This window comes from Mauremys mutica, chromosome 1 (assembly GCF_020497125.1).
Source record: "Mauremys mutica isolate MM-2020 ecotype Southern chromosome 1, ASM2049712v1, whole genome shotgun sequence".
Classification (NCBI taxonomy): domain Eukaryota; kingdom Metazoa; phylum Chordata; order Testudines; family Geoemydidae; genus Mauremys; species Mauremys mutica.
This window is the reverse complement of record NC_059072.1, coordinates 64,237,953-65,343,580: the sequence shown is the minus strand read 5'-3', so window position 1 is coordinate 65,343,580 and position 1,105,628 is coordinate 64,237,953. Positions and strand designations below refer to the sequence as shown.

Here is a 1,105,628-nt window from a genome sequence, read left to right as displayed (position 1 = left end):
TATTAAATAAGAAGCTTAAGAAAATTAGGGAAAGCTTTTTTTAGACAGAATTTTCATTTGTAATATACCATTTGTAACCAGTTCTACACATGGTAATTTAAACCTGCTATTAAGTGGTGTAAGACCCTGGCAGGAGTAGGCAAGACTATTTGTGAGCTGAAAATTGAAGTTTTCCAACTTTAAAAGGAGTTTGGACTTTATTAATACAAAGATCAGTAACTGAGTATTATTTTTAAAAACACTCATTCCACCAGGTCTTTCATTCCCACTAGTGGTTATGCATGTACAAAAATAACAAATGAAATCAGCAATTGTTTCTCCAACTCTTTGTTGGGGATAAGAGTGACTTTTTAAAGAGGGATTAAATAACTAAATAAAACCAGTCATAGTTCAATATTTGTATTTATGAATTAAAAAGCCAAACATTTAATTTGTGCATCATTTCCCCCTATTCCCACCCCAATTAATGAACACATATCAGCACACTGAATGGTTTGTTCTCCAAAGTGTTCTATTTTTGGCCTAGTTCTCATATGCTTGGCACTGCTCATACTAATTTAGAACTTGCTCACATGTTAACTGCTCTAACTAGCCATTATTCTTTTATTTCCTAAAAGTGAAATCCGAGACGTTACTAGTATTTCAGAGGGAGGATAGTGCTGCTTAAAAATCTTACCAAAAAATTATAAGGTAATGAAAATATAGCACTCTTAGAAGAATTCGCATACATTTGTCGAAGCTTCTTTAATCAAAAACAAACTTGTCATTGTAACCAATGAATTGGACAACTAATTGTTCACTTCTTTAGGCCTTTTGTGTTCTCCACACCCACTCATAAAAGGGTGACACATGAGTGGAACTAGAACAGGGGTTGTGTTAGGAGGGAAACAGCAGCTCATTACCTGGTCCCAGAGCCCCTGGATGCCCTACACATGACTATAGCAGATCAGAGGGCACTTCCAGGGAGTAGAGCAAGAGAACAGCTGCCATAAGCCTCCTGGGGAAAAAAAACTCCACAGCCAAATGCCATAGAAGGTTAATGCTGGTAGCATGGGCAGTGAGTTCTATAGGCCTATGGTGCCTGGGCACCAGGAATATTCCTGGCCTGGGGCCTGGCTCCAGCACTGTTTGAGGCAGGTCTCTCCCTCGGCCCTGCCTTCTGCCCCCAGGCACTCTGCCCACCCAATTTAAAATGGGGAAACTCCATCCCAGAGCCTGCACCCCTCACCCCCTTCTGCATCTCCACCCCCTGCCCCAGCCTGGAGCCTGCACCCAGCACCCAAACTCTGTCCCAGAGCCTGCACCTCCACCCACTTCTCATACACCCTCTTCTGCCCCCAAACGCCCTCCCAGAGCCTGCACCCAAACTCCCTCCCAGAGCCTGCACCCCTGACCCCCTCCTGTACCCCCCATGCCCTGCCCCAGCCTGGAGCCTGGACCCAGCACCCAAACTCCATCCCAGAGCCGGCACCCAGACCCCCTCCCCCACCCAAACTCCCTCCCAGAGCCCAACCTCTCACCCCTTCTACACCCAAACTCCCTCCCAGAGCCTGCACCCCTCCTGCACCCCAATCCCCTGCCCCAGCTCAGGGCCTGCACCCCAGACCTCCTCCCCACACCCAAACTCCCTCCCAGAGCCTTAGACAGGTGGGGGGGTGGAGTGGGGGCGGGGCTCTGGGCGTTCTGGGCACCACCAAAATTTCTACAAACCTGCTGCCCCTGGCTGGTAGGACTGCCATACGTTACCCCACTGCAACAGGAACTTGCAGGAGAATGGGCTCCAGTGCAGTTATGATTGGGGAGCTAACGGGAACTTGATTTGGTTAGAATTGTTCTACTCTCTGTTGCCAGCTTCCAGGCTCCCTGAAGGGGCTTCAGGGAAGGAGTCTGCAGTCACTCCCTGGGAGAAAGGAGGATTGTCTAGGGCTAACGGCAAATAGCCTCTGGTTACTCCTGGAGGAGGGAGTGTGGCTTGGAAAACCCAGAGAAGGGAGAGAGCCAGAGAGGCAGGCAAGGCTCAGGGGAAAAGCACAAAGGTATGGGGTAGCCAGGACCCAGAATAGATGGCGGGCTCGGGTCCCCCTACCAGCCGCTGAGGGAATGGCACCAGTGGGGCAAAGATCAGGAAAACAGCCTGATTCCAGTTGTCAAGAGGGACTTTGATACCCTGGAATTGGGGAACATGTATGGTGACCTAGCCAGAGTGCTGAGTCACGAAGAGGAAACTTCAGTTCCTGGAGTGAGAGGGGTCCACAGGGTAAGTGGATGACGAGAGAGACACTGCCAGAGGAGGGCACAATGCCTGGCTGTAGCTAATCCCCAAAGTGGCCAATAGGAGGTGCCACCAGCAGTGAGTGCACCCCACAACTTTTGGTGGAGAATGTGGGCACATAGTTGCCCCTATAGGGGAGGTTGAAAGACACTGGTAGACTGCGAAAAACTGTCTGAGGCTGTTACCCCTGATACAAGGGGAGAGCAAAAGGCCACAGCAGGAAAGAAAAAAAGAAAAGACAATGGAGCAGCAGTATGTGGAAGCGTTTTTGCAGAGGGCACTTATATCTTCCCAGGCTGGACTCCAGAGTCTCCACCCCTGCAGAGGAGGACTGACAAAAGCAGGGACAGATCCAGGCCCTACTGGAGAACCAGCAGAGACGGGGGAAGCCTAGGTGTACCTGCAAAACTATTTGGCACAACCATGTGGCAGAACAGTAGCTCTATTTATTTAAGCTCCTGTGAGAACAAGTTAGTAGAGGCTGCAGGGAGCGAGACTGGAAAAGAGGTACCTGGGCCAGGAGGCCTGGTCAAAGCAGTTTTATGCCTGTAGGCAATGAGGACACCTGAAAAAGGAGTGCTCCTACTAGGGTAGGGTAGGGGAAAGGAAGCCCAAATAGTCCATCATGTGGAGAGAACAGGAGAGGAAGAGGCGTGTTTTGCCTGTGGTCAGATGGGGCACCTAAGAAGGAAATGCCCATATATGAGCTTCAAGGTGAAGGCTAATCCAGGAGAGGTGGCTAGACAAGAGAATGTCAAAGCACAGCCTACTGAAAAGGCAAGGAAAAGAGTCTGTTGTTCGCTGCTCTACCCTGCCTGTGGGTTTGAGCCCTAGAGACAGCTAATTCCCCCCTTGTACAGACTGCCGTTCTAGGTGCATGACAGCAAAGAGGTGTGGCCGCCCTCAGAGATTGACAGTGACGGATGGCCATGCAAGCCTACACGGCACAGGGTGTTATTGCATGTATTATGGTAAATGAGATATGTAATAGCCATGTATTACTGTTATGGAATATTACATGCAATGTTGATCATTCCATGGCATAACCTATAAGCCTAGATTGCAAAGGATAGTCAACAGTTTTTCTAGTTTCTACAGAAAGCTTTTATAGAATATTCGACCTCAACAAAATGTGTGTTCTGAACACCTAATCCAGAAGGCTACAGGTTTAGGAAATCATAAACCCAGAATGAGCAAGCAATTTCTCAACGTCCCATTTGAAAACGTCAGCAGCTGCACAGTTAATTCCAATGGTAGTAAATCAGCACCAACTCCCAAACAGATTGACTACACATATCTATAGCCATCCAAAAAATAACCCATGTTAAACTGCATAAACGCCCATAGAAATTATTTTGTTACATGAGCAGAGAGGGAGTCACACATGGAAGGTAAGTGAAGTTGTGATTTATTTAAATGTCTTCTTGCACACTGGATTAATCTACAAAAAGAGCAGTGTTCATGTGAACTGGAAAAGATCAACAAGTAGAAATGGACTATAAATAAAAGAAAAAAAATGTTAATATTACAGCCTGGGAGCTAAAAGTCAGCCATGGAGCAAATGGACACAAGTCTTTTCAAGTCAGTCAAGTTACACCAAATAGCCAACATATCCCTGGAGTTCCACCTGTCCTTCTCTGCAAGGGATTTCTTGTCCCGTAGAGTGAACTGCGTTGAATGACAATGAGCTCCTGCACCCCACACATGTGCACACACATGCACACAGCCCGTAACAGGCTAGGAGGATTGCTAAAGTTACAGAATGGTAGTTTCACTGACCAAACTGAGTAAAATAAAAAAAAAGTAAACAAATTGCATTTGGTCAAGAGGAATTTTCTGTCTACTACAATAGTTAAGGATCCAATTCTACAAAGACCTGCCATGTGCTTAACTTTACACCTACACATAGTCCCACTGAAGAGCCCCTGATCTTTCCCCAAAGCCCTCCTACCCCTCCAATCATGGTGGATGCAACATCTTACCTGTCACTCAAGTCTATATTTTGGCTTCAGCTTGGCCCTTTCTCTGGTCCATACCCCCAAGCCATGTCTAAATCTTGCCACTTTTTTCTCCACATCTCCAAAACTAGGCTCTTCCTCTCTGCCCACACTGCTGAAGTTTTGATCATCTCACACAATTTCTGAAACGTCCCCACTCAAGTCATTCAAAGACAATTTTCCAGCTTGTCACTCAGACCATATTACCCACCCAACTCCTTTAAGACCCTCCTTCAGCTCCCCATTTTCCACCACATCAAAACACAAACTTCTTGTCTCATGCCCTCACCATATGCCTTCCCTATCCGCCCTATTTTCTTATTGTGAGGTTAGCTCCCACCACCGTTGCTCCACCAAGGATGCCAGCCTTAATCACCTGATTCTCCATTTCTTCTACAAGCACCTTGCACTTTCTCCCATGCTATCCCTTACAACTGGGAAAATCCTAGTCAAAATCCATAAAAACACCACCACCCTTATCCTCCTCCCAGCTCACTTCCCCTGTCATGCACACAGAAGATGGCAATCCTGATAATGGCTAGGCAAACAGAGAGTATTTATCACTGCCAAGAATTGCACACACCCCATTATTTCTCTCAGCTTGTTTGCCTCCTCCCCACTCCCACTCCCCCTCCCCCCCCCCAAGCCTACTTGCTTGCCTAAGGCCTGGTCTACACTAGGCGTTTAAATCGGTTTTAGGAGCCTAAAACTGATTTAACGCCACAACCGTCCACACTAGGAGGCACCTTATATCGATTTTAATGGCTCTTTAAATCGGTTTCTGTACTCCTGCCCGACGAGAGGAGTAGCGCTAATATCGGTATTAACATATCGGAATAGGGTTAGTGTGGCCGCAATCGACGGTATTGGCCTCCGGGAGCTATCCCACAGTGCACCACTGACCGCTCTGGACAGCATTCTCAACTCGGATGCACTGGCCAGGTAGACAGGAAAAGCCCCGCGAACTTTTGAAATTCATTTCCTGCTTCCCCAGCGTGGAGAGCTCATCATCACAGGTGACCACGCACAGCTCATCAGCACAGTTAACAATGCAGTCTCTGAGAATCGAAAAAGAGCCCCAGCATGGACCGCTCGGGAGGTAATGGATCTGATCGCTATATGGGGAGAGGATTCAGTGCTAACAGAACTGCGTTCCAAAAGACGAAATGAAAAAGTATTTGAAAGAATTTCTAAGTTATGACGGATAAAGGCCACAGCAGGGGACTCGTGCAGTGCAGAGTGAAAGTTAAGGAGCTCAGACAAAGCCTACCAGAAAACCAAAGAAGCAAACGGAAGGTCCGGGGCAGGTCGAGAAAAACATGCCGCTTCTATGCTGAGCTGCATGCAATTTTAGGGGGCTGCGCCACAAGTACCCCACCCCTGACCGTGGATTCCGAGGTGGGGGTTGTAATCTCTGCCATGTCAGACGGGGAAGATGAAGATGAAGAAGAGGAGGAAGACCTCGCAGAGAGCACACAGCACTCCGTGACCCCCAGCAGCCAGGAGCTTTTTATCACCCTGACGGAATTACCCTGCTCCCAGCCCTCACAAGCAACTATTCCAGAGAATGACGCCATGGAAGGGAGCTCTGGTGAGTGTACCTTTGCAAAATAGCAAACAGTGTTTTTTAAGCAAGCCTTTTTTTAATGATTGATTTGCCCTGAGGACTTGGGACGCATTCGCAGACAGTATAGTTACTTTAGAAAAGTTTGTTTAACATGTCCGGGGATTGAGAGGAAATCCTCCAGGGACATCTCGATGAAGCGCTCCTGTAGGTACTCCAGAAGCCTTTGCAGAAGGTTTCTGGGCAAAGCATCCTTGTTCCGCCCACCATGGTAGGACACTTTTACCATGCCATGCATGTAGCAAGTAATCAGGTATCATTGCGTGGCAAAGCATAGCGGCGTATGGTCCCGGTGACTGCTGGCATTCAAGAAGCATGCGCTCTTTATCTTGTTCTGTTATCCTCAGCAAAGTGATATCGTTTCAGGATAACCTGGTTAGAAATCAGGAATTTAAGTAAGGGGGGGTGGCCATTTTTCTACTGGGGTCTTGGAATGCAGCAGCTTAAAAAAAAAACACTTTCCTGCACGTAGCGAAGCGGGGGGAGGGGAGGAGTGAAATGCCGATGATCTTTTCTGTTTGGTCACCGGCGAGGCGATCTTCCCCAAGCTACCGGACAAGCAGTGGGTGGGGGGGAGGGGGAAGGTGGTTGATTAGCGGGGAGCAGGCGGGGAATTGGCCATGCGTTGGGGGGGGAGGGGTAAATCACTGAGACAGTGGCTTACCATGGCCGCATGCAAGCTGAATCCTGATGCCTGGACCTGTGTCTGAGATCTGTAACCCAAGAGTTGCAAGCAGGCACTATTAAGATGAAAAAATGCGACCTTGTAGGGAAAACACATGTGCTATGTAAGGTGAATAGTGCTTTTCACTGTGAAAGAGTATAACCATTGTTCTGTAAAATGTATCTTTCTAAATATTTATCTCCCTCATGCAGCTGCCAAATATTTCATAGCGTCCCTCCTCCATCCCAAAGGCTAGCACAGATAAGGCGGAGGAAAAAGAAGACGCGAGATGAGATGTTCTCGGATATTATGGAAGTTACACGCAATGAAAGAGCTCATCTGAATGAGTGGAAGGACGTGGTTTTCAAATTACAGGAAAGAGGCCAGTGAACGTGAGGACAGAGGGATGAACGTGAGGACAGGAGGGACAACCGAGATGAGAGGTGGCGGCAGGAAGACCGGCAGGAAAATCAGCGGTGGCGGGCAGGAAGATCAGCGGTGGCGGGATGCAACTCTGGGGCTGCTGCGTGATCAAACTGACATGCTCCGGGCGTCTTTGTGGAGCTTCAGGAACGGCAGCAGGATCACAGAGTGCCGCTGCAGCCCCTGTATAACCACCCTCCCCCCTCACCATGTTCCTTAGCCTCCTCACCCAGACGTGTAAGAACGCGTGGGGGGAGGCTCCGTTGCACCCGCCCACTCCACCCCCGTGGACAGCCCAACCAGAAGGATGTCGTTACTCTGAATTTTTATTTTTTTAATGGCCTTCTCCATCCCTCCTTTCCTCCTCCCAAAGCACACCCTTACTTCTCTCCCTCTTTTTATAATGAATCAATAAAGAATTCATGCTTTTTAAATGAGTGACTTTATTTGCATAAGTAAGCTGTACTCGAAGGGGGTGGGGGAGTTGCTTACAGGGACTGAGTCAATCAAGGGGGTTGGGTGTTCATCAACAAACACAGCAGTCACACTGTACCCTGGCCATTGATGAAGCTCGTTTTCAAAGCTTCTCTGATGCGCACCGCTTCCTGGTGTGCTCTTCTAATCTCCCTGGTGTCTGGCTGCACGTAATCAGCGGCCAGGTGATTTGCCTCAGCCTCCCACCCGCCATAAAGGTCTCCCCCTTACTCTCACAGAGATTGTGGAGAATACAGCAAGCAGCAATAACATAGGGGACATTGGTTTGGCTGAGGTCTGAGCGAGTCAGTAATGTGCGCCAGCGCGCCTTTAAACGGCCAAATGCACATTCCACCACCATTCTGCACTTGCTCAGCCTGTAATTGAACAGATCCTGACCACTGTCCAGGCTGCCTGTGTATGGCTTCATGAGCCATGGCATCAAGGGGTAGGCTGGGTCCCCCAGGATAACGACAGGCATTTCAACATCCCCAACTGTTATTTTCTGGTCTGGGAAGTAAGTCCCTTGTTGCAGCCGTTTTAAACAGAGTAGTGCTTCTGAATACGCGAGCGTCATGAACCCTCCCTGGCCATCCCGCGTGGATGTTTGTGAAACGTCCCTTGTGATCCACCAGTGCTTGCAGCACCATTGAAAAGTACCCCTTCCGGTTTACGTACTGGGTGCCCTGGTGCTGCGGTGCCAAGATAGGGATATGGGTTCCATCTATTGCCCCCCCACAGTTAGGGAATCCCATTGCAGCAAAGCCATCCACTATGGCCTGCACGTTTCCCAGAGTCACAACCTTTCGTAACAGCAGCTTAGTGATTGCTTTGGCTACTTGCATCACAGCAGCCCCCACAGTAGATTTTCCAACTCCAAATTGATTCCCGACTGACCGGTAGCTGTCTGGCGTTGCAAGCTTCCACAGGGCTATCGCCACTCGCTTCTCTACTGTGAGGGCTGCTCTCATCTTGGTATTATGGCGTTTCAGGGCAGGGGCAAGCAAGTCACAAAAGTTCCATGAAAGTGCCCTTACGCATGCGAAAGTTTCGCAGCCACTGGGAATCGTCCCACACCTGCAACACAATGCGGTCCACCAGTCAGTGCTTGTTTTTTCCCGGGCCCAAAATCGTGCGTTCAATGGATAGAATCTGCCCCATTACCATCAGGATCTCCAAAGCGCCGGGGCCCCGCGGTTTTGAGATAATTCTGTGTCCAACGTCCTCATCAACTGTCATCGCCGCGCTGCCGTATCCGCCTCTTTACTCGCCTCGGTACGAAGGTCCAGGTTCAGCATATACTGCACGAGAGTGCGCGAGGTGTTTAAAACATCCACGATTGCGGTATGGAGCTGAGCAGGGTCCATGCTTGCTGTGCTATGGCGTCTGCACGGTTCACCAAGCAAAAAAGGCGCGAAACGGTTGTCTGCCGCTGTCAGGGAGGGAGGGAGGGGTGAGGCTGTACCCAGAACCACCCGCGAAAATGATTTTTGCCCCATCAGGCACTGGGATCTCAACCCGGAAATGCCAAGGGGCGGGGGAGGCTGCGGGAACTATGGGATAGCTACGGGATAGCTACCCACAGTGCAACGCTCCAGAAATCGACGCTAGCCTCGGACCATGGACGCACACCACCGATTTAATGTGTTTAGTGTGGCCGCGCACACTCGATTTTATAAAATCTGTTTTACAAAACCGGTTTATGCAAATTCGGAATAGTCCCGTAGTGTAGACGTACCCTTATCTACCTACTAAATCTTGTTTTAGCTCTTTGATGCAGGGATTGTCATTTTCTATCCAGCTGTTTAGCACTTAACACAATGCTAAGTTGGCTAACACACACAGTTGGTTGGCCACTACCACAATCTAAGTTTTTAAGTAAATTATCTATTATAGATAACAGAGCTTAGATAAAAGAGATCAGGTCTAATTTTTTTCATTCTCTCTAACTTGCTAGTTGAGATATTTGTGGGTAGAATCAGTTCAAGGTAAGGTCCTTAACAGGTTCCTGAGAAAGACTTCAGAATTTGGAATCATGCTTTAGATTTTCACTTGTGAATGATGTATATAGAAATCCCTAGTAATAAATCTAAATGTCTGTATAACACTGAATAGAAGTGATTGTTAAAGATTTCTCATCAGAATTTGCTGAGATCATGCATCAGTTTTAATATTTATTTAAAAGAACCATGACCTTTTAGAGGTTCACTCAAAGGCTTATTACATTTTGTATAGAATATGAAACTGCGTTCATTTTAGGGGTTTATAACAGTTATAAAGATAAGTAATTTTAGGGTGCAGTCAATTGTGATATGGCAGAACACAATAAAATCGTTAATAGAGGGATTTCACAAAGCATTCTACATTTTAATTGCATGAGAATGAAAGCATTTTAAAAACACAAAAATGAACAACTTGGGAACTTCTTCCTGTAAGTAAGTGAACCAGGAAGACTGCTTTACAAATTTTGAGCTTGCTAAATTACATTAAAAAAAGAAAACTAATGAAGGAATGGAAGGGCTAAGGATTTGATAATGGGATGTGTTATGTAGTACTACTAAAGTATATGGTGTACATTGTCCCAATATAGGTATACCTTAGTTGTCCTGAGACACCATAGAGAAGTCAAAGGCTGAACGTGCGTGTGTCTGTGTGGATTAGCCAAATAATGCACACACTGCAGTGTTTCACTATACTTATTTCAATAAGCTATTTTATTCTTTAAAATTTTAAATATTGAAAGTTATTTCTGAACTATTCATCCATCATATAAAGTAATTCCATTTTCATTGAACTGGGTCTTTCAAAATATGTTGCAGTTTTGCAAATACTGAGGTAGTTCACTGAAAATTCCCCTTCCTTTCTCCAAGAGGATCATAAGGATCTGGGTGGAGTGTGGGGGTCCTTCCATAGCTAAAGCACTACATCTGCCAAAGTCAGGTGAACAATGGGAGCAGGGTACCAAAGAGGTGGCTTCTGCCACCACTAAGCAGATTGGGACTTGACAGATTCTCCTTTGAACTTCTGCTACTGATGCTCAGCTGAGCAGAATGGAGCTGGTGGGGGTTTTTTTTCTGAACTCTCCTACTTGCATTCATCTGGAAGAGGGAGAGGGTGAGGATTTTGGCAGATTACCCAGCCACTCATCAGGATAGCATGTTTGCACAGCCAGACAGATTCCAGTTTTTATCTCACTCATTTTAACTTTTCACCTTCAGGTAACCTGCAATTTAATCCAATCCAGATTGCCAGTTGCCAAAAGTTATCATGAGGGTGCTGGCTCTTTGACAATCCATGTGAAATGAGTTCCTCACAGTTTATTCCCTAGTGGATCTATGTTCATAACACAATTGACACCTTTTCAGGTGGTTTCAATAAAGAGACCGGGGTGTATTGGCAGCATAAGTGAAGTGACTTTTTCTCCCCCAATTGTTTATTTCAGTCCTGACCTAGAAAACCATGCAATGTTGTTTGTGCGATACTTCTTGTGAACAGAGGACTTCAGTCTCCAGTGATATTCTCTATCCTCCCTTCCTGTACATCATGCTGATATCATTCATGAGCACTAATATCACTTTTAAAATTTTAGAAGAAGCAAATCAAAAACATTTGGGAAAACAGAATGTTTGCCTCTCTTCCTTTGTTGCGTTCTTAGGGTACATCTACACTACGGGATTATTCCGATTTTACATAAACCGGTTTAGCAAAACAGATTGTATAAAATCGAGTGCGCGTGGCCACACTAAACACATTAAATCGGTGGTGTGCGTCCACGGTCCGAGGCTAGCGTCAACTTCTGGAGCGTTGCACTGTGGGTAGCTATTCCGTAGCTATCCCATAGTTCCCGCAGCCTCCCCCGCCCCTTGGAATTTCCGGGTTGAGATCCCAGTGCCTGATGGGGCAAAAATTCATTGTCGCGGGTGGTTCTGGGTAAATGTCGTCAGTCACTCCTTCCTCTGGGAAAGCAACGGCAGACAAGCATTTCGCGGCTTTTTTCCCTGGATTGCACTGGCAGATGCCATAGCATGGCAATCATGGAGCCTGTTTTGTCTTTTGTGACTGTCACCGTATGTGTACTAGATGCCGCTGACAGAGGCGATTCAGCAGCGCTACACAGCAGCATGCTTTTGCTTTTGCATGACAGCAGAGATGGTTACCAGCTATACTGTACCATCTACCATACCATAAATTGGTAATAAGATGATCATGGTTACCAGTCCTTTTGCACTGCACCATTTGCTGTTGTCATAAGTGCCCCTGGCTGAGATCAGCCAGGGGCGCAAAAGCCAAAATTGGGAATGACTCCCTGAGTCAATTCCTCCTTTTTGGTATCTAAAAATAGAATCAGTCCTGCCTAGAATATGGGCAAGTGTACTAGAGAACCACTGTATCATAGAACCAGAGAGCACAGCTGCTCTGTGTCAGATCCTGCAGAAATTATGAGCTGTATGCTATTCACAGGGGGTGCTCCTGCAACAACCCCACCTGTTGATTCCGTTCTTCCCCCAGCCTTCCTGGGCTACCATAGCAGTGTCCCCCCACTTGTGTGATGAAGTAATAAAGAATGCAGGAATAAGACACAGTGACTTGTTAGTGAGAAATGAGTAGAAGGCAGCCTCCAGCTGCTATGATAGTCCAGACAGGACATTAAGCAGTGTGGAGGAGAGGAGCCCAGCATCCCGCTGCTAGTCCAGGGACAATTGAATCTTTTCTTTACACATGAAGGGCGGGGGCTGATGGAGCTCAGCCCCCTGTTGCTGTGATGAAGACGGTTACCAGCCATACTGCACCATCTACCAGGAAAAATCAGGAGCTTTTTACACAGGCGCCCATGATTGACTTCACTGAATGCTAGTCGGCATGGTTACCAGTCCTTTTGCACTGCCCTGTGTGCCAATAGGCTGTTGATGATGATGGATATCAGCCATATTGCACCATCAGCCAGCCACCCATGGCGGGGCGGGGGAGCAAGGATGTTGGTGTTGACTGCTGCAGCATCGCGTCTATCTGCAGCATTCAGTAAAGATAGGGTGACATGTAAAAGAGAGGATTGTTTTCCCTTTCACTTCTGGGGGTGGGGGGGGTGCGTAAATTGCCGAGCTATGCCCTGAACCACCGCGGACACTGTGTTTGACTCTAGAAGCATTTGGAGCTCAGCCAAGAATGCAAATGCTTTTCGGAGACTGCAGGCACTGTGGGATTGCTTGAGTCCTCCAGTCCCCACTCCAGTCCCCCCTCCATGAGCGTCCATTTGATTCTTTGGCTTTCCGTTACGCTTGTCACGCAGCAGTGCACTGAGTCCCTGCTATGGCATCTGTGTGGAGATTTTTAAAAAATGATTTTGAATTTCGTCTTCTGTAATGGAGCGCTGATAGAACAGATTTGCCTGCCCTTACTGCGATCACATCCGCATGGTCCATGCTGGAGCTCTTTTTTTATTTTGATTTCGGACTGCATCGCCACCCGTGCTGATCGGAGCTCCACGCTGGGCAAACAGGAAATATTCAAAAGTTCGCGGGGCTTTTCCTGTCTACCTGGCCACTGCATCCGAGTTCAGATTGCTGTCCAGAGCGGTCAGTGGTGCACTGTGGGATACCGCCAGGAGGCCAATACCGTCGATCTGCGGCCACACTAACCCTAATCCGATACGGTAATTCCGATACTAGCGCTACTCCTCTCGTTAGGGAGGAGTACAGAAACCGGTTTAAAGAGCCCTTTATATCAATATAAAGGGCCTCTTAGTGTGGACGGGTGTGGCGTTAAATTGGTTTTACGCTCCTTAAACCGGTTTAAACGCGTAGTGTAGACCAGGCTTTACTTTTACCACGATGTAGGTTAAAAAAGATAGCATACAGCTGATAGAGAATCAGCTAGTTTTCTTTCCACACAAATGTATGATTACAAAACTAGGTTTGCACTGGAGATTCACTGGAATTTTCTAGTTTAACTGAGAACTAGGTTATGCTATTAGGCTCAGAGTGTAGCAAAGAGCTATGTTGTACTGTCCCATGCAGAAAATTCTTCCCGGAGCTCCCAAGCATACAGATGCTGCGAACTCACTAAAACAATGCTTTGTTCCCCATGCAGCTGGCCACTTCTGATGACCAATGTGTGCAGATGGAAAAAATCCCTCACCTTTACGGCCGGTTCCAGGCACCATCTTAGCAAACAGGTGCTTGGGGCGGCCACTCCAGAGCGGGGCAGCATGTTCAGGTATTCGGCGGCAATTCAGCGGAGGGTCCCTCACTCCCGCTCGGAGCAAAGGACCTCCCGCTGAATTGCTGCAGATCGCAATCACGGCTTTTTTTTTTTTTTTTTTTGCTGCTTGGGGGCGGCAAAACCCTTGGAACCGGCCTTGCACACCTCATCTCCTCTCTTTTCCCCGGCCTTTGGGGAAGCCATCTGCCCCCATGGAAATAGTGAAGGATCAGTCCCTGTATTTACTACTGACCACCTGACCCTGGTGACAGTGCCTGTGAAATGCCCAGGGAGATTAGAGAGGTTACAAAAACAGAAAAGTCAATAATAATGGGGGATTTCAACTACCCCCATATTGACTGGGTACATGTCACCGCAGGATGGGATGCAGAGATTAAGTTTCTAGACACCATTAATGACTGCTTCTTGGAGCAGCTAGTCCTGGAAACCACACGGAAAGAGGCAATTCTTGATTTAATCCGGTTGGCACAAAGCATCTGGTTCAAGAGATGAATATAGCTGAACTGCTTGGTAATAGTGACCATACTGTAATTAAATTTAACATCCTTGTGGGGAGGGCGGGGACCAAAGAAACCCACCACAGTAGCATTTAACTTCTAGAAAGGGGACTACATAAAAATGAGGAAGCAAGTTAAATGGAAATTAAAAGGAACAGTCACAAGAGTGAAATGTCTGCAAGCTGAATGGAAACTACTTAAAAACCCCATAATAGAGGCTCGAACTAAATGTATATCCCAAATTTAAAAAAAAAGTAAGAGGACCAAAAAAATGCCACCATGGATAAACAGCAGAGTAATAGAGGTGGACAGAGGCAAAAAGGCATCCTTTAAAAATTAGAAGTAGTATCCTAATGAGGAAAATAGAAAAGAGCATAAACTCTTTGTGACAAGGGCCCTGTGTGCCAAACTGGGTCACCTCTGTTGGCCCCATATGGGGTTGGTATGCCCCATCACCCAGTCATCTGGATTCCCTGTTAAGCGGGTGATTACAGCCACATGGGTTCTGGTCCCCTAAAGGGGTCAAATAAATGAATAATCCATTTGCCCTTGGCAGGCAAAACAAACAGTCCAGAGCCCTGCAGCTGGGGCAAACCGTAGCACTTGGGATGTAGTAGGGGAACCTGGTCCCTCCCTCTCCAGCAGGGCCCTATGAAGCCAGAGAACTCCCCGACAGGGTTCAGGTCAGGGCCAGATTAACTTTTTGTGGGCCCAGCACCAAACATATTTGTGGGTCCCCATGGGGCAAGGTGCAGGGGACTGGGATGATCAGTCTCCAGAGTGAAGGGTGTGCTGGGGGCAATGAGGCACAGCACGGCGGGAGCAGCCCCACTCTGTGCAGCCCAGCAGGAGGGCACTGTTTAAAAACCTGCAGCTGCCAGATGCACATTGGCCTGCCCAGCCCTGTGCTGCCAGCATGCCCCCTCCCCTTGAGGGTGGCCCTGCACCACACCGCCCCCCTGCCCAATGCCCCACCCTTATGCCCAGTGCCCCCTCGCCCAGAGACCTCCACCACAGATCTCTATGCCCAGCCCTCACCCCTCCCAGAGACTTCACCCACTGGCCTCCCACCACAACTGCACAGCACCCTGCACACCACACTGCTGGCCCAGTGCCCCCCACCCATAGACCTCCCCACTGCCCACCACCTTCCTCACAGTCCCACCATCACAGCTGCACAACACCCCATATTCCTGAGGGGATTCTGCGCCAAAAAATTAAAAATTCTGTGCACAATATTTTAAAATTCTGCAAATGTTATTTGTCAATAAATAAATGTGGAGGCTCCAACATGGCAGTGGGGAGCACAGGCCACTGGTTGCATGGAGGTGGGAGCGGGACTGTGGCAGAGCAGGGGTGGGAAGAGATGGTGCGGGGGTGGAGCAGGGGTAGGGGCAGCTTTCCTGGCCAGCTCAGCCGGCCAGGAGATTGGGCTGACCAGGGCCCTTTTTGACTCTGGGCCTAGCGCCATGGCCGGTACTGACCAAGGTATCCGCTTCTCCTACCTCCCCTGGGTCATTTCCTACCACTAACTGTATCCTGGGCGTCTCCTCAGCTGGCAGTGGCTCGGCTTTCCTGTCAGTCTCTGCAGTCAGCAAGTTGTCCACAGCGTAGTCTGGGTCTACCAGCTCTACTGCCTGGAGCGTCGCATGTACTTCTGCAGGGACCTGCAGTACACATCCTACTCCCTGCACCAACCACCCCGACTGAGCTGGGCTGCCTCCTCTTATCTGGCTCTTCTACCTGGAGCATGCACAGTAGCGGAAGTGAGTGTGGCCTCCTGGGCCCACAGTGATTGGTCCGCCCCTGTTGGTCCTGTGCGGGGTTGGTACACACAGTCACACTCTTGCAAGTCAAGTGTAAAAGTATAATCAGGCAGGCCAAAAAATAATTTGAAGATCAACTAGCAAAAGACACAGACTAACAGCAAACTTTTTTTAAGTACATCAGAAGCAGGAAACCTGCCAAAGTCAATGGGATTATTGAATCGAGGTGTCGAAGGAGCACTCGAGGAAGAAAAGGTCACTGCAGAAAACATCAATGAATTCTTTGCATCAGTCTTCAGTGTAGAGGATGTGAGGGAAATTCCCACACCTGAGCCATTCTTTTAAGCTGAGAGCTCTGAGGGAAGATTGAGTTATCAATAGAGGAGGCTTTGGAACAAATGGATAAATTGTAATAAGTCACCAGGACCAGATGGTATTCACTCAAGAGTTCTGAAGGAACTCAAATGTGAAATTGTGAACTGTGGTATGTAACCTACTACTTCTATGAGCTTCTATACCAGATACACTCAGAGGGTTACAAGGGACCACAAGGGTCATCTAATCTAACCACCTGCCAAGATGCAGGATTTGTTGTGTCTAAACCATCCAAGATAGATGGCTATCCAGCCGCCTTTTGAAAATCTCCAGTGAAGGAGCTTCCAAAACCTCCCGAGGCAGTCTGTTCCATTTTCCTACTGTTCTTACAGTTAGGAAGTTTTTTCAGAGATTTAATCTAAATCTGCTATGCTGTAGTTTGAACCCATTGCCTCTTGTCCTGTCTTCTGTGGCAACAGAGAACAACTTTTCTCCATCTTTTTATGGCAGCCTTTCAAATATTTGAATACCACTATCATATCCCCCCTTAATCTCCTCTTTTCCAAACTAAACAGAATCAGTTCCTTCAGCCTTTTCTTATATGGCTTGCATTTTGTCCCTTGATCATCTTTGTCACTCACCTCTGGATCATTTCCAGTTTCTGTACATCCTTTCTATACATTGGTGACCAAAGCTGGACACAGTACTCCAGCTGAAGCCAGCCAGTGTCAAGTAGAGCAGTACTATCATCACCTGTGACTTGCATGCTATGCCTCTGTTAATGCAACTTAAAATTGCATTTGCTTTTTTTTTGCAACAGCATCGCATTGCTGACTCATGTTGAGGTTGTGATCCACCACAACTCCCAGATCCTTGTCAGCAGTGCTGCTGCCATGCCACTTATCCCCTATTTTGTATTTGTGCATTTGGTTTTTCTTAAGTGTAGCACCTTACATTTGTCTTTGTTGAAGTCATTCTGTTGTCTATAGCCCAATTCTCCAATTTATCAAGATTCCTCTGAATATTAGCTCTATCTTCCAAAGTGTAGGCAAACCCCCATAGCTTTGTGTCATCTGCAGCTTTGATGAGTATGCTCTCAATACCTATATGCAGGTCATTAATAAAGATGTTAAAAAATGCCGGACCCAGAACAGATCCCTGTGGAACCCCACTTGAGACCTCCCTCCAATCTTACATAATTCCATTAATAGTTTGTGGTTTTTTTAACCAATTATGTATCCACTTAATGGTAGTTCCACCAAGCCCACGTTTCTTCATCTTACTTATCATAATGCATGTGGGACTGTGTCAAAAGCCTTGCTGAAGTCCACGTATATTATATCCACTGCATTCCTTCTATCCACCAAACCAATTACCCTGTCAAAGAAGGAGATCAAGCAGGTTTGGCATGATTTGTTCTTATAAATCCATGCTGGCTACTAGTGATTACCCCTTCATCCTCCAGGTATTCACAAATTGAATGTTTTATACATTACTGTAGTAGCTTCCCAGGTATCGAAGTCAGGCTGACTGGTCTATAGTTCCACAGCTCCTCCTTTCCCCCCTTTTTAAAGACGGGCACTGCGTTAGCCCTTCTCCAGTCTTCTTGGACCTCTCCTGTCATCCATGACAAATATTATTGCCAGTGGCGCTGAGATTTCTTCAGCTAATTCCTTCAGTACCTTCAGGTGAATAGCATCCCCGCTGACTTGAATTCATTCAAATTGGTCAGAAGATCTCGGATGTGTTCTTTACTTATCTCAGTCTGCATTCCTTCCCCTGTATATTCCATGGTAACTTTGCTAGTTGTCCAGTCACGTTATTTTTTATGAGCAGACTGAAGCAAAGTAGGCATTGAGCCTTCCTATCATCTTCCATTACCAGCTCACCCTCTCCATTGAGCAGTGGATCACATCATCCCTGATCTTTTCTTTTTTGCCTGACATAGTTGAAGGACCCCTTCCTGTTGTCTCTAACATTCCTTGTCAGCTTTAACTCATTCATTGCCTTGGCTTTCTTGATTTTGTCCCTACATACTGACACTATCCCCATGTATACTTCCTTGGTGACATGCCCCTACTTCTTTATGTAACCCTTTTTGTTTTTAGATACCTAAAAAGCTCCTTGTGCCTTAGGTGGGCCACAGGAGGGGCTGAGGAAAAGCTTCCTTTTCCTGAGGAAAAGCCTCTCTGAAATCCCTTATACAGGTGCATAGTATCTGGACAAAATCTGTCCTCAAATTGTTATTCATTGGTACCATCTCTGGTTTGTATTTCTTAATGCAGCAGCTGCAATATTTTAAAGGATAGCATGAACAAGTCTACTGCAGACTTTCAGCACCTAAGATCTGCAAGCGTATCTGTTTACTGAATACTAATAATCTCTGTGGGTTAGACAGCTTAACTTTCTAATATCCATGCTCATCCAGCACTGATGATAGTAACTCCATAGGGAAAAGAGTCATCTCTACCAAATCTAAAAATCTGACTATTTCACCTTCTTTTCCTTATTACAAACTCAATTCCATATTTTAAAAGCCATCATCCATCTCTCAAGATATTTACCATATTCTGCTTTCATCACCATAGTTTCTGAGCACTTGTGTCAAAGAGTTAGTCTGAAAAATAGAAAAAAGGGTATCAATTTAATTATGATCTAAGAAAAGGGGGAAAACACACTGGTGGTGCATTGGATTGCTGAGGGGAGTGGTACTGGGACAGACAGCCTCTCCCCTTGAGATTGCGTTCTGAAATGAGTGGCTGTTCAGTGGTTCAGGTGAAATGAGTTTGATGGTGTGATGGAGTTTACAGACCCTTCTCTGTGACTAACAGAGTGATGGAGCAGTACTGGGCCAAGAAGGCCCTGGCCATCCTGCAGAGCATGCTCCAAATGGAGAACTGGCTTAAAAGGGGAGTCTGGCAAGTAAGCAGGGGGAGAGTGAAGGAGAGGCTCTCTGCAGGAAGGAAGCCAGTTAATGCTTCTGGGACAGAGAAATCCATAGAAGGGCCTGCCTGGACTGTGGGTAAGACCTGGCTGGGTAGCCAAGGACCAGACCCCTTTTTCTCTCCCCTTCTCCCTGACAAGGAGGAATAAATGGACACTGAAAATGGAGCTGAGAAGCCCCTCCTGACTAGATGAATAACTGAAACTGTTTGAGCAGCCCTTTACTGAGAGGGAAGCAGAGTGCTGTGACCAGGCCCAAAACTGAGGAGAGGACAGGGGAGGTCAGAAGTGGCCCAGGGGAGGCCGGTCAGGTTTATCAGCTAGAGGGAACTGAGACACTCCTCACCCCTTCAGCCTTGGGCACAGACCTGGTAGAGAGGGAGACCCCAGGTCCCCCAACCCTTCCCTCTCCCCTTTGTCTGACCGGGACAACCTGGGGATCACCGAGGGATGACAGACCTTAACTTGTAAAAGCAGCAAAGAATCCTGTGGCACCTTATAGACTAACAGACCTTAACTTGGCTGCCAGGCCCTCAGATTGTTCAGCAAGGCCACACCAGGACTTTGGGGATGGTTAAGCCATAGCCTGCCCACTAGGCCTGCTTGTCCCTAAGTATAGCCCATTACAGGTGGTCTCAGTCAAGTTCCTGTTAGGTGGTTGTCCACCTCACAGTTGACACCTGGCGCTATCAGTGAAAAGGCCAATAGCTGAACAGGCCAGGAAACTGATCTACTACCATCTCATTATTAGAGACAGACTGTTCAGAAAAGGGTGAGACTTCTTGGTCAGTTTTGTGGGGAAGCTTTCCCTGTCAATGGCTGGCTGGGCTGCGCCTGTACTGTGGATAAATAGACTTTGTTCTCCAGGGCTATCAAGCCAGCATTCCTTGTAAGAATTAAGTTAGTGACAACAGTTTTTTTAAAAAGAAAAGAAGTCCCATGAACAAAGAATAGCTTTAAAATAGCAACATTTAAAAAGCATGAGATTCAAATCTTCTGTATTACAACGTCTGTACATTGCTCAAAGTCCAAGTTACATCACACATACAGCCACGACAGCGGAATCCAGTTACAAACAAGATATTTCCAGAATTGTAATGCACACTTCCATTTTATAGTGCATATAGGACATTTCTGGCTTAGAAGATACTATTGCTATACAAATAAGAACTAAGACAAGGCTAAACTAAAATAAGGGTCTATTTGTAATATTGTTGGGCTCAAAGATTTCTTTAGGAGGACTCACAACAAAGCGGAGGCCACATGAGTTGTCCTGCAATTCCTTGGCTTCCAGAAGCAAACCATATGAATTCTATAGTGCATTATTGATTTAGGCCAGATTTTAAAAAAATAAATCCATACTTAGGCACCTAAATAAGGTGCCTGGTTTTTAAGTGCTGAATAACTGTACCTCTCTTTGGAGTCAATGGGTGCAGAAAAATGTTGAAAGTTCAACCACTTATTTAAGAGCCTAAAATGTTAGAAATTTTATCACTGAGTGTTTAAGTAGGTGTCATCTACATGATATAACCTAATTCAGAGCCACTGTGTCTTTCTAAGTAAAATGCAATAAGAGCATAAACATGACAACTTGAAATCACTTAAGGGTTACATTTGCTTTCTATAACATAAAGCTGTCCTGAAACAAAGTGCATTTATGTAAGAATTATGCTGTGACCTTCCTATGCCCTGGTTGTCCTGGAGACTGTCCATCTCCACAACTGATAAGAATAGAGGAGCAGTGCTCCACTTCATTTACATACCAGAACCTGAGTTTGACCTGGGAATTCTGAGAATAGAGAATCAGAATTTTGCTTAGGAAATGCTCCTGAAAAAGAAGAGTTCTGCAATCTATGCACAGAAGGAAAAGCAGCAGCTAAGGCAGGCAACTTAAAGACACACCTGGCAGGTACCAAGGCATGTTTATCCACATATTTTAATTGGCAGAGGAAAACTATTTTGAGAAAGTCTGGAAAGGCCCATTTTTTTCAAAATGGACTGTTGCCAGCTCCTATGATTTTCTCATAAGTCTCATAATATTTGTTTTTTTTTTAAGTATGAGCTCCTGGAGTCATGTGATTCCATACCCTGGTAGTTGTAGAGAAAACTTTGAAAACATGAAGCCTAAAGGCTCAACAATCAAGACAAATAAGAAAAACTCATTTCTTTAGGTCTCAATTTTAAAACCAGACTTACGGTTTTTGAACATTTGAGGTTGGCAACACTCCAATCACAGCCCCTATGCAGTCAATGAGCGTAGGTCTGCACAAATTAAACACATAGGATCCTGGCCTTAATGACAACATCACTATATCTGAAAAGAAAATAGGAACTTTGGTCTTCGGTCGCTGCCGAATTCCAGCCCATGGCTAGGAAAGTTACCTCCAACAGATTTACCTTTAACTATAGAGAGATGGGGATGTACCTGTATATGTGATATTACTGCATTTCTTCTCTTTTTAGGCTGTCCCCACCTTCCCTCCTGCAACTACACTTTACGCTTTCTCAAGATTATTTCTTTTTGTTTTATATTACTAGGTTTCCTTTATAGATTTTTTCGGTTTATTTTCCCCTGTCTTGTGTTACGGAAGACAGCACACTAAGGTTTTCCCTTTATCAGCCTCGGTTATTTAAAACCAAAGAAAATTAAAACAAACCACTAAAAACATTGAAGAATCCAATTTTAATATAAAAATACAAATTAAATTATATATACAATTAATAAAACATACAATTTACTCTAAGTGGGGACAGAGCAGTTCGCCTTCCATTTTAACTACTACTGCATTGGTACCTGGCCCAATGGAGCTCTTATTAATCCTGCCCTTCCAATGCAACTAATATTGAGGTAGAAACAGGGGGAGGAGGGGGCTGGCATACCCAGCACTCCCCAAGCACAATGACAACATCACTCAATGCTAGCATTGCAATGGATCCCTAAGGCCGATGGACAGGCAAAGTGATTCACATGACTGAGCACCTGAAGGATAACAATTAATTTGTATGTTCATAAATGGTGACACCAAAGCACATTTCTTTAGCCACAAAACAAATCCAGGACAGTCAGCAAGAGTGCAGCAACTGCCTACTAACCCTGCTTTTCAACCCCATCTGTGGGGATCACTTCTAAGCATAAGAGGCAGTTCAGTCTATCCATTTAGTCCCTACCTTCTTTATTCAACCTGCCATTCTGTTCCAATAGCCCTGGAAGCTTTGTGAGGTGGGTGCCTAGGGTGACCAAATAGCAAGTGTGAAAAATCGGGACGGAGGTGGGAGGTAATAGGGGCCTATATAAGAAAAAGCCCCAAATATTGGGATTGTCCCTATAAAACCAGGACATGTGGTCACGCTATGGGTGTCATTAAGTAGGAGTTAGACTGAGACCATCAACTCATTTCACATAGGCCAAGTTACCTTTAGAGTAAAAGCACTTCAGTATTCACTAGGAACCATCTTTTACTATACAACTCTAAATCCCATTATGAAGTGCCTAATATAGCCAACTCCCCTGATAATGGATATTCTATCACGTATACCTCTCTAGTTTTTAACTTCCTTGTTACATGAAGATCTCTATTATACTGGATCCTCAACCCGTCCTGCCGTTACCATGTACGTTTTCAGATTCGTATAGACCATAATGAAATGGACACAATAAACATATTCCCTGCATCATAATTCATAATTACACCACCTAATGAGGCTTTCCACTTTTCCATGATGTGCACAATATTATAAGAGGGAACACAAAGAAAGAAAGTTATGAGATTGGAGGAAGGTCTTTAGAAACTTTATTTACAGAAGAAGCTGAAACATAAGTGATATCAGGCAAAGTGCTACTTCACTAGATGAAAGGCAGACACAGCATATTACCTCAGAGTCATGGACATCTTGGGAAGGGAGGTTGTTGGTAACTCTAAAATGTTCGTAAATCTGAACAAAGTACTGTTCGGGCTCTAGATCCAGCAGCTGACACTCCAGGCCAGACTCCAGCAGAAGCTGACCTCCCTCCTCAGGGCTGGCAGCTTCCTTACAGGCAGCTTTTTCCCTGGGTTGAACTGAGTTTGGAAGTTTGTCCCCTTCCCAGCTGGGGGGGAAGGAGGATGAAAACAGCCCATCCCCAACCTGGCCGGGGGCAGGAAGGGTGAAAGTGGTGCAGATCCAAGCGCTCCTCTTGCTCTGCTGGCTCAGGCTGCCTTGGGCTGGCAGACCCAGTGTCTTCACCTCCTAGCTGTAAGTAGCTGCCCCATGTATGGGGGTGGGGATGGGGTGGGGACAGGAAACCCAGACGTACCTACCTTTAAGATGCAGTACAGACACAGTGCAGTATTTGCTCCCACCCCCACCCCCCAACTGCTGCCTGATTGGTTACTTCCTGTTTCACAGGATGTCCAGTTGACCAGTCAGTCCATAACTCTGGTGTTCGTATCTTTGAGGTTCTACTGTACTTGGCATCTTTTAATAACACTATTCTCTTGGACAACATGGGACACCTTGCCAAAGTTAAGTAAGTTTGCTGGCAATAGGTTACATCCCACTCCCAAATTATTCCTCTGAAGCCAGAATCAGTGCTGCCTATGGTTCTACAGCTAACAGATTTCCTTCTGGAAAACTCAGAGTTAAATCTCCCTCAGAGAAGTGTTTACAACAGTTACCAAGGAGATGCACTGCAAAAGATACTAAGTTAATATTTCTCTTGAGAATAAGGAACAGAGCACTGTAAATAATTGAGCAACAGGACATCACGGTGGCAAATGAAATTCGGTGTACAGAATAATTAATAAAAAGAATCTAGCTCTTATATACTATTTTGTATCTTCTGCAAAGTCCACATGCCGAACTGCCTTAAAAAAGGTATTAGAACTAAAAGTTATAGACTACCTTGTTCACTTAAAACAGTGTGTGAATATTTTGCATGAACTCTTAAGAAATTTACCTAATTTCAAAAATGAAATGTTGAACAACACTGTGATGAGAATTTTAATATATAGGCTTTCACACAAGGCATCAGGCATATGCGGAATGTGCAGCACAGTTAAATCATTTAATAATCAAATCTCTAATAGGACACCTTATTAGCCCTTCCCTTATGGGAACTGCCGGTTAAGCATTTTAAATATACTATATCATTTTAGATAAATATGTAATAAGAGTGGAGAGTTATTAATGTAACATAAAAAAGGCTATTCCAGCAAGATCAGTTATCTTATTAGGCAGGAATATTAGTCTTGACGTTGCAGTTATTTATATGATTTTCATTTAGTTCCAATTTTAAATGAAAGTTAAAATATAATTCCATTTAATTCACCCAGAGGGTGAAATGGTTCATTTAACAAAGGGCATTCTGGCTTTATTAAATGATAACGAAGGAAGTTAGGAATCGCTGGTATTTTACAATACTATTCCAAGTCCCATGACATTTAAGTCAAATATGTTACATACATTTAAAGGAGTCAGTTCTAGAACCCCAGTAAATGAAACCATAAATTACACTTTAATACCTGAAAGTGCTGCCTTACTCAAATGGAATTTGTCACTCTCAAGAGCAAGACAGAGAAAGTGATACTAAAGGGCTTTATGGACAGCAATTCACAAGACTGCATCATTATGTTATGCTTTAATCTGTCACATTGGCATCACTATTTAAAATAAAGAGCTACACAGTGTATTTCAGTCTTGAAGTGAAGTCTAGATATAAATAATTTGCTACACGTTAAACCTCCGATTCAGGGAAGATAATGGAAAATAATGTCAACTAAACTTGGCCAGGGCCGGTGCTACCATTAAGGCGAACTAGGTGGTTGCCTAGGGTGCCAAGATTTGGGGGCGCCAAAAAGCAGTGCCCCCAATTTTTTTTACAGTGGTTCCTCCCTGAGCATGCAGTCGCTGCTCCACTTCTCCCACCTCCCAGGCTTGCAGTGCCAATCAGCTGTTTGGCGCCGCAAGCCTGGGAGGAGAATTAGAGCGGGGGGCGGCATGCTCGGGGAGGACGTGGAGCAGAGGTGAGCTGGGGTGGGGAGGTGTCACATGGCTCCCCGGGTCAGGGGGCGGGGAGCTGCCGCAGGGGTCCTTCAGGGTGTGGGGGGGGGGAGCTGTCATGGGGCGGGGGGTGCCTCAGGGCGGGGGGGGCGGGGAGCTGCCACAGGGCTGGAGGAGGAGGGGGCGCAAGGTGGAAGTTTCGCCTAGGGCACGAAACTTCCTTGCACCGGCCCTGAACTTGGCAAATACACATGGAAAAGAAGCATCTACAAAAATTATTGAAGCATTGAACACTCAATGTGATTGTCATGGGCCTTGCACATAAAAATCAAAATGAATATTCCTTTTTATCATGATTCTACAGAAAAGATATTTTAAAAGGCCTGCTCTCTAAGAACATCAGAAAAGTGAAACTGCTCTCAAGTAATGCACAAATACCATAAACCAGTGGGTTGACTGGATAAATCACAAATAAAAGGCAGTACCTGACAGCTCTCCATTTAACTACATAGGCAGCGAAAGCAGAGAGCCATGAAGAGTCTATTCTTATAAGTATTGGGTTTTTGATAAGTGTTCCCTTATCTGGACTGCAGACATAAGTGCTTTACTTCAAAGTCATTTCACTCCAGTCCTTCTGTCGGGACTGAGGTGGCTTGCTAATATCCTTATGCTGAAGCATTGAAAGGTTAAAAGACCTGCAGCATAGGTCCACATATATTAGGTATATAACTGATATTATATTGTACAGCCAAGTATTGCTGATACATCTGTACTATTTTAAACATGATCTATAAAAATAAAGGCTGCTAATATACTAGTACTAATATATGTAGGGCCTATTTTTTAGAATTGGCCTCCAATTTTGTGCCTGAACTTCACTGTGAGCAAAAGAAATCTCACTGTAAATTCTAACACTGGGATGTTTAGGGTGAGATTTTCAAAAGCACTCAGCATTGGCCTAACTCTGCTCCCCTGACTTCCAATAACTAGCCCGTTGTACTCACAAATCAGGTAATTAGATTATGTAATTTGTGCGTACAATTAATTGTGCCCATTTCCTCCCACAACCACATGGAATGTGTAAGGGTATTGTTTCTGACATTCCATAACTTGTTCACCCAACTACATTCATCTTTAATAAGGACAGAATTTCCAAGTGTATAGTTTGTGTCACATAGAAATGAAGGCAGCTTTGGACAATGTAAAATCTGTCACTGAAAAATAAAAGAAGAGGTGCTTTAATTCAAAATGTTTCCCTCCCTCTTTCCTAGTTGTCCTTTGATACTGTAAGATAGTAAACCTCCTTTAAAAAATTGTTACAATACCTACATCACTGTTCTGCTAGGTATGTTTCCATGGAAGATACATCCACAATTATTTATATTCATTGAGTATAGTGTTTTAAATGGGCTTGATTTTCAAGTGAGAATTGATTTTCAAGGGAAGGGGATTGGTTTGCTGGTTTCACTATGAAAACCTGGACAGAGGCAAGAATGCTGGTAAACAGTCCTATCACGTGGCAAAATATTTATTTATAACATGATGGTTTCTCTTTTGGCTCTGGTGATTGTACTAGAACTGGCATGAGAAAAGCTATATCCTGTATCTTTAAAAAAACCCTGAGCTTTCCTTGTGCTTTTTCACCCCCTGTAATCTTCAATTTGTTTGGTGTTAAATCAATAATCGAAGAGGTTATTAATCCCATGATCAGTCAACATTCTGAGCACTTCTGTCCATCCATCTCAAGGTATCTATACTACACCTTCACCAGGGTATTCTTCTATTCACCTTTGTAAGCTGGTACATTACTACTAGCATGTCATTTTTCAATGCAACAGTTAACCTATATTTACAAAATAGAACATTTCAATTTGCGGTGGGATCAGAGAATGAAAATTCCTCATTATAAATAGGTGCAAGTGGCCAAGGTTTGAGTTGCTATGGGAAACATAAAGCTTAGCTCACTGACTTTTGAATTTAAAAGTCTTCTATGTACATCACTGCAGTTAAAATGGGGTTCCTTGTCTCCTCCCGCTCCAAGCCATGCACAGAGGAGACTTGCCATGCATGCATTTCCCCTGGACTGCACAGAAATGAGGGGTGGAAAGGTATGTAAATCGCCTTCATAATACCATTGTCCATGGAGGGACACTCCACAAGGGAACAAAAAGCTTCTCTGCATCAAATCAAGAAATTTATAGTGGGTTTTCTGAAGCAAGGGATTATTTCCCCACCCCCCACTAGTTTTTTACTTTATATTTCAAGCCCATAATGATATCTATCCAGGTACTTATAAAGTCCTCATCATGATCCTATATGAGTGAGCATATTGGTAAGTACGTTTTTCCTGAGAACAAATGAACACATGAAATAAAAGACCTCTGTGCTATGGAAGTGTCAGTTTCTGGAAAATAATGATTCCACATCCCCAAGTTTAGACACTCTTAATACCTTAGTAATTGGGGAAAATATCTGGTACTAGAGAGTCCATAGTTAGCAGACAATAAAAAAAACAGTCTGGATCAGCGTAAAATAAAGGCTGCTATACGCACTGAAGTACACCATCCTTGGGAAGCTATTCTTGGGAATTAAAAGTAGACACTAGTCAGGTTTGTGGGCAGCCAGCATCTCCATAAATCAGTTTCCAGGTATCTAAATCTGGGTACCCAAAATTAGAGGCCACTTTTGAACCTATGAACCTTGGTGGAAAATCATGCCCCTGCACATAAGTAACAAGCATTTATAACAGTTTATTTCTAAGCCAACACTTCTTCACAGATGTCAAAAGCACTTGTCCTCAGCAAGGACAAAATTCATGGGCTAGTCAGAGCTTTCACAGTATGTTAAATGCAAAACCTAAACAAGAAGTGTCAGAACAATTTGTTGTTGCATGGAAAAAATACTTATATGCTAAGAGAACTCAAACAGGACTTCATCACAAACTTCATCTTTAGCCCAGAAACAAGAAAGAAGAGCTTCAGTTTAATTGATATTTTTTCCAGAAATGTTGAGCATCTGAAAGCGGGGGCCTAGAGTGTTGGCTCAAGAATGAATTTCATTGTAATTCAAAGCTAGAGTCCAAAAGCCTTAACAAAACACTTTGTTTTGATTTTTTTCTCCCTGAAAAGAAACTGACTTGTTCCCAATTGAACATCTTGATTGCCACAAATTTTCAATGGAGTTTTTTTAAAACATGACTTTTTTCACATCTAATTTTTATTTCCTGTCTCTCCATTGCCTTTACCCAGTTAATTCCCTTTTCCATTACAGCCAAGTGTCATTTTTTCCCTTTCATTTACTTTTCATTAGCTGAAGTTCCACATCCACATAGCCTCTAAAAAACTAGCTTCTCCTTCGGAGTTAGCTTTCAAGCTGCCTTCCACTTTCTTCTGACCCCTACTCTAAAATGCACTTTTATAAATTATGAATATAGTCATCTCCCTGAGGAGTTACCACTTGTCTCTTCTATACTGTCTGCCTGTCATGGGCTATTACTGAGTTACATCAGCTGGACAGCAGCTGCTAGTAATCAAAACTTGTCCATTCTTTGCCTTTGGTTTCTGCATCGCCCAACACAAACAAGCTGATATATTTTACAAGTTTTATTCCCTTGCCTGTGCTGAGGTTAAGACTGGACTGACTATTTGTCAATTCAGTCCTGGTATGAAAGGCAAGCAATGAAAATTAGATAGCTTCTTCTGCTGACTGTATGGGCTTGGATGGACAAATGCATATACCAAAACCCCTCCCAGAAAAAGACCTTAATAGCTTCATATCTAACCATAACTATGATGCTTCATGTCAAGTAGGCACTAATACATTCTCTTAGCTCAGCTGGGTTTTATTCAAACAGCATTCTAGGCAAGCCAAAATATTGTAGCTCCTTAAGCCCTACAATAAAAATAAAGTAATAGTGGTGTATAAATATTTATCTAATACCATTGATAAACCCTGGTTTTCATTTCTTAGGTCACCCATCCCCAGTCCGCTACTCCCCAGTGGCAGGTGTAGCAGAACAGATAATTATGGGAGAAGAAGATTCCATTTGTGGATTTTTGCATTTGTAAATATCCTTCAAGAGGTCAGCATGGTTAAGCATTTCTCACAAAAGGCATTATGGTTAAAACTTCTAACACTACTGAACAACAGTGAAATCTAAGCACGGTGTAATGCTTTTCATGTTTGATGCCTCTAAATTACATCTCCTTTTATATGTTAGGTTTTTTGTTTGTATGTTTTATCTCTCAAAATTTATTAAAAAAACAAGCTACAAGTAAATCTAAAATTGATTGGAAATATTTTTTTAAAAAAACCTCAAACCAAACATACAATATTTTCATGAAATGTTTCCTCCAATTTTAAACTAGTTCTGTCCATAAGACTTTCCTGTCCCCTCCCGCCACAGATTAACATTTTCTTAGTTAGCATGGAACATTGAAACAATTGTTTGTAGGTAAGGTTTTATTTTTTAAAAAAAGTTGAAGAGAAATGTGTGGAGAATCCAAACTCACTGTACTTTATTTTAAAATTTGCTGTACACCACAACAAACAAGAAAAAAATGTGGGATGTATTTGTGAGAATTCCTTCTTGGTCATCAGTTACCAGGCATATGATTTTGTGAGAAATCTGCATGATTTTTAAACTACAAAGTTCTGGGGAATATGTGGTACTGTTGCTCAATATACCAAGTATCACACCTTTGGAGACGTGGTTTCAAAAATCCTGGATGGAAATCACATATGAAAGCGAGACCTAATTTAGTTCATACGTGACCCAATGGCTCTCATAAACAATAACCTTTTCTTGAGTGGTCGAGCAGTGCGAGTGGGCAGAGCCAAGAGGGCCAGCTTGCATCGCATATTGCATGAATTTAGAAATAAGCCCATCCCATGAAGCTCAGCTTAGCTGTTCCCTCCCATAAAAACTAAATTCACCAACAATTTTTAAAACACTCCCTATTTTCCGCATCTAGTTTATTGTTCGCATCTACAATTTCTTTGGACTTGTGTAAGAGTATAAAAACTGTATTCAACTGCTGAGTTCAGGGAAGTGGGGTGTAACATGGCCAGCTACAACCATAACAGGGAAAGACTGTGTGGTCTCTCTCCGTAGCAGAGGGATCAAACATTTGTGAATGAAACAAAGCAGGCTCAGGGCCTTAGAAAACCAGATACAGCTTCTCCTTACAACCTCTCCCTCCTGCCCTGCCAGCGCACATGCTGCTTGGTGTCCTTTTGAAGACAGAGAACCCTTTCTCTTCACCCTGACTTTAGGGGTATGCACACCTCAGCACAAATTCTGAAAAGTCTATCAAAGTTACAACGCCTGTAGAATTGATCATGAATCTTGTTTTTTAAAAGCCCACAGAGCGAGACATTCACTGAGCTGAAGTCATTGGGCACTAAGCTGTCACACTTGGTCAGTGTCGGGGGGGAAATAAATGTTAGTCTGAAAAATGTGTGATTTCAAGAAATGTAAAAATGCATTAGCATGCCTTGCTGATGACACTGGCTAGATTTGTTTGCTGCAAGCAATTCTCACTGAATATGTGAAGAGTGCTGCTGTTAGTTAATTCCTAATTATGTCATTTCAAATCAAAATATAGCTCCTCAACTATGGAAGTGTGGATCACTTTATCTAAAGTAGCAAAGAATCCTGTGGCACCTTATAGACTAACAGACGTTTTGCAGCATGAGCTTTCGTGGGTGAATACCCACTTCTTCGGATGCAAGTGGGTATTCACCCACGAAAGCTCATGCTGCAAAACGTCTGTTAGTCTATAAGGTGCCACAGGATTCTTTGCTGCTTTTACAGAACCAGACTAACACGGCTACCCCTCTGATACTTTATCTAAAGTACCTCACATGGAAAGAAAATGGAGCACTGCACTAGGCCAAGGGTAAGGGAGAAACTTTTATTTTAAAAGGAGAAGAAAAAGAAGGCTGCAAAATCCCATGTGAGATGAGATTTTTGCTGCACCTCAAAGGTGTGAGAACATAAGAACAGCCGTACCGGGTCAGACCAAAGGTCCATCTAGCCCAGTATCTGTCTACCGACAGTGGCCAATGCCAGGTGCCCCAGAGGGAGTGAACCTAACAGGCAATGATCAAGTGATCTCTCTCCTGCCATCCATCTCCATCCTCTGACGAACAGAGGCTAGGGACACCATTCTTACCCATCCTGGCTAATAGCCATTTATGGACTTAGCCACCATGAATTTATCCAGTTCCCTTTTAAACATTGTTAAAGTCCTAGCCTTCACAACCTCTTCAGGTAAGGAGTTCCACAAATTGACTGTGCACTGCGTGAAGAACTTCCTTTTATTTGTTTTAAACCTGCTGCCTATTAATTTCATTTGGTGACCCCTAGTTCTTGTATTATGGGAATAAGTAAATAACTTTTCCTTATCCACTTTCTCATCATCACTCATGATTTTATATACCTCTATCATATCCCCCCTTAGTCTTCTCTTTTCCAAGCTGAAGAGTCCTAGCCTCTTTTCCTCATATGGGACCCTCTCCAAACCCCTAATCATTTTAGTTGCCCTTTTCTGAACCTTTTCTAGTGCTAGAATACCTTTTTTGAGGTGAGGAGACCACATCTGTACACAGTATTCGAGATGTGGGCGTACCATGGATTTATATAAGGGCCATACTATATTCTCAGTCTTATTCTCTATCCCTTTTTTAATGATTCCTAACATTCTGTTTGCTTTTTTGACCACCTCTGCACACTGCGTGGACATCTTCAGAGAACTATGCACGATGACTCCAAAATCTTTTTCCTGACTCGTTGTAGCTAAATTAGCCCCCATCATATTGTATGTATAGTTGGGGTTATTTTTTCCAATATGCATTACTTTACATTTATCCACATTAAATTTCATTTGCCATTTTGTTGTCCAATCACTTAGTTTTGTGAGCAAATCCACCAGCCTGGGTAGACAGACTTGTCCTAGTGGAGTTCACACTAGCATGCTAAAAATAGCTCTGTGGACGTTGTGGCACGGTCAAAGGCTCAGGCTAGTGTGGGTCCGTGCTCAGGTGTCTAGAACAAGACTTCATCAGTGCTGAAATGTCCACACAGGTATTTTTAGTATGCTAGTGTGTGCACTGCCAACTCAAGTCCATCTACCTAGGCTGGAAGGCTCTGCAGTGTACACACACCTTAAGTGGCACGGGGCAAGGAAAGGTGGTGCTTAGTAGGCTTTGAGACACTGTTGCATCATCCTGATTCTGGGATGCTGCTTGGGCCTCGCAGACCCTGGAATAATTTAGATACCCCTGAAAGGTTAGTTAGGGTTTCCTGACCACAGCAATTTATGGACAGAAATACTGCCCTAAATCCCAGCAGTCCTATGCATGGCAGCCCCTCTCCAGTTGAATCCTGAAATGTCCCTCCCACTTCACCCTGACATGCCCTCTATGCAGGGCCCCAAGCTGATCTGTGTAGGTGGACCCCTGCACTGATAGGAAGCCCCAGTGTACACACACACACACACACACACAGAGAGACAATTCTGTTCCTGTTACTACCAATAGGTTCTATGCTGGACAAAGCTGTGTAAATTGATTTATGTAATTATATCTAAAGTTCTGGAGAATGTATGGATTGTTTACAAAAAATTAAATGATCTTATCTTCTGTATTGCAGATGACCCATTTTATCATGATGCTATGACACAAATTTAGCTCTTAAAGGCCGTTTTGATTTTGAACCTGGGCTTTAAAAGCTCAGCACTGGCTTAGGTTATTGTTTCTTTGGTTAAAAAGTTTATAAACTCCTTTTGTATTCATGGACTCAGGCTTTAACCATTAAGGAGTCATTAGTTGCCAAGTGGAAGAAGCTATTATGGACAAAATCTTTTCCCCAGCTGATTAACAAAATTAACATTGAGAAAATATTACTAGTGACTACTGTTGTGAATACTTTGGCCTTATAATTTTGCCCTCCTAGTAGCTAGGCACACTCTCCTTAGTACTTGGGAAGCCAAACTAATGTCTGTTCCAACCGGTGTAGTTTTCTTTGGCATGCAGCATAAATGTAATGGTACTGAACTTATTCTGAAACGTCAAGGTGTCCTGCAAAGGGAAGGGAGAAAAATGAAGTTGTGCTCATTTTTGCTTCTTTAAGTATTATAAAGAAAGCCTGTGTTTTTTTAAAAAACAATAATAATACATTATGCTTGCTTTTAGTGTTCATATTGTGTCTACCTGATTCCCCCCCGCACACACACACACACAAACACATCCCACCTGGGAAGACACTCTGGATGACTGGAGAACTGGAAAGAATACAACATTAGAGCCATTGTGATTACTCACATGAGAAAAGCTAAGTACATGCACAAGAGTTTGCAGGATCAAGACTTAAAGAGGAACCCCACATATTTTTATTTTTAAAAAGTGGTATTTCAATATATGTGGGTTACTTGCCATTTTTGGACATATTAGCTTGGAAAAATATTTTCTTGTTACTTTTGTCTTCTTATTCAAATTGTTAAATAGACCCCAGGACACTATGACATCTTATGGTCAACAGTATCAATCAATAGAGATTTTCTAGATCTTCATTAGCATACCTAAGGACAGACTTTGGCCCATAGTTTTTAGAATAAGGCTTGTTAACTGCTATGCTCTGTCTGTAGCATGGATATCTCTACCAGTCTGCAGCAAAATGTTTAGGGGTTAATGCTTCACACATAGCCCTTTGGGCCCCAATCCTACAATGCGTTGCACAAGGGCTGACTCCTGTGCCCACACTGAGGGTACGTCTACACTACAGGACTATTCCGAATTTGCATAAACCGGTTTTGTAAAACAGATTTTATAAAATCGAGTGCGCGCGGCCACACTAAACACATTAAATCGGTAGTGTGCGTCCATGGTCCGAGGCTAGCGTCGATTTCTGGAGCGTTGCACTGTGGGTAGCTATCCCGTAGCTATCCCATAGTTCCCGCAGCCTCCCCCGCCCCTTGGCATTTCCGGGTTGAGATCCCAGTGCCTGATGGGGCAAAAATCATTGTCGCGGTGGTTCTGGGTACAGCCTCACCCCTCCCTCCCTGAGCAGCAGACAACCGTTTCGCGCCTTTTTTGCTTGGTGAACTGTGCAGACGCCATAGCACAGCAAGCATGGACCCTGCTCAGCTCAATACCGCAATCGTGAATGTTTTAAACACCTCGCGCACTCCCGTGCAGTCCATGCTGGGGCTCTTTTACGATTCTCAGGAGACTGCATTGTTAACTGTGCTGATGAGCTCTGCGTGGTCACCTGTGCTGATGAGATCTCCACGCTGGGGAAGCAGGAAATGAATTTCAAAACTTCGCGGGGCTTTTCCTGTCTACCTGGCCAGTGCATCCGAGTTCAGAATGCTATCCAGAGCGGTCACTGGTGCACTGTGGGATACCGCCCGGAGGCCAATACCGTCGATCAGCGGCCACACTAACCCTAATCCGATATGGTAATACTGATACTAGCGTTACTCCTCTCGTTAGGGAGGAGTACAGAAACCGGTTTAAAGAGCCATTAAAATCGATATAAGGTGCCTCCTAGTGTGGACGGTTGTGGCGTTAAATCGGTTTTACGCTCCTAAAACCGATTTAAACGCCTAGTGTAGACCAGGCTATAGCCCTCTTGAGGTCAATGGAGCCCTGCATGGACTAAGAGGTTCATACATGCACAACACTTTGTAGGAAAAGGGGACTTATTTTTAAAAAAATCTCAGCAGGGGAATCATTAGTTTTCTTTAGGCCAACCTTATTAACAAAAAAACCTCATACTCACCACTTACATTGCATCTTGAGATCATTTTACAATCAATCCATATTGCACTTCCATGCATCTCATACCTAATACAGTGGGTATTATTATGCCTAGGTTACAGATAGGAAAGCCAAGACAGAGCAGTTAAGAGACCTGCCTAAGATTACGAGGAAGCTAGTGTCAAAGCTGACTGTAGTTCCTGACAGTCAGTTCTGTGTTCAGACTGTGAGACCCAACAGTTTATCAAAGGCACTTTTTACCATCACAGAGTGTATCCTGAACCTCCAGCAGCTGAGGTGATTTTGCCTTCCCTCATTTCAGTGGCCTTCACCTTTTCCCTCAAAGTTATAAATACATGCCATCTCAGAAACTGGTTCTTGGGCACCTCCTGCAGGGATCTGGACAGTGAAAGATATGGCCCGGGGATTGGATCTGAGTTTCTCCAAAATTTGGAGGTGTTTAGATAGCAGATGTTAGTAATAACTTAGATATAGCCACCCATAAGGATCATCTTTTGTTTGTAGTCAGAGCAAAACATAATAAATATTATTTTTACAGTGCCTTCCATTCCAGATCTCAGAGTGCTTTAAATTCAGTGAAGACTCAAGCCTCACAATGTCCATAGGAAATCTGAAAGTATTTCTTAAAAACAACCCCTGTCCCCCAAGTAAAAAGGGAAAATGACACAAGGAATTTGAGTTTCCAAGAGTTACAGAAGACAACTTTGATAGAGCCAGGAACAAAATCCAGATCCTCTGAATAAGTCCTATGATGAATCTCAAGATTTCCATTCCTCTTTACCATATGATGTCCCTATGAGGCCTCGATTACACAGTACTTGAAACTAAAGGAATTATACTCTTCCTCCCATAACTTTAAAATATTAAGCAGAAGATTGTGCTAACAGTATCATTACAGAAGTTGGTCCAATAAATATCTTACCTCACCCACCTTGTCTCTCTCATGAATAGCAATTACATTTTTAAAGGAAAGTTATAACAATGTTATGAAGTTTAGCATAAAAAAATCAGTTTAAAATTATCCTTTATTAGCGTAGGATTTAAAATGTCAAGCCTCAAAAGCAGAGCAGTAATGCTAATGTTAAAGACACTTTTATACTGAAATAGTTTAGTCAGAAATCGTTTTCAAATACTTATTCTTATTTAAGGTTGATCCTATCTAAGCCCCATCTAGTAGTCTTACCTGATCCTGCAATGAAGCCATAAAGCGGAATTTGTTAGACCACATTCATTTCGATAGGAAACACTGACCTCAAACACAACTGTGTTTTTCTCCTATCAATGTCTTTGTGCCTTTCCACACAGCTCGCCCTCTGCACAGACAGCCCTCCCTGACCTGCTTGACCAGACCATTAGCCTTTCTTGTCATGTTTTGAAATAGGATAAGGGACAACTTTAAGCTGATTCCGAATATTGAAAAAGGGTCTTAAAATTTAGAGCCAAAATGGAATTTAAAAGGAAAGCAGCAGCAGCACGTATTGAGGAATGCTGTCCTATAACATCATGAATATTTATGCTTCTTATATTCTTTATTTGGATCAATGTATAGGAAACCTAGAGAATTATAATCGGTACCGATAGTACACCACAGTTACCTGGCCATGGAAAGTTTGCAAAGATAGAAGCAGCCACAGGAAATACATAGGTGTAACTCAGCTGCTGAAGCGCCATGCACATTTATACAGCGATATAATGACATTTTCCCCTCCTGTTCTTGCAACTTTACTGCTTGCATTGAAAATGCTGTTGAATACATAGTAACATATTACATGAATAAGCAGAAGTAGCAGATACAGAGAGGAGTTTGCATAGAAGGATACAGGGCTGGGGTAAGGAAGAATAAAGGAAAGGCAATGCATTTAGGAGGAAAAGGGAATCCTTTAAAATGAAATACAGCATCTGTCCTGACCCCAAAAGAGCATGGAGATGGACCAAATGGTGAACTTCTACCTGTTGGTTACAAAAATTAATTTTTACTCTTATAGTATAAAATTGTATTGGAATTGGTTATGTGAATTTGGGAATATACACTTAATTTAATTGGTATTTAGATTTCTATGCAGTCATTGTCCTATTGCAGAAATTACTTTAATATGTTGCAGAAATTCCCCAGCCACAGTGAGAAAAGGGTACTAAAAGTGCCATCCAATTCCACAGAAGTTGCCCTGGATATACACAGGTGTAACTGAGAAGAGAATTTGGCCCATTAACTGTAACTGGGGACCCATATAATCTGGTATTGAAGAATAAAGTTATTCTGGATTCACACCAATTTAACTAAGAACAGAATTTGGCCCAAAACACACATTTAGCACTGAGGAATACATCGGTCTCTCTGCAAAGTCTCACAAATACACTCATGCAGAGTCTCCAATATCTGTTTGTTGTCATGTTGACCAATCCCATAACTGAGTCTGACGTTTATTTTTTACTGGAAGTTTTGAAAAAAAGAAAAAAAAGATTTGTTTTCATAAAAGATTTATGACAATCACAGAAGACATTAAAATAATTTAAAATAGTTTTTAAAAGCCACTCAAGACCAAGTCCTGCCGTCTTTATACAGGCAAAACTTTCATCAAAGGCATATTTTCTTTGGAGCATGGCAACAACTTGACTTTAAAAATCATTTTAAGAATTATATTCCAGCTCCCGAGATGAACATTAGAAATTTGAAGCCAAAAGCTGCCTTTGAACAATATTTAAGGGCTGTGAAAAAATCAACAAAAATCAGGCTCCATTAATGTGTAGATACTGTATATAGGTCCCACTAAGCATTTAGGCCCAGATCCTCAAAGTTATTAAGGTGCCTAACTCAATCAATGAGAGTTAGGCACCTAAATACCTTTGAGGATCTTGGCCTTAGGCCTCGTACTGCACTGCTGAAGACAAAGGGCACTTTGCCATTGACTTCAACGGACACAGGAATAGGCCTTTATTTGTCTAGGAAATGCCAGCATTCCAAGGGCTCCTCACAGTCAGACAAAACGCAAACTGCAGTAGAAAAAGAAAAGGTAGGACATAAAGTTTTATTCTGAAATGATCTCTGGCCACAACAATAAACTGTAACAAATATGCACTAAAACAGTCTTACTCCTGTCATCAGCTGTACAATACATACAGTATCATAAAACTGGCCACTAGGATTAAAATCCACTACAACATATTTAATGTTAAGTGGCGACAGCAGCATCTCACAGAAAATTATACAACATATATACACAGTCCACATTCAATCATTTTTCACGTTTTCAGTACACACAGTTGCAGCATATTACAGTCACGTGTCTAAGTCGTTGCTCAATACAAACCCAAGCTACTGCTTAGTCGTAATTGTAGCAGTTGAGCTGAGTAATTACAATTTGTAGCAGAGATGTACAAGCCCCTACAAACAATAATTCACAAATGCTTTTTTTTTATTTATTTAAATGCTACCGCAGCATCCAGTTGGGCAATATTAAAATCTTTACTGACAGCAAGAATTAAAAAAAAAAAAAAGTCTCCTACTTGCCAGAAATATTCTTGATGGGGAAAAAAAAAGTGTTACAAAAATGGAGAGTATCAAATAATGCACACACATTCCTAAAGATTCAAATATAGCCCAATGCTACTTATGTCTAAAGTGTTTTAACATTCTTATGGAGTCCTTTATGGCTCCAAACCACCCACCAAGTTAAAAGTGGCTTAAGTGCCTTGCACCCAAATTGTAAAAATCCCTGGCCATCTTTATTAGAGCCAGGCACATATAAAAGGAATGCACTTTGGTTCATACCAAATGCCCTGGGATTAATTCACACTATAAAATTAAACAGTTTGAGGTAAATTTTTACAAATACAGTTGATGTCTGCTAGTGTTACCATAACAAAAACATATTTAAAAAAATCAGTCTGATGCTAAGATACAACTAACCATGAAGTGCCATCTTTAACCCCTTTTAAGCAACACAGAAGTTACTACAATAACAGAATGTTTTATCCAACATAGTGTGATTGCCTTATGTTTTCTATTAAGGCCTTGAAAATGAACAGGATGTTTTAAGATAGATAGAGCATTTAAAAATAGATTTCATCCTTATTCTCAAGTACTCAAAGGGTTAAATAGGCCAAGATGGTTGCCCTACAACATGGCATTTATAACAAAAGGCACATTGTTAACACCAAGAGCACAATTTATCCTGTGTTGTTATTCTACACATCTTGCATCACTCTGTTGTTCCAATACACTTAAGTGGTAATGAACACTCCAGTGGTGCATGAAACTGAGCCAAAAGAGACTGCAACCAAAGACAAGACAACACTGTGCTATTACTAAATCTGAAAATAGCTCAGACATCTCAAGACAATGGTAACATGTGAGACTAAGCACTGTTTCCAAGCCACTTCTATCAGCCTAATTATCAGAGCCCTTATCATTAAATCACATCAAAGCAAGAGGCAATATCAGTTTCCCCCCCACCTCCTTTTTACATTTATAAATAAACTACAACAACAAGAGCTATATCACTAAAATCCATAATATAGCTGCTCTTTTAAATGTAGAGGAAGTTTACTGTATTTGGGTTAAAAATAGCTCTGCACACTATATTTTGGCTTAAAAGTTTCCGGTAGCATTTATGAATAAAGTCAATCACAAATGCATTATTGGCATTTAAAAAACCAGTTACATGAAAAATAAAATGTAGTGGTTTTAGTCTACTAATGACCCATGAACATTATGTATATTTTCACCTTAAATTTACATTAAGGGCAAGTACAGGTTCCAATGTTTAATTTAACAAATATATTGGGGGAAATCATTTTTTCTAACATAATGGAATCCCTGTTTTATCCCTTGCTGATTTCCTAAACAGCTGGGAGGTAGGAGCTTAACTGGTTTATTTTACGTGTAAATAAATGTTTTTCCAGACCTAAAAATTACCAATTGTCAATCACCAGATATTTAGATTCCAGAAGCCACTGTTACCTATTTGTATTTTATTTCACTTTTGAATATGATTCCATACATGTTTATATATTGCACTTCCACATATTGTATAAAATTGTTTACATTTAACATTTTCTAAATAATTTTAAATTTGACTAGAGGCAGGAAACTATAATTTAAAAAATATAGTAAGAAAAGTTAGTTTATCAGTGATCGAATGTTTAAAAGTTATCAATCATCAATAAACACCATCCTTTATCAGAAATTAATTTTCAGGATTTCTTTGTATACTGACTTTTTGGCAAATAGTTGTATTATATGTTTCCTGAGAATAGTGTCATTTCTTTTCCATACCCCACCCCCAGAATCTTAAGTTAAATAAAACTTATGTTGCTTTCTTTTTAAATGAAAAATCTGAATGAATATGAATGAAAACTTAACCGGAAACTTTCTTGGCCTCTCTGGGGACCATGCTTTAAGTATTTTTAATAACTTTTACAAGTAATTTAATGCAATCGGTGCATATAAACATTGTTTATAATAAAGTTATTGAAGTTTTATGCAACCCACCCAAACTTCTCGTTCTGACATCTGCAAATCCTGCTAAATTATGTTCCACTTTCTTCAAAATTTCCTTTTCATGTACTTTATACATCCAAGGTAGATCACGGTCATTGCTTGTTACATAATACTGATTTTACAAACTATTACTAGTGAAAACATATTACATATGTGACCATTCTCATCCTAAGTCTAGCGATCACTCATTGAAAAAGACCATCTTCCTTCTCTGAGTGCAGTTTAAAAAAAAAACAAAAAAAACACACAAACATAAATCTACTTAAATCTCTACCGTTCCTTCAAAGTTCTCTTCAGCTACCATGCTAAAGATTAATTCAAACCACTTATCATTTCCTTAATGTTTTTTCCCTTAGAGATGTAGTGCATCAGTTTATTTCACTGATTAAGTTTATGTCTTCCAATCATTCCACTGAGGAAACAATTAACACTTGCAGATGCTCAGAATTAACAATCTTCAGGTTAGTGGTTTTCTTGTCTGGTGTCTTGTTTTCTAAAAATGAATAGTTATCTCAAAGGAGCAAAACAACATTTACCATTGTACACTGATTTGCTCTGAAGTTAAAATGCACCAAAGAATTCATAATCCATCAAACAGATTATCTAGAAAAAAAAATCTGTGAAATTTGTGTTGCATTAACAGTCTGGAAGATACAGTATGAAAATGACAGAGCAAACAGCTCTGAATGTGTGATGTGGGGAGGCCTAGCTGCACTTAAGCAGCGAGAGAAGAAAACAGGAGAAAAAAAGGAAACCAAACATGAATATAGGTTGTACACCTCAAATTATGTGCAAAACATTTTGCTTTATGTAACTTCATTTATAGAAAGTAGCTCATCAGTCATGTTAAGTTTTAGAGGAACACACAAATATCCACCTTCATTTATTCTCCCACTGTCTGCTCATCTCTCTCTTTTATACACAGTATGAATGCCAATAGGGTAATTGTAGAGCTGGACACAGGGTTGTTTTTTTTTCTTTTTTTGGCTTACATTTGAACATTTGTTATAATCATTAATGTTGTTTTTTCTTTTAAAAAAGCCTATAGGATTTAGCTATATCATTGTTACAAAATATCATTTTTTCCAAGCTACTATATGGAAAATGAAAACATGCTGTGGCCCCAATTCTGCAAACACTTCCACAGGTGCTTGACTGTACTCATGTGACTAGACCCACCAGCATCAAATTAAGCACTTGTGTAAGTGTTTGTAGGATCAGGACCTATATCTGTAAATGAATTCAGAGAAGGAAGAGTATTGCAAATCTAACACAAGGGCAGGGGTGAAAGTAAGATAAAAGATTTACTGGTACAGGGACCTGGGTCTGGGCCCCCGGAAGGGGAGGGGCTCGGGGGGGGGGGTCAGCCTCCTGCAGCCAGCCCTTCCACACTGCCTGGGCTGCACCACTTGGGGCTCCAGCGGCAATTTAAAGGGCCCAGAGCTCCAGCCGCTGCTGCAATAGCAGAAGCCAGGAGCCCCTGGCCCTTTTAAATCACCAGGCCCTGGGGCAGCTGCCCCTTTTGCTCCCCCATTGGCGGCCCTAAGGGGGGGGGGCAAAATGGGCAGTGACATTAAAGCGCTTTAATGTCAGCTGTGTACGGGTCGGTACCAGTGGCCACTTTGTACTGGTACACCGGACCAGCCCATAGCGGCCCACTTTCACCTCTGCCCTAGGGAAAACTAATATGGACCATGTGGAAAAAAATGGTTAACACCTTTGACACTAAGTTGTAATGCATGACAGTTGTGTTGTAACCAGTGGCCTGCCACTGGTGTTTATTACTGTACCACACTAATTACAGTAAGGCTAATTGTACTTTAGAAAACAAACACTTTTAAAAATAAGTATAAAAACTTAAAGCATTGTCCCCATATTTTTATAAAAACAAAATCAACATTTCTTACATTTAAAATGAGTGCTGAAAAGATACAAATGAATAAAGTTATTGAGCAAATAAAAATCTGAGCTACTTCTTCTTACGAATAAGGCTCAGCAGTGTAGAGTTTCTCAGCATTGGGTTATTCAAACTCAGCTAACGAGTTTTGGCAATACTGTTCTCTGCTGAATATTCCCATTGGCATCTGTCATCTGTGCCAAATTAGTCCTAAGTTTTGAAGCCGAGCTTGATGTTGGAGGTAACTTGGAAATTGACGTTATAGCACCAGTGCTTTCTGTTATTCGTTTTGCCGATATCTTCTCTCCAGTTGGAGGCTTTGGCAAACGTCTCCTAAGCCAGGGATGCCGTAAAGCCTGGCTGGGTGTCATGCGTATAGCAGGATCCCATTCTAAACACTGTTTTAAGAAGTCAAGGAAGAGGGGATCATCACATCCCTTTAATGCGTTCCCCCACTCTCGGCTCTCCGGTGGGCCACGCAATTTTCCCCTTCGGGAGCGGCCACCATTGAGTATTATAGAACCATCAGACAACGTGGTAATGGTACAATAACGGGGATAACCTTTAGAGCTCACAAAATTTTTGGCTCGTTTGGATGAATCCAGTAGTTTTTGGGAGGGCATGCCCAGTAGCTCTATCATACAAGCCAGTTGGTCCCCTTCATCTTCTCCAGGTAAGAGCGGGTAACCTGTTAAAAGCTCTGCTAGAATGCAGCCCAAGCTCCACATATCGATAGGCATCCCATAACGAGCACCCAGGATCACTTCCGGAGCACGGTAGAAACGTGACTGAATGTAAGTATAGACACGTTGATGCTCATAACAACTAGAGCCAAAATCAATAACTTTAATACCACTTCTACCCTGTTGCTTCAACAGAATGTTCTCTGGTTTAAGGTCACAGTGAATGATTCTATTTTTGTGCAAAGCATCTAAGCACTGTAAAATAGAGTGGGCAAACTTACGGACTAATGGCAGGCTGAAGCCCTGAAATTTGTTTTTCTTTATTAGCTCGTAAAGGTTCATGCTCAGCAACTCAAATGTCATGCAGATATGGCTGCGGAATGTAAAGTTTTCCAGCATGTGAATAACATTCATGTTGTTATCCTTATCCTGCTTCCTTAGGTGCTCCAGAATTCTAATTTCTTCTGCAGCTTGGCGGTGGAAACGTTTTTCATTTCTCACCATTTTTAACGCCACATGTTGATGGGTCTTGTGATCATAAGCCTTCACAACTTGCCCAAAACTTCCTTTCCCTATTACTTTCAGGACTTCATACCTGTATGCAATATGATCATGGGGTACTTGCACGTAAGACCCCTGGTCATCATCATAACCGGAATTGTTTGGACCTCCAATCACACCTGGCCGCTTCTTTGCATTTGGACCCAAAAAGTATATTTCAGGGTAATTGAAAATTTCATGATGCTCAAAGGTTGTTAGTTTTTGCATGTATTGCTTCATTGCTTGCTCTGGTGTCATAAAGGAGGCTTTCACCTTCCCTGTTCCATCTGTTGATTTTAAAGAACTGGAGCTCCCCTGTCGTCTATGAGCACTGTCTATCTGTCTGTCCTGCACCACTGACAATCCAGATTTGCTTACTGCTGCAAGCCCATTTGGTTGTGTTGTTAGAATTGTCCTCTTGTTGCTATTATCTTCAAACAGCTGTTGAACCTGAATCTGTCCGTGGCTACCAACGTGCAGGGGCTCATTCATTGTGTGCTTATTGCCTCCAACCTAAAATTCAAAACAATATTTTTCCAATTAGAACATTCAGTTCTACACTTTTTTTAATGTTTCAAAATTCCTTCTTCTATCCCCCACCAGGCCCAACTTACTTCAATTAACCATTTTTCTAAAGCTGCTTACAGCTAGATTAAACATATGACCAATATCCCATGATATCTTTCGTTACTGGTCCCATTTTAAAGATCTTAGAATCTCTTAGAATCTTCTAGACCAGGGGTAGACAACCTATGGCACACATGCCACAGGCAGCACGTGAGCTGATTTTCAGTGGCAGTCACACTGCCCGGGTCCTGCATTTTAATTTTAAATGAAGCTTCTTAAACATTTTTAAAACCTTATTTACTTTACATACAACAATAGTTTAGTTATATATTATGGACTAATAGAAAGAGACCTTCTAAAAACGTTAAAATGTATTACTGGCACGTGAAACCTTAAATTAGAGTGAATAAATGAAGACTCGGCACACCACTTCTGAAAGGTTGCCGACTCCTGTTCTAAACTTTCCTCACTGTCATGACCATTTAAATAAGAGGTTTGCAACAAGGCACTATCATGGGCTAATAATTTTTCCACAGAATCTGTAAGGCAACAGCTCAATAATATCAAAAAATATGCTGGAGGGAAATTAAACTTGACTCTAGAGAATACAAAGTAGCAGTTTCAGTTGTGCTTAAGATTCCCATCATCTGCAGGAACTTCTATTGATAAGGCACCTTTAGTTCCCTCACCTCTACAAATTGTTAAAAATCAGGATTTTAACTCTTTCCAAAATTTGGTGCGGGACAAAAGCTGTCACATACAATTTTAAACTGAAGGGAATGAGTTTTGACATTTCAAAAGAAAAATATCTGGACGTTATGAAAGTGCAAGAGACTGAGTTTAACATTTACAGAGTCTATAGCCACAATTCAGCAATGCACTTACATCAACAGACTTAAAGCACATGCTTAAGCACTTTGCCGAACTGAGTACTGTATTTGTATTACTATAGCACTGATCAGGATTGAGTGCCGAACACTGTGCAAACACTAAATCATAAAAAAAAAAATCCATGCCTCAAAGAGTGTACAATCAAAATCTATTTTCCACCCTCTGTGATTAAAAAAATTAGGACTGGTTTTAGAAATTACGTTTTGGGTTTTTTTATAGTTTGTATGATGGACTAAGCGTGAATCTCAAGCATTTTCAAACAATAAAATATGTGATCAGAGTTGTGAAAAGCAACTATTTGCATAACAGATATTCGTAATGAGAAACAAGAAATATATAAGCAAACCCTTGTTCCTAACACTGATATCTTTGTAATTTCTCATTTGCTCTATGTGGAGGATATTCTCTCTCGTAAAAAGGGCCTTAAACAATCTGTAAATACATTAATTTCAAGCTGTAAAATAAAATGATTAAAATAAAAAATAACTTTCTGTAACTTTACAACTCAAATTCATCCTTAGTGTAACTCAACTGAAGTCAGTGGAAGAATAAATTTGAGTCAGAGTAAAAGGGTAACAAAACTAAGTTTTAATGTAACTAATTAATTCAAATTACAGTAACAAAAATGTAGTCAATGGAGTTACTTGTGGAAGAGCTTGGTTCTAAGGACCTGATTTTTATGTGGTCTCAGAGCCCACAATTCCCAATGACTTCAAGTGAAGTTGTGGACGCTCAGTACTTCTGACAAAGAGGCCTTAAGAACTGAAATGCATCTTCTTCATTCCTGCCTGTAATGACCTTGGATATATCAGTTATTACAATGTGGGGTCTGATTTTTCTACATTAATTTATTGGAAAAACGTGCAAGGATAAAATAGTGAAGCTAATGCTATGCAACCCTAAGTGTTTTAAGATTCATTTACAAATACAGGTTCTAAATCATCAACACAACCACATCAATCTTTGAAGTCAATTTCACAACTCCAATATCAAGACATGGGCTGTGAATGACACTCATTGATTCATTTCAAAAATAGTCAAACCATAATGCCAGACTACCACTGTGCTATTACTCACGTGGGACATAAACAAAATAAAGGCATTGTCTTTGGTTAGTTTTCCATTAACGTACTGGACAAAGATTACTGGGTGAATGTCTTGATAAAATCTTGTCAATAACAAACTTTCAGTTTTTACCAGTAACAGACACTAAAAGGCAGAACAGAGAGGAAAGATGGTTTTGCAGTTAACGCACTGGACTGGGACTTTGGAGATCTCCCAGCTCTACCACAGATTTCCTTTAATCATTTGACGCCTCACTTCCGTATCAGTAAAATAGGAAGGAAATACTTCCTTTCTTCCACTCTTTGACTGCTTGTCTAAATAGAGTGTAAGCTACTTAGAGCATGACTGTCTCTTACCACCTGTTTGTATGGTGCACCAATGGACAAAATGCAACACCACTCTTGGTTGAGGCCTCTAAATTTTACTGTAATAGAAATAACTCGTCATTCTTTCAGCTTGGTCTTACACAAATGTGTGAAGAATTCTCCTGCCATCTCACCACCTGACTTATTGGCCTCAAAATTTATGCCAAATCACTAACCAAAAGTGCTCTAATGTTAAAATGAAATTCAGAAATGACTAGAGTACACTCTGATTTCAGGCAATGTTTAAACTGCAGAGGAAAGGGCTTCCCCAGGAGAAAATCCCCCATGTAGTGTACCGTTAGCATATTTTATTAAGGGTTTTACTCTAATATGACAGACATTTCTTTGTAAAATCATTCATTTCCCAAAGAGCAGACAACCTGGATGCAAGTTTTATGTTTTGATAATATTCCTTCAGTTTGCAAATCTTAAGTTTTCATAATATGGAAAGCCTCTAGAGTTCCTGGGGATTCTTTCTGCTGAGTTTATTATTTTTCTACATACATTGTGACTCAGATCTAATAACAGGTCTATTTTATTTCAAGATTGTAACTTCACTGCATATGTTTATTTGCAAAGCCATTTGGGCCTGGGCCATCAAATCTGACTGATCTTAAATGAAGTTTTACAACACACTGGCATTCAGAGCAAAGAAGCTTGTATCATTCAAGCATAGTGGAGAGATACAGAATATTGAACTAACTGCCTCCCTTGCTTAAATTCTCAGAAACACCATTAATTAAACCACCAAGAAGACTTAACAGCCCTGTGACCCCTCCGGACAATTCCTCCAGGTCAAGTTTGAAGAATATTGGTGTGGCAGGGTCTGGAATGTTGCTCTGTTCCTGAGCGTGCTATACTCCTCTGGTGGGTAAAGAGAGGACTTCTGTCCACAGAGCTATCAGGAAGGCATATTTCCCAAGCACCAAATTACTTAGAGGGTTTCTTGGGTTTGGGAAAGGGCTGCGGGGAAGGCTTCAGTATACGTAGAATTAAAAGACTGTGTAAATAAGAATCACATAAAAATGTGGCATTAGTGCAAAGTGCAGGTTGAAAACACTAAAGCCAAGAAATCGGAGAAGTAAAGATTTCTTCTGCAACATTAATTCAACCACATTTTATGATACACATTAACAACAAAACTAGAACATACTTAAGACAGGAGTAGAAAATACTACTTATAAGCAATGAGACCTGAGATGGTGTTGAGGAAGAAAACATCTCTCTCAGAATTTCTTTAAGTGCTCAATGCCACAATCTAAACCTTGAATTCACTTTAGTTTTTTAAGTTGACTCTCCTGGTTTTAAGGACTATTTGGCTTACGCAATTTAGAAGTACTGTAGGTTTCACTACAGGATGTAACATTCTTGAAATGTAGTTATTTGTCTTGTACCAGGAGTTAAAAAACAAATCCATTTATCCACTCACCACCAGTAGTGAGTAGGAATTGTTTCCTAATGAAGCTTTCAGATAAGCTTTCCAAATCTTAAACAATATAGTTCTGCCTTCCTGAGCCTTTAGACAGTTTCAGTGTTTCTCCTGCTGCACATAGGTTTTCTAAGCAAATGAATGAAACTAACAAGACTGCTAAGTTTTTTTACTGCTTCTCACTGGATTCTAGATAGTACTTCTGCTGCTGCTGACCAGTCATTCAGTTTCACCCAGCCGCTTCTTGAGAATTTCAAAATGATTGAATCTTACAATTTTATAGCAAGTTCAGCTCAACTCCCGTTGTGTCCCATTTTCAACAAAAAACTATCCAACAATAATAAATAAAACCCTCAAAGACATTTTGAAAAGAAACATTGGACATTTGCTGAAACTTATCCAGCTGGTGATGCGAGGAAAAAAGCAGTAGAGGAGCTCCGACACAAAGCAGAGCAAACAAGATGTTTGTTAAATGGATGAAGGCTCCAAGTGGAACCACTACTGCTAGTTTCATGGCAGCTCAAGAAATTGTAAAATGAGGGAAATCATTCACAGATGGAGAATATGTAAAAGAACGTTTCATTAAAACATCTAAGCACCTCTTTGGCGATTTTAGAAACAAAGATGACATATTTAAGAAAATTAGAGAAATGCCATTATCTGCGAAGACTGTAAAGGACAGAACTATTAAGATGGCCATAGACATAATCAGCCAGTAGGTTAGTGACATTAGATTAGCACCAGGTTTTTCTATTGCCTGCGATGAGACATGCAATGTGAATGACATCACTCAGGTTGCCTTACTCGGCAGATCTGTTAATGATCAAGGTCCTCAAGAAGAGTTGATCGTGTTATTGCCACTCAAAGGACAAATTCAGGGTGAAGATATTGCATCTGCTGTCACTGAATGTCTGAAACAAAAAGATACTGACATCAACAGAATAATTGCTATTGCTACAGATGGAGCACCGAGAATGAAGGGGGCACACAAAGATTTTGGTTTTTTACTTAAGAAAAGTACAGAGCACGATCTAATTTCATTTCACTGCATAATCCACCAGGAGGCGCTGTGTGCACAAACCTTTCCAGAGGAAATCTCAAAAGTAATGGGAATGGTCATGCAGATTGTTAACAAAATAATGGCAAGTGCTCTCAATCATCAGCAGTTTTGCAAGCTTCTTCAAGAAGTTAACAGCCAATATTTTGATCTTCTCATGTATAACAAGATCAGATGGCTTTCCAGAGGTGCAGTCTTGATGAGGTTTGCGTCATATCTTGAGGAAATTAGGGTGTTCCTCCGAGAAAAGGGCCTTAAAGATGCAGCGCTAACGGATCCTCACTGGCTGCAAAAATTCAGTTTCACGGTGGATTTAACTTCTCATTCAAACGTGTTGAATCGGAAGGTACAGGAAAAAGGAAATACTGCAAATTCGGTTTTGGAAGAAGTTCTTCCATTTGCACAAAAACTGTCTTAGTTTGTAAGGGACATTGAGACGGGCATGTTAGTGCATTTCCTAACACTGAAGTAATACAAACAAACGACTGTGACATTGACATTAGGTTCCTTGCAGAAACAGTCATCAAAATGCAGGCTGCATTTGCTGACCAATTTCACAAGTTCAGAAGGGAAAAGGCCACTTTGTCATTTCTGTTGAAACCGCTTGAAGCTGACACTTCTGCATTGAATTTTTCAGCATTTGCAGGAATTGATTGAGCACAATTTGAACTTGAATTAGCGGACTTGCAAAACAAGGATTTATGGAATTCAAAATTGAAAGATCTTGTCCCTGAACTTGAAAATCTGGAAAGGCAGAAATCCATCCTGGGGCTACAACACAAGTGCTCTGAAATGGACGACCTTAAATGGCAAAACAGATTATATTCAACATTTGCAATTGTCTACCGGATACATACAGTCAGCTGAAGAAGTACTCATTTGGGCTTCTCTCAATCTTCAGTTCAACGTACTTCTGTGAACAAGTGTTTTCCAACATGAATTTCCTCAAAAACAAACTGAGGAGCCAACTGCAAGATGTTAGTCTTGAGTCCTGCTTGAAAATGAAAATCACGGCATATTCACCGAACATTGAGCAACTCTCTAAAGATGTCCAACAGCAGAAGTCGCGTTAGAAGTATTGGTGACTAGTAATAGCTTTAGTATGTTTAATTATTATTAACTGATAAATTCTAACTCTACAAGTAGCTTTCCATGTGATGCGGCTCTCAAAATATTTTGGTCAAAGACAAAAACAAAAAAATGGCTCTTCTTCTTTGAAAGGTTGCCGACCTCTGGCCTAGCAGGTATAATCCTCTGGATAGTAGCGCTGGATATTTTTTTCAAGCTCAGACTTGTAGAACTTACAAGCTTCACTGGGGAAGCTTGTAAGTTCCATGAACCCAACTTAATGGGCCTGTGGAGCTATAAGGGGCTATACGCTTCGTAGTCCAGCAGTGAACTGCTTGTTGCACTCACAATCGTTTCATCTGACAGTGTAAGCCTGAGAGGTTTATAAACTCTTGCTTCTGCAGATGAGTTTGTAAATTCCTGTAACCAAACAACTACAAAGCTATATATCTGCATATACCTGTGCAGCATATACATCCTAATAGGATGTTTTCCTACCCACATTTTCAAAGTCAGAACTTTCTGTATAGGTCATTTCTTTTCACACTTATCAAGGCACATAGTGTTCACTAAAAACTTATCACGTATCATGTCTGAAGTTGAAAAATTCCTCTGCTTGAGTTATTTGGGAATATAAATTACAAAAGAGAAAAAAATAGAAGTAAAAATGTTTTATCTCTTTACCATTTCATAATGCTAAATTGGCTGCTGCAAACCTTTATTTGTTCATATTGTGGAAATGGGTAGGATGAGGTACAAAACATCCACATATCCCCTTCAAATAGAGACCCATCACGGAAAAATTCAGCCCAAAATAAATATATGTTTCAGAAATGTATCAATGTGTGAGGACAAGAGGTTTGGACAAGAGGTTTCAAGGGAAACTGTTCTACCACAATCTGTTCTACCACAACTATACTAGTTGTAAATACTTTAATAGTATAAATTGTGTCCAGTGTTTAAAACCAAATGGGACTGATTAGCAACCAGTTGTACATGTATGGATGATACCCAAGCAAAACATAAATCTATTTTAGGATTTTCTATTCTGCCCATCACTGTAGGATCAAGTATAAGCCTTATCCATAGTAGTCCATAAATCTTCCTGGCATTTTCACTTGCTAATTGCATTTCCTAGTAGCAATGTGATGCTCTGTGTAGTCAACACTGAGGGAATTATTTTTCATCTTTTAATCTCAGGCGCTGTACCCTATAAAACCATGCAAAGGAAAGAGTTGTGCTACAATTATTTACAATTAATTCCACCAAAGCCCAAACAACAGTTTATGTTGTCATCAGAACCCCAAAATGATAAAGTGAATCATATTAAACAAGCAACATGATGGGCTGACAAAGGCTCTGATTGTAGAGATATCAAGCAGAACCAAGACTTGTCAATCTGATGTTACAAAAATAGGTGGGGGGGAAACATTTTGTAAAAGCAATAAAATACTTCTAGAAAGACTGTTACACAACATACCCTTCTCTCTACGCTAGGTCAAGGCACTTGGCTTTCAGCCTTGTTGCTCATAACACACCAGAGACATATGGGTATCAGGTGTAGCACACTCCATTGCTCATTTAGCTGCTTGCCACACAAGTATGCATCTGTATGAATGCCTTTTTTTTTTTGATAGATGGATTCAAGTGCTTCTGTGCTTCATAACTTCTAAAAATATCTCTTTATTAGCCAATATTACACCAACTTAGCAGCATTATTGAAATGATTTTGATTATTATCATGTGTTTTACAGATCTAAGACAAAGTGTCTGCCCTGAAGAGCTTACACTCAGTATTAGATATTTAAAGCACAAGCAATTTTCATAGCATGGACCAACTCTTAATAAAGAGACTGTCTTACGAATGTTTCTCCTCTCATTCATGATTGTATAGACATTTCCACTCAAACATGAGCAATTGTGGCAATGAGAGTAACTGATTATATGGAACAGTAACAGTGGGGAAAGTAATGTATTTTCAGCTGTCTTAATGAGATTTAGCAAGGACAATTAGCAGCATGTGACCAATCAACTCTTCATGGACCACAGTTTGGGAACCTCTGTTATACGGTGATTTAAGTTAAATGTTAGGATTATGAGTTGAGGCAAAAGAATAGGGCGCAGATGGAAGATGGTCAGTAATGGAAAGCTAACTAGAAAGAGGGAAATTTGAGGAGAGTCATGAAGAAGGAGAACAAAGTTGCTTGATGCATTGTAGAAGGAAGGTCAATCCAGTCCTAGGTACTGGAAGAAGGAGATGAAGAATTGCAGTAATACAAGAGAAGCTGGCAGAGTGGAGTGTACAAGAGTGGGTGCAACAGGTAATAAAAGCACAGATGTAGATGGGAGCAGAGGGCAGAGATAAGCTGGTAGATGGACCCTGTAGGACACAAAGGGTTGAGCTGATTTGAAATGAATATATAAGGTCATGTAAGGTTCAGTCTGTTGGCAGTAATAGGAAGACCTTGAAAGAATATGGCCTAATTGGAAAAACTGGACCTGAAAGGTAACTGATAAGATAATTGGGGCCTTTTCTTCCTTCTATGAGGCACAGTAAATAATACAGAAGGATTGCGTGTGTTGAACCAGCAATAACTCCAAACTAGCCAAAACCTGGTTTTTAGCTAAGTGAGAAACAATGATAAAGGGTATAAAAGGGTGAACTCTTTAAGGGTTCGTAATAGCAGCCTGATCAAGTTGGAGCTGATCAGCATGGGTCCAAGCACCCCTAAGGTTAGCCCTTTTGTGAGTATTATGATCAAATGATTATAAATGCTTGTTATTGTATGGATGTATTAAACTGCATTTAATTTAGGCTTTTTAGACATGTTTAGAGCAACTGTAGAACTACTATTCAGCCATTAGATTTAATAAAGGAATTTATGGTGAAACTGGCAGTATTCTATATTAATAATAATTCCAGCAGACTCACAGAGGGGTGGGGATTTACATGATGAGGGCATCAGGTAAGGAAGATTATCTTTGTTGCAGCATGTTGATTGGATACAACAGTGGAGAGATGAGAGACTGAAGAGAAAAAGTTACAGTAGTTTAGGCAAGAAAGGAAGGATTTTGAAAGGAAGGAATAGAGAGGAAAGGGCAGATTTTGGAGAAGAGAAGGACAAAGAAGAATCAGAGGTTCTCCCATGTTTTTGAGCCTTACTGACCAGAAAGACAGTGGCAGTATCAGTGGAAAGGGAGAAGGAAAGAATTAGAGGAAGCCACACACTCTTTAAAAAAAAACAACCTCTGCCGGGTGCATACACAGCAGCCTGTCTGGTTAGCAACACAAATTGCCATAATTACACAACCTCTGTCCTCATCTTCACACCTCTACCTCTCTGACCATGATCCGCCATGAAGCTATACTACAGCAACAATTAAACTGTTGACCAACAAGGTGGGAGACAGAATTTTGACAGTTGTTGGACCTCGACTACTTAACTCACTCCTGTAAGAGGTAAGAATGACAATGGATCTCTTCAGTTTCAGAATTAAATGCAAAACTCATTTCTTCCCTCGATAAATTCTTCATATACACAACACACTCAAACCCAGTAAACTAGCCAAGCTATTTCTCCTACAGTCTGGGAAGGCAAAAGGGAGAGATTGTTATTTTTATTTTTAGTTACTTGGGAGGCACTCAGACACTGTGGTGATGGGGGCCATTTAAGTAAACGGATAGAGGGAGGGAGAACAGTTCAGATAGAAAGATGAGAAGTTCCATTTTAGACATGACGAATTTGAGGAAGCAGTGGGACATAAAATTAAAGGGATTTTAGTCAGTGTTAACTGAGGTCACTGGGACTACAGTTCCTAGATTGATCATTTAACAAACATATCTAAATGGGTTTTAAAGTTACAATCCGCTATTCTAATGTCACATCTGATTCTTGCTATAAAAAGTTATGTTAGCATCTTCTACCAACCAACCACAAAATAACAACCTACAAAATTCAGAGAGACAGCCTGCAATATTTCTAAAACAGTATTCAAGGCTAAATATGTTGTGTGTGGTAGAACATATATCCCAAAAGCACAGATTCTAACAATCATAAGTTATAAGGACCCGAAAGCTAACAATCCCAGTGCTTGGCAATCCGTGTGCATTAAAAAAAAACAATGCCTCCACCACCAGCACCAGATTGGGGGTCTGTACTGTCAAGACTATGTCCCAACTCTGTAAGGCTGTGGCTACACTTAGCACTTCAAAGCGCTGCCGTGGTAGCGCTGCCGCGGCAGCGCTTTGAAGGGCTAAGTGTAGTCAAAGCGCCAGCGCTGGGAGAGAGCTCTCCCAGCGCTGTCCGTACTCCACCTCCCTGTGGGGAATAACGGACAGCGCTGGGAGCCACGCTCCCAGCGCTGGGGCTTTGACCATACTGGCGCTTTGCAGCGCCGCAATTTGCAGCGCTGGAGAGGGTGTGTTTTCACACCCTGCTGCAGCGCTGCAAATTTGTAAGTGTAGCCAAGCCCTAAGTAGAACTATGCAAGTGGATCACTATATGCCCATGCAGAGCCCCAATTAAGTCCAGGGAGCTCCACAAGAATGGACTCGTGAGTCTGCACAATCATTACTTAAGTTTTTTGTTACTATGTCTTATGTTCTGTTCTTAAAAGGAAATTTTAAAACCTGCCTTTAATTCTTTTTAACTCAATCAGCACTTCAACTCATTCACTTATGTGTAACTCAGAACAAAATTTGGCATTTGTATTTGTGGACACATACTGTATTTTATGTATATAGTAATGTTGATTTTGTGTATGCAGACACAATTTGTAGATGATCACACTCTTTTCCAGTGCACCCTAAATGTATTATTTCATTAAAAGACTATTCTTATTGTAAATGGCCGATGCTTTTAACACAAAAGAATAGAAAGTCAGTGTAACAGTAATATCCAAATGCAGTTTCACCTTCCATCAGCCCATAATCACATTACAGTTTAAAGCTCTGCCATATGTTTACCAAGATAGCATGTGAGCATCCAATAATGTAACCATTAGCTCAAAGAAAAATATTCTAGCAATGCCTTTTAAATAATATATTTTTCACCCATTTAAATCTATGCAATAAAAACATGAGATATTTAGTGCGAATATATAACCATATAGACCTGCCTATCCACTCAGTCACACATTAAGAAGAGATATGCCCTCTTGCATCCATAAATAGTGCTACACTTGTGAATTTCCATTCCAACGGGATTAGCTAGGACTGGAAGATAATGTGAGATATCACAGACCTGAAAAATAAAAATCTCCTTCAGGTCAAGCAGCACATACTTCTTTAGGTACACTGTGCTGTAGCAGCAGTGTCAGTCTTTCATCCACTTACTGCTCCTGAATACAGTAATAATTGTTACCCTGGGAAAGAGCTATCAGCCTGAGCTAATCAGACAAATGAGGAAAGAGCAGCTTTCATTTCCCACTGTAGTAAAGGCCGTCCTCTAATGACAGTGACTAACCTCATATTCAAAACAATGTCATTTCATGGGAACACATGTACCAGCACAGGCCTTCCATGCAAATCCATGCAAGGTGCCAGCTTCAAAACCAGTCATGCAACATATAACCAGACCCTTTAAAATGAAATGAGCAGTATTTATGCATTATTGATTTTACAGATCACAACCTGGCAAACCCTCCTCCTCCTCACCTCCCCCAGCCTTACCCCTTCACACAGGACTCAGGGAGGCCAGGGATTCTATCCCAACCATGCAAACTTCAAGTGACTCAAAAAAGTCCCCTCAGCCCCATTAGAATACCTGTTGAAACCAGGTTGGTAATAGGAATAATGAGACATGATGAGACAGGCAGGATAATTAATAGGGATCCTACCGGCTTCTGTCCTTTCTAGCCTCATTCCCGGCTCTCTGGCAGACGGGCTGGCTGGCAGCCTGACTGCACCTAGCACATTTATTTCTATTAATACGAAGGGGGAGGCGGCTGGTGGGAGGTTATTGCATTTTGAGAATGAACATGCTCTGGCGCTGCAGAGCCCCAGGCATCACGGGGAGGATGGGGAGGGTCCTGTGGCCCGCACAGGGTCGCTGCTAATAGATCAAGCCAGGCCTTTGCCCCCTGCCCCCACCACTCCCGGCTCTCACCGTGTGGGCGGTGTTGCTGGACCTAAGCGGCGGCAAGGCGATCGGTGACGCCGGGCCGGTCCCAGCTCCCGTCCGGGATCCCCCGGCTCCGATGCCCGGGGAAGACTGCAGCTGGCGGCCACTCTCCCCTCCCCTGCCTGCGGAGGAAGGGAGAGCAGAGGGTGAGCGAGGGAGAGGAGCCCGGTGGGGCGGACCTGGCGGACAGCACGGGGGCTGGGGAAGGAGGGGAAACCTCCTGCCGCCACCAGACTCTGGTTTGCAGACGCAGAAAGCCCTGGGAAGCGGCCCGCAAACGTGGCACAGCGGGGGGAGCAGGAAGGACCGGGATCGGGCCCCGCGTGTGCGCGGAGCTTGTCAGCCAAGCGCAGCCCTACGGCCGCGATGGACCCCGCCGCCGGGCACATGCCAAGGGGCAGCGCAGCCTGGATGGGCGCCGCCCGCGCCGTCTGGCCGAGAAACCCCCCACGCGGCCAATCCGATTTCCGCCGCTTCCGCTCTTCCAGCTCAGCCCCGGGGATCCCGAGCCTGCGGGGGAAGGAGGAGGGCGGCGAGGCGGGCTCGGGATCCGCGCCCCTCCGGGGGGGGGAGCGGCAGGCTCTGGGCGAAGCGGCAACACTGCCCAGCGCCGGCTTCCCCCCGTGCCCCGGCCCAGGGCAAATCATTGTTCTGCGGCCGGCAGGGCAGCGGGCTGAGCCCTTTCCCCGGCTGCCGAGCAGAGGCCGCGTGTCCCGGCTGGCGGGGCGGGCTGCTCCCGGGCTCCGCGCCCGGCCTTCCCCTTACCCGCCGGGCAGGCAGCTCCCGCGGCCGCGCTCGCCGAGGCTTTCCTGGCTAACATGGCCGCTGGAGAGCAGGCAGCGGGAAAGGCATGTCACGGCTGCTCCGCCTGAGTCCTCGGCCTCTCCGGGCGGCGGCGGCGGCTGCTGCCTTCCCTCTCCGATCAGCTCCCCCCCAGGCCACGCTCCGCTGCATCCCCCCGGCCCCGGGCCCGCCGGACAGACCGCAGCCCCGCTAGCCGCCTCCTCCGCCAGCAGCGGCGCCGCCGCCCCGGCCCCTGCCCAGGCACATCAGCTCCCCGAGCCCCTCACATAGAGCACGGCGAGAGCAGGGGAAGGCGGCCGGCCAGGACCCTCCTCCCCCCGCACACCCAGAGCAATAGGAACAAACAGCTCCGGCGGGGCAATCTCCGCCCCCAGCCGCGTCCCTCCCCGCCCTCCAACCCCCCGCGCCCGCCTGGCCCCAAACGCCGCCACTTTCACTTTCAGAAGCTGAGAGCCGCACGGGCACGCCCCGAAATTCCCAGCAACCCCAAAGGGGAACCACTCCCCGCCCCCATCCCTCCCTCCGCTCCTTCCCTTACTCCCCGAGGGCCTGGGCTGGGCGGCCGCGGTGACCATCTCCTGCCTCCTTGTCTGTGCAGGGCTCCCCGGGGGAGGCAGAGCTCTCCTGACATGAGCTGCAAGCCCGTGGCTGTTGGCCGCAGCTCGCCATGCAAAAATTAGCAACTCTTTCCCCAATGCCAGAAAGAGTCTTCCTGCCTAGGGCAAGAAAGGAAAGGTCTGGCTCCCTCCCGTCCTCTTCTCTGTCTGGCAAGTGGAGGAAGGGGGTCCCCGTTCCAAAGAAATAATTTCCTTCCCCCTTTCTCCACTTGCCTGGCTGAGGGCAGTCAATTCCATGACACTCACAAAGGGTGACAGCTACAAACTATTCCCCCTCTCCCCTCCAAAAAAATCCAACATTCTCAATCACCTGTATTTGGATGATGAGCAGAACCCATCATCTGGGCTCAAACCTGGAGAGCTCATGGTGGCCAGGGGAGAGGACAGAGATGGAGAATAGAAGTGGACGGGGTTGGGAAGAGCTGAAACAATGTTGGGATGAGGATGGTACCAACTATGATTAAGGTTATGTTTATGTCACAGAGGTCATGGAAATCACGGAATCAGGAATCTGTGACTTCCAGAGACCTCCATGACATTCTTTGCTTCAGCCACAGGGGCTGCAAGACTCTGGAGCTGACAGCCAGTGGAGCCCTGGCAGGGTTCCAGCGACAGGTGACAGCAGCGACAGCAGGCCTCCTGCAAAGTTCCAGTGACAGGTGATAGACTTCTGAAGGGGGTCTTCTCACGTTTCCAGAGATGTGCAACAGCCCCAAGTGTGTGTGTGGGGGGGGGGGAGAGGGCTGGATGCCTGGGGCAAGCAGCTGGGGTGTTCTGTTTTCTCTTTGGTTACCCTGCAGCTCCCAGACACTATGGGTGGAGGGGAGCTTCCCTGCAGCTTCCAGCTGCCGCAGGCAGACAGGGACCCCCACAGCTCCCTACCACCACTGTGGTGGGGGAAACCATGGAGCTGCAGCAGCAAAAGTTACAGACAGGTCACAGCTTTCGTGAATTTTTGTTTATTGCCTGAGACCTGTTCATGACTTTTACTAAAAATCATGACAAAATCTTAGCCTTAACTATGAGACCTCAGAAAACACTGAAGCAAAACTAGGACAAAGGAGAAGGGTCTGGAGGAAAAATAAACTGAAACAGAGTCCTGCTTCTATGGCAGTTACATTTTTTAAAAAACTAAATAAAGTTGTATAAATGCTGGTGTCTAACTACCATTTAGGACTCCGATTGTGCCAAAAAGTGGGAAAATGTATACGAGCAATGAAACTGCACCACAGCAGCACCCAAGATGACAGTCACCATGGGAACATTATCATTTCTCATAAAACGCACTGATAGCACAGCAGTTCAAGGAATGGTCATGAGAAGTGCAGGATTACTATATATGGAGAGAGGGAAGTGTGAGCAAGATAAATATTGAGGTGAAAAAGTAGCTAGTTTAAATTCAATCCAGATAAAGAAATTATGCTGATATGAGGAAAACAAAGAACTAGCAGAAGCTCTGGTCTTACCTTTATGGAAGATGTCTGCCCTGATTGCCATGATGAGGTACAGCCTTGTGCTCCTTCTCGGCTCACTGGATCTCCAAAACATCCAAATAGCAGAAATATGGCTTTTTCCAGTTTCAGCAAGCTAGGAGCCTGCACTCTTTCCTATCAGGTGATCAATACCAGTGCCACTTTAAGGCTTGCCTACTACAATTTGTTCAGCATTGAACTACTATGAAGGCAACATAGAAAAGTCAGCTGGTTCCTCATGCAGTGAACAGCCATTTAGATAAGTCCGATCAACAAGAGCACCTCACATTGGTGCTTGATCCTCCCATCTGGCTCCCTATGCAATTCACATCCATTTCAAGATTTTAGTGCTAATCTTCAAATATTTCAATGAGCTGGGGCCTAGATATCTCAAAGATTCTGCGCAACCCAGCTTGACAGCTGAGCTCAATGGGCACACTGTGGCTAATGGTGTCTTCAGTGAAACTGGAGATCGGGACAAGCCTGTCACAGAACACAGTGCCAAACACCTCTACATATGCCTTACTGCAATGATGATTAATGAATGGCTGACAGCTTTTTTTCCAGGAAAAGAAACAAGAAAGAACATTCCCCTTAGAAAAATGGTGGTGAGATCATGGAGAGCAGGAGAATGTTATCTTTGTGGATGAAATTTTGCATGTCTTAATTGTGTACTTGATGGCTGCATGCTAGGCTATGGTGATGGTACTTTAGAAATGACAGGTAGAGAGACAATTCTTGAGAGGTGCTGAGCACCTGTAATTTACATTAATTGCAGCTGAGAGCATCTCTGTGGATTTGGCCTATAGAGAGGGAGAAGGAAGATGAAACAGTTACAAATGACACTGTAAGTGGCAACACTCAACAACAACCTCCACAAGCAAAGGCACACATATATGGAAGGAAATGTGAAGCATAAAGGAAGTCAATAAAAGAGCCAAGCTGAGGCTTTTGAACAGCACACAAGAGAGCGTGGGGGGACAGCATAACCCAGTGATGAGGGTCACAGCCAAGTTCAACACCCATCGTAGTAAAGTATACTAGACCCCGGCTGGAAGAGACGGATACAATACTGAGATTAGAAGGAAAAACTAATCCGAGTTTTCTTAATCCTGTCTCCTGTTCCCACACAGTCCGTTGCCTTAATGAAAGAGTAATTTTCCCGCCATCCCATGTACATTAGTGCATTATAGTGTGGTCATGAGCAATAAATTATTTGCAAGGGATTTAGGAAAAATAGCATTGAAGCATTTGTTTTTAAAACAGATATATGAAGTTTATATCCCGGTCTCAGATGATCTTGCTGCTTTGGGACTTACAGTGCATAAGCTCCACTTGAGATGAGAATGCAGACAGCTGGATGGGAGGCAGACGCTATTGGTGCACAAGGGCTCAGCACACGGGGTGGCCCCAGATTCATTATTAAGGGAAATAGGAGCAAAGGTCACTGACTGGAAGGGAAGTGGGGCAAGAAGGCCACTGGCTGCAGAAAAAGAGGAGAAAGTTAGCTGGCTGCCTGGGAAGTTGGGCAAATTGACCACTGGCTGTTACAATTAAAGCCTTAATCTGGTAAACCGGTATGCAGCAGAGTCCTGGTCAAATGCTTGGCCACTATTAGTCTAAATCACAAATGATTAAATAATAAAATACAGCAAAAATTCTATCTTAAAACCACAAAACCAAGAGAAGCTAGAATCAGGAAAGTCCATCAGGAAAGTCAGCCTCTTGTATATGGTTATTGCTGATTAGATGTTACATAAAAAATGCCATTATAGAATTCTCCACCAATGTCCCAGTACAGCAGGGAGAGATACAGAGCCTGATTGTCTGTTACATTAGAGACCATTTCATCCTCTCCTGTGGCACTATGGGGTTATAAAACTCATTGATCTGCCTATTGAGGAATTCCCTCCTAAAAAGGGAATCTGCCTGTGGCACAAAGGTGGAGTGATAGCACTCTGCCACCCCCAGTGTAGGCTTCATGGGTGGGGGGAGCAGGGGCATTGCTGTGTTCTGGCTATTCTCGGCTGTCATAACAGCCCATTCTGGCCGTAGCCAGCCAAGCATAAAGTAAGGCTACTCTAACTTATACTGGGGGCTGAGCCCAGAAGTGGGGAAGTACAAAGGTGGCTCAAATCTTCCTTTACTACTAACCCTGCCCTCCCTGCCCATGCCAAGCAGAGCTTGGGAAGAACAGAGAATCTGGACTGAATTTCAATGCTAGGTCTGAATTGCCTTAAGACCCACTCCTGATGCCATTGAAATGTCTGGGAATTTTCTTTGGAAGCAGGATCAGGCCCATCCTTTCTGAGTCGTGTACATTCAAATCCGTAATTGATGACCCCATCCACCTTTCTTCCCAACATCTTATTTTCCCAACACAACGTCCGTTGCAGCCAGGGTTAAGATTATATTTCAACACAATTTTGAAAAATGGGGTTGCTTTTTGTTGATATAGAGGGGAATGTATAGCATCAGACAGGAAAGTATTGTATTTGGAGGGCCATTGCCAGAGAACTGTAGAATGTGTGTTAGCAAGCCCCGGTGGGAATATAGTACCAAGCTTAAGTCATTTGCAAGGTTCAAATATCTGCTGGCACTCATAAACCACTCCAGATACACTACATTCTCACAGTTTACGGTGTTTTTATCCTGCACTCTAAGAACACATAAGCTGCCACTTTTATTATACCATTAAGATACCAGGGATTTTTTATTGGTCTATGAATATACCCCTAAAAGCATGCTCTGAGGTACTGTATGAGACTGCAGGCCTAATGGTAATTTCATCCTTATATTATTAAAGCTATTTTGTGAAGCAGTTAAGCGTCCAGTATACTTGCATCTTAGGACAGGTCCACCATCCACTACTGGAAATGCTTTGCCTCCTCCCTAGGTTACTCCAACATTTAGGGCTAGTCTACACTTACCTGCCGGGTCGACGCAGTGAGTTCGACTTCTCAGAGTTCGAACTATCGCGTCTAATCTGGACGCGATAGTTCGAACTCCCCGCGCGCTCCGGTTGACTCTGGTACTCCACCACTGCAAATGGCGGTGGTGGAGTCGACCTTGGCGCCGCAGACTTCGATCCCGCGGCATCTGGACGGGTAAGTAGTTTGAACTAGGGTACTTCGAGTTCACGTAGCTGAACTGCGTACCCTAGTTCGACACCCGCCCTTAGTGTAGACCCGCCCAAAGTCTCCATATTGCAGATTTGCTGTATCTTTTCTGGAGTCTTATAGCATTAATGTTCAGTTTCACAGGATATGTCTACACTGCATCTAAGAGCAAGCCTCCCTGCGTGGATCCACAGACTTGTGTTAGCAGGGCTTGTGATAGCATGCTTAAATTAGCTCTGTAGACACTGGTGCTTGGGCTCTGCAGCCACAAAAGGAGGGGGTTTCAGAGCCCCAGTTCCAGACTGAGTCCCAACCTCAAAGCACCATCTACACAGCTATTTTTAGCATACTAGCATGAGCCCTGCTAGCACAGGTCTATGGACCCAGGCTGGGAGGTTTGCTCCCAGACTCAGTGTAGACATACCCTTTGTTCATTCTCATTTGGTTTTGTACAGATTGTTGAGGAAACTGCCCCAGGTCTCCCTCCATTGCTCTTTGTCATTTCTTTTTCCATGTTGTCTTCTCAAACAATTTTAGATTTATCCTTTCAACATCTGTTATTGCCTAAATTCTCAGCATGGGTAATTTGGAGACAACGGCTCCTGTTTCCTTCTCAGTTACACCCCTGTAAATGAGGATCAACTTCACTAGAGTCGAGGAAGTAGCACTGGTGTAAAACTAGTGTTAGTGAGAGCGGACGAGAATCAGGTCCAAATATTTTTTAACACTTGTAATGAATTAATGTGTTATATAAGGTCAGTCCATTGCCTTTCTCAACTCTCCAAACATGGAAAATGCAGCAGAGTCCTGGTCAATCATGAAGTAGGAATAGGAACAACTTGGTTGCTTTTCTTCATTCTTTCCCCATCTTCCTTTCCCCCAGCATGAGTTTTGTTTTATATTAACATGTAGCAATATGCATGAACAAGTAACTTCTCTGGATCAAATGTAGGGAAGAGGAATGACGGAAGAGCGAGCAGAAGGAGGTGAAGGATAACAAATAGAAGCAGATGAAGGGGCAAAGGGAAAATGAAGGGAAAGAAGGGATGGAGGAAGAAAGTGAGTGAAAAGGATAAAGCTTTGAGGAGATGATAAAAGGAATGAAGAGAGGGAACAGGTAAAGGAGATGGAGAGATTTTATTTTCTCACCCTGCGGGTTCTATCACTCCTTCTCGTGGAAAATTGTTTTTATTTGTATGAGGAGAAAAATCCATAAATTTCTCCTTATAGAGCTTCCTCCAAATTCTTCTGTCAGAAAGGGCAGAAGGGGGTTGCTTCCCTGCAGAATAAGAGGGATTACAAACTCCAGGGATCTGCCAGGGTCCAAAGGAAGCTATGGAAATCCAAACAGAGCTCAGCCTCTATGCTGGCTGTCTCCTGCCATTATTGCTGTCCCCCTGCTCCTCTGAAGCAATGCTGAAACAGTGACTTCTAGCCACAGCTGCCTCTTGACCTCCTCTTGAAATAACATTCCACAGCATAAAGTCTGTTGGTTCTTCTCAGTAGTTGATACAGCCTTCATCTGCATGAACTCCTGAGAAGATGTACTGCAGGACTGAAGGGAATGATGCCCATCATCCTGGTCCTTCTTCTTGTACCCCATTCCCATGCATGGACACTGGATCCACAACATTTCCTCTACATGCCCAGGGGCAGAGATGGCTTTAAAAAGGTGGCTCTCTTTCATTCCCAGTCATGTAGACAAGGGCAGAGCTCAGGGGTATGCTCAGGCTCTTAGGTGTGGTTGAAAATGACTGGTTCTTAATCTCAACCTCATATTGACTTTTACTAAAACTTGAATCTGAAATAACCCAAGTAGGCTAATAATCAGTTGATACAATCAGAGTTTATAACAGATTCTTTCAGTGAAAAATCACCAGCTTGTTATAGCCTGTTTTCCCCTGCACAAGTTTCCTCTCTCCAACCACATTGAAAGCCAATTTAGAAACTGTGCAATCTCTCTTGCAACTGATGTGTGGGCGAATCAGTTTCTAGGGCTTTGTTTCCAAACCAGCTGTTCACACAAAGGTAGGGCTCCTCCCAGCAAAAGAAACTCTTGTAATCTTTACTCCTCCCACCTTATGTGTAAGTATGACAATCCTTCACAGGGAAGGAGAGGAAGAGGGGAGCTCTCTTCCACTGCAATATTTTGAAGAGATCAGGGCTTAATTCTGTATGGTGCTGCATGTCCTCAGCTCCCTTCGAAGTCCTGGAGGGAACTCATTACCTCACAGGATGCACTAAAACCGTTAAATTACAAATCTAGGCCACTTATGATAAACCTCATTTAAATGATCATTCTACAAAAGAACCAAAGTAAGACATAATTAAATTGTGTCAGAGATCCACAGTATCCAAAAGGAACTCACTCCAACCAAATTCTTTCCTCAGACGGGATGTCTCTGGGGAGAATTTATTAATCATAAAAGGAAAATGATTCATTACAACTAAGGAATGAACTGTGTGTCCCAAGGCCCGCTATCATTCACTGATGTGATCTACTGCCAGGATTTACACGCAGGCTTCTGAGTTAAGCTGTGAACTATGCGCTGAAAATCAAAATTAAGGGTTCATGCTAGGGAACACCTTTTTCATTAAAATATATTCAGGGCTCATGTTAGGGCAACAGGAAAGGAATCATCCTGATGTACTGGGGTAAATTATGCCTCCCTCTGGTATATCCGAAGGGGAGAAAGAGTATTGGGAATTCCTCAAACCTCTACTTTGTGCACTTGCCAGCGTGCAATGCATATCTGGAATGGCTCTAAGCATTGTTAGGGTGGCTGGCTCAGAAACACTAGAGGGCATTTCTCACTGAAGCAAGAGCATGGTCCTGGCTCCACCCCCTGTGTAGTCATGCTGTAGGAAATGCTGGCTAAACCTGTTGTATGGGTGTAGCAAGGGAATCTCTTACCCATGTTCCTCCAGAGCTCGGAATCTATTATGCCGTTCAGAGGCATAAAATCTTTATTTGGCAATATGCCATTTTACCCTCTTCAGTGCAGCTCAGGATTGTAAGAGCCATAAATAAGCCCACTGTTTCAAGTGAAGAGGGTCAGACCAAGATTTGGATGAGAAGAAAGGTGTCTGTGTGCAGGTGTCTGTGTGTTAAATTGCAGGTACAATTTTTTTGTGACAGAGTGAAAATTAAAATAGAAAGTTTTAGTTCACTATAATTTGTACTCGTGTTCCTAAATTGATGTGTACACCTACATGCTCAAACAAACTGTTTGCAATTAATCCATAGAGGAGGGAAAATTGCAAAAATAAATACATGAAATTTAAAAATCACTGAATAATAAATTAATGCAAGGGAATTCTTCTCACAGACATTCTGCAAACAGAAAAAGAGAATAAGGTTCTCATCCAAGAAACACTTAAGCATTATTTGCTCAGCTGTAATTTTAACTTTGCTTTCTAAACTGTAGATTGGAGGAAGCATTGGCTAGTGATCAGAACCTATTAACTGGGATTCAGATGATATCAGAAGGAAATGGGTTCTATCTGCCATTGACTTGCTGTGTCATCTTAGGCACTTATGGCCTAATTTTCAGAGGTGCTGAAGTCAATGGGAGTTGTGAGTACACAGTGTCTCTGAAAATCAGGCCAATAACCCAGCTGCACCTCAGTTTACCCAGCTGCAAAATAAGTATAAAAATATTATCTACCTACTCGCCAGGGATATTGCGAGGCTTATTAATATATGTCTTTAGAATATTTTGAGGCCATAAGATGAAAGGCACAATATGAACATTATATTAATTGTTCCTTTTTGTTTGAAGTGGTCTATCATGTGGTGTACAGCCCATGAATTCTTGTCCTTTCTTCCCCTTGTAAAGAACTCTATTAAGAATACTGCCTCACGCAAGCAGTATGCAATGACTCTGTCAGTCAAAGGTGTTGGAATGTGATAAGTATATTTATATATAGTTTAACTTTAGTACATAGAGGTTAAGATCCTTTATCTATCTCTCTGATTAGAAAGCACAATGAAGACGAGGTGGTAAATAGCTCAGACGCAGGAAAGGCACACAATAGGCAGTAGGAATGCTAAGAAAAAGGAAATTACGGAGAGCCAGGTAGATGAGGGAGGAAGAAGGGGAAGCTAAGGGGTGAAAAGATAGTCACCTTTTATCTGCTGGCATGAGCATTCCTTTTACCTGTGACCCCTGTCTCTTTCTCTCTTCCTTCAGTCGGTATTATCACCATCTGTGCTTTCCTGTTTTGTGTAAATTCGTTGTCTCTCTCTCTCTCCTGGTACTTTCTAGTCTATATTTTCTCTCTTTGCCTTGTCTCTTGGCCCTTTTCAGTCCTTTGTCTTTCTGCATATCTCTCAGTGCCCACATAATAATGTAGGAGATTAATAGAATGCACAAAGAATATCTTCTCTACCCTGTGTTTTCTGATACAGCATTTCCAATATCAGTAACTTACAGCAATAAAAGGAAGATAACAAGGATTCAGTGAACCTTGCAAGGTCTGGTTTATATGGGTTCATCGATTGGAATGTGGGGGTTCCCTGGCCTGGGTTAACTGCTGCTAATATGCTGAGAAGTTTGGATGTTTTTCTGGAGCCCGTCCTAGTTCACCTGGAGGTATGCATTCTAGAGGACCTGAATCTCCAGGAAACTGCATCCCACAGGGATGAGTGGAGAGCAGGGCCGGCTCCAGACCCCAGCGCGCCAAGTAGGCGCGTGGGGCGGCTCTTTCCCGGGGGGGTGGCATTTGGCTCCAGCGGACCTGCCGCAGTCATGCCTGCAGGAGGTCCACTGGAGCCCGGGACAAGCGGACCTGCCGCAGGCATGACTGCGGCGGGTCCCCTCTTCCCGTGGCTCCGGTTGAGCTCCCACAGGCATGCCTGCGGCGGGTGCGCTGGTCCCGCGGCTCGGACGGAGCTCCCGCAGGCATGCCTGCGGGAGCTCAACCGGAGCCGCGGGAAGAGGGGACCCGCCGCTGACACTTTTGCCCCGGCCGCGGGACCGGGGAAGGGCGGCACAGCGCGGCGCCCTGCTTGGGGCGCTCTAATTCATAGAGCCGCCCCTGGTGGAGAGCTCACTACCACCCAGGAGCTCATCCAGGCCCTGGGGCTCCCAAGTCTCACCTTTACCATGTCATAAACAGATAGTTAAGGGTTAATGTCTCTTTTACCTGTAAAGGGTTAAGAAGCTCAGTAAACCTGGCTCACACCTGACCAGAGGACCAATAAGGGGACAAGATACTTTCAAATCTTGGTGGAAGGAAGTCTTTTGTTTGTGCTCTTTGTTTGGGGGTTGTTCGCTCTTGGGACTAAGAGGGACCAGACATCAATCCAGGCTCTCCAAATCTTTCTGAATCAGTCTCTCGTGTTTCAAACTTGTAAGTAATAGCCAGGCAAGGCGTGTTAGTCTTATTTTTGTTTTCTCAACTTGTAAATGTTCCTTTTTGCTGAGAGGATTTTACCTCTGTTTGCTGTAACTTTGAACCTAAGGCTAGAGGGAGTTCCTCTGGGCTATATGAATCTGATTACCCTGTAAAGTATTTTCCATCCTGATTTTACGGAGATAATTTTTACCTTTCTTTCTTTAATTAAAAGCTTTCTTTTTAAGAACCTGATTGATTTTTTCCTTGTGTTAAGATCCAAGGGGATTGGATCTGAACTCACCAGGAATTGGTGGGGGAAGGAAGGGGGAATGGTTAAATTCTCCTTGTGTTAAGATCGAAGGGGTTGGATCGGTGTTCACCAGGAACTTGGTGAAAAAGCCTCTCAAGGCTGCCCAGGGAGGGGAAGGTTTTGGGGGGACAGAAAGTGATCCAGACACTGAAATTTCTGGATGGTGGCAGTGTTACCAGATCTAAGCTAGTAATTAAGCTTAGAAGTGTCCATGCAAGTCCCCACATCTGTACCCTAAACTTTAGAGTGGGGGAGGAACCTTGACATGGTGGTAGAGCGGTGGGATCATTTTAAACCAAAAGCCAGTAGGATTTTTTTTCTCCTTTCTAGCTGCTTAGAAAGCAGCCTGAAGGCAGAGGTGTTAATTTTTTTTAACAAGGGTCTTTGTTAAGAGAAGGCTTCAAGCTGTGAGCAAGCAGCCAGCAAAAGGAATTTACAAGCTGAATTGTTTTATTTCTTTCTACCTCTCGGGTATAGCTAGTTAGAAAGTCTCTGTTAACCAAGCAGCCCTGAGCTGAGTGCATCCCAGTTTCAGTGAACTGCAGAGAGGTGTGGCCAGCACAAGAAAGCAGGAAAATGAGTACCAATGGAGCAACTAACAAACTAGAACTGGCTAGGCTGGAAGCAACAGTGAAAGAAAATGAACATAAGAGACGGATGGAACTAAAACAATTAGAAATTAGTATTTTGGAAGCAGAAAATGCAAGGGAAGAAACTGCCCACAAGAGAGCTATGGAGGCGAAAGAAAAAGAGATGGAGGTGAGAGAAAAGAAGAGAAAACCAAAGAGGCTGACCACCGGAAAGCTATGGAGATGAAACAAATAGAGATGGAGGCAAAGGAAAAAGAGAGGGAAAAAGAGAGTAAACATGAACTGGAATTAGCAAGGACTAAGCAGGATGTACCAGCCAACCCTAACAACCCTTCTCCATGTACTGTTTCCCATCCCAGAAAATTCCCCACCTACAAGGCAGGTGATGATACTGAGGCCTTCTTAGAAAATTTTGAAAGGGCCTGCCATGGGTACAGCATCTCTACAGACCAGTACATGATAGAGCTGAGGCCACAGCTCAGTGGACCCTTAGCAGAGGTGGCGGCTGAAATGCCTAAGGAACACATGAACGATTATAAACTTTTTCAAACCAAGGCCAGAATCAGAATGGGGCTAACACCTCAGCATGCCCGTCAGCGGTTCAGAGCCCTAAGGTGGAAACCAGATGTGTCATTTACCCAACACGCCTACCACATTGGAAAGAATTGGGATGCCTGGATATCAGGAGCAAGTGCTGAATTTCTGGAAGCTCTGTCCTTTCTAATGCAATTGGAGCAGTTCTTAGAGGGTGTTCTGAGGAAATAGAAAGGTACATCCTAGATGGGAAGCCCAAAACTGTAACCGAGGCAGGGGAGATTGGAGCCAGATGGGTGGAAGTGGCAGAAAAGAAAAAAACTACTAGCAAGGGGAGCGAATATCAGAGGGGGCAAACTGAAAATAAACCCTATCACCGGGGGCAACCCAAGACCTCACCTACAACCCAAGGAAAGCCCCAGACACCCTATTGTCCCACCTCACCAGCCTCCAGCAACCCACCTCGACCCAGTGACCAGTCAGCTGGGCGATGTTTTAAATGTAATGAACTGGGACATATAAAGGCCCACTGCCCCAAAAACCCCAACCGATTACAGTTCATAACACCACAATCACACCAAAGATCCCCAGGCCCAGATGCCTCTCAAATACCCTCAGAGCGAAGGGAAAAACTTGAGAGTGGGTGGAAAGAAGGTTATCGTGTGGAGAGACACTGAGGCACAAGTGTCAGCTATCCACCAATCCTTAGTGGACCCCAAATTCATCAACCCAGAGGCCCAAGTGACAATTCACCCATTCATGTCAAAATCTGTAAACTTGCCTACAGCTGAGTTGCCTGTCCAGTACAAGGGCTGGTCAGGAAGGTGGACTTTTGCAGTCTATGACAATTATCCCATCCCCATGCTACTGGGGGAAGACTTGGCCAACCATGTGAAGCTGGCCAAGAGAGTGGGAATAGTCATACGCAGCCAGGCCAAGCAAGCTTCCACACCCATCCCTGTTCCTGAGCCGTCCACCAGGGCCCCGTCTGTGTTACCAGAGACCCAGACCAAGGTGGTGGAACCAGATCCCCTGCCAACAACTGAAACAGCCATAGTGCATCCAGTCCCAGAACCGGAACTGGAAAAACAACCAGCACCAGAACCGTTGCCAGCACTGACTCCAGCGCTTGCAAGCCCATCTACAACTCCAATGCCAGAGGGCACCAGTGGGCCTGAACTGGCAGAAGCAGCAGACAACCCTACCCAAGAGGCTCAGCCAGAACCTGAAATATCACATAGTGCACCAGCGGAAAGCGGTTCACAATCAACGAAAACAACCTTATCATCTACTAGAGGGGTAGCCGTGTTAGTCTGGATCTGTAAAAGCAGCAAAGAATCCTGTGGCACCTTATAGACGTTTTGCAGCATGAGCTTTCGTGGGTGAATACCCACTTCTTTGACCACTTGCATCTGAAGAAGTGGGTATTCACCCACGAAAGCTCATGCTGCAAAACGTCTGTTAGTCTATAAGGTGCCACAGGAGTCTTTGCTGCTTTTACTCATCATCTACATCGCTTCCACAGGGACCAAGCCCAAGTCCACAGTCTAAGGAGGAGCTGATGTCTCCAGCATCAAGGGAACAGTTCCAGGCTGAGCAGGAAGCAGATGACAGCCTTCAGAAAGCTTGGGTGGCGGCACGGAGCACCCAGCCGCCTCTCAGCTCTTCTAACCAATCCCAGTTTGTTATAGAACAAGGACTTTTATACAAGGAGACTCTTTCTGGTGGACACCAAGAAGACTGGCATCTCAAAGACAGTTGGTAGTTCCAACTAAGTACCGGGTAAAGCTCTTGAGCTTATCCCATGATCATCCCAGTGGTCATTCCGGGGTGAACAGAACCAAGGACCGGTTGGGGAAGTCTTTCCACTGGGAGGGAATGGGCAAGGACGTTGCTAATTATGTCCGGTCTTGTGAGGTGTGCCAATGAGTGGGAAAGCCCCAAGACCAGGTCAAAGCTCCTCTCCAGCCACTCCCCATAATTGAGGTCCCATTTCAGCGAGTAGCTGTGGATATTCTGGGTCTTTTCCCAAAAAAGACCCCCAGAGGAAAGCAGTACCTACTGACTTTCATGGATTTTGCTACCCGATGGCCGGAAGCAGTAGCTCTAAGCAACACCAGGGCTAAAACTGTGTGCCAGGCCTTAGCGGACATTTTTGCCAGGGTAGGTTGGCCCTCCGACATCCTTACAGATTCGGGAACAAATTTCCTGGCAGGGACCATGAAAAATCTGTGGGAAGCTCATGGGGTGAATCACTTGGTTGCCACCCCTTACCACCATCAGACCAATGGCCTGGTGGAGAGGTTTAATGGAACTTTGGGGGCAATGATACGTAAATTCGTAAATGAACACTCCAGTGATTGGGACTTAGTGTTGCAGCAGTTGCTTTTTGCCTACAGGGCTGTACCACATCCCAGTTTAGGGTTTTCACCATTCGAACTTGTGTATGGCCACGAGGTTAAGGGGCCATTACAGTTGGTGAAGCAGCAATAGGAGGGGTTTACGCCTTCTCCAGGAACTAACATTCTAGACTTTGTAAGCAACCTACAAAGCACCCTCCGACACTCTTTAGCCCTTGCTAAAGAAAACCTAAAGGATGCTCAGAAGGAGCAAAAGGCCTGGTATGATAAACATACCAGAGAGCGTTCCTTCAAAGTAGGGGACCAGGTTATGGTCTTAAAGGCACTAAAGGCCCATAAGATGGAAGCATCATGGGAAGGGCCATTCACAGTCCAAGAGCGCCTGGGAGCTGTCACCTATCTCATAGCATTCCCCACCTCAACCCTAAAGCCTAAAGTGTACCATGTTAATTCTCTAAAGCCCTTTTACTCCAGAGACTTAAAGGTTTGTCAGTTTACAGACCAAGGAGGAGATGACGCTGAGTGGCCTGAAGGTGTCTACTACGATGGAAAAAGTGACGGTGGCGTGGAAGAGGTGAACCTCTCCACAACCCTGGAATGTCTGCAGCGGCAACAGATTAAGGAGCTGTGCACTAGCTTCACGCCAATGTTCTCAGCCACTCCAGGACTGAACGGGCATACCAGTCCATTGACACAGGTAATGCTCACCCAATTAGAACCCCACCCTACCGGGTGTCTCCTCATGCCCAAACTGCTATAGAAAGAGAGATCCAAAGCATGCTACAGATGGGTATAATCTGCCCCTCTAAAGTGCATGGGCATCTCCAGTGGTTCTAGTTCCCAAACCAGATGGGGAAATACGCTTTTGCGTGGACTACCGTAAGCTAAATGCTGTAACTTGTCCCGACAACTATCCAATGCCATGCACCGATGAGCTGTTGGAGAAATTGGGACGTGCCCAGTTCATCTCTACATTAGACTTAACCAAGGGGTACTGGCAAGTACCGCTAGATGAACCCGCCAAAGAAAGTTCAGCCTTCATCACCCATGCAGGGGTGTATAAATTTAATGTGCTTCTCTTTGGGCTGCGAAATGCACCTGCCACCTTCCAAAGACTTGTAGATGGTCTCCTAGCAGGATTGGGAGAATCTGCAGTTGCCTACCTTGATGATGTGGCCATTTTTTCTGATTCATGGGCAGAACACCTGGAGCACCTGGAAAATGTCTTCGAGCGCATCAGGCAGGACTAACTGTTAAGGCTAAAAAGTGTCAGGCCAAAACAGAGTGACTTACTTTGGACACCAGGTGGGTCAAGGAACGATAAATCCCCTACAGGCCAAGGTGGATGCTATCCAAAAGTGGCCTGTCCCAAAGTCAAAGAAACAGGTCCAATCCTTCTTAGGCTTGGCCGAATATTACAGGCGATTTGTACCACACTACAGCCAAATCGCTGCCCCACTAACAGACCTGACCAGAAAGACACGGTCAAATGCAGCTAAGTGGACTGATGAGTGTCAGAAGGCCTTTAACCAGCTTAAGGCAACACTCATGTCTGACCCTGTGCTAAGGGCCCCAGACTTTGACAAACCATTCCTAGTAACCACAGATGCGTCTGAACGTGGTGTAGGAGCAGTTTTAATGCAGGAAGGACAGGATCAAGAATTTCATCCTGTCGTGTTTCTCAGCAAGAAACTGTCTGAAAGGGAAAGCCACTGGTCAATCAGTGAAAAAGAATGCTACACCATTGTGTATGCCCTGGAAAAGCTACGCCCATACGTTTGGAAACGGTGTTTCCAGCTACAAACCAACCATGCTGCGCTAAAGTGTCTTCATACTGCCAAGGTGTCACGGAGTGTGGGGGAGTCAGGGTCCTGCACCCCCGGCTTCCTGTGATTCACCAGGACTCTCAGCCAGCCAGTAAAGCAGAAGGTTTATTTAGACGACAGGAACACAGTCCAACACCGGTCTTGCAGGCACAGATAACAGGATCCCCCCCTGTTAGGTCCATCTTGGGGTCCCAGGAGCCCCACAGCCCTCATTGGGAACTCAGAGCCCTGTCTGTCCTTCCCTTCCTTCCCCAGCCAGCTCCAGTCTGCCCAACCCCCTCTCCCGGGCCAGGAGGTCACCTGACCCCTCTGTCTCCAACACCTTCAGCCAGCACCTTTGCAGAAGAGGGGCCCAGGCCATCAGTTGCTAGGAGACGGAGTGTCAGGCATTCAGGTGCACTGGCCCCTTCCTCTGCAGCAATCACACACCCTGATCCACCACCTAGATATTAGGAACTGCACAGGGGGCACTGAGGCACCAACACAGCATTCACAGACCCCAGTAAGAACAGTCCCACTTCGTCACACAAGGGAAAGAACAAAAAACTTCTTCGATGGAGTTTAGCTCTCCAAGATTTTGATTTCGAAATTCAACACATTTCAGGAGCTTCTAACAAAGTAGATGATGCACTCTCCCGTGAACGTTTCCCAGAATCAACTGGTTAAAAATTGTCCCTGAAATGTGAAAAATCTTGTAGTTTTACATAATTAGTAGTATATGTAAAGGTGCATGTGTTTTATTAATCTGTTTATTCTAAAGTTCTAGGAAGAAATCACCGCCAGTGTGGTTCCACACTGTCTGAGATTTGGGGGGCGTGTCATAAACAGATAGTTAAGGGTTAATGTCTCTTTTACCTGCAAAGGGTTAAGAAGCTCAGTAAACCTAGCTGACACCTGACCAGAGGACCAATAAGGGGACAAGATACTTTCAAATCTTGGTGGAGGGAAGTCTTTTGTTTGTGCTCTTTGTTTGGGGGTTGTTCACTCCTGGGACTAAGAGGGACCAGACATCAATCCAGGCTCTCCAAATCTTTCTGAATTAGTCTCTCGTGTTTCAAACTTGTAAGTAATAGCCAGGCAAGGCGTGTTAGTCTTATTTTTGTTTTCTCAACTTGTAAATGTTCCTTTTTGCTGAGAGGATTTTACCTCTGTTTGCTGTAACTTTGAACCTAAGGCTAAAGAGGGTTCCTCTGGGCTATATGAATCTGATTACCCTGTAAAGTATTTTCCATCCTGATTTTATGGAGATAATTTTTACCTTTCTTTCTTTAATTAAAAGCTTTCTTTTTAAGAACCGGATTGATTTTTCCTTGTGTTAAGATCCAAGGGGATTGGATCTGGACTCACCAGGAATTGGTGGGGGAAGGGAGAGGGGATGGTTAAATTCTCCTTGTGTTAAGATCGAAGGGGTTGGATTGGTGTTCACCAGGAACTTGGTGAAAAAGCCTCTCAAGGCTGCCCAGGGAGGGGAAGGTTTTGGGGGGACAGAAAGTGATCCAGACACTGAAATTTCTGGATGGTGGCAGTGTTACCAGATCTAAGCTAGTAATTAAGCTTAGAAGTGTCCATGCAGGTCCCCACATCTGTACCCTAAATTTCAGAGTGGGGGAGGAACCTTGACAGCCATCTTCTGGCGAGGCCGATGGCCTGATCCCCTCCATCTCTTGATGGGCTGTTCCTAGCCCACCATGACTTATGCCTGGGGACTCCGTGATGTATCGGGTGACTGATGTCTCTATTTTCTAACTTTGGGGACCTTCTAGCGTTAGTCACTTTCCTTCAGCATCCACACAGCCTTCAGAGCCATCAGGAAGCAGCCTGTCTTCCCTGTACAGACAGTCGAAGAGAGGAAGCACTCCCCCTCCTGCAGCGGCCAGCTCCTAAACTAACTGCAAGAGCAATGCAGCACCATAGGAGGCTGAGCAGACAACTCTAAGGGAAGCCCTAGTAGGTAGCTCTACTTGCACCTCCAGTTCATCTAGGGAGTAACAGCAGTTGGAGGAGTGTTACCTCTCTCTCTTGCTCACTACTGGAGGAGAGTCAGTCTGATTTCTAACACTGCAGAAGAGTCTCTGGATGTGAGGAAACAATGGACCATATTAGACAACCACCATCAAATCTAGAGAAAGCAGCTACCTGATGCCCTCTGAAGATTCAGGAGAGGGGGCTTAGGAATGAGAAATCAAGACACCTGTGCCTTGAAGATAACAATATAGTGGTTTGGAATGAGGGCCCAGGGCCTCGGGTGGGTGGTAGGGTGCTGTACTGTGTAAATATCATAAGGCAGCTCCACCAAATGTTCACGAAGGGTAGGACTAGCATTCAAACCCATTCTGGATTCTGGGTGTATTCAGGGTTCTGATGAGAATAATTTATACATTATGTAGGATAATATAAAAGTGTTTCCCTGACAAGATGCTTGAGGCATTGTATGGCACAATCAGGGCTGGCCCTAGGTGTTGTGCCACCCAAGTCTGAAAACTGTGCCCCTCTCACCTCTATCTGAAATGGTGACTGTGAAAATAAAACAAAACAAAATGGCCGTCCCCTCTCTTCATGTTGATTTGGCACCCTTCCCAGAATTTAGTGCCCAGGGCGACTGCTCTGTTCACCCATTCCTAAGGCCAGCCCTGGGCATAACAAAATGTAGGTAACAACGTAAAAACTGAGCAGATAGGTCTAAAACAAAATGCTGGGACTTCAGAAAGTTTTGAAATGTACATCCTGAGGAAAAGGAAAGAGCTATGAGAATGTGTACGGTAAAGAAGGGGCTGGCCTGCTTTAACTTATACTGCCTCACACCCTCCTGTTAGCCGCTTTTCTTGCTGTATTCCTTTTGCTGGTGTCCTGGCATTACACCAGCTTAATCTCTGCTGCACTAAGTGAGCCAAATTCAGAGGTGATCTGTGAGAAGGGGGTGCACATGAAAAGTCTGGGAGAGTAAGTTGGGATATCAGGCTGGGGAGACTAGGAGAAGGTATCTGTTTCACCTAGACTCACCCCACCCCGTCTCTAAAAACCCTAACGAAGTACAAAAATAAAACCAATCCCAACCCCCCCTACAAATTCCCCTTGCCTCTGAAATTTGTATTTTCACTTCAGCAAAGATAGCGAAAACCCTGCCAGAGCTTCTGTGCAGAATCCTGGCTTTCCAAATGAGTGTCAACGAGAAACAAAGGAAACAACTCTGAAGTTCAAAGCAGCAACATTTGTTATTGTAGTAGTGCTTGGTAATGGCACGGTAGCTAAGAGTCTGCAGCCCATGTTACTAACTCTTTGTTTTGGAACTTACAATAGAGCTAGTTGATACTGTATCATGTAGAAAGCTATGGCCTGTAAATTTCGTACATCTGCACATATTGTAATTATATATGATAACTTATTTATAGACCCCTCTGAAGTGTTTATCACTGGCTCACACACATGCCTGGGTGGTGGGTAACTAATGCTACATGTTGTGAACAAGGCCCTGATTGTTGGCTTCACCACAGCTGTGCTCAGGGCAGGATCTGAGAGGTCCTGATTAGAGGCAGCTTTATGCTGCTTTTACACACCTGCTCTTGCTGCCCAATTCCAGGGCTGGCCAGGCAGTACTTGACTTCAGCAAAAATTAGAACAACTCTAAGGCCATGTCTGCACTAGCGAATTTACAGCGGCACAGCTGTACCGATGCAGCTGCTCCTCTGGAACATCGCTCATGTAGCTGCTCTATGCCAGTGGGAGAGAGCTCTCCTGTCGACATAATAAAAACACCTCCACGAGCAGCGATAGCGATGTCAGCGGGAGAAGCCCTCCCGCCAACATGGGGTTGTCCACTCTGGCACTTCTGTCAGTGTAAGTTATGTCATTCAGGTGGAGTGTTTTTTCACACTCCTGAGCAACATAGATTATAGTGACAAAAGTGGTAGTGTAGACATGGCCTCTCACTGTAAAGGCCTCTATGCTGGCATTATACCACAATGGGAATCCCCTGTTGGCTCTTTAAGCTAGTTGTACAAGAGAAAAAAAGGAAAGTAGCGTGGTCTAGTGGATGAAGAAATGGCATAGCAGTCAGGCGCTTGGGTTCTAGGCTTGTCTCTGATACTGATATGACCTTGTGTAAGCCACTTCTTTTTCTCTCTCTGCCTTTGGATTCTGGTGATGAGCATGGTATAAGAACCAACAGAGAATATAATAGCTATGGGCAAGGATTAAGGTGATACTGCTGAATGTGAAGTCTTACATTTTTTAAACTTCGCATTCAAAAAATCTAAAATATATAGCCCGGTGACACCACCCATTTACTTGCCCGGTAGCATCACCCGTTTACTTGTATGTAACACAGACAGGACAAAATACCATACTCCATATCAAACTAAGGCTGCACTAGTAAAAAAAGAATAAAGTGGGGGGGGTACAATTCTGTGAAAATGTTAAGTTATTTCTATTCTGCAGGTTTGAAAGGGAGCAATTTTTAAATTTCTTAATATTTTTCATGAACTACATTTCTGAAGAGTTTTGAACTGTCAGATTTTCAGGCTTTCCCCCTTTTCCCCCACTTACTTATTTTCTGTCTTTCTTTCTTTTAATTTTTCTTTCTGCTCTCCGATTTCTCCAACTTTTGCAAAGTTAGAGCATCGGCTCTATGATGTTTCATGCTTCCTGTTCTCAACTTTGGAAGAGTTCCAACCTGAAACTCTTCCAAAGTTGAGGAGTTTTGAAAAGTTAGTTGGCGGGGAGGGGGAGCAAAAAACAAAACCCAGACATCATTCATTCTGTTGCATTCAGTGGCAATAAGCAATAAAGGAGAAAAGATACGGAAAAACAAAACAGAAAAACCACAAATGAACAAACAAACAAAAACCACAGAGAGTTAAAGCAATACAAAGACTGCATGTAGACCAGTCCTATTAGTTTTAGATTATTTTTCCTCCAGGTATAACTTGCATTTTTTAAAACCAAATTTATTTCTTCTCCTTTGGCCTGATTCCACACAATTTTACAGCGCTTCTATTCTGGTGCAATTCCACTGACATCAGAGGAACTACACCAGAGGTCCCCAACGTGGTGCCCGCGGGCACCATAGCGCCCATGGGAGCATCTAAATGCGCCCGTGTCCTGGCCAGCCGTCGAGCATCCGCCGAAATGCCACTGAATTTCGGTGGCGACGCCTTTGGATGAAGCTGCTTGCCACTGACAAGTGGCGTCATCCAGAGGTGTCACTGCCAAAATGCCACCGAAATTTGGCGGCATTTCGGCGGATGCTCGACTGCCACCATGGTCCTTCATCTAGCGCCCGCCAGACAAAAAGGTTGGGGACCACTGAGCTACACCAACATAAACCCAGTGTACTGCAGTGGAGGATCTGGCTCTGTACTTGCTGTAATGAGAGCTGGAATTCTGTTTAACTGAAAATGTCAGGTGCCAATAGTTCAGAGCTTACATTGTGCATAGTACATTGTACAGGGTACAGAGACAAGGGTGCCATCTCTCAAGGCTTGACTATATACAGAGTTATACTGGTTTCAATTAAGATGTGATTATAAATGGATTTAGTTAAGCCAGTGCAAAATGCTGCAGGGGCACTCTTACTTCAGTTTCAACCACACTTATTTGGCTTTAATTTGAGGCCATGTCTACACTACCAGCTCTGGTTGACACAAGTAATGTCAGCATAAAGCCACCCCAGCTAGTATGTTGCTCATGTGTGTGCACACTCGGCTGCTTACATCTGCACTACACATACTCACGAGGAAAGTTTGTGTCAATGCACACAGTTGTGCACGCTGGGTAGGTATCCCAGTGTGCCACTTGCTATCTTCTGGCGCACTGTCCTTTGGGAAATTTTGGCAATGCATGGTGGGGCAGCAGAAATGAGTGTCACAGGAGTGACTGGGAGCATGGGGTCAAGTTCCTGTCATGCAACTTTCTCCATCCCATAATGCCATCCATATCCCATATTTTTCTTTTTTTAAAATCCCACAAAATCACATGGCACTTTTCACTGTCTGCCATCTCTGACAGAAGCATGAAGCCCACAGAGCTCTGCGCTGTTCTGATGAACACTGCAAACACAGGTTGAAAAATCCTCTGGTATTTGCAGAGGTGCAGGAAGAACCACAACAAGTGGGGGCATGACAATTTCACCAGGACCAGGCTGCTGAGGGTTGTTGGTGGCATTCATAGAGCAGCTGCAGGTGATGGAGCACCACTTCTAGGCCCAAGAAACAAGCACTGACTGGTGGGATCACATCATAATCAGACATGCCAAACCTGTGGGGGAAAAATGCAGAAATTGGGCTTGGTTTTGGCTTAAGAATTGCTTGTTGGCTAGTTTTTGGCTCGTAGCTTGTTGCTTGTTGTAGCTTGATGCTTCTTTTTTTTTTGACTGGCTCCCAGCAAGCAGAGGTAGGGGGGGCAAGCAGGGGCAAATGGGGAGGAGAGTCAGGGATGCACAGCAAGCCCACCACAGTCCCAGACTGCACACTGGGGGGATCTAGTCACATAGAGAGTTGGGGTACTTAGGGAATGGCTTGTTTTGAAATGGGATTAGCTTGATTTTTGGCTTATTGTGAAAGTCGGGGGTGCTTATTTACCGCATGAAAGTTGGCAACTGTGATCATAACACAGGTTAGGGATGACAAGCGGTGGCTGCAGAACTTTTGGATGTGAAAGGCCATGTTCCTGGATCTGTGTGCTGTGTTCATTCCAGCCATCCAGTGCAAGGACCCCAGAATGAGAGCTGGACTGACAGTGGAGAACTGACTGGCAATTGCACCATGGAAACTTGCATCTCTGGTTTGCTAGTGGTCAGTGGCAAATCATTTTGGAGTTGGAAAGTCCACAGTGGGGTCCTTTAAATAAGAACAATATAAGAACGGCCTACTGGGTCAGACCAAAGGTCCATCAAGCCCAGTATCCTGTCCAGGTGGTGCTCACCTCAGGTGCCTCCCCACAAGTGGCAACATATCCCTGCTGCTCCTAGGCGGAGGCACGGCCAGGCAGCTCTGCACACTGCCTCCGCCCGCAAGCGCCACCCCTGCAGCTCCCATTGGCCATGGTTCCCAGCCAATGGGAGCTGCAGAGCCAGCGCTCGGGGCGGGGACAGCACACAGAGCCCCCGTGGCCGTTCCTCTGCCTTGGAGCAGCAGGGACATGTCACCGCTTCCAGGAAGCCAGGTAGGGAGCCTGCCAGCCCTGCGCCAACTGTACTATAAACTGGGCTTTCAATGAAGATCAGAAATGCCAGTTTATAGAGATTTTCAGTTAGTAAAGTGCCGGATAACACGGTGTGATGAGTTGGATCACAGAAACCCCCTTGGGAAATGCCGACTGATGTGCCAAGACAACTTCTGCCTCTGCTTTCCTTGCCAGCCTGGGACTCCAGCACCCTGTCTTGTTGAGCCAGACTCACCAGTCAGCTCCAACACAGACCCAGGATCTGAACCACATGCCCCAAACCTGCAGACTTAACTGAAAGCAGCTTACAGAAGTGTTCCTGTCTTTAACACTCAGATGCCCAACTCCCAATGGGATCCAAACCCCCAAATAAATCCGTTTTACCCTGTAGAAAGTTTATACAGGGTAAACTCATAAATTGTTCGCCCTCTATAACACTGATAGAGAGATATGCATAGCTGTTTCCCCCGCCCCCAGGTATTAATACATACTCTGGGTTAATTAATAAGTAAAAAGTGATTTTATTAAATACAGAAAGTAGGATTTAAGTGGTTCCAAATAGTAACAGACAGAACAAAGTGAATTACCAAGCAAAATAAAATAGAACATGAAAGCCTATGTCTAAGAAAACTGAATACAAATAAAAACCTCACCCAGTAAGCTTCCTTTTACAGATTATTCTCCCTCTAGTCTGGGTCCAGGAATCACACCTTCTGTAGTTACTGTCCTTTGTTCCAGTTTCTTTCAGGTATCCTTGGGAGTGGCTATCTCTTTAGCCGGCTGAAGACAAAATGGAGGGGTCTCCTAAGGGTTTAAGTAGACTTTCTCTTCTGGTGGAGACCCCCTCCTCTCTCCTATGCAAAGTCCAGCTCCAAGATGGAGTTTTGGAGTCACATGGGCAAGTCACATGTCCATGCATGACTCAGTTTTTACAGGCAACAGCCATTGCTTACCTGCTACCTTGAACATCCTCATGTAGATTTCTTATGTGGATTGGAGCTTCCCAAGATCCATTGTCCCTTAAGTGCTTCCTGATTGGGCACTTAATTTGCACATTCCTTTCTCAAGAAGCTGACCAAATGCTTTACAAACGCTACTTAGAAGTCAAGCAAGAATACAGCCAATATTCCTAACTTCAAGTACAAAAATGATACATGCATACAAATAGGAGGAATGTATTCAGTAGATCATAACCTTTATATAGATATGTTACATGGAATATGTAGCATAAAACATATTAGAGTACACCGTCACACACAGCTTTTACTGCAGTTAAGTCCAAAGCTGACTGCGAAGAGTTACACAGGGATCTCACAAAACTTGGTGACTGGGCAAGAAAATGGCAGATGAAATTCAATGTTGATAAATGCAAAGTAATGCACATTGGAAAACATAATCCTAATTACACATACAAAATGATGAGGTGTAAACTAGCTGTTACCGCTCAAGAAAGATCTTCTAATCATGGTGGATAGTTCTCTGAAAACATCTTCTCAACATACAGCCACAGTTCAAAAAGTGAACAGAATGTTAGGAACCATTAAGAAAGGGATAGATAATAAGATAGAAAATATGATAATGCCTCTATATAAATCCATGGTAAGCCCACAACTTGAATGCTGCATGCAGTTCTGTTCACCTCATCTCAAAAAAAGATATATTAGAAATGGAAAAGATACAGAGAAGGGCAACAAAAGTGATTAGGGGTATGGAACAGCTTCAATACAAGGAAAGATTAAAATGACTTGGACTTTTCAGCTTAGAAAAGAGACAACTAAGGGGAGGTTTGATAGAGGTCTATAAAATCATGACTGGTGTGGAGAAATGAATAAGGAAGTGTTATTCACTCCTTCAGATAACACAAGAGCCGGGTGTCATCCGATTAAATTAATAGGCAGCGGGTTTTCAATAAACAAAACAAAATTTTGTTCTTCACACAACACACAGTCAACCTGTGGAACTTGTTGCCAGGGGATGTTGTGAAAGCCAAAACTGTAACTGGGTTCAAAAAAGAACTAGATAAGTCCATAGCGGATAGGTCCATCAGTTGCTATTAGCCAAAACGGTCAAGTATGCAACCCCATGCGCTGAGTCTCCTAGCCTCTGTTTGCCAAAAGCTGGGAGTGGACGACAAGGGATGGATTACTTGATGATTACCTGTTCTGTTCATTCCCTCTAAAGCATTGGGGATTGGCCACTGTCAGAAGACAGGATACTGGACTAGATGGACCATTGGTCTGACCCAGTATGGCTGTTGTTATGTTCTTGGGAGCCATTGTTTGGTTTTATGCAACAAATAAAATTTCAGCTCCTATTTCCATGAATATGATTGCAGGGCAATGGCACTGAGTGCTGGTACTATCTGTGATAAGCCATGGTGATTTTAGCTGATATCTCACTCCTGAGGGTCACAAAGGCTCAGAGAACACAGCTCCTGCTGGTGTCCCAAAGCCACTGGGGCCATATGCCCCTAACCTATTTACTGCAGTGATGCCTGTTGAAGTCATAACAGAGAGGTGTGGGAGTGTCCTACTGCGAAGGAAGAAATAAGGCTGCCATAATCAGAAACTGTTGAGAGAGGATTGCAGAGTACCTCCATGAAAGTTTCATCAAGATCTCTCAGGAGGATACAAGGGACATCCCAAAGTACATAAATAAACTGCTCCACATGGCTCTCCTCTCCCCTGGCCAGCTCCTGAAAAGTAATGCCTCAGTTTGTTGCACCAATACCTCTTCTAATACAAGTAAAACAATGAAAAGTCAATACCTGTGTCCTGCTAACTTAGGGTTAAGTTGGGCACCATCTTTACATTTAAGCACTGTAAGGAAAAATGCATGCACACGCTTACCCAAGGTTCCTTCCCATTCATCGGCCAAGTCCATGCTCAGCTGGCAGGAATGGCTGGACTGCGATGGAGTCTCAAAAAGATATTGGCTCGCAATGTAGCTGGACCCCCCACCAAGTTTCCCCCCCCCCTCCTCCTCCTCCTTGCTGTTCAGGGCAGGGGGCTGTGTCTCAGGGTGCATCTACGCTTCAGAAAGAAAAAAAACACAGCAGAAAATTTCAGAGTCGGTGTCAACTGACTTGGCCCCACACTACCAGGCTATAAATAGCAGTGTAGATGTTCCCACTTGGGCTGGACCCTGGGCTCTGAGACTCATCCCCCTCACTGGGTTTCAAAGCCTAGGCTCCAGCCCAGCCAGGAATGTCTACACTGCTATTTTTATCCAGGTAGCCATTTTTATCCCACAAGACCAAGGCAGTTGACCTGGCCTTTGAGACTCACTGCTGTGGAGTGTTCTTTTTTCCAGTGTAGACGTACCCTCTGGCTCCTTGCAGGTATCCTCGGTGGTCTGTGGCATACTGGTGAGGTCTCCACCAAGTATGGCATGCATAGGGTTACCAACCCTCTCAGTTTCCCCAGGCGTCTCCTAGAATCAGGCTCTATCTCCTGGAGGCTACTGAAGCCAAACCAGGAGATTTTAGGCAGTTAAACATCCAGTGGCACAGTGGGGTTAAAGCAGGCTCCCTGCCTGCTCTGGCTCTGCGCCCCTCCTGGAAGAGGATGGCATGTCTCTGCAGCCCTGAGAGGGAGAGGTCAGGGGGTCTCCGCACACTGCCCCCATCCCGAGTCCCGACTCCGCAACTCCCATTGGCCAGGAACTGCGGGGGCTGTGCAGGCAGGGGCAATATGCAGAGCTCCCTGGCCCACCCCCACGGGCTGTAGGGGTGTGCCGGCCGCTTCCAGGAGTGGCAGGGGGCTAGGGCATGCAGGAAGCCTACCTTAGCCCCACTGCGCAGCCACATGGGAGCTGCCCAAGGTAAGCACCACCCGGCCAGAGCCCGCACCCCTCACTCACTCCCACACCCCAACCCCGTACCCCAGCCCATAACCCCCTCCTGGATCCAGCACCCCAAACCCTCTTCAGCACCCCAACCTTCTGCCCCAGCCCTGAGCCCCCTCCCGCACCCAAACTCCCTCCCAGAGCCAGTACCCCGCACCCCAACCCCTTGCCCCAGTCCTCAGCCCCCTCCAGCACCCAAACTTCCTCCCAGAGCTTGCACCCCACACACCCCCTCCTGCACAGTGGCGTAGCCAGGTTCTAAGAGCAGGGAGAGCAAACACATAAAAAAAGGTGCCACCCGCTGCAAAGCAGTGAAGAAAAAAAAAGAAAAAGAAAAGAAAAACCCAGGTCTTGCCACCGAAGACTGAAGAACCCGCCACGCCAAATTACCCATTGCCAAATTGCCGCCGAAGACCCAGAGCGACTGAAGCACCTGCCGCCGAATTGCTGCCGAAGACCCGGAGCTGTCTGCTTTGGGAAACCCGCACTAGATTAGTCCTCAGCCAAGTGCAGCAGGAGCCGCAAGGTAGCAGGCGCCCCACAAGCTGGCACAGGGAGGAGCGTCACCCAGCCGCCACAAAGCGAGGGCAGGGGGAGCAGGAGAAGCACTGGCCACAGGAGCCGCTGCTGCAAGATGCACACAACAGAGCCCGAAGTGAGTGCCGCCGAAGACCCAGACGTGCTGGGAAGCGCCGAGTGAGTGCTCAGGGGAGCAGCCACTCCCCTGCTCCCCCCACTAGCTACACTACTGCTCCTGCATCCCCTCCCACACTCTAACTCCCTGCCCCAGCCCAATGAAAGTGAGTGAGAGTGGGGGAGAGTGAGCGATGGAGGGAGGGGGGATGGAGTGAGCGGGGCAGGACCTCAGAGAAGGGGGAGTGCAAGGCCTTGTGGCAGGAGCGGGACCAGGAGCGGGGCAAGGGTGTTTGGGTTTGTGTGATTAGACAGTTAGCAACCATAGGCATGCAGCTCTTTGTAAAAGCAAGAGGTTCGCAGCTCAGCACCAGCTCAGTTGTTGGTCTCCCTGGCCTTGTGGCATGCTGCAGGTCCTGTGCTTTCATGTGGCACTGCTACTGATCCCTGCCATACCCTTTTGCCTGCATCCTCTGTGCAATCATTTCACAGATGTTCATGTTTCTAAAGCTGGTCGTAGCTGTGTCTGCACAACTTATTCTCCCCACAGGCCCTGGAGATCCAATACCCCTCACCTACTCCAGGCAGGAGCACGTCTAGTGTGTGGAACTGGTATGATCAGTTGGACAGTTGCACATAACAAGGGAGTGCTGCCAGGTGTGCACGCTAAGCTGGGCAATCAGGAAAAGACATTTAAAAAATGCACAAGGGTTTTAAAGTGGGGGAGGGGTTGGCTTTTGGTGTCCGTGATCCCTGGGTGGTGGAGCTCACACTTGAGACCAGAGAGGTCATAGTGAGATAGCTGCTGGAGGACTATAAGGATCAACATAGGTCTTGCAGTATCTACACTCTCACTGTGTCACTCTCAGTAGGTTGACCACGGCTCAGTTCCATTCAGGAAGGTGATATTACTGCATTGCCACGACAGGGTGCTTACGTCAGCCGCAGACAAATTGGAGTGTAGACATATGCACAAATAGGTCGACACAAGGCAACTTATGTCAGCCTAACTTTGTAGTGTACACCAGGCCTAAGTTGACTGAGAACAGATTGAAACTAAGTTGAAATAAAGTGCTCTTAAACCAAAATGAGGAGTGTCCACTCAGGGGTTTTGCACTGGCTTAACTAAAACAGTTTAATTAAATCAGGAAAGGTTTGCATGTAGACAAGGCCTTGGACAATTTGCTCTTTAGGGGAGTACGTACCTGAAGTTTTCCCTGAAAAACAGTTCCCCACAATTTCAACTCCGTTGAGCTGTGAATGTAAGGGACTCAGAAGCCCATCACACCAGATTGCCAATACTGTTGAGTGCTCAGGCTTTTGTGTTACACAAGACAGTTCTAGAAGATGAGAGAGGCACTGGGGGAAAAGCGAGGAAAGCATTAGAAGAGACTTACGGCCCCTTGGGAGTCCCAGCAGATACGCTTTGCCATAGGCGCAGGAACGAGGGTTGCAGGGGGGCTGCAGCACCCTCAGGTTTCACGTGGGTCTCTGCTGCCATCCCCGCACGAGGGATCCTGGCTGCTGGCCCCGCACCCAGGCTCTGCTCCTGGCCCCACACACGAGCTCCCAGCCCCACACCCAGGGCTCCACTGACGACCCAGTGCCTGGAGTCCCAGCTGCCGGCCACACACCTGCCCTTAGCTGTGGCCCCAGCCTCAGCCCCCTTATCCCTGTCCAGGTCCCCCCCTCCTGGAGACACGGCCCTGTTCCTGGCCCCAGCTCGGGGCCGGGGGGAGGTGCAGACAGGGGGAAGGGGGCTGGTTTTCAGCACCTCTGCTATTAAAAGTGTTCCAGTGCCACTGTGCTTTGCAGATTTTGGAGAGAATACTGAAGACAGAGAAGAAGATTGACGCTTATGTTTACAATCTAGAATGGGTCCTGAGTTGTTCTGTTCCTGGCCAGGACAGAGTGATCTGAGATGTGTTGGCACAAAATCATTTTGTGCAAAACATCTGCTGTGCAACTGAAGGTTATACGGGTGAAGGAACCACAGAGAATACAAATTTCCTGAGTTTAGCAAGTCTGGCCAAATGGTTTTTGTGCTAATATGTAGTTTTTATACAGTACTCTTCATCCATAGATCTCCCTGTAGTTTACAAGTTGTCTCCATTTTACATATGGGGAAACTGAGGCAGAGATCTGAAGTGACAAAGCTAGTCAGTGGCAGAGCCAAGAACAGAACCTATGGCTCTAGATTACAGTCCAGTACCATATCCACTGGCCTGTGTTGTTCTAATGTAACCTATACTAACTGCAAGAATTAACCCAGAAAATATAGCACTGGTGGCATAAGCAGATCAGCTATCTGCACTGGTGAAATAATTATGTCTCTTTGGCAATCCTAAAGGCTGATTACAGGACAACCAGAGGGTGGAGAATAGGTCTAAGTTACACATATGGGTGAATGATCACTCTACAGGGCTTTGCGCTAAACTTCCTCATTAAATCTTTATAAATCAAAAATAAATATTGTTATCCTACAAAAGATTCAGTAATTATATCAGGTAATTAATAAAAAGTACATCAGTAGAGCTTTGGATGAAGACATTCGTGTAAAATGACATTGATGTGCTCTTGGGTATGATGACATCATCACCAATTAGCTTCCTTGATAAGATTTTTCATCCTTATGTTTAAGTTTCAATCAGACACACAAGGCACATGTCACTGTGAGATAACATATCACCTGGCATTCCCCACACGCCTTCATTGCGGGGGAAGTGCTTTATCTCACATTAACACAAATCTTTGAGTATCTGACTGAGATGGCAACTAACGTGTAACCAAAACAGTTCTTTTCATAACCACTATGCTGCTGCTGGCCATTTTAAGCGCATGCAGGTGGAAAAAAACATCGCTATGCTGCTAAAATAAAAATGGAGTTCACAGTCTTAGCAGTGTGTTGAATGGCACCAATTGCAAGAAGTCTCAGGGCAATCCATGTTATCAGTGATGCAATTTCATAGCACAATGATTTCTGGGAGGTCCTCAGCAAACTAGGAAATGCCAGTGAATTTAACAGAAAGGAAATCTATTTTTTAAAAAGGTTAGTTATACCTTTTTTTTCTGTGCTGAATGTCCCTCAGAGCCTGGTTAGTGGGATCATTCAGCATATAAATCTGTGATTAACTCATTTTTCATTGTAGCTATGCAGATCACTACCAGTGAAATGCTAGCTTCACACCAGCTGGAGTTTAATGAAGAATGGAGTAAACTTCCTCTAGAGAGAGTTTTAATTTTTTCCCCCAGAAACCTATGCTTTAAAATGGAAAGGATGCACTCTTCTTCTCCCACACCTTTCCAAATGGAAATGGAACTCTTCTAGGGTAGTTTACAGAAATTGTCCATGGCATCCTTTAAAAAAATTGCATCATTTCTGCAGTGCAGAAGCCTGAATGCAAGGATGTGAATGCAAAGTGTCCCTATAAACAGTACCCTCAGGCACATGGATGCACTCCCATTAGCCATGGAGCTGAACTGGATCCAGAGAGACCAACTCCTAAGGAGAAACATGATCTTCTCCATATATTTTGTTCTTTAAAAATGGAGATGTGAATTATCAGGACACATTGATCGTTTGGGAAGACACAGGGGAGGAGACATTCATGTATCATGACAATAGGCATGGTATAGGAATGATAGCTGAATACGACAGACCCTGTCTATTTTCAAACATCCATGAGAAGAAGCTCTATGAAAGAATGATCAGTCCTTTTTGGGGGCATGAATACTAGCTATTTTCTACACAGAAAGATCATTATAAGTTTTTTAGAGGAACTAATGTGCGAATGTGAGAGAACCTTCCCCGCATGCTTCACCCACATGCCATACACAGTAATTCAAGCATCTTCTTTACTGCTGTGAAAAAAAGTTCCCCAACGTCTACGTGAGTGGATAAAGATCACCATCTGCAAGGGCAGACAGAACACCTCAGCCCGTGAAATATGACAATCTTTGAACAGACATCCAGTCAAGAGTGTACATTTGTTTAAGGAAAAAATCTAACCTCAAGCAATCTAATCTCTCATGAGGAGGCCTTTTCATCTCCTGTCTCCCCTGTGCACTGTGATGTGAAGTCCTTGAAGTGACAGTAATTGCAGAATAGTACAGAACTGGTACAAGGGCTTAGCCAAAGCGATTGTGCCCTGGGGCATGCAGTTGTGTGAGCTGTAAGGAAGATATTGGATTTACAGGACAGTACCCAATGCGGCAGCTCTGCCATGAGACTCACATGAAAAAAAAACAAAATGCAGGTGATTATTCTGCATTTTTGCAAACATGAACAACCAGCAACTAGTGAACAGCACAGTTGCCAGTTACATATTCGAAGACATCAATCGCCTGCATACAAGAAGCTTGCATGATTCGCTTATTAAATTAAGATGGTTGTAGCCATTTATCCATGAACGCTAAGCACACATACATATGTTCTCATCGTTTTGGTTTTCTCTATTGTATTCTTAACAAGAAAAACTGAGGTTCACTTTTCTTTAAAAACCTATTCAGAAATATGACAACTTTTACTTTTGTGACTAGATTGCTTTGGACACCTTTGGGCCTTGCTCGCTATAAAAATCACCCATGCAGTATGCTTGTCAACTTAGCCCAGGCATGTCATACAAGGTTGTGTTTTTTTACCTAGACATGAACAAACCCTTAAAAAAACTGTAGAAGCCTGAAAAACAACCAGAATGCTCTTGTTTTTGCTTGAGAAAAGGAAACACAGAAATATTTTGCTTGAATGTGTCTTTTCCTTAGGGCTTGTAAATGGTCAGTTTCACCACTTTCTTCTCCTAAAAAGATTTCTGTACCTGATATTGATCCCAGTGAAGTAAATGGGCATCTCGCTATGACTTCAATATGAAGAGAAGCAAGGCCTTTGAGACTGATTAACAAATATCAGCCATCAGAGCAAATACCAAACACACAATTCTTAGCACAGTTCTCAAAAGCTGGAGAAGCTACACTGAAAAAATACAAAATATATTAGATATCATTTAACAAATGGTGAATTTCATCTGAGCCAGATTGCAGGGTGACTGACATATAAAGGGCTGTTTGCTGGCAAACATGAGATGAGTAGCTGCCTCAGTCCAGTGCTACTACACATCACAAAACCCTCCATCATGTATTGCCACCCTTTGATGGCAGCATCAGCAGAGAGGCCAGGGCATGGGACTTGAGCCCATTGAAACTGGAAACTGCAGTACCCGACCTCATTGCAGTGGTCCTTCCAGGCTGTAGCAAAGACACATTAGTGTGGGAGTGTAGGGAATGTTTATGCTGATGTATCTATTCTCTGGTGAAACAAAGGTCTTTTATCTCCAGGGCTGTCAATACAATGCCTTTAACAACATTCAATTACTCAACAAGATAAGAGGGAAGGTCCTCTCATGGACTGGTAACGGGTTAAAAGATAGGAAACAAAGGGTAGACATAAATGGTCAGTTTTCAGAATGGAGAGAGGTAAATAGTGGTGTCCCCCAGGGGTCTGTACTGGGACCAGTCCTATTCAACATATTCATAAATGATCTGAAAAAAGGGGTAAACAGTGAAGTGGAAAATTTTGCAAACAATACAAAACTAATCAAGATAGTTAAGTCCCAAGCAGACTGCAAAGAGCTACAAAAGGCTCTCACAAAACTGGGTGACTGGGCAACAAAATGGCAGATGAAATTCAATGTTGATAAATGCAAAGTAATGCATATAGGAAAGCATAATCCCAACTATACATATAAAATGATGGGGTCAAAATTAGCTGTTACCACTCAAGAAAGAGATCTTGGAGTCATTGTGGATAGTTCTCTGAAAACATCCACTCAGTGTGCAGGGGCAGTCAAAAAAGCTAACAGCATGTTGGGAATCATTAGGAAAGGGATAGATAATAAGACAAAAAATATCATATTGCCTCTATATAAATCCATGGTACGATCACATCTTGAATACTGCGTGCAGATGTGATCGCCCCACCTAGAAAAAGATATATTGGATTTGGAAAAGGTTCAGAAAAGGGCAACAAAAATGATTAGGGGAATGGAACAGCTTCTGTATGAGGAGAGATTAATAAGACTGGGGCTTTTCAGCTTGGAAAAGAGAAGACTTAGGGGGGATATGCGAGAGGTCTATAAAATCATGACTGGTGTGGAGAAAATAAATAAGGAAGTGTTATTTACTCCTTCTCAAAACACAAGAACTAGGAGTCACCAAATGAAATTAGGCAGCAAGTTTAAATCAAACAAAAGGAAGTATTTTTTCACACAACGCAGTCAACCTGTGGAACTCCTTGCCAGAGGATGTTGTGAAGGCCAAGATTATAACAGGGTTCAGAAAAGAACTAGATAAGTTCATGGAGGATAGGTCCATCAAAGGCTATTAACCAGGAATGGCAGGAATGGTGTCCCTAGCCTTTGTTTGCCAGAAGCTGGGAATGGGTGACAGGGAATGGATCACTTGATGATTACCTGTTCTGTTCATTCCCTCTGGGCATCTGGCATTCTGTCGGAAGACAGGATACTGGGCTAGATGGACCTTTGGTCTGACCCAGTATGACCGTTCTTATGTTCTTAACAATATATAGACAAAATGTAAAGAGAAAAGCAAAGAAAAAGACACTGTAAATGCTTTTTCCAATCATGGGTTAAATGACCACCGGCTTCAAGAGTTACCAAATCTTTGTACAAATGTCCCCTTCATCCAACTCTGACTAGGAATTACATTAAAATAGAGCTATCCCCAGTGGTATTCCATCTCTCTTTTGTATTTCTCTGATGGCACTAAGGGCAACAGAGTAGCCTTTGAATCTGCAGTTTTAAAATATGTTTCAATTCTAGGACATGATGCTCACTCTTTAGTCAACAGTTGATAGTATGGATTTCCTCAGTTGTAAAAACTATAGCATTGTTCTTTTAGGGGTTGTATGCTTCTTACAGGAGTGACACTGAGTTCTGTAGCACCCTAGGCAAGATAATATGAGCACTGCAAGGCTCCATCCAGCTCACTCCCTCACCTCTGCATCCCCACGACAAATCATACCATCCCTCCAACCCTCTCCCACCTGTGATCCTGTTCTGTCAGTCTGTGGTAACCCAACCTTCCATTTTTATGAGACTTTGCAGCCTTTGGTGCTCACATAAGTACATCAGGAAGTCAGGAATTGGAGTGAGCAGGGGAAGGACGAGGCAAGGAGATGGATGTGATGAGCCTGCCAGTGTCAGAGTGAGAACAAAGCCTGGATGGGGGACTAGGGACTGGAGAGATAGATGTCTATATGCCTGTGAAAAAGGCCTTTGGGAGAGAAGGGCTCTTTGTGGCTAAGTCTAAGGTCATCACTGACCTGTTATTCCAGCAGGCTCTAGTCAGTTGCAAGAAGCACGTACAAACAAGCCTTCAGTTAGAAACCCAGGCCAAGATTTTCAAAAGCAATGAGTGATTTTGGGTGCCCAAGCAGAGACACTTTAAAGGTTTTTCAGAAAGTGGGTGCTCAGTGCTTTGTGAAAATCAGGCCCCTTTAGGGTCTTTCCAGTTGGACATCCAAAGCTATGAATTGTTGGTCCCAAAGTGCACCTCCAAGGAATTTCAATACTGCACAGGGATCTTTGTTTTTACAGTAATTCTCAGAACAGCTCTTGCATCTTCTGCTCTTTGCACAACACAGCTAACTTGAAAGAACTACACAGGCACAAAAGCTCAATGAAAGTGACAAAAAGAAATGAAAACCCAAATTGCTTAAGAACTGATGAGCCTCACAAATACTATAAACGGTGCAAATGGGACTTCAGGACTCATTCTTGCTTTTGGCATGAAGGAAATTAGTAATCTGGATCAAAGGGAAATCCTGAGATGGTGACAGTTCTATTTTGTAATATGAACTTCCTATGGGTTTTGTCTTTCAAACCTGTCAATCAAAAAGTAACAAAGCAAACACCTCTAGGCAACTAGCAATATTGATGGAGACACAAAGTAGCTGCAGTAGACAAGAGCGAGGAGGCATGCACTACATGGTTGTGACCCACAATATCTCTTACCATTTCTTTCATCATGCAAGCTTTTCCAAAAAAATCCATTTATCAGAGTCTTTTCCTAGTTCAGTATTTGAAGATCAGATGAGATATTATCAGTGTGTCAAATCTATCAAGTGGATCTAGATTAATCATTCCATTTTCAGCCTACAGGGATTTTTCTTGTTAGACAAATGAAGTCTCTCTCTTCGAAGTATCAGAGGGGTAGCCATGTTAGTCTGGATCTGTAAAAGCAGCAAAGAGTCTTGTGGCACCTTATAGACTAACAGACGTATTGGAGCAAGAGCTTTCGTGGGTGAATACCCACTTCGTCGGATGCATGTCTCTCTTTGAAGTTCACTTTGTTCAACAGGATCTCAACTTCAGGCAAGAGAAAGAGATGTAAGAAAGTCCATCTATTATAGAAAATGGAGATGATTCCACAAGTGCAACAAGAGGATTACACAGTTGCAGTTCCAAATCTGAAAGTTTTCAGGGTCAAAGTTAAAACTAATCCACAGCTACCACTGTGTTGATTGGACAGCCAAACTTTTGAGGCCAAATTTTCAAACAGCTTCAATTCAGGCTCTACATGTGTGCATGTAGCTTTGCATGCACCTACCATCTGCACATGATTGTTTTTCCTCAACAAATCTGAAATAAACGGTATAATAGTCAATAAATATAAATATTTCAAACTAAATTTATGAAATATTCTATAAAAATAACAGTAAAACAATTTGCCTTATCTACTACTGTAGATTAGCATTATTAGATACTGGAGTCCACTTGTCAAACTTTGCTTAAGTTACTACTATCCTGTGGCTCACACTGATTGCCATTGAATTGCAGAACCTTTTGAACTGATGGTGCACAAAAATCTGGGTTGTTTTGATGATGTAGGAAAAAAATGACAAACTCGAGACAAGACTCATAAAAAATATCTGAACACTCCATTGCATTTCATCACCTGTAAAAGAGGATAAATATGGTAAATCAGAAAGGAGCAATTCATTCTAATGCCTTCCACTACTAGATCAACTAAATTGAATGTGTAAAGTTAATTTCAGAGTATAACCATAATTATCCTTACACTCTTACCTTAATTTAGGTAAACCTCAAGATCTCCTTTCAAAAGAATTTTACAAAAAAGCAACCAGCTTCATCCTGCAATTACCTCTGATCTCTCTAGCCTTGACATTCAGTATCTTTTAGCAGGAAACCCTTTTTTGTCATATAATCACAACATATACAGTAATAATATTTTAGATTTATATTAGATTCCGCAGTCCACCCCAGAGTTCAGCTGGATTCCATTCTGTGCTTCACATACTTAGGGCTTGATGCTGTTATGTCTAGTGATCCCAATTAACTCAGTTGACTTGGTTTTATGCCTTTTTAGTGAGCATAAAATGCTACTAAATCAGAAGCATGATGTTTTATATCTACAATCCACAGACAGAAACAGCTACACAAAGGGCAAGACAGTGCAGAACCAGAACCAGTGTGATTACTCAGGTAACAAATGTTGATAGAACTGGACCTTGAGTTTGTGAAATGTTTTGGGATCCTTGGGAGAAGTGCATGAGAACCTTAGGAACATATGGCCTAGATGATATATCTTCAAGAAACCCCAGAGAGAGAGTTCATTGAGCAAATCCTGCCAACATTCATAGGACCCACCCATCAAACTGAAATTAAAAAGTATATCAGTAGAGTCGAATGTCTGCTGTTTTCATCTCTCAGAGAAATCTGTATATAACTCTAAAAAGTGAGATCCCTTAAGGGATTTTTGGAAGTACATCTTTGACAAATATAAATACTGAAAAATATTATCAGAAGAAACATGTTAACACAATATCTACCAGTTCCATAGCTTTATTGAATTAAACAATTCAAAGGAAGAACAACAAGAAGCAAATGTTTAATCTTTTGCCTTTCCAGAGGCACTTATTTGTGCAAAATAGAAGCCTCATTCTTAGGCCTTGTCTATACTACAAGACTATTTCGAATCAACTTAGTTCGAATTTGTGGATTCGACCTTATGAAGTCGAATTTGTGTATCCATACTAAATACACTAATTCGAATTTCTGAGTCCACATTCACGGGGCCAGCGTCAACTTTGGAAGCGGTGCACTGTGGGAAGCTATCCCACAGTTCCCGCAGTCCCCGCTGCCCATTGGAATGCTGGGTAGAGCCCCCAATGCCTGCTGGGGGGAGAAATGTGTCGAGGGTGGTTTTGGGTAAGTGTCGTCATTGAACCGTCAATCACAACCTCCCTCCCTCCCTCCTTGAAAGCGCCTGCGGGCAATCTGTTCGTGCACTTTTCTGGTCAGTGACAGCGCGGACGCCACAGCACTGCAAGCATGGAGCCCGCTGCGATCATCGCCGTTTTCTCCTCCTCGCACTTTATCGTCCACCTCTTCCACAGTCAGCTGATGAGAAATTGGGCTACTTTTCAATGGTGCTGCAAGCACTGGAGGACCATAGGGGACGTTTTGCAAACATCAACGTCAGGTGGCCGGGCAAGGTTCATGATGCGTGTGTTTTCAGGAACTGTGGGCGGCTCAGACGCCTGCAGGAAGGTAGTTTCTTCCCAGACCACGAAATAACTGTTGTGGATGTGCAGATGCCTATAGTCATCCTCGGGGATCCAGCCTGCCCGCTAATGCACTTGCTCATGAAGCCCTATACAGGCGCCTGGGACAGCGACAAGGAACTCTTCAAATACCAGCGAGCAGCGAGCAGCGTGACCTGTGACTGTTCAGTTTCTTTACAGAGAAGCTGAACCTGCCCCTGTTTCTTTACCCACTGACTGTTGACTCTCCTCTTCGGTTACATACCCCGTTCACCCCGTTTCCCCCACTTCCAACACACGTGTAAAAATAAAATACATGTCCCATTGTTCCTTAAGAAAGGTTTCTTTATTCATGACTTTGCGTTAAAGGGTTGAAACTGGGAGGCAGACTGTGCTGGGTAGGGTGTGCGGTGATGTAAAGACCGCCTCTAAATTCAAGGAATGACAGGCTCCTGCTCCTAGAGCGGTCCGCAGTGCCGGAATGCTTCTTTCAACGGAGCCTGCCATCCCTCTTTATGGAATTCTGTGTGCGGGCGGATATGTGACCTTGTGGTGGAGGAGGACGGATACAGATTCCTCAGCTGCGTGACTCAGTGGTCCAGGACAAGGACCGCTGTATAAGATCTGTAACCGCCCTCCCCCGCTGCAAAGTCACATCTCCCCCGCCCACACAGATCCTGGAAAACACCTCCCATACCGACCAGGGTGCCTACTGACTGCACCGTGTGTGTGACCCGCTGCTGATCCTGCCCCGTGTCTGTACCCTGGGAAAGGTGACTGTCCTATGCAATTAACCACCCCCTTCCCCACGCCCCCCATTCAAACACAGTCTTCTTTGAAAAAACATAACGGAAACAGTAATTAACAGCAAAGCATTTTTACTAATTAAGTAGACAGTTAGGGGATGGGACTGGGATTGGGACTACTGTGAGTCTGGAAGTGAAGGACTTCGGCAAATGTAGGGTATGAGAGCTTTTGGGTACTTGAGCACTGTGCTGTGGTGCAGTGACAGTATTCACGTCCCCGGCCGCCCCTCCTCCTGATTATTTTCGGTGAGGGGGGTATGGAACTTTGTGGCAGGGGAGTGCGGTTGCAGATACACTGCAGGGTGTCTCTGTCCTCCTGCGGTCCTGCAGAACATCCACAAGGTGCCTGAGCGTGTCCGTTTGCTCCCTCACTAGTCCAAGCATTGTTTCAGTCGCCTGCTTGTCTTCCTCACGCCACCTCTCCTCCCGTTCGCTGTGTGAGCGCTGGCACAGAGAGACGGTCTCCCTCCACTGGCTCTGCTGGTCCGCCTCTGCTAGGTAGCAGCCCATACGTTCCTCGAACATCTTGTCCCTTGTCTTTTTCTTTCGCCGCCTAATCTTTGCAAGCCTCTGCGAGGGGGATGCTGTGTCAGGTCTGGAGACAGTGGAAGCTGAGAGATGGGAAACAGGGAGTGAATTCCTTGCAAATATTCTTTTTTGCGAACAATTAACTGAGTCTAGGCTGTCTGTGTGAATTCTGGGTTGAGACCCCTGTGCCTGCTAGGGCACAAATCATTTTCGCGGTGGATTCTGGGTAAATGTCGCCAGTCATTCCTTCCTCTGGGAAAGCAACGGCAGACAATCATTTTGAGCACGTTTTCCATGAATTGCCCTGGCATACGCCATAGCGTGGCAACCATGGAGCCTGTTTTGGATTTTGTGTATGTCACCGTATGTGTACTAGATGCCGCTGACAGAGTCGGGCCAGCAGCGCTGCACAGCAGCATGCTTTTGCTTTTGCATGACAGCAGCGATGGTTACCAGGCATACTGCACCGTCTACCATACCATGAATTGGTAAGAAGACGGTAATAAGATGGTCATGGTTACCTGTCCTTTTGCACTGCACCATTTGGTGCTGTCATAAGTGCCCCTGGCCGATCAGCCAGGGGCGCAAAAGCCAAAATTGGGAATGACTCCCTGAGTCAATCCCTCCTTTTTGGTATCTAAAAATAGAATCAGTCCTGCCTAGAATATGGGCAAGTGTACTAGAGAACCACTGTATCATAGAACCAGAGAGCACAGCTGCTCTGTGTCTGATCCTGCATAAATTATGAGCTGTATGCTATTCACAGGGGGTGCTCCTGCAACAACAACACCTGTTCATTCCGTTCTTACCCCAGCCTTCCTGGGCTACCATACCATTGTCCCCCCACTTGTGTGATGAAGTAATAAAGAATGCAGGAATAAGACACAGTGACTTGTTTGTGAGAAATGAGTGGAAGGAAGCCTCCAGCTGCAATGATAGTCCAGGCAGGACATTAAGGAGTGTGGATGAAGGAGCCCATCATCCCTCTGCTAGTCCAGGGGCAATTGAATCTTTTATTTACAATGAAGGGTGGGGGCTGATGGAGCTCAGCCCCCTGTTGCAATGATGAGGACGGTTACCAGCCATATTGCACCATCTGCCATGAAAAATTAGGGACAGGCGCCCTTGATTGACCTTACTGATGCTAGTCGGCATGGTTACCAGCCCTTTTGCACTGCCCCATGTGCCAATAGGCTGACGATGACGACGGGTATCAATCGTATTGTACCGTCAGCCACCCATGGCAGGGGGGGGGAGCAAGGATATTGGTGTTGAGTGCTACAGCATCGCATCTATCTGCAGCATTCAGTAAAGATACGGTGACATGTAAACGAGTCAACAGAGGATTGATTTCCCTTTAACTTCTCGGGTTCGGGGGGGGGGGTGCGTAAATTGCAGAGCTGTGCCCTGAACCAACGCAGACACGGTGTTTGACCCTAGAAGCATTTGGAGCTCATCCAAGAATGCAAATACTTTTCGGAGACAGCAGGAACTGTGGGATACCTTGCGTCCTCATTCCCCCCTCCCTCCATGAGCGTCCATTATATTCTTTGGCTTTCCGTTACGCTCGTCACGCAGCTGCGTGCTGAGTCTGTGCTATGCCGTCTGTCCGTGGATTTATTAAAAATACTTTGGACCAGGCGCACCATAACAGTAATTCCACTACTTAGATGCATGAGTCTCCTAGCGAGATCACCGTGAGGACGGGCACTGAAGGAGATAGAGAGCGCATGCTGCGTGAAATCTATCACGAACCACGGACCAATGCAGCCGTGCTCGGGGAGGCAATGCTCCCTGAATACCGCATGAAAGCCTCGCACGGAAAAGGGTGCTATCACGGAGCACCCAATAAGGCAGCTCTCCCCAGGAACCTCCTGCTGATGCTTATCGATTAACGGAAGGAGAGCTTCGTGGAGATCTCCCAGGAGGATTTCTGTTCTATCACCATATAGAGAGAGACCTCCTTCTCACACACTTCAGATTCCTGTTATATTAAGAATAAAAGTTAACATGGTTAAAGCACTTACCGACTGCTCCTTCCCCTGATTCAGGCTCCGGGTTCATGGCCGGGGAGGGTTGGTAGGGGATCTCCGTGACGGTGATGAATAGATCCTGGCTGTCGGGGAAACCAGCGTTGTAAGCGCTCTCGCCTGCCTCGTCCTCCACAAACCCTTCCTCATCTTCCCCGTCCGTGAACATCGTCGAGGAACTGTCCGTCGACACTGTCCCATCATCAGAGTCCATGGTCACTGGTGGGGCAGTGGTGGCAGGCTCCATAGCGTCCGTTTGCCGCTTTGATTTTTTGGTAGCCTTGTCTGGGGTCCTTGGTTTTCACGCGGCGATGCATTGCATGACGGCTGTATCCTCTGTCTGGATCATGGCTTTGGAGTCCTTCTCGTAGGTCTTTGCATTCCGTTTGTTGGAACGCAGCTCCGAAAGCACAGACTCCTCGCCCCACACACCGATCAGATCCAAGAGTTCCCGGTCAGTCTATGCCGGGTCCCTCTTTCTATTCAGAGATTACATGAACTCCTCTGCTGGAGAGCTCTGCATTGCTGCCGGTGCTGCTGAGCTCGCCCCGATGTCCAACCACGAAATGAGATTCTAACTGTCCAGAAAGGAAAAGGAATTCAAATTTTCCCAGGTCGTTTCCTGTGTGGCTGCTCAGAGCATCGAAGCTCGGACTGCTGTCCAGAGCGTCAACAGAGTGGTGCACTGTGGGATAGCTCCCGGAGCTACTAAGTTCGATTTGCATCCACACCTAGCCTAATTCGAGCTAGCCATGTCGAATTTAGCGTTACTCCACCTGTCGGGGTGGAGTACCAAATTCGAACTAAAGAGCCCTTTAGTTCGAATTAAATGGCTTCCTGGTGTGGACAGTTGAGCGGTTAGTTCGAATTAACGCTGCTAAATTCGAATTAAAGTCCTAGTGTAGACCAGGCCTTAGGAAACAAAAATATATAAACACAAATTAGTGGGTCTGATTCTCATTTACACTAAAGCCACCTTACACCACTTTGTCAGTGAAAAGGGGCCTTATAGTGTGTGTAAACATAATTTATTCTCACGTTAAGACCCCTTCACACTGCCAGAATGGTATGGGGGGGGGAGGGATTAGTATAAATGAGAATCAAGCCTGCTAATATCAATAAACACATAAAGAAAATGAGTTGAAATAAATAGTATGGGGAAAAAAGAAACGAAAGGGTATAATATTAAAAAGTACAAGCGCAGTTTGCAGCAGGTGGCTATAAAATAGTAACAGAGTCCATGTTCCTAAGCAAGTAGTGAGAAATGAAAGAGAAAAGTGACATAGCAGTTAGAAAAACAAAACCCCTTGGGGCTGGATTCTTCCACTTAACTACAAGCCTGTTTAAGGGGTGGGGCAGAGCTGTGTTGCTCCATGTGGAGTTCTGTGAACCATTCTACCCAGCTTAAGTGACTCAGAGTTGGGCTGCCTCCATTTTGGAGTGCCCAAATTGTAACCTCAAAGGGCCTGCATTTGCAAGGGTGGCTGCTCAGCTCTTTTGGAAAATCAGGTGTTTCATGCTGGATACCCAAAAATGAAGGCGCCCAAAACAACTAGTCACTTCTGAAAATAGGTGCACAGAAGTTGCATGCCTGCTACTACCCCTTTTATTGGAGCATAGTGGACCAGCTCTGATAGCTGGAGTTGGGAGGCCAAGCCATTGCACCTCTTCCTCCACACCCCCTTTTGGAGCATCATGCACAGGGGCTGCAATTCAACTTAGCACTTAAGTGGGCTGTGCAAGGGGTTCACATCCTCACACCTTAACACGAGGAACAATCTGGCCCTAAACTAGGGAAGAACAGGATAAAATTGTGAGTCTCACACATCATAGTGGAGAGAAAATTGAAGACACACTGGAATTAAAAGTTACTATGTAGGGACCGATTGTAACCATTAATAACACTGACCAATAAGATAAAGTAAGCAAACAAAACAGTTTACACATTTAAAACATCACCTGATTTATGAAGCTATCACAGCTACGACTACAGCAATCGAGGTACCTCCTCAAGGTATGGATGTAAAACCTTACAGACCAATTCTTCTTTCCGTGGGCACCTAAAAATGCTGATTGTGTGATTCATTCTTCCTGGATTTTCTAGGGCCTGGATTTTCCCATCCTCCCTTCCCTGCTGTGCCAGGATGAGGCACTAGAAAACTGCCTGGCTCTAAAGCACCAGCAAGAATGATCCTGGAACATGACTGCTCTGCTGGAGCAAACAATATTATTTTCACTGAAAACAAGCAATTTGGATTGGAAGTGAATCCAATGGTGTAAAATTAAGATGCTTGGTGATCTTAACTAGGTGACTAGGCAACAAAATGGCAGATGACATTCAATGTTAATAAATTCAAAGTAATGCACGTTGGAAAACACACTAGGTTCACAAAAGAATTAGATACGTTCATGAAAAATAGGTCTACCATGGCTATTAGCCAAAATGGTCAGGGATTAACCTCACTGGGTGTCCCTAAACCTCTGACTGCCTGAAGCTGGGACAGGACAACGTGTTCTGTTCAATCCTTCTGAAGCATCTGGCACTGGCCATTGTTGGAAGACAGGATACCAGGCTAGATGGACCATTGGGCTGACCCTGTATGGACATGCTTCTGTTTTTAGATAAATAACATAATAGAATGTGTCCTTTTAAAAAAGTTAACAGTTCTTAACCAAATGAAATACACCTCTACCCCGATATAACACAAATTCGGATATAACGTGGTAAAGCAGCACTCTGGGGGGTGGGGCTGCGCGTGCCGGCAGATCAAAGCAAGTTCAATGTAACACGGTTTCACCTATAATGCGGTAAGATTTTTTGGACAGCGTTATATCAGGGTAGAGGTGTAACAAATATTCAGACATATTTGGCAACCTCTTTTTTTCTTTATGGGAAGAAACAGAGTTTGAGGATTAATTTTCCAGTGTAATGACTTGGCAAAGTTGTACTTCATTAAAGCTCAATGCTCAAGGAATGTCTTCTTTAGTGAAGCCTGGATAGGTGATATCATATGTGCCAACTCCGTAGGTGCTCCAGGGCTGGAGCGCCCCCAGAAAAAAATTAGCAGGTGCTTAGCACCCACCAGCAACCAAGCTTCCCTTCTTCCCTCCCACTCCTGCCCACCCAATCAATTCCTCCCCCTCCCTCCCAGCGCCTCCCACCCACCGCGGATCAGCTGTTCCATGGTGTGCAGGAGGCACTTGGAGGGAGGGGGAGGAGTGGTGAGTGAGTGTGCTTGGGAGAGGGGGAGGAAAGAGGCGGGGCAGGGGCGGAGTGGGGGAAGGAAGAGGCAGGGTGAGGGCCTGGGAGAAGGGGTGGTGTGGGGGAGAGAGCAGGAGCGGAGTGGGGATGGGAAGAGGTTGGGCAGGGGTAGGGGCTTGGGAGAAGGCGTGAAGTGGGGGCGGGGCCTGGGGCCGAGGACCCCCAGGGAAAATTAGACGCCAGTGCCTGTGGGTGCTATTATCATGTATGCAGAGCTGCGTGTGAATTGTTTCACTGGAACTGCCAATATGATAAGAATCAGCTGTGTATTGCACTAGCAGTGCATTCCCAAACCAGCAGTGCTTTGTTAGAACTTTCCTTTAGGCCTGCAAATGCTCCACTAGAGCTTTTGGGAAATTGTTTGGTTTTATTTTGGCCTCCACATTTTTTGAGGCTGTTCATGTTGCAGTTGGAGTTTGAGCTTGATTTGCTGGGACTGGACCCACAGAACAGATGATCTCACTTCCACCTATTCCTTATATTCTCATTTTCTGTGTTTTGTAAGGTGCCATGTAAATGATTAATGATATACAATAACAGTGATACATGCATAGGTATAATACCATTAACCATTTCCCTTTTTTTATAATCTCCACTTCATAATAGCCTTGAGACACTCTAGGCTGGGTAGTGTGTAATCAATTTTTAACGTGCTCCAATCACTCATTGCTGTACAAATTCATCAGTTCTGCACATTGAATCCATTACCAAACGTGTTACTGCTTCACAGAGGCCAATACTGCATGACTGCAAGCAATGTAATTCTACTTTCATCACATCTACAGCGCTGAGGTATTTGTCTACTAGTGAAGCTGAGTTTTGCAGCTTCGTGACAACCGTGTCATCACACTGTGCTAGCAGGGCATTCACAGCACTTGTGTAAGGGACAAGTTGACATTTCAATTGCAACCACCCTATCAGAGATGTAGGGCTTGATTCTCCTCTCACTAGGGCTGGTCTACACTAGAAAATTAGGTTGCCCCAGATACATCGCTCAGGAGTGTGAAAAATCCACGCCCCTGAGTGACATAGTTAAGCTGATCTAAGCTGCCATTTAGACGAGGCTAGGTTGATGGAAGAATTCTTTTGGTGACCTAGCTACCACCTCTCAAGGAGGTGGATTACCTGTGCCGACAGGAGAACCCCTCCTATCAGCATATGTAGTATTTATACTGAGTGTCACTTCTCCACAAAGTCTGTCCCTTAACCCCCAACATCTGCCACCTCTGCTCTGCATCTCTACTACTGAATGCCTCTGGAGAAAAACTCACAACCACATGGACTGCATCCATTACCAGTTTGTTCTCTCCTCCTTCAGTTCTGTCATAGGCCTTGCCCAACAGCACTGTTTTTCCCATCTCATCGGATAGGTCTACACAGCCTGCAGCATTGAGCCTCCCAACCCAGGTTGACAGACATGGGATAGCAGGGCTCATGCTAGCACTCTAAAAATAGCTGTGTAGACAGTGTTTTGAATTTACATCTTGGTCTCTTGGAGGATGGTGTGGACTGCACCCTTAGCAAGTTTGCAGATGACACTAAACTGGGAGGAGTTGTTGATATGCTGGAGGGTAGGGATAGGATACAGAGGGACCTAGACAAATTAGAGGATTGGGCCAAAAGAAATATGATGAGGTTCAACAAGGACAAGTGCAGAGTCCTGCACTTAGGACGGAAGAATCCCATGCACTGCTACAGACTAGGGACCGAATGGCTGGGTAGCAGTTCTGCAGAAAAGGACCTAGGGGTTACGGTGGACGAAAAGCTGAATATGAGTCAACAGTGTGCCCTTGTTGCCAAGAAGGCTAATGGCATTTTGGGTTGTATAAGTAGGGGCATTTCCAGCAGATCGAGGGATGTGATCATCCCCCTCTACTCAGCACTGGTGAGGCCTCATTTGGAGTACTGTGTCCAGTTTTGGGCCCCACACTACAAGAAGGATGTGGATAAATTGGAGAGAGTCCAGCGGAGGGCAACAAAAATGATTAGGGGGCTGGAGCACATGACTTATGAGGAGAGGCTGAGGGAACTGGGATTGTTTAGTCTGCAGAAGAGAAGAATGAGGGGGGATTTGATAGCTGCTTTCAACTACCTGAAAGGGGGTTCCAAAGAGGATGGATCTAGACTGTTCTCAGTGGTAGAAGATGATAGAACAAGAAGTAATGGTCTCAAGTTGCAGAGGGGGAGGTTTAGGTTGGATATTAGGAAAAACTTTTTCACTAGTAGGGTGGTGAAGAACTGGAATGGGTTACCTAGGGAGGTAGTGGAATCTCCTTCCTTAGAGGTTTTTAAGGTCAGGCTTGACAAAGCCCTGGCTGGGATGATTTAGTTGGGTTTGGTCCTGCTTTGAGCAGGGGGTTGGACTAGATGACCTCCTGAGGTCCCTTCCAACCCTGAGATTCTATGATTCTATGATTCTATGATTCTCTGAAACCTAGTGAGAGGGAGTGAGCTTGAGAGCCTAAACTCCAGTGTGAGCCGCAACTTCCAAGTGCTGTCTACACTGTTATTTTTAGAGCACTAGTGCAAGTCCCACTGGCCCAAGTCTGTCAGCCTGGATTAGGAGCCTCGCTGTTGTGGGCTGTGTAAATACCCCCCTTGGCTCCCCTAAGTACAGCCCTATTAACTCCCTCTTAAAAATTCTCCCTACTACTACTTCCTCATTTCTCTGCACAAAATCTTATTGACTTTTCAATTAGACTGACAAGATGTGTTGCCTGTCCAACTAACCAGACCATGAAAACTCTAGTCCAGGCCATCATCTCCTCTTGCCTTGATTACTGTGACCTCCTCTCCTCTGTCCTATAACACCCACAACACTCTCATTGGGTTCATACAAAATACAGCTGCTAAGATGGTCTTCCTTGCCCATCATACTGACCTCACCCCCACTCCTCTGAGTCCCTCTGCTGGCTCCCCCCTTTCATTACATTGGGTTAAAGTGTCTCAACTTCACATTCAAAGCCCTTCACAACTCTGCCCCTTCTTATTTATCCTTTCTCATCTCTTATCACATGACCCCTGCCCCCCACTTTCCAGCTACAGGGTCAGCCCTGTTCACCTGTTTGTCAGCTTCTCTGTGCCTTCTTCTGTGTTCCCACATGGAATGATCTCCCCACATTGATTCATAAGCCCTCTTGTCCTTTAAGCCTCCCCAAACCCACCTTTGCCATAATGCCTACTAGGAATCAACAAATTAGTGATGGCTCAAGGGGCACAGAGTTGGCATTTATATCTCTATAAGGAGAAAAACCACTGCCTGGGATGCCACCTGATGTACTGGGATTTCACTGAGCCTGCCTGTTCCACTAGCCTGGGCTCCCTCTCCCTGTATCTTGCTGAATCAGGCTTTCTGGCCTCATGCAGCACACACACACAGGTAGGGATGCACCAGATGTAGAATCGCACAGAGTCTGCAAGCAGCTCCCTATGGGAAGATTCAGCTAGGAAATTGTCCAGCACTCAAGTGCAGCTCACCTCTGGAAAGTACAACCAAATTAATATTGTCTTGTGCTGTAGATAACTCTATACAACGTAAGATCATAAATTCGCCCCCTCCCTCAATGTGGAGGAAGATATGCACAACTTCTCGCCACCCCCGAATTATAAATTGCACAAACTGGGTTTTATAACAAACAAAAACAAGATTTTAACTATAAAAGTAAGATTTTAAGTGATTACAAGGGGTAGCAAACAGAACAAAGCAGATTACCAATCAAATAAAACAAAACACACATACTAAGCTTAAGCTCTTAAGTAGACTGGTTTCAAGAAGTAATTTCTCACCCTAAATGTTGTTTCAGGCAAGTTGCAGAGTTTCTGTAGCTTAGAGTTCCACTTATTTCTCTTTACAGACTAGACTCCTATCTTAGTCTGGACTCAGCCCAGGCCTTTACCTCAGCTCAGTTCCTTTATCTCTTCAGGTACTTTCAGCAGTCTTTCTTCTTGGGCAGGAAGGCAATGGAGAAGAGTCCTGTTTGCCTTACTCCCCAGCCTTAAATAAGATTCCCAAGGCGGGAATCTTTTGTTTCCTAGTATTGACCTCAACCACCTTTTAGTGGAAAATTACTAGAAATCCAAGATGGTGTTTAGTACCATGTGACAGGACCACCTGACCTAGTAGTGTCACAGCTACGTCCTAGGAGGCCTCTAAGGAAGGAGAGCAATTATATCTTCTAAGTCTTATTGTTTCTTCCTAATGGCACATCAAGGCTGGTGGCCTGTTGTCTGGTGGGTGCCTCCCGAATACACACACAGTTGTAATTGTTACATAGTCAATAGTCCTAATGTTAGATACAGAAATAATACCTGCATACAAATTGAATAATCAGCTTCAGTAAATTATAACCTTTCTGATCATACCTTACAAGACTCATCTTGCCTAAAATATATCTCAGTTGTGCCATATCCATATCATAAGCTTACTTCCATAAAGAATATGGGGTGTAGCATCACAGTGTGTAAAAATTGTATATAATTGATTGTATCCCTCTCCTCTCACACTTTGCATGTCACGTCTTGTGAGCCTGTAAGGTCTCTAGGGTACGCACTGTATCTTCATAGGTAAATGTGCAGTGGCTGGTATAAAGGCGCTCCAGCCTCCAGCACTAGGGCAATATCAATAGTTTAATAATAAAATGCTTCTAATAATTCAAACCTCAAGCACAAATAATGCCTCTGACTTCCTGGGTGCCTGGCATTTTAAAAACATTTACTCCCAAGTAGAGAAAGTCCGGTCAAATGTATCCCAAGTGTGTTAAGTGCAGCTTTGAAACTGTGCCATTGCACATAAGCTGTAATTTGTTGCAGGCAGTGCCCTGCTGTGGGAACAGAGGGATGCAGATGAATATTGTTATTAGTGCAGGAGACTGGGTGTTTCTCAGTGGCTTTATCCTTCAGGCTGCTCACAAGCTTGTCACCTTGCCTCAGGCCACAAGTGCTTTCTCTTCCAGCTCTAATAACACAGTGAGGGACTCCACCCCAGCATTCTCACGCTACTTAGTGGTGCCATAAACAGCACCTTGCTCTCTGCCAAGTAAAGGCATTCTGCACAGCTCATTTCAGCATCATCATATTTTAATTCAGTTCTGGACAGCGGTCACAATTGGAACACTGGCAGCAACCATCATTTATTATTAACTGTCTAGGTTTCTTCTGGAACGATTTCCTATTTTTGTTTGTTTGTTAGTGTCTTGATAGTGTTCCTGCAACCAATCACATATTTCAAAAACGAGAAGGGAAATAATACAACAGGATCAAGAGAGCACAGGGATTACTACTGTGCAAAATCCTTTCACACTGTAGGGGTAGGGCAATTGATTGTGCCTCTTCCCAACTTGTGCAGGGGCTAAGCACAATTTTAGGCCTGGTCTACACTTAAAGCTTAGGTTGACATAGCTACTGCATTCAGGGATGTGAAGCTATGCCAATCTAAACCCCCCAAGTGTAGACCTGGGTCAAGAAAAGAATTCTTCTATCGATTTAGCTACCATCTCTAGGGGAGGTGGAAAGATCCTACAGTGATAGAAAAAGCCCCTTCTGTTGCTGTGGTCTGCATCTACACTCTAAGGTTACAGCAGTATAGGTACAATACAATAGCTATGCCGCAGTAGTGCCCATAGTGTAGATATGGCCTTATTCTTATTCTTTCTGCTCTGGCCTGTTATCACCTTTTCCACTGCCCCCTCTGCTTCAACAGTGATGTCAGCCTTGAATGCCCATTCTCCTGCTTCTTCTACAAAGGTCTCAGTGCTGTTTCCACACAATCTTTTGCATACTGCACACCCTCCCTGAACTAATCCGATAAGCTACTACCCTCTCCTTCTAGATGCAGCTCTGATGTGCCACCTTCAGGAAATCAGCTAACGGCAGTCAGGGATTGTTTGGAACCATCAAGTTGAGCATGCAGCTAACTCGTGTCCTTTGCTACCATTACCCTTGTCCTCCTTCCCTACTTTCCTCCTATTGCTCATTACACTCTCTTATGGCATCCTGCGTCAAATCAGAATGTAGGTTCTTTGGGGCTAGGACCATATTTGTTCAGTACCCAGAACAATGGGGCCTTCATCCTTACTGAGGCCTCACAATACAAATAAATCATAGTATTAAATAAATAATCATTGTGTTGGAGAAAGCCAGAAGTGGTCTTTGAACTACACTTTGGTCATCTCTGATGCAGAGTATAAACCCACTTTATTATTGAAGCTCAGGGTACCAACAGGAGAAGAAAGAGTTTAAGAAGTAATAACAGAAGGACATAAAGGGAGAGTTCCATGAGACCTCTAAGATGGCACTGGTATTTTCATGGGTAGCTACATCCTTTAGGAGTTTGTATGGCAGAGAGAGCACAGGGATCAAGGACACAGAGGACCCTGCCTGAGAATGAGACTCTAGGAATACTGAGACATTTCCTATACAGCAGACAGGGAAACAACGCACATTGCCTGCAGGATGTTGTTGCCATGGGGAAGGTCAGAACAGAGAGTCAAAGAATATACATAGAATGAGAATGAGGAGAAAAGGAATTGTTGATGATGCTTATACATTTGAGGACTAAAGATGGAAAAGTTGGATATACATAGTTTTGGATTCTGACAGACTGCTTCAGATACAAACAGCTGGGACAATCTTTTTGATCTCATTGTCCAGATGCTAAGATTGCTCTGTGTGGTTTCTTGGAAATATTTTGGATATGAAACACACACACACACACACACATCTAATAAATCAAGCAATCTCAGGTCCTGCCTATCCCAAACTCTCAAAGGATGGACAAATAGATATTTTTCAGGACCCAGTAACAATAACAAAAACCTTAACGCTCTTTCCTACCCTTTGGATTAGACACCACCATGATATATGCTTTAGAAATACCCTAAAATAGAACTGAAACTAAGGGTATGTCTACACTACAAGAGTAGTTTGATTCAACTTAAGTCGAATTTGTGGAATCGACCTTACGAAGTCGAATTTGTGTATCCACACTAAGGACACTAATTCGACTTTGTGAGTCCACACTAACGGGGCAAGCATCGACTTTGGAAGCAGTGCACTGTGGGCAGCTATCCCACAGTTCCCACAGTCCCCGCTGCCCATTGGAATGCTGGGTAGAGCCCCCAATGCCTGCTGGGGGAAAAAAATGTGTCGAGGGTGGTTTTGGGTAACTGTCATCATTGAACCGTCACTCCCGCCCTCCCTCCCTGAAAGTGCCTGCGGGCAATCTGTTCGCGCACTTTTCTGGTCAGTGACAGCGCGGACACCACAGCACTGCGAGCATGGAGCCCGCTGCAGTTATGGCCGTTGTCAACTCCTCGCACCTTATCGTCCACCTCTTCCACAGTCAGCTGCTGAGAAATCGGGCTACTTTTCAATGGTGCTGCAAGCACTGGTGGACCATAGGGGACGTTTTACCAACATCAACGTCGGGTGGCCGGGCAAGGTTCATGATGCGTGTGTTTTCAGGAACTCTGGTCTGTTTAGACGCCTGCAGGAAGGTACTTTCTTCCCAGACCACAAAATAACTGTTGGGGATGTGCAGATGCCTATAGTGATCCTCGGGGACCCAGCCTACCCGCTAATGCCCTGGCTCATGAAGCCCTATGCAGGCGCCTTGCACAGCGACAAGGAACTCTTCAACTACCGGCTGAGCAAGTGCAGAATGGTGGTGGAGTGTGCTTTCGGACGTCTCAAGGGGAGATGGCGAAGCTTACTGACTCGCTCGGATCTCAGCGAAACCAATATCCCCATTGTTATTGCAGCTTGCTGTGTGCTCCACAATCTCTGTGAGAGCAAGGGGGAGACCTTTATGGCGGGATGGGAGGTTGAGGCAAATCGCCTGGCTGCTGATTATGCTCAGCCAGACAGCCGTGCGATTAGAAGAGCCCAGCGGGAAGCGCTGTGCATCCGGGAGTCTTTGAAAGCTAGGTTCCTCAGCGAGCAGCATGACCTGTGACTGTTCAGTTTCTCTACAGAGAAGCTGAACCTGCCCCTGTTTCTTTACCCAGTTACTGTTGACTATCCTCTGCAGTTACATACACCGTTCACCCCGTTTCCCCCCTTCCAACACACGTGTAAAAATAAAATACATGTTCCATTGTTACTAAACAAAGATTTCTTTATTAATGACTTTGCATTAAAGGGTTGAAACTGGGATGCAGACTGTGCTGGGTAGGGTGTGCGGTGATGTAAAGACCGCCTCTAAACTTGAGGAATGACAGGCTCCTGCTCCTAGAGCAGTCCGCAGTGCCGGACTGGTTGTTTCAACGGAGCCTGCCATCCCTCATTTTTGGGACTCTGTGTGTGGGGGCTATGTGTTCTTGTTGTGGAGGAGGACGGCTACAGATTCCCCTGCTGCGTGGCTCTGTGGTCCAGGACAAGGACCGCTGCATAAGATCTGTAACCGCCCTCCCCCGCTACAAAGTCACGTACCCCCCCCCACCCACACAGAACATGGAAACCATCTCTCATACTGACCAGGGTGCCTACTGACTGCACTGTGTGTGTGACCTGCTGCTGATCCTGCCCCTGTGTCTGTACCCTGGTAAAGGTGACTGTCCTATGCAATTACCAACCCCCTTCCCCACCCCCCCACCCCTTCAAACACAGTCTTCTGTACAAAAACACGACGGAAACAGTAATTAACAGCAAAGTATTTTTAATAATTAACTAGACAGTTAGGGGATGAAACTGGGATTGGGGCTTGGGTGAGTCTGGAAGGGAAGGACTTCTCAAAATTTAGGGAATGGGAGCTTTTGGGTACTTGAACACTCTGCTGGGGTGCGGTGACAGTTTTCACGGCCTCTGGCACCCCTCCTTCTTGTTATTTTGGGTGAGGGGGGTATGGGACTTTGTGATGGGGGAGGGCGGTTGCAGATACACTGCAGGGGGGCTCTGTCCTCCTGCCTGCGGTCCTGCAGAACATCCACAAGGCGCCGGAGCGTGTCCGTTTGCTCCCTCATTAGTCCAAGCAGCGTTTGAGTCGCCTGCTTGTCTTCCTCACGCCACCTTGCCTCCCGTTCGCTGTGTGAGCGCTGGTACTGAGAGAGGTTCTCCCTCCACTGGCTCTGCTGGGCCGCCTCGGCTCGGGAGCAGCCCATAAGTTCAGCGAACATCTCATCCCGTGTCTTTTTCTTTCGCTGCCTAATCTTTGCCAGCCTCTGTGAGGGGGATGCTGGGGCAGGTCTGGAGACAGTCGAAGCTGTGTGATGGGAAAAAGGGAGTGAATTCCTTGCAAAGATACATTTTTGCGAACAATGAACACAGTCTAGTCTGTCTCTGTGAACAAGACCATGCACAGCACCTATCTTGTGCGCACTCTTGCTGCAGGCAATCTGGAAAGCACAAACTCAGCCCCTTTTCCACCCCATCGCAGTCTCCCGCGCCCCTTGGAATTCAGGGTTGAGATCCCAGTACCTGATGGGGCAAAAATCATTGTCGCGGGTGGTTCTGGGTAACTGTCGTCAGTCGTTCCTTCCTCCGGGAAAGCAACGGCAGACAATCATTTCGTGCCCTTTTTCCCTGGATTGCCCTGGCAGACGCCATAGCGTGGCAACCATGGAGCCTGTTTTGCCTTTTGTCACTGCCACCGTATGTGTACTAGATGCCGCGGACAGAGGCGATTCAGCAGCGCTACACAGCAGTATTCATTTGCTTTTGCATGACAGCAGAGATGGTTAGCAGCCGTTCTGTACCGTCAACCATGCCATTGTAAATTGGCGATGAGATGATGGTTACCAGTCCTATTGCACTATACCTTCTGCTGCTGTCATAGGTGCCCCTGGCCAAGATCAGCCGGGGGCGCAAAAGACAAAACTGGGAATGACTCCCCGAGTCAATCCCTCCTTTATGGTATCTAAAAATAGAATCAGTCCTGCCTAGAATATGGGGCAAGTGTACTAGAGATCCAGTGTATCAGAGAACCAGAGAGCACAGCCACTCCATGTCAGATCCCCCAGGAATGATGAGCTGCATGCCATTCACAGGGGGTGCTCCTGCAACAACCCCACCTGTTGCTTCCCTCCTCCCCCAGCCTTCCTGGGCTACCGTTGCAGTGTCCCCCCATTTGTGTGCTGAAGTAATAAAGAATGCAGGAATAAGAAACAGTGACTTGTTAGTGAAATGAAATGAGGGGAAGGCAGCCTCCAGCTGCTATGATAGTCCAGACAGGACATTAAGCAGTGTGGGGGAGAGGAGACCAGCATCCTGCTGCTATGATAGTCCAAGCAGTACAGAATCTTTTCTTTACACATGAAGGGCGGGGGCTGATGGAGATCAGCCCCCTGTTGCTATGATGAAGATGGTTAACAGCCGTTCTGTACCATCTACTGGGAAGCAGTAGCACTCATGGGCTGATGATGAGGACGGATAGCAGTCGTATTGCACTACACCATCTGCCGCAAGGCTGATGATGACGATTGATATCAGTCATATTGTACCGTCAGCCACCCATGAGGCGGGGGGGGGGGAGGATGCTACAGTACAGTGCCACAGCTTTGCGTCTACCAGCAGCATTCAGTACACATAGGGTGACATTTAAAAGAGTCAAGAGACGATTTTTTGCCCTTTTCCTTCTGGGGGTGGGGGGTGGGGGTACATTGACGAGCTATGCCCTGAACCACCGCGGACAATGTGTTTGACCCTACAGGTATTGGGAGCTCAGCCAAGAATGCAAATGCTTTTCGGAGACTGAGGAACTGTGGGATAGCTTGCATCCTCAGTCCCCCCTCCCTCCCTCCATGAGCATCCATTTGATTCTTTGGCTTTCCGTTACGCTTGTCACGCAGCAGCGTGCTGAGTCTCTGCTACCCCGTCTGTCTGGAGATTTTTTAAAAATACTTTGGACCAGGCGTAACATTACAGTAATTTCCCTAATTAGATGCAGGAGTCACCGAGTGAGATCACCCTGAGGAGGGTCACTGAAGGAGATAGAGAGTGCATGCTGCGTGAAAGCCAGCACAAACCAGGGGCCAATGCTGCCATGCTCGTGGAGGCAATGCTCCCAGAGTACCTGAGGATAGCCTGGCGCGGAAAAGTGTGCTACCACGGAGCACCCAATAAGGCAGCTCTTCCCTGGAACCTCATGCGGAGGTTTTTCGATTACCTCCAGGAGAGCTTCGTGGAGATCTCCCAGGAGGATTTCTATTCTATCCCCATATATATAGACCTCCTTTTCACATAGTTCAGATTCCTGTTACATTAATAATAAAAGTTTACATGTTTAAAGCACTTACCGACTGATCCTTCCCCTGATTCAGGGTCCGGGGTAACTGCTGGGGAGGGTTGGTAGGGGATCTCCGTGAGGGTGATGAAGAGATCCTGGCTGTTGGGGAAACCAGTGTTGTAAGTGCTGTCGACTGCCTCCTCCTCCTCATCTCCTTCCTCATCTTCCCCATCCGCGAACATCGCCGAGGAACTGGCCGTCGACACTATCCCATCGTCGGAGTCCACGGTCACTGGTGGGGCAGTTGTGGCAGACCCACTGAGAATGGCATGCAGTGCCTTGTAGAAGCGGCATGTCTGGGGCTGGGCTCCGGAGCGTCCGTTTGCCGCTTTGATTTTTTGGTAGCCTTGTCTCAGGTCCTTGATTTTCACGCGGCACTGCGTTGTATCCCAGCTATATCCTCTGAGTGCCATGGCTTTGGAGACCTTCTCGTAGGTCTTTGCATTCCGTTTTTTGGAGCGCAGCTCCGAAAGCACAGACTCATCACCCCACACAGCGATCAGATCCAAGACTTCCCGGTCAGTCCATGCTGGGGCCCTCTTTCTATTCTGAGATTGCCTGGACTCCTCTGCTGGAGAGCTCTGCATCATTGCCGGTGCTGCTGAGCTCGCCCCGATGTCCAACCAGGAAATGAGATTCAAACTGGCCAGACAGGAAAAGGAATTCAATTTTTCCCGGGGCTTTTCCTGTGTGGCTGGTCAGAACTTCCAAGCTCGGACTGCTGTCCAGAGCGTCAACAGAGTGATGCACTGTGGGATAGCTCCTGGAGCTACTAAGGTCGATTTCCGTCCACACATAGCCTAATTCGACATAGCCATGTCGAATTTAGCGCTACTCCCCTAGTCGGGGAGGAGTACAGAATTCGAACTAAAGAGCCCTCTAGGTCGAACTAATTAGCTTCCTGGTGTGGCCGGGTGCATGGTTAAGTCGAATTAACGCTGCTAAATTCGACATAAACTCCTAGTGTAGACCAGGCCTAAGAAGTCAAAATGGCTATCTTCAGCACTGATGAAATAAATAAAAACACCTATAGACAGAGCTTAACAGGAGTGTTCCAAAAGACATAGTGCAGCCCAGGTTTGATGCTAGTAGAAAAAGGGTTTTCCCAGCTAATATTTTCTTGCTTCCACCCCTCAAGGAGGGTCTGGCTTCTACTGCCAACCAGGTCAACCCCAGAGCTTTCCATTTTCTTCTCTTCAGTATATAGGGGTAATTATTGAATTTGTGACAGTTAGCAGACCCATGCTATCCCAACAATCCCTTCACAGAAGACATGTTACTATGGTCTTTGTATTATGATGAGTGGGACTGGAGAAAGAGGGACAGGCTTCAGGAGGGACCTCATTTGGCAGCACACCTGGCACACAGGAATGGAAGATGATGATTCGGCTCCTTGCAGACAAGCACTAGCCTCTCAGGGAATGTCTACACAGGGATAAAAGACCCACAGCATGGCCATGGCTGGTGCTGACTCCGGCTTGCGGGGCTCAGGCTGTGGGGCTATAAATTGCTGTGTAGACGTTCTGGCTTGGACTGTAGCCCGAGCTACCTTCAGAGAGTCCCAGAGCTTGGGCTCCAACCTCAGCCCAAACATCTACACAGCAATTTTCAGCCCCAGCACTGAAAGGTTGTACCCACAGGGTATGTCTACACTGCAATGTAAGCCTAGGGTTAGAACTCGAGTTAGCAGACCCTGGATTTGTTAACCTAGGGCATGAACATCTACACTAATTTGTAACACCAGGTTAGGAATTGTTGAACCCTGAGTTCCAACTTGGGGCTCCAGTGTCTACACTGCATTATGAGGGCCCAAGTCCAAATATACATATCCCAGACTTCCTAGCACCCTCCCAAAACGTGGCTGCTCTAGCCCTTTGTTCATGGTACAGTATGGGGAAAGTTTGGTGGACAGTCAAGGTGACTGTCCAGAAGACAAAGAAAGTCGGCCCATGGAATCATGGAATACTTTTGGCAAATTCCCAGAGCACGAGTCCAGTGGAGTTGTATCTACACTACAAAACTACAGAGCTTGAATCCTGGCTTGACTCAGGCTTGGACTCTCCATCTCCATATGATCCTGCGACCCTGGATCCGAGCTCTGGGTTAGTGAGACTTCTGTGTTTACTGAAGGGAGCTTAGGCTTGAGCCTGAGTTTATGCCCTATGCTTACCTTGCACTGTAAACATACCCTCAGCTTATAATAATGGCCTCTATGCATGGTCAACAAATATCTCAGTCCTACAGTTCTGCCTGCCCACTACATCATGTATTGCTAATGAAACAGTCTGTCTTCTGCTGAGACATAGAATATCGCCTTGCCAGTCTCTGGTGAAGCCTATATATTCTGTTACCATGTACTTTGAGCTTGAAACTATTTCTTTAAGGGACCACGTTGTCACAAGCAGAGAAAGCTAATGAGCCATATGCATTTCAAAGAGATATAGCCGAGACATTTAAAATGATTGGGCTGATAATTTGTTTTTGACTGAAACATCTTTTTCACTGTGCCTTACTTTGTGTTTTAAGCTCAGTGTGTTGTTTGAAAGATATTGGTGTGCTGGGGGGTTATGCTGATTCTCCTCTAACACACAGTTGGGCGTGGACAATTTTGACCTTTTGCACCTGCGCCCTATTCCTTATCCTTGATAGGGCTAGCCTTTGTAATGTAAAGCCCACTCCAAAGAATGAATGAATGATTCCTAGTGGAGATGTGGTTGATAGCCCTAGAGGAAGTTCCAAATGAAAACTTGCAACTGGTTCCTACTAGTTCCAGTTGGAAAGCCAATTTTGGAACAGAGCATAGGGTTTATTATTGATCTCTGCTCATCCTGGGGATACGAGTCTTCCAGTAGAAAGCAATAGAAACCGGTAGTAATCCATAGACCAGCTAAAGGATTCTAATGGAGTCTACTGGAATTTCCATTAGGAAGATGAGGACAGTTTTGTTACACTTCACTTTTCCTGAATTAGTCAGACACTTCCATTTGGAGGAAGAAAGTCATCTCAAAGATATAATCCTGTTAATTACAAAACAGCTGATCAAAAAGCGGTTTAATGGTGAGTGTTTAAGTGAAGATTGGTGATAAGCAATTCAGACAGAATTTCTTTTCAGGAGGGAAATTGAAAATATAGAACTAAGAGTGCTGGAACTATTTGTACAGCGGGGGTGCTGAAAGCCATTGAACCAAACCCTAAATCCTGTATAGGATGGAAACCACAGCAAGCCAGGGAGTGCAGCAGCACACCCTGCACCCCTAGTTCCAGCACCTATGTGCAGAACAAATTCAGGGTCCAAATCAGCACAAGACAGAGATGAATTTTAGAGAAGTGCCAAACCAGAGAGTACAGAGCCACCTGTAGAATCTAGGGAAAAGATGCTGAGGAGTAGATTGATTTTACATTGTTTGAAGCATATTGCTTAAAGGACAAGCCTCAGTGAACCTCTAGGTCTTCTCCTGGCATTTGGATGTTCCTATGTAACACTAAATTTACCTCTCTGATCTCACTTGCTGATCTTGAAGTTCTTTGCTTAGACTCTGGTTTTGTCCTTTATATCATTTTCAAAAGGTTTCATTGAAGGGCTGTCAGTGCCATTTACATTATCTGCTGGAGTACTACAGTGTCAACAGCTGATGCCAGCCCCGCCTCCTCCTTTTTAGTCTTTCTGTTCATGACCTACACAGGACATGTGCTGAAATCTAAAATATTTATACAGGAGGGTCACACTGTTCTTCTAATTACTGCAAATGATATTGCTTGTGTCTTTCATATCGTCTCCCCTGGGAGAAGATATGTGATCAGCTCAGTAACAAACTTGGTCTCTTGGTCTGTCCCTTTCATTCTTTTTCTCTCTGTGCCATGCCTGGAGCTGGCTTTAATTTTGGCTGAAATTCCTTCTATTTAGCACTGCCACATTTACTGAGTATCATGGAGTAAAATTTGATCATGTTTTCTCCGTCAAGGAACAGACTGAATGACTCAATAATAAGAATATTGCATGCAGCATGACGAATACTACACTACCATCCACACTGCTAAGGCTGAAGCCAAGGCATTCAGTTAATTTAAACCACATCATTTTAGCGATAGTAATCTAAACTGGGCATATGCTTTCAAACAGTTTGTAAAACAATGGTCTTAGGTATAGCAATGGGGGCGGTTACTTTGGGGGCCCTGCTTTGGAAGGCACTCACAGTCCTGCACTGATCTGGTACCTCACAAGTCTGAACTGGATCTTTCCCTCTAGCAGCAGCACCAGAGCCTGATTGAATTCTCTCCCTTGTGGCAGCTTGGAGCTCTTTGCTGGGATCCTACAAATTGTAATATCATCCCTGAAAATGAAAATTTGGTTTGTGAGGTATCTAGGGTAATATTAAATTGCCACAAAACTCTCCTAAAAGAGTGCATAAGTAGATCTTGAATGGCTGCCATTCCATGCAAGGAATAAGTAACAGTACTTTTGAGGCCAAGGATTCTCAAGGCACTCTGCAATAAATCTCACAATAGCTGTAGGATGCAGGGAAATATCTTATACACATTTTACAGATGAATAAACTGAAGCACAAAGAAGTAAAGTGACTTGGCTAACTGTGGCAGAACAAAGCCAGGAGTCTTAGTCCCAGCTACCTGTTCCCAACTACCATATGTCACTAAGAGCCAGAGCCTTTGGTCCAGCTGTGCTGTTCTCAGTGCAGTTTAGTGAGAGAGATGTGTATACAAGGGTCGCTTTAAGTCAGTGTTCTGATCTTGGAACCGCTGGGTGTAACTTAAAGCAGCCCAAAGGCCTCTCTAAATTGAACCAGCTGCCCGTGGCCTCCAAGGGGGCCATTCTGACATCCAGTGATTACTGGAGTACAGAGGTGCTCCGGCCACACTCCCTTTCCTCAGCTGTGTCCTCTATACTTCCTACACCTAGGTTCTATGCCAGCCTGTCACCGTCTGGGATATCCCTACCCTGGAGGAATTTTGGGATTGACAAATATGCTGGCTTCATTGCCACTTCATACCACTGAACTAACATAAAAGTGGCTATAGAAGGAGAGAGTCTGGGCTTTGTTGTTCTGGTCTTTAGCGTCTGATATGTCATATGCATAGAGCCAAATTCAGTGCTGACTCAGCCCCAGGCAACCTCACTGAAGAAAATCAGTGAAGTCAACTGAAGACTTCAGTTCGATTGTGTTGGGTGTAAGTCAGTACAGAATTTTTCCAGTTGTCTAGTTTCTATCAAATTTGTTACTCCTGAGATTTCTCAGTGAATATAGGAAATCTGCATTTCCTTTTCAGGTCATAAATCTTTGAAATCCTGTACTGGTACGTGCTGTATTCACAGAAATTAGGTCACATGCTTTTTTACAATGTTATACAGGGTAGCAATGTATTTTTTCAGGCAAAACAGTTATGTAACAATATTTAATTTGTAATGAGGTATTTGTTAAGCAATTTACACTGTGGTCCTGATTCTGTCTCAGCAGTTTGGTTTTGGTTTTTCATTTGATTTGTTTTTAACATTCTTTATGTGAAGTTAGTGCTTTTGAAAGAGGCAAAACTGAAATTCTCCATTTACAGACAGATACAAAATGGACTGGCCTGTGCATGTTTCTTTACACACAGCCATACCAATGTTCCTCAATCCTTTTTGAAAAGCACATCAGAAGAGGTGACAATTCTTATATTGAGTGGGAGCAGGGCAGTTATATTACCTCTGGCTTTGGCACTGGTGGGATTGCTACTCAAATACTATGTCCAGTTCTGGTGTCCAGAATTCAAGAGAGAGGTTGAAAAATTGGACAGGGTTCAGAGAAGACTCATGAGACTGATTGAAATATTGGGAAAAAACACCCTCATTTTGAGACCCTCAAGGTGCTATATCTGTTTGTCTTAACTAAGAAAAGGTTTAGAGGTGACTTGATCACAGTATATAAGTACCTACTGTCATAAACATACAGCTAAGGGTAACATAAAATCCCTCTTTACTCTGTAAAGGGTTAATTCCTCTTTTACCTGTAAAGGGTTAAGAAGCTCAGATAACCTGGTTGGCACCTGACCAAAAGGACCAATAAGGGGAGAAGATACTTTCAAATCTGTGGGGGAAGGTTCTTCTTTGTGTTTTTGTTTTGTTCTCTCAGAGTCAGCAAAGGAACCAGGGCAGTGTAAATACATCTCCCTAAGACATATCTGGACTAAGCATCTAGTATTGCAGAAACAGTAAGTAATAGCAAAGAAATGTGTTAGATTATCTTTTGTTTTAGCTTGTGAATTTTCCCTGTGCTAAGAGGGAGGTTTATCCCTGTTTTTGTAACTTTAAAGTTTTGCCTAGAGGGGAAATCCTCTGTGTTTTGAATCTTTTTGTTACTCTGTAAAGTTATCTTCCATCCTGATTTTACAGAGGTGATTCTTTTATCTTCTTTTTAAATAAACTTCTTTTAAGAACCTGATTGTTTTTCAGTGTCCTAAAGACCCAGGGGGGTTGATCTGTGCTCACTTTGTAACCAATTGGTTAGGATATTATTCTCAAGCCTCCCTAGGAAAGGGGATGTAGGGGCTTGGAGGGATATTTTGGGGGAGGTAGGGGTCCAAGTGGCCCTCCCTGAATGTTTGTTTAAATCACTTGGTGGTGGCAGCGATCAAGGACAAGGTGGAACTTGTGCCTTGGGAAAGTTTTAACCTAAGCTTAGGGGGTCTTTCATGAGGGTCCCCGCATCTTTACCCCAGAGTTCAGAGTGGGGAAGTAACCCTGACACCTACATAGGGAGCAGAAATTTGATAAGAGAGGGCTCTTCAATGTGGCAAATAAAGGTATAACAAGAGCCAATGGCTAGATATTGAAACCAGGCAGGTTTAGACTGAAAATACAGCATAAACTGCTAATAGTGAGGGTAATTAACCATTGGAACAATTTACCAAAGCTTGTGGTGGATTCTCCATAACTGGTCATTTTTACATCAATATAGGATGTTTTGCTAAAACTTATGCTCTATTTCAAACATGAATTAATTCAGGGAAGTCCTGTGTAATGCAAGAAGTCAGTTTAGATTATCACAATGGCCCCTTCTGTCTTTATAATCTATTAATCTTATCCTCTGCTATCAGCAATGAATGCCATCTGTGGTGGATTTGTCACGTGGATACCTGTTCACTAGTAACCACCCGTTGATAGGACTAATTCCTTTTACATAATGCAGTGACAGCTGTCAGATAGTAAAGGCTTTTGGCATCTGCCACCCTGAGCCAGAGGCCTACCAGTGGAAGGCCTTGGAACCCAATACCAATCCCCTGAGTCATGCAGTCCCCCTCTGGTTTTGCTTTAAACTGAACCTTGTTTTGTTTGGTAAGAATGTATCTTCTTGTTTCTGTATCCTATTACTGATGCTGATCACCCGAGTAGGTTGTCTTCTCTGTTAAAGAAGATGGTGCTATAAACTGGTGGGATGCAGCAGGGCCGGCTCCAGGCACCAGCGCAGCAAGCTGGTGCTTGGGGCGACCCATGGAAGGGGGCGGCATGTCCAGGTCTTCGGTGGCAATTCGGCAGCGGTCCCTCAGTCCGTCTCGGAGGGAAGGACCTGCCGCCAAATTTCCATCGAAGAATGAAGCGGCACGGTAGAGCAGCCGCCGAAGTGCTGCCAATTGCAGCTTTTATTTTATTTATTTATTTATTTATTTATTCTCTTTGCCACTTGGGGTGGCAAAAAAGCTGGAGCTGGCCCTGGATGCAGACAGTTTGAGCTATCCTGTGTGAAGGTCTTAGGCTATAAGTAAGTGGTATTTTATGAATGAATTTAAAATACAAAGACCTGCCCTGACAATGGTGTGCAAGAGGCGGGAGAAGGCACATGGAGCCTCTTTCTCTATCTTAACACAGAATGCAGCTAGCATGCCAAAATGGGAGGGAGGTGAGCTACAGGGCTGGCCTTACCATGAGGTGAACTGAGGCAGCCGCCTCAGGTGCCAGACTGTGGGGGGGCGCCACTGGGACCCAGAGTGTAGAAAATTGTGTCTGCTGCTGGTGCATATGTATTTTCTCTGCTCTAGATGCACAGAGATGGTGGAGTGCTGTGCTGGAGGAAGGAGGGCACAAGAGACATAACAGGCAGGCAGGAGAAAAGGTGAGAAGGAATAACAGAAAGCAGCAGGAGCTGCAGGGAGAGAGAGGAGGAGGAGCCTCTTATGTACCTCTCTAGCACCCCCAGGAGCCTGGACTGATTAACACCAGCTTCTCATGGAGCTTCCTGTTTCCTGCTGCTTTCCTAGACCCACTTGAGGAGAACAGGAAGTCAACTGAAGTAGTAGGAGCCAGTTAGGCCCTTAAGATGCCTATATCTTCCCTCACTCAGGCCCTGCTACCAGCCTGCTTATTTTTCCCGTTCAATTGAGTGTTGAGAGCCACTGTTGCTGGCACAGAACAGCAGTCATGAGTGAAAGAAGAAAATGCCCTTCTGGGACAGCATTCAGAAAAAGAAAGAAAGCAAAGGAAGCTTTTCTATCTAAGCAGGAAGGAGCTCTCCTGAGAACCCCGACCAGGGGTATTCTATGTGCTACCCAAGATCCATAAACCTGGAAATCCTGGACACCCTATCATCTCAGGCATTGGCACCCTGACAGCAGGATTGTCTGGCTGTGTAGACTCTCTCCTCAGGCCCTACACTACTAGCACACCTAGTTATCTTTGAGACACCACTGACTTCCTGAGGAAACTACAATCCATTGGTGATTTTCCAGAAAACACCATCCTGGCCACTATGGATGTAGAAGCCCTCTATACCAACATTCCACACAAAGATGGACTACAAGCCATCTGGAACAGTATCCCCGATAATGTCACAGCAAACCTGGTGGCTAAATTTTGTGACTTTGTCCTCACCCACAACTATTTCACATTTGGGGACAATGTATACCTTCAAGTCAGTGGCACTGCCATGGGCACCCGTGTGGCCCCTCAGTAAACCAACATTTTTATGGCTGACTTAGAACAACACTTCCTCAGCTCTCGTCCCCTAAAGCCTCTACTCTAGTTGCGCTACATTGATGACATCTTCATCATCTGGACCCATGGAAAAGAAGCCCTTGAGGAATTCCACCCTGATTTCAAAAATTCCCATCCCACCATCAACCTCAGCCTGGACTAGTCCTCACAAGAGATCCAATTCCTGGACGCTACAGTGCTAATAAGCGATGGTCACATAAACACCACCCTATACCGGAAACCTACTGACTGCTATACTTACCTACATGCCTCCAGTTTTCATTCAGACCACACCACATGATCCATTGTCTACAGCCGAGCTCTAAAATATGACCGCATCATGACTCCAACCCCTCAGACAGAGACAAACACCTACAAGATTTCAATCAAGCATTCTTACAACTACAATACCCACCTGCTGAAGTGAAGAAACAGATTGACAGAGCCAGAAAAGTACCCAGAAGTCACCTACTACAGGACAGGCCCAACAAAGAAAGTAACAGAACGCCACTAGTCATCACCTTCAGCCCCCAACTAAAACCTCTCCAGTTCATCATCAAGGATCTACAACCTATCCTGAAGGATGATCCCTCACTCTCACAGATCCTGGGAGACAAGCCAATCCTCGCTTACACACAGCCCCCCAACCTGAAGCAAATACTCATCAGCAACCACACACCACACAACAAAAACACTAAACTAGGAACCTATCCTTGCAACAAAGCCTGTTGCCAACTCTGTCCACATATCTATTCACGGGACACCATCATAGGACCTAATCACATCAGCCACACTATCAGAGGCTCGTTCACCTGCACATCTACCAATGTGATATATGCCATCATGTGCCAGCAATGCCCCTCTGCCATGTACATTGGCCAAACTGGACAGTCTCTATGCAAAAGAATAAATGGACACAAATCAGACATCAAGTATTATAACATTCAAAAACCAGTTGGAGAACACTTCAACCTCTCTGGTCACTCAATTACAGACCTCAAAGTCACAATACTCCAACAAAAAACTTCAAAAACAAACTTCAATGAGAAACTGCAGAATTGGAATTAATTTGCAAACTGGACACCATTAAATTAGCCTTGAATAAAGACTGGGAGTGGATGGGTCATTACACAAAGTAAAAACTATTTCCCCATGCTTATTATTTTTCCCCTACTGTTACTCACACCTTCTTGTCAACTGTTGGAAATGGGCCATCCTGAGTATCACTACAAAAGTTTTTTTTTCTCTTGCTGATAATAGCCTATCTTAATTGATTACTCTTGTTATAGTTGGTATGGAAACACTCATTTTTTGTGTTTCCTGTGTATATATATCTTCCTACTGTATTTTCCACTGCATGCATCCGATGAAGTGGGTTTTATCTCATGAAAGCTTATGCTCAAATAAATTTGTTAGTCTCTAAGGTGCCACAAGTACTCCTCATTCTTTTTGCTGATACAGCTAACCACTCTGAAATAGACACAAATGTTCACAGTGAGCCTTCCAGCCCCAGTGAGGATGTGAGTGGTGAGGAGATGCCTGATCTTCCAGTTAGTCGGAGTGCAGGTGACCTGGCAGCTACTGCAGCATCCGTATCTCCATCTCAAATGGATGCAACCATGCACATTCCTGAAGAAAAGTGTAGATCAGAGAAGAGTATGGCAGAGGCACAAGAAACAGCTGCTGTTGAGTTTAGTTCCTTAAGTCTGGATGATTCAGGACTATGGACTCACTTGAGCAGTAGCCTGAGGGACTTTCTTGTACTGCATGGGCCATGTTACCCAAAGACCATGTTCCCCAAAGACCATGAAAATAGAAGTTTCCATCCAACACATTACTGGTGTGAAATCCCCAATGGTGACAAAGTGGAAAGGCCATGGCTTATGTGCTCAAAAAACTCAGAATGCCGCATGCTATTTTTGTTGCAAACTCTTCCAGACTAATGTTCTAGCCACATTGGGTTCTACAGGAAAAAAGGACTGGAAAAATCTGGCCAGAAATCTGGCATGCCATGAGAAGGCAGCAAATCACCAGAGAACTTTCCATAGCTGGAAAGAGCTTGAGCTGAGACTAAGGTTAAAGGCCACCATAGATGATCAGCATCAAGAGAAGATTGCATCAGAGTCTCTTTACTGGCAAAATGTTCTGAAAAGGTTCATTGCCATTGTGAGTATGCTTGCTAACCAAAACCTAGCACTGCATGGCACTTCAGATCAGCTGTATGTGCCAAACAATGGAAACTTCCTTAAAATAGTGGAGCTGATCGCTGAGTTTGATGCTGTACTCCAGAAGCATCTAAGAAGAGTCACCACCCAAGAAAGGTAAACACACCACTACCTTGGAAAAACAATTCAAAATGAGATTATACAGTTACTGGCACCAAAAGTCAAACAGAAGATTGTGGCAGATCTGAAGTCAGTAAGATATTACTCGGTTATTCTGGACTGCACACCTGACATCAGCCATACGGAACAAATTACTTTAATGGTGCGTTTTGTAACAACAACAGAACCTAGTGAAAATGTCCCTACAATGGTGACTGTCAGAGAGCATTTTCTAGAATGTATTGACATTGATGATACTACAGGAGCTGGTATGACAAATGTGCTTCTTAAAAAGCTGGAAGATATGGGAATTGTGATAACTGACATGAGAGGTCAGGGATATGATAATGGTGCCAACATGAGAGGAAAGAACAGAGGAGTGCAGACATGGATCCGAGAGTTAAACCCTCGAGCTTTTTTTGTCCCATGAAGTTCTCATTCATTGAACTTGGTGGTCAGTGATGCAGCATCAGCTTCTAGTGGGGCTGCTGAATTTTTCAATGTAATTCAAAGCATCTATGTATTTTTCTCATCGATGGCAAATTTTGAAGCAACATCTGGGAACATCCTCTCTGACACTGAAACCACTGATGAGAAAGTCGAGTGGAGGCAATAAAGCCTATCAAAAACCAAATTGGGAAGATAGATGATGCCATAGTTGCCATTATGGAGGATAATGCTATGATAGGAACTGTTCGTGGGAGAACAGTGGCAGAGGGAAATGGAATCACCAGAAACATACATAACTTCAAATTTCTGTGTGGCTTAGTGCTGTGGCATGACATACTGTTTGAAATAAATGTTGTAAGCAAGAGACTCCAAGGTGTTGACCTTGATATATCTGGAGGAATGGAACAACTGGACAAAGTAAAGTCATACCTACAGTCTTACCGGTCAGATGAGGGATTTCAAAACGTTCTGAAGAATGCACAGAAGTTGGCAGAGGAACTTAACACTGAAGCTATTTTCCCACCCATTCAAGAATACAAGAGTCATCAAAGAAGAAGACATTTTGATTACCAGGCACGGGATAATCCCATAAGAGACCCCAAATAACAATTCAAAGTTGAATTCTTTAACCAGTTGCTAGATTGTGCAATAAATCAGTTGAAGAACGTTTAATGCAGCTCAAGGAACACAGCAGTATATTTGGGATGTTGTATGATATTCCAAAACTCCTCACTATACCTGAAGAAGACCTACACCAGCAATGCAGGGCACTATAGAAAGTGTTGACACAGGATGACATGCTCAATATTGATGCGAGTGGTTTAGGTGATGAACTGAAAGCCCTTTCAAGATACATTTCAGCAGAATCAACTCCAAAGAGCTGTTCTGGAATATATGAGCACAAATAAGATGACCACCCTCTTTCCAAATGCTTTTGTTGCTCTGCACATACTTCTAACACTTCCTGTAAAAGTTGCCAGTGGAGAACGCAGCTTCTCCAAGCTGAAGTTAATAAAAATACATCTACACTCCACAATGACAGAGGAGATGCTGGTCGGCCTTGCAACCATCTCAATAGAGCATGAGCTGGCCCAGACTGTGGACCTTCAAGATGCAGTTTAAATCTTTGCAACCAAGAAGGCACAGAAAGCACCACTTTGATTATTGAAATAGATAAAAATGCCAGTGTTTACTATGCAGACAAGAAAAGTTACATTTGTTATTCAGGTGTTTGAAAGTGAAGTCTTACTTAAAATTTTTGAACAAGGCATTTTAAGTTGTTAGTTCTCCTTTATTGGGGTAGGTAGCAGAGCAGTACCATGAAAGGAGTAGAACAGGAAGAAGGCAGAATTGAGACCTTTCAAAATTTTGGCCCAAGCAAGGGAGGTATGGGGGCGTCATTTGAGTTCCCCACCTCAGGTGCGAAAATGTTGTGGGCTGGCCCTGGTGAGCTAACATGGATTGAGGCACTGTACACCCCAGAGAGGGTGTGCTGGGTGCTGTGGGGGTGAGGCTGGAGCCCCAGTCACTTTGGGTAACTCCTAGCTTTCAGGGGCTGGTGTTAGGGGGAACATGTGCTGAACTCTTTTAAAGCTGAGTCTACTGCCCCTGAAAGCACTAAGCCTTATCTCAACACTCCATAAAACAAGTGTCTCCAGCAACTGCATCTAAACCACAAAGCAATCAAAGGAAAGCTGCTTTTTCATAGAATCATAGAATGTTAGGGTTGGAAGGGACCTCAGGAGCAGGGGCGGCTCTATGTTTTTTGCTGCCCCAAGCACAGCAGTCAGGCGGTCTTCAGCGGCATGCCTGGGGGTGGTCCGCTGGTCACACAGATTTGGCAGCATTTCTGTGGGTGATCTGAGGGTCCTGCACCTTTGGCACCCTCTGCTGAATTGCCGCCAAAACTGCAGGACTGGTGGATCTCCTGCAGAAATGCCACCGAAGGCTGCCTCACTCCCACCTCCCACGGCTTGCCGCCCCAGGCACACACTTGCTGTGCTGGTGCCTGGAGCCGCCCCTGCTCAGGAGGTCATCTAGTCTAACCCCACGCTCAAATCCCCAGACAGATTTTTGCCCCAGATCCCTAAATGGCTCCCTCAAGGATTGAATTTACAACCCTGGGTTTAGTAGGCCAATGTTCAACCCACAGAGCTATCCCTACTATCCCAGGAAAAAAGGGAAATCAGCATTAAAAATTTGGCCTCCTTTATAGAAATGAACAAAGGGGGGGAAATGCCCTCTCTGAATAGCCAGGGTTGTGGGAAGCTGGAGTGTGAGCTATGCATGGGGGGGACTCGCCTTCAAAATTATTATGTTGAAGAAACTTCTGCACACTACAAAGCTGAAAATAAGCCAGCCTTATCCAATAACCAGGTACTGTGATATAAAATACTGTGGATTCAAATCTGATGAGACTCTCCCCTCCAAAACAGACAAATGGCAACTCTAAGTAACAATAAAAGCATCCAGGCAAAATAAAGGCAATTAGTCATCTCCTACATAACAAGTAATCCTAATTTGGGCATCAGAAACTTTATGGTGATTTGTGACCTATCAGGCAATCAGCTCTCTAGCAAGTATACTTTTTCTATAACATACAGAAGATAGAATGCTGTCAGCCTGCAGCTATCAGTCCAAAGTCCTGTCATACATAGACCAGACACTATTTCCATTTTCATTGACAGTGGATCTGCTAATGCAGAAATTTAGAACTGATAGTGCAAGCCAGGTTACATCCATTGTTTCCTCAACTCTCTTAGGGTAGGTCTACACTTACCACGCGGGTCGACGCGGAGAGTTCGACTTCTCGGAGTTCGAACTATCGCATCTAATCTAGACGCGATAGTTCAAACTCCCCGCGCGCTCCGGTTGACTCCGGAACTCCACCACTGCAAACGGCAGTGGCGGAGTCGACCTTGGAGCCGCGGACTTCGATACCGCAGCGTCTGGACGGGTGAGTAGTTCGAACTAGGGTACTTCGAATTCAGCTACGCTATTCACGTAGCTGAATTTGCGTACCCTAGTTCGACCCCCCCTTCTTAGTGTAGACCAGGCCTTATACTTCATCTGTTGGGGCCCCATCCAGTCAATGGGAGCCTTTCCATTGGTATTAATAGGCTTTGAGAAGACCTATCTTTTGTTTGTTTGTTTTGTTTTAAATAGCTACATCTGGAGCATGCTGAAGTCTCAATTTAGATTTCTAAGTTGAAACCTGCCTAGGACACAGGTAAATGTTACTGGAAGAGGCAACCAGTGATTTCAATGTTAAAAGCCGGGGGAGGAGGCTGAGCACTAACGGTGAGAATAAGAAATAGCAGCAGGAGAGGAGCTCGTTTAATTTTTTAATAATATGAATTAAAAAAAAACAGATAGCGTTAAACACAAAATAATGACCATGCACACCACCTGTGACTCACTGAAGAAGTCATGTTGTTCTCATGGACTACTACGCCCTCATGGTTTATGTTTCACCAGAGCCTCTTGACAGAATAACCTCCCTGTGTTGCTTATCTTTTCTATTTTCACCTGGAAGCTTTCAGGCCAACTCTGATATCAAGAAATGAGTACAGTGGTTTCCAGTGGTCACTATTCTTATGCACAAAGAGCACTTCTCCTTCTGTACCACAGGGCATTCCAAAGTCTTCCCAGGCCCATCCCTCTTTCAGGAGTTCATCTGTTCCATGCAGAAAGAACTGCACCTGCACTAATGTGTTCATTTCTTATCTTCTGGCTTTCAGAGCCCATAATATTAGTGTGAGTGTCTTCTCCAAAACCTAGCCTGTCCAAAAGCCCTGACTATTGTCTTGGTCATCACCCACGCAGACTACTGTAGCCCTCCTTGCTTCTCATCTTGCTCTCTGCCAACCCAGTCCAAAATGCTGATGTCAAAGTCATCGCCCTTTCAAACTGTGCTGACCACAAAACCCTTCACTTTCCCAGTGACTTCTGCATCAAGTTCAGGTTTTTTGTACACACCATTAAGGCTCTGCACAGTTCCACTCATGCTTGCATTGTTGTAAGAAAACTGGATTTGACAGAGTCCACAGCCATCTTGTGCACTTAACCCCTCACCCCACCCCAAGCTGGAAGCAAAGACACCACATAGGAATAACTTAGCTTTGCTGAGGCAGACAGAACAAAAAAACAGCAAGCTGCAGTTTTACTGACTGGAAAAAGTGAAAGGACACATTCATGAGAAGGGGCAAAATGTGGAAAACTGACCTTGATTTTGATTGTCTGTATTTGTAAGATTTTTTGTTGAAGTTGCTTTACTGATACAGAAAATAATGAATTGTTATTGGCTGTTGCTAGGGAAATTGTTACCCTATTAGGGGCTCTTATGAGTTATGTGCTTTGTTTGGATAAAATCTATAAAAAGTTTAGTTAGAAACTGTGTTTTGAAGCAGTCTGAGGAAGCTTTTCTTGGCAAGAGTCTGGCACCAAAATATCCCAGCACTCAGATAGAAGGAGGGCCCCTGGAAGGCTGGCTGTTGATTTCTTGAAACCATCTTAAACTATGGTAACTTGGTAAAGGTTTAGGATGTTCTGAATCTACTGCTACAGTGTGTGTGTGTGTGTGTGTGTGTGTGTGTGTGTGTGTGTGTGTGTGTGTGTGCGCTCTTGATACCTAATAAAAAAGTAGTTTTAGGTAAAAATTATCTTGTTTGTGCCAATCATTTATCAGATGGAGCAAACTGTGTCCCCATTGATTTATTCCTGACACCATCTGGAGAGAAACAGTTAAGTTACTATTGCTTTGGGTTCTGAAAACCCTGGGTAACAGCATCTCTGCTCTCAACTCCTCCTCCTCCTCTTCTTGAGGCTTTGGTTTTGCCCTGGAAGCCCCTTTCTAGTTCTGCCCTTCATGCTTCCTTCCAGGTCTCCCCTTATACCTAGAACACTCTCTCTTTTCTCTTATTTTATTTTATTCCTTTAAAAAGTTAAGACTGCAGTTCAGAGTATTATTGGTTTTCTTTGGCCTTGATCACTGTTTTACACCACGTTCACAACATTGTCACTCCCTAGAAATTAATCATAAAACCAGAGAAACACTGTGGGGAATCAGGGTCATTGTATTTTATTACGTTTTAATCACCGTTGCACGGTATTTTGTTGGGTGGGCTACTTTGGAAATAAAATGAAGATTATATTTAGGACCCAACCCTGAATTCCTTACTCAGGCAGAACTTTCGTTGAAGCATTTGGAAGTTTTACTTTAGCAAAGAGTTCAGGATTAGGACAGTAGGCTGAAATTCACCCCACTCCTCTGCACCAAGCAAGCAAATGGGGAAACGTATGGTTTGGAGAGAGGGAATCTATACCAAACTACAGGCAAAGTGCATGAATCTATACCAAACTACAGGCAAAGTGCATTCATCTCCCAGATCCTTGTCAGCAGTGCTGCTGCCAAGCCAGTTATCCCCCATTCTGTTTTTGTGCATTTGGTTTTTCTTCCCTAAGTGTGGCACTTACATTTGTCTTTCTTGAATTTCATTTTATTGTGTATAGCCCAGTTCTCCATTTTATCAAGATCCTCTGAATCTTAGCTGTATCCTCCAAAGTGTGGGTGACCCCCCTCCCACACACACAGAGAGTTTTGTGTCATATACAAATTTGTTCAATATGATCTCAATTCCTACATCCAGGTAATTAATAAAGATGTTAAACAACACCAGGCCCAGAACAGATCCCTAGAACCCCACTTGAGACCTCCCTCCAATCTGACATCATTCCATGAATAGCTACTGTTTGTTTGTGGTTGTTTAATCAATTATGTATCCACTTAATGGCTGTTCCACCAAGCCTGCATTTCTCCAGCTTACTTATCAGAATGTAATGTGGGACTGGGTCAAAAGCCTGCTGAAGCCCAACTGTATTCTCCCTATCCATGAAACTAGCTACTCTGTAAAGAAGGAAATCAAGCTGGTTTGGCATGATTTATTCTTGGTAAATCCATGCTAGCTTTTCATGATCATCACTTCATCCTCCAGGTATTCGCAAACTGAATGTTTTATACATTGCTTTAGTCACTTCCCAGGTATTGAAGTCAGGCTGACTGGTCTATAGTTTCCCAGCTCCTCCTTTCCCCGCCTCCTTTTTTTTTTTTAAAGATGGGCACTACATTGGCCCTTTTCCAGTCTTCTGGGACCTCTCCTGTCATCCATGAGTTTGTAAATATTATTGCCACTGGCTCCGCGATTTCTTCAGCTAATTCCTTCTGTACTCACGGATGAATAGCATCAGGCCCCACTGATTTGAATTCAAATTGATCAGAACATCTCTGACATGTTCTTTACTTGTCCTAATCTGCATTCCTTCCCCTGTATTGTCTATCGTAACTTACCTCGTCGTCCAGTCACATGCTATTTGTTGTGAGCAGACTGAAGCAAAGCAGGCATTGAGCAGCTCTGCTTTCCTATCATCATTACCAGCTCACCTTCTCCACTGATCAGTGTCCTTGATCTTTCTTTTTTGTCTGACATGTTTGAAGAACCCCTTCCTGTTGTCTCTAACATTCCTTGCCAGCTGTAACTCATTCTTCGCCTTGGCTTTCCTGATTTTGTTCCTACATACTCACACTATTCTCATATATACTTCCTTGGTGACATGCCCCTCCTTCCATTTCCTGTATGTATCCCTTTGAGGTTTTAGGTAACTTAAAAGCTCCTTGTGGAGTCTGATTGGCTTCCTGTGGCTCTTCTTACCTTTCCTCTGCGTTAGAACAGCTTGATGTTAAGCCTATAGTGATACATCTTTTCAGAACTGCCAGGCCCCTTCAACTCCCTTTTTCCTAATTGGTCTTTCCATGGGACCTTGCCTACTATTTCTCTGAGATGGTTTAAATCCACCTTTCTGAAGTCCAGTGTCCTTGTTTTGCTGGGCTTATGTCCTGCTCCTTTCCAGAGGATCTTGAATTCTATCAGATCATGAACACATATACACTCCTGTGCAGTAGGTCCCGGCTCCTGAATCTGCATAATGGTGGATCCACTAGCCATGCTCTGGCCTATGCTCTGCTCCATCCTCAAACCTGAACTGACACTGTAAAACAATGAGCTTTTTAAAAAATACAGTATTCTAAAAAATTGATCCAGAACACAACAGCCAATAATTATTATAGTGTCTGACACATTACTGTAGAATACTATCGTGTTTTTCCAGAAGGCAAGTTGAAGACTGACATTCTCCAATCCAAAATGTTCTTGGGGGAAAAAGATACATAGTCACTTGACGTCATCTTGCACTTCACAATATACCTGAGATGTACTGGTATCAGTCATAACACAAGGTGCGATGGGTTTAAGTGTGTATGCGTGTTAGAACATACAAATAATGGAAAGGGATAATTACCTTTGTCACTTTTAGAAGTGTACAAGTAATTTATCACTGGCACAGACATCAAAATAGTGCATATAGGTAACAAATACAATATTTGTTACCTATATGATAGTTAATTAACTTTATTACCCTGAACTGAAAGCCTAATTAGCTCTGACGGTGGTAGCTATGTCATGGGCTCCCATACCCCATCCCTGCTGCCACCTATGTCGATAACATTGTATTTAAATAAACATCACCTTATAAGTCAATACTGTTTCAGTGAAAATACTGATGAAAAGAATTTGCTCAGGACTATGTAACGAGGTGTAATGCATCCTATTATCTTCTCATCTAAGTAAGCATGCATATAAGCAGCTTCTTAAGTGAATCAATCTTTTTGTAATGAATATGATTTTCTGCATGGTCAAAGAAAGCAGTATGAATAATATTTTCATCTCTTAGATGTATCTCTTTTAAATAACAAATTACATTAAAAATTCATTAAAAAAAATCTGTCACTTGTTCTTTTGAACAAATTCTCTAACCATTTTGCTCTGTACTTGGAAGGTTCTGCCAACACTCTCCTGCCATCATTTACGTGCTACGATTCTTGAATTCTCGCACAATTTTAAAACAAAATTGTTCATGTTATACATTTCTCATCCAAAGTAGCTGAGATCAATACTCTGTCATCCCACCTCCAGAAGATGTACAAAAATTATTGAACATATTCTACCACATGCAGACTGACTTCTCTTTAGGAACAGCACCTCTGGGGAGTGTTATCATTGCCCTTTTATTATACATCTGGCTTTGTGCCTGGATTATAAAAGGTGAAAAGTTGGTCTCCTCCTGAATCACTTTGAAATACCAAAACCAGCAAAATGTACTCTAAACAAATTCCCACCTAGGTATTAGACCCATGCTTTGCAGAACACTGGGCAGAATTACACCCACTGGAGCAATGTACCCCTGCCTGCAGAATTAATGTAGATAAGGCATGTCATTTCAATGTCAAGCATATCACTGGCAAAGTCCGTGGATTTTAAATCATATAGGTGGCAGTGAAAACTGACATGCCAAAATTTAGCAATGGGAAGAACCATGTGGTTAGCATTGCTGCTCAAAATGAGCTTGGTCCAAAAGCCCTCTGAAGTCAATGGGAGTCTTTCCATTGACTTCAAAGGGCTCTGGATTAGGTCCAATGTTAGCATTGTGGAAACAGAGTGGAATATGAAGGATTTTACCATGCATATGAGGAGATATGCAGCTCTTAACTTGGCATGCTATAAAGATGGAACAACAAGGGTCTGAACAACTGCTCCAACTACGTAAACAAAAAAACATTTGAGACTCACAGTAGGGGGGTTGTTAATTCATATCATCGGCACTTAATCAGTTAAAATTTGTACACTGCTTTGAACACCTAAAGCACTATGTTAAGTTTTATGAACATTGTTAGGACCAGAATTTGTTCAGGGAGCTGCTAGCTCTATAGTATCTACTGTATCAAAAAGTGTATTTATGTGGTCGTACCTTTATACTACTGCTGAACTTTGTATTGCATTCATTCCCATCCACATAACTTGCTTAACTGCTGTCAGCACACTCTTCAATATGTTCCACTCACTTGTTCTGCAGAGTTGTACAGACTCACAGAAGCCTAGTAAACGTAAACTTTAGGAATGCATTGGCCCTGGAACTATGATCGTCTGCTATTGTGGCGGGTTTCGCACCACACCGTCCCTTTGTGGCAGGGGCGGGATGGGGTGTCAGGACCTCGCCACTTACAAATTCACATGCCCACCTTTCAGCAGATGGCCGGTTGTGGCCTAAGGGCCTCCCTCCATACAGTCACTCCTTGGTCGGGGTAGTGAGGCCTAGCGGACGGAGTCCAGGTAACTCGCCCCCAAGCATCGAGGCAGTGTGGCCCAATGGCCAGGGTCCATATAACTCACCCCCCCCCACATGGGAGCAGTGTGGCCTAATGGCCAGAGTCCATGCAATCCCCCTTGCAAGAGGGGTAGTGCGGCCTAGCAGCCAGAGTCCATAGGATTTTCACTGTTCGGGGGGGGAGTAGGGGGACCGGGCCTACCCGCTCCACCAGGTCCTGACCCAGGGACCTGGTAGAGGCAAGCTCCCCTTGCCACCAGCTCGGCAGGGATCCACCTGCAACATGTCGGGCGCCTATGCGGCTTTAACGCCGTTTGCCTCTTAAGTTCCCCTGGGTCACTTCCTACCATAAATGCCAGGTTCTCTGCTTCAGGGGGGTCCTCAGGTATGTTCCCCTCCTATGATGTCCTCCATCTGGGTATCAGGGTGCATCCCGGCTTGGTTGGCCTCCGGATCCTGGTGCGTAGGCTCTCCCTCCTCGGGAGCTAGCAGCGTGCCTCCTTCTCCTCCAGCGATCAGCCCAGACTAAGCAGCTCTGCAGGCTTTTATACCAGTTCTCCAGTTGGTGCATGCCCAGCAGAGCTTCCAAGGCATGGCTTCCTCGGCTAGAAAAGAAGGGTTAACCCCTGCGGTACCAGTACAGGGCCACTCTGCCCCGTCACAGCTATGTTTTGTATCTCAGGGAAAATCAGTAAATTACTGCAGTGGCCAAAGTAAAGGTGCCCTCAGAGGACTCTATGGAACCGGGACCCTAGATTGTTTGGGTTTGCTACTAAAGTAGTTAAAGTATATGAACAGGACATCCAAAGACCATATGTTCTAGTTCTGTGTTGTCTGTTACTTGGAGACAATTGGTCCTATTACACTGAACAATACGTTCTTTTATGTTAGCTCAGACAAATATCTTCCAGAAAACAATTGGAACATCTCCAGGCTGGTCTTCATTACTGGGAGATCAACACTGCTGCAATTGATGCAGCAGGGGTCGATTTAGTGGGTCTAGTGAAGATCCACTAAACTGATGGCAGAGAGTTCTCCGGTCGACCCCAGTACTCCAGCTCTCTGAGAAGAGTAAGGGAAGTGGACCAAAGAGTGTCTGCCATCAATGCAGCACAGTGAAGACACCAGGGTAAGTGAACCTAAGCTACTTCAACTCCAGCTACGTTATTCATGTAGCTGGAGTAGCATAACTTAGGTCGACTTACCCCGGTAGTGAAGACAAGACCTCCATCTCTCATTATAGGGCCATTCATTGTAAGCTCCCTCAAGGATCCCTTTCTTCCCATTCCCAACCACTGCTTCTCCTTCTCACTGTCCTCCTCACCCCACAAAATCCATTCCTTCCCCTTTAGCAATCTAGCTCCCAATCTCACCAAAAACCACTATAAACTCCTTCTTAATAATTCACACCTCATTATAATAATGAGCAAACTGGCTGGTTCCCAAATACAGAGACAGAGCACTGGAACATGTCTATAAAATGAAAACATGTAAGACACCAGAGCATATGAAATATTGATTAACTTATATATCAACTAATTAATTCATTTTGCCCTCTGTCATTTTTGTTGCTTGTACAGGAGACTCTTTAAACATTTGGATTTATCAATTATCTTAATTGGTTCAAAGAGATATTTTCCTGCCATTTAATTAGCTGCAGTCATTATTTCCATTCTTACTCCATTATTGTTATGAACCCACTGCCTGTCTTATTACTTGTTTTTTTCATTCTTTTGGAAAGAGTAATCAGCCAATTCCGGAGCATTGTAGTATGGGCACCTTGCAGCCCTCCATGAGAAAATCATCATGGTGAGGAGTCCCACAATAAGAATCAATTCTTCCACGGAACCAGACATTTATATAAACTTGGATACAAAAGTTAATTGGAATAGAGGGCAAAATGAAATAATTAGCTATATAAATTAATCAATAGTTCATGCTCTCTCATGTCTTCTCTAGTTCTGGGATTCACAGCACTTTTTACACTCAATATAGCCTCTGCAAATGACCATTTTAAGTAGGGCCTGGCTCCCTCCAGCTCCCTTCAAACATTTCTTCCCTCCACTTCCTAGCCATTGCTTCCCCTCCCCACATACCTCTCCAAATGCCCGATGCCAGTTCCTCTCTCCCCGCTACTGTATCTCCCTCCCATTCCTATAGCTAATTCCAAAGACCCCCTTCCCTCTGTGAAACAGTGCACTGTGCCTAAACCACAAGCTCATCCTTTTACGAAATCCAGATCAGCATTGGACATGACAGCTGGCATCTGGGACACTACAGTTCCTAGAAATGTGGCTTAGTCACATCTGTATTGATAAAATATAGGAGAGGACAGCATGTGAAGAAAGTTGTCCTTTTAGGCCCTGGTTCAATGAAGAACTTAAGCCTGTGCTGAAAGGTCCTTAAATATTTAACATTTGAGTTCTGCTTGGAAGCTCAGATTGGATAACATATGCCCCTGGCAGGACAGAACAGTGAAAACGTGTGCAAGGTCCGGGACTGTGACCCAGTGAGCCCCTCAGTGATAACTGGCAGAGGGAGTGCCATACCATAACTCTCATCAGACCTGACACATTCATTGCCCCAACTTTCTGTCTTCATAATCTTTATCTAAATGGTGTCGTTTAAGGTGTCATGTGCAAACTGGTAACATGCTGGTCATTAACGTGATTATGTGATGTACATACAGGTAGTGTATAAAGAATTATAGATGTGTGCTGGAAATATGTTCCTAACGTGTTTGGCAGGCAGTGCATAAGCCCAGCTGTCCTAGATCAAGGAATGTTTTGCTGGTTTGACTGTGTTTCCAATGTAAATTAAGCAAAGACAGACCAAGGACAATGAAAAGGACATTTACATGTAAGGTAAATAAAATTATCAGGCAAGCAAGTGGGGAAAAGATGACCACTTAACAATCTCAATGGGGGATGGAGGCTCCCAGGAAGCCTTCCTGCCTTTTGAACAGAATCAATGAAGTTTGGGAAGATATAAGGAAAAACAAAATGGGCATTTTGCTAGCCATGACGGGACAGACACCAGGACCCAAAAGCAAGCTACTCCACTGGATAAGAAAGAGAAAATGTGGCAAAAGACCACCTTGGCTTAACCAGGAGATCTTGCATGATCTAAAAAATAAAAAGGAGTCATGTAAAAAATGGAAACTAGGACAGATTGCAAAGGATGAATATAGGCAAACAATACAGGAATGCAGGAGCAAGATTAGAAAAGCAAAGACACAAAATGAGCTCAAACTAGCTACAAGAATAAAGGGAAACAAGAAGACTTTTTATCAATACATTAGAAGCAAGAGGAAGACCAAGGACAGGGTAGGCCCACTGTTCAGTGAGGAAGAAGAAACAGTAACAGGACACTTGGAAATGGCAAAGGTGCTTAATGACTTCTTTGTTTCGGTCTTCACCGAGAAGTCTGAAGGAATGCCTAACATAGTGAATGCTAATGGGAAGGGAGTAGGTTTAGACGATAAAATAAAAAAAGAACAAGTTAAAAATCACTTAGAAAAGTTAGATGCCTGCAAGTCACCCAGGGCCTGATGAAATGCATCCTAGTATATTCAAGGAGCTAATAGAGGAGGTATCTGAGCCTCTAACTATTATCTTTGGAAAATCATGGGAGACAGGAGAGATTCCAGAAGACTGGAAAAGGGCAAATACAGTGCCCAACTATAAAAAGGGAAATAAAAACAACCCAGGAAACTACAGATCGTTTAGTTTTACTTCTGTGCCAGGGAAGATAATGGAGCAAGTAATTAAGAAAATCATCTGCAAACACTTGGAAGGTGGTAAGGTGGTAGGGAATAGCCTGGATGTAGAGGGAGAAGGGCCTGGCTGCAGGGGAGCTGAAGAGGGTACCTGTGTGGAGCAAGGCTGGGGAAAGGCAGAGGAGCTGGCGAGCTCCAGCCTGGAAAGCCCCAGGCTGCAGCCTAGCATTGGGCCAACAGGTACTGGGGGTTGCAGAGGGCAGCCCAGGGGTAGGCCAAGACAGCAGGTCCAAACCCTCCTTGCCAGTGATGAGTAGGCTGATACTGCAGTCTGCCCCAGGGCATGGGGCTAGACGATGACTGGCAGTAGCCTTATACTGAGGTGAGGTGGAAATAGTGGGTTGGAGGGTTCTCCTGAAAGGGGGAGACCATAAGACTGAGGGGTTACTGCCAGGGGGCAGCACCCCAGGTAAAAGGGCACTGGGGTCCAGGGAGGGACATGGCGGTCAGAGGATAGGCAGATCACTGGCCTGTAGAGGGCGCTCCGGAGTTGGAACGAGCTAATTCCTAGACGTGACCAGCAGGAGGCGCCGCAGGGTGAGTCCGCACATCTACACACACATACAGAATGGGAAGAGACTCTCTAGGAAGGAGTACGGCAGAAAGGGATCTAGGGGTTATAGTGGACCACAAGCTAAATATGAGTCAAAGTGTGATGCTGTTGCAAAAAAAGCAAACATGATTCTGGGATGCATTAACAGCTGTGTTGTGAGCAAGACATGAGAAGTCATTCTTCCGCTCTACTCTGTGCTGGTTAGGCCTCAACTGGAGTATTGTGTCCAATTCTGGGCACCGCATTTCAAGAAAGATGTGGAGAAATTGAAGAGGGTCCAGAGATGAGCAACAAGAATGATTAAAGGTCTTGAGAACATGACCTATGAAGGAAGGCTGAAAGAATTGGATTTGTTTAGTTTGGAAAAGAGAAGACTAAGAGGGGACATGATAGCAGTTTTCAGGTATCTAAAAGGGTGTCATCAGGAGGAGGGAGAAAACTTGTTCACCTTAGCCTCTAAGGATAGAACAAGAAGCAATCGGCTTAAACTGCAGCAAGGGAGGTTTAGGTTGGACATTAGGAAAAAGTTCCTAACTATCAGCATGGTTAAACACTGGAATAAATTGCCTAGGGAGGTTGTGGAATCTCCATCTCTGGAGATATTTAAGAGTAGGTTAGATAAATGTCTATCCTGGATGGTCTAGACAGTATTTGGTCCTGCCATGAGGGCAGGGGACTGGACTCGATGACTTCTCGAGGTCCCTTCCAGTCCTAGAGACTATGAATCTATGGAATAGAGCTCTTGTAATCTGAGAAAGTTGGATCTTTCAGCCAAAAGGGTTGAAGTCTGTGGGAACTGACTACAGGTGAGAAACCTGCTTAGACCAAGATCGTAACTTGCTGAAATTAAGTGTTATTCACTAGAAAGCATGCTTTGCTTTACTTGTAACCATATCTGTGTCTTCTGTTCTTATTTATTATCACTTAAATATGTGTTTTGTTACTAAACTTACTTTTGTTTTATTACAAAACCATCTCAATTCTATGTATTAAATTAACAGGCTGGCAGGTGTTCTGTCTCTTTGGAGGCAGAGAACTTGATAACTTCTGTGAGAGGGATTGGACCTTGCACAAAGACATCTCTGGGCAACTTGGAAATTGGCGATCACTGATTGTTACCTGCAGGGCAAGGTTGGCCTTGGCAGAGTCCTGAGGAGTTTACTAGGAAGGCAGACAAGTTGGTGGGTCAGGGAACTGACTCGAAGCTTAGCAGCAGAAAAGCTCACTCTTGCTGAGGCAGAGCAGTAACACAATGGCTCATAGTTCTGGGTGACCTGAGTAGGGCATCTTTTGGCTATGCACGTAAGTTTTGTGCAAAAGGACATAATTCCCCCAGTGAACTGGCTGGTCCCCAAACTGCCAGTGGATTGGAGAGCAATGATATCTATCCTTACCCTGATCTGTATCAGCTACACTTTCTACATTGTCTCTTCAGGAAACTTGTATAGTAGCAAAGCTATAAAGTCATAGATAGTACTAGCATTGAAAGGACCTAAATCAAGCCCACCCCCCTGTGCTAGTGCAGAATTGTCTCTTACACTAATCTGTAAAATCACTGCATGACTGATAGTGCCAGGCATTCGGGCAGTGATGCTGCTTACTCCAGTATACAGCTCACTGGGCACAGCCCCACCAGGAAAGAATCTCCTGCCTGCTTTGACACTCTGAAAACTGAAAAACTAAATGGAACAGAAAGGTTGAGCGGCAATAAAACAATTGAACCTTCGCTGCTAAGTGAAGTTTTCAAAATGTATTGAGTAGTGGCTTGCTTATTAATTGTCACAGATTCCCTGAGGCAACCTTGCTAGCTGTCCTATCTGTAGGAAGCCATGCGTTTCTCTCCTGAGAAGAAACACACCATTAAGTAAAGGCTTAACACAAATCATGACTACACTGTAAATGGTTTCTGAGCCCTGCTAAAGAAGAACTCATTGTAGAGCAAGGTGAACTCAGCAAGGCTGTGATTTAGTTACTAATCTTTACTGAAGGTAAGCAGAAGTGTTGATGATACAAGTTACTTCCTTACACAAGCAGAAAGAGAGGGTGTCATATATATAAGATAGAGAGTATAGCCTGAGATGAGGGTAGGCTACAATAAGAACCATAAACATTTTAGGGGCCTAGATTGAGCTGTGTGGGTAGGGGAAGAGGTAGAGGGAGACAGCACAAGGAGCCTTCCCTGCCTTCTTAAGCCTGTTTGTTGACCAACCTTAAAGCACAACAAACACCAACAGTAGTGCTAGAAACCTCACAAGGATGGGGTAAGGGTGGCATCATGACCTCATTACTTCCTGGGCAGAAGCAAGAAGAAATGGGTCAGTGAAGTTCACACACTGTTTTCTGGAGAAGGGTGTATAGCAGCAGTGTCACAGGGCACTTCTTCAGCTACCCAGTGGGCACCACTGCCAAGCCTGTTTTCAAAAACGGTCTCCCAGTTGCAAACACACCCAGGCTGTCTCCCTTTCATCACATGGTTGTTCTTCAGTTTCTAGGCAAAACAGCACATTGCACAGATAAAGGACAGGCAAATGTTTACACCTAGCCTTCTCTGCTTTTCCCTCTGTGACAGGTTGGATCACAGAAACACCCTTGGGAACTGCCAACTGATGTGCCAAAACAACTTCTGCCCCTGCTTTCCCTGCCAGCCTGGGACTCCAGCACCCTGTCTTGTTGAGCCAGACACACCAGTCAGCTCCAACACAGACCATGGGTTTGAACCACTTGCCCCAAAGCTGCGGACTTAACTGAAAGCAACTTACAGAAGTGTTCCTGTCTTTGACACTCAGATGCCTAACTCCCAATGGGGTCCAAACCCCAAATAAATCCTTTTACTCTGTATAAAGCTTATACAGGGCAAACTCATAAATTGTTCGCCCTCTATAACACTGATAGAGAGATATGCACAGCTGTTCTCCCCGCCCCCCCGAGGTATTAATACATACTCTCAGTTAATTAATAAGTAAAAAGTGATTTTATTAAATACAGAAAGTAGGTTTTAAGTGGTTCCAAGTAGTAACAGACAGAACAAAGTGAATTACCAAGTAAAATAAAATAAAACACGCAAATCAGTCTAATACAGTAATAAAACTGAATACAGATAAAATCTCACCCTCAGAAATGTTTCAATAATTTTCATGATGGCTCACCTTTTTCTCTGTTCCACTCACTTATATATCTTTTGCATAAGGCGGGAATCCTTTGTCTCTCTGGGTTCCCCCCCACCTTCTCAATGGAAAAACACCAGGTTAGAGATGGATTCCAGTTCCGGTGACCTGATCACATGTCACTGTAAGACTTCAGCACACACATGTACAGGAAGACCCACAAGTAAAACAGAGCCATCTACAGATAATTTGTCCTAGTTAATGGGAGCCATCAAGATTCCAAACCACCATTAATGGCCCACACTTTGCATAATTACAATAGGCCCTCAGAGTTATATTTCATATTTCTAGTTTCAGATACAAGAGGGCTATATTTATACAACTAGGATGACCACACACTCAGTAGATTATAAGTTTTGTAATGATACCTTACAAGAGACTTTTTGCATGAAGCATATCTCAGTTATGTTATATTCATACTCATCAGCATACTTTCATAAAATCATATTCAGTTCAATGTCATCCCCTACTGCTGCCTGTTCTTCCCAGTTATATAGCCTCCCACTTACTGAGCGAAGTCTCATCAGCCCAGCAATTACCATTCAGGTGTCAGTAATATCCCCAACAGAAACTGATGCATTGCTTCCAATTAAGCCTGCAGACTTCTTTGTGCTGCAGGAACCTCAGTGACCAGGGTACGACAGCTAGCACTCTGTCACAAGCACAGACTGCTGTGTGTGCTCCTTTGGGTTTGCTGGAGGCACGGCTAACTCTCACAATTTTAGTGAAAGTCTTGCACTCTTTGGTGTTTTTCTTACAGGTGTGATTACAGGAGACTCTCCACTTTTTTTTTTTAAAGGAAGTTTCTAGCCCTCGTGGTTGTGCAGAAAAGCTGGAAATATGAAGTAAGTGTGCCTGAAAAGCTCAAATACCAAAGGGCAAATAAAAAGAACCCGAAATGTTCTTTTTTAATCTCAATCTCCCAATTGTTTTGGTTGTCAATAGTGCACACCTCCCAGTACAGTACAAAATACACTAGTCCCTAGATCATCCTTTTAATACCACCTTTAGACACTTGCGTTCCTCTGGTCCATAAAGGGTGCATCTACGCTACAGCTCGGAGGTGTGATGCCTTGTAAGGACAGACAGACACGGGCTAAAAATAGCAGTGTGGAGGTTGCAGCCTGGCGAACAGCTTGATTTAGCTGCTCAAGCTTGGACCTAGGGAGTTGGGAGCACTTGGATGGCTAGCCCAAGCTGCCACCAGTGTTGCAATGACCACACTGCTATTTTTAGTATTTTAGCTGGGGTTGAGCTAGCACAACTCTATCTATTCACACTGGGAATCATACGGCCCAGCTGCAGTGTCGACATACCCTATGTGAGATATGGCTGAATGGACCTGGAATGGTGAATGAGATGAATCTGAATAGCTTTGTCCTTAATTCCCATTCAGTTAAGACTACATCTCCTCTGGGAAGAGCCTCCTGCTTGGAATCGCATCTTAATTTGCAAGTAGATTGTGAAAGGCATCTGATTCTCACACCAAATCTGTGAGGAGTTGATTGTGGCCTTGTTAAGGAGGAACCACTTGATGTGGGAGATTTATTTTCAGGTTTGGCTTAGTTGTTGACTTGAAGAATTTAACAAAAAGCAAATATATTGGGTTTCTTCCTCCTAATGTTCATCTGCTTTTGCTTAGTGAGATGGGAATATGGAAAAGATTAAAATTACGCTCATGGGGTTTATTATTTTGCCCAAAGGACACACAAATGTAATCACAAAGAGTTTACTGTGAAAAAAAATTAGCCTAATCTAAGAGCTTTATAAATTATCCACGGAAAATGGTAAACAGGGCTTAGTGAATATGTTAACTTTGTTCCTTATAAAGAAAAAATGTTGAGGTACACCCATTTCCCAAAAAAATCACAGATTTGAAATGGGATGTAACTGCAGTCTAATTTTGCATCATTTCTTCCCAGTCATCCCTTTGCTTTCCTCTGCAAGAAATATGATTAACATTTTATATTACATACAGTTCTTGATGGTATGAATACAACCGTGTTTGGGGTTTTTTATTGCACTTTTTTACAAAAGTGACTTGTCAGTTGTCACAAGGTGCACACTATTATAAATGCAGAGCAGACACTTCAGTCTGACACTTAGAATGCCAGACACACTGCACCCTGGAATTCTGCCACCATTCCGAGTCAGTTTCTCCACTGAAAGTACATGGATTCTGAAGCATTTTTGCATCACTGAGAGTTTTTAGAAGAACTACTATAATTCTGCACCCTACAATTTCCCTGTAGGTTACAGAATTTCATGAGCTTTGATTGCTCATATTTCTCAAGCTAATGAATCACTCTTGGATATGTTTGTGCATACAAATGATCAAATGGCTATCACGGTATGACAAATGGACTCCAGAAATGCAAAAACATCAAGTAGTAATCTGGAGAAAGCAGCCGCCTACATATTGTGATGTGTTGAAGGGGTTAAAAAGCATTCTAGCAGCAATGACAAGGAATAGCCATCTTGCATTCCTAATTTTCTTTTATATACCAACCTCTTCACGGGCCACCTTGAGGAAGAATTTCTGGACAAATGCACCACAACACCAATGATAATTTGTAAGAACCTAAGAATGGCCATACGGGGTCAGACCAAAGGTCCATCAAGCCCAGTATCCTGTCTTCCAACAGTGGCCAATGCCAGGTGCTTCAGAGGAAATGAACAGAACAGGTAATCATCAAGTGATCTATCCCCTGTTGCCCATACCCAGCTTCTGGCAAACAGAGGCGAGGGACACCATTCCTGCCCATCCTGGCTAAGAGCCATTGATGGACCTATCCTCCATGAACTTATCTAGTTCTTTTTTGTACCCTGTTACAGTCTTGGCCTTCACAATATCCTCTGGCAAGGATTTCCACAGGTTGACCTTGCATTGCGTGAAGAAATACTTCCCTTTGTTTGTTTTACACCTGTTGCCTATTAATTTCATTGGGTGACCCCTGGTTCTTATGTTATGTGAAGGAGTAAATAACACTTCCTTATTCACTTTCTCCACACTAATCATGATTTTATAGACCTCTATCATATCCCCCCTTAGTCGTCTCTTTTCTAAGATGAAAAGTCCCAGTGTTATTAATTTCTCCTCATAAGGAAGCTGTTCCATATGCCTAATCATATCCGCTCTCAACGTCCATTTCACTAGGCTAAACAAGCCAAGCTAGACTAAACAATCCAGCCTCCTTTCATAAAATAGGCCCTCCATTTCCCTGATCATCCTAGTAGCTTTCTCTGCCCCTGTTCCAATTTAAATTCATCTTTCTTGAATCTGGGTGTCCAGAATTGCACACAGTATTCCAAATGAGATCTTACCAGTGCCTTGTACAGTGGTATTAATATTTCTGTATCTCCACTGGAATTGCCTTGCCTGAGACATCATCCTACAATTGCATTTGCCTTAATCTTGTACACCAGCCTGCCGTTTCCCCTGAGGGGCCATTGTACAGCCAGCATACTCAGCTTTCTTTTTGCCTCTTAGGACCCTTTCTGAAGATATAGACTGTGGGATCCTATCTCTTTTAAAAAATAAATTAAGCTTTTGAGTTACCTGTGCAGTTCCACATACTGACAACAGGATCTGATCCATGACACTCTCTGGCCAGATTTCCCCCCTGCAGAATACCTGTAATTCAAGTATTTGATATCTCTCAGCAGGACATGATTTCTACAAAATGGAGTCTTTTGTGTAATGAAACATCAAGAAGTTCCACGCATGAGTATAGAACATTCATATAGAGAAGAAGCTTTTAACTCAAATGCCCGGGGGAAAAAACATTTAATTGTAGCTACTGTACAATGCAAAATACTCCAGGAACAAGCTGCTTTCATTTCCCAGTAATTGCACAATAGCCGCACTTCTGAGAAACTCAACAGGCTTCAACTTGGCACTAATTGGCACCCTTGTTGGCAGTCTAAGCAGAGAAGACAAGGCTTGAATGGGTACAGAGGCTGAACTACTCCCTCAGCAGGGCTGAGGGATGCACATTGGTGGGACAGGGTAGGGAAGCTTGCCTTGCTGCTAGTGCTGTACTTGTTCTGAGGATAACCAAAGGCTCAGTCTCAAGGGCTGTGAATCTGGCACCTTTCAGGGGTTCTACAATATTTTTTACAAAATATAAGCAAAACAACTATTATCAATGCCATACTAATATCAAATGGGAGAATCATCCCAGGGATTTTACTTTAGTTAGTAACCTCTTAATGTTCATAGACACCCAGACCTCAATTCAGGAAAGCATGTAAGTATACAAGTGCTTTCCTAAACTAGGGCCCCAGGTAGGATATGAACACTGCACTTGCTTTCTAATAGAATCCAAGATCACAAGGTTTCCCTGTCCTAACCTTTTGGGTCACTATTTTCTACCTTTTCCCTCTTCCAATTAACCTCCTCCTCATACTAGCCAATTGGCAATGCATCAGTTTCTCTTGTCCCTGAAGAGAAGTAATTGGCTTCCTCTGAAGTCTATGCCATTACTACTTCACGAGTCAGCCAGCTGAGGATGTCTCTTTAATTAGAAAACCACCTGCATTCTTGATTTCTTTGGAGACCAAATAAGCTTCCTCACAGTGTGACTTGTTTCCACCAGAATGACAGCCTGTTCCAGGGAGATGCTGAGTACCCTCAACTCCCGTTGAAGTCAGGACCCCAAGACATTTTGGAGAAGTGTTAATTCATGAGGGGCCATATTTTATTTATTCTTCTGATTCTCCAAATAGTCCTCAAGTGGGCTGAAAGAGCTGGTAAATGCTAACATGGGGCTCACAAGTCCTGGTACCACCTATGAGGCCACTTGTTGAGCTAGACAGGCACTGCCACTATTAGACTAAAAAATGATGCTTTTAATTAAAGACCTTGGGCTATGTTCTCATCTCAGATACATGCAAACTTCACACTGGCTTACATGGAAACCACTCACACGTTTCCTAGCTAATCTAGCTTTACGAGATATTTCCAGGGTGTTCATCACCGGGCTTCCTGGGCACTGAAGCCTGGATCCACAAAGGTACTTAGGCATTGCCATGCTCAGTGTCACAACACCTAACTTCAGGTGCCTAGAAAAAATCACAAGAACAACACTGTGAGCCCCAGAGCCCGATTTAGGTGCCTAGGTTCCCAGTGCAATGAATGGGGAGAGAGAGGCACCTTAGAAAGTGATTCACAAAAGCCAGCATGCTAGCCAGGGAGCTGCCTAAGCTAGCCAATGGAAGATGCTGATGACAGAGGTGTGTCCTGAGGCATGCTCCTCTTACACAGTTATACACCTAAGTGCAGTCTGCAGGGAAGTGCCTATCTCTGTTTAGCTGAGAGCCCCGCTCCTGGACTCAGGTGGTGTAGGAGCCTAATTCATTTCTTGTGAGGATGAGTTAGGTGCCTGCCTCACTCCACACAAAATGGCAGCAAGAGGAGGAGAAATGGTGATGCCTGTACCCACTTTATAATTTTTAGCCCAGTGTTTAGAGCACTTCTCTAGCACATGGGAGACCTGGGTTTAATTTCCAACTCCGCTTGATGGGGAGAATCGATTTGAAGAGGCGTTTCCTACCTTGCAGAAAAGCACTTTAACTACTGAGCTATGGGATATTCTGATGCAGGGGCTCCATCAGTCTCTCCTATTGAAGCTGCTCCACTGTGGATAAATAATTAAAGAGTCATTGGTGCCAGGGGACCGTGAGTCTTCCACCTCCCAGATGGGTATCCTACCCACAAGGTTATAGAGTCATTTTCAGTCTCTTTCTTTCTAGCCCAGTGATTTTCTACCACCAGTTTTTGAATGGGACCCAATCCGGTAGGCAGCTTCTGAGCATGTGTACCAGATTGGGCCCAACAGACACCTCTCTGCCTATCTTCCCCTGGTTCATAGATCACTTAGGTAGGAGGTAGGTGTCTGGACTCCAAGAGTGAGGCAGCAGTGTGCATGCCCAGAGGCACCAAGGGAACTGTTACCCTGAAAATTTAGATACCAAGTTTAGGCACGTACAGGATTAGGCAGCTGCCAAGCAGTGGTTTTGTGGATTCCAGTGGCACCCAAAACTGGGACTTAGGTGCCTGAGTTTGTGATTTAGATGCCTAAGTACGTTTGTGGATCTGGGCTTGAGAGTAGAATTAATTTATGTTTTAACTTCATTGAGATGTGTATTCCGCCATCAGGTACACACCTGTGCCCATATTCGGTCCTCTCGTGAAAAGGCCTAACCTGGAACTCACTGATGGGAATCAGAGTCTTTCCATTGACTTCAATGGGCTTTAGAACAGGCCCAAATGTGCAACTCCCCTGGGCTTCAAAGAGAGCTACATGGCAAGGTAGGGGAAGAACTACCTCCCCCCTTTTTTTAAAGTTTACGGTTTATTAAAGGTGGGAAATGAGTCTCAGCTCTTGAATTGTCACTTAGCCATGGTGACAAAGTCTATATTATAGACTTGAGAGAGAGAGAGTTAGGGCTGTCAGAAATGTTCTGTCTAACCTTTTTTTTGATGGAAAATTGTTTGTTGGAAGAAACAAAATTTTTCATAAAAAAGTGTCCATAGAAAATGTCACGTTTTCATCAAAAACTTTCTGGCCAAAAACCTTTGGTTTTTTGTTTTGTCTTTTTCAATAAAAAGTTGAAATTTTCCCACAAGGAATTATTTTTCATGACAAACTCTAATCATTGTACTACTATCTGTAATTACTGAAAATTCATACCTTTATGTGGAACACAATTCTATATGTACTCAAAATACTATTTTGACTGAAAACATGATATAAACAGCTGTATTTTTAATACGTATTCCTTGTGCACGGGGCACAATTTGTCTGCAAACACTGTATTTTTGCATGCAAATAGGCATTTGCATCTCTAATTTCTACATAAGTAGATGCGTTGATTACAATGAGATTACTCATAAAGGAAGATACTTCTCAACAGAAGTAAGGTTGGCAGATCTGGGAAACTAGTTTTCATGAACAAATATTTCTGTGTGCGCAAAATTTTGCAAATAGGTGTATATGCCAGTTTTTTACATGCACAAAAAAGGAAGGCCCTTTAAAAAACTGGACAAAATGTTTAAGTGCTAGAGTGACAAATTACTAGTTAATAAAAATTCAACATTATCTAGTATGCCGGCCATAGGGCTAGGAGATAAGAACTCCAAATTCTAACCTCAGCTCTATCAATGAGTCACTGTGTAACCATGGACAAGTCGTTTAGCCTCTGACTCAGTTTCCTATCTATAGAATGTGGAATTAATGTTGGAAAATCATGTTTCAAACTCAGCAAAAATACTACTATAAGGTACCATAAAAAATCAGATAAATCAAGGGGAACTGCTGGGTGCTCGGCAGTTTTGAAAATAAAACCATTTATGTAGGTGCCTAAATAGAGATTTGGGAGCCTAACTCTAGGCACCTGCTTTTGAAAATCTTAGTCCTAGTTTACAGATAAATCTGATGGCATTTTATATGAAAAAATACATTAGCAATAATTGCACTGCAGGTCATACTAACTGGACTAGCAAATTATATTATAAACGGTGACAGTGAGCAAGGGAAGGGGAATAAATGAAGGTAATCAAGCATGACTTGTTCGTTGCAAGTCTATTAGAACAGCATCAAACAAACAGGCACTGAGAACATTTTATATTTAGCACACTAGTTTTAGATTAAATAGATTGTGCTCCCTGTTCCCCAGTAATTACATATAATTGAGAAGCACAAAGGAACGTACATAAAGCCACAATGAAGCAACAACTGTGTGAGCACTGGCTTACTTTAACTCACTACTGTTGGTAAACTTGGTTCTGTTAAGATTAATTGATGAAAATTCTGATGATGAGCTCATGACAGGGGCATCATTCCACAATGCTTTAATAAGGAGACAGAAATCAATGCTTTCTTTCAAACTCTCCAACACAAAAAAATATGATTAATTAAACAGATCCATCTAATTACTGCATGAATTTTTGGGAGGTAAAAATGCACTCCAAGACAGATATAGTGGGTATCATTTCAGGGGTTAGAGTCAGTTTCCTATTTTATTTTTTTTAAGGTAAATATAAAATTTAATTTTTGAGACATGTTCCCAAGTTTATTTCCCAGCAGTGGCTCAAAACTAATTCTAATCATCATGATTAATCAAAGCTGCGGTAACTGTAGGACACCTTGTGAAAGTTCTTCCTTCAGTGTCATCTTGCTTTTTTGCTATTGTACATCACCACAATCAAAGATAGTTATGAAAAAGTGCAAAACAAAATCATTAATTCTTAGCAACACCTTACTCAACCTTCTGCCAGCCTCTATGTGAGCCGCGTTGGGTCAATGAAATGTCAGAGGTAGTGTTCACCTTATGTAATTCAATGCAAAAAGGGTGTTATATCATCAAGTTTGATATTGTTAGCAGCCCTGGGTTAAAAAAGCATAACAGAAATTTGGTTTGCTAAGAGTCTGATTTTCAAACATAGTAGCAGACTAAATTAAAGTCCTAAATCCATACTTAGGCACTTAAGGGGCCTGATTTTCAAAAGCACTGATTGCCCAACAGTTCTCGCTGAGTGGGAGTTCCTGGGTGCTCAGAATTAGGAGCCTAACTTTAGGCTCCTATTTTTAAAAACTTTGGCCAAGTTTTTCACTGGGAGCAAGATTCACAAAAGGCGTGATGCTTAATGCCTAACACTTAGGTGCCTAGAAAATCACTGGGATTCCCAAAGCCTGGATGCCACGTGTAAGCTCCCTATACAGTAAATGGGGACAGCTAGGCACCTAAGGAGGGGATTCACAAAAGCCAGCATGCTGAGCAGGGAGCTGCCTAAGCTAGCCAATGGGAGGTGTGCTAACCCCCATCCCTCTCAGGTAGTTTGGTACTTAAGTCCAAGATGCAGGGAGTCACCTATCTCTGTTTGGATTCTGTTGTGAACCCTCTTTTCTGGAGTCAGGCGTTTCTTGCAAGGAGGAGGAGGAATTTAAACAAGGATCTGCTATTTCTCAGGTGAGCCGCTGAGCTCTGGGACATTCTGAGGTGGGACTCCCTCTGTCTCTCCTGTTGAAGCTGTTCCACTTTGGAGAATCAATTAAAGAAACAATTAAATAATCAGGGGGACAAGATCCTGGGTCTCCCACCTCAGTGCTCTACCCACCAGGCTATAGAGTTATTCTCACACTCTCTCACAAGCCCAATGAATATTTAAGTATTTGTCCAGAGTGAACTAGCTTTGACAGGATAGATTGAGAGAGATCCCACCCCACACACAACTACACACACCTCAGACTATCCAATAGCCCAGTAGTTAGGGCACTTACCTGACAGATGGTAAATCCTAGTTCAGATTCCTTCTCCTCACCTGGTATAGGGTGGAATTAAACCAAGAGTCTCCCACATCCCAGGTGAGCACCCTCACCATTAGGGGTTTTGTGAAGTTAGGCAGCCTCTGAGCACACCTACTGGATCCAGCCCCACAGGCAAGGTAGGTGGGGAAGTGCCTATCTTCCCCTGGTTTGGTGCCTAGGTGTCCAGAGGCCTAGGGGGAGGCAACAACGTACAAAATACCTGCAGTAAAAAGAGATCCTTGACATCCTTAATCTTTCACTCCACTAATAAAGATCCAACAATTCTTACTTTATAAACGTCACCATATTTGCCTAATAACACCTAACCGTTCCTTGGTTCTTTACTACCTTATCCATTTTTGTGGTCTATAAAGGGTCCAAAGTGCATTCAAATCAATGGCAAGACTTCCACTGACTTCAATGGGCTATGGATTCATAAGGTAGGAAGTGGCTTCCTGCTTAAACATCTCTAAAGCAAAAAACTTAAAACACAACAGTGGAATATTTGAAAATGTATAGCTGTACATTGACAGCACTAGAGCTGGGCAAATATTTATAATTTGGCCTCATTAAACTTCTCCAGAATTACATAAAGGAGAAGTTTATACATATATGATTTGCAAAACAAAACATTTTGCATTTCCTTCCCAGCTGGAGGGAATGCAACCATGAAATTCAGGCGCAACATAAATAATAAATGAAAGCAAAATAAAATAATTGTTACCGATACAATTATGAGAATACAGTATTCATGTACAAACAATGGAAATGAAGTCAATGGAGTCGCATCTGCTCGCAATCAGGATTGTCTCTGGCCCTGAGATAACTCACATTAGCGAACAGAGATCTAACTTGCTGACTTTAACCCTGGGAGTCTCCCACACCCTGTAACCAGACAAGCACAGCATTACTGAGCTGTGTATGCAGGAGTGGGTGAATAAATCTGCTTGTAGGGCATATGAGAATGACGTCTGTCATCATGATTACAATGCAATCAGTGCTTTATCATTTACTTAATAACATTAGAATTTCCTAACACTGGCATAGTAACTAGCGCCACTTCTGCCCTGCAAGCCTAAAATGGGAAACACCAGCCTGTCAGACCAGTTGAATGAATCAGCCTGAATGTGTGCCAATGATCACATGCCCATGTGATGAAACTTCTTCAAGTGATCACCTGGGACAGAAAGAACCCTGATGAAGAAGTTTACTATACACAAAAGCTGTGTGTTCATGAGCTGTATACTGCTGTATTCCTGAAGTACCTAATCATTGGTCAAACTCAGCCCCTCAGCTACAATCAAATCTATTCAAGTATATTGACATATTTTATTATTAATGTATTATTATTATTTAGGGTGACTATATAGCTCATGAAAGTTGCCAGATTGATAATGCACAGCCTGATGTCCTCTACTGATCCTCAGAACAGGGAGAGCGCCAGTGTGAGCTTATCCATATGGCCTCATAGATCAAAGCGGAACTAGGTTCAAATCCATGTGGGGATGTATAATCTACACCTCCTTCAGAGGTAGTTAAATAGGGTATCTTGTTGTATATTGTGTCAGTATTTTGGATGACACCAATGATCTTCCTTACATTGCAGACCCCGTGGTGTTTTTGCCCCCTAAGAGTAAGGCTTTGCCTCAGTGACCTTAGCCAAAATTGCTGTTTCCCACACTGTTGTACTGTTTTCTGATTTGTTACTTTGCTCCATCCCAGAGGTGGCTGCATTTCAGTGGAGCTCCATGTGCATGTATAGTATGTGAAGGACTTTAGAATGAACTATACAATGTAAATGTCAAATATATACCTGTGGGTAATGTAACATCTTTTACTGGTCCAGTAAAAGATCTTACCTCACCCACCTTGTCTCTCTAATATCCTGGGACTGATATGGCTACAACTACACTACATACAAATATATGCCTGTGTTAATGTTATTGGATATATAGGAGACAGTTCAGTTTGCAGCAGCCCAGCATTTCCATCCCCACTAAAGTGCAGAGAACAGTGTTTTTATAATACCTCAGAATGTCGTCTTTTTACTGAGCAGCAAAGAATCCTGTGGCACCTTATAGACCAGGGATGGGCAAACTATGGCCCGCGGGCCAGATCCGGGCTTTGGATCCGGCCCGCGGGATTACCCCTGGTGGTGCTGCGGGCCCGGCGCTGCTCTCAGAAGCAGCCCCCGGGCCGGGAGGCAAAGGGCTCCATGTGCGCACGCAGAGCCCTCTGCCCCCCCCCCAGGGGCCGCAGCACTTCCTGGAGTGGCGTGGGGACAGGGCAGGCATGCAGGGAGCCTGCCCTGGCCCTGGTGTGCGCCACTGCCACCCCGGAGCCACTTTAGGTAAGCGGCACCGGGCTGGAGCTCAAACCCCTCCTGCCCCCCGCCCCCCAACTTCCTGCCCTAAGCTCTCTGCCTGTACCTCGCACCCCTCCTGCACCCAACTCCCTGCCCTGAGCCCCTTTCTGCACTCCTGTGCATTCCAACCACCTGCCCTGAGCTCCCTGCTGCACCCTGCACCCCGTGCACCCCAACTCCCTGCCCTGAGCCCCATCCTGCACTCCGTACCCCTCCTGTACCCCAACCCCCTTCCCTGAGCCCCCTCTTACACTCTGCACCCCTTCTCTGCCCCAATCCCTTGTCCTGAGCCCCTTCCTCCACATCCCACACTCCACCCGCCCTGCCCCGGCCCTGCATACAATTTCCTCACCCAGATGTGGCCCTCGCCCCAAAAAGTTTGCCCACCCCTGTTATAGACTAACAGACGTTTTGCAGCATGAGCTTTCGTGGGTGAATACCCACTTCGTCGGATGTCTTGCATTCTTGTATTCACCCACGAAAGCTCATGCTGCAAAACGTCTGTTAGTCTATTAGGTGCCACAGGATTCTCTGCTGCTTTTACAGATCCAGACTAACACGGCTACCCCTCTGATACTTGTCTTTTTACTGGTGGTACCAGTATTTTACAGAATTCTCTTTCTCCCCCTCTCCCTCTCCTCCCAATTATATAGCTGTTAGTGCTTATTTAAGGACTAGATTGATTCTGCAATAAACTACTGTAGGAGGTGTGGTTAGAGATATAACAACAGCATGAGTCACAACACAGACGGGAGAAAGTCTAAAGTAAAGGTGTGTTCTTATCTCACGATAGGTATGACAACCCCTGAATTTGCCTGACTGATATTTTAAGTAATATACGAGGCACCATACAAGGGACTCTCACTGCCCCAGAGGTATAATGTGCATGTAAAGGTTTTGTAACTCAGGCAACGTACAAGTAACAAGGTTATAGATTTGTCATTCTGGAAGTGGGCATGGGAAACAGTCCTTTGCTACAGTACACAACCATAAGTACATTCTGCTTAGACTTTATGGGCTATATTCATCTTCTCTTTGCTATAAAAGCAAGATGCTGCATTGCTGTTGAGGAGCTGAACTGAGCTGTGTCATCACCGTGAGAGTGGGAGGAAGGGATAGCATCATGGCATCAGAAGCAGGAATTGTGGCTTACTGAACACACAAAAGTTGAGGATCCACGAGAGAAAATGGACCAAACCCACCAGATCTTGAGATCATCCAAATACAGCAGCTTCCCTTTCCTAGACCTCCCAGTCCCATAGTAGGGGAATTAATGGGCACAGGGCCGGCTCCAGACCTCAGTGCGCCAAGCGCGCGCTTGGGGTGGCATTTTGCCGGCAGGGCGGCAGGCGGCTCTGGTGGACCTTCTGCAGTCATGCCTGCGGAGGGTCCGCTGGTCCCGTGGCTCCGGTGGACCTCCCGCAGGCGTGCCTGCGGATGCTTCACCGGAGACGCGGGACCAGCGGCCCCTCCGCAGGCACGTCTGCAAGAGGTCCCCCAGCGCCGCGGGACCAGCATGCTTGGGGCGGCCAAAGTCCTAGAGCCGCCCCTGAATGGGCACTATTATAATGGAGTCAAACATGGAAAGTTTGCCTGACAAGGGGCAGATCTGGATGTGCTGACACCAACTATCTGCAGCAGCGGAGTTTGGAAGAAAATGGCAATTGAGCCACCAAAGAGACCAATATGGCCACAGCTGCAGCCTAGAACTGGGGGACAGTCAGTTGAACAAAAGGAGGAGCCATCAGGGAGAAAAGTGAAGGGTTCAAAAGATGCTCACCCACAGTGAAGCAGACAGCCCTCACCCCTTTCTGTTCTATGTGGTTGGCAAATCTTGGGAACAGAAGCCCGAAGCGTCTGCCTGCCAACTGAGCTTGTCAGTGCCTTGGCAGCTGCTGAGGAGTCCAGATTCATCTCTGAACCTGAGGATAATTTTCAGAGTTGTGAACACAGTATCTTTTAGTTAGATAGTCAGGAGAATTGTTTGGAAGACCCCCCTGGTGCCTGAACTGTGTCCTCCAGCCAGGGGGGGAGGGTTTGGGGATTTCATTACCTACTGTCTATTAATCCTGTGTAGAGGGACTTGCAACCTTATCCCACGTGCGAGTCTTTTGGGCTGTACTGAACCAAGTCAGCCAAGTTGCTAAAAGCTGCACAGAAGATAATGTGGTTACAGATCATCATGGGCCCCTATGAAATATGCACACAACAGGACATTAAAATTCACTCTTGCTATATCAGGTCACGTTACTGGGGAAATTCATGGGTGGGACGACTCTGAGAGTATTGTTTTACCCTTTACATTATATTTATTTTCTGTTTAAAACAATTACTTGGTTGACTATATTGTGTATTTGGGTTATTTCCTGGGAGTCTCCAAATATCTGGCAAGTAAGTGGAGGTTACCCTGTGGTTAGAATTTTCCTTCCAACCTGGCCTGGCGACCCTGCAAGAAAGGTGCAAGGGGGGTGGAGGCACCACCAAATAAATTCATATGGGAAGAAAATGAGAACGTTAAACCCTGCTGAGCTGGAGGCAGGATCCAGAAGAACCCAGGCCTGTGCATCAAAATCCGTAAGGACATTGACTTTAAATAGGGTAACTGGGAGAGACAGGGGTGCTACATTATTGTGGAAAGACTTAGAGAACTACCTCATGTAGCAGAACTTGTTCAGCTCCCCTGTGTTCATATTTTATCTATACACCTCTGTTACGGAGTGTGGGGGAGTCCGGCCCTGCACCCCTCTTCCTGGGACTCCCAGTGACTCTCAGCCAGCCAGTAAAACAGAAGGTTTATTGGACAACAGGAACACAGGATACAGCAGAGCTCGTGTTCAGAGCCAGGACCCCCTCAATCTGGCCTTTCTGGGGTTCAGGGTGTCTGGATTCCAGCATAGGTTCCCCTGCAAACCCACCACCCAGGTCCCAAACCGAAAAACTGACCCAACCCTCCCACTCAGCTCCTTTCCTTTCTCTAGCTCCCGGGCAGAGGTGTCACCTCCCCTTCCCCAGGCCTAGCTCATGTTACAGGCTGAATACCTGTGTCTCACCTAAAATCCTCCCTGGCTCTCCCATCTCCCACACAGACAGTCCCTACTCCATCACAACCTCAGCTTTAATCTCCAGAACAACTGAAAACACAGATGTTATTTATATGAGAGAAAATAATCCCCCACCTGTAAGGAGAACTCTTATTTTTCAGGTGTCCCTCATTTGGGATCTTTGCCCCATATAATAGCTTGGTAAGCTGAGAACTCTCCAGTCACTACCTGGGGAAAGAGGAAGGATTCTGGGAAATTTCTCTTCTAAACTATCTGTTTCTCTGGTTAATGACTCCTCAGCTAAGTATGTTTTGTTGCCTGCTGTATATATTTTTGGTAGTTAAGACAGCTATTTACAGTACCTCACTCTACAGCTTTGAAACCTTTATGCAGGTTCCATGACGTAGGAATTTCACGAGTAAAATCAATGTGTATGCCTCCCCGCACCCCACGGTTACTGTCAAATGGTTTGAAATGTACAACAATATCAAGGGCAAAATGTCATTTTGATGTAAGAAAACAATACACAAGAGAACTGTAAGCTAAGGTCTAGTGCAGTGCCTTTTTAACACCGGGTGGGGAAGGGTTGTTGTCTGTCAGGGAACTATTCTGCCCATGACCAGACACGTCCCTTCTTGGGTAAGCAAAGCTAATGGCAGTAGAGGTGATCTGTACTGTCAAATACAGTCCGTTGTTTATGTACAGTGATGAGTGCCTGACACCAGGCACATTTTCAGATTGCTGGCCCAAGTGAAGTGGAATTCAGAAAAGATCTATAATGACTGAAACCAGCTTTGGGCTGGGAATTAAGGGCTCAAATCTCATTGCAACTCAGTGGGATCTGGGCACCTAAATCCGGTATTTTCCTTTGAAAATCCCAGCCCATAATGCTAATAGGTAAAAAAGAAAATTACAGATCAGTCCATTTCACTTCTGTGATAAGAAGAATACAGTACTAACCAAGGACTCTTTCCACATTCTGATGTTCATGGTCTTGTATTTCTCCCCTAAATCTTAAAGGGTTCAGATATAGTAAAAAGTCTCACAGATTTTTGTCTACATGTTCGGCTACTGACGTCTCAGGTCTTTTCCCTTAGAAATCATGAGGCTCCAAACATAAGAAACCTGATTCTTTTCTCATTTACACTGATGGAAATCAGGAGTAACTCCACTGAAGTTAACAGAGTTACACTGGTGTCAAATTGGTGTTAGATCAGAAAAGCTCTATTAGAGAAGGCCAACTAATGGGTTAAACGACTAGCAAAATATAAGCCAATTAATACTAGCTTACATAGTGTCAGGAAAGGGTGCATACAAGGTGAACTCATTTGAATTTATTTGGGATAGTAATGGACAAGGTATACAAAGAGGAGGCAGTGAGTTGTATGGATAATATACACTCACAGCTTTAGAAAGTTAGTGATTTATTTCCACTTCAGGAGTTCAAAGATGAAGACACACAAACTTGGCTTCTTGACATTTGAGTCCCTAGACTGAAAACTGGATACAATCCAGGACAAGACACTATCTTAACCAAATTAGAACCTTTTTGGATTAGAATGAAAATATTAGTGAGATACCAGTGGGAACAGTGTTGAGTTTACAGCTTTCTTTTCAATAGAAGTGAATTTGGATGATGGTGTTAAAAGCACAAATTGCCACATTTATGGAGAAGAGTTGATGAAGTAATAATTGACTTATCACATAAGTGTCCTAGCTGATAGAGAATAAATACTGTTCAATACAGATGACTATACAATCAGGAATACTGGGATAATTAAGTAACACACAGCAAGAATGTCTAATAAAATGGGGAACAAATTGTAAAGGAGCATAACAATTTTTCCAACCCCTTTAGCAATGTGCAGCTGCAGGAAAAAAAAGGAAACATGATACTATGATGGCATGACCAAGCCCCAGGAAAGAAAGTACTATTGCTTTATAGAACAGAATGGCTAGATCGCACCTGGCATATTATGCACCAGGCAACATTCTGTTATAATTAACAGATCTGCCAAGTTGAGTGCTTTTCCCCAGCAGCTTACTGTTTTGAGGCCTTTTCACTGGGAAAACCAACCAACCTGTGGTGTCCAGCAATCACTCAGTGCCTGAGGTGCTTTGAAGGATCTGCTTTATTCTGTGTCTGGTTCCAATTGGTTATGCATAATATATGCATAATATAATAAAAGCGTCACAGCACCCTGTCCAGACTCTTTCTCTGGGAAGCTCAGCCCTTAAAGGCACAGACCCCTCAATACCATATAACCTACTGCTTTTTATCTGGTGCTGGGTCCCAGGCTTTAGTAATGGGGGTGTTCATATAATATCACAGAACAATTTGGGTGTGTTAAGAAGTGGCTCTGGCACTAAAATGTGCCAATTTCTGTTTTTCTTGAGTTATTTCATAATTAAAATGATCCTGATTCAGATTGCTTTACATTCTCCCAAGATGTGACTTTAAGGCAGATGCTATATGCTTGAATTTATACAAATATATGAAAACGTATGCAAATGTTTATTCTAGTTATTTGTTTATTTAGTAGAGGATATCAGCAGCTATGCTTTAGGGGCAAAGCAAGGTGTAGCTTGCAAGATTAAGCTAGATCAGGGCCAGAGCACTCAGCCCATTCAATATCAAATCCTAGAGAAGGGCCACTATGTGACAGAGACAAAACTGAAACTTTTTATCAAGTGACAATTCCAGCTTTTGACTGTAACTTTTTATTATATTAAAAAAAACAAGACACCTAACTGTGTTAACCTGCTAGATTTAAAGTGAGAATAAAAGCCAGTGCCTGGTATCCAGGAATATACTTAGACTTATGAAATATGCAAACTCTCTAGACAGTCCACTGCCCTCTCCCTAGAGGATACCCCAAAGTATCCAACATAGACATGCCATGATACTGTTCATAGTTGCATATTTTTCTCTTTAAGGAACAAAAACAATATGAAGGAACTACATGGGTACAGATGGCACCCAACTACCAGAGTTGAGTAAATATGCACAAATGCACCAGGCCTACCTATGTACATACTGCTGCTCTGACTGGTGGCTTTTAAAACAGAACACAGTACCAGGAGACGCCAAAAAGGAAACTACCTTCCAATACACGCCAACAGAACAGTGTGATCACTAACATAAAGCATGGAGTTAGAAGATACACAGTTATGTGCTATGCTGATGAAGATTTAAAAAAGAAAAAAACCCTTGGTAGCTGCAATAAAAAATGTTATCCCTAGGAAGTTAAAATATGTCATAATGTGCTGGTACGTGGTGTATGCCTGCACCCACGCATGCAGCCATAAATGTGGGTCTACTCCAACATGCAGCAGACATTGTAGCAAGTTCAATTAAAAACTGTCATTTTTTTTTAACAAGCTGTTCACTCTTGCAACTGCAAGATGTGTGTGACGTTTGGATCTCTTGACTTTTTGTTTTATTTGAAAATGCTTTTGGGAAAACACCTCCTCATTTAATTCTGTGGTGCAGACTGAAAGGTAGGCTGGATCTCTGGCTGTTACTGCCCCAAAGAACATGTTTTAGGGACAGTGAAAGGGCACTCAGAGGTAGGGTGACCAGATGTCCCGATTTTATAAGGAAAGTCCTGATTTTGGGGTCTTTTTCCTTATATAGGCTCCTATTACCTCCCACCCCCATCCCGATTTTTCACACTTGCTGTCTGGTCACCCTACTCAGGGGACCAGGAGGCCTAGTGGTTAGCACACCTGATCTCCAGCACCTTGTCTTTCCATCAAGGGACAGCAGAGGTGCCTGATTCCTGACTGTAGGCTGGGAGTGTTTGAACCTCTACCTACATCTGGGCCTTCACCCTTAAGTGGTGTGTGGTAGGGGAACCAAGGATCTCCCTCTCCACTGAATCCCAGCCCAGGGCCCTGTGGGAATACCACCAGCAGGGTCCTCATTACACAGTGTCTAACTCTGTCACCCTGGGCTACTTTCTACCCAGGTGCTCCTTCAGCTTGGGCAGGGCCCCAATAACTCAAACAGTAAATAGCTTAACAAAAAGTCCAAATGAACAAGGCCCTGCAGGACCTCCTGGGTCTCAAAGGTGGTGGTTGAAGAAGGCACTGCTTGTGGGCTTTGACCACTCTGGGTCCCTTCTCAGGTTCAACCTTCTGTCTGGCTTCCCAGAAAAGGGCTCATCTCTCCTGCAACCTGTCCACCACACTTTGCCTGGGCTTCTGAGCTCCTTTTACCCTGCTCCTCCAGTGGGAGTATGCTTGGCAGGGCTGGAGGGGCAGGGCTACCTGGGCATGGTATTGCCTTTTAACCACTTTGGGCAGAGTGTGGGGTTTGTATGCCCCATTACAGGGACACACTTGATTTTCTGTCTCTTTACACTGGTGGAGAAGCTCAGGAACATATGTAACGCCAATGGACACGGGTCAGCAGCGGCCAGGATCAAACCTGGGATTTCTGGAGCTAAATTCATGAGCTTCTATTGCATGAGCTAAAAGCTACATGTCTCTTAGGTAGGGCTGTAGCAGAATCATTAATCTCTAAGTGGTCTCACTGTCACTAGAGGGGGACAGCACCACACCCAGGAGGTGTGTGGGTTACTTACTTCCCCTAGCTGAGGAAACACACCCCGAGCTTCAGAGATTTCCCAGCTGATATCCCAGACAAGCCCCCATTTATAACACTGACAGACCCTGGTTGGTGGGAGCCAGGATCCAACCTGAGGCCTCTGGACCTACATGAATGAGCCTCTACTGCATGAGGTAAAAGCTACAGGGCTCTTTGCTAAAGGCTGTGATAGACTCATTAATCTCTAAGTAGTCTCAGTGCCACTAGAGGGGGACAAAGCACCACACCCAGGAGGTGTGTGAGTTACACATAGTTTGGACCAGATCCTGATATCTCACTGCTTTTACGCTGATATCAGTGGAGTAACCCCAGCTTCACACTAATGCGAGTGAGATCAGATTCAGGCCCCTGGGCTCTAGGTTATTCCTGTATTTAATGTATTTGAAATATAAATGTTTAAATGTTGGTGAAATGACTCAATTTCAAGGAAACTGTAAACAGAAAGTTTTCCTCCAGAATGCTTTCTACCAGTCAGTTTACAGCAACATTTTACAGCAGTTAACAGCAACACTTCTTGACCACTAACCAGAAGAGAGTGCATTATAAAAGACCCAGATGCCTTCCTTTTTCCCAGAATGCCTTGCCAAGAGGTGCAGGGCAACCAGGCCTTCCTTCCCCTTCCCACCCACTGTCACTAGAGTGGCTCAGTCAGATGAACATGGCTTTCTCCTCTCTATTTATGACAGCAGACAATCATTTTCATACTGTGACCATTTGTGACAAGAGAAAAACATTTCCACCCTGCTTAGCCATAAAGAAAGGAAGAGTGGTTGTGACTCCCTGGCACCTGTTGGTGACTCCCAGGTTAAAAACTTACACTGCACACAGCAAGTCCGCTCTGTGGCATGCCCAGTGTCCATCACACAGGTAAGAGAATAAAACACTCTAGGGCCTGCTTTCAGGTCTCTTCCTCTTCCTTAAGCATCATCTGCTAGTACTGGGTGGAAGGGGAGCTGTGATCCATCCCTCTCTCAGCAGGCCAGTCACAAGACACAAATGTAGAAAACAAATAACACTTGTTAGTAATTAAGCATTGACTTGTTCTTCCCTGAGCGCCTTTCCTTTGTCTTCAGAGACAGACTATCTTGACACAGATAGATGAAAGGCTCAAAAGTCTTGAGGCAAATGTAAGACATTAGAGGGGGAGATTAGGGAGGCTTTGGTGGTGAATACATGATTAGTACATGTGAAGGTCAGGGACGTAATGGTGGGAGTAAGTCTCAGATGTGATTGAAGTCCCACTCCTACGTCATCAAAGTGCTAGTCACCTATTTCCTTGCTCCAATATAAGTACTAACCTGGTCTCACGCTGCTTAGCTTGCGAGCACTGCCAGCCTAACACCACAAGCTGCTATGACTGCAGGATAGCATTGTGCCAGTTTACAGTACATCAATTCATCACTTATGAATTGGGTTGAATATTACATTTATTATGAAATGTACAAAGTCTCTAATGCATTCTTTACCTAGGGGACTTTTTAACCCTTTACAGGTAAAGCAAGTAAAGAACAGCTACCACGAAGGATTTTACAGCTAACTGGCTGGCTGGGTGTCCATCAAAGGGAGCTACTCTCCCCACCATTATTTATCACAGTGTTATATAGGGTATAATGTTTTTTTCTAACTTGTATTAATAGTGGTCACTGCTGGCAATAAATGTGATGCTTGGAGATGTTTTAGCAAGTAGGCTAAGGAACATAATGTGCAACGTATATGGTAATTCCTCATTCGATGTGTTTAGGCATTATTAGAAGTTATTTGTTTTCTACCTTAGATAAACACCCACACACAAAATTTTAAAAAAAGTTTTATTGTGAAAACGACAATCTGAGAAATCTGCTCAGACTTCTATTTCTAGATTTTAGACAGTAAACAAAAGTGTTTTTTTAAAAAGAACAAACCCCTGACAATATTTCAGCCTACCGACATACTTTTAAAATGGCAATTAAAAAATAAGGATCAGTTTATGAAATTCACAATGTTTGTATGATCTGCCTTTGCTGCACATCCACTATTCCATTTAAGGTGATCAGTTGTGCCCCATTGCTCAAGCACAGTCCGTCTATCTCAGAGTAGTCTGTCGTTTTCTCTGCAGTTGCCTATGTGCACTTCAGTCACATTACAACAAGAGGAGTCCAGACACTTACTGCCACAATGGATCCTGCTAGCAATGACATTTGTATACACACATACCTCTTACAGTGTGGGCTGCTTCAGCGTGGGAATTAAATAAGGGTTTTTAAGGGCAACTCTCACACAAAATCACAGTCTTCAACAGCTCAGAGGAAGAGTCCTGTGGAGCCAACATTTGTTGTCTGTTCCCAATATAAATGCCTAGGTAATTAGCTCAAGTGGGGGAGCAGGTAATGTTTTGAATTACTGGATTTTCAAACATATTTTAATTTAGTTCTAAGGATCATAGCAGAAAAGGGTTCAGAAAGCTTAGACCAGGGTTAAGCACCAGTGTGTTTGTGCTATACAGAACAGTACATTTAAAGAAGGCCCTTTCTTTTTAATGGCCAAATAGAAATACAACAGAGCATCCCCAACGCTGGCTTACTTAATCCAACTCCAAAAGAAAGGCCAAAAGTGTGGCTTTCTTCAGCCACATTCCAAAGTGAATGAGGACAATCTCTTGCTTCCTCTCTCATCTCCAGCCCACTTCATAAAGAGCTTGACACATTGCAAGACACAAGACTATTCTCCCCAGCACATCCACCTTACAGCGTGCTGGGAAGAAGCAACTAAGGGTATGTCTACACTACGAAATTAGGTCAAATTTATAGAAGTCGATTTTTTTAGAAATTGATTTTATACAGTCAATTGTGTGTGTCCCCACTTAAGACCATTAACTCAAAGGAGTGTGTCCACAGTACCGAGGCTAGCGTCGACTTCCTAAGTGTTGCACTGTGGTAGCTATCCCACAGTTCCCAGTCTCCATCACCCATTGGAATTCTGGGTTGAGATCCCAATGCCTGATGGGTTAAAAACATTGTCGCGGGTGGTTCTGGATACATGTCGTCAGGCCCCCTCTCCCCGCCCTCCATGAAAGCAACGGCAAATAATCATTTCTTGCCTTTTTTTCCTGGGTTACCTGTGCAGATGCCATACCACAGCTCAGCTCACCATCACCATATGTCTCCTGGGTGCTGGCAGACATGGTACTGCATTGCTATATAGCAGCAGCTCATTGCCTTTTGGCAGTAGACGTTGCATGATGATTGGTAGCCATCATCGTTGTCTCTGGGTGCTCTTTTAGCCAACCTTGATGAGGTCTGTCGGGGCACCTGGGCAGACATGGGTGCTCCTGGCAGACCTCAGTGAAGTCTGTCATGGGCGTCTGGACGTAAATGGGAGTGACTCTAGGTCATTCTTTTTTTAAGTTTCATCTCCTGGAGATTCAGTCCTGCCTGCAGTCGTACTGCACCGTCTTCTGGCGAGCACCCAGGAGATGATGATGGCTAGCAGTCGTACTGCACTGTCTGCTGCCAGCCTAAGATGTATAAGACAGATGGAGTGGATCAAAACAAGAAAGAGACCAGATTTGTTTTGTATTCATTTGCTCCCCACTCCCTCCCTCCATGAAATCAACTGCCAACAATCGTTTCGTTGAGGTCTGTCAGGGGCACCTTGAAAAGTTTAATGGAGATTCAGTCCTGCTTAGAACAGTGAGAGGAGGGATAGCTCAGTGGTTTGAGTATTGACCTGCTAAACCCAGGGTTTTGAGCTCAATCCTTGAGGGGGCCATTCTGTGTGACTGTTGCATGTGTTTCTCCTTGATACAAACCCACCCCCTTTATTGATTTTAATTCCCTGTAAGCCATGTCATCAGTTGACCCTCCCTCGGCACTACTGCGGGTCTCTGTTATAGCCTCTGTCCTTCATGCCCTTGGAGATTTTTTCAAATGTTTGGGCATTTCATCCTTTGGAACAGAGTTCTGATAGCACGGATTCCTCTCCCCATATAGCGATCAGATCTTGTACCTCCTGTCCCTGCTGGAGCTCTTTTGCGATTCTGGGACTCCATCAGGGGCACCTCTGCTGATGAGATCTGCACTCACCCTCGCCAAACAGGAAATGAGATTCAAAAGTTTGCGTGCCTTTTCCTGTCTACCTGGCCAGTGAATCTGAGTTGAGAGCGCTGTCCAGAGCGGTCACAATGGAGCACTCTCGGATAGCTCTCGGAGGCCAATACCATCGAATTGCGACCACACTACTCCACACTAACCCAAATTCAACCCGGCAAGGTCGATTTCAGCGTTAATAACCTCATTGGGGGAGGAGTACAGAAATCAATTTTAAGCGCCCTTTAAGTTGAAAAAAATAGCTTCGTCATGTGGACGGGTGCAGGGTTAAATCGATGTAACGCTGCTAAATTCAACCTAAACTCATAGTGTAGACCAGGGCTAATTCTCCATGACTTGCCCAGTTCTGCTAATCTGCAGATCACTACACTGCAGGCAGGCGACTGGGTTCTTCCTTTCAGCAGAAGGAAAAAGTTAGCCCCTTGTCTGCCATTCTCCCTGGACATATATTTACATATTTCCTCCTCATCATAATATGTGAACATCTCTGGATGAGGTCTCCACCTTGTCACACAGCAATTCTACAGATTTTACATCGGATCCTAATTTCCAACATGGAAATATAAATCCCTAAATCACTATAGTAATCTTTTCTTCCAATTTAGCGATCACAAAAAAAAGTGCAAGTGCCTTCCCCTAATATAATAATAAATAGAATAACAATACCTCCCTAGTGGAAATTCCAGCTGAAAGTTTTCTATTGTTTTCATTAGCCAACTAGGATTGGATCATTTCACTAGGTCTTAGTCTGTTGGCTTCTGAGGCTACTGATATTCCAAATAAAACCATGAACTCGGTGGAAATCAGGAGAGACCATTTATAGGATTCTAATAGAGTCTATTGACATTTCCACCAAGATTCCCTTACATAATGTTGTAGCATAGTATTTACCTCAGCAAAATGTACTGCACACTGTTGTATAGTAATATGCCAGTACCAAAATGTTATGGTAATGCTACTGCTAAGCTGCAGTTTTGTAGTGTATTTTATAAGGGTTAAGGCATCAGCTTTTATCTGAGAGATATGATGGGTCAATGAGAATTATGAATGAATATCCTAAAGTTCAGAAATTCTTGGCTCTCTTGCTTATCTGTATTACCCAGATATATTGTGTGCTTCCCCACCTCACACTGCCCCATCTCTTGTCCATACTTGCTCTGGACTTGTTGGCAACTCAGTGCTTTCCTTCCCACACACCAATCTTTAGAATGAAAGCTCCATATGTTCCTCCTAGCCTCAACAAGAGATGGAAATGGTACTGGGCACAGAGTTATCCCAAATGAGTGTCATGCTCTGCGTCTGGGACTGTCTCAATATGTACAATGTATTGGGGAAAACCCAGCTTGCATGGCATTTAGGGTTTAACAGCACTCTTCTGAAGTGTCATAGTTAGGGTTACCAGATAGCAACTGTGAAAAAACGGGACAAGGGGAAGGGGGTAATAGGTGCCTATATAAGAAAAAGTCCCCAAAAACGGGACTGTCCCTTTAAAAATGGGACATCTGGTCACTCTAGTCATAGTTGAATTCCCAAAGTGAAATAGCAGGCAAGATCCTACCATCAGAAAGTGAACAGTCAAGCTAACTAAACTTTCCTGAACTTCAAAAATATGTTTTGTTCAGTTGAAGGTGTGACACAGACATATGCAGGCAGATATATTACCCATGGCCAACTATCTGTTCAGTATTGCACGGAAGGTGGGTGTGTACGGATTCTGTTGAAAACTAAAAACCAGCTAATTGCCATGGTTATTGTGAGATGTTTGTATGGGAAATAGTTTCAGAGAGATGTAAAATACAGAACATTAGTTTGTAAAACAGTTGACGTGAGGCTTTTCACCTGAGAGGAGGTGGGCTCTCAGGGCTAACTCAAGCCAAGTTAAGAACAATGGACATCCATGGAGACAGCACTTTGTTTGCTGTCTGGATCAGGTGGAGACTGGGACATTTACAAAGACAAATGAACCCCAGGAGAACTCTCTGAAGAGGGGGCCCCTTGAGCTAAGAGACAATAGGCTGTACCTGTATCAGAGCAAGTTCTTAACCATTACAGACGAGTAACTCTACCCCCGGGGGTCTCATGAAACGTGGATCCCAGCTTTCTGAACTGGGCAGGCATTGACCAATGGGTGAGAAATACCACATTAGATGGGAAAGTAACTTTTTAATACATATAGGCTGCAAATTTAGTTTTATATTTTTCTTGTACCTGTAATTTTATGTTTCCAAATCCTTTTATTTGCTTTTACTTGATTTTCTGCCTCCCACTCTGTTAAATAAATTTCAATTAGGTTTTACTATAGCCATGTCTAGGTGCCTTGTGCTAAGGGGAGTGTTGAACTAAGGTGAAACCAGCGAACTGAGCTGCACTGCTTCCACAGAGGCAGCAGATTGGTGTATGTTGTGGGTGTCCAAATGATAAGGGACTGGGAAGTTCCAGCATAACAAAGTGAGGTGTATAAATTGCTACCCACAAAGGGAAAGAGCAGGGCTCGAGGAGGCCAGAGTGGAACGCCTGTGTTGCCAGCAGCCAGTGGTGAGGGAGAATTTCCCTGGGTGGGCACACACAGTTGTAAGGTGGCAGTGATTCATCTCAGATATCTCAGGTAACCCCAAAAAGTGTCACGGAAGGGAGGGTCAAAGTTTGGCTCCATTTTTATGTTACCCAAGCTGGTTAGTCAAGGATAAGGCACTAGAATGGGTCATGTAGGAAAACATGGCTCATCCTCCCTCTGAAGGAAAGGGATGAGACATGCAGAGGCAGAAATGGTTTGTGCACATACTGCTAATATTACTTTAAGGAATTCCAAAGCTATCAGCCTCAAAGGTTATTTACAGTACCCCAACTGTGTCATCTCCCAGCCCTTGTGCAACCATAATTATAACTCCCCCTGCAAAAATAAACTTTAATGAATGGTTATAAAAGACAGTCAGTGTTAGGTAAAACACAAACAGTTTGGCTATTGCTATGCTTTTCCTGTTGGATACTCATCTTCCAGGCAGGAAGGTTACGGCTCTTCAGTACTGCCCTAATGCCATGGGACTCATATTCATGTCACTGTGCTGTAACTTCTTATCTTCACTTAATCTGCTGAGTGGTATGAAATTACATACAGAGACAGGCTACTCATCATTACTGGTGTCAGCCAGTTCAGCATTTCTTTCTAGCAACAGTATCTTCCAGATGAAAAAACTCTCCTTGTTTACTTTTAAACATGTCACTTATTTCACATTCTCAAGGGTTCAGATGTGTCTCATCAGGTAGCAATCATCTTCCCTGGAAATGCATTGCAAAAATACCCCAAAAGAGCAGCTTTCAAATACTTGTTTTCAAGGCAGTCTTTTTTATTTAAAAAAAACCAAACAACCTATAAATCTGTGAGGTCAAAAACCAGCTTTCCAGAAAGTCCCTAAACAAAGATTTACGCAATGCAATGTAAGGGCCAGTTTTTCAAAAACACCTTCTCTATCTGCAGTCACAATGAAGTGTTCAGTTGTCTTGCTGCCAAAGGACAGAAGCACTCATTACAAGTTGGGTACAAAGGAGGCCTTGAGCCAGCTTTGCACTACCCCGCATCCTAGACCAGCTGAGCACTGGACCAGTCCCCTTCCACGAGAGCCTCCTGAAGGCTGCTCTAAATTACACAAGTTGCAATGGCCCCAAATAGCTAATATGGTACCGAGTGACCAGTGGGACATAAGGCCACTAGGGCACCAGCTCCATGGGATGGATAGTGTAGAAACCATTATGCTAACTTTGCACTAGTAAAAGTTCCCCTTGTAATGGAATGATCCTCCTAACTTTCTCTGCGACTTTGGGTACATCTACACTACAAAAAAACCCCGCAGCACTGAATCTCAGAGCTTGGGTCAGCTGACTTGGGCTCGCAGGGCTAGAAATTGCATTGTAAACATATGGGCTCGGGTTGGAGCCCAGGGTGGAAGACCCTCCACGCTTCCAGGATCTGAGAGCCCAGGCTCCAGCTCAATCCCAAAGGTCTGCACTGCAGTGTAGCCCAAGCCCTACCAGCCTGAGTCAGCCTACCAGACCAGCTGTGGCCATGCTGTGGGTCTTTTATCCCAGTGTAGACATACCCCATGTTTAAAATGGGGATAATATTTATCTGTTTCGCAGGTATGCTATCAGGTGTAGGTTAATATTTTAAGTGCTTTGAGGTTCTTGGATAAAAGGAATCAAAAAGCATTATTGTATCCGGGGGGGGCGTTATTTAGAGATAATAAAACAACACAAAAATATAATTAAGGCCTTGGCTACACTAGAAAGGGCTTGCTGATGTAGCCAGACCAGCAAACCATCCTAGTGGAGATGTTGCTATGCCAGCAAACATTTTCAGTGTAAACCAGGCCTAAGTAACATTAAGAACCCATTTTAGATACAAAAGCATGACATTCAGAAAATTTATATCTTAATGGAAGCTCCTTTATCAAGGTATCTTAAAAAAATGGGTGATTTTACACAATATATGTGATGATCCTATATCCATTTAGGAGGTCAGGCAAGATGATCACAGTGGTCCCTTCTGGCTTTCTAATCTATGGACTTTCAGTCTTCTTTCTGAATTCTCTTGGATTTATTGATTTAAATCATCTCCTGGCTGTTATTTGAACCTATTTTGTATGTGCACGCTCGCATAAGCAGGAAAAGGAAACTTAGTCAGTGTTAGCTGCCAACAGTTGGCGGACAACCCAGAACACTGGGTATGTTGGATTTGGTTCAGAGTCTTGCACAAGGAGTTTATTTTGGGCTGGGAGAGGGGATGGGAAGGTGGACTCAGCTGGGATTATGTTACATGAGTCCAGGAGCAAGGATTTGAGTTTTGCTTTGGAGGGCAACCCTGGAGTTTCATTTTTAGAGCAACATTTGAGGTTTGCTTCTTTGTAGTTCTGTTATGCACAGCAGGATACTCATCAAGGTTATTTCTAGGGCTGTTGATTATCGCAGTTAACTCACACAATTAACTCAAAAAAATTAATCACGATTTAAAAAATTAAACACAGTTTTAATTGCACTGTTAAGCAATAGAATACCAAGCTAAGTTCCCTGTAAGCTGTGCGGTCGTGCAGCCACACAGCATCCTATTTAGCTCCGCACAGGCGCTCAGGGAACCTGCCCAGGGACTTGCCGCGACCAAGGGCAGGGCGTCCCTCCCCCGGCCCCCAGCTAGCCTGGCCTCCAACCTGCTGCAGGAGGGGTGCCCCCCACCCAGTGCTGCCCGGACCCAGGTGAGGCGAGGGCAGCCCTCCCCCAGTACAGATCCAGGCACGGCCAGAGTGGCCCTCCCTTACCCCAGACCTGCTGGGGCTGGGGAGGGGCACCTGTCTGTCTCTGCAGCCCCAGGCTCAAAGCTCCCATGGCAGGGAGAGGCGCCTCTCCCCCACAGCCCAGGTACTGCTCTGAGGAGAGAGCGCTGTGGGGAGTCCTCTCTCCCCGCCATAGCCCTGGAGCACCCTCCTGCACCCCAAACCCCTCATCCCCGGCCCACCCCAGAGCCTGCACCTCCAGCCGGAACCCTCACCCTCTACACCCATCCCTCTGCCCAGCCCTGAGCCTCCTCCCACACTCTGAACTCCTCGTCCCCACCCCCACCACATGAATTTTGTTATGTGCACCAACATGAAGATGATGTGTCATTGTTCTTCATCTCACTGCCTCTACAGGGGTCAATGTGATTACTGCAGTCCTGAGTAACCCCCATAAACCTACTGCAAGGGCGGGCATGAGGTTGGATATCTGTATTCCAAACAAAAAATTCCATCTTGTCTTGCAGGTGCATAACAGGCAGCCTGACGGGTGCTGTCTCTCTCCAAATCAGTTGGGATAAAGATCAGTGGACATGCACTGTTTCTTCTCACCATCATCCCCAATTTAACAAGCTTTGCAACGTCCTCCATTCCCTGGCTATCAATCCATGCTGCATCCCATACTGCAACAGCCATAGGCTTGGAAGGGTCAGTGAGAGACTCTGCCACATGACCAGGAGGCAGAGTTTGGTGCCCAATTAAGCACAATGCAGCCAATCTGAGGGGGAGAAATACCCTGAAGATCTGTTTGATTACAAAGCCCACCTTGACCCCTCTGCATTACTCAGACTGCTCCCTCCTCCTGGCCTACAATCAGTTCTGAACAGTGCATGCAACTGATTCAACATGTGGCCCTACATTTGAAACTGTTGCAGGAATCTATGACATTCTGATGCTTTTTGTTTGTTATGTTCTGCCCCTTTTGACTTCTAAGAAATCTCCATGTGTGCAAATTTCAATAGATATTTTGCGCTGAGCTACAGCAGCCTGAAACAAAGGATTCCGATTGTGTTCTTTCTTAGGGAGACTTTTTACTTTGGTTCATTCTTGTTTTTGTTTTCCTTAACCTGTCTTATAATAAGCTAAGATGATTTGGGACTCTGGAGCCATTGATTCTGCCTCTTTCACACACATCATTTTTTTAACAATGTGCACACTCAGCCACTGTAATGCCGATAGCGCCTGCTATACTAGGGATTGTCAGATACTTCCCATTACAATAACCTGTTTTCAGTTGCTCATAACTTTGCCAAATATTAACTGTTCAGGCTGAAATTTTCCATGTCAGGTGTCTGCTTCTGACTTAAATTTTGGAGGAAACTTCAGCAAAAATGATCCAACCATTAGGGAAAAATACATACATGGCTTTTCCCACATCGAAAAAAAATTCTTACAAGTTTCCTTGAGGAGCTCTAGCAACTCAATGCTATCGAGCAGGGACTTGAAATTTGTCGGGGCGGAGGGTCACACTGTGCATTTTGCTGGACTTGTTGGGGGGAAATCACAAATCTGGGCATGTTATAAGTCTGAAAAATTGCACTTTGCGCAAGCTGAGTAGAGACTTGATAGCAGTGATGAGCTGCCAAAATCTTAACAACGGGTTCCCTATAAAAAGTTCTGATTTAACAACGGGTTCCCTATAAAAAGTTCTGATTTAAGGGATGTGCGACAGCATGTATTTTTTGTACCAATAGGGTTACCATACGTCCATATTTTCCCAGGAGGTGATTAAGAACCGAAAAGCCTGACATGTCCAGGGAAATACAGATGTATTTTAACCCTACCTAAAGTTCTTTTTTAAAAAGATGGGGCTGAACTAGAAATGAGCTCCGTTTCAAATGTGTGGGTGGTGATCAGGGACAGTCTCAATTTTTGGGTCTTTTTCTTATATAGGCTCCTATTACCCCTCACCCCGTCCCGATTTTTCACACTTGCTGTCTGGTCACTCTAGGGTGTGCACATGTGTGGGTCCCAGCTGCTCCCTGCCCCCCCCCCTCATTAAAGCAGGTGTGCAGGGTTACTGCCCTGGGAACTGCAGGGCACCAGTGGATGTGGGGCTGGCTGCAGATAGGGGCGTGGGGCAGGGCTAGCTGGAGGCAGGGAGTGACACGGGCTGGCTGTGGGCAGGGGCTGGCTGCGGGCGGCTGTGGGCAGAGGCTGGCTGCAGGCAGGGGGTGGCTGTGGCAGGGGCTGCAGGCAGAGGCTGGCTGCGGGCAGAGGGTGGCTGGGGGCAGGGGCTGGCTGGGGGCAGAGGGCAGCTGTGGGCAGGGGGTGGGGCAGGGGGTGGCTGTGGGCAGGGGCTGGCTGTGGGCAGGGGGTGGCTGGGGGCAGGGGCTGGCAGGGGGCAGGGGCTGGCAGGGGGCTGGCTGCGGGCAGGGGGTGGCTGGGGCTGGCTGGGGGCAGAGGCTGGCTGGGGGCAGGGGGTGGCTGGGGCTGGCTGGGGGCAGGGGCTGGCTGGGGCTGGGGCTGGCTGGGGGCAGGGGGTGGCTGGGGCTGGCTGGGGGCAGAGGCTGGCTGGGGCTGGCTGCAGGCAGGGGGCTGGCTGTGGGCAGGGGCTGGCTGGGGCTGGGGCTGGCTGGGGGCAGGGGGTGGCTGGGGCTGGCTGCGGGCAGGGGGCTGGCTGTGGGCAGGGGCTGGCTGGGGGCAGGGGGTGGCTGCGGGTGGCTGGGGCTGGCTGCGGGCAGGGAAGGCGGGGGAGGGGCGCAGATACTCACACGGGGGGGGGGGGGGCTGGGAGCAGCAGGACGCAGCCGGGGACTCACCAGGCAGCAGCAGCAGGAGCCCCAGGGCCAGAGGTCCAAAGAGCAGGAGCAGCAACAGGGCCAGGAGGCAGCTCACATGGCTCTCGCAGCACAGCGCAGTGCCCCCCGGCGGCCGGGAGGAGGAATTACAGGCTTCCCAGGCAGAGCCCATCAAAGCTTCCCTCGCAGGGAAGCTAGTTAACAAGCGGTTCTAAAACCGCTTCTAAATTTAACAACGGGTTCACGCGAACCCGTGCGAACCGGCTCCAGCTCACCCCTGCTTGATAGTGTTTGGCAGCCAATCTCTGAATATTCCATCTGCAGAGAGCATGTCCCATCCTAGGGTGTCAGGGAGTGAGCAAAACTATCCTGGCAATTACTCCTTTTGGCTACTAGGGGCCGCTGTAGCACCAGGCAAAAGAATTGAGAACAGGGAGCCTATCTTCCCTGTGCTGTCATTGCTCCTGCTACTGACTCCCAGGTCAGCATTCACGGCATTGACAGCACAGGAGAGACAGGAGGAGGTGGTTGTAAAATAGGAAGCTGCCTGACTCAAATACAGAGGGGACAAGAACCAGTCCTAGATTTCTAGGGAAAAAACACTGTGATCATGTAACTGAATTATAATTCCTATGCCCACGTACAATTGCACAGCCAGCCTTAATTCTGGCATTTCCTAACTTTTTAGTGCTTGATTTTGCATCCTTACCCGTCTTAATGGAGCTTGTGTGTTTATAGATGCAAATACAAACTAGCTCTCTATAAACTCGCACATATAATTCACTGTTTTTAAAACAGTGCATTTTGTACCTGCAAATCAAATGCACAAATTCCTTTTGCCCAACTCCTTTTGAAAATTCTAATCCCTGCATTTCCATATCACACGCTACTTGATGATCTTGGCATGCTTTACACAGGCCATGAATCAAGATCTATAATGTCCCTATTTTGTGGAGCAGGAAACTGAACACAGATTGCATGAGTTGATCAGGGTGAACCATCAAGTCTGTGGCAAAGTTCGGATTTGATCCCATATCTTTTGGTTTCTAAAGGCACAGGCCTTAAGCACAAAACCAGTCTTCTTCTTTGTACCCTTAGGTGCCTAGTTTTAGAAAGCTTCTATTTCCCTCCTGTTTTAATAGTTATTGACTAATGGAAATAATTTATACAGCGGAAAAGGGATTCACTGATATTGACTGGTCTTATGGTACTAACATGACTCAGAGGCCTTGGTACACTGGTGCTTTACAGCACTGCAACTTTCTCGCTCAGGGGTGTGAAAAAATACCCCTCTGAGCACAGCAAGTTACAATGCTGCAAAGCGCCAGTGTAAACAGTGCCGCAGCGCTGGGAGCGCGGCTCCCGGCGCTGTAAGCTAATCTCCACGGGGAGGTGGAGTACCTGCAGCGCTGGGAGAGCTCTCTCCCAGCGCTGGCGCCGTGACCACACTCGCACTTCAAAGCGCTGCCGTGGGAACACTCCCGTGGCAGCGCTGTACAGCTGCAAGTATAGCCATACCCATAGTAAGACCAGAATTCACTAACTATCCACCCTTTTTCTGACAAAATTATTCAGGGTGGGCAAACAACTTAAAGAGAAAAGCTAGAGTGATCTAAAAGAAAATGAATTGTTTTGCCTGATGGAAAAACATCAGCAGGAGCCTTGATGTTATCTTTATTTAGCTAGATACAATTTTGAGTAGACTAGCCCGGAACTCATTTCACTAGACAGGAGGCTATAAAAGAAGTTAGTGTCAGCAACATGCAGGGTGGTGCTATTTTTTTCTTTAAAGAATCAAACCTGCTTGCTTGAACGCAGATTAAAAACAGAAGCATGATCTGCGAGTTATTTTAGTACGTGGGAATGGAAGTGAGGGATGAGCTGGAACAATAAATGAGTTGCTTGCTTAAAATAATAACGGGGGAGGGAAATCACATTCTTAGTATCTCGGTCGCGTAATCCTGTGGCTGTTTTGAACAAACTAAAGTGGATTGCTTTCTTTCTGTGCATTCTAGTAAAATGGATTTTGTAGCCAGCAGACGTTGAGTTTTCCTGGCTAGTTTTTGGATTCTGGCCACATGTCGTTAGTGACCTATTTTCACTGCAGTGAGATCAGCTGTGTTTGCAGAACCCTGAATCAGCAGCTTTCTCCTTCAGTCCCTGGCTCTGTCTGCCCAGGCCTGCCACCAGTCCAGATTTTCAGGAAGTGCTGCTCCTGTTTTCCTTGTATGGATTTGTAGACAACAGCATTCAGTCATAAAGAAGTCAGATTGGAACCTGTGACTTTTTTCCAAGCAAAGCCATCCGGTTCCACAAAATATAAGCAGCTGAGGCAGCTGAACTTGAAATTCTTTGTCTAATTAAAGGGGCCTAAAAATAGCAGAAACCTGCTCGGTTCTAGGGAAATTATAATCCTTCCTGGTTGGTGATATTAGAAAAACAATTGATACCAGTAGCAGCATCAAGAAGGATCATGCAGCGTCTGACTGCACTAGAACAATCCTAGGTGCAACCCTCTTTAGCAAGAATTTGCTAAGACTCAGCTCATCGTAAATTGTGCATCATCCCCCACAATTTGTTAGCCATGTTATCATTTCTGAATGAGATTTTGGGGTCATTACAGAGCATATATTCGTCTGCTCCTATAGCTTCCCATGGCTTAAATTCACCAATACAAGGCAAGTGCATAGTCTATGCAAGGCCTTCTGTACAATTTAAACCATACATTAAAGGACTAAGTAGTAGGGATTAAGTGTTACTGGTGATCTTCAAGTGCCTTTCCGTACTGGGGTAAATTTCAGTTTTTGTGACTATTTTTAAAGACGCATTTTCTACTACATATAATAGAAAATTTGGCTAAAATACTCATTATACATGTGGCTTTCATGGAGTCCAGAAGTCTGATTGGAGTTCCTCTTGTGCTGCTTGATCAGAGTGAACAGTCTGCTCAGCACAAATATACCAGGATGCCTGAGTACAAAAGAAGAGGGCATGTTGGGTAAATGGGCTCTATCTTTGCTTACATCTCATCCTGTGGTTCTTGTGTGGCACTGCTACACCGGATATTGAAATGCTTTAGGTTGAGTAAGTATCACATCAATTTATGAGTTGGAAATAGAAGTGCTTTAACCTAATGAACTTCCTAGGGATGAAGAGATGCAAGTATGGGCTGAAGTTGGCCATATGAGTCAAATGGAAAAGCCACTAAATAATCACAATATGGCATCTGAAATTTCTTTCCTGTGTTTGTGTTGAGGCTGTGCCTCCATGTGTGATGATGCAATATCACTACTGTATGGATGTCACTTTACGGTGGTTTTGTGACACTGCAAGTCTATTTGATGATAAGAGTGTCTCTCTAATCCTGTAAGGCTGATACCACTGACCCAGCCAACATATGTCAAAGATGGTTTTAGATGAAAAAACATTATATGCTTGGGATGCTTTTACTGTGGCAGCTGCATACAGAAATCCCATGCTAAGTGATGACAGCTAATTTCTGTGGATTCCACACAACTGTAAATGTACCGTTGTGAGAAACAATTGTGTGGCACACTTTCTTCTTTCATTCTTCCCTCTAGTTGAAACTTCACCTTCTCATGCAACTGTCTTCCTCCAGGACCTCCCACCGTAGACCCCAAGAGTCTATCAAAATACTTTATTAGTACATTTTAAAGTAAAACAAAGCAGGCCAAGTTATCTGCTGCAGTAACCCATTGATGCCAGTAGCTTAATTACTTTTAAACTATTTGAGTACATTCTGAAAATGTCTGAGGTTTTTTAAATTTTGCCGCCCCAAGCACGGCAGGCAGGCCGCCTTCGGTGGCACGCCTGCGGAGGGTCCGAAGCCGCGGGACCAGCGGACCCTCCGCAGGCAAGCCGCCGAAGGCAGCCTGCCTGCCGCCCTCACGGCGACCAGCAGAGCGCCCCCAGTGGCTTGCAGCCCCAAGCACGCACTTGGTGTGCTGGTGCCTGGAGCCGCCCCTGGCTGTCACAATGAAAGACAAGCTGAAATAGCAGCCTTCAGGCCTGTAACAACAATATGGGACATGAGACAAACCAAGTTCCTTCTCGTTCAAGAGGAATGATTACATTAAACAAGTCTTTGGAGAGTTTAATTTAGGTAGATACAATAATAAATGTGACAAAAGCCGGTAGGTTGTGGGTAGTAAAATATACGTGCTATTGGAGATTAGATGAATACCAATGGTCAAAGCATACAAGCCTTCCTGTGCCAATTCACCTCGCTTCTTGAATAGACTTTGGGAGATGCTCTTGAGTCTTTGAAATGATTTTATAAATAACTTTGCAGTACGCTCAGGCTTACTTTTGAAATGTAGTATTGTTTTTGTGATTTCTTTGTTGTTTGCTGCCTCCAACAGGATTACTGCAGAATTTTTCTAAAGAAATGACAAATTTGACTGTCAGAATAAGCATAGCTCCCTTATATACTGATAAGAAATATAAATGGCCCTGAGATACAAGTCATAAATTTACTGAGGACACAATTAGAAATTCACACAACTGTAAATCTAAGATCTCCCTACACTACCGTTCACCTAATGAAATAACTACAAAGAAGACTCAGATCTGTTAAAGAAGAGAAAAACTTCAAAATGAAAAAAAAATCACAATTTATTCATTTTTCTAAGGTCACTCTTGAAAGTTTGAAAGGTGAGAAGGAGATGGGACAAGGGTATCACAATGGGTCACCTCCTTGAGTTAAAACTCACCCTGGTATCTAAGCTTGCATATTGCGTGCAGATTCTTCTGTCACTAAGGCTTGTCTTCACTACCGGGGTAAGTTGACCTGAGTTACACTGCTCCAGCTATGTGAATAACATTGATGTAGCTTAGGTCAACTTACCCCGATGTCTTCACTGCGCTGCATCGATGGGACACTCTCTCAAGTCAATTTCCCTTATTTTTCTCAGATAGCTGGAGTACCAGTGTCGACTGGAGAGCGGTCTGCCATCGATTTAGCGGGTCTTCATTAGACCCACTAAATCAGCCCCTGCTGCATCAATTGCAGCAGCGTCGATCTCCCTGTAGTGAAGACCAGCCCTAAGTTCACTGAGACAGTGAAATCCAACCACAAGTCAGAAGCTCCAAGAACGGTCAAACAGATTACTGGGTGTTTGGAAAAAATAATAAGCAGAGTTCCATCCAGTTCTCTTTGACTTGGACAGTGACTGCCATATATGGTTTCATGTATGATGGGAGTGAAATAAAAGCTGCAGGTAGGGACATGGAATACTAACCCTTCTCCCTCTGTGAGAAATAATGAACATAGCTAAACAGGTAAAATTAAAAGGGATTTCTCAGAAGTGGAACACAAACGTTGGGTACGGAGTATTCTTTGAACCGATTAGGCCTAGGAGTGGTCCCAGGACTGAATCTCTGCCATCACCACCTCACAGCATGAACAGTGCAATAATCCTTTTCACTTTCTTTTGAGAACAATCAGTTATTATCTTTCCAGAAAAACATTTCATGTAGAAAACCAAAACCAGCATAGGAACGTGGAAGGGCCAATAAAAAAAAGCAATCCTTAATTCTGCATTTAGCTCTGATTTTTCCACTGTGTAAGCAATTATTTTGGTGAGAACTGCCATTCTAAGTTCCACTGAGATATATAGGAGAGGTATAGTTGTTATAGCTGTATTTAGATTAAAATGTTTATGACCTGTTAATGTTAACTGGTCTAAAATTACATATGTTTGTCATCACAGAGAAAGCTATAGTGATAAACTCCTTTTGTTCCAAGACTACACCCAATGCGTGATATTACATTATATGGGATAATAACAGTGTTTAGTGAAAAGCAAAAATGCTTTAATTCAACGGAGGGCTTGTTTACATGGTGTGGCAAAGCATGCCAGAGAGGTATGATTTGTAATATGTATTAACATGCTACGCCCCATGTAAACCCTGCTGGCTCTCTCTAAAAGTTCATGTTACTGTAGTCCAATTTAAAAAAGGACTTTGTTAACGTGAACTAGTTACATTTTAGAGTTCACCAGCAGAGGCTACGTGGGGTAGTTAGAGTGCAACACCCTCCAGTGCTTTACAAACACACCCCTGTAGTGGCCTTTGCCAGCACAGTGTAGACAAGCCCTCACACTTGAAACAAAGGTTAAATGGTAGTTCCAAAGGCTTGGAGTATCCTCCAAGAGAAGATATATGCTGTTGTGTTGTTGCATTTACTTTTACATTACTATACCTAGGCAGATAGACTTCCAAAATAAAATAAAATGCAGTATAAATGAGAGATCAAACTGAGGAGCTGGATTATCATTCAGTGCACTCTTGCATTAGGGGCAGATATGGTGGGAAGGGAAGGTGGCTTCAAGCCATCTCTGCATACTTCACATTCTAGGGTCATGTGAGAACATTCCTGGTCCCCAGTGTAACCAGGGGTAACCTCTAGGCTATACTAACTTATGCTCTGCTCCCTACAGTATCCTATGGGCCTGGGAAATAGTGAACGGTTGTAATACAGTGCTAGTCTGGCCACATGCCTGAACCATCCTCTTATGCTTGGGGATGGAAGCAAGGCTTGTGAAGAGCCCTTCCACCAGCAATGAAGGCCTAATGTATGGGGAGAATATGCAAGAGGGAGATTCTGACTATTTTAAGGCCCCTTTACATTGCCACAGTGACATGAAAGGACAACATTAGTTTGCCTGAGAATCAGGCTCCAGCTGTGAAACCACGCCAAAGCTTTGAAAATTTTCATATCTCGGTTTAAACTTTGTGGCTGGCCCATGTTTTAATCATGGGCCAAGCCAAACTCCTGAATCTGAGCACCTCCAAACTTTCTGGCTCAGGTTCATTGTGAGCTCCCCAGCACAGTGACTGTTTTTGTACTTGATGGCTTGTACAGCACTGAGCACCTTTTCAGCACTTTCATATATACCCAGACAGCAGTTGGAAAAGTTAACGTGGCAAAACAAAATGTCCTGGAAGTTCTTGGAATGTACTGGGACAACTTCTTGTTTCAGAAGGTGGAAGAAGTAATGAGGGGAACAGCCATTTTTGACTTGATGCTGGTAACAGGGAGGAATTGATTGAGAATCTAAAGTCTGAAGTCGGTTTGAGTGCAAGTGATTATTAAATGATACATTTTATGATTAAATAAGCAAGGTTTGAATGAGCTTTCTCCTCCCAGCTAGTGATGAGCTGGGGAGGGGAAAAGACTTCAGGACCAGACTATATTTACATGAACACACCCACTCTGCTTAGGTATGAGCAGACAGGCTGTGTTGCCAAAGTGATCCGTTTTGGCTGGTGTTGGGTTACAAATCATGACCCCGGCATTTCATGAAGCCCAAGCTCATAAGCTGGAAAAGTACATCCCCCGGCCGACACCCTGAGAGCAAAGGGCTATGAGATGCAGATGGACGCCCTGATCGTCGGAGTACTGGGCACCTGGGACCCCTGCAACGAGTGTGTGCTGCGGACTTGCAGGATCGGTCAACACTACGCAAGACTCATGCGGCGCCTCATGGTTTCAGACACCATCTTATGGTCCAGGGATATCTACATCGAGCACATCACCGGCCACCGACAGTACCGGGAGGCATGAGCCTGAGTGACATCATTCTTTGACTATGAAAAAGGGACCAGGAGACTTTCTCTGTTGGATCATATGATCTGGAACCATAAACTCCCGGAACATTAAATCTCAACAAATGAGGGTCAATCCATCTTCTTCATCATATCCACTCATTATACTCCAAACCCAAACGTAGCCACTTTATGAACTTCATACCCTCATATCTCAATGTCTGTACTTTGACCCATCAACCTTTTACCTCCAATTGGGGATATTGCAGATTATGTATTCTTTATGCCACCCGATTTTAAACCAAATTTTGCACCCTCGATAATCTGTATGTTATTCCCTGATAACCAGAAACTTCTATGCTTAAACTCTGTACTGTTCACTTTTTTTTAACATCTTAATAAAATTTTTAAATTTGAATGTGGGGGGGATGAAATGTTATCCTTATGGTCTGAATAAAGGGCAGCAAGACTATTCTTAGCTTGTCCTGATTGAAAGGGTCACCTTCAACTGAACTGAATTCACTACGCTGTGAATAGTAAGAGGGGATAGGGACTGGTGTTCCTGCCTGGAGGTGTGGGCTCTTCATAAGAGTACTAGGCATTCTTTAACCTGCCCCCTCCACTGTTTAAAGATAGAGATAATTAAGGCTCTTTTAGGAGTCTTTTTGTTTTGTTAAGTGATCACTAGAGCTGAAAGAATCTGCTGAGAGACAGTGATTCTGCCCAGCTGATATCAGCAGTAAGCTTCCCCCACTAAGAGCTGAAATCACTGACAGCTGTGTAGAACCTCAAGAGACCAACTTGCAGAAGTCACAGTAGAGCGGCAGGAGGCAGCAGAAGGTGAAGGTGTGCAGCTGCATGGTGGAATGAACTGTGGCACAAGCAAATGACGGCACGGGGCAGCGGCAGGCAGTGACACAGAGTGAGCGGTGGCAGCCCTCCCTCCCCTTCCAGGTGGGAGGTGAACTCACATAAATGCACCTCTGAACTCTGACTCTCCTCCGACCAAGGAGAGCAGCTGTGACAGGGGTACAGGGGAGGGAGAGGAGAGTAGCATGTTAAAGGGACATTCGTTTGTTGTGCTTTCACACCACAAAGTGAGAACAGAGGCAGAGGCTCAATGTACTCTGGGGTAGGAACTTTGTTGATATTTGTTGATGTTAAACCCTTTTTTTAAAGTTTTCTCTGCTATACAGAGACTCAGTGCTTGCAAGAGGGGAAGTATAATGCTTAATTTTCCCAGATTACTGGGTGGGGGCTCAAGCCAGTTCTATGTTGTACTGTTAAGATGGACCCCTGTATATTGAACCTGGCCCTTGTTGCTGCCAACTGCACCTGGAAGAAGGGTTACAATTACAAGGAAAGAAAGGAGTGAGAACAACAGAATTAGAACAGTGGATTTAAAAAAAAAAAAAAAAGCAGGCAAGCTCAGAAAACTGATAGGTAAAGTTCCATGGGAAGAAAAGCTAAGGGAAAAGGGAGTTAAGCAGAGCCACTAGTTTCTGAGGTAATATGGAAGGCAAAAGGGCAAATTATCCCAATGCAAAGAAAAGACAGGAAGAATAATAATAGACAATGTGGCTCCATCAGGACCTCTTTAATGACCTGAAAATCAAAAAAGAATCCTACAAAAAGTGGAAATATGAACAAATTGCTAAAGGGGAGTACAAAAGAACAGCACAAGCATGTAGGGAAAAAATGAGAAAGGGTAAGGCACAAAATGAGTTATACCTAGCAAGGGACATAAAAGACAGTAAGTTGATGATTTATAAATCTATTAGAAGCAAAAGAAAAATGAAGGAACGTGTAGGTCCACTACTTAGCAGGGAGGGAGAACTAACAACTGATAACATCAAGAAGGTTGAGGTGTTTCATGCATATTTTGCTTCAGTAATCCCTAAAAAGGGTTAATGGTGACCAGATGCTGAACATAATTATATTAACAACAAGCGGGAACAAACACAAGACAGAATAAGGGAAGAACAGGTTAAAGAACATTTTGATAAGTTAGAAGTATTCAAGTTTGCGGCACTGATGAAATTCATCCGAGGGTACCAGCTGAAGCAATCTCAGAACCCTTAGTCATTATCTTCAAGCACTCATGGAGGATGGGTGAGCCAGGGTAAATGGGTGAGAAGGACAAGCATAGTACCTATCTTTAAAAAGTGGAATAAAGAGGACCTGGAAAGATACTGGAACAAATTTTTAAACAAACAATTTGTAAGCACCTTGAGGATAATAGAATTTTAAGTGATGCAAACATGGATATGTCATGATCAAGTCATGCCAAACCACTTTAATTTCCTTGTTTGACAGGATTACTGGTTTAGTGGATAGGGAAGAAGCTGTTTCCCCAACACCGACAGCCTGCTGCGCCCGGACATCGTCGTCACAGATGAGGATCGGGAAAAAGGTCATCCTTGTCGACGTGACGATCCCGTTTGAAAACAGGACCCTGGCCTTTCGCGAAGCCCGTGCCCGCAAGCTTGAAAAATACGCCCCCTTGGCGGACACCCTGCGGTCAAAGGGCTACGAGGTCTGCACCGACGCCCTGATCGTGGGGGCCCTGGGCGCCTGGGACCCTTGCAACGAACGCGTGCTTCGGACCTGTGGGGTGGGCCGTCGCTACGCGCAACTCATGAGACGCCTGATGGTCTCGGACACTATTCGCTGGTCCAGAGACATTTACACGGAGCACATCACCGGCCACCGCCAATACCAGGAGTGAGCGGGCGTGACTCTGTGCACTCGAAGGGGGGACGTGACCTGTGGACCCCCCCGTCGGACTCTATCCCCTAAGCCCATAACCCACCAAACCGTACTCCACCATGTGAGGGTTGTCCTAACCCCATTACTCAGCCCGCTTACTCATGCCCATGACTATCTGTAACCCGTTTGTATGAGTGATGTGCCCTCACTGTTTACTGACTGTACCTTGAACTCACCCACCGTATACCCCGCATTGGGGACATGACAGACTGTAGTATATGTATATGCTGCCCAACACCAAAACGCTAAACATCCCCCCACAACCTGTATGTTACCCCCAATGACACAATAACTGACGCTTCAAACACTTTGTATCGTTTATTTTAAATATTCTCTAATAAAAATTTATATCTTGATTGTGGTAAGGCTTTCGACACAGTCCCACATGACATAAACAAACTAGGGAAATGTGGTCTAGATTAAATTACTATAAGGTGGGTGCAAAACTGGTTGAAAAACTTAAATAGCTAGCAGTGGTTCTGTGTCAAACTAAGAGAACATATCTAATGGGGTCCTGCAGGAGTCCTGTACTAGTCAATATTTTCATTAAAGTTTTGGATAAGGAGTGGAGAGTATACTTTTAACATCTGCAGATGACACCAAACTGTGGGGGGTTGCTAACATTTTGCAGGACAGGATTAGAATTCAAAATGACCTTACAAATTGGAAACTTGATCTAAAATCAAAAAGATTAAATTCAATAAAGAAAGTGCAAAGTACTAATTAAGGAAGGAAATATCAAATGCACAACTACAAAATGGAAAATAACTGGCTAGGCACTTGTATTGCTGAAAAGGATCTGTGGTTATAGTGGATCACAAATTGAATATGAGCCAACAGTGTGATGCAGTTGCTAAAAAAGCTAGTATCAGTCCAGGATGTATTAACAGGAGTGTCCTATGTAAGACCCAGGAGGTAATTGTCCTGCTCTGCTTGGCACTAGTGAGGCTTCAGCTGGAGTATTGTGTCCAGTTGTGGGTGCCACACTGTAAGAAAGATGCTGCCAATTTGAAAAGAGTCAAGAGAACAGCTACAAAAATGAAAAAAGGTTTTGAAAAGCTGACCTGTGAGGAAAAGGTTAAAAAACCTGGGCATGTTTAGTCTTGAGAAAAGGAGACTGAGGGGACACCTGATAACAGCCTTCATATACGTAAGGGCTGTTATAAAGAGGGCGATGATCAATTGTTCTCCATGTCCATTGAAGGCAGGACAAGAAGTAATGAGCTTAATCTGCAGCAAGGGAGGTTTAGGTTACAAAGTTTAGGAAAAACTTTCTAACTGTAAAGATAGTTGAGCACTGGAATAGGCTTCCAAGGGAGGTTGTGGAATCCCCATCACTGGAGATTTTTAAGAACAGTTTCAACAAACACCTGTCAGGGATTATCTAGGTATACTTGGCCCTGCCTCAGCATAGGGGGCTGCACTAAATGACCTTTTGCGGTCTCTTCCAGCCCTACATTTCTATGATGATAAACTATTTTAAATATTGAATAGCTGCAGAAATATTTACTCAATATAGAGTTAATGGGCCAAATCCAGAGGTTCTTCCTCAGTTATTATTCACTCTGGACATAGGCAGTCCTCCCATAGAAATAGGTCTTTGATGGGAAGTTTTTTCTGAGCTAGGACTGCAGGAGCAGAGCATAAACTTAATGAGAACTGGTCTTCATACCTGAAGCAGACAGTGACTGTTGAGAACTCTCTCAAACACTTCAAACACCCACAGTGACTCCTACAAAGTGCGGACTAATTATCTGAAATATTTATTTAAAAACAAATAAAAAATCATTTTAGAATAACAGGAGAAGAGAAAACATCTAATCCTCCACATCTTTTTGTTTGTGTTTAAGGAAAAGAGCTTGTGTCTGACACCTTGGATATGTCTACTCTGCACACTCCTTTTGGCAGCATGTGGAGTACATGCACAATACACACAAACACACGGGTATAAACAGCACTGCCTAGGTGAGTAGAGCAGAACAAGACCCTCCTGGTATCCTCCAAGACCCTACATGGCTCTCTACTTGCCCAAGATGTACCTCCTGCCTCTCTGCTGATGTTTTTGGCAGTGTAATATCCCATTGTCGCCTCGCTGCTGGAGCCTTTCCCCACTGCATCCCCACTTCCAGAGCCTTTCAGTAACACGTGTAACTACACACCACAGTGTGGACACAGGCTGCTTTTCCTTGTGGCATGTAGCTTCACATACCTGACACATGGCACCAGTGGTGTGCAGGGTAGACGTGGCCTTTGGCAGTTAAACAACTGAAAATAGGGGTATGTAATGAAAATACTGACAACTTTGGCAGTGCTATTGGGCATGACTAAATAAGGCCACAGTTCATGAGCCTATAGAGTGATTGCCAAGGACATGCCATTGCTGCGGCCCATACGTAACTTACAGAGGTGCTATATTTTTGGTACGGTCCACTTCTGAGAAGCTTCTGGCATTATGTTTGGCTTTAGTTGCACCTAAATTAGTGTAGAGCCGATAAACAGGCAGCTAAAGGCCTGAGAGAATAGTGGCTTAATTACATTTCATTGCCACTGAGGCAAAATTCCCAACATGAAGTCCTAGGCAAATTTTTATAGCATTGCTCCTTTCTAAATGTCACTGTTGCGATTGATGGCACTCCAATAGCTATTAGGAAACCAGCAGGTAAAAATCAAGTACTGTATTTATAGCTGGAAACAACCTATCCTTCAATCAGTGTTCAGCTAGTGTGCAATCTCAGGAGACACGGTTCCTGAATCTGTGCTAACGCACTGCTGGGCATGTCACAAAGCAAATTTTCCCCACCAATCTGCTAGACACAGATCTACTGCCTACCACTGGCTTTATTATGAACTGGTCAACTGTATATGGAACTGATACCTTATTTACTTCAGTCCTGAATTATCTGTCACCATTCCTTTGTCACTGCAACCACTGCAGTGTAGCACTTCCTTCAGAAAAACTCTCAAACCTTCCCTCCCAGAGGACACTAGGACCCAGGTGATGCCTCCACTCCTGACCCACATGTGGCCTTGGGGCGAAGGAGGGGGGAAATGCAGACAGGAACCAACCAGAGACTCCAACCAGTAAGATCAGCTGCAGAGGTAGCCAAAGCAGAGATTGCTGCACTGGGTGGTAGGGATAAAATGGGTCCCAGCCATGTGTACTAGCTCCACCCTTCCCCCAGCTCCCTTCCCCACAAGAACTGTGCAATGGAGAGCCCCACACTATGAAGGCACTAGAACCTATGTGGTGCATTCCTCTCCTCCCCCATGTGGCCTTAGAGAAAAACTGCAGGGAGGAGCCAGCCCCCTAGGAGCACCTATTGAGTTCCTAGTGGGGTGGGCTTGTTCCCGCCCACATCTAAAGGCCCCTCCCCCAGCCTACGGGGAGGAACCACTGAACTCAGGGCTCAGGTAAAGTCGGGGGACAACAGATGAGAAAACAGGGAGGGGAGGGAGGGTTAGCTGCAGAAGCAGCTGAAGCAGGGACCTTGGGACATTCAGTGAACCATCTGAAGTTGTGGTTGGACTTTCTCTGTCCAGCACAGATTGGATGTTTGCGCCACTCTCCCCCTCCTTCAATTTCTTCACATCAGCTCGCTTCACACCCACTCCCCTCACTGCCTTTCCCTTCCATGTCTCCTCTCTCTTCCCTGGGCTTTCCATGTAACCGATCCCCTCCTAACTAAAACTACACACACACTGAAAAATCGTGGTACTGACATGACCTTTGCTGCCATCACACTGTTCCCTCTGCTTGTGGGTTCTACTCCTTCCCCCATCCTGTGTTTTTCCTGACTGTTTAGCCCCTCAGCTCATTGGGGCAGGGACTGACTGCTACTCTGCGTTTGTACAGTGCCTGACACAATGGGACTCTGTTCTTGGTTGGACCTTTAGCACTGTGGTAATAAACAGGGTTAATAATAATAATAGTAATTAATGGCCCTTTTCCCAAAGGTTATGCTGGGTTAAAGGCTTTGAACCCTTCACTCTCCACTTGTCAGGATAATCAGCTGTTTTTATTAGTTTTTTGTTGTATCATGGCATGCCTAGAAATCCCAGTCAAAGGCTCAAGGCCTCATTTTGCTCAGTGCTTTACGGTCAAGTAACAAAGATAACAGTTCACTGTTAGGGTGGGTGGAAGGCAGTACTGAATATTTAGCATCAAGTAATGGCTGCCATGGGCCTATGCAACCCATTTTAGCCAAATAAGGCTAATTTGGAAGGGGCTGTTGGTTCCACTTTTAGGCTTTGGGTTCTAAGTAGGCACAGTAGCTGAGCCTGCAGAGCCTAACAAAACCATGGGGCCGGGGGAGGTTGTCATAACCCAAGGAGGCTGCAGGCAAGGAGATAAAGACTAACAATCATGTATGAGGCACAAAGACCCATCTAGAGGGGTTGAGAAAGTTGAACAAGGCCCCACATGTCACTTTACATAGAGCTCTGTGACAGAATACAAATTGCAGTGGCATGAACAGAGGACAAGACCTGTCTCAGAGAGGCTACTCAAGGAAAACTCTAGGTTTTTTCTGCATTCTAAATCATTTCATATTGTTTTAAAATATATTTTAAAATTAACAAATATAAAATTAAAGAACCTAGAGGCTTAGCAAGGCACTACTTTAGCAAGAATGACAGAGTAAGATCAATAGACCCTCACACTCCATTGCAACACCTTGGGGAAAACAGGACACACTGACATTTTTATTCAGGTATCACATTCTTTTTTCTCTTAGTAGCAGCTTTGGTCTAATATAAGCTATGTTTTCCCCCTGCAGTTGATGTCCAGAATTTTTTTATGTGAAAAGAGGTGGGGGGCGTAAAATTGCACAGTACACCACATTAGGAATGTCAGCTCATAGAACACCAGAGGTCGCTATTTACAAGGCTGATAGCTTCTTATCATGCACCAAAGCAACCAACTTCCTTTAGACCAAATATATGTACTTTTTTCTGCCAGATCATAATGACCCATTGTGGGTCCTGCAATCTCCCTCTAGCAAATCAATAGAATACTTGAACTCTTGCCCTTTACCGTCTTTCTGTCCTGGGATGATTGAACCTCCTTGTGCAGTTCTGTCCACTTTAGTTTACTGGACCCTGTAGCAGAGATAGTATTAGAATAATCACTTTCTGTGTTGCCTATTTAATAGATAGTTTATTATTTTCTTGCATTTTTAATTTTGACATTGCTGTTAAGTCAATAAATAACCCATAACGGGTGCCAGCCTGTCAGCCCTGGAGAATGAAGTACTGGAGTGTGAGCTTCCCAACGTTGTTGATTGTCTCCAGGGCCGGCTCCAGACCCCAGCGCGCCAAGCGCGCGCTTAGGGCGGCAGGCGGGGCCGGTGGACCTTCCGCAGTCATGCCTGCGGGCGGTCCACCGGAGCCGCGGGTCCACCGGACCTCCCGCAGGCAGGACTGCGGAGGGTTCGCTGGTCCCGCCGCTCCGGTGCATCTCCCGCAGCCATGACTGATGGGGCGGCCAAATTCCTAGAGCCGCCCCTGATTGTCTCTCAAGCCACCAGCGCTGAATGAGGATGTTCTGCCCACCACAGATGTGGTAGTACAAAGGAGGACAGAGATGCAGTACTTCTTTAAATGTGTGGGTGTTTATCACACCAGCAGGCAAAGTTGCATAAAATCCAATCCCCAAAAGGTTTAGGGAGAGCAAAGTGCTAATGGTTCCCCAAAATGGTCTTAAAAAAAAAAAAGTAAAAAAGTTTTTCAGTCAGAGAATCTCTAGTTCTGTGTTTCCAGCAGGTCATTGGAACCCCACCTCTTCCCCTGGTGCTGCTTTCTACAGACACCAAGAGGTAGCAGAGCTTGTATTATATAGGGAACCAGACTCCTCCTTGGCCCAGTATGCCCAGCTAAAAGGAAATAATCAGGCCTCTCCTCCCCCACTCTTTCAGCATGGTAAGTATTTTCTATACCCTGAAGTAGGGACAGGCTTTCCAAGGTCTTGTTTTTTCCTGACAGAAAAGTAAGGTAACATTGGAGAAGGGGAGCCTTGCCTCTTTCCCAACTACTCTCAGGGCTCCAACTCTGGGGCCAGTCATAGGGCAGCCCCACCTGGTGCACCCTCCAGAGAGAGGCTGCAGCAGAGCCGGCCTCTTTCAGCGTCCCTAGTAACTCCATGTCTCCTTGGGCTGGTTTATTATTCAAACATAGTTCAGATAATCCATAAAAAGACTCAAACAGTCCCTTTCTCACATCCATGGTTTGGAGTCGTTAAAATCCCACACCTTCTAGTCCACCAACACAAAACATACCACATTCCAGCATCTTCTTGGCCCTCTCCTGTCCTTCTACCAACACAGTCACCACAGCCCTTCCAGATGGAGTGCCACCTTGCTCTTCTCATCAGAAACCAATCCCCACAGTATCTCTGCTGGGAGTCCATTCTCACCAGGGAGCATCCCTCACTCCTTATTGCCCTCAGTCCTCTGGCTCCAGCTCCCTAGCATGGAGACATCATTAGGTAAGCCCTCTCCATTGCTCCCCTGCCTTCAGCTCTGGTTCTCCAGCTTGGAAGTCAGCAGGCAACTCCCTTCTGCTGCTCTGACCTAGATTTGAAATGCTCCATATATTTTATTCCTTTTTGAAACAGACATATATTTTTTAAATGATGTGTACCAGTGCAAAACAATCAGGATATATTTTCAGTGAGGAGTAAAGAGAATTAGACCTGTAATTAACTCAAGAAGCAACTTGAACTCAGAAACTACTGTACACCATGCTGAAATTATATTCTGGCCTCCAACAAAATTACATGTGCCACATCAAAAGTAAGCATGCTCATATTTTAATTGGTTTTTAATTATACTTTGTCCAAGTTATAAATCATTTTAATGAGTATATAAAAACAAGCAAATACCACATTACATTTTTATAACCTTTTTACCTGCTTCTGTATATAGTGCAATTCATTTTCAGCCAGCTCTGTAATATATAGCATAGGTACTTAAAGGGTTGAAGTACTATAGTTTGAGATATTTAGCAAGCTTTAGAATAAGGCCTTGTCTACACTACACAGTTTTGTCAACAAAAGTCAGGTTTCATCAACAAAACAGTGGAGGTATACACACAACAATGCTCCTCCAAATAATTTAACTCTCCTGCCATGCTAACATAATAAAACCACCTCAACAAGCGGCACAGAGCTTTCTGTGACAAAGTTAGAGCAATGCAGTGTCAGTGTCAGTGTAGACACTATGCTTGCTTATATCACCCTAAGTGGCCTCCAGGAGGTGTCCCACAATGCCCATCATGACCGCTCTGGTAAGCAGTTTCTACTCCACTGCTCTGCATCCAGGTACACAGGCATGTGCCCTTCCACCTTTAAAGCCCTGGGAATTTTTGAAATTCCACTTCCTGTTTGCTCGGCATGGACAGCTCACATCGCATCTTCCCAGCTGACCATGCCAGCTTTCTGCAGCAAACGGGCTCCCACATGGAGTACACCAGAGTTGCTGGATCTGTTGAGGCTGTGCAGTCACAGCTCCGATCCAGCCATAGGAACAGTGATACTTACAAGGAGATTGCTCATGACATGGATGAGCAGGGGCATGAAAGGGACATGCAGCAGTGCCGTCCTAAGATAAAGGATCTGAGGCTGGTGTACCATAAGGCGAGGGAGGTCAACTATCACTCTGTTGTAGCATCAAAGACATGCTGCTTCTAGAAGGACCTGCACACCATCCTCAGCGGCAACCCCATCTCCATCACCAAGAGCCCTGTAGATACTTCTGGGGAGTGCAGGGGGAGGATGGAGGCTAGCAGAGTCAACCCCGAAGACAAAGTGGTGGATGAAGAGGTTGAGCTGGAGGAGGATGTGGGATAGGCAATGGGCTCATCCAGTGGCATGGCAAGCCAGGATCTCTTTTTGACTCCAGAGGGGTCTAGCCAGTCCCAGCAATCTGAGAGAGACAAACAAAAAACTAGAAATGGGTATCCAGAAGAGCAGACAGGGCCAGGAGCAGATAATAAAGCTCATGAAGGACCAAACAGACACGCTGAGGTCCCTAACTGTACTGCAGGTGGAACACATGTGTGCTCAACTCCCCCTGCCGCCCATACAGAACAGCCTTCTTGCTTTCCCCAAACTCCACACACACATTCCTCTCACATTCCTGGCCCAGCACAGCACACCTTGCACTCCACCTCTAGGGACATTTTCCATAATGACAGCTGGACTCACACACTGAGCCTCACTTCAGAGAAATGTTAATCTGTATATTGCTGTTTAATAAAAATGTAGGCTTACAAAGACAGTGATTCTTTATTTGTGACCTACACAGGGTGGTTGCAACAGAAATTCATACACATCTGCAGACTACAATTAACACTCAGGAATCATTACAGGGGTCATTCAATATGGCAAGTAAACAATGCCTGGCTCAAATCATTACAGAAAGACATATTACTGGAGCTCACTATCAAAATGCAGCTTCAAATCCTCAGTGATTTGAATAGCCCCCTGTTGAGCCCCTCTAATAGCGCTGGTGTCTGGCTGCTCAAAATCAGTTGCCAGGCGATCCAACTCAACACTCCACCCTTGGGGAAACTTTTTCCCCTTGGCTTCACAAATGTTCTGCAGAGACCAGCAGGCTGCTATGACCATGGGAATATTTTCCTCATTGAGGTCTAACCTGCCAAAAAGGCAGCGCCAATGACCATTTAATTTGCCAATTGCACATTCTATGGTAATTCTGCACCTGATGAGCCTGTTGTTGAAGCACTCCTCGCTGCTGTCGGGGTTTCTGGGATAAGGCTTCATAAGCCACAGGAGTCTCCCAGGATCACTATGGGCATTTCCACATCCCTTATTGGAATGTTCTGGTCTGGAAAGAAAGTCCCTCCATGTAGCTTTCTATACAGGTCAGTGTTCCTGAAGATGTGTGCATCATGCACCTTCCCTGACCACCCCACATTGATGTCAGTGAAATGAGCATGGTGATCCACCAGCATCTGCAGTACCATCAAGAAGTAGCCCTTTCTGTTGATGTACTCACTACCCATGACTTGGTAACTTTCTACTTCACAGACCGGACACACTTTCCTCAAACTCAGATAAATTATTAATATAATGTGCAGAGTATATTACCTATCTATTATCAGATACTTCTGAAACAAGGGGATGGAACACTGCCAGCGCTAATTGAGCATTCGCTTTCCAGTTATTGTGTGTGCAATTTATGTATGCTATTATATGCACAAACTTTTAAACATTTTCAGGAAAGAATTCCCTAGCTAGCCCATATACTAGAAATGCACACAGGCTTTCAGCCTTCTATTATCACAGATCATACGTTGAGCTGAGTGTTACTCCACATCAAATGTGAAGGGTGAAATTCACTCAGACACACCATGCACAATATCTGAGTAAATAGGTGAGGGAGACACTACACAATGATTCTTGGGGACAGTATGCAGGTAGGGCATGGGTCAATTCCACAGCCATGATTACTACTCCAGCTCTAGGGCTGGATTAGCTGCCACAACCACCACTCATGTCCTACACTGGAGTTTGGGGCCTCTGAATCCACTCAGTCACAGATCCACTGTCCACACTTCCTATCCCATTCCAGCTCAGCACAGAGCACAATGCAGAGTCCCCTGATACACCAGCTTGGTTACTTCCCACCCCGAATGCAGCAAAATCACGCTGGTCCTGCTGCATTAAGGGGCTTCATGCATGAATGTAATCCATCAATTCAAATGAATTTTACCCCCAAAGCATGGGAATAGAATACCTCTCCACTGTGCCAACAAGGAACATGAACATCCTTTATCTGGAACCCAAACTCCACTCAAAACATAATACTATTGATTTTTCAGTATCACACTATTCCAGGCAATGCTAAAAGTTATAAAATGTTATTTTGCCAGACAAATCGTTTACCTCAGATAAACTTCCTGCTCCATTGCTTTTGTTCTTTTTTTCTGCCAAGTGTCTGTCTCACATTAGGTTTGGGGCAGATTGAGATATATGACCATAGGCTTTCTACTCAGCCAATGTGTTTTCAAAAACAAAAAACATACAAACCATTTTAAGTGCAAGCTAGATCATAAGTGTGCAGCCTTCTACCTCAAAATAATTCTCAGTTATCTTATTGGAAGTTCATTTGGAATAGTCACCCTCAGGGCAGCAGTCAGGCTGTGGGGTAATAAAATGCCTTGGCACATTGTATTCCTGGCCAATAGATCACCATTATATACTTTTTTAATGGATGCATACAGTATTTTAGTAGATAGATCCCATTAGGATATTACACACAATACTCTACTTAGTACAGGGAAATGCAGGAGAATCTAAACTGATTTAAGTATAGTACAAAACCCATCATCAACTGGGCTCAACAGGAAATGGATTTGGAGACTTCTGAATCTCTGTACTATTCTAGCAATGCATGTCTTTCTCCTGCCCTTTCCCCTGGCTCCTGCACCCCATGATAGCAGGGCACCTCCACACCAGACACTAACCAAATGCCATGCTTACCAAACCTTGCAATGGCAAACTGTTCTTTTCATGTGTGCTGCCAGTCCATCGTACCAAGCAGAAACAACCTGTGTAGGAAAATAAGAGAACTCTGCAGGAGTTAGGAAAGAGTCTTTTAAACAGACCATGGGAGCAGCAACAAAACCACTCTCTGGCCATCCAAGTTGCAATATCTTTCCCCTCTTCTCCCCTGGAATAGATCTTCCATATACAGTGAGGAACAAAGTAATAGTTAGCAGTTCTGCACAAGCAGCAGACCATCTTCATCCCCACATCCTATTCCATTTCATGCTAGGGTGGCACAAAATGAGCCCCTAAGCAGCCGGGATGTGCAGGATATGTGTACGCCCTGCACAGGCTCCTGGCATTCTGCCCCCTCCCATGCAAAACTGCATTGGCTCCATGGCAAGCATCCTCCTCCATACCAGGGAGAGAGATGGTGGGACTTACCTGTCATTGTTCATATGAGTCAGCTATGATAAGCCTATAGAACTATTTTCAAGATTATAGTGTTCAGAACTCAAAACAAAATCGAATGGACACAGCAGCCCCACCCAAGGGATCACTTATAAAACTAATACATGCTAATTTTAAAGAAATCCACCAAGTCAAGTCTGATGGGAGGCTGTATTAAAATCCACCAAGCGGCAAATAATTAGGGGAATCCTAAAAGACATCCTAATTAAGATGGAGATCCTTTGAAAAATAAAAAGAATGCAAGGGACAAAACGTGGCCAGTGAAGCTTCTTGAGAGACTGCTTAAAGACCTGAGGTTAGGAAAAAAATGTTCTGTAAACAGAAAAAGGGCCACACAAGAATTCAGAGAGTTAGTTAAGGCTTGCAAGGAAAAGATAAGGGCAGCAAAAAACAAACCAAACCAAACCAAAAAAACAGTAGAAATGAATGCTAGCCAAAGGGACTACAGGGGAAAAAATCCTTCCCTAAGTACACTGGAGTAAACAGAAGGGGTAGAGAGAAAGTCAGTCCATGTGTAAATTGGAGAGTGGGTGGGAATTAATGACTGTCAGATGGCAGAGATGCTGAGGTCCTTTTCAAAACTCAGGAAGGAAAATGGAGAAATTTCAGGAAGAAAGGAAGAACTTTAAGGACTCATCGAACTCTGAACGCGCTCCCGTCGACTCCGGAACTCCACCACCGCGAACGGCGGTGGCGGAGTCGACGGGGGAGCCGTGGACTTCGATCCCGCGCCGTCAGGACGGGTAAGTCAGCCAACCTGAGCCAGCCATGGCCATGCCACAGGGCTTTTACCCCTGTGTAGACACCCCCCTAGGGCACTGTGATGGGGCCTCTCTGCCCCACAATAGCAATGAGAGGGTTAAGGAGACAGACTCCCCACTAGTAACGACAGGGTTAAGAAGAGTCTGTGGACCCGTTTGCCTCGTCCCGCTACACCTGCAGCCAATGTCAGGTGTGGAGAGGAGAGCTAAAAGAGGGACATCCCTAGTCTAGTTCAGGGCTGGATAAGGGATATACAGCCTCCTGCAGCTGTTATTTTTTTTGGATTCATTATCAAGTATACTGGCAATTAAAAGGGGTACCTCAGAAAGCAGGCGTGATCTAATAAATGAAATATTATGGACAACAAAATTAGTGTGCTCAGTACTAAAAATGGTACTGGTATGGATTCCAGCACATGCAGGGATGCCTGGCAATGAAATGGCAGATAAGGAAATGAAACATGTATTAAAAATGGATACATTGATATAAAGAGTCCTTTGAGTAAGCAGGAACTTAAAAGTTTAGTTAAAAAAGGAATGGCAAGAATTATGGACTGTGAAGAAAAGAGGAAGACGATTCTATGAAGTATGCCCTGAAATAAAGGATAATGTGCGACTCCAAAGTTACGGAAGGATCAGTGAAGTATTAGATCATATTTAGACTGTTAGCTGGTCACTGTGGTTTGAATAATAATTTATATATATTGACTAGACAGAAAGCTGGGTTATGTAAGACATGCAAGGTTAAAAAAAAGTTGATCTTTCGATATGGGCCTGCCGAGAATTTTCCCAGGAAAGAAAGTTTCTTTATGAAGAATTAGATGCTTTAAGGTGATAGAATACACTACAAAGGGGTTAGTGAGAGTATTGGCGAAGTGGGGTAACATTAAAAAAGTTCGATGTTTTTTTAAGGGATATAGAGCAGTGTATGAGAGTGTAGTGGCATGCGTGTACGGGGAAACATAGTGGATGGCAGTTATAGACTCAGTAGGTGAGTGTACTTCACCATAAAGCATAAGAGGAAGATCAAGGTTGACAGCAGGTAGCAGAGCTCTGCTACCTCCTTGATGAGGAAAGCCTGGTTCTAGCAAGAACCTAAGGCCGCTTGCTACCTGGGTGAGCTATTTGATGGATGGGATGAGTAGGCTCAGGAAAACTGTCAGAAAGGGACTGGCTGCCCAGAGAAAAGCCTGGCGTGGATGGGCGTGGGTCATCCTGACAAAGCTGTGGACAACCCTGCTTCAGAAATTCATTGATTTCCTTTTCGTTTTGAACTCTGACATCCCAGAAAGGGTAGGACGTGAGTGTGCCATAGCCGGAGGGCTAAGGTGCCATGACACCTAATCTGTGAGGGGCGATACCTGGGGACCTGCTGTGGGGTGAGTTGTGCCCTGATAGGCCAAGGGGGTGGTTACAGGGATATATAGAGGGTACACACATTTTCTTGTGATAGACTAAACAAATAAAAAAAGGTAATAATTGGAGATATACCAATCTCCTAGAACTGGAAGGGACCTTGAAAGGTCATCTAGTCCAGCCCCCTGCCTTCACTAGCAGGACCAATTTTTACCCCAGATCCCTAAGTAGCCTCCTCAAGGATTGAACTCACAACCCTGAGTTTAGCAGGCCAATGCTCAAACCACTGAGCTATGCCTCCCTCTCCCCCCACCCTATATAGTGCCTCTATATTTTTTCTTTCCCAGACATGCTTTTTGCATAACATTTAATGACTTTATAAACTTGTCTTCATCCTTCTAGCTTGCTGCTGCTAGCCTTGAGCCTTTCATTTCTTCCATACTTCATGTTCAATAAGCATTTTGGGAGTAGTACCTCCTCTTGATCACTACATGTATAGCACCTAGCAATACAGGTTCAAGATTGATGTAAGCAGGTAATGGTCCAAAGGTGAACTGACTAGGATAAAAACATTTTAAAAACTCAGTATTACTGTAGCATTCTCAGAGATAGCAGTAGTATTTTTCATAATAAAAGTATGATCAGCTGAAAGGATAGTTTTCATTCTAAATCTGCAACTGGCCTTAACTTTTATTTTAAGTTGAATGAAATGAATGGGGGCCACCATTGGAGACGGCAGAATCTGCTTTTTCCCTGGCAAAGATTTAAAAACAAAACAAAAAAACATACTTAAGTGCAGGGATTTGTAATATCTTTTAAAATCTGTTTAGAATTCCTGCAGGGATATAATTCATAAACCGAAGTCAATGCTGTACTATTTATTGTAAATCTGTGTCCCTATTATTGCCTCCATCTGCATGGAGAAATATATGGAAAATTACACTAAGCTTCTGCCCCAGACTGGTCACTAGCTGATTTTCGTCATTTCAGTGACATCTTCCCAGTCATTAAAGTATATTGGAATAGTACAGGAAGCTGAACAATTTTGACGGGTGTTCTGATGGGCCTTGAAGTCATGTAGTGATACTGTTACCCCAAAAAATGGATTTTGGGATGCTGCTATAATAATCTGCCTGTCACTCCCTTAATCTGTTCTTCCCAAGGTAAAAGATTCCAGGATTGTTAAGGAAACACTAAAGGACATGGATTTAACCTTCTGATAAAGTGACACAGCCTGTTATCCTTTTAATTACAGTATAAGTATAGTGAAGGCCAGCCTGCGCCACTTCCCTCAGTTCCCATTGGCTGGGAACAGTGAAATGCAGCCACTGGGAGCTACAGGGGGCCGTGCCTGCGGACGGTCAATGTAAACAAAATGTCTCGCGGCTCGCCAGCGGATTACCCTGATGGGCCACGAGCCAAAGGTTGCCGACCTCTGCTTATATTATACTGTAATTAAAAGAATAACAGGCTGACTTTATGTATCTGTTGGTGTTTCTTTAAAAATCACTGTTGCTGCTTTATAAATCCTTTGGTATTTTTCCTTCAGTCGCTGTTGCTGCACAGTTTCTGGTCAATCAGTTTTACTCCCCCCTGATTTTCTTCTCTCTCTCTCTCTCTCTCTGCAGCATCTTTTCTTTTCAGCAGCTTCTTCTTCACTGGCTTACAGTTCCCCGTCTTCTTCCGACTGAATCTCTCTCTATTCAATCCAGATTTTCTCCTTCTCTCTCCATCGACTGACTGCTCTGCTCTAAAAGTCTGGCTTAATGTACTGTGCAATTGGCTGTTGGGTCTTTGTGTGAGCATGTTTTGCACATGCTCAGTATCAACCATTATTTCAGAGCTATGGTTGACAGCTCTGACCTTTAAAACAAGTTATGACTGGCATGAGTGGGCTATGACCAGTTAGCTGCTCAGTTAATTAACCTGTCACCCCTAACTGCACATGCTCAGTAGCCACCAATCTTGCACATGCTCACTGTTGTTGTCTACCTCAGAGCTGTGATTCTGCTGATCCACACACTGATATACTTGCTTCTTTGCCAGAGCACCATCTTAGAAACTCTGGGTTTTCTGCCAATTAACTGAACTTTTCACCCTATCTCAGTACTGAGCATGTTAAAAATCAGAGCAGCTCTGGTCTGTTCAGAATAGAGAGCAGGCACAAAAAATGGAGGCAGGAGAATTTCTCCTGTACTAGTACATCATAGCATCATCTGATGTTGGCAGGAGGCACCACAAAGAACAGAATGGGGACAAGAGAGGAAATCTATCTGAAAGGAGTTTCTAGCCCCAAATAGGCTCTCAGGCAGCCAAGCAAAAATGCATGTGCATGTGGCATGCAGAACTGTGTGGTGATACTTCTGCTGTTTCTCTCCCCCATTCCCATAAATGCTATTATTCAGACTTGACCAAGCTGATGTTAAAATAAAAATTGGAGGATTGGTGGGGTCTTTCCCCTTGATAATTTTGAAATATCTAATGCAAATGTCCTGCATTTTAAAAGATTTTGAGATCTTTCAGAAGAAAGACTGTGTGCCCCTTTGATCCATCCTCCAAAAGGGTAAATGAATCCATTATTTAACTGGAACTAGCCTGTCCTGTCTGTAAGTATACCGGCCTTCTGTGTTTATTTCTCATCTAAACCACCCAGCAGATCTTCAGCTGGTACAAACTGTCTCAGCTCCTGTGAAGTCAATGGGACTATGACAATTTATACCAGCTGAGGATCTGCCCCCAGGTCTCTCCAGGCCCCTCTTCCCAAACAACTGTGGCTCCTGCAATCTATATCAGACATGTATGTGTATTTTATTGCAATACTTTGGCACCAGACATTCTATACAAATTTATTTTACTATCAACATGTACATTTTCTATTCATGTTCTTCCTTTCCTTAAACCACTCCATTCTTTCCTTTCTTTCTTGCTGCCTGTGTCTTTTCCTGAGTTTTCCAAGTCTCTCTTTTGACTAAATCCCCCCACCCCTTTTTGCCATCGAAATTTCCGTTCTGCCCCCTTCTGCTCCTTTCTCCATTTTCTCCTTACTCTTGCTCGATCTCATTCTATCCTTCCCCATCTGGGTCTGCATTCTCCCCTTTACCTCTTCTGAATTCACTCCTTTCCCCCATATTACTGCATACCAGGAGAGACGGGGGAGCTGACAGGACCATTTTGTTGCTCTTGGGACCATTTTGTTGCTCCTGGGACCTTTTCTCCCTAGATGGAGAGAGAAGGACGTGCCTTTTCTATTTCTCTCCCCTGGGAGCTGGTGTAATGGAGCAGATGGGTTTTGAGGTAATATTCTGTATAACTGTTACACTCCCCTTTTTCCTGCAGCTCAGCTTACCTCTGCTAAAGCACCAGAAGGTGGCAGGAAATTATCCTTTTAGGACTTTTCTGAGGGTGGGGGAAGAATATTCAACAGAGTTAAAATCTCAGAGGTAGGATATGCAAAACCTTGAATGTAGATGGTAATAACAGCTGCCATTAACCTTAGAGATAGATTACCATACAGTTTCTTAGTGAACAAAATATCTAATGGAAACATTTGCAAACTGTATTAAGAATATTTTTCAATAATTTTTTAAAGAAAACTATTAGGCCATAAGCTGACTGGTGTTTTTATACAGATATGTACAAGCATCACAGTGGTGACATATTTCAGTGTGAAGTTTTGACCAAACATATACACTTCTATACTTTGGTACACACTAAGTGTTGGTCTACACTAGGGGGGGGATCGATCTAAGATATGCAACTTCAGCTACGTGAATAGCGTAGCTGAAGTCGAAGTATCTTAGATCGAGTTACCTACCGTCCTCACGGTGCGGGATCGACTTCCGCGGCTCCCCATGTCGACTCCGCTACTGCCGTTCGCATTGGTGGAGTTCCAGAGTCAACAGGAGCGCGTTCGGGGATCGATATATCGCGTCTAGATGAGACGCGATATATCGATCCCCAAGAAATCGATTGCTACCCGCCAATACGTTACAGACACATTCCACTCTGATCTCCCATGGATGATTTTTCAGTCTTTATAGTGTAGCTTCAAAATGCACGTGAGTGTGTCACCTGGCCACTCCAGAACCTGAACAGACTGCAGCCTCCCAGACTCTTCCAACCACTCCAGAGTCTTCTCAGCAAACAGTCTGAAGGTCCTTGCAGCCACAGCAATTTCAGTCCACTAAGCCAATAGCTGACTCTCTCCTCAGCTTTCCAGAGACATTTGGGAATCTGCAGACATTTGGGAATCTGTATCCAAAGTGGTACAGGTAGAGGGACACAGCCTTCATAGCTGCCAACTCTTAGGGGCGGATTAGCCCAGGACTGAGTTCACAGGGCTGGCTCCAGTTCCAACTGCTGCCCCTCCCTGACACACACACCCCTTCAAACTTAGTTCTCGAAGATGGTGAATGTGTGAAACCTGCAAGAACACTTGCCCTCAATGGAAACCCTCTCCACAGCTTCAGAACAGCTGCTGAGTACATCTAGTAACTGCCACTCACTATTTCTGAATGTTTCTGGGCTCTTCTAACTAAGTTGTCCTGCACTGCTCTCTGCACGTCTCAAGAGGCACAGAGGATTCAATTAAAATCCATGTCTCCTCCCCACTACTTACCCCCCTTTTGTGGGAAAGAGTAATGATTCTGTTGATTATGTTTTCTTTTCTTGTTACATACCTCCAGGCCTCTGCTAAGGTCTGAATTTGTGTACTCAGACCAGGCCACCATATGGATTGTTGTGTTTGCGCCCTGTTCGACACTTGTTTACACCTTAGTGTCCTTCATAGATTTTGGAGAGCATCTCTTTCTGAAGTACCATAGGGATAAAAATGTTCTGTCCTTTCAGAAGCAGGCCATTGGTCATGTGAAGGTCATTTAGGTACTGCCAATATGGTAGTAGGTCTGTGGGAAGTTGACTCCATCGACCCCAGCCTTGTTAGCAAAGTTGAATATATTTCTGGTAAGTCTCCTCCTTCAGTGGTTCATCTCTAATTTGCCAAGGTCAAGTGGCTGATGTTGGAATTGCTGCTAGGACAAGGTCAGCGTAGAGTTTAACATCCTTCTCTAAAGCCTTTTCTTCTTTTGTTAGTGCTACTTAATCAAGGCTCTAGGCAGAGTGTCTGCTGCTATTGGTGCTTTTGTTGGTATATGTTCAGTGTTGACAGAAAACCACATCAGTCAAAATCTTTGAATCCTAAGTGGGAGGTCATTGAGTGGTTGTGAATCCAATAGTGCTGCCAACAGCTTAGAAGTCTGTTTCTATGTAAAAATCCAAGCCATACAGATATGCACTCACTGCTAGAGCTTCCTTTTCCACTTGAGCATACTAGTGCTTGGTTACCGTGAGGCTTTTTTATATCAATGCAACAGGACTCTGGTCTCCTTCTGGCTGCTTTTGTATGACCACTACTCATAAACCATATGAAGATGCCTGCTGCTGCTACTGTTGCATACTTTACTGAGTACTATACCAAAACAGACAGAGATGGCAATAGTTCTTCTATTTTATTAAATGTATTTTGTTGTGTGCTTCCCCAGATCCACACACTGTGACCATTAAGGAGATCTCTTAAGGGTTTTGTTAGATGAGCTAAATTTGGTAAGACTTTTTCAAAATGATTTGTCATGCCCAGGAATCTTCTTGCCACAGAAATGTCTTGGGGTTTAGGTAAGACAATGCCTTCATTTTAGAAATGCCTTCAGTTTGTCGGAATCTCACTGAATTCTCTGTTTTCCAATTATGTGTCCTACAAATGCTATCTGCTGCTTTCCAAATTCACATTTCTCATTCAGAGTGAGGCTGGCTTGCTGGAAGTGCCTCAAAACTTCATTTAGTCACTCATCATGTTCATTTTTACCTCTGCCATATTCCAACACACCAAAGGCTGCTAGGCAAACCTGACACAATCTGAGAGATTCTCTTTTGGAAATGTTCATGTGCTGAAGATATGCTGCATGGAAGCCAATTGAAATAGTACCTTCCAAATGAGATGATGAATGTAGTTAAAGATATAGATTCTTTACTAAGGGGGATGAGCTAGAAGACTGCTGTAGCATCTAACTTTGAGAAGACTTTGACCTCTGATAATTGAGCTAATGTCTGAGTCAACTGCAGGAAGCAAGTGTCTTTCTCTGCACTTACCTTTATTAAGTTGTGTAAGGGTCCATACAAATGTGGATTTTCCCACTGAGTTTTCATACTACAATTATTCCTGCACACCAGAGAGTGGGCTCTTTAATCTGAGAAATAACCCCCATATCATGCATTCTCTTTAATTCTTCTTTGACTTTCCCTAGAAATAATGCAAGAATGTGGCATGGGGCTGTCAGAGCAAAGAGAATCACTGATGGCATCAGTTTTATTTTGTATTTTCCTGACAGCTTTACCTAGCCCTGTGAAGACATGTGGATATATCTCTGTATAGTTATGCTTTTTTGCCATTCATGTATTCCAGTTTTTCTAATAGTTGTAGACCTTGTTTTCCTGGCAACCCAAGTAGGAGAATTGTTGGTCCTTGTATTACATATATTATTTGTTGAAGAATTTTCTGTCCTTTCTTCAGTTTCATAAGGAACTGGTCACAAACAACCAACATAGTGTTACTAGCCCCACAAAGAATCATATTTGGTCTTTGCACATTTGTATCCCAAAGCAATTGTTTTTTCATTTGGAATTGCTCTAGAAACGATATTGGCATTGTCTGGCAGAGAACATTCAGAGGTTGCTTCCTAGAAAATAGCTCTTATCTATTGTGTTATTGCAGCAAAACCCTGATTTTTCAGAGTTGAGCACCAACAACTCTCATTAATTTAAATTGGATGAGTGGGGCTCAGTATCTCAGTAAATTAGACTCTAAGTTTAAAGGGGAGAAATATCCTAGACTTAATTCAATTAAAAACAATTATTGACTGGCCCAATGATCTAATGGCACAGATTAACAAGATGATTGAAGTCAATAGTAAAAATTCCAATGACTTCAATGGAAGGTGTCCGAAACCGATTGCGGTTCGATAAGCTTTGTATTGGGAGAGGAAAAACCAGGCTGGACCAGAATAAGGTTTAAAGCCAAGTGGCTGCGTTTATTTGGGGGCTAGTTACAATGTTGGCCGAGGAGGGGGGCAATTCTTAGCTGGGATGTTATTAAACAATACAAACACACCCCAAAATCATTAACAATACAACTCTATACTGCTCACTGCTTCACACTGAATAGGCAGACACACCAATTACACAAGGAGGAAATCGGGTTCGTCAGAGCGGTGCCCGGTGCAACACAGAAAAGAAACCCACAGGCCACTGCCTCAACCGCCCTTGCTTTCACACTAAGGGAATTACCCAGAGTGTGGTGCGGCTGCGATTGTGCAGGTTCCACTCACACAGACCGCGGGGACAGAAACCCCTTGGTCAGCTAATCCTCAGGTGGAGACAGCACCTAGCACCAAGCACTCCAGACAAAGACAGAGCAGTAACTCACACAACTTAAAACAGTCTATAGTTAACTATCTACTAAAACCCAGAATAACTATGCAAACTAAACAACTGTGCAATTATGAGCTCAATAATTCAACTCTCATATACTGTATACACACTTGGTACCGAGTTAGGGAGGGGGAAAAAGAGAAACCTAGGTAAGCAAACTGTCAGAAATTAGAAAGCAAATACCGCACTCCAGGCGCAGCTGACCAGCAGAGCAGACACCAGAAGCATGACGAGCTGATGGAAATAGATCCAAAACGATAAATCCAAAGCGATAACGAATCCAAAACGACACGACACGAGCTAGCTATACCGGGAGGAGACCCTGGCTGAGAGGTTGATCAGGCCCTTCAGCTGACACGCGGATACTCCACACGAACACGAGCTAGCTATACCGGGAGGAGACCCTGGCCAAAAGGTTGATCAGGCCCTTCAGCTGACACGCTGACACTCCACAAAGATTTTGGGGGGAAACCTAGTTTTATTCGAAGGGTCTCACTCACTCGTGTCAGCATCTGATTGGTCCCTGGCTCCTACACCCTTCAGGCTCCGAACTGTTGCCCCCCACGCCAACAGGATCTGCACACGGCACACTGGCGTCTCTGCACAAGGCACTAGCCTGACCCCTAGATGACCAGGCAAAAAAGAGCGGGAAAATGCACACAGCACTAAAATGTTGCACACCGCACCTCAGGGTTGCACACGACACCACGGTGTTGCTGGGCAGAATTAGGTCTCTGCCCTCTCCTGTGGAACAAGAACCTGGTCCAAGATGGAGGCTGCCTTGTCCTTTTAGCAGAACAAGATGGCCGTGGACCGACAATTGGCCATACAGAGCCATAACTATGTATAGGGTTGCGACAGAAGGGTCATCAGGTCATAAATTGGCATATGGTTAAAACAAGGGGTTTGATCCCTGTTTGCAGTTCCTTGCTTTTTTAGTCTTGGCAAGCACTTATATATTTAAAGACAGAGTAATACTTCTGCAAATGTCAATAAAATATAACTTAACATGTCATTTGGGAACATGTCCAAAAAGCTTCTGCCAAATTGATTTTTATTTGGTTTGGGGGAAAACCTGATAGGCTTGGATTTCAGAGAATCACTATTTCCCATCCCGCAACTATTAAATACACCACCCCACTGCAAAATATCCACTTGAGTACATACAACACATTCTTGTGTAACCTTCATATATGGCCTCTCATTTTTCTTCCATCCTCTCATTGTTCCATGTTTTATTTCCTTTTTTTCAAATGTTACCAGCCTTACTTTGACAAATGACCTCCCATTTTGTACCTGTAATTTTGTGGGTGCAAGTAACTGGATGTGCAGTTTTGTCTCAGCAACAATTTGTAAGTACAAATGACATCACTTAGAATTCTTGTCACATGGTTAAATCAAATCTAAAAAATCAGGATATTTGTTATTAATTTTGTCATTTCTCATATCATTGGTTGCTACTGCACAGTTCTTGAAATACAACAGTTCTGTAGGGCTCTTTTTTGTCATTTTTCAGTTGTTGTGTGGGGAAGATTGGAAAGATAACCTATTGAATATTGGAGAATTTATGGATTTTTGCAATTCATGGATTATCATTAATGAAGCTATTAAAAATCCATCAGAATAGCAACATAAACTATTAAGAAATGAAAGGACAACCACCATAAAAAAAATTCTGTTTTTCAGACCCAGAGTTATAGACACTGAAAACCACAGGATTTTTGATGATATCTATAGACTTCATGGCAACCACATGAAATATGTAATAGCTTTATAGGTTAGGCATCTTCTAAGCTTAACAGAAATTATGAAGATTGTTCTTTACACGGGCATTTAAAATTCTTATACACTCAGCTTTTAAATGTAAACATTTGTGGTTTTAGGGAAGTATGACGATCTTTGGAACTGTTCAGTTAAATATATTGAATAACGTACCAATATCATCTTATAAAGGCATATTGAGTCAATTAAGGTCCAATGAGAGTCTGGAATCCAATTAGGTCTATGCCAAATTTAGTTGAATGTTAAGATATGTTCCTTGTAACAAACCTATTTAAGCATATATGCAACATTTGCTATTTCAGAACAAACACTTAAAATAATTATTGTATCAGCTCAAAGAGATGCTGGAGTGTGGGAAACTGTCAATTTTTTACTGTAAACCTCATGGTCATATATGGCTCTGTACAAGACTGATGAGGATGGAATGTAAGAATGATCAATGAGCGAAAAACCCCACACCCATTTATTGATGGATAATCTTTAGGGACCTGGTTAATGGCTGTTTCTACCTATCAGTGATGTTTACAGTTGGCTTGTTCTCATATAATCTTTCTCCAAGACTTCTGCAAATCTGGATTTTCCTTGTTACTGGGCATGGGCCTTCAAGTTAAGTCTTTTAACTTGAAGATTTCATTGAACGCTTCTAATTTTGGCACTTTGAACTGATTTTCTCTGGAGCTCTTAAGTACTACGTAATTTACAAAAATGATAAACATTAATAATTGAGTCATCTTAAACTGAGGGCCCTGTATAGTGTAGCTCCTGCCCTCCTCTGCATGCCCATCTCCTCTGGCTACTCTCCTTGCCCTCTTCATTCCATCCAAGCCAGGACTAACTACCACTTTGTATCCAGGCCTTCTTCCATGCAGCCCATATGGCTAGAATCTGCCCATTTCCTCTGCCATGATTCTATACTCACCTCTAAGTCATTTCTTAAAACATACTTCTTCCAAAGGCCTGTAATCCCAAGACCCCAACCTTAGAAGTGTTAAATGATGGATGTTTGAAAATCAAATTCTAAACAACAAAACGGGGAGAAAGTAAAATATCACATAACTAAAAAGACATGTGCTCAACTCCACCACCCACACTCTGTGGGTCTTCATACCTCTCTGTAAACACCTACAATAGTGTTGGCATTATACATATAACAATAACTTAAACATGATAAAAAAAATATCTATCTGCATGGTGCAGATGGTGCTTCTTCATTCTTTAAAGTTGCTCTGTGTTTCTCTCCTATTAGATCAAGCAAGGTTTGGGAATAATTAGTGCCAATAACCATCCACCATGCTTTGTTTGCCCTACAAAATAAACAGCAAGGTATGTACAATAAAATAATGATCCTAGTGCAATTTAATTAAAACGCAGCAACAGCTAAATAATTATTACTTTGTCCCATTAGTACACATTCATAAACCAAAGGCATCAACATTCAGTGACTACTTTGTACATTATTTTAATTTTTTTTTAAATGTGCTAAAGGGGAAAATGTATGGTGCATTTCTAAAGCAGTGTGCATATGAAGGACCTATTCATCAGCTGTTCTGTGCTAACACTAGAAAGTCAGTTTTGAAGGAATTTACGCATATTTCCATTCATAATAAATAAGCAGCATTTTTTAAACATACACCAATAAATTGGAGTGGTGTTCAAGGGCAGGGGGAAATATATGTGGTAGTCATTCAAGAAAAACACCTATGTCAAAAAGAAAAGTAGGGCGGAAAGGGAGGTATTGGATACAGCTAGTTGATGTAATTTTTTTTTTTTTAGTAGGGATTAGTCCCAAACCAAAATCCCAGATCAGACCACCACCAACCTGATTCTATCAATCCACTTAGTTTTTCGAAATGTGCCAGCACCATAGAATCTATTGCTAGTATCTGGATCTTGTAGATGGCCACTATCCCTTTAATGGGCTGAAACAAGTTCCCAGGTCTAAATATCTTAACCAGGGGTGACTAACCAAGGATGCTTGAAACGCTGAAAGAAAAAGATAAATTGGGAAAAATTTAGAAACATGCTGCCCTGTGCCTGACACTCCCGTGTTTTGTTTTTCATTAATGTTTGCCAAGATTAAGAGCCACATTGAATGTGCTCGGTTTAGACACTAAGCCAAGATTTATTTTCTTGCCTCACACAGTCGAGCCCAAATTACTTCAACAGGGCGAGTTTCCTGAACAAGGTCAGCAGGAACAGACCCACTGTCTATCTAAGGGCATGTCTACACGTACCGTGCTGCTGCGGGGCAGCTGTACCAATGCAGCTGTGCTGCTGCAGCACATCTGGTGAAGACACTCTGTGCTGAGGAGAGAGAGCTCTTCCACTGGCATAATAAAACCACCTCCATGAATGGCAGAAGCTATGTCGGCAAATGAAGTTCTCCCGCCAGCCTAGTGCTGTGCACATGATCGCTTATGTCAGTGTAACTTATGTCGCTCAAAGGGGTGGTTTATTCACACCCCTGAGCAACATGATTTATGCCAACATAAGCTGTAGTGTAGCCATAAACTTACTTTTTGAGGCATGGCTAGACAGAGTTAGCGGTGAAAGACACTGCTAGGTTGCATATTGTATCACTGTTCACGTTGTTACTGGGTTTGTTTTTTTTTAAAGATTTCCTTCCATTCATCTGTTAAGCGTTGGTGTACTGGGCCTGTTCTCTATTGATTGAACTATTAGGGAAAATCAAGGTAGTATCAGGGCATCAAGCATTTTCTAGTGCACTCATCACCCTGATATCGGAATACAATGGAACGGTGGTGAAACTAGCCAGGCTTGGACATTTTGTGCTATAATTTTGTTTTGCTTTGAAGATAACACAACACAAAACCTTAACAGGGATCCACTCCTTCTCTCTGCAAAAAAAAGTATTTGATTTTACAACTGTACGAGTTACACACATATATAAGTTGTAGCTGTTTGTGTGTTGTCTGGTTGATCTCTCTGAGGTTCCCAAGACCAGTGAACTGTTAGAAAATGCCTGTGAAAGAAAGCAAAAAATAACAATGAAAATTTAACAGGAAGCCCAGACATAGAGGAAATTTCTTTAAATCACCTTTGGGAGAATAAAAAAATTAAGTATTAGAGTATGTGAAACTTTAAACAAGTCACTTTTGAAAGAGTTTCTTGACCAATTGCTTCTATAAAGGCTATAAAAATCCCAGGAAGGCAATTACCAACAGTTATGCATTGTAGAGATGCTCTCTCCTTTACCAGTGAACTGAAATCACAAGGACAGCTAGCAGCAGACCATTAACTACAGCATTTACCTAATCACATGCTTTATGTTCAGACTATTTGAAAGGCCTTCAAATAGCTTTAAAGCTTATTTTATTTTTAATTTAAATTGAGGCACCTTACAAATTAGATTGAAGATGTCTAGTTTGAAAAAAAATACTTAATCCTGTAATTAAAATTATTAATTTAGCCTAAAAACCCAGGAATTGTGAAAAAAAATTGCTAAGTATTGTAGTCAAAAGAGCTGTCCTTCCTCCCAGTGAAGTCAATGAGAGATATGCCAGGCTCTTCAATGGAAATGGAAAAAGTCCCATAGCATACCCAGAGCTGTGATCTATTTTCACAAATGTGTTTCCCATTTAATTTCAGGTGATTTTATGCCCCTGAAATGTTGCTTTTCTGCAGAATTTCAGGGCAATTGTTGTTGGCTGATTTTTTTTCCTGCTTCAAAAAGTACAAAATTTTGAAGAGTCAGTTTGGGGCATTGTGGGGCACTGACAGCCGGAGGGCTCTCCCCCCCCCCGCATGTGGGGGAGGGGGTCTCCAGCTGTGCAGGGCTGCAAGCCAATAGGTGGTGTAAATAATATAATATCTACACAGACACTGAGTCATCCTAAGCGCTACACCTCTCACGGAGGTGGAGTTATTAGGTTGGTGTAGTGGGCAACTTACATGGGCAAGAGCAACGTTGTAGGTCAGTGGTCCCCAACCTTTTTGTGGCCAGTAGCACATTCATGTTTTCAGAAGAGTGTGGCAGGCGCCAACAATTTTTCAAGGCTTATTTTGTATTTGTACATTAAATAATACGAAAATCATCATATTTAATATAACATAATATATGAATCCAGAGAGAAGAGAGAAGCTGGAGAGAAGCCGCGAGGACAGAGAACACCGGCGCCCACAGCCTGCAGCCCCGGAATTCTCTGTCCCTGTTAGGCACAGGGCAGCGGCTTGTCTCCCCTGCTGGGCACTAGGCGGGCCCCACACCTGCTGGGAACAGAGAACACCATGATCACAGCCTGAGTTCTATGTCCCCGTCAGGTGCAGGGCCACGGCTTCTCTCCCCTGCTGGGCACTAGGCGGGCGCACATAAATGCCCCGGCGGGCGCCATGGTGCCCACGGGCACCACGTTGGGGACCACTGTTGTAGACACTGACCAAGTTAGATTGACATAAGCTGCCTTATATCGACCTAATTTTGTAGTGCAGACCAAGCCTAAGAGAGGACAGAGGTTTACAGGAAGAAAATATTCTGGTTTTGGTTCTGCTGCTGCTATTTAGCCACTTACCGTCTCAGTGTCAGGGAAGAGACTTGAACAGGGAATGTCTGCACTTTGAGCTGGAGATGTAAATACCAGCTCAAGGAGACATACCCACACTAACTCTGATGAACCAGCGTGCTAAAAATAGTGTAGCCATGGTGACACAGGCAGCAGGAGTGGTTAGCTGCCCCAACTATTTATCCATCCAAGATGCTAAGTATGTACTCAGGGCGGCTGGCTCCTGCCACAACTTATGCTGCCACAGTTACACCCTATTTTAAGCGATTTAGCAGGGGTATGTCTCCTTGAGTTGGGAATTGCACCTCCAGCTCAAAGCATAGACATACCCTTAGTCATCAAGAACAAACACATAGTCTGGTCTGACCACTGACCCACATGTCTGTTTTGAGGTGACTTGTCTTACTCACACATTCCAAGTCAACAACTGAATTTGCAGTAGAACAGTCACCGGTGCATTTATAACCTGCTTCCCATTAACCAAAAGGACTGTGATTTACATATGACAGAATGTTATGTTCCTAGCATGCAAACAGAGAAATTAGATAAAAAACCATAAGACTCTTTCTGGATGGCTGCAATGTAACACTACTTTGTTTCTTAAAATCCAGAACCTTAACACACAAGAACCCAAAACAGAGAGAGACAAAGCAGACTGCACCATAAAACAGAGGCACAATTTACCCCACCTTAATCTAGGCAGATTCTCTGCAGACTGAAAGACCCAGATGGCACACTCCTTACAGAACCCCCGTCCTCTGCAAGAAGGATCAGAAAAACCTTTTGGATTTAAAATAAGTTTGTAATTTTTAGTTTTCTATACCAAAAACAGGCAATTCATAGATCAGCTTCATTTAGCAGCAAATATCACCAACCAGATTGACAGAACATGCAAAGTTTCAGGGGAAAGAGGAGATATAGCCACTTTCCCCCTTCAAATTCAGGACAGTCTTCAGATGAAATAGTAAGCAGTTTCACCCATGCCCCATGCCCAGCTGCAGCCAGGAACAGCACAGAACAATTTCCTGTTACACCCACTGGCTAACAGGAATCAGATACTAGGTTCCCTCTTAGTAGTTCGGAAAGCACACAAAGTGACTTCTGGTGATCCTCCTGAGCACGCAAGATAGGTCCAGCTAATTGGAACCAGAAGAAATACCATATGACTCAACAATGACCTGCAGAAAGGTGCCTCATAGTTTTCATACATTTTCACTAGACGTTGAGCAAAACACTGCATGTTTATAAAGGCACTGAGAACTTGTTGAAGGGAAGATTTAGACTATCTGATTTAAAGTCAAATATTTTACCCAGTTCTACAAGTAGCCATTTATTCTATACTGCACCCCACAAAAGAGCCAAGCCATTTTTCATAGTAATGAGAATGCACAGGCACTAGGTTCTTCACTTGATCTGCATGCAGAACTCCCATGAATGTAAATGTGGTAATTAGCTAACACATGGAATGATAGGAACACATGCTCCTTGGTGAACATAAAATCACCATTAGCTATGCTGATTAATTAGGTGTAAAGATATGCTTCAGTAACATCTTGAACAACAGATCTTAAGAGTAATTTTCTTATTGCTTATAAGTCATTATAATATCACCCACTTTATTCTGTTACCTTCAACGGCTTGCTCCTGAAAGAGCTGACTGTTCATCAGATTGATGTTGAGCTTTCCTTCCAGAGTGTGAGCCTTAGCCCATTGGCCAATGACTCAGAAGGGCTTCTCATATTCCTGATACCGAACATGCTTCTCACTCGCTTCATATCTTTCATCATACTTTTTCCTCTGCTCTCAATTTTACTCTAAAAAACACAAGACACAAGCATACATTAGATCAGGGGTGGGCAAACTATAGCCCAGGGGCCACATCCAGCCCTTCAGACATTTTAATCCGGCCCTTGTGCTCCTGTTGGGGAGCGGGGTCCAGGGCTTGCCCCGCTCCACGAGTGCCATGGCTCCTGGACGCAGCAGCATGTCTCTCCTCCGTCTCCTACCCATAGGGACAGCCAGAGGGCTCCATACGCTGCCCCCGCCCCAAGCACCGCCCCCCCAGCTCCCATTGGCCAGCAACTACACCCCCATCGCACCCCTGCCCCAGCCCAGAGCCCCCTCCCACACGCTGAACTCCTCATTTCTGGCCCCACTCCAGAGCACGCACCCCAACTCCCAATTTTGTGAGTGTTCATGGCCCGCCATACAATTTCCATCCCCCAGATGTGGCCCTCGGGCCAAAAGGTTTGCTCACTCTTGCATTAGATTTTGTTTTTAAAAGCAGACTTATTTATTAATCTAAAATTAAATGAGTTTTATTTCAGCCAAAACATTTTGCCAAAAAAACGTTTTTAAAGTGACTAAAGAATATGTTCTTGCTCTCACGTAGATGCCGTAGTGAGAGAATATTTGGCAATCCTAATTCTTGCCTGTTCAGGTTTTACAACACAATTGCATTTCTTAGACTGCATGCCAGAGATCTGTATGCAGTCTACCCGTGTTGGTCCCAGGATATTATAGAGACAAGGTGGATGAGGTAATATCTTTTATTGGACCAATCCTGTTGGTGAGGCAGACAAGCTTTCAAGCTACACAGAACTCGTCTTCAGGAATGGAAACTTACTCAGTGTCCCAGCTAAATACAAGATAAAACAGATTGTTCAGCATAAGTAAACACATATTTCAAGGGACCATTCAAGGTGAAGTGCCCAGAGAGATCTTTAATTGAGCTAGACATGCTTGGTAACAGGGAATAAAACATTTATTCTGAGTTCACTGAAATCAGCTGTTCTCCACAAAACATTGAATTTGAATGTCTTTTTAAAAATGTAATACCAGGCAACTATTCCCAAATATATCAACATGCCAAGACATTTTTTACTCAGTGCTTTTATATGGATTTACTTTATTCCTTATTTCCTTTTTTCAGCCTTTGTAACCTAACCACTAGATCACCAAAGGTAACAAAAAAACAAAAATATGCAAAACATTTTCACATTGCATTTATTCACTCTGACCGGAGTCCCAGGGGAGACAACTGAGGCCACTCAATTAGGGTGAACTGCAAAGAATGGAGCAGACAATCCCCAAAGTTGGTGGATATTCCAATACTTAGATTTACCAAGACAGCACAAAACAGCTTGGTTACCCAGAAGCCAACAACACAGTTCCCTAAAAGTAATCTAGCCTCATGCCACCACCCAGACACCCAAGTCAAATATGATGAGGATTACTAAAAATCTTATCATATAAAAAAGTTCTACCAATTCCAAAGGATCAGACATATTACCTCCCAGATTAATGAATATTCCAGATCTTACCCAAATACACAATTACAGTAATCAAATGTGGGAAGCTATTTGTGCTATTAGGTTCATGTCCATTATTGATAGGCTACACAGAATTCAATTACTTGTTTTATTTCAGCTCAAGCAGATTGGAGATAAAAGGATCAGGTCCCAAGGGTCTTTTATACAGTTTTCTAGCAGCCTCTTGACAGCATAGAGTCCTTAGGTGACTCTTTTTTTAATCTTTAAATTGTCACGGGGAAAATTATGGGGGTCAGACAATGGAGAGATAAAACTAATTACTGATTGACAGTAGACACAAATTCAAAAAGATGAAGCTTTATAACCATTAAAACACAAATTGTAGACATATGTCAAAATATACAACGTAAATAGCATGAAAACAAACTATAATGAAAACAAACTAAAGTTTTCAAGCAGCATTTTTCTTACTTTGTCTACCTGTAAATTTCAAATATTATTGATAGAAATATTTTTTCAGTGTTTTGTGTGTTTGGTGAAATTGACGTTCATCAACATTTACCAATTTAAAAAAAAATCAAATCTTCCCAAACTTAATTATAGAAAACGTCATTCATATTCAGCTGTGTGTCAAGCACTGCACAGGATCCCTAGGGCTTTGTTTACACAAGCATAATTACCAACGTGTTGCTGACCTAGGGCAGAACCCACATTAGCTGTAAATATAGGCCATGTCCAACACCAGTTAAGAAACTGAGTAAAACTTGTTCAGGTTCTAATTAAAAATGGCAATTTGTCCCCTCCCCTCTTCTCATCAAAGCATTCAAAAATACATGCTCTCGTGTTTCTCAAATGCAGCCACCAGCGGCTTTTCTTGCGGCCACAGCCTTCTTGGCAGTGGGGGGAGAGGAGGAGGCACAAAGCAACAGCCCCTCCTCTGGGGCTGCCAGGAGTGGTTGGGCCCCGCCCCCCTCTGGAGAGACAAAATCTGGAGGAGCAGGAGCCAGTGAGTTCCTCACCTTCCCAGAGGTGGTGGGTCAGGCTTCAGCCCTGGGGTAGTGAGTGGCAGGCTCCAGCCATGGGGTTTCAGGCTCGGTTCCCTGGATGCCTGGTGGAGGGCTCTGGCCCCGAGCTCACCCCCCCATCACCCTTGGCCCCTGCTGCCTCCCCCAGTGCCCCATCGTCACTGACCTCCCACTGCCTCCGTACCCACATCCCCATCCAGGGCTTAATTTGTCCCCAGGCTTGCTGAGGCTGAGTTAGTCTGCTGTGAAAAGTGATATTTGTATGTATATTCCCTAGATGAAGTGTCTTGGTTCTGTACAGGATTCTCCAATAATGTATTGATTCTGCCAGTGAATACTGAGATGGCATAAATGAGGCTTGTCCATCAAGTGAAATAACTAATATCATAATCCTATTTGGGGTGGAACCCAAGTAGGCAGTTTTCCCTTGAAACGGACCAGAGGATTCCTACATTTCCACTGGTTTTTTTGTAGCTAAGACTTTCATTTAAAAAATAAATGAATAAAATAAAGCTTAAAATAGAATACATTAAAATCCTGACAAGGTATAATCTGAAAACGAAATATCATATCGTCATGATTTTCTTATGGGCAGATGAGACACAGGGCCGGCTCCAGACCCAAGCGCGCGCTTGGGGCGGCATCCCGCGGGAGGGCGGCAGGCAGCTCCGGTGGACCTCCCGCAGGCATGCCTGCGGAGGGTCCGCTGGTCCTGTGGCTTCGGTGGAGCATCCGCAGGCACGCCTGTGGGAAGTCCACCGGAGCCGCGGGACCACTGGACCCTCCGCAGGCACGTCTGCAGGAGGTCCACCAGAGCTGCAGGACCGGCGACCGCCAGAGCGCCCCCCACGGCGTGCCGCCCTGCTTGGGGCGGCGCAAATCCTAGAGCCGCCCCTGATGAGACATATGAATGATTGCCACTGAAATCTATACAATTGCCTGTGTGAGTAATTAAAGAGACTTATATTTAATTGAGTTATTAGAAAAACATCCAGTTCTTACAGTACCATATTACTAATTGTTATGAAAGAGTGAAAGAATTTTTAAAAATTGAGAGAGAAACTTATTATAGACAGAAAAAAAGTGAAACTGTCTTTACACAAAGTGATGTAGAATGCACTAACTAGAAAAAAGAAAATGTGTTTTCATTAACTTTTAGTACAAAGTTTTCAAATAAAAATGTGAAATTTTAAAGTAACTGCAGTATTGCCTCTGCTATGAGTTTGATTTTCATTCATACCTTTGCAAGTAGATAAGATTACCACTGTAATCCCTTAATTTAATATTACCCACCAAAATTGTTCCAGTGCATTGCAATGTGCAAATTTCAATTGTATTTATTACACCTGCTTATAGAGTGAAAGGAGAAATCTAATCCACATTAACCATTCTTACATTGCAGAGTGAGAGAATTTTCTGGGAAGACAAATACATGAATTCTGGAAGAGGACTTGGCTTGCGTTCAAGGTACTGTTTCTCTCCATGAGAAAATAAATAATATCAGCCAGTGACACTTTTTCCTTTTTGGCTGTCTCTGTTAATCATAGTCACGTTCATTAGTGGAAATGGAGGTTCTGAAATTGGCGTAGTTCTAGAGCACTGAACTGGACTGTTAATTCAGTCAGCATTTTGTTTGCTGTTTAAAGATTCCCACCTGTGAAACTTGTCCTTCTAATTACAAATCATGACAGAGAAGCAAAAATATCTTACCAAGAAACAGTGACATATTTACTGTATCCAGCATGGCAGAACAGTGCAGCATATGAAACACCAAACCCACACAGAGAAAGCACACTGCAGAATGTCACTTACTTATATATAATAAGGAATGTATATCTTGTCAGTTCACATTTATTGTGAGTCTTGCAATATTTGATTACTTATGGCCCTAGCTCCCAGAGACAAATTATTATGTGAGAATCTCAGCTTTATTCACAAACACACCCCTCTCTGAATTTCTAATCCTCACGGTTGTGGAAAAAAGCTTGAAAGTAACCCAAATGTACCATAAAGGATCAAAAAACAAAGCTGGTATTTTAAAAACTCATAATTGATTAGTTTTCAATCTCTTGATTTTATACCAATCTCATGATTTCTGAATCATGACTTGAATGTTTAAGGTTGGCGATACTGCTTATATACAACCACTAACACTTCCAGAGCTTCAAGCGGTGTCTTAAGGTACGTCTACACTACCCAGATTGGCAGGTAGTGATCAACCTATCGGGGATCAATTTAGCGCGTGTAGTGTAGACGCAATAAATCGATCCCCGATCGCTCTCCCCTCAACTGCTGAACTCCAGCTCAGCAAGAGGCGGAAGCAAAGTTGACGGGGGAGCCGCGGCATGCCACGAGGACGTGAAGTAAGTAATTTTAATTCGATATAAGATACGTCGACTTCAGCTACACTATTCTCGTAGCTGAAGTTGCGTATCTTAGATCGATCTCCCCACCCACCCCCCAGTGTAGAACAGGCCTTAGGCATTCAAACCAGTGGTAACCGTGAGGCTAAAGAGTGACAAAGACTTCAAAGTATTTGCAATGTGCAGGATATTGGAATCATGTTCTGAATTCAAATCCACACTATATTGAACTATGGCTTAACAGTTTTAGCTTTATGCATGTCAAGACGTGTTTCTCATGTCAATTTACAGAATGCTACACTGAGCAAAAACAGGTGAACAATCGCTTTACTTTTAGGCAAACAATAATGCTACAGTCCCAGACAACTTCCACACCCAGAAAAAACTGACAGCGTATGTCCCTGTTTATGACACCTACATATTATAACACAGCACCAGTCTTCAAACGTTCAGTTTCTTAAAGTTGTTCATGTCACCTCTCTACTGTCAGTTTCAGGAATTGGAGAAGAGGTTATTTTAATTCAAAAAAATCAATGATGTCAAATTTGTGCTGTACTTGATGTACTTATATGGTCCACATGACTTTCAGATTCTGCAGAAACTAAATTCTCATGATTAAGAAGATATCTTCCTAAAGTTAACGGAAGGTAAACTTATGCAGGATTGTCTTCCTTAGTCTGCAAGGACCTGAAACAGTAGCTCAGAGGTGTGAACACCTCCTAATCTCATCTGAGGTTAACTCTAAAACCTAAAATATCAGCCTTAAATTAGGTATTTTGATGTGGATAACTTTAGCAAATGGGGTAGGAAAAGCTGTGGGGAAGATCTGGATGTCATTGTAAGGATGGAAATGAAAAGGAAAAATGACAGGGAAAGAGAAGAGACAGTGCGCTTCAGTGGACAGGCCATTGGAAATCTGGAAACTCTTGGAAATCTGGGTTTTAGTTTTGTCTCTACCAGTGAGATGCTGTGTGACCTTAGGTGAGTCACTTCACCTTTTGGAGCCTCTGTTTCCCCCCCAACCCTTTGTCTCTCTTGTTTATTTAGATTGTATACAGGGACTGTCTCTTGTTATGTGTTTGTAGGTGCCTAGACAACAGGGCCCTGATCTCAGCTGCAGCCTTTAGGCAATGCTGTGATACCAATATTACCAGCAAGAGAGAAACAGTGAAAGGAGGATGGGAAGGAAGAGAAAGAAAGGGCAAAAATAGCACTGTCCTAAGGGGAGTATATTGTCCAACTAACTAATGCTCAATGTCAATCAAAAGTTTAGTTATTCTAAGAACCATATTCTACCCTTGATGTTTGAGTAAATCTCCTTTTGACATCAGTGGGTGCTCTGCTGTGGGTCAAAGGCAGTATTTAGTCTCAAATGTATACCACCACAGCCCATAAATAACAATGCAAATTGGTCCTCCCTACAGAATGAGTTCACTTGTGCGTACAGCACTTTAGACATGTGACGTGCTATATAAATACTAAGCATCGTTGTTAATACTTGAAAACATGAATCCACAGTAAATAATTTAAATGTTATACTTTCTGCTTCAAACATTCTTGCATTCAAGGACTCCAACCAATATTGCATTTTTCACAGTTCTCATACAGGAGAGACAGGATATGGACAAATCTCACAGTTGTACTGATGTTCAGATAGGCCTCAAAAACCTGGCATGTTTATATTAAATAATTTGTAAAATTACGTACCCACCCACCATGTTAGAGGAAATGGAAAATATACAATTTGCAAAGATAAGATTAATTTAATTAAATGTGATAAATCACCCCTTGACAGCCTTCTGTCTTCCCAATTAGCAATACAACAAAATGAGCTGATCATTCCATCTTTGGCACTTCCCCATTACAAGTGTGTCATAAATAATCATCTCTTTGCTACCAGTATGTATGGCAGGAAAAATGCTTGGTTTAAATCCTGAGCATTTAACTGTAATCTTCAGCATTCTAGTTAATCATTTAATATGAAATCTGATCCCCAAATGTGTTTTTCCATGAGGCACTAAAAGTAAGCACTTTCTTCTTTTAAGGCTGGCATTAATTTATTAAAGGGACCCTGTCAAGTAGAGCGGTAATGCTTCATGGCAACAGCTGAATGAAAGGCTGGGCCCAAAATTAATAGAGCAGTACATGCCTGACTTGACAAATGCCTGTTGATCAGCTCAGTTGATTTTAAAAACTAATCTCAAGGGGTTCCGGAGTAGCACACAAAGGTAAGCATCTGAAGGGAGCTGCAGTAATTCTACTAATTAATATTTTCATTCCACAAGAAAAAGCATTGTTTGATTCCTCCATGTAGAAATGTTCCTTTGATATTACCAACCATTACTTTCAGATTCATTTCATGTGAGGACATTCCTTTAGGACCACATAAAGGGAATGGGTCATACGTGTCTAGTCCACATTAACACTGATGGCCAAATTCTATGTTCCGAAAGACATTGGTAGTTCCATGCTCTTTGTCACTTTTTTCCTGAGTAACAGATGGATATTACTGTCTAGGGATGGATATTACTCTGCCTTATTGTAACCTCTGACGATCCATAGTGTTCCCTTTTCCTGTGGGGTTCCCTCTTGTATTTTATACAAGTCAGCAACTGATGGGGAAAGGCAGTGTCAAAAAATGTGATCTAGAGAGCAAGATTTTGACTCGCATCAGAATCCTAGAACACTGGAGATGGAAAATGGGAAACAAACTCACGCAGAGTAGATTTTCATTGCATTATTAACATAAAGCATTTCTAAAATGAAAAACATACAAATAAACCTGCATGCCTAATGCTCATGGAATGATGCCTGTGCCTAAAAGACTGGAAAATATTACTCCAAAATAGTTCATGCGAGTGAAAATTATAATGCAAGATCACTGGACAACCTATTCCTCAGGGGGTGGGTTTAATTATTCAGATTGTCCAGCCTGTTTTCAGGAAACATTTAAGCTCTGCATTGTGTCTGAGCTCTGCTCAGGTTCAGTGGAGAAGGGGCCTATCAGAGTCCAGTTTGGCTCCCTGATTCTAAGCTGCCCAGCATATGCACAAGTTAAAGCTGTAGAGCAGCAGTTTAAACTTACACCACTGACGTAAGGTATCTCATGGAACTTATGCCAGTGGAAAATTGGATGTAGGAGAATCTCACTTCACTAGCCCCCTTTCCCTCTCCTTCACTGCCATGCTCCAACATGCCTTGTCCAATACAGCTCCGCCCGAGCTTTACACTGGAGGAACTTCCCCTAAATGGGGAGAATTATCCTGTGGCAATCTCTGGCCTTTGTAAACTTGAGGGACCAGATAATCAATGGGAGTTAGGGGCCTAAATAGCCTTGAGGATCTGGTCCCCATATTGGCAAAGATTGTCTGTCTAGGGCCCCGATCACCTCTTTCCTGGGTCAATGAAATCTCTGCAAAGCTCCTGTGTGAAGTTCCTCCCTAAGAGATTCATCAGGGAGGATGGGACCTCCCACCCATTTCCTTGCAGCTTCACCCACACACACAGAGAAAATGTTGTGGGATCCCCACAGAAACCACATGATCCTAGGGGATCCACAGAAGGCCATTGCCCTCAGTACCTCCCCTTCCCTGGTAGGTGGCTCCTCTCTGGCTTAGGGGACTTCCCCCTCTAGAGGATCCCTGTCATGGAAGGAGTAGTGTAAAATAGGTAAGATGGCCCAGGTTATATCATCTGTTCCGGATAAGCTCTGTGGGGACAGAAGAGAGGAACCATGTTTCTGTTCCCAGCCACCCCGTCCCAAAATTCACTGAAGTCAAAAGACCCAATGATTAAAAAAAGTGGGAGATAATATGTCAAAATATGATTCCTGGGACATAAACAAACTCGATCCACCAACAGAAGATATAAGGCTGCTATGACCATTGAGGCATGCCTCAGGCATACCCCCACAGGGCCAAGTTTTGCTCTGACATCTCTTGGCAGGTTAACTAAGGTAAGTGATATTCCTTTATCAGTCAATCAATATAAATATGAGGAAGGAAAAATTCAAGCTTCAATATTAATTAGAAAAGTCAATGAAGTTACACATGGACAAGGGAAAGCAGAATTTCACCTGACATATAAATCAGTATCAGCGCCCTCAAAGAGCCATGTTCTGCTCTGACTTACACCCATGCAACCCATAATTCACGTCAACAGAGTTGCAGAGAGTGTAAAATCAAAGCACAGTTTGGCTGAGTGGCTCTAATTTATCCTTTGCCATTATAGGCTGGTTTATTGAACCTTCCTCCAAAGCAGCTGATGCTGGTCATTGTTCAAGATAGGATTATGGATTAGACAGGCCATGAGTCTGATCCATTATGGGAGCTCCTATGGTCCTGTTTAAAAACAATAACATATGACAATATCTATTGAAATCTCCTGCTTACTGAAATAATTTGTCTTTTTGGCCAAATGATTATACAAAAACCTCAGATTTTTCCATTTGCTAAGTTAGGTGTTTCAGGTACTTCAGCTCAGAAGAGAGACAGAAATAACTTCTGTCCACGTAAGGAATTGTTCTAGTTAGTGACTGATGTGAAAATTCACACTCAGAGTTTAACCCTCCAATAGTCAGATGCTGCCAATGTTCTGGGTCACTGCTTTTCCAAAAAAACCACCCTCACTTTCCTGAGATGTGAAAGTATTCAGAAGAGCAGAGTGGGTCAATTGCATGACTCATGTGATCAGTATCTGGGCTGCTAATTATTTAGCATGGAATAGATGTGTGAAAATGTTTAGCTATCACATATCACATTAATCCCAATTTTGCAAACACCTGTATTAAACTCGCTGGAAGCAGACATCCATAGTTTTGGCACCTTTGCTTTAACATTTCTACTCTCCCCTTCTGGGACTGTTCCTGCTACCCATCCTCAAGGGCAGACCCCAATTTGGCCATGCACAAGGCTTACTCTCTCCCATGGACAAAGCTGTTGGGAAGTGGATCGGGGGGATCCCCAACCACCTCAGCTTTCTCTCCCCCAGCCACCATCACAGCTACAGCTACCAGCACCACTGCGGATACCATCAGCACCCCCACCAGGGTGGCAGCAGCAGACACAAGCAGGGTCTCCACTACCAAACCTCCTGCAACCACCAAGGGAATGCCCTCAGTCAGCAGAAAGAGCCAGGGGAAGAAAAAAGGCAAGAGGGGTGCAACAGGGCTGCTCACTGGCCAGCCACTTCTACACCATTGCTACTGAGCCCTTCATCCATTTCTTCCACAAGAGGATGACTGGGTTGGTGCTGCAGCAGCCGGACTTGTGGTTGGTCCTCTCAATGTATGCCAACAACATGCTCCTCATGGCCTAGGACCTGGGAGACCTGGCATGGGTGGAGGCTTGCCACGCCATCCATTCAGCAGCCTCCTCTGCCTGGGTCAACTGGGCCAAGAGCTCTGGCCTGATAGTTGGAGACAAGTAGCAGGCAAGCTCCCTTCCACCTACACTTCAGAGCATCTGTTGGGGCACAGGTCTTCTGGCTCAATGTGGGCATGTGCCTTTTTGCTACTGATCCCTGGGTCCAGACTGAGCACGACCTGGCTGTACAGAATGAGTGAGCAGGAGCCATTGGAGACAATAGACCCATTGGTATCAGGGAGGTCTTAGCAGGGGAATATTATACACCTTTTAACAGAGGAAGCACTAGTGACATTAGTTCTCCAAATGCTAGTTTACCACAATCTGATGGCTATCATTTCTAGCGCTAAAGGCTAAAACTCATGCATGAGTCCAGTGCATGGGAGAGAGGAGAAGAAAACTAGCAAGGGGAGCATGTAAATTATGCCGTAAAATTGCCTTTTCCTACCATTTGTTTTTCAAATTTTAGTCTAGAATTTAGGAATGGCCCTAACCTAGTTTCTCTAGGCACTAAAATGGAAGAATGTCTCTCATGGGTTACAATCAAAGAAGAACATGCATTTTGGAGAGAGAGAAACATGTGATAAAATTCAATTTTACAGGCTAGTCTTAAAAATGTAGCTTACATTATTTAAATGAAGTGCTTATGAAAGAGAATGAATCATTGTAATAGTGACTGGAAATTGTGGAAAAACTCTAATAGATCAAAAAACCTTTGTGCAGTGTGCCTAGTACATGCTACAGAAATTAAGATTGTAAATGACTCTTGAAAGCTTGAAATTGATCTTCACATGAGCCAGCCACAATGAGGAACTTCAAGAGCAGATGCCTGGTGAAAAAATGATAATTTATTTAATAAAACATACTGAAAGGCTGAGGCTGCACATGCACTAGACTAGACCAGTGTAACCCTTCTGCCCGTCTGAGTTGGCAGCAACAAGAGCCGGGTTCAGTATCTAGGGGGTCTATTTCAATAACACAATGCAAAACCAGCTTGATCCCCCACCCAGTGACAATTACATACTACCCCCCAGGCGCCTCTAAGAGGCAATACTTCCCCTCTCGCAAGCACAGAGTCTGAGTGTAGCAAAATCCGTTTAATAAAGGAGAGAAACAATACGGCATTATGTTGGGGAAACACCACAAACAGGATTAATAACAAACTATGAGCAAAAGACATTCCCACCGCCCAGTAAGTTTGGCAGTATCCTTTTCCCCTCAGGGTCTTAAGTCCAGCGACCCAAAAAATCTCCCAAAAGTCCAAAAACCCAAGAGTCTCTGTCCCTGGTCAGTGTAGCCCCAGAGTTCAAAAGTTTATCTGCAGAGTTTTACCTCCCAGCCTGGAGTGGGGGAGAAGCAGCGCAGTGGTGTTAAGGGGCACATTATGTGGTCTAAGGCCGACTGCCCTGCCTCTCCATGGGGCTCTGCTGCAGCCTTCACCATGAGCCACTCTGCCAGCCGCTCCACTTCACCAGCTGTCCCGCAAGCCACTCCAATCGTCCCACAAACTGCTCTGCTCCACCAGCTGTCCCGTGAGCTGCTCCAGTTGTCCCACAAACTGCTCTGCCAGCTGCTCAGCAACATATCTTCAGGCCCTCCCACAGCACTCAGTGATTTCAGCTCTCAGTACTTTTAGCTCTTTAGTGATTTCAGCTTGTAGTAGGGGAGCCTCAGTGCTGGTGCACCATTGGCCCAACCCAAAGTGAATTCAGCTCAGCAGCCTGTAACTAGACTCCTAATGGAATTAAAATTAGCTCTGCTATTCCACAATAGAGAGAGAAGGAGCAGAAGGTGCAATTGATATTTCAGGCCCTCAAAAGGGGCCCATACCATCAGGTACAAATACCTGTCCCCAGCCTCTGTCAATTCACTGGGTTTTGGAACCCATGTCCCTTGTCTAGCAAGTGCTATTTAGTTGATGGCAAGTCCCTCTGTCATAAAACAGTTTCATTGTCCTTGATTCACATAATCAGGGTAACAACACTTTATTCTTCCTGCTCCAACAACAGTGAAACTGGGGATCCCACAGCAGCCAAAGTGACCATTTGGGCTCATGCTAGGTGAGGTGGGTGTGCCTATGCAAATAACATCAGCCCCTGAAGTTCTTTTCCACAACTCACAATTCACCACCAGATGTCAGGGTAGAGTTCATCCTGACTCTGCTTACACCAGTGGTTCCCAAACTGGGGTTTGTGAACCCCTGGGGGTTTGTGAAATGTTATAGTTGGTTCTTGGGAAAAAATTCCCTAATGGCGGACAGAGCTGTCCCTAGGGACCTCGAGCACACGGGGCCAGCAGCCTGGAGCCCCTGGACTTCCAAGAGCTAAGCAGATCAAAGCAAGCATATCTATCACACTGAGGAGATTTAAACTTCAAGGACTCCTTATAAGAAACAGAAAGGGAGGTGAATATTTTTTGCTGTTCTTAAAATTAAATAGGCAGCTAGTATTGTTTTTAAAATCATTATGAAGAACAAGTTTAAGCTTTGTTGTAACGTGCGCTGTTTGCCTGGACTGCTCAAGACCTGAATGCTTTTGTAGGAGGAACTCTTTTAGTTGGCTTCTTAAATAACTTCATGCTGTTTCACATCTGATACTCCTTGATGAAACATAGGAGCCTTGTCTTATAACAGGCTTATTCAAAGTGATACGAGCTACGAAAGTGAGATCTTGGAAGAGTGTTGCCATTTTCATAATGTAATAAAAATACTGTAATGATAAATAATGGTGTGTAATAAGCATGTCATAAAAACAAATTTTATAGACTCAGACTTTATATTTCCAAGATCACTGCTTTTATAATTTATATTCAGGTAAAGGAGAAAATCCCTGGAAATATTCATTTTTAAGAGGGGGTTCGCGAGACTTGACATGTTAGTGAAGGGGGTTCACAGGCTGTTAAAGTTTGGGAACTACGGGACTAGACTTATTGGTGTAGAAATCTTGTAGAGTTGCTTAGTAGCTTGTGGTCTGTTGATGAAGTTATATCGCCATCTTCTGGAAGAAAAACTAAATAATTCATTTTTTGAATGGCTGCTGAAATTCAGTTGCTAATTTAAATTTCTATATGATGTAAATTGGTATTGGAATTATGCAACACTTGTACAGCAAGACTATAATTCGGCAGACTGTAAAGGAAAAAAGCTTTATAAATAGGTTTCATGGTAGTAGATTTGTTCCACACCATTACAATGACTACACTAGAACAGTGATGATGCTGTGTACATCCTTTGTAATAATCCTCTGAGAGGAGATGTTTATGCTCCATATTGGAAAGGTGACATCAGATTCCATCCTGGTGGAGTGAGCAACACTGTGGGAGCACAGATCTGATCTCGGGGGGCTAATTTTTCTACTAGCTGCTCCAAACAGACTTTAATCAGGGTTTCTGCATCTGAGATTATTGGACTGAAAAAAAATCATAAACCAGAACTCAATTTTAAAATGTGGGAATTAAAATGAAAATAATAAAGATTATAATTAGCTTATGTTTTGACTAAATTTTGTTCTCTAATGAAGGCTGGAAAGTTCTTATGCATATTAACTAAAAAAAACAATTTACATGCATACTACCATCTCAGAACAGATTTTAAGCTTTTTAGTCAACAATTCTAAAATCAAAGTTATTTCATTCAGTAGTTCAAAGTATTTAAAAGGTCTGTTTTGCATTCAGATGACTAAAATCTTTTCCCCCAGTGCAATATTGATCATTTGTTATTGCTAGTCTCAAAGAATCATATCCAGAGAAGAATAATTTGGGGGAACGAATTACAAATTAACAAAAGCTCACCAAAGAATGAAAAAGACACACACAGTAATATGCCAGGGCGATAAACTGCAGAGCAACCTGGTAAGTAGAGAATACATGATGGTGGCATAAAGGTTTCCTCAAGAAATTGGAATAACTGTTATTCATGAACTGTAAAGCAGGTGATCCCAAAGGAGTAAAAGTAAAGCTTGATGCCACACTATCAAGCATTCTGTATGCACCACACATTTAACTAGTTTAGAAATGCTGGAGAGAGTTCTAAAAACATTTCTAAACACTAATTTTGTATTATCCCATCTGTATAGCCAGGTGCATTAGTTACCATGTCCAATCGTGCAGGAGTCAGAGGAACAATGAAATATACCTAAAACAGCTTTTCCATGGGTAAAAATATCACAACTGTAAAGTCTGATATTGCAGAAAGTTGCAGTATAAAACAGCATAAAAAATGAAAATAAAATTATATATATATTAAGTTATTGCAGTGGTCTGAGGTGTCCTCAATTAACAGGATTGGCAAGGAATTTGCTTGTGTTTTAACATATAAATGGCCAAATCTTGTAATCCTTAGCCAGGAATCAGGGGGATCCTTTGTGTTTGGATCTCCTCTGTCCTTCATGGAAATGGATATTATCTACCTTCTTTCCCCAGGTCCTGCAAAAGTAGCAAGGAGGCAGGCCAGGATTATACCTAGAACCTTCACTGAACAAGTGGAGAAAAGTTAATGGAACCAAAGCCTATTTTTTGTGGGTCTCATGAGGAACTACAGTCAGGGGAGTCTAAAACAGCTAAACTGAGCAACCAAATTATATGGGCAAAACTTAGGGTGACCAGATGTCCCAATTTTATAGGGACAGTCCCGATTTTTGAGTCTTTTTCTTATATAGGCTCCTATTACCCGCCATCCCCTGTCCCAATTTTTCACACTTGCTGTCTGGTCACCCTAGCAAAACTCCACAAAGGGAAACCTCAGTTTTCTTCAAGTTATGCACTTTTTGTGGGGCTTTAGAAGCTGAGTTAGTGATTTGGCCCCTCAGCTCTTACTCAAGTAAAACTCACATTGACTTCAAATGAAAATTTGCCACACATGGCTTTCAGAATTTTGATCTATTATTTTAAAACTGAATATTGTTAGTTTATGAATCTCTGATGTAATAGTTCAATTTCTAGTTAAATAGAGCATTAAGGATTTTATGTTTGATACCTAGCTAGAAACAAAGCCTGTGAATTCATCCTCTTCTTTCTGATCCCCAAGGTATGTGAACTGAGCAGAATTTGCAGGTAATTTCTTCTCTTTCAGTGTTGCGATGCTGGATTTTGCTTAAAAAAAAAACCACAAACCTGAAAATACACTCAGCGATGACTTAAAGTGTTCAGTAAATATTTACTTGACTTTTGTACCTACAAATAAATAGATGTGGCAGTTCCTGTACTATCCCAGTGTCTGCATCACCTACAAAATTTTATTTGTAACCACTATCAAATTAGCAAACTCGCTCTGTAACACTCTTACACGATGCAGCAAACAGCTTCTGAAAACAAAATAATCTTCAGCATTGTGCAGTATTTACCAATCCATTATATTCTGTTCACTAACACAATCAGACAGAAAAATTTGCTTTTGATTATAGAAAAAAAATGAAGACCAACAAAGACAGACTTCACGTTGAATAGTCTGTTCTTTGGCCACATTATCAACCATCTATAAAGTACAGATTTAATCAAGATTATGCTGCTGTTAAAGAAAAATGCCCATTTCATGGAATAATATGTCTGTACATAATATAATAATATACACACACTATATAAAATGGAAAGGAAATGTATAAATTGATTCAGTTATAAGATTTTTTTCATGCTTATTCCATGCTTGTGTGTATATATATATATGAATACAATTTAACTGTTGGGCTTTTTCTCTCTCTCTCTCTTCCACATGATCTTACATTATTTAGGTAGTTGTCCATATATTGACCAGACAATTGCATGGAATTTGGGAGTTGGAAGTATTTGCACTTCAATTTATACTTGTGCTTTTACTTATAAATACATAAGCACCATGTCCACGGCATACTTGTACTTGTAAGAACCTCTGCAGTGGTGTACTTGTCACTTATATTTAAATCCTTTTTATCAGTGCTTATTTCAACACTGGGTAAGTACTGTACTCAGAACAAGTTCTGTCTTTTGGCTCCCCCCCAGGCCCATGCTGACCACTGCTTCTATGGTTCTCGACTGGCTTTCTGCTCTTTCCGTCCATCACATGCCCTGACACACACTGCTGCAACTAATCAGTGCCATAGGCCCTGTGTTTGCAATCAGGCCCTAGGAAAACCCCTTAGCTTCAGCTCAGGGTTTCCAGTTAACCGTGCCTTGGGTGTTGGTTTTTATTATTTAAGCTATGACTAGAAAGAAGGCATACAATGGCTCCTTCCATTTAGCCTGGATGAAGGGTGCTTTCTACACCTATCTGCTTTAACCAGGACTATGATTGATGTCAGTCATTAACACTTTCAGACATAAATATTGCTTTTAATTATTGCATACTACAAGAATTGCTTTAAAAATGTATTATCTGAAGTAAATTTTCCCAAAAGTTAACATCAAGGCAACCCAACCTTGATAATCTATTTTAGCAAGTATGTTGTTATATTTTTAAAAATTATATTAAAAAAGTAGGAAAAATAAAAATCCGCAGCCTGCTAGGCATAAACATTGTTGCATACAGATGGGATTCTCATTGGTATCTGTATGTACAACTTTAATTTTTCATATTTGTTATTAAACTGCTTCTTTTTAATCATTCTCCCAAGTTTCAAAGGTACTAATGTGTTTTTTTTCCTCATTTCTCTGTTGTGGAGAACCTCAATCTCACTCAACATAGTCCTGCTCCCTCCAATCAAGCTCTTCTCTTACATGTTATACAGAATGTATCTAACTGATTAGACCTGATAAAAGTAATTATACATCACTTAATGGAATATTTGCCAACAGCCTTACAAACCAAAAATGTCTTTCCCTAGTATGACTTCCAAATCAGAGAAAAATCTTTAATGCTCAGAGGAGTCTCATGACAGTCTGGCCCCTCTGTTGCCCTTGCATAGGCCTTCCTGCTGGATGGTGGTTAGGGTTAGTGCAGTCTTACAGGTTAGCATATAGGTTGTTTTTTTGGGAAGTGTTCTGCAAGTTCAATAAAATTGCCCAATTCCACTTTCCACATCTTTCACGCCATTCCCTCCATCTACAGGTCTTTGAGAATCTTGATGCAAGATATTTAGGAATGATACACATTATAATATTAGTAATGAATACGATTTATTGGTAGGTATTCATTAAGCCTATTTTAAAAACTATGGAGCACAGAATGCCTAATATTAAAACCGTAGAAAACAGGCACAAGAATATTAACCATTTGCTAGTCAGGAGCAGGATACAAGTTCCTACTACATCCCCTGTGCATGGCAGATTTTACTTCAGTTTACATCTTTAGGTTGAAGCATATTGAGCCACCTAGCAGATCTGAAGTTAAATCATTCACTCAGAGAGGGACTAGAAATCTCACATTTTCATAAAATACTTTGCACTTCAATAGTACCTTCCCTCTGAGAATCTCTAAAGGCCTGGCTACATGATGTATTAGTCCACACTAGAGGAGTGGAAATTCCAGTGAGCAGGGCCAGATTTAGGGGCAGATGACCCAGGCAACTGCCTGGGGTGCCGAACTTGGGGGGCACCAGGCTTAGGGGGTGCCATGCTTAACACACAATATTTGATGACTTTGTAAGACTACAGAAAATAGACTTTTGCTCTCCCTAATACTGTCTATTTTCCACCATAGAAAATAAAAGATGCCCCTGAAGAAGCCTTCAGGAGCTCAGGATAGGAAGCGAAAAGTTCAATTTGCAATCTAATTTGCAGCAAGGGGCAAATTTTCTGGGAAAAAATATGAGACAGAACAGCACAGACCAGGCTTTAGGCAGTAGCAATCATCCCAATGCAGAAGAAATTGAGGAGTGAAGTGTAAATAATGGAATTCCTATTACTAAGGAATTAGCAAATTTACCTGAAAATAAGGAATGGAAATGTGAGGAAAGTGATGGAGACTTGTCCAGTTTTCCTGGTGGCATAAGGGAGAGTGATGACGAAGAAGAATGTGGATCACATGGAGAACTAAGACAAAGAAAAACCTGGCTTATATGAAAAGGATAGAAACGATAAAGTAGAATCAGCCTCGCATGATGTCAGAAAAGGCAACGAGAAAAATTGCACACCACAAATCGATACATCAGATGCTGCTTTATGGCAGTCAATTCTAAATGCCGTTGATATTGATCATACAATTTTGAATGGGCAGGGCAAAATCGAGGATATGATGTTTCCAGTAAAGGAGCAGAAGTCACCTGGCAAAAGGGTGCTCGAGAATGGTGAGAAACTGAATCTGCATTGGCTAGTTTACTCAAAATCAACTGACAGTGTTCTGTTTTTGTTGCAAAATATTTGATAAGAATGCCAAAATGTTGCTTGTGCTTTCCGGGTACAATTAATGGAATAAAATTTAGCTGATGCGCTAAAGCAACATGAAAAGTCACCCAGGCATTTTACAGCCACTCCAAATGGATGTAGGTCGAGTCCAGGCTCAAGCTGAATAAATGTATCAGATGCAGAAAACCAGTGCATTATTACTTTAGAAACCCAGCATTGGAGGAACATGCTTGAGCATCTGACCTCAATTACCCTCTTCCTTACAAAGAATAATTTGGCTTTCTGGGGCTCGTTGGATACATTGTTCACTGAACATAATGGTAATTTCCTCAGTTTGGTAGAGTTCCTTGGGAAATATGACAATGTCAGGCATGAGCACCTACGTCGAGTAGTTCTTAAAGAAACCATGAACCATTATGGCAGCAAAACTATTCAAAATGGATTGATTGATTGACTGAAGGAAGAAACAATGGCATCCAGGAAAGGATCCTTGTGCAGAATCCAAGTGCTTTCTTCATGCCTCGTGGTTGCCATTCCCTCAACCTGGTTTTGTCAGATGCAGTCTCGTTTTCTTTAGATTCAGTATTCCTCTTCAGAGTACTGCAAAGGACATATATCCTGTTTTCAGCATCAGTTACCAGGTGGAAGATCCTCACGGACAATGTTAGAAAACTGTCCGTGAAGCCAGTAAGTGACATCGCTGGGAGAGTCACATTGACAGCGTAAGGCCAGCGAGGTACCAAGTAACTGAGGTTTACGACGCCATGAGGGAACTGACGCAGTCGAGTAAAGCAGAGGTCAGAATCTGACACAAGGTCCAAAGCCTGGCAAATCAGATCACTGACTTCAAATTTCTGGTCTCAGTCATGGTTCGGCATGATATCCTGTTCTAAGTAGATGTTGTAAGCAAGGCATTACAAACTCAGTTGATGGACATTGTGACCACTACTACTTTGATAAGAAGTAGCCTTGATTTTGTTGTAGCCTACAGAGACAACGGATTTGAAGATGCCATCACTGCTGCCAAAGAAATGGTGGAAACTTTAGGAGTTGAGCCTATTTTCAGGGAAACTCATATTCATTGGAAGAAGAGATAGTCTGGTTATGAGAGCACAGATGAGGTGATGGGAAGCTTGGTAGAAAAATTCAAGAGGGTGGTTTTGTTCACTCATTGACACCACTCAAGTGTCCATCGAAGAAGGTTTGGACAAATGAAGTGCCATGAAAAGACCTGGGAGTTTTTGTATGACCTTAGAAAGCTGTTGGACAGGAAAACACTCTTGAACAATTGTACGGACCTTCACCACATACTGACACATGGGGAATGTTCAGACGTCAATGATAAAGACCTCTATGTTGAATTGGACAACATACATCACCTTTTGCAATACAGGAAGCACTCTCCACTCCAAGTTCTCCAATTCATTCATGATGCAGGCCTGAAGGACACTTTTCCTAATGTGTGGATAGCTTTGAGGAGTCTGCTCATGCTGCTGGTCACAGTTGCGAGAGGTAAGCACAGCTTTTTGAAGCTCAGGCTCATTAAAACATATCTTCAATCAATGATGGATGAGGGACTGACATCACTTGCTCTTTTATCCCTTGAAAATGCCCTTGGCCAGTCTTTCGATCTCTCCGACGCTGTGCTTAGGTTCACATGGGCAAAGGCGAGAAAAGTGATCTTTTGAACTAAAGGACTAGGGTTAATCTTCTACGGCTGTCACCTACTGTAATATTATTTAACGTTGGTCCACCCAATGTTGGTGCACAGTTCAATTTCTTGATGTTAGTACATTTCAGTTATTCTTAAAATTAAAAAGTTTCTATAAGCTTAGAGGAAACGAATTTCTTTATTTGCTTATATATGGCATGAATGAATACAGATTTACAAATCCTAGTGTACAAATGTATCATTTTATATGACAGGGATAAATCGTGCATGCAAATTGCACATCAAAGTCATGAAATGGGCTACAAATACAATAAAAAATAAGGTATTCAAAAGTTTAAAAAGTGGTGGGGGGGAAAAGGGGGTGCCAAAGATGCTCCTCATCTGGAGTGCCATTTGGTCTAGGGCCAGTCCTAGTGAGCACTAGCATGTTGTGTGCAGACCTGCCCGTGTGGTCACTGCTGGCACACACTAAAAGTTCTCTAGTGTGGGTTAACGCAGGACTGTTTGAAACAGGACTACATTAGCTCACAAGAAGGAACTTCTAGTGCATGACAGCAGGTTCTACACAGGCCAGTTAGTATGCAACATGCTAATGTGCAACAGAATTTATACCCCTCTAGTGCAGACTAGTTCACCGTGTAGACAAGCCCTTAGTGCTTAAACATTAACCAGTCAATCTACTCTCTCAGAACTCCTTGAGAGAACATTATCCACATTTTACAGGTGAATTAACTAAGACAAACACAGAATAAGTGATTTACCTAACACTACACACAAAGTCAGGAATGAACACCAGCTCTAATAATTTTCAAAGCTTGCAATTCTCTAAGTAAACCAAATACATAATTATTCAGTTCTTGCCTATTATCTAGGTAGGCCTATCCCTCCGATATCCACACCCTTCGGTACAGATACTCCTACCAGTTTATGTGCTGCATCAAACATCTAGCCTATTATAAAGTTTCAGTGCTTACATACTACAGTTATAGGAACAATAAAAACATATATTAGAAAACCCACTGGAGGTATCAATTCATGACCTAAAAACTAGTTAGAAAGGATGCAGGTTGGTTTGTTTTGTTTTTAAAAAGACAATTCTAACTTCAATTGTGATTTTTAATTCTACAATTTTCCACTATTCCAATCCAAGCAGCAGTGAAACAAATTCTACACCTATGTAGATCTAAGATAGAAATGTGAATCTTCAATTTTAAATGTTAGAAGGGAAGTGATACTCAAGTATGTTCAATCAGGTACATTTCAGCCTCTTCTTCCTATCCTGGGCTTACCCTGTGATGTTCATATTTGCAATCAGTCATATTGACTATGTTCCATAGCTTCTTTGAATAATTTATAAATTTTGTCCTTATGTATTTCTAGTTGTGTTTGTGTGTGTGGGGAGGGGGGGTAACTAAATTAAGGAAGATTTCTACTGAGACTGTAACAATAGTCCCCTCTTGTCAACTCCCTCCAAAACCACTTCCAATTGCATTTGTAAGTGTAATGCATCTCTGAAGAGTCCTCTTTTCTTGGTCATCTTGGAGAGAGGAAGGCGGATTGTGAATTTCCACAATGTGTTTAGGCATAAATGAACCTTGATGTTCCCATTACTTTCTTTTTAAAAGAAGTTATGCTTACATTCAGAGACTGAAATTAGAAACAAATGTTTCTAGTCTCAACCCCAAAAATTCATGTGTCTTGTTTATCTACCAATGCAAGCCAATTTCCTGTTTAGATGGATATGATGATCCCTTTGAATCACTTGGTGGTAACATAGCAGTTTCTATCAGTTTGTTTACAGTGAAAGAAAATGAGCAAGTCATTGAACCAGTTGGGACTGGAGTCCCTGATGTTAAGTGTTGAACAGTCTTACAACCAAGTTCTGCCAGGAAGATGAACTTGACAGTAAAGACTATCCAGTGGTAATGGGGATAAGAAGATGTGAATCAAGAATTCTTGTGATAGCAGATCTTACTCTGTTCTTGTAATCTGGTGAAAATAAAAAATTCTTGGTACAATCAACTTTCTGGCTGCAGTACCTCTTTGTTTGCAACACGAAGAGGAGTCTGTCAGGATGGGTGTAGGTTAAGACCAAATGGATGAGGTAAAATAGTTATTTGTCCTGGCTGTCAGGCATAATATTCTTGTTCTCAAACAAGATCTTTAAGGGCTTGAGCTGAAACATTTCCTGTAAATGGCACCTCTCCAGTAAAGGGAAAGGCTATTAAACTTAGAACGTACCTCTAGTCCATGATTTCAGTGAGAGGACGCTGTACCACACCAGTCATAGGACAAAAGGAGGGAGTTAGTGGGTTACGGATTGTTGTAATAACCATAAATCCAGTGTCTTTGTTCAGTCTGTGATTTTCAGGCCCTGTCTACATTACAGAGTTAAGTTGACTTAAGTTATATCAACGTTCATAAACTGCTGTAATGACATCGCCTGTGCATGTTCACACAATGCTCCTTGTGTTGGCAGAGTGCATCCACAGTTGGTTCTCTAGCACTGACAGGAAAAGCAGTGCATTGTGGGTCACTATCCCACTGTGCAAATTGGCACATTCTCCTGTTAGGGATTCTGGGAATGGATCAGAGTGCTGCAGCGGCACAGGAGCCAGCAAACAGAGCTGTAAACAGGGGAGTTTCAGTGGGAGTTTGCGGGGAAGACTAAGAGAGCTAGGCAGAGGAATAGACAGGCTAGTGAAGGGAGTGTGTGGTGTTCTGCCAGTGTTCTGGTGCCTGTTGGGGTTTTGTTTTGCTGTGGGTGGTGGTGTTTTGGTTTGGTTTGTGTTTCCCAGACTAACAGGTTTTAGATGGGAATGCTATGACCAATACAGAGGCAGCAGTGGAAGATACAATGAAGATGACTGGATGCGGAAGCTGCGGCATGTACATGATCCTGGAGGGGGTACCTGAAAAGTGTTTCGTCTGCATGAAGTGCCGCCTGATAGAGCTGATGGAAGAAAAGATCCAAGGACTGGAGATGCAGGTGGAAACTCCAGTTCAGTTTAGAAGAGGGTTCAAGCGGATGATGGAGCAAAGACATGAGGAGGCTGAAGGGAAAAGCTCAGACTTGCAGATGGAAGCAGGACCAAAGAACTCTGAGGGGAGACTGCTGGGTGAGGAAAGTGGACAGTGGAAGCATGTGACTAAGAGAACCAGGCCGAGGAAAAGACGGGCTAGTGAAGGTGAAATAGAGCTCAGGAACAGGTTTGCAGAGTTGGAAAATGAAGAAGGGGCACAGCAGGTGGTCACTGAAGGTGAGAGGGCAAGGAAGAAGAGAAGAGCAGCTAATCCTATAGGAAGAGGGGAAGAGTCAATGGAAATAACACCACCAAACATGAGCCCCAGAAGGATACAGGATGGGTTGCAGAGGATTGCAAGGGACAATAGGAATCAAGAGGACTTGCAGCCAGAGGGAACAGGGGATAGACCGGAGAATCACACCATCACCAGGAAAAGGCAGGACTCCTTACTGAGAAGGATAGATAGGCCTGTAACTAGAGCTGATCCAGAGAACAGAAGGGTATGCTGTCTGCCGGGTGCTAAGATACGGGATGTGGACCTGAGGCTGAAGAGGATCCTCCTAACAGGAGCGGGAAAGAATCTGCTGATTGTCCTTCATGTGGGAACAAATGATACAGCTAGATGCTCACTGGAACATACGAAGGGAGACTATGCCAGGCTGGGGAAGATGCTTAAGGAAATCGAGGCTCAGGTGATCTTCAGTGGGATTCTGCCTGTTCCTAGAGAAGGGCAACAAAGGTGTGACAAGATTATGGTGATCAACAGATAGCGCAGGCAGTGGTGCTATAAGGAGGGCTTTGGGATGTATGGCCACTGGGAAGCATTCATGGACAGAGGACTGTTCTCTCGGGATGGACTTCACCTAAGTAAGGAGGGAAATAGACTTCTAGGATGGAGGCTGACACAACTGATTAAGAGAGCTTTAAACTAGGAATTTGGGGGAGATGTCTAGGTAATCTCCATGCCGGAATTTAACATTGAGAGAGAAGAAAACAAAGTAAGAAAGGATACAGCCATGGGTATGAGAATGGACATAAGGAGGAAGGGTAGTGTAGATACCAGTCTAATAGGTGAGACTGGTGGTAGAATGTGCCTAATTGGGTAAAGAATGTCAGTGAAGCCAAACAGCAAAAATTAAAATGTTTGTACACTAATGCGAGGAGCCTAGGTAACAAAATGGAGGAACTAGAGCTACTGGTGCAAGAAGTGAAACCAGATATTATAGGGATAACAGAAACATGGTGGAATAGTAGTCATGACTGGAGTACAAGTATTGAAGGGCATGTGCTGTTTAGGAAAGACAGAAATAAAGGTAAAGGTGGTGGAGTAGCATTGTATATCAATGATGAGGTAGACTGTAAAGAAATAAGAAGTGATGGAATGGATAAGACAGAATCTGTCTGGGGAAGAATCACACTGGGAAAGAAAGCTAAGAAAGCCTCTCCTGGGATAGTGCTTGGGGTGTGCTACAGACTACCAGGATCCGATTTGGATATGGATAGAGCCCTCTTTAATGTTTTTAATGAAGTAAACACTAATGGGAACTGTGTGATCATGGGAGACTTTAACTTCTCAGATATAGACTGGAGGGCAAGACCTAGTAATAATAATAGGGCTCAGATTTTCCTGGATGCGATAGCTGATGGATTCCTTCACCAAGTAGTTGAAGAACCAACAAGAGGGGATGCCATTTTAGATTTGGTATTGGTGAGTAGGGAGGACCTCATAGAAGAAATGGTTGTATGGGACAACCTTTGTTCGAGTGATCATGAGCTAATTCAGTTCAAACTAGATGGAAGGATAAACAAAAACAGATCTGGGACTAGGGTTTTTTATTTCAAAAGGGCTAACATTAAGGAAATTATTTAGGGAAGTGGATTGGACTGAAGAACTTGCAGATCTAAAGGTGAAGGAGGCCTGGAATTACTTCAAGTCAAAGTTGCAGAAACTATCAGAATCCCAAGAAAGGGGAAAAAAATCATAGGCAGCAGTTGTAGACCAAGCTGGATGAGCAAGCATCTCAGAGAGGTGATTAAGAAAAAGCAGAAAGCCTACAAGGAGTGGAAGATGGGAGGGATTAGCAAGGAAAGCTACCTTATTGAGGTCAGAACATGTAGGGATAAAGTGAGAAAGGCCAAAAGCCATGTAGAATTGGACCTTGCAAAGGGAATTAAAACCAATAGTAAAAGGTTCTATAGCCATATAAAGAAGAAGAAAACAAAGAAAGATGTGGGACCGCTAAACACTGAGGATGGAGTGGAGGTTAAGGAGAATCTAGGCTCAATATCTAAACAAATACTTTGCCTCAGTCTTCAATGAGGCTAATGAGGAGCTTAGGGATAATGGTAGGATGATAAATGGGAATGAGGATATGGAGGTAGATATTACCATATCCGAGGTAGAAGCCAAACTCAAACAGCTTAATGGGACTAAATCAGGGGGCCCAGATAATCTTCATCCAAGAATATTAAAGGAACTCGCACATGAAATTGCAAGCCCATTAGCAAGAATTTTTAATGAATCTGTAAACTCAGAGGTTGTACCATATGACTGGAGAATTGCTAACGTAGTTCCTATTTTTAAGAAAGGGAAAAAAAGTGATCCAGGTAACTTTAGGCCTGTTAGTTGGACATCTGTAGTATGCAGGGTCTTGGAAAAAATTTTGAAGGAGAAAGTAGTTAAGGATATTGAGGTCAATGGTAATTGGGACAAAATACAACATGGTTTTACAAAAGGTAGATTGTGTCAAACCAACCTGATCTCCTTCTTTGAGAAGGTAACAGAGTCTATGAGTCTATGGGGCACAATCACCAAACCATGATGCAGTTTTCTCCATCCCTCATTCCAGGGACATCTGATTCTACATTGTCTCACCATTTTTCAACTGTGCCTGTAAACTTTGCACACGCAATCTCTGCCTGAAAGCATGGATCCTTCACTGCTCTTGTGATGAGCATTATGAATACAACTAAGCTGTTCCTGCAGTATTTCATGAGCTGCGAATCCAAATAGGAATCCATGGTGCCTGCCCTGCTGTGTACCATGGAAAGAAACAATTCAAGACTGATGCTGGCAATCACGGAGCAGCTGCACATGATGGACCATCACTATCGAGCTTGAGAATCAAGCACTGGACTAGTGGGATTGGATCATGATGCAGGTAGGCAATGATGAGCAGTAGCTGCAGAACTTTTGCATACATAAAGCCACCTTCCTAGAACTGTGTGTGGAGCTTGCCCCTGCCCAGTGGCGCAAGGACACCAAAATGAGAGCTGCCCTCACGGTGGAAAAGCGTGTGGTGATTGTTGTGTGGAAGGTGGCAACTCCAGACTGCTTCTGGTCAAACACAAATCAGTTAGGAATTGGGAAGTACACCATGGGGGTTGCATTGATCCTATGACAAAGGACTGACAGTGGACAACATGCAGGAAATAGTGGACGGCTTTGTGGCAATGGGATTCCCTACCTGCAGTGGGGCGATAGATGGTACGCATATCCCAATTCTGGCCCCAGACAATCTTGTGACAGAGTACATCAACAGAAAGGGCTACTTATCTGTGGCATTGTAGGCACTGGTGGATCAACAGGGTCATTTCACTGACATCAATGCAGGGTGGTCAGGGAAGGTGCATGACATATACATCTTCAGGAACACTGGACTGTATAGAAAGCCGCATGCAGGGACTTTCTTTCCAGATCAGAAGATTTCAATAGGGGATGTGGAAATGCCTATAGTGATCCTGGGAGACCAAGCCTACCCCTTACTTCTGTGGCTCATGAAGCCTTACACCGGAAACCTTCACAGCAGCAAGGTTGCATCCGACGAAGTGGGTATTCACCCACAAAAGCTCATGCTCCAAAACGTCTGTTAGTCTATAAGGTGCCACAAGACTCTTTGCTGCTTTTACAGATCCAGACTAACACGGCTACCCCTCTGATACTTGACAGCAGCAAGGCGCGCTTCAACAACAGGTTCAGCAGATGCATGACAACAGCAGAATGTGCATTTGGCAGATTAAAGGGTCGCTAGCACTGCCTTTTTGGCATGTTAGACCTCAGTGAGGAAAATATTCCAAATGTCATTGCAGCCTGCTGTGATCTGCATAACATTTGTGAAGCCAAGGGGGAAAAGTTTCCCCAAGCATGGAGTGCTGAGGTAGATTGCCTGGCAGCTGATTTTGAGCAGCCAGATACCAGGGCTATTAGAGGGGCTCAACAAGGGGCTATTCAAATCAGGGAAGCTTTGAAGCAGCATTTTGACAATGTGTAGGAGCTGGCCCTCAAGGGCACATCTGCAGAAACAAAAGAAACAATATACAGAATCAGTATTGTGAGTGCACTCACAGTCTTGAATCATAAAAGTTACATAGACATCTTGCACATTTTCCCTTGGCAAGCACAATAAATATGGTGAGTTAAGACCGGGGAGGAAGGTGCAAGTGGGATAAAGGGTCTGAGTGGTTTCAAAAGGGGATCACGACAAGCATCTAGGGACACTCTTCTGAATACTGACACCATTTTCAAGAGGGAGGGGGTGATCGAAGCTGATATCTCACTACTGAGAGTAACCAATGATGCAAGGGTGCATCTCCTGCATGCTTGAGGCTTCAGACTGCTCTCCTGTGTGCTGCTTTGGTTCCTCCAGAAGCAATTGCCAATCGGCATAGCAAAGTTTCCTACAACAGGGAAAGAAACAAAGCAGCTCTGCCAAGGAACCTTTGGAAGAGGATTGCAGAGTATCTGCAAGAAAGTTTCCTAGAGATCTCTATGGAGAATTCCTGGGAGATCCCAGTGTGCATTAACAAACTTTTCCACAGGGTCCCCACTGCATAGCTGCACAGGGGAAATGAGAAGCAGATACAAATAGTACCTCATGTGCACCATGTAACAAAATAAAGGACCCCTCTACTTCATGCAACTATGCAGTATCAAAGCAAAATGAGTACTTACTGGAGCTCCCCACTCCTGCTTCAGGCATGCGAGAGCCAGACTGCTGGGACTGGCTATAGCCCTCCAGAGTCAGAGTGTCCTGGCTCAACACGCCACCAGAGAACCCTGTCGCCTATCCCACATCCGCCACCACCGAGACCTCCTTGTCCACCACTTCCTTCTCAAGGTTAAGACTCCACTGGCTGCTGCGTCCAATCCCCCCGAAGCATCCATGGGGCCCTTGGCAGTGGAGGTGGGGTTGCCACCATGGAAGATGTGCAGCTCCTTGCAGAAGCTGCATATTTTCAGCACACCAGAGTGACGGTTGGCCTCCCTTGCCTTCTGGTATGCCTGGCTTAACTCCTTGATCTTAGCACAGCACTGCTGCATGTCCTTTCATGCCCCTTCTCCTCCATGCCATGAGCAATCTGCTCATAGATATCAAAGTTCATACGGCTGGATCGGAGCTGCGACCGCACAGCCTCCTCTTCCCACAGACTCAACAGATCCAACAACTCTAGTATACTCCAGGTGGAAGCACGTTTGCTGCAGAAAGCCAGCATGGTCAGCAGGGAAGCTACAATGTGAATTCTCCACACTGAGCAAACAGGAAGTGGAATTAAAAAAATTCCAGTGGCTTTAAAGGGAGAGGGGTGCATGCCTATGTACCTGGCTGCAGGGCAGCAGGCTGAAATTGCTGACCAGATCAGTCATGATGGGCATTGTGTGACACTTCCTGGAGGCCACTTAGGGTGACATAAGCAAGCGCAGTGTCTACACTGACACTGCATCACTCTAACTTTGTCATAGAAAGCTCTATGCCGCTCATCAAGGTGGTTTTATTAGGTCAGTGTAGCAGGAGAGTTAACTTGGCTGGAGGAGGATTGTTGTGCGTATGCCTCCGCTGTTTTGTCAATGATATTATTATCATTTCATATCATGTCCCCTAATGATATTATATCTGCTCTTCACGGACACAACAATTTCTTATTGATGTTTAGGTTTGGGGAAAATAAAGAAAAAATGTTCTCCAGTGATATATTGAAAGAAGAGTTCAGTAAAGGCTTGTACTAGAGAGATTTCAATTCAATTATGAACAGAAAGTATGTCTTTATCAAGTGGATGGGTTACGAGAACTTACAGTACTGTAAGCAGGTCCTGGGTAGGGAATGTAGGCTTAATTGTTTTCAAAAGACCAAAAAAATGCCTTACCTGATAATTTTCTGTTAGCAGCTTCTCTCCTCATTCATCAGAAATGAGTAATGCCTCTTGTGACTGCTGTGAGAAGTGTCAAAAGACTAATATTGAGTTGGGCCAGATGCGATAGGCTTATAAACTTTTGTATCTACTAATGTGATGTGTATCTTTGTGAGCTAGGGATTACTGTGGGAGATTACTGAACTTCCTCTGGGAAGTAAAATTAGTGGAAGGTAATTATGACAGATCCAAAGACAGGTAAACACCTCCAGAGAGCTACCACTCCCCATCCTGGGAATTGCATATAATGGTTCAGATTGGTGACAAGAGCCCTAGCAGTCAAAGAAAAAGCTTTTGATATAAAAAGTGTCCGCCCAAATTGGCCGAGACCCCCTCTTTCTGAGCAAAGAACTGACATGAACTTTCAACCAAGAGGGCAAAACCCTGCTGGGAAGGGTGTGAAGGACTGGAAACCAGCCAAGACCTCCACTGGTTACAATAGGTAAGTTTAGCATGGCTGTAGACTGGTTATTGCTTTTTGTTTTCACTCTCTGCTTTTTTCCTAAAATAAATGTACAATGGTTTGTGAAAGCTGACTGGTCACCACTGTCACGGCCCCGGGGAGAGAGCGGAACAGCAGGTTCTCTCCTAAGGTCAGACCTACTAGAATAAACTCAGTGAACTGCAGGGGAACTGCAAAACTAAATCCCCGGTTTGGAAGGAGAGGGGCAGCTAGAGGCCTGAGACTTTGACATTGAGCAGATTATGGCAGGGACAAAGGCACAGCTAACCCCAAAACTGTGACACCCCTCACCTGTAGAATTCATAGACAGTCTAATGTTGTTTCTGGAGACTCCAGGACTAAGCCCTGTGCATCAACTCAGGCCACCAAAGGTTCTTCCAAAGCTGTAGAAACCAATTATCAGTATTAAGCCAAACTTGAAATTATCCAGACTAATCTTAAATCGGGCATAAGTTTGTTTCCCCTCTAGAAAAAAGTTCCAATTTGCATTCCAGTCATTTACCAGATTAGCAGTGTTGATTGAATAACGAGGGAAGCTGCTAGCAGAAAGAAAATCAGGTAAAAAAATGAACACACCCCCCCCCCCCCCCCGTGCAGATGCGTAATTTAAATGGAAAGTAGCAACAAGTGATTCACAGAAGTGCGGGCAGAGGGGCAGGGGGAGGGAGAGCACAATTTCAATGAGTATAGTAGGCAGAAATAGAAGGTCCCCCCCCATATGAAGCATACATTTTGTAATTTAAGAAATTATTAGGGAACCAACCCAGCAACACCTTTATACCAACGCAGGCCCCTGCAGATGAATGGAAAACTACTTTGCAGATCTTACTTACACAAGGTGCAAGACTTTCCCTAATAGCCTGCTGATGGGTGTCTCCTCTCCTTGGGAATTCTCATGCTCTCCATAGGAAGGGCCTACCAGGAATTGTGACTTTGGGTCGGGGCCAAGGCCTTGGCAGGCCAGTCTGTCTCAAAGCTGTGCGCCGTGGCAGAGCAAGAGTGAGCTTGTGGCAACAGTGCATATCTCACTCTCTGAAGCACCTGGAAAGCTGCCTATAAACACACGCATGCATTCCCCCAACCCTTGGATGATGATTTGATACTTGCAATGTTTCTCTGCTGCGGGGGAGTTTGAGGGACTCTACTAGAAAAATGCTGCTCTGGTAATTCCTCAGCTCTGGAAAGGGAGACTGGAGCTAGAAGTTAAAATGTAGTAACTATTGCACCAAAAATGAATAAAAAATAAAGTTGTAGAACAAAGTGGTCAGAAGGAACTGAACCAATAACTTTTTTTTGCACCCAGAGATAGAAATTCTTTAGGCCCTAGTTGAAGAGCAGGCTTTAGTCCTGGAACCTCCAGCAACATTGGACGAACTCTACATTCCACAGGTTAGATGCATTACCCATTTGTGACGAATAAGGAGGGAAGCTGTGCTGCAGAAATACTGTCATATGGAACTTTGATAACCTTGGATGATTCACTAGAGACTTAAATGAGCTTGCGTTTATGACATTGCTCAATCATGAAATGTGAGATATGGTAAGAGGTCTTAGGCACAGGTCTAGATTTTCCGTAAAAGAAATTTAAGTGGAGCTAAGATCAGTAGGAGGACCTGGATGCCCATATTCCTGCTGAGACAAAAAACATTGAAGTTTGTAGAAAGCCAGAAGCTTTTAATAACTCTCACTTACAAAGGGCTGCTCCAAGCCAGACACTATAAACTGCCACCTTTTTCACAACACAAGATATTTAGGGACCTGATTATCATTTGTGCTGTAGCTCCTTTACACTGTTCCAATAGTGTAAGAGAGTATGAATTACATTTATACTTACTTCACTGCCAAAGCAGTATCAGAAGGCCTTTGATTAAATGAGAATAAAGCTCTACGGTGTTTTGAGCTAGTCAAAAACAGAGGAGAGCAGCTTACAGGTTCCAGACATGAGGAGAGCCCTGTTTAACAGGAAGCACTTATTTGTCCCTGAGACAGGGTTAGGCAAGTACCCTGAAAGGTTTTTAAGTGGTAAAGGGCCTTTTCAGGTCAAAACAGAAAAAGTGAGGGCTGCTGCACCTGGGACTGGAAGACAAAGGACTCAGCACCCAGGACTCAGCATCTTGGCTTGATAGAAATCTCAGTATATAGAACCCTAATAGTTTCAGCAGTTTCTCTACTGCTGTTGCTGAGTTTAATTCTTTTGATTTTGTCAACTCTTGTATATTGGATGTTATTCTTTGTTCAACCTTTTTGTGGAGGAAAGCTAAAATGTGGCACCTTTAAGATACCCATACGTTTCAGATTCGATTGCAAAAAAGGACCTCACGTCAGATGTAACAGTTTATTTCTACATGAGACTAGAGGTTACTGAACACCTTTCCCATTTGAGAGGATCTCATTTTGAAGACAGACAAAAAGCAGTTTAAGCACAAATTTTTACTAGTGGCAGGCCTCTTCACAACTTCTATTACTACTTGTATATTACTTTAGTAAATTCCAGTCAATTGCATATGTGCAAATTCATGGATAAGATTGTTCAAGTTGTAACTAAGGATCTTATTTGGTCTGTTGATCTTATTAATGGTGATGTGGGAGAGGAAAACCCACTTTAACAAAATATTTTAAATTGGTTAGTAAACGTTATCAATAGAAGATTCTATTCTTGAAAGTAACTAAAAAGGGCACTGTAGTTTCAAGTTTCTTAATTCAAGCTTCTTCATAACAAACGTTCAGTTTAGAAATTAAAATGTGTTTCTTCTATACTTCCAGTCCTGCAAACCAACCTGGATTCTAATAGTGAAACAAGGTTTTCTTCTTCTCATATCACCAGTAATAGAAGTTCTGCAGGTCAAATAAGATCCTCACAGTTATACCTGTGAAATCCCACTATCTTCCATGAGTCTGTACAGGTTTGACATGGAATTTCGTAAACGTTGATGCAAAATTAGTAGAAGTATCCAGCTCAGTTTCTTAAAACACACTGGCTCTACAGTGATAATAGGAGCAAAAGGCATCAAAAACCTATTGCTGAAGCAAAAAAGTGACAATACAGTCAAGGAGCAAATCTGTTGGATAGGAAGATGCCATTTTAATAGTCACTTTTTAGAGAACCATGCCTTAAATTGTTTCTCAAAAAACACTTTGCATCCCAATGTTCCTGGTGCAGGCTTTGCAGCAGTCAACTAATGAACAGTGTTCTTAGAGCTGTGCTGTCCTTGTGCACTGGTAAAGTAACTACGAACAGCTGTTAGTTTCAGTGACATTCAAAAACTGAAAAGTCAGTTTGCTCACTGAAAGGAGGAAATTGATAGGGAAAAATCTGTAAGCAGATAATCTCAAACAATGGAAAAAACTATAAAAATATTGTATGAGAATGCTCTCCCAAAGCTTTCATTAAGTTTCTCTTTCCAATTCTCCTACCGCAGGCAAATTCATAATAGCCTAATGCTAAGACATTCAATGGAAAATACAATCACCAATTCAGCTGTTTTTAGCAATTATATTTAAACAAACCAGAAAGCTAACCTTACAACAGTGCGGCTGTGCCACTGCAGCCATGCCGTTGTAAAGTGCACTGTGTGGCCACTCTTTATTGCCAGAAGAGCGCTCTCCCGAGTACAAAATAAAACCACCTCCAACGAGGGGCAGTAGGTCCACACAGTAAGTCCACATCAGCACTTTTCATCATTAAAAATTTGTCATTCAGGGGGTGTTTTTTCACACCCGAGTGACAAAAGTTTTAGCAATGAAAGTGCCAGTGTAGACAAAGCCTAAGTATGAAGATTTTTTCAAAAGATTTTATAAACACTCGCCACTGTTTCAATGCATTCAAACTGAACGGTGCTGGTGCTGCAGCAACAGTTGCCATTTTACTGATACTTCCCTAGCAGAAAACAAGTCTGACGAATTTGAGGGAGACAATGTCAATCAGAATAGAAAATGAGCATAAGCTTTCAGAGTTGTAAGTTACTTAATTTTTTTAACAGTGGTTTAATATACATATTGTCAAATACTTACCTTAAAGGTTGAAAAACTTCTACACCATCCTTTCATATGATAAATCGCACTGTCTGCATCACAAACTATGCTAGGAAAGAAGGATGGGAGGGCATTGAGGTGCAAGACAGGCACTTTTGTAAGCCCCACTAGGTGCCAGTTTATATCTTTAGGCACCTAAATACATGTTTAATCTGATCTAGTGACTTTCTGCTTTGATGTAAGACAATGAGTTTCTTTGTAATTACTGATCAGAAATCTTATTATAGTTTAATTTCTGTAATTTTGTCCTATGAAAGTTTTCTTCTGCATAAGAAAATTTAGTGTTTTCTTCCTCCCCTACCTGCAATTTCAATGGTCAAAGTGGAAAAAGTAGCTTATATATTGTTTGTTCCGCTTAATGTGCTACACTTTCTTTCACATCTTGCAATGTTTGGCCTTGAAACTCTGCATTTTACAGAGAAATGTCAACCAAATAGAATCTCAAGCTCCTGCTTAGTCCTGGAGCTTGCTGTATTGCAACTTACTGTGGAACAAGAAAACCAAGTAAGTTTGAGTATCCACAACATTAGATACCTTGTAATACTGACTAATATGTAGCATACCAATTTCTCCAAGGAGAAGTCTTATTACACTTATATCTAAAATTTACTATTTCAGTGTCCCTAAGTTTAAATTTTCAGATTGTCCTTTCCTGTGTTTAAGTCTATAAACCCTTCTCACTTATTGTGAGTGCACATTAGACAACATAAGATCCTAGTATTTTGCTGTTAACTAATCACCACAATACATTCTTAATTAGTACAGTTGTTAAAACAGATAAGGTACACAGCAGAGGAAATACTCAATTCGTGGTTCCAATAATAAAAAGGTGCATTGTCTAAATATGTAATTTCTCACTAAAATCAGCCATCACTACTTTTCACCCTTGATTAGTCCCCTTCCACTACATTTAAATATGTTGGTAGTTTAAGGAGATAAACGGATAAACTCCATTTCCAGAAGTCAACTTCCAGTTACATAAGCATGAAGAGTATGATAGATCAGAAGCTACAATATCAAATGATGCTTCTGCCCCATTATTTGAAATTGTAACTACTGTATGAGTTCATGTAAACTTTTCCTCTCAGTACAGGTCCTTTTAAAGTAAACGGCATTAAAACCCCACCAAGGTATAAATGGGTAAGTAAAATTAAACAATTCACCTCTGTTAGCTAACAAATCCTGACAACCTACTAAGCTCCACAGAATTCTTAGACAAAGCATGCTACAGGTAGTCCTGTAAGAATCAATGTATGCCAGAAAAAGGTGGTAGTACTGGGTTTCAAGAATTTCTAAGTGGCTAAAAGTTATCAAGCAAAACTAAACTAGAGAAAAACCTGAAACAGAGATTGGAATTTTACATTAATCAGGTTAAGCCAGTGGGTTTCCAACCTTTTTCTGATGAAGCCACTTCCAATGAATTGATGGACAAGCACCCACCATCTCAGTGTCCCCTTTCACTAGGCCCTGGCACAGTTGCTGCAGTCTTTGTCCATTTATTACTACTTCTTTTCTTGTGTATCTTTTGCTATCTAGTTTTCCAGTTTGGTCTTATTCGTGACTGCTCCTCTGGTTCCCACTCACCAGATGCTTGAGGTATGGGAGTCCATTGATGGTTCAATGTGGCCAGAACACACATGTTATTCCTACTGACCACTACTAGAAAAGAGAAGAGTTTCCTGGCAGCAATGCTGCACATTACTTGCACTATTAAGAGCTGAGGAATGGAAGGCAGAGGCCTTTCAAGAAGGCACCTTCCAGCACACATTTATAATAGAGGGTGAGCTGGGTCCAGAGTTATGCAGTTTTCTCCCACTTACTATTCTCTGCCCAACCATCTCAACCTCCTTGCTTGTCTACCCCCACACCTCAGGGGAATCCATCCTCCGTGTTGGGAAACACTGGCTTAAGAGACAAGATTACTTTCACTGTACAAATACCTGTAGTTCACCACACCTGCACTTAGAAAACCAGATTAAAATTTAACCCTCTTCCCTTCCTCTATGAATGCATTTTCTATGTAAAAATAAATACCTGAAAATTGCACTGGTACAGTATTACTTATTTTAACATGTATTATGAATAAACTGCACATGCTGTTTTACAGACAATATATATTTGTAAACTTGCTCATGCAAAGTTAGTGTGCACAACAGGGATATTAATTTTCTAATCCCCACACCTTTAAAAGTGACATTTATTTATGTCTGCATTTTTTAAACTGTGCCCAAACCCTCTGCAATATAATAAATCTTACACAGAAGAATTTCTTATCGGCCAGCCAAATCAATTTATGTAGCTGAAACACAAAAGAATAAAAGTTATACAAAAACATGGTGGTTTTGTTTTTACAGAAAGAAGAAAATTTAAAAAAAGAAAAAAAACATGGTCACAAAATTTTAACATTTTAATCCTAAACATTACTGGGCAAATGGATGTTGGAGCCTATTTCCATACACCATATGTTTTAACCTTTTATTTCCATTTCAAAATGTGGCCAAATCCACTAAAACATGAGTGGTTTACAACTTCTGGATCATGGAAATACGTATTTCTGGAATAAATGCTAGAAAAGCAACAATGGGAAAAAGCCAACTGTCTCCATAAAGGTAAATAAAGTGGAACAATGTGAAGATTAGATATTTTTCTGTTTCTTACTCTTAACCTGTCAATTCAGTGCATCATATGGTTCAACGTAATGGTCCCCATTTTGAACAAACATCTAACTAGTGTCCATTGATTCTAAGTTAGTGGATGATGAATCTTTCTGGATACTTTCAAAGATGGCTGCCAGCTCAGGATTAGAGCTTATCTGTGACTGAAATTCACTCATTAACGGACTCTTCTCTGCTTCTGGAATGGTTAGAAGGGCTGCTACTGCCCTCATGGCAGACCGCTTCAGTTCATCTTGTTTTTCAAACTCCTGTTTCACTGAGTTTGCCTTTACCTGTAGAAAAAGTAGTATATTTAGGAAGTTTACATTTAAAACTGAGCTCTTCTTAAACCAGTCAATGTAAGGTGTCTTTCCTTCCATATTACCACTTTAATTTGACATGCACTTGAAATAGTTTATACTGCACAATATTTTTTTTTAGGATGAAAAGAATATAAAGGTAACCACAGGAGACTGGACAGCTGTAGTGCATCTGATGTTTAGCAGTTTTGACTAAAAGAAACTTACAAATAGATTAGAGCCTGAAAATTGCAGATTAAGCAAAAACAGTCCTAACATAAAAAAAAAAAATTTCGGAGTTAGCAAATCATTACACAGATTCAAAGCAAATAGCAGCCAAACTGGTTCAATTTAGTAAGGTCAGTAACAACATTATAAAAATTACCATGAGTTGCAGAAGCACAAAGTAGAATACAGCAGTGGACATTCTGACCAAAGCATATTCTTGATCAGTTAGACCTTTTTGCTATTATTCCTTTTAATGGTACACAGACAGAACTTCATCATTGCAAGTCAAACTCTCTAAATCCATCAAGTGAAATAAGGAGCAGATTATTGGTGGAAGATGGGTAACAAGAAACTGTGTAGGTGATATGAAGGTGGAAGTTAATTATTATCTTAGGAGCCGTAGTCACGGATCAGGAACCCATTGTGCTAGGCACTGTATAAGCACAGAACCAAAAGATGATCTTTGCCTGAACAAGCTTAAAGATTTAAGCAAGGAAGTATTCAAAAGAAGGGGGGGAAGCAACATTTTACACTGCTCTCCTCCCTTCAAACTGCTTATTTCCCTTTTCAGAAGCAAGTTATAAGTCTCCAGTACTTTTAAACCTCTATTGTTAAAAATTAAAAAAAACTCTTCAATATTCCACATTCCGTTTCTACAATGAAATCTGAGTTTTCAAGTTGCTTAAATGGCAGCCAGGCTTCTGAGGGACAGAGAGGAGACCAAATAATCCAAAGAACTTTAAAAAAAAAATTAGAAAAAGTAAACAAGTATATTCAGATTAGAAAAGGGATTTATACCCTTTTCCTCACTATCTTCTCTTATAATTTTACAAGGAACTATTTTTCATATGATGTATTGCATGAGCCTCCCAAATTATTTTTGATCAATAACATTTAAAATTAAAGAGACATACCCTAACTCAGGAGTGGGCAAACTTTTTGGCACGAGAGCCACATCTGGGTGCAGAAATTGTATGCAGGGCCATGAATGTAGGGCTGAGGCAGGGGTGCAGAAGAGGGTGCAGTGTGCAGGAAGGGGGGCTCAGGGCAAGGGACTGGGGTGTAGGAGGGGAGCGGCAGAGGGTTCAAGGTAGGGGGTTAGGGTGCAGGGTGCAGGAGGCGTTGGTGGGGCGGGCTCCAGCCCGGCGCCTCTTACCTCAAGCAGCTCCAGGGTGGCAGCAGCGCACAGCGAGGCAAAGGCAGGTTCCAGCCCTCGCCTGTGGGTACTACCCCCAAAGCTCCCATTGGCCATGGTTCCCCATTCCCAGCCAATGGGAGCTGCGGGGGCGGTGCCTAAAGGCGAGGGGAGCACACACATCTGCACACATCCCCTCTGCACACATCCCCACTCCCCAGGGGCCGCAGGGACATGGTGCCAGCCGCTTCTGGAAGCAGCATGGGGCCACAGCAGACAGGCAGCCTGCCTTAGGCCCCGCTGCGCCACAAGGCTGGCAATCCCACAGGTTGGATTGAAAGCCCTGATGGGCCAGATTCGGCCCGCGGGCTGTAGTTTGCCCTCCCAGTGCTCTAACTCAACTATGCATAAACAGACTACTGGTGCACTTTATGTGAGTGAAGCTACTACTCTGGGCATGTTGCCTTAAAATACAGTTGAGCTGTGCACAAAGTCTACGGATGTAAACCTATTGTGGATCATCAGTCCAGAACTACAGGTAATACTAAATTCATATGAACAGCTTCTCAGACAGCAATATACTTCATATTCAAGTCTCAGGTTCATAACATTTCTATATAACAGCAAAAAGTTCAAAGTATTACTCAAGATCATAAGCATCAGTTAAAGACAATACCTTTGTTGTACATGTGGCACGTAAGGGTTCAACAAGCCTATCCAATCTCTGCAGTACTGCACTTGGACAAAGAGTAGACAGTCTCACCAACATTAGAAACGTTAGCATCTAGTTGGGGAAAACCAATTCAGAGATAATTAAGTTCTGAACAATTAAGGTCTTTTCTTTAGTTCACTATACAAGGAGTTTTAAAACAGCAACATCCTAGTATAAGTGTGATTCGCTATATATATCCCACTGTATATTTAAAAACAGTTTTCAGGTAATATTTATATCAGCTTTCTAGTCAATTGAACAATATTTGCACAGCAAAAACATTGCAAAATAGAAGTCACCATTTAGCCAACATTTCATATTAATTAGGTCAAAATGCTCAAGTTTAAGCATAAATGTACAAGATAATTTACCTTAATGTCATAATGATCCTTCAAACCATCTTCAACATGGTTTAGGAATTCAAATATGTCTAGCCTATCCAGACAGCTATCTAAAAGAGTGTACATGCACTCAAAAGCTGCCTTTCTAATGTCCAGCCCATCATCAACTGTATGCTTGAATGGTCCCATTTCCACCTGTACACAAAAAAAAAAATTAGAAAAGAATAGCTTTACTAAAATTTAAAATCAGCTTATACAAATATTTTGCAGTCTCACCAAGTTCACCTACCTCTCTTATTAGTTCCTTTCTGACTTTTGTTTCATTGTAAAGATGAGGAAGCACAGTATCTAAAAGGTCTCTTATTAATGATGGTTTATTGTGTGCTGCTGAATTAAACGTCACTAGGGCCACTCTCCTTACATTGAGATCTGGGTCTTCCAATGTTTTTAGAAAATCACCTGCAAATATGCCAAGAAATCAATTACCAAGAGATGTTTCTATTTGCTATTCTCAGAAACCTGGAAATATTTTTCCACATGGGATTTGTTTTTACCTTTTAATAGAGAGCTTTTTACTGTGCAAACTGTTTTTGATGGAACTGACATTGCTACATTTAGCAGCAACACTGTAAACTATACATTAACTAAAATCAGTTTAAAGATTTTAATAAGTTTCAGTTTACACAGCAGCATAACTGCCTAAAACAACGTGTGATGCAAGGCATGACTGCAGAAAGCATGTACAGGACACTAAGGTAGCTGGGGAAATCCCAAGTAATATTCATACTTGAATATGAAAAGACAAGAAATAAGAATCTATAGATGCTCCCCGACTTACACAAGCATTCCGTTCCGGAATGCCTGGTGTAACTTGACTTTTGCTTAAGTTAGAAACGTATCTTACGCAAAAAAAAAACAAAAAACCCACCACTCCTATTTCTAGCTTATGGAACTTTTTCCGTAAGCTCGGATTTGCGTACGTCAGGTTTACGCAACTCGGGGAGCGTCTGTATATGAAAAACACATGTACATGTAATTTATGGTCTCTCTCTCAATTTGAGTGACACATCCAACCAAATAAGGTTTTATACCTTAGATATTTAAACTGAGCAGGCAATATGCACTTAAAACAGCTACATGGCCATAAAATCTCATTACTTTTACAGAAGAAAGAAATATTAGTTATAGGGTTTTTATTTTCTTTGGGGAGGAGGGGAGGGGAGAAATCTGGCAAACTTCCACATGGAATAGTGAAGCATATGTGTAATACTACACAAGCTGGATATAAAATTCTATGACGTAAAACTGAAATTATACCCTAGATATATTATATATAATATACTGATATATTAGTGTAATGAAGTTGAAACAGAAATGTTCTGTTATGCAGAAATAAGTTTCATGAGTTTTACCAGCATTTATACTCATTTTTAAATTGATACATTTTTATTGTTGAAAGGTAAGCCTTGTTTAATACAATTTTCAATTATTTACAATCATGAAGACTGCCATCTCTCACCTTATTTCTTTGTTCCAATTTTCTTAAAACTTATACATGAGTAAGCCATTATAAACTCTGGAGTTTAAGATGAATTCTCTAATATAAATTCCTGAAGTACCTTCCAATGTATATTTTAAAATACCCTAGGATAGCAGAATCATCCACTGAATGTTCTTAAATTACCATGAAAAGAAGGATAATTCAACATATATTAAGATAAAAACACCTCCACAGGCTATCCGCTGTCCAGATCCTGTGGAGATCAGTAACACAGTACTTCCTAGACAGAATAAATGCACTAAGGATCACATCAATACTGCTTACTAAGTATTATGGGACGCTGCTATGAAGGAACAAAGTAAAAAAGGGAAAAAAACAGGATGGGTGACAAGCAAAACAAAAGTTCTAGATACCCTGTTTCTTTTTGTGTAACAAAAAAAAAAAAGAAGAGGAAGCAAGGGTGACTAAGGGACAGGAACACTGCTGGAAGTCCAGGAACAAAACAAAAAGTGGGCTCCTAGCTCTCTAGGCCAGCAAGATCATTTGGAGTTACTCTAGACAAATTCAGACTGGAAATAAGGCATAAAAGGTCAGAGTAATTAAATATTGCAACAATTTAACCAAAGGTCATGGTAGATTCTCAATCACTGACAATTTTTAAATCAAGACTGGATTTATTTCTAAAAGATCTACTCTAGGAATTATTTTGGGGCAGTTCTATGGCCTGTGTTGTACAGGAGGTCAGACTAGATGATCACAATGGTTCCTTCTGGCCTTGCAATCTATGAATTTCTTCTAGCCCTATGAAAGAATGACACTGGCTGATTCTGAAAGAAGGCCCCGCAAAAACTTTTCTAGGCCAGAGGCCTTGTTGCCATGCAGCAATTGTTTAGAGAACAAATAGTAAAAAAGTGAATCTAATGAAACCACTTGCCTCAAAGAACACAGTTCGCAAAGAGAACCTGAGAAAAACAAACAGTAATGGAAGGGAGAAAAAAATACCAGTAAGGCTGTAGGAAAAATGGACTCAAAGAAGGAAGGGAAGTGAATTAATTAATTTTAGAGAAGGAGACTAACAAAGGCTTTTGGACTATCACATCATTAATGGCGATTGTTTCTTTTGGCTACCCAACCAATTTATGAAAGACTTTCCTAAAACTTGAGGAAGTATAACAATAAAGCACAAATGTAATACAGATACACTGTAATATCTATTCCAGATACAGTCTAAAATAAAGCCCAGTCGTATCATAAGAATATAACCTACTTGGAAATTTGAAAATCAGACCATGGTTTGTATTTGCTTTAAAAATACATGATTTTATAAAGACTGAAAAGGTTGAGATCTAAAATAAAGTATTAAACACAGATGTGTAGAAATGATGTATTTAATAGATTCTATAATGTTCTCTCTGGTGGGTTTGACCATACTACACAATGCTGGAGGGTCTAGATCTACTCTTGTTCAAGAGGATCAGAAAGTCACGTGACAATGCAAAGCCTGTTTTTCCTCCTAAAAGACGTACTGGATTCTCCAAGTATCTTAGTTATTTATGGATCAATAACATTTTGACAGCCGATTGGTTTCTTCAAATAATGTATAAAAATTATATGTAATAGAAATATTTCAGTTTCTAATGCAATACATGACTGTGTATATACATTTTAATTTAAGATTTATCACTTGAAAAGAAATTTAGCAAATAAAAAAGTAAATGGTTAGCAATCTTGCAGCTATTACTATCTATTTTGAGACCTCAGTGGTCTATCCTGAAAAGTTACCATTTCCTTAATGACATCCAGTAAGCTTCAGTCTACAGTCTTTAATAACAGCTCTCACTAATAGTTATCATTGGTGAGTGTTTAATTCAGGTAACTGCAAAGCATTTTTTTTAAATGGATTCTTTACACTGCACACCCTGGTATAAAAGTTTGAATATTAACTGCTTAAAAAGAAACTTGGTTTTAATTTTAAAAAACATGTAAGAAACTTACCTATGCAGTTCTTTAATAGTGGATCTATGGGTTGTGGATGATCAGAAATCGTGAACTTCACAGCAGTAACCACTGAACTTCGAGCATATGATGACCCTAATACCAAACATGTCATTTTAGTTAAAAAATATTGAAGTTGCTAAATAATTTAATCAAATAAATTATATTATAAAAATCATCTTTTCTCACCACAATGTGTCTATTTTTCTAAGAAAGACACTTCTTGATACTGCTTTCAAAATACTAAGGAATTAAACGTTATTGATTGGCTGGCAAGGTGTTACTTTTTTCATGATTTTCCATTATTACATTTTAAACAGGGATTAATGTTAAATGTTAATTAGAAATATATTAAATAAACTTGTCTTCTATACCGATGTCATTACATAATGAATGCTTTAATTAAAAACAGGAGTACTTGTGGCACCTTAGAGAGACTAACAAATTTATTTGAGCATAAGCTTTCGTGGGCTACAGGCCACTTCACTGGATGCATGCAGTGGAAAATACAGTATACTTATGCTCAAATTTGTTAGGCTCTAAGGTGCCACAAGTACGCCTGTTCTTTTTGCGGATACAGACTAGCACGGCTGCTACTCTGAAACCTTAATTAAAAACGTATCCCAAATAGATCCAGCTGTAGTTCTACAAAGGAATTCTTTGTTCTAAACAAATGTAAATATCTGTATATATCAATACAACCCTAGAGGTGCAATTACTGTATTGAACTATATACAATGAATATATATATATATATATATCCATCCTTCAGCCCTTATCCTTATATTTCAGAAGTCTTTTGATTATGCCCCAAACTGTTTGTATGCTGCATTTGAAAAAAAAATTGCTGTCTCCATGTTCTTTAGAACTATTTACATGATTTAGTTTACAACTCTTCACTAATAAAACCACCATTATATTATTTCAAAAGCCAGATTCTCATTATCAAAGTATAGAAGCAACTCACATTATATACTACCTACTTCCTCCAGTGTAAGGTAAATGTTATTCTAAAAACAATGACCATTCAAATACTTATTTGTAAAGCACAAATCTAATAAAATCTATACAATATTCAATTGGATAATTAACAAAAATTTCAGATCAATGCTCCATAATGTATAATGAAATTTAAATGCCTCATTTCTTATGCCTTCATGCATATGTAAAATCAGGCGTCAAGAGGCAGCATGATATCATTTGCTGAAATTTTCTGGAAGCAGTCCACAATTCAAGAAGAGATTTTTCATACAATAAAACTCAAGTGTAAGCTACCGAGTATAGCTTAACTAACTCAGTCAGAAGTACAAAACTTCTTCCTTTCTCTTAACAGACAGCCTCTAGAGAGAGAGAGAGAGAGAGAGAATGACAGCCTACCTGATGCCAAATATCCCTTGAGCCGTGGTAGCAGAGTCTCTGGGTCTATTAACGTAAGCTTGCCCAAGCATTCAGCAACAACATTCCTGGTACCCTCTTCTGCACACTCACAGTGTTTCAGCAGTAAGGCCCAGATGTTCTCAACATATGGTTTGAGGCCTACCACTGATGCAGAGCTAATTATTTCTTTCAAGGAATGGAGAAGTAGGTATTGCCTCTTAGGCTGACTGGTTATTTCTTGTAAGACAAATGGTAGATATTCAGGAAGATTGCCAACACTAATACTGCCAAGGGCATAAGATGCTGCAGATTTGACTTCTTCACTTGGAGAGGAGAATGCTTCTAGTATTACAGACTTGAGCTCAATTTGTCCACTTAGATCAATGTGATGCCCAACTTCTCCAAGAGACAGCAAAGCTAAAAGACGAATAGAATCTGTGGACCTTGAATTCTTGACATCTTGAATGAACTGACCTACTACAGCTGGTCCCTCTTTAGGGCAAGCGCGTGTAAGGGCAGCTACACATTTGGCAATGGAATAATAAGACTGCTTGTGAGTAAGTGCAGTGCTCTGCGAGTACACTGGACCTGTTAACATGCGTAATAAATCCATATATCCTAAGTTATTTGTTCCAGTCACAACCAAAGCTTGGAAAAATTCTAGCATAGCACTAAGTGCTCCACCCTGCAATAATGGTGATCTCACCAGGCCAATAAGTTCATTAAGAATAGACCCACTGATCTTTGAGAGGGAGGAAGGATACACTTTAGCCAGTGTAGTCAGAAAACTGATGGCCATCTGTGAAACGTGCATATCACTTTCATTGATAAGAGGTGGAAGCTCATCCAGGACAGCATCAATCATGGCAGCTGTCAAGCTGTCACTGTAATTTTTAATTAAGATATCTAGAGCGGAAAGCGTGCCTAGTTTCAAAGCTCGCTGGTTCTTTCTGAGGAAAGAGGCAAGGATAGGAACTCCTTCCCCAAGGATTGGTCTCAGATCTATCTTCAAAGGAGAGCCAGCAATCAGCGTCAAAGCCTTCACTGTAGTTAAGCGAGTAATCTCATTCTTTAGTCTCTCTAGGAAGATCTGAAGCGTAGTAGGCAGGTCAGTGCCCAGATTATCACCCAGGCTGCAGATGATCTGGCCCATACAGGAGATTGCCCTCTCTTTTACTTCCTGATCAATGTCAGCAGCCTTCAGTCTCTTGATGGTGCAAGTAAACAAATCTTTGATGTAAGGTGTGGCATCAAAGGAAGAAGGCTGGTCTAAAGGACGAATGACCTTCACAAGCTGCTGTGTAACCAGAAGTGCCTCTGATGTTATCTTGTAAAAAGGGTCTCCAACACAAGCTACAACTGGAGGCACCAGTGCTTGAACATGAGGATGGAAGACTTGGGGAGAATGGTTACACAGGATCACGTACAGACAAGACAAAGCATCAATCTTCAAATTAGAGGAACTTGATTTGTCATTCAGTGAAAAAATTATCCCTGTAAAAGAAAAGAGATTGTTATTTATGTATTTATTTTTAACATCAGAAATCACAAAAAGTCCTAAAGAACGCAGCCAAATCATAACAACATTTTCTGCTCTTAAACATTTCCTTCCAGAAAGCCTTTCCCACCTTTGATTTAAAGTAATAAACTTTCCGAACTTCTTCCACTCAGGCAGCACACAGGCCATTTGATGGCTTGTGCTGTCTTATTCTTTTAATTACTAGAGGAAATTCTGAACACAAGTGCTCAAAATGACCATACTTAAAATATGTGCATGTGTACACACACATTCCTAGCAACTTCATGAGACTGAAACAAGTTAGAAGTTTTAGCTGCATCTAAAGACTGACATATACTTAATCGTTTTATATAAAAAGTGTCATTCTCTGAAAAGTGATTATATAAAAGTGACATAGAAGACTGCATATTTGTAGCTTCTCGGTAGCTTTTATCAAAATTTGTCTAGTTTACCAATAAGAGTTTTTTAGCTACCAGCCCTGTAAATTCTACAACAAATCTGAAAGTAAAGCTTTTTTTTTTTTTTTTTTTGCTCATCCACCACAACCAGTGGTAAAGATTCTGCATGAGTGGTAAAGATGAAAATAAGGGCAGTATTTAGCCCTGCACAAAAGGAAATGTGGGCAGAATTTGGTCTTCCAACTAGACACAAGTTAACAATTCTGATTCTAGACTAGATAAAATGAATCTAGCGTACAAGCCTAGCGCTTTTTACTTTGGTTCTCCAGGGCTAACCAAAGTAAAAATGCCACTAAACTATGCATGTGGATTCACAAAGAAGCTAAGCTGCCACTTACAGTTGAGTGGTACAGTCTTAATTTAGAACTACATTTCAGAGCTTATTCTTAAATATCAGGATTTAAGGTTTAGAAATGTTTGAAGTCGAAGTCACAGTTAACCTATAACAGATTTACTAATACATTTTTCATACCTGGCACAAGTACAGGAATGTGTTGTGTTAGGGCTCCAGGTAAAACATTTACCAGCTCAGTTAGCATGTTAAAACAACATTGACGAGTCTTCACACTCTTCTCCTTCATCTGTTTGTGCAAGGCTTTAACTATGTTGGGAACCTGTAGTAAATTACACACCTGTTAACTAGTTCGGCAGTTAGCATTTCCTTTACAGTTATCCTAAATTACGTAAAACAAAATGTCTCTCTGGGCTTAAAGTCTTCAGAAGAGCTGTATTTCTAGATACAATGAGAGCTTTAAGTTTCAGATCTTCAAATCAATTGCCATCCCAGGAAATTTTAACTTAAAAAATTAAGGTCAGATTTAGCAAAACATGTTTTCCATGTAGCTTCTCTCTCAAAATCCTAGAAACAGAAATATTAATTACATAATTACCCTATTAAATCAATTTGGAAAATGATTCTGTTAGTACCGCCACTTCTCCCTATACTGCAGGTAAAATGTGTTCTACTGATCAAGTGTCGCCTTCCTTTTATTGTGAGAATTTATTTTTTCTCCTATTCTGAATTTAGCTAAACAGCTATAATAGGTTGCAGACTCTGAATGTTTTGTTTTATAATATGGGGCAAATAATAACTAGGTTCATAGACTCCACAGCATTTTTAGAGATGGGCAGCCAATAATTAAAAACAAATAAGCACTCTGAGTCCAACAGGTAATTCCAGTTTCCAGAGAAGCTGCAGGTATCTGAGCCAATTTACCCTACACTCCCTCTCAGATGAGTTAGCAGAGTCAGAACCCATAATCTGTGTACAAATATAAGAAACAGGTGACAAATAGTGATTTTGCCGCTTTCCACATGAACCCAGAGAACAATGAATAAACAGCATGGCCTTCTCTCAAATTCAAAGAACTAAAAAAAAAAATCCTGACAGCTAACCTGACTCTGAAGCATTGTCAAAGGTGTCTCTCCTTGTTCCATTGCGTCAGGATCACACAGCCAACTCTGCACAGGTCGAGTTTGTTTTAAAAGAGAAAGATACGCATGGAAAACATCTGCTTTTACGTTCTCCTCACGCTCTTTGAATCTGGCTATTAAAGCAGGAGATACGGTCTTGTAGAATTCTGGAAGCATTTCATGTCGTGTGCTAACCACAGCATCTAAACATTTAGCTGCTGCACGTCTCACTTTCCAGCTCATATCGTCATCATCACTATATTCATCATCACTCCCTTGACAAAATAAAATGAACTTCTATTATACACCAATTCACATAGAGACATTCCATGCTAGCAGTTTTGTACAGAAAGTTTTGATTTAAAGAACGCAAATTTATTTGATGCAAGAGATTGTTAAATGTGTAAAACTTACCAGAGACAGATGATATATTAGCCTAAGAAATTTAAGAAGCAGTCTATAATCAAGATAAAGCAGAAGTATACAAAAGGTCATTCAAAACTGCCTTAGTCCTAAAATTAATTATCTACTTTGCCAGCTTCCTCACACCAGCCCCTCTCATACATCCCCTCCTCAACTTCAGTTGCTAATTGAACAAAGTCATTCCCACCACACTTGTGGCCTTACTACATTTTTTATTTCAAAATGTTTTCATATCTATTCATCAGGAGAGACAATAAGGTAATAATAGCACATCAAAATTCTGAAAACTAGCCTCTTCACATTTTACTCTTGTTGGAGGCATTACACCAGCAAAAATTGTGCATGGGTTCAACACCATGTGGTTGGTCCTATCACCTGTATACAGACTACAATTATATTTGTATCCCATTCCATAACAGAGGAGTCATATCAATATGCAACAGTGACTTCTAAAAGCCAAAACTTACAAGTCTCGGGTTCTTTCTAGGGTATGAAACTGTACATATTTTAATAATTTTACAAAATCTACATTGCTTTGTGAACAGAGACAAGATATTGTCTTTCAAAGTCCTAAATACTCCACAGTTTTGTTTTGTTAAATCTCCCATTATATCTCTACATTCTTTGTTGTACCACCAATTTAGAAAGACCAATTTAGAAAGAACTAAATTATGTTTAATAAATAGTACATAAGATTTTGTAACTGTTAGAATATATACTCTTACAGCCTAAAAATCTAGTTCCCCTAAATCAGACATTTGTATTATAGGCCTGATCAGAATATTCCATTTAACTCTCCTTTACTGGAAAACAAAGCCCTCTGAAGCAACTTCTATAGGATTGAAGTTAACTATTTAGCAGCTTAAGAGAGCAAGACACTTGTTTATCAACAAACTCAACCATACTATTTTCCACAAAGAAAACAGAACAGAAGCAGAGCATGCAAGAAGTAAAGGAGATTACTATTTAAAAATTAATTTAAAGCAGAGCTAGATGTCTCAGTAGGAGAATGCTCTACCTTTCCCCCTGAGACTGCTTAGGTTCATATCTACCTGAGTCACAAGCATGTGAGTTTGCTGTTCTCATGCTCTGAAATCCAGATTAAGTGATGGGCCAAAGTTTCAGTAAGTATAGCAAGCTATCCAGCAGCAATATAATCATTTTATACTTTTTATACCTAACCTAAAGAGGGACTGAGAAATGCACCCACTGATGGAAACTTTCCCTGGCAAGAGTGGTGGCCTAGTCGCTGTTTCAAAAGAATTTAACATCTCATTTTTAACAAAAAGTAAGTTTCTAGCCCTATAGCTGCAAAGGTAACACCATCAGTTTACATTTGGTTATCTCTGCTGCTGCGGCTCACAGCTTTGTCAAACAGCTAAGTGGTATTAAGACCTTCTGAGTCTTCTTCTCCACCCTTCTGCAACTGCAGCAATGTTTTACACAATATTTTGTGGTTCTTCATCCAGTCTAATTGGACGTTCTTTTTGTTCTCTGTTTGTACAGCAGCTAGCATGAGATCCCCATCTCTATGACCCTAGATGCTATGGTAATACAAATAAATAAAAACAATACACACCTCATGCAAAGAAGCATCTATCACTTTCCCTCATACACAGGGCCAGCTTTAGGCCGATTCGCCCAATTCTCTGGAATTGGGGCCTGAGCCTAAGAGGGCCCCACGCTGGTGCCTTTTTAATTTTTACTCACCCGGCAGCGCTCTGGGTCTTCAGAGGCATTTCGGCAGCAGGCCCGTCACTCGCTCCGGGTCTTCAGCGGCGGGTCCTTGAGTGCCACCGAAGACCCAGAGTGCTGCCAGGTGAGTACGAATTGGGCTCCACACTTGCTAAAGCCGGCCCTGCTCATACACATCTTAAATTCATTCTCTAAATGTCTTCCAACTTCTAATTAGGTCATACTAAAGAATTCCTCTGCCTCTCTCATGTTACACCATTCAAGTACTTTTAGACAGTTATGTCATTCTTTACTATAATCCCTCTAAACTCACAATACCAGGCCAATGGATGCACTAAATACCTAGATAAAATGTCATCCTGTTCACTTTACTGAGTGTAGTATGTAGCCATGCCCACAAAAATAAAAGAGGAAAACATGAAAATGTCACACAATCATTTAAGTTTTGGAAAGACCTGAATTAAAACTTATTGAATTGATCGTTTCCATTTCCTCACAATTTAGACTCAACTATCTCTTCTCTCCAAAACCAAGAGAAAATATACCTTGATCATCATCATCACCACCATCAGCATCCATGGCATTTTCATCTTCATCTTCATCATCATAATTGTAATTAGGATCATAGGTAAGGTATTTAAGACAAATGTTTATAATGGTAGACACATGAGGATAAACTTCCTTAGGACATCTGCATAATAAATTTAATAAGTTTAGCTTATAATATTAATATTGAACAATTAATTAACAATTATTCTTTAACAGAAGAAATTTGTATCTATATGCTTTGGTACTGATTCCACTAGCAAATTTAATACTATCAGAATTCCCATTACATATCATATTTTTTCTCAGAATTCATCTCAGTTACAAACATTCAGTACAATCTGAAACTTGCTATACAAGAACTCGGGCCAAACTCACACAGAGTAATTTAGAAGATTGGAAAAAACATGGAATTTCACCTCCACAGACAGACTCAAACAAAATATAAAGATAGTTCACTAGCCACTTTGTGGTCTTGCAGTTCAGTTCTGATAATTCAGTTCCCAAAAGCTACTGAGACAATTATTGCCATTACAATCTGTTGAAGCAGAGGTCAAGGAAACAAGAAGATCCTCTCATCCCTTCAGGGAATGCAAAAGTAGAGGGACGGGGAAGTATGCTCTGCTGCTGCCTATGATTTATAGTCACAGATTTTTAAGGCAAAAAGGGACCATTATGATCTTCTAATCTGACTGCTATAGAGCCTTATGATGTACCTTTGGAAATAAGAAGGTTCTGTCTCCACTAATGGGAATCTAGCACTTTCCATAAGCATTATATTTATAAAAACAATTTTCTTATCTGTCACTGTACATGATAGCAAATCATGGCCTATTGTGCCAGTCTGTGTACATATTACACTGATTATCAGTTAAATTACAAGATAGTGATAGAAAAATCTGCTTTAGCAATACAGGTATGATCTCTGACTCAAAATCAGAAAAAGTATTTTGCACCACAAAGACTATCACTTCCATCAGGAAAGGAAACATTTCTTGTGGCTTACTACAACTCTTTTCAATTGCTCAAGGACTAGCAATGACTTCTTATACATTCAAATGACAACCAGTCAACCTGTAAGAAGAAAAAAAAAAACCCACATACCTTAAAAGTAGCTTACCTCCTAACAAAAGATTCAAAAGCTTGAATGCAATATTCTCTTAGTTCATCATCATCTACATTACAAAATTTTACCACTAAAGGGATTATTTTCTCAAGATATTCACCTGAAAAAGGAAAATTAGAAAAGTGATCATTCACATCTAAAAATTTGCAGAATCAGAGAAAAAAATATAAATTCTCTTACCTATTCTATGACCTGCTTGCCTACTGATAGCAGCAATACACTGTATATAGGTCCTAGTTGTTGACATGGAATCATTTTTAGACAGCTCTGTCAACAGATGTTCAATGAGGTCAACAAAAACTATATTGCCACAACTCATAACCAGGTGACCAAGAGCAATAATGGTTCTTTTCCTCACAGCAAGCCTGGGACTAGTCAGCTGGGGGAGCAGACAGGTCAGAATTGAAGGATGGAAGTTAACAAGCAGTCCTCCTTGCCTTAAAACAGACAAAACACAAACTCAAACCAACTGAATCTAGAACTGATTTCGTTCTTCTAGTGTATCATTCTTATTCCAAGTATTCCCAAAAAGCCATACAAAAATATATATCAGTGCATTTAGAATTATTTGGAAAAAACTAAGAAATTAACTGCTTTCAGATATACCTTTAAGTATATTGACAATTGAAACTGGTAACTAAAGACATTCTCAACAGCATCAAAAGATAAATGATGAGTTATTTGATTAATCAGCTATGCTTAAATTAAATACATTTTAAATGTAACAATTGTATTCTGCTACAAAGTCTCATTTTACTCATTTGAAACAAGTTACTCAACGTTTTCATGTTTACAAAGCCTAAATTATAATCACCTAAAATTTAATAACTAGAAAAGTTAAGTTCACAGTGATTTAAACCAGTTAAAACATAGCATTAACAATTACATTCTATCACCATTTTGTAACAAGGATGCTTACCTGCTCAGCATATCAGCCATGATATCCAAGGCCTCTAATTGGACAGACACATCTTCCTGCTTGGCTATAGCACTTGTAAGACGCCCTGTGATCTTTTTACAAACATTAGCCGCTAATGCAGATCCTGAAAAGTACAACGAAACCTTAGCATTTTGACAGTAAAAATGTGTAAATCTAATACCAAATGTCATATTCACAACAGTTGGAAATTACTTAGCAAAAATTTTAATTGTCCAACGTAAGCATAAATTGACTGCTTTACACTAAAACTGAAAGGTTGCTTTACCTAGAAACAGTTACTGAGCAAGATCTTCTTTCATTAAAATGTAAGAAATTTGCATACAACTCAAAGGAACAGAAAGCTGCTGGCATGGAAGAGCAGAAAGTAGAGGCCAGTGAAAGCCTTCAACAAGGGATATTTGTTGACTGAAAGTGTGTGGAGCCGGGAGGAGATTATAGGTGGGAATAAAGAGAAATAATAGGAAGAAAGTTTACTGGGAAAAGTAGGGAGGTAACTTGAACTAGCTGCGAAGAACAGCTGGTATCGTGAAGTGTCAAGGAGTTTAAGATAGGTCATCATTAATTTTCAGCAGGGTAGATAAAAATCAATGAATTTTAAAAAAAATTAAAAATCAGATTTTTTTAAATTTTAATCAGACTTTTTGATAAAAATGTTGAGGAAAAAAACCTATCTAAAGACAGGTTTCAGAGTAGCAGCCGTGTTAGTCTGTATCTGCAAAAGAACAGGAGTAATTGTGGCACAACTCCACCAGAGAAGTCCTTTGGGGCCATCTGCCTGTCCCAAGTCAGGGTAAAGGAGGAGGGTTGGGCGTGGGGCTAGCAACTCCACCCCGTAAAAAATCAACTTGCTACAGAAATACCAACAATAGAGATAACAGAGACTTTTAGACTGGAAAAAGAAGGGTCTTCAACTCGAAGACGCATGACACTGGGTGGTGAAAGCCGCGAGGAAGCCACTAAGCCGATTACCCTTCTTGCAACCAGGAGGATTACCATCGGCACATGGAATATGAGGACCATGTACGAGTCAGGAAAGACGGCACAGGTTGCAGCAGAGATGAGGAGCAACAACCTGACCCTACTAGGCATTAGCGAGACAAGATGGACTCAAGCTGGACAGAGACGACTGTTGACAGGAGAGTTGTTGCTGTATTCAGGACATGAAGAGAGCGACGCACCCCACACACAAAGAGTAGGCTTCATGTTGTCCAAGCAGGCACAGAGAGCACTGATTGGTTGGGAGGCACATGGTCCCAGGATCATCACAGCATCCTTCAGAACTAAAATGAAGAGGATTAAGATGAATGTTGTTCAGTGCTACGCTCCAACTAATGACAGTGAAGAGGAGAACAAAGACTACTTTTACAACAGACTCCAGAAAATATTAGAGATTCTCCCAGACAAAGACATCACCATCCTTATGGGAGACTTTAATGCCAAAATTGGACCTGACAACACAGGATACGAACAAGTCATGGGGACCCACGCTCTGGGAGAGATGAGTGAGAATGGAGAGAGATTTGTGGATCTGTGTGCACTTAACAATCTGGTCATAGGAGGTAGCATCTTTCCTCACAAGCGGATCCACAAGAGTACCTGGGTATCGCCAGCAGGCACGACAGAAAACCAGATCGACCATGTCTGCATTAGCAAGAAGTTCAGAAGATCCTTGCAGGACGTTAGAGTTAGAAGAGGAGCAGACGCGGCGTCCAACCATCACTTAGTGGTGGCCAGATTGAAGCTGAAGCTGAAGAACTGGATAGACGCGTCAGACAGAAGAGCGAAGTACAACGTCAGCCTTCTGAAGGACCATAAGACCAAGGAAGATTTTGGACTGACGCTGAAGAATAAGTTTTCAGTACTACAGGATCGGTCTGAGGAAGAGGAAGACAGTGTACTCAACAGATGGCAGAAAGTGAGAGAGACACTTAGGTCAGTATGCCAGAAAATGCTTGGAATTGAGAAACATCAGCAGAAAGAGTGGATCACAGCAGAGACCTTGACTAAGATAGAAGACAGAAAGAAGAAGAAGGCAGCAGTCAACAATAGCAGGACTAGAGCAGCAAAGGCCAAAGCTCAAAAAGAGTATGCTGAAGCCCACAGAGCAGTGAAGAGGAATATTAGGAAGAATAAGAGAGATTATGTGGATGGACTGGCAGCAGAAGCGGAGCAGGCAGCATACAGCGGCAACATGAAACAGCTGTACGATACTACCAAGCGACTGTCTGGAAAGTTCAGCAAGCCAGAACGTCCCGTTAAAGACAAGCAGGGAAAGTCTATAACAGGAATAGAACAACAGATGAACAGATGGGCGGAGCACTTTGAGGAACTCCTGAACAGACCAGCACCACCAAATCCACCAGACATCGACCCAATGGGACCTCCCAATCAATTGTGATAAACCAACCAGAGACGAGATCAGAAAAGCCATCACCATGATGAAGAACAGGAAGGCAACTGGACCTGACGACATCCCAGCAGAGGCCCTGAAAGCAGACCTGGATGCTTCAGTGGAAATGCTGTACCCCCTCTTTGAGAAGATATGGGAAGAAGAAGTGATTCCGGCAGACTGGAAAGAGGGATACCTCATCAAAATCCCCAAGAAAGGAGACCTCAGCAACTGTGCCAACTATAGAGGAATCACACTCCTGTCGGTGCCAGGGAAGGTCTTCAACCGAGTCCTCTTAGAGAGGATGAAGGATGCTGTCGATCCACAGCTACGAGATGAACAGGCAGGTTTCCGGCAGAACAGATCATGCACGGACCAGATAGCAACGCTCCGCATCACAGTCGAGCAGTCTATGGAGTGGAACTCCTCGTTGTACATCAACTTTGTTGACTATGAGAAAGCGTTCGATAGCGTGGATCGAGAGACCCTCTGGAAGCTCCTTCGGCACTATGGCATCCCAGCAAAGGTGGTCAACCTGATCAAGAACTCATATGCAGGTATACACTGTAGAGTGATCCATGGAGGGCAGCTCACAAACAGCTTCCAGGTGCGAACTGGAGTCAGACAAGGATGCTTGTTGTCACCACTTCTTTCTCCTCATCATCGATTGGATTATGAAGACATCCACTTACGAGCGTAGGAACGGAATCCAGTGGACGTTGTGGACCCAGCTTGATGACCTGGACTTTGCCGATGACCTTGCACTCCTTTCGCACAGTAAACAGCAGATGCAAGAGAAGACCAACGTAGTGGCACCCACGTCATCACAGGTTGGCCTCAACATCCACAAGGACAAGACCAAGATCCTTAGGATTAACTCCATCAGCAACGACCCAGTCACACTGAGTGGAAGCCCCCTGGAAGAAGTGCAGTCCTTCACCTACCTAGGTAGCATCATCGACCAGCAGGGTGGCACAGACGCAGACATCAAAGTAAGGATTGGTAAGGCAAGAGCAGCCTTCTTACAGCTCAAGAACATCTGGAGCTCCAGAGAGCTGTCTTTGGCAATAAAAATTCGACTGTTCAACTCCAACGTGAAATCAGTCCTACTGTATGGAGCTGAAACCTGGAGGACAACCAAAACAACCATCAGGAAGATCCAGACCTTCATTAATAGCTGCCTCAGAAGGATTTTTCAGATCCGCTGGCCAGACACCATCAGTAACATCCACCTCTTGGAGAGGACCCATCAACTCCCAGCAGAGGAAGAAATCAGAAGGAGAAGGTGGGGCTGGATAGGACATACACTACGCAAGCAGCCAACTATCACCACCAGACAGGCACTGCGGTGGAACCCCCAAGGCAAGCGGAAAAGAGGCCGTCCAAGAAACACCTGGCGACGCGACCTTCAGGCTGATAGCAAAAAAATGGGCTATACCTGGAACCAGCTAGAGCGAATGGCCCAGGATAGAGGACTCTGGAGATCTGTGGTTGGCGGCCCATACCCCGATTGGGGTGACGGACATGAGTGAGTGACTTGTGGCACCTTACAGACTAACAAATTTATTTGAGCATAAGATTTCGTGGGCTACAGCCCACTTCATCGGATGCATAGAATGGAACATACAGTAAGGAGATATATATACACAAAGAGAACAAGAAAAGATAGGAGTTGCCCTACTAACTCTAAGAGGATAATTAAGATGAGCAATTATCTGCAACAGAAAAGCTTCAAAAACAGACTCCAAGGAGAAACTGCTGAACTTCAATTAATATGCAAACTAGATACTATCAATTTAGGCTTGAATAGAGACTGGGAATGGCTGAGTCATTACACACATTGACTATTTCCCCATGTTAAGTATCCTCACACCTTCTTGTCAAACTGTTTGAAATGGGCCATCTTGATTATCACTACAAAAGTTTTTTTTTCTCCTGCTGATAATTGCTCATCTTAATTAATTAGCCTCTTAGAGTTGGCAGGGCAACTCCCATCTTTTCATGTTCTCTGTATGTGCATATACAGTAACTTCTCACTTAAAGTTGTCCTGGTTAACGTTGTTTTGTTGTTACATTGCTGATCAATTAGGTAACATGCTCGTTTAAAGTTGTGTAATGCTCCCTTCTAATCTCCTTTGGCAGCCACCTGCTTTGTCTACTGCTTGCAGGAAGAGCAGCCCCTTGCAGCTAGCTGGTGGGGGCTTGGACCCAGGGTGGACCGGCAGCCCCCATCAGCTTCCCCTATCAGCTCCCCGCTCCCCTAAGTTCCCTGGGCAGCAGCTGCCTGCAGTTCAGCTATGTCCCTCCCACCACTGCCATATGCTGCTCCTGCCCTCTGCCTTGGAGCTGCTCCCCGAGACTCCTGCTTGCTGTGTAGGGGAAGAGGAGGACTACTGTCAGGGTGCCCCCCTTCCCCCCGCTCCTGCACCCCGCTTACCCCATCTTCCATAGAGCAGGGCTCAGGACGGAGGGAGCTTGCAGCAGCTGCTGTCTCAGCAAGCTGATCTAAATCTAATTAACAAGGCAGTGTACTTAAGGGAAATGCACATATCTCCCTCCATTCCTGCTGCCTTGCAGAGTGAGAGAGTTAACCCTTGAGGGCTCAGACAACTGCTAGTTCATCATTTAGCAGTAAGGAATTTCCTGGGAAATATACCACCTTCTGACTCCTCCACCGCAACCAAGTTCACAATCATCATCACTGTGTACCTGTATTAAATTGTTTGTTTAAAACTCATAGAGTGCGTGTGTGTAGATATATATTTTGTCTGGTGAAAAAAATGTGCCTGGAACCTAATGTAAAGGGGGTGTTGATTCTTATGGGGAAATTGGATTCGCTTAACATCGTTTCGCTTAAAGTAGCATTTTTCAGGAACATAACTACAACGTTAAATGAGGAGTTACTGTATATCTCCTTACTATATGTTCCATTCCATGCATCTGATGAAGTGGGCTGTAGCCCACAAAAGCTTATGCTCAAATAAATTTGTTAGTCTCTAAGGTGCTACAAGTACTCCTGTTCTTTTTGTCTAAAGACAGTTTTAATTAAGATATATTATAGCTGAAAGACATCTCATCATGGAATAGGGATTATAAATTCTAATTCTATAGTATGAGACAATATATTCATGTAATGTTTAAGAAAAGTTTTGTAAATGAGTTCCAATAGTTCATGGATTAGGGACCCAATCTTATGGGGTTCCAGGGGCTTCTGTATAGATTATTTAGGTTAATCTTTCTATCTACCCAATGAGACTCAGTGCTCAGTCTAGAAGATACCATCAGAGATAATTAGATTTTTTGCAGTTCTCAAACTGTAGATTTGGGTCTCCAGAGATAACATGCTTGTTAACAGCAAAAATGTTTTTAAATAAATAAATAAATATATAGAGGTGAGAAATAACAGACCTCAACCCTATTGTCCCTCCGCAAATTTGTGTACACAGTGTCAATCCCTTACCTCTCTCTAAAAGCACAGTTTCAAAAAGTTCAATGAATAGAAGATTGTTGGGGGTGGAATAGATCTGGACAAGGAGAAAAAGTCTGGAGATAAATATGAGAAAAGAAGGAACAGGCAGTAGAAACAAAAGTGAAACTGTTCAAGCAGCATATTCCAGCAGTCTTGAGGTCTTTCTGAGGGTAGCCTTCATTGTTTCGAGACTTACCATACCATTCTCTCACTAGAAGGGAAAACCTATAACGGCAGCAAGCCATAAAAGAGACCCAGTTTGGGAATATTTTAATGAAGTGCCTCTATCTGTGAGTAAGACAGGCATGCATGTAAAATGCAAACATTGCAACAAAGAAATGCAGGGCCTGGTTGCCAGAATCAAACATCATGAGAAGTGTTCCTTCTCAGGAGGAAGCTGCACTGAAGATGATGAAAGGAACATCTCTGAACATGCAGGATCTTCAGGTTGGCAAACTTTTTAATTTCATACTTCTTTCTTAAGGATTGCCTGTCTTCCTTCTGCACTATTCTTGAATTTTCGTGTTTGAGCAAAAAATATAGTTGTTACTCTATGGTACTATCATTTTAGATGCAGTTGTGATAAAAAATAAATAGCTGAAATAGGTAGATCTTCCTTTTACAAATTTAACCTTTAAAGTAGTACTGAGCATCAGTGAATGCAATGAGTAATACTAAATGAGCAGTATGGTAATAATAATTAAATAACTGCATTGACTTATTTTGTTTAGGAGAATCCATCCTCAACATACAGGATTCTGAAGACTATCGACCTTCAAGATCACCATCATTTTCTATCGTTTCAGAGTTATCTGCCAATAATAGTGTTTCAGTCACATCATGTATATCACATAGCCACAGTATATCACCTGTAGCAAAAAGAACAAAAAAAATCCCCATCATCCAGAAACAACCATAGATAAATTTGTGATAAGAACCAGCAGATTACAAAAAGAGGTAATTGATGAAAAAATTGCCCGGGTTGTTTATGAAACAAACTCTCCTTTCTGTATGATTGAGAATCCACACTTCATTAACATGGTTCAGTCATTAAGACCAGGATACAGTCCACCCAACAGAGCAGATGTGGCAGGCAAATTGCTGGATAAAGTGCATGAAAGAGAAATTGAGCAGTGTGCAAAAGGTAAAATTGTAAACCTGAGTCTTGATGGGTGGAGCAATGTCCATAATGATCCTGTTGTATGTGCTTGTGTGACAACAGAAGAAGGGAATGTCTTCCTTATAGAAACAATTGCTATGTCAGGAAATGCACACACAGCAGAATACTTACAAGAAGTAGCAGTAAAAGCTATAACAAACTATGACAAAAAATTCAAATGTCTAGTATGCAGCTTGGTCACAGACAATGCTGCAAATGTATCGAAGATTAGAAGAAATTATTTAAAAGAGAGTCCCAAGCTAATAACATACGGTTGCAGTGCTCATTTGATGCACCTCCTAGCCAAAGACTTCAGTGTTCCAGAAAAAAAGGCTAATGTTGTTGAAATTGCAAAACATTTCATAACATACCACTTCGCAGCAGCTGCTCTGAAAAAAGTGGGAGGACCAAGCTAACTTTCCCACAAGACATGCAATGGACTGTTTTGAGCACTATATCAAGAACTGACCTAATCTGATGACAGTTTGTGAAGAAAATCGCGAAAAAATAGATGGCACTGTCACAGCCAAAGTTCTGAACACTGGGCTTAAGAGAAATCTTGAACACATGCTGAGTACCCTGAAGCCTATTTCTGCAGCCTTGAACAAAATGCAGGGAAATAGCAGTTTTATTGCTAACGCTGCTGAAATCTGGAAGGAACTGAGTAAGATCTTAAAAAGAAAAATATGCAATAACAGAGTTAAATTACAAGCATTAAAAAAATGAATGGGACAAGCACTATCTTCAGCTCATTTTCTTGCAAATATTCTCAATACTCGGTACCAGGGTCAAACCTTAACTGCTGAAGAAGAGGAGTTGGCTATGACATGGACATCCAGCAACCATCCCTCCATAATGCCAACTAGAATCAACTTCAGAGCTAAGGGTGAACCATTCAAGAAATATATGTTTGCTGATGATGTTTTAAAGAAAGTCACACCAGTGAACTGGTGGAAGTCACTTAAGCACCTGGATTCAGAAACTGTTGAAGTGAAAAATCTCACTTTTAACAGCAGTAGCTTCTTCTGTTGGTGTAGAAAGAATATTTTCTTCCTGTTGACTAATTCATTCCAAATTGAGAAATTGTTTGGGACCCGAAAAAGCAGGAAAGCTTGTTTTTCTTTTCCAGATTATGAACAAACAGGAAAATGAAGGTGAAGATGACTGAGTTAGCTGCAGAAGCCAATATTTTAAGTTTCTCATGTTGACCAGGCTGACACAGTTGATTTAATTGTTTTTGGGGTTTTAGTTGTTTAGTTGTTTAGTTAAAAACAATTTTAACAAAAACAAACCTGATTTTAAAAAATATGGATGTTTAACTAAATTCAAAAATTCTTATGCTTGTTTTGTTAAAATATTATAAGTTTGCTGTTGAAGAAAAAAATCCAGAATACATATAGTTGTTGTTTTAGTTGAATACTACAATTTAAATGTCTGTCTGGTGTTCTCCTAATACAGCATGGCAAGAAAATCCTCCAAATACTAACGATTAACCTGTTGAATTGGAAATAGCTCACCTCCCAGTGACTTCATAAATATCTGCTTCAATTACCTTTGGTAAATGAAATAACCAAACAATCATTTATTTTCTGATATAGCTGTTAAACTAATCTGAAAAGTTTTCAAAATAAATCACTTTAAAAATGTATAGTGTGCACCTTTTAAAAATGAAACCTACATCTATCGCTGAGTTGTGAAGAATATGTATTAAGGTTATAATCACCACCAAGAATGCACTTTTATGTAGAAATCCATGATTAAAATCGAGTCTTCTTGACTAGTGATTTAAATCAATTTGATTTAAATCAAATCCACCCTGATTTTCAGGTTTTATTCTTCTGTTAATTCAGTTTTCTAAAAGTTAGTTGAAATAATCCAATAGAAATTAGCTGGAGCATTTTATGGCGGAAGAGTAAGGAAGCAAGCAGTTCAAATGCATTGAATTAAAAGAGCTAGAAGTGATAAGGCTGTATTTGACTCTTTGCTATAAAACCTTTAGTTTAATGAGTATTCATTTTTCTTTGCCTCTAGATTACAGAAAGCAACAAAATTGACTTATCTTTTTAAAAAAACGCAGTCCAAATCTATTATCTAGCTATAAAATATCTATTTCCCCCCTCAGTTCATTAATTTTAACTCTTTGTTTAGGCATTTTTGCCAGAAGATCCATTAACCAGCATAAAAGCCTAACTGGAAATCACTTACTATAAAGTTCTTTTTATAAATTATTGTATATGCTTATTTCTGCTAAAGGTTACACAAGCATGACTGGTTTTTGTTTTATCTGAGGACCTTAAAGGGATGTAGGCACATCCCTGGGAAGGATTTTTTAAGTTAACATATGCTTTAATGGTGAGTGTTATAGTTTAGCATAAAACATCTGTAGCATTTTATTATTTTTAAACATTCAATAGGACATTTGAAAGCACTTTTCAATACATAATCCAAAACAGGCAACATTTAGGGAGACTGCTTCCTAATGTCTAGCTAAATGTGTCAGAACACCTAGCATACATCCACTGACGGTAGGTAAGTGGGAGAGGAGACATAGCATGGCCTGGAAAGAAGCACAAAACCAGTTCTAATTGAATAATGAGGGACCGACAAGAAAATACGATGCCATTATTTCTTTCTGTGCTAGGACTGGGGAAAAAGATTTGCTCCATAAGATACCCAAATGCTTTGGAGACTACTGTATTATAGATTTCAGGAGAGTAGGAATGAAGGCCTGGGAAAACATGGAAATTGGAAGTAAGTTCAAATCTTTCTGAAGATTTGAGTCAGCTTCTCCCCTGTAAAGAACAGGGGAGGAAAGACAGAGACTAAAAAGGAGGCAAAAGAAATTGTATACCAGGGAATAAAGAAGCCAAGAACGAACAGAAATGGAAGTAGTCCTAAAGAAACCCTGCATCATCTGCACCAGTGAGTTATGCTGAATAAAACTAAAATGTTAGACGCTACATTGTGCCCATATTCTACCATCACTGTTCATGCTACTACAGTTGAGAAATTGTGCTGCAGATCAAACGTAACATATAGCACTAATTTTTGGTCTGCAAACGATGGTTAAAAGAAAGTAAATAGAAATTCTCCACCAGTGCTATTTGAAAAATTTCAAAACAAGCTATTTTTTGCTAATTTTCTAACCAGTTTATAGCATGGTCAAAATTTCAGCACATTTATTTTACCAATTCTACTTATTCAGACTTATAACTGTGTTATACTGTTTAAAGTTTTTCTGCAGCTTGCTCTTTGTCATCAACCTAACATGAGAACTCCAGTCCCCAAATCCGTTTTGAGTTATCATTCCCTTCTAGCCCAGTCAAATTCACATACTGCACTCACTGTGGTATTTGAGCACCTTCTAGATTTAAAAGAACAAAGTGGCTAACATTTGGCAAGTAGAATTCCTTGAGATTGCCTTGTTAATTTTAGAAACACTAGGTACATCCCAACACACATACTGGGACAAGAAATGATCACAATTCCATTAAAGAAAACTCATCTCAATTTAAAAGTGCACTGTCCATTTTTTAAAAATTTACCCAAATGAGATTTAACTACTATCATTAAAAAGCCTAGGAATATTGTGCCTGAAAATATAAGGTAGACATCTATAGCAGATGTAATCTGAAATTACTTTCAGCTCTTTTTATGGTGACTTGACTTCAAGTTTACCACATCTCTTTACATATACACACAGTTACCTATTTATGATAACAGAAGCACCACACAAATGATTATCTCCACCAACGTCAATTTCAATGTCAACAGTCACTGAGGGACAACTGAATCTGGTTCACTGAAGGACACTAGCTTACAATGAAATAATTGGTTATAGAGAAGTAAAGTTAGACCTCATGTTTTAAAAACAGAGAAGGGGAGAAGAATGTAATTTCTTACCACTGGAAGCTGGAGGAAGTTCTCCAATGACTGTTTTAAGGCCAATGCTTGAAATATCACGTAGCTGCTCTTTATCGGAAAGCATGTTAGTACAGAGTGTATCCACAATGGTCTCCACTTGATACTCCTTCACTTTACTCACCAAAGGGCCAAGACTGAAATAAAACAAAAAAATGATGCAAATAAATCTGCAGGTTTAAACAGAAGTGATATCCAACTACATGTACCACGTTTATGTTAAGAATCCTTCAAAATTTATTTTAAAAATGTATTCACAGAGCTATTGTTAATACTGTTGTTTGCAGGGTTGAGATAATGTTGCTATTATTTCTGCATTATTTCTATTTAGTAGTATTCTTGATGTGAAAGCCAAGTTTCAGTTACTTAGGTTACAATCCTTCCCCACCCACCCCCTGTAAATCTTCTGACACAATGAATCACTGTTTCAGACACATTTGCTTTGTATTGGGAATTTTAAACCCTCCAGATCCAACAGATGTTGTATCAGTGTTGCTTCTTCATACTCTCAAACCCTGGAGTAACAAATAGAGTTGTCAGCTAAAGCCACAGCTTGTAACAAAATTACCATATCCACTGACAGTTTGTATGCTTCACCATCAGTATATAACATATTCATAGACTCACAGATAGATTCCTATACTACAAGGAACCCTTGCGATCATCTAGAATGAATCTCCTGTATAACACAGGCCACAGGACTTCTCCAAAATAATTCCTAGAGCACATCTTTTAAAAAAATTATCCAACCTTGATTTAGTGAACCTTGGTAAATTGTTCCAATGGTTAATTACCCTCGCTGTCAAAAATGTACACCTTAATTCCATTTTGAATTTGTCAAGCTTCAACTTCCAGCCACTGGATCATGTTATGCCTTTCTCTGCTAGACTGAAGTGACCACTATCAAATATTTGCTCCACGCAGGTACTTATTAGGGATGTAAAATATTAAATGGTTAAATGGTAAATATTAGTCTTCCCGGTTCACCCACCCTGTTCACCACCAGCCCCGGCTGCACTGGCTGGAGCGGCCCCAGCCCCGGGCTGGCCAGTTGACCCTGACCCCAGCCCCTGGCCAGCCAGAACAGCCCCAGCCCTTCTCCCTTTAATCGGTTAACTGATTAAACGATATAATTTTAATTGTTTAAACATCAGGGGGTAGCAGTGTTAATCTGTATCCACAAAAACAACAAGGAGTTCAGATAAACGTTAGTCTTTAAGATGCCACCAGACTCCTAATTGTTTAAACAGTTAACTTTTAAAATTATATTTACATGCCTGTAATGAAGACACCCCTTAACCTTCTCTTTGTTAAGCAAAATAAATTGAGCTCTTTGGGGAAGCTTATCACCCTAAGGCATGTTTTCAAATCCTCCTCATGGTTCTTCTCTGAACCCTTTCCAATTTATCAACATCCTTCTTGAACAGTGGGCATCAAAACTAGACACAGTACTCCAGCAGTGGTTGCACCAATCCCGATCTATTCCTACTCAAGATTCCCCTGATTATGCATCCAAGGATAACATTAGCCCTTTTAACCACAGTATCACACTGGGACCTCATGTTCAGCTAATTGTCCACCATGACCCCCCCCACACACACACACGCTAGAGTCACAAAATGAAGTATATATAGATATAGCAGGGTAACAGTGAATTGCTTGATTGGGTCATTACTCTAGACATGCTTTGAGCTCAACCACACAAAGACTCCTTCCAGTGCCTTAATGTGTGTCAATATACAACAGATGGAAGAACAAAGGGAATGAAACGTTACATCCAAGTTGTGTTGACGCCAAAGGAAGCCCTGTATCTGGTGGAGTGGTTGTCTGGTTACATGCCTTCTTTGTTTTATTGAATCTATGATGGTTCTTTTAGTCAGTGCTTTTCCCATCTGGGTGGTCATGCAATCTCATATTCTTTAATCAGCAACATCTATTTGCACAAAATGTTGTGATCATGAGTTGCTATAGTAATGGGCCAATTAGCATTACTACTGGAAAACCTAGTATAGCGGTAAAAATTAAAGCATGCCTTAAACGTTTTCCCAGCCTTCCCCACACTATTACTTCTTCTAATGTTTTTTTCCATAATTGATGTGGTGGTTCTCCAAAACACTACAATGCAAAGTAAGAAGGTGCTGCTGTTTTTAATTGCTCTATTTCCCTCATGCACTAAAATGCATCAGTTTATCAGTGAAATATTAATTTTCTAATTTTTACTCAGCATTCCAGAGTAAAAAAGACAGCTGAAAAATTAACTGGATTTTTTTTTTTACTTGCATATCAAAAGACTTAAGCACATTCCAACTACATGACCACGTTCTGTCCGAGTTGCACAGAACTTTTAGAATTTGGCCTGCAATCATTATTATTGGTGATAACACAAGCTAGAAATCACAGCTTGATTTTCAGATTTAGTTTGCATGGCTGAGTACACCACTGGTGTGCTGAGACCACTACCTACTTAAGCTGACCAATTAGGTCTCACTGTTCCTCGTAGTCCTCTGATTGTAGCCATCTGTTGCCTCTCGTTTGATAATTAGATTGTAAAGTCTTTGGAGCAGATACCATTTTTTCTTTTGTTTGTACAGTGCCTACCACAATGAGGTCTTGGGTATATGACTAGGGCTCCAGGGCACTATGGTAATACAAATTATAAGTACTGATAGGAAATAACCTTATACTTCAATACAAAGAAAAACTGATTAGGTAAATCACTGAGACAATCATGGAATACAATGCTGTTTTTACATAGTCACTTTTTACACTAGAATCATACTGTTGAGTCTGAACTTTTCATGAGTTTAAACTTACTCCAGACTTGATGTCTCTATCTGAAACTTTTAATCAAAGCTCTGACCTGCGAACTGCTCATGACACCCCCCCTCCCTTTAAGTAGCCATTTCCCCCTTTGTCTTCTCTAATTTACATTTTAACCTGTAGAATCTTGATTGATTATGCATGACCATTATGATCTGTTAATCACTTTGTTTACTTCTGTGTATAAACATTGATGCTCACCCCTAATAAACTTGCCACACTTACTCCGAAGCTTTTTTTAAGCTAAGGATGGTGTGAGCCCGTTGATCAACGAATTGTTGTCTGGTCTCTGACAGATTTGTGAGCCCCATACCAACTCCGCACAAACTCGGGTGCTGGAGAGGTGAGTAACAATTACCTAACAATTTGGGGGCTCGTCCGGGATTTTCTTCTGGTGCGGTGCCTCTGTCCAGTGGCCAGACCACTCACATACAAATTGGCAGGCGCCACGGGAGATTTCTCCCAGCCAATTCAATATTGAGGGGTCGTGTACTGGACAGCAGGATAAACGCCAGTTGGAGGGCTCCTGTCAGACACCAAGGGACAAGGGACTAGCGTGCCTCTTGAGAGTCCGCTGGGGATTGTAAATAAGTTATGGAATGAAGGGAAACTCCCAGTACAGACAGGAATGTCTAGGAGGAAGTTGTACACACTGTGTGTAAGGAATTGGACGGGGTATACCGCGGTATTGGCCGACCCGGAGATGAGGTGGCCTTCGTATGGCTCTTTCGAACAGGCTGCCTTAAGAGGAGTAAGGAGCCAGATCGAAAAAGACCATCCGGGACAGTTATGTTACTGGTTTTGTTGGGACACAGCAGCAGAGCTGTGGAAATCTTTAAAAATTATGGCAGTCAGGTATTCTCCCGAGAGTGAACCCCCTCCATGTTATTTCGATGAAGGGTGTAAACCACGGCGTGTTTTAACTCGTCAGTTGGTCCCCACTGCACCTGCCCCTATTCCTCCGCAAGGGGACTCTCTCCAGAGCGCAGAGGGGAATCTGCAGGACTCCAAATTGGAATCTCTGTAGAGTGATAAGGAGGAAACGGAGGGGCACACCTCGGGAGGAGTAATTATTAGGCAAAAGATCAAGCAGATGCAGCAGGATGCATACCCCTCCCCTGAGGATAGCCCAGAGGCTGCCTCTGCCAAACTTTTTGTGAGTAGAGAAATGCCTTTACAGGTGCATGACCAACCTTTTGTGAACAATAATGGCCAGTTACAACATACTAATATTGTGGAATATAAAGGATGGCTAGAATGGGACTTGAAAGAGTGGGGACGGTTGTCAGGGTCCTTTGGGGAAAATCCCCGAAAGATCACTGAACTTTTAGAAAGATTGTTTTCAAGTCATAATCCTACTTATACGGATGTAGATCAGTTGTTAAGTAGAGTTTTGACCGGAGAGGAACGTAGTAGATTGTGGATGGCAGAAAGGACATGGGGGGATAGCAATGCGGTTAATACCACTTGGATGGATAGGCGGGATCAAGCCGCTGGCTGGAATCCCCTAGACTGGAGTCAGCAAAGGCTGACTCAGCTGCGGACAGATCGAGAGCGATTGTTAGAGAGACTCAAAGAAATGGCTCGCCGCTCGCCTAATCAGGCTAAGTTCATGCAGATTCGGCAGGAATCTGATGAGCCACCCAGAAAGTTCTGGTCGAGGCTATTGGAGGGGGCCCGAATGTTCATTCAGATGGATCCTGAGAGAGAAGCAGACCACCCTACTCTTATTTCATTTTTTGTGAATCAGTCAGTACCCCCTGTAAGGGATTATTTCTTAAAGTTTCGCCCTGGTTGGGGAGGTGAGTCAGTCACTTCAGTGTTGGACGTAGCTGATTTTGCATGGGAGAAAGAAAGGAAAAGTAGTAAAAAGAAAGAGAAAAAGGAAGAATATAAGTTGATGGCTTTAGCTTTTCGCGGTGGTATTCGAGGCAGAAGCCGTGGCCGTGGCAGGGGATTTCAGGGTGCTCAGGGAAGAGGGTCCTGGCAACCCCAGCCACCAGGAAATTGTTTTCAGTGCGGACAGCCCGGTCACTTTAAACGTGAATGCCCCTGGGGACGCCCAGAGGGTCCGGTCGCATCCGCAGATACTTACACCAGGGACGAATACACCCCTGCACCACCAGCCCAGCCCGTTCCTCAGGCCTGGATCAACTACGGGCAACAGCAGCAGCTGCAGCAAACTCAGCCTTCTCAATGACGGTACCCCGGGGGCGAAGGCAAACAATGTGATGGTCTTATTTCCTTAATGTCTTTAGCCGGCTTCTTCCTCACTTTCTCCCCTCCCAGCAAAGAGCCTCGTCTAACCCTTTCAGTCCAAGGACTGCCTGTCTCTTTCCTCATTGATACTGGAGCTACTTTCTCTCTTTTAAATCATGCCCCCTCTCCCTGGCTATCCTCTGAGGTTAAAACTGCAACTGGGGTGGAGGGCAACCCACAGTCTCTGGGACTCACTTTGCCTCTAAATGTTATTTATGCTGATAAATGTTTTTCTCACCGTTTTCTTTTTTCCCCAGCTTGTCCGATCCCTTTGATGGGCCGGGATTTACTCTGTAAGCTTGAGGCTACTTTAACCTGCACTCCTGAAGGGGTAGGATTATTGATGACAGTGTTAGGAGATCCGGCCCCAACTCAGGGTAATTGGGAACCCCCCCCCCCCTCTCTCCCCTGACCTCACTGACTTGCCTTCAACCCTCTGGGGAATTTCTGACACTGATGTTGGCCTGCTCCTTTCGGCAGAGCCAGTAAGGATTCAAGTGAAGCCCTCCTTAGCCCCCCCGTCAGTCCCCCAATACCCCCTGTCGCTGGAAGCCCGGGAGGGCATCCGCCCCATTGTCGAGGGATTCATTGCACAAAAGCTAGTCCGTCCTCAGCGCACTCCCTGTAATACCCCTATACTGCCTGTCAAAAAGCCTCCTAAAAAGGACGGAGACCCTATTCGTTGGCGCTTTGTACAGGATCTACGGGTTATTAATCAATATGTGGTCCCTCTTCATGCAGTAGTTCCTGATCCAGCTACTATCATCAGCCAAATCCCCTGGGATGCTGAGTGGTTCACTGTTATTGACTTAAAATCAGCCTTTTTCAGCATTCCTGTGCACCCAGACTCTCAATATCTCTTTGGTTTCACCTGGGAGGGACAAAGTTATGTCTGGCAACGACTTCCTCAAGGCTACAGAGACAGCCCCACGATTTTCAGCCAATGCCTCCGCCACGACTTGGAAGGCTTCACCAGTCCGCAGGGATCCACGTTAGTCCTATACGTAGATGACATCCTACTAGGTAACTGCGAAGAAGCCGCCCTCCGCATCGATGGTAAGGCACTTTTATTATACCTACACACCAGAGGCCACAAGGTAGACCCTAACAAGATTCAGTGGGTCTCACAGAAGGTCCGATATCTGGGCTTCCTGTTAACCCCAGAGGGGAGACAAATGGACCCAGTCCGCATAAAGACTATCCAAAACTGCCCTCTGCCAAACACCAAGAAACAACTTCGAGGTTTCTTAGGATTAATTGGCTTCTGTCGCCCTTGGTTGCCGTCCTGCGGGGAGTTGAGCAAACCGCTCCACCGACTCACTGCTAACCTTGCTCCTGACCCTTTGCAGTGGTCCCCAGACACGATCCAAGCCTTTCAGTTACTCAAGGACAGTGTGGCCTCCTCCATGTCTCTCCGCCCCCCCAATTACAGCAAACCCTTTCACCTTTTTGTCCACAAGAGGGGCGGAATTGCTAGTGGCGTCCTTACCCAGCTGAGCGGGCCCCACCATTTCCCACTTGCTTTTTACTCCCAGCAGATCGACCCTGTCGCTCAGGGAACCCCATCCTGCACCCGGACTCTGGCAGCAGCTGCCCTGCTGATCACAAAGGCAAAGAGCCTGACCCTGGGTCATTTTACCACGGTCTGGACCTCTCATGCCTTGTCAGCCCTTCTGCGTAGGGGCACGACCCAAGTCTTTTCGGCCCATCGTCAGCAGCAGCTAGAGGCCGAACTCCTAGAAGACACTAACCTAATTTTTGAAAGGTGTGGGCCCCTTAATCCAGCTACCTTGCTTCCTGACCTGCCAGTCCTCCAGGATCAGCACGACTGTGTGGAAGTAGTTCATAGCATCTTACAGATAAGGAACAACCTGTTTGACGTGCCACTGGACAACCCTGATTGCATCCTCTTCTCGGACGGAAGCTCCTTCTATGTTAATGGCAAGCGTTTCACCGGTTATGCAGTCACCTCTGAATGGGACATTCAAGAGGCCGCCTCACTGCCAGGCAACTGGGGAGCCCAAGCCGCCGAACTCTATGCCCTGGCCCGAGCTTGCCAGTTGGCCGCTGGTAAGACCGTTACCATTTTTACTGATAGCAAGTATGCTTTTGGAGTTGTGTATTGTCACATCCACCTCTGGAAGTTTCGAGGTTTCCAGACAGCTGCCGGTAAACCCATTCAGCACCTCCCCCTCATCCACAAGCTTTTGGATGCCCTCCAAGAACCCTCGGTCCTGGCTGTAGTTCACTGCCGGGCCCATACTAAAGATGATAGCCCCGTCACCCATGGGAATGCCCTGGCTGACGCCTCCGCCAAGGCGGCTGCCGTCTTACCCTTAGCCATGCCCACGTTGGCTGTTGTAACCTCCTCCTTTACTCCACCGCACCCCGTACTGGTACCCGCTGCTGAACTACAGTCGTGGGAGAGCCTCGGAGCCACTCTGGTCAAAGGGACCTGGCTTATGCCGGATGGCCGAGCCTGCCTCCCTCGCTCCACATACCCCGTGGCAGTTCGCTGGCACCATGATAAGGGGGGTCACTACGGCACGCACGCCCTTGTGGACACCATCACTCGCTTTTGGTATGCTCCAGGCATTCAACCCTACTGCCTGTCAATAGTGAAAGCATGCAGCACATGTCAGCGTAATGGACCTGCTCCGCCTCTTAACAAAATTAAGGGTGGAAGACCTCCGCCTGCTGCTCCATTTCAACATCTTCAAATTGACTTTGCAGATATGCCAAAGGCTTTTGGGAAAAAGCACCTCCTTGTTTTGGTTTGCCCTCTGACTTCATGGGTCGAAGCTTTTCCTACTGCTAATTGTACTGCTGCCACAGTGGCGAAGATCCTCCTTAGAGACATTGTACCCCGTTTTGGCGTCCCTCTCATACTTGATTCAGATCGCGGACCCCACTTTACTGGTAATGTCCTTGGCCGTTTAGAACAAGGACTGGGCATTTCACACTCCTTTCATACACCCTACCAACCCCAGTCTAGCGGGAAAGTTGAGCGTATGAATAGGGAGCTTAAGCTTACATTGGCTAAATACTGTCAGGAAACAGGGTTAAAGTGGCCTCAGGTACTTCCCTTGGTCCTGTTTCACCTTCGTACTCGCCCAACCCGTGTATTGGGATTATCCCCCTTTGAACTGCTCTATGGACACCCCCCTTTCAAAGGCGGGGCGCTACCACGTGCTGATGTTTCACTATTGGGAGGGGATCATATGACCGCGTGCCAGTTTCTCTCCCTACAGGCTCGCCTCCGTACCCTTTGGAAAGCCTCGCAGTTTTCCCAGACCGTGCCACTAGAAGAACAGATCCACCCGTTCCAACCAGGGGACTTCGTCTGGGCCAAAAAGTTCGTTCGTGGCGACGCCCTCCAGCCGAGTTTTACTGGACCCCACCAGGTTCTTTTAACAACCCAGACTGCAGTGTTCCTGGAAGGACGCAAATCCTGGATCCACCACTCCCACGTCAAGCCAGCCGTAGTGGACCACAGTGACGGACCAGCAGCTCTTGCCACCACTGAGGACACTGCCTCTGACCAGTGGACCAGCTTACCTCTTTCAGACATCAGACTTAAATTGACTCGAAAAAAATGAGAGGACCTTTTATTCTGACAACTGTATGTTTTTTATCATGCCTTTTTAGTTTATTTTCTGCTTATGAAGATAATGCTTTTATTAGATATTCCCACGAGGTTAAAACTCGTATTTTAGGAAATAGAAGTAATTGCTGGGTATGTACTCAATTTCCAGTAAATGCAGAACAGGGACTCCCCTTCACACCCATTCCCCTGACCACTGCTAATATGACTTGGATGCCACCGGCTAAAGTAAAAGATCCAGTCCAACACAATCTTACATGGGACAAAACAGGAGTGCCAATTAACAGATATCTCAGGGTAACCAATCAGACAGGATCACTGTGTTTTGTTAAAGAAAAGGGGTCAACTTTTGTGGGAACAAGTAAATGCAACATGTATTTTAATGGCACCGCCTTCAGTAAAAATCTTGGCTTCAAGCCTTGCGCATCCCACTTATCCCATATGTGGATCCCTCACAAGGCTTCAGAGTCGGCTTTTAAGAAACCCTGCTCAGATCATGAGGGTGTCCAACTAATTGTTAAGGGATATACGATTGCCTTCTACAACTGCTCAAGCAGTACTACACTGCACTTTGAAAACACCACTACCAAATTGTGCCTCTGCGGTTCGCACAACGACCCCTCTGCGTTACCAGGGGAACAGTGGTCCAACGGGTGGTGGGTTACCTCCTACTTTGAGAAATGGAATACCCGAAACGCAATGTATGGAACATACTGGGTGTGCGGGCCCAAAGCTTATTACTTTCTCTCCCCTGATTGGGCAGGGTCATGTTATTTAGCGTGGCTCACACCGCCTTCTCGCATCTCCCTCACCCCCCCCCCCCATTTTCCCCACGTTCGTAACATCCGTGAAACCTTCAGAGATATTAATATCCGTGATGGTTTGTCGTGGCAGCGGTGGGCTGGTCTTATTAGCTTGAGGGGTGGTGTCATCCGTCTACAGGGACTACTAGAATCTTTAACCAATGAAACTGCGACCCTATTTGAGAATCAGGCCGGGGAAATGTCCCAGCTGCGCCAGTTAGCTTTGCAAAACCGAATGGCTTTAGACATAATGTTAGCAGCCCAAGGAGGAACTTGCGCCCTCATAAATAAAGAATGCTGTGTTTTTGTAAACGATACCTACCCTGACACTTTTCAACGTACCAAACATCTAAGGGAAATGGCTAAGAACTACTCCTCTGGCCAGCCACCTTATGATTGGTGGGGAGCCTTATGGAATTGGCTGCCTGGATTTGGGTGGGTTAAAAAACTCTTGGTGGGTATTGTTGGGGCCATAGTAATCCTTATAATACTGTGTTGCTGTATTCAGTGTATCCCCTCCCTCATAAACTCATGTGGGTCAGTTTATTCTTTTCCTACTTCAGCCAAAGGCCTTACTCTCTTCGAGTTGGCCCAGGCTGAAATTGCCAAGCGGCCCTTGGCTCCTTAAAATGGGGTGTAGCTTTGGTAAATAGTTATCCCAAAGCTACAAATGGAGGAATGTTGAGTCTGAACTTTTCATGAGTTTAAACTTACTCCAGACTTGATGTCTCTATCTGAAACTTTTAATCAAAGCTCTGACCTGCGAACTGCTCATGACACCCCCCCTCCCTTTAAGTAGCCATTTCCCCCTTTGTCTTCTCTAATTTACATTTTAACCTGTAGAATCTTGATTGATTATGCATGACCATTATGATCTGTTAATCACTGTTTACTTCTGTGTATAAACATTGATGCTCACCCCTAATAAACTTGCCACACTTACTCCGAAGCTTTTTTTAAGCTAAGGATGGTGTGAGCCCGTTGATCAACGAATTGTTGTCTGGTCTCTGACAGATTTGTGAGCCCCATACCAACTCCGCACAAACTCGTGTGCTGGAGAGGTGAGTAAGGACTTGCTTTTTACCTAACAATACAAAGCAAATCTAGCTTTAGGGCTTGTTTACACTACGCTTGTGTCAACACAGCCTTGTCACTAAAAGTCAGCGTGTGTAAACATTCTCTGTAGGTATTTATTGGCAAAATACTTCCAGGCCTGCAAGCAGCATTAGCTTTGTGGGCAGGAGCCACATTCACATGGCCACTTCCGTCAGCAAAACTTTTGTCTTTCACCGGGGGCGGGGGGCTTTTTTAAGTATCCGTGAAAGACAAAAGTTTTGTCGACAACGGCAGTGCAGACATATCCTTAGTCTTGAAATAAGTCTGATTTTAACACCCAGACCCCAAACTTTACCAAGATTTGGGGGGTGGGGCGGGGGAGTAATGTATTATCCATCTACTAAAAGACTACTTGAAAAATTCTACTGATCTGCTGCAACACTGCATTAGCAAATTACAAAACATTCTCCCCCATAATATTTCTGTCTCCCCCTTCCTGTTTTGGATTTATGCACTTATTTTCTTTGCCTTCTTATTTCTGCTAGTGCCCCCTCAATGTATAATGTCTCTCCCAAGTAGTTACTCTATCTTGTGGATAAAGGACTCCCATTCTTTGAAGGAGGAAAACTTTCCAGATTCTGATTACCAACTCTTTAACCTCCCATACTACTGTCAGACCTACTGCATAGCAATCAACCTACCTCCCCGCAGGGAACGAGTGTAATTCCCCAGAGTGTTCCAAACCCAAATTGGTCCAGACAGCAAGAGAGAGTTTGGTCCCAATTACCATACACAATAACCAGTCTGTAAGTAACACAGCTCCCCGCCCTCATTTTGTCAGCTTCCTGCCCCCCTCGTTGTTTTTGGTACACCTCTTATCACTGCCCATTTTCAATTCTCTCCTTCAGATCAAGGCTACAATGCTGCTCTGAACAGAGCCCTTTGTCAGCCACACCTGCAGACACATAAGTATACACTTGACTCAAACTTATTTCACGCCAATGCTGCTCTCCTCAAGCAGACTGTTTTGGCTGCTCATATATATATAGAACTTCCCTAGTAGTTGTGCTTTGCAGCTGCCGCTTCTGCAGAAATGCTATGGGTTGGTTCAAGAGCATATGGGTGTGACTCACCCAGGACTTGCAACAATAGCAAGTTGCACTCCCAGTTATATGTATCTACATCAGAGCAAGTAAAACCAAAACTAGAAGAGGTCCTACACAATGCTATCTTTAAGGACAGTAAAGTCAGAGGGCTTACAACAGCTCAATAGGTGTAAACAGTTTGGTTAAGGTTTTGGGTGTGTATACAGGAGGGGAGGAGAACAGTGTCTGACATAATTGCCAGGTCACGATTTTTATCCAAGTATTTCTCAAAGACTTCCAATACCTCTTTGTTGCCATTGTCGCGCCTCGGGAAGATCACAACTACAAAGAACTGTAACTTGTTGATCTCAAAATATGTACAAGCACTGTAAGGCCTGGTCTACACTGGGGGGGGGGGGGTCGATCTAAGGTACGCAACTTCAGCTACGTGAATAGCGTAGCTGAAGTCGAAGTACCTTAGCTCGAATTACTCACCCGTCCTCACGGCGCGGGATCGAAGTCCACGGCTCCCCCGTCGACTCCGCTACCGCCACTCGCTCCGGTGGAGTTCCGGAGTCGACGGGAGCGCATTCAGGGTTCGATATATCGCGTCTAGATGAGACGCGATATATCGAACTCCGAGAAATCGATTGCTACCCGCCGATCCGGCGGGCAGTGAAGATGTACCCTAAGAGAGGAACACAATAACAAAGCTACTCAATCTAAAGACACTATCTGAGACCATGTTACAAATGTTGGGATGGAAGCAAGATTTCTTTTTCACACTGAACTCAGAATAGCAGCTCTATATATCTGCTTCTCACACACGTTTGTTTTAGTTGAGCTATTCAGGAAAGTAGTATGTTCTGAGCTGTGTAGGGGCACTGAACATTAATTTTGAGTAGCTTTATTTTATTTCAGTAACAGTCAAACTGAAAACCACCATGAAGCTTCAGTGAACCACACAGTGTTCAAAGCAATTAAAATTAACAATAAGGAAAACACAAAGACAAAGATTAAATTTTCAAACCCTGAACTGTTGCTTCCTAAAGCATTTCACACTCCTCATACTGCAAAGAAGTCTGATCCCCACACCGTGAGTCAGAACCTTATTAAAATATGTGTGGCACTCAGAAGTTTAACAAGCAAATGATATCTATGGAAAAATAAAATAGATTATAGTGTATTTAACTGAAAGATAAACCAGCTTGTAACTAGAGACATGTCTATTGTCATCCTAAGCACGCTGTTGTATCATTTTTTCCTACCCTTTAAGTTTTTAAGACAGCATATTTAGAGCCCTGTGCAGATACAAAATTTGTATCTGCATCCAATCTGCAAATATGTTCCACAGATACCTTTATATATAGTGCATATCAACAGATTTGCAGGGCTCCAAGCATATTCAAGGCAGAGACCATTTCCTCCTCTATGCTTGAAAAGCTCCTACAACTTTTTGGGGTCTACTGTAATAAATAGTAATAAACATCATGCAAATGACAAATCTAGAAGGACAACAGCAGCGATTAAACTATCACACTTTTGGAAAGTAAGTTCAGATACAAATTAGTTCTGATTTAAAGTATGATCCTCGCTTCATTTACATATCACAGCATTTGACAATGGGAGCCCTGGAAAAATCAAGATCAAATAAAAAAAATAAACTTGAATACCACAAGTTGTGTAGGTGTAGAAAATGTTAACCCCATAAATTTTAGTTAACAAATAATACTGGAATTACAAGCTATACGGAATTTAATCTGAATTCTTAATTTGTTGAATGTTGCCACACAATTCCAGTAAGATCTAGTGAACAAACAAAACACTTCTGTACTTGAGGTCTAACTTTTTGAGATTACTAGAAGGAAATACTATTTGGATCGGCAGACCCTATTTCAGACCCTGATCTAGCCACCTATGGAGATTTTTCCACCCTGCTTCCATGTGGAACCCCTGCAGAGCTCCTGATCTTGAATGTCTTCTTTGTAGAACTGTAGTCCCATCTGGAGAAGAGTCACTGGAAGGCAGACATCTACAAGACACTGTCAGAGCAAATGAAGAAGATGGCACTCCCATACCCAGTCCCAAATGAAAGCAAAAGGTTCCAGCAGAAATACCAGAAGGAAAGAACCTCTGATAAAACTCCCACTAGCTGTCTATACTATGAGGAACTGTATCATATTTTTTGCAAGAGATGCCACTGTTGTCTGCAATCCCTCGAGGTCGAGGATGATCTCTTTCACAGGTTTTATTTTTCATGGGTCCTTTGGTGACTGAAGTCCAATCCTTGAGCCACAGGCTCATTGACAGACATTGCAGGTGGTGTTGGAATACACGGTTAGGCCGCGATTGCTGTACAACAGTTCTCTTTTCTTTCTTTTCTGCGACCAGGGCAAGGCGATTTTCCTCAAGAGTGGACGTTCCCTCTCTGGCAAGTTTTCGCCAGTTAACTCTATCCTGGGCTGCTGTCTCTTCGTGTGTAATGTTGATCCCACATTTCTTGATATTTATCTTGAGGGTGTCTTTAAAGCATTTCTTTTGGCCTCCCCATTTCCTTGCTCCTTTGGTGAGTTGGGCATACAGCAGTTATTCTGGTAAGCATTCATCAGGCATGCACACACAGTGCCCGCTCCACCTCAACTGGTGCTGGATAATCAGGGCCTCAACACTGAAGATGTTGGCCTCTGTGAGGACATTGACATTAGTGCAACAATCCTCCTATTTATGTTGAGGATCTTCCGAAGAAACTGCTGGTGCTGGCATTCCAAGTTTTTCAGGTGTTTTCTATAGGTCATCCAAGTCTCACAGCCATAGAGGAGAGCTGGGATTATCACCACTTAAGAAACTAAGTCTAGTATGTGTTCAGATGTTGTGATTGTTGAACACCCAGTGAGACAGTCTGCCAAACGCAAGGCTGGCACAGTGAATTCTGTGCTGCATCTCAACATCTGTGTCTGCCCTCTGTGAGAGAGAGCTGCCAAGATAGGCAAAGTATTCTACATTGATAAAGAAGAACTGGAAAATGTAGGTGTTCCTTGCTGGGTCTCATGACTGATTGGGGACTGAATGGTAGAGAACTTTTGTTTTCCTGATGTTCAGAGTTAGACCTAGGCTTTTGTAAGCTTCAGGGAAGCAATTAAGAGCTGTTTGTAGATCCTCCTTTGAGTGTGCAACTACAGCACAATCATCTGCGTACTGGAGTTCAGTTATTGTTGCCAATATTACTTTAGTTCTGGCACAGACATGAAAAAGGTTGAAGACGTTGCTGTCAATCCGATATTGGATGCCCATTCCCTGTGGTAGACAGTCTTGGGTTAATGTTTTCATAGCTACTAAGAAAATGGAGAAAAGGGTGGGTGCCAGTACAAACCTTGTTTTGTACCAGCTCGAATGACAAAGGGCACAGAGGTAGAGCCACTGCACAGGATGGAGGCAGTCATCTGGCCTGGAGAAGTCTTACAATGGTGATAAATTTGCTTAGGCAGCCAAACTTTGACATGATTTTCCACAGAGCCTTGCGGTTGACAGAGTCGAAGGCTTTGGTCAGATCGATAAAGGCCATATACAGCTCTTGGTGTTGTTCTTGATTTTCGCAGCCAGGCAGATCCAGGAAAAATGTCACATTGGTGGTGCCCTGTGATGTTCTGAAGCCACACTGGGACTCTGGAAGTACTTCCTCTGCAAGAGGGAGCAGGCAATTCAGTAAGAGTCTAGCAAGAATCTTCCCAGCGATGGAGAGGAGGACAATGCCTCCATAGTTGCCACAGTCGGCCCTGTCTCCCTTTTTGAAAAGGGTGATGATGTTAGCATTTCTTAAGTCAGCAGGGATTTCTTTGGTGCGCTAGATTTTGAGAAGCAACAAGTGAAGCTTGTTAGTCAATGTTTCTCCCCCCACTTTCAATACTTCAGGTGGTATGCCATCAGGGCCTGGTGCTTTATTGTTCATTTGTTTAATTGCTTTGCAGACCTCCTCAGGTGTTGGTGGGTTGGCAAGAGTTTCCCAGATTGGGTGCTGAGGGATGGAGTCGATGGTGTCGCCAGTCACAGTGAATTCTCGATGTAGAAACTTTTGGTAGTGTTCCTTCCAGCGTTCTTTGATTTATTTGTTATCTTTAAGAAGGGTACTACCATCTTCAGATCTCAGAGATGTGAGGCCACATGAGCTTGGCCTGTACAGGGTCTCTGTCTCACAAAAAAAGCTCTGCATATCATGTCTGTCAGCAAATATTTAGATTTCTTTTGCTTTGTCCTCCCACCATTTGTTTTTAATTTCTTGGATCCTCCTTTGAACTTCAGCTTTGAGCTGATGGAAAGAGCTCTCCTTTTGACTGGATAGTGGTTGCATCCCAGACTGATATGGTGGACAGTTCTCCACAAAGCACTCTAGACAATACAGAGTGCAACAAAGATATCACAGAAAGTTCCCTTGACCTCACCTGTACCATTGAGTCCAACCAGAAAGGGTTCTTGGCTGTCCAGAAGAATTCTGACACAGCAGATTCAGAGATTACACAAGAACCCCTGTAGATAGTCAGACTGAAACTGCTGTGGAGGAGAGCTCTACAAGCAGACAGCCTGATGATAATGCAGAGTGGAGTTCCACCAGTATTATGTGCTATATTACAATACAATGGTATAGGAGGATTTAAACTACTTTTTCCCCAAGTAATAGCTGTCTGCCACCATGCTGAGTGCGGGGTAGAAGTGTCTGTCCACCTGCTTGGCTGAGGGGCTGACAAACGTTTGGGGGGGGGGGCGGGGGGAGAAGATGACAAGAGGAAATGTTCAAGGAACTACTGACTGCATCCTGACAGAGCCATGAAGGGAGAAGGGTGGAGAAATGGTTTCCTGGAGCAATCACAAAGACTAGAAAGGAACCTCATTGTCCTGGAAAGGGACATGATGCAGACAATGCTGAGGTGAAGAGCTGTAATGAGCTACAAAGGTCAAGCACTGCACCCCAACTTTGCACTGTACTGGTAAGCCTGGTGATAATACCATATTGGGACATCTATTTTAATGAACCTAATTACAGACCATTCCACGGATCTTAAGTTTATATGATATTCCTGTAATTTGTTTTTAAAAATAATAATAAAAAAAAAGTTAATACAACTCAACTGAAAAATTTCATTGAGGAACATGCCGCTCCCCATCCCCCAGCAGAATTAATTCTTTATAAAACCAACACACAAACATTTCGGTCATTTCCTTGGTTGCAGTATATTAATTACCCACAGCTAACCCCTGGTCCCAAATAAGAACGCAATGCATTCCTGACTGCTTGGGGCATTTTTCTAAGACACACTCTCCAGCTGCCCATAACGTACAAGAAGTCTGTCCACCTCCTGCTTCCACCCACCAATGTTCAGGCTCTCTCGCTTCCTCTCACAGATATGAGAAATACAGCAAGCACTTATCACATGAGTCACATAATGATGATAAACTTCCAAACTTGTCATGAGGCACCACTACCTTTCCTTCCAAACATACACCCTCCACTGTCATCCTGGAACTACTCAGGATATAGTTAATCCACTCCTTTCCTTTGGTCAAGTGTCCAGTGAAACGTTTCATAAGCAAGGGAAGCAGAGGGTAAGCTGGGTCTCCCAGAATCAAAGGAGGAATAACTCTTTTAATGTCCAAAGTGGTCTGGGAAGCAAAAATTCCCTTGATTATTTCCAGCGAACAGGCCTGAGTTTCTAAAGATCCTGTCATTGTGGCTCTTTCCAGATAAGAACATAAGAAAGGCTGTACTGGGTCAGACCAAAGGTCCATCTAGCCCAGTATCCTGTCTACTGACAGTGGCCAATGCCAGGTGCCCCAGAGGGAGTGAACCTAACAGGTAATGATCAAGTGATCTCTCTCTCCTGCCATCCATCTCCACCCTCTGACAAACAGAGGCTAGGGACACCATTCCTTACCCCATCCTGGCTAATAGCCATTAATGGACTTAACCTCCATGAATTTATCCAGTTCTCTTTTAAATGCTGTTATAGTCCTAGCCTTCACAACCTCCTCAGGTAAGGAGTTCCACAAGTTGACTGTGCGCTGTGTGAAGAACTTCCTTTTATTTGTTTTAAACTTGCTGCCTATTAATTTCAATTGGTGACCCCTAGTTCTTGATTTATGGGAATAAGTAAATAACTTTTCCTTATCCACTTTCTCCACATCACTCATGATTTTATATACCTCTATCATATCCCCCCTTAGTCTCCTCTTTTCCAAGCTGAAAAGTCCTAGCCTCTTTAATCTCTCCTCATATGGGACCCATTCCAAACCCCTAATCATTTTAGTTGCCCTTTTCTGAACCTTTTCTAGTGCCAGTATATCTTTTTTGAGATAAGGAGACCAAATCTGTACACAGTATTCAAGATGTGGGCGTACCATCGATTTATATAAGGGCAATAATATATTCTCAGTCTTATTCTCTATCCCCTTTTTTATGATTCCTAACATCCTGTTTGCTTTTTTGACCGCCTCTGCACGCTGTGTGGACATCTTCAGAGAGCTATCCACGATGACCTCAAGATCTTTTTCCTGATTTGTTGTAGCTAGATTATCCCCCATCATATTGTATGTATAGTTGGGGTTATTTTTTTTCCAGTGTGCATTACTTTACATTTATCCACATTAAATTTCATTTGCCATTTTGTTGCCCAATCACTTAGTTTTGTGAGATCTTTTTGAAGTTCTTCACAGTCTGCTTTGGTCTTAACTATCTTGAGCAGTTTAGTGTCATCTGCAAACTTTGCCACCTCACTTTTTACTCCCTTCTCCAGATCATTTATGAATAAGTTGACTAGGATTGGTTAGGACTGACCCTTGGGGAACACCACTAGTTACCCCTCTCCATTCTGAGAATTTACCATTAATTCCTACCCTTTGTTCCCTGTCTTTTAACCAGTTCTCAATCCATGAAAGGACCTTCCCTCTTATCCCATGACAACTTAATTTACATAAGAGCCTCTGGTGCTGGACCTTGTCAAAGGCTTTCTGGAAATCTAAGTATACTATGTCCACTAGATCCCCCTTGTCCACATGTTTGCTGACCCGTTCAAAGAACTCTAATAGATTAGCAAGACACGATTTCCCTTTACAGAAACCATGTTGACTTTTGCCCAACAATTTATGTTCTATGTGTCTGACAATTTTATTCTTTACTATTGTTTCGACTAATTTGCCTGGTACTGACGTTAGACTTACCGGTCTGTACTTGCCGGGATCACCTCTAGAGCCCTTTTTAAATATTGGTGTTACATTAGCTATCTTCCAGTCGTTGGGTACAGAGACCGATTTAAAGGACAGGTTACAAACCCTAGTTAATAGGTCCGCAACTTCACATTTGAGGTCTTTCAGAACTCTTGGGTGAATGCCATCCGGTCCCGGTGACTTGTTAATGTTGAGTTTATCAATTAATTCCAAAACCTCCTCTAGTGACACTTCAATCTGTGACAGTTCCTCAGATTTGTCACCTACAAAAGCAGGCTCAGGATTGGGAATCTCCCTAACATCCTCAGCCGTGAAGACTGAAGCAAAGAATCCATTTAGTTTCTCCTCAATAGATTTATCATCTTTAAGCGCTCCTTTTGTATCTTGATCATCCAGGGGCCCCACTGGTTGTTTAGCAGGCTTCCTGCTTCTGATGTACTTAAACATTTTGTTATTACCTTTGGAGTTTTTGGCTAGCCGTTCTTCAAACTCCTCTTTGGCTTTTCTTATTACATTTTTACACTTAATTTGGCAGTGTTTATGCTCCTTTCTATTTACCTCACTAGGATTTGACTTCCACTTTTTAAAGGAAGATTTTTTATCTCTCACTGCTTCTTTTACATGTTTGTTAAGCCACGGTGGCTCTTTTTTAGTTCTTTTACTGTGTTTCTTAATTTGGGGTATACACACACATTAATACTGGTGAACCTTCCACAGTGAGCAACCAGGCCTGGCAGCACCATGGAGAAATAGCCTTTCTTAAGGTGTTCAGCTTGATGTTGGGGAGAGGGACATGTGTGGAAAGAATAGGCATGCGGGCCCATCAATAGCCACTACAGAGTTCAGGAACTCTTTCTGTGAAAAACCATCAATCACCTGTGTATTTCCCAAGCTTTATGACTTGGAAATGCTCTTAATAGCCCTGGAAATCATCATGACAACACCCCTAGCAGCTGATCTACCAACACCAAACTGGTTAGCTACTGATGAGTAGCAATTGAGGGTGGTGAGCTTCCAGATGCTGATGGAAACTCTTATGTTGATGTTCTGCTGCTGCAGCTCCAGAGTGAGTTCCACACAGATCCCTAACAAAAGCAGTCTTCCACATCTTGAAATTCTGCAGCAACTGTTGGATGTCCTAGTTCTTCATCACTAGCCTGTCTGACCAGACAGTGCTAGTTGGACAAGCCCAGAAGTGGTGTTCCACTGAGTAAAGCTGCTCAGAATAAATGCCCTGCTCAATTTCGTCTTCCTGCTTCTCCTCCACCTGTAGCCATATCACATCATTCAAAGCCCTTCAAAGCTGCCAAGCCAAATATATCCAGCTGCATGACTGTCAATACTGGTGCATCATCCTGTTTCTATTAATGACTCATGATCACCGTGATCAGCATTGCATCTTCCATGCTGCCTGATAAGAGTTCGAAAATGGCACTGGCAAAATAGTTAGATGATGGGATACCAGGAGAGGAATAATAAATTTGTTATATTGACCCTATGCCCCATATTTCCTGCAGGTTCTGGTAGGCATTCCACCATGTAATGCAAGAAAAATCCCAGTGCACAGATCTGATCAGCAGAATACTGCACCACAACAGTGCAGCATTCTAAGCAGATAATCAGAACAAACGCAGAGATTTGTGGACACAATGATAAACAAGGAAAGTACCTTAAGTCAGTATAACAAAGAAGTGTGGATGCACTTCAAATCAATATAGTTAATTTGCTGCACTTAGAGCAAACAAACTAATCCAATCTAACATCCTCATGTAGACAAGCATTTAATTATAAATAATCAAGCCTAGAAGTTACAAAAGCATGAATCATCATAGCCAGATCTGTGACCAACAGAAGGGAAGACAAGCCATTCATAGGTAAGGTTGTGAGTATGTCACAGAGGTCATGGAAGTCACGGATTCCGTGAGTTCCATGGCCTCTGTGGCACTGGGGCCCTGCACCTCCCCAGCTGCCATGGGCAGTGGGAGACCCGCTGTTTCCAGTCACGCAGGCGGCAGGGGACAGCCCCCCTGCTCCCAGCCCTGCAGGGCAGCGGGGGATCCCACCCCCCCCAAAACTCCTAGCCCCAGGGTCAGGGTCCCTCCCAGCTCCCATCCATTGGTCGGGGCGGGAGGTTCCCCAGCTCTCTGCCACTGCATGCAGTGGGGCAGGGCACTAGAACCTCCTCCCTCCCCATTTTGTCAGGGATATTTTTTGTAAAAGTCAGGGACAGGTCAAGGCTTTTGTGAACTTTTGGTCCTTGCCCATGACCCATCCATGACTTTTAATAAAAATATCCATGACAAAATTGTAGCCTTAATCATAAGCAAAAGTGGGTGTTTTTTGTTGCTATGACAATATGACATTTGCTTATATTTAGATGACACTTAAATAAGATTTAAAAATTGATAAAAATATGAAAGTTGCCGTTTCAATCTGCCTCCTCAAAAACGTGTGGAATCTGAGACCACGCAAGATATGTGAAATTTGGTTTGTTATAGTGGTCTCAGTCCCAGCAAATGGAGACCATGAATGACACCTAAACTAATTTTTCCGAAGAGTCCTCTTTGTCACACACAGACAGTTCAGTGCTGTTTTGTGAATAAACTGGGCTCCCCAACATGTTAAGAGCCCATCCTAATTGTTATTTAATCATGAAAAATTTCAGATCAACCTTACTGGATAGTTTCGGCCTGCCACCATCACTTCAAAGAATTTAAAGTCTGAAGGAGGATGCTGGACAAAGAGCCAGGCCACTAGATAGCTACTGGTCACCACAATCCAAGCTTTACGTATACATGACTGGACATGCTGGTAATGAAAACATGACAATGCATTAGACCCAGACTCAATATCCTGGGGCTTAGGATGCAAAGATATCTAATTGCAACAAAATTGGCAGGCTCAAGGTAATGACTTAGTTCACTGAGGATCTGAAGGAACACTCTGTCAACTTAATGAGCTTACCCACAATGTGGATTAATTGCAGAGATGGGAAAAGGACTCTTGGCTCAATTTATCACCCAGCTGTGAGATTCCAAGAAAACAGCACCCTTCTCACTGTCAGGTATCCTCTCATCTACGCCAAGCAATTGTTTAGGCACTGATGGACAGAGCCATAGCCAGACTCGCTGCCACCTTTATGAGAAGTACAGGATGCCAAGTCAGACTGAAAAGAAGAGGCCTAAGCTACAGTGCCAACAAAATAACAAACAAGAATTTATCATCGCATTTTGCAAGTCGGCAGCACCTAAACACTTCTTGATTTACAACATTCATGTTGTCAATGAAGGATTGCCATACAAAAAGACACCAAAGATGTTCCATGTCCTGTTGTGCTCCGAAAAGTGACTGTGCAAAACATATCATAATCAGATTTTTTGGGGGGGTGCATTGTCAGAGTTCTACCTGTTGATTTCATTAATAATGATAAGGGTTTACTGCATTTACACTCATGTCTGCTTTGCAGAGCCAACACAACTCAGGTAGGCTGTATTTTATTCCAGCTCTGTATCAACGGAATTGTTAATTAATGTTCTATCAATTAAATCTGTACAATTTAACATAATAGGGTTGCATGGGTATAAAGGAAGGCACAAACTGTCCTGCAGAACCTTTTAACTGGTACTGTTGTGTGCAACAAGTAAAGATCCCAGTCTGACATTCAGATCTCAGACTGAATCTGCAGTGCTGACATTTTCCTGCCAACTGAGCGCATCTCATATGAAAGTAATTTAGAAACAAACATGAAAAACAACAGAAACAATAGGGATTACAAAGCACAAAAAACATGCACTTGAGTCTGCTTTGTGAGAGAAGACATCAGACACTATTCTGAGCTTTAAAGGATGCTCCTGTATTTCCTTCATGGCCTTCCTCTGAGCAGATCCTTCGGAATAGTGAGGGAGGGAAAGTACTAGCCTTGCTGGGGGTATTATGACAAAAACAGCAAAACTAAGATAATATAAGTAGATCCCTGCACGGATACATATTTATATCTGCGAATGCAGATATAAATCGGTATCCATGGAACCGCAGAGCTCTCCTGGGTACCACGGGGCGAACGGAGTAGAACATGGGGCCACCGCTCCCACGAGCCAACGCCCCGCGCCGGCAGCTCCTCCAGCACAGCTATACTTATCCCAGCCCTGTCCTCCAGCATGGCTGTACAGATCCCAGCCATGCTGGAGGACATGATGGAGATGCAGTCACGCAAAAAGCTGTATGGAAAGGATGGGGTAGAGGCATGAGGCGGTACAGCCGCACAGGAGGAGCTGCCGGCATGGGGTGCTGGCTCCTGGGAGTGGCAGCCCCATGTTCTACTCCTTTCGCCACTGCAGTTCCCAGGAGAGCTGTGCAGTTCCGCAGATACCGATTTATATCCACGAATATAAATTTGTATCCGCACAGGGTCCTAAATTTCATTCTTACATGTGACTACATATCAGAGTCTTACAGCCAGTCTAGTCCCTTTACATGGAGGAGCCAGAACAGCCTCATTCCGAAAATAACTGGGTTTAGGTGGAGGAGAGACAAAGAGTTCTTTTCTCCCTGGCCTGTAGGTTCAACCCTGAAAAACAGATCATCCATCAACACTTTGTCCGAGAGTTACCATACTTCAAGGACTTAACCTCTGAGAGGTGACCATCAAGTTATTCTTAAAAATATTTCATAAGATACCCTTAGGGATGCCCAAGTTTATGTCTACACTGCAATTAAAACACCCATGGCTGGCCTGTGCCAGCTGACTTGGGTTTGCAGGTCTCAGGCGAAGGGGCTGTTTACTGCAGTAGATGTTTGGGCTCAGGCAGCAGCTGGAGCTCTGGGATCCTCCCACCTTGCAGGATCCTAGCATCTGGGCTCCAGCCTGAGCCTGACAGTCAACACCACAATTAAATAGCTCCTTAGCCCAAGCCCCACACGCCTGAGTCAGCTGGCTTGGGCCAGCCACAGGTTCAAACTACAGTGTAGACATACCCTAAGATGACATTTTTGCCTTATAGGGGAGCTCTATTAAAACAAGTGCAGATGAAAGGTTGCTCAAACAACTGTAGGGCCTGTGGGGCTATAACTAAAAGAGAGGCTGCAGAAAGGAATTTTTATTACACCATAGAAGATACAGAAAAGACAGATAAGTGCAGAAATGGGGTAACCTGAAAGAAGGAATATTTCCCAGAAGCCAATTTTTGTAACCACATTTTACCCGGAATTGGGTTGTACAGACAACTGTCTTGGAAGGAGCTCCCAAAACACTTGTAAACTTTCTTTAGAGTTTGACATTTATTCAACCAGCCCCAAAATATTAGCATCCACCTGAGCAGTATAAGAACCGTAATAATGTGCACTTTGAGGTGGACAAAAGCTACTTGAAGCATTTAAAGGAGTTTTGTTTCTTAATCAAAAGAGTTAATTTCCTATTCAAAGTGTTCTGAATAGAATAGTGAACAGGGGGAAAACTTGGAGCCCTGCACATAAGAGTCGCTTTTATGTTTAGCTAGAAATAGCCCTCCTCTAAGCTCCAGAGGTGTTTTAGATTCTAAGTGTAATAGAAGAGATACTAACTTCAGAAGTCTCAAGAGATTCTCCTCTCTTCAGGGTTATTAGTGACGCTATCATTTATATTTACTGTGTCCACATAAGGATATTGATCTATCTGGAAAGGAAAGCTCCTTTCCTCCACCCTGAGAGAGACAATAAAAGTCAGTCTCAAGAGACAAAGGCTCGCTTAAGCACTTTGCTATGTACACAGGATCAAAGCTACAGAGGAAGAGGGATTTGGAGGAATACTACCATTAAAATGGACACACCTTTGAAAAGCAACCCAGCAAGTTGTTCCTGCAGGATCTACAGAGACCAGCAGTGGAGTGAGCCAAAACAGGACATACTTTAAGCACAAAGCAGCAGCAAAGCTATAATAAGGACAGCTACACAAGAAGCACCAACACAAATGGTTCTTATCCTTTAGGCACTACTGTAATGCAAATAATGACAGACAGTATGGTCACATCCTTCCACGAGCAGTACAAGCCAGTGGTGGATCAGCCACTGGATCAATGGGGCCTATCCCCAGGGGCCCCGGCCCATTGGGGGACCCTAGAAAAATGGGAACCCCCATGCCCTGACCCACTCCGCCCACACAGCGCCCCAGCCAGGGAGCGGGGTCAGGGCACAGGGGTTTGCCCTGCTCTGGCCTGCGCTGTAGTCAGGGAGCAGGGTCAGGGTGCGGGGGCTTGCCCAGGCCGGGTGGAGAGGGTGAGTCCCCGTGCCCCAACCCACTCCCCGACAGGAGCACCAGGGGCGGGGGGGACGACTGCAGGTGGAAGGGGTGGGGAGAGGTCCCCACAAAACCCTAATCCGCCCCTGCACCAAGCAGCTTTGAAAAAATGGCAACTATCACATCTGAAAGAGGTCCTTTCGGAAAAGCATGCCACTCCCTCCTAGAGCCACTGAACCTATTACAGAGCCAACACAGTGACTGCTAAGCATAAAATGTCCTTTGGCTGTTGACCAATGGATTACTCTTCCATAATGTACTGCCATGAAATCCAGGAGCATATTTACCCCCCCAGTGAGATACCACAACCTGAAGAACCAATTCTGGTGGGTAGATTCCAGCAAACAAGATACCATTCTGGTGCTGCACCTCTTTAGAGATCTGAGAGGCAGAAGAAGAATAAAAGAAGAAACTGCACTGTGACATACCTAAAACTATCTAACCTAGGAAGAAAGGAAAGGACTGAGCAGACAAATAACCAACACAAAAAGTTAAAAAAATTAAGTTGAGCCTACCCTCCAAAAGAATGGGGCCTCAATCTGGTAAGAGACAAAAAACCACTGAGCAGGACATGCCAGAGAGCCCCCTTTAAAGGAAAGTGATATCGTAAGAGTTTATAACTTCTTTCCTGCCTCCATCTGCAAGCAGAATTAATATAATGTTTTGCAATTGCTTGATAACCTTTTCTTTAATGTTTCTCTTCCCCTTTATGATAAATTGAATATTGTTCTGTATGACTGATTGTTCTACAAAATGTTACAATCCATTTCACAGATTTAAGTAAAATACAGGTACAAGCATTATGCCAATTGAACAGGCTGAAGCTCTTAAAAGGGGAAGGTTGGTAACTATGCCCAAACTGTGCAACGACTGCCAATATTCCAAGAGATATTATGCAGGTAGTGTCTCACTCACACCAGCAGTAATGTGAACTACCGGTATTTGGTCAGTACAATGATTTACTTAAATTCCTCAACCTGCTAAAACCATCTGCATCAACACTGAGGTCCAAAGACATTTGTAAAATTGCTTTATCTGAAATACAAACTGCTGCTAACACTCTACTTGATCCTGTGGATGTCAAAGTTGGCTACATCATTCTTGTTTCCATTTCACCTCTGAAGATATCTGAAGAGTAAATTCAGTAAGACTTTCCAACATAAACCAGTTATCATAATATTACAATTTTATTTGCATATGTGAAACAATGAATATAAGGTAAAACATGAGCAGAAATTTTCTTCCATTCACTGTCTGCAAGTGCTGCTACAGTAAAAATGCAAGAAATAAGCAGTATCTTAATGATTTAATATTTCATTGTTCTGTTCAATCCTTTAAGAAAGAATGAGAATGTAAAAGGTCAGCCTGCTAAACACTAGATATGCAGGTTTACTGAAGCAGGTCCCTCCACAATCCTTGTGTTTAATATGTCCAGGATTTGAAAGAATAGGAAAAGGGGAGATTTCATTTGAGCCTTTTAGTTACTGTATGTACTTGCATCTCTATTTTTCCCTTTCAATTTATGCTCAGGTCTTCCCCTGCTCAAGGTTTATGCCTGCATCCTTCTATTTAACCATCATCACTTATTTTTAAGCGTAACAGACATTTCCCGCATTTAAGCACACACTCACGCATTCCCAAAGCAGTTTAGAAACAGACAATTTTGGCGTGAACATTAATTTTGCACCACCATTGTGTCTAAGCACTTTTCTTCCCTTTTTTAACAAAAACAACTGGCTAGAAAAATGGGATCAAGATCAGTTTTACATGGTTGCTACCAATGCTGGTGTACCAGAGTTAATGGAAAACGTAAGAAGATACCAGGAAAAAGCTACTTCCATCATGCGGTACGCAATTTAAACCATTATAGCTTCACATCCTGCCCCTTTCCTAAAAGATTGCCTTCTACTGCACCAACAATGCTCATTAACACAAATTAAAGCTGCAATTTTCATATGTATGAAACTAAAATCAGATTCCTAATCCCTAATATTCTAGGCCTCGAGGTTTGGAAATTACAGCCAAAGTGCTGAAAATGTACACAATATGCAGCTGGTTTTTCATTTTTGTTTCCACAATAGCTTATTTTCAGGCCTCAACCAAACTCCCATAAACTATTTGTGTTTCAAATTCTGAAGCTATTTTCTTTGTGCAGTTGTCAAATCTGGTCACAAATACAATGTGCAAACTCTACTAGAAGAGAGTACAGCTTCAGCTACCATGGATAAATTAAATATTTCAGAAGTTTAAAATTCAGCCAAAAAACGGCAACCTCTTTGTTTCCTTGAAGAAAGCAGCAATACCACGTAACATGCTAACCTAGCATTGCTGTTTCTGTTGGCCACAGTGAAATGAATATTGACAATGGTATTAGCATAATAATCAAATCATATGTCTGAGACAAAGTTCATGTTCCTTCCACTGTTGCCTACAGAACATTTTCCATTGTTTTGGTCAGCCTAATTTTTAAAATCACAACTGATGAAACTTTCATCACTGCCAGAATATTTAAGAGAAAGTACATGTATGCATTCTATTTTCTGCCTTGTTCAAACTAAGGCTGACAAAGCCTAAAGAAGATCAAGCTCAAACAAACTAGCCAAACACCCTGGTCACAAAGCAAACTGGCTGTTTAAGGGAGTCCTGGGTTCAGCCTCACCTGTAATAAGTTTACCACTCAGTGCAGGAGTCACATGATACAAGCATGTGACTAGGAACCAAGCCAGTTGGAAGATATAAAGACAACCTGGATTCAGTCAGAAGAAAGAGTTAAAGGAGCAGGAAGACTGTGTGAGCTACTTCACAGACTCACTCCTTAGCAGGCCTGAGGAGTATAAGCCTGAAGGAAACAGGAGCCAACTAAAAAGGGCTGGGTGGAAAATGTAAGTTGTTTTGAAATCTATGTTAATAAACCCGACTTCAAAAAGGGGAGGGAGAATTAATGAGAAAACACCCACAATGTGAAGTCTCCTTAATTTGGGGAGAAAAGGGAGACTGAGGCAATGGAGGCACCTAAAGCAGGTGAGCTCCTGCTACTATTCCCCTACTCATTCATGCATTTATCCAAGCCTTAGCCTGAAATGTTTTAAGTTTTCAATCTATTAACTGTGTGTTTTGATAGCCAAACCTAGTCATTTGTCAGTGTTCAGGTTTCTATTTAGAACTTTTCATAATACCATACTTCACCTCCCCAAATTCCAACTGCAATTTGAACCTTCCCACTGATCAAACATCCCTGTGGCAACTGCAGCATTTTTAACATAGAAAGGGAATAGGTGGTCTAAGCTTCTTTTAGTAATATTTAGCAACTGAAAATTAGGAGAGCCATCACCATTGAACCAGCTAGCTCTCCACAGACCACCAGCAAGTGCTATGCAAACTATTTGCAATCGCTGGATCATAATTTGGATCACTGACAAACCAAAAAGCTCTGTAAAACTAGGATTAAGGCAAATCACTTAAGAGGTATCAGAGGGGTAGCCATGTTAGTCTGGATCTGTAAAAGCAGCAAAGAGTCCTGTGGCACCTTACAGACTGACAGACATTTTGGAGCATGAGCTTTCGTGGGTGAATACCCACTTCGTCGGATACATGTCACTTAAGAGGGTCTCTTGAAAAGATGTTAAATTCAAGAGGAATATTGCTATGCAACTTAATTTGAGCAATTAAATTAGAAAAGTCAGTTATTGTTCAAAGATTAGACAATTGTTTATAGTGCAGAAAGAACACATACCATTTGACAGCCAAGTTTTGCACCTCGCCATTCTTATCTTCCAGTAACTTCAGAATCATCTTCACGACCTTCCTTTCACTGTCATCATCCAACTTGATGGAATCCTTCTGTAGTTCAGTCATCAAGTCATTTGTAGCCATAAACCTATCCAAAAGAATATCCAAACCATTAAAGCTAATGTGCGACAAACAACCCAAGCTCATCAGTTTCAGTCATGCATGATCAAATTTAGTATTAACATTTAATGCTACCGCTATTCTGGGGTAAAAAGCACCAGTTTTGATTACTTATAGTCTCATAACAAAATGATACAAGAAAAGCTTCTTACAACATTTCTAACAGCAGCAAATTATCTTTCATTATCTTGTAATCTCTCCTCAAGAACAAAGGCAATCACAAACGTAAGTTACTTCTACTGTTTACACTATGTTAAAGTAAAGGTCTGAATAACTATCCAAAATGGAATTAAAAGGAAGAGTGAAGACCGAAATTTATCAGGGTTTAAAACAATACTTTCAATTGCTGCAAACAGATTTTGTAAAAGCAAACTTTTATAAACATAAAACCAATGGAAGTGTAGCTACAAATCTTTATTTTAGAAAGTATCCTTGAAAGAGTTTCTTCAAGCTGCATGTGGCAAGTTGCTGAATATGTCAGTGGGATCCTGCAGAACCAGGGAAAGACCTGCCAGGAGCCAACTTTAACGTGAAGAAGGCCAAGGCAGGAACTGAGTGAAGGAAATGGAAAAGTAGGAAGGGACTAGGGACATGTAGAAGGCAGCTATTGACCAGGGGTATGTCAATGCTACAGCAGTGCAGCTATGGCACTGTAATGCCACAGGGCAGATACTTCCTAAATCAACAGAAGGGATTTTTCCATCCATATAGTTAATCCGCCTCTCTAAGAGACAGCAGCTAGGTCAACAGAAGAATTGTAAATAGAAAACCAGAGCTCACCTATCATCTTTATTACACAAAGATCTTTGAAATAATTTAATTAAATGATCTTTGAAATAGCTTTATTTAGATGTATGTATTCCCTCACAGTGATTGCAAACTAAGCATTGTACCACTGTGGCAGTGCATGGGAACCAGGAATCAGCCTTACCAGAACATTTCTATTAACAAAAATAAGTAATCTATTGTCCATGTTGAGTTAAATGCAAATGTACCATGTATACAAAATGCAAATTAGATTTAACTTTGATTTTCTAAGGTATTTAATACAAGCAAGGAATATTTTTTTTAGTTGTCGGGGGGGTAGCCGTGATAGTCTGTATCCACAAAAACAATGAGGAGTCCAGTGGCACCTTAAAGACTAACAGATTTATTGGGGCATAAGCTTTCGTGCGTGAAAAAACCCACTTCTTCAGATGTGTGATGTGGGTTTTTTACCCACAAAAGCTTATGCCCAAATAACGTTTTTAATTATTTTGAACCTGATGCATTCAGTAGTTGACACATTTAGCCTCCCACTGCTGGTTCAAGAAATATTTATTTTTAAAAAACTGTGGAGACAAAACCTCAACTTTGTTTTCTACAATATATTTATAATGAAACAAATAAAATATGTCATTCCAGTGTCATACTGAAAATTGTCATTTCACTGTCAGATATTCAAAGTTTATATGCACAACTTATTTAATCTACACAGATGTACAACTATGATTACTAGCAAATGGCTATTTGAGTGCACCTGCACAATTCTAGTTCTGCTGCAACAAATCCTAAACTTTAAGTCACTTTCCCCTCCATCAGATATAATCTTCAATTAGGCTTCCCTTACAAAAACTTTAAGCCTGGACTTTCATGGTCAGCCTTGGAGCAAGAAACCCTCTGCCCGCAGAGCAGGTGCAACAAGGCCAGTAGGCTTCTCTATCAACTTCAACCCTGCCCTGGTGGGATAGCCTCCCTACGCCCATTCAATCCTTGCTCGGCTTTCTAGGGGCTTCTGGACTGAAATCGCACGCAGGCCACCAACTACTGAGGTCAGCCCTTTGTGGCTCCCCACCCGAGGAGGATCTCTGAGCACGGTGCACTCAGGTCTCGTCTCCCCCGTTCACAGACACCGAGAAGGAGCTAAGCAACTTAGACCAAACTTTCATTGGGCGCCAGAAAACTCGGGGCAAGCGGGGCAAGGGGGGGATTTCTCTCCGAGCCCAGACCCTCGTTCACAGCTCACCGCAATGCTGCCAGGCAGCGGGGCGGGGGAATGGCGCTCCTACCGCACATCCCTCCGGGCCAGCACCCGCCGCCGCTCTGACAGCCGGGCCCCTGCCCACGAGTCACAGGCCCCGGGGTCATCGGCCTCCTGCCGCGGGCGCACAACAGCCAGGCCCGGGTTGAGACAAGAGCAGCAGCTGCAGCCTGGCGGGAGGCTCCCGGGTGGCAGGCGGAGAGCGGGCTCAGTAGACAGGGGAGAGCGAAGGGGCCTGCGCGGGGAGCTCAGGGAGGGGAAGGGGCCTGGCGCTCCGCGGGGCCGGCGCTCACCTGAAGTCCTTGTCGCTGGATGTCATTTTCTCCAGCAGGTTGGAGATGTGGTAGGAGGCGCTCGCCATGTTGATGGTCCCGGTGGGGGGCGTCGTCTGGGCCTCGCCGGCTCCACCTCGCCCACTGCTGGGGGACGGCGCTGGCTGGGGGCGGCGGCGGCGGCGGCTGTGTCCCCGGGGGCGGCGCGGAGCGAGACGGGAGGGGGATCAGTGAGGGCGCCGCCGGGGGGGCAGGCTCATCGCCACTTGGTGACACGGGGGGAGGGAGCGGCCTCGCTCAGGCGGAGGAGGGGAAAGGAACAGAACCCGAGACGGCCACAGCTCGCGCTTGGGGCGAGGTCAAAGTTCAAGGCGGCTCTCGCGAGCCGCGCGAGCGACGCGATTTTGTAGCCGCTGATTGGCTCGGGCAGGCTCGCGCTGTTCTTCGGGCGATGTCAGAGCGGACGTGGCGCAGAGCGTGCGCGGGACGTTGAGGCAGCGGTTACAGAGGGGAGGAGGCGGAGGAAAGAAGCGTAGGCTTCGAAGACTACGCATCCCTGCATGCAATGCGCCGACGCGCGCGAAGTGGGCTAGGACACTGCACGTTGGGGCTTGTAGTTTTTCTAGAACACCAGGCGCATTGCGTGCTGCGGTGTAGAAGTTGCATTGTGAACTGCTGGCGGCGCATTGCATGCTGGGACTTGTACTCTCCCACGGGCGTAGGGGCGGAGCGATCATTTTACTGGTTTAGAACATGGGTTTGTACTGGGCGTCCCTTTATTGTGATAGCAAAAAAGAAAGGAGGGAGCTGGGAGAGGAGGCATTAACCAAACCAACCTTTTCGCCTGTTTTCGGTGGCTGTTAACCCCAGAAAAGATTTTCCAACATTCTGAATAAAACCAATTCCCTTCTCATGACAGTTGTTTTGTCTTTAAAACCCCAGCTCTAGCCTACAAGTGCTAATGCAAGCACCGCAAATTTCATTTAAAAACAAACAACTTTTAGGGTGACCAGACAGCAAGTGTGAAAAATTGGGACGGGGTGAGGGGTAATAAATGCCTATAGAAGAAAATGCCCCAAATATCGGGACTGTCCTTATAACAGGGGTAGGCAACCTATGGCACGTGTGCCAAAGGCGGCACACAAGCTGATTTTCAGTGGCACTCACACTGCTCGGGTCCTGGCCACCAGTCCAGGGGGCTCTGCATTTTGATTTAATTTTAAATCAAGTTTCTTAAACATTTTAAAACCTTATTTACTTTACATACAATAATAGTTTAGTTATATATTATAGACTTATAGAAAGAGACCGTATAAAAATGTTAAAATGTATTACTGGAACAGAAAACCTTAAATTAGAGTGAATAAATGAAGATTTGGCACGCCACTTCTGAAAGGTTGCTGACCCCTGCCCTATAAAATAGGGACATCTGGTCACCCTAATAATTTTCTAGAGTCAGACCTTCTGGTTGGTGAGACTGGAGCTTGAAAATCTGACCTATGCATTTTAAGGGGTCAGAACCCAGAAGGCAAATTTAAAAAAAATAAATTATTTTAATCTAATTATTTTTAAGCCAATCTTGTTATTTTGGGAAGAGCTGACTCATGATTTTTGACTATCTGGGTTGTAATACTGGTGTCTACACTGGGTTTTCATTGCTAAAATTCTCTCACCACTACTATCGCTGATTTAGCTTCACTGGTGGCAGTAATGGTGGTTACTCTAGTATAGACAGAGGTGGGTGGCGTTTCAAGCACTCTAACGTTGCTTAGACTTGGTCTACAGGCTGGTAGCAGCTGAACACATCTATCACACACAGCATCGCTAATCCTCATGATTTTATTGTGAGTCTTGTAAAATGTTTCTAACCCTCGTAGTTGAGGAGAAAAGCTTGAAAATGTGAACCCTAAAGGTTCCAAGACCAGTCAAATGAAAGGAACACAACATTTATTTTTTTAAATCTCATGATTATATAAGTGACTCTTGTAAATTGTATGAGCCTGATTCATTATTTTTGAATGTTTCAGGTTGTCAATACTGCTGTTAGTCTAAAATTATGGGAAATATTATGAAGACTTCCTAAATTTCATGTAGATCAAGCTAGTCTTCTAAGGTATACAACACCAATGTAAAAACATGAGAACACCCACCAATCTTCACTTTTTCCAACTATTTATAAAAGAAAAAAAAACCAGAAGAAATACCTTTCAGGCTTTATTGATCCAAGAAAAGAAACAAAAGGATTCAATCCCAAATATTTTTCCTTTTCAGATGTTACATGCTCTCTGACCATGTTGCCCGGATGGACAAAAACAACCCAGCATGCCACACTCTCAGATTCTCCATGAGCCTAGCTGGCGGTGCCTGTGGGGCTGCCTCAGAGATTCCTGGATTCGCAGAATTGAGCCAGATCTGGGAACTTCACTACATGACACCCAGCACACCATCAACCTTGGCTTACAGACTATGTATGTCTGAGAATGATGATATGGTGTAACTTTTAAAAAGTAGGGTCAGCTAGTCCCTGTTGCCTGAATGATTATAGTAGACAGTTCAGAAAGCCACCTGGAACAATACAGACAAGGAGAATGGGTTCACTTCTGCTATCATTAACTGCTGAAACAGTTTTTGACCTGTCTATACTAAGGCGATGTCTGCAGAAGAGAACTGTATCATTCCTCATTCCCCAGCCGGTGCCAGGTCTGCAGCAAGCCCGGCAGCCCGCATCCTTCCCTCCCCGCCGACCAGAGCAGCACGGAGCCCTCCCGGCAGGCGGCACGGCGGGAGGGGCCGAGTGGTGAGCACCCCAGCTGAAGGAAGCCCTGGCCACCCCTCTTCTGTCTCTCCCCCTCCCCCCTGCTAGCCGGGGTGCATACTCCACTGCCCGGGGCACATCTGCAGCACAGGTAGTTGCACTAGCCGAAAGTTTGCACCCTGGGTCTGGCTGCCCTGCAGGGTTTGTTTGTTTGACCGCTCCAGCTGCCCAGCAGGGTTTTTTCTTTTTTTGATGCTTGGGGTGGCAAAAAAGCCAGAGCTGGCCCTGATTGAACATGAGAGTTATATGTGGTTTAAGCACAAATGGTTCAGTGTGTCCACACTCACCGTTCTGATTCATATTTTGACGTGTCAGCACTAAGGGCATGGCTACACTTGCAGATGTAGAGCGCTGTGAGTTAAACCAGCCCTCGGAGAGCGCCGTAGGGAAAGCACTGCCGTGTGTTCACACTGTCAGATTCAAGCGCACTGGCGTGGCCACATTAGCAGCTCTTACAACGCCACAAAGAGCAGTGCATTGTGGGAGCTATCCTAGCATGCAAGTGGCTGCAATGTGCTTTTCAAATGGTGTGGGGGTGGAGTGTGACAGGGAGTGTGTTGTGTGTATGTGGGGGGAGAGAGAGTGGGTTTTGGGGGGGGGCTGAGAGCATGTCAGCACGATGTCTTATAAGTTCAGACAGCAGCAGACCCTCCTCCCTCCGCTCTGAAAGGATTTATGTTGTCTTAAATTTTGAAATATATTTTCAAAGTGTTGAAGGTGAGTGAAAAGTAAGGTTGGTTTACAGATACACCTCTACTCCAATATAAAGCGACCCGATATAACATGAATTCGGATATAATGCAGTAAAGCAGTGCTCTGGGGGGGCGGGGCTGCGCACTCCAGTGGATCAAAGCAAGTTCGATATAATGCGGTTTCACCTATAACGCAGTAAGATTTTTTAGTGCCCGAGGACAGCGTTATATCGAGGTAGAGGTGTACATTCATGGAGTTTACATTTGAACACCCAGGCACTTGCACTCGTTACAAGAACTCTGAATCCACAAATCAGGAAAGAAAAAGATGCACTGCATCTCTATGTAAATAATTATTCTATAGTTCTGTATAAGGCTTTAAAGCTAATCCTTTAGGATGACAAATGTAAAGCTGGTTATCAGTTTTTACAGCTGGTTATGTAGAAATAAAAGGAAATGATTGCTGTAAGTCAGATATACCTAGCTGCTACAATTTTGATCCAGAGAAAATGTTACACTGACTTGTTCTGTCATTTATAAAAGGTGTTTTGCTTGCTAAGTGTGAATTTTGAATCTTGGTAAGACACCTGGGAAACTCTAGCTTATTACAATAATGTTTCTCTGTTGCTGACACTAAAGAATTATCTAGGTTTAAATCTGAAAAAAAAGTTTGGAAAAATAGAATACAGAGAGAGAAATTATAAATTCTAAACTCAAACAAACAAACAAAAAAATCACCAGTAACAGAACCCTACATTGGGTAGGGTATATGTGTGTTATTGTAGGTGTCTGAGTAGATAGGCATTACAGTTAACATACTATATAGAATACTATGTGCCAGGAAACAGAATTAGAGTAAGTATAGCAACAATAACTGAGTTTCCTGACTTTAGCATCTCAGCTAGAACATCACACTGTAGAGGGTTCATTTGGTTTAGTTTGATTTTTGGGTTGTTTGTTTCAGTTTTCCTTATTTTTGTATGCAGGCTACATACCATAGCGAATCTCAACAATTCAAAGTAGGCCATATTATAGGACTAAACAACCTGACAACTTCCTTTGACCTGTTAAAGAAAAGTCATTTTAAGTTTTCCTTTCACCAGCACAACCTCTACCTCAAGCTAACAATTATTCATCTGAAAGCTAGGATGATAGAATCCCAAAGTATATCTCCAAAAGCAGTTTAAAAGTGTTGTTATAGTAAGATTTCTAGAAATGTACAGAAGAAAAGCAGCAACTCACAACTTTCAACAAAAATGTCATATCCGGCTAGTCCAGATAAGCCCCTTTCAAAAGCAAAGGAAACTTTTTGAGGGGCCTGATGATTCCATTGACTTCAAAAGAAGCAAGATCAGGACCAAAGTGCTAAAAATAGTAAATGCATGTGATTAAGTAATTGACTGAAAGGGGCTGTCAAATTGCTTTGCAAAAGAATCCAGCTACAATAAACTTTATCATAAAATTGTTTCAGCAAGCAAAATACTGTAAAGAGAGAATTTAGAAAGCTCTAGACAGGAGGTCTGAAAGGGGTTCCACCCTCTGGTTATTTTAAAAAAAAAAGTATGTATATTTGCAGTCTTCACAGTCCAAAACTTTTCAAATATACATCATCCAAAATATAATTTGAAATCTTTCAAATGCAGTTTTACTCTCAAATGCATGGTTGACATAGAAATATGTGAGCAATTTACAGATACAAAGATTCCCGCCCCAGCCCTGCAAACCTCATCCTGGGTTCTGAAAGTCAAGCCAGGTTCTTCTATTCACACATGTCACCAGCTGAACACCAACCACTTGCATCTGCACTCTTTGTAAGACCTCTAAACCTGGAGTTTCTAAAGGCCAAATTATGCTTTCATTTATATCTATGCAATTCAACTGACTTTCCATTATGTTAGAGAAATAAGGGGGTTGAGGTAATATCTTTTATTGGACCAGCTGCTGCTGGTGAAAGAGACAAGCTTACATAGAACTCTGTAAGCTCTAAAGCTTGTCTCTCTCGCCAGACGGTGGTCCAATAGAAGATATTAATTCACCTACCTTTTCTCTCTCATATCCTGGGACCGACATGGCTACAACAACACTGCATATTCCCATTATGTTCACACACTGGTGTTCCATTGCCTTCAGTAAACTTGCAGATCTATAACCGATTGGAAGTTTCTGCAGTAAACAACCCTGTTTATGATTCACACAAAGGAAATGAAAACAACTCACACTTTAGCTGTGTTGACTGCTAAGACTTTTATAACAGGGTTAGCCAAAATGCAGCTCCGATGACCTGTGCACAGCAGCTAGGCCAAAGTTTAGCAGCTGAGTGTGAAATGAGGTGCTTCCATATGTTCCTGTTGTTGCTGTGAGTTACAGGCACAGAAGAAGTTTGCCTCAGTGCTGTAATAATGGAGTGTTTTGCCCCCAAAACTGTGTTTGTTTGTTTGGATATAAATTGAGCAACATAAAAGAATATCTTTGCTGGGCTTAGCAGGCCAATGCTCAAACCACTGAGCTATCCCGAAGTCTTGTTCTTTATTATTCTAGGTTCCACATGTCAGAAAGGTTTGGCCACACATGTACCCTCGAAAAGCTATGTAAATAGCCAGTGTGTAAATCAAAGCTGGTCTCAGGACTAATCTGCTTTACCTGCTAGCATTTTTAAAGAATTGCTAGTTTTGGTTCTTAATTAGGGATTCTTCATGTAAGGGGGATACAGGTATGCTTCCCACCTCTTTGTGGGGCTACAAATGATAGCCTGTAAAGATGACAAAATACACCATAAGTACACTTTCATGAACCAAGCAGAATGCAAATGGCTAAAAATAAATTGGAATGTATAAGTCAGATAAAACTAGACAGCATCTAGAGAGTGGCTTCAGGGAGCAAAATTGACTCATCAACAAGATCACGTAAGGTAAAGTGACTCAGTGCCACATTACTTCAAGAGTGGATGATGCTAGTTGCCAGCATACATCACTTGAACAATAAAGGTAATCCACCACTTGTCAAGATGTGTCTCTGTTCACTGTCACAAGAAGGCTCATGGGTTTTTTCCATTCCCTGTGGATGTTTCAAAAAAAAGGGATGTAGTAGCTCACAATTCATCTACAGCCCAGAAGGGGAGAATTTCTCTTAGTAAAACTACATTCAGGATTTTCTCTTTTAAAAATGTTATTTGAGAAATAAACTCAGATAAGTAGTATTAACTCATCAGGCACTGTGAGCCAAATTCAGCCCTCAGTGGCACAAATGTAAATCTAAGAATCTCCACTGACTTCAGTGAATTTCCATCTGTGTATAAAATCACTGCATGCATCTCTACACACATTTCCCCAGGGAGCCTTAATCCTGACATCTAACACCTGTACTATTCTGCACCTTGTGAGCAGAGATGCAGACCTGCCAATCATAGAATCATAGAACTTAAGATCAGAAGGGACCATTATGATCATCTAGTCTGACCTCCCGCAAGATGCAGGCCACAAAAGCTGACCCACCCACTCCTGAAATAATTCTCTCCCTTGACTCAGCTGTTGAAGTCCCCAAATCCTGATTTAAAGACTTCAAGTAGCAGATAATCCTCCAGCAAGCGACCCCTGCCCTATGCTGCGGAGGAAGGTGAAAAACCTCCAGGGCCACTGCCAATCTACCCTGGAGGAAAATTCCTTCCCGACCCCAACTATGGCGATCAGCTGAACCCCGAGCATGCGGGCAAGACTCTCCAGCCAGACACTCAGGAATCATATTAGAATGGCAATTTAATTGTGAATTAAATTTCACATTTAATCTTCATGAGGGACAAGAATGAGATTAGAAAATTCATTGTAATTCTGACCAAATCAAGATTTTCTTGAATTTTTGGATTAATGGAAAAGGTCCATGTAATATATAGGAACCGGGTAGTATCCCTGTAGAAGAGTATGCTAACCTCAGGCTTGCTCCTTGTGACTAGGCTTGGCATAGCTGCTCATTCATTGTCTCCTGCCTCCTTGCCAACAGCTGCTCTGGCCCTGCAGTGGTCTCCCTTCTTGTGGCTTGACCCACCAGCCAGGTCACTTCAAAGTCTCTCCCCTTCCAGGGTATCAAAGTCCCCAAAATAAACCATGCAGTGCTGTTATAACAAGGTTTTCAGTCCCAATTCCAGGCCCCATTGTCCTCCCACCCTTCTCTCAAGGCACTCTGTCATCCTTGTTCCCTTCTCTAGACTCAGGCCACCTTCCAGTTGTCTGGTAGGGGGACCCAGACCCTCTCACTACACTGGGTACCACCCCAGCGACCCTATAACCAGCAGCCAGGGTCTTCTTAGTCCACCTTCTTGCTGCTGCATCCCTGGGTTTCTTCTTACTCAGCCTCTCTTAGGATTCTCCAAGCTTATCCTTCATGCAGGGCTAAGACTTGCAGAGCTCTCCCCTGGAATCTCCCAAGCAATCCCAGCATGTAAATATAAACTTAAACACCCTTCTGCCCTCCTCAGGCTCGTTCCACTCTGATTAATTAAAATTAACCAAGAAACTAAAGGACATGAAGAGAAGAAAGTCTTGACTTGCCTATTCACCAATGCTAGGAGCTTGTGTAACAAGAGGAATTGGAATTGCTCATTTAAGAGCATAAATTCAATCTAGTTAATATTACTGAAAACTCATAGGATGATTCACATAATGTTGGCATTATCTGTTTCTGAGTCACTGATAACTCAGAAGGAACTGATCTTGAATACTTATGGATCAAGGTCCCAGCAAAAGCACAAGAGGGGTATTAGTTGGTGTCTGCTATAGACTACCAAATCACATTAGGGAACAGGATAACCAGCTCTTTATCTATCTATACTGTGTAGGGGAAAAAGCTGTGTGATCATGGGAGACTTCAGTTTGAGTGACATATGCTGGAGGTCTCATGCTGCCAGTCCTTGAAATGATTTAACATTACAAATGACAATTTCCTAACTAAAAAAGTGTTGCAACCAATGAAGGGGAAATCTGTATTAGACCTTATCCTAACAGATAACAAAGAAGTGATTACAGAACTAAAAATTAATGGTAACTTAGGTACAATGATCATGAGGTAAATGATCACATTTATAATATGCAAGCAAAATAAAGTCCATACCAGTAGTATATATACTTGAGGCTTTAACAGGGCCAGTTTCACAAAGTTGAAAATAATTATGAGCCAAATCAGCTGGGAGGAAGCATTTAATTAGAAAAATGTGAATGATAATGGGGAATCCTTCAAGAACACCTTACTAGATGCCCCAAAAGCTACAACTGAGGAGGAAGGCTGTGCTGGTTTTTAAAAATGACCTGGATAGGAGGGGAAGTGAAGGTATCTATAATAAATATTTAATTAATTACATGAATACAACAAATGGAAGATGGGGAAGTTGATAGTAATTAATATAAATAATAAATTAGAAGTTGTAGAAAATTGATAAGGGAACCAAAGGAACACAAGATGACCTGTATGGCCACCAGAGTTAAGGATAATAAGAAAGAGTTTTTCAAATATATGAAGAACAAAAAGAATCCTGACAATGTTATTGGTCCATCACTAGATGGAAATGGATCCATAAAATAATCAATGATAATGCAGAAGAGGCAGAAGTGTTCAATAAATATTTCTGTTCTGTGTTTGGGGAAAAAACAGATGATCTAGTCTCATCATATGGTGATGATATCACTCTTTCTATTCCACTAGTGTCTCTGGAGAACATTAAACAAAAGCTACTAAAGTTAGACATTTTTAAATCACCAGATCTAAATAACTTGCATCCAAGAGTTTTAAAAGGCCTAGATGAGGAGCTTGCTGGATCATTAATATTTATTTTCAATAAGTTTTAGGGCACAGGAGAGGTTGTTTTACCTTGTATTTGGCACTGGTGCAACCACTACTGGAATACTGTGTCCAGTTCTGGTGCCCACAATTCAAGAAGAATGTTGATAAATTGGAGAGGGTTCAGAGAAGAACCATGAGAATTACTAAAGGATTAGTAAACATGACTTATCATGATAGTCTCAAGGACCTCAATCTATTTATCTTAACAAAGAAAAGATTAAAGGGGTGACTTGATTACAATCTACAAGTATCTACATGGGGAGCAAATATTTAATAATGGGCTCTTATATCCAGCAGAGAAAGGTATAGCACAATACAATGGCTGGAAGCTGAAGTTAGACAAATTCAGAATGGAAATCAAGCATAAATTTTTGACAGGGAGGGTAATTAATCATTGGAACAATTTATCAAGGGCCATGTGGATTCTCTATCACTGACCATTTTAAAGACCATTTGATTTCCTCATATTATTAGTGTTGTGTAGAGAACAAAGACAGACCAGTACAATAGACAGACTATGCAATGAGACTTGGGCAGGGTTTCCCTACCTTTTCCCATTCATAATTCCAAAACTGCCATTTCTTCCTCCCAAGATCCCATAGTCAAGAATCCTTTACATCTTATGCAAACAAAGTTTTAAAATGCAGCTGTCTCACTGCTCCCAATCATGTCTCTGGCTGCTGGCCAAGAAAAACGTACACACACAATATCTCTGGCTGTGTCTTCACTAGAAGAAAAGGTGTGCTCTTCACTTGAGTTAGCTAATTCAAGGTAAAATCCTAGTGAAGACAAGGTAGTTGTAGTTTTATGAGTTAGCAGGTCACATTAATAGTCTATAACTCAACCTGCTACCTTGTGAGAAATCTCCAAACTGCCTTGTCTTTACTAGTATCAGAGGGGTAGCCGTGTTAGTCTGGATCTGTAAAAGCAGCAAAGAGTCTTGTGGCACCTTATAGTCTGTTAGTCTTGTGGCACCTTATAGACTCTTTGCTGCTTTGTCTTTACTAATATTTTACCTTGAGTTAGCTAACAAATTAAGAACACACCTTTTTTCCCAGCGAAGACAAGGCCTCTGGGGTGACTGATTGCTTGACCACCATCCACAAAAGTCTCTGCACATCCTGCCTGCCAGCAATCAAAATGCTCTGTGATTGTCCTGGGAAGGGACAGCTGTACCAATAGGAGGACAATGGAAAAATTCCATTAGTCTTTCACTCTGGGTTCCAATGGATCCTAGAAGCCATCCAGATACTATAAAGGGTTATTTTTAATTGGGAAAATCTTGGCTCAGACCCCACACAACTAATTCCTTATAGCACACCTTGGGGTCATAAGTTCTTTCAGAATTAATTTTCCTCTTGGGTACAGCCCTTTGAGTCCATCTTTACATATTAAAGTGTTAATAGATACTTAGAGAAACATTGATATGAAGAGTTTTTTAAACCCCTTTGATGACGATTCTCTTATGGCTTTGGCAATAGGAACAAAATATAGGAACAAAGTATAGGATTGATTAAACAATCCACTTCCCCAGCCCTCTCAGGATAATATTAAACTGTAAATATTTAAAGCTGTCAGGACCACTATTAGAATTTCTGAGTCCTGAGGGCAATGTGTTAAACTTGGTCCATCCATAATGCATATGTATAAAATTGGTGGCTCATTTGTGAATTTATGTATATGGATGACAAATACAAAACATAGTATCAAAAATGCAAAACCATGTAGCCAAGAATCTCTCATATCTCCTATTTATTACTCATGTGGGAAAAAGCTTCACAGAGGAATACTGCTGTGATTAGTTATACTGTCAACAGTAAACAATCACGGGTTAAATAAGAATAAATGTATATTGAAAATAAATCATCATCAGCGATCCCCCAAAGTTGAGGATGATTGTCTTTCATGGATTGTCTATTTCAAGTTATTTGTGGGTCTGCTGATGGCTGATCAGGCCTGTTCTAGAGCCACAGACTCTGCCACATTGCAGATACCTATTAATGAGCAGGGTAAGTGAACCTGGGATGTTGGTTTGAGCCATGACACTCTCTTTCTGTCAGTCCTGTTTCTCCATTACATGTAGTCACATCTGGCCCTCAAAGTGCTGAGTTCCCTGCCTCAAGCAATTCCTCCAGTGTTGTCAGTCCTAAGCTATAGATTCCAATGAGCTGATGTCAATATTGCATTTCCTCATATTAGCCTTGAGGACATCTCTAATGTTTCTTCTGCCCTCCTCTAACAGGTTTGCCTTGGCCGAGTGGAGAATAGAAAATTTGTTTTGGCAGTCTGAAGTTGATGATAGATAATCATTGCCTCAATGCTCGTGGATATAGCTTGCGAGAGGACACTGATGTTAGTGCATCTATCTGCCCATTTAATTCAAAGAATCTTACACATACAGCACTGATATTTCTCCAGCGCCTTAAGATGTCTCCTATATGTTGTCCATATTCCCCACCCTAGTGTATGGGGCTGAATCACAACAGCTTTGTAAACCATGAGTGTGGTTTTAATTCTGATGTCACAATCTTCAAACACCCTCTCTCTCACATGACCAAAAGTTCGGCTAGCACATTTGAGCCAGTACAGGATTTCTTCATCAATATCAGCTGTCTCTGAGAGGTGACTTCCAAGGTATGGGAAATGCACAACATTCTCTAGAAGGTTATCATAGATCTGTATTGCTGGTGCTGTGAGTTGTGCACCAGGAGCTTGCTGATAGAGGACCTTTGTCTTCTGGATGTTGAGTGTCAGTCCCATTTTCTGGTATGCTTCAGCAAAGATGTTGATGATCTCTTGAAGACCTGTTTCCAAGTGAGCATATACTACAACATCATCAGCATACTGAAGCTCAACAACTAGGATCGGTAACATTTGGGTTCTGGATCAGAAGCGGCCCAGTTTGAACAGCTTACCATGATCTGCCACCTGTGGACGTGTTGGATAGTAGTGCAGCTCTGCCCCCAGTGAAAATATATACTTAAGTTTCAAGAGAATGTTTAGAAATACCTGTTGCTGTTTCAGTATCTGCATAAGTGTTAATGGAGTTGTTAGTTCTCATTGAGAACTAATATGTTATTAATCATTTCCAGCAGGAAGTCACATCTGATGATATTTTTGGGACACAAAATGCATCTCTAAAAACAAGCAAAACAATATTTAAAAAATTCTGTGCACTAAAATGTTCTTATTGCTCTCAGTGTGTCTCTTGAAGTCCCTTCCAATGGTGATATGCCTTTCCTTCCGCTTCCCCAAGTGACCATCTTGGACTCTGGCAGAGGTCTAGAAATAGCATAAAAGCGACATTTTTCTTCTTCACAAGCAGAGGGCCTCTCCTTCTTGGGCTAAAGAAGAACTTTCACTAGCTTTCAGTAGCATAGGGCCTAAGGGATACAGTTGAGTAGTTCTGATTCCATCTCAGAGAGGTAGTTTGTACACATATAAAGTTCAAGTTGAACACATAGCTAGTTTATTACAATAAAAAAGGTAGAATTTTGCAATTGGCACAAGACCAGAGTTATTTGTGGGAATTAGTTTTCTTTGTAAAACAATTGAAAGACTTTTGTCCACAAACAAAAGAAGATAACTTTTGCTTCAGGAAATCAGTTCCCAACATACATTACCATGCAGTGAGTCATCTAATATTGTAATATCTGGAGGGTGGTCAAAATAGATTGGCAGTGATCCATGGTATTTTGTACTGCTGTGAAAAAGGTGGATTGAATAACTGGGTCAGAGTGTGTCAGCCAATTCAGTTGATTCATCATACTGAAACCCACTGACTCGAATACAGCTGTGCTTGAAGTTACTCACATGCTTAAGTGCTTTTCTGGATCAGGGACATACTGCAGGTGCATAAAGCAAAGAGAAAAAAAATCTTTCAGCTCTTGTTCAGCATATTATATTTGAGCCTGGAAGGTTTGGCTTTATTTAATTAATGTATTTGCTTTGCTCAGTGGTTTGAACACATCAGTTCAGAGCAAAGGAGAAATCATCACCTTTTAGTTCCCTAACTAAGGACCCAATTCTGCATAGTACTGAGTCAACGGGGAGGTGATGATGCTAAGCACATCACAAGATGTGCTCAGAACCTGGCACAGGTGAACCCTACTTGTCAAGTTTTCAGGACAAAATGAAGCCATGATTGGAGGCGTGGTGGATAAATTTCCAAAGCTCCAAAGTTTCATGGAAGGCAGTACTAAGCACATTTAATTCTTCTTTGTTTGTACCCACTTGAATGTTCTAGATAAATAATTTATAACTAATTTGCTCATTTGAAAGATTAGAAATAGAACTGTGTAACAATGTTGAGACTCACCAGCGCGGCACCTCCTGCTGGTCTTCTGGGAATTAGCTCTTTTCCAGCATATGGAGTCCCCTCTGCAGGTGGTGTCTCACCAGCCACTGACCCTGTGTTCCTCCTGGACCCCGGTGCCCTTTCCTTGGGGTTCTGCCCCAGCAGTACCCCCACACTCTGGGTCTCCCCTCCAAGGGGAACTCCCAACCCTCTAAACCCACCTTGCCTCAGTGGCTACTGCCAGTCATCATCTAGTCCCCACTCTTTGGGGCAGACTGCAGTCTGTAATGGCCACTCATCACTGGCAAAGGGTTAGGACCTGCTGCCTTTGCCTATTCCCAGGCTGCACCTCTGTAGTCCCAGTACCTTTGTAAGCCTTCGCCAAGGCCAGTAGCCTGGGGGCATACCAGGCTGGAGCTCCCCAGCTCCCTTGCCCTATTCCCCGGCACTACTCCACCTCAGGTACCTTGCTCCAAGACAACTAGCCCTTCCCACTTCAGGGCTAGACTGAGACACCTCCTTCAGCTCCCGGCCCACAGCCCTCTTCTCAGGGCCAGCTGGGCTCTAACTGAGCTGGCCACAGCTGTGGCTGCTTCCCCAATCAGCTTAGCATGGCTGCTTTTAACACCTGTTCTCCAGGAGTGGGGCAGATGCCCCCCTACAAACTGGAACGAAGCTCCATTTTCACATGAACTGCTAGACATTGATCACCGCAGCAAAGGAGATGCTGAACCATACTCTCAGGGGATGGCACTCGAAACAAAGTGTCTTTCAAGGCAAGGCAACAGGCCAGGTTTGGTGCAGTGCTGCAAAAAAGAGAGAGAGAGTGCATATTGCAACTGTTGCCATAGTGTCCCTCCATGTACAGTTCTCCTCACAAAATCACACTGTTTGTAGTTTCATCCTTAAGACAATTTGTGCATCTGCTGCTCAAAGATTAAACCATGTCTGTTAAAAAGACACAGGCTTCAGGGATCACATTAGTTAATAAATGACATGTTTTCTTTATTTGTGCAGCTAAGGGTACAGAATTAGCACATTTTTCAATTTGTGTTGTAATAAATTGCTCGCTATAAAATTGTTCTCTGGAGCCAGTGAAAATGCCCTGCCTGGCAAGCTTTACAGCTGGGGAAAAGGGAGAAAATGGCCTGATTATTCCTAAATTTCTCTACAACAATATAGTTGTAAGCCATCATTCAACCCCACACAGGAAATGTACTGCTCTCTGGTTTCTACAGCTGAATCCTTCATTCCTCAAAGGACAGGCAGCCTCGGTATTAGGCTCCTTTGTTTATTTTCTGCACTTTTTTAACATTGGTATTTTTATATTAAGCACCAACACAGCACCCTTCTTTGAGTGAGATATCCTAAAAAAACAGTTGAGCAATAAAAAAGCGGGAAATGTGGCTCAGCTGGAGCTTTTTGCTGAATAAGGGCTTGTACATAATTGAGTATCATAGCTATTCCAAATAAGTATTCCACAATAGCTATTCCACACTATCTCCCCATGTGGACACTCTTATTCCAGAATAAGATTGCCTTTTTCTGGTTTATCTTAATTCATTTCCAATAAATGATAAACCAGAAAAAGGCACTCTGTTGACAAATGCAATCTTGTTCCATGCATAACCATTCTGAATGCTGCTGCAAAGATCATTCTCCTAGCCCATCACTTTGAAATTTTCCACTGGCTTCTCCTTCTCTATTGCATCAAACATAAACTACAGAATAACTTCCCCAGATAGACAAGCCCTATAGCATTTAACTATAGGACACCAAAGGATTACCTTCTTCCCCTGATAATTTTCAAAAATGAAAATTATCCATTAAAAATGGACCTACCTGATTTGGAAATCTCTAAACATGAAGGGACCTATTAACCAGAGCCTTTGGCAGCAGGATGAAGTGGATGCATGCCATGGTGTTGAACAAACTGATGGGCTGATAGGTATATGTCATCACAACATACCTGTTAGTAAGTAATTTGGCACCCACTAGTAGCTTGTTAGTATAGATATCCTGGAAAGTCCTCTTTCACACCAGGAACTAAGATTTCTATGAATAAATAATCAGGGTACTAGTACAAGATGGCCCCTTATAATGAAAGTTCACCTTATAAGAGCCCACTCTTGGAGTCCATTCACAATGAATGCATACTGAATTCCCGTAGATAGCTATTTATTGCATATTTGCTTAATTTACCAGCAACTTCTTTCAGTCTCCAAAATACATGAAAACGCCAAAAATAAATTCAAATTAAGTCACACGAAAGACAATATCTGTTTCAAATCTCCAAAGAATAAAAAGACCACTCTGTTTTTTGGGGGAGGGGAGAAGAAGGAGTACAGTAGTTCAGCACTCAACAAATTCTCAAGATGGGAAGGTGGCTAGATGTGAAGTTGTGTAAGTGTTTCCAAAGCATTTCTGAGGATTACAGAGTGCAAATATCAATTCATGTAGCCAATGATGTCATAAGTACTAAATGATATCAAGAACTAATGGAACAATCACACCTCTTTATGCCACAGTGTCACCTTTTACAGAAGAAGCAGAATTATGTAGCAGTCATAATCCTTTATCTGATGATAGAAGACTCACTGAGAGTGATATTCCATTACAGTTCATATTTCATTTTTCAAAGTTGATCAACAAGTGCAACGAAGTCTGGATTCAAATTGCTAAGACAGTCATCATTTCATCTGTCATTGCTTTTTCATTACTTGCAGTTCATAAATAGTTTCAAGTCAGAGATCCAGTTTTCGCCTCCACTCTGTTCACCTCATGAGCCCAGGCACATTTAGAAAGGAAAATATTATGTCAAAAGAACATTTAATAAATGGTAATTGAAACAAAGGGAAGATTTAAAGAAAATAATAAAACTGTACGCACTGAATTCCAAGCATTAAATATTTTCTGTTTGACAGTAGGACTATACGAAAATAAGGATCCAAAGCAGTAGATGTGTTTCAAGTCCAGTTCATGCTTCCAGGGTCAGAAACCCCAATATGTAAAGTTGAATCACTCTCTGTGACAGTTGCAATAGAATTTTTATGCCTATAATAAATCTTGTGATTCCAGTAATAAAAACAATTTCACTCAAATTCTGGAGCTTTATTCTTATCCCTTCCAACAAAATGCAAGGAACTGACTGCATAGCAGATATGGGCATTATACATCACATCAGTTCAGAATGATCTAATCTGCTCTGATTCAGAAGTCCTGAAGAAATTCACTGCTAAGGAGATCCAGTCGTCAGGGTTTTTGTTTTTGTTTTTCTGTTCTAGTGTAGAAAAGCTGAACATGCATAAGAAAAATAATGCTTTGCCTTCCAGAGAGTTAACTTATCACAAAATCATTCGAGGATGGAATGCAGACAACTTTCAGGGGGGAAAATAGATACTGAATCTACTTCATTATTATCATCATCATTTCTAGAATTATTATTTTAATGATATTTTCTCAGAGGAATTCATAACAAGCCAGCAAAAAACAGAAATAAATAAGTTTCACTACTAGCTCACACCATATAAATCTAAATAACAACCCTCACTATGAAACACTCCACTATAATGATGGGGGGAAACCATGATCTCCAAACCCCAAAGTGTCCAAATGATCTTCCTGACATAAATGCAGCGCAAAGAATGTCTTTAATGTCCAGTTGGTAAAATACAAAGTTGTTGAAGTGTGTGTGTCCATATAGAATAATAATAAAGTATTAGAGTTTAGAGAGCTCAGTGGATTCATAATGGGCTCAGGAACCTTTTATCACCACAACATTGGTTCATATCCAGCCCAACTTAGTACAATAGTGATTGAATTCTATAGCCATCTGATAGCTATTTAGTGACCTGGTCTCAGGATTCCTAGTGAAGAAGTGTGCATATCACACACACACACAAAATTCTCCCCATAATTGTCATCCTTATTAATCTCCTCTGAATGAGGAAAGACTGAAAAACACATGGAGAATGAAAGACCTTCTCAATCTCTGAGATGCTTCCCCCTGCTTTGGATTGTGGAATATTGGCTGGGCAGCACAAGGAAGTTTATAATGCCATTCCCCACCCACAGCCTTTCTATAAACTTTTTACTTAGTCAACTGAATTACGTATTTCATCATTACTTCACTGTGGGAAGTGGATCACTATAAAAAAGGCATATTCAAATCCATCTAATACTATTAAACATTAACTGGGATCATTAAAAATAAAAATAAAAAAGATACAAAGCAAAAGTCTTTTTTCTCTCCTCAGGAAAATAAAAATCAGGCCTTGATTCTACTTCACTCTTTTGGTAATAATTTCTTCTTTAATCTTTTGCAGCATGTCATTAGCTTGCTTAATAACCACCACACACTCGTCTGGGTGTGTAGGAAAGGGGCCATATAGCAGAGGCAAAGTTAGAGCAGCTCCAAAACCTCTACTGACAATATTTTGTGAAACCATATCCAAAACCACTCCTTGAATTTGACCAATTTTAATTGGTCCTTTATTAATTAAATAATTATTATTTATTTGTATTATCATTACTTCTAGAAGCCCCAGTAATAGACCAGGACCCCATTGTGGTAGACACTGTACCAACATAGAACATTCTTATTAAGCATTGTTAAGATCTTGTATATTCTCCTTCACATGTTCAACCTTGTTCTCAGTGTCATCAACATTCCTTTCCAGATGCTTAATCCCAAACTTTTCCATCTTTGAAAGTCAGCTTACCATTTATTTTATTTTAAGGAATACTTATGTAAGCAGAGTCTGGATGAGCTCTCCCCTGACATCTAGTGGTGAGCTTTGCAAAAAGACTTCAGAAGCTGAGCTCATTTGCATGGACACATCCACCCTGCGTAGATGCTCAGCATGATGGGATTGCTTGCCCAAATGATCACTCGTGGCTGATTTTGAATCCCCAGTCTCCTTGTTATTGGGGCAGAAGTAATAAAGCATTGTTATCCTTGTTGTATGAACCGAGGGCAGCAGAACTGTACCTCAATGGCATACCCCAATGGAGGGACTCACCCTCAACTGAACAGCACTCGCTAAGCAGGGGACATGGGTTCCAAAGCCCAATGAGTTGAGTGAAGGTGAGGATAGGTACCTGTACATGGTGGTGTTAACCCAGTTGCTCTCAATGGTATAATAAAAGAGCTAATTTGGAGTCTTGTTACATACTGCAGAGCTGAAATCACTGATACCTAGGTCTAAGTATTAAACTTACTTTGGGAGAGTGTCTCTATTGCAAGAGACTGCCCAGTATACATCAGCAGTGAGGCTCCTCCATTAACAGCTGAAATAACTGAGAGCTGAAATTACTGAGAACTGTGTTAAGTGTGGGGATGGGGGTGCTGAAGACATCTTGGAGAGTGGGCAGATGGTGGAGAGGTGTGGCAAGTGGCCACTAGGGCGGTTAGTGGAGAGGCATGGCAAGCAGCTAGCAGGGAGGCTGGCGGAAAGGTGTGGCAAGTGGCTGGCAGGGGTGGTTGGCGGTGAGGTGTGACCAGAGGTCGGCTGGTAGAGAGGTGTGGCAAGCGGCTGGCAGAGTGGTTGGCGGAGAGGTGTGGTAAGCGGCTATCAGAGTGGTAGGTGGAGAGGTGCAACCAGCAGGGCGGCTGGTGGAGAGGTGTGGCAAGTGGCTAGCAGGGCAGTTGGCAGAGAGGTGTGGCAAGTGGCTAGCAGGGCAGTTGGCAGAGAGGTGTGACCAGCAGGGTGGCTGGCAGATATGTGTGACAAGTGGCCAGCAGAGAAGTGGTGGAGAGGACCAGAGCAGAGCCCTGCACAGGTGTGGCAATTGGCCATTGGGGCGACAGGCGAGTGCCCGAGCAGTGCAGTGTGTAAAGTGCCTCCTTACACCCCCCTACCACCACCTTCCACACAGGGTGGGAGGTGAACACTGAGGATAAGTCTCTAAACTCTGGGGCTACACTGGCCAAGGACAGCAACTATGAGTGGGGTACAGAGAAGGGACGGGCATGTTAAAGGGACTTTTGGGTTGCTGGACTTTAAGACCCGAGGGGTCTTTTGCTCATGGCTTGTGTTTATGAACCCTAGTTGTGGTGTTTTCCCAAATTAATGCTGAGTTAATTCCCTCCTTTTATTAAAAGTATTTGCTACACTCAGACTCTGTGCTTGTGACAGGGGAAGTATTGCCTCTTAGAGGTGCCCAGGAGGTGGTGTGTAATTGTCCCAGGTCACTGGGTGGGGCTCGAGATGGTTTTGTGTTGTATTGTTGAAAAGGAACCCCTAGATACTGAACCCGGCCCTTGTTGCTGCTAGCTCCACCTGGCAGAAAGGTTACACTTATAAAAGCTCTCTTGGCCAGAGATGCTCATCAAGAGAGATGTAACCAAATATGGTGTTCCAGGATTAACTAAAAAGTCTGACCACCACGGGTTTTTGTTGTTGTTGTTTTTCAGGCATTTCCCCCCCAGTTTTATTTTTACTTTTTGTCATGTAGTGATATTTCCATACTGATTAAATCTGCACTGATAATTACATGCAAAAGAGCAATTAGCACCAGATCATTTAATTGTGATGAATTTATAATTGGAACTGTTTACGACTGACAAGTGACTTGAAATGATGACAACTTGTTACCAGCCTGTTGAAGGAGCCCCGATACTACTGTGTTGGAGCCCCTATAAATAGATGTAAAAAGTGCAGCAACTGAAACTGAATTTCAGTGACATTGTTCCTGTGGAGCTTCCAGCTGAGGTTACCATTTTAAATTCACTAATTCTCTAGCACATCTTTATATTAAGCAGGTCTTTAAAATTGTCCCTTCACAGTAGGTATATTACCTAAGGGTATGGCTACACTTGAGAGTTGCAGCGCTGGGAGTTACAGCGCTGGGAGTTACAGCTGTGTAGGGAAAGCGCTGGTGTGTGGCCACACTCACAGCTACCAGCGCTGCAGTGTGGCCACATTTGCAGCATTTGCAGCGCTGTTGGGAGTGATGCATTATGGGCAGCTATCCCAGTGTTCAAGGGGCAGCAACGTGCTTTTCAAAAGAGGGGGGTGGGGTGCAGTGTGATAGGGACCAGGGGGGAGAGAGAGAGAGTGGATTTTTGGAGCCGACACTGTGTATCAGCTCCCTGCCTTGCAAAATCAGAAAATTTTCCTGACCCCTTACTCTTAATTGCAAACAGCCTGCAGACCAGATAAGCAGCTGCTCCAACGGACTCCCTTTCTCTCCCTCCCCCCGCTGTTTCTCTTGTCAAGCAAACACTCTTCCCCGTGCCTGCCTCATTCACAGCAAGGTAGTGGGTTTATCTCATTTGATTGTTCAGTCAGTTACAGATTGATCACAGCAAACAGGAGCTGTGTTTGTTTTTTAGATAAGCAGCTCCGGGAGCCCCAAGTTCACAACAAAACAAAGAGAGGCAGCATAACAAAACAAAGGGAGTAATTTAGTTAAAAGCATTCTGGGATATATCCTTATACCCTGGAGGCCAATAACAGCGCTGGTGTGTGGCCACACTTTACGACCAGTGCTGCAGCACCAGCGCTGCAAAGCTTATACCCCAAGCAGACCCATGTGTACGGCCAGCGCTGCAGCCAGGGAGTTGCAGCGCTGGATGTGCCCTGCAGGTGTGGACAGTTATTAATTGCAGCGCTGGAAAGCCTCCACCAGCGCTGCAAATCTCAAGTGTAGCCATACCCTAAGTGAGAGGTTGCAGTAAGTCAGCTGCTGCCAAAAGGCCAAACCTGGTTGCAATGTTAATCACACTGATCTGTGTCTGAATGACCTGTGCACACTATCTCCATTCCAGTCCAAGTTTCATTAACAAGTGTAAATTACATTTCTTATTTGCAGAACTCCAGCAGAGACTGAAGATCATGGATGATTTCTTTGCTTTTATTAATAGAAACTTCAATTACCTGCCCAGAGAAATAGCTCCCAGGTTCTGAAAATAATATTCCAACTGGACGCACAGTCACTGGAATAGTGGGTACGGGACACTCATATGCTAAAGAAGAAAAGAAACAGGTGAATAGTAGCGGTATGAAAAGCTGCTCAGACTGAATGACGAGTTCAGCAAAGATTTTCAAAGACCACTCCAATATACCACACATCAGTAACCATATCTTACATTTATACACTGTCTTGCATCCCAAAGGGTTCCAAAGCACTTTGCACATTAAAATACAAACCTGCATGAGGATAGAACAGTACTACCTTGTCCCTAGTTGTCCAGGAAGATTAACTCAAGTTTCCTTGGCCCTTTCTTGCACAAGTTTTCAGGGGATGGGATCTAAAAGGGCTACTGAAGATACAGAAAGGGTGAGAGTGCCTGGGGAAGGCAGGGCTTCTTCCTAGGCTCTGAGGCGAGAGGCTGTAGTTTGTGACACTTTTTACCATTGTGCCTTGTTTTGATTTGTCTTTATGAGAAATCTCTCCTCCTTAGTAAACTTACTGACAATTGCTAGGATTTCATCCCACCAGAACCATAGGCTCAGTATATGTGTCATTGAAATGCAGCCACATCTGCAGTGCAATACAGAAACTATTTAGCATGGTAACAGTACACAACAGTTTAGAACACTAAAGCCTGGTCTACACTGGGGGGGGGGAGGAGATGTCAATCTAAGTTACGCAACTTCAGCTATGTGAATAACGTAGCTGAAGTTGATGTACTTAGACCTACTTACTGCGGTGTCTTCACAGCAGTGAGTCGGCTGCTGCTGCTCCCTTGTCGACTCCGCCTGCACCTCTCGCAGTGGTGGAGTACAGGAGTCGATGGGAGAGTGCTCGGGGGTCAATTTATCGCATCTAGACTAGATCCCTGCTGGATTGATTGCTGCCCGCCGATCCGGCAGGTAGTGTAGATGTACCCTGTAGCCCACGAAAGCTTATGATCAAATAAATTTGTTGGTCTCTAAGGTGCCACAATGACGCCTGTTCTTTTTAAGTGAAGAATGTAATACTATATCCATTTAAAACTGCAGATTTAAGAAGGTCAAATGTAATTACTCACAGTGGAAGTTAGCCAGGGCACCAGTTAATACCCTCTCTCTTGTGAAAAGTCCCATGGATATTAGTGGTATCACTCATTCAAAAGACCGCCAGCTGCATGGTACCCCTTCACATCATTCTGGAACACTGGTTCAGTACTCACATGGAAGAAAGACTGCTATCTATTGATTAACTAACTCCTTCACTAAGTACCTTATAGTTTCATGAATATATCCCACCTAAGTAATGCCCTAAATAATACTTGCTTATCTCAGGAGATCTGATGTGACCAAGGCCCAGGAGGGATGGTTAATGTTATTTCAGAACGCAACAAACAAAAACACACATTTCTTTATGTTAGTGTCTATTTGAAACATTCAGCTTTGAACATGTATTATCAATCAATAGGAACAAATACACTGTTGCCTTCAATAGGATAGCAGTGAAGATCTGATGTGAGACCCTGATATTCTTTAAACTTACCTACTCATGTGCTGTATTTTATCAAGCTGTTTTACACAATAGGAAACAGTTACTGTACCAAGCAAAGATAAATATATTAGAAAGCTTCCTGCAGCACTGATTATGAAGACACAACTTGTGGCTCTGTAATAAGTTTTCAAGTCATAAGGTAGGAACTTGTGAGTCTTGTGTACGACTGTAACTGTTGCTTCATATTCCACAGATCATTTGCCCCTCCCTGTACATACAATGTCCTGGCCAGTTGTTCTGTGGTACCATTTCAGAAAAGTTTGCAATCTTTGAGCCTATGACCCATTGCACAGGCAGAGTTACAATCACTTAGCATTACCTCCTTGGAGACCAGTGTTCAGTTCAGTTTTTGCTTGGTTGTGCCTGCCAGCAGATACCCTAGGTAACTGTCAGGCACCCAGGTTAGTTTGGCTTAAACAAAGAAAGTTTTTATTTGCTATTTTACAGAAAGAGAACCTAAAATAAGACAGCTGAAGACATAGACGCCTTGACAAACACTCTGGAAATCTTTGCTAGGCTATTTATTTATATTACATTCAGGCTAGGGGGGTCCAATCAGGGACTGTGGCCCCCTTTTGCTAGGCACTGTACCTGGTCAAAGCAAAATGATGATCCCTACGTCAAAGAGTTTACAATCTAAGCATGTGACAAGGCACAAAATTAACAGAATAATTCCTTAGCCCTGTAGTATTATATATTAGCAGTGTTCTTGTAGCCTTGTTGGTCCCAGGATATGAGAAAGATAAGGGAGGTAAGATAATAGCTTTTATTGGACCAACTTCTGTTGGCGGAAGGTACAAGCTTTCAAGCTACATAGAGCTCTTCTTCAGGTCACTATGGGGAAGGAAGCAGAGTCTCTGAGCTAAATACAAGAAGGGACAGATTGTTAAGCAGAAGGGGTAATACACTTCACGTGGGAGGCGGTCACTTGAAATGGAGTGAGCAATTGGGGGTTAGATTGTTATGCATAAGGATTTGAAGCAGGCAATTAAGGGAAGCTGTCAGTGCCTTGTGCTACAAATTGTTGTAAAAAGCCATAAAACCAGAGTCCCTGTTAAGTACATGGCTTTTGGTGTCTAGCAGAATTATAAATGTAAGTTTTCAGGGTTGCCTTTTATATCTTTCAGGTTCCCAAAAAGAGGACACTGCCAAAGAGGGAGGCAGTGGCAGCTGGAGGAGGGGTACCTTTAGAGGATGCTGGAGGGGGTATTTGGGGTTGCTGGAAGGGATATTTGTACTGTGAGGGGGTATTTGGGAGGGTGCTGGAGGGGTGGGTGTACTGGTAGGGGTATTTGGGAGGGGATTTTGGGGGAGTGCAGGAAGGGAGTATGTGTACTGGAAGAGGTATTTGGGGGTGTTGGAGGGAGTATTTAAGGAGTGCTGGAGGGGTGTGTGTACTGGTGGGAGGTGTATTTGAGGTGCTAGAGGGGTGTGTGAACTGGTGAGAGGTGTATTTGAGGGTGCTGGAGGGGTATGTGTACTGGGAGGGGTATTTGGGGGTGCTAGAGGGGGTACCTGCAGCTTCACTATTAAGGTGGGGAGGGTAGTGTTGCTCCCTGTCATGCTGGCAGGGAAGCTCGTGCAGGCCCAGGACACAGCACTAGCCATCCATCAGTGCCTTTCTACCTCTCCCCCTCCCCAGAACTGGGTGCAGGGGCCTGGGTGGGTGCTGCAGCAGAGAGACCAATTGGGACACAGAGCCAGCTCTTTCTGCGCTGCAATGTCTGCACCACAAAAATCCCAGACACTTCCGGTTATTTGAAAAATCCACCCAGACAGAGGGCAGATGATCAAAAAAGAGAAAATGTCCAGAAAAACCCAGATGTATGGTAACTCTACCTTTTGTAGGGGTTGTGCAGGTTTCCCTTGTGGACAAGTATTGAAAAATCAGTCACAGAATGATCGCTTTGTGGCAAGTGTTTGTGCACAGGTGATATGGTGTTTTTGTCTTTTATCATTTTAATTTGTGAGTTCATTCAACAGCATAGTGATTGTCTGACTTCACCCACCAAGTTGTTATTGGGGCATTTGATCCACTGGATGAGGTAGATCACATGTTGTTATAGACATGTGTAGGACCCATGAATCTTGAAAGGTGTGTTGTGGGGGTGTTGATCATTGCAGCAGTGGAGATATGTATGCAAGTTTTGCAACTGTTATTCTGGCAGGGGCTGGTGCCACTTTGAGTTGATGTGTCCTGGTCCATGAGGAGCTTGCTTCTGCTTATGAGCATGGTGAGGTTGGGGGGTTGTTTGAAGGCTAGAAGAGGAGGTTCAGGAAAGATTTCCTTCATGATGTGGTCCCCATCAAACATGGGTTGTAACTGTTTGAGGATACCCTGTATGGGTTCCAATGGGAGGTGGGTGGTGACAACTAGGGGTGTGCAGTCAATGAGTTTCTTTTTTCTGTATTGAAGCAGGTTCTCTTGGGGTATTTGGGTCACCCTTTCCATACTGCGATCTACTTCTCAGGTGGAGTGTCCTTGTTTAGTAGTTTAGCCCCCTCCAGCTGCCCCTCACACCCCTTGGCAGTGTCCTTGTTTGCCAGTGTAACCAAATTAGCTTTTAGATGCTAAATCTTTTTCTTATGTTCTTATGTTCATGTCTTAATTGCCTTACATTATGTATGCGACTATGTTCAGTTAACCTTAAGATCAAAGATGCGAGGCACTCCAGGAAGCTAATAATATTATCTACATTGTCTTCAGTGTATCTATCCCTGTTATAATGAATGCCTGGCTGTTGCCTTATGTAAATGAGTGTAACTAGATTACCTGTGTATGCACAGAAAATTGAATGTTAATTTCAAGGTAGTGGGTTGGTGTCTGTTCAAGAAAAAACAATCCTCAGTTATGTGCTGTGCTCAAAACACTCGACAGCCTGTTTCAGTTATAAAAGTGAAGCCTCGGGCCTGCTCCCACATTTCTAGTCTGCCGAACTTTAAACAAGGAAAGGTTCAAGCCAGGAAGGTGGGTATCATAGGCAGGGGAAGGCTGTGCTTCCCCAAACAGCCTGGCGGCGTGGCCCCACACATACTCCACCACCAGGTCTCCTCCTGCCCGCTGTTCCCTTCTATGCTCAAGAAGCTGAGGCTGGCAGGGGCTGTGGTGTGCACAAGACCCTCGGGCTGGGGCCAAGTTGCGCCGTACCACCCGTCTTCCCAGTTCTGGGACCACACTGCCTGACCAGCACTCCAGGGCTGGGGGTACTCCAGCTGCACCGCCTGCCTGCCCACCCACTGCTGGGGCTGGGGCACTTGGGCCATGCCGCCCACCCGGTGCACTGGGGCCTGGGGTGCGTGTGTGTGTGGGTCCCGGCAGCCATGGGAGGTGGGTGGGGGCTGTGCTCCAGGCTCTGGTGGGGGGAGGGGGTCAGAAGGGGTGGGACCTCGGGCAGAGGGGGAGGGACCAGGGGCTAGCCTCCCACAAGGGCGCATTCACCCACCACCCATAGGACTGGGATCTCCAATTACTTACTTGGAATACCCTGGAAAATGCAAGGAAAGACTCTGACAGACTCTATATCTAAGCTACATTTGGATTCTAACCTTTTGGGATGATTCCAGAGGGACTTTTGCAAGCAAGCAGACTCATTCATCACTGCTATAAATCTGATATAAGGACCTAGCAAGCATTTGTAATATATATAATCTTTTAACCATTCAATAACTCTCTTCTTTTCTTTTATTAATAAATCTTTAGTTAGTTTACTAAGGATTGGCTGACAGTTATATTTGAGTAAGATCTGAAATACATATTGACCTGCGGGTAAGTGTCTGATCCCTTGGGATGGATAGAACCTCACATACAGTGAATTGGGTTTTCAGTAACCTCTCACTATACTAGACCAATTTGTCTGGATGGGAACCATGGGCTGGAATGCGTAAAGGGGACTGTGTTTGGCTTCTTGTTAATCAGTGTGGCGCTACAGCAGCTCTTTTGTTACTGGTTTGGTTAATCTAATTATAGAATAAACCATCAATTTTTTTGGGATTGTCACTCTGTTTCTTGCAGTCTGCCCTGAGGTAGCGTTCTCAGTGTGGTCCACTCCAGGCACCCAGTAACAGAGGGAGTTTAGTTCTTCTGTCTAGAGGATGAAAATATCACTGATGTATCTCAGGTATGTAGTAAGAGGAATGTAGTAAGAGTAGAAAAAGGGCCTGAAACATAAGCCTTTATCAGACGCCTGTGGTATGAGGCCTGGGCTAAAGTAGTCACGTTAAGTTGTGAGCAAGAGGTAGGCCCTGCTCACAGAATATGGCAAGAACAGAGCTGATCCTGCAGAAACACATTCCTAAGTAGTGCTAGGCACAAGAATATTGTAACAGACACAAACCAGTGGGGTACAGGAGTCTGGTAGAGGGCAAATATTCTGGTCACTGGATGAGTAGTTTTCTGTTCCCTGAGTGACCAGAGCAGGGGCTGCACTAGCGTAATCAGGAACCTGCTAGAACCAATTAAGACAGACAGGCTGATTAGAACACCTGCAGCCAATCAAGGAAGGCTAATCAGGGCACCTGGGTTTAAAAAGGAGCTCACTCCAGTCAGGTGAGGGGGAGCCAGAGGAGAGGAAGTGCGTGTGAGGAGCTGGGAGAAAGAGGCGCAAGGAGCTGAGCGTGAGAGGGTGTGCTGCTGGAGGACTAAGGAGTACAAGCGTTATCAGACACCAGGAGGAAGGTCCAGTGGTGAGGATAAAGAAGGTGTTTGGAGGAGGTCATGGGGAAGTAGCCCAGGGAGTTGTAGCTGTCATGCAGCTGTTACAGGAGGCACTATAGACAGCTGCAATCCACAGGGCCCTGGGCTGGAACCCGGAGTAGAGGGTGGGTCCGGGTTCCCCCCAAACCTCCCATCTCCTGATCAGACACAGGAGAAGTTGACCCAGACTGTGGGGAAGATCACTGAGGTGAGCAAATCTGCCAATAAGCGCAGGACCCACCAAGGTAGAGGAGGAACTTTGTCACAATATATATGCAAACACATTCCATAAAGTTGGTACCAGAACATCTCAATACCAGCACTGATAACAGGAACACACTGACCCATCCTAAGATAAAGTTAGGATGGCAGCATGATAAATAGAGAGTTTTTTAATCTATCCTACAGATACAAGGCAATGAGTGGCACCCTAATATGTCAGAGTGTGGCACCCTGATACGTCAGAGGCAATACCTGACTTGTTTGTATTGGTGTATAAAAATGTATCTCAGAGGGATTGTCTTTGGCCAGCTGAGGGGGGAAGGAAAGTCCCACCATTCACTGAGCTGCGTCCATTGTCACTTGCATACATGTGCTAGTATAACTGTAGACATTGATCCGGGGAGCTTCGTTGACAATAAACCTGTCTGAGTGCCTTCATACCTTAACAGATCTTGTGGTCATTGGGCGGTTCGCTCAAGGCCTGCTGTGCCAGCTGTCTGTGAAGAGCTGGGACAGCACACAGGGAGAACACACACATGCAGCCAAACATCTGACCTCAAGGTACATTGTGGGTTTTGTGAAGCATTTTCCCAGAAATTCTTTCTTGAGGTGGCCCATGAGGAGATTGGCATATTGGGGAACCATCCTAGTACCCTTCGTTGTTTCCATGAGTACTAGGAAAAACCATAAAAGACAAAAACACCATATCACCTGTGGGGAAGCCCTTTTCACAAAGTGATCGTGCTGATTTTTCTGTACTTGTGCAAAAGGGAAACCTGTACAATATCTTCAAAAGGCAACCCTGGAAATTTAAATTCATACCTCTGCTAGGCACCAACAGCCATGATGTAACAGAATCCTTGGTAGGTTAGGTGGCCTAGTGCTGCCTCCCACTGGGCAGGTCTTACTGTCCAGACCCTCTTTTAATCAGAGGTGCAGTGTGGTGGGCAAAGGTAGGGGAGCCCAGGCCCACCCATTCCACTGGGCTCTGACCCATGGCCCTAGGAGGATCAATAGTGTCTGACCCCTGAAGGCGTCCTCCGAATTATCCACCCTGGATCATTTCCTACCATATGCTATTCTCCCCCAGCTTCCAGTCCAATATAAAGTGAAAAGAAAAAGAAAAGGCAACCAAGCCATCAGCTCCAACCGGGCTCACTGTACAGTCTTAGTCCCTCAGGGAGGCTTCTCTGGTGCCCTTGGCAGGAGCCTTCAGAATAGGTCTGTCCTCTTTCCCAGCCTTCCGTGTCTGAGCTGGGTTGCTCCCTTTTCAATCCATGCTCTGCATGGCTGGAGGATCAGAGCTACTTGGGCTCAGTACTGTCCTTTAACCCAGCGGTCCCCAACCTTTTTGGCACCAGGGACCGGTTTCGTAGAAAAAAAAATTTCCGCGGACCTGTGGGATGGTTTTGGGACGATTCAAGCGCATTACATTTATTTTTGTACTTTTATTTCTATTATTATTGTAATATATAATGAAATAATTATACAACTGACCATAATGCAGAATTAGTGGGAGCCCTGAGCTTGTTTTCCTGCAACTAGACGGTCCCATCTGGGGGTGATGGGAGACAGTGACACCCGAAGTGTGTTGCTTATGTCCAGTCTAATCCGTAATCTCGTTTTGGTTGCTGTCACTGCAGAAAACCCTGCTTCACAAAGATAGGATGTTGAAAATGGAAGTAAGCTTTTCAGTGCTTTTGTGGAAATCTCAGGATATTCCGCCTTGACTTTAATCCAGAACGTATGGAGATTTGAAGTCGTCTCAAACATACTTTTAAGGCCACTGTCATTTGTGATCTCAAGCAGTTGATCCTCTTCTAGCACGGATAAAGTCGATTCACCTGGCTTATTCACAAATGGGTCGCGGATCCATTCCTTCCCAGTTCGGGGGTCTTTTGTGGTTGGGAAGTAATGCTCAAACTCTTTTGAAAGCTGAGATAGGTGATCATGCACCAGCTGGGAAAAAGAAGGCCCTGGCTCAGTCTCTTTCAAAATCTCTGCTAATGTTTGAAACATGTCAAACATCCCAATGTTCCCTCGTCGCCCCCATAATTCTAGTTTGGCTTTGAATGCAGCCACTTTATCTGCCGACTTGAACACAGTTGTCGTTCTCCCCTGAAGTGACAGATTGAGTTCGTTGAGCAGGTTGAATATGTCACACAAGTAAGCAAGTATTATGACCCATTCTGTGTCACTGAAATGTGCTGCCCGTGGTGACTGTTTTTCTAAAAGAAATCTCTGGAGCGGCTCTCGTAACTCAAAAACTCTGGCCAGTGATCTACCTTTAGAAAGCCATCTCACTTCTGTGTATAAGAGAAGACGTGTGTGCTCTGTGTACATCTCCTCACAGAGCTGCGCGAACAGACGTGAGTTAAGGGCATGTACTTTAATGTGGTTGATAATTTTAATCACATCCTGCAAAACTTTGTTAAGTTCAGATGACATTTTTCGGCTAGCTAGCATTTCTCTATGGATGACACAGTGCGTAGGCTCACATTCAGAAGCGACCTCCTTGACCCGAGTAGTGAAACCAGAAAGCTGTCCAGTCATGGCAGCTGCTCCATCCGTGCATATAGAGACACAAAATGACCAGTTCAGTTTTCCTGACATGTAATCATTCAAAGACTTGAATAGTTCTGCAGCTGTGGTGTTGGTTGGCAACAAAAGTGCACATAACATATCCTCATGCACATCCTTCTGAAAAATATATCGCACAAAAACAAGCATTGTTGCCTTGTTGTCAACATCGGTAGACTCGTCAACCTGGATTGCGTACCACGGTGACTCATTCACCCTCTCTAACAATTGTGCCTCAATATCCTCTGCTATTTCATCAATTCATCTAGTTATGGTGCTAGCCGAAAGGGGAACACGTGCCACCTTTTGAACTACAGCCTCTCCTAAAAGTTCACGACAAATGTCCTTAGCAGCAGGCAGGATCAACTCTTCACCAATAGTAAAGGGCTTCTTAGCTTTAGCAATGCGGTTAGCCACTAAGAATGATGCTTTCAGTGCAGACACATTTGATGAAGTGGTGGCCTTCAGTAATTGCTTCTGTTCTTCGTGTTCACGTTTTTTTCTTTTGAAAAACTCCAAAGGCTTGTCTTTTAATGCAGGGTGCTTGGTCTCCATGTGGCGAAGCAGTTTTGAAGGTTTCATGGCTTCGTTGGATAGCCGGTCGCCACATATTATACAAAGCGGGCGTGGAGAATGTGAGTCACCTGTTGCAATGAACCCGTAATTTAAGTAGGACTCTTGGTATTTTCTTTTAAATGCAGCTTTCTTTTTGTTGGCCGTCTTAGAGTCTTCTGCTGTCTCATCATTGGGTCTTTCCCCCTTTTCAAAGAAGCTTTGCAGCGACGTTTATTTTTTACTCATTTTGGCCAGGGTTAGCTTGTGGGCTTACCAAAACTGTGCGGGAAAGAGGCACGGACGGAAGTGGTAAATAAAATAATGGGCGGGCCACATGCGGACTAATATAAGTGTCGGATTCTGACTTAAAGCCTGCCACCAGATGCAGCTGTACAACTGAAGTACATCAACTCACTTGCCACTATAAAGCCTGCCACCAGATGCAGCTGTACAATTGAAGTACATCAACTCACTTGCCACTATAAAGCCTGCCACCAGATGCAGCTTAATTGTCACTTGCCACTCACTGATAGGGTTCTGATATTAGTCTGCAAGCGATTGATTTATTATGGTCTCTGTGCAGTGAAACCTATGCTAATGTAATCTGTTTTTGCAGCCGCTCCCCAGCGCTAGCATCATGGCCTCAGCTCCACCTCAGATCATCAGGCATTAGATTCTCATAAGGAGTGCAAAACTCCCTCCATCGCATGTGCAGTTTACAGTAGGGTTCACGATCCTATGAGAATCTAACATCTGACAGAAGGTGGAGCTCAGGCAGTAATGCGAGCGACAGGGAGCAGCTCTAAACAGAGATGAAGCTTTGCTAGCTCACTCACCGCTCATGTCCTAGCCGCTCATGTCCTGCTGTGCACTCACCGCTCATGTCCTGCTGTGCGCTCGGTTCGCGGCCCAGTTCCTAACAGGCCAAGGACCGGTACCGGTCCGCGGCCCGGGGGTTGGGGACCCCTGCTTTAACCCTTTCCTGCCCAGGATGAGGGTTTGTATAACCCATCACACCCGGTCTTAACAGGGACACTGTTTTTAAGCTCATTAAAACAATTTGTAATTGTAGTGGGGTGGCTGCTCCACTCCCACAGGGGTTAAAAGCAGCCCTGGAGATGGCTGCAGCTGGGAAAAGGTGTGAGAACAGCTGGGGGAAGCTGACTGAGTAGCAGCCACAGCTGGGGCCATGCCAATCAGGGCCCAGCTGGCCCTGATAAGAGGGCTGGAGGGCCAGGAAGCAGGAGGAGTCTCACTCTAGCCCTGGAATGGGAAGGGCTAGCTGCCTGAAAAGAGAGTGCTGGGGAAGGTCAAAGGGGAGCTGGGGAGCTCCAGCCTGGCAAACCCCCAGGCTTCAGGCCTTGGGTAAGGCCAAAGCAGTTACTGGGGTTGCAGAGGTGCAGCCCAGGGATAGGCAGAGGCAGCTGGTCCTAACCCCTTGCCAATGATGAGTGGCCATTACAGACTGCCCCAGTGAGCAGGGACTAGATGATGACTGGCAGTAGCCACTGAGGCAAGGTGGGGATAGAAGGGCTGAGGGGGTCCCTTGGGAGGGGAGACCCAGCGTGTGGGGTTACTGAAGGGGGCAGAACCCCAAGGTAAAGGGGCACCAGAGTCCGGGAGGGACACGGGGCTAGCAGCATGTTGGTGCCATTAGGCATATCCCTAGATAACTCAGGAGGGTAGAAAACCACAGTATTAATGAAGCTTTTCTGTACCAGGCCTGAATGGACCAAAGTTATTTTATGCTTGTCCAAAGTGCTTCCATATTAAACTCTAATTGAACTCCCAGGCTAGTATTGAGAATGGAATGTGTAACAGCTTCTTATCAGTGTAAGACACCAGAAGATAGGGCCCCTTTTTACTATCTCCTGTTTAGTTTAGAAAGAGGGGAGGGGAGACAAGGTAATAAATTCAGAAGTAAACCAAGGTAACAGCCTTGAAAAGTTACGAGATGAATTGTCTGCTGTCAAGGATGATTTAATTGTTAACTATACACTGTATAGGAGTGGGGAGGAGACTAGTGGGGGGTAATGAGGATGCCTTGTTGAAATCATGTATAAGAAGACACACACAGCTTGTATCTGTGTGTGCAGGATTTGAGATGGTAAATATCTCCCTGGCACCTTACTTGAGCTCAAATAAACTTTTTCTGCATTCTCCACCCTGGTGTGATAATTAGTGCGACGCACACCGGGCAACGAACCACTGTTTGCTGCCTCAGGCCTTTTTGGGCCGGCAACAGTCTTGGCGTCCCTGGGTGGGCTCGAGGCAAAATTATGCCTTGCCCGGACTCCTCCAATGGCCGGTGGACGACAGTCACAGCCGATGCCCAGCGCGCACCGGTGCTTTTACCGGGGGCCTCGGCAGAGACGCGTCAGGCTGACCTTGGAGGACACAACGGTGCAACGCGCTCAGATAGTGGAGAAGCAGCTGCGGGCGACGGTGAGGAACCGGTCCTGTGGAAAAGGTAGGAACAGTTCAGTGCTGTTAACCTTTTGTTTGCCTGTTAAGACCTGGGGACGCCCAGTGTCTTCCCATAGGTATGGGGCAGGGATGGAGTACAGGCAGGGCATGGTGTATGCCCCCAGAATGCATTCTAGCAAATTGGAAAGTGTTTGGTTTGGATCCAATGATTAAGGGTAAACTAAAAAGGTTCTGTACAGTTGACTGGCCTCAATATCAACTAGAGAGCCAGGAAAGGTGGCCACCAGAAGGATCACTTAATTACAACATGATCCTTCAATTACTTTTGTTTTGTTAGCAAATGGGTAGCTTTTGAAACTGTTTGTATAAAGAGCTCTTGTAAAAATCCCCCACCATATGCCCCAGAGCTGCACTGGGAGGAGGATTGTCCGTGGGAATAATGGTCTTGGTGTGTGTGTGTGTGTGTATACCAGTGTGAGTGTCTGTTACTGGAAGACGCCCAGATTAACCTGTGAAGCAAATGCTAATGATCAGGAGTAGTCTAACGCAAGCCCAGTAACTAGTGGATCTTTAGGAGATCCGACCCACGGTGGGCTGACTCAGCCTGGCATCGTCCGGCGAGGAAGCTGCCTGGGTCTAGGAATGTGTGAACCCATCTTCCCTCCCCCCCCCCCGTAGGGAGAGATTCTTAGTTTATGAGCCGCTAGCGCGGACAGGGCCCCCCTCTTTGTGTGTGTAAGTGGAAAATGGGGGAAGGGACAGTCTAAATATTCTACCTCACCCCCTAAGGGTACCCCAGCATAGTACATGTACGTACATTATGGTCCTGAAACCTGCAGGTATTTAGAGAATTGGAATCTTTACACGTGTAAAAATCCATCTAAACAGTGCCCATTAGAAGGTATCTTCAATCTAGATAAGATCATATATCTCAGAGGAGCTTTTAATTACCAAAGGAAAAGCCTCTGACACGGTGTGAGCAATTCGTCTAGGAATGGGTTAATTTGAAACTCTGCTAAGCCCAGAGATAAAGAGAGAGCTGCTCTGTGTATTAGGTCAGACTATGTTAAGTACAAAGAAAAATTGCTTTTAGCCCCAGCTGGCTGTGGGAAAATATAGACAGAGGTAAATTAAAGGTAATATAAGTTACAGAACTGAGATTGCATTTGCAAAGCTTAACTGTTCAGTGAGATTTAACAGTCTTTGCAATCCCAGAGCTGGTATGGCTTGGTGACCTGAACTGGGATCTCTGAAAGAGACACTGCAGGAGATTCCAGGGTGTAAAAGAACAGCTCTCCCAAGAGTGGAAGCATGTTGGAAATACTGGATAAGCTGTATACAGAATAATCTCCTGTCCACCTATTCCCCTTCTCTGAATGTTATATACAGACGTGGCCAGTCTGGATATGTGTGAGTATTAAAGTGGCTTAAGGCTTGGGGAAGCTTTGGGGTTTGGTTATATGGTGTGTTTTATCCTCCCCCAACGTCCTGCAGTAGATAAATTGGTAACAGATTTGTCACAGTTTGGTGAGTAATTGAGAATGGGGGAGCCCTATAGAATTTACACCATCTATTTGTTTTACCTTTGTTATGTTGTGTTTCTTTTGTTTGGAACTGTTGGTGTTATATGTTGAGGATTGCATGATTAAAGGTGAGCCTACTCTCAGCTGCAGTAAGTCTGAGAACTAGAAAGGGGTTCTACCCCCAGTTGCAGCAGGACTGGGCAATAGAGTAGTTGGAGAAAAAGAACAAATATGTACTTGATAACTAGAATTGAGCAATTAAGAGCATAGATCATGACCCAGACAGCAACTCAAACCTGCGCTCAGGGCAAGTTGCAGGCTTTGAGACAGGATTTCTAGTTAGAAAAGGAAGCCCTGGTTAAGCAAGTACCAGTCCTTCAGGGACTTGCCAAAATTTAACTATTTGTGCTCAGCATACACCGTAATAGTAGTGTGTTTGCTACAAGGGGAGATTAAATAATTAAACACCAGTGGGCCATGTGTTTTGCCCAGGTGGCAAGCCTCACAAGGGAAGACTTAGGTAGTCTTGTGAGTTAAAATGTTTTAGGGAAAAAGACCAGAAGGGTGGGGGCTAGTTGAGAAGCCAACCCCCCCTTAGTTAAAACTGGCAGTGGAGCAAATTGGTGTCTAGGGAAAGAACGGTTCAGCTAGAAAAGAAGGATCGGGCCCAGGCAGGCAAACAACAGACGGAGAGATTGGAAAACGGGTTGGAAACTTTTGAGGGTCTAGTGGAAGAAAGGAGTAAATAGGTATAAACATGGGGATTTCAAATATCCAGGAGGATACTTGTAATAGTGATTTAAGTTGAGAAAAGTGGTTGTTGGAGAAAACAAGTGAGTGATTTAAGGCAGTGTGAAAAGTTAACTCCGTAGTTGCTGGAGGGAACAGCAGTTGAACTTTGTAAAAATGCTAAAGAGAAAAATTCTTGGTGTCTTTGAAATGTTTGTAAATAAATTCAGGCAAAGAAATTATTAGATTGCAATCATTTGGTTATGACCCATTTAGTTGAATTATCTAAAAAATGTTTATATAGTGCTATGTAATTGAAATCTTATTAGGTTCTAAAGGCACTATAAGTGATGATGTTTTCTTTCAGTGTTTAAAAGCAGGAGTTAAAAGTACAAAGCAAGTCAGGAAGCATCTGTATTGATGCAAGTTATCTAACTGATAAAGTAGAAGTCACTGAGACTTAAGCTGCCTATGAAACATATATATGAAAATATGGGGTAATTCCCCTGTTTTGCCTGAAATCAACTAAGGTATTTGTATATTTTCAGTGATGATTGATTGCCCAGAAAGGGTAGACTTCTGTTTTTGTCTTTCAGATAATCAGAGAAAACTGATGCTAGCTGAACAGCATTCAACATACCATGCCTTTGATGGCACAGTAAAAATTATGTTTTGTTTTATGTTCTGTCTTGTGGTGTCTGTCTGGTGGCCAAAATTGTTTTGTTTATGGGATGGTCTGGATTGGAATACAGATACTTGTTTTGTTCAACTTGGAATACAAAGTGCTTGGATAAATTGGGAAAAATGTGATATACTAAAGTCTAATACATCTCCTTAAGTAAGAGAAAGAGAAACTTTATTGGCCAAATCTTTTAATTGAAAATTGTTAATAAAACTTGCATACTAATAGTTTTTGGAAGCAAGGACATGGAAAGTTAACCCACTCCCCATATTATATTTGGATCCTTCTGGCTATCTCAGATTTCTAGCCAGAGGGCTGGGGATGGTGGGAAACTATTGGACTAGAGGCTCTATGAAATAAACTCATCAAAGTGGGTGTGCTTGTCCTAGCTTGTTGTCCCAAAGCTTTGACGAAAGTTATTTTAGTAAAAGGATAGATGTGACAAACTTTAAATAATAAGACTAATGTACTGTATAAAGGCAATGTATATGTGTTCATTGTTAGAAAAAGATGTATAAGTGAAGGCTAAGTTTCCTTTGTAGGTTAAAAGAAGCCAAACAGGAAAAAGGAAGAAGAACGAGTTAACTGAGGAAAAATAGCTAACATGCTGAGTTTAAAGATAGGGCATTAGCCCCATTTCAGGACACTGCTCTCAGCTAAGACTTAGCTAACAACCAAGACAAGGGGGGGGGGCTTAAATGTTCCCACACAGCTGTAAAGTCTGCAAATCGCTGACAGGCACTAATGAAATGTGTTAGGTTTCTTTTTTTCACAGGTAAAGACAAACTACACAAAGACCCTAGGAGGCCTGCCACTTCTTGGAACCAGGAAACTGGATTAATGTAAAGCTCCACCAGCGAAAGACTGTTTTGGCTCTATGCTGGAAAGACCCTTATTAAGTCCTGGTGACCACCAACAGCGTTGTGCAGTGTCAGAATCCAGGATTTCCTGACCAAAAAGGACATAAAGGACTGACCCTGGTGTAGAAACCAAGAATTATACACTGGCAGGAGGAAATTTGTGGGACCCCTGTTTGAGACTGTGGTATTGATTAGATTTTGGGGTTTATTCTACAGGCTGCGTCCTGTGGTTTGGATAAATCCTCCAGCATGTATTGCTCACAAGGGGCTGCCATTAGATTAGCACAACAGAAAGCCTGGGTTGTTTCCTCTGCAAGAAGAGGGAATTGACCAGATCTCTGTGGACTCAGGCCAATAATATAGCAACCATTTGAAATATTTTTAAAAAGCTGGGAACATGATAAGAAATTGGGCCAACTAGAAGGGGCCACTAGCCTTATTTTTAGAGCTCAGCTATCCCAAGGACAGGCTGGAGTTAGTGGCTTACATGTCATTTCCACCCTCAGTTCTATGACCCAGAAGTTGCTGACAGAGATGGTATTGAGAATCACTGAGACTGGGAAGGTATTGCAGTGGGATCTGGTATATTTAGATGGATCTTGAGCACCAGACTTGGCCCACTGCCCTTACAGACTATCAGGAACCATCTGATCTGTGGTCAGGGGGATGACATACTTGGACACTTTCTGGATGGAAGTATGGACATTCACAATGCTCCTTCCAGGCATGAGGACCGGTTAGGGTGGGTGTGGGCTTCCACATACCGAATCCTACCGGGTCCATAGGGAGGATGAATGTGGAACTGAATACCCCAGCTCCCTAGAGTTTAATTGTTTTTTGTCTTCAAAGTATGAGAAAACTCAGCCAAATGTTTGTTGAGTATTCTCAAAGGGGGGGATTGTTGGTGCCATTAGGCATATCCCTAGATAACTCAGGAGGGTAGAAAACCACAGTATTAATGAAGCTTTTCTGTACCAGGCCTGAATGGACCAAAGTTATTTTATGCTTGTCCAAAGTGCTTCCATATTAAACTCTAATTGAACTCCCAGGCTAGTATTGAGAATGGAATGTGTAACAGCTTCTTATCAGTGTAAGACACCAGAAGATAGGGCCCCTTTTTACTATCTCCTGTTTAGTTTAGAAAGAGGGGAGGGGAGACAAGGTAATAAATTCAGAAGTAAACCAAGGTAACAGCCTTGAAAAGTTACGAGATGAATTGTCTGCTGTCAAGGATGATTTAATTGTTAACTATACACTGTATAGGAGTGGGGAGGAGACTAGTGGGGGGTAATGAGGATGCCTTGTTGAAATCATGTATAAGAAGACACACACAGCTTGTATCTGTGTGTGCAGGATTTGAGATGGTAAATATCTCCCTGGTACCTTACTTGAGCTCAAATAAACTTTTTCTGCATTCTCCACCCTGGTGTGATAATTAGTGCGACGCACACCGGGCAACGAACCACTGTTTGCTGCCTCAGGCCTTTTTGGGCCGGCAACAAGCAGATGAGACACTGGCCTGCAGAGAGTGCGCTGTATGCTGGAAAATAGCTAATTCCCAGATGACAAGCAGGAGGTGCCACACCAGTGAGTCTTCGCTTCACCGTAGTAACATACCACACTGCCTGCTACCCTTAATTGCCTACTTCAAGCCCTTTATGTGTAAAAATACCACCTCCAACTGTCTTCTTCATTTCATGTGACCACTTCCACACATTACCCCTTCTGCTTAACAAGCTGTCTCAACTTGTATTTATCTCATACATTGTGCTTCCTTCCCCAGACCTGAAGAAGAGCTCTGTGTAGCTCAAAAGCTTGTCCATTCCACCAAGAGAAGTTGGTCGAATAAAAGATATTACCTCACCCACCTTGTCACTTGCAGTACTATAGACATTTTCTGGCTTCATTGGTCCCTGTCTGGGAAAACATCAGTGTCAGGCTTCTGAGGGGATTGAGAGAGAGAGTGTATACATGTGCAGATGCAGTCTCCACTCTTCCCCATTTGATGTGGAGATATCTTTCTTTACATAGAATGTCTGCATATTAACAATGAACCTAAGAGCCTATTCAGTCTCTGGTATTAGCTTATGTTAACCAAGGTCCCCCTATTACCAATATCCATGGCCATTCAAGTAAATTATATTGTCTGGAAGTATTCACTTCTTGTCCCCAAGCCTGACATACATGTCCTTTAGCTGTTCCTTTGTGATGTTTGTAGTACAGTAACTCCTCACTTAAAGTCGTCCCAGTTAACGTTGTTACGTTGCTGATCAATTAGGGAACAAGATCATTTAAAGTTGTGTAATGCTCCCTTCTAACCTCGTTTGGCAGCCGCCTACTTTGTCTACTGCTTGCAGGAAGAGCAGCCCCTTGCAGCTAGCTGGTGGGGGCTTGGAACCAGGGTGGACCGGCAGCCCCCATCAGCTCCCCCTATCAACTCCCCGCTCCCTTAAGTTCCCTGTGCAGCAGCAGCTGCCTGCAGTTCAGCTGTGTCCCTCCCCCCACTGCCATGTGCTGCTCCTGCCCTCTGCCTTGGAGCTGCTCCCCGAGACTCCTGCTCACTGTGCCGGGGCGGGGGGGGGGGAGGAAGGAAAGAAAAGGGGGGCTAATGTCAGGGTGTCCCCCTCCCCCCTGCTCCTGCACCCTGCTTACCCCAGGGCTCAGGATGGAGGGTGCTTGCAGCAGCTGCTGTCTCAGCAAGCTGATCTAATTAACAAGGCAGTGTACTTAAGGGAAATGCGCATATTTCCCTCCATTCCTGCTGCCTTTCAGAGTGAGAGAGTTAACCCTTGAGGGCTCAGCCAATTGCTAGTTCATCATTTAGCAGTAAGGGAAATATCCCACCCTCTGACTCCACCACCTCAACCAAGCTTCACAATCATCATCAATGTGTACCAGTATTAAATTGTTTGTTATACTGTGTGTGTGTGTGTGTGTGTGTGTATGTATATAAAATATAGTCTTTTGTCTGGTGAAAAAAATTTCCCTGGAACCTAACCCCTTCATTTACATTAATTCTTATGAGGAAATGCGATTTGCTTAACATCGTTTCGCTTAAAGTCGCATTTTTCAGGAACATGACTACGTTAAGTGAGGAATTACTACACTTGGGAATAGCTGCTTTTGAGGCATGGCTCCTTTAAGAAAGCAGAAATTGGAGCCTGGAGGAGGAGAGTCCCCAGTGGGAGTCATGAGGAAGAGAAACCTAGAGGGGTGCCCTGGAATAAAGTTTGTTCTTGTTTGCAGGGGCGGCTCTAGGCACCAGCAAACCAAGCTGTTGCCTAGGGCGGCCAAATGTAGGGGGCGGCAGGCTGGGCCGGTGGACCTGCCGCAGTCATGCCTGCGGGAGGTCCACCGGAGCCGTGGACGAGCGGACCTGCCGCAGGCATGACTGCGGAGGGGGCGCTCGTCCCGCGGCTCGGCTGGACCTCCCGCAGGCATGACTGCGGCAGCTCAAGCGGAGCCGCCGGACCCGCGAACCGTCCGCAGCCGTGCCCGCGGGAGGTCCGCTCGTCCCGGGGCTCCGGTGGACCTGCCGCGGGAGCTCAACCGGAGCCGCGAGAAGAGGGGACCCGCCGCGGGACCGAGGAAGGGCGGCGCAGCACACCGCGCTGCTTGGGGCAGCCTATTTTCTAGAGCCGCCCCTGCTTGTTTGCATTTAAACCTTCAAGTTTTTTGTGATACCACAGTGACAATGAGGATGTCAGACCCAAATGTGCCTCTGGCTACCGTACAATTCCCAGCTTCTGTAACAGCACCTGCCCCATTCCTGATGCTATGAGGGGACCCACCTTTGCCATGAACCAGATGGATCACAGCATTTGAGGTGTACTTGATGGCAACTGATCTGGAAGTGGCACCTGAAGCTCGCCAGTGCACACTTCTTCACACGCTAGGTACCAAAGGCTTTTGGATCTTCTCCACTCTGGATACTGGCACATCATATGAGGAGGCAGTAAGGGCACTAGCAGTGCACTTTCACCCCACACCTGATGCTATGCTATTAAGTTTTGGCAGTCAGTGCAGCTCCCCAGGTAATCAGTGTGCCAGGTTGAAGCCAGGCTCCGGAAACTGGCAGTTACGCGCAAATTTGCAATCCTAAATGATGAGACGATTCAGGATCAGTTTATGGTGCAGATTTCATCCCCACACCTGCGGGAGCACTTCCTGAGGGAGCCAGATTCCCTGACACTCCACAGGACAGTGGAGATTGGCTGTCAATTTGAATTTGCAACTGAAGAACCTCAGACTCTTTCCCAGACTTTTCTTCTTCTTCAAAGGCATCATTCACATCATCCACTGCAGCAGCAATCCCAGTACAGCGCACTGATAGAGGCTCAGGTAACCATGTGAGTGACAAAGAGGATCAGCCCCAATCGTTGACAGATACAGAAGAGTGCCAGCATGGGTCATCACTGTAGCAACTGTGGCCGAGCCCATCACTGTCAGGGGCTCTGAGATTGTTCAGCCCAGGGATAAACATGACACTGATGTGGGAAACATAACCATTTTGCCAGATGGTGTTTCTCTGCCCCAGCCATCACCTATATTGATGACTGGGGGATGGAGGAAGATTCCATGCTGAGGAGATCAACTCGGTTTACACAGGACCAGGAGAGTTTTAAAATCTGCTCCTGCCATTTAACTGGTGGGGAGATACGGACGCTGGTGGACAATGGAGCATGAGTCTCACTCATAAACTATATCACATACTATAGATATTTTGCCTATTTTGTCTTGCGCAGTCCACACTGTCAAGATATGGCAATGCAAAAATCACTTTCCTGGGGATGATAGATCTCCCTGTGTCGTATCATCAGCAAGAAGTGGGAGTGTTCCTATTTTACATGGCCCATTCTGGGGCAACCTTCTGGGGCTGGATCTGTTCCAGGCACTGGGCTTTAAAGTATTAGACTTGCAGAACACAGAAATCCACCTTGTGTGGAATAATTGGAGAAACATGCTCCCCAAGATCTCCTCTGGACTCAGCGGTAGCTGTAGCAATGAGCATCATCCACGAGTAGATCCACTGGCCACCCCAATTATACAAGCATTCCGCAGACCACACCTGGCATTAAAGGAAGCCATAGCCATCAAGGAGGATATTACAGAAGCGGCTGACTCTTCACCATGAGTGTCAAACCTTGTTGTTGCAAAAAAGAAAGAAAGGGGGACTACGCTTATGTGTGGACTTGCACCAAGTGAACAAGACAATCATCCCCGACTGCTATACTCTACCAACTGGGGAGGAATTGGCAGCACAATGTCATGGTTCAAATGTGTTCTCTAACTTGAATCTTTGCCAGGGATCTCTCTAGATACCATTAGCCCCTTATTCAAGGAACTTCATGGCTTTTCTCACCCGTAGGGGCCTCTTTCAGTTTAAAAGGATGCCTTTTGGTTTATCTTCAGCCCCTAGCCATTTCCAAAAAGTCATGGCTTCAGTGTTAGCAGGCATTCCTGGGGTGGTCATCTATCTAGTTGACATCCTGCTTCATGGATCATCTTTCTGACCATGATGCTTCCCTACATGCAATACTAACCCCATTTAAGGACCATCATCTGACCCCGAAATTGGAGAAGGGTGTTTTTCATCAGGATTTCGTGGGTCATCATCTGTCGGCAAGTAGAATCACCCCATCGGAGTCCAGTGTGGATGCCATTGTTCAATTGCCAGATCCTATGGCAGGTCAGAACTATCATTTCTTGAGTTATCTATTGCTTTTGTTTTGTGTAAGATTATGCTTTGCTCACTTCACCCTTACGAGCCCTGTTACGCAGCAATGTGGTCTGGGACAGTGTTCACAGGCAGTGTGACAGTTCAAACAACGTATTACATCAGATCCCACACTCGTACACTTAGCCTTACGAACCCCTAGTTTTGTCACATGTGATGCCTTAGCTGGAGCTCTCAGTGCCGTGCTCTCCAGCGGGTGGAACACCCAGAGGCATTCGCCTCCCAAGCGCTCTCCTCAGCTGAGCAGAAATATTTGGCAGGGGAGCGGGAGACCTTAGCATGCATATGGGCATGTGAAAGGTCGCATCTTTATTTTTATGGCCCCACTTTCACATTACGCACTGACCACCAAGCATTAACCACACTGTTAACATCATCTGGGTCAGAGCATCGACCCCCTTTGTATTCATAGATGGGATGATTGCCTACATCTGTATGACTTCTCAGTACGGTACCTTTCAAGTAATCTCAATCAAGTGGCTGATCACCTGTCCTGGCTCTTCCTGATAAATCCACAGAAATGGGGGTGGGGGGTTATGAGCCAGGAAGAGGCTAATCAGTAAAGACTGATCTCTCTCTTGTCACTCTCAAATGATTGGAATAAAGTTTGTTCTTGTTTGCATTGTCAGGGGCATTGACCCAGGAAGAAGTGTTACAAGAAGTTCTCAGACATGTTCGTCAGTCTTGGTCAATTTTGGTCAAAAACTGTTCCAGGTTATCTGGGGGCTTATTTCCCTGTGAAATATGAATTGTTGCCATGAGGTGATCATGGTCTACTTCAGGGCTCCCAGGTGGTAGTACCAGAGGCCAGGCGGGCAGAGGTTCTGGCCACTGCCCACGAAGGGCACCTTGGAGTGCTACATATGAAGCAGCGGTTTCACACAGTGGTATGGTGGCCAGGAATTGATAGTCACATTGAGAAGTTGGTCAGGAATTGTGAACCATGTTTACTTAGTGATAAATCCTATAAACCAACTGGTGCACCCATGATCTGTTGCGGCCTGGGCTGTGGCAGTCCATACAGCTAGACACATGAGGAGAAATAACCCCTGCCCCACAGCACCAGTGGTTTCTGTTAGAAGCCTACAATATATTTTCTAAATGGCCAGAGGGAGCAGCGATAGCCTCGTAACAGCACAAGTCATCAGTGATTGACTGTAGGAGTGGTTTTCTAGTTGGGGTTATCCCTACACAATAACTACTGATAATGGACTGCAGTTTGTTTCTGCTTGTTTCACCTACTTCCTAGCAGATAAAGGGACCCAGCATGTCTGCACTGCCAGATACCACCCTCAGGCTTATGGGGGTGTAGAGAGATTTAATCGCACATTGAAGAATGAGCTTCAGGCTCATCTGTCCCAGGGTTTGCCTTTGCCGTATGCTCTCTGCTCACTATTACAGCATTACCAGAGAGCTACAGGTCAGTCCCCAGCTTGCTGGGGTGAGAGTTGTGCTTATCATTAGACTTATTACTCCCCTTTCTTAAAGATCCCAGGAATACAGGTCCACGGGAGATTCACAACCCTGTACCGAAGTTTCAGACATACTAAAAAGGTTACACCAATGAGAAACAGAGGGCTACAGTGGTGGTGGTGGCAATATGTATCTGCACGCAGACCACACAGAGGGTCCAAGTTTGGGCCATAGCTTTCATTCCAATGCAGGTTACATGGCATCTAGTAGCACTAACATATGAATTGTATGATGGATCCCATTGGCATATCAGTAATTTAGTGCAGGTATGGGAGACCATCACAGGTGAAGCAGGTCTGGAAATCCTCCCTGCACCATCAGCAGCTGAAAACATAAGGCCTGCCCCAACAGAGGCTTTTCCTGCTACAGCAGTGGCTCCACTTTCACTTCCAACCCTGCCTCCCCCAGCTGCTGGTGTGCCAAAGGTGTTGTGCATAGACTTTTACACTCCAGTGGGCCCTCATGTTGGTTGCAGGACTTTGTGGTGTAACATCCAAAGGAATTTCTGGAATTTTGAAGGTTAAAATTGTATAGTTTGTTATTGTATGGCTGTTAAAAGTGTTTGGAGAGGGGAAATATAGCATTTGTGAATGACTGTTTATGAGGTGTGGCTTCTTTATGGAGAGGAGGAGGAAGGGGAGGTCATGAGGAACAGAAACCTACAGAAGGTGCCAGTAAGACCCCTGGAATAAAGTTTGTTCTTGTTTGCATTTAAACCTGAATGGTCTTCAAGTTACTGGGATACCACAATGATAATGAGTCTAAACCACATCTTGAAGCCAGCTTTGATTAGCATGATAATTAGTTAGTAGTTGACCGCCGCCTTGGAATGATCATTTATACTTCCAACATCAAACGTTCAAAGAAAAAAGTTCTAAATATATATGAATACATGTTTCCCAGGCATATAGGGCAACTATACCCATTTACCAAGATTTATTGTGGTTTACAGCACACACAACTAAATGGGAGGTAAGCGGTGGTGCTCAGTAGAGAAGGTTATCCATTAAAGGCTTATCCCAAAGCTGATCAAAGCCCTTAGGAGCCACTGACTTTAATGGACTTTGGACTGGGCCATAAGAGAGAGACTTTAGACTACCCAAGAAGAAAAGACTTGTGTAGCGTTACTAATACACAGGTCAGCAGTTGGGACCACTGTGCCATTACCATAATCTTCAAAATACAGCAAATTTGGGACCGGAACTTCAGCTCTTGGGTATCGCCCCATTGAAATCAACAGAGCTGCATCTGTTTACACTAGCTGAGGACGTGTTCTCATTTTCTTTGCCAGTTTTTAGGTGTTTGGAACAGATAAATATCTAATGATAATGTATTTGTTATTTCTAATAATGTATAACACACAGGTATGTAAGAGACTGTACTGTACTTCTTGGCCTAAACGTCATGACATAGGTTCATAGTTTCAAAGATTATATCCCTATCATAAGACGGGAGAGTAGCCACTGCCTGCACCAGCTATTCTTACAATATTCACCCATGGTGATGAATGACTTGTCTCATTATTGTCTATTTAAAATGTTAAGTAGAACACACTAACTTTCAGTGTGTGTGTGTTTGGGATTTTTTTTCCATTCTTTGGAGACTGGAAATGAAAATTGCCTTATTTAAAATCTGATTTAATTTAAATTCATTTTTAGAACATTCATGTATATTTTGGGAGATTAAAGGGATACTGATAAGCTAAGCAAGTATGTGACTAATAGCATTTTAGGAGTTTCAGCAACTACTAATTGCAAACATACAGGACCTAAAGAAGCTTCATGCCTTTAGGGACCATAATTAGGTTTCCGTATTTAAAATGTGTATAGCATGGACTCATCACTTATACTGCAGAGTCAAGACCAGATGGATTCAGCAGCAATATAAAGCATTTGATCACTATAGTAAGAAACAGTATAACATACTCATCAATACCATGTACTCTGAGTTGATTATTTTAAAATATCAAAAAGCCTTACAAACAAGTAAGCAGGTTTTCTCTAGTAATATAAACATAATAAGGTCACTATAATACTTCACTCAACATGTTCTAATGTATTTCTTAGTGTGACTATCATCTCTATAAAGTTTTCCATCAGAGTACTATGTTATTTCTAGCCTAAAGTTCAGCATAATTGGATTCTCCTCCATTGGCAGAGAGGTACACTATTTTAAATGTCAACCACAAAATGGACAGTAAACTAGTACGTTACTTGATTATATATATTTTTTTTCTGCAATTTTTTATAATGTCAGTATTTGGTTTTGACTTTTAAATTTGAAATGTTCAATTATATTCTGTCAATAGCCAGTACCAGGAATGTTGTAAAGAGATCAATTTTGACTATTTAGGAAGCAACAAATTAATTAAAACCTGTCTGTAAAGCTCATCGTTCTGAATCAATGTTCTTCTTGGCTCTTCCAGTTTTGATTTTTGTATCAAAATGTAATTACTGGCCTTTTAAGTACAAAACATTCTGTTGAAGCATGATATTAGCAGTGTTCTCAGCTCTTGGTGGAAAATTATCTTTGAGTTTATGTTCAGTAAAATTTCCTAGCTGATCCGAAGCAACATTTATGGCCACAGTTTTAAAGGGGCCTCAATCCAATCCATAATTCTGAACCCACAAAATTGCAGGTGCAATCACTCTACCCCTTTTGCAGATTATTCAGTTCAAGCACAGTGCTCTACTGCCAACATGCTCAGTGTTCTTATGGTGAAGAAAAATAATGTAATGGATTCTTTGTAAAGGAATAATCTGTTATTTCATCCACTTCCTTGAGGACCATTGAAGATAAATGGAATGGTCCTCTTTGAGAATTATTATTAATTATTTATATAGCATCATAAGCATGCACAGTCTTTACCAACATGCAGGAAGACAAAATTACTGTATTAAATTGAGATTACAGCCTACAAGTGGTGAGATATCATGCTGGAGAGGAGATCAGTGATGAAAAGGAAAGCAAAAGAATCACATGTAAGGCAGGATTTGAAGGAGAACTGAGAGGCTGAATGGCGCAGGAAGTGACATGGGAAAATAAAAGCAAGTGGAATATGTCTTAGCAAGAAAGTATTGTTCCATTGGAAATGAGATGCAAGCAAAAAATCCTGTGCTGGGATTTATTTTGGCTTTTCCAATTACAAAGGCTCTTCCTTGTGCATATATAGTTTCAGCTGTTCTGAGCTTTACTGTAGTATTCAAAGAGGCCCATGCTTATTGCCCATAGGTTCAAACTGGAACGACAGCAGATTATAACACAACTGAGAGGGAAGTGAGCAGCAGTGGCATACCACTGTTCAATACAAAGAACCAGGCCCTGCAGCCCTGTGTCTGCTGAGCAGCACCCATTCTTGTGAGTATTTTTATTGAAGTCACTGTAAATCAGGGTTGTAGAATCAGACCTCAGGAGAGAGGGAGGGAAACTGCTATGACAATCTCAGAATCTGAAGTATTGTATAAACATAGGTTTGCTGGAAATTACAGCACTTACGGATGAACTATATTTCCTCCCTTTTCTCCAGCACTGTTGAAATATCAGAACATGCACAAATCTTTGCTAATCAAGACACTTGTCCTTCCCTCAGTGATACCAGAGGCCAGCAGTAACCAGGGGCGGCTCTAGCCATTTTGCCGCCCCAAGCACGGCGGCATGCCGCGGGGGGCGCTCTGCGGTCACCGGTCCCGCGGCTCCGGTGGACCTCCCGCAGACATGCCTGCGGAGGGTCCGCTGGTCCCGTGGCTCCGGTGGACCTGCCGCAGGCGTCCCTGCGGAGGGTCCAGTGGAGCCGCGGGACCAGCGGACCCTCCACAGGCATGCCTGTGGGAGGTCCACCGGAGCCGCGGGACCGGCAATCGGCAGAGCGCCCCCCGCGGTATGCCGCCCTGCTTGGGGTGGCGAAATGGCTAGAGCCGCCCCTGACAACAGGTAGTAAGAGTGTGAGTTCCCTATGCTGTCTTCCCATGTGCCTCAAGACTGATCTGGAGGGGTGAGAGGATAGTTCACTGTGGCCCACTGAATCATTGATTTCACTGCCAAGATTGCCAATAAGATTAGCAGTTAAGGCTTATCTACATGTACAGCGCTGTAGCAGCGCAGCTGCTCCACTATAGCACTTAGTGAAGATGCTACCTATGCTGATGAGAGAGCGTCTCTCATTGGTGTAGATATTTCACTTCTCCATGAGGTGGTAGCAGTGTTGATTGGAGAGGCCCTCCCGTCAACATAGCACTGTCTACACCAGGTCAGTCTAACCACACCCCTGAGTGACTTAGTTGTACCTACATAAATTGGTAGTGTAGACCAAGCCTTAGTATCAAACATGTGGTGGTTGAGGGGGGCTTTCCTGTGGACAGCGGATGGAGGCCACCAAGCTCATTTCACATAGGTCACTGAACAGCTGTTAGGTGTTTGGTTATTAGTAACAGCCTTTGGTTATTAGTAACACGTAATGGGGTTAGTGATAGTTAAAAGTCTCTCCAATCCATTATCAATACTCTGAGCCATCCGGTCTCCCTCCAAAATATGAATGGAAAGTAAAACACATTTAATTTGACAACAACTCATTAATTCTTTCTGATAACTTAGTACCAGTACCTTTTCTAACATGTCATTAGACTTTTTAAAATACTTATTTATAGGAGTTTCCTTTATTTTCTTCTAAGATTATGAACCTTAAAAATGACTGCTGACTTTTATTACAAAAGTTGATTTCAGTTGTACAGTAGTTTAAACCTTCTCTTTGGAGAGGATTATTCTTTTTACTACACACTGCTGGTCATCTGAAGCTATGAATAGATTTATCTCTGCGCTGGCTCAGCTTCTGACAGATATCTAGAGAGAGACTCTTCTCCCCAGGGCCATTGCATATGTATTACTCACACATCCCATGCATAAAACCTATTCCAGAATGGAATCTATTAAGTTTGTGGAATGACTGATCAAACAGTTGGTTCAATTTGTTATCTGATTATCCTACTCATAAAGTGAATCTTGACTCACTTAGCTTTACCCTGGCGGATCAATCATGAGATGGAAGTTGAATACTTTAAACCCTCATTGTAAGATAATCAAGGAAAGGCTCAACATTACTAGCCATCTCTTTCAGTAAGTAGTTTAAATAACATTCTGAAGCTTGATCCCCCACTATTTCTAGCTTGTGAGACCATTAATGCCTGTGAAAAGTAAATGCAGATCACAATGGTACACCCACTTTGCTTTGGTATAAATGACTACACAAAGTGCAGCGCTCAATAAGAGCATTTTAGCAGGAAATGGTTTTAGTTCAGATAATTCTGGCTACAGGTGTTGTAAGCGTGCGTGGACTCACCCCTGCAGCACCTCCTGCTGGTCGTCTCAGGGAATTAGCTCTCCAGCCGTTGGAGCGCCCTCTGCAGGCCAGTGTCTCGCTACTGCTTGCCCCCCCCCAGCCCTGCTTCACTCAGGTACCCTGTCTCTAGCTCCCTGCAGCCAGGCCCATCTCCCTCTACAAACAGAGAGAGACTCTCGAGCTCCTGGCTTCCAGCCTCTTATATAGGGCCTGCTGAGGCCTGACTGGGGCGTGGCCCAGCTGCAGCTACTTCTCCAATCAGCCTAGCAGCTTTTTCCCTTGCCACAGCCCTCTCCCAGGGCTGTCTTTAAACCCCGCAGGGCAGGAGCAGGTGACCACCCCGCTACAGGTGTTCTCTTCATAAACTAAACAATCTTTGGGCTAACCGTAAGGCTCTGAATTAGAACTGACCTTCTTTTCAAAGTCACCTTCATACTAGAGCAGGGAAAATAACTGAATTTTTGGTTCACCGCCAATTCCAAAATAATTGGGGAAAACCTGAACCGAATCAGAAAAGTTTTGGGGAATCGAAAAAGTCGATGAAAATTTTGTTTCAGGTCAAACAAAATGTTTTATTCAATCTAAAATTAATGGTTTAATTTCCAGGCAAGAGACTTTTTAACATAAAAGCAAAGAAAATTAAGGGCCAGGTTCACAAAACTGGGAGTGAGTGGGGAAAGGAGAAGCCACCCTTATAACCTTTAGTCCACTAGTTAGGGCATTCAGCTGAGACGTAGGAGATGCAGGTTCAATCTCCCACTCTGGAGCAGGGACTTGGAGGAACATGGCCTAACCACTGGCCTATGGGATATTCTAGCATGACTCTCTTTCCATTTCTTTTGGTTCCAGTTGTGTAGAAATAAGAAAATAATTATTAGAAGGGGGATTTGAACTTGGGTTTTCCATAGGGCTGGAGAGGGCCCTAACCTGTGGGTTATAGGGTGGCCTGGAATGGGCAGCTCTCAGTCTCTCCTGTTAAAGCCATTCCATTTGTATAAAATACCTGAATAGTCATTGGGCCAATGAGGGGAAACCAAAAATGACTCTATATCCCTGCTTCAATGATTATTTAATTATTTACACACAGTGAAACAGCTTCAACAGAAGAGACTGAGAAACAGCTACACCGAAATATCCTATAGCCTTGTGTTTATGGCACCCACCTGTAATATAAGACACTGAATGTCAGCTCCCTGCTCCTCAGCAGACAGAGTAGGAAATCACATCTGGGTCTCCTAAATCTCTACCACTGATCTAAAAGATATAAGGAAGGATCCTGCTGTTCTGGCTATTCTGTGAAAGGTACCTAAGTCCCAGAAAAACAAGCTATTCAACAAATTCACGTCACGTTTGTGGATACTTTGGGGTCAACCAAAACTGCATTTTCAGCAAATAAACTTTATTTGAAAAATTTCACCCAGCTCTCCCTTTGAATCTTTTTTTTTAAATTAGTTTGGTCTCATCTTCACATACTACACTAATTTATCCCTCAGTATCAAGAAGACAATAGGAAAATTACTCTTGGCAGAACATGCAAGGGAATGAGAAGGAATTAAATACAACACATATATCCTTGGGGAAGATTACAGCTGATCCCTTAGTAGTAAAGAACATGGACAATTTTATATTTCTCTTTAGTCATCAGACCTGAATGCTAATCAAATGAAAATGGATGGCTTTCTTATTAATACACATTTATTCTCTCTCTGTACAAAATACAGCACTGCATTTGGAAAGAAGCGTTACTGGAAGAAACTGATGTGATGAATTGTACATGAAATTTGTTTAATATACTGGGTAGCAATGAAATTTGTAACTGTTTTTTTGTATTACAGATGCACTGCTTACACATTTTTCCATCCACTCTGTCAAGACTTTATAGATAATCAGGAAAGCCAGTCAGTAGTGATACACTTCAAATTGCTTTCCCCATTTTATTGTCAAAATATCAGGAATCCTAAGGATGGTGCTGGATAGAGCACCAACGCTCTGTTAAGTACTAAAGCCTGGATCCACAAAGGGACTTAAGTGTTGTAATGCCTAACTTATATGCACATAGAAAATCACTGGAACAACACCACAATCTGCAAATTCTGGGTTAGGCACCTATGCTCCCTATACAATGAATGGGGAGAGGAAGGCTGCACAAAAGCCTGCAAAGCTAGCAGCCTAAATGGGAGATGCCAATGAGAGGGGTGTATGCTAAGTCCCCACCTCTCTCACAGATGGAGGGAACTCAGTTCCGGCTGCAGGGATGTGCCTATCTCAGTTTAGTGATCCAGGAACAGGAACCTGCCCCTTGGAGTTAGGCAGTTAACGGTACAACTACACTGCAATAAAAAACCCATGACACTCAGTTTCAGAGCCCAGGTCAGCTGACTCGGGCTCACAGGGCTTAGGCTGCAGGTCTAAAAATTGCAGTGTAGACATCCAGGCTTGGGCTGGAACCTGGGCTCTGAGGCCCCACGAGGGGGGTAGATCTCAGAACCCAGACCTGAATGTCTACACTGTGATTTTTAGACCTACAACAGCTGGCACCCCACAAACCCAAGTCAGCTGACCCAGTCTAACTGTGGGTCTTTTATTGCCATGTAGGGATACCCTCAAGGGCATAAGGCATTTGTTGGAGAAGTGAGCAAGGTGTCTCCCTTGCTCCACACAAACCAGCTGGAGGAGCTGCACACCTTATCACTCTGAGCCCAGGGGTTAGAGCACTCACCTGCCACATGGAAAACCAAGCTTCAAGTCACCCCTTTCTGCCTGAAGGGGGAGTAAGGATTTGAACTGGGAGTCTTCTCTTTCTGAGGTGCATACTCTAACCACAAAGCTATGGGATATTCTGATATGGGGCTTTCTCAGTCTCTCCTGTCGAGCCTGTTCCACTGTGGAAAGCTAATGAATGAGTGATTGGAGCAGCAGGACTGGCCCTCAGACTCCCATGTGCATGTCCTAAGCAGTGGATACAGAGTCACTTTTTCTCTCTCTCTGGCCCAGTGACTAAGTATGTAACCACAGTGGAACAACTTCAACAGGAGAGAATGAGGGAGCCTCAGAATATCCCATAGCTCAGTGGTTAGAGCACTCTCCCAAGCAGTGTGTGTGACCTCTGTTGAAAACCTTTCTTCCCCCTCACACAGAGGGGGAAATTGAACCTGGGTCTCCCACATCCCTGGTGAGTGCTCTAACCACTGGACTATAAGTTATCTGCTCTGGCCAGATTTTGAATAGGACATGACCTGATAGGTAGCCTCTGAGCGTACCTAGCAGATCAGGCCCCACATGCAACTTAGGTGGATGAATGCCTATCTTCCCCCAGTTTATGAATTACCTGGGAAATAGGTGTTTGGACAGTAGAGTGAGGCAGGAACTTAGGTGCTGAGTGAGTTTAGGCACCTACTGTCAGGGGGGCAGTCCAGCTCAATGGATAGAACCTACAGGGTTTGGGGAGAGTTTTGTGGATCATAGTGAAGCTAAAACTGGGACCTAGGCACCTATACCCAAGATTTAGGTGCCTAAATCTGGGGTTTCTGTGCCTAAGTATCTTTGTAGAGCTGAGCCAAATTCTAGGATTTTTTTGTAAAATGTTAGAATAAAACTTCATACCCTCTTCCTTAAGTCATTGTATTCCAGTCATTTTCTTTCTTTTTAATAAAAATGAAATACAGTATCTAATTTAGAGTCATAAGAATGGTTTAGGCATCATACTAGCTTTTCTTTTTCTTGCTACTTGTAAGTTCAAAAGCATTTGAAAGAGTTAAATGGAAATTAATGTGTTGTATTGTGCACAAGATAAATGTCAACAATGAGACAATTAACTGGAGCTGTGCTTTTTATGATTCCTCTTTGGCCTCTGCTTTGACTGATAAAGATTCTTCTGTGCCTCTCTCTTGATTAAATAGCATCCATAGATATATCTTTCCATGGCAATTCAGCTCCATGAAAAAGATTGAGTGTATGTAATGGTGTATATTAGGAAGTGTATAAATAAGGGGTTAAAAGCTACAGTGTAGTATCTAAGAGATATAATTGCAGTGCACCTGTATGTTGAACTAGCTGCTAACAGGGTAACTGAGTTTGTTTAAAAGTATATAAAATATTCAAGACATTTTTGTTACAATCAGAGCTCTTTTATGGCCTGCAAATATATTATTGAAAATGTAAAGGGGAAAAAAAAGAATAGTGCTAACCTGAGTTGTTAAATAATATAATTTAATATTTGGAATTGTCAACTTGCCTTTTGTGTTTGGTTTTTATGTAAAATAGATGCATAGAGTTATTGCTTATTGTAATGCCAAAAAAAAATTATTAGATAGATAAATTACACATGTTAAGGGGTTAGCTGAAAACCCGACACTGTCCCTTTTTGAACAAAACCCCCAAACAACTTTGTGACTGTATGGAACATTTTAATTACTTGTATCTATGAAAAAATTGTAGTGTTTTTTTTATTTTTAGTTATTTAGTTTTCCTAAAGATAAAAAGAATTGTTTAATGGGAAAAGCTTTTTAAAATGTATTTTTAATCTTTTAATTGAAACAAGAGAAATTTAAACAAGCAAATGCAGCACTTAATGGATTAGCTATTTGCTTTCTAATATGCTTTAATTATATGTAATCATCGTCATTCATTTACCACCCATGCTATCCACTTTTGCATCATCAAAAAGAATATGTTTGCTTCTTTGGTTTAAAAATCAATTCTAGCAAATCAAAGTTGTTTTTATTTAATCTGAACATGAAGTCACACTTTCTGAGGGTAGTCAAACTATTCTCCAGTCTAATTACCCTTCAGATTCTACTTTGGTAGATATTTATTTCTTACTTTCTTACTCTCTGTAAGTGATTTCCAATCTGAATTACTGTTATGTGAAAGAATATCTATCAAAATGGGAATTGTTGCCCTTCTGTGCCACATATACAAGTAACCCAAAGTGAATATATCTCTTAGCCTCAGGCATCTTTATTTTTGTTTGAATAGATGCCCTGTTTTCCTATACAAATCTTTATTAAAAGATTCTTATATGGTTTTAAAAAATCATAAACCAGCAGGAGTTAATTAAAAGGTATTTATCACTTCCTGAATTTAAAATTTCTTATTCAGGCTCCAGGCTAGATCAAACAATTCTGGCTCTTAAATCCAGTTTTTCTTTTGTGATTAGGTTCAAACAAATCTCACACCTCCAATTCAAAATAGCGGAAAGGGAAGATTCTCACCCTTATAATCCCTTGGTTCTTTGCAGAAGTTTCTGTATGGAATGAAATGTACAATATGGAAAGAAACTCTTATCTGGTCAGTAGGCTGATGTAAGGAAATAGCAATTGAGCCTTAATTCTATATTGCTCTGGATTTATTACATGGAGAAAATATCACAATAACTAATGTGGGAAAGGGATGAGTCTACATATGAAATCCATATCCCGATGAAGGCCAGCATCTTGTCAATATCTCTATTTATACATAAAATGGAAAAATGTATTTTTGGTATTAAGCCCTGATGCTGTGAAATGGTTGAACTGTTTTTGGCACTGTTTTTCCACAACTTCCTGAAACTGATCCAAATCTCTCTTACCTCCCAAAGACCTTTATGTTGAGGCCCCAGCCCTCTCTGCTTTGGTTGTCTTCCACAAGTTTGGGTGGCTGCAGAGAAGACAAAAAGGGAGAGAGAGAGAAACATGTTGATGACCTTCATACTTTACATGTGTAAATGTTTATGCACATCTTTACTACTCTAGTCTTCAGAACATACAGACTTCAGCACTGGAGCAGTTAGCCATTACAGCACTTTTAGAAACCTGTGGTCCCATCACAGGTAACTCCCTCCATCTGTCCAGAATCCCTGCTGCCCCCTCCTATCTTAAGCTCTTTCCTATCCCACATCTTCTAGCTTCCACAAGGCTGGGGGGAAGTGAGAAAAAGGGAAAGGAGGGGTATTTATCTGCTGATGACTTCAGAACATGAAATAACTTAGCAGCTAAAGACTATGGGTTTTATTGTGAGACATGTTGAATGCCCCCCACTCTCACTTACTTCAGGAGATGCTCAGCATGTTGCAGGATTAGGGACTTTTATATGTTGAACTGTTAGCTCAGTGACTAAAGAGTTAGACTCTAAAATATTTATGTGCTGAAGACACCGAGTCTCCTCTTGGCCCCCATATGGCCCCTTTCCACCACACTGTTATTAATTATTATTTGTATTGCAGTGGTACTTTGGGGAATTGGGGGCCCACAGACCAGCAGCTTAAGCATATAATGAGAGAGAAGAGCTGGTGAAAAACTAACAAATGGGTGGGAGGAGAGGGTAATAGTGAGATGATAGAGTTTGGTGACATCAATAGCATTCCGAGCATGCTAATCTCTTAGCCATTGCTCTGGCAAAGCAAAGAGGACATAAAGCTGCCCTAATTGGGCATCTGAGTGTTACTCTGGCATGATTAAATCCCTAGCTAGTCAGATTTGTTACCAGCAGTTGCAAGATGCAGCAGCCCTTAGGCAGGCTAGTACCAGGGGACTGGTGGGGGCATAAAGGTGGCACACAGTCATTTTTGAGTGTTCTTTCCTTACACCTCTCAGGTCCTGCACCTCGCATAGTTCAGCCAGACCCAAGGATTGTATCTTTCATATACACTTTAGTATATACACTGAATTAGGAATCAGTACCAGGCAAATCTGCATCCTTAAACACTTAATATCCAGTATGTCTACAAATAATAGACTCATCCCATCCCAAGTCAAGCAACTGTTTGAGGATTTTTGCTAAGCTTTTCAAATCCATTCCAAGATAAAACTTCCTTTCTATCATATCTAAATTTTTTGATGCTCAGGAAAACTGTAAAAAATACAGCAAACCCAAAACAAACTCTGTCACCCTGTACATCTTGCAACAGTGGCCCAGACTTTTACATGTATTTAGGCACCTGATTTCCATTTAAATTAACGTGAGTCAGGCGCCTATATATCTTTTATTTTAAACTCTTGAGAATTTATCAAAATTTTCCTTTTATACAACTTATTTACAAAGAAATTGGTGAAAAACAGCTTTGAGATTCATCTTTTTGAGTTTAAAATATCCTGCTGTTTCAATGAAAGCATATCATAGAATGCAAAACACGGGGTTACACATTTCTTCGCAGCATATTATCTGAGTCACGCCCTGTTTAATAATACATACATTCAAGACAGGACTGATTCCACGGTGCCAAAAATGTATGAAGCTTTGCTCTAGCATATGTCTGGTTGTTTAACTAAGTCATTTTAGACACAGATGTTTGACTGCACTGTAATTGTAGATACGCTAAAGCCTGTAATCACATTCACTCAACTATCATGACTTTTTTTGTTAATTATTTTAAACAAACATTCCCGCTTCAGTTCAAGTCTATGCTTCTTTTGCTAACTAGAGCATTGCTGTTTCCTGGAAGGCGCCATCTCCCAGCATAGACATGTGGTTATTATAATTCTATACTTCATATGACAGTCTTGACCGATGTGGTCCATTTATTGCCCTCCAGCACATTATCTCCTAGATGTAGAATGAATTATTACCTTTGCTCTAATGTAATAATGCATCATGCTATACCGTATGCCTAATACTTTCAGTCTACTTTCCACAATATGTTCCTTCATGAAAACTTGAATCTCTAAATGTATTTACATTGCTAATTGGTCTCTTTAGATATTGGTGCTATTTTTTCTATGATGTTAAAAATCTTACAGTTGCATAGAGATTTTTATCTAAGTGGTTCCCAATCTTTACTGTGCTTTACAATCTGAGAGTGAAATTCACCCCTATGCAGAGGCACATCCTGAAGCAGATTTACCCCAAAACATATCATGCTGCAGCACAGGGCCCCCAATGACAGCTGGGTCCTTGCAAAGCAGGCAGCTGCAATCACCCTTAGCCGCTGCAGCCATGCTGCAGCCCCCGCGGCTGGGCTCGGGCACCTCTATGTCTCCCCAGGACCCTGCATGGTTCTGTGCTTCTAACAATATGTTTTGACGTAAGTGGCACGGGGCAGCAGAGGAGCCCTGCATAAAATGTAGGGGTGCTCCAACATCCCCTGCACCCAGGGAGGGCAAAAGGGGCAGCTGCCCCAGGGCCCGGGCCCGTGGCTCCTGGCCAACGCCGTCACTACTGCAGCAGTGGCTGGAGACCCGGGCCCTTTAAATCGCCGCCAGAGCCTCGGGCAGCTGGACCCAAGCAGTGTTGAAGGGCTGGCTGAGGGAGGCTGACCCCCAGTCCTGTCCTTTCCACCTGAGGCCTCGCCCCTTCCAGGGGCCCAGATCCAGCCCCCCCCACCTTGCCCAGGGGCCCTGCCCGCACCCCTAGTTCCCACACCTATGGTCCCGGCTGCCACCCCGCAGCCTACACCAAGGTCTGGACCCACGCCTGGGGTGGACAGGGGTCTGGCTTTCAGCACCCCCACTATAAAAAATGTTCCAGCACCACTGGCATTAAACCTATTTGAATGGTCCACACCCCGTCCCCCCCCAGGCTACACCCCTGCTCTTTCAGACATTTTTAATCTGCCTAAAATCAAGGTCAGTTTTTTAGTGTAACCCTGCCCGTCTGAGTTTGTAGCAACAAGGGATGGGTTCAGTATCTAGGGGTTCCATTTCAATAACACAATGCAAAACTGGCTCGAACCCCCACCCAGTGACCTGGGACAATTACATACCACCCCCTAGGCACCTCTAAGAGGCAATACTTCCCCTCTCGCAAGCACAGAGTCTGAGTGTAGCAAAATCCTTTTAATAAAGGAGTGAAACAATGTGGCATTATGTTGAGGAAACACCACAAACAGGATTCATAATACAGACCATGAGCAAAAGACCCACCCCCAAGTAAATTTGGCAGTGTCCTTTTCCCCTCAGGGTCTTAAGTCCAGCAACCCAAAAAATCACCCAAAGTTCAACACCCCAAAAGTTTCTTGAGTCCAGCAACCCAAAAATCACCCAAAAGTCCAACAACCCAAAAGTCTCTGTCCCTGGTCAGTGCAGCCCCAGAGTTCAAAAGTTTATCTGCAATGTTTTACCTCCCAGCCTGGGTGGAAATGGGGGGGACCCACAGGGGTATTAAGGGGCACGTTACGTGGTCCAAGGCCGACTGCCCCGTCTCTCCATGAGGTTCTGCTGCAGCCTTCACCACGAGCCACTCTGCCAGCCGCTCTGCTCCACTAGCTGGCCCGTGAGCTGCTCCAGCCATCCCGCCAACTGCTCCGCTCCGCCAGCCGCTCAGCCATATATCTTCAGGCCCCCCCACTACTTAACACAGCACTCAGTGATTTCAGCTATTTAGTGAATTCAGCTTGTAGCAGAGGGAGCCCCAGTGCTAGTGCACCACTGGCCCAAGGTGAATTCAGCTCAGCAGCCTGTAACTAAACTCCTAATAGAATCAAGGTTAGCGCTGATATGCCACAGTGGAGAGAGAAGGAAATGCAATTGGTGTTTCAGGCCCTCAAAGGAGCCCATACCATCAGGTACAAATGCCTGTCCTCCACCTCTCTCAATTCACTGGGTTTTGGAACCCATGTCTGTTGTCTAGCAAGTGCTACTTAGTTGATGGTAAGTCCCTCCATCATAAAATGCCAACTACAGTTCTACTGTCCTTGATTCACATAATCAGGGTAACAACACTTTATTCTTCCTGCCCCAATAACAGAGAAACTGGGAATCCCACAGCAGTCAAAGTGATCATTTGGGCTGCTGTGAGTTCATGCTAGGCGGGGTGGGTGTGCCTATGCAAACAAGCTCAGCCCCTGAAGTTATTTTCCACAACTTGCCACAATTCACCACCAGATGTCAAGGTAGAGCTCATCCCGACTCTGCTTACATCAGCAATAATGAAGCAACACTATGAGTCTGGCTGTCAAAAAACACAAAAAAATGAAGGCGTGGCAAGAAGATGAAGCTAAGCAAAAAGACAGTTTGTCATCTTATATTAATAAGCTTGAAGTATTGAACAGTGGACATTCATCAAAAAGTATGGGCAAGGAAAAATCTGAATTATCTGATCACTTGCTGAGTTATGGGGATACCATGACGACTGCAAAAGTTGAACAAGTGGACTCTGAAGGGACAATGGCAGGAGCGGATTTACCATTAAACAAACCATGTGGTGGCACAGGATCCCCAATGACAGGGCCCCCCCAAAATGCAGGACAGATATCTGACAACCTTCCCCCGAGTTCCGGCCAGTGGTGCAGCAGGGCTCAGGCAGGCAGGCTGCCTGCATGCCGTGGCCAGTTGCCCCACCCCACTCCCAGAAGCGGCTGGCTGCTGACACGTCTCTGTGCACCCCTGGCGAGCGGGGAGGCGGTCTGTGCACTGCCCCAGCCCTGGGCTTTGCACGGAGACCTACTGTCCCCCCTCCACACACAGGGCATGCAGAGATGTGCCAGCAGCAGGGCTAAGGCGGCTCCCTGCCCACTCTGCCTCCCTCCTTCCATGCCACTTTGCTCCTGGAAGCAGCCGGCATGTCCTGCGGACCCTGGGGGAGCAGTGTCTCCGTGTGCTGCCCCCGCCCTGAACGCTGACTCTGCAGCTCCCATTGGCCAGGAACTGCGGCCAATGGGAGCTGCGGGGGCAGCGCCTGCAGGCAGCGGCACGTGGACACCCCCTGACCTCCCCCTCACCTAGGAGCCGCTGCTAGAGGAGGGAATGTGCAGGTAGCTTTGGGAGCCACTCCGCCTGAGGTAAGCGCCGCCCCCTGCCCCCCTCCCACACCCCTGCCCCAGCCCCAGAGCCTGCACCCCTCACCCCTCCCTCACCCCAACCCCCTGCCCCAGCCCAGAGCCCACACCCTGCACCCCAACTTCCTCCCAAAGCCTGACCTCTGCACTCCCTCCTGCACCCTAACCCCCTGCCCCAATCAGGGTACCTCACTTTATTTTCATTGACTTCCCATTACTTATAATATAGGAGGATGAAGAAAAAAAGAATGAAAAATGAGGGGGGAGATAAGAGAATGTTCTTTTTCTTGGCTGGGTCTCGACGGGGGGGCCCTGAAAATGAAGCTGCGCACAGAGCCCCACTAACTCTATATCCACCACTGGGTGCACATCCAAAGCCTATGAACCATTCAAGTCAATACAAGGTTTACGTGGGACATATGTGGTCCATAGGCTTAGTGTTCAATCTCTGTTTGGGTGCATTTCATCCTGATCGCACAAACCACAGGCCAAAATCTACGTGCTTTCTCACAATCCTATCAATTGCAATGGCCCTATTTAGGTTTGGGCATTTGTATACGAATCACTGTGCCAGGCAGATAACCACCTCTAAGAAGCAATACAGCCCCTGTTTAACATCTCTCAGGAATACAACATGAATGTTTAGGCCTGGGAGTGAAAAATAACATATTTACTTGAAACTACAGCGGGGATGTAGGTAGATAGAATGTAAGTACCCAGACTGAAACTGAGTTAGGCATTAGGGCAACAAGTTGACAGATCGACTTTTACAAAAAATGGAATAGGATTTTTAATGACCATAAGACACCTGAATTGTTAGTTTTATATCTAATCCTAAAGCCAATACATCTAAGCACCATAGTGTCTCCTAAAATCATTCTGGGTATTGCTTTATTAATGAGTCAGATTGACACTGAATAAAAGCCTACTAAGCCATCATTGTTGCTTACTCATTCTGCTTTCTTTATGTGAAGGAGACATCAGAGTTTTGGTTAACATATGGCTGCCCATAGGTTAATGTACTTACAGATCATTTCATTTTTTGATATTGTAAGGTGGTTTGGAAGAATTGTTCTCACTGTTTCTATTTCGCATCCTTATAAAACTATAAATCCTAGCTATTGTGGAGGCTTACATATAAATAGATGTGCAGAATTGATATTAATCACATCATTGTATATATTCAGTTAGAAAATCAATACACATATTTTGTAAAGAGAAATAGCAACAGTTTGGGAAGGATGGAGCTCATGTGAGCCATTAAAGTCTATCTATCTAACCAGCCAGCATGTGTGCCTTATATTTCTTCTATCTACTTAACTCTTTTTTCTAATGATGTTTACAATGGCAATTTGTTTTACTGACTCCTCCCTTTGTGTTGGAAGCATTAGCAAAAATGCAAGGGAGAAAAAGGTCAATGCCACATTGTAGAACTAAGAAGATGCACAGCTAAATTCAAACCCCCTAGTACTGTGAAGCATATTAGGACTAAATTATATGTCAAAGTCCCCTGATTTATGCAGCAGAGCCATGCCACATTATGCATTGGTTCTAACTGATTACAAAATTATTTTATAACTTTCAGTTATATTGAATTAATTCTAAAAGCATACTACTCTAATCACTGCAGGTTATTTATTTGAATAGTAATACTGGACTATTTCTCCTCTAGGGTTTAGGAGCTCTTTGGGAGGGGATTCTAGTTGGTCTGGTTGGAGACACAAGTTGGAAATACAGCAACATGACGAACTACATACCACAGTTCCCAAAATGAACAGGAGCAGAGATCTCTACAGATTCGTAGTTCCACATGGCAGTGACCTTTCCCTTTTCTGCATTTCCTAACCTGCGCAGGAGCAAGGGTCCACTCTTGCAAGGTTTAGGTTGTCACAAGGCAGGCCCCTTTGTCAGCTGCATACATCTGAAACGTATTTAGGGACTGAGTAGCAAGAGAAGGTCCATAGCATACAGCGTGATTAATCTCCACAACAGTAACTCTACTCCTGTATAATCTAGGAACCTTGAAGAGCAACCACCTCCTTCCTTCATTCTCTATCTGCTCCCCTAAGTGATCCCTTTCACAGCTTTTGCCCACTCTGCCTCCTAGAGAAGGCCTGGTAGAACAGGTCACTCTTGTCTTTGCTGTTGTCCTTAGTGGGTTGAATCTTTTGCTGCCTCCCAGTCTATTATTGAAAGGGCAGATGCAGACAAAAGAAACTAACTGAACAGAGCAGGTGAAGAAAATCCACTGAACTCTCCTGTTCATGGAAGACACCTCTTTGTGTGGAGAAGGAATGGCAGGCAGACATGCAGAGGAATGGAAGATTGCTGGAAAATTGACATTTGTTTGTGGATTTATGTGGCATCTCAGCAAAGAGGTCGATTAAGTAACCATTTGCACAGCCACATAATCACAATGGGTGTTGGCTAAATGTCACCACTTTGCCACTTTTCTGTTTGTTGCATCCAATCCCCTATCACCCATCTCTGTGTCATCCAGGACTCAAATTGGTGGGGAGAAAAGTGGTAGTACTTTTCCAGGGTCTGCCCATAAAATGACACCAAAGTGAAACAGCACTCACAGTAGATTGTGCAAGTGCTGAAATTAGGATTACATATGCTGGGCTGTGTTCCAGTGGCCTTTGTGGATTTGGCTTCTCCTCACTGGGGATCAGATATACCCATGGGTTCTACTGAGCTCCTCCTATTTGACTCCCCCTAAGTGAGGCTCAGATACTCTTAGGCTTGACAGCTTGACTGATGAAAAAAACAGTGGTAGTGTCTCCTGTGTGCCACCTACTCATCTAAATAAGACATGCTCAACAGATTGCAATCCTCCCTTTCCTTTCCTAAATTCTTTTATTACCAATGAAATAGTTAACAATGCTGACATTTCCATTTTCATCATTTGACATCTGAGTTAACACCTATCTGAGATGAATAGGGATAGTTTTCACCTCTCATAGTGATTGTGCAGATATCACTGTATTGCTACACTCGGTTTGTATTTTGAAAGTTTTCTTTGTAAACTGAAGTGGTAGAGACTTCCTTTTAAAATGTATTATGATGAAAGGAATGAGCTGATTCTAAAATACAAGATGGTATGTTGGGTAAGGTTATGGTAACTGTACCCTCATACACCCATTCATCCCACCACCTCCCATTTAAGCCCTGTCATGTATTTTTATTGTAAGTTCTTTAAAAGAGTGATCTTATCTTTAAACTTGTTTAGCCCTACAGATATTAATGAATAATAATTTTGATAGTCCATTCCTCACAGTAAATACCCTCTCTGGAAGGAATGTGTCTGAAATTCCTTAGTTCCAGTCCTTTCTTAATTTCAACTTTGAGTTTCCCAACATATGTTTTATATATTTGAATAAAACCCCTCTTTCTAATTAAGATAATCCTAATTTTCTTAACCACTCCTAATAATAGTGGTGCAGACCTTTGATCACCATTGGAGATTGATGGACCCAATGTGATTCTGAAATGGTCTTCAGTGGACAATTGTAACTATCTGTCCTCAAATATTGACATGGTGGCATCAGGACACTTTCTTCCCTTTTAGGGAGTCATCATTTACAAGGTGACATGAAGCAGAGGAAGTGGAAGTTGGAGTGTATGCAGTGGAACTACCAGAATCCCACCAATAAGTCCAGGAGAGTTTGGAGTTTAACTCTTCTTGGGTGGCCTAGGCCCCAATGTCCAACTCCCTGTTCAGACCCAGATAAATAGCATTTCCCATCACTAAAGCTGGTTGGAAAACCCAAAAATCTTCAATGAAAATTGTTGAAAATTTGAAATTTGGAACATGTTGACCAGCTTGCTTTCTTTCAGACTTGTTAGACAGACCCACGTTCTTCATGGCTTAAGGCCAGTAAAAACTATAGGCTCCTAATGGAGGAGGATTGTTAATGTCTCTCTTATGAAGGGCAAAGTTCCACCTAACTTTAAATGGTTGATGGTGGTTAGATATTAATGATCTTGCTAGTTACTACCCCATCTCAAACTTCCTTTTCTTAGGAAAAGTTATTTAGAAAAAGGCTACTGGGCAACTCCAACCATACTCAGATTCTACAGATTTATTGAATCCTATAGTCATCCTTCAGCTCTGGGTGTGGAATGAAGGATGTACTGATAGTCTTGGTTGATTATCTCTTTGTGGCAAAGGACCACGGCAAGGTGTCCATGTTGATTTTATTAAATTCATCAGGTTTTTTTTACGCCAGATATTATTGACTTGTTGGCAGGATCTGGTGGTGCTAATGGAGTGACCTTTCAGTGAGTTTCTCTTTTCTTTCATAGAGATCATAAATGATAATGTTGTTTTTTTGCACCCTGAGGACTCTTACCTGCAGATTTACAAAGGGTTCCATTTTATCACCCCATCCGTTCAATGTATAAGTGAAGTGAGCAGAGAGATTGAGAGACATTTTGGACTGCATCATCATCACTCTGAAAATATTTAGCTCTGTGTCTCCTCTTCATCAAATTCAGTTTTCTAACTATTTACTCCCCTTTGTAAATCCATGAGACTATCTCTAACCACTTTGTACATCTCAAAGTGTTCTATATTACTCCTTACCAAAGATTTAGAATCTTTCCCAAAATCAAGGTCAGATATACAACATTCCTCAGTTCTTCCCTTGATGCCCATATTGTAAAAAAGGATTATATTAGCTTATTTCCAGTTCTCATTTTTAATACTCTTCTTTAATACCATTATCTTGAACAAACTAGTCTTTTTATGCTAATTCCAAGAGATCAGTATAAATATTTTATACTGAATGTATTCTAGCAGAAGCACAGTGAACGTTAGCTGTCTGTAAGAGTTAACTCCTTCAGTGAAAAGGATGCTTGATAAGCTGAAAATGTGGCACTTAGCCAAGAAAGATCAGTATATTTTGAGCATTCATTTCTGGCTCTAGGAGGTACATATTCTTTACTCATTCTCTCCATGGAACTGCCCATTGACTGTATGTGTGAATAAAAGACAATAGCCACTAAGTTATCATTACATTTAAGGCCCTAAATTAGCACTGTGAAACAAAAGGAATCTATTTAACAAACCCAAACATAACCAAATAACAGTAGGTATCATGTGATACCTACTGTGACACTGCACCCCATATTCTTCATAGTGATATTCTTATGATATGATTATGGCATAATTATCATGCATTTTGTGCAAGATGGGGCATGTAAGGTGTCATTGGAAAAGTTATGATTTGTGGAATATAATTATCCTATTTGTGTGCATGTATCATTTTTTTATCTGACATTATGAATATTGACTATGTATCTGTATTTCAAATGTAGTTACATGTCAGCAACACCCACTAGGCAAAATGCTTCCAGTCTACATAGCCGTCTGTGAAGGACACAATAGGTGTTAGGAGAAGCTTATCCCCCACTTGGTAAACCTTCCTGAGACTGCGCCGGACAGCCTGTAAGACAAGTAATGGCTGCTATGACTCAGCAAGGTATAAAAGGGCATGTGACCAGGCCACATGACATGGAACTCCATCTTGGATATCAGTGTTTTTCCACAAACTGAGTTTGGGACAAAGGATTCCCGCCATATGCTAAAGCTATATAAGGCAGGCACTGACATCATCAGTTGTTCTTCACTACCCCAGAACTGAACACCTAGGAGAAGCTCCAAAAGAAAAGGACTTGGAATGGGGGTTGGGATCCCAAGCTGCAAAGCAAGTGTAGCTTGTGCCTTGAGAATCTGCAAACCTGCTTATATCATCAGTCAGGGTGAGAAATTGTTAATTCAAATCCTATCCTTCTAGTATGTTAAACTTAGTTTGCATTTTTGTTTACTAGGTAATCTACTTTGATCTGTTTGCTATCACTTATAATCACTTAAAATCTATCTTTTTATAGTTAAACTTATTTTATGTTTTAATCTAAATCAGTAAGTTTGGAATGAAGTGCTTGGAAATCTTAGCTCAAAGGGCAAAGGCTTGTGTATTTCCTCTCCACATTGTGGGGGAGGCAAACTGGATAATAAATTCATACTGGTCGGGGTTTTGACTAGGGCAGAACAGTACAGCTCTGGGGTCCTAGGCTGGGAAGCTGGTGGTTATTTTGGCTGTAGCTTCTCTATTGTTGGTCCATGCAGTGGCTGGTCAGAGCACCTGTATGTAACTGCAGCTGTGTGTAACTGTGTCCCTACCTGTGTGAATGCTGGTGGAAGTGCAGGATCGGGCGTTGGTCTGCAGCTTATCACAACAGCACAATCTGAGAGGGAGCCCAGGCTGGTGAGTCAGAGGCTCAGTGGTACCCCAGTTTCAGGTGGCACCCCAGGGGAAACCCATCACACCTACAAAAGCAACTATTCATAATAATTGACAGTTAATGTGTAAGAGCTTTAGAATTTTTTTTTATTAGACCAGTGGTTCTCAAACTTATTTGATCACCTCCCCTTTTTTGTGTCTGTAGTAGTTTATGCCCCCACTCCCGCCACACAAATATATATACCAGTTAAAAAAATCAACATGAAAGTCTCACTAAATATTAAAAACAGTAAGGCATTCATTCAGACTGAGCCAACAATCCATTGTAAGAAGAGCAAAAGCAAAACTGTGATTGTGGTTGATGCTTACAATTAAATGTGCACACCGCATCATAGCAAACAGATTAATGTACAGATGGCAACGACTTTGTATAATACTATGCAAGCTTAACAGAAATCTGTCAAAATGCACAGCGCCATCTAGAGTCAAATGCATGGCACCACCTGAGGACCTGATATGTCTGGAGGAATCACCTTTGCTAGTTATTCATTGCTGTGAGTAAAATGTACACAGTACATTTCCCCCCCAAAGAGTCTCATAACCCTGCAGAATACATTCCGCATCTCCCTAAGGAAGCCCACCCCCAGTTTGAGATCTCTATATTAGACTAGCTGAAATATCCCCAGTACTTTGAAATGTTCAGCATTTAGTTTTCTCTTTCATGGTTACTAAACATTTTCAGTTCAGTTTTTAATTTAGGATTTCACCCTGGGAGAAACTACCGAGAAACCAACTCCTCGCACTGGGAGCTGTTTTGCATGTGGCCAGCAAGGACACCTCAGAAATGCCTGCCTGTTCATGGACTTTAATTACGAGCAGACCCGGACAGCGAATAACAGGGCTTGAAAGAGGAGCCCTGGGAAGATCTTCATCCTGATCCAAGTGGATGGAGTAGCAATACAAGGGCTGATAGACTCAGGCTTTAGCCAGACCTTAGTCCAGGAGAGGTTAGTGGAGACAGGAGATAGATTATGTCCTCAGCTCTATCTCCAGTGTATCCATAGGACATATGACCCTACCCAATGAGAGAAGTATGACTGACCATGCAAGAACACCCAGAAAAGGTACGAGCCAGAGTCACAAAAGACCTGACCTACCTGGTCATACTTGAGCACAACTGGAAGTTCTTCAAGGAAATGTCAAAGGGTGGTGGGATGCCTCAATGGAGAAAGTGGAGCTGAGGCTGGAAGACCCGAGAAGGCAGGAGGTGGCCGCAGGGGCTGAGAGGAAGCCTTGGGAAGAAGGGGGCTCAAAGGAAGATGAAGATCCAGGAGAAAGAACATCCTTACAGGTGAAGGACCCATTGCCTAGACCTGACCAGGGTCATGGGGACAAGCCATCACCCATCAACTTAGACCTACTGTCCAATGAAGGGGACTTTGTGGAAGAACAAAGAAATGATCCCACTCTGAGCTGGGTTTATAAGCAGTTACAGTGAGGATGAAATTCAACATTCAACAACAAACACTTTGTCCAAACCATGGGAACAACTATGGGTACTAGGAACCCATACAGGGTATCATCAAGCAATGATAGTCTATATTTGATGGGGACCACATCCTGAAAGAAATCTTTCCCAAAACCCTTCTTTTGGCCTTCAAACAACCTCCCAAGCCTTGCCAAACTTATCAGAAGCAAGCTCCTCACAAACCAGGACACATGAACTCAAAACAGCACCAGGCCCTGCCAGAACAACAGATGCAAAACCCATAGACATACATCCACTGCTACAGTGATCAACAGCCTCCACCACACACTGTTTAAAATCCATGAGTCCTACACATGCCTATCACAACATGTGGTGTACCTCATCCACTGCTCTAAATGCACCATTACCAAAGATGTGGGGGAAACCAATCACTATGCCCTCAAATGAATTCATACAGAAAAATTATTAAAGACAAAAACACCATGTCACCATGGGCGAACACTTTTCACAAAGTGATCATTCTATATCTGACCTCTCCGTCCTCGTCCTCAAAGGAAACCTGAAAAGTACCTTCAAAAGACAAGGCTGGAAGCTTCAATTCATAACTTTGCTAGACACTAAAATCATGGGCTGAACAGAGACACTGGATTTATGGTTTATTACAACAATCTATAACCCACTAATTGTGATGCTCTGTACCCCAGAGCAACACCTGACACCCCCCATTTAGCATGGTGATATAATTATGATGTATCTTGTAATCTATCATATAAAATGTCAATGGAAAAGTTATGCTTTGGTGAATATGATGATCCTATTTGTATGCATGTATCATTTTTGTATCTGAAGTTATAAATATTGACTGAGTACCTGCATTTTAAATGTGTTTGTTCCTGTGGTAACTCCCACAAGGTAGTTTGTATCCAGTCTTGCCAGCATACTGTGAATGAACTATTCAAGTTGATGACCCATCAATGAACACAATGAGCCATGGACAAAGCTTATTGCCACCTGATGGACTTTCCTGTGAATGTTCTAGCCAGAATATGGGTAATGGCACCTTCTATGACTCATCAAAGCATGCAAGAGCATGTGATAAGCTCATGTGACACTGGATTCCATCTTGTGCCTATACTTTTCCACTAGCTGTATTGGGGGCTTTCTCTGGGACAAGGAAGCTCCCGCCACATGGCAGAAGCTATAAAAAGGAAAGTGACATCATCACTTGGCCTCACTACCCCCAAACACCTGGAAATACCTCAGGAACAAAGACTGAACTGGGAAGGTGGTCCCAGGCTGAAGGGACTTCTAGCCTGTGTATGGAAGATCTTGCTTACATCATCTATCAAGGTGAGGCACTGCTTGATTCAAATCTTGTCTAGTTAATAGAATTGAGATTGCAAATTTGTTTTATTTCTTAGATAACCAACTTTGATCTGTACACTTATTACTTATAATCACTTAAAATCTATCTTTCTGTAGTTAATATATCTGTTTTTTTTCTTAACCTAAAACAGTGTGTTGTTTGAAGCGCAAAAGGAAATCTGCTCAGGAACATGGGCTGGTGCACTGTCCTCTCCACACTGAGGGAGAGGTAGACTGGGTAATGAATTTACATTGGTCAGGCTTCTAGGAGAGATGTTAATGAACCACTTCACTTTGAATGGTCCTTTGAAATACGTGCTATTTATGCTATACAATCTGTTCCACCTTGTACTTAGTTGTGACACCGAGTACATTTTCCAGACCTGAAGAAGAGTTCTGTGTAAGCTTGAAAGCTTGTCTCTCTCACCAACAGAAGTCGGTCCAATAAAAGATAATACCTCACCCAATATGTCTCTCTAATATCCTGGGACCAACCCAGCTACAACAACACTGCATACAAATGTCTTAACTAACATTCCTCCACTGACATGCAGACATGTTCATTAAGGAAAGGCTCACGATATATTCAGTAAAATAAAAAAAATGAAACAAAGTTGCCCCGTGTGTATATAGATATGTAATGTTTAATGTAGAGAGTATGCTTTTTTTAAGTATAAAAACTAAGCCAGTTATACAAACTACTGTACATTTTCAAGACTCACTAGTGGATATGTTTCCTCTTCCTCAAGCAAAGTGGGGAGAGGAACACATTTGTTGATATTTAGTAACATATTCCATCATTTCCTAATGACTTTACTGTCTCTGATCTGTTTCCTCCCCCTCCCCCTCCTCAATAAATTTTTGGCATGAAGAAAAGCTTGTAAGCAGCTAATACAAAGCATGGAAGAATAATTTATTTTCCCCAAATGTGATTATATACACTTGATATTTCAGTAGTCTAAGGAGAAACATCTTGTTTCTATTATCATTCTTATTGGCTTCGAGCTGTTCAATAAAAATATGTACCTACCAATAAACAAACTAATCATTTCAAGCTTAAAATTCTTTATCCATTATAAGTTAAATTCAAACTTTTAGCTTTTCTTCCATGTTAGACTAAAGAGGATTAATAAGTTTCTTCACAAGAAAAACTGTAGTAATTTTGGATGAAACAATGTTATGACATGGAAATTAAAATTCCAGAATTACGAATGAACACCACACTGTTTCTGCATAGGGTTGCCAGACATCCAGTTTTCGACTGGAACGCCCGGTTGAAAAGGGACCGTGGCAGCTCCAGTCAGCACCACTGACTGGGCCGTTAAAAGTCCAGTTGGCGGCGCAGTGGGGCTAAAGCACGCTCTCTGCCTGCCCTGGCTTCACGTGGCTCCCGGAAGTAGCCAGCATGTTCTTGCAGCCCCTAAGCGCAGAGGTGGCCAGGGAGGCTCCATGTACTGCCTCTGCCCCAAGCGCTGTCTGTGCAGCTCCCACTGGCTGGCAATTGCAGCCAATGGGAGCTGCAGGAGCGGTGCCTGCAGGTGCAGGGGCAGCACGCGGAGACCCCCTGGCTGCCCCTGCGCCTAGGAGATGGACATGCTGGCTGCTTCCGAGAGCCACGTGAAGCCAGGGCAGGCAGAGAGCGTGCTTTAGCCCCACTTGGCCACCGACTGGGAGCCGCCTGAGGTAAACGCTGCCTGGCCGGAGCCCACACCCTGAACCCCCATCTGCACTCCAGCCTCCTGCCCAGCCCTGAGCCCCCTCCTGCACCCTAAACCCCTCATTTCTGGCCCCATCTCGGAGCTTCAACCTCCAACTGGAGCCCTCACCTGCTCTCACACCCCAACTCCCTGGCCCAGCCCAGAGAAAGTGAGTGAGGGTGTGGGAGAGCGAGCGATGGAGGGAAGAGGGATGGAGTGAGCAGGGGGTGGGTCCTCAGAAAAGGGGTGGAGAAAGGGCAGGGGTAGGGTGTTCTGTTTTGTGAGATTAGAAAGTTGGCAACCCTATTTCTGCAATATGTTTTACATGTACCTCCATTTCCTTCCCTACTTATTTTGTGATATATTCCAAGATTTGGGACATTTTATGTAGATTTTTTTGGAGAAGCTACTCTACCTGGACACCTTTCTTTCTTTCTTTCTTTCTTTCTTTCTTTCTTTCTTTCTTTCTGTTGTTTGAAACAAACAATATATAGTATTTTGGTGACACTTAACAGCACTCACAATTGCACACACCAAAAAAGGCAAAATACTTTTTGTCATATGTCTTTATTAAAAAAAAATCTGGTGTATAAAACACCACAAGGGAAAAGCATCAAAAGCAAAAGTAAAGAACAAGATGGAGTAAGATACAGTGTAGGCACTTCATATCGCATGGTGTTCTCTTATGGTAGAATGTTCATTGTTTTTCTTTTTCACAGTTATTGATCCCAGGTGTGTTATAAAATTGTGATCAATCAATCCTTATTTCATATTTACATATGATAGCACTAAAGGGCTGTATTGTAAAACATTCAAGGATACAGTCTCTGCCCCAAAGAGCTTACAACGTAAGTAGAGTGGGAAAACATTGGTTTGCTCTAAGTTGAATGGCAAAACATTTAAAAAATTGTAATGAGCTTGTGGGCCCAGTTTTCAAACAGCAACATCCAAACCCTTAATTTGGGTACTTAAATTAACATTTAAGTCCAGAAAATAGTTATTTATGTACCTTTTAATGGGGTTTTCACCCCACACCAGCTCTAAAGGGGTTAAGATGGCCCAGAAGAGGCCAATTAACCTTCAGAGTTGCACCTGAAGGGAGGCCCTGGGATTTATAAAAAAAGTTACTAACTTTTCCATAACTGTTGTTCTTCGAGATGTGTTGCTCATGTCCATTCCACGACCTGCCCTCTTACCCCTCTACATCGGCGATTGGCTAGAAAGAAGAAACTGGAAAGAAGAGCATGGGGTTGGCTGGGCCCTTTATACCAGTGCTATGTGCTTATGGCACCACAGGGTGCCAGAGCTGCCCTGATGGGTACCATTGAGGGAAAAATTTCCAGCAACTCTGCTCAGGGCGTGCACGTGCCTACAGTGAAATGGACATGTGCAAGCACTTGAAGAAATACTAATTGCTGATGAAGCCCATCTGGGGGAGAAGCTATGTAAGGAATATAATGAAAGGAAGTTAGTAGTAGGAAGGGGAGAACCTGGAGTCACTTGCTGGGGAGAGAAGAAGATGACGATGATGACGACAGAGATGGAAGCAACAACAACAATCTATAGTGGGAGAATAAGCCCTGGGATCCTAGCCTGGGAAGAAGCCTCAACCCCAGAGTCTTAAAGAATAAGGACCAGAGAAGACAGGGTAGAAAGCAGCCCAGGAAAACAGCAACAGTGAGGGGGACTGTGTAGACCTTGCCTGTTGGTTACAGGGTCCTTGGACTGGAACACAAAGGGAAAACCTGGATTCCCCTATCAGCCACTGGGAAGTGGCACAGGACTGTTGGAGGTGCCATCCAGACAGCTGGTCTGGGGAGATTTGGATACCCTGGAAGCATGAGGGGACCATATAGTGACCTATTTGGAGGGCTGAGTTGTGAAGAGGGAACCCTGAATTCTGGGATGAGACCACTGCAGCAACAGAGTGACCATTGATGGGGGTGGCATATGGGAAGAAAGCTGCTATGCCCAATCAGGCCTGGAGAAAGTGCTGTTGTGGCTGGTGAACCTGTTACATACCTACTGCAAATTCTCATTTTGGGGAGTCAAAACACAGGGTTTGGAGCTCTTATAAGAGTGTCCAAGTTGGAAAACTGAGATTTCTGTGTCAATGATGGAGGATCAGTGGAGTGGAAATGTGATAACATTCTCAGTTTTGGGATTCACAATTTCCCTAAAGATGTCCAACACATGTTTTGATATACTTTTGGGTCAGAATTATTGATTTCTGTGGGGCGAAAATCCTGTGCTAGAAGGAACAGTCCTTAGAACTCAAAATCACAAGGGGCAAGCACATACTGGTAAATATTTACTATCCTCTTCTCTCCCCCTGACTTTAAAGTGAGTTGCAAATGGTCAGCACTCTCCAGCAGGAGGGGGTCAGCACCTTGTGGCAGCAGGCTTTTAGTGATAAGGTGCTATGATTTAATTTTGTTCATAATAGCCTGAATAGATTGCCTCCTCTGTTCTCATAAGCAGAAGGGAGTGAAAATCAGTAGATCTCTCTCTCTCTCCCCACACCCGCCCTAGCAGGATGGGCGTGAGAGAGCTGCAGCTCTATGGAACATTCCTTTGGGACCCTGGAGAAAACTCTGAGCTTCGCTGGGCTTGAAGAGGCAGGGGGAGTGATACACAAGTGGAGCAGGGACCAGTTGCTCTCCAATGCATAGTCCCTTGCTGACATATGAATAAAGGCTGCAGGACTGGGGCCTTGGTGGATAACAGGAATGCAATATATGTTCTATGTTTGAATTTTTGTAAAACACTTGATTGCATCTTCTGAAATATTACTCAAAATTGTCAAACTGATTTGAATTCAAATATTGCCATAGTAGGACTGTAAACAAAGGATAAAACTAAATGACAGTATATTGAGGTGGAAGGAGGAATTTTAAGGTGGAATTGCAGGAATCAGTGTAAGGTCCAGTTTCATTTAGCATCTTTATTAAGGGCAGAGTGAACATTATTGAAATTCACAGATGATACCAATTGAGGCTATGCTGCAAGAGAGCCAAGAAGCTCCCTGGAGAACACAGCCATTGAGGAAATACAGAACCTCAGCATGGATGGCTATCTCCTGGGATCATCCAGATTTGGGAATGGGCCCAAAATCCTTCCACAGGCAGGGAGCAAACCCTCCAATGGGATCATGGGTGGGGGAAAATCTTTATGAGGGAACATTTGTGTAGATTTCCCCCCCAAAAGGCACTTCATGTGAATTTTAATGTGGGAGGAGATGATTTGACCCTAAGGTTTTTAAGCCTGTCTGGAAAATTTGAACTGGGGTATCATATTATTCCTCAGGAAGAATCTGATATATTAGAATCATGGGTGTTTGGAGTGGGGGGGGGGAGGGAAGGGAATCATCAGGGATAGTGAGACACTAATTAATTACTGGTGACAGTATCTGTTGATCTGGGCATAATTAGGGGTAGCTGCAGTTTACTCAGCTAAGTAGGTTGTGTTACAGTTTATTTAATGAGACATTTTATTGCACGGTAAAATTACAGGTCACCTTATTTGTGGTGTTTCAACTTCTTTTGTGTTATTGTTGGGACACTACTCTTAGCTCGTTTTGATGGTTAATATGTTCTACCACTCACAATCACACATTAAAGCATTTTCTTTTTTTGAGTTATTCGGTCCTTGTTGTTCCAAAGGGTTGTGATACATTTTATGGTATTTTGTACTCTGTTTCTGGAGCCTTCCAAGAAGAGAGAGAATGAATAGACTGTAAAATACAGTTCTTCTTCTCCAGGTAGCACAATATTGTACTATCATCAAAGTACATCACAGTGAAAATTATTAGCTAGGGAGTTTCATTAAAAAATAAATATATACACTTGATATAAATCTGCCTATTGTATGATGTGAGAGAAAGGAACACAGCACAAAGCATCAGTGTTTGCATTCACTAACACACGTGCTATTTTCTCTGACTACAATATATTGATTGATTTATTTTTAAATATGCTTCAGCTCTTAATTTTCAAGGTACTATAAAAAACCTTAATAAGTTTGCCAGAATCCAAGGGTTTAATTCTCTGATGTGCTGAGCATTCTCCTTCTGTAGAGAACTGAGAAAGCTCAGCATCCTGCAGGATTGAGTCTTTGCTCTGTGTAAGCTTGAAAGCTTGTCTCTCTCAACAATAGAGGCTGGTCCAATAGAAGTATTAATTCACTCATTTTGTCTCTTTGCTGAGAAACAACCAATTAGTTTTCCCAAAAGTTCGAGTTTCTCAAAACAATGTTACCTTAATTATTTTTTCAGGAAAACAGCAAGTTAGTTCCGAAGTTGCCTCACCCTACCTCCTTTTTGAAAGGTTACAGGGAGAGTTTAAATACATTCCAATTAATCTGAGTTCAAACTTTTGTAACTTTTAATGAAATTCGCATGTACAGTGATACCAGTAGTTTGTGAAATGCTTTGGCATTCCCATGAGGATGAAATGCACTACATAAATTTAAACTATTCTATAATTAATGCAATCAGTTGTTATTACAGCCATCTGTTATAGAAATCAATACAAAAGACATTGTGAAGAGAAGCAATACAATGTTCAAGGAAAACCCAAACATACAATATACTTGTTACAAGACTTTTAGGGGGAGTATAAGAGCATGGGAGTGGTAATGGTGATTGTCATTCCCAATACATAAATAAAAATCAGCAGGTAAGCCAATTACCAGTTCAAAATTAATCACATCATAAATATCTTCTTAATTTGCATTAGGGACTTGATCTTGTTCTTTCTTGGGTAAAACACACTCACTGAAATCAATTATCCAATTTTTTGCAGTTCAAGTAACATCAGTGGGTTTGCATGGGTGAAAGTAAGGGCAGGATTTGTCTGACTTACCGTATTTTTATTTTTTGTCTCAGCCAGGATTGCAGGATAGGGAACTAACACCCTAAATGAATTTACCACAGTTGATTATTATTTTGAATTCACAGCTCTGCATTAAAATATTTGGGCAGTGGATCTCAGAATAGATATTTCCCAAGTGCAACAGAACTATCATATACATTATTCAAGTTAAAGAAAGTATCTAATTCTGCAGCAATAATCCAAACCTTCTTGAATTATGGACACAAGAACTAGATACAATATTACAATAGTAGTCATACCAGTGCCAAATACAGAGGTAATATAACTCTCTACATGAGCGGCGGGTAGAGCCCCATTTCAGCGAGGCTAGCTGCCGTCTCCATCCCTTCGCCACCCCCTGCAGCCTGGGCCCCGAGACCTCATCCCCCTACATAGCCCGAGTCCCCCTGCCCCCGCTGTGGCTGGAGCCCTGAGCCCCCCTGCCCTTCCTCCATGGCCAGAGCCCCTAGCCCCACTCTGTGGCTGGAGGCCTGAGACCCCCTACCCCTTCCCCCCATGGCAGGAACCCTGAGCTTCCCTCCTCTTCCCCTTGGCCCGAACCCCCCTGCTTTCCCAAGGCTGGAGTCACAAGACCCACTGGCCCCTTAGGGAGATTACTAATGAACCCAGGAAGCTGAATAGCACATACGGCCGTCTCAGCTGCCCCGGAACCTGCATGGGGCATAATAAAAAGCAAAAATTTCCCCTGTCAAACCTGCAACCGGGGTCCCGTGGCAGCGGCTGAGCCAGGGGAGGCAGAGCCTCCCCTGGCCTATTATACCCACTGCCCATGCCTCTCTACTTCTAGTTGATATTCCCCTGTTGATACAGCCAAAGATCACATTAGCTCTTCTGGCCACAATACTGCAGTGGCATTTTATGGTCAGCTGAGTATCTCAAGTCTTTTTCAGAGTCACTGCTTCCCAAGATAGTCCTCCACCCTGCATTCTTTGTTCCTAGCTGTATGACTAGTAGAAATACACCTGCTTATGGGAATTAACCATTTACAATTACAATTTCAGACCTGCCAATTTTTAATCCATTGATATGTGCCATATTGATTTTATACTCATTGTCTAATGGCCTCATCATGTAGTGTGCCTATATTTCTAAAGGGTCAGTATTAACCTTAATAAATGTGAATGTGTTACTGCTGTATGTCGTGTTGGGCCCAGGCATTCAAGCCCTCAGTGTAACAATAGCCACTTCTCCAGTGGATACAGACCCTTGTCCTGTGGCATGATTTTTTTCTCCTTTTGTAATCTTCTCCCACGTCAGGTGACTAGGGTCAGGAAATAAAGTTCTCTTATCAGCACTCTTCTGTATTACACTTTTTATTTACCCTCAGTGGATGAAACTCCCACTGACTTCAGTATGAGTTCTGCATATGGAAGACTTGCTGGATTGACCCAATGGTACTGATTTAGGCCCTGATCCAGCAAAGCGTTTAAGGATGTGCTAATTTTTAAGCATGTGAGCAGTACCACTGAAATCAGTGAGAGTATTTAGATACTTCAAGTTACGCACATCTATAGTCTGTTGCTAGATCAGGACCATAAGCAGGCTAAAAAGTAACGAACTCTTACCTCAACATTCATAATTAATACTAACAATAGTAAATCTCATTTTAAGGTGAGCATGCTTCAAGGCTTCTATTGTTGTGCATACTTATTCAATGTTCTTCTGATGTGTTATATCTATGTACGAATGTGGTTTTTAGTTATAAAATGCAAATCTAGCATCCTTCTATTGGACTGTACATATAAAGGTTAGAAATATAGACTATAAAGAGTATAATACTTTTCTTGACACACATGGAAAGGTCTTTTTATGATTTCAATACTATATAGAGTAATAGTACTATAGAAAATATAGCAAGAATTTAATAAGGTTGGGTTCACTTGCATTTTTCATTAAATTAAATAAATGTATCTCATTTACATTTGGGGAAGAAATGTGTGAAAAAATTCACCATGGTGAGTTTTCAGCATCATTAATGAACATCCATTTTTGAGATTTGGGGTAAAATTTTCAAGCATGCACAGGGCCCAGATCCTCAAAGGTATTTAGGTGCTTAACTCCTGTTGATTTCAATGGGAGTTAAGCACCTAAATCCTCAAAGGTATTTGGGTCTAAGTGACTTGGGACCAGATCTTTAAAGGTATCTGCATACCTAACTCCCACTGAAATCACTAGAAGTTAGGCTTCTATAGCAGGATTTTCAAGCGTGCTTAAGTCTCATTTTCAAAAGAGACTTAGTCACTTAGGCACCTAAGTCTCATTGAAAGTCACTTAGGAGCTTTTGATAATTTCATTCTTTATCCATTTTAGCCACTAACACAAACTCTCTGATTCAAGAGTTCTAAGTACCTTTATTTTTAAAAGACAGTTTCTAGTTAATAATCTATTTAGATTTATAATTCAATATGTGCATAAAAAGAAAGCAATAATTTGGATTGCAAATATTCATAATTTGCTGTTTTCATTAAGCTGGTAGTTTTGTAAGCCATTTAAAGGGCTACAGAACTAATTTTCTGAAAGAACAAGACAGTTACAGGGTCTAATTTTAAAGTATTTTATTTTAATAGTACACCAAAAACAAAATTTTCAAATCTGGATGCCTAAAGTTAGTTGCCTAAATCTACTCTTAGGCTCCTAACTAAGGCCCCAATTCACGAAGGTTCTTAAGCACATGAAATCAATGCTGAAAATTGGGCAAATACTTAAGTACCAAGCTGAATCAGGGCTTAAAAGTGGCCTTATTTTCAAGGTTGCTGAGAACCCACAAATCCCACTGAAGTCCAGGGAAGTTCAAGGTGCTCAGCCCTCTGAAAGATTATTCCATTTTTATTTAGGAATTGAAATATTGATTTAGGAGCTTACCTTTATGCATCTGGGTTTGAAAATTGGACCTATCTTATTAATGGTTTAGAAAAAATCAAAATAAATATAAAATGCAAACATTATTCAGGCTCAAATATGAAACGTGCAGTTACTCTAACACAAAGTTGTTTATAAACTAAAGTTTAATTTAAATGAAAGATTAATACAAACAATAATACCCTGCACTACATAACACACCAACTTCTCTCAGAAATATCAAAGCCTTTTTTTTTTTTCATATTGCCACTTGCCATTATCTGGACAAAAATTAAAAAATCCTTTAAAGTCAGAAGTAAATGAGACAATTCTGAGAGAACATGTTAATGTTTAGTTCTAACTCTTCACATTAATTGGTGTTATTTGAGGTATATCATTGTGGGTGGAGAGGGAATCATTGGTTTTATTTGTGTTATAGTAGTGTTTGTTTAAATTGTATACAAACAATGTTAAAAATAGTAGTACTTTGCATTAAACTTTTTTTTCCCCAGTGGATTCATTTGGATAAATTCTGAATTGTGTTTTAAGTATTTTTTCATGTAAACATACAATAATTTAATTGAACAGGCTGGGTTAGTTACTGCTGATTGTGGTTCCGATTCAGTAAACCATCCCTACTCAGCAAAACACTTAAGTATGTGATTAATTTCAAGCATGTGTTTGAGTCCCATTTACTTTAATGGGACTCAAGCAAATCTTAAATGCGTTGCTGAACAGAGATAGAGTTAAGCCCCTGGTTATGTAGCATGTTGAAGTGGGGCTAAGTTTGCCTGCATGTGGGGAAAGAAAGATCTTTAGAGTATTTCACTGTCTTTTCCCCAACTTAATAGCTTTTTGTACAGATAGTAAAGGTATATACGAGTGAGGAATCAAAATCCTAAAATGGAGAGAAATACTATAGTTATAAACAGGGCAGCATAGGAGGCCATCAAATTTTTCATGGGATATAGGTTATACAAGTAAGGTGCAAGCATCTTAGGGCTGGGATGATGGCCAAGATTTCCCAAAATGATTAGTCATATTGACTGACTCAGTTTTTGGATGCCCAACCTCATACACCTAAAAGATCTGACTTTTTTTTCCTCAGTACTTTCTAAAAAACCAGGCTCTTTTATGTATCAGAAGGGTAGCCATGTTAGTCTGGATCTGTAAAAGCAGCAAAGAGTCCTGTGGCACCTTATAGACTAACAGACGTATTGGAGCATGAGCTTTCGTGGGTGAATACCCACTTCGTCGGATGCATGAGGCTCTTTATGGTGTCTCAGGTTGGACAACCAAATATTGCAGAGCCAAAATCACTAGTCAGTCTGGAAAATCTTAGCCTCTATTTGTATTCTTTTTGTAAAGAACCATGCACACCTTTCATAGAATCATAGGGTTAGACGTGAATACGAGGGTCATCTTTGGTGCTATACTGCATATATAAAGACCTCCAGTTCGGGCCATCAGTGGCACACAGGACCTTTGGCACTAGCTTCTGTTGCTGAAGCTGGACTCCAAACCCTTCTAGCATAATCTTCTACCTAAGGGTATGTCTATAGTTGAATAGTTAGCCATGTCTTAACAGCTGTGAATTAACAAATATTAACAGAACTATACATTCTACTGTGGACAAGATACAAGCATTTGTTACTAGGTACTCTACCGTTCAGTACAGCTAGCAATAAATGTTTGGGTACACAGCTAACCAAAAAAAACAACAACAAGGAGTCCTGTGGCACCTTAAAGACTAACAGATTTATTTGGGCATAAGCTTTCATGGGTGAAAAACCAAATCTGTTAGTCTTTAAGGTGCCACCAGACTCCTTGTTGTTTTTGTGGATACAGACTAACACGGCTACCCCCTGATAACTAACAACAAACATTAGTGTTTGCACTAGAATGTAGTACTACCATTTTTGTTAACATTCAGGGGCATGCACAAGAATTTAAATTTGTCCACTTTTGGTGGGGCATGTTCTGTACCCCTACTGTGGCCCTGGGGCCAGAGGATCTCTGTGCCCCTGCTGATCACTGGGGGAAGGCATGCCCCTGCTTGCTCCACATTAACATTTGCTAATTAATATGTTAAAAAACACTGAAAACTTCAAGTGTAGGCATACCCTGAATGTCTCATCCATGAACCTTTTGATCTGATCTACTACACTGTGACAAACAGCTTTGAAGATAAGCGGCCTTTTTAATAAAAGAAGAAAATACAGGGGAAGAAAAACAAACAGAAGTATACAGAGAAGACAATACTGTATACAATAGAGTTTCAGGGTGCCCAGTACTCAGGTATGACAAGATTTGTATCTTCCTCTTAATGAACTAAAATCACATTATTAATGATTTATACATGTACCCATTGCTAGCACAATGTGGGTCTCTGTCCCCATATAAGAGGACAAGAACCTAACATAGCTGACATCTAGAACAGTTTAGAGTGCACAGTGTAAATTACAGTGCCATCACTGTCCTAGTTCTGCAGCTGGATCTGCATGGGTGGACCCTTCCATCTGTGTGGAGTCTCACTGAAGTGAATGAGCTTTGCATGGGCATAGGTGTCTACCTGCACAGATCCAATGCACTGCAGTATCAGGGCCAGCAAGAATTGGAAGACAACAGCAATTTGCAAATGCCATTTTGGATGTCCTCTTTTGGAGGATGGGTTCTTTGTCTGCTTCTGAAGCTTTGTTTTCAATCCCAAATGCCTGTGTGATACTGTTAGGTATTTGGAATACAAATACGTTTAAAGCTCCAAATCCTCAGTTTTATTTCTTTCAGTTTAGATGCATCCACATAGTATTCTGATCACATGCACAGTTATTAAAAAGCTACTAAAATCCCATCCAATTTCCAAAAGCAATAATAAATTCTCTTAAATGCCCGCCAGCTTCCCCCACAGCTGAACTATCACCAGCATCCAACATCTTATTCCTCCTATCTAAGCTTTTGGAGAACAAATGGACTTTGATTAGGAAGTCAACACATTTAATCTCTTAATTGAAATAGGAAGGACATTTCACATATGGGGACCTCATCAAGAATATCCTACCTCCATCCCTCTTGATTAAATCAGAATTTTTTTTATTTTAACATCTCAGAAGAGCTCATTGCTGCAGGATCAAACAAGGAGAGAGGCTGTCTCTTTAGAAATCAGGATTCAATTCATTTGAAGTTTTTTAAAGTTAAAACATGTACACGCAAACAGGGGCAGCTCCAGGCACCAGCGCACCAAGCTTGTGCCTGGGGCGGCAAGCCGTGGGGGGCAGCCTGCCGGTCGTCATAAGGGTGGCAGTCAGGCTGCCTTCAGCAGCATGCCTGCGGGAGGTCCGCTGGTCCCACAGCTTCGGCGGCAATTTGGCGGCGGGTACGCCGAAGGCGCGGGACCGGCGGACCTACCGCAGGCATGCCACCGAATCCGTGTTACCAGTGGACCTCCCACAGGCGCGCCGCCAAAAACTGCCTGACTGCCATGCTTGGGGTGGCAAAATACAGAGCCGCTCCTGCATGCAAATGAACTGGAAGTCAGTGCACATAACAGTATTGGTGTGATGTGCTCACTGTAAGAAATGTATCCTAAGAAATGGACAATCACTTTCTGGCCATCCAAAACCAGTTGTCAATTCAAAACAGCTAATCTGTTGCTAATCTGAATAACAAAATGCAGTCAGACTCACCCAAATAAAGCAGTTGATATCACCCTGCAAATTCCTCCAGTGATTCCATGGAGACACTTGTCAGAAAGACCAAATAATTGGTTAAGAAGACTCTACAAAAATAAGCAAAAATAAAAATCTTGTACACGATAGAGGTAATTTATTAGTTCTAGTCAGTGGCAGAAATAACATCAGACGCTTCTTTAATATTCAATGTGCTTATTCCTGAAATGTTAGTCCATATTTATAATTTTAATAGCTCTGGAGCAAATCCAAAACAGCAGCTGGGATTTTATGACTCCTGTGGGACCTTGTAAAATCCAGCAGTCAGTCCCAAGGAATTTTACTCTTTAAAAGTGATGACACTGTGAATTAGGTGGAAACTAGGAGGTTGTAAATTGAAGACAAAAGCATGGCAATCCGCTACAAATTTGTATCACTGAAATGGAATTCTGCAGAAATATGACAATGACAAAGAGCAAATTGCAGGATCAAAAGGTGCAATGTTAGGGCTCAGTGGAGCTTTGTTCCATCCATAATGTGGAAAACCCATTGGAAAGGCAAGGAATTATGGAGGAGACGCAATGATTTGGAATCTGGATGGTACAAAAGGATCTTGACGTTTTATTCCATTTATTCTCCTGAGTACACAAAAATGAGGAAATAGGTTAAACAGAAATTAAAAGGTACAGTGCCAAAAGTGAAACCCCTGCAAGCTGCATGGAAACTTTTAAAGACACCATAAAAAAGGCTCAACTTAAATGTATACCCCAAATTTAAAAACATAGCAACAGGACCAGAAAAATACCACCATGACTAAACAACAAAGTAAAAGAAGCAGTGAGAGGCAAAAAAGCAACCTTTAAAAAGTAGAAGTTTAATCCTATTGAGGAAAATAGAAAGGAGCATAAACTCTGGCAAGTGAAGTGTAAAAATATAATTAAGAAGACTTAAAAAGAACAGCTAGCCAAAGACTCAAAAAGTAATAGCAAATTTTTTTAAAACACATCAAAAGCAGGAAGCCTGCTAAACAACCAGTTGGGCCACTGGACCATCGAGATGATAAAGGAGCACTCAAGGACGATAAGGCCATTGCGGAGAAACTAAATGAATTCTTTGCATCGGTGTTCACGGCTGAGGATGTGAGGGAGATTCCCGAACCTGACCCATTCTTTTTAGGTGATAAATCTGAAGAACTGTCGCAGATAGAGGTGTCATTAGAGGAGGTTTTGGGAAAAAAATGATAAATTAAACAGTAATAAGTCACATGAACCAGATGGTATTCATCCAAGAGTTGTGAAGGAACTCAAATGTGAAATTGCAGAACTACTAACTCTGGTATGTAACCTATCATTTAAATCAGCTTCTGTACCAGATGACTGGAGCATAGCTAATGTGACACCAATTATTAAAAAAAGGCTCCAGAGGCAATCCCGGCAATTACAGGCCGATAAGCCTAACTTCAGTACCAGGTAAATTGGTTGAAATGATAGTAAAGAATAATCAGACACATAGATGAACATAATTTGTTGGGGAAGAGTCAACATGATTTTTTGTAAAGGGAAATCATGCCTCACCAACCTACTCCGTCAGAGGATGGAGATGGATGGCAGGAGAGAGATCACTTGATCATTGCCTGTTAGGTTCACTCCCTCTGGGGCACCTGGCATTGGCCACTGTCGGTAGACAGATACTGGGCTAGATGGACCTTTGGTCTGACCCGGTACGGCCGTTCTTATGTTCTTATGTTCTTACTAGAATTTTTGAGAGGGTCAACAAGCGTGTGAAAAGTGGGATCCAGTGGACATAGTGTACTTAGATTTTCAGAAAGCCTTTGACAAGGACCCTCACCAAAGGCTCTTAAGTAAAGTAAGCTGTCATCGGATAAAAGGGAAGGTCCTCTCATGGATCAGTAAAGAAACAAAGGGTAGGTATAAATGGTCAGTTTTCAGAATGGAGAGAGGTAAATACTGGTATCCCTCAGGGGTCTGTACTGGGACCAGTCCTATTCAACATATTCTGTTGATGGGGGCAGAAGTACCACCACAGGGGGGCTGCATAGGGCACCAAAATAGCTAGGGACGGTCCTGTAGTTAAGTCCCAAGCAGATTGAATAGCTACAAAGGTATCTCACAAAACTGGGTGACTGGGCAACAAAATGGCAGATGAAATTCAATGTTGATAAATGCAAAGTAATGCACACTGAAAAAACAATTCCTATACATACACGATGATGGGGTCTTAAGTAGTTATCATTCAAGAAAGAAATCTTGGAGTCAATGTGGATAGTTCTCTGAAAACATCCCCTCAGTGTGCAGTGGCAATCAAAGCTAACAGCATGTTGGGAATCATTAGGAAAGGGATAGATAATAAGACATAAAATATCATATTGCCTCTATATAAATTTATAGTACGCCCACATCTTGAATACTGTGTGCAGATGTGGTCGCCCCATCTCAAAAAAGATATATTGGAATTGGAAAAGGTTCAGAAAAGGGCAACAAAAATGATTAGAGGAATGGAACAGCTTCCATATGAGGAGAGATTAATAGGACTGGGACTTTTCAGCTTGGAAAAGAGACGACTAAGAGGGGATATGATAGACATCTATGAAATCATGACTGGTGTGGAGAAAGTACATAAGGACGTGTTATTTACTTCTCATAATACAAGAATTAGGGGTTACCAAATGAAATTAGTAGGCAGCAGGTTTAAAATGAACAAAAGGAAGTATTTCTTCACATAACGCAGTCAACCTGTGGAACTCTTTGCCAGAGGATGTTGTGAAGGCCAAAACATGAACAGGGTTTAAAAAAAATACTAGATAAATGCATGGGGATAGGATAGGACCATCAATGGCTATGAGCCAGGATAGGTAGGGATGGAGTCCCTAGCCTCTGTTTGCCAGTAGCTTAAAACTACTTGCTAAAAATCAGACATAAATATACAGAAGTGTCACAGCATGCTATTACTGAAAAATTGCTTACTTTCTTATTTTTACCATATATTTATAAAATAAATCAAATGGAATATAAATATTGTACTTACATTTCAGTGTACAGTATATAAAGCAGTATAAACCAGCCATTGTCGGTATGAAATTTTAGTTTGTACTGACTTTGCTAGTGCTTTTTATGTAGCCTGTTGTAAAACTAGGCAAATATCTAGATGAGTTGATGTACCCACTGGAAGACCTCTCAGTACCCCCAGGGGTACATGCAACCCAGTTGAGAACCATTGTTCTAGACTAATACATAGCCTTACTACAACAGGTAGTTTTGCATATACACAAAGACTATTGTATTATCGTAATACATATATCTCATGCAAGGTATTGTATTTTCCTAATTAAACACATTTTTTATATATATATTTGAATGATACAAAAGTAGGGTGAAAACTGAAAAAAACCTGAATAATACTTTTTGTAAAACCCGGGATTGTTTTTTATAAAAATTGGTTTAAACTGAAAACAAAGGGGCTTAAGCATAGTACAGATGAAAGCAGGATACCTTTGGAAGATTGTTTACATTAGCAAGATGAAAGCTAAGAAATATTGGGAAGGGGTATAGAAGAAGCAGAAAAAATGGAATGAGAAAATAATAGACATAGATGGGTGGCGGGAGGAAGGAGAATCCAAAAAAGTAGGGTATATGAGTGTGTGAGTTTGAGGTGAAAGGGCAGATTTTAGGAACTGACCTACACACAAACTGGCACTGAAATAAAAATCAGTTAATTAAAACAAAATTAGTTTTTTTCAGGGCAAATGTGTGTGCAGACACTCATTTCAGAATAAGTGGCTAAGGTCAGTTTAGCTTAATTTGTTACTAACCTTAGCATGTAGGCATACAAATGTAAGAGGTGTGATAAAGTAAGGAACTAGAACTGTATCTATTCTGAGGGGCTTTCTTTCAATAAAACCGTTTTTTACATACACATCATAGGCATGACAATGCTGCCTAAACCCAATGGCTGGCCAATATCAGATGAGGGAAAAACAGACAAGAAAATAGACCAAAGACTGGTGGCTATATACTATATTTTATATGTGCTTACTAAACCAATTTGGTCCAGAAATCACATTGGGAATCAGAGGTGAGGAGAACATCCCCCACTTCTACCTTTGCAAGGTCCAGGCTCCATATGCAACCAGAACCTTTCTTATTCTGCGGGAGTAGCACCACTATAGTTAAGGTTGAGACTAGCTTAGAGTTTAACAATCAATTTTCAAAGTACTCTAAAATCTATATGGTTATTCGGGTTGCTTGAAAAGTGCTGTCTCATGAGAGTCTCAAGGAGGTCATTTGAGCAAAGGATTCCTGAGAAACTGAAATTCCTTAAATCAAAATTGTATCTGTCCATCTATGCCCTATACCTGGGATCAAACTATGGCTCTGATCCTCCCTAAACAGGTATCACCCACTCAGAATTGATCTCAGCTAGTGTTCAGCACTTACTGCCCTTTTGGGGAAGCAATATTAAAAAAGTTATTCAGGGTAAAAGTTGGATCTATAATGTGATCTGAGCCAAGTTGACAAGCTAGAGAAAGTCATTTGCACCTGTATAGCAGCACAGGAGTTCTGTTGCAAGCCAGAGAGTTTGCAAGCAGCCTAAGATCAGGGAGTGGGTGACTCCAGGAGACATTGTGTGGCCACTGAACCTGACTGGCACCCATGTACTGTAAGTTTGAATCCTCACCTGGACAGCTTTCTAAGAACATGTGTTGTGTATACTAGTTGCTTTCTGCCTGCATTCTGCAGGAGTACCTTCTGGACATCTTGCCTTGAGAGCAAAGCTTTTAATTTAAGAGTCAATATTTTGGAGTTCTCTAAAATTCAAATGTATACTCCAATTTTTCTTTAGAAGAATTGGGAAGGAAAATAACATTACCTAAAGAGAAGATGAAAGACTGTAGGAAGCAGTAGCATTGGGGAAATGCAATCATGCTGCATGCTCTTCACCCTTTTCTTCAACAATGGGATGGAAATCAAAGAAAAGCAAGTAGCTGTGATTCTCCTCAATGTCAATATGATCCAAGGGGTATCTGAGCATCAGGAAATGCACCCATAAGAGCGCCCTACTTTAAGGATTGGTTTACTATCAACATTAACAAATATGCTGCTAGGTTGCTGTCATCAGTTAAAACACTAATTTGTTTATCGTGAAAAATAAACAGGGATTTTCCCTTCCCCCCAACTTTCTACAATAATTCATCCACTCTCCACAAAGCAAAGGTTCACACTTATCAATTTCACCCCTCAAATACTGTGGTTTCTGTGAAAAAGGAGTTTGAAGGGAATGTTAAGACACTAGAAAAAGTTTAGCCATGTAACTCCCTTTTAAAACAGTCATAGCAAACATCTAACAATATTTTTCCCTCTACAAGCTGCCTTAGAAAAATTAAGAAGTGCTCAAACTACAATTAGGGTTTTAAAAGGACATGCTACCCCCAAACCCAGAAATGTTTGCAGCTCTTTCCCCCTCATTAAAATATAAAAGCTGTCATAAGTTTAACTGTGGTGGCACTTCTGCCCCCATCATAATATTGCTGTGCCAGGCATAGAGTCAGCAGTGCAAATTGAGGTCATTTGATTAAGGGGTTCCCCAAATACAGCTTCCCCAATAAGGAGCTGGCTCTAATAATCAAAGTGCTCTAAAATGCTGCAATAGGTCCTAGGAGACTGTGGTGCAAATATGGGTCTTTTGATCTTGGGGCTGGCAATACTATTCCCAAGGGGTGGTGTGTACCTTTGATTTATTTCCTGATTTTTTTTCCCCAGCTGGGCAAGTATAGATGCACTCAGTATTCTAGGGCAAGGGACACTGTGGCTCAATCTTAAATGTTAATGAAATTTTTGGGCATTGACTTGACTAGAATCTAAGGTGTAATTGTCAATGCACAGTGACTCACCACAATATCTCCAGATTGTTTTTGGTCATTAGGAAAGGGATAGATAATAAGACAGAGAATATCATACTGCTTCTATATAAATCCACGGTATGCCTGCATCTTGAATACTGCATGCAGTTGTGGTTGCTCCATCTCAAAAAAGGTATATTGGAATTGGAAAAGGTACAGAAAAGGGCAATACAAATTATTAGGGGTATAGAATAGCTTCCATATGAGACGAGATTAATAAAACTGGGACTTTTCAGCTTGGAAAAGAGACGACTAAGGGAGGATATGATAGAGGTCTATAAAATCATGACAGGTATGGAGAAAGTAGATAAGGAAGTGTTGTTTACTCCTTCTCATAACACAAGAACTAGGGGTCACCAAATGAAATTTAGTAGGTAGCAGGTTTAAAATAAACAAATGGAAGTTTTTCTTCACCCAACACACAGTCAATCTGTGGAACTCCTTGCCAGAGGATGTTGTGAAGGCTAAACCACTAACAGATTAAAAAAAACCAACTAGATAAGTTCATGGAGGATAGGTCCATCAATGGCTATTAGCCTTGATAGGCCAGGATGGTGTCCCTAGCTTCTGTTTGCCAGAAGCTGTGAATGGGCGACAGAGGATGGACCACTTGATGATTACCTGTTCTGTTCATTCCCTCTGAAGCACCTGGCATTGACCACTGTTGGAAGCCAGAACACTGGGCTAGATGGACCACTGATCTGATCCAGTATGGCTGTTCTTATGTTATTCTGGCAAGAAATCGCCTCTCCCAAAGGCACCTGTTTTGAAAGTGATCAAGTTATTTCATGATTTATGCTGTCAGAACAGATTTAGACCCTCCCCCTCCCCCCTTGGAGACAATGTAAGATGAAACAGCTGTTTCAGTGGAGGAGGGGACTCTAGATGCAGATGGCTTCTTTCTATCCTAAAATGGATTTGATAATTGTTGCAGGCAGAAACAATATCTCTAGATACATTTTCCATTACAAATGAGAAAGACCCAGTGCAGGACCCTTTGTTCAGCTGCGCCTGTAGTAGCTCCTTCTAAAAGGCCAAAATGGGCTGTAAGGGGGATGTCTTGGCAAAGAGCAGTCCTGCCCTAAAGCTGCAGGAGTTTGAGCTGCAGGCTCTTGGTTGATCTGTTTGTAGCTGTACACTCATCCTCGACAGGAGCAGCTTGATTGCCTCTACAGGCAAACCACCTGCCTTCTGAGTGGGCAGAAGTTGGTGCTTTGATAAATACTTTGGCCCCGGGTGACAAGGAAGCCAGGCGTGGGGCTACGGATTCGGGGCGCGCTGTTCCGCAAGACAATACTCCGCTCTGCCTGCAGGTGGGGGAGGCCCGCGGCAATCGCCTCTTACCTGGAGGCCAAGCGAGGAGGTGCTGCCCTCCCCCGCCCTGCGCGGCGCCTGCTTCACACCCCCTCCCTGCCTGCCTTGCGGGGAGTCCGCTGGGGCCCCGCCGCCAGGAGCCCAGCGCCGCTCGCCGTCTCCATTGTGCGGCCGGCGGCGGAGCGGAGAGGCGAGCGCCTTGTCCCCGGCTGAACCGGTCTGAGCCCCCCACCCCCGTCCCCTCCTAGCTGCTCACCCCCTCCCCTCCCGTCCCTGCCACAGCGAGGCTGCCGCTGCCCGGAGGAGCCGCCGAGTTCCCCCGGAGCGCGGGAGGAGGAGCAGGGGGCGCCGCCGCCGCCTTGCACTGCAATGTGCCGCCCGCCGCCGCAGCAGCCGTGAGGAGCCGGGTGCGCGCGGGAACCATGCCGGGCTGGAAGAAGAACATCCCCACCTGCCTGCAAGCCGAGCCGGAGCGAGGTGAGCCCGCGGGGCGGCGGGCTGGGACCGGCGCCTTGGGCAAGGGAGCGGGGCTTGCAATGCCGCCGGGGCCTCCTGCTCGCCCTCCTTCCCCGGCCGGCAGCCGCGGAGACCGGGCTCCGCCGGTCCGCTGCCTGGGCGGGCGCTGGGGGAGGGAGCGGAGAGCCGCTCCGAGAGCCGGGCACAAAGCGGGAGCGGGGGAGTGACAGGCATGGAGCGCCGCGCGGGGGGCACGTTCCCCTGCTGCTGTGGCTGCTGCTGGCTGCTAACTTTCCTGGCCGGGGCAGCGCTCCAGCTCCCGGATTTGTGGCTTCTCCCTCGGGCCTCCCCCTCCGGCTGGCTGTGATTGCGGGGGGCTCGCTGCCTCGCAGAGAGGCTTTGCAAACTTTCCTCGTGCGCTCCCTCTGGAGCCCGACCCCTGGCTGGCCCTGCGCCGGGGGATTACAAAGTTGCCGAGGCGGTGTGATCAAAGAGAAACCCGGGAGGGGAGGGGGTTGTAGATGGTATGCGTGAAATTCAGTATCGGAGTGTTTTTCTAAAGGATGGGCCTGATTCGCTTCCTACTTACACCAGGGTAAATCGGAAGCAACCTCCTTAAGGCAATAGAGTTACACTGGTGAAAGCGGGGAAATCCGGTTCAATGGGTGTAAAACTTGAAGGCAGTCCTATGGGTAAAAGCTGCTGCCGTTTTCAGCTTTTTAGTAGAGTTGCACAGGTACTGGATTGCAATTTTTAAGGGCATGTCCAAACGCAGAAAGTTGCACCAATGGAGTAGTATCTTCATGTAACTCTGAGAATGTTTGCAGAGGACTTGGCTTATTTTTGCGTTGTCTTGCAGCCTTGCAGGTCACACATTTTATAAATTTCGATTCAAGAAGGTAAATTATAGGGTAACTTTTAAAACGAAGCCTCTGCCTGCTTTTGTGCAAACAGCAGCCGTTTTATTCATGATCCTTACTGGTGATCGATGTATGTAACTTCTAGATTCTCAGCCGAATGTAAATTACAGATCGCACCCAGCTCTTCAGGAATATGTGGAAGTGGCTAGGAGTGGGGTCTAAACGACTGGTCCTTAGAAGTTGTCAGAATTTCAGGACTTCAAAACTGTGTAAATTCTGAAAATGGGGGAAAAAAATCCAGGGGTTTACTTTCAGAGGGGATGATGGCATCTTAAGTATTCATACAATTTTAATAACATTGGGGGGGGGGGGAATTTGCAAATTCCATTAAGAAAACTTTTTAAGGAGATCAACAAGGGATTGTAGCAACGTTCTCAAATAAATTTGGTTAAAGTTAAATCCTGTTACAAAATGATGGATTTGATGTTTTCTGGTCACTTTTCAAAACCAACAATGCTTTGATTTCATTTTATGTGGAATAAAACAACAACTTTGTCATAGTAACTGCAAAAACAAGTTCTGTCACCAAGGATTACGTTGTCACTGCTGTATGGAAGGATTATGTGTATAAAGAAAAAAATCCAGTAAAACAAACATTTGGGAATTTTAGACTGTATCTATTTCATGATTATATGTAAAAAGTTGTAAATTTTTGATAATGAAGTTTTAATGCACAATCTCATATACTCCTCTAGATGGTAGAGGAGGTCTTTGGTTTTCCTATAGACTAATAAGCCAGGGAATTTATTTCTTTTGACTGTTTTCTTATTGGATACCTCTATGTATTGCTAAGAAGGAACCTAGAAAATATTCAAAGTGAGATTGCATGATTTGCTCTAAGGAAGAGACTTCTGGTCTCAGGCTGGATAGTGAAGCCTGTTTCAGAAGTGTTGTAAGTCACTAAAGTAGTGAAGATGACAATGTACATTAATTAAACAGGATAATTGAAATGTTAGTAATAATTTCAACCATGATAAACTAAGTATCCTCTTATGTTACATTAATGTGATATGTTATTACACATGTATGCTAAACTCTAGATGCATATTTTTGACATGAGTAAATGTGTGGTGCTGTGTTCTGGAAAAATACAGAAATGAGTAGATGACTGACCTGTCACAATATGCTAGCTATTTCTTAGAAATGTGGGAACTTTCAAAGATCTAATATGTGTATTGCAGAGATAGTGAAAGCAAAAAATCCTTCTTATGCATAAAAAATCAGTCAGGAATGGGTAATGTGCTTTCTGCCTTATATTTTTTTTGTAGTGTACACAATTACTTCTCTGTCTCTCTCTTTTATTTATTTATATATAAATAAAACTTTGTCTTTCTAAATCAGCTAAGATGCTGACTTGTAAACCGTTCATATCCTTGTTTGTTCATATTTTGTATGTAGTATCTCTTATTTTCATTATGAAGCTCAGCAAATTAACATTTAGAAATGCTGATGTGGTTTTTTTGTATTTTATTTCCACGGGGTAAATAAAGCTCTTCAGAACCTAGAGTAAATAGTTTATTTCTAATGTATGTTTCATTGTATATTGCTCAAGCTTAGCTAATTAACTTAGCAGAATTTTAGTGCTATTTAGAATTTGATCAAACTTTTCTTTTTGGAATTCAGGAAAACATAATGATCAAAATAAGTAATCATTTTTTAATCAGGTTGTCCTTGAACCTGAATAGTAGAGTAGATTAGAAACTTTTCAAACTGGCCAGAAAAATGGCCAGTGTATTAATGAAATGAAATAAGATGCATCTCTAGCTAATGTAGGAGTCTAGTATGGCATTGACTTAAAAGGCAGTTACAAATACAGCTAAATTCTGGTTTAGGGCCAGTTGTGCTAATATACCCCACTGCTGTTGCCAGACAATATTTTTACACACACACACACACACACACCATGCTAGTATAATTCTTTTGTATATAAGATATTTATTTTAACCTAATATCACAACCATCTTTTACATCCAAATTAACAAAAAATTACAGAATAAAATTGGATTTCATATTGACTCTTGAGGAATATTTCATAAATACAGATGTACTTTATTTTGAATTGTATTATATATGTTCTGTATTTGATCCTTTTTAATACTTGCCCTGTTAGTGGGGTGGGAGGGGGAAAGCTAGTCTTAGTCTTGATGCTTTTCTTTAATCATCAGTAGGTTTGGACACAGGTTTTTAATGTTCTGTATAATTCAATACAAAAAGATCCATTAACTTTGAATTAAGGTTGCTAAATGGCATATTTCTATAAAGCAAACCACAACAAGCAAGAAAAAAAAAGTTAAGTCATTCTACAGACTATCAGTACTCTTCCCATTAGTTCCCCTTTTCAACAGCCTCGACTACTTTCCATCAAGTTTCCACTGGTAAATCATTTTCTGCAGGTGTCCGTATGCAAAGCCGCCTAAGTAAGTCCTGATGCCACTGAGCAGCTTGGCTTTACTCTTGAGGGAATTCTGCACCAAACAAATAAAAACTATATGCATACTATTTTAAAATTATGCAAAATTTTGCAAATGTTTCTTGTCAGTAAATAAATGTGGCTCCAGCATGGCAGTGGGGAGCACAGGCCAATGTGTGGGGTGAGAGGCTTCTTTGTGGGGCAGTCTGGGTGCAGGCGGCTCAGTGGGAGATCTGGATGCACAGGGGCTCATTGGAGGGGTTCCAGGTGCAGGGGCAATGGGACTCTGCAAGGGATCCAGGTGAAGGTGGTTGGGGCTCAGCAGGGGGGGTCTGGGTGTGGGGTACTCAGTGGGGAGGTTCAGGTGCTGGGGGAGTGGGGCTTGATGGGATAGGGATACAGGTGCAGCTGATTGGGGCTCAGTGGGGTGGGAGTTTGGGTGGGGGGGGCTCATTGGGGAGGGGTCTAGGTGTTGGGAGGTAGGGCTTGTCAAGGTCAGGGTTCGATGGGCCTTCTTAATGGGGGAGTCCCAGCTGCTGCCAAGAGGACGGTGCATGCTGCGCTCCCACTTCCCTCCACGATTCCCCTCTTCCCCCTTTCTTCCCCATCTCATCCCCCCTCCCTTCACTTCCACATTCCACTCCCCCTGCCCTATTCCACCCTCCCTTCCTTCCCCACTGCCTCCTCCTCTCCCCACTCCCTCAACCCTCTTCCCTCATTTCCACCACCCCCTCCTTACCCAGCCCCACTGTGGGCACTCAGTGTTGCACAGAAAACAGGATGGCTCCCTGCACATAGAAGGGGAGAAAACTGGCACTAGGACCCAGGAGGCAGCATTCAACTACAGAATCAGGGGAGCCAAGACACAGCCTCCTTAAGATGGCAGCTCTGTGCTTGCAGAAATGGGAGGGGGGGCACTGGCACGTAATCCTGTGTTTTTCCCCCCCCCCATGCCTCATCTCAGTTTGGGGGAGAGCAATGACACCCCCCCCCCAACTGCACGCAAGGACAAATGGCTTCCCTGTCATTTTCTACAGGGAAGCACAGGAATTCTGCGGGGGGGCTTTTCTGTGGGCACATAGACCTGCAGAATTTCCCCAGGAGTATGGTGTGTAAACCCCAGTGGGATTCTCAAATTAGGCATTCCCCATCTATCTTGCCTGCAGGGCCCAATCCAGTAGGCATTCTTAGAGCATGCCTAACCCACAGGGAGAAGGAAATAGTGATGGTCCACTTATAGCCCAGTGGTTAGAGCACTCACCTGGGATGTGTGAAACCCAAGTTCAAATTGCTGCTCTGCCTGTTGGGGAGCAGGGACTTGAGCCTGTGTCTCCTGTCTCCTAGATAAGTGTCCTAACCACTAATTTACAGGTATTTTGGAGTATCTCTCTCTCTCAATCTCTTATGTTGAAGTTGGTCCTCTTGGTAGGAAATATGTAAATATTAATTGGGCCAGAGAGAGAGTGAGAGAAAACTCTAGCCAAGTGGTTAGTGCACTCTCTCTCTTTTTCTGGCCCAGTGAATATTTAAGTATTTCCTACAGAGTGGAACAACTTCAATAGGAAAGATTGAGAGAGACACCCTATATCCTCATGGTTAGGTCACTCACTCAGGTTCAGATCCCACTTACCCGTTCTGTCTGATTTGGATTTGAACCCAGGTCTTTCACATCCCTAGTAAGTGCTAACTGCTGAACTAGAGGGTTTAAGGGCATCATGACCACAACCATCGCTCTCTCTCCCTCCCCCCCCCTTTTTTTTGTTGTTGTTGCAAGAAAGGGGTGACTGGCTTAGGCATCTAATTGTAGGAGTCAATTCATGGCTGTAAATCTGCAGCAGAGATAAGTAGGTAATTACCTTTGTGGGGCAGGGCTCCTTACCGTTTCCTACTGGCTAGCTTAGACAGGTCACTACTTAGTGTGCTGACTTCTGACAGTCCCATTTTTAGGCACCTAACTCTCCATATGCATTGTATATGGAGGCTGGGTGTCTTAAGTCAGAGCTGAGGATTCCACTGGATGGCAGGGCACCTAAAGTCAGGCATTGTAATACTGAGCCTAAGTCCCTCCCCTGCCCCTCCCCCCCGGCCCCTCTCACCTTCTTTCGTGGCTCTAGCCCTTATGTTTTTCTGCCCCAGTTCTCTATTTGTAAAATGGGGCTAATACTTCCTTTCTCATAGATTCCAGTGTCTGAAGGGACCAATGTGATCACCCAGTCTGACCTGTAGAAAACAGGCCATAGAACTTCCCAAAATCATTCCTAGAGCATAGCTGTTAGAAAAACATCCAATTTTGATTTAAAAATTATCAGTGATGGAGCATCCACTGTTTTGTCTATTCAGATTTTAAGCTCATTGGGCCAGGGACTGTCTCACAAGAACATCAGGATGGCCATACTAGGTCAGACCAATGGTCCATCTAGCCTAGTAGCCTGGCTTCTGACAGTGGGCAGTGCCAGATGCTTCAGGGGGAATGAACATAACAGGGCAATTTATCAAGGGATCCGTCCCCATTTGTCTAGTCCCAGCTTCTGGCAGTCAGAGGTTTAGGGGTACTTGGAGCATGGGGTTTTGTCCCTAACCATGTTGGCTAAGAGCCATTGGTAGTTCATGGAGGATAGGTGTATCTGATGTGTTTTTTGAACCCAGTTATATTTTTGGCCTTCACAGCATCCCTCTGGAACTGAGTTCCCCAGGCTGACTGTGTGTTGTGTGAAGAAGTACTTCCTTATATTTGTTTTAAATGGGCTGCCTATTAATTTCATTGAGTGACCCCTGGTTTGTATATTATGTGAAAAGGTAAATAACATTTCCCTGTTCAGTTTCTCCACACCATTTTATATGCCTTTATCATATCATATCCCCCTTAGACATCTCTTTTCTAAACTGAAAATCCAAGTCTTATTAATCTCTCTTCATATGGAAGCTGTTCCATACCCCTAATCATTTTTGTTGCCTTTCTTTATATCTTTTCCAATTCTAATTTATCCTTTTTGAGATAGGGTGTCCAGAACTGCATGCCATATTCAAGGTGTGTGCGTACCATGAATTTATATAGTGGCATTATGATATTTACTGTCTTATTATCTATCCCTTTCCTAATGAGTCCTCACATTCTGTTCACTTTTTTGACTGCTGCCGCACATTGAGCAGATGTTTTCAGAGAACTATCTGAAGTTTGACTCCAACTATCACACTGACTCCAAGATTTCTTTCTTGAATGATAACTAATTTAGACCCCATCATCGTGTATGTATAGGAATTGTTTTTTCAGTGTGCATTACTTTGCATTTATCAACATTGAATTTCATCTGCCATTTTTGTTGCCCAGTCACCCAGCTTTGTGAGATCCCTGTGTAACTTTTCACAATCAGGTTTGGACTTAATTATCTTGAGTAATTTTGTATTGTCGGTAAATTTTGCCACCTGACTGTTTATCCTCTTTTCCAGATCAGCTGTGAATGTGTTGAACAGCACTGGTCCCAATGCAGATCTTTGGGGGACCCTGCTATTTACCTCTCCATTGTGAAAACTGACCATTTATTCCTACTCTTTGTTTCCTATATTTTAACCAGTTACTGATTCATAAGAGGACCTTCCCTCTTATCCCATGACTCCACACTTTGCTTAGATCCTTTGGTGTTGGACTTTGTCAAGGGCTTTCTGAATGTCCAGGTACACTATATCCCCTGGATCACTCTTATTCACATGTTTTGTTGACCCCCTCAAATAATTCTAATAGGTTGGTGAGGCATGATTTCCCTTTACAAAGGCTTTGTTGACTCTTCCCCGAACATACTGTGCTCATCTGTGTTTGATAATTCTATTCTTTACTATAGTTTGAACCAGTTTGCCTAGTATTGAAGTGTATGTACAGTGCCTGGCATAATGGGACCATCATCTCATTTGAGGGATAGTAAGGGCGGCCATAATACATATAATAAGTAATGTTATAAAAATAATTTGTTTATATTGGTAGGTTATGTGGGCTAGCAAATTGAACTCCAAAGTTTAATTTCCCAATGCCTTAATATCTCAATGCTTATTAGTTTATTGGTATGGATAAGAATTATTTCCTATTGAGATCTGATGTCTCCCATGCCCCTCCACTCTACAGTCTCTCTTGCCCCTTGGAGAGCTGCATTCTTTCTCCATGTTCTCTTGTAGAACCCAGTTCCAGACAATGTTCTATTAATTCTCTTCCCTGTTTAGCTTTAACCATAGATGTGCGCATATCATATGCACACAGTGGGGTTTTTTTTTTAAGCTGACTGTAATAGGGAAGTAGGAGGCATGATGGGGAATACGTTGAGGAGCAAGGATCTGGAGAGTTTGGGGAGCAATATACAGGAATGGGGCATTGGGGGGTGTTAGGTGGGATCCTGTGATTATGGAGCCAAGGGATATGTGGTGATGTGGGTGGATGGGACTAGTAGGGCTGAATTGGGGGGGAAAATTGAACTTGAGGTAGGAGAAACATTATTGAGAGAAGTGGAACAGAGAGGTCCACTATGATGGACCACCTATGGCTTGTCAGAACACAAATCTTGTTTCCCCAGGCCCTTCCCCCCTCAAGTCCTATATTTTTCTCCCATCATCTTACACACATTCCTTCTCATCCTCTCCTCAACATCCCTACTCAACACACAAGCTCCTCTTTATATGTAGCTGCCTGATCATCTTTGGCTCCCTATGGAACCTCTTTGGCTCCCTGTGGTGTGGTATACTCAGGAAATCAGGGGTGTGTGGATAGGCAGGTTGTGGGAGCCATAGGGGTGATAGACATACAGTGAGGAGAGAGAAGCCTTGTTAGGAGAGCGGGGAGCTGTGTTACAGTCCTTGTATGTCAGTCCAAGTGCATTTATGTTGAGGGATTAACTCTTAAAGGGCTTCCTGCTACTGTTGCTTCTGCTCTCCAGCACACCAATGCGGTAGTATTAGGGGAGCATTCTTTGGGGAACCCTTCAGATGCTGTTGCATCAGTGCAGAGACTCATCTCATCCAGTACACCAGAGGTGTAGTGCAGTAGGCCCAGTGTAGCAAGCTGTGTCTGTGCCAGGTCATTGGCTCTTTAAAAGCTCTCCAAGGTGCTGCTACCTTAGTATGTTGAGGAACCTTACAAAGACTGGTATCTTGATGCAAACACATCAGACTCTCACTACACCCCCAGATTCCCTGTTCAGCTGAGGAACTTCCTTGACCCCCCTCTGCACACATCTTGTATATCTGTACTTGCCCCCTTCTGGCAAAATTATGGCAATGCCATAGTCTGAGCAGCAGGAATTATCTCCTTGGCTCACTAGAGTTATGTACAGAGAGCATAGATGCTGAGTCAGGGATACAGCAGGTCAGAAGAAATTTGATGAAAACAAAATTTCAATGGAACTTTATTTTAAGTCAAAATAAATTAACGGAGTTTTGCCAAGGCTAGCTGATCAAATCTAACTATATTCTGAATGAAGAGAATAAGTTTGTGTTTTAAGTTTAAAATTTCAAAGAATACCGATGAGGTAGTGTGTGTGTGTGTGTGTATGTATGTGTGGCGGGGGGTGGATGGGAGGGAGGGAGTGGTGCGGGACTTTTGATGGTTTATTTAGAGATCTAAAGCAAAGTGAGGAAAACAAGTTAACATTTAAAAAAAAGATAATTTTTAAATGTCTTTTCTGCAAAAGTTGGTAACAATTTTTCTTTATAAATTGTATGGAGCATTCACTTGGTCTCTGGAGAATTATTGTGCCAAATCTAGAGACTAAATCCAGTAGATTAAAATGTAAAAGAGGGGTTTTAGTCTTGTTTAAGTGCAGATTGCAACATATCCTTTAACTATGGAGTTGGTACTGCTGCCTCCATAATTTAATACCATAATGAAACAGCATCTGTAGAGACTGGTCTTTCTTGGATTCCACTACTAATCTTACTATGAGTGAGTGTCCTCTTTTAGAAGACTGGAATTATGCTCTATGTTGAGTAATGAAACTAACATATGGCTGTTGTGGTAAACCTTGTCACTTCAGAAATGACATGTGAAGACTCACCAGTGTAAGATGATGTATCATTAAAATTCAGGGCACACTTTCCCCAGTTTTTTCTGTCTAAGCTACTAAACCAAATCCAGTTTAAAATGCTTTCTTAGGTGACATTTGAGCAAATACTTTGAGAGAAACATTTCTGGAATTCATACTATTCAATATCCCTTCCAATCAAGTTAAATTTAAACAAATAAAAACATTTTATGGGACTCCAGTGTCAGCTTCATAGCTGATCAAGTTTAACAGGAATGTAACATAAGAACAGCCATAAGGGATCAGACCAAAGGTCCATCTAGCCCAGTATCCTGTCTTCCGACAGTGGCCAGTGCCGGGTTCCCCAGGGGGAATGAACAGAACAGGTAATCATCAAGTGATCCATCAGCTTGTCTTGTTTGTTCCCTGCAGAACTGCTTGGTATCCCTTAGTGTATACACATAGTTTAAAAAAGTTCATTTATTTTGTTCTGTATAAAATAAATGAGCACCTATTCTTAACTCCATGAATTCTTGACAGGTTAAATATACAGTTGTCATAATTGACTCCCACAGTCTTGCCCCACTAACTCAGTGCTCAGTAACAGAAAAAACAAGAGACAATAACCCCTTTCTTTTCCCCTGCTGCTCCTCGAAGACAGGAAAAAATAGATTTTGCAGCTTGGCTTGAAGGTCAACAAAATCTGCATGAAGGAAGAAATCAAAGTCCCAAAGCTGGCAGGCCCCCATGACAACAATCCCTTGTTTGTTAAACTGGCGATTGCTCTATCTTGAGCATTTCCACTGGCTGCCTCTCTCCCTGAGCAATAATGCCAGTTACAATCTCTCAGATGATAAATTTCTTAAGTCTTTTGTGGCTCTGTAGGTCAAAACCAACACCTTGAAGTCTCCCAGACGCCTATGGGCAGCAAGTGCAGATTAAAGCAGTGGTGTAATACAACAAGATCGACTGCTTTAAAAATCAGGCTACAGACTTTGCACTGCCTCAGTTTCTGGATGATTTAAAAATGTAATTTCATGCAAAGCATGTTGCAATAGTCTAATCTTGAGGTGAGAAAGGAATGGAGGCCTATCTCCTAGCCATATATAAAAAAGAAAAAGCTGGTTTGGCTGTAGTTGCCACCTGAAAACTTAACCTGACCCCTAATTTGCAAACTTAAACAACAAAACGCAGATGCTATCTTTTGGCATCTCTTCTGATTGCTTTTCCCAGCCAACCAACATTTCAGTTTGATTGAATTGTTTCTCCGACAGCTAGTCCTCATCCAGGCCTTAAATTTAACCAAACACCGGGTAGGGCCAAGACTATTTCTCCAGCTAGCTAGCATGAGATGGAGATTAAAAAGTTGGGTGTCATCAGCATACGTTGCCACACATGTCTTGTCACTAATCCTCCCAAAAGCTACACATTAAACAAAATGGGACCGTGTGGAATCCCACACAAGAATGCCTTCAAGGAAGCAAGAACAATTTCTCACTATCATCCTTGTAGCGAGAGAGGAAAAGAGCCATATAAGAGCAAACCCCATCCACCTCCCCTGTGATCTGATGCAGCCAAATCAAGGACACCTCCTGAGCAACAGCACTGAAGGAATGTGGATGTAAAATTATCCTCATGGGTACCTGATTTTCATCCATCAGTCAGAAAAGCTCATCTACCTTAGCTGTTTCTGTGTTATACCCAGTGGTACCCATATAAGACAAGTAACTCTGAAGCCAATAAACACTTAATTGTTTTCCCATAACTTTTTTCAGTAATATTAACCCAAAATGGAGAGCTAGATACAGGGTGTTAGTTGACCTGTTTTGTTGCCAGTTAGGGTATGGCTACACTGGCAATTTGCAGCGCAGGAAAGCCTCCACCAGCGCTGCAATTAGTAAGTGGCCACACCTGCAAGGCACTTTCAGTGCTGCAACTCCCTGGCTGCAGCGCTGGCCGAAACACAGGACCACTCAGCATGGTGGAATAAGGATTCCAGCGCTGGACGCTGCAGCGCTGTGCATCAAGTGTGGCCAACACAGAAACACACAGCGCTGTGATTGGGGCCTCCAGGGTAAAGGATGTATCCCAGAATGCCTGTTCAGCCACGTCTGCTCATCAGAGTCAGACTCTAACTTGCCTGGCCTCAGGTGACCCACCCTTTAAATGCCCCGGGAATTTTAAAAATCCCTTCCTGTTTGCTCAGCCAGGTATGGAATGCAATCAGGAATCTTTAACATGTGACCATAGCCCTCCACGTGGCAAACGATTGCCCCCAGCATGGGAGTCAATGGCCGAGCTGTATGACCTCATCAGTGTTTGGGGGAGGAATCTGTGCAGGCACAGCTTGCGCTACTATCCGTAAAGAATTATGATACCTTTGCCAGGTATCGAGAGCCATGATGGAAAGGGTCCATGAGCGTGACGCGGTGCAGAGTGCATGGTAAAAGTAAAGGAGCTGCGTAGTGCCTATTGCAAAGCACGCGTGGGAACAACCGCAGATCCAGGCAGTGCCCCCACGACCTGACTTTTTACAAGGAGCTGGGATGGCGATTTATGGGGTGACACCCTCCTGTAAATCCAAGGACCACTATGGACAGTTCAGCATAGCCTGTAAGAGGAGGGGGAGGGGGAGGCAGACAGTGAGAGCTACTGTGGTGGGGGAAGCCAGCCTCCGAGGAGGCATGCAGTCAGGAGCTCTACTCAAGCCAGGAGAAGCTAGCCACACGCAGCCCCTGGAACTTGTGTGTCAGAAGGAATCACAGGACATGTCCCAGGTAAGCAGCCTTTTATTGCAATGCAAAAGGTTTTGGAGAGGAGGTTGGATGGTATGGCTGCATGCCTGCATGCCTAGACATGGAATATCCCATTGAAGTTGGTCAATCACGTCGCAGTAGATCTGCCTCTGAATCTCTTCCAAAATTTTCTGCAAGACATAGGCAATTCCGTGACCTAAGTTTAAAAGGGAGAGCCATTGTGTTCCCTTCCCCATTCAGGCTAACAGCTTCCGCGGGCCACTGATCCCAGTGAGTAGGTGGGGGAACCATGCTTGCAGACAGAGGCCACGCATGCATAAGGACCGGGCGGAATCCGCATTGTTGTAGGAGACCCTCCCATGCTTCTTTGGTTAACCCGCAGAAGGGAGATATCTTCCAGTATTTAACTCCTTGGTAAATGGATGGAGTGTTTCAGTGCTGGTTTCCCAACTGCATACGCGGCAGGCAGGAACCCCAGGACCCCAAGGGTTTAACAAAGCCCCGAAAACAGGCAGCCCTAGCCATGAAGCAAGAAGCAACCCATGCTCGAGCACAGACCGTCGGAAAGGAAACCCCCAGGGTTAATTACCATTACACATTTCTGGGAGGCTGTGAAATTCTCTAGCAGTTGCTGAAATGTGTGAGGAATGCTGTGAGACTTTAAAATAACTTCAGATTTATACACAATGGAAAGCTCTCTTAAAATGTAATGCATTTGCTGCATTTTTACAGTGACCTTTGAGTAGATCCGGCCGGTCTTATCAGTGACTGAATAAAAGCTGCAAAACTCTGAGGAGGAAACCGAACAAGAAGTCAAAGATAGAACTGGTTGAAGGCAGTTATGACCAGTGGTGCAACAGAGAATAAAAATGCGCAGAATGGAGAGAAAAGATGCCATCACTGGAAGCAAACAGAAAGAGCAGAGAACGGGTTTACGCTGAAGAAAACCACGAGGCAAGGCTTATAAAACCTCATTGCGCGCCAAACAGACTGTATGCAGTCACTGTAGCAATGGCAGGCTAGAGCACGTAACCGTGCCAAACCCCCCCCCACCCTTAACCCACCCCAAACCTCTTTCCCCTAATGCACCAATGTTCAGCTCCAAGTCCCTTCCCCCAGCATCCAGGTCCTAAACTACACCATCACCAGCTGCCCCCGAAGCACTGTACTGGTCACTCTATGAGCCCAGAGAACTACGACCCTTACCCTCTGCACTCAACCCCCATCACCATGCAACAAGTCCAAATCCTGAGGTGCACAGCACTCCTGCAGTAACATATGCAAAACTTATGAATGTACAGTTTCAACAACCAACCCCCCTGCCCGTGTACTTCCTTTTTATATAAATAAATGATTTTTGATATGAATCAGTTTTTATTATTGCATAAAGTGAAAGATAACAAACCCCAATGAAAACACAGGTAACAAACACAAGGAAAACACAAAGGCACTTAAAAAGCACTGTAACCAGTGCACCGGTCACTCCTGGTCAAGGCCAAAAAAAACATTACTGTTGGCTTTCAGCCTCAAATTTCTCCCTCAAGGGCATCACCCTAATACTTGTTGCCTCTGTGGTGGGTGTCTCTAGTATCCCTGCTTGTCTGGCTGTGCAAATTCAGCCTCCAGGACTTGCACCTCGTTGGTCCATTGCCTGCTGAATGCTTCACCACCCTTCCCTTCACAAATATATATGGAGGTACAGCACGCGGAATATAACCGCAAGGGATGCTGCTTTCCCCCAAGTCTAGCTTCCCATATAGACATCCAGCGAGCTTTTAAAAAAAACGGCCAAAGCACACTCCCACATCATTCGGCATCGGCTCAGTCCTGTAGTTGAAACAGTCCAGCTCCCTTTCAGCTTCCCTGTATATGGTTTCATGAGCCCAAGGCATTAATTAGGTAAGCGGGGGGTCCCCAAGGATCACAATGGCATCTTCAAACGTCCCCTTACTAGTTGATCTTTCGTTCGTGAAGAAATGTACCTTCCTGCCTCTTCCTGAATCAGACCCCTGTTCCGAAAGAATTGCGTGCATCATGCACTTTTATTCCAGGCCAGCCTGTGTAAATAATCAATGAAACCCCCACGGGGATCCACAAGCGCCTGGAGAACCATAGAGATATACCCCTTGCGATTAATGTACTTCACTCCGTAGGCTCAGGTGGTGGTGCCGAATAGGAATATGCCGTCACATCTATTGCCCCTCCACAGGATAGGTAAACCCATTTCTTTCTGAAAAGCCATCCACAATGTCCTGCACGTTCCCCACAGTCACGGTTCTCCTCATCTAGGATGCGATTAATTGCCCTGCAGAACTTGCAGTCAACACGATTCCAACGTCCGACTTTTCCCACCCACAAACTGGATTCCCGACCAGAAACCGGATAGCTGTCTGGAGTTATGCCCAGCTTCCAGATTGCAATAGCCACCAAACCGCTTTTCCACCGTCAGGGCATCTCTCAATCTTGTGTCCCTTGCGCCGCAAGGTAGGGGGCGAGCTCAGCACACAGTCCCATGAAAGTGGCTTTTTTCTCTCATACGAAAGTTCTGCAGCCACTGCTCATCAATCCCAGACTTCCAAGACAATGTGATACCACCATCTCACTGCCTTGTCTCACGAGCCCAAAAGCTCGGCGTTCCAACGTGCTTGAGCATTTCTGTTAACCCAGCCACAAGCAATTCAATGTCACCCGCTGAAGGCAAATCCATATCATCATCGGAATCCCTCACCTGTCACTCAGATTGGAGCTGAAGGAATACGCTCAACTGCCAAACGTGATGTTGCTGGCGACGAGGTCATACAGCAAATACCTCAGCAGCTCATCACATGCTTTCCATATTATCACATGCGTGCTGCACATCACAAATGCAAAAACGTTGGACGGCGGAAGTGTGAATGCTGGGAAGAGAAGCGATGCAACCACGTGTCGTGGAACAGGAAGCGTAATGGAACCCACAACACTTTCCTTCCCCTTCCCCCATCAATACTCAGCGCCGAAACGGCGCCAAAACGGGATGAGGTGCACTGTGGGATAGCTGCCCACAATTGCAACCTCAGTACAATCGCTGAAAGCTGCCAAAGTGGCCACTAACTGCAGCGCTTGTATCTGTCAGTGTGGCCACACTGCAGCGCTGGCCCTGCACAGCTGGATGACCAGCGCTGCAAACTACCAGCGCTGCAAACCGTAAGTGTAGCCATAGCCTTAGTGATGGTTTATTGAATCACTAGCAATATATGCTATTTATTAAGGGAAGCCAGCAACCTGTGCTCCTTCCAGGAGGGACTGTCTGTCTTCACCAACAGTGGGCCCTATTCTTTTCATTTACCTTCATGAACAGGACATGAGTCTTTAGAACAGGTTGTTGAACAAAGTGCTCCCAACTCAGGTAGGGGAGAAGTAGGATTTCTACTGTCAAAAATTTGTTGGTGACAGCTCTGCCTGAATCAGAGAAACTTGATTGGCAAAATAAGAGGAAATTTCTTCCCGGCAGGAAATTGTCATATAAACCATTGAGTGAGACAACGTGGATTAAGCTATCCATTATCCAAAACCAATCCACTGTTCTATGCCCTTCAAAGGGGGAAGCATCAAACGAGGTTCATTACCTTAATAAGAGAGGTGCAATCTCGAAATGCAGGAGTTAGTGGTCACTCCATGATTTATATAAAATAAAGTAATAAAGCTGGTGCTAAAATTTTGAAGAAAGTGCTACATTATACAGGAATCATGATTCATTAAGTATCAGAGGGGTAGCCGTGTTAGTCTGGATCTGTAAAAAGCGACCAAGAGTCCTGTGGCACCTTATAGACTAACAGAAGTATTGATTCATTAAAGTTCACTAAAAAAGGTGCAAAAATCAGCACAAGCCAAAGGAAGAAAATCAGCAAGGAAGTAGCAGGGCTGTGCTATTAGCATCCAACCTGAAATATAGTTCTGCTCCCAGCTAGATTGAATATAGGAAGTTCATCTTGTGAGAATCCCAGGATGCAGTTGAAACCAGCTGTGGTGCACATTGTCCTGTTACATTACGGAATCCTGTCATAAAATGATTAAGTACCTCACCAGCATGGTATTGACGAGTTAAGACAGTCAGTGCTCAGTAACTTCAACATCCATGTGGAAGACAAATTGTTTGAAAAAAAGAGTTTAGGAATTCATTGCCCCCCATGTTGACCATAAAACATCCCAGACATTGTTGGCTCACCTCACACAGCTACTTCCATTCTTGACCCATTGGTTGAGTCAGGATTTGAGAAGAATAAATTTGGAAATTTTATATAAATCATGGAGTGACCACTAACTCCTGCATTTCGAGATTGCACCTCTCTTATTAAGGTAATGAACCAGAAGAATAACCTTACCTTAAACATTGGTCCCAATACTGCCCTCACTGTATCTGGACATATCCCACTGACGTCAACAAGAGGTCTGTGCAAACGAGGACAAAATTTGGATCCTTTGCTTTGCCATTTGCCCATGGTTTATGCACAGATATCGAGAAGACAGATGGATAACGACATTTTAGCAAAGGAGTCAATCCATTGCACTTATAATTATGCTTGCTAAGTCCAGATGCCAGAAATTTCTCAACTAGCTAGTGATGACCAAGATTACCTATACCTTGTCCATTCTTACTTCTTAGTGCTTGGTGATGACAGAGAAATATACAAGCTCCATGAAGAGGCCAATCCTTCCCCAATTTAAGAAGCTGACAGTTAAAAAATACAAAGTTTATTTATTTGTACTGCAGTAGTACCCAGTTAGGATCAGGGCTCCACTGCACGATGTGCTATACAAACACATAGTACACACTCCTTGACGCACTGAGCTTACAATCTAAATAGACAAGACAAACAAGTCAAAGGTACATAATAATTCATGTATTTTCCCCAATTTCCTATAAATTAGTTCCCTCACAAAACACAGCTACCCCAGACAGAGGCTGCTTACCCTTGCTGACCTAATGTGCTTTCCATCATCCTGCTAATGGGAGTTGGGCACAGTGTGAGAGGGGAAGAGGAGAAGAAACAGCTGATCAAATGGTGCCTATTACAGAGTGAGAGAAAGCATACAGTGACCATAGCCAGTTCCTGCTCCCAGTATCCTCTGGCAGCTGCTACCATTCCTATCCTGCCACTCAATATCTCATTCATGAGTATCATATACATACCTTTCCTGTCTATGCTAAAATATATCCCCTGGGTTCAAGAGTAGGCACACATTTGAATAGTATTAAAGGACAGTGTCAATCCAAAATATAATTAAAAAAAAATGAAATTCAAAGTAGTTTCAGGTCACCTCCCTGAATCCCTCTGCCAATTTTGAGGGAGAGACAATCGGAGAGGTGTTACAATTTACCTATTGCTTAAAATGAAAAAAGCTCGTATGCAAAAAGTTTAAGCTGATGGCCCTTTAAATTCCAAAGACATTGTTTTATTCAAGCACCTACAATATAAACGAATTGAGATGCAAGTCCACCTTGATGAAGATAAATTAAAAAGGTGCCATTTATCTATTAGAGCTGGAAAGGTTACAACACTTCATATATAACAGGGGTCTCAAACATGCGGCCCACGGGACTGTTTCCTGCGGCCCGCCAAGCAGCCTGCGCCCGCCCCTCCCCCCCCCGGCCTATCTCCAGGCCAGGGGTGGGCAAACTACACCCGCGGGATTTCCCCCTCGAGCCCCGCGCCACTCCGTGAAGCGGCTGGCATCACATCACTACAGCCAGCAGGGGGAGGGGGTGGAGAAGTAGAGGGCTCCATGTGTTGTCCTGGCTTCTAGGCACACCCCCCCCCCGCCGCTCCCATTGGCCGGGAACGGGGACACTGCAGCCAATGGGAGCTTCGGGGGAGGTATCTGGAGGCGCAGCAAGCAGTGTGCGGAGCCCTGTGGCCCCCTCCCCCAGGGCCCACAGGGACATGGTTCCAGCTACTTCCCGAAGCGGAGCAAGGCCGGGGCCGGCAGCCTGCCCTGGCCCCGGTGTGTGCGCCGCTGCCACCCCAGAGCCCGAAGCCCTCCTGCACCCTGCTCCCCAACTCCCTGCTCTGAGTCCCCTGCTACACCCCAATCCACTGCCCTGAGCCCCCTGCCTGCACCCCAACCCCCTGCTGCACCCTGAGCCCCCTGCCTGCACCCCAACTCCCTACCCTGAGTGCCCACCACACCCCTCATGCACCCTCTGGGGGCAGGGAGGGGGCAGAGTTGGGGTGGGGACTTCTGGAAAGGGGTTGGAATGGGGGCAGGGAAGGGGTGGGAAGAGGTGGAGTCTCATGGAAGGGGTGGAGTGAGGGGCGTGTGTGTCAGTGATGAGGCCCTCGGGCCAATGAACTAGCCCTCATGGTCATTTGAGTTTGAGACCCCTGGTATATAACCAATCTTTAAAGGAAGTATCTGTTGCTATAGTATTTACCATACAAAGCTGACTGAATGTGATGGTAAATTGTGATTCTGTTTTAAAACAGTAAGTCTGTTTCAAGAATTCCTTACATTTTAACAGATTTCTCTCTCTCTCATTTTTAAAGTAGGCTCTCTTTAAAAACAAAATGCAGCCTGCTTATTCATTTCGAGAATAAGGCAAATTCAGGTGCAGAAAGGATGTCCCAATACCATTTTTGCCCATTTTACTCCATAGAGAGGGACTGTTTCTGACATTGTACGGGGTTGGGTATACTATCAGCTCCTACCAAATAATATGTATACTTCATTTTTCACCAGTTAAAAAGTAATTCACCAATACAAAAAATAATTCTCACCAATACGCTCTGGTTGACAGAAGAGGCTTTAAAAAAAAAATCTTGAACCATGAACAACTGGACTCTTGAGTGCAATTGTAAAGGGACTAGTTATATAAAATTTATACCTTGTTAATTTGTAGCCTTAAAAAGGGCTTGAAACCTGAAAACTGGCACTTATTGTCTTGTTTTAATTCACAATGTAAGGTCTTCGGGACAGGAAACCATTTCTTACTGTATATTCATGCAGCACCCAACAGAACCTCGAACCAATTGATGTCTCTGGCTGCACAGGTAATACAAACAAAAAGTAATAAAGCTGGTGCTAAAATTTTGAAGAAAGTGCTACATTATACAGGAATCATGATTCATTAAGTATCAGAGGGGTAGCCGTGTTAGTCTGGATCTGTAAAAAGCGATCAAGAGTCCTGTGGCACCTTATAGACTAACAGAAGTATTGATTCATTAAAGTTCACTAAAAAAGGTGCAAAAATCAGCACAAGCCAAAGGAAGAAAATCAGCAAGGAAGTAGCAGGGCTGTGCTATTAGCATCCAACCTGAAATATAGTTCTACTCCCAGCTAGATTGAATATAGGAAGTTCATCTTGTGAGAACAGGACAATGTGCACCACAACTGGTTTCAACTGCATCCTTCTCAAATCCTGACTAAACCAATGGGTCAAGAATAAGGAGTAATAAGATCATTGAGTAACAAAATGAAGAATTAACTTCAGTGATAAAATGTGTGTAAGTAAAGCATCTGTACTTTTATGTAATGAATGGATTATTTACATGATAGCTTGAATAAGAGAGATAGTAATTTGTTCTATTAGGAGAAACTATGCAGAAACTATATTGGTAATCATATGGAAAATATTGTCACAGAATCAGAGCTAAATGCACTGCTGGTAGAAGGTAGGTTTAACTCCATTGACTTTTGTGTGGGGATCTGTTTGCTTATTCCAGCACTGAATTAGGGCGAGTCTCTTGTTGCCTTTTGCAATGGAGTCAGTTCCTTATATTGTTCCAAGATCTCTTTCTGAAAAGGACAAGAGAACTGTTAGCAAACGACATTACCTTCACGTCTCTTCCTGCCAGATTTGTGGCTCTTATTTTTTTTTTTCTGTCATATTTGTAGATAGCATGATATCCTGTGTGTTGGTTAAGGAGACTTAGGCATACAACCAGATAATATATTCAAGGAACTTTTCATAGTTATTTGAGGAGTACATTGGTAAACTGCTTAGAGTTGTTAATAACAACGCCTCCCCCAAACCCTGCCCCCAGCCACACCAGTAGTATATAAGATACAAGTTTTGACTATGTTTTGTTGTAGAAGTTTGTATGTGTACTGTGATCTGATAGAACCAGTAGAATTAATACTTTCTATTACACAAACACATTTTGAAATTAGAATTTGTAATCCATTTAACTCTCCATGTTGTTCACTTGGAGACTGATAAGACTGTTTACAAACTGTGCAGGAGCTAGATAAACATCCAGGCTTTGCAATTCCGCAGTAGAACAATTGGTTGGAGGACTGGGACAATTGGGGATGGAGGAGGGACAATGCAACTGATCAGCTAATAGTATAATTTGGTAGCTTTAAATTTGGGGCTTTTGTGTTTCGGTATCTTAATTGACAAATTAGAGGATATTTACCAGTAAGTAAACACTTAAGTCTACAGCATGCCTGAGATTATCTTGTTCTCTTGAGTGTTGCAATTTAGTATGAAATTGTATTGATGACTGTAATTTTCACATGGGTAAGATTGGGAAAATATAGGTGGTGCTGCTTTCTCAAGCTCTGCCCATCCATGATGCCAAAATGAAACACCACTTAGATTATAAAAGTCTTCATAATTGTCCCTCTTCTTCCTTACATGCTTTGATTAGCAGGGACAAAGTTAACAACATTGTCATAATTTGGCTTGAGGGGGGAGTTCATGTCTCTCTGAGCTATTGCCTTAAGGCTGTCTGTACATTCAGGCAGACATCACTGCCCGGGTTTATGTTAATTTTCAATACGCAAACCCTATTTTAACAACCATTAGGGGGATAGACTTGACTATTTTTTTTAAATGAAAATATAGATTCTTGAACACAAGATGGAAGCCACCAGGGTAAAGTTTTGGGTCTCTATGCAACCCATCCCAATCTGATCAATGATTATTGTCATGGAGTAGAGCTATAGGCAGCCATGCCTAGTGGTTAGAGAGGATCTGAGCAAGGCTGGGAAAAAGGCAGGCACAAGAGTGGTTGCAGCTTTGGGCACAAGCATTGAGCAGCTGCAGCCTTGATGCTGTTGCTGGGCTTAAGAACAGGCTTGGTGATGCCTCTCAGCCAATTCGGGTCTGGTCAATCAGGTTGTACATCTGTTAGATCAGTTAGCTGGTCCCAAGCTTGACTGCAGGCCCTGATTGCTGGTAGTTAGGATGTAGGACAAACATGGGCTTTCAGGTCAAGGAAATGCAAATAAATCTGGACCTTAATTTTGGTGGTAAATATGTTGGTTCAAACTTCAAAAGAATAAAACCTATGTAAGTCTTTTTAATGGCCTTTTTGGCTTGTGGGATATATGTACCACACATGTGTGCACACTCCCTATATTCTTTCTCTTACATAATTTTAAAATAAAAAGCTAGTAGACTCAATTTCTTTTTCATTGTGTCTGAAGGATTCAGGACAAATAAATGGAAATAAGATATCAGCTTTGGTAAACTGTTTCTTTGTACTGAGGTACACTTTTTTGTGATATGTGGGGGGGTGGGAAATATGGTCTGTATCACTGTAAAAGTTATATTTTTCATTCTGCTTAGATACATTTATATCTCAGTTTCCACTGTTAGAATGCATTTATTTAAACATTACTGTAGTATATGAGACAATCTGTGTACACAATTCCTTTTTTTTTGAAGATTATCAGTTATTAATTGTCTGCCCTGGAAATAGGGTAACCAGATGTCCTGGTTTTTATAGGGACATCCCGATATTTGGGGCTTTGTCTTTCTTATATAGGCACCTAATACCCCCCACTTCCGTCCCAGTTTTTCACACTTGCTGTCTAGTCACCCTACCTGGAAATAGGAAGAAAAGGGTCAACTGGGGACTGAAGTGCATTTTCTTTCTGCTTTCATTTAACAGGCTAGTATTGATTATTTAGTCACCCTGACCCCCATTTTTATAAAAAGCGATGGTCAGTAAACAATGAGTGAAGCCACATGTACAACAATAAAATTTACCTGGAAATCTATTACTACAACATTACATACAATTAAAAAACAAACAAACAAAACCACAAGCAACAAACTCCCAGAATTTTAAGAAAACAACTTCGCCAAGTAGCTGGCTTAAATATAAACAACTCCTTTTACTGTTGAATTGTGGTGTAGTAGACAATCTGAAAAATGTGTCTTAGTACTACAATACCCACCTACTGAAGTGAAAAAACAGATTGACAGAGCCAGAAGAGTACCCAGAAGCCACCTACTACAGGACAGGCCTAAAAAAGAAAATAACAGAACGCCACTAGCCATCACCTACAGCCCCCAACTAAAACCTCTCCAGCGCAGCATCAAAGATTTACAACCTATCCTTAAAGATGATCCCTCACTCTCACAGATCTTGGGAGACAGGCCAGTCCTCGCTTATAGACAGCCTCCCAACCTGAAGCAAATACTCACCAGCAACCGCACACCATACAACATAAACACTAACCCAGGAACCTATCCTTGCAACAAAGCCCGATGCCAGCTCTGTCCACATATCCATTCAAGTGACACCATCATAGGACCTAATCACATCAGACATGCCATCAGGGGCTCGTACACCTGCACATCTACCAACGTGATATATGCCATCATGTGCCAGCAATGCCCCTCTGCCATGTACATTGGCCAAACCGGACAGTCTCTACGCAAAAGAATAAATGGACACAAATCTGACATCAGGAATCATAACATTCAAAAACCAGTGGGAGAACACTTCAACCTCTCTAACCACTCAGGCTGTGGCTACACTTAGCACTTCAAAGCGCTGCCGCGGTAGCGCTGCCATGGCAGCGCTTTGAAGCGCTAAGTGTAGTCAAAGCGCCAGCGCTGGGAGAGAGCTCTCCCACCGCTGTCCGTACTCCACCTCCCTGTGGGGAATAACGGACAGCGCTCGGAGCCGCGCTCCCAGCGCTGGGGCTTTGACCACACTGGCGCTTTGCAGCGCCGCAATTTGCAGCGCTGCAAATTTGTAAGTGTAGCCAAGCCCTCAGTGACAGACTTGAAGGTGGCAATCTTGCAACAAAAAAACTTCAAGAACAGACTCCAAAGAGAAACTGCTGAACTTGAATTAATATGCAAACAAGACACAATTAACTGTGGCCTAAACAGAGACTGGGAATGGTTGGGTCATTACACTAATTGAATCTATTTCCCTATGTTAAGTTCTCCTCACACCTTCTATGGGCCATCTTAATTATCACTTCAAAAAGTTTTTTTCCTCCTGCTGACGATAGCTCATCTCAATTGATTAGACTCTTCCTGTTGGTATGCATACTTCCACCTTTTCATGTTCTCAGTATGTATAAATTTCTCCTGTCTGTGTGTTCCATTCTATGCATCCGAAGAAGTGAGCTGCAGCTCACGAAAGCTCATGCTAAAATAAATTTGTTAGTCTTTAAGGTGCCACAAATACTCCTGTTCTTTTTGCGGATACAGACTAACACGGCTGCTACTCTGAAACGTGTCTTAGTATGTTTCTTGCCCTTGACATCACATTTCATTTGACATCTTCTCCTCTTCTTGTACTCCTTGCTCTGTTCTTCATGATCTTTTCAGGGGTGTGTGTGTGTGTGTGTGTGTGTATAATTTTTTTTTTTTTTGGACAGACCTCTTTTTGTAACTAGATGTGTTTGATGGTTTTCTATGGCATAGATGCAAATCAGTAAAACAAATAATAGCCTGATGGGCCCTGTTTCTCAAAATCGTCCAACTCCTTCATGTTAAGGCTAATACTCTAGAGAAATGAATTAAAAAGTAGTCTTTAATTTACTTGTTTAATGTCTTATTATTTGATTAATAGTAAATGCATACACTAATTATAAACAATCTGTTCTCTGCAATTTTTAGTTTTGCTTCCAGCATTCCAATTATTAAAATTGAAGTCTAATATATTTACATGGAACGCATGTTGTAAAATATGTTGAATATGTCAGTTAGTGAATGGGAAAGCATTTCTGAATTTTATGCAATTACATGTATATGTTACCTTTTTTTGCAAAACATGTTTTATAATCAGTTACATAGAATATATAATGTACTTTTGACTAGATTATTCCTACGTAACATGAGCTGACAAAATCATTTTAATGTAAATATAGGCTTGCAAGTTTAGTATTTTGAAGTTTAAATTTGACCTACCCAAAAAATATAGCAATATGATTAATATTTTCTCAATTCTATTTTAAATTTTTTTTGCTGCATGCTGTCACTGAAAATATTGCAGATAAAGATCCAGTCCTGCAATCACTTGCACATATGTTTAACTTTACTACTGAGACAAGGTGGGTGAGGTAATATCTTTCATTGGACCAACTTCTGCTGGTGAGAAACAAGTTTTTGAGTTTACAGAGAACTTGAGTTTACAGGTCTCGTTAGAGTACTCATCGTAAAGTTAAACATGCATAAGTGTTTACAGGATGGGGCAAAACATTTTAACTGTATTTAAAAATGTACCCACTGTTTTTGTAGACTTGGGATGTTCTGTGTGTTTCTGGTGGAGAATAGCAGAAGGAACGCAGTCGAGTCCTGTCCCTAGAATTGTGCTGATTTTATCAATTGTGGTAGTACATTTATTTAAAATGTAGTAAGCAAAGCTGGGTGTATAATTTAAAAACTGAAATTATCCTACTTTCACAGGTATTCTCTTTGCAATCAATCAGTGTTTTAATCCAGCGTTTAAAAAACCCCCACAAAATGAAAAAAGCTGACATGACTTACAGTATTGTTACACAGACCTGTTTAAGTGGGATTGAGCCAGCAATTTGCCAAGCTTGGGGGTAATCCAGCAAAGCACTTAAACACATATGTGTTTTTCTGGATTGTGACATGGTGCTCAACATTTTGTCTGGTTCAAGCTGTATGACAGGATAGGACACGTTGGGACTAGTTTGTTAATTTTAAATCCCCAGTATATTTTCGTTACATTTTCAGGTTAGGGCCCTGATCCAACAAACCTCTCAGAGCTTATGTGTAATTTTGAGCACGAGTTCTTTCTGAAGTCGGTGTGCTTAAAGCCGTGGACGAGCATAAGTGCTCTGCTAGATCAGGGGCTAGTTATATAAAGAAATAAACAGTTTGTTTCATGTTACGATCGCTCTTGTCCGAGTGGCTGGCGGCCGGGGCTCTGGCTGTCAACCTCGCGCATGGCAGGGCTTCCGCTTTTTAGCCCCGAGTAGTTGGTGGCTGGGGCTCCCACTTTATAATTGGAACAAAATGTCTGGTTATCAAAAAAAATTTAGCAGGCATAACATAACACTTGAGTGTTTATATTGTTCCAGCAACTTTTAATTAAACTAAACAAATAGATCTTCTCTGTCTTCCAAATTACCACAATTAATAAAGGGCCATTACTACTTCTCTGTGATTTTCTATGTTTTGTCCACTACTCAGCTGCAATTATTTGACAGTCATCCGTGATTTAAGTAGGGCCTTAAATATATCATCTATATAGATAGATATAGTGGGTGAGAGGAAAGGCAGGGAGGTGAAAAGGAATGAAAATATCTTTAAATTTTTACCTTAGAAAAAATGAGAGAATTTTTTTATGAATGAAAAGCCTATTTTCAAGAAAGGCATGTTTTAAATATTGGTATCTCTTTAATTATTTCTTGTTTACGCTGTAAGAAAAAAGTGAAAAATATTTAACTGTTAGTTAAAAATACTTTTTAAAAATGTTTTTAATTAAACTTATAGTGTTTGAGTGATGGACGTGTAACAAACATACATTAAATGATAAAGTAACACATAGAATTTCATCACCTTGGACAACTAACATATTACTGAGAATGAGTCTGAGATTTCAGCGTGCTTAAGTGGTGCCTAATCATCAGTAATCAGACACAGGGTTTTAGAAGTCATTATCTAGTTAGGAAAGGGAGAATTTTTTTTTTTTGGCAGGATGTAGGACCCACTCGAAAATTAATAGCTCTAGATCTGGAACAAACCCTAAATTTTAATTTTGGGTTCCATATGGTTCTTATAAAACACAAGAGTTGGTTTGCTATTCAGTAAAACCTCAGAGTTACGAACACCTCTGGAGTGGAGGTAGTTCGTAACTCTGAAATGTTTGTAACTCTAAACAAAATATTATGGTTGTTCTTTCAAAAGTTTACAGCTGAACATTGATTTTAACACAGCTTTGAAACTTCACTATGCAGAAGAAAAATGCTGCTTTTAACCATCTTAGTTTAAATGAAACAGGAACAGTTTCCTTAACTTGTCAAATCCTTTTTAAAAAAAAAAAAACTTTCCGTTTGTTTGTTTGTATTTTAGTAGTTTATGTTTGAGTATACTGTACAGTATTTGCCTTTTTTGGGTCTCTACTACCTGATTGTGTACTTCCGGTTAGAAATGAGGTGTGTGGGTGACTGGTCAGTTTGTATCTCTGGTGTTTGTAACTCTAAGGGTACGTCTACACTACGGGACTATTCCGAATTTGCATAAACCGGTTTTGTAAAACAGATTTTATAAAATCGAGTGCGCGCGGCCACACTAAACACATTAAATCGGTGGTGTGCGTCCATGGTCCGAGGCTAGCGTCGATTTCTGGAGCGTTGCACTGTGGGTAGCTATCCCGTAGCTATCCCATAGTTCCCGCAGCCTCCCCCGCCCCTTGGCATTTCCGGGTTGAGATCCCAGTGCCTGATGGGGCAAAAATCATTGTCGCGGGTGGTTCTGGGTACAGCCTCACCCCTCCCTCCCTGAGCAGCAGACAACCGTTTCGCGCCTTTTTTTGCTTGGTGAACTGTGCAGACGCCATAGCACAGCAAGCATGGACCCTGCTCAGCTCCATACCGCAATCGTAAATGTTTTAAACACCTCGCGCACTCTCGTGCAGTCTATGGTGAACCAGGACCTTCAATCCGAGGCGAGGAGGAGGCGGATACGGCAGCGCGGCGATGACAGTGATGAGGACGTAGACACAGAATTCTCTCAAACCGCGGGCCCCTGCGCTTTGGAGATCCTGATGGTAATGGGGCAGATTCTATCCATTGAACGCCGATTTTGGGCCCGGGAAACAAGCACTGACTGGTGGGACCGCATTGTGTTGCAGGTGTGGGACGATTCCCAGTGGCTGCGAAACTTTCGCATGCGTAAGGGCACTTTCATGGAACTTTGTGACTTGCTTGCCCCTGCCCTGAAACGCCATAATACCAAGATGAGATAAGCCCTCACAGTAGAGAAGCGAGTGGCGATAGCCCTGTGGAAGCTTGTAACGCCAGACAGCTACCGGTCAGTCGGGAATCAATTTGGAGTTGGAAAATCTACTGTGGGGGCTGCTGTGATGCAAGTAGCCAAAGCAATCACTAAGCTGCTGCTACGAAAGGTTGTGACTCTGGGAAACGTGCAGGCCATAGTGGATGGCTTTGCTGCACTGGGATTCCCTAACTGTGGGGGGGCGATAGATGGAACCCATATCCCTATCTTGGCACCGCAGCGCCAGGGCACCCAGTATGTAAACCGGAAGGGGTACTTTTCAATGGTGCTGCAAGCACTGGTAGATCACAAGGGACGTTTCACAAACATCCACGTGGGATGGCCAGGGAGGGTTCATGACGCTCGCGTCTTCAGAAGCACTACTCTGTTTAAACGGCTGCAGCAAGGGAATTACTTCCCAGACCAGAAAATAACAGTTGGGGATGTTGAAATGCCTGTCATTATCCTGGGGGACCCAGCCTACCCCTTGATGCCATGGCTCATGAAGCCATACACAGGCAGCCTGGACAGTGGTCAGGATCTGTTCAATTACAGGCTGAGCAAGTGCAGAATGGTGGTGGAATGTGCATTTGGCTGTTTAAAGGCGCGCTGGCGGACATTACTGACTCGCTCAGACCTCAGCCAAACCAATGTCCCCTATGTTATTACTGCTTGCTGTATTCTCCACAATCTCTGTGAGAGTAAGGGGGAGACCTTTATGGCGGGGTGGGAGGCTGAGGCAAATCACCTGGCTGCTGATTACGCGCAGCCAGACACCAGGGAGATTAGAAGAGCACACCAGGAAGCGGTGCGCATCAGAGAAGCTTTGAAAATGAGCTTCATCAATGGCCAGGGTACAGTGTGACTGCTGTGTTTGTTGATGAACACCCAACCCCCTTGATTGACTCAGTCCCTGTAAGCAACTCCCCCTCCCCTTTCGAGTACAGCTTACTTATGCAAATAAAGTCACTCATTTAAAAAGCATGAATTCTTTATTGATTCATTATAAAAAGAGGGAGAGAAGTAAGGGTGTGGTTTGGGAGGAGGATAGGAGGGATGGAGAAGGCCATTTAAAAAAAAAATTCACAGTAACGACATCCTTCTGGTTGGGCTGTCCACGGGGGTGGAGTGGGCGGGTGCACGGAGCCTCCCCCCACGCGTTCTTACACATCTGGGTGAGGAGGATGTGGAACATGGTGAGGGTTGAGGGTGGTTATACAGGGGCTGCAGCGTCACTCTGTGATCCTGCTGCCGTTCCTGAAGCTCCACAAGACGCCGGAGCATGTTAGTTTGATCACGCAGCAGCCCCAGAGTTGCATCCCGCCACCGCTGATTTTCCTGCCGGTCTTCCTGCCGCCATCTCTCATCTCGGTTGTCCCTCCTGTCCTCCCGTTCATCCCTCCTGTCCTCACGTTCACTGGCCTCTTTCCTGTAATTTGAAACCACGTCCTTCCACTCATTCAGATGAGCTCTTTCATTGCGTGTAACTTCCATAATATCCAAGAACATCTCATCTCGCGTCTTCTTTTTCCTCCGCCTTATCTGTGCTAGCCTTTGGGATGGAGGAGGGATGGTTGAAAAATTTGCAGCTGCATGAGGGAGATAAATATTTAGAAAGATACATTTTACAGAACAATGGTTATACTCTTTCACAGTGAACAGCACTATTCACCTAGCACATGTGATTTCCCTACAAGGTCACATTTTTCATCTTAATAGTGAGTGCTTGCAGCTCTGGAGTTACAGATCTCACAGACACAGGTCCAGGCATCAGAATTCAGCTTGCATGTGGCCATGGTAAGCCATTGTCTTTCGGCTTCTGTAGTGATTTACCCCTCCCCCCCCAACGCATGGCTAATACCACGCTAGCTCCCTGCTAATCAACAACCTTCCCACCCCCCACACCCACTGCATGTCTGGTAGCTTGGGGAAGATCGCCGGTGACCAAACACAGAAAAGATCATCGGCATTTCACTCCTCCCCTCCCCCCACTTCGCTACGTGCAGGAAAGGTTTTTTTTTAAGCTGATGCAGTCCACGAACCCAGTAGAAAAATGGCCACCCCCCTTACTTAAATTCCTGATTTTTAACCAGGTTATCCTGAACGATATCACTTTGCTGAGGATAACAGAACAAGATAAAGAGCGGATGCTTCTTGAATGCCAGCAGTCACCGGGACCATACGCTGCTATGCTTTGCCACGCAATGATACCTGATTACTTGCTACATGCATGGCGTGGTAAAGAGTCCTACCATGGTGGGCGGAACAAGGCTGCCTTGCCCAGAAACCTTCTGCAAAGGCTTCTGGAGTACCTACAGGAGCGCTTCATTGGGATGTCCCTGGAGGATTTCCTCTTAATCCCCGGACATGTTAACAAACTTTTCTAAGTAACTATACTGTCTGCGAATGCATCCCAAGTCCTCAGGGTAAATCAATCATTAAAAAAGGCTTGCTTAAAAAACAATGTTTGCTATTTGCAAAGGTACACTCACCAGAGCTCCCTTCCATGGCGTCATTGTCTGGGATAGTGGCTTGTGAGGGCTGGGAGGAGGATAATTCCGTCAGGGTGATAAAAAGCTCCTGGCTGCTGGGGCTCACGGAGTGCTGTGTGCTCTCTGCTAGGTCTTCCTCCTCTTCTTCATCTTCATCTTCATCTTCCCTGTCTGCATAATCCTCAGCCATGGCAGAGATTACAACCCCCACCTCGGAATCCACGATCAGGGGTGGGGTACTTGTGGCGCAGCCCCCTAAAATTGCATGCAGCTCAGCATAGAAGCGGCATGTTTTTCGACCTGCACCGGACCTTCCATTTGCTTCTTTGGTTTTCTGGTAGGCTTGTCTGAGCTCCTTAACTTTCACTCTGCACTGCACTGAGTCCCTGCTGTGGCCTTTATCCGTCATAGCCTTAGAAATTCTTTCAAATACTTTTTCATTTCGTCTTTTGGAACGCAGTTCTGTTAGCACTGAATCCTCTCCCCAGATAGCGATCAGATCCAGTACCTCCCGTGCAGTCCATGCTGGGGCTCTTTTACGATTCTCAGGAGACTGCATTGTTAACTGTGCTGATGAGCTGTGCGTGGTCACCTGTGCTGATGAGATCTCCACGCTGGGGAAGCAGGAAATGAATTTCAAAAGTTCGTGGGGCTTTTCCTGTCTACCTGGCCAGTGCATCCGAGTTCAGAATGCTGTCCAGAGCGGTCACTGGTGCACTGTGGGATACCGCCCGGAGGCCAATACCGTCGATCAGCGTCCACACTAACCCTAATCCGATATGTTAATACCGATACTAGCGCTACTCCTCTCGTTAGGGAGGAGTACAGAAACCGGTTTAAAGAGCCATTAAAATCGATATAAGGTGCCTCCTAGTGTGGACGGTTGTGGCATTAAATCGGTTTTACGCTCCTAAAACCGGTTTAAACGCCTAGTGTAGACCAGGCTTAAGATTCTATTGTATTTTTTTTTTATGTATTCCCTTGATCAGTCTAGAAACTGGACAGACGTTAGTATTAAATAATTAGGGTGAAGTCTTGGCCCCTTTGAAGTTAATTGGCATTTTATCATTGTCATCAATGGAGCCAAGATTTGACTCAAAATCTCTATTGTCATAAATCAGGATTCCATTTCATGAACATTTTACCTGGAAATGACTTCACTTTTTACTTCATCTTATGAGTTAAAGCATTTAATTACATGGTAGGAGAGGATCAAATATTGGGGAGGAAAGTGCATAAGAAATTGGGACTGAAGCTGGGAACTGGTGTGAGTAGAAGAATTGTGAAAGAAGAATAGGGACAATGGAATCTAGGGCATTTAACTTCAAAACCAAAAGGTATCTAGGAGTTATTCACACTGTTACTTTGCTATATGTTGTACCCCTTTGTCTATTGTCTTTTTAGATGTTTTGTTCTTTGGGCACACCACTTCCTCTGTGTGGGAAGTGCTATAACACTTTGTGATGCTACTGCAATCTAATTATATAAAAATGATTTAAAGGAGGGAAAAAACTATTAAAAATGGAAGCTGCTTGGTCCAAGATACCAACAGCACAGTCTAATAATAATTTATATTTATGTAGCATAGTTCAATTTCTGAAATGCTTTATAAACATTAAGTAATCCTTGCTACAATAATGACAGGTAGCTATTATCTCGTGGGGAAACTGAGACAGATTGTATGACTTATGCAAGGTCATGGAGGAAGTCAGCAAATTGAAATTGGAACTTGGGCATTACTAAACTCTATCTTGTTCTCAAATCAGTAAAATACTGTTCTCAATCTGTGTCCAAGTCCTTACGTTGGTAAGGTTTTCTATTCGCTGCTTCTGGGAAGGTATAGGTAGAGTAGAAGTGGAGGAATGGATTCCTTTTCCGAATAAAGTGGATAACAAGTGTTCCTGCCAAGGAAAAGCATTGGCATTTATCCTTAGGAACACAAAGTCAAGGTGAAGTCGAAAGTTGATTTGTAGAATCCAATACATTAGGCTAAAGACACATGAATGACTCTATGTTTTGGTCTTGCCTCTTCGCCCATCAAACATAAATATGATCACCAGACTTGCTAAATGCATCACACCATTAGCTGTGTTGAAGATGGAATCATATTAAGTCATGGAGAAGGTAGATGCAGAAGTAACAATATTTTGGAAAAAATAGTGTTTGTGTGCGTGTGCCCCAGACCAATTGGAAAAAATGAGATGAGTCTTCTACTTAGTAGTTAATATTTGTATGTATTTGCAGGGGGGATAGATTTAAATCTAAGTGGATTTTAATTATGAATTGTATCATCAAGCAGGAGCACTTCAGTTAAATAATTTATCTTAATCTTATTTTCAATTTCTACTTATTTTCATAAAGGTGGATTCTCATTGGCTGGTAACCATTAAAACAAAGTTATAGTCTGTACACTTAAAACTGGTACTTCTTGCCAACTGGGATGATACAGTGTATTTATATGCATTTATTTAAGTAATTCAATAGCTTAACATACATGTACTAAAATTCATAATTTTTATCATCTTGGAAAGTGAATAATATGTTACTAGGATTTTTTTTTTTTACTTGTGATTTTGTGTCAATCTCTGCTTGGATGGAAATTGTGATTCAATTAAAATTCACAAAACATTTATCATTTATTATTTTTTATTAAATACAGCTACCTTAAATGTGCTAGATATGTGAGGAAAAAATAATCAAAACTTGTTTTGCATTTAAAATGGATTTATTAAGCAAAGGAAGCATTATCTGTAGTTAGTGTATTGAACAGGTTCATTAAAAAGAAAAATGTATATAATTTAAATCTAAAATCCTAGTTAAATTGATTTTTTTTTTAAATTTAATCACTGTGGATTTGTCTCTAAGAAGACTCCAGTGTACAGTATTAAGGATCCTCACTCTATATAGCTTTTATGAGCACACGCATTTATTCATACGTATACCTGCGCCAACAAACCTCTAATGGTTCAGCTGAAAGTACTGAAAATTTTGCTAATAAAAGTTCTCAGGGGATCTCTTTGGAACTCCGAATTATTTTAGAACTGATGTCACCAGGACTAGATGTAGGTGTCCAGCCCAGGAAGAGAATCTGTGTGAAAGTTTTCACACACACACACTCTCTCTCTCTCTCTCTCTCTCTCTCTCTCTCTCTCTGAAATTCTCTATAAAAAGGAGAAAAGTGCAATAGCCTCAAGTGAGTCTTTGCCAAGTAAGAGCAAGGCATCAGCATTCCAGGATAACATGGGGGGATACAGGAAAAGATTTGGGAGACCAGCAGGCCTCCACTTCTCATGAAAACGAAAGTGTTTTAGTTTAATCGCAAGTTTTGAGAACTCCCAGACAATTCAGAGAATTGTCCTATGAAAGTTTGTTCAGCTCAGATTGGGTATGTGTACTGGGAGGTGCTGATATATGAATGGAACATGAGGAATGAGATTCATTTTGACCAGATTTATATTACCTTGCCACAGTCATGGCTGATGAGACATCCAACTAGGTCATCTCTGGACTCCAACACACTAGGAATAGATTCTGTTGTTGGGCGATGTTAATTTTCCTGATACTTGAGCCCCTTTGTGGGAATGGGGCATTTCAAGGTTGTGGTGAGCTAAAGAAGCTATAGGAAAAACCTTGAACCTGAGGAGTAGGGAAGACTTGTGGAAAAATGCTTATAAGTACTGAAGTAAAGTAGTTAATTATAAAGATATTATTAAAGGTGAATATTACTGTATATGAAGACCATAATGCATATTTAAATGAATCCCCACATTTGTGACATTTCTTTAGAATGTGATTGTTTTTATTAAAATGTGTCAAAGTTTTTTTTTTTTTTTAAATCATGAATTAGCAAAACTAAATGGTACGTGTACTGTGATATGCAAAGATAGAAGCAGATGGAGGAGAGTCCAATAAAATGTCACTTTGATTAGGAGAATGCATAACTTAAAGGTCTAGCAATTCCTTAGGCTGCTTGTTTATATACAGTATAGATTGTATAAATATAATTAAAATTCAGAGCATGAGTGCTTTGGAAAATAGTGTTGATTTTTTTACTCTTCAAAAGGCAGATGATGATATTTAAATTCAAGAATTAGTTAAATTTCCTGAAATGAGAATTCTGTGTTTCAAATTACAATTTAATTATGTCCCTTGCTGCTTTGCAAATGTGTTTTGAGATATCTGTTTCATTGTGAAATGCTTTGGATAAATATGCTCAGGATATACTTTTTGTATTTGAAGCTTTAATCCCAGTTACAATGAAAAATAGAAATATTCCAGTTAAGTCCAAAAATGATACTATCACTATTTTTAAATGCACAAAAATCAATAACTTCAAAGTTATAATTCTCTCACAACCATACCTAAGATCCTGGCACAGATGTGTTGTGTTAACCAGAATGCCTTCATATATAAGTGCAGTACTAGGGTTATTGTTGGCTCTGTAACTCTGAATCTTCTGATTATTTTTTTTTGTTTTGTTTAAAATCTCAAACACAGTGTTGCAATAGATGGTTTGTTTGTATTTTTTTTAAATAAAAGAAGAGAGAATTTTGTTTGAAGAGGAACATTGTAGTTTTCCCAATAGCTAGATATTGATATCCATGCCTTGTAGCTTGAGGGTTTATACGCCTTCCAAACAGGACCGGCTCCAGGCACCAGCCCAGCAAGCAGCTGCTTGGGACAGCCAACCGTGAGGGGCGGCATGTTCGGGTCTTCAGCGGCAATTCGGTGGCGGGTCTTCACTCCCTCTCAGAGTGAAGGACAGGCTGCCGAATAGCCGCCGAAGACTGAAGCGGCAGCGGTAGAGCTGCAGATTGCTATCGTGGCTTTTTTTTCCCCCCCTTCTTTTTATTGCTTGGGGCGGCAAAAACCCTGGAGACGGCCTTGCTTCCAAAGTGCCTGTTTTTAATATTTACAATTATAACTGTATATTCCTGCTATCTATATAAATGTCTAATTTAATTCAGATACTCTTGGTCTTGATACTATCTTGTGAGAATGAGTTCCACAGTGAGTATGCATTATGTGAAAAAGCATTTCCATTTATTAGTTTTGAATTTGCCACTCTTCATTTACACTGTGTCTCCTTTTCCTTGTTTTATTGAGATAGGTGAACAGAAGTTCTCTATTCCTCTCTAAAATCAATAAAATCCCAGTCTTTTTTCAACCTTTCTTGGTATGAGAAGTTCTGTGCTACTTAGCATTCTCATTGCCTGTTGCTGAACACCTTCTATTTATGCTATGTCATTTTTGAAATGGGATGACTGGAACTGAACATCATATTCCAGGTGAGGGTATACTTTTGTTTTATATAAAGGCATTATAGTATTTTTCTTATTACTCTTCATCCTATGTATACTCATTTTTTTTAATCATTATTGCTCATTGAGCAGAGATCTTCGTTAAGGTGTCCAGGGTGATGCTCAGCTCTTCTTCATGAGTTGATGCAGTTAATTTAGAGCCCAGTAAGAGGGCTCAAATTGTTCCCTATAATATGTATTACTTTGCATTTGTTAACCTTTGTGTTGCCCATTCATCTAGCTTGGTTAGATCCTTCTTGAAGTGCTTCAGTCTCCTCTAGTCTTGATTATCCTAAATAAGTTTGTGTCATCTAGAAATCTTGTTAGCTCATTGCTCACCTCTTCTTTTTTTTTTTTGGGTGTATTTAGCTTTGTGACACCCCACTGTTAACCTTTTGCCATGATAAAGTGACCACTTATTCCTACTTTAAATGCATAGTTTGTCAAATTCTGCTTGCTTAACTCATGTGAGTTATTGGGACTAATCATGTGAGCAAGGCAAGGTGGATGTGGTCCAATGTGCATTTATTTGAATTCAAGTAATCTAAAACCTTCCCAACTTCTATCTGGGCTTATCCACTGAGATACAGATGTTTACCTGTGCATGCATATGCCTGGAACACCTCCCCCTTATCAGATACAAGATGAGTAGAAACTAGCATTGGCAGCCATGTAGGTCAAATATTGGTTTAACTCTTAAACCTAGAGGTGATCTGTCCAAATCTGAGCTGAAGCACATAGCTGGGGTAGTGAATGAAGCACACTTATCATCCTTTTAGAAAGAAAATAAGGGACATGTTGCAAACAAGCAACCAAGGTCCAAGGGAACAGGGGTGGTAAATGTAGACGAAATTTGCATATGTTGTCACTTTTCTCCTCCCTGGTGGCGAGAGAGATCCCTTGCCCAGCTGCTGCACTGGGAAATGCACTGCCCTGGGTGCTATATATTTCCCTGTCATCTGCCTTTGTGACAGGGGAGACACCCTGATGCTATTGGAATCCAAAGGGAAGTTGCACGCTGAAGAATCCTCCAGTTTCAATTCCAGTCTTTCAGTTCAGCTGCCTGTAGCACAAGTCAGAAATCTGTGCGGCCTCCTGTTGCAGATCCCCCACCTCCACATAGGCTTAGAATGATTGATTATTCTGTCTCTGCCTGTGTGCTGAAAATGTGAGATCACAGACTTTCAGCATCTGTGTGGATGAGCGGTAGTTGAGTGGGCCCCAAACCACTAAGGTATGAGGTAAGCACTAATTTTCCCTAGTGCAAAGCACATGAATAGATCCTCAGAGACAAATTTTCACTGTTGAAAAGACTCATCCTCGAATGCGCTCTACTGTATACTTAAGTGTTTCAAAAGTGTTGGATGAAAGGAACAGCAACTCCTGGGGTGTGTTTCTACAAATATACGATTGTTTAAGGGACTATTAAATTGTCTCTGGTCTTGTCATGTTATGAGTTGTAGTTTGAAATATTTTTCTCTCTCCACTGTTTCTCCTTTGCCTGTGATCTGGTGACAAGCTGAATCAATCTGAAGGAACAGGAAAAGTTGGAATCTGGCAGATACCCATTTACTTGGTGTCTCTGGTTCTGCAGACCTTTTGCTGGGAGTGAGACAGGTGATTGGTACCCTGTGGAATACTTCCTGGAGGGGAAGTGAGACTGTAACCAAATTTGTGTTTATGCCTTAGGCCACCTGCACATATTATGAATGGTGTCAATAAAAATGAATTCAGCTTTCACACAGCTGCTTCTCAGTCTCTTCCCTTCTAGCTGAGGTTATCTATTATTACATTTTTAACATCCCTGTGGCAGGGAAAACATCACAGCAGCCCAACACTGTAGCATTTAATTTCAGAAAGGGGAACTATACGAAAAGGAGGAGGTTAGTTAAACAGAAATTAAAAGCTACAGCGCCAAAAGTGAAATCCTGCAAGCTACATGGAAACTTTTTAAAGACCCCATAATAGAGGCTCAACTTAAATGTATACCCCAAATTTAAAAACATAGTAAGAGAACCAAAAAAGTGCCACAGTGGTTAAACAACAACGTAAAAGAAGCAGTGAGAGGCAAAAAGGCATCCTTTAAAAAGTGGAAGTTAAATCCTATTGAGGAAAATAGAAAGGAGCATAAACTCTGGCAAGTGAAGTGTAAAAATACAATTAGAAAGGTCAAAAAAGAATTTGGAGAACAGCTAGCCAAAGACTCAAAATACCATCAAAAACATTTTTAAGTACACCAGAAGCAGGAAGCCTGCTAAACAACCAGTGCAGCCACTGGACGATCGAGATGATAAAGGAGCACTCAAGGACAATAAGGCCATTGCGCAGAAACTAAATTAATTCTTTGCATCGGTCTTCATGGTTGAGGATGTGAGGGAGATTCCCAAACCTGACCCATTCTTTTTAGCTCAGAAATCTGTGGATCTGTCCTAGATTGAGGTTTTGAAACAAATTGATAAACTAAACAGTAATAAGTCACCAGGACCAGATGGTATTCACCCAAGAGTTGTGAAGGAACTCAAATGTGAAACTGCAGAACTACTAACTGTGGTTTGTAAGCTATCATTTAAATCAGCTTTTCTACCAAATGACTGGAGGATAGTTAATGTAACACCAATTTTTAAAAAGGGCTCCAGAGGTGATCCGGGCAACTACAGGCCAGTAAGCCTCACTTTAGCACCGGGCAAACTGATTGAAACTATAGTAAAGAACAAAATTGTCAGACACCTAGATGAACATACTTTGTTGGGAAAGAGTCAGAATGGTTTTTGTAAGGGGAAATTATGCCTCACCAATGTACTAGAATTCTTTGAGGGGGTCAACAAGCATATGGACAAGGGAGATCCAGTGGATATAGTGTACTTAGATTTTTAGAAAGCCTTTGACAAGGTCCCTCACCAAAGGCTCTTAAGCAAAGTAAGCTGTCGTGGGATAAGAGGGAAGTTCCTCTCATGGATTGATAACTGGTTAAAAGATAGGAAACAAAAGGTAGGAATAAATGGTCAGTTTTCACAATAGAGATCAGTAAATAGTGGTGTCCCCCAATGGTCTATACTGGGACCAGTACTATTCAACATATTCATAAATGATCTGAAAAAGGGATAAGCAGTGAGGTGGCAAAATTTGCAGATGATACAACACTACTCAAGATAATTAAGTCCTAAGCAGACTGTGAAGAGCTACAAATGGATCTCTCAAAACTGGGTGACTGGGCAATAAAATGGCAGATGAAATTCAATGTTGATAAATGCAAAGAAATGCACATTGGAAAACATAATCCCAACTATACATATAAAATGATGGGTTCTAAATTAGCTGTTACCACTCAAGAAAGAGATCTTGGAGTCATTGTGGATAGTTCTCTGAAAACATCCCCTCAATGTGCAGTGACAGTCAAGAAAAGTGAACAGAATGTTGGGCATCGTTAAGAAAGGGATAGATAATAAGACAGAAAAAAATCATATTGCCTCTATATAAATCCATGGTACACCCACATCTTGAATACTGCCTGCAGATGTGGTCACCACATCTCAAAAAAGATATATTGGAGTTGGAAAAAGTTCAGAAAAGGACAACAAAAATGATTAGGGGTATGGAACAGCTTCCATATGAGGAGAGATGATTAGATTTGGACTTCTAAGCTTGGAACTAAGGGGGGGATATGATAGAGGCCTATAAAATCATGACTGGTGTGAAGAAAGTACATAAGGAAGTGCTGTTTACTGCTTCTCATAACACAAGAACTAGGGGTCACCAAATGAAATTAATAGGTAGCAGGTTTAAAACAAACGAAGTATTTCATAGAATGTCAGGGTTGGAAGGGACCTCAGGAGGTCATGTAGTCCAACCCCTTGCTCAAAGCAGGACCAATCCCCAGACAGATTTTTGCCCCAGATCCCTAAATGGCCCCCTCAAGGATTGAACTCTCAACCCTGGATTTAGCAAGCCAATGCTCAAACCACACAACACAGTCAACCTGTGGAACTCTTTGCCAGAGGATGTTGTGAAGGCCAAGACTATAACAGGGTTTTAAGAAAAAAAAAACCAAAAACCTAGATTAATTCATGGAGAATAGGTCTATCAGTGACTGCTATCCAGAATGGGCAGTGAGTCTAGTAGCTTCTTCCTGCACACTGCCTGGGTGGGTGTCAGCCGAGGGTCCCTGAGATCAAAGGAGAGAGAGGGGCTCCCTGCTGTAATGTTTGCAGCCCGGCTACATGCTGCCCTGGAGAAGCCATTGCAGGGGAAGTCTAGCTTCACACCTCTAGCTTTGAATGGAGCATGCACAGCTGCTCTCTGGAGATGGTGTTGGTGCATGCATAGTCGGATTATATGTAGGTGCTGTGAGGGTGTGGAGTGTACCCAGTGTGGATAGAATCGTTGTAGAATTTAGCTGTTAATTTTTAAGTCTCTACTAAGCAGGTGCAGACTGAGATTTTTTTTCCAAAATCTTATAATTTGGCCAATTTGGGGTAGATTTTCACAGGGATAGCAAAAGGCATATCCCTGACACAAAAGCCACACCCTTGCAAATGCGAGGGCCCTGCTTCTAAAGGAGCTTCTCAAAGAAGAGGTAACCAGAATTTTAACTTTGGTGAGGGGAGGGGGGAACCACCAACATTCTATAACCTTATTCTTGGAAACGGCTGAACCAAAAAAAAAAAAAATTCAGCCTGAGACAAACTAGCATGGAAAACATCAGCCCAAAAAATTGAAAATTGGCAAGTTTGATGAGCAAGTAAGCAACTGGAAAAAGATCTCATCATGGCAGCCTTAATAGTTGGTGGTAACAACACAGCAATTATTATACTGGGAAATAGTTCTCCTTAAATGGTGAAAGAAGCTAGTCTTTTCTGTAGTTTTTGGAATCTTATCTAGGTAGAATTTATCTGCCAGTGCAAGTACAAATTCCACTGACCCAGTTTCTTCTGTTTGTGTTAAGAGAGAGAAGTTCTTCATTTTCTCCTAGAATAAAAAGGGGATAATCCCAAAATAATAATCAAACCTGGGTATCCTCACATTCATCCTGGAAGGAGGAAATGAGAGTTATCTGACTGGTTTTAAAAAGTATTTCATTCTGATAATGGCCAAAAATTTAATTAAGATTCTTGGCATTCAGAATGAACAGGAGGTGATAAACAATCCATTCTGGTAAAAATGTCCCCTTAGGAACCGAAAAGGAGCCTGCTATTTCTCTCCACTGCTTTGGGAGGATGTAATTAAAGCAGAATTTGAGTTTCCGAATAAACTGGGAGATATAACAGGCAGTTCGTGAAACATTACAGATTTGAAACCAAAAAGTCAGTTCCCTAAAGTTGATGGGGCAGTGGCTTTGCTTACAAAATAAACTTATATCTGCAATGTGAAAGGGGAAGTTTTTCATAGGGAATAAATAGATAAGGACATAGAAGCAGATATCAGGAGAAATGATGTAGTATCAGTTACTCTTAAGACAACAGTCCTGATGAAACATGTGGAAACCACTGTAAAAATCTAACGTTTGGAGCAGCGCACCGAGTTTAATGTGTGTGAGTGCTGGTGTGTATATATCCTGCAATGAAGTAAAGCATAGTCTCCTGGAACAAAGAGAAGAATTTTGTGCCACAGCAGCAGAAATCTGTGAAATATCTTCTGTTCTGGAGTGTGCATGTACACGTGCATGTGTATTTTCACAAAACATTTACAAGAATACTCCCAGGCATATGCAGATGTTTGGGGATTCAACAGGCTAGTTCTCCACATGTTGGGCCCAACTTAAAGATAATGATGCGCTTTGGACCTGAATCTGCACCATCAATGGAATGGGAATTTTGCCATTGACTTCGAAGGGAGGAGAATTGGGCCCTTAATGAGAATTTTTTTTGTGGTGTTAGTCTATGTTTGCTATATTCTCTTACTTTCTGCCTCTGTACTGTGATTCAGTGGTAGAGATGTAAATGTCAGAGGATTTTCCTTTCTTTGTTCTTGTAAATGGTGTGCCGTTTAGTTAGTTCAATCCACCCTTAAATGCTAGGGGTGACTTCTTGGACATTATTATTTATTCTTGATAAATTGCAGATACTATCCCTGTGACTTAGCTTTGTTTTGCCTATGTGCCCTGAAGCATTCTATCCCAAACCTCTAGTTAGTTGTTCTATGCCCCACTGAGGGCATTCTGCCCTGAACACTACTCTTTGAAGTTTGGCAACCAGCCCCTAGCAGCAAAGTTTCAGTTTTTTACCCAAGAAATAACTAATAGATTTTCACAAAAAATGTTCACTAAAAATCAATTCAAATTTTTTAAACAGCTTTGACCGATTTTTCTGCCTTTATACTAGACAGAACACTCAGAATAACTATTCTGTAGTAGAATATTTTACTTGTACTTGGGAATCTTTTTGTTGTTGTTCTTTTAGAACTATTCTTCTGGTGTTTTCTCATCTGACAGAAATAAAGCAAATATGAGTGTTATTTTATGGAAGTCCAAGTTTTAAAACCTAACTATATCCATATAGGGTAATATCATGTAAGAACATCAAGTGGAGATACAGAGACAGACATAAAGAACAGGAGTACTTGTGGCACCTTAGAGACTAACACATTTATTTGAGCATAAGCTTTCGTGGGCTAAAGCCCACTTCATCAGATGCATGCAGTGGAAAATACAGTAGGAAGATTATATATTTAAAAAAACACAGAGAACATGAAAAAATGTGTGTTGCCATACCAACTCTAATGAGACTAATTGATTAAGGTGGGCTAGTATCAGCAGGAGGGGAAAATAAACTTTTGTAGTGATAATCAGGATGGCCCATTTCAAACAGTTGACAAGATGGTGTGAGTAACAGTAGGGGGAAATTAACACCGGGAAATAGGTTTTAGTTTGTGTAATGACTCATCCACTCTGTCTTTATTCAAGCCTAATTTAATGGTGTCCAGTTTGCAAATTAATTCCAATTCTGCAGTTTCTCGTTGGAGTTGTTTGTTGTTACAGTGCCCAGGGCCTTTTTTTAGTTTGCATGGTTTAGTTTTTAGTTGGATACATTTAATTAATTAGTTTCAATTTTCTTATGAAAATTATGATGTAGATGTATAATGCAAGAACACATCTTTACTAATTACTTAGAAATATATGTATTCTCAAAAGGATGGGGCTGTGTCGCTTTCTGCAAAGTCTTTTATACCGATGTGATATATGTATCTCACTGTTCCTGTAAAATATTCATCAGCACAATCCAAATAAAATCTTATTAAAGCACTGGGTCATGTTCCACTTTGATAAGACTCATTCTTACATTTATTGAGATAAACTACGTATCATTTACAGAGACTGACCTAATCTCAAGGACAAAATGGTTCTTTAATTCTCAACAATTTATAACATTACACTTGTATTAACATTACAGAGTAAATCCCCTGTAGAGAACTGGAATGCTTTAACAAGACTACAGGGAGACTTCTCATCTGTAGTCAGTGCTTGACTATGGTTGTTATGAGGAAGAGTTCCCCAGTGACTCAGTCAACTGGAAAATCTATTGTGCTTAGAAGTGTTTGCCTCTGGGTTTTTTTTTTTGTTGTCCTATGGCACCTATGACAAGTAATGCTTAATAATTATTGAAAATCTACAGGTGTCATTGTTGCTGGTCATTGATAGGGCTGGTTGAAAAAGTTCCTCAATACTGTTTTTTCAGTAGAACATTGGGTTTTCAGCTAAATGAAATCTTTCACAAAAAGCATCTGCTTTCCATGGAACATCTTGACTTTTTGTTGAAGAACTGAGCACCCAAAACCAAACATGCTGGAGTTTTTCAATTGGGTACTGAATAATTTCAGTTTGGAAATGTCATTTGTAATACAGATACCTTGTGGTCCCATTCCCTTCTATATGGGTGGGGCTCCCTGGCTGGACTACATCTCTCATGGTTTACCACAGCCAGAGAGTTCCCTGGTGTACTCCTGTGGTTCAGCTAGAGGGGATAATTTGGTGCATCATCTGAACTGTAGCTGAGCCAGGAAGCTTGGCCCATAAAGACTGGGGGCATTATTCCTATACATTTTGGGGCAAGTGCATTGTTTTATTATACTATACAATATAGCTCTTAGTTATCAGCCTGGCTGTCAGGTTTTTAAAAACATATTGTGAAGAAGTAACATTTATTTGTCGTTGTCTTTGAGTATTCCATCTATTGACTGTGTTTTGCGGGTGCACATTTTCTGTATTTCAGTGTCTTTTTTTTCTTTATTGCATATTTTCTTGCAGGCATTTGAATTGTCTGACTTCATTGCATTTGATTTTGGAGTTGCTGATTCTGTGTCTTTTAGTCTAGACTCTGTCCTTTTAAATAAAAGTTAAAAAGTGCTGTCATGACAACACTGAATCTTTGGAATATGAGAGTATATTTACTCTGAAAGTTTTTTGTCTGAGGTTGTTAAGGTATAACTAACATTTTAGACAATTGTTTGAAGTTTATGCTTTGCTTTTTCACTGTTCTACATATTGAGAACCGTTTAAAAATTAACTGTATGAAATTCTGTGTAATAAGTCCCCTCCCCCCTATTTCACTAATGGCCTGTTATTACATGGACTGAGGCTTCAAATATGCCTTGGGAGGGGGGCTCTTATCATGCTGAATTAAGGAAAACTCATGCTTTCATAGATGCGGCGGGGCAGATCTGTTGTTAGTTCGAGAAGGTGTAGGTTGGACCTCCGCGTGTCCCTCAGGAGATTGGCTTAAGAGGAGGCGGATGTTTTAGTGTCACCATCAGGATTTCTGATTTGTGCTAATATAGTCGATATAAGTGCCATTTGTAGAAGTGGTTTTCATATTGTCCAGTAGAAGCTGGCTTGAGATGACGACAATGTGGATAGCCAGTAGTGAGACTTCAAATACCTGATTAGAAAGTCCAGGCCATTATATTACCACATGATTGTGATTATAAAGTTCTAAATATAGAATCCTCTGTTCACTTGCTCTTTTCAAGTGAATGCATCAGGAGTCCCATGCATCTGTGCCTTAGCTCTTCTTTGCCTGGTCCGTGAACCTTTATAGTAAGGGAGAGTGGAGCTGTCCTCTGTTTTCATAGAAATTAGAGCTGGAAAAGACCTCTTAGGTCATCCACTCTATCACCCTGCAAATCCAAAAGTTGTTCCTTGCCATACGTTTTATTTTCACATTTCTTGTCCAGTCTAGTTTGACATCACAGGCAATGAGGCTTCCACTGCTTCCCTTTGGAGACTATTCCACAGCTATTTTTCATGGTCAGGATTTCTTTTAAATTAATTTAATTCCATTATTCCTAATTACCTCCTTTCCCCCGGAATGTTCTAAATAAATCCTGTCCTTCCTTCAGTGTTATGAAGTTATATATCGGGGTGGCCAATATTACTGACAGAGCTGCAAACAACAATCTTCAGAAGTTCAAGAGCCAGGGCTCGGGGCTTCAGCCCTGTTCCTGTTGAAGCCCTGGCAGACGTGCCCCATGGGACTGAAGCCCCAAGACCCTCCTCCCCGCTGGGCAGAAGCCAGAGGTGCTGTGTGAGGGGGGCATGCGGGGTCCCCCCACAATTTTTGCCAGGGTTTGCTGGCCCCGCTTTGTCACATGGTGTTGCTGGGCCTCCTCCCTGCACTGCAGCTGCTGGAGTCTGCAAGCTGTGAGATGTGCAGTTCTGGGGAGTGGCAGCAGCAAACAGCTGGGAGCTTCAGGGAGAGCCTCTGTTTTTGCCGCTGCCTCTCCCTGCTGAGCTAAAGCTGCGGCCCCTCCCTGCAGCTCCTAGCTGTTTGCCTTTGCCTCTCCCTGCAGAGCTAACAGCTGGGAGCTGCAGGAAGGGGCTGCTGAGGGTAAAAGGGGGGAGGGGGTGCAATCTTACAAATGTGCTTGTAAATTACTGGTACTTCAAAATTCTTAGGCTAAAAATTCCAGTGAAAGGCTAGATATATTTATACAATCATTTTATTGTGCACATTCAAAGGTATGATGCTAAAATATATATATATGTTCACTAACTGAGACAGCTGAAGACCCAATAAGTTGAAAATCATATTTGGCTGAAAATTATATACCTCTTATAATTAGAAGTAACTCAAGATGGCTATAACCAAAATAAATTAGTGGAATTTTTTTTAGTTCACTTTTGTGCATTTAGCAGAGCTTTGTGTATAGTCGGCTTCACTGGTTCCTTCAATGCACAGTGAGGAATTCCAGTAGTGTCTGCAGATCCCCAGGCACTCTATACAGAGTAAGAAGCAGTTCTTTACAAACTAGTTAGACAAGACTGACTAAAAGTGGGAGAAAAGAAGCCCCACATGATCCCCATTTCACAGATAGGAAGTTGAGGCACAAAGATTAAGTAACTTGCCAAGAGTTACAAAGGAAGTTTGTGGCAGAGCTGGGGATTAAACACAGTTCCTTAACCACCAAACCAGCCTTCCTCACATCTGTTGCTGAAGACACCCTTACAAATATGAACACGAGTGGAAGTGTACTGATAAAATTTGCAGAAGTCACAGAATTGGGAGATTTTTGCCAAAATGGAGGAGAACTGAATACCATACAGGAAGGACTACTTTGTAAACTGGAGTAATAGAAATGGGATGAAATTTAATAGTGTAGAGTGCAAAGTCGTACACTTAGGGACTAACAAAAAGAATTATTGCTATAAGATGGGGAATTATCAGTTAGAGGGGACGGAGGAGGAGACCTGGGTGTATTGATTGATCACAGGATGACCATGAGCTGTCAATGTGATGTGGCCGTGAAAAAGGCTAATGCAGTCCTAGGATGCATCCGGCAAGGTATTTCCAGTAGAGATAGGGAAGTGTTAGTACCATTATACAAGGCACTGGTGAGACCTCCTCTGGAACACTGGGTGCAGTTCTGATCTGCCATGTTTAAGAAAGATTAATTCAAACTGGAACAGATCCAGAGAAGGGCTACTAGGATGATTAGAGGAATGGAAAACCTACCTTATGAGAGGAAATTCAAAGAGCATGGCTTGTTTAACCTAACCAAAAGAAGGCTGAGGGGAGATATGATTGCTCTCTATCAATACATCAGAGGGATAAATACATGGGAGGGAGAGGAGTTATTTAAGTAAAGTGCAAATGTGGACACGAGAACAAATGGATATAAACCAGCCATCAACAAGTTTAGGCTTGAAATTAGGTGAAGGTTTCTAACCATCAGAGGAGTGAAGTTCTGGGACAGCCTTCCAATGGGAGCAGTGGGGCAAAAAACCTAACTGGCTTCAAGACTGAGCTTGATATGTTTACGGAGGGGATGGTTTGATGAGACTACCTACAATGGCATGTAGCCGATCTGCCACTGCTAGTAGCAAATGTCCCCAGTGGCCAGTGATGGGACACTAGATGGGGAGGATCTGAATTATTACAGAGAATTCTTTCCCAGGTGTCTGGCTGGTGGGTCTTGCCAAAATGCTCAGGGTCTAACTGATACCCATATTTGGGGTTGGGAAGGAATTTGCCCCCGGGTCAGATTGGTCACTTGCAGGCTTAAACTAGTGTAAATGGTGTATTCTCTGTAACCTGAAGTATTTATAAATCATGATTTGAGGACTTGTTAACTCAGGCAGAGGTTAGGGGTCTATTAGAGGAGTGGGTGGGTGAGGTTCTGTGACCTGCAGTTTGCAGACTAGATGATCATGATGGTCCCATCTCTCCTGAAGTCTGAGTGGCAAAAAAACAAACAAACAAAACAAAAAACCCTTTAAATAATAAATTAAAGATATGATTGCAATTTCAAGAGTGTTCAAAAATATGCAATTGTGTGTCCCTTCTAAGGGAATAATTTTCAGAAGAATTAGCTGCAGTTGTACTAAATGTAAAATATTGTTTATATAGATGTTACCCTCAGTGTACCTGTAATAAAGGTAATGTCTACGTTTCAAGCTGCAGAGGTGATTCACAGTTCAAGGAGATGTACACACTCTAGTGCTGTTTGCGCTAGCATGCTAAAAATAGAATGTAGCTGTGGCAACGTCAGTAGCGTCCCCAAGTACATACCCATCCAAGATGCTAAGACTCAGGACGGCTAGCATCTCATGCTACTGTGACTGTACTCTTTTTTTAGTGCACTAGCTCAAACAGAGCTAGAATATGTCTCTGCGATCTGGGACTCTCATCTCCAGCTTATTGCTTTCCTTCTCTAAGCTTGAGAAAGGATCAGTGCTTTATTTTCCAGGCAATAGTACTGCAGCTACACTAGATGTAATACGATTTGTCTCTGTGGAAATTAGTCCACTTGTTTCATCAGGAAATGATTCTAGCAAGCTACAGGTAAATATTAGACATTCAAGAATATGTTTCTCCCAATCTGTGTATATAAACTTGCAATCTGTTTCTAAACACCCCATAGCCTATTGCTTTTATTGACAAATATGGCATACCCATCAATTACAAGCTTTAAGCAATCACCACAGCAATAAGAATTTCAGCTAGAAAGCAGTAAGTTGAAACTACTTCATTGGAGAACAGGAAGTTTCTGAATGTGACAGCCACTTTGACAAAGAGTGAGAGTATAGCAGTCCTATGAGCATAGGAGTGATCTTTATATAATTTAAAATAAAAAGGGAATTTTTTTTGAATTATGGAGTTTTAAGATTTTGGCAGCATCATAAACCACTTAAGCTTGTGTTCTCTGGTTTATGAAGTCTCCTAAACTGTGAAGGAATCGTTGCCCCATAATTAGTTATCTTTTGTTTGTAAGATGTGTAAATATAGAAAGCAAATGTCAGCTTTATTCAGACACAAGAAGATCCTTCTCCAGGCCATAAGTGATTTTACCCTTGCACAACAAGTTGTCATATATTTCCACTGGACCTGAAAAGGAATTTTTTTTTTTTTAAGTGACAGCTTCAAGCCACATATAACCTCATTTGCAGCAGAGCAATTTAAAGGATTTAATGCAAAGTGCTTGAAGCCTATTGATGATACTTTTGACATCAGCATAGAAAAATGTTTGTCTAGCCTCTAGGTAAGGTAAAGTAAGTCAGCAGCTATTAAAATATTTTGAAATGGCAAGCTGTCTGTCATAGTTACGGGATTAGCTGCACCTACGGCCCCTTCTCTGGTCTATGCGTGCATATCCCTTCCCCCTCATAGGGGAAATCCCACAATTCCCCCACTCTTAGACCTGGTCAGAGGCTACAGTATCCTTTTCTTTGGGGGCTTGTGAGCAGTGGGGAATGTAGTGACCCAAAACCGCATTCTTACAACAAAGCATAAGAGAAAAGGTTTTTAAAACAAAAGGTTTACAAGCATGTGTATCTTACTTAAAGGCCTGTCCTCCCTTAGCAGAGGTTTTTGCTCTAGGCATGTTTAACTTCCCAGACACCCCAACCTTTGGAGTCTTGGGTCACCTTAGTTTTCTCTCCTCTCACCGCTGCAAAAGAGTGACACTTTTTTTTTTTAATCCAGCTCCAGGTCCTGTTGTATCCCTTTGTTTTCTGAGTCTCTGGTTAAACCAGTTTGAGCATCTCAGAAGGAGTTTGGGGGAGCAACATTATCTGGACTCTTGTCCTTCTTTCTGCCTCTATTTCCCGACAGTCTTGCTATTGAATTAACTCAATATATGGATACGGTAAATAGTCTGATAACTAGGTCACACATTTCATAAATTATTACAGAACAGTCCTCACATCAACTATGGATTATGATAAATGTAATTTCAGTTGTAGCAAAATTCTTTCAGGAAGTTTAATATTGATCAAAATTCTTTGGTGGAAATACTGTTACTGTTGTGTTGACCTATGAGGGGTTGTTCAACGTGAGTGTGAGTGAGAGAGAGATTCTATACTCTTTGATTATAGAAGACATAAATTGGGACAGCTGTTCTTCACCAAAACAGTATTAGGGCTCTGTACCATTAGAAGTTAGCTTCTGAACCCTCGTAACAGTGGCAGTTCGTGGGGGGGACATATATATATCAACACTTTCACCTCCTGAAAAATGCCCCTCTCCTCTTATGACCACAGAGAATGAAACCGTGATTCTGTTCAACGTTGGTACTCTACTATAGCCGTCTTGTTACTGCTAGTTGTGGAAGAGGGACTCGATAACATGGTTAGGAACAGAGCTGGCTCTAGATTGACAGGGAATTATGTGCAATAACAAAGGACTGGTCCCATTCAGCTTCCTTTTTCCTACCTCCATATAACAATATTCAATCATCCAGCTGCATCCTGCAGGCCGTGTCAACCCTGTATTTGAGGCCTTTCATAACCCACAGGGCCAAAGAAGCCCAGTGGTAGAGCTGAAGTACAACTTTTCAAGGGAGGTCAAGTTAGAGGGCTTAGTCTCTCCCATGGCCCACTGTTACTGGAGTCAGATGAGACCATAAGACAAGAAAAATGAGATGGAACTCTGGTCTGCTAGGCTGGTTGGGCTATAGAACACTGGCCTAAAGCTGCGACTGCTTTAGGAATCTCCTGGATGTCCAGTGTGGAGAGTTGGCGCTTCTCTGGCTGGCAGCTGGTCAGTTAGCCAGAAAACACATTTAAAGAGGGAACTGCTTGTAGAGAATTTTACAAGCAGTTCCCAAAATGATTAGTAGCCCTAGTCATTTAAGGCCTTGCATCATCTTCCACCTTTTGTTAGTTGCTAGGCAGTAGGAGCAGATAAACCCTTCAAAAAATTCAGTGAATATTTGCTCAAATAAAAAAAACTGCATTTTCTTCTGCTGTGATTACATACTTTTTGAGTTTGCTTTCTTTGACTATTCTGTTGGACAAGTTTAGTAAAATAATTCATAGAAACATTACATTTTAAAGTAATATTAGAGAATATACAGGGAAAGTGAAATTTGAGCTCAAATTCAAGTCTGATCACCAGAAACCTGATTCTAAGTGTTAATCATTTTACATCCAGGAAGTAGAAATAATATTATATGATTTGTGTCCAAACTAAACAACATAGCTACAGCTTTTTATATTGCAAATACCTGCAATGAACTGCTTGAAGTCTACAGATCTAGTTATTTATAAAGCACTCTGGGATCTATATGGGGAAAAGTGCTGGTTGAGAGATCATTCTTATAATCTTCTTCATATAGCCGATGTAGATCTAGAGCAACAACTGTAAATTCTTATAATTTCAAATTAGTTAATTTGAGAATTGTAAAATGCTTGTGGGCAATTTGCAGATATAACAAGGGGCCAAATTAGTTTTATTTGCTACAGGTTATTTATATAGCTGAACTACACAGGGTATATTTTTAATTAGCATTTAAAATATAGCAGCAGGTTGTTTTTTAGCTCTCTGCCATTCGTGCTTGTGCAAAGGTACAAAGTTTTGTGATAAAAGTAATTCCCAATTTATCAACTTACTGTGTGGGTGCAAAAAGAGGGACAAAATGCTAGACAGCTGTGCTTTAGGAGAGAAGGCTCCATCTTATGATAAGAATTGAAACTTTCCAAGCCTTATTTTAATAAAAAGTGTATTTTCTTCCTTTTCTTTACTGAATTTGTGTCAGGACAACCTAAGGAATAAATTGTCTTGCCACATGGTCCAGAACTGTGACCTCATGCAATGTGGAATGCCTGAATAATGTACACAAAATTGAGCCATTAGACTGTGATCCTGAAAACCTTTAAGCACGTACCTAAGGATTGGAGCCTTTAGTTAAAGCACTAACTCCCTATCCTTTACAAAATCTTAATTGATTCACAGCATTTATACATTGCAATTAATGAGTTGTCTTATCTCTTGAACGTGGACCAGACAGAGGTGAAGATTCCATGTGTTAATTTGTAGTGTATGGGCCTGAGCTAGTTGTGCAGATCCCCACAGACTCACATTGGCTTCAGTGGTACTATAAATCGGTGTCAAGGACTTGTTCTAGTGGATCCTGGTGCAATCTTGGGCCTTCTTAAAAGTTTATGGACCTTGATATTCCAGAAATACATTATTTAATTAAGAATAGCAGAAATGCAAGTTGGTGCTATGCAAAGCCTTAATGGTGGTCTCAGCAATATTAAAACAGACTAATTTCCCAAATTAATGGACTATTTAATAGTCAGATGTGTCTGTTTATGAGAGTATGACGTTTCTAGCAAGGTTTTGTATGACATAGTTAACTGGATAAAACTGGGGTACATATTGCATTTTGGAATGTGTTGGAGATGGAAATGATTTGCTTTTTTGGAGTATGTTATGTACAGTGCTGTAGATCTGTGAAGGTGGCCAGGAATGCTGGAGGCTTGTCCGTTAACTTGTTTCCGTGTGTCACAGATTCTGGTGAGTGGTCCCTACTGGCTACCTACTAGGACTGCGGTGAGGGAAAGCCAAGCCTCTGCTGCTCTGAATTCAGGTGTTTCAAGCTCCTGGAGCCTTAACAGAGTCCAGGAACAGCCCAGAAAGCTTATGCCCAAATACATTGGTTAGTCTCTAAGGTGCCAGAAGGACGCCTTGTTGTTTTTGCTGATACAGACTAACACGGCTACCACTCTGAAACCTAATCTTGGGGTTCCTAGGCGCACACTCAAACACAAACCTTTTATCCCTCTCTGCATTGGAACCCTCTGTCCAGCCACCTAATCTCCTTGACCTTCAGACTGCTTGGAGTCGATACTTAAACTCGCCCATCTCCCAGAACCATACTGACTAACATTTTCAAATTAATTTCCGGGAGATTTGTGGTGGTACTTAATTTGCTAATAAAGCCTATCTGAATAAACACAATATGAGTTCCCTTGTATTACTCTGCTAAATGATCACATAGAAACGTGTGTTACCTTATTTATGATCTTGCTGATGTACAGTGAAGGTAGCACTCTTTGCTCCTATACCTACCCCTCCAAATTAGAGTGAGTGGCATTGCATTGTGGTGCACATGGTATAACCGTGCCTTTTGTGGGTCAAAACTGAGAATACCAGATTCAGGACAAACTGCTGAGAAATAGGGCAGACACACCCCAAACTGGTGGTTATTCTTCCATAAGATATACCAAACCAGCAACAACAGTATACTTCTGTCTCACCAGACTGGCTAACAAGAAGTCAGGTAAGCAGTTTCCTTAGATATTCCAGTCCTTGTATCACCCCCAAAACACTGGATTTAAAGATGTGTGGTTCTTTACACCCAGTCTCATCAAATAAACGGTTCTTCTTATCCCAAAGGACCAGCCACACACCCAGGTCAATATATAACTGAGATCTTACCCAATAATCACGCTATTGCCAATCCTTTTGGCATCTAAAATCTAAAGGTTTATTCATAAAAAGAAAGAAAGGTGAGAGTTAAAGTTGGTTAAAGGAATCAAATACATACAGTAATGGCAAAGTTCCTGGTTCAGGCTTGTAGCAGTCAGGGGGGGCTCTAGGCACCAGCGCACCAAGCGCGTGCTTGGGGCAGCAAGCTGTGGGGGGTGGCCTGCTGGTTGCCGTGAGGGTGGCAGTCAGGCTGCCTTCGGTGGCATGCCTGCAGGAGGTCCGTCGGTCCCGCGGCTTTGGTGGCAATTCGGCAGCGGGTACGCCGAAGACATGGGACTGTCGGACCTCCCGCAGGCATGCCGCCGAATCTGCATTACCAGCGGATCTCGCACAGGCATGCTGCCGAAAGCCGCCTGACTGCTGTGCCTGGGGCTGCAAAATATATAGAGCCTCCCGGGTAGCAGTGATGGAATAAACAGCTGGCTTGTTAAGTCTCTGGTTGCTTTCAAAACATTGGAAAGTATTCACTCCATTGGTTAGAATGCCCCCATTAGTATAAATTCATAATCCAGAGGTTTGAGCAGGAAAGAGGCAAAATGGAGGTGTTTCCATGGCCTTTTATAGCTTCTGCCATTTGGAGGGAAACTCATTGTTTCAAACAAAGCCCTTAGCACAGCTAGTAGAAAATCACAGGTGACAAGATGGGGTTTGGAATCACATGGGCAAGTCAGATGTCCATGCATAATTTTGCTTAGTCACGGCAAGTAAAGCCCATTCAGTGTAGATGGGCGTCTCCCATGGTCCTTTATCAGTTAAGTGTGTCTTGATGAGTCACTTAATCTGAATAGTCCCTCCAAGATGTGCTGGCTAACTACCTTGTGGGCATTGTCCCCGATGCTGATTGCACATGTGGCTGACACACATGCTTCTGGGTAACATAGCTGAATTTTTTTAATCTGGCATAAATGGATGCTTTTGTATTACTTTAGTGCGGGAGATAATAGTATTAAATTGAGTTGGATTGTAAATAGGAGTCTCCCTGACATACAGGATGGCTTGGTCACCGTGCCTGGAACTCTGTCCCAAAGATGTGAAGCTGATGGTTTACTGGTTACCTCTCTCGACTGCTTCATAACTGCTGTGTTAACATATACACATGCACACTTCACAGACTAACACTTTTATGCTCTTTATATTTAATCAATGAAAACACAGAGTACAGCTCATACTAATTAACAAATGCTAAACATATGTCCGCGCCTTAGTTTCCCCACCACTCCATGGCATTCCTTGGGCCTGGGATATGAGTCCCTTGGGTTGTCCAGAGTCCTTGGGACAGCTGGGCTCAGGAAAGTTGACAGGCTCTTCTGCTTCATAGGGCTGCTACATGCTGGATGACTTCTCCCCCCTGGAGCCCCTTACCCAGCTTCTGTGACCATGCTCTCTTTTGCCTCATGCATCGTCGTCTTGTTTGGTACCCTCTGTTCCTGTGTCGTTCTTTATTTAAACTCCTATTGATCACCTGGCCTCTATTGTTCTACTCCTGGTACGTTTTCATTGCTTCTATCTTCTCTGCCATCAGGAGTCAGCTAAACTGGTTTTCTAAGGGGGAAGTTTACCCAGTGTTCCAGATGTTTGTACCTAAATAGGATTGCTAACTCCTAAGCACCTTCTCATTGTGTCTATCTAGTGCAGGGGTCGGCAACCTCTGGCACGTGGCTCGCCAGGGTAAGCAGCCTGACGGGCCGGGGCCAATTTGTTTACCTGCTGCGTCCGCAGGTTCGACTGATTGCAGCTCCCACTGGCTGCAGTTCACTGCTCCAGGCCAGTGGGGGCTGCAGGAAGCGGCGCGGGTCGAGGGATGTGCTGGCTGCCCTTCCTGCAGCCCCCATTGGCCAGGAGCGGCGAACTGTGGCCAGTGAGAGCCGTGATCGGCTGAACCTGCAGATGTGGCAGGTAAACAAACTGGCCCAGCCCACCAGGGTGCTTACCCTGGCGAGCCGCGTGACAGAGGTTGCTGACCATATGCGTACGCATGGGGTGTGCCGGGTGTGCCCAGGCACACCCTAATGCCCATGGGATTTTCCCCCCATGGTGCCGCAGGCCCCATGCCTCTCAGAAGCGGCCGGCACGGCACCCCATCCCTGGGGCCCCAGGGGAGCAGAGGGCTCCATGCGTTGCTCCAGGCACCACCCCCCGCAGTTCCCATTGGCTGAGAATGGGGAACCGTGGCTAATGGAAGCTTCAGGGGAGGTACCTGGAGGTGTGGCAAGGGCAGCACAAGGAGCCCTGTGCCCACCCCCCACCAGGGGCCGTGCAGGGACGTGGTGAGTGGTAGGGCGTGGGGCCAGAGCCCAAACCTTTCCTGCACCCCGCCCCCCAACTTCCTGCTCTGAGCCCCCTGCCTGCACCCCATACCCCTCCTGCCCCCTGTCCCCCAACTCCCTGCCCTGAGCCCCCTGCCTGCACCTCGCCCCCCAACTTCCTGCTCTGAGCCCCCTGCCTGCACCCCATATCCCTCCTGCACCCTGCCCCCCAACTCCCTGCCCTGAGCCCCCTGCCTGCACCTCGCACCCCAACCCCCTGTCCTGAGCCCCCTGCCACACCCTGCACCTTCCTGCACCCCAACCCCTACCCTGAGCCACCTACCTGCCTCTCCTACACCCAAACTCCCTGCCTGCACCTCACACCCCAACCCCCTGCCCTGAGTCCCCTGCTGCACCCTGCACCCCTCCTGCAACCCAACTCCCTGCCCTGAGCCCCCTGCTGCACCCTGCACCACTCCTCTGTCCCAATCCCTTGACCTGAGCCCCTTCCTGCACACCGCACCCACCCAACCCCTGCACTCCCTCCCGCACCCCAACCTTTATGATGTTCGCCTTTAAAAAAATAAATAAAATTCCCTGGGTGCACACCCTAATGAAATGTGCTGCGCATGCCTATGTTGCTGACCCCTGATCTAGTGTATACGTGCTACAGGGCCTGTCAGCATTGGTGGACACGCAAATGTTTAGGCACAGACAATGCAGCAGTTTTTATAATGCAACTTCACAACATCTGTCAGAATTAAAAATTGTACAGTCATAACCCCAATTCATCATACCATGCTTTCAAGGATTTGGGTTGGTGGCATATGTCCTGCTGCACCCTTAGTTGCCAGTAGAGAGAGGGGTGTGTGTGTGTGTGTGTAATTAAAATCAGGGTGGATTTGATTTAAATCAAATTGATTTAAATCACTAGTCAGGAAGACTCAATTTAATCATGGATTTCTACATAAAAGTGAATTCTTGTTGGTTGTTATAACCTTAATATATATTCTTCACAACTCAAAGATAAATGTAGGTTTCATTTTTAGAAGGTACACACTATACATTTTTAAAATGATTTATTTTGAAAACTTTTCAGATTGGTTTTTCAGCTATACCAGAAAATGAATTATTATTTGGTTATTTCATTTACCAAAGGTAATTGAAGCAGATATTTATGAAGTCATTGAGAGGTGAACTATCTCCATTTCAACAGGTTAATGATTAATATTTGGAGGATTTTCTTGCCATGCTGTAGTAGGAGGAGAACATCACGAGACATACATTTAAATTGTTTTATTTAACTAAAACAATGTTATGTATTCGGGATTTTTTCTTCAACAGCAAACATAATATTTTAACAAAATAAGCATATGAATTTTTGAATTCAGTTAAACATTCAAGTTTTTTAAAATCAGGTTTGTTTTTGTTAAAATTGTTTAACTAAAATAGTTAAATGAAATATTAAAACAAAACAAAAAAATTAAATAGACTGTCAGCCAGGTCAATATGAGAAACTTAAAATATTGGCTTCTGCAGCTAACTCAGTCGTCTTCACCTTCATTTTCCTGTTTGTTCATAATCTGGAAAAGGAAAAACAAGCTTTTCTGCTTTTTCAGGTCCCAAACGATTTCTCAATTTGGAATGAATTAGTCCGCAGGAAAAAAATATTCTTTCTACACCGGCAGAAGAAGCTACTGCTGTTAAAAGTGAGATTATCACTTCAAAAGTCTCTGAATCCAAGTGCTTGTGACTTCTACCGGTTCGCTGGTGTGACTTTCTTTAAAACATAAGCAAACCTCTATTTCTTGACTGGTTCACCCTTAGCTCTGAAGCTTATTTATAGTTGGTATTATGGAGGGATGATTGCTGGATGTCCATGTCATAGTCAACTCCTCTTGACCCTGGTACCTAGTATTGAGAATATTAGCAAGAAAATGAGCTGGAGATTGTGCTTGTCCCATTTGTTTTTCTAATGCTTGTAAATTAACTGTCTCTTTTTAAGATCTTACTCAGTTCCTTCCAAATTTCAACAGCATCAGCAATAAAACAGCTATTTCTCTGCATTTTGTTCAAGGCTACAGAAATAGGCTTGTTCACAAACTGTCATCAGATTAGGTCAGTTCTTGATATAGTGCTCAAAACAGTCCACTACTGAGTTCTATTGCACATATTGTGGGAGAGTTAGCTTGGTTCCTCCCACTTTTTTCAGAGCAGCTGCTGCAAAGTAGTTGTTACGGAAGTATTTTGCAATTTCAACAACATTAGCCTTTATTTCTGGAACACTGACGTCTTTGGCTAGGAGGTGCACCAAATTAGCACTGCAACCGTATGTTATTAGCTTGGGACTCTCTTCTAAATAATTTCTTCTCATCTCGGTCACAGACAATTCTGCAAATGTATCCAAGCTGTGTACTAGACATTTGATTTTTTTTTTTTTTTGGTCACAGTTTGTTATAGCTTTTACTGCTGCTGCTTGTAAGTATTCTACTGTGTGTGCATTTCCTGATGTATCAATTGTTTCTGTAAGGAAGACATTCCCTTCTTCTGTTGTCACACAAGCACATATAACAGGATCATTGTGGACATTGCTCCACCCATCAAGACTCAGGTTAACAATTTCACCCTCTAGACCTTTTGCACACTGCTCAATTTCTCTTTTCATACACTTTATCACAAACTTATCTATGGTTGTTTCTGGATGATGGAGGTTTTTTCCTTTTTGCTACAGGTGATATACTGTGGTTGTGTGACAGACATGATGTGACTGAAACACTATCATTGGCAGATAACTCTGAAACTATGGAAAATTTTGGTGATCTTGAAGGTGGATAGTCTTCAGAATACTGTATGTTTAGGATGGATTCTCCTAAACAAAATAAGTCAATGCAGTTATTTAATTATTACCATACTGCTCATTTAGTATTACTCATTGCATTCACTGACACTCAGTACTACTTTAAAGATGAAATTGTAACATGGGAAGATCTACCTATTTCAGCTATTAAATTTTTTATCACAACTGCATCTAAAACCTGGAGCCGCATAAGATTGGGTGCCTAATCCATGAACTATTGGAACTCATTTACAAAACGTTTCTTAAACATTACATGAATATATTCTCATACTATAGAATTAGAATTTATAATCCCTATTCTATTATGAGATCTTTGAGCTATAATATATCTTTCTTTTGCTTTTTTCCTCAAAAAGCATTTTATCAAAAAAAATCTGATTCAAATAAAAAAATTGATTTTTAATTTGTTTTTTTAAACCATTGATTTTTATCCACGCTGATTAAAATTGTGGAACCATGTGACGAATTGCATAGCCATGTGATGCATTTATTTATCATGCATGTTTTTGACTGTCTCACCTGTATACTGTTCACTAATCCATCTCCCCAGGTCTTATTCTAACATTTCGGACCTCCCTTCATTTTCAAATGTCCACTTTAAAAAAAAAAAAATCAACCTGCAAAAGAAATATTTATTTACTCCCCTCACCCTGCCCCCCAATATGAAATGTCCCGACAAAGTTAAATTGGTCTGAGGTGAAATATATATAGGCAACTGTAAGTGTTGGAGCAACGAGCTGTCCTATGCCTTGCAACTACAGAGGGTAAGGATTGGAACCAGGGGCGGCTCCAGGCCCCTGCACGCCAAGCATGTGCTTGGGGCGGCATGCCCTGGGGGGCGCTCTGCCTTTTGCCGGGAGGGCGGCAGGCAGGGCTTTGGTGGACCTCCCGCAGGCATGCCTGCGGAGGGTCCGCTGGTCCCGCGGCTCCACCGAAACCACGGGACCAGCGGACCCTCCGCAGGCACGCCTGCGGGAGGTCCACTGGAGCCGCGGGACCAGCGGACCCTCCGCAGGCACGCCTGCGGGAGGTCCACCAGAGCTGCGCGACCGGCAGAGCGCCTCCCGCAGCATGCCGCCATGCTTGGGGCGGCAAAATGTCTAGAGCCGCCCCTGATTGGAACTTTATGCCATTGGGAAGAGGAGATTCTCAGTTTTTCAGTGGGATACGCAACATTTTGATGTCTCTGGAAGAGCCCAAGATATTGGCTGAAAAAACAGACATTGTAAAGTACAGAGAAGCTATTTTTAGGACATTTTGGTGGTGTTTTAAATGTATCAGTTATAATTTTTCTTTCCCTGTTTCTTGTGAATTCCTGGTGGAAAGGGAAACTGAGTTTCAGAAGTGAAGAGATGAAGAAAATAGTCTCTAACATTTTGTGTAAAATTCTAAACCATCTCTAAAGTAGCTTTTTCTGTAAAATATATGTTGTGTAGAAAACGTGATGGTGTACTGGCATATAAAGTTTTTAACAGGAATGTAGGATGACCTGCATAACTCTTGTGAATAATAAGGTCTTGCCAAATTATTGCTGATTTTAAAAACCTTTATTTTACATCTCAGCACACCATGTATGATCTAATCTAATCTACTTTATATTTGTCGTTTTGTGCCATAAATGTGATTAATTCTTTCTGCAGCAGTAAGCTGTATGCATATTTTACTCATGACTTTAAAATGTTTGTTTTTAATATTTTAAGAGTGCATTGTGTTAACTTGCTTCCAAACCTAGCCTTGCCTTGTATCTTTCATTTATTGAATGCTGATGGCTGTTATGAGGACCAGAAAGCAGTTGTAGATGAGCATTAATGACTCTTGCATGCTGTGTCTACGTCCTCCCGAGTTTGCAATATTTCTAACATTTAAATTGTCTTTACTTCTACTGGGGTAGCCACTATATCAACTGCAGTGAAAATTTCTCAACATTTTCATATTTTGGCAAGACAGCACTGTAATGGTGAGCCTAAATCCCAGAGCAGTGTGGTTTAATGGTAGTAGTTCAGTAATGAGAGCATTAAAGTGCTGAGTCAACCTACCACTCAAAGAAACAAAAATTTAGTAAGGTGGCTGCCAACATAATGTTGGCTTGCCATCCATTTCTTCTTCCCCCACATCACATGGGGTTGAGGGAAGCCAAAATGTAAATTTGATAGTTGTCTGCCCCCCACTTCCTGGTGATATTGTGCAGTCTATATTGTTTTATAAAAATATGGTAATCAGTGAATATAATGTAACTGGAATATGCTTCATGCAAAAGGTCTCTTGGAAGCTATCATTACAAAGTTTATAATCTACTGAGTGTGATAATCCTATTTGTATAAATGTGCCACTCTTGTATCTGGGACTAGAAATATAGAATATAACTTTGAGGGCCTATTGTAATTATGCAAAGTGTGGGCCGTTAATGGTGGTTTGGAATCTTAATGGCACCCATCAACCAGGTCAATTGACTGGGGCTCTGTTTGCAAGCAAGCCTTCCTGTGAGTCAGGCTGGGAGGAATGAAGGCTTGGGGTCTTACAGTGACATGTGATCATGTCACATGAACTGGAATCCATCTTTAACCTGGTACTTTTCCAGTGAGGGGGGGGTGGAAACCCAGAGAGAGACAAAAAATTCCCTCCTTATGCAAAAGATATATAAATGGGTGGAACAGAACAAAGAGGAGAGAGGAGCCATCATGAAAAATTCCCTAGCTATCACCTGAGCTGGAACAAGAGCTGTCCCAGGGGAAAGAAGTGTGCCCAGGCCTGGAAGGTGTCCAGTCTGAGAGAAAAACCTACTGAGAGTGAGATTACTTGTATTCAGTTTGATTAGACATAGATTTGCGCATTTTATTTTATTTTGCTTGGTGACTTATTTGTTCTGTCTGTTACTACTTGGAACCACTTAAATCCTACTTTCTGTATTTAATAAAATCATTTTTTACTTATTAATTAACTCAGAGTATGTATTAATACCTGGGGGAGCAAACAACTGTGCATATCCCTCTATCAGTGTTATAGAGGGCGAAAAATTTATGAGTTTACCCTGCATAAGTTTTATACAGGGTAAAAGGAATTTATTTGGGTTTATACCCCATTGGGAGTTGGGCATCTGAGTGTTAAAGACAGGAACACTTCTTTCAGGTAAACCTGCAGCTTTGGGGTGAGTAATTCAGACTCTGGGTCTGTGTTGGAGCAGATGGGAGTGTCTGGCTCAGCAAGACAGGGTGCTGGAGTCCTGAGCTGGCAGGGAAAGCAGGGATAGAAGTAGTCTTGGCACATCAGGTGGCAGCTCCCAAGATGGTTTCTGTGATCCAACCTGTCACACACACACCCTCCCCCCACCATTTATTAATACAGATTTTTTGAGGTGGAGCCCTTATAATTGCTATGACTTCCTTACATATAAAGATGTGCTCTGTTACTTTAGTACTTTACTGTTTGTGTCAGTATATTCTAGTATAACAGAAAAATCTAAGATAATCAATATAAATGAGGAAAGTAGACTTTTGTGACACATTCTCCCTGCTTTTTTCATGTGATGATCACTTTCTCAGTAATTTCCAATCTTCAGTAATTTGGATAAACCTTACAGTGCCAAGTGTGACTTGTGAGACACCTTTGTATTTATATGTAATGAACATAAAATCTCAAATTGCATGTAGGCGTAACAATACTTCGCATTTCTATAGCATCTTTCACCCACGTGCCTCAAAATACTTTGCAAACATCATCAGCTTATACAGTTACCTAGTTTTTGCAATGAGACACCGTATGAGCTGCTGATGTTTCTAAAATACTTTGAGGTATCTGGGTGAAAGATGCTATAGGAATGCAAAGTATTGTTAAGATAGTAGTAGTTTGTCAGATAAGAAATACAGTAATTGACATTTTCCAACACTGTTGCCTCTAGAAGATAGAGTGATGACTTGCTTTGTAATGTTTAGGTCAATAAATTGAGATTTTTCTAAATCCTTTCTGAATATTCTCTATGTGAAGTGCATTGCTCTGAGGTGTTTTTGTGAAATTGTTTGGCTTAATGACACTACATTTTATAAGTACCTATAATTTAGGTAGGAAAAGAATTACTTTATGGAATCTTTTGAAATAAGTAACCTTCATCTTTCAAATTGACAGTTACTATGCTATAATAGCAAAAGTACTGAATTTGCTTCAATTGATTTTGAATTGTATACTGTTCATTTAATGTGCACTGCTTCTAGGCTTCTAATCTCCATGTTCTTCTCATGATTTATGGTTCAGTGCAGATTTCCCATTGGATATTTTTTCTCACCTCATATATAAAACTTGATTTTTTTTTATCAGATGCAGTAAATCCCATGCTATAGTACCTACTATGCTGTCAGCTAGAACAATTCATAGTTTGAAAACAGCATTTTTTTGTATTACATTGTCTTTGTCCAGCAAAGTTCTGTACGAGTTTGTTACCCATAAAAGGTGACTTCATATGTGAATGGAACAAAAAAGATTTTTTTTAATTTGACTGCATTTAACCAAGAAAGCTTTAACTTATTATAGCATTAATTTTCTCTCCTTTTGCATCATTGTGAATATGGGAACACCTGAGTGCATTGTAGCTGAAGGGTCTGAACATTCTATCCCCCGAAGCCTATCCAGTGGTCTGCAAAGTTGGTGGGGTTGTGAAATGGATCTGGTGTGGGGCCAAAAAAGGAAGTGGACAGTCAGGGATCCAGGCCTTCAAAATCAGTGTGTGCCCAGGTGATGGAAGGAATTTGCTCCTTGCACTGGGACAGCTCCTGTTGCTTATAACCATGGTATCACAGCAGGACTGGCAACCATACTTCCAGCCCTTAGCTGTGCTCTGCGACTCTGCAGAGGAGGAGAACTGAGATGAAGAATCAATGCTGTCTCTTAAGTAGAGCTGACCAACATTTTTCATTGACGTGTGGGTTTCTGTTAGTTTTTTGTTTTTGTTTGGACAAAAAATGGCTTATTGACCAAATCAAAAATTTAAGCAGAAACATTTTTTTTAATCATTTCATTTTTGCAGGAAAATCCCACTTTTTCTCACCCTAATCTCTTCTTGTCCCCTTCCGCCTCTTTTTTTCCAGAGGGGGAGAAGTCAAAATTAAAAAGGGTGTGAAAATGGTATCCCTCACACTGAATAGATTTTTTTTTCAAAAACATTTGTTTAGAATTTTTTTGTAGAAAAAAATTGTCAAGAAAAATTGAACAAAAGGAAAATAAGCATTACTTAATCTGCTGTGAGCTGTCATAGGAGGAGAGCTGCTGTGACCAAGAGATGAGCCCTGCTACCACATCTGCTTGGAAAGGTACTTGCTATATGAAACTTCTAAGCTCAGCAGGAGCAGGGATTCCTCTTCCAACTCTGGTGGTCAGAAGAGCTTATATCTAAAATGTTGTTGTGAGCCAGAGTTCTAGAGTGCAAAATTGTAGACATCCCTTCATTTAATTAAAGTGCTTTATCTGCTTACTTGAATAGGGACAAGGTGGGTGAGGTCATATCTTTTATTGAACCAACTTCTGATGGTGAAAGAGACCAGCTTTTGAGCTTAACCAGAGCTCTTCAAGTGTGGGAAAGATAATCAGTGTCACAGCTAAAGACAAGGTAGAATAGATTGCTAAGCATAAGGAGTTAGCATGATGCAAGAGACCACTCAAGGTGAAATGGGCAGTAAACACATCTGCAGTTGTAGGACAAAGGGGGGTTAGTGAGTTACAGAATGTTGTAATGAGCTATAAATCCAGTGTTGTTATTGAGTCCATAATTTTTAGTGTCTAGCAGAGTTTTATGAGTCTGGGAACTTAAATTCCTCTTTTGAAGATGTTGTGCGGGTTTCCTTTGAGGATGAGTTCTGAGAGGTCAGATATAGAGTGACATTTTTGTGATAAGTGTTCACATACAGGTGACATTGTTTTGTCTCATTTTTCTGTGTGAAAATCATACTATCTTTTTGAGCATAGTGATTGCCTGATTCTATGCACATGGTGGTTGTTACACCATATGTTGTGATAGGCATGTGTAGGACCCATGGGTCCTGAAAGGTGGTTGTTTGTTTGTTTGTTTTTTTGGCGGGGGGGAAATTGATGACGTTAGCAGTGGAGGTATGTCTGCAGGTTTTGCATCTGTTCTGGCAGGAGGGTGGGGTGCCACTTTGAGCTGGTGTGTCTTGGAATGTTGGGAATTTGCTTTTGATGAACTTGGGGTGTTTGAAGGCCAGAAGAGGGAGTTCAGGAAAGATTTTATTTTCAGGATGAGGTCCACATAGAGTATAGCTTGTTATTGTTTGATACCCAGTGTGGGGGTTTGGTGACAACTAAGGGTTGGTGCAGTTGGTGAGGTTTTTTCCCCTTGTATTGAAGCAGATTCTCTTGGGGTGTTTGGGTGGTCCTTTCCATGATACAATCTATTTCTCAGGTGGAGTGTCCTTTTTTGGTAATGATGGTTAAGTATGTTAAGGTATGTATCCCAGACTTGCTCCTTGGAGCATATTCTATGGGTATCTGAGTGCCTGGCTGTAGATAACATGTTTTTTGGTGTGCTTGGAGTGATTGCTGTATCTGTGAAGATAGGTGTGGTGATCTGTGGATTTCTTGTAAATAGTCATTTATAGCACTCCATTGTTTAAGCTGATTGTGGTGTCCAGGGAGTTGATGCTGTTTGGGAGTGTTCTAGAGAGAGTTCGATGGATGGGTGGTGGAAATCTGAGGCAGTTTAGGTCCAGAGGATGAAAATATCATGCATCTGAGATACAACATTAAAACAATGATATATTAGTCCAGATATTCTTTCTCAAGGTGGCCCATGAGGAGGTTGGCATATTGGGGAGCCGTCCTAGTACACCTGGCTGTTCCCATAGTTTGGACAGAGTGTTTTCTGAATGTAAAATTGTTATGGCTGAGTTGTATGATGTATTTGGGGTAGATATCTAAACGTCCATTGTCTTGTGGATATTTGAGGGAGGCAGCAAGGCCTTTATGGTGAGGGATGTTGGGGTATAGGGAGGCATGACATCTATGGTGGCAAGGAAGATGTTCTGAGGGAGGTTGTTAATGTGTTTCTGGAGAAAGTAGGTTGTGTTCTGGAGGAGCTGGCCCTTTGTGTGGTGAGTGGTTTGAGGATGGTTTCTGAGAGTCCCGATATTCCTTGAGTAACAGTGCCATGGTGAGATATGATGGCTCTGCCTGGGTTCTCTTGTTTATGTATCTTGAGAAATATACAGAAGGTCTCTGGAATGGGTTAGCTGGGGAATGAGGTTGGAGTTGTTTCTGGAAGGATTTGATGGTCTCCTTAAATTACTGGGTGAATTGTGGTGTGGCATTGTCTTTGAATTCTTTGTAATAAGTGGTGTCAATGAGTTGTCAGTTGGCCTCATTGATGTAGTTATCATGGTTGAGGGCTACGGTGGCACCACCTTGGCCTGCTGGGTTTGATTGCTATCCGGTGATTCACTTTTAGGGACTATATTGCTATTCCTGGCAGTGCAGAGATTGTGTTGGATGTGATGTTTAAGGATTTCACAGTCGGGTTTTTCCCCTGAAACAATCAGTGTAATGATTAAGTGTGTGGTTTTGTCCACTGTGGTTTGTCAGTCAGATTATTCTTTTTTTCTAGTGACTGCCAGTGGGGACATGTTAGTTGTGGATGGTGTCATCTTTCTTGTGAAATAATTCTTTGTCACAGTCTTCATGTGTTAGTGCGGTATCTGATTCCGTGACAAGGCAGAAATTTTTATTTGGGCATGAGCTTTCGTGGGTAAAAAACCCACTTCTTCAGATGCGTGGAGTGAAAATTACAGATACTGGCATAGGTACACTGACACATGAAGAGAAGGGAGTTATCTTACAAGGGGAGAACCAGTGTTGAAGGCCAATTCAGTCAGGGTGGATGTGGTCCACTTCCAATAATTGAGGAGGAGATGTCAATACCAAGAGAGGGACAATTTGCTTTTGTAGTGAGCCAACTACTCCCAGTACCTAGTCAAGCCCAAATTAATGGTGTTAAGTTTGCGAATGAATTGTAGCTCTGCAGTTTCTCTTTGAAGTCTTTTTGAAGTTTTTTTGTGAAGTGTGGCTACTTTTAAATCTGTTTTTGAATGTCCAGAGACATTGAAGTGTTCTCTTACTGGCTTTCGTATGTTACCATTCCTGATGTCTGATTTGTGTCCATTTATTCTTTTACATAGAGACTGTCTTATTTGGCCAATGTACATGTCAGAGGGGCATTGCTGGCACATGATGGCACATATCACATTAGTACAGGGGTCAGCAACTTCTGGCACGTGGCTCGCCAGGGTAAGCACCCTGACTGGCCAGGCCAGTTTGTTTACCTGCTGCGTTGGCAGGTTCGGCGGACTGCAGCTCTCACTGGCTGCGGTTCGCTGTCCCAGGCCAATGGGGGTGGCGGGAAGCCGCAGCCAGCACATCCCTCGGCCTGCGCTGCTTCCCACCACCCCCATTGGCCTGGGACGGCAAACCGTGGCCAGTGGGAGCCATGGTCTGCCAAGCCTGCTGACGCGGCAGGTAAACAAACTGGCCTGTCCTGTCAGGGTGCTTACCCTGGCGAGCCACGTGCCAGAAGTTGCCGACCCCTATGAGCTTCTGATGGTGTGGCTGATGTTGTTGGGTCCTCTGGTGTCGCTAGAGTAGATATGGAGACAGAGTAGGCAATGGGGTTTGTGACAGGGATTAGTTCCTGGATTAGTATTTCTGTGGTGTGGTATGTAGTTGCTGGTGAGTATTTGCTTCAGGTTGTGGGGCTGTCTGTAAGTGAGGACTGGTCTGCCTCCCAAGGTCTGTGAGAGTGAGGGTCATTTTCCAGGATAGGTTGTAGATCGTTGATGATGTGCTGGAGAAGTTTTAGCTGGGGGCTGTACGTGATGGTCAGTGGTGTTCTGTTTTCCTTGTTGGGCCTGTCCTGTAGTAGGTGACTTCTGGGTACCTGTCTCACCTAGGGGGGGATGTGAGGAAACAGATTGACAGAGTGAAGTGTCATTAACAGTAAATGACCGATAAATTGGGAGGGCGTATCTAGTGGGGTCCCACAAAGGTCAGTCCTGGGTCCGGTACTAGTCAATATTTTCATTAATGACTTGGCTAATGAAGTAGAGAGTAGGCTTATAAAATTTGCAGATGACTCCAGGCTGGGAGAGGTTGCAAGCGCTTTGAAGGACAGGTTTAAAATTCAAAATGACCTTGACAAATTGGAGATTTGGTCTGAATTAAACAAAAATGAAATTCAATTTAGACAAGTGCAAAGTAATTCACAAAATAAAATGCACAGCTGCAAAATGGGGAACAAGTGTCTAGAATGGTAGCACTGCTGAAAAGTATTTATAGTGGATCAGACTGAATGAGTTGTCAATGTGATGCAGCTGCAAAAAAAAAAAAAAGAAAAAGAAAAAAGGCTAATACTGTATGATTCTGGGGTGTATTAACAGGAGTGTAGTTTGTAAGTGACAGGAGTTAATTGTCCCGCTGTACTTGGCACTGGTAAGGCCCCAGCTGGAGAACTCTGTCCAGTTCTGGGCACCACAATTTAGGAAGGATGTAGACAGATTGGAAACAGATAGCAACAAAAATGATAAAAGGTTTAGAAAACCTGACCAGTGATGAAAGGCTGAAAAAACTGAGGATATTTAGTCTTCAGAAAAGAAGACTAAGGGACAGCCTAATAAGTCTTCCCATATGTTAAGGTCTGTTATAAAAAGGATGGGGATCAATTGTTCTCCATGTCTGCTGAAGGTAGAATAAGAAGTAATGGGCTTACTCTGCAGCAAGGGAGATTTAGGTTAGATGTTAAGTAAAACTTTCTAACTATGAGGGCAGTTAAGGTCTGGAATAGGCTTACAAGGGAGGTGGGGGGTTCCTATAATTTGGATGTTTTTAAAAACAAGTTGGACAAAAAGCTGTCAGAGCCGATCTGGTTTACTTGGTCCTGCCACAGCGCAGGGGGCTGGACCCGATGACTTTTCGAGGCCCCTTCCAGCCGTACATTTCTATGATTCTATACCTGCCAAATTTTGTGCAGTTCCATGTGACATTTTAGACAAATTTATCTATTTTCTTATCACAGATAATTTGCATAGATCCACAAACATGTTTTTAAAATCCTGTATGGATATAGTGCTGGTGAAAGGTGCTCCCTTGAGACTTTTTATTTCCCTGATCGGGTTCTCCAAGCATGAAGAGCAAGTATGGAAGAGACAAGGGCCTTGTTCCTTGCACACCTCATAAGAAGAGGGTCAAGGGTTTGGGGGCAGAGGGACACAGGCAGCTTGTGGGGGAGCTGAGGGAAGCAGTGGTGTTTGAGGAAGGTGTGGTTGCTGGGCAGAAGAGAACATGTGTGAGAGATGCTATAAGCTGGCATTGGCCCCTTTCACCCTCATGTTGTTCCCCTATTAGCCCATGCTCCCCATAACAGCTCCCGCTCCCCAAGTAGCCCTTGTGCCTACCTTTTCCGCCAAGTAACTACTCATCTCAACTACCTTTTTTCCCAGTAGCTCCTGTCTCCATTTCCCCTGCAATAATTTATTTTGTTCCTCTACCCCCACTCATTCCCCCACTTGCTCCTTGTCCCTTCTTCCCATGGCAGTAGCTCCTCTCACTTCTGCTATTGTGGCACTGACACACACACCACTGAAGCACAGGTGTCATTTCCTATGGGGCAGTGGTGTAGAGGTTTTTTTTTAAAAAGTGGATAAACTAACCTAATCTAATCTTTATATTTCCCCAAATGAGAAGTGGGTAAACTCTACCCACATTAACCCAAGACTACACTACTGCTATGGGGCAGGGGGGCAATTGCTCCCCTAAACCTTGGTTCCTGACTCCTCCCCCTGATTTTTCCTAGCTCCTCACCGGCTCTGTGGTGTGTCCCTTGGAGCGGTAGGGGCTGTTGTGGGGTTGACTGATCACTGCACTGTCAGTGCTGCTCCTCGCTGGCTGGACAGGAAGCAGTAGTGGCAGCCTGCGCCAGAGCTGAGCACAGATCAAGCCAAGTCCTGATCTCTGCCCCAAGCTGGCCATCAGTGAGCAACTCAACCCCAGACTGTTCTCCCTCCTTCCCCCCACACCTCTCTGCGTGGGACCTAGGGTGACCAGGTATCCGGTTTTCGACCAGAACACCTGCTCAAAAAGGGATCCTGGCAGATCTGCTCAGCACTGCTGACTGAGCCATTGACTGTCTGGTTGGCGGTGTTGCGCAGCAGGGCTGGCAGTCTTCCTGCTAGCTTTCACGCCGTGCGGCTCCCGGGAAGCAGCTGATATGTCCCCTCTCTGGCTCCTATGCATAGGGGCAGCCAGGCGGCTCCACGCAGTTCCCTGTCTGCAGGCGCAGCCCCCTCAGCGGCTGGGAACTGTGGCCAATGGGAGCTGCAGGGGCAATGTGCAGAGCCGCCTGGCCACGCCTCTGAATAGGAGCTGGAGTGGGGACATGCCACTGCTTCCAGGAGCTGCTTGAGGTAAGTGTTGCCCAAAACCTGCACCCCTGAGCTCCTCCCGCACCACATCCCTGATCCCCCTCCCACTCTCTGAACACCTTGATCCCAGCTTGGAGCACTCTCCTGCATCCCAATCCACTTGTCCCCTGCCCCAGCCCAGAGCCCCCTCCCACACTCTGAACTCCTCATTTCTGGCCCCACCCCATAGCCTGCACCCCCAACTGGAGCCCTCACCTCCTCCTGCACCCCAGCCCCCTTAGCCAGCCCAGTGAAAATGAGCTAGTGAGTGAGGGTGGGGAGAGCGAACGACAGAGGAAGGGGGATGGAGTGAGTGGGGGTGGGGCCTCAGAGGAGGGGTGGGCAGGGGGGCAAGGGTGTTCAGTTTTGTGTGAGTAGAAAGTTGGCAGCACTAGTGGAACCAGTTCACTAACTCCCCACAAGCAGCTGCGGCCTTTTGAGGTGGAAGAAGCAGGGATACTGACACAACTTTGCTCCCCTTCTCCCACACTAGAATTTTTTTTAAATGATGCCCCTGTGCTGAAGCCACCTCCCTCTCTCCAGTGGGGTTCCCTATGGCTGGGGATAACAATGAAAAGCCATCTTGCTACATAAGTGCTATGCTGGCCACTAGTGGTGGCCAAACTAAACTGCAGCCCAAACCCTCATGCAGCCCAGAGTTCCCCTGAATGCATAACATTTCCTTTGTTCAGTGGGAATGTGTGAGATGGCATGAGAGATGCATGATGCCTGGAAGATCTCCTGGCTGGGGCCAGTGGACCCATGCTAATCCCATTCCCATCAGTAAAGTAAAACAGCTTGGCTGACTTGCTGTCATTCTTTCTGACATTGTGGCTGCACTGTGTGACCTTCTAAAGGGAGTCACAAACCATGGTGGATGACTCAGTGCATTTCAGAGCAGCACTAACTAATTCTGTTTATTTTTACATGAACCTTGTTAGTTACAAGTGTAGGAGTGAGAATGTACTTTTTAGAGCAGCTGCTGCCAGACTTCTCTTTCCCCTCTTCATTTTTCCACCTGTTCCAATGACTGCTGAAGTTTTGTAGAGGACAAGGTTTAGTGGCTATGCCCAAGTGTGGATAGTTGGGAGTGTGGGCTCCTTATTTAGTCACATTTCTCTACTGTTTACACACATACACCATTTCTGTGAGATTAAAACATTTTTGATCCTCTGAAGTTTACAATGCCAGGGCACATTTGAGCCATATTGCAATAGAGCTGTGGTAGGGAAAGGTAAGTAGCTTCACATACCAGAATTAGTGATTTAAAAAAAAATTGTATGTGTGTGGAATAACTTCATTGTAATGGAATAGTAGATTGAAAATACATTTAAAAATCAGCAAGTCATATTCCATCAGATTATTGCAATTGTAAGGCACAGTCAAACTTTTGAGCCAGAACCGAGTGCCTAAATCTCTTTAAGGAGGAAGGGAGGGCAAGAAAAAAGAGAAGAGCGGCTAGTCCAATAAGAGGGAAAGAGCAAATGAAGATACCTGAGTTCAGAGCCTCAGGAAGATTCAGGATGACTTGCAGATAATTGCAAGGGAGAATAAAAGACAAGAGGACTTGCAGCCAGAAAGAATGGGAAGAAGGCTGGAAAAATCACACCATCACCGGGAAAAGGCAAATGTACGTGATTTGGGACTCCCTACTAAGAAGAACAGACAGGCCTGTCACGCTAGTTGATTCAGAGAACAGAAGGGTGTGCTGTCAGCCAGGAGCTAAGATATGGGAGGTGGACCAGAGGCAGACCAGAGACAGAAGAGGATCCTAACGGGAGCAGGAAAGAATCCACTGATTATCCTTCATGTGAGAACAAATGACACAGATTCTCGCTGGAACTTCTCAAGGGAGACTATGCCAGGCTGGGGAAGACGCTTGGAGGTCAGGTGAAATGGAGGTTCAGGTGGTCTTCAGTGGGATTCTGCCTGTCCCTACAGGAGAGTGAAGGTGAGAAAAGATGATGATCAACAGATGGCTCAGGCAGTGGTGCTATAAGGAGGACTTTGGAATGTTTGACCACTGGGGAGGCATTCATGAACAGAGGACAGTTCTCATGGGATAGACTCCACATGAGTATGGAGGGAAATAGACTTCTGGGATGGAGGTTGGCACAACTCATTAAAAGAGCTTTAAACTAGGAACTCAAAGGAGACCATTGGGAGATGCTCATGTAATCTCCATGCCTGATTTTAACATTGAGAGGGAGGAAAATCAAGTAAGAAAGGATACAGCAGAGAGTAGGAGCATGGACCTTAGGAGGAAGGATAGTGATGATACCAGTCAGATAGGCGATATTGGCAGTAGAATGACTGTACCTGCGGCGAGGAATGTGAGCGAAGCCACACAGCAACAGTTAAGATATTTGTACACCAATGCAAGGATCCTGGGTAACACAAGTACTTGTGTTGCAAGTGTTTGGAAGATAGGATTAAAATTCAAAATGATCTAGACAAAATGATCTAGTTGGGGATTGGTCCTGCTTTGAGCATACAGTGACCAGATGAGAGGGAGAAAATATCAGGACACATGGGGGATGGTGGTGTCCGCCGGTGGAGCGGGGAAAAAAAAATAGCCAAGTGCTGCCCGGGGTGGGGAGGTGGGGGTGGGGAACTGAGTGCTGGTGGCGGAGTGAAATATCAGGACAAACACCTAAATATCGGGATGGTCCCATTTTTATTGGGACATCTGGTCACCCTATTTGAGCAGGGGATTGGACTAGATGTGACCTCCTGAGGTCCCTTCCAACCCTGATAGTCTATGATTCTATGAAACTGGAGAAATGGTCTGAAGTAAGGAGGATGAAATTCAACAATGACAAATGCAAAGTACTCCATTTACAAAGGAACAATCAGTTGCACACATACAAAATGGGAAATGACTGCCTAGGAAGGAGTACTGCGGAAAGGGATCTGGGGGTCATAGTGGCCCACAAGCTAAATATGAGTCAACAGTGTAACGCTGTTGCAAAAAAAGTGAACATACTTCCGGGATGTATTAGCAGGAGTGTTGTAAGCAAGACATGAGAAGGAATTCTTCTACTCTGCTCCGTGCTGATTAGGCCTCAGCTGGAGTATTGTGTCCACTTCTGGGAACCACTTTTTAGGAAGGATGTGGACAAATTAGAGAGAGTCCAGAGGAGAGTAATAAGGTAATAATTGGAGATATACCAATCTCCTAGAACTGGAAGGGACCTTGAAAGGTCATTGAGTCCAGCCCCCTGCCTTCACTCGCAGGACCAATTTTTGCCCCAGATCCCTAAGTGGCCTCCTCAAGGATTGAACTCACAACCCTGGGTTTAGCAGGCCAATGCTCAAACCACTGAGCTATCCCTCCCCCCTGTGACAAAAATGATTAAAGGTCTAGAGAACATGACCTATCAGGGAAGATTAAAAACACTGTTTGTTTAGTCTGGAAAAGAGAAGACTGAGAGGGGACATAACAGTTTTCAAGTATGTAAAAGATTGTTACAAGGAGGAGGAAGAAAAATTGTTTTTCCTAATCTCTCTGAGGATAGGACAAAAAGCAATGGGCTAAAATTGCAGCAAGGGAGGCTTAGTTTGGGGAAAACTTCCTAACTGTCAGGGTGCTTAAGCAGTAGAATAAATTGCTTAGGGAGGTTGTGGAATCTCCAGCATTGGATATTTTTAAGAGCAGGTTAGACAAACTCCTGTCAGGGATGGTCTAGATCAGTGATTCTTAACCTGGAGTGCATGCACCCCCAGTGGGTGTGATATGACAAATTTTTTCAGAAGGTAAATCATCAAAAACATAAATTAAGCACAGGCACGTAAGTACAACTACTTTGTTTCATGAGACCTAAGCATAAGATAACGCTTGACATGTGTGGATCAATTTGCATCGATGGTGCCCCTGCCATGCTAGGAAAAATTCAGGATTTTTTGCCTATGTAAAGAAAGAATAATTAATATATAATTCTAAAAAAAGTGTGTAATTTTTCATGTATTCTTAATTTTACGGCAAAATTAAAATAAATATATAATTATATCTCTTTCTATAGTTATGATATATCTAGGTTTAAAGAATTGAGCTACTTCAGCGATTTTTGATAAGGGGTGTGAGAACATATTTTGAGAACCAAAGGGGTGCAGACTGCAGTAAAGGTTGAGAATCACTGGTCTAGCTAATACTTAGTCCTGCCACAAGTGCAGGGGACTGGACTAGATAACCTCCGGAGGTCCCTTCCAGTTCTGTGATTCTATGAAAATGGAGGAACTAGAACTACTGGTGCAGGAAGTGAAACCAGATGTTACAAGGATAACAGAAACATGGTAGAACAGTAGTCATGACTGGAGTACAGGTATTGAAGGGTATATGCTGATCAGAAAAGACAGAAATAAAGGCAAAGGTGATGGAGTAGCATTGTATAGTAATGATGTGGTAGACTGTAAAGAAATTAGAAGTGATGGAATGGATAAAACAGAGTCCGTTTGGGCCGAAACTACTTTGGGGAAGAAAGGTACAAGAGGTTTCTCTGATATAGAGCTTGGGATGTGCTACAGACCACCAGGATCCAATTTGGATATGGATAGAGATCTCTAATGTTTTTAAAGAAATAAATACTACTGGTAAATGTGTGATTATGGGAGACTTTAACTTCCTAGATATAGATTGGAGGACAAGTGCTACAAATAAGAGTAGGGGCTAGATTTTCCTGGATGTGATAACTGACAGATTTCACCAAATAGTTGCTGAACTAACAAGAAGGGATAGAATCATAGAATGTCAGGGTTGGAAGGTACCTCGGGAGGTCATCTAGTCCAACCTTCTCAAAGCAGGACCAATTCCCAACTAAATTATCCCAGCCAGGGCTTTGTCAAGCCTGACCTTAAAAACCTTTAAGGAAGGAGATTCCACCGCCTCCCTAGGTAACCCATTCCAGTGCTTCATCACCCTCCTAGTCAAAAAGTTTTTCCTAATATCCAACTTAACCTCCCCCACTGCAACTTGAGACCATTACTCCTTGTTGTGTCATCTGCTACCACTGAGAACAGTCTAGATCCATACTCTTTGGAACCCCCTTTCAGATAGTTGAAAGCAGCTATCAAATCCCCCCTCATTCTTCTCTTCTGCACACTAAACAATCCCAGTTCCCTTAGCCTCTCCTCATAAGTCATGTGCTCCAGCCCCCTAATTATTTTTGTCACCCTCCTCTGGACACTTTCCAATTTTTCCATATCCTTCTTGTAGTGTGGGGCCCAAAACTGGACACAGTACTCCAGATGAGGCCTCACCAATGTCGACTAGAGGGGAATGATTACGTCCCTCGATCTGCTGGCAATGTCCCTACTTATACAGCCCAAAATGCCGTTAGCCTTCTTGGCAACAAGGGCACACTGTCGACTCATATCCAGCTTCTCGTCCATTGTAACCCCTAGGTCCTTTTCTGCAGAACTGCTTCCTAGCAATTCAGTCCCTAGTCTGTAGCAGTGAATGGGATTCTTCCGTCCTAAATGCAGGACTCTGCACTTGTCCTTGTTGAACCTCATCAGGTTTCTTTTGGCCCAATCCTCTAATTTGTCTAGGTCCCTCTGTATCCTATCCCTACCCTCCAGCGTATCAACCACTCCTCCCAGTTTAGTGTCATCTGCAAACTTGCTGAGAGTGCAGTCCACGCCATCCTCAAGATCATTAATGAAGATATTGAACAAAACCGGCCCCAGAACCAACCCTTGGGGCACTCCGCTTGATACCGGCTGCCAGCTACCTGTTGAGCCCGACGATGTAGCTAGCTTTCTATCCACCTTATAGTGCATTCATCCAGCCCATACTACTTTAACTTGCTGGCAAGAATACTGTAGGAGACCGTATCCAAAGCTTTGCTAAAGTCAAGGAATAACACATCCACTGCTTTTCCCCTCATCCATAGAGCCAGTTATCTCCTCATAAAAGGCAATTAGGTTAGTCAGGCATGACTTGCCCTTGGTGAATCCATGCTGACGTTCTTGATCACTTACCTCTCCTCTAAATGCTTCAGAATTGATTTCTTGAGGACCTGCTCCATGATTTTTCCAAGTACTTAGGTGAGGCTGACTGGCCTGTAGTTCCCTAGATCCTCCTCCTTCCCTTTTTAAAAGATGGGCACTACATTAGCCTCTTTCCAGTCATCTGGGACCTCCCCCGATTGCCATGAGTTTTCAAAGATAATGGCCAATGGCTTTGCAATCACATCCACCAACTCCTTTAGCACCCTTGGATGCAGCGCATCCGGCCCCATGGACTTGTGCTCGTCCAGTTTTTCTAAATAGTTCCAAACCACTTCTTTCTCCACAGAGGGCTGATCACCTCCTCCCCATACTGTGCTGCCCAGTGCAGCAGTCTGGGAGCTGACCTTGTTTGTGAAGACAGAGGCAAAAAATGCATTGAGTACATTAGCTTTTTCCACATCCTCAGTCACTAGATTGCCTCTCTCATTCAGTAAGGGGCCCACGCTTTCCTTGACTTTCTTCTTGTTACTAACATACCTGAAGAAACCCTTCTTGTTACTCTGAACATCTCTTGCTAGCTGCAACTCCAAGTGTGATTTGGCCTTCCTGATTTCACTTCTGCATGCCTGAGCAATATTTTTATACTGCTCCCTGGTCATTTGTCCAATCTTCCGCTTCTTGTAAGCTTCTTTTGTGTTTAAGGTCAGCAAGGATTTCACTGTTAAGCCAAGCTGGTCACCTGCCATATTTACTATTCTTTCTACACATTGGGATGTTTTGTTCCTGCAACCTCAGTAAGAATTCTTTAAAATACAGCGAGTTCTCCTGGACTCCTTTCCCCCTCATGTTATTCTCCCAGGGGATCCTGCCCATCAGTTCCCTGAGGGAGTCAATGTCTGTTTTTCTGAAGTCCAGGGTCCGTATTCTGCTGCTCTCCTTTCTTCCTTGTGTCAGGATCTTGAACTTAACCATCTCATGGTCATTGCCTTCCAGGTTCCCATCCACTTTTGCTTCCCCTACTAATTCTTCCCGGTTTGTGAGCAGTAGATCTAGAAGAGCTCCACCCCTAGTTGGTTCCTCCAGCACTTACACCAGGAAATTGTCCCCTACACTTTCAAAAACTTCTTGGATTGTCTGTGCACCGCCGTATTGCTGTCCTAACAGATATCAGGGTGATTAAAGTCTCCCATGAGAACCAGGGCCTGCGCTCTAGTAACTTCTCATAGTTGCCAGAAGAAAGCCTCATCCACCTCATCCCCGTGGTCTATAGCAGACTCCCACCACGACATCACCCTTGTTGCTCTCACTTCTAAACTAAATCCAGAGACTCTCAGGTTTTTCTGCAGTTTCATACCTGAACTCTAAGCAGTTATACTCCTCTCTTACATACAATGCAACTCCCCCACCTTTTCTGCTCTGCCTGTCCTTCCTGGACAGTTTATATCCATCCATAACAGTACTCCAGTCATGAGAGTTATCCCACCAAGTCTCTGTTATTCCAATCACATCATAGTTCCTTGGCTGTGCCAGGACTTCCAGTTCTCCCTGCTTGTTTCCCATGCTTCTTGCATTTGTGTATAGGCATTTAAGATAACTCGCTGATTGTCCCGCTTTCTCAGTCTGAGACAGGAGTGCTCCCCTCTTGCACTCCCCTGCTTGTGCTTCCTCCCAGTATCCCATTTCCCCACTTACCTCAGGGCTTTGGTCTCCTTCTCCTGGTGAACCTAGTTTGAAGCCCTCCTCACTAGGTTAGCCAGCCTGCTTGCAAAGATGCTCTTCCCTCTCTTCGTTAGGTGGAGCCTGTCTCTCCCTAGTAGTCCTCCTTCTTGGAACACCATCCCATGGTCAAAGAATCCAAAGCCTTCTGTCTGACACCACCTGCGTAGCCATTGATTGACTTCCACAATTCGACCGTCTCTACCCAGGCCTTTTTCCTGCACAGGGAGGATGGACGAGAACACCACTTGTGCCTCAAACTTCTTTATCCTTCTTCCCAGAGGCACGTCATTCTTGGCAATATCATTGGTGCCCACGTAGAGAAGCAGGAAGGGGTAGCGATCCGATGCCATTTTAGATTTGGTACTTGGTGAGTAGTGAGGACCTCATAGAAGAACTGGTTATAGAGGACAACTTTGGTTCAAGTGATCATGAACTAATTCAGTTTAAACTAAATGGAAGAATAATCAAAAGTAGATCTGCAACATTGTTTCAGGGTGAAACTGATGTGTTTAAACACGGGGAAAAAAGTCTAAATAAAAAAATAAAATAAAAAGCTCACTTACGAGTTTCACTGGAAGTAGAGACATTTTCCCTACACCTTCTAAATGAGAACATTTACTATAAAGTTCTGCATTTTGGTTTGCCACTGCTAGGAGACAGATTTTATACTTGGCTTGGGATATTACATAATACAATTCTTTATCAGAGCTGTGCATATTTTTTGCAAGTGGCCTGAAACTCAGTGCTGTTTTGTTAAAATGTTCCCCCCAAAATGTGAGAAACTCAACATTTTTGTCTGAGTTTCACAGAGATTGAATTCAGGGACAAACATACACAAAGTCTAATTCAAGGAGTGAAAACTCAACGTGAGTAGAAACCAAACAAACTGTTCATACTGCCTGCTGTTTGAACCTACCAAGATTCATACAATTCCACTTACTGTTTGGGGAAGTGTGAAAATGTAGTTTATCTCCTCCATTTTTTCTCTAGTCCTAAAGTGAAAAAATAATTTAAAAATTTGAATAGAGAAATGTTTTGGTGTGTTATATTTAAGTATTAACAAAAACATTTATTTGCAGGAGGAGTGTTACCCATTCACCTGGGCTGTTGGGTATCAAACACAATGCCACAATGTTAAAAAGGACAATAGACTGAATAGAGAACTGGGAACCAGTAACTCTTGAATTATAATCATGGTTCTGCCACTGGCTCTCTTCATGATCTTGGACAAATCATTTAAGTACTTCTGCTTCAACTTTCCTTCCTGTAAAATCAGGACAATACTTGCCAACCAGGCATAGATGGTAAACTAATCTAGTTGTAAAAAGAACAGGAGTACTTGTGGCACCTTAAAGACTAACAAATTTATTTTAGCATGAGCTTTCGTGAGCTGCAGCTCACTTCTTCGGATGCATAGAATGGAACACACAGACAGGGGATATTTATACATACAGAGAACATGAAAAGGTGGAAGTATGCATACCAACAGGCAGAGTCTAATCAATTGAGATGAGCTATCGTCAGCAGGAGGAAAAAAAACTTTTTGAAGTGATAATTAAGATGGCCCATAGAAGGTGTGAGGAGAACTTAACATAGGGAAATAGATTCAATTGGTGTAATGACCCAACCATTCCCAGTCTTTGTTTAGGCCACAGTTAATAGTATCTAGTTTGCATATTAATTCAAGTTCAGCAGTTTCTCTTTGGAGTCTGTTTTTGAAGTTTTTTTGTTGCAAAATTGCCACCTTCAAGTCTGTCACTGAGTGGTTAGAGAGGTTGAAGTGTTCTCCCACTGGTTTTTGAATGTTATGATTCCTGATGTCAGATTTGTGTCCATTTATTCTTTTGCATAGAGACTGTCCGGTTTGGCCAATGTACATGGCAGAGGGGCATTGCTGGCACATGATGGCATATATCACGTTGGTAGATGTGCAGGTGTACGAGCCCCTGATGGCGTGTCTGATGTGATTAGGTCCTATGATGGTGTCACTTGAATGGATATGTGGACAGAGCTGGCATCGGGCTTTGTTGCAAGGATAGGTTCCTGGGTTAGTGTTTATGTTGTATGGTGTGCGGTTGCTGGTGAGTATTTGCTTCAGGTTGGGAGGCTGTCTATAAGCGAGGACTGGCCTGTCTCCCAAGATCTGTGAGAGTGAGGGATCATCTTTAAGGATAGGTTGTAAATCTTTGATGATGCACTGGAGAGGTTTTAGTTGGGGGCTGTAGGTGATGGCTAGTGGCGTTCTGTTATTTTCTTTTTTAGGCCTGTCCTGTAGTAGGTGGCTTCTGGGTACTCTTCTGGCTCTGTCAATCTGTTTTTTCACTTCAGCAGGTGGGTATTGTAGGTTTAAGAATGCTTGATAGAGATCTTGTAGCTGTTTATCTCTGTCTGAGGGATTGGAGCAAATACGGTTGTATCTTAGAGCTTGGCTGTAGACAATGGATCGTGTGGTGTGTCCGGGATGGAAGCTGGAGGCATATAAGTAAGTATAGCGGTCAGTGGGTTTCCGGTATAGGGTGGTATTTATGTGACCATCGTTTATTAGCACAGTAGTGTCTAGGAAATGGACCGCTTGGGTGGATTGGTCTAGGCTGAGGTTGATGGTGGGATGGAAATTGTTAAAATCACGGTGGAATTCCTCGAGGGCTTCTTTTCCCTGAGTCCAGATGATGAAGATGTCATCAATGTAGCGCAAGTAGAGTAGGGGCGTTAGGGAACGAGAGTTAAGGAAGCGTTGTTCTAAGTCAGCCATAAAGATGTTGGTATACTGAGGGGCCATGCAGGTACCCATAGCAGTGCCACTGACTTGAAGATATATATTGTCCCCAAATGTGAAATAGTTGTGGGTGAGGACAAAATCACAAAGTTCAGCCACCAGGTTAGCCGTGATATTATCGGGGATACTGTTCCTGATGGCTTGTAGTCCATCTTTGTGTGGAATGTTAGTGTAGAGGGCTTCCACATCCATAGTGGCCAGAATGGTGTTTTCTGGAAGATCACTGATGGATTGTAGTTTCCTCAGTAAGTCAGTGGTGTCTCGAAGATAGCTGGGAGTGCTGGTAGCATAGGGCCTGAGGAGAGAGTCCACATAGCCAGACAATCCTGCTGTTAAAGTACCAATGCTTGAGATGATGGGGCGTCCAGGATTTCCAGGTTTATGGATCTTGGGTAGCAAATAGAATACACTTGGTCGGGGTTCCAGGCATGTGTCTGTATAGATCTGTTCCTGTGCTTTCTCAGGGAGTTTTTTGAGCAGATGGTGTAGTTTCTTTTGGTAATCATCAGTGGGATCAGAGGGTAATGGCTTGTAGAATGTGGAGTTAGAGAGCTGCCTGGCAGCCTCTTGTTCATATTCCGACCTATTCATGATGACGACAGCACCTCCTTTGTCAGCCTGTTTGATTATGATGTCAGAGTTGTTCTTGAGGCTGTTGATGGCATTCTGTTCAGCACGGCTTAGGTTATGGGGCAAGTGATGTTGCTTTTCCACAATTTCAGCCCGTGCACGGTGACGGAAGCAATCTATGTAGAAGTCTAGTCTGTTGTTTCGACCCTCAGGAGGAGTCCATGCAGAATCCTTTTTATTATAGCGTTGGTAGGAAGGATTCTGTGGGTTAGTATGTAGTTCAGAGATGTGTTGGAAGTATTCTTTGAGTCGGAGACGGCGAAAGTAGGATTCTAGGTCACCGCAAAACTGTATCATATTCGTGGATCTGGAAGGACAAAAGGAGAGTCCCCGAGATAGGACAGTTTCTTTTGCTGGGCTAAGAGAATAGCTGGAAAGATTAACAATATTGTTGGGTGGGTTAAGGGAGCTACTGTTGTGGCTCCTTGTGCCATGTAGCAGTTTAGACAGTTTAGTGTCCTTTTTCTTTTGTAGAGAAGCAAAGTTTTTGTTGTAAATGGCTTGTCTAGTTTTTGTAAAGTTTGTCCATGAGGAAGTTTGTGTAGAAGGTTGGTTTTTCATCAGAGTATCTAGTTTAGAGAGTTCAGTCTTAATCTTCCCCTGTTTGCTGTATAGGATGTTGATCAGGTGGTTTTGCAGTTTCTTTGAGAGTGTGTGGCACAATCTGTCAGCATAGTCTGTGTGATAACATTCAAAAACCAGTGGGAGAACACTTCAACCTCTCTAACCACTCAGTGACAGACTTGAAGGTGGCAATTTTGCAACAAAAAAACTTCAAAAACAGACTCCAAAGAGAAACTGCTGAACTTGAATTAATATGCAAACTAGATACTATTAACTGTGGCCTAAACAAAGACTGGGAATGGTTGGGTCATTACACCAATTGAATCTATTTCCCTATGTTAAGTTCTCCTCACACCTTCTATGGGCCATCTTAATTATCACTTCAAAAAGTTTTTTTTCCTCCTGCTGACGATAGCTCATCTCAATTGATTAGACTCTGCCTGTTGGTATGCATACTTCCACCTTTTCATGTTCTCTGTATGTATAAATATCCCCTGTCTGTGTGTTCCATCCTATGCATCCGAAGAAGTGAGCTGCAGCTCACGAAAGCTCATGCTAAAATAAATTTGTTAGTCTTTAAGGTGCCACAAGTACTCCTATTCTTTTTGCGGATACAGACTAACACGGCTGCTATTCTGTAATCTATTTGTGAAGTACAGAATGCAATTTGTAGAAATGGCTAGTAAATATTATTAGGGCATAAGAAAATGAAACTGATCTACTGACTTATGAAACCGACTTATTCAAGGGCAGGGCATTGGACTGGGAATCAGGAGACTTGGATTCTGTTCCTGGCTTTGCCACTGATCTGCTGTGGGACTTACTTCAGGCTAGCTGTTTCACCTCTGTGCCTTCAGTTTCTCTTTCCACCTTTTGTCTGTCTGGTTTAAAATAAATAAATCAGAGTGTTAGAGAAAACAGCATAAATTGTGAAAAGTAAATTATACGGAAACTTAAAAAAAAAATAGGTTTAGCATGACAATGTTCCTTTGAGTCAAACAGGCTTCATTGCAAATCTATTGCAGTATCTTGATACAAAATCTTAAAGTACATCTTTCAAGGACAGTGTAAAAAATTGTCAAATCATTAAGTCCTCCAGGAAGAATTCTTAAAGCTCTAAAACAAATGCAAGTTATTTTAAACAAAATAATATACTTGCAATGAAGTATCCACAAATAAACACATTTCAGTTAACAAGCTCCATTATAGATTTCCAATATTCCGGAGGGATAAAAGCTGCTTTGCAAGTAAATTGAAAGTAAACTCAAAACGGAAGACCATTCTTCACAGACATTAAAATACCATATTATATTAAACTTCGACTGGTTTTATTACTTATAACAAAACTACTAAGCAACAGCTACATTTAGAAAATCATTTTCTATGGAACAAGTCAAGTGTAGCAGCAGTAGAAGTTTTCAAATAACTTCCTCTCTCAAATAGTCTGTTGCATAATCAATAACCCAATAAATAGAAAATTAAATTCATCAGCTACAATTCATACCAAGCAGTATTGACTACAGTGCTTATACAAAGTTGATAAGAAAGCAGATTGTTTCCCTCGTCCAATTAAAGAGACTGTCACCATATTGTTGATCAATGTGCTGTAGAAACTTCTACTGTAATTAAGCAGAAGACTGTTTATTAAAAAACATTTACTAATTCATGCTAAATAAAATCCGAACTTCATGACCCATGAAGCATGATAGTATTCGATTGGATATATATGCAATAACATGTCCACTCCTGCATGAACTCCCACTGACATAGGACCACCATAAAATTAAAAATGCAGACAAATAACTCAAAATGTAGATTCAAAATGGAAGTTCTGTCTTTCAAAGTAAACTATGTATGACAGACTATCAGTCAAAACAAAATTGTATTTTTACCATATCAATTAAAAATTTCATTCAGATCTGCCTTTCCTTGATAGTGATTAAAACTCAGGGCTTTAACATTTGAGATATTTCATATTATAGACTTTAAAGTCAGAAGAAACTGTTATGATCATCTAGTCTAACCTCATGCACATTGCAGGTCACAGAACCTCACCCATCTACTCCTGAAATAGACCCCTACCCTCTGGTTGAGCTACTAAAGTCCTGAAATCATGGTTTAATGACTTCAAGTTACAAAGAATTCACCACTTACACTAGTTTAAACCTGCAAGAGACCTGTGCCCCATGCTGCAGAGGAAGGCAAAAAAAAAGACGGTTACTCACCGTAGTAACTGGTGTTCTTCGAGATGTGTTGCGCCTATCCATTCCATGTAGGTGTGCGTGCCGCGCGTGCACGGCTTCTCCGGAACATTTTTACCCTAGCAACTCCGGCGGGCCGGCTGGGCGCCCCCTGGAGTGGCGCCGGTATGGCGCTGGATATATACCCCAGCCGGCCCGTCCGCTCCTCAGTTCCTTCTTGCCGGCTACTCCGACAGTGGGGAAGGAGGGCGGGTCTGGAATGGATAGGAGCAACACATCTCGAAGAACACCAGTTACTACGGTGAGTAACCGTCTTTTCTTCTTCGAGTGATTGCTCCTATGCATTCCAGTCAGGTGATTCCCAAGCCTTACCTAGGCGGTGGGGTCGGAGTGAGACGTGGCGGAGTGTAATACCGCGGAGCCGAAGGCTGCATCGTCTCGAGACTGCTGCACCAACGCATAGTGGGAAGCGAAGGTGTGTACCGAAGACCAGGTGGCCGCTCTACAGATGTCCTGGATGGGGACGTGGGCCAGGAAGGCGGCCGACGAGGCGTGCGCCCTCGTCGAGTGTGCGGTGAGTCAGCACGGGGGGACGCGAGCAAGCTCGTAGCATGTTCGTATGCATGACGTCACCCAGGATGAAATCCGCTGCGAGGAGACCGGCTCGCCTTTCATGCGGTCGGCGATCGCCACAAAGAGCTGGGTCGAACGCCGGAAGGGCTTCGTCCGGTCAATGTAAAAGGCGAGGGCCCTGCGGACGTCCAGGGTGTGGAGCTGCTGCTCACGAGGTGAGGCGTGCGGCTTCGGAAAGAAGACCGGGAGGAAGATCTCTTGGTTGAGATGGAAGGCCGACACCACCTTGGGGAGGAAGGCTGGGTGCGGTCGAAGTTGCACCTTGTCCCCATGGAAGACAGTATACGGGGGACCTGCCGTCAGGGCGCGGAGTTCCGAGACTCGTCTGGCGGATGTAATGGCCACGAGGAAGGCCGTCTTCCAGGTGAGATGAAGCAGAGAGCACGTGGCCATGGGCTCGAAGGGTGGTCTCATCAGCTGAGCGAGAACCAGGTTCAGGTCCCAGGTCGGGGCAGGAGGACGTACCGGTCTAGCCCTTTAAGGAAGCGGGCAACCATTGGGTTAGAGAAGAGAGACCGACCTGCTATGGCGGGCCGAAAGGCTGACAGAGCCGCCAGGTGCACTTTTAGGGAAGAGATCGCGAGACCTTGACCTTTCAGGTACCAGAGGTAGTCGAGGATGGTCTGGATGGGGGCCAAGAATGGGTTAAGACGTCGATGGTCGCACCAGAGTGCGAAGCGTTTCCACTTCGCGAGGTAGGTAGAGCGCGTCGAAGGCTTCCTGCTTTCGAGCAGCACTTGTTGTACCGGCAGCGAACAACCTCTTTCTGCGTCAGTCAACCACTCAGGAACCAAGCTGTAAGATGCAGCGACTGCAGGTTCGGGTGACAAAGCCTGCCGAGGTCCTGAGTGATGAGGTCCGGCCACAACGGGAGGGGAATGGGATCCCGAACTGACAGCTCGAGCAGCAGGGTGTACCAGTGCTGTCTCGGCCAGGCCGGAGCGACGAGTATTACGCGGGCCCTGTTCCTCCGAAGCTTGAGTAACACCCGGTGGATGAGCGGAAACGGGGGGAACGCGTAGAGGAGGGGATCTGTCCATGGCAGGAGGAACGCGTCCGAGAGGGAGCCCGGAGCTTGACCCTGGTAGGAGCAGAACCTGTGGCATTTCCTGTTGGCCCGGGAGGCAAACAGGTCTATCTGGGGAAACCCCCACCTCTGGAAGATTGTGTAAGCCACATCTGGGCGAAGGGACCACTCGTGGGAGGCGAAGGACCTGCTCAGATGGTCGGCCAACGTGTTCTGCACCCCTGGCAGAAAAAACGCTTCTAGGCGAATCGAGTGGGTCACGCAAAGATCCCAGAGGAGCATCGCTTCGTTGCAAAGCGGGGAGGACCGGGCTCCGCCCTGTTTGTTCACATAGAACATTGCTGTGGTGTTGTCTGTGTACACCGCTACACAGCGGTCCTGGAGGTGGGCCAGAAAGGCGAGACACGCCAAACGGATCGCTCTCAGCTCCCGGACGTTGATGTGGAGGGAGAGCTCCTGGGCTGACCAGAGACCCTGGGTGTGTAGGTCTCCTATGTGAGCACCCCATCCGAGCGCTGAGGCATCTGTGGTCAGGGTGACAGACGGGCGAGGAGGGCGGAATGGGACCCCTGCGCAGACAATCCCCGGATCCAGCCACCAGGTGAGCGTCTGGAGAGTGGGCTGTGCCACCATCACCACCATGTCTATGGGGTCGCGATGGGGGCGGTACACCGACGCCAGCCACATTTGGAACGAGCGAAGTCGTAGCCTTGCGTGCGCGGTCACAAACGTGCACGCTGCCATGTGACCCAGCAGGCGCAGGCAGGATCGCACCGTTGTTGTAGGGAAGGCCTACAGTGTCCGTATGAGCGAGGCCATCGTCTCGTGCCGAGGACGAGGGAGGCAGGCTCTGGCCAAATTGGAGTTGAGGACCGCTCCTATAAACTCCACCCTTTGTGCTGGAATTAAGCTGGACTTCTCGGCATTGATAAGTAGGCCCAGAGACCGGAACAGATGCAGAATCTCGGTCACCTGAGCCGCTACCGGCTCTTGGGAGGGACCGCGAATCAGCCAGTCGTCGAGATATGGGTACACATGAATTCGACTACGGCGGAGGGCTGCGGCCACGACCGCCATACACTTGGTGAACACTCTCGGTGCGGTGGAGAGGCCGAAGGGTAGTACCGCAAACTGGTAGTGAGCTTCGTTGACCACGAAGCGCAGGTAGCGTCTGGGGGGGGGGGGTAAATTGCCTCATAGAATCATAGAATCTCACCACATGAAAGTATGCATCCTTCATGTCGAGGGCGGCAAACCAGTCTCCCGGATCCAAGGAAGGAATAATGGTCCCCAAGGTCACCATACGAAACTTGAGTTTGCACAGGTGTCTGTTGAGCTCTCGGAGGTCTAAGATGGGACGAACGCCTCCTTTCGCCTTGGGGATGAGAAAGTATCTGGAATAGAATCCCCTGCCCCGCCTGCTGCGAGGCACCTCCTCGATAGCACCCACGCTCAACAGAGTCTCGACCTCCTGTAAGAGGACTTGCTCGTGAGAGGGGTCCCTGAAGAGGGATGGGGAAGGTGGGTGGGAGGGAGGGGGCGAAACAAACTGCAGGCGGTAGCCGTGCTGGACGGTGTTGAGGACCCAGCTGTCGGATGTTATGGAACGCCACGCCTGGAGGAATCGGGAAAGGCGACTTGAAAACAATAGGGATGGATCCGGGGGGGAGAGTGGTGGGCCGTCCTCGGGCGTCCCATCAAAAGGCCGGTTTTGGGCCTTGAGGAGCCTTGGAGGAGCTCTGGGCCTGGTTACGCCGACCCCCCGATGGTCTACGGCGGAAAGGGGCCGCTCGGCGATTGTTAAATGGCCGGGACCTGGCCTGGGTGAAGGGCCGGTAGGGCTGTTGCCGGAACGATCGTCTTTGGGTAGCCGGGGTGTGCATTCCCAAAGTCCGAATAGCAACCCTCCCATCCTTCAGGGTCTGGATTCTCGTGTCCGTCTTTTCAGAGAAGAGACCCTGAGTCTCAAAGGGGAGGTCCTGGAGGGTGTATTGTACCTCCGGCGGCAAGGTGGAGGATTGCAGCCACGCAATACGCCGCATTGTTATCCCGGAAGCCATGGTTCTGGCTCCCGAGTCCGCGGAGTCCACGGCCGCTCGAATCAAGGTCCGGGAGGCTGTCTTGCCCTCGTCCAGGAGCGCCGAGAATTCCCGGCGAGAGTCCTGCGGGGTCAGCTCTGCAAATTTACCCAGGCACCCCAAGATGTTGAAAGTGTACCGGGAAAGGAGGGCCATTTGGTTTGCAATGCGGAGCTGAAGGCCTCCCGCTGAATAGATTTTTCGCCCCAAGAGGTCCATGCGCCGCGACTCCTTGGACTTTGGCGCAGCGGCCGGCTGCCCATGCCTTTCCCGGTCGTTCACGGACTGGACAACCAGAGAGTCCGGGGCTGGGTGCACATACAAGTATTCGTACCCCTTGGGCGGAACGGAATATTTTCTCTCCACCCCTCGCGCCGTGGGGGGAACGGAGGAAGGCGACTGCCAGATGGTAGCATTATTCCGCTGGATTGTGCGGATAAATGGCAGTGCTACTCTCACGGGGGCCTCCGCTCCCACGACATCGGTAACTGGGTCATCGACCTCTTGGACCTCCTCAATGGGCAGGTTAATGGCCTTAGCTACCCGTCGGAGAAGGTCCTGATGCGCTTTCAGGTCAATAGGCGGGGGTTCGGATGGTGAAGCCCCCGCCACCGCCTCGTCAGGGGAGGAGGACGAGGATTGGCCTGGTAGCACCTCCTCAGGCATTTGCTCTGCCCCCGGGCGATCAGCCGCCAGTGTCTCCTGCCCCAAAGGCGGGCCTTGAGGGGAGGTGGTCTGTCCCGTTGGAGACGGAGGGGGCCTGCTGATAGTGGCCTCCGGCACGGAACGCGCCGCACTCGCCTGTCTCGGTGGAAGGGGGGGCCCTTGCTCATGTTGTGCCCAGGGAACCCAAAATCCCCACTGCTGGGGTCCATGGTTCTGTGGAAGAGACTCTGCCCTGAAGTCCACCACACTGCCCTCAGCGGAAGCAATGGAGGGTTCCCGCGAAGGCCAGGGAGGGGCTGTGGCGGTCCCCGAGCGGACGGCCGACGCCGGCGTCACGTGTCTCGCCGGTGCTGAAGGGCGGTGCCGGTCGTGAGACGTCAGCGGAGAGCGGGACCTGCGCGAGGCGCGGTGCCGGGAGCTCGACCGACGGTGCCGGGAGCTCGACCGACGGTGCTGGGAGCTTGATCTCGAGCGCGAGCGGCGGTGTCGCGAGCGGCTCCGGGAGTCTCGGTGCCGAGAGCGATACTTGGAACCGGATCTGCTGCGGTGCCGGCGACTCGGTGACCGGGACCGTCGCCGGGAGTGCGACCGGCCCCGCGATTGAGAGCGGTGCCGGGACTGCGACCGGTGCCGAGACGGGGAGCGTCGTCGTGATGTAGACCGTCTTCCGGACCGGGACCGGTGCGGCGGTGACCGCCTCTGAGAGTGGGACCGGGATCGAGACCGAATCCTGGAGCGCCGACCGTCTCGCTCAGCCGGGGAAGGAGGCCGCATCATCAGCGGTTTGCCTATTGACTTAGGCGCCCTCACCGGCGGTGCCGGGGGCCGGAGGCTCTGAGCTTCCATGAGCTCAATCAGCTCCCTCGCCGTCGCAAATGCCTCAGGCGTGGACGGGATCCGCAGCTCCTCCTCGGTGGGTACCGGGGAGCTGGGAGGTGCCGGACTCGATGGCCCTTGCGGCGCCGGAGTCGACGGCACGGTGCACTGCCTGTGCACTGCCTCAGCCTGAACCGTTTTTGTCGGCGGCGGCTGGGCTAACGGCTTCTGTGACTGCTTTGCAGAGGCCGTCTTCGGCGCCTTATGCTTCCTTCCTGGGGAGAGGGAGCGGTGCCGGGACTTCGGTGCCGGGTGCCGAGGACCCTCCGCGGCACCGGAGCGGCTCGGTGCTGCCGGTGCGCTGCTCGCCGAGGAAGGCTTCGGCGCCGGTGGAGTTGGCGCTGGAGGCTGGAGCGAAGCCTCCATCAGCAGCTGCTTCAGGCGAGAGTCCCGCTCCTTCCTCGTTCGGGGTTTGAAGGCCACGCAGATCGGGCACTTGTCAGTCCTGTGCGACTCCCCGAGGCAGCGGAGGCAGGAGTCGTGCGGGTCACTCACCGGCATGGGCCGCTGGCAAGCCGCGCAGGGCTTGAATCCCAGTGCCCCGGGCATAAGCCCGCACCGGGAGCGGAAGAAGAGGGCTAACCCCTCTAATTCCCTACGAAACTACACTATACAACTATATATACAACTAGAACAATTAACTTAACTAACTACTAACAACTATGTACACTATAACTATGGAGAACGCTAGGGCTGTGGAGGTAAGGGTGCACTCCACTGTTCCTACTGGCCGTCACGGGCGGGAAGAAGGAACTGAGGAGCGGATGGGCCGGCTGGGGTATATATCCAGCGCCATACCGGCGCCACTCCAGGGGGCGCCCAGCCGGCCCGCCGGAGTTGCTAGGGTAAAAATGTTCCGGAGAAGCCGTGCACGTGCGGCGCGCACACCTACATGGAATGCATAGGAGCAATCACTCGAAGAAGAACCCCAGGGTCTCTGCCAACCTGATTCAGGGAAAAATTCCTTCCCGACCCCAAATATGGAGATCATTTAGATCCTGAGTATGTGGGCCAGACCTATCAGCCAGATACCTGGGTAAGAATTCTCTGTAGGCACTAAGACCCTTCCCCATCTAGTGTCCCGTCTCCTGCCCTTGGGGATTTTTGCTACTGGCAGTTGCTCATGGCCGCATGCTATTTTAGACAGTTTCATCATACCATCCCCTCCATAAACTTACCAAGCTCAGTCTTGAACTCAGGTATGTTTTTTTGCCTCCCACTGCTCCCCTTGGAAGGCTGTACCAGTACTTCACTCCTCTGTTGGTTAGAAATTTCAAGCCTAAACTTGTTGATGACCAGTTTATATCCATTTGTTCTCATGTCTATATTGGTGCTTAACTTAAATAATTCCTCTCCTTCCCGGCTACTTATCTCTCTGATGTACTGATAGAGAGCAATCATATCTCCCCTCTGCCTTCTTTTGGTTAGTCTAAACAAGCTATGCTCTTGAAGTTTTCTCTCATAAGGTACGTTTTCCATTCTTCCGATCATCCTAGTAGCCCTTCTCTGGATCTGTTTGAATTAATATTTCTTAAACAAGGGAGACCAGAATTGTACACAGTATTCCAGATGAGGTCTCAGCAGTGCCTTGTATAATGGTACTAACACTTCCCTATCTCTACTAGAAATTCCTCACCTGAGGCATCCTAGACTGCATTAGCCTTTTTTATGGCCACATTGCATTGACAGGTTATAGTCATCCTGTGATCAACCAATACACCCCGGTCTCCTCATCTGCCCCTTCCAACTGATAAGTCCCCAGTTTATAACAACAATTCTTGTGGTTAGTCCCTAAATGCATGATCTTGCATTTTGCACTACTAAATTTCATCCCATTTCTATTACTCCAGTTTACAAGGTCATCAAGATCTTCTTATATGATATTCCGGTCCTCCTCTGTATTGGTTATACTTCCCAATTTTGTGTCATCCACAAATTTTATTAGCACACAGTCACTTTTTGTGCCAAGATCTGTAATAAAAATGTTAAATAAGATTGGTTCCAAGACCCAGTCCCTGAGGAGCTTCATTAGCAACCTCAATCAAGCCTTTACAGTTCACCTTTCAGAATGACCTGTTGTAGACACCCCTTTAGCCAGTTCCTTACCTGCCTTTCAATTCTCATATTAAACTTTCTCCAGTTTAACTAATAATTTTCCAAGTAGAACGTATCAAATGCCACACTGAAATCAAGGTAGATTAGATCTACTGCATTTATTTTGTCTAAATAATCAGTTATCGTCTCAAAGAAGGAGATCAGGTTGGTGTGGCACGATCTACCATTTGTAAAACCATGTTGTATTTTATCCCAGTTACTGGTCAACTCTGTCCTTAATTATTTTCTCTTTCAAAATTTGTTCCAAGACCTTGCTTTCTCTAAATCACCTGTTTGAGATGCTTGCTCATCCAGCTTGGTCTGCAGCCCTTCCCTACATTTCTCCCCCTCCCCCCTTTTGCTTGGAATGCAGGGTTCAGATACTTTAAGTCAAAGTTTTAGAAGCTAATTCCAAGCCTCCTCCACATTCAGATCTTTGGGTTCTTCAGTCCAGTCCACTTCCCTAACTAATTTCCTTACTTTTTTAAGTTGGCTCCATAGTCATAACACTTTGTGCATGGTTTAAACTGGCAAATTCTTGAGAAAAGAGAGAGCTTTGGTCTGCATTGTTCTTGTATCTTGGGATTATGTGCCTATCTGAGGGAGGCTATTGAAACCCTACTTAGGAAAATGAAAGAAACCAAACAAAACTAACTTTTTTACACGTTTATTTTATTGTTTGGATTGGTTTGTATCCAAGAGCAAATGTTTTTAAATTTAGTGTAAAGTGAGCACTGGGCTCTTGGTTATAAGTGTTTTGTTATAAACACTTCTCCATATCAGCCCAGTTTTGAGCAGTGCCATGTGTATTTTTTCCAAATGTATTAATGATCTGTTGTGCCTATTTGAAGATATGCATGTGGTCATAAACTACAGCTTAAATGTAGTGCTGGTGGAAGGTGTTGGTGTGAGAGGTGGACAGCAAGGGGGCAAATTTCCCAGAATACATCAAGGCTGATGTTGGGGAGACTTCTATGAGTAACATGCATAGCTTGGTCTCAATGGCCCATGCAGTTCTTGGCGTTTCTGAGTCTGCCAGTTTAATGCAAAATGTGATGGTGAATCTGTCATGTGGGAGCTGGAACATGGGCAGGTGGCAACCCTACTGTGGAAGGCCACCCTTTTTCCTAACCTGACAGGTTCAGCCGTGTTTGGTCCTCTTCCTCCCAGAACCTGTGACAGCAACTGATTTAAAGTGACTCAAAAACAACTTATTCAAAACAAAGCACTGTTTATTCACCCAAAGGTGCATACCATGCAAAGCAAAGAGATAAACACACAGAAAGGCCTACATTGTATGCATGGGTTTTACCTACACTGTAATCTTTCCCTGCAAGATTTTGTAAGTTTCATTCATCCCAGTTATCCCCATCTGTCTGGGAGAGACACCCAGCTTGCTGCAGTTTCTCCCTGCCTGTGTCTCTGTCAGCATTCCCCACTGATGGCAGCAGCTGAAAACCCATTCCCATCTGCCTTCCTTTCTAGACCCAGTATATCTTAAGTGTTGGTATCACCTTTCAACCTGGGTTCAGAAATGGGAAGAATAAAGTTTGCCTGCTTACCTGAAGCCACACAGGGAGTATTCCTCAATTAATAGCTTTCCCATTATTTTTCTCCCTGATATTTTCTTGACTGTAACTTATCTTTGTGATTGTTTCATTTCCTGTTTCCCCACTAACAGCTTCCTTTGTTTTAATTTCTTGCAGTCAGGCAGGATCATATCAAAAGGTAAACCAAGGTGCACCTCATAACTTCTTCATTCTCCATAGGCTCTGTAGCTCATTAGTTACTCCTGAGGGAATTCTGCACCAAATAAATAAATAAATTTATGTGAGTGATTTTTTTTAAAACTCTGCTCCAGCATGGCAGTGAGGAGTACAGGTCACTGGCTGCATGGAGATGGGAGATCACCTTGTAGACCACCCTCTCTCCCCAGGACAAGGACTTAGTGGTGAGGCTGCATCCAACCCTGACACATTGCAACGGCTGGGCCTGCCCCAGAAACAGTCTGGGTCCCTGCCTCTCTGTGCCAGGTACACCAGGTGTGGGCAGGGAAGCTCAGCCTAGCAGAATCCAAGTGTAGAAGGACCAGGTGTGGGGTAAGAGGGTTCTGTGTGAGGCAGTTGGGGTACAGGCAGCTCAGTGGGGGATATGGATGCATGGGGGCTCATTGGGGTGTTGCACTTGCATAGGCAATGGGATTCTGCATGGGGGTCTCCAGGTGAATGTAGCTGGGGCTCAGTGGGGGAGGGTGTCTGGGTGTGGGGGGCTGGGACTTGGCAGGGGTTCTGAGTGTGGGGGGCTCAGTGCGGGGGCTGGGTGCTAGGGCACTTGGCAGGGTAAGGATCTGGGTCTAGCTGGTTGGGGCTCAGTGGAATGGGAGTCTGGACTCCTTTTCTGCAGGGAACAAAGAAACTTGCGCGCGGGGGCAGGGGGGGGCATGAATTCTGTGCAGTGGTGCAGAATTCCACCAGGAGTAATAGTGGTGCATGCACTGAGGCATCTATTCCCCCATTAAGTAGTAATGATATCTTCCATGAGTCTTGTTTTCTTTAATAAACATCTCTTTCAAGCAAGTTCTGACCTTTTTGGAGTTTATGCAGGCAGGATCTTCCATTCTCTATTTACACAGGCATAATCTCCTGCAACCACTCACTGCAGTCAAGTGCCCCCACCCTTTCCCCATTAAACAAAATACAAGCAATAAAGATGCAACAAGAGAACAAATATTAACGCAACATCCAAGTTCGCTTCTAAATGGGTTTTGCAATATAAAGTAATTTCAACCATACTTTTCTCCCTACCTCCTTCCCTCGCTCCTCTATCTCCACTAACATTCAAAAAGCCAAATGCAATTCCTTTTAGAATTATAGAAACATAAGAATATCAGGGTTGGAAGAGCCCTCAGGAGGTCATCTAGTCCAACCCCCTGCTCAAAGCAGGAACAATTCCCAACTAAATCATCCCGGCCAGGGCTTTGTCAAGCCTGACCTTAAAAACCTCTAAGGAAGGAGATTCCACCACCTCCCTAGGTAACCCATTCCAGTGCTTCACCACCCTCCTAGTCAAAAAGTTTTTCCTAATATCCAACCTAAAGCTTCTCCACTGCAACTTGAGACCATTACTCCTTGTTGTGTCATCTGGTACCACTGAGAACAGTCTAGATCCATCCTCTTTGGAACCCCCTTTCAGATAGTTGAAAGCAGCTATCAAATCCCCCCTCATTCTTCTCTTCTGCACACTAAACAATCCCAGTTCCCTCAGCCTCTCCTCATAGGTCATGTGCTCCAGCCGCCTAATCATTTTTGTTGCCCTCCGCTGGACTCTTTCCAATTTTTCCACATCCTTCTTGTAGTGTGGGGCCCAAAACTGGACACAGTACTCCAGATGAGGCCTCACCAATGTCGACTAGAGGGGAATGATCACGTCCCTTGATCTGCTGGCAATTCCCCTACTTATACAGCCCAAAATGCCGTTAGCCTTCTTGGCAACAAGGGCACACTGTCGACTCATATCCAGCTTCTCGTCCACTGTAACCCCTAGGTCCTTTTTCTGCAGAACTGCTTCCTAGTCATTCAGTCCCTAGTCTGTAGCAGTGCATGGGATTCTTCCATCCTAAATGCAGGACTCTGCACTTGTCCTTGTTGAACCTCATCAGGTTTCTTTTGGCCCAATCCTCTAATTTGCCTAGGTCTCTCTGTATCGTATCCCTACCCTCCAGCATATCTACCACTCCTCCCAGTTTAGTTTTATCTGCAAACTTGCTGAGAGTGCAGTCCATGCCATCCTCCAGATCATTAATGAAGATATTGAACAAAACCAGCCCCAGGACCGACCCTTGGGGCACTCTGCTTGATACCCGCTGCCAACTAGACATGGAGCCATTGATCACTACCCGTTGAGCCCAATGATCTAGCCAGCTTTCTGTCCACCTTATAGTCCATTCATCCAGCCCATACTTCTTTAACTTGCCAGCAAGAATACTGTGGGAGACCGTATCCAAAGCTTTGCTAAAGTCAAGGAATAACACATCCACTGCTTTCTCCTCATCCACATACCCAGTTATCTCTTCATAGAAGGCAATTAGGTTAGTCAGGCATGACTTGCCCTTGGTGAATCCATGCTGACTGTTCCTGATCACCCTCTTCTCCTCTAAATGCTTCAGAATTGATTTCTTGAGGACCTGCTCCATGATTTTTCCAGCGACTGAGGTGAGGCTGACTGGCCTGTAGTTCCCCAGATCATCCTCCTCTTTTTTAAAGATGGGCACTACATTAGCCTTTTTCCATTCATCTGGGACCTCTCCTGATCGCCATGAGTTTTCAGAGATAATGGCCAATGGTTCTGCAATCACATCCGCCAACTCCTTTAGCACCCTTGGATGCAGCGCATCCGGCCCCATAGATTTGTGCTCATCCAGCTTTTCTAAATAGTTCCGAACCACTTCTTTCTCCATAGAGAGCTGGTTACCTCCTCCCCATACTGTGCTGCCCAGTGCAGCAGTCTGGGAGCTGACCTTGTTTGTGAAGACAGAGGCAAAAAATGCATTGAGTACATTAGCTTTTTCCACATCCTCTTTCACTAGATTGCCTCTCTCATTCAGTAAGTGGCCCACACTTTTCTTGACTTTCTTCTTGTTGCTAACATATCTGAAGAAACCCTTCTTGTTACTCTTAACATCTCTTGCTAGCTGCAACTCCAAGTGTGATTTGGCCTTCTTGATTTCACTCCTGCATGCCTGAGCAATATATGTACACTCCTCCCTGGTCATTTATCCAAGCTTTTTTCTGGGGTGCTGGCAGAAGTGCTGCTCAGGGGTGGTGTTCCCGGCCCCAAAGGACTCATTGCCCAGGGTGTGGAAGCTCCGCTTGCGCCGATTTCGCTGCAGCTGCACCCGCTGGGCATTCAGCAGGCTCAGCATGTTGCTGGCTTGTGCTGGCGAGGCAGTGGTGCTGGAACATGTGGGTGAAGCAGCTGCACCCCCAGCACAGAAAGGCACTCTGCGGCCTGCATGAGCCTCCTGCTGCCCATGCTGGAACTGGTAATGGACTCGGCAAGGCTAGAGGTGCCAGGGTTCAGACCCGGCAAGCCCTGGCACAAATTAAGCACTGGTACCAGCGCATGAACAGATAATTGCAGATTGTAGGAGCACAAAGGTGGTGTACTGTTACGTTTGTATCCCCTCTCAGGTTCTGCACTGAGCACAGCTTGGCTGGACCCAACGGCTAGTGTTTGTAGCTAAAAGGGTCATTGTGCTCTGATTCATTCTGGCAAATGTCAGCATGTTGATTACTGCAATTTTTTGACTAGCTGACTTTGGTGACAGCTGATTTGTGCTTACCAATCACCTTACACAGTTGCGGCTGAAATTTTTTTTTTAAAAAGCCCTCCAAATCTCTGTCTAGCAGCTCTAGCAAATAATCTCTTTCCAGTTTCTGGCTGTAACATTAGAAGTCTGGGAAGATGCTAAGAAACTGCCAGGAGCGAGAAGAACTAGCTGTGCTTGTCAGGCATCCTAAGCGCCATTGTTATTTTCAGGATATACAGATTGATTTTAATTATGTGTAAGAAGTTTCCAGACACTAGATAGTAGCTGTAGTGAGACCCCATCCTTATCCCATTTTTCCTCTTTGTAAGATCTAGCAGCACAGAAGCATGTTAACTTTGTCGTCTTGTGTGGTGTTTGTTAACCCAAGAAATCAAAAATTTATTTTCCGTAAAATTTACCTGGCTAGACGGATTTTTTTTTTCTCCATGGACCAAAGATCTAGATATTTGTAGCCCTGGCAATGTTTTTTCATGGATTCTCCGTTTTATGGTCTGCTAGTAAAGTCCTTGCTTAAGAATCTTTCTAATGCAGAAAACCCCAATGTCCTTTCCCCCCAGCTGAGCACTTTCTTCTCCACTTATTTAAATTCATAGACTCTCCTCTACCCTCAGGCATATTAAATTTTGATGTACAGTAAATGTCAAATTTCTTCTCTAATGTCTCCCATTTCTCCTGCAGTGTATTTTGTATCTTCTCAGTTTTATTGTTCAAGTTGTCAAGTAAATCTCACAGAAAATACTTCTGCCTTCATGTTATGGGGAGAGGCAAGAAGGGGCCCTGCCTGACCCATTAATTGTTGCACAGCTGAACTGCAGCTGGTGTTTGCCTTAAAATTAAATTCTTTTCAGCTTCCTTCCCCCACCCCCACACTTTTGTTCATTACTATTCATAGTATGCTAACAAAGATTTAGCTGCTCAAAGATTGCAAGCACTCAAATTAGTCAGGAAAAGATTAGGGCACTAAAATGAAGAGAGCATGAGTAGGGTGAGGTAGAGCAGCAATCACGTTCCTTATTTTTAATAAATAAAATATTGTTTCCTGTTTTTACTATCTATACTTTGCCTTTATTTGTGTAGTTCGTGTGTGTGTGTGTAGCCATATCAAGGGGCAAAGTGTGGTATGCAAAGTGTATGTAGTAAGTAGATAATAAAACACATCCATTATTATATAAAATGGGCCAGATTCTCTGTTGTCTTGAACCCTGGGTACCCATTTACATCAGTGCAAAGTAGGTGTAAAATACTACTGAGTAAAAGTGGTACTGCTTGTGCCCTCTTTGCTCTGGTGTGAATATCTACATGGCACAGGGCTATAGAGGATCTGGCCGAAGGTCTAAAGACAAGAAATAATTCTAGAGACTGGAGTTCAAAAAGAACCATGACATTTTTCCCTTACCAAGAATGGCACTGTTGATCACTGGCCACATTATGGCAATCGTACAGTTAGTCCCAGTTAGGTAGAAGAGTGGAAGTTCCGCCAAATAAGTTATCTACTGAGTGTCAATAACTGATTGGAAAGCTATAATTAAGGCATAACCCTATTGGGTGGTATGTGGTCCATGAGGCACCTTTTGAAGATTTGAAATGCTTAAACAATAGTTCAATAAATTATAAAAGCAGATTTTGTTTAATTTTGTGGTAGCAGATGCAGTGATTCTAGCAAACCAATTAATATTGTGTGCACAGTATTAAATTATTTATCACAAGATAAGGTAGTCAGATATTGCAGTTACGGAAATCTGTACAAAACACTCATAGAAAGCATTATGGCACAATAGTTTAGTGACCCTTGTTTTCAAAAGATTCATAGGGTAAATAGTCATGATAGGAGAGCTACAGAATGGTTCAGAGGGTTGGTATCATAGAATCATAGAACTTAAGATCAGAAGGGACCATTATGATCATCTAGTCTGACCTCCCGCAAGATGCAGGCCACAAAAGCTGACCCACCCACTCCTGAAATAATTCTCTCCCTTGACCAGGGGCGGCTCTAGGTTTTTGGCCGCCCCAAGCAGTCATGCCCGGGAGGCGCCCCCGAGCCGCGGGAGCAGCGGACCTCCCGCGGGCATGACTGCAGAGGGTCCAGTGGTCGCGCGGCTCGGCTGGACCTCCCGCAGCTGCGGGCGGTTCGCAGGTCCGGCGGCTCCGGTTGAGCTGCCGCAGTCATGCCTGCGGGAGGTCCAGCCGAGCCGCGGGACCAGCGAACCGTCCGCAGTCATGCCTGCGGGAGGTCCACTGGAGCCGCCGGCCGAGCGTCCCCTCCGCAGTCATGCCTGCGGCAGGTCCGCTGCTCCCGGGGCTCCGGTGGACCTCCCGCAGGCATGACTGCGGCAGGTCCGCCGGCCCAGCCTGCCGCCCCCCTGGGAAAGGGCCGCCCCAGGCAGGAGCTTGCCCTGCTGGGCTCTTGAGCCGGCCCTGCCCTTGACTCAGCTGTTGAAGTCCCCAAATCCTGATTTAAAGACTTCAAGTAGCAGATAATCCTCCAGCAAGCGACCCCTGCCCCATGCTGCGGAGGAAGGCGAAAAACTTCCAGGGCCACTGCCAATCTACCCTGGAGGAAAATTCCTTCCCGACTCCAAATATGGCGATCAGCTGAACCCCGAGCATGCGGGCAAGACTCTCCAGCCAGACACTCAGGAAAAAGACTTTCAATATCCCAACATTGACCCTTGGTACTAATTACCAGTGGCTGCACATTATTGACCTATTGGCTAAATCACGTTATCCTATCAAACCATTCCCTCCATACACTTATCAAGTTTAATCTTAAAGCCAGAGAGGTCCTTCGCCCCCACTGTTTCCCTCGGTAGGCTGTTCCAGAATTTCACTCCCCTGATGGTTAGAAACCTTCGTCTAATTTCAAGCCTAAACTTCCCGACTGCCAATTTATATCCATTTGTTCTCGTGTCCACATTAGTACTGAGCTGAAATAATTCCTCTCCCTCCCTGGTATTTATCCCTCTGATATATTTAAAGAGAGCAATCATATCTCCTCTCAACCTTCTTTTGGTTAAGGAAAACAAACCGAGCTCCTCAAGTCTCCTTTCATACGACAGGCTTTCCATTCCTCGGATCATTCTAGTGGCCCTTCTTTGTACCCGTTCCAGTTTGAATTCATCCTTCTTAAACATGGGAGACCAAAACTGCACACAGTACTCCAAATGAGGTCTCACCAACGCCTTGTATAACAGGACTAGCACCTCCTTATCTCTACTAGAAATACCTCGCCTAATGCATCCCAAGACCGCATTAGCTTTTTTAACGGCCACATCACATTGCCGACTGATAGTCATCCTGCGATCAACCAGGACTCCGAGGTCCTTCTCCTCTTCCGTTACTTCCAACTGGTGCGTCCCCAGCTTATAACTAAAATTCCTGTTAGTCATCCCTAAATGCATAACCTTACACTTCTCACTATTGAATTTCATCCTGTTACTAATACTCCAGTTTACAAGGTCATCCAAATCTCCCTGGAGGATATCCCGATCCTTCTCCGAATTGGCAATACCTCCCAACTTCGTGTCATCTGCAAACTTTATCAGCCCACTCCTACTTTTGGTTCCGAGGTCAGTGATAAATAGATTGAATAAGATCGGACCCAAAACCGAACCTTGAGGAACTCCACTGGTAACCTCCCTCCAACCCAACAGATCACCTTTCAATACGACCCACTGCAGTCTCCCCTTTAACCAGTTCCTTATCCACCTCTGGATTTTCATTTTAATCCCCGTCTTATCCAATTTAACCAGTAATTCTTCATGCGGTACCGTATCAAACGCCTTACTGAAATCAAGATATATTAGATCCACTGCATTTCCCTTGTCTAAAAAATCTGTTACTTTCTCAAAGAAGGAGATCAGGTTGGTTTGGCACGATCTACATTTCGTAAAACCATGTTGTAATTTGTCCCAATTGCCATTGACCTCAAGGTCCATAACTACTCTCTCCTTTAATATTTTTTCCATGACTTTACATACTACAGATGTTAAACTAACAGGCCTGTAGTTACGCGGGTCACTTTTTTTCCCCTTCTTGAAAATAGGAACTATATTAGCTAATCTCTAGTCAAACGGTACAACCCCCGAGTTTAGAGATTCGTTAAAAATTATCGCTAACGGGCTTGCAATTTCACTCGCCAATTCCTTTAATATTCTAGGATGAAGATTATCCGGGCCACCTGATTTACTACCGTTAAGCTGTTCAAGTTTGGCTTCTACCTCAGATACTGTAATTTCCAACCCCGCACCTTCATTCCGATCAGTCACTCTGCCACTATTCCTAAACCCTTCATTAGCCTCATTAAAGACCGAGGCAAAATATTCGTTTAGATATTGTGCCATGCCTAGCTTATCCTTAATCTCCACTCCGTTTACAGTTTTAAGCGGTCCCACTTCTTCTTTCTTGGTTTTCTTCCTATTTATATGGCTAAAAAACCTTTTACTACTGGTTTTAATTCCCTTCGCAAGGTCCATCTCTACCCGGCTTTTAGCCTTTCTCACTGCATCCCTACACCCTCTGACCTCAATAAGGTAGGTTTCTTTGCTGATCCCTCCCATCTTCCACTCCTTGTACGCTTTCTGTTTTTTCTTAATCACCCCTTTGAGACACTTGCTCATCCAGCTCGGTCTAAAACTGCTACCTACGGACCATTTTCCCTTTCTCGGGATACAGGCCTCTGACAGCTCCTGCAACTTCAACCTGAAATAATCCCAGGCGTCTTCCACCTTTAGATCCCTAAATATGTTAGTCCAATCCACTTCCCTAACTAGTCGCCTTAATTTAGTAAAGTTAGCCCTTTTGAAATCGTAAACCTTAGTCTCAGATGCAATTTTGTTTATCCTTCCATTTATTTTGAACCGAATTAGCTCATGATCACTCGAGCCAAGGTTGTCCCCTACAACCATTTTCTCAACAAGGTCCTCACTACTCACCAAAACCAAATCTAAAATGGCATCCCCCCTCGTCGGTTCAGCAACTACTTGATGAAGGAATTCATCAGCTATCACATCTAGGAAAAGCTGAGCCCTATATTATTACTAGCATTTGTTCCCCAATCTATATCCGGGAAGTTAAAGTCTCCCATGATCATACAGTTTCTATTAGTATTTACCTCCTTAAAAACATTAAAGAGTTCTCTATCCATATCCAGGCTAGATCCCAGCGGTCTATAGCACACCCCAATCACTATCCCAGGGGAGGCTCTAGTAGTTTTCTTCCCTAACGTGACCATTGCCCAAACAGACTCCGTATTATCCATTCCAGTACTAGTTATTTCATTACAGTTTACCTCATTATTGACATACAATGCTACTCCCCCACCTTTACCTTTGTTTCGGTCTTTCCTAAACAGCACATACCCTTCCATACCTGTACTCCAGTCATGACTATCGTTCCACCATGTTTCAGTTATTCCTATGATATCCGGTTTCAATTCTTGGACCAGGAGGTCCAATTCCTCCATTTTGTTACCTAGGCTTCTCGCATTGGTGAACAAACATCCTAATTTTTGCTGTTTGGCTTCTCTCACCTTTGTTACCCAATTTGGTAGGGACACAGTACCACCAGTATGACCTATTGGTCTAGTATCCATCCCCGCTCTCTTCCTTATGTCCAAACCCCTCCCTCTGGCTATATCTGTTCTTATCCTGTTGTCCTCCCTCTCAATGTTTAAATTTGGCGTGGAGAGTGCCTGGACATCTCCCAACCATCTCCCCCCAATACCTAGTTTAAAGCTCTTTTGATCAGATGAGCCAGCCTCCCTCCTAGAAGTCTATTTCCTTCCCTACTCAGGTGGAGCCCATCCTGTGAGAACAGTTCTCTGTCCCCGAAAGCCTCCCAGTGCCCATACATCCCAAAGTCCTCCTTATAGCACCATTCCCTGAGCCAACTATTTATCATCACAATCCTGTCACCCCTTTGTCGCCCTTCCCTAGGGACAGGTAGAATTCCACTGACGATCACCTGAGCCTCAATTTCCTTGAGCGTCTTACCCAGCCTGGCATAGTCTCCCTTGATTCTCTCCAGCGAGAATCTAGCCGTGTCATTCGTTCCTACATGAAGGATGATCAACGGGTTCTTACCTGCTCCTTTTAGGATCCTTTTCAACTGCAGGTCCACATCCCGTATTTTAGCGCCCGGTAGACAGCACACCCTTCTGTTCTCCGGATCGGCCCTGGTCACAGGCCTGTCCAACCTTCTCGGTATGGAATCCCCAATCACGTAGACCTGCCTTTGCCTGGTGACAGTGTGGTCTGCTAACCTATCCCCCGTTCCACCTAGTTGCAAGCTCCTTCCATTCCTATCATCCCTTGTAGTCCCCCTTAAGCCATCCTGCATCCTCCCGGGGCCCAAAGTTGGTGCTGTCTCCATTGACTCCTCCCCTCTTTCTATCGGACTAGCCGCTATTCTCTTCTTCCTTGCCCTCCCACCGTCAGCTACCACCTGCTGTACCCCTTCCTCATTCTCCAAACCTTTGGATGTTCAGCCAAAACTGAGGCCTCAATCAGGCCTGCAGCTGCCTTTCCTAATCCTTGTAACTTCCCACCCTTAACCAAATAGGCCTCCCCCTTGTCAACAGTGTTTTCTCTTTGAATAACTCAGTGACCTGTCGTCTTCTGGTGGTTATGCTTCCACTTCAGTGAGATATTTAGGGGTCTGCTACTCCCATGGGATTTGAGGTCTCCTTTTTAGAGTTGACTTGGTGACTCCAGTCTAGTATTTAGGTAGCCCATTCTTCCCAGGACACTTGGTATCAAGTTATAGAAGTGCCCCATTCCCAGAGCTTCGATGTGGCAGGATTTAGCCCCCACTCTGCTTGGTTCTGCTAACTTGCTATTTTAAAATAAAAAATTCCAGATCCCAAGCTCTAATGTGCATAACCATGTTTTGAAAACTCACAAAGTCCATCAGATTTCTCCCATGTCCTACTAACTTAATGGTTCTGCACAAGAGTGAGGGTGTGGGCTGCCCGGCCACACCTATAAAGTGATTCCCAATTAGACTGAGTGGAAGGGACTGCCTGACTTTCCTTTAGAAGAGACCAGACACAAGAACTCAGGAGCAGGCTATCTGATCATTTCCTGAAGATGAGACTCCCTGACCTTGGAATTGGGAATTACAGTCCCCGAAGGTTGCCTCTGACAAGAAAGGAGAGACCCATCAAGGAGAATAGTAGGTCATTAGGCCTTTCTAGAGGCTATAATACAAATGGGTAGGATGTGTGCGTGTGTCTGGGTAAAGGAAGGAATTAGCAGAAGGTGTAGGCAGCCATATTGAGAGGAAGATGGACGTTCTTAAACTGTTCCAAACACCATAACTGATTAATTTGAAGGGTGTGAGAGAGACAGGCCTCTCCCCATTGTTTCCTCCAGCCCTAGAATGTACCACCCCAGTTTAATTTTTTTCTTCTTTGAAATCACTTATGAATCACTTGTATTATATTTGTGTGCAGTTCTCATTAATGTCAGTGGCAGTGAAATATATGAATTGCCAAATGACTAGACCTCTTAGTAATTAAGTAAATTGTGTGCATATATGAATATATAAACATATTACTGTGTTCCTTTATCTAATGTATAATAATTTATACACATGCTTTGTATATGTACTTTTTTGTGGAACATAAAGCTTTAAGCAAAGCAAAACGAGTGAACAAAATATACACATTTGTTTCTGAGTGTGAATTTCTTATGATCACTTTTATGGGGATCAAACTAGGGTAGTTTATGAAATTTATTACAAAATAATGTTCTCTCCTGATAAAAATCATATCATGAAAGCTCAAATTGGGATAATTTGATACTACTGAACCAGAAATATGTCTGAGCAATAAATTTAAGCTGACAAATCTGTCATAAAATGTATATTTTAATAGATGCTTAATCTGAGCTTTCATGATTTTGTCAAAACCAATAATATATCATGAACTAGTTCTAAAACTGAGCAGAATTGGAAAGGTTAACAAATTTTAAGACCCAGTTATGGAAAAGTGAATATTTTAAATATAATATAAATAATTAATATAAATATAGACTTTGCTTAACTAGGAAAGGATATTCATTCTTAAATATTGTAGAAGTTAGTTAATTAATTAGTGTTGTTTTCCGATTAGCTTATAATACAATTGTTTAATGATCAGTTAAGTAGCACATTTTGATACTTGGTGATCTCATAGAATTTTATGTCATGGAGCAACCAACAAATATGTTTCTTGAAGTGTGTTTCTCCCCCTTCTATCCCTCTTTTTGACTCTGTGTATCAGATTTGTGTCCCTCATTTGAAAGGTATGCTGAACATCAAAGTTGTAGATTTAGCCAATATATGTGGGCTCCTGAGATTTTAGTCTGTTCCTTGATCTCCTTCCCTCCCACTTGTTAAGATATTATTTCCCTGTTTTTCTCCTAAAACAGGGCTGATTCTATTTTCCCGTGTATGTACTAAGTTAGATAATCTCTAATAAAATGGTGACATTCAGGAGCAGCCCTAGCCATTTTGCTGGCCACGGCAAATAGGTTTTTGGTGCCCCCTCCTCCCCAGTGACCAAGTCAAATAAATAAATAAATTAAATAAATAAAACAAGCAAGTTAATCAGTAGCAAAAGAGCAAACATGGTCAGCTCATCAGAGCAGAGCAAAAATAATTAATAGTGACCACACTTCTTGCCTACCCCTATAACTGCTGGCAGCGCTACCCTATAGGAGTTGTAGGGGTGGGATAAAATGTAATTTTAATCTGGATGATGATGATGATGATGATTCTCCTCTACCTAATTGACATGACGAGATTGTTTAAACATTTCTCCAAAACTTCCATCGTATACATGGTAAACATATAGAACCATTTGTAGGCCTTTGCAGAAGCCCAAATATACATGGACACTGGTGATACAACAGTTTTCTGCTAAAATGCTTAATACCAATACTTTTGTCAAGTGAAACAGGCGGAATCATGAAATGTCTTCAGAAAAGTCTTTCATCCTTTTAATCTAGCAATAAAGTGAGTTGATTTACAGCCAGTGGGTATGTCTACACTGCAAATTTCTTTCTGCACGTAGTTACATACCTGCATAGCCCCTGTAGCATGGGTGTAAATAGCAGAGTAGTCAGTGAGGCCTGGATTACACATCTGAAGGGTGTGGGTATATACCCAGGTACATATCTTAAACTCTCTCTACTCCCCCAAATGGTGCCTCCTGTCTACACTGCTACACTGTAGTGGTGTGTAGTGTAGATGTAGCCCTTGTGTAGAGTCAGTGCAAGACTTGTCCTATTAAATTTTATATTTTCGTTAAAACTAAAAGCCATCCCACAATACTAACACTACCTATCTTCTCCTCCTGCTCCCCAAAAAACCAACCAACCAACCAACCAAAAAACCCTGGTCACATCATGATAAACTGTTCTTGCTGATCTGAAAAAAGTTAGCTCAGTACAATCTTGTATTGTAACTACTAAAAAAGTAATGGTATTCCGAGACCATGGTAACAGCTTCATCGGTGTTCATACTTTGTGCTGGATTGGGTTTAATGTTAACATGGGGATTCTGAATCTTTTTTGCTTTATATTAAAAATTGAATTGAAAATGCACCCACAGCCATAGGTGAAATTTTATAAATCAAAATAATCAAGTTGCTGAAGAACTCTTACATTAATTAGTTAACTGTACTTCTCTTTAGATGTTCAAAGAGCAGCACAACCGTTAAGTATTATTCTTTATAAGATGCTAATTATGTCCCTTTTTGGTGATCCACAGTAAATAAATGCAGTATAGTGATCTCCTTTACAAAATAATCTGAATGTGATATAGAATAGGCTGATTTAAAGACCTGCTATTAGATATTAAAAAGATGAATGAGGATATGAGGAAAGGGTTCCAGGCTTACGTTAAAGATATAAAAAATGAAATTACTGAAGTGGGGAAATATCAGATGTGGAAACAGCATTAAATGAGCAATTGGACAGCACAGCATTGCTAATCTAGATAGAAGAATGTAAAAACTGAAAAAAAGAGAGAACAGGGAATGAAGGAATTACATAAGGATGGATGGTATTCCAGAGGAGACTGAAGAGAGAAATCCGCTGGACACATTGGAAGATATTTTCTGATGTATTAAAACGGGGCAATAAAGATAACATTCATATTGAGAGGGTTCGCAGATCCCTTTTTTTCCCAGGCCCTCAGTAGCTATTCATAGTAAATGTTGAGCTAAAAAGAAATTTAAGTCACCCAAAATAGTCATCCATTCATCCAGACCACATTAGTAGCTTTGAACAAATGTACCAAATTCCTTTATCAAGGCCCTCTCTCTGAGCTATTTTCATTAATGACCAGGAATTTATCAATAAGAAATATCAAACTGACCATTCATTGTGGGGTAAGAGCTGCGATTATTCAATTTGGACGGCTGTTTTTGGGTCCTGATTTGAAATCAGACTAAGAGGTATGTAATAATGTAAATACTGTAAAGATCCCATATTTTCAGGTCATAAGTTTTTTATTGTGAAATCTGGATATGAGGTAGCTCTATCTAGAGCTTTAACCATGTTTGAGGAGTCAACTCAGGAGCAAGCTGGAAGAAAAGATTTAATTTTTAAGATGTATACAATTTTGATTGAAAAAAATGTTAAGAAAACAATCCAGATGAAAAGATGAGAGAGGGATTTGGACAAAGAAATCGATCTGGATGAATGGGTCTCTCTATGGGAAAGGCGATACATATCTTCAGTTTGTGCAGCTTATAAAGACAATTTTTATAAATTACTGTATAGATGGCATTTGACTTCAGTTAAGATCATCATATTTTTTTCTACTAGGGAGATGCTCTGTTGAAGGGGTTGCGGGGAAGGGGGAACATGCTTGTGTGGGCATTGCTGGAGCCCTGGGCATAGCTGACAAGGTGAACCAAAGGGGGTCTGGCCTTGGCAGAATAGTAACACACCAGGTATTAGCTAACTAGGTGCATTCCTGATCGGAGAGGATGGAACAGGAACACCAGAGTTCTAAAATAACAATGTAAACAAATTCCCAAGACATGGTACAGGAACACACTGACCCCTCGTAAGATAAGGATGGAATAACAGCATTATGAATGAAGCTGTTTTGTTTGAACTAGCAGGTACAAGAGTAAGGGTGGTAACTAACAACATCTAGAGTGTAATACCTAACTTGTTTGTATCAGTGTATAAAAGTAGAAGTCATAAGAGGGACTTCTTTGTAACAGCTTAGGGGATAGCATTATGTTATGCTGAGTTATCTTGTTGAGGGCATAGATGTGTTAGTGTACCTGTCTGTGACCATTGAGCCTATGAAGACAATAAGCCCGGCTGAGCACCTTTGCCATCGATCTGAGCCTTTCTTTGAGTAACATCAAGGTCTGATGAACCAACACACTAACTTCACTGAGAAATTTGCTTAGTATACATTTGGAAAGTTTACAAAAAATATTATGTATATTATTTGTGCCAATATGTAGTCAATTTATCAGCAATACCTGTCATGATATTTTGAAATGACAATAAAACAGGAAAATAGCATGAAAGAAGAGACCCTGATATAAATTAAATATTAAATTGTTCTCAAGGTGCAGAATCAGGACAAGTGTGTAACTTTCTATTTGAAAATATCCCTTTAAAGACTGTAGATTAGAAAAGTAAAAATGAGTTGGAGACTCCATTAAATTAAGAGAAAATAAAACAAGTGATTGAGGAGCTCACCTCAATTCACTGGTGAGTTTAAATTAAATATAGATTTACTGACTCTGCTGTTACTAATCTAATTTAATTGTGCTTTAACCAAAGCCTAATTACTGGGGTCTATAATAATTTGTCATGTGTGATACTGTCAAGGTTGGGCATGTTTAAGAGTGTTCAGTGATCCTATAAACTCTCAGTGGGCTAAATTCTGTGATCCTTAGACAAAAGTTTCAATTGACTTCAAGAGAATTTTGTATGTTTAAGGATTGCAGAATTTGGCTTTCTCTTAGTGGCTACCATTAGGACTTCATTTCAGGGAGAAATACAACAGAGCGCTTTCTATTGCCATTCCAACTGGGTGTTGCATTGGACCTTTCTGAGAATGGGTGGTATATTTTTAAGACAGGGACATGGACTAAAATGGAGATAACTAGGTGAGGAAAAATACGCATGACAATATTTATTTACTATTTGACTGCATGTTTTATCTCATTGACAATCATATTAAAGATACTGGTTATCAGGAGGAATAATGGTAACATTCCTTATAGACTGGTCCATAATCAGTTGTTTTAGTCTGTATGCTCTTTATCCAGATTCCACCAAAATTAGTTCAAAGATTCTCAGGTATTTCAATGAGCTTTCGATTATGTCCAATGAGGCATAATTTGTAATGTGTGTCTGTGCTGGTATGCCTAGTTCTGTTCCACTGATTAATGGTTTCAAGAATTAATTATGACCTTTTTTATACTATTGCACCTCAGGGATCCTGTCACAACCTGGAACTGGGGTTCCAGTGTGCCACCTTAACTTTCCAGCCTGGGTTGCCGCTCACAATGCTTTGCTAGTGACAAGCACCAAACCCCTCCCGGCGCTGTTATCGCTTAGCACCCAGCTAAATTCTATGAATGCTTCCTGTGCCACTCACGAATCACACAGAGAAAGGCACCAGCAAATCTTCTAAGCCCCCAGCTTTGGACTCCCAAAATATACCATCTTACTCTGGTCAGAAGCCCGACGAGTGTAAGTTTATTGCCTATTTCCCTCCCCCCCCCCATGTGGCGAGGACACACTTTAGCCTTTGTAAACTGAGCTGAGATTTGTTAAGGGCTCCAAGCAAAGCACACTGTTTTAGGCAAAGTATAAAACAGATTTATTTACTACAGAAAAATAGATTTTAAGTAATTATAAGTGGTAGGCACAAAAGGTCAGATATAGTTACCAAAGAAAATAAAAGGTAAGCACACAGTCTGTATATCTTAAACCTCATTAAACAAGACAGTATTTGGATCAAGCAGTTTTCTCACCCCACTGGATGTTGCAGGTAAGTTATAGTTCTTAATACACCGGCTTCCCCTTTAAGCTTGGGACCAGTCTCCTCAGTGCAAGTTTTTGTCTTCCAAGCATTCTTGTTGCTTCCAGTGTAGGTGGGTGAAGAGAAAGGTCAAAACATGATGCCACTGTCTCCTATTTTATATCCTCAGTCCATGTGCCTGGAAAACACTATCCCAGACATGTCCTAGTGGGCTTTGCTGAGTCAGAGTCAGAGTTGAGCTATCCCGCATTGTTCGATGCTTGTGGAACCCTCCTACAGCATTGAAAATCCCTTGTTTACAACTCCCTTCTTGATTAATGGTTAATGCCCTCCTGGGAATGGATCATCTCCTTTGTTGTCACTGGGGAGCTAGCAGTGGGGACTCTCAATCTTCCAATATATTTCTGTAACAAACATAGAGCAAAAATCTCATAACTTCATGCACTCTAACGCTATACGTTTTGACAGAACAATGGGTTTCAACAGATCATGACCTTTCATATAATATCTTACCATGGCATGCTTTCTATGAAATATATCATAATTATATGACAGGTGAATATGGGGGTCCCAGATGTGATGGATTGTCATCCCCAAAGGTGCAGTCTGGGAACAGCTCCCAGAGTACACCCCAGGGGTGACAACCCATCACAGCAGGGTGCTGCTTTGAGGTACAGAGTGCCACAGCTATTAAGCCACTAGTTATAGTATTTCACAATCTGTTCTGATATCTATTTAACAGAACTAGCCAATCAGTTTGAGTATCTTATCACAGAATTAACTAATTTATATGTAGTCGCAATTTTCTGTTTTATATATAAAATAAAGGCAGAAAGCTGTGACACTTGGATTCCTTAGGAAGGTATTCTTCCATTTTAGTGTGTGCTATTCTTGCATCTGCTGACACATGTATCCTTAGGAAAGAACAAGGTTAAGGAAACATCTAATTGTGATGTTTCCATGACATGACAAGAAATCAGAACCTATATAGATGATGGGCCTTAAGGTACGACAGTAGTCTTATAGACAAACACTAATATCAAATTTAGCACTGGTGGAAAATGAGTCTCTTTATACAGTAAATGGTTATTCCCACTCATAGTAATGTGGGTTGCATGACCTTGTGGGGAAGTTAAAGCAGCAGCAATCCAAATCTGCCTTAGCTGTACTTCAGCATTTTGTCTTGCTTCCTGACCCTGCTTGGAGCTAGCCAGACCTAAACAGCTGTATATAAAATACATGTCACTATTCAGTGTGACTTCTGTGGTTTGACAATTCCTCTCCAGTTATATTCTATGTGAAGGAAGATCTTTGCTAAGGATGTTCTCTTCTGGTTTCCTGGGCTGACCGAGTAAATCGCATATCAAATATTGTTTTCTTGCTTCCTATCTCTCTTCTAGTATTGCTCACATTCCCTCTAGAGTTTTTTCTTTCAGTTTTACACAAACTTGAGAAATATTTGTTTAACAAATATTGAAGTGCTGGTTCTGCTCTAAAAATGGCTCTTTAATAAAGCCATTGGGAGCTTCCACGTTTGTCTCTTTGAGTAACGTTAGGAAATTTCGTAATTGTATTTTCAGTGATGGTGTAGCATCAGCAGTGCTGTTGTCAACAGATGTTTTCATCAGTTTTGTCCTGTCATACTCAGTGATTTCCATAACAGATCTGCTCAGCTTACAAATAAAAAGATGCTGTTTTAGGGCTAGCTGCCATTCCTACACATTCAAAATGAGATATGAAAGACAAACTGTTTTCCTTCTGGCTTACACATCGTCACTGGCAGGCCAAATTTCTCACTCAGTATTACCGTTGCTACCACATTGTCAACTTTTCATGAGGTTGTCCTACTATAACTGGAGACAGAATTTGTCCCAACATTTATATCAATTCTACAGATGATGTGTGAGCCAGAACAGAATCCAACTAACTCTACAATAACTGTGGTGCTCCACTTTTCATGAGAATAAAAAGTAGTAAACGTATTAATTAATCTAATGGATCTGACTGAAAACACAAGAAGTAGATCTGTGGAGTAGAGACGGTGCCATTTTTATAGTCATTTTTCAAAGCAGAATGAGACATTTGAAATACTTCATAGTGGGCAAAACAAGAAGATGGCCTGGGGAGCTAAGAAGATCTAGCTGAAAAGGGCTGGAAAATTGCCAGGTTCATATGAAGGCCTTTTATTTGCAAACTGGCTGTTGGCTAGCACTGAAAATTTAAGCCATCAAATCAGCATTGGTGGATATGCAAAACCATTAGCAAAAAAACTCAGATACAATAGTCGCTAGCTCTGAACATATTGTTTTAAATGGGTATATATGGGGGAGGGAAAGAGGTTGACTTTCAACTATAATTTGATATTCCCCCACACACACTTTTAGCCCCCCCAAAATACATCACTACACGATGTGGCATTTGGCAAAGTTTCTGTAGTTAGTAGTGTGTCTGTTACTTATGTTTTGCACTTGTGCTCTGCCTTGACTCCAGCTTCTAAAACACAGATGACCACTGGCACTTTTGAGGCTGGTTACAAAATTTAAAATACAATGGTTTCATATTAGAAAGTGTTTTTTATGAAAATTGAAATTTTCATAAAAAAAGAGAGATTGATTTATAATGAAATTTTCCATTGGGAAGACTGAAGCAAAATGCTCAGTTTATTAATCCGAAATTAAGCGTTTTGCTCTGAAAAAGTCAAAATGATTCAATTCGGGAGTGTCATTCTGTGAAAAATCTCAGTATTTCAATTTTCATCTCAATTCAGTATAAGACCAACTGCTGAAATACCAGAATTTCCCACAGGGCAGAAGAACATTTCAGTGTGTACACCTCCACTGTTTTGTCAATGAAAGCTGACTTTTGTCAGCAAAACTGTGCAGCACAGACAAGGCCTGAGTAAACCCTGGCCCCTTCTCTAGTTGTGTATTCATTCAACAAATAGCCATAAAGTGGCTGACCCTATAATCATTTCTTTAGCCTGTTGGATTAGAGTCTTGGGTCCTAATTTGACAATAGATTATGTTAAATGGACTGACATTGATTTATATCATCACATTATTGGGGGAGAATTGTCACATTTGCTTGCATAGAGCGATAAGAGCAGATGAGAAAATGAAAGTTCCTACCAATGTAACTCCCCTGCTATGCTGACATAATAAAGCCACCTTGACAAGTGGCATTGAACTATTTGTGGCATAGTTATAGTGACATAGCTTGCTTATGGCACCCTTATTGGCCTCCAGGGAGGTGTCCCACAGTGCCCATCCTGACTGTTCTGGTCAGCAATTTGAACTCAGCTGCTCTGAAGGTACATAGGTATGCACCCCTCCCCCATTTTAAGGCCTGGGAATTTTTGAAATTCATCTTCCTGTTTGCTCGATGGCATGCACAGTTCATACAGCATCTTACCAGTTGACCATGCAAACTTTCTGCAGCAGACACGCTCTTGCATGGAGCACACCAGAGCTGTGGGGTCTGCTAAGTCTATGGGGAGAGGAGGTTGTGCAGTTGCAGCTTCGCACCGGCCGTAGGAATTTTTATACCTATTGTCTGATTGCTGGTGGCATGCAGGAGTAGGGGCATGAGAGGGATATGCACCCGTGTTGTGCTAAAATCAAGGATCTGAGGAAGGTGTACCAGAAGGCACGGGAGGCCAACTATCACTCTCGTGCTGCGCCGAAGACATGCTGCTTCTATAAGGAGCTGCATGCCATCCTTGGTGGTGACCCCACCTGCACCATCAAGAGCCCCATGGACACTTCTGGGAGACTGGAGGCAGCGGCCAGTGGACTCAACCCTGATGAGGAAGTGGTGGATGAGGAGGTGGAGCTAGAGGGCGAAGTGGAGCACATGGCAGAGTCGTCCAGTGGTGCAGCAAATCAGGACATCTCTTACGCTCTGGGGGGGTCTAGCCAGTCCCAGCATTCCTGCGCTGGTACGCAGGATACAGGAAAGGGGAGCTCCGGTAAGTGCTCATTTTGCTTTCACACTGCACAGTGAGAGCAGATTGAGCTGTCATGTACTTTGTTATATGGTAGAGGCAGGATAAGGAAAAGAAATTAACAGAGCCTGTCCATCTACGCAGTGGGGCCACGGCAGAAAAGTTTGTTAATGTTCACCAGGATGTCCCAGGAAACCTCCCTAGTGATCTGTAGGAAATGTTCCTGTAGACATTCTGCAGTCCTCTGCTGAAGGTTCCTTGGGAGAGCTGCCTTGTTTCTCCCTCCACTGTAGGAAACTTTGCTGCGTCACCTGACGGTTATTTCTGCAGGGACTAGAACGGCACACAAGTGAGCAGTTAATAGTGTGTAAAGTTACAACCTTTTTATTGTCCAACTCAATGTGATTTCTCTAGTATTTGAAGGATTGATCTTGGTAATCTGTCAGACCATAAGTCTCCCATTCCTGTATAAATGCATAAAAGCAGATTTTAAAAAGAGAGAGAAATCAGATCTCTATGGTTCATTATTAATTTTTTTGATCACCTAAACAATACATCTTTTAAAAAGTGGTCAAAAGTAAATAATCCCTTTAAATGCAGTTGTGAACATTTTTGCAATTCTCCAATGGTCGTAATTAGTGTTGCAAATTTCCTGTCTGGTATATTTCAAGTGTTTTTAGATAAATATTGATAAAATGAAGTATTCTGCTTGCTACTTATAATTAGAAATTACTGTTTACTTTTCTGTATAGCTCCAGTGCAGTGAAAGTATGTGATAAGAAACTCAAATTACTTCTTAGTATGCACTGTGTTATAGCTGGCAAATAACAGGTGATAGACTTTTCCCATAGTCTTTCTGTTTGTTAGTGATATTTATGGAGGTGGGAAAGCTTTAGGTTTTCCAGACAAAACTCTTTTTCAGCCACGATCAGCAGGCTGTTCATTAAGAGTGAATATCATGCCTACCTGCACAAAGTTTGAATGAACAGATTTTATTCAAGAAACCTGTTGGATTAGGTTGGGATGAAAGTCTGTCCTAACTCATCAGCATGCCACAAGGCTGTAGCACAGCTCCTTCACGGCAGCTTTTATCTATCCCCTCCTAGTCCTAGCCTGTAGATTAGAATAGCAGCCAGTGCATCACTATGCTCTCTGCAGTGGGGGTTTTGGGCCACTGGATCAGTGACAAAGCAGCTCAGTGGTTAATTTCCTGTGAAGATGTCACTTTGGAGATTAAGCCTGAAAAATAGTAACATTCTGGTGTATAAGCAATCACCCCTCATATTCAAGGTACTTGGTTTTTCAGTGTTTCTTTGGAAAATAACCCTTTTGACGTGGAATTGTTTTGCCTAAATAATATTATAGAAAGATCAAATGGATTTTGGCCTTAAAATATGGGGGTTTCCAATCAAAATGTTCACTAAGTATTTTGGGGAAGGAAAAACTGCCTTGGTTAACTGAAACAGGACTGTATGGATTAAGTTGTGGGATTAGACAAACCCTGTGAGTAACTGATTTTTATTTTAGTTTTTATTTTTTTCTCTTTTTGCAATTTTGTCAAGATTCTATACTTAGGCAAAGTACTGTATTGTGTACTGAGGCATCACAAAACTTCCACTTGGATTATTTTACTAAATGCTGAAGTAAGAGATTCCAAAAAATGAAGGCTCAAAACAGCAGTCCAACCAACTTTCAGATAGTTCTCCTCGATCAGGAGCAATTCTTATTGCAGTTTTTCCCCCCAGCTTTTCCCACCAATAGGAACAAAGTGATGTATATACTTTAACCAGGGGTTCCCAAAGTGGGTTCCCTGCCCCAGAGACCTGGCTGGTCCCATAGTGCCAACTCTCCTTGTTTTGAGCTGAGAGATGCAGATCATATGGGAGGTGGGGAGACATTAAATGAGGAGCAAAAGCAGACAGGAAGACTCTTGTCCTTTAAAAAAAAAAAACGTTATTGCACTAAGAGCAGCTAAAATATATAACTTGTTTCCTATTATTACTGTTGTGTGCAAACTGAGATTGCTGTAGCTGATGCAGAGACATTAGGCTGTCCTGACTGGGAGGAAAAGTGATCCATGTGATCATGAACAGTAAGAAGGATGGTCTGTGAGATCATGAATAGGAGAGGACCTGTCCACAGGATAATTTCTTTATTACATTGTGGCCCACACTATGAAAGCATTTTAGAACTCTTTTTATTTAGTCCTAGTCCATTGCTGGATTAACATGCTCTTCAAAGCATATAACTAAACCCAATGTATATTTGTAGTTTTATATAATGAGCCTCCACATGTGTTTTCAGCAGAATAGACCTCTAACACTTGAATTAAAAGGAGTAACTCCATTAGTTGGTACGAAGGGTTAAGGCTACGATTTAGTCACGGGTATTTTGAGTAAAAGTCATGGACAGGTCATGGGCAATAAACAAAAATTCATGGCCCGTGTCCTGTCTGTGACTTGTACTTACTTTTGAGGGCATTCTGCGCCAAAAAATTAAAAATTCTGTGCAAAAAAAAAAAAATTTCTGTGCACAATATTTTAAAATTCTGCAAATTATTTGTCAAATAAATGTGGAGGCTCCAGCATGGCATCGGGGAGCACAGGCCACTGACTGCACAGCAGTGGGAGATCACTGTGCAGCTCCCCACCAGGACACAGACTCAGCGGTGAGACTGCACCCAACCCTGACACAGCGCAAGGACTGGGTCTGCCCCAGAAACACCCCAGGGCCCTTCCCCTCCATACCAGGTGTGGGCTGGCAAGCTCAGCAAGGCAGGATCCTAGTGGGGGGGATCCAGGAATGGGTTGAGAGAGTTCCGTGTGGGGCAATCTGGGTGCGGGCAGCTCAGTGGGAGATCAAGGTGCGGGGGGAATCTGGATGCACAGCGACTTGTTGCGGGGTTCTGGATGCAATGGTAATGGGACTCTGCAGAGGGGTCCAGGTGAAGGTGGTTGGGACTCAGTGGGGTGTGGTCTGGGTGTTGGGAGGATAGAGCTTGGCAGAAGGGTCTGAGTGTGGGGGGCTCAGTGAGGGGTTCAGATGCTGGGGGAGTGGGGCTCTGTGGGGTGGACATCCAGGTGCAGCTGGTTGGGGTTTTGGTGGGGTGAGGATCTGAGTGGGGCTTGGCAGGGGGTTCTGGGAGTGTGGGGGCGGTGAGGCTTGGCAGGAGAGTCTGGATGCATGAGGGTTGGGTGGATGGGGGAGCATCGCCCTGTACAGGATCTGTTCCCCTGCAGCTGAGGAGCGATGGGTGCAAGAGGCAGGGGGAGGCTTAATTTGCAGAACTTCCTGCAACTGGGGGAGAAATCTGGGGGTAGGTCTGACCCGGCCCCAGATGTCGTGCAGGGGAATAGGAAGTCCCATCCTCCCCAGCCTAGCCAGGACTACAGCTGAGCCTGGCGCAGGGTCGGAGCCACCAGCTGGATCTTCCCCAGTCCTGCCCCTTGCCTCACAGTGATTTACCTCTCTGCTAGCTGGCCTTGGTACCCAAAACATATTGCTGGGGCGGGTCACATGACTGCTCTTGTTGTGGCTTCCCTTTGCTTCCCCATCAGAAAGTCATTTTTTTGCAGGGAAGCAAAGAAATCTGCAGAGGACGTAAATTCTGCACATGCATAGTGGTGCAGAATTCCCTCAGGAGTACTGTACTATAAATACCCCTGACTAAATCTTAGGTGCTCTGTGGCTGGGCAAGACGGGGGATCCGGGGCCTCACCGCCACCATTGCTCAGAGGTGCCAGGGGATGGCAACGTGGCACGGGGCACCGCTGCTGCTGCTCTGGGCAGCCCGGAGCCAGCCACACCAGCCACTGCAGACGTTACGGAAGTCCTGGAAATTCACGGAATCTGTGACCTCTGTGAAAGACTCGCAGCCATACCAATGGTAGATTGTTATCCATTAGTAGACCAGCCTATAGAGGACAACATGTAACACATATTGAACCAATGGGTTACTTTCATATGAATTTGCTTTACAATGCATAACACTGTATGCTATATTTGTAAGTATATTCTAATATTTTTAGGATACAGAGTGATTTTGGATGCAGTCTATTCATCTCACCAAAAGATGTTGTTGTTATGGGCTGGGTGAAATCTTGTTATGGATTGAGCTAAAACTGACATGTGAACACATCCTTCACTTAAAATAGTTGTAAGAAACAAGAAACACTTTAAGGGGCCACACTTAAAACAAGGCCTAATATAGTCTGCCCAGAAAATAACATTTTGTGGGTGGAGGGTTTCACTGGGTATTGTGACCAGGGGTGCGTGTGTTTGTGTGTGGTGGTGGGGGAGAGGGGGAAGGAGGAAGAGAAACTAGAATGCAGAGACAGAAAATAAGTTAGAACAGAGACAAAAAGCAACAATGCCAACAAGCAGCCGGTGAGCACAGTATATGACCCTGGGAAAAGCTACAGAGTTTTTTTGGGGGGGGGGGTGTCTAGTATTGGTTAACGAGGCTTGGGGATTGTAAGCTAAGAAACTATCCTTGTTTTTCTAGCCCTTCCTGCTTTTGGAGAAGCAGAACTTTATACATTCCTTGTAAATAAACAAGATTGCATCAAAGAATTCTGAGGCCTGTAATAGATGGAAATATTCCATAAATCCTTGCTAAACTTATCCTGTTCTTCATTATTTCTGGTGTCAAGTATCAGAGGGATAGCCGTGTTAGTCTGGATCTGTAAAAGCAGCAAAGAATCCTGTGGCACCTTACAGACTAACAGACGTTTTGCAGCATGAGCTTTCGTGGGTGAATACCCACTTCTTCAGATGCAAGACTTCTTCTTGCATCTGAAGAAGTGGGTATTCACCCACGAAAGCTCATGCTGCAAAACGTCTGTTAGTCTATAAGGTGCCACAGGATTCTTTGCTGCTTCATTATTTCTGTTTCCGATTTCATTGAGCAAATGAAACACCCTATATTCTCTTCTAAGTATTACTAATTTTCAGATTACTTTGACACTGGGGTTTAATCTACTGTTGATTCACAAGGGATTTGTGTAAGTAGCTTCAATTAATGCTAATATGAATTACACATGTAAAGCGTATGCATTTGGTTCGGAAAATAGATGTCAAGGCTTAAGGAACCAAGATTCACCATTGACATTTTTTCAGCAAAACTGCTTGCCTTTCCTCATTTTCCTGGGTTAACACAAACATTAGCCTCTGTGACTCTTTCAAAACTTTCAGATTCTCTGTAAAGAGAACGTTAATTTGTAAGTGACTTCAGTAACGTAGCTGCATATATTTCATGGTTGGCAGGCTTAGTGTGGCCCAGGGGAATTTCACCCTTCTATTGCTTTTTCTGCACACGTTCAATTTGTAGCAAATAAAATATCACAGCAAATAGATAATTGAACGTAAGCATCTTTTGTCACGTTGGAAAAGTTCTTCCTCATGCCCATTGCTCAGGTTGTGTAGATTAGAGAACTCCCATCATCATCTTCCTTGCAAACTTGAGTCATGAATTGATACTGTTATTCTTCATTGTGTTGTGGTCAGTTAGGTGCAGGGACTGTGTCTTTTAACTTGTTTCATGTGCTTTGTAAACTGTCATGTACCTTGATGGCCTGGTATACAAATAAAGAATATACATACAATGTTTGTTCTAGAAGATTCCAGCCAATCTTTATGTGTATATATGTATGTATAAATATCTTCTTACTGTGTGTTCCATTCTATGCATCCAATGAAGTGGGCTGTAGCCCACGAAAGCTTATGCTCAAATAAATTTGATAGTCTCTAAGGTGTCTGTTCTTTTTGCTGATGCAGACTAACACGGCTGCTACTCTGAAATCTTACATCAGGGTGTTCTTGATGGAATATTAGACAATATTTGATCATGGTCAAATAGTAGGTGGTCAGTTGACATTATTGGACTAGTTCAATGGACCGGATTGCCAAGCCTATGCCTGGCCCTTCTAGACCTCTGAAGGTATGTCTACACAGCCCACAGAATTGAGTCTCCCAGTTCAGGTTGACAGGCATGCAGTGGTGGGGTTCATGCTAGTGTTCTAAAAATATCTGTGTAGAAAGCGCTTTGAAGTTGCAGCTTGGGCTGGACCTCAGTCTTGGATGCCCATCCCTCTCCCTAGGCTTCAGAGCCCGAGGTCCAGCTGGAGCCACTTCAAAGTGCTGACTACACAGCCATTATTTTTAGAATATTAGCATGACCCCCACCACTCAGAATTTGTCAGCCCAGACTGAGAGGCTCAGTTCTGTGTGTTTGTGTCAACATACCCTAAAGTAGAGTAACCACTCATGCATCCCCAAAATACCAGAGATTCTGGAACTTCTGGCAATAGCGTGACTCTGCCCCTGCCTATGTGACCCCCCGCTGCCACCAAGGTGACTGCATGCAAGTCACACCACATGGAGGATGCCATTTTGAAAAGCATGCCAGCCCACCCCCACCATTGTGACCTCACACACACTGTGCATGCGAGGTTACGCTAGTGGGGTGGAATGGCACGCTCTTCAAAATGGCATCCCCTGTCTGTGACACTAGACAAAACCAAGTCTGATTTTGTCTTAGTACTGGGCTGGGAAAAAACATTTTAAAACAGGACAATCTGACTTAAAACCAAACAAGTGGCTTGTCTACCCTGAGGGGTAAGTCTAGTTAGTAGCCTGTCCTGAGTGGGTTTTTCTTGAATAGGGGGCTGTCAGGGGGCCAACACCTCCAACGGGGCAGAAAGGCCTGATAAACCTGGTCATACTCACCTAATCATATAATTCCAGGATCTGGGACATTAAAAAAGATAATATCATGAGACTCATGATAAAATTGCAAGAATTGGCAACATCTGAAATACTAAAAAACAAAAAACCATTTCAAACCCAGCAATAGCTTCCTGGAAATGTTACATCTACACAGAACATTTCAGTTCCTATAAACATACAAAGGATCTTAATGCATAAAGCAATGTATTGATACATTCTCAGTTCATTCTAGTCTAATGTAAAGTATTGTTAATTCCTAGGAAATTGGGGTTTGGGGAGCCCAAATGCTCCTCAAAGTGGCATTTTTTTTAAATGTACATGTGATTTATATTTTGTATTAAGTTATTACTGTAACATACTGAATTACAGGAATAAGAACCTTACTTGAGTCAAATACACAACATTCACCACTCTTCTTTAGAGAAAAGAAATGCAAAACATTTCCAGAAATTTTTTCATTTTGGCAGCATGGCAGTACAATTTAATATCTGATTAGTGCATCTTAGCATGCTTCTGCTTCCTGCAGGGGACTGTGCTCTCTTGCTAACTACAGGGGGCTCTTCAGTTGTTCGCAAAACCATAATGGGTCATTATAGATCATTCTAAGAAGTGACTGCTTTGCCTTTCCATCTGTGGTGATACTAGGTTTGAGAGAACTGCCTCAAGACTTCTGCTTCTCACAATAGTGAACCTCAGCAGCTTCAATGTGTGCTCATGTGAGCAAGTGGTATCTAGTGGCTATTTGCTGTGTTAACATCTCTTGTTGGTTAATCTATGGGAGCATTCTTGATATCAAACTCTGGAGAGGCAACTCCTATGTTCTCCTAGCTAAAGAGAGCTTTTTCCTTTTTTTAAATTTTTTTTTGGCCATTTAGAAGGAAAGTGAGTTTAGAGTTTAACAGGAAGAACGAAATTGTTGGAGGAAAGGATTGTTGAGAGCCTGCAAGGATCCTTTGGTAACAGGAATATCAGTAGCATGAATATCAGTAAATAATTCAGGTTCTACTCCTTGTTTACTCTATCACTACTTCTGATGAACATGAGAAACAGTTATATTGCACAGTATTACCTCTAAGATGTAACATGCAATCATATTTCAGTGAGGTATTCCAACTTCCTAATGGTGCTTACCACATTTTTTTCTTCTCCATTTTCTCTAAAAGATATTTCAAAAAATCAGGATGTGTTTGAGAGAATTTGTAAGCAACAGAAAGCTGCATGAAAACTGGCAGCTTTCTTGCCGTCTGTGGCATAATTTGTTGTTAATGAGGTAATGTAGCAAAATGTGCATATTAATATTTTATTGAAGAAGGCTCATGTAAACTCCAGCTGTGACCAAAACAATCAGTTTTTCTTTGGGAAATAGAAGCAGTGGTGCCCATGGTCTCATTTAATTTCTGTGTTCATCAGCGACCCTTATGCTAGCATACATGGAGCTTTTTGTATATTTGCAGAATTGACTATGTAGTGCTCAGTCTTATTCTCATGTAAAACATCAGTGGCAAAATTACTGTAAGGCAGCCTGTGTGTTAAGTATTATGAAAATCTACATAAGAGGTGGGTTTTTTTAATATATATATTTTGTATTGGAAACAACAAATGTACAGCAGATGGCACTGTGTTGTAACCATATGATGGAGTTTTTGGTAGAAAATGTGTTCATTCTGAGTTCACATAACATGTATACTGAATTTATATCTACTTATAGAACATGACCTTATACTGTCTCAATACAGGGTTTGAAAGGTCTAATTTTTGAGGCAGACTTATGTATCTGTGTAGTATAATATATTAAAAAAACAAATACAAGTATATTTTATCCTCATTGTCCCTCCTTCATATCTAATGATTTAGATATCATAGAAAGTACACTTAGAAAATTTGTGGACAATACCAAGCTGGGAGGGGTTGCAAGTCCTTTAGAGGATAAGATTAAAATTCAAAATGATCTGGACAAACTGGAGAAATGATGTGACGTAAATAGGATGAAATTCAATAAGGACAAATGCACAGTACTCCATTTACGAAGGAACAATCAGTTGCACATGTACAAAATGGGAAATGACTGCCTAGGAAGGAGTACTATAGAAAGGGATCTGGGGGTTATAGTGGACCACAAGCTAAATATGAGTCAACAGTGTAACACTGCTGCAAAAAAAGCAAACATCATTCTGGGTTATATCAGCAGGAGTGTTGTAAGCAAGACACGAGAAGTAATTATTTTATTTTACTCCACGCTGATAAGGCCTCAACTGGAATACTTGTCCAGTTCTGGGTGCCACATTTCAGGAAAGAGATGGACAGATTGGAGAAAGTCCAGAGGAGAGCAGCAAAAATGATTAAAGGTCTAGAGAACATAACGTATGAGGGATGATTGAAAAAGTGGGTTTGTTTAGTTTGGAGAAAAGACTGACAGGGAACATAAGAGTTTTCAAGTACATAAGGCAGTGCTCCCCAGCGCGGTGCCCGCGGGCACCATGGCGCCTGCGGGGGCATCTTAATGTGCCCACATCCTGGCCCCCGGGAGAGCACCTGCCGAAATGCCACCGAATTTCAGCGGCATTTCGCCGGGGACGCCTCTCGATGACGACACTTGTCGCCAACAAGTGACGTCATCGAGAGGCGTCGCTCCCGAATTTCGGTGGGGACGCCTCTCGATGACATTGCTTGTCGACGGCAAGCGGTGTCATCGAGAGGCGTCCCTGCCGAAATTCGGCGGCATTTCAGCGGGTGCGCCACCGCCATGGTGGCCCTTCGGCTGGCACCCACCAGCCAAAAAGGTTGGGGACCACTGAAAGGAGTTGTTACTAGGGTTGCCAACTTTCTAACTGAACAAAACAGAATACCCTTGCCTCCCTGCCCCTTCCCTTCAGCCCTGCTCCCACTCACTCCAGACCCTTCCCCTCCCTTCCTCACATTCTCTGGGCTGGGGCAGGGGTTTGGGGTGTGCAAGGGGGTGAGGGCTCCAGCTGGGGGTGCATATTTGAGGGTGGAGCCAGAAATTAGGGGTTTAGGATGCAAGAGGGGGCTCCGGGCTGGGGCAGGGGTGTGGGGTGCAGGAGGGATCTCAGGGCTGGGGTTGGGGTGGGTGAGGGGTTGTGGGGTGTGGGCTCTGGGAGGGGGCTCAGTGTAAGGAGTTGGGGTGCGGGAGGGGATGTGGGGTGCAGGATCTGGGAGGGATTTTGGGTGCGGGGTCTGAGAGGGAGTGAAGGTACGGGAGGAGGTTCTGAAATGGAGCAGAGGGTTTGGCAACCCTAGTTGTTACAAGGAGGAGGGTGAAAAAATCTTCTCGTTAACCTCTGAGGATAGGACAAGAAACAAGGGACTTAAACTGCAGCAAGAGCAGGTTAGGTTGGACATAGGAAAAACTTCCTAACTGTCAGGGTTGTGAAGCACTGGAACAGGTTGCCTGGGGAGGTTGTAGAATCTCTGTCATTGGAGGTTTTTAAGAACAGGTTAGACAAACACCTGTCAGGAATGGTCTAGTTATTAGTTTGTCCTGCCTTAAGTGCAGGGGACTGGACTAGATGACAACTGAGGTCCCTTCCAGTCCTATACTTCTATGATTCCATGTGGTGGAAATATTGGGAAGAGAGTAAATCCTTTTATAAATTTTATAGTACTACCCCAGCTTCAGAATGTATTAATTTTACTGTCTATTGGGAGCATTGTACTGATCCCAGTTTAGGCGTGTTGTGTTATTTATTTTTTTTTAAAAACCAACATACGTCATCTGTATTTTGATTTCTGAAGCTCATTAGTTGTTTTAGTGAAAGAAGACCTGTTGAAGTGTTAAAGAGAATTTCTACATGAACTAGTTAAACTAGATGGTGAGGTAGGGAGCAGGTATGGCTTGTTCAATTTTCAATGGTTAATAGCTTTGCATTAGCATGTAATTTATCTTTTAATGGCCTGTAATTGGAGATATTTCAGATATTGTTTTACTGTTAGTAGCAAAAACATTCATTAGCAGCATTATATCTCTTGTTGTTGTCATTATTGTGGTTGGCAAATTCCTCTGTTACTTTTCAGTGCCCTGAAACCAAAACCAAAAACATTTCACCATATGTGTTATCTCAATACTGATAGTACATTCCAATTATGAATCATAACCTCATTTATAAATCATTATCCCAAATGTGAAAACAGTGTGTCCTCTTCCCACACCATGTATAAACTGTATTGATGCTTGTAAATTATTTAGTACTGTTTTTAGATGAACTCCAGTTGCTTCTCTTTTAGCTTAGATTTTTGGTGGTGGCCAAGGAATACTCAGGAATATGTGCAAAGGTGGGTTTAAGTTGTGCAGCAGGGAGCAGGAGGAGTGATAAGCTCCACTGATGTAGCTCTTTATCACTGGAGGAGCCTCCTACAGTGTGGTCAACTGCTACTTACCACATTAGCAGGCATGAGGATAGCTGTGTGCCAGCAGCTCAGCACAAAGCTACCCTCACGTAAGGGGAATCTGACCCTTTAGAGTGCAACATCTGATAGCTGTATAGTAAGACTGCAATAACTGTCTAAATCATTATCTTACCAAGTGGTAATCAGGTCATAAACTGCTTATAGGGTTTTTGCAGGATTATTATTTAGATTAACTATCGTGATTAAATGTTTGCTGATTTTTAAAAATGAACCCCTTACAGGGTCTCTGGGTGCACATATACATTAACTTAATTCAAGATTAGGTAAATCAAACAAAACCTAAGGAGACTGAGGCTGTACCGATGCAGCTGCACTGATATAAGGTTTCCCATGTAGCTGCTCTATGCCGATAGGAGAGAGCTCTCCCATCAACATAATAAAATCACCTCCAATGAGTGGCGCTAGCTATGTCGGCAGGAGAGCGTCTCCCTCCTACATAGTGCTGTCCACACTGGTGCTTCTGTCAGTGTAACTTATGTTGGTGACCGAGTGTATGTTTTTCACACCCTTGACCAGCAAAAGCACTGGTGTTGATATAGACTGAATCTCCACAAAGAGAAATACATAGAGATTCACCACCTAAAGGTCAAGACATGGGCTATGTCAGATCAATATGAGAAATGAATGCCAGAGTCTTCTACTTGAAAATACTTTGTTTCCACCTCCTGGACATTCAGATTGAGGGACTGTTGTGATGATGTGGAGGGGAGAGGCAGCTTCTCTTGTAGCTAGAACCCAAACCATGGAGAACTTTAAAGATCGTATCAGTAACTTGAATCACATCCAGAAATGCATAGAAAGCGGTGAAGACTTTAAAGTGGTATAATGTCTTCTGCTATTGCTTTTGAGCAAGCACCATCATATTGTGCATCAGCTGTAGCTTCCAAATAACCTCAATGCAAGAACCATGTGTTGTGTGTTTGGCCTCCAGAGAAGAGTAGTAGTAGGCCATTGCTGCTGACAGTATTGTTGCAATTCTCTTCTATGGCTATGCCTGTGACTCTGAAGTCCGAACCCTGATTCACAGAGTCAGCCTCACTGAGGGCATGGGAAGTCCATATCCATGATGTATGATGATGCAGCTCTGTGATGCCTTTCATGTGCAGCCTGGAAACAATTTCTTCAATCCCACTCCAACCTGTTGCATGCTAATCTTATCAGAGACCACCAATGAGTCCTGTTCTGAGCCATTTGCTCGAGTTCTTTGAGATTGATGCTAGCTCACTGGAGACTGCTCTTCAAGTTATCTTTGAAGTGCTCATATGGACGACCCTTCTTTCTTTTGCCCTGACTTAGCTCTCCATACAGGATCTGTTTTGGGAGACAGTGATCTTCCATTCTAATGACATATCCGGTCCACCTAAATCAGCAGTTCTAAAACTTCATTGCACTGCCACCCCCTTCTGACAACAAAAATTACTACATGACATAGTAATAGTAATTGGGGGGAGGGATAGCTCAGTAGTTTAAGCATTGGCCTGCTAAACCCAGGGTTGTGAGTTCAGTCCTTGAGGGGGGCCATTTAGGGAACTGGGGTAAAAATTTGGGGATTGGTCCTGCTTTGAGCAGAGGGTTGGACTAGATGACCTCCTGAGGTCCCTTCCAACCCTAATAGTCTATGATTCTATGACATCAGGAGGGGGGGGACCAAAGCCTGAGCCCACCCAAGTCCCGCTGACCCAGGCAGGGGGGCCAAAGCCAAAGGTCGAGCCTCACTGTCCCAAGCGGGGGGCTGTAACCTGAAGCTGCCCAGGGCTGAAGCCGAAGCTTAGGTTAGTACCCTCTACCAAAAAGAACAAGTTAGGGATAGCATCAGGAGATGATGTCTTGAGCCAAGGCCTAACAGCGTCTCATTTGAGGGAAACTGGTTTCTTGCCTCTGCTTAGGGAGGCACTAATGATCTCATTCAACTGTGTCTAGCATTTCCTTACTGGATTTTAACAGTCTCTATGAGGGGTCTAGGTCCAATTTGCTAGTACAAACCCCAACACATCCAAGAACTTAGTAATTGAAATCACTGGGTATGTCTACTCTGCAAGGGGGGAGGGTCTCAGCACCTGGGTTCCAGCCCAAGCCCAAACATCTATGTGGCAGTTTTTTGCCCTGCAGCTCAGCCTCATGAGTGAGTTTTTAATCGCAGATACCCTGTGAATCAGCTGATCTGGGCTCTGAGACTTATTTGTCATAGAATATCAGGGTTGGAAGGGACCTCAGGAGGTCATCTAGTCCAACCGCCTGCTCAAAGCAGGACCAATCCCCAGACAGATTTTTACCCCAGCTCCCTAAATGGCCCCGCAAGGATTGAGCTCACAACCCTGGATTTAGCAGGCCAATGCTCAAATCATTGAGACTTGGTTCTGTGGGTATTTTATCGCAGTGTAGACCTACACAGAGATTATCATTTGTCCACTTCAGATACTGATCTGCCCCAGGTGGAAACAGCCAATCCAGCTCGAATTGGATCATATTTCCCTGTTCCCAGAATTGAATGTGCAAGGGTCATGCTGGTGTAGCCAAATAGGCCCTGTCACCTTATCTCTGACAAAGGGACTCTGATGTGCTGGGTTATAAAGTTAAATGTACTTGCTACTAGTAGTGGTAATGCTTCAGATAACATTCGGATGGGAATTTAAATGAAATTTACAAAAACACAAATCTTTTTGTTTTTCAATATCTTTATTTACCATTTATGAGAAGAATTAATTTCAAAGGATGATAATTTGAACTTCTTGCACTCTTAAATATGTGTGAGGTTCCACTGCCACATTGCCATGTCATTACTAGAAGTAGTGCTTTGGGGTGGGAAAGCTTCCAGGAATGTGAAAAAAGCAAATAACTGCTCACAGTCAATAATTAGGTAGGGGTGCGGATAGGAAAATACTTGCCTCATCTTGTGGAGGCTTCTGAATGCTGCTAAACTGATTGAACTAGACCATAATTTCAGTACAGTTGATGGCCTATTTCATTGATTTGAAATGAATTGTATGCATGATATAAATCATGAAGCACTTGTGAGGATTCTCCATTATGAAATGACAGTCATATAGAAAGGCAACTTGTTATGTGCAAATCTATTACTAAATTAACTAACTGACCCCAAGAATGGACAGTAAAGTACTTTATTGGATTCCTGTTCATTTGATTGATTATTGGAGATCTTTTAAATACATTACTGTGAGATCTGGTGCTTGCAGATTTGTCAGAGAGAGAGTTAAATAACATTTTGCTAGCTCAGCACGCTTTTATACATAATGTTCCTTGCAATAAATGAAGGTAGTTTATGTTAGGAATGGTCCTGATACTTTAGAGACACACATGCTGATAACACTAATGATACCTTTTATAATATTATAACAGTAAAACTCTTTTACTTACATTATAAATTGAATCATATAATGTTTTTTGGCATTAGCAGAAATGCATAGGAAAATTAGTGTAGATTTTAAAACATTGCAGGTTTCAGAATAATAGAAATCAAGTGATTTCTATATTCAGTTTTAATGAAAAAATATACTACTCTTTAGATACTTTTCTGAAGGAGTAAAAGCTGTTCTGAAGTAGTTCTGAAGGATTAAAAGGTTTAAAATAAAAAGCATTGTTATTTTTGAAGAAATATTTGTCCCAACTTTTTATTTTATCTTAGACTTTTTAAAAAACTGTACTAGAGAAGTGTTTAGAGCATATTTGTTTTTTATGATGAAATTTTAATTGACACTGCTTTTTCGTTTCAATCTAGAATAAGACCTGACCCTGTACCACTTAAACCAATGGGATTAATGGCTCAGACATAGGTTTGATACAGGAGTGGGTGGGTGAGATTCTGTGGCCTGCGTTGTGCAGGAGGTCAAACTATATGATCATAAAGGTCCCTTCTGACCTTAAAGTCTATGATTCTATGACTTCAATAGTGCAGGCTTCTGCCTATAGAGAGTTTCTAGTTGTACATTCTCTCTTATCATTGTTCAGAGTCTGAAGGACAGGATGGGGTGTTTTTCTCTGCCTCTAGTGGTAGTTATTCTGATACAAACATACTTTTGAAAAGCATTACTTTGGTGTTTGGAATGCACTAGATGACACTGAATTGCATGAGTATAAATGGTATGTCATAAGGGAAAAGTTTTCCAGGATTGCCTACAAGGCATTTATTCCCCATTTTTACAAATTACTGTTCAGGTGTTGTCTCTTTTTACTGGACTTTCTCTGAGTTTGAGAGTTATAACCTTTCAAAAATAGTAACTTAATGTGTCACCACATTAAATATTTTGGCATTATATACTTTTATAACAAAAGCAGCAGTGGCCAGATCATTTCCCGCTTTGATCTGAACATGAAAGGATCCTCCATATATGGATCTCCTCCATGAAGAAGGGGAGCTCTGCCACCTCCAGGCCAACATGCCCTTCCCTCTTTCTGTATCCTTTGGAGGGCTCTCTGTGTGGTCTGAGCTTGAGTTGGGGCCAGGCTTTGGCCAAGACATAGGGGATGCACATTGTCCCCACTCTGGTTCTTCGGAAGATACACAGAAAACTAAATACAGATGTAGCTCTATTAACTTTTTCTCTATATCTCTCCACATATCTTCCCGGGGTACCCAGGAACTACTGCACCTGGGTGGGGTGGTTTGAAAGCCCCTGGTAGTCTAGATTCAAAGGCCAGACAGGACCATTGTGATCAACTAGTCCATAGAACTTCCCCAAAATAGTTCCTACAGCGCATTTTTTAGAAAAACATTCCATCTTGATTTTAATATGTGACAGCGATGGAGAATCCACCACAACCCTTGGTAAATTGTTTGAATGGTTAATTACTCTCTCCATTAAAAATGTATGCCTTATTTCCAGTCTGAATTTGGCTAGCTTCATCTTCCAGCCACTGGATTGTGTTATACCTTTCTCTGCTAGATTGAAGAGCCTGTTGTTAAATATTTGTTCCCCTTGTAGGTACTTATAGACTGTAATCAAGTCACCCCTAAATGTTTTCTTTGATAAATTAAATAGCTTGAGCTCCTTGAGTCTATCACTATAAGACGTGTGTTCTAATCCTTTAATCATTCTGGTGGCTCTTCTCTGGAGCCATGATACAAAGGAGCGGGGAGAGAGCTTCCGGGGGTACAGGACTATGAGTGGATGAGTCTGGCCTACTGTGGATCCCATAGACCTCTTTGATGTTTGTGGGAGTTTACCTCAGTTTTGTTTCAGAGAAATCGCCAGGAAGAAATCCTTTTAGAGACTTCCTCATGAAAAGTCCCCTCCTATTCCATTTATCATGAGAGAGAGAGCGCGCACTCTTGGACACTATTAATATTATTATTTAATTTCTCAGTAAGTAAGAATAGGGTCCTCTGTTCACACAGAGCTACAGATATTGCTATATTTGTAACTTGCTGCTCAGATGAAATTATTTCTGGTAAAAGTTTAATATAGTAGGTAAGTTATTCATACCTTTCTGATTTGGAGTTTTATTATTGTACATGCTATACTTCTGTTTTGTGGAAATATTATGTTACTGGTGATACTTTAGTTATAGCTGACCTGAAAACAGAGGCATAATTTTTGTGGGGGGTGGGAGGTATTTACACTTTGGGCTCAAGTGTCTTATCATTGTTCTGAACCTGAACCCAAAGATGGATGTTTCAGGGAAGTTTGATAAAACTCTGTTTGGCTGTTTTTTTCAGTGATCCCATATCTCAATATTCTAAATAAAAGTGGTTTTCCATGCTTTAAAGCATTTTTAAATGCTCTTTATGATCAGATAACTCCAAATCAGCTAATTTAAAAAATGTCCTTTCTTCTAAATGACTTAGTTCTCAGTGAGGACAAGTGTCTGTTACTTGTAAATCAGATATCTTCAAACATGACAAACTTCTGGTAAACCATGTTTTGAAAAGCTTGCACTGTGCACATGCAATACAATATCCTGGGTCCAACATGGCTAACCACTGCTGCACAAATAAAATACTTGACTTTCTATTGAAGTTTTAACAAAGAACTAAGATTTTGCTGAGCCCTTTATAGTATGACAGCTCTTTAGATAGAAGCCATACAGAAATTAAAAAAAAATTTTTTTTCAACATGTTGGCTCATAAGATTATAACTCTTACATCCAGGCACAGTGATCTGTCACACCTGTATTTCTCCTGTGAATTGATGAATATGATGATATGCCTTCCCTGGGCAATGCATAATTTTGTAATCCAAATGAGATAGCTGCGCTAACCATGAAGCCAGCTGTCGTTTTGGATGTTGAAAATTCTGCAGCCTCCGCAGGGATGTGCGCTACATCCTTAGGGTAAACCATTTCCCCAAGAGATAATGTAGGAAGTATCTCATAAAGGTCAGTTCAGTACAGCTAGCAGTTTATTTTGCATGTTTGTGTGTGTGTGGGGGGGTATATGCTGTACTTCTCTGGACAGATAGAAGATTTGTGATACAAACATATCTCTTTTCTTTGTCTTGTATCACTTGGGACAAGGAAGACCTGCCATCCACCTCTTACTGACAATTTCTCTTACTGTTTGGCTTCAAATAAGCTAACACAGGAAAAATGACCACACAGGACTTTAGCTTTACAAAAGCTTCTTGACAAATTTGAACGACACAAACATGGTTCCACTATCCACGACCTGGGTAGAAGTGTTCTTAGATTTTTGAAGAGAGTCTGAATAACACCCATGTTTAAAATCCCAGGAAACTCCTTGTGTCTGTCACAGGGCCTGGGGCAAAGCAATTTCAGGGGCCCCTTCCATAAAAAAAAAGTTTGCAATACTATATAATACTATATTCTCGTGGGGGCCCCTGCGCGGCCTGAGGCAAATTGCCCCACTTGTGTGTCCCCACCCCCCTCTCGGTTAGCCGTGGGAAAAATAAACATTTAAAAACTTTCCGCATCTCGGCACAAACCCAGTTTTGAGAACGTCTTTTGAAGTCACCTTTACAAGGTATCACTGATTCTCAGCATCAGCTAGTGCTAAAAGGCACTAAAGCTCATTAAAAGTGTTGGACAAATATTTGCCGTCAAAACTTTTTTTGATCAAAAACTGGGAGTTTTTAAAAAGCAGAAAAAAATCATGGACAATGTCTGCTTTCCTTCAAAATTTGTTGTGGTTCTTTTAATTGAAAAGAAATTAGTCTGCCAAAACCTGAACATGGTTTGGGGTTTCAGAAATGTGTGGCCAAATATTTGCTGCTTGCTGTGTTTGTTTAAAGAAACAATAAAAAAAATTCTGCTTAAAAAATATCCAAACCTTTTGAACCACTTCAGTTTGTGACCAAACGCCTGAGCCCATCCAGTCAGAGATTTTTCCAGGTTTCTGATACTCTGCTGGCTTCCTTGACTCATATCTGTCTCCATAACTTTGGGTTCATTTAGCTTAGAACATAAGAACATAAGAATGGCCATACTAGGTCAGACCAAAGGTCCATCCAGCCCAGTATCCTGTCTACCGACAGTGGCCAATGCCAAGTGCCCCAGAGGGAGTGAACCTAACAGGTAATGATCAAGTGATCTCTCTCCTGCCATCCATCTCCACCCTCTGACAAACAGAGGCTAGGGACACCATTCCTTACCAATCCTGGCTAACCTCCATGAATGGACTTAACCTCCATGAATGGACTTAACCTCCTGTTTCCTAGGGTACGTCCATACTATCCGCCCGGGTCGGCGGGTAGCGATCAACTTCTCGGAGTTCGATATATCGCGTCTCATCTAGATGCGATATATCGAACTCCGAACGCGCTCCCGTCGACTCCGGAACTCCACCACCGCAAACGGCGGTGGCGGAGTCGACGGGGGAGCCGCGGACTTCAATCCCGCGCCATGAGGACGGGTAAGTACTTCGAACTAAGGTACTTCGAGTGCATAGCTGAACTTGCGTACCTTAGTTCGAACCCCCCCCCCCCAAGTGTAGACCAGGCCCTAGAGACTGGCTCCCTGGGGTCCCTCACAAACTGGAGATGGTTACTGTGGGTTTGTCTTTAGTATAGCTTATGTACATACTCCATGAACTGAGCATTTGAGCTTGTTCCAGAATCTGGGATGAGCCTATGCTGTGAAAACTGAAATGCTCAAAATAGCAAATACATGTGAATGGACACAGGGTGCTAAAATTAAATTAACCCAGGGGTTATCAAACTGGGGGTCGGGATCCCTCAGGGGGTCACGAGGGTATTACTCGGGGTCGTGAGCTGTCAGTCTCCACCTCAAACCCCGCTTTGCCTCTAGCATTTATAATAGTGTTAAAAACACTTTTTAAATATATTTAATTTATAAGGGTGGGTCACACTCAGAGGTTTGCTATGTGAAAGGGGTCACCAGTACAAAAGTTTGAGAACCACTGAATTAACCTCTCTGGAGCCTCGGGGAATTCAGGGGAGGGGGGATCTCCCTTGGTAGGGTTGGGAAGGAGATAGGTGGTGTAGGATATTGCTCTTCTCATGTGATCCCTCCCCCATGGAAAAGATAACAGCTTGGCTCTTTGTGTTAAATAGTTGTCTTCAAGCCTCAAACTGCTCAATGAGCTTTAGGGTAGGGAAGGCTGTGCCTCCTCAAACAGCCTGGCCTTGCCCCCTATCTGACCCCCATCTACTTCCTGCCCCCCGACTGCCCCCCTCAGAATCCCCGACCCATCCTGCTCCTTGTCCCCTCACTGCCCACCCTGAGACCCCTTCCCCAACCACCACCCCGAGACCTCACCCTCCACCAACCCCCCCCGTTCCCTGTCTCCTGACTGCCCTGACCCCTATCCACCCCATCCCCCGCAACCGAGTCCTGACAGACCCCCGGAATGCCCACAATCCAACCCCCCATTCCCTGTCCCCTGACTGCCCCCCCCCCCGGGACTCCCTGCCCCCTATCCACCCCCCCCCCCGGCCATGCTGTGTACCCCTGCCTCCCCTCCTCCTGGAGCCTCAGCGTGCCGCGTCCAGGAGCGGCCCTGGACAGAACTAAAGCGGCATGGCTCCAGTGGGGCCTGAGCTCCTACCGCTCGGCCTGGAGCTCGCAGCCCCACCCCCTTACCATACGGCTCCAAGCGGGGAGGAGCTCAGGCCCCACTGGAGCCACGCCAGTTTAGCTCTGTCCAGGGCCACTCCTGGGTTACCCCTGCCTCTCCCCTGTCTCGGAGCCTCAGCGCACAGTGTCGGGGAGCTGCCCTGGCCCCTGGACAGTGCTGCAGTGGCATGGCTCCAGCAGGACCGGAGCTCGCAGCCCCGCCCCCCTTACCATGCAGCCCCGCCCGAGCCATGCCACTTTAGCTCTGTCTAGGGCCGCTCCTGGACGTGGCGTGCTGAGGCGCCGGGGGATGGGGGAAGGCAGGGCCAGGCCGGAGCATTATTGTGGGGGCCCCTATGGGGCTCGGGGCCTGGGGCAAATTGTCCTACTTGCCCCCCCCCCCGGGCGGCCCTTGTCTGTCACCCTAAGGGTTATTGCAAGAAAGTTCTGCCTATATATTAAATGGGCAAGCTGCCGCTCCCTCTGCGCTGATTGTGGGTCAGATGCTGAATGTTAGTAAATTAGTTTAATATGCTGGTTGGGCCTCTGTAATTGAATAAATTCTCCCAGTCTGGCTAACTGTTCCTCAGTGCTTCTGCAGAACATAAGATCATCCAAGTAGAGCAGTTTGTCTGATGAAGTTTGTGGTAACAGCTAAATCAGTGAGAAGTTGAAACTAGGGCTGTTAAACGTTTAAAACTTAATCATACGATTAATCACACAGTTCAACAATAATATAATACCATTTATTTAAATGTTTTTGGATGTTTTCTACATTTTCAAATATATTGATTTCAATTACAACACAGACTACAAAGTGTACAGTGCTCACTTTATATTTATTTTTGATTACAAGTGTTTGCACTCTAAAAAACCAAGAAATGGTATTTTTCAATTCGCCTAATACAGGTATTGTAGTGCAATCTTTTTATCATGAAAGTTGAACTTATAAATGTAGAATTATGTGTGTGTGGGAGGGAAAAATGTCATTCAGAAATAAAACCATGTAAAACTTTATAGCATACAAGTCAAATCAGTCCTACTTCTTATTCAGCCAGTGGTTCAGTCAAACATGTTTGTTTACATTTGTAGGAGATAATGCTGCTCACTTCTTGTTTACAATGTCACCTGAAAGTGAGAACAGGCGTTCTCATGGCACTGTTGTAGCCGTAGCCAGCGTTGCAAGACATTTATGTGCCAGGTGCGCTAAAGATTCATATGTCCTTCATGCTTCAACCACTATTCCAGAGGACATGCGTCCATGCTGATGACAGGTTCTGCTTGATAACAATCCAAAGCAGTGTGGACTGCTGCATGTTCATTTTCATTATCTGAGTCAGCTGCCACCAGCAGTAGGTTGATTTTCTTTATTGGTGGTTCGGGTTCTGTAGTTTCTGCATTGGAGTGTTGCTCTTTTAAGACTTCTGAAAGCATGCTCCACATCTCGTCCCTCTCAGATTTTGGAAGGCACTTCAGATTCTTAAACCTTGGATTGAGTCCTATAGCTATCTTTAGAAGTCTCACATTGGTACCTTCTTTGCATTTTGTGAAATCTTCAGTGAAAGTGTTCTTAAAATGAGCAACATGTGCGGGTCATCATCTGAGACAGCTATAAGATGAAATACATGGCAGAATGCGGGTAAAACAGAGCAGAGGACAATAAAATTCTCCCTAAGGAGTTCAGTCACAAATTTAATTAATGCATGGAAGGATGTCCTCTGGCATGGTGGCCGAAGCATGAAGGGGCATACGAATGTTGAGCATATCTGGCACGTAAATACCTTGCAATGCTGGCTACACAAGTGCCCTGCAAATTCCTGTTCTCACTTTCTGGTGACGTAAATAAGAAGAGGACAGCATTATCTTCTATAAATGTAAACAAACTTGTTTGTCTTAGGGATTGGCTGAACAAGAAGTAGGACTGAGTGGACTTGTAGGCTCTGAAGTCTTACATTGTTTTGTTTTTGAGTGCAGTTATATAACAAAAAAAGATCTCCATTTGTAAACTGCACTTTCACGACAAAGTGATTGCACTACAGTACTTGTATGAGATGAATTGAAAAATACTGTTTCTTTTGTTTATCATTTTACAGTGCAAATATTTGTAATAAAAATATACACTTTGATTTCAATTACAACACAGAATACAATATATATGAAAGTGTAGAAAAACATCCAAAATGTTTAATAAATTTTAATTGGTATTCTATTGTTTAACAATAGATTAAAACTGCGATTAATCGTGCTTAATTTTTTTATCACAATTCATTTTTTTGAGTTAATCGTGTGAGTTAACTGCGATTAATTGACAGCCCTAGTTGAAACGTTCCTGGGTTATTAAAGAGGCCAAAAGGAATTAATGTAGTTAAATTAGAATAGACTGCCATGGTGGTGAAAAGCACTTACCTAAGCATATAGCACCCTGAACAGTGGTTATTTTGTATATATTTGACAAATATCTTCCTTCCCTTCAAACAATAAATATTACCCAATAAACAAAAAAGCTTTTAAAAATGTTTAACATCTGAAGAAGAAATGAGATGAGTACACAGTTTTACATTTCATTAACTGATAGGTTATGAAAAAGTTAGAAAGCAGGACATTCTAAAATTGAGTCTTTATCTCACACCTTTGCATTGCTTGTTTTCCACTACAGGGAAAGTGTCTGATGTATCTTACAAATAGAAGTTTGCGATCTGTTCATTACTAATATCACTAGGGAATGACATTGTTTAAAACAAAGTCTCAGAACAATCCATGGCAAGATTGATTTATTTTCTCCATTTAAAAAAATACACAGGGTAATATTTAACTGAGCCCCACTTGAAGTGAGGACATGAATGATGCTAGACAGCTCCCCACCTTCCCAGGCATAACTTGGAAAAAGGTCCCATTCCATGATGCAACTTACTTGTCCTCTTTAGATGCCCAACCTATTTTCCCAGCATCATAATCATCATATGCCTCCACCTGGCATATTCACTTGCATCATGATGCCTCCATGAAATCCTGGGCATAGCACCTCAAGTCTTCTCCTTTCCTTTGCATCTGCTGCTACTGCAGAATGGCAAACACACATGGGCCGGTTCTGACTTTGCATTCTGGAGAGAAGGGTTAATATACAGCCTCAAGGCCACAATGGGAGGCGAACAAGGGGCCTTTATGGGGTTGCCAACTTTCTACTCAGACAAAACAGAACACCTGTGCCCTGCCCCTTCTCTGAGGTCCGTCCCTCCCTCCCTTTCACCGGGCTGGTTCAGGGGATTGGGGTGCGGGAGAGGGTGAGTGATCCATTTGGGGGTGTGGGCTCTGAGGTGGTGCCAGGGATGAGGGGTTTGGTGTGTAGAAGGGGGCTCCAGGCTTGTACCGAGGGGTTCGGAGGATGGGAGAGGGATCAGGGCTGGGGCAGGGAGGTGGGGTGCAGGGGGTGAGGGCTCTGGCTGGGGATGCAGGGTCTGGGATGGGGTTGGGGATGGGGGGCTTGGGGTGCAGGAGGGTGCTCCGGGCTTGGACCAAGGGGTTCAGAGGGCAGGAGGGAGATAAGTGTCTATCCTCATAAAAAGGAAAGAAATTGATAAAGTACAGATAGGTACTATTGAAGAACAGTCAAAGGTAAAAGAATCCCATTTAACTGTAACACATGAAGGCAAGCAACAGAATATTAATAAAATGTACAAGGGCTTATATTCAAATACTAGAGGTCTAAATAGACAAGTTGGGTGAGGTAATATCTTTTACTGGACCAACTTCTGTTGGTGAGAGAGACAAGCTTTTGAGCTTATACATAGCTCTTCTTCAGATCTGGAAATGTGCTCACAGTGTCATGGCTAAATACAAGGTGGAACCGATTGTTTAACATGAGTAGTTAACATGTATTTCAAAGCACCATTCAAAGTGAAGTGATGAGTTAACATGTCTCCAGTCATGGCGGAGGGTGGGGGGGGGTGAGGAAGCTTAGTGGGTTACAGATTGTTCTAATAAGCCATAAATCCAGTATCTCTATTCAGTCTGTGAATTTTAGTATTTTGCAAAGTTATGAATTTAAGCTCCCAAGCTTGTCTTTCAGTTGTGCAGGTTTCCTTTGAGGATGAGGGATGAGAGGTCAGCTATAGAGTGATCGCTTTGTGAAAAATATTCACCCACTGGTGATATGGTGGTTTTATATTTTTATCATTTTTCTGTGAGAGTTCATTTGAGAGCATAGGGATTGTCTAGTTTCACCCACATAGTTGTTCTTGGGGCATTTAGTGCACTGGATGAGGTACACCAGATGTACCTCATGTGTAGGACCCATGGATCTTCAAAGGTGTGTTGTGGGGAGTGTTGATCATCTTAGCAATGGAAAATGTCTACAAGTCTTGCATCTCTTGTTCTGGCAGGATCTGGTGCTGCTTTGTGTTGGTGTGTTCTGGGGAGTTTGCTTCTGATGATGAGGTTGGGGGATTGTTTGAAGGTCAGAAGATGGCGTTCAGGAAGGATTTCTGTCAGGATGTGGTCACCACTGAGTAGAAGTCTAAATACTAAGATGGGTGAACTAGAGTGCCTGTCATTAAATGAGGCTATTGATATAATAGGCATCATGTAAAATTGGAGGATTGAGGATAATCAGTGGGACGCAGTAATATGAGGGTACAAAATATTTAGGAGTGACAGAGTAGGCTGCGCTGGTGGGAGAGTGGAATGCTACGTGAGAAAGCAGCAAAGAATCCTGTGGCACCTTATAGACTAACAGACGTTTTGCAGCATGAGCTTTTGTGGGTGAATACCCACTTCTTCGGATGCATCCGAAGTCTTGCATCCGAAGAAGTGGGTATTCACCCACGAAAGCTCATGCTGCAAAACGTCTGTTAGTTTATAAGGTGCCACAGGATTCTTTGCTGCTTCTACAGAACCAGACTAACACGGCTACCCCTCTGATACGTGAGAAAAAGCAGAGTCAAATAAAGTAAAAATCTTAAATGAATCAAATTGTACCATAGAAATTCTATGGATAGAAATTCTCTGTTTGAACAATAAGAGTATAGCAGTAGGAATATACTGACTGTGATGGTGATTGTGAAATGCTCAGGGAGATTAGAGAGGCTGCAAAGGCAGAAAACCTAATAATAATGGAGATTTCGACTATCCTCATATTGATTGGGTATTTGTCACTTCAGAATGGTATGCAAAGATGAAACCACAAGGAAGAGGCAATTCTTGATTTAGAGCTACTTAGAACACAGGATCTGGTCCAAGAGGTGAATATAGCTGAAATGCTTGGTAATAGCGGCCATAATATAATTAAATTTGACATACTTGTAGGAGGAAAAATGCCAAAGAAACCCACCACAGTGGCATTTAACTTCAAAAGGGGAACTACACAATAATGAGGAAAAAGTCACAAGAGTAAAATGCCTGCAAATTATTTGGAAACACCATAGTAGAGGTTCAAACTAAATGTAATCTCAAATAATAATAATTAATAATAAAAAAGTAAGAGAACCAGAAGTGCCACTATAGCTAAACAGAAGAGCAAAACAGGTGGCCAGAGGCAAAAAGGCATCCTTTAAAAATTGGAACTGAAATTTTAGTGAGGAAGATAGAAAGGAGCATAAACTCTAGCTGGTCAGGTGTAAAAGTATAATAAATTTGAAGAGCAACTAGCTAAGAACACAAAAACTAACAGCAAAAATTAAGTACATCAAAAGCAGGAGGCCTGCCAAACAGTCAGTGGGGCCACTGGACGATCGGTGTGCTGAAGGAGCTCTAATATAAGACAAGGCCTTTGCAGAAAAGGTAAATGAATTCTTTGCATCCATCTTCACTGCAGAGGATATGGGGAGATTCCCACATGCTAACCATTCTGTTTAGGTGACAAATCTGAAAAACTGTCCCTGATTTGAGGTGTCAGTAGAGCAAGTTTTGGAACAAATTGATAAATTAAACACTTACGAGTCACCAAGATCAGATGGTATTCACATTAGAGTTCTGAAGGAACTCAGATGTGAAATAGCAGAACTACTAACTGCAGTATGTAACCGATCACTTAACTCAGCCTCGGTAACAGATGACAGGAGGGTAGATACTGTAATACCTATTTTAAAAAAAGGCTCCAGAGGCAATCGTGACAGTTACAGGCCAGTAAACCTAATTTCAGTACCTGGCAAATTAGTTGAAACTATGCAAATAACAGAATTATCAGACCCTTAGATAAACATGATACATGGGGGTAGAATCAACAGGGACTTTGTAAAGGGAAATCACGTCTCACCAATCTATAAGAATTCTTTAAGATTGACAGCAAATATGTGGAAAGGGTGATGCACTTAATATAGTGCACTTGAGCTTTCAGAAAGCCTTTGACAAGGTCTCTCACCAAAGCAAAGTAAGGAGTCTTCGGATAAGGGTGAAGGTCCTGTCATGGATCAGTACCTTGTTAAAAGATAAGACATGCAGGGTAGGAATAAATGGTCAGTTTTCACAACTGAGAGAGGTAAGTAGCTGGGTCCCCCAAGGATGAGTACTGGGGCCAGTGCTGTTCATTGTATTCTTAAATGATCTGAAAAAAGGGGGTGAACAGTGAGGTGGCAAAATTTGCAGATGATAAAAAATTACTTAAGATAGTTAAATCCAAAGATGACTGTGAAGAATTACAAAGGGATCTTACTTAACTGGGTGACACAATGGCAGATGAAATTCAATGCTCGTAAGTGCAAAGTAATGCACATTGGAAAAAATAATCCCAACTATACATCTAGAATAATGGATCTAAATTTGCTTATTAATTGAGACTTGTGAATTGCTCCTAAAATCAATCTCTTAAGCCTTGGAGTTCTTAAGAGGAGTTCTTAAGCCTTGGTCAAATAAAAATTAAATGTAAGCCAGTGAGTCAGGAAGATATGAAAAACATGTCCTTAGAACACTCATGCCATCTGAGCATAAATAGCAGCTTACACTCCAATTGTATTTTGAAAGATGGTTACATATCAAAGGACTCATCTTATGAATCAGAAATGCTCTGGGTGTATATTCTGCTGATATGGGGACAAAAACCAAATTTTTACTCTGGAAAACAACACAGAGCCAACAGGTTTTTCTAATCTGAGAACCAATCAAAACATGTTGTGTGTCATAGCCAGATATGGACTTAAATTATATATTTCAGATCTGTATCTGAGCTCCCCAAAGTCCAGGGATGTTTAGAATTTCAGTTCAGCCCCAAGATAGGGAGCCAGCCTAAAAGTTTGGATGTACAGATGGATCCAGTTTTCCTCAAAAGTTTGTCTTCTGATACAAGGTTTTGTTTTTGATCTATCTTAAGTTATAGTTTATAATATAATGGATATAATTTCTCTTGTTTTGTAATGTATGGGAAATGAATAGCTTTTGAGAATTAACATCTGTTTTGCTTCAAAGGTGCTAGTTCTTGGCAGCTGTTTCTGTTTTTTGTTTTTTGTTTTTGTTTTTTGTATTGCAAAGAAACAGAGATTCTTTCTTACCTGTTGAGGGAGTTTGTCCTCCTTTCAGTGTTTGGGGCATTTATGCATATAGTTTATGAAATTCATTGATTTACAGAGTTCTAAGACCACAAGGGGTCATTATGATGATTTAATTTGACTTCCTGTATAACACAGACCATAAAACTTCACAAGGTGATTTCTCCATCCAGTCCTTAACTAATTTAGGCCTCAGTCCTGCAAGTTGATCTGTGTGAGTGGACCCATGTGCTCATGCAGTGTCCTATTAAAATCATCCTACAAGATAGGTGTTTCGAATCCCAGCAGAGAAGAGACTTCCTGAACCCTTTAAGATAGAGTTTAAGGTCCTGATTCTGCAAACACATCTGCGTGTGCTAAACTTTCCACATGTGAGTAGTCCCATTGGTTTCTCCACTATGTTCTATTTTTATTTACTGTTAAAAAAAATCATTAACTTTTTTGAAGACCCTTCAGGAGTCTGAATGTCTCATTCTTGACATTTCTCAAGGTCTGTCACGTACTGCAATGTTTAGCACAGTTGCCAAACCTCCAGGCTGACATCATTGTATTTTGCCTTTCACTCTCTTTATGAAGGTGAACACACTTTGTCTTCATAATATTAATATACCTTAATCAAGTGGTGCTGACATTTATTAGGCTGCTGCTTATTGGCAGAACAAAATGCCTATGGATACTGTCATCTAGAGTGAGTCTTCATTATTATTTGGCCTGACATGCAAGTTGCAGAGCAGTCATTTGGGCAGTGTACTTTAGTACTTTTTTTCCCAATCTGGTATCTAATTGTTTCTGTAATGATCCCAGCATCATTACTTCAGCACTGCTGACTGCTAGACTTTTCTCTTATGGATATATTAGTATATCTAGAGGCTAGGAAGAGTGTGTGTCCTGACCACTGCCTTTCATATTTCTTGTCCATTTTGGCCCTGAGTTCCTGTTTCATTACTGACTAAACTTTGAAACATACTTAACTAACAAGACAAGAGGAAAATGTTGTATTATTGCAACAAAGGTGGAGAAGGCCTTTGATCTGTCTTGAATTCTTGTGGAGGGAAGAGAGAGTGAGAAAGTGAAGGGGCTGGCATTGCTTCTCCATCTTTCTGTTGATCTCTGTTGTAGATGCAGTGTAAAGTAGTAAGGGACTGACATGTAACCATCCTGCCAGGTGTCAGCAGCAACAAGGGCCAGATTCAAATGTCTAGGTGTTCCTCTTAAAATTAAGAAACACCACTGGCATAAGCCCCCATCCAATATTTATTGGATAACTAAATACCTTGCTTAGACACCCTTAACTGCCAATACATCCCTCTGTGCAATCACTGCGTCTGCTTATAAAACAAGGGAAAACTTTATTAGGGGCACAGGAACACAAAATCCACCAGAGGGGAAACATCTACTATACATATAAATTGATAATACATAAAACACCCACTTACATGCTATCTTTGGCAGTAGATCTTTAATTCAGATCTCTATATATGCTTGTCAGTGTCTGATAAGCAAATGTCCTTTAACACAGCGGTCCCCAACCTTTTTGGCACCAGGGACCGGTTTTGTAGAAAAAAAAATTTCCGCGGACCTGTGGGATGGTTTTGGGACGATTCAAGTGCATTACATTTATTTTTGTACTTTTATTTCTATTATTATTGTAATATATAATGAAATAATTATACAACTGACCATAATGCAGAATTAGTGGGAGCCCTGCCCCCATCTGACCCCCATCCACTTCCTGCCCCCCCAACTGCCTGCCCCCCTCAGAATCCCCGACCCATCCTGCTCCTTGTCCCCTCACCATCCCCCAGAAACCCCCACCACCCTGGGACCCCACCCCTGCTCCCTGTCCCCTGACTGCCCCAACCCCTATCCCCCCCCCCTGCTGAGTCCTGACAGACCCCCCCCCGGAACACCCACAATCCAACCCCCCCATTCCCTGCCCCCTGACCACCCCCTCTCTGTGCCCTGACTGTCCCCAGGACTCCCTGCCCCCCTTAGCCAACCCCGCTGGCCCCAGCCTCTTACCCCCGGCTCCCTCCTCACCCGGAGCCTCAGCGCCTCGCCCGACAGCTGCAGCGTGCCTCCGGCGGGGCCTGAGCCCCGCCCCCTCAGAGCCGCGTGGTGAGGGGGCGGGGCTGGGAGCTCCACGCCGAGCGGAGGCAGCTGAGCTCAGCCCGGAGCTCGCAGCCCCGCCCCCTCACTGCGCCGCTCTGAGGGGGCGGGGCTCAGGGGCCCCGCCGGAGACACGCCGCTTGATGTGCTAGGGGTCGGTTCGCGGCCCGGTTCCTAACAGGCCGCGGACCGGTACCGGTCCGGAGCCTAGGGGTTGGGGACCCCTGCTTTAACATGTAATTTCCCCCCCTGCTGCCTCCACTAAACTCCACTCATGGTTTGGTATCAGTGGGTAGTTTAGTCCCAGAACCTGGGAGTGCACTCAGGCAGGCCGGTCTCCAGACTCTAGGAAAAATACTGCCTGGTCTGGTCTTGAGGCTCCAACACCTAACCCAGAAAAAGTAATTCCAGCTTTATTGGTGTTGGGTAGGTGCTCTGTTGCTGTCTTCTGTGGCGTCAACAAAGAGCCACCTCTATGTTGATTCTTGGTGCAGAAATGACTCTTCAGTATCTCTTCAAAAAGTCTTCAGGGGTTCCTGGATCCCTGAGCAGAGTGCTTGCCACCAGGAAGCCATTCCTTGCCATGAGGTAGGAGCTCCTTACTACTTCCTCTCTGAGTTCAGTCCCATTACCCCACCAATTTGGAGTTTGTGCACAGTTCTTCTGATGCTCCAAAGTGTTACTAGATGATTTTTGGGTAGACAGATTATGTAAATAAACTCTCTAGCTATACTTTCCCTTGTCCACCAATAGATGGTGGTAGAGAGTCCCTTCCTTCTAGAGCTTCTGTCCATCTGGAGTTCTGACAGTTTATCAAGTAGCTCTTAACTGTCCTTTCCCCTTTTCATCAATAGATGGCAACAGCAGGTCACTTAAGCCCTGTGGCCTGAACCTCTTGAGGGTAAGTATGTATGCATATATGTACCTTCAGGCCTACATTGCCATCTGAAAATTACAAAATGGGCAGAGATTTAATATCCATAAACTCCAAAAAATGCAAGTAGAAACATGCCTGTGCATAGCTGATGCCACCTGTTCACATGATGTTGACTAATATATAACCAGAATTCAATGTGCGTAGTTGACTGAGACTGGATTTATCTTAGGCCTGGTCTACACTACGCGTTTAAACCAGTTTTAGGAGCGTTAAACAGCTTTAACGCCACACCCGTCCACACTAAGAGGCCCTTTATATCGATATAAAGGGCTCTTTAAACCAGTTTCTGTACTCCTCCCTAACGAGAGGAGTAGCGCTAATATCGGTATTACCATATCGGATTAGGATTAGTGTGGCTGCAAATCGACGGTATTGGCCTCCAGGCGGTATCCCACAGTGCACCACTGACCGCTCTGGACAGCAATCTGAACTCGGATGCAGTGGCCAGGTAGACAGGAAAAGCCCCGCGAACTTTTGAATATCATTTCCTGTTTGCCCAGCGTGGAGCTCCGATCAGCACGGGTGGCGATGCAGTCCGAAATCAAAATCCAAAAAGAGCTCCAGCATGGACCGTACGGATGTGATCGCTGTATGAGCAGGCAAATCTGTTCTATCAGAGCTCCGTTACAGATGACGAAATTCCAAAGCATTTTAAAAAAAATCTCCAGACAAAGGCCACAGCAGGGACTCAGCACACTGCTGCGTGACAAACGTAACGGAAAGCCAAAGAATCAAATGGACGCTCATGGAGGGAGGGAGGGGGGACTGAGGACGCAAGCTATCCCACAGTTCCTGCAGTCTCTGAAAAGCATTTGCATTCTTGGCTGAGCTCCCAATGCCTGTAGTGTCAAACACATTGTCCGCGGTGGTTCAGGGCATAGCTCGTCAATTTACCCCCCTCACCCACCCCCAGAAGTAAAAGGGAAAAAAATCCTCTCTTGACTCTTTTAAATGTCACCCTATGTTTACAGAATGCCGCTGATAGATGCGATGCTGCAGCAGTCAACTGCAGCATCCTCGCCCCCCCTCCTTGGTGGCTGATGGTACAATATGGCTGATATCCATCGTCATCATCAGCCTTGTGGCAGATGGTGCAGTGCAGTAGGACTGGTATCCGTCCTCATCATCAGCCCGTGAGTGCTCCTGGCTGGCCTCCGGTGAGGTCGGACGGGGGCGCCTGGGTAAAAAACTCCTGATCATTCCCAGTAGATGGTACAGAACGGCTGGTAACCATCTTCATCATAGCAACAGGGGGCTGAGCTCCATCAGCCCCCGCCCTTCATGTGTAAAGAAAAGATTCTGTACTGCCTGGACTATCATAGCAGCAGGATGCTGGGCTCCTCTCCCCCACACTGCTTAATGTCCTGTCTGGACTATCATAGCAGCTGGAGGCTGCCTTCCCCTCATTTTATCTCAGTAACAAGTCACTGTTTCTTATTCCTGCATTCTTTATTACTTCATCACACAAATGGGGGGACACTGCAACGGTAGCCCAGGAAGGCTGGGGGAGGAGGGAAGCAACAGGTGGGGTTGTTGCAGGGGCACCCCCTGTGAATGGCATGCAGCTCATCATTTCTGCGGGATCTGACATGGAGCGGCTGTGCTCTCTGGTTCTCCGATACATTGGTTCTCTAGTACACTTGCCCCATATTTTAGGCAGGACTGATTCTATTTTTAGGTACCATAAAGGAGGGATTGACTTGGGGAGTCATTCCCATTTTTGCCTTTTGCGCCCCCGGCCTATCTCAGCCAGGGGCCCCTATGACAGCAGCAGATGGTACAGCACAGAAGGACTGGTAACCGTCATCTCATTGCCAATTTACAATGGCATGGTAGATGGTACAGAACGGCTGATAACCATCTCTGCTATCATGCAGAAGCAAATGAATGCTGCTATGTAGCACTGCTGAATCGCCTCTGTCAGTGGCATCTAGTACACATACGGTGACAGTGACAAAAGGCAAAACAGGCTCCGTGGTTTCCATGCTAATGGTGTCTGCCAGGGCAATCCAGGGAAAAAGGGTGCGAAATGATTGTCTGCCATTGCTTTCCCAGAGGAAGGAGTGACTGATGACATTTACCCAGAACCACCCGCGACAATGATTTTTGCTCCATCAGGCACTGGGATCTCAACCCAGAATTCCAAGGGGCGGGGGAGACTGTGGGAACTATGGGATAGCTACGGAATAGCTACCCGCAGTGCAACGCTCCAGAAATCAACGCTAGCCTCGGACCGTGGACGCACACCACCGATTTAATGTGTTTAGTGTGGCCGCGCGCACTCGATTTTATACAATCTGTTTTACTAAACCGGTTTATGTAAAATCGGAATAATCCCGTAGTGTAGACGTACCCTCAGTGTAATAATGTGAAGGAAAAGAACCATTGTTGAGCTGGCAGTTGGTTGAGTCTTATATAATACAAATTAAAAAGGGAAGGGGCATTAAAACCAAAGGAGCAGTCTTAAGTTTGCACGTGGTTCTATTAAATGATGTGGATGCACGCTGAGCCGTGTGGAAACATTCATCTTCTGAACCTAAAAAATAAACAAATAAGAGATACAGGCAAGATTGCTGTAGTCACGGATCTGTCAAGCTTTCATGAATACCAAAATGTACATTGATCTGCACCATTGGGAAGGTGTAGGTCTGTACAAATCTGTTTACAAATAGTGACTGTGATGGGATGGACTAGGCCCAGAGGGCCCCTGCTGAAGGCCTTGTGGCCCTGTTACACTCCACCCTAGAAAAGGGCAGTAGAGAGGTCCTCCAAGCTGCCTAGAGTGGCTGTGAGGGAAGCAGCCAATCAGGGACTGGCAGGCTAGTATAAGAGCTGCAGGGCCAGAGCAAGTTCAGTTCCCTGCTAGAGCTGGAGGAGAGAGGATGTTGCTCTGGGCTGGCTGCTGGGACCATAGGCACTGACTTTTTGGTTCTTGGGGGTGCTCAACCCCTGCTCCGCCCTGGGCCCCACCTGCTCTCCACCCCTTCCCTTAAGCCCCCTTCCCCCACCTCTTCCTGCCCCCCCTCCTCTCCCTCCTTCCCCAGCACCTCCTGCACACTGCGGAACAGCTGATCACTGCAGGCAGGAGGCGCTGGGAGGGAGGAGGAGGTGCAGATCGGTGGGGCCACTGGTGGGCAGGAGGCACTGAGGGGAGGGAGAGCTGCTGACCAGGGTGGCTGCCGGTGGGTGCTGAGCACCCACCATTTTTTTTCCCATGAGTGCTCCAGCCTTGGAGCACCTACGGAGTCAGCGCCTATGGCTGGGACTCCATCAGGACAAGGCCCTGAGGTAAGGGTGAATAACGTGCTGGAGCCATAGGGAAGTGGCCAAGGGAATTGTAGCAGCAACACAGTTTATTTAAAGGGACGTGGTGGACAGCTGCTATCTATAGTGTCCCAGGGCTGGGACCCAGACTAGAGCGTGAGCCTGGGTCACCCCCACCAGCCACTGGGAATGTGGCCTGGACTTTGATGCACCCCAGAAAGGGGAACTGAACTCTTTAAGTGGCCCAGGGAGGGAGCCCCGGGGGACATGGGCATCACACCAGGCCGGGACTGCTTAAAGAGCAGGGATAATTTGAGGGAGCCCAGAAGGGGCTGAGAGACAGTTTGGGCAGTGGTTACTGTGATAGGCCCTGCTGGACTAATTGAAGAGTGAGCCCCAGGATAGGGCTGCAGATCAAAGGACCTTACAGAGGGCACTGAAATAGGCCCCCAGTTAGACTTATACCCTCGAAGGAGTTTGCTTTGCTTTTATCATGCAGACAGACTGTGTTTGACGTGGACTGAGTTACTGAAGACCCACCACAAACAGGTAGAGAGAGAGTGCAGGTACATGGCCAGGGGCCACTTGCGAGAGGTGAGTGTGACCCTATTACAGTGACCTTCACTTAAACCCGACAGCGTAAGCACCATTTTGAAGAGACTTACATTTTTAGTATGTAACTGCAGCTGCCTAGAGATGTCAGAGACAAAGTAAGAGCAGCTTATTGTAATGTCTGACACCTCCCTGCGGGGATAACACAAGAGTCATCGGCAATGATTGTCTTATCAATGTTACATGCAGTGGCTGGGCTAAGAAAGCTGGTTTTCCCAGTTTGGGCTCTAGAAGCACTGGTCCCCTGATGGGGGGGACAGAAATCTTACTGAAAGGCATAAGTCTCTTATTCACTCACTGGTTGAAAACTGCCAAGCCAACAGGACTGCAGGAAGCAGAGGACAGGATGGGTCTACTCACTTGATGTACGCACAGGGCTGAGAACACAAAGGGGACAAGTATTAGGCTCTGCAGAGAGAGCATATAGGCTGTAGTTATTTAATGATCTGTAACTCCTGTGTACTTTGAGAATAAAAGTGATTTTGTTGTTTTAAAAATTCCTGTGAAAAGTCTTACCCCTGGTCTACACTATGAGTTTAGGTCGAATTTAGCAGCTTTAGATCGATTTAACCCTGCACCCGTCCACATGACAAAGCCATTTTTGTCGACTTAAAGGGCTCTTAAAATTGATTTCTGTACTCCTCCCCGATGAGGGGATTAGCGCTGAAATCGACCTTGCTGGGTCAAATTTGGGGTATTGTGGATGCAATTCGATGGTATTGCACTCCGGGAGCTATCCCAGAGTGCTCCATTGTGACTGCTTTGAACAGCGCTCTCAACTCAGATGCACTGGCCAGGTAGACAGGAAAAGCCCCACGAACTTTTGAATTTCATTTCCTGTTTGGCCAGCGTGGTGAACTCAGAGGTGACCATGCAGATCTCAGCACAGGTGACCATGGAGTCCCAGAATCGCAAAAGAGCTCCAGCATGGACCGAATGGGAGGTACTGGATCTGATCTCTGTATGGGGAGATGAATCCGTGCTATCAGAACTCTGTTCCAAAAGATGAAATGCCAAAACATTTGAAAAAAATTTCCAAGGGCATGAAGGACAGAGGCTATAACAGGGTCCCGCAATAATGCCGCATGAAACTTAAGGAGCTCAGGCAAGCCTACCAAAGAACCAGAGAGGAAAATGAATGCTCCGGGACAAAGCCCCAGACATGTCGCTTCTATGATGAGCTGCATGCAGTTCTGGGGGGGGCCCTACAACTACCCCAGCCCTGTGCTTGGACTTCGTCAATGGATTCTCACACAACAGGGATAAGGATTTTGGGGACAAGGAAGCTGATAGCGCACGGCAAGCAAGCAGAGAAACCGTTTTCCCTGACAGCCAGGAACTGTTTTTCACCCTGGATCTAGTACCCTCCCAACCCCCCGAAGGTGGGCTCTCAGACCTAAAAGGTGGAGAAGGGACCTCTGGTGTGTGTAGCTTTGTAAATATTACACATGGTTCAAAAGCAAGCGTGTTTAATGATTAATTTGCTCTGAAGACTTGGGATGCATTCGCGGCCAGTACAGCTACAGAAAAAGTCTATTCATGTGTATGGGGATGGAGTGGAAATACTCACAGAACTCTCAGATTCGGTACTCCCAAAGGAATCTATAAGTACCAGCTTCAAGATTTAGCTCATGACCCACACTCTGTTTAACACACTGTACTTAGAGTTTCAGCGAACTTGTGAAAACAAAGATAATCGTATTATCAAAATCAGAGGGATAGAGAGTGAATATATTGGAAACAGATGGTTACATATAAAACAAAATCATAACATGCTTTCTAGAGCCTAAACTTAACTAACCAGTAATTCCCCTATCTTCTACAATGTAGCTTGCTCCAGTGTTTTCAACCAGTTTGGCTGAGATCCTGTATCATAAGATCAAGCCCGCTGGTGGCTTGGCCTCACAAAGTGTAGGAATGAGGATATACCTCCATATCCCTCAGTTATGCCCCCAAAAGTTCACTGTCCTTACTTGTAAACAGGGTATCCCTTGCTGGTTTAATTCTTCCAGTAAATACCCTCTCTTTGAAAATTTCACAATCCTTCATTAGCATTTGGCTCAGACTGTAGATGAAGGCCCATTGTGAACCGTACAGTACTTAATTTACATGTAAACGGACAGGCAAACATTTCTTACAAGAAAGAAAATGTGCTTTTCACCTTTCTGCTGAGCCATCCCAAGTCACAGACCTTAAGAACATAATTTTCAGTATATATACATAACTCCCCACACAACAGCCATACATATGGCTTGCAGTGATTATGATGACCATTGAGGCAATGCCTTCATTAGAGACCTTACATGAATCTGGGGGGATCCTTGTACCCCTGTGCCCTCTGCCAGTTGGCATCTAGAGGTTCTTGGGTTACAGAGGTCTAGAGTTAGACACTGCCTTGACCCAGCTGGCTTGGAAGCACATGAGTAGGGCTTCTGATTTTCAGTTTTAACTGATAAACATGGATAAAACACCCCCTATACAAGAAAAAAAATTAAACTGGTGTTTATTAAATAAACCCCGGAAATAGTTACATATATCTAAGGGCTTATCTACACAGGGCAGTAATGCAAACTACGGGGGTGTGGTTTCTAAAGTGCACTAACATGTGCATTAATTGGTCCTATTAGACCCTGCTGGTGCACCCTAAAGGTTCCCTAGTGCATTTTAGTGTAGTGCTCTTTGTAATAGTACTATGTTAAAGTACATTAGGAAACATTACAAAGAGATTACTCATTAACATATATACTACTGTAATTATGAATTTAGATAATATATACGTATATCTATAATGTTACATTAAAAACAGTATACATTACTCATTACAGTGCATACAAAGAGAGCCCTGAAAACCCCTGATTTTTGGACAGCTACATAAAACTAAATTTCATTTTTGGTGAGTTATTTTTATCAATTTAACAACCCCTGCAAGACAGAAGTGCTACTCCTGAGATCCAAAGGTTGGGTCCAGTTTCAATGGACTGGTTACCATGCAGTAAAGGGATTAGGTCGGGTCTGTAACATACAATTCAAAAATTGCTGAGAAAATGACAAATGCTCTAAATACACACCTTAAGAAATATGCTAAGCTTAGGGAAGAAACAAAGAGACATAAGCCATGGTGTTAATATGTATTATAATAATATGTGAGAGATTAGGAAAAACAAGCAAGTGTTCTTTCGCTTTTTGTTAATAAGCCATAAAATGGAAATAAATGAGCCAGTCTGAGAGTTCCTATTATCACACAGGCATTCTCACACCTACCTAGTTTGTAGGGAAAAAAGAGAGACCTGCTTTGTGTATGTGCATGTGTCAGAAGGAGGGTAAGCTGACAACTTCGTTTAGCTTTGTCTCCTCAAAATTTAAAATAACAAAATATTCAGTTACTCAAGAAATCCTGCAAGTTAATTTAGCTTTGGCCATTAAGGTCCTGTTCCCATTGACTCTGATGACAACCTGCCCATTATTTCAGTGGTGCAGGATTGGCCTTACATTGTCTTGTTTGTGCTGTCTTATTTTCTATTAAAGTGTATGACAAGTCGTCTTGGACAGAGGTTGATTCTAATTTCTGCATCCTGTATTTACTGTAATTAGCTTCCAACTTATTCTGAAGGTTCAGTCTCTGGTTTAATTGCTTATTTGAAATCTGTAGTTTTAGAAATCCATGTGCCAGCCATGCGTAAAAGCATTTTCTTGCTTATGTTAGAAGTCAAATAAGGCTGTTTAAAACAAACAAATTCTCTCCTAAAACTATTGCTTCAGGAAGTTGTTTGATAATAAGTGGGAAAAATATTGGAATAAATTCAGATTTCTAATATTACAATGTTTAGTGGTGTTAGAGAGTGAAAAATAAGGCAGAGCTGGCACGTCTTAAAATATTATTTTACATGGACAATTCTGCAAATATGCCCAATGGGCTCAAGGCCTATGGCCATTGGAGGGTAGCCTGTGCATTCTGATATTCAGGTTATTTTTAATGTACTTTAATTATGAAGGCCTCTAAAGGTCTGGGGTTCAGATATGTAGCCAGATGTTTGGATGCTGATCTGTAACTATGAAAGTCCTCGTATCAGGACTTGTGATCCTTCAAACCCAAACAACCCAACTCTCCTGACAGATATCTTCCTTCGGCTTTTATCTTGATAGGAGAGCCCAGTGGTCTACTGCCCCTTTCCAGAATCCTTAGATCCTCTGGTATCTTTTGGGGGACTTGCGTCTTACTATGTGTTTGAATAGTGCCTACCTCATTGTGAACACTACTGTATTACAAATAAGTAGTAACATGGCAGGCCTGTTGTCTTTACACACACATCTTGCATCTTCAGACAGAACCTTCCCTCTTTCTACCAGGAGGAAAAAGATAATGTGGGGCTTCTTCTTTCTTTTTAATTCTCCTTTCAAACATTGGGAAAGTTCAGGGCTCCCACATCCCCATGCATCCCTTTAATATATTGTCCCTCCTCCCCCATATTTTCACATACCTACAGCTCTGTCTCCGTTTCCTGTCTGTGTTAACCTCTCCTTCCTCCCTTTGTGTCCCCTGGTGGTAGTGGGGGCTAGTGTTTTGTAAATGGGCAGGTGCTGCTTATTCCCTAGTCACTCTTTGGGCTTGTCTTCACTATCCTGCTACACTGACGGGAAAGCGCTCTCTCATCGGTATAATTACTCCACTTCAATGAGTGGCAGAAACTGTGTCGGCAGGAGAACGTCTTAAAGCGGTGTAGTCACTGCTTTAAGTTGATGTAACTTATGTCATTCGGGTGTGTTTTTTTTTCCACACCCTTGATCGACCTAAGTTGCATGGACTTAAGCGTTAGAGTAGACAAGCCCTTTGCTTCTCCTCTTCCTGCTCTGCAGCCAATAGACTTCACTAGTGTGCCAAGTGGCTGAGTCAAAGATGGGAAAGGGGAACTGTCATAAACAAGTAGTAAAGGGTTAACAAGCTCAGTAACCTGATGAACACCTGACCAGAGGACCAATCAAGGGACAAGATAATTTCAAATCTCTGTGGAGGGAAGCCTTTGTCTGTGTTCTTTGTTTTGAGTTCGTTCTCTCTTGGATTTAAGGGAGGCCAGACATATTCTTCAAGTTCTCCAAAGTTTCCTGAAGTATTTTCTTCTATTCAGTATTATTTTGAGGAGGAGGGAGGGGAAGTCTCTCCAGTTTTTATAAGTTAGATCCTGTAATTTTTTCCATCCTGGTATTACAGAGATAATTTTCTTTCTTTCTTTCTTTTAAGAACTTGATTGATTTCTTCCCTTGTTTGGATTTTCAGGGGAAGGGGAGGGGGGAAAAGTGAATCCCTCTTTGTTTGATTCAAGGAATTTGAATCCAGGTATCTCTCCCCCTCCCCTTGTCCTTGGGAAGGAGGTGGGGGGGGAATGGATTATTTCCCTTTGTGTTAAGATCCAAGGAAGTTGGGATCTGTGTTCCCCAGGGAAAGTTTGGGGGAACCAGGGAGTGTATTAGACACTGGAATTTCTAGTTGGTGGCAGCTTTTACCAGATCTAAACTAGGATTTAGTTTAGAGGAGTCCATGCAGGTCCCCATCTTGTGAACGCTAAAGTTCTAAGTGGGGAATAAACCTATGACAGGAACAATCAGGCGAAAGCTCCTGCCTGCTCTTTACAGTGGCCCTAGTGGTGACAGGTGTGTGTTTGTTTGTTTGTTTTTTCCCAGTTTTTAAACTGAGCCAGCTGCTGTGACTTTCACTGGGTATACATTTAAAATGCTTGGATAGTTCTGGCCCCTACAGGCCTTATGGTGGGTCTGAAGAGGAGAAAGAGGGCAGGAAATTATGGACCTTTCTATTCTGTAGGGTGCTAAAGTGATAACAGCACTTAACATAATTTTTTCAAATGGTTTATGAATAAAAAATCCTGCCATGAGGAACCTAATGGAAGATGCTGTACACAGGAGACTCATATATGATACATTATCTTAGTCTTTTGCTTTCTGAACAGACAGGAACTGTGAACACAGTGGCAGCAACGTGCTTCTCCTTAGGCTGCTGGTCACATGACTTGTCAGAATTGACAAAATGTGACTTGGCAATCAGCTACCAACATTTGTGCTGAGTTTGTCATCCAGTGCCTTTCACCATTAAGTAGATGCAGCAAACCAAGGAGCTAGATCTTTTTTTGTGGAGAATAGATGGTGGAAGTTGGATATTTTTTATATATAAGACAAATTCCAAATTAGTCAGAGTAAGGACTGGCTGTCATGGAACACAGCCAAGATGAGGCAGACCAAGCATATAATATTAATGCTGGTATGTGAGAATTACTGATTCAGACACACTATTCCAAATACTCACTCCCATCCCCCCAGTATTTCTCTTTGCATTCTACAATGCCTGTTCCATTACCTGACTTCCCATTCTGAAGGAAATCCTCTTTAGCTTTTCTAAGCAGCATTTTCATTACTGTCTTGTTATCCTGGAAGTTCTGTATTACCCACAGTATAGATGTCTAATCAAATTGACAAACTGAACACTCTGGGCATATCCCATAATAACACCATGAGATCTGCAAGCACTAATACTCAAAGAAACAAACTGTGATAACATCTAACAACACATTTCACCATCTTCTGCCCATCCAAACCAGATCAACTTAACTACCGTTGGGCAGGTAACAGCTGCTGGTTGCTCTGTTAATGTAACAAAGCACTAGGAATGTCCTTTATTCAACTGTCAGCATCATTCTTATGCTATTTTGATTTATCATTTCATTTCTTTCTGTTAAAAAAGCAAATAAGAGAGTGAGAGAGCATGTGAAGAATAGAAATCTCAGTTTAAATCTACTGTGATGTTTTACTAAAAATTAAAAAACAATGCACTGCAGTTAGTGGAAGCTCCTGTGGATGGTAGCTGAGCTTAGAAAATTTCAAACTGGAAATAAAATGCAGAGGTTATACATATATATAAATGTGAGGATTATTATCCATTTGAACATCTTACCAAGGGATGTGGCAAATCCCCCATCATTTGAAATCTTTAAAGATTGGATGTCTTTCTAGTTCAACCACAGGATAGTGGGCTTAGGGCAGAAATTGTTTCGTGAAAATCTGTGGCTTGTGTTAAGCAGGAGGACAGACTTGGATAATCATAATGGTCCCTTGTGGCTTGCAAATCTATGAATGGATGAAGGTGATACTGTCTGACATATATTAGAGGAGGTTTATGCTATTGTTAACGTCCTACTTAAACTATCAGCTTTGAAGACTATATAATAATCACATAACAAAATTGTAGTCTTCTTGCTGTAGCTGATCCTTTCCCATTCTGGGGTTCAACTTGCTCTTTTTCTGTTTCTCATACTTAAACAATCCTCCTGAATTTTGTGTGTTGGCTGACTTACTACATTTTTATTAGATGTGGTAAAGAAATTTTTCCTCAGTGATTTTGTGTGGGAAATGGTTTCCACAACACTGAAATTCTGATTTTGTTCCTTTAAAATTTTCCATCAGGCAAATCAAAATAAATTTTTTTTTTCAGGTTGTGTTGACCTGAGTTGAAGCATTTTGGTTTGTCGAACTGTATTGAAATGTTTTACTTCGGGTCAGTTGAGCATTGAACTGCAACTGCTTGGGCTGCTGTAGTGTCTCTTGGGAGCCGTATGTTAATGAAGACTGCCAAAGTAGGGTGCCTTGTGCAATCTTCAACCATGCAAAAGAAACTGTAATTGGAATCTATGCAAAAGATTAGTGATTACTGGGAGTGAATATATCTCCAGCAATGATACAATTGCCAACCTCTTGATCAAATAAATGTTAGAAATAAAGACAAATTGTTGGTATAATCTGGAAAATAACTTCATGTATTGTTCTTTTTTTTGTCTGTTTCCCTGACTTCACATGGAAGAGTGTCTTGATCAAAAGCTAATTTTTATTTTAACAATATTCTAAGCAAGTATTTTTTGTCAATTGCCATCTTTAAATAGCAGGTAGGAGAGATAGTCCGTCTTAGTTTCTAGGGAAGAAAACCTCTCTTATCCAAGAGGATGACTCACACTATATTGGGACTAAGCATAGCTTTGGAGTGCTTGTTATATTGTGAACCAAGAAAATATACAAATATTCAGTATTTAAGTGGAAGGCTAGCTTGAAGGAGTATCAGAGGGGTAGCCGTGTTTGCTGCTTTTACAGATCCAGACTAAGAGTCTTGTGGCACCTTGTAGACTAACAGACGTTTTGGAGCATGAGCTTTTGTGGGTGAATACCCACTTCGTCGGATGCATGCATTAGCTTTCAGTAATGCCCATATTTGCTGTGTAATACCAAACATTTTAATTATGATTCTGGTACTGTAAACTTCCGGAAATTGTTTTGTTTTTTAGTTACACTAAGTTTGGGTGCTGTACATACTGGCTAGGGCAGGGGTAGGCAACCTATGGCACGTGTGCCGAAGGCGGCACGCGAGCTGATTTTCAGTGGCACTCACACTGCCTGGGTCCTGGCCTCTGGTCCGGGGGGCTCTGCATTTTAATTTAATTTTAAATGAAGCTTCTTAAACATTTTAAAAACCTTATTTACTTTACATACAACAATAGTTTAGTTAATATATTATAAACTTATACAAAGAGACCTTCTAAAAACGTTAAAATGTATTACTGGCACGGGAAACCTTAAATTAGAGTGAATAAATGAAGACTCGGCACACCACTTCTGAAAGGTTGCCGACCCCCTGGGCTAGGGAATGTATTTGTCTTTTCAAGATAAGAGGACAAGGTGCAAGTGACAATCTGTGTATCAGTCATAGGTGTGAGGAATGCTGTGGTTTATCCTCCAAAGGAGAACCTACTGGTATAATTGGGTGAACAAGAGGCTCCTAAATTACCTGAGAATATTAAGTGTCCTCAGACTGCCCCAGCATTATTTTGATAGCACAATTAATGCCTGTTTTCTTCAGTTCAGTCTCACAATCAACCATTTCTTTAACCTCCTCTTCTCAAAATAGTAAATCAACCATTTTACTCTCTAAAATTGACATTAATTCTTCCTTTCCATTGAGGTACTAATATAGTAGCCACTAGTACAGTGTTTCTCAAACTGGGGTCGCCGCTTGTATAGGGAAAGCCCCAGGCGGGCCGGGCCGGTTTGTTTACCTGCCCAGTCTGCAGGTCCGGCCGATCGTGGCTCCCACTGGCTGCGGTTCGCCATTGCAGGCCAATGGGGGCTGCTGTAAACGGTGGCCAGTAAGTCCCTCAGCCCGCGCCACTTCTAGCAGCTCCCATTGTCCCGGAGTAGTGAACCGCAGCCAGTGGGAGCCACGATCAGCCAGACCTGTGGACGGGGCAGGTAAACAAACCAGTCTGCCCCACCAGGGGCTTTCCCTACAGAAGCTGTGACCCCAGTTTGAGAAACATTGCACTAGTGTGTATTTTTTCTCTTTTTTTCTTTTCTTTTTTTTAAATTAGTGCTACAGAGTCTTAGGCCAGGTCTATAATAGAAACTTTAGTCAGTATATTAATGTTAGCTAGGCATGTGATTCTTTTTTTGTTAATGACATCTCTATCAGCAGAAGTGCTAGTGTAAACATAGGGATGTAAAAAAAGTGCTTTTGTTCTGGGAACTGGTATAAACTGCATCTACAATAGGAGGGTTTGCTAATGTATCTAAACGGAAAACTTTTCTAGTGTAGGCTAGGCCTTAATTTCAAGTTGATAGCTTTATCTTTACTTATACAATGATATGTCTGTTGGCACTGAGCCCCATGATTCCACTATGTTTCAGTTTAACATACAGGGCTGGTCTACACTAGGGTGGGGAGATCGATCTAAGATACGCAACTTCAGCTACGTGAATAGCGTAGCTGAAGTCGAAGTATCTTAGATCGATTTACCTCTCATCTTCACGGCACGGGATCGACGTCCGCGGCACCTCCCGTCGACTCCTCTACCGCCGTTCGCGCTGGTGGAGTTCCGGAGTCGAGATGAGACGCGATATATCGATCCCCGAGAAATCGATCGCTACCTGCCGATATGGCGGGTAATCTAGACATACCCACATTACTATGCTTTGGTTAAAGTGTAAGAGCTTGTAATGCATAATAGCTATTGTTGCTGGAGGGTCTTGTGCAGGGGTTCTCAAACTAGGGGTTGCGGTGTTACCACCAGGGGGGTCGCAAGCTGTCAGCCTCCACCCCAAACCCTGCTTTGCCTCCAGCATTTATAATGGTGTTAAATATATAAAAAGTATTTTATTTATTTACTTGGGGGTCACACTCAGAGGCTTCTATGTGAAAGGGGTCACCCTTACAAAAGTTTGAGAACCACTGGTCTTGTGTATTAGGCCATCCGTCACTTCTGTTTCCATTTCCATGTCTTTAAAAGGTTTGCTGTGGAGGTTAAAATAGTTAAAATTGTCTCTTTTAGGTGCTCATTACCAGTGATCACATGTATTCATCTGTCTGATGTACATTTATTTTTTTACTTTATTTCTCTTGTATTCAGCATATTCCTCTTTCCTTCCACACCAACTGTGACAGACACAAACACCTGCCTCATACCCCCATATGCTGTTTTATAATTTGTTTGTGTGTATTTATTCCCTTGAAATTCATACTCACTTAGATAGTGCATAAAAATTCCTGCTTGTGTTCACTTCTATCCCTTCATCTTAAAGATACTTGCGAGGATTAATTGATTGGTTTTTTTAAATACACCAGCTGGCAGGTATTGTACACTTTGGGAGATCCAGTTCTCAGCAACTTTCCCAATAGCAAGTTTCTTTAACTTCTTGCCTGCCAAATAATATACCTGAAAAATTAGGCTATACAGATATTGGATGTTGTGCCATGTACCATTGTTCCAGCTGGCTCATTCTGGCAAACAGACACATTGCACTACAATGAAAAGATTGATTGTTCATCATACAACAATTTATTAATGTGAAAAAGTTAAGCAAAAGTAAACAAGAACAGCAACAGTATGATAGGATAAATACATAGACCCACTCCTGGCACAAGGCTGAATAGTCTAGTTTTGTGCAAGAAACTTCTTGGGGTTTAGTGGAGCCAACAGAACACACTTCTCTAAGCTAGGGTCAGAGACTGTGGCATCAGTGACTTCCTCCATGGCCATTGTTGCAGTCTTACAGGCTGGAACCATAGCCACAGCCCTTTAATGTCCACACACCTAAGGATCTGTAGCTATCTCATTTGACCCAAACTCATTAGCATAGTATCAGAGCCCCTTACAAAATCCAATATACAAACACAAATTTTCCAGTTCTCTCCCTTCTTCTGCCAAATCAATAATTTTCCCCACCCCATCTTCTATCTTACTCACTGGTGTGAGGAAGTGAAGTCAAAGAAGTGAGGTTTATATTTTGTTCTGAGAGCAATAGACTTTTGTGCTGACTGGGATCCATAACTGTAGAACAGACACCAGGAAAGCACTTTTTCTTGTTCCCATGAATCTCATGCTTAATTGATATCTGTTAGTTTTAAACCAATATGAGTGCATCCCCACAGAGGTTTGCAACAGTTTAAATCACTTAAAAAATATCATACCTTTTGCTAAACTGGCACAGCTTTGTATGTAGAACAGGCTTGAGAATATAAAAAGCCAGATCACCTGTGGCTGGGGTCTAAAATATGGCAATCTAAATTAAGATAGTAGATTGTAAATTTGGATTGTATATTTTTATATTTTTGAAGAGAAGACGCCAAATCACAGCCTCCTCACCTAAGAGGGAAGTGGGATCCCTTTGTTCTAAATTCAAGATAAGGCAGGATTTCTCACACACTTTAGGATAAAGATTTCAGGCTGTTTCCAAAGGTTGAGTGCTGAACAAATGTATTGAGGTGGTAGAGAAAAATACGTGAAAGATTCTTCTGATTTGTGGGGAATCCATAGCAGCAAGGAAAACAAGGGAGTTTTACATCTGGAAATAGTAGTCTTACTGTTGAGCTTAGGCAGAAATTCCTTTTCCTTCAGTCAAGTGTCAGTGCTGCAGACATCCTCTTCTAGGCACCCTTCCATTCCCCTGAAAGTGTAATGTTCTGTGATGCTCATAATTTATTCCTTCATGAACTTCTGACTGCTGTATCCTTCTTTGAGTTTGTAATACCATTTGCTTAAAAAATTTATAAACTGCTCGGTGGGTGATCAGATGAAATGTAAAAGGAGGGTGTTGTTTCAGGATAAGCAGTGTTTAAGTGAAGACACTGCAGTGTGAGCCCAGGGTTCGAACACAGGCTCAAGCCTAACCCCCCTTTTGTCTACGCACAAATTGCACTGACTCTGGGCTTGCACCCAGGATGCCAGGACCCCCAGGGGTGGAGCATGAGTCAAGCTGGGACCCAGGGTTCAAGCCCTATTGCTTTGCAGTGTAGATGCAGCCCCACTGGACATACTCTAGGAGTCCGCCAGAAATATCCCACAATCCCAAGAGCTGACTTTCTTTGTCCTCTGAACAGTCAAGTTTGGTGGACAGTCAAGTTTTCTCACACTGTACTATGAACAAAGGACTAGAGCAACTACATTTTGCCAAAGTGCTAGGAAGTGTGGGATGTGGGTGGTTGGACTTGGGCCTGCATAATGCAGTGTAGATGCTGGAGCCCCAGGTTGAGACCCAGGGTTCAACAATTCCTAACCTGGGATTACAAAGAAGTGTGGACTCTCAAGCCCTTGGTTAAGAAACCCAGGGTCTGCTAACTTGAGTTTAGCCAACTTTGGGCTAACGTTGCAGGTTATGTATACACTACAAAAATAAACACAAAACCCCAAACTGGCTCTGAGTCTCAGAGCCCAGATCAGCTGACTCAGGCTTACAGGGCTTGGGCTGTGGGACTATAGAATTGCAGTGTAGACATTCGGGCTTGGACTGGAGCCTGGCCTCTGAGACCCTTGAGAAGGGAAGATCTCAGAGCCTGAGCCCGAACATCTATGCTGCAATTCTGTAGCCCTGCAGCCTGAGCCCTGGTAGCCCGAGTTAGCCAATCTGGGCCGGCCGTGTCATGTGTGTCTTTTATCGCAGTGTAGATGTACCCTAAGGATACAGTTACACAGCAAAGAAAAACCCCTGGCTGGCCTTTGCCAGCTGGCTCAGGCTGCAGGGCTGTTCCACTGCTGTGTAGACTTCCATGTTCAAGCTCTCAGGCCCTCCCACCTCGCAGGGTCCTAGAGCTGGGCTCCAGCCCAAGCACAGCAGTGAAACGGCTCTGTAGCCAAGCCCTGCGAGCCTGGGTCATCTGGCATGGGCCAGCCACAGGTGTCTAGTTGCTGTGTAGACATATCCTAAAAGTTCAAGCGCTGACTGGTGAAAGAAAAAGGTAATTTTTACCAATTTATTATTGTTTTATTTTAAGCCTAAAGTAATAAAATACTTGGTTCCACAACAGTCAGATTTATCATAGAATATTAGGGTTGGAAGGGACCTCAGGAGATCATCTAGTCCACCCCCCTGCTCACGCTAAAATAAATTTGTTAGTCTTTAAGGTGCCACAAGTACTCCTGTTCTTTTTATAGGCGATCAGGTGAACAATTCTCCAGAAGTACTCATTTAATACAGTTATATCTGAGAGGCCAGTAATAAATCCTCCTGTCCAGTGCAGCCATTCTTCCTCTGTCTTTAGTGAGGACTAATCATTTATGCTTTGGTAAGAATTTTAAATGGGTTTTGAGTATTACACACTATATTCCTTCAGTGCAGCTGTTGTGTATAATGAGTGTAAATGGAACTAAAGACAAGTCAGTGAAATTCACAGCTTTTTTCTGCTAGCAAAGTGCTTGTGAGTTCCATACACATATTCAGCTAGAATAAAGAAGTATGAAAAATGTTACTTTATTGAAGAATGACCTAGGTTACACAGGATTTAGTTTTTCCTCAGACTCTCTTCCCACATTCCCCAAATGGCTTTTTGTTTAAAGTAATGAGGGGTTTTTAAACATATAAACATCTGTTTATTATAAGTATGCAATAAAACAAAACACTGATGCAAATCCTTGGTGAAAAATAAGTTCTAGAGGTTTATTTTGAACTTTTCTTATGTAGCCCTACTGGAAAGGACATAGCTAATAACAGAATCAGGGCTGAATTAGTAATTAGTTTTGTAATTGACTCTGAAGAGGTGTAACTCTGAGCAACACTGTGGTTTTTTCAGAATGTCTTAATTTTTGTAAACCCTAAAACAATTGAAAGCTAAAATGGTTTGTTTATCTGAACAGATGGGGCATACATAAAGCAAAGCATGTTTTGTTATTTTCTTTAGTTCATAATAGAGAGATATGGTTGTGGAAGTAATATCTTTTATTGGACCAGCTTCTGTTGATGAGAGAGACAAGCTCTGTGTAAGCTCGAAAGCCTCTCTCTCTCTCTCACCAGCAGAAGCTGATCCAATAAAAAATATTACCTCACCCACCTGGTCTCTCTAATATCCTGGGGCCAACACTGATACAACAACACTGCATACATTTAATCCATGTGTCACTTCATTGGTCATACAGGACTAAGAAATAGATTTTCTTTCTAGTTCACTCTGGAAGGTACAGAACATTTTGTCTGGATACATAGGAGGAATTAAATTTTGTGTACAATTTAGCAACTATTAACTGTAACTGGTGAGCCTTTGAAATATTCAGTTTGGGAGTCACGTGAGCCCTAAAAGTAGCAAATGTGTATAAATTCATAAAAATGTAGAAAAGCACTAATTTATGATGTACAGTGTACAAAGATGTCACCTGAAACAGGTGTGATTCTTCTGTTTCCGAAATTAATGAGTAGGGCCCTACCAAATTCACGGTCCATTTTGGTCAATTTCATGGTCATAGGATTTTAAAAATTGTAAATTTCATGATTTCAGCTATTTAAATCTGAAATGTCAGTGTAATTGTAGGAGTCCTGACCCAAAAAGGAGGTAGGGGTGTGTGTGTGTGTGTTGGGGGGGGTGTCACAAGGTTATTGTGAGGGGAGAGGTTGTGGTACTGCTACCCTTACTACTTTGCTGCTGGAGGTAGTGGTGCTGCCTTCAGAGCAGGGCAGCTGGAGAGTGGCGTCTGCTGGCGGGGAGGCCAGTTCTGAAGGCAGAGCTGCTGTCAGCAGCAGCGCAGAAGTAAGGACGGCATGGTATGATATCACCACCCTTACTTCTGCGCTGCTGCTGGTGGGGCGCAGCCTTCAGAGCTAGGTGCTGGCCAACAGCCGCCGCTCTCTGGCCGCTCAGCTCTGAAGGCAGCACAGAAGAAAGGGTAGCAATACCATGATCCCCCCAAAAATAACCTTGTGACCCCCCGAAACTCCCTTTTTTGGGTCAGGACCCCCAATATGAGAAACTCTGGTCTCCCCCGTGAAATCAGTATAGTATAGCGTAAAAGCACACAAAAGACCAGATATCACAGGGGGAGACCAGATTTCACGGTGTGTGATGTGTTTTTCATTGCCATGAATTTGGTAGGGCCCTATGAATGAGGAACTTAGCAAGGTCCTTTTGCTAGGAATGGAATGCTATATGCCATGGCAAGACACATAGTAAGTCTTAAGATTAACAAAAGAGAGATAATATTTGGGTTTCTACATGGAGCATTCAGATATCTCAGACTTTATGCTAGAAATCTTATGGCTGAGCGAATGTAAGAAATTCAGTATCATCCACACTGGTTTAGAACCCAGATTGTTTTTGCTGGGATGCTGAAATGGCACTCCCTTGCCCAAATTGGTCATCAGTAAGGCTACATTTTAGTCATAGGTATTTTTAGTAAAAGTCACGGGCAGTAAACAAAAATTCAAGACCTGTGACCTGTCCATGACTTTTACTATGTACCCCTAACTAAAACTTGGGTAGGGAGACACAGGTGCTCTGGGGGAGGGCAGTCCAGGGGAGGTGGCTTGGGACTCCACTGGTGCTGGGGTGAGGGTGGGCAGCGGCACATGGCCTGGGACCCCCGCTGGTGCTGGGGGGCAGGCAGGAACGGCGTGCGGCCCAGGACCCCCACTGGTGCTGGGGGTGAGGGTAGGTGGGGCTGGCAGGGGCTCCCTTCCCAGCTCCATGTATCCCTGCAGCTCCTAGGTGTTGGAGGGGCCACAAGCATCAGCTGCACAACTCTCATTGTCAGGAACTGCATCCAGTGGGAGCTGTGGGGGCAGGGGCCTGCAGGCACGGGCAGCGCGCGCGGAGCCCCTGGCCCCTCTGCTGCCTAGGAGCTGCAGGGTCATGCCAATGGGAACCGGGGAGCCCCCCACCCCAAAGTAAGCACCCGCCTACAATCCCCCTGCCCTATGTCCCCTCCCACACACCCACACTGCTGCTGCTGGCCGAGGGGCTGCCTGGGTCAGGCAGCCCCTGAGCCAGCACTGGTCACTGCAGAAGTCACGGAGGTCATGGAAAGTCACAGAATCCGTGACCTCTGTGACAGACTCGCAGCCTTAGTAATCAGTAATTACAGTAATAAATTCCACCTGTGAAATTATGTTTAAACTATAGAAATGAAGCAACTGTGTGTGCACTTCTATCTAATAGTAGTCCCAATTAATCAGCAGTACTACTATGCTTTAATGAAGCTTGTCAAATTGGGTACACAATAGGATTGTAAATATTTTTCCATCATAATATTTTTTGTTAATTTGTTCTTTGTTTATGAAAGTATACAAAAAAGTTTTCTAGCACTCTAAATATTTTTGACTATAAATTACAAAACACAAATAAACTAATAATAGCAGCTAACGTATACTATAGCCCTCAAAAAATGTTTGCTCAGACCATGAACGTCAAAACAAAACAAAACAAAAAAAATTCAAGTATGAATAAATCCACTTCTCCTGTGCACACTTTTCTTTGTGACCCCCAAAAGCAATTGGTTTGAGTTGCACCAGTTTTTTGTACAAGTCTTTATTGGTTGACAGTGACTTGCAAATTAGCGGCCATAATGGATGGGGAAGTTGACTTAAAAAGTTAAACTGAAGAGCATGAAGCATGAGGGGGGCACTGCACTACAATGCCACTATTTCAGGAGGCTGGAGGTCTAGCCGCAGGGTCTGTCCACCCCCATTTTCATCACCATCTCTTGCTGCTCCAAAACTGGTGCACAGGTTTTACCATCTAAAGGAAATGTTAAATGGGAAGATGAAGTTGGAAGGAAAATTGTATTCCTTGTAGAACAGGATGCAATATCAGCATAAATATAAAATCTCTCACACACACTGTTAAAAGAACATTGTTGGTTTCAAAGTCAAGCACTCAGAAGTGAAGAAATAACCGAATTAAGGTTGCTTTTGCAACCTCAACTTGCCCATCTTGTGTGTATGCATTATGATACAGGCTTTAATTACGTGATCACGAATCAGGAAACCCCAGGATCCCAAGTTGAGCAATCAGAAAATGAAGAGAACACATTTAGTGACCACTTATGAGAAGTTTAGGTTAAGTGACTTGTCTAGCATCATATTTGACAGAGGCGGGGATAGAATTCAGTTCCCCAGGGGAGCATTCAACTGCCTTAACCATGAGCCCATCCTTTTCTTCCTACCATATGCTGCCTCATTTACTACACACCTTCCAACTTCTGTAACAGATGAAGCAGGGACCATGCAGACAAGTATCATTCACAGCATCTGATTCATCCTGAGAGCAGGTCCATCCTGTACGCTTCGCTGGAGGAATCAACTAGGGGCCGTGGTCCTCTTGACCTGCTGCTCACCAACAGGAAAGAATTGGTAGGGAAAGTAGAAGTGGGTGGCAACCTGGGCAGCAGTGACCATGAGATGGTCGAGTTCAGGATCCTGATAAAAGGAAGAAAGGAGAGCAGCAGAATACGGACCTGGACTTCAGAAAAGCAGACTTTGGCTCCCTCCGGGAACTGTTGGGCAGAAGTATAAAAATATTGCTCAAGCATGCAGGTGTATAATCAGGAAGGCCAAAGTACAATTGGAGTTGCACTAGCAACGGATGTGAAGGGTAACAAGAAGGGTTTCTACAGGTATGTTAGCAACAAGAAGAACGTCAGGGAAAGTGTGGAACCCTTACTGAATGTGGGAGGCAACCTAGTGACAGATGATATGGAAAAAGCAGAAGTACTCAGTGTTTTTTTTGCCTTGGTCTTCACAGATAAGGTCATCTCCCAGACTACTACACTAGGCAGCACAGTATGGGGAGCAGGTGAGCAGCCCTCAGTGGTGAAAGGCCAGGTTAAGGACTATTTAGAAAAGCTGGACATGCATCCAAGAGTGCTGAGGGAGTTGGCTGATGTGATTGCAGAGCCATTATCTTTGAAAACTCATGGCGATATTGGGAGGTCTTGAATGATTGAAAAAAGGCAAATATAGTGCCCATCTTTAAAAAATGGAAGGAGAACCCGGGGAACTACAGCCTCATCTCAGTCTCTGGAAAAATCATGGAGCAGGTCCTCAAGGAATCTGTTTTGAAACACCTGGAAGAGAGGAAAGTGATCAGGAATAGTCAACATGGATTCACCAAGGGCAAGTGAGGCCTGACCAACCTGATTGTCTTCTATGATGAGATAACTGGCTCTGTGGATATGGGGAAAGCAGGATGTGATATACCTTGATTTTAGCAAAGTGTTTGATACGGTCTCCCACAGAATTCTTGCCAGCAAGTTAAAAAAGTATGGCTTGTCTGAATGGAATATAAGGTGGATAGAAAGTTGGCTAGATCGTCGGGCTCAACGAGTAGTGATCAATGGCTCAAAGTCTAATTGGCAGCTGGTATCAAGCGGAGTGCCCCAGGGGTCTATCCTGGGGCCAGTTTTGTTCAACATCTTTATTAATTATCTGGATGATGGGATGGACTGCACCCTCAGCAAGTTCGTGGATGACACTAAGCCGTGGGGACAGGTAGATACGCTGGAAGGTAGGGATAGGGTCTAGAGTGACCTAGACAAATTGGAGGATTGGGCTAAAAGAATCTGATGAGGTTCAACAAGGACAAGTGCAGAGTTCTGCACTTAGGACAGAAGAATCTCATGCACTGCTACGGGCTGAGGACTGACTGGCTAAGTGGCAGTTCTGCAAAAAAGGACCTGGGGATTACAGTGGATGAGAAGCTGGATGAGAGACAACAGTGTGCCCTTGTTGCCAAGAAGGCTAACAGCATATTGGGCTGCATTAGTAGGAGCATTGCCAGCAGATCGAGGGAAGTGATTCTTCCCCTCTATTCAGCACTGGTGAGGCCACATCTGGAGTATTGCGTCCAGTTTTGGGCCCCCCACTACAGAAAGGATCTGGACAAATTGGAGAGCGTCCAGCGGAGGGCAACAAAAATGATTAGGGGGTTGGGACACATGACTTACGAGGAGAGGCTGAGGGAACTGGGCTTATTTAGTCTGCAGAAGAGAAGAGTAAGGGGGGATTTGATAGCAATCTTCAACTACCTGAAGGGGGGTTCCAAAGAGGAAGGAGCTCGGCGGTTCTCAGTGGTGGCAGATGACAGAACAAGGAATAATGGTCTCAAGTTGCAGAGGGGGAGATCTAGGCTGGATATTAGGAAAAACTGTTTCACTAGGAGGGTGGTGAAGCACTGGAATGGGTTACCTAGGGAGTTAATGGAATCTCCATCTAGATGTTTTTAAGGCCCAGCTTGACAAAGCCCTGGCTGGGATGATTTAGTTGGGGTTGGTCCTGCTTTGAGCAGGGGATTGGACTAGATGACCTTCTGAGGTCTCTTCCAACCCTAATCTTCTATGATTCTATGTCTGAATGAGGCTGGTGTCCTGTGGAAAAAATACTCTGTGGATCATGTATTGAAGACTGTGTCATAGTGCATGTGACCACGGGTTCCCTGATATTTGGAATCTTTTTTTATTATCAAAGCTATTTTTCCCCTGTTTAATATCTAGATCTTTCCATTTCAGTGCTATACTTCAAAATCATTTACTGTATCTTTGTATAGTAGCTAGCACAATAGAGCCTCTAACCTGTTTGGTCTTTAGGCTACAGCAATATAAAAGTTAAATAACAAAATGTAAACCAATCACTAGGATTGAAGATGTTCAGTTGTTTACCCATTCTGTGTATGTTTATGGGAAACAATACAATATTTGTTTACCAGATGACCTTGCTGTTCTCTTGAGTAAATACTAGCATATGTTTGAATAACCTTTTGTGAAAAACTAATTTTTAAAATTTCCAGCAATACAGAAAAAATGTAAGTATATAATAACCTACACTTACTTACTTATGGCATTATGTCCACCATGCACTAGACATGGTACAAATAAAGAGGAAGGCATGTTGCCTGTCTTGGAGAGCTCTTCAGTGCTTTCATCTTGTATCACCAGTCTCTTCATGGACTCTGTATAAAGGGATTATTTGTTCACCAATGAAGTGCAGCACCCTCTAGGGTGAAACGTTGCAGTTATTGTGCGGCAATTAACAGTTGTACACAACATTTTTTAATCCAGGAAGGAAGATGAAGAATAACTTCTCCTGTTGAAACAATAGGAAACTTTTATTTAGCAAAAATATAATGTAATTTCCCACAGTAAATTGGATTTTTGGCCAAGACACCATGGTTAGCAACCTGTCTTGTACAAAAGTTCCATGGACTTTTATAATGATCGCAAGTGGTCTAGGCCTTAGTTTTGGGTCTCATTATAACTAATGTAAGAATCTGAATTATACTAACCATAATTGGAAGAATGCAAAATTAAGTACCGCATCTTTAATGAATATTGATGTGCCTTTTAAAAAATACATCCACATGAGTTTAGAAGAGGGTCAGCCTCTGCTTTGGCTGTTCAGTCTCTTCCTTTGAAACCAATTAACATTATTTAAACATTGTTTTGCATTCCATTTTTAAGTAAATGTACATAGGCATAAGCATAATCTCTTTCCTCAAACAACCTCCCTTGAGCACTAATGTGCTGCCAACTTAAAATTGTATGTTGAAAAACACAGCAGATAGGTATGTGTGTCTCATTTGATAGATTATTCCTCAGAAGTTAACTTGCTAACAGTCTGGCGAAACTTACAATTGAGGTCTTCCACCGGTGAGTAACCATTAAGTGGAGTGCTGCTACTAAATAAACACTCCCTATCCACCTATATAGATAGACCTGTAGGGAACACGCATATATATGAGAGAGATCATTACATTTACTTTCTAAGGCCTAGACCGTGACAAACCCTAACAAAGTTACAAAAGAAAGGTGCCCAACTACCCTCCTCAATCATATTTAGGTCTACCTGTATATTGGGCCCAGGTCAGTGTTCCCCCTAATTTTTCCCATGCATGTGTGGAATGAATTTTGTGTCACACATCACCTCCATATTGGTGCACATAACAAAATTCATGTGGTGGGGGTGAGGACAAGGGGATCAGAGTGTGGGAGGGGGGCTCAAGGCTAGGGCAGAGGATTGGGGTGGGGAGGGAGGAGGGCTCCGGGGTGGGGCTGGGAATGATGGACTCAGGACTGGGGCAGAGGGTTGGTGTGTGTGTGGGGGGGTGAGGGCTCCGGCTGGGGGTGCAGGTTTGGGGTGGGGCTGGGGGTGCGGGCTCTGGAGTGTGGGAGGGGGCTCAGGGCTAGGGCATAGGATTGGAATGTGTGGGGGTGGTGAGGGCTCTGGCTGGGGGGTGCGTGCCCTGGGGTTGGGCTGGGGATGAGTGGATTGAGGTTGGGGCCAGGGGAGGGCTGGTTAAAATCATTCTTTTAAAAAGGCAGCCTGATCCAAAGATTTGCTTCTCATTGCATTGGGATTGTAGGAGTTTAAACCTAAACCAGTTGCCTCTTGATTGCCAAGTCCAAGAGTTCAAAAATCATGACTTAGGCACCAAAAAACATGAGATTGGTCTTAAAATATATAGAATATACTCAAGTCACATTTTCAAGCTTTTCTGTGGAATCATGAGGGCTAGAAACTTAAAAGCTCAAATTCTCATGTACTCATTTGACTGAGTTGGTCTTTAAGAAATAAAGCAATTATCATGAGCCTCACAGTAAAATTGGCAACAGCCATCTACTGGTTGGTAACCAGTATTGGTATATTCCTTTCTTCTCTTGTGTGTGTGGCACCAAAAGGGTCTCTGAGAAGATGGTCTGCATTGACATAAATTAACTGTCATATTAAATCTAATTTAAATCCTTATTTGATGCACTTAAATATGACTCATAATGCTCTCTCTTTCCCTCAAGACATTTCTTAATATGCTATGCAAAATAAAAGACAAGACTGCCCATGAATCATTTATACATTCATTAATATACAATTTAAGTTTTTTTACCTAATCAGCATACATAATATTAAGGAACGTAGCATAATTTTCCAAAAACAGATGGTCTGTCCTCCTCCATGATTAGTGACAGAACTATTTTCATTCCGAAATATGTTTTTGTTGCAAAAATGGCATCTTGACACTCATCAGTGCTGTAATACATATTCATTGTATTACAAAATTATTTAATCTTAAAGTCAGAACCGCAAAGTGGCAGTTTTCTCCAACTGTCTTAAGATTTGTTTTTCATTTACCTGCCATGTCATAGAAACAAAAGAGTGGCCATACTGGATGAGACCAATGGTCCATCTAGCCCAGTATCCTGTCTTCTGACAGTGACTGGTGCCAGAGGCTTCAGAGGGAGCGAACAGAACAGGGCATTTATCGAGTGATCCATTCCTGGTCGTCCAGTCCCAGCTTTTAGTAGACAGAAGTCTCAACATCAGGATTCCACGTTTCCCTTGGAAGAGAGGGCATTGCAAACACAATAAACATCCTAGGGATTTTCCCCTGCCCCACCCTGCACTACTATTTTTGATACCATTAAAATGTTGCAGGGGAATCACACAATCTTGATTTCAGAACTAAGAATCTGATTAAAAGTTCATTGAAGTCCATTGCAGTGTTGTTGTAGCTGCCTTGGTCCCAGGATGTTAGAGAGACAAGGTGGGTGAGGTAATTATCTTTTATTGGACAAATTTCTGTTGGTGAAAGAGACACGCTTTTGAGTTATATAGAGCTTTTCTTCAGATCCTGAAGAACAGACCTGAAAAGGAGCTCTCTGTAGCTTAAAAGTTTGTCCAATAAAAGATTATTATGTAACCCACATAGTGTCATCGAAGTCCATGTAAATATTTCTATTACTTCAGTAGGCTCAAGTCACCCGAACCCACTCCCACACCCCAACCCCCTGCTCCAGCCTTGAGCCCTCTCCCACAGCCAAACTCCCTTCTGCAACCCACACCCCTCCTGCACCCAGCCCTAGCCCGCTCCTGCACTCCAAACCCCTCATCCCCAGCCCCACACCATAGTCCGCACTGCCAGCCTGAGTCCTCACCCCCCCTTGCACCCTAACCTCCTGCCTCAGCCCAAAGCCCCCTCCCATAACCAAACTTCCTCCCAGAGCCCACACCTCCCTCATACACCGCCTTCTGCGCCCCTGCCCTGAGCCCTTTCCTGCACCCCAAAGCCCTCATCCCCAGCCTCACCCCAGAACCCACATCCCCATCCCAAATCCGGCACCCCAACCCCCTGCCCCAGCCTGGTGAAAGTGAGTGAGGGTAGTGGAAAGCGAGTGATGGAGTGAGGGGGGATGGAGTGAATGGGGGCGTGGCCTCAGAGAAGGGGTGGAGCTGGGGCATGGCCTCGGGGTGGGGCAAGGTGTTTGGGTTTGTGCGATTAGACTGTTGGAAACCCTACATACAGTTATTCCTGTATATATAGTTTCCCATTGATTTTGATAGGACTCCAGGAAGGAATAACAGCACTGAGAAAAATAATTGTATGTAGCTTTATTATCTGTATTACTGTAGTGCCAAGGAGTCCTAATCATGGACCAGAAAAGATGGGCCCCACCCCAAAGTGTTCACAATGTAAGTATAAATCAAGAAACAACAGGTGGATAAGACAGACCCACGGGTGAGTACAATGAGACAATATTGGCCAGCATGATAGGTAGTGGCAACAGCACATGAATGTTAGGTCCTAATTTAGGTAAGAATAACGAGACGTAAAACATAAGGATGGGAGAGGACAGTGTTCCCAATCCTGCACAGATTTAAGCACATGCTTCACTTTACGCAGTCCGAATATTTCCAGTGACTTCAGTATAACAACACACTCTGTGAAATGAAGCTTGTGTGTAAGTTTTTGCTGGATTGGGGCCAGTATGCAGACGCTGGGGAGACTAATACACTTGTCTAAAAGGTAACAATGAAGATTTTTAATTATCTTTTAGTTTACTGTTTGTCACCTTTTTTATTTTTGAAACGTGTACAATGCATATTTTAAAACTGCCCAGGTGCAGTATTTTGCTACTTACTTTGAATCTTAAGTTATTTTTCACAGTTTTGCAATTCATATTAAATCAGTCTTAATACTTAGATTAAAGACTTAATACTGAATAGAGAGAACTGAATATTTATTCTCTTTAAAATGTGATTGTGTATTTACTATAGGGTGGAAACTGAAGTGATACTGAAATATGCTGCAGCCTTAAGTGTTGCAGCTTATACCATTGAAAATGAATATATAGCTCTCCAAATAAGTAAGATATATAGATCATGAGAGTTGGCACATATTAATACTTGTATGTTTGCTTGTTTAATTTGCTTAGCTGGTGCAGTGCAGTGTTTCAAATGGAGTGGAAGTATCAGAAAACCATAAATAATCCCTTGGGTAAATAAGACTTGTAATTTTTCTTTTTGATGTGTGGGTGCAGTCCATGCCAGAAATGGATGAACTGTGTCTTATGTCAGCCTGCCATAACGATTAATCATCGTTTCCCACATAACCATACATTTTCCATAATTTAATAAGATATTCTTGTAGTTTTGTGAAATTATTAGAAACCCTGCAAAGAAATTTAGAGGTTTTTATTTTTTCATAATAAAAGTATTGCTAAGAATATTAAATACAAAGAACATGATTTTCACATTCTATATCTCTATCAGGATTTCTCTATCAGGATTAACATACACTAATTTTCTGACATTTTGCTGATGTATTCCAGTGACAGTATTCTAAAATGTGGCCTATAGTCACCTGCCAGAGATTACAGCAGTAAATGTGACCTAACTGTCCTGGTCTGTAAATTTCATAACAGAGTGACTAGCAAACCCAAGCCAACTCATCCATCTGTGAAATATTTCAAGGTCGAACCTTTATTGGCTACAAGATTTCTAGCTAAAAAGACAAAGGATGACAGTGCTTATAGTTTGGTAATGTTTGCTTACTGAGCGTGAAATGAAATTTAACAGTGTGGCATGTCTACATTTGTAAATTTATTGTGGTTGTTTAGACATCTTGGAAAATTAAATGTCAAACAGTCACCTTTCGCTTCCAAAATGCACTGTATTGTAAGTCCTCGCACCTGAGTTCGTTCTTTCTACCAACATAAGATTATTTCTACTTCACCAGTGTTTTCTTTTTCATGTATACCTAGGACTCATGGTGTGAACATGTCTGAAAATAGGACCTGGCAACACCAGTGTAGAATAAGGGCTTGATGTTGCAGACACTAACTAGCGTAGTGCATACTGCCCTGAGCAGTCTTATTTAATTGAGTGGGACTGCGTACAGTGATAAGCAGTTATCAGTATTTGCACAATCAGGCTCTATATTATGAGAGTGTGAAGGTGATAGCCTCCATATGAATAATGAAGTATAGCAGAGAACGTAAGGAACAACTTTCAGACAAAAGAAAATGAATACACAGTTAAGTTTGTAAATACTTCTGAAAAGCCTTCTTTAGAATGTTGCAATAGTAATTTAAAAGTTATATTTGCAAGGTTAAGCTAAGGTGAAAAGGTTTGGGGAAAAAAGGTAGAAAGTCTAGTCATTCAAAGTTTTATGAATGACATTAACTCTCCCTCAGTAGTCTGCCATCTTGTGCAGTAGGACTATATAAAACTGGGGGAAAATATTTTTTTTGTAAATTTCTCATGCAGTTTTTAATAGTACATTCCAACTTAGAATTATAGAATTCTAGAGTACAATTATCACGGCTCATCAAATTTGAGGACCCAAGCATGTTTAAGCAGATCAGCTTAGAAAGTCCTCTCCTAATTCAAAATGTTATATTTCTAAAATTTTGTATCTTTATATATTGGGCCTCCAAAATGATAACAGTGCATCTGATCTGGAAAGATTGAGGCAAGCTGGACAAAGCATTTGGGATGTTTGAGGTTTCAAAATGTGCTCTTTCCTCTTGGACATTGGCTCATCACAACTCAAATCTTTTGGTGTAAAAACTTCCAATTCATTTTGATTTGCTGGTCCTGGTGAGAACTGGAGCCCTAGACTAGTTTTGAGCTTTTGAATGTAATATACTTGCTCTCTGTGGGCTTCCTAAATGACATATCGGTCTTATACGCACTTCAGAATGCATTCAGCTGTGTGCTTCCAAAACTGTTAGTTGTAACTAATGGCCCAAACAGGGCTTAGAAAGCACCTACCTCAAATAGTCCCAATGCAGACAGCCACAATGGCTTGCAGAAAGCCACATTTGATGGCAGGCGGGCTGCTCTGGGGGATCAGGAGAAGAGAGAACAATATAGGATGATAAAGTGACTGTTCTGGATAGGAAAAATTGCTCATCTACCTGCCTAGAACTTCCTAAATAAATCCACATTATATGCATATTTCTTTGTCAATGGTACAGGGAGTCACAATGGGGAAATAGCAAGGATTATGAGGTTGGAAGCAAAATGAAGGGGAAGCATGGGGGAGAAGAGAACATTTTGCATAACTTGCAGGCTCCACAGGAAAAATGTTAAATATTTTATAAAACCTAAGGAAATTCCCAGTCAAAATAGTCTTGTCTGGGAATTGGTGGTGGTGGTTTTTTTGTTGTTGTTTTTGTGTTTTTAAAGAAAGAAGAAACATGGAATATCTAAGAGTTACTATTACTATGATTTCAAGGATAAATATTACTTTAAGGATAATGTTCTTAAAAGCCTGTCTAGAAAAGAATAAAGAGATTTTTATCTTGTATCACTACCATATTTACATGTAAAATGTACAAATCTTTGACTCACATATAAACCCATAAGCTTACATTATGCAAGTATTATGATAATAGAGGGAGCTGAGAGCAGAAAGCACTCTCTGAGAAAGGAATCTCCCAGGCATGTAAAGATGAGGTGATGGAGTTTCAGATGTTCAAAACATTATACTATTTACATCTTCTAAGTAATACTCAAAGGCTCTAATTCTTACAGAGGAGAACTGAAGAAACCATTCAGATGTTTGTAGAGAAGTGTTTCCCAAACTTGGGATGCCGCTTGTGTAGGGAAAGCCCCTGGTGGGCTGGGCCGTTTTGTTTACCTGCCATGTCCATGGGTCTGGCCGATTGAGGCTCCCACTGGCTGTGGTTCGCTGCTCCAGGCCAATGGGAGCTACGGGAAGCAGCGCAGTCTGAGGAATGTGCTGGCTGCCGCTTCCAGCAGCTCCCATTGGCCTGAAGCAGCGAACCGCGGCCAGTGGGAGCCGCGATCGGCCAGACCTGCGGACGCGGCAGGTAAACAAACTGGCCAAGCCCGCCAGAGGCTTTCCCTACACAAGCGGCGTCCCAAGTTTGGGAAACACTGTTGTAGAACTTGAGGTTCCAAATAAATCCTTGGTAACATTTGCAAACATGAACTAGTTCCAAGTTTTTCAAGCTCTGATATCTCTTGAATGCCTCGGCCATTTTCTTTCTAACTTTCTCAAATATTTTCCTATGCAGAAGATAACACTGTGAAATATTAGGGACATTTTTGTTGTTGTTTTTTTTCTCTCAAGTGAAGTTAAAAAAAAGGGGTCATGATTGGATGACCCTTAAATATGGAGTTACTTCTGCGGCTCTGGAATAGAGACCAAAAGGAAGCCAAATATTCTCTGTAAAGATGTGTAGAAACCCACATTCTACAAATTCCTTCTCTGAAGTGTGGGAGCTAGTCGGTGGGCCCTTTTATTGTGCTAGTGTCCTGTGGTCATTGCCCATGGTTTTGTAATATGAGATTGACTGAGATGCTTCCTACTGGGTTCTCCTTATTGTGATTTTACATCTTTTTATTTCTCCTTATACCTTTCAAGTTGCCCATCTAATCTGTATCTTTTTGACCCAAATTATTTCTCACTGTTGATGTCCGTGTGGGACAACAATCTGTTAAAAGTACATTTACTTATTTAGGAGGATTATTAGCTGCATCCAGATATTTAAAAAAGAAAGGAAAGGTTGGGATTTGGGATTGGATGAGATGGGTTAATCTGCCTCAACTGGATTCTTCATTAGTCATCTTGTTGGTCTATGCCTCTGGGGCAGGAGATTGTAGACAGATTACCTACTTTGCATAAATATTTACATATTTTTAATCACAAATGCACTCACTCATAATAGAGTGTTTGCATGCACTTCTCTTTTTTGATCATTGAACAGAATTTGCTTGTTTGAGTTCCGCAACAGTAAAATCCTTCTGTTCATCAGTGCTATCTTTTTCTTGCAGTTACCGAGGAAGGTTTATGACTCTACAGGTTGCATTTTGCCTTCAGGATCTAGAGAGCCTTTTCCAGTGCTTTAGTTTCTGGTTGTTGGCTTCCCTGTCTTGTGGTCAGACTCATCAGCACTATCGCTTTGAGCCATTCCTTCATTATTTTTAAACAAATGAGAAAGGCCTCTTGTCATAGCACGTTTCCTCTCTGTGAATAACCACGCAGTGTAATTTGATGGATGTTTTCCATAGAGGGACATATCAATTAGATTTTCACTGCTATCAGGTAATTACTGTTATTGTTAGTAAACATTGAGCAGGATTATATTGCAGTTGAGGTGTGCATGATGCTTTAAAAAAGAATAGAGACATGGGCCTTGTGCAGAAGAGTTTATAATCTGGTTTGACATGATACAGAGAGTCGACATCAGACAAGGAGGAGGCAGGGAAGAAGGTTTATATCGAATAACATCTGGAAGGTATTTGTTTGACAGTACAACACATTATGCTAGCTCTCTTAATTTTAAAATTAATCTAGATTCTATTAGGGCAGGGTGAGGTGAGAATGTGGGTCATTGATAGAGAGACATCAGACACGGGAGAGACAGGGAGGAAGGGGAAGTAGTGGCCTTCAGTGAGTTTCATGTGGGCATTCACCAGCATCCACTTGGTGTTTATTGCATGATCAGGACATAGAGCAGGATCAGGGAGGACACTGGTTTAGTGGGCAGGAAGTGCTTGTGGTAGAAGGATACACAGGATGCCTAAGTGAATGCATCCATATACTACTTTTCTATAACCATTTATGCTATTTCCACAAAGAAAAACATTCTTTAAAAGCCAGCTAATGCTGCATAAGAGGAATAGTATCCTACACAAACCTTTAAAAGGAAAGAAATGTCCAAGTAAGGTATTCTTCTGTAACATACTTTAACACACACACATCACATTTGCCAGTTTCACTTAAACTTTCTTCAGCTAAATCCCATTCACCTCCCAGATATAAAGTAACACAATGCACATGCCCTATTCCTCAGGATTATGGCATGATTCAAAACCTTAATTCTGACCTCAACATCATCAATTTACATATCTGTTAGGCATTCACGTGCCAGTGAAATGTCTGATGCATTTGTTTTCTCTTCTTCCTTCCTACTCCTACCTCCATGTTAAACTTCGACTTTGTTTTGGTGTTTTTATTTTTGATTAACTGGGAAAAAATCAATTTCTCAAGAAAAGGGCTAAAAGATTTGTGGCAAATGGAAGTTGGTAGTTCAAATGAGGGAAATGTTTACGTCTGTATGAACTTAGAAATTGGTACAATGTATACTTTATATGCAAAAGGGGTACAAAATTGAGTGAGACATACCAAGCAAGATTTCAGAAGTGTTCTTTTTGACCATTTATTTCTTTTCCCAGAAACACTTGCCAGGGATAAAAATATCCTCAATTCAGACCCCTCAAAGAATATTTTCCACTTCTAGGATGTTTTTTTTAAATTTTATTTTAATAAAAGCAACCTACTGTTTCAGCTCCAGAGAGTTTCTAAAGTCCTGTCAGAGACAAAACCTAGTTAATTCTTAACAGTAGAGCCACTGTCAGTTAACTCAAAACACTAAGCAAATTCAGCCTTTTCTGGTGTTTATCAGGGCAATGGGTGTCTCTGTGGCCGTATCAGGTTAGATTCTGTTTACCCACTTTTGTGTGTTACAGCTATTAGTGTCAGGAATCAGGCCCTGCAGCTGCACCTGCTCCATCTCCTGATGGCCTAATGAGCAAAGCTGGGGCACATGAGCAGGGCAGGCTAAAAGACTACCCCACCTGAATGCCTGAAGAAGCTAGCAAGCTTGTTTTAAAGCCCAGCAGTAGCTCTCTGGCTGCTCAAGGCACAGACTGGTGGATTCTGTCTCCCTGTGCTTGCCTTGCTTCTGTCCTGCTCCCACCTAATCCCTGCACTGGACCTCGTTCCAGTCCTGTCTCAGCCTTGCTCCTGCACAGGAACCACCGTTGCTCCTGCTTTCCTCAACTCAGGTAATCCAGTTCTGACCCTTTGCAGTGATTCCTGCCTTGACCTGTGGCTCTGGCATTTGGACAGACTTTGGTACTGACCTTTGGCTCCAATTCCTCGGTCTCACACTGCCTTGACCCTGGGCTCTGGCATTCAGACTATGACTCTGGTTCTGACTCTTGCTCTGGCGAATAGGTCTGACTCCAGCTCCATACACTAGGCTGGACCACCCGCGACCTGGTCTTGAGACAGTTCATTTAAAGCAGTATCTAGCACAGGGGTGGGCAAACTACGACCCAGGGACCGCATCTGGCCCTTCAGACGTTTTAATCCGGCTCTTGAGCTCCCACTCCAGCCAGGGAGCGGGGTCGGGGGTTTGCCCTGCTCCGCACATGCCGTGGCTCTGCACGGCTCCTGAAAACAGCAGCATGTCCCTCCTCTGGTTCCTACGTCTAAGGGCAGCCAGGGCCACACACTGCCCCCACCTCAAGCGCTGCCCCCACAGCTTCCATTCGCTGGGAACCGTGACCAATGGGAGCTGCAGGGGCGGTGCCTGCCAATGGGGCAGCATGCAGAGCCACCTGGCTGCGCCTTCGCATAGTAGCCGGATGGGGGGACATGCTGCTGTTGCTGCTTCCAGGAGCTGCTTGAGGTAAGCGCCTCCTGGAGCCTGCATCCCTGATCCCCCTTCCATCCCCTGCCCCAGCCCTTATCCCCCTCCCGCCCTCCAAACCCTTCAGTCCCAACCCGGAGCACCCTCCGGCACCCTAACCCCTCATCCACAGCCCCACCCAAGAGCCCGCACCCCTAGCTGGAGCCCTCACCCCCTCCAACACCCTAACCCCCAATTTCATGAGCATTTATGGCCCGGCATAAAATTTCCATACCCAGATGTGGCCCTCAGGTGAAAATTTTTGCCCACCCCTGATGTAGCAGGTACAGAAAAAAACAGATAAAGGGATAGAATGTATAAATTGTGTTTCCACTGAAACTTTTAAAAATAATAATAAGAAAAGGCTTAGAATTCTTTCCCCCCAAAACAAATTTTGCACCAATTCTAGTTGACAGTGACCCTTTTAAATAGGGTTATGAAGATTTCACAGCAGTTTGCAGCACATCTACGAGCTATGTCTAGGCTCACTCGCTCTTGCGTGCTCGCTCGCGCTCTCTCTCTCTCTCTCTCTCTCTCTCTCTCTCTCTCTCTCTCTCTCAGAGTTAACTGATATTTTTGTGGGTTAATCCCTTCTGCACTATCTTTCCTCATTCCACAGCATTAGAATTGGTTGTACACTGATTTGTGAGTGTGTATTTGTTTGCTAGGAAGCTTGCAGAGAGCAAAAGCAATCAGGAATGCTAACATTTATGAATAACTCAGAGTATATGTTGGAAGTGCTTGCACAGCGATTTTGAAAAACTGTTTATTTGCACAATAGATCTGTCAAATAATTATGAATGGTCACAGAAAATTTATTAACAGAAAAGGTTTATAAAGTTTGTATCCTCTAATCAGGAAACAGAAACAAACAACATTGTGTGACTTTGAGTGAATAATTAATAGTAAATAAAGTGACCAGTTGTGAACTGAAGTAAAGTAGGCTAAAATTGGCACAAACTATTTGCTGAAAGGTCCATAGGCCGCAGAGCTGGAGAGGCATTGGGCTCGACCATGTTCAGGCATTGGGCCCCTACTAAATCAGTATGGCTAATGTCAGAGTGGTCTGGTGCACTGCTCCAGTGGTGCAGGTGCAATGCCACTAAAATTTGGCCTGGCCACCCCTCTGTCAAGACAGAGGTATGGTTGAGCCAAATGGTAGTCTGACCAGATGTACGAGGAGTCTGTTCCTGGAGCGCAGGGGAGTCCACTGATTGCTTGATTCCTGGCAGTCCCAGCTTATGCACTTGTGTAAGATCAGGGGGAGACTCCCTTGCATGGGAGACCCTAGGTCCCAACGGGAGGAGGGGAGATGTGAGGTCCTTGCTGGAATGGGGTCCCTGCTGGGTGATGAGATGGATGGGGACTGGAAGTTTCCCCTTCTTTCCCCCCACAAGAATGTCTGAACTGGTGCCATTGCTAGGGAAGCTGTAGCATAGAGGAGGCTTTTCCTGTAATCCTGTTTAGGCCATTAAGGACTTTGAAGGTGAGGACCGACTAGGATCTTGAAATTGATCTAATATTGAATTATACGGTAGGTTAGTGTAATATTTCAAATAGTCAACACTTTTATGATGGTCTCAGCAGGCAAATGTTGGAAGAAGATTGAACCTGTACTCAGAAGCCTGCTTCAGATGGACTTGTTCTAGATGCTATTAGCTCAGGGTACGTGATCACCCACAGTCTCTCCTGAAAATATGTAATTCCACATCTGCTACTGAGAAACTAGGATGTCAGGAAAGACAAGGCTGTGACAGGGCAGCAACTTCTGGAAATCAGTATGTCTGTGATTTTTGGTCTCAACATCAAGAAACTGTAGATTATTAGATGTACATCCCACAATTGCAAGAGGGCTGGAGAAGATAAACCCTCCTCTCCTGTCTCTTGTATCTCTACAATACATGTAAGTTTTTCACATGGAAAATCTTTATGCTGTAACTCAAGAGGTTTGTACTTTGGAGATTTTCTGTGTTCAATTGAACTCCAGAAACCACTTAAATGCAGCTTTATTTTTGTCCCAAGAGCGGTAATATTAAGCAGAACTCTTGTGCCACCTTGTTGTGTTCTCTTGCTTGTGCGTTCTCCAGCCAGAACTCAGTGAGGCAAACCCAGTGTTCCCTCTCGATAGCAGAAATGTTGTATACTGGCTTGAGCAGGTATGTGGAGCTCACCTGTCTAAAGCTTTGACTTTTTTTGCTGTGAACTATATACTGTAGGTGAGGAGTGAAGCATTATGCAGGCCTGCTTCTCTCCCTTGGGTCCTGATGGTCCCAAGGTCCCATGTCTTTAAGCCCAATGAGGTGTCAACCTCTCTTAAATGCATAATATCTTTATGTCCATAATAAAATAGGCACGGCATTAATACCAATCTAATCCTTCCCCCCCATTCTTTCCCCAAATATCTTTTAAAAAGTGAATTTATGCTTTAGTAAACAAGTCTGTCATTCATGAAATGTCACGTACATTATTACACTTCTAATGAACTTTCATCAGAAATGTTTAACTCTTTATTAAAAAAAAAAATAGGTTGAGCTCAGTGACAAGTTTCTCTCCTGGGCACCTATAAACTTCCTTTATGCTAGTCAGATCAAGGTTCTTCAGGCTGTTTTCTGGTATCTAACTTGTCAAGCTGGTTCATTCTCATTCACTCACTATGAAGTGTGAGACTTTATAGAGCAGTTTTCCTCTGGGCATCTATGAATATATTTATTTCATTATACCACATTCCATTCAGAACCAAATATTTGCTTATACTTCCGTGAGCGGTGAACAACAATTGTATGCAAACAGGGATGTTAAATGTAGAGCTTTTACTGATAGTAACAACTAATACTTGCTATGGCTACCACAGATGGAGGTGAGGCTTATATATCTTAACCCATATTTTGAAGCAATAGCATGCGCTGATCCTGATCACGTGGATCTCATGCTACATATCTGCTGAGGTCTTAGTTCAGCTCTCCTAAGGGCATAGTATCTTAATGTCATGTTTACTTTATTATTGTCATGAAGCCTTTGGCTAGCAGGTCACTGATTTGAATCAGGCCCAGGTTTGATATTACCTGAAAAGTTATCACTGTGTGGTTCTTGGTAACCTATATGAAATGAGTTAATTGTCAGAGCAGACATATATCTACATTATGAAATGCTGTCATCACCAGAGTTTCAGAAGGGTCAAAAATTGAATTGTGAACTTTATTGTATTCATGGAAATTGCAGTTAACGTCTAAACAACTAAATGCCCGAACTTCAATGGCTTCTTCCTCCCTGCTCTCCCCCCCCCCCCCGCGCAAGGTAATCAAAGACACTACTTCTAATCAGGACCAAGAGAATACAGCACATGTAAAGATTTTTGGCTAAGTCTTTTGGAAACATGATCATCCAGAAAGCCTGACTTGTCTACATTACAACTTCTAGCCAGGGCTTTGCACCTGTTGGGAATTATGGGTCCAAAAATTCTAGTGTCAACACAGCCCAGAGTGTCTGCCACATTTAACCCTATGTACTCAGAATAACACTTTAAAAAACGAAGTCATTTAGGAGCTAATGTCAATGGGACTTAGGCTTCTAAGTCACTGTGGTACTTCTGAAAATTTTACCTCCGCCTTTTTTTTTTTTCTAGCTAAAATTCTAGAAGGTTTTTATTTGGGGATTATAAAAACCCATGGTGCCAAAACATTGAAAAGAGCTTCCTGTGTTATCAGTGAGAAACAAAATATTCCCAAGAGTGGGCTACAGATTTGTGGATAGATATAGAAAAAGAAATGACAATTTTTCACTTTAGGAAGCTGTATTTGTAAAATTTGATTTAAGATGCAGTGCTTATTCATTTGAAAATGGGATGATGATAACATTTACCTCATAGGTACATTCTGAGGCTTAATATTTGTAAAACACATTGAAGACATTAAAAACCATTAAATATAGTGTGGGCTATGTATTAAATATATATTTCATATGCAAAGCTTTAATATATTGCTAAAGTTTCACAGTGAAGCACTCAATAGTTAGGAATTGTTATAGAATTTTTAGCTCTGCCCCTTTGTGCCCATGCATTTCAAAATAGTCTTCAATTATATTAGAACATTTTATAATATTTCTCAAATAATGCAATCCCCCCCTCAAATGTACAGGCATAGGTGAAGCATCTAGTGTTTATTTTACATATTTAAAATAACTTCATTTCACATTGGTCCAGTATATTTTATTAGATAATTTTTAATACTATTTTCTGTTCTTTAAGGGAGAGATTTTCAGTCTTTTCCATTACAGGACCTCTTCCCCCCTGTCATCTAGCTGAGATGTCATCCCATTTAGCCTATGAGAAGAGCGAAGTGGTCATGACCCCTTGACACTTTTTGCAGCCCACCTGGAGGTTATGAGCCTCAGGCTGAGAATCCCATAACTCTGAAGTGTTGTATTTAGCAGTAACTGTTAATAGCTCCATAGTTAAAGTTCTGGTGAGACTTGCAGTTATAACTTGGGGGTAGAAGTTAGATACAAAAATTGGTGTCTGACGAAGTGGGTATTCACCCACGAAAGCTTATGTTCCAATACGTCTGTTAGTCTGTAAGGTGCCACAGGACTCTTCGTTGCTTTTTAAAAATTGGTGTGTATCTCTAGAGGAAGTGGTGCAATATCGTTAGAGATACAGTTTTCTGGAAAGTTAGAAATAACAGTAAATCTGTTCAGTGTTTTAAAAATAACAGCTATGTGAAATTGGAGGGCTGGTAACTTGCATCATTTTTGGATTGCTGAAGCTTGGTTTTAATACTTGAAGCTTTAGATGTGCGGAAGTCCCCCACAACAAACATACATGGTCTTGTAAAAAATAATTAAAACAAGGATATTGGCAATATTAGTCATTGCTATTGGTATTTGTACAAAGGGGAACAGACGAATAAAGCACTTGTCAGCAAATCAACTAGCTCTTTGGCTAGAGTCCACTGGAAAGCCCTATTTATGCACCTTAGATGTGAATAGTTGTTGTGATACACTAAGGTGTATCAGTAGGGCCCGACCAAATTCACGGCCGTGAAAAACGTGTTATGGGCCGTGAAATCTGACTGTTGTAGGGGAGACCAGATTTTACAGAGTTGGGCAGCCGGAGAGCAGTGGCTGCTGGGAGGGAGCCTAGGTCTGAAGGCAGTGTCGCCGACAACAGCAGCATAGAAGTGAGGTGGCATGGTATTGGGGGAGGGGGGTTTGGCTACTTTTTGGGGAAGGCAGGACTAGCTTTACAGGTGGGCCAGTGGGCAACTGCCCAGGGCCCCGTGATGGGGGGCGGGGGAGTGCCATGGTCACCCCTCTCCCTCCCCCTCCCCCCCAGCCAGCCCAAGGCCACTTTAACTCCCAAGCGCTGGGCTCTAGGTGCTAGTCTTGGACAGGCTGAGTGGGGATAGGACTTCCTCTTCCTCTGCATGAGTCACTCCCGAGGTCGGGTTAGACCCATCTCCAGGAACCTCCTCTTGTTACAGGAAGCTCAGTGGCTGCTGGCTGGGAGTCCAGCTCTTAAGGCAGTGTGGCCGCCACAGTGCAGAAATGAGTGTGGCATGGCATGATATGGTATTTCTACCCTTACTTCTAAGCTGTTGCTGGTGGTGGCAGTGCCTTCAGAGCTGGGTACCTGGCCAGCAGCTGCCCTCCGGCTGCCCAGCTCTGAAGACACCAACCAGCACAGAGTATGGGTGGCAATACTGAGACACTCCCCCCGCCCCCATGACCCTATTTTGGGTTGGTACCCCCACAGTTACAATACTGTGAAATTTCAGATTTAAATATCTGAAACCATGAAATTTATGAGTTTTAAAATCTTATGACTGTGAAATTGACCAAAATGGACCGTGAAATTGACCAAAATGCGCACTATGTATCGGAGTATGGGCTCCCTCCTGCCCAGCTTAGAAATTGCACAGGTACTGCCCTCAATCTTCTCATGCCTTACAAGGAGGGCAAGAACCTCTTCCCAGCTGCTGGTCTCCCTACCAGTTTGCAGCAATATTTTTCAGTATGTTTTTTCACTACCTTGCTAAGTTAGCCATACACTTGTGCACAATGAATCCTTCCTTAGCTATGCACTTCACAGGCTTAGTGAGGAAAAAATCTACTGTACAAGCCCAGTATGCAATTTTCAAAAGCTCAAAACTTAAAGTAAAACCAGTTTTCTTTAGAAAATGGGCAGGCAGTTGCTAGAACTGCTGCTTATTACACGATGCAGTGTTGTAGCTGTGTAAGTCCCAAGATATTAGACATGATGGGTGAGGTAATACCTTTTCTTGGATCAACTACTGTTGGTGAGAGAGACAAGCTTTCGAGCTACCCTGAGCTCTTTTTCAGGGCTGGGAAAGGTTCTACAGACCTATATCAGTACAACTGCATTGCTCAGGGATGTAAAAAACCCACACTCCCGAGTGATGCCATTATAGCAACCTAACCCTCTTGTAGACAGCGCTACGTTGACAGGGGAGAGCTTCTCCTGCTGACTTAGCTACCACCTCTCAGGGAGGTGGATTAACTATGTGAATGGGAGAACTGTCTTCACTAAAGCACTGTACATGAACTGTAGCACTTTAAACATAAGCCCTAGGAGTGTCACAACTAAATACAAGATCAAACAGATAGATAGTTTAGCATACACAGTTAGCACGTATTTTAAGGGACCATTCAAGGTGAAGTGGCCCATTAACACTGCTGTAGTCATAGGACAAAAGGGGAGGTTATTATATCACAGAGTTCAAATAAGCCATAAATGCAATGTCTTGATTAAGACCCTGATTTTTAGTGTCTGGCAAAGCTATGAATTTAAGCTCCCAGGCTCATCTCTTGGAAAATGTTGTTCAGGTTTCCTTTGAGGATGAGGACTGATAGGTCAGATATAGTGATTGCTTTGTGAAAAGTGTTCATCCACAGGTGATAGGGTGTTTTTCTCTCTGAACATTTTCCTGTGTGAGTTCATAGTGAGAGCATAGTGATTGGTTTCACACACACAGGTGCTATTGAGGCATTTAGTGCACTGGATGAGGTACACCACCTATTGTGATAGGCATGTGCAGGACCCATCATAGGTCCTGACTCTGTGGGTGCTGTGCACCCACTGGCAGCCCCCATATCAGAACATCCCCCACCCCCCAGCACCTCCTGCCCACTGGCGGGCCCCACAGATCAGTGCTTCCCCCTCCCTACTAGTGCCTACTGCCTGCCACAGATCAGCTGTTTCACGGTGTCAGGAGGCACTGGGGGAGGACTGAGGGTGCAGCACACTTGGGGGAGGGGGGAAACTGGGCAAGGAAGGGATGGGGGTGGGGCCTTGGGGGAAGGGGTGGAGTGGGGGCGAGGCCTGGGTGGAGCCGGGGGAGAGCACCCCTCGACAGATTAGAAACTCAGCACCTCTGGGAGCCCTGGATCTTGAAAGGTTTGTTGTGAGGGTGTTGATCATTGTAGCAGTGGAGATATGTTTGCAGGTTTTGCATCTGCTGTCCTGGCAGGGGCTGGTGCCTCTCTGAGTAGGTGTGTTCTGGTCAAGGTTGCCAGGTGTCCGGTTTTCAACCAGAATGCACAGTCAAGAAGGGACCCTGGCAGCTATGGTCAGCACTGCCAACTGGGCCATGAAAAGTCCGATTGGCGGTGCTGTGGGTCTACTAAGGCAGATTAGTCCCTAGCTGTCCTGGCACCGTGTCGCACCCTAGAAGCGGCTAGCAAGTCTGGCTCCTAGGCGGGGAGCCACAGTCTAAAACAGTCTTAAAAACAGGAGTGCGCAATAATTTTTGCAGGGGCGGGGCACTCCATGAATTTTGAGTCATCATGGGCTGCAGATTTCTACTATATTAATGGAGGGGGTCTAGAAGGGAGTTTGGGTGCAGGGGGGGGGCTCCGGGATGGGGCAGGGGATTAGGGTGCAGAATGGGGTGTGGGGTCTGGGAGGGAGTTTGGGTGCAGGAGGGGGTTCTGACCTGGGGCAGGGGGGTGGGGTGCAGGAGGGGGTGCGAGATGCAGGCTCTGGCCGGGAGGCACTTACCACAGGTGGCTCCCAGCTGATGGTGCAGCAAGGCTCAGGAAGGCTGACTGCATGCTGTGGCCTCACGCCGCTCCCAGAAGTGGCCGACTGCTGCTGGCATGTCTCTGCGCGCCCCTTGTGGGGAGAGGGGCAGCGGGTCTCTGTACGCTGCCCCCACCCGCAGGCACTTCCCCCCACAGCTCCCATTGGCTGATTTCCAGCCAGTGGGAGCTGTGAGGACAGCTTCTTCCCTCTCCCCAAGCCAGAGGTGCGCAGAGACATGCCAGCAGCAGTCGGCCACTTCCGGGAGCGGCGTGGGGCCAAGGCAGGCAAGCAGGCTGCCTGAGTACCCCACTGCGCCGTGGGACTTTTAGCGGCCTGGAGATTGCGAGGGGGCAGGCCGGACAGAAATATTAGACAGGCCGGATCCAGCCTGCGGGCTGTATTTTCCACCCTTGGTCTAAAAGGTGAATATTTCAGAAAGTTGTTAATATCTTATTGAAAAAGGGGCTGGGAGAGAGAGTTATAGACCGGGAGTATGTAAGGAATAATAATAATAAGACCTAACTCTTCAGGGGCGTCTGCTTCTCCTGCATAATACTCTAAATATTTGTAGAAAAGGTGTTACAATTTTTATATGTTTTGTACTGTTTGGAAGCAGAGTAGCAAAAAAGAGAGAGAAACTGAAACTCTGGAGGATGCAGTGGTCTTTTCATAAAAATGCCTATAAAAAGTTTTATTACTTTTTAAAAAATGTGACATTATGTTGTTTTCCATCTTTTTATCATGCAATCTCAGTGTTCAGGAATGTAACATATGAAAGCCATGATACTTAGCTTGTAGTACAGACATAGCCAAGGGTGTGATGATTCCCCTGCTTGACAAGAGGAGCTTGACCAGAACTAGCACAAATATAAATAGTGTAGCAGCAGTAGCATGCATGGGCAGTGGCAGTGAAGACATGGCTTAGCTGTGCCACGTAGGTACCCTCTGATTTCAGGAGAGTTTGTACAGGGCATGCACCTCTACTGCCGCTACGCTACTGATACTCACACTAGTTCTCATTGAACTGTCATGAATATATGTACGCAAGCGGGAGAATCACACCCCTAGCTCGTAGTGTAGACATAACCTAAAATGAATTGAATTGGTGACTTGTTCATCAAATAACTATAGTGACCAGGCTTTCAAAGTAAATAATTGGGACTCCTCTCATAGGGTAAGGGGGAACAGGATATGTCACGGTGGTAGGTAAGTAGGTACAAGATAATTTGACTGATGTGATTAATTGCATTCCAAACACGTGGCAACAGAATGGAGGTTTCCTACTTGTACAAAGACCTCACTCAGTTTACTGGAATGGTGAGGTTACAAAACAAACTGGTAAATGTTCAACTGATTGGATTTGAATGGTCATTGATTTTGTTCTCTCCTGAAGGAGGGGAATTTTGTCAAAAACGCTTGTGAAATTCCTGTCTTATCTTAAAGAATGCTTGTGGAGTGCAGAAACAAGTGGTCAGAAAAATGTGGACACCTTTTCAGGCTTGTTGCTAACATAACAGAGTTCTGCTTCATGTCTGGTTGGTTTGCTCTCGGTTATTTTTCAAGTTTTACAACTCAGCTAGGATTTTAGATGAGTACAGTAAAGGGTAGGCAGTACGGTGTGGTCATGATGTAGCTTTCTTTGTTTGCATTACTGTATAGCTGTGCTGGATCTATAAGGAGCCTGTCTGTGAAGTTCATTTTAATATTTAGATTAAACAATGATTGGAATACATTAATGCCCTGCGGGTAAACGTGTCATTTTTAAGCAGCTGCCGAGCTTTCTCCCTGCTGCTCCAATTAACATATTCAGTGCACACACTTGTCAGTGAGTAGGCTGTGTATATGGATTAAACCACTTTGTTGTTTATTCATCCACCATGAGTGGTATCGGAAATGGATCAGCATGGTTAACATTTTTAAAACAAATGAAATCAAATGAGGTCTTGAGCATGTGCCACAGTAAACATCAGGGTAGTGATTAACAGGCTACAGAAAACCTGTTTTGCCTTCAGATATGGTTGAGTCCATTGACTAACATGTATCCCCGCCCCCCTCCCCCCCCCAGCTCCTCTTCAAATGATGGAGACATAGGATAGTGAAATTCTAGTGCTGGGATTCCTCTTGGTGTCAGGCAGATCTGAACTTTGTTCTGTTTTTTCTAAAAGCTGATTGTGATCAAACACTTCTCTTTATTTCCTCCTTTACCTTGGTTGTAACATTTCAGCATAAAAACAATGGATTTGATAAAGGTCCTTTTAAAGGTAAAACAAAATGCTTTGTCATAACTGAAACTGTTGGGGCTTTTTTTTTTTTAAATGGTATCAGAGTGGCTAGTCAAAGGGTGCAGCTCTCCATCTATACTTGCTGTTCATTCATGCTCAAACAGCTTTTTGTGAAGCTTAGCTGCTAAGACCAGCAAAAGGTAAACTGGGCTGATAACTGCACTGGTGAAAGAGATGGAACGTTTCTTGGGCTTTGTGAAGCAGATAAGAAGATCGAGAAGAAGAAAAGGCAAAAAGTACCGACCCGAGGAGGATTACCATGAGGGCTATGAGGATGTCTATTATTATGCTTCAGAGCATTTTCGAAGTAAGCACTGTGTAACCTAATGTTTTCTTGTTGTGATAAATATTCAATGTTGTTTTTAATTACAAAATGCTAACACTGGATAGATATGTGAGCCTCATGCAGGTATTACAAGCATTACACTACTATTATTTATTTGTCTAAATTTGCTGGTAGGAAATTAGAAAGAAAAGCTATAGTATTGTAGCTTTCAAATCAAAGTGTTTAATATTTCAGGTGCAGTTAATTGATTCTTACTGTTGCAAGCCTTTTGTTAGAGGACTTTGTGTTGTAAACTGATATAGCCTTTTTAGATCACTTTTATATATAAATATAACTGCATTCATATTTCTACTACACTGCTTTTTAAAAAATAATTGCTCCTGCATAAGTTCAAGTTGATTAATATTTGTTGATTGAAAGTCAGTCCTTTGTGTCTGAACTGTGCCCTGATCTTTACAGTAGAAAGTAACTCAAGTGGGATTCTTTGCTGCTGCATGTTCAGAATTGCTTCAGGAATTAAGTAATCAGGGTTCCCCCCCACTTTAATTTGCTGTCAGACATCTGCAGTAGTAGCTATAAATCAAAATAGAATGCCTGTTTTTAAGACCCCTGCAAAAACTGTATTATAAACTGCAATGCACTTGAATAATTCTCTCTACCTGTCAGTGTTCTGAGTTCCTGGTCTCTCTCTGACTTATCCCAATGGATTGGAAATGTCCAGAAATGCCTGAGGGGACAATGGGAGAGAAGCTACTCACAGACCTCTGAGTTTATTATGCCATTCTCTAACGGAAGGTGTTCACAGTATAATCAGTCATGCACAAAAATTATTTTTAAATAGGGTTGCTATTCTTTTGACCTGTGATTTGGGAGCTTTGCTGCAAAGAGTTAGTATTCTGCATTTTCCTGGCATCGTGAAGCTTAAATGTACTCTTATGTGTATGTACCATTCAAGCAGCTGTCAGTTTCCTTTTCCATCACTTACTGTTGTTTCCATCTGAGTAAAGTATATTATGAAAAAATTACAATCTTCTTAGGGTTAAATGCTGAAAAATTGGATTGTAATTTAGAAAAAAACAAGTTTCTTCTTTCATGGAAATGCACGTAGTAAAAATGACTTAGACATAGTTCTGATCAACTGCATCAAACTTTTTATGCTGGTCAAATAAGATGATTCACTTTTGGATAGGTCTAATATTTGTTGAATATATGATGTGTATATTTTTTGGGTGTTTACTAAGGACAGCCCCATTAATGTTCTGACTTTTTTTATAAGTGCTTATTGTTATACAAATTACATTAAAGTAATGTGTATGATTTACGTGCAACTGATTTGAGATCTGTTAAGCAAAGCACTTTCTTTTTTTAAAAGATTATCATGGCAAGGTACCATCTTACAATTGTGTACTCTACATCAGGAATATCAAATTTAAACCTACAAAACACTGTAGAATTTTAAAATGAAATAAGTTAATGAAAACATGCAACTTTTTAGCTTTCTTCTGCTCTATTAGTGTCACGCAAATCACATGGCTATATATCAAATTAGTTGTGTTAAACTAGTGTTTCCCTAGAAGATTGTAATAGAATATATTTAAAAAAGAACAACCAAGCAAACCAACATCAAATGATTTTATTAGCTAATTTTTTTAAAAAATAGCATGAGGCAACTGTGTGAATGGACCAAATGCTTAATAGTGATTACTCCTTTCTTTTTGACTCCTCTTAATAGAATAAAATGATAAATATTTTTTCTACACACTTTAACCTGCCAAGGTTATGTACACAATAAATACTTTCAAGTGCGTGGGTAGGCAATTTTGAAACTGGCATGTTCTCTGCCAGTTTCATCAGTGCTCATAATCCAGAGTTAAATAACCACCTAAAACATAATGCATAGTTCTGCCATTGGATGCACATGTGGCTTGCAACTTCAAACAGCTACTCAATAAAATGTATTACAAGAGACTCAAACTTTAGAGATTTGACTGTTCATCAGTCATCAAATACCAGAGTCTTTTATTGAGATGTCTCATCAAATGTAATTGCTTCTTAATGCTTCTTTTGTCCACTCTTTCAAGTACGTTATGTGTCACTGTTTTGGTGAGTAGGTGTGATGTTCACTTAAATTATGTTGCACAAAATGTCAAGAAATGCTGCCGCTTTTGCTAAAACTTTTGCTCTTTAACCTGCATTTCATGTAATTTATAAAATTAAATGTACAGTCCATGTTTACTATGCACCAGCAATTCACTGTTTACAGTGCAGGTTAAGAGGAATGACAAGCCTTTTAATAATGATTCCTTTTGATTAGAAAATTCTTTGCATTGTTGAAAAGATCTTCTATTGTATTTACTGATACAAATGTCAACAGCTCAGAGCTAACAGAATCAAGGAAATAGTGTACGCATTTCTGGTATGCCCTCCCCCCGCAAATAATATTATCTATTTGGACTTTTATGGCTAAAGAAACGTAACCATTTTAATTCTACTTAAATTTACCTAATGGAGCTGAGGATTCATTCAAACAATCATTTCGCATGTGCAGTAATATCTCTCATGTTCTACTAGATATTATCCAATGTATTTTATGTTCACTGTTTAATATGAAATGCAAAAACTGTATTAAAATAACTCTAGGATCAAACAACCACACAAAAAGCAAGAAAATAGAGTTAAAAATGGAATAGGCCTCTGGGGATTTTGGATAAAATTTGATCTTATTCTGTCCTTAACTTCCCCTTTTGTGCCTGGGTATTGTAGCTCATGCTAGATGGTATATAGCATCGCCACTCCTCTGAAGCCCTCTTCATGGAAAACCAGATGAGCTATGCTGCTTTGGCACAATGGGGTGAACGAAGGGTAGTAATAGCAAAGGCTCCTCTGGTAAAAGGATGGTCCCGACTTTGAATTTCCCCCTTTTTATCAAGTTTTTACTACAGCTCTATTTAATTTCATTTCCTTTAAGCTTTATTCGTAAAAGGCTAGCCTTATTTTGAAATGCCGCATGAGCTACATTATTTTTGTTAAAAGAACAAGGAGTACTTGTGGCACGTTAGAGACTAACAAATGTATTTAAGCATAAGCTTTCGTGGGCTAAAACCCACTTCATCGGATGCATGCAGGGAAAATACAGTAGGAAGGTAGGGGTGACACACGCACACACAGAGAACATGGAAAAATGGGTATTGCCATACCAACTATAACTTGTGTAATCAGTTAAGGTGGGCTATTGTCAGCAGGAGGAAAAAAAACTTTTGTAGTGAATTGCAGGTGTCACATTCATTTAAATGAGACGTAACATTGTGACAATAATGGATCATGAAATTACTGCCTCAGGTAATCAGAAAACTTAGTGCTTATTACATAAGATGCCTGAGCAAGTGTTACATTCATCTTGTGCACCATTAAAACTCCACCACCCAACCTGTTCCTTTTAATGAAACTTTGCATAATAAAAAATCCTTATTACATTATCGAGACTGCTTCTGAACAGTAAGAATGTTGCATAGTAGAGGTTTTGGACATTTTTTACATTGAATTATATTGTTTTGCCAAAACCGAAACATTTCACAGACTTATTGGTTTGATGAAGTTTCTAACAGGAAGATTTCTGAGTTCGAAGGCGCTCTATTCCCTTCTGACCAGAGAGGTAGACACACTAATCAGGAACTTAACCTTTTCAATCTGAAAATGGAGGGTTCCACACCATTCCATTTTGTAAAAACAAACAAACAAATTTTCATTCCAATGCAGAATGAAAATAACATAATATGGCCATACTGGGTCAGACCAATGGTCCATCTAGCCCAGTATCCTATCTTCCGACAGTGGCCAATGCCAGGTGCTTCAGAGAGAATGAACAGAACAGGGAATCATGAAGTGATCCATCCTCTGTCTCCCATTCTCAGCTTCTGGCAAACATAAGCTAGGGACGCTTCAGAGCATTGTTTTACATCCCTGCCCATCCTGGCTAATAGCCATTAATGGATCTATCCTCCATGAATTTATCTAGTTCTTTTTTTGAACCCTGTTATAGTCTTGGCCTTCACAACATCCTCTGGCAAGGAGAGTTCTACAGGTTGACTGTGCGTTGTGTGAAAAAATACTTTTTTGTTTGGTTTAAACCTGCTGCCTATGAATGTCATTTGGTGACCCCTAGTTCTTGTGTTATGAGAAGAAGTAAATAACACTTCCTTGTTTACTTTCTCCACACCAGTCATGATTTTATAGACCTCTATTGTATCCCTGCTTAGTCGTCTTTTTTTTCAAGCTGAAAAGTCCCAGTTTTATTAAATCTCTCCTCATATGGAAATGGTTCCATACCTCTAATAATTTTTTTGCCCTTTTCTGTACCTTTTCCAATTCCAATATATCTTTTTTGAGATAGGGAACCAGATCTGCACATGGTATTAAGATGTGTGCATACCATGGATTTATATAGAAGCAATATGATGTTTTCTGTCTTATTATCTATCCCTTTTCTAATGATTCCCAACATTGTTGGCTTTTTAGACTGCCGCTGCACAATGAATGAATGTTTTCAGAGAACTATCCACAATGACTCCAAGATCTCTTTATTGAGTGGTAACAGCTCATTTAGATCCCATCATTTTGTATGTATAGTTGGGATTATGTTTTCCAGTGTGCATTACTTTGCATTTATCAACATTGAATTTCATCTGCTATTTTGTTGGCCAGTCTCACCCTGTTTTCTGAGATCGCTTTGTAACTCTTTGCACTATGCTTTGGCCTTAACTATCTTGAGTAGTTTTGTATCATCTGCAAATTTTGCCACCTCACTGTTTACCCCTTAATAAATATCATAACCTTAAAAGTTGTAATTTAATGGAGTTGGCATCCTCTAATCTTCTCTATTACATAGTCAATATGGAGGCACCATTTAGTTTTACAATTTTTTTAAAAAAATACCTACTCAGAATTCTGAATGATCTATGATTTTTGTCTCTGTCAACCAGCAAGTTTCATCAGATTACAGTTTGAAATGGATGATACTAAATTGTGAAAAATAAAACTTTTACAAAATATTGTATTTGTAGTAACAATGCCCTAGTGGCATTTGCAATATAAAAGGCTCGCAGTTTGGCTTCTGAACTGGACTGTAACTTTCATTGCAGATGGATTACAGAATGTTATTTATTGTTTGTATGCTCAGTACTCAGGACAAGGTAATACCAGAAGTAAGTATATAACTAGCCTATGCTACAGTTTTGTTAGACTCCAAAAAGCATCCGCTACTGGCCATGATATTAGGTCTTTGTGGAGACGATGGTTTTTAAAGCAGGGAAATTTTAGGAGAATTTCACATCCTTATCTCAGGTGCAGAGGGAACTACTACAGGATATACAATAAACAGTAAAAAAAATTATGTAGCATTATTGCATGGTGCACTTTTAGAGCTAAAGTACTTTGAAAAGTAGGTAGGCATGTGCTTAGCTGTTTCTCAATGTGAACTCAAAAGACTCCAGTTTATAGAAAGTAAATGTAGAACTATAAGTTCTCATTTTAAGACAAAGAATGTTGTGTGCATATTTTGTTATGTTTTGTTTTTTCTCAATTCTTATACATGTCAAATGTAAACAAACAAATTTTATAATCTATTAAAGATTAGGCCACTGGATTACCAGAAATCTCACAGCATAACATGTATAATTATATAAAGATTTATATGTAATATATGTAATATTTCTTTTGATGCCTTAATACTGTTTTTTTGGAAAAATAAAATATTTTAGAGAGACACTTTGGCCACCTCCCCCAAAAGCCATTTTTAAGTGATAGAGCAGAAATGATGATGCATTGTTTGCTGTGTCAATGATTTAACTGATTTACGTATTTTTTGCCTCATTAGTACAAACCCAGTACATATAACAGTGGTCCCCAACCTTTTCCGGGTGGTGGGTGCCACCGAGGACTGTGGCCGACGGACAAGCATCCGCCGAAATGCTGCCGAGAAGCGGCATTTCGGCGGCAACAACTCTTGATGATGCCGCTTTTTGGTGGCATTTTGGCGGCGATGCCTCTTGATGATGCCGCTTTTCGGCAGCATTTCGGCGGATGCTTGTCTACCGGCCAGTACGTGGGCGCACATAGATGCCCTGGCAGGCGCCCTGGCACCCGTGGGCACCGCATTGGGGACCCCTGCCATATAAGTAATTTTACCCACATGAGTAAGGTCAATAGAATTATTTGAGTGGGTAAAGTTACACACATCTGTTGGCAGGTTCAGGAACTTATTTGACAGAAAATGTCATATCCAAGTGGCAATCTGTATGTCAAATTTATCCTGCTGCCATTTGTAATGGTTAAGATATTTAACACTGAAAGTTAAGAATTCTAAATGAGTAGTGTAAACATATTATGTAAAGATTTTGTAGAATATACTTAATAGTGACTATTAAAATTTAAATTATTTGGTAGTTTCAGAATATCATTCAATATTCAGAAACACCAAAGAACACCAAATAGGTGTGTGTGGGAAATTGCTAATGTACAGAATGGTCATACATGAGTTTTTGTGCTTAAAGATAAGTATGTGCTTAAGTGCTTTGTTAGATCCATGTCTAGCTAAGCACTCACTTAGGGAACCATAAAAATGCTAATGTTACAACAGTTTGCCAAACCTGATGATCTGAAATGTACAGAATTAATTCAGAGGCAACGTGACAATTGTGTGTACAAAAATTAATTGGATCAGTTAGATGTTTTCAAGCTGAAATCTGCCTAAGATTGGCATCAGCTCTTGTAATGGAAATTCAGGCCCCGAGTCTGAATTGGAGAACTCCATCCAAGCCATGCTAGAGCAAATCTTTGGTGAAAAAGAGAACCTAAAGGCCTTTCCAGGGGGTATAGATACAAAATGAATAAATTTGAGATTGAGTCAGAAGTAGCAGTCCTCAGGCTATCTGGAGGGCCACATGGTGCTGACTCTTCTCCTTGTTTCCAACTGCTTCCATGGGCTCTTTGTCCAGCAAAGAGGAGCTTGGACACCTTTAAAGGCACCTGGAAATGAGGAGCCAATTTAGCTGTCTTGACTAGGTACCACTGCTACCAGAGCTGCTCTCAGGGTCAGCTGTGGGATGGTAGCCACCAGCCGGAGACAGATATTGAGGGGAGAAGGGAATGAAGTAACAGGGAAGTATGTGTAGTGAGAGAAGAGCAGCCCTTGTCAACAATGAAGTACGTATACAGTGAGACGAGGCAGAATTAATATTAAATAGGGTGACCATATTTCTCAAAGAGAGAACGAGACACCTCCAGCCACTTGCCTGCGGTCCCCCTTTGCTCTTGCCTGTCGCTGAAATCCTGCTCCTCCCCAGCCCCTGCAAGGCTGTTGCCCCTCACTGGAACCCTGTGGGGGGGCCCTGCATACTGGGATGTTGTCTTCTCCCCACACCCCCAGCCCTGCTTCTCCCCCACAAGGGGCTGACATTTCCGCTTGTCCCCCCGCATGTTCCTGTGCACCACACCTGACTTTTTTTAACAAAGGTGGGCATTTGTCCTGTTTGCTAACTTGATCAGTTGACAAGAGCAATAGCAAATGGGACAAATGCCTCTTTTTTTGGGAGGAGGAGTTGGGACGACCCAGACAGGGCTTAAAAAAAGGGACTATCCTGGCCAAAACGGGATGTATGGTCACTTTAATATTAAGCTTGTGATAACCCCTTGGAATGTACACTTTGGGAGGTCAGGGAGAGACTCTCTGCAGAAAAACTGCACAGGTTAAGGTAATCTTCTCAGAGAATAATGTGCAAGACTATGGCATGAACTCCTGCCACTAGAAAAATCTGATATGGAAATGTCTTTACATTCCCTAACCTGACTCACTTGAAAAAAACTTTGTGCTGATAAAGCTAATTAGGTCAAATTGTAGACCAGACCTGTTACCGAAATAACTGTAACCCTAAACCTGTACTAAGGAAAGTGACATACCTCAGTTATGGGTGTTCTGATTTTTTTTTTAATTCTTATTAGTTAAATCACATATTACTTGCTAATGACAAAGGTTAGTCAGCTTTCATCCGCATAGGCAGTTATTTATCACCAATCTGTTTCTAAATGTTAGCAAAGGCACACAAATATATGTATGTTAGGGCTGTCGATTAATTGCAGTTAACTCATGCAATTAACTCAAAAAAATTAATCACAATTAATTGCAGTTTTAATCACACTGTTAAATAATAGAATACCAATTGAAAGTAAATAAATATTATTAGATGTTTTTCTACATTTTCATATATATTGATTTCAATTACAATACAGAATACAAAGTGTACACTGCTCACTTTATTGTTTTTATTACAAATTTTTGCACTGTAAAAATGATAAAAGAAATAGTATTTTTCAGTTCATCTCATACAAATACTGCAGTGCAATCTCTTTATCGTGAAAGTGCAACTTACAAATGTAGATTTTTTGTTTTGTTACATAACTGTACTCAAAAACAAAACACAAAACTTTAGAGCCTACAAGTCTACTCAGTCCTGCTTCTTGTTCAACCAATTGCTGAGACAAACAAGTTTGTTTACATTTACGGGAGATAATGCTGTCCACTTTTTATTTACAATGTCGCCAGAAAGTGAGAACAGGCATTCATATGGGACTTTTGTAGCTGGCATTGCAAGGTATTTATCCGCCAGATATGCTAAATATTCGTATGCATTGACTCAGAACATGTTGTTCATTGTAGGTGGATGAAGCATGAAGGGACATATGAATCTTTAGTGCATCTGGCATGTAAATATCTTGTGACGCCGGCTGCAACAGTGCCATGCGAACTCCTGTTCTCGCTTTCAGGTGACATTGTGAACAAGAAGCAGGCAGCATTATCTCCTACAAATGTAAACAAGCTTGTTTGTCTGAGTGATTGACTGAACAAGAAATAGGACTGAGTAGACTTGTAGGCTCTAAAGTTTTACATTGTTTTATTTTTGAATGCAGTTATTTTTGTACATAATTCTACATTTGTAAGTTCAACTTTCATCATAAAGAGATTGCACTACAGTACTTGTATTAGTTGAATTGAAAAATACTATCTTGTTTTTACAGTGCAAATATTTGTAATAAAAATAAATATATAGAGAGCACTGTACACTGTGTTTTGTGTTGTAATTGAAATCATTATATTTGAAAATGTAGAAAACATCCAAAAATATTTATCTAAATGGTATTCTATTAATCACGATTAATTTTAATTGCTTGACAGCCCTTTATATATATTGTGCAGCGGAAGGTAGTTTTAGAGCAGTGGTTGTCAACCACTGTATGCATACCCTTGTGGTTATGTAGAGGTTTTCCAGGGAGTACATCAGTTCGTCTAGATAATTGCCTAGTTTTACAACAGGCTACATAAAAAGCACTAGTGAACTAAGTACAAACTAAAATTTAATGCAGACAATGACATGTTTATACTCTTCTATATACTGTACACTGAAATGTAAGTATGATATTTATATTCCAGTTGATTTCTTTTATAATTATATGGTAAAAACAAGAAAGTAAGTAATTTAGCTGTAATAGAGTACTGTGTCCCTTTTGTATTTTTATGTCTTAAGTATATAAGCAAATAATTTTTAAATGAGGTGAGTCTTGGGGGTATGCAAGACAAATCAGAAGAATCCTGAAAGTGGTACAGTAGTCTGGAAAGACTGAGACACTGGTTTAGAGTTATCAGTACACATTACCTCTATATCTGGGAATTAAAGCGGTTTTGTTTTGTTTTTGATCTTGTTTTCTTATATTATAAAATTAAAGGGAAAATATCCAAACTAGTTTACTTAAAAAATGAAGCTAAACAATGACCAGAAAGAACCCCAAACTACTACAAATCTGTTTTTTTTTATTTGTATCACATCACAGATTAAATTTTCAAAAACACTCTGTGTTGACCTCACTCTGCTCCTACAGAGGTCAATGGGAGCAGTTAGAACTAACTGCTAAGTTCTGCGGGGAACCCAAATTATGTTGCTTTGCACTGCAAGATAGACTTTATAAAGGAAATGACTAAAACTTAGCAGTTATGGTAGTGCTACTGAATTCTGTTAGAATGATAATAGTGGTGACCTATGTTGCAGTATATGTATTGTAAATCAGATTGGCTTGCAAGTAGAAAGAACAGGAGTACTTGTGGCACCTTAGAGACTAACATTTATTTCAGCATAAGCTTTCGTGGGCTACAGCTCACACGAAAGCTTATGATGAAATAAATTTGTTAGTCTCTAAGGTGCCACATGTACTCTTGTTCTTTTTACAAGTACTCCTGTTATTTTTGCGGATACAGACTAACACGGCTGCTACTCTGAAACCTGCCTTGCAAGTATCTTTCTGGGAGGTGCTATGCTGATGGTGCTTTCTGGATAGCTGAAGCTGTCTGCCTCTCTTGCTGGCCAAGTTCCCATTGGCCAATCCCACCTGACTCTGTTGGAAGTTTGGGTTATCAGGGACTTTTTCAAAATCAGGCTGTGGTCAGAAACAGCCTAATTCTTCCCTGCACGGAAGATTCGCCCACCTTCATTTCACGAAGGATGTAAGGAATTCTTGTTTGCATTACATAGGTGGGTTTGTCATTGTTTTATTTTGGCTTTGTTTGTGGTTCTAAAAAGTTTGACTTTCTGTCATTTTGTGTGATAATTAAGGGGCTGTGCATTGGTAGCTCAGGTTGTTTGGGTATTGAGGTTAAGGTATCTGTTTTTCATTATGCAAATAGCAGAGTTGCCAACTTTTGTGATTTCATTGCAAGTCTTGAAGTATTTGATTTTTTTTCCTCCTAAAGTTCTGGCGCCTGGAGTCAAGTGAGTACATGAATGAATCTCAGCTTCCATTTTTAAAAATAATTTTTCTCCTTCCTCCATGTAACCACCTATTATGTACTTGAATACTGTTATCATGTCCCCTCTCAGTCTCTTCTTCTCCAGACTAAACAAATCCAATTTTTTCAATCTTCCCTAATAGGTCATGTTTGCTAGCCCTTTAATCATTTTTGTTGCTCTTCTCTGGACTTTCTCCAATTTGTCCATCTTTCCTGACATGTAGGAGAACTGGACACAGAACTGGACACAGTACTCCAGTTGAGGCCTAATCAGTGCAGAGTAGAACAGAAGAATTACTTCTTGTGTCTTGCTAATAGACAATCCCGGGACAATGTTTGCTTTTTTTTTTTTTGGCAAGTGTTACACTGTTGACTCTCATTTAGCTTGTGATCCACTATGACCCCCGATCCCTTTCTGCATTACTCCTTCCTAGGCAGTCATTTCCCATTTTGTATGTGTGCAACTGATTGTTCCTTCCTAAGTGGATTACTTTGCATTTGTCCTTATTGAATTTCATCCTGTTTACTTCAGACCATTTCTCCAGTTTGTTCAGATCATTTTGAATTTTAATCCAGTCCTCTAAAGCGCTTGCAACCCCTTCCCAATTTACGGACATTTGCTGAGTAATGGTGTCTGTCCCTATACCAATCCTGTCTTTTCTCTCCATCAGCTTCTTCTCCTGGTCTACATCCTGCCATCCCCCATGCAGAGTCGTCTTGTTCCAGTCCCAGTCTCCTTGCCCAGCCAGTACTAGGTCATCCCTCAGTGTTCCCCATGCAAGTCTGTCTTCCTCCCATCCCAGCGTCCAATATCCCTCTCCCACAATCTCCGTTTCCAGTTAGTCCCTGTCCCCACTCACCCTGGCTCCTCATCTAATCTGTCTGCTTCCCACCTCACACCCCTGATCCCAATCCACTGTTCCTCCTTCAAGCTTCTTGTCCCAATCTACTCCCTCTGCCACATCCCCCAACTTAAGTCTGTCTCTTGAGACCTCTGCATCCAATCAGGCCACTTCCTCCTCCACATTGCTTGGGCACCAGAAGCATTGAGAGTACAGGGGAGACAGGCTCCCTTGGTCTCATTTTCTTTGCCAGGTGTCACAGTGGCCCACAACAGCCCATAACAGTAATTATAGGGAAAATCCACCGTGCCTCTGCAGCCCCACGATGGAGTGTGCTTGAGATAGTTCAGCCAACAAACTGAGCATGTGCAAACTGTGTCTTCTCCTCCAGCCCCTCCTGAAGTTTATAATTCGGCCAAATTTGCACTGTTTTTCATGGGGAAAGCAAAAGGCACATCCCTGGTGTCAGGATGACCCTCCCTGACACATTTCAAGTCCCTGCCACCAAAGAATGGAGACACTAGAGTGAAATGGCTGTACACATTTTTTAACATGGAAAGAAACACTTCCCCCCTAATCTTGTTTGCAGTAACAGATGAACCATTTTTGCTGAAATTTGCCCCCAAAAGCCTGAAACAGACACCCAGCAAGGAAAATTTCAGCCTAAAACATTTTAAGTTTGGCAATATTATAAGCGAATGAAAACAAGATCTTATATTATAAAGTATTGAAGAACCCTAAATATAGATAGCACTATTAGCTTTGCTTATAATATATTTTAGTGGCTGAACAATATCTATATAAGGTAAATGACAAAATATTTTTAAGATAAACAGCTGCCTATTCTTTTTGATAATATATTATGCCTGGCAATTATACCCTATTGAAGAAAATAGTAAAAATCCATTCAGTCTTTAGAATTTCAGAGCAGGATGGCTGTAGCAGAATAGACACTTTTCCTACTGCTTTTTGTCTATCGCCTTAACTTTAGTTCATATAACTCAGTGTCAAAATCAATTCAGAGTATCCAAAGAGAAAAATAATCCTATCATTTTATATGCATGATGTAAGTTCACATATTGATGATAAATACTTGCATTTACACGTTCACCACAGGAAACAGAAAGTTCAACAGCTGCCCACATCTCTAAATTTCCTTGTTTGAAATTAGGTTATCAGAAAAAGCTGTTATAAATATATTGGACAGTAGGAACACATTGGCTGCTCACTGTTCTAAATGATTAGATGTGCAGTGTCATAGCAGCAAAGTAATTTCAAGAGAAGAGTAGCTACAGGGTGACATTTCTTACAAAAATATTTTCTTGAGCTAAGGCATATGAAAATCTTTATTTTAACAGACAAGGAACAAGAATTGGACTTGAGGGTGAACGAAAGAACAATAGTACTGATAGTCTACATTCCTAATTGTTAGCAGAAAGAAGTTCTAATAGCTAGTGCAAAAAATTGAAGTACTGATGTCTCAGCCTGTTAGCATTGTAGGCTTCTTAAAACTACATAAATAAACCAGTCTCTTTTAAATAACTGTATGGAATAACTATAATAGCATAAATCCAAAGTTCTATTAAACATGCAATACAGGAAAGATTACACTTTTGTTCCCCCAAGTGACCTTCAAGACTTGCCTCTACTCCTACCACAACAGAAGTATGGTTTTCCTACCTGCAGAGACCTACACATATTATGGTGTCTCACTGACCAAATTGTATTATAAAACTGCATTGCTTAAGCAAGGACTCTATATAAATTCATATTTAATTAAACAATACAATTCATCTGTAGTTACTATTCAAACATTCATACGCATCTGTGAGCAAAACAAGACAAAATCCTCTTGGCTAGAAAATTTGATAAACATAAATTAAGAAATAAAATAGCACATATTTTCTCCACACTTCTTTACTGTTTGGAACATGGAAAATGTTTTACAGACTCTTTTAAAAAGACTCATAAGTTTCTAAGACTTTACCTTTTATAACAGCCTCCTAACAATCTCTATCTGTAAATGAGGATAATAGTACTTCCCTAACTCATAGGGCAGTGGTCCTCAAACTGTGGGGCATGCCCCCTAAGGGGGCACAGAGGAATGTTCAGGGGGGGCAGAGAGCAGGGCCAGGGGGGAGAGAGCGGCATGCTTCCAGCCCCACTCCGCCCACACACTAGCTCAGCCCCCCACTCCATTCAATCCCCAGTCCTGCTCTGCCTCTAGGACCAACTCGTATCCTCTCCACCCCCAGCTCCAACCCCAGCTTCACTCTGCTGCCTGCTCTGCCCCCAGAGCAGCTCTGACCCTAGCTGCAGCTCCGACCACAGCCCCTTCTCCAGCCCAGCTCTGCCCTCATTCCCTCTCTGCCTCTAGCCCCAGCTCCACCCTTGTCCTCAGCTTCACCCTCAGCCCAAGCTCCACTGCTGAGGAAGCCTTGGCTGTGCAGTAATTCACGGCTGAGGATGTTAGGGAGATTCCCAAACCTGAGCTGTCCTTTGTAGGTGACAAATCTGAGGAATTGTCACAGACTGAAGTGTCACTAGAGGAGGTTTTGGAATTAATTGATAAACTCAACATTAACAAGTCACTGGGACTAGATGCCATTCACCCAAGAGTTCTGAAAGAACTCAAATGTGAAATTGCAGAACTATTAACTATGGTTTGTAACCTGTCCTTTAAATCAGCTTCTGTACCCAGTGACTGGAAGATAGGTAATGTAATGCCAATATTTAAAAAGGGCTCTAGAGGTGATCCCGGCAATTACAGGCCAGTAAGTCTAATGTCAGTATCAGGCAAATTAGTTGAAACAATAATAAAGAACAAAATTGTCAGACACATAGAAGAACATAAATTGTTGGACAAAAGTCAACATGGTTTCTGTAAAGGGAAATCATGTCTTACTAATCTATTAGAGTTCTTTGAAGGGGTCAACAAACGTGGACAAGGGGGATCCAGTGGACATAGTGTACTTTGACAAATACTTTACAATGATCTGGAGAAAGAGGTAAACAGTGAGGTGGCAAAGTTTGCAGACAACTGCTCAAGATAGTTAAGACCAAAGCAGACTGAAGAACTTCAAAAAGATCTCACAAAACTAAGTGATTGGGCAACAAAATGGCAAGTGAAATTTAATGCGGATAAATGTAAAGTAATGCACATTGGGAAAAAATAAGCCCAACTATACATACAATATGATGGGGGCTAATTTAGCCACAACTAATCAGGAAAGAGATCTAGGAGTCATTGTGGATAGTCCTCTGAAGATGTCTCCACAGTGTGCAGCGGCAGTCAAAAAAGCAAACAGGATGTTAGGAATCATTCAAAAAGAGATAAAGAATAAGGTGGAGAATATCTTATTGCCCTTATATAAATCCATGATACACCCACATCTTGAATACTGCGTACAGATGTGGTCTCCTCATCTCAAAAAGATATACTGGCATTAGAAAAGGTTCAGAGGAGGGCAACTAAAATGATTAGGGGTTTGGAACAGGCCCCTTTGAGGAGAGATTAAATAGGCTAGGACTTTTCAGCTTGGAAAAGAGGAGACTAAGGGGGGATATGACAGAGATATATAAAATCATGAGTGGTGTGGAGAAAGTGAAAAAGAAAAGGTTATTTACTTGTTCCCATAATATAAGAACTAGGGGCCACTAAGTGAAATTAATGGGGAGCAGGTTTAAAACAAATAAAAGCAAGTTCTTCTTTACACAGTGCACAGTCAACCTGTGGAACTCCTTGCCTAAGGAGGTTGTGAAGACTAGGACTATAATAGGGTTTAAAAGAGAACTAGATAAATTCATGGAGGTTAAGTCCATTAATGGCTATTAGCCAGGATGGGGTAAGGAATGGTGTCCCTAGCCTCTGTTTGTCAGAGGGTGGAGATGGATGGCAGGAGAGTGATCACTTGATCATTACCTGTTAGGTTCACTCCCTTTGGGACACCTGGCATTGGTCACTGTCAGTAGACAGGGTACTGGGCCTGATGGACCTTTGGTCTGACACAGTATGGCCATTCGTACATTCTTATGTAATGGAGGAGGGCGCGGACAGATTCCATTACTGTTAAGGGGGGGCATTATTGGAAAAGTTTGAGCACCACTGTCACAGGGTGCTGTGAGAATAAACATATTAAAGATTGTGAGGCACTTAGATTCTATGATAAAGTGAGCCATATAAGTACAAGTGCAATTGATTAGCTCAGAATCTGAGCAGTAGTATGCAGGACCATGCTTATTGTGAAACAGCACTACACTTGAGCCAATGGCTGCCTGTAACACAAACAAATAGAGTTACAGACACAAAAGTTGGTGGGCTTATATGTTCTGTTTTGCAGAAAACTGACACCTTCTGCTGACAGCAGGTATCAGTATGAACATGTGGAGTTTGAGTTTAAAGAATGGCTGAAAAGGTCGCAACGCTATTCAGAGAAACAAATACAACAAGCCCTAGTGCACAGGAAGTGCTTCACAGCATGAAAAAAGGAGAGATCATAGCTCCTCTATTGTCATTGGCCCTACTGCCCTTTCTTCATTCACGTATCAGTGCATGGGGATGCTCATGTCCACTGCTACCACTAAGGCTTGAATATATCTTGCCTTTCCAGACCATGCAATTTTGCCAGGGTTCTCTCAGATGAGAGACTGCACCCTTCCTATAGGCTAATACTTAATCTCCAGGAAGGTAATGGTAGAGAGGATGACCTGATGACTACCACCCATTATTGATTATACTCAAATTGGAGGTGGGAAGGCTATTCCATGCCCAGTCACCAGGACAAATTGACTTGGGGGCAGGAAGGAAGGGAGACTTGCATGGTGATCCACTATTGCCAACCTCAAGCATTCAAAAATCATGAGTTAGGCCTGAACAAAGTCATGAGACTGGCTTAAAAATCATAAAGGTTTTTTTTTTAATTATAAATGTTCATTTCTTTACATTTGTCTTCTAGTATCTAGTATAGTCTTTAGGATATACTATGGTCATATTTTGAAGCTTTTATCTATAACCATGAGGGCTAGAAACTTACTGCTCTCCTTAGCCTCTGAGGACAGGACTAGAAGCAATGGGCTTAAATTGCAGCAGGGACGGTTTAGGTTGGACATTAGGAAAACTTCCATACTGTCAGGGTGGTTAAGCACTAAAATAAATTGCCTAGGGAGGTTGTGGAATCTCCAACATTGGAGATTTTTAAGAGTAGGTTAAATAAACACCTGTCAGGGATGGTCTAGATAATACTTAATCCTGCCATGAGTGCAGGGGACTGGACTAGATGACCCCTCAAGGTCCCTTCCAGTCCTACGATTCTATAATTCTATGATTCGATTCCACTGGCAAAGTGTGTATCTCATCTCCCTCCAGGTCTGGTCCACATACAGGGTGGCAACCTAGTACTGCTGTCATTTACTCCATAGCTCAAGTGGAAGTACACCGCTACCTTGATATAACGCCACCTGATATAACACGGATTTGGATATAATATGGTAAAACAGTCCTCGGGGGAGGGGGCCTGTGCACTCCGGAGGATCAAAGCAAGTTCAATATAACACAGTTTCACCTATAACGCAGTAAGATTTTTTGGCTCCCAAGGACAGCGTTATATCGAGGTAGAGGTGTAGTCTGCTGTGGCTCTAAATATTACAGTCTGGCTTATGAACCATTTGGGTGTCCATATAATGCCACATGATTACATTTTCTGATTTTTAGTTTCCTTTTTTAGAAACCTTGGAAATTACACTCACAAAATTATCTTAAAAACATTAAGGTTGCAAAATCAAGCACCTAAAAGTTAGGAAACCATTTGAATCCCTGTTGCATATGCATTATGATACATCCTTTAATTACATGATTATATGCTATCTTTTCCTACAGGACCCTTCATTATTCAGTGCACAGGATAGATTTGCTCTGAGGATTGATTGGGGGTTGTGTAGTGAAGGAGGCTATTGTCTGTAGAAGCCCTACCTCATTTGTTGCAGAAGTTGGAATGGCTGTATGAATGAGGCAGAGGATTGCAGGAAGAGAAAGAATGGTCTCATGGATGAGACACTTGATTACTGCCCTAGAGAGCTAGATTCTATCCCTGCCTCTACCAGTACCTATGTGGTGCTAGGCTAATCACTTAGGGTATGTCTACATTGTGTTTGGGAGATCACATGTAGGCATAGCCGATTAGCTTTAATGGAGCTATTTCACTAAAAATAGCAGTGAAGCAGCAGCGGCACAGATTAACCACCCAAGTTTGGGTGGCTAGCCCATGCTGCTGTGGAGGGGCACGTGACTGCTTTTGTGGCTTACCTTTTCTTCCCTGTCAGAAGTCATTTTTCTGCGGGGAAGCAAAGAAATCTGCCTGGGACATGAATTCTGTGTGCGCACAGTGGCACAACTCTCCTAGAAGTATATTTTTAGTGAGTAGCTTGATCAAAGCTAGCTTGGGTATGCTGACACATGGAGCCATCATATAGCAGTGTATGTATACTCTCAAACCAAACTTTTTGCTAGTGGTCATTAATAGTGTATTCTCATTGTCTGAGTGCTGAGCACTCATAACTGCAACTGAGGTCAATGGGAGCTGTGATTTGAACATATAAAGTGCTGTATAACGCTACATACTCTGAAAAAATCCAGTTCTGTGCATGTCAAATGGGGCATCCAAAATTAATGGAGCCCTTTGACATTAATCTCTCTCTGTATTAGTTTCCCATCAGTAGCATGAGGATGATGATGATAGCCTCTCATCTCAGAGGTGTGTTGTGAAAATGAACGTTTGTAAAGCACTCAGATATTACAATGATGAGAGCCATAGAGAAGTTCATGAAGAAATGAATTATTTTCTCTTTAGAACAGGACTTGAATAGTGTGCAGTAAGCAAGGCATGGGGGCCACATATTGAAGAATAATAATAAAACAAAATATTGAGTATCCGTTCAGTCCTGGTCAATGACTGAGACAGGGTCCTGTGATTTTAAAAAAGTATGTGATCATGTAATTTAAAACTGTATCATAAATGCATATGTTCAAAGGGTGGAGGGACAAATTTAGGATTGCAGTGTCAACCTTAGTTCTGGCTTTTCCTAACTTGGTGTACTTAACTTTGCAACCTCGATTTTATTTATTTATTTATTTATTTTTAGTTTAGTGTTTTGTGTATAGGAAATAATATAGAATTCTTGACTGACAATTTCATATTCTACAATGTGTTATGAAAAGTCCATACATCCAAGGTAAGAAGGAAGCTTTTCTGGACAATTACTGCAAATATATGCAGCATCTCAGCTTTGATTTAAAACTAGAAAAAGTTCTAGCTCTTATGGTTCCGAAAGTAACATTTCAAATGTGATCATGTGACCTGAGTGCAAACTGACAGCTCTAGTGCTTTTGCAGTGCTTTCCCTTGCTTCAGCTTCTGGTGTCAGGGCTGCCATTCAGAATACTGTGGGGAGCAATGAAACAGACAAGAAACACATCAGTTTCACTCTGCTGCTGCCCTAGGAGAACTCTGAGCAGCTGCAAAGGTAGGCACTGCCGATATTCATTGGGAAGGTAGGTTGTGGAAGATGCATCATCTCTGCTACGCTGCTAGTAGCATCCCAGATGCTGAGGGAGAGAGACCCTGAAATGCAGCAGCCAGGAGGCTGAAGGAGGTGTAAAGTAGTGGAAATCTCAACCAACCCTGGTAGCAATCTGAAGGCTGTGGTATGAGAAGTGGGAAACAGAATGTGTGAGACAAAATTCGCTCGGTATCTCTCCTAGCTAGCAGTCACTGAGGAACGGGTGTGAGCACAGGCGCTTCAGTTTTGTCAGATAGTTTCCAAATGCTGATTTAAAAAAAAAATAAAGCTGCTGAGCAAGTCCAGGGACAAGCACCTGAGTGGAACTGGTTTCTTGATTAGGTGTTGCCCCTAGACACTGGGGTCCCCCACCTTTAGTATTAGAATGTGGCTTGTAGATTTGTCCTCATGCTTTTAGGTATCCAGTAAAATTTCTAATATGCATGTATTGGGAGTAGAGTTGTAGAGGCAAGGAAGGCATGAGAGAGGGAAGAGAGGGACTGATAGCATAAATTTAGAAAAAAGTGAATTTTGGAGGGAGGTGAGAGAAAATATAGGAGGAGAGGTTGAAAGGAGGTAGAATGTAGGGTAAAGAGGGGAGAGAGAAAGATAATGGGCTGGGGAGAGAGAGAAAAATGAAAAGAGAAAACAACTGAAGATGACAGGAGAAGATGTTAGGAAAGGGAAAAAGTTGATACCAAAAGTGAAGGGATGGCCAAATATGCTGTGGTCCAATTTGTTCAAAAATGCTCTTCACCTACGTCTATAGCTGGTCAAACACTATTTGAATGTTATTTGACAAACACTGGTGAAATTCTTTGGATAATAGAACAGCAAAATTTTGGTGATGTATATCAGTTCTTGTAGTAAGTTGTGTTTGCAAAAGTAAATTGATTGACAATATATTACAATTAAATAAAATACACAATAGTATACAGCAAAGAGTCTTGTGGCACCTTATAGACTAACAGACATTTGGGAGCATGAGCTTTCGTGGGTGAATACCCACTTCGTCGGATGCATGTAGTGGAAATTTCCAGGGGCAGGTGTGTATATATATATAATAGTATACAAGTGTATTACTACTTTTAATTGCAGGCTGGGTTCATTGCTGAAGGGAGGGGCGAGTGAGTACTGAAACATTGAGACCCAAGCTGTTGAGGTTAATGGTTATAACTGTGCATTAATAATTAAATCAAGTGGAATGTAGTAGGATTGTGGAATCATTGGGCTCTTTGAAACACCTCTGGATATAGTGACAGTTTGATAGTCTGAAATGCTGTGCCTGTCACAGCCCCAGGAAGATATCCAAAAAAGTTATTCAGAGTTCCTAGCATTTGTGTTCTTGGAGGTCCTCTTATGAACTTTACTATTCCCCATACCTCCCAAATACAAGGATAGTAATTTTGTAAAGAATCTTTTTGAGATTAGGATACTGATATTCTGTTGAACCTTTCCTTGATTCTCCATAAGCTTTCAGTAATTTCTCAAAAATCTTAAAAAAAATATTATTGACACATCAGTATAATGGTTCTTTTTTTCTTCTTTTCGTTACATTTAAAGATAATTTCCTTGTCTTAATATAACTTTATTAAGGCATGGAATAATGGACAGTATGTTGAAAGCAACTGTGTGGAGGGGGCGGCAATGTGAGAGGATTTGCCTACTGAAAGATTTACAGTTGTTCTTTTAGCCTGCTATTGCTCCTCAAAGTAACACAGTCAGGTTTGATTTGTAATTCATTAATTGATTTGTGCTTGTGTTATTGGGCAGCTAGAAAACAATGTCTTTTTTCAACTACTCCTTTAAAGTCAGCCTATTATAAAGAACCTTAATGGCTTGTGGATTTCATAGGATAGATTGTGTGTCACAAAAATTGTTTCCAGAGACTGAGCAAAACAGTAAAAGGTCATTCTAGTTACAGCCCAAAGGATTGGTGGTCCATTGTGTTTTACAGATAATTGGACTTTTTACAACCCTTTTTCAGGCATGATGGAGTATTTTCTTGAATAACAGATAATCATTGAATTTTATTAGATGTTAGTTTTAGAATCTTAAGCATATCTCAACATTAGTGCTGTTAATGTGATTAATATGACTCAGATTTACATCAGTATTAATAAGAAAGAAGTGTTGGGGAAAAAAGACACCATTCAGTTGTATGAAAAATCATTTATACAGTGTTTCCAGGAAATGTGTAAACCCTATATATTTCCCATATTACACTAAGATAGTGTTATAGGGTCTTATGTGAAAACATTTATCTGTAATGGCTGTTGGGCTACTTATATAGTTTGACTACATTGGTATTTTTACTGACTTTGGCAAATTGTTAGTGGATTTGCATGGGAGCAAATGCAGTTTGATTAGTGATCTTTCATTTAAAGGTAAATCGAGGCATGTCTTATCTGATAACTGGTAGTGGGAGACAAACAGTTATAGCTTTCTAGCCATAGGTAGATGTATAACATCACTAGCTGGAAATGGGATTCACACAAAGAGGAATCTCAAATTATGTACAAATTTGCAGTATATTATGTCTGTGTAAAATGTAGAGGTTATAAAAAAAACTTTTCTAAGAATAATTTTTATTTTTAAAGATCACCTATTATCTAATAAGTTAAAATTTATTAATCTGTAATTGCTATTCATTGTTAATTTCTAATTGGTTTTTTAAAGTGACTGGCCATCATATGATATCTAAAACCAAAAAAAAAAACAACAAACAAGCAAAAATCCCTGTAACACTCAGGCATTCAGAAAACTAAAATAAATGGATGAGCTGTGCTGAATTGTTCTTTTTCTTTTTATTACTGTAGGAGAGGTGTTGGTAAATAGTGAGTTTCTGAGAAGCACTAATCATCTTGTTTATCTCTCTCCCAGGCCCCTACTTTCAGTTTGCAGCATTTATAAGGGGGAGGTCTGGTTTAATAGAATACAGATCACAATGTGACGAAAAAGGCAAAGTAACAGAATATCAAGATAATAATACATACATTTTGATATTAGACTCAGATTTGTCTTGCTGTATGTCACTTTTATTTTTTATTTGTTGTACTGCATGTAATTGTTTGACTTAAATTTTAAAAAATATTATGTTTTGGCCTTGGGGAACTGGATGACCCTGACTGTTTTTCCCAAGTATAATTTTTATGCATTAAGAATTATAAGTAAGTGTGTGTGTGTATGTGTATACACACACACACACACACGTGTGGTTCTCTTGTCCCATACACCTAGTTTTACTGCACCTCAACTATATATATACAGGAGCAAATAGTTGAGGTGCAGTAAAACTAGGTGTATGAGACAAGAGAACCACCCCTATCCCTGTTCCAAGAAACAGCTAGCATTTTTCCTGCATGTCTGTGGCCTACAGCCACATCATAATCATCTGGAGAGAAAAAAAGCTGAACATATCCGATACACACTCACTCACTTCCTTAATAAATTAAGGGTTTTTATTTTTCCATTTATTGATTGAAAATAGTAAATAGATAGGTTTGCATTTGAACCTCAACAACACATGTGAAAGTAGATTGTAAACTATGGGCTTTGTCATTTACAGTGTATGAGCTTTTGTTTTAAGAAGTGTGAGCTGTCAGCGTCATTACTGTCTTTGCTGTTTTTTTATTTAACTGAATTTCTGTGGTATTCAACAAAGCAGAAAGATGATAGTTGATTTGACAGGTTAGTCCAGAGTTTAAAACGTACGGACCACCTGTCATTGGGCTTGCCCTGCGATAGCTGGGAATGTCTTAATTCAAGGCCAAAGCAAAAAATGTAAATGGTGAGCTACACAGAGAATAACCACAGGAAGTGAAATTTAAACAGCCTTCTGATCTGCAAATTCAGCTCTTTTTATTTAGTCTGTAATTTTAATAGGTTCTTCAGTGTCTTCAAATGTATATGAAGATTTTTTTTTTAAAACAACCTGCCATGCAGAAAGCTAAATTAGCTATCTCCAAAGAACATCTGAATTAAGTGGTGTGTTTGTATGACTCTCTTTTATGATATAGAAGATTGATAGGGTTTTTTTCTTTTTTAAAATTCTTGCTTTGGATATGCTAGCCATAGCATAGCTAAAGACTTGATCCTGCAAATGTTTATGCATGCGAGTAACTTCACTCGCATGAGTAGTCCCATTGAGTATAATGGGTTACTCATGTCAGTAAGTGTTTGTAGCACTGGATCCTTAAGAAAATTATGGTGAAGGTGCATGCCTGGTTACAAATAACACATGAGTAGAATGACAATTTTAAATCGTAAAGGTTTGTTATTTATTACAAATTTATATATTTATATATATGTCACAATGACTTTTTAAATATTTATACATTGTTTCACTCTCTGTTAGAGAGATGGATTTTACTTGGATTGAAAAATTGTTTTTAATATAATTTTGTAAGTATTTTCCATAATGTAGTATGCAAGTGGACTCTTTCAGAGTTTAAAAAAACAGAGTTTATTAGTTCTGAATTATTTCATTTCAATTCATGATTTCAACCATATTCATTAAAGCTGAAAACCTGGGTCTGAAGGATCTCTGTTGACGAAACGCTAGCCTGGAGCAAAAAACTCAATAATAATTGATTACCCAGTCTAATGCAGTTTACTCTTGAGTTCTTTTCTTTGAAAAAGTCAATTATTCTTTCCAGTATATTTTTATGCATGAGCCTACCTATAGAAATTAAATGTTTTTTTTAAATAAATAGCATAATACTAAACAAAAATTAAGTTAAGTAAAGCATATTTAGCTCTGTCCCCAAAATGTTGATCTACTGAAGTATGAAGAAAAGAGAGCAGTCTTGTAATGGAAAAAGTTAAGTTGGAGGGACTGTCAAATGCAGTAAGCAGGAAATCTTTTTTTTTACTCAGAATAAAATAATTTTAGGTAAAAATTTAAGATCAAACTCAGCTTCTGCCTGTTTTAATGTATGAGAGCTATCTATTTTTAAAATATTCAAGATAAAATTGCAGCCACTGATCATACTGAAACAGCAGTTTGATATTACACCTAGTTCTCTTGGACAGAAATTAAACGCATTTATAAGCACGCACAAAAACACATGGGAGTGCTGCATGCATAGGTCCTATTCAGTGAACACACAATGGGGCTCACAGGCATGGTTTGTCAGTTGTGCTCAGAAGAATGGAAAGGGTAAACAAGCTGCTGTTTCAGTATGATCACTGGCTGGAATTATATCGTGAATATTTTATGTTATAGCAGCTTGGCTTTATTTCTTCAGGTGTGTGCAAAGTGCAATAAAGTGGACTTTAGTTCTTTAAGGTTTCAACAAAAGCTCAGTACGCCACGTTAATGCATCTACTTTGTTTCCATGTCATCAGTTATACTTAGACCTCCCAGACTAATTTATGCCCTAAATTAAGAAAATTGTGAAATGATAGTGGTAGTCATTCTGAGGGGAAAGTATTCACCTTTGCTTCAATATGTCAATCAGCCAATAAATACGTTTATATTGTGGGAGAAATTATGTGAAAGCAATGTCAATAGTGTAGAAACTTAAGACCACATCCTCAGTTCTGACTCAGACAAATTTCCCTTTGAAGTCAGTGCCTGCTCAAGAACTCTGTATGCGAAAGTGGCTACTGAGTTAGATCACTATCTGCACTTTGCATATTAGAGCAAAGTAGTGAGCTTATTTGACTTACTTGTACTGTCATGGAATTTACTACTTTTCTTTAAATATCATTTAAAGTTTTCTCCCTAGATCCCTAAAAGGTCGTGGCCCTTCCAAATTTTCACATTTTTACACCTATGTGTTTATTTCTCCAAAGATTTCTCTCTACCTTTGCCATAGGAAATAACAAAATAAATTATTAAACATTCTTCTAGTGGTGTGTCTGTTTCCTGCAGCACTATGCCTAGTTTCAAGCCTTGTAGTCACTAATAAAAAAAGTTTTCTTCCACGTGTTAGCTAGTGAAGACAAGGCAGTTCGTAGTTTTCATAAGTATTAGTAGGTCGAGGTACAGCTAATGCATGTGAAAACTAAAAACTGCTTTGTATTCATTAGGATTTCACTTCATGTTAGTCACCATGTGCTAGCTAATGTGTGGAAGAAACACCTTTATTCCTAGTAAAGACACCCTCAGGGAGCAAGATGACTATTGGAACCTCTTTGTTGAGGGGAGAGAATGAGCCTGACTTTGGTCCCTTCCCCTTAGGATTATGTGGAATCAAAGGTGTAGGCTGAGGTGATGGAACATGTCAGTGGTTATAGAGCTCCTGGTCCTCCACAGTTATCAGGATGTGTTGCAGCGGGGAGCTTAATAAATGTAGGAATGTCCTGCTTGGGAAGTTTTTTGGTTGCTGTTTATGGCATGGTTCTTTGTGTTTATGTTCTCACTCTACATGGTGGCAGCAGTGAGTGAATACCTCTCTCTAAAGGAGTAAAGGGAAGAAAAGAGACACCAGTCCCTCAGACTGCCAGAGGGGTGAGTGGGGTTGCTAGGCATCCGGTTTTCAACTGGAATGCCTGGTCGAAAAGGGACCTTGGCAGCTCCGGTCAGCACTGCTGACCAGACTGCTAAAAGTCTGGTTGGTGGCACAGTGGGGCTAGGGCAGGCTCCCTGCCTGTCCTGGCTCCGTGCGGCTCCTGGAAGTGGCCAGCACATCTAACTCTTAGGCACAGGGTCAGCCACAGAGGCTCTGTGGACTTCCTCCACCCCAAGTACCAGCTTTGCAGCTCCCATTGGCTGGGAACCTAAATGGTTGAAACCTTACATTTAAACTGGCTGTTTGTGGCCATTTCCTTGAGAAACTGAAGAAATGATGGAAACTTCAACAAATTATATATGTAATACAAGGACTGACCACTCCCCTGCTAGGCTTGCCAGGAATACAAGGACTATACTTACTAAAGAAACTGAAATGTGTTAATGGCAAAAAGCAAACTATACAGGAGATCTATCCACACATCTTCAAAGGGCTAGGAAGGCTGTCAGGGGAGTATAAAATAAAACTGTTACTATCAGTGACTCCCTTTGCTCTCTCAGCTCCATGCCACATCCCTGTACACTTGCTAGGGAAAGTCTCAGAAAAACTAAAAAATAATGCAAGATATAGGGGTTATTTCCCAGACAGAAAAACCCACTGACTGATATACAGGCATGGTTGTAGTATGGAAACCCAGTTGCAAAATGTGTAAGGTCCACACACATCCACAACTTAATAAAAACGTGTGCGGAGAAAGACTCATGCTTCCTGCCATTGACCAGAGATTAACTCAGTTATCAGAGACCAAAGTCTTTTCAAAGCTATATGCTACAGCAATCTTCTAGCAAATCCCCTTTGCTAAAGAAATTATAGTATTAACTGCATTCATCACTCCATTTGGAAGGTACTGTTTCAATCAACTTCCATGCAACATATCTTCAGCACCAGAACATTTCCAGAAGAGAATCTCTCAGATCATGTAAGGTTTGCCTGGCATTCTTTGCCATGCAGATGATGTATTGGTATGAGGCAGAGAGAAAAATGAACGTGATCAGTGACTAACTGTAGTTTTGAGGCAATTCCAACAAGCTGGCCTCACAGAATGAAAAATGTGAATTTGGAAAGGAACAGACAATATTTATAGGACACATAATTAGCAAACAGAGAATTCAGACTTTTGTAGAGGGCTGCAAGGTCTTTAGCAAGGAAAAAACAGAACTATTACTCTCTATAAAACTACCTGACAGACCTTGGCAGCGGGTAGCCGCAGATTTGTTTTTCTGGAAAGGACACACACAAGTTATTGTAGTCAATTACTTATCCAGATATATTGACTTGGCCATACTTACGAATGCTTCATCGGCACAGGTCAACCAGGTACTAAAGTCAGTATTTGCAAGTTCCTGACGTCCTATATCTGATAATGGGCCTCAGTTTGCCACAGAACAAAAGCACTACCTGAACTGAGATACAGGGAACAAAGTTTGTCTCAAAAGCTGCCAATCACTTGGAATTGTTTGGAACTTGGCAGAAACTTCCAGATCCTACCTCAGAGAGACTCCAAAACGACCTCTCTGGAGGACGTTGGTTAATCTTCAATGTTTCCCAACACAAGAAGGAGAGGATCTTAGAACTCCAGGTACTCTCTCAGGAAGTGAGCTCCCTCCACAGGAAACTCTGTGCATAAAGTCAACTGAAAGTGAGACCCTGGTTCTCACCCCCCCTTCCCTCATCCCCCAGGTCTTGATCTTTAGAATAGTAATCAGGACTGCTATTTAAAGGTAATTGATAAGGCAGAGTGGTAAATAGTTTGAGGGAATTTGAAGTTTACTTTTGGGTGGGGGACTGTGCATACTCACCTGTAATTTAAGTGTTAATCTTTTATTATAAAGAAAAGGAGATGTGGAATGGTTATAGAGTTCCTGGTCCTCTGTAGTTTCCAGAGAGGACCAGGATGTGTTGCAGTGGGGAGCTTAACAAAGAGACGATCTTCCTGCTTGGGAATTTCTCTAGTTGTTGCTTTCTTTGTGTTTATCCTCATGCTACAGAACATACATGCAAGTGAGTGTGTTTTCTCCTATATGTTGCCTATCTGGAGAACAGCATGGCCCTGGATGCTGTGCAGGGGAAGATGAAGTCCTGTCCTCCTCCGCAAAGCTGGGGCTAGCAGCTGAATCTGGTGCAGGGTAGGAGTCACCAGCTGGGTCTTCCCCAGTCCCACCCCATACCTCACAGTGATTTACCTCTCTGCCAGCTGCCCTGGGCACCCAAAACATACTGCTGGGGAGGGTCATATCACCACTCTTGTGGCTTCTTTTTGCTTCCTTGTCAGAAAGTCAGTTTTCTTCAGGGAAGCAAAGAAATTGGTAGGGGACATAAATTCTGCACATGCACAGTGGCGCAGAATTCCCCCAGGAGTAAATGGATGTAGAAGATTGAGACAACATTTTTTGATAATTTAACATAGGCAAGGTATTGGGTGCGGAGAGGGCAGAGATCTGTTGTAACACAGAGAAAACACACTTAAAGCTTTGGAGGAAATCGGTATTGAAAAAAACCCAAGTAAATTAAGTAGCCTTAGTGGAAGCTATTCACATACTTTAAGCATGTCATTGTTGCAAGTAATAGTTGCCAACTGCCAAGAGTAGCAGTTAATCTACTAATGGGAACACTGGACCCTTTGAAAAGCCATTTCAAGTACCAAGTATGTATCAGTGGTTTAATAATTAATCAAAGCAGCTATATTCAGTAGAATATGCCTTTGCTTTCCTGTTTTACTTCTCAACACTAAGTTCCAGCTCATAATGGAACACACAGATCTGTAAGGTAATAGTAATGCAGCTACGCTAACAATAAATGTATCCTCTTTAAAGTACAGAATATTTCTTTTTCCAGATTCTTGAGCTTGGAATATATTTGTAAAGAATATTTAAAAAGACTGTTTTAAAACTAATTACAGCATAGCCAATTTAATAACTTGACTAGAGAATTAATCCCCCTGAATATATAGCGTCAGATCTTCAAGCCACCTACTATCCCCCAAGACTGCTTTGTGCTGCTCTAATGGAACAGAAAAGCTGGAAAGGCAGGTCATCTGCTACCTGGGGATTCTCCTATTGTAAGGAAAATCCCCAGGTCACTCAGAGTATGTCTACAGTGCAATTAGACACCTCTGGCTGGTCCATGCCAGCTGACTTGGGCTCGTAGGTTTCAGGCTAAAGGGCTCTGTAGCTGTGATGTAGATGTTTTGGAATTGGGCTGGCGCCTGAGCTCCAGGACCCTGCAAGGTGGGAGGGTCTCACAGCTCGGGCTGCAGCCTGATGGGGCTGTTGTAGACGGGTACATATTAGAGCATCTCTGACGTTGTTCCAAGTTGTGCTGAGGCTAAACTGGCCTCAGAGGGCATAAAAGTGACATACTGCCACCTTTGCTTGCTATGGGCGGAGGGCCGTAGACTAGACAACATTTCAAATTGTATGTGACTTCACATATTAACACTGCACCTTAACTTGTCTCTTTTAGCATGGCTCTTCATATCCATGTTCGCTAGTGAGCACAAGAAACAAATCTTTCGTACTGATACAGGCTTCTTTGTAGCTGTGTTCTACTGATGGCAGCTATGTATTTCAATGGATTTGCTGTGTGTATGTGTGTGCGCGCATGCGCATGCACTAATGGAGACTATCACTCTTCTGAAAAAACATTGCACTATCTGCTGTTAAAGCTGACCGCAGATGCACAGTAGAATGTAATTTCCTATTCCAGCATTGGAGCCATGACCAGATATGTGTTACTGATGGTCTCTAGGGGGCTAATTGTAAATGAATGTTAATTTGCTCTGCCTTTTTTATTATCCCATCTTTTGAGAGAGGCAAGCATTTGGGGTGTTTATGAAAATGTGACAGTGAAATGACCGTGTAAAGGAGCTTCCCAGAAGCTCCTGTCACACCCTGCGAAAGATTAGATAGCCAGAAGATGTACTGAGCAGTAACAGTACTGTGTCAAAAAGCTCTGTGTCAATGGTTAGCCAATGAGTGACCCCATTACAGACAGCATAGAAATAAGGTTTTCTCAAAAATTTGAATAGCTAAATAAGGATGAGTTGACTCTGTCTTGCTAATTTGTTATTTCTCATGCTCTCTAATCTGAGAAACCGTTTCTTATATTTTGGGAAAAGAATCTTGAAAAACAGAACCTGAAGTTCTAAATGAGTTTTTTACAAAAAGCAACAACTTTGTGTAGACATAGCAAACAAATAAAAAGTAACCTTGTTGAGTGTGTGTGGCAGGAATGCTGGCTCTTCTGTTAAACCACTCTGTTACTTTTAATGCAGGGTTCCAACTGCTGCTAATGGGTATGTTCTGCTGATTCAAAATGGTAGATATAGCCTATTAATTCTACCAGGTTCTGAGGGATGTGTCCCCACCCTCTGGTCAGAGGAAAGAAGGGACATCTTACAGGAGATCCTAAGAATGGTTGGGCTTTGGGAGAAAATGTAGGCTGGTTTTAGTCTTCTTTTACTGTTATCTGAATTACCAATAAAGTCAAACTCAGGAAGCAGATGTTTGACCTTATGCAGCTTGTATAGATTTTATTTGAAATGGCGTGCTAATGCCACCTTAAGGAACGATGTATACGTGAAAGTTTGCATGTAGCACAAAATAAGGGACGTCTAGTTAAGGGAAAATATATGAATAAATTATACAAACATGGACATTGTGAAAACAGACCAAGTCATGCATGGGATGCAGCATATAAAATACCAGAAGATTAAAACAAAATAAATTTTGAACCACTAGTGCTAAAAAATATTGTGCATTAATAAAAAGAATATAAAAATAAATCTAATTTCTTTATATTTAAATAATCAGTAAAACCCCATTATAATACATAAAGCTCGATTGTATGATGACCACCCAATAGTCAAACTGATCATATATAAATAGAGCCAGATCCAGAGCCCAGTGAAGTCAGTGAGTTATTCCAAAGTCCTTCAACTTTGAATTAGGCCCATAATTAATTAACCCAACTAGCCAATAAATCAAAGCAGCAAAACAGTCCCGTTACCCCACCAGGACACCCATTTCATAAATGGCTTTTGCAACATGCCTGAAAATCATCAACATTATTTATACGAGAATACAAGACTATTTCTTACTTTTTATTGGACTAAATAAATGAAATAGAAACATATCAGAGATGTGATAGAATATGCTGAGCATACCTATAATTGTGTAAACTATAAAAGTAATAGGAAAATATGTAACAGAGAATGTGCTATTGAAACAAAAGGAAAGTTCTCCACTGGATTCAAGCACAATTCCACTTATTATAAATCTAGTTTTTTTTTGCACATTATTTCTTCATGTGAAATTTTTGTGCATCCCATAACAATGGACATCTGAAAAGGTCTGAATCGCTGAAAGGATTTCAGAAATTTCAGTGTACCAATAATGAAGAGCTGGTTTATACAGGGAGGAATACTACTTTTCAAAAAGTTGGAATCCTTGGCTAGTTACAATGATGTAAACTATTATTTTTACTGTACTCCATATGGCGCACAAACATGTAAGTCACATATGAATTATGGAAATGTATGTGAGTGTTTTCAGGATAAGGGCTTGTATTTGTTATCTTGAAATCTTGCTAGATGTAGCAGGAATATTTGATACTCACTGAATACTTATTTAAATAAATGTTTTTAAAACATCCAATAAAGATTAAGAACCAAAAGTTAGTTCTATTCATGTACCATCTGACTAAAAATGGAGTCTGGAAAGGTTTATAGAATAAAGTAGACACAGTGGAAAATGTGATTAAAAGAAGGGTCAGTAGGCATGAATTAATAAAGCACAGCAGAAAAGAGTCGTATGCTACAAAAATACTATTTTATGATGTAAATGTTTTTAATTTGAAGATATCAAAGTGCATTACAAATATGGGAAAATATTCCTGTTTTACAGACAGAGAAACAATTCACAACTCTGGATGTAGCATAATACATATCTAGAAAAAAGAAATAAAACAATGCAGGATATATTAAACGGAGAATGAAGCTGGAAATTATTGCTTTTTGTGAGACATCCTTACTCTGATAAAATCTCAGATAAAAGGAATGATATTCAGAATCTCAACTACCTTTTTATTTTCCTCTATTAAGATTTCACTGTAAAATCATATGTTTGCGTTTTATCTATTTTTTACAGTTTGGTTCTACTGTGAAAAGTGCCTGTGTAAAAATAGGACTTTCTTACTTATTAAGCTACTTGTATATTTAGAATCACAACTGGACTGAACTCAGAAAATATTTTAAAGTGTAGAATGCTCTACAGGATTCTGAATTAGTATTACTTGCCTTATAGATGTGATGTCATCGTGGGGTGATTTGTTCAGTCAGCAGGCCTGTTGGTCTAGGCCTCCGACTCCAGCTTTTCTATGAGTTCATGGTGTGTCTACCCTCTGGATGAGGTCGTAGCTGGACTGGCCTCTTTGATGGTAATCCTTAGCCCTTCCCTGCTTGGGGCCAGGAGCATAGCTCTATGATGGGTTGTGGGGGAGGGGACAGTAAGTGAAGCAGCATGAACCAGCCTAAGTTTGGCTGGTCCACTTGCTCACCTTCCCCTGGGCCAGTTCCTACCACCACAGTGTCTCAATTTGTGGTGCACTCACATTGGACTTAGGGTCCTTATTTCTAATCCCCCACAGTCTAGGGCCAATGCCTTCTCAAGTCCTTGTCCACAGTTCTCCCTCCCTCTTGGGGAGTGCCTGGTGGGTGGGGGCGAGACTCCAGGCCAAGTCCCTTTGTGGAAGTTTCCTTGCCTATTGCTGCAGAGTGGTGCTCCTCCAGGAAATGGTCTTCTTTCTCCCCTCACTCGCCTCGGGCTGCTGAAACACCCTTTATTCTGGTCTTCTCACAGGAGCATGCTTGCCTGGGGGTGGGGCCTCCCTGGTCCCATACTGCTCCAGCGCTTCCCTTGTCTCTGCCATAGTGTGGGGTGTGTAAACCCCATCACAGATGTGTTTTAATTAAATTGGGTAGCAGTTAGATGTAATGTCTGTGGAATAAGTTAACCTTTGTGGATGAGGCTCCAGAAAACACAAGTGCATATTAAAACAGGACATTGCTCCATACATTTTGCAAAGCAAATTCTGCATACCAAGACCCCAGAGAAGCTAGAATTTAGAAACAGATAAGTTTTTAAAATGTTTTAACCCATGTTCAATCACAGATTATTTTTAAAGGATATCATAGAATATGCCAGCTGTATAAAGGATCGTATAATAAAGTCGTCATACATTAGTTCCTCCCTCTAATTCATTTGATACCAAGTAGTTATCCTACTTATGGAAGGCTTTGCAAAGCCCCTTCTAGATTTGTCCAGGATTAGCTAAATTGTTTAAACAATTTTTTTCTGCCTTTGGAGAATATTACAAGAAGTCTGCATTCCTTCGCCCCTCCCTCTCCTTACTCCCATGCTGTAGGAGCTATCTTGAGATACTGGAGCCATGGAAACCAAGGTTTTCTTGTTTATGTGGTCGGATGCCATCATCTGAACTTCAGCTTCAGTCAGTGAAATATCCAAATTTTTCACAGACCATTTTAAAACAAGTTCAAGGGTCAGGGTTAAAAATGCTGTGCTAAGGTAAAAGCAAATCAAATCTCAAGCCTTAAATAATGTTAAGAGTCTGGTTTGAAGGAAAAGCTGTGACATTTTGTATTTTTCCATCCTCCAAGTCTATAACTCACCTTATTGTGCTGAAGTCTCAGATTGTCATGTTACATGTCATGGACCAGACTTTAACCATCTCATAACTGGAAAAAGAAATGTCACTTTGGGTGTGGACTTTTAAAATTGTGTAGCAGAGATTAAGAGATGGACCTACAGCATATGTACAAAACGCAGATGCACAAATATGAATGAAGACACTCTGAAAGCCTTAACTTGAATATTTGTGTTGATTCAAGGGGCATCATTATCATCTGAAAACAATTGCAGTTCTGCACTACTTTTGTTAGAAGTAATACCTACAACTATTAGAACCAAAAGTGAATAGAAGGGAAATATTTTCCTATTTTTTCCATATATCTGTTTTGGGTAGTTCCTCTTTGTAGTCCATTAATCCAGTTTCCCTTGTCGTCTGTTTGGGTCTTCCATATAGCAGGAAGAGAAAGAAAAAACATTTTTCTAAAATAGGGGTTTCAAATGAGTAAAAAATAATCGTGATTAATCATGGGATTAAAACTGTGTGATTTAATCACAGTTTTAATCGCATTGTTAATAGAATGCCATTTAAATATTTTTGGATGTTTTCTACATTTTCAAATCTATTGATTTCAATTACAGCAGAGAATACAAAGTGTCCATTGCTCACTTTGTTTGATTACAAATATTTGCACTGTAAAAAAGATAATGAAAAGTGTTTTTTTCAGTTCACCTCTGATAAGTACTGTAATGGAATCTCTTTATTGTGAAAGTGCAACTTACAAATGTACATTTTTTTTTTACATAACTGCACTCAAAAACAAAACAATGTAAAACTTTAGAGCCTACAAGTCCACTCAGTTCTACTTCTTGTTCAGCCAATCTCTAAGACAAACAAGTTTGTTTATATTTATGAGATAATGCTGCACGCTTCTTATATGCTAAACATTTGTATGCTCCTTCATACTTGGACCACCATTCCAGTGGACATGGATGGAAGCATGTCCTCTGGAATGTTGGCAAAAGCATGAAGGGGCATACGAATGTTAGCACATCTGGCATGTAAGTACTATTCAACACTGGCTGCAACAGTGCCATGCGAATGACTGTTCTCACTTTTAGGTGACATAAGTAAGAAGCAGGCAGCATTATCTCCGGTAAATGTAAGCAAACTTGTTTGTCTTAGTGATTGGCTGAACAAGAAGTAGGACTGAGTGGACCTGTAGGCTCCAAATGTTTACATTGTTTTATTTTTGAGTGCAGTTATGTAACAAAAATCTACATATGTAAGTTGCAGTTTCACAAAAGAGATTTCACTACAGTACTTGTATGAGGTGAATTGAAAAATACTATTTCTTTTGTTTATCTTTTTTACCGTGCAACTATTTGTAATAAAAAATAATAATATAAAGTGAGCACTGTGCACTTGGTATTCTGTGTTGTAATTGAAATCAATATATTTGAAAATGTAAAAAAAAAATCCAAAAATATTTATAATAAATTTCAATTGGTATTTTATTATTGTTTAACAGTGCAGTTAAAACTGCAATTAATTATGATTTATATTTTAATCGAGTTAATTTGTTTTAAGTTAATTGCTTGAGTTAACTGCAATTAATTGACAGCAGTAGTAAAAACAGGACAACTTGACTGTAAAGCTGAAAAGTTCGTCATGGGGAACTAGGAGCAGGTTTAGAACCTGAAATTACTTTTAACTGTTTTTTTTAAATAACTGACTGGATTTCCCTTTTAATCTTACCCTTCCTGTTATTACTTTTCCTTTTTCAAATATATAAACCTAAGATCTTTGACTTAGTCTCGCATCACTTGCCCAGTGCCAGGAAGGGAGGTGAGAGATGTTGAAGCTGCCGCTGGCAAGTGTCTCCCCCAACCAACCTCAATGAGCCATTGCACATAACCCCAGCGCTGGGGCAGCAAAGCGGGAGGTTGCACTGCTGGGAACAGTGGGAAGATGTTACTTCCGACCTGTGCAACAACCAGGACGCTCTTGCCCTGTGGTCATGGATGTTGTCTGGCCTCCAGGAAAGGTAATAGTACATCAGCAAATCCATCATTGATGATTTCAGCTCCTATCAGCACTCCCTCTCCACATCCTTTCCAGCACTGGTACCATGAGCCCCTTTAGGTCCTGTTCCTCGCCATCATGGTAGAGTGGCTGTGGGAGATGGACTGAGTTGCCAGAGTTGCCAAGGCTAAAGGAGAATGCAGAGTTCACCAGCTGGCTAGAAGAGCCATTTTCTCCCTAAAAAGAGACCTTCTAATGCAGCAGCAGCTCCAGCTCCTCTCAGGCTCCCTTTTTCACTTACACTGTCAACTTTTACAGCAAACTTCAAAAAAAGAAGAAAAATTCCCAACCCGGTGACACTCCTTTCTGCTGCTTGTAAGCAGCTTTCAAGACCATGCCTCAAAAAGTGCTCTCTGAACTTCATCTCCCTTGATCCTATCCCTGAAGCAGGGCAGCCGTAGAAGTGTTCCAACTTAGTAAAACACTTCAGAGAGGTGGTTCTTTGTCTGTCTGCCCTGTGACTGCTTTAGCTTCTTGGAAAAGGGAAGCTGGAGAGCTGCTGCAACAGTGGGGGAAAACCCCTACAAGGTAAATTTAAAAAAAAAGTAGTTGGAGGTTCTAATGATAGCAAGTTGAAATAATTTTCAAAATGTTCCTAGCGAGTTGATTACAAACCACCTAATTCAAGTGTTGCTTCTGTAGTTTGACATCACCAGAACAGCCTGGCGGAATTACAGCTCTGGGATTTGCCATGACCAGTTGTTTGTTGTATAGTCTGTATAAAACACATTGCATTTTATGCTACCAGTGTTAGCTAACATAGTAATTATTCCTTATTACAGAAATATTAGTCATATTATGCAAAATCCCATGTGATCTATAGACTGCATCATCCTGAAAGTTGCACAGTATTGGGACGTGCAGTAAAAGAAGGAAAAAAAAGTTAAGGAAAGTGTCTGCTAAAGATATACAAATGACTCTCAAAATACAAATATTGTTAATGGCGGCTGGAGAATGACACAGATGGATTCTGCTACCGTGACAAGGTTTATTTTCTGTAGCCTTTGAAAAGCATTTTGGGATCTGAACACATTGCAGCTGCCAAAGCCTCAATTTGCCTGTGCCTGGAAAAACTGAATTTCCTCTCGTGCATCCTCCTTCCCCCTCAAGCAGCCTGACTGCTTACAGTTGTGGTACCTGACCTACTTTTTCATAATTTCCCCAAAGGTAATAAACATCCTCCCTAATTTCCCAACATATGAGAAACAGCTAACCATGACCATCCACCCACTTCTGAAAGGACAATCTATAGCTATATGCTGTACCAGAGTCCCAGCAGCTCTTACTCAGGGTTGATTTGAATACTGGGTCATACAATACAGTAGTTTTGCCTCAGCATTATCTATTCAGGAGCTCTTCATGATTATTTTAATTTAGAAGGACCTTAAATTACATCCTGTAAACTACTGTAATCATGAGGATGAGAATAATTATTTATTATGTTTGAGGTCAAAATACCCCCTGAAATTTTATTTTTGCCATCCTAATGTATGTAATTATGGCAAGCCAGAGCCTTAACAAGATTTTATGAATAAATAAATCAAAATGAATATTTTAGAAAGACCCCTCTGACCTTGGCTTATATTTCAAGTTGATACTCAGAGTTGTTGAGCAGAGCAATAGGATCACTGATTTATCCTTTTCTGTTTGCGGCACAGCGAGAATATTAATTCTGCAAATGTCTATTAATTACTGGGTCAGGTATTGGAAGCAAGTGAGTCTGAATCTTCAGTGGTTTATGTCTGTGACTGTACACTTCCTGTGGAGTATACAGTACCTTCCGTAAACAATAGGTGTTCTTGAAATTACTGGGAGGGAACAATTTTTTTATGAACCATATGTGTGATGCCACAAGAAAATACAATAGGCAGTGTATGTGTTGCTGAGCCAAGATTGTTGTGTGCTGCTGAATCATTTGCTCAGAAAAGATTGTTCTCCAAATAAGACAATTTTTTTGGCCTGACTCATAATTACGGCCGTACCAAATTCACAGCTGTGAAAAATGCACCACAGATCATGAAATCTGTATAGTATAGGGTAAAAGCACACAAAAGACCAGATTTCACTGAGACCAGCGTTTCTCAAATTGGGGGCCCTGACCCAAAAGGTAGTTGCAGGGGGATCACAAGGTTAATTTAGATACTTTGTGGTATTACCACCGTTACTTCTGTGCTGCCTTCAGAGCTGGGTGGCCGGAGAGCGGCTGCTATTGGCCAGCTGCCCAGCTCTGAAGTCAGCGCCCCGTCAGCAGCAGCACAGAAGTAGCCATGCCACCCATACCATGCCGTACCATGCCACCCATAGGCAACAACTCTGGGTGCTCCAGGGGTGGAGCACCCATGGGGAAAAATAGTGGGTGCTGAGCATCCACTGGCAGCCCCCCATAAGCTCCCCCTCTCCAGTGTTTCCTCCCACCCCACCAGCAGGCCCTGCGGATCAGTGCCTCTCCGTCCCTCCCCGCGTCTCCCGCCTGCCGCAAACAGCTGTTTCGCAGTATGCAGGAAGCTGGGAGGGAGGGGGGAGGAGCGAGGACGTGGTGCACTTGGGGGAGGGGGCAGGGCGGGGTTGGGGTGGGAAGTGGTGGGGCCTTGGAGGAAGGGGTGGAGTAGGGGAAGGGCCTGGGGCAGAGCCAGGGGTCAAGCACCACTCGGCACTTTGAAAAGTCGGCACAACAGCCGCCGCTCTCCAGTTCTGAAGGCAGCGCCGCCGCCAGCAGCACCCCAGAAGTAAGAGTAGCAGAACTGCAACATCCCCCTACAATAACCTTGTGGACACCCACCCAAGCTCCTTTTTGGGTCAGGATCCCTACAATTACAACACCGTGACATTTCAGATTTAAATAGCTGAAATCATGAAATTTACAATTTTAAAAATCCTACTATCATGAAATTGACCAAAACTCTTCTTCCCAAACTATAATATATATGCAAGAAGATAAATATAATAAACAACTAGCAGCTTTTTATGGAGTTCACCAGGATTTTGCCAACTATTAATTAACATTTCCACTTTTGTTGTTTTGTAAGATAGGCATTACAAAGTGTGTGTATTGAAATTATTATGGGAGAGATATTAAAGTACTTTTTGACTATATAGAAACACCTGGTGTACAGTAAATGTTTACTAAAATACATTGACCCCAATAACCTGACAGACTGTCCATGACTTACTCTAATACAATTTCAGAGTAGCAGTCGTTTTAGTCTGTATCCGCAAAAAGAACAGGAGTACTTGTGGCACCTTAGAGACTAACAAATTTATTTCAGCATAAGCTTTCATGAGCGCCCACGAAAGCTTATGCTGAAATAAATTTGTTAGTCTCTAAGGTGCCACAAGTACTCCTGTTCTTTTTTTCTAATACAATTGTGTTCCTTGCTGTTCTTTAGGATTCATGCTGTTCCTTAGCACACATGCTGCATTCCTCATTTAACATACTCTGTCGCTCACCTAACCACACAACTTTTCTTGGCAAAGGGGCAGAACTTCCTTCTGGTTATTCTGGGTAGGTGTCATTTGTACACGTGCCTTGATACCCTTCCCTAAAAATGCCTCCTCCAAATTTTCTCCCATGGTATGTGTATCACAGGCTATCCTGGACATATCACAGCAAGGCTTCATGAGAGAAAGGGGGCTTGGTGCAGATTGTTGCTCTTCAAGGCTAGATTTGAAAGGTTTGGAGCCTTGGATATGATCTTCTGGAGGCTAGGTGGTTCTGTTCTGCCTGCCCTGTAACTGCCTCTTCTGGCTGCTTCACTTTTTGCAGAAAAAGCAGAGACAAGCTGTGCGAGGAGGAGGAGGAGGAAGGAGAAGGTAAAACAAAATGGTATCCTCACTCACCCAACCTTCTATTTCAGTGTCAGGATTATCTCCTTTTGCCCACCTCTCCTCTAGTCTCCGGTGATGAAGTGATGATCTAATAGAGATCAAGAGTGGAGTTAGACAAGGTGATATAATTTCACTTAGTTTATTCAACATTTACAGTGAGTGTGATTAATTGAAAAAAAACAGAAGGTATGAAGATGAATGGAAAAGGGTGAGTAACATTTGCTATGCAGATGACAGTGCTGTTTGCTGATTCAGAAGAAGGACTCACTAAATTAGTAGAGATTATGTATGAATATGGCAAAGAATATGGTCTAGAGTTGAATGTGGACAAGACAAAAACTATGGTGGTATCCAGTGATCCTGGGAAAACATGTAAGATTTTTCTTGAATGCTTGCTCATGTCCATTCTATTGTAGGTGTGTGCGCTTGCCATATGCACCAGTGCCGGAAGCTTTTTTCCTCAGTGGTATGGCAGAAGGACATTGCTGGCACATGATGGCATATATCACATTAGTAGATGTGCAGGTGAATGAGCCTCTGATGATGTGGCTGGTGTGGTTGGGTCTAGGCAGTGTTTCCCAGGATCCTGGTGCCGATCACTGACTGTCTGGTGCAGACCTGTGGAGGAATGTCACCAGTCCCCAGAGTCCCAGCGCTGATTCCAGGAGTGGCTGAGTTGATATCCATACTTGCGGCGTGGAGCAGCACCGCTCTCAAAGCGTGAGGCATCAATTGCCAGAGTACCGTCACTGATCTGCCAAATGCTGCCACTGGTTACCAGAGGCGTGGCACGGAGAGCCGTCTTCCTGGTACAGGTCACCGTTGGAGATCCATGGAGAAGGTCTATGAGAACAGGGTAGACAGGCGGCTTTGGTACCAGCCTGGTCTCCCGGACGAGTCTCTTCTTCCTCAGGCTTGGAGAGTGAGGAGTAAGATCTGCCTGCAAGCCCAGGCCACCCACCAGGGTCATTGGCATTCCCCTCTGGGGCACCAGTATCTGCATAGCCCCAGGGCCAGTGGCCAGCCCCCTGGCAACTATGGAAGCCCTGGGGGTTTCCCCATCTGTTGCAGGGACATCGGTCAGTCTCAGGGTCATCCAAAAGACGGTTGGTGATGATCTCCTGCCCGCCCCCCTGAGTTGGATGCGGAGTCGGAGCAAACTCCCCAGGCTTGGCCAAGGTCGAGGCTCCCCAGCAGAAGTGGTGGAGTTGGCAGACCCACCTGTACCTGCTGCCTCCTCCTCGCCAGATGGAGGTTTCCAGCGCCGGGACTCCTTCTCATGTGGTTCCCCAGGATGATACAAGGGCCCACCAGGAACCTTTGAAGAGGGTAGCATCAAACCTGGAGCTGGAAGCTGAGGAGCTGGCAGAGCCCTCAGGCTCCCTGTTCAGTGTATTAAGTGCAGCAACCCCGTCCAGGGTGGCATTGCCAGTACCCAAGGGAGTGATGAAACTAATCAAGGCCCTGTGGCAGATACCCTCCTCCCTGCCATCCATCTCTAAGTGGGTGGAAAGAAAATACTATATTCCCGCTAAAGGTTTGGAATATCTTTATACCTGTCCCACCCCAAGCTCACTGGTTGTGTTGGCAGCCAATGAGCATGATAAACACAGGCAACTGGGATCGGCGCCTAAGAATAAGGAGGCAAAGAAGCTTGATCTCTTTGGTAGAAACATTTATTCTACCTCCAGCTGAGAGTGGCTAACCATCAGGCCTTGCTTGGCCGCTATGATTTTAATATCTGGCAATCCATGGCCAAATTGTCAGACTCCCTGCCAGAGGAACTCAGGAAGCAGTGTTCCCTGAAGATCAACAGATTAAAACTATTTTGGATATTTTTAATGAAAGAAGTGTCTAAATCTCCTTACAAAGGTCTGTACATATGCATAGACCCCCTTTAGAAAGGGGAAACTGCATTTAAGGATACAATCAGGTACTGATGTGCAGCAGTAAGTTAGTTTTCTATGTGGGACTTCCTTACACATGTACTAATGTCTGTTATGTTCTTCACATAGGTCAGGTTAACAACACAAAAGTACAGCTTAGATTGAGGAAGATTATATTTGGAGGAAACAATGTGGATATTTTACAGCCAGATCACTAGTCTGCTCCCATAAATAAACTTTACCATGACGATCTTGAGACACAGTATAGGCCAAGTGCTTTTGCCCAATTCAAAGTAACACTCAACCCTCCATTTTTACGTGCTCAATCTCTCCTTTTATGTGAATCAGATCAGCTGTTGATTAAATTGCTAGGCAAAGACTATTAGCCTTCAATTATCACTGAGTGTATTTTCACCTTCGCTACTTGCCAAATCTCTTAAATTTCTGTCTTGCCTCATAAGCATATTCTGCCTCTTCGTTTGCTGTCATGGAGTGGGGAAGCAGCTCCTCTTTTAGGGGATTAAACCTTCTTTTGCTAATCATTCACATTGTGACTCTGTACCTGGGATACTTGTTCCTGTAGGTGTTTGTACGGCCCAGTAGATATGAATCTGTCCCTGGAATTGGAGGCTACTCTGGACGTCAGAGCCACCAAATAAATGCCAATTCACTAAACACTCCCTAGTATTGAATTTATCACTGCAGAAGTCTCAAACACTGCATTGTAACATGCCAGGAGGAGAAGGCTGATTAGAAGAGTCATTTGTGTTTATATGCAAATATCTCTGTCATGGGTAAGAACAGGAATACAGGAAAGTGCTAAATACAGGTTTGATCTTGTGTGTAATAGTGGTTATTTCAATGGGGTCCAGTAATGATGAAAGTTCCCATTTTAGCTTTTCAACACCAGACCCCCCCCCAGGAGCATAAAGGCAATGTTAATCTGACTGCTGCAATAAAATGTACAGTAAGAAAACTCCTTAATATCACTGTGCACTGTTGTGACTGTAACATTTCATGGAGTGCATCATCAGAGACAGAGAACTTATGCATCATTGTTGAAGCAAATTGATCTTGGTTTTACACACACACACACACACACACACACACACACACACACACACACACACACACACACACACACACACTATAAATGTTGGACAGAAATTGTGTTGATTTTTTGACCTTCACTTCTCAGCTGTTGTGATTTCTAAGAGTGCTATCAGTGTTTGTCATAAAAGCATGATTGCATCCTAAATGCTGCCAGGAAGGTTATAAAATTCTGCGTGCTCTTGTTTGAAATGGTTGAAGTACATACAGAGCATGTGTTTGTGTAGCTGGGAGGGGGGAGATGAACATTAAGCCAGCACTGCTGCTTCTCAGTTGACTTGCATATAAATTATATATGATTGTCTTCTGGTCCAATGGTTAATTTTCCTCCATGCTAGTGGTGTGTGTTTTTTTTTTTTTGCTGCTATTCCCACCAAAGGTCAGTTAGATCAAATTATAGCTGCTTGTGCAGTTCTTGTGTAAAACATGCTTCTTCAACAGCTTTTCTCTAACTACGCACTCTAACAAAATCAGGATTGAGTTCTCATTGTGCTAGACAAGGACATAAGAATACACAGGCCATAATCATACAAAAATTTGTTTGTGTTTATTTAACTTTAAGCATGTAAGTATCTCATTAATTTCAGTGTGATAACTTGTGGTTCTTACTGTTCCATGTGTGACAAGCCCTTACAGGGTTGGGGCTAATTACCCTGGTCCTGCAGTTGGGCACAATTTTGTGCTGCACCCCTGGGAGAAGCAGCAAAAAACTAGCAGCCCAGGTGCTAAGGGCCTAAGGTGATCTTTGAAGGTATGTCTGACTCAGGCTCTTAGAGCTTAGGCTGTGCAACTAAAAGTAGCAGTGTAGACATTTGGGCTTGAGCTTGGGCTGGAGCCTGGCCTCTGAGACCTTCCTCCCTCACGGGGTCTCAGAGCTCAGTCCCCAGCCCAAACATGTACACTGCACTTTTATAACCCTTGAGCCCAAGTCAGCTGACCCAGGTCAGCTGCAGTGTGCTGCAGGTCTTTCATTGCACTGTCTATGCACCTTAAGCCAGAGCTTGTGGCTATCTTACTCAGTTTATATGGTGGTGGATGAATTCTTCCCTGATCAGTTTGAATTCAAACTAGAACAGGTTCAGAGGAGGGCTACTAGGATGATCTGAGGAATGGAAAACCTGTCATATGAAAGGAGACTCAAAGAGCTTGGCTTGTTTAGCCTAACCAAAAGAAGACTGAGGGGAGATATGATTGCTCTCTATAAATATATCAGAGGAATAAATACCAGGGAGGGAAAGGAATTATTTAAGCTCAGTACCAATGTGGACACAAGAATAAACGGATATAAACTGGCTATCAGGAAGTTTAGACTTGAAATTAGATGAAGGTTTCTAACCATCAGAGGAGTGAAGTTCTGGAACAGCCTTCCAAGGGGAGCAGTGGGGGCAAAAGACATATCTGGCTTCAAGACTAAGCTTGGTAAGTTTATGGAGGGGATGGTATAATGGGATAGCCTAATTTTGGCAATTAATTCTTCTTTGACTACTAGTGGTAAACATGCCCAATGGCCTGTGATGGGATGTTAGATGGGGTGGGATCTGAGTTACTACAGAGAATTCTTTCTTGGATGTCTGGCTGGTGAGTCTTGCCCACATGCTCAGGGTTTAGCTGATCGCCATATTTGGGGTTGGGAAGGAATTTTCCTCCAGGGCAGATTGGCAGAAGCCCTGGGTTTTTTTTTTTGCCTTCCTCTGTAGCGTGGGGCATGGGTCACTTGCTGGAAGGTTCTCTTCACCTTGAAGTCTTTAAACCATGATTTGAGGACTTCAGTGGCTCAGACACAGGTTTGATACAGGAGTGGGTGGGTGACATTCTGTGGCCTGCATTGTGCAGGAGGTCAAACTAGATGATCATAACGGTCCCTTCTGACCTTAAAGTCTATGATTCTATGAAGGTTTCTAAGGTCCCTTTATGCAGCTGCAGTGATATTGAAGGACCATGTCAGGAAGAAGAATCCTACCTCTTGTGTCTAGAAATCAGATTTTCTGGCACGTAAGCTGCCATCTCTTTTTAAAGGAGCTTGCCTTCCTTCGTGTCAACTATATATGTAAGATCTGAAAACCTAAAGCTACTTTCTCTTTCCCAAGTTTTATCATAAACTTGTCCTAAGTCCAGCAAGAATTGCCAGTTGCTTATCTGGTATATAAATAGCATATATGAATATGTATGTAAAAGTTATGATTGCATTGTACAGGTAAGAAAACAATTACTTGTATGATACAGAGAAGAAAAATTTTAGTCTATCTACAACCACAATGTAATTGTATGGCATAAAGAAGGAAAGATAACATACCTCCCTATATACAGTCTACTAAAATCAGGGCATTCGAGGTCATGAAGCAGTTTCTAGATAAACGATGTAGAGAGGAAAACAGTTCTCTGTTAAATCCACAGGAGCTTAATGTTATCTTTTCCTGTTTTCTTGATTGTAATAAGAAAAAGCCTTTTCTGTTGTATCGGTTCAATAAGAAAACAGAACTTCCTTCATGCAGGTGAAGAACTGGATGCAGATGTTGAAATCTCTGATAAAGTACATCTTTGTTAAATAAATGTTATCTGTAATGCTTTATTTTTCTGTATATTTCTAGATTCTATTTTTTGTCAAATTTCTAAATTACTCTTTTTGATAAATGCTCATTAAAAGATGGCCCAATATTTTTTCAACACTTAACTGTGTCTGTAGTATGAGCCTTTCTAGCAGAATTGGGTTTTTTTTTTAAAGTATATTCATGTGTGATTAATATTTTGATTTTTTTGTATTGTGTCTTTTGACGAATGCAGACTTGTACTTTATAAGATTTTTCTTTTTTTTTTAATCAAATGGAACTCATTCATGAGCAAAGGAAAATGACAGAGGCAGGAGTTCAAAAGAAACAAATCTCATTAACTCACTTTGCATTGGAAGATCATTAGTAATATATGTATTTATTGAATATAAATATTTTGTAGCCAAAATCTAAGTCAGTTTACTAACAATGCATGTTGGAATGTGCTCCAAAGGAAAATTTTAAAGGAAATGGAGAAGATTTTTCATGAATTTTTAATGTTTTATTAATAAATGCCTCATCCCAGATAATGAACAAGAACTGAGCTTGTTTTTTAAATTTCAGTTTCTGTATTTTGAATTAGGAAGGCAAAAATGCCTTTCTCTATTGTTGGTCTCCAGTGTACATCTGCGCCATCATCTTGGCATAATGAGTAGTTTGGGGAATTGCTATGTAGTGAGACACCCATTGGAGCCGGCATTTCCCTTGTTAGGCAGTCTAAATGCTTGCTACACTACTTTGTAATTTGTCACTTGAATAGAAAGAAAAGACTTTTAGCAAGTTTTAGGGAAAAATTGTAAACCAAACCCTCTGATAGCATGAGAGCATAATACACAGTTAGCAGATGGTGATGCCATTTGTGATTTGTATATAATTATTATTCAGTTTTAGGTGGTACTTTGTTCTTTGCTCATGATGAGAAGATTCATTTGTACACATGATCATCTCCTCTGACATGTGCTTTAGTGACATTAAGCTGTGTTTTATTTCCTGCAGCAATAATAAGAGGGTTGTCTTCCCTAGCATTATTATGTTGTCATGCTTTCTGAGGTTGTCCTCACAGTACAAAGGAAATGTATCACATAGGGATATACTCCAAAATAACTAACATTTAACAGTCATGCTGCAAAGCAACTAGTTTTTTAATACTTCATTCTGCCTTCTTGCCAAGATGAGTTGGAGTATATCTTCATTTAATATTGGGCAGGCAGACAAAAAGTTCTTCATAATTGTCTTCTCAAATATTAATTTTTTTAAAATTACTTTTAAAGAGTATCTTGAAAGATTGTAACAATGGAAGTTTTCTTCTGTTTCTAATAGGAACATTTCAACCACTCTGACAGTTTATTGTAGAAATGTGGAAGATAATTTGGGGACAATAAAGATTGACTCATCTTTCAGGTAACTAAGATGGCTTCACCATGTTCCTTTCAGGACAAGAGTGGATAAAATGAATGACTGCTCTGGAGTCACTAGGGTGGATGTCTTTCAGAAGTATTGTCCTTCTGTATGCCTATAAAAAACTTGCTAGTTGACGTTGTCATGTTTGAGGAGTAAATGTGGGTAATTGGCATGTCTGTATTTCTATTAGCTAACACAAAGGTGTATGGCGCTTCCTTCTACCCATTGCCTGTCTTTACAATATAAATCCTTTATGGGTTGAGATCAGCCCTTTATCTTTAGTTAGAAGAAGGCTAGAATGTTGTTGGAGCTACTGGAAATAAATACTATTTGGTAACATTTTTCTGATTGCAATTCTAATAGCATGAAACAAAATAACAGAATTATGGTTTATCTGGAGGACAGCTGGGTTTCACCTAGAGTATACCTCAACCTGTTAAAATTCTCACTTTTTAGTAAATGACTTGTCTGCCCTTGCTTTTTTATCCTTCTCTTGTTTCTACTTAAAAATGCTATATTTGAAGATGAGGTTACAGTATATCTCCAGTAAAGGTATCAATATCAAAGAATAGAGCATAGAATTCTTTTTTTTTTGTTGGGCTTGTCTACATGGTGGGATAATGTGTAGGCACCGACTTCTAGTTTTCTCCAGGTATGCTCCATCCCTGCTCTGCCTGAGGCCCCACCCCCATTCCACCCCATTCCCCGAGGCCCCACCCTCACTCTGCCTCCTTCTGCCACTGCTCCATCCTCTCCCCGAGACCCCCGCTCGCTGCTCTCCACACTCCCCCAAATCCCTCCACGAGCTACCAATCAGCTGTTTGGCAGTGTTGCCGAATAGCTGTTTGCCAGCATCCCTGATTAACTCATCAGGGGCGCTGCCAAACAGCTGATTGGCTGTGGCAGCCCTGAACAGCTGTGGCTGGTGGGTGCTGAGCACCCACTATTTTGGATGGAGCACCCATGGAGTTGGTGCCGATAGGATAATGCGTACCATGGGGATGTGATTTCTAACATAGTAATGGTTTAGTATTAAGATAAAGTGCACTAGGGAACCTTTAGTGCTCACCAGCAGTGTCTATATGGACCAATAAATGGCCAACATATTAGTACACTTTAGAACAGTGGTTCTCAACCAGGGGTACATGAACCCCTGTGGAGACGCAGAGGCCTTCCCCAGGGCACATCAACTCATCTAGATATTTGCCTAGTTTTACAACAGGCTACATAAAAAGCACTAGCAAAGTCAGTACAAACTAAAATTTCATACCGACAATGACTTGTTTATACTGCTCTACATACTATACACTGAAATGTAAGTACAATATTTATATTTCAATTGATTTATTTTATAATTATATGATTAAAATGAGAAAGTAGGCAATTTTTCAGTAATAGTGTGCTCTGACACATTTTAGTATTTTTATGTCTGATCTTGTAAGCAAGTAGTTTTTAAGTGAGGTGTAACTTGGGGGTACGCAAGACAAATCAAACTCCTGAAAGGGGTACAGTAGTCTGGAAAGCTTGAGAGCCATTGCTCTAGAAATCATACTCCATAGTGTGCATTGCCCTACTGTATAGACAAGCCTTTTGCCTGAGGCCTGTTTACACTGTTTACTACACTGTTCCCCTCCACTTTTACCTACTTGAAATTTAGTCGTTAGCTAAAGCCTCGTTCTTCTGAAGTGAGTCACTTTGTAGCACTTGGGGGGGAAAAAAAACCTTCTCCATTATTTTGGAATGTTTCATGAATTACTTTCTCTTACTAACCACAAATAAAAAATGACTCACTTTAAGAAACTGTAGATACTAATCATTCACCATTCAGGTAATAGCCAAAGGACTCTGAATAGAAAAAGAACCCAAAGATCTACCTTGTATCTGAAATCGGATCCTTTCTGCATTTCCCCTGTGGGGTTACTTTTAAAACTAATGAACTAGTTCCCTTTGGTCCTGACAATTAGTATACGTGCAAGTATAGTAAGTAAAAGATTCTGCAATATTAATGGAGCAAGCCAAGTATCCTCCTTTTCACTGAAGAAAATAGAGGATGGGACTTCATCTACACCCAGAGAAGACAATGGGTGCTATTTTCTAGAGTTTAAGTGATGTAGGAGAATAAGTCCCATTGAAAACCAGTGGGACTTGTTGCTCCTAAGTCTCTTGGGCACTTTTGAAAATGCCACACAATGTTTTTCCTATGTGTGATAGATTGGTTTGAGTAATTCTTGGGTGAGATGCCCAGAGGCTTCCAGGCATAGTAGCATTGAAAGTTAAAATAATAAAATCAGAGAAATATAGGGCTGGAAGGGACCTTGAGAGTTCATCTAGTCTAGCCCCCAGTGTGGAGGCAATAATGTATTCTTGTTAGTATTGTTCCTTATTTTCATAGCACAGAATGCAAATGTAATAAAATGGCCTACCCTTTTTTCTTGTCTCAGACTGAACAAAAGCCCTTTTACTTTGTTTGCATTAAAATTGTAAACAAGTTTTAATCACTTTTTCAGCATGTGCTAAACCAGGGGTTCTCAGACTTTTTGGTACTGGTGACCCCTTTCACACAGCAAGCCTCTGAGTGTGACCCCCTCCCCCTATAAGTATATTCAAAAGTGTTTTTAATGTAACACCATTATAAATGCTGGAGGCAAAGTGGAGTTTGGGGTGGAGACTGACAGCTTGTGACCCCTTAGTCACAAAAATAGTGTGTAATAACCTTGCGACCCCTTAGTTTGAGAACCCCTGTGCTAAACTATTCAGCACTCTTAAATAATTCTGGGATTCTGAATTACATGATTGTTTAAAAACTGTGATAGGCACCTTTTTATACTGTGACTGTGTAGGGAATTGACTCTGTGGACTGAATTTTTCCCTGGTGTAACCTCATTGACTTCAATAGTTATACCTGGGGGCGGGGAAATTCCCTTGTGGTATTATATATTCTCAATTACTACAGTCTTTACTATTTTTGCTGCAGCTATTACTATCTATATTTTTATAACTACTGTGCTGTTTTATTAGAATGATTATTGGATTTGTGGAAGCATAAATAGTTTGTTTTCTGCAATAAAAATAGTTTGTAGAAAATGTTTAACAGCTTTTTAAGGTGTGAGACTACTGCTATTCTTTTACAATATGCATCTATGAAAGAAATAAAGGTGAAGTTATGTCCTGATAATACACTGTATTGTATGGAGTAGTACTGTATATATTATATTATGACCTCAGTAGATTAAAATTCATTTGAACTACTGTAGATAAAAGTTTTATGATAGTCACATTTAGGCAGACCATTTCATCAGTTTGTTGCTAAACATGTTTGAATGACTAACAGAAACATCCACCATTCTGACTGTCTGTCAGTAGGAATAATGCTACTGTTCTCAAAAATCACAGCAGATCATAATTATTTACCATCATTCTGAATGTCTACAAACAGTCAGGTACTGAAAACATTGTCAGAAAAGAGGATTTACGGTGAAGGGGTTCTTTCTCCTAGTACATAAAATGTGTGTCAGTGTACTGTCTGTGGGTATGCAAGTAAAGTAGATGCTATCCAGAGGAAATACTTATGGGTAAGAATAAATAGGAATCAAACACAATACTAGGTGAAAACAAGGCCATAAGAGAAGAGAAAGAGACCTTGTGACAGCAAATTTCCAGGGCCAAGAAGAAAGGTCGTAAATCCATTAGGGCGAAAGCACCCCATAAACAGCTGATTACCAAGTGTGCCTGGAAATGTGCCTATGCCACAAGGGAGGGGTAAAGAAACCTCACCACTTATATTCCAGCTGAGTTGCCCATGACAGATCCATTTCTGACCAAAATCCACCACACTGCTCTCCTGCAATTTGCCCTTTCAGGGCCTGGTGGAAGGAATCACCTATCACTCTTGAGATTTGCTTTTACTGCCGCAGCTCAGCTGTCATGAGATTGCTGGAAGCTATTGAAGTTTACCTGTTGGGGCTGTTGAAAGGACATAGGTGTCAATGGATCTGTGTTCTCATCATGCCACCTGTCAGTACCCGGCACCATGTGGGGAACCTAGTGATCCTCTGAGCCAACCGAATTCCAAAAGCTCATACTTGAAGAATCCTGGTATAGCCAGGTAACCCTAAAAATGTGCAATCCCACAGCTTCCATACCATTGGGGCCTGCACTCTGAGTTTTACAACTCAGCGTTGAGGGTATATTGATAGCCAAGTGGTATTTAATCAGCGCTCTTGCTCATCAACATGCTACTGATGTGATCTGCATACAGGGATATACATGGTTGAGCAGTGCCCGCTAACCACATTCAGCGGTGGCCACTAAGAACACTGTTGCTTGGCTTGATGAATATGCAGTCGCTAAATAAAGGACACCAATCTGTGTGACATTCCTGCTAAGAGAGTCACTACCTTCATGCTTCCGTTTGGAGTTTACATATTCCAATGTGTCGGTTGCCCGCCCTCTCTCCTTTCAAATTCTCCATTCAAAGACGCTAAATGCTAACCCATATAAACAAAGGGGATTGCCATCCACTGATTGACCAGAAAATTAAAGAAGAGAAAAAGAATCTCTCTCTTGTCTTTGGGGCATTTGTAGAGCACCTGGGCACATTGTTGACACATAACAAAATAACTGATGTTAATCTCTAACCAGAGAAAATAACTTGGGGCCATGTGGTCCCCATTGTGAAGGCCTTGTAATGTGAAGAATGCCCTGGAAAGGCAAAAGCTTTAATGACAATAATCCATACCACCACTTAAATATGCCAGGCCCTCTGTACCAAATCTGTGAAAAATAGGGTGCAGTCAGTATTGAGGAGTCTTCAGGGAAGAGGTGCTGTATACAGTTTTTTTCCTTAACAAAGGGGGAGAAGTTGCACTGAAATTTGCTGTACAAACAAGTGCTGCATTAATTCCTCCCACTATGCCTGTGTGAACCCCTTTGCAGCTGTCATGTAAGCGGAGGTGCAACAAATACAAAAGGCAAAAGAGCTAGTTCTGATAGTCCTTGGTGGGAATTCAAAGCCAGGTGGTGGTGGTGATTTTTATTACAGAAGTGTCTTGGCCTCAATTAAGGATCAGAGCCCCATTGTGCTAGGTGCTGTGTGCACATGTAATTCAAAGAGAATCCTTGCCCTAAATAGATTACAATCTTAACATAACATGGGACATTGAGTTAAAAAAACAAAACGGGAGGGATGATAAAATCACAACATGGGGATACCTACCTGCTGCCAAAGATTTTCAGGTTTTTTAGTACAGTCCACAGTTTACTGGTCTGCTGTAAATGTGTTTTTTTCAGAGACTTTCACTACCTGCTTTTGTGAGGGTAGGTTATGGGTGTTGTTAAAGAATCACTAGCAGAGACTCTGCTTAAGAAGTCATCTATCATTATTTATAATTGTGCCAACCATCAGCCTTACATATTTCAGTTCCTAATTTTAGGCACCCAGTTTTCACAATTTTGACAATAGTTCTTGGCTCAGTTTAAACCAAAACCTTCCTTTTTTCTTTTAATAGCTCTGTTATTTTAACACAATTGGTAAAGAATAAAATACAATCTCTCATAAGGATACAGTGCCACTATCCCTTATTCCTATGACACGTCATGGTCATTGGACTTTCCCCGTGCCTGTGTTGACTCCGATACAGGCTGCAGTGGCATTTCTTATGAGTTTCCTCCAGGGCTGCCCAGAGGATTCAGGGGGCCTGGGGCAAAGCAATTTCAGGGGCCCCTTCCATAAAAAAAAATTGCAATACTATACAATGCTATATTCTCGTGGGGGCCCCAGTGGGGACCGGCGCAAATTGCCCCACTTGCTCCCCCTCCACGGGTGGCCCTGGGAAAAATAAATCTGCATCTTGGCACAAACCCAGTTTTGAGAAAACTTCTTTACAAGGTAAAGGTTCTCAGCATCAGCTAGTGCTAAACTAAAGCTCATTAAAATGGTTGGACAAATATTTTCCGTCAAAACTTTTTCTGGATCGAAAACTAGGGGTTTTTAAAAAGCAGAAAAAAATCATGGACAATGTCTGCTTTCCTTCAAAATTTGTTGTGGTTTTTTTTAATTGAAAAGCTGAAATTAGTCTGCCAAAACCTGAATATGGTTTGGGGTTTCAGAAGTGTGTGGCCAAATATTTGCTGCTTGTTGTGTTTGATTGTTGAAAGAAAGAATTAAAAAAATCTGCTTAAAAAAATCCAAAACTTTTGAACCACTTCAGCTTGTGACCAAACGCCTGAGCCCATCCAGTCAGTGATTTTTCCAAGTTTCTGATACTCTGCTGGCTTCCTTGACTCATATCTGTCTCCATAACTTTGGGTTCATTTAGGTCAAAACATAAGAATGGGTCAAACCAAAGGTCCATCCAGCCCAGTATCCTGTCTACTGACAATGGCCAATGCCAAGTTCCCCAGAGATAGTAAACCTAACAGGTAATGATCAAGTGATCTCTCTCCTGCCATCCATCTCCACCCTCTGACAGACAGAGGCTAGGGACACCATTCCTTACCCATCCTGGCTAATAGCCATTAATGGACTTAACCTCCATGAATGTATCTGTTTCCTAGACACTGGCTCCCTGGGGTCCCTCACAAACTGGAGATGGTTACTGTGGGTTTGTCTTTAGTATAGCTTATATACATACTCCACGAACTGAGCATTTGAGCTTGTTCCAGAATCTGGGGTGAGCCTATGTTGTGAAAACTTAAATGCTCAAAATAGCACATGCATGTGAATGGACACATGGTGCTAAAATTAAATTAACCCAGGGGTTCTCAAACTGGGGGTCAGGACCCCTCAGGGGGTCACGAGGTTATTCCTGGGGTCGCGAGCTGTCAGCCTCCACCTCAAACCCCGCTTTGCCTCCAGCATTTATAATAGCGTTAAATATATTAAAAAGTGTGTTTAATTTATAAGGGGGGGGTCCGCACTCAGAGGTTTGCTATGTGAAAGGGGTCATGAGTATAAAAGTTTGAGAACCATTGAATTAACCCCTCTGGAGTCTCAGGGAATGTAGGGGAGGGGAGGTCTCCCTTGGTAGGGTTGGGAAGGAGGTAGGTTGTGTACAATATTGCTCTTCTCATGTGATTCCTCCCCCAGTGGCTAATTTTAAATGAAGCCACCCTCCCCTGACATGAATCTCCCTATGACACTGAAATTAAATGTAGACTATAATTTGGCATTTGAGAAGTGAAAGGGAATGGAAAAGCTAACAGCTTAGCTCTTCTGCAAGCCTCAAACTGCTGAATGAGCTTTAGGGTAGGGAAGGCTGTGCCTTCCAAAGAGCCTGGCCCTGCCCCCTATCTGACCCCCACCCACTTCCTGCCCCCTGACTGCCCGCCCCCCCTCAGAATCCCTGACCCATCCTGCTCCTTGTCTCCTCACCGTCCCCCAGAGACCCTCCCCAACCACCACCCTGGGACTTGTCCTCTGACTGTCCCAACCCCTATCCACACCCCCCCCGCTGAGTCCTGACAGACCCCCCAGAATGCCCACAATCCAACCCCCCCCCATTCCCTGTCCCCCAACCGCCCCCCCCAACCTCTGCCCCCTCCCTATCCCCGGGACTCCCTGGCCTTTATCCAACCCCCCCCGACCCCAGCCCCTTACCCCTGGCTCCCCCCTCACCTGCAGCATCAGCGCATCCAGGAGCTTCGCACAACAGCAGTGCAGCGTGGCTCCAGCAGGGCCTGAGCTCCGCCCCTCTCAGAGCCGCGTGGTCAGGGGGTGGGGCTGCGAGCTCCATGCCGAGCGCAGGCAGCTGAGCTCAGCCTGGAGCTTGCAGCCCCACCCCCTTACCACGCAGCTCAGGGGCCCCGCCGGAGCCACGCTGCAGCTGTCCGGGACGCTGCTGGATGCGCTGAGGCTCCGGGAGAGGGGTGGAGGTGGGGTCGGGTGGTGCCGGGGAGGGAGCCTCAGCCATTCTCGTGGGGACCCCACTTTCCCCCACCCCCCGGCGGCCCTGGTTTCCTCATCTGAAGGCTGCAGAGTTGGTGCAGTTTTCTCCCTGACTGTATCTTATTAGCGGACAAAGGGTTTCCTTCTTCAAAGATGTACCTCCGTGGCATTATGAAAACAATCTAAGGCTCAAATGCTCTAATTAAAAACAGTGTTTATTAAGAGTAGGCAAAGAAAAGTAGATTGTAACAAAAGAAACAGTATGTGTAGCCTATCAAGTATTACATTCTGCAAATGGTAATCTGGATAGGTATCATTCATGTACTCACAGAAGAATAATGATTACCTGCAGGGTACTCAATTATTTTTTGTCAAGGTCTAGACTTCAGAGAAAATAATACAAAAATAATTACAAGAATGGGGGTAATAAATAAAAAGATTGTGAGGTCCATTTAAAAGTGTCTGGTGGTCCGGATTTGGTCCGCAGTCCACCTATTGACTACCCCTGATTGTGTATCCCTTTCCCATTCTGACCGTTCGGCAGACAGCAAGTCAATGACTCCAATTGCAGGTGTCTGTATCATGTCTTCCCCCAACTCAGATGTTTCAAGTCTACTCAGTGACATGTCTAAGATAAAAAGCAAGCAGTAAAAATACTTAGAAATGTCTTTTCTGATGTTCTTTAGATATCATGATGAAGGAAAAAAGGGCATGATACCCTTTTCTTTCTTTTTTTTATTTTAAACATCCATTTTAGGTCACTCATAAACATTATCAATTTAATTTTGTCTTATAATTCCTTCTTACTTTAGTATTTAATGTACAGTAGAAACAAAAGTCAAATGATCACAGGCACATCCAAGAGTGTTTAAACAATTTAAAATATGTATCTTACATCCAATTAGGAATTACAATGTTGATCATATAAATACTATTATGGGGAGGTTAATCTTCATTTATGCAGGTGTCCACCAATATACTTCCAAGAATAAACTATGCAAGTTCCCCTATGTATTGATGGAAGAATAGGAATCATATGTAGACTGCAAAAATTTAACATCACTGCCACTACATAAATCCTTTCAGTGTCTTTTTCAAGTGTTTAGTTCAGGGGTAGGCAACCTATGGCACAGGTGCCGAAGGCGGCATGCGAGCTTATTTTCAGTGTCACTCACACTGCCCAGGTCCTGGCCACTGGTCCGAGGGGCTCTGCATTTTAATTTAGTTTTAAATGAAGCTTCTTAAACATTTTAAAAACCTTATTTACTTTGCATACAATAGTTTAGTTATATTATAGATTTATAGAAAGAGACCTTCTAAAAATGTTAAAATGTATTACTGGCACGCAAAAACTTAAATTAGAGTGAATAAATGAAGACTCGGCACACCACTTCTGAAAGGTTGCCGACCCCTGGTTTAGTTCAGTGCTTTTTTCAAGTGGTTAGTAGCTTCATATGTGTAGTTGCACCACTATACTGTCACCTGAAATTGATTTCTTAGAACAGAATTTACTAATGGCTGGATGTTGAAAAGAGTATGTGAACAACAGTAGTAATAAAAGGAAAGATGGAGTTGTTTGATGAGAAATAAATGTTAAACATGAAAATCCTTAATAAATGTTTAAACCAATCTATCATCTGGATTACAGAGAATGGAGACACACTATTAAAGTTATACTGTGCATAAAACTAAGTTAAAACAATCAACATTAACCTTGTTTTCCTGAATTAATTGAAGAAACAATGATATATAAGTGGTTTTTTGAGCAGCACAACAGAAAAAAAATAATCTGAGCTAAACTAGAGAAGATTTTAGATTTAGTAACATGCTGAGATGAACAGTAAGGCCTTTAAAAACTGACTTTAATTCAGGGTAACAATCTTGCAATAATTGAAGAGACAAATGAAAGAAGTAGCTGTCAGAGAGGCACAACAGAAAATTACCTGAAAAATTGTTGCTAATTTGGGATTTTGGTTAAATGTGATTTGGTACAAAGGGGTTCATTGAAGCATGCCAAGGAAATACTAGAAGATTTAAAGGATCAGGGATATTACTGAGTAGTTTGTAGTGTCTTTTTGTTTCTGTTTATTTTTAGCTGTTGACTGGATAGTCATCTTAACTTTGAATTACTGTTTGCCCTTCTGAATCCTGACATTTCAAACTGACTGGTTTTTGGATGTCATTGTTAATCTGGTTTTAGTTTGCTTATTCTGTGACTTTGAATATATTGTTCACCCTATTTTTTAAATTATTTCTCACTGAATCATTTTGGCATTTGTAATCTAAATTCAGCCCTGGGTTAAGTGGGCCAGTTCCCACAGACTTTTAATGAGAGTTGTTCCCCCTTTTGGTCAAGTCTGAAGTTGCCTCCCCATTTCCCCCCCCCCGACATATTTGGTATTTGTTTTATTTGTAATGGTTTTGTTAACATTTAATTATGATTGTATATAATTTTCAGTTATTTTCAGGATTAAGTAACTACTTGTACTTTGTCAGTTTAAATTATGATGCCTAATTGTATTCATTTCTGGGTCACCCATAATATTTCTGGGGGTGGCTAGTGAGGTGGTCCTTTCTGATCCACTCTCAAATAGTCTCTGTTGGGAAGCCTTTATGGTACCCAAAGACCAGCTATAAGCTGAAGGGGTGACAGCAAATAACCGATGGATGAGAAAAAACTATTGTGGTTAATCCTTGATTTTAGCAATTGGTTTACGTCTGAAGGCTACCTCGATGACCAAAAAACTAGAAACTTATATTTTTTTTAATGGAAGAAAAAAAGTAAAGCATTGACTTTTTTCTACTACGCTGTATTTGCCTCCAGTTTTTACCATACCTTCTACATCTTTTCTTTGTGCCATTCCTCTCCCTGTCTCTATACTCTCATCCCTCAGAACAGATACTTTTTTTTAACCCTGTCTGTAAAAGTGACCATCTTAATATATTTGCTTGCTAGTAAAAGGCTTCTTGCACATTGTCACTCAGACACAATCAGTATTCTTTCTATTTTTACTTGGCCAAAATCTGGCATATATTTTCTGGTGACTGTTTTGTCTCTGTAGCTGATCCTGGAGGGTATGCTTTTCTTGAGCAGACTTGCCCCTTGGGTGCTGTGCAGTGTGGCTGTTATATTTAACTCTGTATTTGAACTGTCTTCCTTTTTTTGTTTCTTTTGAATGGCTCATGGCTCAGTATGTTTCACCCAGCCAACTTAAATTACGTTTACATTATCCATTTATGTAACCGTTGTGTATGAGCAGACTTTTCTTCCTGTGATATTATAGTTGTGATAGTTTTTATTATCCGTATTAATAATTATTTGGATCCCCTTTAGTTTTCTTTGTCCCTGGATTATTTTAGTTTTACACAACTTGTCAATTCCTCTGATTCATAAGCATTATATTTTTTTCACTTTATCCCATTTTTTTTCTTCTCTCCCATCAGTGTGAGATTTAGTGTTTAGGAACCACTTTTTAGACTAGTTCTTTCTCACCTTATAAAATGCTCCCTCACATACTTACTGTATCTCTTATATATCTTGATTTTATTCAGTTGTATGACAAAATATAGGACCTCAATCTTGTGGGTGGTTGATCCTTTCCATGTTGTTGTTTAATCTTTCTTGTTGATCCTTCGTTTCACATGTGGTAGCTTAGTTTTTTCCCCAGCAGCTGCTTGTAATGTATTTGCTCTCTTCAAAACCCATTCTGTTTTTCGTTCTTCTAGGTCACCTTGGTAAAATGATTAAATTGAGTTTTTGAAATATATTGTCAGTCACCCTGAAAAGAACTGGCACACTTCTGGCTTTTATTTCACAATCAGGTCTGGAAAGCTCAGTAGTACATTGCAGTGACTTTGTGGGCTTTGGAAAAAAAAAATCTTTCTTCTTCAAGCACTGGTCCCTAAGTGTATATGTGTATGTGGTACCCAGGTTCTCCATGCACCTAAGACCAGAAGATTCTTGCTAGCTGTGGCTGTTGGTCTGTACCTGCATCCTTGCTCTTCTTGTGGTCCGTGCCAAGTATGTAAGCAGCAGAGCAGACCAACTGCCTCTCTAGTTCCTTCGTACTTCCACATGGTCTGAGATGGAACCCTCCAGTGCCCAGAGCTGATCCTTTGTCTCCAATCTGTAAATATTAAAGATTTGTTCTGTTGTTAGTGTTAGTTTATTTAGTTAAAAGCCTCCTCCCCGTAGGGGAACCTGCCTTGCCTCCCCGGTACAGGTTTTGGATTATGCCCAAGTTACTGGGCTTTAAAAACTGCATCTCCTGACCTCACTACTTTTTGGACAGAGACAACCACCAATGGTGCCTTTACTGCCTAGGAGATGCCCATGTCTCTGCAAAGTGCAGTATTTTCCCCCTGCTTTCCCAGCCAAACTTGGCAAGTGCAGGAACTCTGGCTTAGTAAACATCTTATGGAGAATGCAGTCAGTCCTCAGTCAGGCCCCGGTACTTCAGGAACAAACCTTCTAGCACCACATTGTCTGACTCAGGAACAAGGAAGAATAAGGCTAAGGACTCTTCTCCTTGATCTTCCCATGAGAGCAGGAGACAAGGAAAAGAGCAGATCCCCTGACTAAGTCCACCTCTAAGAGGATGGTTTCCCTCCCTAACTCCAAAGTTGGATGAGTCTTTTTGTTTACATCCCAAAGTGTTAGTCTGAGAGCCTCATTGCCCTCCACAGAAGGCACAAAAGAGCAAGAGCACCTTGGTACCAGCTTTCACATAGACAATGGCACTGGCTCTTGTACCAGCCACACGTAAACACTGGGACTAAAAGCAGGGAGAACCGCTGGTACCAGTCAAGGACAGTCAGCGGGATGGCCATGCATCATCACTGCGGAAGGCAGTGCAAGGAGCTCTGGCAGTGCAAGGAGACAAGACTCTACATCCCCCAAGAGGAACAGAGACATATACTGCCTTGAAGGGATATTTTTGTCCTCCCAGTCCTACAATATCCCTTACTGGTGGAATCAGTCCTTACCAGTGAAAGTTTGACTCCAACAGATGAGGCATACTACGGGAAGAGTTCATCCCCTATCCAATCCACCAGCTGTAGCATCCTGACTTCATTGCTAATGGAAAAGGACCCAACTTTTTCCTCATCAAGAGGATTGGATGGGGCTGAAGGACGGACATCACCTCCACCAAGAGAGGTCAGCCCAGACAGGAGATTGAGAGTCTCCTAAACTCAGCCTCAACCTCATATACTGAGACATCTTCCTCAGGACTTCTTGGGGACTTCTCTGGACTACCTTCAACCCCTCATACTGGTCCTATTAGGGTTATGGGATTGTATACATGGTACCTAGAGTCCATGAGGTTCTACTGGGAATAACATCACCTCTTTCCTCCAAGAGATCAGCCAGAATATCCCCCAGAACCCAGGAAGTGGAGGAGGAGTATGATGAACAGGTACTGACAGAGGTATCCTCATCTCCAGATGAGGCAGTTGCTCCAGCTTCACCAGATGACCGCAGACAATTTCAAGAGCTGCTAAGAAGGGTGGCAGATGAATTCCAAATCTCTCTAGAAGAGGTTCAAAGGAGATACATCACAAGCTCATGGATGTCTTACAAACAACAGAATCTAGTTGGGTAGTGCTTCTGGTGAATGAAGCCATCTTGGATCCAGCAAGAGCCATGTGGCATATGCCAGCAACCCGTGCACTGGCTCCCAAGAGAGCAGAGAAACAATACTTCATCCTCACTAGGAGAGCAGAGTTTTATTTACTCATTCTGCCCTAACGTTATCCGTTGTTCAGGCAGCCACTGAAAGAACCATGCAACAGCACCCAAGGGCTACTCCTGTGGATAAAGGGGCCAAGCACTTGGAACTTCTAGGGAGGAAGGTATTCACATCCACCAGCCTCCAATTTTGAATATCCAACTACCAAGCAATTCTGGCTAAAGATGATTTTATTAACTAGTCCAAGTTGTTGGACTTTTATAAAGATAAACTCCCTCAAGAAGATAGGGCTCAGCTTCAAGCCCTTATTGATGATAGCCTGTAAAAAGGTTCTGGCTGCTGTCATGCAGCTGACATGGCATTGAGATTAATGGTGATGGCCACAGTTATGGGCTGTGAATCCTGGCTATGCTCTTTGCGGTTCCCAAGGAAGGTCCAAAATATGATAGAGGACATGCCCTTTGATGAAACCAACCTCTCCAGTAAAAAAACATACAAGTCTTTACATTCACTCAAAGATTCCACGGCAACTCTGCTCCCTGGTCGTGTATATACCCCAACCCCAAGGGGGGAATATCATAAGCACAAGCCATTGGTACAGCCCTTTTGTCACCAGCAGTCTCATGAGCTACCTCAGAAGAACAGAGAGTGCAATAATCTAGATTAACTGCTTCTACCATTTCATCCACATCCACTCAACCTCACTTCCTAGCCAATAGATACTTTTGACAGGATGATTGGGAGCTGCAAACCTGTACTGCTGTTAGGTGGAGATGGCACATGTCCATTTTGGCATTTTGCTAATACAGTTTTCATACACTGGAGGATGACAACAGACAAGTGGGTGCTGGATACCATCTTTGCTGGCTATACCATTGGGTTCATCTACTTATCCTTCTTCAGGAACTACTCTCATGAGGAGATCCTCCTGCAGAAAGTAGAATCTTCTCTGACAGAGTATTAGAATGAGTGTGACTGCAAAATCAGGGGAAAGGATTATATTCATTTTTCTTGGGAATCAGGAAATATTTTGGAGGATGGAGATCCAGTCTTGACCTCCATCAGCTCTGTTTATTTGTAATTAAACAGATGCGTACTTTCATGTGGATATCCACCCTTCTCACAAAAGGTTGCTCAGGTTTGTGGCTTAGTACAGAATTGTGCCATTCCCACTTGTAGTCGGTGCTGAAATGCCTGCTGAGACTGTGCGCCAGTGAATTGAGTGCCAGGAGGTACACTGCCAACAGGCTAGCGTGCACTAGGATGCACCATTTCTACACTTATATGTCCCAAAATCCCAGAGTGTTTCTGGAATGGGATATTTTATTTAATTCACCTGATACTACTGTGAGATTCTTGCTTGGAATTTGGTAGAGAAGATGGAAAGAGAATTAAATATTTATGTAGTTGGTTTCCTCATGGAAATAGGCAATGCTTAAAAAGGCTAGCATTACACTGTAAATCAATGAGGTGCACCTCAGCTGCTGACTGCATAACCATCAGCTGTACCAGGATTCTTAGTACAGTAGGACAGATAGATGTCATGCATCTATATCCAGGATTTACTGTGCTTATCCTTCGTTACAATCCTTCTTTCCCTTCTCTCATTTTACGAACATCACAGTGTTATAATCCCAAATCTTTTCTTGTCATTAACATACATGAATGATTTCTCATACCTTGTTTCTCCATGCCACTAATGTTAGGGGGATCAATTCTTTTTCAAAAATGAACTGACACACATCTGGTTATTAGTAGTAATTGTGTTACCAGTGGGACTGTCTCTGAATCAACAACCACCTTTGGACTGTAACCTAATAAAATTTCTATGGGTTCTGTGAGATAACTCTGGTTATCTTAAAATTCTATTTGTTGTTTTCCTCCAAAATTTTAATCTTAGGGCATTTCCACTGTGTATGCAGAAAGGGCCTCCCCCACCCATCCTCTCCAATATTTGTAACCTTTTAAAATATATTTTCCTTAGTTTAAATCAATGTTCCCAAAACTTTCTACCTCGTGCCTTCCCTTACCTCTGTCCGCATCCTCCACAGCTGCGGTTGGGAGCCAGCAGTGGGGCCAGGTTTGGGGGCTGGGCGCGGAGTCAGGAGCCAGGGGTTGGGGCTGGGGCTGAGCTAGGAGTGTAGGTGCAGCTGGGGCCAAGAGCGGAGCCATGGCTGGGCTGGGAGCCAGGGGTCGAGGCTGCAGCTGGGAGCAGTGCTGGGAGTGGGGCTGCATCTGGGAGCAGAGCTGTGGCTTCAGCTTCCATCCCAAGAAACTCAGTGTGCTTTACAAACATCTTTTAAGCTCCTAACACTGTCTCCAGGTTACAGATGAGAAACTGAAGCACAGTGAGAGTACATGACTTGCCAAGGGTCACACAGGAAAGCAGTGGTGGAAGCGGGAATAGAGCTCAAGCCTCCCCAAAACCAGTCCTGTACCTAAGCTGCAGGACCATATTTGCTTGTATTACAAAATGGAGGCAGGAAAAAAGCCGAGAGGCAGGAAAAAGGCAAGTTTTGGAGCAAACAATAGAAGCAGAGGAGAGAAGACAAAGAAGGTTAACCTGAAAGTTGGTTTTAGTAGTAGAAGCAACAAAACAAAACAAAGACGAACAGAAAAGGCAGAGAGGAGTTAAAAAGTGAGGAGTAGAAATGAGAGAAGGGGGCAGAGGGAAGCATCAGAGGCAAGAAAGGAAAAGACAACAGGAAGACACAAGAGAGAGGCAAGAAGAGACAATGAGTCATGTCTGAATTGCAGCCTAATCAACTAGACCTCCTGGGGAGGGGGTGGGGCAGTGACTGTAAAGGGATAGGTATACCTTTTGTCTGCATGGTGCTTGTGATTCCTCCATTTTGGATAGCAGCACAGACCATCTGAGAGTCACCTAAAATAGCTAACCATCATTCAGATAGAGCTGAATGAGTTTAAATATAAGATATCTGCTTAAGTACAAATAGTTAGGCTAATCTACGTAGCTCAGTGAATGAATGACTAGAGGAGTAGTGCTGTTTTCATAAGGATTAATACTAAGGCAGAAGCTTCCCTTTACTATGTATGATAGTTTCAACACAGGTTATGAAAATGGTTCCTAGTGTATTCCACAGGATTTCAAGAAAGGGCATAGCTCAGGACCTTCTGATTGCAAGCAGCATGAGGAATTATTGGGTCATTGCCCCTGTGGCAGAGTGGGCACTCCAGCGCCCCTTTGTGGCAGGGGTAGGATGGGGTCCCGGTGCCTCATCACTCTCAAGTCCTTACGTTCGCCTCACTGTGGGCGGTTGGTGACGGCCTCTTGGCCTTCCTTCCTACTATCACCCCTGTCCAGCGAGGTAGCGTGGCCTAGCAGCCAGGGTCCGTATAAACCCCCTTACGAGCAGGGTAATGTGACCAAGCGGCCAGAGTCCATATAAACCCCCTTATGAGCGGGGTAACACGGACTAGTGGCCAGAGTCCATATAAACCCCCTTATGAGCGGGGTAACACGGACTAGCGGCCAGAGTCCATATAAACCCCCTTACGGTTCAGGGGTGATGGGGGGTGGGAGGACTCAGGCCCGCCCTCTCCACCGAGCTCCGACCCAGGGCCCTGGTAGTGGCAAGCTCCCCTTGCCACTCACTCAGTGGGGATCTGCCTGCAACACGCCGAGCGTCGATACAGCTCTAACACCATTTGTCTCTAGAGTTCCCCTGGGTCACTTCCTACCATGAATATTTGCTCATCTGCGGCGGGGAGTCCTCTGGTCTGTTCCTCTCTTGTGGTGTCTTCCGGTGGGGTCTCAGGTACTACCTTGGCTTGGCTGACTCCCGGATCCTGGCTCGCAGGCCCTCCCTCTGCAGGAGCTAGTGTCGTGTGTCCTTCCCCTCCGGCAGTCAGCCCAGACTGAGCTGATCTGCAGGCTTTTATACCTGTTCTCCAGTTGGAGCATGCCCAGCAGAGCTTCCAGGGCGCGGCTTCCTCTGCTAGGAAGGAAGGGTTAATCCCTGCTGTACTAGTGCGGGGCCACTCTGCCCCGTCACAGCCTCCCAGACACATTTTTTAATATAAAGCTATGTCTGATCATCCTGGGTTTTTAAAACATAGTTATTCAATTATTCACTGAAAAGTGAATTTAGGAAAGTGATCTCTAAAAGTTGGAGCCACATAACTCTCAGTGGAAAATTGCAGGAGTTGCATGTCTTCCTTTCTGCTCACTTGTCCCAAATAATTTTTCAAATGTAAAAAAAATAAATAAATAAATAAAAAAAAATGGAGTACTGTCTGCCTGAGTCTGTAGACAGTTTCAGTATTACCATTATTAATTATTTAACATTTTATTTTGGTAGCTCCTATGACCGTAAGCAGGTTGGTGTCCTATGATGCTAGGCGTGGTACTGTACATCAGAGATAAGTGAGACAAACAGGCAAGCTGGGATGGGGAGGGGGCAACAGGTTTACAAATATAATAGCATGTGCACAGTTCTTAGCTAGTCAGTAGCAGTGCTTGCAACTCACCAATTCCAGTGTCTCGGCTGCTGCTCAGAGGTTTGTGAAGCTGTAGCAGAGTGAAAGATTCAGGTCCCTGTGGGCTTCTGTGAAAGTGACTAGAATCAAGTCGTTTTCACTTTGATACTGTTTTGGAAAGCTTTAAGTATCAGCAGTGCTAAATGCTTGAGCTCCTCCCTGGAGTGGAGGACTGATAAACAGAGGATGGGAAAGAGAGAGAGTAGCAAAGATAAAAGCCAGGAAGCTGAGGGTGGGGTAAGGTAGCTGAGCTTATTTACCTCTGGGGAGAGGGGCTGGGTTCTGACATTGGCATTACCCCTGGATGGTACACTCTTCCCATTCATTTATATAGGATTTGGGGTTAGTCCTCTGGCTACTATGTGTCTGATAATTTCCAAGCCTGATGCCTGAGGGGATGAAGTGTGAGGAGGGAGTTTCATAGGATAAATGAGAAAGTAAAATTATGTAATAGGGTGGTAATTTGAAGTAGGAGAAGAAATGAGAAAGACAAAAGATGGGAGAAGAGATAGAGAACACATTGCCGGGAAGGGTAGAATAGAATAGAGAACAAGCAAGAGAATTAAAAGGAGAAACTAACACTGTAACAGAAAAATGATACACTGTGATCTTTTATAGAGAGCAGGATAAAGACAGGAAAGGGAAGACAATATACCAAAAGCAAAAGTTGTACTAAGTTAAATTAAAAAACAACAGTGGATGGTCCATATGTTGCAATTAAATGTAGTACAGAATGGAATCATTTTACTTCTTTAAATTGCATGGCTTTGGGGAATGGCCTGATAGCCCAGGTATTTTTCATCCTGGCTAATAACACCAGACTTTGCCCTGAGAAGAGTGGGTGTTGGGTACATTTTTGAAGCCCTGTATTAATCTGTTCCCAAACTTAAATATAGGGTTTTGGAGGAAGAGGGGATATTCTTGAAGGTTTAAATTCTATAATTTAAGAACCATTTCTATTTTGTTTTTGTTCAAATTTGTTAAATAAATACAAATAAATTATTCATCAAAAATGAACAGCTGCTTCCAGTCTGAGACTTGTGTTCCAGTTTTCAATACACTCTCTTTTTTGCACTGAGTTATAATCTGCTGAAAATAGGGGTATAAAAATGAAACTGCTGACATAACTTTAACTATGGTAATGAGAATATGCTACTATAATAGAAAAAAAAGGAGTGGTTTTATTGCATTAGATGTTATGGAGTCCAGCAGATGTAGTCTTCATTCCCCAGTATTTTCAATGCAGGGTCCTGGCTTCCTGCTGTTTTTTACTGCGTGGTATATCACTCTTGCTTGCTCATTTCCTTCCCATTCCTTCTAAGTACTTTCAACCTCTTCACCACCCTTCCCCCCAGCCCCAAAGGCCTAAGAAAAATTAACCAGCACTGCTGCCTTATATTTCATATCAAAATCCTACGGTGCACTTTTTAATAGTGATGAAAGTGCTTCAGCTTCCAGTCTAATTGCTCTTGAGATGACATATAATTTGGTGTCTAATCATTCTCTTTGTCTTCCTTCAGAAGTGCTGAAGAAACGTTAAGTTGCTGTACTGTGTGATTTAAAATGCTTGTTGAAGGTTTATAACAAATTAGTTTCTCCAATCTGCACCTGCAGCAGCACTTTTTCTCTTTGCCAGACATAAATAGCAGGTGGATTCCCCTCACAGAAAATTTTTATAGAGGTCAAATTTTAAATTCTTAGCCTTGTTTCGGCCTCATAAACCCAAGTTTACATAATATTCAGCTCCTCTAAACTTTGTTCTAGGAACAAGCTGCAGGAATATATAGTGGAGAAATGGTTTAGTGCTTTCTGTAACTATTGAAGAGTTCAACAGAGGCCTCTGTATAGCTCAAACTAAGAACCGTACATATCTGAGGAGCAAGACCTCAGCTGAATTAGGGCATGTGTAATTGAACTAGTAGATGAAAGCCTGTGCTGTTGCATAGGTGTGGCACTTGGGCCACTCAATCTGCCATCTGTACATTTTGCATGTTAATTAACTGTAGAGTAAAGGTGGTGTTTAGTTAAGTTAACACTGAGATTGCAGTGGTCTGACTCTTGGCATGGCAGATGACAGATGTAACACTACACAGGTCTAATTCGTAAAGTAAAAATGACTAACAACTTAAAAGTGGATGGCGACAGTCCGCGAATCCCAGTGGTGATTCAGCGTGGTAGTAATCTAAACAAAGAGAGCTCTCAGTCATGTTTGTAGCTGTTTCCATTGGTTCACACTGGCTAAACAGACATTGTAGGCTTCAGAATTACTTACACAGGCCTGGTCTACACTCTGTGTGTGGAGGTCAATCTAAGTTACGCAACTTCAGCTATGTGAACAACGTAGCTGAAGTCGACGTATTTAGATCTTACCGTCTTCACTGCGGTAAGTCAATGGCTGACACTTCTCTGTCAACTCCGCTTGGAGTACAGGAGTCGACGGGAGAGCGCTCGGCGGTCAATTTATCGCATCTTCACTAGACATGATAAATCAACCCCTGCTGGATCGATTGCTCCGGAGGTAGGTGTAGACATGCCCACAGTGACAATCCTGGACTCTAATTATATAGATACATGTTTTTCTTTCTCATGCTTCAATTTTAGTCTTTCTCATTTAAAAGGAAAGTTGAATCCATTTTGCTTAGCTCAGCAGTTTGAAGGTTCAAAAGGTAAGAGTAATTGGTAGGAATGAACTGAGGTATATTTGAAAAAAGTTTCTAATTATAATTGGCATATCATAAAAGGAATGTAGCTGCCACTAGTAGCAGATTCTGAAATTTCATTTACTTGAAGATAAAAGGCAAATGCAAGGTGGTAATTTTATTAATTATCATTGTTTTGTGATTTTGGCAGTATTAGAGCTCAGTGTAAAAAAACCCAATTTTACATAGTTGTAGCTTCATTGCCTTTAATGGAGTTATTCCTGACTTAAAATAGCATAAATGAGAGGGGAATCTGGCATTTTAAATCAATTTGCAACTTACTTTCATGCTGATTTAATAGTGAAAATACATGTTCAACATGTGAAATTGCTTTTTAAACATTAATGTTCTTCTTGTTTCAATATTAGTGTTCAGACAGTGTTCCTTGGCCTTGCTGCCACCCTTCCCCAGGGATGAATCCCCCCTTTTCCAGGACCACTACTTCCACAGATACATGCAGTGTGATCAGATTTCACCCTGTATGCCCATAGGACTGAATCTGGCTCATTGCCACCAAATCAGTTTAGATGGTAAATACCACCAGCAATCAGGTAATAAATGCGAGATGTAATTAATATGTTTGCAGTTCATGGTGAGAAACTGCAAATCTTGGTCCCTGTGATGAACGTGAGTGAAAGGGTTTGGTGCAGGGGGGCTTCTGCTTCAGTCAGTGGAGGGGAAGGAATCCTATATCCAAAGTATGGCTAGTATTGCAGCCTTAGGGCTACAGTCACTTCTGCTTGCCCCTCCCTTGGGGTAGCTGGACTGGTGGATCTGTATTACCACAGTCAGCCTGCTTCCCAATACCCACTGCAGAGAGTCCCGTCCCCACATGGAGCATAACTCCACACTGTGCAGAGGTGCAGACCACAGTGTGGGATCTCCACATCCTGCCCTCACAGCCGCCCCCTCAGTCTATGCAGTAGAACTGTATCTGCTGAATACCAGATCTGCTGGATTCAGGACCTTATGTATATGTGAAGGTGAGGCAGGATTTGCTCCATCTGAACTTAGATTGTAGGGCTGAACAAAGGAGTGGAGAATTATGGTGTAGCTCTGCTTTAGAGAGCTGCTGGCACCTGATGGAAAAGCTTAGAAAAACATTATTTTCTAGAAATTTTATTTTGCTAATAAGAGAATTTGAGTCACATTATTGATACTCCGACTGCTTCTTCCCCACTGGAACGAAGAGTTCTGTTCTGATCATCATCATTATTTACACTAATTGTCATGTCACAGAGTTTGACTCCAGATTACTGATTTCCAAAGCCCCCTGTGATTTAGTGCCCATTGTACTTATCCATGGTGTTATTGTGAGGTCAGTTCCTGCCTTCTCTCTGCCAACTGTGCCAGCCTTGGTCCCCTGCTTCCCCAAAACATCTTGGGGCTTTCTCCTACATCACTCCCCACATGTGGGGAAAACTCCGAGTCAAAATCCACAGAGCTACCACCTTATCCTGGTCTCAAGTCCCTCCTTAGAACTCAGGTCTTCCGTGATGCATACAGAAAACTGCTATCATATGGTAATAGTTGCAAAGTGATAAGTTATCACTTCTGCTAGATGGCTAGGGATTGTGCAGCCAACTAGTCTGTGGGTATGTCTACTCTACAAAATTAGGTCGAATTTATAGAAGTTGGTTCTTTAAAAATCGTTTTTATACAGTCGATTGTGTGTCCCCACACAAAATGCTCTAAGTGCATTTAGTCGGTGGACTGCGTCCACAGTACCGAGGCTAGCATTGACTTCCAGAGCGCTGAACTGTGGGTAGCTATCCCACAGTTCCCAGAGTCTCCACTGCCCATTGGGATTCTGGTTTGAGATCCCAATGCCTGATGGGGCAAAAACAGTGTTGCGGGTGGTTCCGGGTAAAATGTCGTCAGGCCCCCCTCTCCCTCCCTCCCTCCTTCCGTAAAAGCAACGGCAGACAATGGTTTCGCACCTTTTTTCCTGGGTTACCTGTGCAGACACCATACCACGGCAAGCATGGAGCCTGCTCAGCTCACCGTCACCATACGTCTCCTGGGTGCTGGTGGACGTGGGACTGCATTGCTACGCAGCAGCAGCTCATTGCCTTTTGGCAGCAGATGGTGCGTTATGACTGGTAGCCATCGTCGTCATATTCCTGGGTGCTCTTTTAACCGACCCCGGTGAGGGGCGCCTGGGCAACTGGCAGACGTGGGACTGCATTGCTACACAGCAGCAGCTCCTGGCCTTTTGGCAGCAGACGGTGCATTACGATTGGTAGCCATTGTCATCGTATTCCTTGGTGTTCTTTTAACTGACCTCGGTGAGGTCAGTCAGAGGTGCCTGGGCAGACTCCTCCTGCCGAGCACCCAGGAGATGACAATGGCAAGCAGTCATAATGCAGCATCTTCTGCCGAGCACCTAGGAGCTGATGATGGCTAGCAGTCAAACTGCACCGTCTGCTGCCACCCTAAAGATGTAAAAGATAGATGGAGTGGATCAAAACAAGAAATAGACCCAATTTGTTTTGTATTCATTTGCTTCCTCCTGCCTTCCGTGAAATCAACGGCCTGCTAAACCAAGGGTTTTGAGTTCAATCCTTGAGGGGGCTATTCTGTATGTGACAGTTGTTTGTGTTTCTCCTTGATCCAAAGCCACGCCCTTTGTGGACTGTAATTCCCTGTAAGCCATGTTGTCAGTCGCCGCTCCCTCCATCAGAGCAGACAATCGTTTCGCACCTTTTTTCAGCCCAGACGCCATAACACTGGGATCATGGAGCTCGCTGAGATCACTCTGGCAATTATGAGCACTGTAAACACCATGGGCATTATCCTGGAGTATATGCAGAACCAGAGCCTGCCAAAGCAAAATCAGGTGATGAGGCGATGGCAGCGTGCTGACGAGAGTGATGAGGACATAGACATGGACATAGACTTCTCGCAAAGTATGGGCCCCGGCAATGTGTACATCATGGTGTTAATGGGGCAGGTTCATGCTGTGGAATGCTGCTTCTGGGCCCGGGAAACAAGCACAGACTGGTGGGACTGCATAGTGTTGCAGGTCTGGGATGATTCCCAGTGTCTGTGAAACTTTTGCATGCGTAAGGGCACTTTCATGGAACTTTGTGACTTGCTTTCTCCTGCCCTGAAGCGTCAGAATACCAAGATGAGCGCAGCCCTCACAGTTGAGAAGCGAGTGGTGATAGCCCTGTGGAAGCTTGCAACACCAGACAGCTACCGGTCAGTCGAGCATCAATTTGAAGCAGGCAAATCTACTGTGGGGGCTGCTGTGATCCAAGTAGCCCATGGAATAAAAGATCTGCTGATATCAAGGGTAGTGACTCTGGGAAATGTGCAGGTCATAGTGATGGCTTTGCTGCAATGGGATTCCCTAACTGTGGTGGGGTGATAGATGGAACCCATATCCCTATCTTGGCACCGGAGCACCAAGCCAGCGAGTACATAAACCGAAAGGGGTACTTTTCAATGCTGCTGCAAGCACTTGTGGATCACAGGGGACGTTTCACCAACATCAATATGGGATGGCCGGGAAAGGTACATGACGCTCACGTCTTCAGGAACTCTGGTCTGTTTGAACAGCTGGAGAAAGAGACTTTCTTCCCAGACCAGAAAATAACTGTTGGGGATGTTGAAATGCCTATAGTTATCCTTGGGGACTCAGCCTACCCCTTAATGCCATGGCTCATGAAGCCGTACACAGGCAGCCTGGACAGTAGTCAGGAGCTGTTCAACTATAGGCTGAGCAAGTGCAGAATGGTGGCATAATGTGCATTTGGATGTTTAAAAGTGCGCTGGCGCAGTTTACTGACTCGGATAGACTTCAGGGAAACCAATATTCCCATTGTTATTACTACTAGCTGTGAGAGTAAGGGGGAGACATTTATGGTGGGGTGGGAGGTTGAGGCAAATCGCCTGGCCGTTGATTACGCGCAGCCAGACACCAGGATGGTTAGAAGAGCACAGCAGGATGCGCTGTGCATCAGAGAAGCTTTGAAAACCAGTTTCATGACTGGCCAGGCTACGGTGTGAAAGTTGTTTTGTTTCTCCTTGATGAACCCCCCGCCCCCGGTTCACTGTACTTCCCTGTAACCTAAACACTCTCCCCCCTTCGATCACCGCTTGCAGAGGCAATAAAATAATTGTTGCTTCACATTCATGCATTCTTTATTAATTTATCACACAAATAGGGAGATAACTGCCAAGGTAGCCCGGGAGGGGTGGAGGCGGAGGGAAGCGCAGGGTGGGGTGCTGGAGGAGGGAAGGACAAGGCCACACTGTACTTTAAAACTTAAACTTAAAAACTTTAAAACTTATTGAAAGCCAGCCTTCTGTTGCTTGCGCAGTCCTCTGGAGTGGAGTGGCTGGGTGGCCAAAGGCCTCCCCTACCACATTCTTGGGCATCTGGATGAGGAGGATATGGAACTTGGGGAAGAGGGCGGTTGGTTACACAGGGGCTGTAGCGGTGCTCTGTGCCCCTGCTGCCTTTCCTGCAGCTCAACCATATGCTGGAGCATATCAGTTTGATGCTCCAGCAGTTGGAGCATCGACTCTTGCCTTCTGTTAGCAAGCAGACGCCACCTATCCTCTTCAGCCCACCACCTCTCCTTGCGTTCCTGTTGTGCTTTCCTGCACTCTGACATCGTCTGCCTCCACGCATTCTGGTGTGCTCTGTCAGTGTGGGAGGACAGCAGTAGCTCTGAGAACATCTCATCCCAAGTGCATTTTTTTCGCCTTCTCATCTTTGCTAGTCACTGCGAAGGAGAAATATTTGCATCTGGTGGGGGGAAAAGGGAGATTGGTGGTGAAAAAGACACATTTTAGAGAACAATAGGATCACTCTTTCCCACTAAACCTTGCTTTTCATATTACACAGCACGTGTGCTTTCGTTACAAGGTAGCATTTTGCCTCTTATATTGAGGGCCTGCCTGTGTGATGTGAGAGATCTCTCACGCAGTGCCAGGCAACAGAATTTGGCTTGCAGGCAGCCATAGTAAGCCACAGTCTTTTGGCTTCTTTAACCTTCATAACATGTGGGAATGGTTTCAAACAGCAGCACCCTCATCTCCCATACCAAGTGGCTGTTGGGTTGGCCATTTAAAATAGGTTTGCCATTTAAAAGGAGGGCTTGCGGTTTGCCGGTTAGCGTGGAGCACAAACCCAAATAAACCCCCTTCCCTCACGCTATTCTCTGGGATGATCATTTCCCTTCTTCCCCCCACCACGTGGCTAACAGCGGGGAACATTTCTGTTCAGCCACAGCCAAACAGCAGAGCAGGAACTGGCACCTCTGAATGTCCCCTTAATAAAAGCACCCTATTTCAACCAGGTGACCATGAATGATATCTCTCTCTGTGTTATCCTCAGGAGAGTGATAAGGAACAGATGTTGTCTGAATGCCAGCAAACACCGGGATTTCTGCTCAGTTCCCATACAGGTTAACAGACTTTTGCAGTAGCAGTACTGGCCACGAATGCCAGGGCAGATTAATCATTAAACACACTTGCTTTTAAACCATGTATAATATTTACAAAGGTACACTCACCAGAGGTCCCTTCTCTGCCTACAGGGTCCGTGAGCATGCCTTGGGTTGGTTTGGGGGGTACTGGCTCCAGGTCCAGGGTGAGAAACATATCTTGGCTGTTGGGGAAACAGGTTTCTCTGCTTCCTTGCTGTGAGCTATCTTCAATCTCTTAATCATCATGTTCCTCGTCCCCAAAACCCCCTTCCTTGTTGTGTGATTCTCCACTGACGGAGTCAAAGCACAGGGTTGGGGTAGTGGTGGCTGCACCCCCTAGCATGGCATGCAGCTCAGCGTAGAAGCGGCATGTCTGCGGCTCTGCCTCAGACCTTCCGTTTGCCTCTCTGGTTTTGTGGTAGACTTGCCTTAGCTCCTTAATTTTCACACGGCACTGATGTGCGTTCCTGTTATGGCCTCTGTCCTTCATGCCCTTTGAGACTTTTTCTAATGTTTTGGCATTTCATTTACTGGAACGGAATTCAGCTATCATGGATTCGTCTCCCCATATGGCGAGCAGATCCCGTACCTCCCGTTCGGTCCATGCTGGAGCTCTTTTGCGATCCTGGGACTCCATCATGGTTATCTGTGCTGATGAGATCTGCACTCACCTGCACCTTGCCACGCTGGCCAAACAGGAAATGAAATTCAAAATTTCGCGGGCCTTTTCCTGTCTACCTGGCCAGTGCATCTGAGTTGAGAGCGCTGTCCAGAGTGGAGCACTCTGGGATAGCTCCCGGAGGCCAATACCGTCAAATTGCATCCACACTACCCCAAATTCGACCCGGTAAAGCTGATTTCAGCGCTAATCCCCTTGTTGGAGGTGGAGTAAAGTAATCGATTTAAAGAACCCTTTAAGTCAGAAAAAAAGGGCTTCGTTGTGTGGACGGGTCCAGTCTTAAATCAAGGTAATGCTGCTAAATTCAACCTAAAATCATAGTGTAGACCAGACCTGAGTTATTATTTTTTGTTACCCCCCCCATCCTCCCCTCTGCCCCCAGGTAATGTCTTTTCAACTGTGAGCTCCTGAGGAGGAGACAGTCATTTACTATGTTTGTTTGTTCAAAGCCTGGCATGGTGGGGACCTGACCTGGTTGAGGTCTTTAGCTATTATCACAATCCAAATGGTTAACATTAATAATAGTTATATTAATATTAATTAATTGTGCCAATAGATAACAAGCTGAAGATTAAGCAGCCAAAAGCTACAAATGTGCCTAATAAGAAAGATGTGGGAAGACAAATGACAAAAATAGAAAACATAAGGCAAATATCTGAAATAGAACGGGTGTTTTTCAGCACTTTGTGAAGAATCAGCTGGTATTTAAAGGAGAGCCTAGTTCTGCAGGTTTCATTCTGCTCACACTGGCCCTAATTCTACTCCAAACTTTACCTACACTGTGTAAGAAATAACTACAGATCATTGTAAGCTGGGAGGATGACTGAGCAGACACATAGCAACATGCTGTTAAGTCTCTTCCAGGGAAGAGACGTTTTATAAACATAAATCAAAACAAGGCAACATAAGCAAAAAGAGTAACAAAAACTTCCTGTATCTGCAGATCAATTCACCTATGGGGGGCGGGGGGGCGTGGAATTCCTTCCTAATGCATTTTCCCCGTTTTGCCCTTTCAGCTACTCCTAAATGTAGGAGGAGGAGACAAAGAAAGTTTGGGTTAACCCCTTGTTTACCAGGGTATTGTTGCTTCACCCTGTCGCAAGCACTTAGCACATGCTGTCAAAGCCTCCACTGTTATGTTTTGCGCAAACTCATCCTACTTCCAGCTGGCAGTGTGGGCTAAAAGGGACATGCATTGGGGCCCGATCCAAAGCCCATTGAAGACTGTCACTGACTTCAGTGGATTTGGGATCAGGACCCAGAAGAGTACACAAAAAATAAGAAACCTCTTGATCTTTTGTTTATGCAGTTAGAAACCTCTTTGTTATAGCATGCAACAAGTTAGGAAAAAGAATGGAAGAGATTATCTTTTATTCAGGATAGCTAGCCCTTTTTCTTTAATAGCACACAGGTTAGTTGGTCTTTTTTTCTGAGAGCTGTTATGAGGCTGCTGCTGTTGAGTATGTTGTTGTGTCAGTTAATGATGTGAGCTAGCTCCCACAGGAGCACTTGTAGTCTGTAGGGTAAACTTGTTTAATGTTGCTTTCCTGATAGTGAGTGTCAGTGCATTTCAGGGTCTAAATGGAATTAGTGAAGAGGGGAAGATGGCATCAGTTGACTGTTTGCAAGTAGGGACTCTCCTGCCCTTTTCATCTAAATTGCAGGTTGCCATGGACAGTAAGGTAAGGTCAGGTATGTTTCCTTGCATGGCAGTTGTGCCTGTGAGGCTATACTGTCCCAATTTTTCTTGCCCTGTGAAGAAAAGGTTATTTACTTTGAAGTGAACTTTTCATAAGCACTGCAAAGCCAACATCATATGAACTGGATCCTTTTCCATTTTGTGCACCTTCGGAATTGTTTACTAAATTCCAGTCAGCTACTTGTAGTCTGTAGGGTAAACTTGTTTAATGTTGCTTTCCTGATAGTGAGTGTCAGTGCATTTCAGGGTCTAAATGGAATTAGTAAAGAGGGGAAGATGGCATCAGTTGACTGTTTGCAAGTAGGGACTCTCCTGCCCTTTTCATCTAAATTGAAGGTTGCAGACACACTGATTGCAGTGGGCTTAAACAGCTGTTACCAGTGCCTTTATTACTGGTGATAAATGTATGGGATGGAAATAACCCAGTCTGCTGCTTAAAGCCCAGGCTGAGTTTCCAGGGCTGGGAGATAGATGGGAAAAAAATCCCATCCTTTTAACTTATAAACTTAGTATATGACACAAATTATTGAGACACAATAAACGTGGAACCTCTATCATGCTATTTTAAAGTCAATTTTCAGAATACAGCCTCTTGTTAAATATCATTTGACTAACGTATTCTACTGCTTAAGCTGTTCTTGAGGTGTTAGAGGTTTAGTAGTGTAGTTTATTACAGCTAATGGCAATGCCAGTGTTTTCTGATAAACTGCAACATTGTACAAATTTTCCTTTTAGGCACTAGTTCACAGTTATTCAGATTATTAAATGGAGAATTGCAATCATGGTCCATATGAACTATGTATCTGAATGTGAATCTTTGTCCAAGTATGTAACTCGAAAGGGCACACTATTGTAAAATAAAGTGGGTATGTAAATTGTCAATGCAATTCACCCTTTCCATTACAGAATTTGACAAGACTCTGTTTGGTGTGGATGAACCCAGCCCACGCTTTAGCCCATCTTAAGGTTGCCCTGACTTTGGAACACTAACTTTTAATCTTGGGGTATGATTATAGAGGATCAAAAGCTCATCTTAAGGCCTTCATAACAATCCCTCCCTCTTCTTCTGCCCAATTCTGCTAAGCATAGGTACTGGAACTAGGGGTGCTGGAGCCCTCTCTGGCTTGAAGTGGTTTCCATTATATACAGGGATTACAGTTTGGTTCAATGGCTGTCAGCACCCCCTCTATCCAAATTGTTTCAGCACCCCTGCTATTAAGTAGTGCTTTTGGTTTCTGCCTGGTCCTCCAGGAAAATCATCTTTGGCTTCTCCCTCCATCTTCAGTGTGATGGAATTGTATCTTTCTCCAAACCCTTGGGCAGAAAAGGCCACTGGCACTTTGGAGCAAACCACCTGTAGAGACTGAAAACGTTATCACTGTGACTTTATCTCTTCTAATACAAGCCAGTACTAAATGCTGAGCTTGAGGTCTAAAATTCAGATTCCTGCCATACTTTCTACTAGAATATCACGTTGGTGAACTCTGAAGCTTTAGCAATTTCCACTGGGAACTGGGTGGCTCAAAATGCTGAAAATTCACTCCGTTTGCCTTTATAGCACTGTTCATTTATGTGTCAGTTCCTGTTTGGGTATAGATGGCTACTTCCAAAGGTAAGTGAACTTCTTTCTGGTTCTTGTTACAGAGCTCTCCTATCCCTCTGGTAGCCACTAAAGATTTTTAGGAATTTAATATTTTCTTTTCTCTTAAGTTTACCTAGGGACTTTCATAACATAATTCTATAATATCTCTGTGAACTTACAAACAACCCGTTGTATTGCTGTGAAAGACGGAGAGCAGCCTGGACTAAGTCTGTGTAATATTGAACTATTAAAGTCTAAAATATGTTTATTGCTTTTCAGCAGAGTAGATTGTACTTATTTAGGCAAGCAGTCCATTTGAACTAAGTTTAAATTAGGGAAGCTTATTAGACACCCAAAACAACCCAACTCAGCACCTCCTCTACCCCTTTAGTGACTTGTTTTACCTAGGGTTGAGTATAAGTGATGGTGACTTATGAGATTTTGCACCATTGGTGCTGATATATCAAAATGTCTTGATTTTTCTCTCAAAAATCTGTGTCTATTAATACAGCAGGGCCGCCCAGGGTGGGTGGGGGTGCAAGTGGGGGAATTTGCCCTGGGCCCCGCAGGGGCCCCCACGAGAGTTTTTTGGGGCCCCTGGAGTGGGGTCCTTCACTTGCTCCAAGGGCCCTGGAAATCTCTCGTGATGCCTGGGCCCCTGGAGCTTTTTCTGCTCCGGGTCTTCGGCGGCAGGTTCCGGGGCGGAAAGACCCCCCCCCCCTGCCACTGAATTGCCGCCGAAGACCCGGAGCAGAAGTGCCAGGTCGTTGGGGCACTTTGGCGGCGGGTCCCAGAGCGGAAGGACAATTCGGCAGCACCCCAGCCCCCTGAATCCTCTGGGAGGCCCTGTAATACAGCCCCATTCCCATTTCATTTTTCTTTTTTGCTTAGTAGTTATTCCAAAAGGGCTTTCAGTGTACTTTAATATCTGTTTTCTCTCTGTATCTATTTGTATCTTTCTTCTGCTTGGTGGAACAGTTTCTGCTGTGCTGTACACCCTTTAGAGGAGTTACCATTTTTCCACATAAAGAGCCCAGATCTGTCATTCAGTCTATATTATACAAAATGTTCCCCATTTCAGGTTGATCTCCTTTCTGTTCTGCAGCATGGTGAAGCCATGGGTTGTGCATGGATATGGCAGAGACAGAGCTATTCACTCCCTACAGAACACCATATAGCCTTAGGGGAATGTGCATTGAGCTGGGAGCCAGAAGGTCATGAGTTCCAAGGTCTCCTCTTCTAATCACTGTTGTTTAGATTTCTGTGCATTTACTTACTTTTGAGCAGGGCCTTATACCAGAAACCTTGGGAAGAAAGCAAGGAATTCACCCTGGTTTGCAAATAAGTTCATTGAGAGGTGACTCTAGAACACTTGTTGTAGCACTTAAATAGGACGCTGCATTCTACTTGGGTTTCCATCTTACGTATCCGCTAGTAGATTTCTGATAAACTTTGGAAGTGGCCCCAGCTACTCCAGTTGCTGACAGGAAGAAGGAGCATTCTTTCTTGCCCTTCTCTCCACTCCCTGGCTGCTGAATCGGAGGCGTCTCTCTTCATCTTGCTCAGCTTTTTGGCTGCTTCAAGTGGGTTGTCTCCATTACCCCTCCCTCACCTCCATTTTTGCGTGTTCCTCCCCTGTGCGTAACTCTGGTGCCTGCCTCTGCTTCGTGTGAAACTTACGTGATTCGTACTAGTTTTACTTCTGCCCACATGGTTGTCTCTCAACAGGGGAAGCTAAAAATGGTTCTGCATTGGCTTATATTTGGTTCACATTTGGACTGCTCTCTTCACAGCACAGGGCTAATAATTTTCAATTTTTTTTAAATTAAATGAGTTTAGATTTCCAAGAAGTGGATCCACTGATGTACTTGCCAGGGAAAGCTTCCTAATCTCCTTTCATGCCCTAGGAAAAGCTATCTTAGAAATGTGCTTTGTATTGTCAGTTCAGGGGCAAAGCAGGGTTAATCAATTCTCTCCAGCTAAAGGAGATGAATTTCTTATGTGTCTTGGCATAAACCAAAATAGGAGGAGAAATTTTGTATGCCATTCTCCTAGATTTTTTTTAAATCAGTGTTCTCCCCCACAGAGCTATTCAAACTTAATTATATTCATCAATTAGGTACATAAGATTAGTATGCCTTATCGGTTGTAATTACAGAAAAGTTCCTGGTAATTACTGGCTAATATGCATTATCGTTTTAAGTAAATGCTGAACTCTTACAGTCAGCCTTATATAGAGTAAATTAATAAAACGATCTTCTTAAGATTAATTCTTCAGACTCTTTCTGCTCAATTCTTCAGACTCGTAGAGCTCCACGAATAGGAATCATTCTGGCGATATATTTCTTGGGTTTGCAAGATACCTGGGCTTGACAACACAAGGGGTCATTTATAATACATGCTCTGTTTTCCCCACACTACAATTTTCATTGTTTCTGTGTGTTCCTCTGGGAAAGCTGCAGTGACATTTTGGTTCAGATTTTTTTATTGACTTGAGAGGATTAACATTTTACTAGGACCACATAATTTCTTTTATACCAAGCAGAAATGCCAGCTAGAATAAAAGCAAGGTTTTGAAATCATGTACACATATACAGTCTGCTTACTTTTTAAATGACTTAGCATCCTGGGGAATAAGAACTACTGTCATACAAAGATCTTGTGCTCTTAGCGAGAGTGAAAGTTTAATTAAATCTGCACATAGTTCTGTGCCAATGCTGTTGGTTGGATCATGCTGCCCTCTGTCTACAAAATTCAAGAAATATATTTTGCTACCCTGGTTTTCCAGCATTTCAGAAAAATCAGCATTTCATAAACATGCATGTGATTGACTTGATAGATCTTGGGGATTCCCTCCCATTATAAAAGATTGTTTGCAGCACACTTTGTTAAAAATACCCTTTTGAATAGGATTTAGACTCCTCCCAAATGCTAACACTGCACTGCAGTACTATAGAATGCTTCTCTGCCATCCTTAGTTTGAGACATATTGGCGTTCTCTTTGTCCATATGTAGTGACTGTCCATTGTACCTTCTGAAAGGAGTTTGAAATAATCTCAGCATGCTAGCCAGTATTCCATCTCTATCAATAAAACAGATTCTGATGCCTGAGGCTTTGTGTAAGCTATTGTTGTTCACATAATGGCTGCCATGTTTGCCTAAACAATTACTGCACTAGTAATTCCTAATTCCTTAGTTTATGTAAAGCCCTCTGGGATGAAAGGCCCTACATAAAATCAAACTCTTTTCTGTTTCTCCTAATAAAAGCTTTTACAAGGACATAGAATACAGAACGGTTTTCATACCATTTCCAGTAGAAAATAAAAATCAAATATATGTAAACTGTACTAATAATCAAGCAAACAGCCTTGGAACACTGTATTTCCCCTCTAGTTGTTGGTTAGGCATGACAGCTCTTTCCTTGCTCTGCCCTTTCATGCAATATTTTGTAAAATTATCTTATTATTTTTAGATAGTCTGTGAATAATGTGCAAGACTTGTGCAAAACAAAAGTATGTTTCAGTTAGGCAAAAATGTGAGCCACTTTTTACATTGTTATTAAAATGGTGATAATACTCCAAGTTTGAGACTTAAATGATTTGAAATAACGGAAAACAGTGTTAACCCCCGAAAGGCTATTTTATTGTGTTCCTGCATGTGCGTGCACAAACACACACATGTGTGTGCATTGTTATATATAGCTGCGAGAACATATACCGTATATACTCATTCGTTAGCCCGTTCGTTTATAAGCCGACCCCCCAAGATGGATAAGTAAAAATAACAAAAACTGTATGACCTTTTCATAAGCTGACCCTATGTTTCAGGGGTTGGAAAACTTTGGCTCCCGGCCTGTCAGGGTAAGATGCTGGTGGGTCGGGACATTTTGTTTACCTGGAGCGTCTGCAGGCATGGAGCCCCTCAGCTCCCTGTGGCTGCTGTTTGCATTTCCCAGCCATTGGAGGCTGGGAACAGTGAACCATAGCCACAGGGAGCTGAAGGGCTCCATGCCTGCAGACACTCCAGGTAAACAAAATGACAATGTATTAGATATTCAATTAAATGATTCCGTAGAGCAGGGATCGGCAACCTTTGGCACATGGCTCGCCAGGGCAGGTTTGTTTACCTGCTGCATCTGCAGGTTCAGCCGATCACAGCTCCCATTGGGCACGGTTCACTGCTCCAGGCCAATGGGGGTGGTGGGAAGTCGCAGCCAGCCCATCCCTCAGCCCGTGCCGCTTCCCGCAGCCCCCATTGGCCTGGAGCAGTGAACCTTGGTTTGCCAAAGGTTGCCAATCTCTGCCATAGAGGGGGGGAGGGATAGCTCAGTGGTTTGAGCATTAGCCTGCTAAACCCAGGGTTGTGAGTTCAGTCCTTGAGAGGGCCACTTAGGGATCTGGGGCAAAATCAGTACTTGGTCCTGCTAGTGAAGGCAGGGGGCTGGACTTGATGACCTTTCAGGGTCTCTTCCAGTTCTATGAGGTATATCTCCATATATAAAATCATCAAATTTTGGTGTAAACCTGTTTATAAGCCAATCCCCTTTCTTTGATGCATCACTTTTTTACCATAAATATTTGGCTTATGAACAAGTATACACGCTATGTGATGTAAGATAAAAAAAATTACATAAGAACATAGGGAATGAACAGAACAGGTAATGATCATTCTAGCTGAGTTTGGGTTTGCTGCAATACTGAGAGCACAATCACTTATTCTACACGTGCAACATATTTTACAGAAAATTTATATCAAGACTATTTCATAGTCTTAAAGGGATTTATTGGATTTTTTTTTAAAGTATCTCATTCCCTGAAGAGCAAGGTGCTTTAATTACCATGAGGCCAACTAACTCAAGGTTTTATCACACATCTTGCAATAGTTGGTGTTTTGCTTAAAGCCCTGCTGCTGGAGTCATGTAATTAAGTGAGGATCTTACTTTTTATTATAAAATGAAAGCTAAGATTCTACTCTCGTGATTACAGGAAAAAAGCTGGAAAATTTGACTCTCTACAAGATCCAAAACTAGAAGGCAAATAAAAAGACCAAAACTTATTATTTTTTAAAATATCAATTTTTTAAAAATCTCAATATTTTGGGGGCCTGATGCATTATTTTTAAATATTTGGGATTGGTGATACTAAACAGTACAATAGAACACCTTAAAGTCCAAAAATATCTCTTCTCCATGTCATCACATGTCTGAACTCTAATTCATCAGACACTCAGAAGGGTGTCTTGGAGTCAAAGTCAGATCTGGGGCTATTCGTATAGTGATGAAGCTCCTGCACTTCCCTGAGATGTCAAAGGCACAGCCCTGGGCAAAATGTAATCCACAGAGAAATGTTTTTGTTTTCAGTATGTTGTGATTTTTTTTTTAATTGACCATGTGGGATCTGAAGCAGAGATGAATGGAAGGCCAGATTTTTCAAAAGAGCTCAGTGCCTGTAAACTCTCATTTAGGCACTTAACTAAGTGGCTGTGTTTTCAAAAGCATTTGGCTTTCATTATATATGTAAATAAATGGGCCAGAATTTAAAAAGTATTAAGCAGCAAGCAGCTCCAATTGACAACAGTGGCAAATTCTGGAGGTTGGGCATTTTTGAAAATCTGACCCCAACTGTAAGTGCTGAACATTTATAAATATCTGGCCTTAATGTTCATGTTGTACAAAAAAATAAGACTGCAGACATCTCGACATAAGAGAGACCTTTTCTCTCTCACACACACACATACTTACACACACATTCTATTTATAATAGAGGAACACAAACACTGTATTTATAGTAGAGTTACACTGTTTAGACTATAGAGTTTTTACTTATTTTTAGTTCAAAAATATTATGGAGACTTTAAAAACCTATATATCTTGGGGAAATACCATTTACTCTGCTGGAATTATTCTAGGGCTGAGTCCGGGGGTTCTGGGAATCCTGCTTGAGCAACAGTAGTTGGAAATCCTCCCTCCTTTTGGCTCTCCAGTCATTCTTGTCCTCCATTTCTTCTGTTTTCTGACTGATGCTTTGTGCCACTTGCACTAATAGCACTAGAGTGAAAGAGAATAAAACTCTCTCTCTGGGGCATCCGCACAGAACACTTCAGAGATTGAAAGTTTTTACTCTTTCATGCTGTGCATATTGGAGCTAGAGGCTGAAGCAGCAGAAAGAGAATGAGAGGGATGGGAAAACATTAAAGGGAAGTTTTATGCATGCAGCATGCTCATTTGACTGCCTCCCAAGACATTTTTAAAGTTGCCTGTGAATGGGTGTTTTGTTGGATATTCACATCCACTGAAATGGTACTAGGGTATCCCACGCTTAAATACATTCATAATTTTGTGTTATTTTTAAGTAATTTGACATTTCCCCCCTTTTTTAGAACTAGCCAGTTACCCTGCTATAACCTAAACGAAAATGTTTTAACTCTTATTCATAGACTTGAACGTGACTGTGGATAAGAATTACTTCGATAAACAGACAGTATAAAGTAACCAACCTTCCTTTCTAATGTGTGTAAGACAGAAATGTAACAGATTTGCTGAACTCTCTTGGCTAGTCTTGCTGATTCACCTTGCCTCTCTGTTCAGATGGAGAGAGCAAAGCCAAACATAAGGTACTGTTAAAATTACTTTGCAGTGATTCAGGTTCATTCATGCATAACTATTTCTTCCTTTTAAAGGTTTCAGAGTAAAATGCAAGAGGCAGCTTTCTTTTTCGAGAATTCCATAAATATTTAATCTAAAATTCAATGTACTGTTTCAGGGATCTTTCATTATTTATTTTAAGACTCTCTTTAATAATAAAAATATAAAGTTTGTATGGAAAGGGAAAGCAGAATATATGTAATTTCATACCCGTGATAACTAATGTATTAGAGACAGCTAAAATGAATTCTGAATGTATTTTCAAGAGTTCTCATATCTATTGAATTTATCAGGAAATACAATTAAACCCCAAATTATTTCAGTGTTGAACATATACTACAAAATACAAAATATTAATTCATAATCCCTTAATGACACTGGGCTCAATATACAGCATAGTTGTGATAAGCATTATCCACATGCTATATATAATATATATATAGTACAATCTTCTAGAATCTACTGGTTTTCCTTGTTTTCAGCTGACTACACAATGACCTTAGCCAAATTATATTGTCAGTTCACATGCATGTTCAAATCTTATACACTAGGAAGATGCAGACACATTTTTTTCTGATAAAGTACCGGCTTTTACCAGTAGAGGGAGTCAATTAACACTAATTTGGGACCTGTGAACACTGCTTCAAAGGAAAAGTCATACATATGCAGTATGTATCTGTTTTTCTGAAGTTCATATGTCTATAGATTCTTTTAAATACTGTTGTATCCTTATCCTGAATGCTATTAGATTTTACATATGAGAATTCCATAAGATCCTGATATGTACTGCTCTTCTATATAAAAAATACTGGGGAAAGTATATTGATTTTGTTGCTTGTTATTGACATATATAAAAATGGAGGGGGGTTGAATAATTTTGCTCTGACATGCTGTAATTACAGTAATGCTTAAGGATTCAGCAAGTCAAATTAATTGTTGTTACTCATTTCAAATTCTTTCTTTCTTAAATATAAGTTGGTAACTATGCGGGTTTTTATCTTTAAAGGGACACTAGTAATTAGCCCCAAACCAACATGCCTTACCCTTAAAAGTTGCATATTCTGGCAGTTACAGCAATTATGTTTTCCCTGGTGGTATTTGTAAACTCTTCATGCAGCAGGAATCAAATATTTTAAAAAAATCTGAAGAGTTATACCTCTGTGTTCTTGACTTAAAAGTACATCATGGTGAGGTGATGTATGAGACAGAACAACTGTTGTAAGTATGTGTGTATAAAGGTGCTCTGTCAGTTGCCATAGAATTTGATTGTGTGTACATGGCGTCTATAATACAGCTGCACGGTGCACATTGTAAAGCATTTTTTCCTTTCAGGCTAAATGAGCCAGATTGTCCCCGTCAGAGGCAAGGAGACATATTAGATGGAGTTAGTTAATCTAATTTGGTGATGGTGGACTGGAACCCTGGAAAGTTGTGTGGTGGCCTTGGCTTGGGAATCTAGATCTGGAAGCCGTGTTTGTGGTTTCTCTGACCCAGTGGAGATGACGGGAGACAGGAAGAGAGGGGAGAAAAACAGAGACCTCTGAATAGTTTACTTCAAGGCTGGAGCCCTTCCGTCTATTCTTCTATTACGGTTATTGCCAGAGGAACTAAAGCAGTGCCTGAAGGTTGGGGATCTGAGAGAGAAGAACCTGGTCTCTGTGCAAGGGCCAGGGAAAAGGTAATTCTACTCTGCTGGCCCCAGGGAAAAGGAGAGAAGAAACCCATTCCAATGGGGACTGCAGAGATGTCTTGTACGGTGCTTGGCCTTTTCTGTTCCCTGGAGGGACTGGAAAGCGAATTTTCATTTGAGTGACATGTGGTAGGATTGTGTATAGACAGCAGATGAATGAATGGAAGTGGGAGATGTGTGGAAGGCTAGTGAGTCAGAGGTGGGTTCCCCCAGTAAAGAAGAGTCACCGAGAGAGCAGCTGTTGGTGGCTGAGCCAATCTCTCCTTGAGCAGCTCAAACTCCTTGCCTCACAGGATAGAAGCCTGGCTGAGGCAGAGTTAATGCACAGCCTGGGTAGGAGGAGCATCTGTCATAATACAAGAGGGCCCTGAACCTAAAACCATCTTCTGCCTCTAGGTTAGAGAGGCGGGAAACCCATTGTTGTAGCAGACCAGGTAATAAAAAGCATTTTAAACTTGCATGGAAACTGAGTGTGAGTTTCTACAGGAGATCCACACGCATCTACTCCCTTTCAATGAGAAGATAATCATACTGTTTTTAAATTAAATATTTCTAGCAGGAGTGATATGGTAGAACAGCCACCAAAAAGAAACAAAAAAATATCAGCCTTGCTACTAAAATTTCGTGTTTCTCACATTTTGCCACTATTTTTTTTTCTTCTGGTCATCGAGAGGACATTGTACCAATGTAACAAATTTGAGAAAGAAACCCTGAGTGTTATGGTATCATTTATATCATTTTCATGTGTATATATAAAGCAACATTCATTATGGTTTATCTGTAAATATTTCTGTTTATCTTATCACCAGCAGCAGCGCAGCCTTCAGAGCTGGGTTCTTGGCCAGCAGCTGCTGCTCTCCAGCCATCCAGCTCTGAAGGCAGTGCCACTGCCAGCAGCAATGCAGAAGTGAGGGTGGAAATCCCATACCATGCCACCCTTACTTCTGTGCCACCCTTACTTCTGTGCCACTGCATTCGGAGCTGGGTGCCTGGCCAGCAGCTGCTGCTGTCTGGTCACCCAGATCTGAAGGCAGCTCAGAAGTAAGGGTGGCAATACTGCGACCCCCCTACAACAGGCTTTTGGGTTGGGACCCACAGTTTGAGAAACACTGTGTACTTGTGTATAAGTTCACAAAAGACTAGATTTTTTGGGGAGAACAGATTTCACAGTCCAGGATGCATTTTTCATGGCCATGGATTTGGTAGGGCCCTACACACAATGGTCTGGGTCCTGGACAGCAAGAAATGCCTTAAGCTCTGGGATAAGGATCCACTTGAGAACCCTGTTCTTTAGACACACTGAAATTGTTTGCATCAAGAGTAAAGCTTGTCTGTTCAGGAGATAGAGCTTTCTCTTGGGTTGGTCCAAAACTGTGGAACAAACTCCCGCAGGAGCTGAGAGCCACTTCAAACCTCACTGCTTTCTATTCCAAGTGAGAGAAGCCCCCCCTCCACCTTTCTTTTACTTATATAAACACCTTACACAGAACACAAATAATAAAAATATACTTATAAATATTTTTATGCAGCATTCCCTCAGGAGAGTGGAAGGGAGAAGGAAAGAAAGAGAATGAATCACACATGATTGTCTTAATGCACTTCTGGAAGGTATTCAGATAGGCATAGTGTAAAAAACCTGAGGAGAAGAGTAAACAAGTTTTCCCACAGTAGTAACCTCATTCTCACCTGTGGAACAATGGATAGCTGAAACCCTGGAAGCCTCACCTGAAGGGTGGGGGGGGGGGAGCATTGTTATTGTTTTAACTTGTGGGAGGTACTCAGGCACTCTGGTGATGAGGCTCATATAATACCTAGACAGATGGGTATAAGGAAGAGTTATTATTGTCATTTATCATTTGTCAAAATGTTATGAGGAGAAGTTATATGGCAGCAAATTTAATTTTTCATTTGCCCTATAATAATAATCCACCACATTCCCATATTGTTATGGCAGACATTTGTGTCAGGAGAAGTCAACTATGACAGATCCCCAATAGGGGAGACTCCGGTTTAAAAAAACAAAGAAAGAAAGAAAGAAAAAATTGTAATAACACTTGTCATTTGTTGTTGTTGTTGTTTAGGGGAAAAATGGACCAGAAAGAATGTAAGGCTAGTAGCTTTGTAGTAGCCTAATAAAGCTGGCAATGGCCAATTTTACTTTACATAAGAGCTTTATTTGCATTTTTATGCTATCCCTGTATTTCCTGCCTATTTCATCACTCACCCCTTTCATTGCCGCCACTCATCAAGGAACTGTACATGGGGCAGGAGCTGCTGAAAAAAGGGAGAGTAAGAGAAGAGGAGTTTTGATTATATCTGTTAAATTTTTCACCGCTACCAGCCAGTTGTTTTACATATAGTCCTGAGACTTGAACAAAAAAGTGTTCCCTCTGTAAAAATAAAAAAAGAGAGGGTTCTTTTTTTGATAGTGTTGCTTCAAGACGTATAAAATGGATTAAGAGGAAATTTCTAAAATCTTAGTCTTTTGTGAGCCTTATGCGAGATGCTTTCTCCACTTAATGCTAATTCTCAGATCCCATTGATCAAAGATAAGAGCTTTTCTTGTTAACAAAAATGATTCATTAGCTTTTATGTAAAAAATAATTTCTGGTATCCACCACCCAGTCTGAGTTTAGATTTTGAAAAGGCTATTAATGTGCATTATATTGTATCTTTCTTTGCTTTGTTAAGGTAACTTTTAATTGAGTTTGTCTTTATTACAGTGCCTCTCCTTGCCATTTTGTTGTAGCTTATTTCCTTGCAATTGGATATGTACCGCCTCTGAAATGCAGTTTTCTTTGTGCTTGTAAAATGCATGGAGAAAGCTGTACACTTGAGTCCTTTCATAGGATTTTTGCCTTCATTAAAAATCAAGATCAGAAGTTGTTGCCATGAAGGCACGATTTTACAGGGCTTTTGGCATTTAAGGAAAATACACCATAACTCTGGGAAAAATTGTCAAAGTACGGAAGAAGGGGAGGCTATACACATGGGATCAGGAATTGGGGGTGAATGGTGCTGGAGAGTGATTCTTATTCGTAATTAATTGATACTGTCAGTTCATCTCAGCAGTAGGGAGGGGGAAAACCCCCTTTCTTTCCTAGGCAATCTCAAATTAATTTCCATTTGTAAGATGTAAATGAAATGAGTTTGGTCTCAGCTTAACCTTTAATGGGGAGGAATGAATATGATGCAAAGCCCATCATTTAAATCCAGTGCTAAGGGTAGTGTTTGCTCCAGAGCCTAAGATGGAGCTAACATGTAACCTGAATACCCCTGTCCTTAAAAGACAGAAGACTGTGGGATGTGTATTGTTGATAGCTCAATATATTGAAATGTTACACATGCTTCCATCAGGAGTTTATAATACTTAGCATATGATTGTGACTATCATAATTGCTTTGACTGACTTGAACAGGAAACACTAGCTGCAATACCATTTTAAATAAAAGCCAATTATTTTCATATTTATGGTGTAATTGGATCTACAAAATATTATTTAGATCCCATTAGTTAGGTATTATATAACTATAATGGGGAGGAGGGATAGCTCAGTGGTTTGAGCATTGGCCTACTAAACCCAGGGTTGTGAGTTCAGTCTTTGAGGGGGCCACTTAAGGATCTGGGGCAAAAATTGGTCCTGCTAGTGAAGGCAGGGGGCTGGACTCAATGACCTTTCAAGGTCCCTTCCAGTTCTAGGAGATTGGTATATCTCCAATTATTACCTATAAACCTTTCCTTGCAATGGAAAGGGTTATGGGTGCATATATAGATTAAAAGATGAATACATATTACTGCAGATCTTAGTCTAAGGTATTTAGTTTAGCTGTGATTTGTTTTTTTCCCAAACATTTAGGCCTAAATTTTCAAGGGGCCTTGTAAAAGGGTGATAGTGTTTCTGGTTAAGCAGGTATTGATCCTTCTGGGAAAGAGTTAAATAGGTTTTGCTTACACCAGCTGGCTTGTCATTTGACATAGGCCACCATGCCGCTCTTAGATACCAGAAACCTTCAGTCATTTGCTACCTGAGCCAGATCCAAACTGACAGTCTCAAAGTGAAAGGATCCAGATATCCATACCAATCTCCTGAGCCATCCTGTTCCCTGAAATAGGCATTTAAAAATATGCTATATTATATGTGACAGATATTGCAATCACGTGGCATATCTTTAGGACCCATATTAAATCTATGAATAGTTTATGTATGATTGTATTCTTCTCCATGGGGGAGGGTTACTGCAGTTCCCACACAATCTGAAAATGGTGAGGGGGTGATTAAGGCAAATCACTAAATAATTCTCTAGAGGTACTATCACCTGGAGTGGATTACAAATACTGATTCAAGCTGGGTCTTCCAGAGACTAGAAGATGAAGAAAGGACTTTTGGTATAAAAGGATGAGCTTGAACTGGCACAGGGTCTTCTTTCTGACCCAGCAAACACACACAACCTTCTGTTCCAGGAAGGGCCCAACCCTTGCGGAAGGGTGGCCTACTAGTTCCCATAAGATTAATGGGTGACCTTTGATAAGCTTTTCACCTGCATATAGGAACTTTTATTGTTTTAATGTGTTTTTTTTGTGTAAGGCTTTTACCTTAAGAATAAATGTGCTTGCTTAGAAAAAGCTGCAAGGTAACTTGTAACTGCTGGCAATACACCAGTCATAGACCTTGGAGAGAAAGCAAAACGGGGTGCTGGCTGTTAGGCAGACTGGCTTGCTGGGGATATCACAGTGTAAGGTAGCGAGCTGTGCAGCCTTAAATCTCCTCTGGTCATGAGAGAATGGAAGAAAGGTTCCTGCCATAGACAGGTGATGGATAAAGGCCCGAGACCTGACTAGGAACTCCGGGAGTGGACCACTGGGGGGGTGGGCGGTGAGTGGGGAAGACAGACACAGTTAACCTGAAACTATGACAGTACAGTCTGAGTATTAATCACTCTGATCAGAAATTAGTCTGTCTTGTTCTCTGAATAATTTCCTTCTTTATCACTAGTTCAGGGCAGAACTTGTGGTATATGCAAAGCCTCATATATAATGTAATTGTGAAACTATTGACCAGATAAATGACCAGATAATTACCCTTTTTGGAGACTTCCACGTGGTTGTGATCCAGAATCCAAGATTTTCTTTAAAAAAGTGAGATCCTCATCCATCCCCTTTACACCAGGGTCCCTATAGCTAGAGGAGTATTCTCCCTATGCAGGAAGCGTAGGAGATGTGCCTGGCATATGGCTGGAGGAGAGGAAGAGTGGCCTCCGGAATGGCAGTGGATGGGAGGGGGGTTCCACATTATGTATACTGTGGAAATTGTTGGTGATGTTTCTGCCTATACAACACCCTAGGGAGGCGGTTGTAATCTGCACAGTCCTCTCAGGGCTCAAGAGTATCAAGAGAGTGCAAAAATGGCGTAAGCCATCTTGCCCTCCCAGCACCACCACTCTTTCTGGTCTGTGGGTTCTCTTTCTGGTCTGCACCTCTTAGAGGCACAGTCCAGAATCTCAGCTGGCATTTCTATCCCTTGTAATTGTGAAGATTAACCTCCAAATATGAATGGAATGTAACTGAGACGGTACTGTCTGCATGAGTCTGTAGACAGACTGAAATTTTAATTCTGATGGAGTCATCTGAGGTAGCCCTCTTCATTTCAATGGACGGTTAGCTCTGAAGCCTGCTAATGGCAAATTATATTTATATAAGCAGCAAAGAGTCCTGTGGCACCTTATAGCCTTACAGACATTTGGGAGCATGAGCTTTCGTGGGTGAATACCCACTTCGTCGGATGCATGTAGTGGAAATTTCTAGGGGCAGGTATATATAAGCAAGCAAGAAGCAGGCTAGAGATAACGAGGTTAGTTCAATCAGGGAGGATGAGGCCCTCTTCTAGCAGCTGAGGTGTGAAAACCAAGAGAGGAGAAACTGGTTTTGTAGTTGGCAAGCCATTCACAGTCTTTGTTTAATCCTGAGCTGATGGTGTCAAATTTGCAGATGAACTGAAGCTCAGCAGTTTCTCTTTGAAGTCTGGTCCTGAAGTTTTTTTGCTGCAGGATGGCCACCTTAAGGTCTGCTATTGTGTGGCCAGGGAGGTTGAAGTGTTCTCCTACAGGTTTTTGTATATTGCCATTCCTAATATCTGATTTATGTCCATTTATCCTTTTCCGTAGAGACTGTCCAGTTTGGCCGATGTACATAGCAGAGGGGCATTGCTGGCATATGATGGCGTATATTACATTGGTGGACATGCAGGTGAATGAGCCGGTGATGGTGTGCTGATCTGGTTAGGTCCTGTGATGGTGTTGCTGATGTAGATATGTGGGCAGAGTTGGCATCGAGGTTTGTTGCATGGATTGGTTCCTGAGTTAGTTACTATGGTGCAGTGTGCAGTTACTGGTGAGAATATGATTCAGGTTGGCAGGTTGTCTGTGGGCGAGGACTGGCCTGCCACCCAAGGCCTGTGAAAGTGTGGGATCATTGTCCAGGATGGGTTGTAGATCCCTGATGATGCATTGGAGGGGTTTTAGTTGGGGACTGTATGTGATGGCCAGTGGGGTCCTGTTGGTTTCTTTCTTGGGTTTGTCTTCCAGTAGGAGGCTTCTGGGTACACATCTGGCTCTGTTGATCTGTTTCCTTATTTTCTCGTGCGGGTATTGTAGTTTTGAGAATACTTGGAGATTTTGTAGGTGTTGGTCTCTGTCTGAGGGGTTAGAGCAGATACGGTTGTATCTCAGTGCTTGGCTGCAGACAATGGATCGTGTGGTGTGCCCGGGATGGAAGCTGGAGACGTGAAGGTAGGCATAGTGGTCGGTAGGTTTTCGGTATAAGGTGGTGTTAATGTGACCATCACTTATTTGCACCGTGGTGTCTAGGAAGTGGACCTCCCGTGTAGATTGGTCCAGGCTGAGGTTGATGGTGGGGTGGAAGCTGTTGAAATCGTGGTGGAATTTTTCCAGAGTCTCCTTCCCATGGGTCCAGATGATGAAGATGTCATCAATGTAGCGTAGGTAGAGAAGGGGCGTGAGTGGACGAGAGCTGAGGAAGCGTTGTTCCAGGTCAGCCATAAAAATGTTGGCATATTGTGGGGCCATGCGGGTGCCCATAGCGGTGCCACTGATCTGGAGATATATATTGTCATCAAATTTGAAATAGTTGTGTGTGAGGATAAAGGCACAGAGCTCAGCAACCAATTGTGCTGTGGCATCATCAGGGATACTGTTCCTGACAGCTTGTATTCCATCAGTGTGTGGGATGTTTGTGTAGAGAGCCTCTACATCCATGGTGGCTAGCAGACTAGTGGTATGACCATCTAAGCAGGCATGGGATGAAAATGAACATGACCAAGAGTGAGGCCATGTGGATCAGTAGAGGGGCCACAGGGAAACTGAATATAGAGATTTGATGAAATGTGACTAAACCAGACAGATCAATTCAAGTACATTGGGAGCTGGGTTAAGGAAGATGATGACCTTGAGTGAGAAAAACAGTCCATATTGGGAAGTGCTGGAAAATTGTGGAATAATATCTCAGGTGTTGTGTATGCCATTGAGAGTGAAAACTCAACTGTACAGAACAGTGGTGCACCCCACAATCCCGTATGGGAGGTAAAGAGATGGCAGGTTCAGACTGGTGTTTCAGATTAGATGTCTTCACATTATAAAAAGTTAAATGAAGGCACAGGTTTAGAAATGAAAGCATTAGAATCAAAGTCAACATCTATGATGTGGTTAGTTTAAAAAAAAAGCGACTTTGCTGGTTCAGACCCATACAAAGAGGATGAATGAAGAGGTCCTCATGAAGAGAGCATGGCAGGAGAGGGTGGTAGGAAAGTGACCCCATGGTAGCAATGGATGGATTACATCAAATAAAAGAGTAAGCAGATGAACCTTAGTGCCACCTCAGACAGATGTAGGTGGCAAATGCTTGCATGATGACCTGACCCCAGTTGGTGGGAGAAGGGGAAGAAGAGGTCAGAGTGCACTGGGGTTTGTAGTTGTTGTCTATGGGTTTTGGGATGGGGAAAAAATTAAAGCTGACATCTTCCAAAACTTAAAGGGACACTGTGAACATCAGTTTTTAAAAACTGATTAATTGAAAAAAAATCACTTTTGATAGCATATCCTGTAAGTAGTGTGGTCACACATTTAAAAAAAAAATAGACTCATAGAAATGTAGTGTTGGAAGGGACCTCGAGAGGTGATTTCATCCTCCTGCTCTGAAGCAGGACCAAGTGTACCTTGTATACCAAGTATTCCTGACAGGTGTTGCCTAACCTTTTCTTAAAAACCTCCAATGGTGGGGATTCCATAACCTCCCTTGGAAGCCTATTCCAGTGCTTAACTGTCCTTACGTATAGAGAGATATTTCCTAATATCTAGCCTAAATCTTCCTTGTTGTGGATTAAGCACATCATCTTGTCCTACCATCAGTATCATGGAGAACAATTGATAACATTCTTCAAAAAATGTTAAGTACTGTTATCAGGGTCTCCCTCCCCACTCGTCTTTTATCAAAATGATACACAGGTTTTTTTAACCTTTCCTCATAGGTCAGTTTCTCTAAACATTTTATCATTTTTGAAGATCTCCTCTGAACTCTCTGTAATTTATTCACATCTTTCCTGAAGTGTGGTGTACATAATTGGACACAGAACTGTAGCTGAGTATGATGTTACTGACATAACCTGTGACCGTATAGATCATTGTTGCAACCAAGGTCCTGTAGTGGCACCAAATCTTGTATAAAGGGGGTCAAATAAGGTGTCTAAGACAAGGTTATGGTTTGCTGGTTATAATTATGCTATCTGTATATATGTATCATTTTTGTAGTTGAAGTTAAATATTGGCTCTATACTGTCTGTATTTCAAATTTATGCTATGTTTTGGGTGACACCCCAGACAAGTTGGTGTCAGCTCTGCCTAGCCTGCTTGATGGCCTGTTAAGGGCCATCAGCTATACAGTTGATCCATTGAGAGAAGGCAGACTCACTTTGTGACTCAGCAAGGTATGCAGGGACCTGCCTATGGACAGAACTCTAAGGTTTTTCTATGCCCTGTGCTGGATAACGTGTTCTTGGGACAAAGAAAGCAAAAACCACATGGCAAGAGACTATAAAAGGCTGATGCCTCATCTCCATCTTGTCTTCAATCCTGCTTTGTACCTCTGGAGGGACTCTGATACAAACTGAAGCTTTGAACAAAGGACTGAGTGATCCATCCCAGCTGTGGATGTACTCCAGAGACTTGATTTGAACCTGCAGTTTATTTCATCACTGCTACAAGCCTGAACCAAGACCTTTGCCATTACTGTATGTAATTGATTCCATTTAACCAGTTCTAGCTCTGATCTATATCTTTTTCCTTTTATAAATAAACCTTTAGATGTTAGATTCTAAAGGATTAGCAACAGCGTGATTTGTGGGTAAGATCTGATTTGTATATTGACCTGGATCTGGGGCTTGATCCTTTGGGATTGAGAGAATCTTTTTTCTTTTACTGGGGTATTGGTTTTCATAACCATTTGTCCCCATAACGAGTGCCACTGGTGGTGATACTGGGAAACTGGAGTGTCTAAGGGAATTGCTTGTGTGACTTGTGGTTAGCTAATGGGGTAAAACCAAAGTCCTCTCTGTTTGGCTGGTTTGGTTTGCCTTGATGTCCATAGAAACCCCAGCCTTGGGCTGTAACTGCCCTGCTTTAGGCAATTTGTCCTGAATTGGCACTCACAGTCGGGTCCCACCCAAGGCAGCATCGTTACACTGAGGCCTTACCATTGCTGACTAAAGTAGGACAAGTACTTTCTGTGTCTTACCTACTACACTCCAGTTGTTGAACTGGACAACATCCATCACATTTTGCAAGAGGGGAAGCACTCTCCACTCCAAGTTCTCCAGTCCATTCATGATGCAGAGCTGAAGGACACTTTTCCTAATGTGTGGATAGCTTTGAAGATTCTGCTCACGCTGCCGGTCACAGTTGTAAGTCTGAGCGCAGCTTTTTGAAGCTTAGGCTCATTAAAACATATCTTTGATTGACGATGGCTGATGAGAGACTGACATCTCTAGCTATTTTATCACTTGAAAATGCCATTGGCCAGTCTTTGGATCTCTTTGATGTTGTGCTTCAGTTCCCAAGGGCAAAGGTGAGAAAAGCACCTTTTGAACTAAAGGACCAGGGTTAACATTCTGAGGCTGTCACCTGCTGTAACACTGTTTAATACTGGTCCACTCAGCGTCGGTGCATAGTTCAATTTCTTGATTTTAGTACATTTCAGTTATTGTTAAAATTTAAAAAGTTTCTATAAGCTTTGAGAAAATGTTTTTTTTAAATTTTGTGTGTGTGTGTGTGTGTATATATATATGTGTGTGTGTGTATATATATATACACACACACACACACACACACAGATTTACAGATCCTAGCATGCAAATTTATCATCTTGTATAACAGAGAAAAATCATGAATGCAAATCATGCATCAAAGTTGTGAAATGGGCTACAAATGCAATAAAAATAAGGTATTCAAAAGTTTAATAAATGGGCGGGGAGGTGCCAAAGAGGCTCCTCGCCTGGGGCACCATTAGGTCTAGAGTCGGCCCTGAGAACAGGCATCTGTGTCCTGGAGCCCAGCCAGGGCTTGCTATTTCTCCATAAACATGTGCTGTCTTAGTTGTGTTTGCCCACTGTAGAACTCCTCTCACCCAAAAAGTAATCTCACCGCTCATCCAGCTCTGGATTTCTGTATCATACATAAACATCTGTGATACCACAGCTTTTCAACAGTGACTTAAACTTGGGTCTCAGGTGCAGTAGGCTGTACTGAGATAAAGCATCCCAGCACTGGCCAAATGTAGGGTGAATCTTTAATGCTTTCTGCTTGAGCTGCAACTAATTTTCATGCATCACAGAAGATGCTGCATTCAATCTTTATTTAGATTTTTTTTATCGGGTGTGAAATGAGCTGATGATAAATCCTCAGTTACCTCAGATTTCTAAATGATGGAGATAGATGGCTATAATCTTCAATCATCTAACACAGTTTTTACTATGTTTCTGCACCTTGACAGAAATTATAGGAATTCAGATTGTAATGAGATGGCATCTGGATGCATAGCACACACATGCAAATATTGATTTAAATGTTCCCTGACAAGCTATTCAAGCAGAGATCTCAAGGAAGGAAAACTTCTGAAGTGAGAGAGAAATAATGGTGGTAATGAAGAGGCAGAACATTGATTTTAATATGCAGTAGCCACATGAAGTTCTGTGTCTGATGAATCAGAATGGGAAAGCTGGCACAAGAGCATACAGTGATTTGTTGCATGCATTTGTTTCCATTTTTATCCATTAGCAGCACTGCTAACATTCAAGCACTGCTGAGGGATCTGTAATGGGAACTGGGGAAGGGGAAGAGTGTGAATTCACTTTTTCAAGATGTGATAGATGGTGAATTTATATCAATCAACTTTCTAATTTCTTGTTAAAGTGTTTCCACTTCTCCCTCCACTTTATTTTAAAAATAAATAAATAGATTGTGCTGCTATTATGCTGTTCTGCATTCTGAACAGCAGCTTAGGAGCATTTCCATCATTTCAACAGTTTTATGGATGTTTTCTGTAAGCAATAGGGCTTAAAGGTTGGTGCAGTGCTATTAGCATATGCCTCTGCAAAATATTTCATCCTTTTGTGACTCCCGTTTGATCGATTAAGTAAATATAGCTCTTTCTAAACAAGTTCATAGAGAGAGAATCTGTTCATTGCCCTTCTTTGTGGTACCAAGTTTAGTTTCATTGCTGAAGTACAACAGCTGGCATAATACAGATTTTAAATGCACACCGTATAGAGTTAAAAAAAAAAAAAAAAGCCCCACACATGACTATTTTCATAAAGGCTATGATGCATCAAGTAAATTCAAAAATAAATTCCAGCCAGAATTCTACCTTTGGACAGCTCTCATTGATTTAGGTCTGAGCTATGTATACATGTGGCAACGTGGTATTTGTAATGTATGAATTAGCAAATCGTATGAATAGCAAATTTGTATCGTGTGAATAGCAAATTACCTACATGCTATTGGGTATTTTAATATGCACACTAATAGGAAATATAATTGGTCCTGACAATTAACATCTCTTAATTTGTGCCCTGTGAAAACGAAATAATAAAATAATTATTGAAAGGAAAAGTCACTGCCTTTTTGAGGATAACAATGAGCACAAAGTAGTTTGGATTTATATATAATATATCTTGACACTGTTACTGTTTAATTGTAAAATTAGTGGAAGAAGAAAAAGTAGTTGATGTACTCTTTGGGTTTTGGTAAAGCATTTGATACACTGTCTCACAATTTTAGTTGGAAAAATACGAGGTTTTGATAGGAAAACCACTGAAAACTGACTCAAGAATCAGAAAGGTTTTGATGATAAATAGCAACATATCATGTTGCAGAAAGATATCTAGCAGGAACCAATGGTGGTCTTATTGATTATCTACAATATGTGAGGGCAGGGGAGATGATGAGAGTTTGTTAATAAAGACACAGATGATACTAAATTAGGAGGAGATCCAAGTAGTAGTGAAAGCAGAGAAACAATAAAAGGAGACTTAGAGCAACCAGAAATATGAACAGAGCAAAGCAGAATGAGATTTGACTTGGAAAACTAATACATCTGTGGGGAAGTAATCCAAAATATGCTGATTCAATACAAGGGGAAAGCCAGGAAAGCAGTAATGCAAGGAGGCCAACTATTGGTAGTGGTCAGCACATTAAATTTCAGTTTGCAATGCAAAATGGCAGCTGAATTTGCAAAACAGCAACAGGGTCTACACCCAGATGCTTTGTGTCAGAGACAAGGAAAGTAATTGTCCCTAGCTATTTTTTTCTCATATGGCTGCATATGGAATATTAAATTCTGTTCTGGGTACCTCCTTACTAGAAAAGGCATTGACAAAGTGGAGGAATGTCAATGCAAAGCAACAAGAGGAATTAAAGGGTTGAAACAAGGAGCTTATTTATGAGGAAGGTTTTTTTTTTTAAAGAGTTATATGTATGTCGTACCTGTAGCTAAGTAACAACTAACAGGGAGAGCATAACATTCTATGATGTTTAAAAGTGTTAACACCAAGGAGAGAGGTGAATTTTTGGGGAGGTTCAAAGGCTTATAACTAGCATGTACACAAAATTTAAAAAAGAGAATATTTAGGGTGACTATTTAAGAAAATCTTCCTATCAGTGAGTTTTATTGGGCTAAGTAACACATCTGCTAAGGGGATAGTTTTGGGCCTGTGGAACCAGACTAAACAAAAGTGCCAGTTGTAGGACCAATCCTGCATTGTCAAGGAGATGGGCTAGCTGATCTAATAGGTCTTATTCATCTCTGAATTGTGGGACATTGTGTATATTTCCTGGTCTGTGCACAGTGTTGTCATCAAGAGTGTGCACCGGGTATTTAACTCTTTAAAGATGGGCAGCGCATTACAAACAGCTTTTCCAAAAACATGTGCAAAGTTTGAAAAGGACAAATTTAGTGGACAATAGTAAAGTTGGATGAGTAATGTAAGTCAGATGGGGCAATAATAAGGGATGAAGAATCTTGTGGCAATGGGGAGCAGGCTGTATCCCTAACCTGTTTGGTCAGACATTCCAACTTTGAGTTTTGAATCTTTGTAAAGAAAGGGTAACTTTTACTTACATGTCGCTGCACTAGAGTAATATATAGGGCATCAGAACTGCGGCTATCTTCAGCCTGGTCCCAGAAAAAGAAACCCCAACATGCACTATAGATCGCTTGAGATTCATTCAGCTGTAGGAAAAACCAAAGTGTCTTTAATTTGCAAAGTCTCTTTTAAGAAGTATTGTACTGTCCTTCAGTATTCATGTTCGTCTTTGTTTCCCGACTCTGTTGCATGGCTGGGTTGTGCAAGCTTTTCCTTTTCAACTCAGGGCCTCTCCCTATTGGCTCCTCTTTATTATCCCTGCTTTAATCAGGCCATTTTTGCTCACCACAGTATAGAGGACAACATTATAAGCTGTTTTGATTACATCTATGTGATAAGATTCCAGGATTGTCTATCACCATGTCGTGCTGAAGGCTAAAATGTCTGAGTCAGTGTGAAGTGACAAAAGAAGTTACAAGCATGATTGAGAACTTTTTTTTGTTCAAAATTTCACCAGTTTGAATGATCACTAGGTTTGCTGTCTATTACTTTTCAGTTTTCAAGTTCTCAGCCATTATGACTTTACCAGTTGCACCTGTGCAGTATACAGCTACAGTAAGGCATGATCTATGCTGTGCCAGGAGTCCTACCTAGACTGTTATCATATCAGGAGGTAACTTAAGCAACAATCACCCAAACTCCTGCAGCAATTTCATTGGTTGTATGAAGGATACCACACAGATTGTGGATTAATTGGCCCAAGTGCCAAGAGGTCTCTTGACAAAACAACCAGCACACACACACACACACACCTCCTCATGGGATCACACGCCCTCATTTGCCACATACACAAATATCTCACCACAACTGACACACATCAACACAATCACCCACACAACAAGACAGCCACAACAACAGTAACCCCAAATATCAGTCTGAAACCTGGAATATCTGTAGAGTCAGTGTGAAGCAATGGAAGCAGCTATACGAATGGGTGAGAGTTTGTTTTGTTTAGAATATCACCAGCTTGCATCATAACCAGGATTTGTAGTCAGTTCCCAACTGCTGTCCAGTTTTTAAGTTCTCAGCTGTTTTTGGCTTTTCTACACACAACTTTATGAATTAGACTTGTGTGAAAGCACAGGCTTTCAGCCATTTTAGGAATTGCTCATGAAAATAGTACAAGGTGTTTCTCCTCAGAAAGACCAGCAAAATAAAATAAACTGGGAGTTTCTATAGAAAGTCTCTTTTGGTTCGTAAGCCAAAAAAAAGTTTTAAGTCAATGTAACTGTGCCTCAGTGGGCCACAAAATCAGGACAAACTGCTAATAGGTCAGATATACCCCAAAACTGGTGCCTAATCCCCCAGAGGATATGCCAAACCAGCAAGAAAAGTAAACTTCTGTTTCACCACGCTGGCTAACACAAAGTCATAAAAGCAGTTTCCTTAGGCATTCCGGGTCTTATATCACCACCAAACACACTGGATTTAAAGGTGAGTGGTACTTTACAACCAGTCTCATCAAATAAAAGGTTCTCCTGATCCCAAAGAACCAGCCACACACCCAGGTCAATATATAACTTAGATCTTACCCAAAAATCATGCTGATGCCAATCCTCTAGTATCTAAAATCTAAAGGTTTAATCACAGAGAGAGAGAGAGAGAGGTGAGTTAAAATTGGTTAAAGGAATCAAGTACGTACAGTAATTGCAAAGTTCTTGGTTCAGGCTTGTAGCAGTGATGGAATAAACTGACGTCTTAAGTCAAGTCTCTGGTTGCTTCCAAATCATTGGAAGGTCCTCAGGCCATTGGTTAGAATGCTTCCAATAGTATAAGTTCATAGTCCAGAGGCTTGGGCAGGAAAGAGGCAAAATGGAGGCGTTTCCAGGGCCTTTTATAGCTTCTGCCATGTGGAGGGAATTCCATTGTTCTTACTGTGGAAAATTACAGCAACAAAATGGAATTTGGAGTCACATGGGCAAGTCACATGTTCACGTATTTCTCCTAGTCACAGCAGGAAATTCCATTAAGTGTAGATAGATGTCTCCCCTGGTCCATTGTCAGTTAAATGGTCTTTAGATGGGCCACTCAATTTGAATAGGCCCTCCAAGATGTGCTGGGTAGCTACCTTGTAGGCATTACCCCAGGAGCAAACATTTGAAATATAGAGCCAATATTCATAACTTCAAATACATGCGTACAGATAGCATAATCTTAACCAGCAAATCATAACCTTTTTATAGACATCTTACATGCCACCTTTTGTACAAGATTTGTTGCAAATATATAACTGTAGTTGCAACAGTGATGTATATGGTCATATTTTAATCAGATAACATCACAGTGAACTTCATGATAGTGCTCAAATCTCCATGACTTTGCAAATCATTAGAAGAATTTTATCACACTTCCCAGAAAGTTCTGCCTGTCATGGGATGAGATTTGTCCTGCAATATTTCAGAGAGTTCAGTATCTTTTGGGGGAAGTTGGAGGGTGGAGATGAAAACTGGGTTTGTAATGAAAAGCGAGCTTCAGCTTTAATTATGAAATCACATCTGCTGCTCCATAATAATTTACCAAATGGCAAACAAGGAGCAGTATATATTGATAAAACACTACTTAATACCAGTATCTGCTGCAAGAGGAAATCAGTGTACAAGTGTTATATACACAATTTCAAGAGAGCGTTAGGAAAAAGGAATTAAAACAATAATTTGCCACTAATAATCAAATGATATAGCAGAATGGTATTCCTCTAAGTATAGATACCAGGATGACTGGACACTCTGTGGACGGATATTCAGATTTTGACCTAGATTTTAATGAGTCTTTTAATTTTCTGGGGAAAAAACATTTGTTCTGTTGACAAACTGGTTTTCATTCTTTATCAGGCCTGTAACGGGTCGACTCACCCCTGCGGCACCTCCTGCTGGTTGCTCTGGGGAATTAGCTCTGTTCCAGCCAGGAGCGCCCTCTGCAGGCCGGTGATCCAACTGTTTAGTACTGGCCCCCGTGTCCCTCCCAGGACCCCGGTGCCCTTTTAACCTTTAATTGGGTTTCCCCTTCCCAGGGGAACCCCCACCCTACTACCCCCACTTCGCCTCAGTAGTGGCTATTGCCCAGTCTCTATCTAGCCCCCGTTCGCTGGGGCAGACTGCAGTAGCCAGCACTCATCATGGGCAAAGGGGGTTTGGACCTGCTGCCTTGGCCTACCCCTAGGTTGCCCCCTGCAACCCCCAGTACCTTTTGCCCTATACTAGGCCGCAGCCTGGGGTTTTCTAGGCTGGAGCTTCCCCAGCTCCTCAGCCTTTCCCCAGCCCTGCTTCACCCTAGGTACCTTGTCTCAATTCCCTGCAGCCAGGCCCTTCTCTCTCTGAAGACAGAGAGAGACTGAGTGGGCTCCTGGCTCACAGCCTTTTATAGGGGCCAGCTGTGGCCTGATTGGGGTGTGGCCCAGCTGCGGCTACTTCCCCAATCAGCCCAGCTTTGAGAGCAGCAGCTCTCAAGCCCTGCCAAGCCGCTTTTAAACCCCCTTAAAACCAGGAGCAGGGATCCACCCTGCTACAAGGCCATTTATTAATACATTGATAAAAATATATATTTAGTTGCTCACGGTTTGTTATTGATCATATAGTGTGTAATGCTATGTTTGCTTTGAGAGATTATAGGTATACAGTGAGCAGTGGGGAGGACAAAAAATATGTGCAGATTTCAGAGTGTTAGTGTTATATCTGGCCTGACTTCTATATTTTTTTTAAAGGATGTTTTAAAAGGTGCTATTAAAAATGTGTTGAATAGCAACGGGATGCCACTAAAACACTTAATGATCCATAGTGGAACGGTCCTAAAATAAGTGTGTGGGTTATCCAGCTTTTACTCCCCTAAAAGGCATGTCACAAATATTACAACATCTTGTCTTCAAGCACACTAGCATTTGTCGTATTTGTGCTGTCCTGGTAGGTATCTGATAATTTTTTTTCAAATCCTAATAAGGTTTTCTAGCCATACTCACTACAAACATCTTCTTTTCCTGACCTAGATGATATGCTATGTATTAACTTGCACATCTTGCTTATGTAGTATATTTGCCTTTATTTTTACGACAAAAGGGAGGATATGACCCTATTGTAACACCGTCACCTCTGGGATGGAAAGCATCATTTGTTTAATCATGTACAACAACCTTACACAATAGGACAGTGGTGGGCTGCACATGGCCTGTCAGGGTAATCCACTGACGGGCTGTGAGACAGTTTGTTTACATTGATCGTCCACAGGCATGGCCGCCCGCAGTTCCCAATGGCCGCGGTTCGCCATGCCCAGCCAATGGGAGCGGCAAGAAGCAGTGCGGGCTGGCCGCTACTTCCCACAGCTCCCATTAGCCAGGACGGTGAACCGCGGCCATTGGGAGCTGCAGGGGGCCATGTCTGTGGACAGTCAGTGTAAACAAACTGTCTCACAGCCCGTCAGTGGATTACCCTGACAGGCCGCAGGTTGCCCACCACTGGTCTAGGACAAAGAAAGATTAAATGAAAATACAGGGTGTAGCTTGATTTAAGGTGTACGAATAATATTAATTTAATTTATTACTTTGTATTTAATTATTAATATTAATTAGCATGGGTTTTAGGCTCGCCAATCTGTTTGATCAGAAGATAAAAGTTCTTGTTCCGAATTAGGTTCCACAGAATTTAGAAAGGACCCTCGGGGGTATGACTGGAAGCTCACACTGAGACGAATATAGTCTTAAAGACTTTTTATTAAAATTAATAATAGTAAGTAAATGGTAAAATACTCGGAGTTACAAAGTTACAATTGCATTACTGCTATTTAAAAGATACATATGATAATACCATATTATATGCAACAAAGCTTTGGTTAATATACTCACTCCCTTTCTTGATAACCTGGTGGTAAGACAGACAGGACCAGACTTGCAATTCAGGTTTCTCAAATCCTAAGTGAGGGATGCGGTGCTTAGAGGAAATTAATGCTAAGAGCTATCAAAACCAAATTAGGGTTTACCTGACTAACTTAAACTTAAAATCGAAACCTAATAAACAAACTAAGAATAAAAACGTAGGGAAACCAAGCTTAGCCTAGTTCCCTTGAAACTTAAAGTTTAAGAACAAGTACGTATAGCCTACTAATAGTAGTGGTCATAGTAGATAGATAAAATAGAAAGAGTGAGATAGAGAGAGTGGAGGAGGTAAGTGAGAATACTTTAGCGAGGTGGGTCACCTCTTTTATAGGGCACAAGTGATGGAAATTTTTCCTCCTATGCCAAATTTCATTCCTTACCTACATAGGCTAGTATGTATGTGCAAATTGATGACATGTACCTACGCACATATGTTTCCTTGTGGTGTACCTGTTAAGTCTGTGGGTACAACACTGAACCCCCCCCTATGCCATTCTCCATTGTCTACTGGTCTAGATAAAAAGTCATAGACATATGCATGGATACTTATCTGTTTAGGTAACAAGATACAGGTTAACTTTACTTTTTCGGTAAAAAGTCTTAATATAGATATGCTAACTTTGCCTTAGCTTAACATACAGGATATGGCCTGTAGGTCTTTTGCATTACAGCCAAACTTATTTTTAATATAAATTTATAAACTTATTACAATATATCAAATACTTAAACTATAAGAAAAGATTATATGCAAGCAAGCAGGTTAATCCTATAGGCTACACTGGAGGTATAAATAGTCAATATTCCTTGTTATACTATGGCTTTTGATATTTAGAAGAATTTTAAAAACTTAAGCATATTAACAAACTATTCATTTATTTTTGTTAAAACAGGTTTTGCAGATAATCCCAAATTTTAATCAAATCTTATGTGCACAGATTTCAGACTGGAACAACACAGGGCATTTCATAATCTGCCTAATGTAAATATTTCAGGATGAGAATGCTCTAAACACCCTTTAGAGTTTTGCTTGCCCACTTTCAGTTATTGCTAATCTCTACTGTTTAAGGGGGGAAAAAGAAGATATCAGATAGCCGTATGCAATCACATTATTATCCTTACTCATAGGTTTTTAAAGGCATAGGGGACCATTAGAGCATCTAGTTTGACCTCCTGTATAACACAAACTGTAGAATTTCACACCTTTAATCCCTGCCCAAAAACTTGCTTGACTAAAACATATCTTCTAGAAAGACATCCAGTCTTGACTTGAAGACATCAAGAGATGGAGAATCCACTACATTCTTTGGTAGTTTGTTTAGCACCCTGTAAAAATTGTGCTTAATTTCTAATTTAAAATTGTCTGGCTTTAACTTCCAGCTATTGTTCCTGCTATATTTTCTCTGCTAGACTGAAGAACCCTTTGGTTCTCTGTATTTTCTCTCTGTGAAGGTACTTGTACACCATGATCAAGTCAGGTTTCAATCTTTTTTTTTTTTTTTTTTTGGTACGCTAGATAAATTGAGCTTTCTAAGCCTCTCACTATATGGCATTTTCTTCAGCCCTCATGTAATTTTTGTGGCTCTTCTGTGCACCCTCTCTAATGCACACCACAACTGGACAGAGTATTCTAGTGTTGGTCTCACCAATGCTGTATAAAGAGGTAAAATCACCTCCGACTCCCACTGATTACTTACCTTTTTCTACATCCAAGGATTGCATTGCCCCTTTTTGCCACAGTTTCACACTGGGAGCTCATGTTGAGTTATTTGTCCCGTGACCCTTTTCAGACTCACTTTTTTCAGGATAAGATACCTCTTTGTGTAAATGTGGCCTGCATTCTTTGTTCCTATATCTCGCCTTTTGGCTGTTTTAAAACTCATTTTGTTTAATGGGCTCAACTTGCCAAATGATCCATATTGCGCTGTATGACTTCCCCTTGCTGAGCTATGATGGATGAAAATGTTTAGTGCCACACAGTGTGACCTAGGTCATTACATCTGCCATGAAATAAGCCATGGAGATAAACCTCAGTGAATTTTATTTTGTTTCTTTTTTACTTTTACGTGAGAGGATTGAAATAATACAGATTAGGTAGTTTAATTGATGAACAGATGCTATCAAACAATTGTATTTTTAAAATTCATAGTGTAGGGTAATGAAAGACATCAAATTAATGGAAACTATGAAGAGAGGTGTAGAGTGTCTATCCTCCTAAAAAATAATATTAGGCCATGGACACACAATGTGTATGGTACACTGAAACACAAGAGACTTGGCCCTTTAAACAGTTTACTTACTGGCACATAGTTTGAAGGTTGCCAAAGAACAGCCAATGCAGAGGATATACTTCAGATAAAGAGACCATTTTTCAAACAAGTTTCTCACAACAAATTTTGTTTTGTTTAATGTCCACCTTATTGTATGCAGTATTGTTGTATCCATGTCGGTCCTAGGATATTAGAGAGACAAGTTGGGTGAGATATCTTTTATTGGACCAACCTCCTGTGGGTGAGAGACAAGTTTTCGAACTACACAGAGCACTTCTTCAAACCTATGTTGCTCAAAAACTTGTCTTTCTCACCAACAGGAGTTGGTCCAATAAAAGATATTACCTCACCATCCTTGTGTCTCTGTCCATCTTGTCGCATCCATGGCAGCTTCGTCTCTTCATAAGAACACCACTCCCTCAAAAGCCTAAATCCTGGGGTTATTTCATGGCATGATCTGAAGGAGTGTAGGGTGGTGCTACATGAATGCAGCAATTAGTACAGAATATTGAGCATGTTAGTCACTTGTCCACCCCACTTGCTGTAGAACAAATTCAACATATTCATAGCACAGTCGGCCTCCAGGTGTTCAAACTTGGAATGCAGACCCCCCTCCCTTATTTTCTTTGACCAGTCTCATGTTTTATATATTTGATCTCTCTCCCCCCACACCTTATTGTGTACTGGACAGGTGAAAGAGACATTCAGATTCTGCTTCTCACCTGAGATGTTCTGACAGGTGATACTCTAGGGAAAGAGTGAGACTGCATAGCTGGTTGGCCACTGCTCAAATAGCAACCAAAACATCCCTCGTCAGCCTTATTTCAGTACAAAAAACACACTTCATTGTAACAAAGGAATTATAATGCAACCTTGCCATCTTGCAATTTATGCAGAGATGGGAATATAATTGCAACAGTGAATCAGGTTTTCCCTTCCAATTCTGTATTTTCAAGGATTTATAACTCAGCCATCGGAAATTGCTGTGGGTTGCAACTTTTATTTATATTGAGTAACTTGTATCACCTCATCTTTGTACTGCATCACCTTAGTTACAGCCTCCTATTGTCCTTTCAGGGTTTCACAGACATAAAGTTTTGCCTATATAAATCTTTAAAGTTCATACCTGAAAAATTCCTTGAACCCTTGTGCTAAATGCATTATGGGCACCAACATTTGGTTGTATCTCTCACAATGTGCATTTTATCTGTTTATATGGTGTTCACGCTTACATAACTGTTAAATTGTTAAAAAATATCAAAATAAAATACAGAAGCAAGTAATACAACTACAGAGGCATAATTATTCTACTTTTTGTTCTAGTGGTATTAAGATAATCTTTTGATTTTAAATGGCAGAGTCAAAGCAGCTGTTATCTCTTAAAAGTGTAAGAGGCTTTACCCCACTTGAATGGTAATAGTGAGTGTAGAAATTTCTTAACAGCATTTTATTTGTTTACACTGTGTTGTGTTTAGCATCTGTACTCCACTGTGTAAAGGATAAATATGTAGATTGTATTATAGCAATTCAATTAGAACAGGTAAAATCCCCTAACCAGCTCCAAAAGGACTTTTCAAATCAAACACCTTTGGGAGTGAAGAAATGTTCTTAGTAGTCTAGCTTTTCAAAAGCTAACTCTGTTTTCCATAAAATAAAGGATGTTGCAATGGCAGGAAGGTCAGCTTTGTGACTAATTGAAAAAGTATAAAGCCCTAGAGAGATTGGAATTACGGAAGTCTTTAACCATGTACTACAGCATGTGGAAACTGCTTGTAAAGCAGAGACATCCCTTAGTTTCAAGATTACATTAAATCCCAGAGACTGTAATTATATGCATGCTGCTGGCAGACACCACCACTAGACTGTGTGTGTGCTGGAGGGGGGTGGTTATTTATGGTTTCTCTAATTGAAATCTACAAACATTGGTGCAGAATCCTTTTTGGTTTCAGTTGTATCATTTTCTTTCCTTAATGCTACTGCTTCCAGTATTGGTGAAAAACTATCTTAGTGATGATTTATTTAATTATATTTGGAAGACTACAGGTTGTTTATGAATCATTATGACAGAAGATACTGAGAAGATTTCTCAGCAGTGTTCCTGAAAGAAGGCACCCTCTTTCTTTTTTTTTCAATTTTATGAATCAAAGCCAAGAAATATGGTGCAATGTTGTGGATTCATGTCTAAAGTGGTGCTGTATCCAGAATGGTTCCCAGACTGTATCTTTTTCTTATGTAGGTTTCTGCCCAAATTAAAATCTCACATAGTTCAGCTTATATTTAGGGATACCTTTGAAAGACAGAATTTAATAGAGCTGCTAAGATAAGGTTCTTTATTATTGTAGCACATACGGTATCATTTCATTAGTATATTACAATTCCTCTCAAGCCCCTAGTTATTTCTTTATAGCAAAGCTATGCCTTTGTGAAAGCATTGGCCAGAACAGCTGAACCATGTAGTTTACAGTAAATGAAATTAGGTTAAGAGTGAAAGAGCTGTGTTGTATTAAATACTTCAAAGGTCTGCAAAGGACAGTTCCTCCATGTAAACAAACAATTCTCAGCCTTTCTGGAATACACATTTTTATTGAAAAAGACAGTTTCAATTTTCTCACCAGTTATTCTTGCATTTTTGTGCATGTGTTTGTACAGTTTGCTATAAAGGACACAATATATGGTAGAGCATTCACTGTTGGTGTTCACTAGAAAATTAATTTTAGGTAGAAAAAACGTACATTCTCTATAGTTTAATATTATACGCAGTTTTATAAAATGCATTCAGAAATCCAGATTGTTTGTTTTGAATTCATGAAACCATAGTGGTACCAGACAGTAGCTCCATGGTTTATGAATTGGCGAATCAGCAAAATGTGTTCAGTTTTTCAGTACTGAAACATTTGTTCTTCAATATGTCAATTTACAAGGCACCCCAGAGTGAGGCATTACTGACTAATCTTATCATAGATTGACGCATAGGTGTTGAAACGGGAGTATCTAGTTTGATCCAGTTTGGGATGAAAGAAAATTTTTAAAATGTTGGAATTTCCCGTGGAATGGAAATTCTAGGTTTTGACCAGTTCTACATATCTCCTGTTCTTTGTAGCATCTGCTTTTTGCATTTTGTTTCCAGTTAGGAGCGACAGGGCAAGGACTGTCTTCTATTATATCTTCAGAGAGTGTCTAGCGCAATAGGCCCCTACTCTTGCTTGGGCTTTTGGGTGCTATAAATAATAATAATAATAATTATAGATTTAAAAATTCACTTTTACACTTCTCTTGACAATCTCCAGCTATTATGTGGGTGGGAATAAATGCCATTACTTTGCAGGCACCTACAATCTCTTTTTAGTTAATTACATAAGCAATGGCACACAAAATAGGCACTTGTACAAAGTACCAATACATCTGAATGAATCAAGATGCATAAGACTGAAAGTGTTGTTTAATCATCTGAGAACTCTGGGTGTCTGAATTTAAGATGGAATTAAGATCAAGAAAGTGAAAAAAAATTGTTCTATCTGAAGTACTCTTCCATTCTGGAAGTGCACCATGACTTTAATAAAATGCTTTTCTCCCCTCCTCATTACATGTTTGTAGTAATGGGCTAGTGAGCTGTATTTTTATGCTCCATTCCTGAAATGGGCAAACCACTGCAACTACACAGAATGCCACTGAAATCCATCTGTGCACATTACAATGCAAGACTGAGGGTCTAGAGTGGAAATCGCAACTGTTGGAAACCACCATCAGTAAGGCAGGATAAAAATCAAATCCCAAATCAAGATAAAAGTCAAAATATCAGATATGGTGGTTGTTCTTGTGCAGAATGAAAAGTTCACAAGTTGCTGATTTGGCGATGATGAAATGTTCATTTCACTATTTCCAACAGAAAAAAACCCTGACATTCCTGAATCAAAATATTTCATTTTGGTGTGTTGAACCAAATCAAAACATCTCATTTCAACTTAGTTTGATATTAATCTGCCCCTCCTGAGCTGCCATGATGCTTTGTTGGGGTCAGGGGGGAAAATGTATAATATTTTTAAAAATCATATTTTTCATTTAAATTGGATCTTTTTATATAAATTAAATACAGGTTTATTTTTTAAAAATAAACCTGTTTAAAATTAAATTTGAAATTGACAACCTACATTAATGACTAATCTTATTATAGTCTATTAAAATAATTTACATTAAATCAAAAATATTACATAATCTATATTTGCTGCCAAGTTTTAAAGAAAGACAACTGAACTGGTGAAGTCACTGACTCAGTATTTGAAACTGGAGTTTGTTGAAGTGCTAAAATAGCCTATTGACAGCAGTAGCCTCTCCTGCAGGTACGGAGAGAATATTTTCTTCATTTCAGTTTACTCAACTACATCAGTTCAGCAACTAGTTCAGTCAAAATTAAGAAACTGACTGGGAGTTGAAAAAGCAGGGACGTTTATTTTCCTCTTTCAATCTGTGAATAAAAACTAGGTATGAGAGGATGAGATCTACTAGTTCTAAAATCTTGAAGAATGTGGTCACCAGAAGTAATGAGTTCAGTTCACTAACTGCAGGTAATACCTCCTTTGTATAAGAAATTGGTTAGTTTTAAATGCAAAACATGTTTGAAGAAACATTTTTTTTTATTTACATATCCAGCATATTTAAGGTAGTTTCATTTAATAATGATAAATGCTGTTTTGTGCATTTTAATTGAATTTGAATTTCTATCAAAATAGAAAGTGGTGAATAATGCTTTTCTTATTTACTAGATGATGATAATTTTTATTTGTAATTTATATCAACCCCAACCAATAAAAACTATAAAATGTTGAGTATGAATAAATGTAAATTAAGCTATATAATTGATTAAATACATGTGTATAGACATTTTCTAGCCTCCTAGTTAGCAAAAAGAATAATCAAATTTAGAATAATTGCTATATTAGTTGCAAAGTAACATTTTAATGGTTTTCAACCAATGAGAATCAACTTTTCTTCAGGGAAATAACTAAAAAAGTGCAAATACAAAAAATTAAAATGGATGATTTAAATCAAAGTTTGATGCTTGCTGATTTAATCTTGATTAAAATCAGCTATCTAAATCTCTTTGATTTAAATCAGTTAATCCTGGTGGGAATTGTAGTTTTAGTGCTTCATACCCCCATTCTCCTCTACATGCTGGGCTCTCTGGCTAGACTACATCTCTCATGATGACCCTTTGACCACATGACTCCAATGATGCCCTGCATCAGTTCAACCAAAGAGGATGCAGCATGGGAGATGGCGTCTGGGCAGGGAGCCTGCCCTATAGAGGAAAATAGAGGCATAGGGCACCCAAGCTACAACTTCTATGAGACACCATGGCAGCTCAGGTGAATACAGTTTAATGTTGAACTAACCAGAAACTAAATATTTCATTTAGATTTTTCCAACAGAAAACTGAATTTTTTTGGCAAAATCAACATTTTCCCACATAAAATTTCAATTTTCAGAAAGTTCATTTTCCATCCAAAAGTCTTTTTTTGACAGAAAATTCCTGACCACTTCTAAATATCAGCAAGTTAAATTCCTGATTTCATATTGGAATTTTATTTTTTATAAAAATTGCAATCTCTTATTCCATATAGAACAAGCATATTTTTCTTCATTTTAATTTTTTGTCTTAGGTCACTACAGAGGAATATAACTGATGCTGTGTTATGAAGCATTCTCCCTAGAGATGGGTTGGTAAAGATTAGGTAGAAGGTGACCTTTGAGAGGAAATATATATATTGATCCTGTCTATTTTGTCACATAAAAATGAGCTGCTTCCATTTAATGACATGCAATTGAATATTTACAAATATAATCTTAATTGTACAAATCTGTGTGTGGTATATATAATACTATATGTATGTTTATAAGAGTAAATTATGACATGTAAGGAAAATAATGAGGTCAGCAAGGAGTCACTATGAGTTCACACTACCCAAAGGGATTAAGATGAAAAAAAGTTTTTACAAATATATCAGGAGAAAACTCTGGAGAAATAGTAGGTCCATTAATTAATAAGGAGGGAGGCCAAATCAGCAAAGATTCTAAGATGTATGATTTACTAATGCATTTGTTGTTTTGTTTGTAATGGAAAAAAAAGTTATGTCCAATTAGGAAATAATGAAAACGTTGTGGACACAAGTTTAAGAAAAAAAATTGCATGCACACAATTTTATATATATACACACTCTGTGCACATGTGTGTAGTTTTTCCAAGTATTCTTGTATCTGTTTTACCATTCACTACGGTGACAAGGTTTTCATTGCTTTTTCATTGTCCATAACCCCCCTTTTTTTTCCAAAAGACCAGTTAGATCAGTATCAAGTTTAAATGTCTCATATCCCAGGAAAATCCCAAAGAACTGGGCTTCTACCAGAGTATTTCTGCAACAACAAAAATTTGGTACCTATCATTAAGGCCACAGTCAGGAAAACATCGCTATTAGGGAAAGTGCTTAAACACAAATGAGATATGCTTATGTACTTTCCTGAATCAAAGTCTAAAAGAAAAGAAGAGCTATCCTGTCCTGTAAGAGAGATTTTTAGTTCCTAATAAAATACAGAAAATAGTGGAACCATGAACAATAAGCAGGAAAGAATAGAGCTCTTGGGACAGTTGAAAAATCATCCAATAGCCTTCTCTGGTTTCTCTCAGAGTAGTGATTGGAGACACTTAAACAACTCTACGTATCCTTGCCAAGCTTCATGGCATCAAAAGTCTCTGACCCATCTAAAAAAACCCAATATGGACACTTGATCTTGATCCTCTGCGAGAAAGGCATCATTGACCCACAAGACCAATGCAATCTCCTCACCATAAACATGGCTAAAATTGGATTGACAAGGAAATCTGAAGACTCTCTGTATTTCCAGGGTTGCTTTGCTGCTATTTTCTCAATAATCTGTCCTAAAAAATGGAAGATTGGAGACACGGTAATAATTGATGACATTATCGGTATTGAGACTTGAGGATGGGCCAAATCACATGCTTTCCTTAAGGAATGTTGGCAAGTTGCCCTTTTGAAAAAGATGACAGTTCCATCAATGATGGATCCAATGCCCCCTCGCTTGATTTCATCGTTCTGGAAGGGCAAGGCTCCAAACAGCAGGTAATAGCTCAACATTTCAGAAGTACTTTAAGGACCTCTATGAATAACACTGGCTGAAACCCATGCAGAGAAGGCTCCATGTTTTCCCAATCCACCACACACACACGGCCTGTAACTTGTCACAACTCAGCAATTACAGAGACAGAAAACCCAAATCCCCCACACTGTGATATACTCAAATCTGCAACCAAGGGACATCAGACTGACCACTGCCTGGAATAGTTCCATTATTTGGACTATGGAAGCTGAAAACAGGACTGGAGAAGAGGTAAGGAGATAGCCTCTCATCAGTTTCCAATGAAAACAAAACAATCTATTGTCAGTGGGTCTGTCTAGGACACTGTAGCTGTGTTGATAAACTACGTCTGGCCAGTCTCTTCAAAATGTGGGTGCTGCTACAACCAGGAAGGATAGGATGCCCCTAATAAGGGAAAAATAAGAAAAACAGTGAAGCGGATATTCTGATTTAAAATGGAGAAAGAAACTGATCTGTCTGATAAAGTACCTAGAGCAGTGGTTCTCAACCTTTTTTCATCTGTGGACTTCTAGAAAATTTCAAATGGAGGTGTGAACCCTGTCTGTTGTATAGTTGAATTCTTTTCAGTCAGTTTTCAGTCTTTCACGGACCCCTTAGACATAGTCCATGGACCACCAGGGGTCCGCAGATGTTGAAAACCACTGACTTAAAGAACAATCTGTTTCCCCTTTAGAGTTTCTTTGGATGGCCTTTTCCATGGCAGCTTCCAGAATTTTATTAACATTTACAAAATGTATGGCTTATGACAAACATTGTCCCATTTCTCCCTGCCACTTCCCCCCCATTCCCCAGAAATCTAATCCTTCTTCCATTTTTTAATTCCCCAATGTAGCACATGCACACCCTAGCACCAACTGATCAAATTAACTGCAACCTTGGTTAAATGTTTCAGAATATACCCTCACTGATTTTGAAATAGAAGAAAATGAATGGGACATGGAGTATATGAAGCCATGTTAAATGTATTCCCAAAATGGAGAAGGGGTGATAGATTAATAATTATCTGACGCTTTAAATGAACTATGTTGATATTGTCAAGTGAACCAGTTGTCTTTTGGGCACAAATCTGCCTTTAAAGTTTTGTACAACTTTGTTTAATTTTTTGCTTTTAAGTTCATAGATCCTATGTTGGGTTTTGTCCATTAGAAAAATGTTGGTTTGTTTGTAAGGGTACAGTGGAGCTGTCATTTAAGCATCATGTTCTACTTCATTATTCTGTGAATGAAATGTTCAATTTCTTTGTGAATGGAGATAAGAGACTGTAAAACATCTGAAGTAATGGAGCAATATTGTGCCATATGTAAAATTTGGTAAGGTTTGGATGGATTTATTATGACATGGGACAAGTTGATTCTTAGATTCACTAAAAGTGGATCTCAATTTATTTCCTCTTTTTTTTTTTTCCTTTTCCCCACATTTCAGTTGGGAATTGGTGAGTGAACCCGATGTAGTGCATATTTTTTATGCAGCATCATTTTATTTATTTTGTGTGATCAAATGCTTCCTGGTCCTGCCCACAAAACTATATCCCTCTGTCCTCTTTCTGTCTGATCCCTTGCGTCCACTACCTTAATATAATTATTTTAAAATTATGAAAATGTTTTTCAGATGATAAAATCAGATAGGCAAATAGTGTTTTTTTCCCCTACCTTCATATAACATAAAATCTAAATCCTTTAAAACATATTTTTCATTTTAAAATATCTCCCCTCAAAACTAGCATTTCTACTCTTTTGTCATCTTGTTCAGTGCAAAACACAAAGGAAATGAAAGATGTCTAAGGGAGGGGGAAAAATCCCTAAATTTGCTGAAATGCATGGTCCTTTGCCTAGAACAGAAACCAGCGCTCCGTGCACAGCAGGGGAATGTGAGAGAATGTAGAATGGCTCCGTGTAGTATCATTGTTAGCATTTTATACTATTTGATGCTTTGTAGCTGCTAAAGAAACATTGCTTTTTAAGCCATTGATCTCGTACTGCAAGTGGTGGTGGTAGTAGTAGTGAATGACACAGCTTTGCTGGATGACATGAAGCTGATCTCTGCATCAGCCAAGAGGAATTAAGCTTTGTCACTCCCCACTGGGACTACCTTTCTTCTGGTATGTGAGCAAGGAATTCATATGCTTCTGCTGCATCCAGCAAAGCAGAGCCAAGAGTACACTTTACCACTGAAGGCAGTAAGCAAGAATGATAGCTGTCTCTTTTAAATGCCGCTGTCAAATTCTGAGGAGACTTGCTAAAGGTATTGTGCTTTCCTTGTTATTCATTCAATGGCTCTGTTGCAGCATTCCATGAATATAGCCTAATGGTTTTACTTTCAAATATGACTGCCCTTACAATTTATTGTCAGACAACAAAGAACTCTGTGAATATACAGGTAAGGATTTTAACTGAAAGAGTCCCGTGTCCCGTAGTGTGTTCATATTAGAAGCATAAGATAGGTTTATGATTTCATTCCTCGAAAGGAAATTTGTTTTTAAGTCAAGTGCTAAAGTTATTATGGGGTATCATTGTCTTGTATTCCTGATAACTGATCAGTAGAAGTCTTGCATGTGTTACAATATATAGTATGTTACTGAAAGCAGCTAGATCCAGAACCTGTATCAAAGATGGAATTTTTGAATTGTTGGTTTATTAGTATTTATAATCTCTCATAGGGTGTTTCTCTGCATATTTATAATACCTGAGGCAAAAAACGGGTTGTACATGACTAAATATGGGGGTTTTGATAAATTGATGGCTTTGATATGTTGTTATCCCAGTGAAGTTAATTTGCCCATTATAGAAGCATTCCTTTTATGTTGTCATGAATCACTTTGCCTTCAGTTTGATCTGTCAATACTTTGAAATGCTATTTGAACCTTATTTTGTGTCCTATTTGTTTTTCTTAGAGCAGCTATTTTTAAACCTTCTTGGATAAAAAATGTTCCTTCTTTTCCAAAACGAGTAAAATTTAGTTTTAAAAAAATAGCATTTTATATATTAAAAATGCCAGTTAATATTACTGTCAAATCTTTGTACCATGTCTATGTAAAATATCAAAGAAAGAAAAGTTTTTTGTAGTAACTTCTAACATTATAGTAACAATATGTAGCTGCAAGAAAATGAGAAGCTTTTGTTTTCAGACTTAGTTATGTGAAACAATTAATGGTTATTACTATATCTGAAGAGCTGTAAAGTCCTAAATGTTAATGAAACTATTTGTATCAGCTTAGCTTGAAACATCAGAATTCTTTAGTTAGTCAGCAATAGAGCTCAGAATCAATTAATATTTTATTTTGTAGAAGCATGAAAGCAAATGTGTGTGGTAGATCTAGAACAATAAGGGGAAAGAGGAGAATTTTGTAATCAAACTTATCTAATGCATTTTCCTACTGTCTAAAATGTAATGTAAAAACATTAGAATATACTTTTTTCATAGCACAAATCTTAAAATAATCTATTCTTCTATTTAGGGGCTCTCTCCTTCAAATCTGTGCCTGATAATGTTTAGTTTAGTTTAGTAGGTTTATTCTTCATTTACCAGACTGAAATTCAGTTTTTGTCTTTTGTTGTTTTGAGTGAAGGGAATAATCTCTTTTTTTTAATGAACTCTGTATAAGGCAGGTTTTGGCACAATAATTTAGTCTATTACTGTTGAGAGTTGTTGCACCACTTAAATAGTTTCCTCTGGCATTAATATTCTCATACATCATACCCATCTTAATTCTTTTACACTTCCCATCACTTAGCAGAACACAAGCTGATTTTATTCTCTGAAATAATTTTAACTCCCTTCACCCCTCACCCCAGTAAGAGCTGGTATGAAACCATTGGTTGTCTGCTTTGAGAGAAATGTGCACTACACTTGTCTGCCATCACTGCAATTAACAACCCATATGCAAAAAGAGAGAGAGATCCTCTTCTACTGGCTTCCAGTGCAACAGATTTGAATCTTACTCTCTTAATCTTTATATCTTTTATTTCCATTTCAGTATTTAAGCCATCCGATTGACTATTAAATAACCTCATAACATTTTTTTTTTGGTTTTGACTGATGCTCGCCAATTAATTTTCTAGCAGCTTGTGTTTGTTTTTTTCCAATATAACTCAGCTCATTAAAAAGAAAAAAAGTTTTCCAGACAATAAGCTTAACTTTGATGAAAAATAGTATGTGACCACAACAATATACTGTCCACATGTTTTAAAAGAAGAAAACATTTTTCAAAGATTTAGTTAGAGGAAGACAATATTTTTTTTGTTTGTTTCAATTTCTGTTGTGCTAAATCCAAGGCCAAAACAATTATTGTTCAGATAGACATCATAATTTTTGTAACTGAACCTTTATGCCAAATATTATTTAACAATCTAGACAACTTGTTACATTGTTCAAACCAGTTTAGAACAATTGTTCAGATGTAATTTGGTGGATGCAGTATTCTCTGCAAGAGGAAAAGAATGAACGATAGACAAATGAAACTCTTCAGTGTCTTTTCAGGGCTCCTTGGCTTGGATGAACATGTTTGGTGTCTGACAGCAAAAAAATAGGCCTGTGTTTCTATCATTGGGTGTCTTGTGTTGCTAGCATTTCACCACCATGTTCTCATTTTTGATTAGGCTTTTGTTCTAATAGTTACATTTTCAGCATTCTCTGGCTCTGATTTTACTTGTCATCCATCAGTTACGGATTGGTCAACATAATCAAGATGTCAGAGAACAATAATAGGTTTTTATTTAATCTATCTGGTCATAATATGCAAATGACTCTCCTATATGTAGTCAACAGTCTTTTGCTTTCTGCCTTCTCCTTCACTCTTGATCAAGCATAGCCTTTGCCACTGGATCCTCCATTTGCTTGGCCCGATTCCATTGTTAGGCAGGCTATATCCCTTCTGTCCAGACTTTGCTCCTGTTTAACTCCGTCTAGCTAATGTCTTCTCCGTATACCAATACTCATCCTCCATATAGGCCAAAAGGTCATTTCTTAGCCCTTTCTACTCTTCTTCTAAACATCTTCAACCCTCATGTAAAAATTATATATGTATACTTTTTTTCATAGAATATCAGGGTTGGAAGGGACCTCAGGAGGTCATCTAGTCCAACCCCCTGCTCAAAGCAGGACCAATCCCCAGACAGATTTTTGCCCCAGATCCCTAAATGGCCCCCTCCAGGATTGAACTCACAACGCTGGGTTTAGCAGGCCAATGCTCAAACCACTGGCATATACTTAATTACTATATCATGTATTTTTAGTAAATGCTAGACATGTGTATTGTAAATTATAGTATGAAGAGTACCACTTTCATAATAGTTTGTGAGTCAATATATGATCTCGGGTAAGTCCTATATGTAAAATGTATATAGTAGGGCAACCTTTTAGAAGTGGTATGCCAAGTCTTCATTTATTCACTGTAATTTAAGGTTTCATGTGCCAGTAATACATTTTAATGTTTTTAGAAGGTCTCTCTCTATAAGTCTATATTATATAACTAAACTATTGTAATGTATGTAAAGTAAATAAGGTTTTAAAAATGTTTAAGAAACTTCATTTAAAATTAAATTAAAATGCAGATCTTATCAGTTTAGTGTGATCCTTGCCCTTACTTTTCCTTGCTGAGTTTTCCAATGTCTGGCACGTATTTGGCTACTTTAAGCTGCACACAGGCTTCTGAGTGATCAGTTGTTAACCAGCTCCGAGAGGGACAGAGGACAGATTTCATGTGTGAAAATACCTGTTCACACAGGTATGTGGATCCAAATGCTGAAAGCATTGCAAATGCAATTTTCTTCAAACAGTTAAATTTCACTTGCAGGGATGTCCAGCAAGTCAGAATAGAGGCCCCAGTACCTCTCTTGGTAGCTTCAAGTGCACTCTGCAGATCTCCAAACGTTAATACCAGCAATTCTGAGCTTTTTAACTGAATGAGTTGCATTTCGAAAACTTCAACACCCATCCACTGAAATACAGACAAATCCAAGTCTTTTTCGTTGAACTTTTCAGGTTTTATTAGAAAAGAAAGCATTGGGCCAAATCGCTGGACATCTTGAAATCTGTCAGAAAATTCTGATTCCAGTTCTTGCATGTACATTCCAATCTCATCAACATTGACAGTGCAATATGTCGATAGCTCTTTTGTGTGTCGGAAGTAGCGGAAAGTCAAAGTTTGAATATCCCAAGAAAAAACTGCTAGTTTTACAACAAATGCCTTCCAGACTTCATAAAGATCCAGAACTGTTTGGCCTGCACCCTGGAGACAGAGGTTGAGTTCATTTAGGTGAGCGGTGATATCAGTTAGTAACATGAGCTTACACAGCCATTTTTCATCATCCAGTTTGGGGTAGTTTTGTGCTTTATCTGACAAAAAGGCCTTGATTGCATCAAAACAGTTTACAAAGCACACCAAAACCTTGCCACGACTTAGCCACTGAATATTGCTGTGAAGTGGGATGTCGTTATGAGCACTGTCCATCTCTTCTAGCAGTGCTTGAAACTGTGAGTCAAAGCAGATCGAGCAACAAGGAAATTCACAATTCACACCACTGTATTCATCACATTATTAAGCTCTGAATTAGAAATTTTAGCACACAGGTTTTCTTGATGGATGATACAGTGAAATTTGACTGTCGGACGGCCAGTTTGATCTTCAAGTAACTTTACAAATCCCTTCTGTTTTCTGACCATGGCAGGAGCATCATCTGTTGTCACACAAAATATTTTTCTGATGTAGACTCCTCATTCTTCAAAATGGTTTACAAAACTTTCCACTATATCTTCTCCCTTTGTTGTGCCATGCAGGGGTTTAGGCAACAAAGTTCCTCTTGGATTTCATCAGAAGCACAATATCTTGCAACAACTGCCAAACATGTAGTTTATAGCCACGCTCTCATCAGCTGCAATGCTAAACACTGCTGTGTCTTTTAATGGAGTTGTCTGCTTTTTGTTAATGTTTTCTGCCATTTCGCTTATGCGTCTCTCAACTGTTCTGGCAGAGACAGGTAGTTCTTTTATTCTAGATACGATTGTATCTTTATTTGGCAAATCATCGAACAAAACCTCCAAACTGCTGAGAAAAACTTTTATATATTCCCTATCTGTAAACGGCTTTCGGTTTTTTGCAGTGCACTGTGCAATCTTGTAACTTCCTGCTGTAGAGTGATTTTTGCTTACACTTAAGCATTTAAAAACACTGCTTTGCTTCTGATATCCTGCTACTGCCTTTTTGATCAATTCAGTCTTGTCTGCTTCGTCAAGAAAGGTTTTCTCGTAGTTCATTTCAAAATGTCGTCAAACACTTGATGTGCAACAAACAACACTTTCACAACATAAACAGCATGGTCCTTCTTTTGAATAAATCCAAATGTCTGTCCAAGAAGGCTGAAATGAATGGACATCTAACTTTGCTTTCTTAGGAGCTGACATTTTGTCAAATGTACCCCTCAACTCACAGTGGGGAAAAAAATAGTGACAGACAGCAAACACAATGTCAAATGCAGTGTGCTGTTCCACGTGGCGTGGTATAAGCGGCAAATCAGGACTTAAAAATATCCCTGTGGCTCTGGAATTATTTTTTAAAGTGGGGGTGCTGAGGTGTGCCCCCTCTTGCCCCTGTCTGCATCCCTCTCTGCCCCAGGCTGGAGCCAGTGGGCCACAGCTGGGGGTGACTTCAGAGCACCAGGCCGAGGCCAGAAGCAGAGCCCTGGGCCGGCAGCTGGTATCCTGGGCCAGCTGCAGGCTGAGCGGGGCCATTAGCCGAGACCCCAGCTGGCAGTAGATTGAGTGGGGCCAGCGGCCGGTATCCCGGGCCGGCAGCGAGCTGAGCGGGACCGGTGGCCAGGACCCTGGATGGCAAGGGACCGGTGTCCAGAACCCCAGACCAGCAGCGAGCTGAGTGGGGCTGGTGGCCAGGACCCCAGACTGGCAGCAGAGTGCCACTGAAAATCAGCTCACGTGCTGCAGGTTGCTGACCCCTGGTATATAGAATTCACATATAAGTTGCATACATTTTAGTTCCACTTAAGCCTATTAGTCACCTAAACATTAACTTTAGCTATCACTACCTGGTCCTCAGCTGTGTATATCTTTTGACACTTTTAATGTTTCCCTTCTATCTTGATAAAGTAAATTTGTAACTTCATCCCTTTTTCTTTTAGCTAAATATCTTAGACTGAATTGTTTCTGCTGAGCACCAGGAGAAACTCCAAACATAATTATTCTCAATTGCCACTCTAACAGGTTAGAGGGATGCGGAGGCAATATTCTGGATAATTCTGTTACACTCCCCTCCTTACTGTACCTCAGCTTAACTCTTTGCTGAAACAGAGGCCAGAGTTCTGTCTTTTCAGAGCTTTTCAGATTAGCTTTAAACAGAGTCAAATTCAGGCCTATTGTATGTAAAAGCCTTGAATGTAGCCATTAACAGTTCCCAGTTAGCTTCAAAGATAGTGTGCCATACTATTTTTTTTATTTTTTATTTTTATTTTTTTTAGCAAACGAACTTTTAATACACATACAAACACTGTAAACAGTATTTGGAATACTTACAAAAAATTGTTTTAACAAAACCTATAAAACAGTAAACCTACTAGCATTCTTTGTTCCAGTTACACCTTTAAATTCAAGGATTCAGCATAACGTTTACACTTCTACACATCACCACATGCATATAAACACATTCCCCTCTAATCTTCTTGCACAGAGGATTTCACAGACTCTAGCATGTAGCCATAATGTGTAGTGTGTGTCATCTGGATTCTTCAGAGTTTGAGGCTTGATCTACACTGAAATGTTGTATCAGCATATTTGTGTTGGCCAGGGGTGTTAAACCCCCGCCCCTCCCCCACATCCCTGATGGACATAGCTATGCTGACAAAAACCCCAGTATAGACACAGCTGTGTTGACGGAAGAGGGCTTCTGTCAACGTTGCTCAGCGGTTCTCAGCCCGTGGGCTGCATGCGGCCCAATTAGCACACAGCTGCGGCCCAGCTCATCTGTGTGCCAAAGGCTGGCTTGCATAGCGGGGTCTGGGTTCCTGGCTGCCCGGTGCATTAGGGTCCAGGCTGCCCCACTGCCCAGCATGGCGGGGTCGGGGCTGCCGGCCTGCCCCGTGGGGTTGGGGGTCCAAGGCTGCCGCCCGGCCCCACAAACTCTGAGGATCCGGGGTTGGGCAGCTGACCAGCCCTGTGAGCTCCGGGAGCCCAGGGTCGGGCAGCTGGCCAGCCCTGTGAGCTCTGGGGACCTGGGGTGGGGCAGCTGGCTAGCCCTGTGTGGAAGGGTTCAGGGTCAGGGTCCGGGCTGCTGCTGCCCTGCAGCTCACAATGATAAATAAGTTGAGAACCACTGACATTGCTAATGTTGTTTGGGGAATTTGTGTTCCTAACACCAATAGAAAAACTCCTTCTGTTAGCATACACTGTGTCTATGCTAGAGGGCAGTACCGGCATAGCTGTGCCCACAAAGGCTCTGTAGTGGAGACATACCCTGAGAAGAATGGCAGCATCTCTGTTCTTTTCCAGAGCCTTCTCAACAAACAAAAGCCTGGGGATCCTTATGGCTAGCATCTTTCCAGTCCTTGGGTTAATAGCTGACTGGTCTCTTCAGTTCAGTTCAGGTGAAACAGGAAATCTGTAGCTTTATCCAAAGTGATACAGGTGTTGGAATCCATTACACACAGCAGATGTGTCTCTTGGTCCTGTGTCAATGAGCCACTGAGTCCAGTGAGCTGTTTAAACTCCTATATTTATAACTTTCCCACCCCCACTCAGCTCTCAGACTGTGAATGTGTGGAGCCTACAATACTGCTTGTCCTCCATGAAAACCTCCCATATACCCAGGGGCGGCTCTAGACATTTCGCCGCCCCAAGCAGGGCGGCATGCCGCAGGAGGCGCTCTGCCGGTCGCTGGTCCCGCAGCTCTGGTGGACCTCCCGCAGGTGTGCCTGCGGAGGGTGCGCTGGTCCCGCGCGGCCACCAGCGGACCCTCCGCAGGCACACCTGCAGGAGGTCTACCGGAGCCCTGCCTGCCGCCCTCCCGGCGACCGGCAGAGCGCCCCCCATGGCGTGCCGCCCCAAGCACGCGTTTGGCGTGCTGGGGTCTGGAGCCGCCCCTGCATATACCTTTAGAAACGGTCACTGAGCATGTTTAGTAACTGTCAGACCCTACTTCTGAATGTTTCCTGTCTCTTCTAGCAGAGTTGCCCAGCCCTGCTCTTTGCATGTGTGCAGAGACACCGTGTATTCAACCTGAAATCCTTGTTTCCTTCTCGGTGTTTCTCTCCCACTCTTAGGAGTTAAAAATCAAATGTTGCAGTATAAAGCATCTGTGTTACACCACTACTGTCCTAAGCCTTGGTGTCACTTCTCCTCCCTCCTGTCTTATATCTGCCTTAGCTATATTAATACTTAATCCTCAGCCAGGCCTTTGTCCTTTTCCTTTGACTAATGCAGCTCCCTCCTCTATGGCCTGTGTGGGCTATAATTCCAGACTCCATCATGTGCATATTACTTCCACCTGCCTTTTTATGCTTACAGAGCACTCTGCCCATATCACCAATAACATTTTCCTCAAACATTTCCAGTAGTTCCCCATTCAGTTCAGGCTCCAATTCACTGTTAACTACCTTCCTTATTTTTAAAATCCACTGTTGCCTTCTCCCACTATTCTCAGACTTCGTCACTCTGCTCCCCTCCCTGGTCCTTCTGCATATCTGCCATTGACCAGCACATATCTAGCATTGACCAGTATATTCTCTTCACATCGTTTTGGTTAATTTCCTGCAAAAGCCACTGTAGCTGCAGAAGCTGCCATCTAGAACAGCCTTCCTTTTTATCACACGGAGTCTCCATCATACCTCTTGACAAGCCAAGGGGCAAATGTGGGACCTCACATATGGCACCATGAGGGGAGCACAATTATTCATGAGGAAAACTTAAAATGCTATGGGATTTATTCCCTTGGTGTAAATAACTCTTACCTCAGTTTCATGATTCTTTATTTCCAATGTAAATAATTGTCAACAATAAAAGTGAGGGGACACAAAGTATGTGTGAGAGCCAGGTAATTTTGGGACTAAATGAGTGAAGCCCCTTGAAATGAAGTATACTTCAAAGGTGTGTGCTCTGTATCTTTTAAAATCTAATCTGGAAGTATGTATTTTCTCCCATTTCCATATCTTACTCTGCTATTTATTAGTTTACTTTAACTAATATTTAATTCTATAGTGTGTTTAGTGATACCGTTTTTATAAAAAATGTTATAGAAAATAAAATTGTGTTGTAGCATGCTGATTCCAAGCTTTGGTATTGGTCCATATTAAATCTGTTTTTAAAAATTCAAGAAACACTGCCAGTTTCTGCACTAATAAGTTTCTTGCTGTGCTCATTTTGATTGTCAGTTTCATTAATAATAATTGAGATTGTTGACATAACAAAATGTTGCACAGAGCAGCAGCAATCCCTAGAGTTAACGCTGCATGGGAGTTTCGATTTTAGTCGCCTGCTTTTATTCACATACAAATCTCTGAAGCTTTTACCTTTTGGAGTGAAATTTTGCAGACATGGTCTTTGACAGTGATTTTTAAAACAATACTGGAGTGCAAATTGTTGAGCAATTTTGGACTACGTGGGTACAAAGCGCTTTCCAAGCTCCTAAGGTTGGCAGGGGAGGAGGTCCCACATTTTGATCTTTTAAAGTGTGCAAGACAGGTCACTGGAGTAGTGTCTAGTCAAAATTTCCAGAATATGGAGTTTAAATGTATTGTTGACAATTTGTTGGAAGCTTACAGAACTTTGAATTCTTGGGGAGAAGCTGGTTCTTTTTATTTTATTACTTATCTTTTAAAAAAAATGAGAATTTCACTCCATCCTACCAAGTTTAAAGGTTGCCTTTGCAGACTGGATTCCATTAACTAGTAATATAGTTTAAGGTCCTCATATAAAGCCATGATCCAAAAAACCTACACCTCTACCCCTATATAACGCTGTCCTCGGGAGCCAAAAAATCTTACCGCGTTATAGGTGAAATCGCGTTATATCGAATGTGCTTTGATCCACCTGAGTGCGCAGCCCCGCACACCCGGAGCACTGCTTTACCGCGTTATATCTGAATTCGTGTTATATCGGGTCGCATTGTATCAGGGTAGAGGTGTATAAGGATCTAAACCAGCTCCAACTGAATTCAATGGAAAGACTCCCATTGATGTCACTGAAAGTTAGGCTGGGCTCTAAAAGAATGCTAAGATTGCACGGTTGAGTACTTGAAAATTGGGAAGCACCACAGTTGAGGTTAACTCTGCTCCTTTGTGCATATGCTCAGTCTTAAATTACCTGACAACATAGTATTTCTCAGATAATACAGTATAAAACCAATTTTTCCTCAACCTTAAATGTACGTGTAGCACTTCGCAGTATTGTGTCATTCTGTGCATGCCAAAGAGTTTGTGAAAGCCACTTATGTGAAGTGCACACAGTAAACCATAATTACACAATATAGTACATGTTAAGTATACAGCACATAGCAATGATAAAAACTTGCTGGCATATGTAGGCGACTGAAGTTCAAAGCTAAATTAGTTTCATGGTTAGCTGCCTCATCCCCCGAACAGCAGATTAAGTTTTCACTGTAAATTTGTGCTCAGCCAAGTTTCTCTGTTGTCATCATATTCCAAATGCTTTGAGATAAGGCTAAAATGAAGGGCAGAGCTATGAGGTGTTCTGGAGTACAGAGCCTACCTTTCAGTTCTACAGATTTGCAGTGGAGAAGCTGCTATCTGATGACCTCTTATAGTATGTACGACAAGTCACTGGAGTAGCATCTAGCCAAAAACTTCTAGAATATGGTATTTAAAAAGACTGTTGCCAATATTTTGCAAGCTAACAGAACTTTGAATTCCTGGAGAGAAGCTGTTTCCTTTTATTTTATAATTCCTTGTCTTGTTTCTTTTTAAAAAGCATAGCAAGATTCATGTGAGGCAGTCAAGACGGTGAGGCACTTACAAAGGGATTGGTAGAATTGGATTCAGGTTACAGATGCTGACTTTTGAGTTTGCTGGTGGGTGCTCCCTTCCTCTCCCTCTTCTCTGTGCGACTGGTGGGCAGGGCCTCGGGGGGGAAAGAGGCCAAGCAGGGGTGGGGCCTTGAGGCGGCGCGTGGGAGGGGCCTTGGAGGGAAGAGTCCGAGCAGGGATGGGACCTTGGGGTGGAGCACAGGCAGGGCCCCGGGAGGAAGAGGCCAAACAGAGGTGGAGCCTTGAGGCAGAGTTGAGGGCAGGGCCATGGTCTGGACGCCAGAGCCCACAAAAGATTAATGCGGCCCTGCAGGTGCTAAGTAGCCCCTGTATTTTTTTATTTTTTTTAGATGGGTGCTTGAGCCCTGGAACACCAATGGAGTCGGTGCCTATGATTTAGGTTATGTTTGGTTTTAATTTTTGTACAAATAACCACAAGAACTGATCTTTATGGCACAGCTGTTTCAGTTGCACTGAAGAGCCCCTGTGACCAAAGCATCTGGAAATGAAACATATTTTCCTGTAATCAAGCCATGATTTTTACCAGACTCCATAGCTTAATTTTCAGGTTGTTTCCCCACATATATAAAAATCTTTTTTAGGCATTCTGTGTACTTTTTAAGCAAAGTCTGTGTACAGTAAATAAGGTCCCTAACAATGCTCTTGATATTTCTGTTGGTGCAAGAGCATGGATTAATTTTTTGCAATGTGTTCACAGGTCAAGTGACTAATTTCAGGGTTTGAAACGTTTACCTGACACTTAACGGGGCAAGGACTGAGTCCACTAGCCAGGGTGCAAAATACCCTTGGCACTGTGCCGAGCCAAAGGCCTACGCCCTTTGTGCTTTAAAGTAATAAAACAGATGTATCTCATCATAGAATATCATTTCCTGAATTTTCTTCAGGGTTTGTTTCCTCTCCACTGCATTGTATTTCTGTCTGTCTTGCTTTCCTTACATTTTGTTGTCTCCTATATCTTCTCTCTCCTTCTCCCATTGCCCACTAAAATCTGTCTTTCCCAATAATGTGCCTCTCTTTTCAAACCTTTCCTCTCTCGTTTTTCCTTTAAACGCCACACCTATTGACATTTTCACTCTCATACACCTTTATGTGTATCATTTCATTCACTCATGCATGGGACTTGGAAGTCCTATCAGACACCTATTAGCCAGAGGACTAAACCTGCAAGCTGAGGGTGGGGGACCCATTATGTATGTTAATATCTGGGTGAGAAGCAAATCCCACTCCATCCCTAGCTACTGGGAGAAAAGATCTCTCCTGAGTAGGGACAACTAACTCAACTAGTGTGGTGATTTTGTGCTTGAAAAGTACTATTCAGTAAGAGTGTGTCAAGTGTCTAGAGTTCTAGAGAAGCAATGGAAATATCTGCATAAATAAAACAAGAACTAAATAAGTTCAACCAACAAGTTCAATTAATTTTACTCATAGCCAGTAGGAATCAGAATGTTTAGCTTTGGTCTCCAAAGGTTGAGGTTAACATGTTACTTTGTACATGCAGGGCCGGCTCCAAGTTTTTTGTCACGCCAAGCAAAAAATTTTCCCACGTCCCCTGGGCCCTGCCCCAATTCCGCCCCTTCCCCTCCCCATTCCAACCCCTTCCCCAAATCCCTGGCCCCGCCTCCTCCGGGTGCGCCGCATTTCCCCTCCTCACCCTCCCTCCCTCCCAGGCTTGGGAATGGGGGGAAGCGGAGTGTCAGCATGCTCGGGGGAGAGCGGTTCCTCTGCCCCCCCCCAGGGTTACTTCCTGCAGCCCTCCCCGCGCCCCCCACGACTGCAGCTCACCTCCACTCTGCCTGCTTCCCTGAGCAGCACCGCCGCGGCTCCGCTTCTCCCCCCTCCCTCCCAGGCTTGCTGCAAAACAGCTGATTCACGCGGCAAGCCTGGGAGGGAGGGGGGAGAAGCAGAGCGGCGGCGTGCTCAGGGGAGCAGGCGGCAGTGGAGCGGAGGTGAGCTGGGAGGGAGCGGTTCCTGTGCCCTCCCCCAGGGTTACTTCCTGCGGCCTTCCCCGCACCCCCCCCCCCACCGCCGCAGCTCACCTCTGCTCAGGGCCAGCTCCCAGCTTTTTGCGTCCCAAGCAAAAAAAAAAAGGAGCCGGAGTGCCGCCCGTTGGAAAGTGCCGCCCCAAGCACATGCTTGGAGCGCTGGTGCATAGAGCCAGCCCTGTGTACATGTGAACTCCATCCACATGACACATCAGGACATAAGTGCTGGAACTATGTGTGTAGTTTGAATTAGCATCAGCATTTCCTAAAGGTTCTGTGAAATTGCCATTTTAATATTTAAAATGGTGGGTTCAAGGGTTCACTGCAGCTACTGATGCCACCTGTTGTTAATTGTATATTGAGTTGACATTAATATGGCTATATGCTGAGTCAACATAATATGGGGAAAAAGTGACCCATTAACATCTGGCTTAAAAATCTTCAAAAGGATAAAATGAAAAGGGTGATAAAGGATTTGAAACAGATGGAGAGGGGACATACCATATATACTCGTTCATTAGCCCGTTCGTGTATAAGCCGACCCCCCAAGATGATTAGGTAAAAATAGCAAAAACTGTATGACCCTTTCATAATCTGACCCTATATTTCAGGGGTTGGCAAACTTTGGCTCCTGGCCCGTCAGGGTAAGCTGCTGGCAAGTCGGGACGTTTTGTTTACTTGGCGCGTCTGCAGGCACCGAGCCCCTCAGCTCCCAGTGTCCGCGGTTCACTGTTGCCAGCCAATGGGAGCTGCGGGAAGTGGCGCCACTTCCCACAGCTCCCATTGGCTGGGAACGGCAAACCGCGGACACTGGGAGCTGAGGGGCTCCGTGCCTGCAGACGCTCCAGGTGAACAAAATGACAATGTATTAGATATTCAATTCAATGATTCCATAGAGTTTAAAATCATCAAATTTGGGGTGTAGACCCATTTATAAGACGACCCCCCGCTCTTTGATGTGTCATTTTTTTACCAAAAATATTCGGCTTATGAACGAGTATATATGGTATATCTTTCCTTAAAATTTCCACTGTTTCTGAGCACCAAATTATATTGAATATAACAGCTGATTACTAACATGTACATGGAAAATGATCCTGAATATAAATTCTATCATGGCAGCCTTTTATTGTTAGTATATTCTTTGTAAAAAAGAGTAAAGCTAGTCAAAATTAAAAAAAAAATACACATGAGGCCTACATTGGAAGAAAGAAGAATATCTGGAATAACAATATTTAAAATTTGTCATGCACAGATAATTCTAAACATATGACCAAATTTAGAAAGATAGAGACCCAAGTTGCATTTTCAAAGAATTGCACGTGTTGGTTGAGTTTTGTACATAGGTTCTTAGGTGCACAATTATTTGATTTGCATGCTCAGTTGGGCTTTTGCGCATATATTACTAGTGGGTTTGAGAACAGCTGCCTATGTATTTTTTACATATACACCTCTACCTCGATATAATGCTGTCCTTGGGAGCCAAAAAATCTTACTGTGTTGTAGGTGAAACCGTGTTATATTGAACTTGCCTTGATCCACCGGAGTGCGCAGCCCCCCCCCCCAGCACTGCTTTACCACATTATATCCAAATTCGTGTTATATCGGGGGGCGTTATATCGAGGTAGCTGTGTCTATTTTAAGTGCTCACATTTGTAAATCTAGGCCCATAGTGTTTCTGGTCCCTTTTTGGTTGTTGAAATAGCAAACAAACCTATCAAGAGGAAGACAAAATAGAGGGCTGGAGCAAAATTTTGAAGCTTCATTTGCAACTGGTACATAGGAATTGCCACATAGGCTGAAATAAGTGGACCACACAGAGTTCAGTAGCCTTTTCTCAGCAATGGCAGATGCTTCTGAAAAAGATGAAAGAATGTCCCCTACAGGCTATCATGGAATAACCTATCAATGGGAGAAATGTCTTCATAACCTCCCTGTTAGTGTTTGGTTTATACCCTGTACTATAAAAATGTGTCCCTTTTAAAAAATATGATTCTTATCTTCTTTAAAGCACTGTGGATATTCCCTTTATTCATATCTAATCCTTTTTGGAATCCCATTAAGCTCCTGGCCCCATTGAGACATTGTGGCAGTGAGTTCCACAGGTTAATTACATCTTATGTACAAAGCATTTATTTTATCAGTTTTAAATTTGTTACTTTTCTGTTTCACTGGTAGTTTCCAAAAAGGTAGTTCTTTTGGGGTTGGTGAATGCTCATACAATTCCTGCTGCACCATTCCAGCAAGTAACATGGGTTGTCTTTTCTGGAAACATTACTTACATTACATTTCAGGAGTAATGGGAGCCCGGATTCTAGATCCCACCTTGCTCTTAAAAAGCCTATCTTATTCAGAGATTTGAACATGCTGCAGAAAGTTGGATAAGTATGATTATTATTACTGCCATTTGTCAGATGAGGAAATGGAGATAGAGTACTCATGTGACTGGCTCAATGCCACACCGCCAGTCAGCAGCTATCAGGGTTAGACTCCAGGCCTCTTCGCTCCCATTCCTGAAATGGCCACTAGGTATGGTAGATGATAGCAAATTACATGATTACTGTCCTGGATTTTTCTTTCTTCCTTCTCCCTCTCATTTGCACTTAAAATGTTGTTAGCTTGAAATAATTGTTTTAAGGAAGCTTTGAAACCTGCAATCTCTGCTTTGTGGCAGCTGAAGGAGAAAGAAAGAAATTATTTTTTCTTAAGAAAATGTTCCTGCTGTAATTGCTGTTTAGGATTTCTAGCACTGCACATGTGAAGAACAAAAGAAGCAGAGTTATTGTATTTAATGAGTACTAGTAGTTTGCAAGCATTGTCTTTTTGTTCAAAAGAACACTTTGATCATGTTATGAAAAGTAATGAAGGAGGGAAAAATTGTTTTATTTTCCGCTCTAACCTGACCATAGCTCACAAGTTTGGACAACAAATTGCTTGGCCAATGATGTACTCAAGAATTGCAAACTGCTTCACATTAATAATTCAGGACATTTTAATTTGCAGTTTGCATTACCCAAGCTTTGTGAAAGTTTGACATGTTGTCAGAGTGTTACGGGAGTGGTGCTCTGCTTTCTCCTTGTTGATATCACTCGGCTACGTGCGTGAGTTCCCTCTGTGTGCTGCCCCAGCTCTGCAGATAGCTGACACAGCAGACCCGACGAGAACCCCCAATAACCACAGAGTCCAGTAAGATGCAAAGTCACGTCGGTTAGGTTTATTGCGACTTCGGACACAATGGCAGTTCCCTGTAGGTTTCTTAGCCTAATTCAGGGCATACTACGAGAAAGTGCCTCTTGGCAATGGACCCGGCTCAGTCAGTGGTGGGACATTCCACTGCCCCCTCGGCCGGACAAAGACACCGCCCCAAGGATGCATTCTTATACACAGATACAAACAAGTTACACATCACACCTGACGTATTGAGGTGCAACCCCTCTATGTAGCAAGGTACAACCCCTCTACGTATTAAGGTGCTGCCTCTCACCTTGTACATGTTGGTTCGATCAAAACAACTCTATCCATCATATTACCCTTTTGCCCCTGTCATTGGGATGGGCCAGCCTGTTCTTTGTTATCTGTGTGGAATGTGCAAGTATGTGAATGTTCTGATATCTAGTGTTCAGTACCTTTTAGGTATGTATCTTTTTGCAGCATCAGCCCTTTCCTTGCTTCTGTGAGCAGGGCCTGCCTCTGGCTCACAGCTTAACTTTGCTTTATGTTAGCAAAGTCTTGACCATTACTTTAGTTCAGGCCTCAGGCCTCCTACTGGGCCTTTATCAGGGCCTGCACTTACTACATGACAGAGAGCAAGAAGTGAAATACCTCCCTTGTCAGATACACAGTATTTCAAAGCAGATGACAGGTGGCTGATATACTCGAGTAGATAAGAAAAAGTATTTACATTAATATACGTAATAAGTGCAGAGATCATTTGAGGACAGTAGTTCAAAATGGAATGCAGAATTGCTTGCTTTCATACCGATTTCAGAGTTGGTTTCAAATTGAGGAAGGATGGTCCAGAGGTAAGGGTACTTGTCTAGGACTTCAGGGATATGGGCTCAAGGCACTGTGCCACCATAGACTTCCTGGATGGTCGTTTAGCCTCTCTGTGCCTCAATTCCTTTTCTGTAAAATAGCACTCTCCTACCTCACATGGCTGTTGTGAAGATAAATACAGTAAAGTCTATGACTGCTCAGATATTATGGTAATGGGAGCCAGAAAGTACCTAAGAGGAGAAAGTTGTTTAGAATATTGTTTTATTGATCTGGTAAATGTTGGGCTTGGGTGAAGGTGGCCCATCTGAACTTTAAATAATAGGGGCCCAGAGTTGGCATACTGATGTTGTTATACATGCATCTTTCTGGGTTCTGATCTGACCCTGTCACTCCAGTGGTATAAAAATGACCCATAAACATTTAATGAATTTATCCTCACCATCTATGCATGTTAGGGAAGTTTGCTCCCTGTTTTATGGAGAAGGAAAAGAGGCACATCTCCTCTGCAGCATGGGGCACGGGTCACTTGCTGGAGGATTCTCTGCAGCTTGAGGTCTTCAAACTACAATTTGAGGACTTCAATAACTCAGACATAGGCTAAGGGTTTGCAACAGGAGTGGATGGGTGAGATTGTGTGGCCTGCGTTGTGCAGGAGGTCAGACTAGATGATCATAATGGTCCCTTCTGACCTTAAAGTCTATGATTAAGCAACTAGCTCAAATTCACACAGGAAGTCTGAGGCAGAACCAGGAAGTGAATAGAGATCTCCTAAGTCCCAGTCCAGTGAAAAAGCAGGAATAAAGTGCACTTGTCAGACACAATGGGGTAGATTTTCAGAAACTGGCAGCTGACTTGTACTTGTAAAAATGTGTACAAAACCTACCTTTGCATTCTCGGTTACCCAATTTGCACACAGAAATGCAGGTTCTACATGCCTAACTGCAAGTGTTTTTTTCAGGCCAGATTGGCTTCCTGTTTATGCATATTTGGTGCTTAGAGGAGTATCAATTTGTGTAGTTGCTCTTCAGAATTAAGGGCAGAGTTACATGGATGCAAGCGAAAGGGAGGTGTAGCCTGTGTGGAGGAGAGTGTAATCTTCAGGAATCCTTGGCACGCTAGTTGCTGGGACCCCTTGCCACGTGCAAATACCAATTTTGGGGCTATTTCTAGTTAGCAGGGGAGAGATGCAACTGGAAGGATGAAAGAGGAGGTGAGTCATTGTGGGCAAAATGGAAGGAGGAGGTGAAACATTGGGAGGAAGTATGGAGGCGAGATAGGAAAGAAAAAAGAGCAGAGAAATGAAAGAGTGAGAAATAGAGAAAATGAGGATATGACAGGAGGATACTGAGGAAGAAGGGAGTGGAGGGGAACTCTGAAATAAAGCAGATGTTGCATAAGCAGAGAGAGAGAGAGCTGCTGTTGGTGAAGTATAGAAGAAAAGAGAGTGGTGTGAAGAGGAGTAATGAGCTGGGTGTATATTAAGAGTTACAAAAATGATTAATTTATAGGAAGTGTTGGAATTATTAATATTTGAAATTATTAATATGGGAAACCACCAAACACTAATTTAACCATAAATTCCTTTATTAAATCCAAAGGCCAAATGGCACTTATGCAATTGCTCTAATCATGCCTAGAAGGCCCACATAATAAGTAATTTACTACATCCAAACTGTAACAAAACATTTATAAATATTTGATCTAGTTACTTACAGACAAGCTAACACCAGGGGTGCATAGACCCATGTTGGTTGGCTCCAATGCGGTCAGGCAGGTATGAGCAAGAATTTACTTTTTTATAGCCATTAGCAATCAAATGATGTCATTGGCAATTACTGACGTCAGCTAAAAACCAAATTTGAGACAGTTCACCCTTATTTCCAATCTTAATCCAGATAAGGTTTACAACTTCCTTTCCTCCCCTTTTTCTTGATGCCCAGTGGTTTTTTCCCACTGCACCTGGGTTCACATAAGCTTTAAGACTGATATGTGGGATGGGAAGGGCCATGTTGGCTCATTGTGTGTAAAAGATTATTTTTGTCTTATGTAAAACCATCTGCAGTCACCCCTATCAGTCAGAGGCCTTCTTTTTAGAAACTTTCCCTTATCTCATTAGTTATTCTTTGAGCCAGACATCCTCCCTACTTCATTCCTTCGGCCTTATAACTTGTTGATTTTGAGGCCTTTCTTTTATTTGTTAGTCAGGCCTTTCTGTACAAAGATATATTTCCTTAACTGAACTTCAGCTAACTGTAATTTTTTTATTTCATATTTATCCTAAAGGAAGTTTAATACCAAAAAAGGTAAAAGAGAAATTTGTGTGATTTTTTTTAAATTTATCTAGAGATGTCAGAAATATATACAGATGGTGGCTTCAGGTTATAGATGGGAGGAGGCACCAATTCCTCATATTCCCATCCATGATGCAGGGAGAATCTGACTTAGTATGAGAAATGGGATAGTTTTGCTTGTTATGAAATATGGTTTTAGCACTGTTCATCCTAATCTATCCCCAAAGATGACTACAGGAAGTAAACCAACTGGGCAGCCACTCTCCAGGAGGAGGTGGTGGTGGTGGTCAATTGTTCCTCATTCTTTCAGAGGCCAAGAAAAGAACTATGTAAAAGGGATTCCTCTTTTGTGTTTTAGACTTGCAGTAACAACTGCACAGTGGAGTGACAGAATTGTCTGGAACTTCATGGTGCCACAAAACATCTAGCTACTTAAAATGTAGTAGGAGTTCCAATTACACTTACTCCCACCCCCCAACATTTTTTGAAAAGTAATTTCTAGAAATTAGCGGTCTTCTCGTTTTTCAAACATACACATTGACTATTCCTTACTACAGACCATCCAGACGTGAACTTTTAAACTTCAGTTGCCTTGAGGTATTTGTCAGCAAACAAAAAAAATTCTATTTTTTTTCCACTGGAAAATGTATATATTAAATTAAAAAATAGCTGAATGTTTTGACTCAAATATTCCAGTAATATTCCCCTTTGGGCAGTTTAGGGTGGTCTAGCGAGTACTTAATCCTGCCTCAGTGCAGCAGGATGGACTAGGTGACCTCCTAAGGCCCCTTTCAGCCCTACATGTTTGTGATTCTTTAAAGTTTCATCCCAAAAGGCAAAACATTCAGAAAGCTCTAATTATGGGGACACAGGGATTCATAATGCATGTGTTTTTGCAGGATACCTTTGGGTATTTATGTGTAGCTTCCATTAATGTTGTTGTTTCTAAGAAACATCCTAAAAAGTCTTAAAATTCCAAATAACTTTAAAGCAGACTGATTGCAACAAATATAAATTCAAACAGCAGGCAGCATTCTAGGGGGAAAAACCTTGTTCTTGAAAATTACATACTATCAAAAATGGATGTATGCTAATCACTTCAATTTCAGTATAAAGGTTAAACTAGAAATGGCTATTTAGCAAATAAATACCAACTATTCAAATGACTGAATTAGTGTCATCAGCAAAATATAATTCAGGACCATGTTACTTCTTTAGGAGACATTGACTATTTTGATAAAGCAGGATATTACAAACATCTTAAAATGGCCATATTTGGCAGGAGAAGCTACCTTGCACATTTGGATGTCATTTCCAAATGCTGAGCATGAGATGCAACCTATAAAGAGTCAGGTGTGGTTTTGCCACAAGTCACATATATGGAGCATCACATAGATCAGGGGTGGGCAAACTATGGCCTGTGGGCCACATCCGGCCTGCAGGACCGTCCTGCCCGGCCCCCGAGCTCCTGGCCTGGGAGGCTACCCCCCAGCCCCTCCCCAACTGCCCCCCAGCCCCTGCAGCCTCAACTCGCTCCGCCGCCGTCCCAATGCTCTGGGTGGCAGGGCTGTGAGCTCCTGGGGCAGCGTAGCTGCAGAGCCTGGCCTGACCCGGTCTCTGTGCTGTGTGGTGATGGCGGAGGCAGCATGGCCTGTCTCCAGCCGGGTGGCGCTCCCAGCCACCAGTGCTCCAGGCAGCATGGTAAGGGGGCAAGTAGCAGGGGGGTTGGATAGAGGGCAGGGGAGTTCATGGTGGTGGTCAGGGGGCAGGCGTGTGGATGGTTGTCGGGAGGGGGCAACGGTTGAATGGGGGCAGGGCCTGGGGGACAGTCAGGAAGGAGGGGGGGTTGGATGAGGCGGCAGGGGGCAGTCAGGGGCAGGGGGTCAGGGGACAGGGAGAAGGGGTGGGTTGGATGGGGCAGGGGTCCCGGGGGGATGGACGGACGGACCATCAGGAATGAGAGGAGGGGTTGGATGCGGCGGCGGGGGCCCGGGGGCAGTCAGGGGACAAGGGAGTGGGGTGTATGGATGGAGCAGGGGTCCCAGAGGGGCTGTCAGGGAACAGGGGGGATTGGATGGGGCAGGAGTCCCGGGGGGGGCAGATAGGAGGTGGGGGCTGGGCCACGACCCCCTCCCCTAATCCGGGCCTCCATACAATTTACAAAACCCAATGCAGCCCTCAGGCCAAAACGTTTGCCCACCCCATACATAGATGCTCATAGACATAGCCAAGCCCCTTACAATCAATACTGCTGCGATTTCCTACCACATTGCAGGACATGTGGTAACATATCATTTTCTACTCTGCAGCAGCCAATCAAAGAGTGTTTTTGAGTCTCTTAATTAAGGTGATTACCCCAGGGAAACAATTCCACTGTGGTCAGCATCTCCGTGAATGCCACAAGCAGTCTCGTGTCGTAGCTACTACACGTGGCGAGATCAATGTCGAACTTTGTAGTTTAAGGAATAACTCCACTGCCACTTGTGACATGTTAGTGAGAGTGAGCAACATATTGGTCAACAGTGCGGGATCCATTCCTGCAGACGAAAGAGGCGGAGCAGAGCATGCAGTACATGGCGCCAGATGTGGACGGAAGCACAGGGATTGCTGGGATGCGAAGCAATGCATTATGGGGCATTGGGACAGGACCCAGGATGCCCCATGACCACCTCTCCCTTTGCACAACTCGTAGCAGCAGGCAGCTGAGGTGTAGACATACCCTTAGGATATTAGCATTCAGGATGGGCAACAGCTACAGGTCCAGATGTAAGCTGGATAAGTAAAATAGCTGAGTTCATGGGCGCCAGGGGCGGCTCTAGGCACCAGCAAAACAAGCTGGTGCCTAGGGCGGCAAAATATAGGGGGCGGCAAAAGGCTGGGGCTGGGGCCCCAGCTCATCCTGCCGCTGCGAGCCGAGGAGCAGCCCGGCCCCTGCAGCCGGGGCAGGGCCGCGCTACCGGCTCCGCTTGGGGGAGAGGACTGGCCCCTTACCGGTAGCGCGGCCCCGCCTGGCTGCAGGGGACGGGCCGCTCCTCCTCCGCTTGTTCACGCGCCGGTCCTTTAAACAGCGCTGCAGCCGCTTGGCTAGGGGGGCGGGGGGGTGGGAGAGCTGAGCTCCGCCCCGCTCAGAGCCGCGTGTTGAGGGGGCGGGGCTGCGAGCTCCGGGCCGAGCGGCTCCTCCCCTCCCCACGCGGCTCTGAGCGGGGAAGAGCTCAGCCCCCTGCGGAGCCATGTGGCTGCAGCACTGTTTAGGACCCGGGCGCACGGTGAGCCGGGGTAAGCAGCCGGGGCCAGGGGGGTGGCTAAGGGGCAGGGAGTCCCGGGGACACTCAGGGGGCAGGGAGGGGGCACAGGTTCTGGGGGGGGGGGCGGTCAGGGGCCAGGGATGGGGGGGCTGGATTGGGGGGTCTCAGGTGGTTGTCAGGCACCCCTCAACCCCATTACCCCCCAGGCCCAGCCCTGACCCCCAGCTCCAAGTCCAGCCCCTCTGAGGTGGGCACCCCCCAAACCCATCCTCCCCACCCAGCCCTGACCCCCAGCTCAAAGCCCAGCCCCTCGGACCTGGGCACCCCCCTGACCCCATTCCCCCCACAGCCCTGATCCCCAGCTCTGAGCCCATCCCCTCTGATCCGGACACCCCCTGACCCCATTACCCCCACAGCCCTGACCCCCAGCTCCAAGCCCAGCCCCTCAGACCTGGGCACCCCCCGGCCCCATCCCCCTCACAGCCCTGACCCCCAGCTCCGAGCCCAGCCCCTCTGATCCGGACACCCCCCTCACCCCATTCCCCCCACAGCCCTGATCCCCAGCTCCGAGCCCAGCCCCTCTGATCCGGACACCCCCTGACCCCATTACCCCCACAGCCCTGATCCCCAGCTCCGAGCCCAGCCCCTCTGATCCGGACACCCCCTGACCACATTACCCCCCAGGCCCAGCCCTGACCCCCAGCTCCAAGCCCAGCCCCTCGGACCTGGGCACCCCCCGGCCCCATCCCCCTCACAGCCCTGACCCCCAGCTCCGAGCCCAGCCCCTCTGATCCAGACACTCCCCTGACCCCATTCCCCCCACAGCCCTGACCCCCAGCTCCGAGCCCAGCCCCTCTGATCCGGACACCCCTCTCACCTCATTCCCCCCACAGCCCTGACCTCCAGCTCCGAACCCAGCCCGTCTGAGGTGGGCACCCCCCCAAACCCATCCTCCCCACCCAGCCCTGACCCCCAGCTCCAAGCCCAGCCCCTCGGACCTGGGCATCCCCCTCGGCCCCATCCCCCTCACAGCCCTGACCCCCAGCTCCGAGCCCAGCCCCTCTGAGGTGGGCACCCCCCAAACCCATCCTCCCCACCCAGCCCTGACCCCCAGCTCCAAGCCCAGCCCCTCGGACCTGGGCACCCCCCCGGCCCCATCCCCCTCACAGCCCTGACCCCCAGCTCCGAGCCCAGCCCCTCTGATCCGGACACCCCCCTCACCCCATTCCCCCCACAGCCCTGATCCCCAGCTCTGAGCCCAGCCCCTCTGATCCGGACACCCCTCTGACCCCATTCCCCCCACAGCCCTGACCCCCAGCTCCGAGCCCAGCCCCTCTGATCCGGACACCCCCCTGACCTCATTCCCCCCACAGCCCTGACCCCCAGCTCTGAGCCCAGCTGCTCTGAGGTGGGCACCCTCCGACCCCATCCCCCCACCCCAGACCCCCAGCTCTGAGGCGAGCCCCTCTGAGCCAGACAACCTCCGACCCCATCTCCGCACAGTCCTGAGCCCAGCCCCTGTGAGCCAGGCACCCCCCAGAGCCCAGCTCCCCACCCAGCCCTGGGCAACAGCAGCACCACCTCCAGGCAGTGACAGCCCATTGGCACCAACCATCACCCAGCGACAGCCCATTATGTAATTGCAAATGTATACATACCAGTAAAGCATTTAATGTTTTTAAATAATGTATTTGGTGTATTTTCAAATTATTACAAATTAATTTTCACTAGTTATTTTTTACATTTCCAAATACATGTTACTATAGTATTGCAACTTTTTTTTATGGAAGGGGCCCCCAAAATTGCTTTGCCCCAGGCCCCCTGAATCCTCTGGGCGGCCCTACCCAGTGCATGTGAGGAGCCGGGGAGGGAGGGAAACGGTGTCCCCTGGAGCCGAGCCCGGGCTGCGATGGCGGTGAGGGGCTCCTGGAGTGTGTGAGGAGGTGAGCGGCCGGCTGGGTTTGTCGGTCCTGAGCAGGTAGCCCCCCAGCCGGAGATCCTCGCCTTCCCTCCTGCCGGGGCTGAGCCAGGGCACCGTGAGGCTGAAGAGCAGCAGGTCCGGGGGGCTCTCCAGGTCCTCGGCCGCCAGCATGTCGGGGGTGAGGGCGGTGAGTGCGAACTGATCCACCTTGGCCACCAGCAGTGCTGCGAAGCCCAGGGAGGGGGCCGTGTTCTTTGCGCCACCCCGTAGCCGCGCCGCCACCTGGAAGTACCCCCGCTCCGCGCCGCCCAGCAGCTCCACCCGCATGGGGACGGAGTCTCAGCTGGGCCAGGGCTCGGCTGCAGTGTGCTGGTAGCAGATCCCACATTTGGGGGGGAGCCCAGTGCGGGGGCAGCAGGGGGCGTGAGTGGGGGGGCACTGGTGGGCAGGGGGGTGCTCATGTCGGGGGGGGGGGGCAGCCAAAAATTTTTTTGCTTGGGGCGGCAAAAAACCTAGAGCCGGCCCTGATGGGCGCCAACTTATATGGGCTCCTGGGGCTTTAGCCCCAGGAATATTCACAGACAGGGGCTCTGCTCCAGCAATATTTGGAGCTAGGTTTCTCCCCTGCTCTGCGCTGCTGGCAGCCCAGAGCCCTTTAAATCCCAGCCGCGGCCGGGAATCAGAGGGTTCTGGACTCCCCGCCGCAGCGGGGAGCTCAGAGCCTTTTAAATCCCAGCCGTGGCCAGGAATCAGAGGGCTCTGGGCTCCCCGCCGCAGCGGGGAGCTCAGAGCCTTTTAAATCCCAGCCGTGGCCGGGAATCAGAGGGCTCTGGGCTCCCCGCCGCAGCGGGCAGCCCAGAGCCCTCTGATTCCCGGCCGCGGCTGGGATTTAAAAGGCTCTGGGCTCCCCGCGGTTGCAGGCAGCCCAGAGCCCTCTGACTCCCAGTGGGGCTGGGATTTAAAGGGCTCTGGGATCCCCGCGGCTGCCAGCAGCCCAGAGCCCTTTGAATCCAAGCCCCTGTCCGCTGATTGCCCCCTCCCCAGACCTCTGCCCCAACTGCCCCCCAGAACCTCCACCCCCTATCTAAGCACCACTGGTCCTTGTTCCCCGATTACCCCCTCCCGAGACCCCTGCCCCTAACTGCCCCTTGGGACCTCAGCCCCTATCTAAGTCTCCCTTCTCCTTGTCCCCAACTGCCCCCTCCTGAGACCCCCACCCAACTTCCCCCCCAGGACCGCACCCCCTACCTGTCCCCTGATAAACCTCCTAGACTCCCATGCCTATCCAATTGCTGCCTGTCCCCTGACTGCCCCTTCGAACCTCTGCCCCATCCAACCTGCCCTTCTCCTTGTCCCTTGACTGCCCCCCGGAACTCCCTACCCCTTCTCCAACCCCCAAACCGCTTACTGTGCCACTCAGACCAGCGTATCTGGCTCCGTGCAGCTCCAGACAGTTGCTGCCATGCTCCCCCATGGAGCCCACAGCCCTCTCCCACCCCCCAGCACCTGCCTTCCAGATTTGAACACCTCAAAATTCAGGAGTGCTCAAGCTCGGTTTGGGCAGCTTTTACTTCATTTCTCCCAAATCAGTTTCCCCTGCAAGGTGCCAACTGAAGGTGTTGGAGAACAGAGAGATCGGGTGGCTTCCTAATGCCTGGAAAAGAGACAAAGGCCGGAGGAGGGAGTGTCAGTGCCTGTGCGGACTTCTGGGAAGTGCACGGTGTGGAAGGGGATGCTGTGATGCTTTGGAACAACTCCATACAAAGCCAGTCAGGACTCTGGGGGAGCCTCCTCTCTCGGAGCAGACTGTCTCCAGGGCAAGAAGCTTACACCTTCCTGGGTCTGACCTCGGAGCATTCAGCATGCCCTTCCACGTCATGCACTTTCCAAAGTGAGTCTGCCCAGGCTGGTCCTGGGGCAACCAGAGGGCCCTGCACCCTAACTCCGCAGTCAGATGTGACTCTCAGCCAGACAGTAAAACAGAAGGTTTATTAGATGACGGGAACACAGTTTAAACAGAGCTTGTTGGTACAGAAAACAGAACCCCTCTGTCAGGTCCATCTTGGGGGGTGGGGAGCCCAGAACCAAGTTCTGGGTCTCTCCCCATTTCCCAAGCCAGCTCCAAACTGACCCGGACAAGGAGGCCACCTGATCTCTTTGTCCCCAACACCTTCAGTTGGCATCTTGCAGGGGAAACTGAGGCACCCACACAGTATTCAGAGAAAATATTAAGAACATTCCCACTTTATCACAACAGGTGCAACAAAATATAATACTGTATATTGAAGTAGGCAAGTGCTGCTTCTGACTTTCCACTTTTAATTGACCCTTGTAATCTTGTGGCACTGACGCGTTGTAGCTTCATTTTATATCGGCTTACAGGGCGGGAGCGGGGGGCACCACCATTTTGGGCCCCACCAAAAATTATACAAACCTGCCGCCTATGGCTGAGTTATCTACTGGTCTCTGAACACACACCTGTTTACAGAAATTTTGAAAATTAATTGAACAGTTTCTCGTTTTTGCTGCATTTATTTTGGAAATAAGGAATTGTATTGGGTTTGTAGTTGGTTTTGTCAAGAATAAAGGTGAAAGACACAATCAGGTTTGTGAAAAGGGGTGGTTTGTTAGTAATTGTGTTTTCTATGTTTTAATGTCTTTTGTATTTGGAGAGTCTTGAGCCCGGCGGTTAAATGTATATTACAAATAAAAGAGGGGGCAGTAGCCCTCTCTTTTTCATCTGTGAATTCTAGATGGAGCTGTGATTTTAAACCTATAGGTTGTTGATGCCACTGGGAAATGATGGATGGCTTTAATCTAGCTGGAAGAAATAGGCCAAAGTCCAATTCTTTAGTATTGCCCATAGAAAGTTCCATTCAGAGTTTGCAGGGTTTTTGCATATCAACTGACACAGTAATTATTCTGCTTCAAGTGTTGCTATAAGTCCACAGATAGTATCCTAATGAGCTTTTTTACTGTTTATCTCTAATTAGTCAGAGGGTAATGAAGTGAGTAAAATTTCCTCTAATCTCTTGACAGCTATTTTTTGATTAAATGCTCATATCCATGTTACCATAAAAAGAGAAGAAGGATAAGAGCTACAGGGTGAGTATGTCTTTGTTTGGATGTAGAAATAGAGAATAGGCAGACTAAAGGTCAGGGAGGAGGAAAAAAGCTCTTAGGACAGACATTTTAGTATGAAATTGTTTGGAAAGGCCTATACAAGTTGAGGGTAAAGTCACAGAACCTAAAGTTTTCCCGAGACTTAAGAAATATTGAACTGCTTCAAATGTACATTTCTATTTCAGAGTGTTCCTTTCCTCTGAAGAGAGGGTTTGAATTAAAAGAAACGTATTCAAGATGTGCATATAGCTGGGACTCACTGGAGGGATTATCTGAGTGATACAAATTTCTTAATATGACCTAAATATTTGATTTCTGTACATTTAAGTGATTTATGGTTACTTGTGCAGATTTTCAGGTTGTCTCTTAATTTATTTATAATATGAATTTACTCCCCTTTTCTCAAGCTATCAAGGCAGTGATTTCTCATTTACCCCATTTGTTGATATGCACTTCACTACAAATACCAATTTGTGAGTCGGAATATTCCACAGTTTCTCTTAGTAGTTCTGAACATCCTATTTCCTTAGTAATTTTGTGACAAATAGTTTAGTGACTTAATTTTCCATTTGAATTTTAGAACTTGGTTTTATTATGGCAGAAAAAGAAAATGGAGCAACATTTTGAACTACATTAATTACATCAGTTACATGAGAGACAAATACCTACTTATCTAATCTATTGTAAATCTGTGCCACTTATCATTGTGGCATCTAAGTGTCATTATATCTGGAGTGTTTGTCATAACAGAGGAGACATAAAAATATTGTTTGCTGATGCCAAAATAAACTTGGTTAAATAGGAGGCGTAAAAATATGGCAGCCTAAAGACAACAGTTGATCAAAAACAGATTGACAAGCTTGGGTAAATACTGAACACAAGACTGAGGGCATGACACAATAACACTTGCAAAATTATCATGAAAAATGTACTAGCTCAGGCATAAAATCTGCTTGCTTACCCCTACCGTGGTGACACTAATTCTGTAAAGATTCAGTGTTATTTGTCTTGCAAAAACAAAAACAAAATCAAAATTGCCTTAACTGAATGAGTGAGCAAATTTTGCAAAGCTACAATAAATTAAATCCACATTGTGATACAGTGTGACCAGAGAGCAGCAGGAGAGGGTTAGAAGGGAGCCTTATTCCCTGTAGAGGGAGGAAAGTTTGCTATAGATTAATTAAAGCATCTGAAGCCAGTCACCTGATAAACCCCCCCTGCTTCAATCAGACAAGTGGAGGTGTTGGAGCAGAGAGCAGTTTGGAGGGAAGCAGAGGAAAGTTTGGAAAAGTGCTGCGGTGGGCTAAGAAGATCCAGACCCTAGATAAAAGGACACCTGCCTTGTGCAGAGGGAGGGCAGGAAGCCCCCACAAGCTGAAGGGCAGGAGAAGGAAGTAGCCCAGGGGAAGGAACCGCTAGTTCAAGTGGTTCACCACTAACCCTTGGGCCCCTGGGCTGGGACCTGGAGTAGAGGGCAGGCCCAGGTCACTCCCTCTCTACTCCCCTCCTCTAGGACACTAGTGGGGCAGTTAATATCCCAGTTCAGGGGCAAGAAATGGCGCCCTGATTTCCCCCCCACCCCCCCCAAGAAGACAAAGCACGAGACCCATCATAGTAGTGCCGGTAATTTGCCACACAATGCAGAAGTCTGAATCCTGTTGGCCAGAATTCCAGGATACTTACCTGGGCAAGTACATGTCAGGTTTCCTGCTTGGCTCAGAAAAACTACAAAGTCTTTTGCTGGGGTTGGAATGAAAGAAAATCTTATCTTTTGTGTCTAGACACTTATTCTTAGGAATGGCAACTTAGATGGGGTACGTGTTGCTGTGTCTTCAGAGGTAAAGCTGAAGAATAGTCAGCTTGAAGCTGCCATTGGACATATGGATACCTGATTTACCAGGTTACAACAAACATTCTGCACATGGGTTCAGTGGTTGACTCCACATAGTGACATAGTTTAAAAAAAAAAAAAAAAAATTGGCCTGCTGTGGAGATGTGCAAATTGACAATCTGCTACACTGACTTAAACAAATCTGCTGAATGAAGAGAAGGAAAGTGACCTATATCACTGGCTGTCTTTAAAATTATACTGAACTACTATTAAATCCACAACAAATACACCACTGTGTAACACAAGTTTAACCAACTAGCTACCTGTATTTCTGTACATATTGCTCTTAGTGGACATACTGTTCTCGTCCTGTAGCATGGCTATGAAGGAACATGGCTTTTCCAAAATTAGCTTAATCACAGCAAGCCCACAGGCAGCAATGTACACTGTGGGATTTGAGGCAAACAATAGTGAATGACCAAAGGTAAACACTTTTCAGCCCCATCACCCTGTTCTCTGCTGGGGAACCAGTAAAAAAATCTGTTCCTGGAGACAATCCTAATGAGCGGTCATTAGCAACAGCAGGCAGTGCTAGTGGAGAACTAGACTAGTGCTGTTTTACATGATCGGATCTAGACTTCAAACCAGATGGACATCATCCATCATATTATTTAAATATTAAAATGTTTGCTTGAATTTGATATAAATTACATTACAGTCTCAGTGCTGACACACTCTCATCTTTCTCTGGTGGTAGCAGTGGCTTCATAATTTACATTAAATTGAGGCTCAGACTGCATTACAGAGTCAAGTGGGATTCAGATGCACAAAAACCACAGAATTAGGATGGGAAACCCTGATAATAATTCAGAGCCCAACCCAAACAATGTGCAGAGATGTCTTTAGACAATCTCAGCAAGTGTTTATTTTTTATTTACTTGAGAGAATGAGACCACAGCCCAAAATTTAAAACAACCACATTTGCTTGGTGAATAACCAAATTTGAAATCTTACATACCTATAAGCAAATGATGAGAATTTTTCTCCCCTGCCTAAGATGAATGTTTACTACAGAGATTTTAAAAATATTTTAATATGAGAGAGGGTGTCATTGAAAACTGAACAGACTGTTTCTACTGTGATTGATCAGAGGTCTGATGCTTTCAGAAATAAGCAAAGAATCAATTCTGGAATTCAGATTCGGTTGTTGAATACTTAGCAAGTAGACAGGTTTCAGAGTAGCAGCCGTGTTAGTCTGTATCCGCAAAAAGAACAGGAGTACTTGTGGCACCTTAGAGACTAACAAATTTATTTCAGCATAAGCTTTCGCGGGCTACAGCTCACCTCTTCGGATGGATAGAATGGAACACACAGACAGGAGATATTTATACATACAGAGAACATGAAAAGGTGGAAGTACGCATACTTCCACCTTTTTATGTTCTCTGTATGTATAAATATCTCCTGTCTGTGTGTTCCATTCTATCCATCCGAAGAGGTGAGCTGTAGCCCGCGAAAGCTTATGCTGAAATAAATTTGTTAGTCTCTAAGGTGCCACAAGTACTCCTGTTCTTTTAGCAAGTAGAGTAACAGAAAAAGAGAACTTTATTAATCTTTCACCATACATCACATAGCTGCAATTATTGCACAATTTTAAAGGCTTTGACAGTGATGGTTAGTGTTCTTCCTTCAGAGATTATTTTACGTAATGTATCCTCTACATATTTTATAAATGGAAACCTAAATTATGTATTTGGAAAATTCCGTCAAGCGTAGGAATAAGTCCCAAAAGAATATTTTTAAAAGATTCCTGAAATGATTATGAAAAAAGGAAATTCAACACATACTTTCCCTGTCAAATGTCTCTTTACTGAGATTTATAACAAAAAGAATAAATTAAACAAAATGATTCCCATTGTTTCAAAGATGAAGTCTTCAGTAGTAAAAATAATAAAACAAACAAAAAAACCAAATGAGACAGATGAGTGTGGAGTGGGTAAAACATCCATTCATTCTTGTTTACAGGAGCAAATGTCATGTGCGATATTTGGGAAGAGTTGAGTGGGGAGGGAATAAAGTTCATATCGGTATTATTACACATGGTGGCTGAAATACAAAGCATTTATGGTAATTTATTCTCTGACTCTGCAGGTTTTCATTATAAAAATTTTCATTCTTGATAAACTTCTCCTGCAAAGATTCTTCCTGTAAATGTAGGTTTTGTAACTTGAATCCATGGAGACTGTCTGTGTGACTTGTAGTTACTAATAGATTTACCATATTACTGGGGCAGTTACTCATCTGATACCATCTGCTTGAATTGTGAACATCATCAGGTTTTTATTCTTGGCCTACTTCTTTTGAGTATTTATGAGATTCCACTCTGCAGCAACATGCTTCATTTTGGGTTTGATACTATCATCTCTGGCACTAATACACTCAACTCTATATCTGAGTTTCTGCAATTTTATCTAATCTAATCTAATCTAGATCTTGATTTTTTTAAAGCATTCTTCAATTTTGCAGATTAAAATTTTTGAACCAAGTATTAATTGTAGTTGCAAATGTTACCATTTATTAAATCTCTAATTACCTGAATGAGCAATCAGATCATTTGGAACCGAAACACAATGACAAGAGATGACAAATCAGGCCAATTAAAGTAAAAAACTGGAAGACTTACAGTTTTCTGAAGCTTACTGTGGGGTAATAGTATAATAATAAAGAGTCATTTTGAAGGCCCAAATGTGTGCCCATGGTTACTTCTACATTAAGTGATTTTTGGTTCCAAGTGCTGTTTGTTATGCAGTTCAGGGGGATGCACTAGATCAGGGTAATCAATTATTTTTTGGTCAAGGTCCAAATTTCTTGGTCAAAGTATAGTCAAGGTTTGGACTCCAGAGAAAATAATACAAAAAATAATGACAATAATGATAATAAGTAAATAAAAAGGTTTTGCGGTCTATTAAAAAATGTCTCGCTGTCTGGATTAGGCCCCCGGTCCACCTATTGACCACCTCGCAGCAGATGACCTCTTGAGGTACCTTACAGCCCTTCTTTTGTATAATTAAATAATTATTTATTGAGATGCATATTAACAAAGGGCTTGAGGGTGAGCTCCTGGCCCTGGTTAACTGAATCTGTCACCCATCTTCACACTGAGTAACATCTAACTATTCTAGGAGTCCCACTGATTTCAGCATGACTGCTCCTGAGGAAATACACTACAGAATGTGAGGATGGAAGAATAATGTACAGAATAATTAAAAATTCCTATTATCATCAACAGAGATTTTCCTGCTTTGGCTTTGGGCTCATCTGGATTAGAATTCTCTGGTTCACACTTAGGGCTCATCACATTCATGGTGCTAATGTACAGAAATTAAAAATAGTAGTTCTTTGGGTCTGAATACTTTCAATTCTTTATTGGCTGGTATTCCTTCTGGATGATCCCTAAATCATCTCCATTGACCGAGACCAATGCAGGTTCGAGTGAAATATTTGAGTGAGAGAGGAAAATCAAGACGTGACAAATTGAAATTTCAAACCACATGGCCATTTATTAACAAGGGTAAATTGCAACTTGGGCTGGAGAGGAGTGATTTTACCAGCCAACAATATTATCAGAATAGGAATACACACACAACTCAAATCAAGAGAAAAACAAGTCACCAATCAAAAAATATCACCAGAGCAGCAATATACACAACTTGAAACAGTCTATTTACATCCAACAATAAGAAACTAAACAATCTGTGATCAACTGCTCACTAAAATCTGGAATGGACACGTAAACTGTACATGTATTAACTGAATATTGTAAAATACACCAACTAACTACAATGGCAATTAATACAGCAATATGGCTCTCATTTACTATGTACACAACTCTGCATCAAATAAGGAAAGGGAAAAGGGAAAGAAGCTAAACCAACAGTATGTTTACAGAAATTAAAATGCATATACCACACTCCAGGCGCAGCTGACCAGCAGTACAGACACCAAGTGCATGACGAATTGGGGGGGAAGGTAATCCAAAAACGACATGACACGAGCCGGCAAAATCCGGAGGAGACCCTGGCTGAAAGGGTGATCAGGCCTTTCAGCTAACACGCGGATACTCCTGCAGTTTTTGGCGCGGGACATAGTTTTATTCGAAGACCCTTACTCGTGTCAGCATCTGATTGGTCCCCAGCTCCTACACCAACCGGGTTCCGAGCTGGTGCCCTCTACGTCAACAGGTACTGCACCCGGCACACTAAGTTTATGCACACGACACGCTGGTATTGTAGCACACGGTACCAATGTGACCTACAATTGACCAGACAGAAGGTTCAAGAATAGGCACACAGCACTACAATGTTGCACAGCACACCTTAGGGTAGCACACGGCACCACGGTGTTGCACACGACACCAATGTGACCTTTTGACCGACAATTGGCCATACAGACGCCATGTTTGAGCATAGGGTTGCGACATCCATCTGTAACAGAACCCTGCAGGTAGTATTGTAAGATGAACAAAACTGTTTTATTATACAGCTTTACTTGAAAAACATTGATTGTACACTTTTTAATTATGTACAAGACTCTCCATATTCTGTCTCCCAAGTTCTGTAGGTGATTTGGTACGCTTTGTCTTTTAATGACTTCCTGTTCCCTAACATATCAAGCCTTAAAAGGTCACACTTTATATTAAGCTTGTTTATAAAGAGCCAATAGATGATTAATAGATGCTTTGATAAATGTTTAGTTAATTGTTTATAGAGTCCAGAAAGTCAAAAGATTGCTTATAACCATCTGTAACATCTTTTATTCAACTGCTTATAACCATCTATAACATGTACTACTCATGTCTGTAACATGCATCTATCAATTTTTAACTCTTCATAAACCATTTGTAAGTGGAACCTTAATGTAAAGTGTGGCCCTATTAAAAAACCTTTTATTCTGACCTGATTATGATGATGGTGGAATTCTCTAGTGGATGGTGGAATTCTCTAGTGTTTCGCATTAGAAACTTGTAGTACCTGACTGTTTAAAAAACCTTAGTTAAAATGTTATCTGTTTGGCTTTTAATTAATTATTCTGGTTTGTGTTCTGTTGTATCAGTTCTGCTTTGTTTCTATAATCCTCTGGGGTGATCATATTAAGATCACTATGCACAATGCAGTATTTTCATTAGCGAGTGGCACATTGTGTGAAACAAAATGGTCTCCCTGCCTCCTCCTAGCTGTTCAACCCTAAAGAAAACTTCAGTAGTGCAAAGCAAGTACTTTTAAACTGGCAATCTTAAAGCTTAAATAATTACAAAGCTGAGTATATTTTGACTCACAACATTCCCTAGCAGTTTTATGTTACTATATGTCACATTGATGATGATTCAACAAGTCAGTACTAAGAACGAGGAGTACTTGTGGCTAATTTCACCAAATGAAATTAATAGGCAGCAGGTTTAACACAAACCAAAGTAAGTACTTCTTCACACAATGCACAATCAACCCGTGGAACTCTTTGCCAGAGATTTTCTGAAGCCCAAGACTATAAAGGGTTCAAAAAAGAACTAGATACATTCATGGAGGATAGGTTCATCAATGGCTATTAGCCAGGATGGACAGGGATGGTGTCCCTAGCCTCTGTTTGCCAGAAGCTGGGAAAGGACAACAGGGGATGGATCACTGGATGATTACCTGTTCTGTTGATTCCCTCTGAAGCACCTGGCCTTGGCCACTGTCAGAAGACAGGATACTGGACTAGATGGACCTTTGGTCTGATCCAATATGGCCGTTCTTATGTAGATAAACTTCATCTGAGTAGCAGTGGTCATCATTTTATTCATTAAAGTTTTTCCATATAAAATTACTCCTTCACTTTCAGCAACTTTTTCGCAGTGAGTTTTGTCTTTGACTATGACCCTCAAGAGATGGGGGAAGTGGGTGGAAAATTGATTTGGGAACAGAACCAAAGTCATAAACCCTAGTGCTCTATTGAGTTGACGTGTATTTTCTCTTAAAACTTACTTCTGCATTTCCTTGATAAATTAAAGATGATCTTCACTTGAAATATTATTTACTCCCTTTAATGCTTTTTCTATTGGTTGTTTGCATTCATAGTTGTGGAAAATGAGGAAAGGGTATGATCCAGTGGTGTGAGAAACTATTTTATGGACATATGAGACTTGTTTTTCTTTTTCCTGATGATAAAGAATTGTAACTCTTTGTTTTGATGCAGGAATGATTTTAGAATAGTGGTAATATTTCATTTCCAAAGATGAAAACTAGAAAGAATCCACTGAGAATCAGGGAATAGCTTTATGAATGCCTATATGTTAGAAAGCAATTAATTATATGCCATTAATTATTGTTGATAACAACTGAATTGTGAAGCTTTAAGTGTGTTTGGTGTGTAACTCAGCACAGAAATGTGGGAAACCCATGTTAAGGATTGTGAACAGGCCAAACCTTTACCCCCTCCTCAACAGAGCACATAGTCCCTGATTAAGTGTCCACACTCACCCCTTCCTCTCTCCAAGGGTTTGGCTTTATTGGTAACTTACAAACAATGACAGCACAAACATTAACCTAAACTTCCTTGAGCATGGCGGTTGCTAGGGTTTCCCTCGAGGATCCTTCTGAGGCCTAGCTTCTTAGTACCCTCACCATAAACAGTGGTTCCCAACTCCCTTCCATTCCCAATGGAGTTAATGAAGCACACCTGGCACATGAGAGTGGCAGAAGTTCAGCATCTTTAGGCAGGGTTTTAACACCTGCTGGTAGACTGGTCAGGAGAAGAGCCCTGCCATCCTGGTACAAGGAATTTTTTCCAGGGCTGCTTTTTCTCTGGCAGATGGAGAGCAGATGCATCATAGAAGGAAGTCAAATATCTTCTCTTGGCTGAAATTAGAGGTGGCTGGGTTCTTGCCTGCTTTCTGAACTGAAGAAAGAATTGCACAACCCTAGTGATTTTGAGAGGCTCAGAGAGGATAATTGTGTTTTTTCTAAAAATCTGTAAAGAAATAAGGATAAAATCCTGATCCCATTGTACTTAATGGGAGTTTTAGTATTGATTTCCGTGGTGCCTGGATTTCACCCGAGACACTGAACCTAGGTCTCCTGCATGTTAGTACAGAGTACAAACACCTAGGTTCCAGCTCCTGACATCTCTTTGATGTATAGAGAGTGTGAACACTAACCAAAACTTAGCAGTAAATAGTAATAAAAGTACTTAGCACCCATATAACACCTTTCATCCAAGGATTTCAAAGAACTTCACAAACATTAAGTGATTACGCCTTCAACCTCTTTGTGAGATAAATATTATTCCAATTGTAGGGGTCTCTTTGCATTTAAATCTCTTTGCATTTAAATTTGCTTTTGACCTGCTTTAGGTGTGTCTTTTTTAGTGGATGAATTATTTTTAGAAAATTAGTAGCAGTGCACTTGAGACAAAGTCTTGTTCCATTTCTGAGTAGAGGTTCAACAACCACAAATATATTGCAGTTAAATCTTTTTCACTCTGAAGATTCCATTCTCTCCTAGAGAAGTTACTTCATTTCTTTTCAGAGTAGCAGCCCGTGTTAGTCTGTATCGGCAAAAAGAACAGGAGTACTTGTGGCACCTTCAGGGCCGGCTCCAGGCACCAGCATTCCAAGCTGGTGCTTGGGGCGGCATTCTGCAAGAGGCGGCAGCCCTGTTGTTTTGCCCGCAAGCAGCGCGCCAAAATGCCGCTGCAGACAGCGGGGGCAATCCGTGCGCCATTAGGGCGGCAGGCGCGTTTCCGCGGTGAGGGCAATTCGGCAGCAGCTTTTACGTTTGGCTGTCCAGGGCGGCTTCAGCTAAACATAGAAGCTGCCGCCGAATTGCCGCCACCGCGGAAACGTGCCTGCCACCCTAAGGGCACACGGACTGCCCTCACGGCAGCAATTCGGCACGCTGCTTGGGGTGGCGAAAACTGTAGAGCTGGCCCTGGGCACTTTAGAGACTAACTAATTTATTTGAGCATAAGCTTTCGTGGGCTACAGCCCACTTCATCGAATGCATAGAATGGAACATATATTGAGGAGATATATATATACACATACATTTCTTTTGCCATATTTAAGGCAATAGGTCAAAACTTTAGAGCCATACCTTTTCCAGAATTGATATTGGATCTGCAGTCTTAGGTGAAACTATTTAATGTATATTGAAAAGCAATACTGCATCTTTAGGAATTAGCATAGCTTTCCAGTACTTTAGCAAAATTGTGATTTATATAGCCCACTCTATTAAACAATAACATAATTTGTTACAGCTATAATTTGCTTTGCTGTCCCTGTTTCACTCTCAGACTTTAAGCTGCATATTGCATTTATTTACAACCTCTTAATTAGCACCATAGTACATCATAATATATTTACTGACACTATAAACTTGCATAGCATAGTCAAGCAAGACTTGAAGGAATGGCGGCTTCAGGTAGCAAATTGCTGCGGTAATCTTTACGAAGACTGATATAAAAAATAAGACACCTGGAAATAATAGTGATGGAAAAAATATGCTGTATTAAATCTCAGAATTTTAGTAATTCTACATTTTACAACTTTGTTTTCGAGAGAGAGCAACAGGACAGATAGATATAATTCATACACTTGTGTATCAGGTTATTACAACAGTAAACAAAGCAACCTTAATGCAACTGTCTTTTGCTTTGCGCATGTCACTTTGCAACAATGTTCTGATTGGAACATAGTCAATCAATATGTCAGTTTTTGAAATCCAAGCAGAACTGAAAGCATGCTCCTTCCAAAATAGAAACACATCTTTTTGCTATGTAGAGCACCTTCTTGATTCCACCTGAAATATAATACATAGTAAAAACTCTGATAAATTCTTTCTAAAGGGATTTCCCCTTAATTAAAATGTCTAGAGAGTGAGGAATATAGTGCTGATTGCAAAGAAATAAAAATAAATGAAAGCAAAGTAGTAGTATAGATTTCTCTGTTTCAAGTATCTTTAGAAATAGCCTCATAAAAGAACTGATGTTTAACAGTTTAATCCCCAGGAAATGACTTTTTAAGTGGAAAAAATTGTAATAGATATTGGACATGCTGTTGCACTTCAAAAACTGAACATAAAAATGTAAATTCTCACCTTGGATTGTATGGAAAACCTTTTCATGGAATTAAAGTTAAATTTAGTGTGACAGTTGATTTATTATTAACTATCAGCTATTCCTAGAAATAGCTTTGTTTCCTAATATTTATAACATATAATTCAGAGAGGGAGAAACAGAGGTGGTTCGCTTTAAAGGAAACATATCAACCGTTTTATATATGTTTGAATGACCAAACCATGACATGCTAATGTACGCTTTGGTATTTCATTTGAAGGTTACCTTGACCTTTCCCATTTACTAAAATAGCCAATTACTGAGTGCCTTTCAGGGATGTCAATTGTATGTATACAGCATAAGTTTCACTTTCTCCTTTCTTTCCTACACTCTTCCCCCCGATCTCTATAAAGTTCATGTACTGAGTCAAGGTTTTGCCCGACTGCTCTGGAAACAGTGATCTAAGAGGCCATATGGAAATGGTCCAGTACTATTTGAAGGATGTAAATGCCAACAATAGAGAAGAACTATGAAGAGAAGTATAATGTGGAGTGATTGGATGAAATGAAGAAAATGAAAATTTGAGCTGACTATTTGGGGAAAATTCTTTACAGTGAGGTGCAATAAGCTGTGGTCTGGTTGCTCAAAGGAAGTGGTCAAAGCGCCATTGATTTTACCAGTAGGGTGGCCAAAAAGCTAGAAGATGTACTATAGGGAACTATCCTTGCAATGGCACGTTGTGGGAATGGAACCTAATACTGTACGATTTTTCCATCTCTTCTAAAATTCCAAATAAGTATTTAATTAGGAGACTGAAAATATTTAACATTCACATAAGACCATACATGGCGTTTGAATAAGAAGCTCTTTGATATACATAAAAATATTACATTCATATCTGTGGCAATTAAAAAAAAGGTACAATTTGAAACTATGAAACTTAAAAGTATTTTTTAAATAAAAATAATTGAGTTGTTAACATAGGAATCTGTACAGTAAAGCTAGGAGGGGAATGTTGCATAGTGTTGTCAGGTGAAATCCTAATAAAGATTCAAATAATTCACAGCCTCACGAAGAAACTAAATATTTTGGGATGAAGAGAAGGTCCAGAGGATTTATATGAACGAGTTAAGAACATGGTCATGTTCTATATTTTAGTGTCTTACAATAACAAATTTTACTTCATATTCCTATTATTTTTTGTTTAGTAACTTGAACATATCTACCCTTCCAATATGTTTGTACATATTGGTACACAGTTATGAATGTTTGTACATATTGGTACTTTCAGAAATTGATTATGGTATAAAGAATTGTATTTGAATTTTCACATGCATTAGACTCTCAGAGCTTGATTATGAATTGGGACTGCATAAGTGTTTGCAGAATAGTGAGATCCCTTAATGAAAGTACTGCCACTGTGACTTACGCCTTATTAGAAGCTACAGTACTGTCAGCTATGGAAACCATATTAAAATAACGTCCAGGGTTGCTGTTGTTGAGAGGTAATATGCTGAATTAAAAAAAATATATATTCCCACTATCTGTCTATAGATTTTTGGTGATAGTCTAATTCTGATAACTGTGTTAACAACTGTGAAATGCAGGTCATTACACAGATTAGGCTGGCTGCCAGTTGTATCGTTATTGCCTGTCAATCTTATGAGCTTTGTAAATTATGAAGTACTGCTAGAGACATAACTGTATATGTTAATATTTCTTGCAGACTTCTCAGGGATAGTCTAATAAGCTAAAACAAGCATTTTTAATACTACTCATAGGCATTCAATTTGACAGAAAATGTAACCATACAACCATGAATTTCCATCACTGGAACATGATAAATGATGGTGACTAAAGTTTTTCTGTTGGAAATGTAATTATTGGCGGCAAAAAGAAATACTTCATTGTGCATTCCTTCTTTGTCTTTTGTATACATTTCCAGCATCACAATTCTTATAAATAATTAGAGCCACATTTTCTATTTGTTTAAAACCCTTTGTGCAGTGTGTGTATATTTTAATACAGTGCATATATACATACTGGATATATACAATTTATTATATATACTCAGTATATGTACACATTATCTTCTGTATGTATGCAATGTCTCTGGAACCTAGGAGAGGCTAAAACTTGCTGTAAGCAAAAAACATCCATGGAATGTCAAACTAGAATGGAAAGACCCTGGGGAAATTATTTTCTGTCCCCGAAGATCTACTTCCAGGTATTCCAGCAGGGACATATGCAGAGCAATAAATTGAGAAGTGATGCATAGCAAAGTATCTTGTTCCAAAGAAACAAAATTGCCCATGAGTTAGAGAATGGAATAGAGAACTTGATCTATGAGCAGAGGAGGAAAGAAACCAGTTGCAACTGATGGCATTAATTGGGCAAGGAGGAACGCTCCAGCAGCTGCACTGCGCAAACCTAGTTAGAGCTGTCATCCCAATCCAAAATTGCTGGTCCACTCAGGACTCATGTTCACATCCTGGATCTGTTAGTTGGGGTGGCCCACAAAGCAGTTGTAAAGTAGTTTTGGATCAAGTGACTGTCTCATCAAGCATGTTCTTGGGACAGGGTGTTGAGACTTAAACGTAGAGTACTAACATGCAGAGAGATTTGTAATGGACAGAGGGAAAGTGTCGGTGCGAAAGCTAGCAAATCAGATTAAACCATTTTGGGGGTCTGGGTAACCAGTCCAAGGGTAAGATCTCACAAATCAACAAATGTTTCAATCTCCTGTAATGAAGCAGATTAACAGTGCACATGGATCACAGTCAAGTTTGGCAAAAGCTTTCTGCTTGGTTTAGGTCTGATTGTTTTTGTTTTGTTATATTTACTAAAAGCTGTGGCCAATTGACCCCCCCCCAGTACATGTCTCTCCAATGGCAGACTGATATTTGGCAATGATATTGCAAGTTAGTGTGGACTTTTTCATGAGCTTGTACCTCCAGAAATCCTGAAGGTACTCTTGGGGTTTGGTAGGGGCAGTTTGAGAACTTTTAATGAGACCATTTCCCAGTCCCAGCATTTCATTCTTGGCTCCAGTTTGGTTGCCTGTGGAGACCAAGCAGCAGCTAGCAGATAGTCCATGTTATTGCCTCTTTTCTTACTTTCATAGAACTTTCTTCTCAAAATCTTTTTTCTCTGGTCTTCTTTTCTTTATGCCAGTGCTCTCTATGCCAGGCAGCTCTTCTCTGGCACAACTTGCCTGGTGATGAATTGAATAGTGATATTACTTCTGCCATGTATTATGTTTACATTCCCACCTAATGAAGCACCCTTTAAAGAGTACACTCAATGACACGTGGTTTCTTTATAACTCATCCATTCAGATCTCTTCTTTGGACACAGAAACTAATTAATCTGGGAGCTAGACTTATGACAGAAGCTGGAATAATCTATTGATCATAAACTAGGGTGAAATCCTGACCCCATTAAAGTCAGGAAGAGTTTTCCCATTGACTTTGATGGGGTCAGGATTTCACTCTACATCTCTAAAATCCTCAGGACACGTTGCTGTCTCAGCAGTGCCTTCAGGTCCTAGGATCAGTGTCCTAGGCCACATTATGCTTTTCTTTGGAATCAATGGTATCCTGAAGGCAAGGGCATGTCATACATTCTCCTCCTTGGCAGCTGTCCAAGCAACATGTTCCCCAGGAGAACCTTAACAAACATCCAGTGATTCAGAGCTTGACAGATACAGTATCTGTTTCTTAAGGACCTTAACCTCTGGGACCTGTGTTCCTGTTCTAAATCTCATTCAGTGTCACTTCCTAGAACATCATGCAATATGGAAAACCCAAGAAGCACACCTCCTTCTAAATATTAGTGATGAAAATCTCTCTATATTCTATTATTAAAGTTCTGTCATAAATTTATCTTGATGGGAACTACTGGGTGCTTACCACTTCCGAAAATCAGGCATGTGTTTTTTAATATGCATTTAGCAGACTAATCCGAAGCTTTTTTATTTTATTTTTTAATTAAATCTGTTGGACTAAATCTGTTACCATGGCAGCTGTGATGTCAGATGTTCAGCATTGTGGCTGAGATTTTCAAAACCACAAAAGAGATTTGGACATGCAACTACTGTGTCAAAAGATAAGTGAACTTGGTTTCAGTTTGCATTTGGCTTTATAGGACATGACAGATGCAAGAGGAATCTCCCAAAAGCTTACACTCCTGATTTTTTTTAAAGTGTCATATGGAGAATTAGCTGCAAACATTCAGCTGTCTGGAACCAGTCATAGTGTAAATAGTGTCTTCGCCATATTAAGGGTGCTCACTGGTATTCTTAAGTATTGTTGTCAATATGCAAATACAGTGTACTCTTATTAACATTTTAAAAATAATTTTGCTGTGATGCATTGAAGGTGGTATGTGCATACCAGATTTAGCTCTCAATTCAGAGAGTACTTAAGCATGTGCTTAACTTTAAGTAGGTGTTTAAGTCTCATTGACGTTAGTGTGCTTAAATTCTGAACTGAATAAGGATGTTTTCTTAAACTGGTTCCATAAGTATTGGGGGGAAAGAGGTGGAAACGTATGTACATACTGTACTAGCAAGTTGAACTGGTGCATGTTAAGCTCTATTGCATAAAATAGCTTTGCTTTTTGATAGATTTTTAGATATTTAGATATTACAAATAGGCGTTAGAAAAAGTGAACTTAAGATGGGAAGGTATTGGATTAAAAAATAACGTTTTACTAAGTATATGTTAGGCATGAAGATGTAAAAAGTCACACGTTACTATGGTGCATTAATAAATTATATATAGAAAATCTCAAAAGGGGACACAGCTATATATTCCGTCCTACATGAGAAAACACAGAACCAACTGATGGACATTATCAAACAAAATCCCTTCTTTTTTGAGTGTTTTTTGAGTGAAATTTAAAAAAAGTCTGTGTCTCTTGAACAAACTAGCATCAACAGTCTAACAAATAGAACAATCGTGGAGAGATTTCAGTTCAGCTACTGTTGAGTAGCTTGGCAAATATTGTTAATGGTTCAAATCATAAATATCCTGCAATTCTCCCAGTAGCTCTTAGTTCAAAAGAGAGCTCATTCAACTCAATTAATTAAAATACTTTAAAATATATCAGGTATATAGATTGCCAATAATGGTACTAATACCTTCAAAGTGTAAATTTGTAACCATGACTCCACTGAAAAATAGGAATAATCTGCAAGCGCTATGACAAGAACAAGCCAATAAAAGGAAAGGGAAGTGTGTGGGTTAATATATTTTCAGTCAGTTTATTAAACGATAGCTGTTACCCAAATTACTCCAACCTGTTATATGAAGACCAGTGAATCAGCTTTAGTTAAATTCTGTGTTCTAAGGGACACAGTTAAATGCGCTAGTCCCCATTTGATACCTTTCAAACTTGGGTTTAAAATAATCTCTCCAGCTCTCAGGAGTAGTAATCAAGCCACTCTTATGGCCTGATTTGCAAATGTGCTGAGTACCTGCAGCTCCCACTGATTTCAGCGGGAGTTGTGGATGCTCAGCACTTCTGAAAACCAGGCCATTAGTGTTCAGTAGGTGTCTTACACAAATGAAACTGCATGCATTTAAAGCTAGATATCGGAGTATAACCAAGGGCATTTGAAATGACAGGTTCAGCAAAGTATGGAATTTAAATTGTGGAGCTCTAAATACTTGAAGGTGGCCACAAATTAAATATCCATATAACCAAAATAATTGTGGGCTCAGTTCTGTCACTGTTATTCACCTTTCTCTGAATGACTGATTTCAGTGGGACTGTGTGCGTGAGCTGATATTTTTAAAGGTAAAATAGAAGCATTTTTCTCTCCTTTTCCTGGTGGTTTAGATTTTGCTTTTGTTTTGTGGCTAATGAAAGTGAGGGACTGATGGCATTGGCTATGGAGTTTGGCATAATTGTTAGTAGATGTGTGCAGACTATTTTCCATCTCTTCCAAATCCCTTTAATCCTGACTATCCACACCTCTGCTCTTCCTTCTTAGCACTCTTCCCAAGTTTGCAAACCGGGGAAGCCAAGGTTGGAAAAGTTAATACTTACCAATTCCAGGAATTATGTTTCCTAATTGTCTCATTCACATGGCTGAAAAAATAGGCAAATTAGCTCAGATTTCAGGAGTAAGTATGAAAGTCATCTGAGAGTTCTCAGCAAAATAACTGCATAATTTACTTTTAAGAAAATATACATTATTTTCAAGCACATTGCATGGTACTGCAGATAATCCCATCAAACTGCACTATGGAGGCATTGTACTTTATTAAACAGCTGTTTGCTGTTGCCATAGTTGCAGATAGGCCAATGCTATAAAAAACAGGTCTGAAACAAGATTCATCATTTCCTGAAATACAGGCTTTTGTACAGAGAGTTGTGAACCATGAATTTGGGACCTTGATCCCAAGGTTAAGGAAATTTGTGTGATGTTCACCAGTTTAGGATTGAATGAGGCACTTCCAGACCTGAAAGCATAAGTGTCTCCAGCTTGAGCTAAAGAGCACGTCTGTTGCTGGTTGCTATAACTGACTTTTTGTGATGAGGCACAGCGGGAGACTGAGACACATTGACGGTGGGCAACATTTGCATCTGGGGTGTAGAGAGAAAAATAGCTTCTCCTCTCCCCTTTCACCTTCATTTTGCATTTTTAGCTTCATGAGATATAGGAGGTTCTAATGTGGCACTGTTTGCAAATCACATGATAAAGAAAATAATGTATAGTCCTACTGGCAGAAAAGAGTACGAATTACAACCCAGAAAGTTTATGTCCCTATGCTCTTGCCATGAGTGGGGGCGTGGGGTTGCTTATGCTCTGTCTACTTGTGTACTGTGCTCTGTAAAATAAAAGTAGGTATGGCTGCCTGTAATAAATAAATTAAAAAAAAAAGTGTGGGCAAAGCACAGTCCTGAAGATCCACCATATGGCAATATATTGCAGTGTCATAGGGGCAACATCTGGGGATAAGTGAGCAGGTACTGTACTGTGGGAGCTGTAGTCGTGTGTTTCAGAATCGAAATTGTCATCGTGAAAAACTAAGTGCCTAACCCTTATACTTGCAAAGGAACCCGTCAAAATGTGAAGTTGTAAATTAATAAGACTGATGTAAACATCATTATAAGGCAACCTAAAGCAATCTCTCTGAGAGGTGTGAACTGTCTATATTAATCTCAGTATTAACTCTGAAGCCTAATGTGGAATATTTAAAAGTCCCCATTAGCTATTTCACTTCTGATCACATCTGAGAAAGAAAAGCGTTAATCAGATTCTGAAGATCTTCACAATCTCCCGTGAGTGTCATCTTATTTTGTCATCACAGGTGGGCTGAGCTTGGACTGTGGGGAGAATTTAAGAGAATATCCCCCGTCTATACACAACCCATCTGATATCTTCCTACATGTGATGGTGCTGTGTACTGTTGGAGCTTTTGTGAGTCAGGTTTCCTGTGTTATTTTTTTTACTGTCGGCTGAAGCTGTCTGGTTTTGATCCAGATATTAGTAGCTAGCTAGAGGTAATTGTGTACCTAGCTAGCTCATGAATCTGCTCAGCAGCAGCTTATTATTAAACTGATGCTAAAGAATGTTCTGTTTTTCAGCCTCTGCATATGGGATGATTCAAGTCCCCTAAGATACCAGTATTATTAGGTACAGATGGGATGTATTTTGCTACTTATTATGCCTCCTTTCTCATAGAGACATAATCATGTGTTTTGCTTTATTTTCAGGGAAAGTGTCTCCAGTGTAGGTACCTCTTGAAATAATGTCATAGCATAGCCACTGGGTATTCCTAAAAAATTAACATTCCAACTGTTTACCTTTCGGAATGTCAATGAGTATCAGTGGAGAAAATGGGATTTCTATTCACCTCCATCAGTATTTGACATGTGCCATTCCATATCCTATGAGCCAGCAGCCATGTTTTTAACTCCAAGCTTTGAATTCTGAATGTTCTGTAGTGCATACAGGTACATACTCAAGAGATAACATCAATTGTTTATTTGGTGCAGTAAAAAAAAGTAAAGGAGTTGTAAATAGTATATGATATTTCTCCCAGCACCATTCTTTAGAAATAGATCTTCTGAAACAGAAATGGTTGTGTGTCAAAATTTAATCTGCAAGTTTTACAACTACCGTTGCCCATATCTCAGTAGTGCATGGCTTGAGTTGAGCACTTTTGAACAATTTTATACTGATAGAAGCTGAAATAGCTCAGAACCAGTGGAAGACTGGCTTTTATTCCATTATAAGTCACTAAAGTTGAATCATTATAAACTAAATTTTAAAACAAATACACTAGGCTGGGAATTTCAACCCCACATTATTTGATTTTGTGACAGAAGATAAGAAACCAAATCCAGCACTTCTAATTCATGCTGTTGTGTTAATGTAAACAAGGCTTCCTGGTTGTAAATGCAGGCTGCATGTGGACTGAATCTGACCTAATGGCCTTTGTTTTTCTCATGCAATTCGTTATGGACTAGATAAGAGCAGGTTAGACAAACACTTGTCATGAATGGTCTAGATAATACTTAGTCCTGCCATGAGTGCAGGGGACTGGACTAGATGACCTCTCGAGGTCCCTTCCAGTCCTACAACTCTACGATTGTGACATTGAGACAGTAGTACCCTGGGTTGGGGCAGCCTGGAGTCAACCCACTGGAGAGGGATATCCCTCCTTTCTCTGGGAGAGAGCAATCTGTGACACCCTTTTAAAATGATGCTGCATTACCCTCTCTCTCTCTCCCCGCTCCCCATGTAGCATGGAAGTGGGGTGGAGCTATAACCCTGTTCCCATGACCATTCCAGTAAATTACTGTGATTTGGCAACAGTCACTAAACTCCTGCAAGTGCAGGGATTGCATTTCTAGCTGTCCCTTATGGGGCCACGTAAGGGGGATGCTCCTTATTCCCTCTTCCTACTGCACACTACCTAAGAAGGAAACTCTCTATTTGGGTCTATATGCTGCTGTTACAGGTTCTGTTGTTCATCTCTTCAGTAATATTATTGCCACTTTAAGGCTATGTTATACACCGTGAGTATAAATAGCACTCTAACTGTGGTAGCACTGGTAGTGGCATCAGAGGCATGGCTGTTCTGTGCCAAGCCCTTCTGAAACCGGTGGTTATGTGTGCAGCACAATTCGGACATGCTTCTGCTTCCGCTAACAGTGCTACTGCAACTATGCTGCTATTTATACGAGTACGTGAGCCAAGGAATCAGACCCCTAGCTTATAATGTGCACGTAGCCTAATACATTTTAATCCTTTTTCTTCCCCACAAATTTACTAGTTACCCTAGTTTAACAATTTTACTGATATTAAGTCCTTGGTTAAGTTCATGCAATTTCATAACTGCTACACCATACAGTCCTTTTTTTCTTTCTGAAACTATTGTACTTGTGTGTCAGTATCAATTCAACGTACCTTTGAATGAAAAGAAGGAAAGGAAAGTACGGTATTCATTCTCCATCTCTTCACTCTGATTTATGTATCCCTTTCTAAAGTGAATGTTATGTACAAAATATATGTTACATTATTAATTTCTTTGTGCTTGGAATGACTTTAATTATGAAATTTCTATAGTTTCTACCTCTGGACATGGAGACATTTCCTTTCTATAGCTGTAAAAATATACAGTTCTGTTCCTAGCAAACTTAAACTAAAGCACAGCACACATACAAAAATAACTCCAGCAGGCAGTAATCCAGCAAGGCAACCAGTCTTTCTTTGTTGAAGTTTACAACATATTCTTTTTCTCAGTCAAACGGAAGGTTCTACAGTAAAACACGTGTCTTTAGCTTTATCTTTTTTCTGATCAAAAGGGGATGGGAAAACTATTTCTTGTATTGCTTCGTTTATGACTATTCAAATTGGTTTGTAATTATGACCTTGGTTTTTTGTTTTTAATATTTTTGCAGCATTATTGTTCATAGCAGTGCCTAAAGCCAGTGTGCTAGGCACTGTACACACTGTGGCAAAGTACCTTCTTCTCCTCAGCAGGCTCAGTCCTTTTTAGCCTTGGAGACACCGGCTTGGGCAAAGCAAACCCTTCTAGGTAGCACAGGGTCTGGCTGATCCCTCCCTCCCTTGTGCTTGTTTTCTCCCCTTCCGGAGATAGAGTGCAGCATTCCTTGCTGGAAGGGTTCAGAGCCTTGTTGCACCTAACTTTCTGGCAGTGAAAATAGCCATCCCAGGCTGCTGTGTGCTATGCTAATGAGAGTGGGAGTGCCAATGCAAATAATTGAAATACCAATGCGAATACATGAAACTTCTTTCTGCACTCCCCATAATTTACCACCAGATGTCAGGGTAGAGCTCATCCTGACTCTGCTTACATCTATTATCCTTCAATTCTTTATTAATCAGGTCCCCCATCAGCCACTCCATTATCTTATCTGGGATCAGTGTCAGACTGACAGGCTGATAATTACCCAGCTCACTTTGTTTACCCTTTTAAAATGCTGGCACAACATTATCTTTCTTCCAGTCTTCTGGAACTTTCCCAGTGCTCGAATACTTTTTGGAAAATCAACATTAGTGGTCCAGACAGCTCCTCAGCCATCTCTTTTAAAACTCTTGGATACAAGTTATCTGGACTTGCTGATTTTATAAAGTCAAATTTTAGTGGCTCCTGTTAAACATCCCTCTGAGATGCTAGTGGAATGAAAAGAGTGTTATAGGATATTAGTACTGTCAGGGTTCCCTCCCCACTCTGAACTCTGGGGTACAGATGTGGGGACCTGCATGAAAGCCCCCCTAAGCTTATTTCTACCAGCTTAGGTTTAAAACTTCCCCAAGGCACAAATTCCTTCCTTGCCCTTGGTATCGCTGCCACCACCAAGTGATTTAAACAAACATTCAGTGAGGGCCACTTGGAGCCCTACCTCCCCCAAAATATCCCCCCAAGTCCCTACGCCCCCTTCCTTGGAGAGGCTTGAGAATAATATCCTAACCAATTGGTTACAAAGTGAGCACAGATCAACCCCCCTGGGTCTTTAGGACACTGAAAAAACAGTCAGGTTCTTAAAAGAAGTTATTTTAAAAAAAGATAAAAGAATCACCTCTGTAAAATCAGGATGAAAGATAACTTTACAGGGTAGCAAAAAGATTCAAAACACAGAGGATTTCCCTTCTAGGCAAAACTTTAAAGTTACAAAAACAGGGATAAACCTCCCTCTTAGCACAGGGAAAATTCACAAGCTACAACAAAAGATAATCTAACGCATTTCATTGCTATTACTTACTATTTCTGAATATTAGATGCTTAGTTCAGATATGGCTTAGGAAGATGTATTTTCCCTGCCCTGGTTCCTCGCTGACCCGGAGAGAACAAAGGAACCCAAAAACAAAAAACTTTCAAATCTGTGGGGGAAGGATCTTCTCCCCTTATTGGTCCTTTTGGTCAGGTGCCAACCAGGTTATAATAATTTGAGATATACCTATCTCATAGAGCTGGAAGGGACCCCGAAAGGTCATGGAGTCCAGCCCTCTGCCTTCACTAGCAGGACCAAGTACTGATTTTGCCCCAAATCCCTAAGTGGCCCCCTCAAGGATTGAACTCACAACCCTGGGTTTAGCAGACCAATACTCAAACCACTGAGCTATCCCTCCCCCAGCTCAGGTTATCTGAGCTTCTTAACCCTTTACAGGTAAAGGAGGGATTAACCTGCTACCCTTAGCTGTATGTTTTATGACAAGTACATCATGTGTTGTTGTTTTTTACCCAAATATAGAACAGAAATATTTACTGAACACTTCTGCCTTTTCTGCATTATTATTGATAATTATACCATTTTGGTATTTTATGCTACCCTTAGCTGTATGTTTATGACAAGTACATCATGTGTTGTTGTTTTTTACCCAAATATAGAACAGAAATATTTACTGAACACTTCTGCCTTTTCTGCATTATTATTGATAATTATACCATTTTGGTCTAGTAATGGACCAGTTCCATTGTTAGGATTCATTTTGTTCCTAATATACTTTAAAAACTCCTCCTTATTGTCCTTAATTCTGCTGACTATGCAGTCTATAGCTTTCACCTTGCGTCCCTTTGCTCTCCTGATCAGTTTTCTACAATTCCCAGCTTCTGATTTCATATTCATTGCTATCAACTTCCCCTTTCTGTCATTTCTTATATACTGGTTTTAAAAATTATTTTATAGATTCCTTCACTTACTCTCTAAACCAGGGTGATTTTTTTTTTAACCAATGTGGCTTTCTTCCTCTATTGTGGAATTTTGGCTTTTGGGGCATATAGTAAAGTGTTCTTAAACAGTTCCCAATGATCATTCACTTTTTTCTGATTAAAGTTTTCCTCCCAGCTGATTTGGCTCTTAATTGTTTTCAGCTTTGTGAAACTGACCTTTTTAAAGCATCATTACTGGTTTAGACTTTATTCAGTTTGCACATTATAAGTGTGATCAAGTCACGATTGCTTGTATCTAAGTTGCCATTAATTTTTAGTTCTGTGATCAGTTCTCCTTTATCCGTTAAGACAAAGGCTAATAAAGAATCCCCCTATGTTGGATGCAACACTCTTTGAGTTAGGAAATTATCATCTATAATGTTTAGAAAATTCTAAGTACTGGCAGCATGACACGTGGAGCATGTGTCACTCAAATTGTAGTCCCCCATGATCACACAGGTCTTTCCCCCTACATGTTATGGATAGGTGTGTAAGGTGCTGATCAACTTGTTCCCTAGTGTGATTTGGTGATCTGCAGCAGACACCAACTAATACTGCATTTTGTTAGAGCATTGATCCATAAGCATTCAAGGTCATTTTCTTCCAAATTATCAGTCACTCAGAAACAAGTAATGATATTTTTGACAGTGCCACTCCCCCTCCCTTTTTGCCCATTTTGATTCTTCCAAACTAGGTTATAACCATTAATTTTATCATTCCAGCTGTGCAAATCTTCCCAGCAGGTTTCAGTAATACCAGCTAGATCAAATTAATGCTCATAGCTGAGCAATTCCAATTACTCTTGTTTGTTACTCATGCACCTACCATTTGTGTGTAGGCAATTATTAAAGAATAATTGATTAAAGAATTGCCTTAATATCCTTTGGTTCCTTGATTAATTTTGTTCTCAACATCTTGATTTTTATGCTGAGTGCTCATATTTTCCCTTCCTTTACCCTCCACTCTTGTTATTAGTTTAATGCCCTCCTGATTAATCTAGCCAGCCTGTCTCCAAGAAGATTGTTCCCCTTCAGCTGAGATGGAGGCCGTTTAAACTTCTCCCCATAGAAGGTGGACCAACGTTCCACAAAACCCAAACCCTCCACCCTAAACCACTTTCCTTGCCAATGGCTCACTTCCACAATCTTCTGTCTTTCTTTACTCATCGGACAGGAAGGATCTCAGAGAAGATCCACGCACTTCCTGCACCCATCTCTCCTCAGCTGCAGGTGGAGGAATCACTGTACAGGGAGCTGCTCCCCCATCCGCCCAACTCCCATGCATCCAGACCCTCTCATACCCAGACCCTCCCACCGAGCCTCACTCCCCCCAAACCCAGAACCCCCCTGACAAGCCCCACTCACACTCCCCCTGCACCACCCCAATGAGCCACCCACATCTGGATCCCCCCACCAAGCCCCAGCTAGCTGCACCTGGATCCCCACCCCTCTGAGCTCCACTCCTCCAGCATCTGTGCCCCACACCCAAATCCCCCTGATGAGTTCTATCACCCCCCCACACTGAGCCCCAGCCACCTTCGCCTGTAGAGTCCCCATTACCATTACACCCAGAACCCTACAACAAACCCCTGTGCATCCAGACCCCTTCACCTGGACCCCCCACTGAGCCTCCTGCACCCAGATTGCCCCACACAGAACCCTCTCATCCCACACCTGGATCCCCCACACTAAACTCCTCCACACTTGGATCCTGCCTTGCTGAGCCTGCCTGCCCACACCTGGTGCACCTGGCACAGAGGAGCAGGGCCCTGGGGTGTTTCTGGGGCAGATCCAGTTCTTGCCCTGTGTCAGGGTTGGGTGAAGTCTCACCATTGAGTCTGTGTCCCGGGGGGGAGCTGCACAGTGATCTCCCACCTCTGTGCAGCCAGTGGCCTGTGCTCCCCAATAACATGCTGGAGTCTCCACATTTAGTCTCCACATTTATTTGACAAATAAAATGCAGAATTTTAAAATATTGTGAACAGAATTTTTAATGTTTTGGTGCAGAATGCCCTGAAGAGTAACACTTCAAGATTGCAATCCACTTTGACAGTAAGTGGGGAAATGGAATAGGGACTAGAGGTTGTATTTGGCTGTTCTTCAATGCTTCCCTCTACTGGCCAGCATAATTTCTGTCTTACCTGAGAGGGACACAAATCAGCTGTTTTTTATCCAAATACCTATCTCTGCCGGACACTTCAGAAGTACGAGACATGGAGCTACATGTCATCAGCATGTTGATTACACTGGACTATGTAACTCCATACAAATACTGTAATTTACAGAAACATTGATCAGGAATAGCTTCAAGATCTGATGCGCAGTTGGCTGGTATAATGTTAGTCTTTAGTACAGTCTTCCTCAGACTCTCAGCCTCTTACTTGTTAACAGATTTGCAAGAGTGTGGATTTGTGAAGGCAACCCTCAAAGAAGGAAAACTGCCCTGTAATTGGAGTACTTTGAGATGGTTGTCTGCCCAACCAGCCTCCATCCCATGTATTTGGTGTCCATATAGTGGGTTCTGAAGTAGTGAAAGGAGCTGAGGGGTTGGGCAGGGCTGCATATTCTTATACAACCTTGATCCTGAATGGTCAGTACCCTAAAGGAACTATGTGTGTGGTCCTGATAGTCCAAGCTTTCTAAAGGATTTTGGTGAAGACAAGAAGTGTACAGGCATATCTGACAGCATGGAGGCACTCTTGCAGGCAACCATCTTGGAGAGCTCCCATTACAGGGAAGTAACCTTTTGGGCAGTATGTTGTTCACAGAGTTGTAACATGCAGCAAGTCTAAACCTCCTGTTGTAATGTTTCTATTGTCATTAAGATTGCTGTGCAAGAGAAAAGATGAGAGGTAAAGGGAAAAAAAGAACAGAGAGTCTGCCTAATAGCCTAAGTTGCTTCAGGCTTTCTAGCTATTTGCCACTAAACTTCAGGCAATTTTTTCAATTAACCACAGAAGTATGTAATTGCATCTAACAGACAAGGCAGGTGGAAGCTTTATACTTAGCAGCTTTGTATGCAAGCTAATAGAGAAGCTAACAAACAGCCTCCCCATACCACTTATTAGCTTCCAGTACCTCAGGTTTTACTCAGGTTATGTCTACACTACAGAGTTTTGTTGACAAAAGTTATGCCTCTTTAATTAAAGCACTTTAATTAAACCATTGTTGCATGTCCACACTATGCTCCTTCTAACAAAAGAGCGCATCCACACTAGCAGCTCTTGCATCAACACACAGAGCAGTGCACTATGGGTAGCTACCCCACTGTGCAACTGGCTGCAGGGTGCTTTGGGAAGGGTTTGCAATGGCTCATGGGGCAGGTACAGCATCAAATGATGCAGGTTTCTCAATTGCATCGTTCCATGGGCATCCTACTAGATTGCCAGCCACTTTTCAACTGAAATGTGGGGGAGGTAGGGTGGGGAGTTTGTGTGACAGGGACAAGTGTGTGTGTGGGAAGTGAGTATGTGGCATGCTGTCTCTTTATATTCAGACAGCAGCCTGAGCACCCAATCCTGGGGGAGAGGGACGCTCCCCCCACATCACCTCCCACCTCTCCTGGCTCTGCACAGCAGTTTCCCTCCTCCTCCCCCACAGCAACAGTCCACTATGCCTGCCTGCTGATTCCACATTAATAGTTCTGTGATTCCCTCAGAGTTCTCCCACAGCCTCCTTAGCTACCAGGAGCGGCATCCTCAGCAGTTCTGGGAGCTCTCCATGCTGAGGAGTGTCAAAGCTTCCCTGACTTTGAAAGGGGAGGGGCGCATGCCTGCAGGGCAGCCGAGTTCAAAACAGTGAGCAGAGTGGTCACAGCAGGCATTGTGGGATACTGGGGAAGGCCAGATATGTCGACATAATGAATGACAGCATCTACACTGACCCTTTGTCGCTTTAACTGTGCCGCAAAATCTCTACACCTCTTGTCGAGGTGGTTTTAGAGCACTGTACAGAAACAGCACTTGTTGCTCTGGTGAATGACTTTTTCTTATCCACAGAGAAGGAAATCACATCTGTACACTGTCTGCCAGATCTCTGGGAAATGTGCGGACCTCTGATACTTCTGATCTCCAAATACTTCTGTTCCACCCCCAAAAGCAACAGAGAAGGGTGAATGGAGATGCCCTGTAATAGCTGATGTCTTTCCTCTCAAAATGAGCCCAGAGAATCCTCATGGGGAGCTGTTCTTCCAACTCCTGTCCATGCCTACGAGTCCCACAAAGCTCAGTCCTCTGACCCTTGGTATTCAGCATCCATTAGGAGTGTTGGTGAGACAATACAGGGTGAAGTGCCAGCAATACACCATCAGAGCAAGACTGAGGTGATGCTGGTAGGAAGAGGGAAGTTTGGTGGATGTGGAGCTGCTATGTACTAATCTAAGAATACTGATCTGTAATTTTATGAAAACTGTATGTGACTGGATCAGTGAGGTGAAGTTACTGTATTGGGTTATTAGACTTTCCTATATGAATGCATTGGACTAGCTTAATAGAGGTCTGTTGGAAAAAACAAGAGGAAAGGAACATGATCCTCTAGATAAGAAGCCTCCCAACACTTGGGGGGCAGTTCCAAGACACTAGCTGAGTTGTTAGCAGTGAATATGACTTCCATGCTCTAGCCTGAAATTACACAGCTGTTTTGCAGAGTCTGGAAGCCAAGACCTGGCCCCAGTGATCCATACATTTGACATCTCATTTAGGTTGTTGCAATTCATTTGATCTAAGAATGAAGCTCTGAAAATTCCATCTGGTACAAAATGCAGCCCTTTTACTGTACTTAGACACATGGGCCACCATGAACACAATCTTTCTGTCCTCTGCTCTCTCTACAGACTTTTCATTGAATACAGTTTCAAGATGTCTGTCATAGAATCATAGAATCTCAGGGCTGGAAGGGACCTCAGGAGGTCATCTAGTCCAACCCCCTGCTCAAAGCAGGACCAAACCCAACTAAATCATCCCAGCCAGGGCTTTGTCAAGCCTGACCTTAAAAACCTCTAAGGAAGGAGATTCCACTACCTCCCTAGGTAACCCATTCCAGTTCTTCACCACCCTACTAGTGAAAAAGTTTTTCCTAATGTCCAACCTAAACCTCCCCCTCTGCAACTTGAGACCATTACTCCTTGTTCTGTCATCTTCTACCACTGAGAACAGTCTAGATCCATTCTCTTTGGAACCCCCTTTCAGGTAGTTGAAAGCAGCTATCAAATCCCCCCTCATTCTTCTCTTCTGCAGACTAAACAATCCCAGTTCCCTCAGCCTCTCCTCATAAGTCATGTGCTCCAGCCCCCTAATCATTTTTGTTGCCCTCTGCTGGACTCGCTCCAATTTATCCACATCCTTCTTGTAGTGTGGGGCCCAAAACTGGACACAGTACTCCAAATGAGGCCTCACCAGTGCTGAATAGAGGGGAATGATCACATCCCTCGATCTGCTGGAAATGCCCCTACTTATACAACCCAAAATGCCATTAGCCTTCTTGGCAACAAAGGCACACTGTTGACTCATATTCAGCTTTTTGTCTACCATAACCCCTAGGTCCTTTTCTGCAGAACTGCTGCCCAGCCATTCGGTCCCTAGTCTGTAACAGTGCATGGGATTCTTCCGTCCTAAGTGCAGGACTCTGCACTTGTCCTTGTTGAACCTCATCATATTTCTTTTGGCCCAATCCTCTAATTTGTCTAGGTCCCTCTGTATCCTATCCCTACCCTCCAGCGTATCAACCACTCCTCCCAGTTTAGTGTCATCTGCAAACTTGCTAAGGGTGCAGTCCACACCATCCTCCAGATCGTTAATGAAGATATTGAATAAAACCGGCCCCAGCACCGACCCTTGGGGCACTCCACTTGATACCGGCTGCCAACTAGACATGGAACCATTGATTACTACCCGTTGAGCCCAACCATCTAGCCAGTTTTCTATCCACCTTACCGTCCATTCATCCAGCCCATACTTCTTTAACTTGCTGGCAAGAATACTGTGGGAGACTGTATCAAAGGCTTTGCTAAAGTCCAGAAATAGCACATCCACTGCTTTCCCCTCATCCACAGAGACGGTTATCTCATCATAGAAGGCAATTAGGTTAGTGAGGCATGACTTGCCCTTGGTGAATCCATGCTGACTGTTCCTGATCACTTTCCCCTCCTTTAAGTGGTTCAGAATTGATTCCTTGAGGACCTGTTCCATGATTTTTCCAGGGACTGAGGTGAGACTGACTGGCCTGTAGTTCCCTGGATCTTCCTTCTTCCCTTTTTTAAAGATGGGCACTACATTAGCTTTTTTCCAGTCGTCCGGGACCTCCCCCGATCGCCATGATTTTTCAAAGATAATGGCCAATGGCTCTGCAATCTCATCGGCCAACTCCTTTAGCACCGTCGGATGCAGCGCAGCCGGCCCCATGGACTTGTGCTCGTCCAGCTTTCCTAAATAGTCCCGAACTACTTCTTTCTCCACAGAGAGCTGGTCACCTCCTCCCCATACCGTGCTGCAGAGTGCAGCTGTCTGGGAGCTGACCTTGTCTGTGAAGACAGAGGCAAAAAAAGCATTGAGTACACTAGCTTTCTCCACATCCTCCGTCATTAGGTTCCCTCCCTCATTCAGCAAGGGGCCCACACTTTCCTTGACTTTCTTCCTGTTGCTAACATACCTAAAGAAACCCTTCTTGTTACTCCTAACATCTCCGGCTAGCTGCAACTCCAAGTGTGATTTGGCCTTCCTAATTTCACACCTGCATGCCTGAGCAATACTTTTATACTCCTCCCTGATTATTTGTCCAATCTTCCACTTCTTGTAAGCTGTTTTTTTGTGTTTAAGACGAGCAAGGATTTCACTGTTAAGCCAAGCTCTCCTGGTAGTCAGAGCCCTCAATGGGATTAGCCCTAACTATCTGAGAGAGTAACTACTTCTTCTGTGTCCATGACTACAACAGCTAGATTCCACAGGAAAAGTAAAGCTGTTGAGCAGTAGGAAGGGGCTTATGAATGCAGGAATCCAAACATTTAATGAAGCTAAACGTAGACTGGTGAAAGTCACTCCTGCAAGAGATAGAAATGACCACAAACCTCACTGCACTCAGAACTAAATGGAAAATTATTTGTCCATTTTAGCTTCCCCTTGACAAATTCTTTACACATACACACACGAAAAAGCCCTATATGCAAATCAAATATCATCTCCTACAGTCTGGGAAGGAAGAAAGAGAGCGATTATTATATTTATTTTTAAACACTTGGTAGGTGCACAGATACTACAGTGAAATTGGGCCATATCCTATATGCAAATAGAGAGCGAGAGAGAGTGTGTTTAAACTCTGGGCTCTCTTCATTTGACACTGCAGTGTCTCATAACTGGAATTAATAATATAGTCCTTTTGGAAGAAGAAGACAAATTTTACCCATACATTGTAGGACTATGGCGTGTGTTGAGTACTTGGAATAGTTCAATTTCATGATGTTTGTTTTGCAGTGATGCTCTTGTTCATGCCCCAGTGCTTTAGCCAGTCCATTCCTAATGGTTAAAAAAGCCTATTTGATCTTTTTTTGTAACCAGAGTTGCTCATGCACATTGTTTGCTGTGTATGCTTTATCTTACTAAATTCAGGCTGTCAAGTTAAAGATGGTCTTTAGCAAAATCCTGTAGAATTTAGCACATGAATTGTTAGGAAAATAGTTACGCAGCTATATAACATTCAGAAGCTACATTTAGAATAATAGGGTTACATTTTAAATGCTGATCATACCATTCACTAGACAGGCCGACTGCTGCACAGTACTCTGTGGTGCTCCTTGACTTTGGACCATTGGCATAAATTAATTGCTTATAGGCCGGGGGTGGTGGGAATAGAAACATAGCTATGGAAATGGGTTACGGCTGCCAAATATCTGCATGCTGAGCCCATAAGCTAAATTAAACATACTGTTCTTTGTCAGTGTTACTATTGGACATAAAATATTATCGTGCTCTGGTGAGTCCCAGGGACTACCAGAGGACTGATTTGATCTGACAGAAAAACTACTATGGACTTTCCTGTATGTGGGGATTCACTTAAACAACTAGACAAACACAGTTCCTCAGGTTCTTATTTTTATGCATATGGGATAGTCCAAGCTCAAACAGAGATGGAGAAAGACAGGTGATTGATGGCTGAAAAGACTGTTGTAACCAGTCAAATTTAGCTGTGATTGTAATTTGTGTTGGCTCTCTGTGGATTTAGTCAAGATTTCAAGAAGGAACTAATGAATCAAAACAATATATGTGCCATTAAGAGTGTAAAACAAATCCTTAGCATTTACCAGCTCTAGACTGTATTGTTTTCCATATTGGGTAAGCAGTTACTAAGAGTGTGCATGTGTGAGGGATGAGAGAGGAATGATAGGGTATCATTGTAAGAATACGTTAATAGAAAGGAATCATTAAATAGTGGGATAATTTACTGGTAAACGGATGAAATTAGGAAAGTAAAATTTAAGCCAAGTAACTGGAAAAACCTCCTGACAGTGGTGTGTATTATTACTATATATGCAGGAAAGAGTCTCCTAAGAGAAGAGATGGTATTCCCAACACTTGGGCATTTACAATTAGACTGGAAAACTAATACAACAGACTTGCACTGGAAGAGATGGACTGGTGCTTTTCTATATCAAACTTCTATTATTCTATGATTTCTTGTTTCAGAAATTGCTATTTATGAATATTTTTAACAGCTTTGTGAGTACAAATGTTCTAGCACTCTATTTAAAATATATTTTTAGACTGAGTCCAAAATGCTCAAACCTGGGTGCTGTAAATTAGGTTCCCAAATCCATGTAAGTAAAAGTGGTTTGATTTTTTTACAGGTACTGACACCTGCAGCTTCAGTTGACTTCAGAAGGATTTGTGGGTGCTCACTACTTCCAAAAGTCAGGCTACTTTTATTTATATTCATTTAGAAGCTTAACTTTAAGCTCCCAGATTTGAAAAGCTTGACCTGAGATTTGCACTATGCATGAGCTTAACTTTACTCATGGTGAACAGACCTGTTTATTTCCATAGGATACTACAGTGCATAAAAGCTAAGCATGTGCATAAGTCTTTGCAGACTTATGGGGACATATGATCCCAGTTCTGGAAAGAATCTCTATTCAGGTGCCACAAGTACTCCTGTTCTATTCAGGACAGCACTCATGCATGTGTAACTTTTAAGCATGTGCTTACATGCCACAGATTTCAGTGGGATTTAAGCAGATGCCTAAATGCACTCAGAAATAGGGATGCTTTCCAGAATTGGGACCTAAGATAGGAAAAGTTTTACTCCTGCTATTTATACAAGATCTAACTTGTCTGAGAATCTGAGATATTTTCCCGAGAATACCAAAGAATGGAATATTACTTTTTGTGATTGACCTGTTTGCTCGGTTATCATATAGTAACATATCTATTTTTAGAATCATAGAATCTCAGGGTTGGAAGGGACCTCAGGAGGTCATCTAGTCCAACCCCCTGCTCAAAGCAGGACCAAACCCAACTAAATCATCCCAGCCAGGGCTTTGTCAAGCCTGACCTTAAAAACCTCTAAGGAAGGAGATTCCACCACCTCCCTAGGTAACCCATTCCAGTTCTTCACCACCCTACTAGTGAAAAAGTTTTTCCTAATGTCCAACTTAAACCTCCCCCTCTGCAACTTGAGACCATTGCTCCTTGTTCTGTCATCTTCTACCACTGAGAACAGTCTAGATCCATCCTCTTTGGAACCCCCCTTCAGGTAGTTGAAAGCAGCTATCAAATCCCCCCTCATTCTTCTCTTCTGCAGGTTAAACAATCTCAGTTCCCTCAGCCTCTCCTCATAAGTCATGTGCTCCAGCCCCCTAATCATTTTTGTTGCCCTCTGCTGGACTCGCTCCAATTTATCCACATCCTTCTTGTAGTGTGGGGCCCAAAACTGGACACAGTACTCCAAATGAGGCCTCACCAGTGCTGAATAGAGGGGAATGATCACATCCCTCGATCTGCTGGAAATGCCCCTACTTATACAACCCAAAATGCCATTAGCCTTCTTGGCAACAAGGGCACTCTGTTGACTCATATTCAGCTTTTTGTCCACCGTAACCCCTAGATCCTTTTCTGCAGAACTGCTGCCCAGCCATTCGGTCCCTAGTCTGTAGCAGTGCATAGGATTCTTCCGTCCTAAGTGCAGGACTCTGCACTTGTCCTTGTTGAACCTCATCATATTTCTTTTGGCCCAATCCTCTAATTTGTCTAGGTCCCTCTGTATCCTATCCCTACCCTCCAGCGTATCAACCACTCCTCCCAGTTTAGTGTCATCTACAAACTTGCTAAGGGTGCAGTCCACACCATCCTCCAGATCGTTAATGAAGATATTGAATAAAACCGGCCCCAGCACCGACCCTTGGGGCACTCCACTTGATACCGGCTGCCAACTAGACATGGAACCACTGATTACTACCCGTTGAGCCCGACCATCTAGCCAGTTTTCTATCCACCTTACCGTCCATTCATCCAGCCCATACTTCTTTAACTTGCTGGCAAGAATACTGTGGGAGACTGTATCAAAGGCTTTGCTAAAGTCCAGAAATAGCACATCCACTGCTTTCCCCTCATCCACAGAGACGGTTATCTCATCATAGAAGGCAATTAGGTTAGTGAGGCATGACTTGCCCTTGGTGAATCCATGCTGACTGTTCCTGATCACTTTCCCCTCCTTTAAGTGGTTCAGAATTGATTCCTTGAGGACCTGTTCCATGATTTTTCCAGGGACTGAGGTGAGACTGACTGGCCTGTAGTTCCCTGGATCTTCCTTCTTCCCTTTTTTAAAGATGGGCACTACATTAGCTTTTTTCCAGTCGTCCGGGACCTCCCCCGATCGCCATGATTTTTCAAAGATAATGGCCAATGGCTCTGCAATCTCATCGGCCAACTCCTTTAGCACCCTCGGATGCAGTGCATCCGGCCCCATGGACTTGTGCTCGTCCAGCTTTTCTAAATAGTCCCGAACTACTTCTTTCTCCACAGAGAGCTGGTCACCTCCTCCCCATACCGTGCTGCAGAGTGCAGCTGTCTGGGAGCTGACCTTGTCTGTGAAGACAGAGGCAAAAAAAGCATTGAGTACACTAGCTTTCTCCACATCCTCCGTCATTAGGTTCCCTCCCTCATTCAGCAAGGGGCCCACACTTTCCTTGACTTTTTTCTTGTTGCTAACATACCTGAAGAAACCCTTCTTGTTACTCCTAACATCTCCGGCTAGCTGCAACTCCAAGTGTGATTTGGCCTTCCTAATTTCACTCCTGCATGCCTGAGCAATACTTTTATACTCCTCCCTGGTTATTTGTCCAATCTTCCACTTCTTGTAAGCTGTTTTTTTGTGTTTCAGACGAGCAAGGATTTCACTGTTAAGCCAAGCTGGTCGCCTGCCATATTTACTTTTCCTCCTACGCATCGGGATGGTTTGTTCCTGCAACCTCAATAAGGATTCTTTAAAATACAGCCATCTTTCCTCGACTCCTTTCCCCGTCATGTTATTCTCCCAGGGGACCTTGCCCATCAGTTCCCTGAGGGAGTCGAAGTCTGCTTTTCTGAAGTCCAGGGTCTCTGTTCTACTGCTCTCCTTCCTTCCTTGTGTCAGGATCCTGAACTCGACCATCTCATGGTCACTGCCTCCCAGGTTCCCATCTACTATTGCTTCCTCTACTATTTCTTCCCTGTTTGTGAGCAACAGGTCAAGAAGAGCTTTTCCCCTAGTTGGTTCCTCCAGCACTTGCACCGGGAAATTGTCCCCTACACTTTCCAGAAACTTCCTGGATTGTCTGTGCACTGCTGTATTGCTCTCCCAGCAGATATCGGGGTGATTAAAGTCACCCATGAGAATCAGGGCCTGTGATCCAGCAACTTCTGTTAGTTAGATTTTTGGAGAAATCTAATGTTTAAAAATGTAGGGAAACTTTTGTTCTTCACCTTAGTTTTTTATTAAAGATGAAAACCATAAAATGTCTTGTTTACATGAAATTTTGCATACATATCGAACTTTGTATGTACTAGGAACAGGCCTTGTTGGATCTTTGTGGCCATTTTATTCAGTTTTTAAACTTGTAAGTCTCAATAAGCTTCTGTTTTATCTAGGTAACAATAGACAATACTGCCTATAGCTTAATTTAACACCTAAAAATAACATTGATAATAATGAAAAATTGTTTTGCATAGTGGCTAAAGCAGCTGCCTTATTGCAAAGATGTGTGCAAATTCACTTAAGATGGTTACTGACGCTTATTTTTTTATTCCATCAATGTGATTATAGATGCATTATTGCTACAATTTTCTTTCACTTTTTGCTCAAAAAAGTATTTGATCCAAAATATTTTTATGTTTAAAAAAAAAAAAAAGTTAGGAAAAAGATGACTAGGATTGTAAGTTTGTCATATTCCCCTAAATACAGTCCTCTCCCAATCACCTTGCTTTGGCCTTTGAGATACAAAAATATAGGCAATAGACCCACCACAAGAGGCCTACCTGCAAGGAGCATGACCTCAAGTTCATATGGAGGAGAGGTGGCTCAACGACATGAGAGGCAGTATAGCTCTAATCGCACAAAACCAAACACTCGTGACCTGCCCCCTGCCCCACCCCTTCCCTGAGGCCCCTCCCCTTCCCCATCCCTTCTCCAAGGCCCTGCCAACGCTCCCTCCATCGCTCACTCTCCCTCACCCTCACTCAGTTTCATTGGGCTGGAGCAGGGAGTTAGGGTGCGGAAAGGGTTTCCGACCTGGGACAGAGCGTTGTGGTGCGGAAGGAGGTTTGGGGTGCGAGCTCCAGCTGGGCAGTGCTTAACTCAGGCGGCTCCCGAAAGTGGCTGGCATGTCCGGCTCCTAGGTGGATGGGCCAGGGGGCTCTGCATGCTGCCCGCAGGCACCACCCCTGCAGCTCCCATGAGTGTTCAGGGCCCCCGGGGCTGCCCCTGGGCCTGGGAGCTGGAGACGCTGGCTGCTTCCGGGAACCGTGCAGTCAGGGCAGTAATTGAAACAGCAGTTAGGTAAGATGCTGACTGACATGGGGAAACATTCAAAAGACACACCTTAGAATATAAATTCCTTCTCAGTTGATCCCTGCTATTGTTAACAAGGTTTGCATTTTAAAGTTTCTATTTAGAACTTCCATTTCCTCTAGATATTTCAGGTAACAGCAGTGGACCAAGACTGTTTTGCTCCATCTTTGCTTGGCCTAGGTAGTTGTGACCTTTTCTTTCAGTTCTGGATCTTGCCACAGTTACTCGTGCCTTTGTCACTTCCAGGTGAGATTAATGCAATGTGCTCTGCATTGGGCTACCTGTGTAGAGCTTTTAGCTAGCAAAGAATGTGGCTGCCTGCTTAACTAATGGCAGTTTTTCAGGAGCATACTACAACTTTGCACCGCAGACTGTGCTGGATTTCTGTTTGATTCGGGTGTTGGAATCAGTAAAGCCATTTATGGTTTGGGTCTTGTATACTGTATTTTATAAACTGGTAATCTCCCTATGCTCCATCCCAGCTGCTGAAATCAGCTTGGATTCTCTCACTGACAAATCCTTAAATATAAAAATCTGGAGACAGGCCATTTTTAGTGAAATTCCATCAACTTTGGCATTCACTTCCCGTTGTTTGTCTGACAAAGCATGAGTGTTTGGCTTTAAGAACATGTTGCAAGTGCTGTTTACTCAAACTTTTACCTGAAGGGCTGAATATTTTGTGGGTTGGTGAGGCCTCTGGCTGAAAATGTGTCAGTTTGGTTTATTTTTTTGATGCATGTGGTTTTACATTATATGTGTACATTTCCCAGTGGCTGTGTTAAGAGCATTTTATACATTGAATAACCCATCACTAAAAATTACTGCTGCAGGCTGTAAATTTACACAGTATGATACCAACATACAATAAGTAAAATAATATAATAATCCCCTGCCTTGAAATTAATGTTGGATTTGAGAAAGCAAGCAACAAATTGTGTTTTCATATTATGAAGCAATGAGACAATAGGGTCTGTGTATACAGTTCTAATGATAGCTAGACCGTGTTCAGTTCTGAAAACTTCAGGGCCAGAGAGATCGCGGACATATTGCAGTGAATTCCAAGAGGAGCAACGATATCGATTAAGGAGCTGGAGGATTGATATATTGGGAAAGATTAAAAGTTACTTGTACATTTTTGTAAAGGACATGGGAGCTGCCTATAATATTTTATGTGTATTACATGTCCACCTGTTTGATTGATTATGATATTATTTGGTATAGTATTACAAGGCAGTAATTCAGACATGAGTTAGACTGCAGGTAGACAGGAAAGTGGACAAACACTTCTGATAGCCCACTATTTATCAAGTCCTAAAACTTGGACAGAGGTGAACTCTGAGGAAGAGTCCGGTATGCCAGCTTGCTGACTTCTACTATATCCTGAAGCCAAGTCAAAAGTAAAAGGTCAGTCCTACTTTCCAAAGACACAGAAGTAAGAGATTAAATAACCTAATAAAAATATTTCCTTTTATCTCCATTCCAGTGCAGGTTTAATGTTAGCTGCAGTAAATCATATGTTTTGCAGTCTACTTTTAAATGTCTCTAGTGATAGAGTCTCCATTGCTTGCCTGGGGAGTCTATTCTACAGGCTATAGCAAGTTGGCAAGTACTTCCTTTAGTCAGCCTACATTTTCTTTTCTTTTTAAAATGCCATCCTCTGTTACTCCCAGCCATATCCCCTGCCTCTGTGAAAACCTTAACAAACAAAACTACCTCCTGGCTGTTTATTCCTCCAACATACATGTAGATTGTTATATTACCATTTCATGCCCATTTTGCTGTTCAAACACAAATATATATAGTTTAAATGAGCCATAATAGAAAGGGGATAGAGATTTTTTTCTTAAATAGTAGGGTGACCAGATAGCAGGTGTTAAAAATCAGGACAGAGGGTGGAGGGTAATAGGAGCCTATATAAGAAAAAGCCCCCAAAATTGGGACTGTCCCTATAAAATCAGGACATCTGGTCACCCTATTAAATAGTTGCCTTTGTACTTAATTCCACTGTGACAATCATTCTCTCAACTGGCTTATATTATTTATTCATTTTCAAAACTGGCTTCTGTTTTCCTTGGCATGTTGTGTAAAAGGTACCCTCTCTCTCACTCTCACTCTCTCTCACACACACACACACACACTCCCTCCCTCCCTCCCTCAGATATTTGCCAGATATAATGACAGTAGCAAAAGTGAATATGCTTGTTCTGCTTTGTTGTGCACATAGGGAAACCAGGGTTGGCTAGTTCTCCAGCACGTACTGCTAAAAAGATGATTATCCATATACAGCTATTTAGGGAAAATCCAATAGGTTTTAAAATAGCCTTGTGGCAGTTTCAATCACCACTTCCACTTTTTAAGTTCTAGGCAGCTGACCTGCAGGAAAAGCTCTAGCAGATATCCGAGGAAGCACAGAGGCCATCAGAATATGCGGAACTATTATATCCACCAGCACAGTAGACATATCCTTCAGTATCTGTACAGATCAAATATCCAGGAAACATTCTACTATCACATTTTAACTGCAGGAGGGTAGATGTAATAATAGATTACAAGAAAGTAAGATTATAGCAAACAATACAATCACAAAAAGGCTTTATCAGGATGAGATGTTAGCACACTACAAACCTGTTATTTTCCACCCCAATAAGTCATGAACAAAGACCATGGCTGCTCAGTCTCAGCAGGTCAATGAAAACCCAGCTGGAGGGGATCTGAGGTACAGCTGTAGGGAGAGGAAGTAGGTAAAGCAAGAGGAGGCCAAAGGCAATATTAAGGTTATTCAAATATAAACATTTATGAAAAAAAAACAATAGAGTAGCAAAGGTAAGTGCCTACTAGAGTGGGAGAAAGGGGGGCAAAGGAGAGGACTGCTCGTCTCTCTCTACTCTAGTGTTAGGGTTATTATGGTGTCACAGTATTGACTCTGCAGTTAAGAGGTTACAAACTTGCCAGCATTTGAAAAAATGTCTAGGGACTTTTTTTTCACAAAAGCTTATGTTTTGGGGATCGCTAGCCACCAATGCCAAATGTTTTTGTGTGGGTTTTAATTAGTATATAAAATATCTTCTTTATCACACAGGATATAGTTTTCAGGTTGTGCTTTAAAAGGCTGCTGCACACATACTGTGGTGATGTATCAGTATGCAGTGCTTTGTCAAAACAATGCACCATGGCTGCTCTCTATGCATATGTTTTGCAAAACCAAATTGCAGCCAAAATACATTGTGATGGGAGGGCCAGAAAGGTCTGGCATTTGGATAAGCATTCTACAGTTAGGAATCTAACTGGGAATGATGGGATGAAGTTTAGAAAAGGAAAATTTAGGTTGAATATCAGGAAAAGCTTCCTGTCAGTGTGAGCTATTTCACTGAGGAATTTTCTTGTAAAAGATAGTGATAGAAGCCCCATCATTTGGGACTAGACTGGCCACAGCAGTATAAAATGCACTATGCAGCACAATCACGCATTGGTAAAGAGATGGAGTAGGTGATATAAGAAGTAATTTCCATCCCTAACTACTGCAAGTTCTCCTATTTCTAGCAGATGTGAATAGACTCCATGTACTTCATTTTTGTGTTCTGCATCATGGCAGCTCAAGACACTGTTGTAGTACCCCACTTTACAACCTAAAATGAGGGTTAGCTTTAATGATTCAGTAATTATTCTATTTCATGCATTGGGTTTAATCTTCTAGCAAACATTTGACATTTTTACAAACGTAGAAAAATAAATATTTTTAGGACTTGAAGTAATCTCTGCTTGGTAGATTTAAAAACGTGTTATTGTAATAGGATTTCTTCTTTATTAGAGAATTCATTGAAGGAGAGTTTCACTGTATGCCAGCAATTCCAGAGGCAATTTTACTATATCCAGTTGTCTTTTTACAGGCAATCTTAAAAAGATATGCATCTCCCATAGCGAAAGAACTGTATCAGAGCTCAGCACCTTTTGAGAATTAGGCCATTTCTATTCAGGTGCCTAAATATTGGTTATGGAGCTTAATTTTAGGCCCTACATTTTTTAGTGACTTTTATCTTTAGCCTACTTTTAGACAGTAAAATTCACTGGGTATTTTAGATATCAGTAGGAAGTTTAAGATACATAATTACAGAGTGCTGTAGCTTCCATTAGTTTAAGATTATCACTGGAATGGTTCTGTATTAAAGAACCAGACAATTCAGAACTCAGAGAATAGAATAAAGATTTATTCAACTTTCTTTCACCTTATGTACGTCTTAGAGCACTAATAGTTATTTGCTGGGTGCTAGTACTGTTTGAGAATGATGTCTGCAGATACAGCATGTGACAGTCGGCTAAGTGTAGGAGGAGGAATAATATATTCAGGATTTTTAAAACTCTCTTCCTCCTGTTTCTCCCAATATACACACACCCCAAAACTTCCAAATAAGTGGAAAATAGAAGGCCTTAAGTTTTCTTAATGATGATTTCTAGAAGTTAAGGGTGAGAATCACAGAGGACAACAAAAAGTGAATAAAAAATTTTACATTCATATTTGTGCTATTTAGAGGTACAGTTCATTCATGACCATTCCGGCACTTAAAGTTTTGAATGTAAAGCTCTTTGGGTAAAATTTTAAAAATTGCGTAAGTCCCATTTTTCAAAAGTGACTTAGGCACTTAGGAGCTGAAGTCTCATTGGAAGTCAGTGCCACTTGAGCCACTTTTGAAAAATGGGACTTAGGTGCTTATGTAATTTTTACCCCTTTGCACCACTGGATGTAAAATGGCAGATCATTTTTTTATGGTTAAACTTTACATGACAAGTCTGAAAAAAGATAATATATGTGTGTAGTAGATTGTTGACATTGTGTTGTTCTATTAAACCTGTACATTTAAACAGTGTTCATTATTCAACGCTGAAAATATTTGGCCAGTACTGCATCTATTTTCTGCTGTTGTAGGCCATCAAACTCTCCAGTACAGATTGAGACATTGTGGTAACCCTGGTCAATCCATAATATTAGTTCTAATCTGGGCTCTTGCATTATTTAAAAGTAAATCTTCCAAAATGTTCTTCATTCCAAGAACAGCCTCCTCCTAAATGTTTTTCTCAATGGCATTATTAGCAGGTGTTACTGTGCTGAAAATGTTGATGCCAAGTGTAACATCAAGAATCTGGATAGATTTTTTAAATACACAGTAATTCCTAGAAAATGTCAGGGCATTGTGGCATCACAAACTATTCCCACTTAGATACAGCAGTTTTTCATCCTCTCTAAACTATACTTTATATTTAACATAACATAGGGCTTTTAATTTCCAAAGCATGTTGCAAATATTAATTATACAAAGTAGAATTCACTTTCTGTATAAGGCATACTGTTCTTGATTTCATCAGGTTGCTATGTAAAATCGACCTTTTCAAAGATGTGACATTAGTATCCATGATTTGCACATGAATATTCCTACTTACACTGTGCAGGGTATTGCATACATGTTCTGAAGTTACTTTAATATGTTGTCATCCAGAATGTCTTCATTTCAACTAGGGATATATGGCTGCCATTGTCTTCAGTAGGATTACTCATAGTAGTAGGCCCTATCCTCAGTGGGCCCACTCTTCCTAAGCATCCTCCAACCTTTGGACTTGTAAGAAATAGCAAAGTTTCTTTACTGCTGTGAAGGGCTCTAACCACAAGCTATGGATGTAACCAAATCGGTCCTAGCAACCCAGACTTTTAGCATTTAACAGCTGCCACAAATATGATACTCTGCAGAAAATGAGGGTTTTGGTTAAGGCTAAAGAACATACTCCCTTCTGGATCTGATGGCGGCAGAGCAGTAACAAACAGTAGAATTGCTAACCTAATGTTAGCTGGAGCTGACAGAGCAGAAGGAGTGTCATTTAGAGTGGAGTAAGATCTATGTTATTGCCTTTGTGTATCTGAATTCTGTTCCTGTTATGAATAATGCTCTTCATTATGAGTTTCAGGAATACTAGAGCTGTCATCCTGTGACTCAGATATATCAGCTCTAGGAATTCCAGAGACAGAAAATCTGAGGCATGTGCTCATTAATTTCAGTCGTTTTTGACAAACTAACTTGTTTGGAGACACTGGAGTTTCAGCAGTTGTGGAAGAATTCTTAATAACTCAACACATCATCTTCATCTTCATACTGTGTCTTTAAAATTACACCAGGATGAATACATTTTTGTACAGGCAAATATATGGATAAAGCATGTGTTTCTGTACTGTTCCCACACATACTACTCCACATAGAACAAGCAGCTACAAATATAGATCACTGCAATTTTCTGGTAGGTGCCCAAAATACACTGGGCCAACTTAAGGTGTAATGGCATAACACTATGCACCAGTGTTGGCGTTATATCCCAAACCCCATAGGCTAACAGAGGCTGAGGTTACATCAGAACTCAGCATGATGAGAACCTTCAGGCACAATTCTGTTGTCAATTACTTTCACTGTCATCTGTTGTGACACATAAATAATGTTATCTTAAGTTGATTGATGTTTTGAATGCCTGGACTGTACTGTGGAGGAGGTATCCTACAATCTTCCTCTTACTCATTGTCTTGTCATTGATTAGTAATTTTTTTTTAAAGGAGGCTATCAAACTGAGTAGAATAAACACCAAAGATGTCGTATAGTACATTCTCTCTCTCTCTCTCTCTCTCTCTTTCTTTTTTTTTTCTTTCTTTTTTTTTTGGCTAGGTACAGGAGCAGATACTTGAAATGGTGGGTAAGGGAACAAAGAAGCCCCCTATGTATGCATTGTACAGTGTATATGTTCATAGTAAGACATTATTACTTATGTAATAGTATTTATTATTTATATTGTAGTAGAATATAGGCGCCCCAGTTATGCATCAGGGCCATGTTGCACTAGGAATAATGTACAAACACAGAACTATATGATGGTCTCTGCCCCAGAGAGCTTATAATTTAATTATAAAACAGCAGATGGATGCTGAGAGAGAGACTGGGGAGCACAAAGAAACAATGAGACAGTGTTAATTAGAATGATAGGCAGTGCACTCATTGCACCAGTTGCCTATACAATATGTAGTGGTGGTGGTGGTCACTATAAACTTTGCAACTAGATATTGTGGTCTTTGCCCTATACTGCACAGGGAACCAGGAGGATCTCACTAATGTTAATTATGTACAAAATAAATCATTTGTAAAGGTTTCAATGGTGATAGTGATAGTGCTAATTAATTACTGTATACATGTATGTATTGGGCTTTGAAGGTGTAATGTGATATAGTATATGTAATCACTATATTTTACTATTTGCAGCAATAATTTTAGAGAGGACAGGTAAAAGAATGAAGGCCATTCTGCTTACCAATTTAAGAAGTTCATATGTCCGTAATCTGAGAGACTTTTCCTCAAAGATTAGTTTTGCATTCTGGTCAGGAAAGATGTAAATGAAAATGTTCTGGTAACTTGCTCAATATTGTGTACAAACAACTACAAGAAATATGCAAGTTGTCTGTCTTCATAGCCATGGAAATTGAAACCTGATAGTTAACATGAGAAGCTTTTCCTGTAGTCATTAAGTTAAGGAATCTGCTGGCATAGCAATTACCACAGTACAACATAGTGACTTACTAAAAATTGTTTGTTTACCACAGACTGTGTAATCTCTCAGCCAGAGGAAATAAAAAACAAAAAACAAAAACATGCAATGAATGCAGGTCAAGGACTGCTTCTACAGAGCAATGCTAATCCCCACGTAGTAAAAATGAACACCTGCAGTATGGTCTCTCTAGAAATGGGAAAGAGCTAGTGAATTAAGAGGCAAAATTTGAAGTTGTGTATATGAAAGTGCTGCAGATAAATGTTTTTGCTCCTCAGTAACAAAACTCTTACTTTAGTGTAACAGAAATTCATTAAAGGGTAGGAATATCTCCCTGTGAATGATAATCAGTATATATTTACATTCAGGATTATATCTAGATGATATTTATACTCCTGAATATAATTTAATCTTGATAATGGAATACCTCCCTGCTGTGCCACGACTCCTCTCCATATAACAAGCCTTGAAATCCATCACCCTTTTACCTAATCTTTAGTTATCAGGTAGGGAGATTATCTGTAGCTATTTACCCCTTAAATTTTTGGGACGTTGGCTAGAGGTGCAGTGGCTGAGTGGTTAAGGTGCTCGACTGCAATCCTGAAGGTTCAAGTTTCACTCAATCTCACACTGAAAAGCCATCTCCAGTTTAACCCGCTGCAAAATGGGTACCTGATCGATTCGGTTAGAAAAGTTAAAGCAGTCTGATGTGATGCTGGCCCCAAAGCTCTGTTGTGTGTACCGTTGGCTATGAAACTGATGTGCCTTATCCACATCAGCTATATGAGCCACTGGCTCCAGGAAACTTTGATTAACTGGCCCCTCTTCTCTTCTCTTCATAGTGCAACCATCTGTCCTGCTTCTTCAAGGTGTCTGGCAACACAAAGTACATACTCAAATCTACCTGGGCACCTGTGAGCCCTGTAAACTTCACTTTGAGACCAGGACCCCCTAAAATGCAGTGGGGTACTGGGAAAATCCTGTTCTCACAGGAAATGTTAGTTGATTTACTTAGCTCTTTAGAAATAGGGTTTGAATGTCTACTTGTGAGAACTCCTCTTCCCTTTGTCCCCTCTCCAGTCTGCCTAAAGTGATCAATTTAAAATGAATATTTTAACAAGGTGCATCAGGACAGGATTGTTTTGTTCAATGGATATTTTTTGTCTACAAGTCCCCCTGTTCTGATATTGATAGTAACCAAACGTCGTCGTCATTCGTCAGATTATGTGAAACTGCATGGATGATCTCTGTTCATTTCTTAATAGAGAAGTACCGCTGCCACGATAGTTACCATCACAATTGACAATTGACATCTTGTAATAAGAAAGAGCTAAAGATTGCATGGATGGGTTATCTAAATTGCCCCCTATTGGGGTAGCCTGGGGAACCTTGTACTGCCAGTAGCTGTGCGTTGCCTTTTCTGTGAATGAGAAAGATCAATCCACTTCTTTCACGAGCACTAACTTCTCTTTCCAGACATGTTTTTCAAAATCCAAGAGGACTGTATCCCCTCATACAATAATATTAGCTTTACCAAAACTGTTTTTTGAAGGTGGAAAGATAGGTGGTGCTTCCTCCAAAGTCCAACTTTGTCTTAACATAGGCATGACTTAAATCCATTTCAGAATCCTATCTGCCTCTCTCACTACATTCTATGTTTGTTATTGTCTTTGGCTTCACGCTAGCATACAGCGTAGCAGAGGCTATGTTATCTTTCTCATTATGATTATATAGTTCCATGGCAAATGGGAGTTAATCTTACTGTAGTAGAAGCAATGATATCTTGCAGACCTGATACACTGAGATGCTTTTAATTATTCGCTCCATTCCCTTCCAGGGGCATGGTTGTACAACAGCCTTTTACCTTGTTGCTAATGTTCAGAAGGTTTTCTTGTTACTGAGTCTGCCTTACTAAGTGGAATTTATTGTAGAAGATCTGTAGTTTGAAAAAAATGAACTGTTCTTTGTAGTGTCTTTTATCTGAGACCTGGTTTTAAATTATGCTGACCAAACCCTTATCTTATTTGAATAAAAATGAATGGTTTACCTTCTGATATAATTTTCTAATGGAGTCTGAGATTTTACATGTCACAAATACTGTAATCAGTAAAGAGAGAAAAAAATCTCAAGAGGGTCAGTTAGAAAGAAAAATTGATAGCCAAAAATATGTTTATATTATTCATCTACTGATTTTTGTTGCATCTCAAGATGTCACTAGATAACTTAGGCTTTGATTCCTTTAGCCATTGATCTGTATTTATGGACGGCTGTATGCATATGCTAAAAACTAATTGGTCCTTTCCAACTTAAAGAGAAAAAGTATGCAAATAGATATATTTGATAATGCATAAAGAGCTGTTCGAGAACCAGATTAAAGGACCCACAAAGTAGGATCTAATTCCCTTTTGTTTTTTCTTTTGATTGAGGAAGTAAAGTAAACACTATCAATACTAGTGCCTAATTAACACATACAGTCCCTACTGAAGTCTTTCTCTGATGGTAATTTATATTTAAAGGTGCACTGTAAGCTGTTTTTTCCCCATTGAGAAGGCTGCTATGGGGGAGCAGTAAGCAACTCATTTTTACCTGGTTCTGCCTTTAATGGATGGCCCATATGCCCTGCTAGCCAATCCCAGTGACTCAGAAGGATCAAGGTCTACACTACAGACCTATATTGGTATAACTACATTGCTCAGGGGTGTGGAAAATCCACAACCTGAATAACATAGTTTACCAACCTTCCCCTTCCCCACCCCTGTAGACAGTGCTAGGTTGACAGGAGAGCTTCTCCCATTGACATGAAGGTCTCCCGTCGGCTTAGTAGCATCTTCACTAAAGCGCTACAGCAGCACATCTGCATCACTGTGCATGAAGACAAGCCCATTGCCAGTGGGTGCAGTGTCGTCCTTTGGGTAGGAAAGTGCTTGGCCAGGCTGAGTCTGGAAATGGTTGGCTGACACTCTCACAGATCACTGGCCACAACACAAGAGGGGCTTTCTGTGAGCAAAGCCCCAAATCAAAAAGAATGTCTTCTTACAGAGTCTCAAAATGATAAAGGCATAAAGCTTCTTGCAGCTAATGTGAATGGGAGGCCTCCCATTACTAGAATCATTAAAGTGAGAGCAAGGGTTCTTAAAGTGAAAAGGGGAAAGTCCACATTTCCCAGAGTCCTTTTAAAGTAGAACAGTTAAAGTTTCCCATAGCCAGATACAGATAAAGGCTGCCTGCAATATGAGCTTTACACAGTGCTTTTCTCCTCTGTGACACAGCTAGAGTCTGCCATCTTTGTCCAAGAGAGAGGGAGTGTTCAAAAATGTTCATTCTTATACTTCCAATGTAGCCAGTGACGGCTCTTGTATTCATAGAGAGTGCACTTTACTCACTGCCCTGGCTAGTATACTAAAGACATTCTGTGCGTCCTTGTCATAGAATGGCTGGCCCCAGTAAATGAAGTAGGTCAAGCTCTCTCTGCCAGAGCAGGTGTCCCAGTTGGCCAGTTAAGAGGGTGGGGCAGCACCTGTGAGCTATAAAGGCCTAGGGAGAGATCAAGTGAGGTGAAGTGCCTGAAAGAAGCAGGGCCGCCCAGAGGATTCCGGGGGCCTGGGGTCTTCGGCGGCGGGGGGCCCCCGCTTCGGCGGTAATTCGGCGGCGGGGGACGCTTTCCGTTCCAGGACCCGCCGCCAAAGTGCCCCGAAGACCCACGGCAGGGGCCCCCTGCCGCTGAAGTGGGACCCGCTGCCGAAGTGCAGCCAGGTCTTCGGCGGTAATTCAGCGGCGGGGGTCCCCGCCGCGGGTCTTCGGGGCACTTTGGCGGCGGGTCCTGGAACGGAAAGCGTCCCCCGCCGCCGAATTACCGCTGAAGACCTGGCTGCATTTCGGCGGCGGGTCCCACTTCGGCGGTAATTCGGCGGCGGGGGGTCCTTCCGCCCCGGAGTGGAAGGACCCCCCGCCGGCAAAGACCGGGAGCGGAAGAAGCTCTGGGGGGCCGGGCTGCGCAAGAGTTTTCCGGGCCCCCCAGAGCGAGTGTAGGACCCCGCTCCAGGGGCCCCGAAAAACTCTCGTGGGGACCCCGGCGGGACCCAGGGCCTGGGGCAAATTGCCCCTCTTGCCCTCCCCTCTGGGCGGCCCTGGAAAGAAGCCAGGAAAGAGAGTCCCAGTGTAGACAGGTGAGAGCTGCCTGAGAACAGGGAACTGGAGGAGGTCCTGGAAGAGAAAAGAAGGTGTTCCTGGGGGAAGGCTGAAGGCAAGGAGAGCAGCAAGAGGGGTTTGCTGGCTGGTATCTCCAAGCCAGAAAGGTACAGGGAGAGGGCTGGAGAGGGATGAAGGCAGGAGGAGCAGTAGAGGGAGGTGTCTGCTGGCTCAGAGCTGGAGAGCTAGAGCTGTGGGCCGGAGAGGGCTGAAGGCAGGGAACCAGTGGAGGAGCTTACCCGCTGACCGCTCCAGGGCTTGAGAGCTGAACCCAGAGGAACCATGGGAGTAGAGTTGTACTCTAGTTGGAAAGGCGGGGGTGGCCGTCCTAATAAAAGGACAGGACAAGAGTGCACTCGAGTGTCGGGATGTGGTGAGGGACCCTGGGGCGGCACTGGAGCAGAAGGGCTTGGTGAGGGACTGCGGGGCTTATACGTCGCATAGTATATATACTGTTTGGACTATGCTGGAGGAATTCTCATTAGATGGGACTTTTGTATTAAATGAACCCCACAAGGGCTATATTTATACTTGGAAAGATTCTTTGGACTATTCCTGGGGACTAAGATGGAAGGAAACTGTTATGCCATAGCCTTCCTTACAAGGGTGCTCTGGGTGGGGCTGCCTTATGACAATCCTATTGGACTAATAGTGTTCCTGGTATGTTATCAAATTGTTCCTTTTTGTGGGAGAAGTAAATTGCTAGTTAAATCAGAAATTATGTTGAAATATATCACTTACAACATATTTGAAACTGAAACCTTCACTGTTTGTTTGTTTTCAGATGAGAGTCCCTATACTAAATCTGCAAACCAGACAAAACCACCTGAAGGAGCATTGGCTGTGAGGAGACAGAGCATCCCAGGTAGACCAGCTAGTTTAAATTTTAATTGCCCTTACCCCATTTTCACAACAATACGTTACAAGTTAGAGAAGCCAAATCATTTGTTAGTTTTATCAAGCGGTTTATGGTTTATTATATGGAGCGCTCTAGTGATGCGCTATATTTCGGTTGCCTCACATTTTCATTATTAAAAAAATTTAAAAATCTGCTTTTTACAAGTAATGTAATGCCCCCTTGGTTTGCATGGGCACTTTGACATTCGGGTCAAGGAGGTGCTTTTTGTTGTCCTCTTGAAAAATCTATTCAGACTGTCAGGGCCAGCTCCAGCGTTTTTGCTGCCCCACGCGGGGGGAGGAGGGGGAGGGACTGAGGGACCCGCTGCCAAAGTGCTGGATGTGCCGCCCCTTTCTGTTGGCCACCCCAAGCACCTGCTTGCTGCGCTGGTGCCCGGAGCCGGCCCTGCAGACTGTCTAGGTAGGTGGCGAGTTGTGATCAGTGCTTCTGATTGGCTAAGAATTGTATATGTCCCATATTATACCATCCCCACCCCAGCTGTCTTGTTTATCTCACCCATCAATCATGTCTCGTCTTTTAGATTGTAGACTCTGTGGGGCAGGGACTGTGATTCTCTATGTGTTCTTACAGCCTGTGCACGATGAGGCCTCAATTAGGTTGACCTAAGCGCTACTGCAATATAAATGTTAAATAATAACGGTAATTGGGCCAAGTTATAAGGTGTTAGAAGCTGATATTTCCCATTAGTCTTTTGTTCAGTGGAGCTTGCTTCAGGCTAGCTGCTAAACTCGTTCAACATTACATCAGCGCTGTGCATACACAATGCTGGCATCTCACTCCAGCATGCCACGCAAAGCTGAACCTCCTCTAATGAGACACAGGCAAAATAAATAATGTGGCCACCCCCTCTCCCAACCACAATACCATTTGACCTCCTGGAAGATGCACAGTACTAGATACCAGATACCAGAAATTCAAGTCTCAGTTCTACTGACTAGTGTTACTCAATCTCTGACTTCACAGCCTTTATTATTGAGCAAGTCCTGATATTCCACAAAGAGGTTACGCAACCTGGGAATGGAACTCAGAGCTGTAATATGACAGACCCGAGTGCCACTGAGGGCAGGTCTACACTTAAAACACTGCATCAACGCAGCTGCGCCGCTGTAGCGCTTTAGTGACGATGCTCCTACGCCAACAGGAGAGCTTCTGTCATTGGCTTAGTTAATCCACCTCCCCAAGAGGCAGTAGCTATGCTGATGGGAGAAGCTCTCCTGTCAGCATAGCTCTGTCTACATGGGGGGGTTAGGGCAGTATAACTACATTGTTCAGGGGTGTCGAGTTTTCACCCCCCTGAGCAATGTAGTTATACCAATATAAGTCTGTAGTATAAACCTGGCCTTAGTCACACTGTTTCAGTGGTCTGTGCTGCAGTGCTGAAGGTCCAAGGTTCAAACTCTGATGATGATATGGTGATGGAGGAAAGCACTTCAGTTGTGCATAATAGAATTGGTTTTTTTCTATCTAAAAACATCTTAGGCAAACAACTCCCTTCTGCCCCCTTTCATTTAATGAATGTTGTTTAGATTGCAAAGTCAAATTCTCCAAATCCCGCTCCTGTTGCACACCGTCTCTCTCTCTGTCTCTCTTGGTCCACAGCTCCTCTCTCACTCCAGGAGCTGCTGCTGCCTCTTTGTTACTCAGCCCTCCAGGCAGGTCACTCAGCTTTCCCCACTTCAAGGGTATAAGTCTCTTCTGTTCAAGGGGCCTCCGGCAGTTCTCACACCCAGTGCCCTGACCCTGTCACTCCTCCAGTGACCCAGGTAATCTTCCAGTTCACTGCCCCACCAGTGCCACTTCCCCAGTGTCATGTAGGGAAACCCAGGCCCACCCTCTACTCAGGTTCCAACCCAGATTACCTACAACATGCAGCCACGGTCTGTTTAGTCCACAACCTTGCTGCTTCCTATCCCGCATCCCACAAGCTCTCTTCCCACCCTGCTCTCTTGAGTGTATGCCCTTCCCTTAGGGCCAGAACCCCAGGGTCCTATTATTTCCCTTGGTTCCCTCCTTCACTCTCTACTAAACAAAGGCTGACTGCAAAATCCTCTGGGCAGCTTTTGCTGCTACCAGATTCCTGGACTTACACTAACTCCGCTTACCTCCTCTTCTTTCACAGATGAGCTTCCTCACAATTAGCTCCCCACACAGCTTGTCTCCCTCATTTGCTGCTTAATTCGCTAATTGGGCCCACCTGGCCTAGTTCAGCCCTCTCAGTACCAGTATGGGGAGTACACCCCATCACAATGAGCAATTAAGAAACCTGGGAAAAGGAGGTTCTTATCTTTTGAACAAAGTACTGTTTTCCATCTGCCTATCCATTGGGAAAATAGTCTTCCAGAATCTTTGGTAGAGGAAGTCCCCTTAAATTTTTCTTCGGCTTCTGTTTCTATGTATAAGAGAGAATTTGTTCAAATCTGAAGGTGAATTGACCATTTCTGCCTTATTTGAGAGATCCCCTTGGCTCTTAAGGTGAAGGCTGACAGGATTCACAAACAAAAGGTGTAACCCTACTGGGGTGTAACATATGTCTCAAGTTTGAATTTGTAGCCAAACTAAGAATTGTTGCAACAATCAACCTAGCTTCAATGCCTAGAAAGATACTGGAACAAATTATTAAACAATCAGTTTTAAGATTTAGCGGATAATACAGTTATAAGGAATAGCCAACATAGTTTTGTCAAGAGCAAATCATGCCAAACCAACGTACTTTTCTTCTACAGGGGTAGTGGTCTAATGCAGTGGTCCCCAACCTTTTTTATCTGGCGGGCGCCGGACGACGAGCCACTGAGGACCGTGGACGGCGGACAAGCATCCGCCGAAATGCCACCGAGAAGCGGCAACTTCAAGAGGCGTCGCCGCTGAAATGCCGCCAAAAATCAGTGGCGTTTCGGCGGCGACGCCTCTTGATGACACTGTTTTTTGGTGGCATTTTGGCGGTGATGCCTCTTGACGTTGCCGCTTTTCGGTGGCATTTCGGCGGATGCTTGTTCGCGGGCCAGTACGCAGGTGCAGATAGATGCCCCGGAAGGTGCCATGGTGCCTGTGGGCACCGCGTTGGGGACCACTGGTCTAGTGGATGGGGGGAACAATAAACATGATATATCTTGATTTTAGTAAGGCTTCTGAAGCAGTTCCACATTACTTTCTCTGTCTTTTTTTCCCTTAGCAAGGAAAAATCAAATCCACAGCTACAAAATGGGGAATAACTGGGTAGATGCAATATTGCTGAAAAGAATGTGGGGGTTATTGTGGTCACAAATTTAATATGAGTCAACAGTGATTCTAGTTACAAAAAGACTAATATCATTCTGGGGTGTATTAACAGGAGTGTTGTTTGTCAGACATGGAAGGTAATTGTCCTATTGTACTCGGCATTGGTGAGGACTCAGCTGGAATACTGTGTTCAGTTTTGGGCACCACACTTTAGGAAAGATGTGGGCAAATTGGAGAGAGTTCTGTGGAGAGCAACAAAAATGATGAAATGTTTAGAAAATGTGACCTATGAGCGAAGGGTTAAAAAATAACATGTTTAGTCTTGAGAAAAGAAGACTGAGGGGGTACCTGATACCAGTCGTCAAATAAGTCAAGGGATTTTATAAAGAGGATGAGGATCAATTATTCTCCTTGTTCACTTGCAGTAGGACAAGAATTAATGTGCTTCACCTACAGCCAGAGAGATTTTGGTTAGATAGTAGGAAAAAACTTTCTAACTATAAGGGTAGTTAAGCTCTGGGATAGACTTCCAAGGGAGGCTGTAGAATCCCCATCATTGGAGGTTTTTAAGAACTGGTTAAATAAACTCCTGTCAGGGATGATCTCTGTATACAGGGTCCTTCCTCAGCATAGGGGGCAGGACTTGATGACCTCTTGTGGTCTCTTCCAGCCCTATATTTCTATGATTCTGTAAATAAGACTGGAGATTTGTCATGGCATCTTTGATCAAAAATCACAGAACAGTCATGGTAAACTTAGTAAATGTCACAGGTTTCAGGAGAAATGGTATGTAAAGTCACAGGAACACCATTGAAAGTGATGGGGCCACATGATGGAGATCGGTAAAGTCCAGTCCTGCCGCTAGGGTGGGATGTCCTTTGGGGATCTGGTCCTGTCCGTGGATAATAGTAGGCCCTGAGGGGATGTGGAGGTGCAGAACAAACCAACCCCTCACTATTCCTGCAGCGGCAGCTCCTGTCTCAAAGGGCTGGCCCGGCTTCCAGCTCCAGCCCATTGGTTCTGAAACAGCATGCAGGTGGGGCTTTCTCCCATGATGCCCCACACCTTTCCTGGCCCAGGCGCTGCTGGATCACCTGCCCTGAGCTTTTGTGACAGCAAACACGGTCAGCCCATGGCTCGGGTGACCCCCACACCTCTGCAACCTGTGAAATCCCAGACACAATGAAAAGTTGTGGACAAACTGTAAAGTCACTGTGTCCATGACATTTTTCATCACCATGACAAACCTGAAGCCCAAACCAGGCATTTCATTAAATGTGTTTAATTCCATTTTATCCCCCAAAGCAGGGAATGGATTAAACATCTCTTTGGAACAGAGCTTGTTTTAGATACACAGTGAATGTATTATTCATATGATGAGAGTATTTGTCATTTTAATCATGTCTTCGCATGGCCCAAAAACAAATGACCGATTCTTTCTTAGGGATTTATAGAATTTCTGAAAGTAATGATAGTTAATTAAAGTGATGTGTAGTAACATTATACCCAAATTGCATTTTAAAACTTAGAATTAATACTGTGTGCGTGTATTTATTTGAATCACTGGTTAGCGCTGCAGTTTCTTTTCTGTGGAAAAAATCCTGAGTATGGAGGTGGTGTTGGCACTGACAAACAGGTTACAGAGTGAGAGAGAGATTATTTCCTCTCATCTCCGCAAGATGCCTGCATTATTCAAATGCAGACTGGCACATGATGTATTATGCAGCTGAATTGTTAATCTGTCTGTGTACTAGATTGCAACATCTTTGGGGCAGGGACTATGGCCCTAATTCAGGTAATGATCCCTATCAGATCAGCACTTCAGCACCTACATAAAGCAGTGCTGCCAGCCCCACATGTTCAAAAATCACAAGTCAGCCCCCCAAAACCATGAGACTTTACAAATAATACATTTTTGTTTTCTTATTTGCTCTTGGTGTTTGATCTTTTAGTGTTCATTGTCCAGCTTTTCTCTGCAATCAGGAGGACTAGAAATATACTTTTTTGACTGAAAACTGTTTCTCTCATTCTCTCTCATTTCTGCAGGAGATGGGAATTAAGAAAAACACCAAATATTGGGAGAGTAGTGATAAAATTGCAAGAGTGGGCAACACTATTAAAGAGGCCCATTGAAGTCAATGGGATTTAAGCACCTACCTAAAGTTAAGCATGTGCTTAAATGGTGTCCGGAACAGGGATGGACTCAAGCAAGTTCTGAAGTGCTTTCCTGTATAATAATGTATGTCTCCTTATCTGTTTGAGTAGCACAGAGGAGTAAAATAATCATTGTAAAACAAGCATAGTATTTCTTTGAAAACCTATTAAGCCAAATGTGTTTAGCATGGCAGATTGTTCGTAATTTGAAGTTTGAGTGCTTGAAATGTTCACCAAGATACTGGGGTGAACTTTTTGCAAACTGTAATATTTGGCAGGTGGTGTAATTATTTGTGGCTTTACTGACTTAGAGATGGGAATTATAACCATGTTGCTTTCTCTCCTCCGAGTGAAATCCCATACACTGCACTCAGCCCAAGTACTTGGGCTGCACAGTGGGGACCTTTCCTGGGCAGAAGAAATCTCCTTTGCTTTAGGCTACAGAGCAGTTATGTAGCTGCAGTAGCTTCTGCACTGCCTGATCTACTCAGCAGCAGTTGCATGCTGTCCTCCTTAACTCACAACTGTCCTGCTTCCCAAAAAACCCTGTGTTCCTGCAGAGCCTGGCTCCATGATATGCAGAGGGTGTTAGGCCTTGTCAAATCTTGCTCCCAGCTGCCTTCCTGTGCCAGAATGGCATCAGGTCCAATGAATATGAGGCCTTCTGCGCCCATGGTGAGATCAGGAGTTACCTTCGCAGAGCAGAAGCAAGAACAAGTGTACAGAACTAGAATTTAAATTTATTTACTTGACCTGTTCTTTTCCTTTTGCCCACCAAAGCAGGATTTTTCCTCCTGCCATCTCAGAATTTGATATTTAGTTGCATAAATGTACAGTCTTTATTTGTAGATCAGTTGTTAAATTTGGGCACCATGTTTTGACAGAAAACTGTCAAGTCTTTGAGGTCTAAAATTAAACCAACCAGTTTTCTTTCAGTATATAGGCACATCCAAGTATATTGTATCATCTCTGCACTATACCTGCTGCCCTTATCCTTGTAAGCATGCTGGATCTTTTCGTTTACAAGGCTCTCTTCCTGCTGTACATTGCTTGATCTCAAAAGTGGAGCTGGCAGTCTGACTGGAGGGAGAACATGGTATGATTGCACAACACTGTGTGCATCTACTACAGTAGTTCAGCTTGTGGAATAGTTTTTATTTGCAATTGTGAAGCCTCATTTCGGAGGATTTGGCTGACAGAATTTTAATAATCAGTAATAAAATGTTAAATAAACATGAAATTTTAGGGTAGGTTGAATTTTTGGACTGGAAAGTGATTCTTTAAGGGAGCACATGCAAAGGAAGAAATGTCTTGAAATGAATGTCAGGAAAAAGATTTATGATGCTGCTATCTAGAAAATTGTTGCTATATGTAATTTTCTTAGTAATGGTAATAAAGCAATAAAATCTTGTGATCCTTTCATGTGATTTTCAGAGTTAATATACAGTGTATACATACACTCTCTGTGTGTGTTGGCTGCAGACAGGCAGTTTTCTTAAGGCCATTGGCTCTGAATATATACAGGTGCTGTTTATCTTTTTTATAAAACCAGAAGTGTGTGCAGAGGGGGGTTCCCTGGTCCGTGGCATCTGTGCAGCAACTGTTCATATTCTGTCTGAGGCAGCACCAAATGTGAAATTCCTGAGGGGAATACCTTGTCTAGTACCCAAGACTAATGGATGAGAATATAGGTCAACTGGAAGCAAGAGAATTTTAAAGGCCAAACTAGTTGCTTCAAAATAGTAACATATTTTTTTAAATCTGAAATGTCCATGTAATTTTGAGAACAGAAAAAAATCTGTAAAAAGGAGGTAAGTAAAGGTTATACAGCGTTTTAGAAAATAACTAATATAAAAGTAATAAAATGCAAAATGAATGTAATGCATACGTCATGTGCAGGTTACAGTAAGCGTTCTGATTATCCAGAACATATGATCCAATATATAATGATTCAGTTTACAGATTAAGTCAAATAAAATCAGATTGGCTGAATTTAGCATTTTGATTTTATATGCTGCAATTTTGATGAAAGAAGAGCTATTATGGCATGGTATAATACTGGAATAACTGTAATGTAATATTTCTTCTTTACGAGATTAACATAATCTTGGTAAATGTAAAGGAAAATGTAGAAATGTTTATGCAAGTAACATAAAGAAGCAGCATGAATTTAAAATCATATTCACCTTACGTGATCTGAGGATGACAGTTTCATTAAATAATGTTTGTTGGGACAGACGATGTCTCACAGGGTTAGTCCTGCTCTAGCAGAACCATTCAAATGTGACATAGTTTAGTACTAACCAACTAATCTGATCGTTATTTGGTAGCCTATGTCAAATGAGTTTGGTGGGCTTAGTCCAGTCTGTAATGTGCAGGCATACACATAATAAACAGGCCCACCATATCTAGCATCATTGCTTTCATTCTCAGTAGAGAGTGGAACAACCAAGTGGGCCTAGATCTAAATTATTCCCGTTTTCTCCTAGACCCCGATTTAGGGTTGCCAGGGGTCCAGTTTTCAACTGGAACACCCGATCAAGAAGGGACCCTGGCGGCTCCGGTTAGCACTGCTGACTGGGCTGTTAACAGTTCGGTCGGTGGCGCAGCGGGGCTAAGGCAGGCTTCCTGCCTGTCCAGCTCCATGCAACTCTCAGAAGCAGCGGCATGTCCCCCTTCCAGCTCCTATGCATAGGGGCAGCCAGGGAGCTCCGCACACTGCCCCCACCCCAAGTGCCGGCTCTGCAGTTCCCATTGGCCAGGAATCATGGCCAATGGTAGATGTGGGGGTGATGCCAATAGATGGGGCAGTGCGCAGGTACAGAGCCGCCTAGCCATGCCTCCACGTAGGAGCTGGAGGGGAGACATGCTGCTTCTTCTGGGAGCCACCTGAGGTAAGTGCTGCCCTCAACCTGCACCCCTCACCCCTTCCCACGTCCCTGTCCCAGCCCCGGTCCCCAGGCTTTAAGCCCTGCAATCACTGCAAACAGCCTAAGCTCATCAGCAATCTACATACCAGCTGCCTAAGGTGCTTAGGTGAAGGGCACATAAGTGACAAGTGCCGTATCTGCAAGTCCTTTAAACCTAGGATGAAGAAGGAGCTTGATATCTGTCTGAAAATGCTCCTAATGGAGTCGGCACTCACTCCGGCATCAGAGCAGCGGTCCAACTCCGCACTGAGCACCACAGCCTCCATGCACAGTGCTCCACCAGCGCTATCCATAAGCCGGCACCGGTTCCCCTCCATGGCTCTGGGGAAGAAGCTGAAAAAGACTGAGAGGGGAAGATCTCCTACCTCCTGTAAAGCCCAGGAGAGGGCTGGGGGTGAGCCACGGTCTGTGCCAGGCAGCTCAACACCGCCTTCGAGAAGTCGGGCCCCAGCTCAAGTCAAGCAGTGCAGGCCATCCCCTGCTTTGCCTGCAACCCTGGAATAGCCGTGCAGGCCCCAGCCAGCTTCAGGTGCCATCGACACCCGAAGCTCATTGAGCAGCTCAAGAGAGCCTGACACTCCCAGTGGCACCCACACCGGCTCCTGCAGTACCCAGGTCTCAGGGAAAATCTGCATTGGGACTTATACATGTGTTCCTGCATCAGCGATACCGATCCCTATCGAGAGGGATGTCCCACCAGCATTCACCTGGAGAGGCATGCTCAGTGGAGCCTTCTTCGGTCCCCACACCGGGGGCACTGATTGAGGGACTCGAGGCATACCTCGCTGGTAGATTGGTGCAGACGCTCTGAGGCATGCACCACCCAGCAAGAACTCTGGGACTAGCCCCGACCGTCTCCAAGGGCCCGGGACTGATCCCAGGACCAATCGTCCACCAGAGACTGCCAGTCGCTTGGCCATCATTGCCTGTCTCCAAGAAGGAGGTCACCCTACTCAGAATGATCCTCCCGGCAACCAGCCCATAGTAACTCCCAGTCCTGTTCGACATCCTGGTACTGGTCAAGAAGCGTGAGGTATGGATAGCTCGGTAAAATCCGCCGAACGCCATTGGTCCCAGAGAGCCTGACCAAGACAGTCTTCGGCGGCCTTCCTGGCGTACATCCCTTCCAGGACATCTGTAGAGCCTCAATGTGGTCCTCTGTTCACACGTTTACCTCTCATTACACCATCACTCAGCAGGCCAGAGACTACGCTGGGTTCGGCAGAGCTGTGTTGCAATTTACACGTCCGTGAACTCCTACCCAACTCCAGGGTACTGCTTTGGAGTCACCTAATATGGAATGGACATGAGCAAGCACTTGAAGAAGAAAAGAGAGGTACCTTTTCCATAATTGGTGTTCTTCGAGATGTGTTCATCATGTCCATTCCATGACCTGCCCTCCTTACCCACTGTCAGAATTTCCAGCAAGAAGGTACTGCAAGTGGGGGGAGCCGGTGGCGCCCCTTATACCGCGCCATGCGGGTGGCACTCCTGGGGGCACCAGAGCCAGTCCCATGCGGATACTGCTGAAGGAAAAACTTCCGGCACCACTGCATGTGGCGAGCACACACACCTAATATAGAATGGACATGAGCAACACATCTCAAAGAACACCAGTTACGGAAAAGGTAACTGTCTTTTCATGTTGGATAGACATTCATTTTCTCTCATTTCCACTAATGCGACTGATTTTGAGACCTTTTGGGGCTGATTTCTGTACTCTGTCACACTGGTGTAACTCCAGCATAACTCCTTTGACTGTAATGGAATTATTCTGGATTTGCACCAATGTAATTGAGATCAGACTCTGGATCTTAGAAACTAGCCTACAGAAACTTGCATAGTCGCTCAAGCAAAGCTAGGGTGTGATATGGCCTTCCCCATGCTTAGTGCCTAGTGGAAGACTAAGATCCACCTGATCATTTTTCAGTGACTCAGAATCTTGAATTAAAAGCCACCACTCTGCCAGCTTGATTCTTTAAAAGAAAGGCAACTAAGCCCACAGAGCAGCCTCTGAACCAAAAGCAACTAAGGCCTGGTCTACACTAGGACTTTAATTCGAATTTATCAGCGTTAATTCGAACTAACCGCTCAACCGTCCACACCAGGAAGCCATTTAATTCGAACTAGAGGGCTCTTTAGTTCGAATTTGGTACTCCACCCCGACAGGTGGAGTAGCGCTAAATTCGACATGGCTAGCTCGAATTAGGCTAGGTGTGGATGCTAATCGAACTTAGTAGCTCCGGGAGCTATCCCACACTGCACCACTCTGTTGACGCTCTGGACAGCAGTCCGAGCTTCGATGCTCTGACCAGCCACACAGGAAACGACCTGGGAAAATTTGAATTCCTTTTCCTGTCTGGGCACTTTGAATCTGACGTCCTGGTTGGACATCGGGGCGAGCTCCGCAGCACCTGCAACGATGCAGAGCTCTCCAGCAGAGGAGTCCGGGCAATCCAAGAATAGAAAGAGGTCCCCAGCATGGACTGACCGGGAAGTCATGGATCTGATCGCTGTGTGCGGCGAGGAGTCTGTGCTCTCGGAGCTGCGCTCCAACAAGCGGAATGCAAAGACCTTCAAGAAGGTCTCCAAAGCCATGATAGACAAAGGATACAGCCGGGATGCGATGCAGTGCCGCGTGAAAGTCAAGGACCTGAGACAAGGTTACCAAAAAGTCAGAGCGGCAAACGGACGCTCCGGAGCACAGCCCCACACATGCCGCTTCTACGAGACACTGCATGCCATTCTCGGTGGGTCTGCCACCACTGCCCCACCAGTGACCGTGGACTCTGAGGATGGCATAGTGTACCTGGACAGTTCCTCGGCGATGTTTGCCGATGGGGAAGATGAGGAAGGGTTTGTGGAGGACGGCGCAGGCGACAGCGAACACAATACCGCTTGCCCTGACAGCCAGGATCTCTTCATCACCCTCACAGAGATCCCCTACCAACCGTCCCCGCCCGTTAACCCGGACTCAGAATCAGGGGAAGGATCAGGTGGTAAGTGCTATAAACATGGAAACATTTATTTTTAAAAAAACAGGTATAGAAAAAATAGAAATACTATATAAAAAATTTTAAATGTCAAACTATATAAATAGTAGGTCCACACATATAGGGATTGAACAATAATCCTCTTGGGACAGTTCAACAAAGCTCTCAGAGAGCTGCTCGAAAAGCCTCCGCAGGAGGTTCCTGGGGAGAGGTGCCTTATTGGGTGCTCCATGGAAGCACACTCTTCCGCGCCAGGACATCCTAATGTAGAGAGGAATCATCGCCTCCACCAGCATTGCTGCATATGGTCCTGGTCTGTGCAGGGCTTCGCTTAGCATCCGCTCTCTCTGACTCCGAGTGACCCGCCTCAGGGTGATGTCGTTCTGGACAGGCTGCATCTAAGTAGGGCAATTAGTGTATTGTTACTATTGTTAATGGTTTAAAATTAGGTTGCATAACAACGACCCTCGCTTAACAGCCACGTGCTGGAGGCCACAGAGAACAAGCATACATTGATCTTTCCCGTGCACTGGCGGGAGGGGATGAAAAAGGCTCAGCCTTTCTGCTTTCCAGATTGCCTTTAGCAGGAGAGCACAGCTACCCACTAACTGATAAGCATTATCTACTTTAAGGCTTACCAGGACTGTCTGCAAGACGGATTCAGCTGTCTCTCCCCGCTTGTCCGCTCTCCTGTGCAATGGCGCCGCCAATGAGAGCGTATTCCGAAATCTCGAACTTGTCCTGAGATCTCATGGAACTTGGTGCCCTGTATGGTCTTGTTCAGAGAAACTGACTAGACTGTGTTCACTGTTCACAAACATGTATCTGTTCAAGGAAATCACTTACTGTTTCCCATCACACAGCTTCTGCTCTTTCCTGGACTGCCCCGGCATCCCCCTCGCAGAGGCTGGCTCAGATTAGGCGGCGAAAGAAAAAGACTCGGGACGAGATGTTCACGGAACTGATGGCCTGCTCCAGAGCCGAGGCGGCCCAGCAGAGCCAGTGGAGGGAGACCCTCTCTCAGCAGCAGCGCTCACACAGCGAACGGGAGGACAGGTGGCGGCAGGAAGACCAGCAGGCGACTCAAACGCTGCTTGGGCTAATGAGGGAGCAAACGGACACGCTCCGGCGCCTTGTTGATGTTCTGCAGGACCGCAGGCAGGAGGAGAGAGCCCCCTGCACTGTATCTGCAACCACCCTCCAACGCCAAGAAGTCCTGTCCCCCCCTCACCGAAAATTACAAGACGGAGGGGCGGTAGGGGCCGTGAGAACTGTCACTGCACCACAGCTGAGCGCTAATGTACCACACACCTCTGACGCTATAACTGTGTAGAAGCGCTTCCCTTACAGGATCACCCAGTCCCAAATCCAAGTTTCATCACCCCACTATGTAGTAGATTAATAAAAGCTGTTTGCTGTTGTTCACTCTTTCCGTCACGTCTTTCGTGTCAGAAGACTGTGTATGTGGGGGGGGGGCAGGGGATTTATAATTGCACGGGATAGCCTACATTAGCAGGGTACAGACTATCGGGGGCAGGATCAACTGCAGGGCACACACAGACTGCAGTCAGTAGTCACCAGGGTCACTCTGTGTGGTGTATGCTGCCCCGGGTCATTCTGTGATGTGTACGCTTGTCCACGGTCCTAGCGCCTGCCACCCCCTAATGTTAAGGCATGCTGCCCTTACCATGCACTTCCACCGTAGGCGCGATCCTCTCCGCTGCCCTGAGCCCCAACAAGAGCCTTCATCCACGGACAGATACTCACCCTTCCCCCACACCCCTCACCCCTTCCTACGCCCAAACCCACAGCCCAGAGCCTGCATCCAAATCCCTATCCAAAGGCGGCACCACTCGCCCCTTCCTGCAAACCCACCCCTACATGCACAACCACTTGAAACCGTCCCCCACCCCAGAGACCTATGTAGGAGCAGGAGGCTGTCCGTCCTGTATTGTACAAGCGGTCTGTACATCAGTGCACACCGTACCCAGCACAGTATGCGTCCATGTTTCAAACCCTGAACAGAAATGCAAAGTAAAAGAAAGATTTATTAACAATAACTGTTCCGTTTAATTTGTTTTAAAATGTGTTTCGGAAGTGGGGGAAACTTGGAGAACGGGGTATGTAACCGCAGATCTCACTCAACACATAGAGACACAGGCCCAGGATCAGCTTCTCTTAAAATCAAGTGGAGAGTCATAGGTTACCCTGCTCTCCGAGGAAACTTGCTTTCAAAGCTTCCCGGATACACAGCGCTTCCCGCTGGGATATTCTTTCGGCACGGGTGTCTGGCTGAGCGTAAACAGCAGCCAGGCGATTTGCCTCAACCTCCCATCCGGCCAAAAAGGTCTCGCCCTTGCTCTCACAGACATTGTGGAGCACACATCAAGCAGCAATAACTACGGGGATATTCTTTTCGCTGATGTCCGAGCGAGTCAGTAAGCTCCGCCACCTCCCCTTAAGACGTCTGAAAGCACACTCCACCACCATTCTGCACTTGCTCAGCCGGTAGTTGAAGAGTTCCTTCTCACTGTCCAAGGCGCCTGTATAGGGCTTCATGAGCCAGGGCATTAGCGGGTAGGCTGGGTCCCCGAGGATCACTGTAGGCATCTGCACATCCCCAACATGTTATTTTGTGGTCCGGGAAGAAAGTTCCTGCCTGGAGGCGTCTAAACAGACCAGAGTTCCTGAACACACGCGCGTCATGAACCTTGCCCGCCCACCCGACGAAGATGTTGGTAAAACGTCCCCTATGGTCCACCAGTGCTTGCAGCACCATTGAAAGTAGCCCTTTCGGTTAATATACTGGCTGGCCTGGTGGGCTGGTGCCAGGATAGGGATGTGAGTCCCATCTATAGCCCCACCGCAGTTTGGGAATCCCATCGCGGCGAAGCCATCTATGACGACCTGGACGTTTCCCAGAGTCACTACCTTTGAGAGCAGTTGCTCAACGATTGCGTGGGCTACTTCAATCACAGCAACCCCCACGGTAGATTTGCCCACGCCAAAGTGGTTCGCTACTGACCGGTAGCTGTCTGGCGTTGCAAGTTTCCAGAGGGCTATGGCCACTCGCTTCTGCACACTCAGGGCTGCTCGCATCCGTGTGTCCTGGCGCTTCAGGGCAGGGGCCAGCAAGTCACAGAGTTCAAGGAAAGTGCCCTTACGCATCCTGAAGTTTCGCAGCCACTGTGATTCATCCCAGACCTGCAGCACTATGCGGTCCCACCAGTCCGTGCTTGTTTCCCGGGCCCAGAATCGCCGTTCCACACCATGAACTTGACCCATTGCCACCATGATCTCCACTGCGCGGCGTACCCTGCTTTCTGAGAGGTCTGCGCCACTCTCCTCACCGCGCTGCCGGAGCCTCCTCGCCCGATTTCTCAGCAGCTGACTGTGGAAGAGGTGGACGATAAGGTGCGAGGAGTTGACAACGGCCATAAGTGCAGCGATGATCGCAGCGGGCTCCATGCTCGCAGTGCTGTGGCGTCCGCGCTGTAACCGACCAGAAAAGTGCGCGAACATATTTCCCGCCGGCGCTTTCTTGGAGGGAGGGCGTGATTGACGGTTCGATGACGACAGTTACCCAAAACCACCCTCGACACATTTTTCCCCCAGCAGGCATTGGGAGCTCTACCCAGCATTCCAATGGGCAGCGGGGACTGCGGGAACTGCGCTTCGAAAGTCGATGCCGGCCCTGTTAATGTGGACTCGGAAATTCGAATTAGTGTATTTACTGTGGATACACAAATTCGACTTCATAAGGTCGAATCCACAAATTCGACTTAAGTAGATTCGAAATAGTCTTGTAGTGTAGACAAGGCCTAAAAGATTTGTACAGTGTAACCCATAGCTCTCTTTCTCTTTAATACAGATGTGTGACTTCTGGAGCTTGTAGGTCTCCAGTGGAGCCTGTAGTCTCTAGAGGCCATCCTTACAGCAGCGTCCCTAGCTGGGAGCCAGAACTGAGCAAAGGTGGGGGAGCCAGGGATGGGACAGGCTCTGGGGGCAGCCATTCCTTGCTCCCCTGGGCCTCCACTACTGCCCTCCTCTTCCTTGCAGCTCCCCCCTCTACTTAAGCAGTACTAAGGAGGCTCCCCTTTCTCTGTCCAACCTCGGGACCAAAAAACCTGTTTTCCTTCGTGAGCATGGGGGACACACTGCTCATTTGGATATTCAGGATTTTAGGTCAATTGAAATTTGGATACACAGACTTTACCTATACATGGCATGATAGAAAACAGAGGGAAAATAAACTGAAGTGCATCCCAAAATGTGCCCCTGATTGGACTAACAGTCTGCATGCCATCAAAAATCAGCCAATGTACCATCTTTGGTACACGTGCCATAGGTTGCCAGTCTCTGCCAAGTAGGTGAGGAATTGACGTGCATCCACTAGAGAGCCCTCCAAGATTTGCTCATTGCCTTATACTGCCTTCCCCCTCCCGCCCCCGCCCCCCCACCCCCGGAAAATGTAATTGCATATCACTGCCATAGAGAGAGAGAACAGGGCCTCCACAGAGCTAGACAGGAATGTTTGGGTTGCCTGTGGCCAGTGGAGTCAGGGAGCTGACCCATGGCAGGCATGGACAAGGCTTCCTCACGCTAAGGACAGGTGGTAGCGAGGTGCCTCTCAACCTTGGGTATCCGTGGAGGCGTCACACTTGGAAAATGAATCATGGTGGTAAGTGTGAGACTAGGAAGTCAAATGGCACTACCTTAATCAGGTTACAGATGTGTCATTGACCTTTTCTTGTGAGCAGACAAGCATCTTTTTCTCTTTCCTTCTACACTGTATTTTATCAGCTTAAAATTCTCACACTTGCCAACAACTGGTGAAATTTTTAGCACTTAGAGATCCATCACTGTTCACCTAAGCAATCAGTGATGCTGTGTGTTTTGAGTGATTTCCTATGAGAAACAGATTTTTTTTGACCTGTGAAAAACAGCTGACCTTCTAGTAAGTGTCTGTATACCAGCTGTTCTCATTATATTTGCAAAGACATATTCTGATTGTCGCTTTTGATGAGATACTGAAATTGTCATGTTTGTTGGCAGAGCTGGCTCCAGGGTTTTTGCCGCCCCCAGCGGCGGGGAAAAAAGAAAAAAAAAGTCGTGATCAGCGGCACTTCAGTGGCAGCTCCACCGCGCTGCTTTCTCCTTCGGCAGCACTTCGGCGGCAGGTCCTTCCCTCCAAGAGTGACCGAGGGACCTGCCACCGAAGAGCCGGACGTCCCGCCCCTTCCCGTTGGCCGCCCCAAGCACCTGCTTGCTGCGCTGTTGCCTGGAGCTGGCCCTTTTTGTTGGCTTCCCTATTCACTATGTATGTCAGTAGTTTAACTGACTGGAGGCTTTTGAAATAGTTTTTGAAACAGCTGCAGAGCTCCCTACAACACTGAAAAGTCATCAGTTTGCTTTCAAGAATTTAACATGAAATAAAACATGATTTTCCCCTAAAATTTATTGTGTTGGTATCATTACACAAAAAACCACAAAAGCAATGTATCTGTTATAGAAAATGAAAAAAGAACCCCCTCGATTGTTACATAAACAAGATCATTATTAAGGCTACATTTTAGTCACAGGTATTTTTGGTGAAAGTCACGGTCAGTAAACAAAAATTCATGGCCCATGACTTGTCCATGACCTTTACTAAAATTACCCACAACTAAAACTTGGGGGGAGCTTTTTGGGGGTGCCGCGGGTGCTGGGGGAGGGCGGTCCAGGTGCTGGGATGGGTAGGTGGCAGTGCGTGACCTGGGACCCCTGCTGGTGCTGGGGGGGGCACAGGTGGCGGCATGCAGCCCAGGACCCCCGCTGGTGCTAGGGGGGAGGTTGTCGGGGCTGGCAGGCTCCCTACCTGGCTCCCCTGCCCCCAGCAGCAGAGTTTGGGTGTGGGAGGGGGCAGGGGGATGGGGCACAGGACAGGGCGAGGCAAGCTCTGGGCAGTGCTTATCTGAGGGGCTCCTCAGAAGTAACGACATCCCCCACACTCAGCTCCTAGGCGAAAGCATGGCCAGGCAGCTCTGCCCACTGCCTCCGCCCAAAGCACTGGCTTTGCTGCTGCCAAACCTAGGGAGGGAAACAAGTCAATGTCAATCTTAATGAATATATTTGCTTGTATACTACTGTGACGGCTGTGTATACTACTGTAACGGCTGTGTATTAGAAATATAAATAATAGATATTTCCTGGACCTTTTCAAAGGAGCAAATCTTCCTGAATTTGTCAGAGAAAGTGAATCTGTTGTAAGACATTCTGTCTCCCTATTATGATAGGTAGAAATGTATAAATGGCAATAAAAGCCAGCAGAGGTTCTGTTTTATCCGTTCAAGGTTGGAGTAATTTGGTAATCTCCTGGAGACTTTTGGATTTTGTTAAACACGTGCCTGCTTGAGTCTTTATTCAATGGGCAGTTTTTCTCTCTTTTTTCCATTGTGGAGTTTTAGGTAATTAAGTTGCTTCTCTAAGGCATCCTCTACAAACTTTTTAAAAGACATTAATGGAACATATATAAAAATCTCCAGTTCAGTTTCTATACAATGATTATGTGGGGCCTGATAATAGTGAGGGAATGAATAGTACATTCACTCTGCTGAGCAGATCTGTATACCAAAGTATATTTACTATTTATTCAATAATTTATTATGTTTCAACCTTTCCAATATGAAGAAAAAGTGACCTAATATGTATTTCATATTAGAGAGGCAAAGCTAGACAGTTTTTTTTCAAAAGAAAATCTGCCATTTCCTTTTACTTTTGGTGGAATCAAAGGCAGTAACTATATTTTTGGAGTTGATATGCCTTCCTTGATCCTGTGTGTGTGTGTGTGAGTGACAGAGACATAGAGTGAGAGAGAGAATATATATATGGAATACATAATAGTGTGAAATAAAGATTTTATTGACAAAAGTTTGGGATGTCCACATTGAGTGGCAAAGCCACAAGTAAACTGGGGGTCGTTCCAAACTAGCCTTTGCTTCCTTCACATTTAACTATACAGTGGAGGAATCAAAGGCTCTTTTTTAAGGAGTGCACTTTTAGCTCCACATTCACTTCACAATGTCACTAGACTTTAACTCCTAATTTTGATACAAAGGAATGCACAGTTCAGTTCTCTATATTAGACTAGTGGGTGGTTTTGATAACTTCTGAAGTAAAATACAACGTTTGTAGAATGTAGACATTTTTTGCGGGGGTACAGTTTATTATCCTTGTGCAACCTTCAGACCTTCTCTTCACATTATATCTACATGGCTGCTTATGTCCCCTAGTGTGATCATGCAGTGAAGAACAATGAAAGAGAGCTCTATCCAATAGCCACAAATTAAAACTGGTACAGAAAGTTAAACTGTCCCTGTTACAGAGGACCTCTGACCAGAAGTAAAAGAAACATGAACACAACTTTGGGGGGAGAAGGACGCCATACTGCAATCAAGAAAGGAATGCTGTTATTTATAAGCCAGAAACAGTATCCTGAATTTACTTTCCTAAAGTGGACAGAGTATATATTGATCAAGGCTGGGAGAGGTGCCAAGCTCCAATATTAATTGATTATATCAGTGGAGCAGTAGGAAGTCTCACTTGAAAGTTGATAACCATGAGACAAGAATCCGCCACATAGTACAACTTTCTCCCACAGTAGATGACATTGTGACTCCAAGCAACTGGCAGATAAATAATATGGAAATGAGCTAACCTCTGTGATAGAGAAAAAACAAGGTTCTGAAAAACAGAGAACACACATGTTACAGCTGAATTATAGATCTCCCAGAAAGCCATGCGTGATCAGATCCTGTCAAATTCTGTGAAGAACTGATCCCAGAAGTATTGCTTATGTAAGCAAAACTAAGAGAGATCAAAATTTATAGAGCTCCTAGAACACCCACAGGGGAATGTTGCTGATGGACCAAGACCATAGTGAGACTGCATCATTACCATGAAATCTATTAATGCTGCAATAAGTCTGAAGTTTTAAAAACAAACGGACCCTCAAACTTATTTGTGTGGGGTGAATGCCTAAGCACCGACTCTGTGGGTGCTCCAGGGCTGAAGCACCCATGGAAAAAAATTAGCAGGTGCTCAGCACCCACCTGCAGCCAGCTCCCCGCTCCCACCCAGCACTTCCCACCTGCTGCTGGCCCCTCTGATCAACTCCTCGCCATCCCTCTCAGTGCCTCCCACCTGCCATGATCAGCTGTTCTGCAGCGTGCAGGAGGCACTGGGGGATGGAGCGGGGGGGCATGTTTGGAGGAAGGGCGGAACTGGGGGGGAGGGGCGGAGCGGGGGTAGGAAGGGGTGGGAGTGGGGACTTGGGGGAAGGGGTGGAGTGGGGGTGGGGCCTGGGGCTGAGCGGGGGTTGAGCACCCCCAGGGAAAGGAGGAAGCCAGCACCTGTGGGTGAATGTGTGTAATTTTTCTAAAACCTTTCAGATTGAGTTCTGGCCAAAAGGGTGGGCCTTTAATAAAATCAGTAAGAACTTAACATTTTCCCAGTGCATTTGAAACTCATTGCAAAATTGTGCCTGCAAAATCAGAGGCCCAACAAGCCATTCACATACCATGCTGATAAATGTGGTGTAAAGATCTAGTGAGATTGATAACATTCTGGTCCATTACTCCCTATATGTTAACAAAAAGGAAATGTATAATAATAAGCACATGGAGCTGGAGAACACATAGAAAGCATGAACCTCAGACTACTCCAACAACAAAAAATAATCATAGGGTACGTCTACACTACCCGCTGGATCGGCAGGTAGTGATCGATCTATCGGGGATTAATTTAGCGCGTCTAGTGTAGACATGATAAAATCGATCCCCGATTGTTCTGCCGTCGACTCCGGAACTCCACCACAGCGAGAGGCGGAAGCGGAGTTGACGGGGAGCAGCAGCAGTCAACTTGCTGCCGTCCTCACGGCCAGGTAAATTGATCTAAGATACGCGTAGCTGAAGTTGCGTTTCTTAGGTCGACACCCCCTCCCCCAAGTGTAGACCTAGCCTTAATTATACAAATAAGCTGGAGTTAAGTATTATCTGAGATAACCTAGCAATGCTTGTAACTGATAGTACAAAGTGCTTTTCATAGTCCAAGTTTCAAATAGTATGATCCTCACAACATTTTTTGGGAGGTAGAAGTTCCTATTTTCCATGCGTAGAAACTGGAGTAGGAAGCTACAATATTCCATTTGATTGATAAATAGACAGGTTTCAATATTTTAACTACACTAGTTACTAATATTTTTTTCCAATAGTGGTGGCTAATATAATACCTGAGAGCCAGATGGCCTTTAGGCCCAGCAGTTAATCAACTTGCATTTTAAGAAGACTCAGACACCATCTCTCATTTATTTATTTATATCTATTTTTTGACATATGTACCCTTTGCACAACTCTGAGGCTCCCTTAAAATATTATAAACATACAGTTAGTACCACAAGTTCATAACTATCAGCAATTAGAATTAAGCAGATGTTCCTTGGATTAATTCCCAACATCCTCCATAAATTGGAGGAGCTGAGAAATTCCATGCCCACGCTAGCTTTGAGATATAAGACACCTCTTATCCAAAGAACTTGTGCCAAACCTCAGTAAGGTAACCAGTAACCTTTGAAGCATGGCCTAATGATCAACTAACTAAGGCTTTGTCAAACCAACAAGGGAGCAAGTTCCAGAGTGGAACTTTCTGTATGACTGTTCTCCATGATGCTTAAGCCAGGTCCATACTAGAAACTTTTGCCAATATAGCAGTGTTGATTAAGGATGTGATTTTTTTTGGCGAAATTTCTTATACCAGCAAAAGCCCTAGTGTAGGCATAGTTATACTGGAATAAAAATGCTTTTGCCTGTATAGCTTATTTCACTTGACAAACCACTACCTGGTGTATTTGCCAAAGCACTTTTTTTTGCTAGTATAAGCAATGTCCACACTGAGAGGGTTTGCCAGTATGTCTGTACCAGCAAACCTTTTCTAGTACAGACCTGGCCTTTAGCTAGCTTATTTACAAGCAGAAAAGCTTCTCATGGGGGTGGGATCAGCATAGAAGTTTATACATATTTGTTTAGGAGAAAAGTTCATAGAATGGCTGACCATTTTGTGCAAAAATAATGACAAAGACTTTTATTAGATGCTTTTATACAAGCAGGGGGCACCACTTCTATCTACTTTTAGTTCAAGAACCCCTGGAGGAGGTGACCTAAAGTATCAATTTTAAAATTATCGGAATTACAGTGCATTCTGTAGAAAAAATAAAACTTTAGATGAGATAGTCTAGTGCTTCTTTAGTTTAGACAACTATCTCCTGGCAATATTAAACACAGTCGGCAATCTCTCATGATCCCCTACTACAGGTATGAAATAAATTTTAGGGAAATCTCAAATCATGCCTATAGGCAAAAGTAATCCTTCTGTCCATTTTAATGGGCTGATTATTACATATTTAGGAATAAACATAGCTTCTAATATAGCATCTTTTTGTGAGGTAAATCTCAGCTCCATAAAACACATTAAAACTAATACGAACAAAAGGAATACACTCCTGTCAAGTGGGTAAGGAGAGCTTGTGTCATAAAAATGGAAATAAAGCCAAGAATTATCTACATGCTTTTCAAATAGTATCCTTTATCCTGGTGTCCTGACCATAAATGGGAATAAATTTGTAACTAGAAAAAAGAAACCAGAAGTTAAATTTAAGTACCTTGTGAAAGTTAAAGACTGGTGACCATATCCTCACTGACCTAAAATTATACCAGTGTGCCTTCAATCAAGAGCCAAGTCTGGGGACTTGCATTTCCTGTATCAATTGGGTTAAAAATAGAAACAAATGAGCCCAATCCATTGTCATTACCTAAGCTTTCATGTAACAGACAAAAGGGAGAAAATTACCATGAAAATTGCTTTTTGTGATTTCAAAATCTGAGTATTGCATTAATATGCTGTTTCACTCTACAAGTTTCAGTGGGAAGAGAAGTAACTACAAGGATACTAACAATCCATCTTTGCCTTATATGAGAATTCAAGGAAGTAGAGGAGCTGAGCACCTGAAACTCGAATTGAATCAGTGGAAAGTGCAGGTGCTCTGGAAATCAGACTCTAGTGTGACAATAGAGAGTCTCAGTGCAGAGGCGCCTCTGTCAATTTCAGCAATAACATTGATAGTCTCCATGTGAGGGAGTAAGCTCAAAGATCTTTGGAGCTCAGTGATGCCCTAGAAAAATTAAAAGTAATAATAAAGGATCAAGTAAAAGCAGTGGCAGAATAGATTGGCATGGTAGGTCTCACACCTGAGCAGAGCATCTCTTAGATTTCTGGGGCCTTAAACAAGAGTAAGATCCCAAATTCTTTGCTTGGAGTAAGGGAAAATCAGATCATGAGCTGCCTTCTTCCACTTCTGGTCCTGTTCCTACAAGGTTGAGTGAGTGTGACAGTATATTGTTTTAACAGTGAGACTGGAGTGGAGGAGAAGGAGATGCAGAGTTTGCATGGAATGAAGTACCCTGACAGAGCAGGCCCTCAAATAGACACTTGCTTTGCTTAAAGAACAGGAGTACTTGTGGCACCTTAGAGACTAACAAATTTATTTCAGCTACAGCTCACTTCTTCGGATGCAAGCTTGTTTTGCTTAAGTTTAAGGATGTCCTTTCACCTCAAAGTGAAATCACCTGTTCTCTCATAGTCCTTCTCTAAGAAAAGAAGAAATCATGTATTTTCATAGAAATAATTGATCCACACCATCGTTGTGGATGTCCCATATCTTAATACTGCATATAAGTTGCATCGCTAGTGTATATTGTGTAAAACAAAAGAGAATTTCTCTGCTTCAGATTAAAGACAGCATTTTAACCTGGTAGATAACATTTTTCAGCTGAAATTTTTACTCTTTCATTTCACTTGAATCTTTCAATTATTTCTTCCTTTCTGTTTTTGTCCGTACTGAATTTTTTCTGTACATTAAACCGGATATTGGAAAAAGAGAGGCATTGAAATGGATACAGTAAGTGAGACACACATGCTTGGGACATACATGAACCAGAATTTGTAACTGGTTGTTTTAATATTCTTAATATTGAGACAGACTGACATTAGTTTTTTCTACATTCCTTCTCGTCTAAACTTTTCAGAGCTTAAGATTCATCAGGATGTAATGTATGTGTGTGTTTGTGAGTGTGTGTGAGAGAGAGAGAGAGAGAGTGTCCCTTTTCATGGGACATGTCACATTTTGTAGTTTGACTGGAAATATTTTTACTTCTAATAACAGTATTGCTCAATGTTGATATAGGCATGTTATATTTGCGTCTCACTAGGACTTCTGGTTTGTGAACTGAATACTATAGATGAAAAAAACCTTCACATTTAAAGGCTTTTAACTGCCTCATAGCCTAACATTCACTCTGTTATGTGTTCTAATATGGTACCACTTCAGTTTTGTGATTGATTTGGTGAGAAATATTTGCATTTTAAATTGCAAAAGAAAGCAACCTTCACTACATTCTTATGGCTCAATGTTTCACTGCAGTGCTGTATTCAGTAAGTCTGGCTATGTAATAAATTAGCTCATGCAAATGAATGCATCTGTCTTCATTTCTCTTTGCCATTAGTTCATTATGCGGACATTAAACCCCAGAGAACAAGTAAGGAGATTGATTATAAAATACAGAGCACGGGCTATATGGAGGAAACTTCTGAATTATAGACTTTTTTTCCATTGGCAAGCATCTTTAACAAAAATTGAAATCCTTCTGGATTTGAAATACTTACTGGCAGCGAAGGTCATCAGCACTTCTGTGATTCAGCACATTTTAATGTAAGCCAGAATTTTATTTTGTAGTGCTTTAATCCAGCCTTGGCCTCGATGATACCTTTTCCGAACGTTTTTTTGGTAGTGCGCTAATCAGTAACTTAATGGTCACATTGAATGGTAAAATATAGCCCTCTCTCACCATCAGCAACTCCTTTTTGTAAATCTTAAGTTTCTCCCATTTAATTTGGTGCTGTTGTTTCTGAATTAATCCTGTCATTTTATTACTGGGAATTTTCTATTTTAGAGCATCTAAAAATATTCCATTGCCCCCTATAAATCAATAATAGCCTATGGATTACATTCAAAATTTCATCTTAAATCCTCTATAATAGATATAGTGTGATTACCAAACAAAAGCCAGCATAATTCTGTGCCATGCCTGTCAGAGCTCTCATATCCATCACATTTCCTAGCAACAATAGGTCTCATGAAGTTTTAACATTTCTGCTTAAGCAAATAGATACATCAGTGCGAAAAAATCTCTAATAAGGCAACATCCAATTCCTAGATAACAATTTACATTTAAAATAGATATGATATATGTGGATCACACATAGCTGAAGGATAGTGCGATGTCTGATTGTAAATTGCATCACCACTACAGATATCTTACCATTATTTAGAAGCAAATTTTGCCTTCTCTGATCCTGTATATCATGCCACTAGGTTGCCTCTGGTGCTGTTCCTTTCTGTAACTGGGCTGTCTGACTTACTCTCTAGAAGGAGAATATCAAGCTGCTAGGTAACTTGACTAAAGTAATAATCTTTTTCCAAGGCTCAGAGGGTCAGATTAGTTGTTGAGTTAACAAATACCTACATTTACATGGGGAGAAATTTTGGCCAATTGACCAGTTTTGCCCATAGTCTTCTAAATGGAGGTGAGAAAAGGGGAGCTCACAGGGAAGACCAAAATCAGATTGAGTGCAAAATAAGACCCTGTACTTCAAAGGCATCTACTAGGGATTTAAGCCCCTAGTATCTCCATAAATTAGGAACCTAATTGATTTCCTTGTGTAAATCACAGGTTCATGCATCTTAGATGCAAAGAAGTTATCCCAAGTGTTTAATCACAGCTTTTACAGGCCTTTAATTCCAAAGTGGGATTTTTTTGTAATATTTTAATGAAGCTTCTGTGTGCCTCAGTTTCCCCGTATGCTGCATTGTTACCTAGTGGGTGAAAAGGGTCTGTGTGCTCTCCGAGCGGGCTACAACAGAGGTGTGAATGGTGCCTAGCTGTCTGGAGCCTTAGATCCCATATCAGTGGAGCTCTTGAGAAGACAATGGCAAATCCAAATGCCCAGATGTGGACACCTAGCAACCAATGACCCATAGAGATATGATCTTCCCCACCTCTCAGCAAGGAAGCTGAGCTGCATCTCCACAGCTGGGGGTGGGGGAGAGGGTGTGAGGTGGAAGTGAAGCATTGGCTGTGGGAAGCAATGGAGGGCACACCTGGGAGTCTGATGAAGGAGATCAGATGGAGGGACAGACAGGGCTTGAGCAATGGGGTTCATTACAGTTTGGCAGGGCTCTTGCTGCCCAGAATGGGCTGTGCTCACCAAGGACTCCCTGTGCTGTGTGCCAGTTGACTAATAAACCCTACTGTTTGACAGTGCTGGCTGAGTGTCACTGCAGATGCTTGCGGAGTGCATTGCTCCCTAAGACAGTACAAATCTCCCTCAGGGGTCTCTCTCAGGGGGTCTCACTGAACGGTGCTTACAGTGTGAAGCAGTGTTGAAGGCCCAGTCCAACAAGACAGTGAAGCCGACTGGCTTACCCTGGAGGAAAAGTGGGACCCCTATAGGGTCTGACACACTGAAGAGGTCCTCCCAGAGACTGTTCCAAAACTGAGGTCATAGCACCGATCCTGTGGATCCATGGCAAGTGCCTTAAGCAATTGGGTTCAATGTTATTTTTCTCAAATATGTAAGTCACATGTAAGAATTTGTAATATAGTTATTATTAATATTTCACTGGCTAAATCCATTGGCATCTACATTGAATGTCCGCTAGAGCAGATTTCTTTAAGCAAACCTGAGTTGACAAGCTATGTATCGAGTTTTATAAATGGGAAAGAAAGCTCTCCTACCTTGTGGCATGCTTTGAGAGCAATACGTGATCACATTCCCCTTTAAATGAATCAAAAGAAAACTCTCTCTCTCATTAATATCTTTTCTCTAAAGGACAATAGGTAACATCTGTAGACAATATGACTATTCATTTTCCGAAGTCTAGTCCTTCTAAACAAAGACAATGGCAAATATAATTATCGTGCCAAATCTCCCTGAATACTAAAAAGTAGGAATAGAATAGTTCAGCTGTATATATCCTATAAATGAATAGAAATCTTACCTCCTAAGTACTTAGTATTTCTATTTATTAATCTAAATGGGGGAAAGTCTACTGCCTCTGCTTTCAGGAGAATGGTTGCTATTTAAAACTTCAAATTTCATAATATCATTTTTAAAATTCACTAACATTCTATATCTGTGAATAATAGTTTAACCCAGGAGGATATAATGCTGGTTTAGCATATTCTCCTCACATCCTCATACCTTCGGTTCCATCCATGTATGTAAGAGACACAGCCAGAGGCTACAGAAACGAATGAGGGAAACTGCTGTCTTACAACCCCATGTAAAATAAAAAAAAAGTCAGAGTATATAATATTGGTAAGTACAGCAGCCTTAGAGGTTTCATAATACCTGCATCTAATGGAGGAAATTTGAGCCTAACCCAGGAGTCAAATATCTTCACATAAATAATGCTGCTCCACTCTGTCAAAGGCTATTTCTGTATCCAAGGAAGCAAACCCATCCCAACTGTTCCCACAAATGCATAGAACCTAAAAGTCTTCTAATATTAATGGCAGAATGACTTCCTGTAATAAATCCTGATGATTAAACATTGATGGTTGCCTAGCTGCAAGTGATCATGGCCTGATTTTGTGTGTTATGTGCAAACAGAATATAGTCCTGTCCATAAGCCCATATACTTGGTGCTTTAAAGAGGTCAATTTCCCGAAGCTAAAAACTATCATGAGAAAAACTGGGGGGGGTGGAAATTAACATAAGAATGTGAATAATAATTGGGAGTTGTTTAAAGATGCTTTATTAGATGACCAGAATAACACAATTCCAAAATCACAAAAGAAGGCTTAAAAACATTCTAGTTAAGGGGGAAAGTGAAAGCAGCAGTAAAAAATAAATGAAATATATGAAGCAAATGGAAAAATGGAGAAGCTGATAGCAATGAGTACACATCAGCATTTAGGGAATGCTGACAATTGATAAAGGGAATTTGTGGCCAATAGGGTTAACGAAAATAAAAGGAATTTTTTTAAATACAAAAGAAATCCTAGCAGTGGTATAGGGAAAATATTAGATATGAATGGTAAAGTCGTCAATTGTGATGTAAAAAGGCATTAGTATTCAATAAATATTTTTGTTTCTGTTTTGTATATGGAAAGAAACAAGATGATGTATTCATATCTTTACAGTGATACGGAAATACTTTCTATTTTATCAGTAACTAGAGAAGATGTTAAAAAAGCAACTATTGAAGTTAAATCCATGGATCTGGGTAACTTGCTCCCAAGGGCATTAAAAGAATTGGCCAAGGAGTTCTATGAACCATTAATGTTGATTTTTAACAAATCTTCGAACATTGGGGCAGTTCCAGCTGACAGGGAAAAAGTTAATGTTGTGCCAGTATTTTAAAAGGGTAAATAGGATGACTTTTGTAACTATAGGCTGATTAGCCTGACACAGATCCTGAGCAAAATTATGGAAAGGGTGATATGGAAAGTAATTTGCAAATAATTAATGGATGGTTGCATAATTAATGCCAGTCAACATCATTTTATGAAAAATAGAGCTTGTCAGACAAAATTGCTGTTGCTTTTAGATGAAACCACAAGTTTGGTCAATAAAGGTAACTGTTGTCATAATATATTAGACTTCGGTAAGGCATTTGACTTATTCCTGTAAGATGTTCTGATTTGAAAAAAAGTATCACAATATAAAAACTGCATAGCATACATTAGATAGATTAAAACTGCTAACTGATACATCACAAAAAGTAATTGTAAATGGCAAATAGTCATTCCCTAGGATTGTTTCTAGTGGGATCCCACAAAGATCTGTTTTTGGAAGAATGGTATTCAATGCTGTTTATCAATTAGATAAAAGAAAATATAAAATCATTACTGGTAACATTTTCTGATGACAAAAATTGGTGGAGTAATAAATAGTGATAGTCATTTAAGCAGACTGACCTGGATTATTTTGTAAGGGGCGGGATCAGTAGAAAAGCATACATTTTAATACAGTCAAATGGAAGCAGGCATCTAAGAACAAAGAATATAAGTCACACATATAGAATGGGGATTGTATCCTGGAATGCAGTGACACTGAATATGAGCTTTCAGTATGAGGCTGTACCTGTGAGGGCAAATGTGATCCTCAGAAGTATAAGCATGGGGGATATCAAGTGGAAATAGGGTGGTGGTATTACCTCTGTATACAGCACTACTGAAACAGTTACTGAAATACTATGTCCAATTCTGGTGTCCACATTTAAAAAGTGATGTTAAAAAAAATGGACAGGGTTCAGAAAAGAGCTACAAGAATGTCTTGCAATATGGAAGATATGTCTTATTGTGAGAGGTTTAAGAAGCTCAGTCTATTTAGTTGACCTAAAAAAAAAGTTGATCATGGTGTACAAGTAACTACATGGGGAAAAGATATTTGACAGTAGATGGCTCTTTAATTTAGCAGAAGAAAGCATAATGAGATCCAATGATTGGAAGCTGATGCTACACAATTTCAGGCTAGAAATAAGGCACAAACTTTTGACAGTGAAGTAATGAACTATTGGAAAAGTTACCTAGGAATGTGGTGAATTGTCCATTATTTGAAGTCTTTAAAACAGGACTGGATATCTTTATAAAATGTATGCTATCGCTTAAAAAAAGGTATGGGTTTAATGCAGAGATTACATGTCTTTGACGTGTTATGGAGGTCAGATTATATTATTATGATAGTTCTTTCTGGCCTTAAAATTTATTAATCCTTTCAGATCTATTTTGGAAATTATAGGAAGCAGAGAATCCAAACTATCAAGGGTGGTTTTCTGTAATCAGTGCAATATCAACAGTCAAAAGATATAAAGAGCAGCATTTCTCCATGTCCCAATATTATCTGGTTACCTAATAAAGGAAATGTAGAAGAAATTTGGAGTGGACCCTGTTCAAAAGTATCGGGATGAATCTTCACCATTGAAAATGCCAAATCAACTATCAAGAGTTCAGACAATTCTACAATAAAGCCATTCCAACCTAGGTATGACTTTAGGTGGCTCAACTGCCTAATAGCAGTATACCTGCTCCGAGCTTAATGGGATCATTAAGCTTTGCATCGGATTCAGACAGAAATGTAGAAAAACTAATGCTATCAAAAAGCTCCACCCCACCCCCTCATCATTAGCACCTAATTGAGACATATACAGTTGTTTAATAAAGTCCCATTTGTAATTTCAGGGCTGCTGTAGTGTACAGTTCACATCTCGCTACTTCAAAAGCACAGGCCACTCTCACCTGAGCTGAAGAAAACTGTTAGTTGTTAAAAGGGTAGGCAAACATTTTCAAAAGCAGCCAGTGATTTTAGATGACTTAATTTGTGAAGGTGCCCACCTTGAGACACCTCTCACACCTATGAATGTTATGTCCATCCAGACCACTTACGGACACAGTTACTCTCTCTAGACCAATACCAAGTGGAATGGAAAAATGGACCATATTTTTATGTTACTTGCTTTCTAGTTGCATTAATGTATTGCCATATGAGCCTTGCTGCCTGCCATTTCATGCAAGCGTAGAGAGAAGAGGAGTCACTGTATTTGAGTGTTTCAGCATCAGAGCTATTTTTAAATTGAAAGGACCTTGGCAGTCCCTGAAGTAGTTTAAAAAAACCCACAATAGTAGAGAGAAAGACCTCAGAAAGTAGTCACTAATAAGGAAAAGTGTTGCTAGACATTTGTATTGCCAGTCCATGGCTGATAAACAATGCATGGTTCCAAAAGAGGGTGCGTCATTTGGTCATGTACATCGGTGGTGGAAACAAAAGCCAGATTGATATGACGGTGAGGAAATCTCAGTGGAGCCGAGTTAGAGACTGCAACGTGATACCTAGTGAGACAGTAGCTCTGCATCATAAGCCTCTTATGTCAAAGATTGCTGTGGTGCGTTAGACAAGGAGGGAACTAAGCTCAAAAGAAACAAGATTAAAGTACGGGAAATTAAGGGGAAGTTTAACAGATATTTTTGCAAGCAGTACATGATAAGCATCTGAAAACTGATTTGATGTCGGGTGAAGAGAAGTGGAACCACTTCAAAAAGAATATGAGCTACAGAGAAGAGTTTTGTGGACAATGCAAAGGGGGAAAACTGAGGGAAAGAGAGGAGTAATGGGGGATCGATGAAGTGCAGGTAGTGATCTGAAACAAGAAAATGGCATGTAAAGAAAAATAAATGAATCAATCAAGTATAAATGAAAATGAATAAAAAGAAGTAAAGTGAGCTGCCAAGCAGGCAGTGACAAAGGCCTAGGCTTAGATGATTTACACTTCAGGCTGATAAGCCACTCACAAGGGAAGGAGGGATGATATTGTGGCACCATTTGTAAAGGATAACCAGGGGAGACATCCAGGAAAACCTGTACAAGTAAAGGAGAGGTAGAAATAATACTTTGAGTCTCTTAAATGAGGCAAGCCACTTTTTGGTGGAGTTGCCAACATATGAGCCTAATGTGGGGCCTGAGTCTGAGGAAGAGATGAGAATTGCAGTCTAGATAACAAAGCAAATCTACTTTGCCTTGCAGGTTAAAACTTGGTGTAGCCCATCCCTGAGCTCCTCTGACTCTAGTGTCCAGCTCCTATCACTGGACATTTACAGTAATTACCAGGTTTGCTATTCCCTAGGGAATAGTGTATACACAACTTGATTGGTACAGCTCAGAATCAGGTCCTTTATAACACCTCAGTGCATAGATGTCTTTATAGTGAAATAATTGTAAGTTTATTGTCAAAGATAAAGAGATATTGAGAAAGGATGAGGGAGACAGAAATTGAGTCTAAATTAGCTCTTTTATTACGCAGTGGTGAGAGAAAGGGTCAAATGGTGTCTAAAACCCTTAAGCAGAGCCCACACCCTCTCTCAACGCACTGGGCTTTGGAACTCATGTCCCCTAGCTAGTGAGTGCCATTTTGTTGAGGGTGAGTCCCTCCATTGGGGTATGCCAAGTCCAGTTCTGCTGCCCTCGATTTACACAGCAAGGATAAGAACACTTAATTACTCTTTCCCCAATAACAAGGAGACTGAGAATCCAACACCAGCCAAAAGTGATCATTTGGGCAAGCAATCCCATCTTGCTGAGCACCTAGGCACCATGCAAACAAGATCAGCTCCTGAAGTCCTCTTCCCCAGCTCATCACTAGATGTCAGGGGAGAGCTCATTCAGACTCTGCTTACACATGTAAAACAAAAGGTATAATACACTCCTTAGAGACTACACTTGGACATCCTTGTCTAAAGCATTTTTTAACGTAAAGCTTCCTTTCAGCCTCACCAACCTACCTGGGTGGTATCTGCTGTTCATAGATGCAAAATGCGCTGGTTTTTTTGCCCCCTCAGTGATGGACAAAGATGTGTCCTTTGCCTTCCCCTTATATTCCCCCAAAGTCATTTTTTTTTGTCAACAGAGTCAGTAAAGCCCATAGCATATAGTCTCTGGTGCCCGTTGATTTCATGTTAACTTCATATGTCTCTGTTCTTTATTAGCATTCAGTTTAACGAATGTGAGGTCCATTGTGCAACAATACAATGCTTAATTTACATGTCAATTAGCTAGATGGACAAACACTCCTGGTTCTGAGAGAAAACCTGTCTCTGCCTGTGACTCAGACCTAAGGCTGTGAGCTTGTCACAGAGGTTGCGGAAGTCATGGATTCCGTGACTTTCTGTGACCTCCGTGAAATTCCACAGCTGCAACGGCCACTGTGGCTGACCTCAGGGCTGCCTGAGCAACTAGCACCGGGGCTAGCCACACCAGCTGCTCCTGGAGCCTCCCCCGAGACTGCCGCTTGTTGTCAGATGCTACCGGTGCGGTGCTCTGCTCTGTTCAATGTTGATATCAATCGGCTGTGTGCGTGTATTCCCCCTGTGTGCTGTCCCAGCTCTGCAGATAGCTGACACAGCAGATCCGAAGAGAACCCCCAATGACCACAGAGTCTAGTCAAGAATGAAGGCACGTCGGCCAGGTTTATTGCCTGGCAATGGACTCGGCTCAGTCAGTGGCGGGACTTTCCACTGCCCCCTCGGCCGGACAAAGACACCGCCCCAGGGATGCATTCTTATACACAGGTACAAACAAGATACACATCACTCCTGACGTATGAGGTGCAACCCTTCTACGTAGCAAGGTACAACCCCTCTACGTAGTAAGGTGCCGCCTCTCACCTTGTACATGTTGGTTTGAACAAAACAATTCTATCCATCATATTACCCTTTTGGCCCTGTCATTGGGATGGGTCAGCTTGTTCCTTGTTGCTTGTGTGGAATGTACAAGTATGTGAATGTTCTGATATCTAGTGTTCAGTACCTTTTAGGTACGTATCTTCTTGCAGCATCAGCCCTTTCCTTGCCAGCTTCTGTGAGCAGGGCCTGCCTCTGGCTCACAGCTTAACTTTGCTTTATGTTAGCAAAGTCTTGACCGTTACTTTAGTTTAGGCCTCAGGCCTCATACCAGGCCTCTGATACCAAGGTTTATATCTTAGGGCCTCCTCTTACTACACCGCTCAGGTGGCCCCGCAGCCAGCCACACCGGCCATTGTTGGAGCAGCCCTGGGGACAGCCACACCAGCCACTGCTCTGCGGTCCCAGCAGCTGGCCCCGGGGACTGCCAGAGCAGCAGCAGCCACTGTGGCTGGCCCTGGGGACAACCTGAGCAGTGGCCAGTGGAGCTTGACCTGGGGATCCCCCAGTGCAGCAGCACCCCAGGGTCCCCCCCGGAGCAGTGGGGCCCTAGGGCAGTTAAGATTTAGTCAGGGATGTTTATAGTAAAAGTCATGGACAGGTCATGGGCCATAAATTTTTGTTGATTGCCTGTGACCTGTCCATGACTTTTACTAAAAAAAACCATGACTAAATCTTAGCCTTACTCATATCTTGATACTGACTCTCAGGGTATATTTTCAGTATATACACATAACTGCACAATATCATCAGTACATACATTTCACAACAATATGAATGATCAGTGTGACACCAGCTTTCATTTGATACCTTACAAGACACTACTTTATGTATGGATAAATACCATGAAAGTGGTGTGTTACGTGTGGTAAGTTTGTCAGGCCTGCTAGAAGTTGCTAACAGAGTACTGAACCTGTTGTCAGCTGGCATCAGTGGGCTTCTGTGTCAGATGAGGTTATGTGGGTCAGTAGAGGTTTCACAGGGAAACTGGATATAGAGATTAATGGAGCACGACTAAACCAGACCAACCAAGTACTGGGCAGCTGGGTTACAGAAGATGGTGAGCTTGAACGTGAGATATAGTTCAGACTAGGGAGTGCTGGAAGAGTGTGGAGTAATATCTCAGGTGTTGCATATACAAGTGTATGCCACTGAGACTGAAAGCTCAATTATATAGAATAATGGTTCATCCAGTAATGCTGTACTGGTGCAGAAGCGTGGGCGAATAAAAGACCGCAAGTGCAATGCCTACAGGTATTTGAAATGAGATGTCTTCATGCAATAAAAAGAGTTACACGAAGGGACAGATTGCAAAATGACAGCATTACGCTGCAAGTTAGAGTTCGTGATGTGGCTGACAAAATCCAGGAAGTGCAACCTCACTCTTCAGACACATACAGTAACTCCTCACGTAACGCTGTAGTTATGTTCGTGAAAAATGCGACTTTAAGCAAAATGCTGTTAAGTGACTCCAATTTCCCCATAACAATTAATGTAAATAGCGGGGGTTAGGTTCCAGGGAAATTTTTTTTTTGCCAGACAAAAGGCATTATATACATTTTAAACAATTTTAAACAAGCAATTTAATACAAGTATTAAACAGGCTGGCAGCCCCGCATCAGCTCCCCTATGCCCCCCCCCCCCAGTGCCTTCCGCCTGCTGGCGGACCCCACGGATCAGCGCCTTCCCCTTGCTCCTCCCGCCTCCTGCCCGGGGCAATCAGCTGTCTTGCAGCGTTCAGGAGGCTGGGGGGAGGAGCGAGGACGTGGCACGCAGCCTCCCCCCTCCCTTAAGTTAAGTGAGGAGTTACTGTACAGAGGATTAATGAAGAGGACCTTGTGCCAATAGCATGACAGGAGAAGGTGGTAGGAAAGAGGCCCCAAGAAAGCTGAGGAAGCAATGGATGGATTGCATCAAGGATCTTAGTGCCACCTCTGACAAAGGAAGATGGCAGATGCTTGCACAACAACCCGACCCCAGACGGTGAGATAAGGGGAAGAAGTAGTAGTAGTAGTCCCTGAGTAAGCATTCACAAAAGCCCTAGCTCTTAAAGGAGTCAGGTACAGTCATCAGTAGCGGTAACTCAAATTAACCTCTCTGTACTCTGCCCCTCCTCGTCTTCCACCACACACACACACACACACTCTCTCTCTCTCTCTCTCTCTCTCTCTTTTAGATCTTTGGCACATGGACACTTTTAGATTTTCAGAATATGGGGGGGTTGTTTGTTGGTTGGTTGAGATACTGTTTTACATCTTATTTTGAAGGTTTTTTTGGTGCAAAGTCATTGCGAGCACCATAACCCAATCAAAGGCCAAAATTAAGAGGTAATTTTTTCCATTCAGAGCCCCAACCCCTCTCTTCTTTTGGTATTGATTCCACACACTATTTTTCTCCACGAAAGCAAAGCAGCAACATCTTTGTCCTCTAATACAAAGAATTCATCGTCTGTATATTCTCTGGAGTGGGATCACTGCACATCAGTGTACCTGTCATGACTGCTGTTTGGGGTCACTTATTTATCAAATCCCTGATTTTATGTCCTGCCCTATTTTTGTTCTGTGCCAAATGTACATGGCTCTGAGAAGGGGCAATGGTAATCTAGACATTGCAACTTCAGTCTAATCACCTAGATCAAATATTTTACTCTGCTTCTTGGGATGACATATCTCACCCACCAATTGCGGGATGGAAATATAATAGAACTTGCACTGAAAGAGAACAGACTTAGAGAGGAGGAATTCTTCCTGCTTTGTATCTCTACAGTTTGTGTTGTTATCCTTAACATCCATATCCTACCCCAGTGTAGCCACCACTAACTAGCAGCCAGAGCTTTCCACAGGATGAGAGAGGACAATCTTACATTAAATAAAAAAACACAAAGGGTTTTTTTTCCCTGGGGGAGGGCGGCCTAATCTACTATTCTCATACAGATTCTGCTTCCACCTTAATTGTGAGGTTGATCATCATGGGTAATGCTCATTTGTGTTATCTGTAGTGTTATCCACGCTGGTGTTTTTGTTAAATTCTCCCAACATTGCTGTATCATCAGTGTGGCAATGATGGGAGCATTTATGCAGAGTGACAGCTTGCATTTCTAGCATTGTCTAACCCTGTACTGGCTGGTGGTGAATGCCAGTGAAAATGAATTAGGATCACAGGCTAAAATAGGGAAAGAACAAGTTAAAATTATGTAGACAAGTTAGATGTCTTCAAGTCACCAGGGCCTGATGAAATGCATCCTATAATACTCAAGGAGCTGACTGAGGAGATATCTGAGCCATTAGCAATTATCTTTGAAAAGTCATGGAAAATGGGAGAGATTTCAGAAGACTGGAAAAGGACAAATATAGTGCCAATCTATAAAAGGGGAAATAAGGACAACCAAGGAATTACAAACCAGTCAGCTTAACTTCTGTACCTGGAAAGATAACGGAGCAAATAATTAAGCAATCAATTTGCAAACATCTAGAAGATAATAAGGTGAAGTAACAGTCAGAATGCATTTGTCAAGAACAAATTGTGTCAAACCAACCTGATAGCTTTCTTTGACAGGGTAACAAGGCTTGTGGATAGGGGGAAGTGGTAGATGTGGTATCTCTTTACTTTAGTAAAGCTTTTGATACTGTCTCGCATGACCTTCTCATAAAGGAAGTAGGGAAATGCAACCTAGATGGAGCTACTATAAGGTAGGTGCATAACTGGTTGGAAGACTGTTCCCAGAGAGTAGTTATGAGTGGTTCACAGTCATGCTGGAAGGGCATAGTAAGTGGGGTCCCGCAGGGATCAGTTCTGGGTCCAGTTCTGTTCAATATCTTCATCAATGATTTAGATAATGACATAGACAGTACACTTATAAAGTTTGTAGACGATACCAAGCTGGGAGGGGTTGCAAGTGCTTTGAAGGATAGGATTATCATTCAAAATGATCTGGAGAAACTGGAGAAATGGTCTGAAGTAAATAGGATGAAATTCAATATGGACAAAGGCAAAATACTCCACTTACGAAGGAACAATCAGTGGCACACATAAAAAATGGAAATGACTGCCTAGGAAGGAGTAATGCAGAAAGGGATCTGGTGGTCAAAGTGGACCACAAGCTAAATACAAGTCAACAGTCCTCAGAGGGAAGATTGAAAAAAATTGGGTTTGTTTAGTCTGGAAAAGAGAAGACTGAGAGTGGACATGATAACGGTTTTCAAGTACACAAAAGGTCGTTACAAGGAGGAGGGAGAAGAATTGTTCTTTTTAACTTCTGAAGATAGGACAAGAAGCAATAGGCATGGGAGGTTTAGGTTGGACATTAGGAAAAACTTCCTAACTGTCAGGGTGGTTAAGCACTGGAATAAATTGGCTAGGGAGGTTGTGGAATCTCCATCACTGGAGATTTCTAAGAGCAGGTTAGACAAATACCTGTCAGGGATGGTCTAGATAATACTTAGTCCTGCCATGAGTGCAGGGGACTGGACTAGATGACCTCTTGAGGTCCCTTCCAGTCTTATGATTCTATAATAGTTCACCAAAGAGTGGTATGTGCAGTCACTACTGAAAGCCAGGTGCCCAATGGACATTATAATAATTGTGAAATGTATTTTTTGGACAATATTTAATGCACTATATAGCTATACTGAAAATTAGGCTCTTACAGTCTTGGATTTAAGGCAGGTCACCAGGAGGTGACATACCTCAGAGATGTTCCTTTCAGGCAGGAGGTAACTGATATCTATCTCCCTATCTGACCACTTGTGTAGTGTTTGTCTCATACTGTGTGCCTATTTGCATACTGAGCTAGGTGTGAATCCAGAGATTGCAAAATTTACAAGAGAGGAAATCTACAGTAAAAAGCAAGCAGCAAGGGGTTGTTCTGTTTATGAATAAAGATATGATTGATATGGTATTTCTTGGAGTGCAAAGAATCCTTTACCTAGAAGGCAAATTGACAATGTGCTTGTCTCACAAAAAAAGAATCGCAGCAAGTCTGGTGGTAAAACGCTGCAAGGATATTGGGTGCTCTATACTCTACAAGCCATGAGAGTACCCTGTTAATTAGATCTAGGCTTCAGAAGGTTGGTGGTGATTGGACCTTCTTGGTGAAAACCGAAACAAAGAAGTTATTAAGCACCTCTGCCAAGGCTGGCTCCAGGCACCAGCAAAGGAAGCAGGTACCTGGGGCAGCCAATAGAAAGGGGTAGCACTCAATCCATTGTTGGTTGGCGGCGGCGACAGTTCGGCGGCAGCTCAGTCAGCCTGCTTCAGTCTTCAGCGGCAATTCAGTGGCGGGTTCTTCACTCCCTGTCTTCCTCTTTGGCAGCACTTCAGTGGCAGCGCTATTGGGTTTTTCTTTCTTTTTTCTTTTTCTTTTTTTTTTTTCGCCGCTTGGGGCAGCATAAAAGTTGGAGCCGGCCCTGACCTCTGCCATTTCCAGATTTTCTGTTATTGTTTTTCCTCCCTCATTGAGTAATGGGCCTACCCTGTCCTTGGTCTTCCTCTTGCTTCTAATGTATTTGTACAATGTTTTCTTGTCACCCTTATGTGTCTAGCTAGTTTGATCTCATTTTGTGCCTTGGCCATTCTAATTTTGTCCCAACATACTTGTGTTATTTGTTTATATTCATTCTTTGTAATTTGACCGAGTTTCTACTTTTTGTTGGACTCTTGTTTGATTTTTTGATCATTAAAGATCTCCTGGTTAGGCCAGGGTGGTCTCTTGCCATACTTCCTATCTTTCTTACCCAGTGGGATAGTTAGCTCTTATGCCCTTAACAATGTTTCTTGAAAAACTGCCAACTGTCTTCAACTGTTTTCCCCCTTAGACTTGCTTCCCATGGGATCTTACCTACCAACTCATGGAGTTTGCTAAAGTCTACGTTTTTGAAATTCATTGTCTTTATTTTGCTGTTCTTCCTCCTACCATTCCTTAGAATCACGAACTCTACCATCTCACGATCACTTTCATCCACACTGCCTTCCACTTTCAAATTCTCAACCAGTTCCTCCCTATTTGTCAAAATCTAATCTAGAACAGCCTTTTCCCTAGTAGCTTTCTTCAAATAAAAAATTGTCTCCAATACAATCCAAGAATTTGTTGGATAATCTGTGCCCTGCTGTGTTATTTTCCCAACAGATGTCTGAGTAGTTGAAGTCCCCCATCACCAGCAAGTCCTGTGCTTTGGATGATTTTGTTAGTTGTTTATAAAAAGCCTCATCTACCTCTTCTCCCTGGTTAGGTGGTCTGTAGTAGACTCCTACCATGACATCACCCTTGATTTTTACCCCTTTTTTCCTTACCCAGAGACTTTTAACAAGTCTGTCTTCTATTTCCATCTCAACCTCAGTCCAAGTGTATACATTTTTAATATTAAGGCAACACCTCCTCCCTTTTTTCCCTGCCTGCCCTTCCTGAGCAAGCTGTACCCTTCTGTACCAATATTCCAGTCATGCGTATTATCCCACCAAGTCTCTGTGATGCCAACTATGTCATAGTTGTGTTTATTTACTAGCATTTCGAGTTCTTTCTGCTTATTCCCCATACTTCTCGCATTAGTATACAGTATTCTGTAGATATCTGACCCATGGGATCCCTGTACAGCCCTATGAACCCCTGTGCCCTCTGCCAGTTGGTATGAAATGGTCTTGTGTCACGGCTGGGCCCAGACAAGACAGTAATTTAAAAACCTCACAGATTAGCAGTTGGTTAGAACTCCCACGGTTACTAGCATTGGTAAAGCTGCATTGCTGCTTGAACAATATTGGGAGAATTTGACAAAAACCTCACTGTAGATGAGGCTTTTGTGTGGAGAGGAAAGAAATGTTATGAATATATTAGGGAATAATGTTTTAACCTTGGTCAATATCAAAACTAAAACATGGTTCCCTAATCTGTATGTGTGGTTTTTAACCAAACAAACTAAGAAGGGTTGAGCTACACTCATGTTTCACTATTATGTTTAAACACAAAAAGAACGAGGAGTACTTGTGGCACCTTAGAGACTAACAAATTTATTTGAGCATAAGCTTTTGTGGGCTAAAACCCACTTCATCGGATGCATGCAGTGGAAAATACAGTAGGAAGATACGCAGAGGATATGAAAAAATGGGTGTTGCCATACTAACTATCACGAGAGTAATCAGTTAAGGTGGGCTATTATCAGCAGGAGAAAAAAAACTTTTGTAGTGATAATCAGGATGGTCCATCCCACCTTAACTGTTATAGTTAGTATGGCAATAACCATTTTTTCATGTCCTCTGTGTATATATATCTTCCTACTGTATTTTCCACTGCATGAGTCTGATGAAGTGCGTTTTAGCCCACAAAAGTTTATGCTCAAATAAATTTGTTAGTCTTTAAGGTGCCACAAGTACTCCTGTTCTTTTTGCTGATACAGACTAACATGGCTACCACTCTAAAACCTGTCACCATGCAAAACACTGCATTTAGCCGTATGAAGTGGAAATCCATCAACTTCATGAAAAAACTTGTACAGATACAAACAGACATCTTCTTCCTTTCTAAATGCAAACAGATGGACATCATACCAAAAGGACTGAAGGTAAAAAATCCATTACAATCTACATACCACACAGACTATGCTGACAGATTGTGCCACACACTCTCAAAAAAACTGTGGGAGCACCTGATCAACATCTTATACAGCAAACAGGGAAAGATCAAGAATGAGCTCTCAAAACTGGATACTCTCATAAAAAAACAACCTTCCACATAAACTTCATTGTGGCTGGACTTTACAAAAACTAGCCAAGCCATTTATAACACACACTTTGTTTCTCTACAAAGGTAAAAGGACACTAAACTATCTAAACTACTACATGCCACAAGGGGCCACAACAGTGGTTCCCTTAACCCACCCAACAATATTGTCAATCTATCCAGTTATACTCTTAGCCTAGCAGAAGAATCTGTCCTATCTTGGGGCCTCTCCTTGTGCCCCTCCACCTCCACGAACATGATACAGTTCTGTGGTGACCTAGAATCCTACTTTCGATGTCTCTGACTCAAGGAATATTTCCAACACACCTCTGAACAGCATACTAACCCACAGAAACCTTCCTACCAACACTACAAAAAGAAAGATTCTGCGTGGACTCCTCCTGAAGGTTGAAACAACAGACTAGACTTATACATAGAGTGCTTCCACTGATGTGCATGGGCTGAAATTGTGGAAAAGCAGCATCACTTGCCTCATAACCTCAGCCGTGCAGAACACAACGCTATCCACAGCCTCAGGAACAACTCTGACATCCATAATCAAAAAGGCTGACAAAGGAGGTGCTATTGTCATCATGAATAGGTCGGAATATGAACAAGAGACTGCTAGGCAGCTCTCTAACACCACATTCTACAGGCCTTTACCCTCTGATCCCACTGAGGATTGCCAAAAGAAACTACAACATCTGCTCAAGAAACTCCGTGAAAAAGCACAAGAACAAAACTGCACAGACACACGCCTAGAAGCCTGACTGGGGTATTCTGTCTGCTACCCAAGACCTATAAACCTGGAAATCCTGAACACCCCATCATCTCAGGCATTGGTATCCTGACAGCAGGATTATCTGGCTTCGCTACCAGTACTTCTAGCTGTCTTCGAGACACCACTGACTTCCTGAGGAAACTACTATCCATTGGTGATCTTCCAGAAAACACCATCCTGGCCACTATGGATGTAGAAGCCCTTTACACCAACATTCCACACAAAGATGGACTACAAGCCATCAGGAACAGTATCCCCGATAATGTCATAGCTAACCTGGTGGCTGAACTTTTGTGACTTTGTCCTCACCCACAACTATTTCACATTTGGGGACAATATATACCTTCAGGTCAGCGGCACTGCTATGGGTACCCGCATGGCCCCACATTTTTATGGCTGACTTAGAACAACGCTTCCTTAGCTCTCATCCCCTAACGCCCCTACTTTACTTGCGCTACATTGATGACATCTTCATCATCTGAACCCATGGAAAAGAAGCCCTTGAGGAATTCCACCATGATTTCAACAATTTCCATCCCACCATCAACCTCAGCCTGGACCAATCCACTCAAGAGAGCCACTTCCTGGACACTACAGTGCTAATAAGCGATGGTCACATAAACACCACCCTATACCGGAAACTTACTGACTGCTGTGCTTACCTACATGCCTCCAGCTTTCATCCAGACCACACCACTCGATCCATTGTCTACAGCCAAGCTCTAAGATACAACCCCATTTGCTCCAACCCCTCAGACAGAGACGAATACCTACAAGATCTCAATCAAGCATTCTTACAACTACAATGCCCACCTGCTGAAGTGAAGGAACAGATTGACAGAGCCAGAAGAGTACCCAGAAGTCACCTACTACAGGACAGGCCCAACAAAGAAAGTAACAGAACGCCACTAGCCGTCACCTTCAGCCCCGAACTTAAACCTCTCCAGTGCATCATCAAGGATCTGCAACTTATCCTGAAGGATGATCCCTCACTCTCACAGATCTTGGGAGACAGGCCAGTCCTCACTTACAGACAGCCCTCCAACCTGAAGCAAATACCCACCATCAACCACACACCACACAACAAAAAGATTAACCCAGGAACCTATCCTTGCAACAAAGCCTGTTGCCAACTCTGTCCACATATCTATTCACGGGACACCATCATAGGACCTAATCACATCAGCCACATTATCAGAGGCTCGTTCACCTGCACATCTACCAATGTGATATATGTCATTATGTGCCAGCAATGCCCCTCTGCCATGTACATTGGCCAAACTGGACAATCTCTACGCAAAAGAATAAATGGACACAAATCAGACATCAAGAATTATAACGTTCAAAAACCAGTCGGAGAACACTTCAACCTCTCTGGTCACTTGATTACAGACCTCAAAGTCGCAATACTCCAACAAAAAAACTTGAAAAACAGACTCCAACAAGAAACTGCAGAATTGGAATTACTTAGAAAACTTGACACCATTAAATTAGGCTTGAATAAAGACTGGGAGTGGATGGGTCATTACACAAAGTAATACCTATTTCCCCACTCTAATTTTTTTACCCTGACTGTTACTTACACCTTCTTGTCAACTGTTGGAAATGGGCCATCCTGATTATCACTATAACAGTTTTTTTTCTCAAGCTGATAATAGCCCACCTTAACTGATTACTCTCATTATAGTTAGTATGGCAAACCCATTTTTTCAAGTCCTCTGTGTATTTATATCTTCCTACTGTATTTTCCACTGCATGCACGAAAGCTTTATGCTCAAATAAATTTGTTAGTCTCCAAGGTGCCACAAGTACTCCTCGTTCTTTTTGCTGATACAGACTAACACAGCTACCACTCTGAAACATGTTTAAACATAGTTATTTTTCCAGAGTAGGGAGGACCTTACATGCCATCGTTGTTAACGGTTTCACTTTTGAAATCTACTAATGAACTTATTCTAGTAATGCTGGATGACCCTGTCATGTACTTAATGTTTCTTTCCTTCATTTGAAAGGACTTCCATAAAAATAACAGTGCAAATTTTACTCTGCGGTGTTTCCAATAGTCTGCCAAATATATTTTTGTTACTAGGTTAAATTATACCCTTGTGACTCTTGTTAAAAATGTAGAAGTGTTCTCTTTCTACTAGCTAAATTCAGTTGGACTCCCCTAGTGCATACATGGGATTTTTTTTTCATTTCTTGATTTTTTATTTATTTATGTTGGGAGTGAATTTATGAAAGATGCCAAATTGACAGCCCTAGAGACAGAAGCCCTCTGTCCACGCAATGGGAAAGCACAAGTAACAACTTCACAATCTTTGCCATGCTGTCCCACCAACTCAGTGTGCCTCATTCCTGACCTGGAGAGGTGGCTTCTAAGATATCAGCCTGCATACCAAAGACTTGCAGAAATGTACCTGACACCTATTAATCCACGGACTAAGCCTTTTAGCTGAGTGTAGGGGGAAATCTGTGCTGCCATGTCCCAAAGTTACCCCCCAGGCATTTTAAATGAATAAAACACTTAGGTCCTGTTTTTTGTGTATTATATTTGATTGTAAAATATTGTCTTTTGGCTCCTTAGGTACTACACGTGACTTAGGTCAGATCCACATGAGAAACATTGACCAGTAAAGCAATGTCAGTTAAGGAGTATGATTTTTTTTTTAATGACACAATTTCTATACTGACAAAAACCCTATTGTAGACACAGTTATACCAACATAAAAGTGCTTTTGCTGGTATAACTTATTTTGCAGGATAAATTATGCAGGCAAAAGCACTCTTTTGCTGATATAAGCTACATCAACACTAGGAGGCTTTTGCCAATATCATTATACTGACAGAAATGTTTAGGGTAGACGTAGGCCTTAGTCGTCTCTCATAGTCATTCTTTTACTGTAACGTGACTTGTCAGTTTTCATTTTCCTGCAGCTTGGCAAGCTGTGGTCATCAGTAGAGGCACTGGAGCTGTCTGTCTGCAGACTCAGGGAGACAGCTCTGTATTGGTTTATGTTTGATTCATATTTTCAAGGATTTCTTCACAGCAGAAGGATTTGAAATTTTTTAAATGAAAGCTTGGATTTTGCAGAAATTAATGGTACTCATCCAGGAAAAGACCCCTATTCACCATACTTGAATGAAGTTTTCAAATCCTATCCATAACCTTTCTATATTTCTCTCTCCTGAGACTGCCAGAAAACCATGCCTGCCAACAATGAGCTGAAAGCATTAGGAGCCATGAAGTCTATCCAGTTTAAGAAGCTAGTCTATATTTTTGAACAACCCTCTAAATCCTTATGTGATCTGTTATTAAGACACAAAAGAGGCCCATTTAGAATGTAAAATCAAAATGCCTCCCTTGCAGAAATTCTGCTGATTTGTGGAGGAAATTCCCATAGATACTGCATTGTCAAAATTCTTCATAGATTTCCCTTATTAATTAGTCATGTCTTAAGGTCAAAAATAAGCAGCAGGAACAAGTAGTTTTTTAACTTCCATGGGCTTTTAGTCGCCGCACAGAATAATTCACTAAACTGCAAATGTATTTCCTGAAAATCTAGACTTTCTAGTATTTTCTTGAAACTAATGAAAACCCAGCTTTCATTGAAAGGAATGAAAAATGCACACTAAATGTTTGGAAGCAGCACATATGTTTTTATATATTAATTGAATATATTTTTGAGTAAATGTTCTCTCTGTTTGTAGTTTTGTGAAAATCTCTCTCGTTCTTTTTCTGAGAAGAGAATGATTCAATTAATTTTTGTTGCTTTCTGTTCATTAACACATAATATTTACATCTACTTGATGAAGATGAAGATCAAAAGATGAAAATCAACTTATTTTCTTTAATTGGACAAATACCCACAAAGGTCAGATTTAAAATTCGAGCCATGAATGGAACTTTTACTGCAATCATGATCCTATTCTTCTTGAAGAAATAATAATCTTCTCATAGTGTCTCTTGGATTTCACTTGGTGTGCAACTCAGTCTACCTTGTTATACCGGTACTTGTGACCATTGTATTTGAACACCTGTCCTGTTGTTATTGAAATTTTCTTGTCCCAAGATGGTGGTTACTTACAGTTCTGTGGTGTGCAGGACAGATTTTGGCCTCAGAACACCAATAAGACCCTATTGAAAAGCAGGCTCATTGAATTATGGGATTGCAGCAGTGTAACTGAGAGAAGCATTCGGCTCAAGAGTTGTTGTTTTTAAATAACATTGTTTTCAGAGCTCAGTTGTTATAGTAGATACTCAGTTATATATTTGTTGCCCAAGTACTATGCTGAGTAAAAATCAGGAAATATAAAGGACACTTTTTGTCTATAGTAGAATGGCACATATTGGTTAAATCCACACCCATGCTGACTCTTACCTGGTAAGCTTAACTTACTTACCCAAAGGTAACTTATTCACCTTAGGCCTGGTCTACACTAGGACTTTAATTCGAATTTATCAGCGTTAATTCGAACTAACCGCTCAACCGTCCACACCAGGAAGCCATTTAATTCGAACTAGAGGGCTCTTTAGTTCGAATTTGGTACTCCACCCCGGCAGGTGGAGTAACGCTAAATTCGACACGGCTAGCTCGAATTAGGCTTGGTGTGGATGCTAATCGAACTTAGTAGCTCCGGGAGCTATCCCACACTGCACCACTCTGTTGACGCTCTGGACAGCAGTCCGAGCTTGGATTCTCTGCCCAGCCACACAGGAAATGACCCGCGAAAATTTGAATTCATTTTCCTGTCTGGGCACTTTGAATCTGACGTTCTGGTTGCACGTCGGGGCGAGCTCCGCAGCACCTGCAACGATGCAGAGCTCTCCAGCAGAGGAGTCCGGGCAATCCCAGAATAGAAAGAGGTCCCCAGCATGGACTGACCGGGAAGTCATGGATCTGATCGCTGTGTGGGGCGAGGAGTCTGTGCTCTCGGAGCTGTGCTCCAGCAAGCGGAACGCGAAGACCTTCGAGAAGGTCTCAAAAGCCATGAAAGAGAAAGGATACAGCCGGGATGCGATGCAGTGCCGCGTGAAAGTCAAGGACCTAAGACAAGGGTATCAAAAAGTCAGAGCGGCAAACGGACGCTCCGGAGCACAGCCCCAGACATGCCACTTCTATGAGGCACTGCATGACATTCTAGGTGGGTCTGCCACAACTGCCCCACCAGTGACGGTGGACTCCGAGGACGGAATAGTGTACCGGGACAGTTCCTCCTCGATGTTCGCCGATGGGGAAGCTGAGGAAGGGTCTTTTGAGGACGGCGCAGGCGACAGCGAACACACTCCCGCTTTCCCTGACAGCCAGGATCTCTTCATCACCCTCACAGAGATCCCCTACCAACCCTCCCCTGCCGTTAACCCGGACTCGGAATCAGGGGAAGGATCAGGCGGTAAGTGCTACACACGTATAAACATTTATTTTTTGTAACATTGTTATAGAAAAAATAGAAACTGTATTTACAAAATTCTAAATATTAAACTATATGAAGAGAAGGTCCACACAAATGGGGATAGAAAAATAATCCTCTAGCGACATTTCCACGAAGGTGTCACTCAGTTCCTCGCAAAGCCTCCGCATGAGGTTCGTCGGAAGAGGTGCCTTGTTGGGCGCTCCGTGGAAGCAGACTCTTCCATGCCAGGACATCCGAATATAGAGTGGAACCATTGCCTCGACTAGCATTGCTGCATATGGTCCTGGTCTGTGCAGTGCGTCCCGTAACATCCTGTCTTTCTGGGCACGAGTGACCCGCCTCAGGGTGATCTCGTTCTGCAAATACTGCATCTAAGTAGGGCAATTAGTGTAGTGTTACTATTGTTAATGGTTTACAATTAGGTTGCATAACAATGACCCTCGCCTAACAGCCACGTGCGGGAGGCCACAGAGAACAAGCATCCATTGATCGTTCCCGTGCACTGGCGGGAGGGGCTGCAAAAGGCTCATCCTTTCTGCTTTGCACATTTCCTTTAGCAGGAGAGCACAGCTAACCACTAACTGATAAGCAGTATGTACTGTAAGGCTTACCAGGACTTTGTGCAAGAGGGATGCAGCTGTCTCCTCGCTTGTGCGCTGTCCAGTGCAATGGCGCCGCCAATGAGAGCGTATTCCGAAATCTCGGACTAGTTCTGAGATCTCCTGAGACTTGGTTCCCTCTTTGGTCTTGTTAACTGAAACTGACTAGACTGTGTTTACTGTTGGCAAACATGTATGTGTTCAAGGAAATCACCTACTTTTTCGCATCACACAGCTTCGGCTCTTTCCCGGACTGCCCCGGCATCCCCCTCGCAGAGGCTGGCTCAGATTAGACGCCGAAAGAAAAAGACTAGGGACGACATGTTCCAGGAACTGATGGCCTGCTCCAGAGCGGAGGCGGCAGAGCAGAGACAGTGGAGGGACACCCTGTGTCAGCAGCATCGCACACACATGGAACGGGAGGATAGGTGGCGGCAGGAAGACCAGCAGGCGACTCAAACGCTGCTTGGTCTAATGAGGGAGCAAACGGACACGCTCCGGCGCCTTGTAGATGTTCTGCAAGACCGCAGGCAGGAGGAGAGAGCCCCCCTGCAGTGCATCTGCAACCGCCCTCCAACGCCAAGAAGTCCTGTCCCCCCCTCACCCAAAGTTACAAGAAGGAGGGGCGGTAGGGGCCGTGAGAACTGTCCCTGCACCGCAGCAGACCGCTAATGTTCGAGACACCTCTCGCGCTGTAAATTTGTACAAGTTCTTTCCTTACAGCATCAACCAGTCCCAACTCCAAGTTTAAACCCCCCACTGTGTACTACATTATTAAAAGCGGTTTGGTGTTACTCACTGTTTCCGTCACGTTTCTCGTGTCAGAAGACTTTATGTTGGTGTGTGTGGGGGGGGGGGATTGTAATTGCAGTGCATAGCCCACAGTACCATGGTACAGACTTGGGTGCAGGGTCAACTGCAGGGCACACACAGACTGCAGTCACTAGGCACCAGGGTCAGTCTGTGTGGTGTATGCTGCCCCGGGTCTTTCGTTGATGTGTATGCTTGTCCAGGGTCCTGGTGCCTGCCATCCCCGAATGTAAAGGCAGGCTTCCCTTCACATGCACTTCGACCGTAGCCACGATCCTCCCCGGTGCCCTGAGCCCCAAAAAGAGCCCTCATCCAGGGGCAGATACTCACCCTTCCCCCACACCCCTCACCCCTTCCAACGCCCAAACCCACAGCCCACAGCCGTCATGTAAACCCCTATCCAAAGACGGCACCCCTCGCCCCTTCCTGCAAACCCACCCATTCCTGCAACCCTCCCCCTACATGCACAACCACCGTAAACCGTCCCCCACCCCACAGACCTATGTAGGAGCAGGAGGCTGTCCGTCCTGTTTTGGACAAGCGGTCTGTACATCAGTGCACACCTTACCCAGCACAGAATGCTTACATGTTTCAACCAAGAAACAGAAATGCAAAGTCAACGAAAGATTTATTATTAATTACTGTAACATTTCATTAGTTTTAAAACGTGCTTTGGAAGTGGGGGAAACTTGGAGAACCGGGTTTGTGAGCTCAGATCTAACTGGACACATACAGACACAGGCCCATGATCAGGCTCTCTTAAAATCAAGTGGACAGTCACAGGTTACCCTGCTCTGCGAGGAAACTCGCTTTCAAAGCCTCCCTGATGCACAGCGCTTCCCGCTGGGATAGTCTCTCGGCACGGGTGTCTGGCTGATCGTAAACAGCAGCCAGGCGATTTGCCTCAACCTCCCAAGCGGCCAAAAAGGTCTCGCCCTTGCTCTCACATAGATTGTGGAGCACACAGCAAGCAGCAATAACTACTGGGATATTCTTTTCGCTGATGTCCGAGCGAGTCAGTAAGCTCCGCCATCTCCCCTTGAGACGTCCGAAAGCACACTCCACCACCATTCTGCACTTGCTCAGCCGGTAGTTGAAGAGTTCCTTCGCACTGTCCAAGGCGCCTGTATAGGGCTTCATGAGCCAGGGCATTAGCGGGTAGGCCGGGTCCCCGAGGATCACTGTAGGCATCTGCACATCCCCAACCGTTATTTTGTGGTCCGGGAAGAAAGTACCTGCCTGGAGTCGTCTAAACAGACCAGAGTTCCTGAACACACGCGCGTCATGAACCTTGCCCGCCCACCCGACGTTGATGTTGGTAAAACGTCCCCTATGGTCCACCACAGCTTGCAGCACCATTGAAAAGTAGCCCTTTCGGTTAATGTACTCGCTGGCCTGGTGGGCTGGTGCCAGGATAGGGATGTGAGTCCCATCTATAGCCCCACCGCAGTTTGGGAATCCCATCGCGGAGAAGCCATCTATGATGACCTGGACATTTCCGAGAGTCACTACCTTTGAGAGCAGTTGCTCAACGATTGCGTGGGCTACTTGAATGACAGCAATCCCCACGGTAGATTTGCCCACACCAAAGTGGTTTGCTACTGACCGGTAGCTGTCTGGCGTTGCTAGTTTCCAGAGAGCAATGGCCATTCGCTTATGCACACTCAGGGCTGCTCGCATGCGTGTGTCCTGGCGCTTCAGGGCAGGGGACAGCAAGTCACACAGTTCAAGGAAAGTGCCCTTACGCATCCTGAAGTTTCGCAGCCACTCTGTGTCATCCCAGACCTGCACCACTATGCGGTCCCACCAGTCTGTGCTTGTTTCCCGGGCCCAGAATCGCCGTTCCACACCATGAACGTGACCCATTGCCACCATGATCTCCACTGCCCGGCGTACCCTGCTTTCTGAGAGGTCTGCGCCACTCTCCTCACCGCGCTGCCGGAGCCTCCTCGCCCGGTTTCTCAGCAGCTGACTGTTGCAGAGGTGGACGATAAGGTGCGAGGAGTTGACAACGGCCATAAGTGCATAACCGACCAGACAAGGGCGCGAACAGATTTCCCGCCGGCGCTTTCATGGAGGGAGGGCGTGATTGACGGTTCAATGACGACAGTTACCCAAAACCACCCTCGACACATTTTTTCCCCCAGGAGGCATTGGGAGCTCTACCCAGCATTCCAATGGGCAGCGGGGACTGCGGGAACTGTGGGATAGCTTCCAAAGTCGACGCTGGCCCCGTGAATGTGGACTCAGAAGTTCGAATTTGTATTTAGTATGGATACACAAATTCGACTTCATAAGGTCGAATCCATAAATTCGACTTAAGTAGATTCGAAATAGTCCTGTAGTGTAGACAAGGCCTTAGACTGTAAGCTCATGGACACTACTAACAGTTTGTAAAACACATATGTAAGTCTTTGCATGCTCAGCGCCCTGTACTGTAACTTCTTTGGGGCAGAGACTTTCTTTTTATTGTATGTGTGTACTAAGTTTTCTGTAATAGCACCCAATCCCTTACTGGGGTCTGCAGGTGCTATTGCATTACTATTATTATTTATTATTGTTAGCTTTGGAAAAAGTTCTAAAATGTATTTGAAAAGCTGAAATATTAGCATTTACAAACTTTGTCATATTTTCTTTCTTAATCTTTGGCCTTAAAATAATTGTTTTGGTTCATATCGCAGATCAGTTTTGCGGATATATTACCAGTTTGCATAATACCTTTTAGATGGTATAATAGGGTGTACAAACCCCACACGGGACTGGAAGGGATTAAAGGAAAGTACTGTACCCAGCTAGCCCCACCCATCCAGCCCCATAGAGCATGCTCCAGTTGGAGAAAGGGTTGAAAAGGGAACAACCCAGATCAGAATGGGGAGGCTGGGTTGGAGGACAGATCTCTGCTGAATGCTCCTGACAAGTGCACCAGAGAAGCCTCTCTCAGGGACTAGAACTATATGGTGAGCCCAGTTGGGGCTGATGGTTTGGTTGCCTTTTCTTTTCACCTTATATTGGACTGGAAGCTAGAGAAGACCAGCAGATGGTAGGAAGTGACCCAACAAGGGTAACTTAGAGGGCACCTTTGAGGGCAGATGGTACCGGTCCTCCTAGGGCCCTGGGTCCGAGCCCAGTAGAGTGGGAGGCTTGGGTTCCCCTACCACTGCCCACCTTGCCATACCTCTGATTAAAAGAGGGCCTGGACTGCAAGACTTGCCTGCTGGGGGGGTGGCACTAATTGCACTAATCACTAGGCCTGCTAAACCCACCAAGGACTCTATTACATTTGGTGGAGTGTGTGGGCATCATAGTATCCCAGGCCTGATAGTAGACCAGAAAGGAGGTGGGGAAAAAAGAAAGAGATGGATATAGAGAAACTGCTAAAATAGGTTCTTGAAAACCAGCAACAGCAGAGCCAACTGCTCCAGCAGCTCACTGCCCAGCAACAGCAGCAGATGGCACAGCAGCAGGAACAGCAGCAACTAGTCCAGCAGGTGGCAATGCTCTTACAACCACCCGAGGCAACCTTGAGTTTAACCATTGGTTGGGGGAACTCTTATAAAAGCCCAGGTATCCCAGTGAAGCTAACTAAAATGGGGCCCACGGATGACCATGAGGCATTCCTGGTCACATTGGAGAGCATGGCTGTCATGGACCAAGGAGAGCATCAACAGTGAATACAATATTAACCACACCTGGTTCCCTCTTTACTGCCTGGTATCTCTATGACCGGGGGTGTGCACACCTGAATGATCAATCACCTTTAAGTGTATGGTACACCTTCTTAGCAGTATTGTCAATAATTACAGCGTATATTCTTCCCCCTTTCACAATTCTCCACCAAAAATGTTATGCTTAAACAAAGCACAGGAGATCTTCTATAGGGGAGAAGGCAACATGCCACATTTATTGAGAATACAGCAATTAGCATATGCTTTTCAGTCACACACACACACACCATGCACACAGCCCCACCAGTCATTGTTTATAGTTACCAGTCCAGAGTCTGGATCAATCTAGTGGCCAGCCAGATTGGTTGCAGATGGGAGCCGGGCTCTGTCAGTCACAATCCTATGCTCCTGGAGTAGTGGCAAGACGAACCCAAAGTCCCATGGCAAAGCACCCTGTTCTTATAGTCTTTTTTCTCTGTTGAAGTCTATGGATTTGCCATGTCAGTTTATGACCGGTTACTCCTTAATTGGTGTTATCTTTTGATGTAAACATTCCAAAACACCTTAGAGAGGGTCATCCTGTCCCGATTTGATTTAATCAATTGACTTTAGGTGTGCCAGCCTCCACCTAATGGTCGTCAATCTTCCCTTCCTCAATCATGGATGTGCGTTGATGGTTCACTGGTGTCAATAAGTCTCGATAAGTCTCTTTGCTCCTCCTTTCTTGACCATCTGGTTAACAATGGCCTTCACACCTTCTCTTTTCCTGACGCATGCATTCCTCATTCACACAAACAGTCTTTTAGAGAGATCTTTGAGAATACAAACAGCAGTATTTTATATCCAGCAAAAAGACATTGTAAATTAAACCTTGCTAAGTTTTATAACCAAAACAATTCACATTGAGACCCAAGCCTTCAACGTTCCTCTAAATCTACTTAACGTAGACAGAATACAGGATCCTGTCTCTTACTAACTAAACCTTAAAACAAAGTACTAAAAAGGGCCCAATTCGTAATGCATATGGGAAAAAGAATCCCATAGTCCCAGAGGGTCATTCCTTTCTGCTATTCAAAAAGGGTGGCTGGCAGGATGAAGTCAAATCATACATTAATTCTCATACTACAATTATAAAATCCTGCTTCTACACTAGGATGCTCTGTTGGCCCCCTACTTGACTAGACTGTCCTGAGAGGTATATCAGAGTCTTCGTGTGACAACTGCTCAGGACTACTCTCATGTCAAAGCAGCCATCCTAGATGCCTCCAGCATCTCCCTAAAAACCTACCGACAGCAGTTCCACCTTGAGAAATTTTTCCCCATGCGCAGACACGGGCCATTGCCCAGACTCTGAAGAAACACTGCTGGCGATGGCTCCAGTCAAAGATTTGTACAGGAGACCAGGTGACAGAAAAGCTCATTGTAGAACAATTCACTTAAATCCTTCCAGAGGGGGCGTGCAAGTGGGTGGTAAGACATTGGTCAGAAACTTTGGCCAAGGCAGTGTCATTGGCAGAGATTTACCTGATGTCCCTCAGGCTAGAGGCAGAAACACCAAAAGTCAGTCTATGAAGCCCCAGTCCCCGCAGAGTACCAATGCCCGAACTCCGACAAAGGTAATTAGGGAGGTTTGGACACCTAGCTCTAGTGGAGGAGGGCACAAAGGCCAAGAGAAGAGCCTGGAAGTCCGCCCTCCACTGATCAAGAGGTTGGCCTGGCTGAACGACCTTATCCAAAGGGATTTCTCCCCTTGAGAGAATCAACAGAGAGACCAGTTCCTTCCACCGGGAGCTGTTTTGTATGTGTTCAGTAAGGACTTTTCAGAAAGGGCTTCTCATTCATGGACTGTGATTATGGGCAGGCCTGGACGGCCGATAACAGGGCTTGGAAGAGGGGCCCTGGGAAGATCTTGGTCCCCGTACAAATGAATGGTGTAGCAGTATATGGTCTGATGAAACTCATTCTATAGTCAGACTTTGGTCTGGGAGAGGCTGCTGAGGACGGGAGGTACAATTGGGAACATAATATATCTCCAGTGTATCCATGGAGATGTACAATTCTATCCAAAGAGAAGTACAACTGGCCATGGAAGAACATACTGAAATGATGCAGGCTGGATTGGCAAAAGACCTGGCCTACCTGGTCATACTTGGGCACAACTGGAAGTTCTTTGAAGAAGTGGTCAAAGGGTGGTGAGATGCCACTGTAAAAAAGGCAGAGCTGAAGCCAGAATATCCAGGAAGGCAGGGGTAGCCACGGTGGCCAAGAGGGGGCCATAAGAAGGAAGGGGCTCAGAGGACCAACACCCTCAGGTAGGACCATCTTCAAGGATAAAAGGACCCATTGCCTGAACCCAACCAATGCCATAAGCATTCGCCGCCACCTTTCAACCTAGACCTGCCGTCCAATGAGGGGGAATTTGTGGAAGAAAGAAGAAATGACCCGACCCTGAGCAATGTTTATGAGCAACTTGCCCACGCAGGTGGTAAAGCACTAGACCTGCAGCAGTTGAAACAGTGGCCCCATTTTTAACTGATAGGGGAGACGGCATACAGGGCAATGAAGGGTCCTAAGACAGGAAAAACAAGAAATTCTGGAAGAGGGTGCTGCAGTTGGCCCACACAGCCCCATGTGGAGGTGACTTGGTGAGGAAGAAGACTCTTGACAGTGTGACCATGAGGTTCTGCTGGCCAGGCATCGATGAAGAGGTGTGAGAATATTGTGCTTCATGTCCATAATGTCAGTGGACAGGCCAGAAATAGGTCCCAAAAGCCCTCCTGATACCACTATCCATTGTGGAAGTACCCTTCAAGAGAACAGGCATAGACATGATCGGCCTGTAGAGAAGTCTGCAGCAGGGCACAAATAGATACTGGTAATCTTGGACTATGCCACCAGATACCCCAAGACCTTCCTATCCAGTCAGAACAGGAGCTGTCGTTGTTCATGTTAGCAAATCCCCTTGACACCCAAGACTAAAGAAAAAAAAAGACCTTCTCTGCACCATGGGGGCTATATCAGTTTGAAACCATGCCCCGTAGACTTCATGGGCTCACTGTCACCTTTCCAGTGGCGGATGGACAGAGTACTGTGGCCGCATGGGTTGTGTACTGTGGATATCTACGTTGACAATATTGTCATCTACAATGAGAGCTGGGCCAAGCACATGAAGCACATTGGTGCGGTGTTATGGCTCTCAAGAAGGCAGGTTTGATGGCCAACCCAACCAGATGTCGGCTGGCCACCCAAGAAGTCACCTACCCAGGGTATACCTGGGTGAGAGGAGGGCAGCAACAAACCCTTGTGGACAAAGTCCAAGCCCTAACGGGCTGCCCCATCCCTTCCACAAAAAAGCAAGTCCAGCATTTGGGGGGATTAGTGGGGTACTAGTGATAGTACATCCCAAACTTCACGACCATTGCTGCCCTTTTGACAGACCTGGTGAAGGATACCACACCAAAAGGGTCCATTGGACCAAAAGCTGTGTTGAGGCATTTAGTACACTACAAGACTAGTTGACCTGGGAGCCAGTACTATTCCACCCAGACTTCTTGAAGCCCTTTATTCTCCAAACAGATTCATCCAATGTCAGATTAGGAGTTGTGCTATCTCAAGAATTCAGAGGAGAGGAACATCCTGTTCTCTGTCTCAGCAGCTTTTTCTTTTCACCTCATATTGAACTGGAAGCGGGGGAAGAACAGCAGATAGTAGGAAGTGACCTACGGAGGGTAACTCGGATGGTATCTGTGGGGATCAGACACTGTTGACCCTCCTTGGGCCCTGGGCCACAGCTTGGTGGAGTGAGCAGGCCAAGGCTCCCCTACCGCTGCCCACCTCACTGCACTTCTGATTAAAAGAGGGCCTGGACTGCAAGACGTGCCCGCTGGGCGGGGGGTTGGCACTAAGGGCACTAACCACTAAGCTATCTAACCCACTGAGGTCTCCATTATAGCTGATTGTGGAAAATAGAACTAGAAGTATGTTCAGCCTTAGGCACCAATTCACTGAATTTTCTGAACTCATGTCATTTATTCCACTCTGTAGTCTGACAAATAGAATTTTCTTCTCTAATTTCAGTTCCCATATTAGTTGGAAATTTAAAATAAGGCTGAAAGACCTTTCCTTGTCCTCATTTGTGTACATCCTTATAAACCACCCCACATCCTTATAAATCTCCCGCCTCTCTCTTAAGACTGGAATAGCAGGGGTGTTTACAGGTCAACGATATTGCATTGGCACTGCTCTATAAAGAATCTTACATACTGTCCACATAAATGAACACTGTGCTTGGCTCAGGCTAGTACCACAATTAACTTACTTTCATGGACACTAAATTCACTCTCAGATTTTTATAAAGGGGGAAAAAAGCACAGCAATATTTTGTTCCATGGTGTTTCCTAACGCTAGAAGTATTGATTTACAGGGATAGATTTTTCAATGCATTTTGAGGCGTCTCAATGACTATTATGATACACTTCATTGTAGATACAGGCCACTACTTTTAAAACACACATTTATAAGTCTCAAGTATCAGAGGGGTAGCCGTGTTAGTCTGGTTCTGTAAAAGCAGCAAAGAGTCCTGTGGCACCTTATAGACTAACAGATATATTGGCGCATGAGCTTTCGTGGGTGAATACCCACTTCGTCGGATGCATGGAGCTCATGCTCCAATACGTCTGTTAGTCTATAAGGTGCCACAGGACTCTTTGCTGCATTTATAAGTCTGTGTATCTCGAGGCCCTGCCTATAAACGGGACCCCATTCAACCTCCAATTTTGCATTGGCAATTATGGCTGCAAAATTGTGCCCAAATAATTATAGTTGAGGCTACCTTTCAAAATCAGGCTTTAGAAGACAAGGCATTCTATATGGCATTATTGGACACTTACGAGCCAAATTCTATCACCCTTACTCACAGGAATTGCACTTGAGTCTGCAAGTGTCCCATTAATATCAGTCAGACTACTTGTAGAGAAAGGTGTTACTCAATATAAAGCTGACAGAACTGGATCTTAAATTAATAACAGTTAGAATAGCATTTGACTAACACCATTCATCCGTAGGTTAAAGTGGAACTCTGTTTATCTTAGAGAGAGAACTGATTGGACTGGATACATTTTATTTCTTCCTGAAATCTTATTATACCTGATTATTCTGGTTAGCATTGACATATAGTAATGGCCTCAAAATTAGTCTGGATCCAAAATTCAGTTACATCATTTTCCCGCTATTTATTTTATCCCAGCAATTTGTTAGCCAACAAAAGTGTATAATTTAAACCTTGGATTTAGAAAGAAAAATCAAAGAAAAGAAAGCGATTTGAGAATGTGAAATAGAATACAGAAAAATTACCTTTTATGTAAGCCTTGTATTTATTGGCAGTCTAGAGTATACTAGCCTATTGGTGCATTTTTTAATAACCTGTTATGGAATATCTGCATCAGATTTATCTATACATAGAGGTTTGTGGCCCAAGCCTGTGAATTGTATTATAAAAAGCAGGCAGATATACACATTTTCCCTATTAAAATACAAAATTACTTCCTTGGGAGGTAGATGAAATAGTTTTAAAAAAAAAAAGCAACATCTGTGATACAATTTAAATTTTAATAACGCCAATAATTTTCTTTCAACAGAGGAATTCAAGGGCTCAACAATAGTTGAATTAATGAAAAAAGAAGGCACCACCCTAGGGCTTACGGTATCGGGTGGAATTGACAAGGATGGGAAACCACGAGTATCTAACCTTCGTCAAGGAGGAATCGCTGCTAGGTAACCACATCTCAAGCCACAAAATACATTATAAGATGTGATTGCTTCAAAAAATACATACCACATCAAAAAGGTCACTAATAAATAAGTGACTACCAGCATCTGTAAGGCAGCACATCAGAGCAGAGAAGCGATATAAGAAACATTTCAATAGTAGTTGAACCGTTGCGTCCCTCAAGGCTGCTCTGATAAAAAGCCAGAAATATTGATGATGCATCATTTCAAGAATAATCTAATTTCTTATAAATGGTTTAAATTTAATGAATTGTTGTCCTTGAATAAAACCTACAAAAACACACTATAATGTAAAGGAAAAAGTATAGTTGAAAAGCTCGGATAAGGTGGTATCATAGTTTCAAATGACTGTTGATGACCTGTTTAGTAAAGATATATATATAGAGCTCACTGGCCTGCTTCTACAGAGAAAGCAGAACAAGCTGTAACTGGGGAGAGATGCAGCTGGAGAGACCCAGATTAAGGCAAATCATTCCAAGTAACTGAGCAGAACATGTGCCAATGGGCTCTGGCTTACCTGCTGTAGTTGTGATGTTGGCTGTGGAGGCAACAACTTGTCCAGAAAATACTTCTGGCAGTAGCCCAAGCAGAGAGAAGTGGCAGGGGGTCGGGAAGGGAAGGGGAGGGAGGTTAAAAGAGCACATGAAGGAAGAGAAATCATCCCAGGTATAGCTGAGTACTGTAACCGGCATGGTTATGCAGTCCTGATTTCCTACATCAGAATTTAACACTCTAATACATCTCTTTGTATATATTTTATGTATTATATTAGATTAAATTCTTGAAATGTCACTCTGCTATTTGGAAAATCAGCACAAGAAGGGTTTTGCTTGTTTTAATTTAGTTGTGTGGCAAGATTCGTTTTTATCAACACTAAAAATGTAATTGAAAGCAACTCTGCTACTCTGGCAACATGACATACAAGTTTATGGAAGAGAACATGTGTCTGTTGCAGAAGTGACCAGCTGGACGTGGGAGACTACATCAAATCTGTGAATGGAATCAACCTGACAAAATTTCGCCATGACGAGATCATCAGCCTCCTCAAGAATGTTGGCGAGAGGGTTGTTCTAGAAGTGGAGTATGAGCTCCCTCCAGTCTGTAAGTAATGGACAGATAAACTGAAATAATCTTACACACAGAATAACAGAATGGACATTTTCAATAAGAGGTTTTTATAATGCGTGTTTCCGCTACAGTTATTGCAGAGTGCAGAAATGGTCAATCAAATGATTATGTAGTGTGGGGTTTTCAAAAGCACCTAAATGGCTGAGGAGCACAAGTCCCATTGAAAGTCAGCTTCCAAATACAGGCAACGTAAACAGTTTATACCTACACTTTATTCACTATTTCCCATAACTTTGGGGATGACCATTAACTAAGGATATTGGGAAATACATTTGATATATTCAGAGGCAAGAGAACTATGGAGTAGGGTGGGGGAAGAGAACAGGAACTCAAACCTCCACTTTTGTTTCCTGTTTCCCCTGTATCTCTGTCTTCAGTTCCTCTCCATCTTTTTGTCTTAACAGTAAGATATCTCAAGAAGATAATAGTGCCCATTAGTTTTAGCAGTACCTCTGCCTTCCTCCTTTTAAGATGCAGTCCCCTTCCATGCATAAAGCCCAACAAAGCCCCCTCTGGTGAATACCTTACCTTTGTGACTTCTGGGGTCATGACTGAGGAGTGACCTGCCCACCCCATAACATCACCAGGAACTGCCAACTCACTCCTTTCCTCCTCCTGTCCTCTTCAACTCCAAACCTTCAACAGATTTGTGGTTTTCTGGTGATAAGAGAGTTGCCTGCCTCTCAGTGTATAAACATTGCTGTTCTTTGTGTCTCTGCCACCTCACTGACCTCTATCTCGGTCTGAGGCTCAGAGGTATATTAGGTTGCACTGGTATAATAGGCAAACTACAGAAGAGGTAAGAAGGATGATGTGGACCAGACAGTCCCTCCCTAAAGAGTTTAATCATGGGGGAAAGGGTGAGCCTAAAAGTGGGGAAGAGAGCTGGCCAGCAGATCACATACCCCCTGAAGACATCAGCCCTGGAGGGTTGTTTTAAGCAGACGGGAGGATGTGCTGGGAGCTGTGTGGTTGAGTGGGTGAATGGAGGACCTCAAGCTGTCCAAAATGGACTCCAAGATTCAAGTTCATGTTGACACCTAAAGCTACCTGACTTTACCTTATTTTGGGTGTTGTTATGAAAAGAAGTACACACAGCCCTACTTAACATCTTCCTTCCGTCTTTCCTTAGCCCATCCATCCCCAGTTTTTTTAAGGTGTGTGTGTATGTGTGTGTGAGAGAGAGAGAGAGAGAGAGAGAGAGAATTAGTGGCAGTTGGAGGAATCAGGTGGGTAGTGGTAGTTGGAGTGATGGTGAGCTGGAAAGGTTGGGGCTGGAACTGGAGGGACTGCTAGTGGCAGCTGGCTGGCATAAGGCTAGCTGCTGATGCTCTGCCAGCCAGCTAAGAAGAGTAGGTGCTCTTTCATGTCACCTATCAAGTGGGAAAGGTCTGTTCTTACTGATACTGGACAAGAAAAGGAAGGAAGACCTGCAGAACCAGCTTGCTAGGACTTCCCTGTCTAAACAAAGGGATGCAGTATACTGGAAGCAGAGCATCCCATTGATCTCTCTACATTCCTGATGCATTATGGTGCCTCAAGAAGCAAGGGTTAATGAACCCCATTGTGTTCTAGCTGCTGACAATTAACTCTAATTATGGAATTCTTTGTTTTTATGAACTTTTGGCAACTTCCTTAATGTGCTTTGAATGTTTATTGTTGATGAGTGGTTGTAGAGGATAACTGAACTTCATGTTCAGAATTAGGATATTTCAATTAATTAAGTAAATTAAGCTGTCATAGGTTTGTTCCCCACTTTGAACTTTAGCGTCCAAAAGGTGGGGACCTGCATGGATCCTTCTAAGCTTAAATCCTAGCTTAGATCTGGTACCACTGCCACCAGCCAGGTTTTAGTGTCTGGCACACTCTCTGTTCCCCCAAACCTTTCCCAGGGGGAACCCAGATCCAAACTCCTGGGATCTTAACACAAAGGGAAATAAACCATTCCCCCTCCCAGACTTTCCCTCCCTTGGTCGTCAGGGAAAACTACTTTGATTCAAACTCCTTGAATCTAAAACAAAGAGGGATTCACCTTCCCCCCCTCCTCTCTTCCCCCCACCTATCCCTGGTGAGTCAGACTAATCCCCTGATCTCAAACAAGGGAAAAATCAAACAGGTTCTTAAAAAGAAAAGCTTTTCATTAAAGAAAGAAAAAGTAAAAAACTATCTCTGTAAAATCAGGATGGAAGTTTACAGGGTACAGCTTATAAAAACTAGAGGGACTCTAGCATAAGTAGTGGATGTGGTTATTTTGCTAGCATTTTTTTTCTTTTGCAGCTAACCAAATCTACTTTCTACAGTTTAGGCACTGTTGGTATATGTGCAACTTTGGTCAGTTGAAATATGTGTCTGTCATGCAACATTACAGTGGTAACCATAACCATTTATTTAAGTTTTCAGAATTTCTGACCTCTTTGTGCAAGTGTAGCTGGTAACGAGACTGAATAATAGCATTCTAGCTATCCCTTTCGACATCCACTGAATATTATATGCATTGTGCCTTGTAATATATAGTAGAAATATTTCTGTACATCAGCTTATGCTTTGCAGACCTTGTCATCCCCCCAGCATGCTGAAACTGCACTGCTGGGGCAGATGGGGTAGTTGTGGTTTCAGACTGTGGGGGCACCCCCCAGTGGAGTAGTAATGATGGAGTAAGCATTAATTTACTCACAGAAACCTTGTGACAGGAGCAGTGCTGCAGAGAGTAGTAATCCCATTATTCCTGCCCACACCTTCCATTTTGCACAGAACCCAATATGTAGGTGAGGGACCCCTCTCTGTATTTCCTGGATGCACCAAAATTTTGTCCCCTCTGTCCACAGAGACCTTTAGTATGGCCTTTATTAACAGCATCCTGACCTTTTAACTCTTTACACTGCAGCAATGCTAATTGCAAGTCCAACATGGAACAATGCTATTAAGTAATTTGTTAATTCCTTGTTTGTAAGACCCTGTTAGAAGCTTGCAAATGTTTCTCCTGTTGGATTTTTGCATTTTTTGGAACCAGTGAATTCTCCACTTTTTCCAAAGTGTTTTCTATTAGCAATTACATTTAAATGGCTTTTTGTTTCTTAACAACATCATCTTCGACTTTCATACAATGGCTTATTGTCCCCAACCATCTTGATTTGTGCACCAGCCTTTTCAACTGATGTCAACATGAGTCTGGAAACAACTGATTTTGCAGTGTCAAAAAAATAAGCTTAAAGTTGGTGAGGTTTGTAGCCTAAAAATCTTGACTCTACCTTTTGAGCAACAAGAGTAAAGGTTCCTGGATTCTGGGTTGAGCAACTGACTCTTTAACTGGCCTGGAGCAATTGACTTGACATCTTTGTGCCTCACTGCACACCCCTGGCATGGCACGTAGGGTATGTATAACAACACACCGTAGTGAAAAGCAAGCTGTGTCCGTGCTTGGTGTGTAGCTACATGCATCAATGAAAGGCTCTGTCGGGGATGAGGAGGCAAGGACAGTTTCATCAGTGGGGAACTGCCAGAGCCTTTACGCTGCCTCTGCCGTGCCAAAGGCTTTCCCTGCTGCTGGAGTCTTTCACTGCAGCGGGGAAAGGCTCTGACAGCTCCCTGCTGCTGGAGCCTTTCTCCACCACAAGGAACTGCTGTACCCTTTTCCTGCAATAGCAGTGGAGAGGCAGCAGGACATTACACTGCAAAAAATAGCAGTAACCGGAGCAGGGGGAAGGGAGGGAGGAATTTGGGGGGGTGACAGCAGCTGGGAAGCACTGCTTGAGCAAGTAGGGTACATCCTACAGGGTTCAGGCATGTCCTTATCTGCTCACCTAGGCAGTACCTCCCCATCTACACTTCTATTTATACCTTTGCTAGGCGGGTGTGTAGTGTATGTACTCTACACACTGCCAAAAGCAGTGTGCAATGTAGACATACCTTCAGACACAGAGAGCCAGATCCCTCAGTGGCTGTCAATGGGACTGGCTCTCCATTGACCTCAGTGGGTCTATGCCAGCTTATACTAGCTGAAGATCTGATCCACAATGTTCTCAGTAAGAACATGGGTTGTAGTTAAATTACAGCTGTTAAAAACAATCTTTTGTAGTTGAATTCTTCGAAGTGTATGATCAGAAATGCAAGAGCTTGCTTGGAAGCAGTGTAGAGCTATGAGTATAATTAGACAAAACTTTTCTTTTAAATCTTTCAGCTGTACAAGGATCGGGTGTCATATTTAGAACGGTGGAAGTTACTTTACATAAAGAAGGGAACACTTTTGGGTTTGTAATACGAGGTAAGTTATCCCTAAACATGAATAGTCAGAATTTCTAGACGAGCACAAGCAAAATAGCAATAAGTTTTTATGATACTGTGCAATCATATTTCAAGATTTGTTGTCTACAGTTTGTAAATCCTGTGTGATTAATGCATGATTTCTTCTGTACTTAATGAACTGTGTTTATGAACTGGTATAAATTTTTATTTATGGAGCAATAGTAATGAATAGTAATGAATGCCAAGAACATACCTGACTTTGGGTCACACAAGGCCAAATCCTCGTCTCAGTGAAGTAGATGGGAAGTTTGCCATTTGCAATGGGATCAGGGCTCTTAAAGGAGATATCTTGTACACTATTTATATAAGTTAGCTATTAAAATTTGTTTTATAGTTTAGTAACATCCCCAGTCTCTATAGTAGAATGAGAGTCTTCATGCTGAATTAGAGAACAGAAAATCTTTATGCAGCTTTTAGACAATGATACTCCTATGGTAAATTGTGGGAGTTTATTAGCTCATAGACTTCAAGGTCAGAAGGGACCATCATGATCATCTAGTCTGTCCTCCTGTACATTGCAGGCCCCGGAACCTGTAACAGAACCCTACCCTCAGGGAAAGCAGTGTCCTGGGTCTTTTTCAATGTGTAGGGTCTCCTAGTGGTCACTGTTGTGCTATTCTTAGAATACAATTTTCCCTCCTCGGTGCAGCAAAGTATTCAGGATACCTAATGCTAAAGAGGGCATACTGAGAACAAAAAAGGGGAATGAATTTGTGGGGGGGGGTGAAGAAATGAATAGCCCATTTAACAAATCCTATTCTAAAGGAGCAGGAGAGTAGGAATCACCTCTATTCCACATGTACAGTCATGTAGGTGTATTTTAGTGGCTTAATGGTTCTTGCTTTTCTAACCAGTCTGTAAGTGTGCATGCTGCAAGCCTTTGGAATTGAATTTTGGAAATGAGTTTTCATTAAAAAAAAAAAAGGAGTACAAGGGTGTTTTATTCCCTTTTCTAGGTGGAGCACATGATGACAGAAATAAATCTCGTCCTGTTGTAATAACATGTGTTAGACCTGGAGGGCCTGCTGACAGGTACAATTCATTTTCCTCTGTAGCGAGAGAAAGGTTAGGTTGTCTGGGACAGAAGTTAAGACAGACATCTGTGGAGTACAATAGACACGTTCAAACCCAATCCTTTGAAATTAAAAAATTATGCATTTCATTGTAATAACAATAGGCAACCATAGGAGGTTGGCGCATGATGACATAGCATGAATTTTAAGTAAGAGACTAAGCTGCTTGTTTCAGAATTTCCTGTCACACACTTATATATATATACACACACACACAGAGATGAATTAAAAATCCTAAAAAATGCTATGATGGGATTATCGCATGCCCTTCACAGCTTTCAAACAACCTTTTGATGCACAGTGCAACCTTAATGTACAGTTTAATTCCATACTGTATTTCAAAATGTATTTCTCTTGCACTACAGAAACAAATGATGTAGATGTGTATTATAATTTTTTTCTGGGAAAATATTAGAGCCAATCCTGACCTGAGTTATTGCTCAGTCCTTTCTCAGGCTTAACTCCCACTCTCCCACTCACTCAGTCCCGAGTAAGGAGTTTAGGATATGGCCCTATTAGCATATTTTCTCTCTCTCTCTCTCTCTGTATATACATATATATAAATCTCATGTCTGTAAAAAAGAAGAAAAAAGCTATTTTGATAAGTGATTCTATATGTCAATTACATTTTCAGAAATGGCATTGGTGTCCTTAAAACATTAAAGGAACTAAACGCACAGTTTCTTTAAAGGATGCTGAGTTCTCTGGCTTATGCTCAGAAATTTTGTCTCTAGCCAAAATTAATAAAAAACAAATGTTCAAGAGATCCTTTGTCTTTTTTTTTCCTGTTTCCCTTCCTCCCTGCCCTTTTCTCTGAGATCTGGGTTAAAAATAGGAATACTTTCATTTCCTCTTATAATTCAGGATATGTTATGATATATACCTTGGAGGGAGGATGGCATTGCTAGCCAATTTTCTTTCAGAGAGAGCAAGAGAGAGAGAGAGAGAGCATATATTGTAACAAAACCAATACCTAATAGCAGTCCACTGTGACTTGATTATTTAGTGATGGGTAGTTTTTCCCATCACTGATTTTCCGATTAAAGCAATTTCCTTTTCACAATGACCCCTGAGCGTTTTACTGTCAAAGTAAATGTTAAAAGTAAAGTCAAGTGGGATAGATGTCAGGAAGGGCGTGAGTGAATCGCTTTGCATAAGTGGCTATTATCTCTAAACCACATGATATTAAATTAATAAGGACTGTTCCTTTAATTTCTCTTCAGAGAGGGCACAATCAAACCTGGTGACAGGTTGCTGAGTGTTGATGGAATTCGACTCCTTGGAACGTCACATGCTGAAGCCATGAGTATTCTGAAACAGTGTGGACAGGAAGCGACTCTGCTGATAGAATATGACGTCTCAGTAATGGGTACGTTGAAATTCTGAGCTTTAGTTCTGGCAGCCATCAGTGACATTTTACTAACCATCTCTGATAAACTACTTCAAAATTGATTCTGACTTGTTGTACTTCAGATATTCCCATCAGCACCTTCTCATTAATATTTTTCGGTTCATGGAGAGGTGAGCAGTATTGTGATTTAGAGTCTTGATATTTCATGGTTTGTAGAGTGACACCAGTGGATCCTAGCAAAGGAACTCTCCCAGTGACTACCTTATGTTTGTACAAAGTAGATAAAGGTGTGTAAGCATTTCTGTCCAAATTGCACAAATGGGAGGTTTACTTGCTGTAGCAGGAATCCTTATTTTATTTTGCCAGCACAATGACAAAAGCTATGCAACCACCAATATCCAGAAACGGCAAAGAAGGTGTGTGAGAGAGCAGAAGGAGGTAGGAAGAAGATAAACTGTGAGATGCAAAATGAGCTTGAATTTTGATACAAGATGCAATGGGAATCCAGTGAAGATATTTGATGAGGGGCTGAACATGGCCAGAATGTGAGACAGAGTAGATGGTTTTTTACAGCAGAGTTTTGAATAGATGTTTCATCTGCTTTTGGAGATACATTCCATCACCCTCGTTTGTATCACTTCGATTGAAGGCTCTTGATGATGGGGAACTTGCCTTTTTATATCAGCATATGTTTGTATGGCACTGTGTACACCTATGACACTGTAGAAATACTAATATATCGATTTTCTGCCTTTATATAGTAGTGAGAAATTTGACTAAACTTGCCCCAGGCCTCCCCCTGCCATTACATCCCTGGCTGGTTAAGACATATTCTGAAACATGCTGTGCACGTCACAAGGCACAGGATCAACAGCAGCAGTAGGCAGGAAAGGCAGTCAGTTGAACTGAAGCATCTCCACTCTCTTTGGGAGCCTTTCATCATTCATTCCTCCTCAGCTACCTAGATCGATTCCTGCCTGGCAGGAAAGGGACCTCTTTGAATTTCGCCACATGGCATGGATTCAAATGCCCACACTTTGGAAAAGATTGACATTTAGAAATAAAACTTCAGACAAATATTAGAGCTTAGAACAGCTCTCTTACTTCTGGAAATAATTTTTCTTCACATAGCATATACTCTCATTCATTCATTCCCTCCCCCCACTATCAGCAAAGCAGTGGTGGCCTTGGATAGTTTCTGCTGGAGACCCACAATGGCCCCACAGCCAGAAAAGAGATGGTAGCTCAGCCATTTGGGTGGAGAACTTCTCTGGAGAAAACATGAATGCAGATTATGTTGAGGCCATAGAGGACTCTCAGAGATCAGGTGTTTCCAAGCATCTGCCATTTCACCTTTGGTGCTTTTCTGGATAAATCAGTGCTATCTGGCATCACAATTGAAACCAGATTCATTTTGTTCTCCACCTAAAAATAATTATTTAAAAATACTCGGGAATGCTCTGTGGGCCTTATCCAGAGCTAATTGATGTCAGTGGTAAGACTCCCATTGATTTCAGTGGGCTTTGGGTCAAGACCTAAACCTTCAGCTGGGCCCTCATTTCAGAGGATGTGCCCTCTCCTCACCCCTCTGTGTACTGGACAGGACCAGCTTCAACTCCAGAGAGGATTTCCTCTGAAATTTCCACAGGCTTGGTAGAGGACAAGACTGGACTGAGACCGAATGTTCTCCTGGCTCCAGGCATCTCCAGCTGGCCATGCTCACAATGCAATGAGTCCTGACCACATACTGACTGTGCAGAGTGTCTTGTCAGCCCTGAGAGATGAATAGAATGATGGCTCTTTGGCTTCTTCTGCACCCTCTCCTGTACCACAACCATCACATACTTCGCAGTCAGAGTAGGGCAACATTGTCCTGTCAGTCAGTGCACTAGAACCTCAGAGTTACAAACACCAGAGTTATGAAGTGACCGGTCAACCACACATCTCATTTGGAACCAGAAGTATGCAGTCAGGCAGCCTCAGAGACAAAAAACAAATACTGTACAGAACAGTACTGTGTTAAATGTAAACTGCTAAAAAAATAAAGGGAAAGTTTAAAAAAAAAAGATTTGACAGAGTAAGGAAACTGTTTCTGTGCTTGTTTCATTTAAATTAAGATGGTTAAAAGAAGCATTTTTCTTCTGCCTAATAAAGTTTCAAAGCTGTATTAAGTCAGTGTTCAGTTGTAAACTTTTGAAAGAACAACCATAATGTTTTGTTCAGAGTTACGAACATTTCAGAGTTATGAACAACCTCCAATCCTGAGGTGTTCGTAACTCTGAGGTTCTACTATATTTCACTTGCACCTTGGGCGAGTCACTTTACCTCTCTAGCTTGTATACGCTGCACACTAAGCCCAGGCTCTGACTCAGGTTTGAGCCCAAACCTCTCTTCCATCCACACACAAATCAGTCTGAAGTGAGTCCTAGGACCCTGCTGGGGAAGTGGATCAGAGCTTGAGGCCCCCTGTCATTTGGCAGTGTGGATGCAGCTCAAGCCTGAGAGCTAAGTAAGAAGGTCTGTGTACTCCAGTATGGATATGTTAGCATGGCTGAGACCCAGATCCAGCAATTGTAAACCCAGGTTTACAGTGCAGTATGGATGCTCAAGCATGGGCTTGGAAACACTGTGTTCACAAGCTCAAGTCCCATTGACCTGGGTTTACAATGCAGTATAGACATACTATCTGTGCCTCTCTCACTCCCCCTGCACACATACTTTGTTTAGCTTGTAAACAGCATAGGGCAGGGACTGCCTCTTCCTGTCTGTCTAACACAATGGGGCCCTGATCTGAGTTGGGGCTCTAAGCACTAGTGTAATACCAATAATGGTAATAGCATTCCTTGCCTGTTGATCAGACCATGTCACTTCCTTCTTGAAGGCCCTCCAGCTGCATTGAACTTTATGGGACTATGCATTGCTTAAAGTTACTCACATGCTTAAGTGCCTTGCTGAGTTGGGCAAAGAAGCTTGTCAACCTACCAACATGAAAGGGTACTATCTGCTTGTTGCTGCTTCTTTGGAAACGTGTCTTGTTTAAAAGACTGATTCATGGAGGACATTAGGATATAGTTTCTAGAGGACTTTGAAATAATAAGAATGAGAAACAATAGATTCATCTCTGAAAATGATAGGAAAATGTGTGCTACAGTGACAGCTTGAGGAAAACTGTCTTTACGGTGAATTCAGAGCATAGAAATGTTCTGGAGGAGTAGAGATGGCAATCTGCCAGCTGTCTTTCTTTTCCCAAAATTGTCTCATTCTGTTTTGATGATGAAAGAAGATGGTTGCTCCTATGCCCTAGAAGATTTAGGGGAGATTACAAATATTTCTGATTTTGTGAGAAATAAATAATGCTGCAAGTCTATGTGTGTCTGCACAGGAGTAGGGTATGAAAATTTTCACACTAAATTTAGTATCTTTCAGAGATAGTATAAACTGCATGGACTTTATGGCTTTTTTATTTTTCATGGTAGTCCTTAAATTAAGCCATTGGCGGGAGATTAACTATACTTTCTTATCATGAGTGATTTAAAAATCTCTTCAGGAAGAGGAAAACATATGAGTCAAGTCAATTGGCTTTGTGAGATAATACACAGGGGACATTTTTTTCCAGAAATATCTACAGTGAATCTTCTTGTTCTGCACTGGATTGTATCTATTTCTAAAGGACATAGTGTAGGTTAGAAGAACGATCTCTACATGGAGAATTACTGCATTAGATTGAAGTAAGCCCTCAGATTGTTCAAGCTAGAAATATTGTACTGTAGTTTGCCAAGTGAGTTTCATAATGGCTTATTTTAGATAGTGGATGAGCACTAAATTACTCTTTCCCAAGAAAACAAATCTGGAGCTCAGGTTTTCTTCAAGGAGAAGCTGGATTTCAGAAATCTTTTGGGCACAGATGAGAAATCCTGTAAAAGTGCCACTATAGCCACAAAACAAGATATTGACACAAGTTCAAAATTATGAATCCCACTGTCCCCTTCCAAGAGGAGGAATAAAAGTTTATCAATAGATTTCTTAATGAGCAGAATAGGGAAGGTACTCTTCAGGATTTTCAGGAACATCTGAATCCCATAATTATAATTACTGTATTTACTCTGAAAGACAATGAAAAAAATTCTGAAAAGTTTGAAGAAAATTCATCAATCTGCTTAGATTTCAGGACATCTAAATAGTACCATGATTTAGAATTTTGACCTTGATCTAACTAAAATATAGCTTATTGTTGCCCCTTCAAGCTGTCTACCTTGTTACATCGCCTTGACAATTCTTGGATAGGGAATCTTGCAGTAAAGAGGTTGTAATTAAGCAAAAATATTATCAATTGTTAGGTTATAGTGTCTGAATGAGCATCAGGTGGCTGGCTGTAGCTGTGAGAGAACATAAAGATGCTTCTATAATCTACCTCTGTAATAGAGGCTTCTTCTTAGCTAAAGTAGTAGGGACCTGTATTCTTATTTTTAGAACTAAAGGAACAGGATTCTAATCCTAGCTTGCATATTTGACTTGTTTGTCTAGCAATTACAGTACTTATTTGTTTGTCGCAATAGTTTCATTGAACAGTGGGAAGCAACAATTGTTTCCTGCAAAATGACAATGAAATTGGCCAAGCTGATTTTGAGTTCTAGGTCTTTAAAAATCACTCTGACTGTAGAGCCACTGAGTAGCTGCTGCTTTGCCAAAGCTGCACCCAAGGTTCTGAGATGAACATGATGGTTACTCCCTTATATAACTTTACACAGGGGAAAGTACTAATGTGCTTGTTTTCTGGAAAGTTTGAAGACAATTACTCATAATATTTTAAAGTTACCAATGCTTTACAATTACACTTTTTAAAATATTCTATCAAGTGTCTTACCTACTGGGTCACTTCAGCTAAAAAATTTGGTGCATAGAATACTTAAAGAGCAATCACAATTTTTAAAGGATACATTACTAAAATCTGCCTTATTATTTAGTAACTCTTTATAAAGACTTACTAAGGACCCACCTGGCAGAAAGGGCACTGTCTAGCATCTGCATGGTCTAAGAGGCATGTTGTGTAATCTATACAATCTGATGAGCACTTTTAAAAACCTGTGCAGGGCAAGATGTGGAGAAGAAAAAGGAACCCTGGGGATTGCTCTTACGCATTACAGAGCATCATAAAGCAAAGGATCTGGAGTCCTGAGGAACTTTTAGAGCCCCAAAATTCTACAGATTAAGGGGAAGCCAAAGGAGCTGGGGACTCTGCAAAGCTTTGCAGCAATAGGAGGAGCCAGGACTCTTGCAAAGGTTATGAATTCAGCAAGATACTGTGAGCTGGGGGAGTCAAGGACCAGATGCAACTCCTATACTCTGCATTGGCCCCCCTGTTTTGTTAAAAACTTAAAGTTAATGAAGTTTTAGTCTATTAAAATACTTTGGCATGACGGATGGCCAGGGATCTGGCATTTGACAGAGACTGCTAATAGCCGCGCTATGAAAAGGTCTGGCTCCCATGGTACTCTAAAGGCGAATTATCTGATCCTTTAAAATACATTATCTCTCATATGTCCCTTCAGGGGCAGACTCGCTAGGTGTGTCAAATTTATACTGGAAACTACTGTTGATATCATAGTAGCCTTAGCTGAAATATTAATCTGCCTGGTATATCATTCCACACTGAAAAAAGTCCCCCTACATTCAAAGAACACTATTAAGTTTGCAAAGTCAAGCACATAAAAGTTAGGAAATGCCATTGCTAAGGTTGCCTGTTGTCCCGTCTCTCTCTCCAGGTTCCTTATCCAGGCTCAGTGTTCAACCCACGGCTCCTTGTCCCAGTCTGTTTAACCAACCAGCCCCAGTCTCTCCCCTCAACTCCCAGTCTCCACCCCCAGGTTCCAGTGCAGGTCCCAGTCTCCTACCCACTCCAGCTACCAGTCCCGGTTTCCCTCCCTCTCCCACTCCCTGCTGGCTAGGATGACCAGACAGCAAGTGTGAAAAATCGGGATGGGGGTGGGGGGTAATAGGTACCTATATAAGAAAAAAACCCAAAAATCAGGACTGTCCCTATACAGTCGGGACATCTGGTCACCCTACTGCTGGCTTCCAATCCCAGTCTTCCCTCCACCCCAAGGATCCTTGTGTAAATCTGCTCCCAACTCTATTCCCATTGGCAAGTCTGGCTCTTCTTTCCTCCACATGCAAACCAGGCAGCTTCCTCCTTATTTCCTTAGTCCAGTGCGGGATGGGGTGTCATTGAGGGTATATCTACACAGGGATAAAAGACCCGTGGCATGGCTGTGGCTGACTAAGGTCAACTGACTTGGGCTTGTGGAGCTCAGCATGTGGGGCTAAAAATTGTGGTGTGGACATTCAGGCTTGGGCTGGAACCCAAGCTCTGGGACCTTCCATTCCCACAGGGTCCTGGAGCTCGGGCTCCAGCGCGAGCCCAAACATCTACACAGCAATTTTTCAACCCTAGAGCATGAGCCCCACAAGACCAAGTCAGCTGATGCAAGCCAGCTGCAGGTTTTTTATCCCTGTGTAGGCAGACCCTGAAAGCACAGGAGACGGGTTCCCTACTCTTAGTTCAAGTGTCAGGATCAGGATCTGGCATGGCCCACAGCAGCCCAGAGGTGCAGTTGCAGGGAAAGTCTTGCTCAGCATCAGGATGGAGCATCCCCAGTGCAGATAGAATCTTCGGAGAATTTAGGTGCTAGAAGCTAAGAAGTCTCTAGTGGGTATGTGCAAATTGCAGTTTTTCAAGGACTTATAACTTGTCCACATTCAGGCAGTTTTCATGAGGATGCTCCAAACAGACGTCCCTGACACAAAGGCAACTCCTTGCCAAATTTCAAGTGTCTGCTCAAAGGCATGGGGGTACTAGAGATTTTCAACATAAAGGCTGACAAAACTTTTGAAAATGGGCAGAACAATATATTTTCCCCTAGACTCATTCTCAGAAATGGCTGAATTGTTTTAGCTGAAGTTTTCAAAAGTGATAATTAATAACAGCCTGAGGCAGATATCTGGCATGGAAAATTTCAGCCTGAATGGTTAGTTTGGCAAAGTTATAAACAACAGACAACAGCATGTGACAGGTAGCTACAGGAGAGTGTTAGAAGGCAGATATATTAGCCCCAGATTAAGTAGATCCCTTTTCCCTGGGAAAGGTAACAGGGGCTGTTCCAGAACAAGCAGGAACTTGCTGGAACCAATTAAGGCAGGCAGGCTAATTAGGACACCTGGAGCCAATTGAGAAGAAACTGCTAGAATAAATTAGGACAGGCTGGCTAGTCAGAGCACCTGAGTTTAAAAAGGACCTCATTTCAGTTTGTAGCATGCATGTGAGGAACTGGGAGCAAGAGGCATGAGGAGCTGAGAGTGGGAAGGTGTATTGCTGAAGGATTGAAGAGTACAAGCATTATCAGACACCAGGAGAAAGGTCCTGTGGTGAGGATAAAGAAGGTGTTGGGAGGAGGCCATGGGGAAGTAGCCCAGGGAGTTGTAGCTGTCACGCAGCTGTTCCAGGAGGCACTCTAGACAGCTGCAGTCCACAGGGCCCTGGGCTGGAACCTGGAGTAGAGGGTAGGCCTGGGTTCTTCCTGACTCCTGATCAGACACAGGTGGAATTGACCTGGACTGTGGGTTCTACCAGAGGGGAAGGTCTCTGGGCTGTTCCCTGACCTACATGGTGAATCTCTGAGGTGAACAAATCCGTCAATAAGCACAGGACCCACCAAGATAGAGGAGGAACTTTGTCACAAGGGTCTTATAGGGGGACGTGTCAGGCAACCTTAGTAATAGATGGTGTTACAAACCCCATGTGTTGTACTGGAGCTGCAAAATTCACTTGGCTTTCTTGTTTGTTGTCTACTTTTGTTTGTTGTTCTAATTTGTTATCCGTGTCTGTGAGTAGAAGATTACAGAGAAATCTTTATTTTTTACACTTATGGGATTTTTTTCTTTACAAAACTTCATGATTGTCCCTGAAGAGAAGTAAAAAGAGCTCAGTGGTATCTTATAGCTTACAAATGACTCTAACAGGCCCAATTAACATTTGTCTCTAGGACTTCAGAAACCAAAGGCTCATTAAATGCCACTTCATGAATGTTGTTCTGTATGAGAGAAACTATAAAGGTGAAATGAAATTGTATTACAGAATAAGTAAAAATAAAATTTCATTATCTGAAATAATGAGAGAAGGGGGGTTCATTCTATTCAGAAAACTATTTATAATAGAAAAATGTTGTTCTGTGCTATACTTTGTTAATTTGGACACAGAAGTGAAGACATCTGCTTTCAAAGATTCGTTAAGAAGTTAGAACCTGTACTATCTAGTGCTGATGTAAATATCTGATTTTTCTGAGAATTCAATATAAAGCATGTAGCATTTTTTTTTTCATGCAGGGCATCTATCTGTGTGGAGGACTGATAGTATGTCCTCCATGTCCTCTGAAGGGAGCTGGTCTGACTTTTTGGGTGCCAGTTAAAGTTTCTGTATCCCTCAATGAGATGCAGGCAGCAACCGGTGTAAGCTGCCTTAGGGTGACCAAATGTCCCGATTTTATAGGGACAGTCCCGATTTTTGAGTCTTTTTCTTATATAGGATCCTATATACCCCCCCCCCCCCCCGCCCGTCCTGATTTTTCACACTTGCTGTCTGGTCACCCTAAGCTGCCTCTGTCTGTGAAACAGCTGCCCTATGCCTCTCTTGTTACTAAAGAAATAATGGTTTTGGATAACGTCTCTCATTTTCATTTCACTCCTGGGAAAAACTTTTCTGAGCACAGTGTCTCACCTGCTATCCTCCCTACAACCACTTGGCCCTTGAGGTATCAGCACCTAGGCCTCTGAAGAGCTACATCAGTGCTAATGTGGCTTTGCCAGACTAATATTTTTATTGTGCTGCTTTCTCTCAAGTATTCTGCAGCAGCGTAACGAAGTTTCACCTGCCAGCTACACACATTGGGGCAGGGTAACTAAGGGTAATTAAAACTCAAACCCTGCTCTTTATATGAAGATTGAATTCAGGGTTCTGGGTCTGTCTTTGAAAAGTGCTTGTACAAAGCACTAGAAGAAAAGCCTAGCCTAGCCCAACCTGTGCCTCTCAATCTCACAGATCTCTGAGGTATCCGTTGTTTATATGTCTGTAACTATTTAGCTGTGCCATGCATGATCATGCCATGATTGGGGAGGAGGGAAACCCCAATGTGTCTCTATAAAGCAGTTTAATTTAACATGGGACCACAACTGAAATGCTTTAATCTTAATAGGCTGTTGCATGGTGTCACAACAAGGCAAAGTTACACAGTTAGGGCACCCAAACAATTTTATTTCCAAACCCTAGGATGTTTGGATTTCTCTTCAGTTTAACCTTTACTCTGAATTTTCTGGGTTTATAATGCTTGATTTGGGGATAACAGCATCCAGGTAATATATTAAATGACTGATATGCACTCTCAATCTTAACTCCATTTTAACACAGTTTTTTTATGGGATCTATAAAAATGGATGGATATGTAGTTATCTCACGTTTGTTAATTTCAACTCCTTTTCTTTGTTGTCATTCCACTGGTTGCCTACTTCTCAGCAGTCTTCCTATTTAGTAGATGTCCCATATGAGTGTGTGGACATATTTGTACTGTTTGTTTTCTCATAGGTAGACATCCACCAGCCTGGATGAAACCATCCACCTCTAAAAATGAAGCACATTCATTCTGTTTGTTGATGTTAGCATTATAGCTGCTAACTTTTAAGCCTTTTAGAATAGGCATGAAATTGCTGCCTGCTTCCAGCTGGTATATGTGAGCAATCCTCCAGCCTGAAGAATGTCTTCTACAAGGAATTTACCTTACTGGTTAGAGAAAAATGTCCTCTTTCAATATCATTTATTAAGTATAATTGTAGTGTCACAGGTGGCGAAAGGATTAATCAAATGTTATAGAATCATGGAATATCAGTGCTGGAAGGGACCTCAGGAGGTCATCTACTCCAACCCTCTGCTCAAAGCAGGACCCAATCCCCAACTAAATCATCCCAGCCAGGGCTTTGTCAAGCCTGACCTTAAAAATCTCTAAGGAAGGAGATTCCACCACCTCCTTAGGTAACCCATTCCAGTGTTTGACCACCCTCTTGGTGAAAACATTTTTCCTAATATCCAACCTAAACCTCTCCCACTGCAACTTGAGACCATTGCTCCTTGTTCTGTTACCTGCTACCACTGAGTACAGTCTAGATCCATCCTCTTTGGAACCCCCTTTCAGGTAGTTGAAAGCAGCTATCAAATCCCCCCTCATTCTTCTCTTCTGCAGACTAAATAATCCCCGTTCCTTCAGCCTCTCCTCATAAGTCATGTGCTCCAGCCCCCTAATCATTTTTGTTGCCCTCTGCTGGGCTCTTTCCAATTTTTCCACCTCCTTCTTGTAATGTGGGGCCCAAAAGTGGACACAGTACTCCAGATGAGGCCTCACCAATGTCAAATAGAGGGGGAATGATCGCATCTCTTGACCTACTGGCAATGCCCCTACTTATACAGCCCAAAATGCCGTTAGCCTTCTTGGCAACAAGGGCACACTGTTGACTCATATCCAGCTTCTCGTCCACTGTAACCCCTAGGTCCTTTTCTGCAGAACTGCTGCCTAGCCATTTGCTCCCTAGTCTGTAGTGGTGCACTTGTCCTTGTTGAACTTCATCAGGTTTCTTTTGGCCCAATCCTCTAATTTGTCTAGGTCCCTCTGTATCCTATCCCTACCCTCCAGCGTATCTACCACTCCTCCCAGTTTAGTGTCATCTGCAAACTTGCTGCGGGTTCAGTCCACGCCATCCTCCAGATAATTAATGAAGATATTGAACAAAACCAGCCCCAGGTCTGACCCTTGAGGCATGCCGCTTGATCCCGGCTGCCAACTAGACATGGAGCCATTGATCACTGCCAGTTGAGCCTGATGATCTAGCCAGCTTTCTATCCACCATATAGTCTCTTCATCCAGCCCATACTACTTTAACTTGCCATCAAGAATACTGTGGAAGACAGTATCAAAAGCTTTGCTAAAGTCAAGGAATAACACATCCACTGCTCTCCCCTCATCCACAGAGCCATTTATCTCATCATAGAAGGCAATTAGGATAGTCAGGCATGACTTGCCCTTGGTGAATCCATGCTGACTGTTTTTGATCACTTTCCTCTAAGTGCTTCAGAATTGATTCCTTGAGGACCTGATCCATGATTTTTCCAGGGACTGAGGTGAGACTGACTGGCCTGTAGTTCCCAGATCCTCCTCCTTCCCTTTTTTAAAGATGGGCACTACGTTAGCCTTTTCTCAGTCATCAGAGACCTCCCCCGATCACCATGAGTTTTCAAAGATAATGGCCAATGGCTCTGCAATCACATCTGCCAACTCCTTTAGCGCCCTCAGATGCAGCGCATCCAGCCCCATGGACTTGTGCTCGCCCAGCTTTTCTAAATAGTCCCGAACTACTTCTTTCTCCACAGAGGGCTGGTCACCTACTCCCCAAGCTGTGCTGCCCAGTGCAGTAGGCTGGGAGCTGACCTTGTTCATGAAGACAGAGGCAAAAAAAGCATTGGATACATTAGCTTTTTCCACATCCTCGGTCACTAGGTTGCCTCCCTCATTCAGTAAGGGGCCCACGCTTTCCTTGACTTTCTTCTTAACACCTTGAATGAAAACTATCCTGATGTGCTGGGCAGGGGGGTGGGAAGAGCAGTAGGAAAGAGGACTGAAGTCCCAACCATATGCACACACCTAAACCTCAGTGGAGATTAAACAAATGTTCATTCTTTAGGATGACTCATCTGTTGAGTTGGATAAAACCAAACTAATTGGCATAATAAGTCCTCTCAGTTTATAGGTGTCTGAAAAGGAATTGATCAAGGCAGATGAAGTGCTTAAATTCAGGGCAAAAATGTCATGTCACAAAGGCACGCTGGTAATTAAGCATCTCAAAGATTAAAGAAATGTCTCAATATGGCACACAGTTTAGTGCAGGAGAAACTCTATAATCAGAAAAATCCAATTAAAAAATGTCAGCCACTCGGGCTGGCTTAGTGATGCTGCAGCAAACCAGGAGACCAAGGACTAAGGATGAAATAGAATTTCTGCATATTAGAAAGGGCTGGTGCTGTTTTCCCTGAGGCTGTGGGAGAAACAGGCCTGTCCCTGAAGGAACAGCAGTGGTGTCCATAACAGTAGCAATCACTGCCCCATGTCTGATGGAAAGGTAAACATTGCTCATTTTACTAGGACCTTCCCAAAATAGTTTGTGGGAAGGGGGGAGCTTGAATTGAACATGTTCTCTTGTCAGTTTGTATCAGCAGGGCATAAAGTGCTGTGCATGGTGGGTTTGGCCTAGGCGAGAGCAGCCTGCAAGCCCTTCAGGCCGTAGCCTAAAACATCATTAAGTGTAACTGAGAGGCTGAACTTGGAGACAATGGGCTAAATTCTGATTTACATCATACCAGTCTAAGGCACTGATTAGGCAAAGTGTTTAAGCAGGTGCTTAAGTGATCAGCCCTGTTCAGTAGAACTTAAGCAGGTGTTTAGTTATATATGTTTTTAATTACTTTGCCTATATCTGGAATACCTCAATTGAAGCTGTTCTGGGATAAAACTGATGTGAGATCAGAATCACGCCCAGTGAGGTTTCACAGGTTTTAGACTTTGGCCTATGGAAACTGTATATTCTCAGTAAGGAAAGCACTCGGACTTGACTTTCAGATCCCAGGCTGAGTTTGCAGGCATGACCGTTGAGAAGGGGGACCCATCTTTTTACTTGTGAGCTGAACAAATTGGATCTGGAAATCATGGAGACACACTAATATAGAACTGCACAATGCCTTCTTGTACAGTGCCACTTTAGAATTGCACTTCAAAGGTCTTGATTCAACAATGTCATAAACAGAATATTCAAACAATGATTAGTTGTGCTCTGTATGCATTTTTAAAATTCAGATTAAACTTAACGAAAACAACCCCACATGTAAGTTAATATAAACCTTAGGAACCTATCATAAGTTTAGGATTTTCCACACCATGACCCAGGGACCTCTTGGTGCCAACTGAAAGCAGCTATAGGAGGTGCATAGGATTTTACAGGGATCCCCTGGGTCAGACATCTGCATAATAGTTCACCAAAGAGTGGCACATGAGGTCTCTACTGAGAGCTAGTAGCCCACTGGTCATCATAGTCATTGCAAAATATATGTTCAGATAATATTTAAGGAGTTATATTTTTAAGATCTTTAAGGCAGGTCACCAAGAGGTGACACACTTCCTACCTAAAAGGAACATGTCCAAGGTAACAGACGTTTATCTACCTGTCCGGTCCTGTGCACATTGTGTATTGTCTGCCTCACAATGTAGACCTATTTGTATCCTGAGCCACAGGAAAAAGCAGAGATTGTGAAGTCAACAAAAAAGGAAATTCACAGGATGAAACAAGTAGCAGGGGCTGACCTCTTTATCACTAAAGACAAAGGATTATTAGAGTATATCTTGGGTATATTTCAGTATTGTTTTCCAGTCTTTGACGTGTTTCAGATGAGACAAGCCTGGTTGATTGTCACATCAGCTATCCATTATCTTGCCTGAAGTTACCTTATAATTCACTGGGGCCTGATGTAAGCCCACTGAAGTCAATAGGAAGACTCCTGATGACTTCAGTAACCTTTTAGATGAGGCCCCAAAGGACAAAGAGTATGGGCTCATCTACATTTGAAAGAGTTTTGCCATTATAGTTATCCCGGTACAGCTATATCCGCAATTCCCCCCTCCCTCCCACCCACCCCCAGTGGGAACACAGCCCATATTGGCAAAAGAAGTGAGTGGAGGTGGGGTTTGTTTGTTTTGTGTTTTTTTGGTTTTGGTGGGGTTTTTTTGTTCTGTTATAGTTTAAACTAGTTCCCAAAAGAAATAACATTAAAAGACTCAGTTTGCTTCTTGTCAAGTAAAGAGAATATTGTGCTTTAACATTCTGTGCTTATAACTTAATCAGGCTTTTTCTCTTGTAGGTCATTAGCACTAACTTGAGGACAGGATGTAGATGTCTCAAAGCTGGCAATTTGATACAACTTTTATAGTCCACCCCAGTTTTCATGTGGAGTTAGAACACCGCACAAACCCTTACCTAAAGTGTACTGGAGAAACTGATATATTAGCAGCTACCGTGAATTTCATTTGATGAAGTTTCAGGTTTTCATGTAACAGACCAGATTTCAAATATCTGCCTTTGATGTTATAAATCACAGAGAAGCATTCATGTTGCTGGTTTGTCTCATGCAGTGTATTCTGTCATTCTTTAGTTTGTCAGAGAATGGTAGCCAGGCATCAGCTGTTTGGTTTCCATTAAAAGCCAACTGCAAAGCAAAAATCCATGACTTCCGTGACAAACTCGCAGCCTTAATTATAATGTATACATTTTCTTTATTATAGGTGAGGATGGTAGCACTGGCTATTATTAAGGTTGCCTGACACTTCCCATGATAAGACCCTGTTTTTCAGTTGCTTGTAACTTTTTCAAACTTTAAACATTTGGGCTGATGATTTCCATATGGAGTGTTTGCCTCAGGCTTTTTTTTTTTTGGTGGGTTTTTTTTTTGAGAACATTTCACAGAAAATGGTTCAACCAATTTCTAAGAATGAAGTTAGAGAAAAATGTTCTCTACCCATATCAAAAAACAGAAAACCAACCAGCAGCCTTTTCTTTGAGAAACTCTAGTACCTCCTGCTTTGGAGCAGAAACCCTGGATTTAGAAGGGAATGGCCTATGTGTCAGAATGTGCCTTATGCTGTTTCAGTGGGTGGATTTTCACTGAGTTCTAAGCTTTTGAAAAAATCATAATTCAGGTATGCTCAGAGGCCGTCTAGAGCTTTGCTGTTAAATTCCCTGAAGATTCCATCTGTAGTGAGCATACTCATTTCTGGGGCTTAGCAGAACTTTGACTGTAATTGCAACTCTGGGCTACTCTAAGCTGAGCCAGTTCCAGGTGCAGGCAGCAGAACTGAGAGTAGAAAGACTCTCTCTCCTGTACTTCCATGTTTCTCCCTGCGGGGTCCTGGCAGTGAGGAGGAGCAAGCTGCCTGATTCAAATGCAGAGTGAACAAGAATTGGGCCAGGACTGAGGAGAGGGTTAGGACAATGAGCCAGAGGATTATGTGGGGAAGACTCAGACTGGAGGCTGGTGCAGCGGGGAAGGGAAACTGGGACTAGAAGCTAGGGGGAGAGTGAGGCTGGCTGGGCAAGGAGACTGGGAGCTGGGGAGGGGAACAGGCAGGGGAGAACTGGGAGCTAATGTAGGAGGGAGACTGACAATGGACAAGGAGTCAGGGGGTCAGAGACTGGAACTGGCTGGGCAAGGAGACTAGGATTGAGATTAGGAATTTGAGTATTGGTACTAGATGAGGAGTATAGGATTGGGATATGAGGAGCCAGGGTAGGGGACAGGAAGGACTGGGACAGGGACACATTAGAGAGGTTAGAGCAGAAGGAATCAAGTTTGATGGGAACAGGCAGAAGGAACTGTGACCACTAGAGAACACTCCCCTCCCCACCCCCACCCCCCACAAATTGTAATAGAACCTACTACAAGAGTGGTCAATAGGTGGACCGTGGGCCAAATCCGGACTGCCAGATCTTTTGAACGGACTGCAAAATCTTTTTATTGACTTATTATCATTGTTGTGGTATGAAAAATGTTTCTTGAAATTTGGACCTTGACAAAAAATAGACTACCCAGGCCTACTATTTCTGAGCCTTTAAATTCCTCTATCAGCAAATATCTGTGAAATTAACTGGCAAAGGGTGTCATTCCCTTCTAGTGCTAGTCCATGCAGAGGATGACCACTTACTACTGTTCTCTGTTACTCCATTAGCTCAGGTAGCAGAGGTCTGTGTGATGGATCTAAAGATTCCAACCCTGCTGATGACCCTTTCAGTTCCAGAAGGTAGAACTTCTGATGGTGTGATGTGTTTTTGTTTTTGGATTTTTTTTTTTTAGTTTGCTTTTTTCAAAACCTAAAAGTTTGTCTGTTGTTTTCTATGTTAAATAGATTTTTATTAAGGTTGGAAAGTCAAGCACGCAAAAGTTAGGAAATGCCAGACTTGAGGTTGCTGTTGCAAACTTTAATTCAGCCCCCTTGTGCATGTGCATTATAATCTTTAATTACCTAATCACATACTTTTTTTTCCCCCCTTTTTTGCCCTAGGTCTCTTTCAGTGCACAGGCTAGACCTGCTTTGGGGATGAATCAGGACTGTGTAGTGAAGGAGATTGTTGTGTGTAGGATCCCTGTTGTCTGAAAGACCCTTGCTTCATTTATTGCAGAAGTTTAAAGATTTGTAGTGAATGAGGCAGGGGAGTGTAGGAAGGGAAAGGATAGTCTCATGGTTATAGGATGACCAGATAGCAAGCGTGAAAAATCGGGACAGGGAGTGGGGGGTAATAGGAGCCTATATTTAACACACACCAAAAAAAAGCCCCAAATATCAGGACTGTCCCTATAAAATCGGGACATCTGGTCACCCTACATGGTTAAGGCAGTTCAGTTTTCCAGAACAGCATTTGATTTTTTTCCTGCCTCTGCCTCAGGGTTCCTATGTTATGCTGGGCCAGTCATTTAAAGCAAACTTTTCATAGGTGGTCACTAATTGTGTTTTCCTCATTTTCTGGGTGCTCTGCATGAGACCCTGAGGTCTGATTTACAGACGTGCTGAGCACTCTCAGCTGCTACTGAAATAAATGGGAGCTGTGCTTTGAATATATAAGGTGCTATATAATTGGGTAAGGACAGTAGAACCTCAGAGTTACGAACACCAGAGTTACAAACTGACCAGTCAACCACACACGTCATTTGGAACCAGAAGTACTCAATCACAGGCAAAAAAATAAACACAGTACAGTACTAAATGACTAAAAAATAAAGGGAAAGCAGCATTTTTTCTTCTGCATACTAAAGTTTTAAAGTTGTATTGTTAATGTTCAGTTGTAAACTTTTAAAAGAACAATCAGAATGTTTTGTTCAGAGTTACGAACAACCTCCATTCCCAGGATGTTCATAACTTTGAGGTCCTACTGTACTCTGGAAAAATCAGGTCCTAGGCATCTCAAATTGGCCACCCATAATTAGTAGATACTTTTGACCTTAATCTTTCTGTACCTCAGTTCCTCTTCTGTAAAATGGGGATAATACCACTCTCTTCAGCTCACAGAGACATTGTAGTAATACATTCATTAATGTTTTTGAAACATTCAAATGCTATAGTGATCAACGCCATAGGCTTTTCTATGTTGAAATTAATTCTGTCTTCAGAGCAGGGTTGGATACTGGGCAGTAAATAAGGCCTGGGGCCACACACTGAATAATGAGGATAACACACAATATTCAATAACTGTTTATTAAATGAGTACTGTCCATCTTGTGCACTAAACGAGGCAGGAGTCGTGTGGAAAAATGGTATGTATTCATACAATTAACAACTATCATGTTGCATGTGCACTAACCTTAATTCTGGCATTTCTTAACTTTTGAATCCTTGACTTTACAACCTCAATAATAATCTTTTAGATCGTTTTGTGTGTATGTAATAATGGATAAAGACTGTCCTAATATTAATTATTTTTAAATGATTTGTCTGCTTTTCATGTGTGCATTTTTGTGAAGTTCTAAGTGTGACCTTGTTACATTTTTTTAAATATAACCACAGCATATAACTATAGACTGTAAACTACAGTTTATTGTTAACACGCTGTGTTCTTATCAATGGCAGGTGTAGGATATGGAGGTGCCCAAACTTGGCAAATGGAGATGGTGGATACTGGAGGTTGTCTGAGGAGAAGCCAGTGGTGCTCTCTCTGGGAGCTAATATGAAGAGTAATGTGGGGGCTACCTGGCAGGTTAACTGGATGGGGAAGCAGAGAGGCGATGGAGTGCTCAGGGTGAGGGTTTGCTAGGGGAGGAATGGTGGGGATTTGTTTTTCCTGGGAATCTGTGATTTAAGGATCTTGGGGCCAGGATTGGTCCCCTCACCTTATGCTGTGTCCACCACCTTCTCCTGGCTGCTCCTTGCTGCCTATAATCTAAAAGGGGCTGTTAAAGAGGAGGCCTGTTGCTACGGGCCACTGTGGCCCCATCAGGCTGGAAAGCACAACTGCAGGCAAATGCCTGCAGCCTGCTTATAGCTCAGCTTGATGCATGAGATTCCAGCTGATATACAGGCAAAGTCTGAAAGCTGGTGTCACTTGACAGGCCTGTTTGTACATTAAAATGATCAGATCCTCACTTGCTTTGCTATAGGTCTCAAGCAAGATTTGGAGACTTTGAATAGGGATGTTCTTGAGTCAGCATCCCCTCGCCACTCATTTGTGGCAGAAGAGATGCTGCTGAGGTGTCATATGAAATCACTATCCATATTCTGTAGATTTTGCCAGGATCCACAAGCAAAGTGAGGACAGTGAAATCCTGATATTTCAAAAGTAAAAGCAAACAAACTCTTCCCATGTGCCCTTTTAATTTAAAATACAAAATCATAAAGGAGCAATAAAGGATAAAACAAACTCTAGTTTTGCTTGGAGGCTTTCCTTTAGGGTGGAAGATGGGCAAGAATTGGAAATTTTTGAATTTTCAAATTTTTTGTTTTTCAAATTTTCTTGCAAAAATTGTTTGTTTTTCTACCAGCTTGTAGCATAGTTGGGTTTTTTTCAAACATTCAAAGTTTCAATGAACATTTTCTGCTAACCCATACCCACCATTGTGTATCAAAGTGCATATGTTCTGAGTGCTTTCCAAGAGCAGCATTTTTGAATGTTAGATTGTAGAGCAATTTATCTAAAATTCTGGGCTATCATTCACCCCCCCTTTAGATCCCATCTGTTCTTCTGTTGAATTGCTCCTCAGACAATACTAGAAGTATGATTTGGAGAACAATTAACCAGCTTGTTTCTTGGTTAATGCTACTAAATCTCATTTCATCACTAGCTGCCGTTTGATAGCCCTTCTTATCCAGGGATGCTGGAAAGGGTACCTGCAACACTCTCATTCTAACCCATGGTACATGAATATAAAATCCAGTCATGGTAGCACATCATAAGCTAGTGCACCGACTATTGAAAGATACCAGAGTTTTTCAATAACAGATATTTATGATGGTACAATCTTATAGCTTCAGAAATTTACACTTGCAACCTATTCTTTTTTTTTTTATTTTATTTTTACTTGTTTGTAAAGTGCCAGCAGGCTTTGCCAACAGATGTGAAGACGTATTCAGTGTTTGACAGATAGGTATAAAGTCCCTGCCCCAAACAGCATACAAACTGAGGCCCCACTCCTGTTCTCTTAACTTCAATGATAGCAAAAGCATGTCTGAAGTGAACAAGTCCAAGGCAGGGACTGTGCCTAGCTGCCCACAGGGGTTGCTATCAGAGCGTAAATAAGATTAATTGGATTGTTAACTCCAGAATAACGTTCAGAGGCTGTATTTTATTTTTTTGGCATATTGGCTCTATCATTTTGGTTAATATCAAGAATTTGGAAGTTAGCAACATTGCCCAGTGCATATCTTGTGATCAGGAGCTTTCAGGAATGTCATTGTACTTGTAGAGTTGTGGGGCCTAATATTACAGAAGGGAACTCTGTCAGCTTCATAGGGTATGATAGTTTGGGTATTCAAGGTGCTCCTTCCTATTTGTCATATTCTGGCAGTTAGAAGCTTTTTAAAGGGGCTCCAGGCTCTCTCTCTTTAATTACAGCTGTTGCTGTTAAATGGAAGCCTAGGAACATTGTGGCAACTGGACTTAATTTATGGGCATTGCAGCACTTTATATTCTCTATAGTGGTGTGTGCTGAAAGGCACACTTTCCAGGCTGGCAGATGTAAAATCAAATACCAGCTGTCTTTTAGTTTGCTGGCACACATGCAAATTGTGCTGTCAGTCTACTCTGCCTGTTTGCTCTATGTGTTGTAACAGGCAAGTACAGAACCTTGCAAGAACTTGGCTCTTTTTGAAGAGATCAGAAGTCTTGTATATTTCAATTTCCTATTTACTCTCAGGAATTTAACAGCCAGGTAGAGTGGTGATATATGCATGCACACACCCTCTAGAATGGAGAAAACACTGCCCAATGGTTTGTTGTAGGACCTTTCACCAGAAGAGTTTAAAATTTTAGAAGCAGCAAAGAATCCTGTGGCACCTTATAGACTAACAGACGTTTTGCAGCATGAGCTTTTGTGGGTGAATACCCACTTCTTCTCTTGCATCCACAGGATTCTTTGCTGCTTCTACAGAACCAGACTAACACGGCTACCCCTCTGATACTTTAAAATTTTAGCTATTCTGCTGTAAGATCCTCTTATTTCTTGGGATGAGGACATTAGTCAGGGTTGCAGTATTGTTCTACCTTACAGTTCCTTGAATCAAATGTAGGCCAAATTCTAGGTGCCACACAGGCTGTCTTTATTAGATGTTTCACAGCAATCTAATTCTGTGTGACAGTTCTGGGCTGGCTTCAGAAGCAGCTAGTCATTGGTAAATGGGAGGCTAAACCACAGTATTAATGCCTGAGTTGTCAAATGGACTATAAATGGTTGTACCCATAATATGGGTGCTGTATTGCATGTTGCAGTACCATCTCATGCCACTGAGAGATTCATGGTAGGGGCATGAGTTTCTTTCCCCAGCCCCTGTGTGCTCCAGTCATTGTAGTGTGCCTGGCTGGAACGAAGCAGGTGCCACCTGCATTTACCATGCAACATATGATTTTTCAGGTAGGCAGCAGAGGGGGGCATATGCAGAGCAAAGAATTGAGGCTTGTTTGGGGTTAATTGAGATTAGCCAGAAAGAGGCAGGTATGGGACCCTCACTCCCATATCTTCCTCCCCCCCCTCCCCGGCACACATGCTTCTTTAAACTAGACATGCATCCGACGAAGTGGGTATTCACCCACAAAAGCTCATGCTCCAAAACGTCTGTTAGTCTATAAGGTGCCACAGGACTCTTTGCTTCTTTTATAGATCCAGACTAACACGGCTACCCCTCTGATACTTAAAATTAGAGTGTCTCTCTGCTGTTGCTTGTCCAGTTAAGCAACATATTATTTAGATTTGTGACCAGCAAGGCACTGAGTGAGGCTCTAGCTGCCCAACTTTCTTGTCAATTTCATGGCTCCAATGTAAACAATGCAATGTCTACACAGACACTGGGTATGTCTACACTTGCCGGTAGATACACTACTGCAATCGATAGAGCAAGTGTCGATTTAGTAGGTCTGATGAATACCCACTAAATCGATGGGAGAGCACTCCACCTCCCCGATGCTAGCCTCGGTACATGGACACACACCGCCAAATTAATGTGCTTAGTGTGGCTGCGTGCACTCAACTTTATACAATCTGTTTCCAAAAACTGGATTCTGTAAAATCGCAATAATCCCGTAGTGTAGACATACCCTGAGTGGTCATCAGATAGCAGGGAAGATCCTTTCATGGATCTGTGACTGGTTAAAAGATAGGAAGCAAAGGGTAGGAATAAATGGTCAGTTTTCACAATGGAGAGAGGTAAATAGCGGGGTCCCCCAAGGATCTGTACTGGAACCTGTGCTGTTCAACATATTCATAAATGATCTGGAAAAGGAAATGACCAGTGAGGTGGCAAAGTTTGCAGATGATACAAAATTATTCAATATAGTTAAGTGCACAGATGACTGCAAAGAGTTACAAAGGGATCTCACAAAACTGAGTGATTAGGCAACAAAATGGCAGATGAAATTCAATATTAAGTGCAAAGTAATGCACATTGAAAAAAATAATCCCAGATATACACATAAACTGGGGGTTCTAATTAGCTGTTACCACTAAAGAAAGATCTTGGAGACCATAGATCCCCAAAAACTTCAGCAGTGGTCAAAAAGATGAACACTATGTTAGGACTGTCAGGAAAGGGATAGCAAATAAGATAGAAAATATCATAATACAACTATATAAATCCCTGGTGTGTACAAACCTTGTAATACTGTACCAAGTTCTGGTCACCCCATCTCAAACAGCATATAGTGGGACTGGAAAAAGTTCAGAGAAGGGCAACAAAGATGATCAAGGCTATGGAACGACTTCCATACGAGGAAAGATTAAAAATATTAGGGCTATTCATCTTAGGAAAGAGACAAGGGAGGTATAATAGAGGTCTGTGAAATCAGAATAAAGAAGTGTTTAACCTTTCCTATAGTACAAAAAACAGGTCACCCAATGAAATTAATAGGCAGCAGGTATAATACTAATAAGAGGAAGTACTTGTTCAACAAAGCATATTGAAGCTGTGGAACTCATTACCATAAGATGTTGTGATGTCTAAAAACAACTGCATTCAGAAAAGAACTAGATAAGTTCATGGAGTATAGGTCCATCAATGGTTATTAGTAAAGATGGTCAGGGATGTAACCCCATGTTTGGGGTGACCCTAAACTCTGACAACCAGAAGCCAAGAGGGGAAGACAGGGGAAGATCATTCCAACTGCCCTGTTCACTACATTCCCCCTGAAGCTCTGGTGCTGGCTGCTGTCGAAAACATGAGACTGGGCTGGATGGTCTATTGGTGTGACTCAGTATGGCAGTTCTTATGCTCTTATTACTCATTCTGCAGCCTTGATGGAACACACACATTTTCCAAAATCAGAGGCACTGGGAAAACACATGTTTGGTAGGTTATACAGTGAGCCTCTGTGGTTACCACAAACCCTTTGAACAAAAATGCTCTTTAATTTTTAAATAGCTGTTATATTATTAAATAAACTTGCCTGCTTCACTACCTGAATACTGCTTGCAGTTGCACAGTACCAGCTTACTCCATTCCAAAATATATTTTGGGGCTAAAGTGTCACACATTAAGCATATTAATATCTTCTTTCTTCCAGTTCTTGAGGGAGAATTAGAAATACTGTTGATGATTTTGGCTTTTCAGCCTTCATTATTAGTGCTTGCTGCTGAGGATGTTTCTAATTTCCCCACAAGGTCTGAAATAAAAAAGGTTACTCTGTTTAATGAAGCATGAATGGAGTGAGGGTGCAAACATTATTTTATATTAGTAAAACTGAATACAAATGCCAGTACTGTATGGTTTACTCATGCCCTTTATAGACAGTAGACTATGAAGAATAGTATAATATTATGATTGATAATGGTCATTGCTGGCTGTAATGTTGCTCCCTGCCCTTGAGATGCTGCAGACATTTTCTCTGTAACAGCTGTGCTCTCTCTCCCTGTTGCTGCTACCACTTTTTCCCTAAACCATTCAGCCTCCACCCAAGTCCTATCTTTTAAATAGACCCATATTAGGACTAAAGAGACAAGCCACCCTGGAAGTGCATTATGGGAGTTTAGGTAAAATATATAACCCCCTTGAAAGTTAGAATGATGACATTAAGGAACCATCAACCATGTGTGGGAGAGGGGAAAGTGAGACTAGGTTAATCATCTGCTTGGCATTAAATCTGAATTAATGAAATGCCAAAACAATTAAAGTAAATGAGATTGAGTGTGAGAGAGGAATGAGCCAAACAAAGGATGACCAGATGTTAGTAATGGAGAATGCAGGGCTTGAATGTATTGGTAGGCCTTGGTACAGCATGCCACTACTCAAGCTGCCTCTCCCCACAGGACCCATTACTTGTGTCAAAACATAACCAAAGAAAATAATTGCCAAGGGCTTCCTCTCTTCCTGTCTTTGATAGACCTGCTGGAGAGCAAGACAGCAGAGGAAGAGACAAGAGCACTGGTTGGGAGGGGATTGGAGGAACTAAGCTGAGGAAAGCTACCCTACCCCCGGAACTTGCTTACTTTCACGACAAAAGCAATCTGTGGCTTGAAAATGGGCAGACAGTCCCTTTAAGGATTTCCCTTTATGCAATCCTTCGGATGCAAGGGAAATCCATAGAGAAGTGGGTATTCACCCACGAAAGCTCATGCTGCAAAACGTCTGTTAGTCTATAAGGTGCCACAGGATTCTTTGCTCCTTTCCTGCAAGTGGCCATGGAAACAGCGCATAGTTGGAGGATGCTGAACAGGAGCCACCAGCTTAGGATCTGAAAAGCGGGTGTTGGGTAATTATTGGATTGTGGCATGGCAAGGAGATACGATTATTGGATTGTCAGCATAGTAGATGGGGTGTGATAGCAAAGTACCACCATGTTCCCCCCACTTTGACCACTGAGAAAGCCAGGACAACTTCAGTTTGTCCACAGTATTACAGGGAGGAGGCAGAGTGCGTTTGTGAAGGACATCAAGTGGGTGATAGTTCTAAAACAATGATCCTTAAACATACAATAAGCAAACCAGAGAGAAGACAGCAGGATATATTAAGTGCAGTTTAAGATACACTCTGACCATAATAAATGGGTTGTGAGTCAATGGAAAAAAGCGAATGTGAAAGAGCAAAGATTCCCTGAGTGCTTTTATATTGCTCCCATTGTCTTCAGCAAAGAACCCATGTGTAAGACACTGTGAAATTATCTGTACAGATACTCTTGCTGCTAACGCACAGGCCTTTGAAATGGGATTCCTAGATTCTATTTCCAGCTCTGCCACAACCCTCCTGTGACTTTTAGCAAGTATTGAAGCTAAAATTTTCAAATGTGGCCACTGATTTTGGGTGCCCAAGTAGACACATCTTGGTCCCGTTTCAGACAGCAGCTTTCATTGACTTCAATTGGAGTTGTGTGTGCCCAGCATTTCTGAAAATCAGGGCCAAGGCATGTCTCAGATTGGGCATCAAATCACTAACCACTCCTGAAAAAATGCACCTGAATATATCTCTGTCTCAGCCCCTTGATATGTAAAACAGGGAGAATGATACTTTGTGCATGGGGCTTTGAGGTGTTGTGGCTAAGCCCCACCGATAATTCCTCTCCTATTGACACTGGAGACGCTGTGTAGTGCAGCTGATATACAGCTGGGAGCAGGACCAGCTTGTGCTACCAGAAGGTTGGAGCTGCTCTAGCTCCTGTATCGATTCAACTTTATTCTGGCTCTTATACCATGCTCATCACCAGTAATGCACTAAGAACATGACAAACATGTCCCCTCATCCTCTCCCTAGGGCAAGAATTATGTGCACTTGAGTGTTCTGTTTTGAAATGTACACGTGTGTGTGTTGCTCTCTGTTCATTTTAGAGAGGGCAGGTCAAGGAAATGTGCCTTCCTCTTGGATCGGGAGGTGGTGAGGTTTGTGATGGACCTTAGTTCCTGGAGGAGTTAATTGCCTAGTCCTGGGCTCGCCCTTGAGGAAGCTCTGTCTCCTGTCCTTAGGGACTGCAGTACATCTGGTTGCCACAGGGGGATCCTGGCAGGAGTCCCTGCAGCGTCTCAGGCAGCAGAGGGAGGAGGCATAGAGAAAGAAATGCAGGTTTCTGTGGAGTGAGGCAGAGAGGGGTAAGAGCTAAATTGAAGGGGAAGAGTTTGGGAGTCACAGAGGGATAAAATCTGTTTCTCCCATGCTGCCCTTTACTGTAAAATGTCCCAATTTTTCATTCTCAAAGTGGGAGAGGAAAGAATGCTTCTTTTTCTTTCCACTTCACTAACAACCTCCCTTATTCCCATGTTTCTCTGTGACACACCCAGCCACAGTCTCCCAGCTTTTCACTTTGAATATCAGAGGAGTGCTGACGGAAGATGGAGGGAGCGGACAGACTGTCACCTACAGCACCCACTGATCATCACAGAACCATGGTGACGCTTAATGCACTTTTAAAGCGCTTTGAGATACCTGAAAAGAAGGCTAGTGCAATGGGAGAGTTATACACTGAGAGCACTCCAGTTGCTTTGGAATGCTCTCAGCAGAGAATATTTGAGGACATGGGCTACAGGTGTTTTCTGCAGTTTGTGCTATTAGTACCTCACTGTGCTGAAAGTGCTTCTGGAAGGCTCAAAAATTGGGCTACAAAGAATACCCTCTCTCCTTTTTTGGCTACCCTCAAAGCTTGCCTTTTTTGCTACTAGAGAAGGCTGTTTGACGTATAAGTGGTAAAAATGTCTGATTTTTTTTTCCCCTTGGTTTGTGTGAGAACACAAACCTTACTTTGATCACCATGTTGTCATATGAGGTGTAGCAATGTTAGAGAAGGATTTTCCGCTTGGGAGGGTCCTTCTTCACACAGCCTGTTTCACACAATTGACCTGTGAAACTCGATGCCACAGGATATAGTGAAGGCCAAAAGTATAACTGGGTTAAAAAAAGAATTAGATAAGTTCATGGAGTATAAGTCCATCAGTGGCTATTAGCCAAGATGGTCAGGGATGCAACTCCATGCTCTGAGTGCTCCTAAACCTCTGATTGCCAGAGGGACTGGATGACGGGGGATGGATCACTCGATACATTGACCTGTTCTGTTCACTCCCTCTAAGTATCTGGCATAGGCCATTGTCAGCATGCAGGATACTGGTGTAGATGGGTGAAAGCTCATGCTTCAAAACGTCTGTTAGTCTATAAGGTGCCACAGGATTCTTTGCTGCTTTTACAGATCCAGACTAACACGGCTACCCCTCTGATACTCAATAGATAAAGTATCAATAGATGGTGCTTAATATGTAGCATATTGCTTTTATCTTTTTACAGTGCAAATATTTGTAATAAAAAATTATAATATAAAGAGCACTGTACACTTTGAATTGTATTGTAATTGAAATCAATATATGTGAAAATGTAGAAAACATCCAAAATATTTAAATAAATGGTATTCTATTGTTTAACAGTAAGATTAAAAATTTTTTTGATTCATCGCAGTTTTAATCTCGTATTTAATCACAATTAATTTTTTTTATCGTTTGACAGCCCAGCTATTTACATATATACAGACCTGCAGCATTCCTGTAGCAGGGCGAGGTGCTTCCTTTTCCACATCTATACATCAGCGTGCTCTGTGGAAACTGGCAGAGATTTTCCCTTAGTTTGGATATCTTTTCTGATTAAAACAAGAACCCTTGGGAACTGACAATGATCTCTCCTTTCACTTTGAGAGGAATCGGATTTTGTGAGCGCCTGTGATTCATGTATTGATGATCACTTGCCATTAGAAACCCACATGTTTAAATATCCTGTTGACCTCAAACAGCTACTGTGGGTGGTTTTACTTTTCTTTTTGGCTCACTGCGTTTCTTACTGGATTTGGTCAAAGAAGCACAACATCAAAGGTCTATGCAGGCTTTGCTTTTTATCTCTCTCAAGTGAATAGATTGAATAACTTTGGGGCACCTAAGAGGGAGATGCCATTGGAGAACCCAAATAACAGACAGAATAACACTAGTAGTCTTTGGGTAGCTGTGTGTTTCAACAGCTGCTGCCCTCTTAAGCTCAACAGACGGTGTGAAATCCCTCCCTCTTCTCTCTTTTTATCTGTTTTAAAATGAATATTTTCACCTAGTCTTGGTTGTTGTGGTTATGTCCTTTTAAGATAACCTTTTACCTAATGAAGCAGAGCTCCCAATCAAGCAACCTCCCTCTCCCTTCCATTTATAGAAGAGAAAAGTGAAGAGCACATACAGTTAGAAATAGGGCTTGAAACCTCTCCAGAAACACTGTTCTCATGTTATTTCAGCACTTCCAGCTGAAACCAGAGGGTACTAGTAGACTTTGAAAAGAAAAAAATAAAAGTTAACAAGACTTTTTGAACCTTGCGAATTGTTCACTTTGCATTTGGGTTTGGGACGAGGGGTGATTTATTTTATCCAGACCTGTTTGCCCATCGCTGTTTGAGTCAGGAGCGGATTTACCCCAAAACATACCATGGCACAGGGCCCCCAATGACAGGGGCCCCCAAAACATAGGCACAGGAACTAGGGGTGCGGGGGGGTGCTGCAGCACCCTCATGTTTTATGAGGGACTCTGCTGCTGCTCTGCCCCTGTGGTCCCAGCTGCCTCCCCGCGCCCAAGGCTCTGCAGGCTCCGCTGCTGCTCCGCGCCCGGGGTCCCAGCTGCCTCCCCGCGCCCAAGGCTCTGCGGGCTCTGCTGCTGCCCCGCTGGCCAGCCTGGAGAAGTGAGCAGAGACCCGTGTGGGCTGAACACCCACCTGTAGGTGGGTGGGGGGGAGCACAACTCCATTGGCAGCCACCTGAGTGCCCTGCTGCCTCCACATGCTGATCTCTGCTCGCCTCCCCTGGCCGCTGGGTCCTTGCAAACCAGGTGGCTATGATCACTCTTAGCCGCCTCCAGCCATGCTGCAGCTCCCATGGCCGGGCTCAGGCACCTCCCTGTCTCCCCAGAAGCCCGGGTGGTTCTGTGCTCCTAACAATATGTTTTAACATAAATGGTGTGGGGCGGCAGCGGAGCCCCACATAAAATGTGGGGCTGCTGCAGCACCCCCTGCACCCAGGGCCGCTGATGGGGAGGGGGGGGGACAAAAGGGGCTGCTTCCCCTTGGTCTGGCAATTTAAAAGGCCCCGGGGCTCCTGTCCGCTGTCACCACTACTGTTAGGGCCAAAAATGAAGCTTCTCACAGGGCCCCACTAACTCTAAATCTGCCACTGGTTTGAGTAGTACGTTAAATACATCAAGTACATTGATAGGCCTTTTTGCTAATGGTCAAAGTTGACCAGCAAAAGCGGTTCCCTACTATTTATCTGAAGAAACATGAATCTAGGCAAGGTGGTGGTTAGCATGCAGAAAGTAATTTCACAGCCTCTGGGAGGTTTTAATCAAGCCTTGTATACTGATTGAGATGCACTGCTCAAAAGTGAGGAAACTGATTAACGAAATAAAAATTCTAGAGTGTTTTCCATGCAAACATTCATCAGTATATCTTATATAATTACATAGCCAGTAAATCAACACGGTGTGTAAATGCTTCAGTCATGGTGTAAATATCTTAATGACTGAAACATCTTTAGACATGAATAATTTATATCTGTATGATTCATTTTTCATACCCATGCTTTACTTCAACATGATAAACTAATCCTTCTCTGTCAGGGGATATGCACTTGATTATCCTTTCCAGATTTCTCTTTCTTGTGTTTATTTTTCTCAGTTAGACACACTCCATTTCTTTTCTTCTGCTTTCTCTAATGTAGTTATCTTATTTATTCACCTTGTCTACCTTCGTTTAGTTTACCTTCCCAGTATATCTCAACAGACATCTAGAAATGTTGCCAGGGAATAAGCTGATTTTTCCTCTTACAAGAAACTTTGCAAGCACTGCAGCCGCATCTTGAGACATTGACTCAGTATCACCAGATGACATTAGCATCTTCTTTTTTCTTTGTTGTAGGGGAGACCTAGATTATGGGAAGTACTTTCTAGTGACAGGCCAATGCCAGGTTAAAGTTTATCACTTGCAAAATCTTTATTGGTACAGCCCTTTGCCACAATATTTATTACAAAAATGGCTTTCTTCTTTACAGAGTGTCATAAAATACTGATGCTCAAATAATCTGTTTGTAGTTCCAAACATCAGTAGCCAAAATTAGCTGAAAAAATGACCACAAGCACAGGACTGGGAGCCAAGAGTTCATAAGTTCTAGTCTCTGCAATGGACACCTTCAGCCATAGGCAAGTCAACTAGGGAAAATTTTTCAAAAGGATACTTCTGGGTGCCTCTGTTTTGGGAACTCCAATTTGAGACACTGTTGGCCTGATTTTCAAAGTTGCTAAGTGCCTTCTACTTCCCTTGATTTTAATAGTGTCTATGGATGTCCAGCACCTCTGGAAGTCAGGTGCAATGGGTCTCTGTTGGGCCCAAAATTGAGGCACCCCAAATTAGTGGCCACTCTTGGAAAAGTTAGCCTTGATTTCTCTACCTGAATCTTCCATCTGCAAGAAGGGGATGATGATATCAATCTACTTCACAGGAGGTTTTGTGAAGAAAATTAGCTAATACCTCTAACATAATGAACAATTCCACCCCACCACCTCTTTCTTCTTTTCACTCCCTTTCATTCCTGTATGCTATGTATGAGGACCACCCGACCTCCATTACTTAATCGTATTTCCAGTTCTGTTTGTTTACTTCCCACACATGTTTTCCCCTGTATCTATGCTGTGGGACAATAATACAACATTTCACATTCTTAATCTTCTCGTTCCTGTTCAGTGCTTTTTTCTTGGCCACTTGTTGAGTTATTATCTTTGGCTTGTTCTTTGGATAGTTCCTTCTCCTTGTCAAGGATAGGACATCTATTGCAGGTGTCTCTTGAATCACATGATCGCATTCTTCCTCTTCTGCAGAATTCCATTTTCTGTCACACTTTGTGTATTGAAAATACATGACAGATTCTTTAAGATTCAATAAAAGACCTCATGTCCCCTTTTCCTAACTTGTTTAACTCCCAGCTAAAAACAGTACCAATTTCAGTCCCAGCAGCTTCTGTGGAGGCCGTCACATCTAAACATGTGCCTCTCCTCACAGCAGGCATCCCAGTGTTCTGTGAACCAAAACTCCTCCTGTACATCCATTAAGTTTACTGCAGTGTTAATATTCTCCTTTCTCCACTGATGCGTGGCACTGGGAGCACCTCTGAAAAGATCAATTTACTTTGTCCCAGTTTTCAGTTTATCAAATCTCCCTTTCAGTTGTCTCATTTGTTGCCTGATTCTCAATAGCTGGTAGGGATTCCCCAGTTATTTTTATACATCTTATACTTCTATGCCTATTCACTTCTTACATATGTAGCTCTACTGGTCTTCATCCACATATTGAAACATCTTTAACTTTTCACTGCCTTAGTTACTTAAATAGCATTCTATGTCCCTGATGAATTTTTACTTCAGTTGTTGTCTCTTAGCAAGTCATTCTGTTCTTTCTTTCCATCTCAGAATTGCATCGGTCTGCTGCTTCTAAGGGTTCTTCGAGTCAGAGCTCTCATGTGCCTAACCTCCACACCTTGTTATCAGCAATGACTTTACCGATCCGCTCTCACTTTCATTCATTCCACACTCAAAATATAGGTGCCCTAGTTAATGCTTTAAATCCCATAATTGCTCTCTGGAACTCCCCAGTCCAATGTGGTTTTCCTGTTTGCGGCCTAGATAAATACAGTAGTTGTAGATATTTTCTGTGAAAATGAATTATGAAAATGGCACAGATACCAAATTGGTGTAATACTGAAATACTCTTTTTGGTCTAATTTTAACAGATTCGGTAGCAACAGCATCTGGACCATTGCTAGTCGAAGTTGCCAAAACTCCTGGTGCTGCTCTTGGGGTTGCACTAACTACCTCGATGTGCTGCAACAAACAGGTCATTGTCATAGACAAAATCAAATCTGCAAGTTTTGCAGACAGGTGAGTGCTACAGAAGGCCCTACATTATAGGATTATGCATCCATTTTATATCTTATCAGTATTTTTGTTGCTGTTTAAAAAAACTTCCCTTGGCATTTTAGATGAATTTGACTGAAGAAGACGCTCTCAAGGTTGTTAGAGCTTAAAATTAACCCCTCGTGGCAAACAGTAGCTCTATAATGTAGAGCTTTTAAAAAGATTCCCAGACACAATTTTACTTTTGCTCATTCACACGGCATTAAACTACAGAAAAAAACCAAACCAACTCCCAACAATATCCTATGTTATCCCATAAAAAAAACACTGTCTCCTCTTTCTAGTATATCTGAACCTGTTTGCTTATGCTGTGCTGCAGAGTAATTTGAAGGTTTGCTTGGTTTTTTCAAATATAATGCTGCAGCAGTGATTAGCATTAAAAATAAATACTCTGCTGCAATTCTTAAAGGAAGTCCCACAATATGAAACATCTGTCAAAGTAAGTAAATTTTGAGACTTAGCAACCATGAAGTGCTCTTTTAGGGTGCATCGTTCATTCTTGTGGCACAGTGAAATGGAACTCTTTATACTTGGATTTTTTTCTTATTAAGATTTTAGAATACCACTGAGGTATTAGAAAGACTGGCTTCTGTATTTTAGAGTTATTTTATAAGGAAAATCCCTTTTTCAGCTCCATTTGAAAAATTCCATCATTGTGAGATAAAATTATATTTACAAAAGGGGGGGTGGAAAAAAGGTTAGATACTTTCCCCCAGATCAGTGGTGGGCAATCTGTGGCCCACGGGTCACACGCAACCCGTCAGGGTAATCCGCTGGCGAGCTGCCAGACAATTTGTTTACATTTGCACAGCCACCCACAGCTCCCAGTGGCTGCGGTTCATGGTTAGTAGCGGTGGCCAGCACATCCCTGTGCCACTTCCCACAGCTCCCATTGGCTGGGAACGGCAAACCATGGCCACTGGGAGCTGCAGGCAGCTGTGCAAACGTAAGGCGGCCCACCAGCGGATTACCTTGACAGGCCACAGGTTGCCTACCACTGCCCCAGATGGTGTAACCTCTGTAGTAAAGCTGTGGGATTTTTTTTTTTAAATTTGCCTTAAATATTATGTTTCAGCAGCAAATTTCTCCTGCATGTCCCCAGTCACCCTTCCCTGTAATTCCTCTTTTGACAATGGTGCTGTTAGTAGCACCCACTTGTAACAGTGAGTTTACAGCTCCACTGTGGGCTTTACCCTACAGTAGAACCTTTGAGAATGACGGCCATTGATCCAGAGGGGTTCTCCAGCTCAATGGTTCAGGATGCTTTAATTTTCTCCCTCTGTTTTTTCCCATTCCACAGGGGGTAACCAATTAAAGGAGCTGTCCACTTGACTGGTACGTCGGGATGCTGACTGCTGTGTTTGCATTTCTCAACTCATCCAGTAGCCAGTCTCTTGAGTGCAGCAAGATGTAGCAGCTAGCCCCCTCCCCACCCCACTCCTCGAGTCACCATGCCAGCCCTGGTTTCATTATTTGTTTGACTACTGCATAATTTCATCATCATTTACAGCTTTTGTACTAATAAATGTTTAACTATGAATAACTCAAAAAATGATGAACTGGGTGCTTGTGTGAGGGATATGAGCAGGCTTGCTGAGTCTCCTTAAGCTCTTCTCATTTATTCTGCTGCCATTCACGCATATACTAGTAATCAACTAGTACCCCATTCCAGTTCTGTGAGTGATGTCTTGACATACACTGTATTTACCGAATTGTATTTAAGATTTGTACTAATAGACTTAGTTTGTCCAGTGACAATCCTTATAAAAATATTAATTTTTTCTCTCTAAAAATGTAGTCTCATAATTGCCATGACCAATTTGAAGGCTATAAAACTCAGATACCAAGCAAAGAGCACACTTTATCATACAGAGTTTTTTTCCCTTTGTATAGATGTGGTGCATTACACGTAGGAGACCATATTCTGTCCATCGATGGTACCAGCATGGAGTACTGTACATTGGCAGAAGCAACACAGTTCTTGGCTAATACAGCAGACAACGTCAAACTTGAGATCCTTCCTCACCATCAGACTCGGCTAGCATTGAAGGGACCAGAACACGGTAAGGGGATCTGTAGCACTAGATCCCACTTCGTCTTTCTTGCATGTTCATATCTGCTGCCATTGCTGTAACTCGGGGAAAAGATATTAAGGCAATTTTATCTGTAACCTTTCTTTTCAGCTCTCCGGGTTATGCTTCTGAAAATCCCTTGCAAGCTGTGTACTGTTTATCTCAATCTATCCTCAGAAATCCCTAAAAATAAGGAGAAAATGTTTTGCTGAAAGTGGCTCTGCATAGTTCCCATCATATTAAAAAAAGAGAGTTGGTGAATATACCTTTGTAATTATATTAAAGAAAATAAGCTAAGTATCTATGAATTCAGTGAATTATACTCTGAATAGCTTCTCAAAATGGAAAAAATAATATGGATCATTACCAACTTCTTTAAGCATATTCACTTTGAAGGGTATTATGAATGCCCATGGATTCACCTACTTTCTGTAAACCCTGATAAATTCTTGAGGCTCCTCTCTCAAAATACTTCCAAAAGACTGAATTTCTCTTCTTAATAACATTGTCATTGACTGCCATCCTTCTCAAGGGAGCGTTTCAAATTACTCTGCTGCCCAGTTTAGATACTTATAAATTGTAATGTTTGTTTATGGACACTTCCCCCAAGTCTCTCCCCTAGTTCAATTTACTGTTTCCTGATGTTATGTTATAATGCTATGCAGAAAGGAACTTTTCCGACCAGACATGTGACACTTCTTGTTGTTCAGCCCAAATATGGGGAGTGCATATCTTGTAGATTGGATAATTATGAAAAGTGGTTAATCTCAATTATACAATATTATTAGATTGAATTTATCTGTGGATATCTTCAGCAGAAATACTGGAGATAGATAACCCAGTGCCGTAGGTATCTATGCTGTAGTGAGAGACTCAATGCATTTTAGTGCCAAAGACAGCAATACTAAACCTGTGGCTTCTTTGGTCAAGAGTCTGCTTTATAGGCCTAGATACTTCAGCGATAAGAAATGCTGGTAGATACATGGCTGAATGTAGCTCCCTAAATAGGCACCTGATCTGTGGTCTATTCATTTTACCAGAGAGCAGCAATCTGTGAACTGATGAGCTAGTGTTTTGGATGCCACTTAGTTTCTCCCCTACTGGGATAAATGAAGAGTAGCTCCTGGGATTCCATGTTCTGCCATCTTCCAGTTGGGTCTCCATCCCTCTTCTGCACAGCAATCTGGAGGGATGAGAGAAAGTGAGGGATGACACCTATGCTCAAAAGCTGTAGAGATGTGGGGGGAGGGGAGACCACAGTTGATGATTTCCCTACCATACAGTTGTGCCAGTATGTTACAAACTATGCAACATCATGAGGCAAAGATGTCACATGTGGCTATTTTATGGCTGTTTGAAACTCCCTTTGAGGATGAAGTGGCTCTCTTCTGTTAAAAGTTGAGTACCATGGCCAAAAGATTCTATTCGGTAGCAATCTGTTTGTACAGCTGATTACAATTTGCTTTTTAAGACAATACTAAATACTTCAAGGTCTTTCTTCAAGGCTATTGTTATATACCATTCACCTTCACCTAGTGCAGCTACAATCTGGAGACCCGTATAGTTGTTGTGCTGTGTATGGGGATTGAGCTTTGTGAAATGACATCAAGAGGATTTAGTGACATGTATGCAAGGATGTCTTTCTAGGGGAGCTCTCCCTAGACAATGAGGCAGCTGCCTTAAATTATCCAGAAGAGCCCAAATGTTTTGAGTATAGATTCCCAGGTGGTGTTACTTAAAAACCACAGTCTACTGAAGAGGAAACATGCTTTATGGAAACAAATGTAGCCTTGGGAACAATCCTTCATTGGCTGAGAGATGGACTGGATGATATAAAAGTACTTTGCATAACAATATTCTATGATCTGTTGAATCATTAAGGCTCTCGCTTTTGAACACAGTTATCATTCACCCCAGAATGTGCTCTGAATTATGAACTGGCCAGAAAAAAAAAACAACCCACGCCCAACTCAAAATCAAACTAAAATACCTAAAGAGAGTTAATGGAAGAATAAAGAGTTGAGCGTCCCCCGCCCCCCCCCCCCAAAAAACCTCAAGAGACCCGATTTGTTTTTAAGGTTTTTTTTTCTTTTCTACTGTGATGCCAAGCTCATTCCTTTGTCTACTGCTGCCTTATAAATTTTACTGCAGCATTAAGAAGTCCTGGGCTGGTATAGCTTAATGAATTACTAATGTACATGCTATAGGTTTATACAGAATTCTTATTGAATTGGAATGATCATTCTGAAAGATATGGAAACTTAATTTGTATGGACTTTCCACCTCATAGGACACTTTTTACACCTATCCACAGTTCAAAAGAAAAAAAATCAAGAGCTGCCAGATAATTTCCTGCTGGAAGCAGCCTTTTTAATTAAACAGGGCTCATAGCAACCTGAATATAATGAAAATCCTCCTGGCCATATTATTCTTATCAGATTTTAATTTTTATACCATAGTTAAAGCTCAGAAATTGACATAGATTATCAGAAAAAGAATCAGTTGAATTTGAAAAGTTATGATAGGAAACTACAGTAAGTTTGATTCATTAAAACAAAATATTGAGAGAGATTGTTACTAGGGCTGCTGGGATTTTTCTGGCCACATTACCCTGCTTGATATGTAAGTTTTTGTAGACTTCTTCAAGGTTACTTTTATTAGAATTAGATCGGTGAGCTGTTCAGGCATTGGTCTGTTGGACTGTGAAGTGAAGCTTAGTGGTTCTGTCCAGGAACTGAATGTCCTAATTTCACTGCAGGTGACCCTCAGATGGTTTATAAAGTGATGTTGGCAAAACATATTTTATTTTTGAAGTCCAATACATTCCTTTCCTTTTACCTTCCCTCACCTACCCTTTGTTGTAATTAAACATTCCACTAGGGTTGGGGCGGGAAAGGGAGGGCAATCTCTATTTAGATACAAAAAGATTTAATGTATTCAGCCAAGAAAGAGATTCTACTTCTATAATATAAAAGAGAGAAAAACTATAGCTTTTCCTCTGGCATTTAGTTAGGCCTTGGACCAAATGCAGCTCATAGTGTTTGACAAATCCCACCTCATCTTTCAATACAAAGTTGAAGCCAGTGGTGACTACAGGCAGTGCTTAATTTGTTCTAGGGCTTGCCAGGGCTGACCCTGGCACCTTTAGACTTGGCGGTTCATGGCCTTGGCATCTCTGGTGCTGCGTCAGTTATGAAAGTTAAAAAAATTGCTTGAGCCTGGCACCTAATTGTTTGAGCCACAGCACCTCTTTCACTGCAAATTAATCGCTGACTACAGGTCACAAAATATTGTGTTCCATCTTGTTCAGAGTGAACAGACCACTGTGCATCGAGAGATGCATCTTGGTACTAAACATGAGGGTGGCTATTATCTGTACCATTTTGTATAATTTAGGAGCAGTCCCCTGGCTTTTGGCAAATCGATCGATCAACATGTGCCATTCCCTTCTCCCCCCTCCCACCATTTATTTTTTTGACAAATTTTGGCAATTCCCATTTTGAGCACAAACCTGAGAGTAGGAATCAAATATGGTCTCAGTTTTAATCCAGAAAAGGAAAAGATCTGACGATCATGCTGCAAAACCATAAATAGTGACTTTAGACTTTTGCTTTGTCCTTATTAATCAGGCCCCAAGATAGGATTTTTGTGTTGATGGTTGAGTGAAGTAGTTTATTGCCCAGGATAGTATAATACCAATGATAGATGCTTGCAAAATTAAAATGTCATAGCAGAAAATTGAAATGACTGACATGTAAACCACTTCAAGTCATTATGGGAAATGTGATTTATAGTCCCTTTTTGTTTTCTTAATATATACAAGCCCTGCTAATGCGGGTGGAGATTTGCAAACCTGTAATTACTAGTCATATATCATACATCTCAATAATGTTGACTTAAATATTTTTCAAAAAAGTTTTTAATCTTAGCTCTTAAGGCCAGAGGGAGATTAGAAATTGATTCAGTACTTATCTTTTTTGTGGGGTGGGGGAAGCCATAAGAGGCATTATTTCTGGGAAGATGAAAGGTTTCCATCCCTGAAGTTGATCACGGTGTTTGCTGATCACCAAGAAAAGGGACAAAGCCACATTAATTTTTTCTCCTTTTCAAATTGCTTTCATTTTTGTTACTTTTTATTTATGCAATTCAGTTACCTCTCCCTCTTCTCTGGTCCCTTTTTGTTTTCTTATTTCCTGTCATCCCTTCATGCGGGCAGTGAAGGTTCAAAGGAGCAACAGGCAACTTACCTGGGATTCCTGTGCCAACAACCAAAGCAGCCTCCTCACCTACCACCATTATAACACCTACCACCCTGACCATTGCAGGATGCCAGCCTTGAAATTCCAGAAAACGCCTCCTCAAAAAAACCTTCGTAATGTTCCACGCTTTTTCCTCCTGACATATATTTTTTTTCTTCCTCTCATACTTCTCTCAGTTCAGTTCACTTTTTTTTCATAACTATGACAAGGTTATTTCTGACAACTTATGCCTTTTTCTTTCTTTAATTGGACAGTCTTTGTAGATGGGGAAAGGCTTGAAAATTCTCTGTGACCTGGTTGTTAAACCATATTACTAGATCATTCGGTTTCAGCACCTTATGTGCAGCATAATCTTTGAATACAAAGAATGGCTTACAAATGTTATGTCAGAAATCACCTATTAAAAAGGCATTTTTAGAGTCATTAGCCAGACACATTGATTTACATTGTCTCAAAAGTATTTATTTTATGTACTTTGCTTAAAATAAGGTATATAGTACATATTTTTGTGTCTACAGTATCTTTGCTAGTTCCTAGTTCCTTTTATGCCTCACATGGTGTTGAAATTCTGGCTATGCTGTTATTTAGGGTCACACCTAAGGTTTGATGTGTGTCTTTGTTACTAGATACACAAACCATTTTTGTGCAACATACACACTGTCTGATTCATGAGTAAGTTGCAGGCTTATGTTGCACTGTTCCCTGCTATAGAGTGCTATGTGCCAAGTGTCCAATTTTTTACAGCAGCTTTGGTGTCTTCGTCCTTCTCTCCTACCTCCATGAGTGCATACAGCCTGAGTTCCCTGAACATGGGGACCCTACCTCGCAGCCTCTACTCCACCAGCCCACGCGGAACAATGATGAGGCGGCGAATGAAAAAGAAGGACTTCAAAAGTTCATGTAGGTGGTAACAGCAGTCATTCGAAGTGTGCAACAGACAGGGGCTGGGGAAACAAGATGAGAGAAAAGGCACAAAATGTACTGCAGTTTTACTTTGGTAAATGTTTTAAAGAGAAGTAGTCAGGAGAGCAGCAATAGTTTGGGTGTCAATGTGTTTGATTTGGGGAGCAGAAATCAGCAATGTTGGCATCCAACACTAAAATGAGTTGATTACTTCTAGTTTGTGTAACCCAGGATTAAAAATATATATTCTTTTAGTGTAGTTTGCTTCGGTACTCTCTGGATGGGTATGCAGTGCTAGTTTTGGACCCCTCCAATACTTAAGCACAGTTTGTACGAGGCAACTACACCGCTACCCGCTATAACGCGGTCGTGGGGAGCCAAAAATCTCTACTACGTTATAGCTGAAACCCCGTTATATCGGGGTAGCCGCGGCAGGGCTTCAGCGGTGATTTAAAGAGCTCCGGCCACTCAGGGGTGGCTCTAGCAATTTCGCCGCCCCAAGAACGGCGGCACGCCACGGGGGGCACTCTGGCGGTCGCCGGTCCCGCGGCTCCGGTGGACCTCCTGCAGACGTGCCTGCGGAGGGTCCGCTGGTCCCGCGGCTCCGGTGGAGCATCCACAGGCATGCCTGCGGGAGGTCCACCTGAGCCGCGGGACCAGCGGACCCTCCGCAGGCATGCCTGCGGAAGGTCCACCAGAGCCGCCTGCTGCCCTCCCAGCGACAGGCAGAGCACCCCCCGTGGCATGCCGCCCCAAGCGCGCGCTTGGCGTGCTGGGGTCTGGAGCCAGCCCTGCGGCCATTGCAGGGAGTCCGGGCCCTTTAAATCGCCGGCGAGCCCGGCTGCTGCAGCCCGGGGTAGCGGTGGCAGGGCTCCAGCAGGATTTAAAGGGCCCAGGGCTCCCCGCAGCATGCTATATTGGGCCGCGTTATAGCGGGGTAGAGGTGGATCTAAAATCATTAGTCATAAAAATACATACCATTTTAATATACGAGATTGCTCTGGCTAACAGCCATTAATAGAGCTATCCTCCATGAACTTATCTAATTATTTTTTTAACCCACTTGTACTTTTGGCCTTCACAACATCCCCTGGCAACAAGTTCCACAGGTTGACTTGCGTTGTATGAAGAAGTACGTCCTTATGTTTGTTTTAAACTTGCTGCCTATTAATTTCATTGAGTGCCCCTGATTCATGTGTTATGTGAAGGGGTAAATAAAATTTCCTTATTCTCTTTGTCCACACCATTCATGATTTTGTAGACCTCTACCATATCCTCCCTTAGTCATCTGTGTTCTAAGCTGAACAGTCCCAGTCTTTTTAATCTCTTCTCATATGGAAGCTATTCCATCCCCCTAATCATTTTTGTAGCCCATCTCTGTAACTTTTCCATTTCTAGTGTATCTTTTGTGAAATGGGGCGACCAGAACTGCAAGCAGTATTCAAGATGTAGATGTACCATGGATTTATATAGTGGCCTTATGATATTTTCTGTCTCATCTATCCCTTTCTTAATGGTTCCTAACATTGTATTAGCTTTTTTTTTTATTGCTGCTGCACATTAAGCAGACGCTTTCAGAGAACTATCCACAACGACTTTAAGATCTCTTTCTTGAGTGGTAACAGCTATTAGACCCCGTCATTTAGTATGTAGAGTTGGAATTATGTTTTCCAATGTGCACTACTTTGCATTTTTCTAACAATGAATTTCATCTGCCATTTTTTTGCCAGTCACATAGTTTAGTGAGATCCCTTTGTAACTCTTTGCAGTCAGCTTTGGACTTAATTATCTTGAGTAATTTTGTATTGTCTGTAAACTTTGCCACCTCACTGTTTATCCTCTTTTCCAGATCATTGTTGAATATATTTAACAGCACTGGTCCCAGAACAGATTCTTGGGGGACCACACTATTTATCTCTCTCCATTGTGAAAACTGACCATTTTTTCTTACTCTTTGTTTCCTATCTTTTAACCTGTTACTGGTCCATGAGAGGACCTTACCTCTTATCCCATGACTGATTGATTTGCTTTAGAGCCTTTGATGTAGGACTTTGTCAAAGGCTTTCTGAAAAGCCAATTACACTGTATCAACAAGATTACCCTTGTCCCCCTGCTAGGGTGACCAGACATCCCGATATTTAGATGTTTGTCCTGCATCCCGACCGGTCTTTGGTTGGGGTGCAATTTGTCCTGATATTTCACTCCAGCGGCCTGGTACTGAAGTTAGGCTCACCAGCCTCTAATTGCCAGGATCACCTCTGGAGCCTTTTAGAGAAATATTGGTGTTAAATTCTCTATACTCTAGTCTGGTACAGAGGCTGATTTAAGAGAGAGGTAACGTACCATAGTTCTGCTATTTCATATATGAGTTCCGTCAGAACTCTTGGATGAATACTATCTGGTCCTGGTGACTTATTATTGTTATCAAGTTGTTCCAGAACTACTTCTATTGACATCTCAATTTAGGAAAGTTCCTCAGATATGTCACCTAAAAAGAATGGCTCACGGCTGAGCCAATCTCCCTCACATCCTCTGCAGAGAAGATCAATGCAAAAGTATTAATTTTGCTTCTATGCAATGGCCTTGTCTTCTTTTAGTGCTCATTTAGCACCTTGATCATCGAATGATTGTTTGGCTACTTTCCTGCTTTTGATGTACTTAAAATATGTTTTGCTATTAGTTTTTCTGTTTTTTATTAGTTAATCTTCAAATTCTCTTCTGGTCTGCTTAATTATATTTTTATATTTGACTTGCCAAAGTTTATGATCCTTTCTATTTTCCTCAGTAGGATTTGACTTCCAATTTTTGAAGGATGCCTTTTGCCTCTAACCATCTCTTTTATTCCGTTGGTTAGCCATGGTAGCCAGTTTCTGATCTTACTGTTTTGATTGGGGTATACATTTAGTCTGAGCCTTTATTGTGGTGTTTTTAAATAGTTTCCATGCAACTTGCAGGCATTTCACTTTTGTTACTGTTCCTTTTAATTTCTGTTTAACTAGCTTCCTCATTTTTGTGTAGTCCCCCTTTTTGAAGTTAAATGCTACTGTGGTGGATTTCTTTGGTATCTTCCGCCCTACAGAGATGTACATTATGGTCGCTATTACTGAGTGGTTCAGCTATATTTGCCTCTTGGTCCAGATCCTGGGTTTCACTTAAGTCTTAATCAAAAAATGCCTCTCCCCTTGTGGGTTCTAGGACAAGCTGCTCCAAGAAGCAGGTATTAACGGTGTCTAGAAATTTTATCTCTGCATCCTGTCCTGAGATGACATGTATCCCAGCCAATATGGGGATAATTGAAATCCTCCATTATTACTGGGCTTTCTATTTTTATAGTCTCTCTAATCTCCCTGGGCATTTCATGATAAATAGGTACCAGATACATTGAGCAGAGGGGCCATTTTTATATAGTTATTTTGCTAACTCCAGGACCACTTCAAGTAGAGCATGTGAAAATACTGTCTTTCATTCTGAGAGTTTTTGCACATGATCCTGCAATCTGATACATAATGATGAACCTCCTGCACCTGCACAGAGCCCCACTGACTTGAACTTGACTCTGCACAGACATAAGGGTTGGCCCACATGGAGATCTATTGAGGTCAATGGGTGTTTCTGCTTGGTTCAGCTTGCAGGATTGGGGCATTAGTCAGAGATAAATTTTCACTATTTCCACTGTTGAACAAGTTTCTCTTGGGGATGGTAGTGAGGGGAATTGTGGGATTCCACCACAACACAAAGCACCACCCCCTCTCAAAAATCTGCCATTGTCACAGCAAAATGGCAGTTTGTCATCAATGTAAATCATCTCTGAAATAGCAAATAACTCCATGTGAGACTGGGGGGGAGGGGGTTTGCCTGTTTCTTTAGCAGTACAACTCTTTTCATACAGTTTTGCCCTTCATCAGATTTTTTTATCTGATCAGCCATTTGAGCCAATACATGTTTTGACATATCATCTGCTAATATATCCTTTAAGATCATTAGGAGATACTGCATGAATCCATATTGTGGCATTGATAAGATTAAGTATTATAAAGTATGAATCTCTTTCTCCCTCTCTGCATGCAGAGAGACAGAGGGATTATTATACAAATTGAGTTGGAAAGGAATAGCAGTAAAATACTGCCCAAGGCAAAAATCTTTCCTGAGATGGTGGTACCCTGTCAGACTGTGGTCATCCTGTGCAACTGAAGAAACTATTATCTGAGGCAATTTTATTACCTCTCTTGCCTCTGGAGACCATCACTATTAAAAACATTGTAAAAATATCATAAAACATATAAACATACGTCTTTCAGTCAAATTCTCCCCTGTGCAGAGGATCAACATAAAAGGGTATAAGTGGCACATGGGCGGGGTCTCATACTGACACTCTGCCCAGGGGTGATTTTCACCCTTTAATCACATACACACGGCAACATCTGAGAATGGTTCCTGCATTACGGAGAAACTGGGGATGCAGCCAACCCAGGAAGTGATATTAAACCTCATGCTTCAGGTTTTAAACCAATCCCTAACAAATAGAGATTAGGGTTAGTAGTGGGGGGAGGGATAGCTCAGTGGTTTGAGCATTGGCCTGCTAAACCCAGGGTTGTGAGTTCAATCTTTGAGGAGGCCACTTAGGGATCTGGGGCAAAAATTGGTCCTGCTAGCAAAGGCAGCAGGCTGGACTTGATTACCTTTCAAGGTCCTTTCCAGTTCTAGGAGATTGGTATATCTCCAATTATTACCCTTATAACCTCTAAAGCGGGGAGGCAGGGGGTTCCCCCACATCTGATAACATCTGAACAGATTCCCCCACATCTGCCTACTGTGGAGTCCTTATGTAACCACACACCTTCTGGGTGTGGTGTTCTGTCCCATCTAGTGGTACCAAGACCACTTAAGGATTAATGAGTTTGCTCTACAGCCTTAGCTAAGGGCCACATGGCTTTTGGCTCATGCACTAAGCTCCAGAGGTCCCAGGTTCAATCCTGCCTGCCGATGACCGGGGTCTGCCGGTGTTACACTTACACCTTCCTCTGAAGCATCTGGTGCTGGCCATTGTCATAGACAGGGCACTGCATTAAATGGCCTTAGGGTCTGATTCAGTCTGGCAATTCTTATATCCCTCGGAGAGATGGCCACTTCCAAGCAGAAGAATTTGGACAAGCCTGCCAGCTCCTTTTGTAGGGGATTAATGGGAGACTGGTCAAATGTCCCTGCTTGACAACAGTGATTTATGTCAGATGTAGATTGTTGCCCTTTGCTTAGAAGAGCAATAGCACAATCTGTTTTGGGTTTAGTGACCAATTTCTAACCAGTCAGATTGTTGTAGGACAGTTTTAAATGCAAGTTGTAATAAGTCTCTCTCTGCTGAGGGAAAGGGAGAAGATATGTTGGTGAAGGGTGCTATAAAGTTTTCATTGCCCCTTGTTAGAAAAACCTGCATAACTAATATGATCATCCCAAACTCATGGTAATAACGGATACTATAAACATTTTATTACTGTGAGTTTACAATGACTGTAATACTTATACAGGGCTTCCCAAACATATGACTGAAAATTTAAGACACCTCCATGCCATCACTTACTTTATTTATGCCACTTATTTTTTTCCTCTTCCTCTGCTTTTTCACCTTTGAAGTATTTTACTTACTATGAAAACAATTATGCCACTGTTTGGGTAGAGTTTAAATCCCCAAATGCTGTGCAGTGTGGCTATGTAAATAGGATAGATGAAATTTATACTAGGGTTGGTGAAATATAGGAGTTTACATGATGGATTTTGTGGCCACACGTCAGGTAGGAATTAGAGATGGTCTTGGGAATCCCTGGTTTGTTTGTGTCTTTCACAAAACCTTGTTGCTGGTGATCCCTTTGATTTTTGGTGCCACCTCGCAGCAAAATTGGGTGACACAGCAGCTCTGCCTCAGTTTACCTCTTGATATGTTGCCTGCCTTCTAACCTGCTTGTTGCTTCCTTGTTCTGACCTCCGCTCTCTGTCCAGGTCCCTGATGGTTCTTTCCCCTCTCAGGGTGTTAAAAAGCCCAATACTTCAGGAGGCCAGTGTCTCTAGATGAGAGGTACTCAGTCCCTGACCCCTTCAGGTATAGTTCACTTGTTCAGGGCCTTAATGAGCCCCCTTGCTGGGTTTGGCAGGGAAACCCAGACCCAGCCACTCCTCTGGGTTCCAGGCCAGGGACCCTGTACAAAGCGGTTGGCTCCAAACTCTCCCCACCTCTTACTGTTTCCCTGGATGCTTCCTACCAGGCTTGTCTTGCAGGCTGTTCCTCCGAGTCACTCCTGTAGTCCCTTCCTCCAGAGGGTCTGGTCTCCTGGGCAGCTTCTCACTGGCCTGTTGCTGAAGGTTCTTGTTTTCTGTGGCTTCTCAGCCGTCTGCTCTGCAGTCCTTTTATCATTGTAGTTGTTGTGAGTCCACCAGTCAACCCTAGCTATAGTTTCCCTATTAACCCGTTAGTGGCTGAGACAGCATGGGACACCCCATGACAATCATCTCTCATGTTTTACTGTCATTGGCCAATTTCTCCACTGCCTCTAGGAATATGGAGCATTTTACATTTGCCAGAGTTCTCCTGCTAACTTGTAATTATGCAGCTAAAATAATCCCCTGTTCACCTTCTAATAATTCTTGTCCTCCTTCCATCACTGTTAGGGGAATAAAAATAACAAATATGCAACCCCCATATTCAAGATTACAAATCTACATATTGCATAGCACATAGTAAACCAGTCCCCAGGAAGGCCAACGTTATTACACGTAGGAGCATTTAGTAAAATAGCTGCTTGCTATTCAAAGCATGCAATAAACTAGCCCTCAGCATTAACAAAGAGTCACTGGGGCCAGTATCCTACATGCTCTTCTTACAGAAATACACCATTAGTACTCAAAGCCCTAATACACAATAATCAAGCTCCAGACAAATTTTAGGGACAGGGAAATTTCCAAAGGTTTGGACTCCAGTTCTCAGAAGTATCCAAAAGTTCAGATATTTATCCAAACTATCCCAACCAATGAAGGCCTTAACCAACCCCCATGTCTCCATTCATCCTTGATGTCTTTTAAGATGGAGGCCTGGTACTCTTAGTCCTCCCTCCCTTCATACCAGTCTCTTCAAGAGTGTGTCATGTGGCTGTTTCTACTTACATATCCTGGACATCCAAAAGAGGGAGCTGCCATGCAAGGGCTGCCCCCTCCTCTATCCACAGAACCTTTTAGATGTCCCTCAAGTAGCTGGAAGCAGCACAGTCTGATCCGTACTGCAGTTAAACTACAGGACCTAGAAACCCTTGCACAGTTGCTAAAGCTTTGGGGCCTTCACTGCGCACTCCCTAGAACAGTGGTTCCCAAACTTTAACAACCTGTGAACCCCTTTCACCATAATGTCAAGTCTCCCGAACCCCCTCCTAAAAATGAATATTTCCAGGAATTTTCTCTTTTACCTGAGTATAAATTATAAAAGCAGTGATCTTGGAAATATAAAATTTGTTTTTATGACATGGTTATTACTCTATTATTAATTATTATTTATCATTACACTATTTTAATACATTATGAAAACAGCAACACTCTTCCAAGATCTCACTTTCGTAGCTTGTATCCCTTTGAATAAGCCTGTTATAAGACAAGGCTCCTGTGTTTCATCAAGAAGTATCAGATGTGAAACAGCATGAAGGTATCTAAGAAGCCAACTCAAAGAGTTCCCCTTACACAAGCATTCAGGTCTTGAGCAGTTCAGGTAAACAACACACGTTACAACAAAGCTTAAACTTGTTCTTCATAATAATTTAAAAAACAACACTAGCTGCCTATTTAATTTAAAAACAGCAAAAAATATTCACGTCCCTTTCTGTTTCTTATAAGGAGTCTTGAAGTTTAAATCTCCTCAGCATGAGAGACATCCTTGCTTTGATCTGCTTAGCTCTTGGAAGTCCAGGCTGCGGACTGCTGGCCCCGTGCGCCCGGGGTCCTTAGGGATAGCTCTGTCCGCCATTAGGGAATTTTTTCCTGAGAACCCCCTGTAACCTTTCGTGAACTCCCGTTTGGGGACCACTGCCCTAGAAGCTAGACAGAGAGTATCCCTCTACTGGCAGCTCTGGGTGGCAGGTTTGTGCAAACCCTCCAGTGGAGTTTTATTGGTTGTCAGATTTTTTAAAAAATGTTCTGAACTTCGGTGGCACACTTAGACTCTGTACCTACCTGAACAAAATATATATTTGAAAGTGTTTCAACACTATAAGTATTAGGCCCTAATTTCAGTCGAATATCAGAGCTGTCATGAAGGAAGCTGAGGGAGAGAAAGAAGTTGAGTTGGTGATGGGAGAGAGGGATGTGGCTAGTGAATGGAATAATTGTCATTTGATGTTAAAGGGGAATGTGTGCGATTATGAACTGTTAGAAGGTTTGCTTTGCAGGGACTTGAAAACTTCTGGCAGGTAGGTGGGACATCTGATAACATGGGTCTATATTTATGTGGCTATCTAAATTTTCAGTCTTCAGATTATTGAAACCAGAGGGGTGTGTTTGTCATTATTACTGCATATGGATGTTTAGTATTTAGTGATTACAAGACATTCGGGTATGAATTTATCTAACTCAGCATGTCTCAAGCTGAAGGAAGTGGTTAGAAAAGCTATGGGATGGGTGAAATAACAAAAACATAATTCTTGTAAAGTAAAATATAAACATTATCAAGATTTGAGTAGCAAAAGAGAGAAGATCCATGCTCATCTCAAAGTGCAGAAAACTAGCTTCAAGATCAACTGTCTTCTTGAATGAAACCTCAAAGTGAAATAGGAGAACATTGATGAGCTTGATTTCGCATGTGAAATATTTTGATACCATTGTCATCACTGAGTATTCTACAGTAATCAGATACTGTGGTAACAAGGACAGTAGAAGTACCTAGATAGATACCTAGTCATGGAAATATAATCATAGCTCTTCAACATCTGCTTCATTCAAGATGCCAGCCCATCCACAGTTCTTCGGCTCCTAAAAAATGGCAAAGATCAATTGGTGATTATTTTAATGGCATAATTATGTAAAAAAAAATTGAAGAATTTGAAAAAAGATTGAAGCATTTTACCTTAGATGTACTCCTCAAGGCAGATTTCAACTTCCAAATGAAGAAACAAAAGGAAAAGTTAAAGAACAAAAAGAACTGGCGTTGACATTAGTGCAAAATGCCTGGTTGAATATGAGAAGTGATCTGATAATTGCATAAGCATAGAGAAAAATGTGTGCCTACTTAAAATATTGATTGATGGTCTCAAAATAGACCCTCAGAATGTTTTGCCTGAGTTGCTGATGATGCCACCCAAAAGGGCAGAGAAAACTATCACGATTTGCTTATAAAATGAAAAAATTTAAACTCTCTCAGATGTAATCGTTCTCTGACCTATTCATGGTTAGTACACTATTTAAACCTCATTGAGCAAGAAGCAATATCTAACACAATCCTAATGAACATTGTAGAAGTTCAAAAAAAATTCATCTGCCACCCTCAGTCTCATGGTAGGTTGATTGAAAAAGTTTAAATTATACGCCAACAAGTCATGTCATAAATTTTTGAAAAAGCAAAATGGCCTCAATTTTTAAAGCCATTTTCAACCAAAAAGTCATTTGAAAAATGTCAGTCATCTGTATTAGGAATTCGTATTGATCAAGAGACCTTCAATCAAAATATCGCACCCATTTTACACAGCAAAAGATTCTGCAAATAGGCACTACATTTACAAAATGACTAAAGGAGGTTTAAGGGACTTGACAGTTTACATGCTGATGATGGTACTGTCAGCATCTCAGGGGAAATTGGCCTGATCTTAGCAATAAAGAACTGGACCCACACCCTCACAAAATCAAAAACCAGTTCAGAGAAGCCACATAATCTTTCTTTTCCATCGCTTACAGACATGGGTGGCAGGTTTGTAGAAATTTTGGTGGTGCCCAGAACCCGACCCCCGAACTCCGCCCACTCCATACTCCACCCCCCACCTGCCTAAGGCTCTGGGAGGGGTGTTGGGTGGGGGAAGGAGGTCTGGGGTACAGGTCCTGGGCTGGGGATTAGGGTATAGGAGGTGTGCAGGGTGCAGGCTCTGGGATGGAGCGTGGGTGCTGGGTGCAGGCTCCAGGCTGGGGCAGGGGGTGGGTGTGCAGGAGGGGGTGAGGGGTGCAGGCTCTGGGATGGAGTTTGGGGCTGGGAGGCGGTGCAAAGGGATGGGGTTCAGGCTTTGGGAGGGAGTTTGAGGGCAGGAGGGGGTGTGTGGGAACGGGGAGGGGTGCACGCTGTGGGAGGGATTTTGGGGATAGGGGGTGCAGGGGTGAGGGCTGTGGGGCTGAGGATGAGGAGTTCATGATGAGAGGGGGCTCAGGGCTGGGGCAGAGGATTAGGGTGTGGGAGGATGAGGGCTCTGGCTGGGGATGAGGGGTTTGGGGTGTTGGAGAGGCTCAGGGCTAGGGCAGAAGGGCAGGGTAAGGGCAGCCTGCCCTGCCATTACTGGCTGGGGGGCACTAGGACCCTGGGGCAACAGACAGCAGTTGCTGCCAGGAGCAGGGCTCCGCCTAGGAATGTGCTACTCCAGCAGCACAAGCAGGCATGGGAGAGGCGCGCGCTGCTTTCTTTCGAGCAGGGACGCGGGGCCGGGGGGCCGTGTGGGAGGAGGGGTGGCAGGCGGAGGCCAGGACCCACTCCAGGCAGGGATGCGGCAGGGTGGGAGGAGACCCAGCTCCAAATATTGCTGGAGCAGGGCCCCCGGCCCTGAATATTGCTGGAGCTCAGGCACCACCCGCTGCCTATGCTTACAGAGTTCAACCTAAATACAAAGTCATAGGTGAAGCCAGGACAGAAAAAGAAGGCTGAAATGTGGCTGATGGGATGTCACCCCTTTCCTGTCTTCTAACATTCAACGTGAAGCTCCAGAGTTCTTCCCCAAATCTAGATTTGTGAACTAGATTGTGGCACAGTTCATTGCATCAAAATGGTGGGAAACAGTTGAAGTAAAATTGCAGAAGACAATTGAATTGAATTTGTCAATTTATAAAAATACATGCACGCCTATCCAGCCAGCTTTGTTTTTTGTCAAGCATGTTTTTAGGATATTCAGATTGATTTGGCCAAAACTTTATAGTTGTTTAGGTGCCAAAAAAAAAAAGTTGGTAAAAAGATATTGCTAGTGAATGACAGATATAAAAGAATGGAAGGCCTAAGCAGTTGGTAGACTGTGGACTCCATTGTTGCATTCTTGTGTTTTACTTGCAGAATGGTTAGCTTTTCATTTTGGACAGTGTGTGCCTTTTTGTGATTGAGAAATAGTCCCTTTCCTAGATTCTACGACTGGAAGTGACCTCGAGAGGTCATCGAGTCTAGTGCCCTGCCCTTATGGCAGGACCAAATACTGTCGAGACCATCCCTGATAGACATTTATTTAACCTACTCTTAAATATCTCCAGAGATGGAGATTCCACAACCTCCCTAGGCAATTTATTCCAGTGTTTAACCACCCTGACGGTTAGGAACTTTTTCCTAATGTCCAACCTAAACCTCCCTTTAAGCCTTTTATTTTTGCTCTAAAGAGCTTGCTGTCTAAAATTCGACTAAACAGGAAGATGATGCACTAACCAGGAAGATGATGATCAAAAAAAAAAAGATGAGGAGTAGAGAATTAAAGAAAGCTAATAAGAATACATGGTACTTTTAGCTGGGGAGGCTGCTTAAGGTTTGGGCTGAGGAGTTTGTTTGTTTTTATAATATGTTCATAGTCAATTTCTTTTTCGGAGTGGCACCTAATAAGATGAGTGGAAGATAAGTGACATGAAAAAACAGGCTTGAGGCCCTGATACAAAAACATTGAAGCCAATGGACAGATTCCTATTGACTACAGTGGGTATTGAATCAATTTGCAAATTGAGTTTGCAAAATCATATTAATTTGAAACTCAAAGCAAAAAGCCTAGTGCTATAAACCCTAAATGGAAGGAAATGTTTACACAAATCCCAAGGAAGGAAAACAATGTGATTTTTCTAGGGTTGTGCTAACAACTTTAAAATGCAAAACGTATTTAATAACAAGTAGTAACTTTGTTTTTACTCATTAAAAATGACACAGCAAACTGTCCCTCAGATGAATCATTACATTTTAGCTAATTCCTTGTAGGCAGAAATGAGCCTTGAAGGAATTTAGAGGAGGAGTGGGTAGTAGCCTAGATTTGTACTGGAAAAACACTTGCAGTGCCATAAGTGCTAGAGGATTTAGGGATACCACTGCAATAGTGCTTTACTGGTTTGACTAGAAACAGAACGAACTGGTGCCCGTCCTCTTTGTATAAGAGAATAGTTTCTTCCAGTGGCTACATATAAATAACGATAAAAGACCTCATTAGGAAGGGATCAAAGTACCCAAGGGCACCCTACTCCTTTTGTGTAGTATCAGTGTTGAATCTCGAAGTCATTTTTCTCTTGACTTGTGCCGCAGTGCAGTCAGTTGAGATGGAATGGGAATAAAGAGAGAGCAAAAAAGGCTGTCAGAAACATAGGAATCTTACAAGCCTGGGGGGGGCAGGCTTTCTATAGGAGTTATAAGATCAGTCTTTTTGAAGGACAATACAGAACTTCTTTCCCCAAATATGTTTGTCTATACTGTGGTATAAAGCAGAAAAGGGTGGTTAATTGGCATTACGTAGCTCAAATAGCCTGACATAAATGTTAATGAGAAATAAACACAACAGGTGGTGAGATTTCCTACCTCTCTAGGACATTTGCCCTGTTGCTAATGAATAAAATATTAGAGGTTTTCAAAGAAGCCTACAGGAGCTAGCAGAACCATAACTAAGGATTTTAGCGCCCAGGATGAGCAAGCATATTTGCATCCCCTAGAAATGACATGTGGGGCACCCAGGGTCATGTTTTCCTCCTTCCTCCTACCCCGATGTCTGCCTTCCATTTAGCACAGATGTTTTTAAAATGTGGGGTGCGCATCTCTCCTGGCACGTGCCCTGCAGTTTGAAAACTGTTAACTCCTGCAGGGAGTCACCTGGCCTGCTTGGAACTCTGCCTCTCCACCCTGTGGGAGCCAGAGCACTGGCTGGCTGCCCGTGAGCCCTGCCCTGCCCCCTTTGCGCGGCTAGCGCTCCCCAGGCTCCAAGCTGCTCCCCATTGTGCTCTTGCCTCTGCCCTGAAGGAGCCTGGTGCTGACCAGGGCCAGCCCCTGCCCATGGATCCTGGCTGCTATGAGATGCTCCCTCTGGAGTACTCATCCTTCTTGGGCACCTGCCTCTCAGCAGTCTGTTCACACCCCATTCACCGCCCAGGGACCTGCCATTGCAGCTGGGTCATTCTCCCCACACTCCCTGCACGCAGAATGGAATCGCCTCTTGCGCCCCCTGGCTGCTGCCTCCCCCCAGCCCTGTGGCTGACGGTCACACAGCCCAAGCTCTCACCTTGGCCATGTGAACCTGGTGCTCAGCCCAGCCACTGGGGGCAGGCGGCGGCTGCTGGCTGGGTGGACTCACTTCTGCCAGCTCCGGAAACTGAGGCTGTGAGAACTGAGTGACCACTAGGGTTACATATTTCAAGTTCCCAAATAGAGGACACTGCTGGGGGGAAGAGCAGGGGAGAGGGAGCTGGGGGGGAAAACAGGTGGGGGGCGCTGGAGCTGGTATTTGGGGAACGCTGGAGGGGGTAACTGCAGCGAGGGTACCCACTGAAGGTGTGGGGCAGTGTCACTCCCTGTCATGGTGATAGGGAAGCTGGCACAGGCTTGGAATGCAGCACCAGCTGTCAGTCAGCGCCTCCCTGCAGACCTCTCCCGCTCCCCAGGGCTGAGCAGGCGCCATTTCAGGTTTTGGTATGGGGGGCAACTTTGACCGTGATTCCATGGGCTACTTAGGCACCTGAAAACTCTAGGCTTTTTGCAGATAACTTAGCAATTAGCTCTGTATCTAATTCCTATATAAAGAAAGAACAAAATGTATTACAAACACCAATTAAAGCTGTATTTTAAATTGATATGTAAATTCAGAACAATCAGGAGATAATACAGCAAGATAGTCCCAATCCCAAGACTTGAGGTGGACTCAGAACTGTTCGGCTGTGTCCTACCATTAAATCAATAAAACTCTCATTCAGCTCAGTTGGTGGCGAGGAGGAGCCTGTGCTTGGGGAATGGGAGGAGTCCGTTTCAATCCCTAGGGCCAGGGTTGAGTTCCATATGAGGAGGTGGTGCCAGGGATTTGGAGCAATCAAATTTTTGAATTGCTCCACTCCGGCTCAGCTCCAGCTTCGGGCAAAAACCTACTGCTCCGTGCTCCAGCTCTGGACTCCGCTCCAAAGTCCTGGGAGGTGCCTCAGTGACTGAGGGGCCTGTTGCTCTCGCCACAGAGAAATCTGGATTTGGGAATGGCAAATCCCCAAATCCCATTGTCATGCTCAGGGCCGGCTCTAACTTTTTTGCTGCCCCAATTAAAAAAAAAAAGCACCGCCCCACCGTAACACCCCCCCACCACGAGCGCCGCCAAACTCCCACCCCAAGCGCCGCGCTGCCCAAAGCCCCGCCCCCCGAACGCCACACCGCCCAAGCCCCCCCGAGCGCCACGTCGCCGAAACACGCCCCCCCCTCCGAGCGCTGCCCTGCTGAACCAAAACAAAAAAAAAACGAGCGCCGCCCCGCCCCAAGGTGCCGCCCCAAGCACGCGCTTGGTCGGCTGGTGCCTGGAGTTGGCCCTGGTCACGTTGCCTGGTGTAGGATGCAACTAAGAGCATCAATGTCGGGTCAGACTGCCAGAATACAGGGCATGTACTCCAAACTGGTGGTATATTCTATCACAAGATTTCACAAACCTGTAACAAATGTGTGCTTCCAAAATACTATACTGGTTATTATATAGCCACAGACAGTCCCCTTCAGGCTCCCTAGCCCCTCATGTACCTTCAGACAAAGCAGACTTCTGTGATAAATGATTATTAAAACTAAGAATCACATATATTAGTTTCTTCCAGTTCCAAAGAACTTGACACACATTTAAGATCTTACCCAAAAACCACACTGTTAGCCAGTCCTTTAGTAACTAAAAACTAAAGGTTTATTAATATATAAAAAGGGAAGAGTATTATTAAGAGGTTAAAATGAATCGTATACATTACAATTGATTTCAGGGTTGTAGATCAGGTTAATACAGTGATGTTAAATCTGTCACTTTGTAATAAGTCTCTCTGGTTCATCCCAATATTGGGGTCCTCAGTCCATTGTTCAAAGCTCTTCTTTGTTAGAAATCATAATCCAGAGATGTGGAGCAGGAAAGAGGAGCCGTGCTTGCAGAAATTATGGGATGGAAGCATTTGGTGCACAGAGATTTCTTATGCTGATGTCAGAAGTTAGATCTGAATAGCTGGTTCTCAGGGCAAGCTTTAGCTATCTAGTCTGGTGTGTATGTGCACCATGTACCTTTTGTGGTTCCCCTGGTTGTCCTGGACCCTACACTGCTAACAGATAGCAGAGATTCTCCGTTAGCTCAGGGCTCTGTGCTTTGGTGCAGGCAAGGGGGGTTGTGCCCCAGCCACAGCTGAGAAGCTCTCCAGGGCTGTTATGCAGCACAGTGGCACACAGCGGTTCCATCTGGCTGGGGAGTGTCACCACAGAGCAGTACCGCCCTGAGTTACTCCATTGCTGGCCCAGTGCCCAGGGAGCTGTTCAATGCAGTGAAAAGGTTGTTACAGCACAGAACAGGGTCAAAGAAGAGCTGGCCACTGTAATTTGCAATCCATGTGTGAGTGACGGGGGCCATCATTCCATCAGCAGCTGTGAAAAACATGCATCTCTAGACCCCTCCGCTGGAATTTCAGCCTGGGACTCCCCAGTTCCATGGGAGCTGAGCACATGTGAGTGCCGGGGGGCTGCCATGGGGCGCTCTAGGCTGCCAGGCAGTCGTCAGGATTCAAATGTTTGTCAACAGCCAAGGGGCAGAGGTCAGCATTCTGTGAGGCAAAGGCTCCAGGACAGCCCTGAGCCTGTGAGTGGCCTGAGCAGTGCCCTGTGGGTGGGTGTCAGGGCCAACTTCAGCCAGGCCCCCCGAGAGCCACGGCTGTGCAGCTCAGCACGCTGGCTCGTCCACAGCGAAACCCTGGTCAGGGATGAGTCTGTTTAAATTCCAAACACCCTCTAGTGTGTAGCAACTTTAATGAGAGCCTTAACCTCAGATGTCCTCTCTCCCCCAGTTAGGGTTGCTAACTTTCTACTCTCACAAAACCGAACACCCTTGCCCTGCCCCCTGCCCTGCCCCTTCTCTGAGGCCCTGCCCATGCCTCACCCCCTGTTGGAGGCCACGCCCCTGTTCATTTCACCCCCCCCCGGTCACTTGCTCTCCCCACCCTCACTCACTTGCTCTCCCCACCCTCACTCACTTGCTCATTTTAACTAGGCTGTCTCAGGGGATTGGGGTGCACGGGGGGAGTGAGGGCTCCAGCTGGGGGTGTGGGCTCTGGGGTGGGGCCAGGAATGAGGGATTTGGGGTACAGGAGGGGGCTCTGGGATCGGGGGGGCTCCGGGCTGAGGTAGGGGGTTGAGATGTGGGAGAGGAGTGCAGGCTGTGGAGTGGGGCTGGGTATGAGGGATTTGGGGTACAGGAAGGTGCTCTGGGCTGGAACTGAAGGGTTTGGAGGGCAGGAGGGAGATCAGGGCTGGGGCAGGGGGTTGGGGTGCAGGAGGGGGTCGGGTGCAGGAGGCTGCTCTGGGCTCAGATCGAGGGGTTCAGAGGGTGGAAGGGGGAATCAGGGATGGGACTGGGGCAGAGGGTTCGGGCCCAGGAGGGGGTCAGGGGAGCAGGCTCCGGGTGGCGCTTATGTCAAGCAGCTCCCAGAAGCAGCGGCATGTCTCCCCTCAGGCTCCTATGCAAAGGCGCCGCCAGGTGGCTTTGCGTGCTGCGCCGTCCTCAGGCGCCACCCCTGTGGCTCTCATTGGCCATGGTTCCCGGCCAATGGGAACTGCGGAGGTGGCACTTGGGGTGGGGGCAGCGGACCTGGACAGTCAAGCGTTGCTGATCAGAGCCACCAGGATCCCTTTTCAACCAGGTGTTCCGGTCAAAGACCAGACACCTGGCCACTCTACCCCCAGTGCTGGGAAGGGCCACGCCCCAAGCTGGCGACACTGCTCTGCCAGGCTTCAGCCCTGCACGCAGGTTAGAGAGTGTGAGCAGAGCCAGTGGCTCATAACCAGACAGCAGGTCTGGGGAATGCAACAGCTCCATCCTGAGCTAATCACCCACACAGTCCCTTATGGCACAGATTCATACAGTACCTAGCATATTTCATGTATGTTCCGAAACAAGGCCCCACTTGTACACCCCATCTCCTCCTAGTGCCTGTGCTGATGCTCATGTATTCCCTTCTCTCCTAACCCCCTACACTCCACTCCTGTGCCCCCTTCTCCCCTAACCTCTGCACTCCCCTCCCCTGCCCTTCCTGCCACTCAATACTCAGAGCCCTGCCTGCCTGCCTGCCATTGCGGTCCTAGCACCAGGGAGAGCCTGCTCTGGATGGGGTTACTGGACCCGCGATCCTGCAGGGTGGGGGTGTGCTGAGCACCCTGGGGTCCAGCTGATCCTGGGGGGTGGGGGCTGATGCCACTGGGCACAATCTGGGGGCGGAGGGGGTTGATGCTGCTGGGTCCAATCCTGTCCCACCCTATTTTTGTGCCCCCACCAGCTCCGCGCCTCTTGTCCCACCCTAGTTACAGTAGTTACAGATAGTGAGGCTGAAAGTCAGTGGGAGTCGGTACATAACTCCCGTAAGCGTCTTTGAAAATTGCTGTATCACAATCAAAACTTAATGCAAACAGAATTTAAGTTATTCAGACCCATTCTTTTTAAAATTGTAAAACCATCTGTTTTCTGTTCTTTTTAGCTGTCGTACCCATTTAAATATCATTTATAAACTTTGCTCTAAATAGAGTTTGAATGAGAAGTCTCTGGGATTCAGTGAGTTCATTAAATAGATGTGCACCAATGCAAGGAGCCTGGGTAACAAAATGGAGGAACTATAGCTACTGGTGCAGGAAGTGAAACCAAATATTGTAGTGGAATAGTAGGCCTGACTGGTATACAGATAGTGCTTGGGGTATGCTACAGACCCCCGGGATCTGATTTGGATATGGATAGACTCCTCTTTAATGTTTTTAAAGAAATAAATACTACTGGGAATTGTGTGATTGTCAGAGACTTTAATTTGGAGGACAAGTGCTACTAGTAATAGTAGGACCCGGATTTTCCTGGATGTGATGGCTGACAGATTTCTTCACCAAATAGTCACTGAACCAACAAGAGGGGATGCCATTTTAGATTTCGTATCGGTGAGTAGTGAGGACCTCATAGAAGAGCTGGTTGTAGAGGACAACCTTGGTTCAAGTGATCGTGAGCTAATTCAGTTTAAACTAAATGGAAGGATAAACAGAAATAGATCTGCAGCTAGGATCCTTGATGTCAAAAGGGCAAATTTAAAAAAAATTAAAGGAATTAGGAAAGAGGACTAGATTGAAGAACTCATGGATCTGAATGTGGAGGAGGCTTGGAATTACTTTAAATCAAAGTTTCAGAAACTAACTGAAGCCTCCCAAGTAAGGAGAAAAAATTCATAGGGAAGGGTTGCAGACCAAGCTGGATGATCAAGCATCTCAAACAGGTGATTAAGAGAAAGCAGAAAGCCTAAAAGGAATGGAACATGGGAAGGATCAGCAAGGAAAGCTCCCTCTTGGAGGTCAGAAAGTGTAGGGATAAAGTGAGAACTGCCAAAAGCCAAGCAGAGTTGGACCTTTCAAAGGGAATGAAAACCAATAGTAAAAGGTTCTGTAATCATATAAATAAAAAGGAAAGAAGTGGGAACGCTAAGCACAGAGGATGGGGTGGAGGTTAACTATAATCTAGGCCTGGCCCAACACCTAAACAAATACTTTGCCTCCATTTTTAATAAGGGTAATGGGGAGCTTAGGTGTAGTGGCAGGGTGGCTAATGAAAATGAGGATATGGAAGTAGAAATGACCACATCCGAGGTGGAGTCAGACTTAAACAGTTTAATGGGACTAAATTGCGGGGACCCAGATAATCTTCATCTATTAAATTAAAGGAATTGGCACATGAAATTGAAAGCCCAACACCAAGGATTTTAATGAATCCATAAACTCAGGGTCAGACCCTATGACTAGGGAATTGCTAACATAGTACCTGTTTTTAAGAAATGGGGAGGGGGGTGGAGAGAGGGAGATCTGGGAAGTTTCAGGCCTGTTAGTTTGACCACAATTGTATGCAAGGTCTTGGAACAAATTTTGAAAGAGAAAGTAGTTAAGGACATAGAGGTGAACAGTAATTGGGATAAAATACAGCATGGTTTTACAAAACTTAGATTGTGCCAGACCAATCTGATCTCCTTCTTTGATACGAGAACTGGGTTTTTAGACAAAAGAAATGAAGTAGATCTAATGTACTTGGATTTCAGAAAGACATTTAATACAGTTCCATATGGGATATTATTAGATAAATTGGAGAAAATGTGGATTAATATGAGAATTGAAAGATGAATAAGGAACTGGTTAAAAGGGAGACTACAACGGGTCATACTGAAAGGGAAGCTGTCAGGCTGGTGGGAGGTTACTAGTGGAGATCCTCAGGTATCAATCTTGGGACCAGTCTTATTTAACATTTTTATTAATGACCTTGGCACAAAAAGTGAGAGTGTGCTAATAAAATTTGCAGATGACACAAAGTTGGGAGGTATTGCCAATATGGAGGAGGACCGGAATATCATACAAGAATATCAGGATGACCTTGATAACTGGAGAAATAGAAATGGGATGAAATTTAATAGAGCAAAGTGCAAGGTCATGCATTTAGGGACTAACAACAAGATTTTTTTGCTACTCACTGGGGACATATCAGTTGTAAATGACAGAGGAGAAAGATCTGAGTGTATTAATTGATCACAGGATGACTATGAACTGCATATGTGATGCGTCTGTGAAAAAGGCTAATGCAATCCTAGGATGCATTAGGCAAGATATTTCCAGTAGAGATAAGGAAGTGTTAGTACCATTATACAAGTCACTGGTGAGACCTCATGTGGAATACTGCGTGCAGTTCTGATCTGCCATGTTTAAGAAAGATTAATTCAAACTGGAACAGGTCCAGAGAAGGGCTACTAGGGTGATCCGAGGAATGGAAAACCTACCTTATGAGAGGAGACTCAAAGAGCATGGCTTGTTTAGGCTAAGCAAAAGAAGGCTGAGGGGAGATATGATATGCGCCAATGTGTACACAAAAACAAATGGCCATAAACTGGCCATCAACAAGTTTAGGCTTGAAATTAGGTGAAGGTTTCTAACCATCAGAGGTGTGAAGTTCTGGAACAGCCTTCCAAGGGGAGCAGTGGGGCAAAAAATCTAACTGGCTTCAAGACTGAGCTTGATAAGTTTATGGAGGGGATGGTATGATGCAACTGCCTACAATGCCATGTAGCCAATTTGCAACTGCTAGTAGCAAATATTCCCCAACATCCAGACATAGATCCCAGATAGTGGGAGGGAGGGGCTCTGAGTTACTAAAGAGAATTCTTTCCTGGGTGTCTGGCTGTTGCCAAAATGCTCAGGGTCCAACTGATTGCCATATTTGGGGTCAGGAAGGAATTTGCCCTTGGGTCAGATTAGCAGAAACCAGGTGGGAGGGGGTTTGCCTTCCTCTGCAGCATGGGACACTTGCAGGTTTAAACTAGTGTAAACAGTAGATTCTCTGTAACTTGAAGTCATCATGATTTGAGGACTTCAGTAACTCAGCCAGAGGTTAGGGGTCTATTACAGGAGTAGGTGGGTGAGGTTCTGTGGCCTGCAATATGCAGAAGGTCAGGGTAGATTATCATGATGGTCCCTTATGCCCTTAAAATCTGTACAGTGGATTATATCAGAAAGCAATTACATTTCTCCTGTCTGTGTCTGAATGTCTTTCCCTCTGGTCTGTTTTAGTGTCTTTAGCTTCGAGCACTGTTGGTCTGGCTGGGCAGGTTGTTCACACAGAAACCACCGAAGTCGTGCTGACAGCCGACCCCATTGTAGGATTTGGGATACAGCTCCAAGGTAGCGTGTTTGCCACTGAGACCTTGTCTTCTCCACCTCTGATTTCATATATTGAGTGTGACAGCCCAGCAGAAAGGTGAGGCTCTTTCAGACCATTGCTTTTAACTGTATGTTGCTGATGGTGCCTGGGGATGGTTTGGTTTGATTGCTTTCTGATTTCTTGAGAAATTCTGGACTGTTGCTCAGTGGGAAAGTAGCATGTAATGAACTCCCTTTCTGATAATAACATTTTGTATTCTTGATCGGGTGTAAGACAAATAACAAGCAGCAGTGCCTTTATCTTGCTGATTCCTTCAATAGCAGACTAGAGGCTATATTAATTAAAAAGGAGAGAATTTATTTTTTTTTAAATCTCTGAAATTCAAAACTAATAAACTCTTTGCAATGGAGGAACCGCATCCATCTTTGCTAAGTTTAAGTTCAGATCACAACATAGGAAATGCTTGAGTTTTGAATTATTACCATAATTACTTCTTGGAACATTTCAACTGCACCTACATATGTTTTTGTGATAACATGGTTTCATGTAGAACCACATTAGTTCAATAGTAAGTATAGCTGCTAGCTGCCATTGCATAGAATGAGCCGATATATCATCCTTTTGAAAGGTTAGATGGGATTTATTTTGTATAATTGGATACTGGTTACCTGTACAGCTGAAGGCTAATTTTTATTATTGTGTATCAAGGTGTGGGGTTCTACAAATAGGAGACAGACTAATGGCAATAAATGGAATCCCAACAGAAGACAGCACGTTTGAAGAAGCTAATCAGCTTCTCAGAGACTCTTCTATCACCAACAAGGTCACTTTAGAAATAGAGTTTGATGTTGCAGGTATGAATGTATAATTTTTTTTTGCAAGACAGTATTAGGAATGATTTTCATGTGTATTTTATTTGGCAGACATTTGAGGCTGAAACTTTATTTTCAGAGATGTCATTTGTTTGGGAAGCTTCCCCTCTGAAAATAGTGCCTGTTTGTGCAGCTTTCTCATTGCACGTGGCCCTCCTCAGTGTGCTCCAAAATCCCAGTGGAAATGACAAATGCTGTAGAAAGTTATGGTGACAGTCCCTCCTCTTCGTTATTTGCAAACATATTTCTGTCCAGAGTTAGAGTCTTAGCTCAGCAGAATATTCCTAAATTCATTACAATCTCCTATAGAGTGTTACCTGTTAATGACCTGTTTTGCTGCACAGAAAAGTGTTATGTAAACAGTGGATTAGTGGAGAAATCTTAATGGTTCCATTCTTGAGGTATGGACCAGAAAGAATATCAATAGAATTTCATCTTTAAAAACAACAGTGTAAATTATATGCAAAAACTTAAATTAATAAAAGTCAGGAAACATTGCCAATGCATCTTTTACTTTCCGATGGCGCCTCACCTTTTTCAAGGTATTGAAGCATATAGAATACAAAACCACAGCTTATATGTGTAATATGCACAGTATATAAACAATGTACATCCCAAAATGCCCACCAACCCACACCCACATATATATTATTTTTTAACATTTTTACATTAGTATTATGTGTATATATAAAATATTAAGAACCATTAAGACATCTCCACTAATTTAGTAACAGCTCCATAGAAGTCATTACTGTGTCAGTTCTGCAGTGATTTTGCACAGTATAAATATTCTTACAAATGGAATTTCATATAATGGTCAGGTTATGCAAAATTCTAGCTAAAGGTTGCTATAGTAATAATTATGAGTGGTATCTTATCATGCAAATTTCCATTAAAGTATGGTCAGGCTATTACATATTAGCCATACATTTTTGTACATAGCCAATGCAATATTCAAAAATAACACCATGCACAACTGGAGAACAAATTTTAAATCTATCTGAAGTCACAAATGAAAATGAGTTTTGTGTTTCAAACTTCGGGCCTACTCCTGTTCCCAGTAATGTCTATGTCAAAACTTTTATTGACTTCACCAGAGCAGAATCAGACTTCTAGTTGCTAGTGGTATTTATTTACATCTCTAAACCATGGCAACATGCAGTCTGATTTATCTGGGGCAACGGAGCTGCCACAAGTCAGGACTGGGATGTAATGTGTGTTCAAACTTTCATTGCCTCAGCTGGCTCCTTGCTTTCCCTCACTATGCCTATGCTTTTGTTCCTTTACTTTTCATGAGAAATAAAATCCACTGCAGTTATTTAGGTGAATATTTCAAAATGTCTTAGACCTACACCAAAAAGTGCTTGAAATCAGAAGGACTTATTTTGTGTCTTTTTAATTAAAAGCTACCTGACAACAGTAATTTTTTCATGTACGCGCGCACACAAAATTGTGGGCTAAGCCACCGGTAGGCACATGCAGTCTCTATCAGTTGAGATTTAAACCTCAGAATAATGGAGCTACAGACCCTTACTTTATGCAGTGACATTACCATCACCGATATAAAACGTTGCATGTGTCATGCTCCTTTCACATCAACTTTCATGAATGGGTAGGTGAGATGTAGGGTGACCAGATGTCCCGATTTTATAGGGTCAGTACCAATATTCAGGGCTTTGTCTTATATAGGCTCTTATTACCCCCCACTCCCATCCTGATTTTTCATACTGGCTATCTGTGATAGTAAGTGTGATGTAAGTGTTACTAATGTATTTTCATTGGCTTACACTTAAAACTCCACATCCTTGCAAGTACAGTCCTGCAACCTGTAACTCATCTACTTTTCATTACAGAATCAGTTATACCAAGTAGTGGAACATTTCATGTAAAACTACCAAAGAAGCATAACGTGGAGCTTGGCATCACCATAAGTTGTAAGTAATTATGATTAATTTTTAAGCCCACTATTGTAAAATATTATATAGCTAAAAGTGGATCATATAATCATGTGCTGTAATCAGTTTCAATTGAAATACCTCTTTGTGTCTGTGCTATTCCCAGCCAGTGTGATGGTTAGCAGCATAGGCGCCGACTCTTAGGGTCTTCCAGGGCTGGAGCACCCACGGGGAAAAAATGGTGGGTGCTGAACACCCACTGGCAGCCAGCTCCCTCCCCCCAAGCGCCTCCCATCTGCCATTGGCCCTGCTGATCAGCACCTCCCCCTCCGACCTGCCATGGATCAGCTGTTCGGTGGCATGCCAGAGGCGCTGGGAAGGAGGAGGATGAGCGAGGGCAGGGTGTGCTTAGGGGCGGGGGTGGATCGGGGCATGAAGAGGCGGGATGGGGACTTGGGGAAAGGGGTGGAGTGGAGGCAGGGCAGGGATAGAAGGGGGGTGGGAAGAGGCAGGACTGGGGCAGAGTCAGGGAGTTGAGCACCCCCCGACACATTAGAAAGTCAGACCCTCTGGTTAGCAATGTATCAAGTATCTCCTTCTAACACATTTGTAGTTTCCTTATTACATTTATAGCTGGTTGAAGAGGCATGGTCAAGTTTGCCATAACTTAGATTTGACGTATTTTTTAGTAGATATATGCCCCAATTCAGGAAGGAACTGAAGCAGATGCAGAGTCCCAGTGTAGTCCATTTAAAAACAGAAGCCAATGGGACTATGGTACAAGCCAAAGTTCTTTCCTGACAAGGGATGCTTTCTTCCATCAGGGCCAATTTTTGCAAAGAAAGGCCCCCAGTCCTGCAAGTGGTTTCTGCCCTGATTTCAGAGGGGGGACTCCTGGGTGCAGGGACCTACACAAGGAGTGATTTGCTGCATCAGTGCCCAAGGTTTATGTGTGGGCTAAGCAAATAGCTTCAAAACTATTTATACTTTTAAAAGTGTCAGTGCCAGCAGATCAGCACTCATGTGCAACACTTTAATGGTGCACCAAAAATGGACACATCATAGAGGAAACTTTAATTAAGGAAGCAGATTTCAGGTCTAAATAATAATGAGAGAAAAATTATTAATTTAATTTTTTTAACACTTCGACTTTGTCATTTTACATTTGAAATAAAATATTTTTTTATTTTCTAACTTTTTTCAGTGGCCAGTAAAGAGTGGCTCTGGTCTGTAACTTGACCTTGTTAGACCCCGCCCTTGGTGCAAACAGGCGCAATCCCATTTAAGTTAATGGGTATTATGCACAGAGCATGGATGCCAGTGTGAATCTGGCCTGATCGGAATTAAAATTTCATTGCTTTTGTGGCCTTACTTAGACCATGCAAAATACTTTGTGAAATGTCTGTAGGTTTTTTTGTGCTTTAATTTATATTATCAAAGCTTTTAGCAGCACAACAGATTAAAATTAGTCAAAAGTGCAGTGAGGAATTTACTATGATTGGCATCTGAAGAACAAATGAGATGCACCACTGTAGGTTCAGATTATTATGTTCCCATTTGTTTTATACGCATATCAAGAATTGTTAGACTCAATAAGGAATGCAGTTTGATGTAAATTAAGATCATAGCTCTGCCAGCAGAAGGAGTGGTAACACATGAAACATTCATACAAATAAAATACTGAACAATGGGAAGAGGTTGTTCTATTTAGTTATCAGACCGTGGCTCAATGCTGATTTCCTGATTCATTATAAAACTTAGTTTGTCCTTGTATTAATAATGTTATTTATATCTATTTATATTAAGATGTATTTTTTCTCTCTATTTGCTGTAATACAAAGGTTTTAAAGTGTTTATCCTCCCCCTCATTAACTAAAACTTTGGAAATTTGTCTGATAGATTTCAGACCCTTTGTAAAACCTTGAGTCAGTTGTACTTAATACTTTGTTCTGTTCTACCTAATTAACTCAGAAAGGAGCTAGTGATTTAACAGGGTGAATGTTTTATACTAATTTCACTCAGAGCATCTATAGCACATTAATATCTGCATGCCCTTTATTGATATTATTGTCATAATGCTAAATGCTTTCTTTTAAAAAACAAAATGAAAATGGCCCAACAAAACAACGGAAGAATCTGCATGCACTGTGGGTGAAATTCAACTCTCCACAAAGCTGGAGCTATCAAGCTTATAATGTAAATACTACATGAGATCAGGTGATATTATATCCATGTGGGCTAGATATGGGTAAGCACCGTGGACACTCTATAGTCAATACTCCTACAGGCGCTCTGATGCAGGAGTCTTCAGGGGTCATTTCTGCTACCCCTCTTGTTCAGTTCATATGTAAAGGTTCTAGAGGAGCTAGTGAGGTACTTAGTCTGAGGTGCCATCGGTATTACTACTGAGGGCATTCTCCGCCAAAAAATTTAAAATTCTGCGCCAAAAAATTCTGCGCACAATATTTTAAAATTCTGAAAATTGTATTTGTCAAATAAATGTGGAGGCTCCAGCACGACATTGGGGAGCACAGGCCACTGGCTGCACAGAGCTCACTGTGCAGATCCCCCTGGGACACGGACTCAGTGGTGATGCTGCACCCAACCCTGATACAGCGCAAAGACCAAGCCTGCCCCCAAAACACCCCAGGCCCTGCCCTCTGTGCCAGCTGCACCAGGTGTGGGCAGGCAGGTTCAGCAAGGCAGGATCCAAGTGTGATGGGATCCAGGGGTGGGTTGAGAGGGTTCTGTGTGGGGCAATCTGGGTGTGGGTGGCTCAGTGATGGGTGTGGGTGCGGGGGTGTCATAAATAAACAGATCAGGGTTAAGGTCCCTTTTTACCTGTAAAGGGTTAACATGTAGTACCTGGTGACCACCTGACCAGAGGACCAATCAGAGACGAGATAATTTCAAATCTCTGTGGAGGGAAGCTTTTGTCTGTGTTTTCTTTGTTTGTCTCGGGTTCTCTTTTTGGATCTAAAAGAGACCAGTCATGTCTCCAAGTTCTCCTGGAGTAGTTTCTACTAATTAATAGTGAGTATTAATTAGAAAGGCGAATTAGTCTTATGATTTGATTTCTATATTTGCAATTGTGTGTTTGCTAAAGAAAATGCTTTATTCCTGTTTGCTAATATTGCTTTTACTGAAAAAGGGGGAGGGGGAATTCTCTCCAGAGATTGATAAGCTTAGACCCTGTATTGTTCTATCTTGAATTACAGAGACAAGTTACTTTCTTTTTATTCTTTAATAAATTCTTTTCTATTAAGGACTTGTTTGGTCTTTCCTTGGGTGGATTCTCAGGGAAAGAGAAGGGGGAGGTATCCCTCTGTAGTTAGATCCCGGTATCTCTCCTAGGAAAAGGGAGGGGGGAGGAAGCAGGGGGAATGGTTTGTTTCTCCTGGGTGTAAGAACTCCATGGATTTGGGGCTCTTGGAATCCCCTAGGATTTTGGGGAAGGACTGTGTCTCAATCCACATTTCCTGATTGAGTGGTGGCAGCTTACTAGATCTAAACTAGGATTTTAGTTTAGAGGGAAACCAAGTCGGGTCCCCATCTTTGAACCCACAAGCTCAAAGTGGGGGTGAGACCCTAGGACATGGTGGGCAGCGAGAAGGAAACCTACCCTAAGGGTTAGGGTGGGGGGAGAATACCTGCGGGTCCCCATCTTTGAACTCACAAGCTCAAAGTGGGGGTGAGACCCTAGGACATGGTGGCAGAATACATGCGGGTCCCCATCTTTGAACCCACAAGCTCAAAGTGGGGGTGAGACCCCATGACAGGGGGGGATCTGGATATACAGGGGCTTGTGGCGGGGGTTTCTGAATGAGATGGTAATAGGACTCTGCAGGTGGGGCCAGGTGAAGGTGGTTCTTGGTCAGTAAATAAGCCTATGTGAAACTACTGCCTGGTCCTCAAAAAGCTTGTGAATCTGGACAAAGTACTAAATGAACCTGAACAGATTTAGAGTTTTGGAGGAAATCACGTGCAACTCAATTTTGGGGGCTGAATTTCACTTTGTTTAAGGTTCATTCAAACTAGAAACTAAGGGGGCACAAATCATAATGAAGTAAAACCAGAAGAAAAGTTCACGTGAATCCTTGTAAATCAAAGTCACTAGCTTTCACATAACTTTTATGTCAACTGTCTCTCAATACAATGGACTTGTCAGATGCTGCTCTAACACACACAATTTACACTCTTAACCTCCCGAAAGAAGGTCCTAGTTCAGTCTTTCATGGTTCCCCAAAATTCTTTAATGGGTTACAGGTCCCCTTAGCATCTATGTAGGGCTTGTGAAAGACCTGTTTTCCATTAATATTTATACGCTTTGGATCAGGCGCCTCGTCCATAGTCTGCAAAGATAAGTAACTATATCTTTCATACTGCAGTTAGCACCAATTTCATACCCAATTAACTGCTTCTGGAAATTAGAACTTTTCCATTTTTTAAACCAGGCCACAGAAACTAGAACTGTGTAAATAACTGATTTTCTGGTTCATAAGCTAAACTAAAAACTCGGAGAAAAAATTCATTTCAGGTTGACCCAAAAAGAAATTGTTTCACTTTTTTTCAGCAAAACAAAAAAGTTGAAAAAAAAATTGTTTTGAATTGAAACATTTCGGGTGACCCAAAGGATTTGGGTTTGGGTTTTTGTTTTTTGTTCTTTTTTACTTTTTGTAAAAATAAAACTGAAGCAAAATTTGAAACAAAAAGTCATTTCAAATTGAAAAATTGAAACATTTTGTTTTGAAAATGTTGAAACAAATCTTTTCAACGTTCTCAGAATTTTTTTTCCAGACAGAATAATTTGGTGAATTCCATTGATCTGAATATGCATTTTTAGCAAACAATTGTTATCCATGTTTTTTCCCCAGCTCTAATGGAACCAAGTACGACACAACAATATGCTAGGCAATATCACCTTTTTTTAAACAGTTTCATGGAAATTACTAAGCAGGTCAACCCTCAGCAATTGTAAGGTGTTTAAATTTGATTTAATTTATTTGCCATCTATATTGATTTTAAACAGTGTAGTGGAATATAGATTTTTTTTAAGATTGATTTTTGTGACACCAACTACTTTATCATAGCCACATATTTTTAAAATACATTGAAAGATGTCAGAAAGATATATTTGCTAAAGTAATATGAAAATTGTAATTTCCTAAGTCCTGTATATCATACACCAAAACATATATAGACCCCAGTCCTGCAAACACTTATGCACATGAGTAACTCACATGAATAGGCCCACCGAGTTCAATGGCATTCCTCTTATGTGTAAAGTTTCACATGTGCATATATTTTTTCAGGATGAGGTCCATATTTATTAAGTATATTTGAACTTTAGTCAAAAAATGTGAAAATCATACACCTCCGGCATAAAAGAACTTTTGCATACTCTGCCACTGTAGAAATATAAAAATGGAAGAATATTGTGTACGCATACACAGTAAAGCCTGTCTTTAGCAACCACTCTAAAACGAGTGACAAAAACTGATTGTCTATTAGAAGTGGTCTTCAAATAAAAGTGGGGCATAATTGTGCTTTTTTTGAGATACCTCATGGTGTTTTCATTATGTATTAGAGAAAAGGAGGCTAATTGTGATATTTAGTGTCAAGGAGAAAAAATATTTGAGGAGTTGCATGTTGAATAGTATTTATATATATGTATGGGTGTATCCATACGTACTATCTATTTTTATTATTTATTTACTTTGTATTAGCCTTACATTGTACTCAGGTATTGAACCATCTGTTCATGAGCATAAATCAGTTCTTGCAGTGCTGATACAGTTCTGACATCATCAGAATTTTTATTATTAACCTCCATTCACAGGTGGGCCAGAAAAAAAAATCATTTCAAGGGGCTTCAAAAGCAGCAGGTGTACAAGGTTTGAGCCCGGAAGCAAATTATCTTGACTCATTTTCCAAAAATCATTATGGGCATTTTACGTTAGGCAAGCCTTAAAAATAATACATCAAAGATTAGCAGGTCATTTATTCTTTTTTGTGCTTATATATAAATAGTAAGATTCTGATACCCTTACTCACAACATATAGCACCTTACTCCACAAGTGGTCCCCGAAGCTAATAGCTCATGGAATAAGAGTAAGGAATTAAAATAATATTTCAAGGGTTTTCAGGATTGAGCCCACATCCACAATGTGCAGATTTACTTGACAGCTCTCAGCAGCCCCAAATGAGCCATCATAATATTAATTATCCACTTTTAAGAACATAAAATAATCCACTGTAAGAACTGCTTATGTATGGATTCAATGAGCTTTTTAGTCCCTTTAGTAAACAATGTGCTCTAGCAAGTAGGGGTTATCAAGAGCTGGGCATCGCTGATTTCAGTTTGCTGACTTGGTTTGTGTACAGCCATTTTCCTCTGAATTTTACTTTGAGTTTTGAGTTCAAACAAAGTTGGAACCTCAAAGCCAAACTCAGCTGCAATTGCCTAGCTTTGGTTGGACACTAAGGGGGGGAAACACTTTTGCCTGGTTTCTGGCCCAAATCATAATTTGATCCAGGTTTGTTGGAAACATTTTTGAAAAAAGTTCATGGATGTTTCAGTGACCACAGCCTGTGTTCCATGTTTGCAATGATATGTGACAGCAGGTGTAGTTTTTGATTTTGTTAGAGCTGTAGTGTTGTTGGGGCCATTGCATTATTGGTTCTCATAGATTTCAGGGATTTTTATTTCCCTTTTCTGGTTTTAATAGTAATGTTACAGTAGCACTTGGGGTACGTGTACACAGCCCAGGGCAGTGAGCCTAACAGCCCAGGTCGACAGACTCAAGCTCACAGGGCTCATGGTACCACTCTAAAACTAGCTGTGCAGACGTTGTGCTTCAGGCTGGAGTTCAGACTCTGAAGCCTAGGGGGTGGGGGTGCTTTCAGAGTCTGAGCCACAGCTTTAAAGCGCTGTCTACACAGCTATTTTTGGTGCGATAGCATGAGCCTCACAAGCCAGAGTCTGTTGATCTGGGCTGGGAGGCTCGATTCAGCGGACTGTGTAGACATATCCTTACAGACTAGGCTGACCACCTTTTCAAACGGCAAAAGGAGGACACATCCTTCCTCCAAACTCCCACACCCTGCTCCTCCTCTTCCCCCTGATGCCCCTCCCCCGGCCAAGTCGAAAGCCAGAGCCAGGCTGTGGTAAGAGCTGTCCAGGCCGCTGTGGGGAGCCCTGGAGCCTCCACCTGCCCTGGGCAGGGTGCTGGGGTACCCGAGAGCAGCCCCTAGCCCATATCTCCATCCCTCGAGGCACGTCATCCAGGACAGGTGGAGGGTCCAGGACTCCCCACCAGCAGCCTGTGCTCCCTGGGCAGCTCTTACTACTGCCTGTCTCCAGCTTCTGGCCTGGCCAGGTGGTGGGGACTTGGGCAGGAGAGAGGAAGAGCAGGGAAGAGGCTGGTGCTGCCCCTGAGCCTTGAGCAGGCACGGAGCAGCGCCGCAGGTAATCTGGGACAAATGTTATCCCAGAGTCATTCAACCCAGGACCAGGATGTGAACTCTGCATTTCGGAACCATCCCGCCCAATTTGAGATGGGCGGTCCCCTATTAGAGATCCCAACTGGGATCAGGGCCTCATTGTATTTTGACACGGTTCAAACACAGGTTGATCAGTAGCTGCACTGATATTTTACTATTTAAATAGGTAAGATAAACAACAGGTCAGGTACTGCGGCCCAGAGACCAACTATGTGATCTGCCTAAGGTCCCAGAAGATATCTGCGGCTGTCAAGGCTGAATCCCACTCTGTCACTCCGAGTGCAGAAGTGGGGACCGCAAGAATTTTAAAAAATTAATACTTGCCACTCCAGGCTTGTATTACACTCCCAAGGTTACAGCTTTTCTCTGACGTTGACTTGGTAAACACTGCCACCATCCAAATGCAACAAAACCCCCTTTGAACCCAGGAAGGAGCACTTGGGAATTCCTCCCTGTGGGGTGCCCTCAAGCCCTTTCACCCACCTCTGGGGAAGAGCTGAGAAAGGAAACAAAGGAAATTAGCTGTTGCCACCAGCTAATCAAACAACATGCACAAACCTCTTAAGACACCAAAAATCCAATTCTGTTCTTAAAAAGGTAAATTTTATTAAAAACAAAAAGAAAGAAAATACATCTGGAACTTAGGCTTTTACTAGATTTTAAAAGAGCAATTCCAAAAATTAAGCACCCAAAATAGCTTTCTTGGGGATTCAGCTTAAAAGTTACAATCAAACAAAAGCATCTGGGGTTAGCACAGAGGAGTCCACAAGCCAATAACAAATAAAAGAAATAACCCTAATCGCATCTAGCTAAACATTCTGATCTACTTACACACTGGAGTTCAGATAAGTAGTTCTAGGCATGATTTGATGACTTATAATTGTTGCCGGCACAGAGTGCCTGAGGACAGCACCAGCGGTTCGTTGCCCGGTGTGCTTCGCTCCAATAAACACACCAAGGTGGAGAAGCAGACAAAGTTTATTTGAGATCTCAAAGCGATGCAAGGAGACAGACACGTCTCAAATCAAGCACACAACTTCAGGCAGCTTTTCTCTTTTTATACATAACTTTAGCTAAGCTGTTTCTATTACCCCCACTACTCCCTCTACTCCCCCTCCCTTCCATTTCCCTGTAGCAGATACACCATGCAGTAGCAATTACATTAAGCAGTTAAGTCATACTTGGCGGCAACCAGTCTAGCTCGTTAGTAACTCTTCTTTGGACCGTTATCTTGTCCTACTTTCTTTGATCTGTTATCTTGCCCCTTAGCCAGGAGCAAGCGGGCCTCATTATTACCTTCTGGTACCGATGTTGCACTGATAACTAGCTATTACACATTCCATTCTTTGCAGCTGGCCTGTTAGGTCGATTAGAGTTCAAACATGGAAGCGCTTTGGGTAATCATGGAATAACTTTGGTTCATTCAGGCCTAGTACAGAAAGGTTTCATTGACACTGTGGTTTTCCACCCTCCTGAGTTACCTAGAGTCATGCCTGATGACACCAACATAATCATACCTGGCTTAGCTGCTTATAGCATGGCTGCTCTGACCCTTCAACCCAGAGAGAACAGACAAAGGGAAAGTTTCTTTCCCAATTTAAAAAAGTTCTACCTTCCCATTGGCTCTTTTGGTCAGGTGCCCCCTTTTTTTCTTTATCTGGGGGACTTTTTAACCCTTTACAGGTAAAGCAAGTAAAGAACAGCTACCAGGAGGGATTTTACAGCTGGCTGGCTGGGTGGGGGTCCATCAAAAGGAGCTACTCTCCCCCTGCCTTTATTTATTACAGCGGCAGAGCCAGAAATTTGAGCCCAGATCTCCAGAGTCCCAGGCCGGTATCTTAACCACAGGATAGTCTTCCTCTCTGGAATATTAAATGAGTGTAAAAAAATCAAAGGAAATTCACCCATGATCATTACAAATACAAAGTATTAATCAGTTTATTTTATTTTAAAGTGGACTAAAAGCAGAATTTCAGCCTCAGCCCTGAACTTACCATCTGTACCTTTTTATGCACACTTATGCACCCTTCAAGTTCAGAGCACGCTCTCCTAGTTCAGAATACAGAGTGTGTAAGGCAGGGGTGGGCAAACTTTTTGGCCCGAGGGCCACATCAGGGTTGCAAAACTGTATGGAGGGCTGAGTAGGGAAGGCTGTGGCTCCCCAAACAGCCTAGCCCCCGCCCCCTCCCACTTCCTGTCCCCCTCAGAACTCCCAACCCATGCAACCCCCTTGCTCCTTGTCCCCTGATTGCCCCCTCCCGGGACCCCCTGCCCCAGCCGCCCCCCAGGGACCTCGCCCCCTGCTCCCCGACTGCCCCGACCCCCTATCCACACCCCCACCCCTTCACAGGCCCCCGGGACTCCCATGCCTATCCAGCCCTCATTCCCTGTCCCCTGACTGCCCTCCCCAAAACCTCCACCCCATCCAACTGCCCCCTGTCCCCTGACTGCCCCCTGGAACCACCCATGTCCCCACCCCCTTAACCATGCCGGAGCCAGCCACGCCGCCACACTGCCTGGCAGGAGCAGTGGGCCAGAGCGCTGGTGGCGCGGCGCTCTGAGGCTGCGGGGGAGGGGCTGGGGGCTAGCCTCCCGGGCCAGGAGCTTGGAGTCCGGGCTGGATGGTCCCATGGGCCGTAGTTTGCCCACCTCTGGTGTAAGGGCTCTCACTGTGCAGGGATCTCAATAGCTACATATAAAGGAATATACTAAGCATGAAGTTTCAAAAATAGAGCTAAATTTCCTTATGGAGCAAAATACAGAAAAAGCAATATTAAAATAGTGTGGTGTTCTCATGTTTTCTTTTTGCAGATCCCATCAGTATGTTTGCCAAAATAATCTAGCAATCGGATCCCCATGGGAAGTCCCTTGTTCCCATCAAGGCCCAAAGATTTCACTGGGACTCTGCCCAGGCGTTAGGATCCGAAGGCAAGATAGGGTCCTAGATATTAACCTCATCAAAATTATTTGGTGACAAAGACATCTCCGATCAGTTTTAGAATATAAGATTAATCTAAGATTGATTTATGTATAAAATAATTATTAGAAGAGGGGCTGGTAGTATCACCTACTTTTAAAGTTACCTGACACTTCCCATTATAAGACCCTGCTTTTAGTTGCTTCTACCTTTGCCATTCTTTGACCATTTGAGCTGAAATTCTCCATGCCAGGCATCTGCCTTTTTTGGGAGAAGTCCAGCCAGGATAGTTGAGCTGGTTCCAAGAACAATGCTAGGGGAAAATACAGTGTTTTACCCATGTTAAAAAATTCTGGCTTTGAAAACCCCATGATTTGGAACAGGGACTTGAATTTGGCCAGGGGTGGCCTTTGGCCATCTCCATGAAAATCTGCCTAAGTCTGGCCAAATTATAAGCCTTTGAAAAATCACACATGCTCAGTAGAGATTTTCACCTCTAGTGCTGGTCCACATAGATGATGACAATCTACTACTGCTATCAGTTACTCCTTTAGCTCAGGTGGCAGAGGTCTGTGTGGTGAATCTAAAGTTTGCAACCCTGCTGATGACTAGTGTGAGTATCAATATGATGCCACATGGTGGAATTTTTTTGTCAGTTTGCTTTTTTAAAAATGTAGGAAATTACACACAAAAAAGCTATGTTAAAAGAACATTAAGATTGCAAAGTCAAGCACTCAATAGTTAGGAAATGCCCCCTTGTGTGTTTGCATTATGACACAGTCTTTAATTCTATGATCACATACTATTTTTTGCACAAGTTAGAGTTGCTCAGGGGATGAATCAGGGTTGTGTAGTGAAGGAGATGGTCTGTAGTACCCCTGGTTCATTTGTTACAGAAGTTGGACGACGTGTAGTGATTGAGGCTGTGAATTGCAGGAAGAGAGAGAAGATGGTCTCATAGTTAAGGCAGCTGAATGCTGTCCCAGAAAACTGGATTCTATCCCTGCCTTTGCCACAGAGTTCCTATGTGATGCTGGACAAGTCATTTAAAGCAGACTTTTCACAGGTGGTCAAATAGAATGTGATTATATAATTCTAGACTGTGGCCATTATTTCCTAGACTACAGACATCTGCCAGCATAGCTATATCAGCCAGGTCCCAGGATATGATAAGGTGTGATTTGTGACCAGCATAGCTGTATCAGAAGAGCACCTGGTGTAGACACAGTAACATCAGCAAAACTGAGCTTTTACCTGTGTAGTTTTTTGGGGGGGAGGGCGGCTGGAATAAGCTATTTTGGCAAAGGCACAGTTTTACTGATATAAACGGCTAGCACACTAGGATCACGTAGTTGGTATAGCTATACCAGCAAACAGGGGTGGCTCTAGGAATTTGGCCGCCCCAAGCAGTCATGCCTGCGGGAGGTGCACCGGAGCCGCGGGACCAGCCGACCTCCCGCAGGCATGACTGCGGAGGGTCCGCTGGTCCCGCGGCTCCAGGGGACCTCCCGCAGCTGCAGAGGGTTCGCTGGTCCCGCGGCTTCGGTGGAGCATCCGCAGTCATGCCTGCGGGAGGTCTGCTGGACCCGCGGCTCCAGTGGACCTCCCGCAGGCATGATTGTGGAAGGTCCGCCGGACCCGCCTGCCGCCCTGGCGGCAAAATGCCGCCCCAAGCACGCGCTTGGCGCGCTGGGGTCTGGATCCGGCCCTGCCAGCAAAGTCTTCCAAGTGTAGGGCTGGCCTCAATCGTAATGCTTATGCACAGTGAGACTAAATTAAGGTTGCATAGGCAACCTTAATATGGCATTTCCTAACTCTTGGCTGCTTGATTTCGCATAATCTTTTAATTTAGTTTTTCTGTATGTAATTTATGAGTGTATGTTATGTATATTTCAGGTAGTATATCTATCTAGCTATCGATCTATCAATCTGTCGAAATAGTATATATGTGTGTGTTCTTTATTGCAGCTCCATCCAGTAGAAAACCAGGGGACCCCCTTGTTATTTCTGATATAAAGAAGGGAAGTGTTGCTCACAGGTGAGATCTTTCAAACTTTCAGAGAAAGTCTGTTGCCTTCAGCTTGTGCCCCATGTAACTTCTGTGCACATAGAAACTCCCTTTCAAGAGTTCTATGCTCTGTTAAGTTTCCAAATCAATTGAATCATTTTACTGGAGGAATAAATAATGTTTTTAATCTCCATTAATTAAAACTAATGATTGTCATCCAAAACCAAGATGAAAAAGATGTATTAATTTTTTAAAAAAATAATTAAAAATCAATTTGAATGGTACATGAGAGTTAATACTACTTCAACTAGCATATTTATACGTTACTAATTAATCATGTAACGTTCATTTATTAACAGAACTGGAACGTTAGAACTTGGTGATAAACTGCTTGCCATAGATAACATTCGACTGGACAACTGCTCCATGGAAGATGCTGTTCAGATCCTTAAACACTGTGAGGACCTTGTAAAACTAAAGATCCGCAAAGATGAAGATAACTCCGGTATGAATGGTGACGTAGTTACATGCACTTTCATGTCTTTTGGAGCATAGGATTATTATTGTGTTTGTAGAGTGCAGTTAAAAATGTGTTAAATTTGGCTTATATTTATTAATGTCAGTTAAAAATGTTCAGAATAACCGTCTAAAATTGTCTCCATGGCTATATTATTTACAGGAGTTTTGCAGTAGTAGAAGTTACTCTGTATTCCAAGGAGATATTTTCCCTCTCAGATGTAGTCACATAATGTTGATTTTGCCCTTATGTGACCATGTAAGTCTTCCCTGTTCCAAGGACCGGAGACACACAAAGCGGAATCCTGATTTAGGGTCTGATCCTGCAAGATGCTGAGCATTCTGGCCCAGATCCACAAAGGTTCTTAGGAACCTAAATCCCAGTTTTAGGCACTGCTGCGATCCACAAATCTTCCACTCGGCTGCCACTAAACACTGTAGGTGTCTAAACTTGGCACTGAAATGTTCAGCATAAAAGTTCTCTAGATTCCTATGTTTTTGCCTCTGGGCATGCACACTGCTGCCTCACTCTAGACGCCTGGATGCCTACCTGTCACCTGAGGCCCAAAGCGACCCACGAATCAGGAGAAGATAAGTGAAGCAGTGCCTGTCTCGGCTATGGGACTCAGAAGCTGCCTACCAGATTGAGTCCCATTCAAAGTTTAGCTGGAGGAGGAGGTGGTAGAGCAAGAGGTGCCTACTGTATGACTTTTAGCCCAGTGGTTAGAGCACTCACCTGCAATGTGGGAAATCCAGGTTCAAGTCCCCTCTGCTTCAGGAGGAGAAAGGGGTTGAACTAGGCATCTCTCACCTGTCAGGAGAGTGTCATTGGAGAGTCATTAACTACTAATTTAGCCAAAGTGGAACAACCTCAACAGGAGTGAGAGCGGGACTCCCACATCGGACTATCCCATAGCCCAGTGGTTAGAGCACCCTCCTGAATGGTGGGAGACCCCAGTTCCAAACCCATTCTGCCCCAGGCAGAGGGAGGAGTTCAACCTCATCAGGGGAGTGCTCTAACCACTGGTCTAAAAGTTACAAGGTGGGTGGTGGTGGTGCTACCATCACCACCTCATGTTCCTCTTCTTCCCCCCATTTTGTGTGGAGTGAGGCAGGCACCTAACTCATCCTCACAAGAAATTACTTAGGCGCCTAAACCACCTGACTTCAGGACAGGGGTCCCCAGCTGTGGAACACTAGCTGCCTCCCTGCAGCCTGGACTTAGGCGCCATCCCCAGGAGAAGAGAGGGCTTAGGACACACCCCTTTCCTTGGCATCTCCTGCTTGCTCCCCGCCTAGCATGCTGGCTTTTGTGGGTCATGTTCATAGGTACCTATCTCTGCCCATGCATTGTTTAGGGAGCCTAGGTTCCTAACTTGGCTTTGTGGATCACAGTGTTGTTCCTGCAGCAAAGAGTCTCGTGGCACCTTATAGACTAACAGACATTTTGGAGCATGAGCTTTTGTGGGTGAATACCCACTTCATCGGATGCATGTAGTGGAAATTTCCAGGGGCAGATATATATATGCAAGCAAGAAGCAGGCTAGAGATAACAAGGTTAGTTCAATCAGGGAGGATGAGGCCCTCTTCTAGCAGTTGAGGTGTGAAAACCAAGGAAGGAGAAACTGGTTCTGTAATTGGCAAGCCATTCACAGTCTTTGTTTAATCCTGAGCTGATGGTGTCAAATTTGCAGATGAACTGAAGCTCAGCAGTTTCTCTTTGAAGTCTGGTCCTGAAGTTTTTTTGCTGCAGGATGGCCACCTTAAGATCTGTTATTGTGTGGCCAGGAAGGTTGAAGTGTTCTCCTACAGGTTTTTGTATATTGCCATTCCTAATATCTGATTTGTGTCCATTTATCCTTTTCCTGTAGGTGCCTGAAAGGTATTGCAGTGCTTGGCATCATGACACAATGCCTTAGTGCCTTTGTTGATCAGGCCTATGACCCTGATCCAGCAAAGTACTTAAACCCATGCCTAACTTTAAGCACGTAAATTTGACTTAAGCAGGTCTACTCACACACTTATAGTTAAGCCTGTATTTAAGTGCTTTGCTGGATTGGGAACAGAGTGCTTAGCACATTGAAGGATCAGCCCCTAAGGGTGAATTGGGGCAAAAACTATTTTGCACACTATGTCAATTACTACATCCAGATCCATAAATCAGCAAACTTTCCAAATCATATATTCATGGAAGCAAATCTCAATCTTGTTGAGAATAGAGTGAGTTCTGCTACGCATTTTAATGCCAAAGCAGGTCAGTCCAATTATAGTTATTTTTACTAATTATTTGTATTTTGGTAGCACCCAGAGGAGCCACAGTCCTGGACCCCATTATGCAATGTACTGTACAAACACCTAACAAAAACATGCTCCCTGTTCCAACATCTTGCAATCTAAGTAGCTAAATCTAAATTATATGTTATAACTGACTAAAACTAGCACCCCACACACTATAATGTTCTTGTCCTGTATCTGAATGCCAGCAAGGAAGTTCTTAAATTCTTTTCTACCGCTGAAAACAGCGAAGAAATTACTTCTGGTCCGATCAGTATTAATGAAGGGCAAACCCAGCAGCACCTGCAGAAACTGGCTTTTGAAAAGTAACTTTGGATCCAGCGAGCTAAATGATCACTAAAACTGAATTCTGTCCTACAATATATGGTGATTAGGCTCATAGGGCTGAGGATGTGGAATTAGTTAAACATATTCAGTACATCCTCAGACATCCTAATGTGGGAGGGGGAGGGATTGGCATGGCTAATTCATGTCAGATAGTTATGGAAATAAAGGCTCATGTGGCCCAAAGAGACACCTACCTGACACCTCTTTTACAGAGCTCAGTGAAACAGCTAATGGAAGAAAGGCAGGAAACTGCAACCATTGTAGGCAGGTGATTAGGGGCACGAGTTTCCATTCAACAATGAGAAATGGAAGAACTCTCCCCGCACAAGTAACTTGTGTTTTTTACAGGTCAGAAACTAGAGCGGGTCAGAAATTTTTTGACAAAATGTTTTTTCCTTCAGAAAATGCCGATTCATTGACACTAAAACTGTTTACTGAAATGTATCATTTTCGACAAAACTTCCTTTGGGGAGATTTCTTGTGTCCAGGATGGAATTTCTGGTCACAACAAAAGGGGTGGGGACACACCAGAATAACCAGTATTACAATGGTCAAGCCCCTGTACTGTCTGATTCAGAGCAGCAACTTGAATCTGGGCCTCTCACATCCCCGATGAGTGCCCTAACCACCAGACTGTTCTGGGGTGGGTCAGTCTGTCTCTCACCCCTCTCTGGTAAGGTCTCTGTTTTGTCCTGATGCAGAATGGGAAAAATATTGGAAATCTCAAAAATTTTCACAAGACAGGAAAACTGTTTCCCACCTAGTTCTATTTATAACAGCGCTGGATCCTGTCTCCTACCTTCCTCCTATCTGTTCTCCTATTTTCCCTCTCCAGTCAAAAGTGTAGGTTACTAGCAGCCTGTGCAATACCAATGTGGGATGCAATTGGAATCTAAAATAAGAAATACTGGAAGAGCAGGAGTCAATTGTAGATGTTCCCCTCTCAACTCTAAACATCTCTGCAACTCTCAGGTGTGGTGTTGTCTCAGAACAAACCTAGGAATTTTGCTGTTGATTTCATTGAAGCCAAGATTTCACCCTAGGTCTGCTCAGAAGCAGCATATGTGGCCTTCTGGGAGTTGTGCGCCCTGGTAGATGGTGTATATTTTAGTCTGAATAGGACCCTTACTTACTAAGTAACTTTTGCAAATGAATGTTTCTTAATTTTATGACTAAATTAATATGATACCTAGAATATAATCAAGAATAATTTATTGTATCTACAAATTAAATTGTCTTACTGCATGACTAACAAATATGATTAGTAAGTTTTAATTAATCTGTTATCTACTCTGTGTAACCAAATCTATTCAAATTTAGGTACAAAGACAGATTGTAGACATAGTGAACATAATTTTCTAGACAGATTATACTAAAAAAAAATTGAATGAGTTCCAGTCTGTATATGTTGTGATTAACAATTTTAAAAAGCAGCTTTCAATCAATATCCCAAGAAATCAAAAAGAAACATTATGAAAAATGGTGGCCAAAGGTAAAACAAAACAAAATACACATCTTAATTGAAATTAATTAATTTTAACTAAGCATATTTTTACTTATACATATTTAATTATTTTTTCTCAACTAGGGCTGCATGGAACAACAGTGTTCCTTTAAACTCAATAAAATTGATCATTAATTAGAAGTTCCCTAAGAGAAATGCAGCTTGATGTTTATAGATGAGTAGGCATAGAGCACTCTAAAATGATTTCTATACCACAGTGTAACATAGAGAGCATGTCTATATGGGGACTTCCAGGAAAAATAGTCTGAGTGAACTAAACATGTTAATTTGAAGAGGACTAGTTAAACCTCATTAAATCTCTGTGCTGATGCTGTTATTCAGAATTAAAGTGGCCTTATTTCAATTTAACTTAATTCATTTTGGAAGTGAACTAAACTAAACCGAAGTTGGAATTGGAAGGCCTCTTTAATTCGTAATAAGGGTGTTCACAGGGGATTTTAATGTGATTTAACTCATGTACTTCAAATTCAGAATTTTGTTCATTCAGATTAACTTTCCTGGATGTCGCTGCATAAAGAAGCCCTACAATTTTTAATGATTATTTTTAAATTCTTTTGTTGCTCCATCCTTCATTTCTGTGGTGTTGTTGGGTTGTTTTTTCTCCTCTTCTTCCTTGTAAGGTTGTTTTTAATCATCTTTTTGCAAATTATTTTTACCCTCTTTGTTCCCCATACAGTTTTTCTCCTTCCAATTTGCATTCTCTTTCCCTTTCATTTGGTTACTTTTTCTTTGTATGCATTATTATACCTTCATCTTGGTTTTATTTAAACCTTTCACTCTTCTGTTTGTCTTTATCCTGCCTTTTCTCCTATCCCTTACTTCTTCAAACAAAACAAAATGTTTACCTGCCTTCTGCCACCCTCCTCAAAGCGAACTCAAGTGGTGAGGTCATTAGTGAAGTGATCCATGCTAATAGGGCTCTGCAGTTGTGTTTCTGCTTCACACTCCAGTCTGTTTTTAGCTAATATCATTTTCAGGAATGGAGACTAGCACGTATAGCAGAGATAGTGCAACATTAACAGTATTCTTGCCAGCAAGTTAAAGAAGTATGGGCTGGATGAATGGGCTATAAGTTGAATAGAAAGCTGGCTAGATCATCGGGCTCGATGGGTAGTGATCAATGGCTCCATATCTAGTTGGCAGCCGGTATCAAGCAGAGTGCCCCAAGGGTCGGTCCCGGGGCCGGTTTTGTTTAATATCTACATTAATGATCTGGAGGATGGTGTGGACTGCACCCTCAGCAAGTTTGCAGATGACACTAAACTGGGAGGAGTGGTAGATACGCTGGAGGATAGGAATAGGATACAGAGGAACCTAGACAAATTTAGAGGATTGGGCCAAAAGAAACCTGATGAGGTTCAACAAGGACAAGTGCAGAGTCCTGCACTTAGAATGGAAGAATCCCATGCACTGCTACAGACTAGGGACCGAGTGGCTAGGCAGCAGTTCTGCAGAAAAGGACCTAAGGGTTACAGTGGACGAGGAGCTGGATATGAGTCTACAGTGTGCCCTTATTGCCAAGAAGGCTAATGAGGAGTATTGCCAGCAGATCGAGGGACGTGATCATTCGCCTCTATTCGGCATTGGTGAGGCCTCATAGAATCATAGAATATCAGGGTTGGAAGAGACCTGAGGAGGTCATCTAGTCCAAACCCCTGCTCAAAGAAGGACCAATCCCCATCTGGAGTATTGTGTCCAGCAGAAGGATCTGGAAAAGAGGGATGTGGAAAAATTGGAGAGTCCAGCAGAAGGCAACAAAAATGATTAGGGGGCTGGAGCACATGACTTATGAGGAGAGCCTGAGGGAATGGGGATTATTTAGTCTGCAGAAGAGACTAAAGCTGCAGAAGAGCTGCTTTCAACTACTTGAAAGGGGGTTCCAAAGAGGATGGATCTAGACTGTTCTCAGTGGTAGCAGATGACAGAACAAGGAGTAATGGTCTCAAGTTGCAGTGGGGGAGGTTTAGGTTTGATATTAGGAAAAACTTTTTGACTAGGAGGGTGGTGAAGCACTGGAATGGGTTACCTAGGGAGGTGGTGGAATCTCCTTCCTTAGAGGTTTTTAAGGTCAGGCTTGACAAGGCCCTGGCTGGGATGATTTAGTCGGGGATTGGTCCTGCTTTGAGCAGAGGGTTGGATTAGATGACCTCCTGAGGTCCCTTCCAACCCTGATATTCTATGATTGATTAAGTCACTACAGTACTTGTAATAATTCTTTGATTCTGCATTTGATACAAGTTGCATCAGTAGGTGAGAGACAACAAGGGGAAATTTCACCAAGCTTAAGGAAATTCTAATATGTTTAGATCTAATTTGATTCAGCATCTTTACCATGGGATAACATACACACCTGAGTCCAAGAAATTATACTAGTTTTTTCCTGCCAACTTTTCACCCTGAAGTTTGTCATCACTTTTATTGACCTGAACCTGCAACCCTGAAAAGTCTTTACAAATCTAGTTCTTCCATTTGGCAGCAAAACCAGCTATCATTATGAATTCAGGCCATATACTTTTCATGTTGTTAAATAGTCAGAACTCAAGTTGTCTGAAAGTAACATTAACGATAAGTAATGCTGCAATTTTAAATCTGTTCTGCTATGTCATTAATTTTCTTAAGTAGAGCTGAGCAAAACAAACAGGTAATAGACTGGTCTCCTTTCTTATCATCCCCTAATAGTTGTAAACCTTCTGTAGGAATGCAGACACTGGTTATCATATGATTAATGTCTGCTTACTCTTGCACTACACCTCACTATTGATACATGGACATTACAGTATTTTGTCAACACCCAGTAAATACCAACTACTGCATTTTCAGTTTGACCCATCATTTGCTAGTTATTTTTTTAACAATACGGTTCATCTTCTTTATTGAAGTTCTACGTTTATGTAGCTCTTTCAAGCCTGGGATCTCTAAGCATTTTGCCAACATTCTGCAAATGAGTCTGCAGCCCTTCCTTTCTGTTAAAGTGGCAACAGTTTTGTGCAAACTCATCACATGACCATTGATCACTTCCAGCTGGATCTCAGGTGTTATTTATTTGTCTGTGATGGTGACTTTCTGGAAATCAGGTGGCAAGAAAAATGCATCCAATAGAAGATGTGAGAGGGCCAGAACCCATTTAACAGGTGTCCCAGCCAGGAATCAAATGTTTATGCTAGATCTGAAAGTCATATATACCAGCAGTGATTCTTTGCTGAATACATTACTAATTCTTTTCTCAACACAAGCCTTTGCTTTGATTTGATGATATAAATATTGTTTGTTTAAATCTATAGCAGGAAGCTAGATAGAAGGGAACTGATGAAGATTCTAGACAGTAGCTTTAAAGCGAAGCAGAGGCACAGAACAGCTTTAAAGAAAATATCATTTCCCTTATTCTAACACAGTGCATTGTTCAGTGTTAGAAGAAAGCTACTCTCTCCATGGACCTTTGCCATGACACATGATACTACCTTCTTTATTTTAAAACTTTATGATTTAAATGAGCAGAACATTTAAAAACTCTAGCCTGTCACGGTTTAGTTCTGGTAATGTTTGCTGAATATGCACCTTAAGGGTTATCAGCGCCTACTGAGCCATTTCAAAATGTCATTACCCACAGATCTGAGAATGCGTGCCTGACAGGCCAAACACACTAGGTGAATACCAATATCATAAACGAGAGCAAGTGAGCATTTGTTATTTTGGTTTTAGGATAATCTGACCTTTTAAGATTTAAAAATTTTATCTCACAAATTATAAGCAGTACAGTTGATTGCTCTCTTGCTGTGACACTTTTTGGGTAATGTGTAGAGAACTCCATTTTTGGTCACTCATTAACATTTTCCTCTTCATTCTGTGATTATTGTGTGCTCAGACAAACAAACAAGATGTCATACAAATGATTTCATGAAAATGACCCCAGTCAATTTATTGTTTGGCTTGATGTCTGTTGATACATAGATGCCAGGAATTATTTTTAATTATATCAATAGTTGAGACTCAAAACATGCCCTTCAAAAACATTGACCTAATATCAGATTTTTCTTTTAAAAATAAATAGATGAATAAAGACTGCTCAACTCAAGGAAATGTTTGGTCAACTGAGACTGTGATGACCTCAAACTTCTCCCTCCTCACAACTGCTCCCTGTTTTAACCCCCCTACTGTGTCCTCCAATTAACAGAAACATTGTCTTGGCCTTCCCCACAGCAAAGTGTCTCCTCCCTACCAATTACATTTGTATAGAAAACATACACATAAAGATTTTAAAACGTAAGGATCAAATCCTGGTTCCACTGAAGTGAATGGGAGATCCGCCATTTACTTCAATGGGACTGGCTTTTGGCCATAAAAGCAAAATAAATGAGCGATTCTCTTATTTTTGTTTTATGAAATAAGCCAGTGGAATAATGAATAAAAATTGTATCTGAACTGTAATCCTTTGAGGATACTCTGTCTGATTTCCAGTCACTTGTCTGAATGTATTATTCTTTTCATTCCTTCTTTCATAAGAAACCAATTGCGTCCTCTTGGCATTTATTGCAGATGAACAGGAGAGTTCTGGAGCAATTATTTACACTGTAGAGCTCAAGCGTTATGGTGGTCCACTTGGGATCACAATTTCTGGTACTGAAGAGCCCTTTGATCCAATAATCATCTCAAGTCTTACTAAAGGCGGACTCGCTGAAAGGTAAATTGGAAACAATTATTATTATGACTTCCGTTTACGAAGTTCATTTCTTCCTTCATTCACATGGACATACTAATTTTTTCTTGCTTAGGAATGTGTTGATTTTCCCAACATCTATGAAAAAAGATAAACTAACCATTGTTTAGTCTTTGTTGTTGTTTTATGTTTCCTGTGGTTTTTTCCAAGCTCAGCAGCATCATGGATATTTTATCAGGATGTTATTGAACCTACAGCATGATTTTCTTACAGTGTTAAGGATTGCTGACCTTGTTGTAAATCACCTAAGAAAGCTCCGCCGGCCAAACTCCTCCATCACATGAAGATTTTATGAACTCCTTTTGAAAAGATGGCAGTGGAATAGCTAAAAGACTGTGTGTGTGTGTGTGTGTGTGCACATGCGCACAAATATAAAATGCACATATATGCACACACAGATTGTGTATATACATATATACTGTACATGCATACAATACACATTCTGCATTTTTGTGTGTGTTTTTACACAAACATGTGGTGGCACCCTTAAAAGCTTGGAAATTACATTAGATAACATTAATTAAGGATGTTAAACATTCCCTACAGTAAGTGCTGTATAGAAAATAATGCAAATATTGAAGTTACCTTATCTATTTATTTCAGGGAAATTTTGCATGTGTTTAAGGGTAGTTACTATAGGTAAGTGTGTGTGTATTATATCCAGAGCAATAAATTTTATATATATATATGTGTGTGTCTGTGTGTGTGTACACACATACACACACACAAGCAATAAATTCACTGAACAAGCCAGTCTCCAGTAATAGAGTACTTATTTTTAATGCAAGTTATAAATTTACTATTTTGTAAGAGCAATATTAATAGTTTATGGAGATATTATTTGTTTGACACTGTTCAAATCCATAACCATCTTGTGGATGTTAAGAACCTGTATGAAATGAGTGGGTGATTTTAGGCCAAGATTTTAAAAAGTGAGTAGTGATTTCAGTGCCTAACTTGAGATACCGGAACAGAACCTGAGTTTTAGAAAAGTCTGAACACCCACACTCTGAATATCAGGCCCCTTTAAGGTGTCCCAAGTTGGGCACCCAAATCACTGGTCACTTTTCAAAATTTTGGCCTTAGGTCCTGATGGGGAGGTGTCCACTACATATAGTCATTGCAGCTGACGCCTTTGCTGGCCATCTTAAACAGAGAGGCCAAGAACTGAATGAACCAGAAAAGCAAATATATACATGGGGAATGAACCAGGTGCATTGACACACAAAATGTATCTTCTCATCACTTGAGGTGATTCCTACAGAACAGGCATATTGGTGCAACAGTGAGTGGTTGTTCATGCTACCACTGCACTTGCTGTATCTGTCCTGTGATTATGAGACTTCAGTTTCCAGTGCTGTCAGTGGTACTTCTGTAAACATTAAATTTACTTTAAAGTTACTGAAGTATTTTAGGTTTTTTAACAAATGAGCACCACTCAGGCTCCTTATATGATCAGTTCACCCACATTTTGCCACAGCAAAGGAGACAGAAATCTTCATTGCTGTGCATTATCTCTGCTGCTGGCACTGCAGCAGAGGTAACTTAATTTACACATCCTTAGTGGCAAATGTACTGATTAAAAGTAGTTCCAGTAATAATACTTTACATGTGAAATTAAAAGAAACAATTGAAAATACACTCACATGACTCAAAATATGTGAAGAAATTGGCTTTGCTATTTTTTCTGTTGATCTTTTCAGTGTTTTATTTCTGATACTTTAGGACAGGTGCAATTCACATAGGAGACCGCATCCTAGCAATAAATAGCAGCAGTCTGAAAGGAAAACCTTTGAGTGAAGCCATACATTTGTTACAGATGGCAGGAGAGACTGTCACCTTGAAAATCAAGAAGCAGACAGATGGTGAGTATGGCTAGAGTCACATTTATGCTCTTGAACCAGTGTATTTCTACACCTTAAACATTTGAACATGTATGTGCCAGGGGAAATTTCTTGTCCATAATGAAAGGGAGGGGAAGTATCTTTTTAGGTACAAAGACGCTATAATCATGTTTGATTTTAAACCCTATTCAGCTGCAAGCCCCAAGAAATTTTCCATTTCTGGTCACTTAAGTGAGCTGAGTGATGCTGAAGATGAAACCTCTTCTACACAGAAACCAAGCAAACTATCGGACATTTATTCTACTACAGTTCCAAGCGTGGACAGTGCAGTAGAATCATGGGATGGTTCTGGTATTGATACCAGCTTTGGAAGCCAAGGTACAAGCAACAGTTTCAATCACTACTTAGTACAGAAGTGATTAGATGTATGAATCACGGTTCTCCACATTAAAGAAAATCCTACCCACCAACTTTCAACTTTGTACTTCACAGTGTGCACATGTCTCATTACGAACACACACCTTGGTATCTGGTGTTATTTCTTAGACTCAGGAGGCCTTGAGTTCATTCTTTCATAACATTGTGATGGGTTATGAGGCATTTATCAATATATTAACAGGCTTGCATTAGCTTTACAAATGTCTGAATGGCCCAATCCATAGTTCCTCCACACTAAAGGAGCTTATCCTTCAAGATTAGATTAATACAAGACACAGAACACATTGAGCATCTGAGGCCCATTCTCATTGGTTTTTAAGCTGACTACAATGAAGATTTATTGTAAACTGCTGAAGGGGAACACGAGAGATCATTCCGTGATTTGTTACTCTTTTGTTTCTTCTTCATTCCCATGACATTAGACTCAAACTTTTAGCCCTCAAAGTAATCACTATGTTTAAAGAGATTATTTAATTAAGGAAATAACAGGCTTCTTATTACCTTCAAACTTCTATAGCTAGATTTGACTGTTTATTTAATAGTACTTTTTAAATAATTCATGTGAAGTATGTAAGATAAGATGTAAGTTTTTTGGGCTATAGAAAATGTAGGCGGTTCTTAATTACTCTGAATTACACAAGAACAAAGAGGCTTCCAAACATCTTCATATGTTTTCTTTGACTGTCTTTTAAATCATTATTTCTGTACTACCACTGGTGTGCACAGTACATCTTTACACAGACAGATCACCTAACCCAGAGAGATTTTTCTTCCTCCCCCTCATTTCATTAAATTGTTCAGTTGTGTCTTCATCTACATGTCTGTCAAGGCTTTCTGGGGCATGGGCTGTCAGATCGGTTGGTCTGCTGTGTTTTACCCCCAGACAGAGAATTGGGACAGACTTTGGCCCAATACATTGCCTTGATAGACTGAAATTCTTTGCTGATCACTTTAACTGCTTATATATAATTAATATATGTCTGGCTCACTGAAGCACTTGTCATTTTCTCTCTGGCAATCTTCCTTTCAAGCCTGTCTAATAATATTAGAGCAAGAAGTAGCTGGTGTCACTACTGATTACTGTTTTTTTTGTATTTAGTTTTTAAGTATTTTTTGGTCTTATTGTGCATATCCTGGCAGTAACTCTCTGTTGTATGAAAGGGTCTCTCAGCATTAGATCATAACCCCTCTTTTCTGTGTTTTGGGGTTAATTTATTATTATATTTACATTTTCTTTGGCCTAAAATAAGATTCTCGTACTTGAGCCGAGATATTAAATTGACTTCACTGGAGTTACTGCAGAGATTAATTTGACCCATTTGTATCTTTCCCCTCCCTCTTTCTGCCTCCCCCCCCACCACCACCACTTTGATCTAATTAATAGAATAAATAATTTTATATTTTCGTTATATTTTCTGATAATTTTAAGGGAATATAGTGCTATGAAAGTTGCTAGATTGACAACTCTGTTTCCTTTTTGAGCTGATCTGGAGTGAATCCTCTTTTTACTTACAGAACAGGTTCAGAGCAGGCAGTGACAGTGTAAACTTCCCTGTGCTGCCCCACCAATGTGCTCAGATTTAGTCCTGAAGGAAGACGAGAGCTTAGTTCAGACTCCATGACCAAGAGGCCTTGTCCTCTCTGCTGAGATTGCCAAAAACGGTTCCGGAGATGGAATAAATGAAGGAATCGCAACAATTCTCTGATTAGACTTGTCAGTACTAGGAGAATGCTTGTCGCCTGTGAAAGGGGGACTTTTGTTGCCACAGTGATTATCTCTTTGTCAAATAGGGTGACCAGATGTCCCCATTTAATAGGGACAGTCCTGATTTTTGGGTCTTTTTCTTATATAGGATCCTATTACCTCCCACCCCCGTCCCGATTTTTCACATTTGCTGTCTGGTCATCCTATTGTCAAGAGGCTGATCAACAACTATATATGATTCACCTTCTTAACCTAATAACTGCAAGCAAATCTCCTCCATCTGCCTTAAAAATACTGTCCCACTCTTGCATCAGTATAGCTCATGTCTCTTAAACAGCCTGAGTCGTTATCAAGTTGTGTCTTACTATGAATATTCTCTTATTTTGGTACTAACCCCCCCCCTTTCTATATTAAATTCCATTCTAGCCTGGCCTGTCACTTCTGAGTTTGGCTCCCTTTCCAAACCTTTCTTGGCATAAATATAAACTAAGCAAATTCAGGAGTCTTGGAAACCTTCTTGTAGCACCACCAGAAAATGTTTTCTCTTATTTGTTATACTGATTTAGTGCTGGTGGCAGTGTTTCTCCCCACAGATGGATTGACACTATATTTAGGACCATTGGCTGATGTGCCAGCATAGGGTAGCTAGAGCATTCTCTACATAGCAATCCATAACACACAAGCTCTCACAAGCAAAACCCTTGTCCAGAACAGCATCTGGGTGCATTAATGCCGGCCATTCAGCCAGCAGAGTAATGGAGTAACTCCATAGCTACGCTGTTTTGAGGGAGGTGATTCCAGACAGATTCAAGGAAGTGAACTGCTCCTGTTTATTGGTAACCGATAAACGGAGCTTCTCAACAAAAGTGTGTGTGGAAAAGTTCCTCGTACAGTGGTTAAAAAGGAAAATGTAAAGGGTCAGTGCAGTGCACCAAACAGACACATGTGGTTTCATTCCTGGCTCAATAGATTCTGCTTATTAGCAACCGCTTGGTTGCCAGCAAAACATTGCCATTATCCAGCAGTTGCCAATAAGCAGAAGGCAGGTTTGGGAGGCAGCAGCCAGGGAAGGAAGTGCTTGGACATGTCATTCCTGACTGCAGCCCTGCAAACCTGCCTGCCTGCAGGACAGCAGCAGGGAGGGGAACTGCAGCTCTTTACAGTGAGTGGGGCCACTGGGGATCCATAGGGCTGAACTGGATCTTGCCCGCTGCTCTCTAGGGTTTGAGTCTTGCTTCCTACCCTGTATGCAGTCGCCCCCACCCCCAGCAGCTTGCAGACTGGAGAGGTCAGAGAGAGGTACCATGCAGCTCTGACATCTGGGTTGGAGCCTTACTCCCCACTAGTGCCCTGTCCACAGCGCACAGCCCCTTACCTCCTGTGTGGTCTCTGTGCGCAGGCAGGTTTGCCAGGCTGCCACCCCAGAAGGACGTGCTGGGACAGACCAAGCACTGGCTGCAGGTAGGTTTGTGGGGCTGCCCCCAGGGAAGGCACATTCCAGCACTTCCTTCCCTGCCTGCAGCCTCACAAACCTGCCTGCAGGTGGGGCCTTTCTTAAAAAAAAAAAATCGCTAATGCCGTGGCATGCCATTGCCAATATCCAAATCCCATTAACATGATATTAATGGGAGGGGACTGGTTCCCAGCGCAGTGCTGACATTAACTGGAAGTTGCTTAATATCAAGGATTTTTATTAGAATCTACTGTACCAGGTGTTCACCATCACCATTCCTTAGATGCTGTAGGGATGTGTTGGGTCATTGCACAGGGTTCTTCATATTTGGAATGCAGCCCACATTAAATTAAATAAGAAAAGTTTCACTGAAATAATGTTAAGACATTCCAGCACATATAGGACTGAATTCTCTAGACTGCACAAGCAGCACACGATGAACCTCAAGTGTCTGGAGATGGCCAGTGGAGAAATACTGGAGATGGCCAGTGGAGATGGCCAGTACAAGGAAAATTTTCCACTGGTGTAAATGTGGCAGAGACTGCTCTGCCACCTTCTACGAAGGCAGTCTTCCCAGCCCTTATCAAGAGGGGAGGCCAGGAGCGTGTCAGGGGCTGTCTAAGGATGCATGCAGGTAGGGCAAGTAAGGGAAGGGACCTGGTGGAACGGAGCTGTCCCATTTCTGATCCTCCACTGGTTTAAAGTTCTTTGGGGACCTTATTTCAGGGGCATATGTGAGGCCTACCTTTGTGTAGCCCTAACTTGCACTGAGAGCGCAGTTTGTTCCCTGTGCCACCAGTCTCCACTGTGTCCCCACCGAGCTCAGATGCAGTGGAGAATTGGTGCCAGAGTGCACTGTTCAGAGATCCCTGCCAATCCTGAGCATATTACGCTAGATTTAAGAAGGTTGGTCTAATGATTAAATCACACACTTGGCACTTAGGTTATGTCTACGCTGCAATTAGAGACCCGGAGCTGGCCCGACCCAGCTGGCTCGGGCTAAGAGGCTGTTTAATTGCAGTGTAGATGTTCGGGCTCGGAGACCCTGTGAAGTGGGACGGTCCCAGAGCTCAAGCTGCAGCCCAAGCCCAAAGCGTCTACACCACAATTAAACAGCCCCTTAACCTGAGCCCCGTGAGCCTGAGTCAGTTGGCACAGATCAGCCATGGGTGTCTAATTGCAGTGTAGACGTACCCTCAGAAAGCCTGGGTTCTATTCTTAACTCTACAATAAATTTCTTAGGTGATCTTTGATAAATCACTTGACCACCAAGACACTTCACCTTTTTATGTCTTGATTTCCCATATATGTTTAATGGGGATTGTAATACTGATCTACCTCTTAACTGTATTGTGAGGTTAAATTCATTGTTTGTAAAGTACTTTGAACTTCTGAGCTGGAAGGTGCTTTATTAATGCAAAGCAGTAATAGTCGTAAAATGCAACTGCAGCTATAAATCTGAATGGCTCTGGTTTTGTTGTTTTAAATTGAATCCTTAGTGATCTAATTTAAAAATTTAACTGAACCTGCTTAGATATTTATTTTGACTAGATTTTCTATCCAATTGAGCTGTGAGGTTAAAATCATGTTCAGAGGCATGACAGGTTGTACTATAAGCAGCAAGATTTTTATGCTGTTCTATTTCAGTCCAGGGAAACAAGCAGGTTAGTTTGATGGTGTGCCAGAATGAACTGTACTGCTGCCATTTCATTTCCCTTATGGAAAGCAGAATGTTCAACTTGCAGCTGTAATTTAGTTTGACAGTAAACTGCACATGCATCACACACATGGCTTCTTACAGACACACTGCTCATAACTTCTGTTTCTATCAGACCAAAATAATGAAATATTGTAACTGTAAATAGTTTCTGAACCTAAAATAGTTCTAACCTGCAGTATCACAAAGAATGCTCAGCCCAGCCATCAACAGAGACAATAGCTGACAATATGGCCCAGCTGGTAGCATTCTAGCCTTTTAGGCCAGAACATTTTTGGGTAGAGGTGCCATTCTTAGAATAAGATCTTTAACTGGGGCAGGTCAGTTCTGCTTATTGCTGTTGACTTCCTACCTGGAAGTTAATGGTCCCTTGGTAGAAAACTGTACAAAAAGTAGGGTTAATTCTGAGGTTCAGATCCAATCTTTTTTTTTCCCCATTCAGTGTCAAGTTATAGTTAGAATGATCAGACATTTTTATAGGGTCTTTCCTCCCAGAAGATTCCAAAGCACTTTCCAGTCTTCAACTAGGTCACAGACTGTATACAGGGAACACTTCCTCCACCAATGAAATAGAATGATAGTTTAATGAGGCACAACAGTACAGACATCACCTAAGGATAGGAAGTAATGAATACCTTATTCCAAATGCAGGGGAATTTTAAGTGGTGGAAACTAGGGGAGAATTTAGGTAGGCAGAATGTAATTAACCTGAGATAGAATTTGGCCAGGACAGTGAGGTTAGCCCCTCTACTTGTATCAAAACTACCATGAGATCACACTATACAAGGACTGTAACCCCTGTAGCAGCACAGTGCCCTGTCATGCTGTGCTGGAACGCTGGTCCAGTACTGAGTGAGAAGAGTGTCAGCTATTGAATCCCTAATACTGCTTCATATAGCACGTAGGTGTTCTTTTGGGGGGCTCCCATCCAAGTACCAAGTCCATCCAATCCAGTTTACATTCTGAGATATGACAGGATCACTGCACAAGGTGATACGGCTGCTGGCCAAGTCTCTGTGTGAACTGGAGCTGAATGCATAAGGGCTATCACTAGGATCTGATTAATTTAAAGTGCTTTTAAGGATACTTTAACATAGGAAACATGTAAAACCGAAAAACAATATAATCTTCTTAGGTTGCTTCAGGCAGCGCTGCTGTTGACTTTTCACTTTTTTACATTTAAACTTCATTGCCTCTTTTTTCCTGTTTTTCTTGTAAATTCAAGAAAATGTGATACTTATCAAAGATACTAGATGAACAGCCCTGGAGTGAGAGGGCGGGGGGCAGAGACACAATCTAGGACAATCGGCTTCATTTGTATTGCAGGTATTTAACATCTGGTTTCAGCTGGTTTTAAGGGACCTCTCTTTTTGCTCACAATTAATTGTGAGTACAACTTAGACGTCTAAGTATCTAATTGTACCCACAAAAAATTACCAGCAGTTGTGTGCCCACAAATTATGGGTAAAAGTTTTTGAACATCTACCTATTAAATATATGCATTTTCAGTCATTTGAGCATCTATAGAGTCCAAAGTATATGATTAATTTTGTAGGTCCCACCTATCAGGCTTCAGGATACAACTTCAATGCATATGAATGGAGGAGTCCTAAGCAAAGAGACAATTTGTCCCCTCCCAATAGACCACAAAACCACCCATTTCATGACACAGGACTGAGTGATGATGAATGGGACAGACCAACAGCAAGTGGGTAAGTCACATGCTAAGTTGTAATGTGAGATTTACAACTGAAGCAAAATAGCAGTGATTTTTCTTTAAAAAAATGAGCACTGATCTTCTTGAATGAAAATACCTTTAATAACCCAGCTTTTTAGCTTCTCCTTTCTAAGATGCCACTTCATGCTGTATGAGATTTATAAGGATAGATCAGTGACATTCATAAAAGGCTACGAAGCTGAAAGCAAGGTTTGTAAGTAACATGAGTTTCTGTGCATAAAAGACATAGCATTAGGTGTTAATGTCAAAGAAAAAAACCCATGAGGTGCTTTTCCCTTGGTAGGCTTCAGATGGAAAGAAGCCCCTCCAGAAGGCAACCAAAAAAGCCAAAAACAGGAAAAGAAACAAGAAGTTCTATCAGCTCCTTCATTCCTGGGGTTCAATCTAAGGACTCAATAATGCCCATTCTTAAATGACATACAGAACGCTGTCCCAGGGACATTGCAGGAAGTTGTCCAGAGGACACACTCTGTACTTCAGGCACATAGGTTCATTAAAGAAGCGTTCCCTTATCTCTCCTCAAAGGATTTTTTCTCATAGGACTTGAGAAGGACACAAGGAAAGCTAAAGTCTTCTCAATTCAGGAAAAGTTTAACAGGATCCAGACACTGGTCTCCATGGTGTTACAGAACAGAGCATTATCCATCTATCTTTACCTGCAACACCAAGGTTTTCTGGTCTCATACACAGAGATTACTTCATAGGTCAGGACATATGAAAGTTCCAGGCACTCTGGAACCATTCCATGCAGGAGATATAACAGAAGGGAACATACTATCCAAAGAGGTTCAGTCCCTCAGCTGGAGAAGGCATGGTACCCCATAACAGGATTCTCCCTTTATAATCTAGACTCCAAGTCCTGACCACAAATGTCAACCCTTCAGCTTCGGTAGCACACCTGGGCAAAACAGTACACAGGAAATGTGGTCAAGGTCAGAAAGGTGACACGGTCAACTCCCTAGAGATGAGAGCAAGAACGTTGGTTCTTTGGGGCTTCCAGGATTATCTGAAGAATGATCATGGCTTGGTTCAATACAACACATAAAACAGCAAGGACACACAAGAAGCTCAAGTCTAAACAGTGGTATGATGCAGATTCTTTCCTGGTAGTCTCCAGCAGGGAAGTCCACACTGAGCATAAAAGCAAACTAGCTAAACCCCATCAGATAAACCATTTTTGGAATGGCCCCTGAACCCAGTAGTAATCCAGCTAATATCCAGTGAGCTAGGCCAGCTTCAGGTGGACCTACACACATCCAGCTGAAATGTGAAGCCTTCTTTCACAAGGAAAGAGAACCAAGAATCACTGGGAGCAGATGAATTAGCAACTCCAGGCTTTCCTCCATCTTCAACCACAAGGAAGGGTGGATACAAAAGGAGGAAAGAATAGAAATGCTCATCACTCCAAAGGCTGTAGCCCTCAGTCTTAGTGGAACTGTTGCAGGGGTCTTAGCTGCTTTTACCTAGGCGACAGGATCTTCCAGAGCACACTTCTCATCCCAATGCAGACTACCTGAGCCTGACATCCTGAGTGGCAAGGCCTAAACAAGAAAGGATACTCATCCAAAGTAATAGAGATTCTTATAGCCTCATGCAGGCCTTTTACCCTCCTGAACTGAATAAGAGTTTGGACAAAGTTCTCCTGTTGGTTCAAGAGAGATAGAACAAGCCCAGGAAAACAGGCACGCCAGCTCTTCTAGATTTCTTACTGCAAGGCCTAGATTTGGGGCAAGGCCTCCAACCATCACATCTCATGACCCATCCATTCAAACTGATGGCATCTAATCCTTTCCATAAAAATCTCTGCTCTTGGAAGATCTGAGCCATACTATATCTTCCATTAGGACAAAGTAGTGATCAATACTCTGGAACCATTCATAACCAAGATTAATTCCTCCTTTCATAACTTTCAGGAGATCATTATTCCTTTGTTTTACCTAGCTGAAAAAAGCCAGATGTGAGGAGAGCAGTTCATCCATATCTTAAATAGAGCTGATTAACCCAATAAAACTTCATTCTTATTGATTTCCTTCCACCTCAAACACCTTATGATGAAAATATCCAAGTTTTCCATTACTAGATGGATTGAGGTTGCCTCTTGATACTTAACCAGAAGGATGCAACAAGTGTACTCTAGTAGATGTGGAGATTTAGGCCCAGATCCTTGAAGATATTTAGGCATCTCACTCCTATTGATTTCCTCAGTTTCATTGAGTGATTGAGAATCTGGGCCTTAATATTCTACATACCGAGACTCAAATGACTGAAGGTGTTGAATTGGCTTCTAATAGGACTTGGAATTGTTAATAGTTAGATTTCATCTGTTCTAACTGAAGCTGTTCCAGACGTGAGAAGTGGCATTAAACTATGGAAATACCTTTCTTCACCCTTCTACTAGCCAGGTAGTAAAATATCCAGTCCTGTTAGTGAAGGGATTTTAATTCTTCACAGACAGTTAATTCCATATTAGTGCTCTGAAAAAATGAAAAAGCAAGACATTGACTCTACTGTGATGTGTGAGCAAACAGAAGACCAGACTTCTTGAACACTGACTACTGAGATTACTAGTGTAAAAAATTAGTAAAGGAATCCATCCATCCTTGCTATATGCTCCCAGTTGTTTTTAAAGTAATAGCTTTGTTTTACCAAAAGAAGCACATTTAGCCTCCGTTCAAACTCATCCTTTGTTTCTCAGACCAGATATAATCGTGGGTTTGATAAATCTACTGTTTGGGGACCAGTTAAATACCAAGCTGAAAAATTTCATCAGATATCAACAAGGAATCTGGGTAATAAAAAATATCATATAATTTGTTGAAAATAAACATCATATTTTCCAGCTGTCCTTTAAAAGCAAAATCAATAGAAATATACTTCATACAAAAGCTATTTCCTATTTACCAATGGGAAAATCCTCTGAGACATGCAGCACAAATAAAAATAAAGATTATATGAAGACAGTATCTAGAAGATGGACTATACCACTACTGATGGGATTCCTAAATGGAGCTCCAGATTCTTCTGAGGGACTTGCCCATCCTTCCAGCCAATCAGAGGAAAGGATAGGGCTCTAGCCCCTCTCTGCCACTGCCTCCAGCTAAGTTTGTCCCTCCCCTGAGTAACACTAAAAAGTACTTTTTTCTGCCTGCTTTGTGTTGTGTAGTGCAGCTGCAGAGAGGAGAGAGAATATTTGGCAACTGAAAGAAGTGGGAGCATTAGGGGCAAGTCAAGGAAAGCACTCAGAGTAAACTACAGCAGAAAGACCAGGGAGGTAGCTAAGGGAGCATGGCGAGAGAGAGGGTGAGAACTAGGGGAAAGAGGTGGTGGAAGCGGAAGGGAAAAGAGCAAACCCCAGACTGAACAATAGCGAGTGAAACCAGAAAAAAGGAGAGAAATTATTGAAATAAAAAGCAGAATAAGGGAAAGTAAAGACAAAAAGTGACAGTAGAGAGAGAAATGGGGAGAAAACAGGCAAAATGTAGCAAATGCTCTAGGCAGGGAATGGCATTGAGACCCAGCAGTAAGGGAGCTCAGACACTGATCTATGCAATGGAGGCTAGGGTGACCAGATGTCCCAGTTTTATAGGGATAGTCCCGATATTTGGGGCTTTTTCTTATATAGGCTCCTATTACCCTCCACCCCAGTCCCAATTTTTCACACTTGCTGTCTGGTCACCCTAATGGGGGCTCAAGTCAAAAAAGGTCAGGACTCACTGCACTAGTAAAATACTGGATTAGATATGGATTACATATATTGTATTAGTAAGATACTATATTGGATATATTTGGCTGTTTGAAATCAGTGCTGGTAATTAAACGCAAGTGCTCAGAATGGTAGGAAAAACACAATTTTTAAGCTCAAAGACTCGTCTGAAACAGCATTTGAAAAGGCCTTTCGGAGTTACCGGGAGTAATCGCATCTGTATCTGAGCAGATATCCTCACCAGTGCTGAGCAATATCTTAGCATAGACACTGGCGCTCTATGGAAAGACATTGTGAAAGGAGACACATTTGCTTGAACTGGCCAACCACAGTCTGCCTAACTGATGGTGGTTGTAAGAAAGCATCCTTGAAGCAGAGATGCCACGTATGTGAAGCATTTCAAGCTATAATGTTTGTGGTATTAAACACTATTATGTTAATGGAGTACTAATAACACTAGTTTGGCAATATGCTATTTATCAAGGAAGCACAGAAATACCACCATAATGGTGCTGCCTGTGTATGTGTGCACATGCTCACTTCTTCTAAGCTTCTTGTCCATCCAGCCTACTGCTAGCCCTTTACAATGCTGTGCTGGTGTCACTCTGTATTGTGTTTCTGCAGTAAATTGGTTGTTTTTATCAAAACTCTCTTGCAGGAGAAAGTTGGTAACAAGACTTCAGCACTTTTATGAAACAAAGCATAAATCCTTAACAATAAGAATGGTCCTGGGAATAGATTTCATTGGGGCTTAAGCACATGCTGAAGCACTTTGCCGGATCAAGTCCTAAGTCTGTGAAATAGCACTGAAGTCCTGAAAGAGCATCTACACCCTGCAGGCTGTGGTTTGCATACAGCAATTGCAGCGGTTGCTCTGATGGAGGCAGGGATGGGGTTAAATTGATTATGATAAATGTAGCATAGAATGAAGGAGACAGCTGAAAGTGTCAGGGTTCCTTCTTGGACTAGATAAGCTTGCGAGACATTATTTGCAGACAGGAGGGCCCTCTTTGCATACCACAAGGGAAATGTGTGGGTGGAAAAGCCTAATTACAAATATTTCATTGCACTGATCAGCTATGAACTGTAATGATGCCTGGTTCACTAACTTTCATTAAGATGTCCCAGTTATTACAGAAGGAAATTTACATTAGATTGTTCTTAGAATCTACTTCTCATTCCCCTTATAAAACACTGCTCAAAATCCACCTCTTCTGCAACCAGTCAGCTGCTAGTAATTGCCTATGTATGGGGACTGGCTATCACCTGTACTTTTTGTATCCTACCTACTTTCACGTTCTTACTGTAATGCTTCCCCTTTTTAATCTAAACAGCTAGTCAGCGTTCGGAGCCCTGGGGATGTTCCAATTGGAAGTAGAAATGGATGGAGTCTGGTATTCTTGCTGGTGCAGTCGTCTTGTCTATTTTCAAAGAATGCACAAAGTCCTGTTTCTCTGAACATAGGAGGAACCAAGAATAAAAGGAGCAGTTTCTTAACTGACAGTCCCAAGCCTCTTTACCCAATACCAGACCCAAAAGCTCTCTCTAGCTTTTTCCAGGGTCACAATGTGCTGACAGGCTCCTACTTGGCTTCCTTGCATTTTGCCTCTGCTGCTCTCTCTCTTTTGTGTGTTTCCCCCTTCTCTTGTAGGGTGTGTCTACACTGCACACTAAGCCTGAGCTCTGACTTCTATTTGAGCCTAAGCTCCCCTTCTGTCCACACAGAAATCAGTCTGCTCAAGTCAGCAAGTACTTAAGACCCCAGGTCCTGGGACTCTGCTAAGGGGGTGGGTCAGAACTGTGACTCATGTCTAAGCTCTGTCATTTTGCAATGTTGACATAGCTCAAGCCACAGACCTGAGTCTGAAGGTCTGGGTAGCGCAGTAGGGATGCGTTAGCACAACTGTGAGATCTGGGTCTAGCAATTGTAAGTCCAAGTTTACAATGCAGTGTGGACGCTCAAGCGTGGGCTTGAAAACACCAAGTCTCTCAGATCAGGTCCACAAAGCAGAGTAGATGTCTGTCCCCTGTCCGTCCCCACCCCACCTCCAAAAAAAAACAACCACAAAAAATGCTCAGCAAAAGCCTTCCACCACTCAGTCCAAACTCCTGGGCAGATTCACAACCCCCTTTTGTCTTAAGTAAGGGGGTTTCTATTTAACTTTTCCTGACAGTTATGTTCATTAAAAGGTGCATTAACATCCAATCTCAGAGGTTTGTGATCCAAGCAGTCAGCGGTATCTCTCAGCATAACACTGACATTCTGTTGTTGTAGCTGCTGTGTGTGACAAGACACTTGTCTGACTAATGCACTGCAAAGTGAAGCCTGTGTGGTGTTTGTACATTTGACTGAACTTCTCTTTGTGAACCCAGCTTTTCAGGTGCCCACGACAACAGTGAAACTGACCAGGAGGAAAACTTCTGGTCTCAGGCACTGGAGGATTTAGAGACCTGTGGCCAGTCAGGAATTCTGAGGGAACTCGAGGTAGTGCAGTCTTTTTAATAGAGAGATAACATTTTTCTTTGTCTTACATTCATTTTCTGTTCTCTTCTTCTTTTTTCTTTGTTTGCATTAATCACACCAATTCATTTAAAAGCTTTAACCCCTTTCCACAGGACAAGGCTGACAGGCGTCTGTATTTGAGAAACATGACTCTCTTGGTACCTACCCTTTATGTTTATATTTTTGCTTGTGCAGCTGCCTCCCCTGCCCCAAATAAAGCTATTTTCTGTTATATTATGCAGCTGAAAGTAGATAAACATGATCACCCCAAAGCTTCCTGTCTTGTAGCTTCTGCTGTGCGCTCTGCTAACACGTGCAGCATTTTGCGCAGAATTTTGAAGTGGCCAGAAGTTTCCAGCAGCGGCGCATCCCACTCCTTAGAGCCGCTTCGTGAAGTTTTTCTTGGCATGTTATAATTTGCCTCTGGTCTGTAACTTACTTTGATTAAGATGAACATAAAAGAAAAACATCATCTAAAATGTTTTTAACAGGAATCTGTCACCTTGTGAACAAAAACAGCACAAGAAATGTTCACAGTAAAGAAAAGTTGTTGTATACAACAAATTTTGACATTGCATCCTGAAGTTAATTGCAAATCTGAAGTCCATTATAACTTTGATTTTGGGGGAGGTAGGAGGAAACAATAACTGTGTATTTTCAATACATTTTCTGTAAGTTCTTTAATCAGAACTATTAAGAATATACTGACAGTTTTAAAGCTGTCAAATGGAAAATCCTAAAAATATGTTCTTTTATGTTCTTTTCAATTTCCTGAGCTCCAAAACTGGCAAAATCTCATTTTCATTTTTATGTCATATGAAGTCTATTAGCAACCACAAGGAATGTGAATGGCATAACTGGGTGAAACTTTTGCAGTTCTAAATGATTGTACATGCTCAGATTTATGGCTTCCGTATTGCATGTATGGTTACTTTAATGTGATTCTGAAATACTTGTAATTGCAAGACAGAGAAATTAAGAGAAAAGTTAATGTCAGTTTAATTTAATTCTGTGGTTATCTATGGCATGGTACCACAGGGTTCTCTTGTGATTTTCATTATTCAGAGCACAGTAAAAGGGGTATGGAAATAGATAACCGGAATGGATATTTCAACAAATTGATGTTCTTACAGTATTTATCATCAATTTATGGGTTTAAAAATTAAAAATCAAAACTGTAGTTGAGTGCTTTACTGCTATCACTATATGTAATTGTATGGCCAGCACAACTCTGAACAGACATCTGTCCACATAAAATTATAGAAGTAGTATTCCCAATGGATGACAAGATGTCTTATTGCATCAGAAGGCTAAGATGGGCTGTGTCTGTTTTTAAAGTATCAGCCCTACTTCCTTCATTAGGACTCCCTTCTTGCTGCTCATTTCAAGGTCGTCAACCAAACAGCAAGGTGAAATACACTTTATCAAGTCCTCTTGCAGCTGCTGTTTCACAAGGGAGCATCATAAGTCACACTTAATATGTTGGGAAGCTGTTACAACCATAGTACTGTCACATAATTAAGGCAGTGCTGGTGCTGATGGGAACATGGGCAGCACAGAATCCATCACCAGAACCAGTGGTTCTAATCAAAAACATATCTGATTTTCTTTTCCAGTCCCCATATTTGGGAAGGGCTGTCTGCATCCTCTGTCCCCTTGAGTTGTGACCTTTCTGCTGCTTCTTCCCTTCCTCATCAAAATCCCTGCCCTGGCAGTGGTTACAACCTTTACCCCCAAAGTAAAACTGAATGTTTAAGGGCATCTGATTAGATTTTTACATTCCACAACACAGAGGAAACAATTCCTCCTCTATATTGATACTTGTCTGTATTAAGCTATTCTACCCTAGGGATGAAGTGGGAGTTTTGCCTTTGACTTCAGTGGATCCAGGTGTTCACCCTTTGCATCCACAGCAATATTACAACGAGAAGGTTCCTGTTCCTGAGAAAATGAAATTGATGCAAGAGACAGAGCTTTGTATCTCTTCACATATGCCGGTGGTATTTCAGAAAGTTACTGCTACAGCATCATTATTATTTTTGGGTTCTTCTCAAGCAGCTACTCTAAATGATCTGCTGTTCTGTGGCAGTGTCTAGTCACCATCAAAGGCAGTGCTGGTTGTAGGGTTGCCTTCACACTTTGCTAGCTCAAGTATTTTTCCTTGAAATCGGCATATGACACTATAGTAAATGCCTTCTTTTGTTCAAGTTCTAGGGAAAGCTAATGTTCCAGAATTTGGCTGTCATTTCATTTTAAAAATATCTTCAGTGTAAGTAAAGAGTTGTACTGTTCAGGGCATTTGGCTTCATAAAAATAGCAGTTTTAATGCTTTCTTTGGCATTTTGGTTTCAAATGTCATCTGAAAACCTTTTGCTCATGGTTCGGCTTTTTTTAGTGATTTACAACCAGTTTGTATGTCTATCCTGCCTTTTGCTGTGCCTTGAAGTGATTTTGTTTTGACAAGAGATTAGAGAATTGTGCTTAGTGTTATGAAGTAACCCTTTTTTTAATCCAAGTTATAATTGTTTTTTTAAAAACTGTTTGTTAATGCTGTAGGCAACAATTATGTCAGGAAGTACAATGAGCTTGAATCATGAAAATCCACAGCCTCGCAGCCAACTGGGAAGACAAGCCAGTTTCCAGGAAAGAAGCAATGTGAGGCCACATTACAGCCAGACTGCCCGCAGTAACACGCTGCCATCAGACGTGGGGAGAAAGTCTGTGGTTTTGAGAAAAATTAAACAAGAAATGAAAGAAATCATGTCACCAACGCCCGTTGAGTTACACAAGGTCTGTAATTTTTATTTTAGCAGTAATCCTTGCTTTGGATTAATGAATGCAGCATAGGGAATCTAATTATGTGTGATATATTAAGTACTTTTCATAATGATCCCATAGACAGGCTTTTGGGGCTGTGTAAATTATTTCTTGCAAACACACTCATGATATATTTTTATGGGGGAACAAATTGAGTAAGATGCATTGTCATTTGCTGTTTGCTTTTAAACCATATCCTCAGTGGATATTGCTCTTTTCCAAGGAGAATCTGCTAATAATTTGATTTGACAAGAGTGATAATTCATCTCTGCATAATGTATTTATTAAGACAACGAAGTTTAATTTGCAGAAAATATATTTCTTTAGAAAACTATGCACAATGGCTTGTGGCTCCCATAGTTGCTTTGCAACATATTACATTGCTTTAGTTGTTTCCTTCTTCAAATTAACATAGGCTACCATGTACTTGATAGACCAACTTGAAATCCATAGGACAGAGGTTAAACATTCACAGTTGCCACTCAACACATTGGGATCCCTTTTCTGTGAGAGGACTAAAATAATCTTCAGTCTAGGAAATAGTGTCAGAAGTGTTAGTCTGTATCAACAAAAACAATAAGGAGTCCAGTGGCACCTTAAAGGCGAACAGATTTATTTGGGCATAAGCTTTTGTGGGTAAAAACCCAGTTCTTCAGATGCATGGAGTGAAAGTTGCATACAGGCATAAATATACTGGCACCTGAAGAGAAGGGAGTTACCTCACTAGTGGAGAACTAGTGTTGACAGGGCCAGTTCAGTCAGGGTGGATGTGGTCTACTCCCAGTAATTAATGAGTAGGTGTCAATACTAAGAGAGGAAAAATTGCTTCTGTAATGAGCCAGCCACTCCCAGTCCCCATTCAAGCCCAAATTAATGGTGTTAAGTTCGCAAAAGTCTAGGAAATGTGGTTTATATAAAACAGGTTTGCTTTTCATTTCCTGGGGACAGGCATTCATAGACATGCTCTGTGGCAGAAAGGTGACTGTGCAGCTGAAGGCAGTCTTCGGTAAAGCTGTGCAAAATATTTATAATAAACTTCAAGTCTGCTCTATTGAACCTTAAGTATGATGCGTCTATGAACTGCAACCAGTATTTCCAGAAGTTTGTGAAACTTTGATGGGAATCTAGTGACTCTCCTGCATTCCCCCTTCCCTCAGGAGACATTTAAGGTAAGGAGGGAGGGGTCTCCCTTGATGGAAGGAGCCAGTTTATGGAGGAATTCCTCATGAGAAGTTAAAAGCCATCAGCCTCAAATCTCAGAGAGAATTTGCACATCTTGATTTGTGTCTCTGCACACAATCCTGCAGGTTTCTATTCCTGTACTGAATCTTCATGTCCCTCACAGTCCTAGCATGTACCAAATTAAATGTTCCCAGATAGCAGCTGCAAGTGGATCTGTTATTTGGAAGAGGACTTAATTGCCACTGTAATCAATCAGTGGGATCAGTTAGCTTAGTACATGCTCATTCCAGAAATCATTTGATTCTCAGTTTGATGTGAAATGATTGGTGGACTTGTAAAAAGCACAGTCTTCAAGAATTTTCATCTGTCCCGTTAATGTGAGACAGAGAATACAGGTACCTTGGAGGGGTCCTTAAAGTCTTTTCCTATCAAGCAAAAAGGCTGTTTTCTTCTGTAGAGAATAAAAACCTGCCTTTCCTTCTTTTCAACAACGAATTTGTTTTATCATGCTGCTGAGTCAGATTTCTGCTATTGGGTGTTTAATTCCATTTGCTACCTCTAAGTCCCTGTCCTTCATCCTTCTCTCTCTTCAGCTGCTATTTTTTTCTATTCTTTTTTTATTGATATAATTCTGTTACATTTTCTGAAAGGAGATAGAATAACTGAATGTGTTTCCACTCTGCACAGAAATAAAGTTGTTGAGTTCCTTAGTACTATCTACCTCTTCTGTCAAGATTTCCTCACCTCACCCCCTCTCAAAATTTACAAGTCAATCCCCTTACTAAAATGTTTATCGTGTATTTTTGTAAAAACTTCAAAGGACCGGATCCTGCAATCTAGTCCACCCAAGTCAATGAGGGCTCAGTGAAAGCCTTAGTCTTCACATCACGTGCTATCCTTTTTTTTTTATTTTGTCACACTTGTCTTTGTAAATCATTAATTTTCTCAGTTCTCTTAATCTGGTTCCATTTATTTCATCTGATGTAGCAATGAACCTGCTGTTTTCTCTTTCTGCCATGATTGTACCCATTAGTTCAGTGATCCTAGGTACTGATCACTTTTTTTATTTATACCATTGAGAGAAAAATATACTAGAAACAGTCTCAGCTTTTAAAAGGGGGGAGGGGACACCAAAGGATTGGAACGTAGCACAATAGCCAAAAGTGCTGGATTCCAGCACAAAATAGCATCTGGCATAAAGATGTTTGACATGAATACTCTGTAGCAACAGGTGTTTTTGTAGGCAATACTTGCTGTGTTTCAGAGGTTTGTGGCATTACTAGGCAGTTTAAAAAAGGGGGGAGGCCATTTATATTTTTAATGGTAAAATCCTTTGGCTCAAGAACCTACTGTAAAGTACCATGAGGTAACAAAAGGAAAAAGGCAGCCAAGTGGTTATTTTAAAATTTGAGATATTTTATCTCAAAGTTCCGGATTGCAACAGAAGATGCAAATTCCCCAGGGAGAGTTTTTCTCTGTCGGGCTTGAAAAACACGGTAGTAAGACACACACACAATATCGTGTGCTAGGTAGCAAAATTAAATTCACTATTCCTGCCCATATATATTAATCAAACCATGATGAGGGTAAATAGAAGAATTATAGGAATGATTCTCCACACAGAACCAGTGGCTTTCACTGATGATATTTATTGGCTTTGCTATGCAGCAGTGCGATAAAACAAAACATTACTAGGGGAAAAAAACCACTTTTGTTATAATCACAACAGTGTTGCTTTTGTTTTGATGGGAGTTTAAGTATTGCTCTACTTTTTCCCCCCACTGTCACTTATGAATAAAGAAGAGGGGGGGAGAGTACAAGTCAGCCCTGAACTAAGCTGTACTTAAACTGTTCAATGGAAGAATGTTGAAAGAGAAAATAGAACAACAATCTTTGCCTTGTGTATTTACATAAGGCTGTAGTTGGAGTTTTTCAAGTCAAATTAAATAAGGTTCATAGTCTTCCTGATGGTTCATTTCCTTCAACAAAAAGGAACTGAAGCTGATCCAGGAGTTATCATGCCAAGTAAGCTGGGAACAGAGCAGGAGATCTATGAATGGAAAAATGTCTATAATTAGATTGAAGACATAAGAATTAGGATCTGGAGGAATGAGCCATATTGAGCTTTTCTACCCCGATGCTTCCTAGGCAATAATTAAAGATGGCACTGAGTGTTCCCTAACTGGCAATATTTTCATATACATATTAGAGGCAGAGCGAGGGATGTGTGTTCGTTTTCTCTTTAGCTTTCACCAACTCTAGTTGTGGGTTGATGTTGTTATTGGGAGGCGGTAAAAAGGTGGTTCTTGTATTTGGATCTGAACAAGCTGTGGCAGAGAAAAGCCTTCTGAGTATTCTACAGCAAGGATCTTATCACTGAAAATGCTCTACCCACTGCAGGCAAGAGTCTGAGTCTGGGCCAGCTGCGTACACTTGGGAAACCATATCTGTTTTGGAAAATTGTGATTGGACAGGCAGTCTTTGAGGGAGCTTAGACACAGCCCATTAAGTCTCTGATCCATCAAGGTGCCTAGCATGTGCTGAACTTAAGCACAAGAATATTTGCATTGAGTTTAATGGGACTACTCACATTCTAAGTACCTTGCGGAATCAGAGCCATAAAGGGCCATGTGCGTCTACCTTGTTGAATCAGGGCTCACATCTTAACTTCAATCCAAAACAGGATTAGCAGACAGAGGTCTCATGCATTGGGTTTGCCATTTTGTAATGGTAATGATGCTAATAGAACTGGACTCTTAGGGTATGTCTGCACTACCCGCCAGATCGGCAGGCAATGATTGCTCCAGCAGGGATCGATTTATCGCGTCTAGTTTAGAGGTGATAAATCGACCCCCGAGCCCTCTCCCGTCAACTCCTGTATTACAGCGCTGCGAGAGACGCAGGCAGAGTCGACGGGGGAGCGGCAGCAGTCGACTCACCGCAGTGAAGACACCACGGTACGCCGATCTAAGTACGTCAATTTCAGTTATATTATTGACGTAGCTGAAGTTGCGTAACTTAGATTGATCCCCCTCCTCCCATGTAGACCAGAGCTTAGTCAATTCACTTGTAAAATAATAAGAACGTAGTACTGTACTGATGAAAAAGCCCACTGCTATAACACACATGCAAAAAAACTCTAATCCAGTTATGATGCAGATGGAGGAGGACCATGAAGTGGAGTGGCTAAAACTATTTAGACTGGAAGCCCGAATGGGTATGACTAGAGATACAGCTTTGAGTAGGTTATCTATAGCTAACCAAATAGGTTGCCCTTCCCAGCGGGGGCACCTATCAGTAAGTTAATATAAAACTGAATGACTGACTTGCATAACACTGCAGACTTCCTAGTAAGCTGACAGGCATTTGTTTTAATTATACTGCTTAGCCATGCATATGTGGTTTTGTCACTGTTAAGTCAGGAAAAAGAAAACACCAGGTTAAGAAGAATTATTTTTTAACATATATATTGGGATAGTGCCTACGGGCCAGCCGAATCAGGGCCTCACCCTGCAAGGTTCTGAATGAGGTCACAAAAACAACCTCTATCCTCTGCTTGTGAGTGTGTAAAAAAAGATCAAGGTCGTAAAAATGTAAACCTCATTACCAATTATACACAACTACATTGTATTATTGTTTTCATGCAATGAGGTTCCCTTAAGCAATTGATTAAAATTAAATGAGAAAACCACATCAGAATCTAAACACTGTCATTCCAGCTCTTTTAAAAAAAAATTTAGATGGTAAACACTTCTTAATTAAGCTGGATAATGTATTGCTACATCAGCACCCAAGTATAATTAATCCCTTGACTGACTAGATAAGTATGTGGATTCATTTTTCTATAAACCGCAGGGGACTCTTTTTTAAAAAAAGTTTCACACAACTCTATTCTAGTCCCTTTGACAGCAAAAGAATTTAACAATCATCAGGTAATTTTCAACTTTCTCATTTTCAATAGTCATCTGCCTAAAATTACAAGCAAGAAATTTGAATGGCTGACTAATTTGCTCTAGATGTAAAAAATTAAAATCCAGATATTTTCCCAGAGCTCCGAGGGAAAAAATAGAAAAAGATGCTTCTTTAAAGACTCACGACTTCATAAGTTTCTACTTAAAATTTGTGAATATTTAGTTTCCTATATGTTTCCATCTCAGATTTTATGTTTTCTTGATCTACTGATGCAATTTTAAAAGTCTAATGAATCTTCCACTGAGGCCAAAACTTCCAAACAGTTATGATCAAAATTACTCCCTTAAATAATACAAAATAGCTTAGGTGATATATTCATTATCTACAATAGTGCACCTTTCAGATAAGCCAGTGTCATAAACAGATAGTTAAGGGTTAATGTCTCTTTTACCTGTAAAGGGTTAAGAAGCTCAGTAAACTTGGCTGACACCTGACCAGAGGACCAATAAGGGGACAAGATACTTTCAAATCTTGGTGGAGGGAAGTCTTTTGTTTGTGCTCTTTGTTTGGGGGTTGTTCGCTCTTGGGACTAAGAGGGACCAGACATCAATCCAGGCTCTCCAAATCTTTCTGAATCAGTCTCATGTTTCAAACTAGTAAGTAATAGCCAGGCAAGGCGTGTTTAGTCTTATTTTTGTTTTCTCAACTTGTAAATGTTCCTTTTTGCTGAGAGGATTTTACCTCTGTTTGCTGTAACTTTGAACCTAAGGCTAGAGGGAGTTCCTCTGGGCTATATGAATCTGATTACCCTGTAAAGTATTTTCCATCCTGATTTTACAGAGATAATTTTTACCTTTCTTTCTTTAATTAAAAGCTTTCTTTTTAAGAGCCTGATTGATTTTTTCCTTGTGTTAAGATCCAAGGGGATTGGATCTGGACTCACCAGGAATTGGTGGGAGAAGGGAGGGGGGATGGTTAAATTCTCCTTGTGTTAAGATCGAAGGGGTTGGATCGGTGTTCACCAGGAACTTGGTGAAAAAGCCTCTCAAGGCTGCCCAGGGAGGGGAAGGTTTTGGGGGGACAGAAAGTGATCCAGACACTGAAATTTCTGGATGGTGGCAGTGTTACCAGATCTAAGCTAGTAATTAAGCTTAGAAGTGTCCATGCAGGTCCCCACATCTGTACCCTAAAGTTCAGAGTGACAGCCAGTTTAGTGACAAGTAAGCAAGCTACAACTGAGCTACCTAAGTGAAAAAGTTTTGCCCACAATGAATCTTAAAAAGATTTCGGACAGCAGATCTTTTCTGGGAATTTTTCAGATATTCCCAATTATATCTCAGGGCGAAAAAATCCTATAACCCAAATAACAAAAGAAAGCTACCTGCAGAAAATTGCCTTTCAACTTAATGGCCACCAAGTCAATAAACTCATTCTCTTTCCTCTATTTTTTAAACTTCTCTTAAAATAAGCGTTAAGAATATAAAGATATTGACACAACAAGAAACAGCCTTCAGTGCAAAAAAGCAAATCCCTTATATTCTGTAGATCCTGAGGTCACTAGAGAAGTTAGATGGAGTCAGCAAGAGCCTGCAGTGTGAAAGAATACGTCTCATAGCAGCCAGAGTCTCAAAGCATGTAGTACATGAAAATGAATCCTTATAGCCAGCTAACGTTTGTTTGTGGTGTAAAAGAACCTGCATAGGAAGAAAATGTCCGGTACTAAAGGGCTCTTTAACCTAGTGGAAAATGAGGAATTTCTTACTCAATAATTTTCTTTCTGCAGCCCAGCATCTCCAATAATACTGTTGGGCTACTCACCACCTCTCTACAGTTTCAGAGGCAGTGCAGGATTGCACCACAGCCCATGCTGGTTATGCCCCCTTCTCCAGCGTCACTCCAGAAGAGTCATTCCAAAAGCAGTGCACAAAGTCTTTGAATATGATTAGTCACAGTAATCTTAATTATAAACTGTAAGTTATGTGCGATAAACTAACTGGCCTGCGAGCTCCATAGCTGAGGGGGCCCAAGCCAACTAGGTGGAAACAAGGCTGTTGTCTTGGCCTGATGAAGCAGAGACCCCCAGCCAGGACTGCAAGGAGGAGGATGATCCCCCTGCCATGGGGAAGGCTACCTCGCTGCTAAACAGATACTGCTTGGGGATGGCCCCTCACTCTTGGCTGGGGAACAAGCAAGTGGGCTGCAGAAGACTCTGTGCAGGGCCGATGCCACCTCATCCCAGCAGGTGCAAGTTGTGGGGAAGGGTGCAGTCGTGGCAAGGCAGAGCAAAGAACTGGCACTCTCAGGTGGTGAATGAGTGGGGCTGAGAGAGCAGGGCTGCAGAGGGCTTCCTGTGCTGCTGTAGGATCAGTGACACTTGATGTCTACAGTTGTATGGGGTGGGAGTAGGAGGCTGCTCTTGTGCAGACTATCGATGGATTCCCTCCCCCCCCATCAGTTTCAGTGTCAGCTGAAATTGTCATTTACCAACATCTATTGATTTAAACTGAATCCTGTCAAACCTTTGCATACCCTAGACCCATAGAACTTCTCAGTATTAATGCCTGCTTCAAGTCCAAGCCCTGTGTTTGAACTGAAGCATGCCTTCTTAAAAATCCAATCTTGATTTAAGTGTCCAGGGATGGAGAATTCACTACAACTCTTGGTAAATTGCTCCAATGATTAATCACCCTCATTGTTAAAAATGTGCACCTTATTTCTAGTCTGAGTTTGTCTAGCTTCACCTTCTAGTCATTGGTTCGTGTTATACCTCTATTGGCGAGATTGAAGAGCCTTCTATTCAATGCCCCTCTGCCATGTACATTGGCCAAACCGGACAGTCTCTACGCAAAAGAATAAATGGACACAAATCTGACATCAGGAATCATAACATTCAAAAACCAGTGGGAGAACACTTCAACCTCTCTAACCACTCAGTGACAGAATTAAAGGTGGCAGTTTTGCAACAAAAAAACTTCAAAAACAGACTCCAAAGAGAAACTGCTGAACTCGAATTAATATGCAAATTAGATACAATTAACACTGGCCTAAACAGAGACTGGGAATGGTTGGGTCATTACACTAATTGAATCTATTTCCCTATGTTAAGTTCTCCTCACACCTTCTATGGGCCATCTTAATTATCACTTCAAAAAGTTTTTTTTCCTCCTGCTAATGATAGCTCATCTCAATTGATTAGACTTTTCCTGTTGGTATGCATACTTCCACCTTTTCATGTTCTCTGTATGTATAAATATCTCCTGTCTGTGTGTTCCATTCTATGCATCCGAAGAAGTGAGCTGTAGCTCACGAAAGCTCATGCTAAAATAAATTTGTTAGTCTTTAAGGTGCCACAAGTACTCCTGTTCTTTTTGCGGATACAGACTAACACGGCTGCTACTCTGAAACCTATTAAATTTCTGTTGCCCATGTACGTACTTACAGACTGGGATCAAGTCACCCCTTAACCTTCTCTTTGATAAAATAAATAGATTAAGCTTCAGCTTAAGCAGTGGCTTCTATCACTATAGGGCATATTTTCCAATCCTTTAATCCTTCACAGGGGAAGTTGCAAGCAGTAAACATTAAATAGGGACAGATAAAGAAACAGACTGAAATAGAGAAATCTTGTCTCCTAAGTAAATTCCTGAATGGCACAGGTTTGGTTTTTGTTGTTTTTGTGTTTTCTTTGATCACCACATGCACTACTCTCCTTTCAAAGAAGGCCTCTGCAGAGGACAGAAAGTTCACCTTATTATAATTAATAAATGTGTTGATGGACGACCATATTGCTGCCCTATAGACTTCCTCAGTCAAAGTACAAGATTTTTCTGCACATGATCTTTCCAGAGATCTTGTAGTGTGCACTCTGCTTTCTTCGGGATTAGGTTCGCCTGATGCCTCATATGCCTCCAGAAAGCATAATTTAATCTATCTGCCAGGGATAGTGTGGGTACCTGAATACCTTGGCACTTTGAATTGACAAAGATGATCCATCATCTTATTTGTGTTCTTTGACCCAGTGTGCTTGAGGTATATCTTTAGTGCTCTGCCTACGTCCAGATTATCCCACAGCTTTTCAGTAGGGTGCTGTGGATTTGGACAGAATGATGAAAGCACTGTGTGTTAAACTGTGTAAGTGCATGATGCCATGTGACCCAGACGACTCAGACATTTTTGAGCTGTTGTGATTGGATGAGTCTGGAGGGATCTTATCAAGGCTGTGAATTGCCCAAAAGTGGTCTTCCGGAAGCCTGGATGGAGTCAAAATCCGCACTGATGAACTCTGTCCTCTGCACTGAGATAAGTGTGGATTTCTGTGTGTTTATCAGTAGGCCTAGGGCCAAAAAGGTGAATTGGATGAGATGGATGTTGGATTACACCTAAGCTCTGGACTGGCCTTTGACTAGCCAGTCATTGAGGTGCAATTTTAAGTTCTTGAGATAGCGGTTGAGACCACATAGGTCTAGAATAGATCTGAGAGCATCCTTGGGTTTCGGAATTAGGAAGTAATGGGAATAGTGACGTGGAATCTCTTCTATGGCTCCCACCTGAAAGAGGGATTAGACCTCTTGTTCCAACAGTTGCTCGTGAAAAGGGACTGGGAGGGGGAATAAGGCAGGGTAGACAAAAACTGGAGGGTATATCCCACTTCTGTTGAGTTAAGTACCCAACAGTCTGAAGTAATGTGGGTGCAGGCATTGAAGAAGTGGGTCAGGTGGTTCGAAAACAGAGGAGTAACTGGATTTGATATTGTGAGGATTGAGATATCGACCTTGAGTATCTCATTGAGTTTTTCAAGCTCCCTGAGAATCTGGAGGCAATCTGCATCAGCCCTGCTGAGGCTGGAGAAAGAGATCTAGGTCTGCTCTTCTGCCTCTGCCGTTCCTGGCTGGCTGGGCAAAGTAACAGACAGTCTGTTAGGGTCTGTAATTCTTCCTGGATACTTCTAGAGTATATAGCCACTGGGATTCCAGGGTCACCTTAGAGTCCTTAAACCCATGGAGCCTAGCACTGGTTTGCTCCTAAAAGAGCATGGACCCGTCAAAGGGGAGATCTTGGAGGGTTTGTTGTACCTCTTGCGGAAAACCTGACAATGGCAACCATGAGCTTCTGTGCACGGTCACTACTGTGGCCATTGAATTAGCCGCATCCAGGAGCTACCTGTAAGGAGGCTCTTACCTCTGTTTTCTCATCTTCGATCAGGGAGAACTCAAACTTTTGTATAGCCTCCCACATATTGAAGTCAGTGGCGCAGCAGAACCTGCTTGCTTGCTATGCAAAGCTGTAGTTTTCCTGTGGAGTAGGCCTTCTGGCCGAACTGGTCCAACTTTTTAGAGTACTTTGCCTTAGGTGTTGCATCCAATTGTCACTGGTGGTCACTATCACCAGGGATGCCAGGGGAGGACGTGAATATAGAAACTCGTAACTCTTGACTGGTACAAAGTACTTCTGCTCCATATGCTTTGCCATGGGAAGGTGGGAAGTAGGGGTCTGCCACAGCGCCTTCGCTGGGTCCATGGTAGCCTGGTTGAGTGGTAGAGCCCCTTCAAGGGACCCACTGCCAACAGACTATCTAGCACACTGTGAGTTGCCTCCTTGACAACCTCTGCCTGGAGGCCTAGATTTGAGGCCACCCACTTTAGTAAGTCTTGGAAAGCTTTGTGGTCATCTTTCAGAGTGGGCACACCTGCTGCCAGCACAGCCTCCTCTGAGGAAGAGGAAGCTAGGACCAGCTGAGGGGTCTCCACCCTTCCATCTGTTTCAACCAGGACCTGTGGGGCCTCTTCTTGGAGGTTCGGTGCTTGGCTCGGTACCAGAATCCAGATCGAGGGGGCTCACAGCAAGGTACCAGAGGTGCTCTGCTCATGGAGGCCACCAACTAGGAGCTCCTCGATAGAGTGCTCTGGCCTGAGGGGAACCACCAAGGGTTTCAGAAGAGCTATTATGTGGGTACCAGGCCCTACAGACAGTAGCCAAGCGTTCAGAGGTATCCCTGTGCTTGGGGCCACAGCGGGGTAGGAATGGTCCAGGAGCAGTGCGGGCAGCTGCAATGGTGGGAAGAGTAGAACCCCACTTCCAACTCTGATGAAGATGAACAATCCCAATGTGGTAACCAGGGTGGTGCGGACCTGCTCTGTGCCAGTGATCAGTGCCGCAGAGAAGCTTGGGATGAGGCTACCATAGGGGCTTTTCCCTTAGAGGGTGGTCTTGGTGCTGAACGTTGGTTCTTCTTCAAGTGATTGCTCCTATGCATTCCATTTAGGTGTGCGCGCTGCGCGTGCACGGCTCTCCGGAACATTTTTACCCTAGCAACTCCGGCAGGCCGGCTGGGCGCCCCCTGGAGTGGCGCCGCTATGGCGCTGGATATATACCCCAGCCGGCCCGTCCGCTCCTCAGTTCCTTCTTACCGCCCGTGACGGCCAGTTGGAACAGTGGAGTGCTCCCTTACCTCCACAGCCCTAGCGTTTGGTTCTCTATTGCTCAGTGGTACCAAGTCCTGCACCACCAGGAACCGGTAATGAAATCAAGTCCCTGACCCACAAACGCCTCTGAGTAGACGGTACTGCAAACTGACTGGCGCGCTGCCTGCCTCATGGTGGTGCCTCTGAAGCTGGAGTCACTGGGGTCTGTGTAGGTACCGGAGCCATTGGTGTCGGCTGTTGTGGTGCTAGGGAGGAGTGGCCCAACGCAGGTCTCGCTTTATTATGTTCCCCGTGCCTGCTTTACCTCAGCACTGGGGACTGACTCTTCTTTGGCGGTTTCCGATGTTTCTTCTTGGGCACCAGCATTGGGGACTCATGACTAATAGGACAAGCGCTCTGCCCTGAAACTGAGATGCTTGGTGCAGAGGGTGAGCACAGCTCAGAAGCAGGTCTTAGGGCTGCCTCCGTGAGAAAGACCTTCAGTCTTGCTTCCTGGGCCTCTTGGTGTGAGGTTTGAAGCCCTTGCAGCTCTGACAGCAATCTTTTCTATGAGACTCCCCCAAGCACTTGAGACAACTTGATTGCAGGTCGCTCAATGGCATCAACTTGCCACAGGAAGTGCAGGGCTTTAAGCCCGGTAACTGAGGCATGCATTGGCACCAGGGAGCGGATGAACCTCACTAAGTGTGAAGGCATCCAACAACTATGTACACTGGAAATAAGAGAAATAACGGAGAAAGGCCCGGGGAAGTTTACCTGAGAAATGAGAGTAGTTCCAGCAATCATCCTGGGCAGTAAGAAGGAACTGAGGGGGCGCGAGCTAGGCAGGGCCTTTTATACCAGTGCTATGAACATGCAGCACTAGAGGGTGCTGGAGCTGATCCAACGGATACCACTAACGGAAAACAATCTGGCAACTGTGCTTGGGGTGCACACACCCCTACAGTAGAATGGACACGTGCAAGCACTCGACCAAGAACATTTGTTAGCTAGAGAAGAGCCTAGGCTGCAACATGGGTAGGTAACATGGTTTCACATGTTATTGTGCATCTCAATGGGGCTTTTCAATCATATTAAGCTAACTCAAACACACAACCTTTCTGCACAGCGAGATATACCCTACAGGAAGTCTCATTGAGTCTGCTGCAATCAGAAGAATGATGATCACAATGCAGGGTAAAATAGGCCATCTTCAGGACTTCATTTTTCTCCTTTCCCCAAAAATACTTAATTCTACAAGCTTTTGTTCGTACGTTTTAGATACTCTCCTATCACCGACTATCCTTTCTCACTGGGGCAATCTCAGCTATACCTTGATAAAGATCTTATTTTAGCATCTGGCTAAGCATGCTGGAATGGAGCTTGCTAATGCTACTATTAACCTGGCCAGTAGGAGTTATTGCCATGGAAGCTACAGAAAAAATCAATATAGAGCTGAATGCTAATGCAAAGTTGTTTAGTTCATTCTATTACTTAACACCAGACTTTCCTATGAGGACCCCTAAAAACAAACTCTTTGTTAACAATGCTCAGACCCAGCAACCTCAACTGTAAATCTGCTCCCCACAAGAAAGTTATGCAGGTCCTCTCTAGACAGTTAGGAGCTCTGCAACCCAAAGGCTTTTTGCTATGTGGAAACCTGAAGCTTAAAATGCAAGCTCAGCTCGTGGCCTTTTATATTAATCATTCACGCTGAATTTATTGAAGTTAGTTTTAGACTATCCCTCTATTATTATCAAAACACGGGACAACACACAGTTATTTAGCCTACACCCAAGTACTACATCTTAAAGGTGCTAAGTACATAACAAAAACTGATGAGCAAAGCACTCTAATTCATGTATCTAATGATCTGGGCAATCAGAGAATAAGATGACAGAGAAACTAAACAGAAAAAGGCTAGAAAATGTGTTCAAGGAGACAGGGTAAAAAAGTTAATTAACGAGATGATTCAGGATTATTATTGAAATATACCAAAACATTATTAATATTCTCCTAACCATTTTCCAAAAAGAACTTCACAAATGACATTCCAAATTAGAAATGCAAAATAGGGAAATGAGCATTCTAGTATGAAATAAACATTCAGAGAAAAACCTGTGATAAGTATGCACAAAATGTGGAAAAATCTTTTCTTTTGTTATTTTTAAATTATTTCAACAGGTAACTTTGTACAAGGAGTCAGACATAGAGGACTTTGGATTCAGTGTCTCAGATGGTTTGTTGGAAAAAGGCGTATATGTTAAAAACATTAGACCAGCTGGACCTGGGGATCTAGGTGGTTTGAAGCCATATGACAGACTTTTACAGGTAACCCTATCCGTACTTTGTATACAGTTTACTTTGTAAAAGATATATATGATAAATGTTGTATGGGATTTATATATAAAATGTACACATGTGATGGTTTAACAGAGTATAATGTTTTTATTGCCACATGTTTGGAATGACCATATTACCCATATTCTGTTTATACTACGCTCTAGAAAATAAGTGCAACTTTTTAGAGTTTTAAACATGTTTATTGGTACAGTAGTGTGTATCTCAGTGATCCTGCTTCATAGTAGTTAACGGAAATCAGTCAGACATCCAGATGAGAAAAGTTAGTACCAACACATTTTAAACTCTAAAAATAGCTGAGCTAGATTTTCTATAAAGCCAAGATAACACTATTTTATAAAGTCAGATACTTCAAAACACCAAGATAGTGTACAAATTACTCCTGGGGGCATTCTGCACACAGTATTTTAAAATGCTGCAGAATTCTGCAAATGTTATTTGTCAAATAAATGTGGAGGCACCAGCATGGCATTAGGGAGCACAGGCCACTGGCTGCACAGAGATGGGAGATCACTCTGCAGTTGCTCCCACCCCCAGGATGCGGACTCAGCGGTGAGGCTGCACTCAACCCTGACACAGCACAATGACCGGGCCACCCCAGAAACCCCTCTGTGTCAGGCGCACCAGGTGTGGGCAGGCTCATCAGAGCAGGATCCAAGTATGGAGGGGTCCAGGTGTGGGTTGAGAGGGTTCTGTGTGGGAGTGAGGTGATCTGGATGCAATGATGATGGGACTGTGCAGGGGGGTCCAGGTGAATGTGGTTGGTGCTCAACCAGGTGTGTGGGGGGATCTGGGTGTGGGTGGCTTGTTGGGGTGGTGCAGGGGGAGTGGGGCTCATTGGGAGGGTTTTAAGTGCGGGGAAGGGGGGGAGGCCTCTGTATGGATGCCCAGGGGTTGGGCAGATGAGGGAGCAGGTCCCTGTACAGGGTTCCCTCCCCCTGCAGCTGAGGAGCAATGGGTGCAGGAAGTGGGAGGGATGGGGGGAGAGAAGAGTTTGCAGAGCTTCCTGCAACTGGGGGAGAAATCTGAGGGTGGGTCAGACCTGGCCCCATATGCCATGCAGCCAAAGAGGAAGTCAAAGTCCTGTCCTCCACAGCTGAGCCCAGCACAGGGTAGATGCCACCAGCCAGGTCTTCCCCATCCTACCCCCACCCCACAGTGATCTACCACTCTGCTGGCTGCCCTATGCACCTGAAACATAGTGCTGGGGAAGGTCACATGACTGCTCTGGTGGCTTCCCTGTCAAAGTCATTTTTCTGCAGGGGACAAATTATGCACATGCGCAGAATTCCGCCAGGAGTAAGAAATGCTTACTGTCAAGCAGAAATTTCCAACTTTCCTGTGGTATGTTCTTCCTCAGTTTGTGGTGCTCATTGTTCTTGAGATATTGCTGTATGTGGTCTATGACTGAGTAGTCAGTCACGTATCTGATCGGTGCAGTCCCTGATCTCACCAGATATCAACTACCACATTAGCAGAACTTACTACATTTCTTTTGAAACTAGGGTCTAAAATGGGTTGGAAATTATTTTTTAAAACTTTTCTCTCCAACCACTTTCAATATAAATGTTTTAATTATTCATAAGACACATTTCTGGGAAAACTGCTTAAGAGGACTGTTATATTAGTGAACTTAGTGCAAGTGAGAAATAAGTCATGTTTATGCGATAATCATGACCACATGATCTGTACTAGCATTAATTGCAATGTGGTAAATATTGATTAGAAACAAGTTTACTGTTCTCCTTAAACCATGTTGTTGCATTTTCTGTACTTCATGTACAGGGCCACTAACATATTCTAGTCATATTTTAGATAACATCTGTGTTTCTTAGGTACTTGTGTTATGTTGATTTCTTTTCTACATCTAAAACAGTAATAAAACTAAACCAACACTTTAAACCTTTCAGGTAAATCATGTTCGTACCAGAGATTTTGACTGCTGTCTAGTTGTGCCTCTCATAGCAGAATCTGGCAATAAACTGGAACTGGTTATTAGCAGAAACCCACTGGCCTCTCAGAAGGTGACCTCAGATCAACAAACTTTAGCAGGTGGGGAATGGAATGACCAAAATAATGCCTTCCTTCAACAAACCGGACATACTGCTAGTGTGGAGACACGAGATCCTACAAACACAATATAGCAACACGTTATTTTAGTGGGACACTCTGAAATGAAAGACAGTATATGGTGCTAAATCCCCTTTTCAGATTTCTGTGACACTTGAGGCACAGATGTCTTGTGGCATTAAAAAGCCCAGAGGGTCTGACTATCCCTTTCAAGGCTTGTGGTAGTTCATGGATTACTTTAAAAATCGAGTTTGGTTTTTAATGTGATGGCTACTGAGTAGTGCCATCCAAACTAAGCCTGATGTCAGAATGATATTGAGTAAAGAAAATGGCTAAAGGCCTTATTTTTTTTCCCTGAAGTAGCAGAAAGGGAGACCTTTAAAAGAGACTGAATTGTTCCTTCCTGTCTTAACTGCATCATTAGTTTTTGAGCAGAAAAAAGAGGATTACTCTCTTTTTCCACAGGTGTCTGGATTTTGTTTTTTTTAATAAAGCTAGCTGGCTACTGAGTGAGGGGGATCATGAGATAGGGGTATGTTGCCCCAATACTGTTAGAGTAGTGTTTTGTGAACCATTGCTCTGCTGGTTGTGCTGCAGCACGAGGAGTGCAGCCATCACACTAAGTGCTGTTCATGTGTTTTAGCAAAGATGCACGTAGGAAGCTGCAGTGTGTGGTGGTCAAGTGTACTGTCCAACTGTGCTACAATTTTATTAGCAGTTACATTATTCCCTATGCAATGGAAGTACTAGACAGAATGTATCTTGGAACGGTAAGATTCATTTCAAACAGAGATGTTTTAGGTAGTGGGAAACTTCTGATGAAGGATTACTGAATAAAAGTAAAACGAGTTATTTAAATCAAATTAAAGGTTTTTTTTTAAAAAACAGTCAAGTGGAAATTTTTATATTATATCAAATACTAGTAGCAATGGAGGACTGATGTAAAATTCATTCAAATGAGAATGATTCATACAAGGACATACAAATCTAAATTTTTATTTACTAATAAAACCGTTTCTTGAGGGTTACTAATAGATTTATGAAGTCCATTTAAAAAGGCTTTGTTTTCAGCCTTCTCATATTTACCCTTACAAGTTTTTAGAAATTTGAATTGTAAATACATTTTACAAATATATGACACATTCTTTCCTACTCACCCCCCTTAAAGCAATAAAATACTGCCAGTTGCTTTTAATGCTCACCAGCAGCTGCTTTGATTTGTTCCAGTATTCAAGCTGTCATTGGTAATTGTTATTTGGTGAATATAAAGATACTGAATTTGTATATTAATTGTAGAGTCTTCATAGCTAAATCAGTTATCTTACAACCAGATTTGTTTTGAGTCAATATAAATTGTTTAGGAAGACTATCCCCCATGCTGCTTTCCTTTATATGAACAAGCTCACCTGCCCTGCACACACAAGCATAATGTTTCATTCATGTTTCAGCACTGACAGAAGATCAGTCAATATGAAATTTAACCCCAAATCATGTAAAAACAGAAAGTTCATGAAAGTCACTTAAATATGTATTTTTATTTGTAATAAGTATTAAACTGTAAAGTATTTTTGTACAAATTTAATACTTTAATAGCATGATATTTATCGTCTATGTATGGATTTTGGGAACTCAAACTTGCAAATATTTGTATGGAAAACTGTATAAAATGGAATAAACAGTGATTTAAAGACAATATTCTTAACAACGAGATGCTATTTACATGTATTGGACAGCAGGAAAAATAGCATATTTACAAACTATTGCAGAGATCTCACATGTCACGATCTTACTTTAATTTTTAAGTATTTCTACCACAAGTGTAGCTAGGACAAGAAATGCAAGCCTCTTTAGGCAAATATTGGGATTTTATATAATCCATGATGAAATATGCAAAGTATTATTCCAGAACCTAGGAGCCCAGTCATGAACCCGGCCGCCACTGTGCTAGGCAAATATTACCCATCCAAATTTTGTATATATATTAATTAGTCAGTGCATCCAGTGCATCAAGCCAAGTAATTAGCCAGGATATTAAAAGGAATTCACATTTGGTACTTGACCACACTTTAAGAGCCCTATTTTTCATTACAATCTGTTCAGAGCAAGATTTGACTCAACTTCATGATCCTGCATGGTAGCAATAGACTAATTAGTACTTATTTGTCACGCCCAGACTTCCATGAAGTTACCTAGACGATATGGGTACAGAAGAAAAATCTGCATTGTAAATAAGTCTTTAGTCAAAATACATGGGTATGAACTGACTGCCATTATCAAACCATAATGCTTCATGTTGCATCAACAATTTATAGAGGCTTAAATACGATGGGCCAAGAAATTCCCTTCTTCTAAACAACAGATCTTTAGGACCTCAAAGCATCTATTCAAAGTTATTTGTTCAGCTACATTAAAAAGATAATATACAGACATCTTAGCCTTCAAGAAAAAGTTGGCCATATCTTCTGCTAAACACAAGCTAAATTCTAAATATAAAAAGTCCATATTAAAAATGATGCTCCTAAAAAAACTTAAAACATATTAAAAAAATTAAGACTGATCCCGCAGACTTTATTTCTCTGTTCCAAGACCTTAAATATGTTATACAACTCCAAATAAGTGTCTCATTAATTAATGTACTTAATTGTTAAGGTCCAAAAAGCTGCTTGGGAGTTGGGCTCCTCAAAGTCAGATTCTGAAGGCGGGTTGACCCAAGAGGCGAGTCTTCGTTATTTACCTGTCAAACAGGAAGAAAGTGATGAGGCCTAGAAATAGCACTTAAAATATAGCAAAGTGTTACTATGCAACACAAGGATTATTTTCAAAAAAAGATTTTCATTAATGACAGAGGTAGTTTAAAAACTATTTTCAAAAAACAATATACAAGTGGCAAACCCCAGGAGAGACTGTCTTTGTAAATGTTAATTATCTTTAGTATAATTTAATGTGTATAAAAGAAATTTGCATGGTTTATATTAATATTGTACTTTTGAACAGCAGGTCAGCCCCTACAATTTTTGTTGTTTATAGCCATCAATTATTAATGCATTTTGAGCAACTCAAAGAGCCAGTGCAATCAATAACAGTTTATCAGATATTACTTCTAAGATCACCGCTAGTTTAAACAGTAACCACTAATTACTCAGACTGTATGACAAGCTTCATCCTCTCATTCATTCCATATGAGATCTGAGGAAACTTTCCCAACAAAAGATTAATTAAACTGATATGTTCCCAAAAAAAAGTTTTGGTTTTGATTAAACTGTATTTTCTGCCAAAATGTTTCGTTGAAGAATTCTCAACCAGCTCTATGCAAAAGTTTTATTTTAAATACTCTTTAAAGGGTTTCTTACCATAGTAACTTTTGAAGGACTTTCACAACTATCTGTAAAACTGCCTGGTCTTTTACATCCATTTGATTTAACGGGAGTCTCACTACCTGCACTGGCCAGTTCAGCAGTACTCCACTGTCCATTATTAGTTTGTATGTCATTAAGAACTGCAGACTCTTCTGCTTTAATGAAGTCATCTTCAACAGGTACAGAAGAGGAGAGGGGAATATCCTCAGTTACTGAAATAGGACCAGGTTGAGTATCATGCCCTTGACTTTGCCAACAACCCTTTAGGTGAGATGACATTTGTTCTGAAGAGTCACTCATTTCTGAAAAGGTCTCTTTTAAACGTTGTTGTAAGCGAGTTTTTCTGGGAAAGCTCTTCGCAGTAACTGCTTTCCTGAGTTGAGTCTCTTCAGCCACAATATAAACCCGGCAGCATCCTCGAGTTACAGCTGTGTATACATGCTGCCAGTGCTGTGGGCCTGCATTCCCGACTACATAGACAATTGTTTTTTCCTCTGAACCCTGAAGCACACACAGAGATTTTTAAGAACTCTTAACAAATTAAAAGTATTTAAAATAACAAGAAACAAGGGCTTACTAGAGAAGTGCAATCCGTTAACTACAGAAGTATGGGCATGAATTTTGGGCTGTATTTTTTATAAGTTACTTACATTGTCTACATACTAGTTGGACTAGAAGGCAGGATTCTGTACAAGTCTATAAATGAAGGAGACTATTCTTTGCCTAAATTCTCAAAGTTTTAGTTTCTCATAGGAATGGCAGTGGCCTCTCAAGTTTGTTTCAATTTCCATGTCCACAACGACAACAAAAGTCAACTACATTCACACATCCCACTTGGCTACAGAAAATGGAGTAACTAATGCTTCATAATACTGGATGTCTATCATTGAATTTGCTTTAGACTAGTCAACTCGTGTAACTTATTTTTTTAAGTATTACTGGATAGTAAATTAATTTCCATTGGATCAATCAGTGCCTTCATTCAGATTTACTGCAAAGCTACTCAGCTAATCCCAGTGGGAAGGTAAACCAAAGAGCCAGTATCACACCACTTCCTTCCCTCACACCCCAAAGTTGTTCCTAAGTTCATATTCAAGGACTTTGTCTTAAGGGTGCTCCTGAAACCAAATTTGTCCCATGAAATTGCAGAGCAACACTGCAGTCAGGCTTTTTACTGGTTGACATAACTGTGCTGAATTACAGTTCTTACCTGAAATGTGTGAATAGTTCTGGCCCATGCATGCCTTATTTGACACTCTCTCCTCAGTGCCTCATACACCACAGTGAATTTGGAGCCATACGTGCTGCTGATGGTCAATAAACGACACCTATTGACTTCTACATCCTATAGAACCAGCATGTGAGGAGACTTCATGACCAGGTTGTAGTAGAAAGCAGATCAACATGTACACCGTTTAAGGGCTGTAGCTATGGAATCATTAACTGACCCAGTTCTTTCAATAACAATATAACTGCACAATAGGCTTAATCCAAAGAAAGCATATATGATGATAGGGGAGGAGTCAACTGAGACGTCTATTTCAAAACAAATACCCTGTGAGGAAATAACTTGCTGTCCTTTATTCAGGTTTGTCTCCACTCCTGCGACTAGTCCCCAGAAGATCTGGTTTCTGACTGCTGTCCCTACCTGCAGGGGCCTCATTTACTGCAGGCAGGGGACCAACTGCCCCTTCCCAGACTTCTCATATCTCCTTTCCAGTGAGCACTGCAGTATCTACCTCAGGCCTGCAGGGGCCACTGTGGGGCAGGCCAAGGCTCCTAATTCTCATGTTGGCAGCACCAACTAGAGAGGAAGCCGCAACAGCAGCTGGAGCTGAGTGCAGAATGAGGCGGATGCAATTTTGTCCCTCCCTGCCCCTGAATTGTTGTGAAATGACTCCCCGGCCTACCTGGTCCCACTACTCAGCAGCCATAAACCCTCCTTCCTCAGCATTTCCCTCAAACCCTAGAGGGACAAGCCAGTTTTCAGGTATTTAACCCAGGATTTGTCCTAAAGATAATACCATATTTATTGGAATTAAAAATTTCTTTCAAATGTGAATGTCTGATATTCATAACAGCAATGGATTCATAGCACTGGATAAGTCAGGCCAGGTGCTGAAGAAGTTTCCCCACAACATTCTGCCAAAATCTCTGCTATTGCAATTCTAGTTCTTTCGTGTGACAAGAATGCTGAATCACATGAGAATTTTGAGATGTCAAATGTCTACTGTGGGCTAGGAGGAATTGTGCCTCAATGAAGACTGTAGCCAGATTTTTTGTGGTAAATCCTAACAATTAATTATTAATCTTTCAAAATAATACATACATCTGTTATGAAAAATATTTCTCCATTGCACAATCGTCTGTCATCCTCAGCATTGCCCCCAAGATCACCAGGTGGCTTTTGTCCACTCAGGAAGGCTTTTCTTCTACAACACTCTCTGCATTCACATTGATTAGGATTCTGAGAGTCACTTTCCCTTGTGCAAGCTGTGTTATTTTTTGGAAGAAGGTCCTTGAGATAGGCATTCCTCGTGGAACAAATTTTGTCATCACATTGGAACACCAGTCGATTTTTATGGTTTCTGAATCAGGAGAGGGGAAAAAAAATTGAAATAAAACAAATATTTATTTGCAACTCACTCAATGTATTTGTGTGGCTCATATGACCAATTCAGATATGCACACTAAGCTTTCATTTAAAAATAAAATTGCTAGCCTTCGTGATTGTGAAGATAACCTTCCAAATATAAACAAATGCAGTGTTGGCTTCCTGACTCTATGAAGGAGCCATCACTTCAGATGGTCCTAAGAGGTAAGAACTCTCCTGCTTCCTACTATCTCACTGAAGGGTTAAGGCTGAAGTCATTACTATTTCGTAACTGATCATTCGCAGCTGGCATAGAGAAGAGAGTGGAAGGAACTTGTCTCCAGGAGGGAAATGCAATGCACAGAAAAGAAAGGCAAGTAATGGGAGGAGATAGACAGGTGGTTTGGGATGGAAGAGGGGCAATGAGCAGGAACAGGAATCATCCTAAAAGATGAGCATATTTTCCCACTGGACAAACAATAATTAGAAGTTTGGTTACTACACAGAGATCATAATCTACCCAAGCAATTTATGCAGTCCTCTCTCTCACTTATACCAACAGGAGATAAAACTATATACTACCCTTAATCTATAGTCTAAATTTATACCCTGGCCCCCAGTCAATTAAAAATGGAGTTCAGTCCACTGCACAGAATGAGTCTGGGACTCCTGTGCCAGAAGAAAATGTTTCACAAAAGTTGAAGTCGTATACACATTTTAAATCAGAAGATAGAAAGGATCCAGATCTAGAAACCCTAAGCAGCTTTGCAAAGCCATATCATGATTGTAAGTATGGCAGCCATTAAAAGTACACGTAAATTGCAAAGGAAAAAGAATATATCGTTTGTACCCTATTTTGGGGTTTTATGTGTAAAAAGAGTAAAGGCATTTTGACACCCCTCCCCGCAGTCTCTGTCATTAAAAATGTAGATCCTACGTTTCTTAAAGGATTATGGTGACTGGAGAACAAGTGCAATGTAAGGATAAGATTTAGTCACAGATTCCGTGACTTTAATGAACCTCCATGACTTGTTCTGCTTCAGCTCCCATGGCTATGGTGGGGGCTGGATTCCCCCGCCCCACACACACCCCCAGCGACAGGGCTCAGAGCCAACCCACCACTTGGACTGTCAGTTCCACCCTCCCCCTTGCCGCCATGTTGTTTTTAGTACAAGCCACGGACAGTTCACAGGTTTCAGTGAATTTTTGTTTATTGCTTGCTTCCTGTCCCTGACTTTTACTAAAAATAACCAGGACAAAATCTTAACCTTAGCAATGGTTGACGCCATGAAAGCAGAGAATGAAAGCTAAGTTCTTGAAAGAGAAAAGGATTTTCAGTCAGACTATTTAACTTTTGTTGTTGAAAACATCCCTCAGACATCTGAAACATCCTCCAGAAAAACTAAAGAAGGAAAAACTTGACATTCCTTGTGTGTCTAACAGGAGGGCTGAGGAAAAAAAAAAAAGGCATTTAAAAAGCCTTTAATGCCGTCTTTGTACACCGTGAAGCCAAGAAGAAAAAAAAGGCACATGCCCAGTTTTAAAAAGCCCCCAACATTTGCAGGTTACTTTTATGACTTTGAAGTTAAACAGTGGGTTTTTTTGTTTTTGTTTTTTTTTAAGTTTGAGGCAAAAATTTGGAAGAAAGGTTAAAGATTCAGCAACCCAGCCTTTCAATTAAGGTGTTGAATCTCTAAGATTCCCCAAAAAGACCTACAGAAAAAACAAGGAAGACCACACTTGACATTGCTCATAGGTAAAAAAAGTATAAGACACACATTTCAGAACCTCTTTAAAGCAGCTGTGACAGAGTACTGAGAGGTGGACCTTGCTTCAGCACTCTGGTCACTATCAGCACCAGTTAGGTTTCCTCAAGGAGGGCCTCATTGGTAACAGGTGGGCCTGATAACTGGGGTTAAAAGAGCACAGGAAGAAGGTGTTAGAAAGGAGGGGGGAGAGAGAGAGGCAGCGAGGGGAGCCTTCTAGGGAAGTTCTCTGAGTAGAGGCACTTCATTCAATCCAACCCTTGTCAGGAGAGACCAGAAAGCTGGAAAACAGTGCAAAGGTGTTGATGCACTGATCTGTATTGGTGGAGGGACTGAGACACTGTAAATAAAGTATATGCCAATGTTGTCAATAAGAAGGTCTCAGGGTGGTCTGCGTTTGTGGAAGTGGCAGGAGTATGATAGGCATGTCCTGTCACAGCAACAAAAAAATAGCACTACCTCAATTTTTTTAAAATAACTGTTTGCAGGTCAACTTTAATGATCAGCAATTGCTCGCAAAAATGTTGGCTTTAGGACATGAACACCTCTTTTAATGAGAGAGAGGATCACTAGCCAAGACCCAGGGGTTTTCATCAAAACTTACAGAAATGTCACAGAATCTTTATGCTCATTTCTTCTGGCTGTTTAGGTGGCAATTAGAGGACATGCCAAACAAGGCATAGTACAATCACCAAAGACATTATATCTAAAACCAATTTTTAAAGTTTAAAATATTTTCATTTAGTGTATTTAGAATTTTAGCCCCTTGTGTGAAACAATTTAAAAACATAAAATAAGATGGATAAAGGGAGGAAAGGCAATGTATACACACTATACACCTTTAGACTCAAAACATTGTCTTACCTGGTTAAATGATTTGAATAGTGCTGACAACAGAGTTCATTTATTAGATCACAGTCTTGCCTACAAACATGAAAGAGGCACAATCTTAGCAACGCAAGGCATGTACAAAGAATAATGAACATTTATCTAGAAACAAGTGTGTTCAAACTGAAAGAGGACACATTTTTAGCAACAACAATCTTCTACTGACCATTACAAAAAGTGTTTTAATTCAGAGGTAGTTCAAAAGATGCTGCTGCAAAAGAACAGTTTTGTTTTATTTTAATTCCAGAAGAAGTAATGCAAGCAGCTTGCAAAATATACCTAGGTAAATTGGGTTTGGTTCCAAGACAGCACAGCAAAACAAGAATTAGTATATTCAGATATTAGTGCTTGTCTGTCCATAGACTCTTCGGAACTAAAAGGAGTCCAGCATTTTAATGTTTCTTTTCTGGAAACTTGTAGATCCTTAAGAACTCTTAAAAACTTGTCATTGCAGATTATATTCCCACAAGATTTGCTAAATACTACATTTAAATGGAGCTTAATCAAGAACAGTGTGCTAGAATTTAGAGGATTTAGGTGTGATGATAAATATTCGGCAAGATCCTCTTCAAAGCAGACCAGAGAAATTAAAAACAACTTCACAGCCACTTTGTGTTCACTATATAAATGAAATATAGGTAAAATATCCATAAATCACTACTACTGTTTTATAATTTGGGGTTTTTACAACTCCAACTTTCCATACACACCTCCAAGAAAAGCATCAGAATAAGATCAATTTTCTTTACAATTTAATGCCGCAGGCTTGGTTCCTATTGGATGTTAAATCAACAATTTATCTTAATACTCTGAGTTTACATTACATGGTTTACATAAGAGGATCTCAAAGCATTTTACAAATAATTAATTTAGCTTCACAGCACTCCTGTGAGAGTCAGGCAGGTATTATCCCACTTTGGGAGGTTAAATGAGTAGCACAATGTCACACAAGAAACCTGAGGCAAAGTCAGAAATAGGGCCCCTCTCAACTACTGATTTTGTCTCTCATTTGCACTAGGCAAAAGGTTTTGGAGTTTGGAGGGGGGTTTTAAATTACCAGCCACTTAGATATTAACGCAGTTCTAGAAATAAGTAAAAATGCAATTGCAATCTGAAGAAATGTGCACCGACAATGAACCAATCTTAGGAGCAACAGACCTGGCTGAAAAGACAAATAAGGCCACGACCCCTTGCAACAGCATTCCTAGTGTAGATTACCTTGTGTGGTACAATGAATACTCCAGCAATATTTGGAAAATTAAAATGACAAAATGTTTTGTAATGTAATATGTAAAATTGAAAAGCTGAGATGGGTGGATAAGAGACAATTCAGCTTGTAGAGAATGATTATTTGCTTAGCGCTAGAACAGCTTAACAAGATTAACACGAGACTAGATCGTGAAGAAAGAAAAATAGATCATAAGGAATTTAGAAAATTTAGAATCATCTTCATTAGATTATAAAGATGGTCAAGGGTACAAACTGGGAGTCAGAAACTGAATAAGTCTGAAAGACAGCTTGTTATCACTTGATTGCTGCCACTGGCATGTGAAATTTTGATGTCCTCAAAGCACCTTGAGCAGAGAGCTATTTGTCCTCAGGATGAACATGAACATCCAACGCCCATGTGGATAGTTTCTGGCAAAGTACATAGTGCAAAAGGAACCACATAAATTAGCAGTAGAAAACTAAGCTATCAACATTCCACATTAAAAAAATAAATCTAAGCCAGAGAGAAGATAACTGTCCTATTTTCGCTAATACCACCACCAGTCTCTTTTACTCAATTTTTAGACATTTTTAGAACAAAGATGCTAGCAAGAGTTCTTTCAAAGTCTGCATACATGCTCTGCTACCTTCTGAAAGCGATGAACTGTGATTGTTTGGCATCTTGTAGTCCAGGTCCTTTTTCAAGTAAAGTTTTTATGGCAGTTTGCAAATCTAATACTGGACAAAGAAAATTAAGTGTTTAGAACAATAAATAACTTGAGAGGAAAAAAATACAATTCAGTATGAAAATAGAATTTGCTCATTTCCTTGCTTCAATTCCCCAGTGTACTAAATTTTGGTTACCTGAAATAGGAAGCTTAATTTAACAAAAAAAAAAAAAAATCAAAATAACATAAAAAAATTAAAATTGTGGCAAGCAATGCAGATGTCCCATCTCTCAAATCTGGGGGACAATGGTGCTGAAAAAGACATGGGAAACACCTCTTGCTCCCCTAGGGTACACAGATTTCTACAATATATTTCACCCAATTAAAAGAAAAACCTCTGGAGTTATCCTTTGATTGGGCAGTTTCTAGGGGATTTAAGTATTAAATTTTGAAAAAAAGCCTTGAAGTTTAAACTTTAGTTTTGTAACATAGCCCACATGAAAATAAATGCAAGTGTTCTGTCCACTGAATAAGTTTCTTAAGAAACTGGAACACATTAATACTGTGACAATTACTTTCCTTCCCCCATGTTATATTTATGGGGAGTTACGACGTCTTTTTTTTTTTTTTTTTAAAAAGGATCCCTACAGTTGTATTTTGCTATATGTGAAATATTTCAAAGGTTAACAAACAAAAGACCTAAAAATCAAAAAATGAACACCAATGTCCCCTGACCCAACACTGCTGACCAACAGGATGGAAGCAAAATCTGGAGTTGAAGACCTTGCCATCAGCACCCCCAAAAAGCTAACCCATGGTGCTGTCAGCTCAAACACCTATCCTCTAGAAATCTAGCCTCATTTAAAGTTCTCTCAAATTAGCACCTGATAATAGTAAACTTTTGAAAACCGTGGTCCTAAGCTATAGAGCCTTCTGCACCATTCCCATCACGACTATCTCGTGCCATAGTACCCTTTACAGTAATTTGACATAAATAATGATTTATCCATTTTATTAGGTTTTTTAAAAAACTGCTGTACATGCATTTAATTCCTGATGGGTAAGCTCATAGTCAAAAGATAACTAACTAAAAATCTAATTTAATATTCTATAATTTTGACTAATTCAACAGTACTGAAATGGTTCATTCCTGTAATATAGTACATAAAACTGATGTTATGTCATTTAAATATGTTACACTTTGAAAAAGGGGAAAGATGAGAGTTTTTGCAATATTAACAAATTGTTAACCAAGTATACAAACGTACAGTCTCCAGAAGGCAAAACAACATAAATAAATTTCTTCTCAGGGCTTGGCATTGTCAACTTCTCACTCCAATCACAGACTTTGAGCACTGAGTCAAACTCTGGGAATTTTCGCTGAGAGATTCTTAATCACAAAAGAAAAAAAAGACAAAAATAGTTTAACAAGAAAACATTCTAGCTGTGCATCTCAACCTTTTGCATCCTAGTTAAGTTTACTTACACAATTTTGTGGATCTCTCCTTTAACCTCTATAAAATATAGACAAATGATAATCAATTTTTTTTTGGTCAAGATTCAAATTTCTTGGTCAAGGTATAGTCAAGGTCCAGACTCCAGAGAAAATAATATAAAAATAACAACAATTATGACAATAAGTAAATAAAAAGATGTTGTGGTCCATTCAGAAGCATCCAGCTGTCTGGATTCGGCCTGAAGTCCACCTATTGACTACCCCCGATACAGACAATGAAAAAGCTTTTTGATCATAACTAAAAATCACAGTAAAGTATTAGTATTTCTTTAATTTCTAAATCCTGCAATGTTGCAATTGATATTTACTAACCATCCAGATAGTGTCCTGTTGGGGGAATTCAGAATATTACAGAAGAAAACACTCTCTTATAATTGGCAGTGGTAAATTTTGTTAATAACTGCCTACAGCACTTGATTCTCTATAAGGGCCCAGTCCTGAAAGTTTCAGAGTGCCCTGAGCTGTTAAAATCAAAGGGTGATGAGGACACTCAACACCTTGCATGACAGGGCCCTAAGACCTCGATTTTTCAAACATTTAGGCATGATCTTTATTATCAGAACATGAGTAGTCACACTGAACTCAACAGGATTACTTGTTTGCTGAAAATTACGTGCATGCTTAAGTATTCACTTGTTCAGAGCCTAAGTCAATGAAATGAATGACAATATTAAATGTTAAGAGTCTTAAGAAAAAAATTAAGAAACAACTTATACTTAAGCAGAAAGATATGGTTACGTGGGTCTAATCACCTAAATATTGGTTGTATTTCAGTCATTCTTAGAAGTTGCCATTTGTTGCATTTATCATTAGGGTGGATTGATTTAATATTAAAAAGTGTTGTAAATCAGCAAGCAGGAAATCTGCATTTAAATAATCGATTTTAATTTTGTTTTGTATTTGGACTTTTTAATTACTTTCCTAAAGAACAGTTCGTTCTCATTGCTTGGTATAAAAATAAAACACTGATTTGCAACTACAGTAGAACCTCAGAGTTACGAGCACCAGAGTTACAAAATGACCAGTCAACTACATACAACTCTACCCCAATATAACGCGACCCAATATAACACGAATTTGGATATAACGCGGTAAAGTAGCGCTCTGGGGGGGGGGGCGGGGCTGCATGCTCCAGCAGATCAAAGCAAGTTCAATATAACGCGGTTTCACCTATATTGAAAGATTTTTTGGTAAGATTTTTTGGCTCCTGAGGACAGTGTTATATCAGGGTAGAGGTGTACCTCATTTGGAACTGGAAGTACACAATCAGGTAACAGCAGACAAGACCCAGAAAAAGCCAATACTGTGTTAAATGTAAAAACTAAAAAAAATAAAATAAAAAGGGGGGGGCAGCCTTTTTCTTCTACATAGTAAATTTTCAGAGCTGTATTAAAATCAATGCTCAGTTGTAAACTTTTGAAAGAACAACCATAATGTTGTATTCAGAGTTACGAACAACCTCCATTCCTGACGTATTCGTAACTGTGAGGTTCTACGGTAAATATATATACCCTTTTTACACTACATTTGGCACTTATTTTTGTTAACCAGGAAGATACACTGTATCTATTTGCATTTATTTAAGCAATTATACATCTCAATGTACATTTATTCAGATTCTTAATTTTTAAATTTCTTATGTTAGAAAATGGAGAATGACAAATGTCTTATTTACTATAGGATAATTTTTTACTTGGGATTTATGTCAATCTGCATTTGAATGGAAATTAGAATTAAAAATGCACAAAAACAGCATTTTAAAATTGTTATTAATTAAAGAAAAACTACCTTAAAAGTTGCTGGATACATCAGAAAAAAAGGTTTACCAAAACAGTTTTAAATTCAAAATATAACTGATTTATTATACAAAGGAGGAATTAACTGTAATTAGTGAATTGAACTGATTGTTTCTGGTCAACAGGGGCCATTCTTTGAGCCAAAAACTTGTCTATGCATTATAGTCAACTCAACAGCACTTCTTGCTGTCTGTCAGTCAAGTGATACCTTTTGAATGCCACATATGATCAATTCCAAAATGTCAGAGAATATTCTAGGCATCAAATGCCATAATCCTATTGATTTTTGGAAAATTGAAAGGGGAAGAAAAAAAAAGAGAGGACACATGGAGCACCTGCCATCTGGTGAGCATAGCCCCTGCTTCAAGCACCTCTGCAACTGTCTATAGCTCAAAGACCTGGTTGATGGCACCATTAAAGCTTTCCAACATAACAATACTCAACTTCTCTCTGCACATTCTCCTAGCAGAGTTTAACATGCTGACACCTGAATTCTAGCAGTAGAGGATGGGGAGAATGGATGGGGGCATGCACACATCCCCTAGCATGGGGCGGGGGGGTAGGGGAAGAGAGAAAGGAAGATGCTGGTATGTGGGGGAGGAGGGAATGAGTCACAAAGACTCTAGTAGTGAGAGGAGGAAATTGGAGGATCCTGGCATGTGACAGGGAGAGACAGAGCCACAGGCATAGAGGGAAAGGGCCACAGAGCCCGAGCTATAGGGGGATAAGTTGCAAGGATTTCCTGAAAGAGGGGGATGCGAAAGTGGCACACAGCTTGTGGGCTACAATGGAGGGATGCAAAAAGCCCCTGCTGAGTGCAATAAGCTTAGCCTACACAAAATACAAAACATGTGACCCCTGCATAAAGATATTTAGGTTCCTAAAGATGCAGCTAGGCTCCCAGTGGGATTTTCAGAAGTGCCTAACTTCAGGTGCTTTTGAAAATCTCTCGTGTCACCTATCTGCATGTTAAGGTGTCTAAATACCTTTGAAAATTTCCGCCCCGTCAACTTCACATTTGTAGAATTAGTAGATCTCATTCTCACATATTGTTTATTCATAGATTGGAAGAGAAAAGCAACCTTTTCTTTTCTATTGGTTTTCTATTCCCAGTCAGTTTTTCAACTTTGAATTAGCTAGTCCAAATGAAGAAAATATTGTCTTTGCATGGCTAGCTAATTGAAACCAAAAGTAGTAAAGGAAAAGCTTTTCTTCACAACAGAAACTGAAAGTACTGATATTTGGAAAAACATACATTACCAGCATTTGCTCCTAGGGTTACCATCTGATCACACAAACCTAAACATTCTTGGCCCGTCCCCGCCCTCTGTCTTGGCCCTTCCCCAAGGCCCTGCCCCTCCTCCGAGGACCTACCCTGCTCACTCCATCCCCTCTCCCTCTGTCTCTTGCTCTCCCTCACCCTCACTCACTTTCATCTGGCTGGGGCAGGGGCTTGGGGTGCGGTGGGGGGGACAGGCTCTGGGATGGGCCAAGGGGTTCGGAACGTGGCAGGGGGTTCTGGGCTGAGCCTGGGGCAGGGGTTTGGGGTGCAGGAAGTGGTGTGGGGATTGGGGTGCTGAAGGGGGTGAGGGTTGTGATCTCTGGGAGGAGTTTGGATGCAGGAGGGGGCTCAGGGCTGGCGCAGGGGATTGTGGTATGAGAGAGGGTGAGGGGTGCAGGCTCCGGCTGGCCAGCACTTACCTCAGGCGGCTCCTGGTCAGCGGCGCAGCAGGGCTAAGGCAGGCTCCCTGCCTGCCCTGGCCCTGCGCCGCTCCCGGAAGTGGCTGGTATGTCCATGCCCTGCACACTGCCCACGCCCTGAGCGCCGACTCCACAGATCCCATTGGCCAACAACTACGGGGTAGAGCCTGCCTTAGCCCCACTGCACCGTCAACTGCACCGTCCACGCACTGCCCCCTCCGCACACCACCCCTGCACTTCCCATTGGCTGCAGTTCCTGGCCAATGGGAGCTGCAAAGTCAGCACTTGGGGCACAAGCAGCCTGCAGAGACCCCTAACCCCCCCCCCCCCCAGGGATGTGCTGGCCCCTTTCGGGAGCAGCGCAGGGCCAGGGCAGGCAGGCAGCCTGCCTTAGCCCTGGGCCCCTTCTGCGCCACCAGACTTTTAGCAGCCTAAAATCTCCCAGTTTGGCTGCAGCAGCCTTTGGGAGATAGAGCCCGATTCTGGGAGACGCATGGCAAACCCGGGAGGGTTGGCAACCTTATTCACCCCATTTGTAAAGACTGAAAATAATGTAGATACTTACTGCAATACCCTGTGGCATATTAATAAAGCATGAACTGAAAGTTAAAGATGTTTCCTCCCCAATTCTGTATTTAGTTAAAAGAGCAGGCAACCTTTAACTCATTAACATTTGAGGAGGGTTGAGTACTAACATATTGTTTTTAATTAAATTATTTTAATAGATTATAATAAATTTAGGTCTGATCATAGGCTGTCATCACTGCAAATTTCATTTGTAAATAGGTTTATTTTAAGACAAATGAATTTCAATTAAATTTGAAAGTTTTATGTTTTTTTTAATGTCATTTATTTTATCCGCCCTGTTTATCATGGATTTGTGGTAAAGTACCATTTATAAGGTGTAATTGCAAATGGAAGGTCAGAATAAAGAAAAGTGTACTGAACATGTTTATCAAATGTACAGCAATTCAAAACTAGTTACAAACAAAACCTTCACTCTGCAAGCTGCTCATGAGGGGTCCCCCTGCACAGAGCAGTTTACAGAATCAAGGCCTATGGCACTGTGACTACACATGTGCCTAAGTGTTCACAGGATCAGGGCCTGCAAACACTAACTCACATGAATAGTCCCACTGATGTCAGTGGGACCAAATGTTATATTTATAAAGAGTGAACAAGAAAAAATCTCCAATTTCGGTGGGTTCTTTTTATTTAATATGCATCTTTTATCATTCAAAAATTTTGCATACTTTACTCGATGTTTTGGTTTAAATTGCTCCTTGGTGCTTCAGCTGTAATTTCTTTCCCAGAGTTATACATTTGTGAATATGAGAGATCTGCAACAGAAACACTGAGTCACATAATTCTATTGGATGTCTCAGTGCCACTACCATTTTGCAGACTAAATAAAAGGACCAGGACTTCTATAAAAAAATTCCTCCAGTATATACAAAAAATTCCTACCTTGTGGCATTGTCTACAATTAGCTGAGACTCAGCTCTGTGATTAGTTCTCAGTTCCACAGACCAGCCTCTAGATTTTAGACCCTCAAAAATATCAGCGAGCATGTTGCCAGGGTCAATGCTGGGTAACTGTCTGATATCACCTAAAGAGAAGAGATATTAATAGCATTTGTGATCAGTGATAAATAATGAACAGAATATCAGTGGAAAATATTCCAAAAATACAGTAGTGAAAAGAAATATGCTCTCCACCTCCATTAGAATACAAGACAGAGTTATCACATGCATGCTCAATACAAATTCTATGAAATTATGCTTCTCTCCAAGAATCTCAAAATGGAATTTCTTTGAATCAGGTTGTTTCATAGTTCTAATTGTCTTCTCTTCAGTATATAATACATTAAATCATAGTTCAGAGCATGTTCTATATTCTCAATTTAAAAAGTCATTAGTACTTGATGTCATGCCATCTTGTTAAGTCTCTTCTGTATGATAAATGTCAACACTAAATCAGACTTGTCTATGTGAATTTATACATTTAAATCATGGCATTTGTTTTGGGGAGACAAAAATGTGATCTCCAAAAACGGGCACAGGACTACAAAATCCTAATTTCTTGTCATGCTACTTTGTTCTATTTGTTAGATTAAAAACAAATTAGTTCCGGATCTGACTTTCTGAACTACCTTAAAATCAAATATTTTATTTTTCTTCTGTTTAGTTCACATGCTGTCAACATTCTTTCAAGCTGTGTTAAGGAACTGAGGGAAAACTTACTAAAAACAAGATGTATTATTTTGGTTGTTGAAAAATCTAAAGGGAAGTAAGTGGTGAAAGCCTCATTATCAAATACTTTTAGAACCAGACAAAACACTAGGAAATATACAATAAAGAATAATCCTGCACTGGCAGAAAGGTAGGCTGGATGATATAATTATTTTCCATCTCATCTATGATTTAATGGCAAGAGTGGCAAAATCCATGGAATAGAATATGCCTTTCAGGTGGCCCTAGAGATTACAGCCTCATCATGATCACAGGTAAACTATCATACACCTCTACTGGATTTCTTTCAACTAATGATCGTGGAACTACCACTCATTATAAAACACACTAACACACAGCAAGTTCTCTCACTGATTGCATAACTCAGGAAATATTTTGAAATTAGACTAAATTTACACTATTGCTTTTCACTTACCAAGTATAATAAGCTTTGCAAGTTGAGCGTGGACACAGAGCAATTTTAAAACTGAACTAAGCACTTGTACAGGTACTAAGCTCCCTTCATCCACAACCAGAACTGTCACAGTAGAAAACTTCCACGGCATTTCTCCGTCTCTTAACCTCCATGAATAAAAACTGTACATGACCTAGAAACCAATCAAAATAAATAATTTAACGTCCATTCAAGAAACACCTGAAGTTATCAAATTTAAATAACTTCTTTATAACAAGTAAAATGTGAGATCTTCCATGCTGAATTTACCACAGCCATCATCTCAGTTTACATCATGAAACTGATTCATTACAGGCTCAAAAGGTTCGATCCTACTCTCCAATAATCATGTACACACCTCCAGAACACATTTTTAGCAGAGCAGAATCAACTAAAACTATTATACAGAAAGAACGAGGAGTCAAGTGGTGTGAGTAACAGTAGGGGAAAAATTAGCAAAGGGAAATAGTTTTCACTCCTGCTGCTAATAGCCCACCTTAATCCATTAGCCTTGTTACAGTTGGAATGGCAACACCCATTTTTTCTATGTTCTCTGGCAAACCACAGCCTCCCAGTCAATGGGAGCTGCTGGAAGTGGTGACACGGTGAACCGCTGCCATAGGGCGCTGAGAGGCTCCATGCCTGCAGACGCGCCAAGTAAACAAAATGTTTGCAGCTTACCCTGAGAGGCCGCTAGCCAAAGTTTTCCAACCCCTGAAATATAGGGTTGGCTTATGAAAGGATCATACAGTTTTTTATATTTTTACCTATCCATTTTGGGGGGTCAGCTTATAAACGAACGGGCTAATGAACAGTACTATAGACTTTTCAGGATATGTGGAATTGGTGAAAAAAAGTCATGTGAAAGCCCCTCATCATTTTTATGCCTCTAGAAGGTACTGTAACACACATTTAAAACAAAGAAGGCCAAAAATTGCAGCTGACATGATGTAAAATGTGGACAAGCTGTGCTTATTAAACGCCATTATGAACAGTTAAAAGATTTATAAAAGAGGTTCAGTTAGCAATCTGATTATTGTACAAATAAGAAGGACTATACTAAAAGATATCTGTGCATTCTCTCCCCAAAAAGATTATATACCTGATGGAGAGTGTAAGCGGGAAGCTCTGTTTTCTCATTCAGCAGGCTAGCTGCTCTTCCTGTAGGTGCAGTAAGTAAAACATTTAAAAGGTTTTTTGTGCAAATGTTCTCCGGACAAAAATGATTAAAGGTATTCCATTCAGCAGATGCATCCAGGTCCTTTTCAAAATCGTTACAAGCACTTGCCACTTCTTTTTCCACCTGCTTTAAATACTGAAAAAGGCAGCTAACTACAGTAGTCTTCCCACAACCCCCTTTTCCACTTATGATTGTCACTGGATTAGAACAAATCATTTCCACGGCTTTCATTTGATCTGGGTCCACTTCTGCTTCACTTGTAGTTTCTATGTCTGGTACCTGTTCGTTATAAAGAAAATCACTGTCACTGTTGTTTTGTATATCTGGGTCATTACTGCCCTCCACTTGCTCTGTTTCAGGAGGCTGGTTATTATTTATTTTAATATCTCCACCTCTAACATTAAGTACTTCTCTCACATCAACATGTAACTGCCATGGGTCATTTTTCATTAGATGATTTACAGAAAGTGCAATGTCTTTTTCAGATTTGTAAAGATGAGAAAGAAATACCAGTTTCTTCTCACCAATCATTATCTTCTCATCTTTCATAAATTTCAAGGATTGCCAGGCATGTTCAATGGACATATCTTTAGAAACTAAAGAGGTCAAAATGTCTTGTTCTTCATAGGTATGCCCCGTTTCTCTACATCTTTGCTTGAGCTTATTGTATATTATTAATGCATTCTTCTGCAATTCAGGAATCTTCCAGAGGAGATGCTTACACTGACAGAAAGCTGCCCAAGTTGCTTCACAAGTGGAGAGATTCAGTTCTCTGTAGGTTATCTTCCCACCAAAAGGGAAAAAAAAAAAGTTTAAATTATTTCACAAGACATTGGTATGTAACTGCAGAACTAATGCTTTTGTCATTAAATACAAAATTTATAATTCAAAAGATATGAAGTAATATAGACAATATGTACGTTTTAACAAATTCTAGCGATACTACCTTCTCAACCCAAACAAAGCAAGAAATTTCAAAGCAAGGGGGGCTTGATCAATCCCATCTGTCATTTTGCTGTAGAAAACTGAATCATTGTACCAAAAAACACTAACAGAGATTGGGTATTAGAAAAGAGGTTTGTATCAAATCTGTATTCTACCCAAACTATCACCAAGCCGAATAAAAGAGCAAACGGCTACAGAATAACAACACAATACATGTGATAATATCTGAGTGCATGTGTACATATTATAGCACACATACGTAAATAAGATCTCATTCGCTGCAATATATTGGCAAAGTAGGATGAAATGGTTTTAATTCATATTTTCCTTCCTTTTGGTGGACTTACATATATTGCTTTAATATTTTTTCCTTTTTTCTTATAAAGCAAACAAAGATTTAGGAAAACTGGATTACTTATAAACAGTGGGATTATTTTATTTGTACTCAAATGGGACACCCTCATAATTCATATCCTCATAGCAAAAGCTGACTTCACTTTAAGGACCAATAGCTTGTAAGAAAGCGTTCATAAAACAGACATTTTGAAATTACAGACTAGACAATGGTAAAACAGCGATCGAGAACCAAATTGTTTCTGTTTTGAGATCTTTGTTCGTAAACACACTCCCCCCACACACACAAAGTTAATAAATTATTTTACATACAAGTGTTCTAAAAGCATATTATAAAGTTACCTGGAAACAAATTTTTAAAGGGAACAGAGTAAATTAAATTTGAAAAGAAAATTAAGATATCTCCATAGTAAAATATCAAGGTGACTGCTCCATTGATTCCTGACATGTACACACCAGCTCTGTAGAGTCTGTTCAATGACATGCAATGGAACACCATTTAGCTACTAGCAGATGAAAAACAATAGTAAAGAATGTAAAAAATAATTTTTAAAAACCCTTTGTTTCTCATTACCATAGTCCCTTTCAGAATGATTTCATTTCTTATAGTTTAGTGTTGGCCTATTGCTATTAAAAAGTACATTTACAATACCACAACGTTATGTCAACTGAATAGATTTGTACTTTGGCAAGCCAATACTGCATTGATCTCTCGATACCAAATTCACATTAAAAAAAAAAAAAGTTAAGTATTAGAAGTTGAGACTGTGTTTCACTAACAGATTTATTTGGGCATAAGCTTTTGTGGGTAAAAAAATCACTTCTTCAGATGCATGGAAGTGGTTTTATACCCATGAAAGCTTATGCCCAAATAAATGTTAGTCTTTAAGGTGCCACCTGACTTCTTGTTGGTTTTGTGGATGCAGACTAACATGGCTACCCCCCGATACTTGTGTTTCACTAGAGTTCATCTAAGAAAAAGTCTACATATTTAAAGAAATCTAAGCCTTCAAGAAGTCTAGAAATGCATGGTTTAGGCATCCTGCTGATTCTCAATTTATGTATAAGTCATTCATCATTATCACATTAACTTTCTTAGGCTTTCTGTAGACAAAATAGTTGCAGTTTAACTTAAATACATTTTAAAACCTATTTAACTATGATCTGGTCTACAGTACAAAGTTAGGTTGGCTCAACTATATCACGCAAGGTTGTGAAAATTTTCTTACCCTGTGCAAAGTGGTAAAGCCAAACTAAGACCATGTCTACACTACAGACCTTACAACAGCACAGCTGTACTACTGCAGCTGCGCCGCTGTCAGGTGTCCCAGGTAGCCACTCTATGCAATGGGAGAGACCTCTCCCGTCAGCATAATTAAGCCACCCTCAAAAAGTGGCTGTAACTATGTCGGTGGGAAAGTGTCTCCCGCCAACATAGTGCTGTCCACACCAGCGTTTTTGTTGGTGAAACTTATGTCTGTCATGGGGGTGTTTTTTTTCACACCCCGACAGACAAAAGTGTTACCGACAAAAGTGCTAGGGCCAACATAGCCTTAAGCACTAGTCTAGACATTGCTAGGTCAACAAAAGCTTTTGCCTCTCAGAGAGGCAGATTTACTACAGCAACAGAACAACCCTTTCCATAGCTGTAGTAAGTGTCTACACTAACATCTGCAGCGTTTCTAGCGTAGACATACCCTAAAGCAGAGGTCTCAAACATGCGGCCCGCGGGGTGATTTTCTGCGGCCCGCGAGCTTCTCGCGGCCCTCCCCCAGCGTTTACATAGAGCGGTTCCGCCCCAACGCGGACCAGGGGAAGGGCAGGCTCCCTGCCTGCCTGCCCTGCCCCCGCGCTGGCCTGAACATGAGGAAGGAAAGAGGCGCAGGGTCTGTGTATTGCTGTTGCTTCAGACACCGCCCCCAGCATCTTCCATTGGCCGCAGTTCCCCATTCCCGGACAATGGGAGCTGCTGGGGGCGGTGCCTGAAGCAACAGCAATACACAGACCCTGTGCCCTTCCTTTCCCCATGTTCACTTGCCAGAGTGGCGCGGGGGCGGGGGCGGGGCGGGGCGGCGCAGGGGCGGGAGCCTGCCCTGCCCCTGGTGCGCGCCGGGCCAGAGCTTGCCCCCCAAACGCTTCCTGCACCCCAACCCCCTGCCCTGAGCCCCTTGCCACACCCCACACCCGTCCTGCACACCAACCCCCTTCCCTGAACCACCTGCCGCACCCCTCCTGTACCCTGACACCCTGTCGTACCCCGCACCTCTCCTGCACCCTGATCCCCTGCCCTGAACCCCCTGCTTCACCCCACACTCCTCTTGCACCCCAACCCACTTCCCGGAGCCCCCTGCCGCACCCCACACACTGACCCCCCCTGCCCTGAGCCCCCTGCCACACCCCTCCTGCTCCCCGACCCCCGCCATACCCTGCACCCTTCCTGCACCCTGACCCCCTGCCCTGAGCCCCCTGCTGCTGTATCCCTGCCCTGACCCCCTGCCACATCCCACACCCCCTCCTGCACCCCCTGGGGCGGAGTTGGGGTGGGAATGGGGGCAGGGAAGGGGTGGGAAGAGGCAGGGCAGTGGCAGGGCCTCATGGAAGGGGTGGAGTGTTATATCCTTGGGGCAGCCGGTGTAGGAAGCAATCACTTGAGGCCAGAGAGCAGGCAGCTAACCAAAACCTCCATTTTATTTACATATATACAGAGAGCTCCCTCGGCCGGTTGAAACCGGTTGAGCTAACCCATAATAATCTAACTCAGTTGCCATAGCAACAAAACCATGACAACCAAATACACAACATATTCCTCCCCCCCTAATAAGAACATCCCCTAAATAAAACACACACTAGACTAGAGAAGGAGGGTAGACTGCCTCCATTCCCGGCTAAACCCTGGGGATTATTTTGCCCCATAACTGTGGGTTCGCCCTAGCTAAAGATCCAGCCGATGAGGAGGCCTTCTGTCTCTAGGTGGATTACGGCGAACTACTGGTGTTATTGCACCCGAAAGCACTAGGGGCTCAGGGTCCGCAGCACGAACAGGTGAGGAGGTGGTATCAGCTCGTGCTGGGCAAAGGGGTATCTCAGCCGCCGCAGTAATGGAGGAGAACAGTCAGAAACAGGTGACTCGTGATTCGATCCCTCACCAGAAGAGGTGAAGTCAGACCCCTCAACTGCAGATGGGTCCTGAGGACTGGCATGACCTGGCAACAGCTGATCTACATGTCGCCGCCAGGTAAGATTCTCTGCAGTCCGGACTGTGTAGGAAACAGGTCCTGTTTGAGTGATGACTGTGGCCGGAACCCATTTAGCTCTGGAAGTATAATTCCGAGCCAAAACTGGCTGTCCCGGGCTAAAGGTTCGGTCTTTTGCTCTGGGTGCCCGTCTGATGACTTGATATTGCTGCTGATGTTGCACAATTTGTCGGGGTTCAGAAGGTTTCAGCAGATCAAAGCAAGTGCGCAGCTGTCGTCCCATCATTAGAAAGGCCGGAGATGCGTGGGTCGTAGCATGAGGTGTGTTTCTGTAGGAAAGTAAAAAGGTATCCAGACGCTTTTGAATGGAGTGTTGTCCCCTTGCTGATTTCAAAGCGTTTTTCATTGTCTGCACAAATCTTTCAGCTAATCCGTTGGTGGACGGATGATATGGTGCTGACGTGATGTGGTGTATCCCATTTGCCTTCATAAAATTTTGAAACTCCTGAGAAACGAACTGCGGTCCGTTGTCGCTCACAAGTTGTTCTGGCAGACCAAAACGACTAAAGAGTCCTCGTAGTTTTTGGATAGTACTCTCTGCAGAAGTGGACTGCATTATAGAGACTTCTGGCCATTTAGAATGGGCATCTATTGCCACCAAGAACATGCTTCCTTCAAGGGGGCCAGCAAAGTCAACGTGAATACGTTGCCACGGGTTTTCAGGCCAGTCCCATGGGTGTAGGGGTGCCCACTGGGGTGCATTCCTCACACCCTGACATGACATACAAGCTTTTGCCTTCTCTTCAATAGCGCTGTCCAGTCCAGGCCACCAAAAATAGCTTCGTGCAATTTCCTTCATGCGCACTATTCCACAGTGACCGGAATGTAGCTGTTCTAACATCTGTGATCTCAGTGGTGGTGGAATAATGACACGTCTCCCCCACAACAAACAACCAGATTGGACCGATAACTCCGTCCGCTTGGACATGTAGGGAACAAGGTCGGATGAGACCGGAGAGGTTTGTCGAGATGTTCCATGCATCACCAGGTCCATAACGTGGGACAATACTGGGTCAACGCGAGTTGCCTTCTTTATCTGAGTAGCAGTGATGGGTGTATTCTCTACCTGTTCAAAGTAGAAGATTTCCTTGTGGGCACTATCTTGGTGTTTGACCGGCAAAGGCAACCTTGAGAGGCCATCTGCATTGCCGTGTAGAGTGGATTTCCGATATTTGATTTCATATGTATGTGCTGAAAGTAACAATGCCCAACGTTGCATACGACTAGCAGCTAATGGGGGAATGCCTGTGTAAGGTCCAAAATTGATGTCAGAGGTCGATGGTCTGTGAGAAGAGTAAATTTTCGCCCAAACAGGTACTGATGAAACTTCCGAATTCCAAAAACAATTCCTAATGCCTCACGTTCGATTTGGGCGTAGTTAGTTTCTGCTTTGCTTAGAGTGCGTGAAGCAAAAGCAATAGGTCTCTCTTCTCCTGAAGGCATAATATGTGACACGACTGCTCCCACTCCATAAGGGGAGGCATCGCAGGCCAATTGCAGTGGTAAGGATGGATCAAAGTGCGTTAGAACTTCAGAATTTAGCAATGCATCCTTAGCTTTGTTGAACGCAACATCACAGGCTTCAGTCCACTTCCAGGCCTTGTTCTGCCCAAGGAGCTCATGAAGTGGTTTTAGGGAGAAATGAGACCCCAGGATTTCCACAATGTCACTGTAAGATTTAGTCTCAGGCTTAACAGGGTGTAGTAAGCTGCGTAGCAGAGAGTAGGTTTTAGCCCCTACAACAGTTAAGAATATTGGCACCTTCTTCGCTTCTGTAATGTCATTTGCAATACCAAAAAGCTCAAAACGCTCAGTATACACATGCCACTGCTCTGTATTCTCATCAAAAGGCTCCAGGGGCCTGGTCAGAGTAGCCATGATTTTTAGTTTCACTTTCACAGTCAGTGCAACAAGCAGCTTTTTTGTTTGTTTGTTCTTTACCTTAACTTCTACTTCCTTCTGTTACTGGAGCAGCACCGGAGTCTCACCCTCGTCGCCAGTGTTATATCCTTGGGGCAGCCGGTGTAGGAAGCAATCACTTGAGGCCAGAGAGCAGGCAGCTAACCAAAACCTCCATTTTATTTACATATATACAGAGAGCTCCCTCGGCCGGTTGAAACCGGTTGAGCTAACCCATAATAATCTAACTCAGTTGCCATAGCAACAAAACCATGACAACCAAATACACAACATGGAGTGGGGGCGGGGCCAAGGGCGGCAGGGGGAAGCGTCAGTAATGCGGCCCTTGGGCCAATGTACTAGTCCTCATGTGGCCCATGTGGTCATTTGAGTTTGAGACCCCTGGCTAAAGCCACAGCAAACTTCTGTGAGAACACTTTCATTGTGGTTTCAGAGGAGCTTGCTTCAGTTTAAACTTAAACCAATTTCTAATCAATCTCAAGTGAACCAAAATATGCCTGTCTTAAACTGAGGTGTCCACATATCTATTTGCACTGGTTTAGCTAGATCAATTTTAAAACCACACCATTAAACAAACAGGTGAAATATTCTCTTGTAGACCAGCCCTTGCACTGGTTATTCAGCATTAAACTTTGTCTCTTTAAATCATCAAATATATACACACACACTGGTATTAAAACATACATATTTTTTCTGAACCTGAAAGCTTTTATTCCCCCTTTTAAATCTATAATTATTTGTTGCTGAAACATATGTAAAGGACTACATAAACATACCAGCACAGTATTTATTATTTTCACTAGTTATAACATGGTAGTGCCCAAATCAGGATAGCCCCCACTGTGTTAAAAATGCAAAAACACAGGCTAACTTAGTCCTAACTCAAAGAGTTTACAATCTAAAAAAAGACAAGACAGCCAGCCATGTAAAATGTTAGAGGCAAGCTTCTCAGTTAGCTTAAAAAAAAAAAAAAAGAGAAATATCTAAAGGCCTTTATGTCAGTCCCTGTCCACAGTGTCCACAAGTGGCTCCTGCTCATTTCTCTCCAGTAGAGGTAAGGTGAAGGCCTGCTTTAAGCAAGAGCTTTCAAGACAAAGGGCTGGTGGAAAAAAGGTGCTCCATTTCCATGACAATATTTGCATTTTTTTAAGAAACAGTTTAGTTTAGAAGCAGGACAAAATATAAGAAATACTCTGTGTGTGAGTGTGAGTGAATCCATTTCTGGAAAACCAAGAGGGAATTTTTTGGCTTCCTGGCTGCACTCAAGGAATGCTCTTGTCAATTTCAAGAGCCTTCCACCCCAGCTGTTAGAGAGGCAGAGAGCCTGGGGAACTTTGCCTTCCCACCAATCCTCCAGGAGGCAGACGGACACTGCCTGTCCCCAGGACCTGGGGAAAAATAGAGGGGTGGCAGGGAGGTAGCATGCATGAGGGCTGTGGCTCTCCAGCCTCCAGAGCTGCCGAAGGAGAAGGGAGGCCTACAGTGTAGGGAAACCTGCCAGCATTTTGACTGAAGTTTTGTGGAATCTTTAAGAGATTCAGCAAAAGGCTTCACTCTACCAAATTGGAATTTTCCAACTAAACAAAGTTTTATCAGAAAATTTCCAACTAGCTCTACTCATGTCAATTCCTGGTTTCCACTACCCTACACAGACTCATATACCTCATCACCATACAACCAAACACTTCATAACACCAAATAACTCGGTCCTTCCCATTCTATTCACATGCTAATCTTCCCCTACACAAACCTGTCTGTCCTTAATAAAAAACTCAGCAATTACCAAATACAATATTCCTTCAGATCCTATTGCTTTTTAAATCTACACAATGCATTTCTATTCACACATATTAACAGCTTTGCTTCCAACACAGTATTTTAGTTAACCAAATATGAAACAGAAGGGGGTGAGGAGAGAAGAGAGAGATCTGGTTTATAATTAAAGCTGGTTGGAAAAATTCCAACAAAAACTTTGTCTAAACTTGCTGACTCAATTAAAATCAAATGTTTTACAGAAAATTTGATTCTGACAAATTTCTGATGGAAACCAATTGTCCAGCCAGGTTTTGAAATGGAATTTGTTTCCTAGTTGGTCACACATGTCTGGTGGGCTGCTTGGGATCTGGGCTTCAAGGGTCTGCCACTCTGGGTCAGCCTGCCCGGTGGACTGCCTCAGAGTCAAGAGCCCAAGACTTTCAGGCCAACGGATAACCCAAGCTGCCTGACTCCCAAGAATCTGGCGCTGGAGAAGATAACTACACCTCTACCCCTATATAATGCTGTCCTTAGGAATCAAAAAATCTTACCGCGTTATAGGTGAAACCGCGTTATATCGAACTTGCTTTGATCCACTGAAGTGCACAGCCCCCCTCCCCCCCCGCCCCGGAGCACTGCTTTACTAAGTTATATCCAAATTTGTGTTATATCAGGTCACGTTATATCGAAGTAGAGGTGTATTGACATGACAATTAGAGTCTGGTCAGTTTCATTGCTGCTATTCAGTGATGGGCAGCAGTGAAACTAACAAGAATCACAATAATTTCAGTCAACAGCTTCCAGGATCCCTGATTCCCTGCAAACCACAAGGTAGGCAGCTGGGGATCCTAGCCAGTATTTCCAAAAAGAAATATACCACATTTCAGTGTTTCTAAAAAGAAATATTGTAAGATTTCAGTTCCATGAATATTTACAATTTTTTTTTAAACTTTTGTTAGGATTCTAGATTAAGTTTTTCTGAAAATTCAAAATTTTTTGCAGAACTGAAATCTGGTTTCCCAGCAAGCTCTGCTTATAATGGGAAGTAAGCTACAAAACTCAAACTACAGAGGAATGACTCACCTCTAAAATATGTTGACTTAAGAAGAACAGCTAATGTGAATATATGGAGAATGCTTAAGAAGCCGGAATATCAAGTAGAGTAAGTTGGTATGCAATACTAGTAGCTGAAAGCCCACGCTATCACATGGGTATAATTCATAAAGGCACGTAATTCATCAGAGCCAAAAATGGCTGATGTAATCCAGTTTTTAAGTTAACAGACGATTAATTCCAGTGATGATTGAATCTGGTGATATTCTAAACAATGGTTTTCAACCTGTGATCAGGGGATCCTTGGGGGTCCGTGAACTACGTCTAAAGGGTCCGCAAAAGGTTGTTGTTACCATAAAACAGTGTTTTTCAACCTGTGGGCTGCAGACCCCTAGCGGTCTGCAAACTATGTATAAGATTTCCAAAGGGGTCCAACACCTCCATTTCAAATGTTTTAGGGGTTTACAAATGAAAAAAAAAAAAAGGTTGAAAAACACTGTTCTAAACTAAAAAAGCTCTCTTCCACACTTGTAGCTGTTTCCATCGCTTCACACTGGCTCAGACATTTTAGGCTTCAGAGTGACACAGTGACATTTATGGAGTCTCATTATATAGATATGTACATGGAAATCTACATTAACATTAAACATTAAACTCTTAACTATGGTTGGGTCACAACATCTTTATTCAGCCTCACTGTGCCTTACTGAAGTAGGAAACCAAGATTATCTCAAGGAGCTCACTATCTTTTATTTGAAACTCCCTCTGTTCACCCAACCTGAAAGCAATTTCCATTTCTTCCATGGGGTATACCAAGAAACTGAATAATTCCTTTATATTTAAAGTATATTAGAAACAGTTGCACAGTGATTAGGAAGAATACTAACAAGGCTAGATAAGGTATTTCTGGATCCAGGTGTATGTCTACACTGCATTTGGAAGCGAGCATTACAGCCTGGGATCCACAGACTCATGCTGGCACTAGAGCACTAAAGCTGTGTGGACAGTGCTTCAATGTTGTGCCTCAGGCTGAAGCTCAGGCTCTGAAGCCCACACCTCTTCCCCATAACTGCAGACCCTGAACCGCAACATCTACACAGGTATTTTTAGTGCACTGGTGCGAGCCCCACTACAAGTACTGCAGACATATCTAGAAGGTTTCTGTTTTGTGCAGCTGCCCAGGATGGTCTTGAAAAGAGAAAAATTCTCTCTCTTCAAAAAGAAACATTCAGAATAAGCCTCCATCCAAATAACCGAGGGTCATAGTTTAAACAAATAGTATTGAATTCTATGATGATCAAAATGTAATTAATTCATGTTACTTACCCTGCTGAATCCAAGTTTCCATGGCTCTTTTTTTAACATCTCATCTAATTTTGGTAATATCTCATCTTCAGGAGAAACTTTTTCATCACTTTTGCTGTTCTGTTTGGTCACTTTATGCCAGCTCACCGCCTCTATAATACGGCAAAAATGACGTGGTAGAAGTCTTGGCAGGAACTCCATTATCAATGGGAAACTCAAAGCTACCAAAACAGTCTTTCCTGTAACTATATATTCATCACAAACCAAGAAAGTATTTATTAAAATACAAAAGTGTTTGTAGAAGGCAATTTGATTACTAAGCTTAGCAGGCTTTATTCCAAAAAACTTAAATAGAACTGGTTCTTTAGCTTTCTGTTTGAAAACACCTTTTGTATACTATTGATACGAATATGATTACTTAAATAGATTAAAAAATATTTTTCCACTTTGATTGTGTATTTGACAGAATTTTGTATATAGTCAGTTTCACATTAGTAATCAAGTCTACCTCCCCTGATGTGATGCGTTTATATATAAAAATAAATAAACCTGATAACCTGAAACATCCCCCATCCTTCAGTTCAATCAAATGTTAAGTTAAGCAGAACTGCCAGCACTTTTGAGTGAAATGGAAGTTAACTCTTAACAGATCTTCATTTAAGTGGGTTCTACTATTACTTTTTTCTCCAACTGATTCCTGTTCTATCTATATGGTATAATGCCCAGGTCATGCAAAGACTTGCATACATGCTTAACTACAAGCATGTGAGTAGTCCCCTTTATGTGCTCAGGAAAAAATCTTTGCGAGATCAATACTCCTTTAAAAACACCCTCTATCAGCATGTTAGCATGGATAAAACATCTTAAAAGCATAACTCTGTTATTTTTATAATCCAATAATATATAAATTATACTTACATGATTGCATAATATAATACAAAATGTCAAAATTTTTCGTCTTCATAAATTTGTTCCCTTGCTGAAGATTTAATTTTGACTCTTGAAACTGATTAAGTTTTTCTTCAAGGTTTCTGAAGTTCAGGTCAGATCTCTCAGGAAAACACTTAAAAAACTCCTCTATGAAATTGTCAGGAACACGACACTCTTTAAAAAAGAGTGAAAAAACTGCGTTTTGGTTTTCCCTTATATCGGTTCGTAGGAAGTATGATGGATATCCTTGCACAAAGTATTTTGATTCCACCAATTTAACTTTAACATTAACTTTCCACCAAGGGCCAACCAATGGAAAACATCCAACCACTTCATACGTCTTTTGGGATCTTTCTTCCTGTATTATAACTGAAATATTAAAAAAAAATCAGTATAATTTTGTTTAAAACTTTATTGCATTTTGCATAACAAATTCACTAAGTCAAAGCAAACAAACCAAAAAAAAATTTTTTTCAGATGTAGTTTAGTTATAATAATCTTAGGTATTGCTTTTAACAGTAGTAAGCTAACAAAAAAAAAAACCCTCAGACATAAACATGATTTTTAAATTGATTATGTTCCTGTAGGTAGCTGAAGTCAACAGTACATCAGATAATTTTCTGATATGTATTATTTGTATGCGCAGTTAAAGCTGCTTACTAATGGTCAGTTTTTGCCTATTTAAATCAATTGCAGTTTTATGTTATTGGTGATAGCTTAAAACTGGTTTTAAACTTCATTATTTCAAAAAATGACAATATATTGTCCAAAATAATTGAGTTCTTAGACATTTTGATTCCATTAAAGGACACGCAACCCCTTGCCTATATTATAGCTGTATACAATGATAAGCTCTGTTATTAGTTTATGGTAGTACATTCCAAACATTCAAAGCAGAGCCAGTCCCAGCTCTGAGAAGCTCACAATCGAAGGACAGACAGACACACAAGTAGAAAGACGTCAGGGAAAGTTTAACTCTATTTTCACTTTTTATTTTTGTTACAAAAGTGACAAGAATTAATTGATAATCTCACTACCCTCACACACTGTGGTGTGTGTTTGTTTGTGTTTGGGGGTTACTTGCTGTGTGCTGAGCTTGTGTTTGTCAGTTTGTTTGTTTGTTTGGTTGGTTGTTTGAGGGACCGTGTGCTCTGGCTGGCAGTTGGAGGCAGGTTTGAAAGCTCGAAGCCTCTGGTAATTGGCTGAGTCTTAATCAGTGGGCGGGGCATTCACTCAGGCCAGGGCTTTATAAAGCCACGCACAAGCGACCAGGGAGCTTTGCAAACAGGGGCTGCTAACAGGGAGTTTCGCAAGGGAGTTTGGGAGGGGAGTAGGAGCCCCTCGCCAGCCCTAACCCCTTCCCCGTGCCCCCCCCCAAAACCTATAAACCGAACTACATTCTAAAACTACTTTCCGTAAACCACCCTTTCACTAACTAGGAGACAATGCAGGCAGAAGCCCAGCAGCACAGTGGGGGCTATCCAGTTTATTGCGCTGACTGTCGCATGTATGATTACCTGCCCTGTGGGTGGGTGGCGTATGTGTGCAGTCGGGTGCAAGGAGCTCCTGGCCCTCAGAGACCATGTACGGACTTTGGAGGCCAGGGTGGCGGAACTGGAGGAGCTGAGAGAGGCAGAGAGGTATGTTGATGAGGCTTTCCGGGACACTGTAGAATTGTCCCACCTCCGCTTAGACAGCTCCTGTGCTGTTGAGGAGGAAGAAGGGCCCAGGGAATAGAGCAGTCAATGGGAGCAGAGGGAAACCTTCCCGTAGTTGGGACCCTCCTTCCAGATGGTGCTGGGGTTGCCTCGCGCACTGAAGTTGCCTCTCCGGGGGAGGGAACTCCAGTTTCTAGGAAAAGGCAGGTGTTAGTAATGGGAGATTCGATTATTAGAAATGTAGATAGCTGGGTCTGTGATGACCGGGAGAACCGTATGGTGACTTGCCTGCCTGGTGCGAAGGTTGCGGATCTCTCGAGGCATCTAGATAGACTTATGTGTTGTGCTGGGGAGGAGCCGGTGGTCGTGGTACATGTAGGTACCAATGACATAGGGAAGGGTAGGAGAGATGTCCTGGAAGCCAAATTTAGGCTGCTAGGGAAGAGACTGAAATCCAGGACCTCTATGGTGGCATTTTCAGAAATGCTCCCAGTTCCACGCGCAGGGCCAGGTAGGCAGGCAGAGCTTCAGAGTCTCAATGCGTGGATGAGACGATGGTGTAGAGAGGAGGGGTTCACGTTCATTAGGAACTGGGGAAACTTCTGGGATGGGAGGAGCCTATACAGGAGAGATGGGCTCCACCTAAACCAAAGTGGAACCAGACTGCTGGCACTAAACATTAAAAAGGTTGTAGAGCAGTTTTTAAACTAGGAGATGGGGGAAAGCCGACTGCTGCAGAGGAGCATGTGGATCGGACACAGACTTCTCTTAGGGGAGAGTCTGATGATAGAGAATCTCCAGGTTATAGTCAGGAGCAGAGGAATGAGAAGTATAATGTAAGGGCCGGATCAGATGATAAACAGTCACATAAAAAAAGAATCTGGCACATCAGAAAAAGGCAGGCTAATAAACAGGGACAAGTTTTTAAAGTGCTTGTACACAAATGCCAGAAGTCTAAATAATAAGATGGGTGAACTAGAGTGCCTTGTGATAAAGGAGGATATAGATATAATAGGCATCACAGAAACCTGGTGGACTGAGAGCAATCAATGGGACACAATCATTCCGGGGTACAAAATATATCGGAAGGACAGAACAGGCCGTGCAGGGGGAGGAGTGGCACTATATGTTAAAGAAAGTGTAGATTCAAATGAAGTAAAAATCTTAAGCGAATCCACAGGTTCCATAGAGTCTCTATGGATAGAAATTTCATGCTCTAGTAAAAATATAACAGTAGGGATCTATTATCGACCACCTGACCAGGACAGTAATAGTGATGATGAAATGCTAAGGGAAATTAGAGAGGCTATCAAAATTAAGAACCCAATAATAGTGGGGGATTTCAATTATCCCCATACTGACTGGGAACATTTCACTTCAGGACGAAATGCAGAGATAAAATTTCTCGATACTTTAAATGACTGCTTCATGGAGCAGCTGGTACGGGAACCCACAAGGGGAGAGGCGACTCTAGATTTAATCCTGAGTGGAGCGCAGGAGCTGGTCCAAGAGGTAACTATAGCGGGACCGCTTGGAAATAGTGACCATAATACAATAGCATTCAACATCCCTGTGGTGGGAAGAACATCTCAACTGCCCAACACTGTGGCCTTTAATTTCAAAAGGGGGAACTATACAAAAATGAGGGGGTTAGTTAGACAAAAGTTAAAAGGTACAGTGACTAAAGTGAAATCCCTGCAAGTTGCGTGGGCCCTTTTTAAAGACACCATAATAGAGGCCCAACTTCAATGTATACCCCAAATTAAGAAAAACAGTAAAAGAACTAAAAAAGAGCCACCGTGGCTTAACAACCATGTAAAAGAAGCAGTGAGAGATAAAAAGACTTCCTTTAAAAAGTGGAAGTCAAATCCTAGTGAGGCAAATAGAAAGGAGCACAAACACTGCCAACTTAAGTGCAAGAATGTAATAAGAAAAGCCAAAGAGGAGTTTGAAGAACAGCTAGCCAAAAACTCCAAAGGTAATAACAAAATGTTTTTTAAGTACATCAGAAGCAGGAAGCCTGCTAAACAACCAGTGGGGCCCCTTGACGATGAAAATACAAAAGGAGCGCTTAAAGATGATAAAGTCATTGCGGAGAAACTAAATGGATTCTTTGCTTCAGTCTTCACGGCTGAGGTTGTTAGGGAGATTCCCAAACCTGAGCTGGCTTTTGTAGGTGACAAATCTGAGGAACTGTCACAGATTGAAGTATCACTAGAGGAGGTTTTGGAATTAATTGATAAACTCAACATTAACAAGTCACCGGGACCAGATGGCATTCACCCAAGAGTTCTGAAAGAACTGAAATGTGAAGTTGCAGAACTATTAACTAAGGTTTGTAACCTGTCCTTTAAATCGGCTTCGGTACCCAATGACTGGAAGTTAGCTAATGTAACGCCAATATTTAAAAAGGGCTCTAGGGGTGATCCCGGCAATTACAGACCGGTAAGTCTAACGTCGGTACCGGGCAAATTAGTTGAAACAATAGTAAAGAATAAAATTGTCAGACACATAGAAAAACAAACTCTTGAGCAATAGTCAACATGGTTTCTGTAAAGGGAAATCGTGTCTTACTAATCTATTAGAGTTCTTTGAAGGGGCCAACAAACATGTGGACAAGGGGGATCCGGTGGACATAGTGTACTTAGATTTCCAGAAAGCCTTTGACAAGGTCCCTCACCAAAGGCTCTTACGTAAATTAAGCTGTCATGGGATAAAAGGAAAGGTCCTTTCATGGATTGAGAACTGGTTAAAGGACAGGGAACAAAGGGTAGGAATTAATGGTAAATTCTCAGAATGGAGAGGGGTAACTAGTGGTGTTCCCCAAGGGTCAGTCCTAGGACCAATCCTATTCAATTTATTCATAAATGATCTGGAGAAAGGGGTAAACAGTGAGGTGGCAAAGTTTGCAGATGATACTAAACTGCTCAAGATAGTTAAGACCCCCCAAAGCAGATTGTGAAGAACTTCAAAAAGATCTCACAAAACTAAGCGATTGGGCAACAAAATGGCAAATGAAATTTAATGTGGATAAATGTAAAGTAATGCACATTGGAAAAAATAACCCCAACTATACATACAACATGATGGGGGCTAATTTAGCTACAACGAGTCAGGAAAAAGATCTTGGAGTTATCGTGGATAGTTCTCTGAAGATGTCCACGCAGTGTGCAGAGGCGGTCAAAAAAGCAAACAGGATGTTAGGAATCATTAAAAAGGGGATAGAGAATAAGACTGAGAATATATTATTGCCCTTATATAAATCCATGGTACGCCCACATCTCGAATACTGTGTACAGATGTGGTCTCCTCACCTCAAAAAAGATATTCTAGCACTAGAAAAGGTTCAGAAAAGAGCAACTAAAATGATTAGGGGTTTAGAGAGGGTCCCATATGAGGAAAGATTAAAGAGGCTAGGACTCTTCAGTTTGGAAAAGAGAAGACTAAGGGGGGACATGATAGAGGTATATAAAATCATGAGTGATGTGGAGAAAGTGGATAAGGAAAAGTTATTTACTTATTCCCATAATACAAGAACTAGGGGTCACCAAATGAAATTAATAGGCAGCAGGTTTAAAACAAATAAAAGGAAGTTCTTCTTCACGCAGCGCACAACTTGTGGAACTCCTTACCTGAGGAGGTTGTGAAGGCTAGGACTATAACAATGTTTAAAAGGGGACTGGATAAATTCATGGTGGCTAAGTCCATAAATGGCTATTAGCCAGGATGGGTAAGAATGGTGTCCCTAGCCTCTGTTCGTCACAGGATGGAGATGGATGGCAGGAGAGAGATCACTTGATCATTGCCTGTTAGGTTCACTCCCTCAGGGGCACCTGGCATTGGCCACTGTCGGTAGACAGATACTGGGCTAGATGGACCTTTGGTCTGACCCGGTACGGCCTTTCTTATGTTCTAATGAAGAGAGAACAAAGTGTGTAATAAAAGTACAATCGTAACTTGATTTGAACACACTATCTTTGCAATACACATCAGGCAGACTCCTTATAGCCAGTAAGCTACACACTTTTTTATTCCAATTGTAACAGTAAAAAAACTTTAAAAATATAATACAGTAGAAACTAAATTATTCTAAAGTCTCAGAGAAAACCCCAAACCTTTGGATAATATGGTTCGGAAAAATCAAGAAGCAAGCTCGGCAGACTCAGCCAACAGTCAGGTATTAGACATTCCCACCAAGAGAGTATGTTTATCCTATAGAGACTATACTAGCTAGACTATTTGTGAGTTCCAATAGTTTATGGATTAGGGATCCAATCTTATGGGGTCCCAGGGGCTTCTGTATAGATTATTTAGGTTATTCTTTCTATCTACCCAATGGGACTCAGTGCTCAGTCTCGAAGATACCATCAGAGATAATTAGATTTTTTTGCAGTTCTCAAACTGTAGATTTGGGTCTCCAGAAATAACATGCTTATTAACAACAGAAATGTTTTAAATAAATAAATAATATACAGAGGTGAGAAATAACAGACCTCAACCATATTGTCCCTCTGCAAATTTGTGTACACAGAGTCAATCCCTTACCTCTCTCTAAAAGTGCAAAGTTTCAAAAAGTTCAATGAACAGAAGATTGTTGGGGGTGGAATAGACCTGGACAAGGAGAAGAAGTCTGGAGATAAATGTGAGAAGGGAGAGAACAGGCAGTAGAAACAAAAGTGAAACTGTTTGAGCAGCATACTCCAGGAGTCTTGAGGTCTTTCTGAGCGTAGCCTTCACTGATTTGAGATCTACCATACCATTCTCTCACTATAGGTTTTCCCTTTTAATGGTAGCAGGCCATAAAAGAGACCCAGTTTGGGTCTCATCTATCTCTGAGTTTTGAAGAATATGTATTAAGGTTATAACAACCAACAAGAATGCACTTTTATATAGAAATCCATGATTAAATAAAGTCTTCCTGACTAGTGATTTAAATCAGGGGTCTCAAACACGCAGCCCGCGGAGTTATTTCCTGCGGACTGCAATAGCTTCCCTCACCCCCGGCCTCCGCTCTCCCTAGAATACTGCATCCCCGCTCTTCCGCCTACCTCCCAACGCTTCTCTCTGCCAAACAGCTGTTTGATGGCAATTAGGACAGAGAGGGGCGGAGTTGGGGTGGGGACTTCGGGCAAGGGGTTGGAATGGGGGTGGGGTCTCGCAGAAGGGGTGGAGTGGGGGCGGTATCAGGGGCAGGGAGGGGGGGTCTTTTGTATCTTTGTTTGAAAAGGTGTCAGTGATGCAGCCCTCGGGCCAATATATTGTTTAATATCTTTAAAATCATATTAGCCCATCACAGTTTTAAAGATGGTACATTACGTGTCAATCATAGAATCGTAGGACTGGAAGGACCTCGTGTCATAAACAGATAGTTAAGGGTTAAGGTCTCTTTTACCTGTAAAGGGTTAACAAGCTCAGTAAACCTGACGGACACCTGACCAGAGGACCAATCAAGGGACAAGATAATTTCAAATCTCTGTGGAGGGAAGTCTTTGTTTGTGTTCTTTGTTTTGGGGGTTGTTCTCTCTTGGGATTAAGAGAGGCCAGACGTACATCCAGGCTCTCCAAGCTTCCTGAAATATTTCCTTCTATTCAGTATAGTGAGTATTAGCAAGGCGGATTAGTTTTGTGATTAATTTCTGTATTTGCAAATGTGTGTTTGCTGGAGAAATATCTTTATTTCTGTTTGCTGTTACTTTTGATTATTCTGAGGGGTGGGGGAGACCCTCTAGGTTTATAAGCTAGACCCTGTAATATTTTTCATTTTGGTGTTACAGAGATAGTGTTTCTTTCTTTCTTTTAATAAAATCTTTCTTTTTAAGAACCTGATTGATTTCTTCCCTTGTTTGGAACCTCAGGGGAAGAGGAGGGGGGAAGGTGAATCCCTCTTTGTTTTGATTCAAGGAGTTTTAATCAAGGTGATCTCTCCCGACGGCTAAGGGAGGGGGAGGTGGGGGAATGGGCTATTTCCCTTTGTGTTAAGATCCAAGGAGTTTGGATCAGTGTTCCCCCGGGGAAGTTTTGGGGGGGAACAGGGAGCGTGCTAGACACTGGAATTTCTAGCTGGTGGCAGCATTACCAGATCTAAACTAGGATTTAAGTTTAGAGGAGCCCATGCAGGTCCCCATCTTGTGGACGCTAAAGTTCCAAGTGGGGAATAAACCTATGACACCTCGAGAGGTCATTTAGTTCAGTGATTCTCAACCAGAGTACACAGAGGTCTTCCAGTAGCCCTGGTGGTGATTTGAGTTTGAGATCCCTGATTTAAATCAAATCCACCCTGCTACAGGGCCGCCCAGAGGGGGGGGGAGGGGCAAAGGGGGCAATTTGCCCTGGGCCCCGTGCTCCGCAGGGGCCCCCAAGAGAACAGCGGAGGCTCCCGCCTCCGCCCCTCTCCTGGAGCCTCAGCGCATCAAGCGCCGAGTCTCCGCCGGGGCCCCTGAGCCCCGCCCCGCTCAGAGCCGCGTGGTCAGGGGGCGGGGCTGGGAGCTCTGGGCTGAGCTCAGCTCCCTCCGCTCGGCGTGGAGCTCCCAGCCCCGCCCCCTCACCACGCGGCTCTGAGCGGGACGGAGCTCAGGCCCCGCCGGCCACACGCTGCAGCTGTTCCGGCAAGGCGCTGAGACTCCGGGTGAGGAGGGAGCCAGGGGTAAGAGGCTGGGGCCGGGGCGGGGGGGAAGCGGGACCCGCTGCCGAAGCGCAGCCCGGTCTTCGGCGGCGGGGGGCCCCTTCCGTTCCGGGACCCGCCACCAAAGTGCCCCGAAGACCCGCGGCGGGGACCCCCCCCCCGCCGAATTACCGCCGAAGACCGGGCTGCACTTCGGCGGCGGGTCCCGCTTCGGCGGTAATTCGGCGGCGGGGGGGCTCCCGCCACGGGTCTTCGGGGCACTTCGGCGGCGGGTCCCGGAACGGAAGGGCCCCCCGCCGCCGAAGACCCCGGGCCCCCAGAATCCTCTGGGCGGCCCTGCCCTGCTAACTTCATTAGTACTTTTTACATAGCCTGTTGTAAAACTAGGCAAACAGCTAGATGAGTTAATGTACCCCCTGGAAGACCTCTGCGTACTCTGGTTGAGAATCACTGAACTAGATGACCTCTCAAAGTCCTTCCAGTCCTATGATTCTATGATTGACACAGTAATTTGCCATCTTTAAAACTGTGCTGGGCTAATATGATTTTAAAGATGTTAAACAATATCTATATTAGGTGTTAAGTGGGTTTCAAAAGTTAGCTAATGCAAGTTTTAAAAACATCTTTTTCCTATACAGCAGGGGTCCCCAACCTTTTTAGGTCCAGGGACCGGTTTCGTTTGCCGGACCCTCCGCAGTCGTGCCTGCGGGAGGTCCGCTGCTCCCGGGGCTCAGCTGGACCTCCCGCAGGCATGCCTGCGAAAGCTGCACTGGGTCAGTTCGCGGCCCGGTTTCTAAGAGGCCGCGGACCGGGGGTTGGGGACCCCTGCTATACAGTACTGTAAGGCTTTGCTTAGAAGCCACAGGACCGTGGGCAGACCCCTGCAAAGGAGCCATGAGAAACCAGCGCCAGGGCAGCCTTGGGGGAGGGAGGCAGGGATTTCCCTACACACACCCCCAGTGGGGGTATATACCCTCCCTGAATTTCCCCAACACTCCCTCTCCCCCAGTTGTCAATTAGTTACATGCAGTGTTGCCAATTTAGTCTTTAGTTGGACATTTGAATTGAAATTGAAACATTAATACACACTTTAGAAGCATATACAGTGTATGATAAAATACTTCTACCTGAAAAAGTATAATAGGTTTGAAAAGTATGAACAAAGACTAGCTTTTTCACACAGCTGTTGTTTTTTCTGACAATGTTGGCGCATTCATTTTGGCAATGTTGGCCAATGTTATAATTTCAAATTATGATTTGTAAGCAAGGTCTGAATGAGCTCTCCCCTGACAGCTAGTGATGGCCGGGGGAGGCTTCAGGACCAGACTGTATTTACATGAACTCACCTACTCTGCCTAGGTATCCAGCAGATAGAGCTGTTACCCAAGTGATCAATTTTGGCTGGTGTTGGGTCATGAAATGTTATCCTTATTGTATGAGTAAAGGGCAGAAGAATTATACGTAACCTGTCCTGATTGAGGGGGTCACCCTCAGTGCTTAATTTTTACCAGTGCTGAGCCTCGGCACCTCTACGCTTGGCAGTGCATAGCTCTGGGACCTCTGGGCTCGCCACATCAGTTATGAAAGTAAAAAACTTGCTTGAGCCCCAGCATCTCTTTCATTACAAATTAAGCACTGGTCATCCTCAACTGAACTGCACTCATGAAGAAAAGGGTTTGGATGGCAGATCCCAGGGGGAGACAGGGGTTTTGCTTGGTGATGTGGGCTGTGCCTAAGGCACTCAGGCACTCTTTGACCGGCCCCTCTCCACTATTTAAAGATAGCGCTTATTAGGCTCCATAGAGAGTCTTTTGTTTTGTTACGTGGTCACTAGAGCTGAAATCACAAATAATCAGTTCTAAGTGCTTAGAGCTGCTGGGGTACAGCATTTCTGTGGAAGAAACAGCCCACCCTGCACTCGCAGTGAGGTTCCCACACTGAGAGCTGAAATCACTGAGAGCTGGATGGAACCTCAAGAAACCTCGTAGAGGTCACAGTGGCAGATGGCAGCAGCAGGTGACATCTCAGGGTCATCGACAATGGAGTGGTGGAGTGAACAGTAGCACGACAAACAACAGTGGCCTGAGTGAGCGGCCAGCGTGAGTAGCGAGCAGCTGGAAGAATGAACAAGATGACTTCTCCCCGACACCCTCCCAGGGTGGGAGGTGAACTCATGTGAAAGCACCTCTGAACTATGGGTCTTCACTGACCAAGTATTAAGTCTCTGCATACGTTATCTTGATGTCACTGGTAGGCCAGCAGATGAATTTATAGATGTTTAGGTTGTAGAAGACACATTGGCTGCATCTCTGACAACCCACATCTTAGAAGAGTTAAATGCTTGTAAATTGAACCCCAAAGAGATGGCTGCTCGTGCATTTGATGGAACTGCAAACTTCTTTGAAAGACACAGCGAAGTACCAGCTTTGCTCAGAGAAAAGTGTAACTCTAATCTCTCCTATACATACTGTAGAGGCCATCTATTCCAACTAGAACTACTATGAGCTAAAGAATCTTCAAAAGGCATTTAAAAAGCTATAAATTTAATGTCTTCATTATACTCTTTTTTTCAGCAAAAATCCAAAGGGTCTGAACATCTTGGAAAATATAGAAGATACACTGGGACTGAAGTTCAAACTAGTCCAACCTGGGAAAACCCGCTGGCTTCCTCATGAGCGATCCTTGGCTGTTGTCTTAAAATTACTACAACCACTATTATTGGCTTTGGAAAGTATCTACCGAGATAGGACAGATCTAAGTGGTGAGGCTAGTGGATTACTTTTGCTACTAAGTTCAGAGAAGACAATTGCCATTCTCCTTTGTAAGTCTACTGTGAAACCACTTGGGTCATTAAAAATGCCATCCAGGCATCTGCTACAACAGTAGTAGATCTCTGTCCAGCAATGTAAGCTACACTTGGATCAGAGAGAGATCCATTGACAATGTACTGGAAGAAGCAAAAACTTCAGTTCAGAAGTTGACTAATTAGGGCACTTATCTTAACTCCTTAAATGAAGAGGACAAGAAGTGTTTGTTAAACCAGCTGAAAACATAAAGTACACAGATTGTAACATTTCTACAACAGCAACTTCTGGATTCTACTCAACCTCTACCTAGCTTTTACAGATGCCAGTCTTATAAAATACTGACAGCGTCAGGCACTACCTGCAATGGAGTTGCCATATGATCAGGACAGAATAGAGAATTTGAACGCAGAGTGGAATATCATATGACGAATGAAGATTTGACTTCAACTTCTACTTTAGCGTCACTAGTGGCTCTACCCAATTTTTATGTTATGTTTCCTAGGATGAAAGAAGTAGAAATTCATCTCTTGCTACTCCCAGTCATAACAGTTACAGCTGAGCATTCTTTTTCCTCATTGAATAGAATTTTGTGTTCTGAGAGACATCTCTTGTTACCTGCTCATGAGGCTATCATGAAGGACTGGAAGTACCAGACAATGAGAAGCCACCAAAAATGAATGCACTGCATTTAAGTTGTTCATTAACAGAGCTGTGCAAAATTACAAGAAACCAAGAAGGATGTAGATATAGTGCATCATAGTAGGCGTGTGTAGCAACTTTGTGTGATGATTTAAAAACATGAAAATCGTCATGAAACATTTTTCAAGTTTTACTATGGTGCCATACAGCCCACCTTCACCCTAATGGTCTCACCCCTCATCAGTCCTCACCCCCCCACTCCGTATTTTTGAACCACCACCATCCATTTCAGTTCCTGGGGAAAACACTGGGCTGAGGGAAAGGACGGTGCCCCAGCGCTGGCACTGAGGAGGAGCAGGAAGTTGGGTAAATGTGTCACTGAAACGCACAGCCAAACCCTCAGAGGCACTGCCCGACACTCAAGCCCATGAGGCACCAGCTGGGGGGTGAAGGGCCGTGGCGGGCCGTGTCCCCCCACCCCGTGGGCAGGAGGGAGGCGGGCTGGCGGGGAGGGGTCTCCCTGCCCTGGCGCGCGCTCCTCACCCTTTCGGCTCGCGGGCCGGAAAGCCCGGAGCACCCGCCCGCTGCTGCACAGCTCGGAGGCGTCCAAGAAGAGCGAGTCGGGGTCCGGGTCGTCCTGCTCCTCCTCTACCTCCGCCTCCCTGCCCTTCGCCGGCAGCAGCACCCCCCACAGCTCGCTCACGGGCCGCGTCCTCCCGCGGGCCTGGGCCATGTTTCCTCGCCGGGCCCGGCCGAAGGGGGCGGGCGGCTCCTCCCCGCAACGCCGCCGCCTCCTGGGTGGGCCCAGCCAGCCCGCAGCGCCCGCACTGGGGGGGGGGTCGCGCGTCCAGCCGCTGAGCCCCGTTCCCGCTTCTCCAGCAGGCCCGGCCCTTCCGCCTCTTTCAGCCCCGCCTGCCACTCGCCCTCCGCGGGGGGCGGGGGGCGGGGGCAGGGCTCAGTCCCTGCCCCCGTCCCGTGGTATTGCCCGCCTTAGGGGCGTAGTTATGGACTGCTGCGCTTCCCCGGCCGACCTGGGCGCTGCACCCGCCACTGAACTGCCGGCCTGGCGGGGTCTGGCTTTCAGTGCTCTTTACACAGCAGCTGTAGTGTGAGGAGGAAACCAGGCTGGGAGGCGAGTATCCTGTTACTAGAGCTCGCAGCCAAGGCCTAGCCACGCTGTTGGGGCTGCTCTGTAAACTGCAGTACCGCCGCTGTTTAAAGCTTTGCTGCAGTCTGTTGGGCCCAGGCTATTGGAGAGAAATAAGGTGGGTGAGCGAATATCTTTTATTGGACCGGCGCCTGCTGAGGAGAGACCTAGGCGACTAGTAACTGTTGATAATAAAGGTTATGGTGGTATTGCATTGCCCCATACATGGTGCTTCCAGCATGGCCCAAATTTAGGGTATGGCTACATTTGCAGCTGTACAGCGCTGGGAGTTAAACCTGCCTTCGTACAGCTGTGTAGGGAAAGCGCTGCAGTCTGTCCACACTGACAGCTGCCAGCACACTGTCGTGGCCACATTTGCAGCAGCCTTGGGAGCGGTGCATTATGGGCAGCTAGCCCAGCGTTCAAGTGGCTACAACGTGCTTTTCAAAAGGAGTGGAGTGTGACAGGGAGTGTGGGGGGAGAGAGAGCCTGGGTTTTTGGAGTGCAGACACTGTGTCAGCAGCTGCCTTGCAAGTTTTGACACCACCCCCCCCCCCCAACTCACTGAAAGCAAACAGCAGCTGTTTGGTTTTTTCCCTCACAGACCAGATAAGCAGCTGCTCACCGAAATGGACCCTCCCCCCCGTGTGCCTCTCTCTTCAAGCAAACATTAGCTGTGGGCATTCCAAAGGGAGCCCCCCACCTGCCTCTACTCATTCACAGCAAACAGTAGCTGTGTTTGTTTTTGTTGGGGGTCTCTCTTATCCCAGATGGCTCCGTTTTTGTTGTCCGACCGCAAAGAGACAGGCAACAACCAGCAAGAATCCCACTATCAAGTTCTTTATTGTAGCATGCCATACAACAGAGAACTGCCCATCTCACTCCATACAGAACCAGCCCCCCCTGCAGATTCAAACTGTTTTTTATTAACTACTTTGTTGCATCATCACTGTACCTTCCCAGCATTTGTTCCCAGCATACAAAACAAAGAACAACTGTTACTTCTTGATAACTTCATGCTTAGTACAAAAAAAATACATGTTACTTTAAAAAGTGTCTGTAAGCATTTTTCCCCAGCCTCTATAAGCATTCTCTTATCTAGCAAGGTCACACAGCTGTCTTATCTACCCCAGCCAGTAAATTTTTCAGTGGGCCTTGGTTAGTTGCTAAGCAGAACTAGGCCAGAACCACACTCATCATTTTTTTTGATAATCAGCTCCGGGAGCCTGGAGTTCACAACAAACAAAGAGAGGCATCACAACAAAACAAGGAGAGGAACCTTCACTTAAAAGGATTATGGGGAGTTTCTGGAGGTCAATCACTGTGTAATAAGGTTACTCCCTGTTTACACTAGAGCCACTGCAGCAGCTGTTATTCCTCTTGGGGAGGTAGAGTACCTGCAGCACAATAGCCACAGATATACAGTGCTGTATGTGCCTTGCCAGTGTGGATGAGGAGTGAGTTACAGCGCTGTGGGTGGCTTTATTGTGCTGTAACTCTCAAGTGTAATAAGGTAATAATAATTGGAGATATACCAATCTCCTAGAACTGGAAGGGACCTTGAAAGGTCATTGAGTCCAGCCCCCTGCCTTCACTAGCAGGACCAATTTTTGCCCCAGATTCCTAAGTGGCCTCCTCAAGGATTGAATTCACAACCCTGGGTTTAGCAGGCCAATGCTCAAACCATTGAGCTATCCCTCCCCCCAAGGCCTTAGCTCTAACAGACCTTACAGGGACACTGTGAAACTGACTGTACACAAAGCGCTATCAATACATAAAACTGAACAAACTAAAAAAAAAGTAGAGGAGACTCTTCCTCCCCCTCCACTAATCTCTTGGGTTTTTCCTAATCCTACTTGTTAGCTTGTACAAAGTTTTCAGACAGAAATGTGATTTTTCAAGTTGACAGTTGTGCCTTTAGCCATGATCCTACATTTCTGCCCACCTGGAGAGGAATGCAGGATTCCTAGCCCCACAGGGAATTCCAGACTGACTGTCACAACGCTGGAGTAAAGCAGGACTTGGATGGTGGCCATCTTAATAAAAAGTGTAAGCACTTTTGCAACCCTGCTTTCAGGAAATACTACTCCACAGCCAACTTTAGATCTTTCATATATACTGGAAACTTGACAAATCATTATCAATCAAGCAGTTTGTGCTCCAGAAAGACCCCAGGAGAAAGTATGTTTCCAGAATCGCTGCAAGTGGTCTGATCCATTCACAATTGTGTTCTCCCTCAGATATAGAAACACCTAAAAAGAAAATCTGGTGGAAAAATGTCTGCAGAGATACTCCCTGCTGTTAGTAGGAGGAGGAATCTGTATGGTTTATTTTTAAGTTGGAATAATTACCACATATTTGTACCCCTATAACATGCTTTGACAAGAGCAAAATAAAACTGACAGGCATTCATGGAACACCACCCAGGACTGGAAAATTATTCTTTAGCGCTCCTGAGATCAAAGAAGACACTGGGAGATTCTATTGAGCTCCGGCCTGAAGTAACTCTCATGTTCAGTCTATCTTCCTGTTAAGGATAGCTAGATGCACAAGAGAACTCGAGTGCACAGAACTGTTTTGTGTAGCATAAGGAAGCTCAATGGCTCTGTCATACACAGAACACAAGAGTGCATCAAACCATAGTTAAACATTATAGGCCTATATTTCTTCATACTAGTGGGGTGAGTCTATAATGAGGTTGAGGACCCATACCTTAAAAGGCTCAAAGTGAGCAACGCACTTGAACTATATAGAAAGATGTAGCCTGCTGTTAACCATGAATGTCTCGTTAACACCTGAGTTTTTGACCTGTAATAAAAGGATTATTTCATTTGCAAAAAAAGTAAAAATAAACTGAATGATGAGGCAGGTGGTAATATACAATTAACTGCAGCACTGTAGTGCACTATTAGAAATCCACAAAATAAATGCATATTTACCCACGTTTTCTGACCCTGCCTCCACTTTAACAAGATGAACAGTTGCTGCATAGTTTACTAAGATTTTAATTTTTTTTATTTTGTTTTGCTTTATTTTTAATGCGTAAATTGGTTAGAGAATTCATATTGAATAGGGTTAATTTAATGGCTATTTTAAATATATATATATAAAACTGAACACTCAAATTTAAATCTAGATGGACTCCAAAAATCTGTCATACTTCTTTCTAATAACAGGAACACAGAAATATAGGAATTGCCAGATTACCAGACTGGATTAGAATAGCGGTCAACCTAGTCCAGTATTCTGTCAACAGTGACCAATACCAGATGCTTCAGAACAAAGTTCAAGAAACCCTGCAGTAGCTAGTTATGGTATAAGGTGCCCCAGGGAAAGTTTACTCCTATTCCCCAATAATATAGATTAGTTTATGCCCTGCAGCATGTTAAGGGTTTATATCCCTTCCAAAATTCCTCAGAGTATTTCTTTTAATGTATAATTACTGTTATAACTTGGATATTCTTAGTATCCATAAATGTCTAATCATAATTGGACTCCTTCTCAGCTTCTGGCCTCAATGAAAATTGCCATGAGTTCCACAAGCTAGTTTTCCATTGTGTGAAAACATAATTCCCCTTACAAGATTTGAATTTGCCTTTCGATTTCATTTAATATCCCCTTGTTCCCACAGTATGAGATAGGGTGAACAGAAGTTCCCAGTCTACCTTCTCTGTACCATCCATTGTTTTCTACACATTTATCAGGTCCTCTCTCATTCATCTCAGCTAGGATTTTCATAGGCGCCTCGGAAAGTTAGACACTTGAAATCCCATTGAAGTTCAATGGGAGTTGGACACCTAACTCCTGGGGCTCTTCTGAAAATCCTAGCACATCTCTCTAGTAAACATGCCAGTCTTTTCAATATCTTTACATATCAGAGCTTATCCATGCCTTGGATCAATCACAGCACCGATGCCTGAATTCCCTCTATTTCTGCTTTATCCTTATCTGATCCGATCTGCGCATAGTATTCCAGATGAGGGCATACCATTGATTTATACATTTGCAGTATTTTACTCTCCATTTAGTCTCCATTCCATATATATCCTACCATTTTGTTTGCTTTTTAACCCCTGTGCTGCACGGTGAGTGGACGTCTTCCTTGAGCTGTCTGCATTAATGTTCTGCTCTTTTTCCTGTTAATTTAGAATGCACTTAGGTATATGACTAGATAAAATTACTTCATGAATTATGAAAAAAATCTTTGGTATAAAGCTTGGCTAAAATATGGGTGTTTAAATACATCTTAGATCAAAATGTGATAGTGTACCTACTTTATACAATTTAATTGAGTTGTGGTAAGGGCACTTAAGTGTAGTTATGAACTAGCAGGCAAAGTAGCTACTTCTTTCAGGAGAAACCTTGCTATATTGCAGTTAAAGAGGAATACAGCAGAGTCTTCTTCATAGCTTCTGCTAAAGATTTTACTCCTCCATTAAGTGCAAAATTGGGTCCTTGGATTGAAACCATATTGTACAAACACTGCAAAAAGTACTCACACAAGTAATCGATGTACCAACATTAGCTGCATTCCACATCACTACTCTAATTGATTTCAATTAAATAATGTTGCACATGTGTGGAAATGTTTGAAGGATTGGGCCCTAATCTACTAATTTAGGGAGTGCCACATTATCAGTCACAAAACTCTGGAACTGCTAACTTAATCAGCACTCATTCCTGAAGCATTTTCCATAGTCTGACTTGATTCTGCCTTGCAAAACTCCACACACACATGGTAAATACATTTGGGGGGGGAAACAAGCAAGTAAAATATTGCTTTTATTAAAATATTATAAGTTCAGGTTAGTAGAATTTGTGCCTCCACTGGTAAATTTTCATAACAATTTAGCAAGCATGACTCAAATGCAAACTGTATTCATAGTCAAGGAAGAATGAGTAACTTGCACCAAGTTACCTTGATATCGCTCTCGTCAGTTACTCAGTTCCATACCCTTGCATGACAATTGCTGTTAAATGTTCTACAAATGTTGGTTGCAGATTTTTTTTAAATGCCCTAAGAGCAATAATCGTTGCCTCAAAGGGGGCAATAACCTCCAGACACACAGACAAAGACTTTCCCCCCCTTTAAATATGTTCCCCAGTTAGACTCCAAAATATATGACACTATTTTTCAAAAATGAAACTGATGGGTACTTTGAAAAACTGGGCCACTTACTTAGGAACCTCAGTAAGGATTTAGGGCTCTGATCCTGTTCCTAGTGAAATTAACAGCAATGGTATTCTTGAGTTCAGTGCTGCAAGATAGTGCCCTATGTGCCTAACTTAAGCACCCATTCTTTAAAGTCTCATCCCTAATATTTTAATAAACACTTTGTCCTTCTATAGCCAGGGCCAGGTCCAAGTTTTTTGCTGCCTCAAGCAAAAAAAATTTCCCGTGCCCCCTGGCCCCGCCCCATTCCAACCTCTTCCCCAAATCCCTGGCTCCGCCTCCTCCCCCAGGTGTGCCGCATTTCCCCTCCTACTCCTCCCTCCCTCCCAGGCAAGCCTGGGAGGGAGCGTGGAGAAGCGGAGCGACAGCGCACTTGGGGGAGGAGGCGGAGGTGAGCTGGGGGGGGAGCGGGTCCTCTGCCCCCCCCCAGGGTTACTTCCTGCGGCCCTCCCCACGCCCCCCACCGCCACAGCTCACCTCCGCCTGCTCCGCCTGCTCCCCTGAGCGTGCTGCCACTCCGCTTCTCCCCGCTCTCTCCCAGGCTTGCTGCAAAACAGCTGATTCACGCGGCAAGCCTGGGAGGGAGGGGGGAGAAGCGGAGCGGCGGCATCCTCAGGGGAGCAGGCGGCAGTGGAACGGAGGTGAGCTGGGGGGGAGCAGTTCCTGTGCCCTCCCCCAGGGTTACTTCCTGCGGCCTTCCCCGCACCCCCCACCACCGCAGCTCACCTTCGCTCAGGGCCGGCTCCCGGCGTTTTGCGCCCCAAGCAAAAAAAAAAAAAGGGATCCGGAGTGCCGCCCGTTGGAAAGTGCTGCCCCAAGCACATGCTTGGAGCGCTGGTGCCTAGAGCCGTCCCTGTCTATAGCACATTCTTCCAAAGTTTAACGACAAGTTCATCATCACATGCCCTTCTTAGGTAAGAATTATCCCCATTTTACAGATAAGGAAACTAAGGCAGAGAACAATTAAGCGACTTGCATAAAGGAAGTCTGTGGCAAAATAATAATAATATTTAGGTCTTATAAAGAGAAGCCAGTGTTTTAACCACAAGACCATCCTCCCCCTACTTTGAATTTCATATCAACATACAACAAACGTTTGGAGGATGCACTGGAGTTTTAAGTGCTCACCAGCTACTAGTAGGCTGGCCCAGATCATATGATAAGTTTGGTTTCCTTTCATGAAATATGAGTCTGATTCTGCACTCATGCAACATTTGGGACTCAGGCAAGGCCTTATTTAAAGTAAAATACCTGTTTCCTACCCTTATGGCTTTAAAGGAATTCTGTGCATTGCTAAAAGCACATCAGAGATTTCTGTCTAGCTTACTGTGTGGCCGGAGGAACCCAGGCCAAGAAACCTCTCTCTCCCACAGAAATTCCCCATCCCCCATGGGTTTTGCCTCCCCCAAACACCCCCCCCATCACTAGCCCCTGGCCCTGCTGCTCCCCTCCCCCCCCCCCCGACGACCATCTAGGCTGGCCACATGCTGAGGGCTCCTTCCTTGCCCCACCCCTCCACCAGACGCCCAGCCCTGGCCTATGCTGCCTCCCCCACCCCCCAGAACCTCATGATGGTCATCCCCAGTGGCCCCCCTTCCTCCCTGCTCCCCTTCCTCCCTCCGTTGAGCCCTCCCATTTTGCCCTGTCACTGCAAGAAAGAAACAGCCCTTCTTACTCACCAGCAGCAGTAGGCAGAGCGACTCCATCAAGCTCAGGCAGGCAGGCTACTCTCATCCAGGCACGTACCTGAGCACAGCTGGGCAGGACAGGACAGGGACAGCTTCCCCCTGCCCCGTCTGGAATGTGCCCCCACCCAGGCATCTGGGGAGGGGCATGTGACCATTCATGCCCCTCCCTAGCGTCGCGCTTGGGAAGAGAGTCTAATAAAAGATATTCTTCGAGTGATTGCTCATATCCATTCCAGTTAGGTGTGTGCGCGCCCTGGAGTGGCACCATAACGGCACTGCATATATACCTCAGCCGACCCACCCGACCCTCAGTTCCTTCTTACCGCCCGTGTCGGTCGTTGGAACAGTGGAGTTCAGCTTGTCTGACCTCCGCTTCCCTAGCTTCCTCATAGTTTTTCTCTGTAAAAATTTGTACATAGTTGATAGCTTAGCTTAGGTTTTCTTGTTTTCGATAGTTTCATCAGTTTAATGTTAGATAGTTAGCGGGTTCGGGGGTTAGCACCACCCGCACCCGGGACCGGAGCATATGCCCGGCTCCCCGGGTTTCAAGCCGTGCTCAGCCTGCCGCAGGCCTATGCCTACAGGAGATCCTCATAGCTCCTGCTTAAAGTGCTTAGAGAGTCGCACTTGTCCACTAAGTGCCCAATTTGCAAGGCTTTCAAGCCTTGCACAAAGAGGGAAAGAGACATTAGGCTTAAACAGCTCCTAATGGAGGCAGCCTTAACCCCTCCGGCCGCGGCACCGCCCGCTGTCCTTCTGGACTCTCGCAGCGCCGCCAAGGCGCCGAGCCACTCTGCTGTGCCACCGAAAGTGCCATCGGCACTGGAACCGGCCCAAAGACGCTCTCTCTCACCAAAGGCGAAGAAGGGAAAGGCCGCTGCCTCTACGGCACCGCCGGCTCCGAAGCACCAGAGTGTGCCCCGTCCGGACCGCCCGGCACCGAAACCTGCCGCGGCACCGGTTCCTCTGCCGCAGACGCTTCTGCCGGCACCGGCGACTCCGGCCCCTGAGAGGCCGTCGAGCCCGGCACCTGTGACCTCCCCGGCTCCGGCCACAGTAGAGATGCCACTGCCGTCGACTCCGGAGACCTTCGAGGCAGCGCGGGACCTCATCGTCCCGTTCCCGTTCTCGCCACCGCTCACGCTCTCGACGCCGATCTCGATCTGGGCGCCGATCGCACCGCCGATCGCAGTCCCGGCACCGCTCAACCACGCGGCACCGGTCAGACTCGTGGCACCGGTCATTCTCCCGCTCTCCGACTCGTCATTCCCGGCACCGCTCAAGCTCTTGGTACCGATATGGCCGTCGCTATTCGCGGAGTCGCTCCCGGCACCGATCATGGAGATCTCGGTCGACCTCCCGGCACCGTGCCGGTCGCAGGTCCCATTCTCGCTCCTGCTCTCGATATCGAGATGCCTCCCGGCACCGGTCACCACAGAGGCGGGAAATGCGATCTGTGGGCACTTCGGCGCAGGGGTTATCTGCTCCACCCTGGCCATCTCGACACGCCTCGGCCTCTTCACACGCCGACAGCTACTATGTCGACGACCATGACCCGCAGGTCCCTTCGGGAGCTGTACATCAGTCCCATTACGCGGACCAGGACTCTCATCAGTGGGGTTATTGGACCCCTTGGGCCTACCACCAAGCCCAAGGTGCTCCTCTACCTCCCACGCGTACCGTACCACACGAGTCACGCGTCCCGGAGGCTACTGTAAGCCGCCCCCCGGTCGACACTGAGGCACCATTGGCCGCAGAGGAAGGTATTCAGCCTGTTCAGGAACCTCTGGAGCAGGAGGCTTTGCAGGTTCCAGATGCTGACCGGGACGCCATCATGCCCGGAATTTCTTCTTCCTCCTCTTCCCCCGATGAGGCTGTGGCGGGGTCGTCATCGACAGGTCCCCCGCCAATTGACTTACGGGCCACCAAGAACTCCTTCGCAGGGTGGCACTGCGCATGGATCTCCAGGCTGAGGAGGTATCGGAAGTGAATGATCCGATAGTGACCATTTTGTCCGCGGACGCTCCAACCCGCATAGCTCTCCCCTTCATAAAGACTAACCAGGCGAACGCTGATACTTTATGGCAGAGTCCGTCCTCTATTGCGCCCACAGCCCGAGGGGTGGAACGCAAGTACATGGTCCCTTCCAAGGGATATGAGCATTTGTATGTGCACCCTGTCCCCTCGTCGTTGGTGGTGCAGTCTGTCAACGACAAAGAGCGGCACGGCCAGCAAGGCCCGCCTCCTAAGTCGAAGGAAGCCAGGCGAATGGACTTGCTTGGTCGCAAGGTCTACTCTGCCGGTGCCCTGCAGATCCGAGTGGCTAACCACCAGGCCTTGCTAAGCCGTTACGGACATGACACTTGGGCTGAGGTAGAGAAATACAAAGAGCTCCTGCCTCAGGATTCCCGACAAGAGTTCGCAGCCTTCGTAGAGGAAGGTAAAAAGGTAGTACGCACCTCGTTACAGGCCTCCTTGGACGCAGCTGACTCGGCGGCACGTACTGTAGCCTCGGGTGTTACCATGCGCCGGATCTCTTGGCTCCAGAGTTTGACGCTCCCTCCTGAAGTTCAGTACACCATTCAGGACCTTCCTTTTGATTCAAAGGCGCTCTTCTCCGAAAAGACGGACTCCAGACTTCAAAATCTAAAGGACAACAGGGTTATCATCCGTACTTTGGGGATGCATACCCCGGCTACCCAGAGGCGTCCGTTCCGTCCCCAGTTTAACCGCCCTTACTATATGCCTCGCTACAGGCAGGACTCTGGTCGGCGACGGGGTCGCAGGGGACGCAGGCGACAGCCTGGCAACCAACCGTCCCAAGGGCGAACCCCCTCTAAACCACCGGGGCCTAAACCATCTTTTTGAAGATGTGCCCGGGGACGGCATAACAGCTCTTCCTCCAAATTCCTCCCTGCCTTTTTCCAACCGCCTTTCCTATTTCCTCCCAGCGTGGGCCCGGCTGACCACCGATGCCTGGGTCCTGCGCACTGTGGAATGTGGTTACCAACTCCAATTCGTTTCACCCCCACCTTCCCACCCTCCTTCCCGGTCCCTCTTCAGTGACCCCTCTCACGAGCAACTCCTCTTACAAGAGGTTCACTCGCTCCTAGCCATCGGAGCGGTCGAGAAGGTTCCGGACGTGGAACGGGGCAAGGGGTTTTATTCCCGTTATTTTTTGATCCCCAAGTCCAAAGGAGGCCTTCGACCCATCCTCAACCTGCGACACCTCAACGCATACATGCTGAAGGTGAAGTTCCGCATGGTATCCCTCGGAACCATTATCCCTTCTTTGGATCCGGGAGACTGGTATGCCGCCCTCGATATGAAGGACGCTTATTTTCATATCGCTATCTTCCCACCGCACAGACGCTTCCTCCGCTTCATAATCGCTCACCTACACTTCCAGTTTGCGGTACTCCCCTTCGGCCTCTCCATGGCCCCAAGGGTGTTCACGAAGTGCATGGCCGTTGTCGCCGCCCACCTCCGTCGGCGCGGCATCTCCGTTTTTCCCTACCTGGACGACTGGCTCATCAGGGGGGACTCGCAGGCCACGGTCCAGCAACAGGTCGCAGAGATCAAGGACTTATTCACGCGCCTAGGCCAAGTTCTCAACATAGAGAAGTCCACCTTAGTTCCAACTCAGAGGTTGGATTTTATTGGCGCGACCCTGGACTCATCTCTAGCCAGAGCCTACCTTTCGCAGCTCCGGTTCCAGGCCCTTACGCAGCTAATCCACGACCTTCAGGCCTCTCGGATGACCTCGGCCCGTGCTTGTCTCCGCTTCCTCGGTCACATGGCGGCTTGCACGCACGTCACTCCATTTGCCAGGCTCCGCCTCCGCCCGCTTCAGCTGTGGCTCCACTCCAGATACCGCCCACAAAGGGACCCTCTGGATACCCTACTCACCATTCCAGCGGGTGTCCTCCAATCCCTGGATTGGTGGCTGACCCCTTCCCACGTATGTGCGGGGGTCCCATTCCAGGCTCCTCAACCTTCCCTGTCCCTGACAACGGACGCCTCGTCCCTTGGATGGGGAGCCCATCTCGGCGATCTTCGTACTCAAGGCCTTTGGTCGCTGCAGGAATTGAACATGCACATCAACGTCAGGGAGCTCCGGGCTGTGCGCCTGGCATGCCAGGAGTTCCGAACTCGCCTCCACGGCCGTTGTGTCTCAGTCTTTACGGACAACACAACGGCCATGTACTATATCAACAAGCAAGGCGGGACCCGCTCTTCCCCCCTCTGCGACGAGGCGATGCTACTGTGGGAATTCTGCATAGCCCATTCAATACATCTAGTAGCGTCGTTCCTTCCTGGCGTCAAGAACACCATCGCGGATCGCCTGAGCAGGTCCTTTCTCTGCCACGAGTGGTCGCTGAGAGCAGACATCGCTCATGCCATTTTCCAACAGTGGGGATTTCCCCATGTAGACTTGTTTGCGTCCCGATTGAACCGCAAATGCCAGGAGTTTTGCTCCTTTCAAGGCCTGGCACCGGGCTCTCTGTCGGACGCGTTTCTCCTTCCATGGACTCGTCACCTGTTCTACGCCGTTTCTACGTTTCCCCTCATACACAAGGTCCTGCTGAAGATCCGACGGGACAAGGCACGTCTCATCTTAATTGCGCCAGCGTGGCCCAAGCAACACTGGTTCACCACGCTGCTCCGTCTGTCGGTAGCCAGCCCAATTCCTCTGCCGCTTCACCCAGATCTTATAACACAGGATCACGGCACTCTCCGTCACCCAGACCTGTCGGCCCTCCACCTCACGGCGTGGCTCCTGAGTGGCTAGACCAGACGGAATTGCGCTGCTCTGCTCTCATGCAGCACGTTTTATTGAGCAGCAGGAAGCCTTCCACTCGGTCTACCTACCTGGCCAAGTGGAAGCGCTTCGCTTGCAGGGCTCAAGCGCTCAACGCTATTCCTTCGGAGCTCCCGCTTCCAATGGTCCTTGACTATCTCTGGTCGCTGAAACAGCAAGGTCTTGCACTGTCCTCTATCAAGGTGCACTTAGCGGCCATCTCCGCTTTCCACCCCGGTGAGGGAGGGTTTACGCTGTTCTCTCACCCGCTGACTACTCGTTTCAGGAAGGGCCTTGATCGTCTCTACCCCCAGGTGCGCCACCCAATTCCCACCTGGAATCTCAATCTCGTCCTCAGCAGGCTCATGTCCCCGCCATTTGAGCCACTGGCCACCTGTTCCTTGCTGTACCTGTCATGGAAAACGGTTTTTTCTAGTGGCTATCACATCAGCCAGACGGGTCTCTGAGCTCAAGGTGCTCATGGTGGACCCACCGTACACCGTTTTTCATAAGGACAAGGTGCAGCTACGTCCTCATCCGGCGTTTCTCCCGAAGGTAGTGTCCGCCTTCCACAATAACCAGGACATCTTCCTTCCAGTTTTCTTTCCAAAGCCTCACGCATCCCCGCGAGAGCAACGACTTCACTCCCTCGATGTTCGCAGGGCGTTGGCTTTCTATGTTGATCGGACAAGACCGTTCCGCAAATCCCCGCAACTGTTTGTGGCGATTGCTGACCGGATGCGAGGTCTTCCTGTCTCGTCGCAGCGAATCTCCTCGTGGCTCACAGAGTGCATACGCACCTGCTATAACTTGGCTAATGTCCCCTTGGGCCATCTCACCGCCCACTCTACCAGGGCCCAGGCGTCCTCCGCTGCCTTTCTGGCGCAAGTACCTATACAAGAGATATGCCGAGCGGCGACCTGGTCGTCTGTCCATACTTTTGCCTCGCACTACGCCCTGGTCCAACAGTCGAGAGATGACGCAACCTTTGGCTCTGCGGTCCTGCATACCGCCACGTCTCACTCCGACCCCACCGCCTAGGTAAGGCTAGGGAATCACCTAACTGGAATGGATATGAGCAATCACTCGAAGAAGAAAAAACGGTTACTTACCTTTGTAACTGTTGTTCTTCGAGATGTGTTGCTCATATCCATTCCACACCCACCCTCCTTCCCCACTGTCGGAGTAGCCGGCAAGAAGGAACTGAGGGTCGGGTGGGTCGGCTGAGGTATATATGCGGTGCCGTTATGGCACCACTCCAGGGGGCGCTCAGCCGACCCACTGGGGTTGCTAGAGTAAAAGTCTTCCGACGAACGTGCACGCGGCGCGCACACACCTAACTGGAATGGATATGAGCAACACATCTCGAAGAACAACAGTTACAAAGGTAAGTAACCATTTTTTCCCTCACCCACCTTGTCAAACTTAAGGGATATGACCAAAAACTTGGTCCATGCCAGGTAATGGGGGCAGTAACTGCATTTAGGTCGCCCAGCATCACAAGATTATCCTGTGGAGTGACAATGTGTACTAGAGATTCCAATTGATCATAGAAATGATCTTTGACTAAATCAGCAAATTCTTCTGTTGGCGGATAGACTAATATGACAGCAAGGTGACCATGCTGATGTTTAAGACATGCACTAAGTAGTTGAGAAGACCCTGGTATCTAAGTTATCAAGGAGGACTTGGCCTTGCCTCGCAGTAGTAATGCTACCCCATGTAAGTGATTGGGGTAGCTTATGCTCCAATACATTTGTTAGTCTATAAGGTGCCACAGGACTCTTTGTTACTTGTATGTATATGATCTATTAACTATTTGTAACTCCCTTCTTTCCTTTTATTATTAAACCTTAAGTTTTTAGTTACTAACGGATTGTCATTAGCATGATTATTTGGTAACCTGTGAGTTATATATTGACCTGGCTAAGTGGCTGATCTCTTGGAATTGGGAGGACCCTATGTCTGATTAAATTGTTTTTCAGTAACCACTCATCCTAAAGTCCAGTGTCTGGGTAGTGGGCCAAGGGCTGGCATACCTAGAGAAACTGCATTTTAGCATCTTGTTGAGCAGTGTGGTGATACAGAAGTTTACTTTTGTTACTGGTGTGGTGAGTCTGTCCTATTTCTCAGCAGTCTGTTCTGAATTTGGCATCCTCAGTTGGGACCCCCTGAGGCATGGTGACAACATCCAAGAATTTCATTGTGCCTTTTTGCTGCAGTGTCAAACTGAGAGCTCACATTGAGTGGCTTATCTATGATGACCCCTAAATCCCCTTCAGGGTCACTGTTTCCCAGGATACAGTTCTGCATTCTGTAGGTATGACCATAACTTTGTGTTTGGCTATATTAAAACACAATTTATTTGAATCCAGGTTACCAAGTGATCCAGCTGGTTCTGTATGACTGCCCCATCCTCATCGTTATTTACCACAACACCCATTTTGGGTGTCGTCCTCAAATTTTATCAGCAGTGATTTTATATTTATTTCCAGTCACTGATGAAATATTGAATAGCGTTGGGCTTGATAGCGATCCCCACGGAACCCCACTAAAAACACTCATATTCACTGATGATTCCCCACTGATGATAACTACTTTTTGAGATCAGTCAGTTAGCCAGTTCTTAATCCATTTAACGTGTGCTTTATTGATATTCTGGAGTGCTAATTTTTTAATCAAAAGTGTGATGCCTCTCACGGGTACCCAGGGCTGTGGGGTACCTCATCACCATCTGCCCTGTGAGGAAGCCTTGTCTGTGCCTGCCATGGATCAGCTCCCTGACTCCACCAGGCAGGGGTAACACAAGCACACCCCTGTTAGCCTACGCGGACTCCACTGTTCCTCTACAGCAGCGGTTCCCAAACTTGGTTTGCAGCTTGTTCAGGGTAAGCCTCTGGTGGTCCGTGAGATACTTTGTTTACCTGAGCGTCCACAGGTATGGCCGCTCTCAGCTCCCAGTGGCCACAGTTCGCCGTTCCCAGATAGCTACCCATATTGCACTGCTCTCTGTGTTGATGAAAGAGCTGCTATTGTGGATGTGCTGGACCAACACAAGGAGCATAGTATGGACATGCAACAGTGGTTTAATTATAGTAGTGGCTGTCCATTGGCATAACTTAAAATAATAATGATTTGGGATATACCTATCTCATAGAGCTGGAAGGGACCTTGAAAGGTCATTGAGTCCAGCCCCCTGCCTTCACTAGCAGGACCAAGTGCTGATTTTGCCCCAGATCCCTAAGTGACCTCCTTAAGGACTGAACTCACAACCCTAGATTTAGCAGGCCACTGCTCAAACCACTGAGCTATCCCTCCCCCCAAAATGCATCACCAAAACTCTGTAGTGTAGACAAGCCCTAAAACAAAGACATCCCTTTGGGAATATGAGGAACAAAGAGAGACTCTATCTTTATCTTTTACCAGGAGACAAAGAAACCAAGCAATTTGATCTCTATGATGGGTCCTGACCATGCTGGCCAGTAAAAGCTGGAAAGCAGCTGTGATTGAGAGAAATCAGCCTGAACAAAACCTGCATCTTGCTAGATGAAGTTTAAGGCTTTTAGATGTGTGTTTTTACTTTTATTTGCTTGTAGCCATCTCTGCCTTTCTCTCTTTTACTTGGTATCACTTCATCCATCGTCTTTTGTTAACAAACTTGTGTGGCTTTCATTATAAATCATCAGTGCTGTGTATGTTCAGTAAAGTAGTTGCTTCTAGAAAGCTGACAGGTTGGAGTATTTTACTGTCTCTGTAAAGGAGAGCAAACCTAACGGTTTGTCTGTGAAGGTCTAGTGAGAGGGACTGTTCCTGCAGTAGGCTGATTTTGGGGAAAATTTGGGTCTGGAAGGGTTTGAAGGTCAGTATGCAAGGAGTAATCAGGTTGGGCAAAGCCACAATAAGGTTTGTGGGCTACTGGCAGGCTGCTGAGGTCAGAGCTTGGGACCAAAGCTGCACAGCCACAAGAAACCCAGGGTTACGAGACAGTGACCTAACCCCTTACTGGCCTGAGTGAACCCCAAAACATCACACGCTGATACACAGGCTTTTGCTTGAAGGAACAGCTTACGGGTATCCAAATGGAATAGGTGATGATGCAGAGAATGCTGGAGTCTTCTGAGTGTCACTTTGTTGTATTAAATTATGTGTTTTTGTACGTGTGCGTAGAACACGTGACAGGTGCACTTTGTAAATATAAAGACAAAGTATACTGATATACCAAATTCCATTTTGGCCCAAACTAAAGCCTGAGTAATGTAAAGGAATACCATGTGTATAAAAAGAAAGATTTAAATGAATTGGCCATTTTAAAAAGATGTTTGACTTAAAAACAGACATAAAAGATATATATATACATCTGTATTCAAAATAGTGGTTTCCTTGTTTTATTTTAACTAATTTCATGGTATGGCAGTGTTTTCTGTGCTGAGCTTACAGATAATTTATAGATTAGTCCCTTTAGATGGCAGGCTAAAAATATGACATATAAAAGGGGAAGAGGGTAGGGGCCTCTGATACAGAGAATCATACCTAAATTAATTGCTTAAGGCAATTTCCACATGGAAATAGTTGGCTGCTTTGTATAGACATATTTAAATGAATGCCCCGAGATGATTTTCACCTGGGAATACTTAGTTACATATTTGTTTTAAATAAATGAGAGATGAATGTGCCTGAATATACAAGTACATTCTTGAATGAGAAGTTGGGCTGCAAGTATGAAGTCATTTTCAACAAGTCTGATTCCTGTATTCTCAGAATTGATGTTCCTGGGATGCAGTTTAGGGCAGAGGTTTCTCTTGGCTTTTTAATACCTGTAGAAACAATAAAAATATTGTGTTTTACATTTAAGCCCCCTGTAAGGGAATATTATCCCCATTTCATAGACAGGGAGCCTAAAGCACATATTTAAAAGTGTCCTAATTTTGAGTACCTCAGTTTTTGGGCACTCAACTTTAGGTCCCCTGTGCCTGATTTTCAGAGATGGTGAACACCTGATGCTCCCATTAAGGAGACCCTGGTATCTAGGGCAGAGCAGCCAAAAATTGAGACATCCAAGATTAGAAGTCCCTTTGAAAAATCTGGGCCTAAGGCCTGGTCTACACTGCGAGTTTATACCGAATTTAGCAGCATTAAACCAAATTAACTCTGCACCCGTCCACACAATGAAGCCCTTTATTTCGATATAAAGGGCTCTTAATACCGATATCTGTACTTCTCCCTGACGAGGGGAGTAGTGCTGAAATCGGTATTGCCATTTCGGATTAGGGTTAGTGTGGCCGCAATTCGAAGATATTGGCCTCCGGGAGCTATCCCACAGTGCACCATTGTGACCGCTCTGGACAGCAATCTGGAATTGGATGCACTGGCCAGGTAGACAGGAAAAGCCCTGCAAACTTTTGAATTTCATTTCCTGTTTGCCCAGCGTGGAGAGCTGATCAGCACAGGTAACTATGTGTAAGCAGAGTCAGGATGAGCTCTACCCTGACATCTGGTGGTGAATTATGGGGAGTGTGGAAAGAATTTCAGGGAGTGTGGAAAGCAATTTCAGGTGTTTGCATTGGCACACCGACCCTGCCTAGCATAGCCCATGGCAGCCTGGAATGGTTATTTTAACAGCTCTGGGATCCCCAATTTCTTTGTTATTGGGGCAGGAGGAATAAAGTGTTGTCACCTTGATTATGTAAATAAGGAACTATGAGACTGCTTTATGACAGAAAGTCTCACCATCAATTTAGTAGCACTCGCTAGACAAGGGACATGGGTGCCAAAACCCAGTGAATTGAGAGAGGTTGAGGACTGGTGTGTTTACCTGATGGATGGGCCCCTTTTGAGGGCCGGGAACACCAATTGCATCTCTGCCTCTCTTCACTGTTAAAGAGCAGAGCTAATTTTAATTCCATTAGGAGTCCATCTAGAGGCTGCTGAGCTGAATTCACTTTGGGCCAATGGTGCACCAGCACTGGGGCTTTCCTACTACAAGCTGAAATCACTAAGAGCTAAACTTACTGAGCTGAGATCACTGAGTGCTGTGTTAACTAGTGGGGGAGCCTGAAGATCTATCGCTAAGCAGCTGGCAGAGCGGAGCAGTTTGCAGCACGGTTGGAGCAGCCCACGGAACAGCGAGCAGAGCAGAGCGAAGTGGAGCGGTTTGCGGGGACGGCTGGAGCGGCTCACGGGTTGGCTGGAGGAGTGGCACAGAGTGAGTGGCGTGGAGCTGGTTGTGGTGAAGGCTGCAGCAAAACTCCACTGAGAGGCGGAGCAGTCGGCCCCGGCCCACGTAAGGTGCCCCTTAATACCCTGTGTGCCCCCCCACATTTCCACCCGGGCTGGGGGGTAAAACTCTGCAAATAAACTTTTGAACACTGGGGGGCCCTGACCAGGGACAGAGACTTTTGGGTTGGTGGACTTTGGGGTGGGGTGATTGGACTTAAGACCCTAAGGGGAAAAGGACATTGCCAAAACTTACTTGGTGGATCTTTTGCTCATGGTTTATGTTACGAATCCTGTTTGTGGTGTTTCCCCAATATAATGCCACATTATTTCCCTCCTTTATTAAAAGGATTTTGCTCCACTCAGACTCTGTGCTTGCGAGAGGGGAAGTATTGCCTCCTAAAGGCGCCCGGGGAGGTGGGGGGGTATGTAATTGTCCCAGATCACTGGGTGGGGGCTCGAGCTGGTTTTGCATTCCATTATTAAAACGAAACCCCTGGATACTGAACCCGGCCCTTGTTGCTGCCAACTCAGAGGGGCAGAAAGGTTACATATGCAGTCTGAGAATCAAAAAAGAGCTCCAGCATGGACTGCATGGGAGGTAGTGGATCTGATCGCTATATGGGGAGAGGATTCCGTGCTAACAGAACTCCGTTCCAAAAGACTAAATGAAAAAACATTTGAAAAAATTTCCAAGGCCATGATGGAGAGAGGCCACACCAGGGACTCAGTACAGTGCCGTGTGAAAGTTAAGGAGCTCAGACAAGCCTACCAGAAAACCAAAGAAGCAAACGGAAGGTCCGGGGAAGGGCCGAAAACATGCCGCTTCTATGCTGAGCTGCATGCAATTCTAGGGGGGTCCGCCACCACTACCCCACCCCGTCCATGGATTCCGAGGTGGAGGTAATCTCAGCCTTGCCTGAGGATTCTGTGGACGGGGAAGATGAGGAGGAGGAAGAGGAGGACGAGCTTGCAGAGAGCACACAGCACTCTGTTCTCCCCAACAGCCAGGAGCTTTTTCTCAGCCTGACAGAAGTACCCTCCCAGCCTTCCCAAGCCACTATCCCAGACAATGAAGCCATGGAAAGGACCTCTGGTGAGTGTACCTTTGTAAACATAAAACATGATTTAAAAGCAAGCGTTTTTAATGATTAATTTGCCCTGAGGACTTGGGATGCATTCGCGGCCAGTACAGTTACTGGAAAAATCTGTTAACATGTCTGGGGATGGAGTGGAAATCCTCCAGCGACATCTCCATGAAGCTCTCCTGGAGGTACTCCAAAAGCCTTTGCAGAAGGTTTCTGGGCAGGGCAGCCTTATTCCGTCCTCCACGGTAGGACACTTGACCATGCCATGCATGTAGCAAGTAATCTGGTATCATTGCATGACAAAGCCTAGCTGCGTATGGTCCCGGTGTTTGCTGGCATTCAAGCAACATCTGTTCTTTATCTCACTGTGCTATCCTCAGGAGAGTGATATCGTTCATGGTAACCTGGTTGAAATATGGGAATTTAATTAAGGGGACAGAGATGGCCATTCCTACTGGGCTGTTTGCCTATGGCTGAAAAGAAATCCTTCCCTGCAGTTAGCCAAGCAGGGGGAGATGGGGGGGGATTGGCGCTGAGATTTTTCGCGTTTGGCTAGCAGGGATCTTCCATGATAGCAGCCACGCGGTGGGGGGAGGGGTAAAGTGATCATCCCAGATAATTGGATGGGGGGGCGGGTTCTGGTGCTGCACGTTAACAGGAAAGAAGCAGCACTCAATGGGCTTTGCTTGCTATTTGGGAAAGGAGGGTGCTGGATATATGAAGGCTGCAGAAGCCGAAAGACAATGGCTTACCATGGCCACATGCAAGCCTAATTCTGCTGCCCAGACCTGTGTCTGTGATCTCTAACACCAAAGCCGCAGGCACTCAATATTAAGATGCAAAATGCGACCTTGTACTGAAATCACATGTGCTATGTAAGGTGAATAGTGTTGTTCACCGTGAAAGAGTATAACCATTGTTCTGTAAAATGTATCTTTTAAAATACTTCTCTCCCTTTTTTCCCTCCCTCCTGCAGCTGCAAATTTTTCAAGTCTCCCTACTCCATCCCAAAGGCTAGCTCAGATAAGGTGGCGGAAAAAAAAGACGCGAGACTAAATGTTCTCGGAAATCATGGAAGTGACCCGCAATGAAAGAGCTCATCTGAATGAGTGGAAGGATGTGGTATCAAAGTACAGGAAAGATGCCAGTGACCGTGAGGAGAGGAGGGACGAACGTCAGGAGAGGAGGGACGAACATGAGGAGAGGAGAGACGCTCGAGATGAAAGGTGGCGCCAGGAAGATCAGAGGTGTAGGCAGGAAGATCAGTGGTGGCGGGATGCAACGTGATCAAACTGACATGCTCTGGTGTCTGGTGGAGTTTCAGGAATGGCAGCAGGATCACAGAGTGCCGCTGCAGCCCCTGTATAACCACCCTCTGCCCTCACCATGTTCCATATCCTCCTCACTCAGACGTGTAAGAACGCGTGGGGGGAGGCTCCGTGCACCCGCCCACTTCACCCCAGTGGAAAGCCCAAGCAAAAGGCTGTCATTATTTTGAAATTTTTTTAGTGGCCTTTTCCTTCCCTCCTATCCTCCTCCCAAACTGCACCTGGGCTACCTTGTCATTTCTCTCCCTCTTTTTATAATGAATTAATAAAGAATACATGCTTTTTAAATGATAGTGACTTTATTTCCTTAAGCAAGCTGTAATCGAAGGGGGAGGGTGGGTTGCTTACAGGAAATGAGTCAATCAAGGGGAGGGGGTTTCATCAAGGAGAAACAAACACAACAGTCACACCATAGAAACTGGTTTTCAAAGCTTCTCTGATGTGCACCGCTTCCTGGTGTGCTCTTCTAATCACCCTGGTGTCTGGCTGCGCGTAATCAGTGGCCAGCTGATTTGCCTCAGCCTCCCACCCCACCATAAAGGTCTCCCCCTTACTCTCACAGAGATTGTGGAGCACACATCAAGCAGCAATAACAAAGGGGACATTGATTTGGCTGAGGTCTGAGCGAGTCAGTAATGTGCGCCAGCGCACCTTTAAACGGCCAAATGCACATTCTACCACCATTCTGCACTTGCTCAGCCTGTAGTTGAACAACTCCTGACTACTGTCCAGACTGCCTGTGTATGGCTTCATGAGCCATGGCATCAAGGGGTAGGCTGGGTCCCCCAGGATAACGACAGGCATTTCAACATCCCCAACTGTTATTTTCTGGTCTGGGAAGTAATTCCCTTGCTGCAGCCATTTAAACAGAGTAGTGTTCCTGAAGATGCGAGCGTCATGAACCCTTCCCGGCCATCCCACGTGGATGTTGGTGAAACATCCCTTGTGATCCACCAGTGCTTGCAGCACCATGGAAAAGTACCCCTTGCAGTTTATGTACTGGGTGCCCTGGTGCTCCAGTGCCAAGATAGGGCTATGGGTTCCATCTATCGCCCCACCACAGTTAGGGAATCCCATTGCAGCAAAGCCATCCACTATGACCTGCATATTTCCCAGAGTCACTACCTTTCGTAGCAGCAGCTTAGTGATTGCTTTGGCTACATGTATCACAGCAGCCCCCACAGTAGATTTGCCCACTCCAAATTGATTCCCGACTGACCGGTAGCTGTCTGGCATTGCAAGCTGCCAGAGGGCTATTGCCACTCGCTTCTCAACTGTGAGGGCTGCTCTCATCTTGGTATTCTTGCGCTTCAGGGCAGGGGAAAGCAAGTCACAAAGTTCCATGAAAGTGCCCTTACACATGCGAAAGTTTCGCAGCCGCTGGGAATCGTTCCAAACCGGCAACACTATGCGGTCCCACCAGTCTGTGCTTGTTTCCCGGGCCCAAAATCGACGTTCCATGGCTAGAACCTGCCCCATTACCAGCATGAACTCCAAAGCACAGGGGCCTGCGGTTTGAGAGAATTCTGTATCCATGTCCTCATCAATCTCGTTGCTGCGCTGCCGCAGCCGCCTCCTCCTCGCCTGGTTTTGCAGGTCCTGGTTCAGCATAGACTGCACGAGAATGCGCGAGGTGTTTACAGTGTCCATGACTGCTGTCTTGAGCTGAGCAGGGTCCATGCTTGCCGTGCTATGGCGTCTGCACAGTTCACCCAGGAAAAAAGGCGCAAAATGGTTGTCTGCTGCTTTCACGGAGGGAGGGGTGAGGCTGTACCCAGAACCACCCACGACAATGTTTTTTGCCCCATCAGGCACTGGGATCTCAACCCAGAATTCCAAGGGGCGGGGGAGACTGCAGGAACTATGGGATAGCTACCCACAGTGCAACGCTCCGGAAATCGACACTAGCCTCAGTACATGGACGCACACCGTGGAATTAATGTGCTTAGTGTGGCCGCGTGCACTCGACTTTATACAATCTGTTTAAAAAAAACGGTTTCTGTAAAATCGGAATAATCCCGTAGTGTAGACATACCCTAAATGATTTGCCCGAATCAGTGGGATTAGAGCTCAAGTTTTCTTGATATTTCTGTCTTCTGCTCATTCCACACAGCCTCTCATACACCTAGGTGCATAAATGATGAAATCTTGCCACTATTAAAGTCAGTGGCAAAACTGTTGACTTCAGTAGGTCCAGGATGTCAATCATAACATATAGGTAATAAAACTGAAAAACAGAATGTTATGATGCATATCTGTGAGAACAGACTTCCAGGAATTGAAAAATACAGCAACATGAGGCAAGGAGTTTCTGTCAATAATTACCCTGTCACAAGGGCTTCAGAACATAGCTTGAAAAGTACTTTGAAGTCCTAAGCTAACTTGGTGGACTGACTTTTCTGCCATCAGCTCCCAATTTAAATTCCACACAAGTACATGAGGAGGATGTACAGTAGAAGGAATAGGCACTCTGACAGCCCTATGATTGTACCTCCTAATGCACTGTATTATCACTGCTGTGATAATTCATGACTCCCAGAGTATAATCTGACATGACACTAAGGAAGTTATTACTCTTCTGTCCATGGGGAAAATGTATTTCTAAACTTGAAAACTCAATAGTACTGTATTCAAATGGGAAAAAAAGCTATCTGAAGCCCTAAAAAGTAAATAGTCACAACAAACAAAAACAGATAATTCATACCATTCCATTACTGCTTTATTCCCTGATATACAGTAGCAAGTTCTTCCCCCAGTCAGTAGACAGAATGCAAATGTAAATCTTCCTATTTTATGGAATTTTTTAACTTCCACTCAGAAATCAGTTTTCAGAATGTTCTGGTAAGTACAGAGTGCAGTAAATATGAAGAGTAAGATTAATGCCACTTGCCAGAGTTAAGTGAGAAGACTGGTTGTATATATGAGTCTTGTCCATGGGCAGGCTTCTCTCATTTACATTTATTTTAATCTCTCCAAACCATAATATGTAGACATGCCCAATGATCACTGATTTGCTTCAGCGAACTGGTGTAGTGCTGGATCATCTCTACGAAACAAAATTATACCTTGAAATTATATTACTTTTGTCCAGGAGCCACTCTATGGGCAAACTAGCCAGCTGCCTAGGGAGGCAGATTCTGCCTAGATTGGCAAGGGGCAGCCAGGCTAAACCTGAGTGGCGCCGCAACTCTGTGGGCCAGATCTCAACTCCAGTCACTGAAATTTGGCCCAGATACCCCTCTGTCATAATGGAGGGATTGCGGGCCCAAACCTGAATGAGTAGCACTGCAACCTGGTGCTTGGCTCCCACACTTCTACCATAACTACCAAACCATCAGAAGGTTCGACAAACCAGCACCTCCAGCCCCGAAAGTCTGACAGGGCATGCTCCCCAGTTCAGAACCTCTGTTCTAGGGACAGGAGGGGTGGTGGTGACACTGAAAGTTTGCCTAGTGCAGCAGATTCTTAAGCAGCCACTGCTTGTAGCAAATGCAACACAAACTGTTAGTATCATGGAAACAACATTAATGTTGCGCAGTAGAATCACAAGTTTAATGCCTTATCTAATAACTGCAGGTTCTCGCCAGCTAAACTGAAAGATTCACTGCTTTGTGGCTCTGCCATATTTTTCTCCCATGAAATGGCTCCATGACCACACCTGGAACTTCCATGAGTGCTCCAGAAAATATCCTTATGTTTGCAAGAGGCTCTCTGTGCTCACATCCCTGCTGCTTGTGCACTAGCATAACTAAGGGTGGGAGCCACCTTAAATTGGTGTTACAAATTCTCAACATATCAGATCAGATCCTCAGCCCTACAAGGGCAACTGGAATTCCCTTTGTGTAGAGGAGTCCCTAGGGATGTTCCAGGGGGCACAAATTGGAGCTGCTCCAACTACTGCTGAGGACCAGATTAGCTCTCAGCTGTCAATAGGATTGGAGTGAAGTAGAAGGATGACTGCAAGCCACTGATGCCCCTTTACTCTGGTGAGACCACAAGGGGATTGTTTCGTTGCTAATAAAAGTAATTATTACAGAAAGAGCATTATGTAGTCTCTGTTCTGCACTGTGGGATCCCCCTTCTATTGAAAATCACTCTATTGTAGTTGATCCTGGGGGCTGAACTCTCACAGATTGAGCCAGGTGTAAACCCTTACCTTGGGGTAGGTTAACTGGTTAAAGCATCCCATAATTACAGATAAGGATAAAGAGGTTTGAATCTGGGGGGCCCCACAAAGCTGTAAACTGAAGTATTTAAAAAGATGAAAACTTACAGAAACATTAGGGAAGACATAGACACTGAAAAAGAATGAAGGACAAATTGCTGCTCAATACAGGAAGAAAAGTAGAAAAGGAAAAAACAAAGATAACTTACTGTAGTGGCTTTTTGAGAATTTTTTCCCCACAGTCTGTGTAGCGCAGGATGGACAAATCCTCTTCAGACCTGAGCTCATTTGGATGCTATAAATCATTTTCATGAATAGTTCTGATTATTATTAAAAACAGGTTTTCTTTCACCTACAGTTTTCCAGAAAGAAAACCATTACATTGGGTGTATGATGTGGTAATCCCCTTTCAAAAAAAGTCAAGTAATGAATCACGATTTCTCACTTTGATTACATTAGATGTAGTCATCTAAATATCTAGAAAGCCAAAATGATTTTTTAAAGGAAATCCTAGAAAAGCTACTTTCAGCCACTGAACTCAGATTTGAATAAGAATGAAGAAGTGAAAGATAAGGAACTATATATTAACATGATACATACAATTTACATTTCTAGAGAAAAATGCCCTCCCCCCCCAAAAAAAAATACAAATTACTTATATTAACATAAAATATTTTAAAACTTATGGTAACTTTGTAAAAATGACATATTTTCATCCAGTAGTACTGTTCCTAGTATTGTAGCTACAGTATTTATTTTACTGGGGAAAAAAACAAGGTTTGCTACTTCTTGGCTCTCGATATTGTTCTTGAGACAATATGCATATGGAAGAGAAACTGGATGCTATGCTGTCTTGTATATCATCAACAGAACTGCTAACTAAATTCTAGGGCTGTCGATTAATTGCAGTAAACTCATGCAATTAACTCAAAAAATTAACTGCAATTAAAAAAATTAATTGCAATTAATCGCACTGTTAAACAATAGAATACCAATTGAAATTTATTAAATATTTTTGGATGTTTTTCTACATATTCAAATACAGTATATTGATTTTATTACAACACAGAATACAAAGTGTACAGTGCTCACTTTATATTATTATTTTTATTACAAATATTTGCACTGTAAAAATGATAAAAGAAATAGTATTTTTCAATTCACCTCATACAAGTAATGTCGTGCAATCTCTTTATCGTGAAAGTGCAACTTACAAATGTAGATCTTTTTGTTACATAACTGCACTAAAAAACAAAACAATATAAAACTTTAGAGCCTACAAGTCCACTCAGTTCTACTTTTTGTTCAGCCAATTGCTAAGACAAACAAATTTGCTTACATTTACAGGAGATACTGCTGACTGCTTCTTATTTACAATGTCACCTGAAAGTGAGTACAGGAGTTCGCATGGCACTTTTGTAGCCAGTGTTGCAAGGTATTTCTGTGCCAGATATGCTAAACCAGTGGTCCCCAACCTTTCCATGTGGCGGGCACTGGATGTCTAGCTGCCGAGGAGCATGGCCGCTGAACAAGCAGCTGCTGAAATGCACCAAGAAGTAGCGTCATCAAGAGGCGTTGCCACTGAAATGCCGCCGAAAATCAGCGGCATTTCGGCGTCGACGCTTCTTGACATTGCCGCTTCTCGGCGGCATTTCGGCAGCTGCTTGTCCAGCGGCCAGTAGGTGGGCCCACATAGGTGCCCCGGCAGCAGGGGCGGCTCTAGGAATTGCGCCGCCCCAAGCAGGGCGGCACGCCGCAGGGGGCGCTCTGGCGGTCACCCGTCCCGCGGCTCCGGTGGACCTCCTGCAGACGTGCCTGCGGGAAGTCCAGCAGAGCCGCGGGACCAGTGGACCCTCCGCAGGCGTGCCTGCGGGAGGTCCACCGGAGCCGCCTGCCGCCCTCCCGCGGCACGCTGCCCCAAGAGCGCGCTTGGCGCGCTGGGGTCTGGAGCCGGCCCTGCCCGGCAGGCGCCATGGCACCCGCAGGCACCGCGTTGGGGACCCCTGTGCTAAATATTCATATGTCCGTTCATGCTTCGGCCACCATTCCAGAGGACATGCTTCCATGCTGATGATGCTCATTAAAATAATAATGCATTAATTAAATGTGTGACTAAACTCCTTGGGGGAGAATTGTATGTCTCCTGTTCTGTTTTACCTGCATTCTGTCATATATTTCATGTTATAGCAGTCTCGGATGATGACCCAGCATATGTTTGTTTTAAGAACACTTTACAGCAGATTTGACAAAATGCAAAGAAGATACCAATGTGATATTTCTAAAGTTAGATACAGCACTTGACCCAAGATTTAAGAATCTGAAGTGCCTTCCAAAATCTGAGAGGGATGAAGTGTGGAGTATGCTGCCAGGAGTCTTAAAAGAGCAACATTCCGATGTGGAAACTACAGAACCCGAATCACCAAAAAAAAAAAAACAACAACAAAAAACCCAACCTTCTGCTGGTGGCATCTTACTCAGATGATGAAAATGAACATGCATTGGTCCTCACTGCTTTGGATTGTTGTCGAGCAGAACCCGTCATCAGCATGGATGCATGTCCTCTGGAATGGTGGTGGAAGCATGAAAGGACATATGAATCTTTAGCACATCTGCCACATAAATGTCTTGCGACCCCAGCTACAACAATGCCATTTGAACACCTGTTCTCACTTTCAGGTGACATTATAAAAATGTAACCAAACTTGTTTGTCTGAGCGATTGGCTGAACAAGAAGTAGGACTGAGTGGACTTGTAGGTTCTAAAGTTTTACATTGTTTTATTTTTGAATGCAGTTATTTTTTGTACATAATTCTACATTTGTAAGTTTAACTTTCATTATAAAGAAATTGCACTACAGTACTTCTATTAGGTGAATTGAAATATATTAATTCATTTTGTTTTTTATAGTGCAAATATTTGTAATAAAATATAAATATAAAGTGAGCACTGTACACTTTGTATTCTATGTTGTAATTGAAATCAATATATTTGAAAATGTAGAAAACATCCAAAGTATTTACATAAATGGTATTCTATTATTGTTTAACAGTGTGATTAGTCGCATGATTAATCACGATTAATTTTTTTAATCGCTTGACAGCCCTACTAAATTCAGATTGTAATCTTTATTACTGGTGGTCATGCATGCATTGGAAGGAATATGCTTAAATTTCAGATCCCAGTTTGAGTTTTCAGAACTGGCAATTGGAAAAATATTTTAATTTGCCAATCAATCAAATCTGGTATTGAATCAATTAGAGACAATAAACATGCAGCTCCCTCCCTTCTCCAATCTCATTGTTGCACAGGCACATTTCAGAGTAGAACTGCACTTTAAATCTTGATTTTTACATAACATTCAGGACTGCTCAGACAAAGCTATCTAACTTGTAGCCACAGGGAGTCCCTGAAACCCTGTGCAATGATAGTGTGCCAACATGCTCCAGAGCTGATAGGTTTGGAGAATAAGTTGCTTTAGGCAAACAGGTTGCTTGGTGGTGATAATTACAGATCACTAGTGACTGAGATGTCTTTCCTGCTGACACAGTCCTGAGCAGAGCATATCACAGGATCCTTCTTGTATGAACAGGAAATCTTGATCCACTACTCCCCTACCTCCCACCACAAAACCACAGCCAATTCTGGATGGGTTGCCTATGCTGTTATTCCACCCCCTTAATCTACTCCAGTCTCTGGCTGGGTGGCATGGCAATGGATCTTGGAGTGGGGGAGTAAATTTCACTCCAGGTCTTGGGGCTTTTAGATGCCTTCTTTCCCAATTGAATAGTTTGGAGGGGAGACCTAGATTTGATTGAAACAGCCCTGGCATCATTTAAAAAGTATTTCTTGACTATCCTAATGATAACTTCTGATATGCAGATATTGTCCTTCATTCTCAGGTCAGAGATCTCCTAGAAATAAAATAAAAGATCACCACAAGTCTCTCATTAAAGTTAGGTATGTGCCACTCTATCAGAGCATCAAGTTGACTGCGCAGCAATCTAGCAAGTGGAGAAAATGGTGATTCACTATTTAATTTATGAGAAACCAAATAATAAATTCAAGATAATCACTTCCTCTGAGCTGACTTGGAAAAATCCTTTAAACCTGACTCATTGCATTTGGCACCTGCAGTAGTTCAGCACAGTAAAAGAGATTTGTCTTTCTGCAGACAACTTCCCACTACTTTAACTTTTCAGCTGGCTGTAAGGAAGGATCTAGTAACAGGATATTTAGAACTTTGTGAAAAAGGGTTGGAGGGCTCGAAAGAGCCCCAGCTTCTTACAGGGAACTTCACGAGACAATGTGGAAAGTGAACTCTGGCTAGAGACCATATAGGATGTGTGTTAAGGAAACTCTTCCAAACTGTCTAAAATATTGTACAGATTTGAAAGATAAGAAATAAATGACTATCTTCAAACTATTAAATGAGATTACATCAAGATGGAGGGCTTTTGTCAAACTGTATCTTTAATTTAAAAATAAAAAAAAAACATTAAAAAAATAAAAACCAAATATATTTCAAGTTGACACTGGTCTGAAATATTTCTCAACCTCAGAACCATCCAGGGAATTATTTGATAGCCTCTTGACCTCTTTGTTTTTTGGAATTCTTTGATGACAATCCCAGACATGGATTCCCTCATGCTCCTCTCCTTATATTTCCTTGGCACATAAGTGGAAATAGTGGAAGTCCAGAATCATATTGTGTTTCAAGCAGAAAAAAAAAGTACACCAGGGAGATACATGCGATGGTAACAGAGGTAAGTGCTTATGACATGTACTTTTATATATTCTTGATATCTAACACATAAAAAAATCTAGTGCTGTCTAGCTATTAACTTTTTGTGGAGGCCAGAGTAGACTACTTAACTATTCCAAGCCTGCTGGAAGGATCATTCTGTCTAATATTCAGCTGGTTTTCTCTACTGATGAAGCGTGAAAACTATGCCATCATTTATTATGGGTTCATTCTGACTGATGGCAGTGATAACTTCCTTCCAGCTACCTTCACTGTATCTGCATTTTCTTCTTTTCAGCTTTCCACTGGACCTTATTCTCATTCTGTTTGACTTTACAATTATTCTTACTGTTCCCTTTGACTTGGCTTTTTCCATCTGTTTGATTTAAAATGGCAGTCATGAGTCCTCAACTCTTACTTGGATCATCAGACTCACCTTGTTATTATATTAGAATGAACAGTTGCCAATCTCTTCTAAATGCTCTCCTAAAATTTGCATTGCCTCATTGATCATTTCTTCTGAAAACCTCAAAGACTGTGAAAAAGAGTGGAAGTCACAACTGTCCAGCTCATTACCACCTCTAGTGATCTGAGGCCTGGTCTACACTAGGACTTTAATTCGAATTTAGCAGCGTTAATTCGAATTAACCGTGCACCCGTCCACACCAGGAAGCCATTTAGTTCGACCTAGGGTACGTCTACACTACGGGATTATTCCGAATTTACATAAACCGGTTTAACAAAACAGATTGTATAAAATCGAGTGTGCGCGGCCACACTAAACACATTAAATCGGTGGTGTGCGTCCACGGTCCGAGGCTAGCGTCGATTTCTGGAGCATTGCACTGTGGGTAGCTATTCCGTAGCTATCCCATAGTTCCCGCAGCCTCCCCCACCCCTTTGAATTTCCGGGTTGAGATCCCAGTGCCTGATGCGGCAAAAATCATTGTCGCGGGTGGTACTGGGTAAATGTCGTCAGTCACTCCTTCCGCTGGGAAATCAACGGCAGACAAGCATTTCATGCCTTTTTTCCCTGGATTGCCCTGGAAGATGCCGTAGCATGGCAATCATGGAGCCTGTTTCGCCTTTTGTGACTGTCACCGTATGTGTACTAGATGCCGCTCACAGAGGCGATTCAGCAGCGCTACACAGCACCATGCTTTTGCTTTTGCATGATAGCAGAGATGGTTATCAGCCATATTGTACCATCTACCATACCATAAATTGGTAATAAGATGATCGTGGCTACCAGTCCTTTTGCACTGTGCCATTTGCTGCTGTCATAAGTGCCCCTGGCTGCTCTTAACCAGGGGCGCAAAAGCCAAAATTGGGAATGACTCCCTGAGTCAATCCCTCCTTTTTGGTATCTAAAAATAGAATCAGTCCTGCCTAGAATATGGGCAAGTGTACTAGAGAACCACTGTATCAGAGAACCAGAGAGCACAGCTGCTCTGTGTCAGATCCTGCAGAAATTATGAGCTGTATTCTATTCACAGGGGGTGCTCCTGCAACCACCCCACCTGTTGATTCCGTTCTTCCCTCAGCCTTCCTGGGCTACCGTAGCATTGTCCCCCCACTTGTGTGATGAAGTAATAAAGAATGCAGGAATAAGACACAGTGACTTGTTAGTGAGATATGAGTGGAAGGCAGCCTCCAGCTGCTATGATAGTCCAGACAGGACAGTAAGGAGTGTGTAGGAGAGGAGCCCAGCATCCCTCTGCTAGTTCAGGGGCAATTGAATCTTTTCTTTACACATGAAGGGTGGGGGCTGATGGAGCTCAGCCCCCTGTTGCTATGATGAGGACGGTTACCAGCCATACTGCACCATCTACCAGGAAAAATTAGGGCCAGGCGCCCTTGATCGACCTAACAGATGCTAGTCAGCATGGTTACCAGTCCTTTTGCACTGCCCCATGTGCCAATAGGCTGATGATGAGGACAGATACCAGTCGTTTTGTACCATCAGCCATCCATAGCGTGGGGGGAGCAAGGATGTTGGTGTTGAATGCTGCACCATCGCGTCTATCTGCAGCATTCAGTAAAGATAGGGTGACATGTAAAAGAGTCAAGAGAGGATTGTTTTCCCTTTCACTTCTGGGGGTGAGTGGGGGTGTGCGTAAATTGCCTAGCTATGCCCTGACCCACCGCGGACACTGTTTTTGACCCTAGAAGCATTTGGAGCTCAGCCAAGAATGCAAATGCTTTTCAGAGACTGCAGGAACTGTGGGATAGCTTGAGTCCTCCAGTCCATGAGCGTCCATTTGATTCTTTGGCTTTCCGTTACGCTTGTCACGCAGCAGTGCGCTGAGTCCCTGCTATGGCATCTGTCTGGAGATATTTAAAAAATGATTTTGAGCACTGATAGAACAGATTTGCATCGTCCATGCGGGAGCTCTTTCTTTATTTTGATTTTTAACTGCATCACCACCCGTGCTGATCGGAGCTCCACGCTGGGCAAACAGGAAATATTCAAAAGTTCGCGGGGCTTTTCCTGTCTACCTGGCCACTGCATCCGAGTTCAGATTGCTGTCCAGAGCGGTCAGTAGTGCACTGTGGGATACCGCCCGGAGGCCAATACTGTCAATCTGCGGCCACACTAACCCCAATCCGATATGGTAATACCGATATTAGCGCTACTCCTCTCGTTAGGGAGGAGTACAGAAACCGGTTTAAAGAGCCCTTTATACCGATATAAAGGACCTCTTAGTGTGGACGGGTGTGGCGTTAAATCGGTTTTACGCTCCTAAAACCGGTTTAAACACGTAGTGTAGACCAGGCTCTAGAGGGCTCTTTAGTTCGAATTCGGTACTCCACCCCGACGAGGGGAGTAGCGCTAAATTCGACATGGCTATGTCGAATTAGGCTAGGTGTGGATGCAAATCGAACTTACTAGCTCCGGGAGCTATCCCACACTGCACCACTCTGTTGACGCTCTGGACAGCAGTCCGAGCTCGGATGCTCTGACCAGCCACACAGGAAAAGTCCCGGGAAAATTTGAATTCCTTTTCCTGTCTGGACAGTTAGAATCTCATTTCGTGGTTGGACATCGGGGCGAGCTCAGCAGCACCGGCAGTGATGCAGAGCTCTCCAGCAGAGGAGTTCATGTAATCTCTGAATAGAAAGAGGGACCCAGCATAGACTGACTGGGAACTCTTGGATCTGATCGGAGTGAGGGGTGAGGAGTCTGTGCTTTCGGAGCTGCGCTCCAAATAACGGAATGCAAAGTCCTACGAGAAGGTCTCCATAGCCATGAGAGACAGAGGATACAGCCGGGATGCAACGCAGCGCCGCGTGAAAATCAAGGACCCCAGACAAGGCTACCAAAAAATCAAAGTGGCAAACGGACGCTACGGAGCCTGCCACCACTGCCCCACAAGTGACCATGGACTCTGACGATGGGACAGTGTCGACGGACAGTTCCTCGGCGATGTTCGCGGATGGGGAAGATGAGGAAGGGTTTCTGGAGGACGAGGCAGGCGACAGTGCTTACAACGCTGGTTTCCCCAACAGCCAGGATCTCTTCATTACCGTCACGGAGATCCCCTACCAACCCTCCCCGGCCATTAACCCGGATCCTGAATCAGGGGAAGGAGCAGTCGGTAAGTGCTTTAACCATGTAAACTTTTATTCTTAATATAACAGGAATCTGAAGTATGTGAAAAGGAGGTCTCTCTATATATGGGGATAGAACAGAAATCCTCCTGGGAGATCTCCACAAACCTCTCCTGGAGGGAATCGAAAAGCCTCCGCAGGAGGTTCCTGGGGAGAGCTGCCTTATTGGGTGCTCCGTGGCAGCACACTTTTCCGCGCCAGGCTTTCATGAGGTACTCAGGGAGCATTGCCTCCCCGAGCACGGCTGCGTAGGGCCCTGGTTTGTGCTGGCTTTCACGCAGCATGCGCTCTCTATCTCCTTCAGTGACCGTCCTCAGGGTGATCTCGCTCGGAGACTCCTGCATGTAATTAGGGGAATTACTGTAATGTTACGCCTGGTCCAAAGTATTTTTAAAAAATCTCCGGACAGACAGCATAGCACAGACTCAGCACGCTGCTGCGTGACGAGCGTAACGGAAAGCCAAAGAATCAAATGGACGCTCATGGAGGGAGGGGGGACTGAGGACGCAAGGTATCCCACAGTTCCTGCCGTCTCCGAAAAGCATTTGCATTCTTGGCTGAGCTCCAAATGCTTCTAGGGTCAAAAACAGTGTCCGCGGTGGGTCAGGGCATAGCTCGCCAATTTACGCAGCCCCCCAACCACCCCCAGAAGTGAAAGGGAAAACAATCCTCTCTTGACTCTTTTACATATCACCCTATCTTTACCGAATGCTGCAGATAGACGCGATGGTGCAGCACTGAACACCGACATCCTTGCTCCGTCCCCCCCCGCCATGGGTGGCTGATGGTGCAGTAAGACTGATACCCATCGTCATCATCAGCCTATTGGCACATGGGGCAGTGCAAAAGGACTGGTAACCATGCGTACTAGCATCTGTGAGGTTGATCAAGGGCGCCTGGCCCTAATTTTTCCTGGTAGATGGTGCAGTATGGCTGGTAACCATCCTCATCATAGCAACAGGGGGCTGAGCTTCATCAGCCCCCACCCTTCATGTGTAAAGAAAAGATTCAATTGCCCCTGGACTAGCAGCAGGATGCTGTGCTCCTCTCCTCCACGCTCCTTAATGTCCTATCTGGACTATCATAGCAACTGGAGGCTGCCTTCCACTCATTTCTCACTAACAAGTCACTGTGTCTTATTCCTGCATTCTTTATTACTTCATCACAGAAGTGGGGGGGACAATGCTATGGTAGCCCAGGAAGGCTGCGGAAGAATGGAATGAACAGGTGGGGTTGTTGCAGGAGCACCCCCTGTGAATAGCATACAGCTCATAATCTATGCAGGATCTGACACAGAGCAGCTTGGTTCTCTGATACAGTGGTTCTCTAGTACACTTGCCCATATTCTAGGCAGGACTGATTCTATTTTTAGATACCAAAAAGGAGGGATTGACTCAGGGAGTCATTCCCAATTTTGGCTTTTGCGCCCCTGGCTAAGAGCAGCCAGGGGCACTTATGACAGCAGCAAATGGTGCAGTGCAAAAGGACTGGTAACCATGATCATCTTATTAGCAATTTATGGTATGGTAGATGGTACAGTATGGCTGGTAACCATCTCTGCTGTCATGCAAAAGCAAAAGCATGCTGCTGTGTAGTGCTGCTGGACCGCCTCTTTCAGTGGCATCTAGTACACATACGGTGACAGGCACAGAAGGCAAAATAGGCTCCATGGTTTCCACGCTGTGGGTCTGCCAGGGCAATCCAGGGAAAACGGGCTTGAAATGATTGTCTGCTGTAGCTTTCCCGGAGGAAGGGATGACTGACGACATTTACCCAGAAGCACCCGCGAAAATGGTTTTTGCCCCATCGGGCACTGGGATCTCAACCCAGAATTCACAGAGACAGACTACACTGTGTTCATTCTTCGCAAAAAATTATCTTTGCAAGGAATTCACTCCCTTTTTCACATCACACAGCTTCGACTGTCTCCAGACCTGCCACAGCATCCCCCTCACAGAGGCTGGCAAAGATTAGGCGGCGAAAGAAAAAGACAGGGGACGAGATGTTCGCTGAAGTTATGGGGTGCTCCCGAGACGAGGTGGACCAGCAGAGCCAGTGGAGGCAGACCCTCTCTCTGTACCAGCGCTCACACAGCGAACGGGAGGAGAGGTGGCGTGAGGAAGACAAGCAGTCGACTCAAACGCTGCTTGAACTACTGAGGGAGCAAACGGACATGCTCCTGCGCCTTGTGCATGTTCTGCAGGACCTCTGGCAGGAGGACAGAGCCCCCCTGCAGTGTATCTGCAACCGCCCTCCCCCGCCACAAAGTCCCATACCACCCTCACCCAAAATAACCAGAAGGAGGGGCGCCAGAGGCCGTGTAAACTGTCACTGCACCCCAGCAGAGTGCTCAAGTACCGAAAAGCTCTCATAGCCTAAATTTTGAGAAGTCCTTTCCTTCCCGCCTCACCCAAGCCCCCATCTCAGTTTCATCCCCTAACTGTCTAGTTGATAATAAAAAATACTTTTCTGTTAATTACTTTTTCCGTCATGTTCTTTTAGAGGAGACTGTGTTTGAAGGGGGGGAAGGGGGTTGGTAATTTGACAGGACAATCACCTTTACCAGGGTACAGACATGGGGGCAGGATCAGCAGCAGGTCACACACACACTGCAGTCAGTACGCACCCTGGTCGGTATGGGAGGTGGTTTGCAGGTTCTGTGTGGGTGGGGGGATACGTGACTTTGTAGCGGGGGAGGGGGGTTACAGACCTCATGCAACGGTCCCTGTCCTGGACCACAGAGCCACGCAGCAGAGGAATCTGTATCCGTCCTTCCCCGCCAAAAGGCCACATAGCCCCCGCACACAGAGTGCCAAAAAGGAGGGATGGCAGGCTCCGTTGAAACATCCAGTCCGGCACTGCAGACTGCTCTGGGAGCAGGAGCCTGTCATTCCTCGAGTTTACAGGCGGTCTTTACATCACCGCACACCCTACCCAGCACAGTCCGTGTCCCAGTTTCAACCCTGTAACGCAAAGTCATCAATAAAGAAACCTTTGTAAAGTTACAGTGGAACATGTATTTTATTTTTAAATGTGTGTTGGAAGTTGGGGAAGCGGGGTGGGCGGGGTATGTAACTGCAGATGCTAGTCAACAGTCACTTGGTAAAGAAACAGGGGCAGGTTCAGCTTCTCTGTAAAGAAACTGAACAGTCACAGGTCATGCTGCTCACCGCTCGCTGGGACTTGAAGAGTTCCTTGTCGCTGTGCAAGGCGCCTGCACAGAGCTTCACGAGCCAGGGCATTAGCGGGTAGGCTGGGTCCCCGACGATCACTATAGGCATCTGCACATCCCCAAGACTTATTTTGTGGTCCGGGAAGAAACTACCTTCCTGCAGGCATCTAAACAGACCAGAGTTCCTGAAAACACGCACGTCATGAACTTTGCCTGGCCACCCGACGTTGATGTTGGTAAAATGTCCCCCATGGTCCACCAGTGCTCGCAGCACCATTGAAAAGTAGCCCTATTTCTCAGCAGCTGACTGTGGAAGAGGTGGACGATAAGGTGCGAGGAGTTGACAACAGCCATAACTGCAGCGGGATCCGTGCTCAAAGTGCTGTGGCGCCCGCGCTGTCACTGAGCAGAAAAGTGCACGAACAGATTGCCCGCAGGCGCTTTCAGGGAGGGAGGGAGGGAGGGCGGGCGTGATTGACGGTTCAATGATGACAGTTACCCAAAACCACCCTCGACACATTTTTCCCCCAGCAGGCATTGGGGGCTCTACCCAGCATTCCACTGGGCAGCGGGGACTGCGGGAACTGTGGGATAGCTTCCCACAGTGCACCGCTTCCAAAGTCGACGCTGGCCCCGTTACTGTGGACTCAGACAGTCGAATTAGTGTATTTAGTGTGGATACACAAATTCGACTTCATAAGGTCGATTCCACAAATTCGAATTAAGTAGATTCGAAATAGTCTTGTAGTGTAGACGTACCCTGAGTATCAAAAGAGAAGAAGGTATTACATAGGTATATTGCTTTCTTCAGATCTATCCCCTAAGCTTCCCTTCAAGGAAACTGAGTTCTTTACATCACAAGTAGATCGGACACATCAACTGGGAAAACAAATCAAGAAGAAGAGATGTTTCTGAGTGAGAAAGGCCAGGGCCAGAGGGTGCCCCACTCCCTCATTTTTAAAAGCTGTGGCAAGACCTGCTCTGTATCACCCCCCATCAGTGCCCACAGACATAACATTGAGGTGTGCTTCCTTGCTCCTTAGCCTCAGGGATGGCATAACTAAACTAAATGTGTAGCCAAGGCCCGATAAACATGGTGCACAGGGTTAAAATCCTTACCTGTTATTTTTGGCCGTGCATACGTACAGTGGAATAATTTTCCCATGGAAGGATCTCCACTACTGTGATAAATGTACGGCACTGGTAAATTTTGGTTTCATGTAGTTATCAGCACTGCAAACCCAGAATAATTAGCTGATGTGCTGTGACAGCACAGCTAGTTTGTTTAGAAGTGTTTTTGTTCAGTCTACTTTTTACATGACTAGGAAAGGAAGGTTCTCTGGGAATTGTGCAACAGGGAATGGGGCTCCTCAAGGGAAAGTGTAAAATCTCTATTCTTTCCCACCTTCAAGGGACTGACGATGTTTTCCCACCAAGCATTAGTTCTACTGCTTTGAGAATTCTCTTTCACATGGCATGTGTATGTGAATGAATGCGATACTGATGGGGCGCAACAGGTAGTTAAGTATTTTTCTTCCTTCTCTAAATTGCTGCAATGTTCTATCTAAACTCTTCCCAGAAGCAGAGAGAAACTATTTTTTCTTTCCCTGATGAAGGGGTGAGCTGATTGGTACAGTGTAACTACACCTCAGCTAACTTTGGAATGAAACTAATGCTGTCTCCCATTAAAAGAAAGTCGCAGTTGAGGTTTTCCTTGTCTTTCCTGAAGTGGAAAAATAATGATAGGACCCTCTATAGCTGGTTTCAGAGAGAATGACTGTACCAGCTACCTCCTAGTTTCTATCAGGCATTAGAACTTAGCAAGCCCAGCTGTGGTTAAATTAAAGTCAAGAGCAATAATTTGCGATCAGCAGCACTTGAAGCAGCAGAAGCCTGAGAAAGAAGGTCAATATGTGCAGGAGTTTTAAGGAGGGTGAACAGAGAATGCTTTGGGAAGAAAATATCAAAACTTGGCTATAAAGAGCTTGGTTTTTCTTGTGTAATGGAGGAAAACTTTATTGGATAGAATTATAGAATCGTAGGACTGGAAGGGACCTTGAGAGGTCATCTAGTCTAGTCCCCGGCACTCATGGCAGGACTAAGTGTTGAGACCATCCCTGACAGGTGTTTGTCTAACTTGCTCTTAGAAATCTCCAATGATGGAGATTCTACAACCTCCCTAGGCAATTTATTCCAGTGCTTAACCTCTCTGATAGTTAGGAAGTTTTTCTAATGTCCAACCTAAACCTCCCTTGCTGCAATTTAAGCCCACTGCTTCTTGTCCTATCCTCAGAAGTTAAGAACAATTTTTCTCCCTTTTCCTTGTAACAATCTTTTATGTACTTGAACACTGTTATGTCCCCTCTCAGTTTTCTCTTTTCCAGGCTAAACAAACCCAGTTTTTCCAATCTTCCCTCATAAATCATGGTTTCTAGACCTTTAATCATTTTTGTTGCTCTTCTCTGGACTTTCTCTAATTTGTCCACGTCTTTCCTGAAATATGGCCCCCCAGAACTGGATACAAAACTCCAGTTGAGGTCTAATCAGCGCAGAGTAGAGCGGAAGAATTACTTTTCGTGTCTTGCTTACAACACTCCTGCTAATATAGCCCAGAATGATGTTCGCTTTTTTTGCAACAGCGTTACACTGGTGACTCATATTTAGCTTGGGATCCACTATGGCCCCCAGTCCCTTTCTGCAGTACTCCTTCCTAGGCAGTCATTTCTCATTTTGTATGTGTGCAACTGATTGTTCCTTCCTAAGTGGAGTACTTTGCATTTGTCCATACTGAATTTCATCCAATTTACTTCAGACCATTTCTTCAGTTTGTCCAGATCATTTTGAATTTTAATCCTATCCTCTGAAGCACTTGCAACCCCTCCCAACTTTTATATATATATCAACTGATCAAGTTGGCAAGAGTAAATGGGACAAATGCCCATTTTTGTCCAAAAAGTGGGATGCGGTGAACGTGCCGGGAGGGCAAGCAGAGATGCCAGCTCCATGCAGGGGGGAGGTTGGATGGGGGGGCGGGAGCATGGGGGGAAGGCAGGGTTCCAGCGACCAGCAACAGCCTCAAGCGGGGGGCTATCAGGGTTCGAGTGACCAGTGACAGTCTGGGGGGGAGGGGCACCTTGGATGAGCAGCTGGGGCTAGCCCTGCATGGTGTTCCATTTTCCCCTTGGGAAATATGGGCCACCATGTATATATATGTTTTGATTCCTTTTGGAGTGTGTTACTCTCATACACCTCTACCCCGATATAACATGACCCGATATAACACAAATTCGGATATAACGCAGTAAAGCTGCGCACTCCGGTGGATCAAAGCAAGTTCGATATAATGCAGTTTCACCTATAATGCAGTAAGATTTTTTGCCTCCCAAGGACCGCGTTATATCAGAGTAGAGGTGTATTTCAACATTTTATCCCCTTCTCTCTAGAGCAAGAAGCTAATCCAGCCACTTTGCATGTGATATGCATTATTAAAACTGGAATAATAAAAGAAGGAGGATTTAGGAATTTTGAAATGTGCACGTGCTATTAAAACAATATCGGCTATTTTAGACTGTAGATAATCAAGACCTCAAATAATTTATCACGTGAGTTCAGTGATCTGAATTCTCACCCCACAGAACTAAATGCCATGTTCAATTTTATTTTCTACTTCTTTACTGCAAATATGAATATCGCCATTACCCACAAAGCCAGAAGAATCTGGCGACACAGCACTGCTTCCAGGCTTGTAAGCCATGGCAGGGTTTCAGCTTCCATTAAACAAATGGCAAACGACTTAAAAAATTAAACAAAAAGGTGAATATTTCATGGTGACTCAATTTGCTAAATTAGTTTGCTCTTTCACTAGAATGTACAGAAAGTGCCCCCTAGTGGCAGAAGAAGATATATTAGTCTTAAAGAAGTTAATTTGCTAGCTTAAGGAAACATTTGTATTGCAGTGGTTCTCAGACACTGGTATTCTGGGCCACCTAAACTGACACAGAATGCGATTGATGAGAGGATTGGTGTAAGAAAAACTTAGAGAACCACTGCCTTATCATTTTTGTGCCAGGTTTCTAAGGAATGGATTTGAAACCATGAAATTAATTTCACTCTGATCCTGCGTAGCTTATTTTTCAATAATATCAGGCTACTCTGGACAGTTATATTTTGAGAAAATAACATTAGCTGGCAGGCAGTTTTTTCCTTTACAGTTTAGAATGGATCTGAAATTAATAGTTTCTTTGTTTTCCTAAACTTGTGAAGCACTTATATCACGCTAAAACGTTTTTGGACATCAGCTTTGTTGATGCCCTAGGAATGTTTCTTGGTTCACTGCTGCTGTGGTATACAGTGGGTATTGTAGATTCCACATATAATGAATTATTGGGCAATGAGATTGTAGATTTTAAAACGTGTGATTCTCCTCCTCTTCCACCAGTTTTGCATGGCTGTGACTTCATTGGCTTCACATACTTATCAGTTATATGAAACTAAAGTCAATGGGGCTCTGCACGGCTGGAGCAGTCTGCCCATACATTACCAGATCAGGGCCTGATTTGCCACTGAGTAATCCTAGAAGTTAAACTGAGGTAAAACCGAAGTAACACAGTGGTGAATCAAGCCCTAAGGACCAAAAACATGCCTCTACTTTTGAACATTCACTGTCTATCCATTACATACTACTTCAGTTTTGCTGCTGTTTCAATTACTCACACATGTGGTGAAATGACACTGGTACCTCCTCCAACATGTCTTTGTTCTGCACACTTGCAGGTTTCTTCTTTGGCTCAGGAGCAGGGGAAGCAGTTGATTCAGTAGCAGTGAGAATTATTTGTTTCATCTGATCTTTGTTTCTGTGGTATCTCAGAAGAGCATTCTGAAATGTCAGTATAACTGTCCATCCACCTCCACAAGGTATGAACTTAGTGTGACTTGTAGACCTGTCCCTGCTCTCGTCCCTCCTGGTTCATTTAGAGCTGAATTCACCTATAACCTGCACTATCTGAAAAGCTGGTCATTCGTTGGATCATAAGATGCCTTCACTTTGGGACTGCTGAAAGTTGTGGTCTCTGGTCCTTCCACAACCTTTGGCTGCAGTAGTTTGCTGGCTGTTGGGAGAAGTGTTTGGTTCGCCTGGACATCAGTTTCTGTACAGGGCAGGTATTGGTGCCTTTTTTGGAAGTAGTGCACTAGTTGAGAATCTTTTTCCACAAATTTGTACCATTGCTTTTGCTTAAGCTTTGACTTCTGATTCCATTTCCGTTAAATGGATTGTGAGATGTTGATGAGGTTGTGTGCTCAGGTTCTCATGTTTTATGAAACTGCACAAACTAATCCCTGGTGAACTATGAACTGATATCAGTTGTCATTCTTTAGGGAATACCATGGCGTACCAGTAACTGACACTCCAATTGTAGCACAGGATTAGCCTCCCCAAAATCTATTTGCATTTTCTTGTCTTTGCTACAAATAAGTCCATACCAATTTTGAGTGGGAAATGTGTACCACTTCCCTGTGGCAACTACAGCTGTTGCTTAGGGGGAAAAGTAATATTAATTATTTTACCTGTCTTAACACAACTTAGCAGCTGGAAACAAGGAGAGCCAGCACCATGTGACCAGCCAGCTCTTCACAGACCACCAGCTAGCGCTGCATGACTCACCAGTGGTCTATACGTTGAGAATGTCTAGGGTAGCCTAGATGACTAGCATGCACCATTGCCTACATGTCAAGTCTCACAATTTTAAGTATGAATCTGAGTCCTTCATATAGGATTCTGTTCTGCACACCAATTTCCTCATGATATCTCTGGTGTTCCTGAGACAGACCAGATAGTGTCTGTCAAGAATTCTTTAATATAGTCTGCTATTACTGAGGAATACCAGATTATTGCATTCCAAGGTGATGAAAGGAGATTAATCCATGTCTAACAAGGCAGCAAGAGAATGCAAAACCCCCTTAGGGAGAAAATATTAACATGTAATAGGCTTCATTTTGACCAAGACGATGGCAAATAAAATATATGTTATATGCAGCAGGATCAAAGGAGATTTCAGAATGCTAGAGCAAACCACAGAAAACCGAGAAGAGAATAAGTACAGTTTGGAGGGGGATGGTTAACTTGTCTTTTTTTAACTATGGTGTACAATGGCTATTATTTTAGGGGAAATAAACAGAAATGTACTTCCTTCCTATGATATTCCATCTGCATAATCACTATGGTAGTTATTCAAATACAACATACGACTCTGTGGCTTATGTGGCAACATATTGGTCAAACTGGATATTTCATTCAAAATGACTGCAAGGACTGTTAGACATGTAATAGGCAGGGCATCTGAGAAATTAATTATAGCAATGGTCACCAACTCAGCGTGAGCCTCTGAGGTGCTGTAGTGCTATGACGGACAAGCAGGAGAAATCTAAAAAGCAAGATTTGTTTGTTCTATGAATACACTCACATCTATGAATTTCTACCTTTTCTAGCTATGCTGTTATCCATACTTGGGCTTGATCTGATTTTATACTCTTTAATTTGAGTTTGATAACTTTCCAATTAAACTGCTTTCTTTAAGATTCAAGTATAAGCTCTTTTGGGGTAATTCACTCTAGTCTGGTTTTGGGGAAAGGGAAAGAGGAAGAGACAGAATGGATTTAAGAGGTACCTGACTTGGAGCACTGTCAAAGGCATACCTCTGAACCGCCAGACTCTGAAATGAGGGAAAGTAACCCTCAAAAAGAGGGATAACATACCTTGAAACAAGGAGCACAATGATGGATGGGCGAGCTGGATCGGAATGTGCTTAGGGGAGGGAGGAGGCTGCAAGGAGCAACAAGGCACCTCCCAGGAGGACTCCCCACTGAAACTGCCCTGGTCTGGCAACTGCACCTTGCATAAGATGCTCTTGTTGATGAATGGCATGGAAGAGACCTCCTCCAGTTCTGCATGGAACATCAGCTACTACTACTACTTCATCATCATGAAGGCCCAGCAGGGCACTCAGTGCCTCGCACCAACCTGGTGCCGCCTGCCTACAGCGCTCATCGCTGTTGCTGCTGCTGGGACAGGACAGACCAAACTGCCTGCCCAACCTGCTCCCCCAGGTCACCGCAGTGCTGCTGTCTCCCAGCTCCTTGTGGCTCCACCAGCAGCTCCTGCTGCCACCATGCAAGCTGCTTACATGGCAGCTGCTGCCTCCCTTTCAAAGCAACCTGCCTTTGCTCCCACTGCTGCCTGAGGGGAGAGAGCAGTGATGTGCTGGGCCCTGCCACGGCAGCTAAAGCCACTAACTGTGCAAGTGGCTCCTTGTGCAGATGGGTCCCCAGCAATCCCGGCCCACAGCTCAGCTGGCAGAGGAAGGGACTGGGCGAATGCTTTAATTCACTAAATAACTGGCAGGTGGGAGCTGCAGAGGAGGTGGCAGTAGCAGAGCTGCATGGCCTGAATCAGGAACTTGGCAATGGCAATGCGGGATTGTAGGACAATTTAAGAAGTCAGGACCAGATGAGAGGTATGGGCAAAGGACTGCTGACCTCCAGAGGGGTTTACAAGACACACTGACTGAAGTTGGCAAAGCTCCTGGTGAAAGCCTGGTGACCACGAGGAGTGATAGCAATAGAGGACCAACATTTAGTTTCCCCGTGCTGTCAGGAACCTCACCTTTCCTTAAGTATTTCATCTTGCTGGGTATGTCTTTGTATCTGGGATATATATTTATCTGACACACACAGGAAATCAGCACCGCTGAAGTTCTTTGGTAAAAGATCTCTCTACTTACTGAATATATCAGAGGCCTGTCAAGTTTGAACTGTCTGATTCTGAGGTAGTGCTGCTCTAGATCAGAAGCCTGATTATGTATGATTCTTTTCTGTAGTGTGCCTTCAGATAACATTTCCCTAAATTGAACAGCATATGTTGAAGGTCCTTAGAGGTGTTGAAGGTCCAAAAGGGGTTTTCTTGAAGCTTATGGTCTGAATTGACATTGACCACATCTCAACTCTGCCAGTACCGATCAAACCTCTGACATGTGAATACCAAAGCAAGGTACTCCTCTACCTGCATATATCACTATTCTGTAAGCGAAAGAGACCTGGATGCAAAAACTACAGGCTGCCTTTCCTGTAGCAGGCTTGTCTCTTCTCTGCCCACTTGCATCACACTGTAGCATCTTCATTGTCTTTGTAGTAGGATCCTGGGTGACAAATGCTTTTACCTGTTCAACTGCTTTGCAATGTTGCAACTCCCATTTCTGATAGAATCCTTCTCAGTTATAGGAGCCTCACACACACATCAGATGGGTAAGACAGAAATTTTGCAAGGTAATTCACAAAGCGCTGTACCTCTTACATGTTGTGCTGCTTATGCATACCCAGAAGAGCTAGGCCATCTTCAGAGTCTGATGTATTCCCTCATTTGGGAGCAGATGTCAAATACAAATCAAATTAGTCAAAAGCCACTTTGCTTATTCAACTTGAGGTTATTCATTCTTGCTCCTTTTAGCAGTGGAGTCAATTTGTGATCATTGACAGCTATTGCTGCTTTCACTGTTTCACCCCAGCCACACACTGGAACATAATCTGCAGTGACCTCCACCCCAGGCAGTCCTTCCAGGACTTCACATGTCACTGCTGATATTTATTAGACTGGCTGCAATTCCAAAGGGCATTCTGAGCCACTACTGTTGCACAAGTAGAGTCCAAAAAGTTGTCAAGTAACTGCTTTGTTTGTACATCTTAGCTTCCCAAAAGCCATTTTTGACGTCCAGAACAAAAAAGGCTCTTGCTAGATTTAGCCACATTTCTCCAGTGGTTGCCAGGAGATATGGTGTGTGCTTTGGTGCTCTTTTCAGGTCTTTAGGATGGATGCAGATTGGGAGTTTGCCTGGCTTTTGCCTGGCTTTCTGTCACCATTCTACTGATCCAATCAGTTGGTTCACTGACCTGGAAGGTAATATAATTAATTTCAGTCAACACCGGTTTATGGAAAATAGATCTTGTCAAACAAACTTGATATCTTTATTTGACAAGATTACAAGTTTGATACAGTGATCATGTTGATGTAAGAGACTTCAGTAAGACATTTGACTTGGTACCACGCAACATTTTGATTAAGCAAGTAGAATGATTCAAAACCAATATGGCACACATGAAATGGATTAAAAAGTGTCTAACTTTTAGGTCTCAAAATATAATTGTAAACAGAGAGTCATCGCAGAGGGGGGCACGCTGGGGTCAGTTCTTGGTCCTACACTATTTTTAACATTTTAAAATATAACTTGGAAGAAAACATACCATTACTAGTGATAAAGTTTGCAGGTGACACAAAGATTGGCCCTGCCTCTTCTGCGCTCAGCACTATGTAGTCACATATCAGCCATGCATGTGGCTCCGGGCTACCTCAGTTTTGTGACATAGGCCCTGGGATCCAGCCAAATACTGAAGCATTTGTGTAATTTTAAGCACTTGAGAAGTCCCATGTTAAAACCAAAACATTTCAATTGACCCAAATAAAAATATGTGGATTGTCGGTTTGTGAAAATTTTATGACTTTTCAACTATGAGATTTGACTTTTTATCCTGATTTAGGATGGAAAACATTTTTGACATATTTACATTTTTCCTGGGAGAGGAAAACCATTGCTCAGCCAGCTTGAGCTCTGAGTGTGCTTCATCTGTGGCTTTAAACACATGCTGCTCAGATATAACATTCCTGGAAGTTTCTCCAGTGCATCAAGTGTTGGTATAACATCTTGTTTTCTACATCAGGCAGTGGGAGCCTTATCTGCACTGAGTTTTCTCTTTAAATCGCCCCCTGATGCAGCTCCACTGCTGGCAGCAACGGTGGGAGCACTAGTGTAGAGTAGACTGGCATTTTTAACACTGTCACGTAGGCTTGATCTGAGCAGGTTTCCATGACACATAATAAAGTCACCTGAACTCTATCTACAGTAGTGCTCACTCCATGTTTAACACCATTGCAGCTACATCACTGCTGAAAACAAATCGTAACTTTTCTATTGCAAGCAATGCCTCAGATGCTTATATAGTTTAGCAGTTTTTCCATTAGTGAGCATAAGGAAACAATCTGTGCCTTAGGCTTTTACTTTTCCAGTTCAGTTGCAACTTTGTAGTCTTCCCATTGTGACTGAATAAAAATTGCCAGAAGCCATTTTAGTCCCAACATCCATGTCAGAAATGTCTTGCATTCCATGGAGATTAAACAATAGCTGCTAGCAATTTCCTCCCTTTTATTTTTTCTAATCAGTTTGGATTACTGCAAGTCCAACCTCCTTTTGCATTTAGTCTTGAAACTAGTTAATCTGGACTTGTTCATGTTTTTAAGTGGTTTAAGTACACTTTGGATTATATTACACTTTCCCATAATGTTTGGAACAGCAAACTTAAATCAGTTAAAATTTTTGTTAGGATGGGGGGGCAGAACACTTCACAAAATAAAAAAAAACTAATTACAAATACCAAGCTATGTGTCTTTTAATGTCAGTCCACTGAAGGTATTAACTTTTGTTAGCATGATGGTGTATTGATGAAAATTACAAACAGGCTGCACAATAAATACACAACTAATCTGAGACGCACACAACATCCTCCACATACATAGGGATCTTCCTTTTCATCGGAAACATATTTTACTGTGCATTTAGGCTCTGATCCCGCTAACTGAGTGCTTAACTTCAATAACCTGAATAGTCCCATTGACTTCAATGGGAAGACTACTTAGGTGTTTTAAGTTAAGCACATGCTCAATCAGAGAGAAGTGTTCAGTATGTATTATTAGTAGATGACTGCTTCCTTTTCAGTTGCTCATCACTTCCAAAACCAAATTCATTTTGGTCTGATATTTCCCATGCTTAGTCTCAGACCAGAGGTGAATCTTCTGTATTAATTTCAGCAAAATCAATGTGTTTTGTTCTGTGAGCATTTGTGTTCTGTGAGGGGCAGAGAGAGGATAAGTGCTGTTACTATACCATACCTTTTTTTTTCGCTCACATAACTCAGAATGGTTGTGGCTAGAAACTGCAAAATGTAGATCCCTCTTCTACAATGACCTCTGTGCCAGCATTGTCCTGCTCCCATTGAGAGACCCATTGAAGTCAGTGGGGCTCCAGGTAGCCTCGGGGTCTGCCCTGGTGGTGCTCATTGCAGGACTGGAGCTTTACTGCACACTCTATCTTCATTTGTGAAGTCAAACAATCCTCTGATGGCTAACAAGAACACATCTGCCAAATTAACGAATGCACTGTGGTGTTTCTAGAAGAAGAGGACAATTTACTAGGCGCTGTAGCTGTCAGCACTCTTGTATTTATGCTTTTGTCACCAATTCCATTATAAACTGCTGTGTAAAAGGTTTGGGGTAAAAAGCCAATAAATCTGCAGATCAAAGCTTCCCCTCAGGAGTGAATTTATTTTATAAACTTTGGGGGGAGAGGAGAGGAAAATAAAAAGGAAACCATTTTAAAGAGCATAAATCATAACTAAGTTAACCATGTTTAGATGCACTTTTGCTATCTCACAATCAAAACTCGCTTCATTTTCAACAGGTTGCAGGCCATTGGCCAGTAATGTAAATTAAGACCTTTTTTTTTTTTTGCACTTTGGCGTCAAGTTCTCATGTGTGGGGACCAGTTCACTTCCATTGTGCAAGTAAATACAGGGTTCAAAGAGGTCACAAGGGGGAAATACAACCATCTTGCATGACACAGTGACAGAACATAGTTCCCTGGCATCCTTTGCAACAGGAGGAATTTGACTGTGGGGAGGTGGTGGAGCCAGTGAGTTCATAATTTGCATAGGCGGCACGTGAGTCTTTCGTTTTGGGGCAGGCTACGCCCAGGAGTGCCAGAAGCTCCCTAGAAGTGGGAGAGCCACCAGCACCTGGAATGGGGCCCCGGCCCCAAGCCTTTTCCCCCAAGGCCTCCCCTGTCCCTCTCCACCCTTTCCCTCCTGTCACTCGCACTTAAGGGGAGGGTTGGGGGCAGGGCCAAAGTCCAGGCATTGGTGCCCCCCCACACTTCTAGGGAGCTGCCGGTGCTCCTGCTCCCATGGTGCAAAGGAAACAAGTAGCACGCCTCCAAAGGGAGATGACCCGCATCTGGCATTTGCCCCCTGTATGGCCAGCCTTTTTTATTTTGGGGAGGCTAAGCCTCCCCAAGCCTCTTATATGTGCCATCCATCATAATTTGGCCACAAGCCACTTCCAATGCAGCCCGCCACAAAGGCTGCTACTACAGACCTGGGGGGAAGGAGGGAGGGGTTGCACAGATACTCTGTGCCCTGGCAACAGGTTTGTAGTAGAAGATGGCAGAAGGATTCCATTCCCACTGCCTACATAGTTCCTTTGCACACTATGGACCTGATTGTGCAAAAACTTATGTGCATGCTTAACTGTACGACTATCTGGAGTCTAATTGAATGCTACAGGATAATTAATAGTGCATTAAATTAAGCGTGTGTGTGGAAATCCCTGCAAGATCAAGGGCCTATATAACTGGGCAACACTAAGTAATATTTTTATTAGCAAAATGAATGCAACCCAATTATTTGAAACAGATTTGTAATATTTACTTTGAATGAATGTTTTCAGTACCGGTATATATTTTATATTACACTAGCTCCAAGTGCTATATAATAGCATTTGCATATTATATAAGATTTACAAGAAGTTCGTTTGTACAATTTATCTCATTTATATTGCCACACACGACAGAGCAGGGTTCTGCTATGTGCAAATACTCAACAGCTAGGGCTATTGCTATTAGGATATTTAGATCAGTTAGGCAACAAAGTGGAAAACTGTCACCCTAAAGCCAGAGTAACTGTAGTTAGGTTATACATCCAAGAAAATATTCAACAGTGATTAAAACTCTTTAATAATGCATCAAATGCTTCATCTTTAGACACCAGGTATTCTCTTTTCCTTGAATATAAACAGGCTACATACTGACCAAAGTTATTTTGATATATCATCAATTTCTTTACACTTCCCTCATCTAACTGGTTTGTTACTTTTCTTGATTAAAGTGCCATAACTGAATACCTTTATCAATAAAATGATCAAACAACATTAATAGACAAACTTGATGAGACTGAGGGTCACGTTGTCCCCTTTATTACAAAATAACCACAATATTGTCTAGGAAGCACAGGAAATAATGCAACCCGAAGAGTCTTCAGCATATGCTGCGTATGCATGTACAAACTCCTGTTTCTCCACTATTAGGTTAAGAAAAGAGCCGAGCTTAAAAACAGACAAAGGAAATATGTGGGTGCATGGGAGTAGCAGTCAGTAATGTTGAGGGACTTTCACTGAGATATGCTGGAGACTCTTACAACCCATCTATTTTGCAAAGGAACCTGTTGTGGTTGCAGCAGTTTACAACAAGGGGTTCTCCTGTTCTCACCCTGAAAGTAACTTACCTACTGTGTGTACAAGACAAAACCATTTTCAACACAAAAGAGACCGAGCAGATTGTACTCAATCATACATTTACACTAGCAATGAAAGAATTTTCAACACCACTACGTCATTTTCCTAGTATAAGTGGGGTCTTATTTTCATTGTTCTCACAGGGTTGCTGTGCAAAAGTGGAGGATATGGCAGTGCAGCACTCTAGTAAGCCACGTGTGGCCTTTGAGTCCTGATTTGGCAAATTATTTATATATATGCTTAAAACCAGACTTAAGCCAATACTTAATGTTAAACATGTTCTTAATCACATTGCCGAATCAGGGCCTTAAAGCCCTTTCCCAGAGTCGCTCTCAAGCAAATCATGAATTAACATAATTCTTGTGGGAGCAGCATTAACTCCATCGAGGACCATATCATTTTACTTGTTCCTAAATGGATCTACCTACCCTGATTCTCATCTCACCAAATTACTGTGGTATGTGATCTTTCAAGCATGGCACAGTATTATTGTCTAGCCTTTTCTGGAGTAAGTTATTCCAACTTGGTTCATTGCATGTCATGATGAAGAGGATAGTATGTAGCTCTAAATTAGGTGTAGAAGTGCTAAGCATTAACTCAGATCAGAGCCTTAGGCTAAAAGCACACTACAAAAAGCTTCAAATTCTACCAGACAATTTTTTTTTGCGCTGGTGGATGTTATCAATGTATTTATTTATGCTGTGGGATGTTATAAAATCTGTCTTCTAAAAAGTCTGAGACATCTTTTGGCTGGTTACAACTGTAATGGAATTTTAATAATTATCTCTAGATATTATTTTCTCTTAATATTATGCATAGTTCTTATTAGCGTGGATTTTTCTTGGTTTACAGCACCATGACTAAAAAAGCAATGTAATTTCTCACGTAAAGGTAGACCAAGCAGACTATCCCATTCTCTGAAAAGTATCCGGCCAATTCAAGTACATTTGGGTGATGAAACCAAGGCATAAAAAAGTTTTTGCGCATGCAACTACTGAAAAAAAGGGAAACCGCCCAAATGTTTGAAACTGAAGTCACTGATGTCTCAGGAATGGACTAACAATTGAGCAACCTAGGGAGGAACTATGTACCTGTACATAAGAGCTGCCATATTGGGTCAGAGCATGGTCCATCTTGCCCACTGTCTTGTCTCCAGAGCTTCAGGGGGAGTGTACAGAACAGGGCAATTTTGGAGTGATGGCCCCTGTCTTCCACTCCTGGCTTCTGGTAGTCAGATGTTTACGGTCACCCCAAGCATGTGCGACCCATGTAAAGCAAGCAATTGTCTCAGGTCAGTTTGTCACAATTCTTCATCAGTGTGAATCCGATGTCCATTAAGGTCACAGAGAGTACTGATCATACACAGAAGCTTAGCTTTAAACATACCAACAAAAATGATAAGAGGTTTAGAAAACGTGATCTATAAGGAAGGGTTAAAAGAACTTGGCATTTTTAGTCTAGAGAAGGTTGAGGGGGGACATAAGTCTTCAAATATGTAAAAGCTTGTTACAAAGACAATGCTCAATTGTTCTCCATGTCCACCGAGGGTAGGCCAGGAAGTAATAAGCTTAATTTGCAGCAAAAGTGATTAAGGTTAGATATTGGGGAAACTTTTATAAGACTAGTTAAGTACTGAAACAGGTTACCTAAGGGGGTTATGGAATTGCCATCACTGCTTTTAAGCTTTTAAGAACAGGTGAAACAAACACCTGTCAGGAATAGTCCAGCTGTATGTAATCCTGCCTCAGCACGGGGAGGATGGACTAGATGACCTCTCGAGTTTCCTTCGAGTCCTGCATTTCTATGATTCTATAGGGGATTGATAATTTTGTATAGTATTCTAATTGCAAGCTTGTTTCTTTACCATTTGTAAAGTGGTTGATGGGTGAAATCTGTAGGATTTGCTGCCCAAGCTGCATAGCCATAATTATAAATCCATTGGCAATTTAATAGTTCAAATTCACTACTAAAATGAGCTAGATGCATAAATTCTAGTAAATAACTCAGAACAGCATTTAAACTTATCATTCTCTTCCTGTTATGGGATAAGATTGAAGGAATATAAATATCTCCTCACAAAACGTAAAGGCAAGAATAAAAACTGTACTGTGTCTAAATCCAGTTTCTTACAAATTGCTATATGTTCCATAACATAAATTCCAACCATTACCCAGCTTCTTACCCATGAAGCCAGGAGAGTAGCACAGTTAAACTGATTACTTATACACTGATCTTTCTAAGAGGCTGCATTTGTCAGGAACTGAAATTTTACATAATGACTTGACAACACGGCCATAAAAAAAAAATCAGTATAAACTCTACTCACATTTGTAAAACTTCAAGTTCTGAGAGAGAGAATTTCCACTGCTCGTGACATTTCACATGTTTCTCCTGTATATTAGCTAGGGATCAAATAATCAATCTATATTTTTTAAATGTACACGAGTACTTAAGATTTGTTAATATAGGGTACAATTCATCCTGTAATGGATGGGCTCTTTGCACAACTTATGTCCATTACTGGGGCTCTGGGAGAGGGGGGTTAGAAACTGTGCCCAAGGGCCTCTCCTCACCAGTCCATCCCATTTACACACCAACATGGAGGTGTTAACATTCAACCTAGCCAAAAGGGTCAGGAACTTGGGCTGGCAAACAGTATCTGATCACCTGTGGAAGCAGTTTGTCAGTCCACCCACCTCCCTCTCATGTATGCTAGAAAAGAGACAGAGAGATGTGTATGCTTCGAAAACAGTTAACAAAGATTTATTAAGAAAATTGACAATAGCAGGGATAGGGGAATGATAACTAGAATAAACAACCCAATACAAATGCAAGTGCGGCTGCCCGCAATTGGACGTGAAGCCTGGAGACCCATACAACTCTTAACCTTGGCTATATTTAAACCAAACAAAAGGAAATGTGTATGTAATTAATACAAGTACTATATTGTAGCAAAAATCCCATTATCAGCTAGCAAAAGAAATTGTATATCTTATGGCTACAATGGCAGAGGGCCCAGTCTCTCAGCAAAGACCTCAAAGTTGTCAAATATAGTATTGCATGGCAAAAAAAAAAAGAAAGAAAGAAAAAACTTTCACAAGATTACTGTATGCAAATAATGTAACCCCATCATCTGATGTCTCTGTCACATGACCCAACAATGAGTTAGTCATACTGGTCTTGACATTAAAGGCAAATTTAATTGTTTAAATTGTCCTCCTCCCCTATGACGCATGTATCCCAGAGAGTAGCATTTTACTGCAATCACTTAACATGTTTTTCTTGTTAAAAATCACATAACAGACTTCAAACATAACACCAAAACAATCATGAATAAAGTTTGTATGTAAACATCTCAGGTTTCTCATGATATAACAAACCTATTGTCAGAACCAGCTAATATGTGCGTAGGCCTTTATAGCTCTCTGTTAGCCCAAATACTGTACATATACACAGTTAAGTACAATGGCATAAGTCCTTTGACTTCAGCTTAGGTGCATCTGCTTATCCCATAACTGAATTAGACCAACAGTCTCTTTCTTGATTTGCATGTATAACTAGACTAATGGCATTTATATATGCACATCTGGAGAAAAACACATCTTTTAATCTGATGCCGTTAATAAATATTTCTGTTCACTTAAAACTCCAGGAAAAGTCTTAAAAAAAACAAAAAACTTAAATCTGAATATGGACAGGAACAGAGATTCTTTAAAAATGGTACGGTTCAAATATATGCTGTTTCCAAGGCAATCAAACCATTCCTTATTGAAATGTCTGGAATTCTAAATTGGAGGACTCTCCAGGGTTATATATTTTTGTGTGTCAGCAAAAGAACAAGGCTGAAAGTGAATTCTATGATCAAGTGGAATTATGAGAAAAGAGTAAAGTCTTTTGTTCGGGACATCGAGAAGGGGGAGCACATGGGAATAATACTCAGGCACCATTGCTATTACAGGCCATATATCACTCAAGCAGATTAAAATGAACTGACTTTCCAAAACTTTCAAAAAATTATGTTGCATTGGCAAAATTATTTTATTTCAAAATCTTCTTTATTATGTATCTTTACATTTGCATTGAATATACATTGGTGGGATATTATCTAGTGCTAACTGCAAGAATACTCTGCCATAACAGTGCTTCAGCCAGTGCAAAACTGTTATGTTAAGTGCCACAAAATTCCTACAGCTTGCAGTTGTTGGCAAGGAAGATGGCTGCTAGATAGAGTAATTGGTATCATATCTTACAAATAGCCTCAGGACCCAAAAATTATTTTGGAAAGCTGTAGTGTATTCATGTAATATCTAAGCCATACATTGTCCAAGAAAGCTAAACATTATTCCAAAGGGGCGGGGGGGGGGGGGAGGAAAGGATCAGAAATATGCATTGAAACACTAGCAGCTAAACAATCTTGCTTCCATACTGGAGCAGCTGTTTTATTTCATACCTGTTTCAGTAATATAATGGCATATGTTTGGACTCTCCATTTGTGCACTTTAGAGAACTCTCCTGTTCCAACCATCTAGTCTTTGACGTCGTCTCTTCACTCTGTGATGTTTTGGCTTTTCCCTAGGAACAGGAACGTTGTGTGTCAAATCACTTCTGGAATTAAGAGACCTGTGGTTATTCCCGTTTTCCTCCAGTTCTCACTGCTGGCGTCCATAGAAACACAAACGACAGGTGACAGCAGAATGAGACAGAAATGTCATATCATGCTCACCAGTGTCTAACAGTACTACGCAGACAGAAACGTGAGGTTCCTTGCATGGGACTATCCATCTCTCCAGATACTACAATTCTAAACAATTACCCATATTCTAGGATCAGTGCTGCTGCTACTGGTTGTGAATTTTTGCTTACCCACATGCCGTGTTGAGTGCAGGGACAGAGCTGAAGGGCCTAAAAGGGGCTTTAAGCCATTTATATTCTGGAACTATTTGGGGGCATACATGGCCTCCAGCATCAATTAGAGCAGCCTCAGGGATCTGCCTCTCCTACATGAAATAATTGCATCCCATCTAAAATCAACTCTCCAAAAGTTCAAGGACTATTTCCCATCAGACTCTAACCCATGGAAAGGACAGCAATGGGTTCATGATCCATTCTCCTCTCTAGTAACTGAGACATCTCTGTCACCATCGTTCGAGGACAAATTGCTGAAACTGTCAAGTGATGAGGGTCTGAAGTTACAGTTTCATGAAGTGACCTTACCTGTTTTATGGATCAAAGTCAGAAGTGAATAATCACAACTCCATGAACTCTCTGTCAAAACTTTGCTCCCGTTCCATTGCACGTACCTCTGTGAAACTGGTTTTCAGCTATGACTGCAATGAAAACAAAATACTGCAACTGGCTGCATTAGAAAGATGCTCCAAGTGTGCTTTTCAAACATTCATCCCCAGATTGAAAGACTAGTGTCTACAAGACAGGCACAAACATCTCATTAACAGTATGATGAGTGAATCCATCTGATTTTTTAAATTATTTTTAAAAACTAAATCAGTTGAATTATCTCTAGTGCACAAAGTGAGGTATACAGTTGTAGAGAAAACTCTTGGTCCCCTTCATTTGAAACACTGTTTTAAAATCATGTTAACATTTTCATATCCCATAACAGGTTGAACTGGACTTTAACCAATAAACAGAACTGGAGTAGTGGCCCTGTGTTGATGAGCAAGAAAGAAATGCTTTACATTCAGATAGTACAAAAAAGAAATGCCTGGCAATATTGAAAAAACAGCAAGAATAACAATGAAACACTATTCATTTTTCCTCTCATGACAGTTTAGGCAACAAGCCAGTCCCTGGTATCAAAAAGGTTGAGAAACATTGCTATAAGACATGCTGTCAAATGTGACGAGTACTCACACAGCAAAAACTGCTTCCTCAAAAGCTCTGCATTAGCAAATCCCAAGAAAAATGTTATGGCAGTATATGAATTGGGGGCAATGCATCTTTTTAAAGAACTATTACTGCTGAGTGTTGTGTTTTAAATAGCAAAGCATTATTACTAGAGCTGTCAAGCGATTAAAAAAATTGATAGGGATTAATCACGCTGTTAAACAATAATATAATATCATTTATTTAAATATTTGTGGATGTTTTCTACATTTTCAAGTATATTGATTTCAGTTACAACACAGAACACAAAGTGTACAGTGCTCACTTTATATTTATTTTTATTACAAATATTTGAACTGTAAAAAACAAAAGAAACAGTATTTTTCAATTCACCTAATACAAGTACTGTTGTACAATCTCTTTATCATGAAAGTTGAACTTACAAATGTAGAATTATGTACAAAAAATAATTGCACTCAAAAATAAAACAATGTAAAACTTTAGAGCCTACAAGTCCACTCAGTCCTACTTCTTGTTCAGCCAATCGCTCAGACAAGTTTTATTTACGTTTGCAGGATATAATGCTGCACGCTTCTTGTTTACAATGTCACCTGAAAGTGAGAACAGGCATTTACAAGGCGTTGTTGTAACCGTAGCCAGCGTCGCAAGATATTTACATGCCAGATATGCGAAAGATTCATATGTTCCTTGAAGGACAATTTTTTTAGTTAATCATGTGAGTTAACTGCAATTAATCAACAGCCCTAATTATTACTGTACTGTTTTTACATTGCTCAAAGTGTAGTAGATATGTTTCTCCAATTTAGCTGAGGACCAATGAAATCTCATGTGAGCTATTGCTAAGACGTTTTCCAATTTGTCCCACAGAGTGATGGAAAAGGCTTAGTTGACCCCATCAAATCAAGGGAGGCTAATTCTTCTGCTAAAAACTCTGTGCTATAGTAATGATGCTTTGCTATTTAAAAATGCATTAATTAATTTTAAAATGTATTACTTAACATTCAGCACCAATAATTATTTTTGAAAGATCTGACCACTTCATCTATTGTCATAAAACTTATTTTGGAGCTTGCTGATGCAGAGCTTTTGAGGAAGCAGTTTTGCTGGGTGAATGCCCAGCCACATTTTGATAATGGATTGATGACTGAAACAACAAAAACTCTGTCTGTCATTGTAGCTTTGCAGGATAATGGTACTAGTGGGATGGGGAGCAAGATGTGTCATAATATAGTAGCTATATCATGGTAGGCATTTAGATTGATGGATTTTCTCATATTGAGAGGAACTGAACTGTATCACAGCCTAGCCAAATGGTGTTAAAATTAATCTGTACTTTAAAATACTATCTATGATAACATTTCTGATCTACATGCTGTTCTTTTAGATTGTTGATGGATCAAGATAGCTATAACGATAAAAAAAGTTCTAGCACCATTTTATATTTGTTTTCTACTCTGTATAGATGTAACAAATCCCACAAATGCAAGATGACAGTAAGCCTCTTTGTAAACCTCTCTGAATAAATAGTTCACATTTATATTCTGAGAGAGCTAGTAGGCCTTTAACATGAATTTCATAATTTACTATCATCATGGGAAGCATAAGTTTCAGGAAAGCTTGCAAGCTTCTCAAGCTACATTCCCAGTAGCAATCTATTTACAGAAAGAATTTGCATGTGAATGAGAATCAAATATATTTGAGATTAAGGAGGAAAAGCAGACCCTACATTAGTGCTGTTAAAAACTATAATCAAAGAACACTTAAATATTCTTTTCCCGGTACTAAGATTCAGGCATAGGCATTACATTGTCTACCCTGTCATCAGGTACTTTCTGATGGAGAAAAAAAATAATTCTGTTCAATAATCCTTCCCAGCACATCACTAGAACATCACAGTTCACATTTGTGTAGTACAATAATTCTTCTGCAGAGTATAGCACAGTGCAGCCCACTTAAAAATATTAGTTAAAGCACATACTTGTTTCATCAAAAGCTGTTAATTGGCCTACAGAAATTTCTTGTCTATAGGTATCCACATTTTCAAAACCGCTACTACAATTAGCCCTAAATAGCAGTCTCAAGACAGAGGCTAAGAACCAGTTGTGACGGGTTTGGTCGCAGAGACCCCCTTGGGACTGTCACCTGATGTGCTGAAACTACCTCTGAGCCTGTTTTCCCTGATGGCTTGGGACTCCAGAACCCTGCCTTGTTGAGCCAGACACACAAGCCTGCTGCAGCACAGACCCTGGGTCTGAACCATGTCCCCAAAGCTGCAGGCTTTAACTGAAAACCACTTAGCACGTAACCTATTTTCAGCACCCAGACACCTAGCTCCCAATGGGATCCAAACCCCAAATAAATCCGTTTTACTCTGTATAAAGCTTATACAGGGTAAACTCATAAATTGTCCACCCTCTATAACACTGATAGAGAGATATGCACAGCTGTTTGCTCCCCCAGGTATTAATCAATAATAATAAACAAAAGTGAGTTTATTAAGATTAAAAAGTAGGATTTAAGTGGTTCCAAGTAATAACAGACAGAACAAAGTAAGTTACTAAGTAAAATAAAGCAAAACCACGCAAGTCTAAGCCTAATACATTTAAGAAACTGAATACAGTTAAATCTCACCCTCAGAGATGTGCCAATAAGCTTCTTTCACAGACTAGACTCCTTCCTAGTCTGGGCCCAGTCCTTTCCCCAGTACAGACCTTGTTAGGTGAAAAGCAAGAGATTCCGCATGACTGGCATCTTAGGTTCCAGCAGGCATCTTAGGTGAAAAGCAGGAGATTCCACATGACTGGGAGCCCATTTGTTCTGTTCCACCCCCTTTAATTGCTTTGGCATAAGGCGGGAATCCTTTGTCTCTCTCTGGGTTCCCACCCCTCCTTCTAAATGGAAAAGCACCAGGTTAAAGTCCTGTGAGACTTCATTACCCACTCGCTGGCACACACGTATACAGGAAATCTTACAAGTAAACAGAGCTATTTACAACCAATTGTCCTGGGTAATGGGAGCCATCAAGATTCCAAACCACCATTAATGGCCCACACTTTGCATAATTACAATAGGACCTCAGGGTTATATTTCATATTCCTAGTTTCAGATACAAGAATGATACACTCAGTAGATTATAAGCTTTGTAATGATACCTTACAAGAGACCTTTCGTACAAAAGCATATTCCAGTTACATCATATCCACACTTATAAACATATTTTTATAAAAATATGCAATACAATGTCACACTAGTGTTCACACTACTAATCTCTCACCCTAGCAATGATCCCTCTAGAAAGGGTTAAGGCATATAGGTTTGGTGTGGTTTACATTGGCACTGTCTTTCTGTAGAGCTAACTCTTCTTTTCATAAATAGAACTTCAGTGACCAGTGCTGTTAATCCGGTCACTTTCACCAGCACTATGTTCACGTCAGGCCAAATCTTGATGCTTTCTTCCATGGGCCCCTTGCTCTCACATATAGGGTTTCCTCAGTGGCCTGACAGATCCCCAGATGGTTAGGCCACTGTCTGAAGAAGAAAGCAAGAAATAGCTTCAAAGCAGATCTATAGTCAGAACTTGTGCAGCTGCTGAGGAACGAGGTGATAGCGTGTGGAGCACCAGTCGCACCAGTCATGGACCACAATGGACCCAAGATTTGCCCCTTCAAAAAGTAATTACCCAAAACCTTCATTAACATAAAGTTAAGATTGACTAGCAGTCCCTTGAATCCTTCTAGAACAGGAACTGCACCCATACTTACACCTCTGAAAAACAGAAAATAAAGAGTTAAGGCAACATCTCCCAGACAACCTTCATTTTGTCTTCCTGGAGGTGGCAATAGGCACAGGGATGACCAAACCCAGTGGTGAGCTGCAGCCGGTTCGCACTGGTTTGCGAGAACCGGTTGTTAAATTTAGAAGCCCGTTTAGAACCGGTTGTTCCTGGAGGGACTACTAGTTCCAAAAGGGCTTTTAAATTTAACAAAAGCTCTAGCAGCTCCCTACCCTTCCCCCGGCCCCAGCTCACCTCACTCCGCCACTGCTTCCTCTTCTGAAGCTCCTCCGGCTTCTCCTCCCCCTCCCCAGCTTCCCGCGAATCAGCGGTTCGCGCGGGAAGCCTGGGAGGGCTGAGAAGGAAGCAGTGGCTTCTACCAGGTGAGCTGGGGCCGGGGGGTGGGGGCGCCAGCAGGAGGAGGGCTCCAGGCGCCGCGACGCCTGGCGAGGTCGCGGCCAGACCCTGGGGCCGGGTGGTGCAGCTCCTGCCCCCTGGGTCCAGCTGTGACCTCGCCGGGCAGCGCAGCACGGCTCCTGCCCGGCCCATGGGTCCGGGCGCGAACTCGGCCGGGGGGCGCGGCTCCTGCCTGGCCCCCGGGTCCGTCTAGGCGGCGCCGCTCCTGCCTGGCCCCTGGGTCCGGCCGGGCAGCGCGGCTCCTGCCCAGCCCCCGGGTCTGGCCCCGACCTCGGCCGGGCGGCGCGGTTCCTGCCCGGCCCCCGGGTCCAGCCCCCGGGTCCAGTCGGGCAGCGTGGCTCCTGCCCGGCCCCCGGGTCCAGCCAGGCGGCGCGGCTCCTGCCCAGCCCCCGGGTCCAGCCCCAACCTCAGCCGGGCGGCACGGCTCCTGCCCGGCCCCCGGGTCCGGCCCCGACGTCGACTGGGCAGCGCGGCTCCTGCCCGGCCCCCGGGTCCGGCCCCAACCTCAGCCGGGCGGCACGGCTCCTGCCCGGCCCCCGGGTCCAGCCCCGATGTCGACTGGGCAGCGCGGCTCCTGCCCGGCCCCCGGGTCCGGCCCCAACGTCGACTGGGCAGCGCGGCTCCTGCCCGGCCCCCGGGTCCGGCCCCAACCTCAGCCAGGCGGCACGGCTCCTGCCCGGCCCCCGGGTCCAGCCCCGACGTCGACTGGGCAGCGCGGCTCCTGCCTGGCCCCCGGGTCCGGCCCCAACCTCAGCCGGGCGGCACGGCTCCTGCACGGCCCCCGGGTCCAGCCCCGACGTCGACTGGGCAGCGCGGCTCCTGCCCGGCCCCCGGGTCCAGCCCCGACGTCGACTGGGCAGCGTGGCTCCTGCCCGGCCCCCGGGTCCGGCCCCAACCTCAGCCGGGCGGCACGGCTCCTGCCCGGCCCCCGGGTCCAGCCCCGACGTCGACTGGGCAGCGCGGCTCCTGCCCGGCCCCCGGGTCCAGCCCCGACGTCGACTGGGCAGCGCGGCTCCTGCCCGGCCCCCGGGTCTGGCCCCAACGTCGGCTGGGTGGCTCCGGTCCCAGCCCAGCCCAGCTGGGCCCCCACCTCCAGGCAGCGTGATAAGGGAGCAGGGAGGGCGTGTTGGATAGAGGGCAGAGGAGTTGGGGGGGTGGATTAGTGTCAGAGCGGTCAGAGGGCAGGGAACAGGGGGATTGAATGGGGGCAAGGGTCGGGGGGGCAGTCAGAAAGGAGCAGGGGTTGGATGGGGCGGTGGGGGGCAGTTAGGGGTAGGGATTCCAGGGACAATCAGGGGACAGAGAGAAGGGGTGGTTGGATGGGGTTGGGGTCCCAGGGTGCCATCAGGAATGAGAGAAGGGGTTGGATGGCGTGGCAAGGGGCAGTCAGGGGACAGGGAACGGGGGTGGATAGGGCATGGGTCCCCGGGGGGGAGGGCTGTCAAGGAACGTGGGGGGGTTGGATGGGGCATGACCCCCCGGGGGGGCATGACCCCCTCATGGGGTGAGGAGGAGGGAACCAGTTGTTAATATTTTGGCAGCTCATCACTGACCAAACGTGACCTATTCCTAACAAAATCTGCCATTTCCCATGATGGGCTGTATCCTACACAATGTTATACCAATCATTCCTCTTCATATGTTCCTACTGACTTCCTCTGTGCTAGGTGTAGTTGGTTTGATCCAGGGATTTGATCCAGAGTTTGCACTGCCATTTGAAGGGAGGTGCAGCTGGAGGAATCAGGGATCCCTTTTTTCCTGGACTATGATATGCAGGAGATTCAGGTAGATGATCATAACAGGCCTCTTGGCGCCAACATCTGAGAATGTATGAAAAAGAATTTTTAAAATCATCTGTAGAGTTTCAGGGCTGCTAGAATGACTGTCATCTCCAAAGGCTGATATTCCACTCAGTATGTCAAGAAGATAGGGGAATATAAGAGTGATTCACTTCTTTCTAACGCTCTATTGATGCTCTCAGTGCCCAGAAGAATCCCACTTCAGCAGTGGCATTCACATAGTGCCATGTACCCTTTCTGCCTCGGTACTGCCTTTTTGCCCTAGGGCAGTGGTTCTCAAACTAGGGCCGCTGCTTGTGCAGGGAAAGCCCCTGGCGGGCCAGCCAGTTTGTTTACCTGCCATGTCTGCAAGTTCAGCCAATTGCGGCTTCCAGTGGCTGCGGTTCGCTGCTCCAAGCCAATGGGAACTGCTGGAAGCGGCGCGGGCCGAGGGACGGACTGGCCGCTAAGTCTGATTTAAGCTCTACCATTGACCTAGGGAAGACTGCCTGAATGTTTTCCCCACACTATCCATGTTAGCTTTCCATACTGGGCTCAGGAATGGTATAGTCCTATGATCTCCCTCTGGGCCTTGTTAAGGGATTGCTGAAAGGAGACAGTGCTGGGGATGGGGTGGGGGAAGAGATGATAGAAATTACCTTAATTCTGTATTTCCTGGTTTTCTGAGGTTTAGGTATTGGTGCCTTTCACATTCTGGAAATATGAAAAATCAGGACAGAGTGTGTGGGGTAATAGGTGCCCATATAAGAAAAATCCCTGAATATCGGGACTGTCCCTATAAAATCGGGACATCTGGTCACCCTAGTGTGAATGATGTTTTGGGGCAGTGAATTTCCCTTGTTTTTTAAGAAAGTGGTAATAGTGAGAGGGGCATTATCAAGGGGCTAGGTAGGAAATACATGCATAAGTTGTACCACTTTAACTATACCAGTATAGTTAAAATGCTGCAATACCCCTGGCATTGATGCAGTTATGTGTCTTATAAGCTTATGTATAGGTTATTCCTGTACAGGAAGGAGTGGAATACAACACCCGTATAGCCCAATCATTTCTTGCCGATATGCTGGACTCATGGAAGTGTGTGTGGGGGGGTGTTCTGTACTCCTGCCACTGCACCAGAGATGTCAGCTGTACAAAACCCAGGCAGGAGGACTCAGGAGATGCAGCTGCATGGAAGGGCTGGGGACCAAGCTGGGGATGGTATGGAGGAGCTGCCAGCATGGGCTGCCTGGCGGCCCCATGTTCTGCTCCTTTCCCTGCTGTGGTTCCCAGGAGAGTCCTCCAGTGAGGCTGCTGTACCACTCCCAGCCCTGCCCCCCCACAGCCCTGTCCTCCGGCGGGACTGCTGTACAGACCCCAGACAGGAGGACTCAGGAGATGCAGCTACGTGGAAAGGCTGGGGGCAGGCTCCTCCTGTGTCTCTCTGGTATACCATATATCAGAGGGGTAGCCGTGTTAGTCTGGATCTGTAAAAGCAGCAAAGAGTCTTGTGGCACCTTATAGACTAAGGCTTTGGCTACACTTGCATTTCAAAGCGCTGCCGCGGCAGCGCTTTGAAGCGCTAAGTGTAATCAAAGCACCAGCGCTGGGAGAAAACTCTCCCAGCGCTGTCCGTACTCCACTTCCCTGTGGGGAATAACGGACAGCGCTGGGAGCGCGGCTCCCAGCGCTGGGGCTTTGACTACACTGGCGCTTTGTAGCGCCGCAATTTGCAGCGCTGCAGAGGGTGTGTTTTCACACCCTGCTGCAGCGCTGCAAATTTGTAAGTGTAGCCAAGCCCTAACAGACGTTTTGGAGCATGAGTTTTCGTGGGTGCATGCATCCGACGAAGTGGGTATTCACCCACGAAAACTCATGCTCCAAAACGTCTGTTAGTCTATAAGGTGCCACAAGACTCTCTGGTATACCATACTGGCTATAAATATCAGGCACAGCAATTTTCAAAACATTCTGAGTATGCCTGTGGATTCTGCAGCACTTTGAAATGTCATCTCAAGCTAGGAGCTTTTCACATGCAGTCCATCAGCGGAAGCAGAATGTTGCTGGCAGAGAGTGAGTAACATGCACAACACACAGTCACTCAAGACAGGACTCAGACTCACAGGACAGGAGGGCAGCTTGGGTTAAGTGGCAACACCATGCCACCTTCTGCTCCGATGTGAGACTCCCATTTACTCTGAAGTGAGACTCCTCACAAATTCTTTGGTAGGCTAATAGAGTTCTGATCCCACTGCACAAGTGCAAATGACTTTTTCTGGGATACCACCACAGCTCAAGCCACACTGGAGATGCAACTTTTTGCCAGAATAATTTGAAAAATATTGTTTCCCCAAAGGGGCAGTGCATGCTGGCCATTAGTAAGATTAAAACCAAACAAGTCACATCAGCTTTAGAAGGATCAGAACCATAGCTTGAGCTGTAAACGACTACAAAAAGCATTAAAACAGCTGCAAAATTTTGATGTCACATGAGTTTTAGGGGGCCTGCATGTCAGAAACCTATAGCTCAAACAACCTAAATTTGGATAACTGACCCTTACCCCCTTGGCCCCAAAAGCTTGTGGAGTCTACTTGGGCAGATCTGGGAAATAAGCCCTACATAGTATGGTTTGTTTGTGGATAGTCTGCTTTTATCTGAGTAGCTACCCCACAGGTACTGGGCAGGGCATCTGAGTTTGACTTCCTTTGCTTGTTGGGTTCACTGGGACTGGAGCCCAGCCATACAGAGTCAGGGTATGTCTACACTACAAACCTAAGTCAACCTATATTAGGTCAGCTTACAGCCACCGCAGTAATTACTGCAGTGATGCATGTCCACACTACCCTCCTTGGGTTGAGGGTGTATGTCCTCACCAGGAGCTCGGGGGGCTTCTCATCCCCAGGGAATGGGGTCCAGCTTCCCCAGCTTCTCGGGTCCCCAACCTGCTCTCCCCTGGGATCCGGGCAGCCTTGTCAATTTCATGGCTCAGTGAGCCATGAAATTGACAAGGCTGCCTGACTCTGGGAGGGGTTAGGGAGAACACTCCGCCTCCCAGCCAGCAGCGGTGTCCGAGGCCACCTGGGCTTCAGCTCCCAGCTGGCAGCAAGTCCGAGGCTGCCCAGCCTCCAGGGGAGCAGTTGGGGGGGGGGGCAACTGGGCTCTAGCAGCTGGGCTTTCTTGTCAATATCATGGCTCCTGCCATGAAATTGACAAGACAGCTGATATAAGGGATGCAGTGTCTACACACACACTGCATTGCCCTAACTCCACCGACATAAGCCTTATGCCTCTCGTGGAGGTGGAGTTATTATGTGGTGTGGTAGGGCACTTACATCAGCAGGAGCAACGCTGTAGTGTAGACACTGACATAATTAGGTTGATATAAGCTGCCTTATGTTGATCTAACTGTGTAGTGTAGACCAGCCCTCAGAAATTTCAGTCCTGCCATATATCAGATTACTTTGGGACTTCAGACACGGTAGCATTACCTAGGGAATACATGTCTTGAAATCCATCCACGAGCTGCTTCTATCCATGTGAAGAATTTAAGGATATTCCTAAAGAAGAGAAAAGAACATTTGGATATGAAATGCTAGACTTTCCTCTGCTTAAATTTATTAGACTAATTATGTTAACATTTTCGCTGTCAATTTTTCACTCTCTTGAGAGGCTCCTTAGGGAAGATTAACCAAAATTCTGTCACAGCAGTAATTTTCTGCTAAGCAAAAAAGTGATACTCTCCACAGAATTACTGCTGTCTTGCGATACGCCCTAGTACTTCAAAATAATTGCTGAAGAGTTGTGAAAGACTATTTATTAAAACCAGGAATCAAGAAACCACACCTGAAAAGGGCCCATTTTGCATTACAATGATTTGGTTGGCAGATATTAAAAATATTAAACATTTGTTCATCTATGAATGTTAGATTTTATTCACTGAGTCATTAAAATATACCATATGTAACCAACTATGTGTTTTAAACTGATTTAAAATATATTTTTCTCACAGAAGGACCACGAGGAGCATTATTTGAACAAGAGAGTAAGAAAGAGGGGTGCCCCTCCTTACTTCCAATAGATAAAATTTGGGACCCCAGCTGGTAGTGCTGCTGCTGCAGTAGAGTGATCGGATGTCCTGATTTTATAGGGACAGTCCCGATTTTGGGGGCTTTTTCTTATATAGGCACCTATTACCCCTCACCCCATCCCAATTTTTTATGCAGGCAACAGACCTGTTTTGAACTACAGTCTTGCTTGCCAGCAAGGTTCAACCACAGTATGAAATATATGTTCACAACAATGTGTGTTCAAGAACAAAGTGTGAAGTCAACCCAGTTACAGTTCATTGGTTATATACAATGACAATATTGTGGTGTAGACAGGACATAAGATAAATAGCAATGTACTGTCTCATCAAGTAAAGCTAAGGTGTATGTACAGCTAAAGGAAACATTCAGAGAAGTACTTCATCCTAGAAAAATTAAAGGCTGGCCTGGTAATCTGATTGCCAAAGGCCAGACCAGCAGTTTATTTCATGAAGTTCTAAGTATTAAAGAAGATAAACTCTGGTCCCCTGATTTGTGGATTGTCACAATCACCGTCAAGGATATTAGAGCAGCAGATGGCACATCTGTCTTTGAGTTTCTTTGTGCTGACTTCCTGTCTCATAAGAACATCATTAAATTTTGTAGTTACAATGTAATGTATATGTTTGTAAGTGTACTTTGGACTAGCTTTGCAATTGTTAAAGTGTCCAGTCCTCACTAATTCTGAGGCTGAAAGAATCCAGGAATGAAGCTGAATGATTTTGCTCCACAGTGTCTAAAAATCCAAAATGACATTAATAGAACCATAATAATTTTGCAGAGTAGAAAGTAATGTTAATTTTAAAATAAGATTTTCTCCTCTGAGACTGCCATGTAGGAACTTGAACCAACTCAACTGAATAACTGAAAAAGTTGCTTAGAATCATTTCATCACAGCATGGTAGAATTCATATATTTAGATTTTCATGGGAGACAATTAACTGGGGTTATTTTTTTTTTACAATTTCAATTGTTTCTAATTTTTAAACATTATTTTATTTAATTTGTATGTATTACATGTATTTATTACAGCATTTCTAAGATGTCTAACACTACAGTATATCAGCATCTTTGGCATACTAATAAGGCTGAACACCCTCAATTTCCACTGAATTTAACTGAGGGTATTAAGTATCTTACAGGATCAATCCCATTATTAGGAGAAAGCCTCAACAAAGATCTGGTTTATATTGTACCCTTAAAGTGGCACAACTCAGGCTTAGAGGGGTATACACCAGGAGCAAACTGTAGAGCCAAAGGCCACCTTTACCTCTATTAATGATTTCTGAAAACTTCTACAGAACATAGTTGTTGTTTACTTTGACTCCATAAGGAAAGAGATGTACTACCACATAATAATTTTGAGGCAAACCATTTTGGAGAAGTTGCTTTTTCAACCTTCACATTTCCCCTTAAACATTTCAGGCTTTAAAACAGAAAAAACAGGCTTCCAGGAGACAAGAACAAATCTAAAGCCTCACAAAACCATCCCAGTGAGTGGAACAGACCTGTGTCAGCATAGTGAAAAACTTTTCCTACAAACACTAATTCTACGTATATTTATAAACCTCCCCACCCCTTTTTTAATATTCACTTTATATTCAGCTGTTAATGTGAAGTGCATCGTAGATTCTCATGGTACGTATTTATCCACATGCTAAAGAAAATCTATTATAAGTCAAATTCAGTGCTGCTATATCACAAAGGACCTTTAATAGAAATGGTGAGTTAGGGCTTAACCCTGACAGGTGCTGAGCAACCCCTGGAGGTTCTGAGCACCCTCAACTCCCATTGATGCTACAGACAGGTAGGTTTGCAATGCAGCTGGAGGTGTAATTGCCAGCTGAGGTATAGAATAAATATATAATTAAAGTTAGGTTAAAGATATATGTGTTGTAATGAAAGGCCTTAACTAGCAAGAAAGACCTTGAAAGTAATGAGTCATAAGGCCAGAAGGAATGAAATAGGGAGGATGTCTGGTTCAAAGAGTAACTAATGTAATAAGGGGAAGTTTTAAAAAGAAGGCTTCTTACTGATATAGGGTTGACTGCAGATGGTTTTAAGTAAGACAAAGAAAATTTGTCTTAAAATAAGTCCACTTTTTTTTCCAGTATTATTTAAAAAAATAGGGCTTATATGAACCCAGGTGCAAAGGAAAAACTGTCAGTAAGGAGGGGAAGTGATAGGGGAGAAAGGCTTGAGAGAAAGGAGGTTGAAAAATCTTACATGGATTCAGAGTCAAAAGAAGGGTGAACTGTCTTAAGTTGGTTTTTAGCTGAAGTCAATGACTGGCAATAGCATTGCTTGTTTGTTAAAGGGTATATAAAAAGTAAACTTTTAAAGGGTGTATTGCTAATACCTGCCTGACCATGTTGGAGCCGACTGATATGGGTCTAAGTAATGCTGGGTGAAACCAGTGGGTTTAGTCCATGTGTAAATATCTTGATCAAACGCTTATACATATTTTGTTACATTTGGGTGTAGTAGCCTGCCTCTTAGTTAGGCTTTTGGGGGCAGGTTTAGAGCAATTGTACAAACACCATTTGGCTCTGGATTTAATAAAGGATTTGGGGGTTAAATTAGTGGGGAGGAAATACCCCGCCCGGCCAAACGGGAACCGCCAAGGGGCGGTCGGGCGCTGTCCGCAGCCACGGAGGCAAGAACTCGTACCCACGGCGCCGGGAGCAGCGTGTGTTGCTCTCCGGCAGGGGGCGCGCGCGGGCTGCCCCGTCCGGGCGCTGCAGCCCCGGCCCCGCCTGTCCGCCCCGCGATCGATGCGCTCGGCGGCTCTGCGCCTGGCTCGGTGTCTCGGAGTTCGATTGTCTCACCCGGAAGCCCGCGGAGCGGACGTCGGTTGCTTTGCCGCAGCCGCAGTCAGTCGGTGGCGATGGAGGCGGAGGCGGCGGCGGCGGACCCGCGGTACTCCCGGTCCTCCATCGAGGATGACTTCAACTACGGCAGCAACGTGGCCTCGGCCAGTGTCCACATCCGCATGGGTGAGACCCGCGCTCGGGCCGGAGCCCCCCGCTTAGCGTGTGGGGCGCCCCCCGCGGGGCCTGCCGGGCCCCTTTCGCTTGGACTCCTCCACCACCACCTCCCCCCGCCGCCGCCGCCGCCGCCGGCCTTTGCCTCTCGGCCCCCGGGAGCCAAGGCGGTGACACCCCGGGTTCGCGGCAGCACCACGCCCCGCCGCTGCTCTCGCTCTCCGCGGGGCAGAGCGGCCCTGGCCTGCCTGGCTTGGCCAGTCTTTCACTGCCTGTTTTTTCCTGCCTACGCTCCGAGTGCTGCAGTCCGAGGCGCGGGCATTTGAATCCCGCTCCCGTCGTTAGGGCTAGAGACGCCGGGTGGCTATTTTGATCAATAGGCTTTCTCCTAGTACCCAGTCTAGGGTAAGTCACCAAGCCCTTACCCAGGGTGAGTACGGTCCAGGGGAAGGCAAACTTGTTTTATTATCAAAAGTGGATTCAAATATAAATCTAAGATTCATATAAGAGAAATTTCCTGCTATCCCATCTGCTTAATCCATCACTTGATGGTTAGAGCTTTAATTTGTATGTTACTCTCTTAACTTTCTGGATATAATTTATCTTTATGCAGAATCAGCAGAAAGTAAGTGCACCACTTACATCCAATCCAGTTTAAGCAGGACACAGGCCTTGCACTGGCATTATGCACAAGGGTGAATTTCACCCTCCTTCCTTGAGGTACTGTCTGTTACCAGATTGCAGGAAAGAGGCTGTGAACTCTTCTATTTAGATTTGACTTTTTTTTTTCTCACTAGGTGATTTAGTCTCTAGTATTGAGTTTGAACGTCAAGCATTGCTGTGGAGGAAACATAAATGTCAGATTTGACTTCTAGAACTAGAATAACTTTTAAAAAGTTAGTCAGGGAGACTGGAGGTTTTGAATGGAGGGGAAATAGCTACTATAGGTGTAGAAAAACAGATTTTTTTTCTTGATCTTAAGAATTCAGGTGGTGATAAGGCTACTGATGTGAAGAGACTTCTTTTTGCTCTAAATGTGTGGGTCTGTGTTTATAAACATATTCAGTACACTTAAATCATTTGGGACCATGTCTTTGCCAATACAGGAATTTTTTTTTTCAGCAGTCTTTTTTTTTATAGAGCTGTGTCCAGCCGAATGTAATATCCCAAGTACAGTAACTCCTCACGTAAAGTCATCCCGGTTAATGTTGTTTCGCTGTTACATTGCGAATCAGTTGGAGAACACGCTCGTTTAAAGTTGTGCAATGCTCCCTTCTAACCGTCATTTGGCAGATTCCTGCTTTGCCCACTGCTTGCAGGAAGAGCTACCTGTTGCAGCTGGCTGGTGGGGGGTTGGAACCAGGGTGGACTGGCAGAGCCCCCCATCAGCTCCCTGCTCCCCTAAATTCCCTGTGGTGCAGCTGCCCAGCAGGCTATCAGTTGCAGCTGTCCCTCCCTCCACTGTCATGTGCTGCTCCTGTCCTCTGCCTTGGAGCTGCTCCCCAAGCCTCCTGCTTGCTGTGTGGGGGGAGGAGAGTATGAGGGGGGCTAATGTCGGGGTGTCCCCCTCCCCCCGGCTCCTGCACCCCGCTTACCCCATTGCCATAGAGCGCGGGGGGGGGACGGGACACACAAGCTTCCAGGCAGCAGCTGCGATCTCAGCAAGCTAATCTAATTAACAAGGCAGGGTACTTAGAGTGGGGTCAGTTACTTAAAGGGGAAATGTGCATCTCTTGCTCTCACACACAGTGTGTGTGTTTCTGTTTCTGTCTGCAATGCTGTCTCCCCTCCCTCCATTCCTGCTGCCTTGTAGACTGTGAGAGTTAACCCTTGAGGGCTCAGCCAAGTACTAGTTCATCATTTAGCAGTAAGGCATTCCCTGGGAAATATCCCACCCTCTTTCACCCTCTGACTTCACCACCTCAACTAAGCTTCACAATCATCATCACTCTGTACCAGTATTAAATTGTTTGTTTAAAACTTACTCTGTGTGTGTGTGTGTGTGTGTGTGTGTTTATAATGTAGTCTTTTGTCTGGTGGAAAAAAAATTCCCTGGAACCTAACCCCCTCATTGACATTAATTTGTATGGGGAAATTGGATTCGCTTAACATCGTTTTGCTTAAAGTTGCATTTTTCAGGAACAGAGCTACAATGTTAAGTGAGGAGTTACTGTAATGGGTCTTTTACCATCTTGGGAGACTGTTTATGATCTAATAGCCTAAATTTTCTTTCTTTCATCCCTTTGCACCTAGTTATATCTCCACATACTGTGCAGGTGCATCAGAGCTGTATGGTGAAAGGACTGTTACTGCTTTGTTCTGAGACATGTTTTTATGCTGTTCAATAATTACGCCAATTTCTGTTGCTTCCATATTGCATTGCAAACTCAGATTGAATTTGCAGTCTACTTTAAGTCTTAAAATGTGATTCAGCAATGAGTATTCAAAGGTGACATGCCATTTTTGTTTCTTTATCCCAGCTTTTCTACGAAAAGTCTACAGTATTCTTTCAATTCAAGTTCTTTTGACCACAGTGACGTCTGCAATTTTTCTGTACTCTACTCCAGTTCAGACATTTGTGCATGAAAGGTAAAGTTCTTAAATGAAATGGGAAATCTTTTCAAAAACTAAAACGTAGCTAGTGCAATGGTCACTTTGGAATTTGTGGGAGGGAAGGGAGAAAGGATATTTAATTATATTAATATTTTTACATCTCCCAGATATATTCTGAGTAAAACACCTTCTTTGTCTTTGGTTCTATAATTTTCTTTAATTGTATTCCTCTCTAGAAATCTTGTATTCTGACTAGATCTTGTTTACTTTCTTCCCATATTTCTCTTTCCTGTCTTCTTACATATCCTGATCCTCGCTCTACTGAGATACATGCCTTAATCATTTCACATCTCACCTAATGCGGTTTTCTTTCTTATGGTCTTCCTAAATCCCTGCTTTTTGACTCAGCGTTTGGAATGCTCTGTAGTCAAACTGTCACTTTCGTGTCCCAGGAAGCCGGACCATATCTCGCCCCATCCTCAATCACCGTTTCTGGCTTCCTGGCCATTGCTGACTCACTGAGAATTACCCTGAAATTCTTCACATACCTGATTCTTTCTGCCTCAGAAATTGTATCCGCTGTTCTCCAATGTTCCTTACTGTTTCTACTAGTGTCCCTTCACCACAACTGATCCTATTTGAGTTGTTTTTCCATCTGTATTATTCTATCTGGAACTTTCCCTCTCAGGCACTGTGCCACATATGCTCTTGTAATTTTGCCTTAACTTTTCTTTTCTCTCCAATTTCAATAAAACAGCAGCACAAAATGCTATACAATGGATACCATATAAAATATTTGCTTGATTATATTTATAGACCATGTCTACACTACAGCTTAGGTCAGTATAACTTATGTTGTTCAGGGGTGTGAATAAGCAACACACTCCTGAGTGACATAAGTTATACTGACCTAAGCGCAGGTGTAGACAGTGCTGTGTCGGCAGGAGAGCTCTTTCATCGACTTGGAGCGTCTGCACTAGCAGCGTTACAGTGCTGTAAGCTCTGTAGTGTAGACATGGCTATAGTTGGAAACCCCCCATCTCATTCAGAAACTTCTTATGTTTTGCTTGGGGAACTACTTTATCCACTTCATTTCAGCAGCAAATTACTAGTTAATGTTTATGTTGAATTCTGTGTGATTAGTGCATAAAATTACTCATATGTGTTTGCAGAATCAGAGCCCACATGTATAAGTATTATGGATTTGTTTATTTACAGATAAAAATATCTTCTTACATTTTACGTATGTAATGGGCTTATTTTTTTCCGTCCAAACACAAGCATAATAGATCACTGTTTTAGATCCAGCTAATAGATCTCTGAACAGCTTGTATCTTTTGGTATAAGGAACTCTCACACCCCTCAACTTAGTGTTACTGTAGACATATGGTGTAAGTATTAGCTTCTTGAGAAAATCTGAGAAGTAGTGTTACTACTTTTATTTAACTCTGACTTTCCTATGTTAAACTTTACAGCCCTGCTTTGCTTTTGGTATCTGTGCTTGGATCTTTGGTTATGATTTTAGCACTAACCCTGTATAGACATCAGCATCCTGTTAATTTATACCTACTCTTTGGATTTGTAAGTATCCTTATAACTTCATTCTTTACAAGAGTAATGCTTAATGAAAATGTTATTTGCAAACAGCTTTTTAAAACAAACCAGTGGTGGCTAATTTTTTTCATTGTACCTTTTTACAAAGCATAGTATAAAATTCTTAGTCCATCAGAATTTTTGTATGCTCCGGCCACACCTTGTTCCCTGATATCCTCCACTCAGTCTTCTTCAAGCTTCCTTATGGAAAGAATACAACGTCTTGGGGCTTTCAACAGGCCTCAGCAAAGTTTTCTTTTCTTTTTTTGTCTTCTTTCTTTTTTAATATCCCCCTTGATTTTGAGGCCTTTTTTTGCCTATAAGATGGTGAATAGGAAACATGGGACTCAAGGAAATTTCTGTGTTACCATACGTACTAAACAGTTAAATAGTTGATAGCTGAGATCAAGCACAGTTGCTGACAGGGACCCGTAGTGGCTTCTACTGTAGAAGATTAAAATCTATTTTCTCCTTCTTGGTGTTAAGAGTTTTGAGCATCTTTCCAATCCAAAGAGTATATGAATGGGCTAGTCTCAAATTTTGATCCCATGCATGATAGTATATAACTACCAGTCAGCCCATATGTAGAATTTTGTAGTTATCACAGTCACCCTCCAACAGCCTAAGGAATTCTTGTCCCAAGTAATGAGATAGTTCAGTCTGCCAAAAGGAGGTGCTTTGGTTGCACCACTAGCATTCCTCTGGCTTTGACATCTTGGAAGAAGTTGTGTAAATTGTATTCTTCAAATTTGAAGATAACTACCAGGTTATCCTGTCTTATAAGATACAAAGATGTTTTCTCCAAAAGCCATGCAGTGGGTCAGTTATTTAATTGGAATGTAGATTTATATTTGTCTGTTTCTGAACTTGTGATGCAGAAAACTTTCAGGGTTTATTCCAGTTGTTTAAAATGAAATGATTTTTGTAGAAGTTGCATCCAAGTACAGTATGGAATGTTGTATTCCAGTAGTTTTCCTCAACAGTTTAAACATTACACACTGCAGAAAGGATAGGACAGAACTGTAAGTTTGGGACATAATAGGTTTAAAGAAAGTGAGGGCTCAGAACAGTTGATTTGATCCAACGGGTACTCCTGAGGAAATTCTGTGCCAAAAAATTAAAAATTCTGCACGCAATATTTAAAAATTCTGCAAATTTTATTTGTCAGTAAATAAATGTGGCTCTAGCACGGCATTGGGGAGCACAGGCCACTGGCTGCACTGAGGTGTGAGATCACCCCAAAGCCCCCACCTCCTCCAGTACAGGGACTCGGCAGTGAGGCTGCACCTGATCTTGATGCAGTGGCAAGGGCTGGGCTTGTCCCAGAAATACCAGGTGTGGGTGGGTAGGCAGGCTCAGCCTAGCAGGATCCAAGTGTGGAGGGCCTTAATGGGGAGGGGGATCCAGGTGTGGGGTGAGAGGTTTCTGTGTGGGGCAATCTGGGTGTGGGTGGCTCAGTGGCAGATCTGGATGCACAGGGGCTCATTGGAGGGGTTCCAGATGCAGGGGCAATGGGACTTTGCAGGGGACCCAGGTGAAGGTGGTTGGGGCTCAGCAGGGGAGGGTCTGGGTGTGGGGAGATGGGGTTCGGCGGGGGTGTGTGGGTGGATCAGTGTGGGGATCTGGGTGTTGGGGGAGTGGGGCTAGATGGGGAAGGGGTCCAAGTGCAGCTGGTTGGGGCTCAGTGGGGTGGGGATGTGGTGGGGGGGGCTTATCAGGGAGTCCAGGTGTAGGGGGCTGGAGCTTGTTGGGGTGAGGGTTCAGTGGGCCTGCTTAATGGGGGAGCTCCAGTTGCTCCTGAGAGGATGCCGCATGCTGGGCTCCTGCTTCCCCCATGATTCCCCTATCACCTTTTCTTCCCCGTCTCCTCCTCTCCCGCTACTACCCCTTCATCCCCCTCCTCTCACTCACACATTCCCTTCCCCCTGCCCTATTCCACCCTTCCTTCCTTCCACACTGCCTCTTCCCCTCACCCCCACCTCCTTCCCACCCACCCACCCACTTACCCAGCCCCACTGTGGGCACTCACTGTTGCACAGAAGACAGGAAGGCTCCTAGCACATAGAAGGTGAACATGACTGGCACTAGGACCCTGGAGGCAGCATTCAGCTGCAGAATCATTGGAGCCCAGGCACTGCCTCCTTGAGCTGGACAGCTCTGCGCTTGCAGAAATGGTGGGGGGGGGGGTAGTGGCACATAACCTTGTGTGCCCCCCATACCTCACCTCTGTTTGGGGGGAGCAGTGCCCCTCCCCCAAAAACTGCACCCATGGTCATCCCCACACCCCCGCCCTTGGCTTCCCTGTCATTTTCTGCAGGCACGCAGTACCACAGAATTCTCCCAAGAGTAGACAGGATAAAAACAGCCAAGGTACCGTTCTGAAAACTCATGTTTCTTCAATGAATATTAAAAACTAAGGAAAATTCCAAGTTTTGTTTCAGTCTTGTGCCAATAAAACAGTAGTGGATTTGATTTTAAGTTGATTGGTCAAGGGAAAGAAGTTAAGGACACAAGTACATACTTCCACCTCATAGTCCTGAAATTCCCCTAAGAAAGTATTTTAATACTGAAAAATATACAGACGGAGAAACTGAAAACAGTTCAGTTATAACAACAGTTCTGATAAACCTACCTACCTTTATTGTTATTTAAGGGAGATTTGTTAGGCACATTACTTAAAATTGTCATGTACCATAGATGGAGAAAGGAAGGAAATAGGCTTTAAAATAAAAATTACATGTAACAATTATGCTCTCTCCTGGGTAGCAACACATACTGCATTTTCCTTTTTTTGTCTTACTGAGAGTTTTATTTTTTTAAACCGAAAGTGTAACAAATTAACATGTTTCTATAGTACACGGTACATTCTGCATATAGTAAAAGATTATGTAGCAAAATACTTAAAACTACAAACTGGCGAATGTGTACAGTATTTTCATATGGATATCTTTAGTTTATGCTTTTTTTTCCCATTTCTTCTCATAGACTCTTTTGGAAGCGTTGACTGTTGCTATTACAGGTAAACGCTAGTCATTCTAATACTGCCTGTTGATTTGAGACAGAAATAGGGAAAGGAATCGGACACGTTGCACCCATTGCTGATTAAAACTGCCAGTTGTGGCCTGGCTGGTGACAGAGCTCTTATTTTGGATTTGCACACATGATTTCAACATGTGTAGCAGAGTCACGGGAGCAGAGGGAGGAAATCAGATTGTCATCCTTTCTTCCTATTAAATAGAAAAAATAGAAGTTCTACATTTGCTTTGTACCCCTATGACTTTACTGTTAAAGAGCAGGAGAAAAGATGCCATTTTCCCATTGCAGGAATGGGATTAGTACCTTCTCTGCTCTTGGATCTGGCTTTCCTTGCACAAGTCTGACAATGTTTTTTAGCACAGGTACAAGAGATTTGACGTGCCCATTTAAGAAAGCTAACCCTATACCAAAAACATTAAGAACCATCAAATGCAGAAACATATGGTATGTGCATATTGTACGCATGAGTCTCAAGATTGTTAGGTCAAATCTAACCATCTCTCTCACATTGACAGTCTATAAATATAAAAAACTCATCATGATGTTTAAGCATTTATTAAATCAAAAATCTTGTTCTATTATATGCACTGTGTACTATTTTTTTAAATGATAATTTACTTTTCTGTTTACAGTGACTTTCTATGATGTATCTGTCGTCTTACAAGCTTTTATTCTGACTACTGCTGTGTTTCTTGGGCTGACTGTGTATACTTTGCAGTCAAAGAGAGATTTCAGCAAATTTGGAGCAGGGTAGGTTCCCTTATCAGACTATTTTAAAAGCACAAGTATTACAGATACAGGAATAAAAGTCAGGCCTACAGAAAGCTGAGTTGTATAATTGATTTATGGGTGTTCTGAGTTTTAATTTTTGTTTTTATATAGGTCCCTCCTTTGGCAAATAGTTTATTTTGCAGTTTGTGTTATTTATGTTAACAATTTTAAAACTAGAATGTTAGTATTACACTAGCAAACTATTTATTTGTATTTTTCACAGAAATATCAGGGAACTTTCAAATAGCAAATCATTAACAGCAAGTTTTCATTGCTACCTGGCATCTTAGAGGTGGGTGGGTGTGAGGGGGTGTTTGTATGTATTCACATGTATATGCGAATAACTGTTAGACTATTCAAGGTGTTTTTCTGTGGGATGGAAACATTTGAAGAAAATTTTGAAATAATAGTAATATAGCTAACACAGGAATGTCTTCCCCCCCCCAGGCTGTTTGCTTGCTTGTGGATTTTCATCCTCTCAAGTCTCTTGAGGGTAAGATATATTGTGTTCAGGGCTAGAAGTGATTGTTTGACATAATTAGTAACTAAAATAAAATACTTAGCATCTAATTATATAAAATTTTAAAAGAATACAATTGTTAGAATAGGACATGTTTGAGAACTCAGAGTAAAATCTACAAATCTTGGAAGAGAATTATCAACAGCGCCAAAGTGACTTAGGATCATCAGTCTGATTTTGCAATAGACTTTGACTTTCAATAAGACCTGGGCTCCTAAGTCACTTGGGTGCTGTTGATCATTTTATCCTTGATCTATAATAAGCCAGTGTATCATGTATGTGTCTCCAATTGGCTAACTATAAAGGGAATTGACTACAAGTTAATGTAGTGATGAATTATCTGTAATTAAACTTAAAATGTACTGCTCAGTTACCATTTTGTAGAAATCTTTCATTCATATTGTAAGATTAAAAGCAGTGGGTATTTGCTGATGCAATCTGTGAATGTTATTGGCACAAGTTATGTTGTAACCTTTTGACCACATTTTTCAAATTGATTTCAGTAGGATGCTGTTTTTGGCACTGTAAAATTGGGAGTATGTTTGATTGGGAAACAACTTAATCAAACTAGATTTCTGGGCTGACTGGATGCAGACAGGATGGCCACTTTTTTTTTCTTCATTGTCCTTCACTATTACTGTCCTGAAAGTAGAGCTTCCTCTGAGGCATTGCTTCTAATGACACAAATTTGGAATGATAGGGATAGACCAGCTGTTCTCAAACTGGGGGTCGGGACCCCAAAGTGGGTTGGGATCCCATCTTAACGGGGTCGCCAGGGCCAGCATTAGACTTGCTGGGACCCAGGGCAGAAGCCTGAACTCCACCCCCACCCAGGGTGGCGGGGCTCGGTCTCTGTCATCCTCCCGGGGTCATGTAGTAACTTTGTTGTCAGAAGAGGGTTGTGGTGCAATGGAAGTTTGAGAACCCCCTGGGATAGACAACATTGAAGGCCTGGTAGGAATTTTTGTCTGTTTTTGGTAAGCTGGCTCTAACATACAGCCTGCACTCTTTTGCAGAAAATACATGTTCAGTTTGTCATTGTCTTACTCCTTGAGTTTGGAGTACTGCAAAAGCAGCGTGCTTAGTCCCTGGGCAGTACTTTGCGTCACCCAGTAGCAACCCCCCCAGCTCATTTAGGCCCTTATCCTGCAAACACTTATGCACATGCTTAACTTCACTACCGTGAGTAGTCTTACTGAATCAGTAGCATATGTGTAAATATACTGAGTTTTGAAGTAAATCATATCTAATCTACATCTCCCAGAAGAATGGTGACCTAAGACCTCAAGGGTGGGGGTGTTAATTTGAGTGGGGAAAACAAAAGTTTGGAATTTCCTCTTCTACTACTGGCTTTTAGCAATATGTACCGGTATATTCCTGTACAAGGGCAAAATATTTACAGTTGTCTAATTGTAATTTTGTTTTAATACTAAAGTGCCTTTGCGTAAGAAATTTGAACTTACAAATGTTTTCCCTTCTCACATTATCATTTTGGTTATAGCTGTTTTTCTATAGTGAGACAATAGAGCTGTTGTTTGCTGCTGCGGGAGCGCTGCTATTCTGCGGATTTATCATCTATGACACTCATTTGCTGATGCACAGACTGTCCCCTGAAGAGTATATATTGGCTGCCATTAATCTCTACTTAGATATCATCAATCTGTTCCTGCATCTGCTGCGCCTTCTAGAAGCATTCAATAAAAAATAATTGTAGGCGATCTGTAGTGAAATTCTTCCTTAAATAGTGAAATTTGGTGTATAAAGGGTTGTGTCTAAATAGGGTTGGTTTTGATTATATACAAACTGCAGTATATTTTGAGACTGAATCTTCCTGTTTTTCCATTCCATGGTTACTGAATCTTTTTCTTAGAAATGAAAGGGTTTTATGTAACTGATGAGTTTCTGCTCAAAATATATATTTTACTTTAATTGCACGCTGCAGCCATTTCAGTTACTTCCGTAAAGGCTTTATTTGTGACTAAGGTAGCTTTTGATGAAAATGCTTCTCAACTTCTGATAGCCCTAACATGAACAGTCAGAAAATCCCATCATTTTATTTCTGCTATCCTATAACTGCTGTGGATGGTTCCTTTGGAATCATAAGTCTGTCTGGATAGTATAAAATCAATTCTCTTCATTTTGTTAGCGTATAGTGATATTTTACATAAGCTAAAATTGTCATTCTAAAAATGTATATTAGTGGGCTCTTGATTTGAAAGACTTGGAATTATTAATTAGTAAAATGTAAGTACACTTCCTTTAAAAGATTTTAATCTACTCTGTTTTAGAGCTATGAGATTATTTTATTACCAAGGACAAGTATTTTGGAATGCCAGTAAGGGGAGGCAAAGTGAAAGTTGTTTTTAGCAATAAAGAACTGGGATAGTTTAAGACCAGGTATGCATTTGGCTTGCTGAGATGTTGGTCAAGGAGGACTGTAAATTAATGTTCTACCTGCTCTTATATTTGAGCTGTATTAAGAAACATAATAAAATTTTAAATGTTCAGTAACAAGGTCAGATGTCTGTCTTTGGAGTTGCTTTTACATTGTGTGTGTTTACTGTTAGTTTTATCTAGAAAATAGCACCTTATTTTCCTCAGGTTTTATCAGCAAATAAAATGTTGGATGTGTTGAACACATTATTTGGTATCAAAATATGATCAGTCATGAAACAAAAGCCAGGCAGACTAACTTAACCATCCTCCAGTATCACTAATGTGTACGTTTATTAATGCTGTTGATGGACCAAGTTCTCCTAGGTATTTTCAACTTACATCAGTGGGCTTTTTCCTAGATAAAGCATTTTCCTCTAAGTAAACTAGTATCTAATTCAACAGCTCAGATCTGGCTCTGTACTCCCGGGCAAAGCAGCAGTGCCTTGCAAACAGTGACCCAGTGTCTAGACTCTAGAGCACTGCCTCTCAAACGTTTTACCGTTTCACATAGCAAACCTCTGAGTGCAACCCCCCCCTTATAAATTAAAAACACTTTTTATATATTTAACACCATTATAAATGCTAGAGACAAAGCAGTGTTTGCGGTGGAGGTTGACAGCTCACAACCCCCAGTTTGAGAACCCCTGCTCTAGAGACTGCAGCATACAGCGTAATGTGTCAGTTTGTGGGGCTGTTCTGCTCCAAGAGCGGCAGGGGTCTGCCCGCCGGGCTGCTGTTGCTGCACAGCAGCTCCCTGGGAGACTGACTGCGGATGCCCAGCCAAGATTGGTCCTGTGCCAGGACCCCCGCTTCGCGCTGGTCACCACGTGCCTGGCCCCGCCCACTCCCTGTCTCAGGCGACTTAAGCTACAGCCGCCCCGGCCCTGAACGGGTTAACTCAGCAGCTCATAGGCCCCGCCCCCTACAGGTGGCTCTATACGTGTACGGGTTCCACCATTGCCCCGCCCCGCGGGGCTGCGCACGCGCCGCACAGACACCGGAAGGCAAGTGCTGTTGAGCAACTGGCAGTCGTGCGCGTGGGGGATCCGGCTCCGCGCGACTCTCGGTGAGTAGATTATGGAGCGCGCGCGGCCCCCGGCCTGACCCAGCCGGGAGGTGCCCACGTGCGGCCCCTGCCCAGTGAAGCGGCCGAGCCCGGCGGTCGCGTGCTCCGCCGGGGCCTTCCCGTACGGGGGGAGGGGAGTGTGCGGCCGCCTGTGAGTGTGGCGGGGCGGTTCTGGGCGGAGACCTCTCCCCTGTAGCGACCCCCCCCCGGGAAACCCGTGGCACGCGGGCTGCACGCGGCCCGGGTGCGGGGCCAGTTCACGGCTGTGTCGAGCGAGTGAGTGGGGCCGCTTGGATCCCACCCACATCTCAGCACAGGGCCAGGGGCGGGGCTTCGCCTCGCCCACTCGGGGCCCGGGGGTGGGGTTTGTTGGGGGGCGAGGGGAAGTGTCCAGTTTTGGAGGTAAGTTTGTTGTGTTTTTGCTCATCTCTCTCCCCCTCATCTCAGCTAACACACAAAATGGCCAAGAGTTTAAGGAGTAAATGGAAGAGAAAGATGCGAGCTGAGAAGAGGAAGAAGAATGCGCCGAAGGAACTCAGCCGATTAAAAAACATCCTGAAAGCAAATGCTGATGTTGTAATGGAGGAGGTTAAGGAAATAGCAGCGGTGGTCACCCCCGAGAAAGTCAAAGATCAAGGTGGTGAGTTTGGTTTTAATTTTGCAGTGCTGTTTATTGGGCCCCAGAGCGGAAAAAACAGCCCAGGTTTTGAAACATACAGCTGTGAATCTATGCAGTGGATCAGATGCTTCATGGGTTCTGTTGGCTGAGCTCAGAGCACACCCAAGGGGCTACTTGCATCCCTCCATTCCTCCCATGAACTCCCTGTGTGTGTCACCCTCCGATCCCCTGCAACCATTTCCTCCCTCATGTCCCTCCCCACAACCACCTTTCTGGTTTTCAAGCCTGGAATGGAGTAGCAAGGGGGGTGGGGAGGGGAATTGTTTTTTATAAAACTTGTTTTTCATTCGAGTTGGTACTAGTGACCCTTCATTTCAGGGCCGCCCAGAGAATTCCGGGGGCCCGGGGTCTTCGGCGGCGGGGGCCCCTGCTCAGGGGCGGCTCTAGACCCCAGCGCGCCAAGCAGGCGCGGGGGCGGCATTTGGCTCCGGTTGACCTGCCGCAGTCATGCCTGCGGGAGGTCCAGCGGAGCCCGGGACGAGCGGACCTGCCGCAGGCATGACTGCGGCGGGTGCCGTGGTCCCGCGGCTCCGGTTGACCTGCCGCAGTCATGCCTGCGGGAGGTCCAGCCGAGCCGCGGGACGAGCGCCCCCTCCGCAGTCATGCCTGCGGCAGGTCCGCTCGTCCCGGGCTCCGGTCGACCTGCTGCAGGCATGCCTGCGGGAGCTCAACCGGAGCCGCGGGAAGAGGGGAAACACTCCAGGGGCCCTGGAAAACACTCGTGGGGGCCCCTGCGGGACGCGGGGCCTGGGGCAAATTGCCCCTCTTGCCCCCCCCTCTGGGCGGCCCTGCTTCATTTCACCCATCAACATTAAAGAAAATACAATAGTTATAATCAGTAGTAGCTCTGGACTGTGATATTACAGTTGTTGTTCCTCTCTCCTAACAACAGACTCCATTATCAGCTCCTGCTCCTAAGTTCCATGGGTTTGCGCACTCCCTCCCCCATCCAGCAACTAGCTCCTGCTCTCAACAACTGATACTTGGCTTGGGGAAGAGCATCTGTCCAAAAGCACATTCTAGATCCACTCCTTTGCCATGAGAAACAGCATTATTTAGAAGGGATCACCCTGTGTTGCATTTTTTGGGGGGCACAAACAAATCTCTTATGGAAACTCCCGATACTGTCAATACAGAGACTAAAAAAATTGTGGCATATATGAAGAGAGATTATTTTGGTTACTGTTTGTATATCTAGTGCAGGGGTCAGCCACCTTTCAGAAGTGGTGTGTCGAGTCTTCATTTATTCACTCTAATTTAAGGTTTTGCATGCCGATAATACATTTTAACGTTTTTAGAAGGTCTCTTTTTATAAGTCTATAATATATAACTAAACTATTGTTGTATGTAAAGTAAATAATTTTTTTTAAATGTTTAAGAAGCTTAATTTAAAATTAAATTAAAATGCAGAGCCCCCTTACCAGTGGCCAGGGCCCAGGCAGTGTGAGTGCCACTGAAAATCAGCTCACATGCTGCCTTTGGCACGTGTGCCATAGGTTGCCTACCCTGATCTAGTGTTTCTACGTATCCTGTATGAAGCTGATTCAGATGTTTTTATTGATTTTTGAAAATGCTTTCTTTTTTCAGATGAAGTTAAGATGGAGACACAGATTAAAAGAAACAAAAAGAATCTCTTAGATCAACATGGACAGTACCCAGTATGGATGAATCCCAGACAGAGGAAGAAGCTTAAGGCAAAACGGGTTAAAGGAAAAAACAAATCCAAAGTGGCCAAGGGATTAGCATGGTAGCTTTGAAGAAATTTGAAGGGTGGAAAAGAGACTGTAGAAAACAGAGGTCACCAAAGATTGAGTATGTGATCAGCTGGGTCCAGCTACCAAGTGTAAATTATCATTAAGTCTGGAGAGACTATTAGATCAAAAATTGATGAAAGGGACATCAGTTTTATATCTAGTTAATTTTAAAAGAAAATGAATTAAAAGTGTTAAGTGTTTCACCTGCCTTTGAGGTGACCAATATTTGTGGGTATGCATTTTTAAATATTTTTCTCACTTGTTGCTGTGTTGGTCTTGAACACAGGAACAACGGAGAAACCATGGAACCAACTATGCACTATAAGAGGTAAAATATTTTTACAGAAGCATTTTCTGTAAATTGACAGTGTCCCTTTACTTTTCCTGTAGAACTATTTTTTGTTTGTTTTAATATTGAAGTATTAAATTATGAAAACATATTATGTGACTTTATATAGACATTATAAACTGAAATTTGGTTCAAATTGAAACATAGAAAACCCAAGACAAATAAAATGTTGCTAGTGATTATTTTTAAAAATTCCAATAGAAACGATTATTTTTAAACAAAGAAACCTTGTGTTACAGTGTTTGCAACCCAAACATTGCAGCACTGAGAAATTGAAAGTAAAATAGACTTAATGGATTTTCATTGTCCATCTGAAAGAATGCAAAGGCATAAAGAGTAAAAATAAAATAAAAAAATATAAACTATACTTTAAACATTTTTCTGAACAGTTGTAATATAGGTAAATAAACATGTTGGCAATACATGTGTGATTTTTTCTTTTAAAGTAGGCAAATAACTCCTTAATTTGGTATTCCTGTATTATACTTTACAGAGTAGACACAAGATACCAAGTATTGTGTGATTACATAGCAAATGCTATTTAACTACATCCAGTTACACATTGCATATTAATCGACAATAGTACATAATGACAGATATGAGAATGTTACCCTATACCTTTTCAAGAAAGGCTCTTGTTTCAAAAATGAATATAATTAAGATCCCACTCGTGCAATATGTTGCCCACTCAAGGATCTTTTACTCACAGATCTGCACCCGTGTAAAGTGTATTCCAGGACTGGGACCTAAGTATTCTGATTGCCCAATGGTTACATGTCGGTATGTGTAATATGTGGTAACTCTGCAACACAAAGGAAATAAGATTTATGCTTTTTAAAATAACAAGAAGTTTAAGGTACTATGTTAAAAGCAAACATTTTGGTCAGCTTGGTGTTGTCATTAGATAAGACATTTTTCTGGGTTCCAAGAGAAATTTATTGTTTTATTAATGAGTTGTGGGAGGAGGGATTTCTTTTCCCTTTCAGTTCTCAAGTAAAATCAGGTGAAAAGGTCCCGCAGGACAGAACACTAAGTGCATATAAGTTACTAAGAGGCAACTGGGGAAATGTATGCATAAAATCTATTTGAATATTGTGAATTTGTCCGTCTGTTTCCTATAATGAGACTTCAAATTTAACCTGGTTACTTAAGTAGCTTAAGGTATAAACTTACCCAATATTGTACAGTTAATATGTATGTGGTGTTTGCACCTTGAAAATATCTATCTACTGATTTCATTACAGCTGTCATACTGCAAAACAGAAAATACCACATTTAATTAAACTATTTGAATATTAAATATGAAATGTCCTTCATATTTGAACTATCTTTAAATTGGCTTATAAGGAAGAGAATATCCTGTGATTTTTTTTTAAACAAAAGAATCACCTGTTTGCTGAGAAATTAAAAAAACAACAACAGCCACTTCATATTTCTTTACAATTTTCATTCAGTGGCACACATTCTGTCCTGTATGTGTTTGCCCTTATTGAGGTTTAGGGGTTTCTCAGGTGTAACTGAAGACAGAATTTGGCTGTTTCTAGGACCAGCAGAGGGAGCCTAGAGCTGTGTCATGTTTGTTTGCTCTTCAGCCAAAAAGAAAGTACATGATTAAAATCAGTGTAATCTCCAGCTCCAATATACATACTTGCGGGAGAGGAATCAATGATTGCCAGCTGCTCTAGGTTTTATAAAGCGCTTTGTCAATTTCTTTCCTGCTCTGACAGGACCAGAAGTGGGGGCATGTTCCAGCTGCTTCCCTGCTTTATTTACCTTGCCAGCTGTGCCCTGACACTCTCCCTTTAACCTCTTCCCCCATGTTCCATCTGAGCCTCTGTTGCTATCACCACAGGTGGGCATGAGCTGGAGGACTGAGCGTTTTTCAGAGGTTCAGTGGTGCCACAGGAAAATTGTCTTACTCTGAAGAGCATCCACAAAGAATGTGTATGGGGTTGGACACTAATACCATACAACTTTATTTAAAATTTACAGTCCACACACACTATGCTTTCTTGAACAGCTGTGTTTGTATACACAGAAGGCGTGAGAAGACTTTAACATTAATAAAGTGAAAGTTTGTTGCAGCACAAGATTTAGCATGTGTTATACTCCTTTAGTTGATGGAAACATTTCAGCTCTTGCATCCTTGTTATAAATTATTTTTCTTGTTTCTGTTACTGTAGTGGCTATTGACCCCCTTAGGCTCTGTACAAACAGAACAAAAAGAGAGCCCCTGCCTGAAAGGGCTTACACTTAGACTTAGCTGGTAAGACAAGACAACAGATGGATATAGCTAGACAAGAGGATACAAGAAATCATTGAGATAGTGTTGGACAGCATGTTAGGCAATGGTCTGTACAACAGCAGTCTAGTGGTTACTAAGCTTTTTGTAGACATGGGAAAGGAGGGTATTGGAGGAGGATGATAATTTTGTGGCTGTTTATGGGAAATTCTTTGTAAGCATGAGGGGCAGTCTGGGAGAAAACACAAAGTAGAGTTTATCTTAAATATTGCTGTTCCAGAAATGCAGAGGAACATTTTGATGAGTAGATGGTCTGATTGGGGAGGGGAAAAATACTTTCATTGTAATTGACAAGTAGTGAGGATCTGTCATGTCAACCAAGTGATAGTTTATTAAGTAATCTTATGATTGCATTTTTATAATTTTCCTTAATTTTCAGCACTGAGCGTTGAAGTTTTTAGGAGGTAGTTTCTGTTGTACAATAGCACAAGAAGAGGATAAAGATGAAGAACTTCAAATAGGGTTTTTTAAAAATAATTTATCTGAACCTCCTGTGCTTCAGTTCCACTGGAATTTCCTGCTACTGTAGCCATGGTACTGCAGCATAATAAGTGCTATAACAACAATTTCAGGGAACCAGAAAAGAGTAGGGGAATATTTTAGTTAGGTGTCGGCAACCTTTCAGAAGTGATGTGCTGAGTCTTCATTTATTCACTCTAATTTAAAGGTTTTGCGTGCCAGTAATACATTTTAACGTTTTTAGAAGGTCTCTTTCTATAAGTCTATAATACATAATTAAACTATTGTTGTATGTAAAATAAATAAGGTTTTTAAAATGCTTAAGAAGCTTCATTTAAAATTAAATTAAAATGCAGAGCCCCCTGGCCTGGTGGGCAGGACCTGGGCAGTGTGAGTGCCACTGAAAATCAGCTTGCGTGCTGCCTTTGGCACGTGTGCCAGAGGTTGCCTACCCCTGTTTTAGGTAGTAATGAACTGAATTCATGTTTTAGTTCCAGCAGATGGGGAATTTTGAAATGTTATTTTCAGTTAACTTTTACATTTAAGTATCACTTAATTATTTCTTGGCTGGGGAGAGATGGTGAATAAATGGTCTACCTAATAGATCTTTCCGTCTCTAATGTGGTTAAGCACCTCATTGCTGAATGATATATTGAATGGTAAATATTTTATTACTCTAAAAAAAAATTACCACATTCTCTGGATTGAAATTAGTGACTTTGTCTCACTCCCACTACTGCAGGGCTAGGGAAAGGGCATAGGGTCAGATTTTAGGAAGTATTTAGGTGCCTAAAGATGCAGATAGGCATCCAGTGGGATTTTCAAAAGCACCTAAACAGGTGTGTCTCAATGAAATTAAGTGGATTTAGGTGCCTGAATTGGTTAGGTGCTTTGGAAAAACCCCATTAGGTGCCTAGGCATGAAAATACCTTTGAAAATATGGCCCATAGCCCTCGTGGCCAAGTGTTGATTTTACTTCCAGTAATTTAGTTGGAAGTGGGTTTATTCAAAGTACCTAAGGAAGAGCGAGATAAACACCAGGACTTTTTGAAAATATTTAAAGGTATCTTTTAGGAGACCCGCTAAGTAAAACAAATTGGAAGTTCTAATCGAAACCTCTTTTGAGATTTGATAGTATGGAAAATGTTACAACCTATGACTTCAAACCATCACGTCTCACAAAGGCTTCGTCTGATCCACTTTCTATGCAGGTGTGTGTGACATTAAAAATAGGGTTTATTATGGAAAGTTGCTCACAATCTTAACTGTAGATTAGTCTTTTTGTAACTAAGGATGTTTCGTAGGAACTTTTGTCCAAGGTAAACCATTTCCTGTAGGATTGTATAATTTTTCCTGAAATGATATAGAAAGAGAAAGGGGGGACTGAAAGAATTCTTCCTGGAATCCTTGCCTCCTTCATCTTTCTCTAAAATACTCAATTTAATGTTCTCTTTAGCATCTGCATTGGAGACAGTAGTTGAAGAAAGCATTATAGCAGGAGGCTCATTTTTGTACAAGAATCTCTTCTTCCCATGACACTGGTTACTGACCATCAAGTTAGTGACTTTTAGGGGTTCCTAACAAAAATCAATAGTCTATGCAATGTATGAGATTTGCAGACTTATGAAGAAAATGGCAATGATGTGTTGGAAATCAAATACTCATGGTGCTTTTCTTTCAGCATTAAGTGCAATTTTGAGTATTTATATGGTCCGTGTCACCATCATAAGAGTGCATCTCATTCTTTAATTTATTCACAGACAAAAACCACAGTAACACAGTTAAGGTTTGTTACCAGAGTTGCCTGTTACTTTGTGGTACGCTCATTTATTAGGGTCACTCTGCTGGTGTGTGTGTGTTCTGTAATTCTATCCATGTGCTGCTTGTGTCACTTGTGTTCTCAGATGGAGCTCTACTTCTCCCTTCTGCAAGTTCCCTCCCAATGGAGCTATCCTGCAGGACCTAGGTTCCCCCAGCCCCAGAATCAGATGAACACACACATACATTAACAGAGCATGTCTGAGAGGATCGGGTTAATCAGCACTCCCAAGCTGACCCCTTATATGTCCCTGGACTCAGTAGTCTGAGTCGAGCAGCACTTCTAAGCTGTCACCCTGATATGCCTTTGGACTCAGCAGGATCAATCGAACAGCACCTCCAAGCTGTCGCTCTCATATGCCATGGGACTGCATCAGAATAGAGTACGCCTGAGCAGGCTGGGTCAAGCAGCACTTTCAATCTGCCGCCCTCATATGCCCCTGGACTCAGCAGGCTGGGTTGAGCAGCACTTCCAGGCTGCCACCCTTATATACCCGATTCAGCACATCCCTATCCCCACTTTCATGTTACAATTGTTCTAGTAATAACCTACTTGATGAGCAAACCCCACAGGATTTTTGGGCGCTGGAGGAATCTTTAGCTTAAGTACAAGGAGCGTTATTGCAGAGTGAGTGGGAAGCCAAAAAAAATTCATTAGGGGTGAGGGGGAAGAGAGAGAGAGAGAGAAGCAACCAGCTTAACCATGAAAGTTGTTATTGCCAGGTAGTAACCATACAAAGGGAGCCAAACAAACAAAATAGTTATAATATTAAATCTAACTTAAATTTGATTATAAAAGTCAGGTTTAGAAAACTATAACTGATCACACAAGTCAGGGTCAGAAGGCTGTACCGAGAGAGAGGGGGGGAGGGTTGGGTTCTCAGCACTCCGCGAAGCTTGAATAGATCAGGGTTCCCAGGTGGTGGTGGCAGCTGAGGATCCAGAGTGCTGGAGACAGGCAGAGCCCCCAGCACGATCAGTCAGGAGCAGATGATGTCTCAATGGAACTGATGCAAATGTTGGATACAGGCATCAGAACACTTACTTGAGCGTGGGTAGGGGTTTTTGTAGGGAAAGAACAATGGTTCAGGGGAGAACTCTAGATTTGTTTATGGGTAAACTGATGGCTCAAGGGAGTATACCAAAGTTTTGTTCAGGTTAGACAATAAGAACTGATCGTTCGTGGCTATGGGTGGTGGTCCTTTGAGGGAGCTCACAATGTAATTAAGCAGCTTCAGTGTTTTGTATACCAATAAATAATTTATTACTGGAATTGGCCTGATAACTGTTGAGCTGGGTGTGTGTAGGTGTAGGTTCATTAACATCTGGAGCAGAGATCACCCATGATGCAGTGCTTCCCCGCTTTTCTGGTCCCAGAGTTCAGTGCGGTTCTTGCCTTGGAATCTCTGTTCTCCATGTTGTATTCTAATGGAGATGCCTCCCTGTCCCATCTTTGATGCAAATAAGGCTAGGGGAGTTTCCTTAATCCTGTCACCCTTGTCCAGTGGGGTTTAGGTGTGTCTTCCACTGCCTTTTGTAAGTGTTCCTTCTGATTGGCTTTGGTTCAAGCAGAGGCTGGGGGCAGGGAGTCAGACAGGCTGGACACTGCACCCTGGTTCCCCAAAAACAAAGAGCTGATAGGTAACAGGTTGCCTGGTCATGCCCTGTGCCCTTCCAGAACATCAAGTTCAGCTACACTTTGAAAATCAGGAAATACATAGTTAAGGTAAGCACCATCCCTGCAATGCAACCTTAATTCTGCCCTATGAGTGATGCACCAACTGGCCAATAAAACCCATACTAGTATTCTACCTTTACAGAGGTACGGAACGCTTGGGGAACAGTGCATATGAGCACTGTAGAACAATATCTAGAGCCTCTTTGCCAAAGTGAAGCTTGCATTTAAGCTAGGTATAGCAACAGGAGCTATCTACTCCTGGCCTTCACTCAAAACACTGAGCGTACTCCATGCAAACCACCCCAGACTTGTTAAATGTTATGGCTCCTTCACCAGATTGCTGACAGTCCCCATCACAAGAACACTCCTGTTCACCACTACTGACGTGACCTACAGAACTCAGTGCTGAAATGGGACACGCTTGATGTCTCAAAGTACATGTGCACCTGACCTCAAATCACAGTGACGGCTGTTCCAACTAATCCCTCCATTCAATACGCCTACACCTAATGTGATGAAAGCAGCTACGTGCATGCAGATAATTGTGGTGTTCAATTTAAATTCCAGCAAACAAGGGCATGTCTCTTTGTCACTCTACTTCTGGTTATGGCACCACCCTTACTGAGCAATTGCCAGCCCCAGGGGTTAGAGTTAAGATTGCAGTGAAGGAGTGGCATGTACTTTAACTATATTTCATGCATCTTCAGAAGTTTGTTTGCATTACCTTAACCTTTCATTTGAATTTCCTAATTTTTTGAACAGAATAAAGTGTGTTAAATTTAGGGGGGTGTATAGCTATGTAGGTTTGTAGATAAAACTAAGGACAGAACCCTAGTTTTGCTCCATATGTGCATTTCATCTTTTAGATGTAATTTTGACCCGGAGTTACAAACTTTACCCTTAACTTTTTCAATATTGCTTCCCCAAAGGAGCATTTGGTGAAGTGCACTAGCTAAGAAAAATCCCAAGTGACTGGGATTTGTTTGGAGAGAATTGGAATCACCGTTTGAGCCCTAGCTGTGTCCAAAAAATCAGTTAAAGAACCAGGAGATTCTGTGACATGCTGGGGTCTTGGGGTGGGGGCTGTATCTTAACCCTGTGCTTAAATGACCCAAATGTGGACCACTAACATTACCCTACACCAGGGGTGGGCAAACTATGGCCTGCGGGCCACATCCGGCCCACGGGACTGTTCTGCCCACGGGACCGTCCTGCCTGGCCCTTGAGCTCCTGGCCTGGGAGGCTAGCCCCCAGCCACTCCCCTGCTGCCCCTCCCCCCTCCCCCCACAGCCTCAGCTTGCTCGCTCCGCCGCTGGGGCAATGCTCTGGGTGGTGGGCTGTGAGCTCCTGGGGCAGTGTAGCTGCAGAGCCCAGCCTGACCCAGTGCTCTGTGCTGCGCGGTGGTGATGGCATGGCTGGCTCCAGCTGGGCGGGGTGGCTGTAACGCCGCCAGCCACTGGTGCTCCAGGCAGTGTGGTAAGGGGGCAGGGAGCAATGGGGGTTGGATAGAGGGCAGGGGAATTCGAGGTGGTGGTCAGGGGACAGGAGTGTGGATAGAGATCAGGGCGGTCGGGGAATATGGGGTTGAATGGGGTAGGGGCCCCAGGGGGACAGGATGGGGCAGAGGTCCCGGGGGGGGCCATCAGGGAACAGGGGGGGTTGGATGGGGCAGGAGTCTGGGCGGGGAGCCACAACCCCCTCCCCTAACTGGCCCTCCATACAATTTCCGAAACCCAATGCAGCCCTCAGGCCAGAAAGTTTGCCCGCCTCCGCCCCCGCCCTTACACCCTCATGAGACAGCAAATTTTCAAGACGATCCAAGTAAGCATGCATGTTTTAGAAAACTTAAAACCGTTGATGCAGAAAGTGATGTTCAACCTTAACTAAAACAGAGCAAATGCTCTGCTATAATTTATCCTCACACCACCACTGGAGGTAGAGATGTACTGTTATCCCTGTTTTTATAGTGGCAGAAACTGAAGTACATAATGCCAGGGTCTCACAGGAAGTCTATGGCGCTGCTGGAAATTGTACTAAAAGTTTGCCAAGTCTTAGGCTAGTGTTCTAACCACTGGGCCATGCTTCCTCTCCGAAACAGCCTAAACATTCTTGTGTTTGTGTAAGACATCTTGTGAAAACACCCTAAATTTAGATATGATTAATCTAGTGTGTTCTACTCTGGTTCTTAATCCATGTCCTTAAAAATGAAACCTGAGCATCTTCCAACAATGCATTAAGCAATGTGATTAGTATTTGTCAACCATGGGTCTGTCCTTCTCTTTTTCTGTCCCCAAGGGGAAAACTGTTTGTGGATTTTTAATTTTATTGTTTTGTTTGTTTTAAAAAACAAAAATTTGAGCCCTGCAGGCCCTCAGATTGACCAACATTTTAGAAGTCTAATTGCATCACTTTTTAAAAATTATTTGACAGACTGTCTGGAATTTTGTGTAGATGAACTAAGAATTACACATTAGGGCCAGGCTGACAATCTGTGCATGTTGCTGAAATGCAGGGGATGAAAGTTCATCTCCTTAGCATGGTCCCTTGCTACCTGGAAGGTAGAATCATAGACTTCAAGGTCAGAAGGGGCCATTATGTTCGTCTAGTCTGGACTTCCTGCACAATGCAGACCACAGAATCTCACCCACCCACTCCTGTATCAAACCCCTAACCTATGTCTGAGCTATTGAAGTCCTCAAATCATGGTTTAAAGACTTCAAGGTGAAGAGAACCTTCCAGCAAGGGACCGTGCCCCACGCTGCAGAGGAAGGCAAAAAACCCCCAGGGCATCTGCCAATCTGTCCTGGAGGAAATTCCTTCCTGACTCCAAATATGGCGATTAGCTAAACCCTGAGCATGTGGGCAAGACTCACCAGCCAGACAAACAGGAAAGAATTCTCTGTAGTAACTCAGATCCCACCCCATCTAACATCCCATCACAGGCCACTGGGCATATTTACCGCTAATAGTCAAAGATAATCAATTAATTGCCAAAATTAGGCTATCCCATCATACCATCCCCTCCATAAACTTATCAGGCTTAGTCTTGAAGCCAGATATGTCTTTTGCCCCCACTGCTCCCCTTGGAAGGCTGTTTGAAGGTAGTACATTTATCAGCTTTGTGTAACTCCTGAGCAAGCCTCCCTGACCAATACTCCATACAGCACTGACATGCTCCTGAGGAAATGGGGTCAATCCCTCTATGGCTGGAAGTTGAGTTGCAATCCCTGGTGTCATGGGAGGGAGAGGAAATGTGAGATTCCCTCTAATCTGTCTTCCTGCTATCCTCCCACCACTAAAAAAACCAAACAAAAACAAAAACAAACTGTCTAGAGAAAGGGACTGGATGGCCTGAGTGATTGGTAATGAGAGATGGTGTTTTTTTCATCTCTAGGAGACTGATTCAAATTCATCCTAGTGACAGTCATTAGTGTCTGATGGTTGCTCAGTGGCCTAAGCAGAATGAGTTAGTAGTCTGGTCTCAGTCTAGTTCCTAGAAAACATGTCACAGTTGGCACTAATTAGAATATTTATTGACATTCCGAGTAAAGACATCATGAAGAATGAACTACATTCTCACACCAAAAATGATTTAATCAGGAGCCAGTCTAAGAAAATCTGGACTGCTATACCAAGTGTTATACCAGTTCTGTGAGAAAATAAAAACACCGATCCTTATTTTGGTGAGCACTGTTTGCTTTAATGATATTGTCCAGTAGATGGCACCACGAGTATCAGATACAGTTTTGAGAACAGAGGAAAATTCTGATACGCTTTCTTAATATGCTGCAAAAATGAATTAGTCAAATTCTTTTACAATAATTTTGTTTCAAGAAAAAAATTACATTTCTAATATTAAAGAAAATTAAACTTTTTTTAGTTTAAATATACCACTAATTTTCAATCAACATTTTTTAACTTTATAAAAGTCACTTATCTAAAAGAATAAAAAGTTTTTTAATATTTGTTTTTTTTTGTTTTAGCCTTGTTACTATTTTCATAATTATAACTATGGCAGAACACACTTGAATCACACTAGTCATTGGTATTTCATGCTCAAAATTTAAAATATCTTAACATTATTATTTATTAGGAATGCCTTCCAAATTCTTAATATTTTCCCACACTGCCTTTTTAAAAAAAAAACATATCATTCCATCACTGAAGAATGTAAAAGAAGCATGTCCCAAAATGTAGCATTCTGTTTTTTAAAGAAAAGTTTTTGCCAGACTCTAATATCAATCATTTCAAATGTTCCCATGAAATAAAAAATAAAATAAAAAAAATCACTGAAAAGGGAGTTGTTTTGTTTGCTTGTCTTGTTTGGATTTTAAAAGTCCCATGTGGTGGTTGCAGCTCAGATATTCTGGCAGGAAAACCAGAAAGTGAAACTGACCAGAAACGTAAGTAAAAATGTCTGGGCTGTTTTCATTGTCCAAATGTAGATATATGCAATAACTTAAATCAGCGGCATAGATGATGAAAAGTAAATTGGATTTTTAAAATTCTTAAGGTATCATTAGTCATTAGGAAAGGACGTTTGTTGTTTAAAAATGAATTCTAACCAGACTACTAATTCTATAGTAAAAACACATTTTTCAAGAACCCACAGAAAACAACACTTTTGTGCTTCCAGGACTGTTATTGAAATAGCAGGAATCTAGCAAACACTGTTGCTACAGCTGCACACATTCCTTACACTATTATTGATGCTAATTGGGAAAAGTAATTTCATTTTTAATTTCCCACGAATGTATTATACATAAGGGAATATAAAGGTAAAGATAAAAACTATTTTAAATGCAAAAAAATGCCCCTTTAATTCAAATCTTCAAGAACAAGATTTTACTTCTAAAAATAGTAATAATCCACAAAACAATTACACCATTGTACAGTTCTATTAATTTATGAACTAGTGTTCAAAATGGAGGCACTGTTTTCTAACTTCAATAAAAGAAAACTAATTTTGTTTAACATGGAGAAATATACTTACACACAGAAAGATAAAATAATAACAGGCACACAATTAATTTACATGCATATGTACAGTTACAAAGTAATTGGACATATAGGCACTGTGGGACATGGATCCACTCCAAGGTCTGATCCTGTACCATTTAAATCAACAGGAATTTTGCCACTGGCTCTTATAACTGCAAGGATTAAACCCTAAATGCAACCCCAGATTTGTTTAAAGATTACATGAAAGATGTAAATAAAACACATGTAAAATCTTTTTTTAGACCCAAAACTTTTACAGATTTGAGTACATAGGATGATTTAAAAGTTGCAAATATATTTGAAACAAAGTATTTACAGATGACTTCCTCTTTTCCCTACACTTCCTTTGAAGACTTGAGTTTTGGGTTTTCCTTGTTTCTGTTGAAGACCTCACAAGTGCAAGAAGCAAACTAAGGAATACAGCTTCTGGCCAGCCCTGCTAACCCCAGTGATTGTTGCATGGCAAACAAAGAACACTCAGCTGCTCATATGGTGAGCTACATCAACTTTAGATGCAATGTGAATTTGCTATGGGAAGGAAATTAAATAATTTCCAAAATTATTTTTCTTAGTAACTTCTCAGTTGAATTGTGCTTGGATTCAGAGGCTCCTAATGGATCTGGATATGTTAATGGTGATTGGATCATATCCAAATATGACTTGATGGGAAACCCATTAGTTTTTTTCTCTGAGGTTATAGTATGATCCCATCTGGTCATTGCTAATAAATCTGGATACATTTTGAAAAAGGGTTTGTATTGGATTACAGTGTAAATCAAAGAGACTGCAATTGCTTTAGGATTCATTCATACACTTCAGTGAAGTTGAATCTTCCTTAAAACTAGAGGCAAAAAGAACATGGTCATGTGATGTAAGCTTTTAATTAATGTATTGGTTCTATTACAATTGTTTTTTCTGTTTTAATACCAAAAAGGTACCACTCTGCATAAATCACTATTGTGATTTACAAATCTAATATCAAGAAAGCAAAAGCAAACGAAACTATTAAAACCAATTTTGTATTTGACTCTAGTCATCTATCATATGGTAACAACCTTGATTGCCAAATCAGTGCTAGAGCAGGAATTTATATAGAGAGTTTCAACTAAGAGGAATTTTTGTCCACAGTTTTCAAAAGCTTGACAATTCTGGGGAAATACTATGAAACATTTTAAAATAGGTAGGCTACAATTTATATGCTGTGAGTGTCAATACTGTACAGTATTAACTATACACATGAAGAATTAAATTTCTTTTGCAAATAGATATTTTTCTATTGTATTAATTATTTTCATGACAAAATGTTTATTATTCAATGGAAGGTAACTGTACTTTTGATCAATTGAATCATTTTAAAATTCAGTCTGAGTTCTGAGTTCCCCCGCTGATGAGCAGCAGTAACTTCACTAAAGGAAGCTAAATCAGTAAAAAATAATTCTGTTATATATAGTATCATTTATACAAACAAAGTTCCAGCATAAAATAATACATAAGCAGGGGAAGAGAGAAATTAACAGGAATAGGAAAGGAAGAAAATATGCTTTCTGATTTTTAATGTATGATAAAATATTTCATTTTTAGATTATAATTTTAATTTGTGTAACACCATAATGTCTCTCAGTGTATATTATATTATGATTTATTATTTATATTAAAAGAACTGTAATCTAAACATTCACATATTTTACCATTACACAAATCATTTTTTAAAACTGTGTTTTAATTTATGTAGACAAAATTAGAGCATAATAAAACCTAAGAAACGAAAAAGGAACTTGGAAAATTGGTTTTATTTTCTACAAGAGATAGTTTACTAACTGATATGAATTGTTTGTTTCTGTAGATCCAAGATCTTATAATGACCCTTGGCTCTGATACTGAGGAGTAGTTCTGCACCTTCATGTCATTTGTGATCATGAAAGATACTGAATGGAGAGTGCTAAAGACTGGAGCCCTCTGTTTACCCACAAAACCAGCAATGTAAGCTTTCCTCACATTTCTCCACAGTGTACTTGGAGAAGTCAGCTGTAGGGATGATAGTGCAATTCATTTTGATGCTCCCTTCATTTCCTTGGGCTCTCCTGGGATTGCCAACTCTGCTGCCAGTACAACCAATGAAATTACATGGGACACCAAAGAGCTGTCAGATGGTAATAACGTTTCACTCATTTACAACTGTGGCTGGATTCAGACCAATGATCCAATAATAATGGGAGGTTACTATAGATGACCCTTTTGGCTCAGTAAACCATAAGTGAGAGGAATATGTTGGTCCCCGATTCAGCAAAGTACTTAAGTACTTCCTTCCTTGACTTCAGGTTCTTTGACTTCAATGGGACTAATCGTGCTTAAAATTAAGCAAGTACTTAAGTGCTTGGCTGGATCAGGGCAGAATGCTCAGCACCTTACAGGCTTTAATTACCATAGAGACTAAAGGCTCTTTTTGGTAACTTTTTCATGTGCAAGTGTGTAGTCCTCACTCATACAAGAAGTCACGTTGGCTTTGGTGGGACTGCTTACCAGAGTAAGGGCAGGAGGATTGGGCTCTAAAGCTGCTGTTGTTTCTAGTACAGGGCAGGGTGGAGCAGATACGCATGTGTTTGCATTATTGAGAAATAAAAAGCTGAAGCTTTCTCCTTTAAAAACAAAAATTGCCTCTGATATTTTTAGTAGTATCTGTTATCCTGGTGTCACCACTAGCGCTCCCCTTACTAGCATGGCATCAGAAATGCCTCTTCCCATAGTAATAGAGCTGCTCCTGCTCTGCCACGTGTTAGCTCTAGTGTAGGGGCAGGATCATCATCAGCACAACTAGAGACTAGTGGTGCAGTGATTTATACAAAGAGGTGACTAAAATCTCAGTATTTCCACAATACCAGTGCTGAGCACTGATGTCACGGTATTTGCAGAACGAATGCTATGAATAATTGCTGGCAAATTAAGAGTATACATTTTCACCCTATTTTCAAAGTAGATACTGTGGCAGTAACAAAATGTAGTTAAGTACTGTGGTCCTTTCCATTAATAGATGATGGATGTTGTTTTTCTATACATTTATTTGCTTCTTCTGCAGTCTTCTAAAATGTATAAGCTATTGCTATGAGTCACTAGGTGGAAGCATATACCTTACTAACTAGTTGCACAACTCATTAGTGAAGTAAGTTTTTCTTCCTAAATAATTTTCAGTTATGCTTCCTAAAGTTAAATATCTTGCCACTAAACGTTATTAAAATGCAACCCAATTATCCTTCTGATTCAGAAAAAGCACTTATGCACATGCAACTTTAAGCATGTGAAGTCTTTCCCAAGGTCTTGATCCTGAAAACACTTATGCATGAGCTTAATTTTACTTTCTTTAACAGTGCCATACATGTTTGCAGGACTGGTGCCTTATTCAGCAAAGCACTTAAGTATGTTCTTAAATTCCATTAAAGCTATTTGAGTATATACTTATGTGCTTTGTTAAACTGGGGCTTTTAATAAGTCATTTTTGTCTTTTAAGAACCCTTAACAAATATCAATATTGTGCTAATTGTTGTTGTATTAAGGCTTGTCTTTAGGAAATACAGGGTTGAGAAGCCATGAAATACTCTCACTGTCTGTGTATTAAATATATAAAATTAAAAAAAAACATGCAGTGATATGAATATTTTAATATCAATACTCTCAGATGAGGAAAGCACCTAAGCATACACTTAAGTTTGTCCTCATTCAAGAAAATCAAATTGTACTTCAGTGGGACATAAACAACTTAAAGTTAATCACCTTAAGTGCTTTCCTGAACTGGGGACAATGAAAAGCAGTTGTATATAAATGACACCTTCTTACTCAACTGTTTATTCAGAGTCATATCAATTTTCTTTATTGATTAAAATAAATTCTTATTACACTTGACTCCTTTTAGCTGTGTTGGCTTTTCACACAGTGTGAGCTGGCTACAGTTCTGGCTTTTGCTTCATCAACATCATTGTTAACCAAATCCCAATCGCAGAATCTCTATTGTTGGTAATATGTAAAGCAGAAAGAACCCAGCTTGCTTTTCAGATTGCAGACTGGATTTCCTGAGCTGGATGTTTAAGAAACAAATTTTAAAAATCCTGCTTTTCACTTGGTAACTGAACAGTTTAGTTTGGAAATCATTGATAAACATGAAACATAGAATCCCACAATGAAATGTTTTCAGTCATATTTCAGAGAAGGACCACATTTTGATATGAAGTTAAACTTTTCAGAGGAGGGCATGTACAGGGGGAGAAAATTATTAAAGTATGATGGAGCCATCAACACTCAGGAGTTAGGGAAAATTCTGGTATTCACATTCCTCATCTGTCTTCTCAGTTGATGAAATGATTCCCTTCCTTTTGTTGTTGTTGGTCTAACTTTTGTCTCAATTCCCATGTACTTTCAATTTGCCAAATTTGACTTTGCATTTCTTTTTATTGTAAACAGCTTTAGTGAATTTTGGGGTTCTGAATGATTAATTGTAAAATGGACGAAGAAAATAATTTCTTTACATCTTTCTTCTATGTATTTTTCTTGAGTGAAAATATCCACTGTGTTTCATAGAGCACTGTTGTGAAGTCCTATTTCAAAGTCACTCAGTAATTGTATTTTAATATGATACAGATATACTTCATTTTCCTCCCACCCTTATTTCATGTTTTATTTTCACTTAGAGCAGCAGAAATTGCTCTCCACTCTATAACTACAAACCAATACTTTATAAAATGTAACCTTCAGAAAGGTTTCTTATAGTACCTGTCCTATCTGCCTACTCCTGGCAAAAAAACCATTTAATCGTGACTAGAAAGAAAGTTATTTTGAGAGGTTAAAACTGTGGGTTTTTTTTAATACTTACACCTAATTGTTCTATTTGTATAAAATTCTCTGTGCTCAGGGTTGTCTCCTTGTTCCTTCTGTGTACTAACATAACATCCCAAGCCTATAATTTACGCATGCAAATATGTAGTCCTTACCCATGCAAGAAGTTGAGATTACTCAAACGAGCAAGGTCAGCAGGACTGGGTTCAAAAGTTGCTACTACTGCTAGTAGTGTGTGTTACATATCCCCCTCTGTGCCTAATCCACAGAGGATATGAGTCTGTTATGGGCCAAGCTACAGAATGTTGGTTCAAATTGTTGTATTTAGTTCTGTTTCAATCCCCAGTGTGTCAGTAGCTGTCACAATAGCATGTTGTTATGAGTTTGGTTGTGTTTGGATCCTTTGTTTCTCAGTTGACTATTCATTATAAAGACTGAAGAAAATTAAAAGGCAAATTTCTTCTAACATTTAAAAATTATGATCAAAATATGAACTGGAAAAAAACAAGTCATTATATGCGGGGAGAAATAATCTGAAACACATTCAATGGAATGCAGAAATATAAAAGCAGGATCATCAAGAGAGTGGAGATAGTGGACAGCAAATTAGACATGAATCTGCGTGAGTTATGACAGCAAAATAGGCCACTGTAATTTTGGACTGCATCCAAGGAAGCATTACATCATGGGACAAAGGGGATGATAGTTGTTCTCTAGTATGATGACACATGGGAATGTTGATTTCTATTCTGGGTGATTCATTACCAGAAAGATATTAACAAATTAGAGAGCCTTCAAAGAACAGCGACAAAATGGTAACAGGGTTGCAGGAACTGATCTATAAAAAAGTGAGTGTGATATGTAAAGTGGGTTATAGGGTCATGATAACAGTGTACATAGATCTGCAGGGTATATGCACCAAGGAGGGAGAGAATACTGTAATGACATGGGCACTATAGAATAGCCTAAAAATTAGGTATTTAGATGTATAACTCAGAGAATTAAGAAGGAAAATGTAGGCTGAAAATCAAGAAAAAACTTCCTGCTAGAAAGCTCTATTAACTTGTGGAATGATCTCCCACGGGAAGTGGCAGAAGCCTTGTTGCTTGGAACAAGTAAAACTAGTCTAAACAAAACCCTAATAAATGTTTGATAGAGAATAATTCTGTGTTGGCAGGAAAAACTAGATGACCTAATAGGTCCTTTCCTTCTGTAGATTCTATGAATAACAACAGAGGATACAAAAAGAGGTAAGAAACTTACATACACATTTTACAGAAGGAAAATCATTTTCCTATACAGGAAAAGCAACCTGAAATAACCCTTACTACACAAAGACACTTACTGCATCTTATATAAGCTGATTTTTATAAAAAGTGTTTGCAGTAGACTCACAGGGTGAAATCCTGGCCACAGTGAAGTCAGTGGAAGTTTTACCATTGACTTCAGTGGAGCCAGGACAGTCTTGAGGTTCTTCAGAGGTAAAATCTTCTCCACACTGAGGTTATTTGAAGTTTTGCCACTGATTTCAATGGAGCTAGGATTTCATCCCAGATGTCTGCTCTTATAAATTGGGGGGCCTTCAACATTTGCTTCTTTCTTCTCACAAGGACTGGTGCTATCATCAGAAGACTCCATTTACTGAGGCTATTCAGGCTGTCCCTAACACATCTTCTGCCACCCAACAAGCCAGCATGCCATGCATCTGAAAGGGTCTATATCCTGCTCTTAACTGAGTTTGATGTCAGTTCCTTGAAGAAAAAGAAGATATACAATTCAAAAATATTTTAAAATTTGTCAGATAAAATATAAGACAAGTGTACTGCAGTTTGGGTAGTTATATGAGCAACAGGGAAGAAAGTGAACTTGCATTCACAGCTTCAGAAGTTGCCTGACCTCAGGACTTCTTTGGTCTTTATTGACTTTGCTTCTGATAGCATCATTGTGGTTTAGAAATGTAAAGCCTGTGGTGAGACGGAGGGGTGTGCGTGTAGGACACTCCTCCTTGATGTTCAAGAGAAATAGGCCATTGCTAAACCACCACAGTCCCAGTTTCATGTACCACATGCTGAGTAACAACATGAGAGGGCTCCATATTTCTAAAACTAAACTGGCTCAACTATTTACTGAAATGCTACAGTTTCAATCCCTGTGCTTGCAGACTGGCTTCTTGGTGCCTCCTCCAAACTCTTCCCTCCTGCAACCTGTGCTTCTCCCTCTAAGTTTCATGCAGGTTACACACATCTTTCCTTTTTCCGCTTTTTGTTGTTGTTGCGTCTTTTGTGCCAGCCCACCGTAAGGTCATAGCCATTGCTGCCATCCCATTGTGTCCTGTTAGGCCTCATAGTCCTTCAAGTGTGCTGATCTTCAAACTGTCCCATGTCTTGTTTTGATTTTCACTGTTGGTGAGGGACTTGCTTCTACCCTGTTACTGTTTTAATTCTGCTGAGTGATGCTCTGTTGGTTTTCTGTTGATCATATGCCTCATTTCTTCTGATTCTCCTACATCAGGACAGCTGATGGCTGAGGATCTTTCTAAGTTCTTCTGGTCCTGGCATTAGCGCTGCCTGTCTGGGTGTGCTGGCTATCTGCCATGACTATGCAGTTGTCTTTGGTTTCATATGTCCTGTTTCCCACTACATTTTGGACTGTTGCTTTTTGCCAGTGCTTTATGTTGCTATTCGATGCTTGGATTCAAATCTGCTCACCTATATGAAGTAGCCTCAGGTCCTTGCTCCTCTGTTGTAGCGAACTGCCTGCTTAGCTTGATAGTCTCTTAACTGCTTCTGTGTCTGATCCATCATTCCTCAATGGGATACAGCAGACTACCCTTTATAG

At 42.9% G+C, this 1,105,628-nt stretch overlaps 6 protein-coding genes across 15 annotated transcripts; 3 read left to right on the top strand and 3 right to left on the bottom strand.

The window, feature by feature from the left end:
• Window positions 1-37,972: 37,972 nt before the first annotated feature.
• On the bottom strand, window positions 37,973-57,026 carry DYRK2 (dual specificity tyrosine phosphorylation regulated kinase 2). The gene is made up of 3 exons (XM_045001845.1): window positions 56,906-57,026; window positions 56,126-56,262; window positions 37,973-44,089 (listed from the first exon to the last, which is right to left on the bottom strand). The coding sequence occupies exons 1-3, from the start codon at window positions 56,958-56,960 to the stop codon at window positions 42,488-42,490; spliced, it is 1,794 nt and encodes a 597-aa protein (XP_044857780.1). The 5' UTR covers window positions 56,961-57,026; the 3' UTR covers window positions 37,973-42,487.
• Window positions 57,027-248,059: 191,033 nt separating this feature from the next.
• Window positions 248,060-311,833, bottom strand: CAND1 (cullin associated and neddylation dissociated 1). Of its 2 annotated transcripts, none has more exons than XM_044978520.1 (15): window positions 311,805-311,833; window positions 304,106-304,249; window positions 275,245-275,399; window positions 264,304-264,427; window positions 263,565-263,821; window positions 263,379-263,484; window positions 262,258-262,403; window positions 259,577-259,869; window positions 258,654-258,795; window positions 256,205-257,698; window positions 254,828-254,923; window positions 251,621-251,790; window positions 251,362-251,526; window positions 250,955-251,062; window positions 248,060-248,909 (listed from the first exon to the last, which is right to left on the bottom strand). In XM_044978520.1, exons 1-15 carry the CDS (start codon window positions 311,807-311,809, stop codon window positions 248,685-248,687), a joined length of 3,630 nt encoding a protein of 1,209 aa, XP_044834455.1. In that variant the 5' UTR covers window positions 311,810-311,833; the 3' UTR covers window positions 248,060-248,684. The 2 variants fall into 2 exon arrangements, with proteins under 2 accessions (XP_044834455.1, XP_044834448.1); XM_044978513.1 differs by lacking the exon at window positions 311,805-311,833 and adding an exon at window positions 306,595-307,011.
• An 85,044-nt stretch (window positions 311,834-396,877) lies between these two features.
• Window positions 396,878-961,269, top strand: GRIP1 (glutamate receptor interacting protein 1). Of its 5 annotated transcripts, none has more exons than XM_044978400.1 (24): window positions 396,878-397,055; window positions 776,498-776,578; window positions 833,863-833,998; window positions 834,969-835,114; window positions 839,319-839,402; window positions 840,400-840,475; window positions 841,740-841,885; window positions 872,961-873,108; window positions 875,038-875,207; window positions 879,433-879,588; window positions 880,220-880,375; window positions 901,374-901,560; window positions 902,173-902,318; window positions 904,190-904,270; window positions 916,621-916,690; window positions 917,020-917,174; window positions 925,824-926,001; window positions 927,763-927,902; window positions 928,074-928,259; window positions 934,750-934,906; window positions 941,009-941,120; window positions 943,695-943,928; window positions 957,635-957,781; window positions 959,722-961,269. In XM_044978400.1, the coding sequence occupies exons 1-24, from the start codon at window positions 397,001-397,003 to the stop codon at window positions 959,953-959,955; spliced, it is 3,381 nt and encodes a 1,126-aa protein (XP_044834335.1). In that variant the 5' UTR covers window positions 396,878-397,000; the 3' UTR covers window positions 959,956-961,269. The 5 variants fall into 5 exon arrangements, with proteins under 5 accessions (XP_044834335.1, XP_044834312.1, XP_044834326.1 ...); XM_044978377.1 differs by lacking the exon at window positions 396,878-397,055 and adding an exon at window positions 585,380-585,530 and having other exon boundaries at window positions 880,223-880,375; XM_044978391.1 differs by lacking the exon at window positions 396,878-397,055 and adding an exon at window positions 585,380-585,530 and having other exon boundaries at window positions 917,020-917,165; window positions 925,857-926,001.
• A 128-nt stretch (window positions 961,270-961,397) lies between these two features.
• HELB (DNA helicase B) lies at window positions 961,398-1,003,356 on the bottom strand. Of its 2 annotated transcripts, none has more exons than XM_044978408.1 (13): window positions 1,003,025-1,003,356; window positions 990,744-991,124; window positions 989,847-990,070; window positions 979,162-980,022; window positions 978,042-978,213; window positions 976,842-976,983; window positions 971,630-971,751; window positions 970,341-970,431; window positions 968,461-968,520; window positions 965,567-965,825; window positions 964,448-964,582; window positions 963,232-963,738; window positions 961,398-962,615 (listed from the first exon to the last, which is right to left on the bottom strand). In XM_044978408.1, the coding sequence occupies exons 1-13, from the start codon at window positions 1,003,212-1,003,214 to the stop codon at window positions 962,526-962,528; spliced, it is 3,234 nt and encodes a 1,077-aa protein (XP_044834343.1). In that variant the 5' UTR covers window positions 1,003,215-1,003,356; the 3' UTR covers window positions 961,398-962,525. The 2 variants fall into 2 exon arrangements, with proteins under 2 accessions (XP_044834343.1, XP_044834352.1); XM_044978417.1 differs by having other exon boundaries at window positions 970,341-970,425.
• Window positions 1,003,357-1,070,967: 67,611 nt separating this feature from the next.
• On the top strand, window positions 1,070,968-1,082,943 carry TMBIM4 (transmembrane BAX inhibitor motif containing 4). Its single transcript, XM_044997846.1, has 7 exons — window positions 1,070,968-1,071,966; window positions 1,074,435-1,074,543; window positions 1,075,983-1,076,088; window positions 1,079,086-1,079,119; window positions 1,079,769-1,079,886; window positions 1,080,355-1,080,400; window positions 1,081,929-1,082,943. The coding sequence occupies exons 1-7, from the start codon at window positions 1,071,858-1,071,860 to the stop codon at window positions 1,082,133-1,082,135; spliced, it is 729 nt and encodes a 242-aa protein (XP_044853781.1). The 5' UTR covers window positions 1,070,968-1,071,857; the 3' UTR covers window positions 1,082,136-1,082,943.
• Window positions 1,082,944-1,083,483: 540 nt separating this feature from the next.
• Window positions 1,083,484-1,087,135, top strand: LLPH (LLP homolog, long-term synaptic facilitation factor). 4 transcript variants are annotated; one of them, XM_045002339.1, is made up of 3 exons: window positions 1,083,484-1,083,929; window positions 1,084,377-1,084,566; window positions 1,086,196-1,087,135. In XM_045002339.1, exons 2-3 carry the CDS (start codon window positions 1,084,389-1,084,391, stop codon window positions 1,086,357-1,086,359), a joined length of 342 nt encoding a protein of 113 aa, XP_044858274.1. In that variant the 5' UTR covers window positions 1,083,484-1,083,929; window positions 1,084,377-1,084,388; the 3' UTR covers window positions 1,086,360-1,087,135. The 4 variants fall into 4 exon arrangements, with proteins under 4 accessions (XP_044858274.1, XP_044858271.1, XP_044858272.1 ...); XM_045002336.1 differs by having other exon boundaries at window positions 1,083,513-1,083,929; window positions 1,084,377-1,084,569; XM_045002337.1 differs by lacking the exon at window positions 1,083,484-1,083,929 and adding an exon at window positions 1,084,006-1,084,080 and having other exon boundaries at window positions 1,084,377-1,084,569.
• Window positions 1,087,136-1,105,628: the final 18,493 nt, after the last annotated feature.

What these genes read in the sequence shown, in the direction of transcription:
- HELB (XM_044978408.1), bottom strand. Translation starts at nt 1,003,214, where the DNA reads ATGGCCCAGGCCCGCGGGAGGACGCGGCCCGTGAGCGAGCTGTGGGGG. An exon ending in ATTGTAGACAATGCCACAAG is followed by an intron (nt 971,752 to 976,841) that starts GTAGGAATTTTT and finishes TTTGTGATTAAG; the next exon opens with AATCTCTCAGCGAAAATTCC. An exon ending in TATTCAAATCATTTAACCAG is followed by an intron (nt 965,826 to 968,460) that starts GTAAGACAATGT and finishes CTCCTGATTCAG; the next exon opens with AAACCATAAAAATCGACTGG.
- GRIP1 (XM_044978370.1), top strand. Translation starts at nt 585,398, where the DNA reads ATGGAACGTTTCTTGGGCTTTGTGAAGCAGATAAGAAGATCGAGAAGA. An exon ending in ATATGACGTCTCAGTAATGG is followed by an intron (nt 841,886 to 872,960) that starts GTACGTTGAAAT and finishes TAATTTTAACAG; the next exon opens with ATTCGGTAGCAACAGCATCT. An exon ending in GACAGACCAACAGCAAGTGG is followed by an intron (nt 934,907 to 941,008) that starts GTAAGTCACATG and finishes TTGTGAACCCAG; the next exon opens with CTTTTCAGGTGCCCACGACA.
- DYRK2 (XM_045001845.1), bottom strand. Translation starts at nt 56,960, where the DNA reads ATGTTAGCCAGGAAAGCCTCGGCGAGCGCGGCCGCGGGAGCTGCCTGC. An exon ending in GGGAGCTGCCTGCCCGGCGG is followed by an intron (nt 56,263 to 56,905) that starts GTAAGGGGAAGG and finishes CTTCCTCCGCAG; the next exon opens with GCAGGGGAGGGGAGAGTGGC. An exon ending in CCAGCAACACCGCCCACACG is followed by an intron (nt 44,090 to 56,125) that starts GTGAGAGCCGGG and finishes TTTGAATTTTAG; the next exon opens with GTTGGAGGCAATAAGCACAC.
- LLPH (XM_045002336.1), top strand. Translation starts at nt 1,084,389, where the DNA reads ATGGCCAAGAGTTTAAGGAGTAAATGGAAGAGAAAGATGCGAGCTGAG. An exon ending in GAAAGTCAAAGATCAAGGTG is followed by an intron (nt 1,084,570 to 1,086,195) that starts GTGAGTTTGGTT and finishes TTCTTTTTTCAG; the next exon opens with ATGAAGTTAAGATGGAGACA.
- CAND1 (XM_044978513.1), bottom strand. Translation starts at nt 306,662, where the DNA reads ATGGCGAGCGCCTCCTACCACATCTCCAACCTGCTGGAGAAAATGACA. An exon ending in TGACAATGCTTCAGAGTCAG is followed by an intron (nt 258,796 to 259,576) that starts GTTAGCTGTCAG and finishes AATTTACTACAG; the next exon opens with GTTCCCAACATAGTTAAAGC. An exon ending in GTGCCACATGTACAACAAAG is followed by an intron (nt 248,910 to 250,954) that starts GTATTGTCTTTA and finishes CTTTTTCTACAG; the next exon opens with GTAAAGGCAAACTCAGTGAA.
- TMBIM4 (XM_044997846.1), top strand. Translation starts at nt 1,071,858, where the DNA reads ATGGAGGCGGAGGCGGCGGCGGCGGACCCGCGGTACTCCCGGTCCTCC. An exon ending in TTCAGCAAATTTGGAGCAGG is followed by an intron (nt 1,079,887 to 1,080,354) that starts GTAGGTTCCCTT and finishes TCCCCCCCCCAG; the next exon opens with GCTGTTTGCTTGCTTGTGGA. An exon ending in TCCTCTCAAGTCTCTTGAGG is followed by an intron (nt 1,080,401 to 1,081,928) that starts GTAAGATATATT and finishes TTTTGGTTATAG; the next exon opens with CTGTTTTTCTATAGTGAGAC.